At 33.6% G+C, this 910,597-nt stretch overlaps 5 protein-coding genes, 2 long non-coding RNA genes, 1 other non-coding gene and 1 pseudogene across 14 annotated transcripts; 5 read left to right on the top strand and 4 right to left on the bottom strand.

Moving 5' to 3' along the window:
* Window positions 1-952: 952 nt before the first annotated feature.
* LOC143302674 (CCR4-NOT transcription complex subunit 6) lies at window positions 953-461,789 on the bottom strand. 3 transcript variants are annotated; one of them, XM_076618593.1, is made up of 4 exons: window positions 461,677-461,789; window positions 460,284-460,599; window positions 459,992-460,167; window positions 953-1,611 (listed from the first exon to the last, which is right to left on the bottom strand). In XM_076618593.1, the coding sequence occupies exons 2-4, from the start codon at window positions 460,589-460,591 to the stop codon at window positions 1,559-1,561; spliced, it is 537 nt and encodes a 178-aa protein (XP_076474708.1). In that variant the 5' UTR covers window positions 460,592-460,599; window positions 461,677-461,789; the 3' UTR covers window positions 953-1,558. The 3 variants fall into 3 exon arrangements, with proteins under 3 accessions (XP_076474708.1, XP_076474706.1, XP_076474707.1); XM_076618591.1 differs by lacking the exon at window positions 953-1,611 and adding an exon at window positions 417,500-417,635; XM_076618592.1 differs by lacking the exon at window positions 953-1,611 and adding an exon at window positions 417,500-417,635 and having other exon boundaries at window positions 461,635-461,789.
* Window positions 113,165-117,611, top strand: LOC143302717 (uncharacterized). Its single transcript, XR_013058453.1, has 2 exons — window positions 113,165-113,399; window positions 117,392-117,611. It is a non-coding gene; the product is annotated as an uncharacterized LOC143302717 (long non-coding RNA).
* LOC117156433 (uncharacterized) lies at window positions 356,602-362,978 on the bottom strand. The gene has a single exon (XM_033333438.2). It carries the CDS (start codon window positions 362,519-362,521, stop codon window positions 360,590-360,592), a length of 1,932 nt encoding a protein of 643 aa, XP_033189329.2. The 5' UTR covers window positions 362,522-362,978; the 3' UTR covers window positions 356,602-360,589.
* On the top strand, window positions 405,349-405,422 carry TRNAN-GUU (transfer RNA asparagine (anticodon GUU)). Its single transcript has one exon. It is a non-coding gene; the product is annotated as a tRNA-Asn (tRNA).
* Window positions 461,790-462,007: 218 nt separating the features above from the next.
* LOC117156393 (Zinc finger CCHC-type containing 7) lies at window positions 462,008-467,327 on the top strand. Of its 2 annotated transcripts, XM_033333369.2 has the most exons (6): window positions 462,008-462,155; window positions 462,227-462,335; window positions 462,417-464,387; window positions 464,477-464,685; window positions 464,752-464,880; window positions 464,975-467,327. In XM_033333369.2, exons 2-6 carry the CDS (start codon window positions 462,314-462,316, stop codon window positions 466,865-466,867), a joined length of 4,224 nt encoding a protein of 1,407 aa, XP_033189260.1. In that variant the 5' UTR covers window positions 462,008-462,155; window positions 462,227-462,313; the 3' UTR covers window positions 466,868-467,327. The 2 variants fall into 2 exon arrangements, with proteins under 2 accessions (XP_033189260.1, XP_076474652.1); XM_076618537.1 differs by having other exon boundaries at window positions 462,033-462,335.
* A 118-nt stretch (window positions 467,328-467,445) lies between these two features.
* On the bottom strand, window positions 467,446-468,335 carry snRNP-U1-C (small ribonucleoprotein particle U1 subunit C). The gene has a single exon (XM_033333372.2). The coding sequence runs from the start codon at window positions 468,178-468,180 to the stop codon at window positions 467,668-467,670; it is 513 nt and encodes a 170-aa protein (XP_033189263.1). The 5' UTR covers window positions 468,181-468,335; the 3' UTR covers window positions 467,446-467,667.
* Window positions 468,336-468,531: 196 nt separating this feature from the next.
* Pif1 (Pif1 DNA helicase) lies at window positions 468,532-470,947 on the bottom strand. Its single transcript, XM_076618703.1, has 2 exons — window positions 470,858-470,947; window positions 468,532-470,783 (listed from the first exon to the last, which is right to left on the bottom strand). Exons 1-2 carry the CDS (start codon window positions 470,868-470,870, stop codon window positions 468,943-468,945), a joined length of 1,854 nt encoding a protein of 617 aa, XP_076474818.1. The 5' UTR covers window positions 470,871-470,947; the 3' UTR covers window positions 468,532-468,942.
* Window positions 470,948-476,572: 5,625 nt separating this feature from the next.
* On the top strand, window positions 476,573-477,801 carry LOC117156417 (translation machinery-associated protein 16 homolog; annotated as a pseudogene). Its single transcript, XR_013058438.1, has 5 exons — window positions 476,573-476,769; window positions 476,850-476,941; window positions 477,059-477,240; window positions 477,308-477,456; window positions 477,523-477,801. The product of XR_013058438.1 is annotated as a translation machinery-associated protein 16 homolog (transcript).
* Window positions 477,802-481,128: 3,327 nt separating this feature from the next.
* On the top strand, window positions 481,129-494,456 carry LOC117156419 (uncharacterized). 3 transcript variants are annotated; one of them, XR_013058433.1, is made up of 7 exons: window positions 481,129-481,237; window positions 481,429-482,585; window positions 482,892-482,959; window positions 483,228-483,294; window positions 483,554-483,787; window positions 488,911-489,392; window positions 489,471-494,456. It is a non-coding gene; the product is annotated as an uncharacterized LOC117156419 (long non-coding RNA). The 3 variants fall into 3 exon arrangements; XR_013058431.1 differs by having other exon boundaries at window positions 483,554-489,392; XR_013058432.1 differs by having other exon boundaries at window positions 483,554-489,381.
* The last annotated feature ends 416,141 nt before the right edge of the window (window positions 494,457-910,597 follow it).

Raw genomic sequence — 910,597 nt, forward strand, 5'->3', positions numbered from 1 at the left:
TTGAAAATCACACGTCTTACCGATAAATTGAAACAGCGAATGAGAAAGCCAGCCAAATAATTCATTTCCGAATAATTCACTACTATTAATCATTAAACAGTTTCACTCATACGACAATTTATTTTCTAAACGAGAATATTTGAAGCTGTAGACCAATGGGAAAATACCTGCATGCTATTCTCTGCGACACAGCTAAAACAATTTACCGAATGTTTTTTGTAATCAAATTGTAAATTTTAAATAGGACGATAAAAAGGGAAATTGTACGGCAACAGTTGCTGAAAGTACTTTATAGAGAATGAAATATTTATCCAAATATACGGCTTTTATTTTAGTTATGGTTATTTAAAAGAATTAGTATGTAACATGTTTGGCAAGAAATTTATTATTTAAAGAAAAAATAGGTAATTTAATAAATTGTTGATAATTAATATTTAAGGAACTATATACGGTTGGTGTAGTAAAATCATATATTTTATTATGGTGCATATAAGAACTATTTTCAATATTTCAAGAAGCGAATTAATGATATACAATGACGTAAGTGACACCAGGTGCAAGATCCAGATTCGGTGAAGAGTACTATATATAGATAACAATAATCATCATTCTTCATATTGCAATTTTTATAATCGACTTTCAAAAAACTATATCGTAATTGGCCTACAAAAATCATATATTTTATTACAAGAAAATAAACAATTTCCATTATTTTAAGATGTAATTAACGATGTATAATGACGTAAGTGACGCCAGGTGCAAGATCCAGATTTGGTGAAGAGTATACTATATATAAAATCATCATTTTTCATACTGCAATTTTTATAATCGACTTTTAAAAAACTATATCGTAATTGGCCTACAAAAATCATATACTGTATTACAAGAAAATAAACAATTTCAAATATTTTAAGATGTAATTAACGATGTATAATGACGTAAGTGACAACCAGGTGCAACATCCAGGTTCGATACACATTACTATATGTGGATAATAATAATAACAATAATAATCAGTTTCCATACTTGAATCAGGGCGTACTAAAGAATTATTTCCAACGTTTTTAAGATGTAATTAATGATACACAATGACGTAAGTGAGAGCAGGTGCAAGTGTCAGGCACGGTGAATATTACTATATATGGCTAAGATTCAGGGGAAATTCATGAGGCTGTTACAACACGAAACGTCCCTTGTAAAATTCCTTTCCAAAGTTTCGAATTGCAATATAAAATAAATTAAAAAACATTTAAGCAAGTACTCGAGCGACTGTAATTATTTTAATATCGAAGTTGAACGACCGCTATAAATCGAGTATATCGTGCACAGCCTGCTGTATTTCTATGGGTCACGGATAAAAGAAATTAAGTCGGAAAGCAGTAATACAAAAGAGCCGGGTACGAAAAGGCTCGCGCCAATTGTCGGATACTACCTGTATCCAATGGCAGTGAAGCGTATCTCACGCGAAGCGCCAGTGAATCCAGAGTTATAGCAAACGGTGACGGTCAATCGCCCTGGGATTTATGTACCAGGAAGATGCCAGTGCGGATCTACCCATTTATGTCCATCCGGCCATGGTGGGAAGTTCGATTAAATTCACGGTTTGAATGCCTGCCGACATTTTAAATGTTAACACATGTTGTTTTATCAAAAACCACAGATAAATTTATGAACTTGTAATTCTGACTTATACGCATGTTTCTTACCTCGTCATAGAGGTAGCAACGGTACCATGGGCTATTAGAGAAAACTCGTTTTTCTAACCGATAGTTAATACGCAGTTATATTGCAATGTTAGTATATGTAAATTTAGAATCAATAAGTATAATAGCAACGTAATAGATATGTACGTGCAACATAGTGTATACACGCGAGAAATAATTTGAATTCCATTTCACTAAAAGTTACGTGATTATTCCATACGTATATCGCCTACGAAACGTGTTGGCACATATCCTTATTTTCCAATCTATATTTTTATCCCTTAACCATTTTTTTTTTTTTTATCACCTTCTACATTTTATTTTCGTAGTATCCTAATTGATATGCAAATGTTATAATAAATACAAGAGCGCGGCAATACTTGTTACAGCCATTGTATTAGGTTGTCCGGAAAGTGTCTTTCTTTCGCAAACGTGTTTTTTATAACACAAACGCGAAAGCAAGTCTGTGAAATGTGGCGGTGTTTATCTCAACAGAACAAAATGGATCGTACGTAATTCGACGGAATAATATCAAACGAAAAACGTTGCGCGTCTATTATTTCCTCATAAACCGAGGGAAACTTTTCGGACAACCTAATACATGTGTATACATATTATTTGCGAGCACATTATTTGCGAGATAGTGTCGGTTATATCAAGAGGAGCGGGAAAAGGATATTCCGACTGCAACAAAACTCAACTGTTCGTCGTTCGTTCCTGACTTTGTAAAAATATCGATCGTAAGATTGTCTTTGAGAAACTTAAAATTCCAAAAATGTATAGGGTGTACATAATACGCAAGAGTACACAAGGTGTAACAAAACACGTGGAACCACATAAAAACAGTGAAAAACGCGTATATAAACACGTGCTCTATTCATCTTCGTTTATGAAGATGCATTGAAAACATTGAAATACCGAAGCTCAGATTAGAAGAGGCTTTTCAAGAAATTCGAGAAACACGATCCATAACAGGACGTGTACATGTTTGCCTCGAAACGCAAAGTGGCCATTTTTAGCATCTTCTGTAATTGCAATTAAGCAACACAAAGTCAACGGGGAAAATTCGTTATGTCTCGTAAACGAAGACAGATATGTTTATAGGAATCTTGTTCATTGTTTTTAGATGTCAGCTGCCGAAGTGGCTGCCACGTGTTCTGTTACACCCTGTACGAGAAGTTTCAAGTAGAACACTTATCGTGGTATTTAGTGGATGAAACAAATTTCTGTCTTCACTATATTTGTTTAATTTACGTTTATAAAAATAGAAAATCGCATGTCGATGTCTGCAATACCGCGGCCCAAAGTACCTGACATTATTACAAGATTTCTACGTTATTTCAGACATGAAAAAAATTCGAATATACGTGACCGCCCTATTTACCATTATTATGTACCTATTTAAAAGAGTGTAGTAGCGAGAGAGGAAGAAATAAATTACACTGCAAGTTGCAAACAAGCGTACCAGTCTGTTTACCCTCTCGAGTATTCGCTGGAAGAAAATTACTGCAAATACATGGAGAACACGGAAAGCAACGACATGAAATGATAAACGGGGCCGAAAGAAGAGCACGGTATGCTCGCGTACCCTTCAAGTTTTCAGTTTCACGGTCGACTGATAATAAATAGAAGTGGCCAACAAATCCATTGCCCACGACCTCGTAGCTAACATATTGTTACAATCTGAGGAATCTCGTTCGTTCGTTATCGACTAACAATAGACGTTAGGTTGCCTGTGTCCTCTAGTCCCTGACAGTACCTAAACAGTCTCAAAGAATACCGGAAGCGCATGATTCTCGCAGGCGAAAAAATGCTACACTCGGGCGAGGCAAAGGAGGAGAAAAAAAAAGAGCAAGAGGAAAAATCCGTATTACGAGGTATTGTTAAAAGGGAAGATTCGCGGTGCACGATACAAGGTAGAAAACGACGGGATGGGTTTCCGCTGTTTGCAGCTCGAATCTTGGGCCCGTAAGACGTACGAGTGTAGAGGTCTGTGTGTACGAGTTGAACGATACAATAAACTTTCTCCGCGAGAGGACTCTTGCGAATACGTGTCCTCCTTTCTGCCTCATCGGATGCAAAAGTAAGGTAAGGTAAGGTAATGGCATGGGAACCGCGGCCGAGCCAGACCCGTCTCGGATCCGCTCGACTGGCTGGAAACTTCAACCTGCTGAATCCTTGGTCGTTTATCGGCGGCAGCGGGTACCGCAGATCAAACGGAAAGTTTCACTCGGAATCGGTCGATCTGCGGACTCTGCGAGACGCTCGACGATCAATCGGACCAACTGCTTTCTAATACGGTATACGGCAGACGCGACGCATCGCAATTGCTCTTCAACGAACAGAGTAGTTTGCATAATTGGCTATCCACCATCCGTTCGTTGGACGGAAGATTATCTTGTAATTGCGACGCTAAACTAACCTGTTTTGATAGCTTCGATGAATTTGTATACTAGATCGTTCGATTTTATTGAGGAATTTGTTTGAACGTTACACAGATAGATCGTAACCTCTCTTCTTTTTTATATCGTAATCTGCGCGTGTACAATGTCCCTAGCACAGACTGTGACGATTTCAATTGACAGGAATGTGAATACTGTGTAACTTGAAATAACTCATTTTTACATCCAAGGTGTTTCGTAACTGGTGGCATAATCGGCAATAAGGTGATTCATACGAAGTTTTATTTCCGAGAAAATTGACCTGAATGGATCTCGCTATGGTCTAATATCTATATATACTTGTGTTTATTGTATGGATCGAGAAGATAAAATAAAAGTGGATATTCATGGACGATAAATTTTATTAGGTGCTTTAGAAATGGTTGAAAACGTTTTCTGTTCTGTTGAATATCAACAATTATTATTGCTCCTCCTATTAAATTCCTATGGAATTCAATTTCTTTTGTTAGCAAGCAATCAAAATTTATTGTCCTATTTCGTGCTGTGTTTTTCATTAACAAATATAAGATGCACAAGTTTAGGTATCTGTTTGTAACGGGACTCGCTAATGCTTATCAGGCAAATATTTAAAGACGATTAATTGTCTCGAAAAGAAAATTACAGATTTATTTTCCGATTATAATATTATTTAATTATTATTTTAATTAATGATTATTTAATTTCCGATATTTAGTTTCTCATTTATTTTCTCACGCAGAATCACCTTTATTTCGGTTGCATTTTTCGGTTTGAAACGTTATTAATTAATTTACAATGTGGTAACTGCGTCTTCTACCTTTTTGAATATCTAAAAGAAATATTGTACGTTTTTTTTTTATAGATCTTGATGCATAATTATTTAGAAGTCAGATTATCATGCAAAAAGAATAACATACCAATAAAATCGTGTTCTATTGTTAATATCTTAACATTAACCCCTTCACAGACAAAGACTCTGCAAGATTAAGACGTCATGTTCTTTCGTATACATGATTTTATGTTGTACTAAATGCGATGCTAAATATCGTGCTTGCGTTGTGTATTAAATGGTATTTTTAGTACACACGAGTCTTATTTCATTTGTATGTCAAAAGGTAAATATCATAGATACCAGGAAATAATATTTACTAAAGAAAAAATAACGTATTTTGTGTACTGTCGTTGATAGACGAGTGAGGAGACCATTTGCCCTCTAACTGTCTACTCGTTGTTTTCCTCTTCATTTTTTCACATTTTCTATGATGCTGAAAATCTTAAAATGCATATGAACTTTGAGAGAGAATAACGTGCTTATCCTAAGGCATCCGATTAATTAGCATTTATGTTGTTTTATAAAGTAGGGAGGCAATGGTAAAAAATGGCGCATTATAATAAATCGCAACAACTTCCAGGTATTTTCAGACTATTTTGCTGGATTAGTTTCATTTCCAACTGACACGAAACAAAAGCTTTACGAGATGGTGCACGAAGCTCTATACGACCGGTTCAAGTCACGTTAAAAGTAAAATCATGTATTTCTGTGCGCCAGTTACATTTCAATTTAAAGAAATGTGTCTTGTGTATCCATAATTCTCTGACGTGGAGAATAATTTTAGCAACTCTGGTGGATAATATGAAAATATTATAGTAGATGAAATGTACTGAAAATATGTTCCGAACATGTTACAAACATTTTAATTGTATCTCTTTATTATTATTTCAATATAATATTTTTATGTTGTTATGTTGTTATGTTCAATATAATATTTTATTTGTACGTTCCTTGAATACGAAGTATCCAGTCTTTGTTCACGAATAAAATGAAAAATGTTTTCCATTATTTACTGTTTGTTTGTATGTTTTCCATACTTTATAACAAATATAGAGCATTTTAGATATCTATTGGATAACTGAATCTCAAATGCTAATTACGTTGAAACAGCGGCGCTGTTTATATAATTCTGCGATAAATAAATGTTGTTCGCTGCAGTAATTGAAGATCATTTATAATTATTAATTATTACTAAATCATTCTGTTAATAATCTAATACTGTTTTGCTTGCATGAGGAGTAAAATCACCAATGCAGATTTATATGTACGTCGACGAGCATATAACTAGAAATATTTTACTTTCATGATATGTGTAAAATATATATTATTTATTCTAAATTAATAATGAAATATTGAAATATAAAAATTTAATGGATTTTCAAAGAATTCGTAGCGTCTATAAAGTAAAGATCAAAAATATACCTGAAGCTGACTATGAAACATTTTATCGTAAATTATGGGAAATTTCATTTTTGTCTTGTAGGCGGCAACTCAACATAAAGTTCGTCTTAGACGACAATTTAAAGAGCAAAGAAACAATCCAAAAACTGCTGTAAAACAAACTGTGAACTTGCTTCTTATGTCGCTAATAACCTATATTAGTGGTTGATGCGACACAAGACGATAAATAAAGAAACAGAAAATTAATTTCAGTTAAATTGGCACAAGTATTTTTTTCTATTTGCATGTTAGCCTCGCTATATCTTGAAATCGATTTCCCTGAAACTTAAGGAAATTACCTGCTATTACGCTTCGAGTACTCACAAATTAAATTCTCCCCTGTTCACTTCAAAATTATGCATCCTAGATTATGATCTCTAGTAAAATTAGATAACGACAGGATACAGTGGAACATCTCGGAGTACACTGAGACAGAAAACTTTGATAGAAAACGTACATCCGCAAAAGGATATAACAATTAAACGAAAGACGTAGAAAACTTTGGTGGCTGATTGGCAAGAAATCGCAGTTAAAAATCTACAACAAATTGTTCATATATAAAACTATCCTCAAACCGATATGGACGTACGCCTGCCAATTATGGGACACGGCCTTCTACATAAAACTCCCATATGGAATCAATAGAGCGATGAAAAAATAAAATTGATAGCCATTTTGAATGCAGATTGGTACACGTCGAACATACAATAACGAACATACAATAGCCTAACTCCAACCTAGTCACAAAATTCTTGTACACACATATATATATATGTATTTTGTATACGTATTATATTTTGTAATATGTATTTTATATACATATATATATCATATATGTATTCATATTTTAAAACGACAGTGAATTTATACTACTAGGTTGTCCGGAAAGTGTCTTTCTTTTACAGACACATCTTTTACAACGATGCTTCTTTATACAAACATGAAACCTAATCTGTCGAACGTTGCGATCTTTATTTTCATAGAACAAAATGGTCCACGTAATTCGATAAAATAATATAAAACGAAAAATGCCGTGCATCCATTATTTCCTTATAAAACGACAGAAACTTTTCGGACGACCTAATACTTCCGACCGAAAATATTGTAACGAGAGTTGAGAAGGTCAGAGTTGAATTTGTCGTCGTCGTGTGAAGATCGTTGTGTCGTTGTGTCGTAGAGGTAGTGAGTAACGAATAGGTGAAACGGGGTATTATATTCGATTTCGTGTGAGTGCAAACGATTCCTACATAAATAAATATTATATATATTTATAATTATATATATATCATATATGTATTCATATTTTAAAACAGTAGTGAATTTATACTATATATATATATAGTATATATGTTGTTATGCATATATACATATATATATATATATATATATATATATATATATATATGTTTTATATGCATAACAACGATTTACATAACAACAGAAACACGATTAACTACAGATATTGCGTTTAGCTCGAATATTCTATAAAGCTCACATAGGCAAATATAAAAATGAGGTAGATATCTGAAATTCGAATTTTAAAACGATAATGAATTTATATATACGCGTGTGTGATAATGTATGCAATAATGTATGTGACAACAGGATGGTAAATAATTACAAATACATACAGAACGAATGACATTATGGGCATCATTTAACATTTTTTTTTTTATTTAAAATTTCACATTCACAATTTGTCCAATTTGAACATTTGGTAGAATTTTTTATCCGATTGATTATCATGTGGGTGGCTACCCCTAATGGAGTACCATCTTCGTGTTTGTTAAGATATATCCTTTGTGAGATCTGCTGGGTGTTTCCTTTTTAGTCTTCTTTCTATGGTTGTGTTGATCGATTTAACATGTATAACACGACACCATCTGTTTTAGGTTAAAGTATTAATTTTATATCTTGAATCGTCACGATTTGTACGATCGCGTGTTTCATTAAATGATTTTTCATTAAATGATAAGAGGATGAAATTGCAAACAATTTTGGAGGAAATTGTAGAGAAAAAGAGCATTTTATGAAACTACATTGAAAATCGTTTGAATCTGTCGATTCTCTTCAAACTATTCCGTCTTCTTGGAAGGAAGAAAATGATATTGAGAAATCGCCCTTTGTTGCTTTACAACCTGCATTGTAGTATCGACAAATATTGTCTTTTGATGCTCGATTGTGCGGAGTTTAAATCACAGATAGTTTGCAACAGTTGCAAAACTTTTCTCTTCAAACTTCGTTTTTCAAGATCTGGACAATCTCCAATAATTTTTTGGCAAGATATTATTCGAATTTTTAAAAGAAATTTAATTCACTTTGTTCGATAGAAAGGGATCATTCGAAGGAGAATTCGAAGCATAAAATATAATATATCATAAACTAGAGAAACATTTCCAACAAGAGATAACAATGATAGACACGAGTTTGTACTTTTAGCGAGATTTTTACATCTTTGGCAAAATAAAGATATTTCACCGAAACGAGATAAGAAACTAGTCTCAAGAATGATATTTAATGTCTTGTGTATGACAATGACTTTACGCATATTTATAATCGTATCGAGGATCCTAATAAACTGTGAACGATACTGTTAATGCTATAAATAAATAATGTTTACAAAATACATTCATATGACAATTCTCGAATCGTACAATTTTGACTGCTAATATTTATTAATCCCTTAAGGACAAGTACATTTGTACATTTTCATAAATCATTTCCTGCAAAAAAGGAATAGCAAGTACAATGTAATTATTACTATTATAATGATACAAATAATTAATGTTTACAAAATACATTCGTATAACGAGTCGTACAATTTTGACTCCTAATATTTATTAACCCCTTAAGTACTATATGTAATTATTATTGCTAAATATTATTATTATTGCTAAATTCATAAATCATTTCCTGCAAAAAAGAAATGGTAAGTATAATACAATTATAATACATGACGTCGCTCATTGACGATTGTGCCGTGTAACGAAGTTTTCTTTCTGTTATCTGTTGACGATACTTAAAGGATTAAATAAAGCACTAATGTTGCCTCGACTACATAAAAACCAAACCACTGTTTTCATAGATTTTGAGACACAGTTTAATGTTTAGCATTTGATTACTCCGCAACAGACTGTTTTCATGCAGAACGACCTACCAAGTATACGAAAGTTACTCCTGGAGTATCCTGTCTATACGAATAAACGAGACAGAAAAGAATAGTGACGTATATATGCGAATGAAATCGCTAAATGTAGAAAAAAAATGCAATTTAGCAACTTGGAAAAATTGGAAGAACAAAAAAACGGTTGAAACATACGCATGTGACACGTGTAACATATAAAAAGTATACATATAGTTATAAGAAATTCTATTATCCGATTATTCTGAACACAATCAGTTCGAACGATCGAGGTTCCATGGTATTTTGAAAAAGATCGCCGGATAGATCAATTGACGCAACCGAACGATTCGCGGAGCGAAAACACTTTCGTTCGTCCCCTTTCTGTGAACAGTAAAACGTTTCCTCAAATAACCTGCGATAACAATGAAGATACATCGTTTTCTTGGCGATGCGCGTTGGAAGCTGCATACGCGCGTGTGAACTTTTTCCCGGCTCGAAAACAGCGCTGGTAAACCGGTCATGAAATCCTTTAAGAGTGTACGGTAGGTATGTCGTGCTCCATGCCCGCACGCAGATTACGCTCGTAAAATTTTTCTTTGATATTTTTACGGCCGTAGAGATTTCCCATGTGTCACTGGGATTATTACAGCCCGCGACGACGAATAAATAAAGTTTCAAGCGTGCGAGGCCTGTTAAAAACCACGCCACTGAGTCAACGCGTTCAACTGTTTATGGAACAGTAGTATGTACTTTAGTAGAAATTTAAACTGCAATTTTCAAACTGCAATGTATCAAGAAAGATTGTTTAAAAAGACGAATTGTTATTTAGAAAAGTATCGTGAATGATTATACGTACTTGTAATTTTACTTTAAAGCTAGTCAGATCTAATCTACCGTAGCATAAACCGCATTAAGTTTTATCAAATTAAATCAAAGTCTAACTCGAAAAACATGTTGGACTTTTTAAATGTTAGTTGCCATATGTTTTGTCATTTTTTTCTTATTTGAACATTTCATGGATATTCATTAAATTAAACTTCTTTTTTAACCGTTTGCTATTTACTTTCTGTCAATGATAAAGATTCTATTAAGCTTCGGCTATTACAGCTAAATGAAACTACGTGTTAACTCAAAACTAACTGAAACCATGTGTTGAATTTTTTAAATATTATTTGCTATATGTTTTATATTTAATTCTTTTGTTATTTCACCATTTTATTGACATTCGTTAAATTAAGCTTCTTTTTTAACTATTTATTGTCTACCTTCTGTAATTCATAACTATTATGTCGAACTTTGTCCGCTAGAGCTAACTCAAACCACATGTTGCATTTTTTAAATGTTAGTTGCTATATGTTTTGTAATTTTTTCTCTTATTTGACCATTTCATGGATATTAATTAAATTAAACTTCTTTTTTAACCGTTTGCTATTTACTTTCTGTCTATGATAAAGATTCTATTAAACTTTGGCTATTACAGCTAAATCAAACTACGTGTTAACTCAAAACTAACTGAAACCATGTTTTGCATTTTTTAAATGTTAGTTGCTATATGTTTTGTCCTTTTTTCTTATTTGATCATTTGATGGATGTTCATTAAATTAAACTTCTTTTTTTAACTATTTACTGTTTACCTTCTGTCATTCATAAATATTAAGTCGAACTTTGTCCGCTAGAGCTAACTCAAACCATATGTTGCATTTTTTAGACTGTTGTTTGCTATATGTTCTGTAATCTGTTTGCCCTTCGATCGCTCTATTAGTAAACATGAAATTAAGCTTCTTTTTTAGCTATTTACTGTTTATCTTCTGTCATTCATAAACATAAAGTCAAGCTTCGTTCACTACAGCTAAATCAAACCAAAACCCAACCCACATGTTGAATCTTTTAAAGTTATTTGTACATATTTTGCAATTTTGTTGTTGTTCGACCATTTTATTAATAAACATTAAACTGAACTTGCTTCTTAACAGTTTACTACTTAATTTCTTCTTTCGCTTAATTTGCGTTTAAGCAATTAGTTCTAGTTTGGGTTTAGCTTTAGCAATATACGATAAAAGTACTTGGAATCGTTTGTCACACATTTTGAACTGGTATTTTCTATCTTTTAAAATAGCCCTGTTCGATATATATCGAAGTTCGAAGAAAATCAGTGATACCGACGAAATTGTAAAGTATTAGCGGAATTTCTTCAGGAACTGCTACTAGAAGTATCGTGGCTCCTCTGTATCCGTTTAAAATTTGAATTTCACGCATAAGCATCTCTGCCTTTTTTCTACCGTGCAGCGTACTATAGACTTTTTGTTTCTTCGTAACAAACGAACGAGAACTCCGCTTTTACCAGGTTTTGTAAATTCCTGGCGATCGTGGAATTTGCTTCATTTCCGCAATTGTTTTTACTTCACTTTGTATTAATAATAAACGCGCGGAGCTGATCTTTGTAAATTATCTTTTTCGCTAACTCTTTAACGTCCGAAGCATTAAATCGTTATCTGGAAACCGTGAAACTGATATTTACGTTGCATTTTATTATTTCAAAGTCAACAACGCGGAAATTAAATATTAAAGTTGTTCGCCGCTTTAATGCGCATTAAGTTGCTTTTTATTGGGGCAGACAGTGTTTTTAATGAAAGCAACTGAATACTACAATCGGCTTCTACTCTTAATTAATTAAGTAATTGATATTGTTCGCGAATTGAGAGGAAAATTCATTTTTCTCATAGCGGTCGTACAATCGTACGTAAAATGTAATCGAATATCACATTTCAAAGGCGCACGACAAAAAAGTATAAATGTTAATTCCCAACGAAATATACGAATTTGTTGGGAACCTTCAAAATCTATTTCATCAGAATTGAAATAAAAGAGTCTTATCGAAGGAAGCTACACGATACCATTGATTTTTATCGAACACGGAATATTTCAAATAAACCGATGACGATTATCGAGGACGAAAGGATTGAAGAATATATACGACAATTCCTTTTTCTTTTAAATTGCCGAATACATGGCAATCAATTCTCATCGAGAATTATATGTTAGGCTAACACGGTACAGTGACATGGTAATTTTAAATTACTTACAGTTGGTTTTATGCGAGTGAACGTTCTTTTTCAGCTGAATCTCTCGTGTAGCTCTAGAGGCAGCGTTTTTTTTAGTCTCTGCAGTCCAACAGTTGGGTGATTACTGGATTCGGATGATTGCTTATGCAATGAACTTTGAAATTTTTCTTCCACTTCTCCTTTTATCGTAGATATCTCGAGATCCTGGTGCATCGTTTCGTGTACCAAGGTGTGTCTATCATGGTTTTTAATATTTCCCATTGAAATCGGTTTTTTTTTTAATTTATTACGTACAATCTATCAAATAACGATATTTAGCACTGACTATAGTGATTTATATATGTCTTGAAGGTGAATACCTCTATTGGTGCATCACATTGCTATCAGTTGGCTTCGCTCAATCTACAGAGTAGATGGAGGAAGTGGTGTCTTTCTTGGCTTTTCTTGTCCCCCTCAGGTGTCCAGAAGATTCGCTGTGAGACTATTGAGGTGTCTGTAGTTACCATTGGTACCTTTTGCTAAGTTGAACAATTTATTTCCTTACTGTGTCTCATTCATTTGACGGCTTAGAACGTACCGATCTTCATTCACTATGGCTCTTAGCTTTCTGTTTTGCCATCTTCCTATAACATTTAAGCCAGGGGCAGTGCCACATATTTGGCATATGTCCAAATTGGCTTCAGTATTATCTCGTGTATTAATAATTTGTTTATGTTTGACAATGGAGATTTTCTTCCAAGGAGGATTTCTATGTTGGATTAGCAGAGATCTGAAAATCAGTTCTCAGTCGCTGAGGAATTTATACTGTTGAGTGGAAGAACCAGATTAGACAATCGCCCTAACGACCTAGTCAAGGAACTCTAGGCAGTCAACCTACCTAGAAAATTGCACAGAAGGCGTCCTAATGACCTTCTCCCGCAACGATAAAACAACACGTTCGCACAGAAATCTACTACACTTAAAGTCATATGGACAGATCTAATGAGAAAGCATCTGCGTCTTGTATCTACAATTGTCCGCTAAAAAGATTTACCAAATGTCCTCACAGGATAAATTGTAAAATTCATTGAAGTCAAACAAAAAAAAAAGAGAGAGAAGAAAAGAAAAGTGATGAAATTGCTCGCTATTCCATTCCATTGACATACCATAATAAAGCGAGAGTTCTGTACATACTTTCCGGAAATATGTTGAGACTAGACCTAAACGAACTCATGTATCAAGATTAGCAACATGTAACATGCTTCATCTAGGAGCAGATTATCTGGATATTCTTGAGAAAAATATGTTGGCTTCAGTCAGAAGAATACTTGTTCAATACATTACACGTGTCTACTACGTTTATTTTCTGTCAGCAACAAATTCAAGTTGAATGTGGAGACTCGGTCCTGATTAGAGCTAAGCGATAAACAGCGATAAGCGTACAACGACGTTCCTATCAACGATAACAAGTTATTTCAACACGCGACGCGACGATGCTGTATTTTTGCAGTTCACGCCTATTTATATAATTTTCTACCATTAATAATCAAGTTTATTGCGGAATATCTTAAGAGGTTAGAGCTAAATCAATAAACTGTCAGGGGTCTATCAGTGTATTCTCAGGAGATGAAACAAATGGAAAAAGTTTATATGAATTTGGTATTCAGAAATAATATTAGGACAGGATAATATTTTATATTATTATTATAATACTATACTATTCGTTAGAATGAATATAAATAAATAGAAATAATATTTATCGAGTTATCTGTAGGAAATTGAAGATATGTAAAAGGCAAGAGAAAAGCAGATGTTGATGACAATGATTATGTAAAATATGAATGCTGAATACATGATTATACGTACAATGTAATATATATTTCTATCATTTTTTATGCATATGGTTCGAATTTTAAAATTTTAATATCTGTTATTCAAAAATACACCCTTTTCAGATAACACAAGCTTCCATTGATTAAGGTAATAGTCAATGAACCAATGAATTTTTTAATGTTCCTGTCTCCTTATACATTGTTTTAAACATTTGAAATTAAGAAGAAATTCTATGAAATTACGCAGAACAAATTTTCATTTTTTACAATTCTTTAGTGCAATGTTTGCGAATTAACAACATCATTAACAACATACAATCCATATAATTATTCATAAGCATGTAGGATATTTAGAAAGGAATGCAATGTTTTCTAAATATTTGATATATTCAATTATTGTAATATTTAGTATATTGTAACATTGAACAATTTCCTGTTTGCTCTTTTATTAATTGTTCAATCAAATGCAAAGTTGACAAAAATATAAACCAAAAATGTAACAAATAAAAGTATAAATATGTTGTGTAAGAGAATTGTATAACAAATTAATCTTTGGCTAAATGGTTGTTTACGTATTGTTAAACTTATTCAGGTAAAAATATTTATCTAATCGAAGACTCTTGTATTTTAATTACTAGACGTTTTTCCTTTGAATGGCGAGCAAACGAAAATAACCGTATAATACAGTTCTCTAATTACTGTAAAATATCCCATATATGACTTGTTTATAATATTTTTCATATCTTACGTGTATAATATTTCCTAATAATATTGAAATATTGTTTATGAAAGATAATTATGATGTTACATTAACGATATTGCGATAAAATGCGTTATCGTTACAAAATGCCGTGATATTCACGATTGATATTTCCATTGTTATTAGCAGATCTTCCACGCGATATTTCGCCTGTACTATACGCGTATCGGAGGAAAACAATTTAATAAATACATTTATGAACGTTCGGAAGTCACCACAGGCAGGAAGTTTCTGAATAGATACGAAGTTTTAGATTACACAGAAGTGTCTTATAAAAGTTGCGCAGCTTTTTTCCTCGACCATAAGGCGAGGAAAGAAGAATCTGCTCGACTTCTGTGTGCGAGTGCGATAAGATATTTTAATACCCGCGGGAATTTTCCATGTGTCACGTAGAATATATTTTCCGGCGAGAAGCACCGACTTCTCATCTTCATGGATTATATGCAGCCAAGCTTTCACGAAAGCACGGAAGCTTCCAAAGATTTGCGATTGGCTCTCGCGAATCAGAACCGCGTATAATAGCTCTAGAAAGTTTAATCTCTGAAATGAAAATAGATACTTAGAAAATGCATCAGCGATACCGCATAAATAGAATGCAACGAATCTTCTGCCAGATGTAACTTCTTCGTATTATTTCGAAGTATTTTCATCTGATATTGTTGCGTCGCAATATGCAGATGCAAGATAAAAGAACCTATGAAGCTTGGCCATTAACAGACTGTGCATTTTCATGCATTTATGCCAAGTTTAAAGATAGAAAAGACGCATGGAATTCACATAATATATAAAAATATATAAAATATCCAAAGTAGAGTATCTCTTACAATTTTTAATAAGAAAAACGAATCTCTGGATTTTTAATTACGTTCATAAAAATTTGCAGTGAAATCCGCAGCCTAATCGTTTAATATCGCGCAAAGTCTGCACGAGACACTGCGAAAATGATATCAAAGAGTACAGTCGTCATTTCGATCATGTTCTTCCCATAGATAGTGTCTCAACGTACGTTAAAACATTTGCAGAATCCTGTTCAAATTTCTTTTCTTCATAGCGACGAATCAATCATTGCGAACCTGGCAATCGTTCTGAACACAGAGAATTTTAAAAAATTTCCAAATTTCTATCTCGTATTTATTCCGAATTTCAATTTGCACATATCAAACGATATCGCACGTGGGACAGCTCTGTAGTATAATATCTTTCGGAAGTTCTCGATTCTTGTAAAAAACCCGAGAGAACAGACGATGTCGCAATTTACAAATCGATGGTTGTTAGACGCCCCTGAATAGTTTTGTATGCTCGTAAGTGTCCGCCTACTCTGATAGTTGGAGTAATAATGCTGTAATGATATACTGTATGGCAAGGCAGAGGTCCAAAGCTGAATAAATTTTTCTGTCTGTTGATTGGCCGAGCGCTGTATCCCGGAGTCATTAAATGTCAATTGCTATTGTGAATGAGAAGATGCAAAATGCTGGCAATTCACAACTTCCACATATGCATATGCAGAGATTTTGCATCCATATACATGATGATTTTAATCAGTTCATGTGAACAATTATGACGTGAAATTCGTAAATGAAATTGCTGCAAAATAGCAGGATCAGACATTCGTATCATAAACTGAATCTCTCTAACAATTATAGCACTTTTACTGAGCCTGCTTTTCAAGAAATATCAAATTTATAATTAACAATTTGGTATCAGTAAGAAATGAGAATTTTATTGACAAGATGCTTGAATATCTTGTTGTAAAATCTTTTCAAACTATACTAATCATGTAGAACTGTATCATCGACCTTCTTTGCTGTTCCTTTCATTTGTTATCGTAAGATTCGGAAGTTTAACGGCTTCATTTTTGTCAGTAAGTTAATTAACGTGTAGATGTATGTAACATGTGCTCAATTTCATCTCATTTTTAATTTCAGCTGCGATTCAACTTCGAAGTCGTATTTTTGCTTCGCCTTTCGGAACCTTCGTTTAAAAGTTACGAATTTCGAAAAAAGATACGACAAAGTTCCTTGCAACTGAACGAACTCTCTTTTCCTATATCTTTTAAATATAGACAAACTTTCGATGTTGCACGCTTTAGTTAAGGATTTATTTTTAACTAAAATTAAAAACTGTGCAAATATTGCGAAAATGGAATTAAAGAAAATATCCTGCACAGATCGAAAAGCAATCGATCGAGGTAATCGGTCAACAAGCCGAATTCGGTAATTCAGTAACCAAGTGGCTGCTCCTTTTGGTTATTTGACTGAGTTATATAACTAACAAATTAATTTTCTATATTTAATCAACATACGTACTTTGTATACTGATATATTATATGTATCGTTTATGTTATGTTTATATAACTAATTAGACTTAATTGCCATCAGTTTCCATTATTAATTTTAATTACGTGTACAATCATACTATGTATTCAATTTGTAAGATTATTTCCCGTGAAGAAAAATTTCCTATTAGATATTGTTACAAAATACGTAATTTTCTGGTTATTTCGATAATTAAAGCGTAACCGGTGTGTTCGATGTTTCTTGCAAGAAAGTTGCTATAGATTCATAAAGTGGGCTTGTCCCTTATTAATTTTTTTATTACAAACGAAAAGAATTTGAATGTAAATGTAAGAGACCACGAACGTCAATAATAACAGCAAGTCGACTATACCACAAAACTTTCCAGAAAACGTCCTCATTTTGCTGGAAGTAAACTTGTTGTATAAAATATTACAAGACATTCAGACATTAATTTTACAAACCATATTTTAGAAACCAAATTTTAATGCAATGCTAATTTCAGAAAATCTTATGCCAAAGAGTATTAAAAATAGCAAAATTACAATCTGTAAGACAGTTTATGCGTAAGCTTCTCTCTTTCGTCCCTTTTGTATTTGTTGAACCATTTCTCCGGAATAAATAAACGTAGAACAGATGAATATATTTTTGTCGATAGTATATCATTTCGGGCACGTGTTGTACAATTTGTTTGAAACTTGTCCTCGCTGATTTGTTCATCCACATTTTGCCTAATTACCGCTCGGTATTACCTAACTTTCTTGATCGAATGAAAACCGACATTTTACAATGAAGTTAAAGCGTTTTGTTGATAAACTGCAGCTGCTCGCGATTTAAGAAACAGAAGGTTCTAAGACGTTCAAAAACGAATGCATCATCATTATTATAAGAAATGTGAGATTACCGATGTACGTACAATATTACCAGCGTCCGGTGAAAATGTTTTGCTCAACTCAGCTACTTTATTGCAACATTGAACAACACCTGAAAATCAAGCACAACCGCGGAATCATGCGGTACAGCGTAGAAATTTCACTGGCCGCATAAAAACGTTTATCGTAATAAACCTGCATAAACGATAAATTGCACTTTTTTTGTTTCTTTCGCAAACTAAGTCAAACGAACCGCGCGAAATAGTTTGATTAAATACAAACTATAGGGAACACTGGAACTTAATCTTTCTGCGTTATGAAACGAAATTGCGTGAAAATAATGTAAAATAATCTTACAACACCTTACGCTTGGAGAAAGTAACGAAAAGATAGTATTAGGTTGTCCGAAAAGTTTTTTTCGTTTTACGAGGAAATAATAGACGCACAAAGTTTTTCCTTTTATATTATTTTGTCGAATTCCGTACGGTCCATTTTGTTCTGTTGAGACAAACAGCGCGATATTTCACAGACTTGGTTTCACGTTTGTACGAAGGTGCATTGTTGTAAAAAACACTTTTCGGACAAGCTAATACTGTCAGCGATTTTGTGATGCCAGCTTTTTGCATCTTTCAGTCGCATAAGCATTATGAATAATTTTCGATAGCGAATTCTGATAAGATTTTTATTGTTAGATCGAGAAGATGCGAGAAACTGAATTTTTTAATAGACAAAAGCACGAACGGGTGCTCGTGTCAGAAATCTAAAAATCTGAAAGTCTAATAGAGACATATCGAGCAAACGTTTTGATCGCAAACGAATGCAGTGCTGAATGCAATCGAGTGTCTGATGAATTTCGGAATTCAATTTCATTCTCGCTATTCGGTGAGTGATGAACTTCCAACGTAATTGTAGTAATTTGCTCTTACTTTTCGCGTGATTTACGCTTTATTTATACGAGTAGCAAAACGTTCGATTATTTCGAAATTGCAGAGTGAACATTTTTCAAGACTTTTAGTAAGAATTATGTAATAATCGTAGAATTTAATATTACGTATGTTGAACTATAAATATCTCGAATTTATCTCGTTATTTATCTTTTTTATCTTCGACTGTTGACACGTTGTACTCTGACTGCAAATTTAACTTACGAACAAATGATCCAATGCTTTCAGTGAAACTCTAATTTGGTTTAAAGGTCAATGCAGCAAGCAGCGTTCGATTAAATTCTTTTTAAACGTACTGAATTTCTTTGGAAAATTTCGATTATTCCTTTCTACATCTAATAGACAATGTGTTTAAAAAAAACCGTGGAAAGAGTTTTTCAGTGCAACGATTGTCATCGGATTAATAACATATCGTCATTGGTAAAACAGAGAATAAAGAATTTTGTTAATACTAAAGGAAAAACTGCAATATTCTTGCAGCTCGTTAAACTCATTCGACGATCTACGTATTTAATAAAAAATTCTTACATCTAATTCTATTAAATTCTTTCGAGTGTCCAGGTCAAAGTCGCGTTTTACGCGTTTCGTGCTCCCTCGTTAATTTACCGCTTGTCTTCGCTCGTAGATATCCATCGATTTTTTTAAGATGAGACTTGGTCGTTTAAAACTTCAAACAAGGAGATATTTTTTATCGTTGGAAACTTTATATGCTTGTAGCAAGAAGCATTGGTGTAGATTCCATCGGCCATGGGAGAACATAAAGGGAGCGGAAGGCTTTTAGGTGGCAAATAATATTTCCCTTTGGCATTATTTCCCCTCATTTTGCAAGAATAATGTCTCCAAGACTCGACAATTTTTCATCACTTTTGTTGCGACAAAGCGTCTATGAATCCTTTCTTCCTTTCTTTCTTTCTTCCCTGCGTTTTCTCTTCAAAGGAGAAACCACGGCAACCAGAGGCAGAAAAGCCAGAAACGCCAGTAGAGAGCGTGCGGGGGAAAAAGAAAGTCTAAATAAAAGAGAATAGATAGTCTAAGAAAAATGGTTACAGGAAGAGAAAGCCAAAATCGGACAATCATACGGAGAGAAAGGAGAAGATTTCCAGGCGAAAAAGGCCATTCGTTTTCATCAGATGGAAAAGAGAAAAAGTCCATTTTTTTGAAACGTATTATCTGCACCCATGATACAATTTGCTCTACTATCGTATGTACACTGCTGTTTATAAGTGGACATTTTGACCTGATATAAAACGTATGAATCGATAAGAAATTAATGATCAAAGATAATACTTTCTATCGTTCTTGTAGAGCCAGAAGATATGCAGTTGCTACAAAAAGTATTGCCACACCATTGTATTTATGTGGTATGGTGTGACGTTAGTGAAAGACGTGGCTGATTGTTTATAAACGTTGTTAAGATATGTTAATGTTGTCAAGGAGTGTTGTGAGCGTTACCAAGGTTTGTTAAAGTAAAAGCGAGCGTGGTAATGCTGTCAGAGTTGAATTAATCGTGGTCGAGAGAAGTTCATCGTGTTGCTGTGACGTAGAAATAGTGAAAAGCGAATTGGTAAAACGCGATATTATATTCGATTTTGTGAGAGTGTAACAATATTGTGTTTATCATACTGTCTTTTCTGTTAATTTATAATAAACATTCCTACATTTATTACAACATTTACTTATTAATTCATTAGATGCAAACGTATCGAATGTCATATGATTTATACCGATTATAAACAATTTGATACGAAGAGGAAAATTTCATACATATTATGAAAAATATGTATATGAATGTAATCTATTTGTAATACACACTATGCAATGTATATTTGCATATAACGAATGCAATTTATAAATAAATGGAATGTACAGAGCGCGATAAAAAAATTTTCTTAGGAAGATAACGCATGTATGTTAAGTATACACCGTTTATTTAAAATATTATCAACAACATATTAAAATTAAATACACCATTGATTTGAAACACCATTGCTAGATACTTTCACAATTTGGAACAACCGTCTTTATTTTATCTGCAACCCAACAACCGAAGAACAAAACTGATCTATAAATATTTGACATCTGCAATTTTGTAACTGCATAACTAACTTTCAAAAATAAATCGTGCGGTGAATCACATTTTACGACAGCGGAAGATACCATCGTGCTGGATTTTCCTTTCTGTAATTTTTTTAATTAAATTGCACTCTGTCAAGAATAAGCGAAATGCTTCTATTTATTTGTTCGAATAATTGCGAGCGGCACTGTACAAAATGTTCGAAAATATACGGAGGATATTTACAAGGTGGATTGTAGATATGAAACCAATGAAAAAGATAAAAGATATCGACTCTGAGTTATATTCTCAAATTGTATAAATTGTAAAATATGAAACCATACGTGTAAGGCAACCAGGAAAAAGAATCTCGCGGAGATATCGCAAATTTGCGCTCGAATGAGCTCGCTTTGGTCCTTACCATTTTATAATCCACTAGAAATATGTTTTAAAGAGAAAGGAGGAATTAAAGGAAAGAAAGCGTGGGTGTGACGTTTAATTTCGTATAGTGCTAGAGAGAAGCGGCTCAGTTTCTGCTATTTAATACTGTCTAAACGTTATGGAAATTTTGCTCTCTTTCTCATTTCCAGGTCTCGGTCGTATATTGCGCAGCTGCTACCATATCTCTGCTAATAGTTTTTTTTAATTATAATTCTTTCTTGGGTGTTGGCTAATATATTTACGTTCGAATATATCAAATATTAGATCGCTGTGAAAGTCTAAAAAATTCGATTTGCGACCATACAAATCGAATTAGAAATTCGTGTCGTGTATAAAAATCTTTGGCTTTGTTACATTTCGTTGGGTTTTTTACGACGTCGAAATTATTTAACTTTCTTCTATTTGTTTGGTCGAAAAAGATGAAAATCTATCGATGCCAGATCTTTCAATGCAAAAGCCCTTACTGGCTTTCTGATTATTAAAACTGTTAACTGTGTATGACGAGTATACTCGTCATGGGAAAAAAGCAATCACCATTTGCTATTTAAATACAAATTTTAATGAAAACCGAAACATTTGTGAATTTTAGATATTTCAGAATATTTTGAAAGAACGGAATAAAGAAAAAGAAAATGGTGAAAGAATTGTCTTGAAAAAAGACCGCGCACAGTGTGATCGACGAAATATTTACAAATTTCTCAGTATATTCTTTTCTTTGTTTGTTTTTCATTTTCTGCCATCTCGTCAATGTATTTGTTGCATTCTTGACGTAACTAAAATTCTCTCAGAGCAGCTGCATCCACAACTGATTAAATTTCTGATTTATCATTTTATTTCCAAGTATTTATTTGATTTTTCTTTTTCTGGTTTTCATTCTTTTTTCTTTAAACAACGACATTATGAATATATATAATATCAATAATTTCTAGCAACAAAATGTTGCTTTTTCAAAGAAACCAACCACCGTTTATTATTTATTATAGCAGTCGCGTATGTTGTGTTCAACGAGTATACTCGTCACCGTTTCATTCTTGCGACACAACGTAAGTACACGCTTTTGAAACAAGACTGTTAACAGATTAAGAAATTAAGGAAGATATTTTACTCCTGTCTTCCTGTTCATATCGATATTATATTTACTACAACACCGATCACGCGATTCTACGAACAGAGGCAAGTTATGTAGCAACCTAATCTATCAATAAAAATAATTCTACCTTAAATCAAACGAAAGAAAGACTCACCGCTTGCTCCTGCCGAAGTATCAAAGCCATGATTACCATTATCACTCACCTAAAACAAAAAAAAAAAAAAAAAATAGAAAATTTAATCAAGTCAAAGATTCTTGAGAAATTTCCTTTTTATAAAATTAAAATTCCACCGTTTCCTTCCCGCGTAATAATTAATCGCGTGTGTCGCAACGAAAATACCCTTCCGATGTAATTTCTCGCGAAATTGGAGAAATTCTCCGCCAAATGAAACCGTGGAAGGAACACAACCGGCAACTCGACCGTTTGACGAAGGAAAAAACCTAGCAGAATTTGCCAGCGGTGTAAATTCGCGTCCTTTCGGCTGTTTTAATCCAGAGCGGGCTGACATACGGTTACGAGGTTGTCGTGTGCTCGTTACCAGGTTTCGGCAATACGCGAGTCCCGCGCGGAATTGAAAGCCGCGCGGCAACTTGCCGAAAGCATTCTCGCGAGACGTGCGGAAACCGGCAACTGCAATATAAAAGATACACGCACGCCACGTGAGCATGCAATGCCTCGAATTCCTTTTCCTTCTATCTTCGTGACGGCGTTGCATCTTCAGGATTACGTAGGTCGACGAGTTCGAGCATGATAAAACATGGAGAGCTACGTGTCTGCTACCGTGTAACTCCTGGCATGCGAGTCGTTCGCTAAAATGTTCCCGCTGTTAGGCGCCGTTTGCCACTCGCGAGAGTCGAGATATACGGGGGGAAAAAAATAGTAAAAAAGAAAAGAGAAAAAAGAGGAAAGCGTCAAACTTTATTTCTGTCCGACCGAGTCGTTGCGCTAAAAGTGCATTTTTATCCGGTGTACACGGTGCGACAGGAAAGTAATCAGTAAAATACGGATGTTTGAGCAATCGTAGTTTTATTTAAAGATGTGGAAATATACAGAACGTACGTGGCTAATTTGCTGCAACGACCAAACTCGGAATTTGTCGTTACGATTATTTTCAGTTTCAAAACGATGAAATATTTTAACGAGATATTAATTTGTTCTTATCGTTGGAAGATTAATATGATTCGTATACCGCGGATAAAATAATCATTTCATCTCTACAGTAGTAGACAATGGAAATTTGGTAAACGTACATCATTGTTATACTAATTTATATTTGATCTAAATTCATGAAACGGTGTCAGCTTATTTTCGATGCTCGAATTATAATTTTCAGCTATTGTTAGCGGTATTGTCTAAAATAATTAATTCATGAATTAATTCCTGTATTGTTATGCAACGAAATGATCTCAATATACATGTTCTGTTTTATTAAGTTTTTGAATTAAAGCTTGCGGCAGACATTGATCAAGTCAAAATCCGTATTTTCCGCGATGTAAAGGGTCGTCGACGTACTCATCCAGTTTGTTCTGTTGCTTCGATTTCGCTGTATCGCCGCCAGTCATTAAGAGTTTTGTAACCTTTCGCTTAAAATTTAATTATTTCAACGAAATAATTTGAAGGGAAACAAAAATCTCTGCTCAAGCAACGTGAGAACGTCAAATATGATACAAAATGAGAAATTATATGGAATGATAGAAAAGCACGGCTAACATCGAGTACAAGTAAATGAAATTTCCAAAGCTGGTTAGACTCTGTTTTCAATATAAAACACATTGTCAGGTACGAGCTGTCTGTACTTCAGTTTCGATTAGATATCAATTAAATACTGTCAATTAAATTTGACGCCGTGTAAAATACAGCAGGAGTATTACAAATTACGGCAGGTTAACAATAATTAAATGAATTACATGATAATAGATTGCCCATTGGGAACTGAAATCCAATTTTCCAGTTTCGCTTTAATAGTGAATTCGACTAAATCTTTCGATTAAACTCGCGCTGCCAATCGGATGTACCCTTTATGTTGAAAAACACATCGTAAAACGGTGATAGGATTGTAATTTCTCGATTTCAGAGTTGTCGCTCATAAATAAAGCAGACTTGTGTATTGTCTTTCGTTCGAAGGAACAGGCAGATCGTATTAGATTCCTTTGTTTCGTTCTAATCTGCCTTTCTCTTTATCTACTCGTGTATAATTGATTGAAACAAAAAATTTCATTTCCGTGTTACAGGAATCCATTTTAATCTGTGCGAATACGTTTTCCGCTGAAGAATTCCAAGCGAACAATTGTACACAGTGCGATAATTTCGATTACCACGCGGATGATGATTTTAACGAAAAATGTTTCGAACAGAAGTTGGAGGATTTCAAGGGGCGCATAATTTCACGCGATTAGTTTATTAGCGCAGGAGGATGCATAGAACACGTATGCAGGTGAAGTTTATATTTTTAAATGCAACTACATATCCTTTTTACGTAATATAAATTATTTGAAATATTCTACGTCAACAAGTGCAACAAAGCACGATATTTAGAAAATCAACGATTCGCGAGATATTTTAAATTAAAAAGCGAAATACTTCGTACACTCTGAGATATCTGACGAATTATTGATCTTGTCGACGTTCAACCTTTACATACTTTGTTAGGCAGAATGTTTCCGAGAATCGACATGTTAAAGGAAACAGAAGCTTCTGTTGAGAAAATAAGTTCAAAGAAAGAACATCTTTTTAAATATTGTTTCTTAATACTTTTCGACGTAAAATATTGCGAAAAATCGATACGCGTAAACAAATATATAGTACATTAATATAATCAACATATGATAATGTCGTTATTTCTTTATTCAGAGGTAGGGTCACAATAGCTGTTATTTCGTTCTTTGGATAAATCTATCACGCCGTTCTGAGCCAAAAAACCTTTATTGCACGTTCTTACATGGACTGAGGATAAAAACAAAAGAACATCTTAAAACCTATCGATTGTATCTAGAACTATCTTCTAGTTACTATTTATTGTAACTAACGCATCTGCATATGTCTGGCGAGCACGAACTCACGTTGTCATTTTCAACAAATAATATCTACAGGGTGCTTGGTAACTGTTGGTACAAGCGGAAAGGGGGTGATTCTACGCAAAAAAAGAAGTCGAAAATATAGAATAAAAATTTTTCGTTTGAGGCTTTGTTTCCGAGAAAATCGACTTTGAATTTTCGCTCGGTACGCGCGCACTGTATCACGTTCTTTTTTCGCGTAGAGTCGCCCCCTTTCCGCTTGTACCACCAGTTACCAACCACCCTGTATAACTATATCCAAAGTATAACCGATCTCGTTCGCAAAGAGACAATTTCTTGTCGGATATACCGAGAAAGAGGAAGAGATTTTGCATCGACATGGTACGGCCCTGAACAACGCTCTAAGTAAGTACAACCGTTGCAAACATCGGAAGTTGTAAATTTTAATTGCTGGGCAATTTTACGACCTCGCTGTATCGCCGCCACCTACCATATGTTTTCTTTTCACGATACTCGCTTCGTGCATGCAATAGATACGCGCATTATGAAAATCAGTGGAGTAACGGTCTAATTATACAAAAATGAGAATAAAGGGGAAGGACTCGATAATAATCGGCTGCATTGTTTCATTATCAAGCTATTGATAGGCAGAAACGGTAAAGCCGCTCGCCGGCTTCTATTTTTAGCCGTGCGCGATTGCAACGCTGTACGTAAATTATGACCGCGGGCTGATTATCTGCGATTCAATGACAATGCGTTATCGGTCATTAATAGCCCGGGCCGCATTCACATCAGCTTGCCGGCCCAATGGCTAAGTTATTGTTCTCTCAGATGGCATTCGGTTTACGAAGCCTGACCCACCTGTAGCTGTCAGTACGAGCATCGACCAATGTCTATTAAAGCCGCGATATAGTTTCTCTGCCACAGACGCGAACGTTAAATCATGGACGGCAAATACCAAGCCCCATGATCGAGATCCTGAGATCATCTTACTACGTACAGTCAAGGAGAGCACAATCAGGTAGTTAGGCATAATTGATGCACGTGTAGCTGTATGTACGATCATGGCCCATGTCGTTTATGTCTCGCAACGTAAAGTATCGGATGCGCGATACATTACTGTGCAGAAATCGACTGCCTTCCTCGCTCATGGTCTTCGTTTACGACGTCACTGTACCAGCATTACAAGATACTACACTCAACTATACAGGATCTATCAATTAGACGCTTCATACGCTCTCGAAACCAGCCAAATTCTGAAACATCTCTCGAACCATCTCACGTATAAACAACTTAATCACCCGTTACACGTAACAGACGTATAAACTGATTTTATCTCTTCTTGCCACTGACTTTCATAATCTTTATATTACTCGTGGCCCGTGCTAAAAGGCAGATATGCGTAATTGTCACTGTGAAAGTGCAAGCAACAATTTGCAACGACGATGTCGCTGTGTATGTGTGTGTGTGGTGCTGAGAAGCAACGGCGATCAACCAGCGCATAAATTAAAACGCATAGGAGAATGCTAATTTATCAATATTATCCTGTTCACAATTTCCTTATGTATAATGTGCAATTAAACGTGCTGTTTCCTTGTAATAAATAAATTTATGACAATAAGATTTCTGCCCCGAGGTATCGAATACCTGTTAATCATGTACCTGGATAATGATCGCTTTCCGAAAAATGGAGTTGGAGAACAGGACTCGTGGTGATTGAATTGATCAGTTTCCAAAAAGTGAAATTCAACAGGATCTTGTACATACAGGATCGTGTTAATCGTGTACCTGGACTATGTGAAATTACTCGCTTTATAAAAAGCGAAGTTGAACGGAATCAGGAGACCGACGCTTGTTGCGAGTTGCGAGAAAGAAAATGTATAACCGTGAGAAACAGTTCATGTTGCGTGATGAAACACGGCAAATATCAAACGCAGGATATAATTGAGAGAAGAAAAAATGAGCTGGATGAACTTGTGCATACAGCAATGACAGGTGATTGACAGGTGTATGTGGGCGGCTTTGAAGCTACACGGGAAGATTAAAAATGTCGCAGCTCTGACGATGTATAATACTTTTTGCTCGCTTGTCAATCACGTAGACGTTGCCATGCTTAAGATTACAGGTTTAAAAGGAAATCTTTGAAACGCAGTTAATATCCTAACGAGAACCATTATCTTTTGCTAGAACGTTAATAACAAGTTCCTAAGACCTTTTGGACTGCGAATTTTGATGCATTTATAGAAAATTTAAAATTGCAAATATGCACAAATATACGAAATATCCAAATTATAGCATCTGTTGTAAAATTCAGTGGACGAAGCAAGATTTCTACTTCAAAGATTCCATTTAATTAATTGGCTTTATAAAAGTACCAATTATACGTAAAAACTTGCACTCTGTTAATTATATATTTGTAGATATATGACAATACCACGAAGATTATTATTTTAATAGAAAAAGACTGTACAACATCGAGTGGGCTTTTTCGCATTAAAAAGAATGTTAAAACTATATACAATAAAAACAGTGCGTGTCACAACTATGGCAACTATCCAGAAGCTTCCAAGTTTCATGTGTAACGTGACAGGAGGAGATATTTGCCATATTCGAAATCGTATGGGAAAAGATATCTTCTTTTTGAAAAAGAAGAAAGAAAAAAGGGACGATAGGATAAGCAAAGTTATTCTTATCCCATAACTATAAAACCATCATAACAGAATATTTTATTCTACAGAAATTGAACTGAGAATACGATAAAAATCAAACAATGGATAGTTAATTCTAATTTTATGGTTATAGAACGTAGCGTATTCGTACTGTATCGTGGCGTTGCAGTTCAAACTTAACAGGAAAGAAAAGGGCCATAAAAATTCAAGGAAGTTCACGTTGCTCGCAATACGATGAAACAGTCTTAAAACGAAGAGCGGAATGAAAACGCGAAGATTATTCATCGCATGAGCTTTCGTTAGTTTTATATTTATATCAAAGTTCTTAGCAGTTGTCAAGACCAGCACATTCCGCGAAGTCCTGTGCTCGTGAGACGATGTGACAAGAATTAACACTGGTCGAGATTTTCCAGCGCTTTTATATTATAATTACATTACAGAGATCCTTGGTAGCCGCTGAAAAGAATTCGCAGCAGAACGCCACCGAATAGTTTCGAAGTTCTGTCTCGAAAAACCGAGCAGGAGGACCGAGGGGAAAAAGAAGCGAACGATAAAGACAAAACGGTATACCATCGAGCAGAGAGGTTGCGGTGTTAGGAAATTTACGAAGAATTACGAGACATGGAATAAAAATGAAACGAATTAAAACGAAGCCGCTAGAGAACCACAACATCCGATAGTCGCGCATTGCATGCTGCAAAACGCACGATGAAATTTAGTGAGTCATTAGTGCGTGACAGTTTTGGCCGACTGTTAGCCAGAACAAACGGATTGCAGTGGTATTTAGTCGCGACATTTTCACGCTCCGTTGTGTCCATGTGTGTGTATTTTTGAAATAACTCTTCCGCGTATCGTCGCCTAATATGCTGATATAAATTACGTAAACCAGCGCGTATTAAACCGGTTTATTAACTCGTGGCCACTCGATGCTGCGTATAAGCGACATTGTAGTTTGAAATGTTATTAACACGTTCACTGCCACGCTGTCGCGTTAATTAGAGTGGGCGTACCTGGTAAAAAGGTGGTTTTGAAAAAAATGATTTTTGGTATTTAACAACCAGGCATCAATTTCGCATACGTCCGAAATATAAACTGTTATATGTTCAGTTTCAATTTTCAATGCAGATATGATTTTCTTATTTGACGTATATATTTATAGATGAACTATTTTCGTGCCAACTGGCAGTAATGACTTGATTTGAGCGAAACTTGCAGACCCACGTTACCAAATTTTGTTAAATGATTAGAATAAGATAAATTTCATGGAATGGAAAATTGAAATTTGCGAACGACGTAGGTAACATTGTCAGACGAAAGCGAGTAGATATTTTGCAAAAATTAGATTTCACTCTGTTAATTATATTTTCCCCTCCTCGCGGAAAAAAGGCGGGGATATATAAAATTCGTGTGGCAATCGAACGTATGAGATAATTAGAATATAAATGTAACTGTATTTATAAAAATCCGCAGAAAGATCATGAGAGAATTCCAACAACGTGGACCGAGTCGTACGGTTCTCAAATCGTAGATCGAAATACGAATCCATTTTCTACGGAATGGCGCCACTTTGAAATTAGTCGTTTATATATTGTCCACCCTGTAGTTACCGCTTGAATAATAAACGTGTATATCACTGTTACTCGCGAGTTTGTCAGTCAACGGTCTTTGTGAGTAACATCACAGAGGTTAAAGCAAATGCGTGGCAAATCATGGTGGCGATCAAGCGTAGCGGGATTTACGCCCCCGCAGAATTTAAACGAAAAATCCTGCTCTGTGATACGCTATACTTAGTGCTTTGCATTGTTCAGCCCATCATAACAAACACTGTGGCATTACGAATCAAAGTAAATATTTCACTGAAAGAAATGAACTGTAAATTAAAATGTAGGTTTAAAAACTAGTTTGTAAAACTAAAATCTAAGTCTCAAATTTAAAAACATTTACGATAATTACATGGCATATGTGCTCGGAGTTTCAAACGTGTTTCTATTGATACATCGAGCTTTGTAGCGAACATTCCAGCTCACTTCTTCCTCAGATTCGAAGATGGTATCTCACTGGGGGTAGCCATCCACGTGTTATATTATTATACCACTAAGCTATAATATTTTACCAAATGTCCTATTGGACAAATTGTAAAATTCAAATAAATAAATAAAAAAAAACTTTTTTCACGTTTCATCTGCATAAAAATTATTTGTGCTAAATTATCACGTCTTATAAAGGACCCACCGATGATTTATCAATTTCTTTGTATTTCATAAAATGGGAAAATCTACACGGAAGAAATAACCACGATAAAAATATGGAGCGGATCTTTAAAATTCTCTTTCACCGGCATATCGTACGAAAACTGAATTCGAAGACGTAAATTGACTGAGAAAAATCGCTAATGTCGCGTTTATGCAACGTTGGCCCTTGATCGGCTAAACGAGCAAGTTTTTCAGGAATATTTTTCTGATTCCATCAGCTTTTTAAAAGATATACTAATTTTTAATCGTAACCGACGCTCTGTACATTCTACCGGGGAAAAATTATGTTCAATTTGCTTCACTTCTTTCCACGACAGACATTTTCGCCTGACTTTCGGTTTCCACCTCTGAACTACGTGTTTCAAAATACGATACCGCGAATACAGCGTGAAATGCATACGAATGTCATAATAACGAATTGATCGAGTATCGTTGGTGGCGTATATTTCGTTTTTCTATTTGTAGGAAATATCTCACAAGCCAATTGCCAGACGGCTGCATAAAATTGTTTACCGTTAACGTGATAAAGCGACATTTATAATGAAATGAAAATGAGAAATAGGGTTTATAAACTTTGTGCAACTTTCATACATGTAATGGCTGGAAAAAGTACAATTTGTACACCATTTGTTGTTCCTATCGTGACATTTGTATACCAAGCAATTAGGTTCAAGTACATTAAATTTCGTGTCGGTTAGTTGTACCTTGGTGTGATTACGAAAAATTGAAACCATGAAAATGAAACGTAGAATTTGCTAAAAAGAGACGATTCATTGGAAAATGAACGTACGTAGAAATACATTTTCTAGCGTCTGTGTGTGTAAAGTACGTATACCTATGTAGATACAAATATGTAAAGATACGACAACAATAAGGTAATTTAGTAATTATGCAATACACTTGTTGGCAATTTTATGCAAAGTCGTAACATAAAAAAGATTCAATTCTTCTCCTGATTGTTGATAACGCTCGCTATAAATATGACATTAAACGAGTAAAACGAGGAATAAACATCATGAATCGATTGCGAAGTACATTTTCCAGAAAGTTGTAGTTAGTACGAACAACTTATTAATTTATTACTAAATTTGCAGAAGCTAATACGAGTTCATAAACGGCTAAAGAGCATTTGAATCGCTAATAACTAGATATTAAATAAACGCAAAATGGGTGCAAGTGATTTGTAAAATCGGCTCGCGTATTCCGTTTCTATAGCGCAGTATTTGAGTAGAATTATTAAAATTAATCTACGACATAAATAGTTGTTTAATCTGCTTCCCGAGGTGTGTAACTACACAAACTTCTATAATCACGGAATTCAGAGAGTTAATGAAGACAAATCAATCTCAGTGAGGTCGGTTCCATTCCTCGTACATGTAGATATGACGTAATTTATCTTCCATGTAAATGAAACAACCTGACGTTTGCGTAAATGTAAAAAGACAAGACACCCTCGTAGAAAGAATTTATTGTGCCTAAGATTGATTGGTAATTCTAATGTTAAGCTACGTCGACTCCCCAATTAACAGGCTAAAGCTGTAATTAAACACAAAACATAAATATCTACGATGAACTTAACAAAATTGTTAGAATTTTTAGATGATTGATTCGTCCTTTTACCAAAGCTTCGAAAAACGTGTGTTAAAATTAGAGTATAAGTAGATATAATATACTTTGTCATTGACTATTAATTGAATATTATACAAAATACGCTTATGTCACGTGAGATTATGTTATACAGGAAATATGTACATTTAGACTTGGATTTTTGCCAGACACTGAAAGAAGTGGCAGCTGCCGATTCTTAAATTCCGATATCTCAATTTTCCTGTCATTTTAACGCAAAAAATACTCCTAACGTCATAAGCAAATTAACGCAAACTTACAGAGAGAGAGTGGCAGTAACCACTTTCATTTCCATCAAAATGAAGGTATGTTTCAACGTTAGAGGAATATAATTAGGTCGAAAATAATGAAAAGAACGTAGCAGGATTAAATTAGCACGAGACACATGGTTGCTTTCTAATAGAAACTAAGCTGTTACTGTGAATAATAATTAGTACAATAGAAACGTTAAATAATTCACGTGTGAACAGAAACGAAAGAGAAATTTCACTTGCAAATTGAGAGGTCTAATTGTAAGAAACTCGTACAATTGAATCGCACTATATTTATGCTGATGGCCTCGATTCCATCTACCCATACTATACGAGTTTGATTATGGCCGACACGCTGCAAAGGCGTTTATAATAAAAATATAGCCGCAACAGCGGCTTGCTAACGCAGATTCTACTCGTCCTGACCGTGAAATCGTAATGATCGGATCACGGTGGCTTGTCTCACGGTAAACACAAATACCGATATAGCGGTCATCTCTGCTCGGTGTTTCTAACGGCGACTTGTCGCACTGTTAGTCATTGCAATGGCGATGCTGACAGTAGCGATGACTGCAGACAACGACGCTGAAGCTCCAGAAACGACACGACCACCATCATCTAAACTGGTCTTCACGTTCGTATTGTCGTATATCGGATCATAGGAAAAACCGTGCAAAAATTGAGTGGCGAAAAGTCAATATGGAAGACAAGAAGAACCTTGTTTTACGAAAATGTGACTCGCTACGAATGTCCGAGACAGAGACAGAGAATGGTGGGATGTCAAACAGTTGGAATTGCTTCGAATCTGTATCGCATACGTGGTGATAATTTTGAGTCACTTCGGACGGGTTTCGAAGGTTTTAAAGCTCTTAAGAATCTTGAGTCAGTTTTGAATCTTAGTAGTCCTCGAGTCTTTAAAGTGTTTCGAGTCTTGCTCATGCTGCAAGTCTTGAAAATCTTGATCGTGTTCTATCGTGAAAGTGACAACTACTTTGGACAACTTCATTTCTGATTAGCTTTCCATAAGATGAGCCACGTAGAACCGTAGTCGTAGAATCTCCATCGCGGTCTAAACATCATTTCCACTCTCGAACTCTCAGGCCAAAGTATCGAATATCCCACGTCAAGACTTTTAAGACGATCACGACTCAACAGAGTTCAAGGACTCAGGGCTTATTAAGATTCAAGGCTGATCAAGACTTTTAAGAGTTTTAAGCTTCGAATCCTGTTCCAAGTTATTCGAAATTGTCACCACGTATACTATACAGATTCGAAGCGATCCCAACTGTTTGACATCCTACCATTCTCTGTCTTTGTCATAGACATTCGTAGCATGTGACGTATACACAGAACTGGGAATTTCTTGTATTCCATGTTGATTTTTCACCACTCGATCTTCGCAGGTTTTTCCTAGGGAGTGCCAAGACCTGGTTATGCATTCGTTGGCAAGGCTACAATAAGCACCGCTGGCAAAAAGATTCGTATCATTTGATCGAAACAGTATTGACTGACACTGTCTGCAAGGACAGAAACTCAACGACACTACACTTCACGGATAGTAGACTCGACCGATGCTAGACTTGACCGATAGTAGACTCGACTAATAATAGACTCGACCGACAACAACAACGATCGACGCAGAGGTTAACCAACTGTTTACAACAAGTTCGGCCAAAATACGATTCTAGTATTGTATGAGTTTGCGTTCTATTTATGGCTGTGCGTGTGTAACACTGACGTGACATGCATGCAAACGCGTCGTTCGTGCGCTCGAAAATCTAGTCTAAGCAAATATCAGTCGCACACGCGAGCAAATTTAAAAACAGTGTTTCTGCTGAAAATCCGACTTAAGAAGAATCGGTATCGGTTTCGACTACATTTCGTCGACCGAGGACAACGAAGCAACGTCGATGATCCTGCCACTCGTTCCTATCCAAAAGCACAAAACACTTGTCGATTAACAAAATCCAGTGAGGATTGGAGTTTAGTGTCGCTAACGATGAGTAGACATTGTCGTGGAGATTCGATGTGGCTAAGATCGTGTCATTGAAATGATTGCCGATGAAACGATCGTCGCTGAGACAAGGATAAGCCCTGGCAGAAAAAGTGGCCAAAGGCGGTCGACTACATTTCGTCGACCGAGGACAACGAACCAACGTCGATGATCCTGCCACTCGTTCCTATCCAAAAGCACAAAACACTTGTCGATTAACAAAATCCAGTGAAGATTGGAGTTTAGTGTCGCTAACGATGAGTAGACATTGTCGTGAAGATTCGATGTGGCTAAGATCGTGTCATTGAAATGATTGCCGATGAAACGATCGTCGCTGAGACAAGGATAAGCCCTGGCAGAAAAGGTGGCCGAAGGCGGTCGACTCGCCGCTAAAACACGCCAGTAACAGCTAGGATTACAGGCAGCATGGTACAATTGCGAAGCCACGCGCAATAAATAGCAATTATGCTTAACAACAAGGACGAGGTCGGACCGCAAGGCGAGTCTGCCGCACCTCTATAAACCGCGCTTCTCTGCCGCTAGTTTTAACCACCGAATTATGCGACCCTGCTGATTCAATTCTTTTGACCCTGTTAGACGCAGAATGTCAAGAGCGAATTTCTTCGGGGAATTGCGCTTGAACCGTGGTCACGGAGGCGCGTGATCCTTCTTTTTGTATCTTCCACAGTGAACGCGTCGGTGATTTTTCATTTGTCAGCAGCCTAACTTTTCGTCCTGTTATCGACGAAATGCATTTTCCATTTTGGAACACGATACTCAGGGCCGTGCTTGTGATATCGTTTAGTTGAAAAATACGATCACGTCTGTTTGTATTAATTTGAGAACGATAAGCGATCATTGGTTGAACTTTATGTTTTTCATTGGATCAATGGTTGTCGATGTTAATGAAACATTATACGCTATGGTTAATTTCCCACTAAATGTTTTCCAGAAGTGCATATCTCTTTTGATAGGATCTTTAATTAATATCGAATGTAAATGTTTTTTTCGAATACATGAAAACGGTAGAGTAATTGGCGGCAGAAGGCATTGTTTGTTATTCTGTGAATAATAACAGAACATCGCGTGTTTTAGGTGAAATAATGGTCATTTCAGAGAAGGATAAAACTTTTAGAACAGACTTTCATTTTAATGGAGTATTTATGGAAAGCAGAAACATCGCGTGAACAGAATCCAAAGATTCAAACTGGACGGAATTATTTAAAACATGGAGCAAGAATGGTGTAAAAATGTTATCTTATTTTATTTTTAAATTAATTGGCTATAGTCCTCGTTACTGCACTGTCATTATCATTGCATGACTACAGAACATTAATAACAACCTATGATATAAGTCACGTTAAAACTGTTGCAAACGTTGCATACTATTATATTGTATGTACGTCAAGAAGTATTATAAAACGAGAATACATCTGCAGATTAAATGTAGCGAATTTATCGCAAGAAGAAATTTTTAGAAGAGAACAATACGGTTAAGTAGAAACTAGGTTCAATTAATAAATTCTCGTCGATATTTATTTTTATGACACGCGTGCGTTTCTGATCTGAAAAATATATTTGTCATAATTCACGTAAAGCACATATCGTCGTCCTAGTGCAACAATCACGCGGAAAAGTGAGACGAGACAAACCAATTCCATTTAGGTGCAACTTGTAATTAAATAACGAAGGAAATGTTTCGTAATGTTGGATAAAAAACGTTCTTTTGCATTCTCTGATTACTTGTAGCTATGTGTTAGTTACAAATAACATTTACAATTAAACGACGAAGGAAATGTTTTGTAATGTCTGATAAACAACGTTGTTTGCATTCTCCGATTATTTTCAAGTATGCATTAGTCACGAGTGATACATCGTTATTGCTACGAGATGCCATAGCCAACAACGAATATTTCAATAACCACATTACTGGCATCTATGTTCAGGTAATTATTAAACTTTTATAATGGAAAGATTGGATATGTCTGAGACTGGTAACGCGTTTATTTAAAAATATACAAATTTGCAGTTACGTGCATGCATTCTTGGTAATGCGAGACGTTCTTCCTATCTAAGTCTTCACATATGTATATCTATATACATAATTATTAGTTTGTACTGTAATTGATCGAGATTGTTAATATCTTTCGAGAAAGCCACATAGACGTATCTCAATGATAACAGACATTACAACGACGTGGTTGGACAAAGTGTATGTTAGCCATGTACGTAGCCTAAGTGCATACGTACACGACAGGCAATGAATTTTCAAGATCTTTTCCAAAACTGCTTCCTGCATAGATATGCACTAAGGAATACCAATCGATTTTCCTGATAATCGTTAATGCCGATAACGTAAAGAGGAGTACACACACCTGTGATCTTGATCGTGCTATTTTTCATCGTGTTTCTTAGAAACGTTTGTTTAGAAACACTTAGAAACATAGTCGTCAGACCGCAGATCGCTTCGTTCGCAGGATCGTTACTATCGTTTCGTCGTTCTTTATCTCTTTCGGAAATTTCCCTTGTCGATTGCCATCAAAGAAGCAACCAGCAGTCCAGTGCTAAATTTCCACGAAGAAACAATTTCGCGTTTGATGTGTTCTCTTCTTTACATGGCGAATTGCCTTATAATGAAAGGTAGACGATATTAGATGCGCCTCTCAAGCGAGAGCACGCGTGTCTACGTGCAATTTGATGCATTGAATTTGCAGCATCTTAGAAAAGTAAACAAACGGTTTTCACGGAACAGAAAGTAAGAAAAGCCCTGCCAGTCCGCTAAGATAACACACCTACCGATAAGAACCGTGCACGCAATCAAAGTAACGATTTACCGCAACTTCGAGCCGAAGAATACCGGCAATGCTAACGAGCAGCGACAAGAAAAAGCGTACGCCATTCGAGCTGAGCCTTGTATAGCCCGAAGCGTGTACAAGCTGAAGTATCTATCTGCCTTGTAGATAGAAGCGTTTCAACACCTTGCCTGCCTTTAAAAACGACAAAACGCTATCAAAGATAGAATTGTACGATTCTAAAGAAGCATTCGATTCAAATATAATTGTCAATGTTATCGTCAATATTCAGAGTACACGCTGTATTGATATCAACTATGTCCATCTTGTATATGGAAGCCTTTCCCGGCTTTGAAAGTGATAAAACACTAACAAAGATAAAGGTCTATGACCTTAAAGCAGCGTTCAGACGGTCAATATTGTTTTTAATATTGTTGTCAATATTCAGGGTACACATTGCGTTGATATTATCTATGTCTATCTTGTATATGGAAGCGTTTCAACACGTTGTCTGCCTTTGAAAGTGATAAAACGCTAATAAAGATAGGGTTCTATGACCCTAAAGAAGCCTTCAGATGATCGATATTATTATCAATGTCATTTTCAATATTCAGCATTCTCAACAGTGTATCGGTAACATACAGGGTGTACCGTGATATCAGCCAACCACTTCGATAATGGATTCTGCACGTAGAAGCAATAAAAAGGCTCTTATAGACGTACGGCTATATTTGCGCTTGTTTTCGAGTTACAGCGAATTTCTTCTTCGATAGATCCTATCTGCTATAACGTCACAGGACGTGTACGAAATGATGAAAATGGAAAGGAACAGGAGACTAAAGACGTTTGACTGGAAGTATTTAAGGATTAGAATACAAAATTCAACGTCAAATATCGAGCTCTGTGAATAGTTGAGATTTCTTCAACTATTTCCATCTCGCGACAGAATTATTCCAACATAAATCTCGTTATAAAACACGGTTCGTGTGAATTATTTTTTATTGTTTCCACGTGCAGCATCTGTACGTGTAAATCTTTTTATGCTGATTACGTAGACGATGTCTTACGTACGATAGTCTTGAGGACCCTGAATATTGACAATAATATTGGCAATAATATGTATCGTTCGAACACTCGTCAAGAAACCACCAACTATGAAATAAAACGTTAGATTTATATTAAATATCGATAAGTATAATAATACTTGTGTCCAGTATGGTATGTGAAAGCTGATGTCGACTATTGAAGAGTACGAATATCCAAACAAATATTGGATTTGAAGGATACATTTATAGATAATATTTTCTACTCGGGATCACGCTGAATTTAATAATAAATTTTTGTTCGTGTATGTTACGTACATATACACTATGTACACATTTATGCCTGTGCATTTATTTATTTTACGAAGTTTTATTCTATACACTTTACAACAAAATGTATAGAAATACGTCGAACAAGTGAAAATTTATACAAGAAGATTGATTTATAATATGGTTTCGAACAGTAGAGAAAAGGAGGAAGGTTATAAATTTTATTTGCCCGGTTATTTTATTTCCAGCGTATTCTGAAGGGATAGGTTTTTGTTGCCATATTTACATATTTATCAGAATTTTTATTGCTCCTTTGTGTGTCCTGTATCCGTATGTGTAACGTCGCTTTGCCAGTAGAAAAATGGTTCGTACGAGTGATCGTTCTCAGTGACAGTACATTTAAATGGATGCTCGTCTCTTTGGGAATATAAAATTTTGGCCCGAGAAATAGTGGAATAACGAGAGCAAAGTGGTTGTATAAAGTCATGATCTACAGGAGATAATAAAAATGACGATTTATAGCTGAAGGTTTTTCACGTTTTGAATTAAAAATTATTATTACGTGGATTAGATTATTTTGTTTAATTATTCGTACGAGTAACGTTAAACGACGAGTAAAGATATTTTTGTTGCATTCCTGGAAAAACTTTAATACCGTCAAAATCAATTTAATTGTGTGTAATTTGATTAAACAAATTTGACGTAGGTTAGGAAAATATATGTTAAACATGTGTATAGATGTAAATTTTGCAGAAAAGAAGAAAAAGTTATTTAAGATTATGAATATTCTTGAGATAGTAACATTATATATAATAACATAATAATTATATTAAGTTTTAAACGGCTTTGAACGTTTTTCGTAGAATAAAAATAATTCTATTCCTTTATACTTAGGAACCGTAATTAAAAATTTTAAAAGCGTTTAATTGACAATGAGCTCTTTTCTTAGAGGTAAGGGAAGATTTTATTAATTAAGGTGACAAAGACGATTGACCTAAATTCTAAAGCAATCTTAAGTAAAGGGCATTGGACATTATCTATGAAACGTCTTGAGACAATGTATACCGAAATTTCAAATTTTTTAAAATATTGTTTTAATTTAAACCTCTTTGACGACTCTTTTAACCCTGGACTTTTAGAACGTAATCTTAATTAATGTCAAAAGCTTGAAAATTCTGGAAACCTTGGGAATCTTTAAAGTCTTGAGCGATGCTCGAACTAATTAGAGGATCACCTATTCAGACGATTTTATCGTTCATTAAAGTATCCGATACCTTGGCAGCTCGAACGTGATTGTAAGTTAAATTTCGAGTTAAAATATTAGGGTTTCTAAATCCAGGTCCATTTCCACCTGATTAATTTCTTTAAATTATTTACTTAAACATCGTTTGAAGTTGCATGCAAATATGCAGATTGGATCAAACGAAGTATTAAAAACTGTTTTTTATATGAGTCTTGCATTATAATTAGAGTGCGGATTTTTATGCAAATTCATATTTTTGAGAATACAGGTAAAAAGCGATGGAATTTGAATACAGATTTGTTTCATCTACTAAATATTATAGCGGGTGTTCTACTTCGAATGTTTTATGTGTTTCTTCATATTATATGCATTCTGTGCATTTCGTGTATTTTTACTTTGAATTTAAGATAAATACATAAACATCTGCTATGACGTAAAATTTATTGGAATTTTCCAACACGTGTAACATGAATATTCTAATATTCCCAGCCAATGATACGCTTCTTATAAATCAACTCGATATGTTTCATTATCGTTATATTATGTTGTATTATTATAATATATATCATTATCAGTAATGTGTATCGTTTTCAAGGAAAGATTGTATTTTATGTACATTGGAATTTTCCAATGCCATCTTGCTGGGTATCTCGTTCGAGCCTAGTTCCATGGCTATTTGCTGTATCGATCTATAATTAATTACGAAAAGCAGACGGTGACACGACTAGTCAATAGATAGACAGTTTCGATTGATTAGTCCTCCTAGGGCTCCGAGTATTCTACCTACGTTGATAGGTGGGATTGACAAAGTGGTGACGCAGGTTAACGAAGGGACTAGGCCCAAGGGGAACTGGACCTCGTGTCCATGAATTGCTCGTGCATCGTGTCATAGATTACTGACATGTCTATACCTATCGATGGTACAAGTAAGGAAATAGACGTCATGCAGTGAATATAAAATGAAGCTATAAAATATTATACAGTCAGCTATGAAGTTTCTGTATCAAGTTTGGCGAAGAAATTAAAAACGTATTTTCTTACAAAATTATCTATACTCAAGTACATAACGATACGATTATTATTCGTGTATTTCTATGAGGAATGAAGAAAATTCAAACACTTGACTCACGGAAACCTTGAGCCAAAATTATATCAGTAATTGTTATAGGGTATTTACGTAGCAGTACAAGATATTAATATAATATTCAGCCCATTATTTTTATTATTCCATGCAGCTACTGGAATGTATGTAATTTTTGTAACATTATGTCTCGTACTTTTCTATTTCTTCTGTTCTTAATCAGGGTGAAAGTGAATAAATTGTGCTAGATTTTTACAACGTCTGAACGTGTGAGATAGGATTTTCCCGAGTCACGAAGTGTTTCAGCGATATTTTTTTAATTCCCAATCTTCGAAAATGTATTTTGATGCGATAAAAATCTGATTTGTATCCTCGACCGATCAACGTTTACTATTTTTATATCCGTTCGTCTTCGTGAGCGTTTGTGACTCTCATTTTCTTCTGTATGCATTTGTATTTAATGTATCACTTTTACTTTTCATAAGGAGCATAATCTTGATCACTATCGCTGTGATTACTATTACATATGCAATGCCATAATTCAACATTCTTTAGCGTAGAAGATTGCACATTGAAGACGTAACCTCGCTCTTAGAATATAATGAATAATTGTTGAGAGTTAATTGTTTCGGAAAGCAAATTCTTCCTCTATTGTTCCGGTCTTGCAGTTTGCCTGTAAACTGTTTCTTGTCATTATTATGCAGATGCCCTTATATAGTTATCACGAATAAATGTCAAACAGCAAAGTTAATGACAAAGTTAACACTTATTTAATGAAAATGAAATTAAGCATATTAATACGAGAAACAGAAATTTCCAGAATTTTCAATTGTACTGATACGATCGCTATATTAAATTGCAAAGGAAAGGCGTACAAAAAATGGTTGAGAAAGTTTCAGCAAATTTGATTGTTGGCAAAGTTGGCTACAAACATATAAGCTAAAAGTTTATTTATAATTTTTGAGAAATTTTCTCAAACTTAATCATTTCTATATCAAATAGAGACGAAATCACGTGCAGTTAACAACTCCAAAAACAAATATTTATTCGCGTAGTCAAAGTCGATATAAATTGAGAGCTTCCATTAGTACTTCTGTTGCCTATTAAGTTGAGCGTTTACTCGTTCATACTAACACGTTCTGCACAAATATTTCCATAAAATGGAAAACATTCCTCCGAAGCTAATTTACAAAGTGGATTGAAACTGAAAAAGTCACAGAAGACTACCTAATCCTTTGATCAAAATAAAAAAATCTTAAATACGCTCTCTCTCTCTTTTTAACCAGAAAGTTCGTACATTAGAAAATCTAATTGAACGACAGTACATACGCGTGTTAAACGATGGGCGAGCGCACACAGAAAGTGGAGAAGCCTTATCGACACGTAGCTCCGGGTTACGATTCTCTCTCCACCGTCTGCGGTATTAAACTTGATGCCACTCGTGCAGTTCTAAAAGTCGTAATCGGAAAAGTTACGTAGCCGTTAAACTGACACGACCCATTCTGTCGATTTCGTGTCAAAGCTGATCGAACAGTCATTATTGGCGTTCGCCGACAGAGTACACGCGAAGTATTTCGTGTATTAACGACGTAATCGTGGCAAGCATAATCGGTGATACGCACGTTGGAAAATTTATCAGATTAAATCGATATTTAACATTAATTTCGTCTATTTATTTCAAACATTCATTTCATCATTCGATATCTATATTATTAAAACTAATACATTCATGTTCTTTCTTATAGGGCGCATTAACACTAGAACTACCACACCAGCCAAATTGACTGGTTTTATAATTTTATTTTAAAATTCCTACTTCGTGTTATATCTTTTTTCCGCGATCGTGTAATGACTTTCGCAACGATAACTAAAAGAATAATGTAATGAATTTTATTTTGTTTTTCATGTATTCAAACTGAAAATAATTGTGTATCAAGGCTACTTATACCAATACCGATCAAACTGATAGCTAATACTTGTCAAAGTGTAAAAGGGGCAATCTGTTTATCGAACCCCAATTAACCAGTTTCCTCGTTTTGTACAACTTGTCATACGTTTTTACAATTTTTACTGCGTATCACGTCAACCCTCGTTTAGGGGTCATGAATCCAGATGGATTAATAATACAAAAATTGTACTACATAACATGGAATTGCTTCTGTAAGAAAGTAATAAATCAATAAATATGCAAATATTCTATTATTACGTATTTTTTAAAGACCAGTCATTTTCACTGGTTTTGCTAGAAATAGTTTCGTGTTACCTATCGGTAGTTCTAATATTAAATATTTCATATGAATATAATATCCGTCTAATCAAGAATTCTCATATTCATCCTATCCTTTTATTTAACATTTTTCATAAAAGAAATCCACGTACGTCTGCGCGTGTTTTAAACAACCTAAATAATTTTTCGTACACTGTGAAAGGCGAACGAACTTACTGCTCAACCCACGGTTTTAGACAGTTAATCGAACTAGTTTTATATATATACTATTCACCTGCTGAAGAACGTAAAAGGCAAACTAAATTATTTATACGACAAGGATAGGGTAAGAGTAGAGAAAAGCACACATAGACGACAGAGAGAGAGAGTAAGTGATCGTAAATTCATGAGAATAGTTCGGTCAAGAGGAGAGGAAGGAAATAGCGTCGGCAAAATGGCGAAAATTACAGCAAATTGCAGTTAAGAATGATCTCTTTAGATTTATGAAAATAGATGTCGACTGTTACCTTTACGCGTCTCGAAGACTGCAAAATTCTCGGCACGATGTACATCAGCCGTCTACTCGTATTTTCAGCTTCCGCCATGCGGCGAGCAGACAAGAATGACAAGTTCCGGTTTTCACAGGCGACGCTGGCAGCGTAGTCTTTTCAACCTGATACAATAACCGACGACGATCTAACGCGTCACAGTTTTTCAGGCCGCCTATGTAATTGTTATACACGTTGTGCTGGACAATGTCGTGCTAATTGGCACGTGTAATTTATGGGGTTCGCTGATTGTACAGCGTAATCGAATATACGATGTTTTGATGGATTACGCTGGTAACGTCTGCGCCAACTACGCGCCGAGACAATGCATTTGCATCTCGAATTCCAGCGTCTGCATTATAGTACAAACAATTGCTTTGTCGTCGTCGAGTATAAAAATTTACTATTTTCTTGCGTCGAACGTAGGTAGAACGGCGATGCGATCAAAAAGTTGGATTTTTCTTTATTTCAGAGAGCAACTTTTATTTATTTGAGAAAGTACATGCGTATTTTGTTCTCTTAACTTTAAATTGCTCTCTTCGACCTCTGTTCAACACAATACATTTACGCCAACGTCTCTTTCAATCTTGAGAACATTTTTGAAATGCCCTTTCTTCTCTAGCGCTTGGTTCACTCAACGATTTTCGTGTTATATCATCAGCGGTTTTAAAAAAATTAAAAAAAAAATTCTTGGAAATAGAAAATAATTACAGCGGGACACTGTGGCTCTGGTTCGTTCCTGCGCTATTTTTGGCTCGAAATTCAGGAACAAGGAGCGAGCTATATGCATTATCGTCGTTCGATTCTATATCCATTCTTTATGTAACCTTTTCACGATTTTATAATTGTCGCATACATTCCCGTCCATAAGGACACTTGTGTGGTTGCGGATTTCCCAAAAATATCTTACTTTATTTTCCTTCGTGCATTTGTCATGTTGTCCTACAATCACTATGTTACTTCTGAGCAATATTTTCTTAACAAATAATACAAAGACAGGTAAACAGAAACGTACGTGTAGAAGAGACACGAAGGTCTCGAGATGATAAAAAAATGTTTCCGATGTTTCAGATGAATCTATTTAATATATTTATTTCCTGGAGAGATATCAATCACTGAAGATCGACAAGTACGAGAGCAGGACGATGCAGCCACTCAGATGATTTTAGTCTATGTACGTCTTCGCTAATCTTTATGATAATTGTATCAATATTATTTGTCAATAGACATCGCTTATATTGTTCAAGAGCAACATCGAGACTGCAGGGCAACACGATGAATTCACAAAGAAAATTAAATTCGTAAGACGTTTGTGCGTAACCCGCAAATACGTCAGTCTCCGAATAAATATTTTGATGCTCGTGATATTTTAATCAGAAGACATTTTAAATGATCATCATAGCACAAAGATACAAAGATCTGCTTTGCAGATTCTACGCTTTATCGAAATTTACAAAACTGCAAATGTACAATTTAGAGACATTCTATTAGCATATTTTGAATCGCCGTTACTGTCGATTGTCACAATGCTGGCACAACTGATTATATTGCTAAACAAGGAATATGCACCGACAGACAATTTCTCAATAGTATTCACTAATCATTCCTTTCGTACGAATATCTCCTGTAACTTGACTTCCGCTATGCGGAACTTCCAAGGTACGATTTTGCTATACAGCACGATATTAAGGCTCGTGCAGACATCCAGTGATTTGACGAATAATTTAGCAACTTGCCGTACGTCGACGCTTAAGCTTTCTCCACCGCTAGCCAATTAAATCTGTAACTCAACTTTTCTAATTGCGAGTACTTTGCATGCAGTAAATCACTTAATAGTAGATGACTATTCGTCGCTCGACTAAATTACTCGACACGTCTGAACGAGTCTTTATTGATGGGTTCACTAGCCTTTACTGATGACTCCAGTAACAGGCCCCTGATGAAACTTACTTTCCTCTTTCCCTTCACTTTCCTTCTTTTCCTTCTTCTTTTTTTTTTCTTTTTCTTGTATACATATTTAACAGATAACAGCGTTTCCGTATGTAATGCATATTAACCACAGTTTCACGCGACACAAGGCGACAAATCGGAGACGTAATGATTACGTACAGGGCTCTGCATCGGTGCGTGTATATGTGTGGTCAAGAGCGAGATATCGAGACAGTTTAGATTTACGACGGCCACTTAATGCTCGAAACTCTGAGACGTCCGACGTAATGGTTATTAGGATTCAATCATGTTCGAAAGCGTTACGTGGAGGTCGCTATCGACCTAGACCTGGTCTCAAATGGTGCTCGTTTACGTGATGTTACGGAGCCTATTACAAGCGGATCGAGACTTTGAAGAGACAGGCATCTGACACGAAGTAGGAAAATTGATGTGAGTTCGTTGCTCACATTAGTTGCATGCTAATTTTTATGAAATTGTTTGCAGATTCGTAGTCTGGTCAAATATGTTCGACGAATTGATCCTATCGTAAACGTGTTTCTAAAAATTCATACATTGGGTATCTCTTATATTTATGCCAATTCTTTAGATACATATTTTTACATAATTACGAGAGTTTGTTGCGAATTATGTCTTCATTCGTGAATTTTAGTCTTAAATAGAAAAAATAGACGTAAAAGAAGATTCTTTTCGTATCAGTTCCATTTTAACAAGGATCACGTTCGCTTTTATGAATCACTGCAGACGCATATTATAGTGAGAAATATTTGACACATGCTTATTTATATAGTTAAACAAATCTCGGCGCTCGTAAAAGTAACCAAAACTACGACAACGTTTCGTAATAAATGTCCCATGTTCAATCCTCGCATCGTTCTCTATGTTTACGCAAACTAAAATATCGATCCTACCACAACTACACGTAATTACCACACACATAACGAAGTATTAAACACAAGTGACGTTGGAGAAGAAACATGATTGGCAAGTAGCGATCGCGGCAATGAAAATAAAATTCAACGGCTACTAAACCTATCAAGAAGATATTTGTCAAAGTAACGACGATCAAAATTTTACAATCGCAATCAAATTTTATCACTTTGCATTAATACTCGAGTATTTATGCCGGATGATGATTAAGACAGCCTGGTGAGGATGTCACAGGCAACCAGTATTCGGTAATTGATTTCGTCACTTTATCGCATAAGAAATTACCGATTGCTTTGGAATAACAAGCGAGCCATTCGTAAATAACGTTATCGACGTAACCTTGCCACGAAGACGTTCGTAAATGAAATCGAGCGATCGGTTTCTTGACGTCACACGGAGTAAATCTCGATGGCACTGTTAGCTGGAAATTACCAAGAGAACAGTGCTCGGTCGACCGCCTCAGAAATGATCGTTAACGAGTGCTGCAGATGGTGACACGGATTTGCCATGGCCAGATTGAAAGCAGCGACTATGATTCGTCGGGGTATTGAAGTACTGTGTTCGTGTTCCTGAGACCGCGCAAACGATGGTCGAATCTTAAGTCGATTTACATAGAAATTGAAGCGGAAATAGACAAAAGCGTCGAGAAATCGGGTTCGATCACTTTCAACGGTTTTGAAGCCCGCGGACAGTAGACTGCCTTTCTAAATCACGGATTATTATCCATCGGATCGACCGTATTCGTTTCCCGTAGTCTGCCTTTGCCTCATTTCAGCGTAATATCAACGTCATTCCAAATGAAAGTCGTTTCCGTAATTGGCACTCGCTGGATTCTCTCGATCGCAAATCACTGACCTGCCGCGGTCACGGAACATTCTTCTTACTTCATCCAGATCAGTTTCCAATAGGTGATTCGAATCACCGATTTGGAAAAGATAATTTACTTGAATGGCAGAAATATTTGGACGTTTGTTATAGAAGCTTCTTGCGAATGTATGTGCATTTGGTTGTATCATGGGTGTCGTTACAACGACAGAAGTGGTTGTATTAATTATTTCAATTATTGCGAATAAATCAACCAACAACGCGGAATCTTTTCTAGCTATAGTCCTCGGTCGGATGAACTGCTATCGTTCAATATCTGTAGTCTTGCGATATCGAATCGCTGCGAGAAACAAAAATTATATTTGTGCTGAATGTTCAGCTAATTTCAAGCTTCATTTCAGTTGGGAAGATCGAAGACCATCGAAGGCACGTTACGTACAAAAAACGACAGTTTTACAATTCAGTACGTTATCGATATCCGCATGTTAAGAAAACTGTCTTTCAATTTGGTCTTTGAAAGTAAATAAATGTTCTTTCACCCCTTTCTAAATTTAAAAAATAGTGCTCGTCTTAATATGAAAATATTGCTTGTCTTTGCTTGGCACAAAGCTCCATCAAGCTATTTTAAAAATGTTATTATCAGCTATTTTTAAAATATCAGCAACTTGTTTTCGTATTCGATTAATATCTGAGAAAAAGTTATCAGATTTTCATAGAATATATCGACGGTTTTCATATTATCTATAATATTTTTACAGGAAATAGTTAGATTCGAGGAATCGTAATGGATTGACTGGCGGTTTGGAAACTTCGAGTTCATAAGACAATTTCTAAAACACATTGTTACGGTTCGTAAAATTGTCGCGAATAGGCTAACTAGTCGTAACTGCAACACAGTCTCCTGTATTCGAAAACATCTTATAAATCGTCAATGCTCTCGTCAGTCTTCGCTGCATCGAACGAAGCGCCGTAGCTTCGTGAAATGTTGAAGTTTCATCGGAATCGAGAGGAGACCGATAGTACTTGTTAATTAGATATTCATGTAATTAGTGGCTTTGAAATATTCTAACAAGACAGTTTCCAGTTTCCCTCTGCCCACTCATTGCCAGTGGAACCATGCACGATTCTGATAGAATTGCTTGTTAAATTAACGACAATAAACTTCGTAAATCCAATTGCAGAATTTCTTGGACCAGACTTCCCACTACTTAGAAACCTACTTGCAATGTTAAATCTGCACCTACTTTATCGTTCTATAGCCTAACACTTCATCTGCCTCTTTTGTGTCTTCTGATCATCTCCTATACAAAGGCAAGTGATAAAATATATTTAAAATACACTGTCAGCTATGAGTACGAAGATACTTTATCAAATATCAATATATTTAATATAAGTTTAATACTTTCCTCTAATTTTATCGTATAGCTTGTACTTTATTGTAAATCTGTTATTACTTGTGCAATATAAAATAGAAGATAAAATACAATTTATTAGAAATTTCCAATAAATGGAAGCAGTATGTGTTCTAATGTTATATTTGTGGCTGCTTCTACCTTGCTATCTTGCTACCTGCTGTCTTATTTAGAAATATATACAGTAATAATAGTAGTTATACTTTTTAAACTGTCACTTAAAGTATAGCTATATAAATAACTCGGTATATAATAATGTCTGATGTATTAATATTTCCTTGTTATGAAGCATTAATAATTTACGAAAAGAATATAATTTATAATACATTGCACGCAGCGAAATATATGTATATATATATATATAATGATAAGCTGGTACTCAGGTAGAAAGATTTTTTTGTAAAAGAATAAATCATGGTAATAAATCAACTATATCTTTCAATAATACAATCTGGAACATAACAAACAGAATATTTCCGCACGATATTATTCACAACTCCTCTTGTTTTGTAATTCCAAAGATCTTAACTGTTACCGGTATTTTATTCTTTACCGATGGCTTGCAATTTATTCTTACATAAAGTAGCTACAAAAAATATTTCTCCACCATTGTATTCATCATAGCATTTATACGTCAATTAATTAAATCTAAATATACCAAATTTCATATTATTTGATAGTACTTCTATGTAATTGCAATGAACTGTGGAACCTGATAACAAAACGCTTATTTGGAATATCAGGCTATAATATTATGTTATCCGGAAGGTGTCTTTCTTCCGCAAACGTGTTTTTTACAACACTGAACCTTCGTACAAACGTGAAACCAAGTCTGTGAAATGTCACGGCGTTTATCTCAACAGAAGAAAATGGATCGTACGTAATTCGACAAAATAATATAAAACAAAAAACCTTGTGCGTTTATTATTTCCTCTCTTGTTATTTCCTAATGCAAACACTTTTCGTAGCCAAGATCGTGATTGCTTCAGAGAGATTTTAATAAATCCTAATTGTAAGCAAGGAATCAACTGCTCCTTTATCTCCTTGAGAGAGAGAGAGAGAGAGAGAGAGAGAGAGAGAGAGAGAGAACGCGTAAGACAACTTAAATTTCCCAGGAATTACACGAGTACTCTAACCCCTTAAACCAGACCAGCAGATATATAGACGTATATATTCGCCACGTTAAGTCATTCGTATTGGATCGAGCGGATAGATACGTGGTACCTACTCTTGTGGAGATATCCGCTGCGACGACGATTGTACGGTAGATCGAGTAAATCTTTCTATAATAGCGCTGCCGAATCGAATGTATCAAGCTTGCGCGCAGTTCAATTTAAACATGTCTGTTCGACTATTCATCAGTTGATTTTTAAATAGCAAGAGTTGGAACATTTATTTTACAAAATGAGACAAAGAATGTAGATGTGGCCCAAAGTATTAGGATGCCCGAAAAGTTTCTTTCGTTTTATAAGGAAATAATAGACGCGCAATGTTTTTTGTTTTATATTAGTTTAGTGAATTATGCACGAACATAATAATAGAAAAAGAACGAAATGGACCATACCTGATTCAATAAAATAATATAAAACAGAAATTGTTGTTCAGCTATTATCACCTTATGAAAGGAAAGAAACTTTTCGGACAACGTAATATAACACACGTCATGTAGTAAGGACAATGTCAACAGGGACAAAATCCATCATCTGCTAGAATTTGTTGAAGAAACCGAAATAATTGACATCGTAATTGAAACAGTGTATTAATGCCAATGTCAACAGGGACAAAATTCACCATCTGCTAAAATTCGTTAAAGAAATCAAAACAATTGACACGATACTCTGAGCGTACTCGCCTCTGTTGCTAGTGACTTCGCAGTTAATGCGACGTTAAATCTGTATATACAGAGTGGTTGGTAACTGGTGGTACAAGCGGAAAGGGGGTGATTCTACGCGAAAAAAGAAGTCGAAATTATAGTATAAAAAACTTTTTTTTTAAATTTTTCCATCGAGACAACGATCTACAGTGAGATCCGTTATAACGAGACGTGACAAAGTGCACGCGTACCGAGCCAAAATTCAGAGTCGATTTTCTCGAAAACAAAGCCTCAAACGAAAAATTGTTATTCTATATTTTCGACTTCTTTTTACGCATAGAATCGCCCCCTTTCCGCTTGTACCACCAGTTACCAACCACTCTGTACATAAAAAAAAAAGTAAAAGGATGTAGCTACGGGCTTCAACTTGTAATTTAATTTAGACCTGTGTATAGTCTGTAATATAACAAATGCCATAGTAAAGTAAGAATTATCTAATATTTTATACAGAGTGCAACAGAACATGTGAAACCCACTTCGGAAGCTGATTGTACACCTAAAAACAATGAAAAAAGTTCATACGAACACATCGTCTCTCTGTGTTTGTTTATGAGATGGCGAACTTTTCGTTTTAATTTTGTGCTGTCTAATTACTAGGCTGCGAATATTTATGCGTGTATAAAAAATTTCGAGATGGAAAAATTCACAGAATGCATGTAATATGATAAGATGTATCAGATATGAAAAGTAAAGCACACGTTGCAATATCTAGCAGGTAAGACAAATGTTTGTTCAGCTCTCATTTTTTTAATCAACTTAATAAAAATATGAATTTGCACAAACATCTAAACAATTTACTAATTACTTTTACAGAAAATATTTAGAAAATAGTTAGAGTAGACGTCATGGATCCGATTGCACTCTGATACCTTCTTGGTGTACTCTGAATTTGTTGAAAAGTTTATTCTATTCTACAACCATAGTATTTCAACATTTCCAATTGGTGTTGCGTACACAGAAAATTCGTCACATCTCCTAAACGAAGACAGATACAGCATATGTGTACATGAACTTTTTGTCATTATTTTTACAATTAGGACACACATTAGGTGTACAATCGACATCTTAGGAGGGCGCCATGTATTCTGTTACACCCTGTACATTGCCGTGTCAAAAAATCTCTCTCTCTCTCTCTCTACCTGGTGAATAATATGCGTCAATTCCAGCTCCGATTTAATTTTACGTAATTAAAATGAATTACTGAATTTTAGTTCATTAAGACAGAATTAATTCCTGACATTGCATTAATCGTCTAATTACAGCAAACTGAAAGATTCTTCTTGAATTCTTGCTCTCGATATTATTTCTCTTTATTTCACATTTTCTAGCAGAAAAGTTTGCAATTTCTTAATTATTTTAAGGTAACTTTGTCCAGTGAATTCATTTTTATTTCCAACAAAAGTAAGCATCTTCATCTGGTACAAGTCAGATTTCGCTCTTATCGCGTTCTCTTTTCATAATGTTCAATGTATTTACAGCGAGACTCGTTAAACGTCTTCGTATTACTGTAATACGATATTAAATAACATTACGAAACTGATTAAATAAGAAAGTAAAATAATTTTCGATTACTCTTCTCAAAAAGCTAATATTACACATTTTTTTCATTCACAACTCTTCTCCTTCAATGAAAGTTTTACGTGCCTAACGCGAATAAATGGCGTGGTCTAGTAAGAAAAATGTACAATTGAATCAACAGGAAACGTAATCGCGTTAAAAGGAATCGTGATATCTGTCACGCGGGTGTACCAGGCGGATCTATTCGCCATAGAGGATCGAGATTAGGCAAATGTTAGATTTACGAGACGTAGTAAAACACGTAACGATAGGAGGGAAACGAGTCGATATGACAGATCGAGTGGCCATCGAACAAAAGGGCTTACAGTCATATTCGTTTCATATTCATGAGCCACGAGTCTCGTACAGCTGCTCAACGTGCTTCCCAACGTGCTTCCCAACGTCCGCGTCTATCTCAATTTATGCCATCGCTAATTGCCTTCGCAGTCAAACTTTGCCTGTCGGCGAAACCCAGCCTTCGCTTTACATTCGATGAATTCGAAATATGCGATTATATTTAAGGGAACGCCGTTTCACGATAGAATAAAGAGTTTGAACGAGAGTACAGCGTCGCTTCGAAGAATTGAATTTTTTCACCCACCGCTATCCACGTATTAGCATTCCATTGTAAAAGCTTCTAATGTACACGTGCTATTAACGTTGCATCGTGATATGTTACACACATGCGCTATACACAGGGTGTTTCGTTTTAATCGATCCGCGAGAAATATCTTCTAAACTGTGGATTATTCGAAGAAGTGTTTCCAATAAATCTTCTGGTGATTGCAAATCTTATTTAGGTGGACGTGCTTCGAGATTTCAAATATCTTTGTTCTGTTTTTGTAATAGAACTTAATTTCATATATATATATTTTTTTGTAAACTATTTGGTGCATTTTTTAATTCTTTAGAAAAAAGTATTAAGATACTTGGGTTGAAAAATGATTAGTTTAAAGGATATTTAACTTTAATCTTGTAAAACTTATTGTACTCTTGAATTTAATCCATCTTTATGAAAACAATTTATCCTGTTCTTCTTGAACAACGATACATTAAATTAATTGGAAGAAAAGAGGAAGAATAGAAAAGTAGTCTATTCTTGTTTCATAACTACGAAACCAGAATAATACAATATTTTATTCTAAAAATTGTACTCAAGGCCTTACATGATATATTAAATACATTAAATTAATTGGAAGAAAAGAGGAAGAATAGAAAAGTAGTCTATTCTTGTTTCATAACTACGAAACCAGAATAATACAATATTTTATTCTAAAAATTGTACTCAAGGCCTTACATGATATATTAAATACATTAAATTAATTGGAAGAAAAGAGGAAGAATAGAAAAGTAGTCTATTCTTGTTTCATAACTACGAAACTAGAATAATACAATATTTTATTCTAAAAATTGTACTCAAGGCCTTACATGATATATTAAATACATTAAATTAATTGGAAGAAAAGAGGAAGAATAGGAAAGTAGTCTATTCCTGTTTCATAACTACGAAACCAGAATAATACAATATTTTATTCTAAAAATTGTACTCAAGGCCTTACATGATATATTAAATACATTAAATTAATTGGAAGAAAAGAGGAAGAATAGGAAAGTAGTCTATTCCTGTTTCATAACTACGAAACCAGAATAATACAATATTTTATTCTAAAAATTGTACTCAAGGTACAATAAAATAAAATTGTAATAATAACCTTTGTAAGTTTTATTGTCCGATGTTGGATACTTGCAAGCAGACTTTGTCATAACGTATCTTGTACCAGGTACTTACATAAAAATTGAAATTTTTAGAATGGTTTTATAGTCATGAGACGTAGCGTATAGCCATCGTTTCACGTTAAAAGCGTCTTGAATTACATTATATTTTGAAAGGACAAGGATAACGAACTTCTTAAAAAGCACAAAATAGCTTGGATAGTAGAGGGACAATATAGAACGGGGGTTACAAGTTAATAGCAAGCATCGCTTAAGATGCTTGCCAATTTCTCGTGAAACTTCCAGCATCTGAGAAAAATGACTAAATCGTTGTTTCTTTCACCGCTACTTTGCAAACTAAAATTCCTTAACTTAGTGTAACGAGCAGAAGCGCTTTGTGAGTAAATTCGTTAGCAAAGCTTAATTATATTCCAGTTTCAAGTGGAAAATGTACAGAATTCCGTGATCAAAAGAATTCTTTGAAACTGTTAATATTATTATCGAAGTTCTTACGGCAAGTCTTCTTGAAAATTCGAAGAAGTTTTCGGTATTTGCATACAATTTACGTCTTTAAATTTCACCATTTCATTAACCATTTTCTCGCTTCGATATAAAAGCGGTGTAATTGCAATGTAAATCATTTTGCATAGTGATTCTACGTATGTATTAATGTAGAGCAGTCAATTCTTACTTTCATTTGTCGAAATTTTAATTTCAAACACAAAGTTAATACACGATTTAATGAAACAATCTTATACGTCTTTAAATTTACCAATGTATATAATAAAATGTAACAGATGAAAATAAAATATAAATAACTTTATAGGCTTAGACATTCTTTTACATAAAACCTTTTATTTTTCTCTTACACTGTAACAAAATCAATTTAGTTATCAATCTGTAACCATGACGTGTGTTCGAAAAGCGTGGAAAACTAGATTAATTAAACTGCGAAAAGTGAGTTTACTTTTTTTTTTTTTTTTTAGTTAACATATAGTGTTTTACTTTGAATACAGCTATTTGTAACTTTGTTTATTATTTTTTATCAAACAATCAACTAACAATGTAAGAGAGTGATTTATCAATTTAAGAAAATAATGTATTTGTAACTCGTACTTTGTCTTCTAACGAACAATGTACAATATACTGCAAAATAATTGCTTCGTGAAGATCCTAACTACTTTGATAAAAAAGAATTTTACCAATTTGTCTAACAATAATTTTATCCTAATAAGTATTACGTATAGAGGTATTTATTTACATATAGATGTAAGTGTGTCCAAGCAAGATGTAATATAATTATACAACAAATTACAAAGAATGAAACGCAACAGGCTTCATTTAGTCGAACAAGCAAGCGCCAAGTTAACTCTGCTGCGCTTCTTGAATATTTTATATTTTAATTTTGCCTTCGTTTTAATCGAATAGAGAGAGCTTGTGACGTCTTCAGAAAATTTCTAGTATTATTATCATTTATTATTTATTTATACATAATCCTTGCCTTGTAGCTTGTTCCTACTATACACTCGCCTCATTGTTATTATAATTAGATTGCTTAAATATCATATATTGATATTATTTTTATCACATGATGTTATATCTGTATACTCGTAGATTCAAACAAACACAATCCGAACTATTCGTTCGAAGAAAATGGTTAATACAGAGATTCTTATTTTCCTCTAACTTGAGAAACTTTCTGACGACAGAGAGATACAATTCGGTCAAAAGTGACCCAATTTATATTACGCGATATTATATCTTTATGCTCGAAAATTCAAAGAAACAGAATCTAAGCTATTAATTCTAGGAAAATCTTTGGTGCAGAGAATCTTATCTTCCCCAAGATTGAGACATCTTCTGACGATAGAGGGATACAATTCGGTCAAAAGTGACCCAATTTATATTGCATGATATTATATCTTCTAGCTGATAAATTCAAACTAACAGAAACTATTAAGTCCAAGAGAATAAATGGTTGGTGCAAAGATTCTCAGTTTGCTGAAATTTGAGAAATTTTCTGGCGACAGAGACATACAATTCGGTCAAAAGTGACCCAGAGAAGGCTGCACGGTTGCTCCATATGTAAGACGCATCGAAAAAAACGTGCAGTGTGCAGCAAGAAGAGAGCTATAAAACGCGAAGAGTCCTTGATATGGCAATTTCCACGATTTGCCAAGTATGCTAACGTCATGTTCGTGGAAACGCTATATTGATTTCTTCCTCTGACGAAGAATGCACCGGAAAGGAGGGCGTAACAAAATGCAGAAGGAAGAACAAAAAAGCTAAGCGGAAGCAAGAAAGACTAGGCGAACGAAAACTGAACAGAAGGTGATCTATGCTTCTAACGGTGCAACTTTGGCAAATTTCTTGAATGCCTTAGGGCACCAGATAGCGAGTGGATAATGGCATCCTGATTACACGAGCACATACTGCAAATACGGATACAGGTATTAAAGTAACGATAGAGAGAGAAAGAAGCTCTCGTAACTTTGCTTCGTTTCACTCACGTTTACGCAATGCTCAGTGATTTAATTACGCGGCTCTTTATTTCCGTTCGTATGGAACAGCTTATTTTCTTCGACGCAGCGCCACGTGTTGTTTCATGTATGTAAATGACGAGACATCTCATTAAAGTGTAACACGGCTGAGAATGTTTTCAGCTGTAAAGCGGTTGAAAATCCGAAGGCCAGTAAAAATATAAAAAGGTTATTGTACTGTCATGGAAGAAATATCCTCTTTTATTTCGTTACCTTTTAAGCTTTTGTTAACCGGTGAATATCTTCCTACATATATTGGGATAGCTAGATTGACATGACGAAATATCGTATTTCGACATAGCCGGTTAAGGAAACGCTTCTTTCAGATTAAAGTTTCTTGCGTAATTAGTATGATTTATTGAGATACATCACACTACTCCGAAAGTTGTTAACCAGTTTGTAAATCTGGACTATATTGGAATTATGAAAGACAGCATAACACTGTATGTAATAATTTGATACAGTGAACTACGATTATTTTAGATTTTGAATAATATAGGAAACATCATGTTTCGTAAAGATAGTAACGCTATATGTAATAATTTGATACAGTGAATTACGATTATTTTAGATTTTGAATAATATAGAAAACATCATGTTTTGCAAAGATAGCAACGCTATATGTAATAATTTGATACAGTGAATTACGATTATTTTAGATTTTGAATAATATAGAAAACATCATGTTTTGGAATAAAATAAAACTTTCCAAGTTTATGTTTTATTAAAATGCATAATGTATACAATAAACTGTATACAATGTATAACAAATACATGCATAAAGTAATACGTTCGAATAAAGATTTTGCTTGTCGAGTGCTTACACATTTTTTTATTTTATACAATTACAATTTATGCTTGGCAGCATAATATATCATAATTCTGTTATCTTTTTTTATGATGTACTACATTCGGAGAAGATAATATTTCACGTGTAACGAACAAGGAATAATAAAACGTGTACAATTTTTAGACAGTAGATACATTGGGGAATAATGTCAAACATAAAAAAAGAAGTAGAGCAATTGAGTATTTATTAAAACATTTATAAAAAGTACCAAGTATATGAAGGTATAATAAAAACATATAGTAAAAACGAAAAACTATAAGAATTTATTTTACTTTACTATGGCTGATTCAGTGCCCTCATACTACAGAATCTTTATGGCCATATTTATCCGGGAATGGATGGAAATAGATCCTGTTTTAAATAAATTTCCCAAAACTTCACTGGAATAATAAACTGCCAAAAGTGCTTTTCAAAGCTTATGTCAGAAAAGGTCGTATATAAAAGAAGAAATATGTATCTATGTAATAGCATACTAAAAACATAGAAATATCTTCTTCAGAGATTCGATGGCCTCGAATATCCTGCGGAATTTCCTGCGTACATTACTCGATTTTTTTTTATTATTAACTTCATCGTTTCCAATTAACGCTGCAAGCTACTTTAATTAATAGAAATATATAAATTCTATGATATTTTGTTAAATATGACGCAAGGGATGGATCGAAATAATTTTACACAGGATGCGATTGATATTGAAATATTTGAAACAGAATTGCTTGTAGAAAACTAAATTTTCTTTCAATTCTGACTTCAATGTCTTGTCATTGTTAAATATATACAATTTTCATTGGTAATTATATAAAAATAAAAAGACCGAAGAAAAACGAGAGATTCTCTATAGAGTGTCCCAAAAGTATTTATTAAAAAGATTTATTAAAATGATATTTTGGATATCAGAATAATGAAGAAGATTCATACACGAAAATACAAAATAGAGATTTATCTTTCCAAGTTGTAAACAATTTAATTTCATAGTAGAGTACCGTGTAGGTCAATAAATCTCTCGGCAAACTTTTCTCTCTATTTTTACTGCACACTTCGGGTTTGTCGCATCGAGGCAAGTGAACTAAATTTCTTAAATACGTTGCGTATAAACTTGGTCAAGCGATGAATGCCACTGACCATGGCCATTCAGACATTATACGATCATTGGACATGATTGCTCTTGACTCGATTTATTTTTACAAGATACTTAAGAAATACGTGTGCTGTTCAAGGATTCTTCAGAGAATTAACATTAACTGCAAGAAGAGCCACGCATTCGCACACGTTCACGTTTCTGCTGTATACTTCTCGTTTCTAACAAACCGCTGTTATCGCCGTATTGCCAAAATTAGCATAAATCAATTCACCAGTGTCGTCAATTTCTTTGGCGAATGATACGTATGTTCTTTTGAACTAACACGATACCGATATACAGGGTGGTTGGTAACTGGTGGTATAAGCGGAAAGGGGGTGATTCTACGCGAAAAAAGAAGTCGAAAATATAGAATAAAAATTTTTTTTTAATTTTTCCATCGAGACAACGATCTATAGTGAGATCCGTTATAATGTACCGCACGCGTACCGAGCCAAAATTCAAAGTCGATTTTCTCGAAAACAAAGCCTCAAACGACAAATTTTTATTCTATATTTTCGACTTCTTTTTTCGCGTAGAATCACCCCCTTTCCGCTTGTACGCCAGTTACCAGCCACCCTGTATAAAGTTCTTAAGATAAAAAGAAATATGACGAACACTAACACGTGGCACCATCGTCGTTTGATTCCTATATTTCGAGACACCCTATAGCATACTATCATGTCACTGGCATAAAGTTTATATTTACTATGCCGCAATTTTCCAACAGTAGCAACTCGTATTCTTAACTTCTGTTCCATCTGCCGGAATTATGTCCTTCCGGCGAAATGAAAAGCCGAAACGAAATTTAACTGCACAAATAGAACTTGTCATCATGCAAAACCATTAAAAGTTCGCCTCGCCGCTAACCAGACTAACAATAGCGAGCCATAACTGCAGAAACTTGGAAATTGAATATTATCGATTTCGGCGGGCTGTTTAAACGGTAGACGGCGGCCGCCGAAACTATCTCGGCCGAGATTTACAGTCGTGACACGTTCCACGGGTGTAAGCGGAATAATTCTCGGCCGAAAACGCGGACGCAAAATCGTACGGGATCGTGTCTCAGATTGGCGATTTAACGAGGCAAATTTTCACCAACGACCAAGCTGTTCGAGGGAACAATTTTTTTTTTACTATTATGAGGCAAGTAAGGACGCATTAATCTGTTAACAGGCAGTGTGACGAGCCATAAATCTGTTCTTGGTTATTGCCAGTGAAAATGAACTGCTGTTTGAAAAGTTTTAGTAGCTTCGAGCGGTACGATGAAAACCCTGGCACACCGTAATTAGTATCAAATATGAATTTCCGCGTATAAAGTAAGCGCACGTGCGTACTCGCGAATTATTCTGCATGCCGTTTTACCTCGCCGGATAAGATGCATCGTTCGCCGGTTATCCGTTTGCGCAACGTCCAACGAAAATCTAATACACAGCGATATTTCAAGTAGATGCAAAATATCTGTTCGTTAGACGCGTTGACTGACGTATATTCATAACCCTATAACTTACGAGTGGAATCGGGATATTTAAATTTTAAACGAGCGATATATTCGAAGCAACGGCATCAACAGATTTTTACGTTGATAACTGTCTTTTACGTAACCGCTAAATCAATATACATACGCTGAGATAATCAAGGCACTTTTCGGCAGACACCCTCGGAGATGCTTAAAAAAAAGGAGAAAGAAACGAGATCCAATATTTTTCTTGGGGGAACTTAATTGTGTTTGCGAATACTTTCCAGAAACGTTATTTACATTCCTCTGCTCCGTATTTCAAGAAAACATTGCCCCGCGGAATCCAGGGACAGCGTAAAAATATTTAATACCAAACGCGTAAATTGAATCGCCGCTTGAACGCCGCTATTATTCTAAAAGGTAATTTGCTAAAGAACAGAAAAAAAAAAAAATGAAATCTTTCATACGGCCTGACCTGTCTACATTTACAAAATGAGAAATTACTAGTATTTATATAGAGAATCATGCACTACCGAATGTTTGCCGTATAGTTTAAATAAACTTTATTTACTTAGTAAGACTAAGCTAACAGATTCTTTCGTGTTCACGAAAAATTAAAGTATACCGATGAAATATGGAATCCTTATGGTTAGCATAGTTAGCATAGCAAAAGTATAAGTTTATGTACGATATTGCGAAGATTGTTAGGATACTACAATTTTCTATATAGAATTATTTTGCACAGAATTTATAAAGCTATCGCGATTGATTTACGAGGCAAGTTTATATCTGAAAGGCACAATCGTCTGTGATCATATCGAAAATATCTCTAGATGCAAAACTGATATTCTGTCGTAGCTTATCCTATATACTACGTTATTATAAATTATTGCTTAAGGTGCTGCATCTTATTTTTATCAAGCTCGACCTTTTTTTACAGCCTACGACGTAATGCTACGCGCTGTTAATTTAACGTTTAGAAATACACGCGCGAATTTACAAAAATTTACAAACATTTGCAATAATGTATAGCGCACATGTAACGTGAAAACTTTCGAAATATTCGTTAAATTAGACGATGCGCCATTAGCGTATCGCATCTCGTGTATCACGCAACAAACTGTTCTCCCGAAACGTTTGTTCCGAGGTTTCGTAAAATTGTCAACGTCGCGTGAAAATTCTGCTTGCACAGCTGGCTAACATTATACGGTGATAATGAACAGCGACGAAAGTAGAAACGGAGCTTCTTTCTCCTTGGTTTCTGCATCTTTCTCTGTATTAACTTGCTGGAAGCTGAGCACACCAGAGGAAATACGAATGATACTGTAATGGGAAGAAATTTAATAAGGATCGCCTTAACTGACGTTTCTACGTCAAGAAATCAAGGCCTGTGCAACTGATGAAAAAATATTCCTGCATTTGCATTCCAAAGTTGAAGTATCATTTAATAGCAACATTATTTCGTAAGCCGTATAAATAAAATACATTTGAATGTAAATAATAGTTACAAAATAATGTATCTATATATACGATCTAAACAAATAAATTTGTGAAATTTATTCGCGAAATTTATTCACGACGATACGTGAAGATTGTCTGCCACTTGACTTTTATGCTACATTAAAATTGTATAATATTGCATTTCGTATGGTAGATTTATTACGTTTGCTATTATATCTAAATAAGCAAATTTAAAGCAATGAAGCACGAACGTGAACAAAATTGGCAAGCATACTGGGTATATCGTTTCGAGCGTCACAACGTTGTTTACGTTCCAACGAAATATTTATTCATATACCTATATGCACGTCGAACTATGTACGAAAAACGAGTAAAAAATATCCCGCTATAAAACACGAATGCAATTTCAGTGAACTGTAGCAAAAACTTCTTACATGTTCTTATAATTTAAACGCCACTGAATTAACTACTTCGATTATGACGCGTCATGTAGTATAGGCTGCCACAGCAAAAAGGACTATATTTTTTGAAACTAATCAATTTCTAAGTTTTATTATACCGGCATGAAATAAATTGAGAAACAAGATATAAATAAACAATCTAGTAAGTAATAAATATAGGTGATACACCAATTCGTTACAATTTTCCCTCGTCGCGCTCGACGTTGCCTATTGCCCTTTTAAAACTTGTTAATCAGTTAAATGATAAATGTAACTCTCTTTCGTAAAAACGGCTTTCAAATTTTAGAATTTTTTCGTCCGCTTTACGAAACTATAAAAAATCGGTTCCTATTATTAATAATTACTAAGGAAACAAGTTTTCTCATAGACTGAAAGATACTGAGTCCTGAAAAAAGTTAACTGTCATTTAATTGAATATGCAATCTGTGATGTCGTAAAGCACTTAAGAAAAGATCTTTGAGTGATAGAAAGAATATGTGAAGGAGTGGTATCATAATCGAATTTATTGACACTGAAATTATTTAAATTTCTCTTCGTTCCTGAAAAGTATTTAATTAAATAAATTAAGTAAATTAAATTTCGTTATTGCAATACCTAAAATACTGGATTCCCTTTTCGGATTTAGGCTAAGCAAAGAGAATTATCGTGAGAAAATTCGTCCAAGAATAGATATTTTTAATGGAATATCTTGCTCATATAATCATATAGATTAATTAGTTTCAAAAATTGAAATTAAAAAGCGTATTCTTTGGTGAGAGACGTCCCATTTTCGGAAGTGATGCCACGTTGCGAAAAATGTATATCTCGCAGTTTCTAAACTTGCTAATTTGATGTTTTCACTTAAGAAATTAGTAAAAGCTAAATGCAATGTCATATTTTTATTAACCGATTAAGAAACTTTCTAATTATGTTCATAATTATGTAATTATCTTAATTTTCATTCTCACAAAACGAGGATTATTTAAGATTAAATATTACACGGATTATTTATGCTTCTTTGAATTTTATCGTCATCGTCTCTTTCTATCACAATCAAGATAAATAACCCAGTCAGCTTCCTACTAAGTAATTTTCATCAAAGTTTACTCCTGCAGCGCTTCCATAAGATTTTCTTCGCCTCGTACAGCTCTAAACGCAGCATTCGTTAAGAAATCAATTAAGACGCCAATAAAGCATAAATGTACGTCTTCGCATACTTGTACATATCTGTGCGTATCTCCAATTCATAACATGTTGGTTCATCATATCCTGTGGTACATTAACCGAGCGAAAGAATCAAAGCTGCGAAATACCGGTTTGTAGCGGCTGAAATTTTCAATTTCACTGGCGGCAAGACAGGTGTTCCATTACAAGAGCAGTTTTTCAAAGTCGAAGAATCGCAAAGCTCTGTGTTCCGCTCGTCCCATTATTACTACCACCAGCGGCCCATCAAAGCGTTCACAGTTTTTCCCTGGTTTCTCTCACGCTGGCCCGCCAAGACTGTGGGTGTAGGCTGTGAATAGGTCGAGCACAGTAGGAGGCTGCCAGCATTCCATCGTGCAGCAGACTACTCAGAGACTGTGACCGCAGAATCGTGACGAAAGCTCATCAGTCGTGCGAAAATCCACCAAGCGAGAAATGCCGCGGCGGTCGGCCAAGAAATGCCCAGAGAAAAATGATAATGACGCGGAGGAGGGATAGAAGGATAAAGAAAGAGAAAAAGAGGAAGAGAGAGAAAGAGAGAGAGAGAGATCAGTGAAGGAGAAAAGGAAACCGTCTTTGCTTTGTTTTCTGTCACTTCTCTTTACCTTGGCGCGACATGCTGCGCCGTGTTGCGCAGCTAACTGTGTATATGCGCACCTTGTCTCTTCTGATGATATCGTGGTTCGTTCCTTGCAACCTGCCATCGACACCGCCAATCGCGATCTCGCTGACAATAGCGAAACTCGGCTGACGTTGGGGCGCGCACGCTGCCTTCTTCCTTCTCGGTGGCCGAAAGCATTCCAAAAGCAGCTCTTTCGTTCTCGTGGGAAAGCGGCTCGTGAAAGACGCGGCCAACCTCCGCCAACTAATCGACGTTTACTTGTCGCATAACTACACGATAGAAATTCAAGCTTCCAACAGGAAACGTAATCTATGTAGAGCAGTGCGAAAAAGGAAGTTTAAAATTGCTATGTGTTTTGCCACTGTTACTAATTTCGGGGGTACACTTTTCCTCTGGAAACCATTCCTTTTTAAACATTTTTGCATTTTCTCATAATAGTCGATGAATAGGGACCAAGTGTAAAGGGTTTGGCTTTGGCAACCCATCGGTTCCAAGGTTACGCGTCTTTTAAATTTGGCGCTCTTGGCGCACTGAACATGAAAGTTAGGAATTAATGTGTCATTGTATATGCGTCTCTGTGACTAATTTTCGGGGTAGACTTTTCCTCTGGGAACTGTTCCTTCTTAGACGTTCGTTCAATTGGATGATAGTACTTGATGAATAGAGACATAGTGTAACGGGTTTGGGCTTGGCAATTCGCTGATTCTAGAGTTATGCGTTTTTTACATTTGGTGCTCTTGACATACTGTACATAGACTGTACTGTACTGTAGATACAGTGAGCGGGGAAGAAAGTTTGAAATTGATATACTTGTGTATGCGACTGTTACTAATTTTTAGAATAATTTTCGCAGGTTACTCGTTCAAGTTTATCCATCTATTCCAAAGTTACGCGTTTTTAAATGCGCTGCTCTTGGCATATTATACATCTACGATCTACATACAGGTACAAAGAAGGTTTAAAATTGCTACTTGTGTATGTGAGTGTTGGTAATTTTTGGAGGAAACTTTTATACGCTTTTTATGTTTCGTACTCTTCGCGTACTGTATGGCTTACTTCAAGGTGATAATTATTTAGACGACAAGTTCTGTTATTTATTTCGACATATATTGCGCGTAAAGTTCTTCATAAATGTTATAAAAAAAATATATATAACTTAGCTAATATTACTCATATTCTTCTATCTCTACGAGACATTACACAGATAGCTCATAGTACGGACAAAGAGAAACGGTCTATCTGGCGCGCACAAGACGAAGAAAGCCATAACAGGATTTTTCAGCCTTTTTCGCGCAATAACTTTTGGTCGAGAAAATTCCTAAACTTAAAATTGGTATCGTTGAACTTTATTCGATAAGCACTTTCAATAAATATGGGTTTCGACCAAAAAGATTGGCGTCCCAGAGGTAAAGCTCACGTAATTCTTGTATTAGACATTTCTTATTACGTTGATGGCTAAACTTTACTTTAGGGGATCAACTTTTCCCTTTGCAATTTTGTAGTTTTTCACGTATAGAATCCGAAAATATTAATTTTGAGGCGAGGCATCCGCTAGTTCAAAAGTTACGGCAGGAGCCGAGCATTTTTAGAGTTCTTGTAGTTCATCGTTCTTAGAATTCAGAGCTAAAGACGCTCAGTTTTAAATAGTCGTAACTTTTGAACTTTAGGTATTTAGAGCTAAAAATGCTCACTTTTATGAAGCCATAACTTTCGAAGCAGCGGATTCCTTGTCTCAAAACTTCCATTCTCGAATTTTACACGTCGAGAGGTACAAGATTGCAAAAAAGGGGCAATAATTTTTAGATCCCAACAATAAAAGTTTATGTTACGTTTATTTATATTGTACTGTGGATTTTTATACATTTATAGGAAATTTGAAGTTTCGAGAATATACAGAATACCCGAAAAATACATGAAATATGCAAAGTATAAATAATATTCATTGTTATATCTGTTAGTAAAACAAATTTCTGTCCAAGTACCATTTTTGAAATTGCGTTCGTAGAAATATGAATTTACATAAATAACAACATTTTTAATAATTATAACAATGCAAAATTACAACAATAAATAACATTTTTAACAATGTTAAATAACAACAACAATTTTATAAAATTATGGTGTTTTTTTTTTTCTGTGCCCTTTAAACTATATCCATAACTATACGTATACATACTTTCATCAATGCTCGATTATTTTTTCTTTCTTCTATTTGCTCCCTCCTATCCCCGGCTTTTACTATCGAGTATGCAAATTAGTTTATCTCTCGTTCCGAGCTATCAAACTTTTAAAACAGGATTTCTGGATTTATAGTAAAACTTCGTAGAATCTTTGCTGCGTTTTACATGGTCTTGTGCTAAATATTCAGATATTTCGATAACTTGTATAATCTTTTAATCTTCTTAATCGTTTTATAAGTTTCAATCTCACAAACTTATTTAAATACATGCTCGTTGCGAGGAAATTTCGTTAAAATTAGAATCTAATATTTCTCGAAGAATCCCTTCGTTTGTAAAATTTAATCAACAGTAATATTCATGTAAAAAGATGAAAATAGATCTCTTGTCAATCTCTGCTTCTAAATTCTCTTCTTTGTTACTAATATGACAAAACACTGAAATACAAAACGTAAAATACGATCTCCGCTACCCAAATATCTTACAATTTATTATGTTTCCCTTCGATGAAATCAAAACGAAGTAAAATTTCAAAACCCAACTCTGAATTTTCTTCTCTAAATGAAACAATCGTTCGCGAACAACTTTTACAGTCTTCACGTTAGTTGATCACGTTATAAACGAAACAGAAGACACGATCGATTTAACGCAAGACGAAAAGACTTTCAGCGGGAATTTTAACGTTTCACGGAACGATCGCCGAATCAGCAGATACTTTTCAGAAGTGTACGATCAATAACGCGAACCGTGTGTAGTCGCAATAAAAAAGATCCGGCCGTCTTTTTATTGGCATGGAACTGTATTTGCAAAGTGTCAGGACCACGTGGCGGAACAAGGACAGGCAGTGTTACGCCAACAAAGAGTGCCATTTCCTTTTCTTTTGTCGTTTCTGTATCTGATTTCTGCTTTCCGACAATCTTCTCTTTGAGTATCTCGCGAACAATAACTCTGATATATAGACATCGTTCACAATGACATTTACGTACACGTCGGGGAAAAAGTATACTCGTGTTTGCATTCTCCTTCTGTGAATGAGACACTCATTCCGAAGTGTCCGTACGGCACGATGACAGTACAATCACGCAATATCATTCGGCTGATAAATCGTTTAGAAGATGACGCGTACGCTTATTCGCTAACAAATACAACATAAAACGTTAAATAGCCGTGAGGTACATTTATTTGCGTACGTAAAACCGTTGGAATTCTTCATCTTACGATCTGCAGAAATTATTACTTATTAATTCGAGGTAATAAGGAACGATTAGCCGTGATTTATTAAAGTAGTTTGAAACTGTTTCCGGGAAGCGGAAAACGCAAAACGAGCAGTTTCTAATACATCTTCAAATTGCGTTGATAATTTATCACAGCACGCCGAGTAATTTATTGTTGATGAACGCTGCGCGAAAGTAGCTACGAAATAGAGTGACGTACTTTCAAAGTTCTCGGAAGAATGGAAATAAACTCGAGCAAGGGATATAATTCTTCAGTCGATAACTGCCGCTATGCAGAGCAACGTCTTCTATATTTATTATCCGCTGTTATCGGAATTATTCTTTTACTTGATTTCGAGAGTAAACAGACGTTTATTCGTCTTCTCTTTAATTTAACAAATTTTGCGTGCAAAATACATCATACCTAACCCAGACACACAGACAAATAGAAAAGTAAGATAAATAAAAAGCATTAAAGATATTGCTTGTCGGAATATCACAATACCGAAGCATTTCGGTATATTGAAATTCTACAACAACGAAATTCTTTGTTTTAACAATTATATATCTTTGGTCGGATCTAACAGGTTCATTCGGTTCCTGAAATCTCTCAAAACTTGACATTTTTTGTCACTTAATAATTCTTAAAACCTAGATAAATAGTAATCTGTATGTTTATACAATATATATCTGTATGTTTAAACAATTTACGAGAATATTGTGAACATGTGAATTTATTTTTGTTTTATTGATAATGATCCAACAAAGTTTGTTTTTATATTTTAAAGTACGTATAACTAGACTAAAATACCTTATTATGTTTATCGATTTATCGTGATCGTTTGTATTGAGAAAGAGTAAACTGATTTTCTGAAAGGAATGTATTAAACAAAATAAGGAAAATAAATAAGAAACAGAGAAAAAATAAGTAATAAATATTCCGAATTTCTAGATTTTCGAAACTTCCCGCAGTTTCTTATTTGCGTTTCTTACGAACACCTAAAAAATAAATATCGAGCCATTTCTAATTACATCAAAGGACAAAAGAAAGTTTAAAGTTGCCAAGTAATTTATTTGTGTACATCGATATATCTATTTTTGTATTGGACCGTTTGCACCTAATCCAAGGTATATTTATATATAATACATAATAAATAAATATATAATATATATAATATTTACACACTGTCCTTATCAAATGCAATTCTGTTTTATAAAATTATGGAAAATTACGGTACTTTTGCATTACCTACATTTAAACTTTTCTTCATTCGCTAGTGTAAAATATTTCTTCTGAATCATAAAATCATATTAAAGCTTGATTCACACTAGCGATCACGGTACAGTCAGATTGCGCCAAGTCAGCCGGTGAAAATCGCTTACGCGTAATCCAATGATAGCATTCACGGTAGGCGGTTTGGACAAGTCAAATGAAAATCTGTTGACCGTGGCGCGTCGGTTTGCTAGCGATCAAGACCGTAGTGAACAGTGGAAAAGGAATATAGGGGACGAGCGTTTAATTGAATTCGTAGGAAATTACAGCGAGCTACATGATTTCAGCACAACGAATATCGGACGTATGTGGCGAAATGAAGTTGTGGATCGAAATGGGGAAGAAATTTCGAAAAGGTAAGCGGTTTTATTGTATTTGCTACGACGTTTTAAATCATCATCAACCGGATGACAGTACGAAATAAAAAATTCTCATTTCTCGCGATTCTGCAGCGTCTAATGTAATAATGTAAATCCTCATCCAAAATTAACTAAATTTTCATTAAAGTATATTCGGAAAACGGTATTGTTCTTCCAGTGAAAAAATAAAAACGAAAGACACTGCGACAGCAATTGATCGTTTCTGATCGTCTAATGCGAATGTTTCGATAAAATCTTACGTTTAATATAAATATAAATATATATAAAAGATGAAATAGTAATCTGACAGTACCTTTCACCGCTAGCGTAAATCAGTCCTTACACATAATTCAATTAAAATCTCATTCAATTAAAATACACAAAATTCAATTTAAATTAAATCTCTTAATCGGTGCTTGATTTCACGCGATCAGTAGTTTGAATCAAGCTTCAGTGTGAACACCTGGTAAAATCTTACATTTTCATTGACCATGATCTGATCTCTTGACCGTCATTGCGAATTAGTATCTTAAAATCGACAAACCAGCAAAAGTGTATCACCTTGCTTCCTGTGATCTTTGTACGTTAAGGTTCGAAATTAATCAGTGGATTACGGTATCGCGTCGTTTCCGTGCACGCTGGCAGGAGAAAGCTGGAAGCTGGCGGAAAGGAAACGACAATCAACCGAGTAACAAGAGACCGAGCCGTGGGAGATGGATTATTGTTGGCGGCGGACGAAAGGAGAGATGAATCGAGGTGAACGCGATGGAGATACCGTTGACGCGGCGCTCCGATTAGAATATTTACCGGTGTCATCCGTTACAAGCTGCGGAGCGTAATATACAGGAACGAAGCACGGCCAGCTCGGATGACGCAGTGCAGTGTCAAAGGAAGTCAAGGAGCCGAGATCGTCCGCGAACGCTCACACCCGTGGAAATGGCCCGTGGGCGAGCCTGATTTCTCCTGGGGTGCGCAGAGAAAGCTGAAGATACGACAGGAATATACGGACCTGGTCCGAAGTGAAGCGAGACGCGAGAGGAAGCTGAAGACGCGGACGCGTGTATGGGCACATACAGTCAGCGAGAAAAGTCTTCGTGCACTTGGCGAATCTTGTGTACCTGACTAACAGAGAAACTGAAAATGAACTTTGCCGTGATATTATTTAGACTTACACGTTAGTACGATTAGTATTGTACATGTACAGTCGGAGACAGAAATAACTGGAGTGGAAGGTAGTGGAAGAAAGTAGGTACTTAGTGGGTTCTGTGTACCTGATTCATCAAAGAAACTAAAAACAAGCTTTGTGGCGGAATTATTTATACCTCCATATCAATAGAATTATCATTCGTGTATAATCGAGACAGAAATAAGTGAAAGGTAATGCAAGTACGTAGGCACTACTAGTAGTAGTGAACTTTGTGTACCTGATTTATCAAAGGTACTAAAGTGAACTTGTTCATGAAATTACTTATACTTACATATTAGTGCAATTATTAATCATGCGTAGTTGGGAACAGAAATAAGTGGAAGGTAGTGGATGTAGATAGGCACTTAGTGAATATCGTGTACCTGATTTACCGAAGAAATAGAAAATGAACTTTGTCATGCAATCATTTATGCCCGTATATCGATACAATTATTATTCATGTACAATCTAAACAGAAATAAGTAGAAGGTAATGCAAATACGTAGCCACTTGGGGAATTTTGTGTACCTGATTTATCAAAGGTACTAAAGTGAACTCGTTCATGAAATTACTTATACTTACATATTAGTGCAATTATTATTCATGCACAGTCGGGAACAGAAATAAGTGGAAGGTAGAGGATGTAGATAGGCACTTAGTGAATATCGTGTACCTGATTTACCGAAGAAATAGAAAATGAACTTTGTCATGCAATCATTTATGCTCGTATGTCGATACAATTATTATTCATGTACAATCTAAACAGAAATAAGTAGAAGGTAATGCAAATACGTAGCCACTTGGGGAATTTTGTGTACCTGATTTATCAAAGGTACTAAAGTGAACTTGTTCATGAAATTACTTATACTTACATATTAGTGCAATTATTATTCATGCACAGCCGGGAACAGAAATAAGTGGAAGGTAGAGGATGTAGATAGGCACTTAGTGAATATCGTGTACCTGATTTACCGAAGAAATAGAAAATGAACTTTGTCATGCAATCATTTATGCCCCTATATCGATACAATTATTATTCATGTACAGTCTCAGCAGAAATAAGTGGAAGGCAGTAGAAGTACCTAGGTACTTGGTGAGTTTTGTTTGCAAAGATACTAAAAATGAACAGTGTCCCGAATTTACTTATACTTAGATATACCTGAAAGATATTAACGCAATATTAAACCTACTGCTGTTATGATTTCATGAAATTATAATAGGCGTGTTCTATTTTTGTAACATTATATTTTATATTCTTCTACTTCTCATCTTCCTCAGTGAGGATCAAAATGAATGTATTATGTTACATTTTAACAATGTCTGCCTTAATGTATGAAAAAAATTCGTAGAGCTGACGTCTTTACTATAATATTTCGTATGTAAGGGGTGTGTATAAACTTTTCTGAGCGACTGTAGAAGAGTAACGATTCGAAGAAGATGAAAAAGCGAGGGAAGAAAGCGCGTTTGAATGAGGAAAAAATGAAGATTGAAATGGGGGAAAGGAAGAAGTGTGTCGTAAGCGTGACGAGGATGAATGACTAGTTTCGTATTGAAATAAAGCAACTCTAAAATTTATTTCGTTCTTCCTCGTGTCATTATTAACTTCTTAATGCAGATGGCAGAAGAGTCTTAGAAATAAACATTTTAGAGTTCGACAAATCAATCGAGATCAACAAATGACCTTTATTCATTTTTCTTACTGTCTAGGAAAGCAAATACTTCTTAATTTTTGGTTCAATATCAACTTCAACTTGTTTAAACGAAACATTCATCGCATCATACAATTGTCCCAGGTTTTATTTCTAATTATTTCATTGCACCATTGTGTTATTAAATTTAATACACTTGCACCTAATTAGTTAGTATGTGTAAATTCTATAATAAATAAAATGACGTATAAATACTTTTTACAGCCGCTATAAAAGTGTCAATAATTTTATTTTGCTACTTTTTTATTATGTATTGTTATCAAACACAAGCAAAAGTGGATTTACCCATTTTGTAAAAACAACTCTGGTAAAAAACAATTTTAACAAAGTTCATTGCCGTAAAGTTTATCAATTTTTATTCCGTAAGAATTTGTGAAGATAATTTTCGATGATATTGATTTCTCGCCTGTAACTACTATAGACTGCACTTTTATTGAAAGAATCGAAAAATTTGATAGTCGTTTTTTTAACAAAAAGTCAATTATTTCAAATTTCCAATACTTAGGTTTTTCGAAGAATGATACTTAATCGGAATAAAAGTACATTATTAAGAAGTTAAAGTAATCTCGTAATTATGGTTTAATTTAAAGTAGCATCACGAATATCTTACGATTGTTGAACAATTACTTACAAAAATAGTTCTAAAAGTATCAGCGTAACATGACACGTACCGTGTACTTATGTAAGACGACACGTGAAGAAATCAGGCTACACACTACGGAAGTAGGTCACTCATTGCTGAAAGATTAACGACGAAGAAAACCAACAGCTGGTTCATCAAAAATTCGAAAGATTAAGTAAACTTTCTCTTCAACGGGTGTCTACGTATCCTTCAGACTTAAATGCTGCCAAATTTTCATCCATACCTTTTTAAATACTGTAAATTCGGTAATAACATTTTCTTATACCGACTTTCTCGTGTCTTTGTAAGTTAACTCATCCGTACGACGAATTAACATGTTTCTTTTATGTTGCCTTCCTCATGCTGTTATCAGTTAATTCGTTTCGTAAATATTCGCAGCCTAATCATTATACTGTCCTAGAATAAAACCCGATCTGTTACATTCATCGAATATTACAAAGTTGTGACTAATCGTAGTTGGAGAAAAGATAATCTTATGCCAACAATCAGAATTTGTGAAAACGTAAATTTCTATCTACGTCCAAACAAGCAACGAACGCTAAAAGTTTGACGTATGAATGTGTTGGGAATAACTTGCAACACACTGACGTATTAAAACGACAGAATACATCGTGAACAGACTTGTTAGGATAATTTTTCAAAAATAGTCCTCTCCAATGATTACACAGCCGTGGCACAAGCATTTTCGAGGAAAAAGGTACAGACAGAAAGACGGAAAGTGCAATGCATCTTGAAAATTGAAATATCATAAGTGCAAGTTACGCAAAACCGAGGGTAATTTAATCACAACTGCATTGCTTATTTAATATGGGCTGCTAGCTCCGCAAATAAACAGCGTCTGCTTCCTTTCGCAGTCTCGGTCTCAAAAGTGGACCGAGCTTGGAAAAACGAGAAAGCAGACCACGATGCTCGAGTACGAAATCCCCGTTACCTTACTTCAACCGAGGAAAACGCGCAGAACGACACGTGTAGGAGTAAATGAAAATAAACATAAAGAAAGTCGGTTCGGAGGGTGGAAAAATCATATCAGCGAAGAAGAAGCAAAGGAAATTCAAGCTCGCCGGATAAGAGAAGCTCGGAGCATGGAAAACTGCGCAGCCACAAACAACCGAGGTAAGGTTGGGACGATAGTAAAAGGGTAAAAAGTAAATATGCAGAAAGCGAAGAAGCTTCGGTATAAAACGGCCAGGCAGAAAGGAGAAATGGGAGACGAAACGAAAACTCTAACGAGGGGAAAGACAGGAAATAAAGAACGATGGGCCTGGGTATTTCGTTTTGCCAACGGATGTAGTTGTCGGTTGTGCTTTAACAACGGTTCTTGCACCGGAAGTGAATACGGTCTGGTATCACCTTTGCCAAGAAATAACACACCACAGCGTGGACCCACGAGAGTTGTTTCAAAGGAGACGTCCGCCAATTTATCCTGGCCAACAACAACGGCTACCTTCTCCCATAACGATGTACCTTCGGATACATGCGCCGTGCTGTCACGCACAATCGCCGTAGCTCAGCCGATCGACGTTTCGACAAGCCAGCTCAACACAGTTTTCGATATTATGCCGGTCACAATGGCGATATCGTATTATTCCGAGGAAGATTATGAATCAATACAGCCACAGTGAATTAATAATCGCAAGATTGATGAATATCCTTGGGCTATTTTTGTAAAATATATTTCAATGTGATAATGCCGATGTAAAGGGGGTTTTTGGCATTCAGAAAGTACTCGAGAACCTATTTAATCGCTTAAACGTATAGAAATATATAATATGATTATATTAATATTAAATAGTATTACTTAAACGTATAGAAATATATAATAGATAAAAAAGATAAGAAATATATAATATTTCTATACGTTTGAGTAATGATATCTAATATTAATATAATAATATAAATTAATAATAAAATTAATAATATTTAGTAAATGGAATATTTATATACGAAATATATATAGAAATATATAATTTACGCTTACATGAAATAAAATTATTCAAACATTAGCATTGGAAATATTTGATAATGCAGATTCTTTTATTATCAAGTATTGTCAAGCAATTGTAAGAGATTTTTACACAAATGGCATTAAATTGTATTAGGTCGTCCGAAAAGTTTCTTTCGTTTTCTAAGGAAATAATGGATGCACAACATTTTCCGTTTCATATTATTTTATCGAATTACGTATGATGCATTTTTGTATGATCACAACGTTCGACAGATTAGTTTTCATGTTTGTATAAAGATGCATCGTTGTAAAAGACGTGTCTGTAAAAGAAAGACAGTTCTCGGACAACCTAATAGATTAGTTTTCAAATTATACGCGAATAATTCACTATTTCTCAGAAACGTAATATTCTGATAAATTGAGAGACAGAATTTCTACGACGTTCTCAATCAAAATATTTAAATTTCCACATTGAACGAGTATAATGGACCTAATTTACTTAATTGCTTATCCTTTCATGGTCGATGACTTGTTAAACATAATAATACGTTAAAACTGGTTTCCTTCCGCTACAGAGTTTCATCATTAAGACAAGAGCAGAAAATATAATATTCATTTTAAAATAGCACACGTACAATTAGTATTAATATTATCTGATTTCTTTCTCTTAGGCTAATCGCAAATCTGTAGATGCAAAAAATATATAATATTATGTTTGATTATCTAAATCAATCAAATCGATAAATATTCGCATTTAACAAGTCATGTTACACAGATTAGGATCAATACAACGATATTATCATACTTGTTCTTCTGCGAAATTCCTATATCATTATCACACATAAATGGTGTCTACCGTTGTTCATTCTCGATTCAACTTCCAAGTAAAATGATTCCCTCGAGCATTCCTGTTCTGAATAATAACTGTGCTATGTTGCCAAGGGTATGGCACACTTCAATAAGATTGCTTACTGTTTCTATGAACATATCATAATGCCACGAGTATGTATTAACCTGCAGACCTTCATATATCAAAAACATATAAAATATCTAAGTATAGTACTTGTTAAGTAAGTAAATAATAAGTATTATATCGATAAGTAAAAAATTCTCTACCTAAATGCTATATTTTTAATTATCTTCATGAAGATATGAATTTTCGTAAATTTTCGAAGCCCAATCATTGTACTGTCCTAGAATAAAACCCGATCTGTTACATTTATCGAATATTACAAAGTTGTGACCAATCGTAGATGGAGAAAAGATAATTTTATGCCAACAATCAGCATCGGTGAAAACGTAAAACGTAAACGAATGTTGTGTAAAATAACTACGCTAATATATTAATATATATAATATTGATATAATTTCAATGACAAGGTTATATCGTTTTTACAACGTGTTTCATCAAAGAACGGGAAATTTGGCAAAATTGAATTACCTCCGTTCTAGATTCTTATCATATTTAATTATATTTGAATTATTTGATCGTACAAATTAAATTATTCTCAATTCTATGGTTTCAGTACACAAAACAAACAATTTCTTATTTGCCAGTGATATTTCTACAAAAAATATCAACCTTCTACAAATCTGTAAATGTCGTTCTATAGTCTGGGTCGCGAATAACCCAACTCTGTGGCTGACGCGTAGTAAAATAAATAAATAAGAAAAGAAGTCTTGCTTGTGTCTTGCCCCTAGATCGACTTTCAAATGAGAAAGGCGAACTCCATGTAACAGGTCTCGCAATATTCTAGGTACAAGATCGCATCTTGTCTCTCACTAACTGACACAGCAAAGGCCAATGAAATAAGCCTAACTCATATCGAACTTGCGTAACGCATTCTGTGCACGCGTCTGGACAACTCCTTGCTTTTAGACTAAACACGCATACATTACAACAGGTGGTTCGTCGACTGTAAATGACTGGACTAGTCATCGAGCATCTTGGCAACCTGTTTAAATCTGAATCGTATCTGATTATCGAAGCCACGCGTTCGATCAATAGCGAAACTGCGAGTGACATTGGTATTACGAAATATTGTTTCTGCGGCTACGCTCCATAACGCGTCACATTTCGCGTTAATTGGACCGAGTTATGCAGAAACCTAGCGAAACATAGCATGATTTCGTAATGTTTATTTTGTAAAAAATTACCAACTCGTAGAACAACTCTTACATTATACAATTATTAAAATTACCAAGCCTGCTTGCAATTATTTTGCAGAAAATTTCCAAATCACATATTAATTATACTATTTACTGTTATACAAGCCATTAAATAATATCGTGAAGTGACAAGAAGAAATCGAAATATACTCGATAGAGGCAAAACTACTTTCTTTTAAAAATTAAGATCTTTTAAATCAAATTCACCGGATTGGAGATCATTGAGGGTTGTCAGCTTTCTGTATAACTCGGCCCGATTGTGATTTACGCCGAGAAGAATTAACTGTTGTTGAACGCTGTAAGAATTTCCCGAGTTCCGCTATCTCGAAGTAGCGGCCATACGTGCCAAGTGAAATCATAAATTTTCCTACTTTCATCCTGTGACACGATATTTGAATTTCAAATGATTCTTGGCAACCTGCGTAACTTTCGTATAATTTTTATTCAGAGTTGACTGTCTGTTAAAGAAGAACATGCAATGCCTGTGACGATAATCGATTTGACTTTTAAAACGGCAGATACTTTTCGTCGGTTTTCGTCGCATTTTGAATACAAAACTTCTGGCGATTCCTTTTACTCGCGAAATTCCGGCTAATTGATTGTAAAATAGCGGGATCTGTATGCGAACTTACACGATAAATTAATCAGACGTCTAAATTCAATACTTCGCGTTAATACAAGAAACGTATAAAACGTTCGACCTATAAGCGACATTCTAAAAAACCAAAATCAATTTATAAAAATCTGTGACGTGCCATCGAATCGACAAAAATTCCCTCCTCTCGGCACGTTTTGTTCTGGCCTCGAAAGTTGAAAAGTTGGTGACGCACGTGGAACAATCAGAAGTATTATGCCAGGATTAAAATTACATCGTTTATATGTCAGAAATTTTCTCATTGGCTGACGCAAATGTCAACGGCACCTGCGCTGGCATAATATTCATTTTCCGTCAGCTGGTCAACCCGACGACGGTAACTTATTATCGTATTTTGCGGTTTCTAACGACACGGTGCGGTGTGGAAAGGGAAACGAGGCTTTCGCTTCAAAGTAATAGCGAATGTCTGCCGTATATTTCATGTTGAAATGAGTAACGTACACTGAACGCTTCCGACACCTGCCAATTAATATGAATCATCGTTAGAGAAACTGAAATACTGTGACAGAGTGAACCAGACCGCGGCGAGAAAAATCCTTTCGAGTCTCATCATTAACTTCTACGCGAACACATTCCATTATACACATGTTCCATTATCTGTACTCTCGTGTTAATTTTTAGATCGCTAGCAAATCGATCGATATACGTGGCATAATTTTTTTCTTTAATGAAAAAAGCCACGGTTACATTTCAATTTAAGGGGGTATTCTGGTCTAGACGCATGAATTTCGGGCGATTTCTGAAGCTCTGTACGAGCGAAACAAAAGATATTTTTGCTATCCTTCTTTTTAGCATTTGTTTATTGATATTTCGAGATTACGTAAAAAATTCACTGAAAGAAAACTCAATATTTAAAAAGTTACGAGCTGGCAAAGTGGGTGCTGCCAAAAAAAAAATGGGGTGTCGTGGCGTGCATGACATCAACCCTTTTGGTCATCTGAGACAAAAAATGCGAACGGATTCTTAATTAGTATGGATGCCGCTATCGTCTGTACCTTGGAAAAGTCAATACAACATTTTTTCACAAAATGACGGCCGTTTGAAAAAAAATTTCTTATTTCGCACGTTTTTTTGACAATTCCGAACGTTTAAAAAAATAGTAATATTAAAGATTTTGAGCTGAGCGTGATCCGGACGATAGAGGAGTATATAAGGAATATTCAGACCAAATTTAAAATAGATCGGTTCATTAGAACTTGAGATATCGTGCACGCCAACTCGAAAAAGGTAGTTTCGAGAAAAACGCGTTTAAAGTTTTGAGACAAGTTTACTCGGACAACGTCTACCGTCTACTATTCATTTGTTTCGGTCAGACCGGAGCAGATGCCACGTCATAAAAATGGCTGTAACACATAAAATAATTGAAATTTTGAAAAATTCTTTTAAGGGCATATTCTGGAATGTCTAAACTTTGGAAATATGAAAAAAATTGTTTGATTTTTTGAAATTTCTAGACCAGAATACCCCCTTAAGGAAAATCGTTAGAGTGTTCTCTATGTATCCTAATAGCCAGCAGTGTATTGCGTATGAAACATGTAATTGATACTCGAAGACACGACAAAGTTGCATTCTAACAATTGTAAAATTCAATATGTCGTCAACCAGTTGCGCATGAAAATTATTTGCTCGTTTGAACTTTTTCATTTAAACGACTGAACGAGTATTAAAACAATGATTAACATTCATCAAGTTAAGCTAACATTACATAATTAATGATATTCGTTTTTTTTTTTTTTACATGGTAGTTTATTGTCTGTCTTCGATATCTTAGTATCTTTGAATTTACTGAATTATTCTTTATCCTTTTCCAACCGCATCATATTAAAATACTTTTCTCTGGTCATAAGATGACATAAACGTAAGAAAATCAACGGACGTGGACTTGCCATATTTTTCTTGCGTAATCTACGATACTCGAACCAACATGCTCGCATAATATTTATGACTGTGGCAATTAGCACATCTGTGGGAAACGTTCATTTATAGAATATGTATTCCACTATTTAAAGAATGAAATTAAAAGTAACTCGGCGATGGCGTTCGTATGATAAAGCCGACCCTCGGAAGTGTTTTTAGCGCAAGCGGCGTGAGTGCGATTAGGTAACATGTTACGTTATCTGCTGACGAGTTACGGATCTTACGTTAGCCAACCAATTCTACTGCCGTAAACGTGCGTACACCGTATGCCACTTGTCGAGGCTACGCAGCAGACATGTAGATACGCTAGAGTTAAGCCAACAGTGACGTAGACGTACATACATTAAATTCACACGAGCCGTCCACCAACAATGGCCACAGCTATTACCATGTGTACACTGCTGCTTATACAGGGTGTATCATAGCATGTGAGATCCACTTGAGTAGTGGACAAGAAGAATAAAAAAAAAAAAAAAAGAGTAAGACAAGTTCGTGCGAACGTGTGTCCTATGTGACATCGTTAATAAATATTGACAATATTGTATTAACAATACATATTGATCCTTTTAGTTGAGAAGCTTGAAGTATTGACGATATACAAAATGTATGGTAACACGTGAGACCCACTTGAGGAGAGTGGACAGGAGGCAGAAAAACAATGAAAAAAGTTCGTGTGAACTGGCCTTGTTTCTGTCTGACCTTGTTTCCATCTGACCTTGTTTCATAGCTGTTTTAGTGTTCCAATAATCCGCAACTGCTTACCTTCGTGGAAAGTCCTTGAAATGACTAGCCTCGGTCTGTGTTATTCGACATACACCTGAAATTGCTGAAAGATTGCAAAATTCTTCGACACGACGACTGCTAACATACAGCTTGCATACAGATCGATTCCGAGCACCTTCTATAAAATTAAGTGGTTGTGGGTTATCGAAACAGAAAAAAGACTATAAAGCAAGGTGTGATAGGACACGTGTTCATATGAATCCTTTCTATCGTTTTAGTGTCTCCTGCTCATTCCTGAATTGGCTTCTGCATCTTATCGTACACCCTGTATGTTACTATATCCATTTACTATTTAAGTATTACTGGTTCTATTAACATCGTAAGTATTTACATCCTCCGCGTCCCTCGGTCGCTGCTTCCAATCCTAACATTTCTATGACATACTAATTTCCCTGTTACATATTTGTTGGCATTTATCCAAGTTGTTCAACATTTGTTCAATGACGTTAAAAGATCATAGAGATCATAAAGTAGAGACGATAGATGAAATTACAAAAGATAAACATAATAAAATGGATAAGAGAAATAGAAAGACTGAGAAAGCAAGTAGGCAATAGATGGATGAAGCTGGAACCGGAAAGAGCCAAAAGCTGGAGGCAAAGAAATGCAATATAGTGCGATAGAGAAGCCATCGTAACAAGGGCGAAAGCTACAGGAAACGAAGAGATCAGCAAATACAGTGCAGTAAGAATTAGCGATAAGAAAGACGATAAGACAGATCGTACGCTGGAAGAATGTGTTAGTGAAATAAAAAGCTACAAAGTAGCCAAGTCCATCTTGAGGCTGACCGGCTGTGTAATTAATAAATATATTGCTGTAAGATAAACGTCGATCAAATTGCTTTGACGCTAGAATTTGAAAAGATTCGGCCACTTTGTTTCGTTTTTCCAACGTCTCCTATTATTCTGCACGTGTCGTGTCTTTTGTAGCTCTTATGAATAATCTTCAGAAACTCCTGGATCTTCATCTTATATAAATGCAAAGTTGTAGTTGAATTAGCATATATTCGAGTAACCGAATAGTTGCTTCGAAGCAATTATCGCGTTTTGTACGAAATCGCGAGATGTGCTAACGTTTATAAAGTTATGAACGTGGTTGTACGGGAGTCGAATTATGCGCGTTTCTTTCAGAGTGACGATCTCGCGAATGTACAAATGATATGGAACACGCACGGCTGCTCTATATTTTAATTAACTCCGTATCGTTAATTTGAAATGCGAATTACAAATTTGCTTTAATCGCGCTCGCGCCACTGTAGCTTCTGATTGTGAACGCGATATACGCAGCTGGGTGCGATGTCGTGATGAATATTAACACCCCGCCGACTGGTCCCGCGTTTCCACGGTTATTTTAACGTTCTATAACTGGCTGTAAGCGTCGTTTACGTGAATTTACTATCTCGCCGTAGATACATATAATGAGGTTATAAAATCGGTCAGATGTTGCACTCTACAGGCTTTAAGAATCTAAATAGCGTTTTCAGCATATACGTAGAGCTTAGAGAAGATAAGAAGCTGAAGATCTGGTTCTAAACTGTATGACGTCAATTTAGGATTAGTTCTTCCCTCACAGCGTATTTGAAAAGATAAGGAGCTTCGGATCTCGTCTTAAACAATTTAGACTTACTTCTTCGTTTTAGAAAGATGAGCAGCTCGAGCGCTATTCAAATATGAAAAGCGATTGTGTAAAAGATACATTAATCACGCTTTAATTTACTCCCATAGAGCGACTAATTTTTCTTCCAGCAATTTCATCGTTTAGCTACCAAACGAAACAATCTTTCGTTTCATTCGAATAAACGTGCTCCGAAACTATACGTCGAGTAGTTGCTTATGAAGGCAACAAAAACGAATCGCGACACTCGTCCTTCTAAACAAACAACTTGCTCCTCCTACATCTTTTTGTACCTTCTGAAAACAACGAAGAAACAACCTGTGTAATTACAATAATATCAACTGTTCTTTCCCTGTCGAAACTCGATGTCGGAAACGAAATAGGATTCGCCGCGAACAGGCAAAGGTTGACCTTTAAAACATCCAATTGGAACCGAGAGCAGGCAACTTGGTTTCTTAGCAAGACCCAGGATCGGCAATTAATTATTCGGAAGGCAACACGCTGTGGGAATATATTCGCGCTATTAAGTTGCAACGAAGGGTGCAATAGGTAACCGATACGCTACTGAAGTAGCGAAGTAGATCGCAGGTTGGGTAGCAAGGGCGTTGCATCATAGGCCCGTTTTACACGGTACACCTTTATGGGAATTACAAATCCCTCCGTGCCACCTATCAGGCCTTGAGAATACACGAGGCTAAGTATGTCCGCACGAGCCACATTATAAATCCTAATCGGCTACCGCACGGTCGACCTCCTTCCACATCTGGAAATATACACCGCATGCTATATACTCTATTCGCTTTGCTGGCTTGCTTTTACCAGAGATTTTATCCAGATATCAGCCTCGCCTTTATATCATCGGATAACGAGGTGTCGCAATACACGTTGGCCGGTAGCATAAATTGATGCCGATAAAAGGATTTATGGCAGAAGACAGGATAACGTTTAGAGAATTCTTTAAATAATTCAGCGTTGCTCGTTTCATACGTGACAATTTCGCAACATGTCATTTAAGCACTGTGCAGTATGTTCGTCAGATAAGGCTTTCCAATTTTTAGCCGGAGTGGCTTCTCATCGAAAACGGAATTCAAAGGCGGAACAATCGTACGGGATCGATCTGTACGATATTTCTTTAAACAATAAAACAATTCACAAAAATACGTACAAAGCTGTCAAGCTGTCTGCGATCCCGACTTTTTACTCGAATATAGGAATATAGGTGCGGTAATAGGAATGAAATTGAAAAAATATTGAAATCCAGCAAGAATTTACTAGGCCAGAAAGCATATCGTACGTAAAACAAAGAAAATATAAATACGAAAGGAACCGCGTTACGCCCTTCTTTGTTTTTCGTGCGATATTCTACGAAATTAAAGTTCAGCTATCCTTCAAACTAATCGCTTTTCGATTATGTTACCCTAACACCTTTTATGTAGAGTGACTAGAGGTAGAGATGTACGTGAAAAAGGAGGAGGGTTTCTGTTTAAAAAAATAGCGCAATTGCAAAATACACGTCTACTCTTAAGACATTAGTAGTTCGCTTTGAACCATCTATTTTCTCTCTCGCTTTTTCCTCGTACATATCGTCTACGAGAAAAACAGCGGCCAGTAAACCCGTGAACACCCTGTATACAGGTATTTATGAATCGAGCTTATAAAGGAAGGGCGTGATAAGTGAATGTTGCCAGTGTGTATTTCGGAAGCTTTAAATTAATCATCTAAATATGTAAACGCTCACTATTAAATGGTAAGTAGCAGATGATTTATGGATTTATAAATTATGTATCTTCTTGCTTTATATAAATGCAAACGACGATGTTTTGATTTTGCTCCAAGTGCCATCACATTAAATTATCTTACGCTATGACTATTGAAAACTATACAAATAACAATGAAAAACTTTTCTCGATGCCATTCTAAATGAAACATTCGCTAGTATCACAAAAGCAAAGAAAATATTTAGACGTTCAGATTTTGCTGCAACTGAATTTTCCAACTCGAGTTCCAACTTGATTTTAACAGTGTTACACACAAATATTTAAAAATGCCAGCATGTTCTATAATTTATACATTTTTATAGCCACCGTGAATTTATATTTTATACGCATCTAATGAAAGCTAAATTAACTTCCTTTTGAACCGTTTTGTTGAACATATTTTTATTCGCATCAGCGATCTCTATTTGTCAAGCTAACCTGTGATCTTGTGGAAGCTTTATAAATAGAACTGTTAATAATTCACCTTAAAAATTCATAAAATTTAAGCGAAGCACTTAACCAAGGTAGTCTCTTTCTGAAATTCGAAATAGAATTTCCTGTTCTTTTATTAATTTTACTCGCTCGTTTTCCTTTTCGGTTCCATTCTATTGTAGAAAGCGTGGCGTCGTTCCTTTATCCTTCGAATAAATCACGGTGGTATAGGCACTAAATATGTCACCCGCCAACATTGGAACACAGGACAGAAACACCCACCCCTGCCACTAACAAGTTTATTTTGAGAAAGCAGCCGAGGATAGTTTATGCAACATCTAACATTCCAATGGACGTTAAGAACGTGTTTTTTAATGGTCTCTCGCGATTCGATGTACGCAGTTGATATTTATATTATAAAATCATCGTCCTACCTTGAACTACATATTATACAATAAAGCTATCATTCTGGGAACCATAGGTTTAAATAAAAATAATCTACATAGACAATACAGTGAATCTTTTCATAGAAAATTAATATTTTTATTGCAAAGATAGAAGCAACTAAGGTTAGTATAACTTAAATAAATGATAAATAAAATATTTGAGGATTATCGAGCGTGAAACGTCTGACATTTACAACCAGAATCTGTTTCGTGGTGTAATCCATTCGTTCGAACATCCGGAAACACGGCTCGACATCCTTGATTTCGTCAACATCAACGTTATCTCGACGATCTCGCGTGCTGATGCATAGCATTTTGCAAGGCGCGATACCTAAACGAGTGCCGCGAGACACACGCAAATTTGTTGTTTCTGTAACTTTCTTCACGACCTTCCTGGCTTTCTCCTGAATCGATGCAAGATAAAATAACGTATTTAAAAGAATCTCACTGCAAGAGAATCGATGAGGTTGCTCGAATAATAAAACATCTGTCCTTTCCGATAATTTGAGCAAAGTAAAGAGAACCAACTGAAGACGAATCAGCGTCGAATCGATTTTTTAAACGTGCTATAAATTCACAGCTAATTAATACTCGAGCGTTAAACTTCCGCACTTTGAACGTACTTTTCACTTTCTCAATACAATTTACAGTGGCGAATAAAAATCAGTTTAAAATTGATGCATTTTATTGAAATGAGAATTTTGATTTTGTACAAAGAATACCATGTTGATAACAGTCGTCTATTCTGTGGTATAAAATTTTTGTTTAATTTTTTTTTAAATTTTTCCATCGAGACAACGATCTACAGTGAGGTCCGTTATAACGAGATGTGATAAAGTGCACGCGTACCGAGCGAAAATTCAAAGTCGATTTTCTCGAAAACAAAGCGTCAAACGAGAAATTTTTATTCTATATTTTCGACTTCTTTTTTCGCGTAGAATCACCCCCTTTGCGCTTGTACCACCAGTTACCAACCACCCTGTATATTACATACATTTACCCATTGCTTCTATTGAACATAAACGGATTTTGTAAAATTATAGTCTTTTCGTATTCCTTATCTTCACATTTATTTTATAAATGTTCTTTCATCCACCACTGTACATCTCTTCTTTCGGCTGTTCACTTGTCCTTTCATCGTTTATTCCAGCTTCTCGTGCTTACTTCCGGCTGATCCCATTTTCCTTCCCCTTTCGATCTACCTACATCGTTTTAGAGGAGCAAAGCTAACGTACTCCTTCGAGCAACCTTATAAATCCTAATCGGCTTCCAATCAAGTTCCACCCTTCTCCCAGGACAGTAGGCGGCCCGAAAATTTATTCGACTCGTTCGAAATCCCTTTTACCTCGATTTGTATTCCGCTCGACTACGGTGTTGGAAGTAGAAATTTTTGAAAATCTAGTACAAACAAAAGCGAAATTACATTTCTTTTCCTTCGATCGAATTTCTCAGCCGTAAGAAGCGAAAGGAAAACACTGACACTGCTTATCTTCCTTTGCTTCGATTCAAAAGAATTTGATCAAATTCTACGAATTCTTACTAATATCTTTTTATTCTTTTTTCAGGATTTATTATACGAAGTATTTTACCCGCGTGGAATGAACAACGATAGAAGCTTTGCTCGACAAATTATTTCGGTGTTAAAAAGTTTCTTAGTTTATTTAGAAATCTTCTCATTTAAATCTAACATTTTTGCGCGTGTACGTGTGTCTTTGGATAATATAATGCAATCCCACTTATGTTGGAAATCCCTGCGATATTATGCGGGATATGTGTGCGGTACAAATCGTTCGCCACGATATTTCGCCTGGTTGTAATAGTTTAAACAAAGAAATACTTCGAACGAAAATTAATATAAATGTGATGTAAATTTTTCTAATTAACGCGTTTCTGCAATCTGTCCGAGTTTAAGCAAATATATGATAACTGTCAATTATATGTGAATAAAAGCTACTCGAAGACTCAAGGTAATATTCAATACTATTGGAGTTGTTCTTTATGCCTACAGAGCTTATTACCGCTATCTATCTCATCTGATTATACATCTGAACTGAGTTCTGCATTATTGATGAGTTCGTTTAATGTATTCACTTTTGCACAATTACCGCGCATAACGTAGGATTATTAAACCGTACACGTCACTTGTAAAATATTAATTCAAAGAATTAAAGGACGATCAAGTTTCATAGTACTCGATAAATTTCCCTATGGTCGAATGTAATAATTTCATTTGTAAATGTGTCTTGCTTTTTACAGATGAAACTAAAGACTAGACGAACAGGTAAACAACTTCCAATTTCGAGAAAAGGTGACTATTACAAGCTGCGATATTACTAATTTGATACTTTGATAAAAAGAAAAATGGAAACTGATTAACTAATGGAGAATTAAAAAGGTAGAAGGTGAGATAGAATCTGTAGGAACATAACGAAGGATAAAATACTGCTAAAAGTATTATTCCACGTGAAAGTTTGCAGAGAACATGTACATTTTATAGAACAAATGTTTGAATCGCGCGATAAATCGATCAAACAAAATATATTGGCTAAACGTGCAATATATTGATCGAATCGCGTATTACAAATTTGCGACATGAAAAGGAAAAGATGAAGTGATATTGATGTAACAGTCATTCCTAGTTGTGGAGAGTATTGAATAATGAAAAATACTTCGGCGAAAGAACAAGAAATAAATCGGATAAAATAACTGCGCAATAATTCTCGAAAATGGAATGTTTACGTGTTTGGCATTTTGCGCTACATGAAATAATAGGAAACATATTTCAAAGCCTATATTTGAGCAAGCTTATACTTGTCCAAAGCTTATATTTCATCGTACATTTGTACATTTCTCAAATACCGGAATAGAATGGACAACCTGTTGCATAATTTATGCGAAATGAAAAGTCCCGTGATGCAATTTTCCATATTTTGCAACTTTCTAATATTATATTTTATATATCGCTACAATATCGTATCCGTACGAACGTTGTCGTTCCAAAATTTGAAATTAGTAAACGAATGCTATCCAATTTTGCTTCAACACATTTTGGAAAACTCGCGATAATACGCGTTGAATGTAAAAAAGAAGCGTTGGAATAAAACTGTCAAAAATTTATTATTTAACAATCCTGAATAATCGAGATATTTGTGCCACGTTTTTACGGGATTAAATTTCGAAAATTCGAAGCTGTTGCGAGCATAAAGTACTTAGCATTTCGGAAAATGTACGTGCACATGGGATGCGAATAAATCAAGTCAGGGAAATGCCATATCAAAATTGTGATCGAAAATAGTCTTTGCCAAACGGTAAAGGAAATACCATCACATTCGGATTGAAGCTACATCGACCTATCAGTATTCGTTATTTAATATAAGTAGAGGTAAATGGGCAGCTATTTGATTTTATATAAATTAAGAAATATGCAGTTTATTATAAGAATAAAAATAACCACCCGTTACTTCAACTAAATAGACAAAATCGATTAGAATATTAAATTTTATCATCCTTGCATTTCTTCGCTTTTAGACTTGTCGATCACTTTTTCCAACGCACGTAGATGGAATAGGAAATTAGAAAAGCTATAAAATTAACATTTTGTTGCAAATGACAACGTGAGTTCGTGCTCGCCATCCATATGCAGATGCGTTAGTTATAAGAAATAGTAACTAGAGGATGATCCTAGCTACAATCGATAGATTTAATCGATAGGCTTAAGATGCCTTTTTGTTTTTATCCCTAGATTTTGTAAGCGCGTGCAATAAAGATTTTTTTTGGCTCAGAACGGTGTGATAGATTTATCCATTCAATAAAATAATAACTATCCTGATCTTACCTCTGACTATAGAAATAACAACACATTTGTGTAGATCTCGGTATGTATAGAATTGACAAATGTGTAATAAGAAAAATTTGTTGAAGTAAAGAATGCGTAATCTTATGTAGAAGTTGTTTTAACTCAATACATAGCGTTTTAAAATATACAAATGTATAAAAATTTTGTTACTACAAGGGATATTTCATGTACATTAATTTAATGTAATTTTTACTATACATACATTTAAATTACTACTGAATCAACTATATGTATCATCTGGATTTTCGATTTTCAGAAGCGTCGCTATAGTTATTTTCAAAGCAAACAATCTGAAATATCCTTGGAGAAAAGAAGAAAAATAACTAACAGCAGAAAGGTAAACGTTCGTTTAAAGAAACGTAAGGTATATAGACTTGAAAACTACTAGAACTAGAAAAATTAAGGAATACAGTGGTCGCTTGAAGATTACTACATAGTTTTTCATCTATCGCTCATAGCTATACACCACCTTGCTCAATTTGTATAAACGATGCATGAGTATCAGTAAAATAAATGAATGAACAGCGAGCCAAGGATAGAAAGTAATATTTACGATCTTATTTTGAAATTAGTAGATACATACCATATGAAATATGAATGATCTATTTTAAATACTATCAATGTATTAAAATTAAATACACGACTTGTGTTAGGATGTTTAAAATATTTATCGCTAGAGTTTATTGCTCAGAATAATCTTTCCATTTCAAGGAACCTTCTCTATCTTATCTGCACGTTAACAAGTACGTAGATAAGCTGAAGGTAACGAAGTCCATAAATGACAAAACTATATCATAATGCCTGGTATTCTCAGATACCACAATTTTTTCTTTTTTTTTTTTTTTACTGCATATTAACTTCTAAAAACAAGTTTTATCGTGTCATAACACCCTGTGGTTCCAGCTCTAATAAAATATAAAATCGCCTTCAATCTTTTTGCCTGTGTTCTTGTAACTAAATTACATTTGCTAAAAAGAAGTAAATGTCTATATGATTTCCAGCGTATAGCTTTTAGCGTGTACACCGAAAGGCAGGTGGAAAAGAAAAGACGCGTACAATATGTCCATACCATATGTCCAGGAATCTCGAATGTGTTGGCGAACGGATGAATTTAAAGTAGATCCGCGGCACATATGGAAAGACTGGTCCGCCATGCTAAGGTATAAAAGAGCGAAAGCTGGCTATAAAAAAGAGAAAAAGCACATCGCCGGAAGGGTAACGTGTCGATTACGTGGGATACGACCTTACAGAGGAGGTCTCTTTTGCCCTGGGATTTCTTTTAATGCTACTCATCGTGAATCGTCGTCTTTACACTTCTCTCTCTCCCTCTCTCTCTCTCTCTCTCTCTCTCCTTCTCTCTAGTTGCTATCGTTTCGCTTTAATCGCTAAGGATGATTCGGACACAGCAAAAAATTTCCCATTGTACTCCCTATACTCTTTGACATTCGATTTATTAGTTAAAAACGACTTCGGCATTGTACAGGAGGAAGAATGAAAAGGTTTTGTAAGTTTTTACATTGCCAGCTGGGGATCGTATAAAATAAATTTCTGTCGCATCTTTTTATGCGTACGATAGAAATTGCTGCGCTTGAATAATTATAAATCGCGAAATAATTACGAAGTAAGGAACACTTGACGCGTAGAAATATAGAGGAACAAAATCGTTACACGTTGCTCAGCCGTCTTCAATTTACGCTTATTTACGAAGATCATGGAAATTATGAAACTCAGAAAAATATGTAGGTTGTAAAAGTAAAAGTATCGTCAGAATGTTTCGCCTAACTTTATCACCTGGATTATCTCTCTTGTTTTTTGATAACATTGAAAAATGTTTCAGCAGAAGTTGAATGGTTTCGAGACGGACATAACTTGATATTTTTATTAATACGGTGGTCACCGATGCTTTTTGAAACGAGATCCTGTATTTTTGAATACATTAGTCAATCCAAAAAAAAGCATCAAGTATTAACCAATTTATGTCGAGAAACTATTAATTTATCAGACATTTTAACTTCAATTTATGAAATTTACGTACGAAAGATGAAGACAGTATAAACGCAAGAATACCGTTCTTCGATCGAGTTACCAGCAGAACTTCCAGAGAATTATTTTGTGGACGGATCAGTATCCGAAGAAGACGAAGACTTTCTCATCTTCGCGCCCATTTTTATCAACTTTCCCATCCCATTTTGCGTAAATGCCACTGATACTTTCTCTTCCTTGAGGAATGCACCTAAACGTGCTGCAAGAATATCTAAAGAATGGACATTTTCTAACATGCTCCTTTGGATGTGTCCCTATACTTATACACCGTAGTAGCGTACCTGTTACATCACATCTGACACAGTATCAGAAATCAGCTACTTCGCTGGAAACCAAATTAACGTGGTATTCGATGAAATTCGCCGAAGACAAAGGCCGCAGCACGTATCATCGCTTCGTACGAAGAAAATGACGCGAAAGTCAATTATTACTGACCTCGTGGGCGTCTGTCGCTGTTCCAGCATGCCATATATAAAGTTCCTAACTCTCAAGGGCAATCGCTGATACACTTCTAGGCCTCTTCCCTCTGACACATTTCAGATATTAGATTTTGAACGTCAATCAAGGCGGTTCCATCGATCGTTATAGCGGCTATATGACAGAAGCGGATTACACGGGAGTGCCACTAGTGACAGTGTGCTTCGTACGCTAGCAGGGCTCGTATCGCGGACGTTTGAATTTTTTAAAGCTTAATGGAACTTGAAAATTGCGAAAGATAGGCTTGATTCACTTTGAATTTGCCTTTACATTGCAGATAAAAACAATTGCTTTACGCAGAAGACTAAGAATTCAATAGAAATTTAACTTTATTCTTGTTAAACGTCTGAAGCCTCCTACGAGGCTTATTTCATCTACAATGAGGAGTAACTACGATGTTTTTTTATTATATGTCTTGTTTAGAACAGGTATTACTTCTTTTTCAAACAAAATTGTAGTTATAGAGTATTATCCTTCGTTGAAACCCTGGAGAGATATCATCTTGGAAATGTAGAGGTTGTTTAGTCGTGTTCAACTCACGTCCAATTTATTGAGGACTTGTGTAAAGGATTGTGTAAACGGTAACGAGAACTTGTTCGTTATTGAAACCGTCGAATATATTTAAAATGATTAAATAAATTAATGCACGGACAATATTCGCTGGGATGTTCGTTCAATAATATAAGTCGTAAAATAGGATCGCTAGTGACTCGTTAATTAGATCGCTGATAATTCGTTGATAACTGACTGTAACTTCTTTCCTTGTGATCGCGTCTGCTTGTTTGTACTGGTCGGGGAGCAGTCGGAAAATTCAAATTCGTCTTCGTTCGACGGTCGCACGTAGCGGCGACATTATTTTGCTCGGAGTTTATTTATCGTTATGTTTCGTGCGTCAAGGCGATGTCAATGTCCCGAGACAAAATAACAATATGAATTGAATTGTCTTCTAACTCATATGCCGCTACAGAAATTTTATCAGTCGTCCAATTTAGAACAGTTTGATAACAATATAATTGTAAGAAATTTATTCTTTAAATTATGATCAAGTTAATTTATTCTTTTGACCAATTTGTAACAAATTTTATAACGAATTGAACAGAATTAATTTCATTCCTAATTTAAAAACATTTTATTTTGAATTTATCCATTATATCCTTAATTTCTATAATTACCTGCGCAGCATCGAATTTTCCGTGCATTTGTTTCAGCGCATATCAAACAGAGAAATATCGAATTTGTTAAATATGCTATGTATTTATACTTATTGTTTGTAATTTTCACAAATACAGCCACGATGCTGGAATATACTGATGAAGAAGAGTATTTATGTTTCAATATGTGTAGCCATAGACACACGAAAAATGAGCTGTCGAATAAAATTTGCTAATCTGAAAGTCATTTATCACGACCTTTCTTCTTCTTCTTCTTTTTTTTATTCTCGTCGCTTAAGAAAAAGGAAAACAAATCGTTCTTGAAAACAGACGTAAACTAGATTCTTCGTAGCGAGACACGCGAAGTAGTTTTCTTTTTGTAGATTGAAGGTCGACTACGTCTTTTTAAATTAATTGACGCAGCTCGTCGCTTCCAACAGAAACTGATTCTCATGATGAGCAGAACGATACGACGAAGGAACGTTTGTTCCTGATTTTCATGGCCAAGATCGATCTGTCTAAATATATCGAATATTCGTATAGCATATTATAAACATGAGAAATTCTTGACAGAATTCTCGACGAGAATGATTCAAAGATAACAATCCATTTGCATGGAAATTAATTTCCATTTAGTTTCTCGAAAGTCTACTCGCATGGTACGTACTATGCGGAATAAGTGTGAAATACTATACGACGCGGCTAACAGAAACAACGTCGTAAACATCGTGCAGACGCAAAGCAATAAAATGTCGAGCGTTGATCGCGTAAGTCAAAAGGCCCGCCATTCGCTTTTGTACTGGATACATCAGATTATAATGCAATGACCCGAAGAAACATCTGCCAGGTCGAGACTTACTGTTAGAGCTGCATTGCTAACACGACAATGCATCATGCTACGTGTTCGTTTAAAGCCGTTTCGTGATCCTCATAAACGTCACAGAAGATATAATCATTTCGTTCCGGCGCACCTTAGTTTGCGAGTCGATGTAATCTTGGACATAAAAGTAACCGGAGTTTCTTAACGCCTGTGAAAAAAATCAACTATGAAATTTTCTACCACTTCGTAAACACGAATACCATCTATCGTGGAACAGCTTAATTTATACCAGTCGTGCCGAAGTACTTGAAGCTAGCATCTCGTTACTCTAATTACAGATAGAAGGTTAATTTTATACAATAATTTGATCACGTACAAAAATCTTCCTAGAACGATATAATTTTATTTTATCGTTTCTTTAACCTAACAGTGTTCATTTTTTTATTTTATTTCTGGCTAAAATCATCGACGAACGTAGATTCTATAATTCAGTGATCTTATCGCATTCAAAAATATTTCCGGAATAATACAATTTTATTTTATTTATTTATCTTGTGTGCTCTAATAGTTTTGTTCGCTTTATTTCTATAATTATAACTCTATAATTCAGTAATTTTATCATCTTCGAAAATCTTCCTGGAAAAATAAGATTTTATTTGATCTTTTATTTAGTTTAATTATTTTTGTTTGTCTATTTTATTTCCGACCAAAGTGATTAAGGAATATGAAAACATATTGAAAAATAAGAACGTATACACATAGAGTGAACGCAATCTCTTCTAGTCAATGGTGTTCAACGATATTAATTGGATAACATCCATTTCTGAATCGATTCTTTAATTTATTTTTTCATTCGTTACGATAAATGTATTTATAGAAGCTCCCTCGTTTCGCAGAATCGTTACACGATAATCGATAGCATTGCAATCGGGTCAAATAACATCTATGTATCGAGACCTATAAAATAAATGCAAATGACAGCTAATAATACGGTTTTCCAAGAAACAAATATATTGGGACATGATACTAATTAATTTTTAAAACTTAACCGCTGTATAGACACGGAACAAATTGTACTGAAATAGCTTTTGCGTAATAATAATTGATGATGACTCAGTGCGAAGGCATAATATTCTTATACGTTGCGCAACATCGACAAGCGCGTATGATTCAGATTCTAATAAAATAGTTCACGAGATCAGAATAATAGCAATGATTAAATAAGAAACTAGAACAATTATGCAAATCATGTTCCGCTTGTATTATCAAGCGCAAGAGAAAATGGACGTCTTTAAAGCAACGAGAGACTCAGATTTAGATATATTCGGATTTGTTTCGAATTTTGCCAGAATAATAACAGTGGTAGAGACTTCTACCAATGCAAATGAAATTTCAAAACGTTTCGAATAACACGTACAATTTTTGTTATATATAGAAATATCTATGGCTGAGGCAGAAGATACCAATGTTATATTTTTGCAAAAATAAGTTAAACCTGGTGATATTGATTTTGTAAACAGTTGTATATTCCATATAAAAAACGACAATTTCCAATTCTATCTAGAAATGACTATGACGACATTTGTACATGCCAATGTCAACATTTTTGATAAAATAAACCTTCTGCGAAAGATAGCAAAGTCAAGCTAAAAAGAACAAATAGCACGAGCATTAATTCTCTCTTTTTGCATCAGAAAAGAAATGTCAAACAGCTGGAACTTTCGTGTCAATGTTATTTGGAAAGGAAATACCAATATCTTAGCTTTATAAGTACGATAAATGACATTGCTACTTCTTGCATCCAGCAACGAGAATATAAGCTATGAGGAAGAGAAGCCTTTTGACAGATATGCCGAAGTATAGTTAACATGACGTGATGAGGATTCTGCCAATGAAAAGACTCGTGTTTCTTCGTCTGAGGTCAAGTAGCCAGAGTCCTTTAATCTTCGAAAGTCTTGCTATTGTGGTTGCGCTAGAGGGTTGAATCGCGTTTCTAGTTCGCTGTTACGCTTTATGCTTCCTTTTTGTATAGCGTTTGCTATGAAGAGCATGTGCAGATCATCATGGAGGAGAGTTTTATTCGATACGTACCATTGTGCCATTGAACGGAGGATTTTTCACCAGACTCTCTATAAAACTGCAATGCTGGCTTTACTAGCACATCCCCAAAGTTCCATTTGTACGTCCATATTAATATCATTCTGTACATAAGAATTTAGTTTCCTAGCGATAATTTTGATGTTCCATCTATCAGCCAGTTTGTGTCTTCGAATCTCCGATCAATCTGACTTCCTTTTGCTTACGTGTATCTCTTCCAGCTGCGGTGCTAAGTGTCGAACCGACGTTGCCGATGTTTGCGTTGAAATAACACATATAATAAATTCATAAAAGATATCTGCGAGTGTTGGAATATTTTCGTGAAGCCTAAGTTTCTAAACCGGTGGAAAGTTAATACGAAGTAGAGGCAAGGGAGAATCGCGGTCGCGCGCTGCGTGAGCGTAACTCTCCCCTTTCCTTTGTTTGCGCGAGCCTAACTTCTCGGTTGCAGGTCACCGGGAACTCGGGGAAATCTGAGAAATGCGACCTTTCCAACATTTGCTCCGGCTCTCAGCTTCTCTCTCCTTCGCGTTTTCTCTCTTTCTCGATCGAGCTGCGCGCAGTTTCTCACGCCTACCCACGCACGCTGAGAGTGATGAAGCAGTCACACTTGTTGCACGTTTCCCTTCCGTAAGCACCCCGTACAATCGCAATTCCAAGTATTTCGACTTGACTAATGCAATTAAGTAACATAATACGCGCCGGTCTCGATACAGTCGATCGAACTGCGTCTTAAATATTATGTCCGCTTCTTCTGGCGATAATTTGAGGCGAGCGAGTAACAAATTAGCCATATACGTAGACCGGGAATTTATTTGTCTTAATACGAAAATTTATTTCACCCGTCAAATGAAGCAATTGCTTCATTTTGAACATCTTTTATATTTTTGTAGTGTACGTGCATTTTTTAATTTCTCACGAATGCGTAGGAATGCAAAGTCAAATTACATGTGCTTTCAGAGAAGAAAAAATAAGATATAGCATCATATTTCATTTTAGGTATTCGGCCGATCCTTTTATTCAGTTGAATTCGATTCACGTATAGCGTGCATATTGCAAGCGTATTTATTATTAATGCAAGCTTTTGTATGGATTATTAACTATTATCAATATCAATAAATAACAAAGAAAGGTCTTTCAAATGTAAAGATGTAAAGGTCTTCTGCTACGACAAACAAGAATGGAGAGTATTTACAATAAATAAAATAAAAAAATGTATAAAAAAGGAAGTGCTTCGGTACTTCCTTCTAACTTTGGTAAATAAAAAGCTACTTCTACACCTGTTTTATTACATTCCTTATTATATATTTAAGTTATATATAATTATATATTATAAGACCGACGTAGGAAACTACAAGTAATTTCTCTGAAAAATATGAATAATAATAATAATATATACACAAGATTTTTCATATATTTTTTAAACATTTGGAGAATATATTAGAAATGGAACGAAAAGGTGTTTGCCATGTATTATATAGCAATCAAAATCCAGCAAATAGAGATAGACAAATAACAGGAAGGATTGTAAAGTAATGACTGGAGAAAATGTGAAATATTTATGCTATTTACACCGAATGTATTATTCACGCTACTTACACACGTTATAAATACCTGTCAATTATTCACTGGATACATTTGTAACTACTTTGTTCGAAAGAATTAAAAACGAATGTGATGATAATAATTTCTCACGACAGATCCTTGAGCTATTTAAACGATCTTCTCTGGAATCTCCTGTTTCTCCTATAGCCCGGCTTGCTTTGCATCGCTATGCAATTCCATCGGTTGTTACTCCGTAAATACCCCGCGTTCCTCCGATTCCATGAATTATGTAATTAGTATCTAACTCAAAATATGTCGGCTAAGAATGAACCTGCGAACATTTCGTTCTTCTTCGTCTAAATTTGGAACGAGATCTCGCGGCAGGTGAATTCATCAAATCTCTTCCTGATGAATCAATACTTTGGTTGACAAGGATTGACAGCCGTATTTTTCTCGAACCGAATCAACTTCTATGCGAAATTTACTACTTGCGGCAACCTCATCAAGTTGTAATACCGCGATAAACATTTATTATTTATTTATATATATATACACATTATTATTTATATTTATATTAAACATTATTATTTATTAGACACGACATAGTACCACGTTAGAAAAATTTACTTGTCATTCTCAATGAGAATTGATTATAAAATTCATCCAAATAAAAAAAGAAAGAAAAACGGAAAAAGTTGTAATAGTCCATTATCGACGTTTGATGATGGAACACGTGAGTCGACGTTTTTAATTTTCGTTTATTTTGAAAACGGGCAATGTAAATCGGCGTTCCTTATTTGACTTGATTTAACATGTTTTCCAAAGTTAGACGGAAATTAGACAAACTGTGTAAGATTAATTTCACGGCATTACCCTTCAACGATCTTTATGCTTATTTTACGTAATATCGTTAATATCCTTGTCGAATATCGCATATGTATGTACGAATTTATATTTCTAAGTAATAATAACGGATTTACATCGGCAAGGATTTTATTATTTTATAACGTGCCAAAGCTTCTTTATGAACTTTCATCTATTATATCAAAGAAAAACGAGAACTGTACTTCTATCGTACAGCGAAACATCAAAAGAGCAAAACAAATTGAAAAATATTTGAGTTGAAACAGCTATATATTTCATCTATATTTTGTTCGTGTTTATTAATTGTTAAAAATTGATGTTCCATTTATTGAGAGGAACTTAAAAACATTCTAACGAATGCGTAGAAAGAATATATTTTGGGACAATTAGCTCATCTATAGTGATTAATTCTACCAAATGTCCAAATTGGACAAATTGTGAATATAAATAACTAAATAAAAAAAAAATCTATAATGATCTATAATCTATTAGGTCGTCTGAAAAGTTTCTTTCGTTTTATAAGGAAATAATGGATGCACATTTTCCGTTTTATATTATTTTATCGAATCATGTCTGATCCATTTTCTTCTATCAAGATAAAGATTACAACGTCACGACAGATTAGGTTTCATGTTGCGTCAAGATGCGTCCTCGGAAAACACGTGTCTGTAAAAGAAAGACACTTTTCGGACAACCTAATATTAAGTTCCGAAAAGTTTCTTTCGTTTTATGAGGAAATAATAAACGCACAACGTTTTTTGTTTTATATTATTTTGTCGAATTACGTACGATCCATTTTGTTCTGTTGAGATAAACATCGCGACATTTCACAGACTTGATTTCACGTTTGTATGAATTGTGCATTGTTGTAAAAGACACGTTTGCGAAAGAAAGACATTTTTATACATTTTATACAAGAAACATCGTGCTCCTGTTTCCTACAGCGTATTCGACGTATAATAGATATAGCTTTTTGTTAAAAGTAATATTATAATCTTGTGCGAATTTGTATAAATTTCTAGAACCAACGCAAGTGTTTGAAATAATTTCTCGCACTTAATCGATCTTTTGTACGTCAGCATTCGTTCATTATATACAGTTTGTAATAGTATACAATATAATAAATTTATAGCATAGTTTAAATAAATAAAATTGAAATTTATCACTTTAAAATACAGTTATTTCTCTTTCGTATCCATCGTACTTTGTATCTATTTTGTAAAACTTGCTGTACTAATAATACCGTAGATACCCTGTGTCTTACGCTTCTTCTTCTTTTGTTAAAAATACCTAATCTTATTTTTACTATTACGATGTTACTAAACAGTGAATAGGTGCAAAAGAATATAAAAATAAGGCTATATCATGTCGTAATCAATATTCGTGTTTCTGCACTAAAATATACTAAAACCGAGCATGATCCCTTCCCTGTGCTATATTGTAACAAGATTTACTTCGGAAATTAAATTCTTCATTATACAACTTAATATCTAAAATATATACTTATATATACCTATATACATATACACAGGGCCGACGTTACTTTTTGCGGGGCCTGATACACATTCAAATTCTACACTTAAATTTTACAACGAGGAATTATTTATGTACAAATGCTGTTACATATTATATATTTTTTATAAGGTGAATATTAAATAATACAATCCAATAATAATATTAGATAATTTTTCTCGCTTTTTTCGTCGTCAAATATTTGATAACATTACCAAAATCGATTGAATTTGTTACTTCACTTTCTATTGGCTTATCGATGATCGCAGATAATTTTCGTAGACCATGGGACCTCTCGAAACGCGGGGTCGGGTTCCGGCGAACGCGCTGAACCTATTATACCTTGCGCCGGCCCTGCATACACATACAAATGTATGTTTCATGCCGCGCGAATAGGAATAAAAGATGAAAATGACGTAAAACTATTTAATTTACCGCCGATTAAACACAGTCCCGTTATTCGATTACCTTATTTTACTCATCGATTATGGAAGCATAACTTCCGTGTTAAATGCTCAATGTATCGATTGCAACGTACTTTCGCAAGACACGGCGCAAAAATCGGTTTGACACGCTTCTCCGCCGATCATAATTAATCAAAAAAAAAAAAAAAAAATAACTGGATGCAGATGGTCGTGAGAAACGATTAAAGATACATCTTCGTTAGCAAAGCTATCGATCGGTCTGCTCACGCGGCCATCGTCGTTATCGGTCTGTCTGGCAATCTATTCGAGAATAGTCGGCGATTGATACACGCTGCCAATGGTATTGACGACGCAGCTTTATACGCTGATAACGATGTCTTTATGTATGTATCTTGTATGGACTTGTGAAATGCCAAAGTGCACTTGAAATTACAGTCTGAGAAATTCGCTGGATCGACGAGCTGTAAAATCTAAGCCTTAAATTGATAGAACGTGTCTACATATGTGTGTAACTGTGTAACATTTCGGACATTTCGACTACTGACAATGTCGGGCGTTTGATTAATCGCACGCCCATCCAAAGCAAATGATTCTTATCGCTTTTCAGAAACAAATGATTCACGTTCCGGTTGCGTTTAGAAGTGTTCAAACAGCGATACGCTGAAACATGACATCGATACGTTCGATTGCCTCTGTGCACGTACAATGTACACCTCTGTTCCGCCAAATTAATTTTACGCTTCAATTCAAGTGACTACTGATAAATCTTAGTCAGTGTGTATCTACAGTGCTGTGAACGTAATCTTATCATTGATTGTAAGAAAATATGCTGATTATTTAGAAAGCTGACGCGTTCTCGATTTCGATTATTTTTAAATACGACGTAGAAATCAACATTTTGAACAACATTTATACACGTTCCACTAGCACAACATATTACAGGGGAAACTGATAAGCAATGGTTAAAACCTAAAGATGTCATAATTTCGTCAACTCATTTTGATACAACCACTGTCCATGTCCTAGCGTTCAAATATTTTTAAGAAATATAGTACAGTTGTCACTCTTCCGCACAGATTTCCAAACTTTCTTTAAATTCAAGATTCGCGACCTTAAGATACCCACAGTTAAAGAAGAAATATCCAAATTCAGTAGTAGATATAACATAAGAATTAACAACCACCAAAACCTACTAATTACTCAATTACTTGCTAAAAAGACATTACCCTCTAGATTTAAATATTAGATTCAGCTAGAATCAAACATACTATAAACTCTTATAATCCAAGTTACAGTACCACGCAACAATAATTTACTTATAATTCTCAATGAGAAATGATTGTAAAATTCTTCCAAATAAAAAAAATATATATATAAAGCCATGTTAAAACCAGCTACGCTCGTTAAGCCCCAGAACTGAAGACGGCGCATCGCGAGTTCGAATCTTCGGCCTGGAGATATATTTGCAAAAGATGAAAAAGCCAAAATCTCTCTTAAAAGTAATATACAACAGGCGCAAGCCTCCTCCCTTGCGCTGTTGTGGGTGTACTTTCTGGGAATGCTTGGTAAAAGTGCTTTTGGTGTTTAAGCACCCAGGGGGCCCGACGATCAACTCGCACTGGTCTCTACCGTACCGCCCGTTGGAGGTTTTATTAGCCGGTAAGAATCCGGCTTCCGCCACCCCTAGTGCCGTCGCCTTCGCAGTAATAGTGATGACAATGATGATAAACTAAATAATATAACTAAAAATAATACAAGCCTCGAAAATGAATAACGCAAACGTCCAACGTGTATATTTTCTCAACTGTACGCGCCAATACTTCTCTTCTAGAGCGTCTGCAAAGGGTTAAAACACCGTCGTTATCTAGGATATTCAATTATTACTCGCGTTATAGGACCACGCCAGAATAATTTATTTATAATTCTCAATCAGAATTGATCGTAAACTGATTTCAAATAAAAAAATAAAAAAAAACGGAAAAAGTTGTAATAGTCCATTATCGACGTTTGTTGATGGAACACGTGAGTCGACGTTTTTCATTTTCTTTTATTTTGAAGACGGGCAAAGTAAATCGATGTTCCTTATTTGACTTGATTTAACATGTTTTCCAAAGTTAGACGGAAATTAGACAAACTGTGTAAGATTAATTTCACGGTATTATCCTTCAACGATCTTTATGCTTATTTTACGTAATATCGTTAATATCTTTGTCGAATATCGCATATGTATGTACGAATTTATATTTATAAGTAATAATAACGGATTTATATCGGCAAGGTTTTTATTATTTTATAACGTGCCAAAGCTTCCTTATAAACTTTCATCTATTATATCAAAGAAAAACGAGAACTGTACTTCTATTGTACAGTAAAACGGCAAAAGAGCAAAACAAATTGAATAATTGAATAAGAAACGTTGAAAACGATTTTTGACGATTTCATTTTTTACATTTACATACATTTTTTATGTTTTCGTGAGTACTTAACATTCAGCCATGTTAAAGAACCCCTTTGAGTCAAACTTTTAAAACTATCAAACTTTGTTTAGCATAATGTTCTCCATTTGCAATAGTCATGTGATAAATGACAATGATATTAAACTTGTCAAATGTAATCTTCCTCGTATATTTTGTACCCAATCTACTAATATAAATGAAACGAAGAAAAATGTGTATTTACGGGATTGTCTACAGTATGAAAAATGTTACAACAATAAACATCGCAGGAAAACATGTGTTTCAAATCTGTATAAATGTTGAACTCAGGAAAAGTCGGTAGAAGAATGGTACGGTACAAATATCACATATATATTTAAAATGTACACTGCATGAAATTTATGGTACATTGAAGACTTTTACGAACATGAAATTTATGAAACAATGAACTTTTATTGCTTTAAATTACGCGCATAATTCATCCCACAGAACGAATATAAAAGCTTGAACATGTATTCTATAACATGTTCTAATTATTATTTCGTTTCTAGTATTTATGTTCTATACTTTGTGAAAAAATCATGCATATAGCCATAATAATTTATGTCATTTTATATCGAATGTAACTATTTTTCTATCTGTACACGTAGTTCAATATCGTTTTGCAAATACTTTCGTAGATAATATATTCCATGTTGAACATTTCACGCAGTTGCAGGGAATTATAATTCGCATAGAAAATATAGAAAACAATATCGACATTAATCCCCTGCGGTAATGAAGCAATCAAACGAGTTATCTCGGGAGAAGAAAACCCACAAAAAGGTTTTATCACGAGTTAACTAGCACTGATTCCGATCTTTGCGTATGTATCTTGATCCCAGAGATATCGCGGTACAATAATCGACGAGGTAATAATTTCTCACACGATAATAATCACGCGATTAAACAAGCTTTGAGTTTCACCGTGAAATTTCGATTATACGTTTGCACAGTCAATATTTTGACGAAGAGCATGTATATTTTTTCATTAAATGACATGTAACCAGTCTCATTACGTTTCAGACATACTTTGTGAATGACGAAAGAAGATAAAAGACGATTGACATTTCGGGAAGAAACTTTGCAAGATAAATGGTTAGATGGTAAAGAGTTGAAAGAAAAATTTGTAAATTTATGTACAGGATATAATTTATACCGCATCGGTACAGTTTTACGGAGCGATCGAAGAGGCAAACGACGCGATGCTCGGTTCCCATGATTTTCAGCGAAGTTACTCGCCACATTCACCGCAAGCCATCCACGCAGAAGATCATATTATTCGATTTAGTCTGATGATATATGTCACGTTAGCTATCGATGAAACCACTAACCAATGACCATTCGAAACAATACGCTGCTATGCGGTGCACCTTGTGTTCAACCGCAAAAATTCACGTTACCAGGAACGACGGCAGATAGCAGCCTTTGCGTTACATTATCGTTACACTTTCATCTTTCAAGCACAGCGTTCAGGCAAAATCCATCGATAACAGGCTCGGATAAAGCTGAATGCGATATCGTACTTTCGTTTCCGCGTGTCCTGCAATACAGGTGCAAGATATCAAGGGGGATGATTGCATAATAAACGTGCGTCACGTGGGCGCTAACATTTGCACGTGGCCGGCGCTCAGAGAAGCTGATTACCCTGGCTATTGAAATTACTCGCGCGTTAATTGCTTCGTTCGGTACCTACGTAATTAAATCGATTCGATTTGCGCGTTTGCGACCGATCAGTTTGTTAAGTCTTTAATCGCCAGCGACGATATAAGCACCGATGAATTTAATGAAATCGTTACGTTTATTCGAGGCATTGAAATTCCCTCGTTCTTTTGTTTCTTTTCTGTTTTTTTTTCTTCTTTTTTTTTTGTAACTGGTCGTGATAATCGTTATAATTGGACTGTGGACTATTGTGTATTTGTGGGAAATTTAAAAGAGCAAAAATATACAGTATGCACGTAATTAGCATCCGTCACACGGTGTTTAGCAACTGATGGACATTTTCGCGTAGGTTCTGTTCCTTTGTTCGTCTGCGTAAAAATATGGATCCGCATAAACGATCATGGTCTAGACATAATAATTGATTCATTGTTTAATAACTAGCTTTAAATAACGTAGTGCATTGAACAACTTATAATAGTATCTTAAATGCGAGTAAAGCGATGCTATGAATATTGGACTTCATAGTAGGCAGTGTCAAAATCGATTGAAATTTATGTGACTTAGATACATAAGTTGAATTAAATTATATGATAATCGATTAGTATAGTAATATAATATAATATTTATTAATATTTATTGTATAACATATTATTTTACAATATTATTTCTAATATATAAATTAAAATATAATTATTATATAAAATAAGTTAATTATATTATATGATATAATAATTAATTGGATACGCGAGTACGTTGGAACACGAGCATAAAATATTTATAATTTACTATTATTCTTTATAACATTTCATTGTTTTTAACCCGCCAAAGGCGTTGAGATAACGCAACATTTAATTTGCAATATTTTTCAATCGATTTGTATTATCGAATTCTGTTCTCTTATTACTGTGTCTATGGAAAGGTTCCAAGGATTCTTTTTCGTCACTATTTCGTCCACTTAGATTCTACGATTTTATAATATTTAAAGAAATTGATATGTTTGTAATGGCATGATAAATTATTATTGCTCGGTGCCTGGTAGGTTAATATAAAATTCTCAAACCTATTGGTAGATCAATTTCTTTTAAGTTAAGCTCCAATATCGCGTCATCTACGAGGTTATTAATGATACCACGGAGGTGCGGCGTGATACTTTACAATTTGTACTACGCTATCCTGTTGAATAACTCGGTGTTCTTGGTAAATCTTAACAAATGCTTTTTTCATCCGCCAAATTATCCTTGAGAATGGGCTTCGATGTTCGATATAAAAACAGCACTTTACTATCGAAAACACCGATATTTCATTTTAAGGGCGAGGAATTTCATTTCGCCTGAACAATTTCGCCCCTACAACGAATAAAACGCCTTAAACGATACATGTCACTATTACACCGTAACAGAGGTTGTTCCTTCGTAAATAACTCAACTAAAAGAGAACCCACGATTCACCTCTAGCAATGGAAATAAATTTCGTTCAGCGGCGTAGCAGCGAGAACCAGGCTGCCAGCAAATTAAAGACTTACGAAACGCGAGCAAAAACGCGAAAGCAAATATTCACCGCGTTCCTCGTGCCAATCGTAAAATAGTATATCGGCGTATAGGCAGCGTCAAGCGAGAGAACGGCAGCGCAACTGCAAGCATGTCTGCATGCGCACTCTTGTAAACATGGGCGACCATGCATACTGGCAACTTTCACTGAACATTATTAGACACGCGGCGGAATGCGACTACCGTAAACCCAGTGCAGTGCAGTAAGTTGGCCGACAGGTACCCTTGAACGTTCTTTCACAATTCCGAGTACGTCAATTAATAGATGTTATGTAACCGACAAGTGCGAAATCACGTCATTTTCCTCGAATGTTTTCGATGATCGAGACGATCTGAAACTCGTGCTTTGAAAATTTGATTCTACCCGTTAGCTGAGTTATTCTTGTGGTTTTCGATACAATTGTGTATTTCTAATGGTAAGAAGATATCTGGAGTTTGAGCAAACTATGAGCAAGTCGTTATTCGTATGTATAATTCCTCGCTCAATTTTCTAGATATTAAACGCTTTCTTAAGATATTGCAAATCTTTTGTTTCTGAAATGAATTAAAGTAGGGAAATTCGAGAATCATAGCAGGGTTGAGTTTTTCATCTTCGACGTAATTTTATTGTATTTTCTTAACGTCAAAATGTATCTCAAGTTCGAGCAATGTATGACAAGATCATTATTGGCATGCGCGATTCCTCGCTCAATTTTCTACATATTAAACGCTTTCTTAAGATATTGCAAATCTTTTGTTTCTGAAATGAATTAAAGTATGGAAATTCGAGAATCATAGCAGCATTGAGTTTTTCATCTTCGACGTAATTTTATTGTATTTTCTTAACATCAAAATGTATCTCAAGTTCGAGCAAAGTATGGCAAGATCATTATTGGCATGCGCTCAATTTCGTATTGAGCATTTTGTTAAAGGAAGTAAATAATCTTTTTCGTTACTAAAATCAGAGTTCGCGATCTCACATGTTTTATATAACATTGTATGATAGATACATTATATAAATCGATCACATCTACGTATATCTGTATATGTACTACAAATATGTAGCAAACATTGATCGATTACTCTTGATTATTAAAATATATTACGTAGCATGTAGAGTTAGTGTTTAAAGAAGATGTAAAAATAGACTTATTAAGAAAAGTTAGTTTTCGAGATAAGGTAAAGTAGGTACTTTAAATGTCCGTACTTGTACAGGAAATGCTATCATTATAATCTACAATATTAGGGCTAATATACATATTCATATAATATGTACTTATCGTTATCTTTATTACTTTCTTCCATTGCTATTCATAGTTGCTTCATTTTTAATTCATTATTTCGTTCTAGCACGTGAAATAATTTATTTGCATATATTAGTGTATATCTATAGATATTATAGATATCGTAAATTTATTCTATTTGATAATATTTCTATAATATTGTATACATGTTTCTACAGATATACGAAGATTACAGAAAGAAACATAATAAGCATATTTTTCTTCATCTTTTTATTTCAATATCATTTTACTACTAAAAAAAAAAAAATATTTCAACATAAAGCACATAGCCAAAAGTAGAAATAATCTGTCAGGTTCAAAAACATAGTTGACAAATTTTGTGAAGCCTAAGATACAACTGTTAAGCAAGCAATATTTTGATATCCTCTAATCTTTTTGATACTATGCCAAGCAATGTTCTTAGAATTACAAATATGTTCGATGAAAATCAAATGAAACGACAATTTTGGTTTACACGGGATTAATTGAATTTAAAAATAGTTCCCCTGTAAAGAATGGAAAATGAGATTCTCAAGAAAGAAATCTGCTGCATTAAAACTCGTTAAAATAGCTTGCATAATGAAAGATTGGAGCTAACAAACGCAAGATATTTAGAAAATCTGTCTATGATCAGGTGTTTGCGTTGGAAGATCAGATTCTTGGACGAGCGTGCACGAGACACTATCAAAGTTGCAAAACACGTACTATCGATTGAACTGGAGCATAACTCGCACAAAGGAAGGAAAAGAAGTATTATATAACCGGATCCTTTCTCGATCTCTCGTTTAAAAAAGGAAAAAGTACGAAGCGATGCGCCCGCAGCGGGATGGCCCAACACAACCATCTCTTTTGGAACAAAGTCTTTGAGTTTATCCGTACGAACGTAAATCGTCTTACGACGTGGAGCGGATATGTCGCATGAAAGATCAGCGAGGAATTCCGCATACAGAACAGATACGGATATACTCGGTATTCCGAGGATCAGCTTCAGCTGAACTCGGTGTTAGTCAAATATCGATTACTCGGGTACATGGCGAAATATTTTTAAGAATATTCGAGAATTTGACATTACAATTTTCACACTTTCTTCTTGATTATGCACCGCCGTTGAATTAGTACAACGCTTCGTTTGCAACTTCTTGTCAGTCGATTTGCTTAATTTACTTTACAATTAATCTGTGGAAGGAAAATTGTATTTTTACAATTCCGAGATATATCGAATGACGTCGTCTTGATATTTTATGTGTACAGATTTTCATCATTTGTTTGAAAATAATAGAAGAAATGTACAGGGTGCCCTACCTAACTCTATCATAGTGGTTTACTCTCTTATTTATGGTAATAGAAAAAATGTTTCAAACTCCAAACTCACCTTGCGATGGCATTAAAAAGCCCTCGAAAGGTGACATTAAAATTTGACAGAGTTAGGTGGAACGTCCTCTATATGCAGATGAAATTTTTTCACGTTCTTAATTTAATTCTTCTAGTCCTTTAATCTAATTCCTGCTTTTAAAACCATAGTCACTGGTATGGTTTTTGTATTGGATGAACCTTATAAATAAATTTATCGAGTTTAGAAAGTCATTAGACATGAATTTTGCACTCAAAGATATTTGTGTTCTACGTTAGCGACAAGGACTCGGAGAATCAGCGATTATTTTAATTCATCGGATAAGAAATTTATGAAACATTTCGTTCTAGAAAAACTTATTAATCTTTTAATTACAGTGTACAATGAGATTCGAAAAATACTCTGCCGAGTAATCATGCGGGCAATTGCTTCAGAAGAAATCACACTTGAAAACATAAAATGCAAATGTACATTAATATAATATGTTAACGTACGTATGACATAATAACTTTTGTGTCAATGTTTCTTCTTCCACGTAAATACTACGATGTTACGAAATTAAAAGAAGTGGAAATACTTGTAGCGCTATGATAATATCTTTATATCTGGTAATTATAATAAATATATTTAATACATTTATATACAGGGTGGGTGGTAACTGGTGGTAGAAGAGGAAAGGGGGTGATTCTACGCGAAAAAAGAAGTCGAAAATATAGAATAAAAAATTTTTTTTTTTAATTTTTCCGTAGAGACAACGATCTACAGTGAGATGCGTTATAACGAGACGTGATAAAGTGCACGCGTACCGAGCGAAAATTCAAAGTCGATTTTCTCGAGAACAAAGCCTCAAACGAATAATTTTTATTCTATATTTTCGACTTATTTTTTCGCCTAGAATCACCCCCTTTCCGCTTGTACCACCAGTTACCAACCACCCTGTATAATAACGCGGAAATTATTTATAGACTATGTATAATAAAATTCATTCGTTCGAAACTTAATCTAAACAATATCAGTTGCAAAAGATCTCGGTCTACGGATGTAATTAATCTACATACTGTTTATACTCGATAATAATATTCCAGCGAGGAATTTAAATAAAAAAAAAATACTTATCTTCAGAGCGTATTTTATGTTGTGAAGTTTCTAACGCGACTTTTCGACACCAATGCGAGAAGTTTAAGATCCTATGTGAAATCGATGTAGAATGTACTTATGTAGAATGCTTAGGAATAGAGGCGCATCATACACGGGATTAAACGCACCGTATGATACAACAGACGATGAGGCATCAGCATCGAAGCAAACCGACACGCAAGCACCGCTTCCTGAAACTATTACCGTGCATGTCTTCCATCGTAATTCCATAGTACGAACTTATAACCTAGCGTATACTCAAAGCTACATTATGGCGCGAACAAAAAATGTAACTTGATTAACATGTTAGTCTTTACGATGTACTAAGCCGCCTTTAACTGCAGCAGTTGATCGTTGCGTTGCGATGGAGCGAAAAATAACACTGCTAAACGCTGCTCGATTAACTAATGTTCCAATTAACCTTCGGCTCACGGAGGATACGGCAAGACTGGTTAATTACAGAAATACGAACAGGCGAGATACAGTGATGGACAAAAGAAAGTTTATTAAATAAGAAATATGCCAAGGCATCGTAATCTCGTTTAATGGATTTACATTTCATAAGAAATGAATATGCTTGAGTAAGGTAGATTAAGTTAATTATAATAAGAACTAGAGAAATAAATGTTAAAACTTTAAAGAAAAATCCTGTTGTATTGTAAAGATTTTATACTATGGTCGCTAGTCTGATGGTTGGAAGTCGTTCAAAGCCAAAAGATAAGAATTAACTAAATACATACGTATAATAAATAAATAAATATATACCATAGAATAAATGACATAGGCAATATGGTAAACAATTTTTAGTACAAAAGTTACTAAAATTCTTAATATATCAGTTTCTTTCATTCGTCGTTATAAATGACACGAAGGATCCAGATTACAATTTTTCGTTTAAATGTTCATTTCTGAGAAAGGTTGAGACCTACGTATTCAAGAATTCAGATTATAATTTTAAATTCTATCTGGCTTCCCTCAAAGAAATCTTGCCTACCACACGAAAAAGTTTGAAAAATTCATTTCAAAATGCGATAGTTTTGTAGCAAAAAAAAAAAAAGAACAGTGTTCCAAGAAAATTGTGAAAAATCGAGGCAACGTGTGACTTATGAAAAAAATATTTTACATATCCATCGTACGATTATTCCACTTACTACTTATGTCTATGTAATATAGTATAATGTCTGTGAGTAATTTGCAATTTGTTGTGTAAGTAATATCGTAACGCAGAAAGTAAAACTACAATTTATATTTGAAAGATACGTCGCCATTAGTTTGATACTTAAAATCTCCATAAAAGCGATGTGCAAACTCATATAATATAATAAACACGTAGCTATATTTAACATGTAAATAAATTGTCTTATAATAGAAAGGCGCAACGATATTTTAATAAGATGAGAAAATATGTAGATAGACATTAACATCTTAATCTTATGCTGTCATAAATCTTTTATGATTGACTTTTGACACGGAACAAACGCAAAGGAAAGTCTACAGATATACCTCGTCTCTCGTTTAATCTCCATTTGCTTAATACCAGGATTACGGTGGAACAAATTGCGATGTTCTCGAAAGCGAATAAGCATTGATATTAGCGGAATCTCTATCGCAAGAACTTCATGTGAAAAATGGAATAACTCGCTAAACAAAATGTTAACGGTCGTTGATACAACCGCAAATCGACTTTTTCGCTTCGCATCCGCCTGCTCTGAACGAATAAATGGAAATTATAATACGTACATTCCAAGAATCTCGAGTAATATTTTACCAGTAAGTAGATCAGTAAAAAAATCCTCTTGATTCAGCTACGATTCTCGAATTTTTATGTTCCAATCTCGCTCCAATTTTAGCAAACAAGAAGGATTTTTCTCATTTTTTAACATCTTTGATCATCTAAGATATAATATTTTTTTTTATATTTCCTTCAATTTGTAGGTACTTCTTAACATTACGAAAACGTAATTGGGTCAAAAATGGCCGAAAGAACGCAGCAGGGTAAAAGTTGGAATATCGTGTATTTTAAATTTCAATAGCTGAATATTTTATGACATTCAACAGCCAATTGAGATGCATTTATTTGAGCAATAATAATATTCCAGATCCTTACGCAATGAAAACTTGTTCCATTTGGCAAAATTTATAGTTCTTCGACGTCTCTAGACCTCATCCTTCCACTGACGTAATAATATGAGACAATAATTCACAAGAGACATAGCAAGTCACTCACTTAACAAAGAAACAATGCTTTAGGAAAGGATATATAAAATACAACTACGTTCGATGAGTAAAATTACTATAACAATATTATAATTTTATCGTGTAAATATAACACGATTTGCGTACATTAATTAGAACGTAACGATTATATTGTAGTTTCCCGTTGACCAATATTACATTTGCCTGCATTAAATTATTACAATTACGATTAACGTTTACATTATGATTATTTGTATGATATCGAATATCACGTACGGTGTTCTAGGTTCCTTTGGCCAAACTTTGTTAAAATACTCTACGATTTTAAATGAAAGAAAAATGTTATACAAATATAGATCGTTTAAAGTTCTATGAAAAAATTATAGCAAACGCACGAAATACGAAGGCGATGATGACAAACGTGCGGCTACTCTGCTATAAGACAAGAGCAGGTTCACGATAAAAATCAAGTCATTAGCCGTTTTAAAATGTTCATCGTTTTTCTCGACATAAAACTAATTGCGATACGGAATTGAATTTGAATCGAATATCATTTCTCTAAACTTCAAGTTATTCGTACATAAAGGCGAGAATGGCGTAAAATCAGAGGCGATATCGAAATGCAAAACATCGTCATAACTGTTTAGTAAAGCTTCAAGCAAGTTATAACGTTCGTTCCTCGTTTATATCCACGGAATACCCTGATAAGGTTTGCAAAGATCTGGAACACTCTGTATTTCATAATTGTTACGTAAAGTTTATTCCTATTTAATGAAACGATATACGTAAGGTAGAATAAAAGCGCGATAAGAAACTGAAAATGTCAGAAACGAGGAGGCGTCGGCTAGAAATCGCCAACTTCCACTACTATACGAAAAGAAAAGATCTCGAATTGCATAGATATTAAATTGCAGCCCAATTAGCGATAAATTATCCAATTTCAGAGCGAGTTCCACCCGACGAGGATCAAATTTTGTTAGATCAAATGACCGTAAGTATTCAAAAACGTGGTTACGCGTCTGCGGCGGTTTGCGAAATCAATCTTACCAGCGATGGAAAATCATGTTGCAAGCCACGAGTTGCCAACTGAATCGAACTTTCCACGATGAATTACGATACGAGATTACCTAACGCAACATTTCTGGTTTCACGAGTCGCCCGTTGATTCTGCCAACGGGGCAAAGTGACGGCAATTAATACGTACTCCCATCGGCAACACGTTTATTGCTGCGATGCACGAGCCTCGCGGAAATCTCGAATCTCGATAAGATTCGAGGAACAAGTAAACGCTATAGAATTTCTTCCGCGGCCGCCATAAATCTCTCGGCCGCGAGGTGTTTCCTCGGAGATAGCTGAAGATCGGCCGCGTAACCGGGGTAGAACGAAAGACGAAGAGCGGAGGGATGTGGTCGCTGAGAGTCGAAGAAAGCGAGAAGCGATGGAAAAGGAAAGAAAGAGGAGGAAGCGAGTTGGTTGAAAGCAGCGGCTGACATCGTAGAGAAACATTAAGACAAAAGGTCGTTACAGGGTTGCTATTGCCTCTACTTTCCTCAGTCTCTTGCACCGTTTGCTATCTCGTGCACTTCCGCTCACAACGCTCGCCACTCGCTAAACGGTTAATTAGTAATTGCACGAGAGGGCTATTTTTCTCTTTGCGCGAACACCGCTACGGTTACCCGTTTCTTTTCTTCTTTAACAGTTGCGACATATACTGCTAGACGGGCTACAAATAATCCCAGTTCTTCGACAACCAGCTCTCTGTAACAATCGAACTTAATCGCTTGTAATGTCCGTTGTACACCAAGTACAATTATTATTAAGCGATAGCAATTCATAAATCTTGATACGTTTATCGAAACAAAAGATTATATAAGATTGGAAAGATTATATCAAACTGAAACGATATATCTAATTGGGAGATATTCTAACACTCTTCTGTTAGTAAAGTATCTTCTTCTTGAAGAATTATTTAGTTCCAAATGATAGATTGTAAGAATACATCCGATATTATATTAATTACCTTATCAATTTGATAAGACAAGATCAATATCTTTTGTTTATATTCGCATCGACAAATTTTAATCGATTTTGATTCATATCATTATTCGTGTTATTATTAAATTTTTGTTCATATACAATGTGGCTATACAATTATAATTACAATTTTGATGCAGATAGAATTTAAGGATTTTATAGAAACACAATCGATTAATCGTCTCTTTTGATAAATTGGATTAATCGTTACATTTTATGAGGTCAGCCGAGTACATTGACATACATATATGTGTATATACTTAATTATTTTAAATCTAATGTTAGATTGTGACATATATTTGTGCCGTTTTCTTTATTTCTAAATAAAGGTAAGAACAGGACGAATTTATGTTACAGTTTTATCTTCAAAAAAGAAAAAGATCTCCATTGTTCTTCCCAACTTATTCCATTAAAAACTCCCATTTTGAGCAATAATTTCACAGTAAATATTCTCTCGTTTCATATGAATTTCAAATGCGTTCTCCTTCGAGTCCTAAAGAATTGCCAAACCATCGTCTAGCGTAACTTCATTCTTCTGCAGACCAATTTCTCGATCCTCGCTTTGATAACCGACTGGGCCAATTAAAACGCGGAAATCGCAGTCATATTTAGAAAATTAATTAATCCGTTCGAAATGTCGTTAGGTGGCGAAACGAGATTCAAGCTATCGCGGTTCTTTCTCACGGCCGGAGAAAAAAAACGACGTCATCCAGCTGCGAGTTGAAGATGTTCCGAGTCACCGTAGCGCCGGCAGCAACTGCTGACTCGAAGCTTGCTCGCCTTTATGGACCAACTCAGCTAATCCACGAAGGTTCGAGTTTTTCTCGCGCCGTCGACGAGTCGATTGAAGAAAGAAGTGGAGTACCGATGGACTCGGCGACAAGTAAGGACGAGTTTGTTAAACGACTTCGAAAGACAATTGCCGAGGCTTTCGAATCGTCCGCTTCGTTTCGATCGATCCTCGTGGGTCGTGTTTGACGCGGAAAAACTCTTAGGTCGAGACTCCTCGGTTCAGTTTCCGCTTTCAACTGGGAATTTCCTTCCTTCAATCTTCTGCAACACGAGACCGTCGATCGATAATCTCCAACAGATCTAATGCTCTCAGGGTAGCCTACTTTTTTTCTACCCTGTGCCATCTATTCACCGCTGTAGCTTGCTATTTTCGAATCATGCTGTTTGTCGAATTCAATTCTCAATTAACGTTAAGCCTGACTATCGTTTCTAATGTTAAAAGATAGTTCATGTCCGAGTAAATTTTCCTCCCGATTTTATGTTCGACGTTCCCTTAAAACGCTACGAATCTTTCTTGTTTCTTTCTCGTTAGAGCGTTGAGTTATTAAAATTCGGGGCTCGTAGCGGCATCAAAACGTAGACTATTACACTGTCAGACTATTACGCTATTACACAGACTATATAGACTATAGACTATATTATAGACTATTACACAGGTAGACGGTACATTGTCGTTCACAACGGTTAACCAAAATTATAATAATTATTATTAACGACAGCTGATTGTCACTGAGAATAGATGAACGAATGAATCAACGAATGAAAAGGTTAATAATCAAAAGCAGTAATTACTGTCAGCATCTTATCATTGTGGAATCAAGAGCTGTATATTATACAAAATTGAGATTAACCAAAAAGATATTTTAATAATTATTATTAACGACAGCTGACTGTCATTGAGAATAGACGAAGGAATGAATCAACGAATGAAAAGGTTAATAATCAAAAGCACTAATTACTACCAGCATCTTTTCATTGTGGAATCAAGAGCTGTATATTATAGGAAATTGAGATTAACCAAAAAGATATTTTAATAATTATTATTAACGACAGCTGATTGTCACTGAGAATAGACGAAGGAATGAATCAACGAATGAAAAGGTTAAGAATCAAAAGCAGTATTTACTGTCAGCATCTTCTCATTGTGGAATCAAGAGCTGTACATTATAGGAAATTGAGATTAACCAAAAAGATATTTTAATAATTATTATTAACGACAGCTGACTGTCATTGAGAATAGACGAAGGAATGAATCAACGAATGAAAAGGTTAATAATCAAAAGCAGTAATTACTGTCAGCATCTTGTCATTGTGGAATCAAGAGCTGTATATTATACAAAATTGAGATTAACCAAAAAGATATTTTAATAATTATTATTAACGACAGCTGACTGTCATTGAGAATAGACGAAGGAATGAATCAACGAATGAAAAGGTTAATAATCAAAAGCAGTAATTACTGTCAGCATCTTGTCATTGTGGAATCAAGAGCTATATATTATACAAAATTGAAATTGTTTATTTAAGACCTTATCTACGGTACATTAAAATGAACGCGATTTGTCCAAGTATCAAACAGTTTTGAGTATTACTGATAGTCTGTCAATCCTTCGCTATCTTATCTGTAGCTTGACAAGCAGACGAGCTGAGTATATTGATCTCCATAAATATAAAAGCTGCTTCATAATGCTTGACGCTTATAGACGCCAATCTTTTTACTGCATATATTAACTTTTGAAAACAAATTTTACCGTTCCATAATGCTTGATGTTTATAGATGCCAATCTCTTTATTGCATATTAGCTTTGAAAAACAAATTTTATCGTGCCATGATATTACGCGACAGCTCTAATAAAGCATAAAATCGACCTCGGTTTTTCTACTTATAATCTTGCAACTAATTTATATTCTATCGGGAATAGGTAAGTGTACAGGTATTTTTTAAGCTAAAGCGTAAGTGCATTTAGACAACTGATACGTTTTGTAGGAAATTGTCGTCCCTTTAAATTTGGATGACGCAAAACCCCAGGCTTACCATTATTAGAATGCGAATTTTTATGCATTTATGGGAAACTAGAATGTGAAAAGATGCACGCAGTGCACGTAATATGCAAAAACATGTAAAATATTCAAAGTACAGTAGTTATTATAATTAGACTGCGGACTTTCATGCAAATTCATATTTCGTGAACAGAAATAGAAAAAAGTGGAAGCTAAACAAAGATTTATTTCACCTACTGAATATTCTAACGAGAAGCTACTGTATCTTTTATATTTCAGTTATGTTTGTATCGTCAAATTTCTCGAATTTTTCCCATATTTAATAAATAAAACAAATTTCCATTCCACTTTTGTTACGTTATGTTGGCAAAGCATATAAAAATGCATAAAAATACTCGATCTATCTATTCAGAATTATCTACAATTTTCATTGCTACGCTTCCACTTCAATCTCTCAACAGTTGCGAGCGATAGATTAGATCAAACAGAATTATCGAATAATAGGATTGATGTAGGAACGTTACGCGTATGCAACAGCTTTATCTTGTATAATCAGTTATGTTCGTTGATGTTGAATTATTTCAAATACGTGTAATGTTAAATAAAATCAATATTAGTTGCAATATGATTACGTAGATGTGAAACATGCATATGCAGTGCTAACATGACCATAGATCATCTGGTGCTTTGATTTTCTACTTTAATGTATGTACCTTGGCAGAGAATTAATTCTCCCAGATTTAACGTCATTTTATGATTCTACGCCTGATTAATGCAATATATCATTCATGATACTATGCATTTTGAAATTAGAAATTCATCTAGACTTTCATAACAATAAAGCTTTCACGATTACTTATCATTTTTTTATTAACCATTTCGTTACATATTGATCAATTGTTAGAACGCACAATAAATCATGGTGATTGATTGACAGCGACTGATCTTCATGTTACAAACATTCTCGCTATGATACATTGTTACATCGTTGGTTTGATAGAAAAGCGAGGTAATTAAGGAAAATAAATTTCGCAAGAAATTAATTCGAAATTAATCGGTCGATCATTTAGCAGTGGAAAAATTTGCTTCCCTTTACAGTTCAGCTGGCAGTCTTTAGATTTTGCAGGTCTCGCATGAATCATTGCTTATGTGTGTTGCTTAGTACCGAAGAAAAAATAATTGGAAATGAGTGAATTGTAATTGTAATAGACAATAATGACACTATATAAAATCAACGAAGAAAAATGCGAAACGAAATCTTAACGTTTAAAATGACAGAGCTACTGGAATATATTTTTCCATCCGAATTAGGCCAGATAATTGCACTTATGCAATCTGCGGTGGAAAAGAAGTCCATTTAAAATATTTGCCACGCCTAAAGAAACAAGCGTGGAACGTTTAATTCACGAGGGTCTACGCTGCTAACCAGGTTATTATCCCGTGCCATTATCTTCTCTTTCGAGGCGAGAGAATTCAGAGAAAAAACTTTCCCGCTTCTAATTCAATCTTTATCGACAAATTTTTCTTGCGCGCCTCCGGCTTTTAGATAAATTATCGAGTACTCTCCTTTGTGCGTTTCCGCCTTGCGCAAGGTACGCTCAAATGATACCTTGAATGTTACAAATACACAGCGTAAGGGGGAATAATCCATCCAGGAAGACACAGCTTTTATACGCGTCTACAGTCTTCATTCAACGCGAAAAACTCGTTGCACGCTCACGCGATCCAATCCATCTTAGATAGCGTTAGTTTTTGACTAGTATTACGGTTAACTGACCTATCCACTGGACAATCGTTTCCATTTGAGCGAAAGTAACTCTTGATTGAGTATCCTGAGCACGCTTTTTTAGTGAATCTATGCGACTGTATGGAAGCTTCCGACGAGAGTCTGTAGCATAATCTGACGAAGGTTGGATCGACAGTAAAATCTCTGTCGATCTCTGTCTTGGTACAAAGTACACACGCGTTGCAGATATTTCGTCAGTCATAAGGCGATGTAATGTTGCACACAGAAAGCACATTGGGCTTTTGAAATTTACAGAACGCTGTAATTTAAAGACTGTTTTTTTTTTCTTTTTTCAGAAATGTGCTAAATGTGCTGTAGACTAGGGCTAGCGATTTCAACTAAACCTCGGAGATATTCAGATACCCGTGAGACGACCGGATATACAAAAATTACTCGGTTACCGGGGTATCTCACGGGACATCCAAATACATGAAACATAGTTGAGAGAGTTTTTTGATATCGTCCAAGATTAGGCTACTAGCGATTTCAACCGAACATCTGAGATCCCCGAGTACCCGCGAGTATACAAAAATTACCCGGCTGCCAGTGTACCCATGAGACAGCCGAATACATGAATACACGAGATGGTCGAGAATTTTGATACCTTGCGAGGTTAGTCTACTATACTATGTAATACGAAGTACAGTTTTTCCTCGAAATAAACAACTCGCTGTTCCCTCATTTTTATCTGAAGTCACCGACAAAGCGAGATGAGAGATCCGGGAACGAGTAAGAGGTCCGTGAAAACGAGAAACCATAAACGTTTATGGCCAAATGAACAGTGGCGTCGTTTAGTGGAAGACGAATAGAATATGTATAATGCTTTAGCAGACTAGCATTAGCGATCCTGATGTGTTATACGCCGCTTGGTCGATTACTTTATGATTTGCCGCTATGTCGAGTCTCTTGCTCGTTTTTCGTATTCTCTTCTATCCCGTTGGAGAATAAAGTCGAGTCGAATAGTATTTCTGCCTCGTAATGAGCAATTGGCCAGATCCGAACATGCTGCTTATTTGTAGGAAAAACTGTATACGTACGTTACTGGTAGTCCGGTTTAAAAGTTCCAAAGAAGAAATGTCGTTTCAAACGAATCGACATACTGAACGTACAGAGTTCAGGTGATATCACTTAGGTGTAATAATGTCCGATGAGCGGCTTCTTCTTGGCCATCTCTAGCGAATTCAGCTCTCATAAGTTACTGTAAATCCTTATTCGACATTTCTGTTTCTATTAATTAACATACAGCGATCGACGAAAGTATGTGTGTGAATAATTACAGAAATAGTTGAACGTCTTATGGATGAGTGCATTATGCAAAATATTACAAGAAGTTATAAACCTACTGTAAATCCTTATTCGACATTTCTCTTTCTATTAAATACATACAGTGATTGACGAAAGTATCTGTGTGAATAATTACAGAAATAGTCGAACGTCTTATGGATAGGTGCATTATGCAAAATATTACAAGATTTCATTAGTAGCACGATTATATAATATTGGTTTTTTTGCTGGAGCTTGGAGTAAATTCAAAAGTGTTCATAAAAGTTGTAGGGTATTTGTTAGAAACATATATTTCGTATGAGTTAGGGAGATGTGTTTCAATTCGTTTGAACATTAGTGAGACTACCTTTGGCTCACATTATTATGTATAAGACGGCTAGTCGTGTTATATTAAAGTTTTGTAACTTTGGCCTTTGAAATGAATGTTTGCAACAAATGTCTCGTAACTTTTATGTACATATTTGAATTTGTTTCAAACTTTAGCAACTTTAATCACGATAGTCGTGTCTTATTACAATGCTAATGGAGTTTCAGGAAATTTTGTATAACGTGTTCACGAAAGTTTTCTATTGTAAATGTTCACTTACATTGTAAGTACTCGTGCGAATCATTGTGTAGTATTCGTGAATTCAAATATCACAATATGAATATAGATATAAAAATTGATCGAATTTTTTTGAAGAGAAATGACGATTACTGACAGTAACGTATATTCTCAGACACATTCCCGCTTCTGTGATTCCAGCCATTTTCTTCGTCCGAAGTGAAAGGATGAAAAAGATTCTGTATTAAATTGGACTTTGCTATATTTAAAAAGTGGCAGAATTTTGACGTCTAACCACCGACTTTCTATCTTCTGCGCTTTTTTTTTGAGAACTTGGGAAAGAACAAATTTTTCATTAATTCTACCACGGACTGTAACAACAAAAACGCTATGGATGCTTACAAATTTGGGTAATAAACACATTGTTTTAGGAAAATTACGTTTAAACATTCGTTTTTACATGTTTCAACCAGCCAGGTATATGTCGAAGATTCGAAGCACAGAATTTTGCCCACATACATTCCAAACTATATATCTCCTACAAACAATGTACCGTAATTTCCAATTGCAACATCTATCGACGACCATAATTCCGAATAATCGCTATAACCGAAGCAACAACTTTCATTCGAATCAATAATGCATTGCTTATTGGCTGTTAGACAGAAAACTGAGGAAAACTGCACGTTTTGCAAGGAAACGAGTACTTTCATGCACGAGCAAACACAGCACGTTGATCAAAACTAGATCGTGCATTTGTGTGTGGTTTTATATTTTCATCCACATAACTGACAAAGCAGATGCTAAATAATTCTTTCATCTACAAAGTATTGGGATTCTTTCATCTATAAAGTATTATAACAAATATTTTCGATATTTATATATATACTTTTGAACATTATATGCATTCGATGCATTTTTGCACGTTCAAATCCTCCATAAATGAGGAGAAATCCGCGGTCTAATCGCAGCTTCTTATCCTGTGCAAGTAACAATATTCCGTATTGAAATTCCGTCGCGGTAAATAATCCAACAAATGCTTTCCTTTCGGCTAATGATTTTCTCAATGGTACGTTAACGGCAGATTACTGTGGAAAAATGGTAAATGCGATCGATCGGTATTGTTTGGTGGACGGAACAGAGGTTGAATGATTAAACGGGCAAAGGGGGAAGCATTATTATCGGGACGACAAGCAATTAACCACTTGCAGCAGTACGAATGAATAGAAGAATGGCGGTACACGGTTATCCGCGAATTATTAAAGCGCTAACGGAAAACGGGCTACGGTACTCGCTGCGATGAGTAGCGAATTAATGTGGTTCGAGACTAGGAAGTCTTGTTTACGAGCGACACAGTTCATCGGAGCATAAATACGGTGAAAGGAAAAGAGAGTCACGATCGAACGAAAGCCAGACAGAAACCGAATGACGAATCGAGATTAAGGAGAATGGAAAAGAGAGGATCGCGACGTTAAATGTGTGTACAACGTTCGCACAGAGACCATTCTGCTTGATCATTATTGCTACATTGGAATCCAAACTATGCGGTATACTTTATGGTCAGACCTTTCATTGGGAGGAGTCGGAAACATTCTCTGCACAAAAGAGGAAGTTGCCGGATGCCAGCTGGGTATTACAAATGGGAATAATATTCAGCGTACTATGTATTTTTAAACACAGTAGGCTCCATTCCCTGGGAATACAAACATCGTCGAGCGAACAAATTGAATTTATGATGAACATAGGTAGATTGTTATCCGGCCAGTGCTTCGTCTCATTCGATCTTTTCAGCTTGCGAGGAATTTTTCCACCATGCAGCACAAAGACGAATGGAGAGAGAGAGAGAGAGAGAGAGAGATTCAAGGATCATTCTTATTTGTCATACAGAAGAAACGTACGTGTATGTGTAGAAATATATTGATTTATGGAATTTACGTATGATTAATATAATGCGGAACTCAAGTTTATGCAACAAGAAATTTAATATTAGCAACGAATAATGTTAATATAATAAGAGAAGAAGTTTAATATGTCAATTTATTAACTAAAGAAATCGTGCTAATGATAATATCAGTATGGCGATTAGATATTATGGAAATGGTATAAAATTTTAAGGCTTCCATGAAACGGTTCTAATTAGCTATGATCAGTAGAAGCATTCAGTAGAAGCATCAGTAGAAGAAATTGTGAAATGTAAAGTTGGTTTGGGATTAAAGTTAACGTGTGTTCAAGGCCTAAATAAATAATTGCAGACATTTTGAGTCGAGTTAAAATGATTTCACTGTTCGATATCATCTCACAAGCCATTATTCTTCTGTACTACGTAGTCAGGTATTAACGAACCTGCCTTCAGAGAACTAAATAAAGAAAAGTAAATTTCCTTCCGGTGAAAAGAAAATGAAAACTGTACGAGAAGATACGGAATAGTAATGTACTGTTTGTAATGCAGAGCATTAATACAATATGTTTCGCGGTATTTGATTACACGGTATACACATGAAAGAAGAATGGCTTACAATTCAAGTGAAATGGAAAGGATTTAGTTTTCCTGATGTTCACGGTTGACCTGTTAGATACGTACGAGAACGCGTTAAACAATTAACGAAACTTCTTGTAGCTAGAAATGTCCAAAAGTCGTGCTATTGAATTTCAAACGCATTAAATAATATTTGACAAATGATATGGTAACAATATTGCAATTAAATTCTCAAGAAATTATCAATTGCTATACTTACATTCCAAAAAAAAAAAAAAATAATATAATGTGTATAATAATATATCAAATATAATTAAAGCTCAAAATTCAGTTTAAACTATAGCACATATTTGTGCGAATATGATAAATCTCAATACGTATCTCGAATATGCGGATATAATTTAGTAATAAGAAACGTGAATCATGACAGGAATGATCGGTCAATCAGAGTTTTCTAATTTCATTGTTTAAATCTATAGAAAAGTCAAAGTAGTAAAAGAACTAGCTGTGCTGAATTTTGTAGGGGAAATATAGAATTTGATTATTAGATGGCCTAATGCTTTCAACTTGCTGGAAAAAGGGAAAGCGCGGTAATGCGCAGTTAGACGAGTGTTCACGACCAGCGCCAAAAAAGGATAAAGATACTGAATGATACGAGCATGTCAGCTGTAATTGGAATTCACGATGCTCCATTCCGCAGAAAATTAGAAAGAGCACTTTCTACCTGTGTGTTAACGACGACGAGAAAGAAGTTTCCAAATTAAATGTTTAATTACTTGACTTGCTGCTACATCAACGGATTACGGAGTATTGTTCTCAAGTTTTAAGTGTATCAAATAACTCGGCTGTCTACAGAAGGGAAAGTAAAAAATCTCTGATAATCAGGAAATTCTGTATTATGAATGGAATAGTGAGAAAAGACAAATTTTCTTTTTGTAAGAGTAAGCAGAACATCTATGACTAAATTATTCAGGGATTTGTCGCACCGATGGATTCTTTTATGACGAAATTAACGTCACATCTGATACGTATGCGGTCGAATTGATCCATTGACAATGCGATAGAATGGCCAAGAAATCTGAACAGAGAAGCTTTCGAACGAACTGATAAAGAGATTATTGTGATTAATACTAAAACTACCGATAGTTAACACGAAGCTATTTCTACGAAAACCAGTGAAAATGACTGGTCTTTAAAAGATACGTAATAATAGTGTGGCGGCACGGGCCACGGAACTTTTCAACGGCTCCGGATACAAAGCGCGACGCCGCCAAAGCGCAACACCGACGTGCCCAATGTATCATCGATATCTTCACACTCTTTCCGCCGAATTCTCGGAAGAGCATACACGTGCCAGCACTGGCGGCACATCTAATGAATGCACGCTAATGGGGATATCGATGGGCTACGAAGGGAAGAATCTGCGCGATCCGAAACAAAAGCAGAGTCAGTCTGTCTTGCGCCATTAAATGTGTAACTCCTCGGTACTATTTGCATAGCAACGCGTCGAATGATCTCTCGGTGTCTATCGTTATTTGTTAGTTGTTACCTGTTGTCTGTTAAGTGTAATCGTTAATTGTTAATTGTTAACTCTGATTGTTGATTAGTTCTAATAAACTGTTATTCGTAAAAACACCAAGAGTAGTTCCTTACGCACCTATCACCATCCCACCTCAATAGAATATTTTTATGTTTATTGACTTATTACTTTCTTACAGAAGCAATTCAATGTTGTGTAGTAGATTTTTGGTATTATTAATCCATCTGGGATCCCTAAACGACGGTTGACACATTTATAAAATTGTAGAACCAGTCATTTTGATTGGTATGGCATTTCTAGTGTTAGCATCTAACGCTCTAGCGATCCATCTGGAATTTTCCTGATAACTGACATCATCATACTGGATGATACGCAGTAAAAATTTTAAAAACGTGCGGCAAGTTGTACAAAACGAGGAAACTGGTTAATTGGGATTCGATAAACAGATTGCAGCATCCTTTTACACTTCGACAAGTAGCGGTTATTTTGACTGGTGTTGGTATAAGTAGCCTTGATACAAAATTATTTTTAGTTTGAATGTATAAAAAACAAAATAAAATTCATTATACTATTCTTTTAGTTATCGTTGAGAAAGTGATTACATCATTGCGGAAAGAAAATATAACATGAAGTAGGAATTTCAAAATAAAATTGTAAAACCATTCAATTTGACTGGTGTGGTAGTTCTAGTGTTAAGTCTAGTAAATAAAACTTTGACGAATCATATTCTCAATTTTGATATATCATCGATAAGATTTGAAACAAATAATAGAAATTTTGTACGATATGTATCTTTTCGCGAGAGGATAGAAAATATTTGATCACATGTTACATAGTTCATTCGTTTTTATTTATATATGTTACCAACATTTGTGTCTATTGTTATCAGTTATCTAACTTGCAATCGTTTAAGACGTTAAACAATCTTGCTAAGCACAGTCCTGAATAACTAATATAATTTCCTACGATCGTGAGGAATTTCCCGAATGAATATTTTAAGATCTTTCGTTTTACCGACCGATTAAGTTAACTTGATAGAAAACTAAGGCGAACTAAAGAGCGGAATACATTTCCTACGGAGAAGGAATAATTTCTGAATGTTCGAAGAGGTCTATAAAAACAGTTCAGTTGCCTTTAGATAGACAGAAGTGCGCCACAGTTTCAATGGAAACTGCGAACGGAGAAAAGAATGGGGTAGGGTGGGCGCGCTCTTAACGCGGACAGTTTAACGATATTAATAAAAGTGGTATAGTATAGGCTGGACTACATTTTCAGCGTGGCGACTTTAATAATGTCTGCCTCATTTACATTCTTCCGAGTGAAAGACCGAGTGCGGATAGACTTTGTCTAAAACCGACCATTTAATGCTAAACAGCGATACTACTCTTAACTCTTCGAATTCGGGAAATTTCCGCAAAAATAAAAAATGTCAAACAATTTTCTCGCGTCGATATCGATTGATTTAATATAATTTAGAACTCGCCAGTCAGCCTGCAGTTTCAGTATCGACACCAAGGCCCGGTTGCTAGATAAATGAGTAGAATAAATAACTACGAGACGAAACTGCGAATAAACTTTCCTCGGATTCGATAGAAATATACGGAACGCATGTACACGACGTTAGAATTTAATGGAAATGTACAGGACGTATGTATACGTTGTCCTGATTCAAAGGTATAATCATTTCACCAGATAAGCCATTCCTCCTTAAAATTCCAAGAAATTTCGACAACTTTGATTTGGCAAGCCGTGAATATTGCTGCATCAGCAGACTTGGATATTTTTCTGCATTTATGAAAAGTTGAAATGTACAAAAATGTACAGATTGGAAAAGTGTACAAAATAGTAAAGTTGATTATTTGTTAGAATATTTAGAAGATAAAAGAGGTTTTTATTTGTGTTCCACTTTCTTAGGAATGTTCGCGAATATAATATATATATTTACATAAACATTCGCAGTCGAATAATGTTTAGAATTGTATCGCAATCCATTTCGTCCTTTTTAATTCACAATTAATCCTTGCATGAAATTTGTAAAATTACACGGATAGTTAGATTTGAGTTCAATTAACCCAAGATTATGTATTTGATAAAATCGATCATATAACGATAAAGCTTGATTTGTTTCATTATTATAGTTTGATATCTGAATATTAAATTGCTGTAATGTAATTTCAATGTTATATAATTGCTTCTATACGCATGAAACATGTTCACGATGTGCCTTACATACAAACACTGTACGTTGAGCACATTTTTCAGAGAATGCACTGTCCTCATGTTTTGTTTATCGCTATATAAAGCAGCACTTTCGTTTTCCTAATTTTAGTGGACATATGATTCACCAAGTGCTTGTACACTACATTTAACAAACTATAAAAATTGCAAACTTAGCATTGTCTAATCCATAAATTCCGTAAGTATATGTAAAAGATCATTAAAAAAAAAATAGTCAAAATTTTATTTTATTTCTTTTTTGTCAGGATAATTGACATTGTGAATAGACATTTAAAAGCATAAAGAAGTATCGGTCGAAATAATATAAACATGTTATGAAGATTTATGACTCGATTTTATAAAGGTTAATGTATTGCTTATCATTATCAAGGTGATTAGACAAAGTATTTAAATTCCTGACTCCTAAATTAAAAGTCATAATTTTATCTCTAATGCACCTGTATAAAAAATCTAAATGACTTGTTATTCATATAAGTTTCTATTGAAAAAAGATGCGAAGATTGTCTTCTCATACATAACAATATCTGATACGTAATACCAGGTTCGAATAATTACAGGCCATTAAGGACTGTTGAGCGAGTTAAAGGAGGAAGAAAGGATTGAATTTCAAATGTGACGTGATTAGAGTCGCTAATGTTTATCAGAAATTCGTAAAAGTAAGCATATAGTGAACCGTGCAGAGCACCATTAGTGTATACTGTTAGTTTTCTCTAGAACAGTTATAACTCCTTGTTACGAATCAGAGTTCGTATTTCTACAACGAAACTGCACAGATGATAATAAACTTTAATTAGTCGTAATAGTTGCTGCAACTTACAGAACGCCCAGTGGCGGGAAAAATATCACGAATAAGGTTCAGCTGTGCAATTGCCGAAACGGTCAGCTTACCTAAAACAGAAATAAAGTAACATGTAATTAGTTTTCATTTGTACGTAGATATTTTATATTTTATATTTCGCATTTTGAGTATTTATGCTTCCGTGGAAACTACAGAAATTGATCGAACAATTAATTTTTCTAAAAATTTTGAACGATCAAAATTCCATTATAATTTTTCAAAAATTCATAGCAGATTTGAATCTATGTGTGTGTATTGGATATTAAACGCAACGTATATATCTGTGTACCTAGATATATCATTCTTGAAAAATTGCTTGCTTATTGTTAGTTAAATTTTTCAGTTTATCAACTTGAGAAAATATATGTAAGGAATTTTGTTTCAATTTTAATTTATCTGAGGAATAAACGCAACACGCGAATCGAAGATGTTTAACGTTACACAAAACTTTAAGTAAACGAATTCTATTTCTTCATTTGTAATTTCAAATGACTGGCACGATACTTTCAGGCCCACCCTGTGTAAGTACATGTAACATAATAATTGTAATATCTGTTACATACAAAGTTAGCTTCTGCTCGATATATCCACAGCCATAGAATTTTCAAAACGTGATTCAATTCAATGACTCTAAAATGATTAGGCAATTTCTTCGAAATCAAATCGACTGTTTCATAACTTAATTTACTATTCGTTGCGTTCGATGAACATAATTAGCAAAGAACGATGAAGAGAAATTGTTGACAATAATTGCTGTTCTACGATAATTTATGTACATGCAAAAACGTATGTATTATGCGTATGCATAATCGAACGCGTTTAATGCGTAGATGCGCTGAAAACACAGAGTCACGATTTCCAATATAATCGAAGGACCCTTCATTATATGAATTTTCCAGTTTTCTCCAATCATAGGTAACTGCGAAAGTCTGTGTTTGATTTGAGTTATATTATATTACCACTGAACCACTCTAGTTCGAGAGGAGGAGCGTCTTACAGAGAAATAAACAATATTTCCGGAACCGATGGCGGACGATTGCTTGGAAGAAGATAATACCAGAAAGCTGCACGCCAATTTACTGATATAAGGGAGCTTGTTGATCAAATTATCGATAAAAGCTGTGAGTGAGTAAACTTCTATCTAAGAACTTTGAAACTGATTTACCGGTGACCATTTCAGAATACCGTTAATGGTCTACGTCTAAAGATAGCTATTACAATACTAAGTACTTAGTTACATACAATATCGGATGCAATATTATTAAAAATTAGGATAAAATACAGTATCCGAAATACTGGAAAAAAATTAAAGAAAATTCTAGAAGAAAAAGTTAAATTGTATGTATATAAGCATAGTCTTTCTCTCTTGAATTCCTTTCTATTTTCAACCAAATTCAAATATCACTTGTCTCAGTTGCCTGTATAATCAACTTGATGAAAATAATCAGTGAATATTTCTCATCGCAGAAAAGAAAGCGCCTACATTTTTGCCGTGTTAGCTTTTACGTAGCGCGTGATGACGTGTGCATTAACAAGCAACCAAGCGCAAAGATAGAAAGAAGGGAGGAGAGGTAAATCATTTAATAGGTTTGTATTTAACACGAGTCCGTGGGAAATGAACGCGTAAGCGAATTCCGATGGTGACACTAACGAGATAAATTTATATTACTGTCGCTTAAAACACGAGCGCAGTAGCATCGCAGCGAACATGATCCTCTAGTCTTGCGTGTAACATTTTCCTCCAGCGTCGTATTATAGCCACGTCCTTTAAGAATTCACTTTATCGCGACACTTTCGGCCCTAAAATATCACTACCGCTTTGAGTATCATTAATTTAGATCGTCGCAATTCCACCGATTTTTCTGAAATTCTTTACATCTATCCCTGGCATTTTAGATTTACCAAATGGAAAATATTCTCCAGAATTTTGCAAATGGATTTGATTATAAATATTCGGCGTCTAAAAAAACGAATAATGTTTTTCTTATATTATTTGAGACCACGCGCACCACCTAACTCTGTCATTCTTAATTATTCTCTTATTTGTTGTGACACGGAAAAATATTCGGACAAAAGTCGTAATACGTATGATGAATAAAATATGATGCGTACGCTATGCTTTTATTTGTTTCACTTTGCAATGGCTTTAAAACGTCCTGTAAAGGTGACCTGTAAAGGTAAATGGATATCTTCATTTTCTATTACATAATCTCGCTAATATTTAGACGTTTTTAAAACACTACAATCTCGCTATCGAGATATGCACTTTAATATTGTGGAGCTTATAAACGAAACTTGAAAAAAGAAAAATAATATTAATCATTATCGAACACGCTGTCGCTTGGCCATCGTTGCTCACGCGAACATACAAAACAGTTACAGACACGGATGTCAATTTCAGCGAACTTGATGATACTCGCTAGCAGAAATTTTACGTAAGAACAAACTCACTTGAAAATTATCTGAGAGAAGTTATGTAAAAAAAAAATTATCTTTCGAAAGAATAAAAATTCTAGTAATATATGCTGCAGTGTAAATATTCTATGTATATGTTATAGTTGCAGAACGTTCGTCCTTTTCAATTTATTTACAGAAAATGTACGAAAAGGGAATAAAGAGAAATAAAACGTAAACGGGATAATAAAAATTGATCCTCGTAAAAGATAAGAGGGAGAGCGGAGGAGCGAAAAAAGAAAAAAGAATGGCGCTACTGAAAACTGGGTAGCAAAAGCTCGCTCGGTTCATCGTAATTATTACAGTGCAATACGAGGAGAACGCGATTTCAGTATTTTTACACGTAGTACAGAATTCGTATTGCGTTTCGTTCGTCTATGCCGCGGGTATGGAAGCGTTAAATAAAAGAGAAAATAAAGATGACACGTGTAAAGAGAGAAAGAGAGAGAGAGAGAGTCGAGGGGGGATAAAAAGTGAAACGAGAAAGAAACGATCCGGCAGACGGGAGAACAGACAGACAAATAGTGATTGAACGAAATAAAGAAAAGCAGAAACTCGTCGGACGAGGAAGAAGAAAATGGAAAAGAAAATAGAGAGAGTGAAAGAAAACATCGCCATGTATCATTCGGAACAGTATCATTCGAATCGATGTTATTTGTAACATGCAAGAGAAGAAAGTTGATGATGCACGTAAGTACGACAAATGTGCTAGAAAACAGATACTGTAAGAGTAGACATGTTTGACACGACGTTTAGTATCTCTTCGATACTTTAGAATTTCATCGGATAAATGCGAAAGTAATTGTTAGCAATTTTCGACGAGAATTAAGTTTCTAATTGATTGAGAATTATGTACGAACTTATCGTGCAAATATATGCATATTTCTATTATAATAAAATATTCCAAATGTACAGTGTGAACAGTAATACATTTAATAGATGATGTAACAATAGATATACTACAATGTGGAGAAAAATAATTAAAAAGACGTATACTCATTCTGAAAATAAATAATCGAACTTGGTACAATCTCTATAAGACGATAATATCGTGTCATACTTGAAAGAAATTATTAGATACTTTTGAAGAATATTTTCTTACTTTAAATATGTTGTATACAAATCTGTCAACTTCATCTTCGCTTTTCAAGAAGAATTAAGGAAAGTTAGATGATGAACTTATTTCAAAACCATACATTTCTTTATTTTTCTATCAGAAGAAATGTGGACTAGCAGAGAAGATTATTATTAACAAATTCTGTCTAAGCTTTACTGTATGTATAACGTTTGCAATTAATATTAGAGCACACTTACGGTCCAAACAATAAGAAAATATTATTCGATAAAAATAGAAAAGTAGTATATTTTAATACTACACACGCTTAAAAAATCAAGATCATATAATAAAATTCAATTCATTGGTAAAATCAAGTATTTGCATATCTTTGGAAAAGTTATTTCCCTCCGAAGCAAATTATTTTTTAAAAAGCAAAACACATTTTCTTATTATACAATTACACCTAATTATGACGATTTCTTGCGCTATCCAAAATCTCTTTTATCCTTTGATCCTTCTTTTCATCAGAAAGATTTGTTAACCACTCCTACCACATTTTCCTCTACTCGCACATCGGTGTTGCTCTCCTTTCTTTTTCGAACTTCTAATAATTTCTATACGTTATTAGAAACAGAAACTTCGTTCTCTTACCGCTAAGTAAAAAATAATTGATTACTAAAATGCATCATTAAAGCGTAGAAAAAATCGAGCAACTTCCGACTTCCTAAGGCATTTTTAATTAATTAGAATACATGTATTAGAGAAAGAATACTTGGCCGCTACAATAACGTCGCAAATAGCTCCGGTCGGAAATAATGGATTGCTGTTTTCCACGCTACAATTAATACGGCTGAAAAAGGAATACGAATTGGAGCAAGATATAACGGTAAAGGTGGACCGTGAAATACATAATATATTTTTGCAACTAAGCAGGCGTTCGAATAATGCAATAAACGCCATAGATGACACGAAACTCAGCTGACACTGTTGCAAGACGTATTGTGTACATTCACTCATAAGCAGATTACGCACGTGCCTGATGTCATCTAATTACCTGAGCTGACCTAAATACCAGCCGATAAGTCGCCGCCACTCTAAATCGATAGGAATGCCGAAATTGCGAAAGTGCGATCGATCTTAATTCGCTCGCTGTTGCGTCGATTTTCGCAATTGAGCTTTGGACACCGGAGTATTTTTAAAGCGAACTTCAAACTAATTTAAATACCGTTTAAATCAGATGACCCGTCTTTCAGGTTTTTCTACCTGCCACAGCTTTAATTAGTAGCAATAAAATAGCAATCTTGGGAATGGAAATGTTGCTCGTGGATTCTCTCGTAAAATATATTTAACATGCAACTGTGTCGAATATATGTTCGTAGTATTTTTCGTTGCATTTCGCGCGGATAGAGATTAAAATGCAAAATAAATCTAAAACTTTCCAATAATAAATCAATAAAAGTACAATGCAGTTTTTACACTGCACAAATAAATGTTTCCATAAGAAGATTTTAAAACATGTACGAATTGAACAGAGCTTTTTCTTTATATCTTATACCATAAAAATTAGTAAACATTAATGAAACTAATAATTATTTGCATTAAAATATTCTAAAGAAATATTCTAAATTATATATTCTAGATGTTTACGATGTTTACGATGTGCTCGCAGTCATTGAACGATTACAGGAATTTGATAAAAGGAGACTATCTATTTTCGTTGAATAGAAATTACATAAAAATCAAGGAAACTGTGTCAACTAACAAATATCGTCTTATATTCCTCGTTTCCCGAAATAGAGTTGCGTGAAACTTTATGATTCCAGATGTAGCAAACGTATGATTATTCATTTAAGAGATACATATATTACGAGGATAGTATTTCTTCTGAATCACAGTAAACGATATAATAGCACAGGAAGGATAAATTGTTTTAAATTGTATGGCTCTTTGAATACGAAGGGAGACACTTTAATTGCATATCGATTACCGATAACATTTTCCTTCACATTCACCGCTGGTTCTCCCTCCTTCGAGAAAGTGATGTTTATCGTTTACTCATGTTCTCCCTGAGAAAAGTTGCTGGATCCTTATTATTGCTATTATGAAGTAATTGTCAGCAGTAGTAATGATATGCAAAACTAAGATACTCGTAAAAATAAATATCGAGAGATTTGCTTTATTTCTTCATAGGTAATGTACAAATAATTTGTATTGAATTGGTAATTCGTTTACTCTGTACTCTGAGGATTATTGTGCCGTAAATTGTACACCTGGTATATACAGAATAATTACGTATTTTACACAGAAGATAGTAATTGCTTCAAATTATTCAAGATACGATTATAATCGATCAAAATGTCGAATGTATACAAAATACCGATATAATAATTTATAAAAGTTATTTATGACATCTACGCAAGAAATACGATAAACTGATCGTTCGAGTTACACGGTGTTCTTCACGGTCCAAATTCAGACAAGTTTACATACCTAAGATCTACTAAAGATAAACTAAATAACAAATACGATAAGAAAATGAATAATTCGAGTGGTAAAACTGGCCAAAGCAATGATCGAGAATCGCGGTGAACGTAAAGAGGAAAAAATTCTTATTATCATAAAGCTGAAATTTGTATTATGATATTGAATATGTATATGGATCTTGTATACATCTACCTAAGCTTCTACGATCTCTATCTGTCTCGATCTAACGATAAAATTTCGACCGACAGAATAATTTTGAACTGTTTTAATAATATTCTAACAAGGAAAGGAAAACATTTCATTAAAATAGAACCGAGATGTTATCTATTACAAATGATTACAATACACGTTACATTCTTTTTCCGTATTCCTGAATCATTCCATTCACGCTTTTGAATTACTATATCCTCATAAATTCATCAACGTGCCTCAGCTTGCATCTGCACATTTGTAAACCAAATTTAATTATTTGTAATGATCAGTAATTATATATGCACGCGTAGAAATAGCAACAACGGTTAACACTAATTACTATCCGTTATGAATTTATTTATGCGTTTATTTATCGATCGTTAAAGGTTGGAAATAATTTCTTGGTGAATTAAATTCAATCGCGAATATCGATTTCAGCCGGCCATAATACAAGGTACGCGTTAAACGAGCTGAATAATCATTGCAGAATTACTTTGACCTGATACGCTCGAAGCTGGTTGCGATCTTTCACAGAAAAGTATATTTTCTCGGTTGAAGATGTTGCTTGCTCGAAATGTTTTCTGGCGCGTGCGATCTTCGACAATGTCTGTAACGACAGGAAAGTTTCTTCGTGAAACCCGTTAAAACAATTAGCAAGAACAGTAGCGTAACTATGGAGCAAAAGTTTTCGAGCGTTTGGTTCGCGAAAAGTTGGCAACTCTAGAAAGCACTGGTAATTGGCAATGTTATCGAGTATTGCAGTTGATACGGCACGCCAACGTTTATTGCCAATTTCTTTTCTGTTGTTCCTGTAATTACGGCTGAATAAATAAAACAATTCTTCTTTCAATTAATTATATCGGACTACACGATAAGTTGAAATCCAATAAAGAAATATTTAAGTTCCTAAATCTGTTCAAACGAACAAGTTTTAAAAAAAGATATTTCATCGTACCTTCAACTATTTTTACTTTTTGCTTGATAATTGTCCTCGTTTTATTACTACTTTATCAAAAACAATGAATTTCCTTCAATGAGTAATATTACTTAGATTAGACGATAAAGGTAACCAGATTATAAGTTCAATTGAGAAATATTAAAATTCTTAGATTCGTTCAAACGCAGGAAAAATATTTTAACATTCGATAATCATCGTCGTTTCGTCGTTTTATCGCAACTATGAACGTACAGTGTCTACCTCGAGGATGAAAATACTGGTGCGATTTAAAAATTTCATTTCGCCGAAAACTTCACGTTATTATTCCTGTTCTAATTATGCTAATTTATCCAAGTCCTAATTTGTCGGATCAACGAGATAAAAAGCAGGCAAAATCGGTGCGCAATGTTCCTCGAAAGTGTCGATATTTTACCGCGCGTACATCTGAAAAGAGCGGAATGACGGCGAGCATGGGCCATTATTACCAATTGCGCGTAACAGCTAATTACCCGTAATTATGCCATGCGATATATCAAGCTTTCAGGATAATGGCGCGGTCCACGGCGGCGAACCGCGGAAAATTGCGCCGCGGTCCTACACGGCTCGTTCCGCTGTCAGTTTTCATTCTGCGGCCTACGCTCATCCTTGCCCCTTTTCATTCCCGGCGACAACTTTTTAATCCTCTCGAGCGCTGCTCGAACCCTCGTCAAGCCTTTCTAATCGCAATTACGCCGGAATGCGAACACCGGCCGACGATACCGCACGGAACGTGCACGCCGAGACTCTGGGACGACGTCTTTTTCGCTAGAAGATACGAAATTCCTTCGTTGCGAAATGAACATGCTCTCGGTTTACTGAATAAAACGAAAACACGTTGGCAGGGAGGAATTTCACGCACAGGATATGAATAATTACGGATAAGGGCAAGGTGTGATTAACGACGAGCAAAGAGAGGTTTCGTAGGTTTATCCTTGTTTGTTCCCTGGATAATTACAGTGTCCATCGAGTAATTTTGCACAGGTGTTTCCAACGTAATACTTTTCAGAGCTGCGTGCACACCGTATGAAATCGAAAACGGTAAACATCGTTGTCGTGATGTAAATGGAAAGTCGAATATGCAAACAATATAATTGGCGCACAAATTGATTCGCCTGCGTTCAATTTCCACCGATTTCGCGACAACACAAAGTAATTTATTATTACTATTACTTTATTAACTGTCGCATCGTATAATGGTCATCGGCGACCATAATTGAAATGCTTAGAATTTACATGGCAGAGGTAGAACGCAGCAAAAGCGAATAGGTGGTAGCGACTAATTTTTAAACAGGAGAAACATGTCACCAATGGACAAACATATGTATCTATCAATCAGAAATATCGCACGGTGTTGGTTAACATATCAGTAACCAGAAAATAATTTACAACAGCCATTGTAATATCCACGAATTCTCTTTACGTATGTACACTTACTATATATGCTATAATACTTGTATGTAATACTAATATATAGTATATATACTTATATGTATACACATAAGTAATGCTGGACGAATTGTAAAGAACAAATTAAATAATTAAAAAAAAAAACTGGAAGATGGTACCCCATTGGGGGCAGCCATCCACACGTTAATTAGCAATAAAGCTAGAAAAATTTACCGAATGTCCAGTTGGACAAATTGTAAAGTACAAATTAAATAATAAAAAAAAAGAAAGAAATATAAGTATACATAGAAAAAATTTATTGCATATTGTACATGTATTCTATTGAACATTTATAAATTTTGAAATTTTAATAACATTTTGGAGTTTCAATAAGAATGTAATGAGACGCTACTGTACATGATGATCATATTGGTTAAATTTGAAACCAATATGTTTAGTAAACAATTTAGACAATAAAACATTTGTAAGTTAAGTAATAAAATATTTAGTAAAAATTTAGTATACAGCATGAATGGTCATCTTAAGCGTACAATATGTGTTAACTGTGGTCTAAATTTAAAAGAACATTGAGATTCAACAATGTAATGGATATAATTGCCTGCTTAAATATTTTTGTAATTTCGAAATGTACTAAATATCTTGTAATTTCTACGTACACACATTCTCAGATTTATTAACATAATGCACATAATTGATCGTTTAAACATTTTTGTAATTTCTGCGCAGTATACGCTTGTACCAGATGCCTTGCAATTTCTATACGCATTTTCAGATTTTTCTCCTATAACACACGTTTTACATGTTAGAACACCTGCTACTCGTTACAGTAATTGCAGAAGCATAATACATTTTACTTTGTTTGGTATTTCGTATTATACAGAGTGGTTGGTAACTGGTGGTACAAGCGGAAAGGGGGTGATTCTACGCGAAAAAGAAGTTGAAAATATAGAATAAAAATTTTTCGTTTGAGGCTTTGTTTTCGAGAAAATCGACTTTGAATTCTCGCTCGGTACGCGTGCACTTTATCCCGTCTCGTTATAACGGATCTCACTGTAGATCGTTGTCTCGATGGAGAAATTAAAAAAAACAGGAAAAAAAATTTTTATTCTATATTTTCGACTTCTTCTTTCGCGTAGAATCACCCCCTTTCCGTTTGTACCACCAGTTACCAACCACCCTGTATAAGACGCACACGACACGAATGAATTAACACAGATACACAACGAAATAAAAAAATAAAATCAGTGAAAGATATTCAATCTCAATTAACATGACCAAGTGTCTGAACACTTACGTCAAGCAGTGTATAATCATAAAACGTAGCCACAAACGTCCGGATACGTTTATGAACCTATATATATTCCGACGTACAGTTCGCGCAGGATATAACGCAGCTGACAGTTTCGGTTTAAGCGAGAAACGATTTGCGGCAATAAATTTCGCTGCAAACGAACTAATGGATCGATAGCGCGGATTAGATTAACCATCGAGCGTGTCGTTCGGAAACACTGAGACGGAAAGAACCGCTAGAACTGCAGCGATACGCTTGCGAGGCGCAGTAAAATGGGAAAACGTCATTGCGCGAGGGCGGACATTTACGTCGGCGATATCAGTTGTAACGCGAAATGCAAAAGACAGAGGGGATGAAAGTAGAGAGAACGAACTCTAAAGCAACAGCCGGTTGCATCAATACGGCTAGCTATCTTTATGACAGCAAGATGTTGTTCTACATCCGCGTTGCCTGCCGCTCGTTGACGCGAGGATTACGCTTCGGCTGCGCGGACGGATACACTCGGAAGTTATAAATTACATTTCGCCTGACGCCTACGGCAGCTGAATTATTTCGCGGGACATGCCCACGCAATATACATCATACGTGCCGAAAAGAAAGAGGTTCGCGCGAATTACAAACTTGCAGATTACGTATGCAAAGCTGTTCGATCGATCAACACCGTATGAATATGCTATGCGATACTCGTCGAATTTTATAGATGGACTTTCTGCGGGCCACTTGGTCTCGAGGGGACAAAGATTGCTTCTAAAGATTCCCTAACCGATTGTGTTTTTCCTGTGTTATATTATTGAGAAATCTCATATCGATTTTATATTTTTTATCGTAGAAGAGAAACTGGACCACCCAGCTGCGGTGTAGATTACGGTAAATCAGATATGAAATTACCAATTCATTGCAGGGAATAGAAGACGCAGCAAATCGTGATAGAAAGTAGATAGAGAGAAGTATGAGAAGATGATGAAAACAGAGCAACAAACTTCTGCGGATTTTCTGGAAGATAGTGATTTTTAGAATGTTATAGATACGCTTTGTGATGATTAATAAATTTGAAAAGTGGTCCAATGAAGAAGAAAGAAGAAATGGGAATAAAACAGCAACCAAAAAGCTACCTTAAACATATCACTGTCGATGGAAAGAATTATTGTCTAACCAAGATTAACTGACAAGTTAGGTTGAAATGTGACGATATGACAAGGAATGGAATATAAAATAGGAAAGAATTTACAAATCAAGGATCGGGGAAATAGAAAATATTTTAGACAGCACGTACTAAGAGACTACGCAATATATACAGAAACCAGACCAATCACATTGAAAAATAAGAAATAGACAGGAATAATAACAGTAAAAACAGAAAAACAAATATGGGGACTAGCTAACTTCATAAAGGGAAACGCGAAGCTGAAAGCTTTCTGCATAAACGAATGGAGAAACCAAAGAAGAACGAACAAGAAGAACACATCAAAGAGTGACATATATACAGTGAGCTGTATGGTAAATGAAGATATAGATGTACTCAAACAAATAGGGAAGTAAGATTTAGCTTTAGGGAACGAAATAAAATAGAAACAAAATGCAACAAGCGGCTACATATACGAAACGATTGTAACAGGCACAGATCTCGGTACAATAAACGATTTTCGCATCCTATACCATATTGCAAATTTTATATCAATCGTAAGTTCTATATTTAAAGAAAAATTGAGGTAGTCGTAATGTAAAATGTGTGATACTTTGTTTCCATTTTTTGTTAGGAATTGTGATAAAACATTTTAATCATCTGTATAGTTGTTAAAGCGAGATCGTGATGCAGACATAAAAATTCGGAGACCGCAGCACGTGTAACGAAATACAATACAATACATTTTATGCTGTATCATTGACAAATTTCATATCAATTTCGTATTCTGTATTGTATTGATAATAAATGTTGCACTAGTCGTAATAAATTTCTTAAGTTTAAAGAAAACATGAAATAGTCCTTAATTGGTATATGTGATTTTTTGTTTCAGTTTTACACTAGGAATTTTGTTAGAACGTTGATCATCTTTATATCTGTTAAAACGAGATCGTGATGCAGAGATAAAAATTCGGAGACCGCAGCACATAACAAAATTTTTTTCTAGAGACTTTGGTAAAACGTTAATCATCTTTTTCTCTGTTGAAGCGAGATCGTGATTCCGATATAAAAATTCGTAGACTGCAGGCTAATGACGCTGAAGATCAGTCGTTTAGATACTGTACCAGTCACCGTATAATTTCGGCCAAAGCTTAAATGTTGATTAAAATTTGTAAGTTTCTATTAATATGAGGCAGGAAATTTTACAGGCCGATAGATTCTACAAAAAGTGGCACAAAAATAATAGTGCTGGGTTAACGTTTCCACTGTTGCTTTAGTTCCGTTATAATGCTCGGCCAAATTAATCTAAACGTATGCTATAAACGTGTATAAACGGCACAATTTGCTTCTATTTAGAAAATTATTAAAATTTCCTTCCTTTTTTTATTATGACTATTAACGAGTGTTGAGAAATATGATTCAGAGATATGAAAGAATTCCCAGTCGAAATACAGTTAGGAAGGAAGCTAGATTCAGGTCAGCACCATCTAATTTCCGTACAAGATTTAAATAATAAATTAAAAATCGCATGTACGTTAATATAAAGAAGAATTTAATTTAATTAATTAATTTAAGTTAATTTAAAGAAACAACAAAATTTACTGTTTAATTCGAAACGAATAATATCGTTGAACAAAATGGTAATACAGCTTGTTCTTGTAAATAATTTTACAATTCTACCAAAAACCATTCTGTAATAATCAAAATTGATTTATACATCGTTCAACGAAAACTGAACTAATCTCAATTAAACAAGAGACTTAAAAAATGAATTTAATATTATTGATGAACTATCTTTCAAGAACGCTAAGTACTAAACAATATAAATCTACCTGATATTTTATAATAAATTTAACCAGACAGCTGGTGAATGTTCTAGTGTTTGAAAGATTAATGTGATATTGGAATTTCTCATTAAATACATATATAGATATGTAGTTATACGTCCACATCGATTTCCTTGAATTATAGAGGGTCAATGGCAGGACATCTCTCTTTTAATATAAGAAATGATGTAATTATGCAATATATAATTAATACGGAAAAAAAGAGATTTTGGAAATATATAGAAGGTAATATCGTTTAAGCTGGCGCATCTAATCGATAGGTAAACAATTAGTAAAACGCGCAGATGCATGCTTCGATAAGAGATAAGATAGATGATCGAGCAATTAATTACACTTCTGTTAAAATGTGCTGAAATTATAATAGTTGATACAAAATACATTAAATTATATACTAAAAATATATTAAAGGAATTGTTAGTTTTATTTTCATTGCTAGTTGACAAACAGTTATATGAATCAGAACATTTCAAATTATAGTCCTAATTTATGTCAATATTATTCTTTCCAGAGAGAAAGAAATCAAATAAAGTTAAGTCCTTTCAAGCAACGTACACACTACACATTGAAGTATTATGACCCAGAAAGTTGGTGTTCCCGCAGCATTGGAACGGCTGCATGGCTTGATATCATTTCAATCTCTTTAATCATTGAAATAGTCATCATTACGATAAGCTTTTCCCAACATGATACAAATTTAAATATGTTGAAGACAAACTTTCCGTACTAGCTGGTGCATTGCGAGTTTTCAAGCCATTAAAATAATAAATCGTTTTTAGGCTGCTTGATAAATAAAATCATAGAAGATATTTATTTTTAGGATCAGATGATGTATCTGTCCTTGTATATCTTTTTATAATTTTAACATATATGATACAGAACGTAATCATCATTTAATAATTAACCTGTGATTATAAGTAAAATAAAAATAATTACAAATATCATGGAAACAACTTTTTTAACGTATTCGAACATTTTTTACCGTTTTATTATAATAATATTCTTTATAATAATATGTAAAAATTATATCATAATAGAAAATATAAAGTTGCATTGATAGAAAAGAAAAGAAATCGTTGGGCTAAAATTTATCTACGTCATAAAACATCTTTTTTTTACCTAATTTTTACTTGGTCTTTTATACGAATTAATCAACAATAAACTAGAAGTTCGTAAATTTAGATTGTACTGTTACAATAGCTATATGTATAGTAGACAATAGCAGGCAACGTTGTTTATCAAAATAAACTACATTTGTAGAAAATTTAAAATAACTTTCTATCGTAAATGTAATACTGAAATTAATTAATCGAAGCAAATCAAAATAAATGAAACAAAACGACAAGAAAAAAATCAAGCAACTCCGGAATATTTTCATCGATATTACAACAAGCTCTGCTTTTTACATAGTATTGATTTTATTAAATATAATCCATATATAAAATACATATCATTAAACTAAATACAAAAAATTCCATAAAATAAATCCACGGAGCAAATAAATGCTCTGATATCACGATTAAGGGATGTAACTTATGTTTTTAATTTCAGAGAAACACGGGATGAAAATAAAGCGAACAACACGATAAGAAAAACTTAAGTAATTCTATAATACAAGATATTTTCATCGATATTACGGAACGCTCTGCTTCTTCTCTATGCATTGATTTCATTAAACGTAACCCATATACAAGGTACATTATTAAATACATAGATCCACCATTATTATATTAAATACAAGAAATTCCATAAGAGAAATCCACGAAACAAACGAATGCTCGGATTCTGATACCACAAGTATAAGAAATGCGGCTCATTTTCTCAGTTATGGAGAAGCTCGGAAAACCAATGAGAACCGCTATCGTTTCTCTGCGTTTCATTAGTTTTCCGCGATGCACAGAAAGAAAGAAGGAAAGCAAGCGCATAGCCGACCACCAGCAATTAAATATTTTCCTGTGAAACGAGTGCGAAAGTAGTTGCTCTTCTCGCGGTTTGCCCCGGTTTCCGCAACTTCCAATCTCCCGTGCATTTCTCATCGCGTTAATGCCGTGCGAGCATCGCGGCCCATCGCCGAACGGAACACTTATGGTTACATAAATAAGATGCGCCGCGCTGATTGCACGATTACGCGAGGAAATCGTTCGCACGTCCCTCGCGCGCGTTGCGCCACGCGAATCGATCGAATCGATCGGCCAACCAGGCTGCTCATCGACGTGTCTCGAACACCGCTCTCACCAGGGAATATTCCAGCAACGTACATAAGTAGGAAGCGTTTCGGCGCGTCTTACACGCAGACAGCCCGCGATTTGCGCCAACGTACCTTTGCCTTCTGCCTTAGGACGCACAAGCTCTTTGGTTGCACATGACGTTGCAACATGCACACGATTGCCCAATGCTTAATGCTGTTCAAGGAACGGGCAATTTGCGGTAAATCACTTCCCTCCAATCCCACTCTCTCTCTCTCTCTCTCTCTCTCTCTCTCTATCTCTTTGTATCTCCCTCTTGCGCGCGCTCAGTTTCTCTCTCTTTCTCAACCACACACCGAGCTACTTTCAACCCTCTTGCTGTCACGCTCGCTGTTTGTAGATTCTATTAACAGTACTGTTCGTAAAAAGCGCGTTGAAACCTGTTACAGGGCAGAGCACTAAAGTTTCTGATCGCGAACAATGTTCGGTAACGTTGCATGCGGTGAAGCAATAAGAATGAAATGGGTCAAAAATAAGAATTACAGATAGACGTAAGTTCGCTGCTGTTTAACCCTGCGGCGTTCTTTCGGACATCTTCGACCCAGTTATTTACTCTTCCAACGTTAAAAAGTATGTCGAGCTTGAGCACAATAGGCGAATATTATTATCGACATGTGTGATTTTAGTTTCGTGTCAAACATCTTCATCCATTACAAATCTTGAAGATATAGAAGAAGAAGATATAGAAGAACAAGATATAGAAGATATGGAAATCCTTGCTAAAGTTAGAGTAAGATTAAACTATAAAAGTATGAGCAGCAGTTTGACGAGGAAAATTTGATTATCTAATTTATATTGGATAGACATTAATTTAACTCGTGGCAGGACTGTTTGGGAAATCAATTTTTCAGAGGAATAGAGCGGTGAGATCATTGGTAAATAATGGGAATACATTAATCAGTTTTAACAGTATCCAATTCATTTAATATTTAACTGCAGTATTTGATACGAGCACATCTATTAATTACAATAGTTGAAACGTCTTTTTAACCATGCCAACCTGATACTTGTATAAAATTCTATGTTTTAACGTCTTATCACTTGAATTCGTTAATTTTTTAGTTTCTCCCAAAATACCCTACCGTCTATAAATATTTGGACAGCTGTTGCAACTCGATCAAAAGTATGATACGTTTTATTATACTCTGAAAAGTTATAATCGAAGGTTTCTTTAGCGTTAATTTTGTACCTCGTATCATAACCGGGGCTAGACATTTCGCTAAATTTAAGCTGAAACAAGAGGTACATCTAGAGGAGTATATCAATTCCATGTCTATCTGTAATGAATGGCTGACATTTCATGAAATCTATATAAACTCTTAGGATGTGGGTAGAAACACATATTTCAATCGCTCTGAAACTCCAACATTGAACAGACACTTCACTCAGGTATCTTCGTTGCAGCAATTTTCATCCGTTTCCATTACTGTTCTTTTATCTATGCCATCTAATATTAAAACTATCATTCTTGAACTATATATCCGCTAACTGTATATGATTTAATATGATATATTAAATATGATTGTCTGAAATAACATCAAAGGCGAAAGTTGGATCAAAGAGTTCCATTTGGTAGAGCAGTGTATTTCGTACGTATATTTGCAACAATTTGCAAGCGTCCAAACGCTTATGAACGCGTATATCGTGTCGTTAAAATTTATAATAACTTTCATCCTCCTATATCTCACAGATATATCCGATTCGTTGTATAAATCAGAAATCAGTCGCTGGATTATTTGCAAATTTAAACACGTGCGTTCCGCAACCGAAAACTTTCCAATTTACACCGCAATGGAGTACGGGTTTAAGTGTATTAAATTTACAATCTGCAAAAGGAGGATTACAGCGAGCAACGGCAGTTGCTTCTTCGAGAGCGAATGTATTTTATTTTCCGGCGACTTTTAAACTGCCTTTTGCCCGCCACTTTATGTCCTTGCGTTTCTGCGTGGCTCGATCCTTGTTCTCTCTCACGTCTCTCACCGTTGCTTTCTTCCCCCGGCATGTTACCAGCCTGACACATCTCTTACATAACAGTCTGTGCTGTCGTGAACCGTGCTAGCATTGCTCTTGCCATTTGCGGCTGCTCGAGGGAAGCGCGCCACAGGCGACATGCACCGCACGTGCAACCTGCGCTTCGTTCAACGACCGTGTATACTTGCCTTTTCATTCCGCTTGATACACGTGGGACCAGCTATTAACTAATAAGAATTAACACACTGTAATAGGAATCGACATTGTTGTAACTGCGCATTACGGATTTTTATACAAATTCACACTTTTGGAAATAGAACAAGCACTATACTTTGAATATTTTATATGTTTTTTCACGTTACGTACATTTCCTTCAAATTTGTACTTTTCCTATAAACATATACAAATAGGCAATTTAGTTATAATTTACAGCGAGTGACGGAAATATTCTCCTAATTGATAATCAACGGATAACTATGAATTCTTATGAACCTTCTTAGGATCCTTTACGATTTTATGTTGAACTGAACTCGACATTCTGATTCACTTGGTTCTTTTTAGAGTGTGGTAAAATTCTTTTGCATTATAGTTTAAATGATAATTTAGTATAGTAATATAGTAACTTAATTTAATTTAACAGAAATGTGTCAGTAGATGTGTTCATTCATATTTTATGAAACCAAAACGTGCTTTGGGAATACGGTGCAGCTAATATGAGAATATTGATTCTTCCAGAACGTGGCAAGATCTATTTATAATAATGATTTTATTTATACCTTACACAAAGCGATTGTTGGGTTATTTCTAATTTCTCACACGATATTATAATCTTAATATTATATTCTTAAATTGATATCTTAGTACTATATGATATTGCTCTTTTATTGTATTATACAGGGTGGTTGGTAACTGGTGGTACAAGCGGAAAGGGGGGTGATTCTACGCGAAAAAAGAAGTCGAAAATATAGAATAACAATTTTTCGTTTGAGGCTTTGTTTTCGAGAAAATCGATTTTGAATCTTCGTTCGGTACGCGTGCGGTAGTTATAACGGATCTCACTGTAGATCGCTGTCTCGATGGAAAAATTTAAAAAAAATTTTTATTCTATATTTTCGACTTCTTTTTTCGCGTAGAATCACCCCCTTTCCGCTCGTACCACCAGTTACCAACCACCCTGTATATTTAGATTTAAGAAAATCCATTTAATCGATGGAAATTAAAAAAAAAAAGAAGAAGAAAAAGAAACGAAGGATAGAGTTGAGTTTTAATGAATTTTAATAAAGCTGGCAGTTATTGTAAAAAGACTCGAGTTTTATCTATAAAAATATTTTTCGCGTTAGATCATAATGCAATTTCGGATTAAAGTGGCTTTCAGAACAGCAATAACCTCTATATACATCTCTGGCCTTTAAATTGCTAAAAAATGAAAGTTCCATTACATCTAATCTTACCTTAGATTATCGAATTCTGTTCGAACGCAATGCAGAAGATCGATGGAATAGCAGAAAATTGATTAAGAATGGCGTGTTTTCTTGCAATTACGCACGTGTAGAAGGCGAACGTAACAATTTAACCGCCTTGTTTGCAGCCTGTTATTACACTGCAACGCTTTACGTGTTCGAAATCGAGCAAAGTGGAGAAGATGAATCGCGATGCAACATCATAGCCAAAATTGGATTATTCCGATAAGCAAATGGGCTTCATGAACGTGAATCGGCTGTCATGTCATAGGTATTTGGCTGTATATTTGAATTGGAATTTCAGCCGTACAACAGCTTAAACTTCAATTATTCGAAGGACAGTGTATTCAATTAAAATTCAATTGTGCATTCAAACAGAGAAAAACGTTATTTATATTAGAATTGAAAAAGATGATCTTTTCCGGTATTAAAACGAATAACAATAGGTCGTAAAAGTTTTTGACGCTGTATTTCGTTTCCATGCAAATCGATCACAATTTCTGCAATTCGTATTTGATCGACTATAATTTGACTGTGGCATTTATCGTATTATTCTTCTACCTCTGCGAAAAAATAATACATTTTCTAAATTGTGCTTCCTATGACATAAATGTTTCTGTCGGAATACAAATATTTTATCGTATGAAATACACACGTAATGTTATTCGCAAAAAATATCAAGAATTGAGAGGATTAACAGGTTCGATATCAAATAATCTTGAAAGTCACACTACCAGAACTTCATATTATAACATTAATTTTCTTCTTATAAAAATACAACATGTTTTCACCATCTTGAGGAATTAATTTTATTTATGAAACATGTCTCTATACTTGCCCTTGCAAATTTATCAGACATTGCATCTATGTATTAATTGTGAGATCCTATGACAACGAAGGCTTACAAAAACATGTTGTAAATAATTCGTGACTACTTTCACGAATAAGAAAGTGCAAACATATTAAAATGCATTCACACTTCCGCAATTAATTATGCATAATTGTGTATAGATATATGATTTCTAAAATCCTGTATTATTTAAAGTAGATTATTAATACTATTGACAAATACTGATACGAACAATAATATTACAGTCAACAACGAATAATTAAAGAATTCCTGCGACCTTTCAAAATCGATTTTCTCGAAGGCGAAACATCGTGCGAACAAATTTTACATTTACATTTTTACAACTTAAAAATTCATACCTGCCGATGTGCACCTAGTATTTATTCATATTCTGGTTACAAATAACCCGGAATGAATTTAAAAAATAAAAAAAGAACACAACCTATAATCAATACGCACATAAAAAATGAATATACATGTACAAACTTATAGAAATTCATGTTGCCAGTAAAACAAGCAAACATTGTACTTGAAATTATAGACTGTTAACTGCGCTGCGTTGCTAATGGCCTCCGCTGTTGAGGCAACGTTAAACACACACGTGTACATATACATAAAACAAGTAAAAGGGCATGACAAAAGTGGTAGTTACTAAATTTCAATTTCGACGTTTTTTTTTATTTTTTTAGATGCGCTAATTAATTTCTAATTTTCATAATGAGTGCCTTTCTGGAGCAAAAAGTTGCATTAAAATAAGGAAAAAATTTCGGCTCTTATTGGCAAAAGCATCAATCATTCCGCGGGTCGATTCAAAGAGCCTGGCCAGAGGGAACTCCATGAGTGGCGAGGCACGTGCGCTGATTTACGTCGTGAGACCAAAGCACGTGGCATCGTGGCAAGCTGAGAATTCTCACAATTCCCCTTTCTACCATTAACCCTGTTTCTCACCCTTTCCTCCTTCCTGTTTTATTTCCATTTCGCTCTCCATCGCATAAATATACTTCTACTATTTGTCTTTGCTTTTTTTTTATCCGTAACTCCTTCCGCATTGTTACTTTCCTTTCTCAGATCTTCAGTATTTCCTTACTAATATTCACTCTTGCTTAGATTTTTAACTTGTCATAGTGGAAATTACTCACTTTAAATATTTAGTCTGTATAAATCGATATCTGTAATACGCAGATGATCTTTCGATAATCGTTATGATTCTCTTTTCGCGTATATCCTGCCGACCATAAGAATTAGACGGAATTGTGCGAAATTATAATCGAATGACTGCATGAATTGTAATTGTAAAATAATTCAATTACGTTTGTAGTTAATACATTGTAAGTCGTAATTCACATCTCCGGTTCAATGAATCCACAATGCAATTCGTAGTTGTCGCTGAAGTACAATTGCATAATGCAATTGAAAAACGTAAACATAAGATTGAGTCACGTAGGAGCAGGAAACGGAAGATACGCTGTATAAACACGAAAGATAAAGATTTATCTCAGTTTTTCAAAGTTCTGAGCTGTAATTCAATTACATTTCGATTACACTGTAATTCAATTACGCTCGTGATTACGATAATTGACAATCGAATTAATTGAAAAGCTTGAATTATGTCATTCAATTACAACATAATGCAAACTAAAATAAAATTAGAATTTCGCAAGAAATGTTCTAATACTTATGACCAACGATATATACATATCAAGCAACTATTTAATTTATTAATTTAATTTAATTTGATGAAGAACATCTTCATATTTCTATCGGGCGATTCATTCGACTTGAAAGTCGTATGGCGAAAGCACTTCGAGTACGTTATTCGATCACCTGGATACTCATTCTTGATCACTATGCACATAATCTGAGAAACATTTATCAAAATAACGAGAATATAAAAGCGGTGCACGCGAAGCATGCTGGAAAAAAATAAAGAGAAAATGATTTCACAGATTAACACTTTGACTGTCACACGTTGGTCATATGTGACAGGCCACGGTTTCTCCTGTGACGCCACAGTGGTCGTTAGTGATCGGAGAGCTTGAACTTCTTACAATTGTAAAAATTGTATGAAAATTGACAGTTAGGGCATTTTGAATATAACCGATAAATAGAAGATACTTTGAAATAAAAAGTGCCCCATTGAACAATTAAACATTTTTATTAGAACATCGATAAAAAAAAATGAGAACAAATCTTGCATCTAACGGTGCACTGTGTTTGCATGCATATCTTTCAGGGGTAATCTACGAATATTATTATAAACACAGCTTAGAAAATAATCGTAAATGCTGCTTTATAATCGTATAATTGAAGTTAGAAGTGTGAACATACCTTACTATTACATATAGAACGAGCAAATACCGTTTACTAATATCTTCTACACGTTTCAACAATATATTCTGAACGTTTTGCTTACGGCAAAATAACGAATGCGAATGGTTTGTTGAAATAAACGAAGCCTCGTTATAATACGTCGCTGTCAACTGTTACCAAGGCGCCACGGTGGCCACCCGTGACCACCAATAAGATAAACGGTCCATTGGGGAAGAATGTTGGCCTACATCATGAATTTATTATTATTTTGTCATTATATGCTTTGAATAATAAAAATAGTCCCGTGGCGTCCTGAGCGAAACATGTGACTTCGGCGTGGCAGTCAAAGTGCCACTAGAATTCGCACAAAGGACGAAGATACGAAAAATGTTGAGTAACTATAAATTGTCGAGAGTTGTAAAAACATACCTCTCTGTTTCTCTCGCTTTGCTTTATTAAACGATACTGTTTGGCAATGTAGAAAATTGTCATTTTTAAGAAAGTATTCGGTGAAAAAAATGAAAAAGTATCCTGTTGATTCGTTAGAAGTGCAGCGCCGTGGCATCCAAAGCACGTGGCCTTTTTGACTTTGTGAACTCCACAGTAAATAGTGCAGTATAAAACACGTAATTGCCAAACTGGAACAGTACTTTGTTGCATATTTTCCGTGGATTTTAGAGACACTTTCTGAAAGTTGTGGAAAAGGTATGAAAGGGCAGCATTTCCAGGAATCCAGGAAAAAGCAAGCTTGGCGTATTTATTTGCGATATAATGATAGTTAGGTGTATGTGCATCGTAGATTTGCATGAAAATTTAAAGAAACAAACAAAATGCGCAACATGTTAAAAACATGTAAAATACCGAAAGTATACACTCATTATGATATTTAAATGATTCGTACAAATCTGTACTTCTTCAGTTCTGTGCATAACATTATGCATTCGTAATAACATTCATAATCTAACGATAATATCTTTTGAAATTTTAATTTGAATTGTTCGTCATTTTCGATAACTGTGAATATCATATTCGATGTCTTAGGTCAGTTAACACACCGTTCACGAGAGAATCAATCTTGACGATTGTATAAACGTCGAAGACATTAAATCGACGTTTCTCATTTTATTTGATTCGATATATATTTTTCAAAATTGTGCGGCAACTGGAATAAAATTTAATTTGCATATCATCGGGAATATACTAAAAATGGTCGAGGATCATGGCTAAAGTGTGTTCAGCACTGCAATCTTTCGGAAACCTCATGTAGATTCAGCTATCGTTTTATCCTCACCAAAGGGTGCATGGAAGCATGTTGATTGGATATTATCTGCCCTCGATACGAACCAATCAACATGCATTTTCCAGGCACTGCGCTTGAAAAATGTTTAAAAGATAGTTAATTGAGTTTTTCAAGCTTGAAAGTCTTTGGAGTTTCTCAAGCAATTACACCATAGATATAGTTCTGCGTTATAGCGTTTTAATCTTGTAATCTTGCAATTCATACACAATGGTTCTTCGACAATAGTCCAGCATTCGAGACATTAGAATCTATGATCCATCATTCTGGATTGAACACATTCGATCATCATCCACTTACCCGACGTTCGAAATAATTGCTCGATATTAATTCGCTGGCTAACAGTCAGGATAGAATGGTAACTATTAGTGTGGTTAATGCAAGCTTTAGACTCTATGAAGGCGTATAATCCATACAATTTAGCTGTTGCTGAGCGAATTGTGGAATTTAATTAACCTCACGTTATAAGCAAGAAAGAAGCAAATTTGAAATTATAGTTTTGTGGTCCAAGTAAATTATTCATCAATCCCTATGATTTTTACTTTTTATTCTATACGTACGTGTGTATGTATGCGTAATGAATCTAAGAAAAGAATGTACCTCTGTTTGGAAATCCTAAGAATAACAACGAATAATTGTAATATACTCGTGAACACACACGAATCACTACATCCACCAAACCGCTAGTCATCTCGTATAGATCAATCATTTATGAATATCCTGCTGATATTTATGCAAATTCATATTTTTATTTTATAATTAAAAAGTTATAGAACTTAGCTAAAAGATTGTTTTATCTACAAGATATTATAGAGAATATTCTATTTTGCATAGTTTTGTTTGTTATATACATATACATATTCCGTGTAACTGCTGTATTTTTGTTATCATTATTTATTTTTTTTATTATATACAGGGTGGTTGGTAACTGGTGGTACAAGTGGAAAGGGGGTGATTCTATGCGAAAAAAGAAGTCGAAAATATAGAATAACAATTTTTTTTTTAATTTTTCCATCGAGACAACGATCTACAGTAAGATCCGTTCTAACGAGACGTGGTAAAGTGCACGCGTACCGAGCGAAAATTCAAAGTCGATTTCCTCGAAAACAAAGCCTCGAACGAAAAATTTTTATTCTATATTTTCGACTTCTTTTTTCGCGTAGAATCATCCCCTTTCCGCTTGTACCACCAGTTACCAACCACCCTGTATATTATATATGTAGGAATGTTACATTATTAGTTTGTAGGTAACAGTACGATTAATACAATATCGTTTGCACTCACACGTAATCGAACATAGAACCCCGTTTCACGAATTCGTTACCTACTACTTGTACGACACAACAACACAACGATCTTCAGACGACAACGATAAATTCGACTCTGACTCTCTCAACTCTCGTTACAATGTTTTCCATGCTCACTGTTTCCCAAACATACCCTGGTAACGCTCACAACACTCTTTGACAACGTCAACATATCTTGACAACGCTAATAAACAATTACCCCCCATGCCACGTCCTCCGCTGATGTCACACTATGCCACATGTATATATTATATTATTTATTATTATTTTTATTATTATTTAAAAGTACGTAATGTATTTACGACATTGGAAAGCAGATCTTCCCCGAATCGTACGAGCAGTAAGCTCGACTATAAGCAACGCATTTGTAGTTTTATACCCCGAAATGATCTTTTAAGCAATTGCTGTGGTCATTACTTCTTATCTCGCGTGTAATATTCCGAGGTAACGTTTGATACAGGAAAACGATAGATATTTTCTGACTCAATGTCATTTTATTCGAAAGAGGAAAAAAAGTAGAGCGACGGGTAAAGATCGTAGGTATTGCGAATAATAGCGTAATCTTAACAAAGAGCGATCGTGAGAGCTGTGTACGTGCCAAAGATGGCATTGAACGCTTTCAGTATTGTCATTTATCATGGTTTCGCAGCTCTTACAGCACGGCATTATGCGAATCCCCTTTGACTGTTATTATCGACGATTTTATCCTTCAATATATATACGTCGTATAAAGAATTTGCTTTCAGTCAAAGAACATACGAACAATCGGTAAAAATATATCAGGAGATGTATTTTCTTGGTATTCAATAGGATTTTCGCGATTCAATTAATCTTCGATGTATTGAAATTTAAACATTTATGTATGTATGTTGATGTCTCAGCAATAACACTAACAGAATATCAATTTCTTCGCTTCGAACTAAAAAGTTGTTCGGATAATTCAAAAAATGTTAAACTATTAAATTCCAGTTCCATCTAGGTCACACCGCTACACTTGTACAGCCATTTCGAATGCAATGCGAATGTATAGCTAAATTAAGCCAATTATTTCCTTCGGTTGTGTCAGTGCGAAGCATATTTCATAATTAAAATATTTAAGGGACAGCAAAGGGAAAATCCTCTACAAGGGAAAGTTTTCTTCCCATTTTCTCTCTGCTTCTTTTTCGGGCCAACTTTTTTAGACTTTTAAATTAATGTAATTTGTCATGAGCCAAGGCCACGTGTGACGAGAGATTAACGACGATTACATTACTGAAAGAATAAAAAAATGATTTATTAATTTATTACGGAGAAAGTACAAACTCCATACGATAAAAATAAGGAAATCAAGTGGAATATCGAGCGCAAGGACGAACCCGACTGTCAGTAAGCCTTTGGAAATTACGCGCGGTTGAACGTGTTGTCGTATCGGGGAACCGCAGGGGGCGAAACTTCGCGAATGAGTCTGATGCGAAATTATGATGCTACTAGGATGAAAATTTGCAGATGAACTGGACGCGCGGTCGAGCAGCTGCCAAGAGGAAAAAATAGGCAAACGAACGCGATGCGAGTGGAGGAGCCGCTTGAAGCTTGAAAAATGCATGGACGATCTTGATGCAAAAATCAAAGAGCCGTAGGAAGCAGACGAACCTGTTTCAATAGTAGAGTGCTGCAGGAGGATTAAATTTTCATAGACGAATCCCGGGCAAAATCGCACAGCTACTGAGAGTTATACGTGTGTAGGTGCGAACAAACTTGATGCGGAATTCGGCAATCGCTGGAGAAGTTGACTTCCTGAGTTTAACAGTTGATATGGTTAATGTTATGGGAATGTTAAGACAAAGGTTGATTTTACAGATTATACGATAAAATGGTAGGTTTCCACGATGATTGATAGAATCTTAGCAAATGTTTTTTCCTCAAATTTACGTTAGGGCATGCTATAACAGACACGATCGTTGGTTTTCATATACCAGAATGAAAATAGAAAGTTACCTGTTAACAATCGATCAGCGATGAATTTTTCTTTAAAACTACTTTTGATAATTCATTATACTTTCGTACATTTACATTTTTACAACTTGAAAATTCATGTCTGCCGATGTACACCTAGTATTTAATTATATTCTAGTTACAGATAACGCAGAATGAATTTAAAAAATTAATATACATCAATATATCATCAATATACATGTACATAAACTTACAGACTCGTATTAAGTTTCTGATTGCAATTTTTTAAAACTCCTATGGTAGCAACTAGCGTTGTTTCAAACTGAATTCTTAGGGAACCTGCACTTGTCATTTATGGAATGACCGAATGCATTACAAATACAATCTTCGGTTACAAATTTTAATATCAATATATTATGAGCATATTATTAGAGTTTAATATTAGAGTTGGAATTTAATACAAATATATTATGAGTGTGTTATATTGAATAATATAAAAATACAATACATTTTCATTTAGGAAGCTCTTCAACGTGAAAGAACGAATGAAAAGATTTTGCAAAGTTTTCTTTCTTTTTGACTCGGACTCGGGAAATTTTCAAGAGCCACAGGAAAATGTTCTGTGTGTTTAACAAATTAGACAGTCTGAATTAAACGACATATTTTGTACAATAGAAAATATATATCCCCTTGTGTTATGAATAATGTGTAAGTTCAATATATCAGTGCCAAATATGTTTCTCTAAATGTTTTAATTTTTCTATCTTTGTAAGCATCTATATATTCTTTGATTAAAATAATAATTCTTTAAAAAGTCTTATAATTTATTATGTACGTCACTTGCAGAACTAATAATAATTAAGGTAACAATAATAAATTATCAATTTTATATAATATTCCTTCATAATAACTTTTGTACACTTCCCATCACCTTTAAGCGATTTTTTCGTTAACGAATTGTTTACATGTTCGAATAGCATCCATAGCACAGTTTTTATCAGTTGTATTTTAAGTCTACTAATGTGTTGTCCGTAATTCGCATAATGAACAATATTATAATTACGATACCGTATACGGAGCAATGATTTTCAAAAGGTAACGAAATAATTAATAAATTGCACCGTGAGTGATTATATTTTAAAATAAAAACGTTCTGTTTCAATTTAATTTGAATCTCTGCCTTTTCCTTTCGCTTTTTCTCTCCCATAATAATTCTTTCGAAATCGTTACATTCCATTGCAGCACTCGATACCTATCTTTCTCATAGGAATCAATTGCTTCTCTCCTCTCAAGTGCACTAGATCTTCTCGATATTTACTTGGCTTTGTGCATAAAAATTCGTTACTCTAAAACGATCAAACATCACCTATATTTCGATTGCAAACAAGAATAACAACTGGCAGTGGCTAAAAACGAGTTGAACAAATTTGAAGAATGTAGAATTACAATTTCCTAAAGCAGATTTTGACACTAGAACTACCGATAGTTAACACGAAGCTATTTCTACCAAAACCAGTGAAAATGACTGGTCTTTAAAAAATACGTAATAATAGAGTGTTTTTATATTTATTGATTTATTACTTTCTTACAGTAGCAAATCCATGTTATGTAGTATATTTTTGATATTAATCCATCTGGAACCATGATCCCTAAACGAGTCTTGACAAATTTCTAAAATTGTAAAACCAGTCGTTTTGACTGCTGTGGTATTTCTAGTGTTAACATCGATCGATCCGGAATTTTCCTAATAACTGATATCATCATATCAAATGATACGCCGTAAAAATTTTAAAAACGTGTGGCAAGTTGTAGAAAACGAGGAAACTGGTTAATTGGGATTCGATAAACAGATTACAGCATCCTTTTACACTTTGACAAGTACCAGCCATTTTGACTGGTGTTGTTATAAGCAGCCTTGATACAAAATTATTTTCAGTTTGAATACATGAAAAACAAAATAACATTCATTATATTATCCTTTTAGTTATCGTTGCGAAAGTCATTACGTCATTGTGGAAAAAAATATAACATGAAGTAGGAATTTTAAAATAAAATCGTAAAACCAGACAATTTGACTGGTATGGTAGTTCTAGTGTTAATAAGTTTTATAAGTATAAAATTAAAACTTTATTTACTACTTACTGCTTACAACTTTATGGATAATTATATTACGATGTCTCTTTTATGTGCAAAGTTTAGAAGTTAATAATGAACGATCATTATATTATAAAGAAACACTTCGTCACAGCGATAAGAACATATAATACAGTGTTCAGTTTTGAATGTATAACACTTCTATACATGAGTAATCACGCATGGAATGCGTGCGTAATAGATGAAGTATGCAGCGAAGAAATCAGAAAAGAAGAGAAGAGAAAAATGACCACAGACTGGAATGTGATTAGTGATTTTTAGTACATAAAGTATGTAGATACTTATAAAAGCTTGGAGCACAGTTAACGTAGGCTGAAGGTAAAAATTTTATATACATTTTCAATTTCCTGTATCTATGGATCATAAAAACTATAAATAATTTTTTTTCTATGACAAATGAATTTTTTGAAAATAAATTACCCATTTAAACTAGTTGACAAATAAATTATCATACGTGATAACTTGTATCATTTTGTTACATAATATTCAAATATTTACCTAACGTTTATATCTTTTTATCAAAATCGTCTGAGTTGACAAAAATTTTGATAATCTTACTGATATATTAAATGATAGCAATGGCAAATAAAAATCAGACATATAATGTAATTTATTATCAAGTATCGTTTATCGCGACGATATATTCGAAATTTGTATTGTACTCGAGAGCAACATTATTTCTCTTTCTAAATTAGATATTATAATGAATAATGAAAATATTCTACTAATCAGGTATTAATTAATTCATTGTAAAGATCGTATAATATATTGCGATTTACTATTTACTAATGCATGTGACCATTAATTACAAGAAAATGTTTGTATAATTAAACGAACATTATGCATATAAAGCAAACAAGGTATGCAATTTATTTATAAAGTTTGTAAAATTTATTTCTCTAAAGCGTGCATAATACGTAATACAAATATTTCAATACGGCACAATAGGATAATTATGTTATTATATTATAAATAATCTGATATACTGTATTTTTCTTAGTCAATCTTTGACACTAACAATTTTTACGACTAACTAATTTTTATCATAAATTTTCGAATCCGCAGATAGATGCCTGTAGACGCAATTTTACTACGAGCATGATTTTCTCATAAAATTACTTGCTATAATTTCACTTGGTGCAGACGTAAAAGAATTTTTTTATCTCAAGAAGAATAAGCTTTTTTCGTTTTCACGTTAGCTTCTTTTGTTACCCACTTGGAACTTCATTCATAATATTTCCGCTATGTTATACCTTTCTATTGCAAGATAAATTGCTGATTTACTTCTGTTCAAAAAAACCACGCCTTCTTTATACGATTTAACAATAACCTTCCTTTCAGGTAAATTTCTTGCCAGTCATGATTTATAATCATGGGTAAATGTCAAATTTTCCTTTCCCTTTTGCTTCTTTCTATATTAAACCGCGCTTTAAACCGACTTATTGTTACTACTTTACACAGTACACGTTAAAAAATTTTCTGTGTTACTTTTTCTACGTTAAAATTCTAAATGAATAATTTTCACATTAATCAAAATGAATTGGTTTGTAAATACAACGGAGGACAAAAGAAAATTTGAATAATAAGCGATATGAAAAATCAGCACGATTTTAGAAAACAGAATTCTACTTGACAAAAACAATCCAATTATGAATAGATATTATTCAACTCTATAATGGATGACCTATTTCTAAGTCAATGATTTTTGCGTTAAAAAAAGAAATAAACGAGCTTTCAGATACAGCGAAGGACAAAAGAAGATTAAAAGGATAAGCGGTGAGAAAAAAGCTCCATAGTTGTAGAAAACAGTATTGTACTTTACGTGAACATTTAGATTACGACTATATTCAACTCCAAATTAAAAGACCTGTTTCTAAATGAATAATTTTTTTTATCAATGAAGATGAACGAGTTAAAGTTTGAAGAATAAGAGTTGCCAAAAAGCACCGCGGTTTTAGAAAACAGAATTACATTACGACATATAGAATTAAATTATTCATCTCCAGAATAGACGACTGTTGTCAACGAGGTAAAAAATGTTCATAACAAAGTTACACAAGTATGAATTTTTTTATCTTTTTTTGTCCGCCACTGTATTTTAAATTGCAAAGATCGTTACGGATGAAAAGCACATCGCGACAACAAAACCACGCTACATATTATAATCGATGTTGGCTGGCTAACCGGACACGGATTGCACGTTGAAACTATGCAACGATCGAGAAATCTGTTCTCTGCGTGCTACTAGCGTGGCACAAAAAGGGAATCGTGCGTGCAAAATATCGCGGAACAGGCAGAAGGTAGTAAAAGCATGGCGAGGCGAGAACAGCAGGACGAGCGGACAGGCATAGAGAAGAAGGTGGCGGAGGCGGTGATGGAGGAGAAAGAGACCGAAATTACCGTGTAATGCGCGTTGTTAATACGTCGACCAGTTCAACGTGGCCAGCAATGAGTATTCTAGGAATACTAATTAACCTGCTTGTATCCGCCAAGCAGAGAAACTCGAAAGAGACTCGGAGATGACTTGATTAATAGACGACGCATACTTCGTACGGAACAGATGGATTGCAGACGTGATGACATAATTGTAAGAGAGGATCTGCTTTGTATTTTTAAGTTGTTTTAACAACGATTATGGTCTTTAAACGCGTAGAATTGATATTTTGTATTGGAACAATTATGCATTATGTGTGTCGTGACGAAAAGAAAACGGAAAATGCAACGGTTAAAATAATTTACAATAAAATACATATTCATAGTGAATTCATTATTATGTGTAATAACACCATTATTTCTCCAATTGCGAATTATTTATCGTGTATCTAGTATATGTATTGTGAATGTAAAATTATACAAAGACGCAACTAATAAGTCGAATAAATGTTATGTTCTATGCTCTTTATTTATAAAACTATAATTCTATATATTTAATTACTTTAATTTCATTAATTTTATGTATTTATAACTCTAGTTTCAATGATAGGCGAAAATGTAAAAACAGTTAATGTATATTTATAACATATTTATGTATTACCTATATAGATAAATCAGTTCAACGCTTGAAGATAACGAAGAATGAGAATCGAATGTCATTTAAAAACATAATGCAATCTTTACAGTACGTGAACAGAACGGTGCAGATAAAAAGCTGCTCAGAAACATGTTTTACAACAAAAGTTGATAAATGTCATGAATTATTTAGTTTCCAATCGTCTAACCGTCAAAAAAGTTACATATCGTTCCATTTAGAAAACAACTGCGCTGTACAGAAGCATCGATGTATGAAAAGATTACACATAATTCAACATTTTATTTTCTAAAATTTGTTCTGCCTCTGTTTCATAAATACAGGTATGTAGCTGCGCTTAATTAGCGTGGATCAACCTGTACGTATACGTCAAAGAAAATGTGCTTTTTGTCAAAGAATTAAAATTGACTTGAAATGTCAGAAATTATCTTACTGGTTGCGAAGATAAGATATACCATTACTCCTAATAGCAATTAACTTGCCACAATGATAATGAATTTCATAATGAATATTTTCTAAATGACTGTACGTATAAAAAAAAAAAAAAAAGAATATGCATATAACATTCAGTTTCTCTCCAATAGCATTAACGTAAAATACCAATAGAAGGTTCAATGCCCGCGATCATTCAATAAAACGAAAAATGAAACATGAAGCATGGGATAGTAAATACGTAACACAAAAGCATATTTTTGTCAGATAAAATAGTGTCACTGGAGTTGAACAATGGACTCGAAATATTGGATTAGTCACGTCAATCAAAAAGTTAATTCAATAATTCTCTTCGCTGTATCAAATATGAGCTGAACGTCCGTTTTCCCAAACAGACACATATATATACTATCGACGATGCATGAAATATTTACACGACACGCTTACAGGAAGAAAATGAACCAAAATCAGAATACGTTTCCGCCATAGCTAAAAAGATTCAACTGGAAACTGTAAAGTTGCAACTAATTCTTTAAAAAAAAAAAAAAAGCGTTAATTGCGAAACCAATTTCGTATCTGAAGGCATACAGTTACAGAAATTAAAAAATTATATAAGGTAAATAATGTAATTCACAGAAATGGAGGTTTTATTCAATTATTCAATGAACGAAATTGATTTTTCGAAGCTATATAATAGCTAATGCTTGTCAAAAATGTCTTGTAGAAAAATGGGATTAATTTCTCGATAGGATTATGACATGATATTATTACAATTTATTATGTTGTCACAACTTTTGTAACTGGCTTCAATAAATATTTTGCTACATGAATATATTAGATAAAAAAAAAAGTTTGTGCGGATTTTTAGAACGGAATTCAAATATTCTGGTCTTTTTCAAAAATTTAGCAATTTAATTCAATAATTAGTCGCAACTTCATTCGACAGCAGAACATCTTTTTCCTGACTTTGAACGCATATATTCATCCAATTTCTCATCTTCGATGACGGATGGACGTCTTGAACGGAGCTCGTTATCTAGCGATGCATTTCCTTCTTTCAATCGTTTAAATCATTTTTTTGCTGTTCTTTCGCTAACAGCATCTCTTCGCGTGCTACAAATGCATTTTGTCACACTTGTTGCCATATTTCCAAGTTTAAACTCGTGAAGTAAGAAAGCACGAATTTTTAACTTCTCGCTATTCATGTTTGCTCATTCGCTGTCATGCGAACAACGAAATGTCTTAAACGGTTGAAGAATCGCTATACAAATCAACTACAAGGACCAAACTTTCCACTGAAACCAATTTCACGCATTTTATTTAGTAACCACTGCACGAAATTCTATTTGTTATTCTATTGTTATTATCAATTTAAAGAAAACTTTCTCCGATACCTAATACATATGTATATCGAAAAACTCGTAACTGTTAATGGTCTTTTTAATGATTTAGATTAATCGTCGTGTTTCCTTTGAAATGAAAAAGAGTCCTAGTACTTACGAACCAAAGTGTGTACAGAGCACAGTTGCGATAATAGAATTACACTGTACCTCAATTGCACAATTCAAACTTTTCAATCAATTCAATTGCTAATTAACGTAATCACCAGTGCAGTCGAATTATAATGCAATTGAATGTAATTGAATAATAGGATGTAACTGGATTACAGCATAGGACTCTGAAGAAGCGAGTGAAATGTTTATACTTGTCTTTCACGTCTGTACTCGTTTCGTGTGTACGCGCCGTATCTTCCCCTTCTCGTTCATACGCCATTCAATCTTACGTTTGTGTTTTTCAATGATGCTTTTCAATTACACTACGCAATCGTACTTTCTTCCTTCCTTTAATTGTACGTTCAAGGTCACAAGCACGTTTCGAAGCTATCAACGACCATCTTAACCCCTTAACCTACAATTGCCGACATAGTCTGTAGTAGACGACTGGGCCAGACGTAAATATTAAGGGCATAGCCCGTAGTACGATGATCGGGCCAAATATAATATACAGGGTGGTTGGTAACTGGTGGTACAAGTGGAAAGGAGGTGATTCTACGCGAAAAAAGAAGTCGAAAATATATTTTTTAATTTCTTTTTTTTATTTTTTCCATCGAGACAACGATCTACAGTGAGATCCGTTATAACGTACCGCACGCGTACCGAGCGAAAACTCAAAGTCGATTTTCTCAAAAACAAAGCCTCAAACGAAAAATTTGTATTCTATATTTTCGACTTTTTTTTCGCGTAGATTCACCCCCTTTCCGTTTGTACCACCAGTTACCAAACACCTTGTATATGTCGGAGATGGGCCAACGGGGCCTTTCCTTTGGAATTTTGAGAAGATCCCCAATACTTTGGTCTAAACTATTTATTATAGCTGTACTTAAATAATAAAACTTAGATGTGGTTGTTGCGATACGATCTGATTATGTTTGCCCGAGATTTGCGACAGATAAGTTTGCGCGACTGTGATATGGAGCACAGCAAGAAGTAGATTTTTCGCGGCAACGAAATCGAAGCTCGTAAACCGTCGGCAGGCATGCAGAGGACTCCAATTAGAATGAAGAAAAAACGCGCAGCGTAAGAGCGCCGGTGCTCATAAAACGGGAATCGGATGAAAAACCTTAAATGGAAAGTTCAGGTTGCAGAATCGAAAACACAGCGGAGCGAGACCGCGAAAGCATAGTTGCGACTCCCTGAAGCAGCGGAAGATTACAGAGCGAAAAGGGAAGGATAACGCCGCGCGTCGTTACTATCGGCCGGTCGACCGATGGTCCGCCGAGGGAAGTTGGCTGGAAAAAAAGCTCAAGGCTCCTGTGACGGCCGCGCAAAAGACCGCGTCTGCCGCGCGGCGCAATCAAAAAGATAACATACTGGCGTGCATCGTGTCCGGTGCAATCGGCCGACCGTGCAAACGCGAACACGTTCTCGCGCGGACATCACGCTCGTTTAATTTACATAATCCCATAGTGAGGGACCGTTAACCAGAAAGTGTTCGCGCCGTTAGCACGGTGCGCGGATGCTACGACGAAGGGAGGACGAGCCAGCGGGAAACAAAGCCGCCGAGCGGACAAGCGAAGCGAGACCTACGAAAGAGGAACCGCGTTGATAAGGAGGAAAAGACTGGGAGATTAATGTACGAGAAGAGACACGAGGAAAGGTTAACGAGTGAGAGATTGAGGAATGGAAAAGTAGGTGGTAACGTGACCCTCAATTTTAGATCTCTTCTTGAAATCTAGTTGGTAGTTTAAGTTTCAAATTACCGCAAACTTTTCCTTTAAATGTGTATTTTTATGTGTATTAAATTAAATCAAATGTGTATTTAATACAATTTAAATTTGCAATCGAAGCGGCTCTAGTCGATTAATATTACTTCCTTGCAAATTGGTCAACCTTCGACACGAAGAACTTTTTTAATAACTTTTTTAAAGAATTAAATGTGTATTTAAAACAATTTAAATTTGCAATCGAAGTGGCTGTAGTCGATTAATATTACTTTTCTTGCAAATTGGTCAACCTTCGGTACAATCTCTGCAGACAGAATTTCGCCGTGGACGCGTCCTGGCCATAAAATCAGAACAGTTTCATTTGGTGTATCGTGAGAAATCGTTAGAAGAAACGTTGTACTTAAATTTGAATTTGCGTTGGTCGCCAAACTCCGATGTATCCAGTCTGTCGCTTCCTCTCAAATGTAATGCAGCGTGCGTACTTATCGTAGAAATTGCAGCGTAAAGTCTATCGGGATACTTTTATTTTCCCAAACAAGCGTCGAGGCCTGGCCGATTCGGAATTCTCGACAGGAATAAACGGAAGAAACGTGGAAAAGGTGGAGTAAGAAAGCGCAAAGAAGAAGAGACAACTTGGAATGGAAAACAGCGAAGAACTAAGGCGGAAGAGAGATTTGGAATGAGAAAAGGAAAACAAGGCTAAAAATGGAGAAAAGGTGGTTACCGAGAGGTTAATGCTCCGGCAAAAACGCGTCTAGTTTACCACCGATGGTGCAAACGCGAGTTGAATCGACAAGCGATCCCGTCCTTTCTTTTTCCATTACAGTTGTGTATTGCCGATTCACTGCTATGTAATAAACGCAACAGTCGTCGCGATGTAAGTCTCATCCGTGAATATGTCAGCGCACCTCGGCTTTCGCTGCTTGTTAAATTCAATAATACAAAGACGCTTATTATCGTCGATTGTCAATTGGTAGAAAGGAGAACACGTTTCGAACGAGTTCCAGGAAACGCAGTGGTTGCTTCTAAGTTGCAAGTCTCGCGTATAGCTCGATACTGTTGCAAATAATCGATACAATCAAGTTGTGTTATGCCGGTTACGATGTTGATGAAACGAGCCATTCACAAGCCAAAGTTCTTGAAATTCGATCAATTTTTTGATTTTCATTTAGAGTTTTGGCTGTGCTTTTGGTTTTGTGGCTCGAACAAATAAAAATATCATTGCGTGATATGAAATTCTAAGGTTTTCTCATGTATCATGTGAGTTTCTGTAAAGTTGTTATCCTCTTCGAATGATTTGAACAAAGGTAAAGTAAACCCACATAACGTTTCAAAATCATCGACTAATTTTATGAAAAATGTATAATTACAAATAGTAATTTATATTAATTGCAAATTTTAGATCTCCAGTAAACAATCATCAAGTATCTTTTCGTTTTCCGTTCTTCCGTTAATAGTTTTCAAGTTACAATCATCGGTCAATCGTGAACATAATCACGAACATAAAGAAGAAAATAACTGAGGGGAATTAATACGAGTAGCTGAATGTTTCGCATAATTATATAATATTTCCATTCGAAGAAAACGAATGGAATCTTTTGCGGCGTTCTTTCTTATTCTTCTGTGCTCACTTTATATTCAAAAAGTATTACAAATTAAATGACAAGGTAAACATGCACCGTGATACTTGAGCCGAGCTTACAAGCTGACGCAATTATATCATGAACATGAATCGTCGACGACAATGAGTCACTCGAGGTTAGAATCGTTCTCGTGATTCTACGAATTACCTGCATCAATTGACTCTTCATCGATCGTTGCGTCTCACGTAACATACAAATTATGGAGAGGAAGAATGACATATCTGATTGCTAATAATATTACATTCAGCGTGCAATCTGCATCAGTATTTATTCAAGACCTCGTTATAATGTTAAATCTGCTTGATAATTTTATTAAACTCTCCAATATCATAAAATCATATGAATTAAAACCTACTTCATAATGAAGCATGGAATTACGTAACGCGCAAGTGGATTAAAACGGATAAAAATTCGCCGATCCAATTGCGATAAAATCGCTGTACGATCCGTGAATTTTTATGTCTCAATCTTGTTTACATTTTGACGAGCAGAAAGAATTCGTTCTGTTTTCAAAAGGTGTTTATGTTTTTTAACGTATGTACACTTGACACGAGAAGCCATGCATACCAATAAGGCCTTCTTCACTTTCACAAACACAAAGGTATGTGGATACCTTGTGTGTTAGGTAAATATACATATTGGGTTGAAACTGATCGAAAAAAACATAGCACAGTCAATAAAATGTACGATATGGATCGATCGTGCGAATGAAATATTATTAGTTAGCCTAATTTTACAATGTAATTTTTGTTATTATGTTTGACACGTTGACTGCCAGGACACCCGTATTCGGGTGTCAGCAAAATTTCTGGTTAGACTACGTACCCATATTCGGGTGTCGCTTATTTGACTACTTGCGAAGTATCGTCGTAGGTATTTGAAAAGATATTCCATAATAATAAAGCTGTTGAATTGTTATAAAATAAAAATACGAAAATGGTTTATTAAAAAAATTATTTAGAATGTAAAACTTTAAAGCATTCTATACATAGGTGAGGCTGGTCGGGACAATTTGGACAATAAGTTGCTGTTTTCTTCAAATTCTTTTCTGCTTTTGTTCGGTCCATTCGACGTCTTTTATTCGCATAACATAGTTTGCACGCGCGTCTAATGCTTCTTCTGGAATCGTTTTTCCGAACGGCGATGTTATGCTGACTCCGTCGAAGACAAGGATTTTTGTATTTTCAGACAACCCTAATAATTTTCCAACTAATAATTGTCTAAATATTCTAATATTTATATTTTTTCTTGTTGCAATTTTGTAAACCGTCAAAGCGTTTACAACAGAAATTCCCAGGAAGGAATTGAACGCCAAGTTTTCTGTACCATTTGATTCCTTTTCTAATTGTGGTGGCATAAGAAACCATGTGGTCGGAATAATCTATACCACACTTTCCTTTGTTATATTCAACAACAGCTAGTGGTTTTAATGTTGCGAACAAACGAAACGAAAGATCATTCTCGAGACCACCACTTGAGCGACTCGCATTACTAAAATATCGATGGGAGCACCTAGCAGAGAACGCTTGGTACTGCTGTACGCGTGGCCTGACGGAGATTTCTTTGAAAACATGCGTGGCAGTCAACATGTTAATATAACATGCAAAATGTATATGCGCATAATTCCATATAAAAATCACTGACTAATTCTACGCTACACGACATATTACATCACGATGAATTATATTTTGTGAATTAATTTTGTTCTTGTCGATATGATCAATTTATCTTACATTATAAATTTTATCAGTCTTTAAACGAAATAGAGTAATTTTTGTAGCCGATGTATAATATTACGAACATTTCTATAGAAAAATGGGAAAACTCTTATGCGTCTGCCTTAACATACCTTGAATAAACAATTTAAAATAAAAGTAATATAAATGCTTAAAAAACTCCAGAGTAATTCATTTTTTCTCTCATTTTTTACATTGTATCTTACTTATCTTTGTACTGTCGATTTACCATCTGACTAATTGATACACAATATTTTACAGAAGCTTTGAACAGAACGACATTTTAAACTTCATATCTATTGTAATTACTTGGCCGAAATAGAAGTATCTCGAACTGACAGAAGCGCATTAAACATCAGAACTTCCATTACTGTGGTGTATTCTGTGCTTCAATGAACAAACCAATTTCGAGTCAATATTGTACGGCTTTAAATGAAGCTGGAGCTTCTAAAACTGCTGTTGCAATGATCAGAACACGTTCATCTTATTGGGCAAATGGTTTTACGACTATGCTGTATCTCTTTCAGCAACTTTGATCGCTTTGAAGCACACTTAATTTCCAGTTTACGTTTTATTGTCTGGTTAAAAAATTGATTAACGTGCAGAAACGCATGCAACGACCTGGATTAATTAACAAGATAATTATTATAATCTGAAAGTATGTATTATCCACAAAAACATATATAAATATAATTCTCCATGTATATTATACTATTAGTACAAGTAATAATTATCGTTGAAAGAAATCGCACTAATCCTATCATGGGAAAAATTTCATTTCTCAATACATTTTTGTTTATTCTAAAAGTCAATACGATCAAATAAATACAATTTTATCGCTGTATTTAATATTAAATGCGAAATGTAAATCATCTATTTTCGATTAATTTTTTAGATAAATTCTACCTCAAAATTTGTTGAACGCGACAATATATGTACATTATGTAATCAAGAACAATACGTGAGCAAGATCGTAATACGTAGGTATAATTATATTGACGTTGTACTACACTTTCAACACAGCTCAAATTGAACGACATCATGTCGATTTTTCATCCTTACTCACAATATGATCCGTCACACGTCATCTCCGATATCTGAATAGCAAGCTCATATGCCGACGATAAATCACATCATCATCTTCACGTTACCTGATCTCGATGCATCGTTGGCTCTGAACGATCTTCCTGACTATTGCGGACGAGTCATTGCACGATAGTAAAACCTTCTTATAAGAATGAAAGGGAAGTGACTAATCGAATAAAAGCTAGGAATTCAATCTCATACTTTGCATTACGACACCAAAGAATGTTGAAAAATATTTAATCCTCGATTAAGAGACCGTAAAATATAAAACAACGAATTATACGCGTGTTCTAGAAAACAAAATCCATGTTTTCATATTCATAGTTAACATTCTTTAGATGTTAATCTGTCAAGAGGTAATTTTAAAGAGCAAACCATCGTACATAGCGCTGTTAGTGAAACAACACGAAATATTGTATTACAAACGGATTGTTTTTTTATTACAAACACAAAGCTAAATTTATATTTATTTTTCCATATTTCCATTTTTCATATATATATATATATATATATATATATATTTTTCATATATATATATATATATATTGTAAATATTTAATTGTAATATATATATATATATATATATATTGTAAATATTTAATTGTAATATATATATATATATATATATTGTAAATATTTAATTGTAATATATATATATATATATATATATATATATATATATATATATATTACAATTCAAGCTAGTCAATTCGTCTTGAAATTCACTAAATTTAGTTATTTATAGAACAGACTACTGACTCGTTGTTAGTGGCATAATAAATACTGAAATGTATTGCATCAACCGCTTGTTTCATTCTCAACTTTGGTATTTTAATATTTCGAATAGGTTCGCTCTGTTTACAAAATTCGTTAAATCTCGTAACAAATGCAGATGGAACGCCTATTTATACGAACCGTTTTCATCGTTTTCAGATGTACAATCTGTCGAACTGAGTCTCACGTGTTCTGTTACACCCTGTACATCTTAAGCGTAATTATAATTACACTAGAAAAAACGTACATTATATCAAAGTCCATTTCGATGTAATTTTCTTCGTAAAAATTTCCTCGTATTCTCTAGTTTGACGACTAAAAAAAAAGAAAAAGAAAGAGAAAGAAGAATGCGAGATATTTCCATTGAATGAGTAAATTTATCGCTTGTAATGATGCGTTATTAGAGACGGATGACTAGAAACACAAACGATATCATGCGCACCAATTAGTCGGAATCAAGGCCAATTAGTCTTAAACTCCGGATCCGCGCAGTTTGCTTGAAGATGGACGGATTGAGAAATTAAGGGGCCGATTACACGAGTGATATGGCAGAGGAATGACTCGATAATTATCGAATAATTATTAGCCGCGCTGTCGTTCATGTGATCATAATTCCTTCTACACTCATTACGTTTAATTCCTTCGCAAAACTTTTTCTTAAATTAAAAAACAGATGGATCTCCTTTCATCCGTAAGTTATAAATATATATTTCACGTCAATAATTAGTTCTAGATGATAAGAATTTAATTTTCTAATAAATACTGTGCTTAATTTACTTCGCGTTTAATTACGCCCCGTAATACAAATAATTTTTGTTGAATCTGCAATCTACGAAATTGCATTATATAATATTTAACTTTAATTCATTAAAATAAACTTTTAATCAGCATAATTAAATTTACATTCAGCTAGCTGAAATCTTACAACGATCACTCGTGTTACATCGCTGAAACGATTAAATATTTGCATACTGCGAACGAGTAAATAGCCTTAGATCGCTGACAAGATGATCATGCTAGGCAGTTTCATATTACTAACCATAAAAATCACGAAAGATGCAAATAGTTTCAAGAGAGTTTCGGTAAGTATAAATATTTCCCATTGATCAAGAGCAAGTAAAACTAAAACTTTGTAAGATCGACTAGAGTAACGATGAAACTTCGAGGGTTGTGATTAATTTCTCTACATTATGTTTTTACGGTAATAACTTGAAACCCCATTTCAAAGAAACAAGTTTTTCTTTTCCAGAAAAAAAGACAATTGAGGTCTTGCCTTTTTTCCACGATGAACGGATAGAGGCCGGCACAACAGATTTTTATCCCACAATTTTTCTTCTAATAGTCTTCTTCCGCCCAAACATACCACGGCGCGGAGTAATGAAACGAAACAGTAGACTGTTCGGTGCTCCTTAAGAAGCATAACGGACGCCTGCGGAGTCAAACGTTCCCAGCAATACTTAAACCTCGTAAAACGGTCGGCATGTCGCTCTTTATTTTGCGCTAAATGCCCGTCATCCCGTTTCGGCTCGACCAAGGAGAAGAGAGAACGGAAACGAGCGAACGACGCTCAGGCGGACTCCGACGAAGCCTGAGCTAACAGAGAGAGAGAGAGAGAGAGAGAGAGAGAGGGAGAGAGCCCGGCTGCGAACGAGCAAGATTCCTCGGGTGTTACCGCGGCTCGGGCGCGCTTTATGAATTTTACACTCCCATTATTATGTGATTACTGTAAAAAGGGGCACCGCGAGCTGGCGTTCCCCACGTGCGCGCACATTCGAGTCGCTTGCCACTCGCCGGTCGCCACTCGCCACTCGCCGCGAGATCATTCCGCGTGCTAAACTGCCCTCCTAGCCTGACTCCTTTCGGACCCATGCCCGTGCCATCCTCCGCGCCGCTACCAGGAAGTCAATTACGTAAAGTACCAAGCAATGAGAAAAACTCCATGCGGTTAGTGTACCGTCGTGCCACTTCCTGGTCCAGTGTATACTCCCGTCCACAAGCCACCGGACACCTGCCTACTTTGGGCAAAATTATTGTTGGAATGTACATACTTTTGGCATCGCGTAATTTCCACATTTCACCTACATGATACCTGTATTTCGCGATATTAATTATACCGTGGTAGAAGATCGTGAAATATTTCGATTCGGCTGAGTAACTTGTGGATGAGCGATAAGATCAACCTAGAAAGTCGTCCATTGGGTTGGCTAAGAAGCAATCTTCGCCAGGAAACCACACCACGTTGATACAAATGATACAGCAATTTGGTGAAATATGGCGTGACGTGGATTATTTCGAATTAGACTGGAGATTTGATCCTTACCAGCCTAGGAAGATCCATCTTGGCACCATTCTTTCGTTCATGGTACATATCGTCGCCATGCACATCAGAGTAACGTACCTTTACCTTCGTCAAAAAGAAAAGTCACGATCAGAATATAACGAATTTTCTTTTAAATTACACGTCCACATCTGACCTTTTAGACTATAGGTACGTGCGTTTTATGAGGTACGAATAGTTGTTTCTGCTTTAGAAACATCAGAAGCGGTCTAATTGGCTAAGCTAATACACTCTGGTAATCATTTTAACCAAAATAAGCAAGCGTCTGATGACTTAAGCTAAATCTACGCTGACAGACGATCAGCATCTGTCTTTCCGCAGATTTTCCACGAAAGGCAGATGCTGATTGATCGTGACACGTTTCTGCGGACAACTGTCTGTCAGCGTAGACTCAGCTTAAGTCTGTTAGCATTAGAGTCAGTTGAAGTCAGAGATTTGCTTGTTAGCGTAGGCTTGGCCACGATCACATAAACAGGCGCGGACCATCGCTAGGCAAATCCGTCCGAAAATTGTGTCGTGAGAAATCTACATGGGAGACAACAAAGCTCTAGTCCTTTCGACATAGACACAGATAAGTAGAGCGTCTTTGTCTCTGTCTGAGACATTCGGAGCAAGTCTCACGCATACGCACAACCTTCCTGTCTTCCACGTTGATTTTTCACGACTGAATTTTCCTACGGTTTTCCTCATGCCGCGGTATACGAGCGTCCGGGTCTATTTGTACGAGCGTGGACTTCACTTTATGGACGAGAATGTACAACGCGTCCGCGCCGTGTCAAGCTGAACCAAACCGAACCGCCCACACTTCTTGTGCCTTAGCTTTATTGCATTTTCTACCGTTCCGGGCACTCAGCCTCTTAAAGCACGATTATTATAAGGACGCTCGTTACCAGTCGCCTACCGCAATTACGCGTTTCACCAACGATCCGTTATGCGACCGTTCACCGCGTTTCTTCCTTTGCATTCAGCCTCGATACCGACTCATCCCGACCCTCGTCCGTGAACCATATCTATGGAGATTCATTGCCAGTTTTATTTTCGAACGCTGCACGTTCGATCGCTGTTACCAGCAGAAGCTGAACGTTCTTTGCACGGCGAGCGAAGAATCGTAAGTAGAACGTAAAAATGAGAAATCGTGCTGTGAACGTTTGCTCCTCGCGGCTTGCACTTGTTGTCAGCCGCAACAATCAACATGACCGAGCACCATTATTACGGGTAGAGTGTGGAATGCTTTTGCAATTTAAAACAATGAAGCCACGCGGTATCGCGAAATCGACGATTACAATGTATCGGCTGGCCGAATGTAATGATAGAGCAATAAATAGCATACTGCAGCTTTCTAATCACTTTTGACGTGAATCGCTGCTTTGTCGAAAAGCATCCAACACAATGTAACCCCGTGCAGAACCGATGATTTCCGTTGGAAATTATATTCACACGTGTCTTTTCTATGATAGCGTCGTAATATTTAGCTCGTAACTGTCTCGGTGAAACAGCAACGAAGAACTTTCGTCGAAGCTGCAGTTGTTGGCCAAAGCTTCTTCGTGTTTCTTCATATTTTTGTTTCTAGTAACAAAGATCGTTGCTTGTTGCCTGTTTTCATTCGGAGTGGCAAAGACAAAAAAGAAAGCTGAGAAACACGCGGAGAAACGTACTTGTGCAGAAACAATTTGTTGTTGGGAACAAATTGTTTTTGCAAGTTGGTATTTGTTGAGCATATGGGACATGTAGGAAGAACAGACAACATTTTGTTGCTTCGGCAAAAACGCAGTCTCCCTCTGATTATGTTGCTTCAGTGTGGAGAAAACGTTCCTTCGAGATGTCTTAGAAATAGCAATTTGTTCCACACTAATCAACACCGCACAACCTATGGTTGCATCAATTTTTTTAATCGTCAGCTAGATCATGCCAACTCTCTTGCGCAAATAGGTCTATTTCGGCAAACTTTAGTCTCCTTCAAATACTCGCTGGACCGTATATTTTAATTATTTTTTATGCTTATATCTACATCTTTAACTGTATATAGTGCTGTGAATAATTATAAACTGAAACACATTTTCTGCGTTATTTTTTCATTATTTCCAAGGAACCATTGACCATGTTTGAATATATCAAGTGAAATATTTTTCGTAAAGAGTGAATTCAAGGCTAAATGATATCAAGAGCTGTCATATGGCGAATTGTCGCCTTTCATAACCGAAATGGAAGATAAAAAGACAATTCTTCAACGAGAGAATGCTCCTTTTCATACAGTGTTAATATCATTCGGAATAAAATTATTACAATGAACAACATTGAGTGTTGATCTAAAACCGATCGAGAAACCGTGGGCAATTCTAGTGAGAAAAGTTTAAGATCGGAAGAAGCCACTTATATAGAAAATATCGTTGAACGAAGAAGGAGAAGTATAAAATCAGCGTGACCGAGTACTCAGGACGAAACTTTAAATAAGTTAGTGAATAGTGTATCTAACAGATTAATAGAGGTAATAAAAAATAAAGAAAAAGTTACTACATATTGAACGAAGAGGTAACAGAATTAATACTGAGTTTATATTTTTTCACAGCCAAAGGCACAATTTCAAGAGAAAATTTAACTTTTTCCAGACTTGCAGAGAAGGAAATCTCTACTCGTCGTATCCTCAATTTTGTTTTATGTTATAATATGGAATTATATAAACGATCCTATCAATTTTTATTTTATTATTATGAAAAATCAAAAAATGTAGTTGTCTTTATAATTATTTACGACATATAATTCTAACCTTTCCCTACTTTGTTATTCGATACGCCAAACGGTTCTTATTCAATTTCCAGTATTAATAAATAAATAAGCAAGTAAATAAATGGGAAATGCAGTAAATAACTGCAATAAATATTCTACTGCCTAAGCTACAATTTCACCTATACTACTTGACAACAAAGTCCGTGAAATAATGAGAAAAACCATCTACGACTTATATACTCAAACGATAGACGCGTAACGTGTAATGCAGATGCAGTTGATTAGGTTTAGGAATTATATTCACACAAGCACCTGCGGTGACAACGTCGATGAAGTAATCGGAAAAACAGTCTACGAAGAGGAGGATCGTGCGTTTGCCTCGAGATGGGTGCTCAAGCAGCAGACGCGTAAACATCTGCACCTAACGTTAATGGGATCATGCAACGGCGGGGACCCCATTACTTTTCCGTGGCACGATATTAGCTCGTGGGGAAATTCCACGTAAAGACGAAGGATCGAGGGAGTGACATCGAGAAGGGCTCTTCCCTTTGCACTGATCCGTGAATGGCAAACGAACCGACGACGCACTTGCACGACAACGACAAAGCGAGTCTGTGCCGAAGACGCGAAATCCCCCGTTTGCTCGCTATAATGATCATCCGAGTTTCAGGATGCATCAAGCAGAAACGCAAACACGCCAAGCCCCTCCATATGAATTGAAAACAGTGACATAATGCGCTGTTAATTAAATCCTAACAAACCTCACTGAGCAAGAATACAGCAGGGGGTGAGTTGGAAACGCGTTCGTTGCTTCGAATTTGCACTATTATCGTCGATAACTGGACGTCGATTTTAATCGCTAGACAGAGGATTTTCGCGTAAGACTATTTTTATGAATATACAGGGTGGTTGGTAACTGGTGGTACAAGCGGAAAGGGGGTGATTCTACGCGAAAAAAGAAGTCGAAAATATAGAATAAAAATTTTTGTTTAATTTTTCCATCGAGACAACGATCTACAGTGAGATTCGTTATAACGAGACGTGATAAAGTGCACGCGTACCGAGCGAAAATTCAAAGTCGATTTCCTCGAAAACAAAGCCTCAAACGAAAATTTTTTATTGTATATTTTCCACTTCTTTTTTCGCGTAGAATCACCCCCTTTATGCTTGTATCACCAGTTACCACCCTGTATAATACAATTAAAGAAACAGTAGGTAAACAGAAAGATTTGGTTTATGCATCAAACTCGAATTTGGGTAATTTATATATTTTTGTAAATTGCGTGCATCGTATGCATTTTCACAGCTGTAAATTATGCATAAACATCCGCAGTCTATTAATCAGAAATCGAGTAATAAATACTTCCGCGTGCAGTAAATTTCCTGGCTATAAACAACTTCCGATATTATGAGTGACATTATTGTGTGATTTGGGAAGTTATTAGCACTGATTATTATTATCGCGGACAGTCGTTTGAAATAAATATCGTTATTATTATTATGTATATTCGAAATTTGGATAGATCTAGGCATTCCGCCTATATTACACGCCACATTAATTTTGCGCGGTTTTGAATATTGCAAAAGAAAAATGCCAACAGATACGTTTTCAAACTATGTTACTGTATTCATGCGTGAAACTGTTAAATTCGCAAAGATGATGTTGGATTAAGTTTCATTTTATAAAATTTTTTTTTGAAAAGAGAGATATTTACAAATAAATCATTTTTATTTAATCAAAATATGCATCACTAGCATAAATGGCTTTTTCGGAACGAGTTATCAGCCGATATATTCCGTTCTTTTGACTCGATGAATGATTGAAATTTTGCGGCTATCCCTTTTTGCTTTCAGTCTTTAGAAATAGTTCTAATTGGTCGTTTCGTACCTCGATTCAGCTAATTGTGTTACAGTGATTTATAACATGTACAGCCGAGTGAACTGTTGTGCACAAACGTGCGATCGTATTTATTAATTAATCGTTTCGAAATCAATTTTTGACGCGTAATTTCAATTTGCTATATATTATGCTGTTATTGTTGTTTCGCATAAAAGAAGGTGTATACCTTTCAGACATGACATTTATTAAAACCATTTTATTACTGAATATTTCATCCTAATTTAAACTCCATAAAATTTTGTTTTATCATCCTCTCGCTCGCGGAATATTTCCCAAAGACCAAATTAACATTTCAGTACGTTCCTGCTTCGCTGCGACCTACTTTAAATCCATATCAGGAAAGTATTAAATTCTTCGGAAATGTCGTATTCTTGACAGTTAAATAGCTGTGAAACACATTAACGAGTATATTAATAAACAGTGAAAGCGGAGGTACATTGAGTTGAAATAATCTTTGCATCATATGCACACAAAAATTGCATCATATACACACAAATTAAAAATATCAATGCAGAATTTCACAATCTGTTAGTGGATTGTGGATTTTCATATATTTTTATATCTTTGTCATACATAAATGATCATAATCAAATACAATAATGGTCATACATAAAGAAATTGAATCCAAGTAGAAATTTATTTCGTCTATCAGATATTATAATAAACACACATTAGACATTTTATATATTTTTTCATACTATGTATATGCGTTTTGTACACTTTTGTATCTTCAGATCTCGGAAAAATGCATAAAAAACCGCGGTCTATTAGTATTTAAATTATTCTGATATCGAAAATTTCATACGACGCAATCAATATCAAAGAGCTGTGCCAATCCATACAGATAATTTGCATTTATTTAAATTAGAAGAGGAGGTGTATGTAGGAATCATGTTTTACTAGATGTTTGCTATAAATTGTTAGCGAAGGATGAGAAAGGGGATGTATATTGCGGCTGGGTGCAGTGTGCTTGAAATTAAGGAAGGTCAGGGTACCTAATTTATGACTCTGTTTGCAGCCATGTGTCCTCTAAGTGTCCGAAACTGAAAGAACTGTTGCTGGTTCGTTTCTTGTGGCATTGGACATTTTCCTTTAGAAACCTAAAGCGGTGGGCGTCGCCGTAGGTGGCATGACAAGCCTCAACAGTCGTGAACGATAATGTGTATGCACGCCTATTCATCACTATCAAAGTATAAAAACTGTATTAGCCATTTATCAAATCGAAAATATCTCCTTCTCTTTATAACCAGAAAAACTTTTTTTAATTACTAAAAATATGCTATACGTAATATGTACTTACATATGCCACAAATTACGCAACTAGAGTTTTATTTCGTATAAAATAGTAGTCTCGTTCTGATTATGTAATGGTATTCTAATCTCAGTTTTCCTCTACTTCGAGTTACTTTTTTAGTATTTTTGTTATATTAGGAATATCATATGATTCACGAATTCGATTATACTGATCGCATTATCGACTATCTGACGGTGATTTGTTCACGAATGTAATTACGGATGAGTGAAAATTCGGAGGACAATTTGGAGCGTCAATTATGGATCATGTAATATTATTTAATTATAACTCGTGTTGGACATGTTGGTTGTATCGGATATTTAAATATATTATACAAAACATTTCTAAACAACCACGTACTTTTATTAATCTCGTCGCTATTTAGACAATCTTTTCATTTTCTTATAGAATATTATACTTGAATAGTAATGCAACTTTATGCTACTTTGATAGGACGAGTACTGAATAAAACTTAGTATATCAATCACAGCATGATTACGAATGTATAAACATAGTGATGTTACGATTTAACGTAGATTTAATCTCACATTATAAAGACGAAGGAGATTTTACGAAACTTAAACAAATTACGTAGGAAATACCGTAAATATGAAGTTACAGATAAAGTTACAACGTTTCTCGATCCCTTTAAATATCTTGTAATTAACATACAACAGAGTCGTATGGGATTATAAATATTATCACGGTTATACATATTATTATGAATTTCAAAATTGTTTTTTATGAAATCAAGCACTTGAATAGAGGACTCGCATGGAAGCAGCATATTCGAAAGAACGTAGAACAAATTAGAAGCAAAGGAAGACACACGGGCTACATAGAAAGCATAGGAACCTAGAAACATAGGAAAAGACTCAAAACTAAGTAGAGAAAATAAATGTTTAATCCACAAAAGAATTACGAGATCTATCTGGACCTATTGGAGTGAGCTCTGAGATACGACAATCAGCAGTCGCGTCAAAAAAATCATAATTGATTATTCTACGGACAAGAATAAACGCCTCGTTATAGGTTAGAAACGAAAACGAAAATCCTTCGAATGACGACGACCTTAGAAAAGATCTGGAAATAGCAGCAGTTGAGAAAATGATCGTAAAGCATATTAAGAGCCACAAACAGTGGCTATCCAACCACCCAAATAGTCAAGCAAACACGCAATCTACGCAGCCAACTCGTTCCGAGCAGATTAATTAGAAAACATCGAAACGACTTAACAATCTGAGAAACTGTACAAACTCGAGAAAATATCCACGTGCTATGAGTACAAACACGCCGCACGAAATTGCCGAATGTCCCGAAGACAAATCGCAATTTTTTAAAGAGCAGTTATAAAATGGACAAAAAAAGAAGAAAAAGGATGAAATCAAGCATCCCATTGTATTCAGCTCGTGTATCGATAAATTGGCTTCTCCTGGGATCATTTTCCCAGGTCAGCGCTATGATGCATTCGTCCCGGTTACCCGCTGATTCATAACGTTTTACGGAGCGAACGCATTTATATTCGACACGTTACACAGTTTCAAATAGCTTTCCTTTCAAAAGTTTCAGCGAATCTCGCCGATACATACACCGAAGTAAATAGCTCGGCTATTTTCGAATATTCGTAGAGCAGGAAACGATATGCGCTGTACAACCTACCACTTTTGCTATTGACTTGTCCTGAAAAATAGATGGAGCAACTTCGTCGAATGCAAGAGGGAAGAGGGGACAAAAATCAGCTAGAAATCTAGCGGTTGTATTTTCTGTCTGGAAAATCGAATACTTCTTATTTGCAATTCGACGAAACATATGGAAATTCGAGGCTATCGAAACCACGTGTACGAATGAAACGTGGATATGCACAGGACTCGTGCTCGTTTGCATATCACTTATTGCTGCACGTTTTATTTATTTCCTTAATGGAGCTGAAGCGGAATATATAATAGTTGACACGTATATCTTATATGTAAATCAAAAATGTGTTAATTATCGTGGCTTCCATTTGAATATATCAATTTCTACCAGTTTGTCGCATTTAATTGTACGATCAAATATCGTATGAATTTAATTAATAAACAAGGGATCCTTATTATGTAATTTTCAGCAGTATTACCGATTAAAATTCACATCGACGTAACTGAAGTATAGGCAAGGATTTTCGAAACGATAACAATGACAAAATGACGGCGAATAATTATTACTTCCGATATTAAACGCCATGATGCTTAGGCAACAAGCTTTCGCGTGTGTACTATCTTTAAATTTAGCAGGAAATATTTAAAATCATTAGTTACCCAATTACTTGACACGACGGATCAGATCCGCAGACTAAAAAGATAATACCCTTTAGATTTAAGCATTAGATTCAACTAGAATCAAACATACTATAAACTCTTATAATCCAAGTTACAGTACCACGGCAAAATAATTTACACACAATTCTCAATGAGAATTGATCGTAAAAAGTCTACCAAATATAAAAAAAAATATTTAAAATTCGCCTAGTTTTAGATAGATGATAACATTATTCATATGATCGACATAAGCATTAGCTTATAATCTATTCGTAACTGCAAACTATAATTCGTTCTCTTCGTTGGATTTAACAACAAAGTTACTAAAATTGATACGACAGAATTTCACGATTTGACGACAATAGAGTTTTAGCATTGAAATTCTTATTTTCTTAGAAATTGAGAAAAACTACTCTCTTTTGTAATAGTCTACGACTTCGATAATTTCATTCGATAGCGAATAAATACTCTTTTAAGAGATTATTTTAGTTCAGTGATATCCTAAAATAAACGATCCGAACCAGATGTCTCCAACGATTCTGAACAATGTTTGAATGAGGTAAGTATGCTAGATAGTTCAGAAGTAGAATATTCTCACATGAGAAACAGTCTTTAAGAATTTCTATAGTGTGAACGGTGACATTATCTCGGTAAAAATAAAATTATTTCCAACAATATGCCAGACGCGCTTGCTAATTCGTTCTCGTTTCCAATTAAGGTAAGTAGGCTATTCATGTGGTTCTTAAACGAATACCATCTTTCAATCATTTGAACTCGCACTTCGCACATGTTTAATGACGTACTTTTGTTAATTCTTCTTTTCCAGTGTAATGATATTAAATGGCATATAAGGTCAGTAGAACTATCTAGATTAAATCTCCCCTCTGTACAAATATTACAGAAAGTCATTTCTTTTTTGTCCTACATCTTCTCTTACGAAATTCAATTGTTTATAGCCTGCTGTTCATATAAGCTTCCCTTTTATGTTTCGGTCGTTTAATATTGCAGTATACGAGAAATATTTTCTGAATTAATTTAACTCTCGAAGACTATCACGAGGTGAAAATTCAGTGCTTGTTTTTATATTATCGAACTATTATTTGCAATAAAAGTAATAAATAGTTATTAATATAATAAATTATCAAGCAGTAGTCTTACAATTTTGTCTCTATAATATCGAATGATTTATTATTTAATTCCATTTGGCTAACTTTATTCATTGTTTATTTCCCTTTATCAATGAATTATAAATAACCACTGGCTTCCGTTTATGGAGATTACAATCTTGAAAATCGGCAAATTTCCCCTTTTTAATACTAGAATGATTAAAATCTCTTTTTCCTATACTCTTTTTCGCACCTCATCCTTTTAGCGAATATTTTAAATATTTTAGCCGTCGCAGTACCCAAGAGCTGAAATATTGGCTCCGCGGTTTTTCCCACAAATAGCTTGAGCCGATATTTCAAATTTTTCATATGCAAACGATTTTCACACATGTAATGACGCCTTATTTTTGTGAAATGAGTCCTTTGTAGTAGAAAATATTTCTACCGAAAAGGAATATGAAAATGCAAAAATGTTCGTGCAAAATTGAAAATTTTCCCCATCCAAAAATTATTCTGCATAAATTAAATCTTATGAAAAATGGTAAAACAAAATATACTATAGCATAAAATAAAGACAGAAATGAAGCTATCTTTAATTTCGGAAAAAATGTGTTAATTTTGATAAATGCATTCAGGAATATGTTTTTCAAGGTATTTCTAGATGGTACGTAGAAACATTCAAAATTGCAAGGTACAAAATGGTACAAAATGATGTATATAATAATATAGAAGTATATACACAGAAACTCCCAAAATTTCATATTTGCTATTTCGTGCGTCTGCACTTTTTGACGGCAAATATAAACGAAGAACGATATAGTTATATCTCAATTTTTTTCCACAAAACTTTGCCAGCATATTCAACAAAAATGTTCTATAAATATAAACTCTTGACTGTTTTATTAAAAACATACTATAACATTAAAACATAACATAAAAACATTGTTATATCAAAAATACGAAATGATTACAAATTAGTGTTTTGTCAACACATTGCCGATATGTGTTTGATAGATCTATAGAAGTTTTAATGTTTACCTGCTCAGGTCGTTGATTTAATCAACCAGTACGGCAATGATTAAACGACCATTGCCCTCAAGGAACATTAAATGCAGGGACCAATTCGCTGTCCCCCAGAATCAGCGGATATTAAGCTAATGGATTTTTACTTGTGGCGAACTGTGAAAAAAACAATTTATCAAACGCAAATTGATACACGTGAGGAGTTAATGCAAAGGATTCGTGACGTATTTGCTGTAATTAAGTAAAATAAACAAGGAATTAGTAATGCAATAGAGTCTATTTTCCATATATGCAGGTTTTTGCATCCATAATTGACAACATTTTGAAATGGAATTCTTCACAGACAAATTGCATAGGAGAAACATGGAAAATAAAATAACGCGAACGCAGACTCTATCGTTATGCGGTACCGAGCAAGATAGCAGTCCATTGTCATTTCGTATTTTTATTCTAACTTTTTAAATAAAGAATTTGTAAGAGTCCACGTTTACGTAATATTCTTTTTTCTTATTTTTATTCATAGAATATTCTGGTGAAGTTTTACGGGAGAAAACTGGGACACCCTGTGTACGTTGCATGAAGTAACATTGATGAAAAAAATGTGAAAAATGTCGAGTAAGTATATGAGAACTTATAACTTAATAATAGTCTGCGTACGTTGTCTTTTTGCCAACCAGTGTAGTTCCGTTATCACGTTACGCAGCTTCGTAATCTAACTCGATCTATCATTCACAAATGCGCATCGATTATTCATAGCCGCGTACTATATTCGCCATATAAAAGCCAGTCAACATCACGCCACTGGTGCAATAAACTGCGTAGATTAAACGAGCAGCAAGGAAGAAAACAAATACTCGAAGCAAACGACACGTACGCGATACGCACGTGGAACGTCTTGATCCCTTTGCAACGTGAGCCTCAGACGTATGTACATTAACAGCTTATGTAAATGCATCATTTAAATAAAGGAACGAGTATATCATAGTCATGGTTGTCAGTCGATTTCGACGAAACAAGCTATTTAGCGAGCGTATTCCAGCGAGGCATCTTCTGCTTATTCCAAGTAAAGCGATGAAATTACACGAGATATAGTGGCGGATCCGTGAAGAACGCGCATTAGTACCCCTTCTGAAGGATAAATTGGAAGATGGAAAAAGTCAGGATTTTTCTTAACATTTATAAAGAAAACCGGACTGTTTGATGGAATAGTGTAATGTAAAATAGCACGTGGCATCGCCCCCCTTTTCACAGTGTCGCTAATATGAGCCTGGTGTAATTCGTGTGGCTTTGAATCTTAATTAGGAAAGAGGAAGAAAATGTGGTATTGACACACTATGAATTTTAGTAACTATTGTATTACATTGGGACCTGCAGCGTCAGTTTTACTATATTTAGATGTGTCTACAATTTCATATCTTTCTGATTATTTTAATGTGAAGCTTGTACGAGTGAGTATATAATATTTATAAACGATATAAGCTGATTTTAAAAACTAGAAAAGAGCGTGCCAGTGCTGGGAAAATTGATAAAATCTTCAACCTTAGAAGATCCACGGTTAATGATATCAGAAGATAGTAGTTAGTAGTTAAAAATTATTCGGCTGTATCGAGAAGTAGAAAAGCTTTAATGGATTTGAGAAATAAATGACTAGGCTGCATAATTACAGTTTCCATAATGAATCATAATTTCGATCATAATTTTATTCCCATAATCGACAATAAATATACGAATATTTCAATTTGTATTAGACAGAGAAGTTTCGAAATTTGAATAAATATTGTTACCAACGTTTTAAGTGCTGAGAAGTAACGATGAATTTGGCGTGTCTTGTTATTTCGATGCGATCGTGGCGTTGCAGGACTCGGATGATGCGAGTCACGAACAAAATATGACTCAACGTAGCTGAATGCGTTGACAAAGATTTAGCGATAGAAAAGATATGAAATCCATAAATAAATTTAAAAAACGTTAGCATTCTTTTTGAAATATAGAATAATAGCCAGAAGAAAAGATGCGCGTTACCTGAAAATTCTATTCATTCGGTTACTGGAAATTCTACTGTACTCCAAAATACACGACGAACTTTATAATTAGCTCTTGTGACGCTATCCCACCGGAAACGATAAAAAGAGCAGAGCAATCTGTATTTGCTCGTGTCATCAAGCGTACAGCTGGCGGCGGACATCACTTTGATCATTTACAACTACGACATACGCAGCAAGTTCGCGTATCACCGCAGCAGTTTCATCACATTGTTGCTTTTCAAGGTCATCTGAACTTCATGATTCAGGCATACCCAGGCGTATCTTTTTACTCGTCGCATACATATACAGATGCAATAGAAAAACATACTACACGTTTCCGACATAAAACATACCAATGACCTGGAAAAACACGGAAAATATGATCGGATAAGAAAAATTTGGTTTTTCAGGATATTGCTTCATCGAGGCCATTCAAACTGTGCCATGAACGTTTTTCATGTCATGAAACACGAAGGAGCTATGGCCTTCTTTAGCTGGCATAGTCTTTCTATTATATTTATTCATTGCTCTTATCTACACTATAAATGTAAAAATGTTGGCCAAAATCTGCAACGTGTTTTTGTATCCGTGTCTTTTTTTCTTTTCCAAATTCTTCCCCAAATTTATCCATGTTCAATGGAAAAGCGTTGAATCTTCGATTATTTATTTCATCGTAAATGTGCAAACTAAAATGGGACGGAAGTGTTCCTTAAATTTCATTTCGTTTGGCCTTGTGCGAGAAAACGGAAGTTGCCTTTAACCGGAGACACAGTATCCTCATAATTAAATATAAATTCATTTTATGAAATTACGATGTCGTTAGACATTTCTCATCTTATAAACTTTCTCTCGTCGGTCAATACATATTTCTTGGATTCTATCGTTCTGAATATAAAATAATTAGCAAGAGATTCTTACGACAACGAATTAGTCCAATTAAAACACGAGCGTATTTTCTCAATTAATCACCTTGCTCTTTATTTTACGCGAGAATCCTTCGCGCGAGTACAGTTAAATGACTCAAGATCCATTCGTTTCCTCTGTCGTTGTTCGGAAATCTTTCAGTTTCTCAACGCCGTGCAGCGATTTACTTGCTTTTCTTCCGGGTGATGCTTAATTTTTATAAACGTCCGACATGAATAACAAGTAGAAAAACGGAGAAAATGATGGTCCGAGAAGGTTCAGTAGCAAGATTTAATATGATTTTTAAGAAGTTTCTCACAAAGAATAATCGCAGCCTTTGGAGGAACAGTCGAAAAGAATTTCGCGGTCGACTGAATAATAATCGAGAAGTATACGAAAGAAACTGTTTGGAAGTGACAGTGGCATGGTATTAAAATCAAACGATTTGACATTTTCCAAGAGCAAGGTTATTCCGTCCAACCAGTTTAATATCCGGTAACATTTAAATCTCGAGAAAAAGCTCTCTCTGCAGTGACCCATTGACCTTTTTCCCCAAGTCCTTTATTCTCTTTCTTTTCTTTGCTTTTCTTTCCCGGTACGAAGTTTAGTCGTGCATACGGAAAAAGGTTCGAATCAATCGAAAGGGATATATTTCGATACTTGAACACGATCGCAGCCATAACTTCTTAATCGATTTTTCGTTTTCTTTCTCCTTTCACTCGTACGTAGATTTTGTTTAAATACAGATAAAATATGTAAGAAGAAATTTAGTTTCTTAGAATGTTTCTCGCCATACCGAGAAAACTGGATCTTGTTAAGTAGATGAAGCTCTTCTTTATCTTTCTTTTGATACTGAGATTAAACGTAGTTTAAAAGATTAAGAGAAGGATTTCATGTAGTTCTGAACCCAAATCTTAGCTCCGTACTGACAATTTACGCAAACTTGAATATAAAATATACGTACAAGATAATGTTTCACTAATGAAAACGTAATATTTTTACTTCAAACAATAATAAAAAAAACCTTCTCTTTAAAGTATTCATTGGCACACTGCGAAATTTTATTTATTTATTTTTATTTTATTGGAAATTCGCAGATACAAGAAGAATAGAATGCAAATAACTATAATATTTAACAGGTACCTGATATAATCCTCTATCTACAATACGTTCCATATTTCAATATTTTCACAAAAACATGAATTTCCATAAATGACCACGATCTAATTATTAGAAATAAATATATATATATATATATATATATATATATATATATGTCAGAGATGAAAGGACTTCGGGGCCTTTCCTTTGGAATTTTTGGCCCCACAATACTTTAGTCTAGACTTTTTATTATAACTGTACTTAAATAATAAAACTTAGAAGTAGTCGCTTATGATTTAATCTGATTATGTTTGCCCGAGATTTATGATAGTAGGCTTGGACTCGAAGTGACATATCTGATCGCTACACGTAGCCACGGTCACGGGATGAACGTTTTTACCTAACAGAGGTATGGAGTAGTTGTATAGTTCTCCTTAAAAATATAGTTGACCCGAGGGGTACAGAGAAAAGTACATGGGAGAGTTCCACTTGGACTGTGAACAAGTAAGTTCAGTTCCACTTGAGCTTTGGAGAAGAAGCGCATTTGCCATCTTGTTGGCCGTGTATTATTGAACCTAAGATTATTGTCATTAGCATTTCGAGTATCTAATTGCCATGGTTAATTGTCAAATTTTGTAATAATCATATTTGTACCATTAAATATCATTTATATTGTATAACAATGACTAATCCAAATGAAGATTCGAGTTATCATTGGGTTAGGGGCGTATAATGAATCTTCACGTGAATTGGCCATCGTTGTGATGTACTATAGATGATATTTACTGATACAAATTCTGTAATAATCATATTTGTATCATTAAATGTCATCTATATTGTATAACAATGGCTAATCCAAATGGAGATTCGTTAAAACGCCCCTAACCCAATGGTAACTCGACATATACAGGTTGGTTGGTAACTGGTGGTACAGGCGGAAAGGGGATGATTCTACGCGAAAAAATAATAATAAAAATTTTTCGTTCGAGGCTTTGTTTTCGAGAAAATCGACTTTGAATTTTCGCTCGGTACGCGTGCACTTTATCGCGTCTCGTTATAACGGATCTCACTGTAGATCGTTGTCTCGATGGAAAAATTTAAAAAAAAAGTTTATTCTACATTTTCGACTTCTTTTTTCACGTAGAATCACCCCCTTTTCGTTTGTACCACTAGTTACCAACTACCCTGTATTTGTCGGGTTATCGTTAGAGTTAGTGGCGTATAATGAATCTTCACGTGAATTGGCCATCGTTGCGATGTACTATAGATGATATTTACTGATACAAATGTGATTATTACACATTATTTATTATTAGTGTAACAAGTAATAACGGTGATTGGATGATCGAGATGCCGATGACAATGAATTTAGGTTCGATAACGAAACCACGGTCAATGTGGCGTGACTCAACGTACAAGTAGAACTTAACTGAATGAACTGCACCCCAGCCCAAGTGGAACTGCCCTTATATACTTCTCTCCCCATCTTTCGGGTCAATCTTTGTTTTTAAGGAGAGCTATTTAATTACTCCATACCTCTGTTAGGTACACGTCCCTCCCGTGACCGTGGCTACGTTCAGCGACCCGTTACGTCACTTCGAGCCCAAGCCTACTGTTATAAATCTCGGGCAAACATAATCAGATCGTATCACAACAACTATTTCTAAGTTCTATTATTTAAGTACAGCTATAATAAATGTGGGATGGTGTGACGTCAGGGAAGGACGTGGCGTGAGGGGTAATTGTTTATAAACGTTGTCAAGTTATGTTAATGTTGTCAAGGAGTGTTGTGTGCGTTACCAAGGTTTGTTAAGGGAAAAATGAGCATGGGAAATGCTGTCAGAGTTGAATTTATCGTGGTCGAGTGAAGTTCGTTGTGTTGTTGTGACGTAGAATTAGCGAGAAACGAATACGCGAAACGCGGTATTATATTCGATTTCGTGTGAGTGCAACGATATTGTATTTATCATACTCTTTTCTGTTAACTTATGATATAACATTCCTATATAAATAGTCTAGACCAAAGTATTGGGGACCTTCCAAAACATTCCAAAAGAAAGGCCCCGACGTCCTTTCATCTCCGATACGTATATATGGTAAATGTATTACTTTGTGAACGATGTAACTGTAGCGGCACACGAGTTAGAGGACAAATCAAATCACGTTGTTGTTTTACCTCAGAGTATCAAGATCGTTAGGATACGCGTAATGTAAGAATAAATAAACTCCGAGCAAAACAATGTCGGCGCTACGTGCAACCGTCGAACAAAAACGAATTTGAATTTTCCGACTCTGCCCCGACTAGTATAAATAAGCGGACGAGATCGCAAGGAAATGAGTTACAGTCAGTTGTCGATCAGTTATCAACGAATTATCAGCGATCTAATTAACGAGTCATTAGCGATCCTATTTTACGACTTATACGGTTAGTACGAGCGTCTTTGCCAACATTATCTGTATACTAATTCATCATTTTAAATATATTCGATGGTTTCAACAACGAGCAATCTCGTCCATTAAACCTCACCGATTAACCATCCTCTACAGATAAACCTCTACATAACCAGTTCATGGTAGTTCTATTATTCGAAATAAAAGATTAATTAAATAAATTAATTACGATCGTAAATGATAAAGTTTTGGTAATAGTAACTAGTTTGCCTACGCGACAGACATCAAGATCTATGTACATATATCGACGTTGCCGTTGGCGCAGAAGGTAGATTTTCTGTTAAATTTTAATGACAGTTTCAAAGTTCGCTCATGGAACAGCCGTTCGAGCTAGCTTGCTTCCGGGCATTTTGGAAATTAAATTAGATGGGGTATCGTTATGCCGGTCCTTGCAGCTTCCATATTCCTTGCTATTTAACTGATTCAGTTACAAGCAAACACTGTTAATTATATTTACAATGGACGTCAAACAATTCGTATCTCGTAACTTCGAATTCTGCTTCAATGTAAATCATCTCTGTAGTCAATCCATAGCATTGTAACTCTGCTGCGTTCTTTGGATCATCTACTTTGCATCGAATTAGGATGATATCGTTTAAATTCCAGGGAACTGTGAAAGAATCGTTTACTGATTCGTCAAATGTGTATCAATCATTCGAAATACCAAATATCGCAAGTCCTTTTGTCAGTCGAAACTAAAGCAAGATGGAAATGTAAAACATTCGAAGACCGCGGGAAGATTAAAAATTAAAGATGAACATTGTACGAATGACAGCGAAATGCAATAAGCCAAAACATTGTTCAAAAGCATCCAGACACTTGTTGTTAAAAATGTATTTTAATTGCAAAACTATACCCAATATACTCTATATCTAGAAATAATTAAACTTATCGTAACGTATGCTAATAAACACAAAAATATGTATTTGAAACATGAAGCTAAGTTCTAAAATATTATAAAGCAATTAGGTTCATTTTTAAAAATCTACAAACCTCGTATTTTGTTACTTGGCAAGCTTTTTATCTGTAAGTCACATTAAGATTGTTCGTTTGAACTGAATTAACTGATGAAACTGAACGATTAAATAACGATATATTGTGTTCAATGTGTGTCTACGATGTGTTCTAACGAAAAATTCAAATTTATAGTCCGTTAATTCGACAAAAAGTAGGAAGCGGTGGTTCTAATTACCAATTCACCGTTAATTTCTACACTTTGATCAAATTCAAATACCGTTACACCGCAAATAGACCAAAGTGTGCGGATAATTCTGAACGGCAGTGCAGCTACTTACATGCATTATAAAGTTTCTAGATCGTAAGAAATGTTCAAAGAATCTATTAAAAACGAAAAACACGAAGCTTTTATCCAACGTTATACCTACTCCTCTTGTATATCAGTGGCGATGCTGTTAACGCAAAGTAATTGTAAGCTCGAGGAAGAATGTAAATCATAAACGAAGAAGACATCGGCCAACTTTCTTATGCAAGTGTTCCACCGATCGTAGCGATTTAACGAGTCTGTGCAGCAACGAAACAAGTCAGATCGATTACCGTGCACCACTTCCACGTTCCCGATCTACTTCGATTGAAGCGCGATTCTCTGCGCAGGTTATTTCCCACAAAAACAAAGGATTGCCGTGATTAAGCAAGAAATAACTAACCACGCTCACGAACTGTAAGCTAAACATCTGCGCCATTGCTCCGCGGTGAAACTAACGAATTAATCGAACGCCGCCATACTTTCCACTTTGATCGATAATTTAATAGAAAATCGAAGAATTGTTGAGCGAACACGGAATACCCTGGCACTGTTCGAATATGTATTAGGTTGTCCGAAAAGTTCCTTTCGTTTTATAAGAAAATAATAGACGCACTACGTTTTTTTGTTTTATATTATTTTCTCGAATTACGTACGTAATTTCGCAGACTTGGTTTCACGTTTCTACGAAGGTGCATTGTTGTAAAAAACACGTTTGCGAAGGAAAGACACTTCCCGGACAACCTAATAATATGTTTGAACAATGATTGTTTGGATTATTTGAGCGTACGTTATTAGGGAACAATTGCCTGTTGATTTATTTCAACATGAAACAATTTTTATAAGACGAAGTAATCTTTTATTTTGTTTCGATGATTAGATAAATATTTTCTGGTGCTTTTATATCGACACTTTGAACTGCGTTAGAAAGAATAATTCGTAGAGAAGTAGAAATTCTGCAAGATTACGCAAAGATAAAGGAAGCTTCTGTTAAATATAATGATATACTTCCATCATTTGCCCCTGTGCGGAGATTGTTTTTATGTGAAACGACCTTGACTGACATAATCACGGAATGATTACATGGCATGCAATATGAATGAGTCTCTGACGAAATATTTCTAGCGAGAATAATTTCAAGGGCAAGCGTGATTACATTACGTTTAACGATCACGGATTCCAAGTTAATTATGGTTTACTGTGATCAAACAGAAGTTAGTTGATTCGAGTAAAACAACACATAATCTCGTCACAACATCTTCCGTCACATTGCTCGTTCGTGTATTACAATTAGCTCAAATAAGAAATTATTTCAAGATGATTCATTCGAATTGCACATAAAGCGAAGCTATTTTGTCTATGTTAAAATAAATAAAATAATAATAATATCGCGTTATGTGCTGCGTTTCGTTAGAAGCAAGGCATCCATCAATCCTCGTGAGAGCTCAGAACCCGACATAAATTGATAAATTAATAAATTGATCGCTTCTAAATAAAAGAAAACTCGAGTACGAATTGAATCAAAACACCGTTTAGATATCAAAGGACCACATCAAAGAAATTACCTTACGCTAAATCACACTAAATTACCACGTCTACCACGAAATTTATTCAAAAGACACCAAATGGAAATTGTCGCCAACGAGTCAGGTGTCGACGCGACATAAACCCGAAATCACAGAAAGGTATTCGTTGTTTCAATTCGTTACATTTATTGTATTCCAATTTGTTACATTTATCCTATTTCAAATAAATGTATTAGGTTGTCCGAAAAGTTTCTTTCGTTCTATAAGATGATAATAGCTGAACAACAATTTCCGTTTTATATTGTTTTATCGAATTAGGTGTGATCCATTTCGTTCTATTTCTATTATGACATTCGTGCATAATTCAATAAACTAGTATAAAACAAAAAACATTGCGCGTCTATTATTTCCTTATAAAACGAAAGAAACATTTCTGACAACCTAGTATTTCGTTCAAATGCATTGTCGTATTTCGAATGCTCGAGTCTGATCCTTTACGCCTTAATCGACAAATTACTAGAAAATAGAAGGATTATCGAGTATGCTACAGCTGTACTGCTCATACAACTGTACTGTCATATGTAAAAAGTGTGATATTCCGTACTAAATGTACCGGTTCGACGTCAGTGTGTATGTATTCGTGAAAGTTTTACGGTGTACCATAGGTGTAACCACGGGCTTGTGCACCTGGTGGCCGATTAATTATCCAGATATTTCGTATCGAGAGTGCACTAGTGTACGCGCGTATAGGTGTTGCATCGGTTTGCATGCGTGCAGATTCAAGTAGCCACAGACTGTGCGATCCATGGTCAGAGCGTTGCTTGTAACTTTTGCTTTTTGGCGACGTGCACCTTGCGAGCGAAACGTTGCTACGTACGAGCTCCTACAAAATGGAAAGCACCGAGCGACAAGTGGCCGCGATATGTAATATGTAATTTACGTAAGAAAGTTGAGTGGAAAACATGCTGACGTGTGATTTAGCGTCGTCAATTATTATGATACAGCGGTTATAAAGTATTATATTTTTGCAATGACGAGCACAATAACCGTAACTAGAAGTTTAATGAGACGTTATTGTTGGTGGAGGCCTTTAGGCAAATTTTATGTGACAATTTGCGAATCGTGATTCAAATTTATGAATTCATTAGTGTGGCTTGTAATTCCGAAAATAATATACAGTCGCACGATGTACGTACTCTTCTTAAATTCAAATTATTGGCAGAAGGAAGTTGTATAAGTCGCGGTATAAAATTTCCTACTGATCCAACTTACACGTGTATTTAAAAGGATAACGAATAGCTTTTATACCCCATAAATTCACTAAATTCACAAGAGACATATATATATTAATATCTTGTAGGTTGGAGGAAGGGTCAGTAATGGGAAACGATGTTTTTGATGTCGATAAGATCAAAAGTGTCGAAGTTCCTAACGAAATTTCGTATCTAAGTTTTTATGAACTGAATTTAAAAAAATTTTTCAGAATTTTATTTTCAAGACTGGGCAGTTTTAAAGTCGTCTTATACGTGACCAAAGAGTGTGACCGTAAAGACATATCTTGCAACTGTTCACATTTACGTGTTACGATATTATGAACGAGAAACGTACGCTCGTATAATTCTGTCTGATCGCAAGCGTCGAATTTGATTCTTTACGAAAGATACAATTGTCAAAGAACATAAAAAACACGATACATAAAATATTTTCATGCTATTTATTGCGACTACAACTCGAAGAACGCGAGGAGAGAAATGGAAATTACCAATAAACGCGTCGTATGATTCTACCATGCGGCAAGATTACACTAAATTTTCTGTAGATACTCTTTACTTTCGTTGCGAAATTCGTCGAGGAACTTTTATTCGCAACGATGCCATTTTCCACTCGATTTATAAATTGCGGAACGATATCGAAACGCAGTCGCGATCGTTTGCCAATTCCAATAAAATTCGGCATGTGGATTTTCACGAAAAGCACACTCCACGGCAATTGCATCGTCAAAATCACGAAAATAGCCGGACGAATCTCAGAGACAGCGCAATTTTCTGATTTAAACTCTTAGATATTCGAATTCCGCCGCGCATATATCCACTGATACAAGCAGAAAAATCACGGCTGCTTTCTCCACTTGTTATTTCTCTGTAACGTTCCGCAAGCGATTATTTTCATTGGAAATATTCGATATAACGTATCCTTACGATCATATTGTATCTGTAGTCTTTACGTGCTCATTTCGCTGGTTTCTTTGCAAAAAAATTTGCGCGATGAGTGGAATAACATGAAATATGTGAAAGCTATTTCCACATTTTATAATATACGAGATCATGTAAAGATAAATTTCTGGTTTATCAAAAATAGAACTCGTTTTTTAAATTATTTTGTTTATTAAAGAAAGCATTTAATTTGCTGTAGTATCTAAGTATCTAGTTTGTTTAAGATAAGACTCGCTCTTTGAATCATTTTGTTTATTAAAGATAAAAGCAATCTTTCAAACCATTTAGTTTATTAAGATAAAACTCATATTTTAAATCATTCAGTTTATTAAAGACAAAACTCATTTATTTTTAATTATTTAGACTATTAAAGACGAAGGTCATTTTTTAAATTATCTTATTATTAAATTCACAAAATGAGTGACTTCTAGTGAACTAAACAAGTATAAAGTAACTTACAAAAACTACTTTTACTTGACTAATTGACAATGATATTTATCGAGCGAATGAAAAGCACCGAGTGTCTATAAGAAAACAAAATAATAACGTGGATACTGATAAAGATATATTGGTACTACTTTTTTGAAACATGATATCATTCTATATAATTTGAGTAAATACAGTAAATTGAGTAAATAAATAAATAAATTGTGACGAACGAGAAAAATACATAATTCAAAGAAGAAAATCATTTTCAAACCAAGTGAGAAAGATATTTCTTAGAAAGTAACAGACGAACAGAGTTACTATACTTTCTTCTATGCAAATTGTATTTATTACATGATGCATAAAGAATAAGATAGAGATATTTCAATCAAGTCGAGTAATTCGCCTTATAATTTCTGAACAATTTTTTTGATCGAAATTGAACATTTAGTAGCAAACAACTTGCGTCATTATTCCTAGTCTGACAAATAGAAAAATATATTCCGTATATTAACAGCTGAACCTAGTTTTCCATGAGAATAAAACTTACAAATCATCGTCAGAAGATAAAAAGTTCGTTCATGTTGTTAATATTCTCATTTCACTTATAACGTATCAAAGTTCAACATCATATCTACATTATTTTACTTTTCGTAACCATGTTTTATCATTTCCTTATCAAGTTCTTACTTGTCTAACATTTCCTCGATGATTTAAACAATCCTTCCACAAGCTGTCATAAACACTTTCTCGCTGGGATCAAAGTACGCAGCATATTCTCGTTATTTCGTTAGCGCATTAAAGACTAACAGTGTCTGGGTAACGCACAAAAGTTTGTCTCTTCCGTACAAAGTTCAAGATTGACTTTTACACTGTTGAAACCCGGCTGACTCGAGTAACTTCGACTTGCTCCATCTATTCCCTAGGTAAAAACAGCAACTCGTGATTCCATCAAATACTATTTACAATAAGGCCACACGCGTCGTCAAAGACAAATCGGACCACTCGTAATCGTCTGATCGATACACTTCCGTTCTGTGAAAAGGAGTCGATAAAAAAGCAATTGGCTTGCGGCAATGCGCGAATCGTGGCTGCCAAAAAGGAGCAGCGCAGCATCGACGAAGGCCAATGTCGATCAGTCGAATGAAACCTGTCACGCTGTTTTATGACTTACTCTCTTCAACGAGACTAAGTCAGCTGCCGCTGCGACAGCGAGGCAAGGGGACGAGGACCATGAAATCGTCGGCGAAGGCAAAGTTCCGCCGCTGTGAAGTTTGTAACCATCGACGCAACACGGAACAGGGGGTGAAACCTCGCAATTAACGCGAATGCCAGTAGACCGAGGGCGGTAAATCTGTCAGATCTCGAATAAGCTTCAAGTTTTTACCGGGCCCCGACGAAATGCTACCTCGAGTGGCGCGAACTTCTCAAGTGTTGAACGTGCTCGTAGCATGTCGTACAACGTTTGCTATAGAACACTTTCGACGGATCCTATTGTGTTATGAAACAAGTGGCTCGATGAAGGTGTACAACGTGTATGTGAAACGAATTAATTAATATTCATGCTGTACAGAGCGTCTCACTCTGATCCACCCACGCAAAATATTTCTTACGTCAAGCAGTTCTTAACATGCGGTGAGCGGATTTTGCAGGAGGACACGAAGCCTCGCACACGCTAGGTGTTACCGTATTACTCGAATGAGAAATATTTACTACGAGTACTTGTTTGTTTGTCTTACATCGAATCAATTTTCCTGCAGCAAAGCTGTTGAGGTGCTGACACGAGTGTTTTAGTTTTACGTATTTGCCACGTTTCGGGCTTAAATTTTCACTTAAGTCCTGAGATAAGGACTGCTGTTCCAAGCTGAACGTTATTCGAAGGAATATTTGAAATGAAACTTGCTCTGTTTCAAGGGGGACGTCTTATGATAATCAGCAGATTTGTTTGAGTGAAGGCGTTTCAAGATGATCTTTGCTTTTTCAAATGGAACTGTACATTTTCTTATACGCCATTCGATGCAAATGAAAGGGGGCGAAAGAAAGTTTAAGATTCGTACTTGTGTACAATAATTAATCTGCATTAATAATATCTTTGTACTGAACCTTTTTTACCACGTGGATAACAGTCTATTCTGGAGACAAATAACATCTCTTTTTTTATTTAAAATTATCGTGTTTCTTGGCACTGCATGTCCTTTAAATTTTCTTCTGTCCTCTACTGTATTTAGGTGGATCGATTAAAACGAGACACCTTGTATTTTCGTATCTAATCTCGTTATTCGTGGATTCCCGTGTCGTCAATCAGCAAACTTCCTAATTCATTTCGACCAAACTAAGTTCAAGGTTTAATTCCTATATGGAATGTTTTAGGGAAATTATATGCACATAATACTTGCGATTGCTATGTCAAGATGCGATGGAGATAGCAAAATCTACTTACAGTCACGAATGTCTATGTAGAGCTAATAAATCTCGTGCGTGTGATTTGCCAACGAAATTCAAAACGCAATCTGTCACGAAATTATTTATCCTCAATATCAATATAATTATTCTTCATTATTCTTCGAATTATTATTTCTAAAAGAAATTTAAAAAATTCAAACGTTTGACTCGAGAAAGTGTTGAAATAAAATTACGTCAGAAATTAAGCTACTTATTAATAGAACAGTGAAAAATGTTGACTCTTTATTGTAAAATGCTCAACATGTTAGTGAGAATACTGTGGTATAAAATTAAAATTCAACTTCTCTTTGTAAACGGTTATTAATAACGCTAGAAGATGGTGTCATAACGTCGTCTCTATAGAGAAGAGTATAAGTGCCAATAAACATTAGTTAATAGTTTCTTGGCTTCTGTCGATGCCATTTACCTAAATGAATGGAACATCGAGTTTTCTTTACAACTAAGAGGTGGAATAAATCTACAGACTTTCCTATAGATATAATTTTCTTCTTCGTGAATTTCCATAAGTTTTCTTTCCCCCCTGGAAAACTTGTTTCTTGCCACTTACAATGTTTTCTACAAGCACTCTTCAATTTCCTCACCGCCGAGGACATTGACTTACGGACATTATTATAATACGATATTAAGCCTATTATTTTTCTGATTTCATGTGGATACGTATAACGCGTGTATGTAATTTTTGTAACATTATATTTTATATCTTTCTGCGTTGCGCTTTTATGGATGTCGTTTGTTGAAACCCCTGTCGTGTAATATGACAAAAAAAAAAAAAAAAAGGTAACTATCAGCGTAAAAACCGTGTATGGTTTCGTCACTACGCGAAAACCACGGTAAGGTAAAAAAAATCTATTCGGGTCATCGCGTGGAATAGAAAATTATTGGATATAGCAGTAATTGATTGTATTGGGTATAAAAAATAATGGAACTTTATTCAAGCAGATCTACCATGTACGAAAAAAAAAACGCTAGGAATTAATAGGGTGAATAGTTTGTGTAAAATGTAGGTACAAAATATATTGCGGGTGTTAATTTTTAAACGACAATACGATTATCTATTGTTCGTTAAATTTGTATTGGTAATTTAGATTTATTACGCACGTTGTGATAATTAACCTCGTTCTGGTATTAATCATGCTTTAATGCTAAATAAATCTATATTTGTAAATTAATAAATCGATTCGTTACGATAAAAAATGATGTGCAGACCTTTAAAAGAAATATGCGTTAACGCTTGCTAACGCTGTTCGAAGCAAGTCATCAATTTTTTTACGACACTTTACGTAAAACAATTACACAAACACGTATTATATCGCAGATATTCGAGTAACTTTTCTGAAATTCAATTATCAGTACGATAATATATCGTAGCGAGTTATTGGACACCAGCTTATTATTTTCAAATTTAAGAAAATTAGTTCCGACAGAAAAAAAGTTTTCCATGAATTCTCAATCGCGCTCATCGCTGCTGAATCCTTCTTCGTTTCATTTTGATTCATAACTGTCTCCTTCGACTAATATTCTTATATCACTGACCTACTTTTCTTTTCCTGTAATCAATTGCCCCCCGAAACAGATCATTTCACATCTCGTAGATTATGGCACAGTGATTAGAACGTGAATTTTTTTTTTACAAACAATACGTTATATTTGCTACAAATTACACGAGGCTGGTAATATCCTGGCTCTCTGTCGCGAATGTTGTTCGACTTTAAACGCACTGCTATGAAACTGTAAAATTGCACGATTTGTTACTTACATATTCGTTGCCGAGAATATTACAGATTATCTTTTTGCTATTAGCGTTATATTATAGTGATTATCGCGATTTTGGAATTTCCACGGCATTACACAATGCGAATTTCGCCAGTCCAAGTATTAAAAAAGTCTTTAGACTTCAACGACTTTAAACATTTTAAGACACGCAAGAGAAGAAACGTTTCTTCTCTTTACATAAAAGTATAATTCGTGTTTGCCGCAGCTATTTGCATATTTGTGACGTGCTCTGGCAAAAAGAAGTTAACGTGCGAAAATAACTTTCCGAGATAAACGCGTTTAAAGTTATGCATTTCTTTAAAGTTACGCAGTCGGCTCGTCTGTTTCGTTTTCAGCTGTGTTTTCTTTCGTTTAAGGCTGATCAAAGTGTGTATATGTATGCTGCACGGTACTTTTAAGCGCTGAAGCCTGTACGATCAATTAAACACGTTTTGTAATTCTTGTTAATGCAACAAGTAAGTGTCTACGCTCGTTGTAATCGCGAATTCTGAGGTAAAAAATTATTGGAAATTTGTTGCTAGTCTGGTCGCAAAAAGCATATTTTCGCTTATGAAAAGCAGAAAAAAGTCAAAATCGATTTTTGCGCATCTAACTCCTTTTTACCAGAGCAAGTCACATTTGTGTTTCGAAATTAAAACCGACGTCGTAAAAATTCTCATTCTAAAATTTTATGTCGATTATTAACCATCTAATAACACGTAGCAATAAAATACGTCGATTCTTCCAGTTTCCATCGTATTTTTAATAGCACGTTGCGCTTTGTTCCGACGTTTTCAAAGCTTCGGGGTAGTCGTGAAATTTCAGGTTCGAAGTAGGAAGCCCGAAGAACCACAAATACATCATAAAAATTATCAAATGTATTTTTTTTTTAAGAAATATACGAGGTTATCTGACTTTATTAAAAATATAATAAGTTTTACAGAGCCAGCAAATATGTTTACACTTTTGTAGTATATCCGAATTAAACTATAACTTCAGAGTACTAACTGTAGAATTGTGCAACACGTGCAACATAAATGTGCAAAGTTAACGATACACAAATACGCCAGTTAATATGCAGTTAATGGAATTTGAATCATTCCGTTGAAATACTGCTGACACGTGAATTTATGCGTTCGAACAGATGCAGACAGCACACAGCATTGTAGAGCGAAGTGAAACTTGGAGTTTTGCGCGATTGCAGCGTGCAATGTTAGAATTAGACGGATACGGAAGTTCGTTTTTTCTAAAACCGGCGCGATTTTCCCAGAGTCGAGAGAATTTTCGCCACCGGGCGTCAAAACGTCAGTTTTTCATGAAAGTGGAATTACAAGGTTTTCTAATTAGCGCGATATACCGTTTTATTCTGTTCGTTTTAATCGCGCAAAAACTTTTACCACCGTTCGATCTCCACTCGCTGACAGCTTTTTTCTCGCTGTCGTACCACTAGCAACGCCAACTCCAAAGCCATAAAGTCATAAGTCATAACGGCGAGCAGGTAATTTAGAACTTGCAGTCGCAGCGCCTATTTGCATCTTATGACTCAATCCGACCGTTTAAAAGTGACTTACAAATGAACCGAATGATTGAAACAGATCAATATTCAAGCAACTCATTACATAAATCACGGTTGATTATATTGGTCTCGGGCGAAAAATTATATAACCAGAAGCGTAACAAGAATCACAGAAGCGAAAATACAGGGATAAATAACGTTAAGGTCGTAAAATTAGCAATCTGCTTCGGCGAAAGATTATTCACAGGAAATGACAGATTAACGTTTAGTAAGTCATTTTCTACTACATTGAATACTATTGATAGTTTGCCTGCACCATGCATAAACCGCAATGGTCTGAAATTAATTTAAGGAGCGTATACATTGCCTCACATATACCTCATATATGTGGTTTCGAATTTAGATTTAGTAACTAACTTAATTAAGTCACGTGATATTGTTTCCGTGGTATGGAATTAATTGTTTATTTCATTTCCTGCCAACTTTAATCTGAAATTGTGCCAGTATCATGTAACGTTTAACTGATAATGTAAGTACATTCAATTTCCGCGAAAACAGATTTCCAAGCGTGTATGTATGAATAAAGGAAATCACAGTTTGGTTGGAAAATATTTTGGAACAGGTTAAAATCTTCCTTACCTTGATTGATAGTTTTAACAAGCAACCATCGTGAATAAAAAAAATGGGAAAGTATTTGGATATTTCTAATGCTACGTGAACATTCGCGATTCTACTGTCAATCATCGTGCAAATTTATATTTTTATAAACACAACTGACGGATAATATCGGTAGAAACGCTGCACCTTGTGCAGAGATACACTTTACTTGAGAAATATCGTAACGAATATTGAACTTTGACTGTTTTATATATTTCTCTGACTTGTACGAATTCTGTGCACTTTTCAATATTACAATTTTTCATAAATGCCATAATCGTCTGCAGTTTACTTGGAATATAAACGTCCTATGATATTACTTCTATGAGAACTAACAATTTTCAAGCATAACTAGATAGATTAATACTTTCGCACGCAGAGGTACAAGTTGCAATTGAAAAGGAAGACGCAGCTACATTTTGTAATTGCACCGATAGCAATGCACAAAGTTAGTACATACAAAGTTACGTATACTTCGTTTGTAACCATTTAACATCGTTCCACGACACTTTGTTTTGTCTGTAAGCGTTTTAAAAATATCTCCGGTTCTAACTGCGCGGAACACCCTGTAAATTCAAAATTAATTGCGCGAACAGAAGCCACTTAACTGTGCGAATTAAAAAGTTTGATCCGAAGCGTTAAACTGTTCCTCTAAGGCTTAAAAATTTAAATGGCTGAATTTGCACAGATTTACAGCCAAATAACAATCGTATCCTCTTTCGTATTGTCACTTACTACTTCTAATCTTGTAATATTTGTATTTACCTTTCATATTTTCACCCCTACAAGACGATTTATCTTTTAAAATTTACTAAAGCAATTTTAAAAACAAATATCGGAGGTTGCATAGCACGGACGTAATAGTGACAGCATGTGCAAGCATTTTTCGTTTGCAAACACGAAACACACGTTCGAGCCTCGCCTGTTACTGCAAGATAATGTAGCATGATTAATACGAAAGAAGAACAGGCTGTGTTCGTTCGATGAAAAACAAGGGGACATAATAGTTTCGTTCCAAACAACAAAATAATACACACACGGCGGACAAAAGAACATGTACAGGTCTGTCGTGCGAGTAATAATTAAAATCCGTTGCAGCGGGCAAAGCTGATGAAGTTGTGACGATGAAAAGACAAAGTTCAATGAGAGCAATAATTATTATGACCCGTCCGTGATGTGATCCGAATAATGTTATTTATTGGATATTTCTGACGTTTCGCGATAATGAATTATGGAATGTTAAACTCATCGGGATTTTAATCCCGGGAATTGTTACCTTCGTATTTCATTACGCGAAACATTAATTACACGAATTGTTATACAGCGAAATTGCACGATTTCAGCTAAACAATCGGGTTAAGCAAATATCGATAAAAAAGGCGCAAATACAATTGTAGCCAGTTAATTTTTATCAAGGACTGCACGATCGAGTTATTTCGACCACCATTCGTTGTGTAATTGACAACCTTTTTTAATCTCTAGATTCATAAAATGTAAATATTCGAAACGCGCACATTTATGCTAAAAGTGAAGGTTTTCGAGGTAAAACGTTTTAAGAAACATACAGAAAGCAAGGTAAATCTGAGAAATGACTAGGAAATTAGAAAAATCTTATCCGGTTTGAAGCTTATGTAAAAATATAAATAAATAATTCGTGCTGTTTGAAGGCCACAGTACGCGACATTAAAACCTACGCGCACGTGGCAGAAAATCCAAAAAGACATCTTGGTTATCTATCAAATACAAGAGAACTGAAACTGTACCAAGCTCCTGAGTTGTTCCATGTTATATTGTTGTGAAATAATAGATTGCTGCATACAAATAAATAGTTACGCAAGGGGACCATCAGCGCAACTATACAGAGTGTCGAAGAAAAGGACGCAAGATTCTAAGACGTAGTAAAGTCGTAGTAGAATCAATATTTATATCGTTCATGAACATTCCACCTCGTGAGCGAGTTTCTTCGTTCGACGTAAACAAAGGTATTGTTTCAGAAGTCCGTTAGCTCAAGATTCTCAAAGCGAAACTATTACTAATATATACAAACAGAGATTAACACAGAGGTACACGAAGTGAAAAGCTTTTTTGCTATAATAAATATTCCATATGTTGTGCTTCCATCGCAATACAAAACTCGTATCAGCGTATTACGGGTCGTTCGTGCTGACAACCTTGAGCCAACATACTTGTGAATCAATCTCATTGTTTACGTTCGACGACGAAACTCACTCGTGACAAGGAATATCGGTGAATGAGAAAAATCGACTTTACGTCGCAAGGATTGATTGCAGGACCTATGTTGATTGGACGTCTTTTTGGTCCTTCTGGGTGCTGTAAGCTTTTTTTCAAGTCTTCGGTCCTCTCTTTTAACGCCTTGAATATTCAACGTTACGCGGATATTTATTTAACCGTCGTCTAATTGTAATAAAAATCCCATATTTGCGTATAATAACATTAAATTAAATAGCTACTGCAAATATTTCCATCATTTTCTTTTTATTTGAGAAAATAAATGAAGGTATTTGTTCTTGTTCAATCGCAAATCTCATTGACATTTTTAAGTCAATTTTTCTAAATTTTGCATGTAATTTACGTGAACCTCCATTCAACAAGTTACTTACTCTAATTGGGCTTGTCCCATGTGGAAACGTATGTACATCTATTTCTTTTATCAAAAACAAAGATCAAATAATTAAATGAAATTAAAAGGGAATGTCAAATGAAATGATACGTTAATTAAATCATATATCAACTTGTCTTTCTAATTAACGTTATAAAGCGAATTAAACTTTTACAATGGTGTAAGTTTTTATGTATCTGCAACTCTTACTATTAAATTTCTATAATATTTTAATCTAATGTATATAATTCGTATTTGAAATTAATAATATCCATGCATATTTATCATTCTTATTTTTAATTGAAAATTTTACTATTGATATTTCTTACACTAATCTCACGAAGGTACTCCAAGTAGATGTTTTGTGCAAACGTCTTGTATCCAATTAACGTTATAAAACAAATTAAACTTTTACAATGGTGTAAGTTTTTATGTATCTACAAGTCTTTGTTATAATATTCTTACTATCAAATTTCTATAATATTTTAATGTAATCGATATAATTCGTATTTGAAATCAATAATATCCATGTATGTTTATCATTCTTATTTTTAATTGAAAATTTTACTATTGATATTTCTTACACTAATCTCACGAAGGTACTCCAAGTAGATGTTTTGTACGAACGTCTTGTATCCAATTTCTCAATTACCATATTCCCTGTTAATAAATTCCCTAATTTAAATTGATAACGACATTCCTATTAATATAGATGAACATTGCAACTACGACTGATAACTTTAAGACAACTAAGAATGCTTCATAATTGATTCAAATAATAATTTAATGTCAGCAGTAAAGGAAAAGCTGAAGCAACCAACTCATCGTAACTTCAATCGAGTTTGCTTCGCATTACACGAGAAGCATCTAATGATTTCATAATTATAAACGTAAAACGTATTTTTTAGTGCCAGAAGGCGTTGAAAACCTCGGTTTAACGAACAAATCTGGCCTCCAAATTAAATTCAGTCATACTAATTGCGCTCTGCTGAAAGAAGGATGTGTTTCAAAACCTAAATCATGTATAACGTAAAAAGATACGTACAAAATAAAATACTAACCTGGTGAGTCTAAAATAGATATAGGTGAAGCAAAAAATTACCTTAATCTCTTATTTGCAAGTAAAAATATTTGAAAATAACGAGTATGTGGTATCTAATGAAGAATCGTGTTGTTATCGATTTATGTATCGCAGTTTCTATTAAAATAACGAATCCTAGTAAAATGTACAAATTAATGGGAAAATAACTATCAAAAGCAACACTTATCTTATTGATTATTAAAAATTAACCGATAATATATTAGAAACATGATTTAAAAATTATTGTTTAAATTAATCACAATGTAAGTTTAGATAAACCTTTCTTATCTGTCCTTAGAAATTAAGTTTGGGAATAAATATCTTCTGCAGAATATTTTGTTATAAGTTTTACTAAAAATGTGTACCATAACTTGTCTCAACCTTTGTTAATAACCCACTGCATACTAAAATTAATTTTACCATATCGCAATAATATGACAATGAAGAAATATCCTTGCAATTTCTTTCACTCTAACTTTTTCTTTCTTCGAATTGGCAACTTTGTGCGCGAGTAGTCGTTGTAATGGCGAAATCGGAAGCTAAAACTTGCAACATGTTCAAGCATAAGAGCTTACGAAAAGTCACGTAGTAATTAGAGAATCTCAACGAACAACGATACAGAATTTCGTCATATTTATAAGTTTCTCTGGTGATTGTATAATTAAAAAACATCTGATTTGAAACAAGCAGGTGTTCGGACATTTTTTCCGAAACAACAAGGAAGGACAAGAGAAAACGAATACTGAGAAACAGATAAGTTGCGTGGCGTTTTAATTGCCACGGATTATGAAAAATGGCATGGTGAAAAAATGGCATGGTGAAAAAATGGCAACAGGAACGTGAAGTGGCCATGCGTGGATGGCGATTACATCAAGACGTTGATCACGCATTTAAATTATTATCAACGTTACAATTCACCAGTTTACAGACGATAAATAACAGTCGCGTTCATAATGAAACATTTTCACCCGTTAGCTACTACGCACCCGCTAAATTCTCCTCGGCTGAAATTTATTCAGTTACAATTCAGAACGCGCGCTGCAGAATTTATTTCGCGCTTACGTAATCGCGATATTTTCTCGCCGGTCGCAGGAAACGCGCGGAGGGTCTCCAGCTGTCAGAGCCTCGTTCCAATCGTAATATCGCAGAAAACAGATAATTACGAACGAGTTCTCGCGACAACCATAAATACGCGCCAACCATTCACCTGCATTAACCGACGATAAACGAATCAAGCTGGCTTGCTCGTTTCTTGTAATTATACACCTCTTCTGAAAGAAGATTACTGCGCGTTCGATTATGCTACTGGGTCCGGCGTTGAACTCGCTGTGCAACCACCGTTTTTATTTCCAACTTGACAACCGTTTCACGTTCCCATTTATCGCGAGAGGCGATACGCGCTGAAACGCTTGACAAATTTTATTGTACGCGCGTAAATATCTGCCGTTGGTAAAAATACTCAGTACTGAGTCAGTAGGTCAACAATTGGACGAGGTAGTGCACAATGATCGATAAAATTAATTAGGGACTCGTCGCCATCTATCGAATAGCAATCGCTATGCCAAATCTTGCTGGTAGACGCGACGACTATACTTGTGGGTCACATCGTTCGAGTATGGATCAATGGTATTACCAATTATGCAAAGTTTCGTATTAAAAATTGCGAAAAAATTGCCAACATCGACGATCAATAATCAGCAGCTTCGTTCTGTCTGTGATGTGAAACGATCAAGGAAATGGAACGTATAAGAATCGCACGACTATCGCAGTGAGATCGCGCACCTTTGGATCGGTGGGCATTTGAAGAAGAATAACTACAAAATTAACAGATAATTAATTATAATTCTTGTTTCTAATATTTTTCCTATACAATTTATTTCTGCAGACATAATTTGGCAGATTAATGTAACCGTCGGGATTTCTAGCATGTGAATTGGTCATCTCCATCGAGATGCCATTGCAGACCAATGCATATACATATGTATATGCTGTACACATTCATACCTTTGTAATGACGGTACTAATCGATCATTTATGTCGAAACTAGGTCATATGGGTGTTTCCTCTTTAATCTTCTAGAGATGTGCGATTCGTAAACAACAGATAATAATTAGATTACTAGTTTATTAGTATAATATGATACAATCGGTTTCGAGAAACTAATAGATTCGCATTGAAATACTGGCGACCACAGGACAGAAACAAATTATGGCACAGTAATTTTTAAATAACATTTACAACTAAACATTCTGAAAATGATTATTATATCTCTCAAGTTAGCAATCGAATCAGAAGGTTTCTCACAAACTCGTAAAAAGACTATCCACGTTAATTTAGACAGTAATATGTGACAAATTTGATTGAAAACCAGTAAATACATCGATACATTGTATATTGAAGAGTAATGTATCGTTGGTCAATTTTGGGACGAATAATGGAAGTTTACTATTCGGTGATTCTATTTATAAGAAGATGATAAATATACAGCAATATCTCTGTACTGTCTACAAGGTGGCAAAAGTGTTTGAGCGGTCGTACATGTTTGAAAATGAATTGTAATATTGTTGGCAAATAGAACTTCGTGTAAAATGAGGGCAAAAGATAATTCAAGAGACAAGTGGTACGAAAAGAATTTTACAAACAAACAAAAAATTACGTTTGACAAAAGAAACGAATAAGTACAATACAGAGTATCTCAGCATTGACTATTGTTCCTAATATGGTAAAGAACATTTAGTACAAAATGTTATTGACATTTATAAAATAGCAATTTCAAAGCTTCTTTTGTCCATCGCTGTATTTGCTAAATAGTTTCGCTTTACTGTACGCGGTGCTGTTGCTGGCACGCGCAATTTTTTCTTTAACAAGGTTCAAATAAATCGGTCTCGTTAGAGTCGTTTCCAACGAACGGACGAAGCACACGAAGAGGTTGACACTGTTCACGTAGCGTCGTAACAATTTATCGACAATAGAATGAGGCAGAAGAACAAATTCATCGGGCCTCAACGTACGTTCGCGGTCTTAATTACGATTTAAACGGTAATTAAGTTTCCGATAGAATCACAATTCCAGTTACGCGTTGCGGCAGCGCTGCACTGCGGTTTGTTAAGTTTTTCTTCGTAACGCCCCGACTTCCCTCGACATTGTTCTCAATGATTTCTAAGAATTCTATTCATTTCGCATTAGCTGCGCTTAATTTCCCAAGATTGCTTTTTATCAGACTTTCTGAGATCTGTTCAAGTGCCTTAAAAACAAAAAAAAAAAAAAAAAAGGAAAATAAAATAAAAGCAGCAATCATAACATTTACAACTAAAGATCGCGTTTCTATGCAGTTATGAGAAACTTAAACATACAAGAATCCATAAAACGATATGCAAAACCTGGATATAAAATATCCAAAGTACAGTGGTCTTTATAATATTCAACAGGTATGTCAAATTCTTCTAGGTATGTATATCTTCTATAATGATTCTTTATATTACTCTTTAAATTATTATATCCATGCAGCTACGAATTTGCATAAAATCTCATAGTCCAGCTACGAGCCAAGTGAAAAAAGCTATACGTAATACGAGAATTAGTATCTTATTGTTAATTTAAATGATTTTAGTTTGGAATAATCATCATACATAATAAGAAATTGTTTTTGCTATCTAGTAATCATTATCGATTACAGAAATTCGATTTGCTTACGAATAAACATTATCAGCGATGAGAGTGTATTTTTTGGTTACTCATAAACGATTAATTTAATTAAACCATCAAATTATTAACGACGACGAAATTTTCTTTTCGGCTATCAATGATAATCATTATGTGTGTTTGTTATCCATAGATAAGCATTATCGAAGACGAAATTGTTTCTCGGCCACCCGATGACCATAATCAATGGTGGAATTTTTTGACGCTACCAGAAGTCATTATCGGTACCAGATTTCTTTTTCTGGTCACTGGTAATCATTATGGGTATTTATTCACAGGTCATTATTCATCGTAGATTTCTCTTTTATTCCAGTTTTTAAGTAAAATGCACCGACACTGATATTATTCTAAGATATTTTAGAAAAGGTATTTCGAATCTCCTTGTTTACTCGTATTTTACACAAAAAGGAATGTTTCTCGCGGTTTAGCTGTTGGAGTAAAATTACTTATCCCAATAAACACCTTTATTTCGTATTTTAACGTATAATCAGCCACAAGCGCCTACACAGACTCGCGCTTTTGTCAGAGAATCGTGTACATTATATTTGCATAACAGCAGAAAATGAATTTGAATTTGCTCAACATATTAACACATTCGCGGGAGGATCTAGGAAATATAAAGCATTTGCTCACAAAAGTTTTGAAATGGAATTACACCAGAAATTACGAAACTTCTGTATTTTACCAAGACTCTAGGATCATAAGATATAAATACAACGTTAAATCTATCTTTTTATGGTTTCATCGACGTATAATACACGGACATCTTTATGAAATTATACTTTCTATATTTTTATCTCCTTTTGATATATTTCGCTGCGTGGACGTTGCTGGTCTTCTCCATAATTATTTACATAATAAATTATATTCTTTCAAGTATATGTGTAAGATTGATCAATACAAATTTTGGTATCAAGGATAAAAATGTTTTATAGTATTTGAAATTTAAAAGCTGTACAAAGACTTCCGCGGCTGGCCGTGAACGTATTTTTAAAATACACGTACCAACACACAGTTGTTTGAAGATATTCTCTTGGGAAGATTAATTATCAAACACGTGTTTCTATCTGCACTGACACAAACATTATGAAAGTTAAAGATATTTCTAGTCCTGTTCCAATAAAACTAGGAGAAAAATTAAGCGATACTTAATAAATCAGATTCGTTCAGGCGCAAAAAAAAAAAAAAAAATTGAACACGACAAAATGAAACCTATTTATACTGGAAGTTTTACAATCCGATAGAATAGAGTCTATAAATCTAAAATAATATGAAACATCGGGGGCAGATATAGCCGAAAAAGCATGATAAATAACAGGTAGCGTCACTAAGGAGAATTAAATGCGTTAAAATATCGCTGATTAAGCGTATAAAAACGAGCGAGCCCACCAAACAAAAAGGCTACTGAAACACGATTGCTTTTCAGATTATACTGGGCTTTGCAAATAAAAATACATCGTTGTTTCATTGTGAAGCGAGGCGTAACATTTTCAAGTATTACGCTTTACTGTAACGAGATCTAATGTCTCCACAATGTATCATTTGGCGAATAAACGCTCGATAATTCGACCAATGAGTAAAAGATACTAAACGAATGTCGTCAGTGTATTTATATTTCGCAATTTAGACCTCACGCTGAATACAACTGACGTTTCTGAATTTCTCAAGACATTGTTTTCTCCGAAAAAATGGTTCAAGGCGTTCAAAAGCGAAATAATCGTATCAGATGAATCTGTATGATATTTCTCGAAGAGCTAAAACAAGCAACAACTGAAAAATATACATACAAAGTTTGAAGCTGTTTGCGAGTGCAGATTTTTATTCGAATACAATTCACTCGATCGAATGTGCGGTAATACGAATTAAATTGAAACAAATGTTCGAACCATTTATGTCGGATACATTTTAGTCGAAGTACGCTAGCTATAACAAAAGCAATCAGCTTGAAAGGAAAACATTGTTTCGCGGTCGAATAATCTGTAACTTTTTCTGATTTTTCATGGGAACTATCGTACATACTATCTTGATTTTATCTGTTTCGACCTTGATTTCGTTTTCTTCTAATTTAATCGAAATATTCTACTTAACATATTCTAATTTCGTTTTATTTCGATATATTTTAATACTAATGAACTATTATGAAATGCATAATGGCACGGACATTGTAATATGGATATTAATAAATTCATTAATAATTTTAACTTTGGTAATTATTAGTATTGATAACTATCACAGTAAAGTAGCTTTTATTAGTTGTTTTTTTATGTTTCTTACTGAAATATCAATTATAATTTCATCGTAAATATTATAAATTTACGTTCGTAATAGAAGCAACAGATGCGTTATTATTCTCGTAGTATCTTTTTATTAATTGTAAGATTTCCGGTTAAATCAATATCCGAGATGCAACTTAAGATTAATCTAAATTTTCTTTCGAAAATAACTAACACATAGATTAAATAGGAAATTACAAGAAAAAAGTAAAATCTTACTTATCATCATCGTCAAATGCAAAATAGCATCGTAGACCAGGAGAAGACTGTAGGCGTACATTGATGCAGTTACTGTGAACTTACCTGAAACAGTTCAAACATAATTATATTAATTTTCTATCGTATGTAAGTACATAATTTTCTACTACATACTGTTAATTCCATAAAACAAATCGTTTATTTGAATATGATTTTTATTAACTATGTATTTGATTAAATGATCAATTTATGGAATGAAAGAATATGGCGTTTATTGTTTATCTTCCATTAATCACAACGATATAAAGCACAAATTGAAAATGGTACTTCTTGTTTTAATTAAAATTACCACAATGTAATATAAAAAGAGAGAAATATTCAGAATGATGGACGAACACCTATAATGAGAAAAATAAATTCCAAAATTTAAATTATCGATAACTTGTTTTTCCGAGTAATACAATAAATCTTTTAATCCTTTAGAGCAGGCAAATCTTTTGCGCCCTCGATTAAACAATTTAAATTAGAGAAAATTATCTGGATTCTTGGCACGATTAGTTGCTACGTACATTCGATTCAAGTTATTTTAATTGTCTTTGGAATAATTAAAGTAAATTTCTACGTGTGTATGTGTAATTTGAAATAGCCCCAAATTAGAAATAATTAAGGTAAGAAAATGTCGAGTCGTATTAATTCCATCAAAGTATCAACTATTAAGAGGACCTGAAGCAATACAAAATGTTCAAAACTTTCCATTTCTCAGGTTGACTGTCACGGTAATCGTCGGTGATTCACCTTATTAAATTCTTTTAGAGTCATAAAGATAAGACAAATTTTATGGACTAACAAATTTTCAACAATGTGAATAACTCAGATAACATTGTCGTAATAAAGTATGTAAATACTAGAATACAAATGCAGTAAGATATTCCTTTTTCAATGATATAATAACATACAAATATACAACATAATGTAATTTTTTCAAAAATTAATTGTTATGGTGTAGTATATTTCAGTCTATCACAGCTGCCACAACAAAATATATTAAATTCGCGTGGCAGTCGGTGTATTAGCCACTCCATCTACGTAAACGTATCCTCTGACTCGACTTCCACTGTCCCAACATCTATAAGGAACAAACCTACCATATAGAAAGTATTATCCAGGATGCGTCACCTTCCATTTTCTTCCTTTTCTGCTTTCCATTACACTGTCAGAGGAGAGAATGGCTTCTAAGACCTCGTTTACATCAGACAACTTTTAGTTGAACGATTGAGTTGGCCGACCTTAAGTCGTTCAAATTCATCCGTGTAAACACGGTGTCAACCAAGTTGAAATAACTTCAAGAAACGGTCCATCCTTTTATCTTTGCTTGAACGACTTGGTCGCATCAACTATAGTTGCCTAACGTTTATGGGTTCAATGGATGCTATATGAATCAGCTGCAATAAAATCTATAATAATATATATACTTATAGTCGCGATTGAATGACCTAGTCGGTTCAACTGGACTTGCCTAATGCAAACAGAGTTCGGCGAATGATGGTAACAAAAATCTGTGCGACAAAATCCTCCAACCACTGCAGTCAATCGTAGCTGACAATGGGACACTTCAGTTGACAGACAGAATGCAATGAAGATATGAATGTCGTGTCGACCATTGAAGCGTTAGACCGAGGGAAAGAAGCGAGAAAATTTAAAGCAGAGAATAGAGTGAACGTCAGCGAACGTCAGAGACGAGGCACGGTCATTGTCTGTTATTCGTCTTCGGAGACAAACAAGCGAAACAGGTATTGCAAGCAACGAAGATGAATTGCCGCGGTTGGGAGCCGCATCTGGTTCACCTAGCTAGGCCACCTCCCGTAGGAGTTTCTGGGCTCATATCGCGATCGTTACGTGGGATACGTGTATAGGCACATACATATCAACCTCCACTCCGTTTTATGTCACCTGGTTCAAGCACTGCAACAACGAAGATAAATGGTCCCGTTCTGATTAAGACCTCGATACTCAACCTGGTCCCTTGTCCTTCGCTTCTCTATCGTATTGTCCTGTTTTGGTCTCGTTTTATACGTCTTTCGGTGGAAGACTCGATGCAATCAATGCAATCCTGATCGTTCGATAGGAGGAAGTAGCCTACCAGCAGTCAGTAGAGATTTGTTTTTCTGTTGTAGAACTTATGAATTTTAATGAGGCCGGACTGGTTTTCAGCGGAAAAGCGCGTTCAGCGAGACATTCGCCGTTTACTTTTTCTTGGTTGACCAAATTTCTTCACTCCGGAAGGAATAAAGGCAACGTATATGGTAAATGGCTATGGCGACTAACGATATTTATGGTAATCGGTGATAACCTCGAAAGAAATTTTACGATAATCGCCCAATAATTGCTCTTTTTACATAAATTTTATCGTTTGTAGATAGAAATCATAAGTAACGTTGCGTATTTAAATTTTTGACCAGAGAGATAAGAATAAGGCGAGGGAACTGAAAACATTTAAAGCTATTTATTAAATACCGTTATTTCGTGTTAATTGATGATAAATTATTTTATTCACATTCACAATTAATTTACATAGCGAATTCATTTATAAATCGTTGAGATGGTTTGTTATATTTACAAACTTTTATTACTCAGTTTCACTGCTCAAAAGTTTCGTTTATAAACTTTTTGTCGCTTGGAAATTCTAAATGAATTTTTTTTTAATATCGTAAAAAATGTAGAACAACGAAAAGAAAACAAAAACATAAAACAAGTAAAAGTACGTGTGATTATAAATATTTTAAATTTTACTTATGTATTGATTAAATACCAAAACTCTGTAGTAAAAAGAAAAACTAATGAAAATACTACTGCGGAACTTTTAATACTCTGATATTATCATTGAAATCAATAACAGTACTGAAACAATTTCCTGCGTGGGAATTCTATTCGAATAAATACTCACAAACGGTATAAAAAGCTGATAAATATGTATCGTATAATAATGAAAATCTGTAATTTTTGTTTATAGCATTATTAGCTAACAGTCTGTAAGAAAATGACTTGTCCTGCGCACATACTGTTTATATTTGTATTTAAATAATACCATTTGAGTGTAACATGCATATAACTGTAACGTGTGTGTTTGGAAATTACGGAAAACTATTGCCTTGCTAAAATAATACGCACGTTTTAATATTATAGCTTTCATAAAACACGATTAAATTGTATATTTAAAATAATATATTACGCAAATCGATATATACATATTATTAAAATTCTAGGTTTATACGTGGTATAAATAAAGATATCTTTAGGGGAATCATAGTCTTCTGTTTTTCTGTGTATTTCGAAGACACGAATATCTCTGAATAACGTATTACGGTATAGCAAGCATAGAAAGATCGTCATAAGAAAGATAAAAAAATGAAAGAAAGATATGCAGTTCTGAGTTATCTTCTTAAATATAAATATTTGCGTAGCTAGATGCACATTAATAACTGATTTTCACGAGATTGCAGGCATATCGCTTCGCGCATTTACTCGCCTTTCAACCGAAGCTTGAGCCTCGCCTTATCAGAAGTACAGATTTAAAAGCAATCTTGTCGCGATAAACGTTCTACGTTAATAAACGGAATAGAGTGAAATTCTGCTAGGTTCTCGCGAGATGGCTCGCGTCCTACGTACCATTTGTTCAACACGAAATTGACCATTAAACTTAATGCATGCTCAAAATAAACTTAATGTCGCAGCCGTAAACGTGAATTTATTACAGAAGCTAATCTTGGAGAATAACTTGAGAATTTTTTAAGCGCGTAATATACTTGTAAATACGTATGCAGTTAGAAGGAAAAATATGTAAGCGAACAGACAGTGGAAATAAGTATTTATGAAGTTTAATCGAACCAGTACCAGCGTCGTAAACTGAACTTTTATTTATTATAAAGCCGTATGTCTCATAGTACATAGATTATTTAATAAATAATTGAAATCACGGTTGAAAGTACGATTACATGAACCTGTCGAGAGACAAGCTGGTTCGTGTAACCAGGTCGTTCATATAATAGGAGTCCACCTATTTCTCCCCACCATTTATGATTGTTCGTTCACATAACAAAAGCTCATATTCATATAAGAGGATTCCACGAAACATTCGCTGTTAAATACATAATAACGTTACAGACTGCCATAAGAGTGTGTCACATAACGCGTGTCTCTGTCGTTTACATGATTATTGCTAAATGTTCATATAAGTGGATTTAGTTGGCGACAGTTCAGGTAAGAGCTCAGCTAAAGTTTACATAACCAGACACTGCTACAATTTCGTTCGTATCAGCGCAGTGCCTCTTTAATATTTCCATTTTGTCTGCAAACAAGCAACATTGAACAAAACTTCATTGTTACCTACATTGCTATTTATTTCTGTCTCCAACTGTAGATACACGGAGTGTTTTAAAGCAATTTTAAGATCGCCTCATACGCGGTAGCAATTTTCTAATCGCGTTATACGAGGTCCTATCGCATTTGTGTACAGGATGTATCACAACGTGTGCGTGCCACTTCAGGAATAGATAGGACGCAAGAAAACAATGAAAAAGGCTCATTAGCTATTCGTTATAGCGATTTTTCTTTTTGAATAGTCCGACCGATTACCTTCACGATTTGCACATATGTAAATAGGTAGGTGAATTTAAATTCACTAGATTTGTACTTCTGGGGCACTTGAAAACGATTGTGTATTCGACACCAATTGCCAGCGTTGAAGTACTTCGTGTATGTATACGACAAGGTCGCCAACAGATTCAACAAGCACGTGGAATTTTTGAGAGATCGCGAAATCCTGTGATACGAGGACTGCAAGCTCACAGCTTCGAGGTAAGCAGTTGCGGATCATCGAAGCACAAAAATGGCTACAAATTCGAAAGAAGGTCGTGAACTGTTCTCGCTGTTTTTGTGTCTCCTGTCCGCGCCTGAATTGGGTCCCACGTATCACGATACACCTTGCGTGTATACAAAACTTCCATTTACATGAAATTTCCTTAAGAATTAAATGTCATTGCAACAACAGCGGCGTAAATGTTTTCTAGTCGAGTGATGCATATCCCTAAGATCCTCGAAAGGCATGTGTAAGAGGCAATTTGTAAGCAGAAAATGGAGCGACTTAGTGACAAGGAAAAGATTGCTCCTTGGTAATAGCTTTTGTCGAAGGCACATGCCCGACGCTGCTTTCCGTGATGAGTTATCAAGCGGGTCCAAATATTGCACATTTTTCAGAAGAATATGGTTTGGCTGAAACGCGATAGCGATCGTGAGAATCGAGATGATACTTTCTCAGTCACACTATGTCACAATTAACGGAGATCGACATCATCGCAGACTCTCACGAAAGTTAGAGCGAACATCTGCGAGTCGATTCTTTAACAAGGAGACAAAAGGCAAGGCGTGCGACACTTCTTACGAGCCTTTTACAAGAGTTGAGACTTTTCTCAGACATCTTGCACGCAGAGATCGCGATACGTGAAGATTACTAAAGCACAGACAGGTAAAACGTACGATATAGTACTGCTCATCTACACAATAGGTTAGCTGGAAATATCCAATCGATCATTTGTTTCTTAATTAAGAAACTGAGAGAGAAACCGACAGACTGACACAAGAGGAAACCAAATAGGCTAAGCAATATCGTGTCTTTCGTGTAGATAGAACAGGTCGTAGCTATGTTTCATCTGAAGATCACCTGACGAAGTACCTGACGAACTCAAAATAAACGAAATCATAAGCATCGACTGTAAGATCTGCAGGAACACCTCTATAAGACAGTAACGTCACATAATCGAAAAGTTGGCTTGCGATGCGATTGAATCATTCTACGTTCCCCTGACAAATACACGTGAGATCGATTGAGACAGTCCTGAAGGAACGATATTAAAGACGTTAACATTTTAGTTCAAAATCAGTGGAAAATGATTCTACTTCTCGGACTTTGTTTTCAATCTTTCAATCTGATTATAGTAGTTGTTGCAGGCATACTTTTGTTGTTGTACGGACAACGCCACGAGCTGCGCTCAGAGCCAGCAGCTTTGCATTTTGAAAACGTACAAATTCCTGTTCCGTTCGCGGGAAGTTGAAACAATCTCTGTTCAAACTAATTGCAACACGCTTTGTTCGGACAATCGAGTTTCACGAATAATTCGATAACTCGGTTTCCACGCGAGAGAAGACCATTTATTCCAAACTGTTTTATAAATATTAGTTGAAAAACACAGACAGAAACTTCTGTGCCTAGACACAAGTAAAAATGTAACGATTTCTTTCTTCGGCTTTTATTCCTGTTCCAATGTTTTACGAGGAACCGTCCACAAATTTTCCACTAATCAACATTTCGATAATCCATCATTCGGTTAATCAGTGTTCTGATAAATAATTGAGCTTCTACTGTATTAACAAGATTAGTTATACATAGTTTGTTACACGTAATCAATTACTTCTTGTTTGACAGCTAATATGTAGTACTTACTTGATTAGAGAGATACGCTACATATTATCATTATTTGGGAGAAGATTGCGGGCGAAGGAACATCCGAATCAAACGTAATTCCGATTGTCTATGGTAATTAATAGGGTAATGATCAAGCTCTAATTATTTCTTCCGCTCTGTTAACTCCTTTGCTACTCGATTAAGCCAAGTATTGCAATTGACTGTAGAATCAGGCACCGTTATATCTTACTAATTAATAATACGAAACGAAGAACACACGAGTACCAAAGTATCGTAGAAAAGTTAGAAAAAAGCCAGTTAATTAAAGCAAATAGGTGTATCTGCAGCGTTAACTTCGAGTAAATTATTTCCATTATGCCGTAATGTAGTTTTGATTAAAGTTAAATAAGTATTAAATTGGATATTTACATGAATTAAAAATTATTTTCTACCTATGAACAAATAATTCCTTCTAAATAAATGGAACTGAATTGATTTTTTTTGCAAATTTTAATTGCTTTTATTTTCAATAGCGGTTATTCTTGTCCCACTATGATCAAACATTGCTTTCAACTGTGACTTTGAAGTCAACATCAATACGTTCTCTACACAATGACCATAGAGTGTCGATGCATGTAAGAATGTCACGATTACATCACAATACATTCCATTGCCATGTAATATAGAGTTCATCGCATGTCTGTAGACCTTAGCAAGCAGTAATTTGTACTACGCTTACGTTTCATTTATGCTTTATCATTGCCCTTTATTATTACGTACCATTCTTTTCATTCGAAAGAAGAAAAATCGTTGCTTGCATAATACTACATCAGTATGTCCTACTCGATAAGTATTGTGATATAAGTGAAGGTGAGGTACGTACATCGAGTCTGTCTTGCGTAAATCTATTCTTAAGAACTTCAAGTATGCTGTATATATATAGACAGTGGAGTTAATCCGTCAAAGACTTTGCAATATCTGATTGAATTCCGTAACATTAGTATCGTCCATTTCTGCATATATCGATGTTGCAAATCTCACCAATTCATTCGATAACAAAATTTGTTCTCGTAATACTAATTTTTCAAAAATGCTATTTTTTAAAAAAACGACTTTCTGTTTGCTATATTGAAGCTCTAGTTATCGTGTTTGATATTGGAAGAAAGCAGGATTAACGATACACAATTCTTCTTGCTTGGACTTCTTTCTTCTTTGCCAATCTCCTTGCCGCTAATATGCAACAATTGGATTTAACGTGCAATTTTGTTTTCTCTCCAAAAAATGATATTTCTAATGAAATATTTATTTCCATCTGAAGCTTTGTTCCTATTCACATGGCGGTTTCTATTCGGCTTATTCGATGGTGTGTTACTAAATGAACGTTAAATTCAGAGTATCTAAGGGCAGTATGTAATTACAAGACTGCATTTATGCATTTATGCAAATTCTGAAAATGCAAAAATGCACAGAATGCACATAATGGACAAAAATATATGAATTATAGTAGAATAAGTGAAACGAAGTTTCAACAAGTGAAACGAATCTCTGTTTAACTTATATATTTTTCGTTGTGTCTGTAAAGATATAAATTTTCGAAAAAATCCGCACTCTGATAATTACATACAGCCAAATATTAATTACGTACTAGCTAACTACAATTACGCTATTACGTAAAAGAGTTATACGCAATCATTTAAGATTATATTGCCTTTTTAAAGTATTTTTTAAGGAAAAAGACAGATGAGTTGATTGAACGCAATTAATTATAATCGTGTAAGTAATTAAAAACACTGGGAAGGGATTGAACGAAAATTAAATTCTTCCGACTGCTAGAATTAAAACGAATTAATTTTATTGGTGAATTTAATGAGAAACGAAATTTATTTAACATTCGTTTTGTATTAACGACTGATCTACTATCTGATTCTGAAATAAATGATTAATTACGTCACAAGAAACGTTTCATTAGACAAGTACATATTCATAACTTTCGAATATGAAGATCTTGCAAAATTGTGTATGTAAATGAATTAATAAAACATAACGAATAGATATCCTATTTCTCTTGTATGATTATTTATGAATATATATAAATTGAAACGTAACGTAATCAAAGGAGCAGAGCAGAACTGTATAAAAGTAGTCCACGAAACAAGATGCTAAATACGATAAATTGGGTCAAACGTTTCAGTTCGAGTTCTTTAATATTAACTACCTTCGAGTTGATAATTATAATGGCTTGGAAAGAACGTTTTATAGTATCAAAATATTGCAAAATAATTCAACCATTTGACAAAGAAAATATATTCAATCGCCATATATTTATTTACTACAGGCTTTTTTCCCCAGAAGACTCAATTTATCATTTCCACGACAGCGACTGATAATCATAACATTTGAATGACAGAGGAAGAACTATGAAAAAAGAGATCGTACAGCAAATATCAACATTACACGAAGATACGTATCGCTAGAAATAAAGAAGCACACGCATTAAAATGCTCTGTAACACAGATATGCATATTTGAAAGTGACAGTTCAGCTTTTCTATATCATCTGTGTGCAACTGTGCACGCGTCTCACAGCCGTCATTTATTTTGCTGAACACCGTGCACTGACACGAGATAAGCAATGAAATCCAGAGGAACGAAGACGACGCCTGTGCACAGGATATGAACCGCCACGGTTGTCGTCGTTCTATTCTCACACGGTGTCCATCTCAGCCGTAATCGCGTGCGCAGGACATTCCCAGACGAGCATTTTTTCCTTCGCCGTTAAAAAAAAAAGTCAACCTCGATCGACATCGACTGTCGCAGAGGGAAGAAGGATATCGACGATCAATGGATATCAGGCGTTCGTGTTTGATAAGCGTTAAATCAAGAAGGCAGAGGACATTGGTGGACTTTTTTCGAATATGATATCTTTTTCCTGCATCTAATTAAAAAAAAAGAAAAAAGAGGAAAGTAGTAGTATAATACATTAAATGGATCCTTTTATTTTGCCTCACGCTGTCAAATTGTTCATACGAGGGTGTATTTACAGTGGCGATTAAGAGAAAGTTTAGATGATAGGAAATGCCGAATAACAGCATAATATTAGAGAAAAGAAATCTACCTGACAAGAACAATTAATAGAATAATACACAGTAGCTATAAAGAGTATTTCTACGCAATTGTATTGATCATAGCAGTTATATACTATTTCATTAAGTTAAAACATATTAAATTTCATATTAGTAGTATTTTCATGCGACTACAAAAATGTAATAAAAACGAAAATTGGAATGGAATCTGATAAAAACAACGCTTCGAACGCACATTCATTTTTGTATGTACACTTGAAAACAGGTAATTATTACATATTAATATTGTACAAAATGTGTATTACAAAGTTATCAATACATAATCATATGTACAAGCATGATATTAAATATATCAATGTTAAACTTCCTTTTGATTACCATAGTTATTATAGTTCACTGTCTGATGAGAGTATTTGTATCGTTCGACTTTAAATACTGTTTAAAGATCATATCGTAAGGTAAAAGTGTCTCCAAATTGTGTGTCTTTATATGTTAAATATTAGCTAGTTAGAATATATGAAAAAGATATTATTACGATTATTATTAATAATTATTAAAAATTACGTATAGTAAAATGTAATATATACAAGTTGTTGGTTTCTTTTATTTCCTAGAATATTAGATATGTTTCATTATTGAAACAACTGCCAAGACTAATAAATATCTTGTTCTCTATCCACTAAGTTATATTGAAACTAATTACAAACATACGTGCAATATGATATTTTAGATCTGTAAGACATGCAAGACATGTACGACAATTTCATTAAGCGAAATTAAATGGTTTCGCAAGTGCTGTATCATAGCAATCTATATTTACATAGCAACTTACATACATCTACTCTACAAGATATTTCAGACACTTTAAAAATATAGTCATTTTATTTTAATCGAAGCGTTCGATCGAAGCTGATGGTTGGCGTAAAAAGATTCTTTTCATATTTAAAAGAACGTAGTGCAATGACATCAATAGTTGTCGACTCAGTTTTCAAAAATAGAGACGAATCTCTACGTCCAAAGAAGACACATCATTCGAAACTATTTAATTTTGCCTAATGAAATTTTCGTATACTTTCTTATACCACTTCCAAGTTATAGTTCAATTACAAGAGTTACTCTATAGAACCAATGCATTTTACATTACACTCTGAATTCCTATAGGCATTTTGAAGCTATAGCACAATTACAGGGGCTATTCTGTAGAATCAATGCATTTTACATGGCGAATTCTATCGATAGTCCAGTCAATAGAGCTATTGGGATAGATTTGATCTGACCTAACGATTTCTTTTGCTGAACAAATCGCTGTCAAATATCATAGAAAATGAATATGTGGGATTCAGCTACTTGAAAAGTTTATGCTAAATTCGTGGAAATTCGATGTAGCGAAAATGTCCACTTTTCTCTTCGGAAAATATCTGCTTTTTGTAAAGAAAAAGTTACTTATATTTTTTGTTCATTGACTCCCATTAAGTCAAAGAAAATCCATCCCAACAGCTCTGTTAATGATATTCATTGAGCCAGTTGTAACGTATATGCACTTCATCTTGCAATTCAACGATATTCTTTTATTCGTCTCATCAGAATCGCAATATTGTTCGACGAAATTAAACTAATCACTGGACTACAGATTTTTACGCAAATTCGTATCTTTCACAATATAATTAAAAACGTAGGACCTGAATAGGAAATTGCTTTATTTACCGTATTACTACCAAGTGTTATAGAAAGCACTATACTCTGGACATTTTATGCACTTTTTCCACCTACCGTAAGCTCCACAGTCTATTAATTATAATTCTTAAAGTCACAGTTCTAAGGCGAATAATGAGTACAGTGAACGATGCGAGGAGAACGATTTACAAAGAAATATAACGCGTAAAGGTTACAACGACGTAGACTGATATAATCAAACATTTCCGAACAAGCCAATAGTCGATCCAATATTTAACTTGCAAGTACTTAGGAGCTTCCACAGAATGGTGCATCCGCCATGAAACGCTGCAGTAGTAAAAAGAAATCGGCATCATTTCACGTGACTGGGGACGTTAATGCGACTTCAAGAACCCGTTTCTAAGAGCAACGATACGCTATCGATGTCTCACCGGTAGCAGCGCGCTGATATTTGTTTCAATTCGACGCCAGAGCTGCAGTCTTCGTGCCTTCAATCAAAGAACCGCTGAGCATGCGAAAGAAGGGCGAAGTAAGAAGGTAATCTAGCAGAGAGATTGGCGAATATGTAAATGAGGAAGAAGGGAAATGAGAGCTCGAAGATGGAAAATGGCGAAGATAAAAATATTGGCTTGCTCTGTCACGGAATACCTTATTAGGAGCTAGGATCGGCAAAATTCTTGAAAAAGGTCACTAACGAACGTGTGTAAAAGGATATATAGCAAACCAGTCTGCTCCTCAAACCACCATGCAACGGAAGAGGTCAGGTAAAGCTGTTCAGACTGCTAATTGGACACACAAGACCGACGCGTAAATTTCTGTTACAAAGAGAAGCTCCTCCGTGGAACGATCCTTGTGACCTATCGCTTACAGTACAACACGTAATTCTAAAATGCACGACATTAGACGAATCACGCAACAGATTGAAGATCCCCAAGGAACTCAAGGAAGTATTCAGTTCGGAACAAAGAAAACCCGCTGAAATGTATCAAATCAAAAGACATATGGGACGAGATCGTATGGTATGAGATGTATGGAAGAAGAAGAAGAAGAAGAAGAAGAAGGGATAAATAGCGATGGGCTCAAGTACGTTGCGAGTAGATTCGAATTAGATTAGATTCGAATCATCTATTAAGTGTTCGTGGCGGATCGGTATCAACAGGACGCCGACAGGTCGAGGCATCAACGCGGCGCAATACTCTCTTTTCATCCGCCACATGTTTAAAAAAAAATAGATACTTTTAAGCAGATTCTAACTTAAACGCGACAGAGTGAAAGCCTCTGCGAGTGCGTTGAGAAGCGAAAAAACTACACAGTCGCAAGTAGAATCGAGTAGGACTGGTCGAATAGGTTCGAAGCTCGATCAACGTCTGACGAGCATCGAAAATTCTTCATCCTTTGGAAATCTTCTCGCTTGGTTATCGTGGAAATCCATTATCGTGTGTCCATCGTCATCACGTAGAAGGAATGAAGCATTATAATACATAGTGAACAGCATTGGAATGCTATGAAGTGAGCCTTGAGTAGCCGATTCACAAGTACATATTCAACTTGATCCCATCGCTAGAAATAAAACAATAAAGCAACGTGGCAATATAAATGAGGGTCACGATGCGATAAATATCCACGAAGTACTCGCAAGTGTTCTCTCTTCCACGTTATTACACATTTTATTTCGATAGAATCGTCAGCGGATGCAATGAATTTTCCAATAAAAATGATACAACAGATCTGTCGACGATTTCACATTTAACAATTTCCGCCGTGCTGGTCGATCAAATATGGGTTTTCGAGTCGATATACGCGATAATGAAGTGTTAGGAGAGCGATAAAGAGAAGTAAAAACATACGAGATCATGTTAATACGGATCCAGCGAGAAAAAAGATATCGAAGAGAGACAGAGAGCGCGATGAAAGCAGTAATGAAGATGAGCTGTAATTACGATAAAACATTGGAAATTTTGTCCATTTCTGTCTCCATTAATGTGAAACAACAGGTTTCAAAAGTATATTTTGAGATACGGATGGCATATATTTCTCTTCTTTATCAGAAATTATACATTTTTCTTCTATTGTTTTTCGTTATTTTATGCGACAAAACGGCTGAACAATAAAAAGGTTCGAACCGATAATTAAAAATTGGCCGCGCTAACGTAATTAACAACGTGTTTTATATAACACGTCTACGCAACGTATTGTACAAAGGTTATTGATAATTTTATTGACGCTACTAGCATTCGGATGCACGTAAAATTTCAAATGTCAACTGAGACACGAATAAACTGATCAAACGATACAATACGTACTTTTTTCTAGAGAAGATTGCTAGAAACGACTGAAATATGAATGACACGAAAAATTCTGTCAGTAGAACGTATCATGAGTTTTATGATAGATGCTAACTCGGGGGGAAATAAATAAAGCAATATTGTGAATTAACATTGAAATGGATATTTAACTGGTTGCTAAAATATATATAGAACCATTGAATTATCATTTGGTTCATGTTATAGAACAGATAAACTGGATTAAGGGGGTGTCCTGAATTGGAATGTTCTAAAACAGCGTCTTTTTGTGATTTTTTTTTAGAATTTTTAATTTCACACTACTTTCTGCTTTTTTTAGTTCATCGAGAAGAAAAATATGTAATAATTTAATCCTTTTTTGGTTTTTTGTTTCGGCCCAGAATTACGAGGTGGATCTTTCCCGCTGATTGAAAGCTGCAGCCCATGAAATAGGCTTAGAAATCTGTTATAATTTCTTTTTTACTTTGAAAAAAATTTTTTTGTATTCGTTAAGTATATATGAAACCATACCTCAAAATTCAATGACTTCATTTGTTTCTTTCCTTTCTAAAAAAAAAAAAATCACAAAAAGACGCTGTTTTAGAACATTCTGATTCAGGACACCCCCTTAAGGCGTATTTAAATAGAATTATTGATTTCATTATAATTTCCCGGAAGAAATGGAACGTAAATGAATGAATGAACTTCTGCTTTGCCTTTCCTTCTCGTAATACTCGTGCGTATAATCTCAGTTCGTGACTTTTCTATATTCTGCATCCAATTCGTCCAACATAAACTGGGAGTTTTCAAGCCGATATTACGATTAAAGTAAGACACAAATTTTGAGAATGCATAGCCAACATTACAAGAAAATCTGACAACGTCTAGAAAATTGGTACAACACTTTCCGTATACGTAGCATTTCTAAGGCTCAGAAAAGTATTCGTTTTAATATTAATTTAATTTCATTAATTTTTAATTTAATTAATATTCAATAATCTCTTAACCCTGTGCAATGCCATATTTATTTATTATTTATTATATAGCAGTAGAACTCAACATCGTATTTGTATTATTTACTATAAGTATTTATACAAATGTTTATATTATTATTATTTTGTATTATTACACCAGTTTCTTGAATTTAGCTAAAATATTGAAATAGCGGAAAACTATATGACGCTGGCTTGACGACGGTCGACTGACGAAAGATCAAAAATGTCGCGCGTCACGAAGGATTAAGGTATTAAACTAACATCAAGATATGCCAGAGGGAGGAACAATATGCACACAGCGCCGTTATAACTGCTCTGGGAAGAAGTAGCGACTACTAGACCACATATCAGATTTGACGATAAGTTGAAAAGAGGAGAGTGCAATATCGCAAACCCAGCTTCGGGCCCGGTGAAAGGAAGCAAAATTCCAAGAGGTAGCACGAGGCGCAGAATCTTATCGTCCATAATGCATCGAATGCCTTCGAGTACCAACGATCTAACTCGCTTTCAGAAATACTCGCTTAACGTCGCGTTTTAACATTTTATATTTTCATTAAAAATTAATTTCATACTACAACATCGATGCTGCTGTATCTGGCTTGCTTCAGTCTAAAGAAAATAATTTAACACGAACAGTAATCTGATTAACGTGGATCTTATTGTAAACGTTAATTTATAGAACCGAAGCGAATCTTCTCGGGAAGAAAACTGATAATTAACGTTCATCATCTAAATGAATGATGATACGTATTAGGTAATAACCATAACTAGGCTGGGAACAGTCTGCACTCGAGCTGTAAAACGCAGGATTTTCTATAGATATGAGATTATTGGTATATTGCATTCGGATCATTCATTCGCAGCGTGTAAATTGCTAGGTGCTTTATTTCTGCAGCAATAAATCGTTTGTTTTCGTGGTGACAATATTTGCGATGAAATAAGGTTAAGATACAGAATGAACTGTTGATGAACTTACATGAGACATCTAAACGTAAAGTAACATTTTTTTCTATGCAACCTCATTCCCAAATAGAGCCGCTGATAAAGATTCTTCGAATACGCGTCCATTTTACATACGATTTTTATTTACGTCTTCGTCTAACAGATATCATTATAGTGTGACTTACACATGTGATATATGCGTTTGTTATATATTAGATAATAAAAATGTTTTTCTGTTTCCTACTGTTCGAATATAAAAATATCTTTCTAAAATAATCTCAGATTTAACAGCGATAACCTTTGCAGCTAAGAAGTCGTGTCGAATATTCTGTATAACCCACAGATAATTTATAAGCAGAAAATAACTGAAAATTATTTTTCCATTTAAAAACAGGGAATACCATTGAAAATGTTCCAAAAACTCTACGAGTACAATTATGTTGACAGAAAAACTGGAATAATTTTTAGCAATTCCTATATTAGAGAAGTTCTTGAGCAAAAAATAATTGTTCTTTGTCGTTCACCTCGATTATGTAATGCAAAAACTCCAAATAACAGATATTCGGCAATTGTTTGCATTTGGCATTCGCATTTAATAAGAGCAAACTAAAAATTGAGATAAAATAGAAGAAAAAAACATGTGTTTTGACTATAAATTTATCTTTCCAAATTTCCAAATATATTTTCATTTTTCTACTATAATATCACTATTTATCACCCAATACGTTATACAGAAATTAATATTTCTTAGCGCATTTTAATTTCATTAAAAGACACGGCTGTTCAGACAGCCACATCACAAAATCCAACAAGAACACGCATGGAAAATATAATTTAAAATATAATTTAGTGCTCGGATCATAAAGCATCGCTGCTCAAATGATAATCAATGGTAATCAACTTGCGTTAATGAGATCGTTAAAGACATAACCTAATTATATCTAATAATCGTCGTTCGAATTACTTTTTAGCTCGATGGTTATGAGAAAAAAAAATAAAATTCGAAGTTACTTCGATCGATTTTTCCTAACTAATCACCGCAGACGAATTAATCTCGTGCCATGACAGCCTGAACAATTCGTCGCTAGAACTTATAACTCTATTACTCTCGCGTGTGGATGCAATCTAATTTTCAAAAACAACACGCAATCGTCATCCGTGAGAAGTACGAATTCACCCCATCGCTTTCCTTGCACTTGCGAAATTCAATTGGCAAACTATGCTGGAAAATTGAATTTCATGCTTGCGATTAACTTTTCGTCAGACACGACTATAGTGCTTTACAGCTGCAGCCACTTGGCGCTAATAATCGAATACCAGAATTACGCGCGACTAATAAACAACGCCTGTGTATTGCGATCGTTATAATTCCTTTTTTATTTACAATACCTTAGAAACACGCGCTTCATTTTGGTGCTTTACGATTTTCTAAGAAAATATACGAAAAGTGTAAATGATATAAAACGTAGAGTAGCGGAGAAAAGAAGCTTAAAATTGCTGAGAAATTTATCTGTGTACATGTACATATTACTAGCAATCTTTGTATTAGATATCTTTAACCATGTTGCTGCCTATTCTGTGATTATATTTGTTCAAAATCTTGTCAATGATACTCTTGTCGAATACAATCTTCTTTTACAAAATTATGGTATTTTTCTATCACTTGGATCTAAACTTTCTTTTTGTTTGTTACTGTACGTTTCAACACGACATTCATTGCGTTCCATAAATACATAAAGCCACCCAGAAACTTTTAATTTTTATATATTGCGGTATATATTTTTATGTGAAGATTGCAGGAAAAATGACTACGTTTTATTGTCATTTTATGACCAGCAATATTTTAAGATCGTCAAGAAGGCGGCAAGATACAGGCTTAGTTTGAAAATCAAATTGAAAGACGATGTTAGTAACGTGAGACTAATTCACAATGTAAAACAGCCTGTAAATAATGGGAATGTGACGTATCGTCCTTTCGTCTTGCGTTCTTCGTATGTTTTGTTTACTATTTGAGAAACCTCAATGAAGGTTTGTGTATGTTAATACGCTAAGACACGAAAGTATGCCGTGTTTACAATCGTTTGAGAAACAATTCATTCTGTTCTCGTACGTAAAGGATAATATATTTTATTCCCATTGAAGAATCTAGTCTCGTAACAATAAAATCGACGTATACAACAGGATATTTTATAATAAAAAAATTCTACTCACCGTACGATAAGATGAAAATGTAACAATAACTAATAACACTAAGCGTAATCGTTTGATTTTGCGTACGTCTATTCAGCTTCTGTTTTGTTGTGCGTCACGCTTGTATAAAAATTGGAAATTTCTGGACGGTTTGATAGTTATGAAACGCAGTGTACTACCGTGAGAAGAGAATATTTCAGCGAAAAACTGTGAGCTTCTACGAAGCACGCAACAACAATACGTCCGATCGACAAGCACTTTGCAAATATTATATCACAAACAGAGAAAAAGGAAAACCCTCAAAGGTTGCACATTCCACGTTATTCTTCTCCAGTCGAGCCAAAAAAGAAGTTGCAGTTTACTATGCAGACAATAACGTTGGTTCCTGTGTTTTTGCTGTTTTCAGTCCACCATGCAAGAAGTGTTTGTGTACCAACAATAAGATAAAGGTCACAGACGCGGCAGAAAAATTGCTATAGAGAAAAATACTTTGGCGAGATCGTTACAGCATGGGAAAAGCGAAGGCAACAGAGGCAAATAAATTCCCGAGAGTATTTCGTCATTCTATTAACCCGAGAAAGGTTGGAAGGCGTGGAAATGGTTGAATTTCCTATCGAAGCCCGGCAAAGGCCAAGCGAAAAGTCAGGCTTGCCTGCCGGATGCCGCGTACAGCTCCAACGTAAAATCAACGACGTTAGTTATTTCAGAGTTAGATTGCCAGTTAGGCACACATACATCAAGCATTTTCGCTGCGAGGTCAGGCCGCGGCCACTGTTACAAATGGAAATCATTTAGTCGATCGTGTATCTGTGCGTCAAATTTTCACTGCGAATTGAGTGGCCGATTGGCATTCATGGAATTCGGCCAATTCGTAGATGCCGACGAATCGATTCCACGGGCAAATTACTCTTGGTTTTTCGAACGCGGAATTTACTGCGGAATGCGATTATTCAATAGCCCCTTTGTGCTGCGTAGCAAGACGTTTAACTCTTTGCAATCGAATATGGCGACAGTGGCGATCTTCGAAATTTGTATTAAAAGTACGATAGAACTTTGATTATACGAACCAGCTTTTGTTTATCGTCGGTTTATGTAAACTCGCAAGCGAGCCTCTATCATTCTAACTATGATATGTTCGAGCGTATTTTTGGTTATACGTAGGCAGCAGGTTTTTTCGATGCAGAAGCTTTTTTCCAAATTTTTGCTTCGTTACTGTCTCCAGTGACCTTACTTTTCGTAGATAACTCCACGGTAACTCCGAGTTGATTGACGCTGGCCAATAACAATGGTGAAAAAAGAGGGAAGACCGTACTTTTAGTTACACGAACGCGTATTCTAAAGTCGTATACGTCCGTGCGTTTTGTCCAAATTCACATATCATTGAACATAGTTTGTGTCGAAACCGTTGTTCCACTTTATTCGTCCGAACGTCAACCTCTATTATATCGAAGCTCATAGCAGCAGCACCCGGTGAGATAGCGAGCGAGCTTCTATTATCCGAACCGATCGGTTACTCGAAATATTTTGTCGTCGGATCGATTTGGATAGACAAAGTTCTACTGTAGCTGATATTAGGTTGTCCGAAAAGTTTCTTTCGTTTTATGAGGAAACGATAGACGCACAACGTTTTCTGTTTTATATTATTTTGTCGAATTACGTACGATCCATCCTCTTCTGTTGAGATAAACATCGCGACTGTACTGCACTGTTAAACACTGCACTGTTGTAAAAAAACACGTTTGCGAAAGAAAGATACTTTTCGGACAACCTAATACAACGTATGTATCAGAATGTCACCGTATTAAGTAGAGTAGAGCTCCGTTTATGCGAACCTGCTGGCAGCTAAGTCGGTTCATATAACCAGGTCGTTCATATAATAGGAGTCCACTTATTCCCACCACTTATGACTGTTGGTTCGTATAATAGAAGCTCATATTCATGTAAGAGAATTCCACGAAACATTTGCTCTTAAATATATAATAATGTTACGGACTGCCAAGCATAAGAGCGTGTCGCATAACGCGCGACGCTACTGTTTACATGTTACAAGGAGGCGGCAAGAACTGTGAAATCTCGAGCGAGTTGGTTGTACGTGTATTCGATGCTTTAGACTGATAGTAAAACTGTGACAAAAAGATTTGAGCGCGTGGCTCTTTGTATTCGAGAAATTAATCGAGAAATTATGTTCTTGTTAGTAGGTAAATGATACATTTACACTATACATGTGAATGTGTGTGAGCATCAGAGGGCGTCCAGGTCTCAGCTGAGACAAAAGACGATTGGAAGCTGTTAGAAGAATCTGGTGGAGTCGGTTGACAACAAGCGTGCGTGCAAGAAGGTTATCGAGGTCTTCAAAGTGTAATATACAGAATGGTTGGTAATTGGTGGTACAAGCGGAAAGGGGGTGATTCTACGCGAAAGAAGAAGTCGAAAATATACAATAAAAATGTGTACAAAGATATTACTTCACGAGTGAACAAGAGACACAGAAGCATTGAGAAAAGTTCGTACGAACATGTATCCTGTTTGACTTTGTTTCAAAGTTATAGGCATAAGTCATTGCATTTCCATGATACCTTACGTGATATACGTAGAATGATGCCTCGTTAGAAGTTTAGATGCCTAAAGGAGTACTCTGCCAGTTTTTCATCGCTCTATTTTGTGCTGAAAGTCGAATGACACGGTAAACTTGTTTCGACTAGTTGATAACGTTGTGAGAAAAATACGTCGACCTTATAGGATCAACCTCTTCGCTAGTTCGTAGTGTTGACTACAGTCGACAATCGCCAAAAGCATACAGCCTGTTGTTATCTCTAATCGGCTGTTCACATCGTCCTGTTGCGTCGTTCCGGGCACTTGGTTGCGAAAGGTCTGTCAACTCTTGTGCAATTTCTCAGCTTATATAATTATTAGATTTCACTGGTTGTCGGCTTGAATTTGAAATAAGTATTATGGTACGGTTAGGCGGCGGATGGAAGAGCGCCGTATCGAAGAGTTTAAGACAGAAAACGAGGGGAAAAAATGATCGGGCGCGTCGGGTAAACAGGATTCGTGCACACGGCGCGCTTTACAACTCGTTCGCTTACACGCGCACGTTCAACCGGATCCCGCGTAAACATTTTAAAGTTCACTTTCTAAAGTGCATGTACGATGCAGCGGGGGAACAATGCAGAGGCGGTGAGAGCAATGTCTCGTCAAACGCGTAGGGTTTACGAACCAACGAGATAGTTTACTTCGGGCGATAGATAAAAATGCGCAAACATCTTCGGTGTGCTTTAGCCGGAGACGCATTTCTGTCGACGCAACATTCTGACGCGGAAATATCGCGCGGATACATTACACGTTTCCTTTTTCACATTTTCTCTCCTCCCCTTCTTTTCTCTTTTTTTTCCATTTTCGTTTGCTTTAAAATATTCCAGGCAATTTGCAAAATAAATACAGCGACTCGCAGGTTCGTTCGCATAATTCGATATTTTAGGAAAAGCGGATATGTGTTTCTGCTTTATGTAGGATGTAAACGCTGTTGTTACCGCATCTATTTACACGAAGCTCTCTTTTACGAAACTCGTGTTTATTTTGAATACTCGGATTCGGTTCTGTTGAAACTTTGAGGCAAACAACTTGAACAAATTTATGAGCTTTAATACTCAATGAGTTCTTCCGCCTGTCTTCACTGCGTTATTTGTTCTTTATCTTTGTGCTAATCGAACCCGTGACAAGTGAAATCGATTCGCTGCAATTTTTGTATTTTAATTGTAAAATTGATCGCAACTATCTGGGTACGTGTTTAGTACCGAATTTCATAGAGAAACGAATTATGTAACTTCGTAAGTTTAATTATTAAAAGAAAATGATATAAATGAGTGGGAATTTCGAAGAAATTCTTAACAAATTCTGACATTCGACACACTTTTCTTTATTTCTCAATTTCTCAAATTAATCGATATTCTTCTGAGCAGATGAATTACGTTTCTAACGATTACTATCTATACCTGGTGTTTAAAATCGGTGCAATTTTACTCCATAAACATATTATAGAACGAGTATAATTCTCCAAATGTTGAAAAGAAGAACGTCGTTTTCGATAATGACGTCTCACGTCGATCTAAACCGAAAGAGAAATTACTACACAGGAAAGCTATCAAAGTAAACACGGAAAATTTTTCCAAAACTATTCAATCTGCAGAGAAGCTAACAGTGCTATGCGAATTCGAGAAAGTTTGAAACAATTTGACAAAGTTAACGCGAGTGCTGTGAAGGTTCAATGCGTATTGAGAAATGTCAGTTTCAAAGAACGAGTGCATAAATGCCCAAAAAACACTACTTGTAAAAAGTCGCATGACTATACGGTCATTTGCCGTAGAATACAAAAAATTTTCCAGAAAGAATATTACGAAACTTCTTTACGATATTCGTAGTGTGTAGTCGTAAACGTGACAATTTAAATAGATTGAATTCCTCAAATTGAAAATAAAATAATTTCCCAATTTTTAATGCCTCGCGTAGGTGTTAGAAGTTAGAAAAAGACTATTATTTACTCTTAAATTAATTGAACCTTAACTGTTAATATTTGTAGCTGTCAACAATGATTGATTTTAGTAATTATGTTTCAAATTCGGTTGGACCGTGAGAACCGCTACAAGCAAACTAAACACATGGAAAAATTATAAGTATTGTTCTAACAAACAAACGGTGGTTATACATAAAATATGAAAAGCAATCTAATTATTCAGAAAATTTCAAGTTTTTGTATCGTGTAAGTCATCTGTTTTGCAGATTATTAATCATTTCTTCATTTATAAATCTAATGCGTACGAAATATCTTTCTGTAAGATTATAACAGGAGACGTGTGTTCATATTTTCCACATAAAATAGATCTATATGAAATAGTCTGCGAGTTACTGTATGTATATTCGTAAATCATAAAGTTGCAAATATTCTAACTATAGAAATTTATATGTATAAATGCGACTGACAGTGGCAAAGCATTAACGAACCAAGATTTACACTCGGTATATCCGGATGTACTGTTTTGTTAGACTGAGAACGATGGGCGGAATAGATGTGCAGAATTTCGCCATACTAATATTTATAGCGTGGTGTAATTTTTCTAAATATTCCTATACTGTTTTCAAATGCTTTGTGCGTTTTATATTCTTACTCGATCTTATCTACATCAAGTTAATACGTACCTACAAAAGCGACTTATAATTAGTCTGAAACAGAAATAACAAGAGAAAAATTGCAACTGGCGAAATCACCATACATCATCAATATTTCACCATGATTACAAAATTCATTACAAAATCGCAAGGATGTAACCGAGGTATTCCACGAAATAGTTAACATACGTATGATAAAATACGAATAATTTATGTTTACATCTATATTTTATGAGAGGCATAATGAAATTCGTCCTTGATCGCTGAAATAAACCGATTGATGGATAACTGGAAATAAATGGAATATCGACAAAAATTTGGAAATTAATTATTGAAGCAGATGATATGGAAAAAAGAAACTTTGGTAATTACTATGAAAAATTGCGAACAACGCAGTAGTGCTCGTTTAGGCCAGTGAAACAGTCATCTATAGAATAAAATTAACAAAAGAACATTAAAGATTGGAATATAAAAATTAAATTATAAAACGTATTCGCCCAGTGAGAAATAAGAACGATCGCAATATTTAGTTGAAACGCTGCTGATTCTTGGCATACTCATACTTTTTGCAGTGGCGAATTCGAGAACATTGGCGGAATTATGCACACCTACCTTGCTTTACCAATCGATATACACGTACGTACGTATGTACTTAGATACTTCTGATTAATATTACAGCCGTATATTTCTGTCTTAACGAGTCCTACATTTGATATCTAAATTTAGCAATCGCACGCTCGAATCACGAATACTCCAACCAGACACAATTACTTTAAACACGTTATAGGCGTACGATTCCCATACAGCGAAATGTATTTTCAACAAAGTACACGCGTGTCGCGCGTGATAAATCATCTCGTAACGCCGTTTTGAATAACTTTCAGACTATTTTAGCAACGTTTTAAATAAAGAAATGGGTACATGGCTATAAAGCGAAAGAAAAAGGCAACGCAGAGGAAATGTACAGTTGGAAAGTTGGAACGTCTACACCGGATAACAGCCGCTTATCAAATATCGCGTGTTAGCGTGACAGTATCACAGTACACCGCTTATTTATACTTTTAACGATTTATGCTTGGACCGTGGAAAATGATGCTCGCAAATCAGAAACTACCGGGCTTTCGATTCTTTGGGCGAGTGGCACCGATTCGGTTGGTGTGCACGGTGCCCCAAGTATAATAATGTTTCCCCGGTGGTCTGTTAGAATCCGAGGGATGCGATGGTCAGTCACGCAGAATGATATAGTCGGCGTTTCAAAGTAATAAGCTTTAGTTCGAGGGTCCGTTTACCGATCTAAACAGCTGCAAACGTCCCAAAGGAAAACACGTGCGTTTTCGAATAACGGTAGATAGGAGCACGCGTTATGACGCCGCTCGTAAACCTTAAGCTGCGTTTACATTGGTCCAGTAGCATTGCTGTGCAACGATCGGATCAGGCAGGGGATCGTAAATGGAATGATGTGAACAGTGTTTTCATTGCAACACAGCGCTGTCATTCCAGCAGATAATCTAGTCCAACGACTGGATCGAAAGACTATTTTTAGATCCAATGTTTACCACCACTATCGAGAACACGACTTTTCAACGTTAGAAGTCTACTTGTTTTATCCATTTTTTTGCGCGAATACGTTGCCACTGCGGTCCATCGCTTTCGGCAGTTCGAAAAAGATTGGAATAATGCAGACATCGAGCGATTTCAAGTCAAACCACTGGAACGCGGTCGCCTGATTCACCGACTGGACTAATGTAAACCCAGCTTTAATCCTTTGCCACTACGGTCCATCGCTTTCGGCAGTTCTAGAAGGACTGGAATATTTCAGGTGAATTTTTGAATGTAATCGCTTGACCCACCGATCGAACTAATGTGAATCCACCTTAATCCTTCGCCGCTACAATCCGACGCTTTCGACGCTTGAAAAAAGACCGAAGCAACGTATAACATCGATAGATCTCCAGTGAAAATACTGGAATGTCAGCGCTTGATCGAGCGCGACTGGATTAATGTAAACCCAGCTTAAACCTAACGTCCGTTTCGTGGCAAAACGCATTCTACGTTACGTCAAAATGCGGTTTCCTGTTGCACGGTTAGCCTCGTTTCACAGATGCTCTCTCGTTAGCCACGAAGGAGGTCGCGAAAAATGGATTAGGTAGAATGCAGCTAACACGGGCGAGCGTTCGTTCGTTGGTTCGTTCGCTCCTCTCGCTCCGTGGCCGCTTAACAAACGGTGAGAAAACTGCAAGTGAAGGGGAGATCCCACCATGAACACCTATTTCCTATTTATAACCTGTGAGTGGAGTTCCAGCTTACGAAAGCTCGGCCAGAATACGTGAGAGAGCGCCTTTAGACACGTCGACTGGCTCCTCCATCGTTTCCTTCTGCGTCGCTTTGTATCCCTTGATCCGTCCACCGACAACCTGCCAGAGATCAAGTTATTTCCCGACTTCCTCCGATTTACGCTCGTCGCTTAAACTCCGCTATTGAAAATTTTATGCTAAGATATCGAGCGCGTTCGTACCCATCGATATATCCTGTGCGCATTCATTCTTTACGTATGACGTCTTGCTTCGAGTATTCCAGTTTAGAACTTTAGAATCTTCTCGGGACAATGCGCACGAGGAGAATAAAAATAACTTTTGAAAATTTGAATCCATTGGCGTGCAACCTTTTTCAACTAAGGTTTCAAAACAAAATCCTCGTCTATTTTTCAAAAGCCTGATTTTTTTTTTTTTTGTTTAAGCATACAGTTTTCACTTAGAGTTTCGTTATTTACGGAGTGCAGAAGTTTGGCAAGGCATTTAAATTAGCAATTTGTTTTAAATTATCTAGTGAGAAAACGACAACTACAAACGTTGTTTTTCTTTACTCATCTGGAAATTCGCGATTATTTTGTAATAAGCAAATTCATGGAAATATACCCCATAAATAAGTCGATAAATTGAAACGTAGAGAAGTGACAATTAGAAACATTCGCTTTCCTAAATTTGCCTTGAAACTCGTCGTTATTTATACTACGGATTGTGCATACCATTAATAATTAACAATATATTAAATATAAACATAATGAATTAAAAACATAAGACCTTGAAGAATCCTTTTTTAATACACCCCAGATCTCAAGTAATTCTAACTTCTTTGTTTATCGAAATGTCTATTTATAGGGAAATTTTTTCAAACAAAAGTTAAATTTTGCAGTAAATTGCGCGTTTACATGTTACATGGTGCTAGCAGTCTATAATTATTGCGCGTAAAATCATATACGTAATTCCACGGTTGAAAACGTGTGTCGATGTAGAAATTAAAATCGTATTTTGTCAGAGCACAGAGTACGCAATTCCATCATTTGCATTAATAGTCTGTTTAATACAACGCTTTGAATCTCTTACTGTCCTCGTGCGTTGCCAAAAACAAATTACCAATATACAACATTGTCATTGAAAATGCTGTTATCATAAGATCGTACTCGCAATAACAGCTATGAAATAACTCGTATCTTTTACTATGAAATCCAATAAACTTTTCGCCTGTAAGATATAATAAACACTGATTAACAATTCATAAGACTATCGCATTTTTCGACGATGCTGATCTCGATTTTATTAAGAACCAATTACTAGAAGTCGATTATTTCATCAAATTCCAATACTGAATATACTAAAAGAATTAACAAAACGCGCTGTACAATTGACGATCGCGTAGGTCGTTTCATACGGTTCGAAAGTACACCACGAAGCTCGATAAGAGTGTCATTGAGGATTAGATTAGAAGCTAAGTTTATTTTTGAGGAAGAACTTTGGCTTTATCTATCGAACTTATTTCCACGAATTTACTTATCACAGGAAGGTAGTGCAAATAGCGACAAATTTCAAGGCGAGTTTAGAAGAAACGATGTTTATAATCGTGACTTCTTTCTACGTTTCAATTTGTAGAGTCGGTCAGTATGGCTTCTGAGTGACTAATTTCAAAATGATATTATACTTTGTGGTAAAAATGCTATGCGACTTCATCGTCGGTTGAATAACGTTTCTTGTAAGAGTAAAAAGCTGACGACGCAACAATCAATTTCTCTTGCTTTCTTGCGAAGGAGGAAAAAGTTGTGAGACTCTGTTATCGATAGAAAGTTTGCCAACTAAGGTATCGAGAACTTGTATCCCGTGTATAATACAACGACAAAACTGTACGAACGGTATAAATCATAGCATCGAGAGGATGTAGGAATAAAGCCACTGGTCATCGACGCACGACAAATTTGTTATTCCCTTTGACGCCAAGAGTGTAGCGTTGGCTTCAGAAAATTTGCAAGCTAGTAAAACACGATAATCCGGAACATTATCAAAATAAAAACTCGAGCGTGCCAAAAGAGATATTTCGATGTTTCGACGTTTTTCAGTTTTGTATCTCTGGATCTCCTGACATGTCGGTACCAAAGGAAACGAAGAATTCGATTGGACAGCAAAGCAGGCTAACTCGAGCGCATCTGCGACAAATCAGCAACTTATATTCTACAACGATCTCCAAAAGTATTTCGTTACAGCGACGATAGAATCGTGGAACGAAGAATGGAGAAATTCGAGGCCTGTCGAGCTACACAAAGTCAGTAACGATATAAATGATGGCATTTACTGGCGAATAGAAAAGATCAAGTAACGCTGATTCGATCAGAAAATGGACCAGACTGGACAGATTCTTAACTTGTCACCAAAACCCAATCAAGTTCTAGATTTTCCACGAAAGATATTGGTTCAGACAACTTGTTAAAAATACGTTCTGTACCATCGATCATTCTCAGCGTGATCACTGATGACCTTAGAAGGTGCGCGTGATCTTAAGCACCCAATAAAAAAATAAAAGAAAAGAACTGCTGATCGGATGGTATTTGATATCTCGTTGGTTGCAACGGTTGGCGCTCGCTTGGAAGAGCAAAAATATCGTTGCTCCTTATTTCGCTAGTTGCCGGGAACATCGGCTGTCGCAAGAAATTACACGGCTCCGATGTTTTACTCGCAGCGGTTGACGTACGCGCATCACTCACAGGCGAACTTCGAGACGGTCGTCTCTCTGAATTCAATCTCGGGAATATGGTCTGGGAAAGTTGGCGCACGCTGTTCGTCTTGCCGCGCGTCCTCGCTTTTCCCGCTGCTGGAAAGCAACTCGAGCGTGGCCAAACTTTTGCCCCCCTTGCAACTTCTACGCTTCGCGACATCGCGCCCGGTATTTATAAACCAACTGGTTGCGAAATTTACGCGAGTATGCCAACAGACTCGAGAGAAACCGAAAGCTCGTCGATGTGACGCGACGCGACCACCTAAAGTAGTGTTTCCGTCTTGGTTGCCGCTCTTTCGTAAGGATGCGCAAACTTTCTTTAAATCCAAGATAAGAAAGATCGAGGACGATTATTAGGAAAATTGATGAAAATGACAACGTGAGTTCGCGCTCGCCGTCCATATGCAGATGCGCTGGTTACAATAAACAGTAACTGGAAGATAGTTCTAGATACAATCGATAGGTTTAAGATGTTCTTTCGTTTTTATCCCTGGTCCATGTAAGAAAGTGCAATGAAGGTTTTCCGGCTCAGAACGGTGTGATAAATTTATCCAAAGAATAAAATAACAGCTACGGAGAAATAACAAAACAAAAATACACCTCTATTCAACGTACGTAAGATACGTGCAAATATATTTGATAAGAGTCAAGCGCTTCTTTTTCATGAAGAAGAGGAAGTTATTCTCACCAGACTTAGAATTGCATACACTGAATATTATAGTTAAAATGGACCAACTAAGTGCATAAATCTCCTTTTGAATTGTAGTAACGTTTGCCAAAACAAAATTCAATTTGCTTTTCCCAAGGAGATTCAGACTTGTCCAAATTATAAAAAGGCATCGCAAGAATCTGCCTTATTTTCTCACGGATATCAATTTGTGTGATCGATTATGATATTCTAAGCTACCGATTTATTTCTAACACACGCTGTATCCTACTGATTTCGTTCTAAACTGATCGTGTTGTAATTGTACTGTGTCTAATATACACTACGTTCAAAGTATATAGATACTACTGTTCAAGTTCGTAGTTTGCCTTATTGTATTTTACATCTTTCTGTACCGGATTGTTATGTATTAGGTTGTCCGAAAAGTTTCTTTCGTTTTATGAGGAAACGATAGACGCACAATGTTTTTTGTTGTATATTATTTTGTCGAATTACGTGCGGTCCATTTTGTTCTGTTGAGATAAACACCGAGACATTTCACACACTTGGTTTCACGTTCGTACGAAGGTGCACTGTTCTAAAAAAACACGTTTGCAAAAAAGAAAGACACTTTCCGGACAACCTAATATTTTGTTAATCGCCAGTACCGTAACAAATGATCAAGGCGATCTTAAATAAGATAAATAATAAACGATACTTCCGTTATACTTTAACGTGTCTTCCCGTATCCTGCTCTTTGAATTCTGCTTTAAATTTCCCTTGGATTACGTCGCGTCGCGGTATATCAACGCAAAACTTATTCGATCACTCACAAAGTAAGTAACGACTCTCGAGGAAACTACGAACCAAGTGTACGCAATTTTTCGTCCGATTGGAGTGGCCAAGTTTTACTCGGACAAGAGTTTCGCAAAGAAAAGATTCCGTGAAAACAAGAATATAAAGATAATTGTCCTCGGATCGGCGTACTATTTTGCGTAAAATCAGATTAAATGTGTGAAAAATTACAGATTAATTCATGTTTAAAAAGATTATTTAATTTGCAATTTGTATAACGTGATACTGACACGGTCTGTTATTTAAATGGAAACTTGGTTCTTTCGATTCATTCTGTTAACCGATGAATATAGGCATATTCGATATACGAATGCTTACACGTCCAAGAAAGTGTGTAATTATCTTCCATAGGAAGACCTTCCATAGCAAAAACGTAAGTTACGTCTGAAACTACTTTACGATTGGAAAATTCGATATTTTTCTACTATTTCCTGAATTTATGTCGTAATTATTAGCCGTATCGTTCATGATATACACTTCTATTAATGTACACAGATTTTTACGCGTACGAAACTCATAAAGGTTGACGAGAATGAAAAAATGATGAAGCAATAAGAAGTCTATTTTTAAACGTCATTTTTCCATTATTCGTTCATGAATTTTTATAATAAGGCAAAAGACAATCTTTACCGGAAGGCTTAATACGATGACTGAATAATTTTTAGTTAAAACGTCGATTAAGAATTCCAATCATTTGCAATTTAAAACTAGCGTGACAGACAGTAGAAATTGCTAGACAACAATTAAAAACAATGATCTTTTAAAAACGAATCGTTTCTCTCGAAAGGATTTGCCAATAGCTGTCAAACATCGGAGTGAACCCATGTCTTGGACTTGTCGTGATAATCGATCAATAACGTCCGCTATTGGCTGTCAAAACATCATTAGAATGTGGGAGGAAAGTTCACGACATTTTATTTGCCCACAAAGTACTTAATCAGCTTATTCACTGACTCTAAATTAACTAAAAAATTAATTTCCTGAGAAAAATCTACGAGAATATCTTTCAATTCTTTTAGAATCTTACGAGATTTTCTTTATATATAGTCCCATAAAACAGCGTGCATGGCCACCATATCCACCGCTATCGATCGCATGGTGTTAAACATCAACAGCGTCTCCCCTTCTATTACTATTTTCTTTCAATTTATTACAAACATTTTATTACAAAAACAGCGTACAACTTCTTTAGAACATTCAACATGTTATCTTATCCGAATCTATATTATTGTGTAATGAACTTCATCTGTATAAGTTAATATGTATCTTTATGAATTTAATTTGTAATAATTTCGTATTACGTACTCGACAAGTTTACTTTAACGGTTTACCTCCTCCCACAAGTAAATAAATAAATAAATAAATATATAACACGTATAAGTGGAAATACTATCCAATGGAATACACACAGGTGAAGATTATTAAACGCAACGCGACTATATCGAATGAAATTGCCGGATAAACAGAGATTTTAAAAAGAAGCGTTCGATACGTAAAAAGCCAGCTTAATCTACGGTTTTACAGCGAAAGGAGGCGATTAGCATGCTAGCCTATGAAATACAGATCGGCTTAAAAGTGTAGAAAAACCGAAGCAAGAGGATCAGCAACTAATTCCAGCAAGTAAATCTTGGTCGTGGCGTGACCATGGTAAAATATCGGTATCCGAAAGCATGACGATGTCGGAGGTGAGACGCGTCACTGTATGCACACACAGGCGATCTTCACTTTCTCCGATGGAATCAACGGAGCGAGGCAATTGACGAGCTGCCGTGCTACGCGTGCGACTATCCCGGTGAATCTTCGTTAACGATCATTAAGCATTAATAGATTCGCTGGATAATTTGCGAATAGCGTAGGAGTGTAACGGTTAATTTCAGTACCGGTAAATGCTTGACTCGATGTTACGCAACAACATCATTTGAGCGTGTCGAGAAAGAAGGAGACGCTGTCAAGATAAACTTTTTATTGATCATTTTACCTGTTCCTTGATTCGCGCAGCAATATAAATCACGTTTCTTACGGTCTGTGTGATTAGAATAGATCATGACAGTGATGATATTCCATAATAGTATTTGTCGTTTCGTTTTTATTTTTCTGATAATTTGGAACAACGAGGTGCAGCATTCTTCTTTATAATAAAATTAACAACTTTTAATCTGTACTTAAATATATCGTAGAGAAAAGATTGTGAATAAAGAGACACGATAAAGATACATAATCTATTATTCGCGCCTTATTCTTGTTTTAATTCAACGTTAGTTTAAAAAATTCAATGTTGGTTTTGGTTTAAACCAAATATTGGTTCAATATTGGTTTATTTTTCTGATAATTTGAAACAACGAGGTGCAGCATTCTTCTTTATAATAAAATTAACAACTTTTAATCTGTACTTAAATATATCGTAGAGAAAATATCGTGAATAAAGATACACGATAAAGATAGATAATCTATTATTCGCGCCTTATTCTTGTTTTAATTCAACGTTAGTTTAAAAAATTCAATATTGGTTTTGGTTTAAACCAAATATTGATTCAATATTGGTTTATTTTTCTGATAATTTGAAACAACGAGGTGCAGCATTCTTCTTTATAATAAAATTAACAACTTTTAATCTGTACTTAAATATATCGTAGAGAAAATATTGTGAATAAAGATACACGATAAAGATAGATAATCTATTATTCGCGCCTTATTCTTGTTTTAATTCAATGTTAGTTTAAAAAATTCGATATTGGTTTTGTCGTTTAAATAATTGTGAACGCAAGAGTATGAGAACAGTTATTTTGCCCCGTTTAGTAGCTGGAAAATGTTTCGAAAATTATATCGGTGTATGCGGAGGATAGCAACGAGTAAAGTACCGGCGTTTTATTTATGGTGAACCGGCGCGCAAAATTTTCGTTATTGCAAATCATTCCATTTAACAAGATTTACAACTATATTCTTGGCAATTCTTCCGTTTTTTCCTACCGACGCAATTTGAATCTCCACGAAGGGATTATCCTGCGCGCTTCATTGCATATATTTTGTTACAAGACACATTATTTACTTCGGTTACAGGTTTTCAAAGATGAATAATCGGAATTATAATCACCACTATAAATTTCGAGAGTAAAACGTCGTATGATAATGCAAGAGAGGAATCCAGTTTTTGCTGCTGTTTAACTAATTTCGTTCTCTGCACATCTAAAACAAAACATCGCTATAGTAAATGCTTGATATTCTGTACTTCATGGCCACGCTAGAGACCGAATCGCTTACCAAGCCTGTTCTAGCAAAGGAATATAGTCTCCGCAAGATTATAACGCCCCGACCTGCATCTGATAATCGTTGTTGCAAGTCTCTGACTTGAAATACGCGTTCGTTTTCTTCTTCGTCGTAAAATTGTTTCCAAAATAGACGATTTGAAATTTTAATTAGCTCACGGTAATGTCGTCTCGTTTAGGATTTCTACTGAAGTCTATTTGGTTTCACGCCGTAATCGAATAAACGTGTTTCTAAAGCTCCAATACTTTTTACATCTTCCAATACACCACTTATTCACGCATAATTAAACTTCTCTGGCATTTTCTCATCAAACTCTCTGACTTGCTACTTTGTGAGTAGGTTGCGGATATTCATGCAAATCTACGTTTTTTCTGAACACGAATAAAACAGTAGAGTTTCGACAGAGACTTGTTTTATCCGCTAAATATTACAACGAGTATTATACTGCAAATATTTTATACATTTTTCCATTCTACGACGAGCATTCTATCTAAATCATTATTATTAAGATTATATATTATTTATTATTTATTAGATATTAGTAGAATCAACAACCACCAAACCCCACTAGTTACTCAATTACTTGACACGATGGATCAGATCCGCATGCTAGAAAGACATTACTTTGTAGATTTAAACATTAGATTCAGCTAGAATCGAACATACGATAATCACTTATTACTCACGTGATAGTAACACGCCAGAATAATTTACTTACAATTCTCAATGAGAATCGATTGTAAACTACTTCCAAATAGAAGAAGAAAAAAAAACGATGTGCATTCTATTTGCGCGTCTTTAGATTTTCGACACCTAAACGCATAAAAATCTGTAGACTATTTATGATACTGTGTAGGTCGGGAAACGTCCCAAAAAGAAGTCGGAGCAGAAGGAAAACTTGGTCCAAGCTTGCCAAACTTTATCTACACCAATCATTTCACGGTTCATTCATACAAATTTATTATGCTACAGTGTACTATATACAAGGTGTCTAAGGTTTCATCCGTCAAACTTAGACTTATAAATGCTTTATTGTAAAATTACGACTAGATCACGAAAATTTATTTACCTTCGGGAAATTTAAGATTCCAAAAATATACAGAGTGCGTATAATAGGCGAGGATATATGCAAGTATATTTAAAATAGAATACTTGTTATGGCATTTAGCAAACGAAATATTTAGATTTCATTTTTTTAATTATGTTCATAGAAATATAAAATTCCATAAACATCCGCAGTGTAGTTATGACAAAAATAACTATATTTTGTTCGACAAAATGGTTAACCAAATGTCAATCTGCACAAGTCGAGGAAAATTAATTCCGTAGTTGGCAAAATTATTAAAATATACGTCACAAGGTTTTTACTTGCGAGCAGCTTCAATGACAGACGTTTTCTGGACAACAATTAATACACGTCAGACATTAATTAATTAAAAACTTTGTAACGGATTCGTCGAAGTTGAGAGAAATCAACGAGCAATTCGTAATGTAATAAATTCAACTTTGCATACATGTCCATCTTGGATTTGTAAGAAGAAAATACACTTAGAAATGGAAATAGCATAAATATCGTATCGTGGCGGATTTCTGTTTCAACATTTTAACAAAGCATACGAGAACCTGCGTTTAACAAGATTGTTTTCTCATTTTTCCTCGCGGAATATGATAACCGCGAATGCATTTATGGAAAACTGGAATGTGCAAAAATGTACGGAATACGGTATAATGTGCGCGAATACGTAAAATATCCAAAGTAAAGTGCTATTTACAATAGTCGAAGGATCGAAGAGATGTTTGTTTATTCAGGTTCTACTTCTTTAATGGCGTACACAAAAATTGAAATTTTTCCGTAAACATCCGCGATCTAGTAATATGTTTGGACAGAAAAAGCCTAGGATATCCTGTGTAATAAACAGGAATTCTAACCGCAGATAACGTTACATTGCTCCATATTCGTAATAAACGCTGTATATTCTTTCAAATATCGTATATCTCGCGGAAGGAAAATGATTTTTAGCCGAAACATAATAGTCGCTTTGTAGAAGTAAGTTAACGCGCGTGATTCAATTTGTTTCCGCTAAACTATTACAGATTTCCTTTTACTTCGTGCGAAACTTCAAAGATAATCATAACTTGCACGATAAAAAGGAACCTGCTCGATGGATTTCGAATGGATTTCAAAGAGCAAGCTATTGATTTAAAGTATCCCAGATGAAGAAAGCAGTCGTTGGTCATTCGCAAGCAGTGGCTCGCGGACAGCGACTAGATAAAACGTCTGTGTCGTAATTAAATTTTTCAAAATGTCTAGAGCGCCGGTGAATCGTAGATGCACGATCGATTTGAAACTAGGATGTAACTGTTAATGCTTATCCATGGAGACGTTTATAGTTGGAAATGATACGTTTCTTGGCAAATATGTAATTGCCATCGGGAACAGAGAAATAATAAACGAGAACGTGTTGTCGCGCGTATACGCGCACAGTTCAGCCGTCAGAGAGTTTAATGCGCCAATTTGGAAAGTTGCGCGAAATGATGTTACGTCGAAGCTGGGTACCCGTTCCGAGCGACGGCCATCCATTACAACGACTAAATAGACATGTTCCGGCAATAGTGGAAAAATAAACGGAACATGATTTATCGAGTAACAATAAAAAGATCGTAGCTTCATTAGGCCTGGTCCAGTATCAGGATCCAGGCGCGAGAGGACAATAAATGATCGTTTGATACCGGCCGACGATGGATCGAAAGAAAGATTGATTGAATTTCGTTGCTACGTGCTCCAACTATTAACTATAATCATACTAGTCGAGGGTAAAATCGAAACATCCATCATTCCTGTCAATGAGTATAAATGCAAGCCACGAAGGAGCACAGCGGCTCATTCCCCGGGTGAGACCCGACGCGAATATAAATGGAATCGTCGATGCAAAGTAGTCGAAAGGTACTATAATAGCTGGAAAGGATCTCGAGTTATTTCACCGTACAATTTATGGAGGAGTAAAGTGAAAGGCCGATGAACTTTCGATCGAACACGAATAGCTGGTCTCTCCGGGCAACTTTTACACGTGATAACGCTCCGACGCATCCAGCCCGTGAACCTTTGTTCGTAATCCGTCGACACGACGAATCAATAATCGAAAATATTTTGATCGAGACTAGAGGCAAAGTGGTGCGTTTAACAGGGCCGTCCATGAGAAAACTATCAGCCCATTGCGCGAGGCTGGGACGAAAATGACCCGTTTCCCGATAATTATAACTTCAACCTCAGCTTCGTTATGTAAAAACTGGTATTAAACTTGTAAAATTCAGAAACACGAAAGGAAGCCTTACGTAAAAGGAAATATATATAAAGTTACGAAGTTTATGATATGGTTATCAATTTTATCCGTTGATTATAACTTAAACTTTCGTTATGTAAGAACCGGTATTAATTTTGAAAAAATCAGAAACACAAGAGAAAGGATTACAAATTTACGATAACACGAACACAGTGGCCCGCATTCGCCCATCAATGGCCAACATTTCATTTGCGATACTCTTCCATCTACTTACATCATCGAATTTTATTTTCGAACAGTGGTGGCTGAATGAAGCAGATTTCTAAAGATTCTTTCGATATTCTTACCGTGGTTGCTTCTTCCATCTATACTTTACTTTATTACATTTTACGAAATATAAAGAAATTGATGCGTTTATAACATTACGATAAATCATTGATTTACCGCAGCAAAGAATTCGCTGTGTTTTAGTAAGTTAAAACGCTTATTTTAGTTGTCAAACGAATAACATTTATTCGATATACTCGAACGAAGAGCTGCTTGCTGTAAATGTCAATTGCCACGTGCAACTCGCGACAAATCGAAGATTAAACGTCGTTAATGAATCGAATCGAATTACTAATTGGTTTTACGAGCTCGTTTCCTAGAACCAAGGAAATCTAATTTGGTACTAGTGAGCACGATATTTTTCTCACGCTTGCACAATGACCAGAAATAAATAAGTATAGCGATCGCGATCCTAACATTTAAATCCTACTGCTACGTACGTATCTCCCCATGGTGACTTTTAGATAGAGTGTTTTGATGTTGAAATAACCTAACTTTCTTGAGAGTAACGTAGCCAGAGACTACGGTAAAGCGATTAGATTATCGATGAGAAATATTTTTGCACGTAGAAGAGAAAATGAGGTTGCTTAGGCCTACGGACCATGTATCGTTGGGTAGGCAATAACTGATTGTGAGAATGCACTCACGCGTTTTTCCTTCGCACATTGAAAATCGGGTCACATAGGCCAGTGGGTCGAAGGTCGTGTATCACACGACATTAACATTCCATCACTGAGCCAAACGAGTTACCAATAACAATATGCATGTAATCACGTGATTGATGATCCACGCAACGCGCTATTACGCTTGGCGAAATCTATTTTTCGACAAAAAATTTCTTTCCCTCTTGTGTGCGGATTAATTAGAAAAACCGATCTTTTCTCAATTTCAATGCCAAAATTATCTTAAATATTCCAATTTAACAAGGAGATTAATATTAATTGCGAACATTAATATAAGCGATAAATGAAAAAACCATTTGTGAATATTTTAAAGTTCAAGACAATTTTTTAAATAAATGAAAAATAGAACGGAATATGATATTATTTTCTATAATAAATTAAACAGTGAATCAAACTCGTCCGATTTTCCTGTTCAAAATATCCGCTTACGTTTGATACAGTTAATTAGCGATGTATTTTAAAATAAAGCATAAAATACGAACAAAATAATGGAATTCATTTCCCTCCTTCTTTTTCATGTAAATTATACCTATCAATCTGTTTGCGTTATTTTAAAGAATTTTAGGTTTATATATGCCGTATATAAATCACAACGATTAAAGTAATAGTATCGTACAATTACCTACACATTTAGCGTATTTAGTTTCTTTACGACTGTACGAGAATTTCTGGAGAAAAAGCAGATAGCAGTACTTGCTCATCTCCTACGTTCATCTGATGTGGCTCCCTGTGTTTATTTCCTATTTGCAGCATAAAGATCGAAATAGAGGTCTCACATTAAAAACATTTCAACTTACAAGTAGCTACGAAAACACCGTAGACGTTTCCAAAAATAGAAGTGCAAAAATCTAGTCGTCTTTTAGTTGACTCTGTTTATCCTTGCATCGATATCGAAAAAATAATGGCGATAAAATGAATGAATTTTATTAGTACGATCGTGTTTTACAATGACAAAATAATAATGACAACCGAACTGCGTTGTACGTGAAATAAAATTTACAAAGCATAATATACACAGTATCGCGTTAGAAAAGTAGATGAAAAGTTGGAACGTAATTTCAAGTTGTCAAGTGGCATCGTGGCGATGAAAATTTAAGCTTCCAAATTTCGAAACTCGTATCCTCGCATCACTATCAGATGAAAACATATACACTATACACTTATTCAAAACGATCTTGCATACTGTCTGCTATTTAAAAAGCCGCAAGTTATGTTATATATCATAGTTATACGATATACCGAAAAGCTTTTAAATTATTATAATCCTGCTAACTCAGAGTCCATGCCCAACTCATGGCCTATAGTTAGGATCCAATGATATACGATACGTGACATTCCTTTTGAAAGATTTCCAAACTTCCCTTAAATCTAAAACAAGAAACATTACGCAAGATACGTGAGATACGTACAAATATATCTGATAAAAGTCCAGCATTTCTTCTTAATGGAAAAAAGAAATTATTCTTACCAGACTTAGAACTGCGCGTGCTAAACTGACATAGTTGCATTTTAATTGAAATATTTTAACTATAACTGTTACACCTAACTAGAACTAAATTTTCTCTTACAAATGAGATTTAGATGCATTTAAATCATAAAAAGTATTGCGAGAATCTTCCTTACTTGCTTGATGACTTAAAAGCAATTAATCTGTATGACCAATTATGACATCGTAAGCAACCAACAGAGTTCTAACGTACCTCGTATCATATTAATTTCAGCTTAGGTCAATCGCATTATATCGTACTGTAATTGTACTGTACATGATATATGTTCAAAATGTACAGATACTATTAAGTTTATAATCCGCTTCCTGTATATTCTTGTTATGTATTTTGTTAATCGCTAATGACCACAAAAAATGGTTGCCGCGCCCAGGAATAAAATAAACAATAAATAACAACATATAAACTGTTGAATAGAGCCCTATTTATCAGCCACGAAGAAGGAACTTGTACGATATGACGCATGTTATCGAAGCCTCGGGCGAAACTTTCTTTTCGATGAAAACAAAGGGGAAAAAATCCGAAGGAAGAAAGTGAAAGAGAATGGAAAAAGAGATACGCAGTCGCCACGTCAAATTACTTTCTTTCAATACGATTTGAACTTTCACGGAAGAACACTTGTCCCGATCGATCAGCGATATCGAAGAAAATCTTAAATTTATGCATAGGGAACGAATGAGCGTTAATTATGATCCCTAGTTAATAGCGCCTTTCATCGGCCACGTGAGACGATTAAATCGACCCTGGACGAAAATCCGGGTCACTCGAAGCGACAGGCTTCATTAATCGCCATTAACATTCGATAACCGAGTCCGCGGAAGTTAGTTTGCGTACAATAACGCGCAATCATGCCGGTAGCCCACTCGATGTCGCGTACACACGAGTTTGCCGCTGAAGCGGAGATAATTTATCCACGATAGACGAAGGGAAACGTAGGTCCGGGGGCGACTTGGAACGTTTTCACGTAGGTACATAAGCGAGACCGGCACTCGAGGACGAGTGGATCTCGAGTGAGTTTCGTGGACTACTTTGAAATTGAACAGCGATCTCCGGGGCTATTTCCGTGCAATCTCGTGCCAGCTAACCAGATTGTAGTGGCATCGCGCGAGTACGTACCGTGGAATACGTTGGCCGATATATATCCGCGGGAGGCAGCTGTCGGCGGAATTCATCGTCGGCAGAAAACGGCGCCATAAGATTTCTCGATATTTCGCGATCGCTGTCTATCTCGTTACGGCCAAGCGATAACGTAAAAATGGCACTGATCCTGGTTAGAGAGCTGTGGCAGCGGTGGCCCAGGGAATTCCATTATGGGGAATTTAATATCAGTCGGAAAAGGCGGATGCGGTTGACGGAAACAGGATCGAATAGAACGACTGGATAACGCGGCGGAACCTTTCGATTCGTCGCCGGTCAATGGCGTTTACGTCTTCGAACGTCCGCCAACCGTTCCAAGATGAAATAACCGGCGAAATCTTTCGTGGACATCGGTGAAACCGATGCGTGACGGGCAGATCGACAGCGTGCGTCATCGCTTCTTTCCTGCGCGCGTTGTAATTACCACGTTCGCCTAACGGTCCATTAGGCGCGTCAGTGTTAACGAGAGATATAAATTTGCAACTGGTCTAGATGTGTCAAGCAGCGTCGATACGTGGCTAGATAGCGATCGATAAACCGGCGAAAGGTAAGGATGAAACGGTACGAGGGAAGATGCAGCCACTCCTACTTATCGGTCACGACCGGTCCGCGTTTGTATTTGCGTGAATATTCGTCTCTCGCTGTCCGTGTGCGTGCCAGCTATTTTCACACAGCTTCGTTGGCTCTCGGCTTGCCCTCGAGCGAGTTTTTCGAAATTTACGAACGGTCGTTAAACGTAAAATGAATTTTGCTCTCACTTCGTCCGGATCATACGTTACCAGAGATGGACGATGTAACGACGATATTTACTTGGTGAAAGGATCAACTCACTGAATCATCTATAACGAGAGACGTATTTAATATACTTTGTACTCGATTTGTTCCGCTACAGCGACACGGATAATATGAAAATTGCTGCCCGTCTTCTATCATCCGTTGATAAAAGATAGAGAAAGGAAGGAAGGCGACCGTATAAATAAATTCGCAGACATTTATCGTCTTTTTCTTGACGCTACAAAGCTGTCAGATCAGAATTTACCGATCGTATCGACGAGTTTTCGAAACGCAAAGGATTAAATTTGTCTTGTTTTATGAAGCTGGCGTAAAAGAACCGTTTCATGTTATAATTTTTTACCCAAAATATCAATGACACAATTACGATAATATCGCGTGCGATATTATGGCGCCGTGTTTCATTTTCAACGCAATAATTTAAAAGTACGATATTTCTCTGCAGCGAATTATTATTCTATAAAGGTTGTAACGTGCCGACTAATGTAACACACCGCACAACAAAGTTTACAATAATTTCTTTCCACGTAATCGACGATCTCCGTTGCTGCTTTTATGCGATAACATACTCAATTACAGGTGTCATGTACCCATAAACTCGCTTACATTGTATAGTCTTGTACAGTGTACGCATCAAAAATTAATCAACGAATTGGTTGTAACCGTAAAAGCTCTTAAAAGTAACAGAAAGTAATTCTCTGTACGAGCGTAGCTTGGCGTACACTGGACGATAGACCTTTGATCGGAAAGTTAATTTGTGTAAAATTAAATAATCCAAGTAACCGAACGTACGAGAAATTATGCAGTTCAGTGTAAATTTTTATACGCACTGTGTTTATGATACAAAACGAAACGTCTTTTTTTTAAATACTACGTTATAATATTTAAGTTAAATAATATTTTATTCAACTGTGTGTCTTGTTAGGTAGAAAAATTAAAGGCACTAGAAAGATAGGTTTCAATTTTGAAAGATATCCTTTGAAAAAGTGTTAAAATTGGCTTTTTGGATTGGAAAAAATCTCGTCTGAAGCTGCGGGCTATGAATTTCCTGATTAATCAAATTAAATTCTTCTTTCGCCTACATTTCTCATTCTCGATCACCATTTTAACTGATTTTGATATTTACATTGTTAGAATTCTTAGTATATATTTGTCACTCTTTAATCCAATTATTGTTGTACAAATGACGATCTCACAAGTGGAATTCAAATTTTGTACGCTTCAATGAATTTCCTAATTGATCTAAAAAATTCTAGAAAATTCTCAACGATACTAAGATAAAAAAAAATGATAGATTTCGACATATAAATCTGGATTCATTATATACAGGGTGGTTGGTAACTGGTGGTACAAGCGGGAAGGGGGTGATTCTACGCGAAAAAAGAAGTTGAAAATATAGAATTTTTCCATCGAGACAACGATCTACAGTTAGATCTGTTATAACGTACCGCACGCGTACCGAACGAAGATTCAAAGTCGATTTTCTCGAAAACAAAGCCTCAAACGAAAAATTTTTATTCTATATTTTCGACTTCTTTTTTCGCGTAGAATCACCCCCTTTCCGCTTGTACCACCAGTTACCAACCACCCTGTATATATATATAGTTTTGATAGATTAATCACTCCCTCGATGATCTAGATCAATTATTATATTTTGTATGAGACTAACCAGGTACTTTAATATTTCCAAACGGCAGTTAACATGCGTATTACTATGTTTCAGACAGATTATTATTTATTAGCGTACAAAATGAGTAATGAGAATTCCACCAGCAATGAACTTGTTAAATACGGTTGCAGGACTTTTATAAACAATGCAATATTTCTGAACTCTCGATTATTACAAAGCCAAGAGGTTGTTTATGTTACAAACTGCTGGTCTTTGTGTTCCCACGAATATAAACAAGCGTGTTTATCGTTAAAAGGCCACGAATGTAAATTTCATTTGTACGTAAAGCAATTCGAAAAGAATATTACAAAGGTCGATAATTACAAAACGCGAGATTTTCTATGGAGCGAAATAACGGTCTTTTCTGTAATTCGGTGCAATCGAAACATAATGCGCACAAAGAGCCTACGACTAAATGCGTATTGCACGCGAAAGTAATTTGACATCGATGCGAGCGCTGGGCTCACGGCTGATTTAACCATACGCAACTTTACATGAAGCGGATGAAATCAGTTTTATCACTAAATCGATGTATTCGCGGTATCTTCCAGATTTTCTTTTTATCCTTTTCTTGTGCGAAGAAAATGTGAAATTCAAAATATTCGCGGAATTCCTTCAAATTCTCTATTTATATACACAGCAGAAATGATTCAAGTACCAAGGTTTATAATAAATCCAATATTTATTTGGATTGCGTATTTCATCAATTTTATATCACTTTGTAAATTAGTTTATGTTTGTACAATAGTCTTGAATGCTCAGCCACTGTAGAAGCTTTTCAATTGATCGATTTGATCGATTATTTATACCATCGTATCGTATCGTTTGTTGTTAAACTATGTGAAACTAAATCCAATTTTTGGTTCATCAGGCTGAAATAAACAAATGTGCGAGTACAATATTGTTTGTCATCTTGTTTTAAAACATAGCAGCGTTGAGACGTATTTTTCTTATTTCTGACAAATTATGGACAACATATTTCGCTAACATTCGTACGCCACAGATCGATCAGTGTCTAAATATTTATGAGCAGTTGTACAACAAGGAGGATCTGGATCGATAAAAAAAGTCAATCGATGAATATGCATCAGCAAGTGCAGGATATTGCCAAAACAGATCAACTCGAAGCGTCATTATCGATGAATTGCAGAGTTGATCGACGTGAACCGTTCTTCCAACTTTAGATCATTCATTATCAAGATCCGAAGCGCAGTAATTTCGTAATAAAGTCGAACAAATCGCTCATTTGCTGTAACAATGACGTAACTGGAAAATCGCGATTTTAGGGAAAACGAGTTTGAATGTACTGACATGGTACAGCGTCGTGACGATGCAGTAGCAAATAGTGAATTTCTCAAGTCCTCTTGTAGGCTTCCCTACCAGTAAAAAGTACAGGGAACAACTGCTTTGTCTCAGTCGATACCACGAAAACTACAAATTTGAGTTATCAAACGTTTACAAAGGTTTCAGTCTGTTTTCCAAATGTTCCTGTATAATTACACTTTCAATCGATATAATTGTCCACCTCTTTGCGCAACTATTTGATTGGTATTGATCTATCGGAAAAGCTGACTTCACGATCGATTGGTGACGATAACCTCGTAAAACAACAGTGAGCACGATGAGCGAAGACAACGCTAGCTGCAACGAAGACAACGAATCATCGCTCTCAATTTGTGCTGAGAAGTTCATATCGCTTATTTATAGATCGATGCAGCGGTCTTCAGTCGGATAGCACGTTCGAAATGTCGCAGAAATACGGAAACGTTGCAGCGTGATTTTCTCGCGACGAAATCGAAGATTTGACAGAAAGGCGGCGGAAGGTCGCAGAAAACGGGGCAGAACATTTCCAACGTCAGTTTCTAACGCATACATTTTTCTTACTTCGTTTCGAGTTTACGTCGTATCGACGCTTGGGTCGTTAGAGATAATCTCAGCTCGTTAACCTTACGTTAGATAATGCGGATATTACGTTGCAACAAACGGGCGAAATGCGTGTCCCTTAATTACAGAGGCGGCGAATGAACGCGAAGACAGGAGCGTGTTACGTACACACCTGCTCATTGGCACTTCACGGTGATATCATCGGAAGTAGAGCTAAATACGTTGGTCAGAGGCCTGCAGTTTATCGCGATTCTACCGACGATAGAGTGGAACGAGGATACTTAGGCTGCGCTGGTTAACTTATTCGGATTTACCTTTAATTGCGATACGTCAAGCATTTTATGGTGCGGCATCCTCGCCACCTATAATTTAGTAGCATTATCTTGGTATGCCGGGGCAAGTGTTCCTAGTTCAATCAATGTCTGCCTCGCCTCTCTCGACTTCTCCCTAGACCTTTCTTGCCTCCACTTACGTGTTCTCCTTTCATTAACTCCTTTGCTCTCGCTCGCACCACCGCGTCTTTCTCTTCTCTTATCCATTCTCACTGCCACACATATTCGCATTCATGGAATCGCAGAGAAATATATAAATTATACATACATGCCAGAGTGCGCGCACCAAGAGTCACACACGCTCTGCATACTCGAGGGCAGCGTGTAATGTATGTCAATCTTTAATCATTCTACGGGATAAACGGTTCTGTCTTAAACGTTACATGGTTTGTACATATATGTTGTCAGAGAATTAATTCCTGTATATATAATATAATATAATAATATATATTACATACATATTTATTTTATTAGTATTACGTGCGTAATTATTACGTACGTACGCGCTATTATTACATACACGTATATTACACACATGGTGTATTCATACGTCAAAAATATAGAATGAAACTTTTTCAGAAGAAGTTTTTGGTAAAATCGGATGTGAAAATTTGCTTAGCTTCTGTGAACTTGATTAATTGTCGATTAGGTATGAACAAACAAATAACAGCAGGTTACTTTACATAGATAACCATCGATTGCAAATGTGGGATAGAATCTTTCCTTTCAAGGAAAAAATCGGCTTCAAAAAAGTTTGAATATGTTAAGTTAAAAAGGCATCGTGTGAGAAAATTTTGTTGCGTATATTCAACTTGTCTTTTCCTGACACACTTTGTATTATTATCACATATATTTATGTATAATAATGGTGTTGTATATAATTATATAGACATGTTTTTCATATTCTTTCTTCTTTTTTTACAAATTATGCGTTATTATACGCTAAGCGATCAGTTAACGCCATAAGTCAGGCCAAACATAAAAAACACAAGAAACCAAACAAACTAGTCACCTCAATTTATCATCTCCATCCTTTAATTTCCATTTATTCTCCGTCTTCGTCACCATTGTTATTCTTTGTTCTTACATACATTTCCACATAGTTTTCCGTATATCGCTATTGAGATATGTATAATTTTATGTGCTAGACTAGGTTAGCTGCGTAGTAGTGATACTTGTATGTGAATATCAGTGTGTGGAAGTATGTGTGCGCGCGGCGTCTCGGAAACAAAGGAATGTAAACTGTTCAGTTAACAGTCTGGTATGGAAGAAAGTGCTGAGACGCGTGCAATTGTGTATCGACGAATATCTTTGAAATCCTTTATCAAATAAATATATAACTATTCTAATATAAATTCTAAGTGTAAATTTGGTGTTCCTATACCATTATTTCGGCCACTAAGATCCAAAATTCTCAACAATCACATCCCGTTTTTCGAACGTTCTCACTTTCTTCTTCTACATATGTTTCGTTTCACCGTTCGATCATTAAACGTATTGCGATTTTTATCGCACTTCTGTTTCCTCTACGTCTAATCATTCATCATTTGGCAAAAGTTATACATTGCATGTGACAGCTGCAACATGAGAAAATTCAGCTTGCAAACCACAAAAGACGCGTATCACATTCAACGCATCACTATCACGTCTATAAAGTACAGTAACTCGTAACGTAAGCTATTTAATCGAACATCAGCATCTTGATTGGTAAAACGCTCTCACGTCATTAGATCGCCGCGAAAGTATATGAAAATTCGTGAGATCGTTCAACGTACTTAGAAAAAGCAACACGAGTTACCAAGCCTAATACCATTAACGGTATCACGCAAACATGATAGAGAAAAGCATGGTAACTGATACTCGTCGTTTTTTACAGGAAAATAATTTTAACGTTAAAAACTATCTCAACGTATCTGTTTAAAAAGAACTGCCTTTCGGGGATTTTGAGATTAAATGTGCAATTCTGGCTTGTTGTTGAATTTTGGCTACCGTAACGTCAGTTATGTTATTGGTCTTTTTATCAAATTTTGTGTCCTATCTAGTTTTTAATCTATTTTTTTTTTTTTTAGTTTATTTTTATAGGATCTACTTTTATTTTGCCTACTTAATCATCTACTTTTTTTTATCTATCTTTAAGAAACTTATCTATCTATTTTTTAATGATTTATATGTTTAGACCTGGACATTAACAGCCACCAGATAGAATTAAATTAAAAGAATGACTAAAAACGAATTTACTACGCCTTTTCTGAAACTTTAACATATCAATACTTTTCCATAAATTTTAAATAATTATTCTTTCATTTAACTGTAATATGTTATAATCGTAAAATATAATTCAAAGTTTTATTTCCACATTTTATCCGATTGTAACTTGCAGGAAAATACGTTGGCACGTGTAACACACTGCATAAAATACGATCCAAAATATTTACTATAATATTAAATATTATAATATTTAAAAATATATGATGCGATAAAAATCTGCATTAAGGATGTCGAAGAAACTAACAGCGATATTCGACATGTATATTTTCCTCATGTTACGTTACACGCATTTTGCTTTCATATTTCGCTTTCATTTTAACTCCATTATACGAAATGAAGATATACATTTAACGAACATTTTCTTTTACATAAAAGTAAAAACAAAGTTTGAATTTTCCCCAGTGCTGCCAACGATTCCTATAAGACTGCTTTATTATTTTAGTTGAGATGAAGGTAAAGGTAGAGAATATATTTTACAGCCTCGAAACTATTTTTGCTGGTTGCGTTACGTCCCTAATGAAGTTAACTACGATATACTTAAACGGCTAGATAGAACAATCGACTTTAAATTTTCATGTGCGCGTAACGCGCGTTTGCGCGGTAATCGCCACGCTTATACATAATAATTTACAAACACAGCAGTAATCATCAGCGCACGCTTAGCAAACACGCGCATTGCCAGCCATAAATGCTTGTTCATTCTCAAAGTAATTATTTGTATTACTATAAGGCAATAAATGTCTTGAACGGATAAGCGTGGAACGAGTGCAACCGAGTTTAATCCGTTCACCAACTACGTCCAACTACTCGACTCTAAATTCATTTATGTAATCACCTGCATTTTTCATAGTTAGGTAATCTAACATACAGGCAATTTGTCTACAGATCTTGTTCTTACATCATTCGAATACTAATTTCATCTCGTACAGGGGAGTCTCATTCAGAGTTGGTTCGTTGGAATTTATCAGACCAGTGTCATAATGTCGTCGCAGTACGCCGAAATAACAATTTACGTCTTTTATATCGACAAAATTTTCAACATTGTGTTTGCTACCTTTAACCCTACTGCGATCCGTCAATATTTAATCTTGGTCGTTTTAACAAACAGAACAGGTTTTTGGCATTTGCAGAGAATATGTTTAGCAGAACATTGAAACGGAAAATCGTGTATACTAATAACAATTTCTCCATATTTTGCTCAGATGTTTTTTTAACGTCAGAAGAACACAATTCGGTGAAAAATGACTGAAAGTATAGCTAGCTTTTTTTAATTCATCTTCTGTTTTATTTACAGCGGACGATCTTGGCGATGGATATTGTGTTTGTGAATGTGTATTTGTCGTATAGCTTTAATCAACGCGTGAAGTTGTTTAATTATCCTCTTTCGTTTACGTAGACACACAAGTTAATAAAAGTTTGTACGTCTTAAATTAACTGGTTTTATCGAGTATAATCTCCAGGAACTGTCGTTTGATCAAACTGACGTTTAAATAATATCTTTAAAAACTTTTGTGTTCAAAAGATCTTGTAGGAGGATTTTTGTAACATTATGCAAGCTACTTTTTTTCCGTTACTTCAAAGACACGAACACATTTACCAAGAGCACAGTTCTTTCTAAAAGCGTGACAATTTATGAACGGCAAAAACTAACGAAACTGTAGCATCCGTATGCTTATTTAACAAGCACTTTACGAACATGTGAGTGCGGTTTTCCAGGTGTGTTTCTCATTCACGTGTGCACACCTGTATAAGCAGAATCTCTTCCATTTTCAGGCAGACCATTGTACTACATGGGTAACCCGGTATGCTACACCAACGACCATAAGCATTCGGACAAAGTTTGCAAATATGTGAAATTCTACTTCGAATGAATGAAACTCTTTGATCTAACTTGTAGCTCAGAGCCTACGTTAGACAAATGCATACAGTTGGTGGATATAAAAACAATAAATAATATTTATTATTAGAAGAGAATATTATATTATATTATAAGAATATCGTAAGAATATTATACAATGTTGAAGTGATCACCACTTCTAAGAAAACTCTACAGGCGACGTTGGCTTCGGGGTTTTCAGTTATTGGATAATACAGCTAGCGTGAGGATCTGGACCGGCTCAAATTGTATTCTTACTTATAATTACACTGCAATTTAAATATACAGGGTGGTTGGTAACTGGTGATACAAGCGGAAAGGGGGTGATTCTATGCGAAAAAAGAAGTCGAAAATATAGAATAAAAATTTTTCGTTCGAGGCTTTGTTTTCGAGAAAATCGGCTTTGAATTTTCGTTGGGTACGCGTGCACTTTATCACGTCTCGTTATAACGGATCTCACTGTAGATCGTTGTCTCGATGGAAAAATTAAAAAAAAATTGTTATTCTATATTTTCGACTTCTTTTTTCGCGTAGAATCACCCCCTTTCCGCTTGTACCACCAGTTTCCAATCACCTTGTATTTTCTACCTTACAATTTATCCTGTTTACACATCAAAAAACCTCAACATACGATATTATCTAATATTATATAATAAAAGAATATCAGTATAAAAGAAGCAATAATTGAAGGTGGACGAAAAGGTTGTCCCGAGAAAACAACCAAGTTAAGTGAATGAATTTCGAATGAAACTCTAAATCTAATTTGAATCTCTGATCTTACCTTAGGCAAACGTATATAGTTGATAGATATAAAAATAGTTCGGAATTTTGAGTGGCACGGACAGGCCCATTCCCGAAATTCCGAATTGCGTGTTCTCCCCGAACTGTAAACCTAACGACTCCGAGATCAGGTAAAAAACCCCTGGAAAGGACCAGCCGAAAGGGCACAATGGAGAGACGAAACCCAATGGCTGGCAGGGAAACGCAGCAACGTAGGAGGACAGTTCATCATCAGACATCCCAACAAGATTTTACCATCGCCGTGCATCACATCACACGTTACGTTTATACAAGTTCAACACAGTGCTGGATTACTCTAACACCCGATATATTAAACCTCATCCACCTTGAGCGTTAATTCATTCGAGGTACGCGATATCGACCGATCGGTTTAACCTGACTGATTGCTCTTTAGTCGATAATTTTATTAAAAAAAATAATAGTTCATATTTATAAGTATGAAAGTGAGAATTGATCCTGCGGAGACACCTAAGTGTAGAGTGACTTCAGATGTATGTATTCCATGTTGAGAGATAGTAGAGCGATTGAGATACGTGTTTCTAGTCACATTTGAAAACTTTTATCTTGAAGAGTCAAGTACTCGTTGAAGATGAATATACAACTTTTCCGATGCAGCTGTATTCTTTGTTTCAATTACAATTTGTAGCGTGTATCGGTAAATGAATATGAGTACGTACGTATCGGTACATGAATATAAAGTGTAGATCAGGATGAGACAGATGACACCAGGTCATTTTAAGTGGTCTAACATAAAGTACAATTTATACTGTTTCACTGTGGAGAAAATGGTCGTTTCAAGGAACAAGGACACAGGCAAAGTAGTTTAGGCTGAGATAGTACACAGTGTGAGTCGAAGTAATTTTACTTCATGTTCTTACTAAATAGTTCATCCACCTTAAGATGCCTTAAACGATGAAGTTTGATTTTGAAAGGCCTGCTTACCAAACTCCCTGTACAAATTTATCAGGTCGTGTATCAAGTTACCATTTACCAGGCGGGAAGCAGAGAATTAACCTACCTCCGGTCATCTACGACCCAATTGTATCGTATTTCTCCAAGTTTTAAAAGGCGTGTTCGCTTTGGGCAAAATATAGAAGGTCCTGTCTATGCGTGGTTTCTCATTTCAATCCTACTTGAAACGTCTATTTCACGCTATCGAACATCGTTTCATTTTCTTCAGATTCGTTTTGCTTGGTAGAACAAGAGCGATCAGATTGAAACATAAAAATCTCACGACCCTCTAGCAGGCTTTACAGAAACAGGTTAGGGAAGAGTTCCTCTATTACAAAAGTTGCAAGTGCGGCAGAAATATTAATCTTTCGATCGAATTGCACCAGATGTCCAATTACTTATGAATGGTAGTGCGCATGTGTGGCGAGTGCTCAAGGGCAATCCAAAGTCCGCAACCCGTTGCCGACCGAGATGCAAACCACTCAATTATGGAATGACCTCGAGCAAGAGGATCGGCCCCAGGCACCACGTTCGACTACGGTTCGCCTGCCGACTTTCGTCCACCCTTCTAAGTGTTTGCGCGCTGTTCTCGTTCCACGCCATGCGAGGCAACACGACGACGACGACAACGACGACGACGACGTTTCCGCAGAGTCTACGGCGTAGACTGTAGACTATGAAGGCGATCGTCCTCGATTACTCTATCGGGTTTCGCTGATTTATGCTTATGCAGCCGCGGAACAGAAAGAGAGCAGAGTAATGGAATCGAAGGTGGACCGGTCAGTCGAGAAACTTGGCGGGAAACGATGTTTCCCGAGGGGACGGTCTGATGGAGAGAATCGGCGGGACATTCTCGTTAGCAGTCGATCTTCCATGCTACTTTCGACGTCTGCAGTTAGACTTAGACCATTTACTGCTCGGCACGAAACTATAAGACGCTGTATATGCAGAGTGTCTCGTAGCATCGGGCAAATTATTCGGGAAATATATAATTAAATCGGGAAAACAATGAAAACATTTCGTACAAACATACGCCCTATTTTGTCTTGTTTTTCAGTTGTAGCGAATTTCTTCCTTGACGACTGTATTTGCTATACGTTCGCTGCATGTGTACACGATGATCATAATTGAGACAAACACGAGACTGTACACGTTTTACCATTGATCGGATGTATTTCCAGCATTAGAATACGAGGTTCATTGCCAAATATCGAGTTCTGTTTGTAAACAGTTAGGTGAAATTAGTTCAACTATTTCTATCTATTGGTAGAATTATTCCGGGATTGAGACTCGTTCTAACTCGAAAACAGGTCAAACAGGACATATATATAAACAGGGTCGATGATCCTTTTTTTATTGTTTCCATGTGCACACTGTATATATTTCCATGTACAGCGCTTGTATACCTCGTATATCCGAAAGAAGAAAATGTGTATCTTATACGCCTTATACGCGGCATACTTTCTCCAGAGTGAACACAGAGAATCTTAGGTTCGTATGATATACAGTATAAAAGTTAGGGAAAGAAATTCGAGCTAACTTTCGTTGGACAAAAGTATAAGACACTTGGCCTATTTTCCATTCTTACGATTTCTATCGGTAGTTATTTGACTGCGAGCAGACACACAAGCGAACGTCTACTATTTTTGTATAATATTAGTGCATTTGTATAATAGAAAAAGAAGTAATGGATAGAGGAAAAGTGTTAGAAAAGAGCAAAGTCGACTAAATTGTGCTATCGCGGACAGAAAACTATGGCATCGACAAAATTGGCAAACAGAAGACGTTGTTTCGTATATAATGTAGCGAAAAATCCAGAAGTTTATGAACGAACTAAAGGAAATGGTAAAAAGAAGTAACCCCGTGTTATATTTGAACGCGACAAACAGGCAATTTACATTTCTTTCCCCAACTTTTATTTTGCATATCATATGATCTTAAGATTTTGTGTGCTCAGCCTTGAATTCCTTTATTTATTTATATCCTTCATTTATATATTTCATTCAAATATTTCCTATTTATTGCCACACATATTTACATTTGTTTTATGTATAAAAAAGTATACACAGTTTCTTCTTTTGAATATACGAAATATACAGATACATAAAGTCTTATAATTTTATCCAATAGTATGGCAGATTAAGATTTTGTGCGTTCCTTTAAATCTTTTATCTAAATGTTCCAACGAAATGTTTCCAATTTGTTCTTACACATATTTACACTTGTTTTATTCTTTGTGTATAAACTGTACATACATTTTCCTCTTTTCAATATACGAAATATATTAATTTGTCCGAAATGTTTCTTTCGTTTTATAAGGAAATAATAGACGCACAATGTCTTTTTAAATATTAGTTTATTGAATCATGCACGAACATAATAATAGAAATAGAACGAAATGGATCATACCTAATTCAATAAAATAATATAAAACAGAAGTTGTTGTTCATCTGTTATCACCTTATGAAACGAAAGAAACTTTTCGGACAACCTGATACAAATATATAAAGTTTCTTATAACTTTTTTGTCCGCCACTGTAACAGAATACCATTTCTCGGTTAATTTTCTACTTAACTGCCGTTGAGAGAGATAACAAAGCTAATACACTGGCATAATTATTTTTAATCGTAGTAGGCAAACTGCAGTTCTTTATCGTTTTTACAATACCCTTAATTAAGTTGAGAGATTTATCGTCGCTACGAATTCGACCTCGTTTCTTTGAACTATACTCTAGAGACAACGTATCTCGAAAAATAGGTTGCGATAATAAAATCGACTGATAATGCGTGGTACTTCCCAATTCGGTATTTACGGAAAACTATTAAGAGTTTTGGTTACATTTATCTTTGCTTTGTGACCGATGTGTTAATCACCATGGCAAACACGAAACACCAATATCAATGTAACTTTGACGTTACTTATAGTTATCCAGTAGCCAATTACTATCTTTTTACAGCTTTAAAATAACTTTATCCGCGAGATATAAAATTAACGATCTTCCAATTCTAATATTAGTTCTTAACAATTTTTTTGCTACGACCTATTTACGCTTTGCGATGTAAACATTGCATAAACATAGAATGTGGGTCGCGGATGCCCACATATCTACAGAAACGAGCACACTATTTAGCTAAAATATGGGAACTAGATAAAGAAGCATAAGACGACAAGATATGTTGGAAAGATAAAACAAATATCATATTTTACTAGAGTTATACGGCAAATAATTTAAATTTAGGATAAACCTGCTGCGATTATTCAAACTTACGTTTGTAATGTAATGAAATTTTTAATAACTACAGTTTCATTAACAACAGCAAATCCTAGCAAATTTTTTAATCGTCGTTAAACAAACGTTTCCTTACTGCCTCTATCAAAATCTATATTTTCAGACGTGAAAACGCTATGGAAATTGTTCGAAGAGGCTTTTTATTCTTACTCCTCATTTTACTTTGTCCCTCTAGCAAGTAATCTGAGTGCAGAGATCCGAAGAAACCTTTATCACATCGTAACATGAAAGTGTTCAAACAGTTTAAGATGCAGCTTTGCTATAAAAAAATCCGTGAAATACCGCGTGTGTTTGTGAAAAAATTGCCTTTCATCATTGTGATTTTACGAGCTCTCAAGACGAAATAGTAAAAAAGGTACTGACGTAGCGAAATAGTATACGTAATAGTATACGTAACTGATACACCTTACGAAAATTCATTAATACCAACCATTGTTCTTCAGTTATACATAGATAGTTATTATTAGATACAGTTAAAACATTTAAATGTTTATTTGACAAGACAAGTATATTTATCTGACCATCGCGTGAAGTTCAATCCAAATTTGAAAAAAACTAACTTTGTCGTATATTTTTAGCTGAAGTAGATCCTTCGATACCTTCTCTTCAACCTTTTTATAGGTTCAATGAAACCGTATAATATGTAAATGAAAGAAGCGTGTACATTTCACTTGTAGCGCATTTGTAGCTTTGAATAAAAATTTAATTAATCATCGCAAATTTCAACAGCTTTTTTATGTTAGATGATTCGTTTTTAATTAAAATCCGCAAAACCAATAACGGATCTCCGTGTCTATTGTACGATAGAATAATCTGCAAAGAACGTATTAATATTTCGGTCAACTTTATTTCCATCTAATTTAAATTCACGGAACGTTATTATTAAGATGGATATTAATTAATGTACAAGATAATAACAAGCAAGATTTTTATCTCTTCAAATTATTCTTCAAGTTACAGATCGTAATATGGCGACCAGTGTATTTTGAACGATTAAAATCTATAATAAAATTTTATGGAATCATGTGGAGCATGTAATGAAAAAGAATTATAACACAGGCATTAAACGATAAATAATAACGAAAAGAAATACAATTTCCCGCGTGAAGTGCGTGAGTTATCGCGAATCGACACAATCACTCGCTCCAAATATCTTATCGTGCGTCACCTTCCTACGTCTATAAAAAGAGCACGGAGAATCTGAACTTGTAATAACGTGAAAAGAAGTCTGTAATCTTCGATCGTAATTATGCAACACTCTCGAAACCAGACAGACGCATCGACCTGAATCTTTGGTAACCATCAATTACTGTCCCACCAAATATAAGAACATCCTAACGATAAGATCGGCAGGAATGTTTCCTTGATGTCCTCGATCTTTGATCTACGACCGACCACCTGGCACACTGTATCTACTACCACGATAAATAATAGACGGCGCAGTTTTTTCTATTACTTCGAATCAGAACGTCTATGAATCATCCACGAAATAAATCTTTCATCTGAAACACGAGTTCGGCTGTTCTGAATATATTATGAGTATGAGAAATTCAAACACTGGTCGAGGTCTGAGGAGTCTGAAACTCGGTTACAAGCTATTAAAGATTATTAAAGCTGGTCGCAAATTACCAACACATCGACAGAACAGAAATCTCTATACACACGGTGTGTCAGTATCGATGGTACAAATGAGGCAACTGTGCATTTAAGAAACGAATCGAACATATGCAACAGATATTTTTTTTTTTAAGAAAAAATCGAAGAAAATCAAACTTGCAAACTCGTTTACAATATGCGAATTTGGTTAATTACCAATTGGCTACGAGCAAATAATCAGCAGCAGATCATTCCGCATGCCAAAATAAGTAACAAATTTGAAATAAAATTGGTCTCGTCTAAGACCTCGTTTAAAAGAAAAAGATAGAATTTGAACGGGTTTAGTTAAGAGTAGGCCAGGCACACGCACACTTGATCAATTTTCAAATTTTGTCCTACACTTTAGACTTGTTTTCACGCGTAGGATAAAGTATCCTGTCGATTACTCGATCCCGCGTATTCCAGAATTAGCCTACTTCAAGTATACTTGACGAAATCTCGATTTTCTCGACAACGAAGCTACAAATCAGACAAATTTCTAGTATATCTTTGATTTATTTTTCACGTAGAATTATCTTCACCTCGTTTATCCATGCTCAGACACCAGACTGTCCAATTTTTATCTATAAATACGAATTATTGGAAAATAATAAAATACTCTCTGTATAAAAGAAATGTGCAGACAGAAATTGAATTAAAATTGCATGCTTTTGGGAATATAGTCTGATGTAATTAACTTTTCTGCAGATGGTGCGATCATCTGAAGATGAACTTCATCTTCTTGGATGGGATTGTATAATATTTAACGCATCGATCGATCCATCTTGACATTTTCTACGAAAAATTGTTAACCCACTTGTGTCGAGAAACTATATGTTTGTCAGACATTTTAACTTAAGAAAAGCTTAGTAAGTCATTAATTTTCTATTTGTTTGCCTAACGTGCTAATGAAATTTCAAAATATTTTGTATAAGACGCAGAATACACACAGTGGCTCAAATATTCCGATAGCGTAGAATTCTTTCACGAATATACAGGGTCATTGGTAATTGATGGTACAAGCAGAAAGGGGGTGATTCTACGCGAAAAAAGAAGTCGAAAATATAGAATAAAATTCTTTTTTTAATCTACAGTGAGATCCGTTATAACGAGACGTGATAAAGCGCACGCGTACCGAGCGAAAATTCAAAGTCGATTTTCTCGAAAACAAAGCCTCGAACGAAAAATTTTTATTCTATATTTTCGACCTCTTTTTTCGCGTAGAATCACCCCCTTTCCGCTTGTATCACCAGTTACCAATGACCCTGTATTATGTGTATGGTACGAAACTTTTCAAAATTTCGTTAGCATCGTAATGAAAAACCACTACATATCGCGATTATAACAATAACATTTATGAAAAAATGAGATTGCAAAATGTTTCGTATAATATTCACATGGAAAAGTTTTTAGACGTGTTTAAATACTTTCGTGAGTTACTGTACATGAAAGTTTTCTACGGTAAGTGTTCAAATATTGTACTTTCACGAGCTTTCGCTACTGGATCGCAAGTTTACATGCTGTACTTATGCTACCGATTAGAGAGAAATATATGTAAGGGTGTAAAGAAAGAACACCTCGAGGTACGAAAGGGTAATAAATAATAATACTATCGCTATATTTTCAGAACAAAATTCAAATATTCCAAACTTCTTGTAACACAGTTTCATTTAACGATATAGTCACCATTTACTTCTACAACTCCTTTCCAACTCCTTTGCGCTCCTTTCCATTCTACAAACTCGTGCATTTCTTCTTTCTAAAAGCGTCGATCTTTTACTTGCAAAAAGCGAACTGATCGCTCACCTGACATCCACATCATTTTCAAAATTGCTGTTTGCAAAGTAGCTTGACATTGATCAAAATAGACAAAATACAATGAATAAATAAAGAATTCAGGATGGGACTTTTTAACACATCCTTCTTACAACCCAGATCTGTTTCCTTCGATTATCTGATTTGTCGATTAATTATAGTCGAATAAGGAACACGAAGCTGTTATCGTGTAAAAAAAAAAAACACGCCTTTCTCGTTTCCGAGTGTCGGTCGAATATTCTCGATTTGTATACCAAGCTACATAGATCAAACTTTCCGCTGATATTAACTTGATGCATTTGCATTTACAAACTGCTGACCGAAATTCGACAGCCAGTTGGCTGCTAAGAAAAAAGCTGCACGATTTTCTTGCACGTTTTCCGATACCTAATAATTCCAACGTTATCGAAATCTACGTTTCAGAAGGAATGAAATTGCACTAATTCCACGCAGAATGCACGTGTCCCACGTGTGACACGTAGCGCGATATCTTCGAGACACCAACAGCAGAAACTCCAATTAATTCACATAAACGAGTACACGAAATGAGGAACGTCACTACGTCCGCTCCGAGTAACAATAGATTACGGCGAGTAATTGTTTCTGAGTCGCGCAATATTCTCGTAGGCCGCATTGTAAACGCCACAGAACCTTTTTGCTTTTCTGTCTTTCCACATTTACCGGAGCGGAAAATGTTGCCTATGCATACGTGCAAAATATGTCATACCGAGTGGAATGGAAAGAGGGAAAATGCCTGTATCATTGATGTCGCGAGTCCAAAGCTTTAGCGCAACACGGACTCGCGACTTTCTGTAAAACGGCTTAGTACGCAAAATCAAATTTCCACAAAAATCACGAATTTAGATAAACACGCTGGAAAAGCCAACTACAGCGTAAACTGTCTTCGTATCGTATTTATCTTTTGGAATAGCGTAACAGGATTTCTAGAGGAGTAAACAGGTAGAATATGTGTTAAGACGCGACAACTGTCGTAATTAAATTTAGCAAGACGAATAGATAGTCTCTTTTATCTTTGACCGAGTTTTAAAGAAAAGAAAACAACGTGCACACACTGTTTTTTTTTTTTTTTTGTGCGGCGACATGGTATCAATTTAAAATTAATCCACTGATTAATTTTAAGGTATAAGAACCTCATAATCGATCCAAGTTGATGAGAAAATGGTTAGTTGGTTAAAATTTGTTATTTTTGCAAAACGACGATCAAACAGGTACAGTAGAAATTCGTAAAAGCTATTTGCTAAAAATTAAATTGAAAATGTGTTTGCTTTGAGAAATCTCTGACCTAAACTCGATTGAAAGATGAATTAGGTAAAATGTTCAGAAAATTGGGCCGAAAATCTGAATGGAACTTGTGCTAAATAACGAAAATGATAAAATGACTAGCGACAAAAATAATTAAAACACTAATTTAGAGAGAACTGATATAGCAAGGAGGAAGAAATTTAATTTTATTATACAATAGTCAATTTGAATATTGAATATTCAATGCACGATATTCATATATTGAATACTGAATACATAGCTTGTTATTAGATATAATATCGATCATGATGCTGTTATAATGCAAAATGTATTATACATACATCGATGTATTATGGAACGTTTTATATAAAATTCCAAATCAGCCGATGACTTTCTCAACAACTTTCTGCTCGTAACTTTTAATGCAAACCCTGATAATTTCTTAACAATTTTTCAAATTCATCTCATTTCTCGAACCGGTGAATTCGCATACGATAATTCCTAATTAAGTGCAGCAAGTAATCATAGATTGTGCATCGAGCGAACGTTTATACATTCACGTGTATATTTTATTCGTGACAATTTTACAATGTGTGCTGATGACTAGGACGCGGACGTTTACGGAAAATTGAAAAATATAAAAACACAGAGAAACCGCGCAATACTCGGAAACATATAAAATACACGAAATATAGTACTCGTTATAATATTTAATATGTAAAACAATTTTCTATCCAGGTTACATTTTTTACACTCTCCGCAGAAAAACATGAATTTTTGTAAATACGCGCAGTCCACCAGCGAATCGCACCAAAATTACGCGAAGAAAATTCGCGTGCTGCACAATTTCGTCACTCAGATATCTTCCAATACGTCCAATCGTAGAAAGCGAAGCCTACAACGAATTGTCTTTACCTCGACGATCGCACGCTACGATAAAAAGTGAAATGAGAAATTGCACGATAAACCAGAAATCGACGTAGCATGGTGTTACACGCGTCTTTCTCTGATTTTATTTCACGGACCAATTTAAGATCGAGAACGGCGAAGGTACTTTAGAATGAAAAAATTAGAATAGCGTGAAAGGCAGATGACAGTGGATAACAACGGAGCGATTTTCGTCCTTAGTTCAGAACGATTCAGCTCGGTTTCCAGCAACTCGTAGCTAATGTCGGCAAGCGGGATACCCATTGAGGAAATTGACCCATCTGAAACAGGCGACTATCAACGAACACGAGGAAGAAACACTGGAACAACCCTCTTTTTATGGACGCTCTCTCTTTTAGCAAACTGAAGCTGCCTGCCGTTGCTTCGTACTAATCGCGTAGGGAAAACGAGCTTGGACAAAGCTACCAAACAAAGAACCTAATAAATGAAACTCGTTGAGGTGAAATACCAATCTTGATCAAAGTATTTAACAAGGAAACAACAGCCTCGTCCGAAGGAAATGAAGGACGAAGAGGATATTAAAAACGTTCGAGGATACGAGGAACGAAATTAACGGAGCACGACGAAAATACAGAGAAAATTGTGGCGAGAGGAAAGTTTGAGATTAGTAGTTGCATATGAGTAGAGGAAGTATATTTGGATTAGCGAAGTATCTGAAGAAACTACGCTGCAATTTGAAAAATAACCGTCCCGAGGCGTTGCACTCGTTAGAGTATCAGTCAGCTACACTCTGGCTATGTAATAAAGTAAAGTAATAAATATAACCCACAATGGATATTACCTCTTCCTATTCACTTTTTTATTTCTTTTAATTGCTCCACACTTTTTGCGAACCTCTCGTGTTTCTACCATACTGTATACCGTCGTTGCTTAATGTCGCTTATAGTTTGAAGTTAACAATCGGCAATTTGAATGAACAATTTCTCGGTAATATCTGAATGTCTATATCGCACAGGCAATAACAATAGCAACGAAAGACGCGCGAAGGAAGGAAGAAGAAGACACGCAAGAAATGTTTCATCGGAGTTTCGTCGTCGTTCTACAAGCGTCGATGCCGAGTGGATAAAAATTCGGCGAAGAAGAATCGACAGAGTAACTGCGAAAGGCTGATTTCACAAACGTCGACTGGACTCGATGCCCGCGGCGAAGGTTCCAATCGAAACCGTTAACGAAGCGAGATGTAAGTTCAGCATAAATCGAGGTTACGTTCCGAGATGAAAGAAGCCTGACAACCTACGATTTATCGCTGGTAATCGATGTTGTTTAGCCGTCAAGTCGCAACGTAGCAAGTTGCCGAGGTGTGCAAGCACGTCCGCGCGATCACTCTCCATTCGAAATAGAACGTCTCGCGGCGATGAGTTTCTGTCAGTCGATGACCTTAAAAGATGACAACTGTACTTGCGAGGAGGCACGAGACACACACGCGCGAATCGAAATCGCCTATACGCGCTCACACGCGAGCATCGTGATCCCTTCGGCGTCGAAGCTGATACATACTTCGCAGCTAGGGAAATGTGGCCAAGATTTGTCGCTGCTCGCTGGATATCGCCCGAGAGATAAGCACAAATCCCGAAGCTCGATCTATAGTGATAGCACCCTAGGAATACGGCGACCTAGTTCCGCAGAATTTCGAGATCGATGCGCGCAAGAATCGAACAAGAATATTTTCTTACGAGTTCGCTGGATTTCAGAAACAGTGCGACGAGTCGACATTTTCAAACAGTAACACTTCTTCCATTTATGCATGTTACACCCTGCGTCCAGTTATTATTATTATTAGGCGTGCTTTCGTGGAAAATGAGGCAAACCTGTTTGTACTGAATTTTGGAATCCAATAAATCTCACGTTACGATTTAATAAACCGTAAGTCGTTAGAGTGTTGTTGAAACATTTATGAATAGATTTTGATGCATTTTTATATCTGGACATAACTAAAGAAGTGGAATCTAAATAAAAATTGCATCTACTAAATATCGTAATGAGTATTTTACTTTCAATGTTTCATACATTTTTTGCATATTATCAGCATCGAGTGCATTTGCTCGAATTTCTCACAAATACAGAAAAATCTATCTACGCCTACCTGATTCGAAGCTACGAACAGAACATAATACGGGGTGGTTAGTAACTGGTGATACAAGCGAAAAGGGGGTGGGATTCTACGCGAAAAAAGAAGTCGTGTAGCCCTATCCGCGTGTACCAGCAGTTACCAACCACCCTGTATATTACAAGTTATAACGAGGATTTCATAGTTATTGAAATTTAATTTTCCTTTCAATCGCTGTTAACTAACATTGACTTATATCCTTAGATTTTACGTTATATTTATTATTGTTTGATTTCATACGCTTTATGAACGAAGGTAGTAAGATTCAAATTTCGCGGGCTTCATGGGATTTCAGATCAAGAAACGAGAGGCTTCAACGTATGAATCTCAATTCGTTATTTTGATACAACTCTACTAATCGTTATCTTGCATTGATCATTGAATTTTTCCTGGGTTCCTAATATTTATGGCAAATTAATTACGAGATATTTTAAGTGCTTTTAATCGATTTTATTTAATTATTTTATTTATTCACTGTTTAATACATGAAATATTTCCGAGAAGCGTTCCAGCCAAATATTTTTCCACCAAATACCCTGAATATTCTATAAACTTTTCGTTCGATAAAAGATCAAAATAGATTGACAATATTTAGCTTAGTTCCATTACAAAACTGATGCCCATAAGTTGAAAACTGACATGTATAAATAATCGGATTTCTTATTTCCTGAATTTCATTTCGATTTCCTTTAATTGCGGTGAAAGCATCAGGAATTCTTTACATTAACTTTTGAACGGTACTTTTCATCCGGATGACTAAGTCGTTCCTTTATAATTCTTTACAAACGTATTTCCTGTTTCTGGAAATTAAAAAATTCATACTCTTCGATTTGCCTCCCATTGGACCGTTACATCGAGCGAAAAACAAATGTATTATTATCTCTCGATTTCTTTGTATTTTTAAATTAATTTCAAATTTGTAAATAAATCACAATGAAATTCGTCGACGTAGCTACACAAAATGATATTTATATCTTCGTTTAATAATATGTTTCGCGTTGAAGTATTTTTTACATTCATAAATTCATTCTTCGTGCGTTTGTATGCCTCTCATATGGAACCTAACACACTGTAGCAGAAATGTAAAGCCACTATATCACGTTGATATACCTCGATCTATTATGAAACTTTTAAGTCCGTAATCTTCGCGTGATTAATCTATGTACAAGTTTGTTGAAATTTCACTGATAATATGCACACGTACGCGCGATATCTAGCGCGTAAGTGCAGAAGCCCTGCTCCTACTTATTTCACCTACTCTTTTATCGCAGCTACTCTTAAGCTACGTTTTTACGTAACAGTAAAAGTCATGGTTTCTGCTGTCGTAACTCTGACGCTAAAAAATCAAACCCGTTGAAATTACTTGACATCGATATCGCTACAGCGAGTCCAATACGACATCTAGTTTCCACGACGACAAAAGTCATAATATTTAGTACCATGACCGTAAAATCACGATTTATCGTTAGGTGGAAACGTAGCTTTAGGCTCGCTGGCCCGAAGACCCAGAAAAACGCAGCAAGCCAGTCTGAAAATCGCCGCCAATCGACTCACCCACGCTCCAGAACAGTCTTACAGCTTTAAATACAGTTCCACGAATAATTTCACATACAGCTTCGTTCTACGTCGAGTTTTCTTTTCTCCTTCGAACACAAGCTACGTGGACTTTCTAATAAAAATCATATACTCTGTACAAATGCAATAAAGAGATCCAGCAACGTGCAACGAATCGAGAAACAAATACGGTCACCTGTTTTCATTGAAAACGATTCTCATCGTCAGTTTCCGGATATCGCGGAAGACATGATTCATTCACGATCGACGTTTCGTAACTGGAATTATTGGTGAAATTTCAGAGAGCGTGTTAAGTATTCGCGAGTATTCAATGTCTTGTGAAAGGAAACTAACGCGGAACACAATCTTCCTGTTCTCGAGGCTCAAGTCCGGTCACGTTCACGCTCGGCGACACATTGAAGCGGTAAGTGTCGATGGACTTAGTCTGGACTTAGCCGGTTCGTCTGCGTTCCCATACGCGTATGTCATCGCAGGCGACACATTAGCACGTCGCACCTTAATGTACCGCCCTGCTGTACACCGTCGATTTTCCCGCGGAACGCTCCGTCCTATTTGCCATGCCATTCAGAATTATCATTTTAGCCCTACGTATCTTTCCTTCGTCTAAGCGCAGCTACCGGCAAAGAAACCACAGTGGAACATCGAGTACTCGCAGACCTATTATCCGAATGTTTTGCTATGCGAAACGTTCTATTAGCCGAACAATATCTCTTGTAATTTTACTCTGTAATTTTACTCTTTGCATGTCGCCTTTACGATTTCATATTTTTCCGATTACTTTAGTATGAAGGTAATATCGCACGCGTTCGTATCTCGTGTACGATAAGATTATAATCGGAAACGTGTAGCGTCGAGCGTTCAAAGAAGATAAACAATACTTCAAAAGTTAGATAAAAGCGTGTAAAAATTGCAAGAAATCTTCAACCCTCGTAGATACGCGAACAAGTTTTCAAATTTGGATATGAGATCAAATATTTATCCAAATATTAACGTCAACGTTTGAAGTCCTGACGATGGAAATAGAAAATTACAACGAAAGTAACGATGAATCAGGTATCTTTTTATTTCGAAGCGATTGTGGCGTTGGAAGACTCAGATGATTTCAGACGTAAACAGAATGTGATTCAACTCAGCTTGAACGCTGTAACTAGAACTTAGTAGTAAAAAAAGATACTCATAAATAAGGAAAGGAATTTGCGAACGAGTTAGAAAAAATTACATTTATATTATATCGTGTTCTTTGCAATATTCTTGTATTATTCTTTTTGAAATATAGAATAATATTTACAAGAAGATTTCCTCGTCCAAATAGTCACGCCTTCTGTTAATTCGAGTACTTGAGATTCTGCTGTCAGATCTCGCGGCCAGACATTAAGAACGAAGAACGCCTAAACTCTCGACTCTTCACTTGGCAAAATTATCTTGCAAAGGGGCGCAGATCTTGTCGCTGGCAGGCTCAAACCACTTTACATTCGATCATCTGTAAGAGTTTCTTCGTCAACGTTTTAGTTTCACACATTATGCTCACTGTCTGAATTACCATAAAAATAGAAATAGAAATAAACGTTTCGTTCATTAGATTATTACTGTCAAGGAGCTTTCTCGAAAGGGGGAAATTGGTTGAAACATAAACGGTGAATGTAGTTAAATTATTCTGCGAAATTTTTACTCATTATATTTCGTAAATATAGAAAATGAAGTTCTTTAAAAGTCAACCTAGTCGACCTAAAAAAAAGGAAATATTAAAACTTCCAACGTGATCCACTCGATTCAGTATTCTGTCTCATGCGTCCTTCTTGCAGAAAGTTCCTCCATTTCCATTTCCAGCAACTGATTAATTAATTTTCAATCGCGCACGACAAGACATCCGTAAGTATTAGGACACTTACAAAAGATGAAATAGACCTGACAAATTATTATGGTCTGTTCGTTTATAATTATGAGCTATATAAACAATCCATAAACATATTGTAACAACAATATCATAGATAGCAAAGTTATATATTCTTTTCACAGTCACTGTTTTTATTAATTTTGACATTGCATTACATCTTCCACTGTATTTTCTTATTTCTTGCTTCCACGTATTCTGCATATAAATGATTTCACGAGCGAGATTCGAATTTTGTAAACCTCAGCTTCCTAGCTACACGATTCGTCAAAAATGTTCTCAATGACGCCGCGAGTCAGTCGTTCCCCTGTTTCGATTAGGATAACAGAGGTAGTTCAAACGATTGTAATACTGAATTAACAGAGTTAATATAAGCTTCTATTTTTAATAATATTTAAAATTATAATTAACACATTAAAATGATTTAACGATGATACAACTAGTTTATTATTATAATTCGACTCGACTTTATAGTATTTCTCGACGTATTCGTTTCACTAAGCGACCTTGATTTTATTTCTCTGAAGCTCTCGAAGCATTCGGTTTGACTCCTCGTATGATACTGATTGCCCTTCGATTTTTTCCTTTGTCTTCTCTTGGAGACGACCCCACCACGCTTGGGTCTCGCGACCATTCGCGCCTATGATCACGTATGCTACCTTTTTTGTGTATGTAAAATAACGGACCGTAGGCGAATCGATTTTTTTTAGAACTCGCTGCTCGACGACAACTATACGCTTATCGCTACGTTGTGTATATTTCGTATATGTAAGAAGATTTGTCAGCGACACTGTAGTACCAAGGGAGACGGTTAGGAACACGGCCTATAGTGAGCCTCGGGGCGTAACAGTTTATATGAGAACGTATAATTCACAATTTATTACCTTTCGTAAATGATTTTCCTATACTTGTGCTTGAACACGTATAATACTAATCGATTATCTTAATTATAATTCTGATCGACTAATCCTCTGAAAACCCAGATTATCTTTTTTCTGACCACGGTCGGTGTCCTAAATTCGTCAACAGTCGCGTAACAAATTTCCTTAGTGCAAAAAGCAAAGACAGACTATCGTTTGAAAATAAACCTGCAAGGTGCAAGTACCGGTAGATTTCAATCGGCACGATCGAAACGACTGATACGCGACAAATAAGCGGCGTAATAAAGGCCTGAATATGCAAACGCAAATTACACCTTACGAATCGATTTAACCGCCGTTCTAGTATAGTCAGCAGGGAAGGATCACGAATTCGTTTGGTTGACGTTAACGAGCGACGATAAAATATCAATCTAGCCAGAAGTCACGCACGTATGTACAGACGACGAGATATTAACGACGTATTAGCACGTCACATCTTGAAGCACCAGGACACGGGACATTGCAAATTTCCCGTTCCGGCAACGAGTCCCACTTAGCGGACCACCGAGGATTTCCACGTCAGTTGTAACTAGAACGTGGCTTGTTGCTAGCGACAGCGGCACCGGCTTTGTTCCTGTCAGACCAGAGTTGCGCGTTGCATACCACGGATTGCACCGCGCGCGCTTTTCTTTCGCCCTTTAATTAATGCGACTATCCAACAAAATTGGAGCGTCGACGCCGGCTACGATTTATACGAAATCGATACAAACTATTGCAGTTACAAAAGCCGAAATTACTTGGCGGAGATCGGATGAGATATATAACTAGACTGGAAAAATGAAAATACCATAAAACTGTCGTTTCGACGTACAGTGGAGCACAGCGGAACCATTCAAACTGGAAACTTTTCGTCTACGCGATATATAAAACATTTTGAAATTTCATTAACGCCGTAACGAGACACGACTGTCGTGTATAAAAGTCAACATTTATCAATTTCATCGTTGAAGAAAAGTTCATTATCCTTTTATATGTATCCGAGCTATAGACAGGATGGGAAAAATTCTTTCAAATTGCTATAGAAATTATGCTATTTGTAATAATTAACGATCTTTTAAACCGGTTGAAATTTCGACAAACCGTGTAGTTAATTTTAATACGCCATTGACGAGTTTTCATATGATCGATTTAAATGTCGTTACATCCGTTGATTATTGCTTTGTCATTAATTCATACGTTTTAATAATATCTGTGTATTGTTAATCCAACTCGACCACGGGCTTCTCAGCGACAGTAGAGTATGTTCACAGGTTTCAAACGCTGTTTAATGACAATTTTACAGTAATAAAACATTTACTTTCTGTATCTAAACACCCGTTAGAAAATCGAACAATTTCTTCCCTCCATTAAAAGATATTCGATAAACTATTAAAATATTATTTAAGATTCTTTCGCCCAGTTAACTCTATACAAACAAGAAATTATTATCCACTATATATCGATGTAAACAGTAAATAGCTTATTTTATCGGAGATAAATTTACAATTTAATTATTTTTTTACGTAAGAAGGCTGCGGTGGCAAGAAAAAAGGCGAAACTGATCTTCTGAGAAGTGGAAGCATATACATCGGTGCAGTGTGCACGGAGAAAGTACAGCGTAGAATGGCGTAGATCATGCGATTCAGCTAATAATCCTTCCTTTTTTTTTCTTCTTTTGCCGACCAATATAATGACATACTGCAACAATCTTTCTTTCTACCTTTATTCATTTTTTTCTCAGTTTGCGCGCTATTGCACACAAACCACACGCAAAGTTTATTTATAAAGTACTAACGAGCTTCAGCGGTAGGTAATTTCACAGATGGTTATTTCTACTCGGTGATTCGACCTAACGTGAAAACCCACCACGGTTTCTCTGAATTTCTATCAAAACAGTCTCGTGGATGTGGTAACTTGTAAGCTCGTCCCGTGTAGCTTATACCAGCTATCGTTATTACTATTGAGGGTCGCTGCGCGAAATTAAAGGTTTACCGGAACTAATTCACTTAACCTTAACCGATCCACAGCAACTTTTTTCACGGCGATGAAACAAGAAAGGATGTAGTACGGAGCGCACGAGTGAAGAAAACGCGTTAACGCGTTAACTATCGCGCAAATTTTATGCAGGCTGAGTCATAGACGCATGTCCGTATTTCAGAATGTGAATCTGAGCACTACAATAGGTTAAAGACATAAAACGACGTCGTATGAAGGTACAGTGTCGGAGAAAAGAAAGTTCAAAGAGTAAAATGAAGAAACGACATTGTAATTTTGCAAAATTATAATTAACCAGAGAAAGAAACGAAAGTATAATGTACAGTGGCGCGCAAACGTTTCCAAGTAGATTCTTCACTTAGGTTGCAAAATTATTTGAAAGAATTTTAAGGAATATTCTACAATTATGTATGTATGATGTTTATGTATTATACTTTCTTCTCTTATTTAACATAGCCTTGTACCCAATGTTGTTTAGAATTTTTTTCGATATCGCTTTTCGAACAATTTATCTGACCACACTTTTTCGCCAAATTTTTACACACCGCTGTAATTGTATGTAAAAAATGTACGAGCGTTTAGTACAGAAGAAATGATTCACGCAAATTACTCATATACACGTGTCAATTTGGAATTTTCTTCCATTCGACAATATGTTTTACAGTTATGTCATGCAGTCGCGACACATTGAAATATGTTACACGAAAAGATTTCATCTTTGCAAAATATTATATTATATTTGCACGTTTCTTCTCTCACGATATTAACTACGTCATCTACGTTATCAAATATTTTTCAGTCCGTGAAACTCATTACATCTTATTTTAATAATCCTGAAAATTTTCATAGCGTGGGTGCACGATGGTAGTCGACGTTTATTAACCGAGCCGAGGTAATTGTCATAGTAGGCGTTCTCGACTGTCATCGATGCAACGTTCTCAATGAAAAGGTTAAGTTACCAGTGGAAGCTTATAAAGAACAACTTACTGATTCCAGCGTAATTCGAAGACAGTTACTTGAATATCCCAAACGCGATATGTATTACGTTGCACGTGAATGTATCCGATACTTGGCGATACTTAACGGGATCGTATCAAGTCTTGGGGTATTGATGTGCTGATACTGTCCAACGTATTCCAACTTTGCATACCGTACACACATATACCATTTGCCGAGCAATTTTTAATGATCTAATTTTTAATCCTCCAATTGAATTTCTTTTTAATTTAATTGTCAGTGAATTCGTAGAAAATCGTACTTGTAACTCAACGTTTCTTACGGAGAAGTACTTTAATACGGTACATGCATAGAGAAATATAATACAACGTTCGCGCGGAATTGTCACCAAGAGACTTACATTTGAATATTAAACTGTACAGGGCAATAACTGGAAAAGTCTGACAAAATTTCGTTTTCTATCTTTAGCCTATTATTTTCGTCGGTAGTGGAAATCACCAGTGGCTTATGGGACGCAGGTTAAAATCCGTTTACGTGATTGCAACGCTTTGTTAATACCTAGGACACATCTACGTTTCACAGTGTAAAATACTATAAAACCTATATAGGTTAAAAAAAAAATGCAAAAATAAATACGAAATACCAAATTTTCCAAAATAAAAGTATCGAGCGTTCCTCGTGTCTACGTTACAATTAATATTTCCATTAAATATTTAACACGACCAAAATTATGCCTCTACTTCCATACAGATTATTAATCAAAATAGTTCAAATATTTATGCTTCCTTTCTGGAAGTTAATAAATTAAATTAATTTAAAGCATTTTACCAATGGAAGCAAAATCTGACCATTTATATATTAATAAATTATACTTGATTAGCTATAGATACATTGCAAAAATTATTATTCTAGAAATCTTCATTCGTCATTTGCTATAATAATTTGCAAATAAAAATATTTGCAAATTATGGAATATTTCCATACACGCGCTTGCATAATATGGCCAGCAGTAAATTAAACTAGAGAATACGTGTACATATCGACTTTCTAAATATCCTTCTTGATTAAAATTTCGAATCAAACTCAATATGGAAGATGGACTCATAGAATTAAGCGAATAATGTATTTTCTCATTAAATTAATAAACATAATAATATATTGAATGTTGTAGAACTTTAGTCTACTTGTTGTGTTTCAATATTACGTTTCCTTTTCTACTTGTCGTCCATACTTAAAAAAAATATCGTAAATTGCATGAATAGATATAGAATACATATTGAATTTCTTTCTTACTGTCTCTATTTCTTCATCTTTATCTTCTGGAATAATTGGAAATAGCAAATATTGGTTACACGTATTTCTGCTTCACATAACAAGAGACTATGAAAAGAACCTTTTACCTTCAGAAACAGAAGTTTCATCCGGTAGAAGATCGTGAAAGCATTTTTGCATCTTTAGATTTCCCATAATCTATAAATCCATAAAATCCACGCTCTGATCATGATACCTCTCGAATGACAATTTCTAACAAATTACAGTAGAACCAGTTATCTCAACAAATATCGTGGACATACACTTGCCTGTGAGACACAACCTAGTACATTGTGTATATTGTCAACCATTGTCAGTTAATTTTTATATTGCACACCAATATGTCAAAGCATTAGAAAAGAGACGTGAAATATTCGTGGAGATTCTTTCCCCATTAGTCAATTCATTAAGCAAAAGCATAACTGAAATAACAGCGTCTCCTGCGATTGGTACATCGACAATTTGTGACACTAAAAAACGAAAGTGTAAAATTCTGAAGAACACGACATGTCCACAAACGATATCAGAGATAGTCGTCAGGACAACGTATAAATCAAAGAAATAGAAAGAAAAGTCTAAAAAGCATAGACAATTTAGTAGCTCGGTCGGATTGGCAGAACAGAGACGACAGAAACACATGTATTTTGTAAAAAGTTAGAATTTTTCGTTACCAGCAGCTGAACGCGATTCGGTTCGTATAATCGACGTTCTATGGTATTTACTTTTCCCTACAACTTCATTTCTCTATTCGTGCCATTTTACGACATACTCATTACGCTACGGATGTAACACATTGCACTTAATGAACGGAGAAGCGAACGCTTTTCTAATAGCAAGTCAATGATATGGAGCGCAATGAAATAGTAGACGAAGCGGTTGGCGAAACATCGAATACGCTGCTTAGCCTCGGGAATGGATAAACACCATGGAACGACGTGCAAGTACAGGATATGGAGGATACTGGCGGCCGAACGAGCGGCGAGGTTATTAACAATATCGCGTAGCCCAGTAATTCTATTGTAACGTTCTCCCTCTAGCATGCTCAGCACACACAGCCGAGACTTATTGTTCGCGGATTCCACGAGGTTTTCACATAATGATACGTGGACGCAAGCATGTACGCCGCAAACTCAGAGTACATGCCGCGCACAATGGAACGATTTCGCCCGGTCTACGGCTAAGCTTCCATGATTCATATTAGAGGACAAGGTTCCTTGCTACCTCCGCCTTTTTGATACGTTATTATGATATATCATCCATGGATTAAGCGGCGCGTGCACGCGCCCGTACTTCTTTTTTTTTTTTTTTTAACGAGCCAATTTCATTGAGTCTAGAAAACGAGAGCGAAATATCGAGGAAAGATGGAATGGAGATCGCAGAGGAAAAATGATAAGTAGGCCAGACCCGACCGCGACTGGATAAAATGAGTAAAACTTGAACTTATTATTTTCAAAACTGTTCAAAATTTTCCCAATGCAGCCATCGGTTGCTGTCGGTTGGCTTAATGCACGAGCAAGATATGACACACGTGTTTCCTGATCTGATTTTCAACGGACTATAAACTTTATAATTGTCGATGTTTAGGTAAGTACTCATTGCTATGAATTATGCTATTTGTCGATCGATAAACTGTAATATTTATGAGATTGCATACTGAGGGAAAATCAGGCTCCGAGTGATCTTGGGATTTGTCGTTAATTTGCTAAATTTTGAAACGACTTGCCTGTAACAATACAAGATGCGATTCGTGGTTTTCTTCCATTACAATCTTCAAAGGAAAAATACTGATTGAAAAACACAGAAGGAAACTCGGATGAGTGTATTTTTGTTGAATTTTTATTCGAACGTCTGCTTGGAACTAAACGGGAATGTCTTAACACGACGGATGAAAATGAAAAAAGATTTACCTGTAATTGACAGACGGGAGAAATAGCAATTACGATTATTACGATCGTTTAAATGTAATCCAAAGAAATCGTATACGCGGTATCGAGTAATACATTTCATTTTCGCCACACGAAACTAGCAATTTATTTTTACAGTTTCACAGTTTTATGTTTACAGGTAGACGATCGTAAGATGAACGCGGTAAAACAGCGATGGAACATCGCCGAGAGAAACATGGGGAATGTAAAGAGTTGGAATGGTCAGTGCATCGGTAATTTTTGAGATACAAGGAAATACAACATGAAAAATATCGAAAGCCAATACAATTAAAAGCTGAGATTCAAAAGCCGATTGCACTTGCCGCGAATCGATTTACAGTTTCCAATGCACTTCGCTCCAATGTTATTTCAGCCTGATTCGGTAACGAGCGAAACAGCCGATGCAGCGAACGATGTAGTGATTGAAGAACGTTAGCGAGATCATTTTTCTCCCTCTAGCAACGAGGCATTAACTACTGTTCCTGCGCCAATTACGCCGTGTCCTTTATATTTGTATGGAAAAACCAAATGGAGAGAACGTTCACAGTGTTATCCTCTTTTTCCACCACTACGATAGCGGGCGAAAGCTTAAGACGACTGCCTCGTTGATGGATCATCGCGCTATGTCATACGTAGATACGAAATAACCAACAGTTTGTAGTTGTCCTTGCAATCACGTTTGTATGTATACAGAAGACGAAAATATTATTATGGGAAGAATTCGTCACCCTAAGTGAAAACGTATGTGTCTGAACCCTAGAGCCAGTGTATTAAGCGACGCTGAAAAATTGTAGAGAAGAGCAGATTAAAGTTGCAAGAACAAGATTTGTTCAAGATCTTGTAACAAGATACGGGCTTGACTCTTTAAGGACCAAAGAATAGAAAGTAACGTGTGAACGTGTTCAATATAAATAAAGTAACAACGTTATTATTTTATCAAAATAGAAAAAATGTATGAGAATAATAGATGCGATGTAGAAGCCCACTAAAGATCAGAGGTAGAAAAAGAAGTATAGTTTTTGTTTCATTATGCTGCAAAGTTTGTTGATCTCTTCGAACTCCATAGAGTCGTGGAATCTAAACAGAAGTAGGACTGATAAAAAATATTGTGTACATCTATTGAGATATGTGTAATTTTGTGTGCCAGAATAGATTAGCCGCGTAGTAGTGACACACGTATGTGAGTATGAGTGTACGGAAGTATGTGTGTGCACAGCGTCTCGAAAAACGGATGAATGCAACTGTTCCGTTGGCAGCGTGGTACAGAAGATGGTGACACAAAGAGAGTGCTGAGACGCGTGCAAATGTATATCGACGAAGATCCTGTAAATCACATATTAAATAAATCTGAAGCTATTTTGATATAAATTCTAAGCGTAATCTAAGTGTTCCTTTACTTTCATTTCGACGATTAAGATCCACGATTCTCAACATGTACAACTCGTTTATTGTCTCGATTTATTTTTGTAAAACGTCTTATTCGTCGCAAGCACTGCCTGGTGAAATAAACGTTAGTCAAACTGGAAGTTTTGATCAAGATAACGTGTGATTGTTCTCAAAAAAAGGCGGAGTTCCTTCTAAATCAAATATGATTTACATTTTGCAAGTCGGTATTTCATTTTGTCATTCGATCGGTACTTTGTATTAACTTCCACGTCCAAAATCTAGCACGCGATCCTGCGTTGCATTTAAAATGTGATATTATAAGACTATTAATTATTCCGACTTATATTCTTTCGTCCAACTAAACACGCATTTTGTTCGTGCAACTTCAAATTTCTTATAAACGTAGAAAAATCCGCGGTCTGTTCGCGATAACTATTTACCAAATTTAATCACAAAGGGCCCTCTCTCTCATTTACGAGGCAGTTGGCAGCGTGGCACAGAAGATGGTGAGACAAAGAGAGTGCTGAGACGCGTGCAAATGTATATCAACGAAGATCCTGTAAATCACATATTAAATAAATCTGAAGCTACTTTGATATAAATTCTAAGTGTAATCTAAGTGTTCCTTTACTTCTATTTCGGCGATTAAGATCCACGATTCTCAACAACATCCCTAGAATTTCTTCTTACGATTGCAATATGAGTTGAATAGAGTTCGGTAATGAGAATTGGCTGAAGAGAAGTTACAAATGAAACGTCGCGAAATATCATTTCTGCGTTATTATATTAGAAACAAATAAAATATTATTTTTTTAAAAAGTAGATTTAATACAGTTTGACTGTGGAATTCAGATATAGTTCCATTTAAAAGATCGAAGATCCCTTCGACATGTCAGAGGCATGTCCACATAGACAAGATCTGCGACCACCATAAGATGTCCCCTTCGAAACAACGTTTTCTGCTTGAAATACTTTCTTGAATAACAAATATTTCGCGAGAGAATTGCGTGAAAAACTTCAAACAGCGCGTGCATATAAACTCGCGCTCTTTACAAACGACCACGAGACATTCGAAACATGAATTATACTTGAAAAGATGAGCATGAAACCTTCGATGCTGTATCTACCGCGTTGGTTTAAGTGGTGCTTGAAATTAATCGAGCAATAACAAGGCTGTTTAATACAATTGCCATGATAATTCTTACAATTGTCACGTATAACGTGTCGAATTTATCATAACAATTGCTAAACTTAAGCGAGAGACGCGAGCGAAGCCAGCAATCAGTGCGGAGAGGTATTATGAAGAAAGAAAAAGCATTTGCCTAAACAACAAATACTATTGGAAGATTTAAGGCAGCTTGTAACAGGCGTGGTATGCATTTAAAAATGTGGATGCTATTAAGATAAACCAGAAAGTGGTAGACCCCGTAAAAAACTAGAGAAAAGATGGGCCGCTTTGATCCACCGTTTATCTAAAAAGGGTCGTTTTCGGAATACTAGCGGCGTTCAAAGTAAAATCTGTGCTACGAACGATCTAAACGTTAGTTCGGAGATGTCTTTGTGATTTTGGCCTCGAAGAACGCATGCCTCGGAAGAAGAAAGTATGTATTAGGTTGTCCGAAAAGTCTCTTTCTTTCGCAAACGTGTTTTTTTAAAACAGTGCACCTTCACGAACAAAAGACTGAGAAATGTCGCGGTGTTTATCTCAACAGAACAAAATGGGGCGTACGTAATTCGACGAAATAATATAAAACGAAAAACCTTGTGCGTCTATTATTTCCTCATAAAACGAAAGAAACTTTTCGGACAATCTAATACATATTCGACTGTGCAACTGTTGAAAATGGTTTGTTTTTGTGGAAGCTAGAATTGCACAGTACAAGCTCGGGGGAAAGTGTTCCTTTCTGATGAATTTAATATGCTGCAAACAGAGTGAAATTCGATAGTATCTCTATAATAGTCCTCAATAGTATTAGGTTGTCCGAAAAGTCTCTTTCGTTTTATATGGAAATAATAAACGCGCAATGTTTTCTGTTTCACATTAGTTTATTATATGAACTATGCACGAACATAATAATAGAAATAGAACGAAATTGATCATACCTAATTCAATAAAATAATATAAAACAGAAATTCTTGTTCATCTATTATCACTTTACGAAACGAAAGAAACTTGTCGGACAACCTAATATATCTGTACAATATATCGTAAGAAATAATTGATCGAAAAGATAGAGCTGTCTCGAGCTTTTGTCCACTGCTGTATCTTAAGAAGTACCATGTTTGCTTGTATCAGGAGCAAATTAAACAACTCAGTGAAACAGAAGAAGCAGACTGTAGGATGTAATAGAAGAGCAACGTAATTTCCGTTTGCTTTCGCTGTTTTGTTGACACTGGCGTTTTCGTTTCATTCGTACACGTGCGCACTGTGGGGAAAGTGCTGACCGACGTGATCGTCCAGTATTCGAAAGCACAACCAACGCTTGATAACAACTTAATTGATCGACGCGCGAACCAATTCAATTCTCCTTTCGAAGAATTGTACGACGTAAAAAAGAATACGAGAAATATCTAACGTGAAAAAGAGCAAGATCTAACTTAGAAAAATGAAATATTCGATAGTTCTGTCGACTAACGTCTTTAATTTATTTATTTATTTTCTACGTGTTGTCCATTTAATTAAATTCTCTTCTCCATTTAATTATAATTATTTAATAATCTCAACTGATTGTGTGACGCTTCTTCGAAGAATTGTTGGTCGTTGGAGTCTGTGAAACGATCGATAGCTTACTCGACTTGTGAATTTGTAAATGTTCGGTGATATCGTCGTAGTTGATCTTCGAAGAAAATATCTATCGTTAAAACAAAACTCAATAGGCAAGTTATCGTTGGCCTGTTCTTTCGTTTACATATAGCTTTATCATCGTGCACCTGTTTCCGCGACCTTGTACTAGTATATGCCTTTTTTAAATTCATTAACATACAATAATGTGTTTGTTTTTCGATCGGTGTAAAATAAACACCAAATATAGTACATCTCCACATCGTTATTATTTTATTATGTCCGACCAGTTTCTACTTGAGTCCGTCATAATTTATTTAACGAAAGCAGCGTTATTGATGAACAACGCACGAACCGAGATAATTTCACTATCTACGTAATACTTTAGAAAAAGGCGTGATTGCCGCGAATAATCTAAACTTGGTATCTGAAAGATTAAAAAAAGATAATGATTTATTCGATCATAGATTTTACAAAGCCATATTCTATTAAATTTATAACTTAACTGTCGATATACGTAGATATGAAACGTCTTATTTTTAAACGTTTCAAAATTTAATCGCTCGTTCAATATTCTCAATGTTGGATAAATCACGTCTGCTTTAACGTAGCTAACAAGCAAATATTCCTAGCGAATTATTGCTCGTTTCGTTACTAAGATTTATCACAACAAATGATACAGTAAGATGATCAATCTTCTATATTTCGATTTATTTCTAAGCGCAAAATATTAGTTACGATAATAATATTAAGTTACGAGTGCGAGATTCTTAATTAACGCAGCTATTCTTAGCTCGATGCTTAATTAAGCACCTAAAGCGCTAAACTTCGACCTTGGCCCGCTGCGCGCCACATCAAAGTGCAAGTAGGCGAGTATTTATCACCGTAAGCAACTTCAACAGGCCGATATCAAGAATAGAAATGACGTACGTTAAGAAGTGCATCTGGAGGTACGGTATGCATAAATTTGATAGAAAGTTCAGTCGTAAGTCGCAGCAATGTTGTTCGCTAACAGGATTTTCCGAAACTTGTTCAGCGAGTGAACGAGATAAATGACGGTATCGGTTTTTCCTACACATCGTTCCCAGCCGTATACGGTGAATGTGTCCTTTTTCCAGCACGTTTTTCTACCATCAACACATACATCGCGCTGGTTATAAAAGCGGCCAACCTGTCACATAATGTTTTTTCTACGTCATCGAACGTAGCCGCCCCGTTAAGCGACCTTCTTCGCATACCGCAAAACCCTGTATCCCGTACAACACGTTTCAATCTCCGCCCCATCGATGCTGCGCGCCTGTGCTTGTTTATTATGTCCTATTCAACGACCCTTCCGCCCACGACGTTGGTATTAGAAAGAAATCGCTGAGACGCTTAGATTGACAAGCGGATCCACTTTGACCCTTTCGATCTTCCCGAAATCTCTTCACGCACACACATCTTTCTACTAAATAAAAATGATCGCAATTTTTACATCCTGTTTCGTGCGTTTATTTGCGTTTATTTTTTTTTTTTTTTTTTACTCATTTTCCTCAAGATAATTTACAATTTGCTTGCGAGAGCATTCGGTAAATTGGTACAACGAGGTGCAATAATATCTCGTATACATATTCCTGGTAATCCGCAGCTTAGAGTTAGATACATCTGCTCGTAGATTATCGAGTGTGCTAGTTAATCAGATCACGGAAACGTTCCTTGCTCAGTCTCATCGACGTACGTGTAGAATATAAGCCGTTTGCTGGTAGATTTCGCTGGTCTTCTAATCTCTTGTTATATTTCATGTAACTTTATAATTTGTCCAATGGACGTTAGGTAAACTCTCATGTGCTAGGTCGAGTTACAAAGCGCTATGCCATCTCGGGATTTTTTTAGCTTGACAAATCAGTAGGATGTCTCCTCTTCGGTTTTCTTTCAGCGGAGATTATGTGCGCCAAAGAATTTAAATAAGTAATTCTACGATATTACTAATTTTCTAAAACAAATACATACGTATAATTAGGAATGTGAATGTATGGAAGTTTAGATCGTTTTATTATTTTCCCCTTTCTTTTTTCAATATGCAGAGATTTAAATAGAATGCAGATTTGAGAAGAAAGTGCTCGCTACCAAGTAGTTATGCTTATTTATTGGGTTTCAAATTGGAAATTACATTTCGCTAGCGATTAAATCTGTGCTTTCGAATTCTCATACGTATTATACGCGCATAGATCTAGTTTTTCTATTCGTAAAACACCTGAGTATGTGCAGGTTTTTCGAGATACTATGAATACAAACTTCTACATTATACATCATCGCCTTCGAGTAAGTAAAAATTCTCACTGTTTTACAGACAAACGTAGGCATCGCAGATGCAATCAATCGCAGATGGATTCGATCTGGTACAGATGCGGGTGATATGACGCGTGAGAAACATAGAATCCGTACAAAATATGCAATTGAGTTTAAAAAACTCTATTATGTAGTTCTCGTAATGTGTAACGAATGCAGAATACTCTAACGTTCGTAGCTTGGATCGCGGCTCGAGCTTTCAGAACTCTTCTCATGCTTTTCTAATGAAACGATACTCTGATGTCTACTATTATGAATATTCATTGAAAATTTATATAATTTGTTTGTAACAGTTTATATAACGATCCTTCTAAATACCATTATGCGGAAAATGTATTTTATTCTATTTTTCATTTCCATATTTGTAACGTTTATGCTATTTTGTTAAGATTAAAAATAATTCAGCAGACCTTCAAATACAATTTCTATCTGAAATACCTGAACTAACAGGAAGATACGATTGTTATTAGGTTGTTCTTTTACAGACACGTGTTTTACAACAACGCGTCTTTATACAAACACGAAACCTAATCCGTCGAACGTCGTGATCTTTATCTTGATGGAACAAAATGAATCATACGTAATTCGATAAAATAATGTAAAACGAAAAATGTTGTGCATCCATTATTTCCTTATAAAACGAAAGAAACTTTTCATAACATTTAAAAGAATGAGTAAAATAGAATAATGCAGAAACGATTATACGAGATAATATTTACGTATATCATAAATGGAACGTGACATAAAATTACGAATTTCATATTTTTATCACTGCTAGATCGTAAACTTTTCGATACATGCCAACACTTACAATGACGCGTTAAACTATCTAAGAACAAGTCCATTTTCTCACCCTACTCGTATCTCCATTCACATTGAATTCTTCTTTTTCAAAATGAGAAATTAAAACATTTTTCGCAATGTCTTAAAGACTTGAAACTGATGTTGCATCTATCTTAACGAAGTTACTGTATACTGCATTATTTAATTATTGCTATCTTTCCCACATCCGGATACTTTGCCAACATAGTAACAGTTCCTGTTATCTGCTGCGATACTGTTTCCTGCTCGTCGACTTCAACTTCAACTTTGTTTCAACTACAAGTTCTGCCAAGTTGGTTTCTTTTCCGTGTTTCCGAGTTTTGATCTCTATGCTATTAATTCTACTACGCAACAGCAGATTTTACAAATTCAACTTCTTACGTAGTTTTAACACTTCCTTAGTTTCTTAGTAGCAAAACGAAAGATTTCCCTGATCATTTCTGCAGCTCTGTTCGTTCCTTTTACGTTTTCAACTCTAGAACCATCGATGGTCGATATCTAACTACGGTACAATTCGCTAATTAGATAGTTGTACGGTGTAAAAGTAAAAGTAGGAAACGATGAATATGAGAAAGTACATCTAATCGTGTCTTTTGTCTCGATAAAATGAAATATTAACCCTTTGCACTCCGAATTTTATTTCAATTTCGTTACCAGCTGCTCCCAACGCTTTTAACTGTTTTATTTGAAATTTACTTTAACTAAAAAATAAGACAATTTAAATAAAAAAGGGAGAAACAAATTCACTTAAATACCAGTTTTATTCACACTACCGTTGTATTTTGTAAATATCTTGAAACAATTTCCAGGATGCAATCCTGATTTTCTTTAGCGCGTTTCACAAAAAATTGTGGGACTGAAAGAACGTCGAGTGGGACTCGACAAAGGAGCTCCTCAGATAAAAACTGATGTCACACTCGACATAGGAGTGCAAAGGGTTAAACATACGATACGTATATGGCATATAGTTGCTCAGTTTCGCATCTTAATGTCAATGTGCCACAATGGTAACAAATCGATGAAATGCAGGGATAAATAATTAATTGTGAGAATTATTTTATGCAGATTTCGCATTCTTTACAAAGAATAGAAAAAAATACAGGTTCACGCAGGTACAGGAGTCACGCTCGACATAGCAGTGCAAAAGGTTAATATTACCAGATATATATTAATGGCAAATATATTCTCATATTTGCACAATTTTAGTAATAATTGCCAAACTAAAAAATTCCATGCGGACCATGCCGACTGGTTTTGTAGTCGAGAAACTTCGCAAGTTAGGAAGTTTCAGGTCGATCAATGGCATAAAAAGGAAACACTTAAATTAATTAAGCTGATAAAATTCACACTACGCGATTACCTAGTCCACATAAAGCAAGTTCTACGTTCCGATAATACGTAGAAAGTTTAGGTAGCAAAACGTTTGATTGGCGAAACGTTCGCACAGTGTCGCAATTCGCAGCTCTATCGTAGTATTTTACCAAAACGAACGCCGAAGACACTGAATCTTCGATAAACGGAGCAAGAAGCAAGCGAACTGAAAGAAAGCGTCGACTTACTTGTCGTGGAAATTGCGCGCAATGTTAAGTAGCGATCGCTTATTTTCCTGAAAGACACCCGAAACACACGCGAAATAGAATATCTGACGCACCGCCTATACCGTTTTTCTACAGAAATTACACTTCATTTAATAGATTCGCGAGCAAGTAGGTCAGAAGTAATTTGATGATATCGCACGGGGACGACTGCTCAATTAAAAGTTTTTGTTACAAATCTGTGGATTGGTCTGGCGAAAACGCGACGTTAATTTTCGCACGCTGATAAATGCCACGATGGCTCTACCCTTTATGACTTATCCTGCTTGCTCGTAGGTTATCATCCAACTTTTGTAAATGATATCCGCGCGATGTAATATACGTTTAACGAACATGTCGTGCTGTGTCTGCGAACGAACCACTGGCGCTTAAATCTGTGCTCGTTGGAAATCAGCGCGGCTGAAGGCTTTTTCCGTGGAAAATTACCGAAATTCCCCGCAGCATTTTCATTCACAATCGGAAAGGTAATCTTTCAAGTTTCAGCCGGTCGCGACGAGAGAAATTTTCGGCTGTACAAACGAGATCTCGCGGTATAATTTAATAGCTTGCTCGAGCATTTTCCGTGCGTATCTCTGACAGCTTTGTCCCGTTTTATCCTGCCGCACGCTTCTCTGTTCAAAAGATAATTTCAATTATCCCGTTCGTTACTACCGCGATTCCATCGCGCGGAAAGATCGCCAGAACGGAATAACGTTGGCGAAACGAAGCGACCTACTCGCTAATGATTATTCCCGGTTGCAATCCCTTCGGTTCGACTGTTTCGTGTCTGGCATTCGATATTGCCACGTTTATTATTAGCAATAGGCTGAAACACGTCGCAAGCTGACCTACTAAATCCAATAAGAATGGTCGGCTAGATTCAAAACCTCTGGTAATCGATTTGGAAGAAAGAAGCAGCACTTTTCATTGCGAGTATACACTCTGAGAAGAATAGAGCCGATTACGTGGCAAGTAAGTTGGAACGTTGGCCTTGTACAGGCAATTCGAAGGGAAGAAGCAGCACTTTCAATCAGGTTCGATCATTCTACGAGTATTTACTTTCTGAGAAGAATAGGCTTAAGTGCGTGGCAAGTATTTCTGAGTAGTAACCGATTAGATCCGGATACTCTACAGGTAAAGTAGACTTTGAGGCAAAGGAACAGCACTTTTGATTGAAACGCGACAGATTCAAACCCTTTGCGAACATTCGACAAGCGAATACTTGTGGAACAGGTTCGGAACGTGATGAACACGCTGCCAGAAATTCTCCATTCTCTTTATTGGAGTCTATCGCTGTAATTTTGTTGAAAGTACGAAGCGTAGAGGATTTGATTCGAATTTAGCAGTACACTAGCGTTCAAGGGTCTGCATCTGAACACTAGTTTTAGCATTTGTAGTAACAGTACGTGAATTTGACCAAACTGTGCAAATTTATGACGAATTAATAGTTAGAAGCGACACTTACTACCTTTTTGCGCGACCTAAATGCTGCAATGTAAATCTACGTTACATCTACGTTAGAAGACACTGCGATAATTTATTTCAGCATTGAGAAGACTACGCAGCAGTAGAAAGAATAAACACAAGTATGGAAGAGATTCCAAGAGATGGAGAAAAGCATGGAAAGAATACAAGGGAAGGAATGGTGGAAGAAATCCTGAAGACCAAAAGGTGCAACAAACAGACGGCTGGCGGTAGGCGTGACTGGCGGAAGTAATAGTTTTAGAACAGGAAGAACTTCCAGCGCAGATTCCTGGTATGTAGTGTCCAGATTAAGTATAGCGCAAGAACAAAGTATGGGAGGATGAGTAAGAAGATCGGATGAAGAAGCGTACGTGGTTAGAAAAGTTGTAGCCAAGTCGCGTTTCTTGGCCACGAGGTCCACATCAAATAAATTACTACTACTACTACTAAAATACCAATACATACGTTTGCTGTTTAAATATCACTGTATCATTGTATTAACACAAAGAATCTCTCTATTCGCAGTATCCTTCTTAAGCTATCGTATAATTCAAAAACGAAATGATCTGGATGTTCCTCGATCTCTCAAGCAGATTCTGCGGATTCAGAGATAAAGAGTCCTGTCGAGTGACATGATAGTTGTGTAAAGTATAGCAACTACAAATTTTGTTATTATATGTGGATTTTCGACATTCAATTTCAATTCAATCGGATTACAATTTTCTATCGCGAGCAACGTCGATGATCGTGAAGAGCCAACATCATTGCGGTTTGACTTAGCCGCAGTCTCGACAAGAGTAAGCAACTGTCCGAATATTTTCGCGCGATGCTGCACAGTTGGACTTGGTCGCGTCGCTGGTTCTTACACTCGGATGAAATTTCACGATGTGGCGAAAAAAAAGCGGCGTCAGAAAGGCCAGCAGACGAAGGGACTCCCGGTGATAGTTTCCTCCGTCAGCTTCAGCAGCAGATTTTCCAGTAGCGGCGAGCCATGCTCCCTCGACCGTTAGAAAGTTCTTCGTCTGAGCGAAGGAGAGTGCAATTCGAATTCCATCCGTGTCTTGCAACAACCAGGTAGGTAGAAGTCAAGATAAATAGCATGGATCCGTGTCGTAAAGTATCTGGATGCGAATATGGTTACGAGCTGTCCGGGCTATCGTTCGCAGGATTTAGTAGGCTCGTCCGTTCCAAGTTAAAATCAATAAATAAATCGGTTTACCAGCCCTACGCATCGACTGGCGTTATTTTCTACCCGATGGAAACTACCCGTGAGCACCGATATTTCCTCCGGCGAATTATCAATAATCCCAGGACTTAACATTCGTTACCGTGCTCCGTGAGAATCAAATTTAAATTTTCACCAGGCGTTTCTAACATTCTGCTGGCTTTTTCTTCGTCCATTTTTTCTACCCACTGTGCAAGTGATATATTTCATCAAGCTGATGACATTTATTACGTTCTCACGGCGAAACCGATCTATTACTGCGATTACGGTATTTACTGCAAAAAATGCAATTAAGTTTCGGAATTTGCCTCTCTCTGGCTTTGAAAAATACCCGGATATATCTGACGAAATCCAGAGGAATCTATTTAACATTCTCGAAGAATGTGGGCTAGCCTGCGTAAATTCGAACGTGACTGAACAACGTGACAACACTATGGCCGGTAAAAAATAGAGATTAATATCGCGAAATATTGATGGTTTTGAAAGTAATGTATTCGGGAACACGTATAAAGCATGGTTAAAGCCATTTAAGCATGAAATCGATCGATCAACTGCGAAATTGATCTCTCGATTTTAATACTTTTTCAATCATGATATAGACACTTTTGTACGCGTTGATTCGTTCGAAATTCAATCGCGCCATTTACACACTTTTTATAATATAAATCTTATATCCGTCCCACTTTTTTTCATTTTTTTTTTTATATTATTTATTATATTTTTACGTCGAATCGCCAAAGATTTCTTTTGCTGGAAAGTCGACATCCGGAAAGACGAATCGGAATAAATTTAAGTTAAACGGCAGTTAAAACGTCTATTAGAAACTAGTCATCAACTAGCTGGAAAAAAATACGGATGCCAATTTTCCTTTATATGACAGTGTTAAAATACATTCTCTTTCTACTCTCTAAACGCATGGTTTGTTAGTTATGCTTTCTAAATCCTGCTTTCACGTGGTATGTCAGCGTCTGTGCAAAGGACCTAAAAACCTTGATAGCGCGTTTTATACATATTTCGCATTTTAGTTATTTAAAGTTTCTAAAATTCTTCCTCGCTAACGTCATATAAATAACGTTTAAGCGCGTAAAGTGTGACGAAATAAGATACAAGAAAAGCGCGGAGAACGACAGTAGTTGTAAAAGAACACAAAAAAATCGTAGAACGAGTTTACAAACAAGTGTACAAGTTTCTCTCTACGTTTGAACATTCTGCACCTTGTTTTAGCGCGAACCTGCGGTAAAATATAATACAAAGTATAATATGTTAAAAAATTAGTAATATATTTTTGACTAAACGTGATAAATATTTACGAAAAAAAGAACTATCATTCAAAGTGTTGAAAACTGACAGTGGAGAAAGTTACGTTAATTAGCCAGAAATTGCTTTTTTAATAGATGTTTGATGTTTTAATAAATTGCTTTCCTGTTTAAAGAAATAAGCTAAAAAATGTAATATGAAAATTTCTAAACAAATGAATTTCCCTACAGCTTCGTGGATAAATGGAAGGAGAATAGCTTTGAAAAATTTGAATAAAAGATATGCAAGAGTGTAATAGAACCACTTGAAACAGCCATAAAGGCGACGATAACAACATACATTAATAAGAATCGTGTGTGCTCGATCTCTAGGTCCCGGAAAAATCAGGGTGTATTTCAGAGGAAACTGGAAAGTATTGCCAAAAGGAGCATTTGCACCGCACAAGTGAAGCAGAAGAAAATGCCAAATTGAACACGAAAGGAGCTTTAGCAGAGACTGGGAAGAATGAAAAGGAGTTGGATAAGCAGCAAAGAGTAGACAAAATTGCAATCTGGAGCCAGAAATGGCTGATTAAGCCTGGTAACTGCTGTACCACCGAACATTCTGGCTACAAATATGAATCCCTACTTTTTAAAATAACAGTTTCACAGTTCGTAATTGCTTTAACCTGCGAGTCTCATAAAGACGCTGATTGAAAGCTTTCGCACGTAATTCTTTTATTTCTGGATGAAATGAGAACACCAATTGAGTGCAACGTCAAATCATTTCTAAACCTCAATAAGCACGAACATAAAATATAATCATCGTAATTATAGCTATTTATTAGACACATTATTTTATCGAAGGATCGATAAACATAGGTTCAAATATCGTGAGTGTCGAAATTCTAATTTTCCAAATAAGAAGCCTGTAACTTGTACAAGTTTGCAGACCAACTGATCAAATCGGTTATCTTATTTTCGTCTAGTTTTGAGATTTAAAGTGAACCCAAGGTTAATCATATAATATATGTCGTCAGATTTATTTTTTTTTTTTTTTTTTTTTTTTTTTTTAGTATAACGTAACGCTAAAAAAGTTTGTATATCGTCTGGATTTATTTATTTATTCAGTGTTTTTCTTCGAACGCGGTGAATCACGTATGAAAAATTTATTGCTCGAATCGATAACAAAATATTTCAGATAACAGTTTTTATCGCAGCTCGCTTCAAATTAATGAAAATTAATTTTCTACCAAATGCATCGCGCGCAGGCTGATACCTGCCGAGCGTGTTCTCCGTAAGAATAAATTATGACATGGAATACAAACTCACTGTAACGAGAGTTGCAGATCCGCTTGAGAATATTCGCATTAGGCAAAAGTAACCTACAACATATCATATGAACGTGGATTCTTAAATTAACACGAATCTAAAGTTCTCTTCAATAACGTGTTAAGGAGGATAAGATTTCGTGTTTACGGGATATTTATCTGCCAGTCCATAAAAAGGCAATGCAGATGTATTAGCAATTAATTCATTTCTGGTTTTCTAATAACCGATTACCTATGAGCATGCCACGAAAGATTTATTGCTTGGAAATAACGATTGATCGTAAATAGTGTACAAATAATGCAATGAATAATCCATTAGGTGTCTTAGTAAAAATTAATATACCATTGACTAATAACTGTGATTCACAAGTTAAATCGTCAAACTAATTATATTTTAAAAAGTAATGTAATTTATACGCAAATATTATGTATTAGTTTTGATAAACTATATTCGGTATCATTTATAGTTTAACTGGCAACATTACACTTTTTTTCCTGGATCGACGAATATTCCGCAACCATTTTTGTGCGATGAATTTTTTGAGAAAAAAGGTTGGACAAAAAGAACCTTTGCCGTGCGAGGCAGTTTATCAATCACCTATTGACAGCAATTAATCTTTATTGAGTGCGACTAATATTTAGCCAGCGAAAAAATATGCCTGACAGTTGATATGTTCCTTAGAAAAATGTTCCATATTCCTTTTAGTAAAAGTAAAAAAGAAAAGCCAGTCATCAAAGGGAAATTATAACGTTCAGTGATTTTGAATATAAATTGCTATTTATTCTACATAAATTTTCATTTTATGCCGCAGACCCTAGTCACTAGCATTGAAAACCTTTTCAACGTGAATATTATAATATCGAACGTGTTACAAATGATGCTTAACGTAACACCAAAATATAATTAAAATATAATCGATCGTTTTATAAAATCAAGCCAATTGAGAATTTTTGATATTCGAACGACGATACCTTTTTACAGTGTTCAACGTAAATTAAATAATATTTGGCAATTCTTGCTACAGAAAGTTATTTAATCGCCCTATTTTATTAATATCATTAAATTTATTGACGACTTACGAAACTACCTTTGCCTTTTATTCCGTTTTGCAGTTTTTCAATTTTTCATTTGACTGTTTATGATTGCATTCATAAGCGTTTTAACATGTTAACCTATGTTTGTTCATGACATTTTCATTAATCCCGCGTAAAAAGGGCAGGTACAAAGGTACCTCAAGCTATTGTAAAAATATATGGAACAAAAGCACAGTAACGTTTTTACTCTGTCGTTACTTTCCCTTCTCTTTTTGCCACGTGTACGGCAAAAATGCTCGATTTCTCAATACATTCGTACAGTTTTTATCGAAACGACAAATTCTTCCACTTTCATGAACTATAGTCGAAATGTTAGGCGTAAACCTCAATACGTACAGTGGCTCGCCAAACTATCCGAACACTCTTAGAAAACTTTCTACGTATCTATCACACAAAATGTTTTGAAATTTTATTAGCATTGTAACGAGACTCGAGTCGAAAAACTACCAAAATATTTGAGCAGTCAATTTTTCGCTATCGTTAACGAGGACCAAACAATGTGAAATAATGCGCAGACGTGTACAGTGTGCGTGCAACGTTATTAAAAAGACACGAATAAAGTAAGTTTGTCAAGATATAAAAATATGTGTCGAAATAATAGATACGATACAGAAGTGCACTAAAAATCAGAGATACATAAAGAAGTTGTATAACGTGAAGAAAAATAGCTCTTTTTATTGAGCCGTAAAATACTTCAATTTCTTCGAACTTCATACAGCTGCAGCACTTACATGGAAGTAGAACCACTAGAAAAATATTGTGCGAATTTCTAGAATTGTTTTTTTACAATTAAAAAATAAATTCGATAGAATTGGACAATGAGCATCGACTAAAATTTCGTCGTTGTCGCGTTAACGAAACATTGGTCCTTGATCAGTTCGTAAAGCACAAAATATAGCAAGAATATAATCTTCAATGCTAATTGTATGTTTGAGACTACTGTTCGTGCCGTATACCAAGTTCTCGCTAAATATATAGTTGCAATAAACGTGTTGTAATGTCGTTAGAATGCCAGCGAAAATTCATAAAGTTTCCTATAATGAACACGATATATTCATAAAAATATTGCGCGATAAGCATCTCGATACGTATCACGACCCACTGCATTCAAATAGTACAAAGCTAAGGATGAAGACAAAGCGCGTTTATCTTACTCGATCTATTTTTGCGTTTGATATACGCGGAACATTGTTTTTTAACCTTCGCCTCGGCGCGCTTACGCTATTCAGGAGCGTAAGTCTCGCTTAGCAAGTACAAACAAATGCGATAAAAACGTTAATTCCTTCACGGTTAAATGTCGAAACGATCGTTTCACGTTGCATATCTAGTAGCAGGCGATTTCAATAATTTAGTTACACAACGAGCAGCGCGGCGAGCATCAGTTCGCTGTAGTTTACAGTGTACACGCATATTGCGTATGAGGTTTCAACAGGGACGAGAATAGAAGGCGAATGAACATCAAATGGACACTTTACAACTGGGTACGGCGACCAATGTCCAGTCATGCGAGTGACACCCGGGGTTTGGGGATTGCCGGATAAAGGGCCCAAGGCCAAAAGCCCGTCTGCTCCACGTCAACTTGGACACACAGCCAAACTGCGTTTAATCTCGCGATAACATTGATTAAGGTAAAGGGTGCCTCCTCTGCTCGTCACTTTGATTTTCTTTGACACAAGCCGATGTTCTCGTACGCGTAATACGATACGAAACGAGAGGATTAAAACGCGTTTATTCGCGAGGAAACTGTACGAGCACCGCGGTGCGTTACGCTCTGGCCATGCGCGCACTACCCACAAAACTTTAGTAACTGTACGGGGTGTCCTGTAACTGATGGTACAAATCGGTGACGAGTGATTCTACGTGAAAAACTATGTCAAAAATGTAGAACAAGATTTTTTCATACGACGCCTCGTTTCCGAGGAAATTAAGTTTGAAAATGGGTCGGGTATACTTAGACTTGGCTAAGTAGCGACTAGATATGCGTAGACAATCAATCAGCAGGAGATTTCTCTATATGTGAAAATAGGTAACAAATGTAAAATAAAATTTAAGGCCGCATTTTCAAGGAAATAAAGCTTGACCGTGTTTAGCGAAGAAGCGATCTAGTACACAAGCGCGGTACATTTTCAAATCTATTTTTCTCGAAGGCAAAGCATCTTATGAGAAAATTTTACTTCACATTGTTTACTTACTTTTGCGCGCAGTTTAATCTCCTGTCGATTTTATTTACTTCTGTTTAGTCTGGAACTAGTAAAGCACAAGTATACTTGTCAAATTTGCAAATTCGATTTTCTTGGAAAGGAAGCACCATATGGAAAATGTTCATTTTATATTTCCGACTTATTTTCTCATTTAGTTTTCTTTATAAAATCATCCCTCATCCAATTGTATTATTGATTACGGAACACCCTGTATATGCAGCTATGCTCTCGCTCGTATCAACCAAAAGTTCAATTTCCCCTTCTTTTAATAACGCCATATACAGGGTGTTCGCGCTATTACCAGCCAGCATTTTTTCTTGTAAACGGAAAGTACTAGAAACAAATGAAAGAGTTAAAAGTTTTACAGTTTTCTGTGATCAATATAATATCGCGTAACAATTTTTTACACGTGTTTCCTATATTTTTCACGAAACGAACCTTTGATTTTTTCAATAGAATGCCGTGCGTTAGTTTATTTCGAATAAGAATTAATTGTTTTTAGTTTTATTCATTTTTAAACGAATTATTTCGAATATTATCTGCCGATGTATTTACCAGAATTTCTTCGTGGTACGGTCCAGCACGTAAAATGTGACTAATCTTTCGTCGTTATTTGCTATCAGAGCGCGATATCCAAGCATGGGTATTAATATCTCGGACAATATTAGCAGAAGCCTTCAAAAATATTATTCGGGAAGCTGAGATATGCGTTCGTGCACCAGCAGATTATACGAAACGTTTAATCTACATTTGTCAAGAAACAATTGCCACGTAATAATATTCAAAATAATTCTATTATAATGGACCTTGCGCGACACTGACAGCCATTGTACGACACACGAGTGAATTCGTTTTAGCACGCGTTTTCACGTGACACAAAAGAACGTCCAGCGTTTTATAAAAAAAAAAAGAAAAAAAATGAAGACCGCCTCTGTTTCCTGGAAAATATTGCAAATAGAAAAAGATGATATACGATATCATATTGGTCATAGAAAACTGTAAAACTTTTTCCTTTTTCACTTCGTTCCTTTGCGCTCCATTTACAAGACAAACGCCGGCCAGTAATAGTGCGAACACCCCGTGTGTGGCATTATCAGAGGAAGAAGAAATTGAACTTCTGGTCGATACGAGCGAGAGCATAGCGCCGTATATAATTACTAAAGCGACAGTATCGTCGTTAGTGAGAAGCATGCTCTTAGTGATGGGATCTGAAACACTCGAACTACGTGGAATTTGGATTGTATATGGCTCATTTGCTGCAACAATGACACATTATCGATCGAAATTGGGTACGTACGCATCTGGACGATGAGTTCTCCGACGCAGGAAATGACAGGTTCTAAGGATATAGGTCCATTAACGTCGAGACACGAGCATGCTGGGTCGTTAAACTGCTCGGTAGCTATTGCACGCTCATCTGCTCGTGATCGCGGAATCCTCGAAGCAGAAGAAACGAGCGTGGCTGCGTTTCTCGAAACCAAACGCTACTGACTTACCTGCAACAAGAAACAGAGGAAATTAGATTAACATTATCTCGCGACTATTTAACATTCGTTGCGAATCCCACTTTTCATTTCCCATTTCATTTCTATGCTAACAAATAATTTTTACACACTACGTATCGTTATACCGTAAATTGTCTTCGCACATCGGTGTACATATTGCTGCAATAACGAATATATAATTTGAAAATCACGGTTCAAAGCTTCAGACTCTTGAAAGTCTCGATAATTCTTGATAAGCCTTGATAGATTGAATCTTTAAAGTGACGAAAGTCTTGATCATCTTGGAAATCCTAAAAGCCTCGATCGTCTCGAAGGCATTGATAGGTTGGAAAGTATTGACAGGTTTGAAAATATCGATAGGTTCGATAGATTTCGCGAGCATGATGAGTACTCGATATCCTACAAGCTTCTTAATTGCTTTCCTTCAGACAGTATCAGTGACATAAGATATTAAATAAAATCAAGAAAGTTTCGATTACTGTAAATAAATTTTGAATACCGATCAAATTTTCCAAACTTATGGAAACTCTCAAAGCGTTCGAGTCTGTCAAGTGGATCAAGAATCTACCAAGATTCGTCAACAGGCGATTCGAATCTTTCGCCATACGCGTATACAGAGACTCAAGGCGACTCGAAGTGTTTCATATAAAATGCGCGTAAACATCCAAGCCAACGCTATAAAATCAAAACACAGATTCAGCATGACTCACGACGTGCAAAAATAATCCGCCCAGATGGTCTCTGCTGTGTATGGGATTTAAAACGAAAACACGGCTGTCCTGTGCTATTGAATTATGAATTATGAGCAAGGTCAGGCAAGCGAAGTAATTATTTGGACACAGTGGATGGATCAGAAGAACGTTTATAAGAATGAGAATGAATCATTCGGCTCACTCGAAATACGTTTTATGGATGAAAATTGTCCACAGTTATCGAGCAAACTTGTTATCGAAATACCTTGTATATTGACACAACCATTAATTAGATAAATAAAATTGAAAGCAGAAGTTCAAGTCAAATGAGACTACGATTCGAAGCATTAATTTAATATTGTCGGGAGATTTAAATGAAACATCGTGAGAATATAACGCAGGCAAGTTTATATTTGTAAAAAATACTTCGCAGAATCCGTGTCTGATATCTGTCCGAGTATTTATGCTTTCCGAAGCATCTCAAAGATATGTGTACCGCTACGCGAAAGTCTTCTACATACAAAGCATAGCAAAAGGATGACGGAAGAGTCTGCGCCATCGACGAGATGACAAGGTCCTTGTATTTTGCAGCAGGGTCATTACTTTTCGAAACGACAGACGTATAGCGTCAATGTGCGGTAGAAGATCGACTAAGCGTGTTAGCGTTAGCAAGGCTATATTAGTTTTGGTATTTCTTACGTGCTCGTAATTAAAAATTAAAAACATATATCACCGCGTTGATATAGCCAAACGCTTGTTTACTTTTGACAAGAGCGTAGGAAATACGCTTTAGAAATCTATGCTTCGTACATGCAAATTTTACTGACATTATTTGAGAACGTTCAGTTAACCTGTGACTGTAAATCGATTCAATAGGTTTGCCGCTTCCAAGAGAAATGAGCCTGCCATGAAATGCAACGGGTTCGTCGCCTCATCAATGACGCGGACTCTTTCGTCATCCTTTGTCCATTATCCTGTGTTTTAGCATACAGTATACTTTAACGTAGCGTATCCCTTTCAGATGTCTTCAAGAAGCATAAATACACAGACAGACGCGGACAAAGCCAGTCATTGATTCTGAGAAATATTTTCTTACAGGGTATATTTTAATTTTGTCGGAAAAGTACAGACGAATCAAACTGTTCAGATTTCGTTCTTAGATACAGATCAAGTTTAAGTTCAAGTTTAGGTTTTATTCTTTATGAATCAGGTTCAAGTACGAATTTAGATTTTATTCTTCATGAGCCAAGCTCAGGTTCGAGTTCAGATATCATTCTCAATTTTAGACCAACTACCAGTTCAAGTTTAGATATAATTTTTTATGAACCAATTAAATTTAATTTTTAATAGAAACTGGGATTTGCATTTGTAATGAATTTGTAACAAAGCCTGTGCGACTGTCAAACGTTATAGAACAGTTTCTATCTTCAATGTGTCTAATTTCTGAATCGCAGATTAGATTCAAAAGACTCTTAACTGACACCACAACAACTTTGGACGTTGATGTAAGCAGCGATGTGTAAATAATAAATTATGTGGTAGCATATAAAGACATGTATAATAAAGAGGGAAAAAATTGTAATCGATCAATGTCCGGATATTTTTAAACGACAGTGTCGATACACTGTCTGAAAGGCAAAGCTGGGAACAGATCGATCGATACGGCAGTTTGAGAAAGCGAATGAAATCGAGGTAATCCAAAGCTCATAAAATTGCTAAAGAAAATAAGAGCAAAAAAAGGACTCGCCAGGTTCGAAAAAACCAAGTCCGCCGATATCGACGCGGCGATAATCCTTCAGTACAAAACGATCAGGACCATTTTATCGCGGCAATTAAAGTTTATCTAGCCGGCCTAAATGTCGCGAAACGTTGAACGATACTGCCTATGGAGGAGCGTCATTAACAGTATTCCAATTTAACGGTGAGTATTGTGACCCACGAGGAGCTATCAATGCCAGCGACACAAGCAGATATCTCGTTGCAAATAATAAACGTTCTGTTTGAACAACCTGCCAGGACAGGCCGAACAGAGAGAAATCGCGGAGAAGAAACAATAATGGAGACACAAAGCTCTCGCTTGATCAAACGAACGTATACACCTAGAGCTAAAGAGATATAAGCAGCCTAGAAGTGCAATGCGGTCCCGTTCGTCGGTTTCCTCGTGACATATCACGAAAGGTTTCGCCATAATGCCACAATGTGCCTCGACACGGCCTCAACGCTTATTATAGCCAACCGCTCGAGTTAAAGGGCAATCCTCCTCGCACAAATCGGTACAGTTTTGCGAAAGCGATTTAGTTGGACGTCGAACCTCTATAAATCTGCTCTCTCAGTCAGTGTATCCTCACGAAGAGATTGCACGGTTCACGCCGATGCCCTTACTGCTCACTAACACACACACCGACCTAGGTCTGCCACTGGCGATGCCATCTGAACACTTGGAACCGCGTCGTATTCGTATTCGAGTATAAATCTGAATTGTTTCGAAGCTTAAAATTCTTGTGAATCTTTGGCCTTGGTAGATTTTCATGCTTCGAAGTCTACAAAGCCTCGATCGCCTTGAAATCGATGTATCGGGTCGTCGCGTAAGTAACGCGATTTTTCAGTTGAAAACAATGGGAATTGGTACTATCCAAGTTTTACAAAATTGAAGAATCAGCAAGAATTGATAGGGAAGAATGATGAATTATAAAAAGTACGAGAAAATTCGTCACTGTCCGATCATCGATTAATTTTTTATTTTCATCTGATACACGAAAATGAACGATTACTTATAGGGTGACCTAATGTGTAAGATAATACGACCTCTTCCTTTCTTTTTCAATGCAGATTGTCAGTGATGCCGTTTGAACGAAAGTAATCAAGAAGCTTGTAAGACGTTGAATACTCGCGAAACTATCGAAACCTATAGAAATTCCTAACAAAACGATTCAAAACGATCAAGACTTATCGACACTTTCACGAGTTTTCAATTTCGAATCGTGTTCAAAGTGATTCGAATTTTTTGACACATATACACACAGATCGGTAGCGATTCGAAGTGTTTCGGATCCCATCGCTATCTGTCATCGGTTTGATGACCGACGTTCGATCGAGGAATCTATCTGCTGTAAATTGCAGCATGTGTGGATGGCATGCTTTTTCGGGACCAATCGTGTTATACGTTGCACTCTTGCGTCAATATTTCGTGAACGATGCAGTTCACTTTTTCAGAAATGATCCGAAACTGAAGGCTTCAAGCCGTGTCGTCGCTATTTTCACTCTGCGAGTACTTTGTGTACTCTGTGTACTCTGTGAACAGTTGCCGATTGGCTGTTCGCGATTGTCTCATCAAATCGAAAGTTGTTCTTTAATTTCAAGTGTAATTTTAGGCTGATCGCACGATTTATGACGAAAAATGGAAAACACGATGTCCATTGGCCATCGTGAAAGTTTGAAACGTAAAACATGTTTATATGGAGGAATACTCGGAGGTCAGCTCGCAGACACCAGATACAGAAGCGTAACGTGCAGTTCTCGATCTCCGTCCGATGTTCGTGTACGCGAACGGAAAAGCAGAAACGCGAGAACGTTAAATTGCTACGTGGAAAAGCTCGTTAACGTCGAAAAACTCCTTTTGGCAAATCGAAATTCGACCGTCCATTCAATGTACATGAAACGCTCCGGGTGGCTTTCATTTCCTGCATTCTGTCGTATTTCTCCAGCGGCCTGTGCATTTTAAAATGAACCTGCATACCTATGCGCGCCGTGATACGGAAATTTGCGAATTTGTTAAAATTTTTAATCCCTCGCTCCTCTATTCCGCCAGATATATACGGTTAAATTAAATCGTAATATTGAAAAAGATAACAATCTATCGAATAAGGACCAGCTATATTCGTGTGCGCTGTACTGTCTGTTTAAAAAATTTAATTAGCTATAGGTACTTTTTTATAATCGCGCTTTCAGAATATTCCGCAATCGACGAGTACGATGAAAATCGCACAAGGATTTCATCGTAATATCGAGTAATTGAGAAAATGATTAATTCTTACAAAGCTTTCGCTATATGCAATACAAAATTTTGAACATTATGTCTCGTATTCCAGGCGTACGTCGAAGAGTTTCCAGTAACTGCAAGATCAAACAACTGATACGATGTGAAAAATTAGGTCACCGACAGCCGGTATCCATACGTAGATCTGTCATTAATAGACAGCTTTTACAACTCTCCAATTAGCCGTAGTCATTGGACACAGCATCGAGTTTGATAATTTACCAGTGGGACGATTAACGGTGCAGACACGAGTCGAAAGTGGCTGCGACAGCGTTAGCTACAACTGCAGTTGCTCTGCTCACGCTTCGTGTCTTGGCTTGCTGGCAAGATTTTTAAAACGATCGTCGTCGGCTGACACGCTCCGCTTCGAAATGTCGAGTAAACGACGCGAGTATCTCCTTGTGCCATATCACCACTCATTCATTATACTACGCATGATTTTATAAGACAGATACAGGTTTTCAGTGGACTTCTTAAAGCACCCTATCTATTTTAATCTTTACAATAATATTGTCGAGGTATAATTATTATAATTTACTATATTACCGTCATTTTTTCAAATAGCTTTAACAAATCTTTGTTTTTTGTACTTCTTACGCAAAATCTTGCACGAGTATAAAATTCTCACCGTTTCGCGAAACTTAAAGAGGTTGTCTTACATACAACTTGATATTCTCGTATCTATCTGTGTTTAACATTAGAACTACCGATTGTTAACACGAAGCTATTTCTACCAAAACCAGCGAAAATGACTGGCCTTTAAAAAATACGTAATGGAATATTTTTATATTTATTGATCCATTACTTTCTTACAGAAGCAATTCCATGTTACGTAGTACAATTTTTGGTATTATCAGTCCATTTGGGACCATTATCCCTAAACGAGGGTCGACACATTTATAAAATTGTAGAACCAGTCATTTTGACTGGTTTGATATTTCTAACGTTAGCATCTAGCGATCCAGCAATTGATTCGGAATTTTCTTGATAATTGATATCATCATACTGAATGATACGCGTGGTAAGTTGTACAAAACGAGGAATCTGGTTAATCGAGGTTCGGTAAACAGATTGTGGGACCCTTTTACACTTTGACTGGCATTGGTATAAGTAGCCTTGATACAAAATTATTTTCAGTTTGAATACATAAAAAATAAAATAAAATTCATTACACTATTCTTTTAGTTACATTATTAAAGTCATTATTTGCGGAAAAAATATAACATGACGTAGGAATTTTAAAATAAAATTGTAAAACCAGTGAATTTGACTGGTGTGGTAGTTCCAGTGTTAATACGTACATTTTATAATAAATTGTATAATACATATTATGTACAATTTATACAATCACCAAAGAAGGGTTACCAAAATACTTAGAAGGGAGGATGAAGTGGAAGAACAGAAAAATATTAGCAAGATTCAGATGTGGAAACGAGACCAAAGCAAGTGAATACTGGAAAGAAGAGGGAGAAAACAGATGCAGGCTATGCAAAAGGAAAGAAGATGACCTGAGACACGTAACAGAAGAATGCGAATTAACGGGAGGACCAAGGGACACAGAAAAAATACTAAACGAGACTGGAGAAGGACTAACAGAAACAGAAAGTTGCCATAGTTTTAGAGACAGAATAATTAAGGGAGTGCGATATAATAGAGTGAATAAGAGGGGTGGTAGATATATAAGAAAAGAGATGTATAAAATATATAAGATATATAAAGAGATAAAGATACATAAGACTGATAGAATGTAAAAGCGTAATAGGTAAACGAGATGTAAAACCGAAAGTTCGCAATAACAATAAATAATAAATAAATAAAATAATATACAATTTATACGATATATAATACATTTTAAAACACACAATTGTTCGTCGTACCAATTATAAACTTGATAATTTTTATTTCTCAGACGTACAACGACCAAGTTCAACAGTGAAAGAATTAATCGTTTTCTCGGTACTGTGGGTTAATTGTCGCGTCTCGTACGAAACCAGCAGATGTGCCAATACTTGATACTAAGCGAATGTTAGCGCGTGTCTCTCCTAAAGTTCTTCGTACGCGCTTTATACCGCGAAACTCTGTAAATTCACGTGGTAATAAATTACGTTGACACGAAATATATGTTAATATCGTTATTCAAATTCTATTTCTTCAATCGCATTCCGATGACTAAGCGGCGCTAAACAATTACAGGATTCGTCCACCGTACGGTTAGCTTCCATAAACGGCCGGTAAGCGTGGAGAGGCGAGTTGACAGTAAAAAGAAGGAGTGAAATACGCAGAACGGCGGGTAATTTGAGCGTAATTGGCCGATCCAATGTCAGAACGTGTCAATTCCGACGTTTACGACGCAGCCAATGGGACGGCCCAAGTCATAATTCAGGGGAATTAAAGGATTGGCGAAATTTTAAGCGCGGAAGAACCGTTCCAACGATTGTCCGGCAGTTTCCCTTTGACTGTGTGGCACAGTGGATATTATCCGTTTCGTTTGCCTTTGATTACACGACTGCGGATTTTTAGAGATTTATTGGGAACTTAGAAGCGCGAAACTGTACAAAGTGCGCGCGATGCGCGAGAAGGTAGAAAATATTCAAAGTAAAGTAGTGATTTGCTTTAACGGGTGAAATAAATCTTTATGCTGGTTCCATTTCCTTAGTTACGGCGATAGAAATATGAAACTGCATCAAAATACGCGGTGTATCGATTACGTTTCGCTTTATGTTTATTACGGTCGAGATTCTCGCAGCAGATACGCGCGCGCTAAATGAACTTTTCCAGAGAATCGTAGGGAAATTTCGAGCCGCGATACGTAAAACTGGGAATGTTGATTAAGCGTTAACAATATTGCCTTTACCCAGGGCGCGTAATTATTTTTCAAAATTACACCGATACTCTTGCTCTATTAAATTATGCAACAATTCCATGCTTTCGGTACAATTACGCGGATCACGTCGTTAGCGACGAAGGAGCCGATCGTAAAAACGAGTTCGTGGAAAAAACACGGCAACGTATGTTTTTTATGCAGCGGATAGCAGCATTTCGAAGGATAAAAATAATATACATGCACGGAATATTCGCAATCGGAAAGATTCAGTAATTACATAACAGTACATAGGCTGTACATGGCATTTTATGACGCGCGTGTATACTGCACTCGGTAACACGGTATCAACATAACGGACAGGGCTAACTGCTTTGCATATTCCAAGGCAACCATGTCAAACAAAATGTTCGTCCGTGTCAAAACTCATCCTTCTCGGGATTTCTAGACAATTTTACGTAAAATTATCACGTGTTAATTTACTTTTTAACATGTGCTCGTAACCCGGTTTCCAAGCGCTCTTATCGCCTCGTGTAAAATAATTACCCGACGCCAAATCCTCTTCGGCGAAGACGCGGCGACGTTCACGAGCGTGCGAAACGATAAATGTCATTGCGATCGAATCGCACGATCGCAGCGGTCCGTGTCAGTCGAATAAACGCATCCGAACAATCGCGTGTCCAGTCGAATGGAATTTCTCCGTTAACGTTGCGGAAGCTTTAATACCGACTTTCTCTTTAATCTTACGTTGCACCATCTGCGAAATCGTTATTCGCCACGTCGATTCTAGACTGACTATCCGCGCGAGTAACGCCAAGTCGAATGAAATATGCAAAGGCCAACGTCAGCCAGGCCCTTTAATTTCCAGGAATTCTCACGACGCGCATTCACTTGGCGTCTTTAATTTCGCTAAGCACCATCGTCCGGCCGGCACGCATAAACTGACCGCTTCATTTCGCGCGAGTAATTGCTAGCCAATGGGGCGTTACCGCGGAAATTACAGTCGTAGTCGTCCGTCATCGTCATCAGTGACACAGGCTGAGGCACCAGGGCGACGTAGCTTTAAGCCTTGCAAGCAGTAAGTAGGATCTCGTCTGTACGTGATAGACTATGTAGAACGTACGTAGCTGTACATGCGGTTATTATAAGCGAGATCTATGCCCATATACGATAACTGTGCCGCTCTCCAGTTATGGCTCCTCTCTTTCCTCCTCTCCCTCTCTCTTTCCCTTCTCCTATCATTCTCCTCCTTTTATTCCCTTACTCTTCTTTTCGTCTAACCAACGCCACGCGACAGCACCTCGATCAACTCGACTAATTGGCGAGAGAAAAATCGGTCGGTCGAATTTTTCGGATAATCGATAGAGGACTATTAACATTGTGACTGGCTTTGTTCAAGGATTTCAAGGATAAACGAGAGATAGAAAAATGCGACGTGATTTTACGAAATGAAATCCTAATTGATAAGAACAATGGACAGATATAATACTAGAAAATAGATAAATATTACCAACCTGGTTAAAAGCATGTAGTATGAAAGTTACTGGTAGATACTCACACGCACGAGTAGCATACCGCGTATAAAACATAATACGGATCATTCGTTGCGCATTATCGGCTATGTAACGTGGAGACGTTAGCATTTTCCTTTTGATCTTCTAATCTGTCGTTAAAATCTTCCGAAAGTGACAGATTAGGAATTTTTACGAACATTAGTATGCACGTATGTACGCAGGATTATCGATTACTTCTCCTCTGTGCTTCGTACAAACTACCGGTTGTTTCTGTTTCGCGATTAGACTGCGAATTTTTATGCAAATTCGTGCTGGTATAAAATTGGTCGAACAAATGGAATTAAAATAGAAATTTACTTGACCGATTGAATGTTGCAACAAGTACTTTACTTTGATTATTTTCTATATTTCTTACACACTATGTGCAGTTTTGCAATTTGAAATTTCCTATAAATCCACGGTCTATTCGTGATTCGCCGCTATTTTCGCTATTAAACGTTCCTTTAATTCGCTCAATAATTCTTCGTCGCTTGCACGTCTAGTTACAAATTGAAAATGTCAATCTGATGGAGGAATACACAGAGAGCATGATATAATCGAGTTTATTTAGAATATTATTCGGATAGTCGGTCATTCGAATAAGAAACGTTCGAGAAATCGAGATTTTACTGTATAATGTTCGGACACGTCACAATCGCGTTCCGCCAATGTCACACACTTACACGCGTCTCTACGCACTTTCTTATCGTAAAACTACCGCTTGCATCGACCCTAAGGAAATTCCAGCATTTCCATATGTTTGATTCTCCGGCGAAATTAGCCGAGAAATCGTCGTTTTGCATACTCATTGTACGACAGTTGCAAACGCTCGTGGGACCGACGAAAGCTACTTTGTCACTCGGCGAAAAACAAACGTGACGAACACGTTCTAACAAGAATTTTGAATTTTAGATTTGAAACATTCACGATGATTCGATGACACGCGTGTGGCTCTTGGAGAAGCGAACTGCAATATTTATGAAGCGTCGGAACAGGCCGCAAAAATGCTAATAAAAACACGATTGAAACACGAAGAGTGAGAAATGTGTGGAGAATTTCGATCTGCCGATCAGAGTAATCTTAATAACGAGGCAGGTCGACCGAGTTAGTTTATCGAAAGAAAATCCAACGAACGTGTTACCGCCTGTTTTTCCATTGCTCGCTAGTTTCTTACATTCTCGTCGCAACGTTTAAACTTCTTTCTAACTTTCGTTCGCGAGAAGTTTCAAGCGACATGCGTTATATCGTCGATGGATAAAACAAGAAAATCAAATAGAAGGGAGAAGGAACGACAAAATATGACATACCGAGATGCGCGACCAATTTTTTCCGAAATAAATCACATTTATTTGCAGGGACTAACATTTCGTGTGTACATCTTCACGCCAGTGTCTGAGCTTTGAATATTACAGGTAAGTGGAGGGACTGACTAATGAGTGTTTTAAAGTTGGATGCGGAAGAAGGTTATACGGCAATCCAAGCTTTTAGATGAATGTAACTGAATATTTCCTGGCAATGCAATTTCAATGGAAGAAACTTCGATACAGAGAAAAATAGTATGCACGGATGTTAAGATTTATTGTATGGAAGGTGCGTGCCAATATTAGAGTTAAATAGAAGTAATTTCTGAATAGTTGCGTGGTACGTCGTTGAGTACTTGCGTTTTATTGTTCTGTATTTTACAACTCAATAAGAATTCCTACATTTTCAACGCTTGTTATATTCTTCCAACATCTATTCACACTGTATACTACCATTTTATTGAATGCACGATTGCGATAAATATCTTGTAAATATCTGATGTTGACAAATATCTCTCAAATACGTATTCGCGTTGATTTCAAATCTTCCCGATATAATTCGTAGCGTCTGGTCACAGTATTAGTAAAATTTCAGAATGTCTCGTATAAGACATTTGAATACTTTGCCGAGCGTGTATGTGTGAAATCGTTTTTCTCGGGGTAATTCGGATGATCGATTCTGAAAATCGAGTGTATTGTGAAAATACTTAAATGAAATACAGGAGTAAAGAACAATTAATAACAGTAATAACTAAATAAACAACAACGAATTAATAACAGTAAGCAATAAATAACAAGTTCTGTGCAATGTCTACCTGAAAATCGAGAATCGATTTTCAACGTCCTCAGCTACCGATCTTTCTCCGTCAATCTTCAATGTTTTAAATAATTACTCTTTCTTCTGTAATCTTGTCTATTTTTGACGTTGTCTGTCCATCCGTTTGGGAAATGAGTTACTCTCAAAATGGCTGTTCGTAAAACAAAGTCGCTCTGTCCGTGAAACAAAAGAAGTCGTGTCCGTAAACAGAGAGTCCCTACCACGCTCGAACTCTAGGGAGTTTGCACGTATATATATGTCGGGTTGTCGTTAGACTTAGGGGCGTGTAACGTATCTTCATTAGGACAAGCCGTCGTTGTTGTTCGAAGGAGATTATATTTACAATTATATGTACAAATGTTGATTTAACAGAGTTTGACAATTAAACGTGGTGGTTAGACACTCTCGATGTTAAAGACGATGTTCTTAGGTTCAATAACGAATCCACGGTCAACGGGGAAACTCTTTGTTCAATTGAATATATTTTGAAACTCAAAGTGACGTTAGCTGTGACGCTCGGTATCTTTCTGACTGACCGACAAGACGATGTGTGTAAACTCTCCACGGTGATCACAAGAATAAAAGACTGATACGATCACATTTGTCAATTGCATATTGACCGGGGATATCAACAAAATTCCAGGCGTCGTTACAGGCAGACCCGCGTAGAGCCGTCATTGCTCGTGCCCGGGGCTTGTTTGTTAATACAGCGTGTGTCCCTCGATATTGGTACTTCTTCTGTTAGGTAAAAACGTTCATCCCGTGACCGTGGCTACGTTCGGCGACCAGTTGTGTCACCTCGAGCCCGAGCCCACTGTCACAAATCTCGGGCAAACATAATCAGATCGTATCGCAACAACTACATCTAAGTTCTATTATTTAGGTACAGCTATAATAAATAGTTTAGACCAAAGTATTGGGAATCTTCCAAAATTCCAAAAGAAAGGCCCGATGTCCCTTTATCTCCGACATATATATTTCTCCTAGCTTATTGTGTTTTTTGTATCAAACGGTTCGTTCCACGAATAGATAAATAAAAGTAGGCGGTTAATTTCTTTAGCGTAGTAAGGAGAAACGTTAGTTGGGAAAAACAGGCGGCTAACAGCGTAGGACTGCGTCGATAACGCAACGTAACTCTGCTACGTAATCCGTCGGAAATGTGTTAAGACAAGTGAAAACGTCGAGTGTCTCGAGGTCGTGGGTACCAGTGAGCATCCAATTCTCTAGGCGGCTTTCCGAACCCGGGATAATCCAACGCTCGTCCGCGTTCGTCGCGAAAAGAGGAAGACACACGCGACAGGTTCGATACACTCGATATCACGTCGTTTTACGCGTTGATAGGACCAAGAACGACGATATTTTTTCTCATCGCTGGCAACAATCTGCGCTCACAAACCTCCGCAAATTAACCAAAAGAGTAATGTTTTCGCTTAAACATTTTTCTCAGTTTTAAATGAAGTTTCATGGCAGCTCGTTTATACTCATTGCCGCCACTTCTAAATCCTTCGTCCGCACGTTCTCCGAAATTTATCGTCATTGTTTCTAAACAAACTGTGTTACTTTTTGAAACTGTACAAACCGTTTTCTTAAGTCGAGCAACCAGCGATTCTGCGATAAATCTGCGATCCAGAGAGACACGGTAAATTATATCTACTATAATTTCTTATCTTATTATTGCGACGAATATCCGCTCTTTCTACTTTGCCAGCAGAAGTGAACCTAATGGTATATTGCAACATATTGGCTCTTAACTGTTTTCACACTCGCTAATTATTAGCGTATTAGTCGAACGTAAAATAGTTAACACGCGTGTTTATTTACTTACAACGAATCTCTTTTGCCTAACAAGGTTCTTGATGAGCAGTTTTGACGAGTGTTTTAACCCTTTGCACTCCGAATTTTATCTCAATTTCGTTACCAGCAGCTCCCAACGCTTTTAACTGTTTTATTTGAAATTTACTTTAACTAAAAAATAAGACAATTTAAATAAAGAAGGGAGAAACAAATTCACTTAAATACCAGTTTTATTCACACTACTGTTGTATTTTGTAAATATCTTGAAACAATTTCCAGGATGCAATCCTGATTTTCTTTAGCGCGTTTCACAAAAAATTGTGGGACTGAAAGAACGTCGAGTGGGACTCGACAAAGGAGCTCCTCAGATAAAAACTGATGTCACACTCGACATAGGAGTGCAAAGGGTTAAACATACGATACGTATGTGGCATATAGTTGCTCAGTTTCGTATTTTAATGTCAATGTGCCACAATGGTAACAAATCGATAAAATGCAGGGATAAATAATTAATTCTGAGAATTATTTTATGCAGATTCCATATTCTTTACAAAGAATAGAAAAAAAATACAGGTTAAAAAGTTTCAGAAAAATTGTTCTACAGATGGTCTAGCAATACAATCTTTTACTGGAAAACTACATAAAATTGACACGAGGGTGAGGATTGAGGATTTAAATTTTGAATGAAGTCTCGAGGGTTCGTGTATACCAGGTATAACGCGATTATTGATTATTGTTGATTATTCTAGGGGAATGGAACTATTTATTTTGTAGCTTGAAAACAAATAATTTCCTATTAACAATACCGTTCAATTATACGTACGGTAGATTTTTAACAGATTCCTAAAATAAGCAATTTTTTCAATAAGTTAAAATGAATAATTTAAAATAAATAATCTTCTCCTGACAATAAAATGTAATTAATTTTTAACAAGACAGACCTTGTCCTCTTTGTTCCTCAAATCCGATGCAATCTTCTCCTTTGTGTGATCCAATGATATTTCCTACAATTAACTCGAACGATTCTGCAATTTCACAACTTTTATCCTTTTCCCTGTGACAAATTACAACTTGTCTTCCGCCGAAACTAGCAGTCCTTAAATTTTTTGCTGAATTACGAACGTAACGATATTATACAAACTAAATACACTATGTTGTCGCAGAAGTGTCTTTCGCTATCTACTTTGCTTTATCTGGCAATGTTCCCACAAACACGAGATCTAATCTGTCAAATGTTGTTATCTTCAGCCGTCTAACTGTCGTAGGATACGTTTCGTTTGCATTAGAAGACAAAATATCCTGTTATTTCTTATATTTATTTTATTTATTATATTCTTCAACCATAGAAAGAAGACTAAAAAGGAAACACCCAGCAGATCTCACAAAGGATATATCTTAACAAACACGAAGATGGTACCCCATTGGGGGTAGCCATCCACATGATAATCAAACAGATAAAAAATTCTACCAAACGTCCAAATTGGACAAATTGTGAATGTGAAATTTTAAATAAAAAAAAAATTTATTATATTCTTAATATTACTAAGCTAATACGTGGCAGCTAAAATTGTTTCTAAAAATCGCTAGATCGTGGAACGATAAGAAACTATTAGCAAGACGCGAAAACAAGTATTTTGCCAACGATCTAATCGAGGAACAGTCTTCTCGTAAAACGCTTATGAAAAGATATTTGGCGCAACAAAAGAAACAGAGCAGACTTTCGAGCGATCCCATTTATCTGCGCCAGTCTGCTTAATGACAACGGCAAGAAGAAGCTTAAAAATAATTTACCAACTCACGGCAGGCAATTGTGCGTAGGCACGCGCGTGTTTCGTGACCGCAGAATCGCTACGGCAACTGGCGGCGATATTTACATGCGTAAGCTGTTCAATGAACGCGCGGAAATTGAAACATCGAATCGCTTAAGCGCAAGTCGCCGAAGGAAACGGAAAGAGGGAAAGAAGGAGAACGTCCTCGCGACGCTTGCTACGCTCCATTAATTTTATTACGGACCACCGAGCACGCGAATTCTCGTCTGAAACGACATACCGAGAGCGGAGATTGAAGTTTTCCTTCTTCCTTTCTCTTCGGTCATGTCAGCGCGGTGTTCTCGTTTTAAGCGCTCGGAATATCGTTAGAAGACGATAGATCGAGCCGCGCTGAATTTTCCACGCGCAGCACCGAAACGAATAGCTCGCTGAAATCTCGCAATCAACTGACACTCGAAAAGGGTAGGAAACCGCGATGGCACGAGCAGAGAAAAGTTGTTATTAACGTCGCAACGCTGTTACATTTGTTTCTTGTAGCCTTGACTTTGTCGTAGTCAAGTATATTAAGGACGAGTAAATATTGCCTGCTCTTAACCCACGAATCATCAACGTTGTTACATTTACGCAACATTTTACCAAAGATTCCTTTTTCCATTTCCATCGTCGAATTCCGTTTTTCCATATCGCGGCTTGCAAAGGGAATTGCAACGATTCCACTGATATTCGTTGCATCGCTGTTTACTCAATTTCAGGAAATTTCGCGAAATCGAAAGAAGCTGAAGCATCCGTAAAATACGATGAACTATAACCGCTCGGTCGACTTGACGAATCGAATAAGCTACGTTTAAACAAACAGTCGCCTATTTTCCATATTTTTACTTTGTTGCGTGACGTTAATTGGCCAGGTTTTTTTCCGCGACGCGCTGTAAAATATGCAAAGTAAAAACAACGAAAGCCACATATAGGTTGCGGAAATTTTTAGAATTCCCGACCATGCGCTGCCGCGTCCGAATATTAACCATCTGCTCGAGGTTTCTGCAGATTTGCGGCAGCGCAACGACTAATGGACAATAATCCTCGGCGGTTCTGTAGGCGGAAAGTCGAACGTGCCGACAGATCGTCACGTTCAGGCGATTTTCATATACGCGCGTGTGGCCAGCGTTCACCGTGACATCCATAAATAATCGGGTAAAACGATTCTCCTTAAAACCGTCATTGATTAAATCTTCCGCCGTTCGGCTGCCACGGATTAACGTGAATTAAAACGTGTTGGCGGCGAACAATCTTATCGGATTACTTGCGTCAAACGGAATCGATAGTTACGTAACTATCGATCGCGGTGCGGCACGACAGGAAATAACGCGAGAGCAACTTGGTCTCTGAAATTTCTAATAAACTTGATGAGACCGTAATCGAATCGCGTATCGCGGATTTCACGCAATTATTCCTTTAAATGGCATTAAAGTTAAAGCATCCGTACCGGGTGATCCGTTGATGCTGCAAACTTTATTGAGAAACGTAAAAAATTTCGGATGAACACATACATCCGGTTTAATTTTGGAGTTCTGTGGAGTGGATGATCAAGGGAATGTTCTATGTACCTTGGTATATCTCGATCCTATCTAACGTTCGCGAATAACGTTCGTGGAAAATATATTTCAAAGCGTTCGATCGATATACACGATTTTATTCCTTTAATATGCCAAAGTCGTTAAAATACCATTTGTTTCGAGACATCACGCGTACATTACATTGTCTTTATTTTGACACAGTCGAGTGTCGAAGTCCGTGAATCTATTAGGTCATGCCATAAGTTCGCGCCGTTTTTCGAGCGGTTATATATGTTATTTTTTTTAAACACCTATGAATCGTTGTCTTAGGTATTTTCAGAACATTTGACATCTCTTGAACTGTCAAACTTCGTGATTTTTCAACAAGATCCCGAATTTTATCTTCGTCTGTCTGAGGAGGACGCCCGGAACGTTCCTCGTCTTCTAAACAGAAATTCCCAGCTCTAAAACGTTGGAACCACTTCCTACAGGTGCGAGATGAAAGCGCATTTTTTCCGTAAACAGCATATATGTTTTTCGTGGCAATTGTTACAGAACTTCCTTTCCGAAATTCATATAACACGAGATATCGAAAATGGATACGCGTTTCACTCATGATTTTTTACTGTTAGAAGTCGCTGTGTTCGCTATATTACGATCTTATACCCACGAAAATCTGCTCTAGCCTGTCCTCGATCAGCTAAGCTCAAGTGCGTTGGTCCCTTATCGCCGTATGTTCATAAATCGACACATGAAATGTATACACAAAAGTCGGCACGAACTTATGGGATGACCTAATATGTAATTTTGTTTTTTCCAGTACGTACGTGGAGTAAAGAAAAAATATTGTTGATTAGTTGGAAATGGCGAGCGAGACGAAGGTCGTATTATCAGAGCCAAATAAATAAGAATAAAAATAGAGCAGTATGCCGAGGAAACGAGCTAATTGTGCAGAGAGAGGAAGCTGTTTATGCGTAAAAGTATAGAGCAGAGTGATTAATGGTGCATCAACATCATCATTCATTACATTAGCCCGTAGCGAATGATGAAAGCGTGCCGTGTCAAAGCAAGTGCGAAATCAATCGTCGGTCAGGTCGATGCACCTGCACACCAATCACAATCAATGCTGCGTTCTCAATAACGCGCAACCATAGACGCGTACGGCACCGTAGTACGCCACAGTACGGCATAGTATAGCGATCGGCTCGAATAATCGCCATTATTTTCAATCGCGGATCGATAGCACCTTGGATTTTTTTTTTTTTCAAAAGGAAGACCGGCACCGCCCGAACATTTATTACAATAAATCGCGGTACGCTCTTCCGCTGTATACCGTGTTGCTATAGCAATAGCGCAGCGTAGCGTGGCGTGGCGTGGCGTGGCGTGCTGCGCCGTGCAGATAAGTCGAGAAGAATACCACTGGCGAATTGAGATCCGAACGTGGCCGAACGAGCCGCTTCAATTTCAGTTCGCATGCGTCCGATAATTACGTTGCTGATCACGGGTCGAGCCGAGTAGATTTAAATCACGCGATATCCAATCACCGTTTGATACATTCTGTAATAAAGCAACGAGTCCAGGACGAATACGTTGCGCAGACTGATAACGCCAGCCCAAAGAAACTTTAATCGATGCTCGAAATATAGACGTTCGCGCGTTCCCATCTACTCAGCGATGTACGTATTTTTGCGCACGAGCCAGCACAACTGTTAATCAACTGAATTTAAATTACTTACTACGATGTTTTACTTGCTGGCGATCCTGCCGGCGAGATTACGCGCGTTTATAAACGTTTGCAACAACGTTCCTGCTGTAAAATACGACCGGAAGTACTTTCGAAAATGTTCATTCTCCAGCCAGGCTTTGACCAATTTTATTCGACCGCCGACAGCCAACCGAAGCGACAATACAATCGAATCGTTTTGTCGGCCATGAAAAAAGATTTTAACAGCGATAAATTAAAATTTAGTGGCTTTGGTTAACGTAAAAATCTGGCCGCTGGCTTTAACAAATTTATTCGACACAGCGGGATTTACGCCACTGCCAGATAAGAGATCACTTTGATCAATCACTGAGGTCAAATTGACGATATTTCTCAGACAACGAGTTAATATTTTCAACGAGTTAATATTTTGATTAATTTTTACTCTTCAACAATGATGATATTTGCGTTTTTAACTGAACTGTGATAAAAGTGTTCAAAGTTTCGGAAAATCTCAGAGGCCAAGGAGACCTTTCATCGCCGCCCTTAACCAGTTAACTGCCAACGATTACGCCGCTGGTTGCCTCAGAAGAGGAAAGAACACTCTTTTTACGAATGTTCGGTGAACCTGTAAACGCGGTAACGAACAAATATATCGGCACAGATTTTTCTTGTGAAAAACCTGCGCGAGTCTGTGTAACTTCTGATTGCTTGATCAATTAGTTTGTAAAATAACTTTCGATCTCGCAGTTTAAATATATCATTAAGCAGCTGTAGAATAAAAATATATAATAATACAGTTGAGAAAGTACGTTGAGCATGTGCGTTGGCGTATTCGTCGATCTTAAAAGGGGGTATTCTGGTCTAGAAATTTCTTTTTTTCATATTTCCAAAGTTTAGACATTCAAGAATATGCCCTTAAAAGGATTTTTCAAAATTTCAATTATTTTATGAGTTAACAGTATACGGTAGACGTAGTCCGAGTAAACTTGTCTGAAAACTTTAAACGCGTTTTTCTCGAAACTACGTTTTTAGAGTTGGCGTGCACGATATCTCAAGTTCTAATGAACCGATTTATTTTAAATTTGGTTTGAATATTCCTTATATACTCCTCTATCGTCCGGACCACGCTCAGCTCAAAATCTTTAATATTACTATTTTTTAAATGTTCGGAATTGTCAAAAAAACGTGCGAAATAAGAAATTTTTTTCAAACGGCCGTCATTTTGTGAAAAAATGTTGTATTGACTTTTCCAAGGTTCAGACGATAGCGGCATCTATACTAATTAAGAATCCGTTCGCATTTTTCGTCTCGGATGACCAGAAGGGTTGATATCATGTACGCCATGACATCCCATTTTTTTGGCAGCACCCACTTTGCCAGCTCGTAACTTTTTAAATATTGAGTTTTTTTTTCAGTGAATTTTTTACGTAATCTCGAAATGTCAATAAACAAATGCTAAAAAGAAGGAGAGCAAAAATATTTTTTGTTTCGCTTGTACAGAGCTTCAAAGATCGCCCGAAATTTATGCCTCTAGACCAGAATACCCCCTCAGGGGTATCAAGTAGCATCAATTCTAAGTATAAAATCCCATAGCTACAAACACGTTTTGTATTGTACATTACGTACCAAAGATTACGATATTATTGTTACGCGATTTCCAAAGAAGAGTTACCGAAATACTTAGACGGGAGGATGAAGTGGAAGGACAGAAAAATATTAGCAAGATTCAGATGTGGAAACGAGACCAAAGCAAGGGAATACTGGAAAGAAGAGGAAGAAAACAGATACAGACTATGCAAAAGGAAAGAAGAAGACCTGAGACACGTAACAGAAGAATGCGAAATAACGGGAGGACCAAAGGACACAGAAAAAATACTAAACGAGACTGGAGAAGGACTAACAGAACTAAAAACAATAATAGAGAAGAGAAGGGCAATACAAGGCGGGGAGGAACGACAATAAGGAAGCACAACAAGGAGGCAAAAGCCCAAAAGTTGTCATAGTTTTAGAGACAGAATAATTAAGGGAGTGCAATATAATAAAACAATTATTGGTACGCGATTTATTCTTCTCTCCTCTGGTTTTCTGCCGATAAAAACATATAACAAATCGTTTTTAACGAAATTACAAATCTACTGTGAAATCCATACGAGAATCGAATCTTGAAATTGTTTTGCAAATAAATAATGTAAAAAGGATACAAGAGCCGATACGGGAAATTTCTTTCTCTCGTAAAATTTACTCAAAATGAAGATCTGCAACTGTTTCGTGATATAAAACGAAATTGTGGTACAACTATTCTTTATATATCTATGCTTTATATATCATTTTGCAGCGAGAAGCGAACAAAGAATCGCGTCTTTTACAAATTCATACAGAAGTTTACGAAATCGCTGACACTCGTTTTTTTATGGGAAGGCACGCAACTTTGTAACTTCCCATGTTCCTTTATCTCCGGACATGTAGTCCGGTTTTGACGGCACCAAACAGTGCGTTATCTTCCCTTGTTCACTATCGAAAACCATAAATTACCGAGGGAACATTGTTTAGCTATCTGCTTCCTTACTGATTTCTGCGAATATCTAATGCCAGTGTCAAGACAACTCGCGACAATGAACTCATACGGTTAACAAATGTATCGTTAAATTAAAATAGAGAAAGAGTTACTATTTGCTTGTGATTACATTAAACGTTTGTATTCTATTTCAATTTGAAGTGTATTTTTCTACAATCTTTAAATTATTACCTTCATCGTTTTCGCCTGTAAATTCTTACCACGTACGTTGAACTTGTCAATAAAGAAACAAATACTATTTTTTTTATTTTAATTAGTCGTCAACAAAGGGCGATTATTTCTGCGTGTGATAAAAAAAAGTTACAGTCACAAAATATTCGCAATTTTGTCATTAAGAAAACATCATGGAACGTTAAAAGATCTATCGAGGTCATCGTGTATTGGATATGAAAAATAACGAAACTTTGCCCTTTTCCATTTTTCTCGTGAATCCACAACTTACGGGGAAAATGGTGGGAACTAGTAGCGTGAGCACTCGGTATGGCTTCATGCGAGTCGCATTGTCACATTAGTAGTAATTTTTGCCAAGGCCACGTTAATTTTACAACATGCAACGCGTAAGTAGTTCGAGGAGAATTGAGATATATTACAAGAAAAGATTGTTATAAGCGTAAACGTACGTAGAAGAAAACTGCAAGGCTATAATAATTAATCCTGCACGCGATAGTCGAATAATCAACTTTTTAATTGTGTTTAATAGCGAAGCGTAAAACAAATCACAGAGACAATAAATTTCTCGAAAGCGAAATTTTTCATTTAAATTTAAACTCGTATTCGCTGATAATTACGTACGTGTGGATGAATCGTTATCATAAACAGTAAATGAAAAAAGAAACTATACGGAAATGAAATGAACAACAAAGAATTGGAAGGTGCTTGAATTAATATCGCGGTCCATAGGGTTTGAGTCTCTATGAAAATAAAATGTTTAAAAACATCAAAAGATATCGCTGGAAAATATACTTTCAAGGAAGAATTATATAAATCGCTTTTCTGCGATTGAAGGCTGAAATCAGAAGCACGATACGGAGTTTTAAATAAATATAGCTTTTTCGAAACCAATCGTTCGACAAATGATGGCTGATGTCAATAATATTCTAAATTGTATTAACTATCGTACGATATAAAATTTTATTTCTTCTTCCTTGAATTAATTTTCCAATATATAAGGAAAGGAACATTCAACGATGACAGTTATAATCAGTTTCTAGTATTCGAGTATTGGTTCTTTTTCGGGATAACTTTTTTGCCGAATACTTTCGTCGAAGAAAAAGGTGCAACATCGATGCTATCTCGAACATCTTCCTATCAATTACTATAGCTGTCAGATAACTTTGTTTTGACTAAAACGCAATAAAAAACCTTAACTATGGACTAAGCAAAGTTTTATGTTAAAGACCATCCGTTTCTTTAACACAGAACGCTCTTTTACCTGTTTCTCTTCCAACGTACGCAGTAAATTTAAACGCAATTTTATTTATGTGTTTTGTTTATGTAATTTTGTTTGTTTGTTAAACGCAATTCATCGATTATTTGTTACACTTAACCCTAGAACTAGCGATAGTTAACACGAACTTATTTCTACCAAAACCAGTGAAAATGATCTTTAATGGTCTTTAAAAAATACGTAATAATGGAATATTTTTATATTTTTTTGATTTATTACTTTCTTACAGAAGCAATTCCATATTATGTAACACATTTTTGGTATTATTAATCCATCTGGGATCCCTAAACGAGGATTAACAAATTTATAAAATTGTAAAAGCAGTCATTTTGAATGGTGTGGTATTTCTAGCGTTAGCATCTGGCGATCCAGCAATTGATTCGAAATTTTCCTGATAACTGATATCGTCATATCGAATGATACGCGGTTAAAATTTTAAAAACGTGTGGCAAGTTGTACAAAACGAGGAATCTGGTTAATTGAGATTCGATAAACAGATTGCGGGACCCTTTTACACTTTGACTGGCATTGGTATAAGTAGCCCTGATACAAAATTATTTTCAGTTTGAATACATAAGAAACGAGATAAAATTCATTATACTATTCTTTTAGTTACATTATTAAAGTCATTACATCGTTGCGGAAAAAATATAACATGACGTAGGAATTTTAAAATAAAATTGTAAAATCAATCAATTTGACTGGTGTGGTAGTTCTAGTATTAAATGCATGAACTCCCAACATGTTCTCATTCGTCTTTTCACTAATTACGTTTGATTAATTACATTTAGTTATTATGGGGGATAGGAATTATTGTTAAAATCTTTGTAGTCATCTTCACTGACACCTTCGATTGCAGAGCAATTTGAATATTCGTGAAAAGGGAAGCTAGAAGATGATGGAGACCCTTAAAAGCTTACATAGTTAACGGCGAACACAAGCCCCAAGGTTTATTATGGCAAGCCATTTTCTATTGAAGCACCGAACAAAGCGTCAAAGACGCATCTACTTGGAAAAGACGTGGATTTTCCCATAAGTAGCGCAATCTTCCGTCTGCACTGTGCTCATCCTCTAAGTTGGAATTAATTAAGTAGCGAATCTTGAAAATGACAAATATTTGGTGGCAGTATTACGAAAATATGGATGGCCTTAAAGTATCGTTCGAAGCAAAATTGCTTTAACAAACATTTTCATTCCTTTTTCATATGAAGGAATGTCGTACAATGCATTTAATATAAATACGCGTTCTTAATGAAGGTTCATGCATTTCTCGCAATAACTGTTCATCTAACTATAAATGAATAGTATTTATACTTGATGAAACGAGTAGTATGAGTAGTATTTATACTTAATGCGAGGTACATTGAGAGCAAAAGCAGAATAAGCCGCATATTTCTCTAATGTGAGTTTATATCAGGTTGTCCCAAAAATCTCTTTCGCTATCAGCACGCAGCTGCTTTATGTAGCTATGTTGATACAAACATGAAACCTAATCTGTCAAATTTTGTGCCCTTTAACTTCGATCGTCTTCTAGCTGTCGTGCAACACGTTTCGTTTGCATTAAAATAAAAAATACTGTGCATCTATCATTTTCTTCTAAAACGAAAGAAACTTTTAGGACAACCTAATAGTATCGGTTTATTTCAGCAACGCGCATAAATCGTATAAAACTAGGGGAAATCATTTTTTCCAAATCGAATTTAGATAACGTGACACAACGAAATCGATCGTTGCATTCGATATTTTGCGATTACACTTCAAATTGCTGACTTATACAGACACCTACACAGGCATTTGAACAGGACACTTACACAGCTCATACTCACTACTGTGTAGAGAGTGGGGTTGAAAATCTTTTAAAGGACCATGGGTCACTACGTACAGTCAGTCTGAGAGTAACTGGCCAACTGTCAACAATCCATAAATTCTTCAGCTGCACACTTTGCTAATTATACCGTATCACTCACTTATATTTTAAATACATTTGGTTCTGTAATTCTGTTTAATAAATATCACCTAATATTATTTCAACATAAACATTGTGTCTTCCACAGATCATTTATCTTAACTTTAAGATTAAATTCTAACAGAGTTAATTCAGTGTTGCTCTTAAGGCGGATTCTCGTGTAACAACCATAGAAGCAAGTGATCCTTATGGACTTCTTTTAACCCTTAGAGTGCTATGGACGCATATATGTGTCTGGCGAAAGCTATCGGTGTGGACTAAGGACACGTATATGCGTTTTCTGTAAGTGTCCGGCATGGACCAAGGACGCATATATGCGTTTGTCAATTTTTCCGAACACCTACGCAGAAGTAATACTATTACGTTTGTGTGAGATAAATATAAATGCATTCCTTATATATAATGCATATATTTTATATCAAAAATCTGCTGCTTCGAAACAAAAATTTAGTGAATTTCATTTAACGTTGATAAGAGACATTTTACGAAAAAATTTCCAACGTAGAAGCATGGTAGGAGGAGGAAAGAGAAAGTCTGAGGATTTACCATTTCGTTTAATCGATAGGCATTTTCCATCAAAATGCCCTAATCGTGCCGGCACAACGCAATTATCAAGAAGAAAATGTGTCGTTTGTGTGAAAAATAAGAGAAGGAGCGACACGCGATACGAATGCAGAAAATACGATGTCGGATTATGTATGGATAATTGTTTTGAAATTTTTCACACACAACTGAATTATTAACTCGTGTTATATTTACTAAATTTAGTTTTCTAGTTTATCGTTTTCTAGTTTATTACCCAAATTCTAGTTTATCGTAAATTTCAATGTTTATAATAAATAATTAATGCTAAAAAATAACGCTCTTGAATCATTTAATCTCGTGCAAAAGAATCACTATAACTTATTACGATTTGCGCTTTGAATAGTCGATCAACAGAGTTCGGTGTAGTGAAAAAGTATAATACTCCGTCCACAGCGATGGTCAGCGCTGGTCGCGCGCCGTCCGTACGGACCGCATAGGCTTTTCGCCATGTAGATACATTGTCTTGAAGTAGTTTCTTTTATTTCAATTTCTCCTATCGTTTGTTAACTGTTTAAACTGTCACGTTTAATAAGTTTTTAAGCTGGCGTGCACGATAACTGAAACGCTAATCGATTAACCAATTTCGAACAGAGCTCGCTTAGTTGCAAATTTCTTCAAAGATCGAACCTTACATTTTTATTTGATCATTTATTCTTTTTAAACGATACGAGCTTCGCTTAACTGTGGAAAAAGGCAAGTTATTCTTCTGAAGGCTAGAACTTCCCAATTTTCCATGTTACTCTTTCAAAAATAGGTTCGACCCCGACGCAAACTATGCAACTTTAAGAAAATTTCCTAACTTCTGCATTCTGATGACTGCGACAGATGCACGCCAACGATGGTAACATTGTCAAAGATAATCACAAGACTTGTACAAAATACAAGAAACGCTAAGTCGAACTGAAATAAAAGAATTACATTTGTAATTCGAAACTACATTTACATCCTAACAAGGTCTGCTTTCGTGTAACTAGCAGCTAGTCGACAAAATATTCACAAAAATCACCTGTTTCCTTTGTCGTTACGCGAGAATCATATATTTTGTTATGATATGTATCACTTTTTTGTTTTTTCTTTCGTCAAAAATTGCCCAATCTCTGCCAGACAAATCTCAATTTGTAAAAAGGAATCTATGGTAAATACCATGGAAATAATAATAACGCAACTCGATTCGAACGAGTCGAATTCCTATTTTTTTTTTCTTTTATCACTGACAGTGACACTTTTCCAGACTGTTCGCATCGAATATGATCTTCAGTAAACTTTAAACAGTATGCTTACCGTTTCTCTGCTAAGGAAGGTCGGTTGTTTTCATTTTTCCTTGTTGTTTGCTTTCTCACAAAATTCCACGCACGTTCCTTACATCTGCTGTGACTCCTGCTTCTTCGGCTATTTGCCTTACGGTTCCCTTGAAATTTCAAGCAGCACGCAAAATTGCAGATGTGACGCGATGTTTGCCTATTCTTTTTCTTCCATAAATTTCTGTATTTTCTATGAGATTATATTACGCTATTCGTGCTATTTAATAATTTAAGAATATTTTCCAACCACGAGAGCAAAGTTCGATCAATTACTCATCTAAAACTTATGAAAAGTTTTCGGTGGATCGTTCAAACAGAGCCTTTGAAGATGAATAAATGAAGGAGGCAGAGGAATAATAAAAAGCGAGTAAAACTGGAAAGAATCAAAGAACAGAATATCGCGACCCGTTTCATTTCGTTCCTAACCGAGCTCATATTGCCAACATTTTCATTGCTCTTCTCCCAAACTTGAAGAATATAGTTCGCAAACGAGTTGAAACCGTTTCCTTATCATCTAACAAGCGGTTTCTTCGAACAATTTACGAAAGGCTCGATTTCTTGAAAAAATACTTGCACCAAATCTACCGATCGAAATAACGTTAATAAGAGAATCGTTCGTAGAATATATACTCGCACTTGGGTATAATTAGATTGCGAATTTTTATGCAAATTTATATTTTCGGCTATACAAGTAAGAAAATAAAACTTGGGTAAAAAATTGAATTTGTAAAAGCTTATCAAGTGTCGTATTTATTTGTTTTATTATTTATTTGTGATCCGTGCCTTCTGGCTTTGCACGGATCCCGGTTACGTCTCCATTCGCATTATCTTATCTTATGTCCTATTACTACCACAAAACCTATCTTCTTATCCTTGTAATTTCATTAACAATAAATTAGAATTAAAAGCAGAAGTAAGCTTAACATATATCTCAACTTGAACGTACACATAAACATAAACATATGTTAGACTTAACGAAGCGCTATACACTTTGACTGCTTTATATATGTGTGATGGGCGGCAGAACGGTGTAAGTCAAATTTTGGCTCATCAAAACTGTCTAAGTATCTGTTTCTGTGTTTTACTTATGCAAAAGCTTCGGCTGTACTATCGAGATGTGTACTATGTGGGTTTGATTCTTTAAGGACCAAAGAATACAAAGTAACGTGTGAACGTGTTCAATATAAATAAAGTAACAACGTTATTATTTTATCAAAATAGAAAAAATGTATGAGAATAATAGATGCGATGTAGAAGCCCACTAAAGATCAGAGGTAGAAAAAGAAGTATAGTTTTTGTTTCATTATGCTGCAAAGTTTGTCGATCTCTTCGAACTCCACAGAGTCGTGGAATCTAAACAGAAGTAGGACTGATAAAAAATATTGTGTACATCTATTGAGATATGTGTAATTTTGTGTGCCAGAATAGATTAGCCGCGTAGTAGTGACACATGTATGTGAATATGAGTGTACGGAAGTATGTGTGTGCACAGCGTCTCGAAAAACGGATGAATGCAACTGTTCCGTTGGCAGCGTGGTACAGAAGATGGTGACACAAAGAGAGTGCTGAGACACGTGCAAATGTATATCGACGAAGATCCTGTAAATCACAGATTAAATAAATCTGAAACTATTTTGATATAAATTCTAAGCGTAATCTAGGTGTTCCTTTACTTTTATTTCGGCGATTAAGATCCACGATTCTCAACATGTACAACTCGTTTATTGTCTCGATTTATTTTTGTAAAACGTCTTATTCGTCGCAAGCACTGCCTGGTGAAATAAACGTTAGTCAAACTGGAAGTTTTGATCAAGATAACGTGTGATTGTTCTCAAAAAAAGGCGGAGTTCCTTCTAAATCAAATATGATTTACATTTTGCAAGTCGGTATTTCATTTTGTCATTCGATCGGTACTTTCTATTAACTTCCACGTCCAAAATTTAGCACGCGATCCTGCGTTGCATTTAAAATGTGATATTATAAGACTATTAATTATTCCGACTTATATTCTTTCGTCCAACTAAACACGCATTTTGTTCGTGTAACTTCAAATTTCCTATAAACGTAGAAAAATCCGCGGTCTGTTCGCGATAACTATTTACCAAATTTAATCACAAAAGGCCCTGTCATTCACGCGCGAGCAACACGAGGCCGATTTATCGAAGCTATGAAATGGCTGGGGATCGTTGGAGCGAAATTTTATTCCAACCAGAACATTACGATATTATCCGAAAACAATGCAATTTTTATCGTAGCGAACAAACCGAAATGAAACGAGCGCGGGCTGTTACGATCGCACACGTGAATTAACATTTTACCAATTATAAGGAATTATAGAATGAACGGATGAGCTTATCGTTTCGAAATACTATCGTATACATACTGTATGTGTACGTATTGTTGCGGCAGACGTGGTAAGTTTTCGAACGTGAAATTCAAACACGATCGTGTAATACAGTGGCGTTTTGAACAAACCGGATATTATATTGAGTAATTCTCGTCGGTAATTCCATATACTTGCACCGTGTCTTTCATCGATTTTCATCGGAAAAACGTACAAACGTTGGATCGATCGAGCGTCTATACAGGGTGGTGGATAATTTATGGTGGAAAATGGAGCCGAGCAGATTCAATGGCTCAAAGTGAGACGAGAATCAGGAATAATAACATTGCATTGGAGAACTGATGTGTGGGGAAAATGCAACTTGGAAATGTACCTACTGTGCGTGTACGGAATTAACACGGTGAAATTCTGTTTTCTAGAAAAGTGGGCTCGATGGGACGGTTTGGAGAGAAATAGATGCGAGTCTCAAACCTGGCAGGACATCAGTTCATAATATTTTTAAGGATATGCTAAACGGCATATAATGAAAGGACAAGTAAAGACGGCATTTTATCTTATCATTGATCACCGTATAAGGAATCATTTCATAAAATATACGGAAGAAGAAGTATTTAGAGTAGTGAGGATTAAGAGGGAACTAGATGCAACAAAACTAGATGCATTTATCGCTCTGCTATATGATATTCGCATATCAGGCAAAAAATTTAGATGTCTCATATTTGTGGAATAAAATTTGAAGACCTGCATTTTTTTCAAAATCAATGAGCAGGAATGACTTTGCTGAAATTATGAGGTTTATAGGATTTGATAAGAAGTGCGAAAGAATCCAACGTTTACGAACCAATAAATTTGCAATGGTATCTACAAAATGGGGCCAATTTATAGAGAATTCAGAAAATTGTTATAAACCTGCTGTATACGTTACTTTTATATCAAGCATCGCGGGAAAACCCGTGCAATGAAACTATCAACAAGTTCGGATTCATTAATAGAAGAAAAAACTTGTCAAGTAAGAAATTGTAAAGGTTACAAAATTACGAAAATTTGTTTAAGACGCGGGAGATATTTATATGGCAAATGTGCATTTGATAATAAGACAATTTGTAAAAAATGCAGCAAAGTTGAATAAAATATATCTCTATATGAATAAAAGTGTAATTCTATTTAAATCTATAATTGAAATTAAACAAAAGTAAATTTGGACGAAATTTTATGAAAGTTCATCATTTTATATACAATTACTTATAAATTAACCATTATCTAAGTTAAATCATCAAAACCATTAATTCTTTAATCACCGGTCATTCACCGCACACGATAGGAATAGGTGTACACGAAGTGTCGATAGGTTTAGTGTTAAACGATACTTTATCAATTTTATTCCTCATTTTCAACTTATTCTCGCATGCAGAGTAAATTTCTGTGCAGTTGGAAATTCATCAAATTCACGTACGTTTGACAGATCCTTAAACAAAGTCTTTTCGAAAAGAAAACGTTACACGAAACGTTACGAAAAAGCTTTGTTCCATATTTTCGCAATATATAATAATAATCATATAATAATCGGAATACCTTTTATAATATTTAGTAGATGAATTTCGTATTTCTATTGCAATTCCATATACGTACGTGAAGTGCGAAGACGCAATTATTTATTGGCAAGCAGCTGCATGGCAACTGATAGCGACGACGCCTTGAGCGAGACTGATTTCCGTGAGCCGAAGATGTAAACATCGAAGCGAGTCCTCTTAGCTGACGACGAATCAAGGGCGGGCACAAAAACTACGGTTTTGGGACGCATTTCTGGGCGAACCGTCGAACAGCTTGTTTCATTTTGAGTTTCAACTAATTCACTGACATTGCATCGTTAAATCGTTGTATTATATATATATATACGAGCACTTAAAGGGTTAAGAAAGTTCTGTTTATTATACACATATACACGTATATATACATACATTGGCGGGGAAGATTCATGAAAGTGTACGAGTATTAACCCTTTCGCTTTGGCAGTCCCGTCCACCAAAGTACTGTCACTGAACGGAAACGCGCGCCAGAAATAATTAATAATTGTTGTAAAAACCGTATATAAAATATCGTTTCACTGTCAATGGATTTAATAGATTTTTTTAGAATGAAACAGTATACGATCGTTTGGATGTTTTAAATATATTGCGTGAAACGTTTTGATGTTGTTTCAACAATGAGTAACTTTAAGAAGTGATTAATCCAATATGTCAATAAAATCGACAAAAAATGTTCTGCCGATAACGAAGAAATATATTATTGACAACAGATATCACTTGTATATGCATCATTTGGATGTCGGATATATGGGGTGCTGGACTCAAGAGTCGTCGCGTGGTCGCCACCTACATGCGGCGCTCGTACCACCCACAGGTCATCTCGTGGACGCCGCCTATAAGCGACATTCGAAGCGAAAGGGTTAAAGGGTTAAAAATATCTTATATATATGTCAGAGATGAAAGAACATCGAGGCCTTTCCTTTGGAATTTTTGGGAAGATCCCCAATACTTTAGTCTAGACTTTTTATTATAGCTGTACTTAAATAATAAAACTTAGAAGTAGTCGTTTATGATTTAATCCTATTATGTGTACTCGAGATTTATGACAATAGGCTTGGGTTGAAAGTGACATAACGGGTCGCTACACGTAGCCACGGTCAGGGGATGGACGTTTTTACCTAACAGAAGTACGGAGTAATTGTATAGTTCTCCTTAAAAATATAGTTGACCCGAGGGGTACAGGGAGAAGGGTATATAAGTGCAGTTCCATTTGGACTGAGAGGGTTAGTTGAGTTCCACTTGCACTTTCGACGAGTCAGTTGAGTTCTACTTGTACTGTGGACGAGTCAGTTTAATTCTACTTGTACTGTGGGCGAGTCAGTTCAGTTCTACTTACTGTGGATGAGTCAGTTAAGTTCTGCTTGTACTGTGGACGAGTCAGTTTAGTTCTACTTGTACTGTGGACGAGTCAGTTTAGTTCTACTTGTACTGTGGACGAGTCAGTTGAGTTCTACTTGTACTGTGGACGAGTCAATTGAGTCCTACTTGTACTGTGGACGAGTCAGTTTAGTTCTACTTGCACTGTGGACGAGTCAGTTGAATTCTACTTACTGTGGATAAGTCAGTTGAGTTTTACTTGTACCGTAGACGAGTCAGTTTAGTTCTACTTGTACTGTGGACGAGTCAGTTGAGTTCTACTTGTACTGTGGACGAGTCAATTGAGTCCTACTTGTACTGTGGACGAGTCAGTTGAGTTCTACTTGCACTGTGGACGAGTCAGTTTAGTTCTACTTGCACTGTGGACGAGTCAGTTGAATTCTACTTGTACTGTGGAAGAATTAGTTGAGTTCTACTTGTACTGTGGGCGAGTTAGTTTAGTTCTACTTGCACTGTGGACGAGTCAGTTTAGTTCTACTTGCACTGTGGACGAGTCAGTTGAATTCTACTTGTACTGTGGAAGAATTAGTTGAGTTCTACTTGTACTGTGGACGAGTCAGTTGAGTTCTACTTGCACTGTGGACGAGTCAGTTTAGTTCTACTTGCACTGTGGACGAGTCAGTTGAATTCTACTTATACTGTGGAAGAATTAGTTGAGTTCTACTTGTACTGTGGACGAGTCAGTTGAGTTCTACTTGCACTATGGACGAGTCAGTTGAGCTACACTTGAATTGTGGACCAGTAAGTTCAGTTCGACTTAGACTTTGGAAGAAAACGCATTTGCTATCCCATTGTCCGTGGATTCGTTATTGAACCTAAAGTCATTAGCATCTCGAGCATCTAATCGCCACTAATCGTATTTGTACCAATAAATATCATCCATATTGCATAACAACAATGGCTAATCCAAATGAAGATTCGTTACACGCCTCTAACCCTAATGAGAACTCAACATATATATAACAAGATTTTTTTTAAGAATTATACAAACAATAAATAGAGATCTTTCACCTTTTTAATTACTCGCACACTTTCATGAACCGTTGCCTCAAACGCAAAGAAGAGATGGCAAAAACAACGCAATTATCAATAGGTGACGTCGCTCATCGACGACAGCCGTGTTTCGCGAAATTATGCACTGCGTCGTCCACTGGCGACAGCCGTGTTTAAAGGGTTAAATTACGTAGCTACAAGAATGCAGAGAAATGCGCATACTAATTACGAGCCACCCTATGTATGGCAAGTCTAGCACAAACTAGCAGAAAGGTATCAAGGCAAGCACGAAGCCGTCGTCGAAGAATCTACGTGCGCGCGACAAGTCCTATTAAGCGTAGGCGGATTGGATTCGTCGTCGATTAGTGGGCAGCAGGAAATGCGACAGCCGCGGAGAGAAAAGGGGGAACGGCGGTGAGGAAAGGGGAGGATGAAACATGAAATTGCAACTGAATGGAATGGTAATGAAACGGAGGTGATTCCGTGTGATAGGAGCAGGACAGGGCACGGCTGGTTCGTAGGAGAATGGCCGACACGGAGGCACGGGTCATGCAGCCACCTGATAACGCGACAGTATGTAACTGTATGTGCATAATGGCAGCGACTACGGCGATGCATTATTACGTGGCTCTATACCAGAATCGGACAAAAGCAGTGGAAATGATCCGCAAACTTTTTACATCCTGTTTGCCAATATCTGTTCCGCATTTGCGTACGTTCGCTACGAACTGACGTTTGGATTTTCATTCTCCGGTGCACTTGTTTGTTTGTTTTTTATCTCGACATTTATGATACTTACGATGGCTCACGATAGTATTGGAACGCTTCCCACGGAAGATTTGTACGGACATATTATCTCTGTTGTACGAACATTTTTTACACTTTGTTGGTATTGCAACGAGGAGCTGCTGTCGTGTTTATAATTGGAAAATTTGAAAGTAATTCGGAGATGTGTATAAAAGTTACGAAACGCGTACGTAGCGCGAATAGTAGTCTTAAACGTGCAATTAGCGGTAAGACTACTATTTATGAGTTTATTTTAGAATGATCGTGTTAACGATAAAGTCGTTAGTGACCACCGCAATATTAGGTTGCTCCAAAAGCTTCTTCCGTCTTATAAGGAAAATATAATGAAAATAAATAAACGACGGAAGATAAAGACCACAACATTTGACAGATTAGGTTTCATGTTTGTATCAACTTTGTGTCAGATAAAACAGCTGTGTGCAGATAACGAAAGACACCTTTCGGACATCTTAAAGTACATAGCTTAGAATTACGTACTTGCAAAATTGAATAATACCTAATTACCCGGAAGAGAGTAGAGCTTTATCTGTCTAAGAAATTCCACAGTACCAGAAATGCTTTGAGAAGCGTTCAGATGAGACTTAGACGCGAGCAAGTCAAATACCTGGGAACTTGCAACTACCAAACGTCCATTTCGTGAATCTTCGATCATTTTTTTCAAAAACAAAACCATAACACTTTGACTACCACGTTGAAATCACATGTTTCGCTCAGGACACTACAGTGTTTTAACACAGTGCACCGTTAGATGCAAGATTTGTCCTCACTTTTTTTTTATTGGTGTTCTAATAAAAATGTTTAATTGTTCAATAGGACACGTTTTACTTCAAAGTATCTTCTATTTATCGGTTATATTCAAAATGCTCTAACTTTCATACAATTTTTACAATTGTAAGAAGTTGAAGCGCTCCGGTCACCAATGACCACCGTGGCGTCACAGGAGAAACCGTGGCCGGTTTGACCAACGTGGCAGTCAAAATGTTAAACGAGAAAATATTCGCTTGGACCATGCTATATATCGCAATATAAAATAATATAAATAAAACTGGAAATTATCCAGAGATTTTGGATACGGTCTTCTGTTCTGGTTGTGCATAAGATTTGGATGTTCATTCTCGGGGCAACTTGTTTGTTTTTTATCTTGACATTCGTGTTACTTAGGTATATTTGTTTGCTATACATTGTCAATATTTTTGCTGGTAATATACATAGTATAATCCAAATGATCAGTATGCGCGCAGTGACAATATTTGTATGGCACGCCAAATACACACACGTTCTATTTAACCGAATATCGTTGCTCATAAAATTCAACCCAATAAACTTAGATCATCCATTGTTTTATCGTAATTGAAAATAATTATTGGTACATTTTCGGTTCGGGTGTAAAAGAATTTATGACTCGCAGCTGGTTCCTACTTTTCGTTTATTCGCAAATAATTCTACTCTATTTCCTTGTGATTTAAACGGTACACGCTGAAAAGTATTTCTTGTTACGTCAGAATGAAAATCAACCTCTGCCTGTACGTGCCACGTGATTCATATGATGGAAAATCTATTCTTAACGATATTCCTTAATTTTGCCTGCATCGTTACAAATTATAACACGCGAAATGTTTTCGATGCTATGTGACCCGAAATGAAAATTACACGTCGACAAATATTATTAAAATACAGGTAGTTTTTAAATATCAAATACTATTAAAATATAGACAGTTCTTAAATATTTCATTTTAATATCCAATATATTTTACTTTCCACACTTTTCGTAAAAAACGTATCCGAGCATTTGATTTTCGCAAAATATCATATCGTTTGCGTTTGCGCACTCTTCTCTGACAATGTTATCGAAGCTACACCGTCGAAAATTGTTTAGTTCGTAAAATGTATCTTATCTGAACCATCGTAAAAGAATTTTAGCAACGTGAATCATCGATCGATTCGATAGCAATAAATGCGTGTAAAATATTACGGGACACGCTTGAACATTTTCTAAAGACGTTGGAAATTTGAATAACGTGTACACGAAAACCTATTAAAAGGCGTTTTTAATTTCACTTCTGCAAAGAATGGCCATTATATTTTTTGCACGTTACAACTTACGAAAATGAAACACGTCTCTCCGGTTGTTGGTGGAGAGAAGCCGACAGCACACAGGAAAGGCAAGCATCGTGCATGATTATTTGAGCGGTGAATTCGCACGTGTAACAGACGAGCGACGCGTGCGCGTATTGTTTCAAGTATCGTAACGAGAAAAAATAGCCGCGGGGCCGAATTCGAATTCCGCGTGTGGTTTATACTCGTGCACGTGAGAAGAAGGTGGTATGAAGGGAGCAGATTAATTAAACTGTGGAGTTTTAGTGCTCCCGCGAAGAATTACAACGAAGGACGTAACTGCGGGATGTTTACCTCGCGTAAAACTACGCCTGAAGTATTAAAAACGTTGTAGAACACAGTTTTAGTCTCTTTTAAGCGCGACCATAAAAACGATTCTACAATATCTTTTTGACAACGTTCTTTCAGCGTAGAACAGTCAGTAACGTATTGTTATCTGACAATTGACGCAATTACTGAAAAGTAAAATTATATCAATTTTTGGCATAACATTGTTTTTAAAGACGATTCTGAAGCATTTGCGTAACATCGTTTTTTAGTTTAAGATAATTGATAACATATCGTTCACTGACAATCGACTGGCAATTATTAAAGTATAAAATTATATCGATTGTTATTACCACATTGTTTATCGTATTGAATATTGGCTGTATTTAAACGAAGTTGCAAATAATGAGAATTTATCAAATTCTTTCACGTCTTTTATTTAACTTTGAAAAATATACTTTCGCAAATTTGTACGACCGATAAAGCTTTCGTTTGTCGCAGTAAATGGAAATCTATTTCAAAATACGCGCTATTCCTTTTATACTAGATAATAATCTTTTGTCATTAGGGGCGTCCATTATATCGCTCGTTATAACCAGTTTTTCATCGCAGAGTCGTAATTTCTACGGAGGATTGTGATAACGTTAGGAATAATTAAACGAAGCAAGCAGTATAAATTACTACTAACAATGCTTTTGTAAAACCTTAATCACACATATAGTAATAACATGTATGAGAAAAATTAATGGAAGAATAACGAGAGAAATTGAAAGATACCAGAAACACGCATATCTGCGTATTTAACGTCAGAACATAAGAAACGTAAATATATTTTTCGACGATATTTTTCGAATAATGATTTTTCCAAGAGTTAGATCGATGGACATTTCTATCCGAAAGTTTTTCAATTGCTTGGTTGGCTAGAACCGACTTACGAATGCCGGCCTGTAACGTGGCAATAGAAAACTTCATATTGCTTCATCAGACAACGCACGAAATATTGAAACGATTCTAAGAAAAGCGGGATAGTTGTTTCATACGCAAAGAACGCTTCCATGGGACGAACATGAATCGATAGACGTATCGAGCGGCGTGCCAAAATCGATGCAAAGAGAGCGGATTAGCATAAACCTTGGACGAGGTACGTCGATGTAGTAGTTTGGCGAGTACTGGCACTTCTAGCCTTTTTGGTTGAGAATTTCGTGCAAATTCCACCCGGTCGATACTCAGCGTTGATAAGAATTTTTGCTTCGACTCGTGTCGATTTCGACAGCGCGAAAAGATTTCAAGATTCATCGGGCCGCGTTGTTCGCGCACGTGCTTCGACCGGAGACAAAGAATTAAGTCCGCTGTTGACGCGAAGACACGCGTCGAATACAATGACAAGACAGCCCAGGCGGAATAACTTAGCATCTGTTACGCGTTTAGAAATTCTCTTCTGACCAGCGGCGTGACTTATGCCTATCGATTGTTTCGATACACTCGCCGAGTATTAATGGATCCAACATCGCGTGACAATTTATTTGACAATTTTTACGGTCACGATGGACTGGCTTTTGCATTATATAATACCTTGGTATCGTGTATCTACAGTATCAACGATTACGTAAGACAAAGATTGTGTTTTCACGGTTGAAGGGACACGAAAATTCGATTGGAAATTTCTATTCCTTCGAAATGTATTGGCCGGACCCTCTTGCCCAATCGAACTAATTGCAAGTTGTGTAAGCGGAACAAGATAAAATGACGTATATTTTACGAGTAAATCTTCAAAATTACAAGTCATCCGATTAACCAATTTGGAAATTTGAATAACTGTAAACTTGTCAAATTATGAACAAGAAGTCTATCATTTGTTACTCGTCGTTTTACTAACATTGTCAATTAGCAAATTATTATGGCAGTGAGCTGGCGGAGGAAATGTAATGTAGCGTTCCTTTTAGAATAAGAAACAACTAATTGATTAATGTGGAACTTTTTAAAGAACAAATGGCTTCCTCTAACATTTTCATTTTCTTCGGAACAGATGAGTTTCTTTATTTAGTATTTTTATTTGCCGCGGCAAGGTAGCAGAAGAAATTGAAAATTCCAAGATAAATGTAGAAAAAGTAATGCTTGTAACATCGTCAGTTTCTTCTATTTGTTCAATGTAGAAAGATGATCTTAGTAACTCAGAAATGCAAGAAGAAATGAATCTACAGAACACGGGATCGCTATGTAAAAGTCTCGGATGAAAATTCGAAAGATTATATCCGTTTTCTCAATACAAAGTTAAGATAAATGTATTTAGACACCGTTAAATTCATTCGTGTTTTCAACAGTTTGGAACGGAGTAGATTATAATCAGAAAATATTTATAAAGCTTAAATCATTCTTTATCATTTGATAATTCATTTTACGACCATGTATTAGCAATATCTAACAACCTGTGTTCTATATCGCGTTTTATATCGCGTAATGTGTGTAAAATACATTACTCGCTCAAGATCATTAATAAAATATAAATGACATCGTATGTGCTTCTTTCGCTATTGTAGTATAATAGATTTTTAATACGCGCTCTCGTTGCAACTAATGTATTTTAATTGAAAAACACACGCTGGATTTATGTTTGCCCACTTAAAAAAAAAAAAAAAAAATAAAAAGAAGCGATAAAACGAAGAAAATTAATGGGGAAGAAGAACTAAATTGACAAAGTATACGGTTAAATGATACAACGTTGTCTTTAAGGCTACTTGATTTGCAGCGTAGAATAATCAAGAAGGTTGTAAGAAAAACGATTCGAGTCTACGAACTAGTGCAACGAGTCTGCACGCGCTAGACCGTGTTAAACTCTATTAGAATCGTAACAAATCTTGCTTATATGGTTATGCACAGGTTATGCAGTTATGTTTCCTTTCTCGTGCACATTGCCTTTTTCGGCTTTCGTTCAACTATTAAATAATATCCTCTGCTCTCGACGTTTTCGCGATTCGTCCCTTTCCTGTTCTGTTCTGTTTCCTGTTCTGTCGAATTACTTTCGTTTATTTCGTTTCGATTAAAACGAAAAAACGATTTTCCATGTTATGACACATTTTGTTTGTGAGAATTGCAACTGTACAACTATCGAATCGCAATAATTATTACGTTCGAAATATAATAATCTCCGTTCTATCAAAGTATTGTTATTATACAGGGTGGTTGGTAACTGGTGGTACAAGCGGAAAGGGGGTGATTCTACGCGAAAAAAGAAGTGGAAAATGTGGAATAAAAATTTTTCGTTTGAGACTTTGTTTTCGAGAAAATCGACTTTGAATTTTGGCTCGGCACGCGTGCACTTTATCACGTCTCGTTATAACGGATCTCACTGTAGATTAAAAAAAAAATTTTTATTCTATATTTTCGACTTCTTTTTTCGCGTAGAATCACCCCCTTTCTGCTTGTACTACCACTTACCAACCACCCTGTATATAACAATAATAATAATAATAATAATAATAATACCGTAATATGACGCAGCTTTATTTTACAAAACGCTTTAACTTTGACGCAGGATCCTCGGTGAATTCGTTGGAAAATTGCCTCTTACAAAACGCGACGCCATAGCGGATGGACGAAAAAGGGAAGAAAGAAAAGTGAAAGTGGTGCAACTTAAAAAAAAAAGAAAGAAAAAAAAGGGCGGAAGGAAAGTAAAGTCTCTGTGTCAATTCGGTATACGCGGTGAACTCAAACTCGTTCTCTGACGAGTTAAAAACAGGTAATGTCCACTTTGTAGCGAAACTAACCGCGGATCAAGATAGTGAATATTTGATTAATCGTTTCTTTTCGAGGTGTCTAATTAAGGTGTAGACTACGTTTTCTAAAAGATACAGATCGATTGGTCGAACGTTATTCCTTTTCTAATACAATGAAATATTAAAGCTTCGTTTCCCGAGTAAAACTATTTTGAGACGTTCCTTTTGTTTTCCTTCTGTACTCCTCAACGTGTTGATTTATTAAAAGCATTACTATACAGAAGAGCTTGGATATTTATTCTTCGATCACGTTAAAGCTTTTCCACTTGTCGAAACGGTCGAGCAATTTTCAATTATATTTATTAGGTTCTCCGGAATGTTTCTTTCGTTTTAGAAGGAACCAATAGATGTGAAACATTTTTATATTATATTCTATTAATATACTGTACGTAATGCAAAATGGATGATACGATGTAAATCGTAGGATAAAAAAAGTAATGGATGAAAATAATATAAAACAAAAAATATTGTGCATCTATTGTTTCCTTGTGGAACGAAAGAAACTTTTCGGGCAACCTAAGACTTGTCTTTTGAGGTCGTTCGTAAATCGTAAATCTACTAAGAAGATTCCCGCAATTCTTCCATCATTCGCATTTTCTAGCTTTCCTTTTACTTTCTTCTAACGCTGGCCGCAACACGTTTCCGATTTTAATGTCATTAACGCGCACGATGTTACCTTCACGCTGAAATAATCGGAGAAATGCGAAATTCTATAAAGAACATTTAGTTGTAAAGGGCGCAAGCGACAAAATATTATTCGGTTAATAGAAGATTCGGATAATAGATGCTCGCATACCGGAGGCTCCACCGCGCCAAGCAAATGTTCGTTAACGATCAAGAGAAAAGCTGGAAAATGTCGCGGCATTGTCGAATTTCTGGCGCAGCTGGCGTCTACCTGTTTATGCCAGGAGAACAGAGGAGAGCGGTGTTTGCTCTGCAACCACTCTACGTTTGATTCATTCCACGTGTGTCTGCGAAATTAACAATCTCGACAGACCGCTACCGGCAGTTTACAACGAAATCTCTATACGCGGCAGATTTATCACAGGCGAGACCTTTCTGTAAAACGTGCTTGAACGAATAACAACTGAACGTATCTGAAATAGTTGTGTGGTACTGTATATCGTCACGTAACTTATCCCCAATGTGTGTGTAAAGGAAACTGCATGCACGTAAATCCACATCAAAAATAGCGATCAGCTCTATCGCGTCCAGGCTGTGTTATTTTATACGTTTCGAAAATAATAAACGTTAAATTTAGAAGGACGAAACATATTTTTATATACTATGGCGTGATGGTTTTTTAAACAACAATTAAGATCACCGTTACTGGCTAAACAACATTTGTCATTCAATGGGAAATAACTCATTGTCGAAAAGCTATTTTTATTATTTTCTAGATTTTTCGTTACCGATAACCTATTTACGTTGACATATTGCGACATCCTATAAATAACGCGGTCATTAGTTTCCGCATTTTCGCATGAAACTAAACAATCGCCTCCTGGCGATCGATCAGTGATGAATTTCCTCGTATCTTTTATAATTCCACGTCCTTTTCCGTCGAGTTCTCTATCGAAATTTTTTTAGACTGCCACAGTGACAAAACCCTATCGTTTTGAACTTAACTGCGAGGAAAACCGCTTTTATACGATAACACAATATTTCTATTAAAAGCGAAAAAAATCAAGCTAAATGTCGAGTCTAGTTGCACGTAAAACTGCAACAAGTTAATATTCACAAATTTCGAATATTTTTGCGATGTTTGCTGTCACAAACGAATATAGAAAACTACGTATAAATAGAAAAATATATTCATTTTTAATATCAATACGTTGATCGTCGATGTTACAAAGAAAAGCACACTATATTTTTTGATATACGCGTCATATCTGGTTTAAATCAACTATCAACTAAATGAACAAACAAATACGTAAAACAAAACCCTATTGCTATTTTATTTTTGTTTTATTAATTCGCAATGTTTTCTTTCGCACGTCGTGTCCGAATATTAATATCAGTCACTGTTCCTGTCGTATATTTTAAACGACAAAGTCGGATCGATTCTGAATTCCAAACCGCGTTCATTCCATTGCGAGCGACGTTAACGGCATTTTAGATCATAAGCTGGTGATTTGTCTCGCTCACTCTCACAATCAGCGTCTTGATTGATTATCCTTGTCGCATAATAAGCGATAAGGGAATACGGAAACATCATCTGCAATGGGTAAAGTGCGAGCAAACAAAGAATTGAGAAATCTTGCAGTTCGCAGTATCTGCTGTGAATCAGTAACGAGAAACTGTGTATTCCTGTTACTGTATTTCCATAACAGTTTCCTGTCTTTTTCTCAAATCTTCTCCTTTTATCTTTTTATCCTATCCTCTCCTCTTGCCTTATTATTTTCAAGATTTCCTTAATGCAGTTCTCCTATCCTCAACGATATGCAGATAATAAAAAATATACAGCGTCCAGATTTGCGAGAACGTCAGATATTTCTTCCAAAACATTTTCTCGTCAGGATCGTTACCTGTCTTTCTTTTCGCATTCCTACGATCACCGCGAACCATCTCCGACCGGTAATTACGAAGACGCTTTGTAAAAATAGTATAAATATATAAACGCTACTAAACGTTGTAGTTGTAGTGAAATTATATGCTTGTTAGAAATGCATCTTATATTTTTATAATAAGTCGTACGTACATCTGTGCCTTAAATATACGTATTCTTATTCGCATAGCAATTAATAACATCCTTCCGAATAAAATGCGAGAAGAGTAAAGAAACGAAGATTGCTCGAGGATGTGGTAATCTCGTACTTTCCACACTTTACGGAGGGACACTTTTAAAATTCAATGCACTGTCGATTAATTTTGTACTGGCCATTTTGTATAATTTTAATATCTAACGTCTTTACCGCTTCCTTAAATATCCTCAAAATATCCATTGTCATAAATGCAATTGACTTGGTGCAGAACTTCGTAGACCTATTTCTTAACCCCATAACCTACAACTATGGGTATAGCCCGTAGTACGATGATCGGGCCAAATATAATATACAGGGTGGTTGGTAACAGGTGGTACAAGCGGAAAGGGGGTGATTCTACGCGAAAAAAGAAATCGAAAATATAGAATAAAATTTGTTTTTTAATTTTTCCATCGAGACAACGATCTACAGTGAGATCCGTTATAACGAGGCGTGATAAAGTGCACGCGTACCGAGCGAAAATTCAAAGTCGATTTTCTCGAAAACAAAGCCTCAAACGAACAATTTTTATTCTATATTTTCGACTTCTTTTTTCGCGTAGAATCACCCCCTTTGCGCTTGTACCACCAGTTACCAACCACCCTCTATAATATAATAACTTGTTTCCGTTTTCGGACCAAAATTCTCGAACGTAAATCGTAGGTTAAGGGGTTGAGCATTTGTACTTTTCCAAACTATGGAACGATATTTAAAACACAGTCTTTCATTCGTCGAGTGACATGAAAATTAAAACTACGTTCTCTTCGGTGATTTCCAGACATAGACTAAAGCACCAAAAACGTGATACACCATTGATAAAAGAGCTTTACTTTTCAAAATGAAAATGCAAATTTCTATTTGTACGATTAACGCAATATGTATACATATACATATCCGAATATAGAAAGATTTTTGTACCGTCGTCGGTTGACGTCGTACTCGTTCTATTCTTATTTTGTTAAAAGCAGCTTAACAAATCCTATCGATAAGCAACAAAGATAAAAATAAGCAGACAAGCGCAGAATGCAGGTGACTGCTTTTATCACGGGTTAATCACCGGATACCGAATCTAGTTTACGGATTATTCATACGCCTAATTAGCCGGTTGGCCGTCTTGCACACGTTGGCACGGCTAACATTGGCCGCAGCACGGAATCATTCAACCGCGCTATATTTCTGCGCTTCTCTTCGACATCAAGCCAGCATGTATATATGTATATATGTGTACTTGTATGTATATAGAATATAGAGAAATATTTCTCCTTTCTCCTCGTTCTAACACTCGCCACTTGTACACGATTTTCTTTGCTGTAACCAGACTCTGCGCATCGATAAACCAGCTATAGTTGGCAAGAAGCAGCCAAGGATTCACTGCAATGCGCCCACGCTTCGACTAAACCCTTGATGCTACGTTACTATTTAATTAACTCCGTAATAGTATCGTGCTCTCCTCCATTCCAAATCACTCGACCATTTTACGTTTCCTTGCTTTACTTTTCCACCATATCAAACTTTATTCGAACAACTGCTACTCAATGGTACTTGGTCGCGGTGAATGGAATAAATAAATAGATTAAATAAATAGAACAAATAATAAAGATCAGAAAGTAAGGATATAAATACGTGTATTATAAATTGCCGAGTATAATTAGCTTATATCGAGTTAGAAAAGTATATTGCATGGTATGAAGTGCGTCAGTTTATGTTCGGCTAAGTTATATTATGTTGGGTTATTTATAACATTGCTATATTTACTAGGATAAAAGCAGGCAAAAACGTAATTCCTTGTGGAAAACTAAGAAAATAATATAGAATAAAATTTGTTGCTGGCTTAGTTTTCGAGAAAATCGAGTTTGAAAATTTACCGAGTATACTTGAACGCGGCTAATTCCAAAGTGGATAGAACTAAATGATCGGCGGCAGGTTATTGTACGTGTGAAAATAAGTCGAAAATGCGCAATGAAATTTGTTGAGAAAACGCTTTGTTTGCAGGAAAAATAAATTTGAAAATTTATCAGACGCGTGTACTAGGCGGTTTCTTAACTAAACACGTTCAAACCTTATTTTCTTGAAAATGAAGCCTTAAACGAACACGTAGACTAGCCTCTTGTCGATTATTTAGTCCTGTTTAGTGCAGCGTTAGCTTGAAACTTTCAAACTGGATTTTCTCTAAGCCGAGAATGTACAAATTTCACTGTATGCTCTTCTCTTATTTCACGAATTTCACGAGGAATTACGCCATGAAGTGAAGGTAAACCGAAAACCATCCCAAGCCATAGGGCGAGCATTAAGTTTAATAAATAAACAAATAATAAAATACTACTTGCTTGTCGAATAACAAGCAACGCAAATCGAATTAAAATAAAACTAAAATATTTATTGTTTTATTCGACAGCTTGTTATTTCGACAGCTGCAAAGTCCTCTTCTGCTATTCATTTACGAGCTTTCACTTTTAGTGACAGACAATACTGTGAAGGACATTTTTAAATGGTTTTTTCTTCAAATCATCCAGCTTCGGAGGTTTCTCTGAGCAAAACAAAAGCCTGATATACATATTTCTAATACTATATTAATATATTCTTGTTATTCATTTACGAGTTTTGCTTTTTTACTGGCAGACAAGGTACTGTGAATCACATTATGCTTGTATATGTGTTCATTATTATGGTTTAGGATATCTCCTATTACAATTTGCCAGCTATATTACCGTATTTTTAAAGACATTTCTTTGTTAATTTTCTTCAAATGCTTTTCTTACCAACGAAGCGAAACTTTGGTATTTGAAGTATTTTTGTTTATAATTATTAATTCTAATAATTTCTGATTCGATAAATTAAATTAATTTAAATTAAATTAAATTAATTTTCTTCAAATGCTTTTCTTACCAACGAAACGAAACATTGGTATTTGAAGTATTTTTGTTTATAATTATTAATTCTAATAACATCTGATTCGATAAATTAAATGAAATATAATCTTTGAAGTATTTTTACAATTTCAATACACCATTTAGCACATCTTACACCAATTAGAATACAGTGGAAAGGTTTTAGGCCACCTAGCAGATTTATTATTATATTAATTTGTATAATTGAAAAAAGAAAATATTATTTTTCACGACCTGTCACGCTGCTTCTAGCATTTCAAACAACGTATACGTTTATATTTTCACTTTATTCTCGAGCATCACTCAGAAATGAAAAGTGACTGTAAATTGTTCTAATTTAGAAACGCATTTGTTTAAATATTTCTAAGAAATCCGTAGGCCGGGCAATTCGGCAAACAAGTCGCATCGTAGAAAGACACATTCGTTGAGACTATGGTTAGTTGTCATTAGGAAATTACTATCTCATTTAGACCAATTGTAAACCTTTCCCACGCTGCTCTATATGTAAATGTTTGATATACAACAAATATTGTGCTTGTTAAAGGTCAAAATAAGGAATTTTTGCAATATTCAGCAACAACTATACAGTGCTTTTTTAAAATCAATCTATCAACAAATTTGAGTAGCACGAAAACTTGCAGCAAATCATACAGTTGCAAAGAAACAAGAAATAGAATTTTCTTACGGTATCAGTAAATAACAATAATTAATCTTTCATGGCTAGTCATCGCAACGTAGAAGAACCCGATGTATGCAAAAATATGTACTGCGCGATATTATTATTACAAATAGCTGCATTAATTATCTTATTAAGTAAGCACGGAAAAATAAAACGTACAAAAAGTTGACACGTAGTACAGCAAAGCACACGACCTTAATTTCTATCCATTCGCCTACTGTCTCCTTTGTTCCGCCTTTTTTGATAATCAAGAAAACTCGCGCAGAAAGCAAGCGAATATCTGCATTCACGTGCGAAGAAGCAGCAGAAAATAACACGTAAAAAAAGTGAGATAGACATGGAAAATGCGCAGTGTACATTTGTACAAGCACGAGGCAGGAATATCCAGACTTGTTTTTCCAATAATGCCGAAGGCTAAGAAAAAAAAAGCGGCGTAAAAATATGATTGGAAAATGAAGCGATAGCGATACGGCAGGTTTAATAAGAAGAAAAGTTTAAGCGAGTTTTATACGAACGAAGAGTGGCTACAGAGCGGAGGGTAAATGGAAGCTAAGCGCGGCTTCATAATTCAGATGCATCATTCGCGGCGTTATAAAAATTATCAATGATTTCCTGATGCTCGTCCGTTACATTCCAACGCGGATGTTTCGAAAGGTCGTCACGTGCAGGAATAGCGGGAAGGACGAGTTTCATTCAAAAAATGGCCGATGCGTCACGCACGTACGTTCAAGTTCAACCGAAACTCACGAACTGAGAGTTGTAATACACGTTCTCAGCAAAGAAAATAAACACTAACGCCGGCACGCTTCTACGAAATACTCGGCTAACAATCGTTAACAAGGTCAAACGTACAAAACATTATCCGCTATACTTGCTGGATAAGTAAGAAGACTCCAGGCATGATCGCATAATCGTGGTATCGATTTCTCGACGTCTCGCCAATAAAAAGAGCGATCATATTACGTCGAAAGTACACTCCTGTTCATAAGTATTACGATACTTACTCTCGCTTCTGTAAGTGTCGCAGGACACTTACACAAACTGAGGCAAACTTTGGAAATCGTTCGAATATTATTGAAAAGTAGAAGAATCGTTGTTATGATTTGAAAGCTTGGCTGAAGATAAACAGAGATTCCAGAATCTCAGACAAATATATCCATATACATATACATGCACATATATTAGGTTGTCCGAAAAGTATCTTTCTTTCGCAAACGTGTTTTTTACTGTGAAATGTCGCGGTGCTTATCGTCAACAGAACAAAATGGAGCGTACGTAATTCGACAAAATAATATAAATCAAGAAAACGTTGTGCGTCTACTGTTTCCTGATAAAATGAAAGAAACTTTTCGGACAACCTAATACATAAATATAATACATATATATTAAATATTAATATATTGAATGATAATAAAACCGTGAGTACTATGTTCAATAAGATAAAATTTTTCCGCTTCATATCCTCCATTACACCCGTACCTTTTCGCAATCCTAACATTCGTATTACATGTCAATTTCTCTATTTCATTTGCCGTTGTTTGGTTCCATATTTTGACCAAACTTCACTGCATTCTACATTTATTTTGTTTAAGATTCTATCAATAAATTTTAACAATTTATCACATCTTTCCTGAATCTTACAAATCATTTTTGCAAATTCTTCAATCTCTACTCTGTATCAATGCAGAGCTTCGAGTGATTAATCGTTTCCTTGAACTAATTATCACGAAATGTTTTAACATTTATGAACGAATGTGTACGCGAAGGGAAGAGATGTTAGAAAATGGTAATTTCGATTTTTCTGTACGACATCGATAACGAAAAGTAAAATTTTTACATCTTCTATCAAAAAGATAATTATCGGTAGATCGTTAAAATTCTTGTAACGAACAGCAACTTTGTCACACATTAAAAGTAACTTATTCCAAAAAAATTAGTTCGAAAAAAGTTCCACGTGGAAAGTTCAATGTCGCTTGGGTTGAGACAGAAATAAAAATAGTTCTAGAGAGAGCAAAAACATGTTAGCAAGAACTCGTCCACGTTGGCTAACTTTAGCAATTCGTTGGTATGCGTATGATAGTATCGTCAAATTCTAACGAAAAATATAAAAACTGCAAGCTTTCACTGAGGCAGGTGAGTCATCGGACGCTAGAAAGTATCATTTTCATTTATCGCTATCAAACCATCGAACTTAAATATCACAGACTAATGACTAACACTTTAATTGGTAGCGAAAAGTGACGAAGGTTTGGATTTTGCAATGTCAAAACCTCGCAAGAAAATATACGAGCGTCTCACAGTTTAAAAACCTACCGTCTTCGCTTCTTTCTCGCGTTTGTACCTTTTCAAATATTCCTCTTTTCCTCGTCTATTTCGTTCATAAAGGACGTGGGATATACAAAAGCTAGAAAAAATTACATTTACATATCATCGAATAGTAAAAGCAAATATTTCAAAACTATGTATATTTTAATAATATCTGTCGAAACATAATATCCATTCGGGGTCACATAGACCCGAGGAAGATAGCAAAGACCAAAGACTAACATTCTAATTGATAGCGAAAAATGACAAAGGTTTGGATTTTGCAATGTCAAAACCTCGCAAGAAAATATACGAGCGTCTCACAGTTTAAAAACCTACCGTCCTCGCCTCTTTCCCGCGTTTGTACCTTTTCGAATATTCCTCTTTTCCTCGTCTATTTCGTTCATAAAGAACGTGGGATATACAAAAGCTAGAAAAAATTACATTTACATATCATCGAATAGTAAAAGCAAATATTTCAAAACTATGTATATTTTAATAATATCTGTCGAAATATAATATCCACTCGGAGTCACATTGACCCGAGGAAGATAGCAAAGACCAAAGACTAACATTCTAATTGATAGCGAAAAATGACAAAGGTTTGGATTTTGCAATGTCAAAACCTCGCAAGAAAATATACGAGCGTCTCACAGTTTAAAAACCTACCGTCTTCGCTTCTTTCTCGCGTTTGTACCTTTTCGAATATTCCTCTTTTCCTCGTCTATTTCGTTCATAAAGAACGTGGGATATACAAAAGCTAGAAAAAATTACATTTACATATCATCGAATAGTAAAAGCAAATATTTCAAAACTATGTATATTTTAATAATATCTGTCGAAATATAATATCCACTCGGAGTCACATTGACCCGAGGAAGATAGCAAAGACCAAAGACTAACATTCTAATTGATAGCGAAAAATGACAAAGGTTTGGATTTTGCAATGTCAAAACCTCGCAAGAAAATATACGAGCGTCTCACAGTTTAAAAACCTACCGTCTTCGCTTCTTTCTCGCGTTTGTACCTTTTCGAATATTCCTCTTTTCCTCGTCTATTTCGTTCATAAAGAACGTGGGATATACAAAAGCTAGAAAAAATTACATTTACATATCATCGAATAGTAAAAGCAAATATTTCAAAACTATGTATATTTTAATAATATCTGTCGAAATATAATATCCACTCGGAGTCACATTGACCCGAGGAAGACAGCAAAGACCAAAGACTAACACTCTAATTGATAGCGAAAAATGACAAAGGTTTGGATTTTGCAATGTCAAAACCTCGCAAGAAAATATACGAGCGTCTCACAGTTCAAAAACCTACCGTCTTCGCTTCTTTCCCGCGTTTGTACCTTTTCGAATATTCCTCTTTTCCTCGTCTATTTCGTTCATAAAGGACGTGGGATATACAAAAGCTAGAAAAAATTACATTTACATATCATCGAATAGTAAAAGCAAATATTTCAAAACTATGTATATTTTAATAATATCTGTCGAAATATAATATCCACTCGGAGTCACATTGACCCGAGGAAGACAGCAAAGACCAAAGACTAACATTCTAATTGATAGCGAAAAATGACAAAGGTTTGGATTTTGCAATGTCAAAACCTCGCAAGAAAATATACGAGCGTCTCACAGTTTAAAAACCTACCGTCTTCGCTTCTTTCTCGCGTTTGTACCTTTTCGAATATTCCTCTTTTCCTCGTCTATTTCGTTCATAAAGAACGTGGGATATACAAAAGCTAGAAAAAATTACATTTACATATCATCGAATAGTAAAAGCAAATATTTCAAAACTATGTATATTTTAATAATATCTGTCGAAACATAATATCCATTCGGGGTCACATAGACCCGAGGAGGACAGCAATATCGGGCAAATATTTCCTTTGCTGTACGTATGAAAATCAAAATCAGGTAACGTTGGCGGTAGACTGCGACATAAATTCAACTGCGTTTGTCCGTGTGCAGTGTTAGATACAGTTTTACGAACGACGCGGTGGGAAGCAATTAATTTGCCCTCGGCTGGAAAATAATAAATTCTCTCCGCTATTAGAAATCAACGAAGTTTGGCAAACCGAGGACATTGATCACCAGAGACATTGAATACTTGCTACGCCTATTTATTTGGTCAGCGTGCACGTGCAACATCACTCGCATGTAGAAGGTTAGAACGTCGTGTAACACGATAACACGCTTGTATAATCGTAGAGAGACTAACGACAACGTGACTGCCCATTTGATAATTCCGTACATCCATTAATTTACCAAGATATTGTAATACCGCACGTTCGCTCGGTGCATACTTTCGCATAAACGTTGGCACAATTGCTTTTAGATAGCTCGAGAGTAACCAGCGATAATATATTTCACTGCGAAATATCAGTGCTATTAATAGCTTAATAAAGGTTCTGGCAGATCTGTAAAACTTTCCAGTGTTCCGGCTGTTTTCAACCATTTTTCTTTCATCTTTAGTTTCCCGTAAAATATCGAATTAAACGTCCTAATAGATTTAGATATTATTAGAAGATATTTCCTTTCATAAAATTTTCAACAACAACAATTTCTGTTTTATATTATTTTATTGAATCCATTTCGTATGATCCATTGATCCATTCGTCGGTATGATCCATTTCGTTATATTTCTATCATTATGCTCGTGCATAATTCAATAAACTAATATAAAACAATCGTGCGTCTATTATTTCCTTATAAAACGAAAGAAACTTTCCGGACAACCTAATATTAACATAGCCAGATTATAACGAGCAGCAAATGAGTTTATCGTACGTTGTACGTTGATAGTTCTTTTTTTTATTTATTATTATTTACAATCAATTTTCGCATTGAGAATTTTCAGTAATTTTTTCTGGCGTGGCGCAGTGACGTGGCTAAATATTTATAATATGTTAATACTTATTATAGTATAATTATAAGTATAATTAACGATAGTTCATTGGATCAAAAAACCTAATATGTTCGCGATACAAACTTTTTTCATGGTGAATTTTTAAAAAATATTATACAGTTTTATAAATAATTTCGATACTTTGTTCTCTTTTAACGAAAAATCCTTCGGTAATTTTTTGTTTCGGAAACACTATTTCCTTGTAATTAAAAACGCGAATATATCGACGCTATTATTCTGGCGTGACAGAGAAACATTCAGAAACTTACTCTTTTGGGATTCGAGACCCTCCCTGTCACAAACAAACGCGTTAATTACTATGTCGTGTTGCACGTTCCGATGTCCTATAATTTCGGCAGAAATGTCTGTCGCACACAGCACTTGTGCACGAAGACGCTTCTGATTGCAAAACATTTTTCCAAACCGCGCAAAATTTAAAACGCGCGTTCGAAAGCTACACGGCTGACCACGGCACTGCGATACATTGAAAAACTAGAAACCACGAAAAAAAAAAAAAAATTGGACAGCAGAATTTCTACTCCTGGAAATTTACATCCGAGATCTAACGATTCGCTGGTTTTTCAAATTCCGAGAATTTCCCTTCGTAACTCGAAATGCAGCGAGGAGAAGCTGCGAAGTTTCGAAATGCTGGAAAACGATCGAACGTGCTCGTTTTAGAAGAGAAGACAAATTCTCTGTCGACTAATCTTACGAAAATGTTGTAATCGTATTTCTATACATCGAACGAACGAAAAACAACGTTCGATCATAATTTTACGACTTTTAAATTTTTCCTCTTGCGGTTAACGCGTTAAAATGCACCCGAGCAAGTGCCGTTCGCATAGTAATTGGCCTTCGTTATTAGAGAGCTACTTTTTACTCTTATTCGGAGCTCGGGCTGATTTTACGCGCACCAGAGAACCAACTTTCGCATTAGTCGAGACGAAAATGCGACTATCTTCGTGTTTTGTACATAGCGACAATTAACAGCATCGATAAGAAAGCAATCGAACGATTTCTTAGTCTAGTCTATTCCATTTAAAATAAACGATGCGACAAGGTCGTGCGCGTAAAATACAAATTTCTGTATTTATGCGAGATACACTATTATCGCGAAATATTTTTAACCAGGCAAAGAATACGTTATACGGGCCGCGCGGAGAATCATTTTAACGAAGGAACGAATTGAGGAAAATGGACGGGACAAAGTGTAGATTGTTTAGACATTACGCAAGTGTACGAGACCAATCCGTCTTTGTATACGATATAAGATGATTCAGGTATTTTACGCGAAACAATGTCAGCATATTCATAAGCAAAAATAGGAAACAAGTATTGTATAAACGTAGGATCATAAAGGCGTTCTTAATCCCGCTGCTCTGTTTTTTCAATAAATTTTGACCCATTGTATTCCTTTCACGTTGAAAAGTATCTCAAGTTGGAGTAAAATATAAAGCAAAAATTGTTGGGCATTGTGCGTGTGATTCCTTGTCTCGTTCGACATTTTCTTAAAACATTAAAAGTCTTCTTATTCAGAAAAATGAGAGCAAGGTTGCAACGTAAAAATACGAGAATTGCAACAGGACTACAAGTAATAACAACGGGGCTTCAGGTCATAACAAAAGCACGAAATAATAATAGACTGTTTACCGTTTGTAAGAGTAAAAACAGATTCACGCTATTTACGTTAGTCCCATTTGGAAAAATGGTAATGTTCAAGTGTGCAAATTGAAATCATTACGAGTTTTTTATTTCCATGAACGCATTACAAACTCTTTGCATTAATTCCAAACACGTATTAATCTTAATTGTGTGAAAGTTTTTTGCTTGAAGTCCCCAACAAATAAACATTCAGTGACGTAACATCGTGTGATCTCGTGGGCCCAAGCAGCGGTCTTCCTTGACCAATCCATTCTTCAGTTTAATGCCTGCTTAATCAACCTGTTCTCATTCCGTATTCTTACCACGACTTTGATAAAGCGTTTATGAGCCTGCGTTTGTATAAAAATGTTCTCTTCTTGATAGAATTTCGCGACAAAACCAAATATCCCTGAATAATTATTTTCAAAGTAGAAATGTTATTTTCATCGAAGTTACTGAAAAAATATCGACTCACCGGGATGAACTGCCGCCCCGAAATATTCGGATAACGTCAACATTTTACCAAAGCTTAAAAATGCGCTATATTACGCATTATTTTCACGCAGACATTATGTCACGTCGGGAACATCTGCACACAAAGGCCAATGATACAAACGAACGAACGAACGCTTTACGATAAAATTACTCGCATTCGTTCGCGTACCATTTATTATACAATTATGTCAGTACTGGGAAAATGGGAAAATAATGCGGTGCACGAAACGGGAATAATGGATACGTTCGGCTCAACCTGTTTAATGATAATGAAATAATTTAGGTTGGCATTAGCATATTAAGTTGGCGATTCAATCGGAAACTTTACTCGATGTATTTTCACAAATATTAAAGCCGCGATAAATAATAATTTGCAGACGCAGTTCGATTTACTTTTAAACAAGCGAACTAAAAAAAAGTTGATTTAAACATTACGAATTTAGCCTTCCTTACCTTACACATTGCGTGCAGAAACTTTTAATTTTTATATCTTGTACTACATATATGTATAATTTCCCAAGGCAATAATAATAAAATAATAATACGTGACATACCTGAAATAGTATGGGAACACAATTTGTCCTCTTTCCAAGAAGGACACGCTATATCGATTGGAAAAACAAAACTCGCTTATTTCTATCCGACAGCTATAGAACCAGTGTAATGGATAATAAATAAGAAATAACATATTTCTTATTACACAAAGATGAAACTCAGCATATGACAAACTGAAACTATGACAATAACTTTATTTTTCGATTTTGCATAAGTACTGTTAATCAGATTTTGTCGTATCGTGTCCTGTACTCTCTACCTCAGCAAAGGATATAATAAATGATAAGAACCGAAAATGTTCAAGTGACGTTGCAGTCACGAGACGCAACGATGGATAAATCTGTTAGGAATAACCGAAGAAGCATGAAATTCGCTCCTCTTACCGAACTATAAAAGTAAATTATCCAACGTTGTGGCATAATCGAAAAAAAAAAGGTTATACCTTTGCAAAGAAATACTTTAAATTTGCTACTCGCGGAATACCAGGTGCGCAAAGAAATAAACTGGCTTTACAAACAGTATGTTTTATTTTGGTGTATACTTCACAGTTTATATTGGTTGAGAGAAGAATCTAGGCATGAAACAAGTAAAAAACTCGAACGTGAAGTCTCAATGAATAGTTCCACCAACGAGAAAGGTTCACAGTGGCTGAAACCACCGTGCACATAGTGTACATATATATCTATCTCGATATCGCAAATTCAAATTGGCCGTGTTGGGCCACGATCGAAGTCTCCGATGAATTCGTTCGCGGCCCGAGTCTCTTTTTTCCACACACCTGTGCTCTTTTTGATTCTGCTTCGAGGAAATAAGCCAGCTGCGTGCTAGGCTGCTGCTAAACGCAATGAGTCAGCAACGTTCCCTTTACGTAACGATCCTTCCAAGATAGCCGAATAAAGACAGATGTAACAATAACGAAAAAGTTTCACTTTCATGACACATTGGACGTGAGTTTAACGTGAGTTGTAATCGATTGGATCGCTGCTGCGGATTTCTACGCATTCGTGAAAGATCGAAGGCTGTCAAAATGCGCCTAACATGGAAAAATAAAATCCCCGAAACTATAGTAACGTCTATAATACTTAGCAGGTGAAGTCTATGGTCGTAAAAGTCATTGCGTTCAGAGAAACTTAAATTTCCATAAACGTTTGCAGTCTAATTGCGTATTACGTTGCGGGAAATTTTCCAGAAACTTTTTCATTGCTATTCACATCGATCTATCGTTACGGAAAAACGAAGAACGTTAGGTAGCAAAGGTGGTAAAATAGACGAATTGGAAATACGAGAGAAATCATTTTGGCGGAGTCGCGGCTAACAAAATTGAAATTGCTCGATATTCGTTTCTCTCGAAGCAGATTGTATGTGGACAGAGGCGTGGTTTTTTAAACCATTTATTTTCCCACTTGTACAACACGAACGAAGGGGAAAAAGAATCCTTTGTGAAGTCTGTTCCACCGCAAAATGCGCTCATTCGCCGCGTCAATCTACGCTCTCGCCCGTACACATAGCCGATTTTCTGCAGTTGCCACAGTCACGACACTATTTTCTATCACAGACATCTACACCGTTACAAAATCTACGGATCCAGTAGATTACGCTCGCAGAATGATCGCATCAACCGTACAACTCATCGGCCTCGCTGCTGTTAGTCATAATTTAAAACGCGTTTTTCTTCGTTGCGCAACCTCTCGCGAAACTTTTCACTTTCGTACGTACCAATTTCGTGCGGTAGTTATGAGTCACTGGTCATTATGAATTTCACTGCTTTAACGCGCACAACCGTATAATCGCGTTCTTAACCCTGCGTTCGCAAAATTTACCTGCCAATGTTCTACTTCTGCTTCGCGCCTCTTTCGTCTCATGCGCCTCTACGAACCAAATTTCTCCGCGCAAACTTTTACGAATCGAGAGCTTACTACGAAAACGATCATCCAACGAATGTTCCATACCGATTATGATTCGTTTCACATTCCACTGTGATTTCTCATTTGTTTCTGAATTTTCCTGTAAACTGAAAGATTCTCTAAATCGAAGTCCGAGCAACTGATTTTGGCCGCAATAGGTTCAAACAAACAGATCGCGCATATATATATATTAAGTATATATTAAGTAATTCACTGATTAAATAGAACGATAAAATTGTATATTAGTTTAAAGATAAGGAATAACTCGTCGGCAGAAATCATATACCCTATCGTTAAAACGGAAAGGGAGCCATTACAGCGAATTATCTGCCAGTTTAATCGCCTTTCTCCGCTTCAACAAACGCGAAGATTAATCGCTTTAGTACGTTAAACGCACGCGTTTCCGGTTCCACTGGTAGCGCAACTTTTGCTCAACGACCAAGTGTCTCGGCGAAAGAAGCTCTGGCATCCTTTCGTGATGTTTCTCTTGCGCGAGATATTTACATTTTCACAAGCAACGAGTCTGTCATGTATGACAAACACGCCAACGCATACGTCTCTACTTCCATCTCAGATGCGTACACTGACTTTCAAACAACGAAAATTTCTCAATGTCGTACTCGAATCGACAGAGAACTAACTTTGCTTGCTGCTGCGATCCTGTAATTTTCTATGCTCGAATCTCGCTATACTTTCAACTTGCAGAGAGAATGTTTACGTTTTGAGGAAATCTGGAATACAATTGACGCGAACATTGGCGCTTAACGATAACGATTTGTTATATTTCCAGCAAATTCGAGATATTCCTTTAACGACAAAGAGATATTTGCTCGAAAATAAGACAGCATAGTTCGCAGATGATCTTTCGTATTTTTCGTAATTTTCTGACACGTTTTAACACGTTGACTGTTGAGTTTCCGGTAGGACCGCGTCACCCGTATTCGGGTGACGCTTATTTGACTACTTGCGAAAGATCGTCGTAGGTATTTGAAAAGATATTCTAAAGAAAATAATAAAACTATTGAATTGTTATAAATGTAACACAAAAATGGTTTATTAAAAAAATTATTTACTCGCATTACTAAAATATCGATGGGGGTAGCTAGCAGAGAACGCTTGGCCTGACGGAGATTTCAGTGAAAACACGCGTGCCGGTCAACGTGTTAAACTCGTATTTCAAATTTTATGTTTTAACTTACACACGTTCAAGCGTTACTTTTCGCTGTAAGAAAATTGTCAAAGCTAATTACGACGATACGTGAAATACGCATTCGGTGAATATCATACGATACCAAAGCCAAGTCGAATTAGTGCGATTCGATGGTTGGTGCAAGTATTCAGTGCCAAGGAAAACACGCTATCGAATAAATATACGTATATTAACACACAAGTACACAGTCACTGTCTAAACCTTTACGAAACAATGTTACATTTGTCTGGTGTCCGAGTGGCCAATGAGATCGGATGCTTCTAAACGATTCTTCTTCTCTTTTCGTCTTCTTCTTCTATAGCGACGATCCAACTACACACCGACATGTATTCACAGCTTCTGGTAATAACAACGTGAAATTCATACTTCCGCAAGCACACTTCGACTACAACGTGTACGACGAATACGTTTCAATGTCGCGCACTAAAACATATCGTTTCTCGTATCACGCGCAGGGTTTTACGGTTTGCCGATTACCGAAACCACGGCAAACAGCTTTTTCTCTAATACAAAAGGAAAATGATATTTTTTAATGAAATTAATGCGACAAGCTAGAGGTTTGAATCTAGCAATTTCAGGAGTAGAAAATCGAGATTATTAAGCGAAATTTTTCAATGGACGTTATTTTACATTTAACCTAAGTATCGTTTTGCTCTCGTTAAACGTAGCACGTAAAGATGGACGTGAAATGGAGTTATTATTGAAAGTGAAAAATTGTAATTATAACTCGAGTTCTCTTTGTTTTCCTCTTACGAAACGTTGACTTCATTTACCAGAGATTACACGTACGTTTATCGTGTATATAATACACTATCCGCTTCGTCGTTCCCTCTATTGGGCACATCGTAGTCGTCAAACGGAATAATTAGCTAACTGCGAGCCTACGGCGTGGATCATCAAACAATACGTTGATCAGATAATGAACTCATTAGAAACGTTAATTCTTAGTCAAAGGCCGTCCCTGAATGCGTTCCCTGCACGATTTGAATTTCTCCGACGTGATTAGCTTTGACCTATATTTCAAAGGGATATTCCTGCCTACAAGTAGAATTCACGTGAAATACAGCGACTTTCAAAGGAGTAATCAAACGGAATGGAAATGCGATGATGAGAAGAGCGGAGCTGATTTGTCAACGGAGAACACGACGATTGGAAAAAATGACGATTCGCGCGAAACCACTCGAAGATAACGTGGACAATGTGGAAAAAAAATTGGAAATATTTACGGGCTGAGTCAGTACAAGCATATTACTCTTATCGGTATTAGTCATCGTTGATTTTAGTCACTTCGCCTCGTTTCGTTTCAGTTAAGACAGCAAAATCAACGTTTATTAAAATAATGTGCATGAGTCAAGTATTTCTGACACTTGCTTTAATATATGTCAGCTAATGCGACACGCGAGAGGTCGTGTAAAAATTGAATGACCCGACACGATAATAGCTTTCGCGATAAGAACTTTCGCGATACTCGGTCACGATAAGACGGAAGAAAAGAGCGTTTCAATTTCTCCGTGGTACACGTACACCTAACGAGCAACGTTTTCAAACAGACGACTGAGACGAAGAGCAGCGACGTGCGTGAGTTTGCCGAGGATACTCGAAAACGAGACAAGGAATGTATAAACAGCATAAAACACGGTTAAAAGTTCGAAGATGAAGTAGATATATTAGAATGTGGGCGAATTATAACAGTTTATCAACCCACGCAATCAACGCCATTACTCGATTGAGATGAGAAAGAGGTCGACAGTATCTAACGAGAACCGTGTTCTACCGGGAAATCCATAAATCCGATTTTACTCGGAATCAAAGAGAAGCGGCGCAATTACGATCAATGAAGACCAAAGGCTCGGGCTCATCGAATGGTAAAAGCAACGAGAATTCCGGAAATGTCTATCGTTTCGTCATCTGCAAACGTGGGAAAAGCGAATACGCGAAAAAGTCTACCATTCTTCTGTGTTCAACCGTGTCTTTTTTTAGCAGATAACATTCGTACGTGTGCACGCGTGTCGCTAACGTTTAGAATTGATGGTTTACTGTCGATGAAACTATGTACGTTGTTATTATCGAACGTGTAAACAAGAAAATAAATGTACGTTTCGATAAACATTCGAATTGACAATTGCACGTTCGCGTGCGAATATGGAAACGAATATGGAAACGTTAAGAGAAAATTGCGAATTATCTGGTGAAATGAATTTTGGCATCTCTGATTTCACATGTTTCTTTTTTTTTAATAAATGACAATAAAAGTCTGATTCGAAGGTGGGTGCTAATAAAATTCTGAGATATGCAAAATTAAATCAAAGACATCTTTTATTGAACTTCTCAAACAATGTAATTTGAGTTAGTGCGGTACAGCACTATAGCGACATTGGTTGACCGGCGTTGATCAGTCTGGACGACGAAGCAGAATCGAGTGTATCATCGTTTCGTTATCACAATACCTTGTATCGTCAAACGGCGATGTTCAAAATAAATACATCCAGAAGGAGAGAGCGGAAAGGATCGAATTTCGAAAGAAGAGAAAGAAAAAAAGGAGCGAATCCACTCGAGTCAACAATCCATGAAACAAAAATGTCGATAATTCTAACGAAAAAAAAAAAAAACAACGCGCGATCCGTGTGAAAATTTTTTCGACGTTCTTCGAATCTCTCTCGCTCTCTCTTTCTTCTTCCAGAGATCAAATAGCGTAAAGCACGATTGGCAAATGATCACAATCAGCAAACACAAAAAGCAAAATAAAACGGGAAAAAAAGCGTTCGTCGAAACTCCGTCACGATCGATAAAAGTAAGGTCGAATGTACGTTTCGCCGATCGTCAATTGCGATTCGTCCGCGATAGAATCTTTACAAAAAAAAAAAAGCTGAACGTCAAATATAAGTTCTTATCTCTCCCGGTCTGAACAGCGGCATCGTTTAACAAAACGAAACAGGCAACTTTTTTCATCTCGATACGTTCGAATCGTTTTTATCAATTTTCGTTTCTCCAGCTGCAGCCTTCGAACGTTTCATATAGTATACGAGACACCAGGTTTGTATACCACGGCTCTGTTCCATAAGCAAAAAGAGACTCGACGATTCGTCGCAAATAAATTAAATTTTCCTCCGTTCATCGTTTGTGAAAACAATAAATGGACAAACTTCGGGGGCGGAGGGGCGAACGGTATCATCGTCGAAGCTGTATCGTACTACGAACTCGTTCCGCAACATGTATCCGGATTGGCGGCGACGGTGATGCGTTCTCGAGCGAAAAACCTTTATTCCGGAAAGGCGGATTGCAAGTGGCATCCGATCGTTTCTCCACGGACGCTGCCAACGAACGATGCACTGCTCGGTAGAAAAGAAAAGAATGCGTGATACATTGAAAAATAAAGGAAGAACGTGGTGGCGAATTTATTGGTGAACACTATACAGGCAGGGTAAGACACGCGTTTGGTTACACAGCAGCGAACGTGATACCGTGCAAACGGCGTTACACTCGAAGAAAAATATCAACGAACGACGATGTTATTAAAGCAGCAACGATTATCTCTTGGCTTGGTATGTGATACGCGGTTGTTGCTGCTTTAACAAGAGTCAACATCAATATTTATCTGTTGCTACTTAGCAATAAAACTTGCTATGCACGATGAGGACCAGAGCAAGAGAGAAATATTGCTAATATAATTCTTCGCGTTTGGATTGCGCGTCTCGTTGGTTGAAGCCCGGACGCGAAGCACGCACGCGCTAAGCCTAATTAGTCGTCGGTGATTTTCGCGGCACGCTCTTTCGTTGCCTTCGAAATTGCCGCATCGTCTCTAATATCCCCTAACAGTCTAATGGTAAATAAAAGGCGGACCGTTTAATACGCGACTTCTCCTATACACATATAGACAACGGTGATAATCTAAGTGAATCGCCTTAACATCTAGGCTTACAGTCTAAACGAAAGAGGATGGTGGGTAATGGATACGTGTGTGTGTGTGTATATGTGTGTATACATGTGTGTATGTTTGTTAAATATGCGACGGGTGTTTTTTTTCTGTCTGATTTCGCGTACGAAACGATGAAAGTTCGCGGACTCGTGCTGGGTCGAGAAACAAGATCGGCGAGCACGGGATGAGAAGCGTTATCGCGACGCCGTTTCACAAAATCACGCGAAGCTCGTGATCGATACAATCGACGCGCAGCTCGCAAACCGTGATCGATCGATTGGCTTCACCGTGCCTCGTCTTACGCCTTACGAAAATTCACGCGATGCCCTTTTTTCTACGATAAAACATTTTAAGGTCACGGCCGATGATAATTGGAGACCACGTTTCGTTTTGCGTCTATTCGATCACGTGGCCCTGTAATAACGTGGAGTCGCGTGAAAAGTAACTGCGACACGAGGACGAGTAACTCTGTTCGATAAATTTTCACGTTAACAAACATTGTACGCTAAAGATACTAAAGGTCTTGGCTGAACCAGAGACCAGCGAACATCTAACCAAGTTCCAATGTTAACCAACTTACTTCCTAGCACTTTCCAAAATAGAATCAAGGTCTGCCTTCCAATCTGTTTGTTTTGTACAGAGTGCAAGCTACAGATCAAAAGGCAAACGCGTAAGCGTCGACCAAACGTCGGACAAACTTGGTAACTTTGAAAGATTACGAGGCAAAATGAAATCGATACACCGAAGTGGAACACGTAGTGAAATTCACGAGATTTTCGAATCTCGCGTGTCAATCGCAAAGGACAGACAATTTTAGCATTTCTCGACGATAGATACAACTAAAATTTAACTAACGTTGCAACAATGTGACCACGAGGAATGCTTTACGCATTTACGACTACGCGAACACGAATCGCGCAAGTAGCACGAAACAACCTCAAACTGTTAGCCATCCTTCCGGCCGCGAATTTCTGTTTATCATGAACTTAGTTGCAGGAACAAAGGATTCGCGGGATATTTGCCAGCCACTGCGCTACTAACCGCAAGAAACGTTTCAGGAATGATCGAAGTATCTCGATAGTAACACGGATCGATGTTATAACGTTCACGCGTAAACGTGACTCTACTTTTCAAGTAGCCAAAGTACGCAACACGATATCGAACGTATTCGAAAGACCAAACAATTTATGGAACGAAGGTTCAAAGCGAGTTTCGCAACGACGACACAGGAAACGATATTCGACAATGAGAAAGCAATTGTTCAAGAGGTAACGAGGATCGGAGAAAACTGTCGGGCATCGCGTGATTAAAAGAGGAAAAACGGGGAACTCGAACTTTCTTGGCGACCAGCGGCCGATTCATCGTTCCGTTTAATTACTACGTTACGATTTAAACAGTCACAACTCTAGTTGTTCCGGTGACGGTGGTTGGCAGCGAGGAGAAGCGTTATCTCGTTGCAAACGTTGACAACGGTTGAGATCGTACGACGCGAAAGAGGAGACGGTGGAAAGAAAGCGAAAGAAGTTGAAAGAAAGGAAGAACGAGGAGAAAGAGAGAGAGAGAGAGAGAGAAAAAGAGGCGATTACAGGGAATCTTTCTCTCGTGCGATCAGCTTTAGGCTGGTAGTCGACACACCTGCCTTATCGTTGAGTCGATTCGCTTGACGACACGAGCCAACCACCGTTTATTAGTAGCATGTTGTCATCGATAAGCAGACCGCGTGTATTCCCGACATCAAGGTACGATCCTTTAGACCTACTCTCGTGCGTGCTTCACGAGTGCACGCACATCACGTATACTACGTGTATACAACGTACACCGTTAGGAAGAAGAATCGTTCGACACGTAGCTTTGCTCGTTACCGTCAGTTACACTTGTTCGTCGTTTCACCCAGGACTGCTGGCAACGAGGGCGTCATCGCGGGAACAAAACCGAGGAAGGGAAGAGATGGAAGTAGGATATAATTACAGCGACGCGCGTTACTTCGGACGAAAGGAGCGAAGGTTTTTCGCAGAAACGGATAGCTACCGTTCGAAACTCGAGCAGTTTTCGTCTCACGCGGTCGCGCACGCGTCTACGCAAGTCCGTTCGGCTTTGTTCCCTATCGACGAACTAATTGAATCTACAGGGCCACCTCTCTTTCGCTCGCACTCACGCGTCTTCCTTTCTCTCCTTCTCTCTCGCTCGCACAGTCGACGTGTTCACGCTCCCTGCTACTCTGCTTCTTCTTTTAGCCTCGCGTGTACGCACGCACGCGAATCGAAGAAGAAGGAACGTTCGCAAACACGGACAGACGCGAAAATGTTCTCTCTTTGCACCGTAACGAGTCGGACCAGCAGACACATCGAAAGAGAATCTCGGATCCCGTGTTCATTCCTCCGCTTGCAGCAACGTGCGGAAATCCTGTTGCAGCTTTGACTCGTGGTAGCTCCAAATATCGCTGAAATCTTCCTCGTCCTCGTCCACCTCCTCCGCGAAGATACATTTCTTCTGTTCCGATATCGGCGCGTTCGGCGACAGCGAGTAAAACTTTATCTCCAAATCTCTGTGGCCGTTCGGCGACGTGATGATCTCCGTCGAGACCTCCAGCTCTTTCGGCGACTGTACGGTACCGTTCACGTCCATACCGGATGGTCCAACGTTACTCACAGGAATACCGATAGAGTCGCCGCGCCACAGCGTTCGACGTTTCCCGCTCTCCGCCTGTCCCCTGTCACCGATCACGCCGAAGTCTTTGCTAGGCGTGCTGATCTCCTCGCTGAAATAACTGGTCGGATCGCTCCAGCTGCGCCTCAGTACGACACCGGTGCTACCGGTGCCGTCTTTCTCTTGATGGGCTCGAGGAACGTTATCGCCGTTGAAAAGCCTCTCGATACTCTGCTCCGGACAATTGAGGCTCGGCCGGGACAAGAATAGCGGCATCTGCGAGAAGTGGCCGGGACAGAAGTCGGTCGACGGTGACGGGGTCAAGAAGGGCGAGTAACAGTTCTGTTCCACGTCCCATATGAGAGCCGCGGGATCGCAGTACCGGCACTGGCACGGCCCTAATTCGTCGTTGATGCCGTCCTCGCAGCCTGTCGTCGCCGTCGGCTCGTTGTATTCGTGCAGATAGCGCAGAACGTTGTTGCCGTTGACGGCGTGATTATGGTAATGGTGATGGCCGTTATGTCTGTAACCCTTTGGCGGAATGGTGCGCATTTGCGCCGGCACAACGATGTTTCTGTTGTCGTCCAACACTTTCACCTCCACGTGCCGGTGCGGATACCTTTGCCTCGCGTCGGCTATCTCTTGCACCGACATGCTGCCCGTTGTCCTTTCCCTCGCTATGGGTGGCCTTCTATGGTTTCTAAGGTGAGGCGCGGCTTCGTAACGTTGCTCGTAACAAGCCGGCACGTACGATTTTAAAGAACCCGCGCTCGGTTGTTCGTTGGCCACGCTCGAATTTGACTGTTGCTGTTGCTCGTCGTGTTTCGCTTCAACGGAGGCCACCGTGTTGTTCGGCGGTTTTCTGTCCTTCTTCCTGCGCTTTCGCGGCTTGATGATTCGTGGTAAGCTGTTCTCGGAATTGTTCGACCCTGAACTCTCGTCGCTCGCGATACTCAATGAATCGATATTCGCTATGTTGTTTCCCGTGTTCGTCGTTTCCTTGGTCGTCGCGCAGTCCGACGATTTCGCGTTCGTTTGCTGTTTCTTGCCGAGGTCTATCGGCCTCTGGGGCCGCGACGGTGGACACCTCACCGAGTTGTTCATCGTACAGTTCGATGTCACGGTAGCTACGTTATTGTGAACGTAACTATTCACTGCGCCCGTATTGCTGCACACCGCATTAGCAATGCCATTAGCGTTCCCGCTGTTATGTATCTTGCCGCGATTGTGAAACCGATTGGCCAGGATTAGCGGCGCTCCCTGCGTGTGAATGGCCAATCTAGAAAGTGGATTCTTGTGTAGGTGAACCGATACTTGCTGATCGCAAGCCTGCTGTTGCTGCTGTGGCGGCGGTGATTGTTGCTGTTGCTGCTGACCGAGCGACGGTGACGATCTCTGCGTGCATCTGCGAGGGCTGCACGTCATGGATATCAACGGAGCGCCCGTCCAACCGCCAGGTCCGTACTGCACCTGACATTGTTCCGTTCCGCTCGGGAAGTTCACAGTTCCGTAACAGCCTCGCGTTTTCCCGCGAATCACAGCTTCCTGTTTCCTACCGACGATTGGCTTGTGCGATCCTGGTCTGATGCTCGACGATATCAAACAACTACCGATGTAACGCTCCACCTCCACGCCGCCCTGGGAGGCCGGGCTCATCTTACAAAACCCGCAACCGATACCACTTATATAGCAACGACACCGTTATATTCTCCCGATTATCAGAAAATGCCGCACCTCACGGTATTCCAATCGTTGACAAGTACGTTACACCAACACGTTACTCCATTGACCCAAATTCAGGTACAACGTTTCCGATGCTTCAACGGTATCACCGGTTTAGCCCATTGTCATCCTGAGCCTCTTTCGAGTCGATACCACAAACAGAACTGTAACACTGTTAACGATCGATCCAAGCTGAACAAGCGTAAACAGCGTCGTTTCGTCAGACACGTAGCGTGGAACGATCACGTTCCAGACAACGGAAACGACCGATTAAATACGGCAACGGCGACAGTTAAGTGGATCGAAATACAGCGCTCGGTCTGACAACCATACGGGACCGCGGCTGCAACGACACTGAAGCTCGCTCCACCGAACGCGCTTACGCCGTCTTTCGCATCGCTCTGCGACGTGGAGATGCCCCACCATGCTACCCACTGCCCCCTCCACCGTCGTTGTTCCCCACCACCAGAACCACGCTCACCGCCGACAGACGTGCCCCCACCACTCTTCCCATCCCCCTTTTCTTTACGATGTACCTCTCCACACCGTTCAACGAAACTTTACCATGCTCCTATACCGCTTATATACACATAACATTGTTCCTTCCGGTGGACGAGCCTGTCACAATTTAGCAAGGTATCGGAGAAAGCTGGGCAAAGAAGGTAAGTTGCGTGGTGGTTGACGTTAGCCGGTAGAAACTTTCCGACGACATCGACCGGTGAAGACGAATTTCAGACGGCCGATGCTCGTGGCTGATACGCGCTTCTTTATGGCAGATAATCCGAGAACGCCACAGCGGTATGTATTGTGTCTCGTTGAGGTAACTTAACGAAGATCACGGGGAAAGTAGAAGCTCAGCAGCCTCTTTTGTATCAGCGTGTTGCCGTCACTTTTTCTTCTACTTTCAGCAAAATTTATATCGCTATCTTATTCGGCAGTCGTAAAAGATTGCGCGTTTCAGAGTGCAGTGAACCACGCAGTTACCAAACAGCGCATTAGACTGAGCTGATCCGATAAAGAATTTTAGAGGACGTAAACAGTACCGTGGAACGTGGGATTTTTATTTTATGGATTAGATGTTGCAGCGCTCTCTCGGATGTATTGTAACGGTATATAAGCAGGTCTCTTACAACGTTTTCTTAAAAGACGTAACTTCCAAAATCTCGTGTATCTTAGGAAATAGTTCTACGGCGTAGAAACGGTGTAGAAAATGCAAACGCTAATGTGAGGCCACACTTGTAACTCTTTGTAAGGATTGCTTTGGGGTTTTAATAAATCAAAAATATCAAAACGTTGTTGCATCTGACATATAACATTCTTTAAACCTCAGGGAGTATTTCTTCACACAAAATTAACACGAAAATTTAGTAAATTGGAATTGGAATTCAGGGAAGTTCAAAAGTACAAGCTACGGGCATAGCCATACGCAGATCGCGATCGAGCGAAGCAACAAAAAAGAAGGCGAAGTTTTAATTTGAAACGATTTGTCAGGGTCCATTGGAAGCTAAAGCGGAGAAAGGCGGAGCGTACAAGATATATATAACGTCGAAGCAAGATGTGAAAAGGAGGGAAGGAAAATCCTGCGAGGACACGAGTTATGTCTTAACTGGCGTAAGTCTGGAAGACCGTCATCCGTGAAGTAGATGGCACGGCGACGAGACTAGAAAGAGTAAAGGAATAGAAAACGGGGGGAAGGGTCGGTCGGTAGAAAGAGAAGAAGAGGAGGGAAGCCTGATATCTTAGATCAGGTTACGGCACCCTCGCATCTAGGCCACCAAGCCTTTAAAAGTGGGTCACAAGTCATCAATCGCCTGCGGCACGCTACCTTGCTCAGTTGAACCCTCGCATACAACCCACCTACTCTTCTCTGGAACGTCTCATCTGGAGCGAAGTAACGCGACACGTTCGGTCCCTCCTTTCGTTCATGCTGGCGTTCGCGTTATCGTGTGTGCGAACCCCGTGTACTTGTTCACCAACGGCAGAAAGCGCGATCACCAGATTCCACGTCAGCGAACAAGAGACACGGCGACGAAATTAACACGTTACCAAGCAACGGCCGCCACCACGCGTTTTCTCGGCTACATTTTCGAGAGGCTCTTACCTAGTAAAGTATACTTAGATTGATACACACCGCAGCTCAAAACTACCCGACACTTGCTTCTTTTTCATGAGTTACGTTTTAATTAGAGAATTATCGATAAGTGAGACTGCACTGATTTTTACGATCGTCGTGGCTACGTCTGATGTATCGCGACCCGATTACAGTGATTTTTAACAGCCAGTACGCGATAACGAAACTAGTATTCGTAATTGCCTTTTATTCGGCAAGTACTTTGGCCTAGGATTCTTTCGTTTCTGAATTCTAAGTCGGATCAAGAGGAATCATTCTAATTAATGGAGAAACTACCGATGTTAATTTACGTAATGATAGCTTACTGGTAAACGTATGTAGTAGCTTGCACGATAAGTAGCAAGATCAGATTTTATTGCTGTTTTTATGTAGCTAATTTATATTCGTAGTTTAGTATTTCCATAAGAAAATCCGCTCTAAGTACTGTTCCTGGTTATTAATTCTGCCATGGATGTTTCATATGTCGTGACCTGATTAAAGCGATCTTCAAAAGTCGATATGCAATAACGAAACTGTATTTGCAATTATGTCTTATTTGTATTCTACCTTTAGATTTTTCAATTTCTCGGATATAAGTCTCTTTAAAGCGAATCGATGGAAGAACTTTCGATGTTACTGTAAGCAGTAATACTTAATTAAAAAGTGTATCTAATAGCGCATATGACAAATGGTAACATTACATTTTATTGCTCTTTTTATACAGGTAATTTAGATTTGTATATTAGTAATTCCATAAAAAAACGTTGTAAGTACAGTTCTTCGTTAATAATTCTGCCATTAATTTCTACACATCAGATAAGATTCACATATTGTTACGATAAATCTACCAAAGCTTTCACATACTTACGAGAAGTACCGAATGCATTTAATATTTTACCGATTCCGTTGTTTATTTCTATTTTCGTTTTATATTTTTCGTTATAAAAAAATAGTTTCGCTTTCCTAGTAAATATTTCACTCTGGCAATTGAGAAATTGCAATTCGAATTCAATAATTAGCTAATAATAATTAGATAAGAGTAGTGGGTATCGAGATAAGAATCAGTGGTGGAAATGCAAATAAGTTTACGACTTGTCAGCAGATCTAATGAATAATAAATTATGATAATTAAATCGAAGAATGGGGAACGAGAGAAAGTTGGAAGATAATAGTTACTTGTTGGATTCTTCGGTCAACTTCAATCGACGCGACTCCCACCGGTGTATCCGAGAAATTTGTAATTCATAAGAAATCAATACGAAACTAACTATCATCTTCTAATTTCCTTTGGGACCCAAGTAAACTTTGTTGCTCTCCGGCGAATTCACTTTGCATATCGTTCGATAAACGACATCGTATATGCCAACAAATTTATGTCTTATTCATTAGCCCCGATCGATATAATCAGCATGGATGAAATTCAACGTCACATAACGTACGATTTGCACCAAGTCCGACAATTTTTAGATGGAAATCTGGTGTTTGCAACGCGGCAGAAACGTTTGCTCCTGTTATCACGCGTGTTTGCACGTGCTGCGGATTAACACACAATGCAATCGTCTGCCACGCCTTCGATGATCGTCAATGTCTTTCAGATGCGTATGTATATATGTGCCTGACCGTCATCGTAATTCATCTTTACGTATGACAGTATACAGGGTGTTACATCTAATGTCTCACGAAGGATCGAAACTATGAAAAACGTGTTCGTATAAATACAAGGATTATTTATACAACTTTATTATACGATATAAATAATTTTTCTGTAAGTGGACGAGATATCAGAGCGAAGCTGATTATTTTTTAAACAACAAAACCTCTGTACTTCTTATTCAACGTTTACCAAGACGAACACAGCGGGAATTTTGTCACTGGAATTTATCGCGTCGTAGATTTTCCCGAATTTTGCTATGGAACGCTTTATGTCTGTCAAAATGTGCAGGGAATTCGACTGAAATAAACGGACGCGTGGCCTTAAGACTAATGAAACGCGATACATTTTCTATGAGCGTAGTTGACGCGCGAACTTGTAAGGAAAGCTTTCTCGGTTCGTCGTAAATGTACTTCCTGCTATGAAATTTATCATAATTTTATAAGCCACGCGAGCCGAGAAACTCACGGACGTCTTGGCACACTTTCCTAACGGGTATTCCGTGTAAGAAACTAATCATGCCTGACATTATCGGCCTGGGCTGAAGCGTATATACGCGCTCGAAACAGCGATACGTGGCGTTTTTGTGAAAGAGAAATGACGCATATTAAAGAGAGCAGAGAAAAGTAGACGAAGTGCTACGTGAAAGTGCGCCGCGTGACCGTTGTGAAAATCTCGGTCGATACGTACGCCTGAACGGGTGATTTTACGGTGAAAGCGATACATTGAAATATTCACCAATACCACGCAATGGCGAAACGCTTTCGTTTCTCACTTGAAATTTACCGCCGATCAAACCTTCCTTAGTTGCCCCATATTTTACGGCACGTGGAAAAGTGGTTTTGCTAACGTTTCAAAGATAACGTTGCTTGTTGCAAAACAAATAAATTCCATGAATCAACAAACATATATTGAATCTTTCTATAACAGGCAGACTAGATTTCTCTATAAAATCCTCAGCACGATTTTCAAGTATTCGTTCAATTCTTTGGCGCGTACAATGACTTTCGAGTGTAAAATTTAGATAATTCGTTGTCGTTAAATGATTGTACCAAGAAAGTAAGTGATAAAGAGCACGCGAAATGTAAAATTTCAATTATCGTAAAATCGACAGGAGAATTCATTCGGGAACTGACGTTGGAAATAAACAAAGGTGTTTTGCAAAGAAATACTCTAAGAGCAATATGAAAACCAATATTGGAATCGTAATTAAAACAGAAATTTTCGTTGCTTAACGTTGCTTGCAGAGTTACTCAAAGTGTTGGTTCATAGTCATTGTAATAAAAATTATTAATAACACTTTTACGAAGTCGCTATTTTCAACCTTATATTTTTAAAAAAAGTTGAACAAAAGGTCGGGTTTTCTTTTTTTTTTTGCAGATTCGTGTAGAAGTTTACAAGATAAGCCAGTCTCGGTACTTTTCTTTGTCGCTGTGTATAGTAAAAGTGAACACAACGCGGTCATCAAACGTGCATTTCAATTTCAATTTCAATGTACAGTGATAAATGTGTACGTGAAACACGATTGCAATCAATAATTCTACATAAGTACATGCAATCTTAGAAACCGATTAGCGAACAATAATAATTTGAATATCGCATAATTAATCGTTAGTTCATATTTATAGCTGCGGGTGTTAAGGCGTTTCGCGATTAAGATCGTGAGAGACGTCAAGAAGCTCGAAGATGGCATTCTTTTCACGAAATACAACGTTTAAGAGCTTATGTAAGCCGGCATTAATGATTACGCAACCTCGAAGAATCCTGTAATCGAACGATACGCGTTTCTAGAAATTCTAACATTTCGTATGTTCTCCGACTAATGGCGGTGGATGCAGCACTTTGAAAAAGCTACAGAGAAATTACCAACACCATCTTGCCAGACGTCGTCCTCTAAAACTACGAATATCAATTAGTTTCACTTCTCGTTTGTGCGTTTCACTGAAATATCAAACATCCAATTGTTTGCTGAAATCTATACAAATATATGCGTTTCCTGGAGAAAGTAAAAAAAAAAAGTCTGATAATACGACACGAGTGCGCGTGTGTCGACGAGTTTTATTTGTACGAACATTCGATGCAACGTGATTCGATTCTTTTGTTATTTTGAAAAGCACGCAATTAGCGTTTCATGACGCATTTGAGAAATGCAGGTGAAGCAACGCAGTTGTTTTGCGCAAATCGCTGTTTATTCATGTAAACAATTAGCAAGGTAAACATTGTTAATGTGTAACACGGTTAGCGTTGACGCAAGATACTTTATGATATTTCAAATATTTTATTTACATATGTGGAACAATAACAAGCAATCGATGCAGTTTTATTGCATCGTTGGAAATCTCATATTTTAACGAAATGTCGGTTATTGGTCAGTTTATAAAGATATTTTGCAACGTTACGCCGATGCTATTAACAATGTTCCAATCTCTGAATAAAATATGTAACAGCAGTTCGACACGATCGAAGCTCGGAACACGCAGTCGAAAATGCAGAAAATCTGATAAAAACGCAACAATTCTGCATTTTGGATTCGCCTGCGTACAATAGCACTGAGAATCCCATTGAATATTTATGGAGATTATTAGAAAAGATGAACGCGCGATTCATACGTTTCTCTGTCGCCATCAATTACGGAATTACGTGGTACGATTCAAGACCAAAGGTATCAAATATTTCTGGATTAGTGTCGAAATCTAATAGTAAGTATTCGAACAATACGATAAATTAGTTCGGAATGTGTGAAAAATTAAAAGTAACATGATTTATCAAAGCATTGGAAGAACGAACGCACGGCGGTATATTTTTGCGGACATGTGAAATATTTTATTTGTCGTCCACAACTGTCTCTGTCATAAGTGTTCCGTGGTATATGTTCGTCCTTTATTTACCAGCGAGATCACGGAAATATGCGATTGTAAGAAAAATTTATTCGCTATGATTTTTACACGCTAATCTTTTCGCCTATGATATAGTTCGTTGCTATATATCAAGCAGAGTGCAGGATTAAAACTGGTCGAACCACTCGGCGAACTTGTGATTTTATTTTCGAGCATTTGCGTTAACTGACTTGCGTTAACGAGCGATTTATAGCGCTCGGATAATTATAAAAATAATTCATCGGTTTTGCTTGTAAAATGGGCGGTCGCGCATTGCAGATGCTTTCTCTTTTTCTTTCTTTTTTTTTTTTCTTTTTTCGTTGACCGTTAATAGGACGGCCGGGTGTTTTCTAGACAGCGAAGGAAAAAAGGGAGGGACGAAGATGCGTGGAAAAAGTGAGAGAAAAGACAAATAGGGGAAACAGCGAGCGTACCGGGGAAAGAAAGCTGGGCAAGTTAGTACATCGATTACGAGAAGTGTCGACCACATGCCTCGGTTCCGCACCAAAAACAACACAGACCCTCTACCTTTTGTACAGCCGAAAACAACCACCGTGGGATACGTTTGCGCACACTTTCTCAGATCTGTCTCCACGGGACCGGCCAAAAGGTTCGTCCTTTTTCTACCCTCTCGCTCGCTCCCTTCCAAGTTCGAGGGGCACTCGATTATTACACCGAAACGGCTATAACTTTTCCTAGAAGGCATCCATTATCGTGATTGTTCGCGGGTTTACGGCCGACGCGACGGTGTAGAATCGCAGCAAACTATGTACACTATCGGTCAAAAGTATCGGGACGCCTGTTCAACTTGTTTTCCACGAGTTGTATTTCGATTACGAAACTACGGATAAATCGAAATTCAATGATTTTATATTTGACAATCGCCATAGTAACTACAGTAATACAGTGACGCACGTGAAAATAAATGAAATACGCGATGTTTAAATAGTATTTGTTATGATAATTGGTAGGTGAAACTAACTTCTCTCTAGGCTACAGTTTTTTAATTACGTTCACGAAAATATGAATTTGCGCGTAAATATCTCTAATTACGTGTAACAAAGTTTCGTAAGTTTTTCTGAATATAATGAATAGTGAAATCGCACTAATTAAAACGAGCCTAAAGTCCGAACGCAAATTTAATTGGAATTTTTATTAGTTACATAAAAATAAATTCATATTGCCCTGATGTTGCCGTGCTTTATTTATTTATAACTTTGTATATATATATGTCGGGTTAACATTAGAATTTAGGGCGCGTAACGATTCTTCGTTTGAATTAACCATCGTTTTACGAAGTACAATGAATATTGAGCTTAACGAACAATAAGTTTGACGAATAATACGATTAACGAATAATAAGTTTAACGAATAATAAGATTAACGAATAATATGTTTTACGAATAATAAGTGTAACGAATAATAAGTTTAACGAACGCTATTAACAATGTTCTTGGGTTCAAACGAATCCACGGTCAACGGGATAACTCTTTGCTATGCGTAGAATAATTTTAGGCACAAAATACGATTGTTGAGATGCTCGGTATAAACTGCTCGATGTGTCACTCTCCAAGGCGATCGCACGAATAATAAATCGATGGAAATTTTCCTCGCTGTACGATTCCATTTGTTTGTTATATACTCGTTGGAAGCATAGAGAAAGTTCCAATCGCCGTTGCTAAGCAGTTTCTGCCTGGAGTTTGATTATTAATACAACGTGTGTCCCATTATATCGACACCTTCGAGGTACAATCCCATGTGGCTAGGCTCGTTCTTGAGGCCGTATGCCGCCACAACCACATTTCTAGGGAGAACCATACAACCACTCCACACCTCCGTCAGGCAAAACGTCCATCCCGTGACCGTGGCTACGTTCGGCGACCAGTTGTCACCTCGAGCCCAATCTCGCTATCACAAATCTCGAACGATTACAATCAGATCGAATGACAACAATTGCTTAATTACAGCTATGATAAAATCTAGGCTAAAGCATTAGAGGACTTTCCCAAAATTGCAAAGGGAAGGCTCCGGTTTTCCTTTCATCTCCGACATATATATGCACGGTATGATCAAACGTATCCGGATATTTGCTCGTTTCTGACAAGATCTATTTTAATTACAAAACTAGGGATAAGTCGAAATTAAACGATTTATTTCTATGTAATCAGCGTTGAAAGCTTATTTTATTATATTTGTGTATTTTAATGTTAGCAAACGGAATTCTATCTTATAAGGGATTTAATATACGTATACATCGAAATGAACATTAGCGAAATTAAAATTAATATTAGCATGACAGGTACCACCATGGTGACAAATATCTAGCACAAAGTTACGAACATTCGTATGTAAGTGGGAATTTCAAGCCTTCTTTTCATCACAACTGTGTAATAAAACATTGCCATGTGGTTCAACTGGTTTTCGGGCGCCAGCTCAAAAATGTTTGTAATTGTCTCATATAGAATTATTTTATACCACGTTCCTTAACTAGTGAATCAGAGTCAGATCAGCGAGAGTTTTCTATTCTGATGGAAAGACCGGATGTTAGTAAGAACAATGATATTTAAATAATACACGCACGTAACAATACACATAATATATGTCGGATTAGGGTTGGAATTTTGGGCGTTCCATGAACCTTCGCTCAAATTTACCATCGCGGATATTTATTGGTACAAATGTGGGCACTACAAGAGGCTATAAGTAATAGCGGCGATCGGATGGTCCAGATGTTGATGACAACGAATTCAGGTTCGATAAGGAATCTACGGTCCACGGGATGACGAATGCGATGTGATACACGTATAACTCCACGTACAAGTAAAACTTATCTGCATGAACTCTACCAAACTCCAAGTGGAACTGCCCTTATATATTCCTCTCCCCACCTCTCGGGTCAATCCTTGTTTTTAAGAAAAGCCACATAATCATTCCATCCCTCTGTCAGGTACACGACCCTTCCGTGACCGTGGCTACGTTCAATGACCCGCTATGCCACTTCGAGCCCAAGCCCATCGTCATAAAATCGGATTAGAACATTAAAATTATTTCTTATTTTTATTACCTAAGTGTAGCTGTAGTAAAAGTCTGGACTAGGGTATTGGGGCTGTTCCCAACATTCCAAAAGGGAAGTCCCGATGTCCTTTCATCTCAGACATATATATACAGTAAAATATATTATATATCGTTATATTTTTTAATGGTATTGTAGATGGTACTTTGTAAGCTGGCTACATAAGTGGCCAATTATGGAATAGCGCTATTTTTAAAGATCCGACAAATGGACATTCATCAAACAGTTATAGGCTACCTTGAGTGTTTCTTTTGGCAAAGATATGTTTCACAATTTTGCAGTGTAGAAATACGAATCAAGTGCCTAATCTGAACACGTAACGAATCTACTGGAACAGAGCTTGACACGTGGACATGTGATTATTCCAGATAGCTATTTTTTCGTTTAAATTCTTAAAAATGTGATTTCATAACCAAATTGTCTCGAATAATAAAAAAATGGAACTATTTTTTTCATATTTGTTTTCCATGAATATGTCGTATCTGATGTCAGCGTTCTATATTTGGATGTCCATTAAGTACAATGATTTTAAGGTTTTCTTTAAATGTTAATTCAATTCAATTATTGAAAATGCTTCAGCACGTTGGAAATATAAGACAGCTGTTAAAGTGAGCGTAAATATAAATCGAATATCCACAGAACTCTTTTACATGTTGCAACCAATTTTACGAGAATGACATTCGAAAAACAAAATGGTATTCCATTTCACATTCAACTGCTTCTAATTATATTTTCCTCGTTGTATCTCTGTATACTTTGATAGCACTGGTATACTGTTGGATTACAGGTAAATCAAAGTGTCGGAATACTTATGAACGATATTGTACCTTGTGAAGGGAGAGAAATGGAGACAGAGGGAGGGAGAAACATCGTATAAGCGACTAGGTTGAATGAATTTTGGTTTTCATCGCGTTAGAAAGCTCTGACCGAATTGAAGTACATGTGCTATCGGGAGAAAGTCGGCCAATCGGCAGGTGTACATCAAAGGTTAGAAGATCAATGAAAATGAAAAACATTTTTGAGCGGCAAAGAGGACACGAATTCGCGTCACGGTAAGATCGTTTGTGTTTGCCTACGAATCGACAATTTCGAGATTCGTGTCGACGCATCGCAACGTTTTTCAAGCTCGCCGCTTCCACCGTACAAATAAAATCCGAATAGCGAAACGAATTCCGATCTACTAAATATTTCGAATACGTTCGATGTTTCAATTGCTTTAATTGGAAGAAATAGTGCACAACGTATGAAGCTCGTGATTTGACTCGCCCGTTGCGTCTATTCTATCGGCAAAATAAAAGGCCGTGTCCATCAAACCATAGAGCATTGGCAGGACAAGTTGAAATAAATACGATCGCTGCCAGTTTTGTATCACTATCGACTGAAACAAACTTGCCATAAAATAATGGCGAATTTCTTTGGATAATTTCCGCTGTCCTTTGTTATTAATCGAATCTAAAAAATTTTTAATTACTAACATATGAACATTGTACATGCATATATATTACGTACATATTCGTTCGATCGAAAATCACGAAATTTACATTCGCAAACGTTAGAAAATACACTGTAATGAAACAAATTCGCTAAAGGTAAATAGAAAACAGATAAAAATGTGAAAAATAAAAGTCTATCATTTTGCATACCTATTAATGGCAAGGAAAGTTGTTTGTACAAATTGCATGTATAATAATCGTACAACGTTATAAAGTAAACGCACATAGCAAACTATTAATATTCTCATACTTTTCTTAAATTGTTACGAATAGCGTTGCATCGCAAACACATTCTACGGAAAGCAATTTCCAAATTTCAGAAGATTAAACACGTTAGTTATTGAAATATTCCAAACATAAGAAACATTCTGATTTTGCTAGTATTCTACTCAAACATTACCTATAAATAAATGGCAAAGGAAAATCGTAAGGACGATGCTTTTGATAAAGAAGCCCTTTTCCTTCAAACCATTTATTTTCAATTCCAATTCATTTAGATCCCCATAATCGTACAGGCATTGAGCACCATACACTCGTGTTTTCGTGTTTTAGTCAGTTGATCAAGTATTACAAAGCAGTTTACTGCAAACGTCACGTTTCAGAGAGACATAAAATCGATGGACGCCAATCTAGTCCCGTTCCATTTTTGTCCTTTTGGGCGTTCCTCTCTTTCCAACGATTCTCCTATTACTGTAACTACCCTCTTTCGAGGGAAAACTTCGTTTCCCCGGGGTATTAGCCGACTGATTGGCGAAGACTCCAAGTTCACGCCCAACCACTAACGAACGAACGTACAGTAAAACTGGTCAAAGTGTAATACTGTCGTATATATGGTCGCGATGGGATTCTAAACATTATTTTCAGGAAATAAGTGCTGCAGCGTACCGGCAGATTCGTTTTAAATTTGTCTGTTTAATAGAGTGCGGAAATCTGTATCGGATTGTGCAATAAGTAGACCGTGAATTGTTACGCGTTCAGAGGAGATTTGAAGATGTGGAAATGCGAGGAAAATATGAATTTGCATAAAGAACCACAGTCTAGTAACGAGTTTATGCATCTTTCTATGTTTTTCTTATATTTTGAGAATGAGAAATGAAAAGACAATGTAATAACGATGATGAAGCTGCTACGAATTTATGAATTTATTAATTCTGTAGTCGGCGCAGTCATTAAAAATAATCAAGAGAATATCAAAGTAGGACAGTCTACATTATTAATTGCGAGAATGATACTCGATGCACCATACGTGACGAATTGAGCAGCTACGATATAAAGAATGCTCTACATGTCCCATCAATCGAACAGACGTTGAAAACCATCGATCTGAGATACTGGAATGGAATCAACGAATAGGATTTACCAAAATCCTCTGATGGAAGACTGCATGATGCCAATATTAAGAAGATTATGTAAATTATATCCAACTATCCAACTGTTTCTCTTAGAACGCTGATGAATGCGAACAGGCGTAGGCGAACGAATGTGTGAAAAGACTGGCAATAAGTGAAACGAACGATTTGAGCGACTGATAATAAAATATATATATGTCGAGTTAGCATTGGGTTAGGGGCGTTTAACGAACCTTCATTTGGATTAGCCATTTTTTTAGTATACAATATAGATGATAGTTAATGGTACAAATATGATTATTATAGGATAAAGTTCACTAGCAATAAACAATTTCACTACACAATAATAAGTTCTCACTAAAGACTTATATTATAATAACAATGACAATTATTTTGACAATTAACCGTGACGATTAGATACTCGAGATTCTAATGACAATAATCTTAAGTTCAATAACAAATACACGGTCAACAGGATAGCAAATGCGCTTCCTTGTCAAAAGGTCAAGTGGAACTGAAACCCAAGCCTACTGTCATAAATCTCGGGCAAACATAATCGGGTTAAATGATAAACAACTACTTTTAATTTTTATTATTTACGCACAGCTATAATAAAAATTCTAGACTAAAGTATTGGGAATTTTCCCAAAAATTGCAAAGGGAAAGCCCCGATGTTCTTTCATCTCCGACATATACAGGGTGGTTGGTAACTGGTGGTACAAGCGGAAAGGGGGTGATTCTAGGCGAAAAAAGAAGTGGAAAATATAGAATAAAAATTTTTCGTTTAAGGCTTTGTTTTCGAGAAAATCGACTTTGAATTTTCGCTCGGTACGCGTCCGGTACGTTATAACGGGTCTCACTGTAGATCGTTGTCTCAATGGAAAAATTAAAAAAAAAATTTTATTCTATATTTTGGACTTCTTTTTTCACATAGAATCACCCCCTTTCCGCCTGTATTTATGTATCAAAAAAGGCAATAAATGGTAAAAGTAACACACGAATAAAGGAGTTCTTTTAGAAAATATATAAAATACGATATAAGCAGTCCACGCACGATTATACGCCTGTTCAAACTGCTTGCATTTCTATACACAGTTTGATTAACCCATTCTGAGTGCAATAAAATTTCCAATTGCAATAAAAAAGAAGTAAAGCGGAATCTCGGTTACGCGAGTCCCATTTAACCGAAGTTCCGTATTATCCGAGGTGCTCTGGGCTTTATCATAACCTCATTTCTTGTGACTTCAAACCTAACCTTAACCCTAACCTAATCCTACCTCGCATTTCTCCTCAACACGAGGACTACGTGAGTGTAAATAGTCAGGTACTGTGAAAGCGATTAATCAAGATTTCAATCGATAAAATAATTAATTAATATTATATTAACTAAATACACGCGCAATGTTACATTATAAAAATTATTCTATGATTTTATTGCACGATTTATGATCATCGATAAATCTTTCCGTGTTATCCGAGTTTTCGATTATCCGAGGTTCTACTGCATACAATTTTCCCGTTGGAAATTATTTCTCTACATGGTAAGAAACATATTTGACTCCAACCTGCTTTTTCTTAACAATCAAGCCATATTGTTAACCGTGGTCAGTTTCCAACATATACAGACTTCCTAACCAAGTTATTTTACAGCGGACCGTGTAACAGAGGTGGATACAACAAATTGTAAACTTGCATATCCCGGTGGTAGATTACACAGATACAACGCCTCGGTGTGTTGCAAAATTCCTCGGAATAAACTGTTTGCTCCGAACGAGCTGACGGATTAAAAGCCAATGAGCCAACGGCGGAAGATTTCTCTTTGTCCCGCGCTGCTGCTCTACCAAACGTACGTCTTTATTTCTCTTAGGTTCCTTTGTTCTCGATAACAGCACGCGTGGAGTCATTGCACGCGCAGCAGTCATCAGGCAGCTCCAAGAATATCCTGCAGAGTAAATTCGAGAGATCGTTTGATCAACAGAGTCGCGGCCCATTCCACCAAGCTCTCGCATCACAACTTCGATAAATCACTGTATCAGCCGATGAGAGATCTCCAATCGCCTCCTGCAAATGTGCCGCTGGCTCTCACCTCGGCACTTCACTTTCTTCTTTACGAAAAGTTGTTCTAACGGACGCTGCTACATACAACGTTAAGATAGCTGTCCATTTGAGGATACAGTGATTCGAGGATACCGCTTATTCGAGTCACCGGTTATCCGAAGAAACCGTTTATTTAGGGCCAAGAAGCTCAAAGAACGGAAGTTAATCGAATAAAGAACCCTAGTTTGCTTTGCTTATTTGGGACTAGGGATAACATGCCGCTTATTTGGGACAGATGACTGCAGTACTCCATGAGGATGAGAAGATAGCAAATGGAACAGTCCAGGGAGAAGAGATCTCCTGCACTTGCTCACTCCTTGTCACACGTTGCTGTGTGATCTTGTTTGTAACGTGACGCTTCCGGTCAAAATGCGTGTTCATCCGCATGACTGTATCGGGTTAATTAGAAACGACAAATAAGCAATTAGACCCGCGTTCCTTTGCCTTGTCATCTCTTCGTAAAGTGCTAGTATATGAGATTATCCTCGAGCCAATGTGGACATACGGAATTCAACTATGGATACAACAATTTCAGGAAAGCAGTTCTGAACATTGAAATGCTACAAAGATTGCAGTCGGAGACCTTACAAATCATAACGCCCCATGGTACGTAAACAACAAGGATACATACGGTGATCCTGCAGTGGCCTCGATCAGACAGGAGATAACTAAATACAGCGAACGTCACGCTAAGCAGCTTCCAAAGGCAAAAACTAACTGACCGCAGAGCTAACGTGCCCCAGAAACCGCGTGCTCAGATTAAAAAGACACCATCCGCTAGACGTAGCAAACAGATTTCTTCGAACAAAATTCAACTTCTTACACTCTATATGAAACAACCACAGCGAATTTACTTATATTTGCTGAAAGGAATTGATTGTAAATACTTAAGTTACAATTTAAAAAACGTCTTTTCATAGACGTATCTCTTATGTTGCTCGTTTCTCGTCCGTCTTCGCTCGCTGTAACTCCGTCAACCCAGAACAGTCTTCGACTATCGTTTTGTTCGTTTTATATCAATCGACATTAGCCTCGTCGCCAACTCTGCGAGATTAGTTTTCGAGTGAAACGTTGAAAACATTGGTCCGGAGAAACAGAAATTCAGCTTGCAATAAGAAGTTCACAAGTGAAATATCGTTTGCAGCGTAAACGACCCAACCTGTCTACAGAGGATTGGATATAAGATAAATTTGAGCATTTCCAAACATTTTCATTACTTACCACATGTTGTAAGGTAACCGACAGACCTTCGATACAGCGATAAAAGTGAATGGAAAATTGGCCAGCCATAAACTAGCAGATGCAATATCCCAATGGATAGAGCTGCGACATGGAGCGATATCGAATCAGACCCTCCGGTACACGGGCGAACCATCGAATGGCAGAGAAGCAGAGAACCACGAGGACATCGTCGTTTACGAACAGAGCTACGTTACGATACACCATAGAACCTCGGCGTATGTACCGACTACACATCTACCGACACTTCAATGCAAGTCTCGTTCCACTGAGAGACATCACAATCATACGGGTTAATCAATACCGACGAATTATTACGCACGGAGCAGGGGATTTGATTTCCCGGCGGTGGTTCGCTTGAGACGCGTGTATAAGCGGAAACAGATAACGCGCAAGTCTGGCGGAAAATAAAAAAAGATGTTTGTCGAGGTGAGTACGATAAGAGAGAGAAATATTTCAATTAGGAAGATTTACAACGAAATATTTTGTATAGAACGATGGATGAAAGAAAGTTTATAAAATCGTGATAACTTTACAAAATGTAGTTACATCTGATAAGAGCAATGAATAAATGTAATTTACGTATCTACATCGCAAAAGATATTGTTGCCACATTGTTGTAAGCAATACGATGAAAGATTTGCAGTACGAAAGTTACTAATATTCATAGCGTATCATTTTAAGCTTTCTTTTAACACTTTAACTGCCACGCCGATATCACATGTTTCGCTCAGGGCGCCACGGGAGTATTTTTATTATTCAAAGCATATAATGGCAAAATAATAATAAATTGGTGATGTAAGACAACATTCTTTCCCAATGGACCGTTTATCTTGTTGGTGGTCGCGGGTGTCCACCGTGGCGCCTTGGTAACAATTGATGGCGACATATTATAACGAGGCTTCGTTTATTTCAACAAACCATTCGCATTCGTTATTTCGTCGTAGGCAAAACGTCCAGAATATATTGTCAAAACTTGTAGAAGATATTAGTAAACGGTATTTGCTCGTTCTATATGTAATAGTAAGGTATGTTCACACTTCTAACTTCAATTATACGATTATAAAGCAGCATTTACGATTTTTTTCTAAGCTGTGTTTATAATAATATTCGTAGTTTACCCCTGAAAGATATGCATGCGAACACAGTGCACCGTTAGATGCAAGATTTGTTCTCATCTTTTTTTATCGATGTTCTAATAAAAATGTTTAATTGCTCAATGGGGCACTTTTTATTTCAAAGCATCTTTTATTTATCGGTTATATTCAAAATGCCCTAACTGTCAATTTTCATACAATTTTTACAATTGTAAGAAGTTCAAGCCCTCCGGTCGCTAATAACCACGGTGGCGTCACAGGAGAAACCGTGTCCGGTCTATATGGCCAACGTGGCAGTCAAAGTGTTAACCGTCACTGTATGCACATTTATAGCAGAGACGGTGTGATTTGAGATTGTTAGATTCGCGAAATAGGAATTCGTAGGCACTCAAAACGGTCGAAATGCTGAATTTTTTCTTTTTCTTGAGGGAAGTTTCATCTATTTCGACAGCAACTAGAATCATAACTAGATTATGTATTTTCATGCATTTACTTGAAATTTGAAGACGCAAAAATTAGCAGAATGCCCAGAACACGCGAAAATCTATGAAATACATAAATTGCAAGTATTTGTTAGGACACTCAGTAGGTAAAATAAATTTCTGTCTAGATTTCAGTTTTTTTTTTAATTACATTGACACAGAAGTATAAATTCGTCTAAATATCCGCACTCTAATTACAACAATCTTCTTTCAGAATATCAGAATAGTCTTTCTCGATATAAATAATTGTAACGAGCGGTGAAATCACACCGGTTAAAATGAACCTATTAAGTGTAAACACAAACTCAATTAGTTTACGATTAATTGAATAAAATCTACACAAATTCTTATTTACTTGAATGTCGAGAAATTCGAATCACAAGAAGAGGAAGAAAAATGTAGACTGATGAAAAATTCCAATTATCCCATCCATAATTTATTACATTACGTGGAACGTTTTCATCTTTCGAACAAGTTGGTCGTTTTTGATTCGAAGCAAAATCGCCGATATCTTGACGTACAGTTTAGAAACAAAATTTGCTATGCTGATTACATTGGCATGCCCTGTAGGTTTGACATCGATTGCGAACCCGCAATTGCGAGATAGCGCGATCGGGGTGACTAATAAATGCAACCCAATTAACGCTCGACGCTTTCACAAACCTGACGAACCATAGCCCGCGGGTATTCAATTTTCAGTTAACGATTTATTATCCAATTATGTTAAAGCTTATGAATATACGTGCGCACACATATATGCGATGATATAATTTATAAATGTTAAGAGAAGAATCACCTGCTGATACGAGCATGGTAATGCGATAAGTAAAAGCATAAGTAAAAACGTAAAAATAACTGCAAGGTTTATAAGAAAAACATCATATGTTTATGTTTTTTCACGAGGGTAAAAGAATTAAGAAACACTTTTGTATCTTTAATTTTTTTTTAATATCGCAAGTGCACCTAGTGTCGCCTACCAGATCTCCAAATAAATACAAAGAGACATTTTTACATGAAATTAGTCTAAAACGAAAGAGACGTTATTTGTATATAAAATACATTCCTTTACACACGTTTGACTACAATCCCAATTTTGCCAATGCTTCTTTTCAAAATATTACGGGTGGCGATATTTGAAGCAATTATCCTGCACGTCGACTTCTTAAAACAAAGTATTCATTACGTTATATAATCCTTAGGAACCGTAATTAATTCTAAAGATAGGAATGTATAAATCTCTAAGGATTATCGGTATATAAAGTATATTTAATTAAACCGTGAAATTCTAAATTTTGTCAGCCCACTAAAAGTCCAAGTTTCTTTCTTATCAAACGGCCGATACACTTGAGCGACAGTGTATAAAGTCATCAACTTGGAAAGTACCATCCTATGAACCGTTTTGATAAGGATAAAGATTTCGTGACTTTGAGAAAACCGGATAATTTTCATTCGACGACGACACGTTGTGAGTCTAGCCTCTAACTATCAGGACACATTGTTACCCAAAGAGTGGTAAACTGTGACAATATTTCTTTTCAACAAAATATCTTTCCTTCAAAAAATATAATAACGTGTTGTTGAAAGAAACGTTTGCTCAATTGAACAAATAACACGCAGCCCCTTGTAATGTGCAATATTTTATACAATAGGAATAAAGCGTGGTCCCTTTGTCTCTAAATATCGAAGAAAGTCCAATTTCTATTTGAAAGTCCAATATCTCGACTCGGCCGAATAATTATCGCTTTCTCGCTCGTAAACCACGTTTTATTTTAGAATTGGCCTATTCTCGAACAATCAAGAAATATACAGATCGAAAAATTTCATAGACAGATAAAAAGATTGCGGAGATAATATAAATAAACGCGCATACTCAGCAGGAATAATACGCTAAAACGAAATGATCATGCTGAGAGAGAAACGAGCATGGAAATGTTTATTATCGCGTATAGTTGGTACTAATTCCCGAGTGAACGAAAAGTAGGTAAAATAGCTGATGATGCATCGGTATCTGCATGCTTAGCTGCTGAATTACATTACATAAGTAGACGCAAAGCTTACGTTTTTAGTTAGCTTTACAAACCAGTGGTAATATCAAAGTGAATCTCTACTGCATCTACGTATATACATATTTATGTAAATATACTGGCAACCTACTCATTTCGCAGTTTCCAGTTAATCATTGCGCGTTAACGTTGCCGCATTTTTGGTCGCATATTTCGTACATTTTCGGCTGGATCGTTTATGATGGATCGCAGTATCAGCCTTTGGAAAAGGCAGGCAGAGCGAGAAAATTTGTGTTCGGAAGTGAAAAAAAAAGAAAAGATTTTCGAATTAGAAACACTGATGGTATATCTCGCCGAAACTTCGCGTTATTTTTCACGCATTATCTGCTAACCTGCATTTTTTATTCGTATATTTCAGTGTGGCTTGTTATTTAAACTTGTGTGAACGAGTTCCAAAATTCGTGTACTACATTTCTAGTTTCAGTTGCACTAGTTTCCAGAGCGTAACATTAGTCTCTATAACTTGCTGATCAAATTTTAGCAATGCCTTTAGGGAAATCATAACTTTTCTACATTTTTGCGCATCTATCATTACATAGTTGCTAGCAAGAATATTTAGCGAAGAATGAATAAATATTCATAACTGTTACGACCGTTCACGAGGAAACGCGTCAGCGAGAGGCGTAAATTCTCGCTACGATTTTGATAGTCGACGCCGCGAATCAGTCGTTCCCCTGTTTCGATTAGGATAACAGAGGTAGTTCAAACGATTGTAACACTGAATTAACAGAGTTAATATAAACTTCTATTTTTAACAATATTTAAAATTATAATTAACACGTTAAAATGATTTAACGATGATACAACTAGTTTATTATTATAATTCGACTCGACTTTATAGTATTTCTCGACGTATTCGTTTCACTAAGCGACCTTGATTTTATTTCTCTGAAGCTCTCGAAGCATTCGGTTTGACTCCTCGTATGATACTGATTGCCCTTCGATATTTTCCTTTGTCTTCTCTTGGAGACGACCCCACCATGCTCGAGTCTCGCGACCGTTCGCGCCTATGAACACGTATGCTACCTTTTTTGTGTAGGTAAAATAACGAACCGAAGGCGAATCGATGTTTTTTAGAACTCGCTGCTCGACGACAACTATGCGCTTATCGCTACGTTGTGTACATCTCTCTGGTCATGTAAGACGATCTGTCTGCGACTCTGTAGTACCAAGGGAGACGGATAGGAACACGGCATATAGTAAGTCTCAGGGCGTAACAATAACAATGGACGTTTTCAACATCTACCGAAGTGCGTTTCAAATTTTGTCATCGAAGCAAATTAATTTTAACGCGTACGTATACTTATAAAATTGTATATGTAAATATTAAAATGGTGATTCGTGATAGACGAAAATATTTAACACGTGTTTCTTTTTAAATAATCTATCGTAAAACCTAATTCTTATTTTATAGATTTTATTCGAAAAAGAAAGCGGTATAAGGGAACCAGCGATGATTTGTCCTAGAACAGAGACCAGTAAAATCATTGACACATTCCTTTTCACGTCTCGTTTGAGGGATTTAATATTCAAGTTACGTGTTCCGCTAATGACGCACGTTGATGCATTCGTTAGGTCTCCAAGTGCATATTTTAAGGGGCTATTCTGGTCTAGAGGCATGAATTTCGCGCGATTTTTGAAGCTCTGTACAAGCGAAACAAAAAATATTTTTGCTATCCTTCTTTTTGGCATTTGTTTATTGATATTTCGAGATTACGTAAAAAATTCACTGAAAAAAACTCAATATTTAAAAAGTTACGAGCTGGCAAAGTGGGTGCTGCCAAAAAAAATGGGGTGTCGTGGCGTGCATGACATCAACTCTTCTGGTCATCTCAGACAAAAAATGCGAACGGATTCTTAATTAGTACGGATGGCGCTATCGTTTGAACCTTGGAAAAGTCAATACAACATTTTTTCACAAAATGACGGGCGTTTGAAAAAAATGTCTTATTTCGCACGTTTTTTTGACGATTCCAAATGTTTAAAAAATAGTAATATTAAAGATTTTGAGCTGAGCGTGATCCAGACGATAGAGGAGTATATAAGGAATATTCAGACCAAATTTAAAATAAATCGGTTCATTAGAACTTGAGATATCGTGCACGCCAACTCGAAAAAAGTAGTTTCGAGAAAAACGCGTTTAAAGTTTTCAGACAAGTTTACTCGCACAACGTCTACCGTCTACTATTCATTTGTTCCGGTCAGACCAGAGCAGATGCCGCGTCACAAAAATGGCTGTAACATATAAAATAATTGAAATTTTGAAAAATCCTTTTAAGAGCATATTCTTGAATGTCTAAACTTTGGAAATATGAAAAAAAATTTGTCGATTTTTTCAAATTTCTAGACCAGAATACCCCCTTAAGTGTAATAAGTTTAAGATCGAAAAGCTACTGAAAATTCATCGCAAGTTTTAACAAATTTTGTCGTTATACTTGATAATTACCAAGAAAATAACTTGCGACGCTTTATACAGACTTCTTTATTCCTGTATTCATATCAGCGAAAAAGCTAACGTTCCAAAAAACGATTTATATGCAGTTGGCAACTACCACATTACCACCTAATGACAAAATCAGCAATCAAATCAGCGAAATTTAGTTGCCAAACCAATAAAATGATCTTTGTCAGGTTTAGACTTTATGTGCGTTACGCACAAGTATTAGAGATCGCTAATTTAGCGGGCAAGAAACCTTGAGATTCTTAATTGGATAACGCAGAGATTATTTTCCTACATGCGATAAATAGAAAAATACAAAAATATGTTTACCTTGCGTAACATTATATACACTTTGATTAGAATCTTTGATATACAATCGATATTTTGTTATGAATTTAAGTATGAAAACAAGAGGTACGAAGATTACAAAGAAGCTAAATTGAGTATGAAAATAACGTAAACAAACATCGGTGAAAAAGTATGGAAAGAACGAGCTATTAACCTTTAAGTGGAGCTTTTAGGTAAAGAACTTAATTCACTGTATCTAAATGACATAATAACTTAAGTGGAAGGCATTTGACACTGGAGCAATTGTTCGAATTTAATCTACTGTTACAGCGAATCTCTATTATTTACAATCTTGCGCAGATAAAGATTTAGTAATTATATGATAATTACAATAATTGTACGTTTCCTTTCGATATTGAATAATCGTTGCTCGAAGCAAGAACTTTCATAAATAATTAAAAATATGACAAGTAAATATCACCGAGAGCGATACAATTTTAAACGAATATGCAAAGTAATACGAAAGTATTTATTAAATTACAATGAATGTAAAATTAATATTTTTGAAATTAAAATAAGAGTTCAAAGCTTTAGGGACCTATGGCATTTACTAAGGGAAGAATAAAGAATGTTTAATTAGCATAACATCCATTTTCTCGTTAATTGTTTTCAACAATCTCTTACCGTCGTCGCTATCAGCAAAATATCGTAGAAATAATTTATTTCCTCTTTCAACAAGAGTTATACGTCTTCCTTTCGTATTCGCACGAATAAATTGTGAATCAACTTATGTACAGTTTAAAATATTTCTACGCTGTTCCATATATTCTAATATCTCATTGTTGTAAATCAATTACAATACTTTTTATGGCCGACTAAATCAAACTGATTAAGTATCTATGAAGGGTGGCACAAATTACATTTTGCATGAAAAATATTGACTTTAGAATCTAGGGCGACTAATTTATTTTTTTATACCTTTTAGCGATTAATATACTACAGGTGATTCAGCTCAGACTTTTTATTCCAAAAATTGAATTCCTATTTTTATAAAACTCGTTGCGTATTTTAAAATCACTTCGATAATACGAATAGCAGAATATTCGATACTGCGAGAAAGGTTATGGGAATTATTCTTCTTCGACAAAGTTTTCTTTAGAAAAAATACGCATTTGAAGGTCGATGGTTATGATTTGGCAAGCCAGTTGCATAAATCGTATCTTTCGTATCATGAAATAACACGCAAGAAGTAATTGTTCTTGGATAATTGATATTTAGGGATCTGTCTTGGAAAATTCAACGTAAACAAAGCGAAAGTAAATAAAGAAAAGGAAAGAATGGTCGATCCATCTTTATTATTCTACACCTTCCCTACCCTTTGCTTCTTCGTGTACGTATAACGAAGAAAAGTGCAACAACTATCTCGAGTTACCCTTGCGCTTGGTTCGTTTGCAAAAGTAAGACAAATAATTATTATTTACAGAATAAAAAGACAAGACGACATCTCTTTCTATTTCGTACGTTCTTCTCCTTTTTCTTCAAACATCTGTAAACTCGTTCTGAGTTTCACGTAATTGAACTTTTATTTCATAAATACTACAGATTATACAGGGTGGTTGGTAACTGGTGGTACAAGCGGAAAGGGGGTGATTCTACGCGAAAAAAGAAGTCGAAAATACAGAATAAAAATTTTTCGTTTGAGGCTCTGTTTTCGAGAAAATCGACTTTGAATTTTCGCTCGGTACGCGTGCATTTTATCACGTCTCGTTATAACGGACCTCACTGTAGATCGTTGTCTCGATTGACGTTTTTTCTTTTTATTCTATAAATTTTTATTCTATATTTTCAACTTCTTTTTTCGCGTAGAATCACCCCCTTTCCGCTTGTACCACCAGTTACCAACCACCCTGTATATTATATCGCAATTATAAAAGCAGAAATACAAAAGGCTGCATCGAACACAGTTGCTTTTCGCGGGATATGCAAAAGTCAATCTCAAACTAACGGCTTAATCAATTGGTCGATGACACAACGCTCGACAGATTATTTGTTGAACAACAAACATTCTATTTCTCCCTGTGACTCGATCGAGGGACGAGTAGAGTGGCTCAGTGTACGAAAAAAAAGAACAGAATTTAGATCAGTTTTTTTTTTTTTTTTTACCAAATACATACACCGATTCGACGTTAAATGGTTTGCGAACGTGTATTCGATTACGAGGATGATTTATTCCGTTGCACGAAGTCATAGCATGTATAAACGAGGATGTTGGCGCGTTCGAGTTAACGAAATAACCAGTTCCAGTAACCGAATGTGAATCAGAACGTTCATGACTGTCCATTAATGCAATTCGTTCTCCTTTCAAATAGCGACGCGGATAATGTGCCTAAACTATCGCTAATTAATAAACAGTTGGCCATGGAAAATTACTTCGTTATTATCCCATACTCGCAGCAGAGATCGACGCAAATATCCTCACCGATGATGTTTATTTATCGCTAAAACTACCGATCACTCAAATGCAAAACTTGTATCAAGGAATTTAAAGTTTAAGGAGATAGGGTAATGTTTACGATGCAATAAGAGATATAAGTTTCTTATTCGTAAATTTGACGAAAAATTATTTAAACGTGTAAAGATGCAGCGTGAATGTATGAAATTTTAATAAAAAAATACGAATTAGTTGTTTTCACCAGTCTGGTAGTTCTAGTGTTTTAACAAAGTTTTAACAAAGGAAAAAATATATGGGTCAAACCTTACGCGTGTCTACTTGCTGAAAAAGCAAGCCAATGTGTAACAGACGCGACTAAATAAAGTCAATGGAACACATCGTCACATTTCGCTAAGAATATTAATGGGAAGAAAGTTGTACCAAATCGACGATAATCCTAAAATACGACGAGGTGATACGGACTGCAAATTTATGCTGAAGCGTATCGAGCTTCTTCAAGTTCTGTTGGCTAAAATTTGTCGTTACATTTCACCTAATATCTACTATTCTTTTATTAATAGAAACCTCAATGAAAGTTTTTATAGCGTAAGTGCGTAAGCGTGCGGAAACTATTTATCTTTTGAAATTATTCAAACATTGCACTTAATCTAATCCAATATCTATCTCTTAAAAATGATTAAAAGCCTTCATTTAATCTAACCCAGTGCCTATCTCTTGAAGTTGTTAACATTTTTCGTTTAATCTAATCTGATATTTATCTCGTGAAATTATTAACATTTTTCATTTAATTTAATCTAACATAGAACTACGTCAAACGAATAAGAAAAAAAAAAGAACAGAGTCAATGGAACACATGCAATATACATATAGCGAACCTCTTACTGTTCTTACATATAGGTTACTACACATACGGGGTCGCGTAACGGAGTTATGGGGTCGTGAAAATTTTCGCAATCGCCACACACCAGCGAAATAAAAAATGTTAATCGTCTATCATTAAAGGATCGTAAAGAATTCACCGAGTTGTTAATCGACATACGTATGAAACACCAGCTTTTTAAAGAATCGTTTACACGAGTTTTTTCTTCGAATCAGCGCACGATTTCCAGCAATAATATCTAAAATGGTCTTTCAACACGCTTATGGCATTTCATATCACGTACCTATTGTAAATCAACGTTCTCACCATTGACGATTGTAAAATCAAAATATCGAGTAACTTTGAAAAACGTTGGAGATCCACTGTTACGTCAAATATTTAGTCAAGATTTAACTTTTAATGCAAAAATAAGCACTGTAATGGATAAAAATAAAATAAACGAACACATCTATCTCATCGGTACGCCCTTTGGCGTTACCCTAATAAACTGGTAATTAATAATAAAATTGTAAATATCACAAAGAATTGTTTCAAGTTCAACTTCTTTCACTTATCACTGGTTAAGGTTTTCTTTGTATTTTTATTTCATGTACCTGTTTATGTACATAACTAGAGTCACGTACAAGTGTCTCCGGCAAAATAGCCTAGCGAGTAGATAAAGTTCAAGAAACGCATCGTGCGATTATCGATCGAAATAGGGTACACACCTGGGCGACGAGTCCTCCAAGGCAAGAAATGACAGGCTCTAAGGATACAGACCCATTAACACCGAGACACGAGCACGCGGGGTCGTTAAACTGCTCGGTAGCTATTGCACGCTCATCTGCTCGTGATTACGGAATCCTCGAACCAGAAGAAACGAGCGTGGTAGCGTTTCTCGAAGCTAAGCGCTAGTGACTTACCTGCAACAAGAAAAAGAGGAAGTTAGATCGAGCGCGTTGAAATTATGTATCTCGCGAGTAACGGGCGATTCACAATAGCGATCACGTCGAGTCAGGCACCGGCGAAAATCGCTTACACGTAATCCAACGAGAGCATTGAGAGACGACTCGCGTTAGCGATCACGGTACGGTCAGATCACGACGAGTCAGACACCGGTGAAAATTGCTTACACGTAAACGATTGAGAGCATTCAGCGACGATTAACACCAGCGATCGTCACGTTAAGTCAGGCACAGGTGAAAATCGCTTACACCAGGTCCAATGAGAACATTCAGCCACGATTCACATTGGCGATCACAGTACAATTAGATTACGTTTAATCAGGCACCGGTGGAAATTGCTTAAACATAATCCAATGACAGCATTCGGCAACGATTAACACCAGCGATGATCGCGTCAAGTCAGGCATAGGTGAAAATCGCTTGTACGTGGTCCAATGAGAACATTCAGCCACGATTCACATTGGCGATCACAGCACAATTAGATTACGTTTAGTCAGGCACCGGTGAAAACTGCTTAAACATGATCCAATGACAGCATTCGGCAACGATTAACACCAGCGATGATCGCGTCAAGTCAGGCATAGGTGAAAATCGCTTACACCTGGTCCAATGAGAGCATTCAGCCACGATTCACATTGTCGATCACAGTACAATTAGATTACGTTTAATCAGGCATCGGTGAAAATTGCTTACACGTAAACGATTGAGAGTATTCAGCGACGATTAACACCGGCTGTTATGCCGGGCGACTCTCTGCCTGGCCCAGGTCACACACCGCGGGCCAGACGGACACCAGATGTCCGCTCTTCCGTACGGCGTACCCTCAGTAGCCTTAAGCATCCGTCATAAACCCGAGTCACTTGCCTGCTAAGGTCCTTCAAACAAACATCTGTTTCCCAGGAATTTCTCGAGACTATTGTCTACCACGGCTTAACTAAGGAAAGTTGGTTTTTCGCACGTACGCTGCAACTGTCCTCCCACTAACCACTTTCTCTCGAGGGCGGTAGAGACCCTTCGTTTAACCAATTAGAAACGAAGCCTATTCCCTCACTCTCCTAAATAACATCGGCACCAACAAATCCGATGGTCCCGTGCGCTAGACACACCCATCCTTAGCTTCCCTCCGACACATCATCGTCTCCCAAGACAGTACTGATTTTACATCCTTCGAACGGTCAACATCCTTCGAGCGGGTATACACACCCGCAGATCAGTCACTCACTCATCTCGTACATACGCACCAGTGTAACTATCCTCGTTATAAGTTGTGGAATAAACGGTGAAATATAACTTACTACTGTGTCACATTCATTTAACCACCTCTGTTATCTTAATCGAAACAGGGGAACGACTACTTCGCGGCGTCGATTCACCGAATCGTAGCGAGAATTTACGCCTCTCGCTGACGCGTTTTCCTCGCGACCGCGTCTCTCCGCGAACGGTCGTAACACCAGCGATCGTCACGTTAAGTCAGGCACAGGTGAAAATCACTTACACCTGGTCCAATGAGAGCATTCAGCCAGTCGCAGTACAATTGGATTACGTTTAGTCAGGCATCGGAGAAAATTGCTTAAACATGATCCAATGACAGCATTCGGCAACGATTAACACTAGCGATCGCCATGTTAAGTCAGGCACAACTGAAAATCACTTACACCTGGTCCAATGAGAACATTCAGCCACGATTCACATTGGCAATCACAGTACAATTGGATTACGTTTAGTCAGGCACCGGTGGAAATTGCTTAAACATAATCCAATGACAGCATTCGGCAACGATTAACACCAGCGATGATCGCGTCAAGTCAGGCATAGGTGAAAATCGCTTATACGTGGTCCAATGAGAACATTCAGCCACGATTCACATTGGCGATCACAGTACAATTGGATTACGTTTAGTCAGGCACCGGTGAAAATTGCTTAAACATGATCCAATGACAGCATTCGGCAACGATTAACACCAGCGATGATCGCGTCAAGTCGGGCATAGGTGAAAATCGCTTATACGTGGTCCAATGAGAGCATTCAGGCTGGATTCACATTGGCGATTATATAATCGAACGAGAGCGCTCAGAGACGATTAATACTAACGATGATCGCGTCAAGTCAGGCAGGTGCAATGCGAGCATTCACGGTAAGCGGATCAGTCGAGTCAAATGAAAATCTCTGGACCGGTGGCTGACTTGACGTGATCTGAGATGATCGCTAGTCTGAATCCAGCTTCGCAATAAGCGGCTCGATCGAGTCAAGTGAAAATCTGTCGACGACAGTGCTTTTACGCGCGTCTATATTTTCCTTATCTTTCGTGCGATAAGTTCTACAAAGATTAAAGTTGAAATATCTTTGTAAACTAAGCATTTTTCGAGCCAAGTAGCTTAATACATTTTTTCCAAGGAATTAAGAAACGCATCGAATGGCGTATAAAGAAATGTGCAGTTTAATATTTAACATTACACTGGCATTGAGATTTCTTTACGTTCGAATGTAAAAGAATCAAAGTATCTTATTAAGTTCCCCTCGTGAAGTCCAACAAATTTCAGATGGAACGTTCCTTCGTATTTCTGGTACACAAATAGTCACGAGTGTGCATTCCAGACGGACATACTGTATGCGTTTAATATGAATTAGCGTGAAATACTTTTCATACTTTCAAGTACCAAGATATTAGGTTGTCCGAAAAGTGTCTTTCTTTTACAGACACGTGTTCTACAAGGACGCATCTTTATACAAACATGAAACCTAATCTGTCGAACGTTGTGATCTTTATTTTCGTAGAACAAAATGGATCATACGTAATTCGATAAAATAATATAAAACAAAAAAGATGTGCATCCATTATTTCCTTATAAAACGAAAGAAACTTTTCGGATGAACTAATACGAAACATGATTCAAATGTATATGTCGACCCGAATGCGCGCCATACGCAGCGAACGTGTTAACACTAGAACTACCACACCAGTCAAATTGATTGGTCTTACAATTTTATTTTAAAATTCCTACTTCATGTAATATTTTTTCCGCAATGATGTAATGACTTTCGCAACGATAACTAAAAGAATAATATAATGAATTTTATTTTGTTTCTTATGTATTCAAACTGAAAATAATTTTGTATCAAGGCTACTTATACCAATACCAGTCAAAACGACTGTCAAAGTGTAAAAGGGTGCTGCAATCTGTCTATCGAATTCCAATTAACCAGTCTCCTCGTTTTGTACAACTTGCCACACGTTTTCAAAATTTTTATCGCGTATCATTCGATATGACGATATCAGTTATCAGGAAAATTCCTGATCGATCGCTAGATCGCTAGATGCTAACGCTAGGAATACCGCACCAGTAAAAATGACAGTTTCTACAATTTTATAAATTTGTCAATCCTCGTTTAGGGATCCCAGATGGATTAACAATACCAAAAATGTACTACATAACATGAAATTGTTTCTGTAAGAAAGTAATAAATCAATAAATATAAAAATATTCTATTACGTGTTTTTTAAAGACCAGTCATTTTCACTGGTTTTGGTAGAAATAGCTTCGTGTTAACTATCGGTAGTTCTAGTGTTAAATATTGTGAAAATGCGGATTTTATGCCGGGGATAGTAAATAATTAGGACAGGCGATTAAATTTTTTAAGTCGCCATTGTTACGTTTCGTCGTATAATTACGTGGAAATTATTCGAGGTTCGTGCACACGTTCCCGTAGAAAGTTCAAACTTTACAGAAGCGGATTCGTCGTCGGTTACGTAAATCTCAAAGCCACGAATAGGATATATATCGAGGAAGAAAAGAATGGAAAACCGGTTGGTAAATGTAATTCTGCTTTATTCGCTTCTTATGGCTTGTTAATCGCACCTACAACAATTTCCACCATACATGTTTGCAGGTTAATAGTCTCGCGACGTTGTATAACAGTCGAAACTTGTTATATAAGAGTTCGCTCTCAAGGGAAGTACCATAAATTTGTATAACGGATACGGGAAAGAAGCGAACAAGCAATGCGTTTCTAAGTGGTTGTAATTACAAACTTTTTTTAAACTTCTTCCTTTTTTTCAAACTTCGCGCAGATGCAAATTTCGAAAACTTTCTTTGCATACACTTCGCTACGGCGAACCGTAACTTGTGCTACGAGTGAGATAAAAGAGACTCCACGGCTCATAGTAACATGGAAATCAAAAACGTGATTACGTTGAAAGCTTCGTCTTTAGGAAGAATACATTAAAAATTCCATTAAACGCACATACATTTATTTATTTATTGAGATAACTTGTAAAACTAAACATTATACAAGTTACGTTGCAAGTCGAAGTACGAATCGCACATTATTTTTTTGGATCGTTGAGCTACGACTATTCCAGGTTAAATAAACTAAAACAGAAGATTTTTAAAGAAAACTAGAAGAGAAACCTAGTTACAGCAGTTGTTTAATTTATTTAGTTTAATCTTTTGCTCCTTACAAACGGAATATTACCAGTGGACTGTTACTGTAACTTCTTTTTTATTCTGTAAAATATCAAACTTTTCTATTAATTCATTTTAACGCTTGATGATAAACACGTCTATGTTATGAAATATTTTTTAAAATGTTGGTCAGTCATACGACCATTGACAATATCTCAGCTAAAGTAATAAATTAAATTGAAAATTAAAATAGATCATTTGTTAGGCATTTTCATTCTGTTGATTCCTAAATTTTAAGAATGGATTAACAGGTAAGTACGTAATACTAATAGAGAATAAACCTTGACATTGTATTCTATTGTATTCTATGCAAAATCGTCCATAGCAGCGCTTTTTAATCTTCCATTTACCACAGACTTGTTCAAACAACGTACCTTCGTGACTTAACTTAAAAATTTAAATCCTTGATATAACAAATATGTATATTTAAAACATCCATTAACTGCTCATCCACGATCTTTTTGGAGAGAAGAGATTCATTATAGATAAACAAATACACATACTAAATATGTTTCATTCGAACGATACAGTAATAACTTGCATGTGCGAGCACTTTCATTTTATTCATAGTGAAATCGTAACGCCATTCACCAGTTAGGTTCACGAGTATTCGACAATTTTTCAGCTCTTTCTCTCATCATTTTCGATTCTCTTATTTTAAGCCCATTGTAGCACGATTTACGATGCGAGATGTACTCGCTAAAGTACGAGGGCTAACTAAAGTACGAACTTGTAACTTAAGCTTAGCTCAAGTGTTTCGACCGCTCGCGGAGAGACGCGATCGCGAGATAGCACGTCAACGAGAGTTGTAAATTCCCCTTACGATTAAATAATCGATGCCACGAACTGTTCGATCCTCTTATTTCCTTTAGGATAATAGGCGGTGGTTCAATCGAGTATACACTGAATTAACAGGTATAAATTAGGTTTATTCAAACAACTTGTTGACTAGAGAGATAAAGCCTAATTAAGTTTCGATTGATAGACAAAGTTATTGTGTAGTGTACGCGACGTAAGCTTAGATGCTGAGTGTTAAAATGAATTAATAGGTGAGTTACAGTGAGAGTCCGCTGTTAATATTCTGTTTGTAACGAGCAAAGAATTAAACTAAATTAAACTATTATCCTATTTTCTACGTATTATTTTTGCTTATGTCGAAGAATTATTATGTCGATTTAATTATTATTATTAATTATTATTATGTCGAAGAAAAAAGTCGAGAATTAGGTCGAGAAAAAAGAATTAGGTCGTCCGAAAATTTTTGTTCGCTTCATAAGGAAATAACGGATGCACAACATCTTTTTTGTTTTATATTATTTTATCGAATTACGTATGATCAATTTTCTTCTATCAAGATAAAGATCACAACGTTCGACAGATTAGGTTTCGTGTTTGTATAAAGATGCGTCCTTGTAAAACACGTGTCTGTAAAAGAAAGACACTTCTCGGACAACCTAATACATACGATAGCAATTTCAAGTTTAGCCAACGCCACTGTGTACAGTGCAAATTCCTAACGGCGTTTATAAAGCGGCGGTAATCGAAGAATTCGACGTTTCGTGCAGGCTACGGGAGTAAAACGAATCAATTAAAACGATAGGAAGTTGGGAAGGAAGAGGAGTTTAATCAAGTTGTCAAGGCAGGCGCAGGATGAAGTAGAGACGATAGATCTGGTCTCGACAACGCTCACACGTGCCATCAGGAAGGAAATTCGTTGTTCTCGGCGAGAGCCGTTCGCGCGGAAAATCGCAGCGGAGAAACCGGAGAGATAGCGAAGAGAGAGAGACAGAGAGAGGAAGAGAGAGGGAGCGACAGAGGGATGGGATCGAAGGGGTGAAGTTGAGAGTGCGCTCGGGACCTTACGGTGCGTTCGTAGATCGCGGTAGCGCGATACGGGCTATTAAGTGTATGCAAAGCAGAGTTAATTTCATTGAACTTTCCGGTGGCTCGGGCGCACAAAGTTTTCCCTCGCAGCCATGAAATGCGGGGGTTTAAACGGCCATCAGGAGAATACATAATGAGGATGAGAAAACTATACTCGGCACAGTGACTACGGAGTGAAATACCTGACGGTGCGGCGTCGCCGTGCTTAACTTGTTGGATACAGGTCTGGCGCCTCCAGTTGACGCAAGTTACTGTATTACGTTGTATTACAGGGAGGTGTTGGCGTGAATGACAGGCTTCCGTGTCACTCTTTCATCTCACGCTACGGTCCTCGCGCACAAAATAATCTTTAACCGTAAGAATTTGCTAATTAAGCGGCCCACCTATTGCTGCACGGTGAAAGTGCTTATTTGGCTGTATTTTCTTTCTCTCTCTCTCTCTCTCTGTTTTATACAGAGTGCTCATGGCTAACAATAAATTTATTCTTCGCTTATCGCAACGCAGACAGTCTCGGAAAATTGGTTAGTCGAAGAAAACAGTTTCGAGCAAGGCTTCTCGTAAAAGTGTTTGTTTCGCGTAGAAATATGTTTAACCCATTAAGATCCGAGTGAGAGTTTATCACGAGATTGCGAATGTTGGCGTATTTGGGGGAAATTTAGGGTCGTACACATCGACAAAATCCATATAACGAGCAGAAATATTTAATAGAGATACGGAACATTCTTTATAGTATATATATACATGGTATATGGTTATTACAACTGTAGATAATGTTGTCAATGGGCTATTGTTATCGTAATCAGTCGTGATAATTACATTTGGGAACAAAAGATAGAAAATAAGAATTCGATCGAAACGAAAAGCATTACGACTATGAGAATCACTAATAGTTTCAAACAAACGACAGACAACACTGGATAAGTTTCTCAAATAAATCTTATGTTGTTTTCAAAAATAATTTAAATGTATATAAATGCTTATGAAAAATGTAGCACAAATGTGTAACGTTTTGCCAAGTGTACAGTTTGAGGTAAATATACTGGCAGATAAAATGTCAGGTAAAATAGAGGAATGAAACTGATAATGAAGATTATTTGTATTACTGACGAATTTATCGTAATTAATTAGAGCAAACATAATACCGTATCTCTAGCAAACTAGTAAACCGATCTTACACGTGGAGGACTCACAACGTAAAGAATCATTCAAATAGTTCTACAATTTTATCTTCCTATGCATAATATACATTATGCTTATGATTTCACTGCTGATTTGATTACAGACAAAAGTGTTGAGGTTGGCTGATAGAAGAACGAGTGGATGAATTTGTAATTGAAAAATATATTGAAATAATTATAGGTATAAGTATAAGTATGTCTGAGATGTAGGGACAACGGGCCTTTCTTTTGGAATTTTGGAAGATCCTCAATACTTTGGTCTAGACTATTTATTATAGCTGTACTTAAATAATACAACTTAGAAGTAGTTGTTGCGATACGATCTGATTATGTTTGCCCGAGATTTGTGACAGTGGGCTCGGGCTCGAGGTGACACAACTGGTCGCCGAACGTAGCCACGGTCACGGGATGAACGTTTTACCTAACAGAAGAAGTACCAATATCGAGGGACACACGCTGTATTAACAAACAAGCCCCGGGCACGAGCAATGACGGCTCTACGCGGGTCTGCCTAGTAACGACGCCTGGAATTTTGTTGATATCCCCGGTCAATATGCAATTGACAAATGTGATCGTATCAGTCTTTTATTCTTGTGATCACCGTGGAGAGTTTACACACATCGTCTTGTCGGTCAGTCAGAAAGATACCGAGCGTCACAGCTAACGTCACTTTGAGTTTCAAAATATATTCAATTGAACAAAGAGTTTTCCCGTTGACCGTGGATTCGTTATTGAACCTAAGAACATCGTCTTTAACATCGAGAGTGTCTAATCACCACGTTTAATTGTCAAACTCTGTTAAATCAACATTTGTACATATAATTGTAAATATAATCTCCATCGAACAACAACGATGGCTTGTCCTAAAGAAGATACGTTACATGACCCTAAGTCTAACGCTAACATGACAAACTCGACAAGTATAATCATATAAGTTCAGGTATAGTGTGTGCTGATCCAGATCCTCATTCTTACAGTGTTACAGTACAATAGTAGAAGGTCATGATACGAGCATGTTCATATATTTATATCAAAGGACATTACCAAAAAATTAATCCTGTAGCTTTAGCTGAAGGCTAGAAGAAACAGCAATAGAAATCTACTTATAGTTCTTTTGTTTCTAGACCTTGTAACCCAAAACAAAATTTATATTCGAGGGCATAATAATATAGGCCTCTCCTTAGAATATTTTTGTTTACTAAATTCTATTCTCTTCGTAACAGCGGTCTCCAGGTCACGGATATACAAAAGTAAAGATTTTTTTTTTATTTGGAAGTAGTTTACAATCCATTCTCGTTGAGAATTATAAGTAAATTATTCTGGCGTGGTACTATAACGTGAATAATAAATGATTATCGTATGTTTGGTTCGTGTTTTTAACCTGCGGATCTGATCCGTCGTGTCAAGTAATTGAGTAATTAGTGGGTTTCGGTGGTTGTTAATTCTTATGTTACATCTATTACTGAATTTGGATATTTCTTCTTTAACTGTAGGTATCTTCAGGTCGCGATGTATTGTTTCGTTGGTAACATACCAAGGTACGTCTATTAAGGATCTTAGAGTTTTTGATTGGAATCGTTGAAGAATTTCTATGTTGGAATTACTCGCTGTTCCCCATAGTTGGATCTCATAGGTCCAAACAGGTTTTAAGTTAACTTAAGTTGGAAGGTCTGCCAATGAGCCGGTAGAACTTTTTTAATTTTAATTTAAGTTGCTTGGATTTATCTACGATGTGTAGCTTCCATGTCATTCTACTGTCCGGAATCATGCCTAGATATCTGACTGAATCTTTGTTTAGACAAAAGTAAGAAGTAATTACTTCAACAAAAAACAACTCGTTTCACTTGGTAAATATAAATTATAACAATGGTTTGGCATAATCGTTTGTAATAAATTCAGTTCAATAGATTATCAGCCAGTTATTCTTATAAAAAATTGCAAGTTCCAAAGTGATGATAGCAAGCGGATTTCACTGTATTTGGTGGATGAAACGAATTTCTATCTGAATCCCAATTCTTCGGTTATATCCATAAGCATATAAAAATGAATATATTCCCGTAGTATCTCTGTATTTATCATTACGTTACGACTACTTCAGTATCTTTAAATTTCACAAAATTGTAGAATTTAAGTGGAAGAGATAAAAGTGAAAAAGATACTAAGCGAATCTTTGAGATTCCATTTCGTATTCGCAATATCAAAAACAGAATTCGATCACGCAAACTGATCGAAAACAATAGAAAATAAAACGTTGCCTCGTGGGTTAAAGTTAAAACGCTTTGATTATACCCGATTAAACGAAGATTTATACGCTATCAACGTACTATTTTACCTAAGGGAAACGTTCCTTCTTTCTGGAAACTGTTCGTCTTAACTTACGTCCATCGTCGAATTCTTCGACGCTATAAAATGTTCGCAAATAACAGGTTTCGTGCGGAAGGAGAGATAACCAGCGTCGCCAAAAAGCCTTCGATGTAATTGACAGTTGCGTTCGTAGCAATTTACTCGACAGTGCTGACAATGCGGTTTCCACCGATTCATTCGTAGCATTAGAAATTTCTCTAAAAGCTGCGACCACGACGAATAAATTATCCATGGGATTCTCCAACAAAGGATCCCACTACTCCCATAAAACGTCTGCCAGCAGACCGTTTTCATTGAAACAGTATACCTTCCGTGTTTTCCATTCTGTTTTCCTGTACGCGAGCTTTGCTGTTCGTATTTTTAAAAACACTGAGAACACTGGCTTCGCTAACCCTCAACCTATATAGCCAGAGCCACACATAGGGGCCCTGTACCAACCGTTTATCGGCATTATTCTACCCACTTATGCAAATAAGATCTAACGTAGAGGGGATCGAATAAAAAGAGCCGGTCGCGGAAAAGCGATGGTCTCTTAAAGCCAGTACTTGTATAAACTTCGATCCCGTCACGTCGTAAATCGAAAACTCGCAGACAGTTTAACGCATCGCGCTGCCTTTCCATATCGGGCTTGCACTTTATGGACTGAGAGTTCTTCCCTTGCGTGCTTTGTGTTCGCTCGCGCAGTGCTTTATCACTCCTTAACATTTATTTAATGTTATGGAAAGACATCGATGGGACGTGCCACGTCGATCTACATACCGGCTCATAAATACACCGTTAAATTGAAACTTTTACTCACTTTCGTTTCTCCGTTGTTTAATCAGAATCCCATCTAGTGCCGTTTCTATTTAATTTATTCCTGAATGATACGTCTGAGGCCCTCCTCTCTTGCAAATACCTCCTCCGTGCTGATAACTTAAAGATCTTTCATAGTATCGCCAATCCATCCTAGAACTACATAGACTGAAACACTAGTGTACAATGGACTATCCCTCGACACAGATAAATACTGTGAATCACGAGATTTAGTCAGAGGATATGCAACATCGTTTTCCGTTACTTTCTAATTTATCGATTTAGTTTAAGATCTTTCATATTGTCCATCCTACGCTCTATCAATCCAGCGAAACCTACACAGTCTGGAAAATTGACGTACAACGAAAAGATCATCCCTCAATACAGATAAACGTTGTATCGTAAGATTTAGTCAGATCTCTCTCTAGATGATCTAGTTCAAAGCTCTGCTAACTCAATAAGGGATCTAGGCGATATGTTCTTCTCAAATTTAACTTTTCCTGAGCGCTACAAGCGCATTATTTTCCGCTGCTATAGATCATTCAGCCTTATATTTATAGAGCTGCTAAATTTTTTCATAGCGCAATTACTGTAATACTGTTCTACTGTGCCTTAACGGAGGCTAATATCGTAGTATGGGTCGATGGTCTGCACTCCTTGTTTCAACGCCCATATTATTACGCTTGAAAGAATGCAACATAGATTCTTACATCTAGCTGCGAGACATTGCGATGATCCCTATCATCAGTTAAGACTATCAACTAATTCTGTCTGATCTTGGCCTCGCAACATCGAAGAGCAAAAGCTTCGTGACATCTTATTTGTACGTAAAGTGTTTAACGATCTCATAAACTGCTGATATTACGCAGACTTAGGGAATTAATGTTCCGGTGACAAATCTGCGGCAACATAAAATTTTCTACGCTCACCGCGCAACACCGAATTTGCTTACCGCACCGGCATAAACCGCATGGCCATTAATATTAATAACGTACTTTCCGCAATTGATATATTCTTTGAATAAAAGACTTTTTCTACTATCAAGAAGTCGTTATACAGCACCCTAATGCAGCTTTTTTTTAGTTGTGACGCTCATTTTTTATTTGTAAATATGTATGTTAAATTTGTATATTTTAATGGACTATTCCTGTAAGCAACAAACAATAAGTGAACCTTCGAACCGTGCCACTCTGCCAGCAGTAATTTCACGTGAATGTGACTGCATTGCGACAGAATTATCATTTATGTATGTTACTTTGATGTTGGTACCAAAAGAATAATCAATACAACAACGCAATAAAATATTGCATGAAAAAAACGCAATTACGGTTCAAAAAAATATTGATTATGTTTGGAAACGTGAAAAACGTAAAATAAAGTAGAGGAACAAAGTTGATAATAGATATCGTTCGTGTTATTGATAAACTAATAATAACCGATTAGGGCGAATATAATGCCGTATACATAGCAAATTAGCAAACCTAAGATCTTACACGTAGAAAACTCATAACGTAAAGAATCGTTCGAGTAGTTTTACAATTTTATTTTTGTATGCATAATATACGTTATATTTACCACCTCATTGCAGATTCAATTCAGGCCAAAATCAACTCGTGTCGTTTTAAAGTATCTTTATCGGCTAATATCTCGTAGCTATTGAGATTTTTATCATACCGCTTTCCTTTTTTTATGAATATAAAACATTCTCAAAGTAATATACCGCTTTCATAGCTTCGGCATCGATTCTTCACTGATCTATGGTAAAGATAATATAAACGTATGACAAAGATGATGGACACGTAACGATTGGATAAAGAAGATCGTGTCCTTGTAATCGACTCTGTGCCTTTTTACAAGACACTCGTCTAGCCGTTCTTATCGCGCAGTCGACGTGCTATTATCTGGCAATCGGTAAATCCCGACACTTAATCAAACAACCTCATTCCGTTTCACGTTCTTGCGTGTCGCTGCACCATCAAGAAAGCGATCGATGTAGATCGTTAAACGTGCTACATGGCTACATCCGGTAAGTGCAGCCGAGATTACGTAAATGGCAAACGGCTTTGAACTTCGGTCTTCGATTAATCAATCCACAGGCAGAAATGCAGAGGGGCAGAAAGATCAAAGACAAAATAATTAGCTGGCGCTAGGTTGGATAGAGGTGGAACAGGTGGAAAGAGGATGGGATAGATGAATGGGTAGAGAGATGGATAGATAGATAAGTAAATATAAGTTAATATACATTTGTTTATTAGGCTAACACAGAGAGGCAAGAAAAACAACGACAAAATAATTTGGCAGCGTTAAGTAGGAAAGAGATCAGAGAGGTAGAGAGGTGGGAATGTGTAGGTAGATGAGACTTTATGTTTACGTATATAACATAATAATATAATATATATATGAGCCGTTCGCAGACCAAAACGTAGAGAGTAAGATGCTTATCTTACATAATTTCACTGCTTAAGTTCAAGATGAGCTGAAGTTAAGGTCTATGTTAAGTTCACTTTTGCTTTTAATTCTAATTTAATGAGATTATAATGGTGATAGGTTTTGTGCTGAGATTAGTATATAAGATAAGAGAATGTAATATATTGTAAATGAAGATATAACCGGAAGCTATCCGGAGCTAAAAGCCACGGAGCACAAATAAATATAATAATAGTATAATTTCACAGATCTTTTCCATTTTTTATTCTATAGAAATGACCAACTTGACAAATAATTTGATGTACATTAAAAATACCTACATGTATAGGAGGAGAAGAAAGACTGCAACAAGAAGGAAGAGGGAAATGACAGGGAGACGAGAAATAGCCAAAGGCACAGACAGAGAGAATATAGAAATGACCAAGTTGGCAAATAAGTTGATGTATAAATTTCAATAGAAAAATGTATATTAAAACATATGTTACATGTATAGAAGATGAGAGACAGAAACAACGAAGAGGGAATGGCCAAAGACACGAACAGAGAGAATATAAAAATGACCAAGTTGACAAATAAATTTCAATAGAAAAATGTATATTAAAAATACCTACATGTATAGGAGGAAAAGAGAGACTGCAAGGAGAACGAAGAGGGAAATGGCAGGGAGAAGAGAAAGGACCAAAGACACAGACAGAGAGGGAACGAGGCATAGTATGCAAGGGGAATAGGAGATTTGGCATTCTATTCAGATGGTTTCGCGGGCAGACTAGAGCATACCTCGTTGAATAACTCCTTTGAAAATGCCAAACGTAGGTATCGATGGTCGCTACTACGTACTGGCACGTGCCTCGAAATCATCCTGTAAATACCGTCCTTTTGGAAATGCGGCGTCGTGCCAGCATAGGCCTTGTCTGTACGCCGAGTATTCGATGGCATGTACGTGCCTGTAGAGATACATCGTTAATGGATTGCGGAATGAATGCTTTAAATTTCTCTTATTTTTTTCACTCAGTCCCTATCCTACCCCACCTTGTCCTGTCTCATCGGTGAGAAAATTGAACGACGCTATACGACCATTCAAATTATCAGACATTTTCGATGATACTGGAAAATGATTAAGCTTGGAAAGAGAATACCAAGTACATGCTAATTCCAATTAGTAACGTTTCAATTGTGAAGAATTCGTGAGTATCGTGGACAGTGGCTGTTAACGTTTCATGACCAAATTTATTAAGCTACATAAAGAACAAAAAGGAGAAAATCTTTTTGAGAATCGGTTTATCTTATGTACTGTGGTAATGTGTTGGAGGAAAAATGTGCTGCTTCAAAAATACAAACATGTTTTATGAGTAATAGTAATCGTGATAATCAGACGTCCGATTATATAAGACATGAGTACATGTCGCTACTTCTATTTTCAGTTCTTACTAAATGGCGTAATATAAAACGCTCGCTTTGGCTCTAAGAAAGATAAGGATTTATTTACTGTTTGTAAGCATTGATAACTTTTTGCACGATAATGATAAGTCCGGTTAAAGCGTCACTTTACTATCACTCCCCTGCGCTTTTAACACTTTACATAATTTCTAAAGCACACACATCTTTAATACACATATAAACAAGCAATTCTATCGCGTTAATTTCCATCGATCTGTTGCACATTTTAATCGCAACGATAATTTAGCAGTTGAATATTTCTTTTTAAAAAGCATATAAGTTAGACCTGTAGCCAGTTCGTGTTTGAGACGAGTGAATACATATGACGGAACAATCAGTATTACAGACTACCGAATTTAGCCTAACATTGTCTTGTTAGAAGGTAAATTCCTCAATTCCAAATACATGTATATTTAGCACGTATTTAACCTTCGAGTACAGACACTCAATCTGTAGAATTCAGACTTCAACCTTCAGTATTCAGACCACAGACTTACAGTCTGTCAAATTATTATCAATATTTTTAATTTTCTAACTTACCGATTACCACCAATAACAATCGTTATTCTTAATCTAATATAATTGTACATTCTGCAATGTTATTCTTAATCTAATATAATTGTACATTCTGCAATATATATTTGTTTATTAGACTTCTATAAGATAGCGGTTGAGTACCGAGGCCCTTAAATTTTCCAATAGACGGTCGTAATAAAATAAAAACTCAGACTTCCCTCACTGAAGGGTGACTCGTAGTTAAGGGTGAAAGCGCAATATCCGTTTTCTCGCTTCGCAATTCGCTAGCAACTTCCCTTCTGAGTAAAATTATTTCATCCTTTCTTAAAGCATGATAATAACGCGAAAAACCACCGGAAGCATTGAAACGAAACTTCTCTCTCCTTGTCCAAGTATAATCCCTCTTTCTCTATTCTTTTTTTTTCTTTGTCTCTTCTTTTATTTTTTGTCATCCCACGGAACGATATCGTAATCCTGGTAAATTTCATCCTCTGGTAAATGTGTTTTCCGCTAGTGGGATTGTTTTTTTCTAATCTTTGATATTTAACAGTTAGGATAGTCCTTAGGAGATTGGATCTTATGGACGTCGGTTGCAACACCAGCTTCCTATGCTATCAGCGGAAAGAATATTGTTTCGTAAGTACATATATCGCATCCGCTACGGCATATTATTTCCGCTAATTTCGCATAATTTGCGTTTTCGTTTCTCTTTTTCCATCCAATTGTTCATCACAATCGAATCTCTTTGAATGGTTTCTGAAATTTCTCTACGAGAAAGGTCGTTCCTTTGGAGCTATCAATCTACGCGTTGATTTAATAATTATAAAAACTAGATTTTCCCATCAGGTTTCTCGCACCATCGATCCAATTTACCGTGCACCGTCTATGCACGTTTCATAGGCGTATTACGGCATCTAAAATTGTTCCAATTTAGCAGCTACTTTGCTACTACAAAACAAATGAGAATTTCCGTACAACTGAAAAGTATACTTAGGCGCGTAATAGATAAACATAAGAAGATTTATACGCATATAATATCGTATCAAATGTTACAAAATAAACTAAATATTTGACGATTACGCATATTCGTTACCAAACATTTCGATAAAACAGTATGGAGAATAGTATAAACATGTTCTTTACGAAATACATTTCTTGCAACAGCCTCCGTGGCGCAATCGGCTAGCGCGTTCGGCTGTTAACCGAAAGGTTGGTGGTTCGAGCCCACCCGGGGGCGGTTTATTTTGTTTTCTCAATTATTTATACATACAACAATTTCATAAACATAAGAACAATCCTCTTCGTTTGTTTATTTGAGAATTTAATAAAAACATTTTTGTATAAATAGATCAATATCGATGATATCTGGAGATTTAATATACGACATTCGTCGTTGCTGAGAATATATTTGAAATTTTTATATCGTCTTCGATAGCCGTAGGTATCGTGAATTTAATTAGTCTGAACACTAATTGATTAATCCTTTAGCTTCGATGTTGCACTGATTCGACGTTTATGTTAAAAGTTAAACTCTGTCTTCGATTAATATCTAACGTGTGTTTAGGGAGAGATCTTTTATTTCAATTGCAATAAAACAGATTTCAGATCGAGGATTTAGATCAATTACTTAATTAATTAAATAGATAAATAAATCAAATTTATTAGATTAATTTGAAGTTTGAACCTTACCGAATATCTTCGATAAGCAAAAGGGCGATATCATAAATGTTACGACAAAATAAGAGACGAAATGAAAGAGATAGGCTGTGTAGAATGTAAAATTATAAATAAATAAAAGATAATTGTGTTCGATGTGGAATAAAATAAAAACGGAAGATTATATACAAAAGAATTTCGTGATTTCTGCCACAAAATTGCAAGGCTGGCAATATATTTTTTTTCAGAAAAAAACAGCTCTCGATATACGTTTACCATATCGCAAACTCTTATCACATATATTTTCTTTTTATCAATTTACATAGCTAAAAACAAAGCTTGGGAGGAAAATCAAACGTAAAGTTTCCTCTCAGCCTATGTATCTGACCCTATAATAAAATGTTTATTAAAAACATCTCGTTTCTCCCTGCTGAATGATTTTTATACGAACGTCGCGCGTAAGAATACGGCGAGCGTTTGAATTCCTGGGAAACGCAAGACGTTCGTTCAAAAAAATCTGAAGTTTATTTTTTCTTCCGAAAGCAGGATCAGATGGACGTAAATTTCCTTTTCCAGGAATGTGAAGTGTAAAAACTCGCTTAGAACAACGGCAAGTCGTTTTACGCTGTCACGTCTCATGCAAGGATACGTTGGACAATGCAGCCGGCATAATAGAGTGGCACTGCCTTTGCTTTTTTTCCCCTCGGGGCGAGGAGAATTTCGCGAGAAATCGTTGGTGTCCGTCGAAAATCGTGCATGTCCTAGCAAAATGGTGGTAGAGTAAGGACGATTTCCGGGCAAACTGCAAGCCATAAAACCGATGCGAAGCGCCGAAGCATGCCAGCCTGTGAGGTCGAAGAGGCCGCGCATATGCAAACAGAAGATGTACGTGCTCGGATTTGCGTATACGCTCCGTTTGTTTGTCCTACAACCTTGGCATTGGTGAATGCACCAAGAAGAACAAGCAAAATTACGGATAAAATATTCTAACCTGAAGCTTGTGTTCCAATGTGTTGCAATTTCCTTTTTCAAAGAAAACACGAAAGCTTGGAAAGTGTTGCTACTCTTTGCTATTCTTTCGCGAATAAATTGATCGCACAGGCGAATAAAGAGAAATGAAGAGAATTCGATAACATTGGCATTTCTTACACATCGTCGTTGGTACTTTAGATGACTAAAAAATTGAGAAATTGTAATTCAGTACTAACAACGCAGGAATCACGGTTTATCTTTTGCTGGATTTCTATTTTCTGTGCACTTTTTAAGTACGAGATTGTAATTTTAGTTCTGAGAAATGCAATTGTCAGCTGGTGAGACAATCGACGTAAAATAGCATTAACATAAAGCAATGGTTAAAAAATGATACGTAGTTTCATATAAATTTCTCAACTTTCATGCTGCAAAAATTTACACTTCAAATATACTCGAAACACAAATATAGTAGTTACTTTAGTCATTTTTACCTTTTATTAACAAATAGAAATTATTGAACAGATGAATAATAACAACGCAACACATTACAAAATAAACACAGCTTCCGAGCAATATTTTGAATTTCCTGGAAATTTCAATAATACAAAAATAGTGTTTCTTTTTTTTCTTTTTTTCGTGATACGAAAACACAACATTGATTTAATAATGAAATGAAATTTCGAGAAAATATAGAACGACGCAGACGTTGCAAACACGTGCGATAAAAAGTGTGCGAGTTTATTGAAAACGTGAATGTTATGTATCTTGCAAAATTACGCGAAAAAAAATATATTCCAAGAAATTAACCACGTTGAATTAAAGATAATTCATCGAGTGCAATAAGACATTAGCTTTTAATCGATGCAATAAATGTGGATACGCTGTTGATCCTGTACGGTAATATATTAACACATTCCTGTTCACGTAACAACCTACGATCAATTCACTAATCATTAACTAGTGAGAATTTATGCAACATTTATCTGTGTACCTAGAGCAAACATTTAAACGCCACGTAATACATATTTAACAGTAAAATGTTAATATTAAACGTTTAACATACACGGTGGCTTGTTGTATGTAGTATCGTTCCGAAGTATTGGGGTTTCTATTACATTCGTACATTTTCGAACGAAAATGATTGAATGTGACGCGGAGAAGTCAGCTTGCGATATCGAACTATAACGAAAAATAAAGGGTCGATTTTACATCGAAAGGGTTGATTTTACGGCCTATGTGTATTACACGTATTTTATTTCTTTCGGTAAGGACCACCCTGTATGAAAGATTGAAGAGTGCAGCAAAGTTAGCTATGCATTCTGTTCGGTGTACTAGAGATCTTCGAGTAACAGCGCTAAATGCTCCCATCGCGAAAATCGAGTTATTTCGGAATTTCAGAAAAGCGAAGAATTTTTACCACGCAACGCACGATTGCGGGATTTGAATAAATAATCGTCCGTTCGTAGAAATACGTTTGGCGCCGAGTTGTTACATAATTCAACGTCGCTTCGAGACTAATGATAAAAGCAATTAAAGCCAAGTGTCGTAAGACGGCGCCGCCCGATAAACTTTCTAGCGCTCGTATCAAAGATTGAATCCCTGGTTAAAGAACAGCCAGAGAATTGTAGCTGCTCTCAGCGAACGATGGATAACTGCGCGAGGCACCTGTTCGCGTATACGTACGCGATCTACGTACCACGATTTCGCGTTTCAGTCCATTAGCTTCTGAAAAATCCTCCGCGCCAGAAATACTACAGCGATGGCGTATATGATTCGATGAAACTGCTTTTCTCATACTCATCCATTTAGCCACGAGCACTTACAGGAGCTCGTTAAACTGGCAACGAAAGAAGCAACCGTCTCACCATCCTTCTTGCACCATAAGAAAATATACAATTGGAATACGCCAAGTCTGTTAATTTAATATGTGCGGCTGGTTTGGCCCTGTGCCTAATGCGTCAACAAGTGCAATTGGTATACAGATTAAGATGAATCTTGTACGAAGAGACGTAAATCGTAATGCACGCGAGATGCGAAAGAACATAGCAAAATAAACTTTCGATTTTAGTAAATATCGTAGCAACATGAGAATATGGGCAGATTCGTCTCGTGAATGAATTATAAAATATCATATGAACGTATGTTCTAGTTTAGTTTCCTAGTGTTGAAGTGGTCACCACTTCCAGGAAAACTCTACATCTGGTCTTTTTAGTTTTCTCAAACACTGAGGCCATTAATTCTACCAAATGTCCAAATCGGACAAATTGTGAATGTAAACAACTAAATAAAAAAAAAAAAAAAACTGAAGCCATCGACAGCGTATAGACAATAGACTGGGACGAAGGCAGACCATGGACAGTAGACAGGCAACGATGGCTTCGGGGTTTTCAGTTATAGGGTAACACTGCTAGCGTGCGGATCTGCACCAGCTCAAATTATATTCCTACTTGTACTCACACTTCTGTATTAAAATATATTTTCTACTTTACAATTTATCCACGCGTTCCTCTGTGCATACATCTAACAACCTCAACACCTAATTATGGATGATTAAAGATCATGTTGAAAGTATCTGCTTCGTGTCTTGACACGTGACACTGAATGCTTTAGCATTGATCGCATAGTAAAAGAAAATAACAGGCGCTAAAACACTTACCCATGGGCTTTAAAATTAATTGTTCTAGATCTCGCTGTTATAATTAGTATTACTAATACCACTATCAGATTTATTAGTACCAGTAATACTATGAACGTGTCTTGAGCCCTGACACTGTCTAGCCCTTAGGAATATCGATCAACGTGAATCAGGTAGAATTTTAGACAATCAGAATCTTATCCTCGCCGGTTGACTACTGTTTTATAGAAGTGGAAAAATAAAAACTGTTTGTAAACTTCACATATAATCGAAAGATGCTTCAGCTGTATATGCGGATAACGCTAAGACGTGCAGTAACGCGGTCGAGGCATAAGACACACATTGTGACAATTTGATTTAATGATTCGTAACACGAAAGCTAAGTTATGTGGGTTATATGTTGGTACGATGTATTTTTGCTTATTTTAATTTGTACATTCATCTTCTTAAGTATGGTCGTGTGTTCACGAATCATGCTGCACAGTAAGAGCTGTGTTGTACGAAGAGCGCTGCATAATGCGTGAAAAGCTATTCCGTAGGTTCCCTTCGTTTCACTGGAATTAAAAGTTGTTTTCATCCTTCTGCTTGATTGTAAACTTGCAAAACTAATTTTTTACGACAGTTTGGATAAGTTTGAGTCAAAGTTTTTACTATTTCACGTTTCATCGGCTCCTTGCGTTTCTTTGTTACGTGCTCTCATTATTTCTTCACAGGTGTTCGGTAAAGTTCGGTAATTAATGGAAAATAATGAAAAGCAGGCTGTAAACGTTAGCGAAATTGCTTAGGAGATACTGGCAATAATGTGGAACTTTAAACGATTTTCGCACGATTTACAGTGAACGTTCATCGAAATTTATCGAAGATCCACGCACGATTAAGATTCGCCAACGTGAATAATATTATCGAAATTACGCACGTGAGAAGAAATCACGACAGGAAGATATAAAAGTGAATCGTTCGGGTAATTGCGATTAAAAACACATTATATCCCATTCGAATGAATACAAACCGAAATCTGTTTTATACAGAGAGAACGCGCCTTTCTGTATATCGCTGTTTAAAATGAATTCAATTCGAATCGCGTTTTCAGAGATTAATACAACTTTTAAGCAAATCAGCTTCCACGCTATCTCGCTTACCAATATCCAGCATTACGCGTGTTTGATAACCATTGGGCATTCTAGCGGAAGATATCTCATACGAAGTAACAGGAATGTTTAAATGACAGGCTTATAAATGCGAACTCCAACGTACCACCTAGCCGCTGCAATGAAACGGCGTAGTTTAGAAAATTATGAGGCGTTCCGGAACCTTTGATCTGCACAAATACGCGCACGCTACACAGAATTATAATCAAGTGACGAAATTTCGAGAATTCGAGTGCGCACTGAGCGTCGCTGCTATTTTAACGAGGCAAAAACTACCCTGTGAAACTGAATTTTCTACTATCTTTCCGATAGATTTCTTGTAACCAGAGCAAACATTGATTACGATAGTTTTTATCAGACGATCGATGATTGCGATAGAACGAGAGACGAAAGAGTCGGTTTATTCTAGAAATAAAAAGGGAAATATTTTCTACATTCGTTTTATTAAATATTACTTTAATTTTAATTGTTAAAAAAGCTATTAAACATTTTTTTAATTTGACTAAATATATCGAAATATACGCAAGTGTACAACTCGGCGATAAGTATACACAGAAACTGGTTAACAGCATATGAATGTAAATGTCACGTCGTATAAATGTCAAAAGAGTATCTTAAAGAGATTTTGAAAAAAGGCAAAAAATGTGGAGTTAAACTTAATATTAACCATGCACGATAGATTGCGGATATTTTTCGAAAAGGGAAGCTCATGAAGTATTATCTATAAATAAACGTTAATTTAGCGATAGACGCTATATAAATACTTTTGACAAGATACGACCATTGTATGAACTTTATCGCGTTACAAGTTATCAAATAATTTCACCATCATCCTTTTATGTACATTCTATGTAATCTCTGTTCAGTTTTATTAATACGTATGCTATAATAAATGCAGTGGTATGGAAATATCTTTTCTAACTTTATATTTCTTTTTATATTTCAATATACGTGTTCAAGAGTATAGAAGATATTTCTCTTTCTATTTTTGCAGTTCAATTGTACGAACACTTTGTGCTCTCTTACCGTAAGTGTAACAAAACTCACCGATTCAAACGAGTAAAGAATAAGCATGAGATACTCGAAAACTCAAAACCTCTCGGAACATGAAACGTTTCGAGATCTCGAGACTCGGGTAAATGACATTTTATACGAACAGAGAACACTGAGATGATATGATTTATTTAACGTAAGAAAATCTCTTGCTTTATAAGAAAGTTATTCTCACGAGGCTTAGAATTGGATATATTAAACTGACACGCTCCTGTCTTATAACAAAAAATAAGCCAAATAAGTGCAATCGGTGTAACTGTATTCTGTACATCATTTTCTTAATTGTTGTAACATTTCCGTAATACAAAGTTGCATTTGCTCTTCCAAATGAAACTCAGGCACGTGTAAATCACAAAAAGCACCGTGAAAATCTTCTTTATTCTCTCAGGGATATTAATTCGTACCACCAATCACGATATCGTAAACTATCACCGACTATTAGTTCTGACATACACCGTATCATATTAATTTAGTTTAATTGTACTATATCGTACCGTAATCGTGCTATAATTGTACTGTATATGATGCATGTTCAACGTGTATAGATAGCAGAACTGTATAAATCTCATCGGACGATCACAGTCGTTTATGTAGAGAAGAATAAAAACAAATAAAAGATTTCTTAATTTTACAAACGAAATTTATTGAAATCCCTACGAAACGGATACTTGCGAAAGAAAATAAGCACTTGGAGTCTCGACAGATTCCAGATCTCCAGATTCGGATCTTGATCCGAGATCGGCGAATCGAAAAATCGGGTTTCTCGACGCATCTCTCGGTAAAAAATAATACCTCTGCTTATATGCAGAGGAAAATATTAGAGTCGAGCAAGATCTGTAGCAGACTTTGGAACGTAAAAAGCGAACAGCAGAAATAACAATGACGTGCAGTGGCCGGAAGACAAAAAAAGCTGATATTCTTCGATTTTAACCGGGCGAAAGCAGCGATCGGGCTATACAGCGCGACCCGTCGTCCGTGAAATCGAGTATTCCGAATTTTCCAGGCGAAGTCAACTACCTACGAACATCTATGCTGCGACATCGGACATTACGTGCAGGTGCTTCCTCGAGTAGCTGACTAAGCACTTCGTAACGGCCGATGGTCATTCGTTTTCGACGCTATCGAGCTTATGTGAACGATCCTTCTCGTGTCAAGTGGTCATCTGCCGAGAGTTAGGTATTTTAAGAGAAGATAAGCTTAACTGCCGGAGAAAGCAAGTAGCACATCCGCGAAGGACAGCATGATCATTCCCTATATTCGTTAAATATATATCGCTATCAACGTAACGTGAAAGTTATGCCCAGTTAAAACTAGCAAGACGAATCTACGTTTGTATAGTCCGAAAGAGATGATGACGAAAAGAGAAAGAGAGGAGGAGAAGGGTGAAAGCACGAAAATACCAATCGCGAAAGTTAAGATGTCGTTGATCCGTGTGCCTGTACAGCTATTCGGGTCGATCTTAATCCTTTAATTACAACTACGTATAGAAATATTTAATTAATTCTAGCAACGTACAGAAGCACGCTACATATACATACGTATACGATTAAACAGGATTAAAAGCTAAGCTCACACACATGCAAATCCACGGATCTACATGGAAGAAATAAAAGTATTAGGTGGATGTAAAGTTCTGTCGATTTTACGTGATAAAATATTACTAGTATTCTTTTGTACGTCCACGTGTTGTATATTTCATTCTAGGACGCTTGCTCGTCTATTTCTCAACTTGTTAAAGATTAACGCTAACTGTGAGGAATTTTTGTTTCTCAGAGTCTACGACACGTCTCATCCGCAAATGTTTGGTCATTTAACTACGATTAGTCCTTAAGCGAACATCCGCAGAGTGAAAATGAATAACAATCGTTGGCGCGTCTCTTCACTGACAGCTTCATTATCATACATTTGGCGAATATTTTTGTAGGCTTGTACCACAGTGTTATTTTTCTCAATGTCGTGCAATGACGCGTATCACCTTTAATAGCGTACATCTTCTCGCTTTGGACGTTGGCATAAAATAAACGGGAAAATCATAATTTATGTATTGTCCGAGCAGATTGTCTGTGGTTATTAAAAATTTACTTAAAAAAACACACACAACAATATACTATTGATAGCTGAAGCAGGGGCCGACAAATATTTTGCACCCACGTAAGTATTTCAACATTTACCATAGAAAATATATTGTATGCGTTATATAAAACAGTTTCAAATTTCAATTGCATCGTAACGAGACACGGCTGTTTTAATTGTATTGACAAATTTCGATATGAAAATGTATACAGAAGCTACAAAATATTTATTAATCATTTTAAACGCATACTAGGTGTTATGGCCTCATTGAATATTAAAGCTTATTAAAACAATGGATAATCGAGCTGTTCAGAAGTCGAATTAATTAACTGCATAAATTGAAAAGTAACAATTGCAACTATTTCAAGCATTTCCTTCAAGCTTACGTTATATCATTTTCTCGCGACCAATCAACTTTTCTTTTCTTTAAACAGATGCTAATTATGAATCATTTAGGTATTCGAATAACGAAACTCAAAAACTTGACAAAGCACGAGTTAGTCGAATTGACTTCTCAGAGACTCGTTCGACTGTCCAAGTACTTGATTCGATCTCAGTGAAGTATACCGTTGCGCCAAATATCTTGCAAATTTGACGTACAGTTTCACGTGGAGCTGAAAGTTGGCGAATATAAAAATGATAATCGGTCCGGTTACGCCGATGAATTTTCAAAACATTTCGCACAACACACGTAACATATTCATGAAGCGCTTCTACAGGTGTTCGAGCAGTTCCCTCAGCTACCGTAAATATTCGGCGATTTGATAAATTCCACGCTTTGTCCGATCGACGAGATCGCTGGAATAAAGAAGAGGCCTGTTGTTTTGATCACGAAGGGGAATATCGTCGAAAAAACATCTCGAGAAAGCAGCTTCGCCATCAATATGTGCAAGTCGTTTTTACGAGTTGCAAGTGCACGCATATAGACGCAGGATGCGCGTGCGGAGCGCAGGTTGCACACATGCATATTGGAAGGCTGGCTGCGATGCGGACGTGCTGGCATTTGGCATTGCGCCGCATATTATCCAAGGATGCACGAAATGCCTTGCCATTTGCACACGAGACACGCTCGTTCGACGTTGTCGCTGTTGTTGCGTTGCCGTTGCTGCTGTTTCACGTCGTCCCAGCCTCATTCCTACATGTTCAAGCCCTGTGACAGGGCGCGCTCGAACTCCCTTGTCTCGCCAGATGAGACAAATGCGTCCTTTGAATAACGCAAAACAACTTTGAAAAGTATCTCTTAAAAATTCTCTACACTTGCAGATGCCTTTGCCTGTTAAGACATGAACCGTTACGCAGGCCGAAGGTCGGCTCATTCGTGTCAAAACGTCGCCATAACTTACAACCCTTAGGTGTTGACCGGCCGCGCGTATCGTTTGAACCAGGAAGAACTCGAATTTTATTTTTCCCTCTTGGCGAAATTTCTATCTGCCCAACAACATCGCCATATCCATTTCAAATCGGCCAGTAGAAGTAGCTTTCAACCATTCGCGAAAAAACCATTTGCACGAACAGATGGATCAAAGAAAATCACCAAGCCGGTATCAGTTTCGTGTCTCTCAATTCCTCTTCTAAATAATCGCACAAAGAGAATTCGCGTGCCAGATACGGATGAGATTTTACAATCGAACCCAACGGATTATCCTTATAGCTTTCTTGTACATTAGTTATACTCTGTGAGATGGATTACTTACTCGGTTAAAGGAATTGTGGCATTCGAAATACATATGCAAAGATACATAATGGGTTTCGAGTAATTTAAATTGTATGTACACAAAGAATGGTCATATTTGTTTTATTCTTATTCATCTTCGATTATGTACATACTTGATCCTTAACCCAATTGAATTTTCTATATCGCTTCCTCCACCATTACGACTTAATTCCTGTTTAACACTAGTACTACTGACTAACTAATGACTTTCGCAACGATAACTAAAAGAATAATATAATTTATTTTGTTTCTTATGTATTCAAACTGAAAATAATTTTGTATCAAGGCTACTTATACCAACACCAGTCAAAATGGCTGGTACTTGTCAAAGTGTAAAAGGATGCTGCAATCTGTTTATCGAACTCCAATTAACCAATTTCTTCGTTTTGTACAACTTCAAAATTTTGGCTGCGTATCATCAATACGATGATATCAGATATCAGGAAAATTCCGTACCAATCGCTAGATCGCTAGATGCTAACGCTAGAAATACCACACCAGCAAAAATGACTGGTTCTACAATTTTATAAATTTGTCAAGTCTCGTTTAGGAATGATGGTCCCAGATGGATTAATAATACCAAAAATGTACTACACAACATGGAATTGCTTCTGTAAGAAAGTAATAAATCAATAAATATAAAAATATTCTATTACGTATTTTTTAAAGACCAGTCATTTTGACTGGTTTTTTAAGTAGAAATAGCTTCGTGTTAACTATTGTATCATAAGAGAAGAAGATTTTTACTAGTTTTATTTTATACATCGATTCTAGGATTAATTATATTTTTCACTCTAAGCGATACAACATCATAAACTTAGAGTAAACTAACGAAATAATTTACTACATAAAGCAATAAATATAAGTGTGTATTTAATGTCACTTCAAAAGCGATATTCTTTCGAAGTTTAGGAATATCGAATATTAAATGGGACGTTTGGACGCAAATGTCGAGAACTTTCTAAATCTAATTTCTCTATGAATATTCATTCTATTCAAATATTAATCCGTAAACATCATAATAGGACGTATAAAATTTATTTTATGTTAAACGTTTCTTTCTGAAAGATAATTTCATAAATAGGCATGTACAGTTATTGGCATGATACTTAGAAAACATCAACGAATTCTCCTCAAGTTCTTCCTCGTACAAAATACTTTAGAAACAGAAATTTAGCAAACCGTTAAATATCTCCGGAATACGAACGCATAATAATATTTCCGATGATAATATTTTGCCTGGTGATTACAGCGATTAGAAATCAGTGGCTGTTTTCATAGGAGATGCTTTTACGCGTTCAATGCATGCGTTCAAATATTGTTTGTTGATTCTATCGATCGTTCTACTGGAGGAATTTGAACACAATAGATAGTAGATTCTGCTTAGAGCACCATTAACCTGCTCCTCTTGTTAATTATTGCCAAGACATCGTGGACTTAATCGCGTTGTAAATTGGTGCAAATCCATGCCTACAGTTAACCCAAGGTACAAGTAATCGCTTTCGAATCGATCAATCATTCACTAACGTAGCAACGAATACCTGCTATACGTGTTTAAGCACCAACACATGCACACGCTCGATTGAGGAACCGTTAGAACGTTATCGACGTAAAAGTTAATTTTCACATAATTAACAAACGAGCTAATTGCCGTAAAATATCATCGACGTGGTTTTATACAAAGTATAATAATCGACGTGTCGTAAAAGATTTAAATTATTTTTTCCTATAACGCAAGTAAATCGTATTCGGTTTCGCGTAATTACGATCTGCAAGGTAAATTTGCGCGATATTAAAAATGCGAATGAAAGCACAAAGGAAGCCGATAACAGAAATTGAACCGCTGTTGATCAATCGTTTCATTCGTCGCAACAATATATCGTAAATGAAATTTTTATTAAAATAATTATACGACAGAGGAAAAAACCTTAATTAAAAATATCCTGTCAAGGAGACCGGACGTAAATTAACGATTAATAGAATCGACATAAGGTTCAAATTAGTAAAGAGAATAGAGGAATAATGAGATAACTCGAAGTTTCCAAAAGAACTAACAGTAGCAGAAATAATGTAATTAACAACGTGATTGTTTATCTATTTCTTTTCGAATCGTACATAACTATGAGAATTGCTTACTCACCATCGATCTCTCTTCGAGAACGAATACAGTCATTAGTAACCCTGTTCTAAACAGCTTACCTGAAACAAAATAGAAAGAATAAGCTCATTAATATCAGCATCTACGAACATTTGTATGTGATTAGTATCATTCATATGTATAAACATGTAAGCAGATCGAGTATCTGCGAGTAACTTTAAAAATAATTATCCTCTTACGATTATTTGCTACAGAATCTATCACTCTCTGGCTATTTATCATCTGGCTAGACATAATTTACTACGATTAGATTCGATTTCCTTTTACAGAGAATATACATATTCTATTAACGAGAAGAAAATAGAATTTTCTACGCAAAAGGCAAGATACTATTGGCAGAAAATTCCTGACAGACATTTCAGTACGATATAGTTTACATAATATTTATAACAGAAATGGAAAAACAAGTTTGTACTATGAAAATAATTTCTAATATGAACTTTCGCTTTTCTACGATACATAAGAAAAGATACGTTGCCTAGGATTGTACAGGGTTGAAAAATATTTGAACGAAGTATTAAAATTTTAATGAAGTTACAGGAAGAAAAATACCTTATCTTCGTTTAAAATTCAGAAATTCAAACAAAGTTATTGCTTTTTATAATTAGCAACATGGTATTATGCGTTTTCGAAAATTAATTAATTATAATAATTGGAAAAATAACTGATACTGTATATTTTATTTTAAGGTTATCAAATATTTGTTTAAAATTTTGATAAATACGAGAAAAATGTCACGCGAGTGTGATATCAATTCACAGACAGCGAATCTATTAATAGATCGATCGCCATACAATTTTAGAAATCAGAATTACAACTGTAGGAATCACGAATGACGCAGCACGAGCGATCTTTTTTCTAGAAAAAAGTAGGTGAGTCTTTAATTTTATTCCGCCGGTACGTAAAATTACATTCAAATCATACGTCCCTCATTTCACCTATATTCCTGGAAAGATATTACACAATGGATGGCACGTGAACGTTCCGCCGAGAAAACCAGGCTATGCACACGAAATAACATGAAAAATTTCCATTTAATTTCCATTTATTAATATGAATGTGAACGAACGTAATGTTCAACCGGTAGCGACAGTCTAATAGATGAATTAACGATGGGTTCGAACAAATGCATCATCTGCATGTTGATTGGGGTCAAACACCTGCGACTGATCTCCATGGCAAACTGCACCAATTCATTTGTAATTCGCCGCGATATCGTGATACCGGAATCATCAACAACTGGAAATTATCTACGATCTAACATGTAAGCAAGTCATCTCTTGATCGATCTTTCTGTTGATATTAAACTTTTACAATTATCTATTATATTTATATTTATATACATAATATAATAAGACGAGGATAATTGTATACATATAATAAATATATGTATTATGTATATTAATTTGATATGTATGTGTATGTTAAACTATATTGTTCATATAATGTATTTAGTACAATACATATATGGTGGTTGGTAACTGGTGGTACAAGCGAAAAGGGGGTGATTCTCTACGCGAAAAGGGTAGTCGAAAATATGGAATAAAAAATTTTTTTTTTTTTTTAATTTTTCCATCGAGACAGCGATCTACAGTGAGATCCGTTATAACGAGACGTGATAAGGTGCACGCGTACCGAACGAAAATTCAAAGTCGATTTTCTCGAAAACAAAGCCTCAAACGAAAAATTTTTATTCTACATTTTCGACTTCTTTTTTCGCCTAGAATCACCCCCTTTCCGATTGTACCACCAGTTACCTACCACTCTGTATAATATATATTTATATAATAAAGCTACACAAAATTTATTATTTATTTCCGAAAGATATATCTTAATTACAAAATGACGAAATAAATCGCAATACAATGACTTTATTTTCTATCATCGTTATACTGCCGTTCCGGTAGAATATTATAACGCGATTGTGTAAATTTTTGAAGTTCAATATGCAATAATAAAATAGATATTTGTAACTGAATGTTATACAGATATTTCGTTGCTTCACGTGCTCTTTGTATTCAGATCCTTTAATTTCTGAATTACGAAACAGATGGAGAAAGTTCTTCTAGAATGATAGAAAGATTTCATACAGGTAACGATACCGAAAAATGTTAATACAGGTAATTTAAATCGAATATATATATAATAAATAATTTATATTTACAGTCTGTTAATTGCATGAGAAGGCTTCCCCTAATTATTAATTCATGGTTAATTTATACACTTTGCACCGTTGCTACAAATCGACTAAAATGTTTGAATACTTATAAGTTCATGAAATATGTATTCGTTTGTAACTGCTTATTACATTTTAATATAAAACGATATTAGTTTGTTTTCCGCTTTATCTCTTACAGAATTTTTATTTATTACAAATTTTATATTCATTTAGCCATTATGTGTATAATGGAGCTCGTCGGTGGACAAGTGACTCTTATATAATACCTATTTTGATTATCGTAATGGACAGATATTTTTATATTTGTAAATTATGATCGTTCTACATTTGTACGTGGATTTAATTATTCAAAATTTCGGTTTCTTTTAAGACGGAATAATTCCCCGGCAGATGTACAGTTTCATTAGTCAGAAAAGCTAGGACCGTGAATCATCGCTCAAGACAGAAGTGTACGGTATCGAGTGCAAAGGGTCGTGCGAAACAGGTCTAAAAGAAATACAGTTCATTTATAGGCCGGTGAAGATGACGCTCCATCGCTTCTAATCCCTCATTTCATTGGTAACAACGTACCACGATCCCGAAATCCTGCTGGACATAACGGTACCGACTATTCAATCGATCGCAATAAAGCGTTAAAACGATTCTATGTTCTAGCAGACGTGTACGTATTTCTACTCATTAAATAGATACGAATATCTAATGAGAGAGAAAGAGAGCCGTTGCGCTGCGCAGCACATCAGATGAAATACACGGTACCGATACGATGGAAATACCGTTGCCAGGAAACGTTCGAACGGTGGGAGACAGAGATCGTGAAAACATTAGAGAAATGTCACAATTACTACGTTAACGAGTGTTAAGAAATGTCTAGCAAATAGCAAAACGGTACACTGTAATAATGTTTACTCATTTTTCCTTGTCCAGTGGCTGTACCACGTACACAGATAATGTTTAGCGATAAATGTTAAATTTATCGATCGTGTTACGAGTAACGTACATTCTCATAGAACCGTGAATGGTAAAAATGAATAGAACAGATACAAGAAAATCGTATTCCTACGAACTTGTCGGGGGACGAATAGTTTGTATAATTTTATTGGAATTCGTATGGTAGGAGCGCACTGATTCCCATGATTTTTCGTTTACGTAGAAAGAATCCACATACAAATGAGAGGATTCGGCTGGCAGGAGTTCACTTGATCCGATATTCGCTAAAATTTGTTCCAAATAAACGTAGTTTCTCGGTATTTGGATTTCTTTATCGACCCATTAAGTACCAAGCGACGAGATTGTAAAATTCACGTACACCGAAGTTTATCAAAGAGACGCAAGCGAAATGAGTGAACAATTAGACGCAAGAAAAGAAGTGCTATAATTCGAAAATAGAATAAGCACATCGCTGTGCTGTAAGACACTTCGATTTCTTCAAACTTCGTAAGAGGAACTTAGATGGAGGAAAAAGTTTTTTTTTTTTTTTTTATTTAGTTGTTTACATTCACAATTTGTCCGATTTGGACATTTGGTAGAATTTTTTGGCTGTTTGACTATTATGTAGGTGGCTACCCCCAGCGGGGTACCATCTTCGTGTTTGTTAGGTCATATCCTTTATGAGATCTGTTGGGTGTTTCCTGAGGAAAAAGTAGCAATGAAAAGAAGGCTGACTTAAATTCTCGGAATTCCTCTTCGCTATTACAACACCAATTTGATAGAATTCGATAACGCGAACTGATCGAAAGGAAATTGCAAACGAGACGTTGCGTTGACGTAACGTTGGCCCTTAACGCGTCAACAGGACGAATTAAAGAAACGTTAAGCGTTAAATCCGCGGAACATACCGAAGAAAAGAGGTTCTTATCGAATAACTTGAGAACCGAAGTACGATTCACTGCTGTTGCGAGTGGCATTCGGAGATCTCTGGAGATCGCAGAATGTCCCAGAATGCATCATCATCTCTCAAACTCGCATCAGCACGGTACGTTTTGAAATTAATGCTCGGGCGTACTATCCCTTCTGCCACGTGATATGAAATTCCAGAGTCGAATAGATGCGTTTCCATCTGTAGAACCGCGTGTACGTCTACATGCGCTAGCTTTCGACCGTAATATCGTCTGAGTGAACCTAGCACGAGCATGAGATTCTTCCTGCTCGATATGTAGCATCGAATAGCACCAGGTATTCGTGGATCGCGGTCGCTACAATTTCTACCGTGGCCGGAGTATAATTAAGGATGACCAATCCGACATCAACGACACAACTCGACCAGGCGTCGCGACCTTCCTTTCCGCGAATCAACTCTTTTCCGTACTGTCACTTGCAGAAGCCAGAAAGTTACATCGACCATGAATATCAATTTCCTCGGCAACAGTTGCGGAAGATTTCGAAGAAGAACGGAGGCTTCGACCTGCTAAGTTAATTAGTTGGCGTGTACTTAATAGCTGCGCGGTCCTTTATCGGGAAACGATGGCTTGTCCATGGTATCTTATTAAACGTACATTTTGTGGGACAATGAAACGATACTCTGAATCAAGACACTTGATACATTTCCGAAATAATAAGTTTTCATCGTATAATGTTGCACGTGAAAAAAGAAGGTAATATTTAACAGCCCAAGTATAACACAATGGCAGGAGAGCTATTCAGAAAGCGACAATAACGATGATATATTTGAAACAAAGTGGTTCACGTTATATTTGATAGCTCCAAATTTAAAGCACTCCGGAGGATGATACACAAAAGTTTCAATATTTATTTTCCCCCGTTGGACCGTCCTTCGCAAAAATGAAAACGCTACGAAAACTTGGTAGATTTGTCATGGGAATCGTGTTAACACATAGTGCTATGGATATCTATTGTCAGCTTATCGTTATTATTAATCCATTTCTTACAGTTTTATCCTACTTTATTCGACTTACTTTGGGACCCACTGAACTGTTAGGTTGTCCGAAAAGTGTCTTTCTTTTACAGACACGTCTTTTACAACGATGCATCTTTATACAAACATGAAACCTAATCTGTCGAACGTTGTGATCTTTATCTTGATAGAAGAAAATGGATCATACGTAATTCGATAAAATAATATAAAACGAAAAATGTTGTGTATCCATAATTTCCTCATAAAACGACAGAAACTTTTCGGGTGACCTAATACAAGTTCGTGAAGAACTTTTGATGCGGGATAAACATATACTGTCACTTATAGGATTTAGGATAACGACACGTGGATGTTGTTAAGATATACGAGATAATGACAAACTAATACGCGCAATCTTTTTTTGGAATGAACGCGTCGTATGATATACGCAGCACCGTGAATAAACTCAAGCCCATTTTTAGATCTTTTGTAATATTGAAATAAAAATTCACGTAATTTCGTATTATTATAGTACGTATGAAGCAAAACTGAGGATACTACAAACAGAAGTCTTCTTCTTTCGAAGTCTGGAAGAAATTAAATCTTCTTCTAAACTTGTATCTTTGGCCGTTAAAAATATATGAACTCGATATCAATTTTGCTACCTTTTCATTCGATATTTAGTGTATTCTCTTAATTTTTTATTACTCCTATTAATCCGTCTGGTACACTATCCACTAACTTATTTAAAGTTTTGTTTCGAACATCTGCGCACGCGGATATTTTTTTTTTTTTTTTTTTTAAGTTCAACATTTTCTATAAGTGGCTTCTTCTGAACGTGAACTTTTCTCACTGAAATTCCCCAGAGGATCTCGATCGGGTTCAGATTAGGACTCAATGCTAGTCATCGTAATAATTCTATTCCGAGATCTTGGAACCAGTTTTTCGTACTGGTGAATTGTGTGAATAGGAGCATTGTTTCTTTCATTGAAGAATCATTGAAGAATTCATTTTCATTGAAAAATCGTCTTTTTGTCTTCTATTTCGGTTACGAAAAACAATAGTTCGCCGTGTAACATCTCCTGGTATTTTACAGCGTTCAATTTATTCTTTACGAAAACAGTTTCACTTAACATATCCACTAGTTTCTTGGAAATATTGAAGAAACAAAGCAGAAAACGTGTTTGTCGGTGATCATTCACAGCGCCGTGCCATCATTCAAGTGCCAACTAATTTTAAATATATTGCTAGAATCACGAGTCTCTCTGTTATCTTGCAACAATCCTCTCTATCGTATCTATAGCTTGACACTCAAACGATCTGAGACTAATGAGCCGAAGAAGTACGCATCTATGAAAGTAAAATGTTTCTCAGCGGTATGTCGATTGTTACAGCAGTCGCTGTAATTTATGACGTTTGCGATCCAATGGAAGCACAGACGATAGTCAAATTCCCCTTACGATCCTCTCACGAGCGTATTTATTAAACGCTTCTCAGGGGAAGTGACACGAGTCACCACTTCAGTCAATTAGAAACAGTAAACTATTTAACCTAACTGCAGTCACGCAAGCAAGTTATACGAAAGGACGATGTACAGAGCGTAGAAAAGAGAAGATTTGTTTTGTCAAAAAATGAAAATTTCTTACACATACAGATAAATCTTTTGTACGACGTGAAACGTATCGTATAACGTTTTCTAATAAATTATACTGTGTGTACACGTTACAGATTTTAGTCGATAGAGCACATGTTGGAAGGAACAAACAGAGTGAATCAAGGATACACCACAGCTACCTTCGTTACCACTTCGCACCAAACAGACTCCACCGTCATTAATTTAACGTTGAAACATAACCAGCAGCCGCAATATCGTTGGTTACGAGCGAACAATAAAATATACCTGGAGCATCGTAATATCATACAGTGTACGCAGAAGTACCGGGTCTAAATTATCGTTTAGAGAAATAGAACTGCATATTTACTTTAGAATATCGAGCGTAGTAGATTCTCAACACGTTGGTCGTCACGTTACCCATATCTATGTGACGGGTATACTTCCGTGGAGGTCCCGTCACCCAAATATAGGTGACGCTCTTCTTCTTCGAGTTAATTAAATATAGGACATTATATATGGGATATACAACATAAAAATATTAAAAACACATTGTACCATACTTCTTATTAATTTGTGACGGATGAAAAGAGAGAGAGAGAGCGTTTCGTCCCGGGACTACCGGTGGACTCGTCAGTAAGGCTATGCCCGGTAGTCCCTGCCTTAGACGTAGAGGGAGTCTCGCTAGGTGCGGTATTTATATCAATCGCTCGTATATTCGACCGCTAGCGAGTTAGACAGACAGACTCGTTGTCGTCGTAGGCCTCTAGTGTTGGCGGTTGGTACCCGCGGATCGCCCGGGAGGTGTTGCGTTGATACCTCGACCTGTCGGCGTCCTGTTGATACCGATCCGCCACAAATTTATATTCTGGATAAAATATTACATTATGCTATATCTCATGGTATTTGTTAAAACGTTCCAAACACAATTGAGGTGATTTGGGCACTTCGAACAATAGTCGTAGACTTCGTCATCGCTACTCTCCTCGCTTTCAAATATATTTTCACGTTGTTTACTGAACATTTTGAGGATGAAAAGATCACTGACGTACGTCTTACAAGTATGCTTCTCGACTAAATGAAAAATCTGAGATATCTGTCATGAGATCCCTCGGAATACTCTGGAAAGCTTATCGCTTTCTTCATTTCAGAACTAAATAATCTTTTCTTTACAATGAATCGAAGGCGATAAACAACGAATTCCCGCTTGCCGCTCTATTTACGTTTTGCATACCGGCGGTCGAATTTGGGCGCCGCTGGGCGACCAACGTGTTATATTAAGCTTTCTCTAAATTTCCTTTCAATATTAGTATCAGACTGCGAACTTTTATGCGTTTATGAGAATTTTTGAGCACGCAGAAATCTATATGCTGTACTTGATACACGAAAATATAGAAAATATCGGAAATATCTGTTGCAGTATTTAATAGGTGAAACCAAGCATTGCGTAAATGCAGTTTTTAAAAAGCTACATTAAAGCTTTTTACATTTCAATTTCGATCTTATTTTAGCAAACAGAAGGTAGGTTTGTTTATATGAAATTGTAGCGAGAGATCATCATCAATAAGATTCTTTTCATATTTTGTTCAAGCTGAAGACACGTTTCTTTGATGTTAGAAAAATGTAACAGGTTTAGAAATAACGTAAAGAATGTAGCAATTATTTGCACAGAAATATGAATTTGCATGAAAATCCACGATTTAAATAGATTAATTTAAATTCACTATCAAGATATTTTACTTACTTTCCATGTGAGATATGAAAATAAAAATGTACGTCTCATCCTCATTCAAAAAAGGTCACGAACAGTAATTTACTCTGGTACGTATAAGAACGTAAATATTTTACATATAATCGAATAATTGGAGCATTATTACATGATTACGTGCAATTGAGCCTTCAATTAATGCAGAAATACATAAAAATTCGCGATCAATTAATTTTGAAATTTAGAGCTTCTCTTGTAAGAAGATCGAAGAACAAGAATAGAAACAGAAATAAACTACGATACTTCTATTTAAAACCTCCGTGTTTAATATTATCGTATTACAAAATAATTTAAAACAAATAATCTCTGAAATGAGAACAGAGTTATTCGATTATCAGAAGAATATTTCTCACGACTACGTCGAATAATCGAAATCCTCCTCAATTTTTATTCCCAAAACCACGCTCAACCGTCTCACTGAAATCGACATACTTTCGACCTACAACACTAAAATAAAACGTCTGTAAAAGAAGGACGTTCAAAATGAACAATGGGTATTACAAGGTTACAAGCGTACAACGATAAAATAGAATCGCACGTTACGAAATGGACAATACGTAATTATGGTGTCTATCGCGAACAAAGCTATCCATCGCAACAAATAATTCGTAGGGAATGAGAGTTACAACAATGCAAGATACAAGGCGGAGAGTATGAAAATTTACAGGGGTGGAGGGAAAGCCAGTAGCTTTTCTGTTCTCGTCCGCTTTCTCTCGCTTTCTTGCTTTTCACCTCGACGGGGCAGGTTGGTAAAAAGAAGCGAGGCAGTAACAGGCACAAAACAGTCGGCATGGGCTGAGTAGATCTCCGTGAATATTCGTTCAAAAGGAAGCACATTTATTTCAGCAACGGTGCCTCCTGCATCTTGTAATAGGTTGGCCTATTGTGGCAAGAGCGGTACGCTGGCTGAATATCGCATCTGTGTGTATGGATGTGCGCTTGCATTTTCTATTCTTCTTTGCTTAGACCGGTTGTTCGGTGATGTCCTTGAACGTGTACGTACAATCCCGTTCATACGTATTACGACTGCTGCTAAACTTGTAACGCATCTATATCGATAAATATATTTGCGAGCCTCGAGTTTACGACGAGTCCAGATCTCGTTGAAAGAATTTCATCTGAGTCAAATAGTCCAAAGTTTAAGTCCAATTTGTGGAATTGTTAACAGCTTATGATTAAACGATACTGTCCTATGTCAGGTGAGAAAATACGAGGTCAAACATTCGACTATATTATTCCTCGATAACCATTCCTTAATTTAGTGGAGCTACCACTAAATGGAAAATACAACGTAGCAAGTTTCTACGAGATTCGGTGAGTCGTCTCCAGGGACTCTCAAGATCTAGTTTGCCCTGGAGATTCTCAGTAAGTATACGTATAGATATTGCACAGTATATTGTAAAGAAAGGGAAAGGGCACTAGAGATCAACTCGTACGAACTCTGTCTTCAACGACTCGGACCATCTTTGCATCAGGCAGCTACAATTGAAATGACCAAGTCGTTCGACTAAACAACGGAGGAATAGACTGTCTCCGGCTGAAGGGTGAACGATCTAATGGAATATTGAAAGTCATTTCAATTTGCTTGGCACTGTGTTTACACGGACGAATATAAACAACTTCGATCGACTCGGTCGTTTGACCGAAAATTGCCTAACGTGAACGAAGCTTGGGGATGCTAGAGACTGCTTGTAAACAACATCAAAAAATCCCATTAAAACAAACTAACTCGGTGTATACGCCGAGTTAGGCGTAGATAGACAAATACGTAAGCCAGATTCGATAAAAGTGATTGATCGTCCAACGATATAACGAAACATAATAAAATAAATATCTAATATGATCATGAAAATCCTAACATTAACAAGAATACCAGAATTGACCGAGACAGGCGAAAAGTACGATCGATATAAACAAAGAAAATTCCTAATTGTATTACACAATTGACGAGATATTTGCAACACTCCGATGTTGAACATACGAGTTCTTCAGAGTCTAACGAGGTTTAAAGCAACGTTCCAAATAAGATTTGGCAATGTTTTAGCAGTTTGTCAGGTTTCTTTTATTTTTCTGTAACCGTACGGTCCAAAACGAGCTTTAAAATAATCGTTCGACGGATCGATGATGGGTTGTCTTATTTTCCTGAAAGCGTGCCACAATACTGGGATTCTGTATACATCACATAAAGATGACATCCCGGACGCACTCGCGAAACTGGCGAAACGAGAGTGGCAGCCGGCGGGTATCCCTTCTAATATCCAGCCTCGGCCGACTCTCGTTGCGCGTCCCAGTCAAAGGAATTGTCACCTCGTGAAATCGCGCTTCCTCCACACCCCTTTTTAGTTTCTCTCCTCGCGACACTGCCGGATTTCCGTCTTGCAGCGTAGTAGACGGTACCGTGTCGCAGGAAATAACTCCGGGCTCCGGAGGCGTTTCGCGCTGTCTGCCGCTTTGACGATTATAGAACGTGCGTGAATAACCCACTTATTTTCTCCAACCACGTTCGCACTTCAGTTTAATAGTCGGAGCAGCCGCAATTTCGAGAGTCTACCTATATATGTACATACTCGGAAAGCTACACGCGATTACACGCGACTGCCGCTTTCCCGTCTTTGATCTAGCCGGGGAATTAACTTGAAACTATCGCCTAACCGGTGGCAATTCAACGCTCAACAAAGTAACCATTAAACAGAGATGCTAATACTTTACGGTTAATTGTCTGCCTACGTTATTTTTGTTGCTGCTCCTAAATACGTGGACGCGTCGATCAATGCTCGAACGTTAGCAAAATTTCCGAATTAACGACGAATTAATTCTTCTTCTTGCGAATTTTAACAGACATACGTAGAAAAGATGAAAGAAAGTTCAGAATAGATACACTATGAATTTCAGGAAATTTTCTACTATAAATTTTCCACCATGTTCGTAACAGTCTTCTATTAGCTTGTCCGAAAAGTCCTTCCTGAAAGTTTCCTTCGCAAATGTGTTCTCATCAACAGTGCACCTTCATACAAACAAAAGTCTGTGAAATGGCGCGGTGTTTATCTCAACAGAACGAAATGGATCGTACGTAATTCGACAAAATAATATAAATCAAGAAAACGTTGTGCGTCTATTATTTCCTCATAAAACGAGAGAAACCTTTCGGACAACCTAATACTTTGTAGTACACGTATATTACATTCGTTACTCTTATCGTATGTAAATCCATTTTGTAAAATTGTGGTGTCCTTGTACTTCTCATGTATTTTTTCTTTCGTCTGTCTATGTTGTATGAAATATACATTGTTTGTTTAATCTACAACTGTCCCGGTGTGTTGATTTGACACAAAACAAAACTCTCTCGCAAAACATATTATTCGGTCATTTGTAGAACAATTTTTCTGAAACTTGCCGACTTTGGCACGCGAATAGAATCCGATACGTTTGAAGGAAAATCAATGTGAATGCGCGTGAACGACAAACAGCAAAACTAATTATCTTTTCATTTTATCGGTATCTTACCACTGTGTCAATTTACGAAGTTACGAAAATGGAAAAGGAACGAACGAGGGTTAAGACCTTCTCAGTGATGAAAATTCAATTTTGATTTCAAATTAAAACAATTCGTCAAAGCGTTAAGCGGCTTAAAATATCATTCGGGTTGGTCGTAATAATCTGTCTATTCATCTGGAAGAACCTTTCCTATTTTATTTACAGCTCGACTACCAAACGAGCTGTAGGTACCAATTCCTTAAATAAGAAAATAATGCTCTGTAATGTTTAACGCTTGCAAATGTCAATATTTTTAATTATTTCCACGGCACATTAACTTTCAAAAATAAATTTTGTCGTGTCAATATTTCACGACAGATTTAATGAAAAATAAAATCGCTCTGTCTACGTGTAACTTTGCAACTAAATTACACTTTGTTAAAAAAAAAGACAGGTGTCCATATTTTCGAAAAACAACGTCTTTGATATCAAAGCTCCACCATCTATTAAACGTGACCTATTCAATCTAATTTTACGTTAAATCATTTGCCACTTGAAATACCTTGCCTCTTGTGTATTGTTACACTGATAACATCGATTGATAACATTTATCGTAAGAGTTAATCGATGCAATTTCAGATCTTTCTTTACCATTCTGTTTCTGAATAAACAAAAGTACCTTTAATAATATTTTAAGAGTCTTTCAGGATATAACCTAACAAACGCGAACATGGTACCCCGCTGGGGGGTAGCCACCCACATGACAATCAAACAGCCAAAAAATTCTACCAAATGTCCAAATCGGACAAATTGTGAATGTAAACAACTAAATAAAAAAAAAAGAGTCTTTCGATTTCATAATTGCGACATATTTTCCTCGGACTACAGAGATTCGGTAAAAAATAGAAAAACACGTTTGACTCGGAGATGACTCGAGAAACACAGTGGAATTCATTTCTGCGTAGATTTTAATCCATGTTGCACGTTTCACGCGATAAAGCGCGAAATATAGAGAATGTAAATTACAGTTAAATATCGCCGAGCAAAATTATCGATCTATACGAAGCATTTTCGGGGCAAAAGTACGCAAACTGAACGCATTGAAAGCAGAGTACGTATTATCGGTGGTATTCATCTTTTGTAAATCATAACGAGCGTATTTCCCCTATCTACGACACAAATTTCTGCGAGATCCTTTCCAATACACAACCTCGATATATGCGCGTCTGCCTCTTTCACCTACTCAATAAATAGATAAAAGATAGGAAATGGAGGTCAAATCGCAGCAAGAGAGGATAAAAGCATATAGAAGGGAAATCTGTGAGCGAGCGGAGAATATAGTAGATATACATAAAAATCTTTGAGCCGATGATATTGCGGTTAGTAGGACGATCACCGGAGAAAGTTACCTTCCCCTTTCCCGCCATGCCGCCAACTGACCCGCTCCTTTCTTGCGTGCTCGGAAACCTTCTCCGTTCTCGTCTCCCGATGTCCTCCTTTTACGATTCACTCTACATCTCGAAACGCTCCGTTTCCACTTAATTGGAATGAGTTTTGTAGGTTCGTGTTTAAGAAATACAAATTGCGATCCGGACAGTGTGCGTTTGAAAATTTGGTGGAACTTGTCGGGCAACGTCTTCGCCCAAGACCAAGTCGATTTTGCAAAAGGATTCAACATAAGATCGCCCGATGTTTGTCATTGCTTTGCGGTGCAAGATAACGGAAATGAGAATACAAAATTGCAATTCGACGGCCTGCAAAATTTGCCGAAACTTCTGCTCGAACAAACGTTTCAGCGAAGACCAAGTCACAGTCTTGCAGACAAATTAGAAAAAAGAATGGGACCGGAATCGTCGAGCGATGTGTAACAATTATCCGACAAGACGCTAAAAATAAGATGGAAATTATCGGCAAAGAGACCCATAGGATCGAAAACGATACACAGCGGTTGAGACAATTATTGTTTTCAATTGCAAATCCGTAACAATTATACGGTTTTCGCTATTGTTTCGCACTGCAAGATAACGCAGATAAGAAATAAGAAACGGAAATTCCGGTTTGGCAGTTCGGACTGAATTCGGACGGATTTGATGAAAGTTCTCTTCGAACAAGTGTTTCGCTAAAGGCCGACAGTGTTTTGTAGAAGAATCCGGATTACCGAGAAATGTGTAACAATTATCCGACTTGAGCCATGGCTTATCGCACTTGAACCATCGCTTCGCTACACAAAATAGTAAAAATAACGGAACAATTACACTGCAAACAGACCGTAGGATTGAAAACAATACACAGTTGTTGAAACGATTATTTTTCGATCGGAAATCTGTAACAATTATCCGGTTTCCGTCGTTGTTTCGCACTGAAAAATACTGAAAATAACACGGAAATTATTTGCAAACAGATTCACAGAATTTGAAAACAATACGTGGTCGTTGAAACGATTATTTTCAATCGCAATTTAACTTTAACACGTGTCAGAGAAGTACTCTTAAGGGAGTAACGTGTTTTAGGACTTAATTGCTCGCACATTGGCCTCCCATCCGTACTTCGTTCCGATGTAATCTAAATTGAACAAGGTCTCAGCGGATCGATAAGACATTGTATTCTGTCTAAACACTTTCCGTGACGTATACGAGGAACAGAAGGTAAAGCACGAACGATGAGATAGCTAAAATTCTTCTAAAGAATAATATACCTATAAACGTATATAAATGGTAATAGCAAGCGACAATTCAGTAAAAGAAAAATATTTAGTAATAATTGTTAGTCGATTTCAAATAAAGATTTAACGCGATAATTTTATGAATACATGTTGTTTGAAAGATAAAATATAACGAAATTTTCTTTTTGTGTCAAAAGTTGAGAAACTGTTTCGTTTCTTTAATTCCTTTTAATTTCGCCTGATTTATAACGACTCGTATTTTTAAGTAACGTTTAAACACGTTTGGAAGAGTGAAAGTATCGTTTTAGTATGCCAGATAAATTTCATTTTTATGTCGGTTTTACATTTTCCAATGTGTCATATTATATTTCATGGAAGTGCTAAAATAGCTTGGCAAAGGAAGATTTCGACCGAGATACAAAACAAATAAATATATAGCGAAAATATGCTAACCTGAAAATACGTTTCTATAAACAAGCAGTAAAATAATCAAATATTTTCTTCTTACATATTTATAATTTTAAATATAATTTAGTATTCCAAAAAAACGCTGGAACGTAAATATCATCGACAGGAAACTCGAACACGCTATCTGATTGTGAAAGATAGAACATCAAATATTTCATTTGTCAGATCAATTAATCAAATATACTAGAGACTTTAAAAATCGGTCGAAAAGTTGAAATGAAATATATTTGACAAATAACGGGTATTAGGCAAAACGGTCTACTACTATACAAATTTCCAACAAAGTTTAATTCCAGATTTTCTAGAATCAACGACTCTGCTCTTTTAATCTTTTCTCATAAGTTTTTAATCACTTGGGCAGTATTTTTCTAAAATTGCAAACTCTATACATACTGAAGAGAAACGTCCGCGAAGTTCAGAAATGTTCGATCGACCGCTTTATAAAGTTGAACCTCGAACACATAAAAAAGGGTACACGGGCGAAGTTCTGCGTTTTCATAACAGGCAGAAAAGGAGAAAAAATAAAATCGTGAATAACGTAGAATACCGTTGAATTTTATGAACGACATAAAACCCGGCAGAATTCTCATGAAGAAGACAGAAAACTATGCGAAAGCAGAGAGCTACTTCAAAGCTTAATGACGCTTGCCTGGCTCGCCTTTCTTTTTTCGTTATCCTTTCTTCTTTTCTTGAATTACTTAAATGAGGTAACTCGGTGAACCATATATCCCTTCGAGACTTTATCTTTCAAGATCGTGTGTATTCGAAAATCGCAAGACCACAAATCTACAAAGCTACAAAAAGCGCTTGTATATCGTTGTATTTATCAGAACACTTTTAGAATAATTTGTTAGGTTCAAGTCATTTGGCAATACTTTCATACGACTGAAAAACTCATACTACGAAGATGAAACGTAAAAACAACGCTAAAAAACACTACATTGGGAAATAAGTTTGCGACGAGAATAATTACTGAATGAAGGCTACAAATGTACAAAGCTACAAAAAGCGCTTGTACATCGTTGTATTTATCAGAGCATTTATATAATAATTTGTTAGGTTCAAGTCATTTGGCAATACTTTCATACGACTGAAAAACTGATACTACGAAGATGAAACGTAAAAACAACGCTAAAAAACACTACATTGGGAAATAAGTTTGCGACAGGAATAATTACTGAATTAATTTATGGTATATATTTATTCATTGAGGGCACATGTTGGTAGAATATATTTTATTATACTGTGTTGAGTATCGTGTGCGATATGTACGTGCAAGTGTGACATTATAATCCTGTTAAGGTAAGCAATAAAAAAATATATAAATATACATATTAGGCAACGTTGCTATAAACTACAAACCATTAAGAACAATGAAAATCGCAGTTTTCTACGACCTTCGGCTTGTAACTGTAATATATCTGTAATTTTGTCCATCTTTCGATACCTGTTGCTCGTTTCAGTTTTATTTTTTCTTTATGTTAAATTTTCCGTATGTATACACCTAACGTAACTCTTCAAAATGTGTTGTTTAGATGCTCATTACAGACACACATAACAAAAATTGCCAAGCGTGACTATTACATTTTTTTTTACTATTATTAGGTTGTCCGAAAAGTTTCTTTCGTGTTATGAGAAAATAATAGACGCACAAAGTCTTTTGTTTTATATTATTTTGTCGAATTACGTACGATCCATTTCGTTCTGTGGAGATAAACACCGCGTCGTTTCACAGACTTGGTTTCACGTTTATACGTATGAAGGTGCACTGTTGTAAAAAACACGTTTACGAAAGAAAGACACTTTCAGGGCAACCTAATACTATTTTCTTTGCGACTCCAACTACCTGCGATTTATTTCAAATTTCTTTTACGCGTCACCTAGTCGACCGATCCTTGTATCCTCCGAAAAGGATTCAAGTCGTTCGGTACAGTTTTAAAAAAGTTATCCCGTTTCGGAGGTTGTTCGAATACTTGCGTGAGCTACTGTACGCAACTAGTGCGTGGCACACGTGTGGCTGATATTGCAGCAAAGATTAAACTCGACTTTTCCGTGGCAAGATTTTACATTTCCAGGCATAAAGAACATCATATTTAGGATCCTTCGATCAAATCGCAAGACGAAGAGTCAACTTGTATTTATGGTACAGCTGGAAATAAGTGACGTGCAACTAAACAAGCATGCCAATTAGCTTCTTCTTCAATTGGAAAATAAGAGTACGTATATGCAGATAGATTTTGCAGCCACGGTATACGCAATACCAAACGATATTTGCGAAGCTGTCGGAACGAATAGCCCAAGCACAAGATGCATCGTCGTGAATGTTCGGGCAGCCTAATTGGAAAAATCTACGCCGGGATATCGAATCGGAAGATCGAGATTTCCAAGCACGTAGAACGTTTTGTTTCCGTGAAGAAAAATATGTTTCCGTCGCGAAACGTCGAGTTGCCGCGTTTCGACGCCGTCGTACACCGTGCCACGTGCCGTGATTCGTATTCAACGAAAGGCGAAAAAGGAAAAGAAGAATACGCTGGCTTTCACTGTCCCTCGTTTCCACGCTTTTTCTATACTCCGCGAGAAATCGAAATCCAATTCCGTCGGGATGAACTCCCTTTCAGAAGCGGCATCCTCACAAAGAATTAAATCTCGTTTAGACCAGTACACACAAATGCGATACCCCTTTTTCAGCTTCGCTCTTGTCTCAAATTATACTATTTATCTGTCCGTGAAGAAGCCCATTCACGCAAAAGCGACTTCTTTATGGTGTGTACGGTGTGGCAAGAAAGTAGCGACATTGAATCTCTGCTGGCATACTTAGCAACGATAATACTTAAAAAATATCTGCTCCTAACTAGACTGCAATCTGTGCGAGTATTTCTATGAACACGATAGGAGCAGTAGAGGCCCTAGGTAGAGATTTGTTCCACTTGCCAAATATTGTTAAAGACTTTCTATATTTTATATATTTTTATCACGTGCACTTTTGCGTCTTGAAATGTCTCATAAATGCATATAAGTACTCGTAACTAATACATCACAGCGTAAATGAAACTTTTCCATATTGCGCCTTTACACGTTTAAACGTTTCTGAAGGAATCTCGCTTCCACGCGTTGTCAGAAAATTGACAACGAAGAAACCTTATAACATCAAATTCTACGATCTGATACTGGTAAAAAATTACAATTATTAGGTCCGCTGATTATTAATGCTACACCCTGTGTGTATATATATACACCGCGACACGTGCATGAAGTATGAATCGCACGCAACGAAATATCTTTCATTCATGTTGAGATCGACTGATAGGGGAACGAGTGGATGGATTTGTAATAGAAAAATATATTGAAATAAGTACAATGTATGCTGATTTAAATCCTCACTCTTACAATGTTACAATACAATAGAAGAAGCACGTTCGTATATTTATAGCAAAGGTCATTACCAAAAAGTTAACCTTGGTGTGTAGCTGTAGCTGAAAGCTACAAGAAACAGCAATAGAAACCTACTTATAGCTTTTTTGTTTCTAGACTTTGTAACCCAAAACAAAATTTATATTCAAGGACACAATAATACGGACCTCTCTCTTTATTTTGAATGTTTTCACTAAATTCCATCACGACACCTGTATTCGGGTGTCGCTTACTTGACTACCTGCGAAGGATCGTCGTAGGTATTTGAAAAGATATTCCAGAGGAGATAATAAAACTATTGAATTGTTATAAAAGTAATACGAAGATGGTTTATTAAAAAAATTATTTAGAATGTAAAACTTTAAAGCATTCTATACATAGGTGAGGTTGGTCGGGACAATTTGGACAATAAGTTGTTGTTTTCTTTAAATTCTTTTCTGTCTTTGTTCGGTCCATTCGGCGTCTTTTATTCGCATAACGTAGTTTGCACGCGCGTCTAATGCTTCTTCCGGAATCGTTTTTCCGAACGGCGATATTACGCTGACTCCGTCGAAGACAAGGATTTTCTGTATTTTCAAACAACCCTAATAATTTTGCAGCTAATAACTCTCTAAATATGCTAATATTTATATCCTTCCTGCTTGAAATTTTGTAAACTGTCAAGGCGTTTACAGCAGAAATTCGCAGAAGAAGTTGATCGCCAAGTTATCTGTACCATTTGTTCCTTTTTTAATTTTAGTGGCATAAGAAACAATTTAGTCGGAATAATCTATACCACATTTTTCTTCATTGTATTCAACAACAGCTAGTGATTTTAATGTTGCGAATAAACAAAACGAGAGACTATTCTCGAGACCACCGCTTGAGCGACTCGCATTACTAAAATATCGATGGGAGTATCCAGCAGAGAACGCTTGGTACTGCGGCACGCCTGGCCTGACGGAGATTTCCTTGAAAACACGCGTGGCAGTCAACGTGCTATTCTCTTCGTAACAGCGGTCCCAGGTCACGGATATACAAAAGAAAAGGTATAGAATTTTTCTTAAGTAATTACTTCAACAATTCGGATAAGTCGTTTTGAGAACACGTTTTTTTTTTTATTATTTATTTTATATTTTACAATTTGTCCAGCTGGACATTTGGTAAATTTTTCTAACTTAATTGGTAAGTAACATGTGGATGATTACCCCCAGTGACATATCATCTTTGAATTTGATTGATTTATTTCTTTAGTGAGGTGAGTGTTTGTTAGGTTATTCTTTGAGAACACGTGGCACAGATATTGCAATTAATTAGATATTTATATTAAGTAATATTTACTTATCTACAACACTTACTTATAAATTATACTTATCTATAATAAGTATTAACTTATTATAAATAATTAGCCATGTCACTGCGCCACGCCAGAAAAAATCACTGAAAATTCTCAATGCGAGAATTGCTTGTAAATTTTAATAAATAAATAAAAAAAAAAGATATCGTTAAAATAATGCTCTTTGAAGAAACCAAGGTCGACCAAGTACGTAAACAAGTTTATAACGTCCGACCCAAAACTCCCACCGCGAATAATATTTTCATCGTGTCTCGCCGTATTTCCTCTAAGCGATATTGTTTTGTCCCTCGAGGATCACGAAGAAAATTAAACTTTAGAATTGTCGCGGTTTAGAGAGATTATTGGGAAATTACAAAAGTTTGCCATCTCTCAAACTTCGTAACTCCATTGGCTTAAATAACGTCCGTCGAGATAGTTTAGAAGCGTTGATATAATACATTTTGAAGGGTTGCGTTCCATCAACGGTTTCGTAAAAATTCCCCGACCAAACTTATAGTCCTTGCTATCTGCTGGGTCCTAGGTGACGCTGTTCCACGTTCCCTCTTGGTCCATTTAATTGACGCTTTCTATTATCAAGATCGCCGAATGGAACACGAAGAATGGCGTAAAGAAACGATCTACGAAGAATCGTTTTCCTTCTCTTTACATACAAATTGCTTCTCGGTGATTTCTAAAGTATCAAAGAATCTATTCAACGTTTCTATAACACAAAGGCAAATCCTGCGCATTCATATCGCCGGGAGGTACGCTTTGCTCCATGCGAAAAGTCTTATGCTATGGCACGAAAGCGACCTATCCAGAAATTTAGAATTCTCGCTGGCACCCGATCGCAAAAACTGGTTACCGGGCCCTCGGCGTATCAAACATCGACGGGAACTATCCAAGAAAGATGTCACGTTCGGTAAACAATCCTCTCATTGGAATCGGGAATCGGTAGAAGGCGGATCCGAGCAGTCATAGAAATTCAAACGAGCATCTATTGTCCCAGGCCAGGGGCAACTTCATCGAATTTCGCCTTTGTCCTTCGATTTCACAGTGTAGATTATCGCATCTTCGAGATACCAGGTAATTACGGGTATAAGGAGTGAATTTAAAATGTCTTCGATATTATTAAAATTATATGGAGAAATGTTTCGGAGGAAAATTGAATGGCCTCAGAGGTCCGTATAATCCGATGTTACTCGTCTCCCCTGTAACTGGCCGCGTAAAGATCAAGAGGTCAACTTGTATTTTTTTAATATATTAATCGATACAGCTTGGGAGTTTCTCCATAAAAAATCATTAAATTATATAAATCATATAAGAGAAAAATTAAAATTGCGTTTCTCTGAAACATCTTTTAGAAAGTTCTTGCAGACTTCAAAAGAAGAAGACCTCTGTTCGTTGCATCTTCAGTTTTATATTACGTTAAAATTGTATAAATTGTCTAAAAGATTTTGTCAATTTCTGTTCCAGTATTACGAAAAATGTAAAAGCGTGGTTAAATCTGTAATTGCTCGCGACACTGTATTATTGAATTAGCGGATAAGTGTAGGATTATTCCGAAACAAAGTAACTGTTGCAATGGGATTTGCAAACACAGGATGATACCGACTTCAACTGTAGCCTATTCTTGAACTGTGGCGTGGAAAAATAGCACGCGATAACTCTATGGATTAGTTGGTAACTTTCCGCCCATAACTATAAATCCAACGATCGAAGATTTGAAACGCATCGAGACAATCCGAAGCCGCGGACAATTTGGACGATCGTTCGATTCAATGCAACGTCCGATAGATTTCGAAATAAAGGATGTTCGAGTAAATAGAAGATGTCGAAATGAAAGAATGTTGGCAAATGGTACAGCACTGTAAGAAGAATCGGAAACGAACGAAAGGAATCGGAACGATATTTAAGAAAACGTGTAACCAGAGTGGTACGTGGTTGTGTTAGACGGAAAAGCATAGAAAGAAAAGAAAATCAGAGGAAAAGAATTATCGTGGTGGCGACACACGAGTGATGGGTGCATCTAAACTTTTCGTAGAATAATGGCATCGCAAACGGAAACGACCCGCTTCTGCCAACGTTCCAGTGCATGTTTCAACGGGCAGGAAGATTTCGAGGACAGTTTGCGACCACGACAAACGAAACTCTTGTGAATTGCGGCGTGAGAAACCAGACGAAAGCAAAGCAAGGGAAAGAGGCAAAGAATAATCGTATTATAAGTATTAGATTGCAATCCTCTTAAGCGCTCTCGGACGGACTGTATGTGCTGTGCTTTTCATAAAGTTGCAACTGTTCCTCTGAGTTGCAATCTTGTGGACGCGACTGCCGTTGATAGTAGATTTAGTAAGCAACGATCGTTTAACGTGGTAAAAGGTTTTATAAGATGTCTGAGAGATTTTATTTCAGCAAAATGCAGATAGGATACCCTGTGAATAAAAATAGAGGAAAGATTTTACATAAATACAGACTCATAAATGTTTCTTTAGAAAGTTATCACGAAAATAATTCGTTTGGTAGGTATACAAACACCATCCTCGATGATGAACAGATTCAGCATCGGTTCTTTCGACAAGATTAGCAGGTATCGTATCAGCGGATTTTTGCTTGTGGAGAATTTGAAGGAAAAGAATTAATACGCGATAGTAATTAATATAATAAACCTATCGTTATATATATACAGGGTGGTTGGTAACTGGTGGTACAAGCGGAAAGGGGGCGATTCTACGCGAAAAAAAGAAGTCGAAAATATAGAATAAAAATTTTTCGTTTGAGGCTTTGTTTTCGAGAAAATCGACTTTGAATTTTCGTTGGGTGCGCGTGCACTTTATCACGTCTCGTTATAACGGATCTCACTGTAGATCGTTGTCTCGATGGAAAATTAAAAAAAAAAACCACCAGTTACCAACCACCCTGTATATACTATTATCGCAATTATTACAAAAACGTAGGTGCGTTTTATAAAATTAACGTTGACTTTCACGGAGGCTCGATTATGTAACTCATTTTATTTTATGCGTAGGTACTCATTTCATCCTCGTGCTATCTCTTCAAAAATAATTAATAAGAAATTCTGAACGCATTCACTGAAACAAAAGGAAATGTTGAACAACAATTCGTTAGGTAATAAACTCGATACTTGATCGAATATCAGTGCTGTGTTTTAAAAATGGGCAACAATGTGGAATGGAACTGATATAAACAAAGTACGACTATATTTTACCAAGTGAAAAATCAATCCGCTACTATTTCGTGTTTCCGTTAGAACTTTTTAATACAGCATTCACGAGTTTGTGTTTGCATAGCATATTTTTCTTCTATGTCGATATTTTATAGAAAAAATCTGCGTGCGGAAATTTCCGAACGAACTCATTGATAGTGGAACGAAAATTATTTATAATTTTTTAGACCACCGTACTCTTCGTTTCCGAATATTCTTGCTTGTTTCTAAAATATGAAACAACAGAGAAAAATAGAACGCGGTATCGCAGTATAAATAGCGATTTACAGAAAAACATAGAGAAAATTTATACACAGACTTGAACAGAGATTAATTCAAAGTACACAACCGGCGTCCTACTTGAAAAAGTATCTTCGCCGCGCGTACGTACAACGATAAACGAGGCAAGCTTCGTTTGCTGGCAACGATAATTTCGCGACTGAAATTTCAATCGATCGATCGGAATCGTGATAAAGGTGATCGGCGCCATATCCGGGATGGCACGCACACACAGAAAAATGAATATTCATCTTGGCCATAACGCGCGCGTCGACAGCTTTGTTGCCGATCGGTGATTATTGATTCGCGTCACGCCCGCTGGAATTGGCCGAGAGAAAGGCGAAGGGAAGCGGAGACAGGACGAAAGTATGTCCATAAAAAGAAGAAAAAAAGAAGAAAAAAGAAACAGAGGAGGCGGGGAGAAAAAGCGAAAGAACCGATGAGATACGCGTTAGCCTCGTAAAACGCGATACAAAATTACCGATAAATTTTGAGGATAGCGCGCGGCCGGAAATTTATCGTGATTGATAACGCCCGTGCCATTCGTTATCTCGATTTTGTCAGCTACTGAGGAAAAAACTGGTCTCGCGTTACTTTTCGATCGGTGTCCGCTACGATTTATAACATTGCAAAACCAATAGTTCGGCTGCGTATTTGACAAAAAGAACTCCCAAGGACGCGAGTTACGAGCCACTGTTTTCGTGTCTGAAAAGCTGGCGCTGCTGAAATTTATCGCAACGGTTCTCCAACGCGTAATTAACACACGCGTGCACGATGCCGCGCGCCTCCAATTTCTATGAACCGCGAACCACGAAACGGTATAGGTCATTTACGATAAAGGCGTAGGCGATCGAACACAGCCTTATTTCCTACGTGCATTAACGCAATTGCAGCACTCCACACGGTCTATGGGTGATTTATGGTGCGATTCAACGGTATACTGTCCCTTTTGAATCATCATCCTCTTGTTTGTTTCGACGTGGTCCTATCGAACCTTCGATATATCCGCCGCTATCTCCGCTAGAATATTTATAACGCAAGGGCTACAATTAAACGAAGATTAAAACTTTTTAACGACGTTACCGGCAGGATTTAATAACGCTGCAGCTAATTTCCATTATTTAATCACTACAGACGCTATAATCTTCGACGATTCAATTAACGTTCGTACGAGAAAAAACAACCACGTACGGTCGTTTTCTGTTGCGTTTCTCTCCAAGTAAATGCGAGCAAATAGTACACAGGCAACGACGCATTACCTTCTAGCGTTTTCTTTGCTCAATTAGATGCGATAACGAGGCCAATGAAATACGCCAATTTGTCAAATACGAGAATAAGTTTCCTTTCTGCGTTTCCAATTTCGAAAAGCCAGCTAACATTTCGCCGTACAGCGTGAATCGAGGCGAATCGCCACCGACGCTGGTAATTACTTTCGCAGGAAATTAACGCGATCAACACGCTCGTCCTACCGGCTTGCCGAGCTACGAAACGGACGACGATTGAAAACGAAAGACAAAAAGATATCCCATAAACCGTCCTCACTATGCCGTGTACCGTGAACGATCAAGGAATTTTTGACTTTCTTGCAATTTCTTGGAAATTCTCCTTGACACGTTACTTGCTAGATTATCCGTACGTGATTCGATTTTTAAAGAGTCTAGTCTTACCAGCACGCAGATATTCATCTTCCAAGTTGAAATTTTTTTTTTTTATTTATTTATTAAAATTACAATCAATTCTCGCATTGAGAATTTTCAGTAATTTTTCTGGTGTGACGCAGTGACATGGCTGATTATTTATAATAAGTTAATACTTATTATAGATAAGTATAATTTATAAGTAAGTATTATAATTAAGTAAATATTACTTAATTTAGACAACTAATTAAATCTAGCGTTTAGGTCTAGCTTGTAGTAGTGTCTTTTCAGCCTGCGAATCTGGTCCGTCGCATCAAGTAGTCCAGTGATTAGGGGGTTTCGGTGTTTGTTCACTCTTTTGCTATATCTGTCGCTATAAAAGTTGAAATTTTAACGCGTAATTCCTACAGCAAGTCGCTGTGAACACGACTTCTTCGTTAATTGCGGAAAAACAGTTGTTGCAATGTTGTTGACGAAACGTAAAATGGACAGAAGAATATGTTTTTCCAATTTCAGTTCCAACCTCGCAGTTTTCCAACAAAAATAATTTCCGCGTGCAAAATGTCGATTTTTAAGATTCTTAAGATTTTTAAGGATTTGCAACCTCGTTGTATCGTAGCCCTGTACGACAGAGAATAAATAAATCGATAGTGAAACGTAGTGAAACAGCAGTCGCTTGTATGTTTTTTACAGCGAACGAGATGCACGCGATTTTACGCGATTTCAGTTCAATGCAGCAAATGAACGACTTTCCTCGCTACTTTTGATTCAACCAATAGAATCGGTTTCCGTACAACGACTCTGATTGCTCTCGGTTGCTTGTACTGTGGTCTTCGGTTCATCCTTTTGTACTCTCGATAATTTCCAATAATTCACTGATTAGCTGATATCGATAGCGCGTATTTTTCGCAATCGTATTTCGCTTATTCTTCGTGTACAACGCGTCAAATAATGGAGATAGCATTGAAGAGGAAAAATGGAACAGAATTCTTAAGAAGAAGCAATAGATGGCGAATGCGAATGCATTATAATCCGCAAGTATGGAGGATGATACTTAAAATACATCAAAAGAATTAACGTAGGAAATGAAAAATGTACGAATTAACGGATGGAAGTTCTCATGAAGAAAACAGCGATACCTCTTGCTAATATCGTCTGCATTCACTGCAGAAAGAAGCAATAAAAGAGGAAAGAAATATTTGATGGATTTTGTGCCAGTTCGTTTAATTATTTCTTTATCGAATGTTCTATACGACGTACACAACATTATTCTAGATGATTAATTAAATTAGTTTTCTAACTTGCGTCGCGTGCTTTCGCATATTTGTGAAAAAAATCTATACAGACCTGGCTCACCATTAAACGTAATTTCCTATCCCTACAATGTAATTTCCTACAGCATCCATTACCATAATTCAAATTGGACGTTTTCTTTATCTCAGTGCTGTCTTCTTCCGCCTCTTGTGCGTGCTTGTTTTGCATTAGAAAAATAGAAAACGTAAAATTATGCACGCGATCTGAACGCGAACACATTTATAGATAATAAAAGTAAAAGAAAAATTCAAATTGCGCTACGACAAATAAAAGCGGTAAAAATTGCCAACCACCACTTTCTTCCTCTCGCTTTCCATCGCCTCGTTCTTCAATTTCCACGTCTTATTGTTCGACTCGTTATATTTTACCTCGTAATACGACGAATAATTCTCGATTGCCAGCAACGACGTCTTGCAACTAAATTGCTGCGTCCATTAAGCATCGTTTCGGGATCCTAGATCGCGGAAGAACAATGATCCTCGTGCAGGAAGTTCGAGGGAGGCACGAGTGGCACGATCGTAAAGCTAAAAGAAGATCGTTGCTTGACAAGACCGTTAGCGTGACAGGTGAAACTCTGAGCCACAGCGTCGTAAAATCGCGCCGGGAGAGAGTAAAACGTTCCCGTGGATTATAAATGAGGTTTCGCCTCGCTTTCTCAGCCCTCTAACGCGTGTTTGTCCTCGTCGACTCGCGACTGTCAGCCAGTTAGGCATCGGCAACTTGCTTAATCGATAATTACAAACGATCGTTGATTACTCTGATAATCGATCGTTGTGTGCAGGTGTTGGAATACCGCAGCCAATCGCGCGTCTCTAATGTACACAGTGAGGCAAGATTCGTCGAGTAATCGAAGCGAGCAAGATTCTTATAGTTCGAAATAAGACGAAGTTACATGGAAGGCTTGGTTCTTGAGAAAATCGCGTCTGAAAATTTGTCAAGTACACGCTATCGCTCATAAGCGTCCGGATATCAGGTCGATTTGCATAATAGCAACGGTATGTGTAGTTGATTAAATTGTATCAAAGGGTAGAAATTAATGACGAATCGAAGACTTCTCGTAAACGAGAACAGGTTAGCAGTCTTTCTAATAGCTTAGAAGATCCTTCTGCTCTAAGCTGACTTATAATTCGAAAAAAAAATTTTTTTGTATTATTTAATTTATACTTTACAATTTGTCCAGCTGGACATTTGGTAAATTTTTCCAACTTAATTGGTAAGTAACATGTGAATGGCTACCCCCAGTGAGATATCATCTTCGGACTTGATTGTTTTATTTCTTTAGTGAGGCGAGTGTTTGTTTGTTAGGTTATGTCCTTTGTGAGATCTGTTGGGTGTTTCCTTTTCAATCTTCTTTTTATGCTCGATGTGCCGACCGTATAATTCGAAAATCGAATGTACAGATTCAACCCCCGAAGTACCGACACACGCTCATGAATCAACCAGTATAACACAATTAAAAGTTGGCAAATGATAATATGGAACAGTGTTTAATTAATATTTCCTTAATTAGGAATTATACACACGTGCTAAAGGAAAATGTCGCTTAATTAAACAGGACGTTTCCTCATTAGTGTTGTAATAGGGGAAAGCGAAAAAGCTGCTCAAGATAAAACAGCGTTGAATTTGCAGGTACTAAAAACGAAACAACCGATCTAAAGAAACAAAGAGGCATCTGAATGAGAAGATATGGTAAAAAATGTGTATTTTAAAAGAGACATTCTGCGAGGAAATTCGGACAGTTGGATGTTTGTTCGAACTTAATTACCGGCAAATGAATTTCTCGATAATTCTTCTTACGTATTAAAATATTAATTCGTTATCAGTCATCTTGTCGTCGACATTTCTAATCGCATAAATCGTTTACAGCGAGATGAAAGATACAATTAATGGCCTAAATGATTCGCTATAAAATGCAACGGATAATAACTCGCATAGTAAGACACCGCAGCACGTAAGCTGCTTATGCAGCTTTTACACTGTTTTCTATCTGGTTATACTGCAGATTGTCTGCGTACAATCGTTCACCTTGAAGGAAAGAGAAGATACGAAATCACTGTATTTTAATCTACATTTACTGCATATTTCAACGCCTATTTTCTTATATCCCTGTGTTTATTATATCACAATAAATGGGAACTGTAATTTGAATAAGTTTAAAGTCTAAAGAAAAAGAAAGCAGACTAACGTAATCGCCGTATGCACCTCCTGGCGATTTGCTATTACCGGGAAATCCAAATTGGTAATTCTTGCCAGACTGTCATTGCATCAGTCGTGAAATCATCATGTGTACTGCAAGATTCGATTCGTGTCGACGCCAAACGAGCCGCTGACAGGCCAAAGCGTTTAACTCCGCTTTGTGAAACTTTTGAAATTTTAATAAAATTGAAGTTCAAATAATTGTTCACAAACCAAAGTTCTCGATTGGTGCGTGCCTTATGAATTTTACCGATTTTCTCTACTTTTTCTTCCGCACGGTCAACCGATTTTGCAAAAAAAGCAGCCCAAATAACAAAATGAAACTGCGTTAAAAGGAACAATAGCGAAATCCAGCCTTTTTTCGTTATAAAATTTGACAGTCGTATACCGTTTCCTTCTCGACGTGGCTCTTTCTCGGAAGCCTCGAACAGCGTTAGACGAAGCAGCGTTAAAATGCTAAGCTGCTAAGCGTGGCCACATGAATAGAGGCATAAACTATTTTTCATTCATCGAGCTGACGTTTCAGCAGTTAAGGTTGTTAGGAAAACTCTTCTTTGTATCGGCACAAAAGAGCAAGAAAAAAAATAGCTGGAGTAAAGGCTCGATTTCAAAGGTTTTCCATAGCAGGTTAATCGAAACAAAGGATCTGCCCGAAACTTGCACTGCTGCAAATTCATTCGTGTACGCATTACAGTCGACATTATTTCCCATCGTCGGTACAAGCACGTCTGATGTTTAAAGGCGCAAATGCACTTAAGTTTGTGTCTGAAAGGTTTTATCTTTATGGCTCTTAAATGAAGAGAGCAGGAACAGGATGTACGGACAAAGGGATCGAAATGTGCCCTTTTGTAGCATTCCACCTGCATAGTTTCATATTTGTCTTTGTTCATACTGCAATTTCTGAGTAAAAATCGCTTAAGAGGACGTCGGGTAACAGAAGATTTTATCGGTTCCATCGAAATCAATTAAAGCAAGGAGCGACGTGTCGTAGGAAAAGTTAGATCAATATTTATATTCGATATTCCGATAAATTTTCCAATACTCTCGTCGCTCTATGCGTTAAATTTTTATTACCAAACGTAGATCGGTGTAATATTTCATTTATTTGTTGCACGTACTTATTCGCTAGCAATTAAAAAGTATAGTTACTGTAAGTTCACTTGTTGTTTTAGCATAATTTCCACGGACTTAGTCCTCTGATCAAGATTTAGAAGTTTGACCTAAATTGTACCACAGCAGCGCTTAGTCAACGTCTTATGTTTAAATAACTTTCCAGTACGCCTTTCAACTATGTTATAGTTATTCTCACTTATATATCTATTATCTTATACATGTAAAGAAAAATCGATGATAAAACATGTCTGTATAGGTGTAGTAAATTTGATCATTGAACTCTTACACCGACGCTTAAGAACAATTATTATTTAAACGTTAAACGTCTTAATACTTTGCTAAGACTTTTTTAATACAAAACAAGTTTCCGAAGATTGTATTTTTCGTTCGATTTTATTATAAACACACCATTGCTCGTTTCTCTCGAGATTCGCCAATGTTAATTCTTTCGCGGTTATTAGAAACTCAATGAAACACTATAGAGATTAGGTTTACAGTTACGCAACGCGGTATCTTTAAGAAAGGAGAAAACTTTTGAAACACTGTCACCGAAGTTTTTATTTAAAAATTTCCCAATGTAAAATTTAGCACCAGACTTTCTATATTCGCCTCCGCTACCTGCATAGTTGCAATTTCCAGAAACTTTTTGCGCTGCCGGAATGTTTTCTATCTACCTATTACCTACTCGAATTCAGAGAACGGTAAATTAAAGAATAGAAAGTAGATATTACAGCTCCTTGAAACAATTGATTATTCTTAGAAGCGAGTTTTATAAATTTCTGCATTTCTCAGAAGCAACTTTTCAATATTTGAACACCATAGGCATCTCGATATTTATATTTTGTTATTAGTATAACAAACAGCTATTTATATATGCACGCCATTAGCTTAAATAAATTTATCTACGATTATTATAATTCTTGAAGCTACACTTGCAGCCTTTTTAGTGATTTCGTTAGTCAAAAATGATTCAACCGAACCGAAAACCTTCAACATCTTCTTTGATCATTCGTAATTCGAAAACTAAAGTACAATGGACCTACCGAGATCTTTACCTGTTCTAGCTTCACCAGCTGAAGCGTAGACGTTTATGATTCGCTGTGTACATTAGAATATCTAGCAATTTAATATGAAAAATGTTCTACACGTACCTATCAGAATTTTCAAAACTCTACAATTATTTTGATCGACTAGCGAAACGACACACAGGAAGAAAACAAATCGACTGATTCTACTGAATGGCAAACCCAAGGTTTCTCAGCTATTAATTACAATAATTCATTTACACAACTGACTATCTTTCTGCATGCATTAGAACTTGGAAACTTTGATATTCTCGCCGACGAATTATATCGATTGTTTTGAATTTCTTGAAAGGAAATGTGGCGGTTCGAACTCGGTCAAAAGGTGTTCAGGCAACGAGCCTCGTGAAACTTTCTCTTCTGTTCCTTAAGCTCCTCGGCTACCGATCAAAATAATTTATTCGCATCATCGACGATCTTTCATTATTTTGCCTCAACTTAGAAACTAATTAAGCAGAGAAACTACAAGTCGGAGAAACCGATTTACGACAAATTAGAAATTAATTATTTCGCTTTAACTTGGAAGATCTGACGGTTCGCGGTCGGTCGAAAAACGTTCGGATAGAAAAGCGTCTGGCGAAACTTTACCTGGGACGGTAAAGGAATCGGTGGCACGCAAAACTGGCGACCGGGCCAGCTGAGATCGGAAAGGTGGCGAGAGAAGAAGAGAAACGATAATGAGAGAAACTCCAAGGTAGAACGAAATTCGAACTATCTTTCACTGTTGTTCGTGCAGTTGGAAGGAAACGCCCTCCCTGGTCGCAGCAGCAACAAAACGTGGGAAAGAGCGGTGCCGGTTAGTTCTCAGAGATAAAGAGTCTCGTTTATAATAGCTGCTGCCCACTGGCCACATTCGCGTCTCTGTTCGTCAGTGTGCGTCGAGCGAATGCCTTATCGTTTGATTCGCTTCGTTTGCCGAGTTCGCTAGCTGGTAGAGAAAGGCAGGAAATCGCGTCCGTGGTTAGGCTGGTGAACACGTGCGCGCACATACGTCGACATCACTCGCCAACTACACGTAACAGAATTTGTTGGATGCAACGGGTTCCATGTTGTAGTTCGCGCGTCGTCGATCTCTGCACGCGACCAGCCGAGAAAGTTGGAGACAACCGACTACTTAAGTAGATTAATCGCCCTCTCGACCCGTTCATTCGATCGCATTGTGGGAGAAAAGTTGCGAGCACCTTAATTACAGAGAAATTATCGCACGGCCAGCTTATGGGTAGATTATTGTCGCGAAGAAAGCGCTTTCTTTTCGAAACGTAGCAAACAGGGTTAAAAGGAATCTTAACGCTTAGCCAACCGAATAGGGGGAGATCTCCCTTTTTCACTTTAGCAACGCGTTTTCCTTCTTTTTTGTTGTTATTATCAGTTATTGTTTACCTGTGTAACGGCACCTGCCAACGCAACTTTCCGACGGTTTCGTCGATACCAAGTATATCACCGAACGCGCGTGTGTGGGGATATCGAGAAGCGACGAAAGAAACGAATCGAATGAAAGAAATATTCGAGTTTTAACAGCGAAGCGAGATATTCGAGTTTTAACCGCAAAGTGAGAACAGTCGAGTTGTAACCGAGAAGCGAAAAGTGGGTTGGAATTGTACGAAACGAGTTGGAGGTGAGGATTGTTAACACTTTACCGACCGATAGCCGATTAATCGCTTTTTGTCACAGACAATCTTTCTCATTATTTGAACAGTAATTTGTTATTTAGTACTAAGGTGCTCAGTTGCGTTGCTTTGTAAGCTCCCACAGTTTTATACCAATTTGAAAAACGTAGCGTTCGCGATGAACAAAAAGAATGGTATTGGAGAGTCTAAACCGAAACAGAGCCGACGCCAGGGAGAATCTGCGCTTGGGCTGCCAGTAGCTAGCTAGCGGTCAGTAAAGTGTTAAATAAATATATTGTTGAACACCGCCGAGTATTTCTTTGTCACCCTACGCCACCTCACCTGGAATAGTCGCCAATTAATCGCGTCATTTTTTCTGCTTTTATAAAGTACGTTATATAATAAAATACAGCAATCCAGTGGTGTTAAAATTAATGAAAAAGTTACACTATCAGTTATGGCTAAATAAAGTTATAATCGAACGAGAAAAATATTGTAAAAAAACATTAAAACGCATCGTGAATTTTTAATTTCACGTTCAAGCTGTGTTATTTATTTCTAGTCATCTTTAACGTTTGTAATTTTACCTATATATCTTTATACTTTTAATATATACTTTCAATTTGATGTTTTGTATAAACGATATGTGAAATCGTTGAATAAAATCGTTACCGTAAATTATAATTCATCGTTTAAATAATTTTTAGACTTCTTTGTTTTTTAAATAGTAAATATTAGTCCCCGATACTTGAAAAAATGTGCCGTGGGCCAAATCGTTAAAAAGACATTTGTTCGTTACGGGGAAAGAAGGATTTTCGGCTGGTTTGCACGTTTACGAAAGACGAAAGCGTGGGGATGAAGTGGAAAGAAGAAACTGAGGCTGTGCAAAACTACATCTTTGTAGGAAACGATGCATCGTTCAGCAAAATGTTATTCATTGACAAAATATAACAAGACTCGTTCGTTACATGTACTATACTGCTTCGTATGACTTTACAATATTTTTATTTCAATACCTCGAGGACCTGTCAATTAAAAAATTTGAAAAATGTCAGGTAAGAAGAATTTTATAATTTTAAAAAAGGATGTAAGTCCATTACGTAGTTTCCTTAAAAAGGATGTAAACGCCAGTAGAGATTTTCTTGTTTGATAGGATAATTGAGGTAGGATTTATGTACGCACATGTTCAAGTATGAAAGACGGTGACACTTATAGCCTAATTTAGGAAACGGATCGTGTAACATAAATCCTATATCGCGCAGGAAACGCTAAAAATCGCATGAATTATCGTGATAACTCTTGCGTCCATATTTTCTGCTTACGGTGTTCATATAAACAACCATTGCAAAGAAAAAAGAATGTTGCTCTTTTGTATGGCACTTGTAGCCTTTATTATTTCTACTCTTCGAGCAACGAGCACGATTTCTTTCCAACACGCTTGATCAAACAGCGATAAAAAAGAATCGAAATTCGTTTGTTACAGGGAAAGAAGAATTTTCGTCCAGTTTGCACGTTTAAGAACGAGAAAAGCGTGACGATGAATTTGCTTCTTAGCATCGAATACGGTTTCCGTTGGAGATCCTTAGCAAGCAGAGACGGCGAAGAATTGAGATTTGTTTGTTACGGGAAAAAAAGAAATTCCATTTAGAGGAGAATAGAAAATTATTTGTTCTCAAAAAGAAGAATCTTTGTTCGATTTTGAAATTTGAGAAACTTTCAAACTATTCTTAATTCTAGTAATTCCAGCAAAATTCTAACATATATATAAAAAATAAGGCATAGTAAATATAACGTTGAAAGTATTCATATGTAAATTGCATTATATATTTTATTGTATTTCATTTATCGTATTTTATTGTATCGTAGAACGACAATCACGATTTTCTGACCAACTACTCGTTACGTCGCTCTCAGAACTTCGCTGAAAAATATTTCAGAGACATTCGTGTCGTCTACAAGGAAGATGAGTACAACAGGAACTACAAAAGTCCGCCTAAACAAGTTTGAAAAATGGTTGTGAGGGAAACACAGGAATTAAAAGCGATATCACTACGACGACATTTACATGAACTTGTTATTCGACTCGAACGACAAAAATTCAGAGACCCCGCAAAACTGCTTTCTCCTATAAACTAGAAATTCACTTTGAATTAGAAATTTACTTTATTAGCGAGCTATGCTAATTCTGACAGCCAGAATTGATTTTATCTTCGCATGTGCCAACGTTGCAAAAGTGATGGAACGTCGTTCGAGTGTCAGGAATACCAAGTTCAAGGCCAGGCATTTGTTCGTTCCGTTTCATTGTCCTTTGAATAACCTTCTTACATAAAAATGAAAGTAGTTGAACAACTTATATGAATCTATCTTATACAAATATTAAAATCCATATCTTTCGTGATATCGTAACAAGGATCGATGCTCGAGAACAATAAAAATAAAGAAAGGAACAGAATATCAAATAACATGCAAGAGTTAAATAGTCCAATAATCGAATAAAACGCTATATTTTATTACAACAATTTTTATTATGACAACCCAAAAAATGATAATCGACGGACGCGTAGAAACAATTAAAATCGAACTCACGATACGCCTATCGAGTAAACAGGATTCTTTGCGTTGGAATTGGCTGTGAGTCGCGTTATACCGAAGAACCGAGCGTAAATAATGCGCCGACTTTCAGAAAACAAGCCGGATTAACGGAGCAATGAATTCCCAGCGAATGAAAAGAATCGTGGATTGTCCGTGGCGAGGAAAAAATCGCAGTGCCCTTTAACCACGGATGTCGGCAGCTTTGAGAATGGCGATAAGTTGTCGGGGAATACAAGCCGGTGGTTATCCTCCGTACACCGATTTAACGGCGAATTTGCCCGTGGTTAATAATAGTTGGAGCAAGGAAAGTACTCGGACAGCCTATTGGGTGGCACGGGTCAGGTGCTCGTAGAAAGTGAACCGTATACTTGCAACTCCACAACGAGAATGAGAACGTGAACGCAACCTGTGTCTGGTTGGCTTCATTGGCTATCGAAACGTGTCCCACTATCGTAAGCACCGATTCTACGAGCGACAGGAAACGCTATCGAAGGAAATTCGACGTATCGAACGATAGATACACCGGCGTCCAACCGAGTCACCAAACACTTTCTCACTTTTGGCAAAATCATTTTTACAACGCGCATTGTATTAGATTGTCCGAAAAGTTTCTTTAGACGTTTTGTTTTATATTAGTTTATTGAATTATGCACGAACATAATACTAGAAATATAACGAAATGGATCATACCTAATTAAATAAAATAATATAAAACAGAAATTATTGTTCATCTACTATCATCCTATGAAACGAAAGAAACTTTTCGGACAACCTAATACATGCAGCGGTGGCAAAAAGTATTTGCACAGCATTGTATTTGTTGAACTATTTATGATGGATACTTGTGGAGCTTTTACTACCTGGGTATCCGAGTACTGATTATTGTGCGAATTTCTGTCGAAGAATCGATTACGAGCAGAATCTGAGCCACTCGAGTGTTCGGATTCGACTTTTCTTCCACGATTACCCAAACACACACGAAGCTTTTCTTGCACACCTGAATTTGGATTAAAGAGATCAACTTGAATTAAATTTACTAATACAATGGGAGCTTGTTAACCAGACACCAATTACCTGCGAGTGAAGTTGTAGAAGAAAAACGCTTATCCGGATCTAATGGAGTGAGTATCCGAGCAATAGCACGAGCCCTAATTTATATAATATAATAATTATACAATGGTAGATTTTAACGAAGAAACTCTGCCAGTATATTGTATGCAGCTGAAACTAATAATAAGCAGTACAATATTGGCAGCGGCTGAAAATGGAATTTATTACTCCGAAGATCATTTCTATGTTGCTTGGTTTCAGTAAACGCGTCAGTAATTTTCTCTATCGATTCATTACGCGACCTCGTATTTCGCATTATCGTCAGACAGTTTTAATACACTTTTAAACGAGCTATGTTCTGATAACACTTTTTCCTTCTTCTTATTTCTATTTTTAATTTGGTCGACATACTTTTGACATTACGCAATTTCAACATCCGACGTAAACGCTAGCTTTCTTTCGCGATACATTTAATTTCACAGTATGAAATCGCGCACATTTCAATTCCACTAAGCAGTAACTTATGGATAAAGAATAAAATATCATTGCAAAAAGTCGTATGTGTTATACGTTACATACGTAAATTCCTACTTTGACCAGAATATGTCCGTACGAACGGAAATACACGTATCGAGCTAATTGTAAGCCGAATCGCGTTTCGTTATCGTTCGAGCTCGTAATTCGTTTTTCATCGACGACGCAAAACGTGACTATCCGCGTCGCTCGGCATGCCGCTAGGTACATAATCCCCGATATTACGAGCCTGAATGAGAGTTATTAGTGGACAAACGGTTTCTAAAGCTATCGATCGGCGCAAGTCGCTCGAGTGGAAATCCGAGGCACGTGATTTCCTTTTACAAAGACGGGACACAACGACCGATAGTTGGCGAGTCGATCTTTGCGTCGATATTCCAGTGACAAATATCTCCTCTAAAGAAAAACAGAAAATAGCGATTTCAACGTTAGTTCTTTTTAATTTATCTTGGAATTTCCTATTATTTATACGATAACTTTCCTAATAAATAAATTCATAGAAAGTGAGTACGTAATTTGTTTCTTCGTAGAGTGGTACATTAGTCGTGTACTTGTTCGACGAAACTGAAAAACTGACAAAGAGACAAAGTTGATCGGTTTGGCTCGCTTATCAAGAAGAATTACGCACGATTTTCTTACAATAAGATTAAGAATTTCTCGTTTAATTCTCGCGGTTTCCAAGACACGTTCGATCCTGGTAAATTCAAAGATTTCAGTGATTTAAGCAAAGTCCGGTTTTTCTTCGTCGAACTAGAACAGAATCGATACACTACACGGAGTTTGAAGAAGCAACCGCGTTAGCGTGCACGTTGAGCGCGGATCGATGTAATTTTGTTTGAAATGAACCTTTCAACTTAACGAACGAAGTAATTTTCAACGACCTCCGGAAAGAGGCAATAAAAAGCGTTCAACTTTCAAAAAGAAGTATCCACCGAGGAACGTGCAACGAGTTTTCCGCCTGAAAACACTCCACGCTTTCCCACGCCCGAATCGTTCAGCGAATCGCAAAAACCACAGCGAATGCGATTCGATGCGAAATACAGAGGCACAGAACATGTATAAAAACGAAGCAAATACGATATTCGCGTTTGCACCATCCAGGTCTATTCAAACTCATCCAGCCGTACATAAACATAATAAATAATGCAAGATAATTTCATTAACGCTGTTACATTAACTAGCGTTTCATCAAATTTCATTCGAATCAAACACTTTAATAAAATCGTTCGTCTATCCAAATCGCACCATTAAATTAAATTAAACGATCCGTTTACAAACCGTGCGTTTTCCTGAAATTCATCTATCATAATCATTACGTATAATTATTGTTATTCAACTGACTCGTTACAATCATCATCGGAGGAATTTTTACGAAACTGGTGGGAAATTCGAAGAACGTGATACGAAAAATTATATAAAATATTCAAAGAACGATATTTCTTGTAATATTCGTCAAACAAATCTGTATCTACTTTCCATTTCTTTGATTGCGTACAGGGAATTTAGAATTCTTAGTCTAATTGTTCGAATGCTTACGAATGCATTTGCAAGAGCGTGAATGGTTTCTGATTCGACTAAAGTTCTGTTTGCCAACCGAAAAGTATCGACGCGTACTTTCCACGCATCGCGTCGCTCAACGTGGCGTTTGTATCTGCCGGAAAAAAAGCAAGCAGGAAGAAGGAGAATGTAACGAGGTCGACGAGAAGGCATCGAAACGAATTCGTAACGCGTGTCATCGCGATTCACAGCTCGTGTGCTCAACGCCTAACCGAGTGCGCGCCATACACGCCGAATAACGAATGAATCATAGGAACTCTCGCCACGGTGTATACACGAAACCGCGGTTCACTTTCTCCTCTCAGACTCGTCCTCAATTACACAGAGCCGAGACCGAGGCCCGGTGTAATTATACGGGTGAGGTGGCACCGAGCAACCTAGTGAATCGCGCATAATTTCTTTCTTCCTCTTTTTTTCTTCTTTTTCTTTTTTTCGGACTGCAAGACCCCTTTCACTCGTCTCGCGTCAGCGAGACCCAGTTTTCTTTCTCTCGAAAAGACTAAAACGAACATTTTTTTGTTTGTTTGTGACAAGCGTTTCTCTGCTTTCTATTCCCCCACTCGAGCCGCATCAACGAAATCTTCGGCGCGCATTCCGCTATACGTCCGCTATACGTGCGGATATCGCAACTCGAGGAAAATCGTCTAATAAAGGAGATCGTGACTTTTTAACGAACAAATAAAAGGCACTCGTAAAATGGAGGATGAATCAATCGTAAAAGAGAATTGCCGATGTATCTGTAAAATAACGTCGATTTTCGAACAAACCAAGTTTGTAGGAGTATCTCGTTTATTTTTCAGACTGAAAGTTTAACGGGTGTAAAAGTACGTAACAGTTTAACAGATACGCGCAATTGTCAGTACGCTTGTTATTCTTTGTACGGAACTTTGCATTTGCTTCTTTAATTCCAATTGTTAACGATATATAAAATGTACAGGCGATATATTGCCTTATTTTTTTTAGTGCACAGCTTTTTCACGACGAGGAGCTGCGAATTATAAAATTTCTCAGCGATTTCTTCGCGACCAGTTTATCTACCTGGAATAAACTGCTCGGTTAACTAAGAGTTCTATAGATAATTAATATCTGTCAATTTATCGAATATCCTTGAAATTTCCTATCGTAATCTTCAATGAGTATACTCGTAAAACAAATGCAAGAAGAATCTGTCGAAGAAAAAGTTCTACTGTAAAGTGATCGATATTTTCACATTTCTTTAAACTTCCAGATTATCAATTTTTTTTAAATTTCCTAATAACTTAATTTTAAAAAAGAGCTACGAACAATTGTACAGGCGTGCTATATATTTGAGGATTAATTAATTTCAAGATTAACCCATAATGATCGAAACTTGGAAATATATTGCATTTTATTTTGAAAATCGATTAAACGTCATTAAATCTGTTTTATTTCTATCAACTATGTAATAGATATATTATAATTTACGTTTCTAGAGATTTCGATAAATTTTCAGAAATTCTGATGTTCGCAATTTATCGATTATGCTTCCTAATATGCATTTTCCATTGGCTGTATGACAAAAGCAAAATTCGTGTTTTTACAGACTTTAACAGATCTCCGAAAGTTTCACTTAATATTTCGACAACTATAATCTATCGCCATACTGAATTGTATTGATTTACTTTAGAGAGTAAGAGAACAATTATGGAGAAATTAATTAACTTTGTTCGCGCCGATTATTCTATGACTGTTTGCAGTGAATATGCGAAAGTTTCATCATAGCGTCTGAGCACTAAACTCTCGACTTGATTTTCCTGTTGAGAAACCAATGTAGACATTGCGGTGCATATGAGGTTCCAAAGGGTTACGGAAGGAGGAAATTTAAACTAACAGAACTCTCCGATTTATCTCGTCAATTGATTACGTACGTTGGAAAACAAATAAAATATGCGCCAGCGGTGAACATCAAATATAGAAAGACGATGCCATAATGTTGTTAAAGGCCCTATTTGAAAAGATCTATATAAATACACTTAATGGAGATTTATGTAAAATTTCAGTAACCATGTCGCTATACTTACGAACGAATAGAAATTTCCAAGAAATATTTCGACGAAAAACAGCAGATATCCGTTGCAACAGACATTTATCATATATTTTTTTTACAATATAATTTTATTAATTTTTTGTCGGGTAATAGAAATTAAGAGAAAAAGCGTTTGGCTAATTTACTATGAGTAGCAAATAATGACTTTATGCAGTTAGCTTCATTATCATCGTATAAAATAGAACACGCAACCTTTTCTCTATCAGTAAACAACTTTGCCACATTAAAGAGTAAACAGTAGGAAATCGATTTACTTCCGTAGCTCTTCCGTGGGGTTTATTAGGAGCTTCAAGTAGCTAGCTGCTTCTTCCGAACGTTAAGGATTACACTTTATCGGCGAGGTATGTACTTTAATTCCCTTACAAATTACCAATGAATCTTAATCTTTCTATAAAAACAACTACTATTATGATATCTACAAGTTCAACATATAATATTCTATACACTCGCAATAATTGAGTAATACAATGAATATTTTGTGGAGAAAAATGTGAATGCATTATGCAGATGTTAAAGATGCTAGAGTATTCTTTTATCTTTCTGAAACAGCACAAACGTGAAGTGCAAACAGCACAAAAGTGTCATCGATAACAAACAATAGTCATGAAAGATATATACCATAAAAGAATTATTATTAAATATTTATATAGGCAAAAAGAAGGGCCAAGTGAAAAGAATTGAAAAATGCAAGCAACTATGTAATAAATCTCATAAAAATTGCTACATTGTATATCTATGTTCCTTCGATATGGATCATTCTGATTAGAAAGCTTAAAGAAAAGAAACCTATAGATTTTAGATATCGGAGAATGATTCACATACGTTAAAAAATTATCTTCTTAAAGATCTGCACACTGTAAACGTGATTTTAAATAGAAAAAAAAAAGAAAGAAAAAACGACCCTTGACACAAAGAAAGATGAAGCGAAGAAAGTGGAGGACGATGATGACGAGGTAGTATCCTCTGGAAGAGGAAATGACAGGCATAGTGCCGTAGTGCCGAATAGTAAAAGTCGGAGAACAATGGATAAACGGAATGGTACAGCCGAGACCTTTCAGGCAATCGGGTAACTGGCAAAAATTGTGAAACACAATGGATAGAAGAACGCCTTCCCTTCTGGTCCGCTTTGCAATTCCCCCACGTTTCACCGAGCATTCCCTAACGTAACCACTTGTACAACTCAACGCGCCTGCGCCCCGGCACACCCACTTGACCCCGAAGTTAAAAGAAATTAAATTATGTAGGCTCTAATGTGTTCTCCAAGGCATTAAATGGTCTTCATAAGCTCTGCGTCGACATCACGAAATTTTTATCTTCCAAATGGCCACTTTGCATCGGCGATATTTTATTTCTAATAGATTAACGCAACGCGTTCTATCCGCGCGTTAATCTTCGTGACAATTACTGACGGCGTTACTTATCATAAATCAATGATTAATACGATTAATAATCGCCACTTGAAGAGGTTGGTAGAATATTAGGTACTAGAACGATGAAGAAACGAAATAGAAATGTCTACAAAAAGATAAATAAGAATTACAATAGACTTTCGAGAAACTTATTATAGAAAATACATAACTTTCTAAGTCCGAATGTTACTTACTGTGCACTGACGTTCCATTACAATTTTGATATAAAGTAAATGAGATACCTTATCACGATTATAAAGGTTTTAGTATTGTTTATTACAATTAGTGAAATAATACAGAGAGAAAACAAATCGATTAATTATGCCGAAATTAAAATTTGTATCTTTTATTTACACTTCTCAGCTATTAATTAAAATAATTTATTTGGATTATAGTGATCGACAATCTCTTTTGCTCAATTTTCATTCTTTTTTATTATATTTTTTAAAAATATTAATATTCTTATTGAATAAACTATAACCACTTTGTTTGCATAAAATTGACAAAAGATTGTATTAACACTAACATGTTAAGTATGTATATACTTAATTCGTACATTTGTCGTTTAATGGGTGAAATTTTCATTATACTTAGAAAATATTTGCAATTATTATACCTCAACAACGATATGTTATATTTGAAAAAAGTTTTTTCAATGTTTTGTATAAAAATGTTGTTATGGAAAAGCAAAAGGTAACTCGAGATTAGCATGTTACATAGGAAGTAGACATATACAGCCATCTGGTGGCGCATTACTCAAATACATATAACAACTGTTAATATCGATCAACGATGACCCTAGTTAGCATGTCATCGTCATTATTTATCATTGCATGCTAATAGCAAATAAACAAATACAAATTAACATATATTACGTTATTATATCACATTATATATAAATATTATATTAATGAAAACAAAATTAACTAACGATATTAAGCTCCTCTACAAGATTAAATATGATTCATTAAGTAAACGATTGTTTTAATCACATACCTTGTAAATTGTCCAGCATATATGACAGCAGCTTGTGAGTCCCAGATGGTTCTCCATATAACGCCATTATTTCCTTGCTAAGTGGATTTCCCTGAAGTCCTAGCACTTGTAATTGGAACAATTTTCCTAGTTCATATGGTAACACTCGGAGGTAATTTTGGTTTAACAACAATTCTCTGAAATATAAACGAAACATCAGAATAAGATACACAAAAAATTTAATATGCGTTCAATTAACAATTCACGTTATCTTTTTACCGGATAATAGATATAAATGCAAATACGATCATACCTGAGGTAGATGAGGTCCCCCAGTTCAGCTGGCAAACTCCGTAATTTATTGCTACTGAGATCTAAAGTACGTAAGTTGACTAAACGTCCGATCTCAGATGGTATCCTATGTAAACTATTATCATTGAGATACAAAGCCGTTAGATGAGTCATTTGCCATAAATTTGGGCTTAAATTTCTTATACTGCCTGTTATCTCCAATTCTGGCCAATACGATTTCTTTCCAGAGTTTGCATCCTCCATAGACATAAGAGTATGTGTACGACGTTGGGCGGAGTTTTCATACTTGTCTTTATGATTGCGAGACATGTTAAATCCTACACAAATATTGGAATGACATTTAAAACTATTAAACATTACAATTACATAGCTATAAAACATACAAATTATATTAAACAATAGAAAATTAAACATTCGCATCAATGAAAATATTATATAGACAAATATTTTTTTAATACTTCTCAATGTGACTACAAATGTTACATAATATATCAAATACAACAATTTATGTACATAAAAGTCTTAATTTATTTGCAAGTGCTAATAACAGAGTAATTTATTCGTTTGTATGTAGGTTAATTAACCCAAAATAAAAAATATACAATATGAGGAATCTTTTGTAAAAATTTAAGTAAAATATAATTTGTTATACAATAATGTGGTTGTATTATCAACTGCGTGTAATGTTTATCACATCAATTATGGAATTCTCCATTTTATATTGTGCTTGATTTATTTTTAAAATTGTAAACATTGTAACAGATATTCCTCAGTATCTCATTGACATTATATATGTTCAAAAGAAATAAGCTTTTAAATACAGAAAAATTAATTTGGAGTAATACATAAAACCATTTGACGTACAATCTTATTTCATCTTTCTTAACACACATATGCAATATTTTATTATCTAACATATTACATTACTTTAATGAAAGACAAAGTATTGTGTATGTTCTTTGTTTTGCTGATACTATACGAACAGAACTAAAACATATTTTTAAAAAGGATACAGACTTTTTCATATTTATAACTAAATACTTTGTATTATTAAAAGAGAATTTATTCAATTCAGAATGCATCATTCAGAAATTCTATGAAAGTAAATTCATAACCTATGAAGTAAAAATGTTCATTTCTGAGTGCTTAATACCCGAAACATAACCTCATTACCTTTTACGAACGTAATGATCAAAAGATCTATAAGAAATGTTAATATAATTTTTGAATAATACTTCAAAAAGCAGTTTATTTTTTAATGTGGACAATCTTTCATCTCTACACAGTTCATATGCTCTGTACGACAAGTTTCCGCACTAACATACATTTCTCTAACCGGATAGTTTCCCTACCTTTGAAATTTAATACGAAACCCGAAGGAAACTGTTACGCACCTTCATCTACCTCTTAGCACACACAAAACGCACGATGTGTTGATACCGAATGAAAATTTACGCGTAAACAAAACTACCTTGACAAACACAAATCCTCCATTTATCAACTGCACTGATCGCAAACTATAAGTGATCGTGATTGGTCGTGTTACCGCCGAATCTTCCCGAAGCAGCCGACACCAAACGATCGCCTTAAATTAAAATTTTACTAAAGCAGAAAATGTCTAGGGACTTTAGAAAATAACTATATACACAATTGTTTTCATTTATAGAATAAGATAGAATAAATAATCTTATATTAGCATTTATATAAAGAATAAATTTCAAGTTTCGATTATTAAAGCATGCTTTCATTATATATTACATGTATATCTACTATAGGTGCTCTCTATAGGAAGTAGTAAAGTACTATTTCAAGTACTGTAAACTATGAGCTTTATCTTCTTAATAGTAGGTAGTAGGTAGATCTTACACAAAAAGTAAGTCAAATATAAATGTTGCGGAATATATCCATGTGTTTTTGTTAACAACGCATAAATTCTTTCTTTAGGATATCAATGATTTCATCTCATACCTATTGCAAAATATACTTTTACTTAGCATAAAACTTTCTTACTATCCAAGCATACAAATAAAGATGGAATACAATGTCTTTCGTGGTGAGAATATTTTCTGATGTAACCTTTATTACTTTCACTTAATAATCGAAAAATTTTAATAAATTGATTTGAATTTTGCAGATTATTGTAAGGCTGAAAACAGTGAAGATGAAGAAATGAATCATGATCTACAATCACGGTTGTATGCTGAAATTTATTATACTTCAAATGATGTAGAGAACGTGGATAAAAAATCGAATGTTAAATTAGAAACTATTGATATAGCCGATAACAAACTTCGTACAGATGCAAATACTAGTAAAGTTCACAGTTTTAATAATACTCCTAGAAAGAATGATGTTGGTGGAAGTTGTAGCGAAACTTATATAAAAAACGAATCAGAAAATAATTCAACATCAATGGAAGATGATAGTAAACCAGATATTACTTCTATTTGCTTTAAAAGTACAACTGAAACGTTATCTAAAGATATAGCTAATAAAAGTATCCCCAGTGTACCTTACGTGAAAACGTTAAAAGAAACTGAAGAAAATATTGAGTCTGCAAAGAACAACAGGCAATTAACATGTCATAATGTAGAATGTGGTAAAAGCAATTCAAATAATAATACCACTTACATTGTTGAAAATAATGTAAAACCAGAAATAAAAGATGAAAATGAAGAAAAATTAGAAACTGTACAATGTCTAAATAATGAGACAACTGCAAATCAATTTACTCATCTAAATTCTACAAAACATGATGATGATAAGAACAATGAGAAATGTCAGAGAATTGTGTGTAATGAAAAAAACAATGATGAAATTCTTAAAAAATATGAATTTTCTAAATCATTTATCAATAAACTATATCTAGAAAAATACGAGAAGTTAGAAAAGAAACTACAAGAAGTGGAAGAAGAAAAAGAAAGAAGTTTAAAAGAGAAAGAACAGGAAAAGATAAATATTAAAGAAAATCAGCAGAGACAAGTCATTATTGAATATGATTCACATGACACAAAATCCATATATGAAACAGAAACAGATACGAAGTACAAGATACTTTGTAGAACTGACAAACTGCAAAAACCTATCAATTATTGCGAAGAAATAACAGTGTTAACATCAGACACAGAAAGTGATTCTGAAGAATCCATTTTAGAAGTACCGATTCCGCCAAAACCTCAACCACCTATCATAAATTTACAGGACTCAGATGAAAATTCTGAAACAACAAGTAGTGACAGCGATACAGATGAAGAATCTTCATTCGTTATAAGAAAGAAAAATAATTTGGTAGAAAATGTTAAAAAGAAAGATACTATAATTGACCAAGAGTCAGATAGCTCTACCTCAGTTATAGATTGCACTAATGATGAATCAGCAACAGAAGATATAATGTTAAACTGTACAGAAATACAGAAAAGTGCATCAAGTATAAAAGAAATAATGGAAATGAATAAAAAGGCTCAATCAGATCAATATAATAATAAAGACAAAAGCTTTTGTGAAAAAAATAAGTCTATTGTAAGAAATGAAATTCATACTAAAGATCTTACTAGGCCTGACATGTTATATAACAATGATAAACACAATACATTTGAATTTCAATCGCCATTAAAAACAGTTCACAATAAAGATGTTATATATGAAAGAGACAAAAGTGAATCAGATAATTTTGCAGATGATGTAATGGTATCGGATTTCCTTAATTCTGAAGAACTAACTTCAAATAGAAATAGAAAGTATTTTGCAGAAGATGTGATGGTATCAAATTTCCTTAATTCTGAAGAGTTGACTACAGATAAAGAAAGGCATCTTGAAAAAGATGTAATGATGTCAAACGTTCTTCATTCTAAAAAAGTGACTCCAAATAAGAAAAGGCATTATGATGGTGGTAATGAACCTTCTACAAGTGTAAAACAAAGAAGAAATACAGATAGTGGATTTGAATGTTCCAAAGAAAATTTTGAACAACATAATAGTAATGATAAGAGTAATCGAGAGTGGGAAGAATATTTTTTTCGCCCTATGTCGGAGAAACTTAAAGCTTTCTATGAATCTCAAGGACAAGAAAATTTTGATGTAAAGGAAATTCAGAGTAAGATGTCAAGTAAGTCATTGAAAATTAATGTAGTCCTATTTTGTTTATATATATAAATTTATTATTTTTAAATATTTTTTATTGTAAATAAATTATAGAGGATCCAAGACTTTGGGCTATTTTAGATGAAGACTTGATGCCTGATTTGTTCAAACATCAGAGATACTGGTACATGAAATGTACTAATTGCCACCGACATGGTCATCAGAGACATAATTGTACAGAGCCATATAAACCTATTCGATGTCATATGTGTGGTGCTCAAGGACATACAGAAACTCGATGCCCTCAGAAAATGTGCCTCACGGTTCGAAGATATATCATAAAAATATATTATGTGATAACTGTATAGTAATATGTTAATTTTTTACAGTGTGGTAAAAAGCAAGGTACATTTAGGAAAACTTGTGAGGCTTGTCGCATACTGTATTGTAACATGTGTAATGCTGTAGGACATAAATCAACTGAATGTCCAGATCTCTGGAGAAGATTTCATCAAACAGTGAGTTTGTTGTTACATACAGTATAAATATTTTATGAAATTATGCACAATTTAAATATAAAAAGTAATTTTACTTGATTTTGTTTAATTTTAGACACGAACATCTGAGATAAATATACCAGAGAACTTATCTGAAGTTATGAAACCTGCGGATTTACTTTACTGTTGTAATTGCACCAAACGAGGACATGATTCTTCTACATGTAACGAGTATCGCTGGTCACAGCATTTCCCAACACCAGCTTTTGTATCAAATTATACAAGTGAATTAGAATACGAATATTCTGCTTGTGAAAATACTAATGAAGATGTAATACCATTAATTAAATTAAAAAAGAAAGGTGTGACATTTCTTCCTGATGAGGTTGATTTAGACAGTTCTGGTGTTGTATATTCATATGGAACATATTATACAAAAATGCCTAGTGGCGAAGAAGCTAAACGAAAACTTTTGACTCTTGATATTCATCCTTCTCACATAGCAGGTCTTTTGAAGGGTCGCGTTTCTCCAATTTTTTTGGATGAATTAACAAAACTAATTAAATTTGAAATTAAAATATATTACAATATAGATAACGAATTAATGATAAGAGTTCGATCTGCAGTACATCTGCCTCAATATATATTAGAACTTTTCCTTTATTGGCTTAAACTACATGATGAGGATAAACTCTTGGATATTACTATAAACCTTCCCCGTAGAGCAAAACAATTGCAAAAACTTTTGGCAAAAAAACTACACGAGTTCGAACAGAATTTAGTAGATCCAAACTATATTTGTAGTCAAATAGAGGAGCTAAAAACATCAATGACTACTATTAAAGACCTCGCAGTATCATTTTCTGTTGCAAAAAAAATCATAGATTATCGAGGCGATTTGATGAAAGTGTACCAGTCAAAACCTAATCATACTCATCTAGTAAGGAGATTAAAAAGAGCCATGAAACATCTGAAAAAGGTTTCAGGCACTGAAGTGTACATGTCACAATATTTGAATATTATTGTTCTTTACAATAAAATTTTTGTACCTCGTAGATTAACAGACATCGAATTAAAGCGTTTTCTTGCAAGATATTACAAAACAAGCGTGAAAAAAAAAGATGGAAAGAAGAATGAAGCTAAGAAACTAAAGAAGAATGAAGCTAAGAAACTAAAGAAGAACAAACTTACACCTTATAAAGCATTAATAGAAAGTTTACGGGAACATAATAAGGAAGAGAATACTATAAACAAGAGTGATGCATGTTCATCAAAAGATATTGAAGCACAAACTATAGAAATACCTAGCATTGTATCCATTGAACATATTCCAACGAATAATATTATCCAATCTAATGACCAAGATGTAACATGTAATACAAAAAACGTTTTTACTGAAACACACACTGCAGAAAAGAATGTTACCGAATTTACTGATGATACTACACAATCATCACATAATCAGGATATTTCAAGTAATCAAATGACAGATCTTATACAAAACTCAGATGTAGTTACCATATCTTTTCAAAAATCTACACATACCAATGTATCACCCAGGACAACTAAAAATGTACCTTGTGCCAAAGTAAAACCCTCAGGGAATAACAAAAGAAAGCAATTAGAAACAGAAAATAGTAATAATAAAGAAGCAAAAACAAGTAACTTACAGGAACAAAACAACACAATTAATTCTGAAATAAGTGTTACAAAAAAGAAAAAATCTAAAAAAGCAAAAAAAGTAAAAGCAGACCTTGAAAACAGTTTAGAAATTATGGAAAACCAAGAAACTGGAACTGACACATCTTTAGAAAATAAAGCTAGTGAAATTATAAATGAAGCTCTGGAATTTAATTTGCCATATATGAATAAAGCTGTTGAAGAAATTAGGAAAAGAATAAATGATAAAAACCTTAAACAAGAGCATATTGATACTTTGCTAAGACTAATAAATTTGGAAAAAGATCACAGGAAATATGTAAGTTCATTTTATAATTATTTACAATGAATTTTATTTTTTAAAATACGATGTTAATTATACGTTATTATTAAATGAATAAAATAAAAATCTGTTAGCATTTCTACACTTATTAAAATTTTTGTCCAAAAACATTTTTTATAAAGTTACAAGAGAACTAAATAATATAGTCTACTTTTAAGTAATAATTTTTATATAAAACCATATACATGTACAGAATAGTGCTACACGGTATATAATTATACTGTAAATGTATTTCCATTTAAATTAATACTTTGTAAGTGGGTAGCTTTTACTGAAGACTGTTGACTTTGTAGGTGTCTCGCATACAGTCATGTTAAAGTAATTTTAAGTTTCAAATTTGTATATCTAAATGATAAACATGAAACAGATATCAAATTTCATGTTTATTAAAAAAATTAATATATACAAATTATCTTTGCTTATTTCTTTGTAAATAAAAAAGAAATTGTTTTCAAGCAAAACGAAACATGTATCTTATATTTCTTATCCTGTACATATTTATTTCCTAAAGTATAATTATATTTAAATACAGAGTTTTACTCCGATTGATCAGTTATTATATTAAGTATAAAAATAACACTAAGTACTGAATTTTTTCAATTTATTTTTACTCTTAAGAAAAAAATGTATGATTTGTTCTGTATTTCAACATCTTGAAAATATCTTGTATCATAGAATGAAATTTACATTTTAGTACATTATGTTCATATGTACATATTGATATTATACTGGTAAGATATGCATATGATTAATGAGTTATGTCAATATAATTAAGATAATGGTATGAATTATATATATTCTCTTCATTATTTCTTCATCGGTGGAGGACCTCCCATAGGTGGTGGTGGTCCGTTCATTGGTGGTCTCATTGGACCCATAGGTCCCATAGGACCCATCATTGGCCCCATTGGCCCCATAGGTCCCATCATAGGTGGCCTCATGCCCATCATTGGTGGCATTGGCCCATGTGGCCCCATCATCATCGGGCCTCCTGGACCCATAGGGCCACCAGGATGCATCCCTGGAGGTGGCATCATACCTGGAGGACCCTGAGGTGGTACTCCAGGACGTGGTCCAAGATTTGGAGGTGGTGGAATTGCTGCTCCTTTGTTTGCTGCAAAAGGGTTAGATGCGATTTTTCCAGCTTTGAATGCCGCCGTTGTTGCATCGATTAGGTGTTGTGCTTGTTCCTCCATCCATTTCTGATAGAAATATTTAACATTATCCTTGTGTTTACGGCCCTGACAGTGAGTTTTCCGTACACTCGGCGAATCATGCGTTAGGTACGTGTCACAATAATCACAGTAATATTTTGGCATTGTTTCTCCAACTATATAACGTAAGAACGCGTATTTCTTATAATACGTTGCACAATTTCTTTGTAATTGTATGAATTTCTCTCACAACTGAATGTTAATACTTTATTAAGGTTATATACACGCGTACTTATTATTAAACTTTGACTACAACCTTCAACTATAATCAGAATGGACAAGTTAGTCGAAAAATTAAAATTCTATTAAACTCCATCTGTTGGTGCATAGAGTAAACTCTCGTTCGACGTTCTGTTGAACTCAGCTTAATTAGTTAATTTCATTTAAAATAAAATTATCTATAAATTCTATAATCTTATGATAAAGGAATAAAAAGAAATGTTTACATATTTTTTAAATAAATCTTATTAGCTTATTTTTACAAAATAAAATTTACATTACATTATTATATAACAGTTTTCTAATTATTTCAAAATTTTGATCACAATAGTCTTAACCACAAATACATTAATCCAAAAAATCAATTCACGAAACTGTGCGTTATTGTATTAATATACATATTATAATTATAATAGACAAATTTTAATAGATCCCTAATTTCAATTATCTAAACAATTTTTTATTATCTCTTTTACAACCTTACCTCTTACACAAAATTTTAATAGAACTAAATAGATACATAATTTTGTACGTGGATTTGGTAAAGTCTCTGTTTACAATTTTATCATCTAATTATGTGTACTGTATTTACCATCAGAAGCAAAATATAACACTCTTCTAATTGTTTGGATATCTTAAATAACCGAATCATATCTTTTGCTTCTTTCCTAAAGGAATCATTTCCATCTCTTGTATATTTCTCCTAAATTTTTTATAAAGCAAAAGAACATCTGAATGAGCCCATACTTGTTGTTTATTAAAATCTAATACTCTTAAAGATTGCAAACTTTGTGCCCTTGAAAGGGCTACATATGACTGGCCAGCATCAAAGACTCTTGCAAGACACATTTCAACACAATCTAAAGTTAAGCCTTGACTTTTATGAATGGAAAAAGCCCATGCTAATTTTAATGGAACTTGTATCCTATGAACAATACTCCCAGTACTTGTTTTCAAATTCCATTTTTCTAGCTTTGCATGATATTGAATACCAGATTTAAACTGGACTACAGGTATATTCTCTACAAATTTAATAACTACCCCCCTTGCACCATTCACTAAACCATTAGCAACATTTATATTTTTTAACAGCATTACTTGGGCACCTATTTTTAATACTAATTTATCAGGAACAGCCAACTGCTGATTCAATGTAGCAGTCATTGCTGAATCAGAGTCTTGGGCCATATAAGTTTTTGATTCATCTTTTAACTCATCTAGTTGAAATTGATTAATTTCTTCAGCTTCATTAACATGAGAACAAAGCCTGGTTGCTAAAATGCCATTACTTTCTATCTTCTGTTTAGCTGTTGCTTTAAGTTTTTCTGCAGTGTCATCCGTCACTCTACCTATCCTAATATTATTTAAAATCCTAATAAATTCAGGATCCGTTTGTCTATGAACAGTTTGTAATTCATAATTAAAATGTACACATTTTTTCCATGCGCTACTTTGAAAACAAAACTTAGCTTTGTTTTCTTTTGAAACTGGTGGTAATTGAAAAAAATCCCCGCACAATATCAATTGTATTCCACCAAATGGTCTTTCGTTTCTACGAATATGTCTAGCTACAGCTTCAATCTTATCAAAATAGTCTCCATCTACCATAGAAATTTCATCTATAATCAGATGTTTTGTTTTTCTCCATGAAATAGCAGCAGAATTGCGAGAAGCCATTTGAAAGCATCTATCTAAATTCGCGGTTCCTAGTCCGATTCCTGCGAATTGATGCAAAGTTATTCCACCTATGTGACATGCCGCTACTCCTGTGCTCGCTGTAGCCATCGTGACATCAGGTGGAAGAGCTGCTATTATTTTTTTCAATAAAAACGACTTTCCAGTACCTGCGCTGCCAGTAAAAAACACATTTTTACCACTAAGTACCGCATTTAAAATTTTACTTTGTTCTTCCGTAACCTGTCCTACAGTTGGATTTTCGTACAGTTTTTTCGCAGTAGACGATTTCAGTGCACTTTCATCCGACCGTTTTCTTTTTTTAGCAGCGCTAGGGGATGGTGTCGTAATCGTTGCACGCGATACAGCGATAGTCTTTTCTTTAGCTTTATTTATTTCAGTACTTGTAACAGGACTAATTTCTAGGAACTTATTAGAAAGTAGTCTCTCCTTTAATGGATTTTTTACTACTTGATCCGACTGACTTGACACTTTAATATATAACGTTTTCAAAAAATTAATTAACTGCGATGTCGGTGCGTTGGATAAAAACAATGTACAATTTTCTTCTTTAAACTTGATAGAAGCTTTACCTTCAGTCATAAACTTATTGAAAACAGATATAGATCTCAGCGATAACTTCGTCAGTAAACTTCCTTTTTCTGCACGCACTTCGATAAAAATTTCACGAAGATTATTTCTGATTAAACGTAAAGTTACTGTTCGATGATTTGTTTTCCTCAAAATCGAACCTTGTGAGTTAGTCTTTTCGATTGTAACGGAACACGTCACTGAATAACTATCTTGATCCATTTCTGCTTATGAAAATAAGTTGATTAAATTTAGATGCAAAATTAGTTGATCAAATGTTAAATACGATATTTAAGACCTTCTCGATTCATTGAAAACAAGAGAGTTACAAACTTTTCATACAAGAATGTACTGCGTTAAACAAGTACGTATGTATTATTCATATCCCTTGACGCCATGATCAACTGTTTTGGCGCGATATTTACGCGCCATATCCTAGGGACATTTTTTACTCTTCAAAAATAGTTTTTTACATTTTCTTTTACAAGGGAGTTTATTGAGTCCAGAAAATACAGATTTTAAGTACATTATTCACAATAAACATGAATTTTTGTAATGGTATGTTAGGCAAAGGTACCGATACGCGGCGGTACGACGTAGCCATGCTGTATTATGTGTCGGCGCTTTATGATAGTTCTTCGCTGTAAATGATTGGTCGTTACCACGGTCATATGTTCCGATGCGATATCGCGTCGTCTATGTGGATCAGATCTAAATGCACTTGTTATTATGTTTATCTAATTAATTGCTAATTATCGGCTATGATTGGGTATAAGTAAATAATCAGCAGGAGGTTATTCTAAATGCGAAAATAAGTAAAAAGTGTTGAATAAAATTTCTTTACAAAATGTTTTGTTTTCGGGAGAAATAAATTTGAAAATTAATTTATAAACTGAAAAATTATGTTTCACATTTTTTCATCATTTTTTCATCTCCCGCGTCTTTAACTTTTGCATGTATGTGGGTTGAATAAAATGAGTTTTAGGAGGAAGCTTGAAATACTAGTACTTTCTGAAAAGGTGAATGTAATTGTGCCTTCGTATGAAGCTTCTATATGTTGAATTTTCCTTTGTTAAACGTCTTTTACCCGGAGATTTTGATAAGTCGAAGCCTCTGTAACTCGAAGAATTCAGCTCTTCCCTGGAGATTCGAGTTACCGAGATTCGGTTGTATTCATATTGGACCTTAGACCTGCCACGACCACGCTTCTGAAAGTCACGAATGCTATAGTTATACTTGCAGGATGCCGAGGTATAGATAACTCAGAGACACTCGAGCCCACGGTGCTCCGTGTGATAAATTACTAGAGATGAGAAAAGAGAAAGTCTACTGGTAGGCCCTCGTGAGGTCTTGAAAAAATTGCTCACGAGGTAATCTCGTGCTAGCTAGGGCTAAATGGGTCTTCGAGGTACTTGAACTTGGCTTCAGTGGTGTACAGAATCAATTTTTTTTAAGCGACTGGACCAGTTTAGCCTGCAGTGAAAACGGTTCCATGGTGATGGATTACATATCGTGTACAGGACTCGATTGTATAATGGATACAACATTTTGCCGAATTTAGAGAAAGGGAGCACGAGTGAAAGAGAAAGGGTTCCGAGAGTCGACTGGATGAAAAGAAGCACATCGGTTGGACGATGTTAATGCAACAACGGAACTTTTTTATTTTCTATCCTTATTGAATAAAACTTTTACCAATGTAATCCTGGTTTTTTTCTGATTAGAGCAAGGACCAAACGCAATATAATTTGAAGCATATTAGCTTATTTAGTGATATTAACTTATTTTCTTTCGTCTGTTATAAATACGTGTAAATATGATTTAAACTACATCGTGTTTGGACTCATTTTAGCCAGAAAAATCTCATAAATACGGTAATAAAATTTTAATTTTTAAAAATTCAGAAATAAAAAGGTTTCATTATTGTCTCATAGATAATTAGTATTTTTTCATGGACGTTTGAATTCGGATCAGATTACGCTACTTAGCCCCTTGGGGATAACAACCGATCAATTATGGGAAACATAGTGGCGATCAGTTGTAGAGAAAATACTGTATTATCTAATATGTATTAAAATATAGTATAATACATATTGTAGTATCGTGGACGAGGGGCCTGGGGGGGGGGGTGTCGTGCGAATTATAAACAAGCGGTTGCTGAGCATGTGCATGATGGGGCGTAAAGAAAAGATATGAGGCTAAGACAAAAGACAAAGGGTTCCTAAGGGACATACATGAATTAACGGCAGTATGAATTGAGAAGCCAGAGAGTGCGGATTGCGTTGTCGAGATAGTATTGTTAGCGTTGTAGAGAGAGAGTTGAATCCGTGTTGACGAGAGTTGTTAATTAACTATAATACTTTGTTACGATTAGTTCATGTTAAATAACCATTGTTATCTGTTTAATCCATTTATTATTGATAAACTAACTTTTATATTTATGGTACTACAATATTTAAGACGATAATAATTAATATTATTTGACGTTAACAATAAGTAACGAGATAACAGGCATATGTAGGTAAGATTCAGACAATACAACTTAGAATAAAGAAGGCGTTAACTCCAAATACAAGCATCGTATACGCATAATGACCATCAAAAGTCTCTGCCTACACAAAATATCACATAATATTGCTTTATTAAATAACGAAATTAAAAAAAATACAAACTGGCTGCAAATAAAGAATTGTATAGAAGTATTAGATTATTGCATAATAAATATCAGATTTCAAGCTCATGTGCCGCTACATCACCTCCCTTCCAGTGATAACGTTTTTTCTTTGTTGTACATATGGTTGTAAGACTTCGCTCGTCGTTTTTCGTGTGCGGTTGCGAGAGTTCGGTATCTGCGGATTTGTCGTTTCGATGCGGGGTAAAGCGTCAGCCGCTTGTTGTCAAACCCGTGCAGATATTGCGCGAAATCTTCGATATTCGGCAGTGGATACCTGTCGGCACGGTGCGAGCGTTCAACGCACGGTCGCCATAAGGTCGTAGGCCTCCGTTCTTCTTCAGCATGATGTGCAGAGGCGATACCCATGAATTTTTTCAATGGCCGCATCACTCCTTGCTCAGTCATTGTCTCAAATTCCGTCTTCACCTACTTGCGTCGATCGGAGGCGAGGCGTCGAGGTTCGCTGAAGACGGAAGGGCCGGGCATGGTTTTTGATATGATGTAGCACGCTATGTCATATTTTGTCTCTACCGAACGAGTGGACGAGTCGCGTCCGAAAATTCGAAGAGATGTCGGTGATACGTCGACTCGATAGAGCCACAGTCATGTCTGTGTATCGTGTTGTCGATAGGTTGCTGGTCTTGTCGCTGTGGCGTCGATTTCGAGGGTCGACCAGTAACCCATAATGGCTCAAGAAGTCCACGCCGATGATAGGCGTGTTAACGTCCGCTACCGTGAAACGCCGTTTCGTGTTCGTCGTAGTGGTAGGTTCCGTTTCCACACTCTCATAGAGTCCGAGTCTGCCAGTCCCCTTATCAGCTACTTTTTATACTGCCCTGTCTCCGGCGGGTCGAACAATATGTCCCGGACTAGCTGCACATGCTGCGTTGTAATATTTGTGACGGCTGTTACGTACCGCGACCCGCACGATCCGTAGCGCGAAAATAAAATTGATAATTTCTTGCAAATCAAGGTAATTTAAAACGTTTATTTGAAACCGTGTTTAGAGTATTTGAAGTGAAAGGCAGTTAAAGCCGCTAAAAGCTATATCTTGCGAGAACTTACCTAACTACGTCTTTATATTTACCTAATTATGTTTTTATAACGATATTAAGACAATTTAAATTGTAAACAAAGTCGGCAGTTGAACAAACGTTGGGGATCTTCCCAAATGTTTTTAAAAGAAAGATCCCGACGTTTTTTCATCTCCGACAGATATAAATAAGTGTAGCGACTCAGAGGAGTCAGTAATAATAACTATTACCGTTCGTCTATCGAATATATTAATTACCGCTCGTCAACCGAATAATTACCATTGTCTATCGAAGAGTTAGTTATCATTTTGTCAACCGAAGAATTTTATATCCGTCAGTCTGTCAGTCAATTGTCAATATCAAACTCGAGTAAGATTTGAATAAATCATTACATATTGTAAATTCACTTTCGAACAACTTTAATCCTTTCCCGTGCCAGTATTCCCGCACATAGCAGGTTAGCCGAAAGTGGAACTTATTGCCAGTTGCATTAAACGTCAGTTAACGCTACCTTCTCGTCGGCAATTAAATAGAACGTAACAACGGCAGCGTGGAATTTCGTCTTGTCGCTAGTAATCCGAGCAGCTTCGAATTGTGACTCTAGCATCAAGAACCATAGCGCGACGTCGTGAGGCCAGAACGGTGCTACGCGGAGCGGTGTGTTCAACGCATCTACTCGATCTTGCACGATCGATACACGGTCGGCTCCGCTTCTACTCGATCTTGCTCGATCGATACACGGTCGGCTCCGCTTCTACTCGTCATAATGATTGTAACACATTCACTTTGAAATTACTTTTCGCACGTCAGTGTCACCACTTGTGGAGAATGGTTGGTTGAGTTCTTATTTAAATGACGAGATATCTTCGTATTGAAAACCGTCAAATATATTTTAAAATAACAGATACAGACAATGTTCGCTAAGATACTCGGTACAAACTGATTCGCTAAAGACTGTGTATAGATCGCTAATAAGCTCTAGACTGAGTCTGATAAACTGATATTGATTTGCACGACTGACTGACTTCTGGAGAACATGGTCGTCTATTTATACTAGTCGAGGGAGTACGGAAAATTCAAATTCATCTTCGTTTGACGGTTACACGTAGCGGTGGCATTGTTTTGTCCGGAGTTTATTTATTACTACATTATGTATGTCTTAACGATGTTGATACTCCGAGGCAAAACAACAACATGATTTGAATTGCCCTCTATCTCATGTGCCGCTACAAAGTTTTTATTGCGTGAAGCTTTTAAATTTTCCAGTTAGAAGATTCATTCCAATTAATAACTAAACATTTATTTTAGAAATCGTGCAAATAATTGATTGACATAAATATTTGAATATAAGTTGAAAATTCGTAATTACTTAAATACGTATATTAGTTGTGTAGTGTATAGTTTCCTTTGCATTCTATTTTCCAAAGTGCGTGTATATTTCCTAATTTCAAAAAGTCTTTAAATAATAATTTGATGCTTTGTATTCTAATATTTTATAGATATTTCTTATTACATCGTCTAACACTTCTACCAAGAAAGCAACAGTTAGTTAGTAATTGTAAATTCTATCATCATGAATTACGCTATTCCATAAATAATACCATGTTGACATATACATGTAACCTTGAAAATCCTAACATATAAATACTTTATCGTATTCATTAATGAGTAATATACTAACTACTTTTTTCTGAAACTATGTTTTCAAAGACTATTAACATTTTAATGTCTTATAGCATTTTACAGTGATCGAAATAAATAAAAGTCTATCGGTACTAACAATAAATAATTTTTAATTTAACTAGTTTAACTAAGTTCAAACTGTGATACCAAAGAAGATGATGCGGAGCATGCGTTATTCCACTGCCCTAGATGGATATACGAGAGAACAGAATTGGAGAATTACGTTGACACACCACTGTCAACCGAGAATTTAATCGAGATGGTGACTAGGAAGGAGGAGAATTGGACGAGGTTCCAGGGATTATGTAGGAAAATCATGCAAGCGAGACAAGTACAGGAAAAGAACGTTGAGAGGAGAAGAAGACCTGCGTGAAAAAAGGTAGATTAAATGAGGGGTACACCTAGGGCTAACCCTGAAGTAATGCCGAAAGGCGATTCCGGGGTTGGTATTTGTATCATAAGAAGAGTGGATAGAGGTGGGCTTTTTAGTGAATTTGGCGTACATAACCCAGTGACACATTTTAAAATAGGTTACCATTATAAGATTTAAAAAAATAGCTAAAAATATCTTAAAACAGAAGAGACAAATTTTGAAGTTTGTTGACTAGGAAATGTCATGGTAAGGTATACTTCGATATTACTTTTACTCTCGATAGACGTCGCCGTCGTTGCTGTCGACGATTCGTCTGCGTACGATTATACATTGAGTAAAGACATAGCCTGAATTGGAGTTTTGAAGGTTAGGATAATCGAAATTGTCATTACCACCTAATAACAAAATTCGCAATCACTTAGTTGCCAACCCAATAATTCATAGCCATGGTATTATTTTTACTAATTTATACGTATACAAAATAGATTATCTTAGAAAGACTATTTGAGTGTGTTGTTGTCTTTTATAGGCCATTGCAATGAGAAAAGAGTTCCTGAAGCCAGAGAAAATGATGCATCCAAATAGCAGAAAGTCTATCGCTATTGAGAAAAAAGTCAAAAAGTAAATAGAATTACTATTAAATTATGTGATTTTGTTATGTACATTTCATTTATTTTATATGATTATATAATACTTTTGTGTACTAAAGAAGGAAATGGACAATGTATTTTGTTTCAGAATATCAAATAGACAGAAAGCAAAAATGTCCCAAAACAAAATTTGATAAAAAAATTGATAAAACAGAATTCAATAGGAGAGAAAATATCGTGGGTCAGAAACAATATGATTCCAGGTGTGTGTCCCTATACTCCAGAGTTAACTGCAAGTTTGTTAGAAACTGAGGTAAAATAAAGATGTATGTATATAATGATACAGAGATTGTACATTAAAGATGTGATTAGTTATAGTTCTATGTTTGATCCAAAGGTACGTAGCAAGAAATGATGAAGAAATGGAACAAATTACTATTAAAAGATCTATAGGTAGCAACAGGAGTAGACAGCATGCCAGCAGGGAACATATAATTAGAATAACCAAGTAGAAAGAACTAGGAGAATATCATACATGTGGAATAGGTAAAGAATTACTGCCAAATTTATTTTCAATATATGCTGATATACAAACCCTCCTTTATTTTTCAGAAATTCCTGATATTTTAAATGCAACTCAGTGTGAAATGTTAATGAATTGGAATAATGAATTACAGTGTGTGAATAATTTTAAATTTATAAGGTTTGGTGAGAAAGATTTAAACAAAGTATTAGAGCTAAGAAAAAGAATGAAAATAAGCCATGTTAGACTATCCAAATTTCTATTAGCTATGCCTGTAAACAGGAAGAATTTATTAAGTAAGTCAATTGATTCAGATGAAAATAATCAATCAACAGAATGTGTAATGAAAATAGAGCAAATTCTGTAGATATACGTCTTTTTTACTTTCACCTCTATTTAAAAAGAAGAAAACAGAAGAAAAGCGAACAGTTTTGTCCTTTTTTGTTTGCGAAATGCTAGAGACCGCATTTTGTCGTGCTCTTATCTTCCACGAAAAAGAGTCACGTCACAAGATACAAGAGTACGATAGAAGAGAAAAGAAAATGTTCGATTGTGAAATATTCAACAAAACTGAAACATGTAGATGAATCACGTGCACGTCATGAATATTCTGCAACGTTTCTTCGCCTTCATTTTTTTCGCTAGTTGTTCCATTATTTAAGAACAAAGATATAGTAATTATTTTCAAAATTATACATTTCAAAATGGTAAGAAATTCAATATTACAATGATAAATATACGATTTTAAAAGCTTTTTAAATTTCTTACATACTTAGAATTAATCAAATAGCTTAGTATATAAAAGAGTGTACTTATGTCGCATGTTATTAATGCGGCTGCGTTCGTTGCAACAATTGTAATTCCAAGGAATTTCTCTTGAAGATCGCAGTGAAGAATTTGCTTTGTTAAATTATTACTGGTATACTTCGTCAACTTGTGGCATATCGATACAACTTGTCAATCATCACTTAATACCTTCTCGCTAATAAAAACAATTCGTAACTATTTAATAATAAGCAGTATATTCTTAGTTATTTAGAAATTAATGATGTTTACAAATACGAATATGTTTAAAAATTATAACGCAAATACATATATTTCATTTTATGTTTTGCTAATATATCTCTAATTTAGATTAAATATCTGAAGCTTGGAAGAAACTTTTAAAACGTTCAATACATCGCATACGTTTCAAATTTAGTGCATAGTTCTTAGGTTAGATTACCTTCGTCTTCCAAAGATTACTCTTTAGTATATGGATTTAATGCATCATACAATAACCTCTCTTTGTCAGAAAATTTTGTAAATTATCTATGTGATCATAATCTTATTTCATGGTGGATATAATACATTTGATGGACTATATTTAATTTTTATTTTATATCACTATTAATAGAATAGTAAGTAGAAAGATTATGTATATGCTCTGCTACATAGTACGAATAAGCATACAATTTTTTATATTTCGCTTCTAACAGCAGTTTGTAATTCTGTAATTATCTGTCTTTACATAATACTTAAAATTCTCATTTTAAAATCATAATGAACAATATGTTCATTCTGAAAATATTTGTTAAAATACTAGATTTTCTTAAAGAAATCATGTTTGTTAATGTACGCATATATATGTGTGCACTTTAGTGTTCAAATTCTTATAGTAATCTGGTTTGAAAATGTTCAGTTCATCAGTTCGTAAAATGTAAGAAAATTTTTACGACATTTGGTATTTCAATTTCTCGCGCGCATTGCATAGAAACGAAGCCTCGCCGCCTCAGCCAATCACGAATCGGCTAGGCTCACTTTTAGCCTCGGGGCCGCTAAGCAGACCGGTAGGGGAACCGGGCTGCCTGGCACGGGGGCTCTGGCGACGAGACGCGGTGTGACAATGGCCACACACCGCTCCATCAGCGGCGGTATTTGGCGCGCGGGGAGGGGGGGGGGTCGTTGCTACGCTCACACCGGTGAGTTGCTACACTCTTGACCGCAGCCGGGACGGTCATCGTGGAGGTTTTAGTCGGTTGGAGTCCGACACTACCACGCCGCTTTCCCCAAAAGCGGCCTGGCGTTCGTGCGGATTTCCTCCACGTAAATATATAAAAAAAAAAGCCCACTTTTAGCGGGATAGCACCATTCTACTGTCGAAGAGCGAGTCTTTTTCTGTTTTCATTTATTGATAGACCATTTGATCGTTTTCATTTCCGGTAGCTTGTATCATAAACTTTTGAAACATAAGTTCGATATAAGTTTATTATAATCTTTGATTTTGTTTTGTACATTTCATTGATTAATTGCAGAAATGAATAATGGAATAATTAGCATTCTAGTCCATGCTTTTTCATACAGTAATGTTTAGTAACGTTTGATTCATGATATACACATTTATGATATGACAATCATATATACTATATATATATATATATATCAATCGTATAAATATACACATAGACATGCAATATTTAACTTAATATGATGAAATTATACGTAATTCTATGGTTTTTCTTAAAAATACCAAGGTGGATTTAGACGTAATTAAATAAAAAATCATTACTTTTAGAGAGAGTTCAAATATCTTCAACATTTTTTTATTTTAAATAATATTTTTCCTCGAGCTGTACTACAAAATAGAGTTTTGAACAATTCGATAAAATAATTAAAACATTCTCACTTGAAATTAAAATAAAAATTGAAATATCTCGTATATTATATGAATTGTAAATTCTCGACGAGAACATCGCAGCGTCACCAAATCTTTGTCAACAACTTTTTGTTTTCACGAGAGCTCTACAATATCAGACACGTGCAAACACGTTTCGATTCATAAACAATCACGGCTCTTTCACACTGTTATCGCTCTATCCTCGGATATGTTTACATATAGAATTTTGGTTTGTCACAAGCGTTTTCGAATATTTACAAAAAAAATGTCGTCTATAAGTAAGAAACGAGCATCCGCAGTAGAATTCTTTCAGATAGATTGTATTACATTTAAAATCTTTATAAATACTTGTCAATATCAGGAAATGTGTTACAAAGCACAAATAATATTTCAAATATATTCTATTATCGTAATATAATACCTGTTTACTGACGAATAATTTAATTATAAACAGCAGTATTTTCTGGAAAAACACTCACTTTCCCCATGCTTCTCTGTTAATACAGTTTTACTTTCGGAAATTTTTTGTGACCGTATGCAATGCAGTCTTAGAGTCAGGGTTTGCTATGTAACGTTTTTATAATTTAATATTTTATAATCAGATTTACTTTTACGTATTCAGAGGCGTGCTTTGATAATAGGATCGCCTAAGGGCATTGCCAGTAATATCTTATTCTATTACACGTTATGTTTGAAAAAATGATATCTTTCCAACTTTCTATCTATTAATCAATTTTGTTTAATCAAGTGACAACGTATAAGCGCAAATATCTTCGTTTCAGATTCATTTTTATTCGTCAAAATGATATTAAATCATTTGTGTTTACTCTCTATACCTTTTACGTTCATTTTACTGTATTGTTTTTTGTTTTGGAACATGATATGTCTATTACTGAAAACATATCCTTGAGTGTAAGTGTTCCAGGAATTTGACGAATCCTACCCGTGTATACACGGATAGTTGACAACTCTAGCCCCCTACTCCTTCCTAACCCAAACTCGTTGGGTAAATCGCGGTGCAGGCTGTCAGTTTAGCGTGGACAATCAGAAGAATTAGATGTTTATCCATCCGTGTTATTTCGCGACAGGCACTTTGGTAGACATTTTTCTACCGTTCAAACTCACACTGTTGTTACTTTCATTTAACTGTATGTTTTTTTTCAATACTTCGTTGTAATCTATTATTTAATTACCTTTGTTTCTCCGACTGTCTTTTTGGTTGCCGGTAGCTCGTACAATGAGTTTTCGAAACACAATTTGACCATGATCATTGTTTCATTTTCAAATAATTTATTCTTTTTATACATTTGTTTTAATATTTCGCTCTTCTTTTGTGCAGATTACTATTATTTGATTCTGAGGGAAGCTTTGATGTATTAGAGGGATGCTGTGAAATTCGAAACGACGGGGTAAAAGTCAAAAGGACGCCATGGTGATTAACTATATATTTAATAACTTTTCGTCGAAATGTGGTAATATTTATGCACTATTAGATTAACTCCATTTCTTATAAATATTTCGCGATATTAACGTAATTAATATCTAATATAACAAATTCTGAATTCACGGTTTATTAAGAACATCAAGATGAAAAATTCAAGATAAAAGAAATTATTTTTTCTTCCGAATGTATTAAATTATATTTCCGAAGAAATTAAATAGATCGTTTAACATAAATTTAACATAGATTCTCTCGATTCTGTTTCATTTGAGTAAGAAATTCAAATAACTTTATTTTTCATTATTCGTAAATTGTCTGTAATACAATATTGTCTATTAATTTCGTCTTTCTCAACAATTTTTATTACATTCGAGAAAGTACGTTACCACAGACAAGTCTGAACAGTTTCTGCGCATCGCGTTTTTTTCGTATTGCGCAGCTTTGTTTACCGGTCAGAAAAAGTGCGCCATGTTGCATTAGAACGAAGTCACGTAATGCATAAAATATTTGAAGTTATAATGGTGGACATTCAATTTGGCGGATAACTTTTACAAATCAATCGTATTATGAAATATTCATATACTAACGATATATTTTCTTTCGCATTCTTGGTATAATATTTATATGTATATTTTCGTGCTCTTGATATGATATATGATTCTACCTATGGTAAATAAGTAATAATTCGTAGTTCTAAGAAAGCAGAATTTTCGTAAACAAATACTCGACAGAAAAAAGGAAAAAATTCCCTTTTCTTATCCCCTACCTCTAATAAAGTTTTTCTTTCAGAATATTTTTGTGTCCGCGTAATGCGGTCGGTAGAATCAGTGTTTGCTGCGTTAAATCACATTTAATATCGATTTAGAGCATAATAATTCTCATTAAATGTGATTACAATAATCAGACGCGAAATTAGAGTCAGTGTGTTCGCCGATTGTCAGTTGACATAACGGATGCGTTAGTCTAGTATTCTTTTTTTTTTTGTTAAATATTCGTTTTGGTAGTAGAGTAGCAGGTCTCGCAAGAGGATAAAGCCTTTCCTGGAACTCAAGAATGTAAGTATTGTCGTACATTGTATTTTAATTTATTTATCGAACTAAAATCTTAAAATTTTGCTCTTGAAATACGTAATAAAAATGTTTGATATCGTTCAGAAATCGATAGAGTCTCAATTTCTAAGTCATTATTATGTTAAAGTTCCACTTTTTATGTAGTAATTAAATTTTATTAAAATTTCAATTCTTTTTATTATTAAAATTTCAAGTTTGAATAGAGTTTTATTTTTCATTGTTTTAAGTTTTCTAACAATCACAAGTACATTTCCAAGAACAGATTATAATATTTAATATGTTTTGTTACAGGTTTTTCATAACTTCCATTTTTTTCTTCTTGTTTGGGAAAGATGTAGCGGTGTTTTAAATTTAAGCATGTAAGAATCTTCACACTTCGTATTTTATTAACTGTATTTCTTGTATTTCCCTGTAATTGTTATTAATTAAAAACTAATGTCTGGTTTTAAATTTTCATATTAGAATTTCAATTTCAATTCTAATTAGAGTTTATTATAATTTTAATTTCTTTTTCTTTTTAATTTCGTTTTAAGTCCTGATAGAGTTTCATATTTTATTATGTTAAATTTTTTGATCAACCGTCACATTTCTCAAAACAAATTATAATGATTCATATTTTGTTAAAAGTATGTCACTTCTTTCCCTTCTTCCTGTTCTCTGGAAAGGACCTAGTGGTGTTTCAAAAGTCAAAAATGTAAGTAACTATGTATTTTTTATTTTATTTAAGTCGATTCCTTATATTTCATTTAATAATTAAATTAAATAATAATTAAATGATTTAAAAAATTAAATTTGATTGAAAATTTGACAACTTGTAAATTTTTCATTCTTAAATTGAATATTATTATTAAAAATTTTTATACAATAGAAATTAGTCTTTTATTATTTTAATCTTTTAAAGTAATTAACACCGTCATTACGAGTAAATTAAAATATTCTATGCTTTGTTACAGTTTTCTTCCATCGATTTCGACGATTCCAATTTGATGATGACTTGATGACGAATCTCTTGGATCAGAACAATATCGAGGACAACATTCTTTACATCTAATCGTGAGTCGCATGCGTTTTTGTTCCCCCGGTCACTCAATCATGTCGAAGGATGAAAGGTCCGAATCGACACGGGTGATTGGTTGTATACGAAGAATTTTTGACGAGCATAGTGACTGCGGCTCTTTATTATACCCGTGAGTAGTAACATTTTTGTTTATATTTTATTTATTAGTTTAGGATAGGTTTTCTTGCACACCGTGTTTTTAAATGTTAATGATAATATATATAATATATATATGTCGGACAGCGGGATTTCCGGTCTTGAATGCTGGGAAAACCCCAATACCATAGTCAAGACTTTTATGATAGCTGCGTTTAAGCAATAAAAAATAAGAAATAATTTTTAATGTTCCAACCTGGCTTTATGTCAATGGGTTCGGGTTCAAGGTGACATAGCGGGTCATTAGACGTAGCCACGGTCACGGGAGGGACGTGTACCTGACAGAGGTATGGAATGATTATATGACTCTCCTTAAGAACAAGGATTGACCCGAGAAGTGGGGACAGGAATATATAAGAGCAGTTTCATTGGGATGAGTTTGTTAGTTAGTCGTTGGACGAATTACTGATTGAGTTATCCGAATCGTGTATTACGTTGGTACTCGTCATCCCGTAGACCGTGGATTCGTTATCGAACCTGAATTCGTTGCTACCATCACCTCGACCATCCTATTGCCATTATTCATAGCCTCTTGTAGTGTCCACATTTGTACCGATAAATATTAGCGACGGTAAAGTAAGTAAAGGTTCATCGAACGCCCCAAAATGCCAACCTGACTCCGACATATAAATATTATGATATTTACATATTACAATATAAAGTATTTTGTCTAAGTAATATAATGTTGATGATAATATAATTATATATTATATTATTAGATATAAATAGTATATATATGCATATGATTGAAAATTACACAATATATTAATTATAATTATTTATAAAATCAAATTATATTCAATATTACTATATATATTTATAAAGACCAAGTATCCATGTGAGCATATATATGAGTATTGAAATAATCGACGAAATGACTTCGTTTAAGTATTTTGTAGTGAAGAAGTCTGATACCTTCAGACTTCGTTAATATGGAAATTCAATTATGATTGCGATGGTATGGAGCAGTTTTATCATTTCAGTATACACGGTATACTTAATAGCATAATTTCAGTAAAATTCGGAATATGGAATATGAAAGTATATGTGGAAGTCTAATTTTGTCTGTCCGTTCTGATAAATATTATCAAATTTCACGTGCAAGAAAACACTTCGCGACAGACTGATTTCAGAATCAAAACAAATTTTGAACGTTTCTTTGTGTTTTCAAAGATGTGTTTTGATAAAGATATCGCCTGAGAATATTTCGAGTAATAGAGTTCATTTAGAGTTCATTGTTGTTCATTGATATAAATATCACTTGCATTGAATCTTAGTTTATGTTTAATAAATATGTATATTCTTCATTAATTATCTTCATTTTAATAGTTTAATTGTTCATTAAAGTAATAAAGTAAAATAAAGTATAGAATTGTTAAAATTTGAAATGAAATTAGATTGCAAAATTAAAGAATATTAGCCCGTTAAATACAAAATATAATAGATAGATTAATCATATTTTTAGCACATGATTTTCATTTTTAACCCCATCCATGTTCATTGTCAGAATCTCACGTGCCCAGGTGCTTTTTGGGTGGAAGGAAGGCAATGGGCATGATGAGTAGTCTATAAGCTTAACAATTTTTTCAGCGACTGACGTTGCGTTAGCGTATCGTGCACGACGTATTTTCCACTATGTGTGTATGTGGTTAGGCTGTGGAATTGCGTCGCTTTTGCTATTTATTATAATCTTGAAATAGTTATGGATTCGGAAATATAAATCCAACTACCATTGAAAATAACAGTGTTAATAAATGGGGTTAATAAATAAATAGTTTATAAATAGTAATATTACTAATCTCAGTATTAAACTACAATGATAATTACATTGATTAAAATACGACGATCTATTCTAGTCAAATTATTTCTTTACATGATATACATATACGTGATTATATACGATTATGAGTATTTCATTACAATTGAAATTTAAATATATTTGGATAATTAAAGTTGAAATATGTGGAATATTTGTACGCAATGGTCGCTAGCCATCGTCTCTCTAGTGTAGGCCTTTGCGTCCAGGTTATGTGTGAGAATATTTTCTGGTATGAGTGTTAACTATAAGTAGGTAGGGTCGGGTAGGTTGGCACAGTCTCTCGTCGGGTAGGCGCATTTTCGCCTGTCCAACCTGCTTCAGGATATTTGATTTGAAAAATTGACGGTGAAGCAGGCATCACGAATGGAGCATACCATTTGTCTTGAGCTTCGTCTATCGGTTTTCGAATATCGCGGTCGTGGTCGCAAGTACGGAGTGGGTTCCGAAACGAACGTTTATTGCTCGAGCACGCACATGCGAACGGACAGCGGTCGCTATGATCGTTGGTCGTCCATGTGCTCTGGGAATAGCATTCGTGATATCTTTTTATTTTACCTTTATAAGTTAGTTAGAAAGTCTCGAGCTTAAATTTAAGTTTCAGCGGGCATCGCGCCCGAAGAAAGAAGAGGCTATGAGCCGAAGAGGCCCGGCAAACTGCCATTCAAGAGAGCAACTACTAATGGTTCTCCATCTTCTGGATCATCCAGAGCATGGAAAGTCATTCTTGTTACTACTTTGTCACTATGCTCGCTTTACAGTTTGTAGTTTCTTTTTCAGCCGACGCATATTGCTTCACCATAATGCGGGGCAAATTGCGGCTTTCCATTAATATTGCGAATAATTAATTACGGTTGGAATTAGAGTTGCGAATTTCAAATTACGCGTTTTGAGTTAGAGTTGCTAGTTCAGATTTCGCGTTATGAATTAGAGTTGCGAGTTACAAATCCTTTCGCATATTGCATTTACTTTAGTGTTACGAACTCCCAGATAGAAAATTAGTTTTTATACCTCAGTTAACCCTATAGTTTTGCGAACTAGTGTTTCGTTATTTTCCCATCGCGATTGTTCTTATTACTTTGATAGCGTTGCGTTAATTAATGATCGTGTTTAGAAGTAGTGTTGCGCTCAAGAAATGCCCCAAATTCTTCCACTAAAGTTGTGGAAGTATATTCCTGCACTTTGATCACAGATGTGATCGTTTGTCACGTAAAATAAAAAGAAATTTAAGAAAAAAAAAAAAACTTTATTTTTTTCTGGTTTACAATACACTTCCGAGCTTTAGGCGTGACTGTTCAAGACTGACTTGGATGATTTTAGGGGGAGTATTTAAATTCTTTTATTCGTGGGAGTGGGAAAAGGCTTCGATCGTATTTATCATATACTTCTGAGAACGGATAGAGTGATCGGATGTTATCCCGATGGTCACTCATGCTAAGGCGCTTGGATTTTCGCTATCTTATCGCTCTGTTTAGTCGGATTTCATCTGTGACACATCCATCGCCAACCATTTCACTGGATCTCTTTGACATTAGTGTTGCGTATATTTAAACACGAATGAATAGATTAATATTTATTAGTGTTGCGTAAATAATTCTAATTCATCAAACTATTGTGTTTGCTTCTGGGCATTTTATCTTTTTTTTTATGATAAAATAGCGTTGCAAATATGCCAAACTCCACATCGCGATTTTCTTTGTGAGTTCTCTATTTTATAATTGAATTTAGTAAATAAAATTAGTGTTGCGAAATACAAAGATATCTCACTCACGGTTTATTATCCGGGTTTATGTCGAGTAAATGGCCTTTCTGGCAATCGGACTGATTTCTTTTTCAGCTCCCTTAAAGTACCAGAGCGTCTGTTACAGAAAGTACTGCTAAATGATATATTTATTTGTTATTATTAGTAGCGTGAAACAAATTAATGAATGATTTTATTAAATAGTTTTTGGTGTATTGTATTTCAAGAAAAATAAAAATCTTTTAATGAAATATTTCAAATATATGTACTGTTACGTCACGAGGCTTACCATAGGCCGTGTTCCTAACTGTCGCTCGTGGTACTATAGTGTCGCAGACGGATCGTCTTATAGGACCGACAAAATATTACAATGTAGCGACAAGCTCATAGTTGTCATCAAGCAGCGAATTCTAGAAACGTCGATTCGCCTTCGGCGGTATTTCATCTACACGAAGAAAGTGGCATACGTGATTACAGGCGCGAACGGTGGCGTGACCCGAGCGTAGTGGGGTCTTCTCCGAGAGAAGACAAAGAAAAAGATCGAAGGGCAATCAGTATCATTTGGGGATTCAAACAAAATGCGTCGAGAGGTTCTGACGAATAAAATTAAAATTGCTTAGTCTAACAAACACATCGATAAATATCATAGAGTCGGATCGAATTATTGTAACAAACTAATTGTATTCATCGTTAAATCATTTGTGACGTGCTCATTATAATATTAAATATTGTTAAATATATAAGTTCATATTAACCCTGTTAATTCAGTGTTAAACTCATTTGAACCACCTCTGTTATCTTGATCGAAACAGAGGAACGACTAATTCGCGGCATCGATTATTAGAATCGTAGCGAGAATTTACGCCTCTCGCTGATGCGTTTTCCTCGCGATCGCGTCTCTCCGCGAACGTTCGTAACATGTACATATATGTAATTTGAAACTTTTCTAGGGAATCCAAACATGTGAAATAATCTAATTGATAACATTCTGTATAATATTAACTTATTTGAAATATAGTAAAAAAATTAATGTTTTTAAAACTTTTTAAACCTTTTAAACTTTGTTCGTTACTTGAATTGATTCCTCTTTAATAGTTCTTTTGATTTTATTGTATACAATTTTTTTAACATTCAAGTAATTTTATAAATGTTCGAATTTGCTATACATATATCAAAATTTATTTACGATATAGTTCATTTTCTATAAAATCTTAGTAGATGCACTTGGATTTATCATTTTATTGAAAATAAAATTTATATTTTTATTTCTCATTAAGATTGTTGGTCCTTAAAAAGAAAGAAGTTAAGCATATGACTTTAGTCACATCCTTCATCTTGGTATTCGTAACAAATTTTCTATATTTGATACAAATTTAAATCCAAATTTGGGTTTCAAAGTTCAAATTCAAAATTCAAATTTAAATTGCTGTGAAGCTAAAATAGTGCTTTGATAATTTGATTTCCTCTTTATATATAATATGTTTTGTTTTCAGCGTTAAATTCTTTCAAGGTACTAAGCCAGTAAATAAGCTTGTTGCAGGTTTCTTGCTTGGGGAGCCTGAGCTCAGGCGGGGTTCTCCCCCCGCGGGCAGATGGCCCGAGACGTTCGGGGAGAAGTTAGACGAAAGGTATGGGAGCGGTAGCGCTCCGACCTACTCGCCGAAGACCAGGCCGTAGCCACCGGACCGTTAGATCGATCCTGCCAAATTGGGAGGCTTGGAGGGATCGCGGAGGGCTTCCACTGTCCTTCCGGATGACGCAGGTGCTCGCAGGACATGTAGTATTCGGGAAATACTTGCAGAAAATCGGAAGAGAGATGACGAGCATGTCACGACCGGCACAGTTCAAAACCGGCGATAAAGATGTGGCGGCACTCGACAACAATATATATCGCCGAAACGAAGTGCCTAATGAACCATCAATATCCCAACGGTGCTTCCGCCGAATGTTCGAGAAGAAGGCGTTCGAGAAGAAGTCTTGAAAAGTCACGCTTAGAGCTCGGAAGCAAATTGTAAACCAAGTGTTAGAAAAAAAATAAAGTTCTTTTTTTATTTTTCATCTTAAATTTGTTTTTTTTTAAATTCTTTTGTGTTATTTTAGGTGACAAGCACATGTCACCACTGCGGAGAGGACGAGGACACTGCCCAGCATATGTTGGAATTTTGTCCGGCGTGGGAGGCCCCACGTCGTATTCTACAACTAGCGATTGGAGAGAGATTAGACCCTTCGTCAGTTGTGAAAGCGTAAAGGAGCTCGTAAAGGAGCGAACAGAGCGGAAGAGGGTGAAAACATTCCATCCTTGCAGGGTTCCGCGTCGAAGAGCGGCCCTATGTCACTCTAGGTGGTCATAGGGGCTGACACGCCGAGGAGGATCTGAATCTCCTGAGATTTGCACGACGGCCCAGGGAATAGCGTTGAGAGGGGTGGTCCCTCCCAATGCCCGAACTAACCAAGGAACGACTCCCTCAGATGGGAGAATACGCAGGAGTGCCGGGGCACATCCCTGTTGAGCGTTAGGCGGTCCACCGTGGGGTTTTAGTCGGTAAAGTTCGACACTATCGTCTCACCTCCTGGAATTATTTCTCTTATAGATCTTTTACTAAATTTTGGAGAGTTTGAGTTTGTTTGAAAATCCATCGCCAGGTCACCAGAAGAAGACACGTATCCCATATTATGTCCCATTTTTTCCACTTTATCATGTGTAGATTGTTAGATAGGTAGAGTCCACAAACAAATTTTTAGATTTTTAGACAGGTAGGATCCATCGACAAACCTTCAGCTTGCGAGGCAGATAGAATAATAAATCTTCAAATTTGTATCTAGGTAGTATTCTATAAATAAACATTCAGATGTCTGATGCTCAGAGTTTACAAAGAAATTGTTCAAGTTGGTTGTAGATAAAAGTCTATAAAAAGAAATTTTTAGACTTCTAGTAAGTAGAACATGCACAGAAATCGTGTAATTTTTATGTAAGTAGAGACGACAAAAAATCTAAAGTTTTGGTGAAACTAATTTCAATTTAAGTTTATTTCTGGAACCTCTACAGGACCAATGGAAAGAAGATATTCTCGCATAGTACAATTAACATATTCAACATATTCAGGATCAACGTATTCAGTTGTGGAAGATATATTCACTCCCTACTTAGACGCAATATTTCCTCTCCAATTTGATTTACTATGTTGAGATATTTATGTAGATAGGATCCATGAAAATCTTTGAATGTTTGAGAGATTGGTTAAATTAGATTTGTAGTCAGGTAGGAAGCTAAAATTTTATTTTTACTGTTAGGTAAGGCATTTGTGAATTAATTTTATGAATGAGATCTGTGGCTAGGTTGGTCATTCTCAAATTAAAATCCCAACTCAGAATTAGGTAGATACTTAATAGAAAACCTAATAATGTTAGGAAGCACTGTGTCTCTGTATGTGTGTGATACATAGGTCGTTTTGAAATTAAAGATGGTAATAGAAGTGTAAAATTACTGATAAAAATAAGAAAAAGAGTCTCATATACCATTATGCGATTAGTTTATGATTTAATGTAATTTTTATTTTCACGATTATCTTAAGATCTAATTCAATTTTTAGTTTTAGATGGGTCTCCATTCGCAGCAACCTCCACGCAGTGAGACCCGGATAATCATATTAATATTTAATATACAATTTCTAATTGCATCAATACGTAATTAGTAGCAATGATAAATTATGAATTGTATAGTAAATGATAATATGAGCTGATTGATTGCAATCGCGATTAGTTTTATATAATTATGTAGTCAAAATTTATTTATTATTACCTTTTAAAGGATAGTTAGTAATTGCCACGATTTACATTCCACATTTGTTCGTAAGTTAATTAACTTTCACTCTTTCCACTGTTCTCAATTACCACGCGTCTAACCGAATTCGTCTTACGAGTGTAGCGTTCAATCCATGGCTCGTTGCAAATTAAGCGAAAATACGATAAATCTAACGAAGTGTTTTAGCTAAGTTAACATTAATTCGATCGACCGAACCGGTAGAATTTCAGGGAGGGATTAGAGTGATATAATAGGTCATTGAGGTGATCATAGGAATTGTATGACGAGCTCTTAAATAATTCTGCAAATTGACGATATCCCGATAATACAGTTCTTCAAATTCATAATTCTGAAAATATAGTATATAGGTCATGGAATGATTACAATAAGGATGAGAATATACTTATTATCATTTTCATGTATTCGGATATTCAATATTGATCAGTATATAAAAAAAATGCCCAAAATATTCAAAGTGAAGTATTCGTTACAAAATTGAGATGGTGAAGCAAATATTTATTTAGATATTATTTCTTTAATTATATTCATAAAAATCTTCAACCTATCGATTTTCCTAACTTTCGTTCGGTTTGTTAACAGAAAGCTAAGAATTCGTGAGATGTCAAATAGAATTTTCAATCTACCGATTACGTGGACGCTTCTAGAAATTCATTTGCATTGCCATTAGTTACAAATAAAACTACAGTATCTGAGGATGATGGCTTTTGGTATCGAAGTAAATGGGTGGAGTGCTTGTTAAATAATATTTCACTGATGATCTATCGAAGCTCGAAATTAATAAATTATCCGTCTCTAAGGTTCTATATTGAATCTTGATCCTTTATTGAACCATATTCGAAATGACTTGAATTTCTAAAGTATCGTTGATCCCTTAATTGTTTCGAAATTATCATTCAGACGTTTATTCGTAATCATCGTTATCATCGTAATCGCGTTTCGATTCCTATTCGGCAAGTAGTACTCGGATAGCATTAAATTTACCACATCGGCCATTTTTACGCTCGCTTAAGGGGGGGCTAAAGAGATTTTAACTGTATCGTCACAAATAATTCACAAAAACATGCCTTATTTTTGTACGAATTAACCTTAGCCGACGCCCCCCCCCCGCCTTAAACTTTATGATCTCCCGACGTCTTTGCATTCTCAATTATACTCGACGCTAATCCTCGCATATGTTTGACGAACCGGTGCTGTCGAATTAGAAAGTTCGTTGTCTAGTTGTGACTTTTCGACTTTTGTTTTCCTTCGTCCAGTTATGCGGAAAAATGACGAGGCGATGGAAAACGTCCACATAGGGCGTGAAATTCAAAATACTGATGAGAGAAAAGTTGCGTTTGTTTATGCAGATGTTGATGCGCATGCGGTTAAGATTTACTGAGAGTATTTGCGATGCAGTGGTTCGTTGATTGGGGTCAAATCTTGTGAACGAATGGCTTTATTGAGTAGTAAAGTTATGCCTCATAAATTTTGCAATTTGTTCGAAATAATAAAAATGAAATAACGTTGTCGTTATGCAATAGAGAAGACATTGACTAGTGCAAATACGATTATTATAGAACCGGACAAGTAACCGTGGTAGTTAGGTACTCGAGAAACTAATGACAATGATCCTAGGTTCAATAACGAATCCGCGGTCGACGGGATGATAGATGAACGTACTCACAAAATCTAAGTCGGACGCGTAATATTCACTGGTCGTAAAGAGTTACTCCTTTCATCAATGAGATCGCGAGCGAGAATGCCTTTCCCGTCCCGATGATGCCACAGAGGAAAACTATAATGGGATGTGTCTAAGGATACGAGATCATCGGATTCGTCGAGAAAAGCCTTCGTTCAGAAAGTAAGGGAAATTGACGTTGCTGCTAATTGGTCAATCTCCATATCGGTGGTTAGAAAAAGATGCTAGCCGCCCTCGAGGGAAAGTTGCTAGTGGGAGACGCCGCTCGTTGAAAAATATGTCTCCCCTATCGTCCCGTAGTTGGGACAAAGACTGTTTGTCTGTTTGAAGGACTTTAGTTAACTAAACCTTAAGATTTATAACGGGCCCTCGGGCTAGCCGAACATGTACTGCGGAGACGCATCGACATCTGGTAATCATCTTACTCGAAGAATAGGGTCTGCGTGTGGCGAGCCACGGGACAGAAACCGTTGGAATGTTTACTGTCGCGTGTCGCCACGAATATTTCTTTTAAGGAGAGCTATAGAATTACTCCATACCTTTGTTAGGCAAAGCGTTCATCCCGTGACCGCGGCTACGTTCGGCGACTGACTGTCGCCTCGAGCCCAAGCTCATTATCACGACTCTCGAACAATTACAATCGGGTTGAATAACTACAATTGTTCAATTACAGCTATAGTAGACTCTAGGTTACAATGTTGCGGGATTATCCAAAATTCCAAAGGCTCCGGTGTTCTTTCATCTCCGACATATATAACGTAATACTATATTACTGAAAGTACTCTATTACGTGAAAGCTGCTAGCTTAATACGCGGCGCATCCGCAGTTCGTTTACTTTCTTGACCAGCGACTTCTTCAGAACTCTCTACTTGCGACTCCTACTGACGAGTAGTTAAGGGCAACTGCTGTGTTGATCCACTTGCCTCCCTTTCTCTTCTTACCTTATCACCACTCTGACTGTTTTAATATCCGTCCGCGATCATGGTAACATTCGCCTTCTGCTCAGTACGTGAAGGAACGGAAAAACGTAATATGATATAATGTAATTCAATTTAACATAATACGCTATAATGTAATGTATTATAACGTAATACTATATGTCATAATCGTAATAGCAGTCGCCTACCCCGTCCAAGAACTCCTCGAACGCTGTCCATTCGCTGTTGGGCAACACATACACGGCCACTGCCAGCATTCCTGTCCATTCGACCGCTGCGTATCCGTTGCCGCGGTCCAGTGGATCCCCGTTGGCGGACGACGCCGGCGCTGATGTCCAGGTGACAGCCATCCGTCTTTATGGCTCGGCCACCACCGCTAGGGCGACCGTGCTCTCCAGGATAGTTTGGAAGAGCAGGTCTTATGCCCGTCTTGACGGTCCCTGATTGGTCTGGAGGATGCGCAAATGTTTTTTAATGGCTTTTCTACCCTTCCAACTTCATTTTTGCCGATTAAAAGTATAAAATCGTACACGAACGTACCATTTCTCCCTTCTTATTAAAATATTATACTATTGGAATATTATTACTACTTAATACTATTAAAATATTGAAACGTTAAAATATAAAATTTCTTTCAAAGTGCAAACTGTTATCGTTTTTTTGTTAAGATCTCTTCCATTGAGAAAGAAATCTATCCAAGCACCTGTAACTTAATATTACAAAAAAAGAAGCGAAAATCTGTCATATCAAGTCTAAGCGTGCAAAAGCCCAACGATGTGTTTCCTTTTTAGCGATAAACTGTTTCAAACGAGTTCTCGCTATTATGGTTGGTACTGTAGAAATCCTCCGTCAAGGCACTCGTTAAATAAGAAAAAAATTTTGAAAGAACGAAAGTCTCCGTAGAGATTGGAGAAATGAAAATTGAATAAAATTTGACTTTCCAACGAAAAATCGTTTTTCGAACCTCTCTGCGATACTCGTCTTAGAATGAGAATGGAAACTAGTCAATTTGAGATGAAGATGAAGATTCGTCAGGCTTTCGCCAGATTCGAGAATGATCGTTACTCTTTCTCCGTTTTTCGTTAATTTTTCGATGATCTAGTCGCAGCAACCTGAGGTCCATATCATAGTTATTAATCGTGCCACGTGATTTGCCAGGAATAACATGAAATAAATTTTTATTAAAAAAAAAGACCAGTTACAATAGATCGAATCATTTTATACCTTACTACGAAAATTCACACCCATGAAATCCCCGACAAGTTCACTCCTGTAATGATTAATTACCGAATGATTTTAAAAACAGTACGAGTTTACGGTTGCACGAACTATTTTACGAAAAAGATAATTATCCGACGATGTTAAAAATCTGAGCATAATGGAGATATACGTACAACAAATACTCATGTGAAAAACCAACGGGACTAATAATAAAATCAATGAATTAGAAAAATAGAGCTGTAGGCAAATATCTTATAATATACAGTGGCATAATCTGCAATTTATTATAAAATAATTGATCCGAGTAGAATCTATTATAAAAGAAGATTGCTGAATATGACAGACATTGTCGAATACTAATTGAATAAAATCATTTAGTTAATCTTCATAGAATTTAATATTTCTTCAAGGAATCAATAAGTCTCTCGCTAATAGCCTAATAGATCCTTTGATAGATCTAACGAAGAAGTATCTAACCGGGATTATAGTCAATTAGTTTATATTATTCGCTACATAATTAATAATTGTATCACGTACTGCGATGCAGGCGGTATTGAAGAAAAAAAGCCATTTTATGTTACAACTATAGCGAGTAAATTTACTCGTTTAACTTGAGAGGAATTAAAAAAGAACCTGACTTTTAAGTAGGCATTAAGTAAGAGTTTTAAATATCGCAAACAGTGATGTAGGTGTTATTCAAGAAAAAAGAACATTTTATTCATTTATTCATTTATTAAAAGAACATTTATTTTAATTAGCACGAGTAAATGAACGAATATCGATAATATAATATAACGCTTAATATGAATGTTATCTGTCTGATTATTTAATACCTTAACTAAGTTCACAGTAACGTTATCGACTGCCGTTAGGCTTTTTTTCTCCTTTTTGTTCAAACTAATTGATAATCGAAAACTAGTATTAAAGAAGTGTGAATTTAGTCTTAGCTTGTAGAAACTATTAAAATGATAAAAATGGATATCGTATTAAATCGTTAAAGATGCCAATTTACGATAAAAATTAAGAAATCGTTCAATTTGATTTTGTTATAATGGAAAAACCGTCTCCTGCTAAGTCAAAAAATCGTTACCGTTTGATCGTTTGATTAACAAACCGGCAACTTGTCAAGGTATATAAGGAACACGGAAGTCACGCGCGAGCTCTTTTGTGCCTGAAATTCCGGAGAGTGAACATCGTAGAAGAATTTAAATACAAGGTAAATAAAAAAAAAATCAAATAACAACATTGCAACTAACAATTTACAACGTCTAAACCATTAATTTACAACACTTAAGCTATTAATTTATAACATTTAAGCCATTAATTTATAACATTTAAGGAATTAATTTATAACGTCTAAACTATTAATTTATAACATTTATGCTATTAATTTATAACATTTAAGCTATTAATTTACAACATCCAAGCCATTAATTTACAACATTTGAATAGTTATTTTATACATTTAAGCTATTAATTTATAGCATTTAAGGAATTCATTTACAACATCTAAGCCACGAATTTACAATATTTGAACTATTAATTCATAACATTTAAGCCATTAATGTGTAACATTTGAGCCATTAATCTAAAACAATTACTCCACTAATTCTTAACAGTTATACCAATAATTTATAACCACATTCTCCCATTAATTCAAAGCAATTATACTCTTAATTTATAACAGTTGTATCGTTAATCGGTTGTAACTCTACATTCATTGATTTAAATCCATACCATCAAAACGTAGTGAGTGAATTAATGATTTATTTTGTTTTATTTTATTAACGCAATCTATCAAGACTTTGAAGTGCTATTTCATTTCTATATAGCATTATTTTTTAATTTTAAATACAGTATTAATTCCTCATTTCATTGTTTCGTATAAAAGCAGTGGTAACACAGACTGTAATCTTAAGATGTAATTTTCCATGTCTGCTCAAAACTAAGGAAACAACACCATATTCATGGAATCAAGGAAGCGAGTGCAATTTAACCGAAGGCAACAACATCTTATCTGTAGCTGGACATGAGTCAGAGGACATTTCAAATCATGTTGCTGTTTTGCCTCGGAGTATCAAGACCGTTAGATTACAAGTAATGTAAGAACAAATAAACTCCGGGCAAAACAATATCGCCGCCACAATGTCGCTTTATTATAAAATAATTTTACATCTCTGCTTCCAATGTTTAAAAACTGTTTATGTAAATGGGACCCGAGCGTAGTTACCTCCTCGTGGTGGGTCCCGGTAATTGGTATCGTTTCCCAAATAATAATACACCAAGTACTATTTTGAATATTAATATTATTATTTGAGAAACGATATCAAGCTAAAAACTACTTGAACATAGTCTGGTCTAGATCATCCAAAATAGTTTTGGTGATCTATACCGGACTAAGACCCCCCCGCGGGAGCGCCGTGGGATATCGTGGGACATCGCGGGATACCGTGATAGCCTTAATTAATCATAAGATAGATGCCTATGTTATGTGCATTGTAAGCTCATTCTGTACAAAGATACTTATCTATCTTGGAACGAAAAATAAAAATCTCGTCTCTCGTGATCCCCTCGCTTACCACATTGGAAAAATTGTATCCGCGATTTATCGGTTCACGGTCGCTCAGTTCTTTCAAATCGTAGCGTGACGTACGCGCTCGCGCGTATTCCGCGTACGTGCGGGTCAAAGTGCACTGGACAACTCTTTGGATTCGTAAGTCGCCCCAAGGAAACCTCTGTCTTGGTGACTGCTCGACGACTGCTCGACGTTCGCATCGGATCGCGGGAGTTGTCGTCGCGCCGGTGATTCTAGCGAATCTTTTGGGGATTCAGTCGTGGATCTGCAGTCCTGTCCGATTGGTACTTTGGTACTCGGTCAGGGACCTGCAATTTCACGTCCTCCGTAATTCTGTTCGGGCCCGCGGGAGTGGACCCCACTGTTCAGTTGAGGTCAATGCCTTCGTAATCCTGTTCAGCGGTCCCTCCCCGTGAGTGGACCCCACTGTTCAGTTGAGGCCTCTTGCCTTCGTAATCCTGTTCAGCGGTCCATCCCCGGGTTCCACATGTTCAGTTGGAGTGTGTTAAGTTGCTGGCCTATGTGCTGGATTCACGGCTGAATTACCCGTGGATCACTAGCATCATCGGTCGGCGCCATCGACCGCGACTCGTGTAAGTTTCGAACGGCGAAACAGGAATCGAGTTACGGTCAATTCTTGGGCTTTCCGCGGAACCTCGGGGTTATCTCGTGTACGGGGGTACGTCGTGTAGGTTTGTTAGTTCTTTCGAGAGATCGCGATCTCGTTCGTTTCGGGCGCGCCGCGATTTTTTCCTTTATCATCTGATTAATCGGGCATTTTCTTGTTTTCCCATTTTTAAGGGAAACTTATTGAGATCATGTTAGAGTTTATAACTTTTCAGTATCTTCAATATCTTACAGTGTCCCAAAAATAGAACGTTAACTAGTTTAGTACAGCGACTCGTATGTCACTTCTGCGAGACACGAAATGGTATATGCAGTGTCAGTAGCTACATTTTCTTCTTTTCATTCCAAGTTAGATAAATGTGTGTTTGATACCGAAAGATGCCAGTAGGGATGCGAATTATTGTACGATATTTGTACTGATCGATGTAATCGTTGTGTGGGAGAAGGATGTTGCGTTACGTAGCCCATTGTTCTACGTTTGTAAAGATTCATGTAAGCACTGCGTTGGAGATATGTGTTTCGCAGTTAGGCTACGAAACAACCATTTCCATACGCAGGCCCATGGTTAAGTAGAGTCAAAACTCGACATTCTGCCAACAGGTTGTATGTCGAGATCGATGTGTAGTGTTACATAACCCATGGGCGGGTCTCGTGCGTAGTCACCTCCTCGTGGTGAGACCTGGTAATTGGCATCCTTTTCCAAAAATTAATCAGTTGATTAATCTTTGGAAAACGATGCCAAGCTAAGAACTACGCACCAGTCCAGTTTGGATCTCCAAATGCCGCCAAAAGAATTTTGGATGATCTAGACTGGACTGCACCGTGGGACACCGTGGGATACGGTCGGTCCAGTTTGGGTCTCCAAAAGCCTCCAACAGAATTTTGGATGATCTAGACTGGACTGCAACGTGGGACATCGGTGGACACCGTTGGACGTCGTTGGACGTCGTTGGACATCGTTGGTCACCGTTGGACATCGTTGGACATCGTTGGACACCGTTGGACGTCGTTGGACAACGTTGGACAACGTTGGACAACGTTGGACAACGTTGGACGTCGTTGGACAACGTTGGACAACGTTGGACACCGTTGGACACCGTTGGACACCGTTGGACAACGTTGGACAACGTTGGACAACGTTGGACACCGTTGGACACCGTTGGACACCGTTGGACACCGTTGGACAACGTTGGACAACGTTGGACACCGTTGGACAACGTTGGACAACGTTGGACATCGTGGGACGCCGTGGGACATCGTGGGACACCGTGGGACATCGTGGGACACCGTGGGACATCGTGGGACACCGTGGGACATCGTGGGACACCGTGGGACATCGTGGACACCGTGGTATGCGTACGTTTTAGTCTTAATTAATCGTAAGGTAGATACCTATGTTAAATGCGTTGTGAGCTCATTCCGTACAACGACATTTATCCACCTTAGAACGAAAAAAAGAAAAATCTCGTCTACCTTCACTCGCTCACCACACAGTACTTATTGTACTCGCGATTTATCGGTTCGCGATCACTCAGTTCTTTCAAACCGTAGCGTGACGTACTCGCTCGCGCGTATTCCGCGTACGTGCGGGTCAACGTGCACTGGACAACTCTTTGGATTCGTAAGTCGCCCCAAGGAAACCTCTGTCTTGGTGACTGCTCGACGACTGCTCGACGTTCGCATCGGATCGCGGGAGTTGTCGTCGCGCCGGTGATGCTAGCGAATCTTTTGGGGATTCAGTCGTGGATCTGCAGTCCTGTCCGATTGGTACTTTGGTACTCGGGCAGGGACCTGCAATTTCACGTCCTCCGTAATTCTGTTCGGGCCCGCGGGAGTGGTCCCCACTGTTCAGTTGAGGTCAATGCCTTCGTAATCCTGTTCAGCGGTCCCTCCCCGTGAGTGGACCCCACTGTTCAGTTGAGGCCTCTTGCCTTCGTAATCCTGTTCAGCGGTCCATCCCCGGGTTCCACATGTTCAGTTGGAGTGTGTTAAGTTGCTGGCCTATGTGCTGGATTCACGGCTGAATTACCCGTGGATCACTAGCATCATCGGTCGGCGCCATCGACCGCGACTCGTGTAAGTTACGAACGGCGAAACAGGAATCGAGTTACGGTCAATTCTTGGGCTTTCCGCGGAATCTCGGGGTTATCTCGTGTACGGGGGTACGTCGTGTAGGTTTGTTAGTTCTTTCGAGAGATCGCGATCTCGTTCGTTTCGGGCGCGCCGCGATTTTTTCCTTTATCATCTGATTAATCGGGCATTTTCTTGTTTTCCATTTTTAAGGGAAACTTATTGAGATCATGTTAGAGTTTATAACTTTTCAGTATCTTCAATATCTTACAGTGTCCCAAAAATAGAACGTTAACTAGTTTAGTACAGCGACTCGTATGTCCCTTCTGCGAGACACGAAATGGTATATGCAGTGTCAGTAGCTACATTTTCTTCTTTTCATTCCAAGTTAGATAAATGTGTGTTTGATACCGAATGATGCCAGTAGGGATGCGAATTATTGTACGATATTTGTACTGATCGATGTAATCGTTGTGTGGGAGAAGGATGTTGCGTTACGTAGGCCATTGTTCTACGTTTGTAAAGATTCATGTAAGCACTGCGTTGGAGATATGTGTTTCGCAGTTAGGCTACGAAACAACCATTTCCATACGCAGGCCCATGGTTAAGTAGAGTCAAAACTCGACATTCTGCCAACAGGTTGTATGTCGAGATCGATGTGTAGTGTTACATAACCCATGGGCGGGTCTCGTGCGTAGTCACCTCCTCGTGGTGAGACCTGGTAATTGGCATCCTTTTCCAATAATTAATCAGTTGATTAATCTTTGGAAAACGATGCCAAGCTAAGAACTACGCACCAGTCCAGTTTGGATCTCCAAATGCCGCCAAAAGAATTTTGGATGATCTAGACTGGACTGCACCGTGGGACACCGTGGGATACGGTCGGTCCAGTTTGGGTCTCCAAAAGCCTCCAACAGAATTTTGGATGATTTAGACTGGACTGCAACGTGGGACATCGGTGGACACCGTTGGACGTCGTTGGACATCGTTGGACGTCGTTGGACGTCGTTGGACATCGTCGGACATCGTTGGACACCGTTGGACGTCGTTGGACAACGTTGGACAACGTTGGACACCGTTGGACACCGTTGGACACCGTTGGACACCGTTGGACACCGTTGGACACCGTTGGACACCGTTGGACACCGTTGGACACCGTTGGACACCGTTGGACACCGTTGGACACCGTTGGACACCGTTGGACACCGTTGGACACCGTTGGACACCGTTGGACACCGTTGGACACCGTTGGACACCGTTGGACACCGTTGGACACCGTTGGACACCGTTGGACACCGTTGGACACCGTTGGACACCGCTGGACAACGTTGGACATCGTGGGACACCGTGGGACATCGTGGGACACCGTGGGACATCGTGGGACACCGTGGGACATCGTGGGACACCGTGGGACATCGTGGGACACCGTGGGACATCGTGGACACCGTGGTATGCGTACGTTTTAGTCTTAATTAATCGTAAGGTAGATACCTATGTTAAATGCGTTGTGAGCTCATTCCGTACAACGACATTTATCCACCTTAGAACGAAAAAAAGAAAAATCTCGTCTACCTTCACTCGCTCACCACACAGTACTTATTGTACTCGCGATTTATCGGTTCGCGATCACTCAGTTCTTTCAAACCGTAGCGTGACGTACTCGCTCGCGCGTATTCCGCGTACGTGCGGGTCAACGTGCACTGGACAACTCTTTGGATTCGTAAGTCGCCCCAAGGAAACCTCTGTCTTGGTGACTGCTCGACGACTGCTCGACGTTCGCATCGGATCGCGGGAGTTGTCGTCGCGCCGGTGATGCTAGCGAATCTTTTGGGGATTCAGTCGTGGATCTGCAGTCCTGTCCGATTGGTACTTTGGTACTCGGTCAGGGACCTGCAATTTCACGTCCTCCGTAATTCTGTTCGGGCCCGCGGGAGTGGTCCCCACTGTTCAGTTGAGGTCAATGCCTTCGTAATCCTGTTCAGCGGTCCCTCCCCGTGAGTGGACCCCACTGTTCAGTTGAGGCCTCTTGCCTTCGTAATCCTGTTCAGCGGTCCATCCCCGGGTTCCACATGTTCAGTTGGAGTGTGTTAAGTTGCTGGCCTATGTGCTGGATTCACGGCTGAATTACCCGTGGATCACTAGCATCATCGGTCGGCGCCATCGACCGCGACTCGTGTAAGTTACGAACGGCGAAACAGGAATCGAGTTACGGTCAATTCTTGGGCTTTCCGCGGAATCTCGGGGTTATCTCGTGTACGGGGGTACGTCGTGTAGGTTTGTTAGTTCTTTCGAGAGATCGCGATCTCGTTCGTTTCGGGCGCGCCGCGATTTTTTCCTTTATCATCTGATTAATCGGGCATTTTCTTGTTTTCCCATTTTTAAGGGAAACTTATTGAGATCATGTTAGAGTTTATAACTTTTCAGTATCTTCAATATCTTACAGTGTCCCAAAAATAGAACGTTAACTAGTTTAGTACAGCGACTCGTATGTCCCTTCTGCGAGACACGAAATGGTATATGCAGTGTCAGTAGCTACATTTTCTTCTTTTCATTCCAAGTTAGATAAATGTGTGTTTGATACCGAATGATGCCAGTAGGGATGCGAATTATTGTACGATATTTGTACTGATCGATGTAATCGTTGTGTGGGAGAAGGATGTTGCGTTACGTAGGCCATTGTTCTACGTTTGTAAAGATTCATGTAAGCACTACGTTGGAGATATGTGTTTCGCAGTTAGGCTACGAAACAACCATTTCCATACGCAGGCCCATGGTTAAGTAGAGTCAAAACTCGACATTCTGCCAACAGGTTGTATGTCGAGATCGATGTGTAGTGTTACATAACCCATGGGCGGGTCTCGTGCGTAGTCACCTCCTCGTGGTGAGACCTGGTAATTGGCATCCTTTTCCAATAATTAATCAGTTGATTAATCTTTGGAAAACGATGCCAAGCTAAGAACTATGCACCAGTCCAGTTTGGATCTCCAAATGCCGCCAAAAGAATTTTGGATGATCTAGACTGGACTGCACCGTGGGACACCGTGGGATACGGTCGGTCCAGTTTGGGTCTCCAAAAGCCTCCAACAGAATTTTGGATGATTTAGACTGGACTGCAACGTGGGACATCGGTGGACACCGTTGGACGTCGTTGGACATCGTTGGACGTCGTTGGACGTCGTTGGACATCGTCGGACATCGTTGGACACCGTTGGACGTCGTTGGACAACGTTGGACAACGTTGGACGTCGTTGGACAACGTTGGACAACGTTGGACGTCGTTGGACAACGTTGGACACCGTTGGACACCGTTGGACACCGTTGGACACCGTTGGACACCGTTGGACACCGTTGGACACCGTTGGACACCGTTGGACACCGTTGGACACCGTTGGACACCGTTGGACACCGTTGGACACCGTTGGACACCGTTGGACACCGTTGGACACCGTTGGACACCGTTGGACACCGCTGGACAACGTTGGACATCGTGGGACACCGTGGGACATCGTGGGACACCGTGGGACATCGTGGGACACCGCGGGACACCGCGGGACACCGCGGGACATCGTGGGACACCGTGGAATGCGTACGTTTTAGTCTTAATTAATCGTAAGGTAGATACCTATGTGAAGTGAGTTGTGAGCTCATTCCGTACAACGACATTTATCCACCTTAGAACCAAAAAAAGAAAAATCTCGTCTCCCTTCACTCGCTTACCACACAGTACTTATTGTACTCGCGATTTATCGGTTCGCGATCACTCAGTTCTTTCAAACCGTAGCGTGACGTACTCGCTCGCGCGTATTCCGCGTACGTGCGGTTCAACGTGCACTGGACAACTCTTTGTATTCGTAAGTCGCCCCAAGGAAACCTCTGTCTTGGTGACTGCTCGACGACTGCTCGACGTTCGCATCGGATCGCGGGAGTTGTCGTCGCGCCGGTGATTCTAGCGAATCTTTTGGGGATTCAGTCGTGGATCTGCAGTCCTGTCCGATTGGTACTTTGGTACTCGGTCAGGGACCTGCAATTTCACGTCCTCCGTAATTCTGTTCGGGCCCGCGGGAGTGGACCCCACTGTTCAGTTGAGGTCAATGCCTTCGTAATCCTGTTCAGCGGTCCCTCCCCGTGAGTGGACCCCACTGTTCAGTTGAGGCCTCTTGCCTTCGTAATCCTGTTCAGCGGTCCATCTCCGGGTTCCACATGTTCAGTTGGAGTGTGTTAAGTTGCTGGCCTATGTGCTGGATTCACGGCTGAATTACCCGTGGATCACTAGCATCATCGGTCGGCGCCATCGACCGCGACTCGTGTAAGTTTCGAACGGCGAAACAGGAATCGAGTTACGGTCAATTCTTGGGCTTTCCGCGGAACCTCGGGGTTATCTCGTGTACGGAGGTACGTCGTGTATGTTTGTTAGTTCTTTCGAGAGATCGCGATCTCGTTCGTTTCGGGCGCGCCGCGATTTTTTCCTTTATCATCTGATTAATCGGGCATTTTCTTGTTTTCCCATTTTTAAGGGAAACTTATTGAGATCATGTTAGAGTTTATAACTTTTCAGTATCTTCAATATCTTACAGTGTCCCAAAAATAGAACGTTAACTAGTTTAGTACAGCGACTCGTATGTCCCTTCTGCGAGACACGAAATGGTATATGCAGTGTCAGTAGCTACATTTTCTTCTTTTCATTCCAAGTTAGATAAATGTGTGTTTGATACCGAAAGATGCCAGTAGGGATGCGAATTATTGTACGATATTTGTACTGATCGATGTAATCGTTGTGTGGGAGAAGGATGTTGCGTTACGTAGGCCATTGTTCTACGTTTGTAAAGATTCATGTAAGCACTGCGTTGGAGATATGTGTTTCGCAGTTAGGCTACGAAACAACCATTTCCATACGCAGGCCCATGGTTAAGTAGAGTCAAAACTCGACATTCTGCCAACAGGTTGTATGTCGAGATCGATGTGTAGTGTTACATAACCCATGGGCGGGTCTCGTGCGTAGTCACCTCCTCGTGGTGAGACCTGGTAATTGGCATCCTTTTCCAAAAATTAATCAGTTGATTAATCTTTGGAAAACGATGCCAAGCTAAGAACTACGCACCAGTCCAGTTTGGATCTCCAAATGCCGCCAAAAGAATTTTGGATGATCTAGACTGGACTGCACCGTGGGACACCGTGGGATACGGTCGGTCCAGTTTGGGTCTCCAAAAGCCTCCAACAGAATTTTGGATGATCTAGACTGGACTGCAACGTTGGACGTCGTTGGACATCGTCGGACATCGTTGGACACCGTTGGACGTCGTTGGACAACGTTGGACAACGTTGGACGTCGTTGGACAACGTTGGACAACGTTGGACGTCGTTGGACAACGTTGGACACCGTTGGACACCGTTGGACACCGTTGGACACCGTTGGACACCGTTGGACACCGTTGGACACCGTTGGACACCGTTGGACACCGTTGGACACCGTTGGACACCGTTGGACACCGTTGGACACCGTTGGACACCGTTGGACACCGTTGGACACCGTTGGACACCGTTGGACACCGTTGGACACCGTTGGACACCGTTGGACACCGTTGGACACCGTTGGACACCGTTGGACACCGCTGGACAACGTTGGACATCGTGGGACACCGTGGGACATCGTGGGACACCGTGGGACATCGTGGGACACCGTGGGACATCGTGGGACACCGTGGGACATCGTGGACACCGTGGTATGCGTACGTTTTAGTCTTAATTAATCGTAAGGTAGATACCTATGTTAAATGCGTTGTGAGCTCATTCCGTACAACGACATTTATCCACCTTAGAACGAAAAAAAGAAAAATCTCGTCTACCTTCACTCGCTCACCACACAGTACTTATTGTACTCGCGATTTATCGGTTCGCGATCACTCAGTTCTTTCAAACCGTAGCGTGACGTACTCGCTCGCGCGTATTCCGCGTACGTGCGGGTCAACGTGCACTGGACAACTCTTTGGATTCGTAAGTCGCCCCAAGGAAACCTCTGTCTTGGTGACTGCTCGACGACTGCTCGACGTTCGCATCGGATCGCGGGAGTTGTCGTCGCGCCGGTGATGCTAGCGAATCTTTTGGGGATTCAGTCGTGGATCTGCAGTCCTGTCCGATTGGTACTTTGGTACTCGGTCAGGGACCTGCAATTTCACGTCCTCCGTAATTCTGTTCGGGCCCGCGGGAGTGGTCCCCACTGTTCAGTTGAGGTCAATGCCTTCGTAATCCTGTTCAGCGGTCCCTCCCCGTGAGTGGACCCCACTGTTCAGTTGAGGCCTCTTGCCTTCGTAATCCTGTTCAGCGGTCCATCCCCGGGTTCCACATGTTCAGTTGGAGTGTGTTAAGTTGCTGGCCTATGTGCTGGATTCACGGCTGAATTACCCGTGGATCACTAGCATCATCGGTCGGCGCCATCGACCGCGACTCGTGTAAGTTACGAACGGCGAAACAGGAATCGAGTTACGGTCAATTCTTGGGCTTTCCGCGGAATCTCGGGGTTATCTCGTGTACGGGGGTACGTCGTGTAGGTTTGTTAGTTCTTTCGAGAGATCGCGATCTCGTTCGTTTCGGGCGCGCCGCGATTTTTTCCTTTATCATCTGATTAATCGGGCATTTTCTTGTTTTCCCATTTTTAAGGGAAACTTATTGAGATCATGTTAGAGTTTATAACTTTTCAGTATCTTCAATATCTTACAGTGTCCCAAAAATAGAACGTTAACTAGTTTAGTACAGCGACTCGTATGTCCCTTCTGCGAGACACGAAATGGTATATGCAGTGTCAGTAGCTACATTTTCTTCTTTTCATTCCAAGTTAGATAAATGTGTGTTTGATACCGAATGATGCCAGTAGGGATGCGAATTATTGTACGATATTTGTACTGATCGATGTAATCGTTGTGTGGGAGAAGGATGTTGCGTTACGTAGGCCATTGTTCTACGTTTGTAAAGATTCATGTAAGCACTGCGTTGGAGATATGTGTTTCGCAGTTAGGCTACGAAACAACCATTTCCATACGCAGGCCCATGGTTAAGTAGAGTCAAAACTCGACATTCTGCCAACAGGTTGTATGTCGAGATCGATGTGTAGTGTTACATAACCCATGGGCGGGTCTCGTGCGTAGTCACCTCCTCGTGGTGAGACCTGGTAATTGGCATCCTTTTCCAATAATTAATCAGTTGATTAATCTTTGGAAAACGATGCCAAGCTAAGAACTACGCACCAGTCCAGTTTGGATCTCCAAATGCCGCCAAAAGAATTTTGGATGATCTAGACTGGACTGCACCGTGGGACACCGTGGGATACGGTCGGTCCAGTTTGGGTCTCCAAAAGCCTCCAACAGAATTTTGGATGATTTAGACTGGACTGCAACGTGGGACATCGGTGGACACCGTTGGACGTCGTTGGACATCGTTGGACGTCGTTGGACGTCGTTGGACATCGTCGGACATCGTTGGACACCGTTGGACGTCGTTGGACAACGTTGGACAACGTTGGACGTCGTTGGACAACGTTGGACAACGTTGGACGTCGTTGGACAACGTTGGACACCGTTGGACACCGTTGGACACCGTTGGACACCGTTGGACACCGTTGGACACCGTTGGACACCGTTGGACACCGTTGGACACCGTTGGACACCGTTGGACACCGTTGGACACCGTTGGACACCGTTGGACACCGTTGGACACCGTTGGACACCGTTGGACACCGCTGGACAACGTTGGACATCGTGGGACACCGTGGGACATCGTGGGACACCGTGGGACATCGTGGGACACCGCGGGACACCGCGGGACACCGCGGGACATCGTGGGACACCGTGGAATGCGTACGTTTTAGTCTTAATTAATCGTAAGGTAGATACCTATGTGAAGTGAGTTGTGAGCTCATTCCGTACAACGACATTTATCCACCTTAGAACCAAAAAAAGAAAAATCTCGTCTCCCTTCACTCGCTTACCACACAGTACTTATTGTACTCGCGATTTATCGGTTCGCGATCACTCTGTTCTTTCAAACCGTAGCGTGACGTACTCGCTCGCGCGTATTCCGCGTACGTGCGGTTCAACGTGCACTGGACAACTCTTTGTATTCGTAAGTCGCCCCAAGGAAACCTCTGTCTTGGTGACTGCTCGACGACTGCTCGACGTTCGCATCGGATCGCGGGAGTTGTCGTCGCGCCGGTGATGCTAGCGAATCTTTTGGGGATTCAGTCGTGGATCTGCAGTCCTGTCCGATTGGTACTTTGGTACTCGGCCAGGGACCTGCAATTTCACGTCCTCCGTAATTCTGTTCGGGCCCGCGGGAGTGGACCCCACTGTTCAGTTGAGGTCAATGCCTTCGTAATCCTGTTCAGCGGTCCCTCCCCTTGAGTGGACCCCACTGTTCAGTTGAGGCCTCTTGCCTTCGTAATCCTGTTCAGCGGTCCATCCCCGGGTTCCACATGTTCAGTTGGAGTGTGTTAAGTTGCTGGCCTATGTGCTGGATTCACGGCTGAATTACCCGTGGATCACTAGCATCATCGGTCGGCGCCATCGACCGCGACTCGTGTAAGTTTCGAACGGCGAAACAGGAATCGAGTTACGGTCAATTCTTGGGCTTTCCGCGGAACCTCGGGGTTATCTCGTGTACGGAGGTACGTCGTGTATGTTTGTTAGTTCTTTCGAGAGATCGCGATCTCGTTCGTTTCGGGCGCGCCGCGATTTTTTCCTTTATCATCTGATTAATCGGGCATTTTCTTGTTTTCCCATTTTTAAGGGAAACTTATTGAGATCATGTTAGAGTTTATAACTTTTCAGTATCTTCAATATCTTACAGTGTCCCAAAAATAGAACGTTAACTAGTTTAGTACAGCGACTCGTATGTCCCTTCTGCGAGACACGAAATGGTATATGCAGTGTCAGTAGCTACATTTTCTTCTTTTCATTCCAAGTTAGATAAATGTGTGTTTGATACCGAAAGATGCCAGTAGGGATGCGAATTATTGTACGATATTTGTACTGATCGATGTAATCGTTGTGTGGGAGAAGGATGTTGCGTTACGTAGGCCATTGTTCTACGTTTGTAAAGATTCATGTAAGCACTGCGTTGGAGATATGTGTTTCGCAGTTAGGCTACGAAACAACCATTTCCATACGCAGGCCCATGGTTAAGTAGAGTCAAAACTCGACATTCTGCCAACAGGTTGTATGTCGAGATCGATGTGTAGTGTTACATAACCCATGGGCGGGTCTCGTGCGTAGTCACCTCCTCGTGGTGAGACCTGGTAATTGGCATCCTTTTCCAATAATTAATCAGTTGATTAATCTTTGGAAAACGATGCCAAGCTAAGAACTACGCACCAGTCCAGTTTGGATCTCCAAATGCCGCCAAAAGAATTTTGGATGATCTAGACTGGACTGCACCGTGGGACACCGTGGGATACGGTCGGTCCAGTTTGGGTCTCCAAAAGCCTCCAACAGAATTTTGGATGATCTAGACTGGACTGCAACGTTGGACGTCGTTGGACATCGTCGGACATCGTTGGACACCGTTGGACGTCGTTGGACAACGTTGGACAACGTTGGACGTCGTTGGACAACGTTGGACAACGTTGGACGTCGTTGGACAACGTTGGACACCGTTGGACACCGTTGGACACCGTTGGACACCGTTGGACACCGTTGGACACCGTTGGACACCGTTGGACACCGTTGGACACCGTTGGACACCGTTGGACACCGTTGGACACCGTTGGACACCGTTGGACACCGTTGGACACCGTTGGACACCGTTGGACACCGTTGGACACCGTTGGACACCGTTGGACACCGTTGGACACCGTTGGACACCGTTGGACACCGTTGGACACCGTTGGACACCGTTGGACACCGCTGGACAACGTTGGACATCGTGGGACACCGTGGGACATCGTGGGACACCGTGGGACATCGTGGGACACCGTGGGACATCGTGGGACACCGTGGGACATCGTGGACACCGTGGTATGCGTACGTTTTAGTCTTAATTAATCGTAAGGTAGATACCTATGTTAAATGCGTTGTGAGCTCATTCCGTACAACGACATTTATCCACCTTAGAACGAAAAAAAGAAAAATCTCGTCTACCTTCACTCGCTCACCACACAGTACTTATTGTACTCGCGATTTATCGGTTCGCGATCACTCAGTTCTTTCAAACCGTAGCGTGACGTACTCGCTCGCGCGTATTCCGCGTACGTGCGGGTCAACGTGCACTGGACAACTCTTTGGATTCGTAAGTCGCCCCAAGGAAACCTCTGTCTTGGTGACTGCTCGACGACTGCTCGACGTTCGCATCGGATCGCGGGAGTTGTCGTCGCGCCGGTGATGCTAGCGAATCTTTTGGGGATTCAGTCGTGGATCTGCAGTCCTGTCCGATTGGTACTTTGGTACTCGGTCAGGGACCTGCAATTTCACGTCCTCCGTAATTCTGTTCGGGCCCGCGGGAGTGGTCCCCACTGTTCAGTTGAGGTCAATGCCTTCGTAATCCTGTTCAGCGGTCCCTCCCCGTGAGTGGACCCCACTGTTCAGTTGAGGCCTCTTGCCTTCGTAATCCTGTTCAGCGGTCCATCCCCGGGTTCCACATGTTCAGTTGGAGTGTGTTAAGTTGCTGGCCTATGTGCTGGATTCACGGCTGAATTACCCGTGGATCACTAGCATCATCGGTCGGCGCCATCGACCGCGACTCGTGTAAGTTACGAACGGCGAAACAGGAATCGAGTTACGGTCAATTCTTGGGCTTTCCGCGGAATCTCGGGGTTATCTCGTGTACGGGGGTACGTCGTGTAGGTTTGTTAGTTCTTTCGAGAGATCGCGATCTCGTTCGTTTCGGGCGCGCCGCGATTTTTTCCTTTATCATCTGATTAATCGGGCATTTTCTTGTTTTCCCATTTTTAAGGGAAACTTATTGAGATCATGTTAGAGTTTATAACTTTTCAGTATCTTCAATATCTTACAGTGTCCCAAAAATAGAACGTTAACTAGTTTAGTACAGCGACTCGTATGTCCCTTCTGCGAGACACGAAATGGTATATGCAGTGTCAGTAGCTACATTTTCTTCTTTTCATTCCAAGTTAGATAAATGTGTGTTTGATACCGAATGATGCCAGTAGGGATGCGAATTATTGTACGATATTTGTACTGATCGATGTAATCGTTGTGTGGGAGAAGGATGTTGCGTTACGTAGGCCATTGTTCTACGTTTGTAAAGATTCATGTAAGCACTGCGTTGGAGATATGTGTTTCGCAGTTAGGCTACGAAACAACCATTTCCATACGCAGGCCCATGGTTAAGTAGAGTCAAAACTCGACATTCTGCCAACAGGTTGTATGTCGAGATCGATGTGTAGTGTTACATAACCCATGGGCGGGTCTCGTGCGTAGTCACCTCCTCGTGGTGAGACCTGGTAATTGGCATCCTTTTCCAATAATTAATCAGTTGATTAATCTTTGGAAAACGATGCCAAGCTAAGAACTACGCACCAGTCCAGTTTGGATCTCCAAATGCCGCCAAAAGAATTTTGGATGATCTAGACTGGACTGCACCGTGGGACACCGTGGGATACGGTCGGTCCAGTTTGGGTCTCCAAAAGCCTCCAACAGAATTTTGGATGATTTAGACTGGACTGCAACGTGGGACATCGGTGGACACCGTTGGACGTCGTTGGACATCGTTGGACGTCGTTGGACGTCGTTGGACATCGTCGGACATCGTTGGACACCGTTGGACGTCGTTGGACAACGTTGGACAACGTTGGACGTCGTTGGACAACGTTGGACAACGTTGGACGTCGTTGGACAACGTTGGACACCGTTGGACACCGTTGGACACCGTTGGACACCGTTGGACACCGTTGGACACCGTTGGACACCGTTGGACACCGTTGGACACCGTTGGACACCGTTGGACACCGTTGGACACCGTTGGACACCGTTGGACACCGTTGGACACCGTTGGACACCGTTGGACACCGTTGGACACCGCTGGACAACGTTGGACATCGTGGGACACCGTGGGACATCGTGGGACACCGTGGGACATCGTGGGACACCGCGGGACACCGCGGGACACCGCGGGACATCGTGGGACACCGTGGAATGCGTACGTTTTAGTCTTAATTAATCGTAAGGTAGATACCTATGTGAAGTGAGTTGTGAGCTCATTCCGTACAACGACATTTATCCACCTTAGAACCAAAAAAAGAAAAATCTCGTCTCCCTTCACTCGCTTACCACACAGTACTTATTGTACTCGCGATTTATCGGTTCGCGATCACTCTGTTCTTTCAAACCGTAGCGTGACGTACTCGCTCGCGCGTATTCCGCGTACGTGCGGTTCAACGTGCACTGGACAACTCTTTGTATTCGTAAGTCGCCCCAAGGAAACCTCTGTCTTGGTGACTGCTCGACGACTGCTCGACGTTCGCATCGGATCGCGGGAGTTGTCGTCGCGCCGGTGATGCTAGCGAATCTTTTGGGGATTCAGTCGTGGATCTGCAGTCCTGTCCGATTGGTACTTTGGTACTCGGCCAGGGACCTGCAATTTCACGTCCTCCGTAATTCTGTTCGGGCCCGCGGGAGTGGACCCCACTGTTCAGTTGAGGTCAATGCCTTCGTAATCCTGTTCAGCGGTCCCTCCCCTTGAGTGGACCCCACTGTTCAGTTGAGGCCTCTTGCCTTCGTAATCCTGTTCAGCGGTCCATCCCCGGGTTCCACATGTTCAGTTGGAGTGTGTTAAGTTGCTGGCCTATGTGCTGGATTCACGGCTGAATTACCCGTGGATCACTAGCATCATCGGTCGGCACCATCGACCGCGACTCGTGTAAGTTTCGAACGGCGAAACAGGAATCGAGTTACGGTCAATTCTTGGGCTTTCCGCGGAACCTCGGGGTTATCTCGTGTACGGAGGTACGTCGTGTAGGTTTGTTAGTTCTTTCGAGAGATCGCGATCTCGTTCGTTTCGGGCGCGCCGCGATTTTTTCCTTTATCATCTGATTAATCGGGCATTTTCTTGTTTTCCCATTTTTAAGGGAAACTTATTGAGATCATGTTAGAGTTTATAACTTTTCAGTATCTTCAATATCTTACAGTGTCCCAAAAATAGAACGTTAACTAGTTTAGTACAGCGACTCGTATGTCCCTTCTGCGAGACACGAAATGGTATATGCAGTGTCAGTAGCTACATTTTCTTCTTTTCATTCCAAGTTAGATAAATGTGTGTTTGATACCGAATGATGCCAGTAGGGATGCGAATTATTGTACGATATTTGTACTGATCGATGTAATCGTTGTGTGGGAGAAGGATGTTGCGTTACGTAGGCCATTGTTCTACGTTTGTAAAGATTCATGTAAGCACTGCGTTGGAGATATGTGTTTCGCAGTTAGGCTACGAAACAACCATTTCCATACGCAGGCCCATGGTTAAGTAGAGTCAAAACTCGACATTCTGCCAACAGGTTGTATGTCGAGATCGATGTGTAGTGTTACATAACCCATGGGCGGGTCTCGTGCGTAGTCACCTCCTCGTGGTGAGACCTGGTAATTGGCATCCTTTTCCAATAATTAATCAGTTGATTAATCTTTGGAAAACGATGCCAAGCTAAGAACTACGCACCAGTCCAGTTTGGATCTCCAAATGCCGCCAAAAGAATTTTGGATGATCTAGACTGGACTGCACCGTGGGACACCGTGGGATACGGTCGGTCCAGTTTGGGTCTCCAAAAGCCTCCAACAGAATTTTGGATGATTTAGACTGGACTGCAACGTGGGACATCGGTGGACACCGTTGGACGTCGTTGGACATCGTTGGACGTCGTTGGACGTCGTTGGACATCGTCGGACATCGTTGGACACCGTTGGACGTCGTTGGACAACGTTGGACAACGTTGGACACCGTTGGACACCGTTGGACACCGTTGGACACCGTTGGACACCGTTGGACACCGTTGGACACCGTTGGACACCGTTGGACACCGTTGGACACCGTTGGACACCGTTGGACACCGTTGGACACCGTTGGACACCGTTGGACACCGTTGGACACCGTTGGACACCGTTGGACACCGTTGGACACCGTTGGACACCGTTGGACACCGTTGGACACCGTTGGACACCGTTGGACATCGTGGGACACCGTGGGACATCGTGGGACACCGTGGGACATCGTGGGACACCGCGGGACACCGCGGGACATCGTGGGACACCGTGGAATGCGTACGTTTTAGTCTTAATTAATCGTAAGGTAGATACCTATGTGAAGTGAGTTGTGAGCTCATTCCGTACAACGACATTTATCCACCTCAGAACCAAAAAAAGAAAAATCTCGTCTCCCTTCACTCGCTTACCACACAGTACTTATTGTACTCGCGATTTATCGGTTCGCGATCACTCAGTTCTTTCAAACCGTAGCGTGACGTACTCGCTCGCGCGTATTCCGCGTACGTGCGGTTCAACGCGCACTGGACAACTCTTTGTATTCGTAAGTCGCCCCAAGGAAACCTCTGTCTTGGTGACTGCTCGACGACTGCTCGACGTTCGCATCGGATCGCGGGAGTTGTCGTCGCGCCGGTGATGCTAGCGAATCTTTTGGGGATTCAGTCGTGGATCTGCAGTCCTGTCCGATTGGTACTTTGGTACTCGGCCAGGGACCTGCAATTTCACGTCCTCCGTAATTCTGTTCGGGCCCGCGGGAGTGGACCCCACTGTTCAGTTGAGGTCAATGCCTTCGTAATCCTGTTCAGCGGTCCCTCCCCTTGAGTGGACCCCACTGTTCAGTTGAGGCCTCTTGCCTTCGTAATCCTGTTCAGCGGTCCATCCCCGGGTTCCACATGTTCAGTTGGAGTGTGTTAAGTTGCTGGCCTATGTGCTGGATTCACGGCTGAATTACCCGTGAATCACTAGCATCATCGGTCGGCGCCATCGACCGCGACTCGTGTAAGTTTCGAACGGCGAAACAGGAATCGAGTTACGGTCAATTCTTGGGCTTTCCGCGGAACCTCGGGGTTATCTCGTGTACGGAGGTACGTCGTGTAGGTTTGTTAGTTCTTTCGAGAGATCGCGATCTCGTTCGTTTCGGGCGCGCCGCGATTTTTTCCTTTATCATCTGATTAATCGGGCATTTTCTTGTTTTCCCATTTTTAAGGGAAACTTATTGAGATCACGTTAGAGTTTATAACTTTTCAGTATCTTCAATATCTTACAGTGTCCCAAAAATAGAACGTTAACTAGTTTAGTACAGCGACTCGTATGTCCCTTCTGCGAGACACGAAATGGTATATGCAGTGTCAGTAGCTACATTTTCTTCTTTTCATTCCAAGTTAGATAAATGTGTGTTTGATACCGAATGATGCCAGTAGGGATGCGAATTATTGTACGATATTTGTACTGATCGATGTAATCGTTGTGTGGGAGAAGGATGTTGCGTTACGTAGGCATTGTTCTACGTTTGTAAAGATTCATGTAAGCACTGCGTTGGAGATATGTGTTTCGCAGTTAGGCTACGAAACAACCATATCCATACGCAGGCCCATGGTTAAGTAGAGTCAAAACTCGACATTCTGCCAACAGGTTGTATGTCGAGATCGATGTGTAGTGTTACATAACCCATGGGCGGGTCTCGTGCGTAGTCACCTCCTCGTGGTGAGACCTGGTAATTGGCATCCTTTTCCAATAATTAATCAGTTGATTAATCTTTGGAAAACGATGCCAAGCTAAGAACTACGCACCAGTCCAGTTTGGATCTCCAAATGCCGCCAAAAGAATTTTGGATGATCTAGACTGGACTGCACCGTGGGACACCGTGGGATACGGTCGGTCCAGTTTGGGTCTCCAAAAGCCTCCAACAGAATTTTGGATGATCTAGACTGGACTGCAACGTGGGACATCGTTGGACACCGTTGGACGTCGTTGGACATCGTTGGACGTCGTTGGACGTCGTTGGACATCGTCGGACATCGTTGGACACCGTTGGACGTCGTTGGACAACGTTGGACAACGTTGGACAACGTTGGACGTCGTTGGACAACGTTGGACAACGTTGGACGTCGTTGGACAACGTTGGACAACGTTGGACACCGTTGGACACCGTTGGACACCGTTGGACACCGTTGGACACCGTTGGACACCGTTGGACACCGTTGGACACCGTTGGACAACGTTGGACAACGTTGGACAACGTTGGACACCGTTGGACAACGTTGGACAACGTTGGACATCGTGGGACACCGTGGGACATCGTGGGACACCGTGGGACATCGTGGGACACCGTGGGACATCGTGGGACACCGTGGGACATCGTGGACACCGTGGAATGCGTACGTTTTAGTCTTAATTAATCGTAAGGTAGATACCTATGTTAAGTGCGTTGTGAGCTCATTCCGTACAACGACATTTATCCACCTTAGAACCAAAAAAAGAAAAATCTCGTCTCCCTTCACTCGCTTACCACACAGTACTTATTGTACTCGCGATTTATCGGTTCGCGATCATTCAGTTCTTTCAAACCGTAGCGTGACGTACTCGCTCGCGCGTACTCCGCGTACGTGCGGGTCAACGTGCACTGGACAACTCTTTGGATTCGTAAGTCGCCCCAAGGAAACCTCTGTCTTGGTGACTGCTCGACGACTGCTCGACGTTCGCATCGGATCGCGGGAGTTGTCGTCGCGCCGGTGATGCTAGCGAATCTTTTGGGGATTCAGTCGTGGATCTGCAGTCCTGTCCGATTGGTACTTTGGTACTCGGTCAGGGACCTGCAATTTCACGTCCTCCGTAATTCTGTTCGGGCCCGCGGGAGTGGACCCCACTGTTCAGTTGAGGTCAATGCCTTCGTAATCCTGTTCAGCGGTCCCTCCCCGTGAGTGGACCCCACTGTTCAGTTGAGGCCTCTTGCCTTCGTAATCCTGTTCAGCGGTCCATCCCCGGGTTCCACATGTTCAGTTGGAGTGTGTTAAGTTGCTGGCCTATGTGCTGGATTCACGGCTGAATTACCCGTGGATCACTAGCATCATCGGTCGGCGCCATCGACCGCGACTCGTGTAAGTTTCGAACGGCGAAACAGGAATCGAGTTACGGTCAATTCTTGGGCTTTCCGCGGAACCTCGGGGTTATCTCGTGTACGGGGATACGTCGTGTAGGTTTGTTAGTTCTTTCGAGAGATCGCGATCTCGTTCGTTTCGGGCGCGCCGCGATTTTTTCCTTTATCATCTGATTAATCGGGCATTTTCCTGTTTTCCCATTTTTAAGGGAAACTTATTGAGATCACGTTAGAGTTTATAACTTTTCAGTATCTTCAATATCTTACAGTGTCCCAAAAATAGAACGTTAACTAGTTTAGTACAGCGACTCGTATGTCCCTTCTGCGAGACACGAAATGGTATATGCAGTGTCAGTAGCTACATTTTCTTCTTTTCATTCCAAGTTAGATAAATGTGTGTTTGATACCGAATGATGCCAGTAGGGATGCGAATTATTGTACGATATTTGTACTGATCGATGTAATCGTTGTGTGGGAGAAGGATGTTGCGTTACGTAGGCATTGTTCTACGTTTGTAAAGATTCATGTAAGCACTGCGTTGGAGATATGTGTTTCGCAGTTAGGCTACGAAACAACCATTTCCATACGCAGGCCCATGGTTAAGTAGAGTCAAAACTCGACATTCTGCCAACAGGTTGTATGTCGAGATCGATGTGTAGTGTTACATAACCCATGGGCGGGTCTCGTGCGTAGTCACCTCCTCGTGGTGAGACCTGGTAATTGGCATCCTTTTCCAATAATTAATCAGTTGATTAATCTTTGGAAAACGATGCCAAGCTAAGAACTACGCACCAGTCCAGTTTGGATCTCCAAATGCCGCCAAAAGAATTTTGGATGATCTAGACTGGACTGCACCGTGGGACACCGTGGGATACGGTCGGTCCAGTTTGGGTCTCCAAAAGCCTCCAACAGAATTTTGGATGATCTAGACTGGACTGCAACGTGGGACATCGTTGGACACCGTTGGACGTCGTTGGACATCGTTGGACGTCGTTGGACGTCGTTGGACATCGTCGGACATCGTTGGACACCGTTGGACGTCGTTGGACAACGTTGGACAACGTTGGACACCGTTGGACACCGTTGGACACCGTTGGACACCGTTGGACACCGTTGGACACCGTTGGACAACGTTGGACACCGTTGGACACCGTTGGACAACGTTGGACACCGTTGGACAACGTTGGACAACGTTGGACAACGTTGGACAACGTTGGACACCGTTGGACAACGTTGGACAACGTTGGACATCGTGGGACACCGTGGGACATCGTGGGACACCGTGGGACATCGTGGGACACCGTGGGACATCGTGGGACACCGTGGGACATCGTGGACACCGTGGTATGCGTACGTTTTAGTCTTAATTAATCGTAAGGTAGATACCTATGTTAAGTGCGTTGTGAGCTCATTCCGTACAACGACATTTATCCACCTTAGAACGAAAAAAAGAAAAATCTCGTCTCCCTTCACTCGCTTACCACACAGTACTTATTGTACTCGCGATTTATCGGTTCGCGATCATTCAGTTCTTTCAAACCGTAGCGTGACGTACTCGCTCGCGCGTACTCCGCGTACGTGCGGGTCAACGTGCACTGGACAACTCTTTGGATTCGTAAGTCGCCCCAAGGAAACCTCTGTCTTGGTGACTGCTCGACGACTGCTCGACGTTCGCATCGGATCGCGGGAGTTGTCGTCGCGCCGGTGATGCTAGCGAATCTTTTGGGGATTCAGTCGTGGATCTGCAGTCCTGTCCGATTGGTACTTTGGTACTCGGTCAGGGACCTGCAATTTCACGTCCTCCGTAATTCTGTTCGGGCCCGCGGGAGTGGACCCCACTGTTCAGTTGAGGTCAATGCCTTCGTAATCCTGTTCAGCGGTCCCTCCCCGTGAGTGGACCCCACTGTTCAGTTGAGGCCTCTTGCCTTCGTAATCCTGTTCAGCGGTCCATCCCCGGGTTCCACATGTTCAGTTGGAGTGTGTTAAGTTGCTGGCCTATGTGCTGGATTCACGGCTGAATTACCCGTGGATCACTAGCATCATCGGTCGGCGCCATCGACCGCGACTCGTGTAAGTTTCGAACGGCGAAACAGGAATCGAGTTACGGTCAATTCTTGGGCTTTCCGCGGAACCTCGGGGTTATCTCGTGTACGGGGATACGTCGTGTAGGTTTGTTAGTTCTTTCGAGAGATCGCGATCTCGTTCGTTTCGGGCGCGCCGCGATTTTTTCCTTTATCATCTGATTAATCGGGCATTTTCCTGTTTTCCCATTTTTAAGGGAAACTTATTGAGATCACGTTAGAGTTTATAACTTTTCAGTATCTTCAATATCTTACAGTGTCCCAAAAATAGAACGTTAACTAGTTTAGTACAGCGACTCGTATGTCCCTTCTGCGAGACACGAAATGGTATATGCAGTGTCAGTAGCTACATTTTCTTCTTTTCATTCCAAGTTAGATAAATGTGTGTTTGATACCGAATGATGCCAGTAGGGATGCGAATTATTGTACGATATTTGTACTGATCGATGTAATCGTTGTGTGGGAGAAGGATGTTGCGTTACGTAGGCATTGTTCTACGTTTGTAAAGATTCATGTAAGCACTGCGTTGGAGATATGTGTTTCGCAGTTAGGCTACGAAACAACCATATCCATACGCAGGCCCATGGTTAAGTAGAGTCAAAACTCGACATTCTGCCAACAGGTTGTATGTCGAGATCGATGTGTAGTGTTACATAACCCATGGGCGGGTCTCGTGCGTAGTCACCTCCTCGTGGTGAGACCTGGTAATTGGCATCCTTTTCCAATAATTAATCAGTTGATTAATCTTTGGAAAACGATGCCAAGCTAAGAACTACGCACCAGTCCAGTTTGGATCTCCAAATGCCGCCAAAAGAATTTTGGATGATCTAGACTGGACTGCACCGTGGGACACCGTGGGATACGGTCGGTCCAGTTTGGGTCTCCAAAAGCCTCCAACAGAATTTTGGATGATCTAGACTGGACTGCAACGTGGGACATCGTTGGACACCGTTGGACGTCGTTGGACATCGTTGGACGTCGTTGGACGTCGTTGGACATCGTCGGACATCGTTGGACACCGTTGGACGTCGTTGGACAACGTTGGACAACGTTGGACAACGTTGGACACCGTTGGACACCGTTGGACACCGTTGGACACCGTTGGACACCGTTGGACACCGTTGGACACCGTTGGACACCGTTGGACAACGTTGGACAACGTTGGACAACGTTGGACACCGTTGGACAACGTTGGACAACGTTGGACATCGTGGGACACCGTGGGACATCGTGGGACACCGTGGGACATCGTGGGACACCGTGGGACATCGTGGGACACCGTGGGACATCGTGGGACACCGTGGGACATCGTGGAAACCGTGGTATGCGTACGTTTTAGTCTTAATTAATCGTAAGGTAGATACCTATGTTAAGTGCGTTGTGAGCTCATTCCGTACAACGACATTTATCCACCTTAGAACGAAAAAAAGAAAAATCTCGTCTCCCTTCACTCGCTTACCACACAGTACTTATTGTACTCGCGATTTATCGGTTCGCGATCATTCAGTTCTTTCAAACCGTAGCGTGACGTACTCGCTCGCGCGTACTCCGCGTACGTGCGGGTCAACGTGCACTGGACAACTCTTTGGATTCGTAAGTCGCCCCAAGGAAACCTCTGTCTTGGTGACTGCTCGACGACTGCTCGACGTTCGCATCGGATCGCGGGAGTTGTCGTCGCGCCGGTGATGCTAGCGAATCTTTTGGGGATTCAGTCGTGGATCTGCAGTCCTGTCCGATTGGTACTTTGGTACTCGGTCAGGGACCTGCAATTTCACGTCCTCCGTAATTCTGTTCGGGCCCGCGGGAGTGGACCCCACTGTTCAGTTGAGGTCAATGCCTTCGTAATCCTGTTCAGCGGGCCCTCCCCGTGAGTGGACCCCACTGTTCAGTTGAGGCCTCTTGCCTTCGTAATCCTGTTCAGCGGTCCATCCCCGGGTTCCACATGTTCAGTTGGAGTGTGTTAAGTTGCTGGCCTATGTGCTGGATTCACGGCTGAATTACCCGTGGATCACTAGCATCATCGGTCGGCGCCATCGACCGCGACTCGTGTAAGTTTCGAACGGCGAAACAGGAATCGAGTTACGGTCAATTCTTGGGCTTTCCGCGGAACCTCGGGGTTATCTCGTGTACGGAGATACGTCGTGTAGGTTTGTTAGTTCTTTCGAGAGATCGCGATCTCGTTCGTTTCGGGCGCGCCGCGATTTTTTCCTTTATCATCTGATTAATCGGGCATTTTCCTGTTTTCCCATTTTTAAGGGAAACTTATTGAGATCACGTTAGAGTTTATAACTTTTCAGTATCTTCAATATCTTACAGTGTCCCAAAAATAGAACGTTAACTAGTTTAGTACAGCGACTCGTATGTCCCTTCTGCGAGACACGAAATGGTATATGCAGTGTCAGTAGCTACATTTTCTTCTTTTCATTCCAAGTTAGATAAATGTGTGTTTGATACCGAATGATGCCAGTAGGGATGCGAATTATTGTACGATATTTGTACTGATCGATGTAATCGTTGTGTGGGAGAAGGATGTTGCGTTACGTAGGCATTGTTCTACGTTTGTAAAGATTCATGTAAGCACTGCGTTGGAGATATGTGTTTCGCAGTTAGGCTACGAAACAACCATATCCATACGCAGGCCCATGGTTAAGTAGAGTCAAAACTCGACATTCTGCCAACAGGTTGTATGTCGAGATCGATGTGTAGTGTTACATAACCCATGGGCGGGTCTCGTGCGTAGTCACCTCCTCGTGGTGAGACCTGGTAATTGGCATCCTTTTCCAATAATTAATCAGTTGATTAATCTTTGGAAAACGATGCCAAGCTAAGAACTACGCACCAGTCCAGTTTGGATCTCCAAATGCCGCCAAAAGAATTTTGGATGATCTAGACTGGACTGCACCGTGGGACACCGTGGGATACGGTCGGTCCAGTTTGGGTCTCCAAAAGCCTCCAACAGAATTTTGGATGATCTAGACTGGACTGCAACGTGGGACATCGTTGGACACCGTTGGACGTCGTTGGACATCGTTGGACGTCGTTGGACGTCGTTGGACATCGTCGGACATCGTTGGACACCGTTGGACGTCGTTGGACAACGTTGGACAACGTTGGACAACGTTGGACACCGTTGGACACCGTTGGACACCGTTGGACACCGTTGGACAACGTTGGACACCGTTGGACACCGTTGGACACCGTTGGACACCGTTGGACAACGTTGGACAACGTTGGACAACGTTGGACACCGTTGGACAACGTTGGACAACGTTGGACATCGTGGGACACCGTGGGACATCGTGGGACACCGTGGGACATCGTGGGACACCGTGGGACATCGTGGGACACCGTGGGACATCGTGGACACCGTGGTATGCGCACGTTTTAGTCTTAATTAATCGTAAGGTAGATACCTATGTTAAGTGCGTTGTGAGCTCATTCCGTACAACGACATTTATCCACCTTAGAACGAAAAAAAGAAAAATCTCGTCTCCCTTCACTCGCTTACCACACAGTACTTATTGTACTCGCGATTTATCGGTTCGCGATCATTCAGTTCTTTCAAACCGTAGCGTGACGTACTCGCTCGCGCGTACTCCGCGTACGTGCGGGTCAACCTGCACTGGACAACTCTTTGGATTCGTAAGTCGCCCCAAGGAAACCTCTGTCTTGGTGACTGCTCGACGACTGCTCGACGTTCGCATCGGATCGCGGGAGTTGTCGTCGCGCCGGTGATGCTAGCGAATCTTTTGGGGATTCAGTCGTGGATCTGCAGTTCTGTCCGATTGGTACTTTGGTACTCGGTCAGGGACCTGCAATTTCACGTCCTCCGTAATTCTGTTCGGGCCCGCGGGAGTGGACCCCACTGTTCAGTTGAGGTCAATGCCTTCGTAATCCTGTTCAGCGGTCCCTCCCCGTGAGTGGACCCCACTGTTCAGTTGAGGCCTCTTGCCTTCGTAATCCTGTTCAGCGGTCCATCCCCGGGTTCCACATGTTCAGTTGGAGTGTGTTAAGTTGCTGGCCTATGTGCTGGATTCACGGCTGAATTACCCGTGGATCACTAGCATCATCGGTCGGCGCCATCGACCGCGACTCGTGTAAGTTTCGAACGGCGAAACAGGAATCGAGTTACGGTCAATTCTTGGGCTTTCCGCGGAACCTCGGGGTTATCTCGTGTACGGGGATACGTCGTGTAGGTTTGTTAGTTCTTTCGAGAGATCGCGATCTCGTTCGTTTCGGGCGTGCCGCGATTTTTTCCTTTATCATCTGATTAATCGGGCATTTTCCTGTTTTCCCATTTTTAAGGGAAACTTATTGAGATCACGTTAGAGTTTATAACTTTTCAGTATCTTCAATATCTTACAGTGTCCCAAAAATAGAACGTTAACTAGTTTAGTACAGCGACTCGTATGTCCCTTCTGCGAGACACGAAATGGTATATGCAGTGTCAGTAGCTACATTTTCTTCTTTTCATTCCAAGTTAGATAAATGTGTGTTTGATACCGAATGATGCCAGTAGGGATGCGAATTATTGTACGATATTTGTACTGATCGATGTAATCGTTGTGTGGGAGAAGGATGTTGCGTTACGTAGGCATTGTTCTACGTTTGTAAAGATTCATGTAAGCACTGCGTTGGAGATATGTGTTTCGCAGTTAGGCTACGAAACAACCATATCCATACGCAGGCCCATGGTTAAGTAGAGTCAAAACTCGACATTCTGCCAACAGGTTGTATGTCGAGATCGATGTGTAGTGTTACATAACCCATGGGCGGGTCTCGTGCGTAGTCACCTCCTCGTGGTGAGACCTGGTAATTGGCATCCTTTTCCAATAATTAATCAGTTGATTAATCTTTGGAAAACGATGCCAAGCTAAGAACTACGCACCAGTCCAGTTTGGATCTCCAAATGCCGCCAAAAGAATTTTGGATGATCTAGACTGGACTGCACCGTGGGACACCGTGGGATACGGTCGGTCCAGTTTGGGTCTCCAAAAGCCTCCAACAGAATTTTGGATGATCTAGACTGGACTGCAACGTGGGACATCGTTGGACACCGTTGGACGTCGTTGGACATCGTTGGACGTCGTTGGACGTCGTTGGACATCGTCGGACATCGTTGGACACCGTTGGACGTCGTTGGACAACGTTGGACAACGTTGGACAACGTTGGACACCGTTGGACACCGTTGGACACCGTTGGACACCGTTGGACACCGTTGGACACCGTTGGACACCGTTGGACACCGTTGGACACCGTTGGACAACGTTGGACAACGTTGGACAACGTTGGACACCGTTGGACAACGTTGGACAACGTTGGACATCGTGGGACACCGTGGGACATCGTGGGACACCGTGGGACATCGTGGGACACCGTGGGACATCGTGGGACACCGTGGGACATCGTGGGACACCGTGGGACATCGTGGACACCGTGGTATGCGTACGTTTTAGTCTTAATTAATCGTAAGGTAGATACCTATGTTAAGTGCGTTGTGAGCTCATTCCGTACAACGACATTTATCCACCTTAGAACGAAAAAAAGAAAAATCTCGTCTCCCTTCACTCGCTTACCACACAGTACTTATTGTACTCGCGATTTATCGGTTCGCGATCATTCAGTTCTTTCAAACCGTAGCGTGACGTACTCGCTCGCGCGTACTCCGCGTACGTGCGGGTCAACGTGCACTGGACAACTCTTTGGATTCGTAAGTCGCCCCAAGGAAACCTCTGTCTTGGTGACTGCTCGACGACTGCTCGACGTTCGCATCGGATCGCGGGAGTTGTCGTCGCGCCGGTGATGCTAGCGAATCTTTTGGGGATTCAGTCGTGGATCTGCAGTCCTGTCCGATTGGTACTTTGGTACTCGGTCAGGGACCTGCAATTTCACGTCCTCCGTAATTCTGTTCGGGCCCGCGGGAGTGGACCCCACTGTTCAGTTGAGGTCAATGCCTTCGTAATCCTGTTCAGCGGTCCCTCCCCGTGAGTGGACCCCACTGTTCAGTTGAGGCCTCTTGCCTTCGTAATCCTGTTCAGCGGTCCATCCCCGGGTTCCACATGTTCAGTTGGAGTGTGTTAAGTTGCTGGCCTATGTGCTGGATTCACGGCTGAATTACCCGTGGATCACTAGCATCATCGGTCGGCGCCATCGACCGCGACTCGTGTAAGTTTCGAACGGCGAAACAGGAATCGAGTTACGGTCAATTCTTGGGCTTTCCGCGGAACCTCGGGGTTATCTCGTGTACGGGGGTACGTCGTGTAGGTTTGTTACTTCTTTCGAGAGATCGCGATCTCGTTCGTTTCGGGCGCGCCGCGATTTTTTCCTTTATCATCTGATTAATCGGGCATTTTCCTGTTTTCCCATTTTTAAGGGAAACTTATTGAGATCACGTTAGAGTTTATAACTTTTCAGTATCTTCAATATCTTACAGTGTCCCAAAAATAGAACGTTAACTAGTTTAGTACAGCGACTCGTATGTCCCTTCTGCGAGACACGAAATGGTATATGCAGTGTCAGTAGCTACATTTTCTTCTTTTCATTCCAAGTTAGATAAATGTGTGTTTGATACCGAATGATGCCAGTAGGGATGCGAATTATTGTACGATATTTGTACTGATCGATGTAATCGTTGTGTGGGAGAAGGATGTTGCGTTACGTAGGCATTGTTCTACGTTTGTAAAGATTCATGTAAGCACTGCGTTGGAGATATGTGTTTCGCAGTTAGGCTACGAAACAACCATATCCATACGCAGGCCCATGGTTAAGTAGAGTCAAAACTCGACATTCTGCCAACAGGTTGTATGTCGAGATCGATGTGTAGTGTTACATAACCCATGGGCGGGTCTCGTGCGTAGTCACCTCCTCGTGGTGAGACCTGGTAATTGGCATCCTTTTCCAATAATTAATCAGTTGATTAATCTTTGGAAAACGATGCCAAGCTAAGAACTACGCACCAGTCCAGTTTGGATCTCCAAATGCCGCCAAAAGAATTTTGGATGATCTAGACTGGACTGCACCGTGGGACACCGTGGGATACGGTCGGTCCAGTTTGGGTCTCCAAAAGCCTCCAACAGAATTTTGGATGATCTAGACTGGACTGCAACGTGGGACATCGTTGGACACCGTTGGACGTCGTTGGACATCGTTGGACGTCGTTGGACGTCGTTGGACATCGTCGGACATCGTTGGACACCGTTGGACGTCGTTGGACAACGTTGGACAACGTTGGACAACGTTGGACACCGTTGGACACCGTTGGACACCGTTGGACACCGTTGGACACCGTTGGACACCGTTGGACACCGTTGGACACCGTTGGACAACGTTGGACAACGTTGGACAACGTTGGACACCGTTGGACAACGTTGGACAACGTTGGACATCGTGGGACACCGTGGGACATCGTGGGACACCGTGGGACATCGTGGGACACCGTGGGACATCGTGGGACACCGTGGGACATCGTGGGACACCGTGGGACATCGTGGACACCGTGGTATGCGTACGTTTTAGTCTTAATTAATCGTAAGGTAGATACCTATGTTAAGTGCGTTGTGAGCTCATTCCGTACAACGACATTTGTCCACCTTAGAACGAAAAAAAGAAAAATCTCGTCTCCCTTCACTCGCTTACCACACAGTACTTATTGTACTCGCGATTTATCGGTTCGCGATCATTCAGTTCTTTCAAACCGTAGCGTGACGTACTCGCTCGCGCGTATTCCGCGTACGTGCGGGTCAACGTGCACTGGACAACTCTTTGGATTCGTAAGTCGCCCCAAGGAAACCTCTGTCTTGGTGACTGCTCGACGACTGCTCGACGTTCGCATCGGATCGCGGGAGTTGTCGTCGCGCCGGTGATGCTAGCGAATCTTTTGGGGATTCAGTCGTGGATCCGCAGTCCTGTCCGATTGGTACTTTGGTACTCGGTCAGGGACCTGCAATTTCACGTCCTCCGTAATTCTGTTCGGTCCCGCGGGAGTGGACCCCACTGTTCAGTTGAGGTCAATGCCTTCGTAATCCTGTTCAGCGGTCCCTCCCCGTGAGTGGACCCCACTGTTCAGTTGAGGCCTCTTGCCTTCGTAATCCTGTTCAGCGGTCCATCCCCGGGTTCCACATGTTCAGTTGGAGTGTGTTAAGTTGCTGGCCTATGTGCTGGATTCACGGCTGAATTACCCGTGGATCACTAGCATCATCGGTCGGCGCCATCGACCGCGACTCGTGTAAGTTTCGAACGGCGAAACAGGAATCGAGTTACGGTCAATTCTTGGGCTTTCCGCGGAACCTCGGGGTTATCTCGTGTACGGGGGTACGTCGTGTAGGTTTGTTACTTCTTTCGAGAGATCGCGATCTCGTTCGTTTCGGGCGCGCCGCGATTTTTTCCTTTATCATCTGATTAATCGGGCATTTTCCTGTTTTCCCATTTTTAAGGGAAACTTATTGAGATCACGTTAGAGTTTATAACTTTTCAGTATCTTCAATATCTTACAGTGTCCCAAAAATAGAACGTTAACTAGTTTAGTACAGCGACTCGTATGTCCCTTCTGCGAGACACGAAATGGTATATGCAGTGTCAGTAGCTACATTTTCTTCTTTTCATTCCAAGTTAGATAAATGTGTGTTTGATACCGAATGATGCCAGTAGGGATGCGAATTATTGTACGATATTTGTACTGATCGATGTAATCGTTGTGTGGGAGAAGGATGTTGCGTTACGTAGGCATTGTTCTACGTTTGTAAAGATTCATGTAAGCACTGCGTTGGAGATATGTGTTTCGCAGTTAGGCTACGAAACAACCATATCCATACGCAGGCCCATGGTTAAGTAGAGTCAAAACTCGACATTCTGCCAACAGGTTGTATGTCGAGATCGATGTGTAGTGTTACATAACCCATGGACGGGTCTCGTGCGTAGTCACCTCCTCGTGGTGAGACCTGGTAATTGGCATCCTTTTCCAATAATTAATCAGTTGATTAATCTTTGGAAAACGATGCCAAGCTAAGAACTACGCACCAGTCCAGTTTGGATCTCCAAATGCCGCCAAAAGAATTTTGGATGATCTAGACTGGACTGCACCGTGGGACACCGTGGGATACGGTCGGTCCAGTTTGGGTCTCCAAAAGCCTCCAACAGAATTTTGGATGATCTAGACTGGACTGCAACGTGGGACATCGTTGGACACCGTTGGACGTCGTTGGACATCGTTGGACCTCGTTGGACGTCGTTGGACATCGCCGGACATCGTTGGACACCGTTGGAGGTCGTTGGACAACGTTGGACGTATACGGTATATGGTATAACGTCATATGGTATAACGTTATAACGTAATACGTTATATGGTATAACGTTATAACGTATTACGTTATATGGTATAACGTCATATAGTATAACGTTATAACGTATTACGGTATATGGTATAACGTCATATGGTATAACGTTATAACGTATTGCGTTGTATGGGATAACGTCATATGGTATAACGTTATAACGTATTACGGTATATGGTATAACGTTATAACGTATTGCGTTATATGGTATAACATCATATAGTATAACGTTATAACGTATTACGTTATATGGTATAACGATATAACGTATTACGTTATATGGTATGACGTCATAGGGTGTAATGTTATAACGCAATACGTAATATGGTATAACGATATAAGGTATTACGTTATATGGTATAACGTCACATGGTATAACGTTATAACGTATCACGTTATATAGTATAACGTTATAACGTATTACGTTATATGGTATAACGTTATAACGTACTACGTTATATGGTATAACGTTATAACGTATTAGGATATATGGTATAACGTTATAACGTATTACGTTTAATGGTATAACGTCATATGGTGTAACGTTATAACGTATTACGTTATATGGTACAACGTCATATGGTATAACGTTATAACGTATTACGTTATAGGGTATAAAGATATAGCGTATTACGTTGTATGGTATAACGTCATATGGTATACCGTTATAACGTATTACGTTATATGGTATAACTTTATAACGTATTAAATTATATGGTATAACGTTATAACGTACTACGTTATATGGTATAACGATATAACGTATTACATTATATGGTATAACGTTATAACGTATTGCGGTATATGGTATAACGTTATAACGTATTACGTTATAGTGTATAACGTTATAACGTATTACGTTATATGGTATAACGTTATAACGTATTACGGTATATGGTATAACGTTATAACGTATTACGTTATAGGGTATAACGTTATAACGTATTACGTTATATGGTATAACGTTATAACGTATTACGTTATATGGTATAACGTCATATGGTATAACGTTATAACGTATTACGGTAAATGGTATAACGTTATAACGTATTACGTTATATGGTATAACGATATAACGTATTACATTATGTGGTATAACGTTATGACGTATTACGGTATATGGTAAAACGTTATAACGTATTACGTTATAGGGCATAACGTTATAACGTATTATGTTATAGGGTATAACGTTATAACGTATTACGTTATATGGTATAACGTTATAACGTACTACGTTATATGGTATAACGTTATAACGTATTAGGATATATGGTATAACGTTATAACGAATTACGTTATATGGTATAACGTCATATAGTATAACGTTAGAACGTATTACGGTATATGGTATAACGTCATATGGTATAACGTTATAACGTATTACGTTGTATGGGATAACGTCATATGTTATAACGTTATAACGTAATACGTTATATGGTATAACGTTATAACGTACTACGTTATATGATATAACGTTATAAGGTATTGGGATATATGGTATAACGTTATAACGTATTACGTTATATGGTATAACGTCATATAGTATAACGTTATAACGTATTACGGTATATGGTATAACGTCATATGGTATAACGTTATAACGTATTACGTTGTATGGGATAACGTCATATGGTATAACGTTATAACGTATTACGTTATATGGTATAACGTCATATGGTGTAACGTTATAACGTATTACGTTATGTGGTATAACGATATAAAGTATTACATTATATGGTATAACGTTATAACCTATTACGTTATATGGTATTACGTCATATGGTATAACGTTATAACGTATTACGTTATAGGGTATAACGTTATAACGTATTACGTTATATGGTATAACGTTATAACGTATTACGGTATATGGTATAACGTTATAACGTATTACGTTATAGGGTATAACGTTATAACGTATTACGTTATATGGTATAACGTTATAACGTATTACGTTATATGGTATAACGTCATATGGTATAACGTTATAACGTATTACGGTAAATGGTATAACGGTACAACGCATTACGTTATATGGTATAACGATATAACGTATTACATTATATGGTATAACGTTATAACGTATTACGGTATAGGGCATAACGTTATAACGTATTATGTTATAGGGTATAACGTTATAACGTATTACGTTATATGGTATAACGTTATAACGTACTACGTTATATGGCATAACGTTATAACGTATTAGGATATATGGTATAACGTTATAACGAATTACGTTATATGGTATAACGTCATATAGTATGACGTCATATAGTATAACGTTAGAACGTATTACGGTATATGGTATAACGTCATATGGTATAACGTTATAACGTATTACGTTGTATGGAATAACGTCATATGTTATAACGTTATAACGTAATACGTTATATGGTATAACGTTATAACGTACTACGTTATATGGTATAACGTTATAACGTACTACGTTATATGGCATAACGTTATAACGTATTAGGATATATGGTATAACGTTATAACGAATTACGTTATATGGTATAACGTCATATAGTATGACGTCATATAGTATAACGTTAGAACGTATTACGGTATATGGTATAACGTCATATGGTATAACGTTATAACGTATTACGTTGTATGGAATAACGTCATATGTTATAACGTTATAACGTAATACGTTATATGGTATAACGTTATAACGTACTACGTTATATGATATAACGTTATAAGGTATTAGGATATATGGTATAACGTTATAACGAATTACGTTATATGGTATAACGTTATAACGTACTACGTTATGTGGTATAACGACATATGGTATAACGTTATATCGTATTCCGGTAAATGGTATAAAGTCATATGGTATAACGTTATAACGTATTACGTTATATGGTATAACGTTATAACGTACTACGTTATGTGGTATAACGACATATGGTATAACGTTATAACGTATTACGTTATATGGTATAACGTCATATAGTATAACGTTATAACGTATTACGGTATATGGTATAACGTCATATGGTATAACGTTATAACGTTTTACGTTGTATGGGATAACGTCATATGGTATAACGTTATAACGTATTACGTTATATGGTATAACGTCATATGGTATAACGTTATAACGTATTACGTTATATGGTATAACGTTATAGCGTATTACGTTATATGGTATAACGATATAACGTATTACATTATATGGTATAACGTTATAACGTATTACGTTATATGGTATTACGTCATATGGTATAACGTTATAACGTATTACGGTACATGGTATAACGTTATAACGTATAACGTTATAGGGTAGAACGATATAACGTATTACGTTATATGGTATAATGTTATAACGTATTACGTTATACCGTATAACAATATAACGTATTACGTTATAGGGTATAACGTTATAACGTATTACGTTATATGGTATAACGTTATAACGTATTACGTTATATGGTATAACGTCATATGGTATAACGTTATAACGTATTACGGTAAATGGTATAACGTTACAACGTATTACGTTATATGGTATAACGATATAACGTATTACATTATATGGTATAACGTTATAACGTATTACGGTATATGGTATAACATTATAACGTATTACGTTATAGGGCATAACGTTATAACGTATTATGTTATAGGGTATAACGTTATAACGTATTACGTTATATGGTATAACGTTATAACGTACTACGTTATATGGTATAACGTTATAACGTATTAGGATATATGGTATAACGTTATAACGTATTACGTTATAGGGCATAACGTTATAACGTATTATGTTATAGGGTATAACGTTATAACGTATTACGTTATATGGTATAACGTTATAACGTACTACGTTATATGATATAACGTTATAAGGTATTGGAATATATGGTATAACGTTATAACGTATTAGGTTATATGGTATAAGGTCATATAGTATAACGTTATAACGTATTACGGTATATGGTATAACGTCATATGGTATAACGTTATAACGTATTACGTTATATGGTATAACGTTATAACGTACTACGTTATGTGGTATAACGACATATGGTATAACGTTATAACGTATTACGTTATATGGTATAACGTCATATAGTATAACGTTATAACGTATTACGGTATATGGTATAACGTCATATGGTATAACGTTATAACGTTTTACGTTGTATGGGATAACGTCATATGGTATAACGTTATAACGTATTACGTTATATGGTATAACGTCATATGGTATAACGTTATAACGTATTACGTTATATGGTATAACGTTATAACGTATTACGTTATATGGTATAACGATATAACGTATTACATTATATGGTATAACGTTATAACGTATTACGTTATATGGTATTACGTCATATGGTATAACGTTATAACGTATTACGGTACATGGTATAACGTTATAACGTATAACGTTATAGGGTATAACGATATAACGTATTACGTTATATGGTATAAAGTTATAACGTATTACGTTATACCGTATAACAATATAACGTATTACGTTATAGGGTATAACGTTATAACGTATTACGTTATATGGTATAACGTTATAACGTATTACGTTATATGGTATAACGTCATATGGTATAACGTTATAACGTATTACGGTAAATGGTATAACGTTACAACAATATTACGTTATATGGTATAACGATATAACGTATTACATTATATGGTATAACGTTATAACGTATTACGGTATATGGTATAACGTTATAACGTATTACGTTATATGGTATAACGATATAACGTATTACATTATATGGTATAACGTTATAACGTATTACGTTATATGGTATTACGTCATATGGTATAACGTTATAACGTATTACGGTACATGGTATAACGTTATAACGTATAACGTTATAGGGTATAACGATATAACGTATTACGTTATATGGTATAATGTTATAACGTATTACGTTATACCGTATAACAATATAACGTATTACGTTATAGGGTATAACGTTATAACGTATTACGTTATATGGTATAACGTTATAACGTATTAAATTATATGGTATAACGTTATAACCTACTGCGTTATGTGGTATAACGTTATAACGTATTACGTTATATGGTATAACGTCATATGGTATAATGTTATAACGTATTACGTTATACCGTATACCAATATAACGTATTACGTTATAGGGTATAACGTTATAACGTATTACGTTATATGGTATAACTTTATAACGTATTAAATTATATGGTATAACGTTATAACCTACTACGTTATGTGGTATAACGTTATAACGTATTACGTTGTATGGTATAACGTTATAACGTATTACGTTATAGGGTATAACGTTATAACGTATTACGTTATATGGTATAACGTTATAGCGTATTACGTTATATGGTATAACGATATAACGTATTACATTATATGGTATAACGTTATAACGTATTACGTTATATGGTATTACGTCATATGGTATAACGTTATAACGTATTACGGTACATGGTATAACGTTATAACGTATAACGTTATAGGGTATAACGATATAACGTATTACGTTATATGGTATAATGTTATAACGTATTACGTTATACCGTATAACAATATAACGTATTACGTTATAGGGTATAACGTTATAACGTATTACGTTATATGGTATAACGTTATAACGTATTACGTTATATGGTATAACGTCATATGGTATAACGTTATAACGTATTACGGTAAATGGTATAACGTTACAACGTATTACGTTATATGGTATAACGATATAACGTATTACATTATATGGTATAACGTTATAACGTATTACGGTATATGGTATAACGTTATAACGTATTACGTTATAGGGCATAACGTTATAACGTATTATGTTATAGGGTATAACGTTATAACGTATTACGTTATATGGTATAACGTTATAACGTACTACGTTATATGGTATAACGTTATAACGTATTAGGATAAATGGTATAACGTTATAACGAATTACGTTATATGGTATAACGTCATATAGTATGACGTCATATAGTATAACGTTAGAACGTATTACGGTATATGGTATAACGTCATATGGTATAACGTTATAACGTATTACGTTGTATGGAATAACGTCATATGTTATAACGTTATAACGTAATACGTTATATGGTATAACGTTATAACGTACTACGTTATATGATATAACGTTATAAGGTATTGGGATATATGGTATAACGTTATAACGTATTAGGTTATATGGTATAAGGTCATATAGTATAACGTTATAACGTATTACGGTATATGGTATAACGTCATATGGTATAACGTTATAACGTATTAAATTATAGGGTATAACGTTATAACGTACTACGTTATGTGGTATAACGACATATGGTATAACGTTATATCGTATTCCGGTAAATGGTATAAAGTCATATGGTATAACGTTATAACGTATTACGTTATATGGTATAACGTTATAACGTACTACGTTATGTGGTATAACGACATATGGTATAACGTTATAACGTATTACGTTATATGGTATAACGTCATATAGTATAAGGTTATAACGTATTACGGTATATGGTATAACGTCATATGGTATAACGTTATAACGTTTTACGTTGTATGGGATAACGTCATATGGTATAACGTTATAACGTATTACGTTATATGGTATAACGTCATATGGTATAACGTTATAACGTATTACGTTATATGGTATAACGTTATAACGTATTACGTTATATGTTATAACGATATAACGTATTACATTATATGGTATAACGTTATAACGTATTACGTTATATGGTATTACGTCATATGGTATAACGTTATAACGTATTACGGTACATGGTATAACGTTATAACGTATAACGTTATAGGGTATAACGATATAACGTATTACGTTATATGGTATAAAGTTATAACGTATTACGTTATACCGTATAACAATATAACGTATTACGTTATAGGGTATAACGTTATAACGTATTACGTTATATGGTATAACGTTATAACGTATTACGTTATATGGTATAACGTCATATGGTATAACGTTATAACGTATTACGGTAAATGGTATAACGTTAGAACAATATTACGTTATATGGTATAACGATATAACGTATTACATTATATGGTATAACGTTATAACGTATTACGGTATATGGTATAACGTTATAACGTATTACGTTATATGGTATAACGATATAACGTATTACATTATATGGTATAACGTTATAACGTATTACGTTATATGGTATTACGTCATATGGTATAACGTTATAACGTATTACGGTACATGGTATAACGTTATAACGTATAACGTTGTAGGGTATAATGATATAACGTATTACGTTATATGGTATAAAGTTATAACGTATTACGTTATACCGTATAACAATATAACGTATTACGTTATATGGTATAACGATATAACGTATTACGTTATATGGTATAACGTCATATGGTATAACGTTATAACGTATTACGGTATATGGTATAACGTTATAACGTATAACGTTATAGGGTATAACGATATAACGTATTACGTTATATGGTATAACGTCATATGGTATAACGTTATAACGTATTACGTTATATGGTATAACGATATAACGTATTACGTTATATGGTATAACGTTATAACGTATTAGGTTATATGGGATAACGTTATAACGTATTACGGTATATGGTATAACGTTATAACGTATTACGGTATATGGTATAACGTTATAACGTATTACGTTATAGGGCATAACGTTATAACGTATTACGTTATATGGTATAACGTTATAACGTATTACGTTATATGGTATAACGATATAACGTATTACATTATATGGTATAACGTTATAACGTATTACGTTATATGGTATTACGTCATATGGTATAACGTTATAACGTATTACGGTATATGGTATAACGTTATAACGTATAACGTTATAGGGTATAACGATATAACGTATTACGGTATATGGTATAACGTCATATGGCATAACGTTATAACGTATTAAATTATATGGTATAACGTTATAACGTACTACGTTGTATGGTATAACGTCATATGGTATAACGTTATAACGTATTACGTTATATGGTATAACGTCATATGGTATAACGTTATAACGTATTACGTTATATGGTATAACGATATAACGTATTACGTTATATGGTATAACGTTATAACGTATTAGGTTATATGGGATAACGTTATAACGTATTACGGTATATGGTATAACGTTATAACGTATAACGTTATAGGGTATAACGATATAACGTATTACGTTATATGGTATAATGTTATAACGTATTACATTATAGGGTATAACAATATAACGTATTACGTTATAGGGTATAACGTTATAACGTATTACGTTATATGGTATAACGTTGTAACGTATTAAATTATATGGTATAACGTTATAACGTACTACGTTATGTGGTATAACGTTATAACGTATTACGTTATATGGTATAACGTTATAACGTATTACGTTATATGGTATAACGTCATATACTATAACGTTATAACGTATTACGGTATATGGTATAACGTCATATGGTATAACGTTATAACGCATTACGTTATATGGTATAACGTCATATGGTATAACGTTATAACGTATTACGTTATATGGTATAACGATATAACGTATTACGTTATATGGTATAACGTTATAACGTATTAGGTTATATGGGATAACGTTATAACGTATTACGGTATATGGTATAACGTTATAACGTATTACGTTATAGGGCATAACGTTATAACGTATTACGTTATATGGTATAACGTTATAACGTATTCAATTATATGGTATAACGTTATAACGTACTACGTTATGTGGTATAACGTTATAACGTATTACGTTATATGGTATAACGTTATAACGTATTACGTTATATGGTATAACGATATAACGTATTACTTTATATAGTATAACGTTATAACGTATTACGTTATATGGTATTACGTCATATGGTATAACGTTATAACGTAATACGTTATATGGTATAACGTTATAACGTACTACGTTATATGATATAACGTTATAAGGTATTGGGATATATGGTATAACGTTATAACGTATTACGTTATATGGTACAACGTCATATAGTATAACGTTATAACGTATTACGGTATATGGTATAACGTCATATGGTATAACGTTATAACGTATTACGTTAAATGGTATAACGTCATATGGTATAACGTTATAACGTATTACGGTATATGGTATAACGTTATAACGTATTACGTTATATGGTATAACGTCATATGGTATAACGTTATAACGTACTACGTTATGTGGTATAACGTTATAACGTATTACGTTATATGGTATAACGTTATAACGTATTACGTTATATGGTATAACGTCATATAGTATAACGTTATAACGTATTACGTCATGTAGTATAACGACATATGGTGTAACGTTATATCGTATTACGGTATATGGTATAACGTCATATGGTATAACGTTATAACGTATAACGTTATAGGGTATAACGATATAACGTATTACGTTATATGGTATAATGTTATAACGTATTACGTTATAGGGTATAACAATATAACGTATTACGTTATATGGTATAACGTCATATAGTATAACGTTACAACGTATTACGGTATATGGTATAACGTTATAACGTATTACGTTGTATGGGATAACGTCATATGGTATAACGTTATAACGTATTACGGTATATGGTATAACGTTATAACGTATTACGTTATATCTTATAACGATATAACGTATTACATTATATGGTATGACGTTATAACGTATTACGTTATATGGTATAACGATATAACGTATTACATTATATGGTATAACGTTATAACGTATTACGTTATATGGTATAACGTCATATAGTATAACGTTATAACGTATTACGGTATATGGTATAACGTCATATGGTATAACGTTATAACGTATTACGTTGTATGGGATAACGTCATATGGTATAACGTTATAACGTATTACGTTGTATGGGATAACGTCATATGGTATAACGTTATAACGTATTACGTTATATGGTATAACGTTATAACGTAATACGTTATATGGTATAACGTTATAACGTACTACGTTATATGGTATAACGATATAACGTATTACATTATATGGTATAACGTTATAACGTATTACGTTATATGGTATAACGTCATATAGTATAACGTTATAACGTATTACGGTATATGGTATAACGTCATATGGTATAACGTTATAACGTATTACGTTGTATGGGATAACGTCATATGTTATAACGTTATAACGTGATACGTTATATGGTATAACGTTATAACGTATTACGTTATATGGTATAACGTTATAACGTATTACGTTATATGGTATAACGATATAACGTATTACATTATATGGTATAACGTATTAACGTATTACGTTATATGGTATAACGATATAACGTATTACATTATATGGTATAACGTTATAACGTATTACGTTATATGGTATAACGTCATATAGTATAACGTTATAACGTATTACGGTATATGGTATAATGTCATATGGTATAACGTTATAACGTATTACGTTGTATGGGATAACGTCATATGGTAAAACGTTATAACGTAATACGTTATATGGTATAACGTCATATGGTATAACGTTATAACGTATTACGTTATATGGTATAACGATATAACGTATTACGTTATATGGTATAACGTTATAACGTATTAGGTTATATGGGATAACGTTATAACGTATTACGGTATATGGTATAACGTCATATAGTATAACGTTACAAGGTATTACGGTATATGGTATAACGTCATATGGTATAACGTTATAACGTATTACGTTGTATGGGATAACGTCATATGGTATAACGTTATAGCGTATTACGTTATATGGTATAACGTCACATGGTATAACGTCATATGGTATAACGTTATAACGTATTACGTTATATGGTATAACGATATAACGTATTACGTTATATGGTATATCGTTATAACGTATTAGGTTATATGGGATAACGTTATAACGTATTACGGTATATGGTATAACGTTATAACGTATTACGGTATATGGTATAACGTTATAACGTATTACGTCATAGGGTATAACGTTATAACGTATTAGGGTATATGGTATAACGTCATATGGTATAACATTATAACGTATTACGTTGTATGGGATAACGTCATATGGTATAACGTTATAACGTATTACGTTATATGGTATAACGTTATAACGTAACACGTTATATGGTATAACGTTATAACGTACTACGTTATATGATATAACGTTATAAGGTATTGGGATATATGGTATAACGTTATAACGTATCACGTTATATGGTATAACGTTATAACGTATCACGTTATATGGTATAACGTTATGACGTATTGCGTTATATGGTATAACCTCATATGGTATAACGTCACATGGTATAACGTTATAACGTATCACGTTCTATGGTATAACGTTATAACGTACTACGTTATATGATATAACGTTATAACGTATTGGGATATATGGTATAACGTTATGACGTATTACGTTATATGGTATATCGTCATATGGTATAACGTTATAACGTAGTACGTTATATGGTATAACGTTATAACGTATCACGTTATATGGTATAACGTTATAACGTATTAGATTATATGGTATAATGTCATATGGTATAACGTTATAACGTATTACGATATATCCTATAAAGTCATATGGTATAATGTCACATGGTATAACGTTATAACGTAGTACGTTATATGGTTTAACGTTATAACGTATCACGTTATATTTTATAACGTTATAACGTATTAGATTATATGGTATAACGTTATGACGTATTACGTTATATGGTATAACGTCATATGGTATAACGTTATAACGTATTACGGTATATGGTATAACGATATAACGTGTTACATTATATAGTATAACGTTATAACGTATTACGTTATATGGAATAACGTCACATGGTATAACGTTATAACGTATTACGTTATATGGTATAACGTCATATAGTATAACGTTATAACGTATTACGGTATATGGTATAACGTCATATGGTATAACGTTATAACGTATTACGTTGTATGGGAAAACGTCATATGGTATAACGTTATAACGTATTACGTTATATGGTATAACGTTATAACGTATTACGTTATATGGGACGACGATATAACGTATTACGTTATATGGGACCCACGCTATAACGTATTACGTTATATGTCATAACGTTATAATGTATTACGTTATATGTTATAACGTTATAACGTAATACGTTACATCTTATGACGTTATAACGTATTACGTTATATGGTATGACGTTATAACGTATTAAGTTGTATTGTACGACGTTATAACGTATTACGTTATATGGTATAACGTTATAACGTATTACGTTATATGGGACGACGATATAACGTATTACGTTATATGGGACGACGTTATAACGTATTACGTTATATGGCATAACGTTATAACGTATTACGTTATATGGCATAACGTTATAACGTAATACGTTACATCTTATGACGTTATAACGTATTACGTTATATGGTATGACGTTATAACGTATTAAGTTATATTGTACAACGTTATAACGTGTTACGTTATATTGTATAACGATATATCGTATTACGTTATAGGGTATAACGTTATAACGTATTACGTTATATGGTATAACGTTATAACGTATTAAATGATATTGTATAAAGTTATAACGTACTACGTTATGTGGTATAACGATATAACGTATTACGTTATATGGTATAACGTTATAACGTATTACGTTATATGGTATTACGTCATATGGTATAACGTTATAACGTATTACGTTATATGGTATAACGATATAACGTATTACGTTATATGGTATAACGTTATAACGTATTAGGTTATATGGGATAACGTTATAACGTATTACGGTATATGGTATAACGTTATAACGTATTACGTTATAGGGTATAACGTCATATAGTATAACGTTATAACGTATTACGGTATATGGTATAACGTCATATGGTATAACGTTATAACGTATTACGTTGTATGGGAAAACGTCATATGGTATAACGTTATAACGTATTACGTTATATGGTATAACGTTATAACGTATTACGTTATATGGGACGACGATATAACGTATTACGTTATATGGTATAACGTTAGAACGTATTACGTTATATCTTATGACGTTATAACGTATTACGTTATATGGGACGACGTCATAACGTATTACGTTATATGGCATAACGTTATAATGTATTACGGTATATGGTATAACGTTATAACGTATTACGTTATGGGGTATAACGTTATAACGTATTACGTTATATGGCATAACGTTATAGCGTATTAAATTACATGGTATAACGTTATAACGTACTACGTTATGTGGTATAACGTTATAACGTATTACGTTATATGGTATAACGTTATAACGTATTACGTTATATGGTATAACGTCATATAGTATAACGTTATAACGTATTACGGTATATGGTATAACGTCATATGGTTTAACGTTGTAACGTATTACGTTATATGGTATAACGTCATATGGTATAACGTTATAACGTATTACGTTATATGGTATAACGATATAACGTATTACGTTATATGGTATAACGTTATAACGTATTAGGTTATATGGGATAACGTTATAACGTATTACGGTATATGGTATAACGTTATAACGTATTACGTTATAGGGCATAACGTTATAACGTATTACGTTATATGGTATAACGTTATAACGTATTAAATTATATGGTATAACGTTATAACGTACTACGTTATGTGGTATAACGTTATAACGTATTACGTTATATGGTATAACGTTATAACGTATTACGTTATATGGTATAACGATATAACGTATTACTTTATATAGTATAACGTTATAACGTATTACGTTATATGGTATTACGTCATATGGTATAACGTTATAACGTAATACGTTATATGGTATAACGTATTACGTTATATGGTATTACGTCATATGGTATAACGTTATAACGTAATACGTTATATGGTATAACGTTATAACGTACTACGTTATATGATATAACGTTATAAGGTATTGGGATATATGGTATAACGTTATAACGTATTACGTTATATGGTATAACGTCATATAGTATAACGTTATAACGTATTCCGGTATATGGTATAACGTCATATGGTATAACGTTATAACGTATTACGTTAAATGGTATAACGTCATATGGTATAACGTTATAACGTATTACGGTATATGGTATAACGTTATAACGTATTACGTTATATGGTATAACGTCATATGGTATAACGTTATAACGTATTACGTTAAATGGTATAACGATATAACGTATGACGTTATATGGTATAACGTTATAAAGTATTACGTCATGTAGTATAACGACATATGCTGTAACGTTATATCGTATTGCGGTATATGGTATAACGTCATATGGTATAACGTTATAACGTATAACGTTATTGGGTATAACGATATAACGTATTACGTTATAAGGTATAATGTTATAACGTATTACGTTATAGGGTATAACAATATAACGTATTACGTTATATGGCATAACGTCATATAGTATAACGTTACAACGTATTACGGTATATGGTATAACGTTATAACGTATTACGTTGTATGCGATAACGTCATATGGTATAACGTTATAACGTATTACGGTATATGGTATAACGTTATAACGTATTGGGATATATGGTATAACGCTATAACGTATTACGTTATATGGTATAACGTCATATAGTATAACGTTATAACGTATTACGGTATATGGTATAACGTTATAGCGTATTACGTTATAGGGTATTACGTTATAACGTAATACGTTATATGGTATAACGTTATAACGTACTACGTTATATGATATAACGTTATAAGGTATTGTGATATATGGTATAACGTTATAACGTATTACGTTAAATGGTATAACGTCATATAGTATAACGTTATAACGTATTCCGGTATATGGTATAACGTCATATGGTATAACGTTATAACGTATTACGTTAAATGGTATAACGTCATATGGTATAACGTTATAACGTATTACGGTATATGGTATAACGTTATAACGTATTACGTTATATGGTATAACGTCATATGGTATAACGTTATAACGTATTACGTTAAATGGTATAACGATATAACGTATGACGTTATATGGTATAACGTTATAAAGTATTACGTCATGTAGTGTAACGACATATGGTGTAACGTTATATCGTATTACGGTATATGGTATAACGTCATATGGTATAACGTTATAACGTATAACGTTATAACGTATAACGTTATAGGGTATAACAATATAACGTATTACGTTATATGGTATAATGTTATAACGTATTACGTTATAGGGTATAACAATATAACGTATTACGTTATATGGTATAACGTCATATAGTATAACGTTACAACGTATTACGGTATATGGTATAACGTTATAACGTATTACGTTGTATGCGATAACGTCATATGGTATAACGTTATAACGTATTACGGTATATGGTATAACGTTATAACGTATTACGTTATATGGTATAACGGTATAACGTATTAAATGATATGGTATAACGTTATAACGTACTACGTTATGTGGTATAACGATATAACGTATTACGTTATATGGTATAACGTTATAACGTATTACGTTATATGGTATTACGTCATATGGTATAACGTTATAACGTATTTCGGTATATGGTATAACGTTATAACGTATAACGTTATAGGGTATAACGATATAACGTATTACGTTATATGGTATAATGTTATAACGTATTACGTTATAGGGTATAAGAATATAACGTATTACGTTATAGGGTATAACGTTATAACGTATTACGTTATATGGTATAACGTTATAACGTATTAAATTATATGGTATAACGTTATAACGTACTACGTTATGTGGTATAAAGTTATAACGCATTACGTTATATGGTATAACGTTATAACGTATTACGTTATATGGTATAACGTTATAACGTATTAGGATATATGGTATAACGTTATAACGAATTACGTTATATGGTATAACGTCATATAGTATAACGTTAGAACGTATTACGGTATATGGTATAAAGTCATATGGTATAACGTTATATCGTATTACGTTGTATGGGATAACGTCATATGGTATAACGTTATCACGTATGACGTTATATGGTATAACGTTATAAAGTATTACGTCATGTAGTATAACGACATATGGTATAACGTTATATCGTATTCCGGTATATGGTATAACGTCATATGGTATAACGTTATAACGTATTACGTTGTATGGGATAACGTCATATGGTATAACGTTATCACGTATGACGTTATATGGTATAACGTTATAATGTATTACGTCATGTAGTATAACGACATATGTTATAACGTTATAACGTATTACGTTATATAGTATAACGTCATATGGAATAACGTTATAACGTATTACGTTATATGGTATAACGATATAACGTATTACGTTATATAGTGTAACGTCATATGCTATAACCTTATAACGTAATACGTTATATGGTATAACGATATAACGTATTACGTTATATGGTATAACGTTATAACGTATTAGGTTATATGGGATAACGTTATAACGTATTACGGTATATGGTATAACGTTATAACGTATTACGTTATAGAGTATAACGTTATAACGTATTACGTTATATGGTATAACGTTATAACGTATTAAATTATATGGTATAACGTTATAACGTACTACGTTATGTGGTATAACGTTATAACGTATTACGTTATATGGTATAACGTTATAACGTATTACGTTATATGGTATAACGAGATAACGTATTACATTATATGGTATAACGTTATAACGTATTACGTTATATGGTATAACGTTATAACGTATTAAATTATATGGTATAACGTTATAACGTACTACGTTATGTGGTATAACGTTATAACGTATTACGTTATATGGTATAACGTTATAACGTATTACGTTATAGGGTATAACGTTATAACGTATTACGTTATATGGTATAACGTTATAACGTATTAAATTATATGGTATAACGTTATAACGTACTACGTTATGTGGTATAACGACATATGGTATAACGTTATATCGTAGTCCGGTATATGGTATAACGTCATATGGTATAACGTTATAACGTATTACGTTATATGGTATAACGTTATAACGTACTACGTTATGTGGTATAACGACATATGGTATAACGTTATAACGTATTACGTTATATGGTATAACGTCATATAGTATAACGTTATAACGTATTACGGTATATGGTATAACGTCATATGGTATAACGTTATAACGTATTACGTTGTATGGGATAACGATATAACGTATTACGTTAAATGGTATAACGTTATTACGTATTAGGTTATATGCGATAACGTTATAACGTATTACGGTATATGGTATAACGTTATAACGTATTAAATTATATGGTATAACGTTATAACGTACTACGTTATGTGGTATAACGACATATGGTATAACGTTATATCGTATTCCGGTATATGGTATAACGTCATATGGTATAACGTTATAACGTATTACGTTATATGGTATAACGTTATAACGTACTACGTTATGTGGTATAACGACATATGGTATAACGTTATAACGTATTACGTTATATGGTATAACGTCATATGGCATAACGTTATAACGTATTACGTTATATGGTATAACGATATAACGTATTACATTATATGGTATAACGTTATAACGTATTACATTATATGGTATAACGTCATATAGTATAACGTTATAACGTATTACGGTATATGGTATAACGTCATATGGTATAACGTTATAACGTATTACGTTGTATGGGATAACGTCATATGGTATAACGTTATAACGTATTACGTTGTATGGGATAACGTCATATGGTATAACGTTATAACGTATTACGTTATATGGTATAACGTTATAACGTAATACGTTATATGGTATAACGTTATAACGTACTACGTTATATGGTATAACGATATAACGTATTACATTATATGGTATAACGTTATAACGTATTACGTTATATGGTATAACGTCATATAGTATAACGTTATAACGTATTACGGTATATGGTATAACGTCATATGGTATAACGTTATAACGTATTACGTTGTATGGGATAACGTCATATGTTATAACGTTATAACGTGATACGTTATATGGTATAACGTTATAACGTATTACGTTATATGGTATAACGTTATAACGTATTACGTTATATGGTATAACGATATAACGTATTACATTATATGGTATAACGTATTAACGTATTACGTTATATGGTATAACGATATAACGTATTACATTATATGGTATAACGTTATAACGTATTACGTTATATGGTATAACGTCATATAGTATAACGTTATAACGTATTACGGTATATGGTATAATGTCATATGGTATAACGTTATAACGTATTACGTTGTATGGGATAACGTCATATGGTAAAACGTTATAACGTAATACGTTATATGGTATAACGTCATATGGTATAACGTTATAACGTATTACGTTATATGGTATAACGATATAACGTATTACGTTATATGGTATAACGTTATAACGTATTAGGTTATATGGGATAACGTTATAACGTATTACGGTATATGGTATAACGTCATATAGTATAACGTTACAAGGTATTACGGTATATGGTATAACGTCATATGGTATAACGTTATAACGTATTACGTTGTATGGGATAACGTCATATGGTATAACGTTATAGCGTATTACGTTATATGGTATAACGTCACATGGTATAACGTCATATGGTATAACGTTATAACGTATTACGTTATATGGTATAACGATATAACGTATTACGTTATATGGTATATCGTTATAACGTATTAGGTTATATGGGATAACGTTATAACGTATTACGGTATATGGTATAACGTTATAACGTATTACGGTATATGGTATAACGTTATAACGTATTACGTCATAGGGTATAACGTTATAACGTATTAGGGTATATGGTATAACGTCATATGGTATAACATTATAACGTATTACGTTGTATGGGATAACGTCATATGGTATAACGTTATAACGTATTACGTTATATGGTATAACGTTATAACGTAACACGTTATATGGTATAACGTTATAACGTACTACGTTATATGATATAACGTTATAAGGTATTGGGATATATGGTATAACGTTATAACGTATCACGTTATATGGTATAACGTTATAACGTATCACGTTATATGGTATAACGTTATGACGTATTGCGTTATATGGTATAACCTCATATGGTATAACGTCACATGGTATAACGTTATAACGTATCACGTTCTATGGTATAACGTTATAACGTACTACGTTATATGATATAACGTTATAACGTATTGGGATATATGGTATAACGTTATGACGTATTACGTTATATGGTATATCGTCATATGGTATAACGTTATAACGTAGTACGTTATATGGTATAACGTTATAACGTATCACGTTATATGGTATAACGTTATAACGTATTAGATTATATGGTATAATGTCATATGGTATAACGTTATAACGTATTACGATATATCCTATAAAGTCATATGGTATAATGTCACATGGTATAACGTTATAACGTAGTACGTTATATGGTTTAACGTTATAACGTATCACGTTATATTTTATAACGTTATAACGTATTAGATTATATGGTATAACGTTATGACGTATTACGTTATATGGTATAACGTCATATGGTATAACGTTATAACGTATTACGGTATATGGTATAACGATATAACGTGTTACATTATATAGTATAACGTTATAACGTATTACGTTATATGGAATAACGTCACATGGTATAACGTTATAACGTATTACGTTATATGGTATAACGTCATATAGTATAACGTTATAACGTATTACGGTATATGGTATAACGTCATATGGTATAACGTTATAACGTATTACGTTGTATGGGAAAACGTCATATGGTATAACGTTATAACGTATTACGTTATATGGTATAACGTTATAACGTATTACGTTATATGGGACGACGATATAACGTATTACGTTATATGGGACCCACGCTATAACGTATTACGTTATATGTCATAACGTTATAATGTATTACGTTATATGTTATAACGTTATAACGTAATACGTTACATCTTATGACGTTATAACGTATTACGTTATATGGTATGACGTTATAACGTATTAAGTTGTATTGTACGACGTTATAACGTATTACGTTATATGGTATAACGTTATAACGTATTACGTTATATGGGACGACGATATAACGTATTTCGTTATATGGGACGACGTTATAACGTATTACGTTATATGGCATAACGTTATAACGTATTACGTTATATGGCATAACGTTATAACGTAATACGTTACATCTTATGACGTTATAACGTATTACGTTATATGGTATGACGTTATAACGTATTAAGTTATATTGTACAACGTTATAACGTGTTACGTTATATTGTATAACGATATATCGTATTACGTTATAGGGTATAACGTTATAACGTATTACGTTATATGGTATAACGTTATAACGTATTAAATGATATTGTATAAAGTTATAACGTACTACGTTATGTGGTATAACGATATAACGTATTACGTTATATGGTATAACGTTATAACGTATTACGTTATATGGTATTACGTCATATGGTATAACGTTATAACGTATTACGTTATATGGTATAACGATATAACGTATTACGTTATATGGTATAACGTTATAACGTATTAGGTTATATGGGATAACGTTATAACGTATTACGGTATATGGTATAACGTTATAACGTATTACGTTATAGGGTATAACGTCATATAGTATAACGTTATAACGTATTACGGTATATGGTATAACGTCATATGGTATAACGTTATAACGTATTACGTTGTATGGGAAAACGTCATATGGTATAACGTTATAACGTATTACGTTATATGGTATAACGTTATAACGTATTACGTTATATGGGACGACGATATAACGTATTACGTTATATGGTATAACGTTAGAACGTATTACGTTATATCTTATGACGTTATAACGTATTACGTTATATGGGACGACGTCATAACGTATTACGTTATATGGCATAACGTTATAATGTATTACGGTATATGGTATAACGTTATAACGTATTACGTTATGGGGTATAACGTTATAACGTATTACGTTATATGGCATAACGTTATAGCGTATTAAATTACATGGTATAACGTTATAACGTACTACGTTATGTGGTATAACGTTATAACGTATTACGTTATATGGTATAACGTTATAACGTATTACGTTATATGGTATAACGTCATATAGTATAACGTTATAACGTATTACGGTATATGGTATAACGTCATATGGTTTAACGTTGTAACGTATTACGTTATATGGTATAACGTCATATGGTATAACGTTATAACGTATTACGTTATATGGTATAACGATATAACGTATTACGTTATATGGTATAACGTTATAACGTATTAGGTTATATGGGATAACGTTATAACGTATTACGGTATATGGTATAACGTTATAACGTATTACGTTATAGGGCATAACGTTATAACGTATTACGTTATATGGTATAACGTTATAACGTATTAAATTATATGGTATAACGTTATAACGTACTACGTTATGTGGTATAACGTTATAACGTATTACGTTATATGGTATAACGTTATAACGTATTACGTTATATGGTATAACGATATAACGTATTACTTTATATAGTATAACGTTATAACGTATTACGTTATATGGTATTACGTCATATGGTATAACGTTATAACGTAATACGTTATATGGTATAACGTATTACGTTATATGGTATTACGTCATATGGTATAACGTTATAACGTAATACGTTATATGGTATAACGTTATAACGTACTACGTTATATGATATAACGTTATAAGGTATTGGGATATATGGTATAACGTTATAACGTATTACGTTATGTGGTATAACGTCATATAGTATAACGTTATAACGTATTCCGGTATATGGTATAACGTCATATGGTATAACGTTATAACGTATTACGTTAAATGGTATAACGTCATATGGTATAACGTTATAACGTATTACGGTATATGGTATAACGTTATAACGTATTACGTTATATGGTATAACGTCATATGGTATAACGTTATAACGTATTACGTTAAATGGTATAACGATATAACGTATGACGTTATATGGTATAACGTTATAAAGTATTACGTCATGTAGTATAACGACATATGCTGTAACGTTATATCGTATTGCGGTATATGGTATAACGTCATATGGTATAACGTTATAACGTATAACGTTATTGGGTATAACGATATAACGTATTACGTTATAAGGTATAATGTTATAACGTATTACGTTATAGGGTATAACAATATAACGTATTACGCTATATGGCATAACGTCATATAGTATAACGTTACAACGTATTACGGTATATGGTATAACGTTATAACGTATTACGTTGTATGCGATAACGTCATATGGTATAACGTTATAACGTATTACGGTATATGGTATAACGTTATAACGTATTACGTTATAGGGTATAACGTTATAACGTATTACGTTATATGGTATAACGTCATATGGTATAACGTCACATGGTATAACGTTATAACGTAGTACGTTATATGGTATAACGTTATAACGTATCACGTTATATGGTATAACGTTATAACGTATTAGATTATATGGTATAACGTTATGACGTATTACGTTATATGTTATAACGTCATATGGTATAACGTCATATGGTATAACGTTATAACGTATTACGGTATATGGTATAACGATATAACGTATTACATTATATGGTGTAACGTTATAACGTATTACGTTATATGGTATAACGTCACATGGTATAACGTTATAACGTAGTACGTTATATGATATAACGTTATAACGTATTGGGATATATGGTATAACGCTATAACGTATTACGTTATATGGTATAACGTCATATAGTATAACGTTATAACGTATTACGGTATATGGTATAACGTCATATGGTATAACGTTATAACGTATTACGTTGTACGGGATAACGTCATATGGTATAACGTTATAACGTATTACGTTATATGGTATAACGTTATAACGTATTACGTTATATCTAATGACGTTATAACGTATTACGTTATATGGAACGACGTCATAACATATTACGTTATATGGCATAACGTTATAATGTATTACGGTATATGGTATAACGTTATAACGTATTACGTTATAGGGTATAACGTTATAACGTATTACGTTATATGGTATAACGTTATAACGTATTAAATGATATGGTATAACGTTATAACGTATTACGTTATATGGTATAACGATATAACGTATTATTTTATATAGTATAACGTTATAACGTATTACGTTATATGGTATTACGTCATATGGTATAACGTTATAACGTAATACGTTATATGGTATAACGTTATAACGTACTACGTTATATGATATAACGTTATAAGGTATTGTGATATATGGTATAACGTTATAACGTATTACGTTAAATGGTATAACGTCATATAGTATAACGTTATAACGTATTCCGGTATATGGTATAACGTCATATGGTATAACGTTATAACGTATTACGTTAAATGGTATAACGTCATATGGTATAACGTTATAACGTATTACGGTATATGGTATAACGTTATAACGTATTACGTTATATGGTATAACGTCATATGGTATAACGTTATAACGTATTACGTTAAATGGTATAACGATATAACGTATGACGTTATATGGTATAACGTTATAAAGTATTACGTCATGTAGTGTAACGACATATGGTGTAACGTTATATCGTATTACGGTATATGGTATAACGTCATATGGTATAACGTTATAACGTATAACGTTATAACGTATAACGTTATAGGGTATAACAATATAACGTATTACGTTATATGGTATAATGTTATAACGTATTACGTTATAGGGTATAACAATATAACGTATTACGTTATATGGTATAACGTCATATAGTATAACGTTACAACGTATTACGGTATATGGTATAACGTTATAACGTATTACGTTGTATGCGATAACGTCATATGGTATAACGTTATAACGTATTACGGTATATGGTGTAACGTTATAACGTATTACGTTATATGGTATAACGTCACATGGTATAACGTTATAACGTAGTACGTTATATGATATAACGTTACAACGTATTGGGATATATGGTATAACGCTATAACGTATTACGTTATATGGTATAACGTCATATAGTATAACGTTATAACGTATTACGGTATATGGTATAACGTCATATGGTATAACGTTATAGCGTATTACGTTGTACGGGATAACGTCATATGGTATAACGTTATAACGTATTACGTTATATGGTATAACGTTATAACGTATTACGTTATATCTTATGACGTTATAACGTATTACGTTATATGGAACGACGTCATAACGTATTACGTTATATGGCATAACGTTATAATGTATTACGGTATATGGTATAACGTTATAACGTATTACGTTATAGGGTATAACGTTATAACGTATTACGTTATATGGTATAACGGTATAACGTATTAAATGATATGGTATAACGTTATAACGTACTACGTTATGTGGTATAACGATATAACGTATTACGTTATATGGTATAACGTTATAACGTATTACGTTATATGGTATTACGTCATATGGTATAACGTTATAACGTATTTCGGTATATGGTATAACGTTATAACGTATAACGTTATAGGGTATAACGATATAACGTATTACGTTATATGGTATAATGTTATAACGTATTACGTTATAGGGTATAAGAATATAACGTATTACGTTATAGGGTATAACGTTATAACGTATTACGTTATATGGTATAACGTTATAACGTATTAAATTATATGGTATAACGTTATAACGTACTACGTTATGTGGTATAAAGTTATAACGCATTACGTTATATGGTATAACGTTATAACGTATTACGTTATATGGTATAACGTTATAACGTATTAGGATATATGGTATAACGTTATAACGAATTACGTTATATGGTATAACGTCATATAGTATAACGTTAGAACGTATTACGGTATATGGTATAAAGTCATATGGTATAACGTTATATCGTATTACGTTGTATGGGATAACGTCATATGGTATAACGTTATCACGTATGACGTTATATGGTATAACGTTATAAAGTATTACGTCATGTAGTATAACGACATATGGTATAACGTTATATCGTATTCCGGTATATGGTATAACGTCATATGGTATAACGTTATAACGTATTACGTTGTATGGGATAACGTCATATGGTATAACGTTATCACGTATGACGTTATATGGTATAACGTTATAATGTATTACGTCATGTAGTATAACGACATATGGTATAACGTTATAACGTATTACGTTATATAGTATAACGTCATATGGAATAACGTTATAACGTATTACGTTATATGGTATAACGATATAACGTATTACGTTATATAGTGTAACGTCATATGCTATAACCTTATAACGTAATACGTTATATGGTATAACGATATAACGTATTACGTTATATGGTATAACGTTATAACGTATTAGGTTATATGGGATAACGTTATAACGTATTACGGTATATGGTATAACGTTATAACGTATTACGTTATAGAGTATAACGTTATAACGTATTACGTTATATGGTATAACGTTATAACGTATTAAATTATATGGTATAACGTTATAACGTACTACGTTATGTGGTATAACGTTATAACGTATTACGTTATATGGTATAACGTTATAACGTATTACGTTATATGGTATAACGAGATAACGTATTACATTATATGGTATAACGTTATAACGTATTACGTTATATGGTATAACGTTATAACGTATTAAATTATATGGTATAACGTTATAACGTACTACGTTATGTGGTATAACGTTATAACGTATTACGTTATATGGTATAACGTTATAACGTATTACGTTATAGGGTATAACGTCATATGGTATAACGTTATAACGTATTACGTTGTATGGGATAACGATATAACGTATTACGTTAAATGGTATAACGTTATTACGTATTAGGTTATATGCGATAACGTTATAACGTATTACGGTATATGGTATAACGTTATAACGTATTAAATTATATGGTATAACGTTATAACGTACTACGTTATGTGGTATAACGACATATGGTATAACGTTATATCGTATTCCGGTATATGGTATAACGTCATATGGTATAACGTTATAACGTATTACGTTATATGGTATAACGTTATAACGTACTACGTTATGTGGTATAACGACATATGGTATAACGTTATAACGTATTACGTTATATGGTATAACGTCATATGGCATAACGTTATAACGTATTACGTTATATGGTATAACGATATAACGTATTACATTATATGGTATAACGTTATAACGTATTACATTATATGGTATAACGTTATAACGTATTACGGTATATGGTATAACGTTATAACGTATTACGTTATAGGGCCTAACGTTATAACGTATTATGTTATAGGGTATAACGTTATAACGTATTACGTTATATGGTATAACGTTATAACGTACTACGTTATATGGTATAACGTTATAACGTATTAGGATATATGGTATAACGTTATAACGAATTACGTTATATGGTATAACGTCATATAGTATGACGTCATATAGTATAACGTTAGAACGTATTACGGTATATGGTATAACGTCATATGGTATAACGTCATATGGTATAACGTCATATGGTATAACGTTATAACGTATTACGTTATATGGTATAACGTTATAACGTACTACGTTATGTGGTATAACGACATATGGTATAACGTTATAACGTATTACGTTATATGGTATAACGTCATATGGTATAACGTTATAACGTATTACGTTATATGGTATAACGTTATAACGTACTACGTTATATGATATAACGTTATAAGGTATTGGGATATATGGTATAACGTTATAACGTATTACGTTATATGGTATAACGTCATATAGTATAACGTTATAACGTATTACGGTATATGGTATAACGTCATATGGCATAACGTTATAACGTATTAAATTATATGGTATAACGTTATAACGTACTACGTTGTATGGTATAACGTTATAACGTACTACGTTGTATGGTATAACGTCATATGGTATAACGTTATAACGTATTACGTTATATGGTATAACGTCATATGGTATAACGTTATAACGTATTACGTTATGTGGTATAACGATATAACGTATTACGTTATATGGTATAACGTTATAACGTGTTGGGTTATATGGGATAACGTTATAACGTACTACGTTATGTGGTATAACGTTATAACGTATTACGTTATGTGGTATAACGTTATAACGTATTACGTTATATGGTATAACGTTATAACGTATTACGTTATATGGTATAACGTCATATAGTATAACGTTATAACGTATTACGGTATATGGTATAACGTCATATGGCATAACGTTATAACGTATTAAATTATATGGTATAACGTTATAACGTACTACGTTGTATGGTATAACGTTATAACGTACTACGTTGTATGGTATAACGTCATATGGTATAACGTTATAACGTATTACGTTATATGGTATAACGTCATATGGTATAACGTTATAACGTATTACGTTATATGGTATAACGTTATAACGTATTACGTTATAGGGCATAACGTTATAACGTATTACGTTATATGGTATAACGTTATAACGTATTAAATTATATGGTATAACGTTATAACGTACTACGTTATGTGGTATAACGTTACAACGTATTACGTTATGTGGTATAACGTTATAACGTATTACGTTATATGGTATAACGTTATAACGTATTACGTTATATGGTATAACGTCATATAGTATAACGTTATAACGTATTACGGTATATGGTATAACGTCATATGGTATAACGTTATAACGTATTACGTTATATGGTATAACGTCATATGGTATAACGTTATAACGTATTAGGTTATATGGGATAACGTTATAACGTATTACGGTATATGGTATAACGTTATAACGTATTACGTTATAGGGCATAACGTTATAACGTATTACGTTATATGGTATAACGTTATAACGTATTCAATTATATGGTATAACGTTATAACGTACTACGTTATGTGGTATAACGTTATAACGTATTACGTTATATGGTATAACGTTATAACGTATTACGTTATATGGTACAACGATATAACGTATTACTTTATATAGTATAACGTTATAACGTATTACGTTATATGGTATTACGTCATATGGTATAACGTTATAACGTAATACGTTATATGGTATAACGTTATAACGTACTACGTTATATGATATAACGTTATAAGGTATTGGGATATATGGTATAACGTTATAACGTATTACGTTATATGGTACAACGTCATATAGTATAACGTTATAACGTATTACGGTATATGGTATAACGTCATATGGTATAACGTTATAACGTATTACGTTAAATGGTATAACGTCATATGGTATAACGTTATAACGTATTACGGTATATGGTATAACGTTATAACGTACTACGTTATGTGGTATAACGTTATAACGTATTACGTTATATGGTATAACGTTATAACGTATTACGTTATATGGTATAACGTCATATAGTATAACGTTATAACGTATTACGTCATGTAGTATAACGACATATGGTGTAACGTTATATCGTATTACGGTATATGGTATAACGTCATATGGTATAACGTTATAACGTATAACGTTATAGGGTATAACGATATAACGTATTACGTTATATGGTATAATGTTATAACGTATTACGTTATAGGGTATAACAATATAACGTATTACGTTATATGGTATAACGTCATATAGTATAACGTTACAACGTATTACGGTATATGGTATAACGTTATAACGTATTACGTTGTATGGGATAACGTCATATGGTATAACGTTATAACGTATTACTGTATATGGTATAACGTTATAACGTATTACGTTATATGGTATAACGTCACATGGTATAACGTTATAACGTAGTACGTTATATGATATAACGTTACAACGTATTGGGATATATGGTATAACGCTATAACGTATTACGTTATATGGTATAACGTCGTATAGTATAACGTTATAACGTATTACGGTATATGGTATAACGTCATATGGTATAACGTTATAACGTGTTACGTTGTATGGGATAGTGTCATATGGTATAACGTTATAACGTATTACGTTATATGGTATATCGTTATAACGTATTACGTTATATGGGACGACGATATAACGTATTACGTTATATGGGACGACGCTATAACGTATTACGTTATATGGCATAACGTTATAACGTATTACGTTATATGTTATAACGTTATAACGTAATACGTTATATCTTATGACGTTATAACTTATTACGTTATATGGTATGACGTTATAACGTATTAAGTTATATTGTACGACGTTATAACGTATTACGTTATATGGTATAACGTTATAACGTATTACGTTATATGGGACGACGATATAACGTATTACGTTATATGGGACGACGTTATAACGTATTACGTTATATGGCATAACGTTATAACGTATTACGTTATATGGCATAACGTTATAACGTAATACGTTACATCTTATGACGTTATAACGTATTACGTTATAAGGTATGACGTTATAACGTATTAAGTTATATTGTACGACGTTATAACGTGTTACGTTATATTGTATAACGATATATCGTATTACGTTATAGGGTATAACGTTATAACGTATTACGTTATATGGTATAACGTTATAACGTATTAAATGATATTGTATAACGTTATAACGTACTACGTTATGTGGTATAACGATATAACGTATTACGTTATATGGTATAACGTTATAACGTATTACGTTATATGGTATAACGTCATATGGTATAACGTTATAACGTATTACGTTATATGGTATAACGATATAACGTATTACGTTATATGGTATAACGTTATAACGTATTACGGTATATGGTATAACGTCATATAGTATAACGTTATAACGTATTACGGTATATGGTGTAACGTCATATGGTATAACGTTATAACGTATTACGTTGTATGGGATAACGTCATATGGTATAACGTTATAGCGTATTACGTTATATGGTATAACGTCATATGGTATAACGTCATATGGTATAACGTTATAACGTATTACGTTATATGGTATAACGATATAACGTATTACGTTATATGGTATAACGTTATAACGTATTAGGTTATATGGGATAACGTTATAACGTATTACTGTATATGGTATAACGTCATATAGTATAACGTTATAACGTATTACGGTATATGGTATAACGTCATACGGTATAACGTTATAACGTATTACGGTATATGGTATAACGTCATATGGTATAACGTTATAACGTATTACGTTATATGGTATAACGATATAACGTATTACATTATATGGTATAACGTTATAACGTATTACGTTATATGGTATAACGTCATATAGTATAACGTTATAACGTATTACGGTATATGGTATAACGTCATACGGTATAACGTTATAACGTATTACGTTGTATGGGATAACGTCATATGGTATAACGTTATAACGTATTACGTTGTATGGGATAACGTCATATGGTATAACGTTATAACGTATTACGTTATATGGTATAACGTTATAACGTAATACGTTATATGGTATAACGTTATAACGTACTACGTTATATGGTATAACGATATAACGTATTACATTATATGGTATAACGTTATAACGTATTACGTTATATGGTATAACGTCATATAGTATAACGTTATAACGTATTACGGTATATGGTATAACGTCATATGGTATAACGTTATAACGTATTACGTTGTATGGGATAACGTCATATGTTATAACGTTATAACGTGATACGTTATATGGTATAACGTTATAACGTATTACGTTATATGGTATAACGTTATAACGTATTACGTTATATGGTATAACGATATAACGTATTACATTATATGGTATAACGTATTAACGTATTACGTTATATGGTATAACGATATAACGTATTACATTATATGGTATAACGTTATAACGTATTACGTTATATGGTATAACGTCATATAGTATAACGTTATAACGTATTACGGTATATGGTATAACGTCATATGGTATAACGTTATAACGTATTACGTTGTATGGGATAACGTCATATGGTAAAACGTTATAACGTATTACGTTATATGGTATAACGTCATATGGTATAACGTTATAACGTATTACGTTATATGGTATAACGATATAACGTATTACGTTATATGGTATAACGTTATAACGTATTAGGTTATATGGGATAACGTTATAACGTATTACGGTATATGGTATAACGTCATAGAGTATAACGTTACAAGGTATTACGGTATATGGTATAACGTCATATGGTATAACGTTATAACGTATTACGTTGTATGGGATAACGTCATATGGTATAACGTTATAGCGTATTACGTTATATGGTATAACGTCACATGGTATAACGTCATGTGGTATAACGTTATAACGTATTACGTTATATGGTATAACGATATAACGTATTACGTTATATGGTATATCGTTATAACGTATTAGGTTATATGGGATAACGTTATAACGTATTACGGTATATGGTATAACGTTATAACGTATTACGGTATATGGTATAACGTTATAACGTATTACGTCATAGGGTATAACGTTATAACGTATTAGGGTATATGGTATAACGTCATATGGTATAACATTATAACGTATTACGTTGTATGGGATAACGTCATATGGTATAACGTTATAACGTATTACGTTATATGGTATAACGTTATAACGTAATACGTTATATGGTATAACGTTATAACGTACTACGTTATATGATATAACGTTATAAGGTATTGGGATATATGGTATAACGTTATAACGTATCACGTTATATGGTATAACGTTATAACGTATCACGTTATATGGTATAACGTTATGACGTATTACGTTATATGGTATAACCTCATATGGTATAACGTCACATGGTATAACGTTATAACGTATTACGTTCTATGGTATAACGTTATAACGTACTACGTTATATGATATAACGTTATAACGTATTGGGATATATGGTATAACGTTATGACGTATTACGTTATATGGTATATCGTCATATGGTATAACGTTATAACGTAGTACGTTATATGGTATAACGTTATAACGTATCACGTTATATGGTATAACGTTATAACGTATTAGATTATATGGTATAATGTCATATGGTATAACGTTATAACGTATTACGATATATGGTATAAAGTCATATGGTATAATGTCACATGGTATAACGTTATAACGTAGTACGTTATATGGTATAACGTTATAACGTATCACGTTATATTTTATAACGTTATAACGTATTAGATTATATGGTATAACGTTATGACGTATTACGTTATATGGTATAACGTCATATGGTATAACGTTATAACGTATTACGGTATATGGTATAACGATATAACGTATTACATTATAAAGTATAACGTTATAACGTATTACGTTATATGGAATAACGTCACATGGTATAACGTTATAACGTATTACGTTATATGGTATAACGTCATATAGTATAACGTTATAACGTATTACGGTATATGGTATAACGTCATATGGTATAACGTTATAACGTATTACGTTGTATGGGAAAACGTCATATGGTATAACGTTATAACGTATTACGTTATATGGTATAACGTTATAACGTATTACGTTATATGGGACGACGATATAACGTATTACGTTATATGGGACGACGCTATAACGTATTACGTTATATGTCAAAACGTTATAATGTATTACGTTATATGTTATAACGTTATAACGTATTACGTTATATGGTATAACGTCATATAGTATAACGTTATAACGTATTACGGTATATGGTATAACGTCATATGGTATAACGTTATAACGTATTACGTTGTATGGGAAAAAGTCATATGGTATAACGTTATAACGTATTACGTTATATGGGACGACGGTATAACGTATTACGTTATATGGGACGACGATATAACGTATTACGTTATATGGTATAACGTTATAACGTATTACGTTATATGGGACGACGATATAACGTATTACGTTATATGGTATAACGTTATAACGTATTACGTTATATGGGACGACGATATAACGTATTACGTTATATGGCATAACGTTATAATGTATTACGGTATATGGTAAAACGTTATAACGTATTACGTTATGGGGTATAACGTTATAACGTATTACGTTATATGGCATAACGTTATAGCGTATTAAATTACATGGTATAACGTTATAACGTACTACGTTATGTGGTATAATGTTATAACGTATTACGTTATATGGTATAACGTTATAACGTATTACGTTATATGGTATAACGTCATATCGTATAACGTTATAACGTATTACGGTATATGGTATAACGTCATATGGTATAACGTTGTAACGTATTACGTTATATGGTATAACGTCATATGGTATAACGTTATAACGTATTACGTTATATGGTATAACGATATAACGTATTACGTTATATGGTATAACGTTATAACGTATTAGGTTATATGGGATAACGTTATAACGTATTACGGTATATGGTATAACGTTATAACGTATTACGTTATAGGGCATAACGTTATAACGTATTACGTTATATGGTATAACGTTATAACGTATTAAATTATATGGTATAACGTTATAACGTACTACGTTATGTGGTATAACGTTATAACGTATTACGTTATATGGTATAACGTTATAACGTATTACGTTATATGGTATAACGATATAACGTATTACTTTATATAGTATAACGTTATAACGTATTACGTTATATGGTATTACGTCATATGGTATAACGTTATAACGTAATACGTTATATGGTATAACGTATTACGTTATATGGTATTACGTCATATGGTATAACGTTATAACGTAATACGTTATATGGTATAACGTTATAACGTACTACGTTATATGATATAACGTTATAAGGTATTGGGATATATGGTATAACGTTATAACGTATTACGTTATATGGTATAACGTCATATAGTATAACGTTATAACGTATTCCGGTATATGGTATAACGTCATATGGTATAACGTTATAACGTATTACGTTAAATGGTATAACGTCATATGGTATAACGTTATAACGTATTACGGTATATGGTATAACGTTATAACGTATTACGTTATATGGTATAACGTCATATGGTATAACGTTATAACGTATTACGTTAAATGGTATAACGATATAACGTATGACGTTATATGGTATAACGTTATAAAGTATTACGTCATGTAGTATAACGACATATGCTGTAACGTTATATCGTATTGCGGTATATGGTATAACGTCATATGGTATAACGTTATAACGTATAACGTTATTGGGTATAACGATATAACGTATTACGTTATAAGGTATAATGTTATAACGTATTACGTTATAGGGTATAACAATATAACGTATTACGTTATATGGCATAACGTCATATAGTATAACGTTACAACGTGTTACGGTATATGGTATAACGTTATAACGTATTACGTTGTATGCGATAACGTCATATGGTATAACGTTATAACGTATTACGGTATATGGTATAACGTTATAACGTATTACGTTATAGGGTATAACGTTATAACGTATTACGTTATATGGTATAACGTCATATGGTATAACGTCACATGGTATAACGTTATAACGTAGCACGTTATATGGTATAACGTTATAACGTATCACGTTATATGGTATAACGTTATAACGTATTAGATTATATGGTATAACGTTATGACGTATTACGTTATATGTTATAACGTCATATGGTATAACGTCATATGGTATAACGTTATAACGTATTACGGTATATGGTATAACGATATAACGTATTACATTATATGGTGTAACGTTATAACGTATTACGTTATATGGTATAACGTCACATGGTATAACGTTATAACGTAGTACGTTATATGATATAACGTTATAACGTATTGGGATATATGGTATAACGCTATAACGTATTACGTTATATGGTATAACGTCATATAGTATAACGTTATAACGTATTACGGTATATGGTATAACGTCATATGGTATAACGTTATAACGTATTACGTTGTACGGGATAACGACATATGGTATAACGTTATAACGTATTACGTTATATGGTATAACGTTATAACGTATTACGTTATATCTAATGACGTTATAACGTATTACGTTATATGGAACGACGTCATAACATATTACGTTATATGGCATAACGTTATAATGTATTACGGTATATGGTATAACGTTATAACGTATTACGTTATAGGGTATAACGTTATAACGTATTACGTTATATGGTATAACGTTATAACGTATTAAATGATATGGTATAACGTTATAACGTATTACGTTATATGGTATAACGATATAACGTATTACTTTATATAGTATAACGTTATAACGTATTACGTTATATGGTATTACGTCATATGGTATAACGTTATAACGTAATACGTTATATGGTATAACGTTATAACGTACTACGTTATATGATATAACGTTATAAGGTATTGTGATATATGGTATAACGTTATAACGTATTACGTTATATGGTATAACGTCATATAGTATAACGTTATAACGTATTCCGGTATATGGTATAACGTTATAACGTATTACGTTATATGGTATAACGTTATAACGTATTAGGTTATATGGGATAACGTTATAACGTATTACGGTATATGGTATAACGTTATAACGTATTACGTTATATGGTATAACGTTATAACGTATTGAATTATATGGTATAACGTTATAACGTACTACGTTATGTGGTATAACGTTATAACGTATTACGTTATATGGTATAACGTTATAACGTATTACGTTATATGGTATAACGATATAACGTATTACTTTATATAGTATAACATTATAACGTATTACGTTATATGGTATTACGTCATATGGTATAACGTTATAACGTATTACGTTATATGGTATAACGATATAACGTATTACATTATATGTTATAACGTTATAACGTATTACGTTATATGGTATAACGTCATATAGTATAACGTTATAACGTATTACGGTATATGGTATAACGTCATATGGTATAACGTTATAACGTATTACGTTGTATGGGATAACGTCATATGGTATAACGTTATAACGGATTACGTTATATGGTATAAAATCATATGGTATAACGTTATAACGTATTACGTTTTATGGTATAACGATATAACGTATTACGTTATATGGTATAACGTTATAACGTATTAGGTTATATGGTATAACGTCATATGCTATAACGTTATAACGTATTACGTTATATGGTATAACGATATAACGTATTACGTTATGTGGTATAACGTTATAACGTATTAGGTTATATGGGATATCGTTATAACGTATTACGGTATATGGTATAACGTTATAACGTATTACGTTATGGGGTATAACGTTATAACGTATTACGTTATATGGTATAACGTTATAACGTATTAAATTATATGGTATAACGTTATAACGTACTACGTTATGTGGTATAACGACATATGGTATAACGTTATATCGTAGTCCGGTATATGGTATAACGTCATATGGTATAACGTTATAACGTATTACGTTATATGGTATAACGTTATAACGTACTACGTTATGTGGTATAACGACATATGGTATAACGTTATAACGTATTACGTTATATGGTATAACGTCATATAGTATTACGTCATGTAGTATAACGACATATGCTGTAACGTTATATCGTATTGCGGTATATGGTATAACGTCATATGGTATAACGTTATAACGTATAACGTTATTGGGTATAACGATATAACGTATTACGTTATAAGGTATAATGTTATAACGTATTACGTTATAGGGTATAACAATATAACGTATTACGTTATATGGCATAACGTCATATAGTATAACGTTACAACGTATTACGGTATATGGTATAACGTTATAACGTATTACGTTGTATGCGATAACGTCATATGGTATAACGTTATAACGTATTACGGTATATGGTATAACGTTATAACGTATTACGTTATAGGGTATAACGTTATAACGTATTACGTTATATGGTATAACGTCATATGGTATAACGTCACATGGTATAACGTTATAACGTAGTACGTTATATGGTATAACGTCATAACGTATCACGTTATATGGTATAACGTTATAACGTATTAGATTATATGGTATAACGTTATGACGTATTACGTTATATGTTATAACGTCATATGGTATAACGTCATATGGTATAACGTTATAACGTATTACGTTTTATCTAATGACGTTATAACGTATTACGTTATATGGAACGACGTCATAACATATTACGTTATATGGCATAACGTTATAATGTATTACGGTATATGGTATAACGTTATAACGTATTACGTTATAGGGTATAACGTTATAACGTATTACGTTATATGGTATAACGTTATAACGTATTAAATGATATGGTATAACGTTATAACGTATTACGTTATATGGTATAACGATATAACGTATTACTTTATATAGTATAACGTTATAACGTATTACGTTATATGGTATTACGTCATATGGTATAACGTTATAACGTAATACGTTATATGGTATAACGTTATAACGTACTACGTTATATGATATAACGTTATAAGGTATTGTGATATATGGTATAACGTTATAACGTATTACGTTATATGGTATAACGTCATATAGTATAACGTTATAACGTATTCCGGTATATGGTATAACGTGATATGGTATAACGTTATAACGTATTGCGTTAAATGGTATAACGTCATATGGTATAACGTTATAACGTATTACGGTATATGGTATAACGTTATAACGTATTAGGTTATATGGGATAACGTTATAACGTATTACGGTATATGGTATAACGTTATAACGTATTACGTTATAGGGCATAACGTTATAACGTATTACGTTATATGGTATAACGTTATAACGTATTGAATTATATGGTATAACGTTATAACGTACTACGTTATGTGGTATAACGTTATAACGTATTACGTTATATGGTATAACGTTATAACGTATTACGTTATATGGTATAACGATATAACGTATTACTTTATATACTATAACATTATAACGTATTACGTTATATGGTATTACGTCATATGGTATAACGTTATAACGTATTACGTTATATGGTATAACGATATAACGTATTACATTATATGGTATAACGTTATAACGTATTACGTTATATGGTATAACGTCATATAGTATAACGTTATAACGTATTACGGTATATGGTATAACGTCATATGGTATAACGTTATAACGTATTACGTTGTATGGGATAACGTCATATGGTATAACGTTATAACGGATTACGTTATATGGTATAAAATCATATGGTATAACGTTATAACGTATTACGTTTTATGGTATAACGATATAACGTATTACGTTATATGGTATAACGTTATAACGTATTAGGTTATATGGTATAACGTCATATGGTATAACGTTATAACGTATTACGTTATATGGTATAACGATATAACGTATTACGTTATGTGGTATAACGTTATAACGTATTAGGTTATATGGGATATCGTTATAACGTATTACGGTATATGGTATAACGTTATAACGTATTACGTTATGGGGTATAACGTTATAACGTATTACGTTATACGGTATAACGTTATAACGTATTAAATTATATGGTATAACGTTATAACGTACTACGTGATGTGGTATAACGACATATGGTATAACGTTATATCGTAGTCCGGTATATGGTATAACGTCATATGGTATAACGTTATAACGTATTACGTTATATGGTATAACGTTATAACGTACTACGTTATGTGGTATAACGACATATGGTATAACGTTATAACGTATTACGTTATATGGTATAACGTCATATAGTATAACGTTATAACGTATTACGGTATATGGTATAACGTCATATGGTATAACGTTATAACGTATTACGTTGTATGGGATAACGATATAACGTATTACGTTAAATGGTATAACGTTATTACGTATTAGGTTATATGCGATAACGTTATAACGTATTACGGTATATGGTATAACGTTATAACGTATTAAATTATATGGCATAACGTTATAACGTACTACGTTATGTGGTATAACGACATATGGTATAACGTTATATCGTATTCCGGTATATGGTATAACGTCATATGGTATAACGTTATAACGTATTACGTTATATGGTATAACGTTATAACGTACTACGTTATGTGGTATAACGACATATGGTATAACGTTATAACGTATTACGTTATATGGTATAACGTCATATGGCATAACGTTATAACGTATTACGTTATATGGTATAACGATATAACGTATTACATTATATGGTATAACGTTATAACGTATTACATTATATGGTATAACGTTATAACGTATTACGGTATATGGTATAACGTTATAGCGTATTACGTTATAGGGCCTAACGTTATAACGTATTATGTTATAGGGTATAACGTTATAACGTATTACGTTATATGGTATAACGTTATAACGTACTACGTTATATGGTATAACGTTATAACGTATTAGGATATATGGTATAACGTTATAACGAATTACGTTATATGGTATAACGTCATATAGTATGACGTCATATAGTATAACGTTAGAACGTATTACGGTATATGGTATAACGTCATATGGTATAACGTTATAACGTATTACGTTATATGGTATAACGTTATAACGTACTACGTTATGTGGTATAACGACATATGGTATAACGTTATAACGTATTACGTTATATGGTATAACGTCATATGGTATAACGTTATAACGTATTACGGTATATGGTATAACGTCATATGGTATAACGTTATAACGTATTACGTTGTATGGGATAACGTCATATGGTATAACGTTATAGCGTATTACGTTATATGGTATAACGTCATATGGTATAACGTCATATGGTATAACGTTATAACGTATTACGTTATATGGTATAACGATATAACGTATTACGTTATATGGTATAACGTTATAACGTATTAGGTTATATGGGATAACGTTATAACGTATTACGGTATATGGTATAACGTTATAACGTATTACGTTATATGGTATAACGTCATATAGTATAACGTTATAACGTATTACGGTATATGGTATAACGTCATATGTTATAACGTTATAACGTATTACGTTATATTGTATAACGATATAACGTATTACATTATATGGTATAACGTTATAACGTATTACGTTATATGGTATAACGATATAACGTATTACATTATATGGTATAACGTTATAACGTATTACGTTATATGGTATAACGATATAACGTATTACATTATATGGTATAACGTTATAACGTATTACGTTATATGGTATAACGTCATATAGTATAACGTTATAACGTATTACGGTATATGGTATAACGTCGTATGGTATAACGTTGTAACGTATTACGTTGTATGGGATAACGTCATATGGTATAACGTTATAACGTATTACGTTGTATGGGATAACGTCATATGGTATAACGTTATAACGTATTACGTTATATGGTATAACGTTATAACGTAATACGTTATATGGTATAACGTTATAACGTACTACGTTATATGGTATAACGATATAACGTATTACATTATATGGTATAACGTTATAACGTATTACGTTATATGGTATAACGTCATATAGTATAACGTTATAACGTATTACGGTATATGGTATAACGTCATATGGTATAACGTTATAACGTATTACGTTGTATGGGATAACGTCATATGTTATAACGTTATAACGTGATACGTTATATGGTATAACGTTATAACGTATTACGTTATATGGTATAACGTTATAACGTATTACGTTATATGGTATAACGATATAACGTATTACATTATATGGTATAACGTATTAACGTATTACGTTATATGGTATAACGATATAACGTATTACATTATATGGTATAACGTTATAACGTATTACGTTATATGGTATAACGTCATATAGTATAACGTTATAACGTATTACGGTATATGGTATAACGTCATATCGTATAACATTATAACGTATTACGTTGTATGGGATAACGTCATATGGTAAAACGTTATAACGTATTACGTTATATGGTATAACGTCATATGGTATAACGTTATAACGTATTACGTTATATGGTATAACGATATAACGTATTACGTTATATGGTATAACGTTATAACGTATTAGGTTATATGGGATAACGTTATAACGTATTACGGTATATGGTATAACGTCATATGGTATAACGTTACAAGGTATTACGGTATATGGTATAACGTCATATGGTATAACGTTATAACGTATTACGTTGTATGGGATAACGTCATATGGTATAACGTTATAGCGTATTACGTTATATGGTATAACGTCACATGGTATAACGTCATATGGTATAACGTTATAACGTATTACGTTATATGGTATAACGATATAACGTATTACGTTATATGGTATATCGTTATAACGTATTAGGTTATATGGGATAACGTTATAACGTATTACGGTATATGGTATAACGTTATAACGTATTACGGTATATGGTATAACGTTATAACGTATTACGTCATAGGGTATAACGTTATAACGTATTAGGGTATATGGTATAACGTCATATGGTATAACATTATAACGTATTACGTTGTATGGGATAACGTCATATGGTATAACGTTATAACGTATTACGTTATATGGTATAACGTTATAACGTAATACGTTATATGGTATAACGTTATAACGTACTACGTTATATGATATAACGTTATAAGGTATTGGGATATATGGTATAACGTTATAACGTATCACGTTATATGGTATAACGTTATAACGTATCACGTTATATGGTATAACGTTATGACGTATTACGTTATATGGTATAACCTCATATGGTATAACGTCACATGGTATAACGTTATAACGTATTACGTTCTATGGTATAACGTTATAACGTACTACGTTATATGATATAACGTTATAACGTATTGGGATATATGGTATAACGTTATGACGTATTACGTTATATGGTATATCGTCATATGGTATAACGTTATAACGTAGTACGTTATATGGTATAACATTATAACGTATCACGTTATATGGTATAACGTTATAACGTATTAGATTATATGGTATAATGTCATATGGTATAACGTTATAACGTATTACGATATATGGTATAAAGTCATATGGTATAATGTCACATGGTATAACGTTATAACGTAGTACGTTATATGGTATAACGTTATAACGTATCACGTTATATTTTATAACGTTATAACGTATTAGATTATATGGTATAACGTTATGACGTATTACGTTATATGGTATAACGTCATATGGTATAACGTTATAACGTATTACGGTATATGGTATAAAGATATAACGTATTACATTATATAGTATAACGTTGTAACGTATTACGTTATATGGAATAACGTCACATGGTATAACGTTATAACGTATTACGTTATATGGTATAACGTCATATAGTATAACGTTATAACGTATTACGGTATATGGTATAACGTCATATGGTATAACGTTATAACGTATTACGTTGTATGGGAAAACGTCATATGGTATAACGTTATAACGTATTACGTTATATGGTATAACGTTATAACGTATTATGTTATATGGGACGACGATATAACGTATTACGTTATATGGGACGACGCGATAACGTATTACGTTATATGTCATAACGTTATAATGTATTACGTTATATGTTATAACGTTATAACGTAATACGTTATATCTTATGACGTTATAACGTATTACGTTATATGGTATGACGTTATAACGTATTAAGTTGTATTGTACGACGTTATAACGTATTACGTTATATGGTATAACGTTATAACGTATTACGTTATATGGGACGACGATATAACGTATTACGTTATATGGTATAACGTTATAACGTATTACGTTATATGGGACGACGATATAACGTATTACGTTATATGGTATAACGTTAGAACGTATTACGTTATATCTTATGACGTTATAACATATTACGTTATATGGGACGACGTCATAACGTATTACGTTATATGGCATAACGTTATAATGTATTACGGTATATGGTATAACGTTATAACGTATTACGTTATGGGGTATAACGTTATAACGTATTACGTTATATGGCATAACGTTATAGCGTATTAAATTACATGGTATAACGTTATAACGTACTACGTTATGTGGTATAACGTTATAACGTATTACGTTATATGGTATAACGTTATAACGTATTACGTTATATGGTATAACGTCATATAGTATAACGTTATAACGTATTACGGTATATGGTATAACGTCATATGGTATAACGTTATTACGTAATACGTTATATGGTATAACGTTATAACGTACTACGTTATATGATATAACGTTATAAGGTATTGGGATATATGGTATAACGTTATAACGTATTACGTTATATGGTATAACGTCATATAGTATAACGTTATAACGTATTCCGGTATATGGTATAACGTCATATGGTATAACGTTATAACGTATTACGTTATATGGTATAACGATATAACGTATTACGTTATATGGTATAACGTTATAACGTATTAGGTTATATGGGATAACGTTATAACGTATTACGGTATATGGTATAACGTTATAACGTATTACGTTATAGGGCATAACGTTATAACGTATTACGTTATATGGTATAACGTTATAACGTATTAAATTATATGGTATAACGTTATAACGTACTACGTTATGTGGTATAACGTTATAACGTATTACGTTATATGGTATAACGTTATAACGTATTACGTTATATGGTATAACGATATAACGTATTACTTTATATAGTATAACGTTATAACGTATTACGTTATATGGTATTACGTCATATGGTATAAGGTTATAACGTAATACGTTATATGGTATAACGTATTACGTTATATGGTATTACGTCATATGGTATAACGTTATAACGTAATACGTTATATGGTATAACGTTATAACGTACTACGTTATATGATATAACGTTATAACGTATTGGGATATATGGTATAACGTTATAACGTATTACGTTATATGGTATAACGTCATATAGTATAACGTTATAACGTATTCCGGTATATGGTATAACGTCATATGGTATAACGTTATAACGTATTACGTTAATTGGTATAACGTCATATGGTATAACGTTGTAACGTATTACGGTATATGGTATAACGTTATAACGTATTACGTTATATGGTATAACGTCATATGGTATAACGTTATAACGTATTACGTTAAATGGTATAACGATATAACGTATGACATTATATGGTATAACGTTATAAAGTATTACGTCATGTAGTATAACGACATATGCTGTAACGTTATATCGTATTGCGGTATATGGTATAACGTCATATGTTATAACGTTATAACGTATAACGTTATTGGGTATAACGATATAACGTATTACGTTATAAGGTATAATGTTATAACGTATTACGTTATAGGGTATAACAATATAACGTATTACGTTATATGGCATAACGTCATATAGTATAACGTTACAACGTATTACGGTATATGGTATAACGTTATAACGTATTACGTTGTATGCGATAACGTCATATGGTATAACGTTATAACGTATTACGGTATATGGTATAACGTTATAACGTATTACGTTATAGGGTATAACGTTATAACGTATTACGTTATATGGTATAACGTCATATGGTATAACGTCACATGGTATAACGTTATAACGTAGTACGTTATATGGTATAACGTTATAACGTATCACGTTATATGGTATAACGTTATAACGTATTAGATTATATGGTATAACGTTATGACGTATTACGTTATATGTTATAACGTCATATGGTATAACGTCATATGGTATAACGTTATAACGTATTACGGTATATGGTATAACGATATAACGTATTACATTATATGGTGTAACGTTATAACGTATTACGTTATATGGTATAACGTCACATGGTATAACGTTATAACGTAGTACGTTATATGATATAACGTTATAACGTATTGGGATATATGGTATAACGCTATAACGTATTACGTTATATGGTATAACGTCATATAGTATAACGTTATAACGTATTACGGTATATGGTATAACGTCATATGGTATAACGTTATAACGTATTACGTTGTACGGGATAACGTCATATGGTATAACGTTATAACGTATTACGTTATATGGTATAACGTTATAACGTATTACGTTATATCTAATGACGTTATAGCGTATTACGTTATATGGAACGACGTCATAACATATTACGTTATATGGCATAACGTTATAATGTATTACGGTATATGGTATAACGTTATAACGTATTACGTTATAGGGTATAACGTTATAACGTATTACGTTATATGGTATAACGTTATAACGTATTAAATGATATGGTATAACGTTATAACGTATTACGTTATATGGTATAACGATATAACGTATTACTTTATATAGTATAACGTTATAACGTATTACGTTATATGGTATTACGTCATATGGTATAACGTTATAACGTAATACGTTATATGGTATAACGTTATAACGTACTACGTTATATGATATAACGTTATAAGGTATTGTGATATATGGTATAACGTTATAACGTATTACGTTATATGGTATAACGTCATATAGTATAACGTTATAACGTATTCCGGTATATGGTATAACGTCATATGTTATAACGTTATAACGTATTACGTTAAATGGTATAACGTCATATGGTATAACGTTATAACGTATTACGGTATATGGTATAACGTTATAACGTATTACGTTATATGGTATAACGTCATATGGTATAACGTTATAACGTATTACGTTAAATGGTATAACGATATAACGTATGACGTTATATGGTATAACGTTATAAAGTATTACGTCATGTAGTATAACGACATATGGTGTAACGTTATATCGTATTACGGTATATGGTATAACGTCATATGGTATAACGTTATAACGTATAACGTTATAGGGTATAACAATATAACGTATTACGTTATATGGTATAATGTTATAACGTATTACGTTATAGGGTATAACAATATAACGTATTACGTTATATGGTATAACGTCATATAGTATAACGTTACAACGTATTACGGTATATGGTATAACGTTATAACGTATTACGTTGTATGCGATAACGTCATATGGTATAACGTTATAACGTATTACGGTATATGGTATAACGTTATAACGTATTACGTTATATGGTATAACGTCATATGGTATAACGTCACATGGTATAACGCTATAACGTAGTACGTTATATGGTATAACGTTATAACGTATCACGTTATATGGTATAACGTTATAACGTATTAGATTATATGGTATAACGTTATGACGTATTACGTTATATGTTATAACGTCATATGGTATAACGTCATATGGTATAACGTTATAACGTATTACGGTATATGGTATAACGATATAACGTATTACATTATATGGTATAACGTTATAACGTATTACGTTATATGGTATAACGTCACATGGTATAACGTTATAACGTAGTACGTTATATGATATAACGTTATAACGTATTGGGATATATGGTATAACGCTATAACGTATTACGTTATATGGTATAACGTCATATAGTATAACGTTATAACGTATTACGGTATATGGTATAACGTCATATGGTATAACGTTATAGCGTATTACGTTGTACGGGATAACGTCATATGGTATAACGTTATAACGTATTACGTTATATGGTATAACGTTATAACGTATTACGTTATATCTTATGACGTTATAACGTATTACGTTATATGGTATAACGTTATAACGTATTACGTTATATGGAACGACGTCATAACATATAACGTTATATGGCATAACGTTATAATGTATTACGGTATATGGTATAACGTTATAACGTATTACGTTATAGGGTATAACGTTATAACCTATTACGTTATATGGTATAACGTTATAACGTATTACGGTATATGGTATAACGTTATAACGTATTACGTTATATGGTATAACGTCATATGGTATAACGTTATAACGTATTACGTTAAATGGTATAACGATATAACGTATGACGTTATATGGTATAACGTTATAAAGTATTACGTCATGCAGTATAACGACATATGGTGTAACGTTATATCGTATTACGGTATATGGTATAACGTCATATGGTATAACGTTATAACGTATAACGTTATAGGGTATAACAATATAACGTATTACGTTATATGGTATAATGTTATAACGTATTACGTTATAGGGTATAACAATATAACGTATTACGTTATATGGTATAACGTCATATAGTATAACGTTACAACGTATTACGGTATATGGTGTAACGTTATAACGTATTACGTTGTATGCGATAACGTCATATGGTATAACGATATAACGTATTACGGTATATGGTATAACGTTATAACGTATTACGTTATATGGTATAACGTCATATGGTATAACGTCACATGGTATAACGCTATAACGTAGTACGTTATATGGTATAACGTTATAACGTATCACGTTATATGGTATAACGTTATAACGTATTAGATTATATGGTATAACGTTATGACGTATTACGTTATATGTTATAACGTCATATGGTATAACGTTATAACGTATTACGGTATATGGTATAACGATATAACGTATTACATTATATGGTATAACGTTATAACGTATTACGTTATATGGTATAACGTCACATGGTATAACGTTATAACGTAGTACGTTATATGATATAACGTTATAACGTATTGGGATATATGGTATAACGCTATAACGTATTACGTTATATGGTATAACGTCATATAGTATAACGTTATAACGTATTACGGTATATGGTATAACGTCATACGGTATAACGTTATAGCGTATTACGTTGTACGGGATAACGTCATATGGTATAACGTTATAACGTATTACGTTATATGGTATAACGTTATAACGTATTACGTTATACCTTATGACGTTATAACGTATTACGTTATATGGAACGACGTCATAACGTATTACGTTATATGGCATAACGTTATAATGTATTACGGTATATGGTATAACGTTATAACGTATTACGTTATAGGGTATAACGTTATAACGTATTACGTTATATGGTATAACGGTATAACGTATTAAATGATATGGTATAACGTTATAACGTACTACGTTATGTGGTATAACGATATAACGTATTACGTTATATGGTAGAACGTTATAACGTATTACGTTATATGTTATTACGTCATATGGTATAACGTTATAACGTATTTCGGTATATGGTATAACGTTATAACGTATAACGTTATAGGGTATAACGATATAACGTATTACGTTATATGGTATAATGTTATAACGTGTTACGTTATAGGGTATAAGAATATAACGTATTACGTTATAGGGTATAACGTTATAACGTATTACGTTATATGGTATAACGTTATAACGTATTAAATTATATGGTATAACGTTATAACGTACTACGTTATGTGGTATAAAGTTATAACGTATTACGTTATATGGTATAACGTTATAACGTATTACGTTATATGGTATAACGTTATAACGTATTAGGATATATGGTATAACGTTATAACGAATTACGTTATATGGTATAACGTCATATAGTATAACGTTAGAACGTATTACGGTATATGGTATAAAGTCATATGGTATAACGTTATATCGTATTATGTTGTATGGGATAACGTCATATGGTATAACGTTATCACGTATGACGTTATATGGTATAACGTTATAAAGTATTACGTCATGTAGTATAACGACATATGGTATAACGTTATAACGTATTACGTTATATAGTATAACGTCATATGGAATAACGTTATAACGTATTACGTTATATGGTATAACGATATAACGTATTACGTTATATAGTGTAACGTCATATGCTATAACCTTATAACGTAATACGTTATATGGTATAACGATATAACGTATTACGTTATATGGTATAACGTTATAACGTATTAGGTTATATGGGATAACGTTATAACGTATCACGGTATATGGTATAACGTTATAACGTATTACGTTATAGAGTATAACGTTATAACGTATTACGTTATATGGTATAACGTTATAACGTATTAAATTATATGGTATAACGTTATAACGTACTACGTTATGTGGTATAACGTTATAACGTATTACGTTATATGGTATAACGTTATAACGTATTACGTTATATGGTATAACGATATAACGTATTACATTATATGGTATAACGTTATAACGTATTACGGTATATGGTATAACGTTATAACGTATTACGTTATAGGGCATAACGTTATAACGTATTATGTTATAGGGTATAACGTTATAACGTATTACGTTATATGGTATAACGTTATGACGTATTACGTTATATGGTATAACGTTATAACGTATTAGGATATATGGTATAACCTTATAACGAATTACGTTATATGGTATAACGTTAGAACGTATTACGTTATATGGTATAACGTCAGATGGTATAACGTTATAACGTATTACGTTGTATGGGATAACGTCATATGGTATAACGTTATAACGTAATACGTTATATGGTATAACGTTATAACGTACTACGTTATATGATATAACGTTATAAGGTATTGGGATATATGGTATAACGTTATAACGTATTAAGTTATATGGTATAACGTCATATAGTATAACGTTATAACGTATTACGGTATATGGTATAACGTCATATGGCATAACGTTATAACGTATTAGGTTGTATGGTACACCGTCATATGGTATAACGTTATAACGTATTACGGTATATGGTATAACGTTATAACGTATTACGTTATATGGTATAACGTCATATGGTATAACGTCATAACGTATTACGTTTAATGGTATAACGATATAACGTATGACGTTATATGGTATAACGTTATAAAGCATTACGTCATGTAGTATAACGACATATGGTGTAACGTTATATCTTATTACGGTATATGGGATAACGTCATATGGTATAACGTTATAACGTATAACGTTATAGGGTATATCGATATAACGTATTACGTTATATGGTATAATGTTATAACGTATTACGTTATAGGGTATAACAATATAACGTATTACGTTATATGGTATAACGTCATATAGTATAACGATACAACGTATTACGTTATATGGTATAACGTTATAACGTATTACGTTGTATGGGATAACGTCATATGGTATAAAGTTATAACGTATTACGGTATATGGTATAACGTTATAACGTATTACGTTATATGGTATAACGTCATATGGTACAACGTCACATGGTATAACGTTATAACGTAGTACGTTATATGGTATAACGTTATAACGTATTAGATTATATGGTATAACGTTATGACGTATTACGTTATATGGTATAACGTCATATGGTATAACGTCACAAGGAATAACGTTATAACGTAGTACGTTATATGGTATAACGTTATAACGTATCACGTTATATGGTATAACGTTATAACGTATTACGTTATATGGTATAACGTCATATGGTATAACGTCACATGGTATAACGTTATGACGTAGTACGTTATATGGTATAACGTTATAACGTATCACGTTATATGCTATAACGTTATAACGTATTAGATTATATGGTATAACGTTATGACGTATTACGTTATATGGTATAACGTCATATGGTTTAACGTTATAACGTATTACGTTATATGGTATAACGATATAACGTATTACATTCTATGGTATAACGTTATAACGTATTACGTTATATGGTATAACGTCATATAGTATAACGTTATAACGTATTACGGTATATGGTATAACGTCATATGGTATAACGTTATAACGTATTACGTTATATGGTATAACGAAATATGGTATAACGTCACATGGTATAACGTTATAACGTAGTACGTTATATGGTATAACGTTATAACGTATCACGTTATATGCTATAACGTTATAACGTATTAGATTATATGGTATAACGTTATGACGTATTACGTTATATGGTATAACGTCATATGGTTTAACGTTATAACGTATTACGGTATATGGTATAACGATATAACGTATTACATTATATGGTATAACGTTATAACGTATTACGTTATATGGTATAACGTCACATGGTATAACGTTATAACGTAGTACGTTATATGATATAACGTTATAACGTATTGGGAAATATGGTATAACGCTATAACGTATTACGTTATATGGTATAACGTCATATAGTATAACGTTATAACGTATTACGGTATATGGTATAACGTCATATGGTATAACGTTATAACGTATTTCGTTGTATGGGATAACGTCATATGGTATAACGTTATAACGTATTACGTTATATGGTATAACGTTATAACGTATTACGTTATATAGGACGACGATATAACGTATTACGTTATATGGGACGACGCTATAACGTATTACGTTATATGGCATAACGTTATAACGTATTACGTTATATGATATAACGTTATAACGTAATACGTTATATCTTATGTCGTTATAACGTATTACGTTATATGGTATGACGTTATAACGTATTAAGTTATATTGTACGACGTTATAACGTATTACGTTATATGGTATAACGTTATAACGTATTACGTTATATGGGACGACGATATAACGTATTACGTTATATGGGACGACGTTATAACGTATTACGTTATATGGCATAACGTTATAACGTATTACGTTATATGGCATAACGTTATAACGTAATACGTTATATCTTATGACGTTATAACGTATTACGTTATATGGTATGACGTTATAACGTATTAAGTTATATTGTACGACGTTATAACGTGTTACGTTATATTGTATAACGTTATATCGTATTACGTTATATGGGACGACGATATAACGTATTACGTTATATGGGACGACGTTATAACGTATTACGTTATATGGCATAACGTTATAACGTATTACGTTATATGGCATAACGTTATAACGTAATACGTTATATCTTATGACGTTATAACGTATTACGTTATATGGTATAACGTTATAACGTATTACGTTATATGGGACGACGATATAACGTATTACGTTATATGGGACGACGTTATAACGTATTACGTTATATGGCATAACGTTATAACGTATTACGTTAAATGGTATAACGATATTACGTATGACGTTGTATGGTATAACGTTATAAAGTATTACGTCATGTAGTATAACGACATATGGTGTAACGTTATATCTTATTACGGTATATGGTATAACGTCATATGGTATAACGTTATAACGTATAACGTTATAGGGTATATCGATATAACGTATTACGTTATATGGTATAATGTTATAACGTATTACGTTATAGGGTATAACAATATAACGTATTACGTTATATGGTATAACGTCATATAGTATAACGATACAAAGTATTACGTTATATGGTATAACGTCATATGGTATAACGTCACATGGTATAACGGTATAACGTAGTACGTTATATGGTATAACGTTATAACATATCACGTTATATGGTATAACGTTATAACGTATTAGATTATATGGTATAAGGTTATGACGTATTACGTTATATGTTATAACGTCATATGGTATAACGTCATATGGTATAACGTTATAACGTATTACGGTATATGGTATAACGATATAACGTATTACATTATATGGTATAACGTTATAACGTATTACGTTATATGGTATAACGTCACATGGTATAACGTTATAACGTAGTACGTTATATGATATAACGTTATAACGTATTGGGATATATGGTATAACGCTATAACGTATTACGTTATATGGTATAACGTCATATAGTATAACGTTATAACGTATTACGGTATATGGTATAACGTCATATGGTATATCGTTATAGCGTATTACGTTGTACGGGATAACGTCATATGGTATAACGTTATAACGTATTACGTTATATGGTATAACGTTATAACGTATTACGTTATATCTTATGACGTTATAACGTATTACGTTATATGGAACGACGTCATAACGTATTACGTTATATGGCATAACGTTATAATGTATTACGGTATATGGTATAACGTTATAACGTATTACGTTATAGGGTATAACGTTATAACGTATTACGTTATATGGTATAACGGTATAACGTATTAAATGATATGGTATAACGTTATAACGTACTACGTTATGTGGTATAACGATATAACGTATTACGTTATATGGTATAACGTTATAACGTATTACGTTATATGGTATTACGTCTTATGGTATAACGTTATAACGTATTTCGGTATATGGTATAACGTTATAACGTATAACGTTATAGGGTATAACGATATAACGTATTACGTTATATGGTATAATGTTATAACGTATTACGTTATAGGGTATAAGAATATAACGTATTACGTTATAGGGTATAACGTTATAACGTATTACGTTATATGGTATAACGTTATAACGTATTAAATTATATGGTATAACGTTATAACGTACTACGTTATGTGGTATAAAGTTATAACGTATTACGTTATATGGTATAACGTTATAACGTATTACGTTATATGGTATAACGTTATAACGTATTAGGATATATGGTATAACGTTATAACGAATTACGTTATATGGTATAACGTCATATAGTATAACGTTAGAACGTATTACGGTATATGGTATAAAGTCATATGGTATAACGTTATATCGTATTACGTTGTATGGGATAACGTCATATGGTATAACGTTATCACGTATGACGTTATATGGTATAACGTTATAAAGTATTACGTCATGTAGTATAACGACATATGGTATAACGTTATATCGTATTCCGGTATATGGTATAACGTCATATGGTATAACGTTATAACGTATTACGTTGTTTGGGATAACGTCATATGGTATAACGTTATCACGTATGACGTTATATGGTATAACGTTATAAAGTATTACGTCATGTAGTATAACGACATATGGTATAACGTTATAACGTATTACGTTATATAGTATCACGTCATATGGAATAACGTTATAACGTATTACGTTATATGGTATAACGATATAACGTATTACGTTATATAGTGTAACGTCATATGCTATAACCTTATAACGTAATACGTTATATGGTATAACGATATAACGTATTACGTTATATGGTATAACGTTATAACGTATTAGGTTATATGGGATAACGTTATAACGTATTACGGTATATGGTATAACGTTATAACGTATTACGTTATAGAGTATAACGTTATAACGTATTACGTTATATGGTATAACCTTATAACGAATTACGTTATATGGTATAACGTCATATAGTATAACGTTAGAACGTATTACGTTATATGGTATAACGTCAGATGGTATAACGTTATAACGTATTACGTTGTATGGGATAACGTCATATGGTATAACGTTATAACGTAATACGTTATATGGTATAACGTTATAACGTACTACGTTATATGATATAACGTTATAAGGTATTGGGATATATGGTATAACGTTATAACGTATTACGTTATATGGAATAACGTCATATAGTATAACGTTATAACGTATTACGGTATATGGTATAACGTCATATGGCATAACGTTATAACGTATTACGTTGTATGGTACACCGTCATATGGTATAACGTTATAACGTATTACGGTATATGGTATAACGTTATAACGTATTACGTTATATGGTATAACGTCATATGGTATAACGTCATAACGTATTACGTTTAATGGTATAACGATATAACGTATGACGTTATATGGTATAACGTTATAAAGTATTACGTCATGTAGTATAACGACATATGGTGTAACGTTATATCTTATTACGGTATATGGTATAACGTCATATGGTATAACGTTATAACGTATAACGTTATAGGGTATATCGATATAACGTATTACGTTATATGGTATAATGTTATAACGTATTACGTTATAGGGTATAACAATATAACGTATTACGTTATATGGTATAACGTCATATAGTATAACGATACAACGTATTACGTTATATGGTATAACGTTATAACGTATTACGTTGTATGGGATAACGTCATATGGTATAAAGTTATAACGTATTACGGTATATGGTATAACGTTATAACGTATTACGTTATATGGTATAACGTCATATGGTACAACGTCACATGGTATAACGTTATAACGTAGTACGTTATATGGTATAACGTTATAACGTATCACGTTATATGGTATAACGTTATAACGTATTAGATTATATGGTATAACGTTATAACGTATTACGTTATATGGTATAACGTCATATGGTATAACGTCACAAGGAATAACGTTATAACGTAGTACGTTATATGGTATAACGTTATAACGTATCACGTTATATGGTATAACGTTATAACGTATTACGTTATATGGTATAACGTCATATGGTATAACGTCACATGGTATAACGTTATAACGTAGTACGTTATATGGTATAACATTATAACGTATCACGTTATATGCTATAACGTTATAACGTATTAGATTATATGGTATAACGTTATGACGTATTACGTTATATGGTATAACGTCATATGGTTTAACGTTATAACGTATTACGTTATACGGTATAACGATATAACGTATTACATTCTATGGTATAACGTTATAACGTATTACGTTATATGGTATAACGATAAAACGTATTACATTATATGGTATAACGTTATAACGTATTACGTTATATGGTATTACGTCATATGGTATAACGTTATAACGTAATACGTTATATGGTATAACGTTATAACGTACTACGTTATATGATATAACGTCATAAGGTATTGGGATATATGGTATAACGTTATAACGTATTACGTTATATGGTATAACGTCATATAGTATAACGTTATAACGTATTACGGTATATGGTATAACGTCATATGTTATAACGTTATAACGTATTACGTTGTATGGTATAACGTTATAACGTATTACGGTATATGGTATAACTTTATAACGTATTACGTTATATGGTATAACGTCATATGGTATAACGTTATAACGTATTACGTTAAATGGTATAACGATATAACGTATGACGTTATATGGTATAACGTTATAAAGTATTACGTCATGTAGTATAACGACATATGGTATAACGTTATATCGTATTACGGTATATGGTATAACGTCATATGGTATAACGTTATAACGTATAACGTTATAGGGTATAACGATATAACGTATTACGTTATATGGTATAATGTTATAACGTATTACGTTATAGGGTATAACAATATAACGTATTACGTTATATAGTATAACGTCATATGGTATAACGTTATAACGTAATACGTTATATGGTATAACGTTCTAACGTACTACGTTATATGATATAACGTTATAAGGTATTGGGATATATGGTATAACGTTATAACGTATTACGTTATAGGGCATAACGTTATAACGTATTACGTTATATGGTATAACGTTATAACGTATTACGTTATATGGTATAACGATATAACGTATTACGTTATAGGGTATAACAATATAACGTATTACGTTATATGGTATAACGTTATAACGTATTACGTTATAGGGTATAACAATATAACGTATTACGTTATATGGTATAACGTCATATAGTATAACGATACAACGTATTACGTTATATGGTATAACGTTATAACGTATTACGTTGTATGGGATAACGTCATATGGTATAAAGTTATAACGTATTACGGTATATGGTATAACGTTATAACGTATTACGTTATATGGTATAACGTCATATGGTACAACGTCACATGGTATAACGTTATAACGTAGTACGTTATATGGTATAACGTTATAACGTATCACGTTATATGGTATAACGTTATAACGTATTAGATTATATGGTATAACGTTATGACGTATTACGTTATATGGTATAACGTCATATGGTATAACGTCACAAGGAATAACGTTATAACGTAGTACGTTATATGGTATAACGTTATAACGTATCACGTTATATGGTATAACGTTATAACGTATTACGTTATATGGTATAACGTCATATGGTATAACGTCACATGGTATAACGTTATAACGTAGTACGTTATATGGTATAACGTTATAACGTATCACGTTATATGCTATAACGTTATAACGTATTAGATTATATGGTATAACGTTATGACGTATTACGTTATATAGTATAACGTCATATGGTTTAACGTTATAACGTATTACGTTATATGGTATAACGATATAACGTATTACATTCTATGGTATAACGTTATAACGTATTACGTTATATGGTATAACGATAAAACGTATTACATTATATGGTATAACGTTATAACGTATTACGTTATATGGTATTACGTCATATGGTATAACGTTATAACGTAATACGTTATATGGTATAACGTTATAACGTACTACGTTATATGATATAACGTCATAAGGTATTGGGATATATGGTATAACGTTATAACGTATTACGTTATATGGTATAACGTCATATAGTATAACGTTATAACGTATTACGGTATATGGTATAACGTCATATGGTATAACGTTATAACGTATTACGTTGTATGGTATAACGTTATAACGTATTACGGTATATGGTATAACTTTATAACGTATTACGTTATATGGTATAACGTCATATGGTATAACGTTATAACGTATTACGTTAAATGGTATAACGATATAACGTATGACGTTATATGGTATAACGTTATAAAGTATTACGTCATGTAGTATAACGACATATGGTATAACGTTATATCGTATTACGGTATATGGTATAACGTCATATGGTATAACGTTATAACGTATAACGTTATAGGGTATAACGATATAACGTATTACGTTATATGGTATAATGTTATAACGTATTACGTTATAGGGTATAACAATATAACGTATTACGTTATATAGTATAACGTCATATGGTATAACGTTATAACGTAATACGTTATATGGTATAACGTTCTAACGTACTACGTTATATGATATAACGTTATAAGGTATTGGGATATATGGTATAACGTTATAACGTATTACGTTATATGTTATAACGTCATATAGTATAACGTTATAACGTCATATAGTATAACGTTATAACGTATTACGGTATATGGTATAACGTCATATGGTATAACGTTATAACGTATTACGTTGTATGGGATAACGTCATATGGTATAACGTTATAACGTAATACGTTATATGGTATAATGTTTTAACGTACTACGTTATGTGATATAACGTTATAAGTTATTGGGATATATGGTATAACGTTATAACGTATTACGTTATATGGTATAACGTCATATAGTATAACGTTATAACGTATTACGGTATATGGTATAACGTCATATGGTATAACGTTATAACGTATTACGTTGTATGGGATAACGTCATATGGTATAACGTTATCACGTATGACGTTATATGGTATAACGTTATAAAGTATTACGTCATGTAGTATAACGACATATGGTATAACGTTATATCGTATTCCGGTATATGGTATAACGTCATACGGTATAACGTTATAACGTATTACGTTATATGGTATAACGTTATAACGTATTAGGTTATATGGTATAACGTTATAACGTATTACGGTATATGGTATAACGTTATAACGTATTACGTTATATAGTATAACGTCATATGGAATAACGTTATAACGTATTACGTTATATGGTATAACGATATAACGTATTACGTTATATAGTGTAACGTCATATGCTATAACCTTATAACGTAATACGTTATATGGTATAACGATATAACGTATTACGTTATATGGTATAACGTTATAACGTATTAGGTTATATGGGATAACGTTATAACGTATTACGGTATATGGTATAACGTTATAACGTATTACGTTATAGAGTATAACGTTATAACGTATTACGTTATATGGTATAACGTTATAACGTATTAAATTATATGGTATAACGTTATAACGTACTACGTTATGTGGTATAACGTTATAACGTATTACGTTATATGGTATAACGTTATAACGTATTACGTTATATGGTATAACGATATAACGTATTACATTATATGGTATAACGTTATAACGTATTACGGTATATGGTATAACGTTATAACGTATTACGTTATAGGGCATAACGTTATAACGTATTATGTTATAGGGTATAACGTTATAACGTATTACGTTATATGGTATAACGTTATAACGTATTAGGATATATGGTATAACCTTATAACGAATTACGTTATATGGTATAACGTCATATAGTATAACGTTAGAACGTATTACGTTATATGGTATAACGTCAGATGGTATAACGTTATAACGTATTACGTTGTATGGGATAACGTCATATGGTATAACGTTATAACGTAATACGTTATATGGTATAACGTTATAACGTACTACGTTATATGATATAACGTTATAAGGTATTGGGATATATGGTATAACGTTATAACGTATTACGTTATATGGTATAACGTCATATAGTATAACGTTATAACGTATTACGGTATATGGTATAACGTCATATGGCATAACGTTATAACGTATTACGTTGTATGGTACACCGTCATATGGTATAACGTTATAACGTATTACGGTATATGGTATAACGTTATAACGTATTACGTTATATGTTATAACGTCATATGGTATAACGTCATAACGTATTACGTTAAATGGTATAACGATATAACGTATGACGTTATATGGTATAACGTTATAAAGTATTACGTCATGTAGTATAACGACATATGGTGTAACGTTATATCTTATTACGGTATATGGCATAACGTCATATGGTATAACGTTATAACGTATAACGTTATAGGGTATATCGATATAACGTATTACGTTATATGGTATAATGTTATAACGTATTACGTTATAGGGTATAACAATATAACGTATTACGTTATATGGTATAACGTCATATAGTATAACGATACAACGTATTACGTTATATGGTATAACGTTATAACGTATTACGTTGTATGGGATAACGTCATATGGTATAAAGTTATAACGTATTACGGTATATGGTATAACGTTATAACGTATTACGTTATATGGTATAACGTCATATGGTATAACGTCACATGGTATAACGTTATAACGTAGTACGTTATATGGTATAACGTTATAACGTATCACGTTATATGGTATAACGTTATAACGTATTAGATTATATGGTATAACGTTATGACGTATTACGTTATATGGTATAACGTCATATGGTATAACGTCACCAGGAATAACGTTATAACGTAGTACGTTATACGGTATAACGTTATAACGTATCACGTTATATGGTATAACGTTATAACGTATTACGTTATATGGTATAACGAAATATGGTATAACGTCACATGGTATAACGTTATAACGTAGTACGTTATATGGTATAACGTTATAACGTATCACGTTATATGCTATAACGTTATAACGTATTAGATTATATGGTATAACGTTATGACGTATTACGTTATATGGTATAACGTCATATGGTTTAACGTTATAACGTATTACGGTATATGGTATAACGATATAACGTATTACATTATATGGTATAACGTTATAACGTATTACGTTATATGGTATAACGTCACATGGTATAACGTTATAACGTAGTACGTTATATGGTATAACGTTCTAACGTACTACGTTATATGATATAACGTTATAAGGTATTGGGATATATGGTATAACGTTATAACGTATTACGTTATATGTTATAACGTCATATAGTATAACGTTATAACGTCATATAGTATAACGTTATAACGTATTACGGTATATGGTATAACGTCATATGGTATAACGTTATAACGTATTACGTTGTATGGGATAACGTCATATGGTATAACGTTATAACGTAATACGTTATATGGTATAATGTTTTAACGTACTACGTTATGTGATATAACGTTATAAGTTATTGGGATATATGGTATAACGTTATAACGTATTACGTTATATGGTATAACGTCATATAGTATAACGTTATAACGTATTACGGTATATGGTATAACGTCATATGGTATAACGTTATAACGTATTACGTTGTATGGGATAACGTCATATGGTATAACGTTATCACGTATGACGTTATATGGTATAACGTTATAAAGTATTACGTCATGTAGTATAACGACATATGGTATAACGTTATATCGTATTCCGGTATATGGTATAACGTCATACGGTATAACGTTATAACGTATTACGTTATATGGTATAACGTTATAACGTATTAGGTTATATGGTATAACGTTATAACGTATTACGGTATATGGTATAACGTTATAACGTATTACGTTATATAGTATAACGTCATATGGAATAACGTTATAACGTATTACGTTATATGGTATAACGATATAACGTATTACGTTATATAGTGTAACGTCATATGCTATAACCTTATAACGTAATACGTTATATGGTATAACGATATAACGTATTACGTTATATGGTATAACGTTATAACGTATTAGGTTATATGGGATAACGTTATAACGTATTACGTTATATAGTGTAACGTCATATGCTATAACCTTATAACGTAATACGTTATATGGTATAACGATATAACGTACTACGTTATGTGGTATAACGTTATAACGTATTACGTTATATGGTATAACGTTATAACGTATTACGTTATATGGTATAACGATATAACGTATTACATTATATGGTATAACGTTATAACGTATTACGGTATATGGTATAACGTTATAACGTATTACGTTATAGGGCATAACGTTATAACGTATTATGTTATAGGGTATAACGTTATAACGTATTACGTTATATGGTATAACGTTATAACGTATTAGGATATATGGTATAACCTTATAACGAATTACGTTATATGGTATAACGTCATATAGTATAACGTTAGAACGTATTACGTTATATGGTATAACGTCAGATGGTATAACGTTATAACGTATTACGTTGTATGGGATAACGTCATATGGTATAACGTTATAACGTAATACGTTATATGGTATAACGTTATAACGTACTACGTTATATGATATAACGTTATAAGGTATTGGGATATATGGTATAACGTTATAACGTATTACGTTATATGGTATAACGTCATATAGTATAACGTTATAACGTATTACGGTATATGGTATAACGTCATATGGCATAACGTTATAACGTATTACGTTGTATGGTACAACGTCATATGGTATAACGTTATAACGTATTACGGTATATGGTATAACGTTATAACGTATTACGTTATATGTTATAACGTCATATGGTATAACGTCATAACGTATTACGTTAAATGGTATAACGATATAACGTATGACGTTATATGGTATAACGTTATAAAGTATTACGTCATGTAGTATAACGACATATGGTGTAACGTTATATCTTATTACGGTATATGGCATAACGTCATATGGTACAACGTTATAACGTATAACGTTATAGGGTATATCGATATAACGTATTACGTTATATGGTATAAAGTTATAACGTATTACGTTATAGGGTATAACAATATAACGTATTACGTTATATGGTATAACGTCATATAGTATAACGATACAACGTATTACGTTATATGGTATAACGTTATAACGTATTACGTTGTATGGGATAACGTCATATGGTATAAAGTTATAACGTATTACGGTATATGGTATAACGTTATAACGTATTACGTTATATGGTATAACGTCATATGGTATAACGTCACATGGTATAACGTTATAACGTAGTACGTTATATGGTATAACGTTATAACGTATCACGTTATATGGTATAACGTTATAACGTATCACGTTATATGGTATAACGTTATAACGTATTACGTTATATGGTATAACGAAATATGGTATAACGTCACATGGTATAACGTTATAACGTAGTACGTTATATGGTATAACGTTATAACGTATCACGTTATATGCTATAACGTTATAACGTATTAGATTATATGGTATAACGTTATGACGTATTACGTTATATGGTATAACGTCATATGGTTTAACGTTATAACGTATTACGGTATATGGTATAACGATATAACGTATTACATTATATGGTATAACGTTATAACGTATTACGTTATATGGTATAACGTCACATGGTATAACGTTATAACGTAGTACGTTATATGATATAACGTTATAACGTATTGGGAAATATGGTATAACGTTATAACGTATTTCGTTGTATGGGATAACGTCATATGGTATAACGTTATAACGTATTACGTTAAATGGTATAACATTATAACGTATTACGTTATATAGGACGACGATATAACGTATTACGTTATATGGGACGACGCTATAACGTATTACGTTATATGGCATAACGTTATAACGTATTACGTTATATGATATAACGTTATAACGTAATACGTTATATCTTATGTCGTTATAACGTATTACGTTATATGGTATGACGTTATAACGTATTAAGTTATATTGTACGACGTTATAACGTATTACGTTATATGGTATAACGTTATAACGTATTACGTTATATGGGATAACGTCATATGGTATAACGTTATAACGTAATACGTTATATGGTATAATGTTTTAACGTACTACGTTATGTGATATAACGTTATAAGTTATTGGGATATATGGTATAACGTTATAACGTATTACGTTATATGGTATAACGTCATATAGTATAACGTTATAACGTATTACGGTATATGGTATAACGTCATATGGTATAACGTTATAACGTATTACGTTGTATGGGATAACGTCATATGGTATAACGTTATCACGTATGACGTTATATGGTATAACGTTATAAAGTATTACGTCATGTAGTATAACGACATATGGTATAACGTTATATCGTATTCCGGTATATGGTATAACGTCATACGGTATAACGTTATAACGTATTACGTTATATGGTATAACGTTATAACGTATTAGGTTATATGGTATAACGTTATAACGTATTACGGTATATGGTATAACGTTATAACGTATTACGTTATATAGTATAACGTCATATGGAATAACGTTATAACGTATTACGTTATATGGTATAACGATATAACGTATTACGTTATATAGTGTAACGTCATATGCTATAACCTTATAACGTAATACGTTATATGGTATAACGATATAACGTATTACGTTATATGGTATAACGTTATAACGTATTAGGTTATATGGGATAACGTTATAACGTATTACGTTATATAGTGTAACGTCATATGCTATAACCTTATAACGTAATACGTTATATGGTATAACGATATAACGTACTACGTTATGTGGTATAACGTTATAACGTATTACGTTATATGGTATAACGTTATAACGTATTACGTTATATGGTATAACGATATAACGTATTACATTATATGGTATAACGTTATAACGTATTACGGTATATGGTATAACGTTATAACGTATTACGTTATAGGGCATAACGTTATAACGTATTATGTTATAGGGTATAACGTTATAACGTATTACGTTATATGGTATAACGTTATAACGTATTAGGATATATGGTATAACCTTATAACGAATTACGTTATATGGTATAACGTCATATAGTATAACGTTAGAACGTATTACGTTATATGGTATAACGTCAGATGGTATAACGTTATAACGTATTACGTTGTATGGGATAACGTCATATGGTATAACGTTATAACGTAATACGTTATATGGTATAACGTTATAACGTACTACGTTATATGATATAACGTTATAAGGTATTGGGATATATGGTATAACGTTATAACGTATTACGTTATATGGTATAACGTCATATAGTATAACGTTATAACGTATTACGGTATATGGTATAACGTCATATGGCATAACGTTATAACGTATTACGTTGTATGGTACAACGTCATATGGTATAACGTTATAACGTATTACGGTATATGGTATAACGTTATAACGTATTACGTTATATGTTATAACGTCATATGGTATAACGTCATAACGTATTACGTTAAATGGTATAACGATATAACGTATGACGTTATATGGTATAACGTTATAAAGTATTACGTCATGTAGTATAACGACATATGGTGTAACGTTATATCTTATTACGGTATATGGCATAACGTCATATGGTACAACGTTATAACGTATAACGTTATAGGGTATATCGATATAACGTATTACGTTATATGGTATAAAGTTATAACGTATTACGTTATAGGGTATAACAATATAACGTATTACGTTATATGGTATAACGTCATATAGTATAACGATACAACGTATTACGTTATATGGTATAACGTTATAACGTATTACGTTGTATGGGATAACGTCATATGGTATAAAGTTATAACGTATTACGGTATATGGTATAACGTTATAACGTATTACGTTATATGGTATAACGTCATATGGTATAACGTCACATGGTATAACGTTATAACGTAGTACGTTATATGGTATAACGTTATAACGTATCACGTTATATGGTATAACGTTATAACGTATCACGTTATATGGTATAACGTTATAACGTATTACGTTATATGGTATAACGAAATATGGTATAACGTCACATGGTATAACGTTATAACGTAGTACGTTATATGGTATAACGTTATAACGTATCACGTTATATGCTATAACGTTATAACGTATTAGATTATATGGTATAACGTTATGACGTATTACGTTATATGGTATAACGTCATATGGTTTAACGTTATAACGTATTACGGTATATGGTATAACGATATAACGTATTACATTATATGGTATAACGTTATAACGTATTACGTTATATGGTATAACGTCACATGGTATAACGTTATAACGTAGTACGTTATATGATATAACGTTATAACGTATTGGGAAATATGGTATAACGTTATAACGTATTTCGTTGTATGGGATAACGTCATATGGTATAACGTTATAACGTATTACGTTAAATGGTATAACATTATAACGTATTACGTTATATAGGACGACGATATAACGTATTACGTTATATGGGACGACGCTATAACGTATTACGTTATATGGCATAACGTTATAACGTATTACGTTATATGATATAACGTTATAACGTAATACGTTATATCTTATGTCGTTATAACGTATTACGTTATATGGTATGACGTTATAACGTATTAAGTTATATTGTACGACGTTATAACGTATTACGTTATATGGTATAACGTTATAACGTATTACGTTATATGGGACGACGATATAACGTATTACGTTATATGGGACGACGTTATAACGTATTACGTTATATGGCATAACGTTATAACGTAATACGTTATATCTTATGACGTTATAACGTATTACGTTATATGGTATGACGTTATAACGTATTAAGTTATATTGTACGACGTTATAACGTGTTACGTTATATTGTATAACGTTATATCGTATTACGTTATATGGGACGACGATATAACGTATTACGTTATATGGTATAACGTTAGAACGTATTACGTTATACCTTATGACGTTATAACGTATTACGTTATATGGGACGACGTCATAACGTATTACGTTATATGGCATAACGTTATAATGTATTACGGTATATGGTATAACGTTATAACGTATTACGTTATAGGGTATAACGTTATAACGTATTACGTTATATGGTATAACGTCATATGGTATAACGTTATAACGTATTACGTTATATGGTATAACGATATGACGTATTACGTTATATGGTATGACGTCATATGGTGTAACGTTATAACGTATTACGTAATATGGTATAACGATATAACGTATAACGTTATAACGTATTACGTTATATGGTATAACGTTATAACGTATTACGTTATATGGTATAACGTCATATAGTATAACGTCATATGGTATGACGTTATAACGTATTACGTTATATGGTATAACGATATAACGTATTACGTTATATAGTATAACGTCATATGGCATAACCTTATAACGTAATACGTTATATGGCATAACGTTATAACGTACTACGTTATATGATATAACGTTATAAGTTGTTGGGATATATGGTATAACGTTAAAACGTATTACGTTATATGGTATAACGTCATATGGTATAACGTTATAACGTATTACGTTATATGGTATAACGACATATAGTATAACGTTATAACGTATTACGGTATATGGTATAACGTCATATGGTATAACGTTATAACGTATTACGTTGTATGGGATAACGTCATATGGTATAACGTTATAACGTATGACGTTATATGGTATAACGTTATAAAGTATTACGTCATGTAGTATAACGACATATGGTATAACGTTATATCGTATTACGGTATATGGTATAACGTCATATGGTATAACGTTATAACGTATAACGTTATAGGGTATAACGATATAACGTATCACGTTATATGGTATAATGTTATAACGTATTACGTTATAGGGTATAACAATATAACGTATTACGTTATATAGTATAACGTCATATGGTATAACGTTATAGCGTAATACGTTATATGGTATAACGTTATAACGTACTACGTTATATGATATTACGTTATAAGGTATTGGGATATATGGTATAACGTTATAACGTATTACGTTATATGGTATAACGTCATATGGTATAACGTTATAACGTATTACGTTATATGGTATAACGTCATATAGTATAACGTTATAACGTATTACGGTATATGGTATAACGTCATATGGTATAACGTTAGAACGTATTACGTTATATGGTATAACGTCAGATGGTATAACGTTATAACGTATTACGTTGTATGGGATAACGTCATATGGTATAACGTTATAACGTAATACGTTATATGGTATAACGTTATAACGTACTACGTTATATGATATAACGTTATAAGGTATTGGGATATATGGTATAACGTTATAACGTATTACGTTATATGGTATAACGTCATATAGTATAACGTTATAACGTATTACGGTATATGGTATAACGTCATATGGCATAACGTTATAACGTATTACGTTGTATGGTACACCGTCATATGGTATAACGTTATAACGTATTACGGTATATGGTATAACGTTATAACGTCTTACGTTATATGGTATAACGTCATATGGTATAACGTCATAACGTATTACGTTAAATGGTATAACGATATAACGTATGACGTTATATGGTATAACGTTATAAAGTATTACGTCATATAGTATAACGACATATGGTGTAACGTTATATCTTATTACGGTATATGGTATAACGTCATATGGTATAACGTTATAACGTATAACGTTATAGGGTATATCGATATAACGTATTACGTTATATGGTATAATGTTATAACGTATTACGTTATAGGGTATAACAATATAACGTATTACGTTATATGGTATAACGTCATATAGTATAACGATACAACGTATTACGTTATATGGTATAACGTTATAACGTATTACGTTGTATGGGATAACGTCATATGGTATAAAGTTATAACGTATTACGGTATATGGTATAACGTTATAACGTATTACGTTATATGGTATAACGTCATATGGTATAACGTCACATGGTATAACGTTATAACGTAGTACGTTATATGGTATAACGTTATAACGTATCACGTTATATGGTATAACGTTATAACGTATTAGATTATATGGTATAACGTTATGAGGTATTACGTTATATGGTATAACGTCATATGGTATAACGTCACAAGGAATAACGTTATAACGTAGTACGTTATATGGTATAACGTTATAACGTATCACGTTATATGGTATAACGTTATAACGTATTACGTTATATGGTATAACGTTATAACGTATTAGGATATATGGTATAACGTTATAACGAATTACGTTATATGGTATAACGTCATATAGTATAACGTTAGAACGTATTACGGTATATGGTATAAAGTCATATGGTATAACGTTATATCGTATTACGTTGTATGGGATAACGTCATATGGTATAACGTTATCACGTATGACGTTATATGGTATAACGTTATAAAGTATTACGTCATGTAGTATAACGACATATGGTATAACGTTATAACGTATTACGTTATATAGTGTAACGTCATATGCTATAACCTTATAACGTAATACGTTATATGGTATAACGATATAACGTATTACGTTATATGGTATAACGTTATAACGTATTAGGTTATATAGGATAACGTTATAACGTATTACGGTATATGGTATAACGTTATAACGTATTACGTTATAGAGTATAACGTTATAACGTTATAACGTATTAAATTATATGGTATAACGTTATAACGTACTACGTTATGTGGTATAACGTTATAACGTATTACGTTATATGGTATAACGTTATAACGTATTACGTTATATGGTATAACGATATAACGTATTACATTATATGGTATAACGTTATAACGTATTACGGTATATGGTATAACGTTATAACGTATTACGTTATAGGGCATAACGTTATAACGTATTATGTTATAGGGTATAACGTTATAACGTATTACGTTTTATGGTACACCGTCATATGGTATAACGTTATAACGTATTACGGTATATGGTATAACGTTATAACGTATTACGTTATATGGTATAACGTCATATGGTATAACGTCATAACGTATTACGTTTAATGGTATAACGATATAACGTATGACGTTATATGGTATAACGTTATAAAGTATTACGTCATGTAGTATAACGACATATGGTGTAACGTTATATCTTATTACGGTATATGGTATAACGTCATATGGTATAACGTTATAACGTATAACGTTATAGGGTATATCGATATAACGTATTACGTTATATGGTATAATGTTATAACGTATTACGTTATAGGGTATAACAATATAACGTATTACGTTATATGGTATAACGTCATATAGTATAACGATACAACGTATTACGTTATATGGTATAACGTTATAACGTATTACGTTGTATGGGATAACGTCATATGGTATAAAGTTATAACGTATTACGGTATATGGTATAACGTTATAACGTATTACGTTATATGGTATAACGTCATATGGTACAACGTCACATGGTATAACGTTATAACGTAGTACGTTATATGGTATAACGTTATAACGTATCACGTTATATGGTATAACGTTATAACGTATTAGATTATATGGTATAACGTTATGACGTATTACGTTATATGGTATAACGTCATATGGTATAACGTCACAAGGAATAACGTTATAACGTAGTACGTTATATGGTATAACGTTATAACGTATCACGTTATATGGTATAACGTTATAACGTATTACGTTATATGGTATAACGTCATATGGTATAACGTCACATGGTATAACGTTATAACGTAGTACGTTATATGGTATAACGTTATAACGTATCACGTTATATGCTATAACGTTATAACGTATTAGATTATATGGTATAACGTTATGACGTATTACGTTATATGGTATAACGTCATATGGTTTAACGTTATAACGTATTACGTTATATGGTATAACGATATAACGTATTACATTCTATGGTATAACGTTATAACGTATTACGTTATATGGTATAACGATAAAACGTATTACATTATATGGTATAACGTTATAACGTATTACGTTATATGGTATTACGTCATATGGTATAACGTTATAACGTAATACGTTATATGGTATAACGTTATAACGTACTACGTTATATGATATAACGTCATAAGGTATTGGGATATATGGTATAACGTTATAACGTATTACGTTATATGGTATAACGTCATATAGTATAACGTTATAACGTATTACGGTATATGGTATAACGTCATATAGTATAACGTTATAACGTATTACGGTATATGGTATAACGTCATATGGTATAACGTTATAACGTATTACGTTGTATGGGATAACGTCATATGGTATAACGTTATAACGTATGACGTTATATGGTATAACGTTATAAAGTATTACGTCATGTAGTATAACGACATATGGTATAACGTTATATCGTATTACGGTATATGGTATAACGTCATATGGTATAACGTTATAACGTATAACGTTATAGGGTATAACGATATAACGTATCACGTTATATGGTATAATGTTATAACGTATTACGTTATAGGGTATAACAATATAACGTATTACGTTATATAGTATAACGTCATATGGTATAACGTTATAGCGTAATACGTTATATGGTATAACGTTATAACGTACTACGTTATATGATATTACGTTATAAGGTATTGGGATATATGGTATAACGTTATAACGTATTACGTTATATGGTATAACGTCATTAGGTATAACGTTATAACGTATTACGTTATATGGTATAACGTCATATAGTATAACGTTATAACGTATTACGGTATATGGTATAACGTCATATGGTATAACGTTATAACGTATTACGTTGTATGGGATAACGTCATATGGTATAACGTTATAACGTATGACGTTATATGGTATAACGTTATAAAGTATTACGTCATGTAGTATAACGACATATGGTATAATGTTATATCGTATTCCGGTATATGGTATAACGTCATATGGTATAACGTTATAACGTATTACGTTATATGGTATAACGTTATAACGTATTAGGTTATATGGTATAACGTTATAACGTATTACGGTATATGGTATAACGTTATATAGTATAACGTTATAACGTATTACGGTATGTGGTATAACGACATATGGTATAGTGTTATATCGTTTTACGTTATATAGTATAACGTCATATGGTATGACGTTATAACGTATTACGTTATATGGTATAACGATATAACGTATTACGTTATATAGTATAACGTCATATGGCATAACCTTATAACGTAATACGTTATATGGCATAACGTTATAACGTACTACGTTATATGATATAACGTTATAAGTTGTTGGGATATATGGTATAACGTTAAAACGTATTACGTTATATGGTATAACGTCATATAGTATAACGTTATAACGTATTACGGTATGTTGTATAACGTCATATGGTATAACGTTATAACGTACTACGTTGTATGGGATACCGTCATATGGTATAACGTTATAACGTATGACGTTATATGGTATAATGTTATAAAGTATTACGTCATGTAGTATAACGACATATGGTATAACGTTATATCGTATTACATTATATGGTACAACGTCATATGGTATAACGTCATATGGTATAACGTTATAACGTATTACGGTATATGGTATAACGTTATAACGTATTACGTTATATGGTATAACGTCATATGGTATAACGTTATAACGTATTACGTTATATGGTATAACGATATAACGTATTACGTTATATGGTATGACGTCATATGGTGTAACGTTATAACGTATTACGTAATATGGTATAACGATATAACGTATTACGTTATGTGGTATAATGTCATATGGTATAACGTTATAACGTATTACGATATATGGTATAAAGTCATATGGTATAATGTCACATGGTATAACGTTATAACGTAGTACGTTATATGGTATAACGTTATAACGTATCACGTTTTATGGTATAACGTTATAACGTAATACGTTATATCTTATGACGTTATAACGTATTACGTTATATGGTATGACGTTATAACGTATTAAGTTATATTGTACGACGTTATAACGTATTACGTTATATGGTATAACGTTATAACGTATTACGTTATATGGGACGACGATATAACGTATTACGTTATATGGGACGACGTTATAACGTATTACGTTATATGGCATAACGTTATAACGTATTACGTTATATGGCATAACGTTATAACGTAATACGTTATATCTTATGACGTTATAACGTATTACGTTATATGGTATGACGTTATAACGTATTAAGTTATATTGTACGACGTTATAACGTATTACGTTATATTGTATAACGTTATATCGTATTACGTTATATGGGGCGACGATATAACGTATTACGTTATATGGTATAACGTTAGAACGTATTACGTTATATCTTATAACGTTATAACGTATTACGTTATATGGGACGACGTCATAACGTATTACGTTATATGGCATAACGTTATAATGTATTACGGTATATGGTATAACGTTATAACGTATTACGTTATAGGGTATAACGTTATAACGTATTACGTTATATGGTATAACGTTATAACGTATTACGTTATATGGTATAACGATATAACGTATTACGTTATATGGTATAACGTTATAACGTATTAGGTTATATGGGATAACGTTATAACGTATTACGTTATAGGGCATAACGTTATAACGTATTATGTTATAGGGTATAACGTTATAACGTATTACGTTATATGGTATAACGTTATAACGTATTACGTTATATGGTATAACGTTATAACGTATTACGTTATATGGTATAACGATATAACGTATTACGTTATATGGTATAACGTTATAACGTATTACGGTATATGGTATAACGTTATAACGTATTACGTTATAGGGCATAACGTTATAACGTATTATGTTATAGGGTATAACGTTATAACGTATTACGTTATATGGTATAACGTTATAACGTATTACGTTATATGGTATAACGTTATAACGTATTAGGATATATGGTATAACCTTATAACGAATTACGTTATATGGTATAACGTCATATAGTATAACGTTAGAACGTATTACGTTATATGGTATAACGTCAGATGGTATAACGTTATAACGTATTACGTTGTATGGGATAACGTCATATGGTATAACGTTATAACGTAATACGTTATATGGTATAACGTTATAACGTACTACGTTATATGATATAACGTTATAAGGTATTGGGATATATGGTATAACGTTATAACGTATTACGTTATATGGTATAACGTCATATAGTATAACGTTATAACGTATTACGGTATATGGTATAACGTCATATGGCATAACGTTATAACGTATTACGTTGTATGGTACACCGTCATATGGTATAACGTTATAACGTATTACGGTATATGGTATAACGTTATAACGTTTTACGTTATATGGTATAACGTCATATGGTATAACGTCATAACGTATTACGTTAAATGGTATAACGATATAACGTATGACGTTATATGGTATAACGTTATAAAGTATTACGTCATGTAGTATAACGACATATGGTGTAACGTTATATCCTATTACGGTATATGGTATAACGTCATATGGTATAACGTTATAACGTATAACGTTATAGGGTATATCGATATAACGTATTACGTTATATGGTATAATGTTATAACGTATTACGTTATAGGGTATAACAATATAACGTATTACGTTATATGGTATAACGTCATATAGTATAACGATACAACGTATTACGTTATATGGTATAACGTTATAACGTATTACGTTGTATGGGATAACGTCATATGGTATAAAGTTATAACGTATTACGGTATATGGTATAACGTTATAACGTATTACGTTATATGGTATAACGTCATATGGTATAACGTCACATGGTATAACGTTATAACGTAGTACGTTATATGGTATAACGTTATAACGTATCACGTTATATGGTATAACGTTATAACGTATTAGATTATATGGTATAACGTTATGACGTATTACGTTATATGGTATAACGTCATATGGTATAACGTCACAATGAATAACGTTATAACGTAGTACGTTATATGGTATAACGTTATAACGTATCACGTTATATGGTATAACGTTCTAACGTATTACGTTATATGGTATAACGTCATATGGTATAACGTCACATGGTATAACGTTATAACGTAGTACGTTATATGGTATAACGTTATAACGTATCACGTTATATGCTATAACGTTATAACGTATTAGATTATATGGTATAACGTTATGACGTATTACGTTATATGGTATAACGTCATATGGTTTAACGTTATAACGTATTACGATATATGGTATAACGATATAACGTATTACATTATATGGTATAACGTTATAACGTATTACGTTATATGGTATAACGTCACATGGTATAACGTTATAACGTAGTACGTTATATGATATAACGTTATAACGTATTGGGAAATATGGTATAACGCTATAACGTATTACGTTATATGGTATAACGTCATATAGTATAACGTTATAACGTATTACGGTATATGGTATAACGTCATATGGTATAACGTTATAACGTATTTCGTTGTATGGGATAACGTCATATGGTATAACGTTATAACGTATTACGTTATATGGTATAACGTTATAACGTATTACGTTATATAGGACGACGATATAACGTATTACGTTATATGGGACGACGCTATAACGTATTACGTTATATGGCATAACGTTATAACGTATTACGTTATATGATATAACGTTATAACGTAATACGTTATATCTTATGTCGTTATAACGTATTACGTTATATGGTATGACGTTATAACGTATTAAGTTATATTGTACGACGTTATAACGTATTACGTTATATGGTATAACGTTATAACGTATTACGTTATATGGGACGACGATATAACGTATTACGTTATATGGGACGACGTTATAACGTATTACGTTATATGGCATAACGTTATAACGTATTACGTTATATGATATAACGTTATAACGTAATACGTTATATCTTATGTCGTTATAACGTATTACGTTATATGGTATGACGTTATAACGTATTAAGTTATATTGTACGACGTTATAACGTATTACGTTATATGGTATAACGTTATAACGTGTTACGTTATATTGTATAACGTTATATCGTATTACGTTATATGGGACGACGATATAACGTATTACGTTATATGGTATAACGTTAGAACGTATTAGGTTATACCTTATGACGTTATAACGTATTACGTTATATGGGACGACGTCATAACGTATTACGTTATATGGCATAACGTTATAATGTATTACGGTATATGGTATAACGTTATAACGTATTACGTTATAGGGTATAACGTTATAACGTATTACGTTATATGGTATAACGTCATATGGTATAACGTTATAACGTATTACGTTATATGGTATAACGATATGACGTATTACGTTATATGGTATGACGTCATATGGTGTAACGTTATAACGTATTACGTAATATGGTATAACGATATAACGTATAACGTTATAACGTATTACGTTATAGGGTATAACGTTATAACGTATTACGTTATATGGTATAACGTCATATGGTATAACGTTATAACGTATTACGTTGTATGGTATAACGTTATAACGTATTACGTTATAGGGCATAACGTTATAACGTATTATGTTATAGGGTATAACGTTATAACGTATTACGTTATATGGTATAACGTTATAACGTATTACGTTATATGGTATAACGTTATAACGTATTACGTTATATGGTATAACGATATAACGTATTACATTATATGGTATAACGTTATAACGTATTACGGTATATGGTATAACGTTATAACGTATTACGTTATATGGTATAACGATATAACGTATTACGTTATATGGTATAACGTTATAACGTATTAGGTTATATGGGATAACGTTATAACGTATTACGTTATAGGGCATAACGTTATAACGTATTATGTTATAGGGTATAACGTTATAACGTATTACGTTATATGGTATAACGTTATAACGTATTACGTTATATGGTATAACGTTATAACGTATTACGTTATATGGTATAACGATATAACGTATTACATTATATGGTATAACGTTATAACGTATTACGGTATATGGTATAACGTTATAACGTATTACGTTATAGGGCATAACGTTATAACGTATTATGTTATAGGGTATAACGTTATAACGTATTACGTTATATGGTATAACGTTATAACGTATTACGTTATATGGTATAACGTTATAACGTATTAGGATATATGGTATAACCTTATAACGAATTACGTTATATGGTATAACGTCATATAGTATAACGTTAGAACGTATTACGTTATATGGTATAACGTCAGATGGTATAACGTTATAACGTATTACGTTGTATGGGATAACGTCATATGGTATAACGTTATAACGTAATACGTTATATGGTATAACGTTATAACGTACTACGTTATATGATATAACGTTATAAGGTATTGGGATATATGGTATAACGTTATAACGTATTACGTTATATGGTATAACGTCATATAGTATAACGTTATAACGTATTACGGTATATGGTATAACGTCATATGGCATAACGTTATAACGTATTACGTTGTATGGTACACCGTCATATGGTATAACGTTATAACGTATTACGGTATATGGTATAACGTTATAACGTGTTACGTTATATTGTATAACGTTATATCGTATTACGTTATATGGGACGACGATATAACGTATTACGTTATATGGTATAACGTTAGAACGTATTAGATTATATGGTATAACGTCATATAGTATAACGTTATAACGTATTACGGTATGTTGTATAACGTCATATGGTATAACGTTATAACGTACTACGTTGTATGGGATACCGTCATATGGTATAACGTTATAACGTATGACGTTATATGGTATAATGTTATAAAGTATTACGTCATGTAGTATAACGACATATGGTATAACGTTATATCGTATTACATTATATGGTACAACGTCATATGGTATAACGTCATATGGTATAACGTTATAACGTATTACGGTATATGGTATAACGTTATAACGTATTACGTTATATGGTATAACGTCATATGGTATAACGTTATAACGTATTACGTTATATGGTATAACGATATAACGTATTACGTTATATGGTATGACGTCATATGGTGTAACGTTATAACGTATTACGTAATATGGTATAACGATATAACGTATTACGTTATGTGGTATAATGTCATATGGTATAACGTTATAACGTATTACGATATATGGTATAAAGTCATATGGTATAATGTCACATGGTATAACGTTATAACGTAGTACGTTATATGGTATAACGTTATAACGTATCACGTTTTATGGTATAACGTTATAACGTAATACGTTATATCTTATGACGTTATAACGTATTACGTTATATGGTATGACGTTATAACGTATTAAGTTATATTGTACGACGTTATAACGTATTACGTTATATGGTATAACGTTATAACGTATTACGTTATATGGGACGACGATATAACGTATTACGTTATATGGGACGACGTTATAACGTATTACGTTATATGGCATAACGTTATAACGTATTACGTTATATGGCATAACGTTATAACGTAATACGTTATATCTTATGACGTTATAACGTATTACGTTATATGGTATGACGTTATAACGTATTAAGTTATATTGTACGACGTTATAACGTATTACGTTATATTGTATAACGTTATATCGTATTACGTTATATGGGGCGACGATATAACGTATTACGTTATATGGTATAACGTTAGAACGTATTACGTTATATCTTATAACGTTATAACGTATTACGTTATATGGGACGACGTCATAACGTATTACGTTATATGGCATAACGTTATAATGTATTACGGTATATGGTATAACGTTATAACGTATTACGTTATAGGGTATAACGTTATAACGTATTACGTTATATGGTATAACGTTATAACGTATTACGTTATATGGTATAACGATATAACGTATTACGTTATATGGTATAACGTTATAACGTATTAGGTTATATGGGATAACGTTATAACGTATTACGTTATAGGGCATAACGTTATAACGTATTATGTTATAGGGTATAACGTTATAACGTATTACGTTATATGGTATAACGTTATAACGTATTACGTTATATGGTATAACGTTATAACGTATTACGTTATATGGTATAACGATATAACGTATTACGTTATATGGTATAACGTTATAACGTATTACGGTATATGGTATAACGTTATAACGTATTACGTTATAGGGCATAACGTTATAACGTATTATGTTATAGGGTATAACGTTATAACGTATTACGTTATATGGTATAACGTTATAACGTATTACGTTATATGGTATAACGTTATAACGTATTAGGATATATGGTATAACCTTATAACGAATTACGTTATATGGTATAACGTCATATAGTATAACGTTAGGACGTATTACGTTATATGGTATAACGTCAGATGGTATAACGTTATAACGTATTACGTTGTATGGGATAACGTCATATGGTATAACGTTATAACGTAATACGTTATATGGTATAACGTTATAACGTACTACGTTATATGATATAACGTTATAAGGTATTGGGATATATGGTATAACGTTATAACGTATTACGTTATATGGTATAACGTCATATAGTATAACGTTATAACGTATTACGGTATATGGTATAACGTCATATGGCATAACGTTATAACGTATTACGTTGTATGGTACACCGTCATATGGTATAACGTTATAACGTATTACGGTATATGGTATAACGTTATAACGTTTTACGTTATATGGTATAACGTCATATGGTATAACGTCATAACGTATTACGTTAAATGGTATAACGATATAACGTATGACGTTATATGGTATAACGTTATAAAGTATTACGTCATGTAGTATAACGACATATGGTGTAACGTTATATCCTATTACGGTATATGGTATAACGTCATATGGTATAACGTTATAACGTATAACGTTATAGGGTATATCGATATAACGTATTACGTTATATGGTATAATGTTATAACGTATTACGTTATAGGGTATAACAATATAACGTATTACGTTATATGGTATAACGTCATATAGTATAACGATACAACGTATTACGTTATATGGTATAACGTTATAACGTATTACGTTGTATGGGATAACGTCATATGGTATAAAGTTATAACGTATTACGGTATATGGTATAACGTTATAACGTATTACGTTATATGGTATAACGTCATATGGTATAACGTCACATGGTATAACGTTATAACGTAGTACGTTATATGGTATAACGTTATAACGTATCACGTTATATGGTATAACGTTATAACGTATTAGATTATATGGTATAACGTTATGACGTATTACGTTATATGGTATAACGTCATATGGTATAACGTCACAATGAATAACGTTATAACGTAGTACGTTATATGGTATAACGTTATAACGTATCACGTTATATGGTATAACGTTCTAACGTATTACGTTATATGGTATAACGTCATATGGTATAACGTCACATGGTATAACGTTATAACGTAGTACGTTATATGGTATAACGTTATAACGTATCACGTTATATGCTATAACGTTATAACGTATTAGATTATATGGTATAACGTTATGACGTATTACGTTATATGGTATAACGTCATATGGTTTAACGTTATAACGTATTACGATATATGGTATAACGATATAACGTATTACATTATATGGTATAACGTTATAACGTATTACGTTATATGGTATAACGTCACATGGTATAACGTTATAACGTAGTACGTTATATGATATAACGTTATAACGTATTGGGAAATATGGTATAACGCTATAACGTATTACGTTATATGGTATAACGTCATATAGTATAACGTTATAACGTATTACGGTATATGGTATAACGTCATATGGTATAACGTTATAACGTATTTCGTTGTATGGGATAACGTCATATGGTATAACGTTATAACGTATTACGTTATATGGTATAACGTTATAACGTATTACGTTATATAGGACGACGATATAACGTATTACGTTATATGGGACGACGCTATAACGTATTACGTTATATGGCATAACGTTATAACGTATTACGTTATATGATATAACGTTATAACGTAATACGTTATATCTTATGTCGTTATAACGTATTACGTTATATGGTATGACGTTATAACGTATTAAGTTATATTGTACGACGTTATAACGTATTACGTTATATGGTATAACGTTATAACGTATTACGTTATATGGGACGACGATATAACGTATTACGTTATATGGGACGACGTTATAACGTATTACGTTATATGGCATAACGTTATAACGTATTACGTTATATGATATAACGTTATAACGTAATACGTTATATCTTATGTCGTTATAACGTATTACGTTATATGGTATGACGTTATAACGTATTAAGTTATATTGTACGACGTTATAACGTATTACGTTATATGGTATAACGTTATAACGTGTTACGTTATATTGTATAACGTTATATCGTATTACGTTATATGGGACGACGATATAACGTATTACGTTATATGGTATAACGTTAGAACGTATTAGGTTATACCTTATGACGTTATAACGTATTACGTTATATGGGACGACGTCATAACGTATTACGTTATATGGCATAACGTTATAATGTATTACGGTATATGGTATAACGTTATAACGTATTACGTTATAGGGTATAACGTTATAACGTATTACGTTATATGGTATAACGTCATATGGTATAACGTTATAACGTATTACGTTATATGGTATAACGATATGACGTATTACGTTATATGGTATGACGTCATATGGTGTAACGTTATAACGTATTACGTAATATGGTATAACGATATAACGTATAACGTTATAACGTATTACGTTATATGGTATAACGTTATAACGTATTACGTTATATGGTATAACGTCATATAGTATAACGTTATAACGTATTACGGTATATGGTATAACGTCATATGGTATAACGTTATAACGTATTACGTTGTATGGTATAACGTTATAACGTATTACGTTATAGGGCATAACGTTATAACGTATTATGTTATAGGGTATAACGTTATAACGTATTACGTTATATGGTATAACGTTATAACGTATTACGTTATATGGTATAACGTTATAACGTATTACGTTATATGGTATAACGATATAACGTATTACATTATATGGTATAACGTTATAACGTATTACGGTATACGGTATAACGTTATAACGTATTACGTTATATGGTATAACGATATAACGTATTACGTTATATGGTATAACGTTATAACGTATTAGGTTATATGGGATAACGTTATAACGTATTACGTTATAGGGCATAACGTTATAACGTATTATGTTATAGGGTATAACGTTATAACGTATTACGTTATATGGTATAACGTTATAACGTATTACGTTATATGGTATAACGTTATAACGTATTACGTTATATGGTATAACGATATAACGTATTACATTATATGGTATAACGTTATAACGTATTACGGTATATGGTATAACGTTATAACGTATTACGTTATAGGGCATAACGTTATAACGTATTATGTTATAGGGTATAACGTTATAACGTATTACGTTATATGGTATAACGTTATAACGTATTACGTTATATGGTATAACGTTATAACGTATTAGGATATATGGTATAACCTTATAACGAATTACGTTATATGGTATAACGTCATATAGTATAACGTTAGAACGTATTACGTTATATGGTATAACGTCAGATGGTATAACGTTATAACGTATTACGTTGTATGGGATAACGTCATATGGTATAACGTTATAACGTAATACGTTATATGGTATAACGTTATAACGTACTACGTTATATGATATAACGTTATAAGGTATTGGGATATATGGTATAACGTTATAACGTATTACGTTATATGGTATAACGTCATATAGTATAACGTTATAACGTATTACGGTATATGGTATAACGTCATATGGCATAACGTTATAACGTATTACGTTGTATGGTACACCGTCATATGGTATAACGTTATAACGTATTACGGTATATGGTATAACGTTATAACGTTTTACGTTATATGGTATAACGTCATATGGTATAACGTCATAACGTATTACGTTAAATGGTATAACGATATAACGTATGACGTTATATGGTATAACGTTATAAAGTATTACGTCATGTAGTATAACGACATATGGTGTAACGTTATATCCTATTACGGTATATGGTATAACGTCATATGGTATAACGTTATAACGTATAACGTTATAGGGTATATCCATATAACGTATTACGTTATATGGTATAATGTTATAACGTATTACGTTATAGGGTATAACAATATAACGTATTACGTTATATGGTATAACGTCATATAGTATAACGATACAACGTATTACGTTATATGGTATAACGTTATAACGTATTACGTTGTATGGGATAACGTCATATGGTATAAAGTTATAACGTATTACGGTATATGGTATAACGTTATAACGTATTACGTTATATGGTATAACGTCATATGGTATAACGTCACATGGTATAACGTTATAACGTAGTACGTTATATGGTATAACTTTATAACGTATCACGTTATATGGTATAACGTTATAACGTATTAGATTATATGGTATAACGTTATGACGTATTACGTTATATGGTATAACGTCATATGGTATAACGTCACAAGGAATAACGTTATAACGTAGTACGTTATATGGTATAACGTTATAACGTATCACGTTATATGGTATAACGTTATAACGTATTACGTTATATGGTATAACGTCATATGGTATAACGTCACATGGTATAACGTTATAACGTAGTACGTTATATGGTATAACGTTATAACGTATCACGTTATATGCTATAACGTTATAACGTATTAGATTATATGGTATAACGTTATGACGTATTACGTTATATGGTATAACGTCATATGGTTTAACGTTATAACGTATTACGATATATGGTATAACGATATAACGTATTACATTATATGGTATAACGTTATAACGTATTACGTTATATGGTATAACGTCACATGGTATAACGTTATAACGTAGTACGTTATATGATATAACGTTATAACGTATTGGGAAATATGGTATAACGCTATAACGTATTACGTTATATGGTATAACGTCATATAGTATAACGTTATAACGTATTACGGTATATGGTATAACGTCATATGGTATAACGTTATAACGTATTTCGTTGTATGGGATAACGTCATATGGTATAACGTTATAACGTATTACGTTATATGGTATAACGTTATAACGTATTACGTTATATAGGACGACGATATAACGTATTACGTTATATGGGACGACGCTATAACGTATTACGTTATATGGCATAACGTTATAACGTATTACGTTATATGATATAACGTTATAACGTAATACGTTATATCTTATGTCGTTATAACGTATTACGTTATATGGTATGACGTTATAACGTATTAAGTTATATTGTACGACGTTATAACGTATTACGTTATATGGTATAACGTTATAACGTATTACGTTATATGGGACGACGATATAACGTATTACGTTATATGGGACGACGTTATAACGTATTACGTTATATGGCATAACGTTATAACGTATTACGTTATATGATATAACGTTATAACGTAATACGTTATATCTTATGTCGTTATAACGTATTACGTTATATGGTATGACGTTATAACGTATTAAGTTATATTGTACGACGTTATAACGTATTACGTTATATGGTATAACGTTATAACGTGTTACGTTATATTGTATAACGTTATATCGTATTACGTTATATGGGACGACGATATAACGTATTACGTTATATGGTATAACGTTAGAACGTATTACGTTATACCTTATGACGTTATAACGTATTACGTTATATGGGACGACGTCATAACGTATTACGTTATATGGCATAACGTTATAATGTATTACGGTATATGGTATAACGTTATAACGTATTACGTCATAGGGTATAACGTTATAACGTATTACGTTATATGGTATAACGTCATATGGTATAACGTTATAACGTATTACGTTATATGGTATAACGATATGACGTATTACGTTATATGGTATGACGTCATATGGTGTAACGTTATAACGTATTACGTAATATGGTATAACGATATAACGTATAACGTTATAACGTATTACGTTATATGGTATAACGTTATAACGTATTACGTTATATGGTATAACGTCATATAGTATAACGTTATAACGTATTACGGTATATGGTATAACGTCATATGGTATAACGTTATAACGTATTACGTTGTATGGTATAACGTCATATGGTATAACGTTATAACGTATTACGGTATATGGTATAACGTTATAACGTATTACGTTATATGGTATAACGTCATATGGTATAACGTTATAACGTATTACGTTAAATGGTATAACGATATAACGTATGACGTTATATGGTATAACGTTATAAAGTATTACGTCATGTAGTATAACGACATATGGTATAACGTTATATCGTATTACGGTATATGGTATAACGTCATATGGTATAACGCTATAACGTATAACGTTATAGGGTATAACGATATAACGTATCACGTTATATGGTATAATGTTATAACGTATTACGTTATAGGGTATAACAATATAACGTATTACGTTATATAGTATAACGTCATATGGTATAACGTTATAACGTAATACGTTATATGGTATAACGTTATAACGTACTACGTTATATGATATTACGTTCTAAGGTATTGGGATATATGGTATAACGTTATAACGTATTACGTTATATGGTATAACGTCATATGGTATAACGTTATAACGTATTACGTTATATGGTATAACGTCATATAGTATAACGTTATAACGTATTACGGTATATGGTATAACGTCATATGGTATAACGTTATAACGTATTACGTTGTATGGGATAACGTCATATGGTATAACGTTATAACGTATGACGTTATATGGTATAACGTTATAAAGTATTACGTCATGTAGTATAACGACATATGGTATAATGTTATATCGTATTCCGGTATATGGTATAACGTCATATGGTATAACGTTATAACGTATTACGTTATATGGTATAACGTTATAACGTATTAGGTTATATGGTATAACGTTATAACGTATTACGGTATATGGTATAACGTTATATAGTATAACGTTATAACGTATTACGGTATGTGGTATAACGACATATGGTATAATGTTATATCGTTTTACGTTATATAGTATAACGTCATATGGTATGACGTTATAACGTATTACGTTATATGGTATAACGATATAACGTATTACGTTATATAGTATAACGTCATATGGCATAACCTTATAACGTAATACGTTATATGGCATAACGTTATAACGTACTACGTTATATGATATAACGTTATAAGGTATTGGGATATATGGTATAACGTTATAACGTATTACGTTATATGGTATAACGTCATATAGTATAACGTTATAACGTATTACGGTATGTTGTATAACGTCATATGGTATAACGTTATAACGTATTACGTTGTATGGGATACCGTCATATGGTATAACGTTATAACGTATGACGTTATATGGTATAACGTTATAAAGTATTACGTCATGTAGTATAACGACATATGGTATAACGTTATATCGTATTACGGTATATGGTATAACGTCATATGGTATAACGTTATGACGTATTACGTTATATGGTATAACGTTATAACGTATCACGTTTTATGGTATAACGTTATAACGTATTAGATTATATGGTATAACGTTATGACGTATTACATTATATGGTACAACGTCATATGGTATAACGTCATATGGTATAACGTTATAACGTATTACGTTGTATGGGATACCGTCATATGGTATAACGTTATAACGTATGACGTTATATGGTATAACGTTATAAAGTATTACGTCATGTAGTATAACGACATATGGTATAACGTTATAACGTATTACGGTATATGGTATAACGTTATATAGTATAACGTTATAACGTATTACGGTATGTGGTATAACGACATATGGTATAATGTTATATCGTTTTACGTTATATAGTATAACGTCATATGGTATGACGTTATAACGTATTACGTTATATGGTATAACGATATAACGTATTACGTTATATAGTATAACGTCATATGGCATAACCTTATAACGTAATACGTTATATGGCATAACGTTATAACGTACTACGTTATATGATATAACGTTATAAGGTATTGGGATATATGGTATAACGTTATAACGTATTACGTTATATGGTATAACGTCATATAGTATAACGTTATAACGTATTACGTTATATGGTATAACGATATAACGTATTACGTTATATGGTATGACGTCATATGGTGTAACGTTATAACGTATTACGTAATATGGTATAACGATATAACGTATTACGTTATGTGGTATAATGTCATATGGTATAACGTTATAACGTATTACGATATATGGTATAAAGTCATATGGTATAATGTCACATGGTATAACGTTATAACGTAGTACGTTATATGGTATAACGTTATAACGTATCACGTTTTATGGTATAACGTTATAACGTAATACGTTATATCTTATGACGTTATAACGTATTACGTTATATGGTATGACGTTATAACGTATTAAGTTATATTGTACGACGTTATAACGTATTACGTTATATTGTATAACGTTATATCGTATTACGTTATATGGGGCGACGATATAACGTATTACGTTATATGGTATAACGTTAGAACGTATTACGTTATATGGCATAACGTTATAACGTAATACGTTATATCTTATGACGTTATAACGTATTACGTTATATGGTATGACGTTATAACGTATTAAGTTATATTGTACGACGTTATAACGTATTACGTTATATTGTATAACGTTATATCGTATTACGTTATATGGGGCGACGATATAACGTATTACGTTATATGGTATAACGTTAGAACGTATTACGTTATATCTTATAACGTTATAACGTATTACGTTATATGGGACGACGTCATAACGTATTACGTTATATGGCATAACGTTATAATGTATTACGGTATATGGTATAACGTTATAACGTATTAAATTATATGGTATAACGTTATAACGTACTACGTTATGTGGTATAACGTTATAACGTATTAGGATATACGGTATAACGTTATAACGAATTACGTTATATGGTATAACGTCATATAGTATAACGTTAGAACGTATTACGGTATATGGTATAAAGTCATATGGTATAACGTTATATCGTATTACGTTGTATGGGATAACATCATATGTTATAACGTTATAACGTAATACGTTATATGGTATAACGTTATAACGTACTACGTTATGTGGTATAACGTTATAACGTATTAGGATATATGGTATAACGATATAACGAATTACGTTATATGGTATAACGTCATATAGTATAACGTTAGAACGTATTACGTTATATGGGATAACGTCATATGGTATAACGTTATAACGTATTACATTATATGGTATAACGTCATATGGTATATCGTTATAACGTATTACGTTGTATGGTATAACGTCATATAGTATAACGTTACAACGTATTACGGTATATGGTATAAAGTCATATGGTATAACGTTATATCGTATTACGTTGTATGGGATAACATCATATGTTATAACGTTATAACGTAATACGTTATATGGTATAACGTTATAACGTACTACGTTATGTGGTATAACGTTAAAACGTATTAGGATATATGGTATAACGTTATAACGAATTACGTTATATGGTATAACGTCATATAGTATAACGTTAGAACGTATTACGGTATATGGTATAAAGTCATATGGTATAACGTTATATCGTATTACGTTGTATGGGATAACATCATATGTTATAACGTTATAACGTAATACGTTATATGGTATAACGTTATAACGTACTACGTTATGTGGTATAACGTTAAAACGTATTAGGATATATGGTATAACGTTATAACGTATTACGTTATAGGGCATAACGTTATAACGTATTATGTTATAGGGTATAACGTTATAACGTATTACGTTATATGGTATAACGTTATAACGTACTACGTTATATGGTATAACGTTATAACGTATTACGTTATAGGGTATAACGATATACCGTATTACGTTATATGGTATAACGTCAGATGGTATAACGTTATAACGTAATACGTTATATGGTATAACGTTATAACGTATTACGTTATATGGTATAACGTCATATAGTATAACGTTATAACGTATTACGGTATATGGTATAACGTCATATGGTATAACATTATAACGTATTACGTTGTATGGGATAACGTTATAACGTACTACGTTATATGATATAACGTTATAAGGTATTGGGATATATGGTATAACGTTATAACGTATTACGTTATATGGTATAACGTCATATAGTATAACGTTATAACGTATTACGGTATATGGTATAACGTCATATGGTATAACGTTATAACGTATTACGTTGTATGGTATAACGTCATATGGTATAACGTTATAACGTACTACGGTATATGGTATAACGTTATAACGTATTACGTTATATGGTATAACGTCATATGGTATAACGTTATAACGTATTACGTTAAATGGTATAACGATATAACGTATGACGTTATACGGTATAACGTTATAAAGTATTACGTCATGTAGTATAACGACATATGGTGTAACGTTATATCTTATTACGGTATATGGTATAACGTCATATGGTATAACGTTATAACGTATAACGTTATAGGGTATAACGATATAACGTATTACGTTATATGGTATAATGTTATAACGTATTACGTTATAGGGTATAACGTCATATGGTATAACGTCACATGGTATAACGTTATAACGTAGTACGTTATATGGTATAACGTTATGACGTATTACGTTATATGGTATAACGTCATATGGTATAACGTCATATGGTATAACGTTATAACGTATTACGGAATATGGTATAACGATATAACGTATTACATTATATGGTATAACGTTATAACGTATTACGTTATATGGTATAACGTCACATGGTATAACGTTATAACGTAGTACGTTATATGATATAACGTTATAACGAATTGGGATATATGGTATAACGCTATAACGTATTACGTTATATGGTATAACGTCATATAGTATAACGTTATAACGTATTACGGTATATGGTATAACGTCATATGGTATAACGTTATAACGTATTACGTTGTATGGGATAACGTCATATGGTATAACGTTATAACGTATTACGTTATATGGTATAACGTTATAACGTATTACTTTATATGGGACGACGATATAACGTATTACGTTATATGGGACGACGCTATAACGTATTACGTTATATGGCATAACGTTATATCGTATTACGTTATATGATATAACGTTATAACGTAATACGTTATATCTTATGACGTTATAACGTATTACGTTATATGGTATGACGTTATAACGTATTAAGTTATATTGTACGACGTTATAACGTATTACGTTATATGGTATAACGTTATAACGTATTACGGTATATGGTATAACGTCATATGGTATAACGTTATAACGTATTACGTTGTATGGGATAACGTCATATGGTATAACGTTATAACGTATTACGTTATATGGTATAACGTCATATGGTATAACGTTATAACGTATTACGTTATATGGTATAACGATATAACGTATTACGTTATAAGGTATAACGATATAACGTATTACGTTATAAGGTATAACGTTATAACGTATTAGGTTATATGGGATAACGTTATAACGTATTACGGTATATGGTATAACGTTATAACGTATTACGTTATAGGGTATAACGTTATAACGTATTACTTTATATGGTATAACGTTATAACGTATTAAATTATATGGTATAACGTTATAACGTACTACGTTATGTGGTATAACGTTATAACGTATTACGTTATATGGTATAACGTTATAACGTATTACGTTATATGGTATAACGATATAACGTATTACATTATATGGTATAACGTTATAACGTATTACGTTATATGGTATTACGTCATATGGTATAACGTTGTAACGTATTACGGTATATGGTATAACGTTATAACGTATAACGTCATAGGGTATAACGATATAACGTATTACGTTATATGGTATAATGTTATAACTTATTACGTTATAGGGTATAACAATATAACGTATTGCGTTATAGGGTATAACGTTATAACGTATTACGTTATATGGCATAACGTTATAACGTATTACGTTATATGGTATAACGATATAACGTATTACATTATATGGTATAACGTTATAACGTATTACGTTATATGGTATTACGTCACATGGTATAACGTTATAACGTAATACGTTATATGGTATAACGTTATAACGTACTGCGTTATATGATATAACGTAATAAGGTATTGGGATATATGGTATAACGTCATATAGTATAACGTTATAACGTATTACGTTATATGGCATAACGTTATAACGTATTACGTTATATGGTATAACGATATAACGTATTACGTTATATAGTATAACGTCATATGGTATAACCTTATAACGTAGTACGTTATATGGTATAACGATATAACGTATTACGTTATATGGTATAACGTTATAACGTATTAGGTTATATGGGATAACGTTATAACGTATTACGTTATATGGTATAACGTCATATAGTATAACGTTAAAACGTATTACGGTATATGGTATAACGTCATATGGTATAACGTTATAACGTATTACGTTGTATGGGATAACGTCATATGGTATAACGTTATAACGTAATACGTTATATGGTATAGCGTTATAACGTACTACGTTATGTGATATAACGTTATCACGTATGACGTTATATGGTATAACGTTATAAAGTATTACGTCATGTAGTATAACGACATATGGTATAACGTTATATCGTATTCCGGTATATGGTATAACGTCATATGGTATAACGTAATAACGTATTGCGTTATATGGTATAACGTTATAACGTATTAGGTTATATGGTATAACGTTATAACGTATTACGGTATATGGTATAACGTTATAACGTATTACGTTATATAGTATGACGTCATATGTTATAACGTTATAACGTATTACGTTATATGGTATAACGATATAACGTATTACGTTATATAGTATAACGTCATATGGTATAACCTTATAACGTAGTACGTTATATGGTATAACGATATAACGTATTACGTTATATGGTATAACGTTATAACGTATTAGGTTATATGGGATAACGTTATAACGTATTACGGTATATGGTATAACGTTATAACGTATTACGTTATATGGTATAACGTCATATGGTATAACGTTATAACGTATTACGTTATATGGTATAACGATATAACGTATTACGTTATATGGTATAACGTTATAACGTACTACGTTATGTGGTATAATGTTATAACGTATTACGTTATAGAGTATAACGTTATAACGTATTACGTTATATGGTATAACGTTATAACGTATTAAATTATATGGTATAACGTTATAACGTACTACGTTATGTGGTATAACGTTATAACGTATTACGTTATATGGTATAACGTTATAACGTATTACGTTATATGGTATAACGATATAACGTATTACATTATATGGTATAACGTTATAACGTATTACGGTATATGGTATAACGTTATAACGTATTACGTTATAGGGCATAACGTTATAACGTATTATGTTATAGGGTATAACGTTATAACGTATTACGTTATATGGCATAACGTTATAACGTACTACGTTATATTATATAACGTTATAAGGTATTGGGATATATGGTATAACGTTATAACGTATTACGTTATATAGTATAACGTCATATGGTATAACGTTATAACGTATTACGTTATAGGGCATAACGTTATAACGTATTACGTTATATGGTATAACGTTATAACGTACTACGTTATGTGGTATAACGTTATAACGTATTACGTTATATGGTATAACGTTATAACGTACTACGTTATGTGGTATAACGTTATAACGTATTACGTTATATGGCATAACGTTATAACGTATTACGTTATAGGGTATAACAATATAACGTATTGCGTTATAGGGTATAACGTTATAACGTATTACGTTATATGGCATAACGTTATAACGTATTACGTTATATGTTATAACGATATAACGTATTACATTATATGGTATAACGTTATAACGTATTACGTTATATGGTATTACGTCATATGGTATAACGTTATAACGTAATACGTTATATGGTATAACGTTATAACGTACTGCGTTATATGATATAACGTTATAAGGTATTGGGATATATGGTATAACGTCATATAGTATAACGTTATAACGTATTACGGTATATGGTATAACGTCATATGGTATAACGTTATAACGTATTACGTTGTATGGTATAACGTCATACGGTATAACGTTATAACGTAATACGTTATATGGTATAACGTTATAACGTACTACGTTATATGATATAACGTTATTAGGTATTGGGATATATGGTATAACGTTATAACGTATTACGTTATATGGTATAACGTCATATAGTATAACGTTATAACGTATTACGGTATATGGTATAACGTCATATGGTATAACGTTATAACGTATTACGTTGTATGGGATAACGTCATATGGTATAACGTTATAACGTAATACGTTCTATGGTATAACGTTATAACGTACTACGTTATGTGATATAACGTTATCACGTATGACGTTATATGGTATAACGTTATAAAGAATTACGTCATGTAGTATAACGACATATGGTATAACGTTATATCGTATTCCGGTATATGGTATAACGTCATGTGGTATAACGTAATAACGTATTACGTTATATGGTATAACGTTATAACGTATTAGGTTATATGGTATAACGTTATAACGTATTACGGTATATGGTATAACGTTATAACGTATTACGTTATATAGTATGACGTCATATGTTATAACGTTATAACGTATTACGTTATATGGTATAACGATATAACGTATTACGTTATATAGTATAACGTCATATGGTATAACCTTATAACGTAATACGTTATATGGTATAACGATATAACGTATTACGTTATATGGTATAACGTTATAACGTATTAGGTTATATGGGATAACGTTATAACGTATTACGTTATATGGTATAACGTTATAACGTATTACGTTATATGGTATAACGTTATAACGTATTACGTTATATGGTATAACGTTATAACGTATTAGGTTATATGGGATAACGTTATAACGTACTACGTTATATGATATAACGTTATAACGTATAACGTTATAGGGCATAACGTTATAACGTATTACGTTATATGGTATAACGTTATAACGTACTACGTTATGTGGTATAACGTTATAACGTATTACGTTATAGAGTATAACGTTATAACGTATTACGTTATATGGTATAACGTTATAACGTATTAAATTATATGGTATAACGTTATAACGTACTACGTTATGTGGTATAGCGTTATAACGTATTACGTTATATGGTATAACGTTATAACGTATTACGTTATAGGGTATAACAATATAACGTATTGCGTTATAGGGTATAACGTTATAACGTATTACGTTATATGGCATAACGTCATAACGTATTACGTTATATGGTATAACGATATAACGCATTACATTATATGGTATAACGTTATAACGTATTACGTTATATGGTATTACGTCATATGGTATAACGTTATAACGTAATAAGTTATATGGTATAACGTTATAACGTACTGCGTTATATGACATAACGTTATAAGGTATTGGGATATATGGTATACCGTCATATAGTATAACGTTATAACGTATTACGGTATATGGTATAACGTCATACGGTATAACGTTATAACGTATTACGTTGTATGGTATAATGTTATAACGTATTACGTTATAGGGTATAACAATATAACGTATTACGTTATATAGTATAACGTCATATGGTATAACGTTATAACGTAATACGTTATATGGTATAACGTTATAACGTACTACGTTATATGATATAACGTTATTAGGTATTGGGATATATGGTATAACGTTATACCGTATTACGTTATATGGTATAACGTCATATAGTATAACGTTATAACGTATTACGGTATATGGTATAACGTCATATGGTATAACGTTATAACGTATTACGTTGTATGGGATAACGTCATATGGTATAACGTTATAACGTAATACGTTATATGGTATAACGTTATAACGTACTACGTTATGTGATATAACGTTATCACGTATGACGTTATATGGTATAACGTTATAAAGTATTACGTCATGTAGTATAACGACATATGGTATAACGTTATATCGTATTCCGGTATATGGTATAACGTCATGTGGTATAACGTAATAACGTATTACGTTATATGGTATAACGTTATAACGTATTAGGTTATATGGTATAGCGTTATAACGTATTACGTTATATGGTATAACGTTATAACGTATTAAATTATATGGTATAACGTTATAACGAGCTACGTTATGTGGTATAACGTTATAACGTATTACGTTATATGGTATAACGTTATAACGTATTACGTTATATGGTATAACGATGTAACGTATTACATTATATGGAATAACGTTATAACGTATTACGGTATATGGTATAACGTTATAACGTATTACGTTATAGGGCATAACGTTATAACGTATTATGTTATAGGGTATAACGTTATAACGTATTACGTTATATGGTATAACGTTATAACGTATTACGTTATATGATATAACGTTATAAGGTATTGGGATATATGGTATAACGTTATAACGTATTACGTTATATGGTATAACGTTATAACGTATTACGTTATAGGGTATAACGTTATAACGTATTATGTTATATGGTATAACGTTATAACGTATTACGTTATATGGTATAACGATATAACGTATTACATTATATGGTATAACGTTATAACGTATTACGGTATATGGTATAACGTTATAACGTATTACGTTATAGGGTATAACGTTATAACGTATTACATTATATGGTATAACGTTATAACGTATTACGGTATATGGTATAACGTTATAACTTATTACGTTATAGGGTATAACGTTATAACGTACTACGTTATATGGTATAACGTTATAACGTATTACGGTATATGGTATAACGTTATAACGTATTACGTTATATGATATAACGTTATAAGGTATTGGGATATATGGTATAACGTTATAACGTATTACGTTATATGGTATAACGTCATATGGTATAACGTTATAACGTATTACGTTATATGGTATAACGTTATAACGTACTACGTCATGTGGTATAACGTTATAACGTATTACGTTATATGGTATAACGTTATAACGTATTACGTTATATGGTATAACGATATAACGTATTACATTATATGGTATAACGTTATAACGTATTACGGTATATGGTATAACGTTATAGCGTATTACGTTATAGGGTATAACGTTATAACGTATTATGTTATAGGGTATAACGTTATAACGTATTACGTTATATGGTATAACGTTATAACGTACTACGTTATATGATATAACGTTATAACGTATTAAATTATATGGTATAACGTTATAACGTACTACGTTATGTGGTATAACGTTATAACGTATTACGTTATAGGGCATAACGTTATAATGTATTATGTTATAGGGTATAACGTTATAACGTATTACGTTATATGGTATAACGTTATAACGTACTACGTTATATGATATAACGTTATAAGGTATTGGGATATATGGTATAGCGTTATAACGTATTACGTTATATGGTATAACGTCATATGGTATAACGTTATAACGTATTACGTTATAGGGCATAACGTTATAACGTATTATGTTATAGGGTATAACGTTATAACGTATTACGTTATATGGTATAACGTTATAACGTACTACGTTATATGATATAACGTTATAAGGTATTGGGATATTTGGTATAACGTTATAACGTATTACGTTATATGGTATAACGTCATATGGTATAACGTTATAACGTATTACGTTATATGGTATAACGATATAACGTATTACGTTATATGGTATAACGTTATAACGTACTACGTTATGTGGTATAACGTTATAACGTATTACGTTATAGAGTATAACGTTATAACGTATTACGTTATATGGTATAACGTTATAACGTACTACGTTATGTTATATAACGTAATAAGATATTGGGATATATGGTATAACGTTATAACGTATTACGTTATATGGTATAACGTCATATGGTATAACGTTATAACGTATTACGTTATATGGTATAACGATATAACGTATTACGTTATATGGTATAACGTTATAACGTACTACGTTATGTGATATAACGTAATAAGATATTGGGATATATGGTATAACGTTATAACGTATTACGTTATATGGTATAACGATATAACGTATTACGTTATATGGTATAACGTTATAACGTACTACGTTATATGATATAACGTTATAAGGTATTGGGATATTTGGTATAACGTTATAACGTATTACGTTATATGGTATAACGTCATATGGTATAACGTTATAACGTAATACGTTATATGGTATAACGATATAACGTATTACGTTATATGGTATAACGTTATAACGTACTACGTTATGTGGTATAACGTTATAACGTATTACGTTATAGAGTATAACGTTATAACGTATTACGTTATATGGTATAACGTTATAACGTACTACGTTATGTGATATAACGTAATAAGATATTGGGATATATGGTATAACGTTATAACGTATTACGTTATATGGTATAACGATATAACGTATTACGTTATATGGTATAACGTTATAACGTACTACGTTATGTGGTATAACGTTATAACGTATTACGTTATAGAGTATAACGTTATAACGTATTACGTTATATGGTATAACGTTATAACGTATTAAATTATATGGTATAACGTTATAACGTATTAAATTATATGGTATAACGTTATAACGTACTACGTTATGTGGTATAACGTTATAACGTATTACGTTATATGGTATAACGTTATAACGTATTACGTTATATGGTATAACGATATAACGTATTACATTATATGGTATAACGTTATAACGTATTACGGTATATGGTATAACGTTATAACGTATTACGTTATAGGGCATAACGTTATAATGTATTATGTTATAGGGTATAACGTTATAACGTATTACGTTATATGGTATAACGTTATAACGTACTACGTTATATGATATAACGTTATAAGGTATTGGGATATATGGTATAGCGTTATAACGTATTACGTTATATGGTATAACGTCATATGGTATAACGTTATAACGTATTACGTTATAGGGCATAACGTTATAACGTATTATGTTATAGGGTATAACGTTATAACGTATTACGTTATATGGTATAACGTTATAACGTACTACGTTATATGATATAACGTTATAAAGTATTGGGATATTTGGTATAACGTTATAACGTATTACGTTATATGGTATAACGTCATATGGTATAACGTTATAACGTATTACGTTATATGGTATAACGATATAACGTATTACGTTATATGGTATAACGTTATAACGTACTACGTTATGTGGTATAACGTTATAACGTATTACGTTATAGAGTATAACGTTATAACGTATTACGTTATATGGTATAACGTTATAACGTATTAAATTATATGGTATAACGTTATAACGTACTACGTTATGTGGTATAACGTTATAACGTATTACGTTATATGGTATAACGTTATAACGTATTACGTTATGTGGTATAACGATATAACGTATTACATTATATGGTATAACGTTATAACGTATAAGTTATAGGGTATAACGATATAACGTATTACGTTATATGGTATAATGTTATAACGTATTACGTTATAGGGTATAACAATATAACGTATTACGTTATAGGGTATAACGTTATAACGTATTACGTTATATGGTATAACGTTATAACGTATTAAATTATATGGTATAACGTTATAACGTACTACGTTATGTGGTATAACGTTATAACGTATTACGTTATATGGTATAACGTTATATCGTATTACGTTATATGGTATAACGATATAACGTATTACATTATATGGTATAACGTTATAACGTATTACGTTATATGGTATAACGTCATATAGTATAACGTTATAACGTGTTACGGTATATGGTATAACGTCATATGGTATAACGTTATAACGTACTACGTTATGTGGTATAACGTTATAACGTATTACGTTATAGAGTATAACGTTATAACGTATTACGTTATATGGTATAACGTTATAACGTACTACGTTATGTGATATAACGTAATAAGATATTGGGATATATGGTATAACGTTATAACGTATTACGTTATATGGTATAACGTCATATGGTATAACGTTATAACGTATTACGTTATAAGGTATAACGATATAACGTATTAAATTATATGGTATAACGTTATAACGTACTACGTTATGTGGTATAACGTTATAACGTATTACGTTATATGGTATAACGTTATAACGTATTACGTTATATGGTATAACGATATAACGTATTACATTATATGGTATAACGTTATAACGTACTACGTTATATGATATAACGTTATAAGGTATTGGGATATTTGGTATAACGTTATAACGTATTTCGTTATATGGTATAACGTCATATGGTATAACGTTATAACGTACTACGTTATGTGGTATAACGTTATAACGTATTACGTTATAGAGTATAACGTTATAACGTATTACGTTATATGGTATAACGTTATAACGTACTACGTTATGTGATATAACGTAATAAGATATTGGGATATATGGTATAACGTTATAACGTATTACGTTATATGGTATAACGTCATATGGTATAACGTTATAACGTATTACGTTATATGGTATAACGATATAACGTATTACGTTATATGATATAACGTTATAACGTACTACGTTATGTGGTATAACGTTATAACGTATTACGTTGCAGAGTATAACGTTATAACGTATTACGTTATATGGTATAACGTTATAACGTATTAAATTATATGGTATAACGTTATAACGTATTAAATTATATGGTATAACGTTATAACGTACTACGTTATGTGGTATAACGTTATAACGTATTACGTTATATGGTATAACGTTATAACGTATTACGTTATATGGTATAACGATATAACGTATTACATTATATGGTATAACGTTATAACGTATCACGGTATATGGTATAACGTTATAACGTATTACGTTATAGGGCATAACGTTATAATGTATTATGTTATAGGGTATAACGTTATAACGTATTACGTTATATGGTATAACGTTATAACGTACTACGTTATATGATATAACGTTATAAGGTATTGGGATATATGGTATAGCGTTATAACGTATTACGTTATATGGTATAACGTCATATGGTATAACGTTATAACGTATTACGTTATAGGGCATAACGTTATAACGTATTATGTTATAGGGTATAACGTTATAACGTATTACGTTATATGGTATAACGTTATAACGTACTACGTTATATGATATAACGTTATAAGGTATTGGGATATTTGGTATAACGTTATAACGTATTACGTTATATGGTATAACGTCATATGGTATAACGTTATAACGTATTACGTTATATGGTATAACGATATAACGTATTACCTTATATGGTATAACGTTATAACGTACTACGTTATGTGGTATAACGTTATAACGTATTACGTTATAGAGTATAACGTTATAACGTATTACGTTATATGGTATAACGTTATAACGTATTAAATTATATGGTATAACGTTATAACGTACTACGTTATGTGGTATAACGTTATAACGTATTACGTTATATGGTATAACGTTATATCGTATTACGTTATATGGTATAACGATATAACGTATTACATTATATGGTATAACGATATAACGTATTACATTATATGGTATAACGTTATAACGTATAAGTTATAGGGTATAACGATATAACGTATTACGTTATATGGTATAATGTTATAACGTATTAAATTATATGGTATAACGTTATAACGTACTACGTTATGTGGTATAACGTTATAACGTATTACGTTATATGGTATAATGTTACAACGTATTACGTTATATGGTATAACGTTATAACGTATTACGTTATAGGGTATAACAATATAACATATTACGTTATATAGTATAACTTCATATGGTATAACGTCATAACGTAATACGTTATATGGAATAACGTTATAACGTACTACGTTATGTGATATAACGTTATAAGGTATTGGGATATATGGTATAACGTTATAACGTATTACGTTATATGGTATAACGTCATATAGTATAACGTTATAACGTATTACGGTATATGGTATAACGTCATATGGTATAACGTTATAACGTATTACGTTGTATGGTATAACGTCATATGGTATAACGTTATAACGTATTACGTTATATGGTATAACGTTATAACGTACTACGTTATGTGATATAACGTTATAAGTTATTGGGATATATGGTATAACGTTATAACGTATTACGTTATATGGTATAACGTCATATAGTATAACGTTATAACGTATTACGGTATATGGTATAACGTCATATGGTATAACGTTATAACGTATTACGTTATATGGTATAACGTCATATAGTATAACGTTATATCGTATTCCGGTACATGGTATAACGTCATATGGTATAACGTTATAACGTATTACGTTATATGGTATAACGTTATAACGTATTAGGTTATATGGTATAACGTTATAACGTATTACGGTATATGGTATAACCTTATAACGTATTACGTTATATAGTATAACGTCATATGGTATGACGTTATAACGTATTACGTTATATGGTATAACGATATAACGTATTACGTTATATAGTATAACGTCATATGGTATAACCTTATAACGTAATACGTTATATGGTATAACGTTATAACGTACTACGTTATATGATATAGCGTTATAAGGTATTGGGATATATGGTATAACGTTATAACGTATTACGTTATATGGAATAATGTCATATAGTATAACGTTATAACGTATTACGGTATGTGGTATAACGTCATAGCGTATAACGTTATAACGTATTACATTGTATGGGATACCGTCATATGGTATAACGTTATAACGTATGACGTTATATGGTATAACGTTATAAAGTATTACGTCATGTAGTATAACGACATATGGTATAACGTTATATCGTATTACGGTATATGGTATAACGTCATATGGTATAACGATATAACGTATTACATTATATGGTATAACGTTATAACGTATAAGTTATAGGGTATAACGATATAACGTATTACGTTATATGGTATAATGTTATAACGTATTACGTTATAGGGTATAACAATATAACGTATTACGTTATAGGGTATAACGTTATAACGTATTACGTTATATGGTATAACGTCATATGGTATAACGTTATAACGTATTACGCTATATGGTATAACGATATAACGTATTACGTTATATGGTATGACGTCATATGGTGTAACGTTATAACGTATTACGTAATATGGTATAACGATATAACGTATTACGTTATGTGGTATAATGTCATATGGTATAACGTTATAACGTATTACGATATATGGAATAAAGTCATATGGTATAATGTCGCATGGTATAACGTTATAACGTAGTACGTTATATGGTATAACGTTATAACGTATCACGTTTTATGGTATGACGTTATAACGTATTACATTATATGGTATAACGTTATAACGTATTACGTTATATGGTATTGCGTCATATGGTATAACATTATAACTTATTACGGTATATGGTATAACGCTTTAACGTATTACGTTATAGGGTATAACGATATAACGTATTACGTTCTATGTTATAACGTTATAACGTACTACGTTATATGATATAACGTTATAACGTATTGGGATATATGGTATAACGTTATGACGTATTACGATATATGGTATAACGTCATATAGTATAACGTTATAACGTATTACGGTATATGGTATAACGTTATAACGTATTACGTTGTATGGGATAACGTCATATGGTATAACGTTATAACGTATTACGGTATATGGTATAACGTTATAACGTATTACGTTATATGGTATAACGTCATATGGTATAACGTCACATGGTATAACGTTATAACGTAGTACGTTATATGGTATAACGTTATAACGTATCACGTTATATGGTATAACGTTATAACGTATTAGATTATATGGTATAACGTTATGACGTATTACGTTATATGGTATAACGTCATATGGTATAACGTCACATGGTATAACGTTACAACGTAGTACGTTATATGGTATAACGTTATAACGTACCACGTTATATGGTATTACGTTATAACGTATTAGATTATATGGTATAACGTTATGACGTATTACGTTATATGTTATAACGTCATATGGTATAACGTCATATGGTATAACGTCATATGGTATAACGTCATATGGTATAACGTTATAACGTAGTACGTTATATGGTATAACGTTATAACGTATCACGTTATATGGTATAACGTTATAACGTATTAGATTATATGGTATAACGTTATGACGTATTACGTTATATGGTATAACGTCATATGGTATAACGTCACATGCTATAACGTTATAACGTATCACGTTATGTGGTATAACGTTATAACGTATTAGATTATATGGTACAACGATATAACATATTACGTTATACGATATAACGTCATATGGTATAACGTTATAACGTATTACGTTATAGGGTATAACAATATACCGTATTACGTTATATGGTATAACGTCAGATGGTATAACGTTATAACGTAATACGTTATATGGTATAACGTTATAACGTACTACGTTATATGATATAATGTTATAAGGTATTGGGATATATGGTATAACGTTATAACGTATTACGTTAAGTGGTATAACGCCATATAGTATAACGTTATAACGTATTACGGTATATGGTATAACGTTATAACGTATTACGTTCTATGGTATAACGTCATATGGTATAACGTTATAACGTATTACAGTATATGGTATAACGTTATAACGTATTACGTTATATGGTATAACGTCATATGGTATAACGTCACATGGTATAACGTTATAACGTAGTACGTTATATGGTATAACGTTATAACGTATCACGTTATATGGTATAACGTTATAACGTATTAGATTATATGGTATAACGTTATGACGTATTACGTTATATGGTATAACGTTATAAGGTATTGGGATATATGGTATAACGTTATAACGTATTACGTTATATGGTGTAACGTCATATAGTATAACGTTATAACGTATTACGGTATATGGTATAACGTTATAACGTATTACGTTGTATGGGATAACGTCATATGGTATAACGTTATAACGTATTACGGTATATGGTATAACGTTATAACGTATTACGTTATATGGTATAACGTCATATGGTATAACGTCACATGGTATAACGTTATAACGTATCACGTTATATGGTATAACGTTATAACGTATTAGATTATATGGTATAACGTTATGACGTATTACGTTATATGGTATAACGTCATATGGTATAACGTCACATGGTATAACGTTATAACGTAGTACGTTATATGGTATAACGTTATAACGTACCACGTTATATGGTATAACGTTATAACGTATTAGATTATATGGTATAACGTTATGATGTATTACGTTATATGGTATAACGTCATATGGTATAACGTCACATGCTATAACGTTATAACGTATCACGTTATATGGTATAACGTTATAACGTATTAGATTATATGGTACAACGATATAACATATTAAATTATATGATATAACGTCATATGGTATAACGTTATAACGTATTACGTTATAGGGTATAACGATATACCGTATTACGTTATATGGTATAACGTCAGATGGTATAACGTTATAACGTAATACTATATATGGTATAACGTTATAACGTACTACGTTATATGATATAATGTTATAAGGTATTGGGATATATGGTATAACGTTATAACGTATTACGTTAAGTGGTATAACGTCATATAGTATAACGTTATAACGTATTACGGTATATGGTATAACGTTATAACGTATTACGTTCTATGGTATAACGTCATATGGTATAACGTTATAACGTATTACGGTATATGGTATAACGTTATAACGTATTACGTTATATGGTATAACGTCATATGGTATAACGTCACATGGTATAACGTTATAACGTAGTACGTTATATGGTATAACGTTATAACGTATCACGTTATATGGTATAACGTTATAACGTATTAGATTATATGGTATAACGTTATGACGTATTACTTTATATGGTATAACGTCATATGGTATAACATCACATGGTAATACGTTATAACGTAGTACGTTATATGGTATAACGTTATAACGTACCACGTTATATGGTATAACGTTATAACGTATTAGATTATATGGTATAACGTTATGACGTATTACGTTATATGGTATAACGTCATATGGTATAACGTCATATGGTATAACGTCATATGGTATAACGTTATAACGTAGTACGTTATATGGTATAACGTTGTAACGTTTCACGTTATATGGTATAACGTTATAACGTATTAGATTATTTGGTATAACGTTATGACGTATTACGTTATATGGTATAACGTCATATGGTATAACGTCACATGGTATAACGTTATAACGTATCACGTTATATGGTATAACGTTATAACGTATTAGATTATATGGTATAACGTTATGACGTATTACGTTATATGGTATAACGTCATATGGTATAACGTCATATGGTATAACGTTATAACGTATTACGGTATATGGTATAACGATATAACGTATTACATTATATGGTATAACGTTATAACGTATTACGTTATATGGTATAACGTCACATGGTATAACGTTATAACGTCGTACGTTATATGATATAACGTTATAACGTATTACGGTATATGGTATAACGTCATATGGTATAACGTTATAACGTATTACGTTGTATGGGATAACGTCATATGGTATAACGTTATAACGTATTACGTTATATGGTATAACGTTATAACGTAATACGTTATATGGTATAACGTTATAACGTACTACGTTATATGATATAACGTTATAAGGTATTGGGATATATGGTATAACGTTATAACGTATTACGTTATATGGTATAACGTCATATAGTATAACGTTACAACGTATTACGGTATATGGTATAACGTTATAACGTATTACGTTCTATGGGATAACGTCATATGGTATAACGTTATAACGTATTACGGTATATGGTATAACGTTATAACGTATCACGTTATATGGTATAACGTTATAACGTATTAGATTATATGGTATAACGTTATGACGTATTAGATTATATGGTATAACGTTATGACGTATTACGTTATATGGTATAACGTCATATGGTATAACGTCATATGGTATAACGTTATAACGTAGTACGTTATATGGTATAACGTTAGAACGTATCACGTTATATGGTATAACGTTATAACGTATTAGATTATATGGTATAACGTTATGACGTATTACGTTATATGGTATAACGTCATATGGTATAACGTCACATGGTATAACGTTATAACGTAGTACGTTATATGGTATAACGTTATAACGTATCACGTTATATGGTATAACGTTATAACGTATTAGATTATATGGTATAACGTTATGACGTATTACGTTATATGGTATAACGTCATATGGTATAACGTCACATGGCATAACGTTATAACGTATCACGTTATATGGTATAACGTTATAACGTATTAGATTATATGGTATAACGTTATGACGTATTACGTTATATGGTATAACGTCATATGGTATAACGTCATATGGTATAACGTTATAACGTATTACGGTATATGGTATAACGATATAACGTATTACATTATATGGTATAACGTTATAACGTACTACGTTATGTGGTATAACGTTATAACGTACTACGTTATGTGGTATAACGTTATAACGTATTACGTTATATGGTATAACGTTATAACGTATTACGTTATATGGTATAACGATATAACGTATTACATTATATGGTATAACGTTATAACGTATTACGGTATATGGTATAACGTTATAACGTATTACGTTATAGGGCATAACGTTATAACGTATTATGTTATAGGGTATAACGTTATAACGTATTACGTTATATGGTATAACGTTATAACGTACTACGTTATATGATATAACGTTATAAGGTATTGGGATATTTGGTATAACGTTATAACGTATTACGTTATATGGTATAACGTCATATGGTATAACGTTATAACGTAATACGTTATATGGTATAACGATATAACGTATTACGTTATATGGTATAACGTTATAACGTACTACGTTATGTGGTATAACGTTATAACGTATTACGTTATAGAGTATAACGTTATAACGTATTACGTTATATGGTATAACGTTATAACGTACTACGTTATGTGATATAACGTAATAAGATATTGGGATATATGGTATAACGTTATAACGTATTACGTTATATGGTATAACGTCATATGGTATAACGTTATAACGTATTACGTTATATGGTATAACGATATAACGTATTACGTTATATGGTATAACGTTATGACGTACTACGTTATGTGGTATAACGTTATAACGTATTACGTTATAGAGTATAACGTTATAACGTATTACGTTATATGGTATAACGTTATAACGTATTAAATTATATGGTATAACGTTATAACGTATTAAATTATATGGTATAACGTTATAACGTACTACGTTATGTGGTATAACGTTATAACGTATTACGTTATATGGTATAACGTTATAACGTATTACGTTATATGGTATAACGATATAACGTATTACATTATATGGTATAACGTTATAACGTATTACGGTATATGGTATAACGTTATAACGTATTACGTTATAGGGCATAACGTTATAATGTATTATGTTATAGGGTATAACGTTATAACGTATTACGTTATATGGTATAACGTTATAACGTACTACGTTATATGATATAACGTTATAAGGTATTGGGATATATGGTATAGCGTTATAACGTATTACGTTATATGGTATAACGTCATATGGTATAACGTTATAACGTATTACGTTATAGGGCATAACGTTATAACGTATTATGTTATAGGGTATAACGTTATAACGTATTACGTTATATGGTATAACGTCATATGGTATAACGTTATAACGTATTACGTTATATGGTATAACGATATAACGTATTACGTTATATGGTATAACGTTATAACGTACTACGTTATGTGGTATAACGTTATAACGTATTACGTTATAGAGTATAACGTTATAACGTATTACGTTATATGGTATAACGTTATAACGTATTAAATTATATGGTATAACGTTATAACGTACTACGTTATGTGGTATAACGTTATAACGTATTACGTTATATGGTATAACGTTATAACGTATTACGTTATATGGTATAACGATATAACGTATTACATTATATGGTATAACGTTATAACGTATAAGTTATAGGGTATAACGATATAACGTATTACGTTATATGGTATAATGTTATAACGTATTACGTTATAGGGTATAACAATATAACGTATTACGTTATAGGGTATAACGTTATAACGTATTACGTTATATGGTATAACGTTATAACGTATTAAATTATATGGTATAACGTTATAACGTACTACGTTATGTGGTATAACGTTATAACGTATTACGTTATATGGTATAACGTTATAACGTATTACGTTATATGGTATAACGATATAACGTATTACATTATATGGTATAACGTTATAACGTATTACGGTATATGGTATAACGTTATAACGTATTACGTTATAGGGCATAACGTTATAATGTATTATGTTATAGGGTATAACGTTATAACGTATTACGTTATATGGTATAACGTTATAACGTACTACGTTATATGATATAACGTTATAAGGTATTGGGATATATGGTATAGCGTTATAACGTATTACGTTATATGGTATAACGTCATATGGTATAACGTTATAACGTATTACGTTATAGGGCATAACGTTATAACGTATTATGTTATAGGGTATAACGTTATAACGTATTACGTTATATGGTATAACGTTATAACGTACTACGTTATATGATATAACGTTATAAGGTATTGGGATATTTGGTATAACGTTATAACGTATTACGTTATATGGTATAACGTCATATGGTATAACGTTATAACGTATTACGTTATATGGTATAACGATATAACGTATTACGTTATATGGTATAACGTTATAACGTACTACGTTATGTGGTATAACGTTATAACGTATTACGTTATAGAGTATAACGTTATAACGTATTACGTTATATGGTATAACGTTATAACGTATTAAATTATATGGTATAACGTTATAACGTACTACGTTATGTGGTATAACGTTATAACGTATTACGTTATATGGTATAACGTTATAACGTATTACGTTATATGGTATAACGATATAACGTATTACATTATATGGTATAACGTTATAACGTATTACGGTATATGGTATAACGTTATAACGTATTACGTTATAGGGCATAACGTTATAACGTATTATGTTATAGGGTATAACGTTATAACGTATTACGTTATATGGTATAACGTTATAACGTATTACGTTATATGATATAACGTTATAAGGTATTGGGATATATGGTATAACGTTATAACGTATTACGTTATATGGCATAACGTCATACAGTATAACGTTATAACGTATTACGGTATATGGTATAACGTCATATGGTATAACGTTATAACGTATTACGTTGTATGGGATAACGTCATATGGTATAACGTTATAACGTAATACGTTATATGGTATAACGATATAACGTATTACGTTATATGGTATAACGTTATAACGTACTACGTTATATGGTATAACGTTATAACGTATTACGTTATATGGTATAACGTTATAACGTATAACGTTATAGGGTATAACGATATAACGTATTACGTTATATGGTATAAGGTTATAACGTATTACGTTATAGGGTATAACAATATAACGTATTGCGTTATAGGGTATAACGTTATAACGTATTACGTTATATGGCATAACGTTATAACGTATTACGTTATATGGTATAACGATATAACGTATTAGATTATATGGTATAACGTTATAACGTATTACGTTATATAGTATTACGTCATATGGTATAACGTTATAACGTAATACGTTATATGGAATAACGTTATAACGTACTGCGTTATGTGATATAACGTTATAAGTTATTGGGATATATGGTATAACGTTATAACGTATTACGTTATATGGTATAACGTCATATGGTATAACGTTATAACGTATTACGTTATATGGTATAACGTCATATGGTATAACGTTATAACGTATTACGTTATATGGTATAACGATATAACGTATTACGTTATATGGTATAACGTTATAACGTACTACGTTATGTGGTATAATGTTATAACGTATTACGTTATAGAGTATAACGTAATAACGTATTACGTTATATGGTATAACGTTATAACGTATTAAATTATATGGTATAACGTTATAACGTACTACGTTATGTGGTATAACGTTATAACGTATTACGTTATATGGTATAACGTTATAACGTATTAGGTTATATGGTATAACGATATAACGTATTACATTATATGGTATAACGTTATAACGTATTACGGTATATGGTATAACGTTATAACGTATTACGTTATAGGGCATAACGTTATAACGTATTATGTTATAGGGTATAACGTTATAACGTATTACGTTATATGGTATAACGTTATAACGTACTACGTTATATTATATAACGTTATAAGGTATTGGGATATATGGTATAACGTTATAACGTATTACGTTATATAGTATAACGTCATATGGTATAACGTTATAACGTATTACGTTATAGGGCATAACGTTATAACGTATTACGTTATATGGTATAACGTTATAACGTACTACGTTATGTGGTATAACGTTATAACGTATTACGTTATAGAGTATAACGTTATAACGTATTACGTTATATGGTATAACGTTATAACGTATTAAATTATATGGTATAACGTTATAACGTACTACGTTATGTGGTATAGCGTTATAACGTATTACGTTATATGGTATAACGTTATAACGTATTACGTTATAGGGTATAACAATATAACGTATTGCGTTATATGGTATAACGTTATAACGTATTACGTTATATGGCATAACGTTATAACGTATTACGTTATATGGTATAACGATATAACGCATTACATTATATGGTATAACGTTATAACGTATTACGTTATATGGTATTACGTCATATGGTATAACGTTATAACGTAATAAGTTATATGGTATAACGTTATAACGTACTGCGTTATATGACATAACGTTATAAGGTATTGGGATATATGGTATACCGTCATATAGTATAACGTTATAACGTATTACGGTATATGGTATAACGTCATACGGTATAACGTTATAACGTATTACGTTGTATGGTATAATGTTATAACGTATTACGTTATAGGGTATAACAATATAACGTATTACGTTATATAGTATAACGTCATATGGTATAACGTTATAACGTAATACATTATATGGTATAACGTTATAACGTACTACGTTATATGATATAACGTTATTAGGTATTGGGATATATGGTATAACGTTATACCGTATTACGTTATATGGTATAACGTCATGTAGTATAACGTTATAACGTATTACGGTATATGGTACAACGTCATATGGTATAACGTTATAACGTATTACGTTGTATGGGATAACGTCATATGGTATAACGTTATAACGTAATACGTTATATGGTATAACGTTATAACGTACTACGTTATGTGATATAACGTTATCACGTATGACGTTATATGGTATAACGTTATAAAGTATTACGTCATGTAGTATAACGACATATGGTATAACGTTATATCGTATTCCGGTATATGGTATAACGTCATGTGGTATAACGTAATAATGTATTACGTTATATGGTATAACGTTATAACGTATTAGGTTATATGGTATAGCGTTATAACGTATTACGTTATATGGTATAACGTTATAACGTATTAAATTATATGGTATAACGTTATAACGAGCTACGTTATGTGGTATAACGTTATAACGTATTACGTTATATGGTATAACGTCATAACGTATTACGTTATATGGTATAACGATGTAACGTATTACATTATATGGTATAACGTTATAACGTATTACGGTATATGGTATAACGTTATAACGTATTACGTTATAGGGCATAACGTTATAACGTATTATGTTATAGGGTATAACGTTATAACGTATTACGTTATATGGTATAACGTTATAACGTATTACGTTATATGATATAACGTTATAAGGTATTGGGATATATGGTATAACGTTATAACGTATTACGTTATATGGTATAACGTTATAACGTATTACGTTATAGGGTATAACGTTATAACGTATTATGTTATATGGTATAACGTTATAACGTATTACGTTATATGGTATAACCATATAACGTATTACATTATATGGTATAACGTTATAACGTATTACGGTATATGGTATAACGTTATAACGTATTACGTTATAGGGTATAACGTTATAACGTATTACATTATATGGTATAACGTTATAACGTATTACGGTATATGGTATAACGTTATAACTTATTACGTTATAGGGTATAACGTTATAACGTACTACGTTATATGGTATAACGTTATAACGTATTACGGTATATGGTATAACGTTATAACGTATTACGTTATATGATATAACGTTATAAGGTATTGGGATATATGGTATAACGTTATAACGTATTACGTTATATGGTATAACGTCATATGGTATAACGTTATAACGTATTACGTTATATGGTATAACGTTATAACGTACTACGTCATGTGGTATAACGTTATAACGTATTACGTTATATGGTATAACGTTATAACGTATTACGTTATATGGTATAACGATATAACGTATTACATTATATGGTATAACGTTATAACGTATTACGGTATATGGTATAACGTTATAGCGTATTACGTTATAGGGTATAACGTTATAACGTATTATGTTATAGGGTATAACGTTATAACGTATTACGTTATATGGTATAACGTTATAACGTACTACGTTATATGATATAACGTTATAACGTATTAAATTATATGGTATAACGTTATAACGTACTACGTTATGTGGTATAACGTTATAACGTATTACGTTATAGGGCATAACGTTATAATGTATTATGTTATAGGGTATAACGTTATAACGTATTACGTTATATGGTATAACGTTATAACGTACTACGTTATATGATATAACGTTATAAGGTATTGGGATATATGGTATAGCGTTATAACGTATTACGTTATATGGTATAACGTCATATGGTATAACGTTATAACGTATTACGTTATAGGGCATAACGTTATAACGTATTATGTTATAGGGTATAACGTTATAACGTATTACGTTATATGGTATAACGTTATAACGTACTACGTTATATGATATAACGTTATAAGGTATTGGGATATTTGGTATAACGTTATAACGTATTACGTTATATGGTATAACGTCATATGGTATAACGTTATAACGTATTACGTTATATGGTATAACGATATAACGTATTACGTTATATGGTATAACGTTATAACGTACTACGTTATGTGGTATAACGATATAACGTATTACGTTATAGAGTATAACGTTATAACGTATTACGTTATATGGTATAACGTTATAACGTACTACGTTATGTTATATAACGTAATAAGATATTGGGATATATGGTATAACGTTATAACGTATTACGTTATATGGTATAACGTCATATGGTATAACGTTATAACGTATTACGTTATATGGTATAACGATATAACGTATTACCTTATATGGTATAACGTTATAACGTACTACGTTATGTGATATAACGTAATAAGATATTGGGATATATGGTATAACGTTATAACGTATTACGTTATATGGTATAACGATATAACGTATTACGTTATATGGTATAACGTTATAACGTACTACGTTATATGATATAACGTTATAAGTTATTGGGATATTTGGTATAACGTTATAACGTATTACGTTATATGGTATAACGTCATATGGTATAACGTTATAACGTAATACGTTATATGGTATAACGATATAACGTATTACGTTATATGGTATAACGTTATAACGTACTACGTTATGTGGTATAACGTTATAACGTATTACGTTATAGAGTATAACGTTATAACGTATTACGTTATATGGTATAACGTTATAACGTACTACGTTATGTGATATAACGTAATAAGATATTGGGATATATGGTATAACGTTATAACGTATTACGTTATATGGTATAACGATATAACGTATTACGTTATATGGTATAACGTTATAACGTACTACGTTATGTGGTATAACGTTATAACGTATTACGTTATAGAGTATAACGTTATAACGTATTACGTTATATGGTATAACGTTATAACGTATTAAATTATATGGTATAACGTTATAACGTATTAAATTATATGGTATAACGTTATAACGTACTACGTTATGTGGTATAACGTTATAACGTATTACGTTATATGGTATAACGTTATAACGTATTACGTTATATGGTATAACGATATAACGTATTACATTATATGGTATAACGTTATAACGTATTACGGTATATGGTATAACGTTATAACGTATTACGTTATAGGGCATAACGTTATAATGTATTATGTTATAGGGTATAACGTTATAACGTATTACGTTATATGGTATAACGTTATAACGTACTACGTTATATGATATAACGTTATAAGGTATTGGGATATATGGTATAGCGTTATAACGTATTACGTTATATGGTATAACGTCATATGGTATAACGTTATAACGTATTACGTTATAGGGCATAACGTTATAACGTATTATGTTATAGGGTATAACGTTATAACGTATTACGTTATATGGTATAACGTTATAACGTACTACGTTATATGATATAACGTTATAAAGTATTGGGATATTTGGTATAACGTTATAACGTATTACGTTATATGGTATAACGTCATATGGTATAACGTTATAACGTATTACGTTATATGGTATAACGATATAACGTATTACGTTATATGGTATAACGTTATAACGTACTACGTTATGTGGTATAACGTTATAACGTATTACGTTATAGAGTATAACGTTATAACGTATTACGTTATATGGTATAACGTTATAACGTATTAAATTATATGGTATAACGTTATAACGTACTACGTTATGTGGTATAACGTTATAACGTATTACGTTATATGGTATAACGTTATAACGTATTACGTTATATGGTATAACGATATAACGTATTACATTATATGGTATAACGTTATAACGTATAAGTTATAGGGTATAACGATATAACGTATTACGTTATATGGTATAATGTTATAACGTATTACGTTATAGGGTATAACAATATAACGTATTACGTTATAGGGTATAACGTTATAACGTATTACGTTATATGGTATAACGTTATAACGTATTAAATTATATGGTATAACGTTATAACGTACTACGTTATGTGGTATAACGTTATAACGAATTACGTTATATGGTATAACGTTATATCGTATTACGTTATATGGTATAACGATATAACGTATTACATTATATGGTATAACGTTATAACGTATTACGTTATATGGTATAACGTCATATAGTATAACGTTATAACGTGTTACGGTATATGGTATAACGTCATATGGTATAACGTTATAACGTACTACGTTATGTGGTATAACGTTATAACGTATTACGTTATAGAGTATAACGTTATAACGTATTACGTTATATGGTATAACGTTATAACGTACTACGTTATGTGATATAACGTAATAAGATATTGGGATATATGGTATAACGTTATAACGTATTACGTTATATGGTATAACGTCATATGGTATAACGTTATAACGTATAACGTTATAAGGTATAACGATATAACGTATTAAATTATATGGTATAACGTTATAACGTACTACGTTATGTGGTATAACGTTATAACGTATTACGTTATATGGTATAACGTTATAACGTATTACGTTATATGGTATAACGATATAACGTATTACATTACATGGTATAACGTTATAACGTACTACGTTATATGATATAACGTTATAAGGTATTGGGATATTTGGTATAACGTTATAACGTATTTCGTTATATGGTATAACGTCATATGGTATAACGTTATAACGTAATACGTTATATGGTATAACGATATAACGTATTACGTTATATGGTATAACGTTATAACGTACTACGTTATGTGGTATAACGTTATAACGTATTACGTTATAGAGTATAACGTTATAACGTATTACGTTATATGGTATAACGTTATAACGTATTAAATTATATGGTATAACGATATAACGTATTAAATTATATGGTATAACGTTATAACGTACTACGTTATGTGGTATAACGTTATAACGTATTACGTTATATGGTATAACGTTATAACGTATTACGTTATATGGTATAACGATATAACGTATTACATTATATGGTATAACGTTATAACGTATTACGGTATATGGTATAACGTTATAACGTATTACGTTATAGGGCATAACGTTATAATGTATTATGTTATAGGGTATAACGTTATAACGTATTACGTTATATGGTATAACGTTATAACGTACTACGTTATATGATATAACGTTATAAGGTATTGGGATATATGGTATAGCGTTATAACGTATTACGTTATATGGTATAACGTCATATGGTATAACGTTATAACGTATTACGTTATAGGGCATAACGTTATAACGTATTATGTTATAGGGTATAACGTTATAACGTATTACGTTATATGGTATAACGTTATAACGTACTAAGTTATATGATATAACGTTATAAGGTATTGGGATATTTGGTATAACGTTATAACGTATTACGTTATATGGTATAACGTCATATGGTATAACGTTATAACGTATTACGTTATATGGTATAACGATATAACGTATTACCTTATATGGTATAACGTTATAACGTACTACGTTATGTGGTATAACGTTATAACGTATTACGTTATAGAGTATAACGTTATAACGCATTACGTTATATGGTATAACGTTATAACGTATTAAATTATATGGTATAACGTTATAACGTACTACGTTATGTGGTATAACGTTATAACGTATTACGTTATATGGTATAACGTTATATCGTATTACGTTATATGGTATAACGATATAACGTATTACATTATATGGTATAACGATATAACGTATTACATTATATGGTATAACGTTATAACGTATAAGTTATAGGGTATAACGATATAACGTATTACGTTATATGGTATAATGTTATAACGTATTACGTTATAGGGTATAACAATATAACGTATTACGTTATAGGGTATAGCGTTATAACGTATTACGTTATATGGTATAACGTTATAACGTATTAAATTATATGGTATAACGTTATAACGTACTACGTTATGTGGTATAACGTTATAACGTATTACGTTATATGGTATAACGTTATATCGTATTACGTTATATGGTATAACGATATAACGTATTACATTATATGGTATAACGTTATAACGTATTACGTTATATGGTATAACGATATAACGTATTACGTTATATGGTATAACGTTATAACGTACTACGTTATATGATATAACGTTATAAGTTATTGGGATATTTGGTATAACGTTATAACGTATTACGTTATATGGTATAACGTCATATGGTATAACGTTATAACGTAATACGTTATATGGTATAACGATATAACGTATTACGTTATATGGTATAACGTTATAACGTACTACGTTATGTGGTATAACGTTATAACGTATTACGTTATAGAGTATAACGTTATAACGTATTACGTTATATGGTATAACGTTATAACGTACTACGTTATGTGATATAACGTAATAAGATATTGGGATATATGGTATAACGTTATAACGTATTACGTTATATGGTATAACGATATAACGTATTACGTTATATGGTATAACGTTATAACGTACTACGTTATGTGGTATAACGTTATAACGTATTACGTTATAGAGTATAACGTTATAACGTATTACGTTATATGGTATAACGTTATAACGTATTAAATTATATGGTATAACGTTATAACGTATTAAATTATATGGTATAACGTTATAACGTACTACGTTATGTGGTATAACGTTATAACGTATTACGTTATATGGTATAACGTTATAACTTATTACGTTATATGGTATAACGATATAACGTATTACATTATATGGTATAACGTTATAACGTATTACGGTATATGGTATAACGTTATAACGTATTACGTTATAGGGCATAACGTTATAATGTATTATGTTATAGGGTATAACGTTATAACGTATTACGTTATATGGTATAACGTTATAACGTACTACGTTATATGATATAACGTTATAAGGTATTGGGATATATGGTATAGCGTTATAACGTATTACGTTATATGGTATAACGTCATATGGTATAACGTTATAACGTATTACGTTATAGGGCATAACGTTATAACGTATTATGTTATAGGGTATAACGTTATAACGTATTACGTTATATGGTATAACGTTATAACGTACTACGTTATATGATATAACGTTATAAAGTATTGGGATATTTGGTATAACGTTATAACGTATTACGTTATATGGTATAACGTCATATGGTATAACGTTATAACGTATTACGTTATATGGTATAACGATATAACGTATTACGTTATATGGTATAACGTTATAACGTACTACGTTATGTGGTATAACGATATAACGTATTACGTTATATGGTATAATGTTATAACGTATTACGTTATAGGGTATAACAATATAACGTATTACGTTATAGGGTATAACGTTATAACGTATTACGTTATATGGTATAACGTTATAACGTATTAAATTATATGGTATAACGTTATAACGTACTACGTTATGTGGTATAACGTTATAACGTATTACGTTATATGGTATAACGTTATATCGTATTACGTTATATGGTATAACGATATAACGTATTACATTATATGGTATAACGTTATAACGTATTACGTTATATGGTATAACGTCATATAGTATAACGTTATAACGTGTTACGGTATATGGTATAACGTCATATGGTATAACGTTATAACGTACTACGTTATGTGGTATAACGTTATAACGTATTACGTTATAGAGTATAACGTTATAACGTATTACGTTATATGGTATAACGTTATAACGTACTACGTTATGTGATATAACGTAATAAGATATTGGGATATATGGTATAACGTTATAACGTATTACGTTATATGGTATAACGTCATATGGTATAACGTTATAACGTATTACGTTATAAGGTATAACGATATAACGTATTAAATTATATGGTATAACGTTATAACGTACTACGTTATGTGGTATAACGTTATAACGTATTACGTTATATGGTATAACGTTATAACGTATTACGTTATATGGTATAACGATATAACGTATTACATTACATGGTATAACGTTATAACGTACTACGTTATATGATATAACGTTATAAGGTATTGGGATATTTGGTATAACGTTATAACGTATTTCGTTATATGGTATAACGTCATATGGTATAACGTTATAACGTAATACGTTATATGGTATAACGATATAACGTATTACGTTATATGGTATAACGTTATAACGTACTACGTTATGTGGTATAACGTTATAACGTATTACGTTATAGAGTATAACGTTATAACGTATTACGTTATATGGTATAACGTTATAACGTATTAAATTATATGGTATAACGATATAACGTATTAAATTATATGGTATAACGTTATAACGTACTACGTTATGTGGTATAACGTTATAACGTATTACGTTATATGGTATAACGTTATAACGTATTACGTTATATGGTATAACGATATAACGTATTACATTATATGGTATAACGTTATAACGTATTACGGTATATGGTATAACGTTATAACGTATTACGTTATAGGGCATAACGTTATAATGTATTATGTTATAGGGTATAACGTTATAACGTATTACGTTATATGGTATAACGTTATAACGTACTACGTTATATGATATAACGTTATAAGGTATTGGGATATATGGTATAGCGTTATAACGTATTACGTTATATGGTATAACGTCATATGGTATAACGTTATAACGTATTACGTTATAGGGCATAACGTTATAACGTATTATGTTATAGGGTATAACGTTATAACGTATTACGTTATATGGTATAACGTTATAACGTACTAAGTTATATGATATAACGTTATAAGGTATTGGGATATTTGGTATAACGTTATAACGTATTACGTTATATGGTATAACGTCATATGGTATAACGTTATAACGTATTACGTTATATGGTATAACGATATAACGTATTACCTTATATGGTATAACGTTATAACGTACTACGTTATGTGGTATAACGTTATAACGTATTACGTTATAGAGTATAACGTTATAACGTATTACGTTATATGGTATAACGTTATAACGTATTAAATTATATGGTATAACGTTATAACGTACTACGTTATGTGGTATAACGTTATAACGTATTACGTTATATGGTATAACGTTATATCGTATTACGTTATATGGTATAACGATATAACGTATTACATTATATGGTATAACGATATAACGTATTACATTATATGGTATAACGTTATAACGTATAAGTTATAGGGTATAACGATATAACGTATTACGTTATATGGTATAATGTTATAACGTATTACGTTATAGGGTATAACAATATAACGTATTACGTTATAGGGTATAGCGTTATAACGTATTACGTTATATGGTATAACGTTATAACGTATTAAATTATATGGTATAACGTTATAACGTACTACGTTATGTGGTATAACGTTATAACGTATTACGTTATATGGTATAACGTTATATCGTATTACGTTATATGGTATAACGATATAACGTATTACATTATATGGTATAACGTTATAACGTATTACGTTATATGGTATAACGTCATATAGTATAACGTTATAACGTGTTACGGTATATGGTATAACGTCATATGGTATAACGTTATAACGTATTACGTTGTATGGGATAACGTCATACGGTATAACGTTATAGCGTATTACGTTATATGGTATAACGTCATATGGTATAACGTTATAACGTATTACGTTATAGGGTATAACGTTATAACGTATTACGTTATATGGTATAACGTTATATCGTATTAAATTATATGGTATAACGTTATAACGTACTACGTTATGTGGTATAACGTTATAACGTATTACGTTATATGGTATAATGTTACAACGTATTACGTTATATGGTATAACGTTATAACGTATTACGTTATAGGGTATAACAATATAACATATTACGTTATATAGTATAACTTCATATGGTATAACGTCATAACGTAATACGTTATATGGTATAACGTTATAACGTACTACGTTATATGATATAACGTTATAAGGTATTGGGATATATGGTATAACGTTATAACGTATTACGTTATATGGTATAACGTCATATAGTATAACGTTATAACGTATTACGGTATATGGTATAACGTCATATGGTATAACGTTATAACGTATTACGTTGTATGGTATAACGTCATATGGTATAACGTTATAACGTATTACGTTATATGGTATAACGTTATAACGTACTACGTTATGTGATATAACGTTATAAGTTATTGGGATATATGGTATAACGTTATAACGTATTACGTTATATGGTATAACGTCATATAGTATAACGTTATAACGTATTACGGTATATGGTATAACGTCATATGGTATAACGTTATAACGTATTACGTTATATGGTATAACGTCATATAGTATAACGTTATATCGTATTCCGGTACATGGTATAACGTCATATGGTATAACGTTATAACGTATTACGTTATATGGTATAACGTTATAACGTATTAGGTTATATGGTATAACGTTATAACGTATTACGGTATATGGTATAACCTTATAACGTATTACGTTATATAGTATAACGTCATATGGTATGACGTTATAACGTATTACGTTATATGGTATAACGATATAACGTATTACGTTATATAGTATAACGTCATATGGTATAACCTTATAACGTAATACGTTATATGGTATAACGTTATAACGTACTACGTTATATGATATAGCGTTATAAGGTATTGGGATATATGGTATAACGTTATAACGTATTACGTTATATGGAATAATGTCATATAGTATAACGTTATAACGTATTACGGTATGTGGTATAACGTCATAGCGTATAACGTTATAACGTATTACATTGTATGGGATACCGTCATATGGTATAACGTTATAACGTATGACGTTATATGGTATAACGTTATAAAGTATTACGTCATGTAGTATAACGACATATGGTATAACGTTATATCGTATTACGGTATATGGTATAACGTCATATGGTATAACGATATAACGTATTACATTATATGGTATAACGTTATAACGTATAAGTTATAGGGTATAACGATATAACGTATTACGTTATATGGTATAATGTTATAACGTATTACGTTATAGGGTATAACAATATAACGTATTACGTTATAGGGTATAACGTTATAACGTATTACGTTATATGGTATAACGTCATATGGTATAACGTTATAACGTATTACGCTATATGGTATAACGATATAACGTATTACGTTATATGGTATGACGTCATATGGTGTAACGTTATAACGTATTACGTAATATGGTATAACGATATAACGTATTACGTTATGTGGTATAATGTCATATGGTATAACGTTATAACGTATTACGATATATGGAATAAAGTCATATGGTATAATGTCGCATGGTATAACGTTATAACGTAGTACGTTATATGGTATAACGTTATAACGTATCACGTTTTATGGTATGACGTTATAACGTATTACATTATATGGTATAACGTTATAACGTATTACGTTATATGGTATTGCGTCATATGGTATAACATTATAACTTATTACGGTATATGGTATAACGCTTTAACGTATTACGTTATAGGGTATAACGATATAACGTATAACGTTCTATGGTATAACGTTATAACGTACTACGTTATATGATATAACGTTATAACGTATTGGGATATATGGTATAACGTTATGACGTATTACGATATATGGTATAACGTCATATAGTATAACGTTATAACGTATTACGGTATATGGTATAACGTTATAACGTATTACGTTGTATGGGATAACGTCATATGGTATAACGTTATAACGTATTACGGTATATGGTATAACGTTATAACGTATTACGTTATATGGTATAACGTCATATGGTATAACGTCACATGGTATAACGTTATAACGTAGTACGTTATATGGTATAACGTTATAACGTATCACGTTATATGGTATAACGTTATAACGTATTGGATTATATGGTATAACGTTATGACGTATTACGTTATATGGTATAACGTCATATGGTATAACGTCACATGGTATAACGTTACAACGTAGTACGTTATATGGTATAACGTTATAACGTACCACGTTATATGGTATTACGTTATAACGTATTAGATTATATGGTATAACGTTATGACGTATTACGTTATATGTTATAACGTCATATGGTATAACGTCATATGGTATAACGTCATATGGTATAACGTCATATGGTATAACGTTATAACGTAGTACGTTATATGGTATAACGTTATAACGTATCACGTTATATGGTATAACGTTATAACGTATTAGATTATATGGTATAACGTTATGACGTATTACGTTATATGGTATAACGTCATATGGTATAACGTCACATGCTATAACGTTATAACGTATCACGTTATGTGGTATAACGTTATAACGTATTAGATTATATGGTACAACGATATAACATATTACGTTATACGATATAACGTCATATGGTATAACGTTATAACGTATTACGTTATAGGGTATAACAATATACCGTATTACGTTATATGGTATAACGTCAGATGGTATAACGTTATAACGTAATACGTTATATGTTATAACGTTATAACGTACTACGTTATATGATATAATGTTATAAGGTATTGGGATATATGGTATAACGTTATAACGTATTACGTTAAGTGGTATAACGTCATATAGTATAACGTTATAACGTATTACGGTATATGGTATAACGTTATAACGTATTACGTTCTATGGTATAACGTCATATGGTATAACGTTATAACGTATTACAGTATATGGTATAACGTTATAACGTATTACGTTATATGGTGTAACGTCATATGGTATAACGTCACATGGTATAACGTTATAACGTAGTACGTTATATGGTATAACGTTATAACGTATCACGTTATATGGTATAACGTTATAACGTATTAGATTATATGGTATAACGTTATGACGTATTACGTTATATGGTATAACGTTATAAGGTATTGGGATATATGGTATAACGTTATAACGTATTACGTTATATGGTGTAACGTCATATAGTATAACGTTATAACGTATTACGGTATATGGTATAACGTTATAACGTATTACGTTGTATGGGATAACGTCATATGGTATAACGTTATAACGTATTACGGTATATGGTATAACGTTATAACGTATTACGTTATATGGTATAACGTCATATGGTATAACGTCACATGGTATAACGTTATAACGTATCACGTTATATGGTATAACGTTATAACGTATTAGATTATATGGTATAACGTTATGACGTATTACGTTATATGGTATAACGTCATATGGTATAACGTCACATGGTATAACGTTATAACGTAGTACGTTATATGGTATAACGTTATAACGTACCACGTTATATGGTATAACGTTATAACGTATTAGATTATATGGTATAACGTTATGATGTATTACGTTATATGGTATAACGTCATATGGTATAACGTCACATGCTATAACGTTATAACGTATCACGTTATATGGTATAACGTTATAACGTATTAGATTATATGGTACAACGATATAACATATTAAATTATATGATATAACGTCATATGGTATAACGTTATAACGTATTACGTTATAGGGTATAACGATATACCGTATTACGTTATATGGTATAACGTCAGATGGTATAACGTTATAACGTAATACTTTATATGGTATAACGTTATAACGTACTACGTTATATGATATAATGTTATAAGGTATTGGGATATATGGTATAACGTTATAACGTATTACGTTAAGTGGTATAACGTCATATAGTATAACGTTATAACGTATTACGGTATATGGTATAACGTTATAACGTATTACGTTCTATGGTATAACGTCATATGGTATAACGTTATAACGTATTACGGTATATGGTATAACGTTATAACGTATTACGTTATATGGTATAACGTCATATGGTATAACGTCACATGGTATAACGTTATAACGTAGTACGTTATATGGTATAACGTTATAACGTATCACGTTATATGGTATAACGTTATAACGTATTAGATTATATGGTATAACGTTATGACGTATTACGTTATATGGTATAACGTCATATGGTATAACATCACATGGTAATACGTTATAACGTAGTACGTTATATGGTATAACGTTATAACGTACCACGTTATATGGTATAACGTTATAACGTATTAGATTATATGGTATAACGTTATGACGTATTACGTTATATGGTATAACGTCATATGGTATAACGTCATATGGTATAACGTCATATGGTATAACGTTATAACGTAGTACGTTATATGGTATAACGTTGTAACGTTTCACGTTATATGGTATAACGTTATAACGTATTAGATTATTTGGTATAACGTTATGACGTATTACGTTATATGGTATAACGTCATATGGTATAACGTCACATGGTATAACGTTATAACGTATCACGTTATATGGTATAACGTTAAAACGTATTAGATTATATGGTATAACGTTATGACGTATTACGTTATATGGTATAACGTCATATGGTATAACGTCATATGGTATAACGTTATAACGTATTACGGTATATGGTATAACGATATAACGTATTACATTATATGGTATAACGTTATAACGTATTACGTTATATGGTATAACGTCACATGGTATAACGTTATAACGTCGTACGTTATATGATATAACGTTATAACGTATTACGGTATATGGTATAACGTCATATGGTATAACGTTATAACGTATTACGTTATATGGTATAACGATATAACGTATTACGTTATATGGTATAACGTTATAACGTACTACGTTATGTGGTATAACGTTATAACGTATTACGTTATAGAGTATAACGTTATAACGTATTACGTTATATGGTATAACGTTGTAACGTATTAAATTATATGGTATAACGTTATAACGTATTAAATTATATGGTATAACGTTATAACGTACTACGTTATGTGGTATAACGTTATAACGTATTACGTTATATGGTATAACGTTATAACGTATTACGTTATATGGTATAACGATATAACGTATTACATTATATGGTATAACGTTATAACGTATTACGGTATATGGTATAACGTTATAACGTATTACGTTATAGGGCATAACGTTATAATGTATTATGTTATAGGGTATAACGTTATAACGTATTACGTTATGTGGTATAACGTTATAACGTACTACGTTATATGATATAACGTTATAAGGTATTGGGATATATGGTATAGCGTTATAACGTATTACGTTATATGGTATAACGTCATATGGTATAACGTTATAACGTATTACGTTATAGGGCATAACGTTATAACGTATTATGTTATAGGGTATAACGTTATAACGTATTACGTTATATGGTATAACGTCATATGGTATAACGTTATAACGTATTACGTTATATGGTATAACGATATAACGTATTACGTTATATGGTATAACGTTATAACGTACTACGTTATGTGGTATAACGTTATAACGTATTACGTTATAGAGTATAACGTTATAACGTATTACGTTATATGGTATAACGTTATAACGTATTAAATTATATGGTATAACGTTATAACGTACTACGTTATGTGGTATAACGTTATAACGTATTACGTTATATGGTATAACGTTATAACGTATTACGTTATCGGGCATAACGTTATAACGTATTATGTTATAGGGTATAACGTTATAACGTATTACGTTATATGGTATAACGTTATAACGTACTACGTTATATGATATAACGTTATAAGGTATTGGGATATTTGGTATAACGTTATAACGTATTACGTTATATGGTATAACGTTATAACGTATTACGTTATATGGTATAACGATATAACGTATTACATTATATGGTATAACGTTATAACGTATTACGTTATATGGTATAACGTTATAACGTATTACGTTATCGGGCATAACGTTATAACGTATTATGTTATAGGGTATAACGTTATAACGTATTACGTTATATGGTATAACGATATAACGTATTACGTTATATGGTATAACGTTATAACGTACTACGTTATGTGGTATAACGTTATAACGTATTACGTTATAGAGTATAACGTTATAACGTATTACGTTATATGGTATAACGTTATAACGTATTAAATTATATGGTATAACGTTATAACGTACTACGTTATGTGGTATAACGTTATAACGTATTACGTTATATGGTATAACGTTATAACGTATTACGTTATATGGTATAACGATATAACGTATTACATTATATGGTATAACGTTATAACGTATTACGGTATATGGTATAACGTTATAACGTATTACGTTATAGGGCATAACGTTATAACGTATTATGTTATAGGGTATAACGTTATAACGTATTACGTTATATGGTATAACGTTATAACGTATTACGTTATATGATATAACGTTATAAGGTATTGGGATATATGGTATAACGTTATAACGTATTACGTTATATGGCATAACGTCATACAGTATAACGTTATAACGTATTACGGTATATGGTATAACGTCATATGGTATAACGTTATAACGTATTACGTTGTATGGGATAACGTCATATGGTATAACGTTATAACGTAATACGTTATATGGTATAACGATATAACGTATTACGTTATATGGTATAACGTTATAACGTACTACGTTATATGGTATAACGTTATAACGTATTACGTTATATGGTATAACGTTATAACGTATAACGTTATAGGGTATAACGATATAACGTATTACGTTATATGGTATAAGGTTATAACGTATTACGTTATAGGGTATAACAATATAACGTATTGCGTTATAGGGTATAACGTTATAACGTATTACGTTATATGGCATAACGTTATAACGTATTACGTTATATGGTATAACGATATAACGTATTAGATTATATGGTATAACGTTATAACGTATTACGTTATATAGTATTACGTCATATGGTATAACGTTATAACGTAATACGTTATATGGAATAACGTTATAACGTACTGCGTTATGTGATATAACGTTATAAGTTATTGGGATATATGGTATAACGTTATAACGTATTACGTTATATGGTATAACGTCATATGGTATAACGTTATAACGTATTACGTTATATGGTATAACGTCATATGGTATATCGCTATAACGTATTACGTTATATGGTATAACGATATAACGTATTACGTTATATGGTATAACGTTATAACGTACTACGTTATGTGGTATAATGTTATAACGTATTACGTTATAGAGTATAACGTTATAACGTATTACGTTATATGGTATAACGTTATAACGTATTAAATTATATGGTATAACGTTATAACGTACTACGTTATGTGGTATAACGTTATAACGTATTACGTTATATGGTATAACGTAATAGGTTATAACGTATTAGGTTATATGGTATAACGATATAACGTATTACATTATATGGTATAACGTTATAACGTATTACGGTATATGGTATAACGTTATAACGTATTACGTTATAGGGCATAACGTTATAACGTATTATGTTATAGGGTATAACGTTATAACGTATTACGTTATATGGTATAACGTTATAACGTACTACGTTATATTATATAACGTTATAAGGTATTGGGATATATGGTATAACGTTATAACGTATTACGTTATATAGTATAACGTCATATGGTATAACGTTATAACGTATTACGTTATAGGGCATAACGATATAACGTATTACGTTATATGGTATAACGTTATAACGTACTACGTTATGTGGTATAACGTTATAACGTATTACGTTATAGAGTATAACGTTATAACGTATTACGTTATATGGTATAACGTTATAACGTATTAAATTATATGGTATAACGTTATAACGTACTACGTTATGTGGTATAGCGTTATAACGTATTACGTTATATGGTATAACGTTATAACGTATTACGTTATAGGGTATAACAATATAACGTATTGCGTTATATGGTATAACGTTATAACGTATTACGTTATATGGCATAACGTTATAACGTATTACGTTATATGGTATAACGATATAACGCATTACATTATATGGTATAACGTTATAACGTATTACGTTATATGGTATTACGTCATATGGTATAACGTTATAACGTAATAAGTTATATGGTATAACGTTATAACGTACTGCGTTATATGACATAACGTTATAAGGTATTGGGATATATGGTATACCGTCATATAGTATAACGTTATAACGTATTACGGTATATGGTATAACGTCATACGGTATAACGTTATAACGTATTACGTTGTATGGTATAATGTTATAACGTATTACGTTATAGGGTATAACAATATAACGTATTACGTTATATAGTATAACGTCATATGGTATAACGTTATAACGTAATACATTATATGGTATAACGTTATAACGTACTACGTTATATGATATAACGTTATTAGGTATTGGGATATATGGTATAACGTTATACCGTATTACGTTATATGGTATAACGTCATGTAGTATAACGTTATAACGTATTACGGTATATGGTATAACGTCATATGGTATAACGTTATAACGTATTACGTTGTATGGGATAACGTCATATGGTATAACGTTATAACGTAATACGTTATATGGTATAACGTTATAACGTACTACGTTATGTGATATAACGTTATCACGTATGACGTTATATGGTATAACGTTATAAAGTATTACGTCATGTAGTATAACGACATATGGTATAACGTTATATCGTATTCCGGTATATGGTATAACGTCATGTGGTATAACGTAATAACGTATTACGTTATATGGTATAACGTTATAACGTATTAGGTTATATGGTATAGCGTTATAACGTATTACGTTATATGGTATAACGTTATAACGTATTAAATTATATGGTATAACGTTATAACGAGCTACGTTATGTGGTATAACGTTATAACGTATTACGTTATATGGTATAACGTTATAACGTATTACGTTATATGGTATAACGATGTAACGTATTACATTATATGGTATAACGTTATAACGTATTACGGTATATGGTATAACGTTATAACGTATTACGTTATAGGGCATAACGTTATAACGTATTATGTTATAGGGTATAACGTTATAACGTATTACGTTATATGGTATAACGTTATAACGTATTACGTTATATGATATAACGTTATAAGGTATTGGGATATATGGTATAACGTTATAACGTATTACGTTATATGGTATAACGTTATAACGTATTACGTTATAGGGTATAACGTTATAACGTATTATGTTATATGGTATAACGTTATAACGTATTACGTTATATGGTATAACGATATAACGTATTACATTATATGGTATAACGTTATAACGTATTACGGTATATGGTATAACGTTATAACGTATTACGTTATAGGGTATAACGTTATAACGTATTACATTATATGGTATAACGTTATAACGTATTACGGTATATGGTATAACGTTATAACTTATTACGTTATAGGGTATAACGTTATAACGTACTACGTTATATGGTATAACGTTATAACGTATTACGGTATATGGTATAACGTTATAACGTATTACGTTATATGATATAACGTTATAAGGTATTGGCATATATGGTATAACGTTATAACGTATTACGTTATATGGTATAACGTCATATGGTATAACGTTATAACGTATTACGTTATATGGTATAACGTTATAACGTACTACGTCATGTGGTATAACGTTATAACGTATTACGTTATATGGTATAACGTTATAACGTATTACGTTATATGGTATAACGATATAACGTATTACATTATATGGTATAACGTTATAACGTATTACGGTATATGGTATAACGTTATAGCGTATTACGTTATAGGGTATAACGTTATAATGTATTATGTTATAGGGTATAACGTTATAACGTATTACGTTATATGGTATAACGTTATAACGTACTACGTTATATGATATAACGTTATAAGGTATTGGGATATATGGTATAGCGTTATAACGTATTACGTTATATGGTATAACGTCATATGGTATAACGTTATAACGTATTAAATTATATGGTATAACGTTATAACGTATTAAATTATATGGTATAACGTTATAACGTACTACGGTATATGGTATAACGTTATAACTTATTACGTTATAGGGTATAACGTTATAACGTACTACGTTATATGGTATAACGTTATAACGTATTACGGTATATGGTATAACGTTATAACGTATTACGTTATATGATATAACGTTATAAGGTATTGGGATATATGGTATAACGTTATAACGTATTACGTTATATGGTATAACGTCATATGGTATAACGTTATAACGTATTACGTTATATGGTATAACGTTATAACGTACTACGTCATGTGGTATAACGTTATAACGTATTACGTTATATGGTATAACGTTATAACGTACTACGTTATATGATATAACGTTATAACGTATTAAATTATATGGTATAACGTTATAACGTACTACGTTATGTGGTATAACGTTATAACGTATTACGTTATAGGGCATAACGTTATAATGTATTATGTTATAGGGTATAACGTTATAACGTATTACGTTATATGGTATAACGTTATAACGTACTACGTTATATGATATAACGTTATAAGGTATTGGGATATATGGTATAGCGTTATAACGTATTACGTTATATGGTATAACGTCATATGGTATAACGTTATAACGTATTACGTTATAGGGCATAACGTTATAACGTATTATGTTATAGGGTATAACGTTATAACGTATTACGTTATATGGTATAACGTTATAACGTACTACGTTATATGATATAACGTTATAAAGTATTGGGATATTTGGTATAACGTTATAACGTATTACGTTATATGGTATAACGTCATATGGTATAACGTTATAACGTATTACGTTATATGGTATAACGATATAACGTATTACGTTATATGGTATAACGTTATAACGTACTACGTTATGTGGTATAACGTTATAACGTATTACGTTATAGAGTATAACGTTATAACGTATTACGTTATATGGTATAACGTTATAACGTATTAAATTATATGGTATAACGTTATAACGTACTACGTTATGTGGTATAACGTTATAACGTATTACGTTATATGGTATAACGTTATAACGTATTACGTTATATGGTATAACGATATAACGTATTACATTATATGGTATAACGTTATAACGTATAAGTTATAGGGTATAACGATATAACGTATTACGTTATATGGTATAATGTTATAACGTATTACGTTATAGGGTATAACAATATAACGTATTACGTTATAGGGTATAACGTTATAACGTATTACGTTATATGGTATAACGTTATATCGTATTACGTTATATGGTATAACGATATAACGTATTACATTATATGGTATAACGTTATAACGTATTACGTTATATGGTATAACGATATAACGTATTACATTATATGGTATAACGTTATAACGTATAAGTTATAGGGTATAACGATATAACGTATTACGTTATATGGTATAACGTTATAACGTATTAAATTATATGGTATAACGTTATAACGTACTACGTTATGTGGTATAACGTTATAACGTATTACGTTATATGGTATAACGTTATATCGTATTACGTTATATGGTATAACGATATAACGTATTACATTATATGGTATAACGTTATAACGTATTACGTTATATGGTATAACGTCATATAGTATAACGTTATAACGTGTTACGGTATATGGTATAACGTCATATGGTATAACGTTATAACGTACTACGTTATGTGGTATAACGTTATAACGTATTACGTTATAGAGTATAACGTTATAACGTATTACGTTATATGGTATAACGTTATAACGTACTACGTTATGTGATATAACGTAATAAGATATTGGGATATATGGTATAACGTTATAACGTATTACGTTATATGGTATAACGTCATATGGTATAACGTTATAACGTATTACGTTATAAGGTATAACGATATAACGTATTAAATTATATGGTATAACGTTATAACGTACTACGTTATGTGGTATAACGTTATAACGTATTACGTTATATGGTATAACGTTATAACGTATTACGTTATATGGTATAACGATATAACGTATTACATTACATGGTATAACGTTATAACGTACTACGTTATATGATATAACGTTATAAGGTATTGGGATATTTGGTATAACGTTATAACGTATTTCGTTATATGGTATAACGTCATATGGTATAACGTTATAACGTAATACGTTATATGGTATAACGATATAACGTATTACGTTATATGGTATAACGTTATAACGTACTACGTTATGTGGTATAACGTTATAACGTATTACGTTATAGAGTATAACGTTATAACGTATTACGTTATATGGTATAACGTTATAACGTATTAAATTATATGGTATAACGATATAACGTATTAAATTATATGGTATAACGTTATAACGTACTACGTTATGTGGTATAACGTTATAACGTATTACGTTATATGGTATAACGTTATAACGTATTACGTTATATGGTATAACGATATAACGTATTACATTATATGGTATAACGTTATAACGTATTACGGTATATGGTATAACGTTATAACGTATTACGTTATAGGGCATAACGTTATAATGTATTATGTTATAGGGTATAACGTTATAACGTATTACGTTATATGGTATAACGTTATAACGTACTACGTTATATGATATAACGTTATAAGGTATTGGGATATATGGTATAGCGTTATAACGTATTACGTTATATGGTATAACGTCATATGGTATAACGTTATAACGTATTACGTTATAGGGCATAACGTTATAACGTATTATGTTATAGGGTATAACGTTATAACGTATTACGTTATATGGTATAACGTTATAACGTACTAAGTTATATGATATAACGTTATAAGGTATTGGGATATTTGGTATAACGTTATAACGTATTACGTTATATGGTATAACGTCATATGGTATAACGTTATAACGTATTACGTTATATGGTATAACGATATAACGTATTACCTTATATGGTATAACGTTATAACGTACTACGTTATGTGGTATAACGTTATAACGTATTACGTTATAGAGTATAACGTTATAACGTATTACGTTATATGGTATAACGTTATAACGTATTAAATTATATGGTATAACGTTATAACGTACTACGTTATGTGGTATAACGTTATAACGTATTACGTTATATGGTATAACGTTATATCGTATTACGTTATATGGTATAACGATATAACGTATTACATTATATGGTATAACGATATAACGTATTACATTATATGGTATAACGTTATAACGTATAAGTTATAGGGTATAACGATATAACGTATTACGTTATATGGTATAATGTTATAACGTATTACGTTATAGGGTATAACAATATAACGTATTACGTTATAGGGTATAGCGTTATAACGTATTACGTTATATGGTATAACGTTATAACGTATTAAATTATATGGTATAACGTTATAACGTACTACGTTATGTGGTATAACGTTATAACGTATTACGTTATATGGTATAACGTTATATCGTATTACGTTATATGGTATAACGATATAACGTATTACATTATATGGTATAACGTTATAACGTATTACGTTATATGGTATAACGTCATATAGTATAACGTTATAACGTGTTACGGTATATGGTATAACGTCATATGGTATAACGTTATAACGTATTACGTTGTATGGGATAACGTCATACGGTATAACGTTATAGCGTATTACGTTATATGGTATAACGTCATATGGTATAACGTTATAACGTATTACGTTATAGGGTATAACGTTATAACGTATTACGTTATATGGTATAACGTTATATCGTATTAAATTATATGGTATAACGTTATAACGTACTACGTTATGTGGTATAACGTTATAACGTATTACGTTATATGGTATAATGTTACAACGTATTACGTTATATGGTATAACGTTATAACGTATTACGTTATAGGGTATAACAATATAACATATTACGTTATATAGTATAACTTCATATGGTATAACGTCATAACGTAATACGTTATATGGTATAACGTTATAACGTACTACGTTATATGATATAACGTTATAAGGTATTGGGATATATGGTATAACGTTATAACGTATTACGTTATATGGTATAACGTTATAACGTATTACGTTATATGATATAACGTTATAAGGTATTGGGATATATGGTATAACGTTATAACGTATTACGTTATATGGTATAACGTCATATGGTATAACGTTATAACGTATTACGTTATATGGTATAACGTTATAACGTACTACGTCATGTGGTATAACGTTATAACGTATTACGTTATATGGTATAACGTTATAACGTATTACGTTATATGGTATAACGATATAACGTATTACATTATATGGTATAACGTTATAACGTATTACGGTATATGGTATAACGTTATAACGTATTACGTTATATGATATAACGTTATAAGGTATTGGGATATATGGTATAACGTTATAACGTATTACGTTATATGGTATAACGTCATATGGTATAACGTTATAACGTATTACGTTATATGGTATAACGTTATAACGTACTACGTCATGTGGTATAACGTTATAACGTATTACGTTATATGGTATAACGTTATAACGTATTACGTTATATGGTATAACGATATAACGTATTACATTATATGGTATAACGTTATAACGTATTACGGTATATGGTATAACGTTATAGCGTATTACGTTATAGGGTATAACGTTATAATGTATTATGTTATAGGGTATAACGTTATAACGTATTACGTTATATGGTATAACGTTATAACGTACTACGTTATATGATATAACGTTATAAGGTATTGGGATATATGGTATAGCGTTATAACGTATTACGTTATATGGTATAACGTCATATGGTATAACGTTATAACGTATTAAATTATATGGTATAACGTTATAACGTATTAAATTATATGGTATAACGTTATAACGTACTACGGTATATGGTATAACGTTATAACTTATTACGTTATAGGGTATAACGTTATAACGTACTACGTTATATGGTATAACGTTATAACGTATTACGGTATATGGTATAACGTTATAACGTATTACGTTATATGATATAACGTTATAAGGTATTGGGATATATGGTATAACGTTATAACGTATTACGTTATATGGTATAACGTCATATGGTATAACGTTATAACGTATTACGTTATATGGTATAACGTTATAACGTACTACGTCATGTGGTATAACGTTATAACGTATTACGTTATATGGTATAACGTTATAACGTACTACGTTATATGATATAACGTTATAACGTATTAAATTATATGGTATAACGTTATAACGTACTACGTTATGTGGTATAACGTTATAACGTATTACGTTATAGGGCATAACGTTATAATGTATTATGTTATAGGGTATAACGTTATAACGTATTACGTTATATGGTATAACGTTATAACGTACTACGTTATATGATATAACGTTATAAGGTATTGGGATATATGGTATAGCGTTATAACGTATTACGTTATATGGTATAACGTCATATGGTATAACGTTATAACGTATTACGTTATAGGGCATAACGTTATAACGTATTATGTTATAGGGTATAACGTTATAACGTATTACGTTATATGGTATAACGTTATAACGTACTACGTTATATGATATAACGTTATAAAGTATTGGGATATTTGGTATAACGTTATAACGTATTACGTTATATGGTATAACGTCATATGGTATAACGTTATAACGTATTACGTTATATGGTATAACGATATAACGTATTACGTTATATGGTATAACGTTATAACGTACTACGTTATGTGGTATAACGTTATAACGTATTACGTTATAGAGTATAACGTTATAACGTATTACGTTATATGGTATAACGTTATAACGTATTAAATTATATGGTATAACGTTATAACGTACTACGTTATGTGGTATAACGTTATAACGTATTACGTTATATGGTATAACGTTATAACGTATTACGTTATATGGTATAACGATATAACGTATTACATTATATGGTATAACGTTATAACGTATAAGTTATAGGGTATAACGATATAACGTATTACGTTATATGGTATAATGTTATAACGTATTACGTTATAGGGTATAACAATATAACGTATTACGTTATAGGGTATAACGTTATAACGTATTACGTTATATGGTATAACGTTATATCGTATTACGTTATATGGTATAACGATATAACGTATTACATTATATGGTATAACGTTATAACGTATTACGTTATATGGTATAACGATATAACGTATTACATTATATGGTATAACGTTATAACGTATAAGTTATAGGGTATAACGATATAACGTATTACGTTATATGGTATAACGTTATAACGTATTAAATTATATGGTATAACGTTATAACGTACTACGTTATGTGGTATAACGTTATAACGTATTACGTTATATGGTATAACGTTATATCGTATTACGTTATATGGTATAACGATATAACGTATTACATTATATGGTATAACGTTATAACGTATTACGTTATATGGTATAACGTCATATAGTATAACGTTATAACGTGTTACGGTATATGGTATAACGTCATATGGTATAACGTTATAACGTACTACGTTATGTGGTATAACGTTATAACGTATTACGTTATAGAGTATAACGTTATAACGTATTACGTTATATGGTATAACGTTATAACGTACTACGTTATGTGATATAACGTAATAAGATATTGGGATATATGGTATAACGTTATAACGTATTACGTTATATGGTATAACGTCATATGGTATAACGTTATAACGTATTACGTTATAAGGTATAACGATATAACGTATTAAATTATATGGTATAACGTTATAACGTACTACGTTATGTGGTATAACGTTATAACGTATTACGTTATATGGTATAACGTTATAACGTATTACGTTATATGGTATAACGATATAACGTATTACATTACATGGTATAACGTTATAACGTACTACGTTATATGATATAACGTTATAAGGTATTGGGATATTTGGTATAACGTTATAACGTATTTCGTTATATGGTATAACGTCATATGGTATAACGTTATAACGTAATACGTTATATGGTATAACGATATAACGTATTACGTTATATGGTATAACGTTATAACGTACTACGTTATGTGGTATAACGTTATAACGTATTACGTTATAGAGTATAACGTTATAACGTATTACGTTATATGGTATAACGTTATAACGTATTAAATTATATGGTATAACGATATAACGTATTAAATTATATGGTATAACGTTATAACGTACTACGTTATGTGGTATAACGTTATAACGTATTACGTTATATGGTATAACGTTATAACGTATTACGTTATATGGTATAACGATATAACGTATTACATTATATGGTATAACGTTATAACGTATTACGGTATATGGTATAACGTTATAACGTATTACGTTATAGGGCATAACGTTATAATGTATTATGTTATAGGGTATAACGTTATAACGTATTACGTTATATGGTATAACGTTATAACGTACTACGTTATATGATATAACGTTATAAGGTATTGGGATATATGGTATAGCGTTATAACGTATTACGTTATATGGTATAACGTCATATGGTATAACGTTATAACGTATTACGTTATAGGGCATAACGTTATAACGTATTATGTTATAGGGTATAACGTTATAACGTATTACGTTATATGGTATAACGTTATAACGTACTAAGTTATATGATATAACGTTATAAGGTATTGGGATATTTGGTATAACGTTATAACGTATTACGTTATATGGTATAACGTCATATGGTATAACGTTATAACGTATTACGTTATATGGTATAACGATATAACGTATTACCTTATATGGTATAACGTTATAACGTACTACGTTATGTGGTATAACGTTATAACGTATTACGTTATAGAGTATAACGTTATAACGTATTACGTTATATGGTATAACGTTATAACGTATTAAATTATATGGTATAACGTTATAACGTACTACGTTATGTGGTATAACGTTATAACGTATTACGTTATATGGTATAACGTTATATCGTATTACGTTATATGGTATAACGATATAACGTATTACATTATATGGTATAACGATATAACGTATTACATTATATGGTATAACGTTATAACGTATAAGTTATAGGGTATAACGATATAACGTATTACGTTATATGGTATAATGTTATAACGTATTACGTTATAGGGTATAACAATATAACGTATTACGTTATAGGGTATAGCGTTATAACGTATTACGTTATATGGTATAACGTTATAACGTATTAAATTATATGGTATAACGTTATAACGTACTACGTTATGTGGTATAACGTTATAACGTATTACGTTATATGGTATAACGTTATATCGTATTACGTTATATGGTATAACGATATAACGTATTACATTATATGGTATAACGTTATAACGTATTACGTTATATGGTATAACGTCATATAGTATAACGTTATAACGTGTTACGGTATATGGTATAACGTCATATGGTATAACGTTATAACGTATTACGTTGTATGGGATAACGTCATACGGTATAACGTTATAGCGTATTACGTTATATGGTATAACGTCATATGGTATAACGTTATAACGTATTACGTTATAGGGTATAACGTTATAACGTATTACGTTATATGGTATAACGTTATATCGTATTAAATTATATGGTATAACGTTATAACGTACTACGTTATGTGGTATAACGTTATAACGTATTACGTTATATGGTATAATGTTACAACGTATTACGTTATATGGTATAACGTTATAACGTATTACGTTATAGGGTATAACAATATAACATATTACGTTATATAGTATAACTTCATATGGTATAACGTCATAACGTAATACGTTATATGGTATAACGTTATAACGTACTACGTTATATGATATAACGTTATAAGGTATTGGGATATATGGTATAACGTTATAACGTATTACGTTATATGGTATAACGTCATATAGTATAACGTTATAACGTATTACGGTATATGGTATAACGTCATATGGTATAACGTTATAACGTATTACGTTGTATGGTATAACGTCATATGGTATAACGTTATAACGTATTACGTTATATGGTATAACGTTATAACGTACTACGTTATGTGATATAACGTTATAAGTTATTGGGATATATGGTATAACGTTATAACGTATTACGTTATATGGTATAACGTCATATAGTATAACGTTATAACGTATTACGGTATATGGTATAACGTCATATGGTATAACGTTATAACGTATTACGTTATATGGTATAACGTCATATAGTATAACGTTATATCGTATTCCGGTACATGGTATAACGTCATATGGTATAACGTTATAACGTATTACGTTATATGGTATAACGTTATAACGTATTAGGTTATATGGTATAACGTTATAACGTATTACGGTATATGGTATAACCTTATAACGTATTACGTTATATAGTATAACGTCATATGGTATGACGTTATAACGTATTACGTTATATGGTATAACGATATAACGTATTACGTTATATAGTATAACGTCATATGGTATAACCTTATAACGTAATACGTTATATGGTATAACGTTATAACGTACTACGTTATATGATATAGCGTTATAAGGTATTGGGATATATGGTATAACGTTATAACGTATTACGTTATATGGAATAATGTCATATAGTATAACGTTATAACGTATTACGGTATGTGGTATAACGTCATAGCGTATAACGTTATAACGTATTACATTGTATGGGATACCGTCATATGGTATAACGTTATAACGTATGACGTTATATGGTATAACGTTATAAAGTATTACGTCATGTAGTATAACGACATATGGTATAACGTTATATCGTATTACGGTATATGGTATAACGTCATATGGTATAACGATATAACGTATTACATTATATGGTATAACGTTATAACGTATAAGTTATAGGGTATAACGATATAACGTATTACGTTATATGGTATAATGTTATAACGTATTACGTTATAGGGTATAACAATATAACGTATTACGTTATAGGGTATAACGTTATAACGTATTACGTTATATGGTATAACGTCATATGGTATAACGTTATAACGTATTACGCTATATGGTATAACGATATAACGTATTACGTTATATGGTATGACGTCATATGGTGTAACGTTATAACGTATTACGTAATATGGTATAACGATATAACGTATTACGTTATGTGGTATAATGTCATATGGTATAACGTTATAACGTATTACGATATATGGAATAAAGTCATATGGTATAATGTCGCATGGTATAACGTTATAACGTAGTACGTTATATGGTATAACGTTATAACGTATCACGTTTTATGGTATGACGTTATAACGTATTACATTATATGGTATAACGTTATAACGTATTACGTTATATGGTATTGCGTCATATGGTATAACATTATAACTTATTACGGTATATGGTATAACGCTTTAACGTATTACGTTATAGGGTATAACGATATAACGTATAACGTTCTATGGTATAACGTTATAACGTACTACGTTATATGATATAACGTTATAACGTATTGGGATATATGGTATAACGTTATGACGTATTACGATATATGGTATAACGTCATATAGTATAACGTTATAACGTATTACGGTATATGGTATAACGTTATAACGTATTACGTTGTATGGGATAACGTCATATGGTATAACGTTATAACGTATTACGGTATATGGTATAACGTTATAACGTATTACGTTATATGGTATAACGTCATATGGTATAACGTCACATGGTATAACGTTATAACGTAGTACGTTATATGGTATAACGTTATAACGTATCACGTTATATGGTATAACGTTATAACGTATTGGATTATATGGTATAACGTTATGACGTATTACGTTATATGGTATAACGTCATATGGTATAACGTCACATGGTATAACGTTACAACGTAGTACGTTATATGGTATAACGTTATAACGTACCACGTTATATGGTATTACGTTATAACGTATTAGATTATATGGTATAACGTTATGACGTATTACGTTATATGTTATAACGTCATATGGTATAACGTCATATGGTATAACGTCATATGGTATAACGTCATATGGTATAACGTTATAACGTAGTACGTTATATGGTATAACGTTATAACGTATCACGTTATATGGTATAACGTTATAACGTATTAGATTATATGGTATAACGTTATGACGTATTACGTTATATGGTATAACGTCATATGGTATAACGTCACATGCTATAACGTTATAACGTATCACGTTATGTGGTATAACGTTATAACGTATTAGATTATATGGTACAACGATATAACATATTACGTTATACGATATAACGTCATATGGTATAACGTTATAACGTATTACGTTATAGGGTATAACAATATACCGTATTACGTTATATGGTATAACGTCAGATGGTATAACGTTATAACGTAATACGTTATATGGTATAACGTTATAACGTACTACGTTATATGATATAATGTTATAAGGTATTGGGATATATGGTATAACGTTATAACGTATTACGTTAAGTGGTATAACGTCATATAGTATAACGTTATAACGTATTACGGTATATGGTATAACGTTATAACGTATTACGTTCTATGGTATAACGTCATATGGTATAACGTTATAACGTATTACAGTATATGGTATAACGTTATAACGTATTACGTTATATGGTGTAACGTCATATGGTATAACGTCACATGGTATAACGTTATAACGTAGTACGTTATATGGTATAACGTTATAACGTATCACGTTATATGGTATAACGTTATAACGTATTAGATTATATGGTATAACGTTATGACGTATTACGTTATATGGTATAACGTTATAAGGTATTGGGATATATGGTATAACGTTATAACGTATTACGTTATATGGTGTAACGTCATATAGTATAACGTTATAACGTATTACGGTATATGGTATAACGTTATAACGTATTACGTTGTATGGGATAACGTCATATGGTATAACGTTATAACGTATTACGGTATATGGTATAACGTTATAACGTATTACGTTATATGGTATAACGTCATATGGTATAACGTCACATGGTATAACGTTATAACGTATCACGTTATATGGTATAACGTTATAACGTATTAGATTATATGGTATAACGTTATGACGTATTACGTTATATGGTATAACGTCATATGGTATAACGTCACATGGTATAACGTTATAACGTAGTACGTTATATGGTATAACGTTATAACGTACCACGTTATATGGTATAACGTTATAACGTATTAGATTATATGGTATAACGTTATGATGTATTACGTTATATGGTATAACGTCATATGGTATAACGTCACATGCTATAACGTTATAACGTATCACGTTATATGGTATAACGTTATAACGTATTAGATTATATGGTACAACGATATAACATATTAAATTATATGATATAACGTCATATGGTATAACGTTATAACGTATTACGTTATAGGGTATAACGATATACCGTATTACGTTATATGGTATAACGTCAGATGGTATAACGTTATAACGTAATACTTTATATGGTATAACGTTATAACGTACTACGTTATATGATATAATGTTATAAGGTATTGGGATATATGGTATAACGTTATAACGTATTACGTTAAGTGGTATAACGTCATATAGTATAACGTTATAACGTATTACGGTATATGGTATAACGTTATAACGTATTACGTTCTATGGTATAACGTCATATGGTATAACGTTATAACGTATTACGGTATATGGTATAACGTTATAACGTATTACGTTATATGGTATAACGTCATATGGTATAACGTCACATGGTATAACGTTATAACGTAGTACGTTATATGGTATAACGTTATAACGTATCACGTTATATGGTATAACGTTATAACGTATTAGATTATATGGTATAACGTTATGACGTATTACGTTATATGGTATAACGTCATATGGTATAACATCACATGGTAATACGTTATAACGTAGTACGTTATATGGTATAACGTTATAACGTACCACTTTATATGGTATAACGTTATAACGTATTAGATTATATGGTATAACGTTATGACGTATTACGTTATATGGTATAACGTCATATGGTATAACGTCATATGGTATAACGTCATATGGTATAACGTTATAACGTAGTACGTTATATGGAATAACGTTGTAACGTTTCACGTTATATGGTATAACGTTATAACGTATTAGATTATTTGGTATAACGTTATGACGTATTACGTTATATGGTATAACGTCATATGGTATAACGTCACATGGTATAACGTTATAACGTATCACGTTATATGGTATAACGTTAAAACGTATTAGATTATATGGTATAACGTTATGACGTATTACGTTATATGGTATAACGTCATATGGTATAACGTCATATGGTATAACGTTATAACGTATTACGGTATATGGTATAACGATATAACGTATTACATTATATGGTATAACGTTATAACGTATTACGTTATATGGTATAACGTCACATGGTATAACGTTATAACGTCGTACGTTATATGATATAACGTTATAACGTATTACGGTATATGGTATAACGTCATATGGTATAACGTTATAACGTATTACGTTATATGGTATAACGATATAACGTATTACGTTATATGGTATAACGTTATAACGTACTACGTTATGTGGTATAACGTTATAACGTATTACGTTATAGAGTATAACGTTATAACGTATTACGTTATATGGTATAACGTTGTAACGTATTAAATTATATGGTATAACGTTATAACGTATTAAATTATATGGTATAACGTTATAACGTACTACGTTATGTGGTATAACGTTATAACGTATTACGTTATATGGTATAACGTTATAACGTATTACGTTATATGGTATAACGATATAACGTATTACATTATATGGTATAACGTTATAACGTATTACGGTATATGGTATAACGTTATAACGTATTACGTTATAGGGCATAACGTTATAATGTATTATGTTATAGGGTATAACGTTATAACGTATTACGTTATGTGGTATAACGTTATAACGTACTACGTTATATGATATAACGTTATAAGGTATTGGGATATATGGTATAGCGTTATAACGTATTACGTTATATGGTATAACGTCATATGGTATAACGTTATAACGTATTACGTTATAGGGCATAACGTTATAACGTATTATGTTATAGGGTATAACGTTATAACGTATTACGTTATATGGTATAACGTCATATGGTATAACGTTATAACGTATTACGTTATATGGTATAACGATATAACGTATTACGTTATATGGTATAACGTTATAACGTACTACGTTATGTGGTATAACGTTATAACGTATTACGTTATAGAGTATAACGTTATAACGTATTACGTTATATGGTATAACGTTATAACGTATTAAATTATATGGTATAACGTTATAACGTACTACGTTATGTGGTATAACGTTATAACGTATTACGTTATATGGTATAACGTTATAACGTATTACGTTATCGGGCATAACGTTATAACGTATTATGTTATAGGGTATAACGTTATAACGTATTACGTTATATGGTATAACGTTATAACGTACTACGTTATATGATATAACGTTATAAGGTATTGGGATATTTGGTATAACGTTATAACGTATTACGTTATATGGTATAACGTCATATGGTATAACGTTATAACGTATTACGTTATATGGTATAACGATATAACGTATTACGTTATATGGTATAACGTTATAACGTACTACGTTATGTGGTATAACGTTATAACGTATTACGTTATAGAGTATAACGTTATAACGTATTACGTTATATGGTATAACGTTATAACGTATTAAATTATATGGTATAACGTTATAACGTACTACGTTATGTGGTATAACGTTATAACGTATTACGTTATATGGTATAACGTTATAACGTATTACGTTATATGGTATAACGATATAACGTATTACATTATATGGTATAACGTTATAACGTATTACGGTATATGGTATAACGTTATAACGTATTACGTTATAGGGCATAACGTTATAACGTATTATGTTATAGGGTATAACGTTATAACGTATTACGTTATATGGTATAACGTTATAACGTATTACGTTATATGATATAACGTTATAAGGTATTGGGATATATGGTATAACGTTATAACGTATTACGTTATATGGCATAACGTCATACAGTATAACGTTATAACGTATTACGGTATATGGTATAACGTCATATGGTATAACGTTATAACGTATTACGTTGTATGGGATAACGTCATATGGTATAACGTTATAACGTAATACGTTATATGGTATAACGATATAACGTATTACGTTATATGGTATAACGTTATAACGTACTACGTTATATGGTATAACGTTATAACGTATTACGTTATATGGTATAACGTTATAACGTATAACGTTATAGGGTATAACGATATAACGTATTACGTTATATGGTATAAGGTTATAACGTATTACGTTATAGGGTATAACAATATAACGTATTGCGTTATAGGGTATAACGTTATAACGTATTACGTTATATGGCATAACGTTATAACGTATTACGTTATATGGTATAACGATATAACGTATTAGATTATATGGTATAACGTTATAACGTATTACGTTATATAGTATTACGTCATATGGTATAACGTTATAACGTAATACGTTATATGGAATAACGTTATAACGTACTGCGTTATGTGATATAACGTTATAAGTTATTGGGATATATGGTATAACGTTATAACGTATTACGTTATATGGTATAACGTCATATGGTATAACGTTATAACGTATTACGTTATATGGTATAACGTCATATGGTATATCGCTATAACGTATTACGTTATATGGTATAACGATATAACGTATTACGTTATATGGTATAACGTTATAACGTACTACGTTATGTGGTATAATGTTATAACGTATTACGTTATAGAGTATAACGTTATAACGTATTACGTTATATGGTATAACGTTATAACGTATTAAATTATATGGTATAACGTTATAACGTACTACGTTATGTGGTATAACGTTATAACGTATTACGTTATATGGTATAACGTAATAGGTTATAACGTATTAGGTTATATGGTATAACGATATAACGTATTACATTATATGGTATAACGTTATAACGTATTACGGTATATGGTATAACGTTATAACGTATTACGTTATAGGGCATAACGTTATAACGTATTATGTTATAGGGTATAACGTTATAACGTATTACGTTATATGGTATAACGTTATAACGTACTACGTTATATTATATAACGTTATAAGGTATTGGGATATATGGTATAACGTTATAACGTATTACGTTATATAGTATAACGTCATATGGTATAACGTTATAACGTATTACGTTATAGGGCATAACGATATAACGTATTACGTTATATGGTATAACGTTATAACGTACTACGTTATGTGGTATAACGTTATAACGTATTACGTTATAGAGTATAACGTTATAACGTATTACGTTATATGGTATAACGTTATAACGTATTAAATTATATGGTATAACGTTATAACGTACTACGTTATGTGGTATAGCGTTATAACGTATTACGTTATATGGTATAACGTTATAACGTATTACGTTATAGGGTATAACAATATAACGTATTGCGTTATATGGTATAACGTTATAACGTATTACGTTATATGGCATAACGTTATAACGTATTACGTTATATGGTATAACGATATAACGCATTACATTATATGGTATAACGTTATAACGTATTACGTTATATGGTATTACGTCATATGGTATAACGTTATAACGTAATAAGTTATATGGTATAACGTTATAACGTACTGCGTTATATGACATAACGTTATAAGGTATTGGGATATATGGTATACCGTCATATAGTATAACGTTATAACGTATTACGGTATATGGTATAACGTCATACGGTATAACGTTATAACGTATTACGTTGTATGGTATAATGTTATAACGTATTACGTTATAGGGTATAACAATATAACGTATTACGTTATATAGTATAACGTCATATGGTATAACGTTATAACGTAATACATTATATGGTATAACGTTATAACGTACTACGTTATATGATATAACGTTATTAGGTATTGGGATATATGGTATAACGTTATACCGTATTACGTTATATGGTATAACGTCATGTAGTATAACGTTATAACGTATTACGGTATATGGTATAACGTCATATGTTATAACGTTATAACGTATTACGTTGTATGGGATAACGTCATATGGTATAACGTTATAACGTAATACGTTATATGGTATAACGTTATAACGTACTACGTTATGTGATATAACGTTATCACGTATGACGTTATATGGTATAACGTTATAAAGTATTACGTCATGTAGTATAACGACATATGGTATAACGTTATATCGTATTCCGGTATATGGTATAACGTCATGTGGTATAACGTAATAACGTATTACGTTATATGGTATAACGTTATAACGTATTAGGTTATATGGTATAGCGTTATAACGTATTACGTTATATGGTATAACGTTATAACGTATTAAATTATATGGTATAACGTTATAACGAGCTACGTTATGTGGTATAACGTTATAACGTATTACGTTATGTGGTATAACGTTATAACGTATTACGTTATATGGTATAACGATGTAACGTATTACATTATATGGTATAACGTTATAACGTATTACGGTATATGGTATAACGTTATAACGTATTACGTTATAGGGCATAACGTTATAACGTATTATGTTATAGGGTATAACGTTATAACGTATTACGTTATATGGTATAACGTTATAACGTATTACGTTATATGATATAACGTTATAAGGTATTGGGATATATGGTATAACGTTATAACGTATTACGTTATATGGTATAACGATATAACGTATTACATTATATGGTATAACGTTATAACGTATTACGGTATATGGTATAACGTTATAACGTATTACGTTATAGGGTATAACGTTATAACGTATTACATTATATGGTATAACGTTATAACGTATTACGGTATATGGTATAACGTTATAACTTATTACGTTATAGGGTATAACGTTATAACGTACTACGTTATATGGTATAACGTTATAACGTATTACGGTATATGGTATAACGTTATAACGTATTACGTTATATGATATAACGTTATAAGGTATTGGGATATATGGTATAACGTTATAACGTATTACGTTATATGGTATAACGTTATAACGTATTACGTTATATGGTATAACGATGTAACGTATTACATTATATGGTATAACGTTATAACGTATTACGGTATATGGTATAACGTTATAACGTATTACGTTATAGGGCATAACGTTATAACGTATTATGTTATAGGGTATAACGTTATAACGTATTACGTTATATGGTATAACGTTATAACGTATTACGTTATATGATATAACGTTATAAGGTATTGGGATATATGGTATAACGTTATAACGTATTACGTTATATGGTATAACGATATAACGTATTACATTATATGGTATAACGTTATAACGTATTACGGTATATGGTATAACGTTATAACGTATTACGTTATAGGGTATAACGTTATAACGTATTACATTATATGGTATAACGTTATAACGTATTACGGTATATGGTATAACGTTATAACTTATTACGTTATAGGGTATAACGTTATAACGTACTACGTTATATGGTATAACGTTATAACGTATTACGGTATATGGTATAACGTTATAACGTATTACGTTATATGATATAACGTTATAAGGTATTGGGATATATGGTATAACGTTATAACGTATTACGTTATATGGTATAACGTCATATGGTATAACGTTATAACGTATTACGTTATATGGTATAACGTTATAACGTACTACGTCATGTGGTATAACGTTATAACGTATTACGTTATATGGTATAACGTTATAACGTATTACGTTATATGGTATAACGATATAACGTATTACATTATATGGTATAACGTTATAACGTATTACGGTATATGGTATAACGTTATAGCGTATTACGTTATAGGGTATAACGTTATAATGTATTATGTTATAGGGTATAACGTTATAACGTATTACGTTATATGGTATAACGTTATAACGTACTACGTTATATGATATAACGTTATAAGGTATTGGGATATATGGTATAGCGTTATAACGTATTACGTTATATGGTATAACGTCATATGGTATAACGTTATAACGTATTAAATTATATGGTATAACGTTATAACGTATTAAATTATATGGTATAACGTTATAACGTACTACGGTATATGGTATAACGTTATAACTTATTACGTTATAGGGTATAACGTTATAACGTACTACGTTATATGGTATAACGTTATAACGTATTACGGTATATGGTATAACGTTATAACGTATTACGTTATATGATATAACGTTATAAGGTATTGGAATATATGGTATAACGTTATAACGTATTACGTTATATGGTATAACGTCATATGGTATAACGTTATAACGTATTACGTTATATGGTATAACGTTATAACGTACTACGTCATGTGGTATAACGTTATAACGTATTACGTTATATGGTATAACGTTATAACGTACTACGTTATATGATATAACGTTATAACGTATTAAATTATATGGTATAACGTTATAACGTACTACGTTATGTGGTATAACGTTATAACGTATTACGTTATAGGGCATAACGTTATAATGTATTATGTTATAGGGTATAACGTTATAACGTATTACGTTATATGGTATAACGTTATAACGTACTACGTTATATGATATAACGTTATAAGGTATTGGGATATATGGTATAGCGTTATAACGTATTACGTTATATGGTATAACGTCATATGGTATAACGTTATAACGTATTACGTTATAGGGCATAACGTTATAACGTATTATGTTATAGGGTATAACGTTATAACGTATTACGTTATATGGTATAACGTTATAACGTACTACGTTATATGATATAACGTTATAAGGTATTGGGATATTTGGTATAACGTTATAACGTATTACGTTATATGGTATAACGTCATATGGTATAACGTTATAACGTATTACGTTATATGGTATAACGATATAACGTATTACGTTATATGGTATAACGTTATAACGTACTACGTTATGTGGTATAACGATATAACGTATTACGTTATAGAGTATAACGTTATAACGTATTACGTTATATGGTATAACGTTATAACGTACTACGTTATGTTATATAACGTAATAAGATATTGGGATATATGGTATAACGTTATAACGTATTACGTTATATGGTATAACGTCATATGGTATAACGTTATAACGTATTACGTTATATGGTATAACGATATAACGTATTACGTTATATGGTATAACGTTATAACGTACTACGTTATGTGATATAACGTAATAAGATATTGGGATATATGGTATAACGTTATAACGTATTACGTTATATGGTATAACGATATAACGTATTACGTTATATGGTATAACGTTATAACGTACTACGTTATATGATATAACGTTATAAGTTATTGGGATATTTGGTATAACGTTATAACGTATTACGTTATATGGTATAACGTCATATGGTATAACGTTATAACGTAATACGTTATATGGTATAACGATATAACGTATTACGTTATATGGTATAACGTTATAACGTACTACGTTATGTGGTATAACGTTATAACGTATTACGTTATAGAGTATAACGTTATAACGTATTACGTTATATGGTATAACGTTATAACGTACTACGTTATGTGATATAACGTAATAAGATATTGGGATATATGGTATAACGTTATAACGTATTACGTTATATGGTATAACGATATAACGTATTACGTTATATGGTATAACGTTATAACGTACTACGTTATGTGGTATAACGTTATAACGTATTACGTTATAGAGTATAACGTTATAACGTATTACGTTATATGGTATAACGTTATAACGTATTAAATTATATGGTATAACGTTATAACGTATTAAATTATATGGTATAACGTTATAACGTACTACGTTATGTGGTATAACGTTATAACGTATTACGTTATATGGTATAACGTTATAACGTATTACGTTATATGGTATAACGATATAACGTATTACATTATATGGTATAACGTTATAACGTATTACGGTATATGGTATAACGTTATAACGTATTACGTTATAGGGCATAACGTTATAATGTATTATGTTATAGGGTATAACGTTATAACGTATTACGTTATATGGTATAACGTTATAACGTACTACGTTATATGATATAACGTTATAAGGTATTGGGATATATGGTATAGCGTTATAACGTATTACGTTATATGGTATAACGTCATATGGTATAACGTTATAACGTATTACGTTATAGGGCATAACGTTATAACGTATTATGTTATAGGGTATAACGTTATAACGTATTACGTTATATGGTATAACGTTATAACGTACTACGTTATATGATATAACGTTATAAAGTATTGGGATATTTGGTATAACGTTATAACGTATTACGTTATATGGTATAACGTCATATGGTATAACGTTATAACGTATTACGTTATATGGTATAACGATATAACGTATTACGTTATATGGTATAACGTTATAACGTACTACGTTATGTGGTATAACGTTATAACGTATTACGTTATAGAGTATAACGTTATAACGTATTACGTTATATGGTATAACGTTATAACGTATTAAATTATATGGTATAACGTTATAACGTACTACGTTATGTGGTATAACGTTATAACGTATTACGTTATATGGTATAACGTTATAACGTATTACGTTATATGGTATAACGATATAACGTATTACATTATATGGTATAACGTTATAACGTATAAGTTATAGGGTATAACGATATAACGTATTACGTTATATGGTATAATGTTATAACGTATTACGTTATAGGGTATAACAATATAACGTATTACGTTATAGGGTATAACGTTATAACGTATTACGTTATATGGTATAACGTTATAACGTATTAAATTATATGGTATAACGCTATAACGTACTACGTTATGTGGTATAACGTTATAACGTATTACGTTATATGGTATAACGTTATATCGTATTACGTTATATGGTATAACGATATAACGTATTACATTATATGGTATAACGTTATAACGTATTACGTTATATGGTATAACGTCATATAGTATAACGTTATAACGTGTTACGGTATATGGTATAACGTCATATGGTATAACGTTATAACGTACTACGTTATGTGGTATAACGTTATAACGTATTACGTTATAGAGTATAACGTTATAACGTATTACGTTATATGGTATAACGTTATAACGTACTACGTTATGTGATATAACGTAATAAGATATTGGGATATATGGTATAACGTTATAACGTATTACGTTATATGGTATAACGTCATATGGTATAACGTTATAACGTATTACGTTATAAGGTATAACGATATAACGTATTAAATTATATGGTATAACGTTATAACGTACTACGTTATGTGGTATAACGTTATAACGTATTACGTTATATGGTATAACGTTATAACGTATTACGTTATATGGTATAACGATATAACGTATTACATTATATGGTATAACGTTATAACGTACTACGTTATATGATATAACGTTATAAGGTATTGGGATATTTGGTATAACGTTATAACGTATTTCGTTATATGGTATAACGTCATATGGTATAACGTTATAACGTAATACGTTATATGGTATAACGATATAACGTATTACGTTATATGGTATAACGTTATAACGTACTACGTTATGTGGTATAACGTTATAACGTATTACGTTATAGAGTATAACGTTATAACGTATTACGTTATATGGTATAACGTTATAACGTACTACGTTATGTGATATAACGTAATAAGATATTGGGATATATGGTATAACGTAATAACGTATTACGTTATATGGTATAACGTCATATGGTATAACGTTATAACGTATTACGTTATATGGTATAACGATATAACGTATTACGTTATATGGTATAACGTTATAACGTACTACGTTATGTGGTATAACGTTATAACGTATTACGTTATAGAGTATAACGTTATAACGTATTACGTTATATGGTATAACGTTATAACGTATTAAATTATATGGTATAACGTTATAACGTATTAAATTATATGGTATAACGTTATAACGTATTACGTTATATGGTATAACGTTATAACGTATTACGTTATATGGTATAACGATATAACGTATCACATTATATGGTATAACGTTATAACGTATTACGGTATATGGTATAACGTTATAACGTATTACGTTATAGGGCATAACGTTATAATGTATTATGTTATAGGGTATAACGTTATAACGTATTACGTTATATGGTATAACGTTATAACGTACTACGTTATATGATATAACGTTATAAGGTATTGGGATATATGGTATAGCGTTATAACGTATTACGTTATATGGTATAACGTCATATGGTATAACGTTATAACGTATTACGTTATAGGGCATAACGTTATAACGTATTATGTTATAGGGTATAACGTTATAACGTATTACGTTATATGGTATAACGTTATAACGTACTAAGTTATATGATATAACGTTATAAGGTATTGGGATATTTGGTATAACGTTATAACGTATTACGTTATATGGTATAACGTCATATGGTATAACGTTATAACGTATTACGTTATATGGTATAACGATATAACGTATTACCTTATATGGTATAACGTTATAACGTACTACGTTATGTGGTATAACGTTATAACGTATTACGTTATAGAGTATAACGTTATAACGTATTACGTTATATGGTATAACGTTATAACGTATTAAATTATATGGTATAACGTTATAACGTACTACGTTATGTGGTATAACGTTATAACGTATTACGTTATATGGTATAACGTTATATCGTATTACGTTATATGGTATAACGATATAACGTATTACATTATATGGTATAACGATATAACGTATTACATTATATGGTATAACGTTATAACGTATAAGTTATAGGGTATAACGATATAACGTATTACGTTATATGGTATAATGTTATAACGTATTACGTTATAGGGTATAACAATATAACGTATTACGTTATAGGGTATAGCGTTATAACGTATTACGTTATATGGTATAACGTTATAACGTATTAAATTATATGGTATAACGTTATAACGTACTACGTTATGTGGTATAACGTTATAACGTATTACGTTATATGGTATAACGTTATATCGTATTACGTTATATGGTATAACGATATAACGTATTACATTATATGGTATAACGTTATAACGTATTACGTTATATGGTATAACGTCATATAGTATAACGTTATAACGTGTTACGGTATATGGTATAACGTCATATGGTATAACGTTATAACGTATTACGTTGTATGGGATAACGTCATACGGTATAACGTTATAACGTATTACGTTATATGGTATAACGTCATATGGTATAACGTTATAACGTATTACGTTATAGGGTATAACGTTATAACGTATTACGTTATATGGTATAACGTTATATCGTATTAAATTATATGGTATAACGTTATAACGTACTACGTTATGTGGTATAACGTTATAACGTATTACGTTATATGGTATAATGTTACAACGTATTACGTTATATGGTATAACGTTATAACGTATTACGTTATAGGGTATAACAATATAACATATTACGTTATATAGTATAACTTCATATGGTATAACGTCATAACGTAATACGTTATATGGTATAACGTTATAACGTACTACGTTATATGATATAACGTTATAAGGTATTGGGATATATGGTATAATGTTATAACGTATTACGTTATATGGTATAACGTCATATAGTATAACGTTATAACGTATTACGGTATATGGTATAACGTCATATGGTATAACGTTATAACGTATTACGTTGTATGGTATAACGTCATATGGTATAACGTTATAACGTATTACGTTATATGGTATAACGTTATAACGTACTACGTTATGTGATATAACGTTATAAGTTATTGGGATATATGGTATAACGTTATAACGTATTACGTTATATGGTATAACGTCATATAGTATAACGTTATAACGTATTACGGTATATGGTATAACGTCATATGGTATAACGTTATAACGTATTACGTTATATGGTATAACGTCATATAGTATAACGTTATATCGTATTCCGGTACATGGTATAACGTCATATGGTATAACGTTATAACGTATTACGTTATATGGTATAACGTTATAACGTATTAGGTTATATGGTATAACGTTATAACGTATTACGGTATATGGTATAACCTTATAACGTATTACGTTATATAGTATAACGTCATATGGTATGACGTTATAACGTATTACGTTATATGGTATAACGATATAACGTATTACGTTATATAGTATAACGTCATATGGTATAACCTTATAACGTAATACGTTATATGGTATAACGTTATAACGTACTACGTTATATGATATAGCGTTATAAGGTATTGGGATATATGGTATAACGTTATAACGTATTACGTTATATGGAATAATGTCATATAGTATAACGTTATAACGTATTACGGTATGTGGTATAACGTCATAGCGTATAACGTTATAACGTATTACATTGTATGGGATACCGTCATATGGTATAACGTTATAACGTATGACGTTATATGGTATAACGTTATAAAGTATTACGTCATGTAGTATAACGACATATGGTATAACGTTATATCGTATTACGGTATATGGTATAACGTCATATGGTATAACGATATAACGTATTACATTATATGGTATAACGTTATAACGTATAAGTTATAGGGTATAACGATATAACGTATTACGTTATATGGTATAATGTTATAACGTATTACGTTATAGGGTATAACAATATAACGTATTACGTTATAGGGTATAACGTTATAACGTATTACGTTATATGGTATAACGTCATATGGTATAACGTTATAACGTATTACGCTATATGGTATAACGATATAACGTATTACGTTATATGGTATGACGTCATATGGTGTAACGTTATAACGTATTACGTAATATGGTATAACGATATAACGTATTACGTTATGTGGTATAATGTCATATGGTATAACGTTATAACGTATTACGATATATGGAATAAAGTCATATGGTATAATGTCGCATGGTATAACGTTATAACGTAGTACGTTATATGGTATAACGTTATAACGTATCACGTTTTATGGTATGACGTTATAACGTATTACATTATATGGTATAACGTTATAACGTATTACGTTATATGGTATTGCGTCATATGGTATAACATTATAACTTATTACGGTATATGGTATAACGCTTTAACGTATTACGTTATAGGGTATAACGATATAACGTATAACGTTCTATGGTATAACGTTATAACGTACTACGTTATATGATATAACGTTATAACGTATTGGGATATATGGTATAACGTTATGACGTATTACGATATATGGTATAACGTCATATAGTATAACGTTATAACGTATTACGGTATATGGTATAACGTTATAACGTATTACGTTGTATGGGATAACGTCATATGGTATAACGTTATAACGTATTACGGTATATGGTATAACGTTATAACGTATTACGTTATATGGTATAACGTCATATGGTATAACGTCACATGGTATAACGTTATAACGTAGTACGTTATATGGTATAACGTTATAACGTATCACGTTATATGGTATAACGTTATAACGTATTGGATTATATGGTATAACGTTATGACGTATTACGTTATATGGTATAACGTCATATGGTATAACGTCACATGGTATAACGTTACAACGTAGTACGTTATATGGTATAACGTTATAACGTACCACGTTATATGGTATTACGTTATAACGTATTAGATTATATGGTATAACGTTATGACGTATTACGTTATATGTTATAACGTCATATGGTATAACGTCATATGGTATAACGTCATATGGTATAACGTCATATGGTATAACGTTATAACGTAGTACGTTATATGGTATAACGTTATAACGTATCACGTTATATGGTATAACGTTATAACGTATTAGATTATATGGTATAACGTTATGACGTATTACGTTATATGGTATAACGTCATATGGTATAACGTCACATGCTATAACGTTATAACGTATCACGTTATGTGGTATAACGTTATAACGTATTAGATTATATGGTACAACGATATAACATATTACGTTATACGATATAACGTCATATGGTATAACGTTATAACGTATTACGTTATAGGGTATAACAATATACCGTATTACGTTATATGGTATAACGTCAGATGGTATAACGTTATAACGTAATACGTTATATGGTATAACGTTATAACGTACTACGTTATATGATATAATGTTATAAGGTATTGGGATATATGGTATAACGTTATAACGTATTACGTTAAGTGGTATAACGTCATATAGTATAACGTTATAACGTATTACGGTATATGGTATAACGTTATAACGTATTACGTTCTATGGTATAACGTCATATGGTATAACGTTATAACGTATTACAGTATATGGTATAACGTTATAACGTATTACGTTATATGGTGTAACGTCATATGGTATAACGTCACATGGTATAACGTTATAACGTAGTACGTTATATGGTATAACGTTATAACGTATCACGTTATATGATATAACGTTATAACGTATTAGATTATATGGTATAACGTTATGACGTATTACGTTATATGGTATAACGTTATAAGGTATTGGGATATATGGTATAACGTTATAACGTATTACGTTATATGGTGTAACGTCATATAGTATAACGTTATAACGTATTACGGTATATGGTATAACGTTATAACGTATTACGTTGTATGGGATAACGTCATATGGTATAACGTTATAACGTATTACGGTATATGGTATAACGTTATAACGTATTACGTTATATGGTATAACGTCATATGGTATAACGTCACATGGTATAACGTTATAACGTATCACGTTATATGGTATAACGTTATAACGTATTAGATTATATGGTATAACGTTATGACGTATTACGTTATATGTTATAACGTCATATGGTATAACGTCACATGGTATAACGTTATAACGTAGTACGTTATATGGTATAACGTTATAACGTACCACGTTATATGGTATAACGTTATAACGTATTAGATTATATGGTATAACGTTATGATGTATTACGTTATATGGTATAACGTCATATGGTATAACGTCACATGCTATAACGTTATAACGTATCACGTTATATGGTATAACGTTATAACGTATTAGATTATATGGTACAACGATATAACATATTAAATTATATGATATAACGTCATATGGTATAACGTTATAACGTATTACGTTATAGGGTATAACGATATACCGTATTACGTTATATGGTATAACGTCAGATGGTATAACGTTATAACGTAATACTTTATATGGTATAACGTTATAACGTACTACGTTATATGATATAATGTTATAAGGTATTGGGATATATGGTATAACGTTATAACGTATTACGTTAAGTGGTATAACGTCATATAGTATAACGTTATAACGTATTACGGTATATGGTATAACGTTATAACGTATTACGTTCTATGGTATAACGTCATATGGTATAACGTTATAACGTATTACGGTATATGGTATAACGTTATAACGTATTACGTTATATGGTATAACGTCATATGGTATAACGTCACATGGTATAACGTTATAACGTAGTACGTTATATGGTATAACGTTATAACGTATCACGTTATATGGTATAACGTTATAACGTATTAGATTATATGGTATAACGTTATGACGTATTACGTTATATGGTATAACGTCATATGGTATAACATCACATGGTAATACGTTATAACGTAGTACGTTATATGGTATAACGTTATAACGTACCACGTTATATGGTATAACGTTATAACGTATTAGATTATATGGTATAACGTTATGACGTATTACGTTATATGGTATAACGTCATATGGTATAACGTCATATGGTATAACGTCATATGGTATAACGTTATAACGTAGTACGTTATATGGTATAACGTTGTAACGTTTCACGTTATATGGTATAACGTTATAACGTATTAGATTATTTGGTATAACGTTATGACGTATTACGTTATATGGTATAACGTCATATGGTATAACGTCACATGGTATAACGTTATAACGTATCACGTTATATGGTATAACGTTAAAACGTATTAGATTATATGGTATAACGTTATGACGTATTACGTTATATGGTATAACGTCATATGGTATAACGTCATATGGTATAACGTTATAACGTATTACGGTATATGGTATAACGATATAACGTATTACATTATATGGTATAACGTTATAACGTATTACGTTATATGGTATAACGTCACATGGTATAACGTTATAACGTCGTACGTTATATGATATAACGTTATAACGTATTACGGTATATGGTATAACGTCATATGGTATAACGTTATAACGTATTACGTTATATGGTATAACGATATAACGTATTACGTTATATGGTATAACGTTATAACGTACTACGTTATGTGGTATAACGTTATAACGTATTACGTTATAGAGTATAACGTTATAACGTATTACGTTATATGGTATAACGTTGTAACGTATTAAATTATATGGTATAACGTTATAACGTATTAAATTATATGGTATAACGTTATAACGTACTACGTTATGTGGTATAACGTTATAACGTATTACGTTATATGGTATAACGTTATAACGTATTACGTTATATGGTATAACGATATAACGTATTACATTATATGGTATAACGTTATAACGTATTACGGTATATGGTATAACGTTATAACGTATTACGTTATAGGGCATAACGTTATAATGTATTATGTTATAGGGTATAACGTTATAACGTATTACGTTATGTGGTATAACGTTATAACGTACTACGTTATATGATATAACGTTATAAGGTATTGGGATATATGGTATAGCGTTATAACGTATTACGTTATATGGTATAACGTCATATGGTATAACGTTATAACGTATTACGTTATAGGGCATAACGTTATAACGTATTATGTTATAGGGTATAACGTTATAACGTATTACGTTATATGGTATAACGTCATATGGTATAACGTTATAACGTATTACGTTATATGGTATAACGATATAACGTATTACGTTATATGGTATAACGTTATAACGTACTACGTTATGTGGTATAACGTTATAACGTATTACGTTATAGAGTATAACGTTATAACGTATTACGTTATATGGTATAACGTTATAACGTATTAAATTATATGGTATAACGTTATAACGTACTACGTTATGTGGTATAACGTTATAACGTATTACGTTATATGGTATAACGTTATAACGTATTACGTTATCGGGCATAACGTTATAACGTATTATGTTATAGGGTATAACGTTATAACGTATTACGTTATATGGTATAACGTTATAACGTACTACGTTATATGATATAACGTTATAAGGTATTGGGATATTTGGTATAACGTTATAACGTATTACGTTATATGGTATAACGTCATATGGTATAACGTTATAACGTATTACGTTATATGGTATAACGATATAACGTATTACGTTATATGGTATAACGTTATAACGTACTACGTTATGTGGTATAACGTTATAACGTATTACGTTATAGAGTATAACGTTATAACGTATTACGTTATATGGTATAACGTTATAACGTATTAAATTATATGGTATAACGTTATAACGTACTACGTTATGTGGTATAACGTTATAACGTATTACGTTATATGGTATAACGTTATAACGTATTACGTTATATGGTATAACGATATAACGTATTACATTATATGGTATAACGTTATAACGTATTACGGTATATGGTATAACGTTATAACGTATTACGTTATAGGGCATAACGTTATAACGTATTATGTTATAGGGTATAACGTTATAACGTATTACGTTATATGGTATAACGTTATAACGTATTACGTTATATGATATAACGTTATAAGGTATTGGGATATATGGTATAACGTTATAACGTATTACGTTATATGGCATAACGTCATACAGTATAACGTTATAACGTATTACGGTATATGGTATAACGTCATATGGTATAACGTTATAACGTATTACGTTGTATGGGATAACGTCATATGGTATAACGTTATAACGTAATACGTTATATGGTATAACGATATAACGTATTACGTTATATGGTATAACGTTATAACGTACTACGTTATATGGTATAACGTTATAACGTATTACGTTATATGGTATAACGTTATAACGTATAACGTTATAGGGTATAACGATATAACGTATTACGTTATATGGTATAAGGTTATAACGTATTACGTTATAGGGTATAACAATATAACGTATTGCGTTATAGGGTATAACGTTATAACGTATTACGTTATATGGCATAACGTTATAACGTATTACGTTATATGGTATAACGATATAACGTATTAGATTATATGGTATAACGTTATAACGTATTACGTTATATAGTATTACGTCATATGGTATAACGTTATAACGTAATACGTTATATGGAATAACGTTATAACGTACTGCGTTATGTGATATAACGTTATAAGTTATTGGGATATATGGTATAACGTTATAACGTATTACGTTATATGGTATAACGTCATATGGTATAACGTTATAACGTATTACGTTATATGGTATAACGTCATATGGTATATCGCTATAACGTATTACGTTATATGGTATAACGATATAACGTATTACGTTATATGGTATAACGTTATAACGTACTACGTTATGTGGTATAATGTTATAACGTATTACGTTATAGAGTATAACGTTATAACGTATTACGTTATATGGTATAACGTTATAACGTATTAAATTATATGGTATAACGTTATAACGTACTACGTTATGTGGTATAACGTTATAACGTATTACGTTATATGGTATAACGTAATAGGTTATAACGTATTAGGTTATATGGTATAACGATATAACGTATTACATTATATGGTATAACGTTATAACGTATTACGGTATATGGTATAACGTTATAACGTATTACGTTATAGGGCATAACGTTATAACGTATTATGTTATAGGGTATAACGTTATAACGTATTACGTTATATGGTATAACGTTATAACGTACTACGTTATATTATATAACGTTATAAGGTATTGGGATATATGGTATAACGTTATAACGTATTACGTTATATAGTATAACGTCATATGGTATAACGTTATAACGTATTACGTTATAGGGCATAACGTTATAACGTATTACGTTATATGGTATAACGTTATAACGTACTACGTTATGTGGTATAACGTTATAACGTATTACGTTATAGAGTATAACGTTATAACGTATTACGTTATATGGTATAACGTTATAACGTATTAAATTATATGGTATAACGTTATAACGTACTACGTTATGTGGTATAGCGTTATAACGTATTACGTTATATGGTATAACGTTATAACGTATTACGTTATAGGGTATAACAATATAACGTATTGCGTTATATGGTATAACGTTATAACGTATTACGTTATATGGCATAACGTTATAACGTATTACGTTATATGGTATAACGATATAACGCATTACATTATATGGTATAACGTTATAACGTATTACGTTATATGGTATTACGTCATATGGTATAACGTTATAACGTAATAAGTTATATGGTATAACGTTATAACGTACTGCGTTATATGACATAACGTTATAAGGTATTGGGATATATGGTATACCGTCATATAGTATAACGTTATAACGTATTACGGTATATGGTATAACGTCATACGGTATAACGTTATAACGTATTACGTTGTATGGTATAATGTTATAACGTATTACGTTATAGGGTATAACAATATAACGTATTACGTTATATAGTATAACGTCATATGGTATAACGTTATAACGTAATACATTATATGGTATAACGTTATAACGTACTACGTTATATGATATAACGTTATTAGGTATTGGGATATATGGTATAACGTTATACCGTATTACGTTATATGGTATAACGTCATGTAGTATAACGTTATAACGTATTACGGTATATGGTATAACGTCATATGGTATAACGTTATAACGTATTACGTTGTATGGGATAACGTCATATGGTATAACGTTATAACGTAATACGTTATATGGTATAACGTTATAACGTACTACGTTATGTGATATAACGTTATCACGTATGACGTTATATGGTATAACGTTATAAAGTATTACGTCATGTAGTATAACGACATATGGTATAACGTTATATCGTATTCCGGTATATGGTATAACGTCATGTGGTATAACGTAATAACGTATTACGTTATATGGTATAACGTTATAACGTATTAGGTTATATGGTATAGCGTTATAACGTATTACGTTATATGGTATAACGTTATAACGTATTAAATTATATGGTATAACGTTATAACGAGCTACGTTATGTGGTATAACGTTATAACGTATTACGTTATATGGTATAACGTTATAACGTATTACGTTATATGGTATAACGATGTAACGTATTACATTATATGGTATAACGTTATAACGTATTACGGTATATGGTATAACGTTATAACGTATTACGTTATAGGGCATAACGTTATAACGTATTATGTTATAGGGTATAACGTTATAACGTATTACGTTATATGGTATAACGTTATAACGTATTACGTTATATGATATAACGTTATAAGGTATTGGGATATATGGTATAACGTTATAACGTATTACGTTATATGGTATAACGTTATAACGTATTACGTTATAGGGTATAACGTTATAACGTATTATGTTATATGGTATAACGTTATAACGTATTACGTTATATGGTATAACGATATAACGTATTACATTATATGGTATAACGTTATAACGTATTACGGTATATGGTATAACGTTATAACGTATTACGTTATAGGGTATAACGTTATAACGTATTACATTATATGGTATAACGTTATAACGTATTACGGTATATGGTATAACGTTATAACTTATTACGTTATAGGGTATAACGTTATAACGTACTACGTTATATGGTATAACGTTATAACGTATTACGGTATATGGTATAACGTTATAACGTATTACGTTATATGATATAACGTTATAAGGTATTGGGATATATGGTATAACGTTATAACGTATTACGTTATATGGTATAACGTCATATGGTATAACGTTATAACGTATTACGTTATATGGTATAACGTTATAACGTACTACGTCATGTGGTATAACGTTATAACGTATTACGTTATATGGTATAACGTTATAACGTATTACGTTATATGGTATAACGATATAACGTATTACATTATATGGTATAACGTTATAACGTATTACGGTATATGGTATAACGTTATAGCGTATTACGTTATAGGGTATAACGTTATAATGTATTATGTTATAGGGTATAACGTTATAACGTATTACGTTATATGGTATAACGTTATAACGTACTACGTTATATGATATAACGTTATAAGGTATTGGGATATATGGTATAGCGTTATAACGTATTACGTTATATGGTATAACGTTATAACGTACTACGTCATGTGGTATAACGTTATAACGTATTACGTTATATGGTATAACGTTATAACGTACTACGTTATATGATATAACGTTATAACGTATTAAATTATATGGTATAACGTTATAACGTACTACGTTATGTGGTATAACGTTATAACGTATTACGTTATAGGGCATAACGTTATAATGTATTATGTTATAGGGTATAACGTTATAACGTATTACGTTATATGGTATAACGTTATAACGTACTACGTTATATGATATAACGTTATAAGGTATTGGGATATATGGTATAGCGTTATAACGTATTACGTTATATGGTATAACGTCATATGGTATAACGTTATAACGTATTACGTTATAGGGCATAACGTTATAACGTATTATGTTATAGGGTATAACGTTATAACGTATTACGTTATATGGTATAACGTTATAACGTACTACGTTATATGATATAACGTTATAAGGTATTGGGATATTTGGTATAACGTTATAACGTATTACGTTATATGGTATAACGTCATATGGTATGACGTTATAACGTATTACGTTATATGGTATAACGATATAACGTATTACGTTATATGGTATAACGTTATAACGTACTACGTTATGTGGTATAACGATATAACGTATTACGTTATAGAGTATAACGTTATAACGTATTACGTTATATGGTATAACGTTATAACGTACTACGTTATGTTATATAACGTAATAAGATATTGGGATATATGGTATAACGTTATAACGTATTACGTTATATGGTATAACGTCATATGGTATAACGTTATAACGTATTACGTTATATGGTATAACGATATAACGTATTACGTTATATGGTATAACGTTATAACGTACTACGTTATGTGATATAACGTAATAAGATATTGGGATATATGGTATAACGTTATAACGTATTACGTTATATGGTATAACGATATAACGTATTACGTTATATGGTATAACGTTATAACGTACTACGTTATATGATATAACGTTATAAGTTATTGGGATATTTGGTATAACGTTATAACGTATTACGTTATATGGTATAACGTCATATGGTATAACGTTATAACGTAATACGTTATATGGTATAACGATATAACGTATTACGTTATATGGTATAACGTTATAACGTACTACGTTATGTGGTATAACGTTATAACGTATTACGTTATAGAGTATAACGTTATAACGTATTACGTTATATGGTATAACGTTATAACGTACTACGTTATGTGATATAACGTAATAAGATATTGGGATATATGGTATAACGTTATAACGTATTACGTTATATGGTATAACGATATAACGTATTACGTTATATGGTATAACGTTATAACGTACTACGTTATGTGGTATAACGTTATAACGTATTACGTTATAGAGTATAACGTTATAACGTATTACGTTATATGGTATAACGTTATAACGTATTAAATTATATGGTATAACGTTATAACGTATTAAATTATATGGTATAACGTTATAACGTACTACGTTATGTGGTATAACGTTATAACGTATTACGTTATATGGTATAACGTTATAACGTATTACGTTATATGGTATAACGATATAACGTATTACATTATATGGTATAACGTTATAACGTATTACGGTATATGGTATAACGTTATAACGTATTACGTTATAGGGCATAACGTTATAATGTATTATGTTATAGGGTATAACGTTATAACGTATTACGTTATATGGTATAACGTTATAACGTACTACGTTATATGATATAACGTTATAAGGTATTGGGATATATGGTATAGCGTTATAACGTATTACGTTATATGGTATAACGTCATATGGTATAACGTTATAACGTATTACGTTATAGGGCATAACGTTATAACGTATTATGTTATAGGGTATAACGTTATAACGTATTACGTTATATGGTATAACGTTATAACGTACTACGTTATATGATATAACGTTATAAAGTATTGGGATATTTGGTATAACGTTATAACGTATTACGTTATATGGTATAACGTCATATGGTATAACGTTATAACGTATTACGTTATATGGTATAACGATATAACGTATTACGTTATATGGTATAACGTTATAACGTACTACGTTATGTGGTATAACGTTATAACGTATTACGTTATAGAGTATAACGTTATAACGTATTACGTTATATGGTATAACGTTATAACGTATTAAATTATATGGTATAACGTTATAACGTACTACGTTATGTGGTATAACGTTATAACGTATTACGTTATATGGTATAACGTTATAACGTATTACGTTATATGGTATAACGATATAACGTATTACATTATATGGTATAACGTTATAACGTATAAGTTATAGGGTATAACGATATAACGTATTACGTTATATGGTATAATGTTATAACGTATTACGTTATAGGGTATAACAATATAACGTATTACGTTATAGGGTATAACGTTATAACGTATTACGTTATATGGTATAACGTTATAACGTATTAAATTATATGGTATAACGTTATAACGTACTACGTTATGTGGTATAACGTTATAACGTATTACGTTATATGGTATAACGTTATATCGTATTACGTTATATGGTATAACGATATAACGTATTACATTATATGGTATAACGTTATAACGTATTACGTTATATGGTATAACGTCATATAGTATAACGTTATAACGTGTTACGGTATATGGTATAACGTCATATGGTATAACGTTATAACGTACTACGTTATGTGGTATAACGTTATAACGTATTACGTTATAGAGTATAACGTTATAACGTATTACGTTATATGGTATAACGTTATAACGTACTACGTTATGTGATATAACGTAATAAGATATTGGGATATATGGTATAACGTTATAACGTATTACGTTATATGGTATAACGTCATATGGTATAACGTTATAACGTATTACGTTATAAGGTATAACGATATAACGTATTAAATTATATGGTATAACGTTATAACGTACTACGTTATGTGGTATAACGTTATAACGTATTACGTTATATGGTATAACGTTATAACGTATTACGTTATATGGTATAACGATATAACGTATTACATTATATGGTATAACGTTATAACGTACTACGTTATATGATATAACGTTATAAGGTATTGGGATATTTGGTATAACGTTATAACGTATTTCGTTATATGGTATAACGTCATATGGTATAACGTTATAACGTAATACGTTATATGGTATAACGATATAACGTATTACGTTATATGGTATAACGTTATAACGTACTACGTTATGTGGTATAACGTTATAACGTATTACGTTATAGAGTATAACGTTATAACGTATTACGTTATATGGTATAACGTTATAACGTACTACGTTATGTGATATAACGTAATAAGATATTGGGATATATGGTATAACGTAATAACGTATTACGTTATATGGTATAACGTCATATGGTATAACGTTATAACGTATTACGTTATATGGTATAACGATATAACGTATTACGTTATATGGTATAACGTTATAACGTACTACGTTATGTGGTATAACGTTATAACGTATTACGTTATAGAGTATAACGTTATAACGTATTACGTTATATGGTATAACGTTATAACGTATTAAATTATATGGTATAACGTTATAACGTATTAAATTATATGGTATAACGTTATAACGTATTACGTTATATGGTATAACGTTATAACGTATTACGTTATATGGTATAACGATATAACGTATTACATTATATGGTATAACGTTATAACGTATTACGGTATATGGTATAACGTTATAACGTATTACGTTATAGGGCATAACGTTATAATGTATTATGTTATAGGGTATAACGTTATAACGTATTACGTTATATGGTATAACGTTATAACGTACTACGTTATATGATATAACGTTATAAGGTATTGGGATATATGGTATAGCGTTATAACGTATTACGTTATATGGTATAACGTCATATGGTATAACGTTATAACGTATTACGTTATAGGGCATAACGTTATAACGTATTATGTTATAGGGTATAACGTTATAACGTATTACGTTATATGGTATAACGTTATAACGTACTAAGTTATATGATATAACGTTATAAGGTATTGGGATATTTGGTATAACGTTATAACGTATTACGTTATATGGTATAACGTCATATGGTATAACGTTATAACGTATTACGTTATATGGTATAACGATATAACGTATTACCTTATATGGTATAACGTTATAACGTACTACGTTATGTGGTATAACGTTATAACGTATTACGTTATAGAGTATAACGTTATAACGTATTACGTTATATGGTATAACGTTATAACGTATTAAATTATATGGTATAACGTTATAACGTACTACGTTATGTGGTATAACGTTATAACGTATTACGTTATATGGTATAACGTTATATCGTATTACGTTATATGGTATAACGATATAACGTATTACATTATATGGTATAACGATATAACGTATTACATTATATGGTATAACGTTATAACGTATAAGTTATAGGGTATAACGATATAACGTATTACGTTATATGGTATAATGTTATAACGTATTACGTTATAGGGTATAACAATATAACGTATTACGTTATAGGGTATAGCGTTATAACGTATTACGTTATATGGTATAACGTTATAACGTATTAAATTATATGGTATAACGTTATAACGTACTACGTTATGTGGTATAACGTTATAACGTATTACGTTATATGGTATAACGTTATATCGTATTACGTTATATGGTATAACGATATAACGTATTACATTATATGGTATAACGTTATAACGTATTACGTTATATGGTATAACGTCATATAGTATAACGTTATAACGTGTTACGGTATATGGTATAACGTCATATGGTATAACGTTATAACGTATTACGTTGTATGGGATAACGTCATACGGTATAACGTTATAACGTATTACGTTATATGGTATAACGTCATATGGTATAACGTTATAACGTATTACGTTATAGGGTATAACGTTATAACGTATTACGTTATATGGTATAACGTTATATCGTATTAAATTATATGGTATAACGTTATAACGTACTACGTTATGTGGTATAACGTTATAACGTATTACGTTATATGGTATAATGTTACAACGTATTACGTTATATGGTATAACGTTATAACGTATTACGTTATAGGGTATAACAATATAACATATTACGTTATATAGTATAACTTCATATGGTATAACGTCATAACGTAATACGTTATATGGTATAACGTTATAACGTACTACGTTATATGATATAACGTTATAAGGTATTGGGATATATGGTATAACGTTATAACGTATTACGTTATATGGTATAACGTCATATAGTATAACGTTATAACGTATTACGGTATATGGTATAACGTCATATGGTATAACGTTATAACGTATTACGTTGTATGGTATAACGTCATATGGTATAACGTTATAACGTATTACGTTATATGGTATAACGTTATAACGTACTACGTTATGTGATATAACGTTATAAGTTATTGGGATATATGGTATAACGTTATAACGTATTACGTTATATGGTATAACGTCATATAGTATAACGTTATAACGTATTACGGTATATGGTATAACGTCATATGGTATAACGTTATAACGTATTACGTTATATGGTATAACGTCATATAGTATAACGTTATATCGTATTCCGGTACATGGTATAACGTCATATGGTATAACGTTATAACGTATTACGTTATATGGTATAACGTTATAACGTATTAGGTTATATGGTATAACGTTATAACGTATTACGGTATATGGTATAACCTTATAACGTATTACGTTATATAGTATAACGTCATATGGTATGACGTTATAACGTATTACGTTATATGGTATAACGATATAACGTATTACGTTATATAGTATAACGTCATATGGTATAACCTTATAACGTAATACGTTATATGGTATAACGTTATAACGTACTACGTTATATGATATAGCGTTATAAGGTATTGGGATATATGGTATAACGTTATAACGTATTACGTTATATGGAATAATGTCATATAGTATAACGTTATAACGTATTACGGTATGTGGTATAACGTCATAGCGTATAACGTTATAACGTATTACATTGTATGGGATACCGTCATATGGTATAACGTTATAACGTATGACGTTATATGGTATAACGTTATAAAGTATTACGTCATGTAGTATAACGACATATGGTATAACGTTATATCGTATTACGGTATATGGTATAACGTCATATGGTATAACGATATAACGTATTACATTATATGGTATAACGTTATAACGTATAAGTTATAGGGTATAACGATATAACGTATTACGTTATATGGTATAATGTTATAACGTATTACGTTATAGGGTATAACAATATAACGTATTACGTTATAGGGTATAACGTTATAACGTATTACGTTATATGGTATAACGTCATATGGTATAACGTTATAACGTATTACGCTATATGGTATAACGATATAACGTATTACGTTATATGGTATGACGTCATATGGTGTAACGTTATAACGTATTACGTAATATGGTATAACGATATAACGTATTACGTTATGTGGTATAATGTCATATGGTATAACGTTATAACGTATTACGATATATGGAATAAAGTCATATGGTATAATGTCGCATGGTATAACGTTATAACGTAGTACGTTATATGGTATAACGTTATAACGTATCACGTTTTATGGTATGACGTTATAACGTATTACATTATATGGTATAACGTTATAACGTATTACGTTATATGGTATTGCGTCATATGGTATAACATTATAACTTATTACGGTATATGGTATAACGCTTTAACGTATTACGTTATAGGGTATAACGATATAACGTATTACGTTCTATGGTATAACGTTATAACGTACTACGTTATATGATATAACGTTATAACGTATTGGGATATATGGTATAACGTTATGACGTATTACGATATATGGTATAACGTCATATAGTATAACGTTATAACGTATTACGGTATATGGTATAACGTTATAACGTATTACGTTGTATGGGATAACGTCATATGGTATAACGTTATAACGTATTACGGTATATGGTATAACGTTATAACGTATTACGTTATATGGTATAACGTCATATGGTATAACGTCACATGGTATAACGTTATAACGTAGTACGTTATATGGTATAACGTTATAACGTATCACGTTATATGGTATAACGTTATAACGTATTAGATTATATGGTATAACGTTATGACGTATTACGTTATATGGTATAACGTCATATGGTATAACGTCACATGGTATAACGTTACAACGTAGTACGTTATATGGTATAACGTTATAACGTACCACGTTATATGGTATTACGTTATAACGTATTAGATTATATGGTATAACGTTATGACGTATTACGTTATATGTTATAACGTCATATGGTATAACGTCATATGGTATAACGTCATATGGTATAACGTCATATGGTATAACGTTATAACGTAGTACGTTATATGGTATAACGTTATAACGTATCACGTTATATGGTATAACGTTATAACGTATTAGATTATATGGTATAACGTTATGACGTATTACGTTATATGGTATAACGTCATATGGTATAACGTCACATGCTATAACGTTATAACGTATCACGTTATGTGGTATAACGTTATAACGTATTAGATTATATGGTACAACGATATAACATATTACGTTATACGATATAACGTCATATGGTATAACGTTATAACGTATTACGTTATAGGGTATAACAATATACCGTATTACGTTATATGGTATAACGTCAGATGGTATAACGTTATAACGTAATACGTTATATGGTATAACGTTATAACGTACTACGTTATATGATATAATGTTATAAGGTATTGGGATATATGGTATAACGTTATAACGTATTACGTTAAGTGGTATAACGTCATATAGTATAACGTTATAACGTATTACGGTATATGGTATAACGTTATAACGTATTACGTTCTATGGTATAACGTCATATGGTATAACGTTATAACGTATTACAGTATATGGTATAACGTTATAACGTATTACGTTATATGGTGTAACGTCATATGGTATAACGTCACATGGTATAACGTTATAACGTAGTACGTTATATGGTATAACGTTATAACGTATCACGTTATATGGTATAACGTTATAACGTATTAGATTATATGGTATAACGTTATGACGTATTACGTTATATGGTATAACGTTATAAGGTATTGGGATATATGGTATAACGTTATAACGTATTACGTTATATGGTGTAACGTCATATAGTATAACGTTATAACGTATTACGGTATATGGTATAACGTTATAACGTATTACGTTGTATGGGATAACGTCATATGGTATAACGTTATAACGTATTACGGTATATGGTATAACGTTATAACGTATTACGTTATATGGTATAACGTCATATGGTATAACGTCACATGGTATAACGTTATAACGTATCACGTTATATGGTATAACGTTATAACGTATTAGATTATATGGTATAACGTTATGACGTATTACGTTATATGGTATAACGTCATATGGTATAACGTCACATGGTATAACGTTATAACGTAGTACGTTATATGGTATAACGTTATAACGTACCACGTTATATGGTATAACGTTATAACGTATTAGATTATATGGTATAACGTTATGATGTATTACGTTATATGGTATAACGTCATATGGTATAACGTCACATGCTATAACGTTATAACGTATCACGTTATATGGTATAACGTTATAACGTATTAGATTATATGGTACAACGATATAACATATTAAATTATATGATATAACGTCATATGGTATAACGTTATAACGTATTACGTTATAGGGTATAACGATATACCGTATTACGTTATATGGTATAACGTCAGATGGTATAACGTTATAACGTAATACTTTATATGGTATAACGTTATAACGTACTACGTTATATGATATAATGTTATAAGGTATTGGGATATATGGTATAACGTTATAACGTATTACGTTAAGTGGTATAACGTCATATAGTATAACGTTATAACGTATTACGGTATATGGTATAACGTTATAACGTATTACGTTCTATGGTATAACGTCATATGGTATAACGTTATAACGTATTACGGTATATGGTATAACGTTATAACGTATTACGTTATATGGTATAACGTCATATGGTATAACGTCACATGGTATAACGTTATAACGTAGTACGTTATATGGTATAACGTTATAACGTATCACGTTATATGGTATAACGTTATAACGTATTAGATTATATGGTATAACGTTATGACGTATTACGTTATATGGTATAACGTCATATGGTATAACATCACATGGTAATACGTTATAACGTAGTACGTTATATGGTATAACGTTATAACGTACCACGTTATATGGTATAACGTTATAACGTATTAGATTATATGGTATAACGTTATGACGTATTACGTTATATGGTATAACGTCATATGGTATAACGTCATATGGTATAACGTCATATGGTATAACGTTATAACGTAGTACGTTATATGGTATAACGTTGTAACGTTTCACGTTATATGGTATAACGTTATAACGTATTAGATTATTTGGTATAACGTTATGACGTATTACGTTATATGGTATAACGTCATATGGTATAACGTCACATGGTATAACGTTATAACGTATCACGTTATATGGTATAACGTTAAAACGTATTAGATTATATGGTATAACGTTATGACGTATTACGTTATATGGTATAACGTCATATGGTATAACGTCATATGGTATAACGTTATAACGTATTACGGTATATGGTATAACGATATAACGTATTACATTATATGGTATAACGTTATAACGTATTACGTTATATGGTATAACGTCACATGGTATAACTTTATAACGTCGTACGTTATATGATATAACGTTATAACGTATTACGGTATATGGTATAACGTCATATGGTATAACGTTATAACGTATTACGTTGTATGGGATAACGTCATATGGTATAACGTTATAACGTATTACGTTATATGGTATAACGTTATAACGTAATACGTTATATGGTATAACGTTGTAACGTACTACGTTATATGATATAACGTTATAAGGTATTGGGATATATGGTATAACGTTATAACGTATTACGTTATATGGTATAACGTCATATAGTATAACGTTACAACGTATTACGGTATATGGTATAACGTTATAACGTATTACGTTCTATGGGATAACGTCATATGGTATAACGTTATAACGTATTACGGTATATGGTATAACGTTATAACGTATTACGTTATATGGTATAACGTCATATGGTATAACGTCACATGGTATAACGTTATAACGTAGTACGTTATATGGTATAACGTTATAACGTATCACGTTATATGGTATAACGTTATAACGTATTAGATTATATGGTATAACGTTATGACGTATTAGATTATATGGTATAACGTTATGACGTATTACGTTATATGGTATAACGTCATATGGTATAACGTCATATGGTATAACGTTATAACGTAGTACGTTATATGGTATAACGTTATAACGTATCACGTTATATGGTATAACGTTATAACGTATTAGATTATATGGTATAACGTTATGACGTATTACGTTATATGGTATAACGTCATATGGTATAACGTCATATGGTATAACGTCACATGGCATAACGTTATAACGTATCACGTTATATGGTATAACGTTATAACGTATTAGATTATATGGTATAACGTTATGACGTATTACGTTATATGGTATAACGTCATATGGTATAACGTCATATGGTATAACGTCATATGGTATAACGTTATAACGTATTACGGTATATGGTATAACGATATAACGTATTACATTATATGGTATAACGTTATAACGTAGTACGTTATATGGTATAACGTTATAACGTATCACGTTATATGGTATAACGTTATAACGTATTACGTTGTATGGGATAACGTCATATGGTATAACGTTATAACGTATTACGTTATAGGGTATAACGTTATAACGTATTACGTTATATGGTATAACGTTATAACGAATTACGTTATATGGTATAACGATATAACGTACTACATTATATGGTATAACGTTATAACGTATTACGTTATATGGTATAACGTCATAAAGTATAACGTTATAACGCATTACGGTATAAGGTATAACGTCATATGGTATAACGTTATAACGTATTACGTTGTATGGGATAACGTCATATGGTATAACGTTATAACGTATTACGTTATATGGTATAACGTTATAACGTATTACGTTATATGGTATAACGTTATAACGTACCACGTTATATGGTATAACGTTATAACGTATTAGATTATATGGTATAACGTTATGACGTATTACGTTATATGGTATAACGTCATATGGTATAACGTCATATGGTATAACGTTATAACGTAGTACGTTATATGGTATAACGTTATAACGTATTAGATTATATGGTAGAACGTTATGACGTATCCCGATATATGGTATAACGTCATATGGTATAACGTCACATGGTATAACGTTATAACGTAGTACGTTATATGGTATAACGTTATAACGTATCACGTTATATGGTATAACGTTATAACGTATTAGATTATATGGTATAACGTTATGACGTATTACGTTATATGGTATAACGTCATATGGTATAACGTCACATGGCATAACGTTATAACGTATCACGTTATATGGTATAACGTTATAACGTATTAGATTATATGGTATAACGTTATGACGTATTACGTTATATGGTATAACGTCATATGGTATAACGTCATATGGTATAACGTTATAACGTATTACGGTATATGGTATAACGATATAACGTATTACATTATATGGTATAACGTTATAACGTACTACGTTATGTGGTATAACGTTATAACGTACTACGTTATGTGGTATAACGTTATAACGTATTACGTTATATGGTATAACGTTATAACGTATTACGTTATATGGTATAACGATATAACGTATTACATTATATGGTATAACGTTATAACGTATTACGGTATATGGTATAACGTTATAACGTATTACGTTATAGGGCATAACGTTATAACGTATTATGTTATAGGGTATAACGTTATAACGTATTACGTTATATGGTATAACGTTATAACGTACTACGTTATATGATATAACGTTATAAGGTATTGGGATATTTGGTATAACGTTATAACGTATTACGTTATATGGTATAACGTCATATGGTATAACGTTATAACGTAATACGTTATATGGTATAACGATATAACGTATTACGTTATATGGTATAACGTTATAACGTACTACGTTATGTGGTATAACGTTATAACGTATTACGTTATAGAGTATAACGTTATAACGTATTACGTTATATGGTATAACGTTATAACGTACTACGTTATGTGATATAACGTAATAAGATATTGGGATATATGGTATAACGTTATAACGTATTACGTTATATGGTATAACGTCATATGGTATAACGTTATAACGTATTACGTTATATGGTATAACGATATAACGTATTACGTTATATGGTATAACGTTATAACGTACTACGTTATGTGGTGTAACGTTATAACGTATTACGTTATAGAGTATAACGTTATAACGTATTACGTTATATGGTATAACGTTATAACGTATTAAATTATATGGTATAACGTTATAACGTATTAAATTATATGGTATAACGTTATAACGTACTACGTTATGTAGTATAACGTTATAACGTATTACGTTATATGGTATAACGTTATAACGTATTACGTTATATGGTATAACGATATAACGTATTACATTATATGGTATAACGTTATAACGTATTACGGTATATGGTATAACGTTATAACGTATTACGTTATAGGGCATAACGTTATAATGTATTATGTTATAAGGTATAACGTTATAACGTATTACGTTATATGGTATAACGTTATAACGTACTACGTTATATGATATAACGTTATAAGGTATTGGGATATATGGTATAGCGTTATAACGTATTACGTTATATGGTATAACGTCATATGGTATAACGTTATAACGTATTACGTTATAGGGCATAACGTTATAACGTATTATGTTATAGGGTATAACGTTATAACGTATTACGTTATATGGTATAACGTTATAACGTACTACGTTATATGATATAACGTTATAAGGTATTGGGATATTTGGTATAACGTTATAACGTATTACGTTATATGGTATAACGTCATATGGTATAACGTTATAACGTATTACGTTATATGGTATAACGATATAACGTATTACGTTATATGGTATAACGTTATAACGTACTACGTTATGTGGTATAACGTTATAACGTATTACGTTATAGAGTATAACGTTATAACGTATTACGTTATATGGTATAACGTTATAACGTATTAAATTATATGGTATAACGTTATAACGTACTACGTTATGTGGTATAACGTTATAACGTATTACGTTATATGGTATAACGTTATAACGTATTACGTTATATGGTATAACGATATAACGTATTACATTACATGGTATAACGTTATAACGTATAAGTTATAGGGTATAACGATATAACGTATTACGTTATATGGTATAATGTTATAACGTATTACGTTATAGGGTATAACAATATAACGTATTACGTTATAGGGTATAACGTTATAACGTATTACGTTATATGGTATAACGTTATAACGTATTAAATTATATGGTATAACGTTATAACGTACTACGTTATGTGGTATAACGTTATAACGTATTACGTTATATGGTATAACGTTATAACGTATTACGTTATATGGTATAACGATATAACGTATTACATTATATGGTATAACGTTATAACGTATTACGGTATATGGTATAACGTTATAACGTATTACGTTATAGGGCATAACGTTATAATGTATTATGTTATAGGGTATAACGTTATAACGTATTACGTTATATGGTATAACGTTATAACGTACTACGTTATATGATATAACGTTATAAGGTATTGGGATATATGGTATAGCGTTATAACGTATTACGTTATATGGTATAACGTCATATGGTATAACGTTATAACGTATTACGTTATAGGGCATAACGTTATAACGTATTATGTTATAGGGTATAACGTTATAACGTATTACGTTATATGGTATAACGTTATAACGTACTACGTTATATGATATAACGTTATAAGGTATTGGGATATTTGGTATAACGTTATAACGTATTACGTTATATGGTATAACGTCATATGGTATAACGTTATAACGTATTACGTTATATGGTATAACGATATAACGTATTACGTTATATGGTATAACGTTATAACGTACTACGTTATGTGGTATAACGTTATAACGTATTACGTTATAGAGTATAACGTTATAACGTATTACGTTATATGGTATAACGTTATAACGTATTAAATTATATGGTATAACGTTATAACGTACTACGTTATGTGGTATAACGTTATAACGTATTACGTTATATGGTATAACGTTATAACGTATTACGTTATATGGTATAACGATATAACGTATTACATTATATGGTATAACGTTATAACGTATAAGTTATAGGGTATAACGATATAACGTATTACGTTATATGGTATAATGTTATAACGTATTACGTTATAGGGTATAACAATATAACGTATTACGTTATAGGGTATAACGTTATAACGTATTACGTTATATGGTATAACGTTATAACGTATTAAATTATATGGTATAAAGTTATAACGTACTACGTTATGTGGTATAACGTTATAACGTATTACGTTATATGGTATAACGTTATATCGTATTACGTTATATGGTATAACGATATAACGTATTACATTATATGGTATAACGTTATAACGTATTACGTTATATGGTATAACGATATAACGTATTACGTTATATGGTATAACGATATAACGTATTACGTTATATGGTATAACGTTATAACGTACTACGTTATGTGGTATAACGTTATAACGTATTACGTTATAGAGTATAACGTTATAACGTGTTACGTTATATGGTATAACGTTATAACGTATTAAATTATATGGTATAACGTTATAACGTATTAAATTATATGGTATAACGTTATAACGTACTACGTTATGTGGTATAACGTTATAACGTATTACGTTATATGGTATAACGTTATAACGTATTACGTTATATGGTATAACGATATAACGTATTACATTATATGGTATAACGTTATAACGTATTACGGTATATGGTATAACGTTATAACGTATTACGTTATAGGGCATAACGTTATAATGTATTATGTTATAGGGTATAACGTTATAACGTATTACGCTATATGGTATAACGTTATAACGTACTACGTTATATGATATAACGTTATAAGGTATTGGGATATATGGTATAGCGTTATAACGTATTACGTTATATGGTATAACGTCATATGGTATAACGTTATAACGTATTACGTTATAGGGCATAACGTTATAACGTATTATGTTATAGGGTATAACGTTATAACGTATTACGTTATATGGTATAACGTTATAACGTACTACGTTATATGATATAACGTTATAAGGTATTGGGATATTTGGTATAACGTTATAACGTATTACGTTATATGGTATAACGTCATATGGTATAACGTTATAACGTATAACGTTATATGGTATAACGATATAACGTATTACGTTATATGGTATAACGTTATAACGTACTACGTTATGTGGTATAACGTTATAACGTATTACGTTATAGAGTATAACGTTATAACGTATTACGTTATATGGTATAACGTTATAACGTATTAAATTATATGGTATAACGTTATAACGTACTACGTTATGTGGTATAACGTTATAACGTATTACGTTATATGGTATAACGTTATAACGTATTACGTTATATGGTATAACGATATAACGTATTACATTATATGGTATAACGTTATAACGTACTACGTTATCTGGTATAACGTCATATAGTATAACGTTATAACGTGTTACGGTATATGGTATAACGTCATATGGTATAACGTTATAACGTATTACGTTGTATGGGATAACGTCATATGGTATAACGTTATAACGTATTACGTTATAGGGTATAACGTTATAACGTATTACGTTATATGGTATAACGTTATAACGTATTAAATTATATGGTATAACGTTATAAAGTACTACGTTATGTGGTATAACGTTATAACGTATTACGTTATATGGTATAACGTTATATCGTATTACGTTATATGGTATAACGATATAACGTATTACATTATATGGTATAACGTTATAACGTATTACGTTATATGGTATAACGTCATATAGTATAACGTTATAACGTGTTACGGTATATGGTATAACGTCATATGGTATAACGTTATAACGTATTACGTTGTATGGGATAACGTCATACGGTATAACGTTATAACGTATTACGTTATATGGTATAACGTCATATGCTATAACGTTATAACGTATTACGTTATAGGGTATAACGTTATAACGTATTACGTTATATGGTATAACGATATATCGTATTAAATTATATGGTATAACGTTATAACGTACTACGTTATGTGGTATAACGTTATAACGTATTACGTTATATGGTATAATGTTACAACGTATTACGTTATATGGTATAACGTTATAACGTATTACGTTATAGGGTATAACAATATAACATATTACGCTATATAGTATAACTTCATATGGTATAACGTCATAACGTAATACGTTATATGGTATAACGTTATAACGTACTACGTTATATGATATAACGTTATAAGGTATTGGGATATATGGTATAACGTTATAACGTATTACGTTATATGGTATAACGTCATATAGTATAACGTTATAACGTATTACGGTATATGGTATAACGTCATATGGTATAACGTTACAACGTATTACGTTGTATGGTATAACGTCATATGGTATAACGTTATAACGTATTACGCTATATGGTATAACGTTATAACGTACTACGTTATGTGATATAACGTTATAAGTTATTGGGATATATGGTATAACGTTATAACGTATTACGTTATATGGTATAACGTCATATAGTATAACGTTATAACGTATTACGGTATATGGTATAACGTCATATGGTATAACGTTATAACGTATTACGTTATATGGTATAACGTCATATAGTATAACGTTATATCGTATTCCGGTACATGGTATAACGTCATATGGTATAACGTTATAACGTATTACGTTATATGGTATAACGTCATATAGTATAACGTTATATCGTATTCCGGTACATGGTATAACGTCATATGGTATAACGTTATAACGTATTACGGTATATGGTATAACGTCATATGGTATAACGTTATAACGTATTACGTTGTATGGTATAACGTCATATGGTATAACGTTATAACGTATTACGTTATATGGTATAACGTTATAACGTACTACGTTATGTGATATAACGTTATAAGTTATTGGGATATATGGTATAACGTTATAACGTATTACGTTATATGGTATAACGTCATATAGTATAACGTTATAACGTATTACGGTATATGGTATAACGTCATATGGTATAACGTTATAACGTATTACGTTATATGGTATAACGTCATATAGTATAACGTTATATCGTATTCCGGTACATGGTATAACGTTATATGGTATAACGTTATAACGTACTACGTTATGTGATATAACGTTATAAGTTATTGGGATATATGGTATAACGTTATAACGTATTACGTTATATGGTATAACGTCATATAGTATAACGTTATAACGTATTACGGTATATGGTATAACGTCATATGGTATGACGTTATAACGTATTACGTTATATGGTATAACGATATAACGTATTACGTTATATAGTATAACGTCATATGGTATAACCTTATAACGTAATACGTTATATGGTATAACGTTATAACGTACTACGTTATATGATATAGCGTTATAAGGTATTGGGATATATGGTATAACGTTATAACGTATTACGTTATATGGAATAATGTCATATAGTATAACGTTATAACGTATTACGGTATGTGGTATAACGTCATAGCGTATAACGTTATAACGTATTACACTGTATGGGATACCGTCATATGGTATAACGTTATAACGTATGACGTTATATGGTATAACGTTATAAAGTATTACGTCATGTAGTATAACGACATATGGTATAACGTTATATCGTATTACGGTATATGGTATAACGTCATATGGTATAACGATATAGCGTATTACATTATATGGTATAACGTTATAACGTATAAGTTATAGGGTATAACGATATAACGTATTACGTTATATGGTATAATGTTATAACGTATTACGTTATAGGGTATAACAATATAACGTATTACGTTATAGGGTATAACGTTATAACGTATTACGTTATATGGTATAACGTTATAACGTATTATAATATATGGTATAACGTTATAACGTACTACGTTATGTGGTATAACGTTATAACGTATTACGTTATATGGTATAACGTTATATCGTATTACGTTATATGGTATAACGATATAACGTATTACATTATATGGTATAACGTTATAACGTATTACGTTATATGGTATAACGTCATATAGTATAACGTTATAACGTGTTACGGTATATGGTATAACGTCATATGGTATAACGTTATAACGTATTACGTTATATGGTATAACGATATAACGTATTACGTTATATGGTATAACGATATAACGTATTAAGTTATATGCGATAACGTTATAACGTATTACGGTATATGGTATAACGTTATAACGTATTACGTTATAGGGTATAACGTTATAACGTATTACGTTATATGGTATAACGTTATATCGTATTAAATTATATGGTATAACGTTATAACGTACTACGTTATGTGGTATAACGTTATAACGTATTACGTTATATGGTATAATGTTACAACGTATTACGTTATATGGTATAACGTTATAACGTATTACGTTATAGGGTATGACAATATAACATATTACGTTATATAGTATAACTTCATATGGTATAACGTCATAAAGTAATACGTTATATGGTATAACGTTATAACGTACTACGTTATATGATATAACGTTATAAGGTATTGGGATATATGGTATAACGTTATAACGTATTACGTTATATGGTATAACGTCATATAGTATAACGTTATAACGTATTACGGTATATGGTATAACGTCATATGGTATAACGTTATAACGTATTACGTTGTATGGTATAACGTCATATGGTATAACGTTATAACGTATTACGTTATATGGTATAACGTTATAACGTACTACGTTATGAGATATAACGTTATAAGTTATTGGGATATATGGTATAACGTTATAACGTATTACGTTATATGGTATAACGTCATATAGTATAACGTTATAACGTATTACGGTATATGGTATAACGTCATATGGTATAACGTTATAACGTATTACGTTATATGGTATAACGTCATATAGTATAACGTTATATCGTATTCCGGTACATGGTATAACGTCATATGGTATAACGTTATAACGTATTACGTTATATGGTATAACGTTATAACGTATTAGGTTATATGGTATAACGTTATAACGTATTACGGTATATGGTATAACCTTATAACGTATTACGTTATATAGTATAACGTCATATGGTATGACGTTATAACGTATTACGTTATATGGTATAACGATATAACGTATTACGTTATATAGTATAACGTCATATGGTATAACCTTATAACGTAATACGTTATATGGTATAACGTTATAACGTACTACGTTATATGATATAGCGTTATAAGGTATTGGGATATATGGTATAACGTTATAACGTATTACGTTATATGGAATAATGTCATATAGTATAACGTTATAACGTATTACGGTATGTGGTATAACGTCATAGCGTATAACGTTATAACGTATTACATTGCATGGGATACCGTCATATGGTATAACGTTATAACGTATGACGTTATATGGTATAACGTTATAAAGTATTACGTCATGTAGTATAACGACATATGGTATAACGTTATATCGTATTACGGTATATGGTATAACGTCATATGGTATAACGTTATAACGTATTACGTTATATGGTATAACGTTATAACGTATCACGTTTTATGGTATAACGTTATAACGTATTAGATTATATGGTATAACGTTATGACGTATTACATTACATGGTTCAACGTCATATGGTATAACGTCATATGGTATAACGTTATAACGTATTACGGTATATGGTATAACGTTATAACGTATTACGTTATATGGTATAACGTCATATGGTATAACGTTATAACGTATTACGCTATATGGTATAACGATATAACGTATTACGTTATATGGTATGACGTCATATGGTGTAACGTTATAACGTATTACGTAATATGGTATAACGATATAACGTATTACGTTATGTGGTATAATGTCATATGGTATAACGTTATAACGTATTACGATATATGGAATAAAGTCATATGGTATAATGTCACATGGTATAACGTTATAACGTAGTACGTTATATGGTATAACGTTATAACGTATCACGTTTTATGGTATGACGTTATAACGTATTACATTATATGGTATAACGTTATAACGTATTACGTTATATGGTATTGCGTCATATGGTATAACATTATAACTTATTACGGTATATGGTATAACGCTTTAACGTATTACGTTATAGGGTATAACGATATAACGTATTACGTTCTATGGTATAACGTTATAACGTACTACGTTATATGATATAACGTTATAACGTATTGGTATATATGGTATAACGTTATGACGTATTACGATATATGGTATAACGTCATATAGTATAACGTTATAACGTATTACGGTATATGGTATAACGTTATAACGTATTACGTTGTATGGGATAACGTCATATGGTATAACGTTATAACGTATTACGGTATATGGTATAACGTTATAACGTATTACGTTATATGGTATAACGTCATATGGTATAACGTCACATGGTATAACGTTATAACGTAGTACGTTATATGGTATAAAGTTATAACGTATCACGTTATATGGTATAACGTTATAACGTATTAGATTATATGGTATAACGTTATGACGTATTACGTTATATGGTATAACGTCATATGGTATAACGTCACATGGTATAACGTTACAACGTAGTACGTTATATGGTATAACGTTATAACGTACCACGTTATATGGTATTACGTTATAACGTATTAGATTATATGGTATAACGTTATGACGTATTACGTTATATGTTATAACGTCATATGGTATAACGTCATATGGTATAACGTCATATGGTATAACGTTATAACGTAGTACGTTATATGGTATAACGTTATAACGTATCACGTTATATGGTATAACGTTATAACGTATTAGATTATATGGTATAACGTTATGACGTATTACGTTATATGGTATAACGTCATATGGTATAACGTCACATGCTATAACGTTATAACGTATCACGTTATGTGGTATAACTTTATAACGTATTAGATTATATGGTACAACGATATAACATATTACGTTATACGATATAACGTCATATGGTATAACGTTATAACGTATTACGTTATAGGGTATAACAATATACCGTATTACGTTATATGGTATAACGTCAGATGGTATAACGTTATAACGTAATACGTTATATGGTATAACGTTATAACGTACTACGTTATATGATATAATGTTATAAGGTATTGGGATATATGGTATAACGTTATAACGTATTACGTTCTATGGTATAACGTCATATGGTATAACGTTATAACGTATTACAGTATATGGTATAACGTTATAACGTATTACGTTATATGGTATAACGTCATATGGTATAACGTCACATGGTATAACGTTATAACGTAGTACGTTATATGGTATAACGTTATAACGTATCACGTTATATGGTATAACGTTATAACGTATCACGTTATATGGTATAACGTTATAACGTATTAGATTATATGGTATAACGTTATGACGTATTACGTTATATGGTATAACGTCATATGGTATAACGTCACATGGTATAACGTTATAACGTAGTACGTTATATGGTATAACGTTATAACGTACCACGTTATATGGTATAACGTTATAACGTATTAGATTATATGGTATAACGTTATGATGTATTACGTTATATGGTATAACGTCATATGGTATAACGTCACATGCTATAACGTTATAACGTATTACATTGTATGGGATACCGTCATATGGTATAACGTTATAACGTATTACGTTATATGGTATAACGTTATAACGTATCACGTTTTATGGTATAACGTTATAACGTATTAGATTATATGGTATAACGTTATGACGTATTACATTATATGGTACAACGTCATATGGTATAACGTCATATGGTATAACGTTATAACGTATTACGGTATATGGTATAACGTTATAACGTATTACGTTATATGGTACAACGTCATATGGTATAACGTTATAACGTATTACGCTATATGGTATAACGATATAACGTATTACGTTATATGGTATGACGTCATATGGTGTAACGTTATAACGTATTACGTAATATGGTATAACGATATAACGTATTACGTTATGTGGTATAATGTCATATGGTATAACGTTATAACGTATTACGATATATGGAATAAAGTCATATGGTATAATGTCACATGGTATAACGTTATAACGTAGTACGTTATATGGTATAACGTTATAACGTATCACGTTTTATGGTATGACGTTATAACGTATTACATTATATGGTATAACGTTATAACGTATTACGTTATATGGTATTGCGTCATATGGTATAACATTATAACTTATTACGGTATATGGTATAACGCTTTAACGTATTACGTTATAGGGTATAACGATATAACGTATTACGTTCTATGGTATAACGTTATAACGTACTACGTTATATGATATAACGTTATAACGTATTGGGATATATGGTATAACGTTATGACGTATTACGATATATGGTATAACGTCATATAGTATAACGTTATAACGTATTACGGTATATGGTATAACGTTATAACGTATTACGTTGTATGGGATAACGTCATATGGTATAACGTTATAACGTATTACGGTATATGGTATAACGTTATAACGTATTACGTTATATGGTATAACGTCATATGGTATAACGTCACATGGTATAACGTTATAACGTAGTACGTTATATGGTATAACGTTATAGCGTATCACGTTATATGGTATAACGTTATAACGTATTAGATTATATGGTATAACGTTATGACGTATTACGTTATATGGTATAACGTCATATGGTATAACGTCACATGGTATAACGTTACAACGTAGTACGTTATATGGTATAACGTTATAACGTACCACGTTATATGGTATTACGTTATAACGTATTAGATTATATGGTATAACGTTATGACGTATTACGTTATATGTTATAACGTCATATGGTATAACGTCATATGGTATAACGTCATATGTTATAACGTTATAACGTAGTACGTTATATGGTATAACGTTATAACGTATCACGTTATATGGTATAACGTTATAACGTATTAGATTATATGGTATAACGTTATGACGTATTACGTTATATGGTATAACGTCATATGGTATAACGTCACATGCTATAACGTTATAACGTATCACGTTATGTGGTATAACGTTATAACGTATTAGATTATATGGTACAACGATATAACATATTACGTTATACGATATAACGTCATATGGTATAACGTTATAACGTATTACGTTATAGGGTATAACAATATACCGTATTACGTTATATGGTATAACGTCAGATGGTATAACGTTATAACGTAATACGTTATATGGTATAACGTTATAACGTACTACGTTATATGATATAATGTTATAAGGTATTGGGATATATGGTATAACGTTATAACGTATTACGTTAAGTGGTATAACGTCATATAGTATAACGTTATAACGTATTACGGTATATGGTATAACGTTATAACGTATTACGTTCTATGGTATAACGTCATATGGTATAACGTTATAACGTATTACAGTATATGGTATAACGTTATAACGTATTACGTTATATGTTATAACGTCATATGGTATAACGTCACATGGTATAACGTTATAACGTAGTACGTTATATGGTATAACGTTATAACGTATCACGTTATATGGTATAACGTTATAACGTATTAGATTATATGGTATAACGTTATGACGTATTACGTTATATGGTATAACGTTATAAGGTATTGGGATATATGGTATAACGTTATAACGTATTACGTTATATGGTGTAACGTCATATAGTATAACGTTATAACGTATTACGGTATATGGTATAACGTTATAACGTATTACGTTGTATGGGATAACGTCATATGGTATAACGTTATAACGTATTACGGTATATGGTATAACGTTATAACGTATTACGTTATATGGTATAACGTCATATGGTATAACGTCACATGGTATAACGTTATAACGTATCACGTTATATGGTATAACGTTATAACGTATTAGATTATATGGTATAACGTTATGACGTATTACGTTATATGGTATAACGTCATATGGTATAACGTCACATGGTATAACGTTATAACGTAGTACGTTATATGGTATAACGTTATAACGTACCACGTTATATGGTATAACGTTATAACGTATTAGATTATATGGTATAACGTTATGATGTATTACGTTATATGGTATAACGTCATATGGTATAACGTCACATGCTATAACGTTATAACGTATCACGTTATATGGTATAACGTTATAACGTATTAGATTATATGGTACAACGATATAACATATTACGTTATATGATATAACGTCATATGGTATAACGTTATAACGTATTACGTTATAGGGTATAACGATATACCGTATTACGTTATATGGTATAACGTCAGATGGTATAACGTTATAACGTAATACGTTATATGGTATAACGTTATAACGTACTACGTTATATGATATAATGTTATAAGGTATTGGGATATATGGTATAACGTTATAACGTATTACGTTAAGTGGTATAACGTCATATAGTATAACGTTATAACGTATTACGGTATATGGTATAACGTTATAACGTATTACGTTCTATGGTATAACGTCATATGGTATAACGTTATAACGTATTACAGTATATGGTATAACGTTATAACGTATTACGTTATATGTTATAACGTCATATGGTATAACGTCACATGGTATAACGTTATAACGTAGTACGTTATATGGTATAACGTTATAACGTATCACGTTATATGGTATAACGTAATAACGTATTAGATTATATGGTATAACGTTATGACGTATTACGTTATATGGTATAACGTTATAAGGTATTGGGATATATGGTATAACGTTATAACGTATTACGTTATATGGTGTAACGTCATATAGTATAACGTTATAACGTATTACGGTATATGGTATAACGTTATAACGTATTACGTTGTATGGGATAACGTCATATGGTATAACGTTATAACGTATTACGGTATATGGTATAACGTTATAACGTATTACGTTATATGGTATAACGTCATATGGTATAACGTCACATGGTATAACGTTATAACGTATCACGTTATATGGTATAACGTTATAACGTATTAGATTATATGGTATAACGTTATGACGTATTACGTTATATGGTATAACGTCATATGGTATAACGTCACATGGTATAACGTTATAACGTAGTACGTTATATGGTATAACGTTATAACGTACCACGTTATATGGTATAACGTTATAACGTATTAGATTATATGGTATAACGTTATGATGTATTACGTTATATGGTATAACGTCATATGGTATAACGTCACATGCTATAACGTTATAACGTATCACGTTATATGGTATAACGTTATAACGTATTAGATTATATGGCACAACGATATAACATATTACGTTATATGATATAACGTCATATGGTATAACGTTATAACGTATTACGTTATAGGGTATAACGATATACCGTATTACGTTATATGGTATAACGTCAGATGGTATAACGTTATAACGTAATACGTTATATGGTATAACGTTATAACGTACTACGTTATATGATATAATGTTATAAGGTATTGGGATATATGGTATAACGTTATAACGTATTACGTTAAGTGGTATAACGTCATATAGTATAACGTTATAACGTATTACGGTATATGGTATAACGTTATAACGTATTACGTTCTATGGTATAACGTCATATGGTATAACGTTATAACGTATTACAGTATATGGTATAACGTTATAACGTATTACGTTATATGTTATAACGTCATATGGTATAACGTCACATGGTATAACGTTATAACGTAGTACGTTATATGGTATAACGTTATAACGTATCACGTTATATGGTATAACGTAATAACGTATTAGATTATATGGTATAACGTTATGACGTATTACGTTATATGGTATAACGTTATAAGGTATTGGGATATATGGTATAACGTTATAACGTATTACGTTATATGGTGTAACGTCATATAGTATAACGTTATAACGTATTACGGTATATGGTATAACGTTATAACGTATTACGTTGTATGGGATAACGTCATATGGTATAACGTTATAACGTATTACGGTATATGGTATAACGTTATAACGTATTACGTTATATGGTATAACGTCATATGGTATAACGTCACATGGTATAACGTTATAACGTATCACGTTATATGGTATAACGTTATAACGTATTAGATTATATGGTATAACGTTATGACGTATTACGTTATATGGTATAACGTCATATGGTATAACGTCACATGGTATAACGTTATAACGTAGTACGTTATATGGTATAACGTTATAACGTACCACGTTATATGGTATAACGTTATAACGTATTAGATTATATGGTATAACGTTATGATGTATTACGTTATATGGTATAACGTCATATGGTATAACGTCACATGCTATAACGTTATAACGTATCACGTTATATGGTATAACGTTATAACGTATTAGATTATATGGTACAACGATATAACATATTACGTTATATGATATAACGTCATATGGTATAACGTTATAACGTATTACGTTATAGGGTATAACGATATACCGTATTACGTTATATGGTATAACGTCAGATGGTATAACGTTATAACGTAATACTTTATATGGTATAACGTTATAACGTACTACGTTATATGATATAATGTTATAAGGTATTGGGATATATGGTATAACGTTATAACGTATTACGTTAAGTGGTATAACGTCATATAGTATAACGTTATAACGTATTACGGTATATGGTATAACGTTATAACGTATTACGTTCTATGGTATAACGTCATATGTTATAACGTTATAACGTATTACGGTATATGGTATAACGTTATAACGTATTACGTTATATGGTATAACGTCATATGGTATAACGTCACATGGTATAACGTTATAACGTAGTACGTTACATGGTATAACGTTATAACGTATCACGTTATATGGTATAACGTTATAACGTATTAGATTATATGGTATAACGTTATGACGTATTACGTTATATGGTATAACGTCATATGGTATAACATCACATGGTAATACGTTATAACGTAGTACGTTATATGGTATAACGTTATAACGTACCACGTTATATGGTATAACGTTATAACGTATTAGATTATATGGTATAACGTTATGACGTATTACGTTATATGGTATAACGTCATATGGTATAACGTCATATGGTATAACGTCATATGGTATAACGTCATATGGTATAACGTTATAACGTAGTACGTTATATGGTATAACGTTGTAACGTTTCACGTTATATGGTATAACGTTATAACGTATTAGATTATTTGGTATAACGTTATGACGTATTACGTTATATGGTATAACGTCATATGGTATAACGTCACATGGTATAACGTTATAACGTATCACGTTATATGGTATAACGTTATAACGTATTAGATTATATGGTATAACGTTATGACGTATTACGTTATATGGTATAACGTCATATGGTATAACGTCATATGGTATAACGTTATAACGTATTACGGTATATGGTATAACGATATAACGTATTACATTATATGGTATAACGTTATAACGTATTACGTTATATGGTATAACGTCACATGGTATAACGTTATAACGTCGTACGTTATATGATATAACGTTATAACGTATTACGGTATATGGTATAACGTCATATGGTATAACGTTATAACGTATTACGTTGTATGGGATAACGTCATATGGTATAACGTTATAACGTATTACGTTATATGGTATAACGTTATAACGTATTACGTTATATGGGACGACGCTATAACGTATTACGTTATATGGCATAACGTTATAACGTATTACGTTACATGTTATAACGTTATAACGTAATACGTTATATCCTATGAAGTTATAACGTATTACGTTATATGGTATGACGTTAAAACGTATTAAGTTATATTGTACGACGTTATAACGTATTACGTTATATGGTATAACGTTATAACGTATTACGTTATATGGGAAGACGATATAACGTATTACGTTATATGGGACGACGATATAACGTATTACGTTATATGGCATAACGTTATAACGTATTACGTTATATGGCATAACGTTATAACGTAATACGTTATATCTTATGACGTTATAACGTATTACGTTATATGGTATGACGTTATAACGTATTAAGTTATATTGTACGACGTAATAACGTATTACGTTATATTGTATAACGTTATATCGTATTACGTTATATGGGACGACGATATAACGTATTACGTTATATGGTATACCGTCATATGGTATAACGTCACATGGTATAACGTTATAACGTATCACGTAATATGGTATAACGTTATAACATATTAGATTATATGGTACAACGATATAACATATTACGTTATATGATATAACGTCATATGGTATAACGTTATAACGTATTACGTCATAGGGTATAACGATATACCGTATTACGTTATATGGTATAACGTCAGATGGTATAACGTTATAACGTAATACGTTATATGGTATAACGTTATAACGTACTACGTTATATGATATAACGTTATAAGGTATTGGGATATATGGTATAACGTTATAACGTATTACGTTATATGGTATAACGTCATATAGTATAACGTTACAACGTATTACGGTATATGGTATAACGTTATAACGTATTACGTTCTATGGGATAACGTCATATGGTATAACGTTATAACGTATTACGGTATATGGTATAACGTTATAACGTATTACGTTATATGGTATAACGTCATATGGTATAACGTCACATGGTATAACGTTATAACGTAGTACGTTATATGGTATAACGTTATAACGTATCACGTTATATGGTATAACGTTATAACGTATTAGATTATATGGTATAACGTTATGACGTATTAGATTATATGGTATAACGTTATGACGTATTACGTTATATGGTATAACGTCATATGGTATAACGTCATATGGTATAACGTTATAACGTAGTACGTTATATGGTATAACGTTATAACGTATCACGTTATATGGTATAACGTTATAACGTATTAGATTATATGGTATAACGTTATGACGTATTACGTTATATGGTATAACGTCATATGGTATAACGTCACATGGCATAACGTTATAACGTATCACGTTATATGGTATAACGTTATAACGTATTAGATTATATGGTATAACGTTATGACGTATTACGTTGTATGGGATAACGTCATATGGTGTAACGTTATAACGTATTACGTTATAGGGTATAACGTTATAACGTATTACGTTATATGGTATAACGATATAACGTATTACATTATATGGTATAACGTTATAACGTAGTACGTTATATGGTATAACGTTATAACGTATCACGTTATATGGTATAACGTTATAACGTATTACGTTGTATGGGATAACGTCATATGGTGTAACGTTATAACGTATTACGTTATAGGGTATAACGTTATAACGTATTACGTTATATGGTATAACGATATAACGTATTACATTATATGGTATAACGTTATAACGTAGTACGTTATATGGTATAACGTTATAACGTAGTACGTTATATGGTATAACGTTATGACGTATTACGTTATATGGTATAACGTCATATGGTATAACGTCACATGGCATAACGTTATAACGTATCACGTTATATGGTATAACGTTATAACGTATTAGATTATATGGTATAACGTTATGACGTATTACGTTGTATGGGATAACGTCATATGGTGTAACGTTATAACGTATTACGTTATAGGGTATAACGTTACAACGTATTACGGTATATGGTATAACGTTATAACGTATTACGTTCTATGGGATAACGTCATATGGTATAACGTTATAACGTATTACGGTATATGGTATAACGTTATAACGTATTACGTTATATGGTATAACGTCATATGGTATAACGTCACATGGTATAACGTTATGACGTATTACGTTATATGGTATAACGTCATATGGTATAACGTCATATGGTATAACGTTATAACGTAGTACGTTATATGGTATAACGTTATAACGTAGTACGTTATATGGTATAACGTTATAACGTATCACGTTATATGGTATAACGTTATAACGTATTACGTTGTATGGGATAACGTCATATGGTGTAACGTTATAACGTATTACGTTATAGGGTATAACGTTATAACGTATTACGTTATATGGTATAACGATATAACGTATTACATTATATGGTATAACGTTATAACGTAGTACGTTATATGGTATAACGTTATAACGTATCACGTTATATGGTATAACGTTATAACGTATTACGTTGTATGGGATAACGTCATATGGTATAACGTTATAACGTATTACGTTATAGGGTATAACGTTATAACGTATTACGTTATATGGTATAACGTTATAACGAATTACGTTATATGGTATAACGATATAACGTACTACATTATATGGTATAACGTTATAACGTATTACGTTATATGGTATAACGTCATAAAGTATAACGTTATAACGCATTACGATATATGGTATAACGTCATATGGTATAACGTTATAACGTATTACGTTGTATGGGATAACGTCATATGGTATAACGTTATAACGTATTACGTTATATGGTATAACGTTATAACGTATTACGTTATATGGTATAACGTTATAACGTACCACGTTATATGGTATAACGTTATAACGTATTAGATTATATGGTATAACGTTATGACGTATTACGTTATATGGTATAACGTCATATGGTATAACGTCATATGGTATAACGTTATAACGTATTACGGTATATGGTATAACGATATAACGTATTACATTATATGGTATAACGTTATAACGTATTACGGTATATGGTATAACGATATAACGTATTACATTATATGGTATAACGTTATAACGTATTACGTTATATGGCATAACGTCACATGGTATAACGTTATAACGTCGTACGTTATATGATATAACGTTATAACGTATTACGGTATATGGTATAACGTCATATGGTATAACGTTATAACGTATTACGTTGTATGGGATAACGTCATATGGTATAACGTTATAACGTATTACGTTATATGGGACGACGATATAACGTATTACGTTATATGGGACGACGCTATAACGTATTACGTTATATGGTATAACGTTATAACGTATTAGATTATATGGTATAACGTTATGACGTATTACGTTATATGGTATAACGTCATATGGTATAACGTCATATGGTATAACGTTATAACGTATTACGGTATATGGTATAACGATATAACGTATTACATTATATGGTATAACGTTATAACGTATTACGTTATATGGTATAACGTCACATGGTATAACGTTATAACGTCGTACGTTATATGATATAACGTTATAACGTATTACGGTATATGGTATAACGTCATATGGTATAACGTTATAACGTATTACGTTGTATGGGATAACGTCATATGGTATAACGTTATAACGTATTACGTTATATGGTATGACGTTATAACGTATTAAGTTATATTGTACGACGTTATAACGTATTACGTTATATGGTATAACGTTATAACGTATTACGTTATATGGGACGACGATATAACGTATTACGTTATATGGGGCGACGTTATAACGTATTACGTTATATGGCATAACGTTATAACGTATTACGTTATATGGCATAACGTTATAACGTAATACGTTATATCTTATGACGTTAAAACGTATTACGTTATATGGTATGACGTTATAACGCATTAAGTTATATTGTACGACGTTATAACGTATTACGTTATATGGTATAACGTTATAACGTATTACGTTATATGGGACGACGATATAACGTATTACGTTATATGGGACGACGTTATAACGTATTACGTTATATGGTATAACGTTATAACGTATTACGTTATAGGGTATAACGTTATAACGTATTACGTTATATGGTGTAACGTTATAACGAATTACGTTATATGGTATAACGATATAACGTATTACATTATATGGTATAACGTTATGACGTATTACGTTATATGGTATAACGTCATATGGTATAACGTCACATGGTATAACGTTATAACGTATCACGTTATATGGTATAACGTTATAACGTATTAGATTATATGGTACAACGATATAACATATTACGTTATATGATATAACGTCATATGGTATAACGTTATAACGTATTACGTTATAGGGTATAACGATATACCGTATTACGTTATATGGTATAACGTCAGATGGTATAACGTTATAACGTAATACGTTATATGGTATAACGTTATAACGTACTACGTTATATGATATAACGTCATAAGGTATTGGGATATATGGTATAACGTTATAGCGTATTACGTTATATGGTATAACGTCATATAGTATAACGTTATAACGTATTACGGTATATGGTATAACGTTATAACGTATTACGTTCTATGGGATAACGTCATATGGTATAACGTTATAACGTATTACGGTATATGGTATAACGTTATAAACTATTACGTTATATGGTATAACGTCATATGGTATAACGTCACATGGTATAACGTTATAACGTAGTACGTTATATGGTATAACGTTATAACGTATCACGTTATATTTTATAACGTTATAACGTATTAGATTATATGGTATAACGTTATGACGTATTACGTTATATGGTATAACGTCATATGGTATAACGTCACATGGTATAACGTTATAACGTAGTACGTTATATGGTATAACGTTATAACGTACCACGTTATATGGTATAACGTTATAACGTATTAGATTATATGGTATAACGTTATGACGTACTACGTTATATGGCATAACGTCATATGGTATAACGTCATATGGTATAACGTCATATGGTATAACGTTATAACGTAGTACGTTATATGGTATAACGTTATAACGTATCACGTTATATGGTATAACGTTATAACGTATTAGATTATATGGTATAACATTATGACGTATTACGTTATATGGTATAACGTCATATGGTATAACGTCACATGGTATAACGTTATAACGTATCACGTTATATGGTATAACGTTATAACGTATTAGATTATATGGTATAACGTTATGACGTATTACGTTATATGGTATAACGTCATATGGTATAACGTCACATGGTATAACGTTATAACGTAGTACGTTATATGGTATAACGTTATAACGTACCACGTTATATGGTATAACGTTATAACGTATTAGATTATATGGTATAACGTTATGACGTATTACGTTATATGGTATAACGTCATATGGTATAACGTCATATTTAATAACGTCATATGGTATAACGTTATAACGTAGTACGTTATATGGTATAACGTTATAACGTATCACGTTATATGGTATAACGTTATAACGTATTAGATTATATGGTATAACATTATGACGTATTACGTTATATGGTATAACGTCATATGGTATAACGTCACATGGTATAACGTCATATGGTATAACGTCACATGGTATAACGTTATAACGTATTAGATTATATGGCATAACGTTATGACGTATTACGTTATATGGTATAACGTCATATGGTATAACGTCACATGGTATAACGTTATAACGTAGTACGTTATATGGTATAACGTTATAACGTATCACGTTATATTTTATAACGTTATAACGTATTAGATTATATGGTATAACGTTATGACGTATTACGTTATATGGTATAACGTCATATGGTATAACGTCACATGGTATAACGTTATAACGTAGTACGTTATATGGTATAACGTTATAACGTACCACGTTATATGGTATAACGTTATAACGTATTAGATTATATGGTATAACGTTATGACGTATTACGTTATATGGTATAACGTCATATGGTATAACGTCATATGGTATAACGTTATAACGTAGTACGTTATATGGTATAACGTTATAACGTATCACGTTATATGGTATAACGTTATAACGTATTAGATTATATGGTATAACATTATGACGTATTACGTTATATGGTATAACGTCATATGGTATAACGTCACATGGTATAACGTTATAACGTATCACGTTATATGGTATAACGTTATAACGTATTAGATTATATGGTATAACGTTATGACGTATTACGTTATATGGTATAACGTCATATGGTATAACGTCATATGGTATAACGTTATAACGTATTACGGTATATGGTATAACGATATAACGTATTACATTATATGGCATAACGTTATAACGTATTACGTTATATGGTATAACGTCACATGGTATAACGTTATAACGTCGTACGTTATATGATATAACGTTATAACGTATTACGGTATATGGTATAACGTCATATGGTATAACGTTATAACGTATTACGTTGTATGGGATAACGTCATATGGTATAACGTTATAACGTATTACGTTATATGGTATAACGTTATAACGTATTACGTTATATGGTATAACGTTATAACGTATTACGTTATATGGGACGACGATATAACGTATTACGTTATATGGGACGACGCTATAACGTATTACGTTATATGGCATAACGTTATAACGTATTACGTTATATGTTATAACGTTATAACGTAATACGTTATATGGTATGACGTTATAACGTATTAAGTTATATTGTACGACGTTATAACGTATTACGTTATATGGTATAACGTTATAACGTATTACGTTATATGGGACGACGATATAACGTATTACGTTATATGGGACGACGTTATAACGTATTACGTTATATGGCATAACGTTATAACGTAATACGTTATATCTTATGACGTTATAACGTATTAAGTTATATTGTACGACGTTATAACGTATTACGTTATATTGTATAACGTTATATCGTATTACGTTATATGGGACGACGACATAACGTATTACGTTATATGGTATAACGTTATAACGTATTACGTTATAGGGTATAACGTTATAACGTATTACGTTATATGGTATAACGTTATAACGAATTACGTTATATGGTATAACGATATAACGTACTACATTATATGGTATAACGTTATAACGTATTACGTTATATGGTATAACGTCATAAAGTATAACGTTATAACGCATTACGGTATATGGTATAACGTCATATGGTATAACGTTATAACGTATTACGTTGTATGGGATAACGTCATATGGTATAACGTTATAACGTATTACGTTATATGGTATAACGTCATATGGTATAACGTTATAACGTATTACGTTATATGGTATAACGTTATAACGTACCACGTTATATGGTATAACGTTATAACGTATTAGATTATATGGTATAACGTTATGACGTATTACGTTATATGGTATAACGTCATATGGTATAACGTCATATGGTATAACGTTATAACGTAGTACGTTATATGGTATAACGTTATAACGTATTAGATTATATGGTATAACGTTATGACGTATCCCGTTATATGGTATAACGTCATATGGTATAACGTCACATGGTATAACGTTATAACGTATCACGTTATATGGTATAACGTTATAACGTATTAGATTATATGGTATAACGTTATGACGTATTACGTTATATGGTATAACGTCATATGGTATAACGTCATATGGTATAACGTTATAACGTATTACGGTATATGGTATAACGATATAACGTATTACATTATATGGTATAACGTTATAACGTATTACGTTATATGGTATAACGTCACATGGTATAACGTTATAACGTCGTACGTTATATGATATAACGTTATAACGTATTACGGTATATGGTATAACGTCATATGGTATAACGTTATAACGTATTACGTTGTATGGGATAACGTCATATGGTATAACGTTATAACGTATTACGTTATATGGTATAACGTTATAACGTATTACGTTATATGGGACGACGATATAACGTATTACGTTATATGGGACGACGCTATAACGTATTACGTTATATGGTATAACGTTATAACGTATTAGATTATATGGTATAACGTTATGACGTATTACGTTATATGGTATAACGTCATATGGTATAACGTCATATGGTATAGCGTTATAACGTATTACGGTATATGGTATAACGATATAACGTATTACATTATATGGTATAACGTTATAACGTATTACGTTATATGGTATAACGTCACATGGTATAACGTTATAACGTCGTACGTTATATGATATAACGTTATAACGTATTACGGTATATGGTATAACGTCATATGGTATAACGTTATAACGTATTACGTTGTATGGGATAACGTCATATGGTATAACGTTATAACGTATTACGTTATATGGTATGACGTTATAACGTATTAAGTTATATTGTACGACGTTATAACGTATTACGTTATATGGTATAGCGTTATAACGTATTACGTTATATGGGACGACGATATAACGTATTACGTTATATGGGACGACGTTATAACGTATTACGTTATATGGCATAACGTTATAACGTATTAGATTATATGGTATAACGTTATGACGTATTACGTTATATGGTATAACGTCATATGGTATAACGTCATATGGTATAACGTTATAACGTATTACGTTATATGGGACGACGCTATAACGTATTACGTTATATGGCATAACGTTATAACGTATTACGTTATATGTTATAACGTTATAACGTAATACGTTATATGGTATGACGTTATAACGTATTAAGTTATATTGTACGACGTTATAACGTATTACGTTATATGGTATAACGTTATAACGTAATACGTTATATCTTATGACGTTATAACGTATTAAGTTATATTGTACGACGTTATAACGTATTACGTTATATTGTATAACGTTATATCGTATTACGTTATATGGGACGACGACATAACGTATTACGTTATATGGTATAACGTTATAACGTATTACGTTATAGGGTATAACGTTATAACGTATTACGTTATATGGTATAACGTTATAACGAATTACGTTATATGGTATAACGATATAACGTACTACATTATATGGTATAACGTTATAACGTATTACGTTATATGGTATAACGTCATAAAGTATAACGTTGTAACGCATTACGGTATATGGTATAACGTCATATGGTATAACGTTATAACGTATTACGTTGTATGGGATAACGTCATATGGTATAACGTTATAACGTATTACGTTATATGGTATAACGTCATATGGTATAACGTTATAACGTATTACGTTATATGGTATAACGTTATAACGTACCACGTTATATGGTATAACGTTATAACGTATTAGATTATATGGTATAACGTTATGACGTATTACGTTATATGGTATAACGTCATATGGTATAACGTCATATGGTATAACGTTATAACGTAGTACGTTATATGGTATAACGTTATACCGTAATAGATTATATGGTATAACGTTATGACGTATCCCGTTATATGGTATAACGTCATATGGTATAACGTCACATGGTATAACGTTATAACGTATCACGTTATATGGTATAACGTTATAACGTATTAGATTATATGGTATAACGTTATGACGTATTACGTTATATGGTATAACGTCATATGGTATAACGTCATATGGTATAACGTTATAACGTATTACGTTGTATGGGATAACGTCATATGGTATAACGTTATAACGTATTACGTTATATGGTATAACGTCATATGGTATAACGTTATAACGTATTACGTTATATGGTATAACGTTATAACGTACCACGTTATATGGTATAACGTTATAACGTATTAGATTATATGGTATAACGTTATGACGTATTACGTTATATGGTATAACGTCATATGGTATAACGTCATATGGTATAACGTTATAACGTAGTACGTTATATGGTATAACGTTATAACGTATTAGATTATATGGTATAACGTTATGACGTATCCCGTTGTATGGTATAACGTCATATGGTATAACGTCACATGGTATAACGTTATAACGTATCACGTTATATGGTATAACGTTATAACGTATTAGATTATATGGTATAACGTTATGACGTATTACGTTATATGGTATAACGTCATATGGTATAACGTCATATGGTATAACGTTATAACGTATTACGGTATATGGTATAACGATATAACGTATTACATTATATGGTATAACGTTACAACGTATTACGTTATATGGTATAACGTCACATGGTATAACGTTATAACGTCGTACGTTATATGATATAACGTTATAACGTATTACGGTATATGGTATAACGTCATATGGTATAACGTTATAACGTATTACGTTGTATGGGATAACGTCATATGGTATAACGTTATAACGTATTACGTTATATGGTATAACGTTATAACGTATTACGTTATATGGGACGACGATATAACGTATTACGTTATATGGGACGACGCTATAACGTATTACGTTATATGGTATAACGTTATAACGTATTAGATTATATGGTATAACGTTATGACGTATTACGTTATATGGTATAACGTCATATGGTATAACGTCATATGGTATAGCGTTATAACGTATTACGGTATATGGTATAACGATATAACGTATTACATTATATGGTATAACGTTATAACGTATTACGTTATATGGTATAACGTCACATGGTATAACGTTATAACGTCGTACGTTATATGATATAACGTTATAACGTATTACGGTATATGGTATAACGTCATATGGTATAACGTTATAACGTATTACGTTGTATGGGATAACGTCATATGGTATAACGTTATAACGTATTACGTTATATGGTATGACGTTATAACGTATTAAGTTATATTGTACGACGTTATAACGTATTACGTTATATGGTATAGCGTTATAACGTATTACGTTATATGGGACGACGATATAACGTATTACGTTATATGGGACGACGTTATAACGTATTACGTTATATGGCATAACGTTATAACGTATTAGATTATATGGTATAACGTTATGACGTATTACGTTATATGGTATAACGTCATATGGTATAACGTCATATGGTATAACGTTATAACGTATTACGTTATATGGGACGACGCTATAACGTATTACGTTATATGGCATAACGTTATAACGTATTACGTTATATGTTATAACGTTATAACGTAATACGTTATATGGTATGACGTTATAACGTATTAAGTTATATTGTACGACGTTATAACGTATTACGTTATATGGTATAACGTTATAACGTATTACGTTATATGTGACGACGATATAACGTATTACGTTATATGGGACGACGTTATAACGTATTACGTTATATGGCATAACGTTATAACGTAATACGTTATATCTTATGACGTTATAACGTATTAAGTTATATTGTACGACGTTATAACGTATTACGTTATATTGTATAACGTTATATCGTATTACGTTATATGGGACGACGACATAACGTATTACGTTATATGGTATAACGTTATAACGTATTACGTTATAGGGTATAACGTTATAACGTATTACGTTATATGGTATAACGTTATAACGAATTACGTTATATGGTATAACGATATAACGTACTACATTATATGGTATAACGTTATAACGTATTACGTTATATGGTATAACGTCATAAAGTATAACGTTGTAACGCATTACGGTATATGGTATAACGTCATATGGTATAACGTTATAACGTATTACGTTGTGTGGGATAACGTCATATGGTATAACGTTATAACGTATTACGTTATATGGTATAACGTCATATGGTATAACGTTATAACGTATTACGTTATATGGTATAACGTTATAACGTACCACGTTATATGGTATAACGTTATAACGTATTAGATTATATGGTATAACGTTATGACGTATTACGTTATATGGTATAACGTCATATGGTATAACGTCATATGGTATAACGTTATAACGTAGTACGTTATATGGTATAACGTTATAACGTAATAGATTATATGGTATAACGTTATGACGTATCCCGTTATATGGTATAACGTCATATGGTATAACGTCACATGGTATAACGTTATAACGTATCACGTTATATGGTATAACGTTATAACGTATTACATTATATGGTATAACGTTATGACGTATTACGTTATATGGTATAACGTCATATGGTATAACGTCATATGGTATAACGTTATAACGTATTACGGTATATGGTATAACGATATAACGTATTACATTATATGGTATAACGTTATAACGTATTACGTTATATGGTATAACGTCACATGGTATAACGTTATAACGTCGTACGTTATATGATATAACGTTATAACGTATTACGGTATATGGTATAACGTCATATGGTATAACGTTATAACGTATTACGTTATATGGTATAACGTTATAACGTATTGCGTTATATGGGACGACGATATAACGTATTACGTTATATGGGACGACGCTATAACGTATTACGTTATATGGTATAACGTTATAACGTATTAGATTATATGGTATAACGTTATGACGTATTACGTTATATGGTATAACGTCATATGGTATAACGTCATATGGTATAGCGTTATAACGTATTACGGTATATGGTATAACGATATAACGTATTACATTATATGGTATAACGTTATAACGTATTACGTTATATGGTATAACGTCACATGGTATAACGTTATAACGTATCACGTTATATGGTATAACGTTATAACGTATTAGATTATATGGTATAACGTTATGACGTATTACGTTATATGGTATAACGTCATATGGTATAACGTCACATGGTATAACGTTATAACGTAGTACGTTATATGGTATAACGTTATAACGTACCACGTTATATGGTATAACGTTATAACGTATTAGATTATATGGTATAACGTTATGACGTATTACGTTATATGGTATAACGTCATATGGTATAACGTCATATGGTATAACGTCATATGGTATAACGTTATAACGTAGTACGTTATATGGTATAACGTTATAACGTATCACGTTATATGGTATAACGTTATAACGTATTAGATTATATGGTATAACATTATGACGTATTACGTTATATGGTATAACGTCATATGGTATAACGTCACATGGTATAACGTTATAACGTATCACGTTATATGGTATAACGTTATAACGTATTAGATTATATGGCATAACGTTATGACGTATTACGTTATATGGTATAACGTCATATGGTATATCGTCACATGGTATAACGTTATAACGTAGTACGTTATATGGTATAACGTTATAACGTATCACGTTATATTTTATAACGTTATAACGTATTAGATTATATGGTATAACGTTATGACGTATTACGTTATATGGTATAACGTCATATGGTATAACGTCACATGGTATAACGTTATAACGTAGTACGTTATATGGTATAACGTTATAACGTACCACGTTATATGGTATAACGTTATAACGTATTAGATTATATGGTATAACGTTATGACGTATTACGTTATATGGTATAACGTCATATGGTATAACGTCATGTGGTATAACGTCATATGGTATAACGTTATAACGTTGTACGTTATATGGTATAACGTTATAACGTATTACGTTATATGGTATAACGTCATATGGTATAACGTCATATGGTATAACGTTATAACGTATTACGGTATATGGTATAACGATATAACGTATTACATTATATGGTATAACGTTATAACGTATTACGTTATATGGTATAACGTCACATGGTATAACGTTATAACATCGTACGTTATATGATATAACGTTATAACGTATTACGGTATATGGTATAACGTCATATGGTATAACGTTATAACGTATTACGTTGTATGGGATAACGTCATATGGTATAACGTTATAACGTATTACGTTATATGGTATAACGTTATAACGTATTACGTTATATGGGACGACGATATAACGTATTACGTTATATGGGACGACGCTATAACGTATTACGTTATATGGTATAACGTTATAACGTATTAGATTATATGGTATAACGTTATGACGTATTACGTTATATGGTATAACGTCATATGGTATAACGTCATATGGTATAGCGTTATAACGTATTACGGTATATGGTATAACGATATAACGTATTACATTATATGGTATAACGTTATAACGTATTACGTTATATGGTATAACGTCACATGGTATAACGTTATAACGTCGTACGTTATATGATATAACGTTATAACGTATTACGGTATATGGTATAACGTCATATGGTATAACGTTATAACGTATTACGTTGTATGGGATAACGTCATATGGTATAACGTTATAACGTATTACGTTATATGGTATGACGTTATAACGTATTAAGTTATATTGTACGACGTTATAACGTATTACGTTATATGGTATAGCGTTATAACGTATTACGTTATATGGGACGACGATATAACGTATTACGTTATATGGGACGACGTTATAACGTATTACGTTATATGGCATAACGTTATAACGTATTAGATTATATGTTATAACGTTATAACGTAATACGTTATATGGTATGACGTTATAACGTATTAAGTTATATTGTACGACGTTATAACGTATTACGTTATATGGTATAACGTTATAACGTAATACGTTATATCTTATGACGTTATAACGTATTAAGTTATATTGTACGACGTTATAACGTATTACGTTATATTGTATAACGTTATATCGTATTACGTTATATGGGACGACGACATAACGTATTACGTTATATGGTATAACGTTATAACGTATTACGTTATAGGGTATAACGTTATAACGTATTACGTTATATGGTATAACGTTATAACGAATTACGTTATATGGTATAACGATATAACGTACTACATTATATGGTATAACGTTATAACGTATTACGTTATATGGTATAACGTCATAAAGTATAACGTTGTAACGCATTACGGTATATGGTATAACGTCATATGGTATAACGTTATAACGTATTACGTTGTATGGGATAACGTCATATGGTATAACGTTATAACGTATTACGTTATATGGTATAACGTCATATGGTATAACGTTATAACGTATTACGTTATATGGTATAACGTTATAACGTACCACGTTATATGGTATAACGTTATAACGTATTAGATTATATGGTATAACGTTATGACGTATTACGTTATATGGTATAACGTCATATGGTATAACGTCATATGGTATAACGTTATAACGTAGTACGTTATATGGTATAACGTTATAACGTAATAGATTATATGGTATAACGTTATGACGTATCCCGTTATATGGTATAACGTCATATGGTATAACGTCACATGGTATAACGTTATAACGTATCACGTTATATGGTATGACGTTATAACGTATTAGATTATATGGTATAACGTTATGACGTATTACGTTATATGGTATAACGTCATATGGTATAACGTCATATGGTATAACGTTATAACGTATTACGTTGTATGGGATAACGTCATATGGTATAACGTTATAACGTATTACGTTATATGGTATAACGTCATATGGTATAACGTTATAACGTATTACGTTATATGGTATAACGTTATAACGTACCACGTTATATGGTATAACGTTATAACGTATTAGATTATATGGTATAACGTTATGACGTATTACGTTATATGGTATAACGTCATATGGTATAACGTCATATGGTATAACGTCATATGGTATAACGTCATATGGTATAACGTTATAACGTAGTACGTTATATGGTATAACGTTATAACGTATTAGATTATATGGTATAACGTTATGACGTAACCCGTTATATGGTATAACGTCATATGGTATAACGTCACATGGTATAACGTTATAACGTATCACGTTATATGGTATAACGTTATAACGTATTAGATTATATGGTATAACGTTATGACGTATTACGTTATATGGTATAACGTCATATGGTATAACGTCATATGGTATAACGTTATAACGTATTACGGTATATGGTATAACGATATAACGTATTACATTATATGGTATAACGTTACAACGTATTACGTTATATGGTATAACGTCACATGGTATAACGTTATAACGTCGTACGTTATATGATATAACGTTATAACGTATTACGGTATATGGTATAACGTCATATGGTATAACGTTATAACGTATTACGTTGTATGGGATAACGTCATATGGTATAACGTTATAACGTATTACGTTATATGGTATAACGTTATAACGTATTACGTTATATGGGACGACGATATAACGTATTACGTTATATGGGACGACGCTATAACGTATTACGTTATATGGTATAACGTTATAACGTATTAGATTATATGGTATAACGTTATGACGTATTACGTTATATGGTATAACGTCATATGGTATAACGTCATATGGTATAGCGTTATAACGTATTACGGTATATGGTATAACGATATAACGTATTACATTATATGGTATAACGTTATAACGTATTACGTTATATGGTATAACGTCACATGGTATAACGTTATAACGTCGTACGTTATATGATATAACGTTATAACGTATTACGGTATATGGTATAACGTCATATGGTATAACGTTATAACGTATTACGTTGTATGGGATAACGTCATATGGTATAACGTTATAACGTATTACGTTATATGGTATGACGTTATAACGTATTAAGTTATATTGTACGACGTTATAACGTATTACGTTATATGGTATAGCGTTATAACGTATTACGTTATATGGGACGACGATATAACGTATTACGTTATATGGGACGACGTTATAACGTATTACGTTATATGGCATAACGTTATAACGTATTAGATTATATGGTATAACGTTATGACGTATTACGTTATATGGTATAACGTCATATGGTATAACGTCATATGGTATAACGTTATAACGTATTACGTTATATGGGACGACGCTATAACGTATTACGTTATATGGCATAACGTTATAACGTATTACGTTATATGTTATAACGTTATAACGTAATACGTTATATGGTATGACGTTATAACGTATTAAGTTATATTGTACGACGTTATAACGTATTACGTTATATGGTATAACGTTATAACGTATTACGTTATATGTGACGACGATATAACGTATTACGTTATATGGGACGACGTTATAACGTATTACGTTATATGGCATAACGTTATAACGTAATACGTTATATCTTATGACGTTATAACGTATTAAGTTATATTGTACGACGTTATAACGTATTACGTTATATTGTATAACGTTATATCGTATTACGTTATATGGGACGACGACATAACGTATTACGTTATATGGTATAACGTTATAAAGTATTACGTTATAGGGTATAACGTTATAACGTATTACGTTATATGGTATAACGTTATAACGAATTACGTTATATGGTATAGCGATATAACGTACTACATTATATGGTATAACGTTATAACGTATTACGTTATATGGTATAACGTCATAAAGTATAACGTTGTAACGCATTACGGTATATGGTATAACGTCATATGGTATAACGTTATAACGTATTACGTTGTGTGGGATAACGTCATATGGTATAACGTTATAACGTATTACGTTATATGGTATAACGTCATATGGTATAACGTTATAACGTATTACGTTATATGGTATAACGTTATAACGTACCACGTTATATGGTATAACGTTATAACGTATTAGATTATATGGTATAACGTTATGACGTATTACGTTATATGGTATAACGTCATATGGTATAACGTCATATGGTATAACGTCATATGGTATAACGTTATAACGTAGTACGTTATATGGTATAACGTTATAACGTAATAGATTATATGGTATAACGTTATGACGTATCCCGTTATATGGTATAACGTCATATGGTATAACGTCACATGGTATAACGTTATAACGTATCACGTTATATGGTATAACGTTATAACGTATTACATTATATGGTATAACGTTATGACGTATTACGTTATATGGTATAACGTCATATGGTATAACGTCATATGGTATAACGTTATAACGTATTACGGTATATGGTATAACGATATAACGTATTACATTATATGGTATAACGTTATAACGTATTACGTTATATGGTATAACGTCACATGGTATAACGTTATAACGTCGTACGTTATATGATATAACGTTATAACGTATTACGGTATATGGTATAACGTCATATGGTATAACGTTATAACGTATTACGTTATATGGTATAACGTTATAACGTATTGCGTTATATGGGACGACGATATAACGTATTACGTTATATGGGACGACGCTATAACGTATTACGTTATATGGTATAACGTTATAACGTATTAGATTATATGGTATAACGTTATGACGTATTACGTTATATGGTATAACGTCATATGGTATAACGTCATATGGTATAGCGTTATAACGTATTACGGTATATGGTATAACGATATAACGTATTACATTATATGGTATAACGTTATAACGTATTACGTTATATGGTATAACGTCACATGGTATAACGTTATAACGTATCACGTTATATGGTATAACGTTATAACGTATTAGATTATATGGTATAACGTTATGACGTATTACGTTATATGGTATAACGTCATATGGTATAACGTCACATGGTATGACGTTATAACGTAGTACGTTATATGGTATAACGTTATAACGTACCACGTTATATGGTATAACGTTATAACGTATTAGATTATATGGTATAACGTTATGACGTATTACGTTATATGGTATAACGTCATATGGTATAACGTCATATGGTATAACGTCATATGGTATAACGTTATAACGTAGTACGTTATATGGTATAACGTTATAACGTATCACGTTATATGGTATAACGTTATAACGTATTAGATTATATGGTATAACATTATGACGTATTACGTTATATGGTATAACGTCATATGGTATAACGTCACATGGTATAACGTTATAACGTATCACGTTATATGGTATAACGTTATAACGTATTAGATTATATGGCATAACGTTATGACGTATTACGTTATATGGTATAACGTCATATGGTATATCGTCACATGGTATAACGTTATAACGTAGTACGTTATATGGTATAACGTTATAACGTATCACGTTATATTTTATAACGTTATAACGTATTAGATTATATGGTATAACGTTATGACGTATTACGTTATATGGTATAACGTCATATGGTATAACGTCACATGGTATAACGTTATAACGTAGTACGTTATATGGTATAACGTTATAACGTACCACGTTATATGGTATAACGTTATAACGTATTAGATTATATGGTATAACGTTATGACGTATTACGTTATATGGTATAACGTCATATGGTATAACGTCATGTGGTATAACGTCATATGGTATAACGTTATAACGTTGTACGTTATATGGTATAACGTTATAACGTATCACGTTATATGGTATAACGTTATAACGTATTAGATTATATGGTATAACATTATGACGTATTACGTTATATGGTATAACGTCATATGGTATAACGTCACATGGTATAACGTTATAACGTATCACGTTATATGGTATAACGTTATAACGTATTAGATTATATGGTATAACGTTATGACGTATTACGTTATATGGTATAACGTCATATGGTATAACGTCATATGGTATAACGTTATAACGTATTACGGTATATGGTATAACGATATAACGTATTACATTATATGGTATAACGTTATAACGTATTACGTTATATGGTATAACGTCACATGGTATAACGTTATAACGTCGTACGTTATATGATATAACGTTATAACGTATTACGGTATATGGTATAACGTCATATGGTATAACGTTATAACGTATTACGTTGTATGGGATAACGTCATATGGTATAACGTTATAACGTATTACGTTATATGGTATAACGTTATAACGTATTACGTTATATGGGACGACGATATAACGTATTACGTTATATGGGACGACGCTATAACGTATTACGTTATATGGCATAACGTTATAACGTATTACGTTATATGTTATAACGTTAGAACGTAATACGTTATATGGTATGACGTTATAACGTATTAAGTTATATTGTACGACGTTATAACGTATTACGTTATATGGTATAACGTTATAACGTATTACGTTATATGGGACGACGATATAACGTATTACGTTATATGGGACGACGTTATAACATATTACGTTATATGGCATAACGTTATAACGTATTACGTTATATGGCATAACGTTATAACGTAATACGTTATATCTTATGACGTTATAACGTATTACGTTATATGGTATGACGTTATAACGTATTAAGTTATATTGTACGACGTTATAACGTATTACGTTATATTGTATAACGTTATATCGTATTACGTTATATGGGACGACGACATAACGTATTACGTTATATGGTATAACGTTATAACGTATTACGTTATAGGGTATAACGTTATAACGTATTACGTTATATGGTATAACGTTATAACGAATTACGTTATATGGTATAACGATATAACGTACTACATTATATGGTATAACGTTATAACGTATTACGTTATATGGTATAACGTCATAAAGTATAACGTTATAACGCATTACGGTATATGGTATAACGTCATATGGTATAACGTTATAACGTATTACGTTGTATGGGATAACGTCATATGGTATAACGTTATAACGTATTACGTTATATGGTATAACGTCATATGGTATAACGTTATAACGTATTACGTTATATGGTATAACGTTATAACGTACCACGTTATATGGTATAACGTTATAACGTATTAGATTATATGGTATAACGTTATGACGTATTACGTTATATGGTATAACGTCATATGGTATAACGTCATATGGTATAACGTTATAACGTAGTACGTTATATGGTATAACGTTATAACGTATTAGATTATATGGTATAACGTTATGACGTATCCCGTTATATGGTATAACGTCATATGGTATAACGTCACATGGTATAACGTTATAACGTATCACGTTATATGGTATAACGTTATAACGTATTAGATTATATGGTATAACGTTATGACGTATTACGTTATATGGTATAACGTCATATGGTATAACGTCATATGGTATAACGTTATAACGTATTACGGTATATGGTATAACGATATAACGTATTACATTATATGGTATAACGTTATAACGTATTACGTTATATGGTATAACGTCACATGGTATAACGTTATAACGTCGTACGTTATATGATATAACGTTATAACGTATTACGGTATATGGTATAACGTCATATGGTATAACGTTATAACGTATTACGTTGTATGGGATAACGTCATATGGTATAACGTTATAACGTATTACGTTATATGGTATAACGTTATAACGTATTACGTTATATGGGACGACGATATAACGTATTACGTTATATGGGACGACGCTATAACGTATTACGTTATATGGCATAACGTTATAACGTATTACGTTATATGTTATAACGTTATAACGTAATACGTTATATGGTATGACGTTATAACGTATTAAGTTATATTGTACGACGTTATAACGTATTACGTTATATGGTATAACGTTATAACGTATTACGTTATATGGGACGACGATATAACGTATTACGTTATATGGGACGACGTTATAACGTATTACGTTATATGGCATAACGTTATAACGTATTACGTTATATGGCATAACGTTATAACGTAATACGTTATATCTTATGACGTTATAACGTATTACGTTATATGGTATGACGTTATAACGTATTAAGTTATATTGTACGACGTTATAACGTATTACGTTATATTGTATAACGTTATATCGTATTACGTTATATGGGACGACGACATAACGTATTACGTTATATGGTATAACGTTATAACGTATTACGTTATAGGGTATAACGTTATAACGTATTACGTTATATGGTATAACGTTATAACGAATTACGTTATATGGTATAACGATATAACGTACTACATTATATGGTATAACGTTATAACGTATTACGTTATATGGTATAACGTTATAACGTACCACGTTATATGGTATAACGTTATAACGTATTAGATTATATGGTATAACGTTATGACGTATTACGTTATATGGTATAACGTCATATGGTATAACGTCATATGGTATAACGTTATAACGTAGTACGTTATATGGTATAACGTTATAACGTATTAGATTATATGGTATAACGTTATGACGTATTACGTTATATGGTATAACGTCATATGGTATAACGTCATATGGTATAACGTTATAACGTATTACGGTATATGGTATAACGATATAACGTATTACATTATATGGTATAACGTTATAACGTATTACGTTATATGGTATAACGTCACATGGTATAACGTTATAACGTCGTACGTTATATGATATAACGTTATAACGTATTACGGTATATGGTATAACGTCATATGGTATAACGTTATAACGTATTACGTTGTATGGGATAACGTCATATGGTATAACGTTATAACGTATTACGTTATATGGTATAACGTTATAACGTATTACGTTATATGGGACGACGATATAACGTATTACGTTATATGGGACGACGCTATAACGTATTACGTTATATGGTATAACGTTATAACGTATTAGATTATATGGTATAACGTTATGACGTATTACGTTATATGGTATAACGTCATATGGTATAACGTCATATGGTATAACGTTATAACGTATTACGGTATATGGTATAACGATATAACGTATTACATTATATGGTATAACGTTATAACGTATTACGTTATATGGTATAACGTCACATGGTATAACGTTATAACGTCGTACGTTATATGATATAACGTTATAACGTATTACGTTATATGGGACGACGATATAACGTATTACGTTATATGGGACGACGTTATAACGTATTACGTTATATGGCATAACGTTATAACGTATTACGTTATATGGCATACCGTTATAACGTAATACGTTATATCTTATGACGTTAAAACGTATTACGTTATATGGCATGACGTTATAACGTATTAAGTTATATTGTACGACGTTATAACGTATTACGTTATATGGTATAACGTTATAACGTATTACGTTATATGGGACGACGATATAACGTATTACGTTATATGGGACGACGTTATAACGTATTACGTTATATGGTATAACGTTATAACGTATTACGTTATAGGGTATAACGTTATGACGTATTACGTTATATGGTATAACGTCATATGGTATAACGTCACATGGTATAACGTTATAACGTATCACGTTATATGGTATAACGTTATAACGTATTAGATTATATGGTACAACGATATAACATATTACGTTATATGATATAACGTCATATGGTATAACGTTATAACGTATTACGTTATAGGGTATAACGATATACCGTATTACGTTATATGGTATAACGTCAGATGGTATAACGTTATAACGTAATACGTTATATGGTATAACGTTATAACGTACTACGTTATATGATATAACGTTATAAGGTATTGGGATATATGGTATAACGTTATAGCGTATTACGTTATATGGTATAACGTCATATAGTATAACGTTATAACGTATTACGGTATATGGTATAACGTTATAACGTATTACGTTCTATGGGACGACGATATAACGTATTACGTTATATGGGACGACGTTATAACGTATTACGTTATATGGTATAACGTCATATAGTATAACGTTATAACGTATTACGGTATATGGTATAACGTCATATGGTATAACGTTATAACGTATTACGTTGTATGGGATAACGTCATATGGTATAACGTTATAACGTATCACGTTATGTGGTATAACGTTATAACGTATTAGATTATATGGTATAACGTTATGACGTATTACGTTATATGGTATAACGTCATATGGTATAACGTTATAACGTATTACGGTATATGGTATAACGATATAACGTATTACATTATATGGTATAACGTTATAACGTATTACGTTATATGGTATAACGTCACATGGTATAACGTTATAACGTAGTACGTTATATGATATAACGTTATAACGTATTGGGATATATGGTATAACGCTATAACGTATTACGTTATATGGTATAACGTCATATAGTATAACGTTATAACGTATTACGGTATATGGTATAACGTCATATGGTATAACGTTATAACGTATTACGTTGTATGGGATAACGTCATATGGTATAACGTTATAACGTATTACGTTGTATGGTATAACGTTATAACGTATTACGTTATATGGGACGACGATATAACGTATTACGTTATATGGGACGACGCTATAACGTATTACGTTATATGGCATAACGTTATAACGTATTACGTTATATGATATAACGTTATAACGTAATACGTTATATCTTATGACGTTATAACGTATTAGGTTATATGGTATGACGTTATAACGTATTAAGTTACATTGTACGACGTTATAACGTATTACGTTATATGGTATAACGTTATAACGTATTACGTTATATGGGACGACGATATAACGTATTACGTTATATGGGACGACGTTATAACGTATTACGTTATATGGCATAACGTTATAACGTATTACGTTATATGGGACGACGCTATAACGTATTACGTTATATGGCATAACGTTATAACGTATTACGTTATATGATATAACGTTATAACGTAATACGTTATATCTTATGACGTTATAACGTATTAGGTTATATGGTATGACGTTATAACGTATTAAGTTACATTGTACGACGTTATAACGTATTACGTTATATGGTATAACGTTATAACGTATTACGTTATATGGGACGACGATATAACGTATTACGTTATATGGGACGACGTTATAACGTATTACGTTATATGGCATAACGTTATAACGTATTACGTTATATGGAGTAACGTTATAACGTAATACGTTATATCTTATGACGTTATAACGTATTACGGTATATGGTATGACGTTATAACGTATTAAGTTATATTGTACGACGTTATAACGTGTTACGTTATATTGTATAACGTTATATCGTATTACGTTATATGGGACGACGATATAACGTATTACGTTATATGGTATAACGTTAGAACGTATTACGTTATATCTTATGACGTTATAACGTATTACGTTATATGGGACGACGTCATAACGTATTACGTTATATGGCATAACGTTATAATGTATTACGGTATATGGTATAACGTTATAACGTATTACGTTATAGGGTATAACGTTATAACGTATTACGTTATATGGTATAACGTTATAACGTATTAAATTATACGGTATAACGTTATAACGTACTACGTTATGTGGTATAACGTTATAACGTATTACGTTATATGGTATAACGTTATAACGTATTACGTTATATGGTATTACGTCATATGGTATAACGTTATAACGTATTTCGGTATATGGTATACCGTTATAACGTATAACGTTATAGGGTATAACGATATAACGTATTACGTTATATGGTATAATGTTATAACGTATTACGTTATAGGGTATAACAATATAACGTATTACGTTATAGGGTATAACGTTATAACGTATTACGTTATATGGTATAACGTTATAACGTACTAAATTATATGGTATAACGTTATAACGTACTACGTTATGTGGTATAACGTTATAACGTATTACGTTATATGGTATAACGATATAACGTATTACGTTATATGGTATAACGTCATAGAGTATAACGTTATAACGTATTACGGTATATGGTATAACGTCATATGGTGTAACGTTATAACGTATTACGTTGTATGGTATAACGTTATATGGTATAACGTTATAACGTACTACGTTATATGATATAACGTTATAAGGTATTGGGATATATGGTATAACGTTATAACGTATCACGTTATATGGTATAACGTTATAACGTATCACGTTATATGGTATAACGTTATGACGTATTACGTTATATGGTATAACGTCATATGGTATAACGTCACATGGTATAACGTTATAACGTATTACGTTCTATGGTATAACGTTATAACGTACTACGTTATATGATATAACGTTATAACGTATTGGGATATATGGTATAACGTTATGACGTATTACGTTATATGGTATAACGTCATATGGTATAACGTTATAACGTAGTACGTTATATGGTATAACGTTATAACGTATCACGTTATATGGTATAACGTTATAACGTATTACGTTATATGGCATAACGTTATAACGTAATACGTTATATCTTATGACGTTATAACGTATTACGTTATATGGGACGACGATATAACGTATTACGTTATATGGGACGACGCTATAACGTATTACGTTATATGGCATAACGTTATAACGTATTACGTTATATGTTATAACGTTAGAACGTAATACGTTATATGGTATGACGTTATAACGTATTAAGTTATATTGTACGACGTTATAACGTATTACGTTATATGGTATAACGTTATAACGTATTACGTTATATGGGACGACGATATAACGTATTACGTTATATGGGACGACGTTATAACATATTACGTTATATGGCATAACGTTATAACGTATTACGTTATATGGCATAACGTTATAACGTAATACGTTATATCTTATGACGTTATAACGTATTACGTTATATGGTATGACGTTATAACGTATTAAGTTATATTGTACGACGTTATAACGTATTACGTTATATTGTATAACGTTATATCGTATTACGTTATATGGGACGACGACATAACGTATTACGTTATATGGTATAACGTTATAACGTATTACGTTATAGGGTATAACGTTATAACGTATTACGTTATATGGTATAACGTTATAACGAATTACGTTATATGGTATAACGATATAACGTACTACATTATATGGTATAACGTTATAACGTATTACGTTATATGGTATAACGTCATAAAGTATAACGTTATAACGCATTACGGTATATGGTATAACGTCATATGGTATAACGTTATAACGTATTACGTTGTATGGGATAACGTCATATGGTATAACGTTATAACGTATTACGTTATATGGTATAACGTCATATGGTATAACGTTATAACGTATTACGTTATATGGTATAACGTTATAACGTACCACGTTATATGGTATAACGTTATAACGTATTAGATTATATGGTATAACGTTATGACGTATTACGTTATATGGTATAACGTCATATGGTATAACGTCATATGGTATAACGTTATAACGTAGTACGTTATATGGTATAACGTTATAACGTATTAGATTATATGGTATAACGTTATGACGTATCCCGTTATATGGTATAACGTCATATGGTATAACGTCACATGGTATAACGTTATAACGTATCACGTTATATGGTATAACGTTATAACGTATTAGATTATATGGTATAACGTTATGACGTATTACGTTATATGGTATAACGTCATATGGTATAACGTCATATGGTATAACGTTATAACGTATTACGGTATATGGTATAACGATATAACGTATTACATTATATGGTATAACGTTATAACGTATTACGTTATATGGTATAACGTCACATGGTATAACGTTATAACGTCGTACGTTATATGATATAACGTTATAACGTATTACGGTATATGGTATAACGTCATATGGTATAACGTTATAACGTATTACGTTGTATGGGATAACGTCATATGGTATAACGTTATAACGTATTACGTTATATGGTATAACGTTATAACGTATTACGTTATATGGGACGACGATATAACGTATTACGTTATATGGGACGACGCTATAACGTATTACGTTATATGGCATAACGTTATAACGTATTACGTTATATGTTATAACGTTATAACGTAATACGTTATATGGTATGACGTTATAACGTATTAAGTTATATTGTACGACGTTATAACGTATTACGTTATATGGTATAACGTTATAACGTATTACGTTATATGGGACGACGATATAACGTATTACGTTATATGGGACGACGTTATAACGTATTACGTTATATGGCATAACGTTATAACGTATTACGTTATATGGCATAACGTTATAACGTAATACGTTATATCTTATGACGTTATAACGTATTACGTTATATGGTATGACGTTATAACGTATTAAGTTATATTGTACGACGTTATAACGTATTACGTTATATTGTATAACGTTATATCGTATTACGTTATATGGGACGACGACATAACGTATTACGTTATATGGTATAACGTTATAACGTATTACGTTATAGGGTATAACGTTATAACGTATTACGTTATATGGTATAACGTTATAACGAATTACGTTATATGGTATAACGATATAACGTACTACATTATATGGTATAACGTTATAACGTATTACGTTATATGGTATAACGTTATAACGTACCACGTTATATGGTATAACGTTATAACGTATTAGATTATATGGTATAACGTTATGACGTATTACGTTATATGGTATAACGTCATATGGTATAACGTCATATGGTATAACGTTATAACGTAGTACGTTATATGGTATAACGTTATAACGTATTAGATTATATGGTATAACGTTATGACGTATTACGTTATATGGTATAACGTCATATGGTATAACGTCATATGGTATAACGTTATAACGTATTACGGTATATGGTATAACGATATAACGTATTACATTATATGGTATAACGTTATAACGTATTACGTTATATGGTATAACGTCACATGGTATAACGTTATAACGTCGTACGTTATATGATATAACGTTATAACGTATTACGGTATATGGTATAACGTCATATGGTATAACGTTATAACGTATTACGTTGTATGGGATAACGTCATATGGTATAACGTTATAACGTATTACGTTATATGGTATAACGTTATAACGTATTACGTTATATGGGACGACGATATAACGTATTACGTTATATGGGACGACGCTATAACGTATTACGTTATATGGTATAACGTTATAACGTATTAGATTATATGGTATAACGTTATGACGTATTACGTTATATGGTATAACGTCATATGGTATAACGTCATATGGTATAACGTTATAACGTATTACGGTATATGGTATAACGATATAACGTATTACATTATATGGTATAACGTTATAACGTATTACGTTATATGGTATAACGTCACATGGTATAACGTTATAACGTCGTACGTTATATGATATAACGTTATAACGTATTACGTTATATGGGACGACGATATAACGTATTACGTTATATGGGACGACGTTATAACGTATTACGTTATATGGCATAACGTTATAACGTATTACGTTATATGGCATACCGTTATAACGTAATACGTTATATCTTATGACGTTAAAACGTATTACGTTATATGGCATGACGTTATAACGTATTAAGTTATATTGTACGACGTTATAACGTATTACGTTATATGGTATAACGTTATAACGTATTACGTTATATGGGACGACGATATAACGTATTACGTTATATGGGACGACGTTATAACGTATTACGTTATATGGTATAACGTTATAACGTATTACGTTATAGGGTATAACGTTATGACGTATTACGTTATATGGTATAACGTCATATGGTATAACGTCACATGGTATAACGTTATAACGTATCACGTTATATGGTATAACGTTATAACGTATTAGATTATATGGTACAACGATATAACATATTACGTTATATGATATAACGTCATATGGTATAACGTTATAACGTATTACGTTATAGGGTATAACGATATACCGTATTACGTTATATGGTATAACGTCAGATGGTATAACGTTATAACGTAATACGTTATATGGTATAACGTTATAACGTACTACGTTATATGATATAACGTTATAAGGTATTGGGATATATGGTATAACGTTATAGCGTATTACGTTATATGGTATAACGTCATATAGTATAACGTTATAACGTATTACGGTATATGGTATAACGTTATAACGTATTACGTTCTATGGGACGACGATATAACGTATTACGTTATATGGGACGACGTTATAACGTATTACGTTATATGGTATAACGTCATATAGTATAACGTTATAACGTATTACGGTATATGGTATAACGTCATATGGTATAACGTTATAACGTATTACGTTGTATGGGATAACGTCATATGGTATAACGTTATAACGTATCACGTTATGTGGTATAACGTTATAACGTATTAGATTATATGGTATAACGTTATGACGTATTACGTTATATGGTATAACGTCATATGGTATAACGTTATAACGTATTACGGTATATGGTATAACGATATAACGTATTACATTATATGGTATAACGTTATAACGTATTACGTTATATGGTATAACGTCACATGGTATAACGTTATAACGTAGTACGTTATATGATATAACGTTATAACGTATTGGGATATATGGTATAACGCTATAACGTATTACGTTATATGGTATAACGTCATATAGTATAACGTTATAACGTATTACGGTATATGGTATAACGTCATATGGTATAACGTTATAACGTATTACGTTGTATGGGATAACGTCATATGGTATAACGTTATAACGTATTACGTTGTATGGTATAACGTTATAACGTATTACGTTATATGGGACGACGATATAACGTATTACGTTATATGGGACGACGCTATAACGTATTACGTTATATGGCATAACGTTATAACGTATTACGTTATATGATATAACGTTATAACGTAATACGTTATATCTTATGACGTTATAACGTATTAGGTTATATGGTATGACGTTATAACGTATTAAGTTACATTGTACGACGTTATAACGTATTACGTTATATGGTATAACGTTATAACGTATTACGTTATATGGGACGACGATATAACGTATTACGTTATATGGGACGACGTTATAACGTATTACGTTATATGGCATAACGTTATAACGTATTACGTTATATGGGACGACGCTATAACGTATTACGTTATATGGCATAACGTTATAACGTATTACGTTATATGATATAACGTTATAACGTAATACGTTATATCTTATGACGTTATAACGTATTAGGTTATATGGTATGACGTTATAACGTATTAAGTTACATTGTACGACGTTATAACGTATTACGTTATATGGTATAACGTTATAACGTATTACGTTATATGGGACGACGATATAACGTATTACGTTATATGGGACGACGTTATAACGTATTACGTTATATGGCATAACGTTATAACGTATTACGTTATATGGAGTAACGTTATAACGTAATACGTTATATCTTATGACGTTATAACGTATTACGGTATATGGTATGACGTTATAACGTATTAAGTTATATTGTACGACGTTATAACGTGTTACGTTATATTGTATAACGTTATATCGTATTACGTTATATGGGACGACGATATAACGTATTACGTTATATGGTATAACGTTAGAACGTATTACGTTATATCTTATGACGTTATAACGTATTACGTTATATGGGACGACGTCATAACGTATTACGTTATATGGCATAACGTTATAATGTATTACGGTATATGGTATAACGTTATAACGTATTACGTTATAGGGTATAACGTTATAACGTATTACGTTATATGGTATAACGTTATAACGTATTAACTTATACGGTATAACGTTATAACGTACTACGTTATGTGGTATAACGTTATAACGTATTACGTTATATGGTATAACGTTATAACGTATTACGTTATATGGTATTACGTCATATGGTATAACGTTATAACGTATTTCGGTATATGGTATACCGTTATAACGTATAACGTTATAGGGTATAACGATATAACGTATTACGTTATATGGTATAATGTTATAACGTATTACGTTATAGGGTATAACAATATAACGTATTACGTTATAGGGTATAACGTTATAACGTATTACGTTATATGGTATAACGTTATAACGTACTAAATTATATGGTATAACGTTATAACGTACTACGTTATGTGGTATAACGTTATAACGTATTACGTTATATGGTATAACGATATAACGTATTACGTTATATGGTATAACGTCATAGAGTATAACGTTATAACGTATTACGGTATATGGTATAACGTCATATGGTGTAACGTTATAACGTATTACGTTGTATGGTATAACGTTATATGGTATAACGTTATAACGTACTACGTTATATGATATAACGTTATAAGGTATTGGGATATATGGTATAACGTTATAACGTATCACGTTATATGGTATAACGTTATAACGTATCACGTTATATGGTATAACGTTATGACGTATTACGTTATATGGTATAACGTCATATGGTATAACGTCACATGGTATAACGTTATAACGTATTACGTTCTATGGTATAACGTTATAACGTACTACGTTATATGATATAACGTTATAACGTATTGGGATATATGGTATAACGTTATGACGTATTACGTTATATGGTATAACGTCATATGGTATAACGTTATAACGTAGTACGTTATATGGTATAACGTTATAACGTATCACGTTATATGGTATAACGTTATAACGTATTAGATTATATGGTATAATGTCATATGGTATAACGTTATAACGTATTACGATATATGGTATAAAGTCATATGGTATAATGTCACATGGTATAACGTTATAACGTAGTACGTTATATGGTATAACGTTATAACGTATCACGTTATATTTTATAACGTTATAACGTATTAGATTATATGGTATAACGTTATAACGTATTACGTCATATGGTATAACGTCATATGGTATAACGTTATAACGTAGTACGTTATATGGTATAACGTTATAACGTATCACGTTATATGGTATAACGTTATAACGTATTAGATTATATGGTATAATGTCATATGGTATAACGTTATAACGTATTACGATATATGGTATAAAGTCATATGGTATAATGTCATATGGTATAACGTTATAACGTATTACGTTGTATGGGATAACGTCATATGGTATAACGTTATAACGTATTACGTTATATGGTATAACGTATTAAATTATATGGTATAACGTTATAACGTACTACGTTATGTGGTATAACGTTATAACGTATTACGTTATATGGTATAACGTTATAACGTATTACGTTATATGGTATAACGATATAACGTATTACGTTATATGGTATAACGTTATAACGTATTAGGTTATATGGGATAACGTTATAACGTATTACGGTATATGGTATAACGTTATAACGTATTACGTTATAGGGTATAACGTTATAACGTATTACGTTATATGGTATAACGTTATAACGTATTAAATTATATGGTATAACGTTATAACGTACTACGTTATGTGGTATAACGTTATAACGTATTACGTTATAGGGTATAACGTTATGACGTATTACGTTATATGGTATAACGTCATATGGTATAACGTCACATGGTATAACGTTATAACGTATCACGTTATATGGTATAACGTTATAACGTATTAGATTATATGGTACAACGATATAACATATTACGTTATATGATATAACGTCATATGGTATAACGTTATAACGTATTACGTTATAGGGTATAACGATATACCGTATTACGTTATATGGTATAACGTCAGATGGTATAACGTTATAACGTAATACGTTATATGGTATAACGTTATAACGTACTACGTTATATGATATAACGTTATAAGGTATTGGGATATATGGTATAACGTTATAGCGTATTACGTTATATGGTATAACGTCATATAGTATAACGTTATAACGTATTACGGTATATGGTATAACGTTATAACGTATTACGTTCTATGGGACGACGATATAACGTATTACGTTATATGGGACGACGTTATAACGTATTACGTTATATGGTATAACGTCATATAGTATAACGTTATAACGTATTACGGTATATGGTATAACGTCATATGGTATAACGTTATAACGTATTACGTTGTATGGGATAACGTCATATGGTATAACGTTATAACGTATCACGTTATGTGGTATAACGTTATAACGTATTAGATTATATGTTATAACGTTATGACGTATTACGTTATATGGTATAACGTCATATGGTATAACGTTATAACGTATTACGGTATATGGTATAACGATATAACGTATTACATTATATGGTATAACGTTATAACGTATTACGTTATATGGTATAACGTCACATGGTATAACGTTATAACGTAGTACGTTATATGATATAACGTTATAACGTATTGGGATATATGGTATAACGCTATAACGTATTACGTTATATGGTATAACGTCATATAGTATAACGTTATAACGTATTACGGTATATGGTATAACGTCATATGGTATAACGTTATAACGTATTACGTTGTATGGGATAACGTCATATGGTATAACGTTATAACGTATTACGTTGTATGGTATAACGTTATAACGTATTACGTTATATGGGACGACGATATAACGTATTACGTTATATGGGACGACGCTATAACGTATTACGTTATATGGCATAACGTTATAACGTATTACGTTATATGATATAACGTTATAACGTAATACGTTATATCTTATGACGTTATAACGTATTAGGTTATATGGTATGACGTTATAACGTATTAAGTTACATTGTACGACGTTATAACGTATTACGTTATATGGTATAACGTTATAACGTATTACGTTATATGGGACGACGATATAACGTATTACGTTATATGGGACGACGTTATAACGTATTACGTTATATGGCATAACGTTATAACGTATTACGTTATATGGAGTAACGTTATAACGTAATACGTTATATCTTATGACGTTATAACGTATTACGGTATATGGTATGACGTTATAACGTATTAAGTTATATTGTACGACGTTATAACGTGTTACGTTATATTGTATAACGTTATATCGTATTACGTTATATGGGACGACGATATAACGTATTACGTTATATGGTATAACGTTAGAACGTATTACGTTATATCTTATGACGTTATAACGTATTACGTTATATGGGACGACGTCATAACGTATTACGTTATATGGCATAACGTTATAATGTATTACGGTATATGGTATAACGTTATAACGTATTACGTTATAGGGTATAACGTTATAACGTATTACGTTATATGGTATAACGTTATAACGTATTAAATTATACGGTATAACGTTATAACGTACTACGTTATGTGGTATAACGTTATAACGTATTACGTTATATGGTATAACGTTATAACGTATTACGTTATATGGTATTACGTCATATGGTATAACGTTATAACGTATTTCGGTATATGGTATACCGTTATAACGTATAACGTTATAGGGTATAACGATATAACGTATTACGTTATATGGTATAATGTTATAACGTATTACGTTATAGGGTATAACAATATAACGTATTACGTTATAGGGTATAACGTTATAACGTATTACGTTATATGGTATAACGTTATAACGTACTAAATTATATGGTATAACGTTATAACGTACTACGTTATGTGGTATAACGTTATAACGTATTACGTTATATGGTATAACGATATAACGTATTACGTTATATGGTATAACGTCATAGAGTATAACGTTATAACGTATTACGGTATATGGTATAACGTCATATGGTGTAACGTTATAACGTATTACGTTGTATGGTATAACGTTATATGGTATAACGTTATAACGTACTACGTTATATGATATAACGTTATAAGGTATTGGGATATATGGTATAACGTTATAACGTATCACGTTATATGGTATAACGTTATAACGTATCACGTTATATGGTATAACGTTATGACGTATTACGTTATATGGTATAACGTCATATGGTATAACGTCACATGGTATAACGTTATAACGTATTACGTTCTATGGTATAACGTTATAACGTACTACGTTATATGATATAACGTTATAACGTATTGGGATATATGGTATAACGTTATGACGTATTACGTTATATGGTATAACGTCATATGGTATAACGTTATAACGTAGTACGTTATATGGTATAACGTTATAACGTATCACGTTATATGGTATAACGTTATAACGTATTAGATTATATGGTATAATGTCATATGGTATAACGTTATAACGTATTACGATATATGGTATAAAGTCATATGGTATAATGTCACATGGTATAACGTTATAACGTAGTACGTTATATGGTATAACGTTATAACGTATCACGTTATATTTTATAACGTTATAACGTATTAGATTATATGGTATAACGTTATAACGTATTACGTCATATGGTATAACGTCATATGGTATAACGTTATAACGTAGTACGTTATATGGTATAACGTTATAACGTATCACGTTATATGGTATAACGTTATAACGTATTAGATTATATGGTATAATGTCATATGGTATAACGTTATAACGTATTACGATATATGGTATAAAGTCATATGGTATAATGTCACATGGTATAACGTTATAACGTATTACGTTGTATGGGATAACGTCATATGGTATAACGTTATAACGTATTACGTTATATGGTATAACGTATTAAATTATATGGTATAACGTTATAACGTACTACGTTATGTGGTATAACGTTATAACGTATTACGTTATATGGTATAACGTTATAACGTATTACGTTATATGGTATAACGATATAACGTATTACGTTATATGGTATAACGTTATAACGTATTAGGTTATATGGGATAACGTTATAACGTATTACGGTATATGGTATAACGTTATAACGTATTACGTTATAGGGTATAACGTTATAACGTATTACGTTATATGGTATAACGTTATAACGTATTAAATTATATGGTATAACGTTATAACGTACTACGTTATGTGGTATAACGTTATAACGTATTACGGTATATGGTATAACGTTATAACGTAATACGTTATATCTTATGACGTTATAACGTATTACGTTATATGGTATGACGTTATAACGTATTACGGTATATGGTATAACGTTAGAACGTATTACGTTATATCTTATGACGTTATAAGGTATTACGTTATATGGGACGACGTCATAACGTATTACGTTATCTGGCATAACGTTATAATGTATTACGGTATATGGTATAACGTTATAACGTATTACGTTATAGGGTATAACGTTATAACGTATTACGTTCTATGGTATAACGTTATAACGTATTAAATTATATGGTATAACGTTATAACGTACTACGTTATGTGGTATAACGTTATAACGTATTACGTTATATGGTATAACGTTATAACGTATTACGTTATATGGTATAACGATATAACGTGTTACATTATATGGTATAACGTTATAACGTATTACGTTATATGGTATTACGTCATATGGTATAACGTTATAACGTATTTCGGTATATGGTATAACGTTATAACGTATAACGTTATAGGGTATAACGATATAACGTATTACGTTATATGGTATAATGTTATAACGTATTACGTTATAGGGTATAACAATATAACGTATTTCGTTATAGGGTATAACGTTATAACGTATTACGTTATATGGTATAACGTTATAACGTATTAAATTATATGGTATAACGTTATAACGTACTACGTTATGTGGTATAACGTTATATACGTATTACGTTATATGGTATAACGTTATAACGTATTACGTTATATGGTATAACGTCATATAGTATAACGTTATAACGTATTACGGTATATGGTATAACGTCATATGGTATAACGTTATAACGTATTACGTTGTATGGGATAACGTCATATGGTATAACGTTATAACGTATTACGTTATATGGTATAACGTCATATGGTATAACGTTATAACGTATTACGTTATATGGTATAACGTTATAACGTACCACGTTATATGGTATAACGTTATAACGTATTAGATTATATGGTATAACGTTATGACGTATTACGTTATATGGTATAATGTCATATGGTATAACGTCATATGCTATAACGTTATAACGTAGTACGTTATATGGTATAACGTTATAACGTAATAGATTATATGGTATAACGTTATGACGTATCCCGTTATATGGTATAACGTCATATGGTATAACGTCACATGGTATAACGTTATAACGTATCACGTTATATGGTATGACGTTATAACGTATTAGATTATATGGTATAACGTTATGACGTATTACGTTATATGGTATAACGTCATATGGTATAACGTCATATGGTATAACGTTATAACGTATTACGTTGTATGGGATAACGTCATATGGTATAACGTTATAACGTATTACGTTATATGGTATAACGTCATATGGTATAACGTTATAACGTATTACGTTATATGGTATAACGTTATAACGTACCACGTTATATGGTATAACGTTATAACGTATTAGATTATATGGTATAACGTTATGACGTATTACGTTATATGGTATAACGTCATATGGTATAACGTCATATGGTATAACGTCATATGGTATAACGTTATAACGTAGTACGTTATATGGTATAACGTTATAACGTATTAGATTATATGGTATAACGTTATGACGTATCCCGTTATATGGTATAACGTCATATGGTATAACGTCACATGGTATAACGTTATAACGTATCACGTTATATGGTATAACGTTATGACGTATTAGATTATATGGTATAACGTTATGACGTATTACGTTATATGGTATAACGTCATATGGTATAACGTCATATGGTATAACGTTATAACGTATTACGGTATATGGTATAACGATATAACGTATTACATTATATGGTATAACGTTACAACGTATTACGTTATATGGTATAACGTCACATGGTATAACGTTATAACGTCGTACGTTATATGATATAACGTTATAACGTATTACGGTATATGGTATAACGTCATATGGTATAACGTTATAACGTATTACGTTGTATGGGATAACGTCATATGGTATAACGTTATAACGTATTACGTTATATGGTATAACGTTATAACGTATTACGTTATATGGGACGACGATATAACGTATTACGTTATATGGGACGACGCTATAACGTATTACGTTATATGGTATAACGTTATAACGTATTAGATTATATGGTATAACGTTATGACGTATTACGTTATATGGTATAACGTCATATGGTATAACGTCATATGGTATAGCGTTATAACGTATTACGGTATATGGTATAACGATATAACGTATTACATTATATGGTATAACGTTATAACGTATTACGTTATATGGTATAACGTCACATGGTATAACGTTATAACGTCGTACGTTATATGATATAACGTTATAACGTATTACGGTATATGGTATAACGTCATATGGTATAACGTTATAACGTATTACGTTGTATGGGATAACGTCATATGGTATAACGTTATAACGTATTACGTTATATGGTATGACGTTATAACGTATTAAGTTATATTGTACGACGTTATAACGTATTACGTTATATGGTATAGCGTTATAACGTATTACGTTATATGGGACGACGATATAACGTATTACGTTATATGGGACGACGTTATAACGTATTACGTTATATGGCATAACGTTATAACGTATTAGATTATATGGTATAACGTTATGACGTATTACGTTATATGGTATAACGTCATATGGTATAACGTCATATGGTATAACGTTATAACGTATTACGTTATATGGGACGACGCTATAACGTATTACGTTATAGGGTATAACGTTATAACGTATTACGTTATATGGTATAACGTTATAACGAATTACGTTATATGGTATAACGATATAACGTACTACATTATATGGTATAACGTTATAACGTATTACGTTATATGGTATAACGTCATAAAGTATAACGTTGTAACGCATTACGGTATATGGTATAACGTCATATGGTATAACGTTATAACGTATTACGTTGTGTGGGATAACGTCATATGGTATAACGTTATAACGTATTACGTTATATGGTATAACGTCATATGGTATAACGTTATAACGTATTACGTTATATGGTATAACGTTATAACGTACCACGTTATATGGTATAACGTTATAACGTATTAGATTATATGGTATAACGTTATGACGTATTACGTTATATGGTATAACGTCATATGGTATAACGTCATATGGTATAACGTCATATGGTATAACGTTATAACGTAGTACGTTATATGGTATAACGTTATAACGTAATAGATTATATGGTATAACGTTATGACGTATCCCGTTATATGGTATAACGTCATATGGTATAACGTCACATGGTATAACGTTATAACGTATCACGTTATATGGTATAACGTTATAACGTATTACATTATATGGTATAACGTTATGACGTATTACGTTATATGGTATAACGTCATATGGTATAACGTCATATGGTATAACGTTATAACGTATTACGGTATATGGTATAACGATATAACGTATTACATTATATGGTATAACGTTATAACGTATTACGTTATATGGTATAACGTCACATGGTATAACGTTATAACGTCGTAAGTTATATGATGTAACGTTATAACGTATTACGGTATATGGTATAACGTCATATGGTATAACGTTATAACGTATTACGTTATATGGTATAACGTTATAACGTATTGCGTTATATGGGACGACGATATAACGTATTACGTTATATGGTATAACGTTATAACGTATCACGTTATATTTTATAACGTTATAACGTATTAGATTATATGGTATAACGTTATGACGTATTACGTTATATGGTATAACGTCATATGGTATAACGTCACATGGTATAACGTTATAACGTAGTACGTTATATGGTATAACGTTATAACGTACCACGTTATATGGTATAACGTTATAACGTATTAGATTATATGGTATAACGTTATGACGTATTACGTTATATGGTATAACGTCATATGGTATAACGTCATGTGGTATAACGTCATATGGTATAACGTTATAACGTTGTACGTTATATGGTATAACGTTATAACGTATCACGTTATATGGTATAACGTTATAACGTATTAGATTATATGGTATAACATTATGACGTATTACGTTATATGGTATAACGTCATATGGTATAACGTCACATGGTATAACGTTATAACGTATCACGTTATATGGTATAACGTTATAACGTATTAGATTATATGGTATAACGTTATGACGTATTACGTTATATGGTATAACGTCATATGGTATAACGTCATATGGTATAACGTTATAACGTATTACGGTATATGGTATAACGATATAACGTATTACATTATATGGTATAACGTTATAACGTATTACGTTATATGGTATAACGTCACATGGTATAACGTTATAACGTCGTACGTTATATGATATAACGTTTTAACGTATTACGGTATATGGTATAACGTCATATGGTATAACGTTATAACGTATTACGTTGTATGGGATAACGTCATATGGTATAACGTTATAACGTATTACGTTATATGGTATAACGTTATAACGTATTACGTTATATGGGACGACGATATAACGTATTACGTTATATGGGACGACGCTATAACGTATTACGTTATATGGCATAACGTTATAACGTATTACGTTATATGTTATAACGTTATAACGTAATACGTTATATGGTATGACGTTATAACGTATTAAGTTATATTGTACGACGTTATAACGTATTACGTTATATGGTATAACGTTATAACGTATTACGTTATATGGGACGACGATATAACGTATTACGTTATATGGGACGACGTTATAACATATTACGTTATATGGCATAACGTTATAACGTATTACGTTATATGGCATAACGTTATAACGTAATACGTTATATCTTATGACGTTATAACGTATTACGTTATATGGTATGACGTTATAACGTATTAAGTTATATTGTACGACGTTATAACGTATTACGTTATATTGTATAACGTTATATCGTATTACGTTATATGGGACGACGACATAACGTATTACGTTATATGGTATAACGTTATAACGTATTACGTTATAGGGTATAACGTTATAACGTATTACGTTATATGGTATAACGTTATAACGAATTACGTTATATGGTATAACGATATAACGTACTACATTATATGGTATAACGTTATAACGTATTACGTTATATGGTATAACGTCATAAAGTATAACGTTATAACGCATTACGGTATATGGTATAACGTCATATGGTATAACGTTATAACGTATTACGTTGTATGGGATAACGTCATATGGTATAACGTTATAACGTATTACGTTATATGGTATAACGTCATATGGTATAACGTTATAACGTATTACGTTATATGGTATAACGTTATAACGTACCACGTTATATGGTATAACGTTATAACGTATTAGATTATATGGTATAACGTTATGACGTATTACGTTATATGGTATAACGTCATATGGTATAACGTCATATGGTATAACGTTATAACGTAGTACGTTATATGGTATAACGTTATAACGTATTAGATTATATGGTATAACGTTATGACGTATCCCGTTATATGGTATAACGTCATATGGTATAACGTCACATGGTATAACGTTATAACGTATCACGTTATATGGTATAACGTTATAACGTATTAGATTATATGGTATAACGTTATGACGTATTACGTTATATGGTATAACGTCATATGGTATAACGTCATATGGTATAACGTTATAACGTATTACGGTATATGGTATAACGATATAACGTATTACATTATATGGTATAACGTTATAACGTATTACGTTATATGGTATAACGTCACATGGTATAACGTTATAACGTCGTACGTTATATGATATAACGTTATAACGTATTACGGTATATGGTATAACGTCATATGGTATAACGTTATAACGTATTACGTTGTATGGGATAACGTCATATGGTATAACGTTATAACGTATTACGTTATATGGTATAACGTTATAACGTATTACGTTATATGGGACGACGATATAACGTATTACGTTATATGGGACGACGCTATAACGTATTACGTTATATGGCATAACGTTATAACGTATTACGTTATATGTTATAACGTTATAACGTAATACGTTATATGGTATGACGTTATAACGTATTAAGTTATATTGTACGACGTTATAACGTATTACGTTATATGGTATAACGTTATAACGTATTACGTTATATGGGACGACGATATAACGTATTACGTTATATGGGACGACGTTATAACGTATTACGTTATATGGCATAACGTTATAACGTATTACGTTATATGGCATAACGTTATAACGTAATACGTTATATCTTATGACGTTATAACGTATTACGTTATATGGTATGACGTTATAACGTATTAAGTTATATTGTACGACGTTATAACGTATTACGTTATATTGTATAACGTTATATCGTATTACGTTATATGGGACGACGACATAACGTATTACGTTATATGGTATAACGTTATAACGTATTACGTTATAGGGTATAACGTTATAACGTATTACGTTATATGGTATAACGTTATAACGAATTACGTTATATGGTATAACGATATAACGTACTACATTATATGGTATAACGTTATAACGTATTACGTTATATGGTATAACGTTATAACGTACCACGTTATATGGTATAACGTTATAACGTATTAGATTATATGGTATAACGTTATGACGTATTACGTTATATGGTATAACGTCATATGGTATAACGTCATATGGTATAACGTTATAACGTAGTACGTTATATGGTATAACGTTATAACGTATTAGATTATATGGTATAACGTTATGACGTATCCCGTTATATGGTATAACGTCATATGGTATAACGTCACATGGTATAACGTTATAACGTATCACGTTATATGGTATAACGTTATAACGTATTAGATTATATGGTATAACGTTATGACGTATTACGTTATATGGTATAACGTCATATGGTATAACGTCATATGGTATAACGTTATAACGTATTACGGTATATGGTATAACGATATAACGTATTACATTATATGGTATAACGTTATAACGTATTACGTTATATGGTATAACGTCACATGGTATAACGTTATAACGTCGTACGTTATATGATATAACGTTATAACGTATTACGGTATATGGTATAACGTCATATGGTATAACGTTATAACGTATTACGTTGTATGGGATAACGTCATATGGTATAACGTTATAACGTATTACGTTATATGGTATAACGTTATAACGTATTACGTTATATGGGACGACGATATAACGTATTACGTTATATGGGACGACGCTATAACGTATTACGTTATATGGTATAACGTTATAACGTATTAGATTATATGGTATAACGTTATGACGTATTACGTTATATGGTATAACGTCATATGGTATAACGTCATATGGTATAACGTTATAACGTATTACGGTATATGGTATAACGATATAACGTATTACATTATATGGTATAACGTTATAACGTATTACGTTATATGGTATAACGTCACATGGTATAACGTTATAACGTCGTACGTTATATGATATAACGTTATAACGTATTACGTTATATGGGACGACGATATAACGTATTACGTTATATGGGACGACGTTATAACGTATTACGTTATATGGCATAACGTTATAACGTATTACGTTATATGGCATAACGTTATAACGTAATACGTTATATCTTATGACGTTAAAACGTATTACGTTATATGGTATGACGTTATAACGTATTAAGTTATATTGTACGACGTTATAACGTATTACGTTATATGGTATAACGTTATAACGTATTACGTTATATGGGACGACGATATAACGTATTACGTTATATGGGACGACGTTATAACGTATTACGTTATATGGTATAACGTTATAACGTATTACGTTATAGGGTATAACGTTATGACGTATTACGTTATATGGTATAACGTCATATGGTATAACGTCACATGGTATAACGTTATAACGTATCACGTTATATGGTATAACGTTATAACGTATTAGATTATATGGTATAACGTCAGATGGTATAACGTTATAACGTAATACGTTATATGGTATAACGTTATAACGTACTACGTTATATGATATAACGTTATAAGGTATTGGGATATATGGTATAACGTTATAGCGTATTACGTTATATGGTATAACGTCATATAGTATAACGTTATAACGTATTACGGTATATGGTATAACGTTATAACGTATTACGTTCTATGGGACGACGATATAACGTATTACGTTATATGGGACGACGTTATAACGTATTACGTTATATGGTATAACGTCATATAGTATAACGTTATAACGTATTACGGTATATGGTATAACGTTATAACGTATTACGTTCTATGGGACGACGATATAACGTATTACGTTATATGGGACGACGTTATAACGTATTACGTTATATGGTATAACGTCATATGGTATAACGTTATGACGTATTACGTTATATGGTATAACGTCATATGGTATAACGTTATAACGTATTACGGTATATGGTATAACGATATAACGTATTACATTATATGGTATAACGTTATAACGTATTACGTTATATGGTATAACGTCACATGGTATAACGTTATAACGTAGTACGTTATATGATATAATGTTATAACGTATTGGGATATATGGTATAACGCTATAACGTATTACGTTATATGGTATAACGTTATGACGTATTACGTTATATGGTATAACGTCATATGGTATAACGTTATAACGTATTACGTTGTATGGGATAACGTCATATGGTATAACGTTATAACGTATTACGTTGTATGGTATAACGTTATAACGTATTACGTTATATGGGACGACGATATAACGTATTACGTTATATGGGACGACGCTATAACGTATTACGTTATATGGCATAACGTTATAACGTATTACGTTATATGATATAACGTTATAACGTAATACGTTATATCTTATGACGTTATAACGTATTAGGTTATATGGTATGACGTTATAACGTATTAAGTTACATTGTACGACGTTATAACGTATTACGTTATATGGTATAACGTTATAACGTATTACGTTATATGGGACGACGATATAACGTATTACGTTATATGGGACGACGTTATAACGTATTACGTTATATGGCATAACGTTATAACGTATTACGTTATATGGAGTAACGTTATAACGTAATACGTTATATCTTATGACGTTATAACGTATTACGGTATATGGTATGACGTTATAACGTATTAAGTTATATTGTACGACGTTATAACGTGTTACGTTATATTGTATAACGTTATATCGTATTACGTTATATGGGACGACGATATAACGTATTACGTTATATGGTATAACGTTAGAACGTATTACGTTATATCTTATGACGTTATAACGTATTACGTTATATGGGACGACGTCATAACGTATTACGTTATATGGCATAACGTTATAATGTATTACGGTATATGGTATAACGTTATAACGTATTAAATTATACGGTATAACGTTATAACGTACTACGTTATGTGGTATAACGTTATAACGTATTACGTTATATGGTATAACGTTATAACGTATTACGTTATATGGTATTACGTCATATGGTATAACGTTATAACGTATTTCGGTATATGGTATACCGTTATAACGTATAACGTTATAGGGTATAACGATATAACGTATTACGTTATATGGTATAATGTTATAACGTATTACGTTATAGGGTATAACAATATAACGTATTACGTTATAGGGTATAACGTTATAACGTATTACGTTATATGGTATAACGTTATAACGTACTAAATTATATGGTATAACGTTATAACGTACTACGTTATGTGGTATAACGTTATAACGTATTACGTTATATGGTATAACGATATAACGTATTACGTTATATGGTATAACGTCATAGAGTATAACGTTATAACGTATTACGGTATATGGTATAACGTCATATGGTGTAACGTTATAACGTATTACGTTGTATGGTATAACGTTATATGGTATAACGTTATAACGTACTACGTTATATGATATAACGTTATAAGGTATTGGGATATATGGTATAACGTTATAACGTATCACGTTATATGGTATAACGTTATAACGTATCACGTTATATGGTATAACGTTATGACGTATTACGTTATATGGTATAACGTCATATGGTATAACGTCACATGGTATAACGTTATAACGTATTACGTTCTATGGTATAACGTTATAACGTACTACGTTATATGATATAACGTTATAACGTATTGGGATATATGGTATAACGTTATGACGTATTACGTTATATGGTATAACGTCATATGGTATAACGTTATAACGTAGTACGTTATATGGTATAACGTTATAACGTATCACGTTATATGGTATAACGTTATAACGTATTAGATTATATGGTATAATGTCATATGGTATAACGTTATAACGTATTACGATATATGGTATAAAGTCATATGGTATAATGTCACATGGTATAACGTTATAACGTAGTACGTTATATGGTATAACGTTATAACGTATCACGTTATATTTTATAACGTTATAACGTATTAGATTATATGGTATAACGTTATAACGTATTACGTCATATGGTATAACGTCATATGGTATAACGTTATAACGTAGTACGTTATATGGTATAACGTTATAACGTATCACGTTATATGGTATATCGTTATAACGTATTAGATTATATGGTATAATGTCATATGGTATAACGTTATAACGTATTACGATATATGGTATAAAGTCATATGGTATAATGTCATATGGTATAACGTTATAACGTATTACGTTGTATGGGATAACGTCATATGGTATAACGTTATAACGTATTACGTTATATGGTATAACGTATTAAATTATATGGTATAACGTTATAACGTACTACGTTATGTGGTATAACGTTATAACGTATTACGTTATATGGTATAACGTTATAACGTATTACGTTATATGGTATAACGATATAACGTATTACGTTATATGGTATAACGTTATAACGTATTAGGTTATATGGGATAACGTTATAACGTATTACGGTATATGGTATAACGTTATAACGTATTACGTTATAGGGTATAACGTTATAACGTATTACGTTATATGGTATAACGTTATAACGTATTAAATTATATGGTATAACGTTATAACGTACTACGTTATGTGGTATAACGTTATAACGTATTACGTTATAGGGTATAACGTTATGACGTATTACGTTATATGGTATAACGTCATATGGTATAACGTCACATGGTATAACGTTATAACGTATCACGTTATATGGTATAACGTTATAACGTATTAGATTATATGGTACAACGATATAACATATTACGTTATATGATATAACGTCATATGGTATAACGTTATAACGTATTACGTTATAGGGTATAACGATATACCGTATTACGTTATATGGTATAACGTCAGATGGTATAACGTTATAACGTAATACGTTATATGGTATAACGTTATAACGTACTACGTTATATGATATAACGTTATAAGGTATTGGGATATATGGTATAACGTTATAGCGTATTACGTTATATGGTATAACGTCATATAGTATAACGTTATAACGTATTACGGTATATGGTATAACGTTATAACGTATTACGTTCTATGAGACGACGATATAACGTATTACGTTATATGGGACGACGTTATAACGTATTACGTTATATGGTATAACGTCATATAGTATAACGTTATAACGTATTACGGTATATGGTATAACGTCATATGGTATAACGTTATAACGTATTACGTTGTATGGGATAACGTCATATGGTATAAGGTTATAACGTATCACGTTATGTGGTATAACGTTATAACGTATTAGATTATATGGTATAACGTTATGACGTATTACGTTATATGGTATAACGTCATATGGTATAACGTTATAACGTATTACGGTATATGGTATAACGATATAACGTATTACATTATATGGTATAACGTTATAACGTATTACGTTATATGGTATAACGTCACATGGTATAACGTTATAACGTAGTACGTTATATGATATAACGTTATAACGTATTGGGATATATGGTATAACGCTATAACGTATTACGTTATATGGTATAACGTCATATAGTATAACGTTATAACGTATTACGGTATATGGTATAACGTCATATGGTATAACGTTATAACGTATTACGTTGTATGGGATAACGTCATATGGTATAACGTTATAACGTATTACGTTGTATGGTATAACGTTATAACGTATTACGTTATATGGGACGACGATATAACGTATTACGTTATATGGGACGACGCTATAACGTATTACGTTATATGGCATAACGTTATAACGTATTACGTTATATGATATAACGTTATAACGTAATACGTTATATCTTATGACGTTATAACGTATTAGGTTATATGGTATGACGTTATAACGTATTAAGTTACATTGTACGACGTTATAACGTATTACGTTATATGGTATAACGTTATAACGTATTACGTTATATGGGACGACGATATAACGTATTACGTTATATGGGACGACGTTATAACGTATTACGTTATATGGCATAACGTTATAACGTATTACGTTATATGGAGTAACGTTATAACGTAATACGTTATATCTTATGACGTTATAACGTATTACGGTATATGGTATGACGTTATAACGTATTAAGTTATATTGTACGACGTTATAACGTGTTACGTTATATTGTATAACGTTATATCGTATTACGTTATATGGGACGACGATATAACGTATTACGTTATATGGTATAACGTTAGAACGTATTACGTTATATCTTATGACGTTATAACGTATTACGTTATATGGGACGACGTCATAACGTATTACGTTATATGGCATAACGTTATAATGTATTACGGTATATGGTATAACGTTATAACGTATTACGTTATAGGGTATAACGTTATAACGTATTACGTTATATGGTATAACGTTATAACGTATTAAATTATACGGTATAACGTTATAACGTACTACGTTATGTGGTATAACGTTATAACGTATTACGTTATATGGTATAACGTTATAACGTATTACGTTATATGGTATTACGTCATATGGTATAACGTTATAACGTATTTCGGTATATGGTATACCGTTATAACGTATAACGTTATAGGGTATAACGATATAACGTATTACGTTATATGGTATAATGTTATAACGTATTACGTTATAGGGTATAACAATATAACGTATTACGTTATAGGGTATAACGTTATAACGTATTACGTTATATGGTATAACGTTATAACGTACTAAATTATATGGTATAACGTTATAACGTACTACGTTATGTGGTATAACGTTATAACGTATTACGTTATATGGTATAACGATATAACGTATTACGTTATATGGTATAACGTCATAGAGTATAACGTTATAACGTATTACGGTATATGGTATAACGTCATATGGTGTAACGTTATAACGTATTACGTTGTATGGTATAACGTTATATGGTATAACGTTATAACGTACTACGTTATATGATATAACGTTATAAGGTATTGGGATATATGGTATAACGTTATAACGTATCACGTTATATGGTATAACGTTATAACGTATCACGTTATATGGTATAACGTTATGACGTATTACGTTATATGGTATAACGTCATATGGTATAACGTCACATGGTATAACGTTATAACGTATTACGTTCTATGGTATAACGTTATAACGTACTACGTTATATGATATAACGTTATAACGTATTGGGATATATGGTATAACGTTATGACGTATTACGTTATATGGTATAACGTCATATGGTATAACGTTATAACGTAGTACGTTATATGGTATAACGTTATAACGTATCACGTTATATGGTATAACGTTATAACGTATTAGATTATATGGTATAATGTCATATGGTATAACGTTATAACGTATTACGATATATGGTATAAAGTCATATGGTATAATGTCACATGGTATAACGTTATAACGTAGTACGTTATATGGTATAACGTTATAACGTATCACGTTATATTTTATAACGTTATAACGTATTAGATTATATGGTATAACGTTATAACGTATTACGTCATATGGTATAACGTCATATGGTATAACGTTATAACGTAGTACGTTATATGGTATAACGTTATAACGTATCACGTTATATGGTATAACGTTATAACGTATTAGATTATATGGTATAATGTCATATGGTATAACGTTATAACGTATTACGATATATGGTATAAAGTCATATGGTATAATGTCATATGGTATAACGTTATAACGTATTACGTTGTATGGGATAACGTCATATGGTATAACGTTATAACGTATTACGTTATATGGTATAACGTATTAAATTATATGGTATAACGTTATAACGTACTACGTTATGTGGTATAACGTTATAACGTATTACGTTATATGGTATAACGTTATAACGTATTACGTTATATGGTATAACGATATAACGTATTACGTTATATGGTATAACGTTATAACGTATTAGGTTATATGGGATAACGTTATAACGTATTACGGTATATGGTATAACGTTATAACGTATTACGTTATAGGGTATAACGTTATAACGTATTACGTTATATGGTATAACGTTATAACGTATTAAATTATATGGTATAACGTTATAACGTACTACGTTATGTGGTATAACGTTATAACGTATTACGGTATATGGTATAACGTTATAACGTAATACGTTATATCTTATGACGTTATAACGTATTACGTTATATGGTATGACGTTATAACGTATTACGGTATATGGTATAACGTTAGAACGTATTACGTTATATCTTATGACGTTATAAGGTATTACGTTATATGGGACGACGTCATAACGTATTACGTTATCTGGCATAACGTTATAATGTATTACGGTATATGGTATAACGTTATAACGTATTACGTTATAGGGTATAACGTTATAACGTATTACGTTCTATGGTATAACGTTATAACGTATTAAATTATATGGTATAACGTTATAACGTACTACGTTATGTGGTATAACGTTATAACGTATTACGTTATATGGTATAACGTTATAACGTATTACGTTATATGGTATAACGATATAACGTGTTACATTATATGGTATAACGTTATAACGTATTACGTTATATGGTATTACGTCATATGGTATAACGTTATAACGTATTTCGGTATATGGTATAACGTTATAACGTATAACGTTATAGGGTATAACGATATAACGTATTACGTTATATGGTATAATGTTATAACGTATTACGTTATAGGGTATAACAATATAACGTATTTCGTTATAGGGTATAACGTTATAACGTATTACGTTATATGGTATAACGTTATAACGTATTAAATTATATGGTATAACGTTATAACGTACTACGTTATGTGGTATAACGTTATATACGTATTACGTTATATGGTATAACGTTATAACGTATTACGTTATATGGTATAACGTCATATAGTATAACGTTATAACGTATTACGGTATATGGTATAACGTCATATGGTATAACGTTATAACGTATTACGTTGTATGGGATAACGTCATATGGTATAACGTTATAACGTATTACGTTATATGGTATAACGTCATATGGTATAACGTTATAACGTATTACGTTATATGGTATAACGTTATAACGTACCACGTTATATGGTATAACGTTATAACGTATTAGATTATATGGTATAACGTTATGACGTATTACGTTATATGGTATAATGTCATATGGTATAACGTCATATGCTATAACGTTATAACGTAGTACGTTATATGGTATAACGTTATAACGTAATAGATTATATGGTATAACGTTATGACGTATCCCGTTATATGGTATAACGTCATATGGTATAACGTCACATGGTATAACGTTATAACGTATCACGTTATATGGTATGACGTTATAACGTATTAGATTATATGGTATAACGTTATGACGTATTACGTTATATGGTATAACGTCATATGGTATAACGTCATATGGTATAACGTTATAACGTATTACGTTGTATGGGATAACGTCATATGGTATAACGTTATAACGTATTACGTTATATGGTATAACGTCATATGGTATAACGTTATAACGTATTACGTTATATGGTATAACGTTATAACGTACCACGTTATATGGTATAACGTTATAACGTATTAGATTATATGGTATAACGTTATGACGTATTACGTTATATGGTATAACGTCATATGGTATAACGTCATATGGTATAACGTCATATGGTATAACGTTATAACGTAGTACGTTATATGGTATAACGTTATAACGTATTAGATTATATGGTATAACGTTATGACGTATCCCGTTATATGGTATAACGTCATATGGTATAACGTCACATGGTATAACGTTATAACGTATCACGTTATATGGTATAACGTTATAACGTATTAGATTATATGGTATAACGTTATGACGTATTACGTTATATGGTATAACGTCATATGGTATAACGTCATATGGTATAACGTTATAACGTATTACGGTATATGGTATAACGATATAACGTATTACATTATATGGTATAACGTTACAACGTATTACGTTATATGGTATAACGTCACATGGTATAACGTTATAACGTCGTACGTTATATGATATAACGTTATAACGTATTACGGTATATGGTATAACGTCATATGGTATAACGTTATAACGTATTACGTTGTATGGGATAACGTCATATGGTATAACGTTATAACGTATTACGTTATATGGTATAACGTTATAACGTATTACGTTATATGGGACGACGATATAACGTATTACGTAATATGGGACGACGCTATAACGTATTACGTTATATGGTATAACGTTATAACGTATTAGATTATATGGTATAACGTTATGACGTATTACGTTATATGGTATAACGTCATATGGTATAACGTCATATGGTATAGCGTTATAACGTATTACGGTATATGGTATAACGATATAACGTATTACATTATATGGTATAACGTTATAACGTATTACGTTATATGGTATAACGTCACATGGTATAACGTTATAACGTCGTACGTTATATGATATAACGTTATAACGTATTACGGTATATGGTATAACGTCATATGGTATAACGTTATAACGTATTACGTTGTATGGGATAACGTCATATGGTATAACGTTATAACGTATTACGTTATATGGTATGACGTTATAACGTATTAAGTTATATTGTACGACGTTATAACGTATTACGTTATATGGTATAGCGTTATAACGTATTACGTTATATGGGACGACGATATAACGTATTACGTTATATGGGACGACGTTATAACGTATTACGTTATATGGCATAACGTTATAACGTATTAGATTATATGGTATAACGTTATGACGTATTACGTTATATGGTATAACGTCATATGGTATAACGTCATATGGTATAACGTTATAACGTATTACGTTATATGGGACGACGCTATAACGTATTACGTTATAGGGTATAACGTTATAACGTATTACGTTATATGGTATAACGTTATAACGAATTACGTTATATGGTATAACGATATAACGTACTACATTATATGGTATAACGTTATAACGTATTACGTTATATGGTATAACGTCATAAAGTATAACGTTGTAACGCATTACGGTATATGGTATAACGTCATATGGTATAACGTTATAACGTATTACGTTGTGTGGGATAACGTCATATGGTATAACGTTATAACGTATTACGTTATATGGTATAACGTCATATGGTATAACGTTATAACGTATTAGATTATATGGTATAACGTTATGACGTATTACGTTATATGGTATAACGTCATATGGTATAACGTCATATGGTATAACGTCATATGGTATAACGTTATAACGTAGTACGTTATATGGTATAACGTTATAACGTAATAGATTATATGGTATAACGTTATGACGTATCCCGTTATATGGTATAACGTCATATGGTATAACGTCACATGGTATAACGTTATAACGTATCACGTTATATGGTATAACGTTATAACGTATTACATTATATGGTATAACGTTATGACGTATTACGTTATATGGTATAACGTCATATGGTATAACGTCATATGGTATAACGTTATAACGTATTACGGTATATGGTATAACGATATAACGTATTACATTATATGGTATAACGTTATAACGTATTACGTTATATGGTATAACGTCACATGGTATAACGTTATAACGTCGTACGTTATATGATGTAACGTTATAACGTATTACGGTATATGGTATAACGTCATATGGTATAACGTTATAACGTATTACGTTATATGGTATAACGTTATAACGTATTGCGTTATATGGGACGACGATATAACGTATTACGTTATATGGTATAACGTTATAACGTATCACGTTATATTTTATAACGTTATAACGTATTAGATTATATGGTATAACGTTATGACGTATTACGTTATATGGTATAACGTCATATGGTATAACGTCACATGGTATAACGTTATAACGTAGTACGTTATATGGTATAACGTTATAACGTACCACGTTATATGGTATAACGTTATAACGTATTAGATTATATGGTATAACGTTATGACGTATTACGTTATATGGTATAACGTCATATGGTATAACGTCATGTGGTATAACGTCATATGGTATAACGTTATAACGTTGTACGTTATATGGTATAACGTTATAACGTATCACGTTATATGGTATAACGTTATAACGTATTAGATTATATGGTATAACATTATGACGTATTACGTTATATGGTATAACGTCATATGGTATAACGTCACATGGTATAACGTTATAACGTATCACGTTATATGGTATAACGTTATAACGTATTAGATTATATGGTATAACGTTATGACGTATTACGTTATATGGTATAACGTCATATGGTATAACGTCATATGGTATAACGTTATAACGTATTACGGTATATGGTATAACGATATAACGTATTACATTATATGGTATAACGTTATAACGTATTACGTTATATGGTATAACGTCACATGGTATAACGTTATAACGTCGTACGTTATATGATATAACGTTATAACGTATTACGGTATATGGTATAACGTCATATGGTATAACGTTATAACGTATTACGTTGTATGGGATAACGTCATATGGTATAACGTTATAACGTATTACGTTATATGGTATAACGTTATAACGTATTACGTTATATGGGACGACGATATAACGTATTACGTTATATGGGACGACGCTATAACGTATTACGTTATATGGCATAACGTTATAACGTATTACGTTATATGTTATAACGTTATAACGTAATACGTTATATGGTATGACGTTATAACGTATTAAGTTATATTGTACGACGTTATAACGTATTACGTTATATGGTATAACGTTATAACGTATTACGTTATATGGGACGACGATATAACGTATTACGTTATATGGGACGACGTTATAACATATTACGTTATATGGCATAACGTTATAACGTATTACGTTATATGGCATAACGTTATAACGTAATACGTTATATCTTATGACGTTATAACGTATTACGTTATATGGTATGACGTTATAACGTATTAAGTTATATTGTACGACGTTATAACGTATTACGTTATATTGTATAACGTTATATCGTATTACGTTATATGGGACGACGACATAACGTATTACGTTATATGGTATAACGTTATAACGTATTACGTTATAGGGTATAACGTTATAACGTATTACGTTATATGGTATAACGTTATAACGAATTACGTTATATGGTATAACGATATAACGTACTACATTATATGGTATAACGTTATAACGTATTACGTTATATGGTATAACGTCATAAAGTATAACGTTATAACGCATTACGGTATATGGTATAACGTCATATGGTATAACGTTATAACGTATTACGTTGTATGGGATAACGTCATATGGTATAACGTTATAACGTATTACGTTATATGGTATAACGTCATATGGTATAACGTTATAACGTATTACGTTATATGGTATAACGTTATAACGTACCACGTTATATGGTATAACGTTATAACGTATTAGATTATATGGTATAACGTTATGACGTATTACGTTATATGGTATAACGTCATATGGTATAACGTTATAACGTAGTACGTTATATGGTATAACGTTATAACGTATTAGATTATATGGTATAACGTTATGACGTATCCCGTTATATGGTATAACGTCATATGGTATAACGTCACATGGTATAACGTTATAACGTATCACGTTATATGGTATAACGTTATAACGTATTAGATTATATGGTATAACGTTATGACGTATTACGTTATATGGTATAACGTCATATGGTATAACGTCATATGGTATAACGTTATAACGTATTACGGTATATGGTATAACGATATAACGTATTACATTATATGGTATAACGTTATAACGTATTACGTTATATGGTATAACGTCACATGGTATAACGTTATAACGTCGTACGTTATATGATATAACGTTATAACGTATTACGGTATATGGTATAACGTCATATGGTATAACGTTATAACGTATTACGTTGTATGGGATAACGTCATATGGTATAACGTTATAACGTATTACGTTATATGGTATAACGTTATAACGTATTACGTTATATGGGACGACGATATAACGTATTACGTTATATGGGACGACGCTATAACGTATTACGTTATATGGCATAACGTTATAACGTATTACGTTATATGTTATAACGTTATAACGTAATACGTTATATGGTATGACGTTATAACGTATTAAGTTATATTGTACGACGTTATAACGTATTACGTTATATGGTATAACGTTATAACGTATTACGTTATATGGGACGACGATATAACGTATTACGTTATATGGGACGACGTTATAACGTATTACGTTATATGGCATAACGTTATAACGTATTACGTTATATGGCATAACGTTATAACGTAATACGTTATATCTTATGACGTTATAACGTATTACGTTATATGGTATGACGTTATAACGTATTAAGTTATATTGTACGACGTTATAACGTATTACGTTATATTGTATAACGTTATATCGTATTACGTTATATGGGACGACGACATAACGTATTACGTTATATGGTATAACGTTATAACGTATTACGTTATAGGGTATAACGTTATAACGTATTACGTTATATGGTATAACGTTATAACGAATTACGTTATATGGTATAACGATATAACGTACTACATTATATGGTATAACGTTATAACGTATTACGTTATATGGTATAACGTTATAACGTACCACGTTATATGGTATAACGTTATAACGTATTAGATTATATGGTATAACGTTATGACGTATTACGTTATATGGTATAACGTCATATGGTATAACGTCATATGGTATAACGTTATAACGTAGTACGTTATATGGTATAACGTTATAACGTATTAGATTATATGGTATAACGTTATGACGTATCCCGTTATATGGTATAACGTCATATGGTATAACGTCACATGGTATAACGTTATAACGTATCACGTTATATGGTATAACGTTATAACGTATTAGATTATATGGTATAACGTTATGACGTATTACGTTATATGGTATAACGTCATATGGTATAACGTCATATGGTATAACGTTATAACGTATTACGGTATATGGTATAACGATATAACGTATTACATTATATGGTATAACGTTATAACGTATTACGTTATATGGTATAACGTCACATGGTATAACGTTATAACGTCGTACGTTATATGATATAACGTTATAACGTATTACGGTATATGGTATAACGTCATATGGTATAACGTTATAACGTATTACGTTGTATGGGATAACGTCATATGGTATAACGTTATAACGTATTACGTTATATGGTATAACGTTATAACGTATTACGTTATATGGGAAGACGATATAACGTATTACGTTATATGGGACGACGCTATAACGTATTACGTTATATGGTATAACGTTATAACGTATTAGATTATATGGTATAACGTTATGACGTATTACGTTATATGGTATAACGTCATATGGTATAACGTCATATGGTATAACGTTATAACGTATTACGGTATATGGTATAACGATATAACGTATTACATTATATGGTATAACGTTATAACGTATTACGTTATATGGTATAACGTCACATGGTATAACGTTATAACGTCGTACGTTATATGATATAACGTTATAACGTATTACGTTATATGGGACGACGATATAACGTATTACGTTATATGGGACGACGTTATAACGTATTACGTTATATGGCATAACGTTATAACGTATTACGTTATATGGCATAACGTTATAACGTAATACGTTATATCTTATGACGTTAAAACGTATTACGTTATATGGTATGACGTTATAACGTATTAAGTTATATTGTACGACGTTATAACGTATTACGTTATATGGTATAACGTTATAACGTATTACGTTATATGGGACGACGATATAACGTATTACGTTATATGGGACGACGTTATAACGTATTACGTTATATGGTATAACGTTATAACGTATTACGTTATAGGGTATAACGTTATGACGTATTACGTTATATGGTATAACGTCATATGGTATAACGTCACATGGTATAACGTTATAACGTATCACGTTATATGGTATAACGTTATAACGTATTAGATTATATGGTACAACGATATAACATATTACGTTATATGATATAACGTCATATGGTATAACGTTATAACGTATTACGTTATAGGGTATAACGATATACCGTATTACGTTATATGGTATAACGTCAGATGGTATAACGTTATAACGTAATACGTTATATGGTATAACGTTATAACGTACTACGTTATATGATATAACGTTATAAGGTATTGGGATATATGGTATAACGTTATAGCGTATTACGTTATATGGTATAACGTCATATAGTATAACGTTATAACGTATTACGGTATATGGTATAACGTTATAACGTATTACGTTCTATGGGACGACGATATAACGTATTACGTTATATGGGACGACGTTATAACGTATTACGTTATATGGTATAACGTCATATAGTATAACGTTATAACGTATTACGGTATATGGTATAACGTTATAACGTATTACGTTCTATGGGACGACGATATAACGTATTACGTTATATGGGACGACGTTATAACGTATTACGTTATATGGTATAACGTCATATGGTATAACGTTATGACGTATTACGTTATATGGTATAACGTCATATGGTATAACGTTATAACGTATTACGGTATATGGTATAACGATATAACGTATTACATTATATGGTATAACGTTATAACGTATTACGTTATATGGTATAACGTCACATGGTATAACGTTATAACGTAGTACGTTATATGATATAACGTTATAACGTATTGGGATATATGGTATAACGCTATAACGTATTACGTTATATGGTATAACGTTATGACGTATTACGTTATATGGTATAACGTCATATGGTATAACGTTATAACGTATTACGTTGTATGGGATAACGTCATATGGTATAACGTTATAACGTATTACGTTGTATGGTATAACGTTATAACGTATTACGTTATATGGGACGACGATATAACGTATTACGTTATATGGGACGACGCTATAACGTATTACGTTATATGGCATAACGTTATAACGTATTACGTTATATGATATAACGTTATAACGTAATACGTTATATCTTATGACGTTATAACGTATTAGGTTATATGGTATGACGTTATAACGTATTAAGTTACATTGTACGACGTTATAACGTATTACGTTATATGGTATAACGTTATAACGTATTACGTTATATGGGACGACGATATAACGTATTACGTTATATGGGACGACGTTATAACGTATTACGTTATATGGCATAACGTTATAACGTATTACGTTATATGGAGTAACGTTATAACGTAATACGTTATATCTTATGACGTTATAACGTATTACGGTATATGGTATGACGTTATAACGTATTAAGTTATATTGTACGACGTTATAACGTGTTACGTTATATTGTATAACGTTATATCGTATTACGTTATATGGGACGACGATATAACGTATTACGTTATATGGTATAACGTTAGAACGTATTACGTTATATCTTATGACGTTATAACGTATTACGTTATATGGGACGACGTCATAACGTATTACGTTATATGGCATAACGTTATAATGTATTACGGTATATGGTATAACGTTATAACGTATTACGTTATAGGGTATAACGTTATAACGTATTACGTTATATGGTATAACGTTATAACGTATTAAATTATACGGTATAACGTTATAACGTACTACGTTATGTGGTATAACGTTATAACGTATTACGTTATATGGTATAACGTTATAACGTATTACGTTATATGGTATTACGTCATATGGTATAACGTTATAACGTATTTCGGTATATGGTATACCGTTATAACGTATAACGTTATAGGGTATAACGATATAACGTATTACGTTATATGGTATAATGTTATAACGTATTACGTTATAGGGTATAACAATATAACGTATTACGTTATAGGGTATAACGTTATAACGTATTACGTTATATGGTATAACGTTATAACGTACTAAATTATATGGTATAACGTTATAACGTACTACGTTATGTGGTATAACGTTATAACGTATTACGTTATATGGTATAACGATATAACGTATTACGTTATATGGTATAACGTCATAGAGTATAACGTTATAACGTATTACGGTATATGGTATAACGTCATATGGTGTAACGTTATAACGTATTACGTTGTATGGTATAACGTTATATGGTATAACGTTATAACGTACTACGTTATATGATATAACGTTATAAGGTATTGGGATATATGGTATAACGTTATAACGTATCACGTTATATGGTATAACGTTATAACGTATCACGTTATATGGTATAACGTTATGACGTATTACGTTATATGGTATAACGTCATATGGTATAACGTCACATGGTATAACGTTATAACGTATTACGTTCTATGGTATAACGTTATAACGTACTACGTTATATGATATAACGTTATAACGTATTGGGATATATGGTATAACGTTATGACGTATTACGTTATATGGTATAACGTCATATGGTATAACGTTATAACGTAGTACGTTATATGGTATAACGTTATAACGTATCACGTTATATGGTATAACGTTATAATGTATTAGATTATATGGTATAATGTCATATGGTATAACGTTATAACGTATTACGATATATGGTATAAAGTCATATGGTATAATGTCACATGGTATAACGTTATAACGTAGTACGTTATATGGTATAACGTTATAACGTATCACGTTATATTTTATAACGTTATAACGTATTTGATTATATGGTATAACGTTATAACGTATTACGTCATATGGTATAACGTCATATGGTATAACGTTATAACGTAGTACGTTATATGGTATAACGTTATAACGTATCACGTTATATGGTATAACGTTATAACGTATTAGATTATATGGTATAATGTCATATGGTATAACGTTATAACGTATTACGATATATGGTATAAAGTCATATGGTATAATGTCATATGGTATAACGTTATAACGTATTACGTTGTATGGGATAACGTCATATGGTATAACGTTATAACGTACTACGTTATATGATATAACGTTATAAGTTATTGGGATATTTGGTATAACGTTATAACGTATTACGTTATATGGTATAACGTCATATGGTATAACGTTATAACGTAATACGTTATATGGTATAACGATATAACGTATTACGTTATATGGTATAACGTTATAACGTACTACGTTATGTGGTATAACGTTATAACGTATTACGTTATAGAGTATAACGTTATAACGTATTACGTTATATGGTATAACGTTATAACGTACTACGTTATGTGATATAACGTAATAAGATATTGGGATATATGGTATAACGTTATAACGTATTACGTTATATGGTATAACGATATAACGTATTACGTTATATGGTATAACGTTATAACGTATTAGGTTATATGGGATAACGTTATAACGTATTACGGTATATGGTATAACGTTATAACGTATTACGTTATAGGGTATAACGTTATAACGTATTACGTTATATGGTATAACGTTATAACGTATTAAATTATATGGTATAACGTTATAACGTACTACGTTATGTGGTATAACGTTATAACGTATTACGGTATATGGTATAACGTTATAACGTAATACGTTATATCTTATGACGTTATAACGTATTACGTTATATGGTATGACGTTATAACGTATTACGGTATATGGTATAACGTTAGAACGTATTACGTTATATCTTATGACGTTATAAGGTATTACGTTATATGGGACGACGTCATAACGTATTACGTTATCTGGCATAACGTTATAATGTATTACGGTATATGGTATAACGTTATAACGTATTACGTTATAGGGTATAACGTTATAACGTATTACGTTCTATGGTATAACGTTATAACGTATTAAATTATATGGTATAACGTTATAACGTACTACGTTATGTGGTATAACGTTATAACGTATTACGTTATATGGTATAACGTTATAACGTATTACGTTATATGGTATAACGATATAACGTGTTACATTATATGGTATAACGTTATAACGTATTACGTTATATGGTATTACGTCATATGGTATAACGTTATAACGTATTTCGGTATATGGTATAACGTTATAACGTATAACGTTATAGGGTATAACGATATAACGTATTACGTTATATGGTATAATGTTATAACGTATTACGTTATAGGGTATAACAATATAACGTATTTCGTTATAGGGTATAACGTTATAACGTATTACGTTATATGGTATAACGTTATAACGTATTAAATTATATGGTATAACGTTATAACGTACTACGTTATGTGGTATAACGTTATATACGTATTACGTTATATGGTATAACGTTATAACGTATTACGTTATATGGTATAACGTCATATAGTATAACGTTATAACGTATTACGGTATATGGTATAACGTCATATGGTATAACGTTATAACGTATTACGTTGTATGGGATAACGTCATATGGTATAACGTTATAACGTATTACGTTATATGGTATAACGTCATATGGTATAACGTTATAACGTATTACGTTATATGGTATAACGATATAACGTATTACGTTATATGGTATAACGTTATAACGTATTAGGTTATATGGGATAACGTTATAACGTATTACGGTATATGGTATAACGTTATAACGTATTACGTTATAGGGTATAACGTTATAACGTATTACGTTATATGGTATAACGTTATAACGTATTAAATTATATGGTATAACGTTATAACGTATTACGTTATATGGTATAACCTTATAACGTATTACGTTATATGGTATAACGTTATAACGTATTACGCTATATGGTATAACGATATAACGTATTACGTTATATGGTATAACGTTATAACGTATTAAATTATATGGTATAACGTTATAACGTATTACGTTATATGGTATAACGTTATAACGTATTAGGTTATATGGGATAACGTTATAACGTATTACGGTATATGGTATAACGTTATAACGTATTACGTTATATGGTATTACGTCATATGGTATAACGTTATAACGTAATACGTTATATAGTATAACGTTATAACGTATTACGGTATATGGTATAACGTCATATGGTATAACGTTATAACGTATTACGTTGTATGGTATAACGTCATATGGTATAACGTTATAACGTATTACGGTATATGGTATAACGTTATAACGTATTACGTTATATGGTATAACGTCATATGGTATAACGTTATAACGTATTACGTTAAATGGTATAACGATATAACGTATGACGTTATATGGTATAACGTTATAAAGTATTACGTCATGTAGTATAACGACATATGGTGTAACGTTATATCGTATTACGGTATATGGTATAACGTCATATGGTATAACGTTATAACGTATAACGTTATAGGGTATAACGTTATAACGTATAACGTTATAGGGTATAACGATATAACGTATTACGTTATATGGTATAATGTTATAACGTATTACGTTATAGGGTATAACAATATAACGTATTACGTTATAGGGTATAACGTTATAACGTATTAAGTTATATGGTATAACGTGATAACGTATTAAATTATATGGTATAACGTTATAACGTACTACGTTATGTGGTATAACGTTATAACGTATTACGTTATATGGTATAACGTTATAACGTATTACGTTATATGGTATAACGTCATATAGTATAACGTTATAACGTATTACGGTATATGGTATAACGTCATATGGTATAACGTTATAACGTATTACGTTGTATGGGATAACGTCATATGGTATAACGTTATAACGTATTACGTTATATGGTATAACGTCATATGGTAAAACGTTATAACGTATTACGTTATATGGTATAACGATATAACGTATTACGTTATATGGTATAACGTTATAACGTATTAAATTATATGGTATAACGTTATAACGTATTACGTTATATGGTATAACCTTATAACGTATTACGTTATATGGTATAACGTTATAACGTATTACGTTATATGGTATAACGATATAACGTATTACGTTATATGGTATAACGTTATAACGTATTAGGTTATATGGGATAACGTTATAACGTATTACGGTATATGGTATAACGTTATAACGTATTACGTTATAGGGTATAACGTTATAACGTATTACGTTATATGGTATAACGTTATAACGTATTAAATTATATGGTATAACGTTATAACGTACTACGTTATGTGGTATAACGTTATAACGTATTACGTTATATGGTATAACGTTATAACGTATTAGGTTATATGGGATAACGTTATAACGTATTACGGTATATGGTATAACGTTATAACGTATTACGTTATAGGGTATAACGTTATAACGTATTACGTTATATGGTATAACGTTATAACGTATTAAATTATATGGTATAACGTTATAACGTACTACGTTATGTGGTATAACGTTATAACGTATTACGTTATATGGTATAACGTTATAACGTATTACGTTATATGGTATAACGATATAGCGTATTACATTATATAGTATAACGTTATAACGTATTACGTTATATGGTATTACGTCATATGGTATAACGTTATAACGTAATACGTTATATAGTATAACGTTATAACGTATTACGGTATATGGTATAACGTCATATGGAATAACGTTATAACGTATTACGTTGTATGGTATAACGTCATATGGTATAACGTTATAACGTATTACGGTATATGGTATAACGTTATAACGTATTACGTTATATGGTATAACGTCATATGGTATAACGTTATAACGTATTACGTTAAATGGTATAACGATATAACGTATGACGTTATATGGTATAACGTTATAAAGTATTACGTCATGTAGTATAACGACATATGGTGTAACGTTATATCGTATTACGGTATATGGTATAACGTCATATGGTATAACGTTATAACGTATAACGTTATAGGGTATAACGTTATAACGTATAACGTTATAGCGTATAACGATATAACGTATTACGTTATATGGTATAATGTTATAACGTATTACGTTATAGGGTATAACAATATAACGTATTACGTTATAGGGTATAACGTTATAACGTATTAAGTTATATGGTATAACGTGATAACGTATTAAATTAAATGGTATAACGTTATAACGTACTACGTTATGTGGTATAACGTTATAACGTATTACGTTATATGGTATAACGTTATAACGTATTACGTTATATGGTATAACGTCATATAGTATAACGTTATAACGTATTACGGTATATGGTATAACGTCATATGGTATAACGTTATAACGTATTACGTTGTATGGGATAACGTCATATGGTATAACGTTATAACGTATTACGTTATATGGTATAACGTCATATGGTAAAACGTTATAACGTATTACGTTATATGGTATAACGATATAACGTATTACGTTATATGGTATAACGTTATAACGTATTAAATTATATGGTATAACGTTATAACGTATTACGTTATATGGTATAACCTTATAACGTATTACGTTATATGGTATAACGTTATAACGTATTACGTTATATGGTATAACGATATAACGTATTACGTTATATGGTATAACGTTATAACGTATTAGGTTATATGGGATAACGTTATAACGTATTACGGTATATGGTATAACGTTATAACGTATTACGTTATAGGGTATAACGTTATAACGTATTACGTTATATGGTATAACGTTATAACGTATTAAATTATATGGTATAACGTTATAACGTATTACGTTATATGGTATAACCTTATAACGTATTACGTTATATGGTATAACGTTATAACGTATTACGCTATATGGTATAACGTTATAACGTATTACGTTATAGGGTATAACGTTATAACGTATTACGTTATATGGTATAACGTTATAACGTATTAAATTATATGGTATAACGTTATAACGTACTACGTTATGTGGTATAACGTTATAACGTATTACGTTATATGGTATAACGTTATAACGTATTACGTTATATGGTATAACGATATAGCGTATTACATTATATAGTATAACGTTATAACGTATTACGTTATATGGTATTACGTCATATGGTATAACGTTATAACGTAATACGTTATATAGTATAACGTTATAACGTATTACGGTATATGGTATAACGTCATATGGAATAACGTTATAACGTATTACGTTGTATGGTATAACGTCATATGGTATAACGTTATAACGTATTACGGTATATGGTATAACGTTATAACGTATTACGTTATATGGTATAACGTCATATGGTATAACGTTATAACGTATTACGTTAAATGGTATAACGATATAACGTATGACGTTATATGGTATAACGTTATAAAGTATTACGTCATGTAGTATAACGACATATGGTGTAACGTTATATCGTATTACGGTATATGGTATAACGTCATATGGTATAACGTTATAACGTATAACGTTATAGGGTATAACGTTATAACGTATAACGTTATAGCGTATAACGATATAACGTATTACGTTATATGGTATAATGTTATAACGTATTACGTTATAGGGTATAACAATATAACGTATTACGTTATAGGGTATAACGTTATAACGTATTAAGTTATATGGTATAACGTGATAACGTATTAAATTAAATGGTATAACGTTATAACGTACTACGTTATGTGGTATAACGTTATAACGTATTACGTTATATGGTATAACGTTATAACGTATTACGTTATATGGTATAACGTCATATAGTATAACGTTATAACGTATTACGGTATATGGTATAACGTCATATGGTATAACGTTATAACGTATTACGTTGTATGGGATAACGTCATATGGTATAACGTTATAACGTATTACGTTATATGGTATAACGTCATATGGTAAAACGTTATAACGTATTACGTTATATGGTATAACGATATAACGTATTACGTTATATGGTATAACGTTATAACGTATTAAATTATATGGTATAACGTTATAACGTATTACGTTATATGGTATAACCTTATAACGTATTACGTTATATGGTATAACGTTATAACGTATTACGTTATATGGTATAACGATATAACGTATTACGTTATATGGTATAACGTTATAACGTATTAGGTTATATGGGATAACGTTATAACGTATTACGGTATATGGTATAACGTTATAACGTATTACGTTATAGGGTATAACGTTATAACGTATTACGTTATATGGTATAACGTTATAACGTATTAAATTATATGGTATAACGTTATAACGTATTACGTTATATGGTATAACCTTATAACGTATTACGTTATATGGTATAACGTTATAACGTATTACGCTATATGGTATAACGATATAACGTATTACGTTATATGGTATAACGTTATAACGTATTAAATTATATGGTATAACGTTATAACGTATTACGTTATATGGTATAACGTTATAACGTATTAAATTATATGGTATAACGTTATAACGTATTACGTTATATGGTATAACCTTATAACGTATTACGTTATATGGTATAACGTTATGACGTATTACGTTATATGGTATAACGTCATATGGTATAACGTTATAACGTATTACGTTGTATGGGATAACGTCATATGGTATAACGTTATAACGTATTACGTTGTATGGTATAACGTTATAACGTATTACGTTATATGGGACGACGATATAACGTATTACGTTATATGGGACGACGCTATAACGTATTACGTTATATGGCATAACGTTATAACGTATTACGTTATATGATATAACGTTATAACGTAATACGTTATATCTTATGACGTTATAACGTATTAGGTTATATGGTATGACGTTATAACGTATTAAGTTACATTGTACGACGTTATAACGTATTACGTTATATGGTATAACGTTATAACGTATTACGTTATATGGGACGACGATATAACGTATTACGTTATATGGGACGACGTTATAACGTATTACGTTATATGGCATAACGTTATAACGTATTACGTTATATGGAGTAACGTTATAACGTAATACGTTATATCTTATGACGTTATAACGTATTACGGTATATGGTATGACGTTATAACGTATTAAGTTATATTGTACGACGTTATAACGTGTTACGTTATATTGTATAACGTTATATCGTATTACGTTATATGGGACGACGATATAACGTATTACGTTATATGGTATAACGTTAGAACGTATTACGTTATATCTTATGACGTTATAACGTATTACGTTATATGGGACGACGTCATAACGTATTACGTTATATGGCATAACGTTATAATGTATTACGGTATATGGTATAACGTTATAACGTATTACGTTATAGGGTATAACGTTATAACGTATTACGTTATATGGTATAACGTTATAACGTATTAAATTATACGGTATAACGTTATAACGTACTACGTTATGTGGTATAACGTTATAACGTATTACGTTATATGGTATAACGTTATAACGTATTACGTTATATGGTATTACGTCATATGGTATAACGTTATAACGTATTTCGGTATATGGTATACCGTTATAACGTATAACGTTATAGGGTATAACGATATAACGTATTACGTTATATGGTATAATGTTATAACGTATTACGTTATAGGGTATAACAATATAACGTATTACGTTATAGGGTATAACGTTATAACGTATTACGTTATATGGTATAACGTTATAACGTACTAAATTATATGGTATAAAGTTATAACGTACTACGTTATGTGGTATAACGTTATAACGTATTACGTTATATGGTATAACGATATAACGTATTACGTTATATGGTATAACGTCATAGAGTATAACGTTATAACGTATTACGGTATATGGTATAACGTCATATGGTGTAACGTTATAACGTATTACGTTGTATGGTATAACGTTATATGGTATAACGTTATAACGTACTACGTTATATGATATAACGTTATAAGGTATTGGGATATATGGTATAACGTTATAACGTATCACGTTATATGGTATAACGTTATAACGTATCACGTTATATGGTATAACGTTATGACGTATTACGTTATATGGTATAACGTCATATGGTATAACGTCACATGGTATAACGTTATAACGTATTACGTTCTATGGTATAACGTTATAACGTACTACGTTATATGATATAACGTTATAACGTATTGGGATATATGGTATAACGTTATGACGTATTACGTTATATGGTATAACGTCATATGGTATAACGTTATAACGTAGTACGTTATATGGTATAACGTTATAACGTATCACGTTATATGGTATAACGTTATAACGTATTAGATTATATGGTATAATGTCATATGGTATAACGTTATAACGTATTACGATATATGGTATAAAGTCATATGGTATAATGTCACATGGTATAACGTTATAACGTAGTACGTTATATGGTATAACGTTATAACGTATCACGTTATATTTTATAACGTTATAACGTATTTGATTATATGGTATAACGTTATAACGTATTACGTCATATGGTATAACGTCATATGGTATAACGTTATAACGTAGTACGTTATATGGTATAACGTTATAACGTATCACGTTATATGGTATAACGTTATAACGTATTAGATTAAATGGTATAATGTCATATGGTATAACGTTATAACGTATTACGATATATGGTATAAAGTCATATGGTATAATGTCATATGGTATAACGTTATAACGTATTACGTTGTATGGGATAACGTCATATGGTATAACGTTATAACGTATTACGTTATATGGTATAACGTATTAAATTATATGCTATAACGTTATAACGTACTACGTTATGTGGTATAACGTTATAACGTATTACGTTATATGGTATAACGTTATAACGTATTACGTTATATGGTATAACGATATAACGTATTACGTTATATGGTATAACGTTATAACGTATTAGGTTATATGGGATAACGTTATAACGTATTACGGTATATGGTATAACGTTATAACGTATTACGTTATAGGGTATAACGTTATAACGTATTACGTTATATGGTATAACGTTATAACGTATTAAATTATATGGTATAACGTTATAACGTACTACGTTATGTGGTATAACGTTATAACGTATTACGGTATATGGTATAACGTTATAACGTAATACGTTATATCTTATGACGTTATAACGTATTACGTTATATGGTATGACGTTATAACGTATTACGGTATATGGTATAACGTTAGAACGTATTACGTTATATCTTATGACGTTATAAGGTATTACGTTATATGGGACGACTTCATAACGTATTACGTTATCTGGCATAACGTTATAATGTATTACGGTATATGGTATAACGTTATAACGTATTACGTTATAGGGTATAACGTTATAACGTATTACGTTCTATGGTATAACGTTATAACGTATTAAATTATATGGTATAACGTTATAACGTACTACGTTATGTGGTATAACGTTATAACGTATTACGTTATATGGTATAACGTTATAACGTATTACGTTATATGGTATAACGATATAACGTGTTACATTATATGGTATAACGTTATAACGTATTACGTTATATGGTATTACGTCATATGGTATAACGTTATAACGTATTTCGGTATATGGTATAACGTTATAACGTATAACGTTATAGGGTATAACGATATAACGTATTACGTTATATGGTATAATGTTATAACGTATTACGTTATAGGGTATAACAATATAACGTATTTCGTTATAGGGTATAACGTTATAACGTATTACGTTATATGGTATAACGTTATAACGTATTAAATTATATGGTATAACGTTATAACGTACTACGTTATGTGGTATAACGTTATATACGTATTACGTTATATGGTATAACGTTATAACGTATTACGTTATATGGTATAACGTCATATAGTATAACGTTATAACGTATTACGGTATATGGTATAACGTCATATGGTATAACGTTATAACGTATTACGTTGTATGGGATAACGTCATATGGTATAACGTTATAACGTATTACGTTATATGGTATAACGTCATATGGTATAACGTTATAACGTATTACGTTATATGGTATAACGATATAACGTATTACGTTATATGGTATAACGTTATAACGTATTAGGTTATATGGGATAACGTTATAACGTATTACGGTATATGGTATAACGTTATAACGTATTACGTTATAGGGTATAACGTTATAACGTATTACGTTATATGGTATAACGTTATAACGTATTAAATTATATGGTATAACGTTATAACGTATTACGTTATATGGTATAACCTTATAACGTATTACGTTATATGGTATAACGTTATAACGTATTACGCTATATGGTATAACGATATAACGTATTACGTTATATGGTATAACGTTATAACGTATTAAATTATATGGTATAACGTTATAACGTATTACGTTATATGGTATAACGTTATAACGTATTAGGTTATATGGGATAACGTTATAACGTATTACGGTATATGGTATAACGTTATAACGTATTACGTTATATGGTATTACGTCATATGGTATAACGTTATAACGTAATACGTTATATAGTATAACGTTATAACGTATTACGGTATATGGTATAACGTCATATGGTATAACGTTATAACGTATTACGTTGTATGGTATAACGTCATATGGTATAACGTTATAACGTATTACGGTATATGGTATAACGTTATAACGTATTACGTTATATGGTATAACGTCATATGGTATAACGTTATAACGTATTACGTTAAATGGTATAACGATATAACGTTTGACGTTATATGGTATAACGTTATAAAGTATTACGTCATGTAGTATAACGACATATGGTGTAACGTTATATCGTATTACGGTATATGGTATAACGTCATATGGTATAACGTTATAACGTATAACGTTATAGGGTATAACGTTATAACGTATAACGTTATAGGGTATAACGATATAACGTATTACGTTATATGGTATAATGTTATAACGTATTACGTTATAGGGTATAACAATATAACGTATTACGTTATAGGGTATAACGTTATAACGTATTAAGTTATATGGTATAACGTGATAACGTATTAAATTATATGGTATAACGTTATAACGTACTACGTTATGTGGTATAACGTTATAACGTATTACGTTATATGGTATAACGTTATAACGTATTACGTTATATGGTATAACGTCATATAGTATAACGTTATAACGTATTACGGTATATGGTATAACGTCATATGGTATAACGTTATAACGTATTACGTTGTATGGGATAACGTCATATGGTATAACGTTATAACGTATTACGTTATATGGTATAACGTCATATGGTAAAACGTTATAACGTATTACGTTATATGGTATAACGATATAACGTATTACGTTATATGGTATAACGTTATAACGTATTAAATTATATGGTATAACGTTATAACGTATTACGTTATATGGTATAACCTTATAACGTATTACGTTATATGGTATAACGTTATAACGTATTACGTTATATGGTATAACGATATAACGTATTACGTTATATGGTATAACGTTATAACGTATTAGGTTATATGGGATAACGTTATAACGTATTACGGTATATGGTATAACGTTATAACGTATTACGTTATAGGGTATAACGTTATAACGTATTACGTTATATGGTATAACGTTATAACGTATTAAATTATATGGTATAACGTTATAACGTACTACGTTATGTGGTATAACGTTATAACGTATTACGTTATATGGTATAACGTTATAACGTATTAGGTTATATGGGATAACGTTATAACGTATTACGGTATATGGTATAACGTTATAACGTATTACGTTATAGGGTATAACGTTATAACGTATTACGTTATATGGTATAACGTTATAACGTATTAAATTATATGGTATAACGTTATAACGTACTACGTTATGTGGTATAACGTTATAACGTATTACGTTATATGGTATAACGTTATAACGTATTACGTTATATGGTATAACGATATAGCGTATTACATTATATAGTATAACGTTATAACGTATTACGTTATATGGTATTACGTCATATGGTATAACGTTATAACGTAATACGTTATATAGTATAACGTTATAACGTATTACGGTATATGGTATAACGTCATATGGAATAACGTTATAACGTATTACGTTGTATGGTATAACGTCATATGGTATAACGTTATAACGTATTACGGTATATGGTATAACGTTATAACGTATTACGTTATATGGTATAACGTCATATGGTATAACGTTATAACGTATTACGTTAAATGGTATAACGATATAACGTATGACGTTATATGGTATAACGTTATAAAGTATTACGTCATGTAGTATAACGACATATGGTGTAACGTTATATCGTATTACGGTATATGGTATAACGTCATATGGTATAACGTTATAACGTATAACGTTATAGGGTATAACGTTATAACGTATAACGTTATAGCGTATAACGATATAACGTATTACGTTATATGGTATAATGTTATAACGTATTACGTTATAGGGTATAACAATATAACGTATTACGTTATAGGGTATAACGTTATAACGTATTAAGTTATATGGTATAACGTGATAACGTATTAAATTAAATGGTATAACGTTATAACGTACTACGTTATGTGGTATAACGTTATAACGTATTACGTTATATGGTATAACGTTATAACGTATTACGTTATATGGTATAACGTCATATAGTATAACGTTATAACGTATTACGGTATATGGTATAACGTCATATGGTATAACGTTATAACGTATTACGTTGTATGGGATAACGTCATATGGTATAACGTTATAACGTATTACGTTATATGGTATAACGTCATATGGTAAAACGTTATAACGTATTACGTTATATGGTATAACGATATAACGTATTACGTTATATGGTATAACGTTATAACGTATTAAATTATATGGTATAACGTTATAACGTATTACGTTATATGGTATAACCTTATAACGTATTACGTTATATGGTATAACGTTATAACGTATTACGTTATATGGTATAACGATATAACGTATTACGTTATATGGTATAACGTTATAACGTATTAGGTTATATGGGATAACGTTATAACGTATTACGGTATATGGTATAACGTTATAACGTATTACGTTATAGGGTATAACGTTATAACGTATTACGTTATATGGTATAACGTTATAACGTATTAAATTATATGGTATAACGTTATAACGTATTACGTTATATGGTATAACCTTATAACGTATTACGTTATATGGTATAACGTTATAACGTATTACGCTATATGGTATAACGATATAACGTATTACGTTATATGGTATAACGTTATAACGTATTAAATTATATGGTATAACGTTATAACGTATTACGTTATATGGTATAACGTTATAACGTATTAGGTTATATGGGATAACGTTATAACGTATTACGGTATATGGTATAACGTTATAACGTATTACGTTATAGGGTATAACGTTATAACGTATTACGTTATATGGTATAACGTTATAACGTATTAAATTATATGGTATAACGTTATAACGTACTACGTTATGTGGTATAACGTTATAACGTATTACGTTATATGGTATAACGTTATAACGTATTACGTTATATGGTATAACGATATAGCGTATTACATTATATAGTATAACGTTATAACGTATTACGTTATATGGTATTACGTCATATGGTATAACGTTATAACGTAATACGTTATATAGTATAACGTTATAACGTATTACGGTATATGGTATAACGTCATATGGTATAACGTTATAACGTATTACGTTGTATGGTATAACGTCATATGGTATAACGTTATAACGTATTACGGTATATGGTATAACGTTATAACGTATTACGTTATATGGTATAACGTCATATGGTATAACGTTATAACGTATTACGTTAAATGGTATAACGATATAACGTATGACGTTATATGGTATAACGTTATAAAGTATTACGTCATGTAGTATAACGACATATGGTGTAACGTTATATCGTATTACGGTATATGGTATAACGTCATATGGTATAACGTTATAACGTATAACGTTATAGGGTATAACGTTATAACGTATAACGTTATAGGGTATAACGATATAACGTATTACGTTATATGGTATAATGTTATAACGTATTACGTTATAGGGTATAACAATATAACGTATTACGTTATAGGGTATAACGTTATAACGTATTAAGTTATATGGTATAACGTGATAACGTATTAAATTATATGGTATAACGTTATAACGTACTACGTTATGTGGTATAACGTTATAACGTATTACGTTATATGGTATAACGTTATAACGTATTACGTTATATGGTATAACGTCATATAGTATAACGTTATAACGTATTACGGTATATGGTATAACGTCATATGGTATAACGTTATAACGTATTACGTTGTATGGGATAACGTCATATGGTATAACGTTATAACGTATTACGTTATATGGTATAACGTCATATGGTAAAACGTTATAACGTATTACGTTATATGGTATAACGATATAACGTATTACGTTATATGGTATAACGTTATAACGTATTAAATTATATGGTATAACGTTATAACGTATTACGTTATATGGTATAATCTTATAACGTATTACGTTATATGGTATAACGTTATAACGTATTACGTTATATGGTATAACGATATAACGTATTACGTTATATGGTATAACGTTATAACGTATTAGGTTATATGGGATAACGTTATAACGTATTACGGTATATGGTATAACGTTATAACGTATTACGTTATAGGGTATAACGTTATAACGTATTACGTTATATGGTATAACGTTATAACGTATTAAATTATATGGTATAACGTTATAACGTACTACGTTATGTGGTATAACGTTATAACGTATTACGTTATATGGTATAACGTTATAACGTATTAGGTTATATGGGATAACGTTATAACGTATTACGGTATATGGTATAACGTTATAACGTATTACGTTATAGGGTATAACGTTATAACGTATTACGTTATATGGTATAACGTATTAAATTATATGGTATAACGTTATAACGTACTACGTTATGTGGTATAACGTTATAACGTATTACGTTATATGGTATAACGTTATAACGTATTACGTTATATGGTATAACGATATAGCGTATTACATTATATAGTATAACGTTATAACTTATTACGTTATATGGTATTACGTCATATGGTATAACGTTATAACGTAATACGTTATATAGTATAACGTTATAACGTATCACGGTATATGGTATAACGTCATATGGTATAACGTTATAACGTATTACGTTGTATGGTATAACGTCATATGGTATAACGTTATAACGTATTACGGTATATGGTATAACGTTATAACGTATTACGTTATATGGTATAACGTCATATGGTATAACGTTATAACGTATTACGTTAAATGGTATAACGATATAACGTATGACGTTATATGGTATAACGTTATAAAGTATTACGTCATGTAGTATAACGACATATGGTGTAGCGTTATATCGTATTACGGTATATGGTATAACGTCATATGGTATAACGTTATAACGTATAACGTTATAGGGTATAACGTTATAACGTATAACGTTATAGGGTATAACGATATAACGTATTACGTTATATGGTATAATGTTATAACGTATTACGTTATAGGGTATAACAATATAACGTATTACGTTATAGGGTATAACGTTATAACGTATTAAGTTATATGGTATAACGTGATAACGTATTAAATTATATGGTATAACGTTATAACGTACTACGTTATGTGGTATAACGTTATAACGTATTACGTTATATGGTATAACGTTATAACGTATTACGTTATGTGGTATAACGTCATATAGTATAACGTTATAACGTATTACGGTATATGGTATAACGTCATATGGTATAACGTTATAACGTATTACGTTGTATGGGATAACGTCATATGGTATAACGTTATAACGTATTACGTTATATGGTATAACGTCATATGGTAAAACGTTATAACGTATTACGTTATATGGTATAACGATATAACGTATTACGTTATATGGTATAACGTTATAACGTATTAGGTTATATGGGATAACGTTATAACGTATTACGGTATATGGTATAACGTTATAACGTATTACGTTATATGGTATAACGATATAACGTATTACATTATATAGTATAACGTTATAACGTATTACGTTATATGGTATTACGTCATATGGTATAACGTTATAACGTAATACGTTATATGGTATAACGTTATAACGTGACGTTATATGATATAACGTTATAAGGTATTGGGATATATGGTATAACGTTATAACGTATTACGTTATATGGTATAACGTCATATAGTATAACGTTATAACGTATTACGGTATATGGTATAACGTCATATGGTATAACGTTATAACGTATTACGTTGTATGGTATAACGTCATATGGTATAACGTTATAACGTATTACGGTATATGGTATAACGTCATATGGTATAACGTTATAACGTATTACGTTGTATGGTATAACGTCATATGGTATAACGTTATAACGTATTACGGTATATGGTATAATGTTATAACGTATTACGTTATGGGGTATAACAATATAACGTATTACGTTATAGGGTATAACGTTATAACGTATTACGTTATATGGTATAACGTTATAACGTATTAAATTATATGGCATAACGTTATAACGTACTGCGTTATGTGGTATAACGTTATAACGTATTACGTTATATGGTATAACGTTATAACGTACTACGTTATATGATATAACGTTATAAGGTATTGGGATATATGGTATAACGTTATAACGTATTACGTTATAAGGTATAACGTCATATAGTATAACGTTATAACGTATTACGGTATATGGTATAACCTCATATGGTATAACGTTATAACGTATTACGTTGTATGGGATAACGTCATATGGTATAACGTTATAACGTATTACGTTATATGGTATAACGTCATATGGTATAACGCTATAACGTATTACGTTATGTGGTATAACGATATAACGTATTACGTTATATGGTATAACGTTATAACGTATTAGGTTATATGGGATAACGTTATAACGTATTACGGTATATGGTATAACGTTATAACGTATTACGTTATAGGGCATAACGTTATAACGTATTACGTTATATGGTATAACGTTATAACGTATTAAATTATATGGTATAACGTTATAACGTACTACGTTATGTGGTATAACTTTATAACGTATTACGTTATATGGTATAACGTTATAACGTATTACGTTATATGGTATAACGATATAACGTATTACATTATATAGTATAACGTTATAACGTATTACGTTATATGGTATTACGTCATATGGTATAACGTTGTAACGTAATACGTTATATGGTATAACGTTATAACGTACTACGTTATATGATATAACGTTATAAGGTATTGGGATATATGGTATAACGTTATAACGTATTACGTTATATGGTATAACGTCATATAGTATAACGTTATAACGTATTACGGTATATGGTATAACGTCATATGGTATAACGTTATAACGTATTACGTTGTATGGTATAACGTCATATGGTATAACGTTATAACGTATTACGGTATATGGTATAACGTTATAACGTATTACGTTATATGGTATAACGTCATATGGTATAGCGTTATAACGTATTACGTTAAATGGTATAACGATATAACGTATGACGTTATATGGTATAACGTTATAAAGGATTACGTCATGTAGTATAACGACATATGGTGTAACGTTATATCGTATTACGGTATATTGTATAACGTCATATGGTATAACGTTATAACGTATAACGTTATAGGGAATAACGATATAACGTATTACGTTATATGGTATAATGTTATAACGTATTACGTTATAGGGTATAACAATATAACGTATTACGTTATATGGTATAACGTCATATAGTATAACGTTACAACGTATTACGGTATATGGTATAACGTTATAACGTATTACGTTGTATGGTATAACGTTATAACGTATTAGATTATATGGTATAACGTTATGACGTATTACGTTATATGGTATAACGTCATATGGTATAACGTCACATGGTATAACGTTATAACGTAGTACGTTATATGATATAACGTTATAACGTATCACGTTATATGGTATAACGTTATAACGTATTAGATTATATGGTATAACGTTATGACGTATTACGTTATATGGTATAACGTCATATGGTATAACGTCATATGGTATAACGTTATAACGTATTACGGTATATGGTATAACGATATAACGTATTACATTATATGGTATAACGTTATAACGTATTACGTTATATGGTATAACGTCACATGGTATAACGTTATAACGTAGTACGTTATATGATACAACGTTATAACATATTGGGATTTATGGTATAACGCTATATCGTATTACGTTATATGGTATAACGTCATATAGTATAACGTTATAACGTATTACGGTATATGGTATAACGTCATATGGTATAACGTTATAACGTATTACGTTGTATGGGATAACGTCATATGGTATAACGTTATAACGTATTACGTTATATGGTATAACGTTATTACGTATTACGTTATATGGGACGACGATATAACGTATTACGTTATATGGGACGACGCTATAACGTATTACGTTATATGGCATAACGTTATAACGTATTACGTTATATGTTATAACGTTATAACGCAATACGTTATATTTTATGACGTTATAACGTATTACGTTATATGGTATAACGTTACAACGTATTAAGTTATATTGTACGACGTTATAACGTATTACGTTATATGGTATAACGTTATAACGTATTACGTTATATGGGACGACGATATAACGTATTACGTTATATGGGACGACGTTATAACATATTACGTTATATGGCATAACGTTATAACGTATTACGTTATATGGCATAACGTTATAACGTAATACGTTATATCTTATGATGTTATAACGTATTACGTTATATGGTATGACGTTATAACGTATTAAGTTATATTGTACGACGTTATAACGTGTTACTTTATATTGTATAACGTTATATCGTATTACGTTATATGGGACGACGATATAACGTATTACGTTATATGGTATAACGTTAGAACGTATTACGTTATATCTTATGACGTTATAACGTATTACGTTACATGGCATAACGTTATAACGTATTACGTTATATGGCATAACGTTATAACGTATTACGTTATATGGTATAACGATATAACGTATTACATTATATAGTATAACGTTATAACGTATTACGTTATATGGTATTACGTCATATGGTATAACGTTATAACGTAATACGTTATATGGTATAACGTTATAACGTACTACGTTATATGATATAACGTTATAAGGTATTGGGATATATGGTATAACGTTATAACGTATTACGTTATATGGTATAACGTCATATAGTATAACGTTACAACGTATTACGGTATATGGTATAACGTTATAACGTATTACGTTGTATGGTATAACGTTATAACGTATTACGTTGTATGGTATAACGTCATATGGTATAACGTTATAACGTATTACGGTATATGGTATAACGTTATAACGTATTACGTTGTATGGTATAACGTCATATGGTATAACGTTATAACGTATTACGTTAAATGGTATAACGATATAACGTATGACGTTATATGGTATAACGTTATAAAGTATTACGTCATGTAGTATAACGACATATGGTGTAACGTTATATCGTATTACGGTATATGGTATAACGTCATATGGTATAACGTTATAACGTATAACGTTATAGGGAATAACGATATAACGTATTACGTTATATGGTATAATGTTATAACGTATTACGTTATAGGGTATAACAATATAACGTATTACGTTGTATGGGATAACGTCATATGGTATAACGTTATAACGTATTACGTTATATGGTATAACGATATAACGTATTACGTTATATGGTATAACGTTATAACGTATTAGGTTATATGGTATAACGATATAACGTATTACGTTATATGGTATAACGTTATAACGTATTAGGTTATATGGGATAACGTTATAACGTATTACGGTATATGGTATAACGTTATAACGTATTACGTTATATGGTATAATGTTATAACGTATTAAATTATATGGTATAACGTTATAACGTACTACGTTATGTGGTATAACGTTATAACGTATTACGTTATATGGTATAACGTTATAACGTATTACGTTATATGGTATAACGTCATATAGTATAACGTTATAACGTATTACGGTATATGGTATAACGTCATATGGTATAACGTTATAACGTATTACGTTGTATGGGATAACGTCATATGGTATAACGTTATAACGTATTACGTTATATGGTATAACGTCATATGGTAAAACGTTATAACGTATTACGTTATATGGTATAACGATATAACGTATTACGTTATATGGTATAACGTTATAACGTATTAGGTTATATGGGATAACGTTATAACGTATTACGGTATATGGTATAACGTTATAACGTATTACGTTATATGGTATAACGATATAACGTATTACATTATATAGTATAACGTTATAACGTATTACGTTATATGGTATTACGTCATATGGTATAACGTTATAACGTAATACGTTATATGGTATAACGTTATAACGTGACGTTATATGATATAACGTTATAAGGTATTGGGATATATAGTATAACGTTATAACGTATTACGTTATATGGTATAACGTCATATAGTATAACGTTATAACGTATTACGGTATATGGTATAACGTTATATGGTATAACGTTATAACGTATTACGTTGTATGGTATAACGTCATATGGTATAACGTTATAACGTATTACGGTATATGGTATAACGTCATATGGTATAACGTTATAACGTATTACGTTGTATGGTATAACGTCATATGGTATAACGTTATAACGTATTACGGTATATGGTATAATGTTATAACGTATTACGTTATGGGGTATAACAATATAACGTATTACGTTATAGGGAATAACGTTATAACGTATTACGTTATATGGTATAACGTTATAACGTATTAAATTATATGGCATAACGTTATAACGTACTGCGTTATGTGGTATAACGTTATAACGTATTACGTTATATGGTATAACGTTATAACGTACTACGTTATATGATATAACGTTATAAGGTATTGGGATATATGGTATAACGTTATAACGTATTACGTTATAAGGTATAACGTCATATAGTATAACGTTATAACGTATTACGGTATATGGTATAACGTCATATGGTATAACGTTATAACGTATTACGTTGTATGGTATAACGTCATATGGTATAACGTTATAACGTATTACGTTATATGGTATAACGATATAACGTATTACGTTATATGGTATAACGTTATAACGTATTAAGTTATATGGGATAACGTTATAACGTATTACGGTATATGGTATAACGTTATAACGTATTACGTTATAGGGTATAACGTTATAACGTATTACGTTATATGGTATAACGTTATAACGTATTAAATTATATGGTATAACGTTATAACGTACTACGTTATGTGGTATAACGTTATAACGTATTACGTTATATGGTATAACGTTACAGCGTATTACGTTATATGGTATAACGATATAACGTATTACATTATATGGTATAACGTCATAACGTATTACGTTATATGGTATTACGTCATATGGTATAACGTTATAACGTAATACGTTATATGGTATAACGTTATAACGTACTACGTTATATGATATAACGTTATAAGGTATTGGGATATATGGTATAACGTTATAACGTATTACGTTATATGGTATAACGTCATATAGTATAACGATATAACGTATTACGGTATATGGTATAACGTCATATGGTATAACGTTATAACGTATTACATTGTATGGTATAACGTCATATGGTATAACGTTATAACGTATTACGGTATATGGTATAACGTTATAACGTATTACGTTATATGGTATAATGTCATATGGTATAACGTTATAACGTATTACGTTAAATGGTATAACGATATAACGTATGACGTTATATGGTATAACGTTATGAAGTATTACGTCATGTAGTATAACGACATATGGTATAACGTTATATCGTATTACGGTATATGGTATAACGTCATATGGTATAAAGTTATAACGTATAACGTTATAGGGTATAACGATATAACGTATTACGTTAAATGGTATAACGATATAACGTATGGCGTTATATGGTATAACGTTATAAAGTATTACGTCATGTAGTATAACGACATATAGTATAACGTTATAACGTATTACGGAATATGGTATAACGTCATATGGTATAACGTTATAACGTATTACGTTGTATGGGATAACGTCATATGGTATAACGTTATAACGTATGACGTTATATGGTATAACGTTATAAAGTATTACGTCATGTAGTATAACGACATATGGTATAACGTTATATCGTATTCCGGTATATGGTATAACGTCATATGGTATAACGTTATAACGTATTACGTTAAATGGTATAACGATATAACGTATGGCGTTATATGGTATAACGTTATAAAGTATTACGTCATGTAGTATAACGACATATGGTATAACGTTATATCGTATTACGGTATATGGTATAACGTCATATGGTATAACGTTATAACGTATAACGTTATAGGGTATAACGTTATAACGTATTACGTTAAATGGTATAACGATATAACGTATGACGTTATATGGTATAACGTTATAAAGTATTACGTCATGTAGTATAACGACATATGGTATAACGTTGTATCGTATTACGGTATATGGTATAACGTCATATGGTATAACGTTATAACGTATAACGTTATAGGGTATAACGATATAACGTATCACGTTATATGGTATAATGTTATAACGTATTACGTTATAGGGTATAACAATATAACGTATTACGTTATATAGTATAACGTCATATGGTATAACGTTATAACGTAATACGTTATATGGTATAACGTTATAACGTACTACGTTATATGATATAACGTTATAAGGTATTGGGATATATGGAATAACGTTATAACGTATTACGTTATATGGTATAACGTCATATAGTATAACGTTATAACGTATTACGGAATATGGTATAACGTCATATGGTATAACGTTATAACGTATTACGTTGTATGGGATAACGTCATATGGTATAACGTTATAACGTATGACGTTATATGGTATAACGTTATAAAGTATTACGTCATGTAGTATAACGACATATGGTATAACGTTATATCGTATTCCGGTATATGGTATAACGTCATATGGTATAACGTTATAACGTATTACGTTATATGGTATAACGTTATAACGTATTAGGTTATATGGTACAACGTTATAACGTATTACGGTATATGGTATAACGTTATAACGTATTACGTTATATAGTATAACGTCATATGGTATGACCTTATAACGTATTACGTTATATGGTATAACTATATAACGTATTACGTTATATAGTATAACGTCATATGGTATAACCTTATAACGTAATACGTTATATGGTATAACGTTATAACGTACTACGTTATATGATATAACATTATAAGGTATTGGGATATATGGTATAACGTTATAACGTATTACGTTATATGGTATAACGTCATATAGTATAACGTTATAACGTATTACGGTATGTGGTATAACGTCATGTGGTATAACGTTATAACGTATTACGGAATATGGTATAACGTCATATGGTATAACGTTATAACGTATTACGTTGTATGGGATAACGTCATATGGTATAACGTTATAACGTATGACGTTATATGGTATAACGTTATAAAGTATTACGTCATGTAGTATAACGACATATGGTATAACGTTATATCGTATTCCGGTATATGGTATAACGTCATATGGTATAACGTTATAACGTATTACGTTATATGGTATAACGTTATAACGTATTAGGTTATATGGTACAACGTTATAACGTATTACGGTATATGGTATAACGTTATAACGTATTACGTTATATAGTATAACGTCATATGGTATGACCTTATAACGTATTACGTTATATGGTATAACGATATAACGTATTACGTTATATAGTATAACGTCATATGGTATAACCTTATAACGTAATACGTTATATGGTATAACGTTATAACGTACTACGTTATATGATATAACGTTATAAGGTATTGGGATATATGGTATAACGTTATAACGTATTACGTTATATGGTATAACGTCATATAGTATAACGTTATAACGTATTACGGTATGTGGTATAACGTCATATGGTATAACGTTATAACGTATTACGTTGTTTGGGATACCGTCATATGGTATAACGTTATAACGTATGACGTTATATGGTATAACGTTATAAAGTATTACGTCATGTAGTATAACGACATATGGTATAACGTTATATCGTATTCCGGTATATGGTATAACGTCATATGGTATAACGTTATAACGTATTAAATTATATGGTATAACGTTATAACGAATTAGGTTATATGGTATAACGTTATAACGTATTACGGTATATGGTATAACGTTATAACGTATTACGTTATATAGTATAACGTCATATGGTATGACGTTATAACGTATTACGGTATATGGTATAACGTTATAACGTATTACGTTATATAGTATAACGTCATATGGTATGACGTTATAACGTATTACGTTATATGGTATAACGATATAACGTATTACGTTATATGGTATGACGTCATATGGTGTAACGTTATAACGTATTACGTTATATGGTATAACGTTACAACGTATTACGTTATATGGTATAACGATATAACGTATTACGTTATATGGTATAACGTTATAACGTATTAAGTTATATGGGATAACGTTATAACGTATTACGGTATATGGTATAACGTTATAACGTATTACGTTATATGGTATAACGATATAACGTATTACATTATATGGTATAACGATATAACGTATTACGTTATATGGTATAACGTCATATAGTATAACGTTATAACGTATTACGTTATATGGTATAACGATATAACGTATTACGTTATATGGTATAACGTTATAACGTATTAAGTTATATGGGATAACGTTATAACGTATTACGGTATATGGTATAACGTTATAACGTATTACGTTATAGGGTATAACGTTATAACGTATTACGTTATATGGTATAACGTTATAACGTATTAAATTATATGGTATAACGTTATAACGTACTACGTTATGTGGTATAACGTTATAACGTATTACGTTATATGGTATAACGTTACAGCGTATTACGTTATATGGTATAACGATATAACGTATTACATTATATGGTATAACGTTATAACGTATTACGTTATATGGTATTACGTCATATGGTATAACGTTATAACGTAATACGTTATATGGTATAACGTTATAACGTACTACGTTATATGATATAACGTTATAAGGTATTGGGATATATGGTATAACGTTATAACGTATTACGTTATATGGTATAACGTCATATAGTATAACGATATAACGTATTACGGTATATGGTATAACGTCATATGGTATAACGTTATAACGTATTACATTGTATGGTATAACGTCATATGGTATAACGTTATAACGTATTACGGTATATGGTATAACGTTATAACGTATTACGTTATATGGTATAATGTCATATGGTATAACGTTATAACGTATTACGTTAAATGGTATAACGATATAACGTATGGCGTTATATGGTATAACGTTATAAAGTATTACGTCATGTAGTATAACGACATATGGTATAACGTTATATCGTATTACGGTATATGGTATAACGTCATATGGTATAACGTTATAACGTATAACGTTATAGGGTATAACGATATAACGTATTACGTTAAATGGTATAACGATATAACGTATGGCGTTATATGGTATAACGTTATAAAGTATTACGTCATGTAGTATAACGACATATAGTATAACGTTATAACGTATTACGGAATATGGTATAACGTCATATGGTATAACGTTACAACGTATTACGTTGTATGGGATAACGTCATATGGTATAACGTTATAACGTATGACGTTATATGGTATAACGTTATAAAGTATTACGTCATGTAGTATAACGACATATGGTATAACGTTATATCGTATTCCGGTATATGGTATAACGTCATATGGTATAACGTTATAACGTATTACGTTATATGGTATAACGTTATAACGTATTAGGTTATATGGTACAACGTTATAACGTATTACGGTATATGGTATAACGTTATAAGGTATTGGGATATATGGTATAACGTTATAACGTATTACGTTATATGGTATAACGTCATATAGTATAACGTTATAACGTATTACGGTATGTGGTATAACGTCATATGGTATAACGTTATAACGTATTACGTTGTTTGGGATACCGTCATATGGTATAACGTTATAACGTATGACGTTATATGGTATAACGTTATAAAGTATTACGTCATGTAGTATAACGACATATGGTATAACGTTATATCGTATTCCGGTATATGGTATAACGTCATATGGTATAACGTTATAACGTATTACGTTATATGGTATAACGTCATAACGTATTAGGTTATATGGTATAACGTTATAACGTATTACGGTATATGGTATAACGTTATAACGTATTACGTTATATAGTATAACGCCATATGGTATGACGTTATAACGTATTACGTTATATGGTATAACGATATAACGTATTACGTTATATGGTATGACGTCATATGGTGTAACGTTATAACGTATTACGTAATATGGTATAACGATATAACGTATTACGTTATGTGGTATAATGTCATATGGTATAACGTTATAACGTATTACGATATATGGTATAAAGTCATATGGTATAATGTCACATGGTATAACGTTATAACGTAGTACGTTATATGGTATAACGCTATAACGTATCACGTTTTATGGTATAACGTTATAACGTATTACATTATATGGTATAACCTTATAACGTATTACGTTATATGGTATTGCGTCATATGGTATAACGTTATAACGTATTACGGTATATGGTATAACGCATTAACGTATTACGTTATAGGGTATAACGATATAACGTATTACGTTCTATGGTATAACGTTATAACGTAATACGTTATATGATATAACGTTATAACGTATTGGGATATATGGTATACAGTTATGACGTATTACGATATATGGTATAAAGTCATATGGTATAACGTCACAGGGTATAACGTTATAACGTAGTACGTTATATGGTATAACGTTATAACGTATCAAGTTATATGGTATAACGTTATAACGTATCACGTTATATGGTATAACGTTATGACGTATTACGTTATATGGTATAACGTCATATGGTATAACGTTATACCGTATTACGTTGTATGGGATAACGTCATATGGTATAACGTTATAACGTATGACGTTATATGGTATAACGTTATAAAGTATTACGTCATGTAGTATAACGACATATGGTATAACGTTATATCGTATTCCGGTATATGGTATAACGTCATATGGTATAACGTTATAACGTATTACGTTATATGGTATAACGTTATAACGTATTAGGTTATATGGTACAACGTTATAACGTATTACGGTATATGGTATAACGTTATAACGTATTACGGAATATGGTATAACGTCATATGGTATAACGTTATAACGTATTACGTTGTATGGGATAACGTCATATGGTACAACGTTATAACGTATTACGGTATATGGTATAACGTTATAACGTATTACGTTATATAGTATAACGTCATATGGTATGACCTTATAACGTATTACGTTATATGGTATAACGATATAACGTATTACGTTATATAGTATAACGTCATATGGTATAACCTTATAACGTAATACGTTATATGGTATAACGTTATAACGTACTACGTTATATGATATAACGTTATAAGGTATTGGGATATATGGTATAACGTTATAACGTATTACGTTATATGGTATAACGTCATATAGTATAACGTTATAACGTATTACGGTATGTGGTATAACGTCATATGGTATAACGTTAAAACGTATTACGTTGTTTGGGATACCGTCATATGGTATAACGTTATAACGTATGACGTTATATGGTATAACGTTATAAAGTATTACGTCATGTAGTATAACGACATATGGTATAACGTTATATCGTATTCCGGTATATGGTATAACGTCATATGGTATAACGTTATAACGTATTACGTTATATGGTATAACGTTATAACGTATTAGGTTATATGGTATAACGTTATAACGTATTACGGTATATGGTATAACGTTATAACATATTACGTTATATAGTATAACGTCATATGGTATGACGTTATAACGTATTACGGTATATGGTATAACGTTATCACGTATTACGTTATATAGTATAACGTCATATGGTATGACGTTATAACGTATTACGTTATATGGTATAACGATATAACGTATTACGTTATATGGTATGACGTCATATGGTGTAACGTTATAACGTATTACGTTATATGGTATAACGTTACAACGTATTACGTTATATGGTATAACGATATAACGTATTACGTTATATGGTATAACGTTATAACGTATTAAGTTATATGGGATAACGTTATAACGTATTACGGTATATGGTATAACGTTATAACGTATTACGTTATATGGTATAACGATATAACGTATTACATTATATGGTATAACGATATAACGTATTACGTTATATGGTATAACGTCATATAGTATAACGTTATAACGTATTACGTTATATGGTATAACGATATAACGTATTACGTTATATGGTATAACGTTATAACGTATTAAGTTATATGGGATAACGTTATAACGTATTACGGTATATGGTATAACGGTATAACGTATTACGTTATAGGGTATAACGTTATAACGTATTACGTTATATGGTATAACGTTATAACGTATTAAATTATATGGTATAACGTTATAACGTACTACGTTATGTGGTATAACGTTATAACGTATTACGTTATATGGTATAACGTTACAGCGTATTACGTTATATGGTATAACGATATAACGTATTACATTATATGGTATAACGTTATAACGTGTTACGTTATATGGTATTACGTCATATGGTATAACGTTATAACGTAATACGTTATATGGTATAACGTAATAACGTACTACGTTATATGATATAACGTTATAAGGTATTGGGATATATGGTATAACGTTATAACGTATTACGTTATATGGTATAACGTCATATAGTATAACGATATAACGTATTACGGTATATGGTATAACGTCATATGGTATAACGTTATAACGTATTACATTGTATGGTATAACGTCATATGGTATAACGTTATAACGTATTACGGTATATGGTATAACGTTATAACGTATTACGTTATATGGTATAATGTCATATGGTATAACGTTATAACGTATTACGTTAAATGGTATAACGATATAACGTATGGCGTTATATGGTATAACGTTATAAAGTATTACGTCATGTAGTATAACGACATATGGTATAACGTTATATCGTATTACGGTATATGGTATAACGTCATATGGTATAACGTTATAACGTATAACGTTATAGGGTATAACGATATAACGTATTACGTTAAATGGTATAACGATATAACGTATGGCGTTATATGGTATAACGTTATAAAGTATTACGTCATGTAGTATAACGACATATAGTATAACGTTATAACGTATTACGGAATATGGTATAACGTCATATGGTATAACGTTATAACGTATTACGTTGTATGGGATAACGTCATATGGTATAACGTTATAACGTATGACGTTATATGGTATAACGTTATAAAGTATTACGTCATGTAGTATAACGACATATGGTATAACGTTATATCGTATTCCGGTATATGGTATAACGTCATATGGTATAACGTTATAACGTATTACGTTAAATGGTATAACGATATAACGTATGGCGTTATATGGTATAACGTTATAAAGTATTACGTCATGTAGTATAACGACATATGGTATAACGTTATATCGTATTACGGTATATGGTATAACGTCATATGGTATAACGTTATAACGTATAACGTTATAGGGTATAACGTTATAACGTATTACGTTAAATGGTATAACGATATAACGTATGACGTTATATGGTATAACGTTATAAAGTATTACGTCATGTAGTATAACGACATATGGTATAACGTTATATCGTATTACGGTATATGGTATAACGTCATATGGTATAACGTTATAACGTATAACGTTATAGGGTATAACGATATAACGTATCACGTTATATGGTATAATGTTATAACGTATTACGTTATAGGGTATAACAATATAACGTATTACGTTATATAGTATAACGTCATATGGTATAACGTTATAACGTAATACGTTATATGGTATAACGTTATAACGTACTACGTTATATGATATAACGTTATAAGGTATTGGGATATATGGAATAACGTTATAACGTATTACGTTATATGGTATAACGTCATATAGTATAACGTTATAACGTATTACGGAATATGGTATAACGTCATATGGTATAACGTTATAACGTATTACGTTGTATGGGATAACGTCATATGGTATAACGTTATAACGTATGACGTTATATGGTATAACGTTATAAAGTATTACGTCATGTAGTATAACGACATATGGTATAACGTTATATCGTATTCCGGTATATGGTATAACGTCATATGGTATAACGTTATAACGTATTACGTTATATGGTATAACGTTATAACGTATTAGGTTATATGGTACAACGTTATAACTTATTACGGTATATGGTATAACGTTATAACGTATTACGTTATATGGGACGACGATATAACGTATTACGTTATATGGGACGACGTTATAACGTATTACGTTATATGGTATAACGTTATAACGTATTACGTTATAGGGTATAACGTTATGACGTATTACGTTATATGGTATAACGTCATATGGTATAACGTCACATGGTATAACGTTATAACGTATCACGTTATATGGTATAACGTTATAACGTATTAGATTATATGGTACAACGATATAACATATTACGTTATATGATATAACGTCATATGGTATAACGTTATAACGTATTACGTTATAGGGTATAACGATATACCGTATTACGTTATATGGTATAACGTCAGATGGTATAACGTTATAACGTAATACGTTATATGGTATAACGTTATAACGTACTACGTTATATGATATAACGTTATAAGGTATTGGGATATATGGTATAACGTTATAGCGTATTACGTTATATGGTATAACGTCATATAGTATAACGTTATAACGTATTACGGTATATGGTATAACGTTATAACGTATTACGTTCTATGGGACGACGATATAACGTATTACGTTATATGGGACGACGTTATAACGTATTACGTTATATGGTATAACGTCATATAGTATAACGTTATAACGTATTACGGTATATGGTATAACGTCATATGGTATAACGTTATAACGTATTACGTTGTATGGGATAACGTCATATGGTATAACGTTATAACGTATCACGTTATGTGGTATAACGTTATAACGTATTAGATTATATGGTATAACGTTATGACGTATTACGTTATATGGTATAACGTCATATGGTATAACGTTATAACGTATTACGGTATATGGTATAACGATATAACGTATTACATTATATGGTATAACGTTATAACGTATTACGTTATATGGTATAACGTCACATGGTATAACGTTATAACGTAGTACGTTATATGATATAACGTTATAACGTATTGGGATATATGGTATAACGCTATAACGTATTACGTTATATGGTATAACGTCATATAGTATAACGTTATAACGTATTACGGTATATGGTATAACGTCATATGGTATAACGTTATAACGTATTACGTTGTATGGGATAACGTCATATGGTATAACGTTATAACGTATTACGTTGTATGGTATAACGTTATAACGTATTACGTTATATGGGACGACGATATAACGTATTACGTTATATGGGACGACGCTATAACGTATTACGTTATATGGCATAACGTTATAACGTATTACGTTATATGATATAACGTTATAACGTAATACGTTATATCTTATGACGTTATAACGTATTAGGTTATATGGTATGACGTTATAACGTATTAAGTTACATTGTACGACGTTATAACGTATTACGTTATATGGTATAACGTTATAACGTATTACGTTATATGGGACGACGATATAACGTATTACGTTATATGGGACGACGTTATAACGTATTACGTTATATGGCATAACGTTATAACGTATTACGTTATATGGAGTAACGTTATAACGTAATACGTTATATCTTATGACGTTATAACGTATTACGGTATATGGTATGACGTTATAACGTATTAAGTTATATTGTACGACGTTATAACGTGTTACGTTATATTGTATAACGTTATATCGTATTACGTTATATGGGACGACGATATAACGTATTACGTTATATGGTATAACGTTAGAACGTATTACGTTATATCTTATGACGTTATAACGTATTACGTTATATGGGACGACGTCATAACGTATTACGTTATATGGCATAACGTTATAATGTATTACGGTATATGGTATAACGTTATAACGTATTACGTTATAGGGTATAACGTTATAACGTATTACGTTATATGGTATAACGTTATAACGTATTAAATTATACGGTATAACGTTATAACGTACTACGTTATGTGGTATAACGTTATAACGTATTACGTTATATGGTATAACGTTATAACGTATTACGTTATATGGTATTACGTCATATGGTATAACGTTATAACGTATTTCGGTATATGGTATACCGTTATAACGTATAACGTTATAGGGTATAACGATATAACGTATTACGTTATATGGTATAATGTTATAACGTATTACGTTATAGGGTATAACAATATAACGTATTACGTTATAGGGTATAACGTTATAACGTATTACGTTATATGGTATAACGTTATAACGTACTAAATTATATGGTATAACGTTATAACGTACTACGTTATGTGGTATAACGTTATAACGTATTACGTTATATGGTATAACGATATAACGTATTACGTTATATGGTATAACGTCATAGAGTATAACGTTATAACGTATTACGGTATATGGTATAACGTCATATGGTGTAACGTTATAACGTATTACGTTGTATGGTATAACGTTATATGGTATAACGTTATAACGTACTACGTTATATGATATAACGTTATAAGGTATTGGGATATATGGTATAACGTTATAACGTATCACGTTATATGGTATAACGTTATAACGTATCACGTTATATGGTATAACGTTATGACGTATTACGTTATATGGTATAACGTCATATGGTATAACGTCACATGGTATAACGTTATAACGTATTACGTTCTATGGTATAACGTTATAACGTACTACGTTATATGATATAACGTTATAACGTATTGGGATATATGGTATAACGTTATGACGTATTACGTTATATGGTATAACGTCATATGGTATAACGTTATAACGTAGTACGTTATATGGTATAACGTTATAACGTATCACGTTATATGGTATAACGTTATAACGTATTAGATTATATGGTATAATGTCATATGGTATAACGTTATAACGTATTACGATATATGGTATAAAGTCATATGGTATAATGTCACATGGTATAACGTTATAACGTAGTACGTTATATGGTATAACGTTATAACGTATCACGTTATATTTTATAACGTTATAACGTATTAGATTATATGGTATAACGTTATAACGTATTACGTCATATGGTATAACGTCATATGGTATAACGTTATAACGTAGTACGTTATATGGTATAACGTTATAACGTATCACGTTATATGGTATAACGTTATAACGTATTAGATTATATGGTATAATGTCATATGGTATAACGTTATAACGTATTACGATATATGGTATAAAGTCATATGGTATAATGTCATATGGTATAACGTTATAACGTATTACGTTGTATGGGATAACGTCATATGGTATAACGTTATAACGTATTACGTTATATGGTATAACGTATTAAATTATATGGTATAACGTTATAACGTACTACGTTATGTGGTATAACGTTATAACGTATTACGTTATATGGTATAACGTTATAACGTATTACGTTATATGGTATAACGATATAACGTATTACGTTATATGGTATAACGTTATAACGTATTAGGTTATATGGGATAACGTTATAACGTATTACGGTATATGGTATAACGTTATAACGTATTACGTTATAGGGTATAACGTTATAACGTATTACGTTATATGGTATAACGTTATAACGTATTAAATTATATGGTATAACGTTATAACGTACTACGTTATGTGGTATAACGTTATAACGTATTACGGTATATGGTATAACGTTATAACTTAATACGTTATATCTTATGACGTTATAACGTATTACGTTATATGGTATGACGTTATAACGTATTACGGTATATGGTATAACGTTAGAACGTATTACGTTATATCTTATGACGTTATAAGGTATTACGTTATATGGGACGACGTCATAACGTATTACGTTATCTGGCATAACGTTATAATGTATTACGGTATATGGTATAACGTTATAACGTATTACGTTATAGGGTATAACGTTATAACGTATTACGTTCTATGGTATAACGTTATAACGTATTAAATTATATGGTATAACGTTATAACGTACTACGTTATGTGGTATAACGTTATAACGTATTACGTTATATGGTATAACGTTATAACGTATTACGTTATATGGTATAACGATATAACGTGTTACATTATATGGTATAACGTTATAACGTATTACGTTATATGGTATTACGTCATATGGTATAACGTTATAACGTATTTCGGTATATGGTATAACGTTATAACGTATAACGTTATAGGGTATAACGATATAACGTATTACGTTATATGGTATAATGTTATAACGTATTACGTTATAGGGTATAACAATATAACGTATTTCGTTATAGGGTATAACGTTATAACGTATTACGTTATATGGTATAACGTTATAACGTATTAAATTATATGGTATAACGTTATAACGTACTACGTTATGTGGTATAACGTTATATACGTATTACGTTATATGGTATAACGTTATAACGTATTACGTTATATGGTATAACGTCATATAGTATAACGTTATAACGTATTACGGTATATGGTATAACGTCATATGGTATAACGTTATAACGTATTACGTTGTATGGGATAACGTCATATGGTATAACGTTATAACGTATTACGTTATATGGTATAACGTCATATGGTATAACGTTATAACGTATTACGTTATATGGTATAACGTTATAACGTACCACGTTATATGGTATAACGTTATAACGTATTAGATTATATGGTATAACGTTATGACGTATTACGTTATATGGTATAACGTCATATGGTATAACGTCATATGGTATAACGTTATAACGTAGTACGTTATATGGTATAACGTTATAACGTAATAGATTATATGGTATAACGTTATGACGTATCCCGTTATATGGTATAACGTCATATGGTATAACGTCACATGGTATAACGTTATAACGTATCACGTTATATGGTATGACGTTATAACGTATTAGATTATATGGTATAACGTTATGACGTATTACGTTATATGGTATAACGTCATATGGTATAACGTCATATGGTATAACGTTATAACGTATTACGTTGTATGGGATAACGTCATATGGTATAACGTTATAACGTATTACTTTATATGGTATAACGTCATATGGTATAACGTTATAACGTATTACGTTATATGGTATAACGTTATAACGTACCACGTTATATGGTATAACGTTATAACGTATTAGATTATATGGTATAACGTTATGACGTATTACGTTATATGGTATAACGTCATATGGTATAACGTCATATGGTATAACGTCATATGGTATAACGTTATAACGTAGTACGTTATATGGTATAACGTTATAACGTATTAGATTATATGGTATAACGTTATGACGTATCCCGTTATATGGTATAACGTCATATGGTATAACGTCACATGGTATAACGTTATAACGTATCACGTTATATGGTATAACGTTATAACGTATTAGATTATATGGTATAACGTTATGACGTATTACGTTATATGGTATAACGTCATATGGTATAACGTCATATGGTATAACGTTATAACGTATTACGGTATATGGTATAACGATATAACGTATTACATTATATGGTATAACGTTACAACGTATTACGTTATATGGTATAACGTCACATGGTATAACGTTATAACGTCGTACGTTATATGATATAACGTTATAACGTATTACGGTATATGGTATAACGTCATATGGTATAACGTTATAACGTATTACGTTGTATGGGATAACGTCATATGGTATAACGTTATAACGTATTACGTTATATGGTATAACGTTATAACGTATTACGTTATATGGGACGACGATATAACGTATTACGTTATATGGGACGACGCTATAACGTATTACGTTATATGGTATAACGTTATAACGTATTAGATTATATGGTATAACGTTATGACGTATTACGTTATATGGTATAACGTCATATGGTATAACGTCATATGGTATAGCGTTATAACGTATTACGGTATATGGTATAACGATATAACGTATTACATTATATGGTATAACGTTATAACGTATTACGTTATATGGTATAACGTCACATGGTATAACGTTATAACGTCGTACGTTATATGATATAACGTTATAACGTATTACGGTATATGGTATAACGTCATATGGTATAACGTTATAACGTATTACGTTGTATGGGATAACGTCATATGGTATAACGTTATAACGTATTACGTTATATGGTATGACGTTATAACGTATTAAGTTATATTGTACGACGTTATAACGTATTACGTTATATGGTATAGCGTTATAACGTATTACGTTATATGGGACGACGATATAACGTATTACGTTATATGGGACGACGTTATAACGTATTACGTTATATGGCATAACGTTATAACGTATTAGATTATATGGTATAACGTTATGACGTATTACGTTATATGGTATAACGTCATATGGTATAACGTCATATGGTATAACGTTATAACGTATTACGTTATATGGGACGACGCTATAACGTATTACGTTATATGGCATAACGTTATAACGTATTACGTTATATGTTATAACGTTATAACGTAATACGTTATATGGTATGACGTTATAACGTATTAAGTTATATTGTACGACGTTATAACGTATTACGTTATATGGTATAACGTTATAACGTATTACGTTATATGTGACGACGATATAACGTATTACGTTATATGGGACGACGTTATAACGTATTACGTTATATGGCATAACGTTATAACGTAATACGTTATATCTTATGACGTTATAACGTATTAAGTTATATTGTACGACGTTATAACGTATTACGTTATATTGTATAACGTTATATCGTATTACGTTATATGGGACGACGACATAACGTATTACGTTATATGGTATAACGTTATAACGTATTACGTTATAGGGTATAACGTTATAACGTATTACGTTATATGGTATAACGTTATAACGAATTACGTTATATGGTATAACGATATAACGTACTACATTATATGGTATAACGTTATAACGTATTACGTTATATGGTATAACGTCATAAAGTATAACGTTGTAACGCATTACGGTATATGGTATAACGTCATATGGTATAACGTTATAACGTATTACGTTGTGTGGGATAACGTCATATGGTATAACGTTATATCGTATTACGTTATATGGTATAACGTCATATGGTATAACGTTATAACGTATTACGTTATATGGTATAACGTTATAACGTACCACGTTATATGGTATAACGTTATAACGTATTAGATTATATGGTATAACGTTATGACGTATTACGTTATATGGTATAACGTCATATGGTATAACGTCATATGGTATAACGTCATATGGTATAACGTTATAACGTAGTACGTTATATGGTATAACGTTATAACGTAATAGATTATATGGTATAACGTTATGACGTATCCCGTTATATGGTATAACGTCATATGGTATAACGTCACATGGTATAACGTTATAACGTATCACGTTATATGGTATAACGTTATAACGTATTACATTATATGGTATAACGTTATGACGTATTACGTTATATGGTATAACGTCATATGGTATAACGTCATATGGTATAACGTTATAACGTATTACGGTATATGGTATAACGATATAACGTATTACATTATATGGTATAACGTTATAACGTATTACGTTATATGGTATAACGTCACATGGTATAACGTTATAACGTCGTACGTTATATGATATAACGTTATAACGTATTACGGTATATGGTATAACGTCATATGGTATAACGTTATAACGTATTACGTTATATGGTATAACGTTATAACGTATTGCGTTATATGGGACGACGATATAACGTATTACGTTATATGGGACGACGCTATAACGTATTACGTTATATGGTATAACGTTATAACGTATTAGATTATATGGTATAACGTTATGACGTATTACGTTATATGGTATAACGTCATATGGTATAACGTCATATGGTATAGCGTTATAACGTATTACGGTATATGGTATAACGATATAACGTATTACATTATATGGTATAACGTTATAACGTATTACGTTATATGGTATAACGTCACATGGTATAACGTTATAACGTATCACGTTATATGGTATAACGTTATAACGTATTAGATTATATGGTATAACGTTATGACGTATTACGTTATATGGTATAACGTCATATGGTATAACGTCACATGGTATGACGTTATAACGTAGTACGTTATATGGTATAACGTTATAACGTACCACGTTATATGGTATAACGTTATAACGTATTAGATTATATGGTATAACATTATGACGTATTACGTTATATGGTATAACGTCATATGGTATAACGTCACATGGTATAACGTTATAACGTATCACGTTATATGGTATAACGTTATAACGTATTAGATTATATGGCATAACGTTATGACGTATTACGTTATATGGTATAACGTCATATGGTATATCGTCACATGGTATAACGTTATAACGTAGTACGTTATATGGTATAACGTTATAACGTATCACGTTATATTTTATAACGTTATAACGTATTAGATTATATGGTATAACGTTATGACGTATTACGTTATATGGTATAACGTCATATGGTATAACGTCACATGGTATAACGTTATAACGTAGTACGTTATATGGTATAACGTTATAACGTACCACGTTATATGGTATAACGTTATAACGTATTAGATTATATGGTATAACGTTATGACGTATTACGTTATATGGTATAACGTCATATGGTATAACGTCATGTGGTATAACGTCATATGGTATAACGTTATAACGTTGTACGTTATATGGTATAACGTTATAACGTATCACGTTATATGGTATAACGTTATAACGTATTAGATTATATGGTATAACATTATGACGTATTACGTTATATGGTATAACGTCATATGGTATAACGTCACATGGTATAACGTTATAACGTATCACGTTATATGGTATAACGTTATAACGTATTAGATTATATGGTATAACGTTATGACGTATTACGTTATATGGTATAACGTCATATGGTATAACGTTATAACGTATTACGGTATATGGTATAACGATATAACGTATTACATTATATGGTATAACGTTATAACGTATTACGTTATATGGTATAACGTCACATGGTATAACGTTATAACGTCGTACGTTATATGATATAACGTTATAACGTATTACGGTATATGGTATAACGTCATATGGTATAACGTTATAACGTATTACGTTATATGGTATAACGTTATAACGTATTACGTTATATGGGACGACGATATAACGTATTACGTTATATGGGACGACGCTATAACGTATTACGTTATATGGCATAACGTTATAACGTATTACGTTATATGTTATAACGTTATAACGTAATACGTTATATGGTATGACGTTATAACGTATTAAGTTATATTGTACGACGTTATAACGTATTACGTTATATGGTATAACGTTATAACGTATTACGTTATATGGGACGACGATATAACGTATTACGTTATATGGGACGACGTTATAACATATTACGTTATATGGCATAACGTTATAACGTATTACGTTATATGGCATAACGTTATAACGTAATACGTTATATCTTATGACGTTATAACGTATTACGTTATATGGTATGACGTTATAACGTATTAAGTTATATTGTACGACGTTATAACGTATTACGTTATATTGTATAACGTTATATCGTATTACGTTATATGGGACGACGACATAACGTATTACGTTATATGGTATAACGTTATAACGTATTACGTTATAGGGTATAACGTTATAACGTATTACGTTATATGGTATAACGTTATAACGAATTACGTTATATGGTATAACGATATAACGTACTACATTATATGGTATAACGTTATAACGTATTACGTTATATGGTATAACGTCATAAAGTATAACGTTATAACGCATTACGGTATATGGTATAACGTCATATGGTATAACGTTATAACGTATTACGTTGTATGGGATAACGTCATATGGTATAACGTTATAACGTATTACGTTATATGGTATAACGTCATATGGTATAACGTTATAACGTATTACGTTATATGGTATAACGTTATAACGTACCACGTTATATGGTATAACGTTATAACGTATTAGATTATATGGTATAACGTTATGACGTATTACGTTATATGGTATAACGTCATATGGTATAACGTCATATGGTATAACGTTATAACGTAGTACGTTATATGGTATAACGTTATAACGTATTAGATTATATGGTATAACGTTATGACGTATCCCGTTATATGGTATAACGTCATATGGTATAACGTCACATGGTATAACGTTATAACGTATCACGTTATATGGTATAACGTTATAACGTATTAGATTATATGGTATAACGTTATGACGTATTACGTTATATGGTATAACGTCATATGGTATAACGTCATATGGTATAACGTTATAACGTATTACGGTATATGGTATAACGATATAACGTATTACATTATATGGTATAACGTTATAACGTATTACGTTATATGGTATAACGTCACATGGTATAACGTTATAACGTCGTACGTTATATGATATAACGTTATAACGTATTACGGTATATGGTATAACGTCATATGGTATAACGTTATAACGTATTACGTTGTATGGGATAACGTCATATGGTATAACGTTATAACGTATTACGTTATATGGTATAACGTTATAACGTATTACGTTATATGGGACGACGATATAACGTATTACGTTATATGGGACGACGCTATAACGTATTACGTTATATGGCATAACGTTATAACGTATTACGTTATATGTTATAACGTTATAACGTAATACGTTATATGGTATGACGTTATAACGTATTAAGTTATATTGTACGACGTTATAACGTATTACGTTATATGGTATAACGTTATAACGTATTACGTTATATGGGACGACGATATAACGTATTACGTTATATGGGACGACGTTATAACGTATTACGTTATATGGCATAACGTTATAACGTATTACGTTATATGGCATAACGTTATAACGTAATACGTTATATCTTATGACGTTATAACGTATTACGTTATATGGTATGACGTTATAACGTATTAAGTTATATTGTACGACGTTATAACGTATTACGTTATATTGTATAACGTTATATCGTATTACGTTATATGGGACGACGACATAACGTATTACGTTATATGGTATAACGTTATAACGTATTACGTTATAGGGTATAACGTTATAACGTATTACGTTATATGGTATAACGTTATAACGAATTACGTTATATGGTATAACGATATAACGTACTACATTATATGGTATAACGTTATAACGTATTACGTTATATGGTATAACGTTATAACGTACCACGTTATATGGTATAACGTTATAACGTATTAGATTATATGGTATAACGTTATGACGTATTACGTTATATGGTATAACGTCATATGGTATAACGTCATATGGTATAACGTTATAACGTAGTACGTTATATGGTATAACGTTATAACGTATTAGATTATATGGTATAACGTTATGACATATCCCGTTATATGGTATAACGTCATATGGTATAACGTCACATGGTATAACGTTATAACGTATCACGTTATATGGTATAACGTTATAACGTATTAGATTATATGGTATAACGTTATGACGTATTACGTTATATGGTATAACGTCATATGGTATAACGTCATATGGTATAACGTTATAACGTATTACGGTATATGGTATAACGATATAACGTATTACATTATATGGTATAACGTTATAACGTATTACGTTATATGGTATAACGTCACATGGTATAACGTTATAACGTCGTACGTTATATGATATAACGTTATAACGTATTACGGTATATGGTATAACGTCATATCGTATAACGTTATAACGTATTACGTTGTATGGGATAACGTCATATGTTATAACGTTATAACGTATTACGTTATATGGTATAACGTTATAACGTATTACGTTATATGGGACGACGATATAACGTATTACGTTATATGGGACGACGCTATAACGTATTACGTTATATGGTATAACGTTATAACGTATTAGATTATATGGTATAACGTTATGACGTATTACGTTATATGGTATAACGTCATATGGTATAACGTCATATGGTATAACGTTATAACGTATTACGGTATATGGTATAACGATATAACGTATTACATTATATGGTATAACGTTATAACGTATTACGTTATATGGTATAACGTCACATGGTATAACGTTATAACGTCGTACGTTATATGATATAACGTTATAACGTATTACGTTATATGGGACGACGATATAACGTATTACGTTATATGGGACGACGTTATAACGTATTACGTTATATGGCATAACGTTATAACGTATTACGTTATATGGCATAACGTTATAACGTAATACGTTATATCTTATGACGTTAAAACGTATTACGTTATATGGTATGACGTTATAACGTATTAAGTTATATTGTACGACGTTATAACGTATTACGTTATATGGTATAACGTTATAACGTATTACGTTATATGGGACGACGATATAACGTATTACGTTATATGGGACGACGTTATAACGTATTACGTTATATGGTATAACGTTATAACGTATTACGTTATAGGGTATAACGTTATGACGTATTACGTTATATGGTATAACGTCATATGGTATAACGTCACATGGTATAACGTTATAACGTATCACGTTATATGGTATAACGTTATAACGTATTAGATTATATGGTACAACGATATAACATATTACGTTATATGATATAACGTCATATGGTATAACGTTATAACGTATTACGTTATAGGGTATAACGATATACCGTATTACGTTATATGGTATAACGTCAGATGGTATAACGTTATAACGTAATACGTTATATGGTATAACGTTATAACGTACTACGTTATATGATATAACGTTATAAGGTATTGGGATATATGGTATAACGTTATAGCGTATTACGTTATATGGTATAACGTCATATAGTATAACGTTATAACGTATTACGGTATATGGTATAACGTTATAACGTATTACGTTCTATGGGACGACGATATAACGTATTACGTTATATGGGACGACGTTATAACGTATTACGTTATATGGTATAACGTCATATAGTATAACGTTATAACGTATTACGGTATATGGTATAACGTCATATGGTATAACGTTATAACGTATTACGTTGTATGGGATAACGTCATATGGTATAACGTTATAACGTATCACGTTATGTGGTATAACGTTATAACGTATTAGATTATATGGTATAACGTTATGACGTATTACGTTATATGGTATAACGTCATATGGTATAACGTTATAACGTATTACGGTATATGGTATAACGATATAACGTATTACATTATATGGTATAACGTTATAACGTATTACGTTATATGGTATAACGTCACATGGTATAACGTTATAACGTAGTACGTTATATGATATAACGTTATAACGTATTGGGATATATGGTATAACGCTATAACGTATTACGTTATATGGTATAACGTCATATAGTATAACGTTATAACGTATTACGGTATATGGTATAACGTCATATGGTATAACGTTATAACGTATTACGTTGTATGGGATAACGTCATATGGTATAACGTTATAACGTATTACGTTGTATGGTATAACGTTATAACGTATTACGTTATATGGGACGACGATATAACGTATTACGTTATATGGGACGACGCTATAACGTATTACGTTATATGGCATAACGTTATAACGTATTACGTTATATGATATAACGTTATAACGTAATACGTTATATCTTATGACGTTATAACGTATTAGGTTATATGGTATGACGTTATAACGTATTAAGTTACATTGTACGACGTTATAACGTATTACGTTATATGGTATAACGTTATAACGTATTACGTTATATGGGACGACGATATAACGTATTACGTTATATGGGACGACGTTATAACGTATTACGTTATATGGCATAACGTTATAACGTATTACGTTATATGGAGTAACGTTATAACGTAATACGTTATATCTTATGACGTTATAACGTATTACGGTATATGGTATGACGTTATAACGTATTAAGTTATATTGTACGACGTTATAACGTGTTACGTTATATTGTATAACGTTATATCGTATTACGTTATATGGGACGACGATATAACGTATTACGTTATATGGTATAACGTTAGAACGTATTACGTTATATCTTATGACGTTATAACGTATTACGTTATATGGGACGACGTCATAACGTATTACGTTATATGGCATAACGTTATAATGTATTACGGTATATGGTATAACGTTATAACGTATTACGTTATAGGGTATAACGTTATAACGTATTACGTTATATGGTATAACGTTATAACGTATTAAATTATACGGTATAACGTTATAACGTACTACGTTATGTGGTATAACGTTATAACGTATTACGTTATATGGTATAACGTTATAACGTATTACGTTATATGGTATTACGTCATATGGTATAACGTTATAACGTATTTCGGTATATGGTATACCGTTATAACGTATAACGTTATAGGGTATAACGATATAACGTATTACGTTATATGGTATAATGTTATAACGTATTACGTTATAGGGTATAACAATATAACGTATTACGTTATAGGGTATAACGTTATAACGTATTACGTTATATGGTATAACGTTATAACGTACTAAATTATATGGTATAACGTTATAACGTACTACGTTATGTGGTATAACGTTATAACGTATTACGTTATATGGTATAACGATATAACGTATTACGTTATATGGTATAACGTCATAGAGTATAACGTTATAACGTATTACGGTATATGGTATAACGTCATATGGTGTAACGTTATAACGTATTACGTTGTATGGTATAACGTTATATGGTATAACGTTATAACGTACTACGTTATATGATATAACGTTATAAGGTATTGGGATATATGGTATAACGTTATAACGTATCACGTTATATGGTATAACGTTATAACGTATCACGTTATATGGTATAACGTTATGACGTATTACGTTATATGGTATAACGTCATATGGTATAACGTCACATGGTATAACGTTATAACGTATTACGTTCTATGGTATAACGTTATAACGTACTACGTTATATGATATAACGTTATAACGTATTGGGATATATGGTATAACGTTATGACGTATTACGTTATATGGTATAACGTCATATGGTATAACGTTATAACGTAGTACGTTATATGGTATAACGTTATAACGTATCACGTTATATGGTATAACGTTATAACGTATTAGATTATATGGTATAATGTCATATGGTATAACGTTATAACGTATTACGATATATGGTATAAAGTCATATGGTATAATGTCACATGGTATAACGTTATAACGTAGTACGTTATATGGTATAACGTTATAACGTATCACGTTATATTTTATAACGTTATAACGTATTAGATTATATGGTATAACGTTATAACGTATTACGTCATATGGTATAACGTCATATGGTATAACGTTATAACGTAGTACGTTATATGGTATAACGTTATAACGTATCACGTTATATGGTATAACGTTATAACGTATTAGATTATATGGTATAATGTCATATGGTATAACGTTATAACGTATTACGATATATGGTATAAAGTCATATGGTATAATGTCATATGGTATAACGTTATAACGTATTACGTTGTATGGGATAACGTCATATGGTATAACGTTATAACGTATTACGTTATATGGTATAACGTATTAAATTATATGGTATAACGTTATAACGTACTACGTTATGTGGTATAACGTTATAACGTATTACGTTATATGGTATAACGTTATAACGTATTACGTTATATGGTATAACGATATAACGTATTACGTTATATGGTATAACGTTATAACGTATTAGGTTATATGGGATAACGTTATAACGTATTACGGTATATGGTATAACGTTATAACGTATTACGTTATAGGGTATAACGTTATAACGTATTACGTTATATGGTATAACGTTATAACGTATTAAATTATATGGTATAACGTTATAACGTACTACGTTATGTGGTATAACGTTATAACGTATTACGGTATATGGTATAACGTTATAACGTAATACGTTATATCTTATGACGTTATAACGTATTACGTTATATGGTATGACGTTATAACGTATTACGGTATATGGTATAACGTTAGAACGTATTACGTTATATCTTATGACGTTATAAGGTATTACGTTATATGGGACGACGTCATAACGTATTACGTTATCTGGCATAACGTTATAATGTATTACGGTATATGGTATAACGTTATAACGTATTACGTTATAGGGTATAACGTTATAACGTATTACGTTCTATGGTATAACGTTATAACGTATTAAATTATATGGTATAACGTTATAACGTACTACGTTATGTGGTATAACGTTATAACGTATTACGTTATATGGTATAACGTTATAACGTATTACGTTATATGGTATAACGATATAACGTGTTACATTATATGGTATAACGTTATAACGTATTACGTTATATGGTATTACGTCATATGGTATAACGTTATAACGTATTTCGGTATATGGTATAACGTTATAACGTATAACGTTATAGGGTATAACGATATAACGTATTACGTTATATGGTATAATGTTATAACGTATTACGTTATAGGGTATAACAATATAACGTATTTCGTTATAGGGTATAACGTTATAACGTATTACGTTATATGGTATAACGTTATAACGTATTACGTTGTATGGGATAACGTCATATGGTATAACGTTATAACGTATTACGTTATATGGTATAACGTCATATGGTATAACGTTATAACGTATTACGTTATATGGTATAACGATATAACGTATTACGTTATATGGTATAACGTTATAACGTATTAGGTTATATGGGATAACGTTATAACGTATTACGGTATATGGTATAACGTTATAACGTATTACGTTATAGGGTATAACGTTATAACGTATTACGTTATATGGTATAACGTTATAACGTATTAAATTATATGGTATAACGTTATAACGTATTACGTTATATGGTATAACCTTATAACGTATTACGTTATATGGTATAACGTTATAACGTATTACGCTATATGGTATAACGATATAACGTATTACGTTATATGGTATAACGTTATAACGTATTAAATTATATGGTATAACGTTATAACGTATTACGTTATATGGTATAACGTTATAACGTATTAGGTTATATGGGATAACGTTATAACGTATTACGGTATATGGTATAACGTTATAACGTATTACGTTATAGGGTATAACGTTATAACGTATTACGTTATATGGTATAACGTTATAACGTATTAAATTATATGGTATAACGTTATAACGTACTACGTTATGTGGTATAACGTTATAACGTATTACGTTATATGGTATAACGTTATAACGTATTACGTTATATGGTATAACGATATAGCGTATTACATTATATAGTATAACGTTATAACGTATTACGTTATATGGTATTACGTCATATGGTATAACGTTATAACGTAATACGTTATATAGTATAACGTTATAACGTATTACGGTATATGGTATAACGTCATATGGTATAACGTTATAACGTATTACGTTGTATGGTATAACGTCATATGGTATAACGTTATAACGTATTACGGTATATGGTATAACGTTATAACGTATTACGTTATATGGTATAACGTCATATGGTATAACGTTATAACGTATTACGTTAAATGGTATAACGATATAACGTATGACGTTATATGGTATAACGTTATAAAGTATTACGTCATGTAGTATAACGACATATGGTGTAACGTTATATCGTATTACGGTATATGGTATAACGTCATATGGTATAACGTTATAACGTATAACGTTATAGGGTATAACGTTATAACGTATAACGTTATAGGGTATAACGATATAACGTATTACGTTATATGGTATAATGTTATAACGTATTACGTTATAGGGTATAACAATATAACGTATTACGTTATAGGGTATAACGTTATAACGTATTAAGTTATATGGTATAACGTGATAACGTATTAAATTATATGGTATAACGTTATAACGTACTACGTTATGTGGTATAACGTTATAACGTATTACGTTATATGGTATAACGTTATAACGTATTACGTTATATGGTATAACGTCATATAGTATAACGTTATAACGTATTACGGTATATGGTATAACGTCATATGGTATAACGTTATAACGTATTACGTTGTATGGGATAACGTCATATGGTATAACGTTATAACGTATTACGTTATATGGTATAACGTCATATGGTAAAACGTTATAACGTATTACGTTATATGGTATAACGATATAACGTATTACGTTATATGGTATAACGTTATAACGTATTAAATTATATGGTATAACGTTATAACGTATTACGTTATATGGTATAACCTTATAACGTATTACGTTATATGGTATAACGTTATAACGTATTACGTTATATGGTATAACGATATAACGTATTACGTTATATGGTATAACGTTATAACGTATTAGGTTATATGGGATAACGTTATAACGTATTACGGTATATGGTATAACGTTATAACGTATTACGTTATAGGGTATAACGTTATAACGTATTACGTTATATGGTATAACGTTATAACGTATTAAATTATATGGTATAACGTTATAACGTACTACGTTATGTGGTATAACGTTATAACGTATTACGTTATATGGTATAACGTTATAACGTATTAGGTTATATGGGATAACGTTATAACGTATTACGGTATATGGTATAACGTTATAACGTATTACGTTATAGGGTATAACGTTATAACGTATTACGTTATATGGTATAACGTTATAACGTATTAAATTATATGGTATAACGTTATAACGTACTACGTTATGTGGTATAACGTTATAACGTATTACGTTATATGGTATAACGTTATAACGTATTACGTTATATGGTATAACGATATAGCGTATTACATTATATAGTATAACGTTATAACGTATTACGTTATATGGTATTACGTCATATGGTATAACGTTATAACGTAATACGTTATATAGTATAACGTTATAACGTATTACGGTATATGGTATAACGTCATATGGTATAACGTTATAACGTATTACGTTGTATGGTATAACGTCATATGGTATAACGTTATAACGTATTACGGTATATGGTATAACGTTATAACGTATTACGTTATATGGTATAACGTCATATGGTATAACGTTATAACGTATTACGTTAAATGGTATAACGATATAACGTATGACGTTATATGGTATAACGTTATAAAGTATTACGTCATGTAGTATAACGACATATGGTGTAACGTTATATCGTATTACGGTATATGGTATAACGTCATATGGTATAACGTTATAACGTATAACGTTATAGGGTATAACGTTATAACGTATAACGTTATAGCGTATAACGATATAACGTATTACGTTATATGGTATAATGTTATAACGTATTACGTTATAGGGTATAACAATATAACGTATTACGTTATAGGGTATAACGTTATAACGTATTAAGTTATATGGTATAACGTGATAACGTATTAAACTAAATGGTATAACGTTATAACGTACTACGTTATGTGGTATAACGTTATAACGTATTACGTTATATGGTATAACGTTATAACGTATTACGTTATATGGTATAACGTCATATAGTATAACGTTATAACGTATTACGGTATATGGTATAACGTCATATGGTATAACGTTATAACGTATTACGTTGTATGGGATAACGTCATATGGTATAACGTTATAACGTATTACGTTATATGGTATAACGTCATATGGTAAAACGTTATAACGTATTACGTTATATGGTATAACGATATAACGTATTACGTTATATGGTATAACGTTATAACGTATTAAATTATATGGTATAACGTTATAACGTATTACGTTATATGGTATAACCTTATAACGTATTACGTTATATGGTATAACGTTATAACGTATTACGTTATATGGTATAACGATATAACGTATTACGTTATATGGTATAACGTTATAACGTATTAGGTTATATGGGATAACGTTATAACGTATTACGGTATATGGTATAACGTTATAACGTATTACGTTATAGGGTATAACGTTATAACGTATTACGTTATATGGTATAACGTTATAACGTATTAAATTATATGGTATAACGTTATAACGTATTACGTTATATGGTATAACCTTATAACGTATTACGTTATATGGTATAACGTTATAACGTATTACGCTATATGGTATAACGATATAACGTATTACGTTATATGGTATAACGTTATAACGTATTAAATTATATGGTATAACGTTATAACGTATTACGTTATATGGTATAACGTTATAACGTATTAGGTTATATGGGATAACGTTATAACGTATTACGGTATATGGTATAACGTTATAACGTATTACGTTATAGGGTATAACGTTATAACGTATTACGTTATATGGTATAACGTTATAACGTATTAAATTATATGATATAACGTTATAACGTACTACGTTATGTGGTATAACGTTATAACGTATTACGTTATATGGTATAACGTTATAACGTATTACGTTATATGGTATAACGATATAGCGTATTACATTATATAGTATAACGTTATAACGTATTACGTTATATGGTATTACGTCATATGGTATAACGTTATAACGTAATACGTTATATAGTATAACGTTATAACGTATTACGGTATATGGTATAACGTCATATGGTATAACGTTATAACGTATTACGTTGTATGGTATAACGTCATATGGTATAACGTTATAACGTATTACGGTATATGGTATAACGTTATAACGTATTACGTTATATGGTATAACGTCATATGGTATAACGTTATAACGTATTACGTTAAATGGTATAACGATATAACGTATGACGTTATATGGTATAACGTTATAAAGTATTACGTCATGTAGTATAACGACATATGGTGTAACGTTATATCGTATTACGGTATATGGTATAACGTCATATGGTATAACGTTATAACGTATAACGTTATAGGGTATAACGTTATAACGTATAACGTTATAGCGTATAACGATATAACGTATTACGTTATATGGTATAATGTTATAACGTATTACGTTATAGGGTATAACAATATAACGTATTACGTTATAGGGTATAACGTTATAACGTATTAAGTTATATGGTATAACGTGATAACGTATTAAACTAAATGGTATAACGTTATAACGTACTACGTTATGTGGTATAACGTTATAACGTATTACGTTATATGGTATAACGTTATAACGTATTACGTTATATGGTATAACGTCATATAGTATAACGTTATAACGTATTACGGTATATGGTATAACGTCATATGGTATAACGTTATAACGTATTACGTTGTATGGGATAACGTCATATGGTATAACGTTATAACGTATTACGTTATATGGTATAACGTCATATGGTAAAACGTTATAACGTATTACGTTATATGGTATAACGATATAACGTATTACGTTATATGGTATAACGTTATAACGTATTAAATTATATGGTATAACGTTATAACGTATTACGTTATATGGTATAACCTTATAACGTATTACGTTATATGGTATAACGTTATAACGTATTACGTTATATGGTATAACGATATAACGTATTACGTTATATGGTATAACGTTATAACGTATTAGGTTATATGGGATAACGTTATAACGTATTACGGTATATGGTATAACGTTATAACGTATTACGTTATAGGGTATAACGTTATAACGTATTACGTTATATGGTATAACGTTATAACGTATTAAATTATATGGTATAACGTTATAACGTATTACGTTATATGGTATAACCTTATAACGTATTACGTTATATGGTATAACGTTATAACGTATTACGCTATATGGTATAACGATATAACGTATTACGTTATATGGTATAACGTTATAACGTATTAAATTATATGGTATAACGTTATAACGTATTACGTTATATGGTATAACGTTATAACGTATTAGGTTATATGGGATAACGTTATAACGTATTACGGTATATGGTATAACGTTATAACGTATTACGTTATAGGGTATAACGTTATAACGTATTACGTTATATGGTATAACGTTATAACGTATTAAATTATATGATATAACGTTATAACGTACTACGTTATGTGGTATAACGTTATAACGTATTACGTTATATGGTATAACGTTATAACGTATTACGTTATATGGTATAACGATATAGCGTATTACATTATATAGTATAACGTTATAACGTATTACGTTATATGGTATTACGTCATATGGTATAACGTTATAACGTAATACGTTATATAGTATAACGTTATAACGTATTACGGTATATGGTATAACGTCATATGGTATAACGTTATAACGTATTACGTTGTATGGTATAACGTCATATGGTATAACGTTATAACGTATTACGGTATATGGTATAACGTTATAACGTATTACGTTATATGGTATAACGTCATATGGTATAACGTTATAACGTATTACGTTAAATGGTATAACGATATAACGTATGACGTTATATGGTATAACGTTATAAAGTATTACGTCATGTAGTATAACGACATATGGTGTAACGTTATATCGTATTACGGTATATGGTATAACGTCATATGGTATAACGTTATAACGTATAACGTTATAGGGTATAACGTTATAACGTATAACGTTATAGGGTATAACGATATAACGTATTACGTTATATGGTATAATGTTATAACGTATTACGTTATAGGGTATAACAATATAACGTATTACGTTATAGGGTATAACGTTATAACGTATTAAGTTATATGGTATAACGTGATAACGTATTAAATTATATGGTATAACGTTATAACGTACTACGTTATGTGGTATAACGTTATAACGTATTACGTTATATGGTATAACGTTATAACGTATTACGTTATATGGTATAACGTCATATAGTATAACGTTATAACGTATTACGGTATATGGTATAACGTCATATGGTATAACGTTATAACGTATTACGTTGTATGGGATAACGTCATATGGTATAACGTTATAACGTATTACGTTATATGGTATAACGTCATATGGTAAAACGTTATAACGTATTACGTTATATGGTATAACGATATAACGTATTACGTTATATGGTATAACGTTATAACGTATTAAATTATATGGTATAACGTTATAACGTATTACGTTATATGGTATAATCTTATAACGTATTACGTTATATGGTATAACGTTATAACGTATTACGTTATATGGTATAACGATATAACGTATTACGTTATATGGTATAACGTTATAACGTATTAGGTTATATGGGATAACGTTATAACGTATTACGGTATATGGTATAACGTTATAACGTATTACGTTATAGGGTATAACGTTATAACGTATTACGTTATATGGTATAACGTTATAACGTATTAAATTATATGGTATAACGTTATAACGTACTACGTTATGTGGTATAACGTTATAACGTATTACGTTATATGGTATAACGTTATAACGTATTAGGTTATATGGGATAACGTTATAACGTATTACGGTATATGGTATAACGTCATATAGTATAACGTTATAACGTATTACGGTATATGGTATAACGTCATATGGTATAACGCTATAACGTATTACGTTGTATGGGATAACGTCATATGGTATAACGTTATAACGTATTACGTTATATGGTATAACGTCATATGGTAAAACGTTATAACGTATTACGTTATAGGGTATAACGTTATAACGTATTACGTTATATGGTATAACGTTATAACGTATTAAATTATATGGTATAACGTTATAACGTACTACGTTATGTGGTATAACGTTATAACGTATTACGTTATATGGTATAACGTTATAACGTATTACGTTATATGGTATAACGATATAGCGTATTACATTATATAGTATAACGTTATAACGTATTACGTTATATGGTATTACGTCATATGGTATAACGTTATAACGTAATACGTTATATAGTATAACGTTATAACGTATTACGGTATATGGTATAACGTCATATGGTATAACGTTATAACGTATTACGTTGTATGGTATAACGTCATATGGTATAACGTTATAACGTATTACGGTATATGGTATAACGTTATAACGTATTACGTTATATGGTATAACGTCATATGGTATAACGTTATAACGTATTACGTTAAATGGTATAACGATATAACGTATGACGTTATATGGTATAACGTTATAAAGTATTACGTCATGTAGTATAACGACATATGGTGTAACGTTATATCGTATTACGGTATATGGTATAACGTCATATGGTATAACGTTATAACGTATAACGTTATAGGGTATAACGTTATAACGTATAACGATATAGGGTATAACGATATAACGTATTACGTTATATGGTATAATGTTATAACGTATTACGTTATAGGGTATAACAATATAACGTATTACGTTATAGGGTATAACGTTATAACGTATTAAGTTATATGGTATAACGTGATAACGTATTAAATTATATGGTATAACGTTATAACGTACTACGTTATGTGGTATAACGTTATAACGTATTACGTTATATGGTATAACGTTATAACGTATTACGTTATATGGTATAACGTCATATAGTATAACGTTATAACGTATTACGGTATATGGTATAACGTCATATGGTATAACGTTATAACGTATTACGTTGTATGGGATAACGTCATATGGTATAACGTTATAACGTATTACGTTATATGGTATAACGTCATATGGTAAAACGTTATAACGTATTACGTTATATGGTATAACGATATAACGTATTACGTTATATGGTATAACGTTATAACGTATTAAATTATATGGTATAACGTTATAACGTATTACGTTATATGGTATAACCTTATAACGTATTACGTTATATGGTATAACGTTATAACGTATTACGTTATATGGTATAACGATATAACGTATTACGTTATATGGTATAACGTTATAACGTATTAGGTTATATGGGATAACGTTATAACGTATTACGGTATATGGTATAACGTTATAACGTATTACGTTATAGCGTATAACGTTATAACGTATTACGTTATATGGTATAACGTTATAACGTATTAAATTATATGGTATAACGTTATAACGTACTACGTTATGTGGTATAACGTTATAACGTATTACGTTATATGGTATAACGTTATAACGTATTAGGTTATATGGGATAACGTTATAACGTATTACGGTATATGGTATAACGTTATAACGTATTACGTTATAGGGTATAACGTTATAACGTATTACGTTATATGGTATAACGTTATAACGTATTAAATTATATGGTATAACGTTATAACGTACTACGTTATGTGGTATAACGTTATAACGTATTACGTTATATGGTATAACGTTATAACGTATTACGTTATATGGTATAACGATATAGCGTATTACATTATATAGTATAACGTTATAACGGATTACGTTATATGGTATTACGTCATATGGTATAACGTTATAACGTAATACGTTATATAGTATAACGTTATAACGTATTACGGTATATGGTATAACGTCATATGGTAAGACGTTATAACGTATTACGTTGTATGGTATAACGTCATATGGTATAACGTTATAACGTATTACGGTATATGGTATAACGTTATAACGTATTACGTTATATGGTATAACGTCATATGGTATAACGTTATAACGTATTACGTTAAATGGTATAACGATATAACGTATGACGTTATATGGTATAACGTTATAAAGTATTACGTCATGTAGTATAACGACATATGGTGTAACGTTATATCGTATTACGGTATATGGTATAACGTCATATGGTATAACGTTATAACGTATAACGTTATAGGGTATAACGTTATAACGTATAACGTTATAGGGTATAACGATATAACGTATTACGTTATATGGTATAATGTTATAACGTATTACGTTATAGGGTATAACAATATAACGTATTACGTTATAGGGTATAACGTTATAACGTATTAAGTTATATGGTATAACGTGATAACGTATTAAATTAAATGGTATAACGTTATAACGTACTACGTTATGTGGTATAACGTTATAACGTATTACGTTATATGGTATAACGTTATAACGTATTACGTTATATGGTATAACGTCATATAGTATAACGTTATAACGTATTACGGTATATGGTATAACGTCATATGGTATAACGTTATAACGTATTACGTTGTATGGGATAACGTCATATGGTATAACGTTATAACGTATTACGTTATATGGTATAACCTTATAACGTATTACGTTATATGGTATAACGTTATAACGTATTACGTTATATGGTATAACGATATAACGTATTACGTTATATGGTATAACGTTATAACGTATTAGGTTATATGGGATAACGTTATAACGTATTACGGTATATGGTATAACGTTATAACGTATTACGTTATAGGGTATAACGTTATAACGTATTACGTTATATGGTATAACGTTATAACGTATTAAATTTTATGGTATAACGTTATAACGTACTACGTTATGTGGTATAACGTTATAACGTATTACGTTATATGGTATAACGTTATAACGTATTAGGTTATATGGGATAACGTTATAACGTATTACGGTATATGGTATAACGTTATAACGTATTACGTTATAGGGTATAACGTTATAACGTATTACGTTATATGGTATAACGTATTAAATTATATGGTATAACGTTATAACGTACTACGTTATGTGGTATAACGTTATAACGTATTACGTTATATGGTATAACGTTATAACGTATTACGTTATATGGTATAACGATATAGCGTATTACATTATATAGTATAACGTTATAACTTATTACGTTATATGGTATTACGTCATATGGTATAACGTTATAACGTAATACGTTATATAGTATAACGTTATAACGTATCACGGTATATGGTATAACGTCATATGGTATAACGTTATAACGTATTACGTTGTATGGTATAACGTCATATGGTATAACGTTATAACGTATTACGGTATATGGTATAACGTTATAACGTATTACGTTATATGGTATAACGTCATATGGTATAACGTTATAACGTATTACGTTAAATGGTATAACGATATAACGTATGACGTTATATGGTATAACGTTATAAAGTATTACGTCATGTAGTATAACGACATATGGTGTAACGTTATATCGTATTACGGTATATGGTATAACGTCATATGGTATAACGTTATAACGTATAACGTTATAGGGTATAACGTTATAACGTATAACGTTATAGGGTATAACGATATAACGTATTACGTTATATGGTATAATGTTATAACGTATTACGTTATAGGGTATAACAATATAACGTATTACGTTATAGGGTATAACGTTATAACGTATTAAGTTATATGGTATAACGTGATAACGTATTAAATTATATGGTATAACGTTATAACGTACTACGTTATGTGGTATAACGTTATAACGTATTACGTTATATGGTATAACGTTATAACGTATTACGTTATGTGGTATAACGTCATATAGTATAACGTTATAACGTATTACGGTATATGGTATAACGTCATATGGTATAACGTTATAACGTATTACGTTGTATGGGATAACGTCATATGGTATAACGTTATAACGTATTACGTTATATGGTATAACGTCATATGGTAAAACGTTATAACGTATTACGTTATATGGTATAACGATATAACGTATTACGTTATATGGTATAACGTTATAACGTATTAGGTTATATGGGATAACGTTATAACGTATTACGGTATATGGTATAACGTTATAACGTATTACGTTATAGGGTATAACGTTATAACGTATTACGTTATATGGTATAACGTTATAACGTATTAAATTATATGGTATAACGTTATAACGTACTACGTTATGTGGTATAACGTTATAACGTATTACGTTATATGGTATAACGTTATAACGTATTAGGTTATATGGGATAACGTTATAACGTATTACGGTATATGGTATAACGTTATAACGTATTACGTTATAGGGTATAACGTTATAACGTATTACGTTATATGGTATAACGTTATAACGTATTAAATTATATGGTATAACGTTATAACGTACTACGTTATGTGGTATAACGTTATAACGTATTACGTTATATGGTATAACGTTATAACGTATTACGTTATATGGTATAACGATATAGCGTATTACATTATATAGTATAACGTTATAACGGATTACGTTATATGGTATTACGTCATATGGTATAACGTTATAACGTAATACGTTATATAGTATAACGTTATAACGTATTACGGTATATGGTATAACGTCATATGGTATAACGTTATAACGTATTACGTTGTATGGTATAACGTCATATGGTATAACGTTATAACGTATTACGGTATATGGTATAACGTTATAACGTATTACGTTATATGGTATAACGTCATATGGTATAACGTTATAACGTATTACGTTAAATGGTATAACGATATAACGTATGACGTTATATGGTATAACGTTATAAAGTATTACGTCATGTAGTATAACGACATATGGTGTAACGTTATATCGTATTACGGTATATGGTATAACGTCATATGGTATAACGTTATAACGTATAACGTTATAGGGTATAACGTTATAACGTATAACGTTATAGGGTATAACGATATAACGTATTACGTTATATGGTATAATGTTATAACGTATTACGTTATAGGGTATAACAATATAACGTATTACGTTATAGGGTATAACGTTATAACGTATTAAGTTATATGGTATAACGTGATAACGTATTAAATTAAATGGTATAACGTTATAACGTACTACGTTATGTGGTATAACGTTATAACGTATTACGTTATATGGTATAACGTTATAACGTATTACGTTATATGGTATAACGTCATATAGTATAACGTTATAACGTATTACGGTATATGGTATAACGTCATATGGTATAACGTTATAACGTATTACGTTGTATGGGATAACGTCATATGGTATAACGTTATAACGTATTACGTTATATGGTATAACGTCATATGGTAAAACGTTATAACGTATTACGTTATATGGTATAACGATATAACGTATTACGTTATATGGTATAACGTTATAACGTATTAAATTATATGGTATAACGTTATAACGTATTACGTTATATGGTATAACCTTATAACGTATTACGTTATATGGTATAACGTTATAACGTATTACGTTATATGGTATAACGATATAACGTATTACGTTATATGGTATAACGTTATAACGTATTAGGTTATATGGGATAACGTTATAACGTATTACGGTATATGGTATAACGTTATAACGTATTACGTTATAGGGTATAACGTTATAACGTATTACGTTATATGGTATAACGTTATAACGTATTAAATTATATGGTATAACGTTATAACGTACTACGTTATGTGGTATAACGTTATAACGTATTACGTTATATGGTATAACGTTATAACGTATTAGGTTATATGGGATAACGTTATAACGTATTACGGTATATGGTATAACGTTATAACGTATTACGTTATAGGGTATAACGTTATAACGTATTACGTTATATGGTATAACGTATTAAATTATATGGTATAACGTTATAACGTACTACGTTATGTGGTATAACGTTATAACGTATTACGTTATATGGTATAACGTTATAACGTATTACGTTATATGGTATAACGATATAGCGTATTACATTATATAGTATAACGTTATAACTTATTACGTTATATGGTATTACGTCATATGGTATAACGTTATAACGTAATACGTTATATAGTATAACGTTATAACGTATCACGGTATATGGTATAACGTCATATGGTATAACGTTATAACGTATTACGTTGTATGGTATAACGTCATATGGTATAACGTTATAACGTATTACGGTATATGGTATAACGTTATAACGTATTACGGTATATGGTATAACGTTATAACGTATTACGTTATAGGGTATAACGTTATAACGTATTACGTTATATGGTATAACGTATTAAATTATATGGTATAACGTTATAACGTACTACGTTATGTGGTATAACGTTATAACGTATTACGTTATATGGTATAACGTTATAACGTATTACGTTATATGGTATAACGATATAGCGTATTACGTTATAGGGTATAACGTTATAACGTATTACGTTATATGGTATAACGTATTAAATTATATGGTATAACGTTATAACGTACTACGTTATGTGGTATAACGTTATAACGTATTACGTTATATGGTATAACGTTATAACGTATTACGTTATATGGTATAACGATATAGCGTATTACGTTATAGGGTATAACGTTATAACGTATTACGTTATATGGTATAACGTATTAAATTATATGGTATAACGTTATAACGTACTACGTTATGTGGTATAACGTTATAACGTATTACGTTATATGGTATAACGTTATAACGTATTACTTTATGTGGTATAACGTCATATAGTATAACGTTATAACGTATTACGGTATATGGTATAACGTCATATGGTATAACGTTATAACGTATTACGTTGTATGGGATAACGTCATATGGTATAACGTTATAACGTATTACGTTATATGGTATAACGTCATATGGTAAAACGTTATAACGTATTACGTTATATGGTATAACGATATAACGTATTACGTTATATGGTATAACGTTATAACGTATTAGGTTATATGGGATAACGTTATAACGTATTACGGTATATGGTATAACGTTATAACGTATTACGTTATAGGGTATAACGTTATAACGTATTACGTTATATGGTATAACGTTATAACGTATTAAATTATATGGTATAACGTTATAACGTACTACGTTATGTGGTATAACGTTATAACGTATTACGTTATATGGTATAACGTTATAACGTATTAGGTTATATGGGATAACGTTATAACGTATTACGGTATATGGTATAACGTTATAACGTATTACGTTATAGGGTATAACGTTATAACGTATTACGTTATATGGTATAACGTTATAACGTATTAAATTATATGGTATAACGTTATAACGTACTACGTTATGTGGTATAACGTTATAACGTATTACGTTATATGGTATAACGTTATAACGTATTACGTTATATGGTATAACGATATAGCGTATTACATTATATAGTATAACGTTATAACGGATTACGTTATATGGTATTACGTCATATGGTATAACGCTATAACGTAATACGTTATATAGTATAACGTTATAACGTATTACGGTATATGGTATAACGTCATATGGTATAACGTTATAACGTATTACGTTATATGGTATAACGTCATATGGTAAAACGTTATAACGTATTACGTTATATGGTATAACGATATAACGTATTACGTTATATGGTATAACGTTATAACGTATTAAATTATATGGTATAACGTTATAACGTATTACGTTATATGGTATAACCTTATAACGTATTACGTTATATGGTATAACGTTATAACGTATTACGTTATATGGTATAACGATATAACGTATTACGTTATATGGTATAACGTTATAACGTATTAGGTTATATGGGATAACGTTATAACGTATTACGGTATATGGTATAACGTTATAACGTATTACGTTATAGGGTATAACGTTATAACGTATTACGTTATATGGTATAACGATATAGCGTATTACATTATATAGTATAACGTTATAACGGATTACGTTATATGGTATTACGTCATATGGTAAAACGTTATAACGTATTACGTTATATGGTATAACGATATAGCGTATTACATTATATAGTATAACGTTATAACGGATTACGTTATATGGTATTACGTCATATGGTATAACGCTATAACGTAATACGTTATATAGTATAACGTTATAACGTATTACGGTATATGGTATAACGTCATATGGTATAACGTTATAACGTATTACGTTGTATGGTATAACGTCATATGGTATAACGTTATAACGTATTACGGTATATGGTATAACGTTATAACGTATTACGTTATATGGTATAACGTCATATGGTATAACGTTATAACGTATTACGTTAAATGGTATAACGATATAACGTATGACGTTATATGGTATAACGTTATAAAGTATTACGTCATGTAGTATAACGACATATGGTGTAACGTTATATCGTATTACGGTATATGGTATAACGTCATATGGTATAACGTTATAACGTATAACGTTATAGGGTATAACGTTATAACGTATAACGTTATAGGGTATAACGATATAACGTATTACGTTATATGGTATAATGTTATAACGTATTACGTTATAGGGTATAACAATATAACGTATTACGTTATAGGGTATAACGTTATAACGTATTAAGTTATATGGTATAACGTGATAACGTATTAAATTAAATGGTATAACGTTATAACGTACTACGTTATGTGGTATAACGTTATAACGTATTACGTTATATGGTATAACGTTATAACGTATTACGTTGTATGGGATAACGTCATATGGTATAACGTTATAACGTATTACGTTATATGGTATAACGTCATATGGTAAAACGTTATAACGTATTACGTTATATGGTATAACGATATAACGTATTACGTTATATGGTATAACGTTATAACGTATTAAATTATATGGTATAACGTTATAACGTATTACGTTATATGGTATAACCTTATAACGTATTACGTTATATGGTATAACGTTATAACGTATTACGTTATATGGTATAACGATATAACGTATTACGTTATATGGTATAACGTTATAACGTATTAGGTTATATGGGATAACGTTATAACGTATTACGGTATATGGTATAACGTTATAACGTATTACGTTATAGGGTATAACGTTATAACGTATTACGTTATATGGTATAACGTTATAACGTATTAAATTATATGGTATAACGTTATAACGTACTACGTTATGTGGTATAACGTTATAACGTATTACGTTATATGGTATAACGTTATAACGTATTAGGTTATATGGGATAACGTTATAACGTATTACGGTATATGGTATAACGTTATAACGTATTACGTTATAGGGTATAACGTTATAACGTATTACGTTATATGGTATAACGTATTAAATTATATGGTATAACGTTATAACGTACTACGATATGTGGTATAACGTTATAACGTATTACGTTATATGGTATAACGTTATAACGTATTACGTTATATGGTATAACGATATAGCGTATTACATTATATAGTATAACGTTATAACTTATTACGTTATATGGTATTACGTCATATGGTATAACGTTATAACGTAATACGTTATATAGTATAACGTTATAACGTATCACGGTATATGGTATAACGTCATATGGTATAACGTTATAACGTATTACGTTGTATGGTATAACGTCATATGGTATAACGTTATAACGTATTACGGTATATGGTATAACGTTATAACGTATTACGGTATATGGTATAACGTTATAACGTATTACGTTATAGGGTATAACGTTATAACGTATTACGTTATATGGTATAACGTTATAACGTATTAAATTATATGGTATAACGTTATAACGTACTACGTTATGTGGTATAACGTTATAACGTATTACGTTATATGGTATAACGTTATAACGTATTAGGTTATATGGGATAACGTTATAACGTATTACGGTATATGGTATAACGTTATAACGTATTACGTTATAGGGTATAACGTTATAACGTATTACGTTATATGGTATAACGTATTAAATTATATGGTATAACGTTATAACGTACTACGTTATGTGGTATAACGTTATAACGTATTACGTTATATGGTATAACGTTATAACGTATTACGTTATATGGTATAACGACATAGCGTATTACATTATATAGTATAACGTTATAACTTATTACGTTATATGGTATTACGTCATATGGTATAACGTTATAACGTAATACGTTATATAGTATAACGTTATAACGTATCACGGTATATGGTATAACGTCATATGGTATAACGTTATAACGTATTACGTTGTATGGTATAACGTCATATGGTATAACGTTATAACGTATTACGGTATATGTTATAACGTTATAACGTATTACGTTATATGGTATAACGTCATATGGTATAACGTTATAACGTATTACGTTAAATGGTATAACGATATAACGTATGACGTTATATGGTATAACGTTATAAAGTATTACGTCATGTAGTATAACGACATATGGTGTAACGTTATATCGTATTACGGTATATGGTATAACGTCATATGGTATAACGTTATAACGTATAACGTTATAGGGTATAACGTTATAACGTATAACGTTATAGGGTATAACGATATAACGTATTACGTTATATGGTATAATGTTATAACGTATTACGTTATAGGGTATAACAATATAACGTATTACGTTATAGGGTATAACGTTATAACGTATTAAGTTATATGGTATAACGTGATAACGTATTAAATTATATGGTATAACGTTATAACGTACTACGTTATGTGGTATAACGTTATAACGTATTACGTTATATGGTATAACGTTATAACGTATTACGTTATGTGGTATAACGTCATATAGTATAACGTTATAACGTATTACGGTATATGGTATAACGTCATATGGTATAACGTTATAACGTATTACGTTGTATGGGATAACGTCATATGGTATAACGTTATAACGTATTACGTTATATGGTATAACGTCATATGGTAAAACGTTATAACGTATTACGTTATATGGTATAACGATATAACGTATTACGTTATATGGTATAACGTTATAACGTATTAGGTTATATGGGATAACGTTATAACGTATTACGGTATATGGTATAACGTTATAACGTATTACGTTATATGGTATAACGATATAACGTATTACATTATGTAGTATAACGTTATAACGTATTACGTTATATGGTATTACGTCATATGGTATAACGTTATAACGTAATACGTTATATGGTATAACGTTATAACGTGACGTTATATGATATAACGTTATAAGGTATTGGGATATATGGTATAACGTTATAACGTATTACGTTATATGGTATAACGTCATATAGTATAACGTTATAACGTATTACGGTATATGGTATAACGTCATATGGTATAACGTTATAACGTATTACGTTGTATGGTATAACGTCATATGGTATAACGTTATAACGTATTACGGTATATGGTATAACGTCATATGGTATAACGTTATAACGTATTACGTTGTATGGTATAACGTCATATGGTATAACGTTATAACGTATTACGGTATATGGTATAATGTTATAACGTATTACGTTATGGGGTATAACAATATAACGTATTACGTTATAGGGTATAACGTTATAACGTATTACGTTATATGGTATAACGTTATAACGTATTAAATTATATGGCATAACGTTATAACGTACTGCGTTATGTGGTATAACGTTATAACGTATTACGTTATATGGTATAACGTTATAACGTACTACGTTATATGATATAACGTTATAAGGTATTGGGATATATGGTATAACGTTATAACGTATTACGTTATAAGGTATAACGTCATATAGTATAACGTTATAACGTATTACGGTATATGGTATAACGTCATATGGTATAACGTTATAACGTATTACGTTGTATGGTATAACGTCATATGGTATAACGTTATAACGTATTACGTTATATGGTATAACGTTATAACGTATTAAATTATATGGCATAACGTTATAACGTACTGCGTTATGTGGTATAACGTTATAACGTATTACGTTATATGGTATAACGTTATAACGTATTACGTTATATGGCATAACGTTATAACGTATTACGTTATATGGTATAACGTCATATAGTATAACGTGAAAACGTATTACGGTATATGGTATAACCTCATATGGTATAACGTTATAACGTATTACGTTGTATGGGATAACGTCATATGGTATAACGTTATAACGTATTACGTTATATGGTATAACGTCATATGGTATAACGCTATAACGTATTACGTTATGTGGTATAACGATATAACGTATTACGTTATATGGTATAACGTTATAACGTATTAGGTTATATGGGATAACGTTATAACGTATTACGGTATATGGTATAACGTTATAACATATTACGTTATAGGGCATAACGTTATAACGTATTACGTTATATGGTATAACGTTATAACGTATTAAATTATATGGTATAACGTTATAACGTACTACGTTATGTGGTATAACTTTATAACGTATTACGTTATATGGTATAACGTTATAACGTATTACGTTATATGGTATAACGATATAACGTATTACATTATATAGTATAACGTTATAACGTATTACGTTATATGGTATTACGTCATATGGTATAACGTTGTAACGTAATACGTTATATGGTATAACGTTATAACGTACTACGTTATATGATATAACGTTATAAGGTATTGGGATATATGGTATAACGTTATAACGTATTACGTTATATGGTATAACGTCATATAGTATAACGTTATAACGTATTACGGTATATGGTATAACGTCATATGGTATAACGTTATAACGTATTACGTTGTATGGTATAACGTCATATGGTATAACGTTATAACGTATTACGGTATATGGTATAACGTTATAACGTATTACGTTATATGGTATAACGTCATATGGTATAGCGTTATAACGTATTACGTTAAATGGTATAACGATATAACGTATGACGTTATATGGTATAACGTTATAAAGGATTACGTCATGTAGTATAACGACATATGGTGTAACGTTATATCGTATTACGGTATATTGTATAACGTCATATGGTATAACGTTATAACGTATAACGTTATAGGGAATAACGATATAACGTATTACGTTATATGGTATAATGTTATAACGTATTACGTTATAGGGTATAACAATATAACGTATTACGTTATATGGTATAACGTCATATAGTATAACGTTACAACGTATTACGGTATATGGTATAACGTTATAACGTATTACGTTGTATGGTATAACGTTATAACGTATTAGATTATATGGTATAACGTTATGACGTATTACGTTATATGGTATAACGTCATATGGTATAACGTCACATGGTATAACGTTATAACGTAGTACGTTATATGATATAACGTTATAACGTATCACGTTATATGGTATAACGTTATAACGTATTAGATTATATGGTATAACGTTATGACGTATTACGTTATATGGTATAACGTCATATGGTATAACGTCATATGGTATAACGTTATAACGTATTACGGTATATGGTATAACGATATAACGTATTACATTATATGGTATAACGTTATAACGTATTACGTTATATGGTATAACGTCACATGGTATAACGTTATAACGTAGTACGTTATATGATACAACGTTATAACATATTGGGATTTATGGTATAACGCTATATCGTATTACGTTATATGGTATAACGTCATATAGTATAACGTTATAACGTATTACGGTATATGGTATAACGTCATATGGTATAACGTTATAACGTATTACGTTGTATGGGATAACGTCATATGGTATAACGTTATAACGTATTACGTTATATGGTATAACGTTATTACGTATTACGTTATATGGGACGACGATATAACGTATTACGTTATATGGGACGACGCTATAACGTATTACGTTATATGGCATAACGTTATAACGTATTACGTTATATGTTATAACGTTATAACGCAATACGTTATATTTTATGACGTTATAACGTATTAAGTTATATTGTACGACGTTATAACGTGTTACTTTATATTGTATAACGTTATATCGTATTACGTTATATGGGACGACGATATAACGTATTACGTTATATGGTATAACGTTAGAACGTATTACGTTATATCTTATGACGTTATAACGTATTACGTTACATGGCATAACGTTATAACGTATTACGTTATATGGCATAACGTTATAACGTATTACGTTATATGGTATAACGATATAACGTATTACATTATATAGTATAACGTTATAACGTATTACGTTATATGGTATTACGTCATATGGTATAACGTTATAACGTAATACGTTATATGGTATAACGTTATAACGTACTACGTTATATGATATAACGTTATAAGGTATTGGGATATATGGTATAACGTTATAACGTATTACGTTATATGGTATAACGTCATATAGTATAACGTTATAACGTATTACGGTATATGGTATAACGATATAACGTATTACGTTATATGGTATAATGTTATAACGTATTACGTTATAGGGTATAACAATATAACGTATTACGTTATATGGTATAACGTCATATAGTATAACGTTACAACGTATTACGGTATATGGTATAACGTTATAACGTATTACGTTGTATGGTATAACGTTATAACGTATTACGTTGTATGGTATAACGTCATATGGTATAACGTTATAACGTATTACGGTATATGGTATAACGTTATAACGTATTACGTTGTATGGTATAACGTCATATGGTATAACGTTATAACGTATTACGTTAAATGGTATAACGATATAACGTATGACGTTATATGGTATAACGTTATAAAGTATTACGTCATGTAGTATAACGACATATGGTGTAACGTTATATCGTATTACGGTATATGGTATAACGTCATATGGTATAACGTTATAACGTATAACGTTATAGGGAATAACGATATAACGTATTACGTTATATGGTATAATGTTATAACGTATTACGTTATAGGGTATAACAATATAACGTATTACGTTGTATGGGATAACGTCATATGGTATAACGTTATAACGTATTACGTTATATGGTATAACGATATAACGTATTACGTTATATGGTATAACGTTATAACGTATTAGGTTATATGGTATAACGATATAACGTATTACGTTATATGGTATAACGTTATAACGTATTAGGTTATATGGGATAACGTTATAACGTATTACGGTATATGGTATAACGTTATAACGTATTACGTTATATGGTATAATGTTATAACGTATTACGTTATAGGGTATAACAATATAACGTATTACGTTATAGGGTATAACGTTATAACGTATTAAGTTATATGGTATAACGTGATAACGTATTAAATTATATGGTATAACGTTATAACGTACTACGTTATGTGGTATAACGTTATAACGTATTACGTTATATGGTATAACGTTATAACGTATTACGTTATATGGTATAACGTCATATAGTATAACGTTATAACGTATTACGGTATATGGTATAACGTCATATGGTATAACGTTATAACGTATTACGTTGTATGGGATAACGTCATATGGTATAACGTTATAACGTATTACGTTATATGGTATAACGTCATATGGTAAAACGTTATAACGTATTACGTTATATGGTATAACGATATAACGTATTACGTTATATGGTATAAAGTTATAACGTATTAGGTTATATGGGATAACGTTATAACGTATTACGGTATATGGTATAACGTTATAACGTATTACGTTATATGGTATAACGATATAACGTATTACATTATATAGTATAACGTTATAACGTATTACGTTATATGGTATTACGTCATATGGTATAACGTTATAACGTAATACGTTATATGGTATAACGTTATAACGTGACGTTATATGATATAACGTTATAAGGTATTGGGATATATAGTATAACGTTATAACGTATTACGTTATATGGTATAACGTCATATAGTATAACGTTATAACGTATTACGGTATATGGTATAACGTTATATGGTATAACGTTATAACGTATTACGTTGTATGGTATAACGTCATATGGTATAACGTTATAACGTATTACGGTATATGGTATAACGTCATATGGTATAACGTTATAACGTATTACGTTGTATGGTATAACGTCATATGGTATAACGTTATAACGTATTACGGTATATGGTATAATGTTATAACGTATTACGTTATGGGGTATAACAATATAACGTATTACGTTATAGGGAATAACGTTATAACGTATTACGTTATATGGTATAACGTTATAACGTATTAAATTATATGGCATAACGTTATAACGTACTGCGTTATGTGTTATAACGTTATAACGTATTACGTTATATGGTATAACGTTATAACGTACTACGTTATATGATATAACGTTATAAGGTATTGGGATATATGGTATAACGTTATAACGTATTACGTTATAAGGTATAACGTCATATAGTATAACGTTATAACGTATTACGGTATATGGTATAACGTCATATGGTATAACGTTATAACGTATTACGTTGTATGGTATAACGTCATATGGTATAACGTTATAACGTATTACGTTATATGGTATAACGATATAACGTATTACGTTATATGGTATAACGTTATAACGTATTAAGTTATATGGGATAACGTTATAACGTATTACGGTATATGGTATAACGTTATAACGTATTACGTTATAGGGTATAACGTTATAACGTATTACGTTATATGGTATAACGTTATAACGTATTAAATTATATGGTATAACGTTATAACGTACTACGTTATGTGGTATAACGTTATAACGTATTACGTTATATGGTATAACGTTACAGCGTATTACGTTATATGGTATAACGATATAACGTATTACATTATATGGTATAACGTCATAACGTATTACGTTATATGGTATTACGTCATATGGTATAACGTTATAACGTAATACGTTATATGGTATAACGTTATAACGTACTACGTTATATGATATAACGTTATAAGGTATTGGGATATATGGTATAACGTTATAACGTATTACGTTATATGGTATAACGTCATATAGTATAACGATATAACGTATTACGGTATATGGTATAACGTCATATGGTATAACGTTATAACGTATTACATTGTATGGTATAACGTCATATGGTATAACGTTATAACGTATTACGGTATATGGTATAACGTTATAACGTATTACGTTATATGGTATAATGTCATATGGTATAACGTTATAACGTATTACGTTAAATGGTATAACGATATAACGTATGACGTTATATGGTATAACGTTATGAAGTATTACGTCATGTAGTATAACGACATATGGTATAACGTTATATCGTATTACGGTATATGGTATAACGTCATATGGTATAAAGTTATAACGTATAACGTTATAGGGTATAACGATATAACGTATTACGTTAAATGGTATAACGATATAACGTATGGCGTTATATGGTATAACGTTATAAAGTATTACGTCATGTAGTATAACGACATATAGTATAACGTTATAACGTATTACGGAATATGGTATAACGTCATATGGTATAACGTTATAACGTATTACGTTGTATGGGATAACGTCATATGGTATAACGTTATAACGTATGACGTTATATGGTATAACGTTATAAAGTATTACGTCATGTAGTATAACGACATATGGTATAACGTTATATCGTATTCCGGTATATGGTATAACGTCATATGGTATAACGTTATAACGTATTACGTTAAATGGTATAACGATATAACGTATGGCGTTATATGGTATAACGTTATAAAGTATTACGTCATGTAGTATAACGACATATGGTATAACGTTATATCGTATTACGGTATATGGTATAACGTCATATGGTATAACGTTATAACGTATAACGTTATAGGGTATAACGTTATAACGTATTACGTTAAATGGTATAACGATATAACGTATGACGTTATATGGTATAACGTTATAAAGTATTACGTCATGTAGTATAACGACATATGGTATAACGTTATATCGTATTACGGTATATGGTATAACGTCATATGGTATAACGTTATAACGTATAACGTTATAGGGTATAACGATATAACGTATCACGTTATATGGTATAATGTTATAACGTATTACGTTATAGGGTATAACAATATAACGTATTACGTTATATAGTATAACGTCATATGGTATAACGTTATAACGTAATACGTTATATGGTATAACGTTATAACGTACTACGTTATATGATATAACGTTATAAGGTATTGGGATATATGGAATAACGTTATAACGTATTACGTTATATGGTATAACGTCATATAGTATAACGTTATAACGTATTACGGAATATGGTATAACGTCATATGGTATAACGTTATAACGTATTACGTTGTATGGGATAACGTCATATGGTATAACGTTATAACGTATGACGTTATATGGTATAACGTTATAAAGTATTACGTCATGTAGTATAACGACATATGGTATAACGTTATATCGTATTCCGGTATATGGTATAACGTCATATGGTATAACGTTATAACGTATTACGTTATATGGTATAACGTTATAACGTATTAGGTTATATGGTACAACGTTATAACGTATTACGGTATATGGTATAACGTTATAACGTATTACGTTATATAGTATAACGTCATATGGTATGACCTTATAACGTATTACGTTATATGGTATAACGATATAACGTATTACGTTATATAGTATAACGTCATATGGTATAACCTTATAACGTAATACGTTATATGGTATAACGTTATAACGTACTACGTTATATGATATAACATTATAAGGTATTGGGATATATGGTATAACGTTATAACGTATTACGTTATATGGTATAACGTCATATAGTATAACGTTATAACGTATTACGGTATGTGGTATAACGTCATGTGGTATAACGTTATAACGTATTACGGAATATGGTATAACGTCATATGGTATAACGTTATAACGTATTACGTTGTATGGGATAACGTCATATGGTATAACGTTATAACGTATGACGTTATATGGTATAACGTTATAAAGTATTACGTCATGTAGTATAACGACATATGGTATAACGTTATATCGTATTCCGGTATATGGTATAACGTCATATGGTATAACGTTATAACGTATTACGTTATATGGTATAACGTTATAACGTATTAGGTTATATGGTACAACGTTATAACGTATTACGGTATATGGTATAACGTTATATCGTATTACGGTATATGGTATAACGTCATATGGTATAACGTTATAACGTATAACGTTATAGGGTATAACGATATAACGTATCACGTTATATGGTATAATGTTATAACGTATTACGTTATATGGTATAACGATATAACGTATTACGTTATATAGTATAACGTCATATGGTATAACCTTATAACGTAATACGTTATATGGTATAACGTTATAACGTACTACGTTATATGATATAACGTTATAAGGTATTGGGATATATGGTATAACGTTATAACGTATTACGTTATATGGTATAACGTCATATAGTATAACGTTATAACGTATTACGGTATGTGGTATAACGTCATATGGTATAACGTTATAACGTATTACGTTGTTTGGGATACCGTCATATGGTATAACGTTATAACGTATGACGTTATATGGTATAACGTTATAAAGTATTACGTCATGTAGTATAACGACATATGGTATAACGTTATATCGTATTCCGGTATATGGTATAACGTCATATGGTATAACGTTATAACGTATTAAATTATATGGTATAACGTTATAACGAATTAGGTTATATGGTATAACGTTATAACGTATTACGGTATATGGTATAACGTTATAACGTATTACGTTATATAGTATAACGTCATATGGTATGACGTTATAACGTATTACGGTATATGGTATAACGTTATAACGTATTACGTTATGTAGTATAACGTCATATGGTATGACGTTATAACGTATTACGTTATATGGTATAACGATATAACGTATTACGTTATATGGTATGACGTCATATGGTGTAACGTTATAACGTATTACGTTATATGGTATAACGTTACAACGTATTACGTTATATGGTATAACGATATAACGTATTACGTTATATGGTATAACGTTATAACGTATTAAGTTATATGGGATAACGTTATAACGTATTACGGTATATGGTATAACGTTATAACGTATTACGTTATATGGTATAACGATATAACGTATTACATTATATGGTATAACGATATAACGTATTACGTTATATGGTATAACGTCATATAGTATAACGTTATAACGTATTACGTTATATGGTATAACGATATAACGTATTACGTTATATGGTATAACGTTATAACGTATTAAGTTATATGGGATAACGTTATAACGTATTACGGTATATGGTATAACGTTATAACGTATTACGTTATAGGGTATAACGTTATAACGTATTACGTTATATGGTATAACGTTATAACGTATTAAATTATATGGTATAACGTTATAACGTACTACGTTATGTGGTATAACGTTATAACGTATTACGTTATATGGTATAACGTTACAGCGTATTACGTTATATGGTATAACGATATAACGTATTACATTATATGGTATAACGTTATAACGTATTACGTTATATGGTATTACGTCATATGGTATAACGTTATAACGTAATACGTTATATGGTATAACGTTATAACGTACTACGTTATATGATATAACGTTATAAGGTATTGGGATATATGGTATAACGTTATAACGTATTACGTTATATGGTATAACGTCATATAGTATAACGATATAACGTATTACGGTATATGGTATAACGTCATATGGTATAACGTTATAACGTATTACATTGTATGGTATAACGTCATATGGTATAACGTTATAACGTATTACGGTATATGGTATAACGTTATAACGTATTACGTTATATGGTATAATGTCATATGGTATAACGTTATAACGTATTACGTTAAATGGTATAACGATATAACGTATGGCGTTATATGGTATAACGTTATAAAGTATTACGTCATGTAGTATAACGACATATGGTATAACGTTATATCGTATTACGGTATATGGTATAACGTCATATGGTATAACGTTATAACGTATAACGTTATAGGGTATAACGATATAACGTATTACGTTAAATGGTATAACGATATAACGTATGGCGTTATATGGTATAACGTTATAAAGTATTACGTCATGTAGTATAACGACATATAGTATAACGTTATAACGTATTACGGAATATGGTATAACGTCATATGGTATAACGTTATAACGTATTACGTTGTATGGGATAACGTCATATGGTATAACGTTATAACGTATGACGTTATATGGTATAACGTTATAAAGTATTACGTCATGTAGTATAACGACATATGGTATAACGTTATATCGTATTCCGGTATATGGTATAACGTCATATGGTATAACGTTATAACGTATTACGTTATATGGTATAACGTTATAACGTATTAGGTTATATGGTACAACGTTATAACGTATTACGGTATATGGTATAACGTTATAAGGTATTGGGATATATGGTATAACGTTATAACGTATTACGTTATATGGTATAACGTCATATAGTATAACGTTATAACGTATTACGGTATGTGGTATAACGTCATATGGTATAACGTTATAACGTATTACGTTGTTTGGGATACCGTCATATGGTATAACGTTATAACGTATGACGTTATATGGTATAACGTTATAAAGTATTACGTCATGTAGTATAACGACATATGGTATAACGTTATATCGTATTCCGGTATATGGTATAACGTCATATGGTATAACGTTATAACGTATTACGTTATATGGTATAACGTCATAACGTATTAGGTTATATGGTATAACGTTATAACGTATTACGGTATAAGGTATAACGTTATAACGTATTACGTTATATAGTATAACGCCATATGGTATGACGTTATAACGTATTACGTTATATGGTATAACGATATAACGTATTACGTTATATGGTATGACGTCATATGGTGTAACGTTATAACGTATTACGTAATATGGTATAACGATATAACGTATTACGTTATGTGGTATAATGTCATATGGTATAACGTTATAACGTATTACGATATATGGTATAAAGTCATATGGTATAATGTCACATGGTATAACGTTATAACGTAGTACGTTATATGGTATAACGCTATAACGTATCACGTTTTATGGTATAACGTTATAACGTATTACATTATATGGTATAACCTTATAACGTATTACGTTATATGGTATTGCGTCATATGGTATAACGTTATAACGTATTACGGTATATGGTATAACGCTTTAACGTATTACGTTATAGGGTATAACGATATAACGTATTACGTTCTATGGTATAACGTTATAACGTACTACGTTATATGATATAACGTTATAACGTATTGGGATATATGGTATACAGTTATGACGTATTACGATATATGGTATAAAGTCATATGGTATAACGTCACAGGGTATAACGTTATAACGTAGTACGTTATATGGTATAACGTTATAACGTATCAAGTTATATGGTATAACGTTATAACGTATCACGTTATATGGTATAACGTTATGACGTATTACGTTATATGGTATAACGTCATATGGTATAACGTTATACCGTATTACGTTGTATGGGATAACGTCATATGGTATAACGTTATAACGTATGACGTTATATGGTATAACGTTATAAAGTATTACGTCATGTAGTATAACGACATATGGTATAACGTTATATCGTATTCCGGTATATGGTATAACGTCATATGGTATAACGTTATAACGTATTACGTTATATGGTATAACGTTATAACGTATTAGGTTATATGGTACAACGTTATAACGTATTACGGTATATGGTATAACGTTATAACGTATTACGGAATATGGTATAACGTCATATGGTATAACGTTATAACGTATTACGTTGTATGGGATAACGTCATATGGTATAACGTTATAACGTATGACGTTATATGGTATAACGTTATAAAGTATTACGTCATGTAGTATAACGACATATGGTATAACGTTATATCGTATTCCGGTATATGGTATACCGTCATATCGTATAACGTTATAACGTATTACGTTATATGGTATAACGTTATAACGTATTAGGTTATATGGTACAACGTTATAACGTATTACGGTATATGGTATAACGTTATAACGTATTACGTTATATAGTATAACGTCATATGGTATGACCTTATAACGTATTACGTTATATGGTATAACGATATAACGTATTACGTTATATAGTATAACGTCATATGGTATAACCTTATAACGTAATACGTTATATGGTATAACGTTATAACGTACTACGTTATATGATATAACGTTATAAGGTATTGGGATATATGGTATAACGTTATAACGTATTACGTTATATGGTATAACGTCATATAGTATAACGTTATAACGTATTACGGTATGTGGTATAACGTCATATGGTATAACGTTATAACGTATTACGTTGTTTGGGATACCGTCATATGGTATAACGTTATAACGTATGACGTTATATGGTATAACGTTATAAAGTATTACGTCATGTAGTATAACGACATATGGTATAACGTTATATCGTATTCCGGTATATGGTATAACGTCATATGGTATAACGTTATAACGTATTACGTTATATGGTATAACGTTATAACGTATTAGGTTATATGGTATAACGTTATAACGTATTACGGTATATGGTATAACGTTATAACATATTACGTTATATAGTATAACGTCATATGGTATGACGTTATAACGTATTACGGTATATGGTATAACGTTATCACGTATTACGTTATATAGTATAACGTCATATGGTATGACGTTATAACGTATTACGTTATATGGTATAACGATATAACGTATTACGTTATATGGTATGAAGTCATATGGTGTAACGTTATAACGTATTACGTTATATGGTATAACGTTACAACGTATTACGTTATATGGTATAACGATATAACGTATTACGTTATATGGTATAACGTTATAACGTATTAAGTTATATGGGATAACGTTATAACGTATTACGGTATATGGTATAACGTTATAACGTATTACGTTATATGGTATAACGATATAACGTATTACATTATATGGTATAACGATATAACGTATTACGTTATATGGTATAACGTCATATAGTATAACGTTATAACGTATTACGTTATATGGTATAACGATATAACGTATTACGTTATATGGTATAACGTTATAACGTATTAAGTTATATGGGATAACGTTATAACGTATTACGGTATATGGTATAACGGTATAACGTATTACGTTATAGGGTATAACGTTATAACGTATTACGTTATATGGTATAACGTTATAACGTATTAAATTATATGGTATAACGTTATAACGTACTACGTTATGTGGTATAACGTTATAACGTATTACGTTATATGGTATAACGTTACAGCGTATTACGTTATATGGTATAACGATATAACGTATTACATTATATGGTATAACGTTATAACGTATTACGTTATATGGTATTACGTCATATGGTATAACGTTATAACGTAATACGTTATATGGTATAACGTTATAACGTACTACGTTATATGATATAACGTTATAAGGTATTGGGATATATGGTATAACGTTATAACGTATTACGTTATATGGTATAACGTCATATAGTATAACGATATAACGTATTACGGTATATGGTATAACGTCATATGGTATAACGTTATAACGTATTACATTGTATGGTATAACGTCATATGGTATAACGTTATAACGTATTACGGTATATGGTATAACGTTATAACGTATTACGTTATATGGTATAATGTCATATGGTATAACGTTATAACGTATTACGTTAAATGGTATAACGATATAACGTATGGCGTTATATGGTATAACGTTATAAAGTATTACGTCATGTAGTATAACGACATATGGTATAACGTTATATCGTATTACGGTATATGGTATAACGTCATATGGTATAACGTTATAACGTATAACGTTATAGGGTATAACGATATAACGTATTACGTTAAATGGTATAACGATATAACGTATGGCGTTATATGGTATAACGTTATAAAGTATTACGTCATGTAGTATAACGACATATAGTATAACGTTATAACGTATTACGGAATATGGTATAACGTCATATGGTATAACGTTATAACGTATTACGTTGTATGGGATAACGTCATATGGTATAACGTTATAACGTATGACGTTATATGGTATAACGTTATAAAGTATTACGTCATGTAGTATAACGACATATGGTATAACGTTATATCGTATTACGGTATATGGTATAACGTCATATGGTATAACGTTATAACGTATAACGTTATAGGGTATAACGATATAACGTATCACGTTATATGGTATAATGTTATAACGTATTACGTTATAGGGTATAACAATATAACGTATTACGTTATATAGTATAACGTCATATGGTATAACGTTATAACGTAATACGTTATATGGTATAACGTTATAACGTACTACGTTATATGATATAACGTTATAAGGTATTGGGATATATGGAATAACGTTATAACGTATTACGTTATATGGTATAACGTCATATAGTATAACGTTATAACGTATTACGGAATATGGTATAACGTCATATGGTATAACGTTATAACGTATTACGTTGTATGGGATAACGTCATATGGTATAACGTTATAACGTATGACGTTATATGGTATAACGTTATAAAGTATTACGTCATGTAGTATAACGACATATGGTATAACGTTATATCGTATTCCGGTATATGGTATAACGTCATATGGTATAACGTTATAACGTATTACGTTATATGGTATAACGTTATAACGTATTAGGTTATATGGTACAACGTTATAACGTATTACGGTATATGGTATAACGTTATAACGTATTACGTTATATAGTATAACGTCATATGGTATGACCTTATAACGTATTACGTTATATGGTATAACGATATAACGTATTACGTTATATAGTATAACGTCATATGGTATAACCTTATAACGTAATACGTTATATGGTATAACGTTATAACGTACTACGTTATATGATATAACATTATAAGGTATTGGGATATATGGTATAACGTTATAACGTATTACGTTATATGGTATAACGTCATATAGTATAACGTTATAACGTATTACGGTATGTGGTATAACGTCATGTGGTATAACGTTATAACGTATTACGGAATATGGTATAACGTCATATGGTATAACGTTATAACGTATTACGTTGTATGGGATAACGTCATATGGTATAACGTTATAACGTATGACGATATATGGTATAACGTTATAAAGTATTACGTCATGTAGTATAACGACATATGGTATAACGTTATATCGTATTCCGGTATATGGTATAACGTCATATGGTATAACGTTATAACGTATTACGTTATATGGTATAACGTTATAACGTATTAGGTTATATGGTACAACGTTATAACGTATTACGGTATATGGTATAACGTTATAACGTATTACGTTATATAGTATAACGTCATATGGTATGACCTTATAACGTATTACGTTATATGGTATAACGATATAACGTATTACGTTATATAGTATAACGTCATATGGTATAACCTTATAACGTAATACGTTATATGGTATAACGTTATAACGTACTACGTTATATGATATAACGTTATAAGGTATTGGGATATATGGTATAACGTTATAACGTATTACGTTATATGGTATAACGTCATATAGTATAACGTTATAACGTATTACGGTATGTGGTATAACGTCATATGGTATAACGTTATAACGTATTACGTTGTTTGGGATACCGTCATATGGTATAACGTTATAACGTATGACGTTATATGGTATAACGTTATAAAGTATTACGTCATGTAGTATAACGACATATGGTATAACGTTATATCGTATTCCGGTATATGGTATAACGTCATATGGTATAACGTTATAACGTATTAAATTATATGGTATAACGTTATAACGAATTAGGTTATATGGTATAACGTTATAACGTATTACGGTATATGGTATAACGTTATAACGTATTACGTTATATAGTATAACGTCATATGGTATGACGTTATAACGTATTACGGTATATGGTATAACGTTATAACGTATTACGTTATATAGTATAACGTCATATGGTATGACGTTATAACGTATTACGTTATATGGTATAACGATATAACGTATTACGTTATATGGTATGACGTCATATGGTGTAACGTTATAACGTATTACGTTATATGGTATAACGTTACAACGTATTACGTTATATGGTATAACGATATAACGTATTACGTTATATGGTATAACGTTATAACGTATTAAGTTATATGGGATAACGTTATAACGTATTACGGTATATGGTATAACGTTATAACGTATTACGTTATATGGTATAACGATATAACGTATTACATTATATGGTATAACGATATAACGTATTACGTTATATGGTATAACGTCATATAGTATAACGTTATAACGTATTACGTTATATGGTATAACGATATAACGTATTACGTTATATGGTATAACGTTATAACGTATTAAGTTATATGGGATAACGTTATAACGTATTACGGTATATGGTATAACGTTATAACGTATTACGTTATAGGGTATAACGTTATAACGTATTACGTTATATGGTATAACGTTATAACGTATTAAATTATATGGTATAACGTTATAACGTACTACGTTATGTGGTATAACGTTATAACGTATTACGTTATATGGTATAACGTTACAGCGTATTACGTTATATGGTATAACGATATAACGTATTACATTATATGGTATAACGTCATATGGTATAACGTTATAACGTATTACGGTATATGGTATAACGTTATAACGTATTACGTTATATGGTATTACGTCATATGGTATAACGTTATAACGTAATACGTTATATGGTATAACGTTATAACGTACTACGTTATATGATATAACGTTATAAGGTATTGGGATATATGGTATAACGTTATAACGTATTACGTTATATGGTATAACGTCATATAGTATAACGATATAACGTATTACGGTATATGGTATAACGTCATATGGTATAACGTTATAACGTATTACATTGTATGGTATAACGTCATATGGTATAACGTTATAACGTATTACGGTATATGGTATAACGTTATAACGTATTACGTTATATGGTATAATGTCATATGGTATAACGTTATAACGTATTACGTTAAATGGTATAACGATATAACGTATGGCGTTATATGGTATAACGTTATAAAGTATTACGTCATGTAGTATAACGACATATGGTATAACGTTATATCGTATTACGGTATATGGTATAACGTCATATGGTATAACGTTATAACGTATAACGTTATAGGGTATAACGATATAACGTATTACGTTAAATGGTATAACGATATAACGTATGGCGTTATATGGTATAACGTTATAAAGTATTACGTCATGTAGTATAACGACATATAGTATAACGTTATAACGTATTACGGAATATGGTATAACGTCATATGGTATAACGTTATAACGTATTACGTTGTATGGGATAACGTCATATGGTATAACGTTATAACGTATGACGTTATATGGTATAACGTTATAAAGTATTACGTCATGTAGTATAACGACATATGGTATAACGTTATATCGTATTCCGGTATATGGTATAACGTCATATGGTATAACGTTATAACGTATTACGTTATATGGTATAACGTTATAACGTACTAGGTTATATGGTACAACGTTATAACGTATTACGGTATATGGTATAACGTTATAAGGTATTGGGATATATGGTATAACGTTATAACGTATTACGTTATATGGTATAACGTCATATAGTATAACGTTATAACGTATTACGGTATGTGGTATAACGTCATATGGTATAACGTTATAACGTATTACGTTGTTTGGGATACCGTCATATGGTATAACGTTATAACGTATGACGTTATATGGTATAACGTTATAAAGTATTACGTCATGTAGTATAACGACATATGGTATAACGTTATATCGTATTCCGGTATATGGTATAACGTCATATGGTATAACGTTATAACGTATTACGTTATATGGTATAACGTCATAACGTATTAGGTTATATGGTATAACGTTATAACGTATTACGGTATATGGTATAACGTTATAACGTATTACGTTATATAGTATAACGCCATATGGTATGACGTTATAACGTATTACGTTATATGGTATAACGATATAACGTATTACGTTATATGGTATGACGTCATATGGTGTAACGTTATAACGTATTACGTAATATGGTATAACGATATAACGTATTACGTTATGTGGTATAATGTCATATGGTATAACGTTATAACGTATTACGATATATGGTATAAAGTCATATGGTATAATGTCACATGGTATAACGTTATAACGTAGTACGTTATATGGTATAACGCTATAACGTATCACGTTTTATGGTATAACGTTATAACGTATTACATTATATGGTATAACCTTATAACGTATTACGTTATATGGTATTGCGTCATATGGTATAACGTTATAACGTATTACGGTATATGGTATAACGCTTTAACGTATTACGTTATAGGGTATAACGATATAACGTATTACGTTCTATGGTATAACGTTATAACGTACTACGTTATATGATATAACGTTATAACGTATTGGGATATATGGTATACAGTTATGACGTATTACGATATATGGTATAAAGTCATATGGTATAACGTCACAGGGTATAACGTTATAACGTAGTACGTTATATGGTATAACGTTATAACGTATCAAGTTATATGGTATAACGTTATAACGTATCACGTTATATGGTATAACGTTATGACGTATTACGTTATATGGTATAACGTCATATGGTATAACGTTATAACGTATTACGTTGTATGGGATAACGTCATATGGTATAACGTTATAACGTATGACGTTATATGGTATAACGTTATAAAGTATTACGTCATGTAGTATAACGACATATGGTATAACGTTATATCGTATTCCGGTATATGGTATAACGTCATATGGTATAACGTTATAACGTATTACGTTATATGGTATAACGTTATAACGTATTAGGTTATATGGTACAACGTTATAACGTATTACGGTATATGGTATAACGTTATAACGTATTACGGAATATGGTATAACGTCATATGGTATAACGTTATAACGTATTACGTTGTATGGGATAACGTCATATGGTATAACGTTATAACGTATGACGTTATATGGTATAACGTTATAAAGTATTACGTCATGTAGTATAACGACATATGGTATAACGTTATATCGTATTCCGGTATATGGTATACCGTCATATCGTATAACGTTATAACGTATTACGTTATATGGTATAACGTTATAACGTATTAGGTTATATGGTACAACGTTATAACGTATTACGGTATATGGTATAACGTTATAACGTATTACGTTATATAGTATAACGTCATATGGTATGACCTTATAACGTATTACGTTATATGGTATAACGATATAACGTATTACGTTATATAGTATAACGTCATATGGTATAACCTTATAACGTAATACGTTATATGGTATAACGTTATAACGTACTACGTTATATGATATAACGTTATAAGGTATTGGGATATATGGTATAACGTTATAACGTATTACGTTATATGGTATAACGTCATATAGTATAACGTTATAACGTATTACGGTATGTGGTATAACGTCATATGGTATAACGTTATAACGTATTACGTTGTTTGGGATACCGTCATATGGTATAACGTTATAACGTATGACGTTATATGGTATAACGTTATAAAGTATTACGTCATGTAGTATAACGACATATGGTATAACGTTATATCGTATTCCGGTATATGGTATAACGTCATATGGTATAACGTTATAACGTATTACGTTATATGGTATAACGTTATAACGTATTAGGTTATATGGTATAACGTTATAACGTATTACGGTATATGGTATAACGTTATAACGTATTACGTTATATAGTATAACGTCATATGGTATGACGTTATAACGTATTACGGTATATGGTATAACGTTATAACGTATTACGTTATATAGTATAACGTCATATGGTATGACGTTATAACGTATTACGTTATATGGTATAACGATATAACGTATTACGTTATATGGTATGACGTCATATGGTGTAACGTTATAACGTATTACGTTATATGGTATAACGTTACAACGTATTACGTTATATGGTATAACGATATAACGTATTACGTTATATGGTATAACGTTATAACGTATTAAGTTATATGGGATAACGTTATAACGTATTACGGTATATGGTATAACGTTATAACGTATTACGTTATATGGTATAACGATATAACGTATTACATTATATGGTATAACGATATAACGTATTACGTTATATGGTATAACGTCATATAGTATAACGTTATAACGTATTACGTTATATGGTATAACGATATAACGTATTACGTTATATGGTATAACGTTATAACGTATTAAGTTATATGGGATAACGTTATAACGTATTACGGTATATGGTATAACGTTATAACGTATTACGTTATAGGGTATAACGTTATAACGTATTACGTTATATGGTATAACGTTATAACGTATTAAATTATATGGTATAACGTTATAACGTACTACGTTATGTGGTATAACGTTATAACGTATTACGTTATATGGTATAACGTTACAGCGTATTACGTTATATGGTATAACGATATAACGTATTACATTATATGGTATAACGTTATAACGTATTACGTTATATGGTATTACGTCATATGGTATAACGTTATAACGTAATACGTTATATGGTATAACGTTATAACGTACTACGTTATATGATATAACGTTATAAGGTATTGGGATATATGGTATAACGTTATAACGTATTACGTTATATGGTATAACGTCATATAGTATAACGATATAACGTATTACGGTATATGGTATAACGTCATATGGTATAACGTTACAACGTATTACATTGTATGGTATAACGTCATATGGTATAACGTTATAACGTATTACGGTATATGGTATAACGTTATAACGTATTACGTTATATGGTATAATGTCATATGGTATAACGTTATAACGTATTACGTTAAATGGTATAACGATATAACGTATGGCGTTATATGGTATAACGTTATAAAGTATTACGTCATGTAGTATAACGACATATGGTATAACGTTATATCGTATTACGGTATATGGTATAACGTCATATGGTATAACGTTATAACGTATAACGTTATAGGGTATAACGATATAACGTATTACGTTAAACGGTATAACGATATAACGTATGGCGTTATATGGTATAACGTTATAAAGTATTACGTCATGTAGTATAACGACATATAGTATAACGTTATAACGTATTACGGAATATGGTATAACGTCATATGGTATAACGTTATAACGTATTACGTTGTATGGGATAACGTCATATGGTATAACGTTATAACGTATGACGTTATATGGTATAACGTTATAAAGTATTACGTCATGTAGTATAACGACATATGGTATAACGTTATATCGTATTCCGGTATATGGTATAACGTCATATGGTATAACGTTATAACGTATTGCGTTATATGGTATAACGTTATAACGTATTAGGTTATATGGTACAACGTTATAACGTATTACGGTATATGGTATAACGTTATAAGGTATTGGGATATATGGTATAACGTTATAACGTATTACGTTATATGGTATAACGTCATATAGTATAACGTTATAACGTATTACGGTATGTGGTATAACGTCATATGGTATAACGTTATAACGTATTACGTTGTTTGGGATACCGTCATATGGTATAACGTTATAACGTATGACGTTATATGGTATAACGTTATAAAGTATTACGTCATGTAGTATAACGACATATGGTATAACGTTATATCGTATTCCGGTATATGGTATAACGTCATATGGTATAACGTTATAACGTATTACGTTATATGGTATAACGTCATAACGTATTAGGTTATATGGTATAACGTTATAACGTATTACGGTATATGGTATAACGTTATAACGTATTACGTTATATAGTATAACGCCATATGGTATGACGTTATAACGTATTACGTTATATGGTATAACGATATAACGTATTACGTTATATGGTATGACGTCATATGGTGTAACGTTATAACGTATTACGTAATATGGTATAACGATATAACGTATTACGTTATGTGGTATAATGTCATATGGTATAACGTTATAACGTATTACGATATATGGTATAAAGTCATATGGTATAATGTCACATGGTATAACGTTATAACGTAGTACGTTATATGGTATAACGCTATAACGTATCACGTTTTATGGTATAACGTTATAACGTATTACATTATATGGTATAACCTTATAACGTATTACGTTATATGGTATTGCGTCATATGGTATAACGTTATAACGTATTACGGTATATGGTATAACGCTTTAACGTATTACGTTATAGGGTATAACGATATAACGTATTACGTTCTATGGTATAACGTTATAACGTACTACGTTATATGATATAACGTTATAACGTATTGGGATATATGGTATACAGTTATAACGTATTACGATATATGGTATAAAGTCATATGGTATAACGTCACAGGGTATAACGTTATAACGTAGTACGTTATATGGTATAACGTTATAACGTATCAAGTTATATGGTATAACGTTATAACGTATCACGTTATATGGTATAACGTTATGACGTATTACGTTATATGGTATAACGTCATATGGTATAACGTTATAACGTATTACGTTGTATGGGATAACGTCATATGGTGTAACGTTATAACGTATGACGTTATATGGTATAACGTTATAAAGTATTACGTCATGTAGTATAACGACATATGGTATAACGTTATATCGTATTCCGGTATATGGTATAACGTCATATGGTATAACGTTATAACGTATTACGTTATATGGTATAACGTTATAACGTATTAGGTTATATGGTACAACGTTATAACGTATTACGGTATATGGTATAACGTTATAACGTATTACGTTATATAGTATAACGTCATATGGTATGACCTTATAACGTATTACGTTATATGGTATAACGATATAACGTATTACGTTATATAGTATAACGTCATATGGTATAACCTTATAACGTCATACGTTATATGGTATAACGTTATAACGTACTACGTTATATGATATAACGTTATAAGGTATTGGGATATATGGTATAACGTTATAACGTATTACGTTATATGGTATAACGTCATATAGTATAACGTTATAACGTATTACGGTATGTGGTATAACGTCATATGGTATAACGTTATAACGTATTACGTTGTTTGGGATACCGTCATATGGTATAACGTTATAACGTATGACGTTATATGGTATAACGTTATAAAGTATTACGTCATGTAGTATAACGACATATGGTATAACGTTATATCGTATTCCGGTATATGGTATAACGTCATATGGTATAACGTTATAACGTATTACGTTATATGGTATAACGTTATAACGTATTAGGTTATATGGTATAACGTTATAACGTATTACGGTATATGGTACAACGTTATAACGTATTACGTTATATAGTATAACGCCATATGGTATGACGTTATAACGTATTACGTTATATGGTATAACGATATAACGTATTACGTTATATGGTATGACGTCATATGGTGTAACGTTATAACGTATTACGTTGTTTGGGATACCGTCATATGGTATAACGTTATAACGTATGACGTTATATGGTATAACGTTATAAAGTATTACGTCATGTAGTATAACGACATATGGTATAACGTTATATCGTATTCCGGTATATGGTATAACGTCATATGGTATAACGTTATAACGTATTACGTTATATGGTATAACGTTATAACATATTAGGTTATATGGTATAACGTTATAACGTATTACGGTATATGGTATAACGTTATAACGTATTACGTTATATAGTATAACGCCATATGGTATGACGTTATAACGTATTACGTTATATGGTATAACGATATAACGTATTACGTTATATGGTATGACGTCATATGGTGTAACGTTATAACATATTACATTATATGGTATAACGTTATAACGTATTACATTATATGGTATTGCGTCATATGGTATAACGTTATAACGTATTACGGTATATGGTATAACGCTTTAACGTATTACGTTATAGGGTATAACGATATAACGTATTACGTTCTATGGTATAACGTTATAACGTAATACGTTATATGATATAACGTTATAACGTATTGGGATATATGGTATAAAGTTATGACGTATTACGATATATGGTATAAAGTCATATGGTATAACGTCACAAGGTATAACGTCATAACGTAGTACGTTATATGGTATAACGTTATAACGTATCAAGTTATATGGTATAACGTTATAACGTATCACGTTATATGGTATAACGTTATGACGTATTACGTTATATGGTATAACGTCATATGGTATAACGTCACATGGTATAACGTTATAACGTATCACGTTATATGGTATAACGTTATGACGTATTACGTTATATGGTATAACGTCATATGGTATAACGTCACATGGTATAACGTTATAACGTATCACGTTATATGGTATAACGTTATAACGTACTACGTTATATGGTATAACGTTATAACGTATTAGGATATATGGTATAACGTTATAACGTATTAGGTTATATGGTATAACGTTATAACGTATTACGGTATATGGTATAACGTTATAAAGTATTACGTCATGTAGTATAACGACATATGGTATAACGTTATATCGTATTCCGGTATATGGTATAACGTCATATGGTATAACGTTATAACGTATTACGTTATATGGTATAACGTTATAACGTATTAGGTTATATGGTATAACGTTATAACGTATTACGGTATATGGTATAACGTTATAACGTATTACGTTATATAGTATAACGTCATATGGTATGACGTTATAACGTATTACGTTATATGGTATAACGTCATATGGTATAACGTTATAACGTATTACGGTATATGGTATAACGTTATAACGTATTACGTTATATGGTATAATGTCATATGGTATAACGTTATAACGTATTACGTTAAATGGTATAACGATATAACGTATGACGTTATATGGTATAACGTTATAAAGTATTACGTCATGTAGTATAACGACATATGGTATAACGTTATATCGTATTACGGTATATGGTATAACGTCATATGGTATAACGTTATAACGTATAACGTTATAGGGTATAACGATATAACGTATCACGTTATATGGTATAATGTTATAACGTATTACGTTATAGGGTATAACAATATAACGTATTACGTTATATAGTATAACGTCATATGGTATAACGTTATAACGTAATACGTTATATGGTATAACGTTATAACGTACTACGTTATATGATATAACGTTATAAGGTATTGGGATATATGGTATAACGTTATAACGTATTACGTTATATGGTATAACGTCATATAGTATAACGTTATAACGTATTACGGAATATGGTATAACGTCATATGGTATAACGTTATAACGGATTACGTTGTATGGGATAACGTCATATGGTATAACGTTATAACGTATGACGTTATATGGTATAACGTTATAAAGTATTACGTCATGTAGTATAACGAAATATGGTATAACGTTATATCGTATTCCGGTATATGGTATAACGTCATATGGTATAACGTTATAACGTATTACGTTATATGGTATAACGTTATAACGTATTAGGTTATATGGTGCAACGTTATAACGTATTACGGTATATGGTATAACGTTATAACGTATTACGTTATATAGTATAACGTCATATGGTATGACCTTATAACGTATTACGTTATATGGTATAACGATATAACGTATTACGTTATATAGTATAACGTCATATGGTATAACCTTATAACGTCATACGTTATATGGTATAACGTTATAACGTACTACGTTATATGATATCACGTTATAAGGTATTGGGATATATGGTATAACGTTATAACGTATTACGTTATATGGTATAACGTCATATAGTATAACGTTATAACGTATTACGGTATGTGGTATAACGTCATATGGTATAACGTTATAACGTATTACGTTGTTTGGGATACCGTCATATGGTATAACGTTATAACGTATGACGTTATATGGTATAACGTTATAAAGTATTACGTCATGTAGTATAACGACATATGGTATAACGTTATATCGTATTCCGGTATATGGTATAACGACATATGGTATAACGTTATAACGTATTACGTTATATGGTATAACGTTATAACGTATTAGGTTATATGGTATAACGTTATAACGTATTACGGTATATGGTATAACGTTATAACGTATTTCGTTATATAGTATAACGCCATATGGTATGACGTTATAACGTATTACGTTATATGGTATAACGATATAACGTATTACGTTATATGGTATGACGTCATATGGTGTAACGTTATAACGTATTACGTAATATGGTATAACGATATAACGTATTACGTTATGTGGTATAATGTCATATGGTATAACGTTATAACGTATTACGATATATGGTATAAAGTCATATGGTATAATGTCACATGGTATAACGTTATAACGTAGTACATTATATGGTATAACGTTATAACGTATCACGTTTTATGGTATAACGTTATAACGTATTACATTATATGGTATAACGTTATAACGTATTACGTTATATGGTATTGCGTCATATGGTATAACGTTATAACGTATTACGGTATATGGTATAACGCTTTAACGTATTACGTTATAGGGTATAACGATATAACGTATTACGTTCTATGGTATAACGTTATAACGTACTACGTTATATGATATAACGTTATAACGTATTGGGATATATGGTATAAAGTTATGACGTATTACGATATATGGTATAAAGTCATATGGTATAACGTCACAAGGTATAACGTTATAACGTAGTACGTTATATGGTATAACGTTATAACGTATCAAGTTATATGGTATAACGTTATAACGTATCACGTTATATGGTATAACGTTATGACGTATTACGTTATATGGTATAACGTCATATGGTATAACGTCACATGGTATAACGTTATAACGTATCACGTTATATGGTATAACGTTATGACGTATTACGTTATATGGTATAACGTCATATGGTATAACGTCATATGGTATAACGTCACATGGTATAACGTTATAACGTATCACGTTATATGGTATAACGTTATAACGTACTACGTTATATTGTATAACGTTATAACGTATTTTGATATATGGTATAACGTTATAACGTATTAGGTTATATGGTATAACGTTATAACGTATTACAGTATATGGTATAACGTTATAAAGTATTACGTCATGTAGTATAACGACATATGGTATAACGTTATATCGTATTCCGGTATATGGTATAACGTCATATGGTATAACGATATAACGTATTACGTTATATAGTATAACGTCATATGGTATAACCTTATAACGTAATACGTTATATGGTGTAACGTTATAACGTACTACGTTATATGATATAACGTTATAAGGTATTGGGATATATGGTATAACGTTATAACGTATTACGTTATATGGTATAACGTCATATAGTATAACGTTATAACGTATTACGGTATGTGGTATAACGTCATATGGTATAACGTTATAACGTATTACGTTGTATGGGATACCGTCATATGGTATAACGTTATAACGTATGACGTTATATGGTATAACGTTATAAAGTATTACGTCATGTAGTATAACGACATATGGTATAAAGGTTATATCGTATTCCGGTATATGGTATAACGTCATATGGTATAACGTTATAACGTATTACGTTATATGGTATAACGTTATAACGTATTAGGTTATATGGTATAACGTTATAACGTATTACGGTATATGGTATAACGTTATAACGTATTACGTTATATAGTATAACGTCATATGGTATGACGTTATAACGTATTACGTTATATGGTATAACGATATAACGTATTACGTTATATGGTATGAACATCATATGGTGTAACGTTATAACGTATTACGTAATATGGTATAACGATATAACGTATTACGTTATGTGGTATAATGTCATATGGTATAACGTTATAACGTATAACGATATATGGTATAAAGTCATATGGTATAATGTCACATGGTATAACGTTATAACGTAGTACGTTATATGGTATAACGTTATAACGTATTGGGATATATGGTATAACGTTATGACGTATTACGTTATATGGCATAACGTTATAACGTAATACGTTATATCTTATGACGTTATAACGTATTACGTTATATGGTATGACGTTATAACGTATTAAGTTATATTGTACGACGTTATAACGTATTACGTTATATTGTATAACGTTATATCGTATTACGTTATATGGGACGACGATATAACGTATTACGTTATATGATATAACGTTAGAACGTATTACGTTATATGGGATAACGTCATATGGTATAACGTTATAACAGATTACGATATATGGTATAACGTTATAACGTATTACGTTATATGGTATAACGTCATATGGTATAACGTCACATGGTATAACGTTATAACGTAGTACGTTATATGGTATAACGTTATAACGTATCACGTTATATGGTATAACGCTATAACGTATTAGATTATATGGTATAACGTTATGACGTATTACGTTATATGGTATAACGTTATATGGTATAACGTCACATGCAATAACGTTATAACGTAGTACGTTATATGGTATAACGTTATAACGTATCACGTTATATGGTATAACGTTATAACGTATTACGTTATATGGTATAACGTCATATGGTATAACGTCACATGGTATAACGTTATAACGTAGTACGTTATATGGTATAACGTTATAACGTATTAGATTATATGGTATAACGTTATGACGTATTACGTTATATGGTATAACGTCATATGGTATAACGTCATATGGTATAACGTTATAACGTATTACGGTATATGGTATAACGATATAACGTATTACATTATATGGTATAACGTTATAACGTATTACGTTATATGGTATAGCGTCACATGGTATAACGTTATAACGTAGTACGTTATATGATATAACGTTATAACGTATTGGGATATATGGTGTAACGCTATAACGTATTACGTTATATGGTATAACGTCATATGGTATAACGTTATAACGTATTACGTTGTATGGGATAACGTCATATGGTATAACGTTATAACGTATGACGTTATATGGTATAACGTTATAACGTCATACGTTATATGGTATAACGTTATAACGTACTACGTTATATGATATCACGTTATAAGGTATTGGGATATATGGTATAACGTTATAACGTATTACGTTATATGGTATAACGTCATATAGTATAACGTTATAACGTATTACGGTATGTGGTATAACGTCATATGGTATAACGTTATAACGTATTACGTTGTTTGGGATACCGTCATATGGTATAACGTTATAACGTATGACGTTATATGGTATAACGTTATAAAGTATTACGTCATGTAGTATAACGACATATGGTATAACGTTATATCGTATTCCGGTATATGGTATAACGACATATGGTATAACGTTATAACGTATTACGTTATATGGTATAACGTTATAACGTATTAGGTTATATGGTATAACGTTATAACGTATTACGGTATATGGTATAACGTTATAACGTATTTCGTTATATAGTATAACGCCATATGGTATGACGTTATAACGTATTACGTTATATGGTATAACGATATAACGTATTACGTTATATGGTATGACGTCATATGGTGTAACGTTATAACGTATTACGTAATATGGTATAACGATATAACGTATTACGTTATGTGGTATAATGTCATATGGTATAACGTTATAACGTATTACGATATATGGTATAACGTCATATGGTATAACGTTATAACGTATTACGTTATATGGTATAACGTTATAACGTATCACGTTTTATGGTATAACGTTATAACGTATTACATTATATGGTATAACGTTATAACGTATTACGTTATATGGTATTGCGTCATATGGTATAACGTTATAACGTATTACGGTATATGGTATAACGCTTTAACGTATTACGTTATAGGGTATAACGATATAACGTATTACGTTCTATGGTATAACGTTATAACGTACCACGTTATATGATATAACGTTATAACGTATTGGGATATATGGTATAAAGTTATGACGTATTACGATATATGGTATAAAGTCATATGGTATAACGTCACAAGGTATAACGTTATAACGTAGTACGTTATATGGTATAACGTTATAACGTATCAAGTTATATGGTATAACGTTATAACGTATCACGTTATATGGTATAACGTTATGACGTATTACGTTATATGGTATAACGTCATATGGTATAACGTCACATGGTATAACGTTATAACGTATCACGTTATATGGTATAACGTTATGACGTATTACGTTATATGGTATAACGTCATATGGTATAACGTCATATGGTATAACGTCACATGGTATAACGTTATAACGTATCACGTTATATGGTATAACGTTATAACGTACTACGTTATATGGTATAACGTTATAACGTATTTTGATATATGGTATAACGTTATAACGTATTAGGTTATATGGTATAACGTTATAACGTATTACAGTATATGGTATAACGTTATAAAGTATTACGTCATGTAGTATAACGACATATGGTATAACGTTATATCGTATTCCGGTATATGGTATAACGTCATATGGTATAACGATATAACGTATTACGTTATATAGTATAACGTCATATGGTATAACCTTATAACGTAATACGTTATATGGTGTAACGTTATAACGTACTACGTTATATGATATAACGTTATAAGGTATTGGGATATATGGTATAACGTTATAACGTATTACGTTATATGGTATAACGTCATATAGTATAACGTTATAACGTATTACGGTATGTGGTATAACGTCATATGGTATAACGTTATAACGTATTACGTTGTATGGGATACCGTCATATGGTATAACGTTATAACGTATGACGTTATATGGTATAACGTTATAAAGTATTACGTCATGTAGTATAACGACATATGGTATAAAGGTTATATCGTATTCCGGTATATGGTATAACGTCATATGGTATAACGTTATAACGTATTACGTTATATGGTATAACGTTATAACGTATTAGGTTATATGGTATAACGTTATAACGTATTACGGTATATGGTATAACGTTATAACGTATTACGTTATATAGTATAACGTCATATGGTATGACGTTATAACGTATTACGTTATATGGTATAACGATATAACGTATTACGTTATATGGTATGAACATCATATGGTGTAACGTTATAACGTATTACGTAATATGGTATAACGATATAACGTATTACGTTATGTGGTATAATGTCATATGGTATAACGTTATAACGTATAACGATATATGGTATAAAGTCATATGGTATAATGTCACATGGTATAACGTTATAACGTAGTACGTTATATGGTATAACGTTATAACGTATTGGGATATATGGTATAACGTTATGACGTATTACGTTATATGGCATAACGTTATAACGTAATACGTTATATCTTATGACGTTATAACGTATTACGTTATATGGTATGACGTTATAACGTATTAAGTTATATTGTACGACGTTATAACGTATTACGTTATATTGTATAACGTTATATCGTATTACGTTATATGGGACGACGATATAACGTATTACGTTATATGATATAACGTTAGAACGTATTACGTTGTATGGGATAACGTCATATGGTATAACGTTATAACAGATTACGATATATGGTATAACGTTATAACGTATTACGTTATATGGTATAACGTCATATGGTATAACGTCACATGGTATAACGTTATAACGTAGTACGTTATATGGTATAACGTTATAACGTATCACGTTATATGGTATAACGCTATAACGTATTAGATTATATGGTATAACGTTATGACGTATTACGTTATATGGTATAACGTTATATGGTATAACGTCACATGCAATAACGTTATAACGTAGTACGTTATATGGTATAACGTTATAACGTATCACGTTATATGGTATAACGTTATAACGTATTACGTTATATGGTATAACGTCATATGGTATAACGTCACATGGTATAACGTTATAACGTAGTACGTTATATGGTATAACGTTATAACGTATTAGATTATATGGTATAACGTTATGACGTATTACGTTATATGGTATAACGTCATATGGTATAACGTCATATGGTATAACGTTATAACGTATTACGGTATATGGTATAACGATATAACGTATTACATTATATGGTATAACGTTATAACGTATTACGTTATATGGTATAGCGTCACATGGTATAACGTTATAACGTAGTACGTTATATGATATAACGTTATAACGTATTGGGATATATGGTGTAACGCTATAACGTATTACGTTATATGGTATAACGTCATATGGTATAACGTTATAACGTATTACGTTGTATGGGATAACGTCATATGGTATAACGTTATAACGTATGACGTTATATGGTATAACGTTATAAAGTATTACGTCATGTATTATAACGACATATGGTATAACGTTATATCGTATTCCGGTATATGGTATAACGTCATATGGTATAACGTTATAACGTATTACGTTATATGGTATAACGTTATAACGTATTAGGTTATATGGTATAACGTTATAACGTATTACGGAATATGGTATAACGTCATATGGTATAACGTTATAACGTATTACGTTGTATGGGATAACGTCATATGGTATAACGTTATAACGTATGACGTTATATGGTATAACGTTATAAAGTATTACGTCATGTAGTATAACGACATATGGTATAACGTTATATCGTATCACGTTTTATGGTATAACGTTATAACGTATTAGATTATATGGTATAACGTTATGACGTATTACGTTATATGGTATAACGTCATATGGTATAACGTCACATGGTATAACGTTATAACGTATCACGTTATATGGTATAACGTTATGACGTATTACGTTATATGGTATAACGTCATATGGTATAACGTCACATGGTATAACGTTATAACGTATCACGTTATATGGTATAACGTTATAACGTACTACGTTATATGGTATAACGTTATAACGTATTAGGATATATGGTATAACGTTATAACGTATTAGGTTATATGGTATAACGTTATAACGTATTACGGTATATGGTATAACGTTATAAAGTATTACGTCATGTAGTATAACGACATATGGTATAACGTTATATCGTATTCCGGTATATGGTATAACGTCATATGGTATAACGTTATAACGTATTACGTTATATGGTATAACGTTATAACGTATTAGGTTATATGGTATAACGTTATAACGTATTACGGTATATGGTATAACGTTATAACGTATTACGTTATATAGTATAACGTCATATGGTATGACGTTATAACGTATTACGTTATATGGTATAACGTCATATGGTATAACGTTATAACGTATTACGGTATATGGTATAACGTTATAACGTATTACGTTATATGGTATAATGTCATATGGTATAACGTTATAACGTATTACGTTAAATGGTATAACGATATAACGTATGACGTTATATGGTATAACGTTATAAAGTATTACGTCATGTAGTATAACGACATATGGTATAACGTTATATCGTATTACGGTATATGGTATAACGTCATATGGTATAACGTTATAACGTATAACGTTATAGGGTATAACGATATAACGTATCACGTTATATGGTATAATGTTATAACGTATTACGTTATAGGGTATAACAATATAACGTATTACGTTATATAGTATAACGTCATATGGTATAACGTTATAACGTAATACGTTATATGGTATAACGTTATAACGTACTACGTTATATGATATAACGTTATAAGGTATTGGGATATATGGTATAACGTTATAACGTATTACGTTATATGGTATAACGTCATATAGTATAACGTTATAACGTATTACGGAATATGGTATAACGTCATATGGTATAACGTTATAACGTATTACGTTGTATGGGATAACGTCATATGGTATAACGTTATAACGTATGACGTTATATGGTATAACGTTATAAAGTATTACGTCATGTAGTATAACGACATATGGTATAACGTTATATCGTATTCCGGTATATGGTATAACGTCATATGGTATAACGTTATAACGTATTACGTTATATGGTATAACGTTATAACGTATTAGGTTATATGGTGCAACGTTATAACGTATTACGGTATATGGTATAACGTTATAACGTATTACGTTATATAGTATAACGTCATATGGTATGACCTTATAACGTATTACGTTATATGGTATAACGATATAACGTATTACGTTATATAGTATAACGTCATATGGTATAACCTTATAACGTCATACGTTATATGGTATAACGTTATAACGTACTACGTTATATGATATCACGTTATAAGGTATTGGGATATATGGTATAACGTTATAACGTATTACGTTATATGGTATAACGTCATATAGTATAACGTTATAACGTATTACGGTATGTGGTATAACGTCATATGGTATAACGTTATAACGTATTACGTTGTTTGGGATACCGTCATATGGTATAACGTTATAACGTATGACGTTATATGGTATAACGTTATAAAGTATTACGTCATGTAGTATAACGACATATGGTATAACGTTATATCGTATTCCGGTATATGGTATAACGACATATGGTATAACGTTATAACGTATTACGTTATATGGTATAACGTTATAACGTATTAGGTTATATGGTATAACGTTATAACGTATTACGGTATATGGTATAACGTTATAACGTATTTCGTTATATAGTATAACGCCATATGGTATGACGTTATAACGTATTACGTTATATGGTATAACGATATAACGTATTACGTTATATGGTATGACGTCATATGGTGTAACGTTATAACGTATTACGTAATATGGTATAACGATATAACGTATTACGTTGTATGGGATAACGTCATATGGTATAACGTTATAACGTATGACGTTATATGGTATAACGTTATAAAGTATTACGTCATGTAGTATAACGACATATGGTATAACGTTATATCGTATTCCGGTATATGGTATAACGTCATATGGTATAACGTTATAACGTATTACGTTATATGGTATAACGTTATAACGTATCACGTTTTATGGTATAACGTTATAACGTATTACATTATATGGTATAACGTTATAACGTATTACGTTATATGGTATTGCGTCATATGGTATAACGTTATAACGTATTACGGTATATGGTATAACGCTTTAACGTATTACGTTATAGGGTATAACGATATAACGTATTACGTTCTATGGTATAACGTTATAACGTACCACGTTATATGATATAACGTTATAACGTATTGGGATATATGGTATAAAGTTATGACGTATTACGATATATGGTATAAAGTCATATGGTATAACGTCACAAGGTATAACGTTATAACGTAGTACGTTATATGGTATAACGTTATAACGTATCAAGTTATATGGTATAACGTTATAACGTATCACGTTATATGGTATAACGTTATGACGTATTACGTTATATGGTATAACGTCATATGGTATAACGTCACATGGTATAACGTTATAACGTATCACGTTATATGGTATAACGTTATGACGTATTACGTTATATGGTATAACGTCATATGGTATAACGTCATATGGTATAACGTCACATGGTATAACGTTATAACGTATCACGTTATATGGTATAACGTTATAACGTACTACGTTATATGGTATAACGTTATAACGTATTTTGATATATGGTATAACGTTATAACGTATTAGGTTATATGGTATAACGTTATAACGTATTACAGTATATGGTATAACGTTATAAAGTATTACGTCATGTAGTATAACGACATATGGTATAACGTTATATCGTATTCCGGTATATGGTATAACGTCATATGGTATAACGATATAACGTATTACGTTATATAGTATAACGTCATATGGTATAACCTTATAACGTAATACGTTATATGGTGTAACGTTATAACGTACTACGTTATATGATATAACGTTATAAGGTATTGGGATATATGGTATAACGTTATAACGTATTACGTTATATGGTATAACGTCATATAGTATAACGTTATAACGTATTACGGTATGTGGTATAACGTCATATGGTATAACGTTATAACGTATTACGTTGTATGGGATACCGTCATATGGTATAACGTTATAACGTATGACGTTATATGGTATAACGTTATAAAGTATTACGTCATGTAGTATAACGACATATGGTATAAAGGTTATATCGTATTCCGGTATATGGTATAACGTCATATGGTATAACGTTATAACGTATTACGTTATATGGTATAACGTTATAACGTATTAGGTTATATGGTATAACGTTATAACGTATTACGGTATATGGTATAACGTTATAACGTATTACGTTATATAGTATAACGTCATATGGTATGACGTTATAACGTATTACGTTATATGGTATAACGATATAACGTATTACGTTATATGGTATGAACATCATATGGTGTAACGTTATAACGTATTACGTAATATGGTATAACGATATAACGTATTACGTTATGTGGTATAATGTCATATGGTATAACGTTATAACGTATAACGATATATGGTATAAAGTCATATGGTATAATGTCACATGGTATAACGTTATAACGTAGTACGTTATATGGTATAACGTTATAACGTATTGGGATATATGGTATAACGTTATGACGTATTACGTTATATGGCATAACGTTATAACGTAATACGTTATATCTTATGACGTTATAACGTATTACGTTATATGGTATGACGTTATAACGTATTAAGTTATATTGTACGACGTTATAACGTATTACGTTATATTGTATAACGTTATATCGTATTACGTTATATGGGACGACGATATAACGTATTACGTTATATGATATAACGTTAGAACGTATTACGTTGTATGGGATAACGTCATATGGTATAACGTTATAACAGATTACGATATATGGTATAACGTTATAACGTATTACGTTATATGGTATAACGTCATATGGTATAACGTCACATGGTATAACGTTATAACGTAGTACGTTATATGGTATAACGTTATAACGTATCACGTTATATGGTATAACGCTATAACGTATTAGATTATATGGTATAACGTTATGACGTATTACGTTATATGGTATAACGTTATATGGTATAACGTCACATGCAATAACGTTATAACGTAGTACGTTATATGGTATAACGTTATAACGTATCACGTTATATGGTATAACGTTATAACGTATTACGTTATATGGTATAACGTCATATGGTATAACGTCACATGGTATAACGTTATAACGTAGTACGTTATATGGTATAACGTTATAACGTATTAGATTATATGGTATAACGTTATGACGTATTACGTTATATGGTATAACGTCATATGGTATAACGTCATATGGTATAACGTTATAACGTATTACGGTATATGGTATAACGATATAACGTATTACATTATATGGTATAACGTTATAACGTATTACGTTATATGGTATAGCGTCACATGGTATAACGTTATAACGTAGTACGTTATATGATATAACGTTATAACGTATTGGGATATATGGTGTAACGCTATAACGTATTACGTTATATGGTATAACGTCATATGGTATAACGTTATAACGTATTACGTTGTATGGGATAACGTCATATGGTATAACGTTATAACGTATGACGTTATATGGTATAACGTTATAACGTCATACGTTATATGGTATAACGTTATAACGTACTACGTTATATGATATCACGTTATAAGGTATTGGGATATATGGTATAACGTTATAACGTATTACGTTATATGGTATAACGTCATATAGTATAACGTTATAACGTATTACGGTATGTGGTATAACGTCATATGGTATAACGTTATAACGTATTACGTTGTTTGGGATACCGTCATATGGTATAACGTTATAACGTATGACGTTATATGGTATAACGTTATAAAGTATTACGTCATGTAGTATAACGACATATGGTATAACGTTATATCGTATTCCGGTATATGGTATAACGACATATGGTATAACGTTATAACGTATTACGTTATATGGTATAACGTTATAACGTATTAGGTTATATGGTATAACGTTATAACGTATTACGGTATATGGTATAACGTTATAACGTATTTCGTTATATAGTATAACGCCATATGGTATGACGTTATAACGTATTACGTTATATGGTATAACGATATAACGTATTACGTTATATGGTATGACGTCATATGGTGTAACGTTATAACGTATTACGTAATATGGTATAACGATATAACGTATTACGTTATGTGGTATAATGTCATATGGTATAACGTTATAACGTATTACGATATATGGTATAAAGTCATATGGTATAATGTCACATGGTATAACGTTATAACGTAGTACATTATATGGTATAACGTTATAACGTATCACGTTTTATGGTATAACGTTATAACGTATTACATTATATGGTATAACGTTATAACGTATTACGTTATATGGTATTGCGTCATATGGTATAACGTTATAACGTATTACGGTATATGGTATAACGCTTTAACGTATTACGTTATAGGGTATAACGATATAACGTATTACGTTCTATGGTATAACGTTATAACGTACTACGTTAAATGATATAACGTTATAACGTATTGGGATATATGGTATAAAGTTATGACGTATTACGATATATGGTATAAAGTCATATGGTATAACGTCACAAGGTATAACGTTATAACGTAGTACGTTATATGGTATAACGTTATAACGTATCAAGTTATATGGTATAACGTTATAACGTATCACGTTATATGGTATAACGTTATGACGTATTACGTTATATGGTATAACGTCATATGGTATAACGTCACATGGTATAACGTTATAACGTATCACGTTATATGGTATAACGTTATGACGTATTACGTTATATGGTATAACGTCATATGGTATAACGTCATATGGTATAACGTCACATGGTATAACGTTATAACGTATCACGTTATATGGTATAACGTTATAACGTACTACGTTATATGGTATAACGTTATAACGTATTTTGATATATGGTATAACGTTATAACGTATTAGGTTATATGGTATAACGTTATAACGTATTACAGTATATGGTATAACGTTATAAAGTATTACGTCATGTAGTATAACGACATATGGTATAACGTTATATCGTATTCCGGTATATGGTATAACGTCATATGGTATAACGATATAACGTATTACGTTATATAGTATAACGTCATATGGTATAACCTTATAACGTAATACGTTATATGGTGTAACGTTATAACGTACTACGTTATATGATATAACGTTATAAGGTATTGGGATATATGGTATAACGTTATAACGTATTACGTTATATGGTATAACGTCATATAGTATAACGTTATAACGTATTACGGTATGTGGTATAACGTCATATGGTATAACGTTATAACGTATTACGTTGTATGGGATACCGTCATATGGTATAACGTTATAACGTATGACGTTATATGGTATAACGTTATAAAGTATTACGTCATGTAGTATAACGACATATGGTATAAAGGTTATATCGTATTCCGGTATATGGTATAACGTCATATGGTATAACGTTATAACGTATTACGTTATATGGTATAACGTTATAACGTATTAGGTTATATGGTATAACGTTATAACGTATTACGGTATATGGTATAACGTTATAACGTATTACGTTATATAGTATAACGTCATATGGTATGACGTTATAACGTATTACGTTATATGGTATAACGATATAACGTATTACGTTATATGGTATGAACATCATATGGTGTAACGTTATAACGTATTACGTAATATGGTATAACGATATAACGTATTACGTTATGTGGTATAATGTCATATGGTATAACGTTATAACGTATAACGATATATGGTATAAAGTCATATGGTATAATGTCACATGGTATAACGTTATAACGTAGTACGTTATATGGTATAACGTTATAACGTATTGGGATATATGGTATAACGTTATGACGTATTACGTTATATGGCATAACGTTATAACGTAATACGTTATATCTTATGACGTTATAACGTATTACGTTATATGGTATGACGTTATAACGTATTAAGTTATATTGTACGACGTTATAACGTATTACGTTATATTGTATAACGTTATATCGTATTACGTTATATGGGACGACGATATAACGTATTACGTTATATGATATAACGTTAGAACGTATTACGTTGTATGGGATAACGTCATATGGTATAACGTTATAACAGATTACGATATATGGTATAACGTTATAACGTATTACGTTATATGGTATAACGTCATATGGTATAACGTCACATGGTATAACGTTATAACGTAGTACGTTATATGGTATAACGTTATAACGTATCACGTTATATGGTATAACGCTATAACGTATTAGATTATATGGTATAACGTTATGACGTATTACGTTATATGGTATAACGTTATATGGTATAACGTCACATGCAATAACGTTATAACGTAGTACGTTATATGGTATAACGTTATAACGTATCACGTTATATGGTATAACGTTATAACGTATTACGTTATATGGTATAACGTCATATGGTATAACGTCACATGGTATAACGTTATAACGTAGTACGTTATATGGTATAACGTTATAACGTATTAGATTATATGGTATAACGTTATGACGTATTACGTTATATGGTATAACGTCATATGGTATAACGTCATATGGTATAACGTTATAACGTATTACGGTATATGGTATAACGATATAACGTATTACATTATATGGTATAACGTTATAACGTATTACGTTATATGGTATAGCGTCACATGGTATAACGTTATAACGTAGTACGTTATATGATATAACGTTATAACGTATTGGGATATATGGTGTAACGCTATAACGTATTACGTTATATGGTATAACGTCATATGGTATAACGTTATAACGTATTACGTTGTATGGGATAACGTCATATGGTATAACGTTATAACGTATGACGTTATATGGTATAACGTTATAAAGTATTACGTCATGTATTATAACGACATATGGTATAACGTTATATCGTATTCCGGTATATGGTATAACGTCATATGGTATAACGTTATAACGTATTACGTTATATGGTATAACGTTATAACGTATTAGGTTATATGGTATAACGTTATAACGTATTACGGAATATGGTATAACGTCATATGGTATAACGTTATAACGTATTACGTTGTATGGGATAACGTCATATGGTATAACGTTATAACGTATTACGGTATATGGTATAACGTTATAACGTATAAGGTTATATGGTATAACGTTATAACGTATTACGGTATATGTTATAACGTTATAACGTATTACGTTATATGGTGTAACGTCATATGGTATAACGTTATAACGTATTACGTTATATGGTATAACGATATAACGTATTACGTTATATAGTATAACGTCATATGGTATAACCTTATAACGTAATACGTTATATGGTATAATGTTATAACGTATTACGTTATAGGGTATAAGAATATAACGTATTACGTTATATCGTATTACGGTATATGGTATAACGTCATATGGTATAACGTTATAACGTATAACGTTATAGGGTATAACGATATAACGTATTACGTTATATGGTATAATGTTATAACGTATTACGTTATAGGGTATAACAATATAACGTATTACGTTATATAGTATAACGTCATATGAAATAACGTTATAACGTAATACGTTATATGGTATAACGTTATAACGTACTACGTTATATGATATAACGTTATAAGGTATTGGGATATATGGTATAACGTTATAACATATTACGTTATATGGTATAACGTCATATAGCATAACGTTATAACGTATTACGGTATATGGTATAACGTTATAACGTATTAGGTTATATGGTATAACGTTATAACGTATCACGTTATATGGTATAACGCTATAACGTATTAGATTATATGGTATAACGTTATGACGTATTACGTTATATGGTATAACGTTATATGGTATAACGTCACATGCAATAACGTTATAACGTAGTACGTTATATGGTATAACGTTATAACGTATCACGTTATATGGTATAACGTTATAACGTATTACGTTATATGGTATAACGTCATATGGTATAACGTCACATGGTATAACGTTATAACGTAGTACGTTATATGGTATAACGTTATAACGTATTAGATTATATGGTATAACGTTATGACGTATTACGTTATATGGTATAACGTCATATGGTATAACGTCATATGGTATAACGTTATAACGTATTACGGTATATGGTATAACGATATAACGTATTACATTATATGGTATAACGTTATAACGTATTACGTTATATGGTATAGCGTCACATGGTATAACGTTATAACGTAGTACGTTATATGATATAACGTTATAACGTATTGGGATATATGGTGTAACGCTATAACGTATTACGTTATATGGTATAACGTCATATGGTATAACGTTATAACGTATTACGTTGTATGGGATAACGTCATATGGTATAACGTTATAACGTATGACGTTATATGGTATAACGTTATAACGTCATACGTTATATGGTATAACGTTATAACGTACTACGTTATATGATATCACGTTATAAGGTATTGGGATATATGGTATAACGTTATAACGTATTACGTTATATGGTATAACGTCATATAGTATAACGTTATAACGTATTACGGTATGTGGTATAACGTCATATGGTATAACGTTATAACGTATTACGTTGTTTGGGATACCGTCATATGGTATAACGTTATAACGTATGACGTTATATGGTATAACGTTATAAAGTATTACGTCATGTAGTATAACGACATATGGTATAACGTTATATCGTATTCCGGTATATGGTATAACGACATATGGTATAACGTTATAACGTATTACGTTATATGGTATAACGTTATAACGTATTAGGTTATATGGTATAACGTTATAACGTATTACGGTATATGGTATAACGTTATAACGTATTTCGTTATATAGTATAACGCCATATGGTATGACGTTATAACGTATTACGTTATATGGTATAACGATATAACGTATTACGTTATATGGTATGACGTCATATGGTGTAACGTTATAACGTATTACGTAATATGGTATAACGATATAACGTATTACGTTATGTGGTATAATGTCATATGGTATAACGTTATAACGTATTACGATATATGGTATAAAGTCATATGGTATAATGTCACATGGTATAACGTTATAACGTAGTACATTATATGGTATAACGTTATAACGTATCACGTTTTATGGTATAACGTTATAACGTATTACATTATATGGTATAACGTTATAACGTATTACGTTATATGGTATTGCGTCATATGGTATAACGCTATAACGTATTACGGTATATGGTATAACGCTTTAACGTATTACGTTATAGGGTATAACGATATAACGTATTACGTTCTATGGTATAACGTTATAACGTACTACGTTATATGATATAACGTTATAACGTATTGGGATATATGGTATAAAGTTATGACGTATTACGATATATGGTATAAAGTCATATGGTATAACGTCACAAGGTATAACGTTATAACGTAGTACGTTATATGGTATAACGTTATAACGTATCAAGTTATATGGTATAACGTTATAACGTATCACGTTATATGGTATAACGTTATGACGTATTACGTTATATGGTATAACGTCATATGGTATAACGTCACATGGTATAACGTTATAACGTATCACGTTATATGGTATAACGTTATGACGTATTACGTTATATGGTATAACGTCATATGGTATAACGTCATATGGTATAACGTCACATGGTATAACGTTATAACGTATCACGTTATATGGTATAACGTTATAACGTACTACGTTATATGGTATAACGTTATAACGTATTTTGATATATGGTATAACGTTATAACGTATTAGGTTATATGGTATAACGTTATAACGTATTACAGTATATGGTATAACGTTATAAAGTATTACGTCATGTAGTATAACGACATATGGTATAACGTTATATCGTATTCCGGTATATGGTATAACGTCATATGGTATAACGATATAACGTATTACGTTATATAGTATAACGTCATATGGTATAACCTTATAACGTAATACGTTATATGGTGTAACGTTATAACGTACTACGTTATATGATATAACGTTATAAGGTATTGGGATATATGGTATAACGTTATAACGTATTACGTTATATGGTATAACGTCATATAGTATAACGTTATAACGTATTACGGTATGTGGTATAACGTCATATGGTATAACGTTATAACGTATTACGTTGTATGGGATACCGTCATATGGTATAACGTTATAACGTATGACGTTATATGGTATAACGTTATAAAGTATTACGTCATGTAGTATAACGACATATGGTATAAAGGTTATATCGTATTCCGGTATATGGTATAACGTCATATGGTATAACGTTATAACGTATTACGTTATATGGTATAACGTTATAACGTATTAGGTTATATGGTATAACGTTATAACGTATTACGGTATATGGTATAACGTTATAACGTATTACGTTATATAGTATAACGTCATATGGTATGACGTTATAACGTATTACGTTATATGGTATAACGATATAACGTATTACGTTATATGGTATGAACATCATATGGTGTAACGTTATAACGTATTACGTAATATGGTATAACGATATAACGTATTACGTTATGTGGTATAATGTCATATGGTATAACGTTATAACGTATAACGATATATGGTATAAAGTCATATGGTATAATGTCACATGGTATAACGTTATAACGTAGTACTTTATATGGTATAACGTTATAAGGTATTGGGATATATGGTATAACGTTATAACATATTACGTTATATGGTATAACGTCATATAGCATAACGTTATAACGTATTACGGTATATGGTATAACGTTATATCGTATTACGTTATATGGGACGACGATATAACGTATTACGTTATATGATATAACGTTAGAACGTATTACGTTGTATGGGATAACGTCATATGGTATAACGTTATAACAGATTACGATATATGGTATAACGTTATAACGTATTACGTTATATGGTATAACGTCATATGGTATAACGTCACATGGTATAACGTTATAACGTAGTACGTTATATGGTATAACGTTATAACGTATCACGTTATATGGTATAACGCTATAACGTATTAGATTATATGGTATAACGTTATGACGTATTACGTTATATGGTATAACGTTATATGGTATAACGTCACATGCAATAACGTTATAACGTAGTACGTTATATGGTATAACGTTATAACGTATCACGTTATATGGTATAACGTTATAACGTATTACGTTATATGGTATAACGTCATATGGTATAACGTCACATGGTATAACGTTATAACGTAGTACGTTATATGGTATAACGTTATAACGTATTAGATTATATGGTATAACGTTATGACGTATTACGTTATATGGTATAACGTCATATGGTATAACGTCATATGGTATAACGTTATAACGTATTACGGTATATGGTATAACGATATAACGTATTACATTATATGGTATAACGTTATAACGTATTACGTTATATGGTATAGCGTCACATGGTATAACGTTATAACGTAGTACGTTATATGATATAACGTTATAACGTATTGGGATATATGGTGTAACGCTATAACGTATTACGTTATATGGTATAACGTCATATGGTATAACGTTATAACGTATTACGTTGTATGGGATAACGTCATATGGTATAACGTTATAACGTATGACGTTATATGGTATAACGTTATAAAGTATTACGTCATGTATTATAACGACATATGGTATAACGTTATATCGTATTCCGGTATATGGTATAACGTCATATGGTATAACGTTATAACGTATTACGTTATATGGTATAACGTTATAACGTATTAGGTTATATGGTATAACGTTATAACGTATTACGGAATATGGTATAACGTCATATGGTATAACGTTATAACGTATTACGTTGTATGGGATAACGTCATATGGTATAACGTTATAACGTATGACGTTATATGGTATAACGTTATAAAGTATTACGTCATGTAGTATAACGACATATGGTATAACGTTATATCGTATCACGTTTTATGGTATAACGTTATAACGTATTAGATTATATGGTATAACGTTATGACGTATTACGTTATATGGTACAACGTCATATGGTATAACGTCATATGGTATAACGTTATAACGTATTACGGTATATGGTATAACGTTATAACGTATTAGGTTATATGGTATAACGTTATAACGTATTACGGTATATGGTATAACGTTATAACGTATTACGTTATATGGTGTAACGTCATATCGTATAACGTTATAACGTATTACGTTATAGGGTATAACGATATACCGTATTACGTTATATGGTATAACGTCAGATGGTAGAACGTTATAACGTAATACGTTATATGGTATAACGTTATAACGTACTACGTTATATGATATAACGTTATAAGGTATTGGGATATATGGTATAACGTTATAACGTATTACGTTATATGGTATAACGTCATATAGTATAACGTTATAACGTATTACGGTATATGGTATAACGTCATATGGTATAACGTTATAACGTATTACGTTGTATGGGATAACGTCATATGGTATAACGTTATAACGTATTACGGTATATGGTATAACGTTATAACGTATTAGGTTATATGGTATAACGTTATAACGTATTACGGTATATGTTATAACGTTATAACGTATTACGTTATATGGTGTAACGTCATATGGTATAACGTTATAACGTATTACGTTATATGGTATAACGATATAACGTATTACGTTATATAGTATAACGTCATATGGTATAACCTTATAACGTAATACGTTATATGGTATAATGTTATAACGTATTACGTTATAGGGTATAAGAATATAACGTATTACGTTATATCGTATTACGGTATATGGTATAACGTCATATGGTATAACGTTATAACGTATAACGTTATAGGGTATAACGATATAACGTATTACGTTATATGGTATAATGTTATAACGTATTACGTTATAGGGTATAACAATATAACGTATTACGTTATATAGTATAACGTCATATGAAATAACGTTATAACGTAATACGTTATATGGTATAACGTTATAACGTACTACGTTATATGATATAACGTTATAAGGTATTGGGATATATGGTATAACGTTATAACATATTACGTTATATGGTATAACGTCATATAGCATAACGTTATAACGTATTACGGTATATGGTATAACGTTATAACGTATTAGGTTATATGGTATAACGTTATAACGTATTACGGTATATGGTATAACGTTATAACGTATTACGTTATATGGTGTAACGTCATATGGTATAACGTTATAACGTATTCCGTTATATGGTATAACGATATAACGTATTACGTTATATAGTATAACGTCATATGGTATAACCTTATAACGTAATACGTTATATGGTATAACGTTATAACGTACTACGTTATATGAAATAACGTTATAAGGTATTGGGATATATGGTATATAACGTTATAACGTATTACGTTGTATGGGATAACGTCATATGGTATAACGTTATAACGTAATACGTTATATGGTATAACGTTATAACGTACTACGTTATGTGATATAACGTTATAAGTTATTGGGATATATGGTATAACGTTATCACGTATTACGTTATATGGTATAACGTCATATAGTATAACGTTATAACGTATTACGGTATATGGTATAACGTCATATGGTAGAACGTTATAACGTATTACGTTGTATGGGATAACGTCATATGGTATAACGTTATAACGTATGACGTTATATGGTATAACGTTATAAAGTATTACGTCATGTATTATAACGACATATGGTATAACGTTATATCGTATTCCGGTATATGGTATAACGTCATATGGTATAACGTTATAACGTATTACGTCATATGGTATAACGTTATAACGTATTACGTTATATGGCATAACGTTATAATGTATTGCGTTATATGGTACGACGTTATAACGTATTACGTTATATGGTATAACGTTATAACGTATTAAGTTATATGGTATAACGTTATAACGTACTACGTTATATGATATAACGTTATAAGGTATTGGGATATATGGTATAACGTTATAACGTATTACGTTATATGGTATAACGTCATATAGTATAACGTTATAACGTATTACGGTATATGGTATAACGTCATATGGTATAACGTTATAACGTATTACGTTGTATGGTATAACGTCATATGGTATAACGTTATAACGTATTACGGTATATGGTATAACGTTATAACGTATTACGTTATATGGTATAACGTCATATGGTATAACGTTATAACGTATTACGTTAAATGGTATAACGATATAACGTATGACGTTATATGCTATAACGTTATAAAGTATTACGTTATAGGGTATAACAATATAACGTATTACGTTATATAGTATAACGTCATATGGTATAACGTTATAACGTAATACGTTATATGGTATAACGTTATAACGTACTACGTTATATGATATAACGTTATAAAGTATTGGGATATATGGTATAACGTTATAACGTATTACGTTATATGGTATAACGTCATATAGTATAACGTTATAACGTATTACGGTATATGGTATAACGTTATAATGTATTAGGTTATATGGTATAACGTTATAACGTATTACGGTATATGGTATAACGTTATAACGTATTACGTTATATGGTATAACGTCATATGGTATAACGTTATAACGTATTACGTTATATGGTATAACGATATAACGTATTACGTTATATAGTATAACGTCATATGGTATAACCTTATAACGTAATACGTTATATGGTATAATGTTATAACGTATTACGTTATAGGGTATAAGAATATAACGTATTACGTTATATCGTATTACGGTATATGGTATAACGTCATATGGTATAACGTTATAACGTATAACGTTATAGGGTATAACGATATAACGTATTACGTTATATGGTATAATGTTATAACGTATTACGTTATAGGGTATAACAATATAACGTATTACGTTATATAGTATAACGTCATATGGTATAACGTTATAACGTAATACGTTATATGGTATAACGTTATAACGTACTACGTTATATGATATAACGTTATAAGGTATTGGGATATATGGTATAACGTTATAACGTATTACGTTATATGGTGTAACGTCATATGGTATAACGTTATAACGTATTACGTTATATGGTATAACGATATAACGTATTACGTTATATAGTATAACGTCATATGGTATAACCTTATAACGTAATACGTTATATGGTATAACGTTATAACGTACTACGTTATATGAAATAACGTTATAAGGTATTGGGATATATGGTATAACGTTATAACGTATTACGTTGTATGGGATAACGTCATATGGTATAACGTTATAACGTATGACGTTATATGGTATAACGTTATAAAGTATTACGTCATGTATTATAACGACATATGGTATAACGTTATATCGTATTCCGGTATATGGTATAACGTCATATGGTATAACGTTATAACGTATTACGTTATATGGTATAACGTTATAACGTATTAGGTTATATGGTATAACGTTATAACGTATTACGGAATATGGTATAACGTCATATGGTATAACGTTATAACGTATTACGTTGTATGGGATAACGTCATATGGTATAACGTTATAACGTATGACGTTATATGGTATAACGTTATAAAGTATTACGTCATGTAGTATAACGACATATGGTATAACGTTATATCGTATCACGTTTTATGGTATAACGTTATAACGTATTAGATTATATGGTATAACGTTATGACGTATTACGTTATATGGTACAACGTCATATGGTATAACGTCATATGGTATAACGTTATAACGTATTACGGTATATGGTATAACGTTATAACGTATTAGGTTATATGTTATAACGTTATAACGTAATACGTTATATCTTATGACGTTATAACGTATTACGTTATATGGTATGACGTTATAACGTATTAAGTTATATTGTACGACGTTATAACGTATTACGTTATATTGTATAACATTATATCGTATTACGTTATATGGGACGACGATATAACGTATTACGTTATATGGTATAGCGTTAGAACGTATTACGTTATATCTTATGACGTTATAACGTATTACGTTATATGGGACGACGTCATAACGTATTACGTTATATGGCATAACGTTATAATGTATTACGTTATATGGTACGACGTTATAACGTATTACGTTATATGGTATAACGTTATGACGTATTAAGTTATATGGTATAACGTTATAACGTAATACGTTATATGATATATCGTTATAACGTATTACGTTATATGGCATAACGTCATATGGTGTAACGTTATAACGGATTACGTTGTATGGTATTACGTTATATCGTGTAACGTTATATGATATAACGTTATAACGTATTACGTTATATGGTATAACGTTATAATATATTATGTTATATGATATAACGTTATAAGGTATTACGTTATATGGTATAACATCATATGGTATAACGTTATAACGGATTACGTTGTTTGGTATTATGTTATAACGGATAACGTTATATGGCATTACGTAATAAGGTATAACGTTTTATACTACTACGTAATAACGTATGATGTTGTATAGTGTTACGTTATAACGAATGACGTTGTATAGTATTACGTTATAACGTGTAACGTTTGAGGCGAATGTAAAGAGAGAGAGAGTGCGTTTCGTCCCGGGACTACCGGTGGACTCGTCAGTAAGGCTATGCCCGGTAGTCCCTGCCTTAGACGTAGAGGGAGTCTCGCTAGGTGCGGTATTTATATCAATCGCTCGTATATTCGACCGCTAGCGAGTTAGACAGACAGACTCGTAGTCGTCGTAGCCCTCTAGTGTTGGCGGTTGGTACCCGCGGATCGCCCGGGAGGTGTTGCGCCGCGTTGATGCCTCGACCTGTCGGCGTCCTGTTGATACCGATCCGCCACACAGCCTCCCCCTAGCGCTATAGCGTGACCCCAAAGCTATATAGCGCGATACAAGTTAGAGGGAATGGCTCGTCGTCGATGATGGAAGGCTGATCGTCGTGGTGACGAGGTGGTTGTCGCCTCTGCTGACGTGCTGCTGGTGGTGATGCCCATGAACTATTGCAATGGCTACATCACTTCCTGGCTTGGTCGTCGTCGGTGGTTGGCTCCTTTCCTGACTCCTTCTCCAAAGGTGCGTGTTCGTTGTCGGTGGTCACCAATGAGGCGAATGAAAAGAGAGGGAGTTGTGCGTTTCGTCCCGAGGCTACCGGTGGACTCGTCAGTAAGGCTATGCCCGGTAGTCCCTGCCTTAGACGTAGAGGGAGTCTCGCTAGGTGCGGTATTTATATCAATCGCTCGTATATTCGACCGCTAGCGAGTTAGACAGACAGACTCGTTGTCGTCGTAGCCCTCTAGTGTTGGCGGTTGGTACCCGCGGATCGCCCGGGAGGTGTTGCGCCGCGTTGATGCCTCGACCTGTCGGCGTCCTGTTGATACCGATCCGCCACACGTTATATACTATTACGTTATAAGGTATAACGTTGTATAGCATTACGTTATAACGTATAACGTAATAAAGTATTACGTTATATAGTATTACTATACAACGTATAACGTTATATAGTATTTTGTTATAACGTATGACACTATATTGTATTTCGTTATAGCGTATTACGAGAAATAGGATGGAGTTATAATGCATTACTTTATATAGTATAACGTTATAGTGTATTACTGTATATTGTATCACCTCATATTGTATCACAATATAATGTATTACGTTATATGGTATTACGTTATATTATATTATATTATAATGTATTGCGCAATATACTATTATTTTGTATTACGTGCATGTAATATATGCTATGTGAAAACATGCCAGCTTGTCTTTATATGTTATGTGTAGGCTAATCGGCTCAATACTCTAAATGGTCTGAAAGACAGTGTTAAAATTTTAAATGATAATTTTCTATTACGGTTACTGTTGAAAAATATGCTTAGCGTAAGATTATGTGATATGTCATAATTCAAATCATATGCATTAGGTACCTTGTTATGGAATGTGTTAATTTATATTGGCCGGCAAGGAATCTATCATGTAATTGTTGAAAATTGCGATGCGGTTTACGGAACAAGAGTTTGAAACTATTTAGAATTATTTGATGAGACTATTTCAAACTGTTACAAAATATTAAATTATATATTTAGAGTCTGATGGAATTTCAAGGTTGCACTGTGTTTGGAATAACACATGACAGAGAAAGTTGTGTACATACATGTAAAATAACGTGAGTGATATTGAAAAAATCATAAAAAATAAAATTTATGTGAAAATTGCTCTTCCATCTTATTCGTCTCTTGATGTCATGTGCGTAAAAAACATTTCTCTTAATATTACAGGTGTGGAAATCATTTACGTAGCCTGTTTTAAACGAACCAACCTGTTTATACATATACAGGTTTATGTTTATTCACATGACAAATGTAAGTTCGAAATGAAGTTATAAATTGTTTGAAAATGGTATCACGCTTCTGCAGATATTTCGGTACGTATATCTAGTCAAAGTGTCTAGTGGTGACGCTCGTGAACATAGGAGTAACTATTAATTTCAGATGCAGTTTATATGTTTCACCGGCAGAAGTTTGCTCTTAGTTAGATTAAGTTATATGTGCTGGATTTCTGAACAATGATCCAACTATTATTGGAGTTATAGTGTAGAAAAACAGTAGCAATACCCAATGAATGGTTATACATGCTATGTGAAAACAAATATGTATGTAGAATATTTCCATATGTTACGAGAAACTATACTTGTAAACTGTTTTACTTGTAAGGTATAATGATTTTTTAGTTTTTTATTTTAAATGATTTTTTCGATCTGTAATATCTTTCAAGCGTCATACCTATATTATTTTATATCAAGGTATTAAATTTTATTTGCAATTACTCAATATTTGCATATTAATTCAAGGATTACAAAGAACTTTTTAATCGAAAATTCTGATTGCCATCCGGTTGAAAAAAATACTTTTTAGAATTTTGTTACACCGCAAAAGATTAAATATATGAAGTGGAGAATTATCTTCAACACAAATATGTTAAATAGTACAAAATTTTCTTTGCTTTTAATGATTTCGTGTTAATAAGTAATATCGTGTTAATAAGTATTTATATACTGAACAGCAAAATTGTGCAAAATTGAGAATGATTCGGAATTCTCTTTAATTTAGTGAATATGACTAATATCCAGACATGTAAAACATAAGTGCTTATTGGGCAGTACTATCGACATCGATTACGGCAGATGAGCGGTGGCCGCGTGACGATGAAACACTGTATCGACACTTTTTTGATCTGTTCCAATTAAAAATTGCTCCGACACTTTATCTGCACACACAACTGCAGAAGTACAGATATCGATGCTTTCCTAATCTCTTGAATCGATCTTCCTACTTCTTCAGCTTTTATCGTTTTTGTAAAAATTCACGGCTTTTAAAAATAGAGTAGTCATATTACTTCTTCGTTTGTGTTTAAAACGAGGAATTGTACAATGATTTCCCAGTGGATATTACAGACCAACATTGGTGTTACATAATGGAATTACAGCAACAGTAGATTTTTCAATAACGTAGAAAGATGTTAGAAAAATAGAAAGACGAGATGTATCAGAAATTGCTTTCAACCACAAGTACAATTTGATTTAAATTTTGCTCACTTTGAGATTTCCATTTTTCATTAAAAAAATATTTTATAAAAACATCTGATTATTTAACTACTAGAATTACTTAATCGATTATTTAATCATATGATTATTTATCTAATTATTTAATTTAAATTATTAACATTATACAATTTACATTTTTAAAGATGTTATTATAACTATCATGTTATTAACATTTCATTATAAACAAAGAAGGAGAAGAAGTTAAAACAAAATGTTTGAAAATCTGTGTTTATGTTAATTGCATGTGTATGTATGTTGATTTCCGTAATTGTTTCCGTTATTCTATATACATAATCTGGGTAATTTATATAATATTTTATGCAATTTTTGTTCATCATACTCATCGTGTAATATGGCTACAATTGGAGGAAATATACGAAGATATGATCTGAATTGTCAAGGGGATTGGAAGACTTGAACCTGTCCTATATGGGTTGATAAATTGAACGAAACAGACGATTGAAACCTTTCCCTGTAACCTTTGGGAATTCGATGTACATATGCGGACAGGAAAGCAAATTAAGCAAGGTTGCCTTCGTGTGAGTAGTAGAATTCTAGCATCTTCCATGTGTATAAGTAATTGAATATAAATTTGTATATGGAAATATTATGCATTGCAATATTAAAATCAAGCTGATATCAGCTTTACTATGAATTTACGGCCATAAATTTACGGGTTATAAGATTTATCAATTGCAATAATATAAATTATAATTTACAAATGAATAAACAATTAATACAATAAATTCGGTTATATCTGTATCCTTTAAATTAATTACGATTTACATCTCTAATTTAATTATAATTTAGTTTCCAAAAATAACATATCATAAATAATATTTTGTTTCAGCGTTTAAATATTGACGTACACATATACATTATAAACACAACGAATCTAAAATTAGAGAAGTGTGTCGAATATCCATTATTGATTCCTTATAACCCTTAATACAGAGGGCTTACAAAATTTGTTAATTCTGATATCATTACTGAAGATGTTACTACGTACTTCTTATTTATTGTTGCAAAACGACAGCTCAGTCAAGTGTTGAATATTTAATAAACATTATTTTATATACACAAACATTATCTGTACTATTTTTAAATACGAAAATATAAAAATTACAGATTATGAATACCTGTAAGTGAGCAATCCAGTCCACATTCAATCAATCTCTCATTGTTTATTCGAGTAATAATTTAAGTAAGTTAGCCTGCTCATTTGCTCATCAATGCACAACGATAAACAAATAAAAGAAGTGTCGTCTTCAGCTCTTTATCCTCTTGATTGATTGAGGGAATCTGTAATTTTGACACAATCGATGGATGAAAGATACGATTCTCTTGGTAAAGGTGATTAAAGTGGAACAAAAGTAAATTAGTTTAATACAAATACAATTTGTGTAATCTGAATGAAGATATTTTACTACGAAATAAAACGTAGTTTAATTTATCAATCAAATTTTGTTTACACGAATTTAATTTCGGAAGATATCTATATTTCTATTAAAAAGTTTTTTAATAAATCTACAAATTCTATTTCTATTGATTTATGTGAATTGTTAAATACACACACAATAAAATATTTGGCGATATTATCTTTTATAGCTCGTGAATAGTTGCGAATCGATAGATGATCTCGCACGTTCGTTTTTGGGTTGAATTGCGAGGCATAGAGTAAATCGATAGTGCTGATCCAAGAAGATTATTGGTCACTTGCCAGGTCTTCTTCAATATGGCACTTCATATCAAACCCAGCACCTTTATCATTCCTTCGTAATCACTCGATTCTTCCATACATAATGTATAATACATACAACGATCTTACAAAAATATTTCAGCTTGTAAAACTATTTGAAAATAATGTTATTAACTATGTTTACAAGATTGTACATATCGATGTATCTCTTAGTTATTTATTATTGTTTATTCATAATTCATGTTTTGCGGCTATATCGATGCATCTCTTTATTTATGCGATGTGAGTTTATTATATTATGTATATTGTATATAGCATTATAGCACAAGCAGATGAAAATGTCTCTGAAATTTTTGAATGATTTCGTCGCATTTAATTCAGTTGAAATAATTTAATGTACTGATTTTGCGAACATATAATTCTTGTTTTAAATTGGACAAAAGTTTAACAATTTTTTCAACAAAATTATTATGAATACGTTCGGATTTGAGTCCAGTTTATTAAATTAGAATTCTAAGGATCCTTAGCACGTAACAAAATTAAACGTTTAAAGCTCTGTTTACTATCGGATTTATCCGGATTATGATCATTGCAAACTTGAATCCTATTATATTCAAACGCAACTAATTGGGATACAGGAATATTTAAGAACCTGAAATGAGAAGATTAATAAAGTAGGTCACGAAGTAATTTGTTCTATTATCATCAGTGTATAAAAATGACGATTGGAACGAAATAAACTCTAATTGTTCCAATCCAATTAAGAGCTGCAGATTGATTTGCGAATTCGAATTTGTCGATTTTCAGGTCAGACCAGGCTTATTCTGGAGTTTTAAAGTACAATAGCTGGCAGATGAATTAAAAGAACTTTAATACTTGACAAATAATTCGGTCGAAGTTCCCAAGTCTTTCTACCCTTCATTTTACGCTTACCTCCTTTTTTCTATTTCTCGATTCACCAAGAAGGAGATTGGCATTCGAGGTTCAATGATAAATGAGCTGCGCTGAATTGGAACGACCCTTCCTTGCTATTTTCTCTTCTCAGTTTTCTCTCACTTCATGAACTCCCCTCTACTTTGCTGCTTATTCCTCCGCATCCACCTTAATCTATCGGCTTGGCAGCATGCTGCACGATAATTTTGAAGCTGACACGAAACAACTTTTGCTTAATTTCTGAAGCAACATTTCTTTATTTTACTTTGATAATGATGTGACATGAATTTAATTAAAATTGTAGAACAATTTTGTTTCATAAATTTTTTGTCTTATATCCCGAGATAAATTTACTTAATAGTAATAAAATTGTTAGCTAACAATAATAAACCAATTTGTCATAAGTATCGGTTGTAGTTTTTCAGTTTTGGTGCTGTTTGAAGTTTCTGTAAGTACAAGTTTTGTTTTTATAAACAACGTAAGAAAATGCAAATATTATTAAGATTAGAATACACTAACCTGATGTTATTGAAATTTATTGAAAAATGATGCACAGTAAAGATAATTCATCTCATTTCTGGCATTCAGTCCATTTCATTTATTCAATCAATGATCAAAATATGTATAAATAAAATTTCTTTCTAATTTCCTGTGACAATACAAAATAATATTTTATTGAATTTTTCGTTTTTCTGGATATATGTGAAACGATGTGTCCATACGTCTTTGTTTCTATCTGTTATTTATTGTGCGGTAAGTATACATTTATGTGAATGGACTACGCGGAGCTAAGTTTCTGCAAGATATCCCAAGAGTTCCATACACATAACATGCACTATTGGTCTACGATGGAAACGCCACAAGAAATACCATTCAACCGCTTATGTATCGTGTGCAGAGACGTATCGATGCAGGCGGCTAGCTCTTTGAATATCCTACAAAACAAGTAGATTTATTATTTTTATAGTGTTCCAATTTAAATTAACCTTTGTTCCGTAAAGTCACTTCTAAATTATGATGTCATAGTTCGTTAAATTCATCTCGATGCTAGCTACTATGTTATGTTATAAAAAAAACATGTGTTAATATGTAAAAAGATAACAGTGATATTAAGCAAATCTTAAATAAATGATTTTAGGATTGAAACCGTTTAAACGACCCTTCGTCATTTGTTTATTTTTAACAACAGTGGAAGTAATTTAAACATTCGATTTAAGCGTGACTGTATATATGTAATGAAAAAACATATTAATGCAAATCGTGGACTTGTGATCAGACCGACAGTAGCGAAAAGAAGTCTGAAATGGTTTATGTATGGTAAAGTATCCTCAAGAGACGACTCTTAATCAACATAAAATTTTTAGTACCTTTGAGTAAGCATGGAGGAAGAGAATGTTTTTTCTCATATACAAAACCTAAAGGATTGGTAATAGTTGCGATCATGTAGAATAAGTAACGTAGTAAATTTAAGAATAAGAAGATCACGTTTCAAAGATTGTTTCGGTTTGTTTCTTTTCTTATTATATGAACTATTTCTATACTTTATTTTTTAAAGAGTATTATATTTTGATATTTACGCATTTCGTTTTAAGTGTGTTGGTGCTGAACTATATGTTTTAAGCATTATTTAAGTGATCACTGTAATTTGTGATGCAATTAAAATGATTGTTTAAAATAACAAACGTAAAAAGGAAATTTATTATGATCGCGTTGTATATTCATAATATAAGAGAAAATTTGTATTATAAAACTGTATAGCTATTTTAGATGTCAATCTGGTACAATTATGTCGTTTTTTATTAAATTTCTATTAAATTTTTTCGGCAGAGTTACACTTTTTAAAGTTACAAGCGTAATACAATTTTTAAATAAAAACGTCATCAGTTACAACGAATTTTAATATAATTTTTAAGAAACCTATTAATATCATTGAAACAACTGATCACATATTAAGAATCGAAAACAATGAAAAATAATTACTAATTTTTCATGAATGGAAGAAGAATTTTTTCCTAAAGGATTAAATATAGCAACCTAACCCTAACCTATATTATCTGCAATTGTTTTCAAAGTTGGTCTAAGCTTCTAATATAATAGTATGGACTATAATACACTAAAATTCCAGAAAAAGGTGTTTAAGCATAACTTTCAAGCCGTGATACGTAGTTTATGCTAAAACTGTATATCCTAATAATATCCT

Source organism: Bombus vancouverensis, chromosome 5 (assembly GCF_051014615.1).
Source record: "Bombus vancouverensis nearcticus chromosome 5, iyBomVanc1_principal, whole genome shotgun sequence".
In the NCBI taxonomy this organism is placed as follows: domain Eukaryota; kingdom Metazoa; phylum Arthropoda; class Insecta; order Hymenoptera; family Apidae; genus Bombus; species Bombus vancouverensis.

Bases quoted from the DNA above. Each gene is read 5' to 3' on its own strand.
- LOC117156393 (XM_033333369.2), top strand. From the start codon at position 462,314: ATGGAATACAATGTCTTTCGTG. The intron at 462,336-462,416 runs GTGAGAATATTT...TGAATTTTGCAG, and splicing joins GGAATACAATGTCTTTCGTG to ATTATTGTAAGGCTGAAAAC. The intron at 464,388-464,476 runs GTAAGTCATTGA...AATAAATTATAG, and splicing joins AATTCAGAGTAAGATGTCAA to AGGATCCAAGACTTTGGGCT.
- LOC117156433 (XM_033333438.2), bottom strand. From the start codon at position 362,521: ATGAGCCCGGCCTCCCAGGGCGGCGTGGAGGTGGAGCGTTACATCGGT.
- LOC143302674 (XM_076618591.1), bottom strand. From the start codon at position 460,591: ATGTCTCGCAATCATAAAGACAAGTATGAAAACTCCGCCCAACGTCGT. The intron at 460,168-460,283 runs GTATGATCGTAT...TTTATATTTCAG, and splicing joins GGGGACCTCATCTACCTCAG to AGAATTGTTGTTAAACCAAA. The intron at 417,636-459,991 runs GTATGTGATTAA...ATTTTGTTTCAG, and splicing joins TATGCTGGACAATTTACAAG to GTAAGCTGTTTAGAACAGGG.
- snRNP-U1-C (XM_033333372.2), bottom strand. From the start codon at position 468,180: ATGCCAAAATATTACTGTGATTATTGTGACACGTACCTAACGCATGAT.